General features: G+C 46.4%; 2 protein-coding genes across 7 annotated transcripts; one reads left to right on the top strand and one right to left on the bottom strand.

The window, feature by feature from the left end:
* The first annotated feature begins 220,036 nt into the window (after positions 1–220,036).
* On the top strand, positions 220,037–780,536 carry HCN3 (hyperpolarization activated cyclic nucleotide gated potassium channel 3). Of its 2 annotated transcripts, none has more exons than XM_069650083.1 (8): positions 220,037–221,021; positions 619,923–620,352; positions 621,385–621,546; positions 692,299–692,517; positions 694,199–694,345; positions 697,944–698,184; positions 715,943–716,107; positions 779,620–780,536. In XM_069650083.1, exons 1-8 carry the CDS (start codon positions 220,504–220,506, stop codon positions 779,643–779,645), a joined length of 1,908 nt encoding a protein of 635 aa, XP_069506184.1. In that variant the 5' UTR covers positions 220,037–220,503; the 3' UTR covers positions 779,646–780,536. The 2 variants fall into 2 exon arrangements, with proteins under 2 accessions (XP_069506184.1, XP_069506180.1); XM_069650079.1 differs by lacking the exon at positions 779,620–780,536 and adding an exon at positions 767,718–772,787.
* A 184,951-nt stretch (positions 780,537–965,487) lies between these two features.
* Positions 965,488–1,148,993, bottom strand: PKLR (pyruvate kinase L/R). 5 transcript variants are annotated; one of them, XM_069650066.1, is made up of 11 exons: positions 1,148,856–1,148,993; positions 1,103,068–1,103,250; positions 1,095,002–1,095,093; positions 1,083,875–1,084,006; positions 1,082,460–1,082,646; positions 1,070,111–1,070,381; positions 1,069,211–1,069,361; positions 1,059,739–1,059,891; positions 1,010,817–1,010,983; positions 966,136–966,317; positions 965,488–965,828 (listed from the first exon to the last, which is right to left on the bottom strand). In XM_069650066.1, the coding sequence occupies exons 2-11, from the start codon at positions 1,103,219–1,103,221 to the stop codon at positions 965,722–965,724; spliced, it is 1,596 nt and encodes a 531-aa protein (XP_069506167.1). In that variant the 5' UTR covers positions 1,103,222–1,103,250; positions 1,148,856–1,148,993; the 3' UTR covers positions 965,488–965,721. The 5 variants fall into 5 exon arrangements, with proteins under 5 accessions (XP_069506167.1, XP_069506173.1, XP_069506178.1 ...); XM_069650072.1 differs by having other exon boundaries at positions 1,148,731–1,148,858; XM_069650077.1 differs by lacking the exon at positions 1,148,856–1,148,993 and adding an exon at positions 1,148,738–1,148,816.
* Between the last annotated feature and the right edge of the window lie 4,440 nt (positions 1,148,994–1,153,433).

The raw sequence follows: 1,153,433 nt of genomic DNA, 5'->3' as shown, positions 1-1,153,433 counted from the left end.
CCAATTTTTCTCAGAAAGTGTGCTGTATATTGCATTAAAACACATATTTATATCTTTCTCCTAGTGCAGTGTGTGTCATACCCCTTCAACAGCACATGTGTGCATATTGCACAAGCGTGATAACCTAGGCCGGCCCAGAGTGTGGCGCGACCCATGATTTGTTGATGATTTGGGGGGGCCCCCTCAGCATTGCTCGGAGGGGGACCCCCACATTTTGTTTTACGCCACTGGCTGCACTCACAGAATAGTAATGAAAGTCTCGGTTAGCTGGAGAAACAGCACCTCAGTCCAGCCTAGTAGAATACTTTGAAATGTCCTTTTTATTGTTCAGACAGCATTAAAATCATTGCTTGAAACCCACCCCCAGCATACAAAAAGCAGAATGCCAGCAACAAAATGACGCATTTCTCCTACTGCTCATAGCTTGGTCACATGATTTTGCCCACGCATCAGGCACACATTATATTCCGACAAATGTTCAATTCCCATAGACACAGAAAGAGGACAGGGTCACATCCCTGTTGATTCTGTGTTTGATCACAATTTGATCAGATGTTGTCAAGGGTTATCAGTTTTTATGATTGTTTAATACTACAACACCCTGAGGTACATAATGCAATTTTTCATAACATATTGTATGTGGCACCAAGGCATGATAGTATAAAATGCAGTTCCAATTGTACAATGTAGATGACCATATCATTCAGTAATATCCTAAAGTGCAAAGTGCGATTACATGTGCAGAAATATACAGCTTCGTGTTTTCAATGATACTTAATACAATTACATGGGCTATTCAATAAAGTGCAAATTGTAGTTTCCTATATTGTAGTGTGCAAAATAGCAAAGTATATTTCAAGATTTGAGAATAATACCAAATCCTGTTTCCTATGTAGTTATAGGGTATGATAAAGTGCTTAATGTCAATGAGATACCTCACATATTTAAAAATGAATATGTGTGGCTTTGTGGCTTCGTGTATGTTCCCTATACAATTTCACACTGTTTCACCAATCTGCACCACATTGTGCACAGTCAGCTGTTAGGACCCTCTTGACAGTACTGGCTACATGACATCTGCAAACCCCACCCCTTCCCCCGGATTTCAGCAAAAGTGCAAATTTGGATGTGGGTTTGTGGCTTCGCGTATGTTCCCTATACAATTCCACCAATCTGTACCAAATTTTGCACAGTTACCTGTATCTATGAGGGAATGAAAGCACAGGCAATGCCAGGTATATCAGCTAGTTCGATATAAATTTGATAAGAACCCCAATAAAGTGATGGCATTCAATACATTTTATATAAATTCGATTTACATTTGATAAGAACCTCAATCATTTTGATGACCCCCAAAATGTTTATTATGCATTCAATATCAATTTTTATTGAACTCATATAAATGTAATGACCCCCAAAAAATGTAATGTAAATTAGAAATAAATTTCATAAAAGCCCCAATAAATTGTATGGCCCCCAAACATTTTCATATACATTTGATATTCATTTGCTTGAACACCTATAAATGTAATGACCCCCAAAACATTGTATATAAAATTGATGTACATTTGTCAAGAACCCCAATAAATGTGGTGACCACCAATAAGTTGTATATAAATTTGATAAGAACCCCAATGAATTTGATTTTAAAAAATACAACTTTGAGAACGACCCTATCCGTTTGATCTTGAACTCTTCAAGGAATCTCTCTGCCTTAACACCTAGGCCATCACATCGCCCCTCGTGCCACCTGACTCGCTATACGTCACCCACCCCTCTCCTCCCTGCCACTCTGTACAACTGTACGCCTCCTCTGTGCCCCTCTGTATCTCACCCCCGCTGTATATCTGTTCTGTTGTTACTTCTGAAAAGCACTCTGCTATGTATCTGTATTGTTGTATACCTTTGTAGAGTGCTCTGTTGCTTCTCCGCTAGTTCCGCGCTCAATACATACTATAATAATAATAATAATAGTAATAATAATAACAATAATAACAATAAAATAAAAGAGTGCACATTAAATACATACTATTGCTATCATCTGAATTATTTCACAGTAATACTGAGCTATTTGGATGCCGGCCACCACGTTTAGGATGTAATAAATTTTGTACGCAGACTTGAGAGTGCACTGCTATATTTATTTATTTCAAAATAGATCTATACTCTTTATAGCGCTACCTAACTTTTATAACTGTTGTTTTATATATATATATATATATATATATATATATATATATATATATATATATATATATATATATTCATATATATATATATCAGTAAAAACACTTTGTTAAAGTGACGTTATGGTTACAAGTAAAACCGAACCTCCGTACCCAGAATTCACCAGTTATGGTAAGCTAAGCAACCAAAACTTGCACCACCACTGTGCACTGCTAAGACTAACACCCAGGACATCAAAGATGGCATCACAAATGTAATTGATGACATCACTGATGGCATCATATATCTAGGCCACTTCTTTTTGTTCACTGACATATCTAGGCCAGGTGGTTTTGTTTACTGGCAGTTAGAATATGAAAATTGGAATGGTGCTATATATTTAGACGTTAACCTTCTTGTATGTTACAGTTTGGTCTCAGCTCATGGTGCACATACATGTGGCAACAAGGAGACCTCAAACAGACTATTCATTGATACACATGAAGATTAACTTTAATGTTATTGAAATTTTCTGGTGCAGTTGTTTCTTATTTCCTTACTTTGTTTTCCCTATAAGGGCCTCTGATTTGTGGGATTTCATATGTATTCTTTGTATTAACACAAGCATGTAGAAAGTCTTGAATTGTTAGCTATGTTTCCATGTTTAACATTACTCAAAACTCTGATAAGATATTATTTAGATAACAAGCCTTCAGTGCCTTTGACCACCACTGTGCACAAGCTGTCCACATTACTGGACATTATTGCAAGACGTTAGTACTACATTTCTACTGGACAGCCCTACTATAATCACAGGTAAGAGAATGTTCTTTATAATTGCCAGAGGCTATGCCTTATTTTATTAGTGTATAGTTATTTTAAACTTTTAAAGACAACAGTTTTATAGACATGTTGAGTGCATATTTTAAACCCACATTCTCCTGTACTCTCTTTAAAGTTACAATGCATTTGATAAGCTGGGCTGCATTGCCATAACATAGCCAGAGGTCATGTCTTATGTTATTAGTCTATAGCTATTTACATTTTTTAAAGACACCTGTGTTATTGACATGTTGAGTGCATGTTTTAAATCCAAATTCTCTTGTACTCTCTTTAAAATTATGATGGGTTCCATTAATTGGGCTGCACGGCCATCAGTGGGGGATCCACGGGCTAGGGCTAACAGCATGAAACAGAGCCCATCAACAGCAATCCTAGATCTGTTCAACAAAGTCGAAATGTACCTCTGATGCCTCTTGGTTATAGCTACAATGTGGAGGAGGCTGCAGCGGATCAGATCTGCTTTTCTGATACACTAAGGGTCCCTGGAGCTGGGGCCCCTACAACAGATCAGAGGCCCTTTTGCATGGGGGCTAATCTACATCATGGGGGTGCTGCAGGTCGCAATCTTATTTCACCATGGGCCCTTGCAGCCGGGGCCCTACAACTAATCATTGTGCCTTTTCCGTGGGTGCTGATCAGCATCGTGGGGTGCTGCCTGCAGGTCACAATCTTATTTTACCAAGGGTCCCTGGTGCCAGGGCCCCTTCAACAGATCAGAGTGTCTTTTCCAGGGGGGGTGATCTGCATTATGGGGGTGCTGTAGGTCGCAGTCTTGTTTCACCAAGGGGCCCTGGAACCGGTACCCCAACAACACTGCCAGATGTCTTTATGTCAAGCACTAATCAATGTTCTAAGATCAAAATACCCAATCTTTGTAGATCGACAGTTCCATTATATGTGCAAACCACTGCTGGATGTGTAGGAATGGGGTTGGGACAGCTTGCAAGTCTTGTGTCATCATGCAGGATGCAGGATCGTTTGGGCTAAACACGACCCTTCTGGAGCATTGAACAACCTCAGGTGAGCAAGAGCTAAGGTGTTTAGATACGAGAGCAGTTTTAACTGCGCAATGTCACAAAAGACAAAAGCCTCAAGCCCCGGTACAGAACAATGTTACAAATAAACATGTTGTTGAAGTAGGGGCAAGGTCTAAATGGACTCGATCGAGCCACAAGAGAAGTAAACGTGTCTGCCAGTGGGTCGGGGGTGTTATGCTGCCAAACAGCATTGCTATGGACTGTGCTGGTGTTCCTGGTCTTCAGGCCATCGCAAAAACAGACGGCTGCTATAGCGGGGTTGCACATGCGTGTTAAACAGAGCAATGACACAGCCCGAGCTGTCGTAATCATTGATGATGATGACGCTGTGATAGCATGTAACACCTTGATAAAAACATAATCTACACTGTTATCTAATGGGCAAAATGTAACAGGTATTAGTTGTGAATTTGAAAATAATATAGGTAACTGTAATGATCAAATTATTGCAAATACTGTTGTCAATGCCCCTACCAAACCCATCCAATAACACCACCAGACCCGAGGGCAATCATTCACCAGCACATATAAGATCAATTACCAGTATGAGCCTGATCTCCTGCCGTATGAAAACATCAGCCTGTGGGACGATGAGGATATATTAGTGGGGCCTTGTGACAGGCCAGTCAATGAGCGTTTACAGTGTGATTGTATAGATGCAGCGCTGAGTGCTTTGAGGGCTGATGAGTTACAACCCTCTATTAATATGTCCACTCAGGAGGTTTGTGAAATGCTTTACAAACTCTTCCAAATGACCCCTGAAACATTTGTCGATGACTCGAGTACAAGCACTAAACACACAAGCACACACAATGATCACCATATTGAAACTCAAAAGAACTGTGTCAGAGATTCAGATTATGTGTGTGAGAAGACCCATGCTGTCCCCACTGATATTCAAGATGGTGGCGATGGTGGTGCGGTCAGTATCACTATTATAAATGACAAAAACGCATATATTGATCAGGATGCTGAAACTCAGATGAGCAATGTTAATGTCTTGGAGGGGGTGTGTGATAATCGCCAGGTGGGCCCTGCTGACACTCAAAAATGGTATTAAACGCTGGTATCAACACTATAGATGACACAGCCGATGTATGTGGGTATACAACATTATACGTGTGGGCCCAAGTAGGGTGTGAAACCCCCCCAACTCCAGCACAAAAGAGAGTACAAGAGATTCTGGATTTCAAATTTAAAAATGTTAAGGAACATTCTCTTACCCGTGCTTATAATAGGGCAGTCCATTAGAGATGTAGTACTTGTGTCTCGCAATTATGCCCAGTAACGTGGGCAGCATGCAAGTCTTGTATGTACACGTGTGCAAATACTGCATTGTGCACAGTGGTCAAAGGCACTGAAGGCTTGTTATCTTCACAGACCCAACCCGGCTGCTATCTCCGTATGGCAACAGCAATGTCTAAAGTGAAAAAAAGAAGGTTTAAATTTAAAAAATATGATCTCAACATGTCTGTAGATCAACTGTCTTTAGAAGTTTAAGATAACTAAAGATTAATAACACGTGGTTGGGCCTCTGGCTTTTTTAAGGATTATTGACTTACCTATTCTTCAGGAGAGTTTGACTCTGGGTCAGGCACCCGTCAGGTTTTGCAGAGCTGTCCTGTAGAGGGGCTGCTGATCGTCTTTTATCTCTACATGTGCTCTAACATAGGGTAGTTTCCTGAGCGTGGATAAGGCTTTGCTCTTCAAAGGGTCCACCTCATTGTTATCACCGTAGACCAGCTCAACTACTGTCTCAGTGTGCCACCCCATGATCCCAAGTTATCTTTTAAAGGCTATGGTAATGCCCTGTTAAGGATTATCAGATTGTGCTCACATTCACATGTCATACAAGGAGTAGCAATTGTGCTGTCTCATACAAACCGCCAAAGACCCTCTGCCGTAGCTAGAGCTGTTTTTATTTTTTTTAATGTGAAACCCCCCTGTAACACATAAAGACAGCATGTTCTGTTGTTTACAATAACATCTCAAATATACTTATTACCAAGCCTAACAACCAATGTTGTTATACTCCAAATACCATTAGACACACGCATTTATTAAGGACTGCGGTAGCGGCCCTGTAGTTATGGTTAAGTTGCTCAACTCATAGAAGGACCACTTTTCGGGCATCTTAAAACTTTGCCTCCCCCTGGAGGAATCCACACCAAAAATTGCAAAAAAGTATACGACCCCCTCGGAACGATTCTGCAAAGTTTGGTGTGGTTTCGTCAAGGGGGGGGCAATGTTATAGGGGGCATCTCAAAATGTGTGGAAATACTCATGGATGCAATTGAAAAACAATTCTTCTCACGCCTACAGCCCAAACCACTGGATGGATTTTCAGCAACTTTGCACCTGGAGCAGTGACTTGGTCCCTAAACAATGCTTTTGTAAATTTGGTGTAAATCCGTCCAGTAGTTTTTTAAAAAACTACCAAAGATTAGGTCACAAAATTAGTGATATCTGGGTCTGGTCCACAAACTTACTTCCCTACCCGATCTGCGGAGACTCCCCCCCTGGACCAATCAGGGGGTGCTGTGTGTCTGCAGATAGATTGGTGGGGAAAAAGTCTGGAAAACACATTTGGGGTTGGTCGAAAGAGGGCCTGGAAAAGGAGAGGGGTGGAATAAAGATGACATGGGGCTGTTTTTATAGCTGAAATAGGTATGTGCAGGTGCTGCGAGAATCCATGGACACCGCAGTAGTCAGCGGACAGTACTGTGAACAAACAGTTTGGAAAACACATTTTGGGTTATTTGATGAAGTGGGTGTGGAAAGGGTAGTAGGGTGGAATAGAGATTATATGGAGCTGCTTTCATAGGTGAACAAAAAGGGTTTGCAGATGCCGCTGAGTCTGCGGTCAATTTTAGTGTACGCTGACATTATTTCAATTGCAGGGGGTTCAGGGCGTGTTTTGTTATTTGACAGTATATTGTACGTACCTGTTATATGGTTTAATGATATTGTTGTGGTTGTGGCCAGTGTCCAGATTCTTGGGGACATGGCCTGCCCTAGCCACACACACAATAGTAATATGTGTATAGTAAATATAGGTTCTGTAGGGGGAGTATACAGTATTTGTAATATGGTGGAATGATATAATTGAAGTATGTATGGTATTTATGATTGTAGTACAATTGAGTATAGTGCTTATGTAATACGTATTTGTTTATACTTGGTATGGTTACTTAGTTGCATACAGTATTAAAGCTGGAATCTCTGGTTGTTTTACTGTGGAAAAAAATTGTATAATTTGTTAAGCAAGATATTTAAAAATATTGCAAACAATTTTATATATATATTGACTTTTTTTACCCTCATAAACAGTACATTCTATGTACTATGTTTGGCACAACATTAGTGTGTGCTACACTGTTGTTGTACTGACATTAATCATTGGGTCATTGGGGAAAAAAATCCATAGAGGATTTAAAAACAACTATTATAATTATGTGAGTGTAAGTGTGATAGTATGTTTGTTTGAAGTGTGTTGTAATTAAGGGAATGTTTAAAATAGATACCTGTTGGCGTATTTTAACTATATTGGACGTTAGAAGAAGTTTTGTAGTAACAAGAACTGTGATGGGGTATTTGGAGTGTATTGCAATTAATGGTATTTTTCAAGTAGTTAGACACCTGTTGGTGTATTATAACTATCTTGACTTTTAAAAGTAGTATTGTAGTACTAGGGATGTAGTTAGATACCTGTTGCCGTATTCTAACTGTTTATTGTGCTACAGTTTAGTGAGTAAATTTGGGTTGAAGGAATATTTAGTAGGCATTTGTTAGATTAGCTGGTAACGTATGTTTTGGAGTAACTGAGGTGTCGCTACATTCAAATCAACCAATTCTTTTTTTGACATATGCAGTATAAGGAGCTGAAGTTGTTGTGGCACCACAGTGGTATAATATCCCTACTGATGTGAAGGTTTTCTTGCCAAGAGATACTTGGCCATGTGTAAAGCTAGTGAGCTTAAAGTTATTTTTAATACCATCTGCATTGTACTTTAGCAGCATTAGTATGACATATTGACTATGTGAGTTTATTTGCATGCTGGAGCGATTGTCTGACTAGCAGAAAGGGCATAATATGCCATGATTTGCATTCTGCATAAGCTGGTGAAATGGAATGGAGTCACAATTTGGCATGGATACATACACAAATCGTTCATTAGGGATGTGCTCTTGTGAAACATGGTTGCAGAGAGTGCATGTATGTTTCCATATAGCAATGTTTTTGGTATCCAGTACTTGTAGTAAGTACATTAGTAATTATTGTTAATCGTCCTGTGTGTTTATCGTAAATTGTATCATTCCTGCACAGCAGTCCAGTTCTTGCCTTATACCTGAGACACTGTAAGTGTTGTCAGGATTATTTGTGACATTTCTGTGAAGGATGAGCATTTGTGTCATGGGTCGCCTCCTATGATGGTCCCTGTGAGACGATGGAGGCAGATTGGAGTTGTATCCAGGATTCCTTCCAAGAGGGTATCCAACAGTTTCTGCAACATTCTAGTCTTTCCTGATGCATGCAGGAAGTTGTCTCTGCCCCCTGGAGCTGCATTGGATTATCTGGGCTCACACACAGAGAGGCTTTGCGTAGCTACTCTTCGTAGCACACACTCTGTATGTTCGATCTGTTCACTCTGTTATTCCTGGCTATTCTGTCTGTGTATGTGTTCTTCTAATCTGTCTGATTCCCTTTAGATAGGAACAAACCTCTCACAAATCTCCTGTCCCTCTTGGCAGTATTCACCAGGCTCGCCGCTTCCATGTACAAAGGTTTAGTTTCCAAACGTTACCTAGGCAACGCTCCTTTAGCCAATCCCCGCTGTGCTCTGAACTCTGCCTTTCTTTTCTCAGCCATTACCCGGAGTCCGTTTCCATCTCGGATAGAAACCTCCGAACACACAATCTACCCACACAATCTCCATATCAGCAAATGCCAGTGCAGATCCTCAAAATTCTCTCAGCCCGCTCTACTGTTAACGGCAGCGGGTAAGTTCAGGCTATTGTCCGCTCATTGCCACACAAATAGAACCTCCCTATCTGATGTTTTCTGCCGGCTCCGTTTGTCTTTAAAATCTTTAGGAAACACTGCTGAATCATCCTCGCATTCTGTTGTCTTCCAACGGAAGCCTCCCGGCCCATATCGCCACAAATTCAGTCAAGAGGCGCTTTCTTTCTGGTAACTACACACATAGAACTTTAACTTCTCTTTACTCAAATCCTGTCAACGTTTGTTATAACCTTTACCTCTATTGTAGGGAAACCATTTGATGTAGTACCTTCACCACACTCATCCAGTCAACACTCTTCCAAGCAGCTGAAACCATCGGCATATTCCCAAGACAGAACCACATGGTTTTATTCCCCAAGAGGGTTTCCCTGGGAACCCTGTCCCCTCTTAAGTCGTCCATTGACAGGAGGATACATGGCAACCAGGAGGATTTTCAGTACCCCGAACTGCTGCATCTCCTCCAAGTCAGTCTTAAGTGTTCTTGTAGATCATTGAAGTAGTGTTTTATCACAATTTGCAAACACAACTGGTCCAAGCCCTTTAAGTACATGTTGTGAACAATTGGTGGAAATTGGAAGAGAAGATTGATTGTTACATTTGTATAGCAATGTATTCCAGTTGTGCTGCTGAATTTAAATGAACCAGAGAATTGTGCCTCTATATTTTTTGATGGGCCTGTAGATCTTTTTTGAGGAGAGATATTTGTCTGTTTGTCTTTTTGTTGGACGTGCAGTTGAGTTTGTAGTAGACAGTTTTGTGGTTGTATTATTTGATAGAGAAGCAGTTGGTCATTGTTTCATTAGCAGTGTAGTTGGGAGATCTGTTTGTATTGGTTTTTGTTTTAAATGCTTTGTTTTTTTGAGGTACAGGGTACATATCTGGATGGGGGTGTACAGTCCATGCAGCCTGTTGCATTCTACGATGCAAGGAATGTCATTGTTGACTTTATTTGCATCAAAGTTACCTAGGAAAATACCATTTATGGAGACATGAAAGTGCTATGTAACTCATTCCTTCCTTAAGACTGTGCCTTGCGATTTATGAATAGGGACAGCATATGCAAGAGATAGAGAGAAGTTTTCTTTGCATACGTACATGTCTTTGAAAAAAAGGAAACATGCTATTGTGCGGCCACAATTTTTTACTTCTGCAAGCTTGTCAAAGTAGATGCTGACAAACTGAATGATGTCATGTGGATATGTTTGGAAGCCAACAACTGTATCAATTGCTCCATTGACTAAACTTTGTTCTACGTCAAGGTTATGTTTTAGAATTACTCTGCAGTTTAGACACAAAGTTAATATGCTTTCCAATCCAGCTCTATTGAAGATACATTTTTCTAAGCTATTTAGTTGTGCTGTTGCTTGTTAACACATAAGGAGTGTCATGCCGTGTACTTCTAGTTTGTCTGTGGAGATTATATGCAGTATGGGTCGCATTTCTTTTTTTTTAACATTGTCTCATTGAATTCACTACAGCTTGCAGGGATTGGCATTAAGAATATGCATTTTATATTTTGTTGACTTAATTGTTCCATGACATCAGGAGCAGATGTATTTCACCCATATAGGTCATGGATTAGTCTACTATTTAAGATGTATTTTGCATCTTTAGTAAGCAGACCAGTTCTGATGCTTTTTAAAATGTTAGCATAGGTGAGGTCTGCAGACTGACGCATGTTTTGAGTTAGTTCTCTGTAGTGAAAATTTTGCCAGAGATTTACATTTCCAATGCTGCCGAGTGTGTTGCAGCATTGTTTGTGCCCTAATGTTTTCAAAATAGGCTGACCTTTTACTGGTGCTAACTGTAGGAGGTCTCAGAAAACAATAACATGTTTTCCTCCAAACAGTTTTTCGTAGTCGGTTTTCAGGACTTCTGGCATTCTAAGGTGAATTAAAGCCAACATGATGTTGGAATCCATGCTCACTTCATCTATTGGGAGTACTTTCATTTGTTTCAGAAATCTGCGTACTTCAGTAGCAGCTTCTGCTGATAATTTGTAGCATTCTAATTTTTTAATTTTTTTTTGTGTTCAACTGGAAGGAGCAGTAGTCGGTGTAAATTTACACCTCCTATGTTGTAGGCAGCTAAACCTGTGGGGGTTGTTACAACAGCCGAAAGGATGTTGTTTGTTAGGTTTTATAGAAATGTGCTGATTATTTTAATTAAGTATGCTTTACCAGAACTAGCTTCACCACTTAAATACAGGAGCAGAGGTCCATACATTTTACAGCTACAAGTTTCAGTTTCATGTTTAAAACCATGTTCAATTTCTTCAGTGACCTATAGATAAATGGTGAGTTGTTCATCATTTAACTGTGATTTTAGCACCGACAAGTCTTCAGATTTTTTACATTGGTGCATGGTATGTTCTACCTCAGTCATGGCTATTTCTGCTTCATTTAGAATGAGTGGTTCTCCAAGTGGTTCTTGGCTTCCTGTAAGGAAAGGTGGACTGCCCTCAGTTGTCTAGTTGAGCTTCAATTTCTTCCTCTTGCTGGTATTCATTGCCCAACATTTCTTTGTATTGTTTGAAATTGACATTTGTTATATATATCGCTTTCATTTGTTTTGAATGCAGCTTTAAATGAGTCATAGTCACCTAATAATTCTTCTTATTTTCTCCAAGGTTTAAAAAGTTGCTGTAGGGCCATACAATAAAGTTCTCTATGTTGCAGAGATTTAAATGAGAACTTTATATGATTAATAAGGCTAGGTTGGTAAGTTTCACTAGGCTTCCTTCACAAGTTGAGACAGAGTTTTTGCCAGTTATCTCATCTGGTGTGACTTTTTTTGTAGCAGTAGTTTTGGGTTATGTCGTACAGGCACATGTTTTCCAAGAAGCACTTCTGTTTGGGTAGTATGTGTCATTTAAATAGTTTTTTAAAATGTCCTGGTTGGTGGGAACATTTGTGGCTATTTCTTCTATCTCTTGGTAGGATTTAAGTACTCTTTTTTCCAGGATGAATCTGGACCAAGGTTTAGCCAGACTGTAGGCCTCATTATGAGTCCGGCGGTAGCCGTGCCGGTAAAAATGGCACTGGAGCCGCCGGGTCATTTTTTTTTCATTGCCCAGCAATGGTGCCTTACTGGGGGATTACGGTCCTGGCGGCCCCGGCAATTCCTCATTCCCGGGCGCCAGAATATATTACTCCCCATTCTCATTCGAGTCCCATTGGACTCAATGAGAATGGGAGGATGAATGCACCGGCACCATTCATGAATGGTGCTGGTGCATCCGTCAAGGTCTGCGAGCGGGTGCCGTTCAGCCCGCCAGGTTACAACAAAGGAGCGGTGGCTACTAAATGAACCGTTTTTCTTGTTGTTTTGTGTTTTTTTATTTTTTGGGGCTTTTTTCTGGTTTTACTCATGAGACTACCGAATTGAAATTAGGCCTTAGAAAGTTGTAAAATGTTGCCAGATCAACTAAGAATGAATCTAGGAGCTATGGAAGGGTAATCTTTCAACTTGAAACACCCTATATTGGCAGAAAATGCCATGTTTAAGCTGTCTGCAGAAAGGGACACTGTTCACAGTCAGGCCATCCCGCTGCACGGTTGAGGTCACATGATGAAGTCCAGGGACGTCCACAGCGCTGACGCCTGTCCGTGGACACAATCGGGCAGGAGACGCAGGGTGCATGGACATGAGTGTCTGTAGGACAGACATTCTATCCGCAGACCAAGTAAAAGTGCATCATGCAAAAACTGACATGTCCAGACACAGTGTGCTGTCCGGAGACAACACGATTTTGTAAACGAAAGTCTGTGTACTGTTAATTGGAGTTTTAAAAAGAAATTATGAGAGAATAATATACAAGATATTTTGGGTATACAAATCTATTTATTTATGAAATGATGGGGTATCGGAATGGGAAACAAATGGGAGAACTTGGAATTTCTGTATAATAACATGGAGGAAGAGAGTGAAGTTTCATCAAAGAGTCTTTCATTTATATTTTGGGAATTTGATGGGGATGATTGCTGGACACAAGGGGGACAGGTGCAAGAAGGACAGTGATAATGAACATTTTAATAACATGATTTCTAACATAATTTAAAAGTTCCTTAAAGTCATTACTAGGTTTATCTAATTTTGCAGATATCATGATTTCACCATGTACAGTTGGGGATAGGGCTTCTCTTTGTGATGATTCTTGGCATTCTCCTTAATTGCATTGGGTTGTTGTTACTTAATGTAAACTATGTACTTTAAGAAAGAAAGACATTATTATTTCACTGAGATCTGCACAAATTGCATTATTTGTTTATATTAGAAGATGTATTGTTTGCCATTAGAGATGTTATCATCACTTATTTCTTCTGTTGGAAAGCTTTCTTCCAACCACTCAAGCGTGTTTGCCATTTCTGTTCAAATTAAAAAACAGTACTATTTGCTTATAGGAAATGTCTACATAATCAATGGTAATAATAAATAAAGAAAATACAGTGTACTTACTGTTTGGTGAAAGATTGTTTTTGAAAAAGCGCTTGGTGTGCGTGAGTCTCTATGAACAGTTGTACTGAATTGATATGAGGTGTACAGTTATGGTTTATTCTTGGTGCATTCCATTATATTGTGTTATAAATAAAAAATAATTTGTAAATTTTGAAGTAATAAGGTGTACAAAAAGGTATATTTGTATGTAGTAAATTTGTTTTATGTGTATCTGTTTGTTGGTTAATGGGTAGAACATTTTCTGTTGTCCCCTGTACTCAGGGCTTTGTGAATGCTACCTGCTGTCCACGGATATCATGCTGTCCGCGGCTCTACAGCTGCTACATTAGGGGTCAGTCCAATATAAGGAATTTGTAACAAATTAAGGGTGCATTGGTAAAAACCTATCAAATTCAGTGAACAATCGTTGTTAAAGGAGTGTTATGGTTAAATTGCACTAATAAAAATCTATGAAATTCTGTGAAAAAACTTTGTTAAAGGGATATTATGGTTACAAGTAAAACTGAGAAAATAAAATAATTCGCCAGTTTTGGTAAGCCAAGCAGCCATAACTCACGCCACCACTGTGCTCTGCTAAGACTAGCACCCAGGACATCAAAGATGACATCACAAATGTAATTGATGACATCACTGATGAGATCAGATATGAAATAAATTTTGATTAAAAGTTCCTACAAGGGGTTGTGTTTATAATGTTTGTAACAAGTTGTCAGGGTTGATTGGAAGACCTATTATGAACTGCTTAATGTGTTAAAAATTGTACTCATCTAAACAAAACATTATATTGGTGTGTTGTTGTTAATACAGAAACCTAATCGTACATGCACATAGGCAATGATTGCATCATGCACCATAGAAGTACAAAATCTTTATCCTGGTAATTTTAGATAGTAAAATTATACCCAGCTGCTTTCTCTGTATGGAAATAGCAATGCCTAAAGAGAAAAAAAGAAGGTTTGGATTTAAAATATATGATCTCAACAGGTCTATAGATCAAATTTCTTCAGAGGTTTAAAATAGCTATAGATTAATAGCACGCATCTGGGCCTCTGGCTAGTTTAAGGATTGTTGTCTTACCTATTCTCACAGGAGTGTTTGACCGTGGGTCAGATGCCGGTCAAGTCTTGCAGGGCTGTCCTCTAGAGGGGCTGCCGGTTGAGTTTTATCTCTACATGTGCTATAACACAGGGTCGTGTCCTGAGCAAGCATAAGGAGTTACTCTTCAAAGGGTCCAGCTCATCATTATCACCATGGACCAGCTCACCTGTTGTCTTAGTGTGCCACCCCATGATACCAAGTCGTCTTTTAAAGGCTATATTAACGCCCTGCTAAGGATTATCAGATTTTGTCCACATGTCATAGAAGGTGTAGCAATTGTGCTGTCTCATGCGACCCTGTGATAACTCTCCGCTGTAGCTTGAGCTGTTTATTTATGTGGGCCCCACCATGTAAAACGTAAAGACTGAGTGTTGTGTTATTTACAGTAACATCTAAAATACACTTATTACACAAGCCTACAATCAATGTCGTTATATTCAAAGTACCATTAGACACAAGCATTTATTAACAGCAATCACATATATAAATATAATATATCTAACAACAGTTATAAAAGTTATGTATCGCTATAAAGAATATTGATCTGTTGTGAAATACATAAATATAGCGGGGCGCTGTTGTATCAACTGAGTGTAAATATGTAAAACATCCCAAGCATGGTGGTCTGCGACCAAATAGCTAAATATTACTGTGAGATGTGTCATTTGATAGCAATAGTATTTATTAAATGCACACGTTTTCATTTTATAGTTCAATATCAAACTAATAGGGTTGCTCTCAAAGTTGTATTTTTATATCAAATTTATTGGGGTTCTTATCAAATTCATATCGAATTTTTTTTAAATGCATTGGTGTAATCAATTTATTGGGGTTCTAATCAAATTTATATTACACTTTTGGGAACATTAAATTTAAAAAGGTTAGATCAAATTAATATCAAATTTATATAAATAATGTTGAGGGTCATCACATTTATTGGGCTTCTTATCAAATGTATATCAAATTTATATTACATTTTTTGAGTGGTCATTGAATATATAGGGGTTCAATCAAATGAATATATAATTTATATAAAAATATTTGGGGCATCACATTTATTGGGGTTCTTAACAAATGTATATCCAATTTATATAACATGTATTGGGGTCATCACATTTATTGGGGTTCTCATCAAATTTATATCACATTTATATTACCTTTTTCTGGTGGGTCATTACATTTATGGGGTTCAATTAAATGAATATCGAATTTATATTTAAACATTTGGGGCATTATCAAATTTATTGGAGATCGTATCAAATTTTAAATGAATTTATATAAAATGTACATAAACATTTTTCTGGGAGTTCATTACGTGTTTTCGGGTTCAATTAAATTTATAGGGGGTCAGATATATTACATTTGTATGGCAAATACATTGGAATTCATATCAAATGTATATAAAATGCGTATTCAATTTTTTGGGGTCATCAGAATGATTGGGGTTCAGTCAAATTTATAGGGGTTCAGACACATCTATGAGACATGTCATATACTTTACAGTGGGTCTCTTATTGAGTTCATATAAAATGTATATAACATTTTTTGGGGGCATTACATTTATAGGGGTTCAATAAAATGTATAGGGGTTCAGGGGCATGCTAAAGGGGTGAGGCCACCTATCACTTGAAAGCTTGATGAAAGTTATCCCACTCTAGCACTAATATACCTCTACCAAGGCGAGCATTTTCTGTCAGGCCTTAACGTGGACGCTGGAACATTGCCTGACCATTGATGCCCACACAGGGAGGGGTTTATTATTTGTAATAGCACCTCAGCATGCTTTCTGGTGTGCCAATAGTGTTTTTTAATAAGTTAGAAAACTGCGCCGTTGTTTCACCACTTACAAAAAAACAACAAAATGGCCACAATGAACGTATGGAGAGCACTACATGTAGTCCCTTCTCCCTTTCCATGGCAGCCATTGCCACGGAGGGTAAGGGCCACAACAGCGAGTTCCTGCTGTGTGCGTGGGACGAGCGGGCAGCATGCAAGTGGACCAGGTTAGGGAGAGGAGTGGGTGGGGGGAAGTGGAAATGGCGAGGGAAAGCAGGTGCAATGGACGAGGGGCAGCAATGGCTTAACTGCCCCGGAATTACGATGATGGCCTCCCGCTTGTGAGGAGGTTCGGAACGCAGGCAATACCTTGAGGTATAAACACCCTTCAGAGCTTCCGGATTGGCTGTGAGGGCCCACAACATCCACTTCTGGGAGTTAATAAAATTACAAATATTCTATATTATATCTGACCTCAATGAAATTGTCCCAAATATACAGACATTCTGGACATTACTTTCATCTTTCTGATCAATTCTTTTAGATTCTGTGCTTATTGGAACATCAAGCACCCAACCTTTCACAAGCATTAACCTATGTAGGGCTCCAGTCTAGGGACACCGCAGGTGGACGCAGTGTGTTTTTAGAAATTTGAAAAAATACTTACATTTCATTTACATACCTATCTTCCTTTTACGCTGCCGGGGCGCAAACCCAGGTTGCAATGTTGAAAGGCAATGCTGTTAGCCGCAAGACCAGATGAAGTGAGCATCAAAGCACAGTAATATTTTTCCAATGTTCACTTCATGTGACATCACTTTCCCATGCTTGCGTCACAGTTACTCCACTTTTGTGTTTAGGACTTGAGCCCTGATTTCTATCTACTAGACTATTTCGGTCCATGATTGCCCTTTATTTGTTTCTCCCTTTGCTTTACCGTTTTTCTTTACTTGCAGACTAGGATCTGTAAACCTCAAGCGGAGGACAAGGCCTTTCAGACAAGCATAGGCACTCTAAGAATACTACAGTGGTTTGTTGCAGTATGAAAACATTGTAACATAACCTATTCGTTAGCTGATCTATGTGGTTCAAATACAATAGTCCCTTCTCAACAGGTATGTCTCTTCATCACAGGCTCAGCCCCTCCTCTTCTCATCTTGTCCTTTCATTCTCCAGCAAATCAAATGTGTTCCCATTCTGTCCCTCAGTTCATCAAGACGTATTTGCTCTTTGCATCACTCCCCATCTCACTTAATCTTTTCAGCCCATTGCTCAATCCTTTGCAAGATCATTGTCCCTTATGTAGTCATTGGACTACAGAAATATCTCAATATAGATGACAGACATAAATGATATATAGGGTTCAAACATGGTTTATTAATTTCGTCAGCTTGGGATAAACGCCTATGATGGCAAATGGTCTCTTCACAACAAAATTAGATATTCTTTATTGAGAACAATCGAAGCAAAACAGCATCAAGATAGACTAACTCAAAGGTCCAAAGGGCTTAAATATTTGAATACAGAAACGGCAGTGCCCACCTCTTTCTTGGCAGTCTCTGTTCCAAGTGTACATCAATCCTCGGGCTTCAATGTAGGGTTCAATCTCCGAACAGCATGTATTTCTCACCCCTTACCTAGGGTGTATGTCAGGTGTAGATATTTTGACTCTGGAGATATGAGTTAACCTCCTGGGCCAGTATAAATTCCTTTTTACACTCATTTCAGCAAGTATGCCTTCTCAGTTGCTTAGGGATTTTGGTAAGGCTGTGATCTTCTAGCACTTCAGCCAAGAGTACCCCTCCTTGGACCAGCAAGTACCTATTCTCACTGTTTCAGGGAGGAAGTGCCCAGAATGCTCTTTCTTGCTACGTCTCAAGTAGTGACTGAGATATAGCTCTCAGCAACCTCTTAGGATAACAAAGGGTCTGGCCCTGTCCAGTGTCTCTGAAATATCTCCCAGCAAGCGTTTGTCTCGCTCTCTGATCTTGTCTCACCCAGTGTCTGAGGTCTGGCTCCCAGAAAGCTTTTGGATCTCTCTGCTTTTCTGGTTTCACCCCGTTCTTACTTCAAGTGTTTTTGGGGTAAGATTACCTCTCCCTTGCTGCAAAATCCATGGCCCTATTCTAGTCCTTCTGACTAGCATTATTGGTTATTCCCATTCTTCTTTCAATCTCTGGGATGGAATTGGTTATTCCCTTTCCGTTTGTTCTTTCCAAGTGTGGTGCTTGCTGGGCTGGATGCACCGTGATGCTGCGCGGGCTCCACGAGTGAAATGAGACACCTGTACACCAGTGTGGATGGTTACTCAGGAATCCTGTTTTTGCAGGCTTCTCGACTCTTTATTCCTTTCCATGCGTGATGATGCTGCTCGTTATCATGCGCCTCTCCCCTTTCCTCTATACCACATCACTCCCCAACTTATATGACAAACCTCAAGCAGATACTGCCAACTGGGCAGTTGAACAGATAAAAAACCCACTTTTGGAATCAATATAAAATCATCACACAGTTTTCACCTTGGCGAGGTCTTTAGACAAGATCGATATATGAAAGTCTTGTCGAAACAGGTTCCCCCCTGTTCTTCCAAAACAATCAAGGACCACATTGACACCCTCGCTCTTGCCTTAGCTGATTTCTGCAACCTCTTTTTTGCATCAGGAACCTTCCCCTCCCCTCTGAAGCACCCTTCACTCTGATTCTGTTGGTTGTCTTCACGGCTATCAGTCTGGCTTTAGAGCTGCCAGAAGCACGGAAACTGCTCTCATGAACATCAGTGAAGATCTGCTCTCCAACCTTGACTCTTAAATCCCCTCTGTCCTCATCCTACTCGATCTATCTTCTGCCTTTGACACGGTCAACCATACCATCCTGCTGAACCGTCTCCGTGACAACTTGGGTATCACTGATCAGGCTCTGGCCTGGCTGGCTTCTTTCCTCCATCTTGGGTCCTTCCTTTCATCTATCTTCCTTTCTACCTGCGGTGTTCCCCAGGGGTCTAACCTCTCACCCTGGCTTTTCAATCAATACCTTGCAACTTGCCCACTGCATTGATATTTTCTGCTCCAATTTTCAGTGCTATGCTGGTGACAATCAACTCATTTTCAGGCTTCCCTCGGCCACCTTTTCTCCTTCTCTCATCTCTGAATGCCTACCTGCCATTCAGGATTGGTGTGCCACCAATGATCTCTGCCTGAACACCAGGAAGACGAAGATCCTCCTCATCAGCACACCTTCACCCTCCTTTCCTGTCACTCTCTGGCCAGACTCCCTGGGCCCTCCTCCTACCCCCACCTGCGATGCTAAGAAGCTCGGGGCCAGCTTTGATTCCACTCTTTCCTTCTTTGCCCACATCTCTGATGTCTCTAAAAAGTCAGATTTCCTACTGCACCTCCTCAGAGGTATTCTGACTTTCCTCTCCTTGCCCCAGAAGTTCACTGTCTCTCGAGCCCTGGTTCTCGCTGGGTTGGATTACTGCAACAGCCTCCTTCTTAATCTACCTGCTTCTAATCTCCACCCTTTGCAACTTATACAGAACAGGACTGCAAGACTTGTCCTTGGCCTCAAACCCTGGGATAATTTCTCTCCAGCCCTGAAATCTCTACACTGGCTCCCAGTGGCTGCAAGGATTAAATTCAAGACCCTTTGCATTGTTCACAAGGCTTTCTGGGAACTGGGTCCAAAATACCTTCAGCTGTCCCTTCTTAAATACCTTCCCTCCTGAGTTCTTTGCTCCTCCACCTCTAACTCCCTCAGGGTCAGTCGTTTTTCACAGACATGAGGTGGGGGTAGATCTCTGTCTTTGGCTGGGGCCTCCCTCTGGAACAGCCTCCCTGCCACTTTGAAACTTGAGGAGAACCATCTCTGGTTCTGGAAGCACCTCAAGACCTTCCTCTTTGCTTCTTCCTTCGCTCCTCCTCTCCCCTGCTGATCTGTTCTGTCTCAGCATCGTGAACCTGGTCACCCTCTGACTTTCGGGCCCAGGTACCTGCTCACCCTGCCACCTACCCGCACTGTCTCCTGGCAATCCCTTGCCTGTGGACTGTATCTGTAACCCTACAGACCCCCTTTCTTTTTTCTGCACTTATCAGACACACCCTGCCTGTTGCCTTAAACCAGCAGTTGCCACCTAATGGCTGCACTACCACTGTTTGTTGCTTTTATTATTTATTTATGTATTATTTAAATATTTGTATTCCCCTGCTCAGCACTTTCCACTTCTGCCACCCTCCCACCCATGCACTTTCCCCTTTCCCTCTCCCATGCACTTGCGTGTTCTCAATGTCACTGGGCCTAGTAAGATCGTTGCTTTGTTCTCCCTTGTTACCCCTCCCTTGCCTTGTCGTGCTCTGAAAAACTTGTGTACGAGCGCAATACAAATAAAATATCAATATCAATATCAATACATGCCATCCAGGTTGAAACCTCATAGCTTCGTGGAGGGCTACGGTCTCTCCCTCAGGGAGTATTTGGACCTGCTCCCTCGGGGCGTCTCTGGGTCAGTCCTTAAAGTATCTGGTCGATCTGAGCTGGCCTTGGGAGGGTCTGGATCTGGGCATCAAGAACTGGTTGTGGTGTCCTCTTTCTCTCTGTCTCTCTGCTCTGGTGCTTCATGGGACTGGTTTTGAATGGCAGACGATTCCTTATCCGGGGTCGATTGCCTCCACATAATGGGTGGTACTTGTCAGAAGTGAGAAGCATTTCATGTTACTGACTCTTGGCCTCTCTGTGCTGTTACCATCCCATGGTCCTTGTCAACCATGACCCATGGTGTCGGTTCGTATGAGAGTGTTAACTTGGTCGGGTGGGATCAGTTCTGGACTAACACTGTGTCTCCTGGAGCTATGTCACTATGTGTGGCTCGACATGCTCGGCTCTCTCGCCCGTTCCATGCTTGTCTGTCCTCTTTGACTTGCTCATGGACTACGCTTGGCCCCGTCCAGCTGGAGTGTATAGGGTGCCCTACCTGAATGGGGGTCCCGAACATGAGGGCTGCGGGGCAGACACGGGTGGAAAAGTGGGGTAACTGTCGATATGTGCACAGGAATCTATATACTTCCAGTAAGCACGACACCCTTTGATCTTTGGAGATGAGGATTGCTTTGTTTAGTGATGCCATGAAGCGCTCGGCATCCCCACTCACCTGGGGCCAGTAAGGGGTGATTTGGTGGTTTTGCATGTTCAGGTTGTCCAGGTAGCCTCGACGCTCACAACCTTTGAATGGAGGCCAGTTGTCGCTTTTAGGTTTGTTGGGTATGCCATGTATAGCAAACATTTTCTCGAGTGCTGTGATCACCGATCCTGCACCTGTGGAGCAGACTGGTTCTTCTTCAGGATACCTGCTAAATTCGTCCACAGCCACGAGTAGGTACGCTTTGTTGGTGACTGAACAGAAGTCCACGCTGATTGCGTACCATCTCTGCCGACTGCATGGGGGTTTTTCCACGGGTTCTGGCTGGCTTTGCTGCTGTGATGCTTGGCACGTGGCACAGGACCCTACGAGGGCCATCACCTTTTGCTGCATGTTCAGTATCCACACACGTGACTTGATGAATGCTTGGGTCTTGGTGATGCCTTGGTGGCCCTTTCTTCCAAGGCTGCTGCCAGGACAACGAGATGTCCTTTCAAGACAGCCCCATCTGCAGAGATAGAGAGCTAGTTGCACACTCCAAATAGGTTCGGTAGCAATTCTTGGGAAGTTGGTGTTCGGTGGGCTGTTGCTGTTAGGAAGTTCTTCCCGTTTTCGGATCTGATTGACTCAACCGTACGTTATAGGTAACGGTCTTGTTCTGTTTTCTGCTGGATTTCTTCCAGATTCAGGCGTTTAAGCCGGGCCCACGCAACCACATGGCAGACATGCTTGTTTGTCTCCTGGGCCACCTCTTGTTCTGCTTGAGTGGCTGGTCGCGGGTGTCGTGAGAGGTAGTCAGCCGGATTATCTACACCTGCTCGGTAGACCACCTCAATGTCAAAGAGTTGTAATTGGAGCATCGACCACTCAAGCCTCACCAGGGGATGAGGTGCTGAGCCTTTAAAGATTGGCACGAGCGGCTTGTGGCCTGTGTAGACTGTTGCACAGTGTCCTGGGAGGTATACCTGGAAGTGACGACACCCCCATAGGATGGCGAGAGCCTCTTGCTCTATGTGGATGTAGTTATGTTTGGTCTTGGTTCGTGCTCTGTTGGCAACCACAATTGGGTGCATTGTTCACTCTGGTCTGTTTACGTGAGCACTTCACCCAGCCCGAGAGGGCTGGCATCTCTGGTAGCTCTGTTTTCCGAGTCGTGTTAAAAAACCCCATTGTTGTGTGCGTTGTGACGGAATCCTTTATGCGCTGAAACAACTGCTTGTGATCCTGCTCCCACGCCCATGGTGTATCTTTCCTGGTCAGGTTCCGGAGGGGGGCTGTGATGGTTGCTAAGTTGGGTGTGAACCTACTGCAGTAGGAGGCCATGAAGCTACATACTTCTGCTGTAGTGTTGATGGCTGATGGCTTTGCGCATCTGCTACTTTAGCTGGGCCAGGCAGTACTCCCTTGGCTGTGAACACACATCCAAAGAAAGACAGTTCTGGCTTGCCGAACTCACACATTTTGGAGTGTAAGGTTAGGCCTGATTCTTCTAATCAGGCTTGCATGGCGGCCAACCAAGTGTGGTGTTCTTTTTCTTAGTGGCAATACACTAGGATGTCATCACTAATGTTTGTGGTCCTGGAAAGGTCTTGTAATAATCAGCAAATCTCATTTTGGAAGACTTCTGCCACTGACCTGATGATGTTCCAAAATTGAGTCTGCGGTACCTCCTGACTCCTAGATGTGAAGGGAAAGTTGTTATGTACTGGGATTCTCTGGCTAAATGGATTTGGTGATAGCCAGAGTGAAGGTCCAGCTTGCTAAATATCGTTGCTCCAGTTTGGTCGACAATCTGCTCATCAACAGTCGGTGTGATGTGTCGCTTACGCCTGATTGTCTTGTTTGGGAATCTCATGTTGACACGGATTCGTACTGTGTTGGGTTGTTTGGGCTTCTTGGTGACCATCATTGGGGACACCCAAGGGGTAGGTCCTGAGGTCTTCTATAATTCGCTGGTCCTCCAGCTTCTTTAGCTCCTCCTCCACTGCTGCTCGCATGTGAAATGGGACGGACAGCCTTCGGTTACACCCTCGGTTTGATGTGGAGTGCAACAGTTGTGTTTTTTAGGCAGCCAATCCCCTCAAAAAGCTTGCTGTGCTTGGCTAATAGGGCATCGATGGTTGGTTGTCGTAGCTGGAATGCGAAGTGGATTAGTCTTAGTTTCTCTGCTGTCGACAGCTTAGTAGTGTCTCTACCCCAGCATCTACTATGTAGTATCATGTGCGGCATGCTTCAGCTTTGGGAGAGACAGTTATTTTGAAAGATCCTTTCACGGGTAGTGAGGTTTTGCTCCCATAGGCGTTCATGGTTGCCCCTGTATCATTTACTGCCTTTGTCAGCACGTCATTCATGAGCACCATGCATGTTGGCTGGCCCTTGCGTTTGTGTCATCTCACTCTGTCATCGGGCTGGATTGCGGAGATGAGGTGTATCCGTTCTCCATGCTTTTTCCTGTGCGTGGTGTGTCGTCTTGGGGCAGTTCTTCATTAAATTGTCCACTTTCACTACTGCCACTCTTGCTGGTGCTTTGGTCGAGTCCTATGGTCCTGGCTTTTCTTCGTTGTGTCGGGTGGCCTGGACAGGTCTTTTGGTCATTTCTTGGGGGTGACTTTCTTAGCTCGGGCTGTGGCCTTGAGCTCAGGCAGACTGACCCAAAGTGATTTAGCTTGCCGCCCTTACGACACATTGCACCTAAGGCAGGACACAGGTCGTCTCAGTGCCATTCACATGACTTTTGTGCTTGTGATGAGCGCAATCTGAGTGCAGGGGTTTCATTTATTTTATTTTTTATTTATTTTATTTATTGCATTTGGTTATACGCCCAAAACCCTGCGGTATCAGGGCGTAGGTTGCAAGGACATTTGGTTTCTTACATGATATAGGAATACTCTCATTGATTAGTATCTGTTAAAGAGCCAAGTATTCAGTAACGTTTTGAATTGGAGGAGGGAGGGCTCATTGTGGATATTGGGGGGTAGGGAGCTCCAGATTCTGGGGACTGCTACAGGGTAGCTGGAGTTGCCTGATTTGGTGTTATTGAACCGGGGGGTGAGCAGAAGAGTGTTAGCATTAGAGCGTAGTGTTCTAGTGTTGGATTTGCGTGTGATGCACTGATTAAGGTAATATGTTGCCTGTTGGGTGAGTCATTTGTGTGTGGTTGTGAGCGTTTAATGTCATATTCTCACCTGGATGGGAAGTCAGTGGGCCTTTCTTCTGCATTGGGATATGTGTTCCCTCTTGTTAATGCCTAGTGCTGCTCTTAGGGCCTTATTCTGCAGAAGTTGCAATTTGTTCAGGTTTTCCTTTGAGGTACCTAGTAAAAGGATGTTACAGTAATCAATCTAGTATAGTATACGCTAGTATAAGGGCCCTGGCTAAGTGCAATGAGTTTGGCCGTGTATGAGGTGGATGAAGCAAGGGCGTTGACGTGCTTACTCATATTGAGGCTGGAGTCCAGATAAACCCCTAAAGTTTTGACTTGATGTGAAATGGTGATGGTGGTGCCATCTATGTTTATAGCAGTGTACTCAGGGGGTAATTTGCTAAGGCAGGCAGCGGCACCTACTATTAGGATCTCTGTTTTTTCGCCGTTGAGGCATAAGCTGTTGGTTGCCATCCAGTTCCGGATAATGGAGTAGATTTTATTTATACTGATGTTATCGTGTTCGATGTTTCCTGAGATGGGTATGAGTATCTGCGTATAATCTGCAAAATTGGTATAGATTACTCCCATAGCGTCAAGGGCTGCGAACAATAGTTTTGCATAGGCATTGTAGAGCGTGGGGGATAGGCATGAGCCTTGCGGTACGCCCAGGGGAAATGGGATGGGGTTGGCTGTTTCTTTGCGATGGCTACTCTGGATGTTCGGTCTGACAGGAATGATTTGACCCAAGATGTTGCTTCTTTGGAGAAGTGGAAGTTATTGGTTAGAGTTAGGCAAAGTTAACTATGATCCACTAAATCAAAAGCCACCGACAGATCCAATAGTAGAAGGATGCATAGTTTGCCTGAGTCTCTAATGGCCTCCATTTGGTTTTTTATGTCCACTAGTGCTGTCTACGTGCTATGTCTAGGGCGGAAGCCTGATTGTCTGTCTCCTAGTAAGTGGTTGTTTTCAAGGTGGGAATGGACTTGGGTATAGGCAATTTTATTAATGACTTTGAGAAGAAAGGGAACTGTGGTTATGGGTCGGTAATTGGTGGGGATAGGGGGGTCTAAGGTAGGTTTCTTGAGGAGGGGTGTGACCCAGACTTCTTTGATACTGGCGGGGATGTGGTTGGTGCTGAATGAGGTGTTAATAAAGTTGGTGATGGTGGGCGCTAATACGCGGCACAGTCTTTGACTCATTTGGAGGGGAAGTTATCCCGTTTACAATTGGAGGGTTTGAGGGAGGCTAATGTTTTGAGTACCTGAGAGTTAGTCACTGGTGAAAAGTGGAATTGTGGTATGTTGGAAGAGGTGTCTACCGAGTCAGTGGTGGAGGGTTCTGCTGTCTGTGCTAGTATTTTTCTTTGTAGGGCAATTTTATTTTAAAGCGTGTTTATTTTGGATGCAAGTGCGTCCTGCATAGTGGTGCACCATGATTTACTTACGATGATGGGGTTGGGGTGTAAAATGGGTGTTTCAAGTTCTCTGATAATTGTAAAAAGTTCTTTGCTATCAAAGGCAGCATTGGTGATGCGTTGGTTAAGGTAATTAGCTTTGTGGGAGATGACTGTGAGTTTATAGGTTTTGGAGATATCAGTGAGTTCTTTCTTGATTTCACTGGAGGGATTTTTCCTGAAAAGATGTTCAAGGGATCTTTTTTTTCTTCGTAGTTCAATGAGTTCATCATCGTACCAGTTGTTGCTATGTTTAGGCTTGGGAGTCTTGCTTCTGAGAGGGGCGTGGATTTTAGGCAGGTGTGGTAGTGTGCTGAAATTATGCCTGGGTCAGCAATGATAGGAGTCTGTGTATTCAGTGAGTTGATGAGAATGGGCATCAGATTTTCTCGAGTGAGTTAACGTGTGTTTCTCATTAGTATGGGAAGAGTAGAGGTACGAAGGGGGCCGGGCTAGTGGTTAAGGCTATGTTAAATTGTATTAGCAGGGGATCCGTCCAAGATATGTTTAAGATATCTTCTAGTGTGGCTGCTGTATTCACTGTGAGAATCCAATCTAGGATTCTTCCTTTTGAATGAATAAGAACGTTGATTATCTGGGTGAATTGCATATCTAAGAATGCATTGTGTAGAGCTGTGGCTTTACGGTCTGTTCTGTCATTAAAACCCAGTTTAATGTCTCCTAGCAGTATGAACTTAGTTTTGGGTTTGAGTATGGGGCTGATAAGCAGTGATAGGTCTGAGTCTGGGTTGTTGGTAGAGCTGGGGGCTCTGTACACTATCAGGAAGTTGATGGTGTTTTTAACGTATGTAGCTACTTTGAGAGATAATAGTTCATATCCTGTTAATGAGTCCATTTTGCATTCCTTGAATTGGAGGGATGTTTTGGCAATTATAGCGACTCCACCTCTTGTGGTGTCGGATCGGTCCATTCTAAGTATGGTATATTCAGGTGGGATGGCTAACATAATTACTGGGCCGGATGCTGAGTGTAGCCCTGTTTCTGTTAGCGCTGGGAAGTCTAATTGATGTTCAAGGATGAAGTTATGCACGTCGATAGAATGTGCACCTAGGGATCTGATGTTGAGCAAACCACCTTTAAGGACTTTTTTGAGTGGTGGTAGTGATGGTGTATTAGGTGGAGTGGCCAGGGGGTCAGCTGGGGTGACCTGTACAGTAGTAAGAGGTGTGGTGGGTGTATAAGGTTGCGGTGGTGCTTGGGAGGTAGTGGATCGGGAGGTGTTAGACGGGTGCTGGGTGGTGGATGTGGGGGTGGTGTACAAATGGGCGGGGGTGATGTATTTTGTCTTGGTGGGAGGTTGTTGGGTGCGAGAGGAGAGTCTTGCTCTTCTGGTGTAACCTTGTATGGGTCTAGTGAATGTGGTTGTAGTGAGTATTCTTTGTTTGGGGCGAAAGTGTTGGTAGGTGCTTTCAGTACGGGCGGAGAGTCTTGCTTTCTTTGTGGTGCCTTGTATGGGTCTGGTGCGAGGCGTGAGGGAGTGTGTACTCAGGGGAGGATATGTTGTTGTTTTTCATGTTCTATGTATTCTTGTTAAATTGTAAAGCGCTTTGAAGTAAAGTGCTATATAAAAACAATAAATACAAATAAATACAAATAAATACGTCTGGGTTGGCTAAAAAGGTATGAGCACTGTGGTTATTGGATGTACAGAGGGGGAAGGCTGCTATGTTGGGCAGAAATGGGGTGGAGCATGTTAATGGGTGGTGTCTTGGGCAGTGTACGCGAGCTAGGCCTGCGCCTAGATGGATAAAGGTGCCATTAGAGCAGGAGGTGGTTTCTCTGGTGATTGTGATCAGTTGGCAGGTCATCATTTGTATAGGTGTGCGGTTAGCTTGGGTCTTGAATCTCAAGTGGGAGTATGTGTATTGGGGCAGGTATGGCAGTGTGATTATGAGTAGTAGAATGGTTTCTGCTCACCAGGGTGCTTTGGGGGCTCTGGTATACATTTGCTAGTCTGGTATGTGCTGGCTGCTAAGGGCTGCGTGGTACTAATGTGGTGAGGGAAAAGGGTGCAGGCGCTATGTAGTTGGAGCAGATGGTTTAGCTTTTGATAAGGTGCAGCAGTAATATAATCAGAGGGTACAAAACTTGGTAATCTGGTCTGGTTTACATGCAGAGCTAGGCAAATACTTCTATGCAAAATAGAATGAACCCATTATTAACATTTGCTGGTAGGCAGTGGAAAAAATAGTTAATAGTAAACTGAGGAGGAGCATAGACAGGACAATTTCTAGGTTCGAGAGCTTTCAGTAATGTTACACAATTCAGCTTCATACACTATTTGCTAGTGGGTACTAGATATTGGCAATTAGTAGACTAAATTAGAGTGCGAGTAGTACAGTTCAGCAATGACAGTGGTGTTTCAGCATGAGGCCTGGAGGTACAGTACTAATCCAGTCAGAGGGTTGAAGCACGAGACCTGAACTGGTTTGCACGCTAGTCGAATCCACTACTTTACCATGCAGGGTGGCATGACACTATTAGTAGCCTTTTCTAGTAGACAGCGAATAGTTAGGTGATAATGGCCTGCGCTGGGAAGTATACAATACGAGTTCTAAATACGAGTACTTTCAATAATAATGCACAATTCAACTTCATGAATGTTTGCTAGTTTTAGGCGAGTAACGCACACAGTTTGAATACAAGTAATACAATTGGACAATGTCACTGGCGTATCAACAAGAGGTCAGGAGGTCAATTAAGAAGACTTATTACGCCGTTATAACTAGGTGCGTATATCTGGGATGGACTGGTGTGCAGTCGGTCGAATGAGTTCTGTGCGACAGTCAAGATTGTCGCTTCTGAGCCGCCCTTAGTTTCGGGATGAGCAAGGCATAGTATTTACTGGTATGGCACTTGTAGATAATGTGGTTGTTCGCAGGGTAAGGGGAGGTAGACCAGGACGGTAGAAAATATCGGAATGAAGGGTCTTACCAGACCGTGTACTCAATCAGATGGGGGTCTGTGGCATTCTGGAAATGTCTTAGGGGGACTTACAGAAGCCAGGGAGGGAATGGGCGCTGAGCAGAGATTTCTGGCGACGGCGACTGGAAAGGCACTGGACATGCACGGGACAGGGGCCTTATTTTTGTGCCTTTGTTGGGGGCCGGCTGAAGCCTGCCGGTGCCCCGGGATTGGTTTGAAGGAAGCGGCTGACCAATCAATTACCTTAGTGGGTGCTGGACTGTAGAAGCCGACTGGCCACGGCGGCCGCCATCTTTCTAGGTGCAAGCCTGATGGCTTGTATCATCGGTGCACGGTGTAAAGCAGCAGATTTTGGCCAAACAAACTAGTTCCTCCTCAGGATCGAAGAGCTGGTGGATTATGGAAGTCGTGTGAACAAAGCCGGATGATGAACGTAGCACGATACAATTCGAGATCATGTGCTATCCTATAAAGCCCATTGGCTTACCTTAGCAGGATATGACCAGGCGAGGGGGAGAACTGCTCCAGTAGTCCCCAAAGAATGGGAGCTCCTGCTCCTAGTCCGCTGGTGTCAGGGTGAATACATGCACAGACAGGGGCCTTATTTTTGTGCCTTTGTTGGGGCCCGGCTGAAGCCTGCGGGTGCCCCAAGATTGGTTTAAAGAAAGCGGCTGACCAATCATGCAGCAACTAGTGGGTGCTGCACTGTAGAAGCCGACTGGCTGTTTTGTCACGGGGTCGACCCTTTGTTATCGCTGCTGCCACATGGGTGTCTGGCTCTTCAGCCTCAATTATTAACCGGCTCATTGCTGCTCCCATGGTCGCCGCCTGTGACTCTGTCCTTTCCCTTTGGCATCCCATCTCTAATATGCGCTCGAGGGGTATGTTTCTTTCAGACAGTTTTCAGATGCGATGCTGTGGATTATCTGCTGCCTCACGGCAAACTCTTCATCAGGGAATTCACATCCGAGCGCCAGTTCCCGTATCTGGGTGTGAAAATCATCAATTGGTTCTGACAGTCTCTGTCTCAGTAAACTTAGCTGGGACCTCTCATAGTCTAGGTTTAACTTGGGTCGGAATTTCCCATTTAGTGCTGGTCTGGTTGCTTGATAGTCATCTTCTCGACTCCTGTTTGGCAGGGTATTAAACAGGCCCAACGCCAGTGTTTCTAGGTTCAACATTAGTAGTGTACACTTCTCTTCCTCTGCTATGACCTTCCTGGACTTGAGGTGGAGTTCAAATTGCTGTAGCCACAGCTCCCATTGAAGCGCGGCATCTTCTGCATATGGTTCAAATAGCAGCATGAGGGAGCTTTGCTTTGACTCGTGCCGCATGCTCCTTCTTGCTTGTGTGTGCATGGGGTTGGGGTATTCTCCCAGGGGCCTGGACATGCTCTGTCCTGCTGGTGGCGATTGTTGCTCTTCCGACATGTCTGCTGTGGGTTGTTTCTCCCAGCCTCCCGGTGTACTAGTGGTTTCCACTCGCTTCTACGTTCTGGGGTGTTTCACAGGGCACTGCTTAGCAACTACAGGTGACACTAGGACATCTTCTGTCATTAGTTGTGCAGGTCGTGGTGTGGTGGGCTGTTCTGAGCCTACTTGTTCTTACTGTCTTGTTTGCTTTCTTTTCTTTTCCAGACTGCGTGGTGTACAGGGAGGCATTTCCCAGCAAGGTTTTCCTTTCCTATGTACCAGTGCTGTGGGCTGGCTAGGTATTGTCTCGCTGCCAATCACCTCCTTCCCATGTGTACGGGAGCTGCTGTGCTCGATCCCGTTGCAGGTCTGCTGTCAGCGAGCTGCCTCATCCACTTGCCTCGCAGGGGGGGCTGCAGTCCCCATGGTGTGCATGCTCACCGTGTCGGGGAATCAAATGTTGGCAACGCGGCCTGTTGCCAAATGTGGTGCTCGCTAAGCCGGGAGCACCGCTGTAAGTCTCAAATCTGAGTTACTGCAAATAAGTGAAGAACACACCAGTCACAAAACAAATATATAACAAGAGTTTATTCTAACTTTAAGTGGACCCAAGTTCAGCTATGTCTGAGCACAGTCATAGAGAAATTGAGCAATTCACATGGGGGACAGGCGGTCTTAAGTACACTTCAAATTGGCTTTGGTTGCTGAAATAATATATAGTTTATGACCCATGTAACGTGGGCATTTTCCATGGCGACACATGATACCTCTCTCTGTGTCATCTCTGTACAATTTACTGTTCTCAGAGCGAGGAAGTTCATCACAAAGAGACTTTCCTTGTGCTTCATTATCAATGTTTGTCTTAGACATAAAGGACACTTTGCATTTCGGCTCGGTAGTTCAATTAGCTTTTCCTCTCTAGAATGTTCATGGTACATCATGGTACATCATGCTTTCTGAACATGAGCCGTGCGATTATCTTAGGAAAGCAGAAGACAGGAAGGTACATAAACTACCCTTTATCTTTGTCAGTCTGTGTCTGCCTGTTCAAGGATTGAGCTGGTAAATTCCATTGGCTAAGCATTCCTCGTAGAGACATGTTTGCCAGCCTTTCAGGCTGCGATCATTTTCTGCATGCAGAATGAAAATCCAGTGAGTGAAGAAACCTGAATGGAATCTGAATGGCACACTTCAATGTGTGTGCCTAGGCTAACACAGAATACCACAAAATAGATGCATTTTCACAGCGCGAGGCTGCGTGGGCTCTGCTAGCGAAATTAGACACCTGTACACCAGTGTGAATGGTCACTTCAGAATCCCCTTTTCGCTGGCTTCTCGACTCTGTATTCCTTTCCATGCGTGATGATACTGCTCGTCATCACCCCTCTCTCCCCTTTCCCCTATAACACATCCAGCAATTGTCTCTTCCTCTAAGGACTGACATCTGGCTAATCAGTATTACTCTATTAGTAATGACTAATTAATAGTGGTGATGTGCTTGAAAGGCTGAGTGCTTAAAGGATCTGACTTCCATTTTGAAGTCAGGCAGAAGTATCATAGCGACACAGTACTGTGTCTCTGTGCTGATTGTCGAAAAGCCGGATGACATAGAGCTCATATACATTTCGCTCAGGGATTTAACCCAGACTTGCAGTTTCTATATCTTTACAGCAACAAAATTAGGTCAAGAATAAAGACACACGATTTAGGAATTGAATTTATCTCAACCCTGTGATACAAATTGAGGTTTTCTGATAAGAAATATACGCTTGATTCTCTTCACCTTGCTCTATGCACAGTTGGGGCAAGGATTTTGAACACTGTTTGAATTGCCTTGAGGACGACCCAGAGGGGGCCGAAACACTTGTCGGCTGAGGAACTCTGCTAATAGGACTATTAAAATTCAATTGACTGTATCATACTGTGCTGACAGCTGTACTTAATTGGACAACAATCTGTCATTGTACTTTAAAAAAGAAAGAAAAACAAATTTAGAATTGGATCTTGAGAGAATTAACAGGGTTGGGCGCTGATATCCAAGACCCGTTTCCTTACCATATCTTGTCACATTTTATAGGTCTTTACAGGTGGTCTATGAGTTTTTTGGTACATGCAGCCTCCCGTTCCTAAGAATTAAGGGTGGGGCTCTAGCGTCTTCCATTTGGGATTGTACCCACAGTTATTTACCGGATTGTGGGATACCTTGATGTGGCTCGGAAACTGACTGGGTGAGTGTGTTTCCCTCTTGCTCATGAGTCTGCATCTAAGTGTATATGTTGCACGAGCAGGAGCTTTGTGCATGGATGGGTCTTCCCACCGCTGGTCAGAGCCAAAGCAGGGACCGCATTCGCAAGCGAGTGCTTGGAGCATAGATGTATCTTTCAGCTGAGAATGTTCACAGAAGGATGTGTGAGGCTCACAAGCAGGAGTGTTCGAGTCAGTGGGGACCACCATACTTCTACCGATCTGCTCACAGATAGATACCTGCATACAAAAGGGTTGGTGTGGGAACTGATACATAACGTGGGGAAAAAAGAGTTATAGACCCCTGGTGGTAACTGGTCATGTTAAGGGCCTGGCACAGGCCCTACTGTGAAAAGCATAACAAGAAATTGGGCGGAAGGAATTGGCTTGGTTAAATACCCAAATTCTCACATCCACACAGCACCGTGTAGCATGCTTGGGCATTCCTGGCCCCCACAGGTGCTCTATACTCCAAGGATGGGCTATCCAATAGGACTTCATCACAATACCCTAAGGTTTTGGCAGTACTGCGAAGGGTGGATAGCTACGTAGGTAAAGCAGTGGTCTATGACAGAAGAGCATCCTGCACTTCCCAAGTTCGAATCCAATGGTAGGGCTGAGTTAGCCTTTCATCCTTCCGAGGACTGTACATCTGTATATCAAGTACCATTTAAAATGGTGGAATAGCACCTGTTATTACAAGGATTAGAAGCTGGAGGAGTCTGGTATGAAGAGCTATATAAAAACATATTATTATATAAAATGGGCCTCTTTTGTGAAATGCAGCACCGTCGGTGTACATGATGGAAGAAGCTGTACTTCTCTATTTGAATTTCTGATATTATACTGCATAGTTTTATGTTTTGTGTTACTGGTAGGGAAACCTGCATGGTCTGTCATATTAGCGGGGGACAGGCAGAAAGAACCTTGAAAATGAGACATGTATGGACAGACAACTCAGAAGGTGGTTTGTCACAGTTATAACCAAAGTCAATTGACGAGCCCAGAGAGAGGAACCCGAGATCTGCTTACCACCAAAACCACACAGTGGCAAAACTACTACTTAGGGGAGAAAAGAGGTGGCCAGAAAAGGGAATACAAGAACCACTGGCACAGTAGACGAGATTCACCTACTCCAGCATTATGGTGTCTAACAAGAAGGAGTAGGGCGTTTTAAGAAGGGGGACATCCAAGGAAATCATGATTACCCATATGAAATGGGGGAAGGGGCGAAAAACAAATTCAGCTAGCCATCAACAGCAGCATGGAACTTTGGCATTCTGTGCCTCTTTCACGAGTGATGCAGAGAACCCGGCAGGGTTGCAAATAAAGAGTTCTATCGCAGCAATACATTACACAGGCATTTCATAGATTTAAATGGCTCTGTATACATATAATTGGCGTCTCGCACTTCTATTTTCTGAGCACCTGTAGGGAATCAGACATGCTTAAATGTAATAACCCACATTGTCTGCGCATATTTTATGGGCAGTAGCAGCAGTTTAAAAGCCCGAGTGTAGGAAATCTAAAGACGCTTTGTTCTTTCAGATTTCTAATGGCGGGGATCACTCAGGCAGTGGCGGATAATTTCTTTGGAAGCCCCAGCATGCAACGCAAGCAGAGAGACCATTTTGAATCCAGACATATCATGGAGGAAAGACTTACTAGCGGTCAGCTCCTTCCAGTGTCTCTGAAAGTAACAATACTGATAGTTTCCTCCATTAGTTCAGCATCTCACTTTACAAGATAATTGTAAGCATTTTTATTATAATAAACTGTACTCTAATATCTCATAAAAATCATCAATGTGACAGAATGCCGTTTGTAAGGGAGGGCTAGTCTGAGCTATTTTGATTTTTGCGACTCAAAGGGGTGCTGGTAATTCAGCATCTGAAAGTGAGTACTGCTAATCATACTCATTTCCACAATAGTCCATGCTGAAAGGCAGAGGCGTTGCTAGGGGTCAGGGGTTGAGGGGGGGGGGGGCTTAGGGGACTATAGCCCTGGGTCTTTTGGTTGTAGCCCCGGATAGAAGCTCAGGGGTTACAACCAAAAAGGCTAGATAGCCCCCAGTCCCAACAGTCCCAAAATTACCGTAGCCCTAGATCTTTTCCAGATCTAGCAACACCCCTGCTGAAACGTATAGTGCAAACATGTAACCTTGCTGAGCCTGTCTGACACCTCCCAAGAGCTGCCTTGCAGTATGACAATATGGCAGTTACAGAGTAGCATGTGCATTTTTGAAAACAGCTTGATGGACCCCAAAGTTCCAATAGCAAGGGCAGGGACTGTGTTTCACCTTGGGCAATCCTGATCCCAATGGTATAATTGTGTGCTCCCAGGGCCTGGTGGCAGATTTCACATGGTGGCCACTGGGATTCTACAGTTATACTGGCCCAACCTGTTGGTGTCATTTTTTTTTGTTAGCTTGGCTTCTAGTGACTTATTCCCTGTCAGAGTTTATGTATCTAGGTGTCCTGAACGGAATGTCACCAAAAACATACCATTTGGGGTCAGACCCAGCAAGCCCATTGTTCTCACTGGCAAGCAGGGGTGTAGGAGACACATACAATCTGAGGGGTGGGCAAGGGACACCTTGGGGACTTGGCTGCAGAGTAATGCGCTCTACTCAGCTGATGTGCATTTGACGGACATAGTTATTTTGAAGAACTGTGTAGGCTCAAGGAAATGGTGCTAATTTATCTTCACAATTCTAATGTATTTCAGAGAATATGTGCATCCAAGCATTTTGAAAACACAATGTAAAGGACCCTTCAACAACAAAAAGGTCTTCATCAACTTCTGCCGTGTTATACTCAGGGTGTTTGTGCAACTCAACTTGTAATCACCCAACATTTACAGCTCTTATGTGGGATGCCGTAGGGCGAACGAAGCCAGTTTAAAATAACTCACTGCAGTGTATTCTGCAATATTATATTGATTGCTTATTTGCTTCCCATTTTAAATAGTCTGCTGAAATAAAGTGAAGAGTTAAAAGGAATCTTGATATACTGCTGTGCCACCCTATTTCTTTGATGTGCTGAAATGCAAAAAAAGACAAAAAGCTGGAGCAAAGCTCTTCCGAGCTCAAATGTCAGTCTGTGAATGCCTGATGGTTGATCACAGCGGGAGCAACTTGGGCATGGTTTGTTAGTTCCCCCCACGAAGAGGATCCATGGAGACACGTTTTGCTGCTTTCCGGTTCTAGTCCCAATGGGAGTGCAACGTTACGTTTGGAGTTTTGCTTGAGGGAAATGGGCAATGTCGTCAATGGGTTTTCAAGAGGGTTGAGCAGGGGAAGTAGGAATACAAGTGCAGTACTAGGTGGTATTGCCTACAGCCCAAGTTACCACCCAGTAAGGTGGTAACTTGGGAGTATGGTTGTTAGACTGCATGTGTTGGAAACTGAATGGATGGCTTGAATGATTCCCCAGACACATGAGGTCTCTCGGCTCCCATTTCCATTTTTGTGCTTTACACCACACCAGAAATGTGTGAAGTTGGCCCTGATGCCCCTGATCCCCTCCATGTGAATGACCCATGCTCGCAGAGTAGAACTGCTTAGCAAGCAACCAATCAGGATTATAACAACTGGGGTTCCCCTCTCCAACAGTGACAGTGCCATAACTCAACTCATGTAGAATATTTCCAGTACACCATTTTTGATCATCACTGCAGGTTGGGTTGGGAGTGAAGGGAGTGTGGGCCTATGGTTTAAGGGTAATTTGGGATGAACTGCTGTGTGGACAAGGTCTACCTTCTGACTGAACACTGGAACCAGAATCATGCTCACTGGAAGGGCCAGCCTCTGCAAGTGCTCTAATGTAACCTTCCTGGATGGGAAGGGCTTGAACCAATCACCTCGCCCATCTTGAACACCGACTGGACCCAATGAAAGCAATCGTTTCACCTGACCTGACTGCCAACTCATTCCACTAGAAGCCGTAGACTCCATCCACTGAAAGCAAGTGTCTTGACCCGTTGCAAACTGTGGAAAGGGCATAGAAGCCTGTTTTGAGCCTCAAGAACAAGCCTATAAGTTATCTGTAGTGGGTAAAGATCAGTGATTAAACAGCTTTGTTTGAGGTCCAATCGCAAAGAGCTGAAAAAACATCACTAAGATGTTAGAAGCCTGAATTTAAACAGGCATGCTCCAGTGTTTGCGGTCAGGGTTCGTCTTTGTCCCAGGACTAGTGTTCAGAGCTCAAACAGCTTTACTTTGTGATATTCAGAACTCAAATAGCTTATATAAGAGACAGTGGAGAGAGCTCAAATAGTTTTCCTCCCCGATAGTGCTCGGAGCTTAGCTTACTATGTTCATGGGCTAGTGGTCAGAGCTCAAATAGTTTACTTTTAAGGGGAGTACACAGATATATGTATTTCCGGTATAGTGGTCAGAGCTCAAATATCTTTTCTTCATAGTCAGAGGCTAGAACTCAGTATTGGAGCGGACCTCTTGATTTTGCTATATTACACAGTTTTAGTAAATGCCAATAAGTGGGAACCCGTCTTAGCCTGTTTGGCCCATACACAGAAGACTACCAATGACAATGAAATACCTTAAGTCTGTCTGAAGAGTCAGAGCTGGTGACATGAGTTTTGCTTGAGTCTGCCTGAATGATCAAGAAAGAAAAATAACTCAGTATAAGGTTGGTAACTTGGAAAACGGCAGAGTTGTACTCTGCCACAGCCTGGATATTGTCATTAAGATGAGCCAGCTCTGCCACAAGCTCCTGTATTGTGCAATCAAAGCATGGAAGAGGAACAGAGACAAACTCAGCATGCCAGCTTACCCCAGTATCAATGGTTGCTTCCACACCAGACATCAATGCTTGTATCTGATCCAGGCTGTCTGCTGAGGCTCACTTCTAACCACACCATGATGATACCCTTGTCAGCATCACTGTGTGAACCCAAAACAGGGAGAGACACATCAGGCTCAGCATTGACATTGTGCCTACTTTAAGCTCTACTTGGGTCACCCAGCCACAGCATTGCTCACCCAAGCCCCAGCATTTTACAACCAGCCACTTCATCATAGTTCACCCCAGTCACATATTTAGCTATTTCCCTTAGATGCCCCATCCACGGCCAGCGCACAGTGTCAGCTCTTGCCATAAGCCATGGAGACTCCCCTGTCATATCATTCCTGGTGTTCTCCCTCAGCCCCAGACTTGTCATTATGCCAACTCACATCCCCACTGTTCAGTTTCATCCATGGTGTTGTCACACGCCCACTGTCCACAGCTGCACCACTGTCAACTCCCTGCTCACCTCCAGCTCTAAATAGAGGTAATTCCTAGCCTTGGTACTGCCCTTATCCTATTTTAACACACAAAAGGCAGGGAACCATAAGTCATTTCAAACAATAATTGAACAGTTTCACAAACACATAGATAAAAAGAACCTAGGCTGGTAATCGCTAGAGGTAAATCTAGATAGGGAGGTACAAAGGGACAGAGAAAGTCTAACTGCCCCTAGTAAACACCACACACTGCTCCAAGTCAACGGTGCTGTGCCAACTATCTAACAGCGGATATAAGAAGAAAGGAATTATTTCTCAATCCAATCAGTTTAATGATATATTACATTTTGAGCCATTCCTGACAAGTTGTGGGTTTCCTTGATGGTGGACATTTTTGCTAGGTTTAAAAAAAAATACATATAAGTGCAAATACAAAAACCCAAAACTACAATGAATGCAAGCAATAATGTGAACAAATTCAAAATAGATAAAAAGGGAAGTCACGATCACGGAAACACACACTTTTGATAATCCCAGATATTTGGACCTCTACCAAAATATTAAAAAAATCTACATTAAGACATTTAAAGATCAATGAAAAAAACTAAATTGATCATTACAGTGTAGTAGGGCAATTATTGACTAGAGAGCATGTTCAGGCTCTGTCCCCCTGTCTTCCTCAGAAGAAACGAAATTATAAGATAAGAAACCGACGGACCCTCACCAACAGACAAAAAGATCTTGACAAATGTGAATCTCTACTGGAACCCGGTAGCAGTAAACGACGAAGCGTTCATAGATGCTGTTTTTACAGCTATTGATAACATCATCGAGTGCTTCCGAAAAACAGAATTCATTATATGTGGAGACTTAAATCTACACCTATACGACTCCTAAGGGAAATTTCTAGACCCATGCTCTCCCCCCCTCGAGAGCAAGACGGTGGTCTAAAGAGATGGACTGTCGAATTCTCTTACCTATAACTAAACCGTTGAACAACAAAGGAGAAATACATCCAATATGGTCCAGACACCTCTCCCTGTGCAATCATCGACCACATGTATGCTTCTCAAGGAATAACCCGAACCCTATTGAGACTTGATACCACTCATTCGAATAATAGCGACCACTGGATGCAACATCTAACCCGGGCCTCAAAACATCAAATAAGATCAAAATTGTTGCTACCAAGAGTCGAGTCGGATGAAAGATGAATGAGCTTGCGTCTAAACACAAACCACATAAATTCACTACCTGAAAGTTTCCTGGCCACACAACGAAATGGAATGAGCAAGCTAAATTATGAATGGCTCTTACTGCCTTTCCAGCAAAACAGAATCCGTAAGATCACTCAACCGACATGACATCTACATACCTTCAACCCCCAATAAAAAGAGAAATGCGTAAGAACATCAAAGCCATCAACAAAAGTAACGAAGAAAATAAACAACATTTGATCAAAAAGGCGAAACAGAAATACACAAATTGGACCAAAACCAATAGATACTTGTTAGTCCAACAGGACTCAGAAAGAAACTTGAAGCTTTGTCCCATAAAAACACCAGGAATGCATGGAACATCTTAAATCAACACGATAGTTCCAACGACAGATTAATCTCGGATGTACCTGAATCCAGTTGGATTACCCACTTCACAGAGTTATATAAAACACATGACTCAAACACCAAAGTAGAAGTGGAGAAACACTCTGACAGATGGTCACTCGAGTTCAACCAAGAGAACATTACTGAAATAATATCTAAATTAAATACGTCTCGTGCCCCCGGCCCCGATGGGCTATCCAATGCATTCATCAGACAGAATCCGCAGCAATGGACAAAACTTTGTATCCAGTTGTTCAGCCTGATTTCGGGATTGAATGACGTACCTCAAACATGGCAATCAGCAATCTTAGTCTCCATTTTCAAGCAGGGAGACAGAAAACAACCAAATAATTACCATCCTATTGCCCTGCTTGATCCCCTTGGGAAAGTATTTGCCACATACCTACTACAAAAATTAACCAACTGGGCTGCCAACAATAAGAGACAGGCGAAAAGACAGACTGGATTTGTTAAAACGGTCGGTACCAACCTCAACTTGTTTCTATTAAATCTGCTGAAACAAGAAGCCATTCAAGGAAAAATTCAAATATATGCGGTCTTTGTGGATTTAAAACTTGCCTTCGACATGATCAACAGACAAGCGCTCTGGTCCAAACCGAAAGCCTGGGGATGCCCTACGGACATTCTAGAGCCTGTCAAACTATTATATACCAACACCAGTATACAAATACGTATTACAGCGGATTGCATAGTTTCTAAACCAATAATGACATCAAACGGCCTGAAACAGGGCTGTCCCTTGGCGGTGATACTCTTCAATCTGTTCACCTTTGACTTCGATGAGTATATGAACATTCCGTCCCGAAACCCACCGAAACTTAACACTACAGCCCTACCGCAGATCATGTACGCTGACGACATCATGATCTTTGACAAAACACTGAGAGGCCTCCAGAACTGCCTAGATCGACTCGAAGACTACATGATGCTGAATGAATTAAAGATCAACATCGAGAAAACCCAGATCATGCTGTTAACCAAGAAACATTCCAAGCTGAAACCTTCATGGTTCATACAACACAAAAAACTTGTCCAGGTGAATTCCGTAAAATATCTGGGAGTATGGATCAATCAATCTAAGTCCGAAACAGAATGGTGTATCCACCTAAAATCTAAAGCACACGCCCTGGCGAGACAAGGCAACTGTCAGGTTTCCTTTATTTATTCCCCTTTATTTTCAGGTTTCCTTTATTTATTTCCTTTAATTAGAGGTATGTAGATTAGTTTGGTGTGGGTTGGAAGTTTTCTACTTTATTTGGTTTGGCCTTAACGTCTCAATACAGAATCCTAGTTCTGAACTAAGGCAAGATGGAGTTTCTCAATAGAAACTTTGATTGGCTAGAGAGGTCAGCAGGACAACAATGAACATTCTAAACTGTCACTCTCTGCCTTTCATCATCATAACTCCAGCTGAGAGGACGTGTATTGTAACTGCTCCTGCTGAAGTCTTGGGCCTTGTGGATTTGAACTTTCAGGTCCCTGGCAGTCGAGCGGCTACTGTTTAGGGGGTTCAGGAGAAGTATCCGGATTGTCAGGAGAACTTACTAAAGCCTGAATTCCTGAAGTTCTTAGAAAAACCTTTCAAAAGATAAGTGACTTTATTTTGGATGTTTTAATCTGTTGCTCAGATTTTCTTCGAGACATTTAAAGTAAGAAAAAGCATTTTGGAGTTTTGAACTGTTATTTCGCACTGTCTAAAAGTGTACTTGGAGTTTGGCTTTCATTTGAATGCACGCGCGTGGATTGTGAGCATTACGTACTAGCACGTGTAACATGTTTTCCTTCTCGCGTGCGATTGGACTCCTGCTCGTGCCAGAACTCTTCAACTGCTGCAAATATTCTTCAGAGTGTGTGCGCGTGTAAAAATTGTTCTGAGAATACTTCAGTGCGTGTGCGTGACAAATATTGCTACGGGTGTTTTCTACAGCGCGTGTGTCCATCAGCGCATGTGCTCTTCAGCGCGCGTGTTCTTCGGTGCATGATATTTTTCAGCACGTGTGTTCTACAGTGCGTGTGTTTTCTACAGCGCGTGTTTTCTTCAGCGCGTGTATTCTACAGCGCGTGTGTTTTTCAGCGCGTGTTTTCTACAGCGCGTGGGTTCTTCAGCGCGTGTTTTCTTCAGTGTATGTTTTCTTTAGCGCGCGTTTGCAGAACAGGTTATTGCATGTTTTCCTTCACGGTTACACGCGTTCTTCATGAAACAACGTACTCAATCATCGTGTGCGTGTTTAAAAACTCTAGAGAAGAGTAATCTACATTTTACTTTAACTAAAAACAGTTTTAACGACAAAGATCAAGAGTCAGCTGTTTTACTTAATATAAAGGAGTTTCTGTCTTTCTCAAGAGTCTCAAGAATAGAGGTAGAACGATTTTCAGCAATTTCTTCAATCTTTTCAGTGATTTCTTAATGAGAAGAACCAGGTATGATTCTTTACACTATAGTTAAGCATTTAGAGTCTTCCAACCTCAATGTTAAGTAAGTAATATGAGGATTTGTATTTGTTTATGTATTCTCTGCAGGTTCAGCAGCAGCTAGTCGTGACATCTCTAACCTGGTGTTTTTTATGTTATCCACTTTCCCCCTTTCCCTTTAGGGTGTAGTTAACAGAGCTAAGTTTAATTTAGTTCTGAGAATTACACTTGAGGGGGATTGTCGGGGGTTCAGCAGCTTCCGCAGACACAGGAATACTCTCAGCCTGACAGAGTGAAAGGCCTAAAAACCTTAGTCCGCCTGAGCTGTCATGAACCCCGACAAGACCTCCATGGAGGCTTTAGGATCTTTGATCAGGAAGTTACGGGATGAGTTGAAAATAGCCCGTAATGAAAATGCTTCACTTAGTCAAAAAGTGGATGACTTGAATGGAAAAGTGACCCAAATTCAACAGATGGGAGAAAGGAGAGAGGATGAGGTGTCTGGGGGTGCTGGTTCTCCGCCAGAGTTTGAAAGGGTTGGAGGTGACCGGTTACCCCATATATTACGGTCCTCACAAGCTAATAAAGGAGTTAGAAGTTTAGTTATGCCGGTTCCCCTGGCGTCACCTGAACGTTATCAAGGGGACTCAAAGAGGTTTAGGGTGTTTTTAACTCAATGTGAGTTACATTTTATGAGTAGACCTGAGGTCCTCCCTACAGATGCCTCCAAGGTTACTTTCATGTTGTCTTATCTTACTGGAGAGGCCTCTGCTTGGGTGGGGTTGTTGGTGAGTCAAAAGAGTGCAGTTCTGGGAAATTATTCCAATTTTTTGGAGATTTTCAGAAAAATGTTCGACAGGAGGCAGATATCTTTGGAGGTTGATGGGGAACTTTAAGAGTTGAAGCAAGGTAATAGAGAATTAGTTGATTACATTACACAATTTAAGTCCCTTATGTTAGAAAGCATGTGGCCCGAGGATAAACAGGCCTCGTTGTTTTATCAGGGCCTTAGAGATGAGTTAAAGGATGCGTTGTCAGGAGTTGTAGAACGCCCCTCTACTTGTGATGCTCTGATTGATTTGGTTATCCAATTAGACTTTTGTTTGAGTGAAAGAAAAGCAGAGCGGCGACATAGTCAGAGTGATTTTAAATCTCTAGTTAAAGTGGATAGACCCAAAGTAGAGATGAAGACAAAAGGGAATGATCCTCCTTCCAGGGTTCAGGGTCCTTTAACCAAGGAAGAAAGGGCTAGGAGAAGGGATAACCATTTGTGTTTATATTGTGGAAGAAGTGGCCATTTCCTAGGGAATTGTCCTTACGCTCCAAGAAAAACTTCCACTTCAACAGGCAAAGTGCAGCAGATAGTCAACACAGTGCCGACTGCTGTTCCTCATATCACGGTGAATGTATCCTTGTTTTTGGAGTTGGAGTTCAAGGGGAATGGCCCAGTTATGGTAGACTCGGGAGCCACTGGGAATTTTATGGACTGGGGTCTTGCAAAATCCTTGGGAATCCCCATTATTCAGAAGAAGGTAGTTGAGCAAGTTAGAGCTGTTGATGGAACTTCTCTTTCTTCTGGTCCTATTCTATTACCCACAAGACTAGTTCTTTGATTTTGGAGTTAACAGGGGGCCACAGAGAGAGGATATCTTTTGAGTTAATTGATGCTCCTTTGTTAAAGATAATTTTGGGAATGCCTTGGCTCACTCTGCATAATCCGTTGATTGATTGCAGTGCAGGACCATTGACATGCAGTCTGATTTCTGCCAAGAGAATTGTTTCTCTGGTAGGGTTTTTGAGGAAGTTGTTAAACAGATTAATTCTGTGTCTAGTTTCTTGACTGAGTTTGGGGTAGGAGGTCATGATGTGGGGGCAGTTGTTGGTCAACTTTCCCAGTGTTACCAAGACTTTTGGGATGTGTTTGATGAGAAAGTGGCGGGAGAATTACCACCCCATAGGCCCTTCGATTGTAAAATTGAGTTAGAGCCAGGAGCAATCTTGCCAAGTAGCAGAGTATATACTCTCACAGAGAAAGAAAATGACTATTTAAAAGAATATTTAACAGAGAACTTGGCTAAAGGATTTATTCGTCATTCTAAATCACCGGCAGCCTCTCCTCTATTTTTCTTACCTAAACCAGATGGAACCCTCCGAACTTGTATAGATTATCGAGCAGTCAACAAAGTCGCAGTTAAGAACCGGTATCCTCTTCCTCTCATCTCAGAAATGCTAAATCAAATTCAAGGACCCACTATTTTTTCTAAATTAGATTTGAGGGGAGCTTACCATCTAGTGCGTGTGCAAGAAGGAGATGAATGGAAGACAGCATTCAAGACCAGGTTTGGGCTATACGAATATCAAATGATGCCATTCGGTTTATGCAATGCTCCAGCGGCGTTCCAATTTTTTATTGATGAAGTCTTTAGAGAATTTTTGGATATTTTTGTTGTTGTGTATATAGACGACCTTTTGATTTTCCCTTCTGACTTGGATCAACATCTGAGACATGTTTGTCTGGTTTTGCAAAAACTGTGTGAAAACCACTTGTTTGCTAAGCTGGAAAAAAGCCAATTTCAGACAGATTTTGTGGAGTTCTTGGGTTTTATAGTTTCACCTAAGGGGTTGGAAATGAATCCTAAGAAGGTACAAGCAGTTCAAGAGTGGCCTACTCCAACAAGGGTTAAAGAAATACAGACTTTTTTGGGATTTGCAAACTTTTATAGGAGATTTATTGAAGGTTTTTCTCGACTAGTTACTCCTATAACAAGACTGCTGAAGAAAGGAGTACAATTTGAGTGGGACCTGGAAGCAGAAAAAGCTTTACAAGAATTAAAGAAAAGGTTTACTACCAGTCCGATTTTAATACACCCTGATCTTTCTAAACCTTTCTTTGTGGAAGTGGGCGCCTCAAATCTAGCAATGGGGGCGGTGCTTTCACAGAGACATGAAACTACGGGACAGTTACATCCAGTAGCTTTTTTTTCAAGAAAATGTTCTGCGGCGGAAGTGAATTATACAATTTCAGATCACGAGTTGCTTGCTATCAAGACCGCTTTCGAAGAATGGAGACATTTTCTTAAAGGGGCAAGACACACGGTAACTGTACTTACTGATCATCGAAATTTATTGTTTTTGAAATCTGCAAAAACTTTGTCTCTGCGACATCTTCGTTGGTCCTTATTTTTTGCAGACTATGATTTTGTTGTGACCTTCAAACCCGGGAGTTTAAACAGAAAAGCGGATGCATTATCTCGTCAATTTCCTGGAAGTGAGATGAGAGAGGTTCAAGAGCCAGAACTTCTTATTGCTCCAGAACGTTTTCTGTTAGCTGGAGTTTTTAAAGGCATGGATGTTTTGAACGAAGTTCGCCAGTCTATGTCCTTGCAGAAGATGGAGGAGTGGGTGAAATTGGATCCGGCAAGGAGTTTAAAAGAGGGTCTACCATTTTTTGATAACAAGCTTTATTTGCCAAGAGAAGAGCTAAGAGAAAAGGTTTGATGAACTGCCATGAATCAATCTTGTCTGGACATGCAGGTTTTAGGAAAACATTGGAGTTAGTTTGAAGACATTTTTGGTGGGAGAAGATTTGTCAGGATACGTAAATTTTCGTCAAGACGTGTGCAGTTTGTGCACAGGCAAAAAGTCAAGTTGGGAAGCTGCATGGTTTATTGGAGCTGTTACCTGTTCTCCTCGTCCTTGGCACACTATTTCCATGGATTTCATCTGTGATCTTCCTTCAGATAAGGGCTGTACAACTATTTTAGTTGTGATCGATCTTCTTACTAAGGAAGCGCATTTCTTACCGATGGAGGGAGAGGTTACTGCGGAAAAACTGGCTCATAGTTTTTTGCAAGGAGTGGTGAGAGTGCATGGGCTTCCTAGTCAAGTTATCTCTGACAGGGGGTCTCAATTTATCTCAGAATTTTGGAGGGCCTTCTGTAAGAAACTGGGGTTGAGGTGAGCTTAACTTCTAGGTATCATCCAGAGGCTAATGGACAAGTAGAGAGAGTCAACCAGGAGCTGGAGAAATTTTTAAGGTGCTATCTATAAGCTGGTGAGGATTGGGTTGATTTGGTGTGGTTGGCTGAGTTTTCTTACAACAATTGTGATAAGGATGCTACTTCTATGTCACCTTTTTATTTGAATTGTGGATTTCATCCTCGTTTTCTTAGTTTTGAGGTTTTGGAAGATTCAGGAAATCCTGGAATGGAGGAACGTTTGTTGGTGATGAAATTTGTTTTGGATAGAGCAAAAAAGGTGCTGGGGGAGGGCAAGTTAAGATATAAAAGGAAGAATAAATTTAGTCCTCGATTTGTAGGACCTTTTGAAGTTGAGAAAATCATTAATCCTGTGGCAGTACGGCTGAAGTTACCCAAGCAGTTGAGAGTACACCCCACTTTTCATGTTAGTCTCTTGAAACCAGTTAATCCAGGCACCAGATTTAGAACTCCTCCTCCTCCTTTGATTATGGAGGATTCGTCTGAGAAGTTTGTGGTTAAAAAGATCTTGGATTCCAGGAAAGTGAGGGGAAAGTTGCAATATTTAATTGACTGGGAGGGTTATGGGCCTGAGGAACGTACTTGGGAAGATTCAGCTAATGCACATGCTCCTAGGTTAGTTTCTAAGTTTCATGCTAAAAATCCACATACATTTGGCCCAAGGACTGGGCATTAGGAGGGGGGTATTGTCAGGTTTCCTTTATTTAGTCCCCTTTATTTTCAGGTTCCCTTTATTTATTTCCTTTAATTAGAGGTCTGTAGATTAGTTTGGTGTGGGTTGGAAGTTTTCTACTTTATTTGGTTTGGCCTTAACTTCTCAATACAGAATCCTGGTTCTGAGCCAAGGCAAGATGGAGTTTCTCAATAGAAGCTTTGATTGGCTAGAGAGGTCAGCAGGACAACAATGAACAGTCTAAACTGTCACTCTCTGCCTTTCATCATCATAACCCAGCTGAGAGGACGTGTATTGTAGCTGCTCTTGCTGAAGTCTTGGGCCTTGTGGATTTGAACTATCAGGTCCCTGGCAGTCGAGCGGCTACTCTTTAGGGGGTTCAGGAGAAGTATCCAGATTGTCAGGAGAACTTACTAAAGCCTGGAATTCCTGAAGTTCTTAGAAAAACCTTTCAAAAGATAAGTGACTTTATTTTTGGATGTTTTAATCTGTTGCTCAGATTTTGTTTGAGACATTTAAAGTAAGAAAAAGCATTTTGGAGTTTTGAAATGTTATTTTGCACTGTCTAAAAGTGTACTTGGAGTTTGGCTTTCATTTGAATGCATGCGTGTGGATTGTGAGCGTTACGTACTAGCACGTGTAACGTGTTTTCCTTCTCTCTTCATCTGCTGCAAATATTCTTCAGAGTGTGTGTGCGTGTAAAAATTAGTACGAGAATACTTCAGTGCATGCGCGCGATAAATATTGCTACGGGTGTTTTCTATGGCGCATGTGTCCATCGGCGCACGTGCTCTTCAGCGCGTGTGTTCTTCACTGCATGATTTGTTTCAGCGCGTGTGTTCCACAGTGCGTGTGTTTTCTACAGCGCGTGTTTTCTTCAGCGCATGTTTTCTTCAGCACGTGAAATCTTCAGCTCGAGTGTTCTTCAGCGTGCGTGTTTGTCAGCGCGTGTTTTCCACAGTGCGTGTGTTCTCCAGCGCGTGTATTCTACAGCGCGTGTGTTTTTCAGCACGTGTTTTCTACAGCGCGTGGGTTCTTCAGCGCATGTTTTCTTCTTTAGCGCGCGTTTGCAGAACAGGTTATTGCATGTTTTCCTTCACGGTTACGCGCGTTCTTCATGAAACAACGTACTCAATCATCGTGTGCGTGTTTAAAAACTCTAGAGAAGAGTATAAAGAACAGAATTCATTTAAATCTACATTTTACTTGAACTAAAAACTGTTTTAATGACAAAGATCAAGAGTCAGCTGTTTTACTTAATATAAAGGAGTTGCTGTCTTTCTCAAGAGTCTCAAGAATAGAGGTAGAAAGATTTTCAGCAATTTCTTCAATCTTCTCAGTGATTTCTTAATGAGAAGAACCAGGTATGATTCTTTACACTATAGTTAAGGATTTAGAGTCTTTCAACCTCAATGTCAAGTAAGTAATATGAGGATTTGTATTTGTTTATGTATTCTCTGCAGGTTCAGCAGCAGCTAGTCGTGACATCTCTAACCTGGTGTTTTTTATGTTATCCACTTTCCCCCTTTCCCTTTGGGGTGTAGTTAACAGAGCTAAGTTTAATCTGGTTCTGAGAATTACACTTGAGGGGGATTGTCGGGGGTTCAGCAGCTTCCCCGGACACAGGAATACTGTCAACCTGACAGCAGCTTCATCCATAGAAAATATGGAAAATTTTCATTGAAACCGGTACTTATATTCTTTCGCCAGAAAGTAGTAGCGATGCTTACTTATGGAGCTGAGGCAATGATTAACCTTGACCCAGATATATGGCAACACCTTGAGGCCATATTCTGGCGTAAGGTGTTATCACTGCCCCCAACATTCCCCATGGCCAGGATTTGCTACGAGATCGCCACACAATCACTCTAATCCATTGTACTATGGAAAAATCTTGAGATGTTCCGAAAAGCTCAGAACGAAGATCGAGTTCCAGCCATGGAAATTCTTTCTGGCAACGCAACTTCGAGTAACAACCTCCTTACAGAACTGGAAAAAGATTATGGACCTTGCTCTTGTGAAATCAGAAATCTCAAATGAGACGCTGCTTCACCGCCCCCAGCATGCAAAAAAAAATATCATGCTCAATGATTGGATTCATACAATCGAAGCCAAAACACAATATCGCATGAATCTCAACTGCATATCAGAGGCTAGGACGATTAATCAGCTTCCCAATTGTCTGAAACTGTTCCCTGACAAAGACATACGTGATCTATTTCTGCGACTACGTTTTAACTTGTTGCCAACTCGCGAACGACTGACGAAAATAAAGCAACTACCGATAGGCCTGGCCTATTGCAGATTCTTTAAAGACCCTGACCATCCGGAGTCACTTTTCCATCTAATAATGGAATGTGAGAATCTGTCGGACTTGAGAAACACCTATAGGGAAATGTATGTGAAACTCCTGACACAATTGGATGCAAAAGATCGATGGGACGAAATTCTCCTAGGCAACAAGAACAAAATGATATTCACGATTATTCAATTTTCGAGAAGAATCCTAAAGAAAGACTCAAAACCAGAGGACACAAATCCCTAGACTCTGTTTTTAATCCTGTTCGAATACGAGCATAGAAATCAAGAATTGTAGATAAATTAAAAGTTTAGAAATAAACTATATCGTTTTTAATTTTACAAAAAATAAGATAGGAAAGGATACATTTGAAACTGCACTTTAAATTCTTCTGGAAATGCAGCTGACACAAAGAATAGTTATTTTGTGCTACATAAGTAGGGAACAGATAAGGCATTAGCTTGCACAAATACTGTGTTTTCAAATAGAATAGGTTAGGTGACAGGAAGACGTGTTCACAAGATAGGGACTCACTACACAAGTAGGGCAGAAAATTGTAGGTAGATAAAGTTGCGGCGTACACAAAGGGAGGGAAATAATGTGACAGGCATGCATCAGGAAATCGGTAGGTAGCAAAGCAAATGTGTCCTGCAGAGGAAAAAAACATGATAAGCAGTTGCCTTTTTAAATTGCAGCAGCACAGCAGAGAATTAAGCTCTGCAGCCTTAAGAGAGGCCCCCAGCTAAGCACGCTATTGAAAATAATACATTTAATTCAGGGAAATGCTGCGGTGGCTGGACATAGCTGCCTCCAAGGAATGTCAAAAGCCAAGGACACCAAGTTTCCTATACGGAATATATGGGCACCGACCGTTCAATCATTAAGGTAAATCAGTTATGACAACAACGCAGACTAGGATATTTCATAAGTAGTTGACAGATTAATGTCTCAGCGATTGGCCAGGCATGACAGAGAAACGCAGGCGTGGCTAAAAAGACAAATAATTGGCACAATGAAATCTTAACATGGTGGAAGTAGGATGACTCACAAGATAGTTATTCATAAATGTGTCAAGAATAGAATGGCACGCTTACTGTTGCAAGAACAGGGAGGGCCAGAATTACTGGAAGCTAGGCAAGTAGAAGGTCTTTGAAACTCAGAGACATCATGGCAGAGATAACATGGGCTGTTTTATTTAATTAACAACAAATGCGATATGCTTGTCCTCTCCTTCCATCTACATAAACATGTCATCATGCGGCCAGCTCACGGTGAGTGTAACCGCATATTAACCCATAAGCATATGTCCTTTTCACCATAGAAGTAATTTAGAGCTTACCAAAAATATTCAAGCATGTTGAGGTCATACATTTTTATGGGATGTTGTATGGGTGGGATATTAGATAGAGAGTTACCCAATCATTGGGTGGGACATACATATAGTATATTTAGCTTAGCAATTAGGACCAATGAGCAGTAGAGATAGGTTTTCATAGCTCAGTGATTATGATGACATCAGAGTGACTCATCTACATTATATAAACTGTGTTTGCTGTTCAAAACGAAGAGGAATTTGAGAGAGAGAGCTTTGCTGTTGATCTTGTGTTCTCATCAGCTTTGCATACTTCCAATAAAGCTGGGTTACATTGCATTTGGCATACCACAATGCACTCTGTGTTGTCTCTTTATTGGAAAATTCCAGGTAGAGGGCTGTATTGTTTTTGGAACTCTGATTTTCAACAGTATACTGCGCAGACCACTGCCGTCAGCCTGATATGATGGCGACCAGTTTCAGTGACTATTCCAAGTAAGGCCATCTTCTTCAGGATAGTCTTCCTAATATTATGTGCCTGAAGTTTAAATCATAGAAGTAGAATATACTCATCACCACCTATTTTTGGAGTCAGAATTACCAGCCATCTCATGTTCATCATCAGGTAAATGGGCGATAGAATCATCAGCTAGACAAAAACAGGGAAAGATAAAGCAAGGGCTCAGTGTCTGTGAATAATCAGTACTAATGGACATTTCTTACTCTAAGATGAACCATTGCCACAATTGGGGCACACTTGTAATGTAAATTACCTAACATTAGTGCCACTGCCCTTATCCTCCCACCACCAACACATGTTCTCCTGGGCATATCTGCTACTAACCTAACCAAACTACAACTACTACAGAGCAAAACCTTACGAGCCACTCTTGGTCTAAAACACAGTGACTGCATTTCAGCAACCAGACGAGATGCCCATTGGCTGCCCATCAAAGCGCGGATTGCCTTTAAGACACTTACACTTGCACACACATGCATTTACAAAGAAGCAATGCCATTTCTTAATGACTGCATCAACCAGAATATACCAAGACACAACCTAAGGTCCAGCTCCAGCACCTCTCTTGACATTCCCCGCTATGAGAGTAAAAGGGCGGGAGGTGCCAGCTTTGCAGTTACCGCCCCCATTCGATGGAACACTCTGCCGACCTCCATTATAAATGAACAATCTTACAATAAATTTAAGAAACTTGTTAAAACCTGTCTCTTTGAAAAATCCGATTGGCATCCTCACTGTAACTGACTAACTATGAGGCATCTTCCCCTGTATGTATTATCCCCCCCGCCCCTATTTTGCTGATAGCAACAAACGGTGTGCTACCCTTGTGTTTGGGCGTTATATAAATGTCAAACATAAATAAATAAATAAATAAATAAAGAAAGAAAGAAAGAAAGAAAGAAAGAAAGAAAGAAATAAAGAAAGAAATAAATAAATAAAGGCAGACTACCAGCTATTGCCTTGCAACCCAGTTGGGTTGTACCACACTGTAGAGAAGGGGAACTTTGCATTCGATTTCATAAATTCATACCAACTGCGGATTTAGTATCGCCAAGCAGCAATGCAAAACACTCTGTTTAAAAATTAATGCCAGATAACTAGAATGTGCTAGCCATGAGAAGAGATGACAGCTTGGCACTCATTTGTTTAGGTAAGGGTTGTGATCATCATATCTTGGTTGCCAGAGAAATGTGCCTTTGTATTGTATTTGGGGATTCATAGAGCGCAAACCGAGCAAGAAAGCAACAGAGCTCTGTACAGCTCGTTGAGCGGAGCGTGAGGTAAGGAGGGGGAAGGGAAGTAACAATATGTGGCATGGGATGATCCAGACATTCGGGGGGTGGATGTAAGAGGGGAACACAAGGAGACTAGGGGGCCTGTGTTGCTGACGATAGCATGCTCTGCCCAAACCCTTTTGTACGTTATTGCTCCATTTCCCTAGTCTTGTAGCAGTCTGGAGGGGGCCATTACACATCCCACTTACTTGTACTAGTTGGTCTTTCTTGTTTACGTCTGTGGGTTAGCTTTGTTGAATTGTCTTTGTTTTTCCATAGCCAGTCTTTTAGGATTTTCGAAAGATTTGGCCTTGCAGCTAACTAGGTGTCAAGGCTCATGACCAAAGCAGCACAAACGGAACACGGAGGGTCTTCCAACGATGTAATTCCACGATCTAGAGTTATGGGGTCCATTTCCTTCCAGGACACTTCCTCCAAACAATGAACAACAGAGAACAAAAAGTGTCCGTAAAATACAAACCACGTACAGGAGGCGATTGCCTGTCCTTTTATAAGTAAGCTGCTGTACCTCTGAAGCCTTTCTAGGCCTGGCCACCATTAACTTGTTGTTATGTTATGTTATTTTGCACTTATATAGCGCCTTATATACCATTGGTATGGTCTGAAGGCGCTGGTAGGTTGATCGCCCTTGGGAACCGAAGTTCAGATCAGTAGAGAGAGTAGGTAGAGAGAGTCAAAAGGTGCATGTGAGCACCGGGTATGTGTGCAGCTTGTGCAGTATTCGTGTAATAGCTGCTTCTTAGCGGTAGGTGTGGTGGTTGAGAGATCAGGAGAATGTGTTCGTTCTGGCGGGATTTATCCGGAACGGATGTGGCTGCATTAGGCCTGAGGAGAACGCCTGGCTGGGGGTGTGAAACCAGCAGTGTTTACATAGAATGTTGTGGAGTAAGCGGCGGATGTTGGTATGAGAACAGTTATACCGAATGGTGTCATAGTATCTCTGTGTTCTAGTTGAGTGGTGATGTAAAGGAGAGAGTAAGCGTGGTGGTGTGATATGATGGGGTATATGCTCTTTCAAACGTTCCCTGCATTCCAAACCGGACTATATATGTCATGCAGTTCTATGCGCTCCAGGCACTTGTTCGCTTCAGGTACTCGTCTGCTTTATGCCCACACGCGTACTATGCATTCATCTGTTTTACGCACTCACCCCCTCTACGCACACACCCCCTCTACGCGCTCACCCCCTCCATGCACTCACCCCCTCTACGCACTCACACCCTCTGCGCATTCACCCCCTCTGCGCATTCACCCCCTCTGTGCATTCACCCCCTGTGCAAACTCACCCCCTCTGCACACTCACCACCTCTGCGCACTCACCATCTCTTCGCACTCGTCCCCTCTACACACTCATCCCCTCTACGCACTCGTCTCCTCTACGTACTCATCCCCCTCTACGCACTCATCCTCCTCAAAGTACTCATCACCCTCTACGTACTCATCCCCTCTACGCACTCATCCCCTCTTCGCACTCATCTGCACCACGCACTCCTCTGCTCCACACACTCATCTGCTCCACGCACTCTTCCGCTCCACACACTCATCCACTCCGCGCACTCATCGGCTCCACGCACTCATCCGCTCCACGCACTCATCCCCTCTTCGCACTCATCGCTTTAAGCACTTGTGCGTTCACGCAATCAACAGCAATATCGTGTTCTATATATTCATCTCTAAGCTCATCTTTTCTATACCTTCATCTGTTCTGCACATTCATTATCTTCATATACTGAAGCGCTCCATACACTCATCCGCTCCATACACTCACCCGCTCCATACACTCACTCTCCTCAACGGAGGAGGCTATTGGGCACACTTCTAAATTCAGTTTACCAGAGAGGCCATTGGGCAGAAGGCTATTGGGCACACTTCTAAATGCAATTTTCACAGAGCGTCTACTGGGCACACTTTTAAATTCAATTTTCCAGAGAGGCTATTGGGCAGAGGGCTATTGGGTACACTTCTAAATGCAATTTTCACAGAGCTTCTACTGGGCACACTTCTAAATGCAACTTTCACAGAGAGGGTATTGGGCACACTTCTAGATTCAATTTACCAGAGAGGCTATTGGGCAGAGGGCTATTGGGTACACTTCTAAATGCAATTTTCACAGAGCGTCTATTGGACACACTTCTATAATCAACTTTCACAGAGGATCTTGGGCACACTTCTAAATGCAACTTTCACAGCAAGGCTATTGGGCACACTTCTAAATGCAACTTTCACAGCGAGGCTATTGGGTACACTTCTAAATGCAATTTTCACAGAGCGTCTACTGGGCACGCTTCTAAATTCAATTTTCCAGAGAGCCTATTGGGCACACTTCTAAATGCAACTTTCACAGAGCGTCTATTGGACACACATCTATAATCAACTTTCACAGAGGATCTTGGGCACACTTCTAAATGCAATTTTCACAGCGAGGCTATTGGGCACACTTCTAAATGCAACTTTCACAGCGAGGCTATTGGGCACACTTCTAAATGCAACTTTCATAGCAAGGCTATTGGGCACATTTCTATAGTCAACTTTCACAGAGAGGCTACTGGGCGCACTTCTAAAATCAATTTTCCAGAGAGGCTATTGGGGGCACTTCTAAATTCAATTTTCTAGAGAGGCTATTGGGCACACTTCTAAATGCAACTTTCCAGAGTGTCTATTGGATACACTTCTATAATCAACTTTCACAGAGGGTATTGGGCACATTTCTAAATGCAACTTTCACAGCGAGGCTATTGGGCACATTTCTAGATTCAATTTTCCACAGAGAGGCTACTGGGCGCACTTCTAAAATCAGTTTTCCAGAGAGGCTATTGGAAACACTTCTAAATTCAATTTACCAGAGAGGCTATTGAGCACGCTTCTAGATGCAACTCTCACAGAGGCTATTGGGTACACTTCTAAATGCAATTTTCACAGAGCGTCTATTTGGCACACTTCTAAATTCAATTTTACAGAGAGGCTATTGGGCACAATTCTAAATGCAACTTTCCAGAGTGTGTATTGGATACACTTCTGTAATCAACTTTCACAGAGGATATTGGGCACACTTCTAAATGTAACTTTCACAGAGCGTCTATTGTGTACACTTCCATAATCAACTTTCACAGAGGATATTAGGCACACTTCTAAATGCAACTTTCACAGCGAGGCTATTGGGCACACTTCTAAAATTCAATTTACCAGAGAGGCTATTGGGCACACTTCTAAATGCAACTTTCACAGAGCGTCTATTGGACACACATCTATAATCAACTTTCACAGAGGATCTTGGGCACACTTCTAAATGCAACTTTCACAGCGAGGCTATTGGGCACACTTCTAAATGCAATTTTCACAGAGCGTCTACTGGGCACACTTCTAAATTCAATTTTCCAGAGAGGCTATTTGGCACACTTCTAAATGCAACTTTCACAGAGCGTCTATTGGACACACATCTATAATCAACTTTCACAGAGGATCTTGGGCACACTTCTAAATGCAACTTTCACAGCGAGGCTATTGGGCACACTTCTAAATGCAACTTTCACAGTGAGGCTATTGGGCACACTTCTAAATGCAACTTTCATAGCAAGTCTATTGGGCACATTTCTATAGTCAACTTTCACAGAGAGGCTACTGGGCGCACTTCTAAAATCAATTTTCCAGAGAGGCTATTGGGGGCACTTCTAAATTCAATTTTCTAGAGAGGCTATTGGGCACACTTCTAAATGCAACTTTCCAGAGTGTCTATTGGATACACTTCTATAATCAACTTTCACAGAGGGTATTGGGCACATTTCTAAATGCAACTTTCACAGCGAGGCTATTGGGCACATTTCTAAATTCAATTTTCCACAGAGAGGCTACTGGGCGCACTTCTAAAATCAGTTTTCCAGAGAGGCTATTGGAAACACTTCTAAATTCAATTTACCAGAGAGGCTATTGAGCACGCTTCTAGATGCAACTCTCACAGAGGCTATTGGGTACACTTCTAAATGCAATTTTCACAGAGCGTCTATTTGGCACACTTCTAAATTCAATTTTACAGAGAGGCTATTGGGCACAATTCTAAATGCAACTTTCCAGAGTGTGTATTGGATACACTTCTGTAATCAACTTTCACAGAGGATATTGGGCACACTTCTAAATGTAACTTTCACAGAGCGTCTATTGTGTACACTTCCATAATCAACTTTCACAGAGGATATTAGGCACACTTCTAAATGCAACTTTCACAGCGAGGCTATTGGGCACACTTCTAAAATTCAATTTACCAGAGAGGCTATTGGGCACACTTCTAAATGCAACTTTCACAGAGCGTCTATTGGACACACATCTATAATCAACTTTCACAGAGGATCTTGGGCACACTTCTAAATGCAACTTTCACAGCGAGGCTATTGGGCACACTTCTAAATGCAATTTTCACAGAGCGTCTACTGGGCACACTTCTAAATTCAATTTTCCAGAGAGGCTATTTGGCACACTTCTAAATGCAACTTTCACAGAGCGTCTATTGGACACACATCTATAATCAACTTTCACAGAGGATCTTGGGCACACTTCTAAATGCAACTTTCACAGCGAGGCTATTGGGCACACTTCTAAATGCAACTTTCACAGTGAGGCTATTGGGCACACTTCTAAATGCAACTTTCATAGCAAGTCTATTGGGCACATTTCTATAGTCAACTTTCACAGAGAGGCTACTGGGCGCACTTCTAAAATCAATTTTCCAGAGAGGCTATTGGGGGCACTCCTAAATTCAATTTTCTAGAGAGGCTATTGGGCACACTTCTAAATGCAACTTTCCAGAGTGTCTATTGGATACACTTCTATAATCAACTTTCACAGAGGGTATTGGGCACACTTCTAAATGCAACTTCACAGCAAGGCTATTGGGCACATTTCTAAATTAAATTTTCCACAGAGAGGCTACTGGGCGCACTTCTAAAATCAGTTTTCCAGAGAGGCTATTGGAAACACTTCTAAATTCAATTTACCAGAGAGGCTATTGAGCACGCTTCTAGATGCAACTCTCACAGAGGCTATTGGGTACACTTCTAAATGCAATTTTCACAGAGCGTCTATTTGGCACACTTCTAAATTCAATTTTACACAGAGGCTATTGGGCACAATTCTAAATGCAACTTTCCAGAGTGTGTATTGAATACACTTCTGTAATCAACTTTCACAGAGGATATTGGGCACACTTCTAAATGTAACTTTTACAGAGCGTCTATTGTGTACACTTCTATAATCAACTTTCACAGAGGATATTGGGCACACTTCTAAATGCAACTTTCACAGCGCGGCTATTGTGCACACTTCTAAAATTCAATTTACCAGAGAGGCTATTGGGCACACTTCTAAATGCAACTTTCCAGTGTGTCTATGGGCACACTTCTAACTGCAACTTTCACAGAGCGTCTATTGGATACACTTCTATAATCAACTTTCACAGAGGATATTGGGCACACTTCTAAATGTAACTTTTACAGAGCGTCTATTGGATACACTTCTATAATCAACTTTCACAGAGGATAATGGGCGCACCTCTAAATGCAGCTTTCACAGATGCTATTGGGCACACTTCTAAATGCAGTTTTCACAGAGCGTCTATTTGGTACACTTATAAATTCAATTTTCCAGAGAGGCTATTGGGCACACTTCTAAATGCTACTTTCCAGATTGTCTATTGGGCACACTTCTAAATGCAACATTCACAGAGGCTATTCGGTACACTTCTAAATGCAACTTTCACAGCGAGGCTATTGGGAGCACTTCTAAATGCAACTTTCACAGCGAGGCTATTGGGCACACTTCTAAATGCAACTTTCCAGATTGTCTATTGGGCACACTTCTAAATGCAACATTCACAGAGGCTATTCGGTACACTTCTAAATGCGACTTTCCAGAGTGTCTATTGGATACATTTCTATAATCAATTTTCACAGAGGATCTTGGGCTCACTGCTAAGTGCAACTTTCCCAGGGAGGCTATTGGGAACACTTGTAAATTCAGTTTTCACAGGGCATCTATTTGGCACACTTCTAAATTCAATTTACTACACACTTCTAAATGCAACTTTCACAGAGGATATTGGGCGCACTTTAAATTCTACTACTAAATTCAGCTTTCACAGAGAGGCAAATGGGACACTACTAGATTCAGCTTTGTATAAAGAGGCTAATGAGCACACATCCGAAATGGTGAAGGTTGAGTGGTAGGGTAGTATAGCGAGAAGTAATTGATTCTGTCCCCGCCCTTGCCACACTTACTTATTGCTGGCTTCTTGCTTCTCCTGCGGATACCTGCTGATACGACCTGGAGCCGTCTTCGTGGAGCCGTCCTTTGCCTTGCGGTCCTTAGCCGATGGGGCTGCCGGGCAGAGATGAGCTGAGTAGTGGATAGCTGGGCCAATCGGGGCACGGTGGGCGGGTCGGGAGGTGGGAGATCAGGAAGCAGGGAAGGAGAGAGAGTTGCGGGAGGGAAGTCAGGGGTGGAATCAGGGAATTTAGGCACTCGTGCTGCTAGGGCAGCTATTTAAAAACAAAATGGCCTAGAAATACAAGAGCACTCACCGGAGGCTTGGCAGCAGGCAAATGGGGCCTTGGAGCTTGCACGGGCTGCTAGATAGAACACAACATGGCCTACTGGCCAATCGGGGCACAGTGGGCGGGTCGGGAGGCGAGAGGTAGGAGATCAGGAAGCAGGGAAGGAGAGAGGGTTACGGGAGGGAAGTCAGGGGGTGGAATCAGGGAATTTAGGCACTCGTGCTGCTAGGGAAGCTATTTGAAAACAAAATGGCCTAGAAATACAAGAGCACTCACCGTAGGCTTGGCAGCAGACAAATGGGGCCTTGGAGCTTGCACGGGCTGCTAGATGGAACACAACACGGCCTACTGGCCAATCGGGGCACGGTGGGCGGTTCGGGAGGTGGGAGATCAGGAAGCAGGGAAGGAGAGAGGGTTGCGGGAGGGAAGTCAGGGGTGGAATCAGGGAATTTAGGCACTCGTGCTGCTACGGCAGCTATTTAAAAACAAAATGGCCTAGAAGTACAAGAGCACTCACCGGAGGTTTGGCAGCAGGCAAATGGGGCCTTGGAGCTTGCACGGGCTGCTAGATGGAACACAACACGGCCTACTGGCCAATCGGGGCACAGTGGGCGGGTCGGGAGGTGGGAGATCAGGAAGCAGGGAAGGAGAGAGGATTGCGGGAGGGAAGTCAGGGGGTGGAATCAGATAATTTAGGCACTCGTGCTGCTAGGGCAGCTATTTAAAAACAAAATGGCCTGGAAATACAAGAGCACTCACCGGAGGCTTGCCAGCAGGCAAATGGGGCATTGGAGCTTGCACGGGCTGCTAGATGGAACACAACACGGCCTACTGGCCAATCGGGGCACGGTGGGCGGGTCAGGAGGCGGGAGGTGGGAGATCAGGAAGCAGGGAAGGAGAGAGGGTTGCGGGAGGGAAGTCAAGGAGTGGAATCAGGGAAATTAGGCACTTGTGCTGCTAGGGCAGCTATTTAAAAACAAAATGGCCTAGTAATACAAGAGCACTCACCGGAGGCTTGGCAGCAGGCAAATGGTGCTTTGGAGCTTCCACAGGCTGCTAGATGGAACACAAAACAGCCTACTGGCCAATCGGGGCACGGTGGGCAGGTCGGGAGGCGGGAGGTGGGAGATCAGGAAGCAGGGAAGGAGAGAGGGTTGCAAGAGGGAAGTCAGGGGGTGGAATCATTGAATTTAGGCACTCGTGCTGCTAGGGCAGCTATTTAAAAACAAAATGGCCTAGAAATACAAGAGCACTCACCGGAGGCTTGGCAGCAGGCAAATAGGGCCTTGGAGCTTGCACGGGTTGCTAGATGGAACACAACACGGCCTACTGGCCAATCGGAGCACAGTGGGCGGGTCGGGAGGTGGGAGATCAGGAAGCAGGGAAGGAGAGAGGGTTGCGGGGGGAAGTCAGGGGTGGAATCAGGGAATTTAGGCACTCGTGCTGCTAGGGCAGCTATTTAAAAACAAAATGGCCTAGAAATACAAGAGCACTCACTGGAGGCTTGGCAGCAGGCAAATGGGGCCTTGGAGCTTGCACGGGCTGCTAGATGGAACACAACATGGCCTACTGGCCAATCGGGGCACGGTGGGCGGGTCGGGAGGTGGGAGGTTAGAGATCAGGAAGCAGGGAAGGAGAGAGGTTTGCGGGAGGGAAGTCAGGGGGTGGAATCAGGGAATTTAGTCACTCGTGCTGCTAGGGCAGCTATTTAAAAACAAAATGGCCTTGAAATACAAGAGCACTCACCGGAGGCTTGGCAGCAGGCAAATGGGGCCTTGGAGCTTGCATGGGCTGCTAGATGGAACACAAAACGCCTACTGGCCAATCGGGGCATGGTGGGCGGGTCGGGAGGCGGGAGGTGGGCGATTAGGAAGCAGGGAAGGAGAGAGGGTTGGGGGAGGGAAGTCAGGGTTGGAATCAGGGAATTTAGGCACTCGTGCTGCTAGGGCAGCTATTTAAAAACAAAATGGCCTAGAAATACAAGAGCACTCACCGGAGGCTTGGCAGCAGGCAAATAGGGCCTTGGAGCTTGCACGGGCTGCTAGATGGAACACAACACGGCCTACTGGCCAATCGGGGCACGGTGGGCGGGTCGGGAGGCGGGAGGTGGGAGATCAGGAAGCAGGGAAGGAGAGAGGGTTGCGAGAGGGAAGTCAGGGGGTGGAATCATTGAATTTAGGCACTCGTGCTGCTAGGGCAGCTATTTAAAAACAAAATGGCCTAGAAATACAAGAGCACTCACCGGAGGCTTGGCAGCAGGCAAATGGTGCCTTAGAGCTTGCACAGGCTGCTAGATGGAACACAACACGGCCTACTGGCCAATCGGGGCACGGTGGGTGGGTCTGGAGGCGGTAGGTGGGAGATCAGGAAGCAGGGAAGGAGAGAGGGTTGCGGGAGGGAAGTCAGGGGTGGAATCAGGGAATTTAGGCACTTGTGCTGCTAGGGCAGCTATTTACAAACAAAATGGCCTTGAAATACAAGAGCACTCACTGGAGGCTTGGCAGCAGGCAAATGGGGCCTTGGAGCTTGCACGGGCTGCTAGATGGAACACAACACGGCCTACTGGCCAATCGGGGCACGGTGGGCGGGTCGGGAGGCGGGAGGTTAGAGATCAGGAAGCAGGGAAGGAGAAAGGGTTGGGGGAGGGAAGTCAGGGTTGGAATCAGGGAATTTAGACACTCGTGCTGCTAGGGCAACTATTTAAAAACAAAATGGCCTAGAAATACAAGAGCACTCACCGGAGGCTTGGCAGCAGGCAAATAGGGCCTTGGAGCTTGCACGGACTGCTAGATGGAACACAACACGGCCTACTGGCCAATCGGGGCACGGTGGGCGGGTCGGGAGGCGGGAGGTGGGAGATCAGGAAGCAGGGAAGGAGAGAGGGTTGCAGGAGGGAAGTCAGGGGTGGAATCAGGGAATTTAGGCACTTGTGCTGATAGGGCAGCTATTTATAAACAAAATGACCTAGAAATACAAGAGCACTCACCGGTGGCTTGGCAGCAGGCAAATGGGGCCTTGAAAGACACACCCTGAGGGAAGGGAGCTGGAAAGGTATTCCCTTTGTGTCCAAGGCATGGAGGGAGCTGGACTGACGTTACTTTCTAAGGCACGCCTTGAGAGGAGGGATCATGGATAGCGTTCCCTTCTAAGGCACGCCTCAAGTGGAGGGAGCCAGAATAGCGTCTCTTTCTAAGGTGTGTAGGGGTAGACTCCCCCCCCCCAACTGACTGTAAAGGAGATAGACCCCACCCCCTTCAAACCCCTAAATTATCAAACCAACTAGATTCAAAACTGAGCAGGTACCAAGAGTAAAGATGGGTTGGTCAGACATTTTGTAATTTGGTCAGCCATTTTTGTTAAGACAAGTCAGGCAACTCTAAAATGGATGCTTGAGCATACAAAATGGTTGATTTGTACATAGTCATGATGATGTCAGTGAATAATTGTTTCATAGAAGTTCATGGAAAGTCCACTGGTGTAGAATGAGCTAGGTGGAACCTGTTTAAACTTGTTCTGAGAGGCAGCTAAGGCAACCAACCAGGGATTGGAAAAGCGGTTGTCTTCATGTAACAAAGCGAATCAGGATGTTTTATATTGATAATTGCATTACCTCACTTTTTAAAATAGTATATAAGGGGCTGAAATCTGAGGGAAGTTGGGAGTTGCAGATTTTTCTTCAATATGCTGTATGCCGTGTCCTGGTCTGCTGAAAAGAATAAACTGATGTCTCTTGAAAACCAGCCTGAGTGTCGTGATGTGTTGGAGAGTGCCTTTCCTGATCTCGGGCACCCAGGAAAAGAGACTTCAGGGAGCAGCACCCAGGATAGGAGACGTGAGGGAGCACCCTGCACCCAGGACAGGAGACGAGAGAGATCACCATGCACCCAGGACAGGAGACGAGAGGGAGCACCCATCGCCCGGGACAGAAGACCTGTCACCAATTATTTGTATTTGTATTTATTTGTTTATATAGCGCTATACGCCAAAGCGCTGCACAATTGAACAACTTGGTACAAAAAACAAACAATACAACGGTATAAGCAAATTACAGTATGAATTAATCAACAAACCAGTAAGAAGAGTAATTAAACTGGAGGGAATAGGAAGAGAAGAGCAGTGGGAATGAGAGGGAGAGGAGGGGAGGAGAAGGAGGAGGAGAGATGGTGAGAGTGGGTTAGTAGGGAGTGGAGGGAGGGAATCAAGGGACTGCCAAGACTTTCTTACCTCACTCACCATGGGTTAGTTCGCTCCTTCTGATTGCCCCTTTTCCCTTCTTGGGACCTTCACTTCCTTCTCTGCTTGTTCTCACAGTTCTCCCTGTTATGCTCTCAAATGCATTCATTTCTGCACTCACCTCTAACTTCTGATTCATACTGTGATTCTATACCTACTGTGCCTTAGCATTTAACTTTGAAAATCAAACTTGGGTGTGTTTTGCATTTAACTTTGAAAGTCAAACTTGTGTGTGTTTCTGCATTCATCTCTGACCATTTATTGTAACCTGCTCGCCCAGTGACTATTCCATACCACTGTACTTGCATACTCTTCCCACTGCCTCCTCTCTCTACTCACCCATGGAGCTTTCTGTTTCTCCTATCTACTCCAACTGCTTCTCTATCAACTATCCTTCCCTTCTCACTAAGTCTGGTAGGAAGAAGTTTAAAAAAGATATCTTGGCCTCCAACCCAGGTTTCCCCATCGCTGATACCTATTCTAGCACCTCTTCCAGACAGACCCTCACTGACATCCTCTATGTCGTTCCTTCACCAGGTCTATGGACCCCTCATATGATCTCTGTGTTCTGTCCTGTCTCCGCCTCTCCTATTAATGGTGGCATCTGCTGGGAAGTCCTCATGGCTTCCTTCGACTCCTTGAGAGTCATCATTAATGTCTACCTAAATGGCACTGTCATGGTCCAAGGCCCTCAGGCTAATCTCCTCCTCTTCAATAGGCGCTTCACTCGCCTCATTAACTTCCTTTAATCTCTGGCTGTCTCCTCCTATCCTCCCTTGGCTACCTTGCCCTCTCTTCCCTCCTCTTCTGCTCCACCTCGGGCTACCTTCACACCTCCGCAGGGTGTACCTCTGAATTGTACCCCACCTCCCCGGAAGGTCTTTAAGGCTGGCAACCTTCTTCATCTTGCCAATCTCAACTCTCGCTTTGCTGTCAAACACTCCTCTGACATCTGCCACCTCTTGGAAGAACTTGACCTTGTTGTCCTCAGTCTCACCGAGACATGGTTCACGGCCAGCTCTGTCACAAGCTTTGACATTCTCCTCCCTGATGGCTACAAGATCCTCTCTGCTCCCAGATCCACCCGGCCCGGGGTCGGGCGGTGTAGCCCTGATCTTTGCTGAGTTTCCTGAGTGGATTCCTGCCTCTATCATTCCCACGGTACGACGTCCTTTCATCGCGGGATGTTTTTTTGCGGGGTTATTTACTGCAAATTTTTTAATGCAATACCCCATTGAATTTTTTAGGGGGGGTTATAACATTTTATATATATGGGGTGTGGGTGTTTGGGAATATATAAAACATTAAAGGGAATGGGGAATAATCAAAAAAAAAAATTGATGGGTTTTTAACAAAATAAAGGTAAAATACCCTGCGAAAAAACATCCCACGATGAAATGACATGGAACCATTCCCTCGCAAACGTACTCCTCTTTTGAATGTCTTGTCTGCAGGCTCTTTGTATCTCCTAGAATAAAGAGCGCTCCTGGCTCGGCCCTGATCTACCCAGGTAGGTTTAGAACTATATAATAAAGTGATCAGGGTGACTGAAACCACACACATACATTGACCGGGAGGATAGCTCAGCGGCAACGTGCTCGCCTTGGAAACAAAACGACATGAAGCAACACAGGTTCGAACCCCGGGTCGGTGCTTAGAAACCTCTGGGTATTAAGTGCATTATAAATGCGCAACTAAGAGACATACGCCTGTAACAGTGCCTCGATGCCCCCGGGCTGTGTGTGAGCACTTTAAAAATGCAAAGAAATAAAATAAATTAATTGCATTGACCTAAAATAAAAATATTACTCTTAGTTGCAGTGTGAGCACAAAGACAATGCATTGCCCCAGAGATTTTTAGTCCAGTTATATTGGCTGGAAATAAATAGAGGAAAACATGTAGAATCCCTTACATAACCTAGGGATATTGATGAACGAATAACATATGCATAAAGTACAGAAAACAGTACACAATTGACAGTGTAGGCAAATGTACACTATATACAAAAAGGTAGTCGACACTACTGTGTTTCGGCCAAATTCATAGGCTCTTTAGTATGGCTGGCAAATGGTCGGCCTTCATCAGGATGGACAAACAGGTTGGATCGTACGGATCTCTGTCAATAAATTACAAGACGTGTATGGTTTAAAATGTGCATGGATTTCAGTGTAGATTAGTATCATTGGAGAGGGCATATAAATGCTGCTTAATTATAGCAATGGAGGGACCTATCTATGACATGTAGGTCACTGGTATGTGCAGATTTGCTACGGTATGTGTTGGTCGCGATTCTCCTGCGTAAAGTCTTGGAAAAGTGTAGTCTTATTTGCTAGTCTCCAGTTCCTATGGATAACAAAAGGAATGGAAGGAAAAACCACACAAAAAGAATTTTATAGTGGCTGTGAGTCTGTATTGCTCTCAGTCTTGTTCAAAGGAGAGTCAAAGAAATATTACTTTAGGGTGGAAGCACCTTGATTGATTCAGTTTGGAAGTTCTATGGCAAAATCATGGAATCATCCCCTTGGAGTGTGTTGGTTCATCTAAAACATCTTCCACAGACTGAAAAAGGGTTAAAAAACAGAGGTTATAACCCTTGTACTGCGTTGCAGGGAGAGCAGGCAAAAATTGTGGCTCTACAGTCATGGGGAACCTTATTGGGTATGACGTCCTTTCATTGCCTGCAATTTCATCCCCTGGCATTTTAACGTGTATATTAAAACCAATATGCTCATTGAATTTGTTAGGGGGGGTTAGAAAGGGCGGATAAGGGTTTGGGGGGGTAGGGAAAAGCTAAAAATAAGTGTGGGGGGTGTCCAGGGGACCCCCCCCCAAAAAACACAAGGAGCGTTTTCGTTCAAATGTACATGTTAAAATGACAGGGGATGAAATTGCAGGTGATTAAATGACATAGAACCCCTTATTGTGGCCATATGATATAGAGTGAGCCCTCCAGTATGTTAGTATATCCCTGTGAGATGGGCAAGAAAAGTGCTTAAGTGCATACAAGTAACGCATTATAACGTGACGTGTGTTAGCTACACAAGTTCTTGACTTAACTCGCAGTCGTGTTGCTGTGTAGAAAAAAGCAGGCAGCACACTGCAATGGCTACTGTAGTAGGGTGGTGCTGCGTGCCGATCAATATCGAGCCGTGCGAGTGTTGCGCTTATTACACATAAAGTGGCCCCTTTATATGGGTATGTTTTGTCTTTTCCATAGTTCTGTAGATCTTTTTTAAATTTCAGAACCTTTCTTTCAATGGTGATCAATTTGAATTTGGCAATTTCCTCCTCTAATTGCTCCAATTTCTTCTTAGCATCCTGTATCATGAGATTCTCCATGAATTTCTTCTCTAACTCCATTAGTTCCTTGCCCTGCTTTTTACATTCCTCATCGGCTGTATCTATAACAAGGATAAGCCAATCGCTGCTGCACTCATTCCCAACCCCGCTGAAATTTTTCTTACATTTGGGGTTGTCTGTGAACACCCTTGGAATATTCTTCACTTGAAGCCCCTCTGGGATAATTCCTGCCTAACATGAATTTCCCATGCATTTTGGTTCTGATGAGCTTCTTTTGTCATTTTCAGGCTGCCCTCAGCCACCACCTCTCCTTCTCTCATCTCTGATTGCCAAACTGCCATTCAAGATTGGCCACTCAAGATTGATGTGCCGCCAACGATCTTTGTCTGAACGCCAACAAGACAGAGATCCTTCTCATCGGCACACCTTCACCATCCTTTCCCCTCATTCTCTGGCTATCCTCCCTTGACTCTCCTCCTAACCCCACCTGCGAGGCTAAGGACCTTGGGGTCCTCTCTGACGTCTCTAAAAAGTCAAACTTCCTACTGCACCTCCTCAGAGGTACTCTGCCTTTCCTCTCCTTCCCCCAGAAGCTCACTGTCTCCCAAGCTCTGGTTCTCTCTAGGTTGGACTATTGTAACAGCCTCTTTCTAAATCTACCTGCCTCTACTCTCCGCCCTCTGCAACCAATCCAGAACAGGACTGCGAGACTTGTCCTTGGCCTCAAGCCCTGGGATCGTATCTCTCCAGCTCTGAAATTGCTCCATTGGCTCCCAGTGGATGTAAGGATTACATTCAAAACCCTCTGCATTGTCCACACAGCTTTCTGGGGCCTGGGTCCAAAATATCTTCAGCTATCCCTCTGTAAATAGCTCCCCTCTCGAGCTCTTCGCTTCTCTACCTCTAACCCCCTCAGTGTCAGTCGTTTTTCAAAGAAACGAGCTGGGGGTAGATCTCTGTCTTCGCCTGGGGCTTCGCTTTGGAACAGCCTCCCTGCCACTCTGAAACTTGAGGAGAACCATCTCCGGTTCCGGAAGCACCTCAAGAACTTTCTCTTCGCTTCTGCCTTCACCCCATTCTCCACTGCTGATCTGTTCTCTCTCGGCACCGTGCACCTGGCCACCCTCTGTCCTCCGGACCCAGGTACCTGCTCACCCTGCCACCCTCCCGCACTGCTTCCGGGCCACCACTTGCACTGGGGTCTGTATCTGTACCCATACAGCGCCCCCCCTTTTTTTCTTCCTGCACTTATCAGACCTACCCTGTCTGCTGCCTTAAACCCAGCACTTGCCACTTGCTGGCTGCACTACCACTGTTTGTTGCCTTTATAATTAATTCATTAATGTATTTAATATTATTATTTATCTGTTTCTTCTTTACTCTTGCACTTCGCCCCCCTTCCATGCACTTCTCCCTTTCCATCTCCCATGCACTTGCGCGTTCTTAATGTCACTGGGCCTAGTAAGATCGTTGTTATGTTCTCCCCTGCTCCCCTCCCTTGCCTTATCGCACTCTGAAACACTTGTGTACGAGCGCAATAGAAATAAAATATCAATATCAATATCAAAGTTACTTCTTTCCACCCCCACTTCTCGTCACACAGGGCACAGCGGTTCCATTGTCAATCAACAGTTAATTATCGGCTCAACGTTTCAGTCTCTAAAGAGCCAAAAGCTGTAGGACGAATCCCCCCTCACAAGCTAAAACTGAAAGTAGCTGCTGTAATTATTTTACTACGCAATCTTATGCCATCACAGGGCCTCTGCAATTGAACAAGGTTGACAATTACGCGTCTACAAAGACACATCATAGAGTCTTGTGTGATCGATTGAACTTAGATACTATTCTTGTACCGCGCATGCCTCTCATCCCATCTGATACATTTAGCCTTTTCAATGACCATTAAGTCACAGAAACCTACAACTTCCTGGAATCAGTCGGTGGTAATTCTGATATTTAAGAAGGGGGGATAGAAATGACCCTATGAATTACCGACCGACATTGATCTTTAAGATATGCGAGAACGGTGTATGTTACGCCAGGAACAGCTAGTGTGATATATTTACTGAAAGGTTCTGTGTAGCAGCCGGCATGAAGGCAAGTGGATGAGCAGCAGGCTAAGACTGTCAAGACCCTGGTCTAGCAGATAGAAATCAAAATAACCACTTTTATGAAATAACAGTAAGAATTTCTCACAAACCCACGTTTTGGAACTACAAGTAAGATTTTCTCACAGACCCAGGGATCTCCGTAACAGAAGGCCCTGTTGAGACACCTTCTTCTGCAAACTTCATTAAATAAACAAAAGAAAACAATACATATTTGAGGAAAATTCTAATTTGCATTGATATTCTAACTCACTTTGTGTACATGCTCTACAGAACTGGGTTGGAGTGACTAATGAAACCGTCACTGGAAGGCTTCAACATCAATCCAGTCTAAATGACTCACTCCAACAACAGTTTATGGTCACGAAAACCACCAGTTCTCCAAAAACACATGAATATTTAGAAGAGATCTGAAAGATGAATGCAAGTTTGGAGGCAGAAGGTACACTAGTGGATGCAGTGTGTTACTGGTATTGTCACATGTTAGAGGTGAACAAAGATAAGGAAGTGTGATACTTGATCCTAAGAGGTTACCTAGACCACATTGAAGTGTGTATAGTTAACTCATATTCTCCGAACCATAACATCCCATTTCTCATGTCCATACACTTTGTGCTCGGATTGCACATCAACATGAATGTTTCTTCATCTGGGGGTGACTTTAATTGTGTTAGGGACATTGTGCTTGACATATCCCCCCACCCACCCCGGGGGAGGAGCACCATCTGCATCGGCCACACCGAATGCTGCAATGACAAACTTAGATTTAGGAGACGTCTGGAGGGAACTACAACCAGAGGTCAAGGGTTACTCCTTTTACTCCTCCCTGCATGCTTTGCATACTAGGATTGACTATATGTTTGTTGGGCTGCACCAGATGACTGACATCTGTGGCACTGATTATTTGGGCTGTACGATATCTGACTACTCCCCTTTGGTGATCACATGAAACATTAGGAGCTCTAGACCCCCACTCTATGTGTGGCTCATGCCTGCTGCGCCTTGACTGACCACATTTTTAAAAACAAGTTACAAACCTTGCTGTTTGAATTTTTAGAGCATAACATAGGCAGTGTGGAGGAGTGGGGCACTAGCTGGGAAACCATGAAGGTGGTGACCAGAGGAGAAATTATAGCCAGTGCTGGGGGCATCCCTATGAGACTGAGGGAGAAGTTGGAAGCTATGGAAGAAGAAATCTGCAATTTGGAGGCCTGACACACGGGTCTGCGGTCCAAAGAAGAGACACTAGCTAAGTCTGATCCTGCTGCCTTGAAGTGTGATAGAGGTTATCTATATTCGACTATGTTATACAAAGCACTAGGGCACACGCCAAGGGGGACAAACCAGGAAGTCTCTTGTCGTGGCTTTGCAAACGTGAACACCCCAGGCCTCTGACCACTTTACTATGTGACTAAAGCGGGGCCCCATGGAGATCGAAACTTGAGATTAATGGTATCTTCACTGCGTACTGCTCCCAACTATATAGTCACAATGAACAGGTACCCTCCGGGGATGTGATGGAGGCCCTTTCCCTTATTGCACTTCCGGGACTCATGGTCATTCAGCAATCCCTTCTAGACCAGCCTATCACTTTGGAGGAGGTGAGCGAAGCAATTGCCTCGCTTTCTACGAGTAAAACGCCTGGCAGCGATGGACTCCCCACTGAATTCTAAAAAACATATTGCCCAACGCTAACCCCAGTGTTGCTGAAGGTTTATGAAGAAGCCTACACTAAAGGTGTACTCCCAGCTAGCATGAAAGCAACCTTGGTAATCCCCATACCTAAACCAGGGAAACCAATAGATAGATATGAATCTTACCACCCCCTAGCCATGCTGAATTATGATATGAAAATGCTGACCACAATACTAGCGGGACGGCTCCGTAGAGTTATTACAGACCTGCTACACACTGATCAGAATGGGTTTGTCCCTGGCCGTAGCACTACTCTGAACCTCTGTAGGCTACAACACATTATTGCACAGACTAACACCTTTCCAGAGCAACATGTGGTGGCGTCATTGGACGCGACCAAGGCTTTTGATTCTCTCTACCTGGAATGGTTGTTTGCAGTGCTGCATAGCTTTGGGTTTGATGTGAGTTTTATTCACTCGGTAAAGCTGCTGTACTCCTAGCCGACTGCCAGGGTCAAGTCTGGTAGGCAAGTATCTGAAGTGTGGGACATCTAACGTGGGACACACCAAGGATGCCCGCTGTCACCCATGCTGTATATATTGGCCCTGGAGCCCCTGGCGGTCTATCTACGCCAGGAATACTTGGAGGCAGGTATCATGGTTGGTGGTTCTAGACACCTAATATCATTATATGCGGATGATGTTCTGTTCTAGATGTGTGAACTGCAACACAACCTGCCAATAGTTTTGAACGTACTGGACAATTTTGCTACACTTTCAGGGATCTCCTTCAATAGAAGGAAGTCTTGTCTTTTTCCTTTGGCAGGTCTATGTGGGGTGAATGAAACAGCTCTACCGGAACTGGGGCTCCCTTGGGAAACAAGCTCCTTTAGATACCTGGGCGTACAAATCATGCACACACCCGAAGACACACACACTCGTAACACCTTTGTGGTGGTAAAGGGCCTTAAAAAATCTATGACCTTTTGGCCCCATTTGCCACTTTCGTTTATGGGCAGAATAGCAATCATAAAGATTATTGTCCTCCCCAGATTTCTGTACTACTTCACCAATTCCCATTACGATATCAAAGCCCCCTTCTTCCGGCTATTAGACACACTGCTTAGAAGATTTTTATGGGGCCCAGCCCGACACAAGATAGCCCGTAAAATATTGTGCTTGCCTCACAAGGAAAGAGGTGTGTAGCTACCGAAGCTGGAACTTTATTACTTGGCGGCACAACTTAGATTTGTAACAAAATGGCTATCAAGTGATATTACGTCTGAAATGCTGCTACTGCAGCAATTGGTAGCTCCTGCTTGCCTTAAAGACATGCTGTGGCTCCCGACCAGCTGCTTGAAATCTTTACCATTACTTGTGGAACTGGGAGGAAGATATGGCTAAGAACGCTGAGGCTGCTTCATATTGCATTTCTTACTCGCCTAATATCACAATAGTGGCTGACGTGTGTAAGAACAGGGATGACCTTGCGGTTGCAAGACGCTGGGAAGAATGGGGAGTTGCTACTAGGGGAGACATGTTTGAAAACGGTAAATTTAGAGATCTGGATAACCTAACCCAACAAACCGGTCTGCCCAAAGGGCAATTTTTGAGAGTACATGAAAGTGGTGGTGGTGGCTAGACGTAAGTGGAGCGGGTGGACTGCTGAGCTAGAAGAAACTGAACTTTTAACATTAATGTGCACCCTGGAAGATGGCTGGCAGCCTGTGTCCAGATTATACCATTGCCTGTCGAATCAGCCTAACCCACAGGGCTCTAAGTTGAAACTGCTATGGGTTTCAGAGTTGGAAACTACTATTAAGTAGCTGGAGTGGGAATGGATACTTCGTTTTCCTAGAAATGTATCCCAAAACACTCGCTTCAAACTAATCCAAATGAATGTGCTCCATCATGCATATATGACACCAGTAGAGTGGCCATATTCAATAAAGGCAAGCACCCGGTCTGCCCTTGGTGCCACCAGGGTGGCGCAGACCTAATCCACATGTTCTGTTATTGTATAAAGATGCAAGGGTTTTGGTCCCACACACTGGTGTCATGGGAGCCCTGCAGCCCCTGGGGTGCAGGGAGCCCCACTCTGTCATGTCCATGGGGAGAGTCCTGCCTCCAGAGGCTTCTGAAAGAAATCGTTTCTTTCACAAGTCAGAGCTCGACTTCTGAAAGAAATGATTTACTTCAGAAATGTTCCGGTTGTACTGCGGGATGAAAGATCCATTCCCGCGGTGCAACCACAATGTTTCTTTGTTATGGAGGTGCCTTGGCTCCTTTGCACATGTCAGGAACAAGGAAGCAGGGAGAGCCTCTGCTTCCTTGTTTTTGCCAACATAGCGCCACGCAGGGAGCTCGGCCGGATGCCTGTCTGGGAGAGGAATCCCTCGGCTTGGCAGCAGGTAAGAAAACATATACTTTAATTTAAATATATGTGGGTGCTTGCTGAATGAAAAATAACTTCAGTTGTTTACAGCATTTTCAACCCAACTTTGCTAATTAGTTTGGCATTTGCAGGGAATTTTCAACGCCGCTGCACCAGTTGGTAACGTTTGCATGCAGAGCGTAACCTTTCAAACGCAGATTGTCTGTCTGTGGCCCACAACATTTTTTCCACTTGATTAAACATACAAGGAATATGTGTGATGCTTGTTAAATTCACTGCACTATTTCAGGAGTGCGCACATTTCCATCCACTTTATGGCTGGACGTTGTTATATCCGCCCTGCGTCCCGTAACGCGGCGACGCAGGGCGTCTCAATAAAAGCCCCGCCCCCGCAGATGGGGAGCAGTTCCAGGCACAGTGACGAACAGAGTGTGGCGTGTCTCATTTCGCTCCTGCTGGAGCTGCGCCACTGCGGCCTACTGATAAGGCCCTGCACGTTCTGTCTCCCCTCGTGCCAAGGCGCGGAGACAGGACATAACAATGGCGATGAGGGAAACAGAACCCAGCACACGTGCTCGACGCTCTGCCAGCTGTTGCTGACTCACGGCGACATGCAAAATTTTTGGACACCCGTGGGTGGGCACACAAAACCCCCACCCAGGAAAAAAAAATATATACATTTCTCTCTTCCTCTCTCCTTCTTCCATGCCAATCGAGCTGATCTTCAACACGGGCCACCGTCGGCTAGAGGGGACACACTCCCTAAGGACACCCATAGTGAAGTGCAACAACCACCCATTAACTTCCAGGAGTCAGAGGCGCCACGGCACAGCGTGGGAGGCCTTCACACTTGCTCCATATTCATGTGTTCAAGGCTACTACACATGGTGAGCGCCTGGATCGACGCAGCTGCCCATCCACCATAGTTTGAGACTTTCAACCACGGAGGGGCACAGTCACCTGAGGACAGGCATTAAGGTGAGGCGTGCATACCCCATTAAGACACAGTGAGGCCCTGCCATGGCGACCAGCACGTCCACCCCCAGGCCCGGCACGCCTTCTAGAATGGCGGCCAATCTGTCAATGTCATCACCACAAGCTCGCCCACAAGGGAACTCCTCTGCAATGATTCAGCCGTTTGATCCATTTACGGACCCATCATCAGTTGGCCCCCGGTGGCAGCTATGGATCCAAAAATTCGAAATGGAGATGGAATGCAAGGACATAACCACTGACAGGAAGATGAGATTGCAGCTGTTGCTAAACGTGGGGGACGAGGTACTATGTATCTGTAACTCGCTAACCATTGATGATGGCCAGGACATCTACCAGCAAGCGAAGGATGCCCTGATGGCTCATTTTCTCCCACAGCTCAACCCTGATTATGAAAGTTTTATATTCTGCACCACCATTCAGGCAGAAGAGGAGACCTAGGATGCCTACCATACCCGAGTGAGGAAGCTGGCAATATCGTGTGAGTTCATGAACGTCGAGAAAGAAATCCGGAGACAGCTCATCAACGGCATCCATTCGGAGAAACTGAGAAGGATGGTACTGAGTGAGAAGGGCATCTCTCTAACACGCATTCTGGAATTGGATCATCAAAGGGAACTGGCACATACTAGGGCCGCCAACATGGGGGCGACTCTTCAAAAACTACAGCCTGCCCTCACGACAGCAATGGTGGCCCATGTCACCAACAGACAGTCCACAAGGGATGAGGCTGGCGGCAACTACGCACAAGCTAGGTGGCAGCCACGAATCCAGGGACCCACGGAATGTGGATGGTGTGGCGGACCGCAACATGGACGGCGAAACTGCCCCGCGCAAGGAACAACATGTGGGGCATGTGGCAGAAAGGACCACTATGCTAAGGTGTGCCGGTCATCGGGCACCCCACTGCCGCTCCTGAATATTCCCCAGAGCGGGACCAAGAAAAAGAAGCAAGCCAATGCAAGGCGAGTCGAAACGACAAACTCTTCGACTGAGGAAGAAGGGGATGATGTCACAGGGACCCAACATGAATCCGGCAGGGAACAGTGGAAAAAAGGGAGAAAAGTCTACCTGGTATCAGCCATGGATCAGGGACATGCAACACAAAAAAAAAGGCTCCGGAGGCGCAAATGCCAGGTCACTCTCCAAAACCAGCAGGTATGGATGACCATTGACACGGGAGCGTCCGTAAAGGTTATGCCCACAAGCACATTCCAAACACTGCAACCACAACCAGATCTGAAGAACACAGACACTTTACTGTTTGCGTATGGCTGTAGGAAGCCCCTACCGGTGGTTGGCAGATTCCGCACCACCCTCAGCCATGGCGAAAACAAGCTACCGTCAAAAATCTACATCGTAAATGCGGGGATCGAATGCCTTCTGAGTGGGGATACGGCTGAAGACCTAAGGCTAGTCAAGTTCGTCTGTCACGTGAAGGAAGCACAAGAGGTCGAGAAGATCCTGTCACAGTATCCCAACCTACAAAACGGGATAGGGTGTTTGAAAGGAAAGACAATCAAGCTCCACATAGACGAGTCGGTCCAGCCAAAGGCCGTAAGACACAGGAGAACCCCGTTCCACATGCGTGAATAAGTGGAGAAAGAACTTAAAGCTTTGGAAAAAGCAGGCATAATAGAAGAGGTAACTGGGCCGACACCATGGGTTTCCCCGATGGTGGTCACAAAAAAACCCAAACAGCCGGGAAAAGTCCGGATTTGTATAGACATGCGTCTACCGAACACTGCAATCAAGCGGGAGTGCCACATCACACCTACGCTTGACAAAATCATGGCTGACCTCACCGGGTCACGAGTCTTCTCCAAAGTTGATCTGAAAGCAGGATACCACTAGCTCAAGCTGCATAACGACTCTCGATACATAACCACTTTCTCGACACACCTGGGCTTACGGAGATATAAACGTCTAAGCTTTGGGATCTCGTCGGCTGCCGAAGTTTTCCAACAGACTATTCAGGAGGTCATCCAGGACCTAAATGTGAGTGACGATATCCTGATCCATGCTCAGGACAGAGAAGAACACCTGAGGAGACTGCAGACGCTCCTGGGCAGACTAGAAGACGCTGGGTTAACTATTCACAAAGAAAAATGTGAATTCTTCAAAACGGAAATATCTTTCTTTGGCTACAAGTTCAGCAGCACTGGCATCTCCCCGGACCCCCAGAAGTTTGCCGACATACAGGCTGCGAGTCCGCCGATGACACCTACCGAAGTGCGCAGCTTCCTGGGGATGGCCACATACTGTGGGAGTTTCATCCGTAACTTTGCCACTCTCTCTGAACCCCTGCAAGAATTTACCGAGCTTAACACAAAGTGGGAATGGGGGCAAGCGTGTCAGGAGGCTTTTGAAAACATCAAAGAGTCGCTGTCCATCGAAAAAAAGATGGCCTACTACGACACTGAGCTCCCAACTGAACTATTTGTGGATGCGAGCCTTGTCGGCCTAGGGCCCATCCTCATGCAGGTCACCAAAGAAGGGGAGAAGAGGCCCATTGCATACGCGTCAAGAGCCCTCACAATGACAGAGCAGCGATACTCGCACATTGAGAAGGAGGCAATTGCCGTACTGTGGGGGTGTCGTCATTTCCACCTCTATCTCTATGGCAGAAGATTCACGGCAGTTACGGATCACAAACCTCTGTTGCCTATCTTCATGGGCACATCCTCTCACCCGCCGGATAATATAGCCAATTGGCTGTTGCACCTCCAGCAGTACAATTTTGAATTGGCCTATCAGCCGGGAAGTGGAAACCCAGCGGACTTCCTCTCAAGACACCCTCGAGCAGCGACTCCACAAGAAGTCCAAGTAGCCGAAAAGACCGAGGAACATATCTGCCAGGTTGTGTGGGCCATGAGGCCAAAGGCTGTCAGCATCAAGGACATTGAATTGGAAACACACAAGGACCCGTGCTGCGACCTGGTGAAGGATGCCATCATCTCAGGCGATTGGAAGTCCTTCATGAAGAACACCCACAACAGGACAGCGGAAGCAAAGGCGTTCCTCACGGGGATGTTCAGCTTACGACAGGACCTGTCGATCACAGAACAAGGACTGCTGCTCAGGGGAAATCGCATTGTCATCCCGTCGAGCCTCCAGGACAGAATAGTGGCATTAGCCCATGAAGGCCACCAAGGGATGGCCCGGACGAAGGCTCGAATCTGGCACCAAGTGTGGTTTCCACAGATAGACGGGAAGGTCGAAAGGCTAATAAACACCTGTCTACCCTGCCAGATAACGGGAGCTCCACCGGATCCAGAACCGATCCAGTCAGCAGAACGTGGCCTTGGCAGATGGGATGCAATCAGCATCGACTTTTGCACACTACAAGAAAGCCTCTACCTCCTGGTGGCCATTGACGATCACTCCCGATATCCTGAAGTGGAGGTAGTTGAATCCACGGCAGCAGAAGTGGTAATTCCCCCCATGGAGAAGATGTTCGCAACGCATGGACTACCCACACGAATCAAGAGTGATAACGGCGCACCATTCCAAGGGGAGGAGTTCAAACAATACCTGCAGGAACTAAACATAAGGTACCATTACATCATGCCAAGGTGGCCCCAGGCGAATGGGGATGTAGAACGGTTTATGAGGACACTCAACAAAGTGCTGAGGCTATCAAGAGCAAAGGCCAGCCCGTGGAAGGTCGACCTCTACCGTTTTCTGCAAAACTACCGGGTCACCCCTCACAGCACGACGGGTGTCCCGCCAGCCGACCTCATGTTTGGCACCGTCATAAAGTCTTCCATTCCACATCACCCCAGCAGGAGCCTGGGCCGTTTTGACAAGGAGCGCACCGAAAGAAGGAGAACGGGGGCCAATGCACACATGAGTGCCAAGAGGAGGTCGAAGCCATCCGACCACCAGGTGGGCAACCAGGTGGTCATGCTGCGGAATCCGACAAGGTCCAAACTAGACTCCCACTACGATTTGTTCCCATGGACTGTCAGTGAGAAACAAGGGACTATGATAACTGTAAAGAGAGGACGCCAACAGGTGACACGAAATGCGTCGTGGTTCAATGCGGTGCCACGCAACTTGTGGAGTGATGGCGAGTGTCACCAAGAAGATGAAGAACCCCAGTCGAACGAAGGAGACCCCGCTCACCTTCAGGAGGAGGTAGAAGTGGGTGACAGGATGTGGGAGCAGTGGAGCGAACCGGACATGGGTGAGCCGGACATGGAAAGTGAGGCGCCCCGTGAGACAGTGGGGCCCAGCGCCAGAAGGGGGCGGTATGGTTTAAGAACTGCCACCAAGCCGCCCGCTCGGCTCAAAGACTATGTGTGGAAGTCTGCCCCATTAGAACTGTAAGAGGGGAGGCACCTGGGGTTTTTATAGTTTAAGTGTCTGCATAACGGTATTTGATATGTTTTGTTCAAATGTTAAGTTAAGTTAAAATAAAGGAGGAATGTTATATCCGCCCTGCGTCCCGCAACGTGGTGACGCAGGGCGTCTCAATGAAAGGCCCGCCCCCGCGGACGGGGAGCAGTTCCGGGCACAGTGACGAACAGAGTGTGGCCTTTCTCATTTCGCTCCCGCTGGAGCTGCGCCACTGCGGCCTACTGATAAGCCCCTGCACGTTCTGTCTCCCCTCATGCCGAGGTGCGGAGACAGGACATAACAGACGTGTGGTGGCCCCAGAATAATGGGCTCTGTAGTGATGATGACGTGGCGATTGTTTTGTGCGGAAAAGCACCGCTTGCAAAAGCAGCACGACGGTTTGACAAAATTGACACTTTTCTGTGTGTAAATGGACATTCTACCGCCACACGGGTAAAGAACTGGTCGGCTGTGTGGTAATCTCGTAAAGGCTATTTATATAGCGCAATAAACAAACGAAATTCTCTGTGAACACCTAAATATTATTAAAGATACGATGTGTATGCAGTGTTTCATGTAGGAGTACTCCTTCTGAGTGCTGTAATAGTAGTAACTATTACCCAATTAACTAGTACTCTGTATCAACCCTGCCAAAGGTCAAAGCTTTGTATCTCTGCATAGGTGTTTGGCGCACTAATAACATTATCGAGTGACTTTATTTTAACTCTTCTTATTCTGGGATGGTCATTAGAAACGTGTACTTGATTAAAAACAACACACACTACAACACCCAGAATGCAGTTGCTTGTTAATTGACCGCCACGAACGGGGATGACATCCCGTAACATAGAGTCATATCATCACAATCCACAGATCCAGAATATAGCAGTTCTAGTGTCTGATACATAATATTGAACCCAAGTGTAATATTGCCAGTGTAATGTGCTTTAGAGTAGTGAGAATAAACGGTGTAGCATACAGTCCTTGAAACACTTAAAATCCCATCAATAAAAAGACACTCGTTATCAGTAGCCGTGTATTAAATAAAAAAAAAATATAACAGTTGTAACATATTGGTGTTGTGCACATAACCTATACTGAATGGTGCTCCGGCAAGACAGTTCTTATCGAAGCACAGCTCCGTCTTGTTCTGGCCCAATTCATTCCCTGCGTGCGTGAGTTTTTGCTGGGATGACTGATTTTGGAGGGTGGGCGGTGAATGGTGGGATTTGGTGGCAGGAAGGGAAGGGGTTGGTGGGTTGCAGGGGCTGGTGCATTTTTGGGCATCCATCCATAAAAAGGCAAGCTTCAAGCATGATAAGTTATTACCTGGCTAGAGTGGCATTTGGGTGCAGGCAGCCTAGCCATTTCTTACTGTGGCATGCCATTTTTTAATGGACATCCATCCATGATTAAGCAAGCATTGCATATTATTACATGATGTCTTATTACATGAGTAGACAGACAGACTGGGCATTTTCTTCCTTTGGCATTGCATTTATTACTCACATAAGGGGTAAGGCCAACATGATGTGCGTTCTTACATGGGAACCTTAGGGGCACTTGTGCAGTCAGCAAGTACATGATTTCTGACTGTGGCATTGCCTGTTTTACTGGCATTGAAGGCAAAGTCAACATGGTGGTGCGGGGTTTGGGCAAGCAATTTTCTGCAGAAGCAGTAACATGTTTTCTTCCTGTGGGTGGAGAGTTTTACTGACATTAAGGGCAAAGCCAACAAGAGAATTCTCATACATGGGGATACCAGCAGAGCCAGCATGAACATGTTTCCTTATGGTATCATAACTGTGCATAATAAAGAATGGGCTGGTACATTTGGGTGCCAGGACTCAGGAACCAGGCACAGCCCCCTTGTTTCTATGCTCGGTGAAAGATTTAAGGTGTGATTAAAACACATACATCCAACTTTTGCCTAGTGCAGTGCGGGGCATTTCCCTGCAGCAACATGATCAGCATGCGCATTGTACATGCATGGTGGTCTGGGCATGCCCGGAGGGTGGTGCAGCCTATGCTTTGTGGCTGAGCTTGAGGGTGGGGGGGTGCCCTCAGCATGGCTCGTAGGGGGGCCCCCACTTTTTGTGTTACGATGCTGGTTGTGCATTGAACAAAGTGCAGAAGGGCAGGCATTGTTAGATACAATTGGGACCGGAAGGAATGGCTTCTCGGCGCATATCCCATGAATAGCTAACACAAACACATTATTAAATGTATGGATTTGACTTGTATACTTGCTAAACACTGCATTGCTATGTCCTGGAAGTCACCGGGGCCCACAATACCAACAGTGGTACGAGGACCTTGAAACCTGGCGCGAAGCTGAGACAAAAGTGTGGGCTAGATCATTGTACTGTCTAGACAACACCCCTGGGGACTCCTATAATTTATGGAAAGTGTTTGTTTATGATACGTTCCCCCCATCAGACAATAAGCCCCCATGAACACCCCATCATCACTACACTAGAGAATTGCCTTTGTGATATATTCAACTGGATGAACCTCAATCACCTCAAAATCAATCCAGGCAAAACAGAGATAATGATTTTTTCAAAAAAGGGAGGAGACATCAGCTACATCCCCTGGCCAAGAGAGCTCGGCACCACACCAGCACCATCATCAAGTATAAAAAACCTAGGGGTCCTGATGGATAACAACCTCACTCTAGAGCCACAAGTAAACGCTCTACTCAAGAAATGGTTCTTCCTCCTGCGAGCAGCAAAAAGGATCCTACCGTTCCTCTCGTTCGCCAACAAAACACTTACCATCACTTACACTGATCATGTCTACAGTAGATTACGCCAATAGCCTATACCTGGGCATGCCCGAACGACTTCTAAAAAAACTACAACGCATACAAAATGCGGCAGCCAGACTCCTCCTCAAGCTACCCAGAAGAGGACACATCACACCCGTGCTAAAGATACTACGCTGGCTACCATTAAAACAGCGAATAAAGTTCAAGTCCTTGTGCATCACGCACAGAGCAATACACAAACAAGACGCATAATTCCTAAGCGATAAACTATGCCTAATTCAACCAACAAGAATACTGAGATCAAGCACTGACATCCGCCTGGAACCAAAACCCTATAAAAGAAGAAAACTCAGAGGATCCTCTTTCTCTCACCAGGAACCGACCTACCTAAGAATATATGGAACACAACAAACCACTTAGCATTCAGGAACCTACTCAAATCATGGCTCTCTTCACAGCGTAACTACAACAGCGATGCACTAGAATGCCCACCCGTTAAACAGCAATGAAAATAACACCAACCTCGGTCACACCCAAAATGGACATATACAGAACCCAAAGAACGGACCCCACGACAGACCATAAGATATTATGGGAAATAGCCACAAAAGGACATCACCATAGACTGATCACATACTCAGACCGAGACGAAAGCCCTTAAACGACTCATCCTCTGCCTCCCAGCCGTACCATAACCAAAAACCCCCAGCAGACACATTTAGATATAAAGTTTGTGAGAGGAGACCACAGCACCAGCTCCAGCACCCAAGTAGGAGAATAGACACCCAAACACCACTAATCAATCCATCAGCATTAGAACTCCTACAGAGCTCACTAGAATAGAACGACGAGGGGCAATTAGAACTTACAGAGCGTGTTAGAACAGCACAGGGAGCGCCTCCCACAAACCTAAAACCCTGCCAGGCGTAACCCCTTAGCCCACCCTGATGAGATTGGGAGGATTGGCGAGCGCCACACTCGGACGAATTTATGAATGTTAGCATGTTAAACTTCATATAACCCACTAACAAAAAACTCAGCATTTCTTCAGGCTTATCTCACTCAAAAATCTCACAAAACCATCTCTCGCACAACAACACGCATGCACTTCCCAACACTGCAACAACACATAAGCCACACCAAGAGCACATGAGGACTGACATCGATCCGATACTTACACCAAAGCTCAGCACCCGATGTATACCGAATTGAAGCTGCCAACAGAACAGCACTCTACTCACTATCCTACTCCCGCTTCACCATACCACCTTCTCGTTTGCAGATCCACCAGAGCGCCTGAGGACCAACCCCGTTGGTGACGGTGTGCAGTACAAATACCTTTAACATTTAACATTTAAGTGTGTTAATTATGTAAGACTGTAAGCTCCTGACACCTCTACCCCCCTTCCAAACCAGATTTTGATTAAGTTAAATTTTCACCATGTTATCCTTGCAGAATCTTGATGTGTTTCCGCCATTATACCTATTGCATACTTGCTCAGTATCCAAGCATAGTTCACATGCCTGGAGAATTAGCTTACTGTAGTTGTTTTGTTTTGTTTTTTCGTTATGCTATGTTCCTTTGGTTGCATTCGGTCAAGCGCCTAACATGTACTATACAACTATCACTGTCTGCTTGACTACAGCAACCACTTTTTGTCTGTAAATGTCAATAAACAAATTTAAAAATAAATACTGCAGCATGCCGATCGCCTTTGGTATGCAGAGAACCAATCCTTCCTGTACTCAGATTTGGGTCCCTTCATTTGCAGCTTTCTAATTACACAGCAGCACCAGATCAGTAGTCGCAGTACGCAGAAGGACGTTTCGGCTCAAATCAGTTAACAAGCTGATCATTTCACATTCAACATTGCCAGTGGGCTTATACCATTACGTTCATACCCCTGCTACCTATAAGCCTTAAAGAATCTGCAGACAGTCAGTCAAAACCCTGTGGAAGAGCCTATGCCCGAAACACGTGTCAGCTGTACACAGTTTTTTGTAAAACTGAGCATTAATTTCCTTGGAATGTGGTGCAACGGAGCATATGTGGTTTCGGTGCTCCAGTTGCGTTTGGGGGAGTGTTGCACTCGGGTGATGTTTGGAGAGTTGGCTGGTTGGATGCCTTGTGTGATTTGTTTTTCTGGTATCGCATTGTTAAAACTTTGTAGTCTAAGGAGAAAAGAGTAACGTCTTTGGCCTTGAGTGGTTTATAGATGTTCAAAAATAAAAATGCGTAACTCCAACACAAAGGTTCCAGAGGAACAGGGGCCCTTGTTCCAAAAGGTGGTTCCCTTCCCCTGGATTTCTCTTCCCTCTGCTGTATTTTCAAAGATATCAGTTCCTTGAGTTTCTCTTGTTCCACAATACAACTGATACACAATATAAATTGATTGTGTCTTTTTCTTGTTAGAATACCTGGTGTACTCTCCTGCCAGTTGTTCAGTCCTCTTCTCTTTGGTTTTTACAGTCTTTTGCTAGTACTGATATATCCTTCCCAGGACCCCTTTAGTGCTTTATTCATACACTGTTCAGTTTGTCCTTGCGTGGTGTGCTTCCCTACCAGGACTTTCTCACGTGAACACTCCTGCAATTGCCTGGTATATTCTCTTGCTAGGGCTTTCTTGAATGAACAAACTTGTAACAGCCTGGTATACTCTCCTGCCAGGACCTTCTTAAATGCACACACTTGCAGCTTTAATTTGCTTGGTGTATTCTCCGGTGTCGACTTTTCTCATGTGGGCTCTGCACACACTTCCATACTTGATGTGCTTTTATGTTTGCTTTTTCTGAAACTGTATCTGCCTGTTATACTATCGTGCCAGGGATTTTCTTATATGTGTATTGCATACACCCAGACTTGAAAATCTTTTACTTTACTTCTATTTTCTCTTTTAACAAAATGCCCACTGGCTTCTTCTCTTTCAAGCAACTTATTTGCTTCTTCAACAGTTATTCACATATGGTATGTCTGCCAGTACACCCCAGTTCAGAATTTCATCCCATTTTGCTGTCTTCGTTCCTCGGCTTCTCCGCCACTCGCAGTCCCTGTTGGGCTCTGCTGCTTCGCGTTAGGCTCGTTTAAGGTAAACACTGCTGCTCAACACCTGCATATGCCCAGGAGCCATACAATTGCTTCTGGCATTCCACTGCGTGTTCCTTCTCACGGTCAGCCTTCTCCTTCTGCCTCCTTCAGCTGGATGGCTATATGACACGCTCTGCATCCCCTCAGTCTCTCACTCCATACAGACAGAAGCCGATTTCTCTCTCCAGCAGCGTGCCTCAGTCAGCTCTGTCCCAGCTACAGGTATGTGCTCACAACAACTAGAGAGCAGCCAGTACTCTTGGTCTTTTCCACTCTGCATTACTCGGCTCATCTTCCTTGTCCAGTATCCTTGCAGTTATGGGAATGGAAGTCCATTCATGATGTTTTACATGTAAAGTCTAGGTAAGTGTTCTTGGAATCTTCAAGGGCAGGTTAGCTCTGAATAACTTGTAGGTAGAGTCTGTGAAGATATCTTCATGAGTCTTAGAGGGTAAGCCAGATCTTGATGGTTCACATACAGATCTTGTTAGAAGGTCTTCAGTACCCTTTCAAGGTGAATGAGGGGAGGTGTAAGAACATGCCATTAAGGTATTGGGTATGGATGGGGTATCCTCAAGAGAGGAAGGGGAATACCATGTCGTGTCCGATGGTGCCCTGCTACTCCCCCAAAGGTTGTCTCCCCCAATGTGATCCTCCCTCATATAGCTGCCCCCAGGGTCAGGATCAGATAGTGGCTGCCGTCCCCTGCCACATTGGGTGAGGTCACTGCTGGGGAAAGGAGTGCTGACACCATTGAATTCATCACAGTGGACTTGGACAGAGGAGCATAGACATAGGAAGAGAGTAGTAAGAAGAGAGTGGGGATTCAGGGTCTGAGGGCACACACGTATACTAAACCTCTAGTACTAACATAATTGACAGTGTCGGGCCAGGTAGGAAGCCAACGAGGGAGATAGATAGCCTGCATTCAGGGAACCATCTGTAGTCAGACTAGTTATTAGACAGTATGGGTTACTGCAGGAGCACTAATCAGGTGTTACAGATACTTGGAGTAGGGAGGGAATTCCAAGAGAGACGAGAAAGCGAGGGATGGCCCTAGCGCCACTTACCAAACAACTTTTCCAGTCCGTGCATCCTTTAGAACTACCTGACTGTTTGTGCTAAAGTTTCTACCCACTGAGAACAGCCGATCCTCCTTTTGTTGTGGTTTTCATAACGCTTTTGAAGTTTTCTGGAATCTCTCAAGTTATTAAGGCCAACAGTGATAGGAATTATTTGGGGCCTCTGGGATTTTCTAATTGGGTATTCCTTCCTTTTGTGCATATGCCTCTCTGACAACCTAGTGTGTAAGGCAGGCCCAGACATGTGGAGGAAGGCTTGGATTAGGGAGGAAATTCCAAGAGAGACGAGAAAGCGAGGGACGGCCCTAGCGCCACTTACCAAACAACTTTTCCAGTCCGTGCATCCTTTAGAACTACCTGACTGTTTGTGCTAAAGTTTCTACCCACTGAGAACAGCCGATCCTCCTTTTGTTGTGGTTTTCATAACGCTTTTGAAGTTTTCTGGAATCTCTCAAGTTATTAAGGCCAACAGTGATAGGAATTATTTGGGGCCTCTGGGATTTTCTAATGGGGTATTCCTTCCTTTTGTGCATATGCCTCTCTGAAAACCTAGTGTGTAAGGCAGGCCCAGACATGTGGAGGAAGGCCAGTTTTTCCCTTGGCCATTTGAGTTGCCTGCCAATTCTTTTTATTTCCACAAGCTGAAACTATTAATTTCCTGTTTCTTAAACGCAGGTTTGTTAATGATCAGATGGACAATCTTGTCCCATGTAAAGGGAAGTTAAAATGTCCTTTGGGGCAGGAGAGGAAAGGTTGTTGATAGCTAATCCGCGAATGGGATGAGAGAATACTTCTTTGGTAACTTTCTTTTCTAATCAGAACATTACTGAATATTGCGTGGAAGGATGATAAGGGCTGGAAGAATAAGGGCTAAATTACCCAGAACTAAGCAATGGTACATCCAGGAGAGGGATATTGTAACATGTTGAGTATGAACAGGATATCAACAGAGTCATCAATTATTGAGTCCTAGGTTAGTTGGGTAAAGCCAAGGGGGGATGCTGACTTGTTCAGAGGCTCATCAACATAAATAAGCTTGGTCAATGCCTCTCAGTCTCTAGGTTGATGAACTCCTGTTCATTTTGCTGTTGAACTGGACTGCTGAAAATATGTAATGCTCCTGTTTCATGACTCTTTTGTATTTATTACCATCATTATTATAATTATATTGTTTCGCACGTGGCCATTACCATATAATAACACTTTAAACATACACATATATGCAAGTGCAAATATCCAATTGATTAATAGCAAGATAGACAATAAGCAAAATGAATAATAAAATAGCTAAATGATAACCCAGGGAATAATCGTCATATAATTTCCAGGTCCTTACAGAACATAAATTCAAGGACTATCAATATCTTTGCTCAATACCATATTACTTATGAAATCACCCCACAACTATAACAATCAAAGTCTACCTCTTTCTTGCAAGACAGGCCAAAGATGGAAGTAAACTATTTTTATATTATCCACATTTGTAGAGGGCAAATTAATCTTGATTGCATTGCAACGTTAATTAATATTGTTGTTCTGGAACACAGCAGTCAATTTCATATACCACTACACTGAAGACACTGACCGATGCAAGGAACACCAAAACAAACTCCGAAACTTCCCGCAGATTTCAGTGGAGACTTTCATCAAACTCGTAAATCAAAGCAACAAATAGGACTCCCCCGCGGATCCCTGTCCCCCTGACATCTACAAATCAATCCTCGCACAAGGAAAACCAATGGAATACTACAGGAACACCCTCAACCAATCAATCTCAACAGGAAGAGTTCCTCAAGCCTTCAAATCAGCATACATTAAACCACTCCTCAAGGATACAACCAGAAACGTAGAGGACCCCTCCAACTATAGACCCATCTCCAACATCCCCTACCCAGCTCCACTCCTGGAAAGACACATATATAGAACAACCCAAGAATTCATAGAAGGACACCACCTATTAAACCAGGCACACGTAGGCTTCAGACCGATGAGAGGAACAGAAACAGCACTTATTTAAATCTGGGATGATCTAAAGACGAACGCAGACTCAAACAACAGCACCGCTCTTATACTTTTAGACCTCTCCAGGGCATTCGACACAGTTAACCACTACATCCTCATCATGAGACTGGAAGAATTCGGAATCACCGACAACATACTTTGGATCAGATCCTTCCTAGCAAACAGAACAGAACAGTATGGATGAAACCTTACAAATCAATTCCACGAGAATCATCATGCGGAGTCCCACAAGGATCCTCCTTCTCGCCACTACTATTCAACATCTACCTGTCACAGTTAATTAAAATCATCGAAAGACATGGCCTTACCTGTTAGAACTTTGCTGACGACAACACAAATAATCTACAAAATACAAGACTCACAAGAAGACAACTCAACACTAGAGAACTGCCTTCGTGAAATATACAACTGGATGAAGTTAAACTTCCTTAAACTCAACACAGGCAAAACAGAAATAATGATCATCACAAATAACGGAAAGACAACCACTACATCCCATGGCCAACTGAACTTGGTGAATCCCCAACCCCAACATCGACTGTAAAAAAAAATTGGGAGTCCTGGGCATCCTGATGGACAACAAACTCACTCTAGAGCCACAAGTAAATGCCCTTCTTTCTCCTGCGATTGGTTAAAAGGATCCTACCATTCCTCTCATTCACCAACAAAACAACTGCTGTCATCACCCTCATCATGTCCAGATTAGACTACGCCAACAGCCTATATCTAAGCATGCCTGAACGACGCCTAAATAAACTCCAACGCACACAAAATGCGGCAGCCAGACTTCTCCTTAAACTACCTCGAAGAGAACACATCACACCAGCGCTGAAATGCTACACTGGCTACCCATCAAACAGCAATCAAGTTCAAATCAATGTGCATAAGCCACAGAGCAATCCAAGACCAAGGTGCAGAGTTCCTCAGAAGAAAACTAAATATACATCACACTACAAGGCCACTCAGATCCAGCAGCGACATCCATTTGGAACCCAAATCATACGACAAGAGAAAACTCGGATGATCCTCTTTTTCTCACCTCGCTCCAAAAACTTGGAACAAACTATCAAAGAACATACGGAACACAAAAAATCGCCTACAATTCAGGAAACTCCTCAAATCATGGCTCTTCACCCTATAACCAGAAAGAATGGCCATAAGGACATACACAGAGGAACTAGGCCGAGAGAAGAACCTACCCTAAGTCATCAACCCTTATAAAATAAGGATTTACAGATCTGTGCCATATCCACTTATCAATTAATAGATAAACCACATCGAATCATACCAAGAATACCCTGAAATCAATCGGATGTGAGAGCAAGGCATGACGCAGCAGTGACATCTGCCCACCTTGGGGACACGGGCAGCAATCGACCACCGACAGTGATAGATAGGTCGGAGCAGGAATGATAATAAAACTCCCCTACTAAGCAGGGATCATGCTCGCCTCCTGGGTGTACTAAGCTCAATATCTTCACTGGAGGCCAGACTCACCACTGCCCCTGAAACTAGACTCATGAAAGGGAAGGAATATACAACTAATAGACTACCGACACAAAATAGTTATAATGGAGCTGGTAATGATAATATACAACCACTACCAAATCAAGGAAAATCCATGCCGAACATGGGGTACAAGGCCTTATCTGCTGAAACCAACCACGGTATCACCCAGAGCTACACAATCAATAAACCAAGATAAGAATATACCTACCCACCATGACAACCGGATACATAATACTAAACTACAATTATTATGAGACACACAACCCACTAACCAAAACCTCAAATTTCTGCATACTTAATTCACACAAAAACCCACACAATCACCTCTCTTGCAGCAAACTGCATGGACTTCATGACACTGCAACAACTCACAATCAACACATAGATCGCAACAACAGCACGCAAGGACTAGCTTCAATCCTATATGCACTCCCAAGCTCAGCGCACAGTGAAAACAGAACTGAAGCTGCCAACAGTACACCACCTCTTGCTTTCCTATGCCCTTTTCACCCACTAACCCACAGACCCCTTTTAGCTTACAGATACGCCTGAGCGCCCGGAGACCAACTCTGTTGGTGACGGTGTACTATATAAATAACTTTAACATTAACAACATTAACTTGTGTTGGGGGGGTTGGATAGGGTGGATGCGAGGATTCGTTCTTTTGGCCCGTGGCTGTGTGAATTATGAGAGAGGAGTGTGATACTTGTTGGAGATACTTGGGTAGACTTCTGGAAGAAACCACTAGGGATTCTGGCCCCTGCCCAATTGCCCCACTAACGTGGTTTGTTACCCGATGGGCAAAAGTCCCAGCAGGGCCCACTGAGTACAGCATCTGAGCAAGTTAAAGTGAGTTTTGAGATTGTGCTCGCCCTGCCAACCAACATACTTAGGAAGGTGTAGTGAGAGCCTGGTGCTGGGGTTCTAGCTCAGGCAGCCCGTTCTCTGAACTTAAAGTTCATATCTACCACCGCTCTTAGCACCCCACTTATGGTAATCAGTGGAGTCTCTAGATTGCCCCCCTCTCACCATCTGACGATTCTCAGATCATCGCTTCACTCAGTTCTCAATGTCTCTAGATAGAGATTGACATGAAGTGGTAAAGTGAGAAAGGGAAATGGCACCAATCTCCATAGGAAAAATATAAGGACGATAGCTTTCTTTTTTGTTGACAGGGGGCCGGTTTCTCGAAAGCAAGGTCATTATAGAAGAACAAGGGAAATAGAACACACTTGTCTCACTAAAAACAGCAAGTGAACTTGCACATAGGACATACACTTTTTTAGAAACCCAGTGGGATTAGTTCCACCAATTGGTGGACTACCTATGGAATTTGTAAGATAAGTCACACTGAAGGACAGCAACGCCATTAAAGATGATTGTTGACTGCCCAACAGTGCGCAATTTTTAGAAGTAGGAAAGTAGTGAGCCAGGCTAGGGCGAGCTCTCTCTACTGTCTCCTCATCTAGATAGGCAAAGTATTAGCACCATACTAGAAAAAAACATCTCAAGGGACAGTTAGTTTCTCTGTATAGGGACATTTAGTTATTTGTAGCGACTGAAGCGAAACGTCTAAATAATTTACAATTAATATAAGTGATTCTGCTCATGACGTGTTAAGATAAATGGGGAAGGAGACAGAGTCCATAACCCGTGTGACTTCAATTGTATTGTACAAGGGAAATAGAAACGAGGCTACCCCTCCCTTCTGAACGCACAAGGGGGAACCCTACTAAGAGCTAGTAATTATTAATGCTATCAGTTTAGAATCACCCTCATAATCATACAGATAAAACAAACTTTAATTCAAAAGATTTTCATGTTAAAAAACATATTAAAAAACAACAAATAGGGCAACAAAATCACTGTTGTTGACCACAAGAACAAATGCTTGTGTTATCACAAATATTCAATACAGAATAGCTTAATGTGTACTAACAAATTGCGAACACATTTCTACTGACAATTTGTTAGTACACATTAAGCTATTCTGTAATGTTTTGTTATACCTTGCTGTATCTGGCTTGTTTGTGCCCCACACTACCCGGGTCACCATTCTACTTCCTACCTTATACTACTCCGTTACCAGGTGTCCCACTGTTATTCTGCTTGTTAGGATTTGCTCCCATGTGTCCCACTGTAACTTTGTTCCTGTGTCCCCACCCCAACTTTGCTACCTCATGTCCCACTGTGATTTCTCCCTCTTGTGTCCAATTCAATTAAAGGCTAATTGCGTTTTCTTCTGCAATCCGCAACGTAATTCATGTGACTGGCTCCTAGATAGCGCAGCTTGGCCTTGCAGCATGCAAAGGTGTTCCTAGAAGCATTACAAGCACTGTGCCCTCCCTCTCTACAATCCCTACTTTGCACTCTCATAAAGGACCAGACGCTGTACACCGTCCACTGCCAGAGACACCAGCCCACTCCAGGGACCATCAAACATTTCTCTTGTTCCTTTCTTGAAGGGCACCAGTAAGGGGATGCTACAATGGCCACACTGGATGTATGCCCACCAAGCCCTCCACTAACACACTCAGCCTCTATGCACAAGGACACTCTTGGCATACCAACTAAATAACTCTCTTAACAGACAAACAACAGCACACTAAATCTCAGCAATGGACTTCCACATCACAGTCCCAGCTAACGCATCCTAGCACCACAGACAAAGGTCATGAACATTACTCGGATTTTTACCTCCACTTAGTAGGTGGGGGAAGCAATTTTTTACAAGCTTTGGGAAAGAAAATAATTTTGGCTTGTGAAGTTGTACACTTATAGCAAGGGTCTGCAATCTGTGGCTCTTTCTTGGGCTACAATTACCCATCAGCCCTAGCCAGCACATTCAGTGGTGAATGATCATGTGAGTTGTATTACAAAACATCTAGACAGCCGCAGGCTGCACACCCCTGACTTATAGCTATAATTTTGTGTCTGCTCCATAAAGAACGAGCACAGCTAAAAAAGTATGAAAGTTGAAGGGTCGGACATCATGTGACTTTTTAAGTGAGAGGGTAGCTTCTGTTGGCTGATTAAATACTCCCTACATTCTACAAAGAAGTGTAAGGCCAAAAGCCTACAGCGTACACAGCTTGATGCAGAAATCCAGTAAGTGCCTTTGATCTCGTACTATGCGGCATGACATCATGTTATGTTACAAAGCTTTTATACTGCGCCAACCTACCACCCTTGACGTCTCAGAGCTCCTAGGCCTGTGCAGAAATTGGTATTGTGTGCCATCAATAATGCTGAAACACATTCCCAATCCCCAATTACCCAGGGCTATAAACAATGTCCAACAAATGGCGTAACCTTCTAACCTGCAACACTCCATTTATTACAGGGCCAAAATCTATGTCCAAACTACCCAGAAATAGAATACAGGCATACATGATGTTAAAAACCATGGGCCTCATTACAAGCATGCCGGTCCGGAAACAATGTTGTTTCCGGACCAGCATAGTACCACTCTGTGGTCGGGTGCCGCCAGGTGTAACGTTGCCGGTGCTTCCGCGGTCCCCATTCCCATAGAGTCACATAGGCCTGACTTTCAAGCCGCCGGGGTTGGAATCCCCCGGTGTTACAGGGAAGTTCATTGCGGGTCCGGCGGCTACCTACCGGTAGCACCGGCACGGTTACCGCCGGATCCGTAATGAGGCCCCATGTGTAGTAGGACATGTATTGGTTGCTAATTGTAGCTTGCAGTGAGATTAGAACATTGTGCTGTGCTAAGACCCAGCACCAGTTTACCAGCCACACAAACGCAAAAGGGGGGAAATCAACATTCATTTAAACATGCTGATTATAACAGATGGCACCAAGAGCCAATAGTGTGAAGGCTATATGCCCATTTCTTACTGAGAAAAACATGAGCAGCAATCATGCCTTACCATTTACCTCTGGGGGCAACTGAAACAGCTGCTGTGCATGTCTGCAAGTTTTAGCTTTAATTATAGAGCTTAAGTTCCATGCATACCTCAAAACTCCAAGCAAGCCAGGTGCCCGTTTGAGGGTTCCATGTGATAATATCCCCGCAAAAATGTTGCCATACAAGAATGGCACCATTTTTCTGCAGTGATATTACCCCATGGAACCTGCGGGTGACACCCCAGTAACCCCCATATTTTTTAAAAGTGTGCGGGGGACACCCCGCAACCCCCTCTCCCATTTACCCCATATTTTATCCCCATAAATAATTTAGCCAATGCCATGACTCCCGGCGACCATTTGTATGGCAACATTATTTGTGGGGATAATATTATCTGGTACCCGTTAGAGAAGTGTAGAACTAACTAACACAGTTCGATAAGCAGGCTTATGGGGTGGTTGTTTTAGCATAAGAGATTCAAGTTTTATGCTTTCAGCCTCCAGCCCTCTTCCAAATTCTTCATAGAGCCTTTCATTCTTTCTTCGCTTTCTCTTGCACTATTTGCAGCCTGACTGACACCTCACTCCCTAGTGACAGGGATGGAGGCAGAGAGGGAGAGGGAATGGCAAAGTGGCACACATGGAGGGGGGAAAGGGAAAAGACAGATTAAGTGTTACAGACAGAGTCCTACGATTCAGTCAGCTGATTGTATTTGGGCCATTAGCCCCATGCATGCAACACCTTTTGCTGCCATTGGCCATGTTTGCATACCGATTCTTCCGGGTTCCTCACTCTGTCCACCCCTTCAGCCCGCTTGAATATTTCTGTGCACAATCTTCAATCTCCCCTGCACCCCCCAAGGCATCAATGCCCACCTCCCAAGGCAGCAACGTCAGCAACTCCAAATACTAATCCAATAAAGAGTATTCCCTCCCAACACGATCTAGTCATCACAGGGCGACATGGCCTACTGCCACCACAGACCCAGAAACCCAAACCCGAGAGCAAGACATCCGGTCAAACACCTCTCTCAAACCCAGTAGGGAGCCAGCTGAACAGGGGCCATCTATGGGGCTCAGCAGGCTTTACACAGCCCTGCACCCTTAGCTTGGCGCGCGCCCAGCACCCATGTCCCTCAACTGAAGTAACAACTCTCCTTCCTCTTGGCAGGGTAACGACAAACCCCATCCTAGAGAAACTGATGCTTGCAAGGCAGTTTTGAATGTCTTAATTCCACCAGGCCAAGTGACTCCAAAACAGGTTAAAGCACCTGCCACTCTTTGCTGCTGCAACAATAATCCCAGGGTACTGTACGACTGCCCCCCCCCAGTCACCACCTAGATCACAAATTCAGCACCCAGAAGGCCTGATGGAAACAGGACCCACTCCACCTTACCTCCAACTACGCACTTACAAAGATACTCACCCGGTCCTAGGGACCCTTTAATCTGCATATCAAACTTCAGACCTCTGTGCCATGAACAGGTCAAGAGCATACCTATCTGTTAGGAAAGATTTCATAATTGTATGTAATTTTCCCTCCATGTCGCAACCCCCAAACTTTTTGCTGTTGTTTTACACCCTGATCTAGAATTTGCCAGAGAAGCACAGCCTTCCGCAGCACTCCTCTGGGCTTTCGCTCAATTCTTATGGGGAAACTGACATGCCCTTAAGACAGTCAGTACTGGGAGACTTCGTTTCCCTTAGTCCTTTCCTCATGTTGCAGCTTTTGTGCAACATGAAACAAGAGTGCACCGTGACTTACATTACCGCGCTCTTGGGTCTCTAGTCATTCCAAAGGCCCTAGAAACTCTCGGTGGACTTATTATGAACTGTGCAAGTGTGTCACGGACGAGACTGGTGGCAGCTATCGTTTCTCTTGTGTTTTGAACCCTTTTTTGCCGTTGTTATCCACGCTTACCGCGTTTGGCACAAATGAGTGGCCTCGCTCCAAAATGGCCATGCCACAAGGTTCTTTGTCCTGTCCGCTGACCGTCTTGCTCCTTCACCTTCCCCCAGGTCGAGCCGACCCGGGGCAGTCCTTATTTGGTCATGCACTTTCCTGTGAAACACAACGCTTTCGCAGGCTTCTGCATGCCTTTTGTGTGCCTCTGGGATGTGGGCTGGGATGTCTGTTCCCAATACACATCCTGGGTGCCAGAGAGTCTAGAGTGTCCTTAATGCCTGGGACCACTGTGGTCCGTGATAGGTCCACGTATGGTGTGAGTGTTTGTGAGCAGATCTCCCATTGGGTCCTCTCCGTTTTGGCGCAAAGGGAACTTTGGATAAGAGGAGGCTGGAAACACCACTACCATGTCGATCTCCTGAGTTCACACCGAACAAGGGATAAGGAGCCAAGTGTCCTGCAACAAGAAGCTGAGTCGAGGAACTGCTGGTGACCCGCTGAAGGTTTGGCACCCTGAGCTGCTGTCGTCCTGCGAGACCCCTCTGCATCTGATTGTCCTAGAAGGTCTGTGAAGGCGCTTCGACCCATTGGAATAGTGGGATCAACTATTCCCGGCACTTTCATCAAACCCTGCAAGTAAGCTTCTTCGGAAGTGTCCCTGGGCCAACCAGTGGGCTGACCAGCTTACGCAGGACGCTTTGCTCTGTCACCGCCGCTGTTTCGGGGAAGCCCTCGAAGCGTGGTCTACTGCTTGCTCTGGGTCCACGGCACCCTCACACCGATTTAGTACACTTGGCATTCCCAGGTCTGAAGTGAGACGAGTGCGCCCGGACCAGAGTAAACGCGGTTGCCGTGTTGCCCTGCTGTGGTAACAACCTGTGCACGTCCGCTGCATTTGGGACACCCTCAACCCTGCATCCTGCTACGCAGAATCTACACGGTGTCGAGACGTCCTGATCATCGCAGCTAAACTTGCCAGCAACGTGAACTGAACTGGCGAAGTCTGGGTCTGCCTGCGTCAGGGACTGGTGAGTAGTCCATACCCCAACCGGTAGCCCCTCGTGCAGGAGCCCGTTTCTTTTCTACCGCTGTTGCAAAATAGCGACTCTATCCCGCACTCTCACCCTGCCTCTGCCCACAAGTGGAGGCCTTGCTTGAGTAGTGGGGACTTGTTCTGCATCGCTTCATTCACCTTCCTGAACTGCCTGATATCCTTGAAGAGGCCCTCTTTTGTCCATTGGCACCAGCACGTGCAGATACTTTTGAGCATAAGGCTCCTCTCTTCGTAGGGCTCGGATTTCCTCCTAGTTAGGTGTATTTCAGATGTCGAACTGGGTCTAATGATTACTTGCACTGCCTGTTTTCCTCCCCTTCTAGCTGGCCTACATATTACATGCTCCTAACTCCTTAGGAGCGGTCTTGTATATATATTGTATTGATGGTGATGTGTTGATTTACTTTAGTATTATTGTGATTCTTTGCTATCGTCGATGTTACAAAGGCCTTGTAATAAATGTGTCTATATTTTTAATATAACACCTATCTGGATTAATTTGTAAGTGTCCTTGCTTTGTGTGCTCATTGAGGTCTTTCCGTCATCCTCACCCCTCTTGAGACTTAGGCCCTCATTACGACCCTGGCGGTAAGTAATCTACATTACCGCCATGGCGTAATCATCGTTTACGCCATGGACCGATGGCGTAAAGAGCGCCATATTCCGACCCATCGCGCACGAGCATTACGCCATGGCGGTAATGTAAACTACGCCATGGCGTAAACAGCCCTTACCGGCATCGAATGCCGCGCTGGGTGACCTACCACCACCCATCATTGCGCCGACCGTAATCAGCGGGCCCCGTAATCAGCGGGCACTGTAATTAGCGGGCACCGTAATTAGCGGTCACCGCAAATAAGCGGAACCGGAAGTAGCGTCATAGCGGCGGAACGGGAAAGAGCACAGCGGCCATCTTTAAAAACACAATCCATTGCCATCCTACCCAACCACACTACATTCGACCCTGAAACCCTGTGAATCCCATTACCCACCCATTTCCTCACCCAACCATGCCAAAAGTTGTCAAAAAAGCCTGCGACAGGCAGCGGCAGGACCGCTTCAGTCGCGAAGAGTTAACCATGCTTGCAGAAACGCTGCAGGAGAAGGCAGACGTCGTCTTCTCATCAGAGATGACGAGACCAGCCATAGCCCGGAAAAAAGCAGCATGGGAACTCGTGGCACAACGCGTCAGTGCCGTAGGTACCACCCCACGCACCGCCAGACAGTGCCGCAAAAGGTGGGATGACCTCCGGCTCCGAGTAAGGGGCATACTGTCAGCAAACCGCAACCTGGGACTGGCAACTGGCGGTGGAGCAGACTCCCCACTGAAGATGCAGCCATGGGAGGAGACATGTGCCTCATTGATCGGCATAGTGTGCATTGAGGGCGTTGGCGGAATGGAGAGAGCAGCCCCAACATCAGGAGACACAGGTAGGTGCCTCCAATGCAGCCTTGCAAAACACCCTGAATCACACTTACATGGGAATCACAATGTCGCCCCATATGGCAAACGCAACACATCAGCAGAAGACCCACACCCTGCACACATGCAGCATGTACACTCTACAGCAGGCACACACATTCCTGCATGCTCAACCCACCCAAAAGTGAGACAACCTGTATGTCACGGCCTACCATCTATCCATCTAAACCATGGCACTCATCACAATGCCTGCTCAATGTCCGCTGAACCATCAATAACACTTTCCCTCCTCTGCTCCACCACAGGCTCACACTCGGACACCGGCAGGGACGAGAGTGGCACCACCCCAGCCAAGAAGACCAGGACAGAGGGAAGAGGCCACCAACCATCCACCTCTGCTGGACCCATGGCCAACCCACAGCAGGCCAAAATTCCTGTTGCCGAACAGCCCAGGGCAGCAATTCCCCCCGAGGAAAGGGACATGATGGCCCCCACGGCAGACCCACAACCACTGCCGCCCACTGAGGGGATCGTGTCTGCGGGGAGCAGTACAGTCGGGGAGACTGCAGCCATCGCAGCCTGTTCTGACAGCGATGTGGCGAATGGGGATGATAACATGGAAGATCCCCCCAACACCCAACTTACCTCCCCACACCTGTCCCCATGTAGCCTGCATGGACAGGACACGCAGGGGCAATCCCCTGGAGGTTCATGGCCAGCCACTCCAAGCCCAGTGGGAGTAGGGGAAGAGGGGAGTAGTCCTATTGGGCCTGCAATTGCAACCTCCATTGTGCCTGATTTCAGCCAGGTGCTGGACCAAATATCAGCGAGGCAAGAACAACTGGCGTCAATCCTAACGCAGCATGTTGCTGATTGTGGAGGTGCCAGTTCAGGCATGGAGAGGTGTGCTGACAGCATCAAGGCAGCCATCCAATCAGCAAGCACGAACATATGCACAGAACTAGCCGCAGTGCGGAATATGATTGGTGAACTGATACGGACAATCATGGACACAAGGCGTACCGAGCAGGCCGGTACCTCCTCAGCTGCAAGTTCGGCCCCATCCAGCCCCGTCCGCAGGTCATCCAGGACCCGGAGGAGTACAGGCAGGGGGGCCCCAGGTTCCGGGACAGGGGGCTGCCAATAGTGCCCGCCCAGTGGACCACTAAAACATTACCCACTTCACCACAGGCACTGGCACTCCTTTGCAGGGATTTCTGGGGGGAGGTGGAGGGGGGTTTGGGTGTGTTGGGGTGTTCAGGGGGAAGGGGGGATTGGGTGTGTTGGGGTGTTCAGGGGGGAGGGGGGATTGGGTGTGTTGGGGTGTTCAGGGGGGAGAGGGGATTGGGTGTGTTGGGGTGTTCAGGGGGGAGGGGCGATTGGGTGTGTCATAACTTTTCAGAAGCACAATACACTTTTTCGTTTATCACAAACCAAATGTGTGGACATTGCTCATTGTGTATGTGTGCTTTATTGTTGTACAGTCTAAAGAGTGCATATACCAGACACACACAGTGCCCCAAGTGCCGTCCACATGTTACACGCACACGCTGTGTGTGCTAGAAGTATTGGTCAATGAGATTCTGATGCATTTCACGCCCCTCCTGTGCATCGCTGCCTCCTTGAGGTGCTGCCCCATCCCCACCCTCATCATCCTCATCATCAGGTGGTTGCAGTTCTGCGTCAGGGGGCATAGGCACGTTACGTCTGACGCACATATTGTGTAGCATGACACATGCCATGACGATCTTCGCAACCTTCTCATGGCAGTACAGGAGTGCCCCGCCAGACCTGCTGAGGCAGCGGAAACGTGCCTTCAGTAGGCCAAAGTCCTGCTCTATCACCACACGGGTACGTGCATGGGCACGGTTGAAGTCCTCCTCATGCTGGTTCTGTGGGTTCCGGACTGGTGTAAGGAGCCACCTCTTCAGGGGATAGCCTGCATCACCTGTAAATGGGCAACAATGTATGTGTCAGGAATGAGATCGCTTTCTGAACATGACGCGCCACCATGCCTTGCATTCAACTGTTACTTTGCACCAAATTTAGTTGTGCTAATGGATTCACACTATGCAACCGGTATATGTTCATGGCTCTCATGTACTGTTTTGCATGCCAAGACACAATGCAGGGGGGACAATTGCCTTGTGAGTGCCCATCCACTGTGTCCGTTCAGGCCGTTACTTTATGTGACCTGGCACGTGTCCTGTGATGTCAAAGCTCACATGATTGCAACATTGCTGTCTGGCTCATTATGACCCCAGGGAACAATACTGGTGTCAATGGGGTGATTTGTGGGTCTTGCTGTCTGTGTAGTGGTGCATTGATGTTCCTGTCCGACATGTGCCTCCTTTGTGCGCAGTTATGGGGGACAGGCCTTTCAGTTGATGGTGTTTGGTGACGTGCATGTAGGTGCGTTCCTTTGGAGTCAATGTGGTCACATTTCGTACAATGCACTTGCAGATGGTTGTGTCATGGTTGGGGTACACTTTCATTCACATGTTAGGGCTGATTAGATCAGGCATCATGTATACAGTTGTCAGATGACGTGAGTGCTGCCTCAGGGTATGATCTGGCTACTGCTAGTCGCAGCCATGTGACGTATGCATCATTCCCCCCCCCTTTCTGCCAGGTGAAATATGCATTGGTACGTCGATCACCTACACACTTCGCATTTCCATGCTCATGACATTAGACTCACCGAGTAGGCAGGATCTTGGGCCTGCATGTCGCTCCATGTAGCGTAGTATTGTGGAGTTCCGAAGGACCATTGAATCATGGGTTGATCCTGGGAATCGGGCACAACAATGTGTGAAGATCCTGTTGGAGTCGCAGACCATTTGCACGTTGATTGAGTGAAATAGTTTACGGTTGCGGTATGGTACCTCCATGGCATGTGGGACCACCAATTCAACATGGGTGCAGTCGATGGCACCAATGCAACCAGGTATGCCAGCTAGTGCATGGAAACCCACTTTGGTGTTGGCAATCTCCTGGGCAGACCGTGGCAATGAGATGTGGTCGTCTGTGTGCTTGAGGAGGGCATCGAGCACTTGGATCAGTGTACGTGAGAATAATGGTTGGGATATGTCATGCAAGTGGCCCACTGTCTGCTGGTAGGTGCCTGTGGCCAGGAAGTGGAGCACGGACACGACCTTCAGTAGGGGCGGGATGGCGGTGGGTGTTTCTATCATGCTGACGATGTCGTTGTGTATCATGTGCACAATGTTGGTGATGGTGTCCCGGTCCAGTCGGTACAGGATGTGGATCTGCTCTGCGGTGAGGTTGAATGGACTGGCTCTGATGCGTGGGATTGGGGGCTGCCTGCGTGGTGCCACTGGCTGTGCTGGTGGGGCTTGCTGGCCCTGCCTTGCCCTCCTTCTCCTCCTGCGTCTCCTCTGTGCAGCTTGTTGTTGTTGTTGTTGTTGTTGTTGCAGTTGTAGCACTCGCATTGCTATCAGGTCCTCCAGCCCCAACATTGCTAGTCCTATTGGTATCATTGTGGAGTGTGACTGGGGCTGGTAGGGGTGGGATGTGCTCTTTTTGCACTGGGAGAGTCTGTATTGCCTCCACCTGTGCTGATTCTGTTCACCTGTGGCAGCTGGGAACACTGCACATGGCCATTTACGGTTGGTTCGCGATGGCGGAATTAGCGCCATGGCGGTAAGGTACTTTACGGCTTTGGCGATGGAGTTAGGGGCATGTCCGCTTGGTTTGTGATCTGCGTAGCTTTGCGCCATGCCGGTATTTACGGCATGGTGGGTCTCGCGCGCGCGACCTTGGTGCTGTTAGCGGCACCGTAAACTACGATGTCGCTAATTGCACTTTTGCGGGTCATAATCGGACCTACCGGAAAACGATGCTGGTATTCATTTACCGGCATCGTTTTCCGCTTACCGCCTGGGTCGTAATGAGGGCCTTAGTCTTGACCGCCGCCATCGCTACCCTGATTGGTCTTGTTTGTCCAGAGGTTACCCTGTTCCAAGAAACTAGGCTGGCCTTCTGAACCTCTGCCCCTCCAGGTCCGAGTTCAGAAATCCATCTTAACACTATCCACACCACAAATCCCCATCCACTCCAGGCCAGCAAAAACCCTCTCCTCCAAAAACCCAATTCACCTTAAGATCTCTAGTCGTTCCATGCTAAAAATTCCCACCCCGGCTCCCAGAAATAAGGGTTTGCCCTTTCTTTGGGTGGGCAATCTATTAACCACGGGCAAAAAAGACTAAATATCAAAGGCCACAGACTGAAGCGGAGGCCCTCTCCCACACTGCACACAAGTGTGTCATGGGCTGACAGGCCCGTGTTCAGAGCGATCCGCAGGTGGAAGACACCAGTGCAGAGAAAAGGTAAGTGTGTGTGTGTGTTTGTATGTGTGTTTGTGGGGTGAGGAACAGCGTGTAATGGTTGTGGCGGGGAAGGGAGTGGAGAGGGGAAGTGAAAGGAGGGGCTCAAGGAGGTGAATCCACCCAGCCCCTGATTAAAAGAAATCCAACCATCGTGGGCGAAGAAGGGGACAGAGAGCGTGTGGGGGCGACCCCCTGAAAAAGCAATTTTCATGCCCATCGAAGGCCACACAAAATCAGCCTAAAATGAAATGTTTTTTTGAAAACACCTTTCAACAGGCCTTCCTCAGACCCTCAAAGTCCCACCCGCAATGTACAGCTGGTCCATATAATTCTATAGCTACTAACTGGACCTCAAGGTCTCCAACTAAAACCCCCCTCAGGACCGCATTGCTCCCAACACAGTACATGTATCTAAAATGACTCCCAAAGACCACCCAGCCCTTCATGTCACCGGGACCCCTCTATTGATGGCCTTATGACAGGCCAGGAGAAGGCACCACGTGAAAACAACTAGAATGGTGGTCTTCCAGCCATCCAATAGATGACCCGCCACAGTGAGCTGAGCAACACAAAACCCCAGCCCTTTAGATCGGGCCATCTCTATGTCAGAGCCCAGCAAAAGGAACACCAGGCATAACTGCTGAACCCATATGCATACATAATTATTTGCCGACCCCATACCCTCACCCAGAATAATTTGGCTCACACATTGTTGTCAAGTGTTGGCAATAAAAGGCTGTAGGTTTTTATTATACAGATATGGTTATGGAGATAACAATAATCACATATCATCATAGTAACATACTTTTGGGTACCGAGATTGGGGTTACCCCCTCTGGCCCGTGCCCACCTTCTCATGTCCCACGACTTGTTGTGAGCACCATACAGTGCCTTGAACTTCTTTTCCTTTGTTCTTCTCCCTTATTTGTAGGGTGGGAGGGTTTTGTGGTAAAGAAGCAAAGGTTTGGAAGGCACTGAGTAAACAGTGCACCTCCTGTGTGTTTGGGTCCCGTTCAGGGTCCACAAACTGTATGTGTTTTCTCAGAGCATGCCGCTCTGTATTTATAAGACCCAGGGGAGCCCTCGGTCTTTGATATGTATAGTAGTGGGGGCTGTTTTGTTCCAGCCCCCGGCCGGATAGCCGACTGTCTGGCCCCCTGGGGGGGGAGGGCAGGTCTTTGAAATTGATCCTTGCCTGACTGTTGGTTTCTTTAGGTGCTTCTCACCTTGCTGCTTGGAGGAAGGGTGAGGTGATTGTTCACACCTCACCCTTCCTCAGCTTTGTGTTTGTGTTGTACAGACTGCGTGTCTCTCTGGCTTGGGGGAAGAAGAGGAGCAGAGAGGGGAAGGGTTGGGCTGCCCCTCTCCAGGCCTGCTGATGGTAATAGCAGTTACCCTGCCTCACTTTGGGCGGTCCTGCAGCATTGCCCATAACTGCTGAACCCATATGCATGCATAATTATTTGCCGACCCCTTACCTTCACCCAGAATAATTTGGCTCACACATTGTTGTCAAGTGTTGGCAATAAAAGGCTGTAAGTTTTTTATGGTACAGATATGGTTATGGAGATAACAATAATCACATATCATCATAGTAACATACTTTTGGGCACCGGGTCTTGGGGTTTCCCCCTCTGGCCCGTGCCGCCACACGTGGGCAGGTTGGCGGCTGACCACGTTCCCCCGAAAGTATCTCCTAGTGGCAACCCCTGGAGGCTAGAGTTACTGTAATTTCTCTAAAGAAATGTTGCATGCCCTGGTTTGATAAATGGGTGCCGTCTTTGTGAAAAAGGTCCGGGTCACCCAGTGTAATGGCTGGGTGCTTTATGAAGCCCAGTCCTCTTGCTGTACAGAATGTCTGTAGCCCCCCTGTTGAGTTTTCTTCTAGAAATGTCTATACATTTGTAGCAGTTGGCCCCTTGCCATTTCTTTCTGGGTAGGATGGCCGAGAAGTATATTTCTGACCCCTCCAATTATGTGAAATGCCTGCTAGAGAGGAGCACGTCCTCGAATAAATTTCTCCTTCCAATGGAAACCAGGTCATTGCCCACTAGGTGTATGACCAAAAATTCTGGCTGCTCTCTGTATGCGACCAGTTCTGCTAGTGTTTCGTGGATCTCAGCCCATCGTGGGCCCCTGTATCCCCACCATGAAGAAATGGTGTTTCTGAAGGAGGCCTTACTTTGGTTTCCTCTGCCCATCGGCCCGTCCTGAAGATACATGAGTGGCCGACTATCCATGTTGATTGGAGAGCGGTCCTCCCTTCGCCTGTTGTTTCTGTAGGAAGGGGGGAGGAAGAAAAATGAGGGAGGGTGGCTATATTAGCTGTGGTCTGATGTATCTTTTGTAGCAATCTGACTTCCATCCCCCTATGTTTTTTAGTTGTTGGGGAGCTAGGCCTCCTTGCCATGCTGCAGTGGCGGCATCTATTCTGAAGGAATGGGTGCCAAAACCCTTGGGGTCCCACCCTGCATTTCTGATTGCTTTCATCAGCACCCCTTTGAATTGGTAGCGGCTTAGTGCCGAGGCGTCCTTGTGGATTAGAAACCTCCCCCCTACCTTGGGCCTTTGCGTGTAATAAAGGTTGGTGATACATACCGGGCAGTTTGCTGCCTCATCAATGCAACAAATGTTGATGGTTCTTTTGGCCCCAGTTTTTGACTGTTGGATTTCTATGCTGACGCTCTCCTGCATAACCCTGACCTCCATGACACCCAGGCCGTTGGTGGCCTTGGTGCTGGAGGCGATAAGCTCTCCAACACGGAAAGCCCCGAAATATGCCAGGAAAAAATCTGTTTTGAATAGGGGGGAGGCGGGTGTCCACCTGGGGGCCCTCTATTCTACCCTGTCCTTTCATTGCGTAAGAAATAAGAGCGCTCTGGGTGGGATCTGAATCACCCCGTATTTTTGAAAAATATGAGATTGCAACGAGGTGTCTTTTGGCCCAATCTCTCTTAAAGCCTTGTTCATGTGCCCATTTTAACAATATTTCGATGTCTTTAATCGTTATTAACTCTACGTGGTTTACGCCTGTGGCTTTAAATACTGTTTGTAAGCACTTACTGTACTGCGCCGCGGTGGTGCTTGGCAGTGCTTTCTCTGCCCTCTCTGTTGAGGAGTTGTTGGCACCCGTTATTGAGGTGCCTGGTTCTTGTTGGGCATCCCGGCCTTGGCTCTCTGGCACTGGCGTTGATGCCGTTGTTTTGTTGGCACCTGTTTTTGAGGTACCTGGTTCTTGTTGGGCATCCCGGCCATTGCTCTTTGGCACCGGCGTTGATGCCGTTATTTTGTTGGCACCCGTTTTTGAGGTGCCTGGTTCTTTTTGAGCACCCCGGCCTTGGCTCTCTGGCACTGGCGTTGATGCCGTTGTTTTTTTGGCACCTGTTTTTGAGGTGCCTGGCTCTTGTTGGGCATCCTGCCCATTGCTCTTTGGCGCTGGCGTTGATGCTGTTGTTTTGTTGGCACCCATTTTTGAGGTGCCTGGTTCTTGTTGGGCATCCTGGCTGTGGCTCTCTGGCACTGGCGTTGATGCCGTTGTTTTGTTGGCACCCATTTTTGAGATGCCTGGTTCTTGTTGGGCATCCCGGCCTTGGCTCTCTGGCACTGGCGTTGATGCTGTTGTTTTGTTGGCACCTGTTTTTGAGGTGCCTGGTTCTTGTTGGGCATCCCGGCCATTGATCTTTGGCGCTGGCGTTGATGCCGTTATTTTTGAGTTCCCATTATTGCCCAGCATTCTGCTGGTATTGGCGTCATCTGTTCCTGGGCGTGCGGCGCTAGCTTCCGGAATCTTGGCCACTGAAAGCGAGATAAAGCATCTGCAATATTATTGTCTGCTCCAGCGATGTGTTTTGCTTTGACCACAATGTTTTCTTGTAGTGTGACTGCTGTAATGGCTCGTAGAACTTTCAGGACTAAAGGGTATTTAGTGGATATTCTGTTAATGGAGCCTACCACGGCCATGTTGTCGCATTAGACCAAGAGTTCCGTGTTAGCTAGCTGCCTGCCCCAGATGTGTAAAGTAAGCCAGATGGGAAATATTTCTAGGAGGGTGATATTTTTTGTCCACCCTGCAGATTGCCATGTTATGGGCTAGTGTCCTGCCACCCATTCTGAGTCTAGTATGGCTCCAAACCCCTGCTCCCGGCTGCATCGGTGAAAAGGACCCTTTATGTCGATGTGTTCAATGGCGTACGCCAAGGTGATGTCCCGTTAAAAGCTTTGAGGAAATTCGCCCAAATTTCCAGATCTTGTTTCACTTGTGTGCCTAGTCAGATGTGCAGGTGGGGTTTGGTGTGAGATTAGATTTTTAGCTCCAGACTTCTGGAGAATATCCTCCCCTGATGGATAATTCTAGCTGCGAAGTTGACGCTTCCAGCTAATGACTGAATTTCTTTTACTGTGCCTTTGTCTTTTGTTGTCAGGCTTTGTATTTTCTGCAGGAGTTCTGCTATTTTTGTCTTTGGAATTTTGCATAGGCCCCCTGCAGAGTCTATTTCGATACCCAGGAAAATTATGTTGGTGGCTGGTTTGGTTGTTTTTTCCAGTGTTTGTGGGATGCCCCACTGTGCGGCCATACTTTCTAACTTCGTCAGGGTTCTGCTGCATTCTTCAGAATCTGCTGGCCCCATTACCATGAAATCATCGAGGTAGTGGACTATTTTTGTCCCTGGTCTCTGTTTTTGGAAGGCCCATTGAAAAAAGGAGCTGAATTGTTCGAATAGGGCGCACGGTACTGCGCATCCCATGGGGATGCATCTGTCTACATTGAATTTGTTTTTAAAAGTAAACCTAGCCATTGCTGGGAGTCTGGGTGAACTGGCAGTAATCTGAAGGCGGATTCAATGTCCAGTTTGGCCATCAGAGCGTTCGTGTCACATTCTTGTATGAGTCTTACCGCCTCTTGAAAGTGTGTGTTTGATACAGCGGATTCCGTGTGCGGAATGCTGTCGTTTAGTGATTGGACCTTAGGATAGGATAGGTGATGAATTAGCCTCAGGTTCCTTTTTGGGGACCAGTCCTGGGGGCGATATTATGTACTCTTTGAGGGGCATGTGGTCCCAAGGTCCCGCTATCCTGCCTAATAGTAATTCTTTCTTAATTTTGCTTTCCACCATTTGCGGGTTGTCCCCGGCTGGCTTCAGGTTATTTGGAACATTCTGAGAGCCGATGCCCTTGAAAGGAATGACAAAACCCTTCGTGAAACCCTGCCGGGTTGTTTCGCTGGTTTCTCTGTCTGGGTAATTCACGAGAGCCTCTCTAAAATTGTCTGGATTGATGGGGGTGCAGCCCGGTACCAAACGTAGGGTTGGCGGGGAGCATTTGACGCTATTCTTTTGTATTTTTGGCTGGTAGTCTGGTGCAGTTGCTTGCTGCGTGGTCACCGTTGCAGTTTGTGCACGTGTGTTTGTACCAGCATTCTTTTCCCCATGTACACAGGCTTTTTTTTTTTCAAAAAGTTCTTACATGGATGGTTTTTGTTCTGCCTGGGCTGGTTCTTCCGAAAGGGTTGCTCCCCTTTTTTGTGGTTTTCATTGTCAGAGGATCTGGGGCCCTGTGGGTTTTGTCTATTTTTAGGGGTTGTCCGTGCGGTCTCTTCTTCTGAAGGAGGCTCTGCTTTCAACATGTATGAGTCATTCTGGACCTCGTCCCATTCTATGGCTGGCCTCTCTGACATGCTTCTCCTGGATCTAATATCATATGCTAGCCAGGTCTTGCCTTTTTTGGGAAATTTTTACTTCTCTGATTTTATCCATGTATGCCCATAGCTTTCTGCCATCATTGTGGAATTTTTCCTCGTATATTGTTGCCAAGATGGCAAAGGCCTGTAACCAGTTATCCTAATTCTGTTCTACCTGGGCATTTCTGGCTATGGCTTTCTCCTCTATCTTTTTGGGATCCCTAAAAGCATCTTTCTATTTGCGTTGGGCTTCTATAAGTGAAAAGATTTCTATGAACTCTTTGGCCCATATGGCCTCTTTGATTGTGGTGTCAATATTCCATGCTAGGCATCTTTTATATCTATTCAGTATTTCAGTCTGGAAGGATTTCAATTTTAACTCTAATTGGGCATTGCAGATTGTTGCTATGTCTGTTGGGTTGCTATTGCTTTGCCCTGACTGTCTCAGTGGTTCTGTACTGGGGGTTGCCCATTCTTTTCAAGCACCTGTTGGGTCTGCTGTGGCTGCAGTTGGCGCAATTGTGCTGGCAGCTGTTGGCATTGCTGGCACCTGGGGCAGTGGTGTGGCTGGGGCTGCTGTTGTTGGGATTGTTGCTGGAGCGGGGGGGGGGTCACCAATATGGTAGATTCTAGGGGTATGTTGTGGTTTGTGAGCCCCTGTTCCCCTGTTTGGGGTAATTGTTTCCCCCTCATTTCCCGCAATAATTGTTGCATTTCTGACATGTTCGTGCACAATTTCGTCAGTTTTTTGTTACCTTTTCTAGGGCCATCTGTCACTTTCTGTCTCTTTGATGGTGTTGTGATTTGGGTTTCTGTGTTGGTGTGGTGGTTTCCCGTGATTTCCGTTTGGGACCCATGTTTCCTTTCAGCCTGTTTTGATTAAAAGAAAGACATTTTTTGAAAAGGCTGTGTTTGGCCCTTTAGGGTTTTGTACCCGCGTCAGCAGTCTCTGCACAGATGTCAAAATGAGCTCTCTGATCGCTGCGCAACTGCACCGGCTATCATGTACCTTTATAATGTTTGTCAGATTATTTGTGGATTCGTTGTGGGTTTAGAAATGCTGTTTCCATGCTGGGTAACTGTCTAATGTTGTCCCAAAAATATTTTGATTTAGTTCAGATAAACTGCCATGCAGTGGACTTTGGGAGCAGAATTATTTCTTGTGCCCGGTTTGATTTCTGCGTAATACGTTATGCCTTTGTTAGCTGTAACTAATTGTGTGTGCCCGTTGTTGGCCTGGGCCTTAAAAATGCCCCAGTTGCTGTGTTAGGGACAAAAATATATGCATGCTTTCAAAAGGGCCCGTTGTTGGCCTGGGCCTTAATAATGCCCCAGATCCTGTATGAGGGACAAAAGTATATGCGTGCTGTAAAGATGACCTGTTTACAAAGTTCGTCGTGCATTAAGAATAATGTTTCCCAGAACGGGGTTTCCCCGCGGCCATTGTGTTTAAAAATTGCAACGTTTCTATGAAAATAGATGCGCAGCGCGCGTTCCGAGTCTGCCGGGGGAGCGGCTGCCTGCGGATGTTTACTTTTGTTTACCCGCGATTAGAAAACAGTGTTTCTATTACGTGCTCGGAGCCTGGCGTGGCGGCTTACCTTGCAATTGACAGTTTTCCTGAAGACACCGCCTACGCCGGGCTGCACTGCAGGCTCTTCCTTCGTTCGCGCTGGTACTGGGATCCTGCTTCCTTGTCTGTTCCGTGTTCGCTGCTCGCCTCCCGGCCGTGAAAAAGGTTTGTGAACAGTACAATGTTCAACAGGGGAAACAAAGATGCTGCAAATGCAGCGAACTTCAGAGTTTGCTAAAGAAGCAAAGGTTTGGAAGGCACTGAGTAAACAGTGCACCTCCTGTGTGTTTGGGTCCCCGTTCAGGGTCCACAAACTGTTTGTGTTTTCTCAGAGCATGCCGCTCTGCATTTATAAGACCCAGAGCAGCCCTCGGTCTTTGATATGTATAGTAGTGGGGGCTGTTTTGTTCCAGCCCCGGCCGGATAGCCGACTGTCTGGCCCCCTGGGGGGGGTAGGTCTTGGAAACTGATCCCTGCCTGACTGTTGGTTTCCTTAGGTGCTTCTCACCTTGCTGCTTGGAGGAAGGGTGAGGTGATTGTTCACACCTCACCCTTCCTCAGCTTTGTGTTGTACAGACTGCGTGTCTCTCTGGCTTGGCGGGAAGGAGAGGAGCAGAGAGGGGGAGGGTTGGGCTGCCCCTCTCCAGGCCTGTGATGGTAACAGCAGTTACCCTGCCTCGCTTTGGGCGGCCCTGCAACATTGCCCATACTTGCTAGACCCTACAGCTCTCCCTCATCCAATCACCGGTCATCCGTGAAATCCAGACATCTGGGCCCAGTTTAAGATACTCAATGTATTGGGCCCCCAACCTAAACAAAGACCACAAAATCTTGCTCGGGGATGGATCTCCAATATGAAAATCACCAACCCCCAAAATCCACCTCCCATTTCTCAGGCTCCTCCCTCTGAGTCTCACCTCCATGTTCCTACCAAAGTTTAAGGTCTCCACTTCAAGGGCCAGCACTCCAGATACCGCCACCAAAGGTTTTGTGAGTGGAGGCAGAAAGCAGGCTTGCCAAAACACTAATCTCCTGATCCTCGCCAGTGCCCCTCTATCCAGCAAACCAGAAAAAACAGGTATATCCCTGCCCCTTCAAATCTCCATCAGGAAGAAAGATCTGCAACGAAAGACTCACCCTAAAACTAACCTCCACCCCATTCCCCACTCTCACCCCTTCATGATTTGCTGATTGCCACAACACATACAATTCTCTCACCCGGCCTGACCAGAACAGCCCGTATCTGTGACCCGGATGGAATATTCTCAACCCGTTCTCATGCCGAAAAGAGAGCAAACATGGTCTCCTCCAGGTATGGCCTTCCTCCATCACACCCCATGCTCATAAAAAACTGAACAGGATGGGGATTTCAGAGACAGCCCCTCCAGGACGGAATACCAGGCACCTCACTTCCAGCAGTCTCAAATAAAGTCAGGCAGAACCTGACCATGATAGCAACAAAGAAAAGAAAACCGACGTGCATGGTACCAAATTCGCAAGAAAGAACATGGCCCCACACAAGCTACGCGTGCCTGTGCTGGAGAGAAGTGCACTAAAAAGTCGAACTCCATAAAAGCATGCAGCCAATAGCATTTTGCACTGTCATTAGTTGCGAAGGACTTGGTGAAAAGGGTCTACGTGATTGCTGCGACCACACACAATTGCGACGGCCGAAAATGCCAACTTTTTTTCTTCTTTTTTTTCATTAAACCCCCTTTAGACCACATAGATATGCGGGGGGAGACCCCTGCAGTCCCCCTATATTAATATAATATCCCATACCCCCCACAAATATATGTGTTTAAAAAAAAAGGTCGGGAAATTCGGCCGTCGCAATTGTGAGGGTGATATTTTGGGCCGGTGAAAATGGTGCAATGCTACAAGAGCATGCACAACAAAGGGATTCAAAACGGGCTGAAATGTGAACTGCAGAAGCCCCTGCAACCCCCTCCCATCGAGATGTACACCAAACCCACCCTTCCCAACTGAATGCCTGCCTACTCAACAACTGCAGACACATCTTAATATTACAGACTGTCCTACTGTATACAAGTGTCCCATGCCAAACTGTCCTGTCTCCACGTGTTACTGCACCCCCAGACCCATCCACAATGTCAATGCTTAATTTATTATTACCATTATTTTATTCAATTTTATTGTTCAGCGCTGGCCCTACCCAAAGGGTCTTGGAGCACCTTTAAATGTTCACTGGTTAAAAAGGTGGGAGGTGAAACAGAAGCTACAAAATATTTTCAGGATAGGATGGAAAGATTAGGATACACAAGTGGTAGCAGGGGAGTTGGAGGCGCGGGTTTTGTGTGGAGAAACAGGTATGTTTTTAGCTCTTTCTGAAAGTGGCGATGGCAGTTGCAGTGCTGATGCGACAAGGCTACACCTCACTATACGTAAAGTATAGCCTTGCAGGTGAAAAAATTATTTTTTAGAAAATACGCTTGATGCTGTACTTGGCATATGATTATCTTTTAAATCAAGAATTACCAAGAGCACTAGATGGGAGGTAGGATTTCCCTTCCCTGCAGCTTCAGCAAAATAGTTTAATTAGTACTCAAACATTTATGGTGGACACTTCTAGAAATATTGCTTTAAGATTCTGGCAGGGGAGGGGACATGCAAGGTTCTTGCATTATTTGCATTGGCCACAGTGCTTAATTTGTAAAAAAATAAGTGCCAGTGCCCAAAAAATATTGGCCCCATAGTGCCGGGTGCGGCGCCGCCCCGCAGTGCGGACGCGCGCCCCGCGCCAGTTCAGTGCTAGACCTACCTAAATCGGCCCACCAGCAGCCCATCACACTGCTGCTGCTCCATGTCACATGTTTGGTGCTGCAGCAACTGCTGGCACAGGCTAGTAGTGGGATGGATGGGGAAGGGCACACATGGGTTGAGAAAGTATAATGCTTAAAGTTTACCCAAGCTCTAACTAAAAATTAACAGGGGCGGGGGTGAGGGGGTTGGGGAAAGGTAGCCAACGTTGTGCGGTGCTATACAACCATTCTCAATTGCAAATTGTAACAGGGTGGCTCTCCGTGCTCACATGGTAATTGTTCTGTTTTATTGTTTGCCCCACTACAGTGTGTGCTGGCATTTTTTGCAACCAAGCCAAACCACTCTTCAAATAGTTAATTACGTTCACCCTTGCATACTGGATGAAAGACATGTTCTCCATGTGGGTGGAAATACCAACCAACTTCGATTGGCAGATGCCAGTGCTATCTTGCTAGCCCAGCACACCTGGTCCCTCAGTAAACCTGCCCGAGCTCTTAATTTGCCTGGAGCTATGCACCCACACAGCCGCCTAACTGCTACACACAATCAGGCGCGGACACATTTGGAGCCAGATGCACACACATCTTTATTCTTAAAGTGCTAGATCGTAACTGCTGTTACTTCCCCGAAAGCAACAGTGGATGTGGCCAGCATATTAGATTGCTAATATCTAATTAAGAAAAGAGATGTGCCGTGGGGTGGGCTTGCCTTGCAAAACACTTCAATTGAGCCTGGTCTGTCGTGTCACAGCCCAGGTGTGGGGAACGCACGCAACAGGCAAGTTCCATTTCAAACTACTGCTAGCCTTAAAGTGGCAATACTAGAAAAGATCATGGGTGAGCGTTTCTATTCATATTTCCCATTCCTAGTATGGACATAGGGGTGAGAATACAACATGGCCGTCCAAGTGACCCACTCTTTACAGTGCTTTACTCGAAGCGATTAACCGTGTGGTGGTGTGCTGGCCCTATTCCTCCACCCTTCACCAAAATGGCTGAGGGGTGGAGTCAGTATTTATTTGGATATCAATATAATATCACATTTTGTGACCAAAATTCAGATATGGAGGTTCGGGGCAGTGTTTTGAAGCAGGTGCGCTTCCTTCTTAACCTTCCATCTGCAAGCAGGTCCACTTTGTGAATCAAGAGTCCTGCGTGGTGGTCCGGTTGGTCCCAGGATTCGATGAGCTGTATGATCATTGAATTGAGTGTTTGGCTGCAGTTTTCATAAAATATGCCCTTCCAATTCTACTACATTTATGGGCAGAAAATAAAGCAACAATACCACTTGATTTAGAACCTTCATGAGATAATTGGCTGTTTACCAATTACAGTCTTGATGGTCTGATAAATACCTGCTGCCAGATATTTCTTAAGGTATAAACAAACAGATTTGAACACAGTCCTCCAAACTCTAGTACCACTGATGCTATGGCTGATGTCTGTTTTGACAGATAATCTGTTGTACTGGCTTAAAAGAAGGATGCTCTTCAAAATATTGCAGCATTATGGCTTTGCAAAGTTATCATGTAAGCCTGTCAACCAACTGATCACGTATAACATATAGGAAACATTAATAACCAGAATATAACAACACTCTCCACTCTTGCTTAATGTAATAACCTAATAACTATTATAGATTGAGCCTATTAATGTAAGTTAATTTATGCAGCAATCATCAAATAATCACTAACAGTTGCACAATCACTCCACACGTATTTTCCCAAAGTGATATTTAATAAATATTCTGGACCCATATTAGGTAAACATATAATGCAAATTGTGTACTCTGACAACTATAAGGGTACAACATTGAAGTTTGTGCTGGATGGAAATGTAAGTCCACCTCACAACGGTGGAGGTGTGGTAATAGGAGGGTGGTGCAGCCTCCACCTATACATATTGCTTCATATCCCAATGTTACCCACGTAGTACCAGCTTGACTGTGCATTTGGTTGGACTGCTGATCAGATGGCTCTGCTGAGCCTCACAAAGTTGAGCACACTTGTTTAAAGCATTGCAGTTTCCCAAGAGGGGAAAGACCAAGGCTGCCGCGGGGGCGGGGCGCTTTCCGCACTTCTTCACGCTCGGCTTGTTATTGCGGGCAGCGGCTGGCGGGCAGCGGCTGGCTATGGGATCATCTGCATCATCAATATTGATGCATGCAGATCATGATCCCATTAGCCAGTGCCGCCGCCGCGCTCGCATTCTCCTCGCGGGCTGCGGCCTGCTCGCATTCTCCTTGCGGGCTGCGGCCTGCTCTCATTTGCCTCGCGGGCCGCTGCCTGCTGCTGAGTCGGACTCTGGCACTCGGGCCAGGCGCCAGCCCGGCTGCGGAGCAGGCAGGGCCACCACAGGGCAGGCCGCGGCCGTGGCGGCAGCGGCACACACACTGCTGCGCCTGCAATGCATGCAGCATGCTGCATTGCATTTCACGACACCGGCGGCCTGGGTCAAAGTTGAGGGGGCGGGTGTGCGGGGGGGTCACACTGCACTCCCCGTCATATGGATGGCGGACACACGCGTGCAGGGCCCGCCGCCGTGGATGTCACAGAACTGAGCATCATGTACATTCACGGCGGCGGGCGGAAAGGCGACGGCACTGCAGGCCCGAGCAGATAGAAAAAAAGACAGTCTGAGTCAACAAGTTAACTTTCTTCACTTACCTTACCGCCAGCGGTGCTGCGTTGTTCAGCAAGCGCGGCGCGGCCTGGCCTGCCCCTGAGGAACTCAAGTAGGCCTGGACGCGGAGGCGGAGCACAAACAGAACACGAGTCTCACCCTCACCACGCCTTAACAAGTGTGCTCCTGCCTCTGCTCAACAACAGACCCACATGACAACCACCCCCACTCACTCACGTCATCATGTCATTTCACTGGCTGGAACCTGGAGTCAACAAGTTAACAACACAGCCAATGAAAACTGTGCATTCTGTGTTACTATACAGAATGTATCCGATACTGCATAGTAACAACAGAATGTTGGTTTTCATTGGCTGTTGTTGTTGTACTCTGTAGGCCCAACCAGCCAGGAGCTAGCCATGTCTCTGCAAGGAGAGCAGCAGCAGAATGATTTATGATGATCATGAAACTATTTTAAGTGTGCAAACAAAGGAATTAGCCGTGCGGCAGCCGCCCAATGATGTTCCGGACCCAAAAAAAGAGTGCTGGTGTTGGGGACCGGCAACCACCCCCACAAATTAAGCACTGATTGGCCATGTCCATGGCTGGGTGCCCAGTGGTTAAATGGTTGTTTTTGTTTGCACGTTAGTTTGCAGAGTGTAAAGTGTAGGAGATGCTGGCTTGCTTTTCTGGTGTTTTTGTGGGTGATGGATTTGAGTTTGTCATAACAGAAAGATGTTTTTATTGGTGAACAGCCTTGAAAACAATGCAGAGTCCTTTGAATGCAATTCTTTGGGATGCCGGAAACCAGTGGAGCTTCCTGGGGTGATGTGTGAATGTTTGGCTAGGTGAAGAGTCTACCTGCCTGAGATTTGTATGTCATCAGAGGAAGGATGTGTCTGATTTTGCATAGGCGGTGTAGTTGTAGATTGCATGTTTTGGTGACAGCAGCTACGTGGCGTGTGAAGGAAAGGTGGGGGGCTATGGTGAAGCCAAGGGATTCGACAGGTGTGGAAAGAGATATGTGTGGGTTGTCCGTGGCGAGTACTTTCATCCAGCGGGTGAGTTCAGCTTTGTGCCTGAGCGGCAGACGAGAAGATATTTTCCGTTTTGGAAGGTTTGAGCTTGAGGAAGTGGATGGCCATCCAGTTGGTGACGGTTGATAGACAGCTTTTAAGGATGTGGAGCTGTGAGAGGGATGACATTTGGAAGTATATTTGTATGTCGTCTGCATATTGGTGGAAATCAATGTTGTGTTTGCTAAGGGTCTGTTTAAGGTGCACAACATATAGGTAAACACACAACAATGACACTGCGCAACCACCATTTGACCTTATATAGTGGAGTATCTGTTTGAAGCACTGCTCTTTTCTAAGGAAATAAATACAAAAAAGCATACTTTCATATGTGGAGGTGATACTATTGTATATCATATGCATCCTCAAATTCACCAATAATACAAACATATGCCTGGAGAGCTATAGCCTTGCAGATGGTACAATCATAGGCCGAGTACAGCGCCACTTAACACATTATTTTGAAGGACTCGCAGGGGCGAGCTCAAAGCTATTTTCAAAAATCATTTTTTTTTTAAATCAGGAATTACCAAGAGCACTAGATGGGGTGTGGGTTTTACTCCCCTGCAGGTGGCTCAAAATAGTTGTATTAGTACTCACACACTTACCGTGGACACCTCTAACATTATTTCTTTAAGAGTCTGGTAGTGGAGGAGACAGGCGGGCTTCATGGATTTTTTTGCATTGTCCACGTCTGCTGTCGCTGTGTGGTGGAAACGGTGGCAGGAGCAGCTGGCCTTCTTTCATGAACGACTGGCGCAGAAACCACCGAGAGAAAAGGGTCCTGCCATGCTTGCCATGAAATGACATGGATTAATCACACGAAATACCCAGAGCTCAGAGGGAGCGGGAAGGAAGCCAGAGCACAGGCGTGGGTGTGTTTTCGTCTGCAAATATATTCCTCCCGGCTCTGCACCACGTTAGTTTTGGCTCATTGAAATCAGAGGCAAAACGAACATGCTTTCCTTGTAAAGTAATGCCTCTCAACACACCCGCATTTGGCAGGAACATTTACCGCACCCCTCACCAATGTGCCTTCACTTAGCATAAACAAAGAACGCTGCCATCTTATGATGCGTTAAATGTATTGACACACTCAATGCCCGTATAGGGAACACAACAGGTTTTAAAAGAAACGTGGCAGTGAAAACAAAAGCTCATTTTAATCCCTAAATAAAATACAGCGTGTAGAAAGTTGAAACTATTTGGGAGAAAGCAAAGTCACTTCTATCAGCGAGGATAAACTAATGGAACAAACAGGCACTGTATTGTTTAACTACAACTTCTCTCCTTCAAAATACGGAATTAATAAGCCTTACAAAGACGACCTCCTTTCTGCCCGTTTTAAGGCCAGCCAAGTGCACAGTATGAGTGATAAAATAGTTGTAAGGTAGGAGTATCATTAATTTGTTTTCTGGCGTTCAACATGAGAAAATGATCACTGCAGCACCCACTTAATGGAAGATGGAGGTACTGGGCTGGAACCAAGAGCCTTGCATCCCTTATGGGACAGGCAGATCCTGTATAGGCGCACACCAAACAGCCGCGCAGGATTTTACTATATGTATTGCGTCATGTATGGCACAAAGTTCATGAAACGCTATAGCTACGATACAGCTCATTGAGTTTAATGTTGTTGATGGCCCCGTGCCGAGTGCAGGTTTGACTCCCGTTAAGGGGATCCAAGCATGTTTTTTTCTTCCAAGACACCAGACAATCCTGAACGTCTTCCTGTTTCTATTTCTCTGCAGAGGAAGTCTAGAAAGTCTGGAGTCTTCTGGTAAACCCCAGTAGCTAGGCATCTTTGCCTGCCACCTGATAGTCGCCAAGCGAATAGAGATCTGCATCTGGTGGCAGGGAGGGGGTCAGAGAAGCACTAGTTGAATGTTTCTGGGAAATGATCTAATGAGAATACATTGAAAGAGAGTGCCCTAGCACCGTGCAGCTCAAGTATGTCAAGTAGGGGGATCGGTGTGGCTGTAGCAGGGCACCAGGGCCACAAATACATAATATAGCCATAAGTCTATCCGTTAATGTTGGAGGTGGAATGCACTAATAACGACTGAATGATTAGAGACATTTGTTGAGCAGACCGTAACCTCATAAATTGCCCAGGTTTGAACTGCTGGCGGAAATAAAGTCCTTTTGTTTTTTTTCCTGTGTTAGGGAGAATTCTCATTTATGGCTAATTTCCCTCACCTAGTGAGTCCCCCAGCAGCTTTGCTGGACTTCTGGAGTTTATTTTTTTCCACTTGGTAAGAGTGAGAGCTTTTCCCCCACTCTTACCTGTGTTTTGCTATGTGTTTCCATCTGTTTTTGTGATTGTGGACTCTGAAGTACACCACTTCAGTAGCCCCCTTTTTTGTGTGTGTCACACAGCACCTTCAGTGCCGTGGCACAGGGTTGTCTTTGAGACTTCCCTCGACTCCATTTCTGAGGCGACTACTGTCCCCCAGAAAAGGGTAAAGTTACCATTAACTTTACTTAGTCAATCTACCACAGATCCAGTACACCCCATCTTCCATGGAGTACTGGAAAGGGTTAACTTGTATCCCTTTTTATCTGTACCTCCTAGAGCATTGTTTCGCTCTTTTAACATTTAGACTTGGCTTGTGGCAGTGGTATCTACCCTAAACTTTCTACCACGATTAAATTAGATAAACGTGGTACTGTTCTTGGCTATTATATTAGCCTCGAACATAAACCCGCTTGACCAAATCATCTTTCTTTTGGCTCCGGTTGGGTTTATTCGCCATTTCTTTTTGTTAAAGTCCTTCTTGTGTTTGACTTTGCGCAGCAAACTAGGTTTGCCTTCTTTGTTCACTGTCTTTTGGCAGGCTTCTGCCCTGAAGCCCTCCTTAAGGCACCTTGGTGTCTAGGTGGGCTGAATGTGAGGTCGGGGTGTAGTCACCCCCTGCACAGGGTATCCTAGGAAACCCAAGTCACACTTTGTCATGATTGGCCAGGGTAGTTGTCCGGGCTGGACAACCCCCCTGCTGGGTGATTGCCAGCCATACTGCGTGAATGGGGGTTTTTCGCATAAAAGGCAGGTCTCTTGGGCTAGAAGTCAGAGAGTCGCCACTGGAACTACAAGGAACCGAAGAGAAGTGGAGAAAACGATGGCTGCTGCAACTACCTGCTGCAGTCCTGAGCTATCTGCCCTTCAACGACTCAGAGAAGATCCAGTCCGGAGTCTTCTTCCCTTGAGCGTAGTGGGGATAACCAGCTCATCTTCTACAGCCAGAGTATCCTCTTCCGTGGTCAAAATCGCTGCACACTGCTGTAGTGGTCCAGATAGCCACCTGAAGAGCCTCTCCTGTTGTTAAGGAGCGCACCTTTTACTCTTTGTCACTGCTGCAGGCCTCATCCCTGCATGGTGCAGACCCCCTTCAGACGTCCTCCTTCTTGACAAAGCTCCAGGAATCGTGGGTCCGCAGGAAACCAACAGGAACAACTACCAGGGCAACAGCTGCACCATTGGAACAAGGTACTGTGTACTGTTGAGGAAACTGGGTGAATCCCTTTTTCTTCATTTCCAAGGCTTGACCTTGTCTTCCCTCCTTCTTATAACTTTTGCTTCCAGACATTGACAATATCGAAGTACTTTTGGCTCCGTTGAATCGTGAACTGTTAGACCGTGTGATCTTCGGCAACTGGCCCCGGTGTCTTTCGACCCTGGCTCCGGCCCTTTGACTTTTGAACTCCTGTCTCTGAGTGTTTCTTGATTCTGCCTGCCTAACCAAAATATTGCCTGTGATTTTTGCCTCCAACTCCCTCTGGGTATCTCAGGTGCTAAGTGTGTTTTTGCCCCGGTAGCATTTCATGTCACGGATACGCGTTTGTTTAGTAGACCGAACTGTCAAAAAGTGATCGCAATCGTATCCGCGGTAACGTGTTTTTGTGCCTAACACCGGTTCATTCCAACACAGGGTACTTACCTTGAGACTTACTGTACAAAGTGAATTGGTTAGATGTAGTATATTTAACGTGTGGTTTTTATTGAAGTTTAATAGAAGTGTTGTGTTTATAACGAATGATTTAAAAATAAATGTACTTATATTTTTCTACCTGAAACCTTGAGTCAGTGTTAGCTTGAGTCACAGTAATTGTGGTCCCTTTGTGTAATCTCTGCTACTGCTCATATACTCTTGAGATAAGCCTGGCTGCTCCGCCACTGTTACCACTATGACATAGTAGTACAGGCTTGTACCAAAGGTAAAACTTGTATCACCACCTGTAGTCTTAATTGTGTGTAGTGGTCCCTAAGGGCACTGCACATGATTCTGCCTAACATCCTGAAAGAGGTGAATGAAGAAAGATTTTCAATTCTGGCTGGCAATGAATTCCAGGGCTTGGAGGCCTCCACCGCGAATCAGCACCCATCTTCGAAAGACAGTTTAATCTGCAGGCGTTGTAAGAACAGATGCCTGCCACTTCTCAGTGAGAGAATGGGAGTGTAATGGCTTAGTCTGTTACTCCAGGGCTGATGGGCCAGAATATGAAGTACATTCGAAGGTCAAACAGGCTGGTGTCAATTGGATCTTGTCTTTTATACTAAGCCAGAGCAAGGACTGATGATCCCAGAGAAATGATCCCCCTTCCTACGTCCAAAGATAAGCCAAACAGCTGAATTTTGTACTGTTTCGCCTGCATCAATACAGCAGCAGGAAAGGCCTGCGTCTCTCGTGTTGGTATAATCCAAGTGGGGCTCAACCAAAGATCCTGCTAAATGGGGCAACAGATTAGTGAAAGAAGCAGCATGACCTTTTCTCAGTAGTTTAATTTGAAAGAAACTATTTACTCTCTACTGTAAGCCAGATGTTGGAATCCTCACTAGGAAAGACCTTTGAAAGCAGAAAAGCAGAATCAGGTTTGAGTTTAGAACAGTGGTCTGTGAGGTGCCCTTTGGTACCTCACAAGAGACCTCAAAAGTGGAGGAAGAGAAGAAGCCCATTGGGGCTTTTTGCGACCTATACAACAGGAAGGACTTGAACCAGTTGTAAGTGGTGCACTCCAGAAGAGTGAAGGCAAGTCCCTGATCGCTCACACCAGAGAGTATTCAACCCGCTAGGGAAGAAAGGCCCAAGTCGATCTTATGAGGATAACAAGTTTAATCTCACACGCAGATGTGAGCAACAGCAAACAACTCTGCTGCTAAGAACGTTCTGCCGAAAAGTAGTACAAGCAGAATCTTACAAAGCAAAACCAGAATTCATAATCTTTCTTTATTCACCTCTTTCAGGAAAAAAAGCAAAAGGACTTTATTTCCGCCAGCAGTTCAAACCTGGGCAATTTATGAGGTTACGGTGTGCTCTACAAATGTCTCTAATCATTCAGTCATTATTAGTGCATTCCACCTCCAACATTAACGGCTAGACTTATGGCTATATTATTTATTTGTGGCCCTGGTGCCCTGTTACAGCCTCACCGATCCCCCTACTTGACATACTTGAGTTGTACAGTGCTAGGTCACTCTCTTTCAATGTATTCTCATTAGATTATTTGCCAGAAACATTCAACTAGTGCTTCTCTGAACCCCTCCCTGCCACCAGATGCAGATCTCTATTCGCTGGGCGACTATCAGGTGGCAGGCAAAGATGCCTAGCCACTGGGGTTTACCAGAAGACTCCAGACTTTCTAGACTTCCTCTGCAGAGAAAGAGAAAGAGGAAGACGTTCGGGATTATCTAGTGTGTTGGAAGAAAAAACCATGCTCGGATCCCCCAAACGGGAGTCAAACCTGCACTCTGCACGGGGCCATCAACAACATTCAACTCAGTGAGCTGTATCGCGGCTATAGCGTTTCATGACGTTGTGTACTCTGACCTGATGCAGTGATCCTCACTATGATACAAATTCAGGGAGGTACAGAGGTTCCAGGATAGTATGCAGTGTGCGGACGGGTGAGCGAGCTTAAATCAAAGGCTGTGTAATCACCAGGACTTTACAGCCTCTGTTGCTGTAATAGGTTACCTGACACATTTTTTATTGTGTATTTAGTTTATACACTCTTTAACACACTTCATTAAACATGTATACAAAATTCATTAAATAATGTGAAAACTACAAAAATATACATATTATTCATATTTCTCATATACCTAATAAATATCCTATATATATATATATATATATATTCACTGAAAAAACTTTGCTAAAGGGACGTTATGGTTAAGTTGCACTAATAAAAACCTATGAAATTCAATGAAAAAACTTTTTCAAAGGGACGTTATGGTTTTGTTGCACTAATAAAAACCGAAAAACCTCTGAAATTCGCCAGTTATGGTAAGCTAAGCAACCATAACTCGCACCACCACCGTGCACTGCTAAGACTAAGACCCAGAACATCAAAGATGACATCACAAATGTCATTGATGACATCACTCATGACATCACATATCTGGCTCACTTATTTTGGTTCACTGAAAAATCTAGGCCAGGTGGTTTTATTCACTGACAATCAGAATATTAAAATTCAAAAGGTGCTGTATATCAAAACGTTAATCTTGTTGTATGTTCTTAAAGTACTTTCCTTAAGGTTTGGTCTCAGCTCATGGTGCACATGCATGGGGCAATAGCAGGCCTCAAACACACAATTCATTTGTATACAGGAAGATACACTTTAATGCTATTAACATTTTCTGATGATGCTGTTTCTTTCTTCCTTACTTTAGTTTCCCTGTATGTGCCTCTGATTTATATGCATTGTGGGTCTTCATATGTATTGTTTGTACTAGCACAAGTGTGTAGTAAGTCTTGAATTGTTAGCTAGTTATTACATGTTTAACATTACACAATCACCCCTGACATCTTGTTACCAACATAATAAAAACAACCCCTTGTAGGTAGGGACTTTTCACAACATTAATTTCACATGTGATGTCATCAATTACATTTGTGATGTCATCTTTGATGTCCTGGGTGTTAGTCTTAGCAGTGCACAGTGGTGGCGCGAGTTATGGTTGTTTAACTTACCATAACTGGCAAATTTCAGGGTTTTTTTGGTTTTACTTTGAACCATAACGTCCCTTTAACAAAGTTTTTTTACTGAATTTCATAGGTTTTTAGAAGCGCAACTTAACCATTACGTCCCTTTAACAAAGTTGTTTTACTGAATTTCATAGGTTTTTAGTAGCACAGCTTAACAATAATATCCCTGACTTTATGTACATGTAACATGGAACATACTGCACCCCCTCTACTGAATTTGATGTCCGCAAAATCTTCCTATGTTCGCGGACAAGTGCGGACAACAGCAGCACTACCCAAAAATTCTGTGGGGTATCTTTAATTGTTATTTCATAACATATGAACACTGCACAAATTCACAAACCAGCACACATACATATTATATGTAGTAATAAATAAGAAGTGTAACCCATATATATAACACATCAACCATTCATTTAAATACAATGTGTTCTAAAATGGAATATACCAAAAGAAGAAACATAGGCTTCCAACATGATTACCTCACAGAAACTCCACAACTAAGAGAAACAGCAGATCTACAGACCAGTAAGAACACCCCTTACCAGAAGCTAGTAAGTGTACTTCATTTTACTCATATATTTCTAAAATGTCTGTATTAGATACAAAAAAAGTAATATAATTTTTTTTTCTCACAGAATTGTCTAGTACTCTGGAGTGGCTAGAGGAGTATTTCCCACGTGAGGAAATGTCTGAAGATAGTGAACCTAATGGTAGACACTTTTCTATATAAACCAATTAATAAATATTATTTTATATACATTTAACATATACATTTTCTTTTGCACAGACCATACAAACATTGAAAATAGTAAACGAAAAGAAATATTGGATAAGACTCTCCAGCACATGGAAGAAAAAATTAACATACTCATGGAACATTTCAACAATTTAAAAAACTTTGTGGAGGATCACTTGAAAGAATAAACTAGATACCATTGTCCCACATGTACCTGTCCCCCCTCACCATATCCCAGTCAATTATCCCCAAACCCTCTCCATGAACAAAAAACATTTTGATGAGACTTTCATCCCTTCTTCACCTCATATGAATCTTCTTGAAACCCCCAATTCTCCTGTGTTTGTCTCAGTTTCTGCTTCACCTTCTCTGTCATGAATTTTACATTCATATATAATAAAGTAAAATTATTATATTGTGTCCTAATTAATTTCTTGTATTTTTTTTAAAAGCAGTTGAGGTGTCCACAGACAGCGCGGGTGTCCAGAATGTCCGTAAAGAAACGAAAATGGGGGCGTCCTAAGGACACTACACCTGTCCGTACTGTTCGCATGCAAGTTGAAACTGTTCTAAGAACACACAAGATGTCCGGGATATCCGCAATTAACCAAAATGGAGATGTTCTAAGAAAATTATGCCTGTCCGTAATGTTCGCAAGCAAGTCCAAACTGTTCTAAAAACACATTCGGTGTCCGGGATGTACGCAATCAAACTAACACACGCGGTGTCCTGAAAAGTTTGTAAATAAACAAAATGGGGGTGTCCTGAGGACGCTAGACCTGTCCGTGCCGTTCGTAGGCTGGTTGAAACTGTTCTAAGAACACATCAAGTGTCCCGGGATGTTCGTAAATAAACAAAATGGGGGTGTCCTCAGGACGCTATGTGTTCTGATCTTGATGGTCGTGCAGATTATTGAACCTCCGTCCCCAAGTACCGCACAGACAGAAAGGATACACTGTATGTGCAATCTTTGAGGCCACAGGTGTATTGAGCCGTCAATCAGGTAGCAGGAACGCCGGAAGGACCCCTGACTGCTGCAAGGCAATGGTTAATGGTTAAACAGGAGCAGTGCAATTGATACGGGTAACGGGTAACAATCAGTATTAACAAGGCTTACCCAGGAGTGTTGCAAGTAGGGTCCTAAATGTGGTAAGAGCCACAGATTGTTGATGGTGGAGAAATAGGCGTTCTGCACGGCTCAAAGGTGAGACACACCTGGGTCTGATGTAGATAGACCAGCAAGGCAAGAAGGTCAAAACCAAGTTCCAAGATTCTAAGTTCAGAGAGGATAATCCAAAGGCAGTCCAAGAGAGTTCCAAAGTCAAGGAGCCAGGAAAACAAGGCGGAATCCAAGAAACAGAAATCCGAGGGGCAGGCAAGACAAATCCGAAGAACAGTCCGGGGTTGCAAAATCCGTGATCAGAAACAGGTAAACCAAAGCGCTACACAATCCTCAAGAGATCAGCTGTGAAGCGCTGTACCCACGTTGCCAAGATGCTTTTAAACTGATTAAGTAACCACGTGATGTATCTCATGGACGTGTGAGACGTGACGTGATCACGTGGTCACGGGACGCTGGATGTTCATTGCCGTGGGAGGCTCCGTGGGCGTGACCAGCTGTGAGCGCGCCTCCATGGTAACTGCCAGCGAAACAAAGGACGGTAGACGCCGGGGCTACAGGCTGGTGTCCTCCTACGCCAGGCAAACTGCTGGTTCTTTCTATGTGCAAGGACTGCTCTTGTTGTTAGGTGTGGTGTGGGGCGTGTGACTGTGCTGTTCTTGATGGGGCGAGCAATGGGAGACGTGACAGAGCCCCCCCTTAAAGGCCCACGACCCCGTGGGCTGGACGGGTTATCCCGATGAAAGCGAGCAACCAGACGTGGGGCATGGACATCCCGGGAGGGAACCCAGGAGCGTTCTTCAGGGCCATACCCCAACCAGTCAACCAAAAACTGGAGGCGACCCCTGCAGAGACGAGAACCCAGAATAGCACTGATCTCATACGTATCCGGGGAGGACACAGAAACAGGGGCAGGAGATTGGACCATCCGGGTGGCAGAAAGACAGGGCTTGAGTAGGGAAGTGTGGAACACTGGGTGGATATGCCAGGAAGAGGGAATAGAGAGCCGTAGGGCTACCGGGTTCAGAACATGTGAAATCTTGCAGGGACCGACAAACCGGGGCAACAATTTCCGGCAACTAGGGATCCGCAAATGGCGAGTCGACAGCCAAACACGGTCCCCAACCTGATAAACAGGAGCCGCCACTCATTTCTTGTCGGCCTTGGTTTTCATAGAGGCTTGGGCTTCCCGCAAATGAACCAGTGTCTGGGCATGGATAGATTGCAGATCCCGAGCACAAAAATTGGCGGCGGGAGTGGAGGAGGAGGAAAAATCGGGGAGAGGGAGAGAACGAGGGTACTGCCCATAGAGCAAATAGAAGGGGGAGAACCCGATGGACGAATGCCAGGCATTGTTGTATGCGAATTCGGCCAAATGGAGCAGGTTCAACCATGTATCCTGATACTGAAGGGTCAGGCATCGCAGGTACTGTTCGAGAGCCTGGTTTACCCTCTCGGTCTGGCCATCGCTCTCCGGGTGGTAGGCTGAGGAGAAGCGGGCATCAATGCCGAGGATCTTGGTAAGGGCCTGCCGAAAACGGGATGTGAACTGCATACCGCGATCGGATACAATGACTTGTGGAAGACCAAAGAGACAGAAGATCGACTTGAAGAATAATTGGGCCAGTACAGGGGCTGAGGGAATCCCATGACAAGGAATGAAACGGGCCATCTTAGTATAGGAATCGACTACCACCCAGATGGAGTCATACCCTTGTCTGCGAGGCAAATCTGTAATGAGGTCCATAGAGACCGTATGCCATGGTCTGGGAGGAATAGGTAGGGGCTGAAGGAGACCCACGGGACGACCCCTGCGCGTCTTGCACTGTGCACAGATGGAGCAAGTGTTTACATAATGTTGCACGTCGCGTCTCATAGATGGCCACCAACACCATCGCTTTAGTAATTCCAAGGTGCGATGCTGTCCAGGGTGCCCATTGATGGCCGCGTTGTGAGACCAAGCAAGTGCCTGGTTACGTACATCGCTAGTGGGGAGGAATAACTTATCTTGTATGAAGGGCAACCCTTCCTGAAGTACCAAATCCCATTCTGTTAGTGCTTGTGGATGATGTGAAACCCACTGTCGGATGAGAGTTAGCATGGAGGGAGGAGGAGTGCACATGCATATGACATGACCTTCGTTCAGAAGAGTATCTGGGTATAGGAGCAAAGAATCCCCTCCGGGCGAGCGAGATAAAGCATCGGCCTTACCATGTGAAAGCCCATGTCTATGTTTTACCACAAAGTCATAGGCAGCAAAAAACAGGTGCCAACGCACTTGTCTGCTGTTCAAACATTTAAGGGAGGCCAGGACCTGCAGGTTTTTGTGATCTGTATAAACCACAGTTTGATGTTTGGCCCCAATGAGATGGTGTCGCCAGGTCAGTAATGCATCCTTAATGGCCAGTAACTCCTTCTCTGTGACTGTGTAATGGGACTCGGAAGGTGTAAATTTCCTTGAGTGGAATGCTACGGGATGCAACTGACCCGTGGAGGGACAGGGTTGGGAGAGCACTGCGCCTAATGCAAAGGAAGAGGCACCGGCCTCCACAACAAACGGGAGTTCGGGGTCGGGATGCTGTAGTACAGGAGCTGTGGTGAATCTAGCTTTGAGTGTCTCAAAAGAACACTGATGTTCTGAGGTCCAACAAAACTGGACCCGAGGACTGGTCAAGGCAGTCAGTGGTGAAACAATGGATGAAAAACCGGCAATGAAACGACGATAAAAGTTGGCAAAGCCCAAAAATGACTGGAGCTGTTTGAGACAGGTTGGAGCGGGCCAGTCGATGATGGCACGGACTTTGGACATGTTCATGGATAGACCTCCAGGTGTAATAAGAAAGCCTAGGAACTCTACTTCCCTAGTATGAAACACAGATTTCTCAGGTTTGTCGTACAAGGAATGTCTTTTTAGCAGAGTTAGGACTTCTGTGACATGGCCTATGTGTTCCTCCAGTGAGGACGAAAATATCAATATATCGTCTAAGTAGGCCACAACAAAAACGTCTAAGACGTCAGAGAATACTTTGTTAACAAAACGTTGAAACGTAGCGGGGGCATTGCAGAGACCGAAAGGCATTACAGTGTACTCGAACAGCCCTTGTCGAGTACAAAATGCCGTCTTCCACTCGTCTCCGCTACGCATACGAACCAAGTTGTACGCCCCCCGAAGATCCAACTTAGTAAAGATGGATGCCTTGGTCAATCGGTCTAGTAGCGTGGAGATCAGGGGTAAGGGATACCGATTCTTGATGGTAACAGCGTTCAATCGTCTGTAATCAACACAGGGACGTAAGTCACCCTCTTTCTTGGGCACAAAAAAAATCAGACTGGCAGCTGGAGAGCTAGAGGGTCGTATGTGACCTAAGCGTAGGGCTTGTTGGATGTATTCCTTGAGTACCAACTCTTCCGATGGAGATAAGGAGTATATTCTGCCCTTTGGTATAGTTGCCCCAGGAACCAAATCAATGGGGCAATCATAGGGTCGATGTGGTGATAGGCCTTCTGCTGTGACTTTGTCAAAGACCTCTCGGAATTCATGATAGACAGCGGGAATCCCAGCTGTAATGGCCCCCACAGTGTGTGCGACGTTCATAGATGGATCTGTCTCCTCAAGGCTGGCGGAGGCCATAGCCCCAAGGACAGTGGCCGGGGATGACATTGTAGCGGACCCGATCAAACAGAAGTGTTGGCAAACTTCAGATTCAAAGGTGACCTGTCCATTGCCCCATTTAATCAAGGGGTTGTGTTGTTTGAGCCACGGAATACCTAAAATGATACCGAACTGCGGCGTGGAAATGAGATCAAATGCTAGCGTCTCTTGGTGCGTGCCCTGAATCACCACTAACATGGGAGCGGTCTGGTACTCAATGGGACCAGAGACAAGTGAGGTACCATCGACCGCTTGTACCGGCTCTGGATACTTTTTCTTGATCAAGGGTAGATTAAGGTCGTGAGCCAGCGAAATATCAATAAAGCAGCCAGTGGCCCCGGAGTCGATCACAATCTGTACTGAGTGTGCCAAATCTCCGGCTGGTTTCAGCTGGGCCTGGACCGCAATCGGTCTGATGGGACCAAATACAGGTTCATTGGGGGTCAGAGAAGGACTCGCCCGTACCCCCATGCCTAGGGGTGAGCCTTCTGAAAACCTGATGTTTTATTTTTAGGGCGGCAAGGACATTCTTTAACATAGTGCCCTAAAGTACCACAATAGAAACAGGCGTTATCGGTTCTCCGACGTTCCCGTTCGGCCTGAGTGATGGGACTCCGGATCCCGCCGATTTGCATGGGTTCCGGAGCAGAGACGGATGGGGCTGGGAGTGTCTAATTGGAAAAAGCCATCTCTGCTTTCCTCTCAGACCTGCGAGCGTCCACCTGTAGGGCCAGGTCCACTAACTCAGGGAAGACTGAGGGAAGAGCCGGCACTACAGAAAGAGCGTCTTTCATGTGGCTACAGAGACCACAGTAGAACACTATGGCTTTCTTTTCTTCAGGCCACGATATCTCTGCAGCCAATTGATTGAAACGGGTGATGTACTCAATCAGAGTTTGTTTTCCCTGTGTAAGATCGAGCAATTCCAGGTCTCGGGATTGTGCCTTATACCTGGTGTCAAAAACCTTTGCCATTTCTGTCACCAGTAGATCGAAATTGTATAGAGCAGGGTGATTGCTCTCTAGTAATGGGTTCGCCCAAATGGCCGCTACACCTGACAGGTGAGAAAGAAGGAAAGCAGCCTTGGTAACAGAGTCAGGAAAAAGCAGGGGTCTACACAAGAAGTGAAGTTTGCACTGGTTGAGAAAGGTACGATATTTCCTGGGATCCCCCTGATAACGTTCGGGGAGCAGCAAGAGGAAAGGAGGTTGGAAGGACCACTGGAGTGGGGACTGTGGGTGCTGTGGATGGATGTGCAGGCGGATCTGGGGGGGTGGGGTCGCCAAACTCGGCATCTGCGGGTAAAGGGGCACGTGTGCTTTGTAGGGCATCGAGTCTATGGTGGATAGCCGTTGTGGCTGTGGCCATGTCGGTCCTAAGGGCCGCAACCGCTTGCATTAGAGCGGCCACAGGGTCCCCGGAGGAGGTATCCATAATCTGGACGACCAGGAGGCTTCACAGTCTGTTCTGATCTTGATGGTCGTGCAGATCATTGAACCTCCGTCCCCAAGTACCGCACAGACAGAAAGGATACACTGTCTGTGCAATCTTTGAGGCCACAGGTGTGTTGAGCCGTCAATCAGGTAGCAGGTACGCCGGAAGGACCCCTGACCGCTGCAAGGCAATGGTTAATGGTTAAACAGGAGCAGTGCAATTGATACGGGTAACAATCAGTATTAACAAGGCTTACCCAGGAGTGTTGCAAGTAGGGTCCTAAATGTGGTATGAGCCACAGATTGTTGATGGTGGAGAAATAGGCGTTCTGCACGGCTCGAAGGTGAGACACACCTGGGTCTGATGTAGATGGACCAGCAAGGCAAGAAGGTCAAAACCAAGTTCCAAGATTCTAAGTTCAGAGAGGATAATCCAAAGCCAGTTCAAGAGAGTTCCAAAGTCAAGGAGCCGGGGAAACAAGGCGGAATCCAAGAAACAGAAATCCGAGGGGCAGGCAAGACAAATCCGAAGAACAGTCCGAGGTCGCAAAATCCGTGATCAGAAACAGGTAAACGAAAGCGCTACACAATCCTCAAGAGATCAGCTGTGAAGCGCTGTACCCACGTTGCCAAGATGCTTTTAAACTAATTAAGTAACCACGTGATGTATCTCATGGACGTGTGAGACGTGACGTGATCACGTGGTCACGGGACGCTGGATGTTCGTTGCCGTGGGAGTCTCTGTGGGTGTGACCAGCCGTGAGCGCGCCTCCATGGTAACTGCCAGCGAAACAAAGGACGGTAGACGCTGGGGCTACAAGCTGGTGTCCTCCTACGCCAGGCAAACTGCTGGTTCTTTCTATGTGCAAGGACTGCTCTTGTTGTTAGGTGTGGTGCGGGGCGTGTGGTTGTGCGGTTCTTGATGGGGCGAGCAACGGGAGACGTGACACTATGCCTGTCCGCATTGTTCGCAGGAGAGTTGAAACTGTTCTAAGAACACAGGCAGTATCCTGAAATGTTTGTAAATAAACAAAATGGGGGTGTCCTGAGGACACTATATCTGTCCGTACTGTTCGTAGGCAGGTTGAAACTGTTCTAACAAAACATCAAGTGTCCCGGGATGTTCGCAAATAAACAAAATGGGGGTGTCCTGAGGACGCTATGCCTGTCCGTATTGTTCGCAAGCGAGTTGAAACTATTCTAAGAACACGCGCGGTGTCCTGAAATGTTCGTAAATAACAAAATGGGGGTGTCCTGAGGATGCTATGCCTGTCCGTATTGTTCGCAAGCGGATTGAAACTGTTCTAAGAACAAACGCCTGTCCGTAACTGTTAGTTTCGCTTGTGTCACACTTTTAATTAGTTTCAGGACCCGAACAGTGTCTGTAGAACACCAACGCGCATGCGCAAAACAGTTTCAGCGCATTTGGTGTCCTGCGGACACCCGTTCCCTTCGCGGACATGTTCGTGAAGCCATCATGTGACCGCGCCCACGCTGAGCGTGTGTTCTGACTGCGGACACTGTTCGGGTCCCCGAACAATTTAAAACTACCTTTTCAGGAAACCACAATATTTTTCAATAACATATCACCATAGCACAAGTCCCAGACAGTAATTCTGACTTTCTACATACTTTTTGGGACTTTTTGAACCTTTTTTTGGTGTTCGATTTGTCCGCAGACAGCGCGGGTTTCCGTGAAGCGCGCACAAGCACCCCTATAAAAGGCCACACCCAGAGCTCATCCTCATTGTGTTTCTGGCTATCTTACAGAACACAGTGCATTCTTTCTGCCAATTTTCCAGATTTATTTCTGAAACCTGATGGCATCTATGGCTGCACTACTGCCACCTGGTGCTACATCTGCCTCAGCACCACCCCCACCCCCTCCACCACCACCACCTCCCCAAGGGCCTGAAGAGGGGAACAGGAGTGAGGATGCAGAGGAGGATGAAGAGGATGACGACGATGAGGTAGTGGAAGTCCCTACTACCAGCAGTCGCCGTGAGCCTTGGGTGTGGCGGTTATTTACCATTCATGGTAACGTACCTAAGGCACGTGCAAACAAAGTCACCTGCAACCAGTGCAAAATGGTACTGAGTCGCGGGAGGCCTGGTTCGTACAGCTTTGGTACGACTACTATGAAGCGACACCTAGGGTCGTTCCACGGTGGGGCCGTTCGCAAGGTTGTACCTTGCGAGGAGCGTAGTAGGTTGACTTCCTCTACTACATCCTCCGTTTCCGATCCTGTCACCACAAGGAACACTCCTGTGGGACAGCGTATTCCTCCAGCTGCCTCACAGGCCATTCGCAATGCTGAAGACCCTTACCTTTCGAGGGTCACAGTTGTGTGTATGTAAGTAACGCAGTACTCTGCAGGGGGGAGAGACTTCGAAGTGCTTTTGAGACTCTGGTCTCAGAGCACGAGAAGACTTGCTCACTACCAAAGTAAGGCCCACCCGACATCTTCCTCTCTCCACCCACCCTTTCTTATCCCCGTGGTTGGTGTCCCCCCTTACCCTCCTTTTCCCTCCTCTCCTAGTGTGTCGTGTGTAAAAAACCCAAAAAATATATAAAACAACAAAAATAAAAAAAGGCTCTTTTCAGAGCCGCCTTTCACAGTTTAAAAATAGAAGTGGAAAATAAATGGAGCAGGGCCTTATGTATTTTTTAGACGTCCGCGGACAGTTCGCGGCCATCTAAAACTTTGGGGTGCTGCCCTATCATAACCATTGCACTTTTGTCTGGGGGGAAGTGTTGTCTCTGAAAAGAGCCTTTTGGTGGTGTTTCTTTGTGTTTGAAAAACTTGAAATGGTCAACACCTACTACAAAATGGATGGCTGTAATTCCAAAAAAGGTTGCAATGCATTTTGTATATTTCTCAGAAAAATCTGATTTCCAGCATAAGTAAGATGGACTCCATCTCTGCGAAAAATGTATGTGCTACGAAACATAATATTTTCATTGTGAAAAGAGGACATGTCAACATCTCTTAGAAAGGCACAAACAGCCTTATTGACATTGCGCCTCGCTTTCTCCATTTGTGGACCAAATGAAGAAGAACGCAGCCACATTTGTCTCTGCGCAATCCAAGAAAAACAATTCTTTGAGAATTTGGAAACATGTCCATGACCTTCCCAAGTCCTTCTTTCATTGCAAATTGCAAAGAAATTCCAGACACATGTCCTAAACTATTCCCTCCACAATGAATTATCATTATGTCTGGATGATGCTCTGTCTCCAAAGTAGCACAGAGAGGTAGCGAGTCCAACCACTTCATTCCACGTACTCCATACCAGTGCACTTCCACATGTGGGAATCCAAGATCTACAGCTACTCCACAGCTTTCTGCATGCACCTTCAACCAATGTATCCACGAGTCTCCCAAAATCCAAACAATCTGTTTTCTGAAACACACAGCCATAGCTATCTGTTCTTCTCTCAGGAAAAATAGTATCTGACAAATTCTCTCCTGTCACAACACACCCACTAAACTTTACTGACCAATCCCTTGCTCTGCTCATTCTCATTTGCATGCCATGTCCGCGGACATATCGTAACATGGACAGCCCTTCTACCATTTCCACTTCACTCTCTGTGCCATTCCCTCATTGGATATAGCTAAGCAGTCACACAACCATCCACCAATCACATCCAAGACCACTACATCTAACTCCATCATCATACATCAGCACTTCAAATGTACTGTTAATCACTCTGAGTACAACTATCATATCATTGGAAAGCACCTACTACTAGAAATGCTGTACAGGTTTCCAAGATTTCTACTTGCAGCTGCATGCATATCCATATGCATGAACACAAACTACAGGTATGCATATTTTCTGTATAGTACATGTACAATTCTTATACATTCATATAAACAGATTAACTGACTTTTAACTTGTATAACCTATGAAATGAACTTACTGTCATTTTTCCCATCTGCTATAATCAACTGTCACTTCCAAACCTATCTGCTATTTCATTTATTTTTACACACACATTTGCAAAGCATGTTGAACTAACATATTTAAAGTAAAATATAAAGACTGCACATAGTCAAACAAAATTGCATGCACACACTATGTTCAAATATCAAACAACAATACTTGTACAAAAACATAAAATTCAATGGGCCTCATTCTGAGTATGGCGGTAAGGGATAGCGGCCACCGCTAACGAGAGCGGTGGCGGTAATCCCTTACCGCCATACTCCGAGTTCCCTTTGCGCCATGGTGGTTTTAACACCTGCTTTTAGCAGGTGTTAAAAACCATGGCGCTAAGGGACCTTGATGTTAATTACGCCACCGTAATTTACGGTGGCGTAATTGACGCCTTCCCCACTCCCATTATGCCCTATGGGGCAAGAATGGGAATGGGGAAGGGTAAATGGGGATTGGGGAATTACCGCCCCGCCAACCTTGGAATGGGGCGGTAATTCCGCCATCCACCAAGGCGCTGCCGGTCCGGGTACGGCGTCAACCAAGGCGTTAATAGCGCCATTGGTTAGCGCCGTACTCGGAATGAGGCCCAATGTCTAAGGCCCTCATTACAACTCAGGCTTTAAGGGTTAACGCCACCGTTAACCCTTAACGCCTGATTCTGATTTTAACGCCTGCTTTTAGCAGCCGTTAAAATCCATGGCGCTAATCCGCCATGATGCTAATTACGCCACCGTCATTTACGGTGGCGTAATTAGCGCCTTCCCCACTCCCATTATGCCCTATGGGGCAAAAATGGGAATGGGGAAGGGAAAATGGGAAATGGGGATTTACCGCCCCACTCACCTTGGAATGGGGCGGTAAATCCGCCATCCACCATGGTGTAAACGTAGTGGTAAAGTTGGTGTACTTAGCACCAAGGTTGTAATGACCTCCAAAATTAACATCAGAGCTATAAATACACAAAATTACTAATTTGTTTCCTTTACAATTGCAGTGAAGACCACTCTCCTGAAAAGCAGCAGCAGAATTTGAAGTACAAACAACAACGAAGAAGAAACCTGCCCATTCCACAAAAAAAAGTAAGTTAAATACCACCATGATAGTTTTACTATTACTCAAACACACTGGGCCTCATTACGACCCTGGCGGAAATCGCGGTGCTAAATGCACCGCGGAGCACGGCGGAAAGCTGCCGATAGCGCCATGGAGGTTGGCGGATTTTCCGCCCCATGCCGACCTTGGCGGGGCGGTAAATCCCCATCCCCCATTTTACCCTTCCCCATTCCCATTTTTGCCCCATAGGGTATAATGGGAGTGGGGAAGGCGTTAATTGCGCCACCGCAAAATACGGTGGCGTAATTAACATCAAGGTCCCGTAGCGCCATGGATTTCTCCGCCCAGAAAAACCAGGCGGAAAACGTTCCATGGCGCTACGGGAACTCGTAGTAGGGCGGACGGGTCCGCCGCGAATAACGCTGGCGTAAACCCACTCCGCCAGGGTCGTAATGAGGCCCACTGTGGGGTTAATTCATGCTATTTCTTCGCCTAAAACAGAGATTGTGCACCAGTCTGTCCACAAATCCCCATTTGTTAAACAGAGATTTACAGGCAGAATGGCAGACAAATCCCCATTTATTGGCGCACAAATGACATAACTCAGCCCCTAGAATTTTAATATCATAGAACAAACAACTGTTTTAATTCTATACCATTAGATCTACTATTTGTGCTTCTCCTCACCACTAGCTTACTTTCTACTGTCATCTGAACCCCAGTTTAGTAGCACATAAATTCAAGAATACCCATCCCAACTAGTTGTAGTTGCCCAATGCACAATCACACACCATCACATACATCTTTATCATCATACTCAGACACTCATGCACACAGCACACATATATTGCAGAACACCCCAACCCATACTTTCTTTATTTTTTTCAACATACCCTAAAGAATGCCTACCAAAAATCAAGTCTGTAGAAAGCAACGCAGAAGTACAGCAAATGAAAATAGAAGTGTCCAAAATAAGCATCCATCTCTAGCAGAATTTGTACAAAAAGTTCAAACAAAACAGGTAATACAGTCATTTAGCGAAACAAAACAATCTTCAAGTACAGAAACTTTGCCTCCTCTATCAAAATGTAAAACGAAACAGAAAACGATTAACAAGAATTCAGCTAACACTACTTTTAAAACTGTTCCTATAAATCTTGACATAGTACCAAGTAAGCATACCAAGAAAGCTATTTTAGCAAAAATGTTCCGCCACACAGTCCTTCAAAATCTTATAAAAACAGGAGAAATCATGCACAACCCTTAAAACCTACCGTAGTAAATTAATCTTAGAAGCGTTGATAGACAGTGCAATCCTTCTCAAAAGAAAGTTATTTATTTTAGTGTTAAACAAAATGAAGCCACTAACAAAACTAATGACTAAATTACAAAAAAGACTTCTCAATAAACGAAATGTCAACACAAATAACTTCTTAAATATCTGTAGAGGTGAGTGGAGTCACACTACAAGCAGAGAACCATATTTTAATGAAGAAGCATACAAACAAAAGCAAACAAATGCAATTGACATACAGAACAGTGGACGAGGTTATGAAAAAGTTAATAATACCATAATGGAATAAGAAATACTGCTTACAAAAATATCCCCAGAAAACTTAGAATTACCTCTCAATTCAACTGAACCAGAACGTCTAGTATATAAATGGCCATGCACGTCAATGTGTAACATTCCCAAAAAATCTTTCAAGTCTTTATGCCACTTCCTCAATCAATATGTGAAAGGCAAAGACAAAATCAAAATTAAACTACTGCAAAATATGGATATGTGTCCAGTGTGCAAGTACACAGGACTACAAGGATATTCATTGGCCTGCATTTCAGCACCTACTTGTAAAACCACCTTCCATCATATCAAAATGATATCAACCGTCATTCAACTTTAAGAAATCTAGTCTATAAACTATACTATGCTAAAAGTCCTGCTTTAGCACTAGCCAATTTAAATAACATTCTTTTACATGGTACAGCAAAAGACCTACTTGAAGAAATCAACTATATCCAGAAAGATTATTTCGGAAGTGAAAGCCACTTACAGAATGAAATAGCTTTACAACAAATCAGCAACAATTCTACGCATGGCAACCTTCTGCTACACACATACAAAAAAGAAATACTGAAATTTAAAAGTACATCTGCTGAAGTACCAAACCATGTGTGTGTATGTTGCCGCAGAACCTTTTTATAAAAGTAACACAAAAACTGTAGACCTAACATACAAAATAGAATGCAAAGAAGATTCTAAATGGTTTGAATTAGCTCTCTACCTTATAGCAGAAAACAAATACGAAATAACTGACCCCTTAATACTTTGCAGATACTGCAATATAAAACTTGACAACAACCAAACTCATTCACGTGCTATCACAAATAATTTTGAATTATTCCCACTACCAAAACCCCTACAACAACTCAATTTATATGAGAGCATCATAATTCAAACAGTGCACCCCTTTCAAGCAATAATACGCCTTCAACCGAAAACAGCAAAATTAGCTCCCTCTGAATTGCTGAAAGGCATTCGTGGCAAAGTAGTGTATTTACCATTAGATCTAAAACAAAATGTGCACACTCTGGGAGTGCAATGTCCAATGGAGCAATCTTTAATTATCTTAGTAAATGGTGTACCTACAAAAGACAAAAAAATGTGGCAACAACTGGTAGACTTACATAAAGTTAGACAAGCCTTGCAATATCTAAAAGACAATAATGAATACTACAAAGAAATTAATATTGAAGAAAACTTGAAGGAAACCACTGAAATAATTCAAGAGTCACCAGAAACTGGTCAATTTGAGCTTCTAGATCCTGCTACAGTATCCAATACTTTAGACCATTACACAATTCATCCATTGCACTCTAATGACACCGTAGAAGATGCACTAGAAACGTACCAAATGCGACAAACAAAAGGATCACCAATCAGCATATGGGAAAACAGTATAGAAGCACGTGCTTTTTCTCTACTCTTTCCTACTGGCAAAGGAAGAAGGTACGATGATGGACCTATTCAAATAACAGCATTAGAATACCGCTCGTTATGGATGTATTCTGAAGATCCCAGATTTAGCCAAAATGTGGAATACATATTCCACCTACTCTTTGAAAGTGAACTAGCAACTCTATGTTACGGAGTTGCACACACAGTAAAATCAGGAACCCACTTTCAAAATATGTCAGCTACACAATTATTACAAAAAGTGCAAGAAAAAGATGAGGTTTTACAATCAAGTATTACAAATCTATTAGCAAACATGCGTGGTACTAAAGAGTACTGGTTCCGATGTCATGGAGATGTACGTTGTATGATAAGAAACCTTGGCCCACCCACTTGGTTTGTTACATTAAGTTGTGCAGAACATGCATGGGAAGATTTACATGATTTCCTACGCATATCAAACAAAAACAAACATAGATATACTAACACCTGGAGAACTTTGTTCTCTAGATCCTGTTAATGTTTCAAGATATTTTCATCATCGCTTCATTGCTATGCTACACTTTATTTGTAATAAAACTGTTGCTCCCCTCGGAGAAGTGCAACACTTCTTTTGGAGAAAAGAATACCAAGCCAGATGAGCACCACATATCCACATGCTTTTATGGATCAAAGATGTTCTTAAATTTGGTCAAGACAATGATGCCACTGTGTTACAGTTTATCGAAAAATATGTCACTTGTGAAATTCCATCGGAAGCAACAAATAGTGATCTTCATGCACAAATTTTACAATTTCAAAGACACAAATGTGGCAAATATTGTCGTCGCAAATACAAAAACAAAGGGAAATACCACACCAAATGCTGCTTTGGTTTCCATAGACCAGTTACAAAAACAGGTCAAGTGAACAACTTCATGTCTTCAGTTAGACATACTGTTAAAGGTAAATCACCTAAAAATACATATTACATAAAAAGAACAGAAGAAGAAAAATATATCATTGATTACAATGCAGTCATTTCCCTCTTATGGAATGCAAACATAGATGTGCAGTACATTGCAGACAATTCCACTGCAGTTGCACGATATGTTGCAGCATACTTAACCAAAGCAGAAAAAACAGAGCTGCAAGACCTCTGGAATGACCTGTCATCCGACAAAACACTGTCTCAGAAATTATACAGTTCGGGCATAAAAATGCTCTCCCATAGAGAATGTGGCTCCTATGAAGCAGCAGATCATTTAACCGGTACTTCTTTGTATGGAAAATCTGAAAATATAGTATGGCTAAGTCTTGGTCCTGCTAAATCTAGAAAAAGAGTTCTGAAATCATACAACGACATAGAAACAATAGCCAAAAATGATACCAACAACCAAGACATTTTGAAAAACAATTTGCTGGACACATACTACCCAAACAGAAGTACCACTTTGGAAACCATGTGTCTATACCACATAGCCCAAAACTTCACATGCAAAAATAATATAAAACCTGATGAAAAAAAGGTAGATACAGAGTGACAAATTGTGAAGGCAGCTTAGTAAAACTCACCAAACCAAATGTTATTAATCATATCAAATTGTCATTAAAGACTCCTCAACATAAAGAACTATATTACATGTCCCTGCTACAACTCTTTAAAACATGGAGAAAAGAAGAAGAAATACTAGATGACTATGACTCCTACGAAGGTGCTTTCAAAGCAAATGAAAGCATTATAACTGATATAAACTTTACACACTACAAAACAAGTTACACAATGAACAGCAACACGAAGAAGAACTCCAGGCCCAACTAGATAAGGACACTCCTGACAGTAGTCAACCTTCTGTAACAGGAAGCCAAGAACCACTGGGACAGCCACTAATAGCAAATGAGGCAGAATTAGCTATGACGGAAGTAGAAAACACCATGTGTCAATATGAAGATAAAGAAGATTTAACTATACTACAATCAAAACTAAACAATGAGCAGCGTAGCATTTCTCAAGAAGTAACAAAAGAAATTGCACATGGTGTACAACATGAAAATAAAGAATGCACCTAACAAAATTCAAACCTATACTACTGTACGTCAGTGGTGAAGCTGGTTCTGGCAAAACATTCTTAATCAAAATCATCAGCAAATTCCTTCAACAATTTACAAACAACAAACTGTCAGCTGTTGTCACTGGCCCCACAGGTTTAGCTGCCTACAACATAGGCGGTGTCACTTTACACCGATTACTACTCCTGCCAGTAGAACACCAAAACAAATTAGACTTTTACAAACTTTCTACAGAAGCTGCAATGGAACTACGCAGAGTATTAAAACAAATGAAAATGCTACTAATAGATGAAGTGAGCATGGTCTCTAACCTAATGTTGGCTTTGATTCACCTCAGATTACAAGAAGTACTCAAAACAAACTACGAAGAGCTCTTTGGAGGAAAACACATTATTGTTTTCAGAGATCTTCTTCAATTGACACCAGTGAAAGGTGAGCCTATTTTTAAAACCTTAGGACACAAACTCTGCCGTAAAACTGTTGGAAGCATAGGAAATGTTAACCTTTGGCAATATTTCCAATACAGAGAATTAACAGAAAACATGCAGCAATCTGCAGATCTCACTTATGCCAACATCTTAAAAAGTATTAGAGTTGGTATACTATCTCAAGAAGCACAAGCAATATTGAAAACCCGGCACATTTATGCACTTTATGGCGATAATGCATGTGCTATGGATGTTATGGAACAATTAGCACACAAAAATGTCAATTCTATGGCCTTAATGCCAACTCTTGCAAGCTGTTTCAAATTCAATGAAACAATGTTAAAATAGGAAATGCAACCAATAATTGAAATTAGCACCACAGACAAACTAGACGTACATGGTATGACACTACCCATGTGTGAGCAAGCCACAACAAGACTAAATAGTTTAGAAAATTCAATCTCCAACACAGCTGGATTGGAAAAAATATTAAAATGATCCTTAAATTGTAGAGTAATGCTTAAACGTAACCTTGACGTGGATCAAGGACTAGTTAATGGAGCACTGGGTACAGTTGTTGGCTTTCAAACATACCCACGTGACAACAACATTCAGTTTGTCAATATTCTCTTTGACAAACTTTCAGAAGTGAAAAGGATAGGACGCTCAACAGCTCGATTCCTTCTCTTCAAAGACATGTATTTACGCAGTGAACAATTTTTTCTAACTCTTGCATACGCAGTCACCATTCATAAATCACAAGGTCTTACCCTAGACAAAGCATTGATAGATATTGGTAACACAGTCTTTAAAGAAGGCATGAGCTACATATCACTATCACGCTTACGTACACTTGACGGTCTATTTCTAATCAACTTTGATGCAAGTAAAGTAAACGCTGATATTCCTTGCATTTTAGAATACAATAGACTTCGTTCACTATACACCCCCATCTAAAAACATATCCTGTTCCACAAAAAGCAAAACGTTGTAAAAGAAAACTAAATCAAACAGAAATGCAACAGGATGTCACTGCAAATCCTCCAAAGAGAGTAAAAGAAACTAATACTTCATCAAGTACCACAAGCAAAAAAGAACCTATTAGGGAAAGTAAACCAGGTACTTTTTCAAAGAAGGAAGACAAACTCCAAAAAAAGCACTCAGATACAGAACTACCTGGTCCATGTAAACTTTCAAATATAACTGGTGTAAGTTGCTACGCAAATGTAGCAATGAATATTCTATTTCAATTACCCCCAATTGTTGACAACATTTACTTACACAGTACAGACCAATTGTGTTTGCAAATATTAGTACTTCATAGAAACGCAACAAACAATCCTGACAACACATATAGTGTTCATGGAATAAGACAACAATTGGACTACTGTGCTGGAATGGTGAAATTCACTATAAACTCACTGGAATATCCACAAGAATTTCTAATTACTTACTACAAGTACTGGAAAACAAAAACATACCTATAATTGAAATCTTCCAGATTTCATACATGTGGAAACATACATGCACTCTCTGCAACAATGTGACACAAGAACAAATCCCTAATGAATGCTTTGTGTATGTATCAATACCTAATTGTGAATCCGTTCCAATTCAGCAACTTGTACAAAATGCAAACCATGGTAGATTATGTACTACCTGCAATTTGGATAATCGCTCCACCTTACTAATACAAATACATAGTAAATACGTAATACTAATGCTTCTACGTTACAATGCAGATGGTACCAAAAACAACTGCAAGCTGACTGGATTCACACATGGTCAAGTATCACTTGGTAAGAAAACCTTCACAACAATAGGTATAATATACCACACTGGAGCCACAACCAATGCAAGTCACTATACTGCATATATAAAAAAAAATGTGGATGGTTTGAATATAATGATAGTACCATTACTCTAAAGCAGAGATTACGAGCAAATCTTACAAATGCTTATTTAATCTTCTTAAAACCAAAATTTATTAACTAATCGGTACTTAAACATTAACAAAACTTCTATTAAAAAACTATAAACTGTTAGAATATGCCAACAGATATCTAACTGCCCAAGATTCTACAACAACTAAACAGATAAATGAATACCACTAAATTATATCAAACAATAAACAGTTAGAATACGCCAACTGGTATCTAACTGCCCCAAGATTTTACAATATCCAAACAGATAAATCAATACCACTTCATTATAACAAAAAATAGACAGTTAGAATATGCTAATAGGTATCTAACTGCCCCAAGATTCTACAAAAACTAAACAGATAAATTAATACCACTAAATTATATAAAAAAAATAAACAGTTAGCATACGCCAACTGGTATCTAACTGCCCCAAAAATTTCAATAACCAACCAGATAAATCAATACCACTACATTATGACAAAAAATAGACAGAATACGCCAACTGGTATCTAACTGCCCCAAGATTTTACAATATCCAAACAGATAAATGAATACCACTTCATTATAACAATAATAGACAGTTAGAATATGCCAACAGGTATATAACTGCTACAAAAATCTGCAACAAGCCAAAATATAGAACATTAGCCAGAAACAACAAGTGAAGACCGAAAACAAACAAAGAAATAGACTGTAGCATAACAAAAAAAGGGTTTTTTTTAAAATCCAACATGGATTTTTTTTCCCACAGACCCAATGATTTTAGCAACAAACACATAAACTGAGCTAATTGCACAGTACACTGGTTTGTAATCTACTAAATATGAGAGTAAAAAAAAAAAAAAAAAGATTATTCAATGTTATAAGTCGTTACAAAATACCAATACTAACATGATCTTTTCTTTTATCACAGAAATTAACAAGAAATATATGTACTCCAGTTACTAAACCAAACAGTAAGTATATTATAATAAGTACAACCATCGCAGCAAATCACACCCATAGTGACTTATAACTTCAGTGCTTATAAATTTGGTCTTGCCATGCACCCAAGACTCTAGGCCCTGGCCACAACCACCGCAGCATATCACACCCATAGTAGCTTATAACTTCAAAGCTTATAAATTTGGTCTTGTCCATGCACCCAAGACTCCAGGCCCTGCCCACAACCACCACAGCATATCACACTCATACTGGCTTATACCTTCATTGCTTATAAATTTGTTCTTGGGTCCCAAAGTTATAAGCCACTATGGGTGTGATATGCACCCATAGTGCACCCAAGACTCTATGCCCTGGCCACAACCACCGCAACATATCACACCCATAGAGTCAAACATTTTAACTATGCCATATGGGCACTTTTAATGTCCGCGAACATTATGAGTGTTCTTAGAACATTTTCAACTTGCCTGCGAACAGTACGGACAGGTATAGCGTCCTCAGGACACCCCCATTTCGTTTATTTACGAACATTTCAGGACACAGCGTGTGTTCTTAGGACAGTCTCAGCTTGCTTGCGAACAATACCGACAGGTCTAGCGTCCTCAGAACACCCCCATTTTGTTTATTAACAAACATCCCAGGACACTTGATGTGTTCTTAGAACAATTTCAACTTTCCTACAAACAGTATGGACAGGTATAGCGTCCTCAGGACACCCCCATTTTGTTTATTTACGAACATCCCTAGACACATGTTCTTAGAACAATTTCAACTTCCCTACGAACAATACGGACAGCGTCCTCAGGACACCCCCATTTTGTTTATTTGCGAACATTTCAGGACACTGCCTGTATTCTTAGAACAGTTTCAACTTGCCTGCGAACAATACAGACAATCATAGCGTCCTCAGGACACACCCATTTAGTTTATTTACGAACATTTAAGGACACCACTTGTGTTCTTAGGACAGTTTCAGCTTGCTTGAGAACAATACGGACAGGTCTACCGTCCTCAGAACACCCCCATTTCATTTATTTACGAACATCCTAGGACACATGATGTGTTCGTAGAACAGTTTCAACTTGCCTACGAACAGTACGAACAGGTATAGCGTCCTCAGGACACCACCAGTTCGTTTATTTATGAACATTTCAGGACACCCGTGTTGTCCGCGGTCAGAACGAACACAACAGGGGTGCCTGCCACCTAAATAAATGCAACATTTAACCCATCTCTTACTCCTCCACCCTCCCCAAACAGTCTTACACGCCAACACAATTCACTAAATAATATTTTTCCACCAAGTTTCACTGCGCTGTCCTCGGATGTCCGCGAATACAAGACGGCGGGCGTGCCAAGGATTTCTGACGCTCTCAACCACCCAATCAGCGAACACGTTCAATGTTCGCAGACACGACATGCATCGCCCAGCCAATCAGGACCCTGTCCGCAGAGCGAACGGGAAGTGTGTCCGCGGACCGAACATAGATATACTAATTTTTTGTGACCTACATTTTGGTCATTTTTTAAAAAACTACTGGACGGATTTTCACCAAATTTGCAAAAGCACGCTCTCGGGACCAAGCTGCTGCTCCTGGTCCAAATTTGGTGAAAATCCGTCCAGCGGTTTGGGCTGTAGGCGTGAGCAAAGTTTTTTCCCCATTCAGTCCATGGGAAAAACAAAGTTTTGGGACCCCCCTTATAACTTTGCCCCCCCTGGAACAAACCTCACCAAACTTTGCAGGAAAGTTCGGAGTGACCCATATACTTTTATTGCAAAGTTTGGTGAGGATTCATCCAGGGAGCGCGAAGGTATAAGCCATCCAAAAAGGGCTCTTTCTATGGAAACAGCAATTTAACCATAACTACACAGCCACAGTATATACATATATATATATAAATATATATATATGAAAAAAATAAAAACAAAAAAAGAGTCAATTCATTTATAAACATTCTCCCCCAGCAGTTTGTGTATTTTGTATGACACCCTTATGTGTGCTGTAACTAATGGTATTGAGTCCCCACTCATAAGTCGTATCCAAAAATTGCCTTTGAAGACAAATTCAACATTATTAACAATTCTACTGAGCGCTGCCTTACACAATTCATAGGTTGTTGCACCAAATTTCTGCAGATGTTTTAGGCATTCTGCAGAGCTCGTCTCATCACATAATTGACACATTCTTTCATTTCTAGGAATGCCTCTGCTCAGCCCACAGCTCTGCGGAGTGCCCAGAAAATTAAATTGTAATGTCAGGAATATATATCGATAGCCAGGGTCTGGAGATGTTCTTAGGTATAGTGGGAATTTGTTAGGTTTATGGTGTAGAGTAGGCAATTCTGAATAAAGTTCATATTCAGAAATCTGATCCTGATCATGACACCATTCCACCATTCCACCATTTTTTATTTCCTATATAACTTGGTAGGTCTATTTGTCAGATTTTCTTTATTTGAGTCGCCACCCGCTAACAGATCAGCACATTCTTTAGTAAAAGCTTTCACGCTCCTGCTCAATTTGTTATCATGTGCCACCTCCAGGTCCTCAAATAAGCAGCTCTTTGCTGTAACCAATATTTTGCAATACATCGAGTTTCCATGACATTAGGCCTTAGGCCATGCTCATGTCTTATTGTTGTTACTTGTGTAACAAAGCTGGCACCTTTCAAAGTGTACATAAGCTTCCAATCCATTAAAGCAAACTCTGCCCCATAGAGAATTGAAGGGAGGTCCTTCTCAAGATAAAAAAGTATAACCGGGACAAATGTAAACCTACAATAGTATACTTGATTTTCCTCATTAATGCACAGAGGCGTGTCAATGTTGCTTTAATTCTAGCACATGTCTCCTTACCAGTATTCATTCCATATAGAGGGTAACCCAGGTACAACAGTTAATTTGTGATCAACATAGGATGGCTCCATGAGACATTCTAAGTTCTCGAAGTTGGTGCAGAGTCTTGTGGAGAGCGGAGTGTGCAGCGTATTTCTTCTGTGTTTTGAGTTTGTTTCCAGCATTGGGAGTGTTTCACCAAGCTTCATCAAAGGAGGTGAAGCCATTCATACAAAGACCCCGACTCACCGCGCAGCGGCGCAGAGTTGGTGCAGTGTCTTGTGGAGAGCAGAGTGTGCAGCGTATTTCTTCTGTGTTTTGACTTTGTTTCCAAGATTGGAAGTGTTTCTCTCAGCTTCATCAAAGGAGGTGAAGCCATTCATACAAAGACCCTGACTCGCTGCGGAGTGGCGCAGAGTCGGTGCAGAGTCTTGTGGAGTCTTTGGGAGGCAGAGAGGAGGCAGCACAGCCCTGAGATTCCAACTCTAATCCTATATTATCGAGACCTTGGAAGCCGAATCTGGCGGTCAAACGTGTGTGATCATGGTTGATTCCACTGGCCCACTGCATGTAAGGACTTTCTCGGTCTCCAAACACCTTGTCCACCCTCCCTATTAGAAGCTGCTCAGTCAAAATGCAAACAGATGCGATGGAAGACTCTTGTGTACCCAGAGCAGCAGCTGGACAGCCAGGTGAGTCCACACGCGCAGTCGCAAGGTGAGTTAATGCAAGAGCAATCTCTTACCCAACTTGAGGAGGGTGCAGGGAGATCCATACGGCCTGAAGAAAGGGATGGAAGACAAGAGCTGCCCCATTCACTTTCTGACATACAACAACTAGACCTGACTGACCTTGCTGTTACTGTGGTGGCAAAACAGACGAACAACGCTGAGATTCCACAACCCCATTCAGAGCATGTACAAAAGAGTAGAAAGACATCTACTCCTGGGATAAGCAACACACAGAGCACTGAAGAGGTTTTACGCCCTGTTCAACTACCGGCCATAACTTCAAAGAACAACCCAGAAATAATGACTCAAAAGCAGGACTCTCTAGCATAGCGAGACTACGAGAGGAGAAAGATCTGTGATAAAGATAGAAGAGATAGTTTTGTGGAGAATAATACAATGCCACAAATATCTCAGAAAATCAGAGCCATGCAAGAAAAACAATTATGGCAACAAAAATGTGATCACAGGAATAGGACACCACCTGCTCTCGTCTTATCCTTGAGCCTACACAATATGTGCATGGCGCATCTGTCGATGGATATCAACGGGATAGAAGCTTTAATTAGTAGCCATGAAAAGCAAAATTACATTTTTGGCAAACCATTGGCATCCAAATTAAACCTCCCAGAATCAGCATTGACCTCGACACCTATACATCCCACAGTAAATTGCACAACACGTATACCATCAAGCGGCTTGCCACCAGCCTTGAATATGGGTTCTTTAAAACATGAACTTGACACTATGGATGCACAGAATTATAGTAGATTAGAAGAAAGGGATCAACTAAATAACACAAGGATGAAATGGCAATGCGAACAACAGAGGTCAGACCAACAGGAAGTTGTTCCAACCACAATGATTAAATTACAAAACATGCTGATGGCAGCCTTTGAGCCATGCATTAGTGGCATTCCTTAAATTATATTAACCAATTACTGAAACGATGAAAGATCAGGCAACTTTATTGGCACTCATTCACACCAAACCAATATATCTGGAAACATTTAGCACTAAACTCCGAGGTAGACTAGACACAGAAGCGGAGGCATCCAACCAATGGCAAACAAGACTGTTTGGCATATCAAGAAATGACAGATCGGATAAAGCTCTAATGACATCAGCATTAATCAAGATGATATCGAATATACATCTCCAAAATATTCAAGATAAAGACAGCCACTTAAAACAAAGCACCAATGTACAGGAACCCAATTTGTTGACAAATGAGAGCCAATTCGCCAGACAGCATTTGGCACAGCTACAAATGGAACGAGTTTCTCAAAGTTTAACTGAGATTCCAAAATTGACTGTGTCTAACCAAAAAGAACTAGATCAGAAACAACATGGTAACATAGCAGTACCCCAAAAAAACTCAATTGGAAATCAAACTGGACCAGAGAAACTTTGATAAAACTCAGAATAAAAGGAGCAGAGAGTACATCTTTCTGCACAAGGAACAGAAACCTTTCCAATTTTTGAACGGCAAAAAAAGGATCCAATTAACACCAACAAAAAAACAATAATACCCACCATAAAAGGGAGACTGTAGCTGGCATACAGATGAAACCAACAAAGAGAGGTTCGAGAACGTTCCTGAGAAACCTAACAACACCTCCCAGCAGAGGTCCTCACCAACAACAAAATATCAAAAATAACGTGAAACAGAAAATAGAACAGCTCCTAATGAAGCAACAAGAAATTTATCCTAAGAAGCCAAAAAAACAATGACATTGGAGGAAAAAGCCCAAAACGATATTCAGTATATACAGATGACGAACCACAAACCTCTGGTTGTAAACCATGCCACACACTAGAAACTGATATAGTTGAATTGTCCTGTTAAGATATTTCAGATAATGAATTGGACATGTCAAGTGATGAATACAACAGTACATTACAGGCAACGCAACAAGACCAGCAAGATACTAAGCAATATGAGGATTATTCAGACTTTCAATCGACTGAAAGAAAGAAATTGGCTCAAATATCCAACTTTCCCGGATCCACGACATAGTGACGGTCTGAACACATTAAAGATGGAGAGAATGGAACAAAGGCATGATGGTCTAATATTAAATAGAACCAACATCCTTCGAATACTACATGTGATACCAGAACTACAATATATTGTATAAGAAGATATTAAATTGGTGGAGTTTGCCCGACAAACCCTGGAAAAAGTGTTGGAGAAGGCCCGCTTTTTTTACAAGCTTGGATTCTACTGTTCACGATTATGTGCAGAGAACACCATTGAGAGGGAACCATTTGAAAGTCCGAATCCGAATCACATGGAAATGCCATTATAAGGAAGATCCATTCTGTATTCTAACAGAGATAGATTCTCTGGGAAAACCACATGGTCAGAAGCAAATAATCAGAAGAGTAGAAGAAAAAAAAAAGACAGACAGATCATTGCTAATCCGTAATCAAACATAACGACAAACAAAGGCCCCGAAGTCACCCAAAAGACCCCCAAAAAAAGCTAATTCTAACAATCAAATACAGGAAAGGATACCAAGCTCAGTCTATGCTCTTGGAACACTAGAGGATCAGCGCATTTATTCCAAAATGAACACAATGATCTAGCAGGACATCATATAATCTGTTTACAAGAAACGTGGTTATATAATCCACCAATTTGCGATGTGTATCTGACATGTATGAACCCTGCAATAAATTGTACAAAAGGTCGACCGTCGTCTGGAATAATTACTTTAATCAAAATAGATGGCAACTTGGAGCTTCTAGAAACTGTAAACCTGAATTCCTGGAGCCAAATGACTATCGTCGAATATAAAACCAAAGCGAACAACTGGGAAAGGAATCAACGAGGGAACATACCAAGAGGAAACTTGGCATTATAAATCTCTATTGGAACTCAGCTGCCATCAACAATGATTTATTTATTGACACTGTCTTGACAGCAATCGACAAAATATGGGCGAAAGACAAACAGACAGAAGTCATTGTTTGTGGTGATGTGAACATACATTCATTCGATCATAATGGAAAGGACATGATGTGCGATAACCTCCCAATGCAAGCACAAGTGTGGGCTAAAGAGATGAAAAAAAGAAATATGACACTAATCAATGGTTCCCTGACAGTTGATATGTTATTCCTAAAACAATTCCTACCATGGTCTAGCCCCGCTTGGGCAACCATGCATCAGTCTTAGACAACCCCAGTCAATCTCCTAAGGGGGTGTGGATCACTATGCCCCCCTGCTTTCGTATCTCAGGGCCTTTGTGCACTGTGTTACTTCTAGATTACTCCTAACAACATACTCCTATCTTACTTCTATGGACACAAGACACATAGAAAACACATGAATCGATTAAAAAACACCTTTATTCATGCACAGCAAGGCATGATGCAAACAATAATATAATGCAAATATTGAATGTGCACCTTTTATACTTTTGGTGCAAATCTACCATGCAGTATAATAACTATGAGGCTTACAGGCTTCTAATGCAAGCCTGTGATTAGCTGGATCTATCAGTTTCTAATGCAATATACATATAGCAAGTCTCAGCATTCAACATTCCTCTCCATTCCACACCATACTTCACTCTCTCTCTCTTAAGACAATCCCTGTCTGATATCCCCTTTCCCAAACCCAAAGCTCTGTGTGAGTGTCTGTTCTAATTCTTCATGCACGTGCCTTATCAATGCTCCCCTCCTGCTCTGTGCAAGCTCTCCACTCTACAACTAGCCAGTCAGTGTCAGGGCCAGGCCTCCCTCTCTCAAGATCTGGTCACTCGAACTGGCTCAAGCCTCTGCCAAGCTCATCAATCTCTGCCAAGCTGGTCTGCCAAGGCTGCATCAATTGTGGGACAATGGTTTCCTGATTGAGGAAACCCGTGTCCCCTGCACACTATCAACAAAGGCCGTGGCCTGTATAGAATTTCATAGGGTACTACTAGTAACCCAATTGCTTTTTACAAGAATTGTTTTTAAGTTTCAGTAATTTTCTTTCCTTTGCTATGACTGCAAAATATTCTGGAATCTCCCAATTAATACTTGACAATTCATCTGTTTATCAGAAAAACAGTAATTTATTCAGATTTATAACAAAAGACATTCACAATATAATCTGGCCCAACGCGTTTCGAGTATCAATTTTCACTCTTCATCAGGGGCAATGCGTTCTGTATTCCTTACATTAAGTATAAACTCTGGAGAAAAAATTAATTAAATTAAATTAATAATCTAATATTCATATTAATATGCATATGTACATTTAGAACAAAAACAAGGTACTTCATTAACCAGTTGGAAGTACATAAAGATGTTTCAATTTACATCATTATTTCATTCTTTAAACTCTGATTCAGTTTCATTGCTCAAAAAGCCTAAGTAAAGAGAGTTAGCAAATGCTGGGAGCCTATTAAGATAGCAGACAAACCGATCAAATCAATGAAATGCCATTAGTTCCCATTGTGAACAGAGTTTAGGATAGTGACTTAAATGCCTAATCCTAACCTGTGTGTGAATGTAACAAATTACTGGGCTTAGAGCTCATACTGTGAAAAGCACTCACTAAAGGAAGTGGAAAAAATCCATGGCTTCTGTGGTAAAGAGGAGCAAAAATCGTGATGACTAGTGCAAGAGGTACTAATGAATGGAGTGGAACTTACTTATAAAAGTCATGTAGGAATCCACAGGCAGTCATCTAAGGCTTCTGTGTAGATAGGATGTCCTTTTCTGTTAATTTAAGTAAACAAGCTGAGGATCAGTATTGGAAAGAGTGAATATTGGCTATGAGGCTCAATGTGGTCGCAGAGTGGCATACTTACAGGTAAAAGAGGACGAAAAGCAGGTTTCCCTGTTATTGTTGTCACCGGAGACTCTCCATCTGCTTCCGTATGTGAAATGGAAGCGGATCGAGTATTTATAGTCGCGGGTGACGTCACCCGTGCATGCGCGTGATGACGTCACACTGCGGCTATAGTTTCTGATTGGTTTTCTAAATGTGTAAACGGTCGCGGGTGACATCACCCGCGCATGCGCGTGATGATGTCACACCGCGGCCATTTTCTTTGTTTACCCAAATCTACATTGTGTCTAAATGTTGGTAAAAGAAGAGAACTGTGTCCAACCTATATTAGAGATACAAGTGTGCGCATTAAGTATGACTGGGTATTTAATTCCTATATGAATTTACTATATATCAATAACATGGTAATGTGGTAGCGGTAATGGTGATATAAGGTAAAGTAGTATGTACCAGACCCAATTGTGCTATACCTTCGAGAAAAAAAGAAGAAAATAAAAGTATAAAATAAATAGAAATATTGAGGAAAAAGAGAAAGAGAACAGATAATATGGGTAAAAAAGGACTGTTTGTCATAAATACAAAAGAGGCTCCCCTGCATTTTAAACAAAAGCATAAGCACAACAACTTAGACTGTGCATATAGTTTAATCTGACCCATTTTGGGGTGTACATTCTTATTGTCTAGACATGAATTTGAATAATTTCTGATCTATCTCTTCTGGATCTTTTAACAAAGAATTATATCTAGGATATTAATCCTGTTTAATTACAATGAGGTGTAGTTTTGATAAGAAAAAAACCCTTAGATGATCACTAAAAAACAAATTGATCTTAATTCTAATTTCCATTAAAAACAAGGGTGGTCATTAAAAAAGAGATACCATGGCTATGCTTGCAGACAAGCCTACATGTTTACAAATATGGACCTAAATAATACTCCTCATTTAACCCCAAAGGGTACATAGCATCTAACTTTTGTATCCAATACAGTTCTCTTTGCACTAAGAGTTTTTGGAGATCACCTCCTCTTGGTAATGGATGGACTACTTCCAAGACCACCATTCTCATTTGTGAAATATTATGTTTTTGGTCTCGATAATGTCTGTAGACAGGTGACTTTACATTCTTTGTTCTTATGTTGGACTTATGTTCTGTCCACCTTTCTTTCACTTTCCGATTAGTTTTTCCAACATAATACATCCCACAGGGGCAGCAAATTGCATAAACCACATTCTTAGTATCACATGTTGCATATTCTCTCAAAGTTATTTTTTTGCCTGTGTTAGGATGTCTGACATGGTCTCCTTTTATGATACTATTGCAATGTCTGCAATGTAGACAGGCGAATGTTCCTGTTTTCTGTTTAGTTAGAGTGGTCTGTGTTGGTCTTTTTGGTTTTTCTGCTTTAATAAGTTGGTCTCTGATATTTCTACACTGTTTTTATGCCATCATGGGGGAATCTGGAAAGAGTTCTTTTAGAGTATTATCTGTTCTTATTATCTCCCAATTCTTGTAGATGATCCTTTTAACTTGAAAACTTTGACTTGAGTATTTCAACGTATGTATTAAACTTTTGCTTTCTTTCTTTGTGTTGCCTTGGAGGAGCTCTTCTCTTTCTTGTAAATTGGTTCTGATTATTGCTTTGTCCACCGTTTCTGCTGGTTACCCTCTTGTTAGGAATCTCTGTTTCATGATGTCATATTCATTCTGTAGAGTAGCCTGGTCTGATGTTATCCTCTTAAGTCTTAGTAGTTGGCTGTAAGGTACGTTTTCTTTTAGATGTTTTGGATGAAAGCTGCTATGATGAAGGCAACTGTTTACATCTGTTGGTTTTCTGTATATCTTTGTCTTGAGTGTTGTCCCTGATCGTTCAATCGTGACATCCAAGAAGTTGACCTCCAGTCTACCTATCTCCATAGTGAAACCGATCCTGTCATTGTAGCTGTTTAGGGATTCCCCAAATTTAAGAAGTTCGCTTTCGGTGCCATACCAGATCCCAAAGATGTCGTCTATGTAGCGTCTCCAGCATTTCACTTTGTCTCTCCATAATGGATTTTCTAGTACAAATGTAGTCTCAAATTGGTGCAATAAAATATTAGCATATGATGGGGCCACTGATGAGCCCATCGATGTTCCGGAGATTTGTAAATAATATTGACCATTTAAGACGTATTAAATATGAACCATCAAGAACCAGCAACATCCGCAAACATCAATTACTGGTGATCAAACAATTAGCGGAAAACAACACTTTGACCTTAAAACAAGCAGATAAAGGAGGAGCCCTTGTGCTAATGGATACTACGCTATACAACGCAGGATGTTTGAAACTCCTCGAGGACACCAGGACCTACTTACCACTAGATGGTGACCCGATTCTCAAGATCAGAGGCCTCATCAAAAACATAGTAGACAAAGCTACAGACATGGATTGGATCAGTGAGAAAACAGCCGAGTTCCTCATTCAAAAACATCCGGTGACCCCGTTTTTTTACGGGTTACCAAAAATACACAAAAATAAAGAAGACCCCCCTTTTCGACCAATTGTAGCGGGAACAGACAGTGTGTTCCAACCTTTAGCAATTTACCTGGACACTGCGTTACAGCCTTTGGTACAAAAAAACAAAACCTACTTGAAGGACACGACCCACTTCCTGAGCATAATCAACACATTCAACTTAGTGCAGGAAGAACTTATTTTGTTTACCATGGACGTAAATAGTCTGTACACCTCAATCCCTCACAAAGAAGGCATAGAAGCCATGGAATGGTTTTTACTTTTGAACCAAGAAGTACAGATACAAAGAGTTTTTGCCATAGAACTCATCAATATTATCCTTTATGGCCTCATCATATGCTAATATTTTCATGCACCAATTTGAGACTAAATTTGTACTAGAAAATCCATTATGGAGAGACAAGGTGAAATGCTGGAGACGCTACATAGACAACATCTTTGGGATCTGGTATGGCACCAAAAGCGAACTTCTTAAATTTGGGGAATCCCTAAACAGCTACAATGACAGGATCGGTTTCACTATGGAGATAGGTAGACCGGAGGTCAACTTCTTGGATGTCACGATTGAACGATCAGGGACAACACTCAAGACAAAGATATACAGAAAACCAACAGATGTAAACAGTTGCCTTCATCATAGCAGCTTTCATCCAAAACATCTAAAAGAAAACTTACCTTACAGCCAACTACTAAGACTTAAGAGGATAACATCAGACCAGGCTACTCTACAGAATGAATATGACATCATGAAAGAGAGATTCCTAACAAGAGGGTACCCAGCAGAAACGGTGGACAAAGCAATAATCAGAACCAATTTACAAGAAAGAGAAGAGCTCCTCCAAGGCAACACAAAGAAAGAAAGCAAAAGTTTAATACATACGTTGAAATACTCAAGTCAAAGTTTTCAAGTTAAAAGGATCATCTATAAGAATTGGGAGATAATAAGAACAGATAATACTCTAAAAGAACTTTTTCCAGATCCCCCCATGATGGCATACAAATGGGGTAGAAACATCAGAGACCAACTTATTAAAGCAGAAAAACCAAAAAGACCAACACAGACCACTCTAACTAAACAGAAAACAGGAACATTTGCCTGTCTACATTGCCAACATTGCAATAATATCATAAAAGGAGACCATGTGAGACATCCTAACACAGGCAAAACAATAACTTTGAGAGAATATGCAACATGTGATACTAAGAATGTGGTTTATGCAATTTGCTGCCCCTGTGGGATGTATTATGTTGGAAAAACTAAACGGAAAGTGAAAGAAAGGTGGACAGAACATAAGTCCAACATAGGAACAAAGAATGTAAAGTCACCTGTCTACAGACATTATCGAGACCAAAAACATAATATTTCACAAATGAGAATGGTGGTCTTGAAAGTAGTCCATCCATTACCAAGAGGAGGTGATCTCCAAAAACTCTTAGTGCAAAGAGAACTGTATTGGATACAAAAGTTAGATGCTATGTACACTTTGGGGTTAAATGAGGAGTATTATTTAGGTCCATATTTGTAAACATATTTGTAAACATGTAGGCTTGTCTGCAAGCATAGCCATGGTATCTCTTTTTTAATGACCACCCTTGATTTTAATGGAAATTAGAATTAAGATCAATTTGTTTTTTAGTGATCATCTAAGGGTTTTTTTCTTATCAAAACTACACCTCATTGTAACTAAACAGGATTAATATCCTAGATATAATTCTTTGTTAAAGGATCCAGAAGAGATAGATCAGAAATTATTCAAATTCATGTCTAGACAATAAGAATGTACACCCAAAAATGGGTCAGATTAAACTATATGACCAGTCTAAGTTGTTGTGCTTATGCTTTTGTTTAAAATGCAGGGGTGCCTATTTTGTATTTATGACAAAGAGTCCTTTTTTACCCATATTATCTGTTCTCTTTCTCTTTTTCCTCAATATTTCTATTTATTTTATACTTTATTTTCTTCTTTTTTTCTCTAAGGTATAGCACAATTGGGTCTGGTACATACTACTTTACCTTATATCACCATTACCGCTACCACATTACCATGTTATTGATATATAGTAAATTCATATAGGAATTAAATACCCAGTCATACTTAATGCGCACACGCGTATCTCTAATATAGGTTGGACACATAGTTCTCTTCTTTTCCCATCATTTAGACACAACGTAGATTTGGGTAAAAAAAGAAAATGGCCGCGGTGTGACATCATCACGTGCATGCGCGGGTGACGTCACTCGCGACCGTTTACACATTTAGAAAACCAATCAGAAACTATGGCCGCAGTGTGACGTCATCACGCGCATGCGCAGGTGATGTCACCCGCGACTATAAATACTCGATCCGCTTCCATTTCACATACGGAAGTGGATGGAGAGTCTCCGGTGACAACAATAACAGGGAAACCTGCTTTTCGTCCTCTTTTACCTGTAAGTATGCCACTCTGCGACCACATTGAGCCTCATAGCCAATATTCACTCTTTCCAATACTGATCCTCAGCTTGTTTACTTAAATTAACAGAAAAGGATATCCTATCTACACAGAAGCCTTAGATGACTGCCTGTGGAGTCCTACATGACTTTTATAAGTAAGTTCCACTCCATTCATTAGTACCTCTTGCACTAGTCATCACAATTTTTGCTCCTCTTTACCACAGAAGCCATGGATTTTTTCCACTTCCTTTAGTGAGTGCTTGTCACAGTATGAGCTCTAAGCCCAGTAATTTGTTACATACACACACAGGTTAGGATTAGGCATTTAAGTCACTATCCTAAACTCTGTTCACAATGGGAACTAATGGCATTTCATTGATTTGATCGGTTTATCTTAATAGGCTCCCAGCATTTGCTAAATCTCGTTACTTAGGCTTTTTGAGCAATGAAACTGAATCAGAGTTTAAAGAATGAAATAATTATGTAAATTGAAACATCTTTATGTACTTCCAACTGGTTAATGAAGTAACTTGTTTTTGTTCTAAATGTACATATGCATATTAATATGAATATCAGATTATTAATTTAATTTAATTCATTTTCTCTCCAGAGTTTATACTTAATGTAAGGAATACAGAACGCATTGCCCCTGATGAAGAGTGAAAATTGATACTCGAAACGCGTTGGGCCAGATTATATTGTGAATGTCTTTTGTTATAAATCTGAATAAATTACTGTTTTTCTGATAAACAGATGAATTGTCAAGTATTAATTGGGAGATTCCAGAATATTTTGCAGTCATAGCAAAGCAAAGAAAATTACTGAAACTTAATAACAATTCTTGTAAAAAGCAATTAGGTTACTAGTAGTGCCCTATGAAATTCTATACAGGCCACGGCCTTTGTTGATAGTGTGCAGGGGACGCGGGTTTCCTCAATCAGGAAACCATTGTCCCATGTATGTTTTCCAGCCTAGATACCAAGGCTGAGCACCTCTCCCCTGCACCTCAAATAGCACTCTACTTTTTGAACTAATCACTTAGAGCTATTCTTCTATATACAATAAAACACAAATGAGGACTAGGTGTGCATGGTGATTATCAATCTTTCTTAAGCCTGCATCAATTCCCCACAAAATGCCTCTCAATCTCTTGCCAACCACACATCTCTCTCTCATCGAACTCGAACTCCATCTACATCTCCATCTCCAACAACTAGAACCAGCAACTCCCCTCTCCCCTGGTTATACTGTGCAATGACATATACAAATCCCTATGGTTACATTAGTTCTCTAAGCTAAAAATGCCCCCCTGTCTCTGTCAGCATTTCTAAATATGAGCAATGCCTGACAGTCTGTGTTTGCATGTACTTTCACTCTGTGTTCTGGTCCTGTTCTTTGTCAATGTGACATTTCAGCCTATCTATATCATGGCCTTCTTCTGTCTGCATTCTTCTGTCTGCCTGCAATACATCATCTTACCATCTATTCCTCCATTCACTGTCATGAAATCCCTCTCTCCTCCTGCATGCAAAGCTCTCCCTGCATGTGGCGCTGCCTGGCCCCCATCTTTTCTCTCTCTGCGAACACCAGCCCAAGGCTGATTAGGCCTCCTTCTGCGTGTCTCTACTAAGGCAAAGGCAACCTATTATCAATCAAACTGTTTACGAATTCCTTTCTCACACTGCACCATAACAACTGCGCATTCCGTGGCGCTCTTTGTCTCCATTCAGTGGAATGGCTTTATAATGCCAGCTAAATGCTTTCTAGCGTTTACTCTTTCTCTTGCAAATCCAAGCGCTGTCTATAATGCAGACTTCATGCATATTCCAAGTGCACACTCAATGCGTGTCTCTCTACATGCATACATAATACATAACAGTCTCTACATGTGTCTTTTTTCTCTACATGGCTCTACATGTCTCTGCGAATATACCAGGCCTCATTCTATAAGCAAATGCAAATGGCTACATATATGTGGCAGAATGATGTGGATAGTCTAATGTTACTACATGTACTCCTAATCAGTACTAATCATATGATGGATAACTAAACAGGATGACTGGATTCCTAAAGGGGTATAATGGGTAATGGTGGATAATGGTTCTGTAATGATAACAAATCAGGCCTCGCCATTCTATCAGGTTCTACAGATAGTCCACCGAAACCAACTTGGTTGAGAGGTATATCAAGCGCAGTTTTGGATTATATTTATACTTCTGTTGGAATCAAGGATAACATTAGAAACATAACAAATAGCCCTGATCAGCATAAAATCTCAATTCAATGGCTAACTAAAGTATATTCGACGCCTAATGTCCAAATTCTACAGATCGAATTAAACTCCAGATTGAATAGAGTGCGGATCCCTGAGCAACAACCGGATGGTCTAAAGGAAAACTTCCGTAATACATCCCGTACTGGGAGGGAGAAATTAGAATATGAATGGTTGCTGAAACCCTTTAAACAAACAAATTCGAATAGACATAACAAAAGAGGGAATTACCCTCATGTATACGATGGACAAATAGCACAAAAAAAGAAAGAACTACGGAAAAACTTAAAAATGTCAACGAAATTGGCCCAGGACGAGAGGGTCATAAAGCCCAAATTCCTAAAGCAACAATATAGGAATTGGACGAAAATGGCAAAGGCGACATTACTACAGAACGATGCGGAGCATATGCTATTAGCATTGAAAAATAAAAACAGCAAAGATCTCTGGAACCTTCTGAATGAAAATCATCAACAGCAAGACCGTCTCATACTTGATGTCCTAGAAGCAGATTGGATAGCCTATTTCGAGGCTTTATACAAGAAACGTAATGACCCAGAAAAGGATCTACTGGCAGAGAACAATTCAAATTGGAATACTGTTTGGGAATACAAACAAATTCTTATACATATTCAACATTTAAACACATCACAAGCCCCTGGCCCAGATGGTTTATGCAATGCGATTCTCAAACAGAAGCCTGACGCATGGGCGAATCTGTGTATGCAGATATTTACGATCATTACTGACCTCAAAATCATCCCTACAACCTGGGAAACAGCTATTATAATACCTATCTTCAAACAAGGGGATTGGAAACATACACCTAATTACCGCCCAATAGCGCTATTGGACTCAGATTGGGCCAGAACAAATGGAAGACGAGACCCAAGACAAACTGGCTTCATTAGGAACATAGGCACTAACACCAACCTAATACTTCTTAACATCTTAAAATTGGAAGCCATAAGGAAAAAACACTCCTATCCAGCAGCCTTTATTGACCTGCCTTTGACTCGGTTAACAGGTCAAAATTATGGGAAAAATGTGCGGAATGGCAATGCCCAGCTGACATTATTGAACGGATAAAGGCATTGTACACAAATACATCGATTAAAATCAGATTATCTAAACGGGAGGGATATCCGCAGAGATTAAAACATGGAATGGCCCAACACAGGCCTGCCCATTGGCAGCAATGATTTTTAATCTATACATTTCAGACATAGTGGACAATCAACGACTTATAATAGCAAATCCACCAAAATTGAATACCACAAAAATCCCATATATTATGTATGCCAATGATTTGGTCATACAGGATAAAACCCAAGTGGATTACAAAAAAGGTTGAAAGAATTAGAAATCAATGCAGCGGTGAATGAACTGAAGATAAATAATAAAAAATCCCAAGTGATGACCTTGATACATCAACAAAAGGACAAAAAAAACATGGTACTTTTTTTACAAGGAAAAAAACTGGATTTGGTGAACTCAGTGAAATATCTGGGGATTTGGCTAAACCAGTCAGAATCTGAAAAAGAATTGGTGAAGCATTTGAAAAATAAAGCGCGATCCCTCGCACGACAAGGATTGATACTCCATAATAAATTTGGAAATTGTTCAATGAAACTAATCATTGCCTTTTCCAAACAGAAAATAACAGCCATTCTCACATATGACAGTGAAGCCTTGCTAAACCTCCCTCGCTTAACTTGGCAACAGCTGGAAGGGCTGGTATGGCACAAAATCCTGTCGTTGCCATCATCCTACCTAATATCGCGCATCCATTATGAATTGGCCATTCAATTTCTGGAGTCAATCGTCAAGTGGAAATATTTGGACTTATTCAGAAAGACCTTGATCGAGGAAAACATTCCAACAATACAAATATTACGAGACAAAGACAAAGCTGTGAATCAGACAGTGGTAAACATATGGAAAAAGTAATGTAATCAAATACTAAAGAATGAAGAAACAACAACAGAGCTGCTTGTTCTACGCCCTCAGGAAGTAAGAAAACGAATCCAACGGAATTATTGGATTTGAACTATACAAAAGAAAGCTCAATACCATCTAACACTTAACTGGGAATTAGAAACAAGAGCACTGACTCAATTACCTCAATATCTACAGATCATCCCGCCCGTTACATGAGAGACCTTTTTTTGCACCTCCGCCTCAACCTATTGCCAACAAGAGAAGTGCTGGTCAAGACATAACAGCTACCTGAGGCACTGATAGATTGTTGATTTTGTCAGCAACCGGGGCAATTAGAGACCATCCAACACATTACAATGGATTGTACGGCCATGACAGACCAACGAAAACAGTTTAGTGAGATGTTACCACACACGAGGCTACAATATGAACTGAAAGATCGATGGGCGCTGATACTCCTTGGAGACAGTAAAATCCTTGTCTTCAGAATAATTCAATTTTGGGACAGTATTATGGAGATAAATTTGAAACCCACCACTGCTGAGAAATGTATAACCAGACAACAGACGTTAGGTTATGAACTGAGTTATATTGCATAATGTGACATTTTCTAAAATAATGAAAACGTTTTTTCAATATCGTTGATGAATTTGTGTCCAAATACATCGATAGTGCACTGAAGGCCCTTAGCAAGCCAATTTATTTACAAGTCAAAGATAGGTTATCTGACACACATCACTTTGCATTCTGGTAGTTGCAGTCTTCCAATTAAGGTGGTAGGGAGGAGCTACAATTATCCTCTCTTTTTGCTTAACATATTTCTGTAGGGGAGTTTATATATTTGTTGAGTTGATTTGGGTACATTTAAAGTAATCTCTTTAAAACATAGTACTCTTGAAATCCACACATTGACCACATTTCTACCAACTAGACCTGAGAAAATAGGCAGTCAAGTCCCTGCATTGGGAGCTGGTCTCAACTCCCAGCTTCCTCACTTTCGTTCGACTTTGCATCCAGAACCACAGAAATCTGAGGGTTTTTGGTTAATAAATGTAGGCACGCCTGGAGGTAGGGCACCCCAATCGGCTAGGTGCGAAGGCCATTTCCACAGCAATGCAGTGAGACAGAGTGGCACATGTCATGAAGGGGGACCTGATGCGTTGATGTCATCACTTCATGTCGGGCCTCTTTTTAAAGGCCCACAGTTTCCTGCAAAACTCTTTGAGTGGCGGTGGATGCAGGACCAGGATGGTAACTGAACCGAGAGGTCGAACAACCCTATATCTGGGGCAGACAACCTATAGACGGCTCCACAGCCTTTTAATGAAACTTTACACTTGAAATGGGCCTGGAGCCTCAGGGAGGACCACACATGTGTAGTCTTATCACAAAGCAAAATACTTCTTCAATTCACACATTAAATGTGAGTGTTCCAGCACTTGGTTAGCTTTGCTGGCGCCTTCAGGCTGTCACCTCCCTGAGGCCTTGAAAGTTTCCAACAGCGTCTTTTCCCACTTGATGCCTTTTTACTTCAGTTTTGACTACATTAGCAACTTGCCGAACGAGAGCTTAGTAGCTTTTCAGTGGAGATTTAGTATTTCAGCTTCCGGCTGGCTATCTTTCCCTTGACAACCTGCAGCTATTAACCCCCTGCCTGCATCCATGTATCTCTCCATTATAATCTATGCACTCCACAGGTACTGCAGACTGTTTTTCCCAGGTGTGGGCGACATAGGTGGCAGGGCCAGTGATAGACACCAGACACATATATATTTTGGAAGGCATAGGCCGCATGTATTACCTTTTATCACCAAAGTGTAACAACATCATACATGAATGACATCAAATGAAATGCTATGCCATCAATCACCAACTTGAATGTGGGGGTGGTGGCCATGGACATTGCCCCCCACGCTCTGGAGGATGGGCTAGGGGGTAATAGGTGTCCCTGGAAACCGACTGGACCCCCAGTTCCATTCCCCCGTTGCACGATCCAGTGAGGACCACTGAATGAGCGACCAACACTATGGAACATAACATAAATCAGCAATAAATCTCTCTTCCAGTGACCCCAATTGTTGATCCCATAACTCAATGCACTGCAGTGGGCCCCAACCTACTGCCACAGGGGCACTGGCCTACCAGCCAGGTGCACTCCCCCAAAACAGTCCTATGTTCGTCCCTCGAGAAACTCTACACCCTTGAATGTTCACACAGGCATAAGAATAGTCACACAAATTACATTCCCACATCATCTTCGGTGGTATTCGTGGCAGAAGCCAGCAGAGAAACGCTCAGGACCTTGCATTCGATTATGACGGACATCACACTCCTCCTCAGACCTGTGCAGTAAGTAGGTATTCCGTCCCCTCAAAGCCCCCCTGACCCTATTTTTCCCCCACCCCCATCTGAACACTGTGGCCACTCCACCCAAAACATGAAATCAACTAGGTGTAAAAAACATAGCACAGGATAATACATCCTGCCGCCCCATCCCAGACAGACTCCCGCCAACCTTGACATGGCTGGCAATGACATAGGAAGCTGTGACCCAGACAAAGAATACATTAACATTCGTCCAACCCCTGGGATGGGGTGGAACCACCATGGCCACAACACTTGCAGTCACCAGACTGGCCTGCGGTCTCCATCCAAACCCACCCCCCCCCGCCAGCAAGCCATTGCGCACAATACAAATCGATCCAAAGACAGGCAAAGGCTGTGGGACTGCTGCCAGGGTGCAGGTACCAAACAGACTAGACCCAGGAAACCCTCACCAACAATCTATCCCATTGACAGTGCCGATACCCCACAGGGCCGCTTTGCTACCCACAACTGGCATACATGCCAACGATGGTACTGACACCACGTAGCCCCATCGGCCAACTAACCACGAGCCACCGAATCCTACCACCTTTACACCACATCAGCCCCAGTTTCAAAGGAGTAGGTCATATATCCATGCGGCCACCACGCCCTCACAACCATGTAGCCATCCTTGAAAGTAAGTACTCATACCCAAGCCGACTCCTCTACAAGGCATTGCCCAACCGCACCAAACTATCACCATTTACGGCAATTGTTCACCTACTCCTAACCAATAAGGGTGGGCCCAGCAAAAGCCACGTCCCACTGGGAATGATACCCAGTGGCCCCAGGTACCTAGTCCCGTCCAGGGCTACTCCCAGATCCCGATCCCCTGGCCCCTGCAGTCTACACCGGCCAGAGGCCCCGTGCTATGCTCCGACCTTAATCTGACACTCTGTTAATACCATAAACCAGAACTGCCGCCAAGGAGCAAAACCATCCAACACAGATGGGGGGACGTCCTACCACTGCCAACCTCCCCCCCACCTTTGGGAATGATTCCCATAGCTCCCAGGAACCTTGGCCCATCCAGGGCCCCTCCCAGATCCTGATCCCCTGCATTCCCCCAGTCCAAAGCCCTGTCTCTGGCTCTGCCACTCCATTAGTGCCATATACCAGGACGGCCTTCAAGGGGCAAAACATCCAGCATGTACGGGGTGGTCCTTTTACTGCCCGCCCGTGGGAATGATACCCAGGGGGGGCTCGGCCCGTGGTGTACCGAGCGTCCGTACCAGCCCCCGAATTCCAACCATTCCAACCTGCCTACAGTCCCTTTCCTACACCATTCTGACCACACACCTGGCTGGCCGCAGGGAACGGGGCTTCCTCCACGTGGGAACCCACTGTTACGCTCACCTGGCTCCCACAGGGGCGTCGGTCGGACCCGGACGGCTGTGGTCTCCACCAACGTGATGCGTAGTGCAGAGATGACTGACTGGACAGGCCCTCCTAATCTTGTCTGCTTGACCGTAGAAGTATTCTCCTGCAAGTGGAGGGATGGATTTAGCCACCCATGGATTCAAGTGATGGCACCCCCCCCATAGTCCTCCCCACTAATCACCTCCGAAGTGCCCTCTCAGCAATCTCACCTTATACTCTTGAAAGATGAGCTCTCCATCCTGCATGGATTGCAGGGGCACTTTGATGCCAGTTACTTCACTGGTTTGAAGGCGTGGGAGAGTTCAGGAGAGTATTGACTCTGAGGTTCCTGGCAAGGACCAGTAAGTATCAAGTTCATAAAGTTCAATATGTCCGATGTTCACTCTAGTTCCCCCCTTCCTTCCCTTGCAGCTGAGTTTGTGAGAAGATGCTCTCATGGTAGCTGGTGTCGCTCAGGTAAGAGTCTGTATTACCCAACGCTGTCCGGTAAATGTTGCACGTGTTTAACGTGTTGTTTTTCTCTCTCTTTGCAGGTGCGGCACATGAAGATGTGGAGAGTTATAGAATAATGCCTCCGGTGGTAAATCAGGTAAGTCTATGGTGAAAAGAGTTATATTTGTTGGTTTTCTCGGCTCACCTTGTTGTTTTCTTTTGTCCGTGCCGAATCGAAAGATGCTGCGAGGACTGGTGAGTATGGCGCGGCGCTGCAGCTGGAGATGCGACACGTACTGAAATGATATTCTTTCCAGGTCCTGAGGCGAGATGGATCCGGAATCAGGTGAGGAATTCGAAAATAGTTTGTTTTCTAACCTTGTCCTTTTCTTTCCTCTTTGTTTTAGGAGCTCCAGATTCGAGGCGGGCGTGGCAGAAGACTGGATGCTGACTGCAGGCACGGTGAGCGTTACGCTGCTGGATGCAGAATAACGCGAAGCGTGTGCTGCTGTCCGGGCGTGGTTTAAATAGCCTCCAAAGTAGTTCCAGGTAAGAAGTACCCCAGAACCACGCCCGAGTAAAAAATAGTCCCTGTAATAAAATAGTTCCATCCAGGCCTCACGTTGGCTTGGACTCACTTGCAGCATGGTCTGCATCAGGTAAGTAAAGTCTATGAGTCTGTCGCCTATGGCACCAGGACTGATTTCTATAATGAGCCTGGCTGAACCCAAACAGCCCCCAGCCGGGGCTGTTGGGGTTTTAATAAATATCTGGATGCCTGCTTCCGGAGCTGAAGGGCTTGGTCCTGAAGCCCGGGGGTAGGCATCATGACAGCACTCCCCCCCCGAGGCCCCTCCTAAAGTTGTTCTTCCCCTTGGCCCTGGCTTGTCTGGGAAGTCCCGATGGAATCTCTTCACCAACCGAGGTGCATGAACGTGGTCACTAGGCTCCCATGACCTTTCTTGTGGTCTGTAGCCCTTCCAATCGATTAAATAAAAAGGTTTTGATTTAACCATCTTGGAGTCCAGGATATTTTTTACCTCGAATTCAGGTTCTCCATCTATCAAGATGGGGTCGGGTGGTTTGGTTAATCTTGTCCCTGGTTGAACTGGTTTTAAAAGTGAAACATGGAAGACAGGATGAATTTGCATATTAGGGGGTAGTTCCAATTTGACGGCCACCGGGTTGATAATGGCCTTAATGGTGTAAGGTGCCAAATATCTAGGGTTAAAAGTCAGAGTTCCCTTCAGAGGTATGTGTTTTGTAGCCAGCCAAACTTGATCCCCAATCTGGTATTGTGGAGTTTCACTTCTACGTTGATCAGCATTTTTCTTATATTTCTCTTTTGCTTGTTTCAAATGTTCTGTTGCCTCTTAAAGGCTTGCGTAATAGTAGAGTGCAAATGACTAACTGCGGGCATTTCTAAGTGCTGAGGCGAATCTAGTTCTGAGGTTCGAGGGTGATGTCCATATATAGTATAAAAGGGGCTTTGTCCGGTTCCTGAATGTACAGAGTTATTGTATGCATATTCGGAAATCCATAAAATGTCTTTCCAATTACTTTCGGTCTGGTGTAGCATGCAACGTAGGTACTGTTCAAGGGTCTGGTTGGTCCTCTCCGTCTGACCATCAGTCTGGGGATGGTGACTGGTTGATAACCTCACGTTGTTTTGCGCCAATGGACATTTCTTCCAAAAATGTGAAATGAATTGACTACCTCGGTCAGAGACCAATACGGAAGGAAATCCATGTATTCGAACAATGTTTTCGGGGAGCTCCTTGGCTAGAATTGAAGCAGAAGGTAATCCCTTTAAAGGAATAAAGTGGGCCATCTTGGAAAAAAGATCCACAATAACTAGAATGGTGTTAAATCCATTACATGGAGGTAGATCTGTAATAAAGTCTAAAGATAAGGTGTGCCATGGTGTAGGTGGAATATCCAAAGGTTGTAAAAGGCCAGCTGGTTTTTTCTTCTGACTTTTGTTTTGGGCGCAAATGCCACAAGACATCACAAATAACTTTACGTCTTTTCGCCAGATGGGCCACCAGAATTGTCTCTTAATTTTAGCTTCAGTTTTTGCGATACCTGGGTGCCCTTCCATCAGAGTGTCATGATAATTGGAGATGACTAGTTCTTGTAGTTCCTTGTGTGGTAGAAATAGTCGCCCTTGATAATAAGGTAGGTCATTGATGACTGAGTAGTCCGGGCCTTTCTTTACCCAGTCCTGCAGGGCTGTTGGATCGAAGAGTTGTTGGATTTTTACATGAATATCCTCTAATGTCTGTAGAGTAGTTATGCCAAGAATTCTTTGTTCTGAAATTATAGGCACCGGTTCCAGGTTCGCATATGCTTCTCCCATCCCTATTTGGGATAAAGCATCTGCCTTGCCATTTTTACAGCCTGGTCGATAAGTGATCAGGAAATCGAACTCGGCAAAGAACAATACCCATCGAAGTTGGCGCGACGATTGGGCTTTGGCTGTTTTTAAATGCTGCAAGTTCCGGTGATCGGTGATTACAGTAATGGTATGCCTGGCACCGAGAAGATAATGCTGCCAAGCCTTGAAGGCAGATTTGATGGCTAATAACTCTTTATCGGTAACCACATAGTTTAACTTGGGTGCCGAGAACTTTCTGGACCAAAATGCTACTGGGTGAAGTTGACCGGTTTCAGGATCCTTCTGGGACAGGACAGCTCCCATGGCTAAACTGGATGCATCAGTTTCAACTATGTATGGAAGTTTAGGGCGGGGATGCTTTAAGACAGGTGCAGACGTGAATTTCGCGTTCAGCTCTTGGAAGGCCTTTTCAGTCTCTTCGGTCCACAAGAAGCGTTTGTTTTTTCGCAAATGTGCTGTGATGGGGTGTACAACATGTGAGAAATCCGGAATAAATCTGCGGTAGAAATTAGCAAATCTGAGCATGCTTTGTACCCCTTTAACTGAACTGGGTGATGGCCACTTGAGAATTGCATCCACCTATCGAGAGTCCATTCAAACTCCTTTTGGAGTCAGGATAAATCCAAGGAATTCAACTTCCGTAGTATGAAAAACACATTTTTCCAATTTTGCATATTAATTGTGCTGGCGTGGTTTCTCAAGGACTGCACGCACGTGCTTAACATGGTCTGATTCTGAGGAGGAGTACGCTAGAATATCGTCTATGTATACAACAACACAGACGTCAATGAGTTCACGAAGGAGATAGTTCATAAAATACTGGAAAGCTGCTGGTGCATTGCACAACCCGAAGGGCATCACCTGATATTCGAATAATCCATACTTGGTGCGAAAGGCAGTCTTCCATTCGTCGCCTTTCTTTGCACGTACCAGATGATATGCCCCTTGGAGATCCAATTTAGTGTAGATGCAAGCATCCTTTACTTGGTCTAGTAATTCAGGGATCAGAGGCAATGGGTATCGGTTCTTCACCGTAATCTGATTTAATGCGCGGTAGTCTATGCATGTTCTGAGGTCACCTTCCTTTTTAGGCACGAAGAACAAAGCTGAGGATGCAGGGGACTTGGATGGACGAATAAAGCCATTAGCAAGGTATTGGTCCAAGTATTGTCGTAGGTGAAGGTTTTTGGGTTCCGTAAGGGCGTAGATCCTACTGCATTGAGGTTGTGCACCGGGTATGAGGTCGATTTGACAATCGGATGATCTGTGAGGTGGTAAGGTGTTTGCCTGTTCTTTTTGAAAAACATCCTGGAATTCTTGATATTCCTGAGGTAACTGCACGACTGGATTAGTGACTGTGGCCAGGCCTTTGTTCAAGGTTTTTTCTGGGTAACAGGTGTGTGCACAATCCGGGAAGGTTATTCTCTTCTCTCGCCAATCAATACTAGGATTATGTGTTTCCAACCAGGGTATCCCCAGTATTATTTGGAACTGCGGGGCTTTGATTAAATCAAACACAATAGTCTCTTGATGCCCATCTTGACCCAACAGTGTCATCTCTGTGGTGGAATGAGTTACAGGCCCAGAGGCAATTTCAGTTCCATCAACTGTGGTGATGACATCTGAAGAGGTTTTTTTGCAGAAAGGTAGATTCACCCTAGAAGCCAACTCGTGGTCCACATAGTTTCCTAAGGCTCGGCTATCAATGTATGCCCTTACTGCGTGCATACGTGATGGCTGCCTTGGATCAATAAGGACCATTGGTATGATTAGGTGCAAGGTCTGAGTGTCCTTCTTCAAGCTCGGCAAGCGGACCTCTACGCTTGTCAGGCGTGGTTGTTTCCCGAATCAGGTTCTGTTTGATTTCTATCAGCGACTCCGACTATTTTCTTGGATGGTTTTATAGGGGAATCCCGTAGAAAATGTCCTGAGGCCCCACAGTATAGACACAATTGCATCTGCCGTCTCCCTTCTCTTTCCTTTGGAGTTAAGGGTCCCTTAACCCCCCCGATCTGCATAGGTTCTGCTGCATCTGTTCCTTTGTGGGTGACGTTGGGTTTAACCAATACCCGATTCTCAAACTTAGCTCGGTCAGCCTTTCTATTCTGATGTCGATGGTCAAACTGGACCACTAAGTCTATACATTCTGGGCAATCCTGAGGTGGGTTCACAACTTGGGCCAAAACATCTTTGAGTTCTCCCCGAAGTCCACGATGAAATAGTTTAATTCGTTTTACCTCTGGCCATCCGGTTTCCACCATCAACCTATTAAAGGTTGCAATATAGGTTAACAGATCCTGGTTACCTTGTCGTAGGGATAAAAGTTTGTTATCCAGGGCCTGTCCCTGGGAATGTCTAGCGAATAGTCTTTCCATGCTCATTTGAAAACCCTGAAAGTCCCGAAGAAGAGGGTCATCCTGATTGACTAGTGGAAGCGACCAATCAGCTGCACTTCCACTCAAATATGATAATACAAAAGCTACTTTTGCTTGGTCATTTGGAAAAGCTCCAGGTCTGCATAAAAAGTGCAAGCGACATTGGTTCATAAACACGGCAAACCTTTTTGGGTACCCAGCAAAGCGTTCAGGTGGAGCTAAAGGAATAGCCCCTGGTAAAACCATGTGCACCGGATTGCTCGATGAAACAGGAGTTGGAGTCCCCCCGAGTCCTGGTAAAGGTGTTTGCCCTGCTTGGTTTTGCAGCAGCTGCCTAGCCAGATCGTCAGTGCGTTCCTTCGAGACAATCAGTTCTCTCCTGAGGGCATTAGTCTCTTGGCGAGCGGAGTGCACTTCCGCCCTAAGTTCCCCCAATAATTGGGCCAGTTGATCGGTTTCTGAGGTTTCCATAACGCCCGGGTGGGGATTTATAGAAAGGCTTCGCGTTCTGTTACGCTCACCTGGCTCCCACAGGGGCGTCGGTCGGACCCGGACGGCTGCAGTCTCCACCAACGGCATGTGTAGTGCAGAGATGACTGACTGGACTGGCCCTCCTAATCTTGTCTGCTTGACCCGTAGAAGTATTCTCCTGCAAGTCGAGAGATGGATTTAGCCACCTGTGGATTCAAGGGATGGCACCCCCCACAGTCCTCCCCACTAATCACCTCCGAAGTGCCCTCTCAGCAATCTCACCTTATACTCTTGAAAGATGAGCTCTCCATCCTACATGGATTGCAAGGGCGCGTTGATGCCAGTTACTTCACTGGTTTGAAGGCGTGGGAGAGTTCCGGAGAGTATTGACTCTGAGGTTCCTGGCGAGGACCAGTAAGTATCAAGTTCATAGAGTTCAATATGTCAGATGTTCACTCTTGTTCCCCCCTTCCTTCCGTGTCTTGCAGCTGAGTTTGTGAGAAGATGCTCTTGTGGTAGCTGGTGGCGCTCAGGTAAGAGTCTGTATTACCCAACGCTGTCCGGTAAATGTTGCACGTGTTTAACGTGTTGTTTTTCTCTCTCTTTGCAGGTGCGGCACATGAAGATGTGGAGAGTTATAGAATAATGCCTCCGGTGGTAAATCAGTTAAGTCTATGGTGAAAAGAGTTATATTTGTTGGTTTTCTCGGCTCACCTTGTTGTTTTCTTTTGTCCCCAGGTGCCGGAGTTCGGCGAAGAAATGATGGAGGCAACGGCGAATCGAAAGATGCTGCGAGGACTGGTGAGTATGGCGCGGCGCTGCAGCTGGAGATGCAATGCGTACTGAAATGATGTTCTTTCCAGGTCCCGAGGCGAGATGGATCCGGAATCAGGTGAGGAATTCGAAAATAGTTTGTTTTCTAACCTTGTCCTTTTCTTTCCACTTTGTTTTAGGAGCTCCAAATTCGAGGCGGGCGTGGCAGAAGACTGGATGCTGACTGCAGGCACGGTGAGCGTTACGCTGCTGGATGCAGAATAACGCGAAGCGTGTGCTGCTGTCCGGGCGTGGTTTGAATAGCCTCCAAAGTAGTTCCAGGTAAGAAGTTCCCCAGAACCACGCCCAAGTAAAAAATAGTCCCTGTAATAAAATAGTGCCATCCAGGCCTCACGTTGGCTTGGACTCACTTGCAGCATGGTCTGCATCAGGTAAGTAAAGTCTATGAGTCTGTCGCCTATGGCACCAGGACTGATTTCTATGATGAGCCTGGCTGAACCCAAACAGCCCCCAGCCGGGGCTGTTGGGGTTTTAATAAATATCTGGATGCCTGCTTCCGGAGCTGAAGGGCTTGGTACTGAAGCCCGGGGGTAGGCATCATGACAGCACTCCCCCCCCGAGGCCCCTCCTAAAGTTGTTCTTCCCCTTGGCCCTGGCTTGTCTGGGAAGTCCCGATGGAATCTCTTCACCAGCCGAGGTGCATGAACGTGGTCACTAGGCTCCCATGACCTTTCTTGTGGTCTGTAGCCCTTCCAATCGATTAAATAAAAAGGTTTTGATTTAACCATCTTGGAGTCCAGGATATTTTTTACCTCAAATTCAGGTTCTCCATCTATCAAGATGGGGTCGGGTGGTTTGGTTAATCTTGTCCCTGGTTGAACTGGTTTTAAAAGTGAAACATGGAAGACAGGATGAATTTGCATATTAGAGGGTAGTTCCAATTTGACGGCCACCGGGTTGATAATGGCCTTAATGGTGTAAGGTGCCAAATATCTAGGGTTAAAAGTCAGAGTTCCCTTCAGAGGTATGTGTTTTGTAGCCAGCCAAACTTGATCCCCAATCTGGTATTGTGGAGTTTCACTTCTATGTTGATCAGCATTTTTCTTATATTTCTCTTTTGCTTGTTTCAAATGTTCTGTTGCCTCTTAAAGGCTTGCGTAATAGTAGAGGGCAAATGACTAACTGCGGGCATTTCTAAGTGCTGAGGCGAATCTAGTTCTGAGGTTCGAGGGTGATGTCCATATATAGTATAAAAGGGGCTTTGTCCGGTTCCTGAATGTACAGAGTTATTGTATGCATATTCGGAAATCCGTAAAATATCTTTCCAATTACTTTCGGTCTGGTGTAGCATGCAACGTAGGTACTGTTCAAGGGTCTGGTTGGTCCTCTCCATCTGACCATCGGTCTGGGGATGGTGACTGGTTGATAACCTCACGTTGTTTTGCACCAATGGACAACATTTCTTCCAAAAATGTGAAATGAATTGACTACCTCGGTCAGAGACCAATACGGAAGGAAATCCATGTATTCGAACAATGTTTTCGGGGAGCTCCTTGGCCAGAATTGAAGCAGAAGGTAATCCCTTTAAAGGAATAAAGTGGGCCATCTTGGAAAAAAGATCCACAATAACTAGAATGGTGTTAAATCCATTACATGGAGGTAGATCTGTAATAAAGTCTAAAGATAAGGTGTGCCATGGTGTAGGTGGAATATCCAAAGGTTGTAAAAGGCCAGCTGGTTTTTTCTTCTGACTTTTGTTTTGGGCGCAAATGCCACAAGACATCACAAATAACTTTACGTCTTTTCGCCAGGTGGGCCACCAGAATTGTCTCTTAATTTTAGCTTCAGTTTTTGCGATACCTGGGTGCCCTTCCATCAGAGTGTCATGATAATTGGAGATGACTAGTTCTTGTAGTTCCTTGTGTGGTAGAAATAGTCGCCCTTGATAATAAGGTAGGTCATTGATGACTGAGTAGTCCGGGCCTTTCTTTACCCAGTCCTGCAGGGCTGTTGGATAGAAGAGTTGTTGGATTTTTACATGAATATCCTCTAATGTCTGTAGAGTAGTTATGCCAAGAATTCTTTGTTCTGAAATTATAGGCACCGGTTCCGGGTTCGCATATGCTTCTCCCATCCCTATTTGGGATAAAGCATCTGCCTTGCCATTTTTACAGCCTGGTCGATAAGTGATCAGGAAATCGAACTCGGCAAAGAACAATGCCCATCGAAGTTGGCGCGACGATTGGGCTTTGGCTGTTTTTAAATACTGCAAGTTCCGGTGATCGGTGATTACAGTAATGGTATGCCTGGCACCGAGAAGATAATGCTGCCAAGCCTTGAAGGCAGATTTGATGGCTAATAACTCTTTATCGGTAACCACATAGTTTAACTTGGGTGCCGAGAACTTTCTGGACCAAAATGCTACTGGGTGAAGTTGACCGGTTTCAGGATCCTTCTGGGACAGGAGAGCTCCCATGGCTAAACTGGATGCATTAGTTTCAACTATGTATGGAAGTTTAGGGCGGGGATGCTTTAAGACAGGTGCAGACGTGAATTTCGCGTTCAGCTCTTGGAAGGCCTTTTCAGTCTCTTCGGTCCACAAGAAGCGTTTGTTTTTTCGCAAATGTGCTGTGATGGGGTGTACAACATGTGAGAAATCCGGAATAAATCTGCGGTAGAAATTAGCAAATCTGAGCATGCTTTGTACCCCTTTAACTGAACTGGGTGATGGCCACTTGAGAATTGCATCCACCTATCGAGAGTCCATTCGAACTCCTTTTGGAGTCAGGATAAATCCAAGGAATTCAACTTCCGTGGTATGAAAAACACATTTTTCCAATTTTGCATATAAATTGTGCTGGCGTGGTTTCTCAAGGACTGCACGCACATGCTTAACATGGTCTGATTCTGAGGAGGAGTACGCTAGAATATCGTCTATGTATACGACAACACAGACGTCAATGAGTTCACGAAGGACATAGTTCATAAAATACTGGAAAGCTGCTGGTGCATTGCAAAACACGAAGGGCATCACCTGATATTCGAATAATCCGTACTTGGTGCGAAAGGCAGTCTTCCATTCGTCGCCTTTCTTTGCACGTACCAGATGATATGCCCCTCGGAGATCCAATTTAGTGTAGATGCAAGCATCCTTTACTTGGTCTAGTAATTCAGGGATCAGAGGCAATGGGTATCGGTTCTTCACCGTAATCTGATTTAATGCACGGTAGTCTATGCATGTTCTGAGGTCACCTTCCTTTTTAGGCACGAAGAACAAAGCTGAGGATGCAGGGGACTTGGATGGACGAATAAAGCCATTAGCAAGGTATTGGTCCAAGTATTGTCGTATGTGAAGGTTTTTGGGTTCCGTAAGGGCGTAGATCCTACTGCATGGAGGTTGTGCACCGGGTATGAGGTCGATTTGACAATCGTATGATCTCTGAGGTGGTAAGGTGTTTGCCTGTTCTTTTTGAAAAACATCCTGGAATTCTTGATATTCCTGAGGTAACTGCACGACTGGATTAGTGACTGTGGCCAGGCCTTTGTTCAAGGTTTTTTCTGGGTAACAGGTGTGTGCACAATCCGGGAAGGTTATTCTCTTCTCTCGCCAATCAATACTAGGATTATGTGTTTCCAACCAGGGTATCCCCAGTATTATTTGGAACTGCGGGGCTTTGATTAAATCAAACACAATAGTCTCTTGATGCCCATCTTGACCCAACAGTGTCATCTCTGTGGTGGAATGAGTTACAGGCCCAGAGGCAATTTCAGTTCCATCAACTGTGGTGATGACATCCGAAGAGGTTTTTTTGCAGAAAGGTAGATTCACCCTAGAAGCCAACTCGTGGTCCATATAGTTTCCTACGGCTCCGCTATCAATGTATGCCCTTACTGCGTGCATACGTGATGGCTGCCTTGGATCAATAAGGACCATTGGTATGATTAGGTGCAAGGTCTGAGTGTCCTTCTTCAAGCTCGGCAAGCGGACCTCTACGCTTGTCGGGCGTGGTTGTTTCCCGAATCAGGTTCTGTTTGATTTCTATCAGCGACTCCGACTATTTTCTTGGATGGTTTTATAGGGCAATCCCGTAGAAAATGTCCTGAGGCCCCACAGTATAGACACAATTGCATCTGCCGTCTCCCTTCTCTTTCCTTTGGAGTTAAGGGTCCTTTAACCCCCCCCGATCTGCATAGGTTCTGCTGCATCTGTTCCTTTGTGGGTGATGTTGGGTTTAACCAATACCCGATTCTCAAACTTAGCTCGGTCAGCCTTTCTATTCTGATGTCGATGGTCTAACTGGACCACTAAGTCTATACATTCTGGGCAATCCTGAGGTGGGTTCACAACTTGGGCAAAAACATCTTTAAGTTCTCCCCGAAGTCCACGATGAAATAGTTTAATTCGTTTTACCTCTGGCGGCCATCCGGTTTCCACCATCAACCTATTAAAGGTTGCAATATAGGTTAACAGATCCTGGTTACCTTGTCGTAGGGATAAAAGTTTGTTATCCAGGGCCTGTCCCTGGGAATGTCTAGCGAATAGTCTTTCCATGCTCATTTGAAAACCCTGAAAGTCCCGAAGAAGAGGGTCATCCTGATTGACTAGTGGAAGCGACCAATCAGCTGCACTTCCACTCAAATATGATAATACAAAAGCTACTTTTGCTTGGTCATTTGGAAAAGCTCCAGGTCTGCATAAAATGTGCAAGCGACATTGGTTCATAAACACGGCAAACCTTTTTGGGTACCCAGCAAAGCGTTCAGGTGGAGCTAAAGGAATAGCCCCTGGTAGAACCACGTGCACCGGATTGCTCGATGAAACAGGAGTTGGATTCCCCCGGAGTCCTGGTAAAGGTGTTTGCCCTGCTTGGTTTTGCAGCAGCTGCCTAGCCAGATCGTCAGTGCGTTCCTTCGAGACAATCAGTTCTCTCCTGAGGGCATTAGTCTCTTGGCGAGCGGAGTGCACTTCCGCCCTAAGTTCCCCCAATAATTGGGCCAGTTGATCGGTTTCTGAGGTTTCCATAACGCCCGGGTGGGGATTTATAGAAAGACTTTGCGTTCTGTTACGCTCACCTGGCTCCCACAGGGGCGTCGGTCGGACCCGGACAGCTGCAGTCTCCACCAACGTCATGTGTAGTGCAGAGATGACTGACTGGACTGGCCCTCCTAATCTTGTCTGCTTGACCCGTAGAAGTATTCTCCTGCAAGTGGAGAGATGGATTTAGCCACCCGTGGATTCAAGGGATGGCACCCCCCACAGTCCTCCCCACTAATCATCTCCGAAGTGCCCTCTCAGCAATCTCACCTTATACTCTTGAAAGATGAGCTCTCCATCCTGCATGGATTGCAAGGGCGCGTTGATGCCAGTTACTTCACTGGTTTGAAGGCGTGGGAGAGTTCCGGAGAGTATTGACTCTGAGGTTCCTGGCGAGGACCAGTAAGTATCAAGTTCATAGAGTTCAATATGTCAGATGTTCACTCTTGTTCCCCCCTTCCTTCCGTGTCTTGCAGCTGAGTTTGTGAGAAGATGCTCTTGTGGTAGCTGGTGGCGCTCAGGTAAGAGTCTGTATTACCCAACGCTTTCCGGTAAATGTTGCACGTGTTTAACGTGTTCTTTTTCTCTCTCTTTGCAGGTGCGGCACATGAAGATGTGGAGAGTTATAGAATAATGCCTCCGGTGGTAAATCAGTTCAGTTTATGGTGAAAAGAGTTATATTTGTTGGTTTTCTCGGCTCACCTTGTTGTTTTCTTTTGTCCCCAGGTGCCGGAGTTCGGCGAAGAAATGATGGAGGCAACGGCAAATCGAAAGATGCTGCGAGGACTGGTGAGTATGGCGCGGCGCTGCAGCTGGAGATGCAACACGTACTGAAATGATGTTCTTTCCAGGTCCCGAGGCGAGATGGATCCGGAATCAGGTGAGCAATTCGAAAATAGTTTGTTTTCTAACCTTGTCCTTTTCTTTCCTCTTTGTTTTAGGAGCTCCAGATTCGAGGCGGGCGTGGCAGAAGACTGGATGCTGACTGCAGGCACGGTGAGCGTTACGCTGCTGGATGCAGAATAACGCGAAGCGTGTGCTGCTGTCCGGGCCTGGTTTAAATAGCCTCCAAAGTAGTTCCAGGTAAGAAGTTCCCCAGAACCACGGCCGAGTAAAAAATAGTCCCTGTAATAAAATAGTGCCATCCAGGCCTCACGTTGGCTTGGACTCACTTGCAGCATGGTCTGCATCAGGTAAGTAAAGTCTATGAGTCTGTCGCCTATGGCACCAGGACTGATTTCTATGATGAGCCTGGCTGAACCCAAACAGCCCCCAGCCGGGGCTGTTGGGGTTTTAATAAATATCTGGATGCCTGCTTCCGGAGCTGAAGGGCTTGGTCCTGAAGCCCGGGGGTAGGCATCATGACAGCACCCCCCCCCCCCGAGGCCCCTCCTAAAGTTGTTCTTCCCCTTGGCCCTGGCTTGTCTGGGAAGTCCCGATGGAATCTCTTCACCAACCGAGGTGCATGAACGTGGTCACTAAGCTCCCATGACCTTTCTTGTGGTCTGTAGCCCTTCCAATCGATTAAATAAAAAGGTTTTGATTTAACCATCTTGGAGTCCAGGATATTTTTTACCTCGAATTCAGGTTCTCCATCTATCAAGATGGGGTCGGGTGGTTTGCTTAATCTTGTCCCTGGTTGAACTGGTTTTAAAAGTGAAACATGGAAGACAGGATGAATTTGCATATTAGAGGGTAGTTCCAATTTGACGGCCACCGGGTTGATAATGGCCTTAATGGTGTAAGGTGCCAAATATCTAGGGTTAAAAGTCAGAGTTCCCTTCAGAGGTATGTGTTTTGTAGCCAGCCAAACTTGATCCCCAATCTGGTATTGTGGAGTTTCACTTCTATGTTGATCAGCATTTTTCTTATATTTCTCTTTTGCTTGTTTCAAATGTTCTGTTGCCTCTTAAAGGCTTGCGTAATAGTAGAGGGCAAATGACTAACTGCGGGCATTTCTAAGTGCTGAGGCGAATCTAGTTCTGAGGTTCGAGGGTGATGTCCATATATAGTATAAAAGGGGCTTTGTCCGGTTCCTGAATGTACAGAGTTATTGTATACATATTCGGAAATCCGTAAAATATCTTTCCAATTACTTTCGGTCTGGTGTAGCATGCAACGTAGGTACTGTTCAAGGGTCTGGTTGGTCCTCTCCGTCTGACCGTCGGTCTGGGGATGGTGACTGGTTGATAACCTCACGTTGTTTTGCACCAATGGACAACATTTCTTCCAAAAATGTGAAATGAATTGACTACCTCGTTCAGAGACCAATACGGAAGGAAATCCATGTATTCGAACAATGTTTTCGGGGAGCTCCTTGGCCAGAATTGAAGCAGAAGGTAATCCCTTTAAAGGAATAAAGTGGGCCATTTTGGAAAAAAGATCCACAATAACTAGAATGGTGTTAAATCCATTACATGGAGGTAGATCTGTAATAAAGTCTAAAGATAAGGTGTGCCATGGTGTAGGTGGAATATCCAAAGGTTGTAAAAGGCCAGCTGGTTTTTTCTTCTGACTTTTGTTTTGGGCGCAAATGCCACAAGACATCACAAATAACTTTACGTCTTTTCGCCAGGTGGGCCACCAGAATTGTCTCTTAATTTTAGCTTCAGTTTTTGCGATACCTGGGTGCCCTTCCATCAGAGTGTCATGATAATTGGAGATGACTAGTTCTTGTAGTTCCTTGTGTGGTAGAAATAGTCGCCCTTGATAATAAGGTAGGTCATTGATGACTGAGTAGTCCGGGCCTTTCTTTACCCAATCCTGCAGGGCTGTTGGATAGAAGAGTTGTTGGATTTTTACATGAATATCCTCTAATGTCTGTAGAGTAGTTATGCCAAGAATTCTTTGTTCTGAAAATATAGGCACCGGTTCCGTGTTCGCATATGCTTCTCCCATCCCTATTTGGGATAAAGCATCTGCCTTGCCATTTTTACAGCCTGGTCGATAAGTGATCAGGAAATCGAACTCGGCAAAGAACAATACCCATCGAAGTTGGCGGGACGATTGGGCTTTGGCTGTTTTTAAATACTGCAAGTTCCGGTGATCGGTGATTACAGTAATGGTATGCCTGGCACTGAGAAGATAATGCTGCCAAGCCTTGAAGGCAGATTTGATGGCTAATAACTCTTTATCGGTAACCACATAGTTTAACTCGGGTGCCGAGAACTTTCTGGACCAAAATGCTACTGGGTGAAGTTGACCGGTTTCAGGATCCTTCTGGGACAGGACAGCTCCCATGGCTAAACTGGATGCATCAGTTTCAACTATGTATGGAAGTTCAGGGCGGGGATGCTTTAAGACAGGTGCAGACGTGAATTTCGCGTTCAGCTCTTGGAAGGCCTTTTCAGCCTCTTCGGTCCACAAGAAGCGTTTGTTTTTTTCACAAATGTGCTGTGATGGGGTGTACAACATGTGAGAAATCCGGAATAAATCTGCGGTAGAAATTAGCAAATCTGAGCATGCTTTGTACCCCTTTAACTGAACTGGGTGATGGCCACTTGAGAATTGCATCCACCTATCGAGAGTCCATTCGAACTCCTTTTGGAGTCAGGATAAATCCAAGGAATTCAACTTCCGTAGTATGAAAAACACATTTTTCCAATTTTGCATATAAATTGTGCTGGCGTAGTTTCTAAAGGACTGCACGCACGTGCTTAACATGGTCTGATTCTGAGGAGGAGTACACTAGAATATCGTCTATGTATACGACAACACAGACGTCAATGAGTTCACGAAGGACATAGTTCATAAAATACTGGAAAGCTGCTGGTGCATTGCACAACCCGAAGGGCATCACCTGATATTCGAATAATCCGTACTTGGTGCGAAAGGCAGTCTTCCATTCGTCGCCTTTCTTTGCACGTACCAGATGATATGCCCCTCGGAGATCCAATTTAGTGTAGATGCAAGCATCCTTTACTTGGTCTAGTAATTCAGGGATCAGAGGCAATGGGTATCGGTTCTTCACCGTAATCTGATTTAATGCGCGGTAGTCTATGCATGTTCTGAGGTCACCTTCCTTTTTAGACACGAAAAACAAAGCTGAGGATGCAGGGGACTTGGATGGACGAATAAAGCCATTAGCAAGGTATTGGTCCAAGTATTGTCGTAGGTGAAGGTTTTTGGGTTCCGTAAGGGCGTAGATCCTACTGCATGGAGGTTGTGCACCGGGTATGAGGTTGATTTGACAATCGTATGATCTGTGAGGTGGTAAGGTGTTTGCCTGTTCTTTTTGAAAAACATCATGGAATTCTTGATATTCCTGAGGTAACTGCACGACTGGATTAGTGACTGTGGCCAGGCCTTTGTTCAAGGTTTTTTCTGGGTAACAGGTGTGTGCACAATCCGGGAAGGTTATTCTCTTCTCTCGCCAATCAATACTAGGATTATGTGTTTCCAACCAGGGTATCCCCAGTATTATTTGGAACTGCGGGGCTTTGATTAAATCAAACACAATAGTCTCTTGATGCCCATCTTGACCCAACAGTGTCATCTCTGTGGTGGAATGAGTTACAGGCCCAGAGGCAATTTCAGTTCCATCAACTGTGGTGATGACATCCGAAGAGGTTTTTTTGCAGAAAGGTAGATTCACCCTAGAAGCCAACTCGTGGTCCATATAGTTTCCTACGGCCCCGCTATCAATGTATGCCATTACTGCGTGCATACGCAGTATGGCTGCCTTGGATCAATAAGGACCATTGGTATGATTAGGTGCGAGGTCTGACTGTCCTTCTTCAAGCTCGGCAAGCGGACCTCTACGCTTGTCGGGCGTGGTTGTTTCCCGAATCAGGTTCTGTTTGATTTCTATCAGCGACTCCGACTATTTTCTTGGATGGTTTTATAGGGCAATCCCGTAGAAAATGTCCTGAGGCCCCACAGTATAGACACAATTGCATCTGCCGTCTCCCTTCTCTTTCCTTTGGAGTTAAGGGTCCCTTAACCCCCCCGATCTGCATAGGTTCTGCTGCATCTGTTCCTTTGTGGGTGACGTTGGGTTTAACCAATACCTGATTCTCAAACTTAGCTCGGTCAGCCTTTCTATTCTGATGTCGATGGTCTAACTGGACCACTAAGTCTATACATTCTGGGCAATCCTGAGGTGGGTTCACAACTTGGGCCAAAACATCTTTAAGTTCTCCCCGAAGTCCACGATGAAATAGTGTAATTCGTTTTACCTCTGGCCATCCGGTTTCCACCATCAACCTATTAAAGGTTGCAATATAGGTTAAAAGATCCTGGTTACCTTGTCGTAGGGATAAAAGTTTGTTATCCAGGGCCTGTCCCTAGGAATGTCTAGCAAATAGTCTTTCCATGCTCATTTGAAAACCCTGAAAGTCCCGAAGAAGAGGGTCATCCTGATTGACTAGTGGAAGCGACCAATCAGCTGCACTTCCACTCAAATATGATAATACAAAAGCTACTTTTGCTTGGTCATTTGGAAAAGCTCCAGGTCTGCATAAAATGTGCAAGCGACATTGGTTCATAAACACGGCAAACCTTTTTGGGTACCCAGCAAAGCGTTCAGGTGGAGCTAAAGGAATAGCCCCTGGTAAAACCACGTGCACCGGATTGCTTGATGAAACAGGAGTTGGATTCCCCCCGAGTCCTGGTAAAGGTGTTTGCCCTGCTTGGTTTTGCAGCAGCTGCCTAGCCAGATCGTCAGTGCGTTCCTTCGAGACAATCAGTTCTCTCCTGAGGGCATTAGTCTCTTGGCGAGCGGAGTGCACTTCCGCCCTAAGTTCCCCCAATAATTGGGCCAGTTGATCGTTTTCTGAGGTTTCCATAACGCCCGGGTGGGGATTTATAGAAAGGCTTTGCGTTCTGTTACGCTCACCTGGCTCCCACAAGGGCGTCGGTCGGACCCGGACAGCTGCAGTCTCCACCAACGTCATGTGTAGTGCAGAGATGACTGACTGGACTGGCCCTCCTAATCTTGTCTGCTTGACCCGTAGAAGTATTCTCCTGCAAGTGGAGAGATGGATTTAGCCACCCGTGGATTCAAGGGATGGCACCCCCCACAGTCCTCCCCACTAATCATCTCCGAAGTGCCCTTTCAGCAATCTCACCTTATACTCTTGAAAGATGAGCTCTCCATCCTGCATGGATTGCAAGGGCGCGTTGATGCCAGTTACTTCACTGGTTTGAAGGCGTGGGAGAGTTCCGGAGAGTATTGACTCTGAGGTTCCTGGCGAGGACCAGTAAGTATCAAGTTCATAGAGTTCAATATGTCAGATGTTCACTCTTGTTCCCCCCTTCCTTCCGTGTCTTGCAGCTGAGTTTGTGAGAAGATGCTCTTGTGGTAGCTGGTGGCGCTCAGGTAAGAGTCTGTATTACCCAACGCTTTCCGGTAAATGTTGCACGTGTTTAACGTGTTCTTTTTCTCTCTCTTTGCAGGTGCGGCACATGAAGATGTGGAGAGTTATAGAATAATGCCTCCGGTGGTAAATCAGTTCAGTTTATGGTGAAAAGAGTTATATTTGTTGGTTTTCTCGGCTCACCTTGTTGTTTTCTTTTGTCCCCAGGTGCCGGAGTTCGGCGAAGAAATGATGGAGGCAACGGCAAATCGAAAGATGCTGCGAGGACTGGTGAGTATGGCGCGGCGCTGCAGCTGGAGATGCAACGCGTACTGAAATGATGTTCTTTCCAGGTCCCGAGGCGAGATGGATCCGGAATCAGGTGAGGAATTTGAAAATAGTTTGTTTTCTAACCTTGTCCTTTTCTTTCCTCTTTGTTTTAGGAGCTCCAGATTCGAGGCGGGCGTGGCAGAAGACTGGATGCTGACTGCAGGCACGGTGAGCGTTACGCTGCTGGATGCAGAATAACGCGAAGCGTGTGCTGCTGTCCGGGCCTGGTTTAAATAGCCTCCAAAGTAGTTCCAGGTAAGAAGTTCCCCAGAACCACGGCCGAGTAAAAAATAGTCCCTGTAATAAAATAGTGCCATCCAGGCCTCACGTTGGCTTGGACTCACTTGCAGCATGGTCTGCATCAGGTAAGTAAAGTCTATGAGTCTGTCGCCTATGGCACCAGGACTGATTTCTATGATGAGCCTGGCTGAACCCAAACAGCCCCCAGCCGGGGCTGTTGGGGTTTTAATAAATATCTGGATGCCTGCTTCCGGAGCTGAAGGGCTTGGTCCTGAAGCCCGGGGGTAGGCATCATGACAGCACTCCCCCCCCCGAGGCCCCTCCTAAAGTTGTTCTTCCCCTTGGCCCTGGCTTGTCTGGGAAGTCCTGATGGATTCTCTTCACCAACCGAGGTGCATGAACGTGGTCACTAAGCTCCCATGACCTTTCTTGTGGTCTGTAGCCCTTCCAATCGATTAAATAAAAAGGTTTTGATTTAACCATCTTGGAGTCCAGGATATTTTTTACCTCGAATTCAGGTTCTCCATCTATCAAGATGGGGTCGGGTGGTTTGGTTAATCTTGTCCCTGGTTGAACTGGTTTTAAAAGTGAAACATGGAAGACAGGATGAATTTGCATATTAGAGGGTAGTTCCAATTTGACGGCCACCGGGTTGATAATGGCCTTAATGGTGTAAGGTGCCAAATATCTAGGGTTAAAAGTCAGAGTTCCCTTCAGAGGTATGTGTTTTGTAGCCAGCCAAACTTGATCCCCAATCTGGTATTGTGGAGTTTCACTTCTATGTTGATCAGCATTTTTCTTATATTTCTCTTTTGCTTGTTTCAAATGTTCTGTTGCCTCTTAAAGGCTTGCGTAATAGTAGAGGGCAAATGACTAACTGCGGGCATTTCTAAGTGCTGAGGCGAATCTAGTTCTGAGGTTCGAGGGTGATGTCCATATATAGTATAAAAGGGGATTTGTCCGGTTCCTGAATGTACAGAGTTATTGTATACATATTCGGAAATCCGTAAAATATCTTTCCAATTACTTTCGGTCTGGTGTAGCATGCAACGTAGGTACTGTTCAAGGGTCTGGTTGGTCCTCTCCGTCTGACCATCGGTCTGGGGATGGTGACTGGTTGATAACCTCACGTTGTTTTGCACCAATGGACAACATTTCTTCCAAAAATGTGAAATTAATTGACTACCTCGGTCAGAGACCAATACGGAAGGAAATCCATGTATTCAAACAATGTTTTCGGGGAGCTCCTTGGCCAGAATTGAAGCAGAAGGTAATCCCTTTAAAGGAATAAAGTGGGCCATCTTGGAAAAAAGATCCACAATAACTAGAATGGTGTTAAATCCATTACATGGAGGTAGATCTGTAATAAAGTCTAAAGATAAGGTGTGCCATGGTGTAGGTGGAATATCCAAAGGTTGTAAAAGGCCAGCTGGTTTTTTCTTCTGACTTTTGTTTTGGGCGCAAATGCCACAAGACATCACAAATAACTTTACGTCTTTTCGCCAGGTGGGCCACCAGAATTGTCTCTTAATTTTAGCTTCAGTTTTTGCGATACCTGGGTGCCCTTCCATCAGAGTGTCATGATAATTGGAGATGACTAGTTCTTGTAGTTCCTTGTGTGGTAGAAATAGTCGCCCTTGATAATAAGGTAGGTCATTGATGACTGAGTAGTCCGGGCCTTTCTTTACCCAGTCCTGCAGGGCTGTTGGATAGAAGAGTTGTTGGATTTTTACATGAATATCCTCTAATGTCTGTAGAGTAGTTATGCCAAGAATTCTTTGTTCTGAAATTATAGGCACCGGTTCCGTGTTCGCATATGCTTCTCCCATCCCTATTTGGGATAAAGCATCTGCCTTGCCATTTTTACAGCCTGGTCGATAAGTGATCAGGAAATCGAACTCGGCAAAGAACAATGCCCATCGAAGTTGGCGCGACGATTGGGCTTTGGCTGTTTTTAAATACTGCAAGTTCCGGTGATCGGTGATTACAGTAATGGTATGCCTGGCACCGAGAAGATAATGCTGCCAAGCCTTGAAGGCAGATTTGATGGCTAATAACTCTTTATCGGTAACCACATAGTTTAACTTGGGTGCCAAGAACTTTCTGGACCAAAATGCTACTGGGTGAAGTTGACCGGTTTCAGGATCCTTCTGGGACAGGACAGCTCCCATGGCTAAACTGGATGCATCAGTTTCAACTATGTATGGAAGTTTAGGGCGGGGATGCTTTAAGACAGGTGCAGACGTGAATTTCGCGTTCAGCTCTTGGAAGGCCTTTTCAGTCTCTTCGGTCCACAAGAAGCGTTTGTTTTTTCGCAAATGTGTTGTGATGGGGTGTACAACATGTGAGAAATCCGGAATAAATCTGCGGTAGAAATTAGCAAATCTGAACATGCTTTGTACCCCTTTAACTGAACTGGGTGATGGCCACTTGAGAATTGCATCCACCTATCGAGAGTCCATTCGAACTCCTTTTGGAGTCAGGATAAATCCAAGGAATTCAACTTCCGTAGTATGAAAAACACATTTTTCCAATTTTGCATATAAATTGTGCTGGCGTAGTTTCTCAAGGACTGCACGCACGTGCTTAACATGGTCTGATTCTGAGGAGGAGTACACTAGAATATCGTCTATGTATACGACAACACAGACGTCAATGAGTTCACGAAGAACATAGTTCATAAAATACTGGAAAGCTGATGGTGCATTGCACAACCCGAAGGGCATCACCTGATATTCGAATAATCCGTACTTGGTGCGAAAGGCAGTCTTCCATTCGTCGCCTTTCTTTGCACGTACCAGATGATATGCCCCTCGGAGATCCAATTTAGTGTAGATGCAAGCATCCTTTACTTGGTCTAGTAATTCAGGGATCAGAGGCAATGGGTATCGGTTCTTCTCCGTAATCTGATTTAATGCGCGGTAGTCTATGCATGTTCTGAGGTCACCTTCCTTTTTAGGCACAAAGAACAAAGCTGAGGATGCAGGGGTCTTGGATGGGCGAATAAAGCCATTAGCAAGGTATTGGTCCAACTATTGTCGTAGGTGAAGGTTTTTGGGTTCCGTAAGGGCGTAGATCCTACTGCATGGAGGTTGTGCACCGGGTATGAGGTCGATTTGACAATCGTATGATCTGTGAGGTGGTAAGGTGTTTGCCTGTGCTTTTTGAAAAACATCCTGAAATTCTTGATATTCCTGAGGTAACTGCACGACTGGATTAGTGACTGTGGCCAGGCCTTTGTTCAAGGTTTTTTCTGGGTAACAGGTGTGTGCACAATCCGGGAAGGTTATTCTCTTCTCTCGCCAATCAATACTAGGATTATGTGTTTCCAACCAGGGTATCCCCAGTATTATTTGGAACTGCGGGGCTTTGATTAAATCAAACACAATAGTCTCTTGATGCCCATCTTGACCCAACAGTGTCATCTCTGTGGTGGAATGAGTTACAGGCCCAGAGGCAATTTCAGCTCCATCAACTGTGGTGATGACATCCGAAGAGGTTTTTTTTGCAGAAAGGTAGATTCACCCTAGAAGCCAACTCGTGGTCCATATAGTTTCCTACGGCCCCGCTATCAATGTATGCCCTTACTGCGTGCATACGTGATGGCTGCCTTGGATCAATAAGGACCATTGGTATGATTAGGTGCAAGGTCTGAGTGTCCTTCTTCAAGCTCGGCAAGCGGACCTCTACGCTTGTCGGGCGTGGTTGTTTCCCGAATCAGGTTCTGTTTGATTTCTATCAGCGACTCCGACTATTTTCTTGGATGGTTTTATAGGGCAAGCCCGTAGAAAATGTCCTGAGGCCCCACAGTATAGACACAATTGCATCTGCCGTCTCCCTTCTCTTTCCTTTGGAGTTAAGGGTCCCTTAACCCCCCCGATCTGCATAGGTTCTGCTGCATCTGTTCCTTTGTGGGTGACGTTGGGTTTAACCAATACCCGATTCTCAAACTTAGCTCGGTTAGCCTTTCTATTCTGATGTCGATGGTCTAACTGGACCACTAAGTCTATACATTCTGGGCAATCCTGAGGTGGGTTCACAACTTGGGCCAAAACATCTTTAAGTTCTCCCCGAAGTCCACGATGAAATAGTGTAATTCGTTTTACCTCTGGCCATCCGGTTTCCACCATCAACCTATTAAAGGTTGCAATATAGGTTAACAGATCCTGGTTACCTTGTCGTAGGGATAAAAGTTTGTTATCCAGGGCCTGTCCCTGGGAATGTCTAGCGAATAGTCTTTCCATGCTCATTTGAAAACCCTGAAAGTCCCGAAGAAGAGGGTCATCCTGATTGACTAGTGGAAGCGACCAATCAGCTGCACTTCCACTCAAATATGATAATACAAAAGCTACTTTTGCTTGGTCATTTAGAAAAGCTCCAAGTCTGCATAAAATATGCAAGCGACATTGGTTCATAAACACGGCAAACCTTTTTGGGTACCCAGCAAAGCGTTCAGGTGGAGCTAAAGGAATAGCCCCTGGTAAAACCACGTGCACCGGATTGCTCAATGAAAGAGGAGTTGGATTCCCCCCGAGTCCTGGTAAAGGTGTTTGCCCTGCTTGGTTTTGCAGCAGCTGCCTAGCCAGATCGTCAGTGCGTTCCTTCGAGACAATCAGTTCTCTCCTGAGGGCATTAGTCTCTTGGCGAGCGGAGTGCACTTCCGCCCTAAGTTCCCCCAATAATTGGGCCAGTGGATCGGTTTCTGAGGTTTCCATAACGCCCGGGTGGGGATTTATAGAAAGGCTTTGCGTTCTGTTACGCTCACCTGGCTCCCACAGGGGCGTCGGTCGGACCCGGACGGCTGCAGTCTCCACCAACGTCATGTGTAGTGCAGAGATGACTGACTGGACTGGCCCTCCTAATCTTGTCTGCTTGACCCGTAGAAGTATTCTCCTGCAAGTGGAGAGATGGATTTAGCCACCTGTGGATTCAAGGGATGGCACCCCCCACAGTCCTCCCCACTAATCACCTCCGAAGTGCCCTCTCAGCAATCTCACCTTATACTCTTGAAAGATGAGCTCTCCATCGTGCATGGATTGCAAGGGCGCGTTGATGCCAGTTACTTCACTGGTTTGAAGGCGTGGGAGAGTTCCGGAGAGTATTGACTCTGAGGTTCCTGGCGAGGACCAGTAAGTATCAAGTTCATAGAGTTCAATATTTCAGATGTTCACTCTTGTTCCCCCCTTCCTTCCGTGTCTTGCAGCTGAGTTTGTGAGAAGATGCACTTGTGGTAGCTGGTGGCGCTCAGGTAAGAGTCTGTATTACACAACGCTGTCCGGTAAATGTTGCATGTGTTTAACGTGTTGTTTTTCTCTCTCTTTGCAGGTGCGGCACATGAAGATGTGGAGAGTTATAGAATAATGCCTCCGGTGGTAAATCAGTTAAGTCTATGGTGAAAAGAGTTATATTTGTTGGTTTTCTCGGCTCACCTTGTTGTTTTCTTTTGTCCCCAGGTGCCGGAGTTCGGCGAAGAAATGATGGAGGCAACGGCGAATCAAAAGATGCTGCGAGGACTGGTGAGTATGGCGCGGCGCTGCAGCTGGAGATGCAACGCCTACTGAAATGATGTTCTTTCCAGGTCCCGAGGCGAGATGGATCTGGAATCAGGTGAGGAATTCGAAAATAGTTTGTTTTCTAACCTTGTCCTTTTCTTTCCTCTTTGTTTTAGGAGCTCCAGATTCGAGGCGGGCGTGGCAGAAGACTGGATGCTGACTGCAGGCACGGTGAGCGTTACGCTGCTGGATGCAGAATAACGCGAAGCGTGTGCTGCTGTCCGGGCGTGGTTTAAATAGCCTCCAAAGTAGTTCCAGGTAAGAAGTTCCCCAGAACCACGCCCGAGTAAAAAATAGTCCCTGTAATAAAATAGTGCCATCCAGGCCTCACGTTGGCTTGGACTCACTTGCAGCATGGTCTACATCAGGTAAGTAAATTCTATGAGCCTGGCGCCTATGGCACCAGGACTGATTTCTATGATGAGCCTGGCGCCTAAGGCGCCAGGACTGAACCCACACAGCCCCCAGCCGGGGCTGTTGGGGTTTTAATAAATATCTGGATGCCTGCTTCCTGAGCTGAAGGGCTTGTTCCTGAAGCCCGGGGGTAGGCATCATGACAACCACCCAAGGAATTGCCCCCAGAACCGATGCCCCTACTAACAGAAACATTCCCTCACGCTCTTGCGCACAAAGTGACAAACACTTACCACCATTTGCTCCCCCCACTCTGCACTTAAGGGGTGTGTCCCCTCAAGCAACACCCCTCCTGAAAACGATGCCTCGGCCCCCCCAAGGCCTTTGACCTAACCAGCGCCCACTCACAGAGCCCAATCTCCTAGCCCCCACTGTTGACACCGGCCGCAAACCCATTACATGCTCCCCCATGAGCCCTCACCTGGCTGGCTCCCATCAAAGGGAACACTGCCTGGGGGCCCGCCTTTCATTAGCTGTCCCCCCAATGCAAACCCAACCACACAGGCCCCCCCAATGAGGAAATGCCAGCTCTAGTCTACTTAGGACAGATGACCTGGTGCATGACTACCAACGAAACTGTACCCACTTTGTGGAGGTGTCGACGTGGGGGATCCCTGGAGGAGGCACCCAGATAACAGGGCAGCGTCCTCCTTACTCCCCCCTGGCTAAGGGGGAGGGGTTTTGGGCAAAAGCCTGGAAAGCCCGAGGGTGAGCCCAGGAAAGGCTCAAAGGAGCTGGAAGCGCGGCAAATGCGCCGGAATGCCTGCGAAAAATACAATAGTAGGTGGGTGTGCCTTGGCGAATAAATATGGCACGAGACTGGCAGCATCAGTGTTGCAGCCAGAAGACGCCAGAAGATAAGAGGTGCAAGCAGTTTTTTTGTAGGGACTACTAACGAGCCATGGGAAAGCGGAAAGGTTTTTCGCTCTTCTCGCAATCATCGCCCCTTTGAGGCCTAGCAGCAAGGGTGCTGTAGGTATCGATGAGGGCTCGGCTTCCCCCAGCAAAACGGCACTCCCCCAGCCCAGGAACACCTGCAAAGGAAGGTGGGGCGCAGACACGAATGGTTGGGAGAGCTTTGGTCTACAGTGGACTTGGTTGGAAAAGGGGGAAGCAAGGTTTGGACAGGGAAGAGTCGGCTGGTTGCCGCATCTTGAGAACTATTTTCACAAAGTTTGGTTTGCAGTGATTTGAAGTATGTAGTTGTTAGCAATGTTGTGAAAATAAATCTGTGGGCTTTTATGCCAACAAAATAAAGATGTCTCCTTCTACACCTTTTTGCAAAGGAGGGTGGCAAGGGTAGAGAATGGAATAAGCTATGATTTTGGTATAATTATGGACAAATGCCCATGTTTCAGAAAGGCTGATTAACCTCTGCCCCTGGTTGCACCCTGGACAACCTGCAGCCCACCTTGCAAACTGTCAGGTGCGAGCTGCAAATACACTCCCTCTATGAACAAATGCCACACAACATAAACAGGCAGGCCCATCCACTACCAACCCTCCTTGGGGAACCTATCTCGGGGCCCCAAGGCACCCTGGCCCATCCAGGGTCCCTCTCGGATCATGCTCCCCCGCCACCCCCAATCCTCCACCGGTCCGAAGCCCTGTACCATGCAGCAGCCGTAATCTGCCACTTCCTTAGTGCCATATACCAGGACTGCCGCGAGTAAGCAAACCCTCCAAGACAAATGGGGAGGCCCTTCTGCTGCACTCCCCCCTTTGGAAAGATACACGCGGGGCCCCCAGGCACCTAGGCCCAGCCAGGGCCCCTCCCAGAACCGGATCCCCGGTTCTCACACTCCTTCTCCTAATACTGAAGCGCCATCCCAGTCACCATCAGGACCCACTGGTGCCCCTGCCATGACCCGCACTAAGGAGAACCAGTACGGCCTTTACATAGAGAAGGCAAATACAAAATACTGTATCTCAATGCTATTATGCTCCAGTGCACCCATCGAGAGGATTAGTCTGGCCTCACCCCAGCCTGAAAAACCACTGTTACCCACCTGTGAACCTGAACTAGTGAATCAACACAAAACCAGACCGCACCCGCTCATGAAGGTTATGTCATACCAGTAACTTCTGTCCAAATCGACCCGTTACCCCGGCTGATACCGTCGCGGAAAACACTGACCGGCCAGTAATATTCAGAATGGGGACCATGCCAAGCTACTTTAGTGATCTGTTAGTGTATAAGATCTCCTCTAGAATGCTTAGATCCATCAAACGTCCAGTGTTGACCCTTCCAAGAAGTAGAACAAAAAAGGCAGAAAAGGGAGCCTTTGGAGCGGCGGCTCCCGCCACCTGGAACAACCTTCCGTTCGGCTTAAGGCTTGAACAGCAACTCGAGCCATTTAAGAAAAAGCTAAAGGCGTGGCTGTTTGCCTAAATTCCGCTTCCTGACGTCCACTTCTTATGGCTCTTTCTCTTCTGGCTATTTGTATATAATGATCTGTTTGTGTCTAGTCCACGCCATTATGTCTCCGGGTCCATTGAAGCGCATTACAAGTTTATAAAGTAAAGTAAAGTAAAGTAAAGTATACCTGTTTGCATTTGATCTTCCCGACTGAGCCCCTGCATCCTACAACCGAACCCTTCAAGAATAACCTCCTTACAAAACCGATGTAGCGCATTGCTACCCCCTTAACCACATCCACCTTGGCCGAAGGCTTAGTCCCTGCTCCCCCTGGCACCTAGCTCCATGATACGCAACTGTCAGTGGTAAATGTGCAAAGCAAAGCATCCGATGCCCCCAGGATGAAACACATCTTAACCACCCAACCTCTCGTTGAGTATACTCCCAGCTTGCAGAGGGGGATCCCCCGCTGTCCGCTCCCTTACCTGGCAATCGCTCCAGGTGTTGGGTAACATTTTGACTAACATGTCAATAAGCCCTTCCTGCCAGTTTGACGTTGTAAAATACAACACAATAAACAACCAAGACCCAACAGCACCAAAGAAACATCCCCCATGCATAGAGAATATTACAAAATTAGGAACCTGCAATTAGATCCACCTCGGCACACCACCACCGGAAATGAGACGCACTTAACCCATTCGCCGATGTAAAGAAAATATAATCTCCCTACCCAAACCAGTAGCTCGAGCGACCAGCGTTTGAGGATTTAATTTTAAGGGAACTTGTACTTGCAAATGACCAACCTTGCTGCAACTTTATGAGCCCTAAATTCCCAGAGGAATTCCATGAAAAGTATTCCACAGCGGGTAAGGCAAATCACCACCACCTAATGTGATGAAGAACCTAATGCCATATGCTAGCCACCTACCACACGCCATGAATAATATACATGCTCCACAAGTAAATACTGCCGGTGCCCCTGCCTAGTGCGGGGAACTGGCCACAGGTGCAATAGTCAAATCCGAAATCCCTTACGCATATAGAGCTTAAGGGCAACATGCAAATGCAGTGCGAGAATGACAGCCACCTAATGTGATTCATACCGTAATGCCCTGAACTAGCCGGCTACTGCACCCCACTAATAATAAATAATATTGTACACTTCATAAGTAAATACTGAAAGTAGCCATGCCAAATAAAGGGAACTGGCCATTTTTAACCAGCCTGCCATCCAAAGAGAAAAAAGGGGGGCGGGGATGGGACCCCGGCACACAATGTGCGCTGTCCCAAAAAAAGCAATTGTTCTAATCATTCTCCACAGCTGTGGTATTGCAAAGGGCAGCCGTCACAGGGCCCCGACGAGCCATGGTGTCCGCACTGTCAACCGGTGACGTTGCGCCAAGAAGGCGACAGCCGGGAAAGAAAGCTGCCATGAACCATACAATCCTGTGAATGCAATCAACAAATGCAAGGTTGTCAGTCAACCCCACTGTCCATCATGTTCAACTAGCTGCCCCCTCAGCGATGGATTGCCGTGCACCATCGTCCCATAGCATGCCATGAATAACCAGCAAGGGAACACAGCCTCTACCTCCGAGGCTCGCACTAGGGGCACTACCGGGTCCCGGGGACACTGATGAATGGACAGCAACACTTCATCACCATTTCCTTCCAGAAAGACCTGTCCCTTGGGGACACAATTGGGATCACTTTCTCCAAGCAAGATCCACACCTCTGCTGCACAATGCAGAAAAGCATGCCGCCCCTGGACATACTGCACACTGTCCTCTAAATGGCAAGCAAACAAATGTGGCGGCGACGCCGCAAGCGCTGGAGTGGATAACAAATGGAAAATGACTCAGTCCCTGGAATGCACCCTCAATCCATGACCATAGGTTGCCCTGTGTTCTCCCATGAAATGCAACCGTTCCGGCTCACCAAAGGGACAAGGTCTGGCCCATGATGAAGTGGCGCTCCATGCCGAAACCGCCTCTCAACGACAGTCTCCACAGTTTCCTGACACCGACAGAGTGCAAAGTTGATACACCACAGCCAACAAGCCTAAGAGGTACTGAACAAAAATGCAAAGTCAGCTACCCCAAACCGATGGAAGCATCTCATGCCACTACCCACATCAGACCTCTAAAAGCTCATGACCCCTCAAAATTAAAAAAGTAAATGGATCCTGTGCAAATGGGCCTTTAAACACCTTAACCCAAACGGGCCCACCACTTAAGAAGCGAGTACACAGTTGTACATAAAGCAAGTTTATTGTACAATTGTGCTGGGAGCAGTTAGATGGTGTTGTAGGACCAAACTAACCCAAGTCTCAACAAACCACATCAATTCACATCTTTTATACAGTTCTGCAACAGTTAAAAGTCTCCCAAATACTTTATTGCAATCCACCCACCAAACATGATTTCCCTTCTCTGCTCATCACCGCACTGCTTTCCTCCCAGTCAATACCAGCATCCCTCCCCCCCACTGCACTGCCCTGCGGGCCCCTGGCTGGAGGCTCCATATATCATCCTGGAGAGTCTGTCATGAACCGCCGATTATGTCCATTCTGGACTTCGTGGTCCCTGACCCATAGAGGACTGAATTCCGTGATCCTTCCAACATGGCCTTTGAATACGAAACACAGTTTACCAGCCTTTACGCGCTACGTTTAACTTCCTACAAAACAGTCACGCCCCCGCGGCTCTGCACGTCTCAACGCTACCACTTGGAGTAGTCAGACGTGTGTTGCCGGAGTTCGCTCGGTGCCTCCTTCCGAGTCCCGTTTCCCATTTTCCTGATTATGCTCCCTTTCCGTCCCCTTTCCTTGTTCTACCTTCTTCCGTGCTCATCTTCCTGGATTTCTCCTGTGCTCGGTTCCACGGCGTTCCATACCTCCGAATCAGGATACTGTTTCCTTCCTGGTTCCCGGTCCTGGATATTTGAACGCTACTTGGCGTAGGACTTGCAATCCTCATGCTGGAATCTGAAGACCTGCACATGGCCCTCTATAAATCCCGGACCGAATAAAAGAAGGAAGTCACATCCAAGAAGGTCGCAAGCAAAGAGAAACAGGTGAGAAGAGGAGAAACTTGTGACAGATTGAGACACCTTAAACCTGATACAAAGACAAAGATGGAAGCCGCGGTTCAAGACCTCATGCGAGGTATGCAGGAGTTAACCACTGAAGTCCAGAACCTTAAGGCAGAGAACGCTGTATTAAAGCAGTTAGTCTTATCTCGTGACTCTGCAGCCAAGGAAAGTGTCTTGTTGGGAGGAGTAGTGGACAAATACGATGGCTCCTCAAAAACCATCCATGCCTTCCTTGATTCCTGTTTGGTACATTTTACCTTCAAGCCATACTACTTTTCCACCCCAAGAGCAAAGGTGACCTGGGCAACCCCACTAGTCAATGCGGGTGACACACTCCTGGATGATTACGATGGGTTTGTGGAAGCCCTTAAAGCCATGTTTGATCGCCCAGAACTCGTTTACAGTGCTCAAGAAAGACTGCTTGAATTCCAACAAGGGTCCCAGGATATGCTCACGTATGTGACCCACTTTAAACAATTAGTAAACGAGGCTGATTGGTCCCAAGAAGCCAGCTTCACCCTCTTTCGAAGAGGCCTAAATGACGAGATAAAGGAGGAATTAGCCAGGGTAGCCTGCCCAAGCTCCTTCCAAGCTCTCATGGACCTCTCCCTACAGATCGATTTCTGGATCCAGGAAAGAAAGGCAGAGAAAAGGAAGTCTAAGCCAACATCTCCAAAGGCAGCTACTGACCACCCATACAAAAAAGAAACCGTTGCATCTCCAGGCTCAGACCCAGAACCCATGCAACTAGGTGCCTTCCGGGGACCCATTACCCCGCAAGAAAGGATGCGTCAGATTAATATCGGACTGTGCATGTATTGTGCCTCTGATAAGCACCTTGTAAGAGAGTGCCCTATTGCTCCACCTGAGCGTTCGGGAAATGCCAGCTCCCGATCCTAAGTGGAGCACAGTTTCGGGAGAAAGATGTCTGCTCCTCATCAATCCCTTCCTTGAACTCCCCAGGACAGAACAATCTTGTGATTCTACAGGCATTCTTGTCACCTTCCAAGAAAGAATCCTACCCGATCCTAGCTTTAGTGGATTGCAGAGCCATGGGCATATACATAGATCGTGATTGGGCCGTCAGTCATCACGTTCCCCGCTAAACAGAAGAGACAATGCAACCTGTTGAAGCCATTGATGGGAGACCCTTGTCTTCAGGACCCATAATCCACCAAACCAAAGAGATTCTTCTTTCAATAAACAACCACCAAGAGAGGATTAGATTTGACATCATAAGATCTGACCACTATCCCATGGTTCTAGGCATGCCCTGGCTACAGAAACACAATCCCTACATCAATTGGGCAGCAGGCTCCTTCTTTCTTGGTTCAGAACATTGTATGTCCCATTGTTTATCTCCTACCACCTTGGCAAGCCCCTCAGAAGACTTCCAAGAAACCCAGCAATTCCCAGTAACTGTCTCCAACATTATCCAGATTCCCCAAGCTTACCAGACATACTGAGATGTGTTCTCAACAGCCATGTTTCAATCTCTCCCACCCCACAGACCCGAGGATTGTGCCATTGACACTGAGCCTTCAGCAGTGATTCCCTTCGGAAGAATGTTCATTCTATCCTAACCTGAAAAAAGGGCCCTCCAGGAGTATCTGGACACCAATTTAAGAAATGGAACTATTCGACCCTCCAAGACCCCAGCGGGAGCCTCCCTCTTCTTCGTTCCTAAGAAAGATTCCAAGGAGCTTAGACCATGTTTGGATTACCGTGGCCTTAACCAATGCACCCTCAAGGACCGTTACCCATTACCTCTTATTTCAGACATCCTGGAAGCTGTGAGGGGTGCAGTCATCTTCACAAAACTAGATCTCAGGGATGCCTACCATCTCATTCATATAAAAGAAGTTGATGAGTGGAAAACAGCCTTCAGAACACCTTTTGGCCACTTTGAGTATCTGGTTATGCCCTTTGGACTTGCTAATGCCCTCGCAATATTCCAACGTTTCATGGATCGGGTTTTTTCTGACATGTTGTTCCTTTTCGTCATTGTATACCTAGATGACATACTGATTTACTCCCAGGAACCTCAGAAACATGAAGAACACGTTAAGGCAGTTTTACAGCATTTACGAAAACATAAGCTCCTGGCCAAACCTGAAAAATGCCTTTTCTGTGTATCAACTGTTCACTATCTTGGATTTGTTCTTAGCCCCAAGGGTATTGGAATGGATTCTTCCAAGATTGATTCCATCTTATCTTGGCCTGTTCCTACCACTGTGAAACAAATTCAATCCTTCCTGGGGCTTGCTAACTTTTACAGGAAATTCATACCCGCATTTTCTGATATTGTACACCCTATTGTTACACTATTAAAGAAATACACCCCCTTTCAGTGGTCCCCAGTTCAAGACTCGGTGTTTCAATGGTTGAAGTCGGAGTTCACAAAAACCCCCTTCCTGGCTCAACCCGACACAGACCGTCGCTTCCTTGTTGAGACTGATGCATCCGACTACGCCATCGGACAAGAACTTGATGACAAGATAGAACACTCCATTGCCTATCTCTCCTGTACTTTGACTCCCAGTGAAACTCATTATTCCGTCCTGGAGAAGGAGTTGCTAGCCATCCGACAAGCCTTCACTGACTGGCGCCATCTCCTTCTGGGAGCCAAACACCCAGTACAAGTCCATAAGGACCATCGGAATCTACAAGTCCTACAATCCCTGGAGTGCAGAAACAGCCGTCAGGCCCGCTGGGCCTTCCTTTTCGCCCAATATCAATTTAAAATCCATCACTTTCCTGGAGCACATATCATCATAGCCAATGCCTTATCCAGACGTCCTGATTATGAACCCCTTGAGGACCGGACCTTTCCCGAGAGGTTTCCCAAAACAGTATTCGTAGCTCAAGCTGTTACTCTCCTGGAGGATATTCGAGCCAAAACACAGTCTTCCGAACTTTGGAAGGAGTTCAAAGGAGACAATCGATGGAATCTCAAGATAAAAGACGGATACCGATTCAAGGATACACAGCTGGCCATTCCCACTCCAGGGCTGAGACATAAGATCACAAACATATGCCATGATACCTTCCATTCGGGACACCGTGGAGTCTCTAACACCCTCCGTCTTATACAGAGACAGTTCTGGTGGCCAAGGATGAAAGATGACATAAGAACCTATGTCCAAACCTGTGCAGTGTGTAATCAGAATAAGCATGATAATAGAAAACCAGCAGGTCTCCTACACCAACCAGCAATACCAACAAAACCCTGGAAAATCATTGCCACAGATTTTATCGTGGAATTACCTTCTTCCAGAGGATACACGACCATAATGGGTACCATTGATTTGTTCACACATATGGCTCATTTTACACCTCTATACAAAATACCATCCTCAGCTGAACTTGCTGGGATTTTTCTGGAACACATATTCCGGCTTCATGGACTACCTTCCAAAATCATTTCCGACAGAGGGCCCCAGTACATATCCCAGTTTTGGAAACAACTATGTCGGATATTGGGGATCCAGCGTGCCTTGTCCACGGGCTATCATCCACAGACCAATGGAGCTACAGAACGAGTAAACCAAACCCTGGAACAGTATCTTCGCTGCTTCGCCACTAAAGTCCAGGATGATTGGTCACTCTTGATACCTGTGGCCGAATTCGCTTACAACAATTCGGATCATTCAGCTATCAAGACCAGCCCTTTCTTTTGTAGCCAAGGATTTCACCCTTCAGTTCTACCATCCGTTCTCCCACATCCTACCCGAGTTCCTGCGGTCGATTCCTGGATTGAAACACTGATCAATGTACACAAAGAAGCAAAGGAACACCTGGAAAAGGCCTGAAAAGATGTTAAACAATATGCTGACTCCAAAAGAAGGCCTAGTCCTTCTTATTCAATAGGAGATAAGGTTTAGCTATCTTCGAAACTCCTTCCTCGTCACCTACGACCAAATAAATTGGCTTCCAGGTATTATGGACTTTTTTCCATAAAGGAAATTGTTAATCCAGTGGCCTTTCGACTCCGACTTCCAGAGTCGTGGAAAAGGATTCATCCAGTCTTCCACACTTCTCTGTTAAAACCATATGTACAGTCCACTCAAACTGCTCCAAGATCTACTCCAGTGATTGTCGATAACCAACTTGAATATGAGGTTTCTAGGATTTGTGACTCCAGGTACCGACAATGTCAACTACAGTATTTGGTCGAATGGAAGGGATATCCTCCCAGTGAGCGCACCTGGGAACCCATCTCAAACATGAATGCCCCCCGGCTGATGAGAAGATATCATCTTATCCACCCAGGCCAACCCGGAGGTGCGGAGCTTCGGAGGAGGCATACTGTCATGAACCGCCGATTACGTCCATTCTGGACTTCGGGGTCCCTGACCCATAGAGGACTGAATTCTGTGATCCTTCCAACATGGCCGTTGAATACAAAACGCAGTTTCACCAGCCTTTATTTGCTATGTTCAACTTCCTACAAAACAGTCACGCCCCCGCGGCTCTACGTGTCTCAATGCTACCGCTTGGAGTAGTCAGATGTGTGTTGCCGGAGTTCGCTCGGTGCCTCCTTCCGAGTCCCGTTTGCCATTTTCCTGATTATACTCCCTTTCCATCCCCTTTCCTTGTCCTACCTTCTTCCGTGCTCATCTTCTTGGATTTCTCCTGTGCTAGGTTCCACAGCGTTCCGTACCTCTGAGTCAGGATACTGTTTCCTTCCTGGTTCCCGGTCCTGGATATTTGAACGCTACTTGGCATAGGACTTGCAATCCTCACGCTGGAATCCGAAGACCTGCACACGGGCCTGTATAAATCCCAGACGGTGCGAAAGAAGTAAGTCACGTCCAAGAAGGTCGCAAGCAAAGAGAAACAGGTGCGAAGGGGAGAGACTTGTGACAGAGTCACCCGTACTAGCACTTAGCCTGAGGCTCTCCTCCTGGCTCCCCTTAGCACTTCCCTCCGTTCCCTCCTCTATCTAGCACACAAGGCCTAGCAGGACCACAACTATATATATATATATATATATTTATTACAGTTTTTTTTGCCACTGTGATTATTTCCCCTGTTCCCTTCCCATTAAACCTTGTGGCGCTTTGAAACACAATTCTGTGGTTTAAAGCGCCTTCCAAATGCACAATAAAATAAAAATAAAATTAAAAAACCTTCTTCAAAGAAATCCCATCTTTTCCCAATTCCTACATTTTCATTGGCCAGTTTTATCTGAATAATCATCTTCAGATCATATTCGTAACACAACTTTTCTTAGGATTTGTCCATAGTAGGTCATGATGTCAACAAATGGTTAAACATTGGTATTGAAACGGTTCCATGTCATTTCATCACGATCTGTTTTTTCACGGGGTTTTACATCCCATATATATAATTTTGTACCCCCCCCAGAAAAAAAACCTGTGGGGTTTTTTCGATTAAAAAATTGCGGTAAAAAACCCTGCAAAAAAAGTCCCACAATAGGACGTTGTACCATTGAAACATCATTAATTACTAGCAATAACTGACCTAAGCTGTTTAAATTCCCCAGGACACCGTTCCATTGAAACTTTCCAGTCTACAAAAACTCCCACTTCATCGCACAATTGAAACTCCTGAATAGCTTTAGGCACTGGCTTACCCTGCCTTTTTACTACTGACCAAAATAAATAACAAAGCTCCTTCTGTCACACTCTCAGGCATCAGGAGATTACATCTACTACCTACAATACTTATCAGACCAAAATAGCTGATGGCTATTTTCTACAGCTGTACTGAATGCAAAGGTTGACGTTACTCATTCACCTGCCTTCTGAAAACCTAGCAAAGTTAGTTTAAAATTCAAAGTACATTTGGCAAAAGGGGTCCCAACTACTGTGTTCCTGATTCATCTGTGAAATTCATGAATTTCCCATGTATTTGTATTGTTGTATGTGTATGTTTTTACATTTGGTAGGTTTAACATTTTATCTTTCTGTGTGCATGCAAGCTAATATCTATCAATTTCTAGACCAGCAGGAACACAAAAGTAACATATCTCATCCATAATTAACTACATTTTGCTACCTATGAAATTGCAACATAGCGCCCAGCTCACCGCCACCCCCAGTTAGTCATACGGTGTGCGCAAGATGAACACCTTATAAACATGGGGACCTTTCCTGACCACCTCAACAATCAGTGCTTAACCAACCCCCAAAATACTCACTGTGGGAAAAACCGAATGCTGCAAAGAAAGAAACTTGACCTGCGTACTCACCTTGACTGAAACCACTCATGCAACCTCGGGCAGGCCATCCAACCTGCCTCGTGCTCCTCCCAAAAGAGATCAACTATTAAATTAAGGGGGCGTGGCTACGAGGCCATGTGAGAGGACGGGTTGCCGGAGGAGCTCCGACGATCCTGCAATGATCCGTATAAAAAGTGCACACACGGGTGCCTACGATTGCTGAAAATGCATATATGTGCATGCGAATACGCCGAGCGTGCCTGCAGAAACTTTGATGCCCGCAGGACTTACTGGAACAAAGTTCTGCACATCACGAGGATGGCGGTGGCCGGGGACCGAAGTGGACACAAAATGGCGGCCCGGAATCGAGAACAAAGGACCTGATCAGGAAGTTTCGCTTCTGCTGCTACAGTGTATTTGCGAAGGTACGCGAGCACAGTGGTGCTAAGGAAACACACTGTGGCGTCCCTTAAGGGAGATACAAGCTCTAACGCACGTGTACGACCAAAGCACAGTGGTTTGGAGCGTGTGCGCTGCCCGAACGAACTGACCCCGCAGCCCGAACATTGAGCGGACGAAATCGGGCCGCGAGTGAAGCGGCTGTACATGAAAATATGGAGGGGTCGGGTCTGGAGCTTACGCGGCCCCCTCCCGCCCTCATAACGTGTAAACGCAAGTAAGCAATTACATGCGGCCAGCGAGCGCTAACACGCACAGCCGCGATCGGCTGTTCGTGCCCTGAACACCCGTGGGACGGGGAGCCGCGATCAGCTGTCTGACCACCGAACACTCTTGAGGGCGGCGGAGGAGGAGCAGACGGGAGCCCGGGACGCAACGAGAATCCCACAGAAAGCACACGAACTGCTGCGTGCTGACGCCCGGGCACCCCCTACATACCCAGGAAAATGGGCGAAGCACAGTGATTGTGCATGGGAGATCCTCTGTTCCCCAACTGACAACAGCTGTAATAGGACTGGCGGGGAGATCCAGAGGGGAGGCCAGGCAAAGGACACAGCTGGGGGGGCCCCCGGGACACATCTCCTGAAGTAGCTGCAGCGGGGCAATAACTTACAACACCAGCGCCCGTTGGGAGAGGAAACTGGCACCGTGGGCGCTGAGAGACACTCACTCCAGGAGGGTGAACAGTAGGCAGCGAAGGCCACGGCCGGAGGAGACCACAGAAGTGTATTGCGGGGTGAACAATGGAGGGCCATGCTCCACGACGGATAGCAAGCCGAAGATAGCGGAGACACGTTTGGGCACTGGGCAGCAGCGGTATTGAGGGTGCGGTGCACATTCCACCCGTGCCGCAGGATCAGACCGCCCCTTGACTCACGATTATGGATGAGAAGCTACCCTGACCGAAGGGATGTCCAACAAGCCCTTGAGAGCGAAGGCTAAGCAGCCCACGCTGGATGACTACATCAGAACGCCGACCGGCCCCGAGGGGGCCAGGAGCAAAGATAAGACCCCAGCAGTGGGAATGGCCGCTGTGAGTACGAACCGGGAGGTCCTTGAGGCGATCATGGATCTGAAGGCGGCCTGGGAGTCCAAACTACAATTGGCTGTGACAGAATTGAAAACGGCGATGGAACTTCATGTTGGAGCAGTACAGGAAGATGTGAACCTCCTCAGGCAGGATGTTAGGAATCTGGCGGAACGCAAGGAGACCCTGGAGAAAGAGAGGGGCCCAATCGCTGCAGACTGGGCTGCACACAAGCGGGAGCTGTATGCCCTGGTGCAACGAGTGGGCAATCTGGAAAGTAGGGCGGAGGAGGCAGAAGGGCACGCTCGGAGGAGTAACATTCGCATCGTTGGACTGCCGGAAGGGGCTGAAGGCCACAACCCGACGGAATACGTGGAAAACATGCTGCTACAGGAAATCACCAGGGGAAACCTATCCCAAGGATTTGCTGTGGAAAGAGCGCACATGGCCTTGACAAGGAAGCCACCGCCAGGTAACCCGCCCAGGCCAATGATTGCCAAGATCCTCAATTATCGGGATCGTGAGAGAATCCTTGAACACTTCCGTAAAGGGGGTACAATTCAACGAGGAGCGGCGAACATAACTGCCTACCCTGACTATACCCTGCAGGTACAGCGAAGCCGTATGAACTTTGGATCGGTCAAGAGGAGATTGCGGGAAACTGGGTACAAATACATGCTGCTCTACCCGGCCAAGCTAAAGGTTTTTTATAAGAACAAGATGCTGTTCTTCGACACTCCGGAAGATGCTATGGGGTGGCTGGATGTGCAGAGCTGCCCTCAAGAGCCAGATATTCAGAAGGAAGACGGAGCAGGACGAGAGAAGTAAAGCTGCGGGCCTGGTTGGGCTGCGGACTGTGGGACTTGATTATAGTCACTGATGCAGTTGAAGAGCAGGTACACGCTAGTTGGTAGGAAACATGATCCGTGAGCACGGAGACTGCTGCGAGAGGAGGGAGCCTCCTGAGGCCGATCTTTATATCTCCATTTAGAGTTTAGTTTGGTCACTGATAATGAGTGACACCCTGTCGTGTTCTCAAATTGGGCTTCCAAGGGAGAACCAAACGCGGGGATGCCTGAGATCCAGGGATGGAGCTGGGCAGTTGGTTGGGTTGGGGTTTTGGGGTGTTTAAGTTTAAAAATGAGCCTTGGGGGAAGAACTAAAATCAGGAATCTGTTTGGTGTGGGGGGGAGGGCTGCTTGGAAGGGGGAAGGGGAGCTATTGATGAACCATGGGGGACCTTAGGATATTAACGTGGAATGTTAGAGGGCTCAACAGTTATTTGAAGCGGAACAAGGTTATGGTGTATCTGAAGCGACAGAAGATAGACGTCGCCTTGCTACAGGAGACGCATCTGACGCGAGAGAAAATGGAGTTGGTGGGGAGGAAATGGGAAGGGACAGCAGTGGGTTCGTCGTACTCTGCTTATGCAAGAGGAGTACTTGTCTGGGTGGCGCCACATGTCCCATTTAAGTTGACTGAAGAAGTTGTGGAGGCGGATGGGAGGTTGGTTATAGTGAGGGGGCTGATAGAGAACAAAGAAGTATGCATTGTAAATACATACGCCCCCAACCAAAACACGGCGTCATACTTTAGGACGCTGTGTACCAAGCTCAGTGTGTGTGTGGGGGGTGCGGTGATTTGGGGTGGGGATTTTAATTGTGTATTGAATCCTAGGGTAGACAGGTCGGATGATAAGACGGCCAAGCCCAACCCAGTGGCTAAAGTATTGCAGACGCTGCTGGCGGACCTTGGCTTGGTAGATGTGTGGAGAGCGAAACACCCTGACGAGAGGCAATACTTGCACTATTCGGCTCCGCATTGTCGGGGGGGGATTCTGCCGGGGTCGGCCGGGCCGTCCGCAGACCTCCGGGCAGGGAGGCCCCAACTCCTCCCGTGTATATCTCGGATCGAGACAGAGTATGAGGCACACACAAGGAGCAAGGCAACTTCTGCCGTTTATTATGCAAACGGCAGGGATGGGTCAAGGAGCGTACGCGTTCGTCCTGACACACACACAATAGTGGGGCTCGCAGGCCCTTTTTACTACATTATGACGCGCTACTTGCGTCATTCCAAAAAGTTACCAAAAGAACCTATCGCCACTCTTGATTGGTTGCTCGAGTGGTGGGGTTAGTATAGTACGCATATAGAGAATGATATTAGTGGTTAAGATGTAGTCAGGTGGTATATCTGGGTTGTCCCTACAATTAGATACATAAGAATTGTTACATGAAGACCCCTGAGGATTGGCTAACGTTACTGACGTCTGAGATAAGAACCTCATGTTCTGATTGGTGCATCCGTGAGCTCCCCAGCCTGGGACCACCGTTGTTCCCAGCACACGGTGCACCTGTGGTTGCAACAGTGTTTCAATATGGGTACGTGCAGGCAATGTGAGGATTTATTCATAGGTGGGAGACTGACCGTTCCCACTGTAGCAGGTGTCCATTGAGCCTTTCAAGTGTGTCGGCCTGCGTCTCGTAGCGAGGTACCCAGACGCCTTTTCTCTCCTGGGTTTTGGCATCTCGTCAGGTTCGGCTTGGTCACGTGGGGAGGGACCGTGTTTGAGGCATAATTCTGCACAATTAATATTGTTTTTCCACTGTATGTCTGGTTTAATTTGCAGATATGATTTTAACATTGGTACGTGGAGTGCGAGGTTGCAACATCGTGCCTTTGAAGATTTGTTTCTTGACTGTGGGTTTGCAACATTACGACCTTGGCTGGTTGCTCCACTGGGTTCTTTCTGCAGGCTCAGCAACCTGACTTTTGCTTTGTTAATGTCCACGGGAACTCTTGCTTGAGGCCTACTTGGGCCTGGTGCACGAGTAATCCATTTAGTGCATGGATGCTTTAGGTTATAGTGGCATACAGTTTCATGGCCAGTATCGTGTTTCCATTATATCTCTCATGATGGTAACGGGTTTCAAGAGAAGCGTGAGCAAGCGTTATAAATGAGCTCATGGTGCGTCTTGCGTTTCTGCATTCTGAAAGCCTATGTAAAAATAATAAAGATGCACGTCCGTGAATAAGCCTGTCGCCTACGTCAGAGCACTGAGTATGTTCTTCGTGTAGATTGGTGTGGAAATGTTCAGCGTGTATAATAGTTCAGCGGTGCTTCCCGTTATCTAGGTCGTCATGGCATCTCTAACGATGTGTAGATTTCAGTCTAGTTGGTCCGTGCCGCAGGTGTCGGCATGGCCAGTGCGGGCTGTTGGGCAGGCAGATGGACACATCCGTATGTTTCTGTACCAGGGTATTTGGTCATCTGGTAAATGGGCAAACTCTTCTCGTGGCGGGTGTCTGGGCCGCGACCCTCTAGGCCAAGCGCGAGAGGTGAAGGACGGGAGTCTGGTTTTCCATTCTCCCACTTCAGTCCCCCCTCTGGTCGACTTGTCGACCACAAACATATCCTTCTCGTTATCTCCTCTTACTCTCCATATCTTTGTTATCCCTCCGAGATGTCCATAATGGTTTACGTGATCTTCAAATGACCAATACATGTATTCGCATGTTCCTCCAGGAGTACAGTACACCCATCTTCCTATGTAGCTCCTAGGGTTCCTTGGGTTCTCGATCTTCACTGATGGTGGGTCTAGATGATTGGCGATGATTTGGGTGCGCAACTTCTCCCTTTCGTGTATTATCACACCTGTGTGCTGGCCGTCATCCGCTGGCATCAAGGGGTGCATTCCCACCATTTCCAGCAACTCATCAGTTGAGCGCGCCTTCCGGGCTTTCCAAAATCTAATTATTATCAGTGCAGCTCCAGCCAAAATAGCACATCCCACTATTATTTTCAGTCCATCTGACAGCCAAGATGGCATCCATGACCATAATAGTGAAAACCAGCTTTTATCCTTGTTTACGCCGTTACTTTCGTCCATCATTTTGGAGTGCATCTGGGCCAATTGTGAAACTGCTTCTGTTAGTGTACCATTGTCGGCATCGTTGGCAGGTATGAACGTGCAGCATGATTGTCCTATCTTTGCACAAACTCCTCCTTCCATTGCTGTGAGAAGGTCCAATACATATCTGTTCTGTAGTGCTACCATCCTTACAGCTCGCAGCTCCTCTTTAATTGCGTTAAACCCATTTACTGTCGAATTTATGGTCATCATTAGTTCCCATCTGGTTATTTGCAGCCATTTTGCGTTTGCGTATGCCTGCAGTCCCGGATGTATTATTGAGGAGAAGAACATTGCTGCTCTGCTGAATAGTCTGTGTTCTGGCGGTATTGATGTTAGTTCCGTTTCCGACCTTCCCCACAGATAATTTCCTGTTAATGGCTCTCCTTGTCTTTTTCTCCTGTTTAGGACAGTATCATTGCTGTTGGTCCTGTTTTCTTGCTCCTTCTGGAGTGGTGCAGATCTCTTTCTTCTCCTGTCTCCTTCATCCATTTTCGGAAATTTCGCCACATCGACATGCTTCTTAGGTACCACTAGTGATGGTACATTGACGTGTACCATTGTGCACACACCACTCCACAGGGGAGGCAGTGTATGATATGCCTTTTCTCCACAGGCCCAATAATGGTCCATTATTACTGCTGTTCCCGCTCCCCCCTCAGGTAACTCCATCACACTTGCACAATTGGTGTTATATCCCACGTCCACCTCTCCTTTATGCTGGTAACATACTTTGGGCGCAGTCAATGGTAATATAGTTATCGGGTCTTCATCTTCTTCTACCCACGTGAGCATTGGTACATACTTGATCCATGTCGTCCAACATCGATGATTGTGTGTCTCGATGGTTGAGATAGTTTCTTTTGTTACCATGTTGCTGCCAACCACTCCTATCTCCCAGCTGGTACCCAGGAACACCTTTCCTGTTATCGTCAGTAATGGCCTCTCCCAGCATCCTTGTTTACCCGGAACTTCCGTGGCGTACCAATCACATGGTAGATACTGCAGTGTTACCTTCTTTGTTTCTCCTTTTTCAGGGCCACTTGTTATGTATCTGAATGCTTCAGCATGTAAACTGGTCTTGTGATAACTCAGATAGGTCTTGAGGAAGTTGTTTTCATATGGGTATGAGTCTCGTGTTTTCCATGTCATGTGCACTACTGTTCCTTGGAATCTTCCTTTCGTTTGGAACAGGGCCAAATATATTATGCACTGTGCTGTTTTTTCATCTATTTCTGTGGCAACAAATGTTCGTGAAGCGCTCATGGCGTATGGTATTAATGAGCAAACGTAACAGCTATCCTCAGTTGTCTGCTTACCAATGCGGGTCATGTGCTGGTACCATATGTTGTTTGTGACGTGTGCTGAATCTTGTACATAATTATCAATACCTTTATTGTCTGAGTATGTGCTGCGTTTAACTTTATTTCGCTTTTGTTCATTGTTACTGTTACCACCTGACGTAACACCTGTTGCAGCAGGGAGGTGGGGTACATTAGGTTTGGGTGCAGCAAAAAAACTCATAGCATAGCTGTACTGCCATACAGAGGCAGCCAAAACTCCGGTGATCATAAAAATCCCTATTATTTTTATTACATATGCTAACCTCACCGACATTTTTGCTCTTACCTTGCTGCAGTCCTGGCAGCGTATTCTTGCGACGTTAAAGTTGCCCGCCTAAAAATTCTCAAAAAGTGCTTGTTATTAAATGTTAGTTTTGTTTCATTAAGCTCTCCCTATCAAATAGTCATTCAGTGCCCAGGTGAAGAGTTGCTCCCACGCTACTCTAAGTGATCGGTCTCTCAAGACCGGCAAGTATGGGCGGAGGTGGGGCATGTAATTTTCTATGGCCAGGAGGAAGGCCGTGTAGTATACACGTACCCTTTTCTTTTTTAAGTATGTTGGCCTTTTTATTTCGTATACAAATTGGTGTGACAATTCTTCTGGGTAACTATCGTCTGGCAGCACCATCTACGCCTGCACACTGAATTTGTTAGATAACTTTTCTTAACAATACAATATTACGCAGCTCCTGTATGTGCGAGAGAAAAAGAGAACATTCACGTGTTTACATGTGTATTGGTGCAAGCGAAGTCCTTAGTTTTTATTACAATTGTATTTAGTAGTCAATGGGGGGGGGGGTTTGCTCAGATGGCGGGAGCAGTTTTACTCTTTGAACGTGTGACCATGGGGTGGGCAGTGTGGGGATCACCCCCTTCTTCGTCCGTTATTCTCTCCGAGGGAACAATTGGGTCGTTGTCTGTGGTTGTGTTTTCTTCCGCTGCCGGGGATGTTGTTGGCGTTTTTCCAATGGACCTGTCGTTGGCGCTGGGGCGGGTCTGCAGTTTGTAAATTTTTACATCATGCAGGTGGTTCCACGCACGCTTATCCTTTAGTTTTACTGCTCTTGTTGATACGTCCTCTACTAAATGGGGGCCAGTGAACCTCTGCTGGTTCCACTTTCTATTAAAATTTCGAAGTAGTACGTGGTCACCTTTGGCAAGTTGGCACAAGTTCTCCTTTCCCAATTCTGTATTTTCGTCTATTTCTTGGTTGCTGGTGGACCCGCCCCGTGTGCGCTCGAGCTGTTGAGACACAAACACAACGCTAGTAATCAAAGAAGACACATATTGATACATTTCATCACCTAACACATTCGCAGAACTTTCTTGGTCGGTGAATGCCCTTGACGTTGGTGTTAGGGGAAGGCGCATTTGGCGTCCAGTAACCACCTCGTGTGGGGTGAGGTGGTGGTCGGACCCTGGCCTGTTTCTAAGTTCGAACAGTGCTAACGGAAGGCAATACAACCAACTTTTCTTTGTTGTTTGCTGTATTTTAGCAATTGCCTCCTTCAATAGGCCATTCAGGCGTTCACATACACCATTAGCCTGTGGGTGGTACGCACATGCAAATTTGTGTTTAATGTTCAGTAGGGATGTGATATGCTGGAACATTTCATTTGCGAAATGGGGTCCGTTGTCTGATCTTAACACCTCGCACACTCCCCACCTGGGGAATACCTCCCTTACTATAAATTTGGCTGCTCTAAACGCATCAGGGTGTGAACAGGGCCCTGCTTCGATCCACCTAGAAAATGGGCATACTACTACTATCATGTATCTATTGCCTTGACAAATGTTGATCATATCAACATAGTCAATGTGGAGGTGCCGAAAAGGTCCTTCTGGTCGGGGTATGGTACCTCTTATCACCTTTAAAGTATGACCGGCCGTGAACTGTTGACATGTAAGGCAATTGCTGATAAAATTTGACACATGGGATGTTAACTCGGGACAGAACCAATCTTCTCTAATTCGTGCTGCTATTATTTCTTTGCCTGTATGGGCAGGGTGATGTAATTGGTTCAAGGCGGTATTTAACAATGCCAATGGTATTACAACTTTCCCAGTGCCACCCTGGCGCCATAGTGCGTCGGTTGGTGACATTGTGCATCCTCTTTTCACCCATACTTCTTTTTCGGCCATTGGTGCAGCCGCTTGTAACTCCATAATCTGGGTGGCTGGGAGATGGGTGTACCCTTCTTTTATTAACATCTCCCTCGCTATTCCCCTCCCTCTCCCTCTCTGTGAGTCTGTGGGGTTCCATATCTCACCAAAATATGCAGCATATTTTGCATGTGCGTCTGCTGCTGCATTTCCTTTTGATATATAGTCTTCTCCATTGGTGTGTGCGGTGCATTTTACTAGGGCTAGTTCTTGGGGATCGTTTATTACTTCAATTAGTTCAGCCAACAAGAGGGCATGTTGTACTGGAGTGCCGTCAGCTCTCCTAAACCCTCTTCTTCTCCACTTTGATAGCCCTGAGTGGACAGTGGATGTAACATATGCACTGTCGGAATATATAGTAACTTTTTTATCAAAACTTTCCTTTAGTGCCAATATGAGTGCAACCAGTTCCGCCGCTTGAGCAGAGTAATGCTGTGGTAATTGTACACACTTAATAGCCACACACACTGGCGCTTCCATCATTTGTACTACTGCTGCCCCAGTCCTCCTTATCCCGTCTCCTTGATCAATAGTTGATGACCCATCAATAAACAAAAGCTCACCTCCCTCTAGTGCGTTTTCTTCAACTTTCCTAGTACATGAGTACATCTCAGTTACTTGGGTGCAGTCGTGGGCGTAATCTCCCTCTTCAATTACTTCTGCTAGGAACCTTGCAGGGTTAACCGTGCTACATCTAATAATTGCCAGTTCAGCTTTGGACAAAATAATCTCATAACCTGTTGCCCTCTGTGTCGTCAGTGTGGACTTAGGTTTATTCAATATCGCAAATAGTGCATGTTCTACAAATAGTGTAGTTGGACACCCCATAGTTATTGATGATGCTTTTTCTACTGCAAATGCAGCTGCAGCAAGACCTTGTTCGCAAGAGAATTGTCCTAACATTATTGGATCTAAGTGACCGCTGTAAAATGCTACTGGTTTATAGCCCATGCTAGTCTTTTGGGCCAATACTGCTTTCATTACTGCTGAGTCGCAATGTGAAAATATAAAAAATCGTCGCTCATAGTCTGGGGATGCTAGTACTGGAGCAGTTGATATTGCTTCTTTTAATTCATCAAATGCCTCCTTCATTTCCATAGTCCATCCCAACTTTTTCTCCCCTTTATTTGCTTCCTTCAAACCCTCAAGCAGGGGTCCTATGTAAGAGCTGTAATCAAATACCCATGCTCTACAGTAGTTGCACAGTCCCAGAAATTGCTGCAGTTCTCTTACAGTCTGTGGCACGGGAGTGCCTGATATTGCCTGTGCTCTTTGTGGTGCAATCCTTCTTCCATGTTGTGATATCAGTTGGCCAATGTAAAGTACCTGTTCCTGACAGTATTGTATCTTTTCCATGTCTACCTTGTACCCCTTTTCAGCCAATATCGTCAACATTTTTAATGAGTCCTCTCTACATTTATCTTCATTTGTACTGCAAATTATTATGTCATCCACATACTGTAACACTGTGCTTTCCAACTCAACGTTACCCAAATCCATCTGTATTACCCTATTGAAAATTGAAGGTGATTCACAATATCCCTGTGGTAATCTGGTATGTTTCCACTTCCTATTTCGGTAAGTGAAGCTTGTCAAGTCTTGTGAGTCTGGGTGTAATGGTATTGAGAAAAAAGCATTTTTAAGGTCAATCACTGTAAACCGTGATGCTTCTGCTGGAATGTCACACAAAATTGTGGCCGGGTTTGCTGTTACTGGATACTCTGCTTCTACTATGTTGTTCAACGGTCTGAGGTCCTGTATGAACCGCCAAGACCCTCCTTTAGCCTTGCGCACCGGGTACACAGCTGTGTTGCATGGGGATTCTGAGGGGACCAATATGCCATTGTTTATAAGGGCTGTTATGGTTTCGTATATGCCCTCATCTGCCTCTCTTGACAATGGGTATTGTTTCACTCTTGGTAGTATGGCACCCTTTTTTAATTTTATCCTTACACCCCCTATGCTTTTAATGCATCCTACATCATAAGGGCTAATAGTCCATAATGATTTTGGCACCTTTGACATATCTTCTTTAAAAAATGGGACTGGTGTGCCAGCGGGTGCCTCAAGTGCCATTGCAATTTTCTGTGCCACTTGTTTGTGAGCCACTGTTAGCCACATTTCTACACTCATCATGAACACCATTTCATTTTCCTCCTTTTCTTCTGAAAACAACTCTTCATCTGACACCTGGGTCAGCCTACATCCTTCTGCTAGTGCTATCACCGCCCTCCATGCTCTCCCTTCTTTATCTTGGGCGTGCACAGCAACATAATCAGCTGTTGCAATAATGCTCTCAATGTCCACTGCAAGGACCTTCCCTTCCAGTTCATTAGCTGGTGTTTCTGGTCGGAATAGATAGGCTGCTGGTCTCCTCCATATTTTCCCTCCTATCCCTGGCATCCATGCAAATGCCATGTCTGTTCCGTACTGGAATAGCTCGCCGTCTACCGGCTCCGCCCTGATCGCTATCTGTCCACAGTATGCTTGCAAAATCTGTCGTGCTGCAAGCATGTTAATCCCTGGAGTAGAGCAAATTATGCCATCCTCTGTAAAGGAGATCGTCATATTTAATCTGTTCATTATGTCCCTCCCCAGTATGTTTACTGGTGAGGCACTATAATACAAAAGTGGTACTGACAGATCGTAATCTCCAATAGATAGCGGAACGTTATCAGTAAATGGAACCAACCCTTTAGCCCCAGAAAACCCTTGTGTGTTCATGGCTTCGCCTGACATCTTAAACTTACCTTCCCTTATGCAAGACCGGGTTGCCCCGGTGTCAACAAGGAATGATAATTTTTTGTCACCTATCGTTACCTCTATGCGTGGCTCCTCCGCACTATTAGGTGTTACTGACAGGATGGGACACACCAAGGCCGTCTGTGGGCTGTCCTATTGGGGGTACAATGACTGGCCATTCCCTGTGTAAGGGTTGTGTCCCAACACCGTCACCCCACCCAATTGCGTTCGTTCAGGTTGTGGTGGTGGTTGTATTAACGCTGCACCAGTTACTTGTGGCAGGTATTGTTTTATTTGTTGTTGTGGTAGGCAATAGTGTTGGTCACTCCCTTGTGGTGACATCTGCTGTGGTTGTATGCCCTGCTGTTCTTGTGATGTCCTATGTTGTGCTTGTTCGTTCCATGCTGGTGTTCCTGGCCTGACCCTGCATGTACGTGACATGTGTCCTAATAGTCCGCAGCTCCAACACACGGGTGGTTCCCTGTTTTGCCATGGGAAGTTCCCTGTGTTGTCCTGGTATACTGGTTGCCCTGTCTGGTAGTTATTTCTGAGTCCCCCAGCCTGTTGTTGGGTATTATATCCGTATCCTCTTCCCCTCATAAACCCTCCTCTCCCTCTATTATAATTATAATACCCAGCTCCTTGCATTGGGTACCCTCCTCCCATGTTCTGTGCGTGTGATTGCAGAGGCAGCACTTGCTCTATTACCTCTTGTGGAGGCGCTATTTGAGCTGGATTTTGTGCAGCCACTACTTGCGTTGGGCTTTGGGCCATTGGTGTTGGCGCAGTTATTAGTGCCCCTTCCATGGTATATTTAGTAAGTTTTTTCTGTACTAATTTGGCCTCTTCTGTTTTCCTGTCCTCTTCCTTTTGTTTCATTTTTCCTTGCCATGTTCTACAGTGATGTACTATAGTCAGTTGTATTTCCGGCCATGGTTTTGCTTCCATCCCCACTACTTTCTTTAATTGTCTCTGAACTCCTTCTGGGAGCCCTTGTACTAGTATATGATAAAATATGGCTGGTGTTTTGTCCCATTGTTCTCTAGTTTCCATGCGCCACTTCTCTTGAATATCCTGGATATAATCAACAGGATCCTCGTTCTCACCCATCTTACGGGAAGTAATGGCTCCTATGTCTGATGTGTCTGGGTACTGCACTCTTAGTGCCTGCCATAGCGCATGTCTGCAGTTTGCAAATGGTGCCCCATCATGCGATGTGTTTGTTATTGTTACCCCATGGAATCCCGCTCTTTTCCAAATGTCATCCGCTCTATCCCCTAATATTGATATTAACAGGCCCTTAACATCTCCCACTGCTAGTTTCTGTCCTGCGGTGTGTTTTTCCATTTCATATATCCATTTACCCGCACCTCCACTTAATGATGGGAGCCTACATTTTATGTTTTCCTTATCCGTATGTTTCCAAGGTACATACTGTGGTCTAACCCCTCCTCTCTCCAGCAGTGGCATTACATTCTGTCTTGTGTCATCCTTTATGCTCCATGATGTTAACTCTTCACACCCCTCCTCTTCCCCCATTCCTTTTACTACTTCAAATCCTTCCTTACTACCTCTTCTCCTACCTCCCTCTTCTTCCTTTCCCCTTTTTTCATCCTTTCCTGTGTTCAATATGGGCACGTCTGTTTGCCTGTCTTGCCTGCGACTAGGGAGGTCCCTAAGCCGACATGCATAAGGTGTAGCTTCGTCCATGAAGGGTGCGAGCTTTATTCTGTGCAGAGAGCGTGCAGTTGTTGAACATGTGGGGTGTGGCGTTAGAGAGCGTGATGGTGATGTGGGTGGCGTGTGTTGGTTGGTGAGCGTCGGTGGCGTGTGTTCGTTAGTTTGTGTTTCTCCCATTCTTTTCACTTCCTCCTTACTTCTCTCCAGCTCCTCCCATCTTCTACTCACCCATGGCGAATCTATGTTTGTTCTAGTGAGGTATAGCTTATCTAAGCTTTCCCTTTCACTCTTCCTTCCATCCTCACTACAAAAATCATTCATAAATTGCGCCCCCCACTCTGCCTTTTTTCCTTTTATTGTTACAGTTTTTAAGTCTATTAGGTCTCCCTCTTCCTTTCCGTTGTTACCACCTGTTCCCCTTAGTGCTGACGTTGTTGCTACCTCTCTATTTTTATATACTTCTCCCCATCTTTCACTCTCCCTCTTACTCTCTTCTCTCTCCCCTTCACTCCTCTCCTCCATCTCCCTACTATTTTCCTCTCTTTTCCTTTTTAATTCCTCCATTACTTCGTTGCTCATCTGTTCCAATATCCTTTCATCCTCTCTCCTCCTTTCCCATTTCACCCTTTCTCTTTCTACTATACTCTCTATTACCTTCCCCTCTTCATATTTTTTAGCTGTCTCTGATATTATCCTCCTCCTCCATATTTCCATTTCTTTTTCATTTTCTTCTTCTTCCTTCTTCTTCTCCCTCATCACTACTCTTGATACCCTTTCTGCTGCTGCTTTTACCCTTACAGCTTCCCTCTTTCTCTCCTCACTTTGCTCCCTTAATTTTTCCAATTCGTCCTTACCTTCTTTCCTTTTCCTCACTCTCTCTCTTTCCTCCCCCTCAAGTTGTTTTATCAGTTCATTCTGCTCATCCCTTAGTTTAGCTAATCTTTCCTCCAAAATCTCTTCCTTCTGCCGTAGCAGCTCCTCTCCCCTCATTTCACTCTCTCTTTCACTATCCTCGTTTGTTCTCTTTACCGCCTCCCTTTCCTCTCCAGTTAGTGATCCTCGTAATTTCAACAATATCTGTGCAGCTACCCACTCATCGTTTCCTATCTCTACAGTCTGCTCTTCTCTCCTCCCGTCCCCCATTGGTATCTTTCCATGAGCCACATATGGTGGAGGGCTGTATGCCGGGTTTGAGTATCCTTCAGCCGCCCTTAACTGTCCTTTTATTTCTCCTAATTCTCTTAAAGGGTACAACCCTCCTCCCTCTGTTTTCACTCCCGGTGTTAAGGGTATCTCATTGCTCGGTTCCTGTTTTATGTCAGCTAATTTATCAACCTTTCCTCCACCCAGTTTTTCATTCCCCATATTCTTTGTTCCTTCACTCTCCTTTTCCCCATCCGTTCCTTCTTTCTTAATCTCCTTTTCTTCCGGTGTTTCCCCCATAGTGAACATTCCATTTGGTCCTGGTCTAGACCCCTGGAACATCCTCCATAAGTTAAACACCTCCACATGGTTTGCCAACTTCTTCCCCTTGTATGTATTGTGCAGATGGTTTAATAGTGAATGTTGGGCATATGGGTCAAAGCTACCATTAGGCGGCCATGGTGTCAACATTTTGTTGTCCGTCCCCTGGGTCCACTCTATGCTGTACTTAATTAACTTCTCCCTATGTGGTGGCAGTGTGGTGCATATATGTTGTAGTGGGGTAGTGAGGGTATTCCCCCACCCTCCCAACCCTCTCCCGTATGACATACTAGCGCACCCTTTCTTACCCTTCCCCTTGCTACCAGTTTGCAACATACAACCTTTTATTGCTTACCTTGCCCCGCAAGTGTGGGGACTTACGACAATCCTTTGACAAATTATGCAATGATAATAATCACAAAAAAAAAATTATAAAACAAATATATTTATGATGTTATATTATATTCCTTCCCCTACGGCCCCCTGCGGCCGAAGCGCACGCAGCCCCCTGCAGCTGCGTACCCCTTACGACGATCTTACACAGTCGTCCTTTTTCCCCGTTCTCCTCCCACCTTTACACTTGCCGTGGCCGGCGTTCTCCGTGCGCAGCCACGCCCCCTTCCCCTTCTCCTCTTTGATCCACTCGTTTATCGTTTATCTCCGTGTCCGCTCCTTTATCATGTTTCTCTTCCCCACCAATGTCAAACCCAAAGCTTCTTGTGTTCACGATATCTTACTAAATCCCTACTGGTGACGTCACCTATTTCTTCGAACTACTGGTATATTCGTGTTATGTTCTTTAAATTCAAAATACACTTGCAATCTACCCCGCTAACCCTACAGCTGTCTTCCTGTCTCTCCTGGAACAAGGTAATCTCATCAATACTATAACCGGACTGCGCACGCTGCGTCGCCTCGCGTGTGATACGCCCCTCAACAGGAGGGCTTAACCAGCCAATTATCTTCCGTTTTGGGCAACTACGTAACTAGCCACCGCCCACAGGGAAACGTCATCTACCTATCGAGTTTCTTGCTCGAACAATAGGGAACCTCATCTACCTATCGAGTTTCTTGCTCGAACAATAGGGAACCTCATCTACTCATTGAATGATAAATGTCAAATCGTAGGAAACCACACACACCCACCCTCACACGTAGTCGCGATTTAGGCCAATCAGTGTCTTTCGAGCGGCTGCACGTGATGTTTTCGTGCCCCGCCCCCCTCTTTCGCGTAACGTTAGCTTTTTGTTGCGAGCGTCTGCACGTGTTGTTCTCGTGCCCTGCCCCCCTCTTTCGCGTAACGTTAGCCGCCTTCTCTCGCACTCAATTCACTACCATTCATTCCATTATCATCACTCAATTAAACCTTCACCCCACCTTTTTACAATACCTCCCTCCTCCCTTATTTACTTCCGCCCCCTCCCTCACAATTTCGCATTGCTTGTTGTGCGTGTCATGCTCACCAAGTTCCCTCGATGCAGGGCCGCTCGACTGCGTGCACCCCTCCAAGCGGCTCGCCACCTCCCCTCGTCTGGACCACGTCTGGACACTCGCCGACCGCGGGCGGGATACTTCTCAACCGGCTCCCGAGGGCCAATATCCGGATTGCGCTGTCCGGTCCTCTCGCAGCTCCGCGATGGTCCTGTAGTCCTCAGAAGGGCATCAACTACATACGAGGCTTGATTATATCTTTGCCACTCTGGACGTGGTTGCGGAGAGTAATCATATAGATTACAAAGCAAGAGTTCTCTCTGATCACTCGCCCCTGGTCCTGAGGTGGCAGTATTGCCCCCCAAGGGCGCGCATACCAACATGGCGCCTCCGGGCGGAGGCGCTCAAAGACCCAGTCTTCAGAGAAGACATAAGGGACGAGATTATTGCTTACTTCGAGGTGAATATGGTAGTGTAAAGTCGGCTGGTACTTTATGGGAGGCTTTTAAGGTTGTGATGCGGGGGATCGCCATTGCGAAGTCAAAGGGATTGTTGGGTGGAGTTCGAGCTGATCTACATAGAGCTGAGCTCGAGCTGGAAAGAGAGTTGGAAGGTGGCAGGGCTGATACAGAGGTAGTCTTCAAATTACAACAGAAGTGCGCGGAATACTGGGATAGGCTCTGTAACTTAAATTATAAAAAGTATATAGAGAGACAGCATGCGGGAGGAAATAAAACGGGCCGACTCCTAGCATGGTTGTACAAGAGCGAAACCCCGAGACCCCCGATTCGAATTGTAACCAATGATGAGGGCGAGACGGTGGACACCCAGGAAGGTGTAAACTGGGCATTTGCGGAATACTATAAGGCATTATATGAAGATGATGAGGGGAGCAGCCAGGAGGAGATAGATGAGGTACTGGAAGATATAGGCCTGCCTAAGGTCAGTGACGAGGAGAGGGAGGAGCTGGATGCTCCGATCACTCTGGAGGAATTGAAAGAGATTGTAAGGCAGTTACCCACCAGCAAAGCTCCAGGTGCAGACGGGTTCCCTAGTGAATTTTATAAAGTGTATGGGGAGGAGGTGCTCCCACCCATGCTAGAAATGCTTAATGAAGCGTTTGAGGTAGGACGGTTGCCGGAGTCACTCAGGGAGGCGATCATAATATCGCTCCCCAAGCCCAATAAACCGGGACACAGTTGCGGTTCCTACAGGCCCTTGTCGATGCTGAACCAGGACAGCAAGATACTGACAGCTGTCCTGGCCAACAGAATGCGGAGAGTAATCGGCAAGTTAATTCACCCTGACCAAACGGGCAATGTCCCGAGCAGGAACATCACTCACAACCATAGACGACTCCACCGAGTGGTCGAATGGGGGTGCAGTAATGACGGCGAAATGGCCATTGTGGCATTGGACGCAGTTAAAGCGTTCGACTCTGTTAAGTGGCCGTGGTTGCTGGCAGCCCTAGGAGGGTATGGAGTGGGGCCAGGTTATATTAGATGGTCTGAGATGTTATACAGTGAACCGCTGGCCAGGGTCAGTACGGGTGCAGTGGTGTCTGAAAGATGGCAGCTGGGCAGAGGCACTAGGCAGGGGTGCCCCTGGTCCCCGATGCTGTACATACTGGTCCTGGAGCCCTTAGCAATATACCTCAGGCAACAATATGACCCGATCAGTATTGAGGTGGGAGGGGAGCGTCACCTTATATCCTTGTATGCGGATGACTTGTTACTATATCTGAAATACCCGTAAGAAAATCTGCGATATGTTTTGTAGGTGATGGGGAGGTATGCCAGGCTGTCCGGTATAGCGGTGACCCCCAGAAATCTGCCCTATTCCCGCTGGGTAGCTATGTGGGAACTCCTGCAGAGAGGTTGCTGGTGTTGCAGATCCCGTGGGCAGCGAGCTCCTTCCGCTACCTTGGAATAGATGTGTATCACACGACGGAGGAAGAACATAGGCGCAATACTGAAATAGCCATTGGGAAAATCGGGAAATGCATGAGGTTCTGGGAGAGGTTGCCCTTAGCGATGATGGGCCGATGTGCTATGCTTAAAATGGTGGTATTACCTAGGCTTTTGCATTACTTCAACAATATCCCATACATGATACCTAAGAAGTTTTTTGTTAAGCTGCACAGTATGTGCAGGGAATTTTTGTGGCACGGTACCCGGAACAGAGTTGCATTATGGAAGCTGCAGAACTTTTACAAAAAAGGCGGTATTAAACTGCCTAACTTTGAGGCCTACTATGTAGCGGCGCAACTGCAATATGTGGCTAAGTGGCTCTCCGATGAAGAGACCCCTGAACACAGGTTGTTCGGGAGGGACTGTACCCCTTTTTACTTGCGGGAAACGATCTGGATGGCTAGCGCAGACATGAGGGAGCGCCCGAGAATGCTGTTATTGGGGTGGAACATGTGGCGCTGAGCCTGCCGGATGATGGGGGACCCCTTCCCGTGCGTTCCGCAAATACCGTTGGTCGCACTGGCAAAGGGAGACAGGCAGCTGAGGGTAATTATCAGAACATACTGGGAATCAGTGGGACTAGTCACTTTGGGAGACATTTGGCAAGACGGGACTATAATGGAGTTGGGGGAACTGGGGGAAGTAGCGGGATTGCACAGAGGCCAATATGTCACTTATCATATGATAGTGCAGGAGATTCGGAGCAGATGGCCTACAACTACTTTGGCGGGGGAACCGGATGCTACTGTTGGGGTATTGTATGATATATCGGAGGGAAGGCATGAGGTTTCTAGATTGTATGAGATGTTGATGGCTAAGGTTGGGAGGGACCTGGTGCACTTGAGATTAGAATAGGAAACAGAGATGGGAGCCCCGATGGAAGATGGGATGTGGGAAAGTGCTTTGGGATATCATAAAAGATGTCGAGAAATGCCAGGTTCAAACAAATACAGCTATATATAACGCACAGGGCATACATGACCCCTCTGAGAATATCAAAGTTCCGAAATATTGGGCGCCAGGCGTGCCCTAAGTGTGACGAGGAGAATGCCGACATGATACACATGTTCTGGGCGTGCCCGGTAATTGAATGCTACTGGGGTGAAGTGGCACAGAAACTAGCAGGGAAGGGGGTCACGCTCAAAATAGACTCGGCCTGGGCCTGCTTGCTGGGAGGGTATCCCAGAGCGCGAAAACTCAAACATGTTGGGAAAATGAGAGATTTGGCATATGTGCTCGCGAAACGAAGGATTGCCATGGGATGGAAGGAGTGTCATAAGCCACGAGTGGAGGTCTGGTGGAAGGACCTACAAAAATGGGCGGAGGCTGAAACAGTGGTGTGGCAAGAGGCTAGGAACGCGGGGGAGGATGAAGAAATGGGTTTCCTCATGGCATGGAAATTATTGATAGCTCAAATGTTTGGAGCAGTGTCGGCTCCAGCTGAATCTGAGGGCGGCGATACCCTGACACACGGAACAGATACTGAATGTGAAGAACAAATAGGCTCATAAGTGGTCGGGGGATTGGGAGTGCGGTGTTTATGTTGTTAAATGTGTTTAATTATGTTTTGTTGTATTGTTGTTTGGTTTGAACAAAATAAAAATCTTGTTAAAAAAATAATAATAAATAAATAAATAAATAAATAACTATTAAATTAACAAACTACGTTGCCTCTGCAGCACTTCCACTCTTGTGCAGGGGCAAAAGAGAGGGAGAGCACCACACTCGTTCGCTCTTAATACTCTGCACGAGACCCCTAGACCCAACACTTCCTGTGCCAGGCGGCGATGCCTGAAAATGACGCCCTTGCACCACCCGGTGCCACGTTGCTTCTCACAATCTCCTGTTGTCTCACCCCCCTTGGCCCGCCACCACGCCTTACAAGCGGCAACCGTGGCTATGCACCAGCACTGCTAATTTTGAGCAAGGGGGACCCCAACTTCATATTGAAATGGGCCCCAGACATCTTCAGCCGGCCCTGATACAGCCTGTCACCCGCCAGATGTTTGCCCTTAAACTCCCAAGACCCCAAACCATTAGCTGTGCTTTTTTAAGCTGATGGGGCTTGTAGGACAAACATCTACGGGTTACAGGCTTTTTACCCCTGCCATATTTTACTTGGGGGGTCGCACAGAATTCATTTACGACTGATAAGGGGAGAGGCGCGTGTCCGTGTATTTAAAAGCCCCCAAACATCCCTTTCAGGTGGCCACAATCTTTGTGGCAGGTGCTCTCTTCTTCAGGGGAACTTTTCTCCTTTAATATTTGGACCCCTGTTCTCTGAATAATAGCAGGCTGGTTAGGCCAGTGTCTTTCTTTTTTTGCATGGGAGCATATTTATTTCTATCTCAAAGTTTGTTTGTATAGGGCCTCAGCCAAGAAAGTCCCGAGGCCGCATATGTCTGTGAAACTCTGCAAGTAAATGAGTGAGCAAGTAATTGAATGGAACACATTTATGAAGACGCGTTTGCAACATAGCGGCCGTTCCGTGGATTATATACTTGGTTGTATAAAACATGGTGGGGGGTGCGTATTCCCTCAACTGTTCTGTGCCTCTGTGAATGAAGATGAGGTGGTTATGCCTGACATTCTTCGCCGCTGACATCGTAAGGAGTTTGCGCATAAATACGGCCCCGGATCTTGACGTACGATTCGAGATTGACACCTGCCCATTGCTGACACCTGCCCATTGCTGCTGACAGTAATGACTATGTTGTTTCATTGCGGTTGCAGGGCCCAGCTCCACCCTGCCTGCTCGCCGGCCTCTGCCAGCGCAGCGCGTGCTCTGGGTGTGCTGGGTACCAGCCGCGCTTGTGAAGATGCTCCTGCAGGCCTTTGGAGGGCAGCATTGGTGCTGCTGAGCTGCCAGCATCCCCCTTGCTCTGCTGCTGCTAAGCGATGCTCATCCTTTCCCTTATTCCTTCATCCTCTCGCGCGCGCTCTCTCTCTCTGTGCCTGCGTTTGGGGGGTGGGGGGGACGCAGCTTGCCTCGGTGCTCCCTATCCTTACCTAGGGGTGTGCGACAGACTCCGGGGGGAAAAGTGGCACCTCCCATAAGAGGGACAGCACACCTCAGCTAAAGGCTGCTTCTGCCGCCGAAGCTCAGTGTCTGCAAAGGTGCGCTGCTCGCCTCTGAAGCAAGGGGGGCGCGGAGCCGTGCCTGGCACCCATGCCACCCCCCTGCCTGGCGCTTTTCACGAAACCGGGGTAAGTTGGACCTGGCAGGGCCGCCTGGCAGCGGAAACCAATGGACTTGGGCGAATCCCGGGTTCCCCTCGGCTTTCGGTCGCTCTGGGGACGATGCACCTCGTCGTGGATGACGAGGAGGACCTGCAGGCAAGGGCGTTTGAAGGAAACGTGAGGACACCTTGAGGAAGCTCGCGACTCCCAGGCCCCGGCATGGATCCTGAGTCGGGCAACCGAGGCCAGCCCAAGGCCGGCCTGGCCAAAGAGGGGCGCAGGGCCAAGGGGAGCCTGCACTCGCTGGCCAACAGGGCGTCCCAGGACAGCGAGACGGGGGACAAGCAGCCCATCGTGGACGGGGAGGCCCACCTGCCCTCGGAGGACGCGGCCACCGTCTCCAGTGGCAAGAGCTCTACCTCGGGCCCCAGCCAGCCGGCCCCGGGCAGCCAGGGACAGGCCGAGCCCGCCTCCGGGGTCTCCTCGCCGGCCAAGACCTCCCTGGAGAAGCAGGCCGGGGAGCCTAAACTCGAGGCGGGGGAGCAGATCCTGCCGGACGTGGAGGACCCAAACTCCAGCCAGTACACCTTCATGCAGAGGCAGTTCGGGGCCATGCTGCAGCCGGCCATCAACAAGTTCTCCCTGCGCATGTTCGGCAGCCACAAGGCCGTGGAGATCGAGCAGCAGCGGGTGAAGAAGGCGGGCTTCTGGATCATACACCCGTACAGCGACTTCAGGTAAGGCGGCCACCAGCCCTCCAAGCCCTCGCTGATTACCCCGCTTAATGACTCTGCGATTCGCCCGTTTCTAAGCAAACGCGGCTTTTCTGATGGTGCTCGTACAGCCAGTGTATGAAGCCAGTTGACCAGGATCACACATACACTGTGTTGTATTGAGATGGCAGACATTACACCTCAGGCCTGCGGGCCCGGCCACAGCCAAGACCACTAGACTATCATCTCCTCCACCATACCACATCGCCATGATTTGGTTACTGCTAAAGTTCTAAATACCTACTGAAGTCACGTCAAAGCTCCTAAATGGAAAAGAGGACTGTGTGTGTGTGTGTGTGTGTGTGTGTGTGTGGAGGGGGAGCAAATATGAGAACATGCAGAACGGTAAAGATTACCATTCACAGTAATTCGTGTGTTGCATTGCAGATAATTGCAAGAACCAGGCCACACATTCACTGCTAAGTAACGTGCCAACTCAGAGACCACATCTAACTACACCCCACCCCTTCCACTTCTAGACCACCACTAAGGCCCACCACCACTAAGACCCCTTTCTGCATCTAGAGGTACCTAGACATAAAAGTACTTGTGGGTACGGTGGCTGGGCCACAGTGTCCCGTTTAGTTCTTGAAATGCCTTAAGGTCTGGGTACAAATCTCATAAGGTAAGGACTCCCCTAAAACATGGGGTGCACCTGCACGCCCCAAGTTCGAATCCCGCCACTGGGCTGATACATTAAAGCACTAGAAAATAGCAATGTATAAAAGGAGCTCCTTTCACACACCTAACGGGACATAAGGCGGAGTCACACCTGTCAGCATTTGAATCTTCGACCTGCAGATTACAAAGTGCTCTGTGCAGCAGGTGCTCTCACTCACTGATTTATCTTGGCGCGAAGTACCTATCTAACACCTCATGCAGGCCAATCAACACGCTTCTCCTTTTCCTGCCTTGGACGATATTGCATTTCTTGTGTAATTATAGACAGCAGAGCGCTGGGCTCTTTACCGAGGCCCCCAGCCCTGCCCGGAGGAAGGCGATAATTTGATTTTGCAACGCCTGCCATCCTGGCAAGTTGGGGCAGCGGTGATGCTTCTGGGGAACAGTATGGGCTAAAGATGCCTGTTTGCATCCACCCTCCTCCCCTAGCTTTACCCCTCATATGAGGGAGGGCGCCAACACCCGCAGGAGACATTTCCAAGGACAGCAGAGTCCGTGGATATAAAAAGGCGGAGAATGAGGGGGGCCTCAGCTAGAACATCCTGCATGTCCCCCCACACCCCCTTCAACATCCCCCTACTGACAGGGATAGCGCATCTTCAGTGGCACAAGGGGGGGGGCGGTGAAGGATAAATGGGCCTTTCGTTTTACAGAGACATCCTCTGTGCCCCCTCCCTTCCTCTTTGCATTGCCCTCATCAGACCCCCTCCTTGCCATAGGTGAGAGCGGGCACCTGCCGGAAAAGCGCGCCCTCCAGGGCAACCCGGCATACAGGAAAGAAAGAAGTAGGTCAGGCCCATGCAGGGGCCTCCTTTGCCAACCACCTCTCTCTGCCACCCCCTCCTCCTTCCCTAACTCCTCGTCTCTGATTCTTGCACTGATTGGAACTCTGCGCTCCACGTCCAGGAGCAGATGGCCGCGTGTGGATGCGCTTCCCAGACTCTCACCAGCTTGCACCCCCACCCCCGCGACCCCCCCGCACCCTCACCCCTTAATTGCACATGAATACATGCCCCCACCTTCATGGGTGCCATTACATGAGCATGTCCAATCTCATTACCATAACAATGGCCAGTAAAGGAGTTGAACACACATGAAATGGACTTGTGCCTTGCTGCTTAAAATACGTTTTCATGTTAGCCAACGTAGGCTTTTTAGTTTGGGATGACCGTGGGCAAAGCCATTCAAATGTACATTGGCTTTCTGATTGGTATAAGGAAATAATGTAATGTGTCTCTCTGTTTCCTGTTTAGTGCATGCATGCTAACTGGCTGTTTTGGGTTTTAGCACTTAAAAGAACCACCTTGCGGCCGAAACATAGAGAAGAGAGAAAATAAGGGTGTTGAGAAACAGTCCTTCCACTTCATCACAGTCCTTCCTCTCCTTCTTCACAGTCCTCCTTTAGCAAAGTCCTTCACCGTGGTCATATTCATTCCCCTTCATCACAGTCCTTCCTTCTCCTTCTTCACAGTCCTCCTTCAGCATAGTCTTTCACCGTGGTCACATTCCTTCTCCTTCATCACTGTCCTTCTCCTTCATCGGTCTTTCTCCTTCACAATCCTTTTTCAGTAATTCTCCTTTGTCACAGTCCTTACCCTGTGCCAGTCCATTATCCCAGTCCTTCCTCCTCATCACAGTGCCTTATCACAGTCCTTCCTTCTTCTTCACAGTCCTCCTTATTCACAAACCTTCAGTCCTTCTCCTTCATCACTGTCCTTCTCCTTCATCAGTCTTTCTCCTTCACAATCCTTTTTCACAGTCATTCTCCTTTGTCACAACCCTTACGCTGTGTCAGTCCATTATCCCAGTCCTTCCTCTTCATCACAGTACCTTATGTTATGTTATGTTATTTTTGCACTTATATAGCGCCTTATATACCATTGGTATGATCTGAAGGCGCTGGTAGGTTGAACGCCCTTGGGAACCGAAGTTCTGGTCAGTAGAGGGAGAAGAGACAGTCCAAAGGTGCGTGTGCGCATCTGGTATGTGTGCAGCTGGTGCGAAATTCCTGTGGTAGCTGCTTCCTAGCGGTAGGTGTGGTGGCTGATCGGTCAGGAGTATGTGTTCGATCTGGCCGGAATTATCCAGACTGAGAGTGGCAGCGTTAGGCCTGAGGAGAACGCCTGGCTGGGGGTGCGACACCAGCAATGATTACTTAGAGTGATGGGGAGTGAGCGGCAGATGTTGATATGAGAACAGTTATACCGAATGGTGTCATAGTATCTCTGTGTTCTAGTTGAGTGGTGGTGTAAGGAGAGAGTAAGCGTGGGGTGTGATATGAGGTATGCTCTTTTAAAGGATCCATGCATTCCAAGGCGTAATACGGCGGACGTCTTGCAATTCTGCAATTCGTCCGCTCTCCACCCTCATCAGCTCTCCACACTCCTCCGCTCTACACACTCCTCCGCTCTTCACACTCATCCGCTCTTCACACTCATCCGCTCTTCACACTCATCTGCATTTCGCACTCATCCGCATTTCGCACTCATCCGCTCCCCATACACATTCACTCTCCACACTCATCCGCTCTCCACACTCATCCGCTCTTCACACTCATCCGCTCTTCACACTCATCTGCATTTCGCACTCATCAGTATTTCGCACTCGTTCGCTCTCCATACACATTCACTCTCTATACTCATCCGTTCTCCACACTCATAAGCCCTCCACATTCATCGGCCCTCTACACTCATTGGTCCTACACACTCATCTGCCAACCGCGTTAATTCCTCTACACTCGTCCACACTCTTCCGTTCTACACCCTCGTCTGCTATGTACCCTCATTCGCTATACAGACTCATCCGTTATATACATTTATCCGCTCTATACACTTATCCGCTCTATACACTTATCCGATTTCTAGACTCATCCGTTCTTCGTACAATTGGGCACACTTCTAACACAGATGGTCACAGCTTCTAAATGCAATTGGGTATACTTCTAATGCAAATGGTCACAGCTTCTAAATGCAATTGGGTACACTTCTAATGTAAATGGTCAAACCTTCTAAATTCAATTGGGTACACTTCTAAATTCCACTTTCTCAGAGAGGCTATTTGGCACAGTTTCTAAATGAAATTGGGTACACTTCTAATGCAAATGGTCACAGCTTCTAAATGCAATTGGGTACATTTCTAAATTCAACTTTCTCAGAGAGGCTATTTGGCGCAACTTCTAAGTGCAATTGGGTACACTTCTAATGCAAATGGTCACTGTTTCTAAATGCAATTTGGTACACTTCTAATGCAAATGGTCACTGCTTCTAAATGCAGTTGGGTACACTTCTAAATTCAACTTTCTCAGAGAGGCTACTGGGCGCAACTTCTAAATGCAATTGGGTACACTTCTAATTCCACTTTCTCAGAGAGGCTATTGGGCGCAATTTCTAAATGCAATTGGGTACACTTCTAATGCAAATGGTCACAGCTTCTAAATGCAATTGGGTACGCTTCTAAATTCCACTTTCTCAGAGGGGCTATTGGGCGCAATTTCTAAATGCAATTGGGTACACTTCTAATGCAAATGGTCACGGCTTCTAGATGCGATTGGGTACACTTCTAACGCAGATGGTCACAGCTTCTAAATGCAATTGGGTATACTTCTAATGCAAATGGTCACAGCTTCTAAATGCAATTGGGTACACTTCTAATGTAAATGGTCACACCTTCTAAATGCAATTGGGTACACTTCTAATGCAAATGGTCACAGCTTCTAAATGCAATTGGGTACACTTCTAATGTAAATGGTCACACCATCTAAATGCAATTGGGTACACTTCTAATGCAAATGGTCACAGCTTCTAAATGCAATTGGGTACACTTCTAATGTAAATGGCCACACCTTCTAAATTCAGTTGGGTACACTTCTAAAGCAAATGGTCACAGCTTCTAAATGCAATTGGGTACACTTCTAAATTCAACTTTCTCAGAGAGGCTATTGGGCACAGTTTCTAAATGAAATTGGGTACACTTCTAATGCAAATGGTCACTGCTTCTAAATGCAATTGGGTACACTTCTAAATTCAACTTTCTCAGAGAGGCTATTTGGCGCAACTTCTAAGTGCAATTGGGTACACTTCTAATGCAAATGGTCACTGTTTCTAAATGCAATTTGGTACACTTCTAATGCAAATGGTCACTGCTTCTAAATGCAGTTGGGTACACTTCTAAATTCAACTTTCTCAGAGAGGCTATTGGGTGCAGCTTCTAAATGCAATTGGGTACACTTCTAAATTCCACTTTCTTAGAGAGGCACTTGGGTACACTTCTAAATTCCACTTTCTCAGAGAGGCAATTGGGTACGCTTCTAAATTCCACTTTCTCAGAGGCTATTGGGCGCAGCTTCTAAATGCAATTGGGTACACTTCTAAATTCCACTTACTCAGAGAGGCTATTGGGTGCAATTTCTAAATGCAATTGGGTACACTTCTAATGCTCACAGCTTCTAAATGCAATTGGGTACGCTTCTAGATTCCACTTTCTCAGCGAGGCTATTGGGCGCAATTTCTAAATGCAAGTGGGTACACTTCTAATGCAAATGGTCACAGCTTCTAAATGCAATTGGGTACACTTCTAAATTCCACTTTCTCAGCGAGGCTATTGGGCGCAATTTCTAAATGCAATTGGGTACACTTCTAATGCAAATGGTCACAGCTTCTAAATGCAATTGGGTATACTTCTAAATTCCACTTTCTCAGAGAGGCTAATGGGCGCAATTTCTAAATGCAATTGGGTACACTTCTAATGCAAATGGTCACAGCTTCTAAATGCAATTGGGTATACTTCTAATGCAAATGGTCACAGCTTTTAAATGCAATTGGGTACACTTCTAAATTCCACTTTCTCAGAGAGGCTATTGGGCGCAATTTCTAAATGCAAATGGTCACAGCTTCTAAATGCAATTGGGTACACTTCTAATGCAAATGGTCACAGCTTCTAAATGCAATTGGGCACACTTCTAAATTCCACTTTCTCAGAGAGGCTAATGGGCGCAATTTCTAAATGCAAATTGTCACAGCTTCTAAATGCAATTGGGTACACTTCTAAATTCCACTTTCTCAGAGAGGCTAATGGGCGCAATTTCTAAATGCAAATGGTCACAGCTTCTAAATGCAATTGGTTACACTTCTAATGCAAATGGTCACAGCTTCTAAATGCAATTGGGTACACTTCTAAATTCCACTTTCTCAGAGAGGCTAATGGGCGCAATTTCTAAATGCAAATGGTCACAGCTTCTAAATGCAATTGGGTACACTTCTAATGCAAATGGTCACAGCTTCTAAATGCAATTGGGTACACTTCTATAGCAAATGGTGCAGTTTCAATGGTGGCTATTGAGCACACTTCTAAATGTGGCTTTCCACAGACAGGTTATTTTGCGCACTTCAAGATGTAATTTTTAAGGGAGGCTATTGGGCGCATATTTAAATCTACTCATACATGTATAGATTCAAGTTTCCAAGTGCAAGTATGCTACAGCAATGATTGTAAAACAGAGTTAATGCTTTGTTAGATGCATGGTTGGGTAGTATGGCGTGAAGTGATTGCCTCAGGCCCTGCCCTTCCCACACTTACTTATTGTTGGCTTCTTGCTTCTCCTGCGGATACCTGCAGATACGGTTGTGAGCTGTCTCTGTATGAGCTGTCCTTTGTCCCAGGGTCCTTAGTCGCAGGGGGCTGCCCTGGGAAGGTCTGTAATGGCTGGTGACTCAGGGCCTGCTAGCCAATCAGGGCACGGCCTGGAGAGCGCTGGCGACTTAACCAATCAGGGGAGGTGGGCGGGCTGGGAGGCGGGAGGGAAGGAACAAAAGTAGTGGGGAGAGGGATCGAGCACGAAGGGACTGGGCTCCAACACACGGCCAAAAAACAAAATTAATTAAAGCCTTGGCACGGACCAAGAGGGGCTAGATTTCAGGTCCACTCACCTTGCACCGACACATATAAGGATGCGTGCACGGAGAGACCACGGCTGTTAGGCCCAAAGCACACGGAGCAGGCTACCAATCAGGGGAGGTGGGCGGGCTGGGAGGTGGGAGGGAGGGAACAAGGAAGTGGGGAGAGGGATCGAGCACGAAGGGACTGGGCTCCAACACGGCCAAAAAACAAAATTAAAGCCTTGGCACGGACCAAGAGGGGCTAGATTTCAGGTCCACTCACCTTGCACCGACACAAATAAGGATGCGTGCACGGCGAGACCACGGCTGTTAGGTCCAAAGCACACGGAGCAGGCTACCAATCAGGGGAGGTGGGCGGGCTGGGAGGCGGGAGGGAGGGAACAAGGAAGTGGGGAGAGGGATCGAGCACGAAGGGACTTGGCTCCAACACACGGCCAAAAAACAAAATTAAAGCCTTGGCACGGACCAAGAGGGGCTAGATTTCAGGTCCACTCACCTTGCACCGACACAAATAAGGGTGCGTGCACGGAGAGACCACGGCTGTTAGGCCCAAAGCACACAGAGCAGGCTACCAATCAGGGGAGGTGGGCGGGCTGGGAGGCGGGAGGGAGGGAACAAGGAAGTGGGGAGAGGGATCGAGCACGAAGGGACTGGGCTCCAACACACGGCCAAAAAACAAAATTAAAGCCTTGGCACGGACCAAGAGGGGCTAGATTTCAGGTCCACTCACCTTGCACCGACACAAATAAGGATGCGTGCACAGAGAGACCACGGCTGTTAGGCCCAAAGCACATGGAGCAGGCTACCAATCAGGGGAGGTGGGCGGGCTGGGAGGCGGGAGGGAGGGAACAAGGAAGTAGGGAGAGGGATCGAGCACGAAGGGACTGGGCTCCAACACACAGCCAAAAAACAAAATTAAAGCCTTGGCACGGAACAAGAGGGGCTAGATTTCAGGTCCACTCACCTTGCACCGACACAAATAAGGATGCGTGCACGGAGAGACCAAGGCTGTTAGGCCCAAAGCACACGGAGCAGGCTACCAATCAGGGGAGGTGGGCGGGCTGGGAGGCGGGAGGGAGGGAACAAGGAAGTGGGTAGAGGGATCGAGCACGAAGGGACTGGGCTCCAACATACGGCCAAAAAACAAAATTAAAGCCTTGGCACGGACCAAGAGGGGCTAGATTTTCAGGTCCACTCACCTTGCACCGACACAAATAAGGATGCATGCACGGAGAGACCACAGCTGTTAGGCCCAAAGCACACGGAGCAGGCTACCAATCAGTGGAGGTGGGCGGGCTGGGAGGCGGGAGGGAGGGAACAAGGAAGTGGGGAGAGGGATCGAGCACGAAGGGACTGGGCTCCAACACACGGCCAAAAAACAAAATTAAAGCCTTGGCACGGACCAAGAGGGGCTAGATTTCAGGTCCACTCACCTTGCACCGACACAAATACGGATGTGTGCATGGAGAGACCACGGCTGTTAGGTCCAAAGCACACAGAGCAGGCTACCAATCAGGGGAAGTGGGCGGGCTGGGAGGCGGGAGGGAGGGAACAAGGAAATGGGGAGAGGGATCGAGCATGAAGGGACTGGGCTCCAACACGGCCAAAAAACAAAATTAAAGCCTTGGCACGGACCAAGAGGGGCTAGATTTCAGGTCCACTCACCTTGCACCGACACAAATAAGGATGCGTGCACGGAGAGACCACGGCTGTTAGGCCCAAAGCACACAGAGCAGGCTACCAATCAGGGGAGGTGGGCGGGCTGGGAGGCGGGAGGGAGGCAACAAGGAAGTGGGGAGAGGGATCGAGCACGAAGGGACTGGGCTCCAACACACTGCCAAAAAACAAAATTAAAGCCTTGGCACGGACCAAGAGGGGCTAGATTTCAGGTCCACTCACCTTGCGCCGACACAAATAAGGATGCATGCACGGAGAGACCACGGCTGTTAGGCCCAAAGCACACGGAGCAGGCTACCAATCAGGGGAGGTGGGCGGGCTGGGAGGCGGGAGGGAGGGAACAAGGAAGTGGGGAGAGGGATCGAGCACGAAGGGACTGGGCTCCAACACACGGCCAAAAAACAAAATTAAAGCCTTGGCACGGACCAAGAGGGGCTAGATTTTCAGGTCCACTCACCTTGCACCGACACAAATAAGGATGCGTGCACGGCGAGACCACGGCTGTTAGGCCCAAAGCACACGGAGCAGGCTACCAATCAGGGGAGGTGGGCGGGCTGGGAGGCGGGAGGGAGTCAACAAGGAAGTGGGGAGAGGGATCGAGCACGAAGGGACTGGGCTCCAACACACGGCCAAAAAACAAAATGAAAGCCTTGACACGGGCCAAGAGGGGCTAGATTTCAAGTCCACTCACCTTGCACCGACACAAATACGGATGCGTGCACGGAGAGACCACGGTTGTTAGGCCCAAAGCACACGGAGCAGGCTACCAATCAGGGGAGGTGGGCGGGCTGGGAGGCGGGAGGGAGGGAACAAGGAAGTGGGGAGAGGGATCGAGCACGAAGGGACTGGGCTCCAACACACGGCCAAAAAACAAAATTAAAGCCTTGGCACGGACCAAGAGGGGCTAGATTTCAGGTCCACTCACCTTGCACCGACACAAATAAGGATGCGTGCACAGAGAGACCACGGCTTTTAGGCCCAAAGCACAAGGAGCAGGCTCCCAATCAGGGGAGGTGGGCGGGCTGAGAGGCGGGAGATCCTTCCTTCTTCTTCACAGTCCTCCTTAATCACAAACACTCAGAGTCTTTCTCCTTCATCACTGCCCTTCTCCTTCCGCAGTCTTTCTCCTTCACAATCATTTGTCACAGTCATTCTCCTTTGTCAGACTCGTTCCATCTCTATCGTTCTTCTTTACAAACCTTCAGAGTTCTTCTTTGCCACTGTCCCTCCTCTTCATTGGTCTATTTTCTTCACAATCCTTTTTCACAGTCATTCTTGGTCATCTCAGTCCTTCCTTCTCTATCATCACATTCCACTTTTTTCATAGTCCTTCTTCATCAAAACAGTCCTTCCCCTTTGTCACTTCCCCTTTCCCTCATAACACCCCTTCTCCTTCGCACAATATTAGGAACATTCATTCACCTTTGCTCCAGTTATTGTCCTTCATGAGTCCTTCATCACAGCCATTCACCACAGTTCTTCACCCTTGTCACAGTATTCTTTTTCCATCACAGTCCTTCTCCTTCTTCACAGTCCTTCACCTGTATCACACTCCATCTTCATCACATTCCCTCTCCTTCATCAGAGTCCTTCATCACATTCCTTCTTTCCTCTTAGTACTTCTTCATAGTACTCTGTCACAGTCTCTCGTTTGCCAGTCCTTCTCCATCAAAGCCGTCAGTCCTTCATCAAAATATGTTTCTTTCCTCGCAATCCTCCATCACAATACGTTTTTTTCATCTGTCATTCATTGCATTCCTTCTCCATTATCACTCCTTCGTGACAGTATTTTCGGTTCATCACAATTCTCTCATTTTATATGCCATATTTCTTATTCATAACAGTCCTTTTCCTTCCTTACTATAATTTTCTTTCACCACAGTCCTTCCTCCTCATCCCTCTCCTGCTGCATCACAATCCGTCTCCTTCCTCACAGTCCTTTTCCTTTTTCACAGTCCTTCTCCTTCATCACATTCCTTCATCACAGCCTTTCTCATTCATCACAATCCTTCATCATATGCCTTCCCCTTCATCACAGTCCTTTGCCACAATCCTTCTCCTTTGCTACAGTCTTTCATCAAAGTCCTTCTTTGTCACAGTTCTTCATCTTTCTATCACCCTGGCCATATTCCTTCACCATTTTCACAGCCCTTAATTTCAGTTCTTCACCTTCATCTCAGTCCTTCTCCTTCATCTCAATCCTTCTCCTTTGTCACAGTCTTTCATTGTTAATCCACCTTCTCCCCAGCCCTTCATCATAGCCTTTTGCCTTTATTATAGTCAATCATCACAGTTCTTCTCCACGGTCCTTCTAATTTCCCACAGCCCTTGCCCTTTGTCAGTCCTTCTCTGTCTTCACCATTTTTCGTCAACCCTTCTCGTTACTAGCCCTTCATCACACTCCTTCTCCTTCATCTCTCCTTCATCACATTCATTTTCCTACATCACAGTCCTCCTTTTTCATCACAGTTCTTCATCATTCCATCAACCTAGTCACATTCTTTCTCCTTCATCACAGTCCTTTGTCACAGTCCTTCTCATTCTAGTTCGACTGTCTCAGGCACAATCTGTCATTCAGTGTCACTCGCCATCTCCCTCTCTTTGACCCCCCCCTTTGTATTGCTTTATATTTCTTCTCTTCCGAAGAGTGGAGCATAATCTCCACAAGCTGGAAAACACCTACACTGTGCAGATATAATAGGGTGGCTCATAGAGAACTCCCCGTTCGACATACACCGCACAGACTATTTCAATGATGAGGCTGGCCGTGTTAGGCCACCTTTCACTCATGGACATTGTCTCGGTGGAAGGAAGGACGAAGGGATTAAGCGTGTCCATGAAATGGCAAAACAAATGTAGACAGGAAGGATGGTCAGTAGGTAAGGCCAGAAGGATGGAGGATCAAATGAAAGAAGGGGAAAAGTCAAAGGTAGGAAGGATTGATGAAAGAAACCAATGTTGAAAGTAGTGCAGAAGAAAGAATAGAAGGAGGAATTGATGGAAGGACAGTAGGATGGGAGGAAGGATTGAAAGTAGATAGACACGAAGAAGGAATTCATGAAAATTGGAAAGAGGCATGAAAAAAGGTAAAGGAAGAAAGTGTCAAGAAAGATGGAAGGAATGCAATAAAGGCTGCAAGCAAGATAGAAAGAACAGCAGGAAGGCAAGAAGAAAGGATGCATTGTTGGTAGATGGAAGGCAGGGAGTCAGGAAGTAAGAAGGGAGACCTGATGAAAGAAAAGAAGAAGCAAGCAAGGAAAGAAAGAAGGATTAAAAGAAGGTAGGTGGCCAGCAAGGCAAGCATGAAGACAGACACACAGAATGGTAAACAGGTGGGACGGCAGGCCGACAGAAAACAAACTCGCTAGACAAGAAGACAGACAGGAAGGGAGGTTGGCAAGTAGGCAGACAAGCAAACAGGAAGCAGAAGAGGAAGATAGAAAGTTAGAAAGATAATAAGGCAGGCAGGCAAGCAGTCCACCCTTTGCTTGCTGTAGGGCTGCTTCATGATGTCATCAGTGTTGGAAATAGAACAATCCTTCTCTCTTGAGAACCCACCTGCTGTCGGGGTGGGGGTGGGGTGGGCAAGGGAATACAGTGATGAGGCAGGTTTAAGGTTGAAGCCGTGTCAGTCAAGTTATGTTAATGTTAATGTTAAAGGACATTTGTACCGTGCACTATCACCACCGGAGTGGTACCCTGGGCTCTGGCGGCTCTGAAAGAGGGAGGGAGGGGGAGTTAGTAGGAGGAGGGTGGAAAAGTGCAAGAGTGCAGTGATGTGCTGTTGGCAGCATCAGCCCGATGGGTCCGTTGGCTGGGCCTGGGGTGTTTGCGGCCGGTAGTCGTCGTGTACAGTTGTCCGAGTCTATGTGTTTTGTTTTGTTGTTGCGGTGTAGTGAAGTTTGTGCGGTTTGTTGTGCTTCAGGTTTGTGGTTGTGTTTAGTTTGGAGTTTGAGAGGTGTATGCAGATGAGGAAATTGTTAGTGGAATTGGTTAGTTGGCATCTCTATCCTGGATTGACGAGTTGGGCTTGTGTAATCTCTTCAGATGGGGTGCAGGGGCACCCTGTGCCTCTGGTTAGGTCTGGGCCCGTCCTGCATTCGAGGTCCCTTTCCCATCTCTCTGCCACCTCCACCAGCCTCCCTAACAACCCCACATGTTCCCCCCCACCTACATGGCCAGTGCACCTGCCAGTGTCCACAACTCAGTTAGTGTGGTGATTGGTAGTATCTCAACAATTCCACAACACGATGGTACTTAGTAGCAGCTATGGGGCGGGTTAAGATGTTGGATGGGATTGGCTGGGGTTGTTGACTCTGTCTCCATGGGTGTCGCCTGTGTTCCACTCTGCCCGGCGTCACCCGTCCAGGTGCCGTGGGTGCTTCTCAGTCGGTTCTGGGAGCTTGTCAGGGTCCTTTCCAGTTTAGTCATTCTTTTTCCTTTCTGTTGTTTCGCTTTTCAGTTTGAGTCTGGGGTGTTGAAGAGCCACGTTTTTAGTAATTTTCTGAATTTTAGGTGATCTTTAGTGTTTCTTATTTCTTTTGGGATGTTGTTCCAGGTTTTTGCAGCTAAGTGGTAGAAGTCGGTGCCTCTGAGTTTTTTCTTAATGTATGGTTTTAGTTCCAGGCGGATTTCGTTGCTTGACCTCAGGGGTCTCCTTGGCTTGTAGATTGTTATTGGCAAGTGATGGGCTTGAAAAAAAACAGAGGTCTAAAACAACACTCAGTTTTATAAGGTCACATGAAACATTCACAAATCACATCATAAACCAATCGGATAATATATAAATTGTGGCAGTAACATTTTGAGCAAAAATAGTATGATTGTACCTCCGTTTTGCCTCCCTGTAGGGAGGCCTACAAGACACCAGCCTTCAAAGTAATATGCACCTTTACCATTCTCCTCTGGATATTACAGCTATTTTCCCTCGAGTTACCAAAACACAAAGAATATGCATGATAGGTTCACCTTTTGTAGTCATTGATTCACACAACTTATAGCTTTATGCACAATTCTCATTTCTAATCACGAGTCGGTCAGACCTATTAAGGGACGCGCCATAGACCGTTGCCACTCACAATTGCCCAGTCTCTGCCGTGTCTGCAGACCTCTAATGTTCACCACTTCCTGCCGTAAATGTTTGACTGAAACGAGTGAATTGTTCAAATGGCCCTTGGCAGGCCCCAGTGCCAGCACAGCACCTGCGCTGTTTCTTGTGTGTGCTTAAATGAAAACAAAAGACACACACTCTCACAAAGGTCTTTTGAGGTCAGAAGTTCGTCTCCGAGCGCTGGGAGCAGCAGATTATGCAGGATAGCTGCAAGCATTGCCCACCTGCCTCACAGTGCAGTATGGTGGCTCGGGCATGGGCTTTTGGTTTCCCGGGATATGGTGGCTCGGCAGAAGCATTTGGTTTCTCTGGAACCAGGATCTAGGCATGCAACTTTTGTCAGATTCCAGCCCTTGTAAATAGGGCCCTGCTCCCGTGTTGAGTGCATAGGATTCATGGGGTGAGTGTGTTTCTGTGGAGTGGAGTCTGGGAGGCTGCCTGATATAATTTGTATCAAAACAGCTAGATTTCTTAAGTACTATTATAGTCAAAATATACACTTTGCCCCTACTTGAATACCTTGCTTCTGACAATTCCACAAAATGGTTTGTTTAGGCAACTAAGCATGTTCATGCCGATTTATGCAAATTAACGAACCCTAATCTGGCATTTACAGTGAGGCGAAACACACCCACCTACTGTGTCCACGAATTAGTTTGCAAATCCAGTTGAGATGTGATTTGCATATTAGCAGAATTTCCTCAGACACATAGGGTGAGAAAACAGTCCCACACTATGAGTGGCACATGTACTACAGCTGTGAACAGCGTGTTCTATGCAAGGGCACTCACTAATCGCATACATTTGAGTGCTGCACTGTTTCCTTCGCATGCAGTGAACCGAATGTGTAAGTCTGTTGTACCATGCACCAAAATACTGTCAAGAAAAGGCGACAGGCAATGCCCGCCCCACCAGGGTGGTGTCAATGATGGGAATGGAAAAGGAAATACTCTGGGCCACCTGTTCCTGGGGAGTGGGGCAGTATGTGCCGGGGCCTAAGGGGCAGAATATCTCTTTGTCTCTTCAATTAATCCAAACCTGGCGATTTGCATAAAAGCAAAGAGCATTTTGGGAACATAAAAAAAGCCGGAATGCTGTGTCTTGTTCTGTACATCTGCGTGGCGTACAGTGTATGGCTACAGGTTGTACTCTGTAAGCTGTGTTTGGTATCACTGAGTTCTGCAGTGTATGTGTCATGCACGTGTACAAGTCCACAGGGCCATTTTAAGCACTTTTGGGGCCCTGGGCATGGACATATTTGGGGGCCCCCTCCACCAAACCAAAGGAATTAAGTGATCAAGAATATCTCCCCGCCTTGCAGCATTCAAAATAAGCATTCTTACTCCCTTTAACTCCCCTTACCCTCTTCATTCTTGCTCTAATCAGAATGATAAACTAGTAGCATCTGAAGGCCAACATTGTTTGTTTGTTTGTTTATTTAAATTATTGTGCGCGCCGAACCCTGAGGTAACAGGGCGCAGGTGAAAAGAGGGCTTACAGCTTAGTTACAGAAGTTACAAGTTACAAAGCAAAGGTAAAAACGACTTTCTTAGGCGCAACAGGATGAGGGTAAGGCAGTATAGTACTTGTACAACGGCATAAGTAGACAACATGTCATCTTTTAGCTGACGTTTACATATTGGCAAATTTATATCAGAAGTACATTACATGCAGGCGTGCTAGGTTGGTACGTTAGGAGAATGTGAGTTACATATCATTCTCAGTGAGCCATTTTATTGTGTTGTTTCTTTATTTGTTGAACGTTTGGTCAGTTCTAAGTGCGTGAGGTAGGGAGTTCCACAATTGAGCTGCCCTAACTGGGAAGCTGGACCCTCCAATAGTGGTCAGTTTAAATCTGGGCACTAGATGGCAGTTGGGGCTGACTATTCTTGTTGGTCTAATGGAGTTTTTTCTGATAAATCGTCCTGTTAGATAACAAGGGGCTTTGTTGTTTAAGCATTTGTGGATGAGGGAGGCCGAGTTGAGGTTAATTTTTTCTTGGGTGGAGAGCCATTTGTGTTTCCGTCTTATTTCAGAAATGTGTACTCTTCTAGGAATACTTAGGGCAGCCCTAAGTGCATTATTTTGGAGCACTTGTATTCGGCTGATGGTTTGTTTGTTTGCCCCTATGTAGAGGGCATTACAATAATGGAGTTTTGATAGGATGAGGGCTCTGGATAGGATTAAGCAACTGTCAACTGATAGGAATTGTTTCCTGGCTCGTATTCATTTACATGTGTAGACCGTGGATGAGGCCAGTGAGTTTACCTGTTTGGTAATGGATAAGGTCGAGTTGAGGTAAAAACCTAGGGTTTTTACTTCTCTGGCGACCTCGATAGTGTTCCCATCAATAATAAATGCAGAGTAATTTGGGTTGAGTTTTGAGATGCGAGCTGCGGTGCCCAGGATGATGATCTCTGTTTTGTCATCATTCAAACATAGGCCATGGTTGGCCATCCATCCCTGAACGAGGCTATAGACTCAGTTCACCAGAGCCAGATCTTCCCCATAATCCCCAGTAAGTGGTAGGAGAATCTGGGTATCGTCTGCGTAGTTGGTATAGGTGATACCCAGATTGTCAAGATCGTCAAAGAATGGCTTGGTGAGGATATTGTAGAGTGTTGGTGAGACGCATGATCCCTAGGGCACTCCACAAGTAATAGGTATCGTGTCTGCTGCCGCCGAGGGGGAGAACACCCTCATAGTCCTGTCACTAAGGAAAGACTGTATCCAGACTATAGCTTCCTTTGAGAAGGGGGCCGCTGAGTCCAAGTGATTACACAGGACTTTATGGTCCACCAAGTCAAAGGCAGCTGAGAGGTCTAGTAGGAGGAGGAGTGCTAATTTTCCCTCGTCTCTGAGTGAATCTATTTGGGCCTTTACATCGATAAGGGCAGTCTCTGTGTCATGTCGAGGTCGTAAACCAGATTGGCGAGCACCTAGGAGATGGTTCGCCTCAAGGAAGTTCTGAATTTGGGTGTATGCTACCTTATCTAGTATTTTTAGTAGGAATGGCACCGTAGTGATGGGCCTGTAATTTGTGGGAAGGTTGGGGTCCAGTGTTTGTTTTTTCAGAAGAGGGAGTACCCAAGATTTCTTTAGGTTGCGCAGGATGGTACCAGTAGTGAAGGAGGCATTGATACGTTTGGTGATGAAGGGGGCTAGATCTCTAGCATCGTCCTTGATCAGTTGTGTAGGGCATTGGTCGCCTTTGCAATTGGATGGTTTAAGCGCAAGAATAGTTTTCTCTACCTCGATCACTGAGAAGTTAAATTGGGTACATTCTTTGAGTTTAGATGTTGGTGTTTTGTTCAGGGGAATTTGGGTTTGGGCTGATAGTGAAGCTTTCTTTAGAGCTATTTTAGTTTGGAGGTTGGCCACTTTGTTGGTTAGTGCCAACTGAATGTCAGTACACCAGGTTTTATCTTTAAAAGATTCTGCAATTGGGGTTTCCAATTCTTTTAGACTAGAGAAGAGCTCCTTCATGCTGGAGTTGGCTTGGGTAATCCTGTTGCTACACGTTTCTTGTTTGGCCAAGATGATATCCTTTTTGTATTGCATTGAGATACTAATTAGATTGGTTTTATTTTCTGCGGTAGGATGTAGGTTCCATGCCGTTTCGCATTTTCTTTTCTGTAATCTTAGGTTTTTTAGGTGGGGTGTACACCAAGAGTTAAGATGGTTTTTCGGTTTGCTGTTCCTAAGTTTTAGCGGAGCAATGCTGTCGAGAGCAGTGGTCATAGCATTATTAAATTCCGCCACTAGTGAGCCTGAGTCAGTATGGTCTGGTAAGGAGTTAAGATTAGGTAGGATAGGGGGCAGGATATTGTCAGCTGTGATATTTTTCTTGTTTCTAGTTAGTGTAGGTACGGCGAGAGGAGTTATTGGTGCAATAGGTCTTTTAGTATTCAGAGTAAAGGAGATTAGGTGGTGGTCAGACCATATTGGGGGGAGATGGATGTAATGGAGAGGTTGCAGTTGTGACTGGAAATCCAATCTAGCTTTCTCCCTTTGGTAAGGGTGAACGTATTCACTTTCTGCGTGAAACCTAATTCTGTCAGGATGTTGGCTACGGAGGTAGCCTGGTGATCATTAATATCATTGTACCCTAGGTTAAAATCTCCTAGTACTAGGGTTTGTGAGGAATTCTTTAGCTTCTCTGAGATAACAGTGGTAATATCTTCATTGAAGGTGCTGATTGGGCCTGGGGGTCTGTAGAGGAGATGGATATTTAATGTTTGAGTTTACGAAGAGGTTACTTCTGCTCTGGTATAGATACGGGAGACATTTATCAATAACATCCAGGAAGGAATACATTATGTACTATTAATGCAGGACCGTATGTAAAAGGTACATATAACCTAGAATAGAGAGCTAACATCATTAGCTGTCTCACAGAATCCAAAAGTGCTCAAGATTGGATAAAGGAAACCAATTAGAAGGAAGGAGTAAGCTACACATACCGTAGATAGTGGATGCAGATTGCAGAAGCAAAGAGGAAGGTTTTGAGGTGCTTCTGGACCCGGAGATGGTTCTCCTCAAGTTTCAGGGAGGCTTTTCCAGAGGGAGGCCCCAGCAGAAGATCGAGATCTACCACCAACTCACTGCTTGGAGAAGCGACTGACCCTGAGGGAGTTGGAGGCAGATGAGCGAAGAGCTTGAGAAGGAAGATATTTAGGAAGAGAGAGTTGAAGGTATTGAGGCCCCAGAAGTCCTTGTGGACAATGCAGATGGTTTAGAACTTAATCCTGGCAGCCACTGGGACTCAGTGCACAGATTCGGCCCTGGAGAGATAAGATCCCTGGGCTTGAGGCCAAGGAAAAGTCTTGCAGTCCTGTTTTGGATGAGTTGCACAGGGCGGAGAGTAGAAGCAGGCAGATTTAGAAAGAGGCTGTTGCAGTAGTCCAACCTGGAGAGAACCAGAGCACTGTAGACAGTGAGCTACTGGGGGAAGGAGAGGAAAGGAAGAATACCTCTGAGGAGGTGCAGCTGGTAATGTGACTTCTTAGAGATGTTAGAGATGTGAGGAGAGAAGGAAAGTGTAGAGTTGAAGATGACCGGAAGGTTTTTAGCCTTACAGGTGGGAGCAGGAAGAGGGCCAAGAGAGGCCGGCCACAGAGTGACAGGAAAGGAGGGAGTAGGTCTGCCGATGAGGAGAATCTCATTCCTACTGGCATTAAGGTAGAGATCATTGGTGGCTCACCACTCCTGGATAGCAGAGAGACAGTCAGAATCTGCATCCACTATCTATGGTATGTGTAGCTTTCTCCTTCCTTCCAATTGGTTTCCTTTATCCATGCTTGAGCACTTTTGCGTTCTATGAGGCAGCTAACGTGAGCTCTCCATTCTAGGTTACATGTACCTTTTACATACGGTCCTGCATTAATAGTACAGGCTGCATACCTTCCTGGATGTTATTGATAAAATGTCTCCCGTATATATACTAGAACAGAAGTGACCTCTTTGTAGACTCCTAATGTTGGCCTTGAAATGCTACTTGTTTATTATTCTGATTAGAGCAAGAATGAAGTGGGTAAGGGGAGTTAAAGGGAGTAAGCATGCTTATTTAGAATGCTGCGAGGCAGCATATCAACCTATGGGTTGTGATCGCGATGAGGGGGACAGGGGAGATATTCTTGATCACTTAATTCCTTTGGTTTGGTGGAGGAGGGCCCCAAACATGTCCATGCCCACGGTCCCGAAAGTGCTTAAGATGGCCCTGGGAGTGGGACATGGTGTTCAAATAGTGTTGCCACTAGAGATCAAAGGAACACGTGTCTGTGGTCTGCAATATATGAATGTTCACTGATATAGTGTATGCAACACTATAGCCAGTGGAACCATGAGTGAGGCGTTTTTGAAGATCATACCCTGAGAAGGAAATCACTCTGAAGGGCTTACAATTTTGAAAGGTTAAGGGACTGGCAATTTTGAGAGGTGAGGCAATACAAAATTAACTGAGTTGCCCAGGATCACACATTGGTTAAGGCGTGAAGCTGGTTTTTTTGCTAAGTCTACAATTTCTGCATTTGAACACTTTTTTCCAGTTCCTACCATGAACTAAAATGATCACATTTTATGAAACAGACTTGGACACAATCACATTAACAAACCTGACCATTTTTAAAAATAAAATATTGTAGAAGGTTGTTACGCAAAATGGGAATGATTCTAGCTTAATTCTCTCCATCATCAAGGTAAGTATATAAGTACCAGCGCACCAATCGATGTGATTTAACAGATTTCATCTAGGTTTGTCTTTTGTATCGTGAAGCTTTAAATACTTCCAAAACACTGGCTTGTGAAATTGTCATTTCTAAACGTGCAGAAAAACCTTTGACTGTTACAAAAAAGCAAACCGTTATTTGTGTCAAATGAGCAGACCTTAAAATATGCTTGCCCGAGGCCTGCAACATCTGGCACGCTCTATTCTGTCTACCACCCCTTCCACTCAAATGGCCTACATAAGAAGAAAGATCAAGTAATGGGCTAGACAATGCCACTAGCATGCCAGAAGCCAAACCTCACAAAAGACAGCACAGTAATGCAAGAGATATGAGATGATTTGACCAGGATCACTGTATCATCTGCTGGCAAATCCAGGATACAAGCATGAACGCTTTGGTTCCACGGTCTTGAATGTGGACATGTATTCACCTCTTGGACTAAGAGTTTATGCTCATCATTGGATGTGACTGCTCGGTTTTACAAGACTCTATCGGAACAAACCAATTTCTAGACCTTCACCATAGGGATGAGATGTTAGTTTTTAAAAGCAACCCCTATCTGGTGCAGGTATATCGCTGGTAATAGCACCTGTTGTGCTGCAAAACCAAGTACATATGCGGGTAGGTTTATAAACTTCATACATAGGAAAGACTCAGCCAGCTTTGCTGGAATGTGCTATTCTAAGCTTGCATATGAACACATATTTCTACAATGAGTGCTTAACCCACTGAGCGAACCTCTGAAACATTGTGATGCTCAATTTATCAATATGTATTTCAACTTTGGCTATTGCACATGATCAACATAATTCCCACAGGAAGGAAAGAATGCTACAGGAGTTGTGCCATAAGGAACACACAAGCTATATATACCACAGCGAACACAGAGACCGTTACATGATTAAATGATCAAGACAGAATGTACTTGTGAAAACAGGCAATAGATTTAGAACCTCAGCAGCACGCCATCAAATATTGTGACATCTCTTATTTAAGTCTAGTGAACAATGGAATCTTACTTCTTTAGAACATGCAGCCTTGTGGGGCCCCCCTCCAAGATGGGGGCTCGGGACTAGTGCCCCCTTTGCCCTCCTATAAAAATGTCTGTGCAAGTCCTCACTGGTCGTGAGTCTTTTTACTTGTGCGTGCACTACACCTGTTCTGCAGCTGAAGGCTGCAAGCCCTGCTTCTGTACACGCGCATTGCCGCAGGATGTATTCATTGTGTCCACGCTTGGACTGGCCTATAGGGCAATGCCCAAACCAAAAACAGAAATTGCTAGTGTGGGCCAGTTGTTTTGGTCAGTGGGCCACTTTTTGGCGAATGTGGGCCAGTTTGATGAGTTACTTAACTATGCGGATAGTAGTTTTGACCAGTGTTGCTACATAAATATTATTTAAAATGCACAATTTCTATCACATTTAATCAAAAACATCCCCCTTGGGTACTACTCAAACGGTCTGTCCCAAAAGGAATGAATTGCCATTTGCAACAGTGGGCCACATTTTCAGTGGTGCCGAGACAATTGTATGCCCCAGTCCGACCCTGATTGTGTCCCATTCAGCTGCATGAAACATGGCCCTCAGCCAATGCCACCAGGTTTTATTGGATTGTCGGAGTGGCCATGCACTGTCCGTTCCAGGCACATGCAGCAGAAGTGCGTGATGAGTGTTTTCTGTATCTTGAATGGCGCTCAGAATTCACATGCACATGAACTGACCATGAATCACATGCCCTGTGCCCAACATACATGCAGAGAAAACAGTATGGATGCATGAGTGACACACACAGTGCACGGCCTGTACTGAACACGGTCCGAAGCAGAATGATGCAGTACCACATACTTGCACTTAACACAGACTGCATAACTGCGCGGTACACACTTCACTAATGTAGGCCTCGCATTATTCGTATCACATACATGCATTGTGGCCCTCCACAGCCGATGGTTGCTGTACATGTTTCCTGGAGTGGTCATTTGATCTGTCATGGAATGCTCGGATGACTGATAATCTTCATAATACCTAGACCTATACTTCCTCGTCATAGTCTTAACTAAGTGAAGGTTGTCCACCTTCCCCAGATCCTTTGACTAAACCTCACTTAAGAAAAGAATGCTTGTTAGCCCCATCTTCCCAGAAGGGTATAAGATGGCTGCCCTTGCTCCTTACGTTCTGAATTATACCCAATGTGATGAGGCAATCTGGAACCCAATTAGAGAGAGGAGGGATATCAGTAGTGTGACGAGGAAGAGTAGGACTAAGTGTAACAAAGATCACCCCACGTCCCCTCTTTCTTGTCCCAGTCCTAACTAAATGAAGATTCCCAAGTAAGTGTGATTGACCGGTCATAAGAAAAAGCCACATCCAGGATACTGCATACTTAACTGTCCATAGAATACAGACCACAGTCTTTATGGAAGGACAGATTGAAGAACAGCTGAGGGAATCCCACGATCCGCCCACACAGGAATATAGAGTCGATAGTGATGGGCAAAAGTGTTAGGCAAAGCCCAGGTGGCAGATCTGCAGAAGTTGAGCAGAGATGCCACTTTTTTACTGTCCCCGACATGGCCATTCCTCTGTTACAACGCCCCACTACGCGACCAGGGACAGTGGAGCCCACGATAGAGCAAGCCAAGGAGATTTTGTGTTTAATCCAATGGATAATGGATAGGGTAAAATGCCTTGTGCCTTTGATTGAGGCCTTGAAAAGTCACAGAGAGACTCCGTGATTTAGAGCACTCCATCTCTTTATATTTCGGTCATATATTTTCTTCACTTTCCAATAGTTTGAAAGATGGCAGTCCAATGGTCTATCTGTCGTCCTTGAGACCCTTCGGTTGCATCTTCCTGCTTTCACGTCTTCCTCTCAGTGTACACTGGGAGGAAGACCGAAATATAAAGAGATGGAGTGTTCTAAATCACAAAATGGTTAAGGAAGAGAATACTTACCTCCATTCTAGGGGTAAAGGAAGACCTCCAATCGAGACGTATTTTCTGGGGACACCAACAAGAAGATCTATGAAGTAGATGTCTTGTGTACACCTACTGTTCTAAGTCAGACTGATTTGGGAGTCTTGTAACCTGCTTTGGAATGTGGATATATCATAACGTCTGAACCACCCCCACCAAATATATAGTGGAGGTGCCGTGGCTTACCCTACCTATCGAGACAGGGCACGGAGAGGTCCTTGTCTCTCCCGTCCTGAAGAAGGTTGCTGTACTGGGGGACTTAAATAATATGTCCATAGACAATTGCAACACGTGTAGATGATCTAAGTCTGTGAGATTAGCACTACACAGAATACCTTACCAAGTAGCAGACCTTAGGAACCAAAAGAATTGTGTAATTAGGAAAAGGGTTATCTAACCTAAATTGTTAGAAAGAGAAACGCCATATTAGTATGTGATGTTGGAGTGAGTATGAATGAATGGTAGAAGATTTGAATGGTGAGTTGGGGTATCTATAACCAGCCCTAGAACATGTATAGGGATTTGGAATGAAATTCTTTGTGAAAATAAATTTGTTTGGAATTTGTTATTGCTTTTAAATGTTTGTGTTTTGTTTAAACTGAATTGATGAAGTATTGATTAGCATTGTTTGTCAGTATTTGTAAAAAGACAAACTGAATAGTGGATGTCATCTCTCTCTTCTGCTGGTCCATCTCATACTGTTTATTGATCTTGTTTAAGCCTGAAGGACCAGGTGTTTTGAATCAGGCATCCCCTTGTGTATATTGCTGCCTCCTGATGGCCCAGGCACTCCACCCTGCTTTGCCTCGCGACCGGACCCATTTTGATGGCCAAGCCGGGGACTGGCAGTGTACCCCGTGGGAAACCCCAGACCTGCGGCCCAGCTCAAGGTTCACAGGAGCGCCTACAGTGTTATACTGGACCCCCTGAGAGCAACACAAAGTCAGGCAAGGTGAGGGGGTGAGCTTGCAGGTCCTCTATAAAATGGGGGCCAGAGAAAGGGTCTGGTGAATGGTGGCCAGCCTTTATTTATTTAGGACTGGGATGAGGAAGAAGGGGCGCAGGGTTAATATTAGTAGCATAACTAGTGCCCTTGGTGAAAACAATTATTTGACTGATATTAGGGTTCCCTACTTAGCAGAAAGACTGCCATGTGCTAATGACGTCCTCTGTGTAAAAATGTCCGTTCAAGAGAGTTTAAGGTTAGAATGGGAAAACTGTAAGGTCTCTTAATTCTCAAAATGCACTGTTCAGAACTACACATGACGTCCCAGAAATGTCATGCGCAACACTGACGTGAAAACGGTCATGAAGAATGGCGCGTTGGGTGCAGTGCACCGCGCCTATCAGTAGGATATACTCAGCAAAGCTACGCGCATTAGGTCGCAGACCACCTACACGGCCCATGTACCACTCAGATTATGCACTGCGATATCTCACGTGTAGTGTCTGGTCGTCACACGTTTTAAGGGCGCGTCTCCCCTGAGCAATTGTTTTGGGAGACGAGGGTGTGATGGGTTCACTGGGGTCGCGCACGCAGTGGCGCAGTGAAAATGCGGACACGGGGAGCTGCAGCAACATGTACTTCTTTATTCACCTACAACTTAGAACTGCCTCTTCCCGTCCTGCCCCCTTCCACGTCACTTCCCATCCTTGCATCCGTTCCCTCCCTTCTCCCGCCCCCAGTTCCTACGAGACATCAACGTGACATTTCCCCCCCATTTTAAACAGTAACCAGACTCTTCGCAACAGGTGACGGTCTGGGGGACCACTAGTCCATTTCCTCGATCTACCTGCGAGGCTTGTTCCGGGCTCTCTGCAGGCGGACTGGATTCCTTGCTGGAGATGGTCCAGTCCCAACATTCTCTGTTACCACATCCTGTTCCGATTCTTCAGAGTCCCATTGGTCTCCCTGGATGGGGGTCGTCAGATTCGTAGTCCAAGTGAACTTGTACCCTCCCACTCAGGCGCCTGGTTCCCGTTTGCAGAAGTTCCTTAAAGTGGGACTAGTTCCTCTTGACAGACCCTTCTGATCCTTGTGCAGTGATCATGGAGCCTTTCTTCTGGGTGACAAGTAGAGGCTCCTCACAAAATGGCGAGGTGTGTTTATGTGCCATGGGTTGTTTAACTGCCACCACATCTCCTACCTCTATGTGGACCACTTGGGCCCGCCAACAAGTGTCAGCATGTTCCTTCATTCGGGCTTTCGCCGCCTCATCCCGCTCCCGCACCTACGGGTCTAGAGCAGGGGGTGGGCTGATTGCATCGGCCTGAGAAATTTGCGTTTGTGTATTCAGCCCAAATATTAGTTCGGCCGGGGTCTTCCCTGTGGTGCTATGGGGAGTCCCTCGGTAGTCTCTCATGAGTTGGTTTAGGACCTGTTCATAGGGCTGACCTGTAAGCCGGGCAACCTGTAGAGCACTCTTGAGGTTTGCCATGAACCGTTCAATCATGCCATTGGCTTGAGGCCATAATGGGGGTGATCTTCCTGTGGTGGAATCCTAGATATTCGGCAAATTGAGCAAACTGATGGCCACAGAACGGAGGTCCATTGTCAGTTTTGAGTACCTTTGGTACTCCGTAGGCTGAGAAGATGTGGTCCAAAGCAGGGATGACATGATGAGCTGCCGCTGAGGATATCAGCTGAACGTCAGGGTACCTTGAGTACTCGTCCATCACGGCTAGGATGTATTTTCCTCCTTCAATAGGTCCAAAGAAATCAGCTGCAACTGCCTCCCATATTCCCTGTGTGAGTGCAGACATGACCAATGGTTCGGGGTGACGGTTCGGTGTAATGAGACAACATGTGGGACGCGCCTTTAGCGCTGTTTCTACCATGGCGTCCATGTGGGGGAACCACACCTTTTGGCGGAGAATGCGTTTGGTGGAGAACGTGCCTCGATGATTCTCATGACCGAGTTCGATGACTTTTGCTCTCATGGCTTCGGGTATTACCAATTTGCAGTCTTTCAGTAACAAGTGGTCTTCAGACAACGCTAGCTTGTCTGTTACTTGAATCAGGCGTTCCACGTCCTCCCTCACCTTGTCGCCAGCGGCTCTCCCCCTTTCCTTGGCCCTTCGCCACAGTCCAGACTCTAGACCTTCACATATGATGCGGCAGGCTTGGTCGTTTTCGGTGTCTCTGGTGAGTGCCTCCGTGTTGATTCCCTCTGGTGTTGTCTGGTGGATGAGATAACGTTGGTACCTGTGAGCCACGAAGGGTTCGGGTGCGCACCCCTCCCAGGACAGGAAGTCTGCGGGGTTTTTCCCTTACCCTGGTCTGTGTATTATTTCAAATGCATAGTCCTGTAATCGCAGACCCCATCGGGCGATTCGGGGGGGCATCTTGGCTTGTAAATTCCCATACAGGAACGGTAGGGCTTGGTGGTCAGTGACGACTCAGAACGGCTTCTCGTACAGGAATAAGTGAAAGTGCTCACACGCCCATACGACAGCGAGCCCTTCTTTCTCCGTTTGAGAATATGCCTGTTCAGTGGTGGATAAGCCTATGCTTGCGTAGGCCACGATGTGCTTCTGAGAAGGGTCCTTTGGGTCAATTTGTGCCAGGATGGCGCCCAGACCCACGGGCCTGGCATCGACTGTTAGCTCTGTTGTCCTGTTGGGGGTCGTAGTATGCCATGTTCTCTGCTTTCGCGACCCTTTCCCTTATGATTTCAAACGCCTTTTGGCAGTCATCGGTCCAGTTGAACGTTACATCCTGATGTGTTAGATATCTCAGCGGCTCGCAGACAGACGCAAAGTCTCGGATGTATCGATTGCAATAGCTGGCCAGGCCCAAAAAGAACCGAAGTTCTGACATGTTGGCTGGGGCGGAGGTGTCATTGAGTGCCGCTACTTTCTCAGGGTCTGGGGTCATTCCCGATTCCGAGAAGACGTGCCCGAAGAATTTAAGTGTGCTTTTGCGAAATTCACACTTGTCCCTGTTCAAGGTGAGATTGGCATCGTATAGGGCCTTGCATACCTTCATCAAGGTTTCGTCATGTTTGTTCACGTCTGTTCCAAATACCAATATGTCATCGCTGTAGTTAAGGCAATTTGGGATGTGTCTGATGACGTTGTGTACCTCGGCTTGGAAAATTTCTGCTGCCGAGGGCACCCCAAAACTCAGTCCTTTGTACCTAAAGAGGCCAACATGGGCAACAAATGTTGTTATATTCCTACTCTCAGGGCATAGTACAAGTTGGTGGTACCCCTTTTGCAGGTCAAGTTTGGAAGAGACCTTCGCCCCGTTCAGTAAGTGAATCATGTCCATGATGCGGGGCACTGGGTGTCCTCCGGTCGGATGGCTTGATTCGGGTGCTGCATGTCCACGCACAGTCTTATGGCCTCAGACCCTTTTTTAGGAACCAGAACAATCGGGGAGACCCACGTAGTGGGGCCCATGGCATGTTCAATGATATCCTGTTCTAAGAGTTTGTGGAGTTCATCCTCGACTTTCTTCTGGATGTTGACTGGAATTCCAGGGTAAAAATTATCGCTCTGGGCCACTGGGCGTATGGTGTTGTCTACATGAAGCTTGATTGGCCTGTTCTTGAGCTTTCCGATTCCCTTGAATATTCTGGGGTAAAGATGGTTGATCATTTCGATCGGGTCGATGTATTTGTGGACCATTATATTGTATAATATGTGGATCAGACCCATGTCAGCGGCCGCCTTGAAGCTTAAGGCGCAGCCACTGTCCGTCTCCGTTGCTAGGACATGTATTGGTATGTTCATTTGGTGTCCTTTGTAGCGACAGAGCCCACTGAATTGTCCCAAACACTTTAGGGGTGTCTTGGCTCCGTAGGCGTCTATGTCGACGGTTGCTGGATGTAGCTTGGGTTTTTGGGGTAGGTCGGCGTAGACGTTTTCGCTTACTACGTTTACCGTGGCCCCAGTGTCTATGAGAAATTCCGTTGGCCTCTCATTGAGTTTTATGATGAGTGTTGGGCTGTGAGCTGTTGCTGTGGGGTTACCTAGGGCATAGACGTAGGCCTTTTTCTTCTGGTCGCTCCCTGACGAGCTGGGGTCAGACAGAGAGCAGAGAGCACGTCAGTGTGCAGTCAAGAGAGTGTTCACGTTCCGTTGTCTGCATGTATATTATTTTCTTTTGCATCACTGCCTGCAAACCAAATAAATGAATGCTGCTCCAAGAGTCTCTCTCTTTTTTTCATGGCTTGCCAGGCTGTTGCAGAGGGGCGCGTCCCCTTTTACACAGCTTTTTCAATGTTAAGTGCATGGAGCTCGTAGCTCCACACATTCTACGTAACCCCCACGACAGTGCAAAGGCTGGCGGGGCGCTAGAGTGGTGGCCCCGCTAGTAATAATGTGTGCGCAAACAGCGCCCCTGCTGAGGACTTCCACATAGTAACAGCCAATCACTGAATGTCATTGGCTGTTTTCCAGCCAATGACATTAATGTGACTGGGCGCACGCGCCGTGAAGAAGGAAATCCGGTTCCACCTTCTCACTTAGTCGTGTGTTGAGTGGACTCTGTGTGAAGAAGCGCAAAGAAGACGTCACAACACTCGAGAAGCTGCTCTGAGAACAGCAGTCAACTGAGCTTCACAGGACGTATCTCCGGTAAGTTTGTGACACTTTGATAGGGCTTAACCTGGTGATGGCAGTGCCCACCCGGGCTGGCCTTCATTCCCCAGGGACGGTGCTCCCACGACCGTCCTGGTCCTGGAGCCCTGCCCTGGGGAATCCACGGCAGGCCTATTACTCCAATCGATGTGTTTAGGTGTAGATGTATGATTTCATGACAAGCAGCATCAAACTACATAAACCATGGTGTTTGTGTAACACAAACACGGTTTGTGTAGTTTGATGCTGCTCGACTAAACATGCAACCGCCTGGCTGTTCACGGCCAAAAGCTGCATATACAGGTGCCACGCGTCCTCAAATAATTGAAACTTGACATCCGCCGTTTTGCCACGTTCACGTCCCGACAGCAAATAGCCTCTTGAGCACTCAGCTCCCACCTGCTGTTTGGTCAGATGCTCTACTGTCAGGAATTTTATCTTAAAATGCACATTCTCTTCAGCGGCCAATACAGTACTTGGGTGTGAACTCGTACAGTAGCTGGGTGTAAACTACCACAGCGGAGCCTTGCCAAACATGCTCTCTGCTCTATGCGGCACAAAGTGTCCTTCAATGCCCCATTACTTGCCCTGCATCTAAGTACAACCACATCCATACCAGCGAACATGTGAAAAATAAAACACTGCCAAACGCTGTCACTTCCCAGATTCTCTCACTCGTCTTCCATATGGAAACTGTTGTGGGCTGTTAACCCAATGGAGTCACACATAGATGAAACGCTGGCAGGCCCTTTACCCTTAACCTGCCGGCAGCCTTGAAGAAAGCGAAGAATGCGTGTTTCGCTCACTGTACGAACACTGCGATCCCATCGCCAACACACATAGCATGTTGGTGATGTCACTACTTTGCGGACCGCGGTGGTGGAGGTCGGACCTGGGCCAGACAAAGCACCGCAAAAAAACTACAGGCCTACCCAGGGATTTAAGGTGAGCCTCACCCAGTAACCTCCCACTTCTGCCTGCGCTGAATCGCCACAAAGCTAAGAGCGCAGAATAAATCCCTTGCGTGGCGATGTTCATTTGAACGTGAATTTGCTAATGCCATGGGGCCAGATAAAGGTATGAAATGGACAGTGAAAAGCTATTGTGCATTTAGAGAGGGCAGCCAGTGTGACCATGCACTACCACTCCACTCCCAGAAAAAAAAGTACAGAACTTGAAAGGAGATGTCACCATTATTTTGCTACTGATTAAAAATGTTCATCAAGACTGTAAAGCTGAGCTTCCCCATTCCCGACCCAATCCCAGCCTTTCCTTCCTCTGCGACAAAAATTGTGTGAATGGAAGTCTGTTACATGAAACGCCGTCTGTCTGATATTTAGTTGATAGCCCCTCCCGATTTGTCATAGGTGTCCGACCCCGTTAGTGACTTCATTTATGAAAAGTTAGTTGATATTATGCATAAACATCCTCTATATGTAAGATGAATGTCGTTTTTTTTAAAAACAAAACTTTACTTTTAATAGGGGTTTGCTCTTACCCCAAAACAATCCCCCCTCTCCCTTTACAGGTCAATGAGCAAATAGTATTCTCTAGCTTCCACGTGAAAATCTCCCCTTTTGTGATCGCAAACGTTGGAATCTAGAGCCTGCATATGATCTCTAATGGTGTTAATCACACTTCTAAGCAGTGCAATAAAGAGGCACACAGTGTATCTACATCGAAAGGGGTAAGGGCAGAGCAGGGGTGGACTAGGAACCACAAGAGGGCCTGGAAATAATTTTAAAAGTGGCCCTCATTTTACACAATTTCAGCAAGTCCAACCTTTTTCCTATGAGAAATGTTGGACATAAAATAGGTCACCACACAAACGAGGCCTGGGGTGCAGAGGCCTAAAGGGACATCTCCAGAGTTCCCTATAGGCCAGTCCACCCTTGGGGCAGAGTCAGCATGGGCGAGAACCAAACTTGCCAACTTCATGCTAGAACCAATTTTAGGCAAGTGCTTAACTGGCGATCCACTCTACTAGCCTCAGCCCTTATATGGATGTCTGTCACCCTTCCTCTTTCTCTCCCCTTCCTGTTCTTACACTTGCTCCCGTCCTCAGCTTAAGGGCCTGTGCCCTTTAGCCGCGTGTGAAGCCAGGGGGGACATAGTTTCAGTCAGTGTTATTTTGAATAAAAACAAAGGACATACAAATCATTGTGATGCTGCCTCTATATATTGCATAGTAATCTTATTCTTTTGTCAGTGTGCTCAGAGGGTCTCATGGGATGTGTTTGTGTAACATATTCAACGGCAGCTTTCTGTGACATCTGGGCTTGAAAATGTTCTTTTTGTGTGGCAGTGGTAGCTGTGTAGAGATTGTCATCACCAGTGGAATGCTTGTGTACCCCACACACAGCCTGTGGTAGCAGCATCACGCCCTACATCAGAGTATTTCAGTATTTATTTAAATGAGCCCTCAAGCCTTTGGAGTGGGCGGTGTATTTGCATATAAAACGAATGCTTTTTATGTCAAATTTCTGTGGGATTGGACAGTAAATTGCACATTTGGAAGCCATTTTTCCAAATATTTCACAGAGGAGAACGCCCATGCACCCCCTTGATGTGGGTTGGGCTCGCTTGCTGCGCTCGCTCCAAAATTCGCCCAGATAAATTTACGCCCCACCACCTTTCAAAGTTACCAGCCGCCACTGGGTCAGAGTCTGTGGGGGATTGTTCCACCAGGTAACTTACGTGGCGTCTCGATCTGCGTTCGGGTCTTGCGCGCATTATGAATCTCCTTCTTTCTTTCCTCTCTCTCTTCTGCCGGTCTTCTCCGGAGTCTCTGTCCCTTTGGTCTGGGGTGGGATCACTCGGGATGCTTTGGGTACTAGAGGTTGGGAAGGCGTTTGACGGCCCCATGTTCCGGCCTTTGGACCTGGATGGATTGTCTCTGGGTCGGTCTCTTCCTCGGTCTCGGAATAGTCTGCATACGGCCTTGAAGTGCCCTTCTTCGCCACAGGAGGTGCAGCGTTGTCCGATCGCGGGGCATGTCCCTTCATGTGGGTATTCAAACCCGCACTTGTAGCAGAAGAGTTCTTCTGTTTTTCTTTCTAGTTGCAGTCTGTTTACGCTTTCCCCTGGGTTGGTGTTACCAAAGCTCCCTACTTGGGAATCAATGGCTCTTTCGACTCTTGCTAGGGCCAGTATTTCCTCCAGGGTGTGTGATTTTTGAAGTAATGTTCTGCAGAATGCTTGAGACTCGCATCCTGAGATGATTTGTGACCTCAGCGCCTCGGTGTTTGAGTAGTTTGCGAAATCGCAGTGTTTTAGTTTGGTGCGTAGGTGCATGACATAGGCGTCCATAGTTTCACCTTTTGCTTGTTTGGTGCTGTGAAACAAGTGTCTTTCATATTCCACGTTGGTGTGTGGAGCGATGTATGCTGCTAGCGCATCTTTGAGGTCCTGAATCGAGTCTATGGAGTTTGGAGGCATTTCATCAATGATGTCGCGTGTGGCGGACCCAACTGCCAACTTTAGTAGGCATATTTGCCTGGCCTCTGCGATTGGTCCCGTGGCTCCCTTGTACAGGTCGAAATCTCGGATCCACTTGTTCCATCTGGGACCCATGTTACTAGTGTCAGTTACATCGAATGAACCTGGCATCTGGGCTGCCAGGGTGTCCGGTAGGTGGTAGGGCACGTGATCTTGTGTAGGCGCCACCGGGGCTGGGGGCCCATTACCCTGAGCCTGCACTCCTTGCCCGTCATCCTGGCCCAACATTTCTGCACAGTGGGTTTCACTTACTGTCTGTCTTTCAGGCTCTTCGCCGTGTTCTTCCACCTCCTTGATAGCTGCCTATGGGGCGCGAGTACCATCCGTCGTTGCTCTTGGGTTGTGTCCCCTGTAGGCCTCCCCTTCCTTTGCAGGGTGTGGCTTCGGCTGGTGAGAGGGCTGGATGGGGTCCTTTAGAGCACGTCCAACGCACCAGCTTTGGTGGGGCTCCCTGCCCTTACATATGTTTTCCCAGTGGGGCTCTCCCCCTTTGCGAGCAGCGCACGTGTCACGCTGTCTGTTGGCTCCATGGGCCGGGTGTGTAGGAGAGCCTCTCTCCTCGCGTGCAACACGTGTGCTGGCCTCTTGGTGCGTGTCGCGGTCTGGGCGCCGCTACGGAGTGTCCTTGTTCCTCTCCGCCAGTCCCACGACACTTGCCCAGTCACCGCCGCAGCCCGGGCCACGCGAAGCGTGTCGCATGTGCTGTTGATGGAGCGGGCCCGTGCCTCAGGCACTCCATTCCTCCTCACACGTGTCTTATCGTGTGCGCAGGGACAAGGACAGCTCTCCCCTGAGGGGCGGCCCCGCTTACCGCTTCACCTCCTCGTCGCCATTGTGGTGGGTTCGCTGGGGTCACGCACGCAGTGGCGCAGTGAAAACGCGGACACGGGGAGCTGCAGCAACACGTACTTCTTTATTCACCTACAACTTAGAACTGCCTCTTCCCGTCCCGCCTCCTCCCACGTCACTTCCCATCCTTGCATCCGTTCCCTCCCTTCTCCCGCCCCCGTTTCCTAGGAGACATCAACGTGACAGAGGGCGCATCACTTGCAGGCATGATAATGGCTGGGCGAGGGTGCCAGTTAGCCACCTTCCCCCGCTAGCGTGCGTACTTCTCAATACTTCACGAGGGTGACGCCCATTATCTTTGGAGAAGACGAATCCCCCAGTGTGCCCCAGGCCCCGGGCCGCATAAAATGCAGGCCGATGGAGGGCCTGGGAGTTTAGGCACGGGTGGGGATAAACGGCACGAAAGCAGTAGGGAGGGGCGTCCGAAAGGCGCCACAAGAAACAAAAGCCCAGGAAAGGCCAGGAAACAGCACCTGGGAAAGGTGCGAAATATAACAGCAATGGGCCGGGGGGAAACCCGGCCCCCAAGAAGGAACAAAAGGCCTGGGGTGTATAAGTAAGCCAGGAAAAGGAGAGGCGGCACAAACCAGGTAAAGAGCTCACCTCTCTCAGGTAGGCTCTTAGTGCCTGGATAAGGGGAAGGAAAAACGTTTGCCACCCAACCCACCCTACAAGAATAAAGGAAGAAGAAGGGAGCAGGCAGGAGCCGGAATGCCGAGTACTCTTTCAGTACACGGTCCAAAAAGAAGGAGCAGGCAGAAGTGGGAACGCCGAGTATTCTTTCGGTACACGGTCCAAAGCATGTTGTAGGTGGCATGTGCCCAGGAACGAAGGCCCAGGGATAACAAGGACTCAGGAGGAGCCTTGGGCAACTTTGAGAGTCAACACAAGGTACCCAAAAGCATATGGCAGTGTATTGAGTTTTGTTGTTTTGTATTTTCTGCAAGAAAATAAAATGCCTACGGCCTACAACTTTTCCATAAACATAATTGGTCTGTGATTTATTATTTATGTAGGTATCTGGTAAGAAGAGCAAAGCGAGCCCACACTACTCAGCCTATGACTGATCAGGCCGTGTCAGCTCGGAATCGGTTCTTGAATCCTGCCCAGTGGGCGTGGAATTAGTGCAGATGAGTCTAACGCTGCCAGGAAAGATGGATACCTTATTAACACAATGACCCCCTGCGATGATGCTGCAGCCCAGGCACGTGTGGGGACCGTGACCTGCTCTGCACGCGCGCGGAGTCAGAAGTGGCAAGTAATCCTGTCACAAAGCGGCGTTCCTTTAGCGGCCAGGGAGGACCTTTCTGCTCTTCTCTTTCTCTCTATTACTCTCTTCTTCTCATCAGCTCCATTCTGTCTCCGTCCTTTCTCCCAAGCCCTGCATCTGCGTTGACTCCTCTCCTATCACTGCCAGCATGGCCAGTGGTACACGAAGCACAGGGCCTGCAGCTGCACAGTGTGTACCGACTGCTCCAATCGTGTAAATGTGGGTGGCGGGTGAACAGAGCACACGGCCGGCCGTGCATACCACTGGCCCCAAACAAGGCCGACAGCCTTTCGCTGCTGACTGTATTCGGAACAGGTGAATAAATCTTTCATGATATGATATGGCATTTATAATACGCCTATACACAAGTGTTTCAAGGTGCGAAAAGGCAAGGGAGGGGGAACAGAGGTAAGACAGACACAACGATCCTACTAGGCCAGGTGACATTCAGATCGCGTAAGTGCGTGGGAGGTAATGAAGGGAAAAGTGCAGGGGGAAAGGGGCGGGGGCAGTGCAGGACATAGGATAACAGTAAAATAAATAAAGACAATAAATAAATAAAGACAATAAATAAATAAAGACAGTAAATAAAGACGATGTAACATGGGGCCGTGCAACTGAAGTGCAACAGAAAGGAGTTGCACTTTATGTGCCACTGAAAGGGCAGTGTGTGTGATAAACAGCAAACATGGCATATCTGTAGTGTTCACTAGATATGCATTGCACACACAGTGCACCGCCGGTGTGTGTGTACCTCTCATGTACCCTACAGACGGCGTGCCACCTTTGGCTGCTGTCTGTGTTTGGTGCTGGTGTGCACAGCCTACAGTGTGGCTCTATTTTTGCATTCTCTATGTCTCAGGAGAGTCTGGTCATTTGCAAATCACCCACTGGCAGCGTTCGTAAAACCCCGGCCACCTCGGCGTAGGCATTAGGCGCAGTTATTCTCTCAGTAGCTGAGAAGTTGGTACTCCTTTTCACCTCACCTCCCACTTGGATTCGCGAACCACAGGCAGAGCTGCAGATTTGGGTGGGGCTGTTTTTCCCCCACCCTCGGTGTCTCTGGTCTTTCTGCTAATGTGCACACCTGCCTCACGCAGAGTCACACATTCCAGCCTGATCAACAAGTCACGAGACCTAAAAACTCTTTCATTGCCAAAATGCCTTGCCGTGAATGGAAAACCTGTACTCTGGGATCCCACCGCCTGTGGAGTTGGAGGGGTGTCTTGGACGATGGTGTGTGAGTGGACCATCATTTTGATGACTATTTTTCACTGCCCCATTGCACTCTTCATTACAGTTTGATGTCCTGAACGTGCTATATAACCAGATGACCTTATAAGTGCAGCGAGGCATCATTTTATTTATTTATTTATTTTTCTGTTTCATTCCCGGGTGCTCACGATCAAGGGAATACCCATTCTTTTGGTCCAGTGTGAGTGGAGCACAACCACAGCAATATTTCTTTCCTTCAGCATATGCCTGTGCACCCGAGAAAGGTCCCATGCTGTCTGTGTATCTAGGCTCACACCCCTAAGCCTGCGCCCAAAACACTGACAACTATACTGTTGCATATCATTTTCTACCACTGCTTAGTAGCATCAAGATTGCCTACACCTGCCTATTAACACCTATACTGACCACCACATCTGATATCGTATGCAGCACCTAACTCTGTATCGTAATCCCAAGATTGCTACATTTGCATATTGATAACCGCATTGACCAGGGCGCTCGATATTGCTTGTATTACATTGTACTGCAATCCCATGTCGGTTTCTACACCTGCATATTGACAATTGTATCGACCACTGTGCTTAATATTGCATGCATTATATTATGTATATACATTCATTGTACATTACTGCGTAATGTAACCCCGAGAATGCTTTTCATATTTGCATATTGACAATTATATTAACCATTTTGGTATTGCACGCAGCATCCTGACACTGCATTGCAGTCCAAGAGTGGCTCACACCTGTAGATTGACAATTGTCTTGACCATTGCGTTTGTTATTGCATGTAGTACCTGTAGACACACTGAAGACCCAAGATTGTTTTTACACGCCCATATCGACAACTGTATTGACGACCTCTGTGTCCAACCCCGCATGCAGTACCACGACATCGCATGTCCGTAAGCCCGTAGCTCGTGTAGCCTCAGCCCACAGCACCAAGCCTGCCAATGCCCAGCATTCTGATCCCATGCCCCCAAGGACCTGGCATCCTATCAGCTACCACATCACCCCTGCAACAATAGCTATGCTAACTTGGACTATTGCCATTATGTTTCCCTTCTGCCTAATACCCATTGACCTACCTTGCACAGGACCACACTTCTTCTCCCACCCTAATGGTCTTAGCAAATCAGTATGTCCGAGACACCACCCCATCCCCTGCCCCACTCCATTCTTACCCAATATTGCACCATTCCAGCCTGCCCCCACTGAGCACCACCCCTTGGTAGACACATGCAGTACCCTTAAAATCATGCACACCACCAGCCCTTGCACCCACCCCCCCAAGAACAACAACACCAGAAACTCCTATCCCAGTATAGGCACATTCAGACTTGACCGCCTCCGATCCAGGACATACACAACCTTGACCTCTCCCAACACAAGACTAAGAAAAAGTAAAGCCAGACCCACACCAGTCAATCACCTCATATGTAGCCCACCAGCATCTCCCGACCAGCCCATTCCTCAATCCAACACCTCCTCACCTTGCACACTCAACAGTAAACCAAGTCAAGCGACCACTGAAATAATCAAAGGCGCACTCATTAACGCTAGATCTCTAGTCGCACATGCCCTAGACATAGCCGACATCATTTCTCTTAACGATTTAGACTTCATAGCTATTACCGAGACCTGGCTCCATGCAGCATCAGGCCCCACACTAGCATTAGCCATCCCCGATGACTATACCATCTACCGAGCAGATAGAAAAACTTCTAAAGGAGGTGGTGTAGCCATCATTGCTAAAAGCTCTATCAATATAAGACACTTACAAAACCAATCACTTCCATCCGCTGAAATACTCACTATCAAACTATCCACTTCCAACACTAGCACAATCACCACCCACCTCATCTACAGACCGCCGGGGCCCATATCCTCATTCAACGAAGACATAACCCTCCTGCTTTCCAATAACACCAAAACCAAATCACGACTACTTATTCTTGGGGACTTCAACCTCGGACTCAATGACGAAAGTACCATCGCTAATACCATCTCAGAATTAGGTCTTACCCATCACATCTCTCAACCCACACACAACAAAGGCCGCACACTCGATTGGATAGCAGACCTCAACTGTAAAGCCACTATCCTCTCCAACACACCATGCGCCTGGACCGATCACCACCTCATCACATTCACCATCGACAAAGACAAACAAAAATCTGCCCCCCTCCCTAACGCTCCACCCACATTCACCAGAAACAGAAAAAATATCACAGTCGACAAACTCCTCCCTCTACTCCAACCCATCATCAACCTTTCACCCACCATGACCAACCCCACTGAATTAGTTGACCTTTATAACGCCACCATTCTCAAAGCCATCAACACTGTAGCATCACTCAAACCACGTAAAGCCAAACCACACGCCCACCTCAACTCCTGGTTCACCCCCGAACTAAAAACTCTCCGCAAAATCAAAAGACAAGCAGAAGTAGCGTGGAAACAGTCACCCTCAGCTAACAACAAAACCTCCTACTCCCTAGCCTCCAATACCTACAAGGTGGCAATCATCCAAACTAAAAAAAACATGTACAACGAGCGAATTTGTAACGCCAAATCCAACACCAAAGAGCTCTTCAACATCCTAAGAGACCTCGAGTCCCCTTCTCCCATCCCCGACACATGCATCAAAGATATTGCATGGTGCTCTAACATACAAGAAGCACTCCTTGGCAAAATTGCTATGTTACAAGCCAAAATCGAGTTAAAGAAAGAAAGCCTCACCCTCACAGAGAACTTGACCCCTCCCACCCTCGCCTCACGAACGGACGACTCCAACCTATTCCAATTCTCCTCCATCACCACCAAAGAGGTTGAAGACATAATCAACTCTCTGAAACCCTCCAAATATCAAGGCGACATCTGCCCCGCGCCAGTCATCAAGGAAGCTGCCAAACATCTCACCCTCTTCATCACATCTTTCATAAATGCATCCTTCACCTCCAGTACAGTACCCGACAACCTAAAGGACTCCTGGGTTCTACCCCTTCTCAAGAAACCCACACTTGACCCTAGTGTCCCCACGAACTACAGACCCATTACCACTGTGCCCTTCCTCCTAAAAATCCTCGACAGAGCTGCCTACGTTCAGATCCAGAATCACCTAGAGAAAAACAATTTACTTGGAATAAGACAGTCAGGCTTCCGCCCCAAACACGGCACTGAGACAGCCTTGATCGACCTTAAAACACAAATGGATAATCTCAGAGATAACGGCAAACTAGCCCTCTTGCTCCTCCTCGATCTGTCGGCCGCATTCGACCTGGTAAACCACGACATCCTCTGCAATCACCTAGCTTCAGCAGCCAACTTCTCCGACAAAGCCAATGCCTGGATTCAGTCCTTCCTGAATAACAGATCTATGAGGGTCTTCGCTCCTACAGCCTCTGCCGAACCAGCACCCGTCACATGCGGCGTCCCGCAGGGCTCCTGTGTTTCCCCCACATTATATAATGGGCTTACTAAACCTCTTTTCGACATTTTGGACCGCTTGGGCGTCATCTACACGAACTACGCAGATGACACCCAAATACTCATCCCACTGACAGGCGACTACGCCACTGACAACTCAGTTCTCAACAACATCTACTCCATCATCCAAGAATGGATGGCTAAACACGGCCTCTGCCTCAACGACGACAAGACCGAACTTCTTCTCCTAGGCTCCCAATCCAGACTCAAGAAACTTGACAAACCCTACCAGGCATTCACCATTGATGGAAACAACATAACAGTCTCTAACAATGTCAAAACTCTAGGGATTTACCTTGACTCCTCCCTCACATTGACAAGACAAATCAACGCCATCTCTTCCGCCAGCGCTTCCACCTGTAAGCTCATCAACGCCAGTAGACCTTATCTCTCCACCTCCAACTGCATCACATTAGCCAAAGCACTAGTACTCTCCAAAGCAGATTACTGCAGCGCCCTCTACCTGGGCTCTAGCCAAAAGAACGTCAACAAGCTGCAAGTTATTCAAAATAACGCTCTTAGAGCAGCCATGAACATACCCAAACACGAGCACATCTCTGACGCTAGACTTTCCTGCCACTGGCTTTCCATACCTCAGAGAATCAAATATAAAACACTCTCTCTCACACACAAATGCCTATCCAACCAAGCACCTAGATACCTATCAGACAACTTCACCCACCATACCACATCTCGCCCAACCAGATCAGCACAAACACACTGTCTAAACATCCCCAGATTCAAGCTCCAAAAAGCAGGAGGCACCAGCTTCCCAGTGCTCGCCGCTAAACTCTGGAACTCTCTACCAGTCGATCTCAGATCCGAACCATCCTATCACCGCTTCAGACACATTGCCAAAAACTGGCTTTTGACCAAAGAAGTCTAAAATTCCAACTCACCCGACTACTGCATTTACTGCCTGCATAAAGTGTATTCTGCCCAAAGCGTGTAAATATGTAGGATGTGCATATTACCTACAACTGTTTTTTTCTATCTAAATGTATGATGTAACATATTGGCTACTTTGTAACTGTACTAAGCGCCTGGATGCCCCTGGGCCTGGCGGCGCTATACAAATAATAAACTAAACTAAACTAGATCCCTGGATGAGCCTTAAAGGGTCATTAGGAGTTTGCCGGTAATTCCAGCGGGATACTAGCAAATGGAGCTGCCGTTACTGGCGCCTGATATCCAGGAATTACTGAGATAGTACAGGTACCGGCAATAGGGGGGAATTGCTGGTATTGCCAGCACCGATGACAACGGTGTCTGTAATACCGGCTGTTTTTTGCCAGTGGGGGCCTGATTTACCTCCAGCCCTTGGCGCAGAGGTAAATCACTCAACCCACACTGGCAAACTTGTAGTTTTGTGATGCAGGAAAAGTGTTGGTAACAGACTTACTGCCACTTTTCCTGCACCGCCAAACTCATAATGAGGCCTTTAGCCTCAGCATTACTTTCCCCTAACACATTTTGGTGTCATTATAAATTTGTCGGTATCCCACTGGTAATTCCGGCGGGATACCGGCAAACCGCCCTACCATTTCTGCCTCCTGATGTTACAGGTGGAAGAAAGGGCGGTGAATCCCCATTCCATCCGTGGAGGGAATTGCAGGTATTACCGGCACCAGTGACACTGGTGCCGGTAATACCTGCATTTTTTTGCCATTGCGGTTCTGCTTTAGCTCCAGCTTTTGGCTGGAGGTAAATTAGTGACCCCCACCCTCAAACCTGTACTTTGGTGGTGCAGTAAATGTGCCCGTACTGGATATACCAGCACTTTCACTGCACCGCCAAACTTATAATGACCCCCATTCTGTGAGCAGGAGTGCACACTTTTTTCGTTTTTAATTTCCTTTTAAATCAGAGCCCAGCACCAAATAAAATGGGGGCTGCTCTTTGTCAATCATAGAGGGATTGCACCATGTGGGTTATTGAAAGGGCCCACGCACCCCAAAAATGTAGCCAATCCAACCCCCACTCTGACTTTTACTGGCTTTTATTTAAACTGCTTTTTAGCTGTCCCCAAAATGTCACCCACCACCTTCCCACCAAAATACTTACCAGATTGCAAACCATGTTTTGTGGCACTGTACCGGGTATTTTTATTTTACCTGCCCCAAAATACGTCCCATCTCCTTCCCACAAAAAAAACACGAACGGGATAGATTGAAATAGGAATCCTACCACTCATGTTATGTGACCATGTATATCCTACCGGGAAGACATGTTATTCCAAGCCTTGCTCTTAGTGTGAATTCAGGGCCACTCCTCGACTCAAGTGAAGGCCCAATCAAGGGGCTCAGCTCGAGGGGCGGGCGCATCGGGACGCATTCATTTGCAGCCGCTGCTGCCTATCCTTTTGATTGCGAGGTGTGGCGCCGGGCCCATGCTGGCAGCCCTTTCCTTGCCCACACTGACCTCGCAATCAGCTACTCCCCTCAAAAGAGAAGCCACGGTGCCAATACCAACGCGCCCCTCGCTTCCGGCAGAGTGCGTCCAGGGAAGGGTTGTATAGCCATGATGCTCGCATGGACTTCGAATTCGGAGAGATCATTTCCGCGGATTTCGATTCCGCGCAATACCCGGCCCTTTTCAAGCACAAACTAAACTCCATCTATAACATTTGTTTGCAGTGGTGGAAATGGAAAATAATTGGTGGGGATGCCACAAGGGTTGGTGGCGGAGTTTGGGGGAATGCTGCCCAAGGAGGCGGGGTTTAGGAGGGTGGAGCTGGCAGTTGACCTCCGATCAAAGGAATGTTGGGCTCTACTCAATCACGCATGGACATGCAAGACAGGAGACGGAGCCAGCGCTGCTGTGAACATCTTTTATTCACTCCCTTACACTTTCTGCCCTCTCCTCCCCCAACCCCCTCCCCTTCCGCTTTCCTCCCGCTCTTTCTGTGTCGCTCTTCTTAAAGGGGCTGTGTCCCTTTTGTTCATGTACAACACCTCCCCCGTACTTGACATGAGAGCCCAGTTACATCTGTTCGATGAGCCTCACTGGTTTCTTTACTGTTCTAGGGGGTCTCCCTGGGGATTCTCGGCTTTCGCCGGTTGACTCCACTGGTGGTTCTGTTTGTTTGTTTGTTTGTTTGTTTATTTATTTATATAGCGCTCTTGACCCGGGGGTATATATGCGCTTTGAACATCAGGTTACAGGTAAAAGACAATAGTACAGTATTGATAGGGCATAGATAATAGTATTCAAACAGTATACATAAAATTGGACATTCGGAGTGCATACATATGTGGTGGGACAGTTATTTGTTGGTTAACCAGGAAATGACCTTGGTTCTGAAGGGTTGGAAAGTAGGTGTGGATTTAATATCCAGTGGGATGGAATTCCAGAGTTGTGATGCCAAGGTTGGGAAGCTGGATCCTCCAGCTCTTTTGAGGGAGTATTTGGGAACTGTTAGTTGTAATGAGTTGGACGATCTGGTGGTTCTAGTGTTCTGTCTTAGTGTAAATTTGTTCGAGAGGTAGGGTGGGGCAAGATGATTGAGGGCTTTGTAAGTAAGGCATATGGTTTTCAAATCAATTTTCTGTTGGATGGACAACCATTTGCAGGCAGTTCTGGTGGCGGAGATGTGTTCCCTTCTAGGAATATTGAGGGCGGCACGGAGTGCGTTATTTTGTAAAACTTGCAATTTATTGATTACTGTTTTGTTGGCACCTACATAGAGGCTATTACAGTAATCCAGTTTAGATTGAATGAGTGCTCTGGCTAGGATGAGACAGTTGCTAGGGGAGATCAGTGGTCTGCAGGCCCTGATAAGTTTACCGGTGTAGGCAGTGGCTGAGGCGGTCATGTTGATTTGTTTAGCTAGGTTGATGTTCGTGTCTAGGTAGAAACCGAGGGTTTTTACGCTCTTGGCAATGGGTATGGTATTACCGTCAATAGTGAAGCTAGTGTAGCCGGGACAGAGTTTACTGATAGTGTTCGGTGAGCCGACAAGAAGCAATTCAGTCTTGTCATCATTCAGGCATAGGCCATGTGTGGCCATCCATGCCTGAATGATGGAAAAGACTTCATTGATCCATTTGGCGTCCTTGTTGTAGTTGCCTGATAAGGTGAGGAGTATCTGGGTGTCATCTGCGTAGTTAGTATAGGTGACACCCAGATTGTCCAGCTTGTCGAATAAGGGCTTAGTGAAAATATTGTAAAGGGTAGGTGAGACACAGGATCCTTGTGGGACACCGCAGGTGATGGGGATGGGGTCAGCCGCTGCTAGGGGGGAGAAGACCCGCATGGTTCTGTTGTCCAGGAAAGATTGGATCCATGTGACTGCAGAGTGGGAGAAGTGTGCTGCCAGAGATAAATGGTTGCACAGGATTTTATGGTCGACCAGGTCAAAGGCAGCGGAGAGGTCAAGGAGTAGAAGGATGGCAGCCTTGTTTTTGTCTTTGAGTTCGTCTATCTGGCATTTGAGATCAACAAGGGCCGTTTCTGTCCCGTGTTGAGGTCGAAAGCCAGATTGGCGAGTTCCTAGTAGGTGATTGGCCTCAAGGTAGTCCTGGATTTGTAAATAAGCCACTCTATCCAAGATTTTTAGTAGGAATGGGACGGTGGTAATGGGTCTGTAATTCGTGGGGATGTCAGGGTTGAGAGTAGTTTTTTTTAGTAGCGGTAGGACCCAGGACTGTTTCAGATTGCTGGGGACCATGTTGTTGGCGAAGGACAGGTTTATTAATTTGGTGATAAATGGGGAGAGATCCCTAGCTGCATCTTTTATGATCTGTGCGGGGCAGCTGTCCCCCTTGCAATTCGATGGTTTAAGGGATGCTATAATTTTCTGAACCTCCAATATGGATACCTTTTTGAAGGTGAAGCCTGAATTAGTGGCAGTAGGTGGAGGGGGCGTGGGGAAGGAGGTGGGATCGAGAGTGAGTTGTTGTCGTTTGTTGTTGATTTTAGTTTGGAGCCCTGAGATTTTGTTAGCTAGGGCATTCTGGATCCCTGTGCACCAGGGTTTATCCTTAGTGCAAGAGTCAGTGGGGGTAATGGGGTTTTCTAATTCCTTTAGTATGTTAAAGAGCTCCTTAGTACTGGAGCTTGCCTGGGAGATCCTAGTGTTGAGAGATTCTTTCTTGGCCCGTATAATCTCATTTTTGTAGAGGGTGGAGATGTTGGTGAGATTGGTTCTGTTATTTATAGAAGGCACTAATTTCCAGAGTGCTTCAAGTTTGTTTTTTTGTTGACGCAGGGTTTTGAGCTCCGGGGTGAACCATGTGTTCAGGTGCGCTTTGGGTATTCCTTTGCGCAGTTTCAGTGGGGCAATGATGTCAATGGCTTTGGCCATGGACTCATTGTAGGCGTTGACCAGTTGGTTCAAGTCCGTTGTGGCGGGTAGTGCGTTTAAAGTAGGGATCACCAGAGGTATTAGGGCTTCCGCTGTGATATTGCTCTTTTTCCTAGTAGGGCAGGCAGGTGCCATGATAGGCCTTTTATGTGCTGAGTTGCTGGTAAGAATGTCAAACTGGAGGAGGTGGTGGTCAGTCCAGATAAGTTGTGTGGGATCTTTCGTAGTAATGTTGCAGTTAAGGGTAGTTATCCAGTCAAGGATTCTGCCTTTCGAGTGGGTAGGTTTGGAGCAAAGTTGTTGGAGGCCATGCTCCTCTAATGCCATGGCCAGGGCAGTGGCTGGGGTGTCTAGGGGGTCGTTAAACCCAAGGTTAAAGTCTCCGAGTATAATCAATTGTGCTGATGGTTTGGAACTTTCAGCAACTAGTGAAGTGATGTCTTCCTCAAATGAGCCAGGAGGGCCCGGGGGTCGGTAAATTAAGTGCAGCGTAATAGTACTTTTAGGGGAAGTTTGAAATTTGACTGTAATGTGTTCACAGGATTTGAGTGGGGGAGCAGAGGATAGTCTGATGTCAAGCGTGGATTTAAAGATGAAAGCTACGCCGCCACCTCGAGCGTTCGGTCTATCTGCTCTAAGGATGGTGTAGTTATCAGGTATGGCTAGGGTAAGAGATGGACCTGCAGCATCGTGCAGCCATGTTTTCTGCTTCTTCTTCTTCACTGAAGTTCTCGTCGGGTGTCTCTTGTGTTTCGGGCTCCTCCAGATATAGCTTCTTGAAGAAGGAGGAGTTGCGAGTGACGTTCCCCAGTTCTCCAGTCGCTGTGATCATGGGTCCCTTGATGGCTGTGATGATTCGCGGCTCAGGGCTGTATCGGGTGTCCGTTTTCTTGCGTTGTGTTTGTTGCACCAGGACCATTTGCCCCATCTCTAGTTGTTGTTCTTTCGCTCTCCGTTTGGTGTCAGCCCATTGCTTGGCCTTTCTCTTCTTTTCGGCATCTCGTTCTCTGATGGCTAGGTCTTCTTCAGGGGTGTAGTCCTCCCATCGGGGAATGCGTGTCCTGGGTTGGTACCTCACCATGAGCTCAGCTGGTGGCTTTCCCGTTGCGTCGTGTTGGGTATTTCGGTAGCTCCGAAGCATGCTGAAGATGGCCTTCGGGTGAGGCGTCTGTTCCGCTACTGCTTTTTGTCTGGTTAGCTTGATGGTGGCCATAAATCTTTCCACCATCCCGTTGGCTTGGGGCCAGAGAGGTGTAATCTTTTGGTGGTGGAATCCTAGGTGGCTTGCGAAGTTTGCGAATTCTCGCCCTTGAAATGGAGAACCGTTGTCGGTCTTGACGACATTGGGGATGCCCCACTCGCTGAATAGTTCATCCACTATGGGTGCAGTTTCCACAAAGGACGTTGAAGGCGTTTGCTTAACAAAGGGGAATCTCGAATATTCATCTATTACTACTAATAGATAACCCCCTTCTTCTAGAGGTCCATAGAAGTCCATTGCGACCTTTTGCCAGGGTCTTGTCGGGAGTGTGGTTAGTTGCAGAGGGTTTGGGTTTGGTCCTTTCGCTGCCAGTTGGCAGGGCCTGCAGTGTCTGAGCATGTCCTCCACTATCACGTCCATTTAGGGGAACCAGACATAGTTCCTGAGAAATCGTTTTGTGTTGTCGATTCCCCTGTGGCCCTCATGTGCCAGCGTTGCTAGGGTCTTCCTTAGGTCCCTTGGTGCTACTAGCCTTCTCCCACGTAGCAAGAGTCCTTGGTCAGTGGCTACGAGTTCGTCGTGTATCTTGGCCAGCCGGTCAAGTTCCTTCTGATCTACATCCTCCCCTTCGGTTCCTTTTGTGTGGCGTTCCCTCCATTTGTTGGAACGGGTGAGAGAGACAGCAGCTCTGAGTGTTGGGTCAGCTTTGCTCCTTTCTTCGAACGTTGCGGTCGAGATGGTCGGTGGCATGGCATTTGATGACAGGTACGAGATGTATTCTGTGGCTTCCTGGGCTAGGGTGCCGTCTTTGTCCAGTAGGGGGGTGTCTGGATAGATAGTCTGCCGGGTTGGCGTCTCCTCCTGGTTTGTGGACAATGGAATAATCATACTCTTGCAGTCTTATCCCCCATCGCTCTATGCGAGGCGGCATTTTCGTTTTGGGGTTCCCGAAGATTGATATTAGGGCTTGGTGGTCTGTTACTAGGGTGAACCTCCGGCCAATGATAAAGTGGTGGTATTTCTCGCATGCCCATACTGCAGCTAGGCTTTCCCTTTCTGCCTGGGAGTAGGCCTTTCCCGTGTGTGACCGGGCTCGGCTGGCGTATGAAACTATTGCGTGATGAGCGTTGTCTGCGGTGTCGGTCTGGGCAAGGATGGCTCCTAGTCCAACTGGACTTGCATCGACCGTAATGATGGTGTGCCAGTCCGGACGAAAGTACGCCAGTTGCCGGTTGTTGGTGAGACCTTCTTTTATCGTTATGAACGCTTCCTGACAGGGTGCATCCCATATGAATGGTGTATTCTTCTTTAGGAGGTTGCGGAGCGGGTCAGTTGTTGTGGCGTAGTTCGGGAGGTAACGCGCACAGTATCCCGCCATGCCCAGCAGGGAGCGCAGTTCTGCTGTGGTCGTAGGTGCCTGAAGATCGGTAATGGCCTTAATCTTGTCCGGGTCGGCTGTTATCCCTTTGTTCGAGAATATGTGGCCGAAGAATTTAAGGCTTGTCTTGTTGATGTCACACTTGGATTTGTTGAGAGTCAGTCCCGCGTCTTGTAGGATGGAGCAGATGGTTCTTAGGGCTCTGTCATGTTGCTCCTGATCTCTTCCAAATATTAAGATGTCGTCACTATAGTTTAGTGCGTTCATCTCCGATGCTATGAGGCGTCTGATGGTCTCTTGGAAGATCTCTGCGGCAGATGATATGCCGAAGTTTAGCCTTTTGTATCGAAATAGGCCGTCGTGCGTTGCAAATGTGGTGATGGGTCGTGATTCTGGGTCCAGGACGAGCTGGTGGTAGCCCTGGTTGAGGTCAAGCTTTGAGAAGAACCTCGCTTGGTTTAACCTGATCAACATGTCCTCCAGGCTCGGGCCTGGGTGCCTTTCCCTCTGGATGGGCGTGTTCGGGATGCGCATGTCAACGCATATGCGGAGACGACCATTGTCCTTGGGAACTATTACTATTGGCGATACCCATGGTGTTGGCCCTTCTGCTTTCTCTATGATGTCGTTGAGAAGGAGAAGTTGGATTTCTTTTGATACCTGTTCCTGAAGGTGGAAGCCCACTTTGCGCGGGTGTTGTGGTACTGGCCTGATGGTATTGTCGATGTGTAGTTTGATGCGTGATCCTTTTAGCATTCCAATTCCTTCGAATAACCTGGGGAATTGGCTCTTGAGGTCTCCCTTCCCCAGGGGTCTGTCGATCATTGCTCTGACGGATTTGTGTGGCACTGGTAGTCCCTCTATTACTTCTGACTGGTCGTAGTGTAGGTCAATCAAGGCGAGAGCGTTGGCCGTGCGGTAGCTGAGGAGGCAGCGGCCGACAGATGGACTCTTTATGACATGTATCGTGGCAGTTACTGTGATGTCCCTGTGCCGTAGGTCACATTGAAATTTTCCTTTGGAAGTCATCGGCTGTGCCGCTCCCCATTGAAAGATGTGTGTCTTGGATTCTTGTAATGGGTACGAGGAGGCTATTTCCCGGTAGATGTCTTCATTCATGACGTTTACCGTTGCTCCCGTGTCGACGATAAATCTGTTTCTTCCCATCTGGATTGTTACTCTGGGAGCTGAGGTGTCTTCAGTTTCAGCACTGAGGAGGCATACGTACTCTCTGTCATAGCCATCTTGTAGGTATCGGGCCTGTTCATTCCCTCCCGGCTGATATTGTGGTGGGGAGTCGAGATATGGGTCTCTGCCTTGCTCAAAGGGGCTTGGGGTTTCTGCTGTATCCTGGGCCGACATGATGTTGCTGCTTGGTATGCTCTAGTTGGTCAGGTGGCGCGTGGGCGTTGATCACGATTGTCTCTTGGCGCTGTGTCTTCCTGTGCACGTGTGCCCAGGTTGGTCTTGCTGTCCGGGTGTGGTGCAAGGCTCTGCGGTGGAGTTTTGCCTGGTACAGGGTTTCCTTCCCTCTCTCTCAATGTTGCTCACTCCTTAGTATTTTTGGGTGTCACTTGTGGGAGACACGGGGTTTCCCTATTTGACGTGGCATTCCTGGCGTATGATGTCGTTAAATGTCACGTGGGGAGACACGGGGTTCACTTTTTGCCGTAACTTGGTTCACCCTTAAGTGTGTTTTTGTGAAATGTCACGTGCGGGAGACATGGGGTTCCCCTCTTTACAGTTATCCGTTCCCGGCACCTTACTTGTTGTTGGCGCCGCGGGCCTGCGGGTCTTCCTCGCGGCTGACACTCTCTGTTCTTCGGTCCTACGGGCCTCACCCTCGCGAGACGTACGGGCCTCTTCCGGCTCTCCGGGCTTCCACGTAGCTGGCGCTTCAAACTCCAGTGGGCACACGGGCCGCGGCTCGATGATGGGTGCGCCGGCCTTCCGAAGTTGCCGATGGGCACACGGGCCCTCCTGGTTGCTGCTGGGCACACGAGCTCTCCTGCAGGGCTGACAGGCCGCTGCACTTGCGGGGCACACGGGCCCTCTCGATCTCCTCTGGGCACACGGGCCCTCCAGCAGGGCGCACGGGCCGCTGCTGTCGCAGGGCACGCAGGCCGCTGCTGTCGCAGGGCACACAGGCCATTTTAGGTGCTGGGCACACGGGCCCTCCTACAGGGCCGACAGGCCGCTGCACTCTTACGGGCGCACGGGCCCTCTCGACCTCTGCTGGGCACACGGGCCCTCCAATAGGGTGCACGGGCCCTTCCCGACTGCTGGGCTTACCGCCCTCCTGCTACTGCTGCCGGCAGGGCACACAGGACCTTTTTTTTTTAGGTGCTGGGCACACGGGCCGTCCTGCAGGACCGACAGGCCGCTGCACTCTTACGGGCGCCCAGGCCCTCTCGATCTCTGCGGGGCGCACGGGCCCTCCAACAGGGCGCACGGGCCCTTCCCGACTGCTGGGCTTACCGCCCTCCTGCCACTGCTGCCGGCACGCGAGGGATCGCATCGGCTTCGGGCTCTACTCAATCACGCATGGACATGCAAGAACGAGACGGAGCCAGTGCTGCTGTGAACTTCTTTTATTCACTCCCTTACACTTTCTGCCTTCTCCTCCTCCAACCCCCTCCCCTTCCGCTTTCCTCCCGCTCTTTCTGTGTCGCTCTTCTTAAAGGGGCTGTGTCCCTTTTGTTCATGTACAACAAGGAAATACACAAAATAATAGTTTAAAACGACGCTGTTTCTTTCATGCTGCTTCTTTCCCAAACTATATATCAATTCCACTTTAAACCACTTCCATGGAACTGGTGATGAGTTACTTCACTATGCGGATAATAGTTGTGACCAGTGTTGCTGAGTAAATATTCTTTAAAATGCACAATGTGCATCCCATTTTATTAAAAAATCTTCCCCATGGGTACTATTCAAACAGGGTGATTTCTATTCGCCATAAGCAACGTTTTCCTTTACTTGAACCACACCCAGCACAGCTCCTGCAGCTCCCCTCTGAAAGCAGTTGGGTGACTGCATCATGTGTGATAGTATAGTTTCAATGTTAATAGGGGTATTTATTTATTCATGCAATGTTTGTCGGATACAGATATCTGTCAAACATTGCATAAATAATAAAATAATCCAGGCCCATGCATCCGACAAACATTGCAATACTAAATAAATAAACTGGGACGTGGCTGAGGACAGTAACTTCCTCTTGTGACCCCTTGTACGGGGTCACCAGAGGAAGTTACAGTTTGATCGCGGGCGCTTTCTTTTTATTTATTTTTTTTCCCCTGAGCTACACATCTGGTGCCGGATTTCAGATCCGGCAAGAGCCGGCCCAATCGCCAGCGCTGCTTATTTGACATGTTATGAAACATCCTGAAACTAATAAGGAAAAACCCCACTGCGGATCCTTAGAAAATGTTAAGCCTGCAATAGCCAATCAGATGTCCACTTGTCTTTTTAATTTGGCCTGCCACCTGTTGTTTCCACTCCACCCTTTTTGCAACCAGCCAACCGTTCCTTCTTTGCAAAGCATGTGATTGTAATAGACTTTGACTGAAAATCCCTTCACAGCTTCAAAAACATGTTTGGAAAAACATTTACATACAGTTACGGCACAGGAAATCCCACTCGCAGCCTGTTATAGTTATATGCAGGGTTCTAAGTGAGCAGGATTTAACTGGAACTGAGTTCCCCTGCTTTTATTCTCAGTTTTTTTACTGGTTATAGTACCCTATCTTTTCCAGCCACATTCGGAGTTCTGGAAGTGCTCTGCTGTTTGTTTTGCATTGAAAGCATGCCCCTTCATTTGACTGGATAGGCTCTTTAAAACTAATAGCTTTACACAGACTTCTGCTGAGCTGGTAAGAAGCAAAGTGATGCTCAAGAGGCACATTTTGGGAAGTATGCGTCCATTCTTTTCTTTGTAAAAACCCTTAGCCTCGTGCAGGCTTGCTGACCAAAAACAAATAGCTTTTTACTCACACCTGTACGTCCCTTTGATATTAATGTTTGTCTCATTTCATTTTTTGATGACTCAAAGATGTGTACACCACATTAATTGATTTTGACAGATAAAAAACGGATAACCCAACACTAATGGCCACTGATTCAACACGTTTACTGATGCTTAAAGCACTACAATATTGTGAGGGAAGGCGCATTAAAAGGTGAGAAAGGAAAAAAAAAGAATAAGACGAAAGAGTTCCAAAAAATTGCAAAACAGGAGGTTGGCAGGAGAGATTGGGAAGGGGACACCAATTTAATCAGGAAAAAAAGCTAAAAATGCAATTAGCCAAAAAGACTAGCTGTCAAAAAGTGGCCCCTTTGGCCAAATTGTTAATGTCGAGAATTTGTCAAAATCACATACAACCTTAATGCACATTGTGCTCATTAGCACAACCAGCCAGCATCTCAGCCAGCATCTGTCCGAGCCTTTACAGAGGTAAAGGGGCAGATTTGTCAAGATTATTGTGCTACATTAAAATCAGAACTTTTCCCCTTGAATTAAGATTCTCAGGAAGCATACACGCCAATGTACCACTAGTTTTCTTTACACTTGAAGTATATAATACATAGAACTAGTGTGGAACTGTTGCACAATCTAAAATGTCATATGAATGATGCTATGATAAAAAAGCCCTCTCTCCCTGTCTATTTTCCAAGAATGTCTATGATTTGCACAAAGAAAGACCCCCAAAGCCCTGATGAAGTCACTAGCCTTGAGAACTCCAGGCTTTGAGTACCGCAGACATGCACTTGGAGCATATTCCACTTTAAATGCACAGTCCAGTCTTCTCCTTTCAAAGGCAGCCGGGCCAAACATGTGATAGATAACTGTAGACCCTTTGTGATTGATACTTCAATCTACAATACGTAATCAGACTTCAGAATAAACAGAGCCCCCTTGCAAACTGTCTAAAACGGATTACCACCCACCCCCCCTCCCACTGGCGCTACTCTCGAAACAGCACACCATCACCTTACTTCATCACATAGTCTGGACTCTTTGATTCACTTGTGTCATAAGAGACAACATCAGTAACTTCTTTCTTATCCCCATCTCTGACTTAAACATCTCATATATCCCTTTCATACAAGCATCTATAGTAACAGTAGATGTTACAGTAGCATCAATATTTCCCAGGGTGGGGGTTCGCTAACGGTATCTTTAACTTAAAAAAAAGACCTTTATATTGGAATTTGTTTTTTTAAATTTGTTTTCTTTTGGTGAAAGCATACATATAGTCTAAAATAGACTTTATATACATAAGCCATCCAAAGAAACATAGCATGGTCAACGGAAGGCTAATGCCAAAAATCTAAATTAACAACTAGCAGCATTTTTAAAATAATTAATGTCATTTCACGGAAAAACCATAGACATAAAATTAGGATAAAACCAGTACAAAATGATAAATCCTCCAAAATTCCAAATATATCATTACTAAATTTCGTCATATAGAATATCACATTACAGTCAGTACCTAACAGGGATTCTTCCCACCGCCTTTGCAAATTCATACCCTTAATAACATTCTTAACATTCTTATATTTCAATAGAAAATGCAAACATATTTTTGTCAAGGATAACACATTCTACTAGCGATTGTTTGCTGGTTTCAATTTTGGACTCACCCCATAGTCTGCACAACATGGAATACCCTTTCTCACATTAACAATTTCTAGAGAATTGGCCATATTAAATTTAAGTAACATATACGGCCTCACAATATGTTTTGTAGTGAAAGCAGATATATATATTCTGCCAGCATTCCAGAAACGTGCCACTAGTCATTTCGGTTCAAAGTTCTACCAAGGTACATTCCCTAGCTATCATAATCAACCAGACACTTCTTTATCATAGTTGTATACATCATGACCGAGAGTTGTGGAAGAGCAACAAAGGATCACATTGCCTAACAATTTGCCATATCCAGCCTAAGCTACTCAGCCTCATACTATCTGTAATCTTGGAAAATGATGAGAAAAGCATATAAATAATAACATTGAGTTCCATCAGCCAGGCCTTCCTATACAATTGCAGACATCTACTTAAAATTGAGGCCTCTACAGAGGCCAAATTACATTCCATACGAAGGCACCCGATCAGTAGGAATTTAGGCATTCTCAGCAAACCTTTTAGTAGCTTCCCTTTGAACTGGACTAACCTAGACCTATAATTCCTGCCCCACACTTCCACACCATACGATAAACAGGGCAGAATTTCACGGTACATAGTGAGCAATGTACCGACAGAACAGCTCCCATTATTATTAACACATTTGCTGATGGCACCTATTTGCTGAGAGGTTTTATCACATACCAGTGCCTGCTGGGAGTCCATTTAAGATGGTCGTCTACCACCACAACAAGATACTTGTAGGAATGCACTAGCTCTACAGCACAGTTATTCAATTCCTACCTAAAGCTTTTGCACTTAATTTTACGTAATCTTAGAAGACTTAAATACCATGATTTTGCTTTTATCTATGTTTATTTTTAAGCCATTCCAAGTGAAATAGTTGGCCACTGTCATGAGTTTTCATTGCAATCCACATGGGATATAGTCAAGTAACACAAGGTAACCTGCATAACCCAGCCAAGTTATAGATAAGTCTTGATTGGGTAGCCACCTATAACCTCTAATTCCTTGTGTAGATCGATCACATATAAGTTATAAAGAGAGGGGGCGAGTATACACTCCTGCTTGACTCCATTACAGGTGGACATCCAGTTAGTTGAAGGACCCATCCTGTCAAGTCTCACACAAACACGTGTGTCAGTATGTAACTGTATGATCTTGGATAGTAGACCTTTTGCGATTATCAGTGCAGCTAATTTACTCCACAGATGATGTCTAAGGATAGTATTACAACCTGCACTGAAATCTGTATAGGCAGCAGATACTAGAAATTGTCTGACCGTCCATGAGTATTCCACAAGCACAACAAAAGTAATTAAATGATGGGTGCTGCTGGCACCCTTAACAAAACCAATCTGATTTTTAGGTAGGATATTATTTAAAACACTCCAGGTGGGAAGCTTGTCAAATAAGATTCTAGCAAAGTTCTTGGCAGGGATATCTAACATCGCCAGTAGTCGGTAGTTGGCTGGAGCACCTCTGTTTCCTTTTTTTGTAAAAAGGAATAATGTTATTGTCCTTCCACGATTTAGGTATCCGATTTTCACGGCTTAAATGCGTGTATAGGACATGGAGAGCAGTCGCCCAAGCTCCAGGATTTAACCTCAAAAGAGCGTTGCAGGTGCCATAGAGCCAATAGCCAAGAGCTACTGGAATGTTGAATTATAGAGGTAGATCACTCACTGATAGATCAAACCTCTATTTAGTACTTATTATTAAAGGCTGCTCCTGAGAACTGCAACCCAATGTACTAGCTAGGTACGTCTCCCAATTTTCACTGGAGACACCACAACAAATCATTGCCTTGGGATGACTAGCATTGTATAATGTTCCAAAAGATTCTCATCTTTCTATTAATGACACAATTAGCTAAGGAAAGTCATTGCTGCTCTTCTTTTTGTTTAAAATAAGCACTCAACCACCTTTGAGAAACTTTCTCATGCATTTTAATTGCCATTGCAAGGTTAGAATCGTTTATCATATGGAGGCTACGTTTATGGTCCTTAATCAACCTATTTAGGTCTTTCCTTAATTCAGGTTTCACACACTGTGGGCCTCATTACGAGGCAGGCGCTCCCGTAATGAAGGGTGCTGGTACGGGACCGGCACAGTTCGTTACGGGATGCCTGATTATGAGATCCCCTAGCGGGACCCGGAACAGACATCTGGTGAAACCAGACATCCTTTCCGGGTCCCGTGAGGGGACCAAGGAGCTAATAACGGGCCTGTTATTAACGAGCCCGTTATTAGCTCCATCCCCATTCCCATTGAGCCCTATGGGGGCTCAAATGGGAATGGAGAATGGTTTTGTGCATGAGGAATTACCGGGTCCTCCAAGGTCGGAATGCCCGGTAATTCCTCATTCACAGTACCCGGTACTGGAACCTGGTATGGAGGCAGGCATGGCTGCCTCCATACTCGTAATGAGGCCCTGTATCTTAAAGCCATAATGTCGAAAGTCAGTACCATTTAAAATGCAGATCTGAGCAATATTCTTGTGGTCGCTATATAAGTGCACTTTTTTCCTGAATAACAGTAAGTATCTTTCCAAACCTCCATATCATATCCAGATCTGCCTCTAGTGAAGAGACATTATTAGCCAACCACACATATTGATTAAATGCATCTACAGTGAATTCATCACTGTAGATACATTGGAATTTCATGTAATATATCAGACAAATACAAATGCTTCGCTGTGAAGTTTTGCTTTTATAATCAGGATGGCCACCAAGAAAATGGAAAGAAAGTTCTTCCAAGAGTCCCTTTTCCATTTCTAAGGTAGCGGAATATCGTGCAGTATGAGGTGTGGAGTGTAAGAGAAATGACAGGAACGAAGAAACATGTGTTTATTTTTTGGTTGACAACGGTAGGGGTGAAGTAGGGAGCACAGCCTTCTCTATGTAATATATTTCGTTGTTCAAGTCACCTCTCCATGATCCCTGGACTTACCTGATCTCATGAAGAACTGGGGCAGCTTTTTCCTGTAGTTCATTGTTGTGGCTAAACCGTTTCTGTGTCTATGGGAGAAGAAACCAACGCATGGACTAGTTCAGTGGAGTAACTTTTCTGTACATGTTGGGGGGGGGGGGATGCCATCTAAAGAAAAGGGGTTCCTGCCAAATGAGGCAGCCAAAATGGTGTGCCATGAAAGTGTGGGGGGGACAAGTACTCTTGTCCCCCCTAAAATTACGCTGATGGACTAGTTAGATCAGGGCTGTCCAACTCTGGGCCCCATGGGCCGAAGTCCTGATGCGTTTCAGGCTATCCCTCATTAATATTCATGAGGGAAAAATGTGCATACATTTAGAATCGTTGTATGCAAATTTAGCTTATGAATATTAATGATGAGTATCCTGATAACCATCGATCTGGCCTTCAAGACTTGGAGTTGGACAATCCTGAGTTAGATCTTTGGTATAACCCCTGTTCAGTGTTGAGGCTTTTTCTCCTTATTTTGCTGTTCAACATTATCTTTGGATTGTTTAATTCTCTCAGAAGCAACAAAGCCTTGTCTGAAATGTCCAATTTGCTTTTTTTTAAACCATACGTTGATGGCTGGAAGGTTACGAATGAATCTTAACCACTGGCAATTACTTGGGGCAATCCTCCAGACTATCATTTTTCAACCTGACATGCCATCACAGATGGGGAAAGACCGTATTCAAATCAGGCGTATCCCATCATAAAGGGGCTGTCGAGTCCAAACTGCTAGGTCATATCTTTTATCAAAAGAGCACAAGCAACCCCAGACATGTTTTGGCCTCATTGCTTCTCTACTCTTCAACGCCATTGTTACCCACAGAAGTCCTTTGTTCGCAATCGGCTACCTTGGCTTGGGCCGGTGGGCCGTTACCGGCCATGTCCCATTCGTTGCCTGGGGCTTATCCGGGGTGTAAATGTTTTTTTTCCCCTCAGGAGATTCGTGCTGCTTGCGCAACCAATCTCGTGAGGTGCATTGAGTGGGGATGAAAAAAGTTGTCACTGCCATAGGGATTTTGTTTTTCCATTTCTATGGCACGACCGGGATCGGAAGCAGAGCAGGGACTGGAGCAAAGCTGGGTTCCCGTAGGTAAGTTGGGAACGGGCGAGGAGGTGAGAAATGGGTTTTGGTTGGTTTTGGCGGGCCGGGGGTGGGTGGGTGTTTGGAGGCAACATGGAGAGGCTCCCTCTCTCCTCTCCACAATAAAATAAAATGGTGCCTACCAGGGAAGGGCCTCGGATGGCTGGAACAGCGGGCAGAGAATATATATTCTTGCCCGCTGTTGCAGCCACCTGATTGGCTAATGGCCCTTTCCCAGGTGCAAACATGTATTCCGACCCCCACTCATCTAGGAAACCTTTACTACTATATGTGTTTTAATGTCAGATTTGACATGATTGTATTTTCTCACTCACGATTATCCGAAAAATGGTTGATGCACTACTAGACATTCCAGATCTACTCCGCTTCCAGTGAATTATCTTGTGAGGTTACTGCGTGTTTGACTGTAGCCCTTGCTTTACCCCCACCCGCCACCCCAAGACACTGCATCTATTATGCTTTTAGGGGCTGGACAGGCAATTCATTCATCTGCTTCACGCCAGGGCCTGCCACATGCATAACATCTTTGTTCTCATGGTCCCTTTTTGTGGCAGGGCTACCTTTTGCCTGCAACATTCGGTTTCAAGAAGGCCTTCTTTTTAACACCCATTTCCCTCTGTCACAGCCTTGGTACATGTCAGATTATGTTGGACTTTCTTAGCTTTGCGCTTGTAATGTTAATTGGTTATTTATAACACGCTTAAAACCCAGAGGTTTCTAAGCGCAGACCCGGGGATCGAACCTGCGTTGCACCACCTCGTCTTGCTTCCAAGGCGAGCACGTTGCCCCTGAGCTATCCTCCCGAGGATAGGTTTAGGCTATATTCGTGTGCACCTGTATGTGATCCTTTATTAATTCATCCAGGAAATTAGTTTGCACATCCTCATGCATGACAGTGTCGCCAACATTCCGTCGCCAGCAGAAACATCCCTGAGAGCCGGAGGTGGAGGGGCTCCTTCCTACACCAACCAGACTGACACAGTTGGCTGTGGTCAGGGTGAGGGCTGTGGCGGGAGCCCCCCCTGGACATAGGCAGGCCCCTGATTACATCTTCAGGCTGGAAGAATAGCGCCAGAAGACCACCAAAGAGTGCCCTGGATAATGAGATCAGCAGTCCTAGATATGAGGTCTACGAAGGAGCCCCTCTGTACCCCTCTCTGAATGCATATTCAATATATATGTTGAAGCATAGAAGGCTCGAAACTTCAAAATATGACACGGTTACCTTCAGTGCAACCTTGCATCCTGAAGAAGACCCATGCGCCTGGAGGCATTTTGGGTGGGTTGAAACATGTACATTGGCGACACACTTCAGAATCTGATGTCTTTGCATGCATATTCTTTCACTTCACTCAATTGCCCATGACTAATGAATGCTCTGCTGAGCATGTTATCCGACTGCAGTCTTCAAGATATTTGCCTTTTATTCACACATATATTACACAAACCGTACATTTAAATCAGAGTTACTTGCAAGCGGCATGAGGTATGAATTATACTTCACTAAATAGTGATTTCACTATTTATTGTGCTGCCAATGATTTTGCCTATCTCTGTAGGGTGGGGCGGTCTGCCTACACAGCATGATATTTAATAGGTTATTTATAACGCGCTTAATAGCCAGAGAGTTCAAAGCGCGGACCCGGGGATCGAACCTATGGTGTTTCGTGTCGTCTTACTTTCAAAGCGAGCACGTTGCCCGGGAGGTATACTCGGTATCCTCAATAACAGGGTATTGCACACTTTTCCCTCTGCTCCCGCTGCGACCCAGTTTATGAGCACTGTTGAGAGAAGAAATCATCTCAAAGAAAAAGCAGTGTGACTTTCTTGTCCTTCCTCTCTTGTTGACGAGCCTTTTGTGGGTCATCTACGAATCACGAGGTGCCGTGGTTTCACTCTAGGAGGGGAGAGGCTTAATAGGCAGTGCGGGAGAGAAGATGGCGGTTAGTACAGGCGAGATACTGTTAATGTTAATGTTAAAGGACATTTGTACCGCGCACTATCACCACCGAAGTGGTCCCCTGGCTCTCTGGCGGCTCTGAAAAAGGGGAGGAGCAGGGGGTGGGTTAGTGGGAATAAGCTGGAAAAGTGCAAGAGAGCAGTGATGTGCTGTTGGCAGCCTCAGCCCGGTGGGTCCGTCGGCTGGGCTTGGGGTGTTTTATGGTCCGTAGTCGTCGTGTGCTGTTGTGCAAGTCTATGGGCCTCATTACACGGATGGCGGTAAGGATTTACCGGTACCGGTAAAATACCGGTACCAGTAAATCCTTACCGCCTTACTACGAGGTCCCTTTGCGGGTTGGGGGATTTAATGCCTGCTTTTTGCAGGCGTTAAAAACCAACCCGCTAAGGGACCTCGGAGCTAATTACGGCACCGCAAAATTGTGGTGCCGTAATTAGCGCCTTCCCCATTCCCATAGAGCCCTATGGGGCAGAAATGGGAATGGGGAAGGGCAATGGCGGAAGGGGGATTTACCGCCCCTCCAACCTTGGAATGGGGCGGTAAATCCCCTTTCCGCCAAGGCGGTGCCGGTATTTTACCGGCATGGGCCATGGCGCTAATAGCGCCATGGCTCACCGCCTACCGGGTAATGAGGCCCTATGTGTGGTTTGTTTTGTTGTTGCATTGTTGTGAAGTTTGTGCGGATTGCTGCGTTTAAGGCTTGTGGTTGTGTTTGGTTATAGTTTGAGAGGTGTATGCAGAGGGATGGAATTGTTATTTGGTTGGTTAGTTGGCATTGCTTTCCTTGCAATTGTGGGATTCTATCTAGGTCCATACATGCTAACAGTCACATTTCTATCTAGATGCTGCGCAAGCTAGGTTCATAATTCTTATCGTGGTGCATGCTAAGAATCACATATGCTAACAATCACATTCTGAAATTCCATCTAGGTGTGGTATTTGCTAAGAATCATATTTCTATCTAGATGCAACGCAGGCTAAGCTTGAGAATTCCATCTAAGTGTGGCATATGCTAACAATCACATTTCTGTCTAGATTTGGCGCAGACTAAGCTTGAGAATTCATCTAAGTGTGGCATATGCTAACAATCATAATTTCTATCTAGATGCGACGCGGGCTAAGGTTGAGAGTTCCATCTAAGTGTGGCATATGCTAACAATCACATTTCTGTATAGATTTGGCGCAGACTAAACTTGAGAAATTCCATCTAAGTGTGGCATATGCTAACAATCACATTTCTGTATAGATTTGGCGCAGACTAAACTTGAGAAATTCCATCTAAGTGCGGCATAAGATAGCAGTCACATTTTGTCTAGATTTGGTGCAGGCTAATCTTTGTGGTTCTCTCGGGGTATGGTACTGGTTAACATTATACTGCAGGCCATTGAAAGGTAAGTTAGAGTGGCAGGAGCTTTCTGGAGTAGAGTAATTGCTCTACTCCCCACCCATGCTAGCACTTACAGTTTTGTCGGTGTCTGGTGGCTTCATTGGCTTCCCCTGCTGACACCTGCAGACACTCTATGGAGCCGCCATAGTGGGAGCCGCCCTTGGCCTTGGGGCCCTTAGCCGCAGGGGCTGCCGGGCAGAGGGCTGCCCTTGGAGGGCTGGTTATAAGATGAGGGCAGCCGATCACTGCCCGTGGGTGGGATGGGAGGCGGGTTGGAGGGGGAGAGACCAGGAAATGGTGGCTGGGGCTCGTAGGGAATCCAAACACTTTTTAAAGTGTTTTTGTCCCAAAATGGGCGCCGCGCATCGCTGCTCCACTCACCTGCCTCCGTAATGAGAAATGGAGCTGGTGGGAGATGTATTTAACTTGCACTTTGGTCAAGGCTGCCTCATGGCGTCACCTGTCTGATGTATTTAACTTGCATTTTGGTCAGTGCTGTCTCATAGCGCCACCTTGTCTGATGTATTTAACTTGCATTTTGGTCATGTGCTGCCTCATAGCGTCACCTGTCTGATGTATTTAACTTGCATTTTGGTCAGTGCTGTCTCATAGCGCCACCTTGTCTGATGTATTTAACTTGCATTTTGGTCAAGTGCTGCCTCATAGCGTCACATGTCTGATGTATTTAACTTGCATTTTGGTCAGTGCTGTCTCATAGCGCCACCTTGTCTGATGTATTTAACTTGCATCTTGGTCAAGTGCTGTCTCATAGCGCCACCTTGTCTGATGTATCTAACTTGCATTTTGGTCAAGGCTGCCTTATAGCACCACCTTGTCTGCATAGTCACTTTATGACCATACCTATATTAGGTATTTTAGGAACTTGCCAGTGCCCACCCAGCCTTATGGTTTACAGTGCACCCCAGAACCAGTGGCCCAGCAGCCCATTGGCTCACCTAGAACTGCCCACTACCACCAGGATGCCCTGCCATAGCCTACCCAAACTCCTATCAGGTACCCTTCCTAAGATAGCTTGGTCAACGCTTTACATGGACTCTGCTCTCCTACTAGCACTACAGTCCAACAGTCTGCCTGAAAAAACTAGTGACATGTGGCTCGCCCGTACTGTCCCTCTCAGCACTCCCCTATGCCTCACATCTCTAGACACACAAAAATCCAAAATAAGGCAATACCAAGAAGATCCATCCACACAGTTACCCTGTAGCACGACTGACAGAAACCTAAGATTGCGTGCCCTTCTCTCCAAATTATACGAACCACCGGCGAAAAAAAATGGAACAACTAAACCTTCTAAAAAAACGCCTATCCCAGAAAGTAACTAATGAGCATATCTCGAGCCCCTCTAATTACCATATACTTCGAGCCATACTAAACAGAAGACTCAGGTTAGTCCTAGCACCGCCCTTATACCAGCTAGCCACCAACCTAACCTCAAAGGTGCCCTTATAAATGCTAGGTCTCTAGTTGCCCATGCAACTGAAATCTCTGACATCCTACTAATAGACAACTTAGACTTCCTGGCCATTTCAGAATCCTGGTTACATGATGCAGCAGGCCCTGCCATATCGTTGGCAGTCCCCGAAAATTACACTATCCTACGAGCAGATAGACACACCTCCCGAGGTGGGGGAATAGCAATTATAGCCAATACCAACTTAGATTTGAGAATTGTGACAGCACCTACTATGAAATCCTGTGAATGCCTGTCGGTCAAAGTTGCCACAACTAATTCTCAAATGCTAAACGTTTTCCTGATATATAGACCACCTGGCCCCATTGCAACCTTCTTGGAAGACATCTCTACCACCTTATCTAACAACCGGAAAAATTCCACCCAAACATTAGTATTAGGTGATTTCAATCTAGGCTATAATGACACTAAGGACCCCCACTCCACTGCCATTGCTATGACCTTGCAAGAGCTTGGCTTCTCCCAAAAAGTCAACTCACCTACGCATAACAACGGTCGAATCCTTGATTGGATTGCAGAATATAACTGTGAGGTAAATATCACGGCTATCATTCTGCAAATCTGGACAGACCATCACCTCCTAATATTCTCACTAGATACCAACCTAGCTAATGCCCAGCCATCGATTACCCCCCTTCACTCACGAGGAATAAAAAACTCATGACAGTCGAAAAATAACTGCCACAGATCTTACCTAAACTTAACTCTATACTGGACAATAGTGACCCTAACATTCTAGTCACACGGTACGATGAAATCATGAATTCAGCCCTTGATAATATCGCACCGCTGAAACTAAGGAACAGTAACCCAAAAAAACACCTCAACTCGTGGTTTACCCCTCATTTAAAAAATTTGAGACTACTCAAAAGAAAACAGGAAACTGCATAGAGACGCTCCCCAACAGCAGAAAACAAACTAAACCTCACCAAAGTCTCATCTCAATACAAGAAAGACATCCTCTCAGCCAAACAGGATACCTACAATAATAGAATATCCCAATCCAAGTCCAGTGTTAAAGAATTGTTCATTATCCTGAAAGAACTGGAAACACCCATAGTACCACAAGAAAACTGTATTTAAGACAAAAAGTGGTGTTCCAGTATCCAACATGCCCTAACTAACAAAGTAGCCAACCTACAAACTAAAACTGCCCACAAGAAAGCTTCTCTAGTACCTCAAATGTCTCAGAGCATAGCCTCCACACCTCATCTCAAACAAGAAACTCGGTTCAGTTTCTCAAAAGTCTCGACCATCGAGGTGGAGAAGGTCATACTGGGACTTAAACCATCCAATTGTAAAGGAGACCAATGCCCGGCGCAACTTCGCCGCGAGAGAACTCTCTCCTTTCATAACTAAACTTATTAACTCGTCATTCACCACCAGTACTGTCCCTAACAATCTGAAGGAATCCTGGGTTCTGCCACTACTGAAAAAGCAAACCCTTGACCCTGCCATTCATACGAACTTCAGGCCCATTACGACCATGCCATTTCTTCTAAAGATTTTAGATAAAGTGGCATATTTCTAGATACAAAACTTCCTGGAAGCCACTCTCCTACTAGCATCTCGTCAATCGGGGTTCTGCCCTCAACATGGCACCGAAACGGCCTTAATTGACCTTAAGGCGCAAATAGATGAGTTTAGAGATAAAGACTGTTAGAGAAAAGATTTCTTAATTGTGGGTAATTTTCCTCCCATGTGGCAACCCCTAAACTTTTTGCTGTTGTTTTCACAGGATCTAGACTTTGCCAGAGAAGTGCAGCCTTCTGCCACACTCCTCTGGGCTTTCGCTCCATTCTTACGGGGAAACTGACATGCCCTTAAGACAGTCAGTACCGGGAAACGTTGTTTTCCGTAGTTTCTTTATCATGTTGCAGCTTTCGCGCAACATGGCACAAGAGGGCACTGTAAGCTAAGTTACTGCTCTCTTGGGTCTCTAGTCTTCTACAGGCCCTAGATACTCTCTTTGGATTGTAAATGAACGGTGCAAGTGAATCACGGACGGGATTGGTGGCAGCGATCGTTTCTTGTGTTTTTGAGCTCCTTTTGGCGTTTTAAGCGCGTTTCTCGCGCTTAGCCCAAAATGGTGGCCTGGCTCCCAAAATGGCCAGACCACGAGGCTCTTTGTCCTGTCCGCTGACCGTCTTGCCACCTTCACCTCCCCCAGGTTGAGCCGACCCGGGGCCTTCCTTATTTGGGCATGTACTTTCCCGCGAAACACCGATGTTTTCGCGGGCTTCTACAGGCCTTGTGTTTGCCTCCAGGATGTGGGCTGGGATGTCTGGTCCCAATACACATCTTGGGCGCCCGAGAGTCTAGGGTGGTGTGAATGCCTGGGACCTCCATGGTCCGTGATAGGTCCATGTATGGTGTGAGTGTTTTGTGAGCAGATCTCCCATTGGGTCCCCTCCATTTTGGCGCGAAGGGAACCGTGGATAAGAGGGGGCTGGAAACACCACTACCATGTCGATCTCCTGAGTTCTCACGAACAAAGGAATACAGGAGCCAAGTATCCTGCAACCACGAGGCTGAACCAAGGAATCGCTGGTGACCCGCTGAAGGACTGCTCCTCTGCACTACTGTCGCTTGGTGAAACCCTTTCTACCTCTGATCGAACGAGAAGGCCTGTACTGGTACTTCGACCCTTGGAATAGTGGGAACAACTATTCTCGGCATCTTCACCATCTCCTGCACGTAAGCCTTCGGAAGTGTCTCTGGGCCATCCAGTAGACTGACCAGCCTACCCAGGAGTCTTGCTCTGTAACCGCCGTCAGGTTGTGTTGTATTACGAGTCCTTGTCACTCTCACATGATTCGTACACTTGGCATTCCCAGGTCTGAAGTGAGTAGTGTACATTTGGCTGAAATACACATGGCCACTCCGTTGCCCTGCTGTGGTAACAAACTGTGCAGGTTCACTGCGTTTGGGACGTCCTCAACTCAACTTCTGCTGCTGCGGAATCTACACGACGCCGAGACGTCCCCTGCTCGTATCTGAACCTGCCAGCATTGAAACGGACGCGGAGAAGCCTGGGTCTGCTTGCATCAGGGACCGGTGAGTAGCATCGCTAGGAACTGGCCGCCCTCCTGCAGAAGCCCATAGCTTTTCCCTGCTGTGTCTAACAGCACGCCTTTCCGTACTCGCGCTCTGCTTCTGCCCACAGTGGAGGCTGCGCTTGAGTCGCGGAGCTCTGTTCATCTTCATTTGTTCACCGAACTAAACTGCCTGATTCCCTCCCCTTTTTACCCGTTGGCACCAGCGTGTGCAGGTACTTTTGAGCACAAGGCTCCACTCTTCGTAGGGCTTGGACTTCCTTTTAGTTAAGTGCCTCTGAAGGCGGACTGGGTCTAATTATTATTCGCACTGCCTGTTTTCCTCCCCATCTAGGTGGTCTACACATTTCGTGTGTCTAACTTGTTAGACTCGTTGATATTTGTATATATATTGTATTAGATATGTATGTGTTGGTTTACTTGAGTTTTATTGTGATTTCTCGCTACGGTCAATGTTACAAAGGCCTTGTAATAAATGTGTCTATATTTTTAATATAACACCTGCTTGGAGTAATTTGTAAGTGTCCTTCCTTTGTGTGCTCATTGCGGGCTTTCAGTCACCCTCACCCCTCTTGAGACCTAGTCTTGACCGCCGCGATCGCTACCCTGAATGGTCTGGCTTGTCCAGAGGTTACCCTGTTCCAAGAAACTAGGCTGGCCTTCTGAACCTCTGCCCCTCCAGGACACAGTTCAGAAATCCGTCTTAACAAAGGCCAAGCAGCACTACTCCTCCTTCTAGACCTCTCGGCTGCATTCGATCTAGTCGACCACAAAGTCTTATACAGGCACCTTGATTCTGCAGCACATTTCTCCAAGGAGGCTATAACCTGGATCGAGTCTTTTCTGAGTGACCGGACCATGAGAATCTTCTCTCCATCGGCCTCAGCAGACCCCATACCCATAACCTGCGGCGTTCCACAGGGATCCTGTGTGTCACCTACACTCTACAACATATTCACCAAGCCCCTCTTCGACGAAATGGACCATTTGGGTATCACCTATACTAACTATGCAGACGCTTTCGCTTTCAGGAGATTACGTCGTCAACCTGACTTTGGTGAATAGAATCTACAGTACCGTTCAGGCGTGGATGGCCACTCACGGTTTACGCCTGAACGACGACAAAACTGAGCTCATCATTCTAGGCACCCCAACTCTTTTAGCCAAATTTAGCCCTGATTATGCCAACTTCACTATTGATGGTAATAACATAAAAGTAGCAAAGGAAGTGAAGACCCTAGGCTTCTATCTAGACGCCACTATGAACTTCACTAAACAAGTTAACTCCCTCGCATCGGCTACTGCATACACATGCAAACTTATCAGAGCCAGTAAACAATTCCTTTCCACAGACAGTTGCCTCACGTTGGCTAGAGCCCTCATACTTTCCAAACTGGATTATTGTAATGCACTCTACATCGGAACGAACAAAAAAACTATCCACAAAATACAGGTCCTACAGAATAATGCCCTAAGAGCTGCATTGAAGATTAATAGAAGTGAACATATCTCATCCACTAGAAGACAATACAAATGTTTATCTACTTCGGACAAAATCAAACTCAAGACTGCCTCCCTTACCCACAAGTGCCTTAATAATAATGCACCACCTTACCTTATAAACAGATTCTGCAAAAAAACATCCTCCAGACCAACGAGAACTGCTAACTCCAACTGCCTCCAAGTTCCAAGATTTAGACTATCCACCATTGGGGGACGTAGCTTCCCAGTCAAGGCTGCGTAACTATGGAACTCCCTTCCTCCAGACATTAGAGCCCCCCAGCCATTTGTCAAATTTAGACAGATCCTGATCAACTGGCTAAAAGATAACGACAAATAAAACCCAGTCCAACGCCCTCCTTACGCCTCGTCCTTATCCTATGTCACCTAACCCGCAATGTACTGTATGTCATACACCTGTAACCTCAGTGCACTCGCTTGCAACTATGTAATGTTACTGCGTACATATTGATGTGAGTTTATGATGTGATTTTATATGCCGGCCGGTTGGCCATGTAACCAAGTTGAACATATCCTTTTCTGCTGCGCCCTGTTGCTCCAGGGTCTGGTGCGCATTACAAATATTAAACAATAACAATAACCCTTCTACTACAGAGAGTCTTTGCGTGGGTGTAGAGAACCAGTCACCATTCTATCATTTGGGTAGAAGACCCTTATGATAGCTTTCGGTTTGAGTTAGGTTATTTCTTTCCCTTATAGTGGTAGAGTCAGAGGTCAGGCTAGAAAGGCTTGACAGCAGAGAGACTTTCTTTTGTAAGGCATCCCGGTGAGCACCTTTTTGAACTCTTTCTTTTTCCTTCAGTATAGGGGCTTTAGCTATAAGAGCAAGGTAGGGGTTTGGTACTTTATTAAAACCAGTGTTAGGAAATACAATGAGTTGTCAGCCTCCTCCCATAAAGGCGATTGGCATTATCTACTCAGAAGGACTCCCTATCTTGTGAAATTAAGGAATGTGCACCCAACAGTGCCACCAGGTCTGCCTCCTCTAATTCGCTTTACCTCTGTGGGTAATTGTGAGCATTAGGGAGAGCGCTCTGGAACACGGGGGGCATGTTTGCTGCCACTGTGGGGAAGAAGAGAAATGATTGCCTTTGAATTCTAGTCCCTTTCTCAATGTTCGTCCTGGTTAAGTTAACCCCTACCACTCCTCCCTGTCATTCACTGATTTCTTTTCAAGTCTCATTCTTCTAGTTGCCCAATCTGGATAATTCCAATCCAGATAATATTCCCCTTCTCCTGCCATCACCCCGAGAGCTAATAACGTTTGCTGCCCATCCCTTACACAACAGGGTCTGAATCCTGACACGAAAAGGTTGTAACAGCCCCATAGGTACCCGAGTGCTACTTTATTTATTTATTTAATTAATTGCTTATGGTTTCATAAAACCTTTGCAATAGTAAAAAAATCAAGACAACATATACACAACTTTGTTAAAATACTACAGATTAAAATCACAATTAAAACCATGCAATGGAATTAACAATGCATTTCAATTAGTTCCATACAAACAACTCAATTCATTTAGTGCAATAGTAATGCATTTTTTAATTGAAATATCTATCGAAGACTCATTACTGTTAAGGATTCTTGGCACCTAAGTGCTACCATAGCTACCTAAATACATACATTTTTACTTGCATGAAACTAACAATTGCAAATTTACACAGCTGGAAACTGGAACAAAATGCAGACAGACAAGTGTAATGTTTCTGTTCTATTTGGTAGAAATGTAGGGGTTCAATGAGTAAATATCCCTCGTAAAGACTCAGAGCCTAACCCAGAGAGGTTGCTGGTGGGCATGTTCCAGGACTAGCGAAGCCTTGTTATTCCGCTCCCACACTCTAATATCCCAGAAAGATAGTTTGTATTGTCACTCTCCCCCTGAAAACTCAAGATTAAGTTTCACCTCCTCACACCTTTTCAAGTAATTTTCCGCCTGTGAACCTATCACACTCCGAACTAGCTACATATCGTAATGAAGACATCCACCTTTGTAATACAACCAAACTTTCTTTCCCATTGTAGCATCCTTCCCCCCCTCACCTGCGGCTATTAAAAAGCACTCCCCTGCCTCTCTCTGCTGCCTCCCTGGATGGGTGTACCTTTCCCTGTTTTTAGGTCCATGGACAGCCATGGCTTTACCACAGGCAACCGTGCATAAAGTCCATAGATGCAAACCACGAATGGCAAATGGCTGCGGGGGGGTAGATGATTCTGAAGCAAAGTTCATTGGTGGCCGGAGAACCATTCAGAAGAGTTTGGATGACAATAAATAACCATGTCAAGACATGAACATTTTTAGGTGGTCTGACATGTGTGTTTACCCCATGTTCATTTCTCTGGGGTTTGTCAATTAAAACTTCATGTGACCTTGAATGAACCTAATTAGGAATATTTGCCACAGAACAGCAATGTGCCATGAACCTTTTGTGGTTAAAATAACCATCCCTACTGAAACATTTGCATTTCAGCAAAACCAGATTATGCGTTTCAGACACACAATCAAGTCAAACAGGGATTTCTTTGTACCCACATGGGGTTGCAGATGCTGCCACCGAGCAGTGTAAATATATGTGTGTTGTTGCTGTCAAGTGGAAGGTTTGTTGCAAAGTGACATGTAAGTATGAGTGTTCTGCTTACTCTAGACAAAGAAAAGTTGAAAGAAAGGACTGAAAAACAAAAAACCACACTTTTTTTGTTTGTTATTAGATTCTTTTTAGGAAAACTGCCTATTGTGCCGACGCATGTTTCACATTTTCTTTGGCACATTTTTACAGGTTGAACAATGTGTGTTACATAAATGCATATGACTTGAAGGTTGTATGGCTTTCTTCTTCAACCTGTAAAGAGGACACAATGCAAAAACACATAAAACAGACCTTTTATGACAAGTTAGACTTTCCCTAATCAGTGTTCGAAAATGAGGCAAGCTGGGAGCTATTTAGCTCCTGCTTGTGGCGTAGAGGAGTCTGCTTAGCTTGACACCAACAGCTACCAGGAGCTACATTTGGCTCCCCAGGAACACTGATGCCGAACAAACACACCTTTGTGAATGTAACTCTTGCGTTTGGGACAATACATAAATAAACATTAGAACACATCTATGCAACATTAAAATCATAATGGGTCAGAAATACTGGAGAAAGCAATATGTCTGCAGCCTATGTGGAAGATAGATTTGAGGAACGGTAGGTACTGGCTCCTGGTTCCCCAGTGGTAGCTCCTGGTCACTGGCTAATGCTGGATACCCAGGAGCTGCTTTTAGCGCCTGCTTATCAAATCTTAATTTCGATCTCTGCTAATGGCTGCTTAGTGCAGGCCCACACCTTTAAAGGACCCTAACAATATCATAATTACTTATTATTTAGGGAATCTGTGTAGTGAAACAATTTCAACCTAATTCGCACCCCCGGCTAGTGCGGCAAGCAATTGGTTTGCTCCAAACTCTGGCTGAATGTACAGATCCAACTGCGGGTCCGGAGCTACCTCTGTGGTTGCTGCACCTGGTGCTGCTCTTGTCCCTCCTCCCCTGCCTCCCGCATCCAATCCAGACTGCTACCCCCAGCCCCAAACCAAAACTCCTTACCTTCCACTTAAGGGCCCCTCCCTCTGGGATGCTCAGCTTCCTCTTAAAGCCATGGAAATGGATGAGGGGCTCTGAGCAGAGCCCCGCCTTCCATTTCCATGGGTAACCCTGTCTGACTCTCCCCGGTCACTGCTCCGAACAAAGCAGCACAAGCGTTATGTTTCCCTTTTGCTATTTGCACCTTGAGTGTTTGCTTCGAGGTGCTAACAGCAATAATTCCACGTTCTGCGGGCTTCACCGGCCCGATAATGGCCCGGGGGCTCAGTGTAACTTCAGCCCTGGGCTGTTACCGGCCGGTGAAGCCTGCAGAACAAGGGATTATTGCTACATTAGATGGAAAGAATAATGTATGTGTGTCCTGTGGACTATTATAGTTGTGTTCATATGGGGATGAAAACATAATTTGCTGTGATTGTCCAAAGGATTGTGGGTATGCAAATAGGTTCACCTCCCTGGGAACAGAACATGCAGCTCTCTATCCAGATAGCAGATCTCCCCAATCAGTCCTACACTGCATAGGATGCATTCAACCTGATCACATTTCACACTGATTGCTAAAAATGGTGCGTGGAAGGAAAGCAAAATCATTGGATTGGGCGGAAATGTATTAGAATTTTAGAAGGATAGAGTTTTGGCATTGAGGTTCCTTTGAAGCGATGTTGAAAAACTGGAGCGAGATGTTTATTGTTAACAGTTAATATCCCTCCACTTAAAAATTTGCCACGAAAAAGAATTGATCACAATCAAAGATCCATGTTTATGAATCATGAAAAAAAAGTTGCTCAAATTACATTGGACACAGTCATGGCTGACCAGCCATCACTATGGACAGTTGTGGTTTCCTGTCCTCATATCCCCCTGCTACATGGACAGAGATCATGGACATAATGACCGTGGTTCATTATTATTAATGTAATTATTGTTTTTTATAGTGCACCAAACTATACAAGGATACATAATAGTTTGTTGTGCTGGAAAGGTGTACATTTTAAGAAAGTGAAAAGGTATGTAACCGAGTAGTAGAAGAAAGTAATTGAGGTGTGCAAATGTATATGGACAGACCATGGACAAACATTGACAACATTCAGAGATGAAACAAGAATGACAATGTTTATACATGGAACAGTTTATCCACAATACCATGAACAACTAAAGAATAGAGTTCACATTGCCAGGAATTCACAGGTTAGGACATAATCCCATTGAAGCAAGGCTAGGGGTCTCCTGGCTACCAAAGGGATGCAGTGAGATGTCTGACACTGGGTGAAAATGGAGTCCATGAGAATGAAAAGACAATGGGTGACAGCCAGCATGGATGTGTGGCTTGTTTGAGGGAGTGGAGGGAACATGTTTCTGTCTAATCATCTCCATCTACATAGTGTCATTCTGCTCTTCGGATCATGTGCCCGCATCAAACACTTGTGCCTTTTACTGCCCTCTGCTTGCACAGCTAGGGGCTCACGCTGTAGCTAAACAGCCACCCTTAATCCTCCACATTACCCTAAGTGTTCTGAAATGTGGCACAGTCCTTAGTCCAAAGAGCCTCTATGCTGCAGCCACCCAACCAGTCTACGATTAGGCAATGGGCTCTGGGCCCTGGGCTTGGCCACTCAGAGAAGGCGAGTTTCATGGCCTTGCTCCTGGGATCCTCGGGAGAAGACCTCCCTTGATCCTGGATTTCCTTGGCATCGCAGAAGCCCTCTCCTTTCAGGGAAAGGAAGACTGCGCACCTGGCAGTGTCTCCAGCTCTCGTGTCCCCTAATTCACCTTAATTTTAACCTCTACAGTTAAAGGTTTCTGTCTGAGAGGGAGAGCCAGGTTAGAGGAAGGTCCAGTTTGCAAACACTGTGGGGGAGGTCGAGAGGAAGAATAGTGCACACCTGGGACCACTATACTTTTCTTGTGCCCAATCCCTAGGTTCTAACTCACTTGGAGTCCATATCACACCTCACTGTCAATCCTCTGATTTCTCATCCACTCTCTCCTCCTTCTAGTCCCTCTACCTCCCTCTCTACTGTTTCCCTATTCACTAAAAATGTTACTATGTGCTATATAAAAGGTCTACATATAATAGATAGTAGTGATTTTGTGCATTAATGTTGTGCATCACAACTGTATGCTGCCTTGCAAGAGGTCATGTCTAAAAGCAAACCTTCAAAGGTTTTGAAAAGAGGGCGTCTCTTTCTCCATGGAAATGTGATGCAATTCATCACCCCCTGTTCTTTTGCAATACTAAACACTTTCCGAAATATATTTTGTATCCTTCCCAGTCTACCACCCTAGTAGGTCCAGCAAAGTAAGAAGCTCAGTGAAATGATTTGCTCCCCTATGAAGTCTGAGAGAGCCATGCTGCCCCCTTTCAGCATACCTCTATAACTGCAGCATAATGCTGCCCCCTTTCAGCATACCTCTATAACTGCAGCATAACGGTTGTGGGGTTTAATCATAGGCCGAAACAAACAGAGCTGAAGAGCCTACTGGAAGAATAACCTGTCAGTCTTCAAACACCTTCACACATCAGAAAGCCACCAATCAAACCTCAAAGGAGCTCTCATAAATGCTAGGTTGCCCATGCAACTGAAATATCTGACATTATATTAACAGACAACCTGGACTTCTTGGCCATCTCAGAATCTTGGTTACATGACGCGGCAGGCCCTGCCCTATCGCTGGCAGTCGCCGATAACTATACCATCCTGCGAGCAGATAGAGACATCTCTCGAGGTGGAGGAATAGCAATTATAGCCAAAACTAACTTAGACATGAGAATTGTGACAACACCTACTATGAAATCCTGTGAATGCCTCACGGTCAAAATCGCCACTGCCAATTCACAAACACTAAGGGGCTGATTCATGGAACAAACGTGCGCCGAAAATCTTCGCGCAAGCATGCGCAAGCAGGCGTAAGCGGAAAAAAACAGGCGCACGCGCACGCATGCGATTCATGGAAGTCCCTGCGCGTGTTCACCTCGGGATGTGCGCCAAACCCGTGCATGGCGCACAAGTCACTGCAACATCCCGAAAGGCGTGCGCGACGCACACAACCTCAGCGCATACACCAGAAAGTGGGCGGGACACGGGGCGTAACGCGCAGAATGGGGAACAACGCGCGAAAATAAGGGCGTAACTGGGGATGTACTGCAGGGAAGCAGACGGAACGGCCAACGCACTCGAACCACACGTATTCATGGAATCGAATAGGGCAAAGCCACGCACAGCCAAAGACACGCACAAGCTGAAACACGTCCGCCACACGAAGGCAGGCGGTAGAGTCCCAGCGCATCACAAAAGTGGCAACATACAGCAATTGGGCCTGTGCGAGCGGGGCACGTGTATTGCGGGGGTGCGCGGGAAGTTACACACGCGATTGAGAGTGGTACGTGTATTCCTGGGGCGCGCGGGAAGTTACACACGCGATTGAGCGGGGTACGTGTATTTCGGGGGTGCGTGGGAAGTTACACACGCGATTGAGCGGGGTACGTGTATTTCGGGGGTGCGTGGGAAGTTACACACGCGATTGAGCGGGGTACGTGTATTCCTGGGGCGCGCGGGAAGTTACACACGCGATTCAGCGGGGTACGTGTATTTCGGGGGTGCGCGGGAAGTTACACATGCGATTGAGCGGGGTACGTGTATTCCTGGGGCGCGCGGGAAGTTACACACACGATTGAGCGGGGTATGTGTATTCCTGGGGCACGCGGGAAGTTACACACGCGATTGAGCGGGGTACATGTATTTCGTGGGTGCGCGGGAAGTTACACACGCGATTGAGCGAGGTACGTGTATTTCGGGGGTGCGCGGGAAGTTACACACGAGATTGAGCGGGGTACGTGTATTTCGGGGGTGCGCGGGAAGTTACACACGCGATTGAGCGGGGTACGTGTATTTCGGGGGTGCGCGGGAAGTTACACACGCGATTGAGCGGGGTACGTGTATTTCGGGGGTGCGCGGGAAGTTACACACGCGATTGAGCGGGGTACGTGTATTTCGGGGGTGCGCTGGAAGTTACACACGCGATTGAGCGGAGTACGTGTATTCCTGGGGCGCGCGGGAAGTTACACACGCGATTGAGCGGGGTACGTGTATTTCGGGGGTGCGCGGGAAGTCACACACGTGACTGAGCGGGGTACGTGTATTCCTGGGGCACGCGGGAAGTTACACACGCGATTGAGCAGGGTACGTGTATTTCGGGGGTGCGCGGGAAGTTACACACGTGATTGTGCGGGGTACGTGTATTCCTGGGGCGTGCGGGAAGTTACACACGCGATTGAGCGGGGTACGTGTATTTCGGGGGTGCGCGGGAAGTTACACACGCGATTGAGCGGGGTACGTGTATTTCGGGGGTTTGCGGGAAGTCACACACGCGATCTCATCAGGGTATGTGAATTTCAGGGTGCGGGGGAAGTATCCCACGCAACATCAGCAGGGTACGTGTATTCCAGGGGTGCGCGGGAAGTTCCACACGCAATTCCATCAGGGTACGTGTATTACAGGGGTGTGCGGGAAGTTCCACACGCGAACTCATCAGGGCACGTGTATTACAGGGCTGCGCGGGGAGCAGCACACGTGAATTGCACGTGTGGGTCCTCCCAGGTGTTCCCTCTACACCTTCCACGGCCCCTGCAGGTGGCTCACACCACAGGGGCCTACCCAGCACATGTCCTGCAGGCACCCCATCCACCATGGCCATGCCCCCCAGCCAACCCACATGTCAACTTGCACTACTGCCCACCAACGCATGTCCCCCTGCACCCCAGCCACCAGGGGCAGCCTCCACCAGGCCCCCACCCATGTCCAACTCATGTTCCCCACCCCCCAGCCACCAGGGGCAGCCCCCACCAGGCCCCCACCCATGTCTCCCACCACCCCCACCCCCCAGCAGTGCAGGGACAGCCTCCACCAGGCCCCCACCCATGTCTCCCAGCACCCCCACCCCCCAGCCACCAGGGGCAGCCTCCACCAGGCCTCCACCCATGTCTCACACCACCCCCACCCCCCAGCCACCAGGGGCAGCCCCCACCAGGCCCCCACCCATGTCTCACACCACCCCCACCCCCCAGCAGTGCAGGGGCAGCCTCCACCAGGCCCCCACCCATGTCTCCCAGCACCCCCACCCCCCAGCCACCAGGGGCAGCCTCCACCAGGCCTCCACCCATGTCTCACACCACCCCCACCCCCCAGCCACCAGGGGCAGCCTCCACCAGGCCCCCACCCATGTCTCACACCACCCCCACCCCCCAGCAGTGCAGGGGCAGCCTCCACCAGGCCCCCACCCATGTCTCACACCACCCCCACCCCCCAGCCACCAGGGGCAGCCTCCACCAGGCCCCCACCCATGTCTCACACCACCCCCACCCCCCAGTCACCAGGGGCAGCCTCCACCAGGCCCCCACCCATGTCTCACACCACCCCCACCCCCCAGCAGTGCAGGGGCAGCCTCCACCAGGCCCCCACCCATGTCTCACACCACCCCCACCCCCCAGCCACCAGGGGCAGCCTCCACCAGGCCCCCACCCATGTCTCCCAGCACTCCCACCCCCCAGCCACCAGGGTCAGCCTCCACCAGGCCTCCACCCATGTCTCACACCACCCCCACCCCCCAGCCACCAGGGGCAGCCTCCACCAGGCCCCCACCCATGTCTCACACCACCCCCACCCCCCCAGTCACCAGGGGCAGCCTCCACCAGGCCCCCACCCATGTCTCCCAGCGCCCCCACCCCCCAGCCACCAGGGGCAGCCTCCACCAGGCCTCCACCCATGTCTCACACCACCCCCACCCGCAGCCACCAGGGGCAGCCTCCACCAGGCCCCCCCCCATGTCTCACACCACCCCACCCCCCAGCAGTGCAGGGGCAGCCTCCACCAGGCCCCCAGCCATGTCTCACACCACCCCCACCCCCCAGCCACCAGGGGCAGCCTCCACCAGGCCCCCACCCATGTCTCACACCACCCCCACCCCCCAGCAGTGCAGGGGCAGCCTCCACCAGGCCCCCACCCATGTCTCACACCACCCCCCAGCAGTGCAGGGGCAGCCTCCACCAGGCCCCCACCCATGTCTCCCAGCACCCCCACCCCCCTGCCACCAGGGCTAGCCTCCACCAGGCCCCCACCCATGTCTCACACCACCCCCACCCCCCAGCAGTGCAGGGGCAGCCTCCACCAGGCCCCCACCCATGTCTCACAACACCCCCACCCCCCAGCAGTGCAGGGGCAGCCTCCACCAGGCCCCCACCCATGTTCAACTCATGTGCCCCACCACCCCCACCCCCCAGCACTGTGGGGCACCTGCCAGCAGGCCCCCACCCATGTCCAACTCATGTTCCCCACCACCCCCACCCCCACCCCCCAGCACTGTGGGGCACCTGCCAGCAGGCCCCCACCCATGTCCAACTCATGTTCCCCACCACCCCCACCCCCCAGCACTGTGGGGCACCTGCCAGCAGGCCCCCACCCATGTCCAACTCATGTGCCCCACCACCCCCACCCCCCAGCACTGTGGGGCACCTGCCAGCAGGCCCCCACCCATGTCCAAACCATGTTCCCCGGCCAACATGTCATCACAATCTAGATCCCTGGTCCCTATGGTCAGCCTCCAAATGCAAAACACCCACCCGAGTATCGCATCCACCCACTCATAATTTGCAATTACATCACAGAACACCAATTGCAAGTTCCGAAACAAACACATTTCCCTCACAGACACCCAATGGGTGTCAGTGAATCTCAAAACACATACCATGAAATGCATGAAACAAATGAGATACCACACATTGAAGTTAGCAACAAAAATAAATGTATTAAAGGAAACATAAATAGAATCAAAAATGAAGAAACAGAAATGTGAATGTACAAAAATTAAAAGAAGCATGTTCAGGCAAAAAAGCAAAACCAAAAATAAAAATCCAAAGCAATGTCGTCCAAAGTCAATGTCCACAAAACAAAATCCAATGGGAAATAAAAAAGAAAGCCATTGCTCCATGGTTAAAATGTTAAAAAAAATATTACAATCCAACAGTGAACTATGTACATGGGAACAAGCCAGGGTCCATTATCCCAACAAAAGAAAGGAAACCTATCTAACTACACTAACTAATAAAATAAACTATATACAAAAATGTGGCCAATGTCAGAAAGGTCCAAATAAAAACAAAACTAAAATGAAACCTAACACTACCTACATAACTATGTACAAGGGCAGCGGGCTAGTTTCACGGCTCACTTGTGGATGTCCCGGGCCAGGGCATCATCAAACTCCTCCTCAATGTCCCGGAGGCGGTCCTCCTCCATGTCCCCGAGGGTCCGCAGGGCTGTCGACGTGTCCACCTCCAAACCCCTGCGGATTGCCTCGAGGCACTCAGCCCGCCTCAGGGCCCTCCGCATGGAGTTCTCCGCCCTGACCATTGTGAGCCGTGCCTCTTCCGCCCGCTGCCACTCCGCATCTATGGCGTGGCCCAACCGCTGCCACACGGAAGACACTCTCTGTCCTGGGTCCTCCTGCCCTCCGGCCGATGCCTGCCCCTCCGATGTTGAAGGCCCCGAGCCTTCATGGCTCCCACCACGTTGCTGCTGCTGCTGTGCCTCTGCCCGTGCACTGCCTCCTGCTGCCTGCACATCCTCCGCCGGCTGGGGTGCAGTCGTACATGTGGCCACCCCTGCTGGACGTCCGACTCCCGACTGTGGCAGGGATGCCTCCTCCACCAGCCTGGCCGCACCGTCAGAGGCAGCTCCACAGGGCACCCAGGTGACTGATGGGTGGGAAGATGGCATGGAGGACGACTGGCGCGTAGGGGGTCCAGTTGAGGAGGGAGTCGAAGCAAGCCCCATCAGACAGAGGAATCCGGCCTGGGTGACCTGTCCCAGCAGGCTGACATGGTCAACGAGCCATTCGAGATGACGTGCAGTCTCCTCATGAAAAGACTGCAGGTCACCTCGCATGGCCCGTTGATGCAACGCCACACCAGCCAGGACAGGCTCAACCCGGACCCGGATAGCCACGTCCGCAGGCAGAGGAAGGCCAGTTGACGTGAGCTCATCCCCTTCCTGAAAACGGGTCTGGACGTAGGCATCCCTGCTGGTACAAGATGATGCAGGGACAGGATCAGGGACAGGATTGCACACAGGCACCTCCGCGGCGGCCTGTGCTGCCTCCTGTCCCTGGTCCTGCACTGCACCACTAGCACCAGTGGGATCCCCACCTCCAGACCCCATCTCTGGTGCTTGCACGGCCTCCTCCTCCACCAAACCCCCCACCAAATTGGATGACTCCGTGCCATCTTCCCTTGTTGGGCCCTGTGGGGTCCCAGCTGCCCCTTCTGCTGCCGAGGAGTCCAACTCCAACCTCCGCCTCTTGGACCTCCCCCTGGCAGCTGCGGCCTGGGATTCGGCACCGGACTCCTCACTCCCCGACGAGAGCACAACATGGGAGGGGAGCCGGGCCTTGCGTCTCCGGCTGGCGGTGGGATTCCCGCCGCTGTGCTCTACAGCACCTACTCCGCCCTCTTCATCAGTTGACGCTGCAGACAGGGAGAAACAAAACACAGGCATGAGGGCACTGTACAATGGACACATACACACATGACAGTTGTACATGAGTGGCATTGGCAAACCTCAGACATGTCATCACAATCCCCAACACACATGTCATTACAACTCGCACACATGAGCCATACCACAGCCATATCGCAACTGCCACCACCATCCATACACATACAACAACATGAGCAGCCAAAGGTGAGCCAGACATCAAATGCAACACAGGAAGTGCACCACACATGTACACACACCACCACACTTGCATGCATGTGTACACCTCTGCCAAGTGTCGCAGTGTTCAGACGGGCATCCATGTCACATCTGCCAATCAGGCTTCCACATACTGCTGTCACATGCATCCATGTTGCATCACTGTTGCACCCTTGTCAAATACACACACATGCACATGTACACAGTGCTGATACATGCAGCCAAAAACAACATACATGCGTGACATCACGGACATGTCTACTTACATACACATTCATCCAAACATGTGTGCCCACACAACTGCATTTGGCATGCAAGCCTACACACACAAGCACCATCCATGTCTCACACATTACAGCCCTCGCATGTGTCAGCCCCACGGCCCTGTACACCCCCACCCATACTCGACCCCATACAAACAGATGTGCAACCTGCACACTACTGAATAATCACCACACGCACTGCTCACAATCAGGATGCATGTACACTCACCGCTCGACTCCAGACGGGTCTGCTTCTCAAGGACGTGGACGTGGAGCGCTGGGGATATGCGTTCCAGGACCCTCATCTGTTCTTCCGACAAGTGGCCCCGGCGCCCCTTGGCATCCGCTGCCTTCAAGAGGCGCCGGGCCTTGTTCAGGGTCCTGGACCTGAAGTCCTCCCAGCGCTTCTTGACATGTTGTAAGTCGCGGACTGCCACCCCCTCCGCGTTGATGGCAGTCATGATGTCAGTCCAGATCTGAGTCCGTCCTTCCTTGTCGCGCGGGAACTTCCGAAGAGGGCATCATACTGCCCCAGGACTTGCTCCACCAGGACACCAACTTCGGTGGCACTGAAGCTGGTGCCCCTCTGCCTCTCTGGCCGGGGGTTGTCAGTGGTCCCAGATGGTGTTTGCCCCGACATGACAACCCCAGAGGCAGGAGTGGGTGGGCAACTGGGTCCTGGGGCTGGGCTGTGGAGCGATGGAATCCCAGTCGGGAGTGTTCGGTTCCAGCAGGGGTGGTCACAGCAACAGCACCCCTGGCTGATGTGCAGGCAGCAAATGGCAGGGCACGTGGGCAGCAGGCAGTCAGGCAGCAGCAGATGGCAGGTAGTTCGGCCTTCTGGGCAGGAGCGTGGTCTTCCGTGTGCTTACGCGTGGCCAGCTTGATACGGAGTGATTTGGCACGTGAAAAATCTGCATGTCAGCGTGTAATGAGGAAAAGCCCTCAGCGCGTAAGCGCGTCTGCACGCATACGCATTTTCATTGGACAGAAGGCCCCTCAAGCGCAAGCGCCCCTGTGACGTGACACGTACAGACGTGCATGGGCATTTCAGCGCGCGTGAAAAACTGCACATCCGCGTGTAATACGAGGAAAGGCCCTTAGCGCGTATGCACGGCAGCACGCATATGCGATTTCATTGGACCAAAGGCCCTTAGCGCGTGAGCGCGTCTGTGACGTGATGCGCGCAGGTGTTCCCCTCATTGCACGTGATGACAGAACACATGTGGATTTCCACCAATCGCGTGTGAAAGTTCCCGGCACCCCGGGACACACGTACCCAGGCTAATCGCGTGTGGAACTTCCCGCGCACCCCGAAACACACGTACCCAGGCCAATTGCGTGTATGCTCACTCCCCTCCGATCACACGCGATGACACTCAGACCGTATCCGAATACGGGAAACCCGCGCACGGCAAAAGACGGGCACAGGCGTCAACGCGTCCGCCCACACGAAGGCAGGCGGAGCCATCCCCGCGCACAGCATAAAAGTGCGCGCAAACAACAAACGCGTATATACAGCTACGATGAATGCCCCATTTGTCGCTGCACTGATCGTGGGACACCGCAGGAGAAGGAGAATAGCCAGGGCACGCATTTTCGCACCACGGACAAGCCTTTTTGGGATGCCTGACGACCAGGTCTACGGCAGGTATAGGTTTCCACCCCATATCATCCTAGACCTGGTCAGGGAGTGGGAAGATGACCTCACATCCCCCACCCTTTGCTCCCAAGCATTGAGCCCCTTGGAGAAGCTGCTCAATGTCCTGCATTTTTTGGCCACTGGGTCATTTCAGCGGACCACTGCCATAGTGGGGGGGTCTCACAGGCCACGCAGTCACGATGCCTACACCAGGTACTGGGAATCATGAGAGCGCGCCCCTCAGTCCGCAGGCACATATACATGCCCAGAACACCCGCAGAAAGGCAGGCCGTTGTCCTGGATTTTTTCAGGGTGGCACACTTCCCCAAAGTGCTCGGTGCCATAGATTGCACCCATGTGGCCCTACGTCCACCTAGGGCCATTGAGCACATCTACCGAAACCGCAAGCACTGGCATTCCATCAATGTACAGGTGGTATGTGATGCAAAGGGAATCATCACCTCTGTCTATGCAAACTACCCTGGCTCCACCCATGACAGTTTCATATACAGAATGTCCGCCCTGAGCCGGGCCCTGGAAGCTGGGCAGCATGGCGACACATGGCTCCTAGGTCAGTACAAATGCTCTTGCACATGCATGCAAGTCACACACAGACAAATATCCAAACCCTAATAATCTCTACTATTATCACCTCCCCAGGGGACAGTGCCTACCCTCTGAGCAACCACATGATGACGCCAATCCGGAACCCCACCACACCACCCCAGGTAAGATACAACGCCGCCCATATAGCAACCAGGGGCATAGTGGAGCGCACATTCGGAGTGCTCAAGTCACGTTTCCGCTCCCTTGACGGCTCTGGTGGGCAACTACTCTATGCACCACCAGTAGTGTGCAGGATCATTGTGGCAGCATGTGTCCTGCACAATGTTGCAACACCGCAGGGTGTCCCGGTGGACATGGTGGTGCCCCCACATCCCCAACCACAGGCACAGGCGCTGGCCATGGGAGGGGACAGGGCACGTGGCGAGGAAGCCCGGACCCAGCTTGTGGCCACATTTTTCACCTAAACTCCCACCCCTGCGGAGTGCACACAGGCCTGGCACATACCAGGTGACAATCGATGATGACAAAGAGACAGTCAACTGTCACAACCCTACCACCCTGAGATAGTTGCCATGGAAGTGCCACATCGTCTGCATCCCTAGCTACTTAAACACAAGCTATCCTGTGTGACCAAAAGGCACACATATGACATATGACATGATATGGCCCATACACAAGTATCCCAAGGCGCAATGAGGCAGGGAGGGGGGAACAAGGGAACACAGAGAACGGTACTACTAGGCCAGGTGTCATTGAGATTGTGCAAGTGCAGGGGCAGGGGGAATGGGAAAGGTGCAAGGGGAATGGTGGGGGGGGGTCCAGTACAGGGGAAGCAGCCCAAAAAAATAATACATAGGTCGCCTGGTGGCAACTACAAAAGTAAGTGCAGACAAGTGCTGGGAAGGGAGGGCTGTAGGGATAGAGAGACAGTACTGCAGTGCAGGGGTTGCCAGGGAGGCAGTGCAAGTGGAGAGTGGCTGGGCCAGGGACCGAGGTCGGTGAGAGTGGCCCAGTTGCAGCTCCTGTGCAGTCCCAGTGAACAATTCTGCAAGGGAGAGGCAGAGAGTAAGCAGAAGCAAAGAGGAAGGTCTTGAGGTGCTTCCAGAACTGGAGATGGTTCCCCTCGAGTTCAAGTCAGGCCGGAAGTCTGTTCTAGGGGGAGGGCCCTGCTGCGGAGAGGAATCTACCCCCAGCTAGTTGTTCTGAGAAGCGGATGACCCGGACATGCAAGGTGTGCATCACACACACCTGCAAAACAGGCCATGGCCATCACTGTCATGTCACTCAAACCCTCCCAAACATCAACATGACATGGCAAGCAATACCCATACACCAACGCAGTAATGATAAGGTACACATTGCCATGTCCTAAATGTACAGTGGCATCGGACACTGCTGCGTGACCCGGAATCAGATGAAATGACAGACCAACCAACTCTCCCACCCAAAATAAGTCATTTCCAAATGCATTACAACAGTCGTAGACGTAACATCACAATGAATGCCTGTCTACATGCACATTATGCATTGCAAAATCAACACTGCAGCTCATGTGTGCAGTGTCCTACTCCTGCATCACACTGCTCAGCGCACAGCACAGTGAACAGCCATTGTGTGTGATGCACACCCTGAGCATCACATCTAAGTGACAGACCACGTCAAACATCAAATCAGGCATGTACTGGATCCATGATCGGTCACAGAACATGTGCTGCCGGGACACAGTGGGCACCAGAAGGCAAACAGTGTACACGTGGATATGCAAGGGTGGGAGTACATGTAGTGCATCAGAGTGCAAATGTGTGGTTCTGCAAGGACATGCACTCCACATATGCATGTGCACTCAAGTGACCATCAGTGTTCCCTACACATCACATGTGAACATCCACCATGTGTACACCCCAGCATGTCAAACCACAACAATCCCCTCGCACCTGAAAGGAAAACATAACACATGAACAGGCATTGATCAGCAGACCACAACATGTACATAGGATACCACCATTACTATGTCAGAGTTCCCATCACACTGCAGGGCAAGGCAACTATCAACAACAACCCCCCCCCTCCCTCACAAATGACCATGACCCACTGAACAACTGCACCTGGGTCATGGAGCCTCCAAACCTCAATTCCACCTGGCCACAGGATCACCTTTACCCTTCGTCACCATCTCCCACCTTGTGTGTAAAAAGATGCCTGAACCCTCAGAATCCACACTCATTTCCAAAATCACAAAATCCAAGGCATAAAAACGAACCCGAACACCCTCCAGTAGATGACTTGACGTAGCAGTACCTCACAAAGGCCAAGTACTACCACAATGATGCAGCAACCAAGGTAGCACAGCAAAACAATGTCACGACAGGATGTGAGACATGTGTGGTACATGACATAGGATGATGCATCATGAACGGATGTGTATTGTCACAGGTCCCGTGTACAGGCGCGGGAGTGTCACGAAACAACCACCCCCACCATGTCCCGGGTGCCTGCAAGGTCAAACTCACACAGGCCCCTGAGACCCTGGTGGGGAATGAGGTTCAGGGATATGCAGTCTGGACAGGTGTTGACAGACTGGATGACTGGAATGAGTGGCAGGAGAGGGGAGGAGGAATGACACATGAAACTAGGGAATGCACGAAAATGTACAACCTGCATGAACACATACACAATCCAAGCAAACTTGGACATCATTGCCATGGCCTTCTGTAGTCCAGGCTCAGGAGTGGTACGAACCAACCACCCCCTCTATGGTTTTGGCGCCTGCAAGTTCGGGGCTTACACAGGCATCCGCAACCCCAGTGGGGAAAGAGGGTCAGGGAGCGTTGCTTGGATAGGTACGGGAAGCAGGAACACTGGGTAGAGGGTACAGGTTTCCAAATTGCATAGGATCAAGGGTGATTAGGGAGAAAAAACATACCAAATTGAACCACACATACATCCATGCATCAGTACACTCCCCAGCAAGCCTATGCAGAGCAGTTCGAGAGAAAAACAACAAGACACTTAGCTCTGGTTTTGAGTGCTGGCCTCCTGCCTGCACACTCTCAGGTCCGGTTACAGGAGCACTGCAATGCTGCAAAGAGAGCCACAGTCAATAACCTGTACGTGCCAATTACACAAAAACACAACACCAAACATGCCCCATAGCAACAAACTACTCTACAAACAGACAATCTGTGGTCGATGCTTCGTACCCATATATTATATTACCCCTGTGACGGGTCATACACAGTCAATGCAGTAAGTCAGCCGCTGGTGGGTGCGTGGCAAATGGAACACCAATATGTCGCAATTCACACAACATGCAATGTTCCCTGGGTAAGCAGACAGACCCATATAGCAAGCCATGACTACAGAGCAAGTTGCGTACCACCATGACCGAAACAAAGTTGGCAGTGCATTTATCATGAAGTACGTGGAAAAGACATGCACTGCACCCGAGTATGTCCCTTGCTGTATGTCCCTGTGAGCTGCCCCTTTCCATGTCTCGTAAGGCTACATGGTTGATACAAGTGCCTCAATGGACCTTGGTGTACCAGAGGGTATGTGCCACTGCCCCTGCATGTGTCCCAGACAACCCTACTATCAACAGCCATCAGTCCACAAACACATCTGAGCTGCATTGTGTGCTTCAACATCAATATTCGTCTAAGCTCACCCTCAGTGCTGTGACTAAGCCTGCATGTGCAACTCGCCTGGTGCAAGCTTTGCTGTTTCGTGGCCCCCCTGTGATGCTCACCTTGCCTGGAGTTCCTTGGAACATGTCAGCAGTTCTAGGATGTGGGTCTGCAATCACTGTGCCTCTGCTTGTGCACACATGTGCATGTGGGCACCAACAAACGGGTCCAGAATTCCGTCGTCCAATGGGCCATGTCTGCTGGCAAAGGTGCTCTGGAGGCTCATCCCCCTGCAGAAAGGGCATGAAACACATGATTAATGCTTCTAAGTCATCTGTGTGTGTCTGATCAGGCATCTCATTACTTGACCATGTCAGAGAGTCACATCACAAATCACACCATCAGTCCTTCTTTCACCTCCAAAGTGTGGAACACTACCTACAGCATGGATTGCAACAAGCACATGTACAGGAAAGATATGAAACATACTACACAATGCATAGCAATCAAAGTCCACATTAATCATGACACACCCCATCTAGCAAAAGCTGAACAGTGGACAATGACACCTAAATTATCCCCAATAGGGGTGTCAACACAAGTCACACAGCACCAGACATGCCACAGATATGACAGTCCAAAGCCCTTGTGTAAAATGCTGTAACACCGAACCATCCTTGCGAGCCCATGGATAAGGGAGGCAGGAGTGGCATATGTGAGTCAAGGACCCCAAGCAGCAAACACATACACAAGACAACCATGAAGGGCCCAGCTGGAACAGACAGTGGATGCCTTCAAAAGCCACAAAGCACCGCACCGTCACATGAAAGCACAATAGACTAGCAATTTTAAACTAACTCAACTATTAACTAATTACACTAACTATGGAAAACCTACATTACCTATTTAAACTAACCATCAAACAGAAACTTAACTAACTAAACTAAAAGAAAAATCAAAAATGGCCACATACGACCCGGGGGGGAGAGGAGGCACCCAGGAGGGGGGAGGTACAGGGTGCTGCTCAACATCCACATGCGATGATGCTGAGCCAAAAAAAAAGTCCTCCATGGGCTCAACGCCTGCACAGCACGACCTATGTGGGAGATAGATGGTCGTCCGAGTCTGGCTCATCCTGTAAAGGAGGACGTGGCACAGTAGCCTGGCCACGCCTAGCCGCAGCTTGCCCCTCGTCGGCAGCAAGTCTTCCGGACGGGTGAGCCTGGTTCTGTGTGGCGATGTGACGTAGGTCTGCATGCAGAACCTCACGTGATACACGTGCTTCCTCTTGCAAGGTAGCACGTGTAACACGGAGTTCCTCCTGCAAGGCCTGGCTGGACAACCGCTGCACCTCCCGGCAAGCCTGAAGCTCAGCCGAGATGGTACGCTGAAGCTGTGCAAACCTCTCCTCTGCCTGCTGCCTCTGGGACATCATAAGGACACCCAGAGTGGATCTGAGGGAAGCATACTCCTCCCTCAGGGCATCCATGTGCGCCTCTGTGTGAGCAGCAATTGCTTGACGCAGAGACGACATTTCAGCCTGGCGTGCCCTGTCTGAGGCCGCCATGCCCAGCCTGAGCGAGCGGGCCGTGGACCGTGCCGCCTGCTGCTGGAGAAGCACCTGCCTAGCAGGGGGGAGCACAGATCGGGCCACACGCTCCATGCTCTCAGCGATGTTCTCCATTGCTGCCCCCTGCCGTTCGGAATTGGCAGTCATGTCTTGCTCCCACTCAGTATACATCGGTTGCGCGCGGCGACCGCATTGCCGGGCTTGACCCCTGCGGGACCCAAGGACCGGGGGTCCTCGGTGTGTTTGCACTGCCTGCGGCTGCACGACTACATGCCCCCGTCGACGTGATGTCCCAGGCACATCAGTGACTGGTGTGGAGGGTGACCCTGCGTCCCGATCTACCACGGGCGGAGGAACCAAGACTGTCTGATCCCTCAGTGCAGGTGTCGCAGACAGAGGAGTGTCCACATCAGAATCACTCACCCCTGACACATGGACTTGATGCTCATCCAACTCAACATGGACGTCAGAGTCGTCATCAAGGCTGGACTCATAGGCAGCCAGAGACAAGATGGACTGCAGCACTTGGGGGTTTTCGTGGCCTACCACCCCACGACCCCCACTAGTGCCGGGTTGATGTGGTGTTACCAACCCTGTGTCTGGCATGACAACACCATCCTCCGCCTCCATTGCGTCATCACCTGGAAAATAGAGAGGAAAAGGTCAATACACATGTCAGAAGCACACGACACACACACACCGACAGCAAAGGCATCCGGCAGACATGTGACACACAACATATGACCTGGCATGCATGCTGGGTCTACTTTGAATAGCTTCTGTGATCAGACCTGTTGAAAGGTGGCAGTTTCCATGGAAGTGGGTCTATGCAGTGCAGAAAATGTGTACGCCACTCACTACCTACATGTACAAGCACTACATGGTGTGTGCCAGGAAATGTGAAGGCAGTGCAATGTCAAATTCAGACATCACGTGCATTGTGCATTCAATGTGTACCATGTCTAGAAGCCAAGCACCCCTCCACCCCAGTACCAAAGCAGGGATGCCTAGCATGGTATCAAAAGGCTGACCATACACCTGTGTATTGACAGGCAGTGTTGACTGGCATGAACAGCTTAATGTGATTCAAATTACAACACTGCAAATGATGCTGGGACAGTGGGCAGGACACATGATGGAAACTCCGGAGGCCGCCCACGTGTGAAGAAGACACAAGAGTTGGACAGAGTCATTGGCCATTGAACAGGCTGAGGCCTGTGAGCCACACAGATTGTCAGGGCCTAAACATGTGTGCAACGCAGGACTGAGCCACAGTTGACATGGTGAGGCCGATGAGATGGCAGGCAATGTATGTAACCAAGGACTCATATCACAGTGATCATCCAGTCAAGGACACATAGGGGCATGCGTGCAATGCACATGGAGCATGAATGGGCACTCATGTCCCTGTGGGACATCTGACCCATGCACAGTACAAGTGAGATACCCTGCATCGAGTACTAAGGCTGTACCACACGGCATATGTCTGGCAGTTTCTACGCTGGAAGTTAGCATCTACACAGGACACATGAACAAGAAACTACACATTGGCAAGATTGGAGCAGACCAGTGCAAAGGTGGAACTGGAGTGCAGAGTGGCGGAGGAGGGGCAAGGGAGCATGCCCACATGGAGTCCCTCATGCAGGCCGATGAGACATGCATGACGGTAGCATTGCAGTACTTACACATCAGAACCATGTACACGTCACATGTAGCAGCAATCATGCACAACACATCCCACAAGTGGGACACACACGTCCTCAACAAACACGCATCAACACTCACTGGACTGGGCATCAAAGTCCAGCATCTCTCCCACTCCTTCGACCAATTGAGGTGGTATGAACTCCGCAACGAGAGCCTCATGCGGAGTGAGTTCTTCCTCCTCTGGTGCAGGCCCACCGCCAGTCACCAGAGTCAAGTTGTAATTTGAGGCACGCTTGGCCTTAGTGCTACGCTTGATGTCATTCCAACGCTTTTTGCACTCCTGCACCGTGCGCACCTCATGGCCGAATGAACTGACATGTTCCGCAACATGCTTCCAGTGGGTGTCACGTTGGGCAGCCGTAGTCTGACTATTGGCACCCACTAGCATGTCACGGCTGTGGCCCCGCACGTAGTCCACGAGGAAGTCCAGTTCCTGCTTACAGAAAGGCTTCTTCCTCGACGTGCAAGAGGTCGTGGCTGTGTGTGGGGTCCCAGCCTGTGCTGCAGGTGCAACCTTCCTCCTCTTGGACTGTGGCGCAGACCCTGGCTGGCTAATGCCGCCCTGACCAGTATGGCCAGTGGGTTCAGTGGATTGAGCCAAGGGAGTGGCAGGTGGAGGGATGACCAAAGGCCTGACTTGTGTCAGTGGCAGCTGGGTGCCCACTAATGGACCCTGCGCAGCAACATCAGCTGTGGCAGGGTCATTGAACGCAACGGTCCTGGTTGGCAGACTCACAACCGGGGTGCTGTTGGGTGCATCTGCCCCTGCACTTGCCAACACCCGGCTGTTCGGGGCAGCAGATGACATGACTGCCCCAGGGACACGTGTCTTGGTCTGAGCAGCCCGGCGTGCCCCTATGGTTTCCCCCCTGGCCTGTTGGAGATCTACCAAGGGCTCTTCAAGTGCCAACGCAGCCTGCGCTGGCAGACCCTGAGCCTGGGTGGCGGTGTCCACAGCTGCACCTGCAGCTACCACTACCCTTGGGCCCGTGGCAGTCGATGGAACGGACTGCCGGGTCGTACGGGTGCCAGTGACAGATGCAGGAGCTGCATCCCCCGGAACCACAGGGGGTGGTGGCATGGCTGCACCGACACATGGCTCAACATTGTGCTCAAGTGGCGCACCCCTGCCTCTTCCCCCTCTGTGGCTGCCCTGGACACCCTGGAGTCCCCCTACTCCCTGGTCACCACGGCCACGTCCCCGACCACGCCAGCCACGAGGAGTACGCCCAGCTGAGGCGCCCCTCACCTTTGGTGGCCTCCCAACCATGGCACAGATGTAGTAGTGCTGGCACAGATGGAGTGGTGCCAATGGGAGGTGTACACCACAATTGACCTGGGCAATTGGGGTGAAGGGGGTGGGAAGCAAGATGTTAACAGCCCCCCTGCACCTGCAAGGCTGTATGTGACCCCGGTAATGTGGTGACGGGTCACGCAACGCTCAGGCACCCCAAAACTGCAGTAAAACCGTGCATGCAACCCTGCAGCCTACGTGCGTGGATTCAACCTCCCGCAGTACGCGGTGGCACCCAGTAACACGAATAACGCGTACGCGTGGGACACGCAGGCTACTATGACATCGAAAATGGGTGCGATACACAGGGGCACCCGCAGTGGGAAAAAGAGCGTGTGCGACTCACCGTCTGACTAGCGCGATGCAGAAAAACACGCGTAGCCAATACCCCCGCCAAAAGAAGAGATACGTCCTTGATAGCTGTGAAGTTGTGATGGCGTGCGAAACAACAGGTAGCAGCAACACACGTCGGTCTCCACGAAAGGCACGTACAGCGAACTGCTGGGCCCGCTCACCTTTAACCCGTGCTGAGGGAAACGCACGCGCGCGTCACGTCACTTACGCGCATGGGCCCTTTCCTGGTATTACATGTGGACGTGCAGTTTTTCACGCACGCTTACGCGCATTGGCCCTTTCCTTGTATTACACGCGGACGTGCAGTTTTCCACGCACGCTTACGTGCATGGGCCCTTTCCTCGTATTACACGCGGACGTGCAGTTTTCCACGCATGCTTACGCGCATGGGCCCTTTCCTCGTATTACACGCGGACGTGCAGTTTTTCACGCACGCTGAAATGCCCATGCACGTCTGTACGCGTCACGTCACAGGGGCACTTGCGCTTGAGGGGCCTTCTGTCCAATGAAAATGCGTATGCGTGCAGACGCGCTTACGCGCTAAGGGCCTTTCCTCGAATTACTCGCTGACGTGCAGGATTTTCACGTGCCAAATCACTCCGTATCAAGCTGGCCACGTGAAAACACACGGAAGACCACGCTCCTGTCCAGAAGGCCGAATCACTGCCCCGAGCAGCCTCCCACGTGCCATCTGCTGCTGCCTGCCTGCCTGCCGGCCTGCTGCCACCGTGCCCTGCCATTTGGTGCCTGCACATCAGCCATCTGCAGGGGTCCAGTTGCTGTGTCCACCCCTGCTGGAACAGAAGACTCCTGACTCGAATAACATCGCTCCACAGCCCAGCCCCAGGACCCAGTTGCCCACCCACTCCTGCCCCTGGGGTTGCCATGTCGGGCACATCAACATCTGACACCAGTGGCAACCCCCGGCCAGAGGGGATAGAGGGGCACCAGCTTCACTGCCACCGAAGTTGGTGTCCTGGTGGAGCAAGTCCTGGGGCAGTATGATGCCCTCTTCGGATCGTCCCGCGCCAACAAGGAAGGACGGGAGAGGATCTGGGCCGACTGTGTGGTTGCCATCAACGCGGAGGGGGTGGCAACCCGCACCATCCAGAAGGTCAAGAAGCGCTGGGAGGACTTGAGGTCCAGGACCCTCATAAAGGCCCGGCGCCTCGTGGAGGGGGGCCGGGGCCGCATGAGTTCCATCCAGTTGAGGGTCCTGGAACGCGTACACCCAGCGCTCCACGCCCAGGTCCTTGAGAGGGAGACCCGTCTGGAGTTGAGCGGTAAGTGGCCAAGCATTGCTGTGTGAGACAGGGCATGTTGCAGTGTGCTGGTTGTCTGATACTTGCCTGCATGTGTGACATAGGCCATGTACGCATGTATGTGTGCAGGGACATCATGGTAATGCATGTGCGACCAGTAATGTGTGAACCGCACGGTTGTTGCATGTGTTTAAATGCGACATGGGGAGCCCTGTGCAGATTGCACACATGAGAGCATGGCAGTCTCTGTTCCTGGACATGGGTGGGGGTGAGGGATGGGTGCTGATGCCAGGTACATATATGGTATCCATGTCTGTGTGCCTGACCTGCGTGTCTGTGACTTGTGAGTGCCATGGATGCATGACACATGTCTGTGACAATTTACAGATTCACTGATGCAGCCTAGTCAGCCTTGTATGCACTGTGATTGGGGTGTATGGGGCCAGATGGATGTGACTGAGGTGAAGTGTGTGCATGTGATAGGCATGACCCTTGATGCATGTGAGTACCATTACATTGTATGATTCGAGAGTCCATTGGACATGTATGGAAATGTCCATGGCATGCACCATGACTGTCACTGTGTGTGTTTTGCCTGGACTGACACATGTGTTGTGGAGTGACATGATGGAAGTGTACTTTGACAGTGGCACTCATCTGCTATTGCTTCCTGTCTAGGGGACCATTGTACAGTACCCTGATGCTTGTGTTCTATGTCTCCCTCTACGGAGCGGCTAGTGAAGGAGAGGGCGGAGACGGCGCTGTGGAGCAAGGCGGCAGGGATGCCCCCATGGCTGCAGCGGAAGGGGTGGGTGAGCCCCCACAGGGGCCTGCTACGGCGGTAAATGGTGAGGAGCCATCCAGGTTGGTGGTTTCCACAGAGGAGGAGGAGGCCGCCACTGAGGCGCACATGGGGCCTGGCGGGGGCATCCCTGCTGGTGCAAGTGGTGCAGTCCAGGGGCAGGGGCAGGAGGCAGCACAGGTCACCGTGGAGGGGCCTGTGCATGTCGCTGTCCCTGACCCTGTGGGTGCACCACCATGCACCAGCAGGGATGCCCCGTCCCAGGCCCGTCCGCAGGTAGAGGGGATGTCCATGTCATCTGACTCCCCTCCACCTGCGGACGAGGGGACCCCTGGCCGTATGGAGAAGGTCCTGATTGGGGTCGCGATGCGCACGGCTGTGATTCGTGATGCCGTGCGTGCTTCCCAGGAGGAGCACGCACGTCATCACGAAGAACACCGTGCCGACGTGGCCCAATTGGGATCGTCCATGTTCGGGGGTTTCCTGCATGTGTCGGCCAATCTGGCGGCCCTCTCCTCCTCTGTGGAGACTATACGCCAGTCGTTCTCCTTGCCGTCTTCCGGCCCAGATGCCACCAGGGCCCCCTGTGGACCTGCCCTGACCAATGCAGCCAGCTCGGTGGGGATCCCATCCCTGCCACAGTCGGGAGTCAGAGGTCCAGCAGGGCTGGACACCACAGCAGCTGGACCCCAGCAGATGGAGGATGAGACGGCATCATCGGGCAGGGCACGTGCACGACGGCGTCGGTGGTTTCCATCAGCCTGGATGCCGTCGTGCTGGCACAGGCAGTTGCGTCGGAGGCAGCAGCAGGCTCAACGTGGGAGGCATCATGGCTCGGGGCCATCAACATCAGGGGTGCAGGCATCGGCCGGTGGGCAGGAGAACCCTGGGATGGGAGTGGCTTCCGTGTGGGAGCGGTTGTGCCAGCAGATAGGTGCGGAGCGGCAGCGGGCAGAGGAGGAACGGCTCACAATGGTCAGGGCGGAGGACTCGATGCGGAGGGCGCTGAGGCGGGCTGAGTGCCTCGAGGGTCTTCGCAGGGAGTTGGAGCTGGACTTTGCATTATCCCTGCGGGACCTCGGGGCCAGGGAACATGCCCGCCTCCAAGCCATTGACCAGGAGTTCGATGATGCCCTGGCCCATGACAACAACCAGTGAGCCGTCGGACTAGCCCGCTGCCTTTGTATATAGTTGTATAGTTAGTGTTAGGTTTCCTTTAATTTCTTTTTTTTATTTGGTTGCGATTGGACAATGCACCACATTTTTGTATATAGTTCAGTTTTTAGTTAGTAGTCATAGTTAGGTTTCATTTGGTTGGGCTCATGGACCCGTGATTATCTTGTAAATAGTTCTTCAATGGCTTTTTTTATTTTTTGGATTATTTTCTTGGACACTCATCTTCTTTTGGTTGTTTTGCTTTGTGGTTTTTCTCATTTCATTTCCATTCAACTTGATTTACAATACATTTTTATTTTCATCATTCAATGTGTCGTATCATCTCATTGCTTTCATGCATGTCATGTTGGGTGTTTTAACATTCACTTGCAGCCATTGTGTGTGACAGACATGTGTTCATTTGCATTATTTACATTGGGGGTGTAACATGTAATTGCCTTTGATATGTGGGTGGGTGTGATAGTTGGTTGGGCCTTTGGGCAGGGGAGGATGGCCATTACGGACATGATTGGGGATTGTTGGGACCCAGGTGCAGGGGGGCATGGATGGGACATGGGCGAGGGCCTGGTGGAGGGTGCCCCTGGTGGCTGGGGGGTGTGGGTGCTGGGAGACATGGGTGGGGGCCTGGTGGAGGCTGCCCCTGGTGGCTGGGGGGTGGGGGTGCTGGGAGACATGGGTGGGGGCCTGGTGGAGGCTGCCCCTGGTGACTGGGGGGGTGGGGGTGCTGGGAGACATGGGTGGGGGCCTGGTAGAGGCTGCCCCTGGTGACTGGGGGGGTGGGGTGCTGGGAGACATGGGTGGGGGCCTGGTGGAGGCTGCCCCTGGTGACTGGGGGGTGGGGGTGCTGGGAGACATGGGTGGGGGCCTGGTGGTGGGTGCCCCACAGTGCTGGGGGGTGGGGGTGGTGGGGAACATGAGTTGGACATGGGTGGGGGCCTGCTGGCAGGTGCCCCACAGTGCTGGGGGGTGGGGGTGCTGGGAGACATGGGTGGGGGCCTGGTGGTGGGTGCCCCACAGTGCTGGGGGGTGGGGGTGGTGGGGAACATGAGTTGGACATGGGTGGGGGCCTGCTGGCAGGTGCCCCACAGTGCTGGGGGGTGGGGGTGGTGGGAGACATGAGTTGGACATGGGTGGGGGCCTGGTGGAGGCTGCCCCTGGTGGCTGGGGGTGGGGGTGCTGGGAGACATGGGTGGGGGCCTGGTGGAGGCTGCCCCTGGTGACTGGGGGGGTGGGGGTGGTGGGAGACATGGGTGGGGGCCTGGTGGTGGGTGCCCCACAGTGCTGGGGGGTGGGGGGGGGGGAACATGAGTTGGACATGGGTGGGGGCCTGCTGGCAGGTGCCCCACAGTGCTGGGGGGTGGGGGTGCTGGGAGACATGGGTGGGGGCCTGGTGGTGGGTGCCCCTGGTGGCTGGGGGGTGGGGGTGCTGGGAGACATGGGTGGGGGCCTGGTGGTGGGTGCCCCTGCACTGCTGGGGGGTGGGGGTGCTGGGAGACATGGGTGGGGGCCTGGTGGAGGGTGCCCCTGGTGACTGGGGGGGTGGGGGTGCCGGGAGACATGGGTGGGGCCTGGTGGTGGGTGCCCCTGCACTGCTGGGGGGTGGGGGTGCTGGGAGACATGGGTGGGGGCCTGGTGGAGGGTGCCCCACAGTGCTGGGGGGTGGGGGTGGTGGGGAACATGAGTTGGACATGGGTGGGGGCCTGCTGGCAGGTGCCCCACAGTGCTGGGGGGTGGGGGTGGTGGGGAACATGAGTTGGACATGGGTGGGGGCCTGCTGGCAGGTGCCCCACAGTCCTGGGGGGTGGGGGTGGTGGAAGACATGAGTTGGACATGGGTGGGGGCCTGCTGGCAGGTGCCCCACAGTGCTGGGGGGTGGGGGTGGTGGGGAACATGAGTTGGACATGGGTGGGGGCCTGCTGGCAGGTGCCCCACAGTGCTGGGGGGTGGGGGTGGTGGGGAACATGAGTTGGACATGGGTGGGGGCCTGCTGGCAGGTGCCCCACAGTGCTGGGGGGTGGGGGTGGTGGGGAACATGAGTTGGACATGGGTGGGGGCCTGCTGGCAGGTGCCCCACAGTGCTGGGGGGTGGGGGTGGTGGGGAACATGAGTTGGACATGGGTGGGGGCCTGCTGGCAGGTGCCCCACAGTGCTGGGGGGTGGCGGGTAGTGGGGGACATGAGTTGGACATGGGTGGGGGCCTGCTGGCAGGTGCCCCACAGTGCTGGGGGGTGGGGGTGGTGGGGAACATGAGTTGGACATGGGTGGGGGCCTGGTGGAGGCTGCCCCTGCACTGCTGGGGGGTGGGGGTGGTGGGAGACATGGGTGGGGGCCTGGTGGAGGCTGCCCCTGGTGGCTGGGGGGTGGGGGTGCTGGGAGACATGGGTGGGGGCCTGGTGGAGGCTGCCCCTGGTGACTGGGGGGTGGGGGTGATGGGAGACATGAGTGGGGGCCTGGTGGAGGCTGCCCCTGCACTGCTGGGGGGTGGGGGTGATGGGAGACAAGAGTGGGGGCCTGGTGGAGGCTGCCCCTGCACTGCTGGGGGGTGAGGGTGCTGGGAGACATGGGTGGGGGCCTGGTGGTGGGTGCCCCTGGGGGGTGGGGGTGCTGGGAGACATGGGTGGGGGCCTGGTGGTGGGTGCCCCTGCACTGCTGGGGGGTGGGGGTGGTGGGAGACATGGGTGGGGGCCTGGTGGAGGGTGCCCCTGGTGACTGGGGGTGCAGGGGGACATGCGTTGGTGGGCAGTAGTGCAAGTTGACATGTGGGTTGGCTGGGGGTCATGGCCATGGTGGATGGTGTGCCTGCAGGACATGTGCAGGGCAGGCCCCTGTGGTTTGAGCCACCTGCAGGGGCCGTGGAGGGTGTAGAGGGAACACCTGGGAGGACCCACACGTGCAATTCACGTGTGGTGCTCCCCGCGCACCCCTGTAATACACGTACCCTGATGGAATCGCGTGTGGAAGTTCCCGCACACCCCTGAAATGCGCGTACCCTGCTCGCACGGGCCCAATCGCGTGTGGTACTTCCCGCGCACCCCTGGAATACACGTACCCTGATGGAATCGCGTGTGGAACTTCCAGCGCACCCCTGGAATACACGTACCCTGCTGATGTCGCGTGTGAGACTTCCCCCGCACCACGGAATACACGTACCCTGATGAGATCGCGTGTGTTACTTCCCGCGCACCCCTGAAATACACTGCCCTGCTGATGTTGCATGTGAAACTTCCCCCGCACCCCAAAATACACGTACCATGATGAAATCGCGTGTGGAATTTCCCGCGCACCCCTGAAATACATGTACCCTGCTGAAATCGTGTGTGGCACTTCCCGCGCACCCCTGAAATACGCGTACCCCCAATCGCGTGTGGAAATTCCTGCACACCCCTGAAATACACATACCCTGCTGAAATCGCGTGTGGCACTTCCCGCGCACCCCTGAGATACGCGTACCCTGCTCGCACGGGCCCAATCGCCTGTGGAAATTCCCGCGCACCCCTGAAATACAAGTAGCCTGCTGAAATCGCGTGTGGCACTTCCCGCGCACCCCTGAGATACGCGTACCCCCAATCGCGTGTGGAAATTCCTGCGCACCCCTGAAATACACGTACCCTGCTGAAATCGCGTGTGGCACTTCCCGCGCACCCCTGAGATACGCGTACCCTGCTGAAATCGTGTGTGGCACTTCCCGCGCACCCCTGAGATACGCGTACCCCCAATCGCCTGTGGAAATTCCTGCGCACCCCTGAAATACACGTACCCTGCTGGAATCGCGTGTGGCACTTCCCGCGCACCCCTGAGATACGCATACCCTGCTCGCACGGGCCCAATCGCGTGTGGAAATTCCCGCGCACCCCTGAAATACACGTAGCCTGCTGAAATCGCATGTGGCACTTCCCGCGCACCCCTGAGATACGCGTACCCCCAATCGCGTGTGGAAATTCCTGCGCACCCCTGAAATACACGTACCCTGCTGAAATCGCATGTGGCACTTCCCGCGCACCCCTGAGATACGCGTACCCTGCTGAAATCGCGTGTGGCACTTCCCGCGCACCCCTGAGATACGCGTACCCTGCTCGCACGGGCCCAATCGCGTGTGGAAATTCCCGCGCACCCCTGAAATACACGTACCCTGCTGAAATCGCGTGTGGCACTTCCCGCGCACCCCCGAGATACGCGTACCCTGCGGAAATCGTGTGTGGTACTTCCCGCGCACCCCTGACATACGCGTACCCTGCTCGCACGGGCCAATCGCGTGAGGTACTTCCCGCGCACCCCAGTGATACATGTAGCCCGCTTGCCGTGCTGGTACAGGGTTAGCGCAGCCCTTTGCGCTGGATTGGGTATATTGATGGCTTTTCCCTGCGCGAGAGGCGTTCTTGGGGGCGTAACTGGCGCTGCTGCAGGGTCGCTGCGCCACTGTGCGCCACGGCTGGTTTTGGTGGCTTGAATCCATGAATACGCTGTGCGCGGAAATGGATTTTAGCGCACGCGGCTGGCGCAGGGATTCGCACGCGCACACTGTGCGCCAGCCGCGTGCGCCACTTGTGCGAAGAATTCTATGAATTACCCCCTAAATATCTTCCTTATCTATAGGCCACCAGGTCCCATGCGAACCTTCTCGGAAGACATTTCTACGGCCTTGTCCAATAATCTAAAAAACACCTCCTAAACACTAGTGTTAGGTGATTTTAATCTAGGTTACAATGATACTAAGGATACCCACTCCACTGCCATTGCTATGACTTTGCAAGAGCTTGGCTTCTCCGAGAAAGTTAACTCACCCACGCACAACAAAGTTCGAATCTTCGACTGGATTGCAGAATATAACTGCGAGGTAAATATCACGTCTATTGCTCCTCAGATCTAGACAGACGACCATCTCCTAGTATTCACATTGGGCACTAACCTAGCCACGGCCCAGTCCTCGCCTGCCCCTCCTTAACTTACGAGGAACAACAAACTCATGACAGTTGAAAAACTGCTGCCCCATATAATACCTAAACTTAATTCTGTACCGGACAATAAGGACCCAAATTCTCTAGTCGAACGGTACAACCAAGTCATGAACTCAGCCCTTGACAATATCGCACCGCTTAAACTAAGGAATAGTAAACCTAAAAAAGACCTTAACTCTTGGTTCACCCCACACTTAAAAAACCTTAGACTACTTAAAAGAAAGCTTGAAACTGCTTGGAGACTCTCCCCATCAGCAGAAAACAAACTAAACCTTACCAAGGTCTCAACCCAATATAAGAAAGACATCCTCTTAGCCAAACAGGAGACTTATAATAACAGAATATCCCAATCCAAATCTAGTGTCAAAGAATTGTTCAGTATTTTTAAAGAACTGGAAACACCCATTGTACCACAAGAAAACTGCATCAAAGACAAAAAGTGGTGTTCCAGTATCCAACACGCCTTAACTAACAAAGTCACCAACTTACAAACCAAAATTGCCCACAAGAAAGCCTCTCTAGCACCTCAAACTCCTCAGAGCATAGCTCCCCCACCACACTATAAACAAGAAACATGTTTTAGCTTCTCTAAAGTATCGACCATTGAGGTGGAGAAGGTCATACTGGGACTTAAACCGTCCAATTGCAAAGGTGACCAATGTCCGGCACAACTTATTAAGGATGCGGCGAGAGAACTCTCGCCATTCATAACTCAACTTATCAACTCCTCATTCACTACCGGTACTGTCCCGAACAACCTGAAAGAATCCTGGGTACTGCCATTACTGAAAAATCAAACCCTTGACCCTGCCATTCCCACGAACTTCAGGCCCATCACAACTGTGCCTTTTCTTCTAAAAATCTTAGATAAAGTGGCCTATATTCAAATACAGAACTTCTTGGAATCTAACCTCCTACTAGGATCTCGTCAAACCGGATTCCACCCTCAACATGGCACGGAGACAGCCTTAATTGATCTTAAGGCCCAAATAGATGAGTTTAGAGACAAAGGCCAAGTATCTTTGCTCCTCCCTCTAGACCTCTCGGCTGCATTCGACTTGGTCGACCACAAAGTCCTATGCAGCCACCTAGACTCCGCAGCCCAGTTCTCATCTTCCGCTTTCAGGAGATTACGCCGTGGATCTGGCTTTGGTGAATAGAATTTACAGTATCGTTCAGGCATGGATGGCCACCCATGGACTATGCCTGAACGACGACAAAACTGAGCTTATTATCTTAGGCACCCCGACCCACATATCCAAACCTAGCTCAGATTATGTCAACTTCACCATTGATGGCAACAACATAAAAGTAGCAAAGGAAGTGAAGACCCTAGCCTTCTACCTAGACGCCACCCTAAACTTCTCTAAACAAGTCAATTCCCTAGCCTCAGCTACCGCATACACATGCAAACTTATCAGAGCTAGCAAACAATTCTTCTCCACTGACAGCTGCCTCACGCTCGGCAGAGTCCTCATACTTTCCAAATTGGATTACTGTAACGCGCTCTACATTGGAGCGAATAAACAGACTATCCATAAAATACAGGTTCTCCAGAACAATGCCCTGAGAGCAGCACTCAAGATCAATAGAAATGAGCATATTTCCTCTACAAGAAGAGAACACAAATGGCTATCCACCTTTGATAAAATCAAACTTAAGATTGCCTCCCTCACCCACAAGTGCCTTAATAACAATGCACCGCCTTACCTTACGGACAGAATCTGTAAAAAAAAAATCGTCCAGACCGACGAGAACAGCTAATTCTAACTGCCTCCAAGTACCACGATTCAGACTCTCTACTATTGGAGGACACAGTTTCCCAGTTAAGGCTGCGCAACTATGGAACTCCCTACCTCCTGGTATTAGAGTTCCCCAGCCCTTCTCCAAATTCAGACAGAATCTGACCAACTGGCTAAAAGAAAATGATAAATAATCACTCAGACTAAACACCCTCTTGACGCTCCTCACCCACGCCTACCCTCTGTTTACGGATTCGCTTACTATGTGCTAGTCCACTTGGACTCCCTTCCTGATGTAGTGCGATCACTCTAAATCTATGCTACCTAACCATGTAATTTACACTGTATATACTGATACCGATGTGCTATTGTATATTTCGTCCTGCACTTCACGTACCCATGCAATTTCACTGTAATCTCATGTGATCATGTAATTTACACTGTACATACTGATGTGATATTGTATATTTCGTCCTGTATTTCATGTACCCATGTACCCTGTAACCAAGCTGAACATATCCTTATCTTCTGCGCCCTGATGCCCCTGGGTCTGGTGCGCATTATAAATAAATAAACTAAACTAAACTAAACTAAACTGAAAATGGGCCTGTGAAGGCAGACTATGTGGGTGTCTTTCTGCAGTTGAAATCAGAGAAATCTGAAAGAAAATGTAATCAGAGTGAAGATTGGAAAGATGCATCACATTGCTGGCTGAGAGATAAATGCAGCATTTTCACTGACACTACCATCCATCAAAAGGTGGTGCACTATGACAACTCAGACCCACTTTTCACCCACTCAAAGCCACTTTTCACCCACATGCCACATAGGGAATTGTAATGGCAAGCTAAAATGTGTTTTTGGATGCTCTGAAAATGTCCCAAATTTAAGAATTGGTGTGCTGGTGCAGGGTAAAATTAGGTATTTGGAGAGTGAATTGCATATTTATAACTATTATATTTTTTGTATAAATAGCAAAAAAGTGCCACACGCCCGTGCAGCATGGTCCGTGCACGGCTGTCATTTTATTAAATCCCCCATGATTAGCTGAAGCGGAATATATATATAGATATTATGGCAGTCGCTAGTAATCTGAGAAGTTTTTCCATATAGCTATTTTCTGTCTGAAGTTGACATAAGAAAAAAGGGGAATTTCAAATGGGAGTTGAAATATTTCTGTTCTAGACTCCTGAACCAATCCTTAGACAGGGGATGGGCTTGGGGGTTGTAGAGAAACGGGAGGGACCAATCAAAGGTGCGAGATATTTTTCAGAGCACTGCCCATACATAAATCTTGATTGTGTCATCGCTTGTATATAGAGTGGATGCACTATGAGAGAGAGAGAAGTGCTGTGGGACCCAAATGACTGAAGTGCTGTCTAGGATCCTGTTTTTCCCCTACATGAGAAGCTGCTCAGTCCCTGAGTGCCAAGCCCAGAGATTTCCAAAAGTAAGTAGAGTGTCCAACAAAAGGTCAGCGGGGGGATTTATTTAATTAACCCATTCCCTTTCATTGGTGGGTTACTTTCCATTAGTGGGTGGGGCCAAACTGTGTAGATCCGTAGCTTATTTGACTGAATATAAATTTAATTAATTCCCATTTAGCAAAACACCCTGCTGTGATTTTTGTTAACATTTTCGAAATTAACAAAGCTCATTCCCAGTGTACGCTGAAAATTATAGCCTGTAATGTAATTGGGTAATCCTATTTGCCCTGTTGACCCCAACTTCTTTAAGAGTTGTGTCCTTGTCCGTAAACTAGAAAAATCCCTAAACTGCCAACTTTCCCAACACAGGCCTTTAAGTGGAGGGTTCTGGAAATCCCAAATTCCTAAATCATCCCTATGTTTCTGTCCAACTTCCCCATCACTGGCCTTTAAGTGAGGGGGGTCTAAAACACAAACGTCTAAAACTGTCCCCATCCCCTAGACCTGGCCTTTGAAGAGAAGGGTGCTGCATGTAATTGATGCCGTGGTTTTTGGGTCTGGTGGGGTGTGTGTGCATAAGTGAGAACGTACGTATCCAACATTGTAAACCAAACTGCTCGCCTTTTTAAGCACAGAGGAATATCGAAATTGCACAGCACTGCATACGTACATTGAAATTGTTCATTGACCAGTGTTGATTATTCCTTGAATTGAAAATTTTATAAAGTAAGGTATTGTGATTTGAGTTTTCCCAACCAACTTGTGTGATTTATTTATGTAAAAAGAATTTTAATTGTGGACCACAGAGAAGGTGGCTTGTCTAGTTTAAGTGTGATCTCCATTACCTTTAATTCAAATAAATATAAATATATTTTCTGTACACTGACCTGGTTCTTGGCTGATTGGTGGTACAGGGGGGTGGACCTAAGGGGCATGATATGAACCTGAAATAGGGCTGAACAAAGAATCCATTAAACAGTTTGTTGTGTGACACCTTGATTGGGGAGGTAAGGAACTCCCTGAGTTAACGGTGGTGTGAGACAGGCATGGTATCAAGAGAGACACAGACTCAAAGATGTTGCAAAACATTTATTTACTAAGGTTCCTGGGTTGGTATAATGCCTAACAGGCCCTAACTCTAAAGGGATGGTTTCCTTAACTGATGTTTCTAAGGGCCGTTGATGTCTGAAAGTCCAATACAATAATCCGTCTGTGCCATCACTCTTTACAAAAATGTGTCACAAAGTCTTTAAAAGGGAAAAATAGTGGTTCAACAGAAAATAGGAAAAGAAGGTTGGTTTCAGGTGGTCTTCTCACCAGATGTAGTTTGGTCAATGTCACAAAAATGATTTCAATCAAAAAGGGCTGCTCGTAAGAACTTCTCCACAGCGCCCTTGCAATATTCTCAAAAACTTTCAGTGTCTTTGGTTCCTTGGGATTCCCTTCCCAAAGCTTCAACTTCTCCAAGTTCAAACACGACAATAGAAATATAACAGTTCCTCTTTTACCTTCTCGGGGTTCCCTTCCCCAGGCTTCAATTCCCTTAAGTTTCAAACAGAAGTTCATTTTGTTTAGGCCTCTTAGGGTTCCCTTCCCTAATCTCAGGCCCCTTGAGTTTCAAACACAAGTTCAGTTTAACAACACAGATTCTCTTAGGCCTCACAGGGCTCCCTTCCCCAAGTTTAGGCCACTTCAGCTTCAAACACAAGTTCAGTTTAACAACACAGTTTCTCTTAGGCCTCTCAGGGATCCCTTCCCCGAGCTTAGGCCGCTACAGTTTCAAACACAAAATTTAACTTGTCAGGACATACCTTTTACTTTATATATAGTTCCTTTCTCAAATAACCTTCTCATGGGGTAGAATCAGAGACTTTAAAAAATGCCAGGTTCCTTTGCCCCTCCTAAGCACGACCACTCTGATCTTTGGCCCCTCTCTGTATTTCTTGTACTTGCTTTTCTTCTATCCTTTCATCTTCTCGTGCTTCCTGCACTCCTTTGTTATCCTTCCATTCACTGTGCCCACTGGTACCATCTTTGCCTTTCTCTTCTATCACCTTGTTGTGCCCTGGCACCTTCCTTTGATTCACTTTACTTTCATGCACCCTTGCACATGGCCTTTTCCTTATCATGCTTCTTGCACACTTATTTCACTCTTCCACCTTTCCTTTCAGGTCACTTGCACCCTCTATTCACCTTTATGCGTTTCCTTGAAACAATAATAGTTTTCATTTGGTTGAGGCAATGTTTGTGTTTCAAGTATTTCTTCTTCTTTATTACATGGGTCCGAGACCCATTTAACCTTCTCATGTATGTGGGCCCCAGACCCCTTTGGCTTTTTCATATAACTTGTCTTCTCACTACAAGTCCCACAATGCTCCTCTTCCTATGGACAATAGTGGACTTTAAGTTCACAAAAGGATTATTTTCTCTCACTTTCCTGCTTCATGTTGCTTTACACTCTTTTCACTTGCTTTCAGTTTCATGCCCCTTTGCAATCTGTCGCTTGTGTTTTATTCCGTGCCGCTTTACAGTTTGAGCCTTGCTTAGGGTGACCAGATGAAAAAAGAAACAAAATGGGACAGGCCATAGACATAGAAGTAGGACTAAAGGAAAAAAATCCAAATAAAATGGTAGTCCTACTTCTATGTCTTTGGCCTGTTGCGGCGGGCACTGAAGGGGTGTGCTCACAGACACACTCCTCTCATTGGAGGAGAGCACTGGGAAGGGGAAGTTGGAGGAAATGGGAAAATCGGGACGTCTGGTAACCCTAGCCTTGCTCCCGTTCTGCTGCAGTCACACGCACGCTCCCAAGTTTCACTCTCATTGACTTTCATGAAGCTCACTGGGCAGTTTCGCGTTGACAGGCAGTCCCTTCAGGATGCAGGGGGCTGAGGCCAGGGTCTCACCACCTGCTCCTTAGACACCCCTGGGGCTGGCACAGGTCGTAAGGGAATAAGCATTCTGCTGAACACCGCCAGCAGGATGCAGGAAGCCTCACTCGGGCTCCTTGGAGACATGGCTCCCTCGCCACGCTGCAGCCCCTCACAGACACTGGGCCAGCGTATCGGCAAGCCGTTCTCCTCCAGCCTTCAGCTCCTGCCACTCTCTGCTCCTTGGCTTCTCTGGTCCAGACAACATCCCCAGCTCGCTCTTTGCTTCGGACAACAGTTGGACTGAGAAGGGATCACCTGCTGGACTCAGCCACACAGCCACAGAGCCTCCCTTCTGCTCTCCCAACTGCTGCTCTATCTGCTCTCTCAGCAGTCTCCTTTTATATGGTCCTTCAGTCGTGAGTAAGTGAGTTCTTAAAGGTGCAGTGCACCTTTTCCTTCCCTGCTCTTTCTTTCTGAAAAACTGTAGGGGAGTGTCAAGTAGAGTCAGGTGTGCACAGTTGTAGTCAAGTGCCTGACCTTGCCTGACTCTATTAATGGGACAGTCTATTGGCGATGTGTAGTTAGCCTCTTTTTGCATCTCCATGTTGTTCCTACGGGTAATCTTCATTGCTCCTGATCTCCTCTTCCTTGCCCCAGTACATGTTGGAAATAGGGAGTGCTGAACGGAATGAGATTGAAAGTACCCCCTAAAGGCGAAGGGAGAGTGTGATGATGTATGATATTGAATGAGTGGTGTTTCTAATTTCTTCTTATTGGGAGTATTGGGGTTGTTGTAATGAATGGGGTTTGTTCCAGTTTGCCTAGTCTTAGAGCCTTATTAGGGGAAGATGACCGGGAAGGAGAAAGTTGGGTTACAGAATACTCTCTAGGTTTGCGGGTAGAGAGAAAAGGTTAGTGTCATGTTTTGGAAAAAGGTTTGGTTTACCTTTAGATCTGGGTTTCTCTATCTTCCTTCCATTTCAGGGAAAGTCATGGGATAAGACAGGGTTTGGATGACAATATCCCATGAAAGTAGAGGGAGGGTAGGATGGATTGGGGCAAGGTATGGGGCAGTATCATGTCTCGCCTTCAGGCGCTCTCCCCAAGGACCCCATGGCCAGGTGATCCTCCCTCGCTTGTCCAACCCCCCAGGGTTGGGATGCAAGAGCGATGGCCCTCCCCTGGCCACCTGAACAAAGGATCCTCAGGCATTATCTGTGAGAACACCCTCATGTTTCTCACATAGGCCTCTCAATAAACCATTACAGGGTGAAGGCTGGAAGACGGTACCCAGAGGAGCCTGCCACTGTCTTAAAAGCTCAGTCCTCATAACACCACTTGTGTGCTGAAAGGTTGCTGCAAGGACCGAATGCTGTCATGAGAGCATTCAGGTCCACAAAAGAACCGGACAGTTGTGGTTGTGGTTGGTGATTTTGATGCACAAATGTCCATTCCAGCTGCCAGAACCCCCTTTTGTGTTGTCAATATGAATGTTTACAGTGTCTGCGTGTGGTTGGAAACATCTGTAAAGAGACATGTTAGTGCTATATCATTAAACACGTAGGCCCTCATTACGACCCTGGCGGAAGGGGTATTACGCCAGCGTAATGCATGGCGTACCCTTCCGCCTTACTACGAGTTCCCGTAGCGCCATGGCGGTTTTCACGCCTGGTTTTTCCGGGCGGAAAAATCCATGGCGCTACGGGACCTGTTGTTAATTACGCCACCGTAATTTACGGTGGCGTAATTAACGCCTTCCCCACTCCCATTATACCCTATGGGGCAAAAATGGGAATGGGGAAGGGTAAATGGGGATTGAAGACTTACTGCCCCGCCAAGGTCGGAATGGGGTGGTAAGTCCGCCAACCCCCATGGCGGAGTTGGCAGCTCTGCGCCATGGTCCATGGTGCAAATTGCACCATGGACCTCCGCCAGGGTCGTAATGAGGGCCTTAAACAAATTGGATAAATGTAAATGTTATGTCATGTTACAAGGCTTTTATACTGCGCCAGATCTCCACCCTAAGGGTCTCAGAGCACCTGGCATTTTCAGAGGCTGGCATATTGTGCCCCTGCCCAGGATATCCTGTCCTAAGTCTGCAGAGGAACAGGAGGAGCAGGGAGATGATAAAACGGGAAAGCGGGTGAAATGCTACAGGCGTGATCTAGAAGGAGAAAAGGAATGGCTTCTGATAGCACCTGGTCGATTGTTTTTATATAGTGCTTGTCACTGACATTTAACCTATTTCCAGGCTCTCTAAATTTTGGCAGGTCTGGGAAATAAGACACGCCAATGATGTGAATTATGCCCTGCATTCCTCTTCCTCGTCTCAGTCCTTTCTAAGGATACAGGATTGGTTTCCAACGTGCTTGCTTCAACCGGTGCCTGTTGTGCAGCACCTCCCCATTCATTGGGCTCTTGCAAGTAACAGCGCCTCAATGCCCATGGGTTACTTGCGTTCTATATAAATATAAATAAATAAATAAATAAAAATAAATTGTGACAAATAAGAGACCAGCCCACCACACCCACCACCTGTTTTTCTTTCCCGTCACATGACAGGATGTTGGTTCTTTGGACCTCTGATGGGCTCGGGTGTGCAACGGCGGCATGTCCTCCACAAGTTCCCTGCCTGCCACATGTTGAATTTGTTTGATCCCAGGGACCCTGCCGGGCTTTCTCCCTGATTAAGCATAAAATGGAATATGCCGGGATGGGGACGTTTGTCCTTGGAGACCCTCAAAGTTGTGGACCGGGTGAGAAGACTAATCAGGGTCGAGAGGTGCTCCAGGGGACCTCCAAGTGTTCTTCTTCCCACCTATTTCACCTGCAAAATTAAGAGGGGCATCCTCCCTCACTCCCCGTTAAACTCAAACCCAACCCTCACCAATGTAAACTCAATATCCCCTTTCCTAAAGCAATCATCTGTTTTTAATTTTTAAATAGTCCGTGAATTTCATTGCAATGACTATTCTGCACTGAAAAATATGTGGTGAATATTCTGCAATGAAATCACCGGGTACCCCACCAAAGTATGGACGCTGTACACGCTGTTTGGTGGCATTTAACCACGATTTCAATGAGGGCAGATGGAAGTGAGTCCGATCCTTGAGGCAGCATGATGGGGGCCTTTGAACCAAGGCAGTCCTCAGACAGCTCTAAGTAATGGTCCAGGTCGCTGCTGAGTGAGAGACTTAATTGAGAATGCTTCTTGATTCCCACCCGTCCAACCGGATGTGAGTGTGGAAGGCATAGTACATGCAGACATTTGCTTTCACAGAAGCACTGGCTGCCAGTGCAACGGGTGGCTGTGGCTATGATCCCACACACTCAGATCTGATGCAGAAAGAGATATCTGCTAAGCTGGACTACGTTGGATGTCAGAGGGGAATTGATCGGGTTCTTTACTCAGCATTGTGTCCTTCTTCACCTAACCTCTGCCCCAAAATAACCATATAGAAATATTGAGGGTCCAAGACAGCCATGTTGTAAGGCCAGCGTGGACTCAATGGGTGCAGAGTTCCTGCTGGTATCCTTCCCTGGCCAAATGTGTTTTTGTAGTCTACTTCCAACACCTGGTTTTCACCACATATGCTCACTTGTTCAAGCTCACACAGAATCCTGTATTGTGACAGACGACTGTTGTCGCTTTCATTTTAGGTGTGGGCAAAATTATTTGCAATTCAACCCTGATGTGATGACTCACAGTAGGCGGGAATAGCTTGATGGAAACGATCACAATACTATGGCATTAGGACTGGAACGGTGGGTAACGGCTCGGCTGCCCTAGTTCTAGGCCGCAGCAAAGCAAAAGCCTATAAGGAGGGCTCTGGGATATTACCTCCCATTCCAGCCCTTGGAATGGGGTGCTAACGCCATTAGCACCCCGGGTTACCAACACGCTAACCCAGGGTGTTAAAAAAAAAAGGATTTTCATTCCTTGAACGGGACGATGCACGCGTCCTGTTCAAGGAATGAACATTCTTTGCTAAGATTGCTGCCATAGTAATGGAAGTGGGGCTTACCATGGCGGCCTGGAAAAGCGAGAGGGCGTGAAGCGGCAGTGGCACTGCATGGCGGGGGAGGCAGCCGGCAGGTTCTGTGGAACGCGGGCTGAGATTAGAGGTTTCAGCCCTCAATCTGTGGAACCTCTCCCTGCCCCGGGTGCTAATGTGGTTTATGTCCTGCTTTGTGTTACTGGGGGTCATTGGTATACCAGCGGCATCGCAAGCTTCAACCTTTTCTAGGAATATCTGTTCTGGATGAATGCCACATACGCATTCGAGTATGGTAGGCTGATGGGATGCTTTACCAGATTCCACTAAATGTAGTTCTGATCAGACTCGGTTGGTGGAAGGTCGAACTGGTGGATGAGTCGTAGTAAGCGTATCAGTCCTGATAGGGACAATTCATCTTTTGACCCCTTCTTGAGTCTGTATATGTGTACAGGATGATTGGCTACGTGTAGGGTCAGGCACACGTTGCGGCTCACTGACTAAGGCTGCTTTCTACCTGCTCCCTTCTATATTGCTCCTCTTAGGGGGGCATATGGGAGAATGTTGGGCTCCATTCTCCTTTCTCTAGTACTTTAACATCATTAGGCATGGGGTAAATGTTTGCACTACATGTTTCTCTTCCAACTGAATAATACCCTGACTATTCTGGATCTGTAGGTGTTTCTCTAAGTGTGGGGTTTAGGGAAGGGTCTGCCATCTTGTTCTACGTGCAGTTGGACTGAAGTGGGGATTCGCCTCATTAAGGATGGGGGTTTCTTTCCCGCTTCATCACACCAGTGAGCTCCGGAATCAAGGCACATTGGCACATTCTGGTTGATAGGGTCCTTAACAGGTCATCTGCTTTTCGGTATGGTTCATAATATAAAAGTGATGGAGCTTGCCATTTGAGTTGATGACTGCTCAAACTTCAGTGCTTTTTACAGCACTTTAGGTTTGATTCCTCCACTTTCTCCTGCAATACTGGTCACCGTCGCCGTCTCATGGTGCTTAATTTTCCGACCTCGGAGGGGGGCGTGTATGAGGGTCTATATCGGTCCAACCGGGGTGTTGCGCCCATGTGGCACAGCATCCCCCTGACCCCGAGGTGAGGTCATTGCCCTTGAGCTACCTGCCTGGCATATTCTTCACCAACATGTTGATGGGGAGCCATTGGCTAATTTACTCCTGGACATCGGGTGGAGGAGATGGGTTTCTAACTCACCATGATTGCATGCACTCGTGGTATTTTGCATACTGCTTCCAGTCCCTCCTCCACCGAGGCTTGCCAGATTTGGTGTTCCGGGGCAGGGCTTTCACTGCTATTATGGGAATAATAGGGATGGCGGCGCAGGCAATAGCTACTATCTTTTCTTTTTTTTTTGGCGCCAGAGGTCAGGATGCTATTGCACTAGTTGTGATTTCTGACTTCTCCATGGTTTAGGGGCATTTTAGGGGGAGTCAGGAATGAAAGGTTGTGTAGCATTCTGCTTTCTGATGCCTCACTAACCAATATAAGCTCAAACTCTGCATACTTATCTCACTCAAAAAACTCACACAACCATCTCTCGCACAACAAGCCGCACGCACTTCACAACACTGCAACAACACATAAGCCGGAGCAACAGCACACGCGGACTGACACCGATCCAATACCCGCACCAAATCTCAGCAGCCGGTGTATACCGAGTTGAAGCTGCCAACAGAACACCACTCCTCTCACTATCCTACTCCCTCTTCACCCTACTAACCAATCCCCCCCTTATCACTTACAGATCCACCAGAGCGCCTGGGGACCAATTCCGTTGGTGATGGTGCGCGATACAAATACTTTTAACATTTAACATTTAACATTTAGAATGTAGAATACAGAACTAGGATACGAGAATGTGCATCATTAGAAACCAGTGAGAAAGGAGAAGGAAGGTGTGTTGGAGTCAGTGGGGCATTACTCTGAAACTTAATAAAGAAAGAAAGAAGAATCAATTACCTGTCTCTCGCCATCATTTTAACGGCGATGAGTGACTCACTGCAGGAAGCCCCACTGAGTACCTGCACTGTGAGCGACCTTGATATGTAGTTTGTCGTGATTTCTAATTCCTGGTGGCGAACTGGGTAAGAGTCGAGCTCACCAAGGAGCTGCGATGGCTGGATTGGATTACAAAAGTGAGGCAGCGCTATCTAGTGGTTATCTGCATTGGATTACCAAAGCGAGATCCATCCTTGGGTGAGTCGTTGACTGTGCACCTGTCACTCATTTGGGGGCTGGAGTCTGGCACCGCTACATTATATATAAAGAGAAGGGAAAAAAGAACAAATAAACTAGTGGCGTTTATGAAGTTGCTGCTGCGACATTTGACATGCCATGTGATCGCGCGGCACAACGCACAGCTGTTCCCTTAACATACAGTCGGTCAGGTTACCATTGCAACCACAGTACACAAAGCGGCATATTGAAGGAAAGTACCTCTGAATGCGCCGATGCATGGCAGCCATCTTAACTTGTATATTGTTTTTATCTTAAGTTTGCCTGCTGATCTGCTTTGACAAGCTGTTATGGAATGAACACACGGTGTAGCAAAATCCCGTTTTGACACCGTACTCCTGTTTACTCCTCGTCGTCTTATTATTTCTGCAGTTTTAAGTTCAGGAAAGTATTTTGCTTGTTTTTCTTCTGTTATCGTTTTTAAGATCCTCTGTAGGACAGAAGCACAGTTGATTTGAAAGAAGATATATGTTTCTGTGCAAGACACAAGTACAGTTACTTTAAAAGAATAACAGTAAGGGAAAATAAGAGGAAGGTACAGTACAGGCAGATAATACAGGAAACTAATGCAAAGTGTGCCACCACCCAATTACCTTTTAGACACTGAAGGTGAGCCCAGTATTCATTGGAAAAGGTGGCAGAAACGTTTTGAACACTATGTATTGGCAGTATACGTTCTAAATTTTGCAAGTGAAAGAAAGAAATGTCTACTCTTACATTGTTTGGGGAACTATGGACAAGAACAGTTTGATAATTTACCAACATTATCTGAGGATGAACCCAAGGCTTATCTGAATATGATAAGTTTATAAGAATGCTTGACGAGCATTATGAGAAGTGAACAAGCATAGTGTTGGAGAGGTATCATTTTGGGAAGAGGAAGCAGCAATAGAGTGAGTCTTTTGAACAATATATCACAGTTTTATGAGGTTTATTTGTCACTTGTGAATTTGGACATACACTAAATGAGAGGCTTCATGATCAATTTATGTCAGAAGGTTCTGATAGTAAGATCCGAGAAGATTTGTTGTCAAAGAGTAATCCTGCTCTGGATGAAGTGCTTAGGGTGGCAAAAGAAGTTGAACGCACAAATAAAGGTGTCAAAGAATTAGAGAAGAGGACCGACTCTGATATAAGAAAAGTGGGTAATGCACAAGTAATGGAGGTTTTTGTGGTACAAGCCAAAAAGGTGGAAAAGAAGAAACCAAACTTTGAAAAGAAAAGTACCAGATTTAGAGAGAAGAAAGATGAGGAAGAAAACATTTTTTTTCCCGCTGTGGCAGTATGTACCTTTTTGCCAACAGTGAGACATGCCCTGGAGTTAAAACATTATGCAAAATATGCAACAATAGAGGTCATTTAATTAATTGTTGTAGATCAAGGAATGACTCAGCTGATTATATTGTGAGTTATGTGATGATTCAGAGGAGTGAATTTACATTATAGATGAAGATGTTATATATACTATTCTTATCAATGTAGATGAAGCTGCTGATTCTGAAAAGCCAATGGGCACTATCACGACTGAAGGGAAAGATGTTGAAATGGTCATAGATTCAGTGGCTAAGTATACATTGATGTCCAGAAAGAATTTTGAAATCACTTTACAAAAAGAAGTGTAAATTGAACAAAGTAGATATCAGACCTGTAGCATATGAAGGCGGGCATATTGAATCAGTAGGATGGTTCTAGACCACAGTGCAATTTAAAGATAGGCTGGCCAAAGGAAAGGTGAATGTCTCTGATAAAGATAGTTATCCTCTTTTGAGGCGGTCTCATCAGAAGAGGTTGAATATAAATCTTGACCCTAATGCTGAAGAGACAGTGTATGCTGTTGATGGAACCAACAGAGATGCATTGAATAAGGTGGCTCATCATGAAGTATTTAGAGAAGAGCTATGGTGTCTTAAAGACTTCATGCACAAGATTAGGATGACATCTTATTCTGCACCAGTGTTGCAGAAAGTAAGGTACCTATGAATCTCAGGTCTGCTGTAAAAAAAGAATTGGAAGAGATGGAAAGGAATGGGGTTATAAAAAGAACCACTTCTTCTGAATTGGTTTCTCACCTTGTGATTTCACACAAACCAAATGGCAAGTTGAGGCTTTGTATTGACCCAAGGTCTGTAAATATGTGTATCATACCAGCCGCCCTTTACCCAATATTACCGAAATATTAGGCACAATTAGTTAGGCTAAACTTACGAGTACTCTGGATTTAAGATCTGCATTTCATCAAACAGTATTATATCCTGACACCAGAAATATCACTGCATTTATTACTCCAGAGGGTTTATTCCAATGTAAACGCATGCCCTTTGGTTTGTTCTCTGCTGTGGCAATATTTCAAAGAGGCATGTATCAGCTATTCCATGATATTTAAGGAGTTTTGTGTTTTCAAGATGATGTGTTTATGGGAAAACAGTAGAGGAACATGATATGAGGTTGAGGAGAGTATTAGATATATTTATGGAGGCTGGATTAATGCTTAGCAAAGAAAAGTGTACATTTCACAAAAATGTAATACAGTATATGGGGCATGATATAGAGTTAGTACATAGCATTCTTAACTTTCCTAGTCCTAGTGACAAAGCGCACGTTATGTCATTTCTTAGAAGGGCTGAGTATTACACCAAGTGTATCCCGGGGGGAGAACTAAATATGTTAACATGAGGAAGCTGATAAAGAAAGGAGTGCAGTTTCAATAGAATAGTATGTGTGAGGATGAATTCCTCAACATTAAGTCGGGTTTAAACAAAGCACCGACCATACATAGTTATGATCCGAGAAAGAGAAGTGTGCTGACTACTGATGCCAGCAATCATGGATTGGTGGTAGTATTATCTCAAAAGTGTGACGGGAAATAATGTACCATTTGTTTTGCATCTAGAGGGTTAAAGAAAGAAGCAGAACACAATGATTCCACTATTGAGAAAGAGTTGCTTGCTGTTAAATGGGCAATAGATATGTTTCAGCCATTGTTGTGGGGTGTGAAGTTCATTGTTAGGCCTGATCATAAACAACTTAAAGAGATTTTAAACACTAAAAGGTTGGATAACATTTCCTTTAGGATTAGAAAATGGGTTGCCAGTCTATAGCATTACACTTGGGAAGTGCAATATGTACAAGGAGAAAGAAATAAGGCTGCAGATTGTCTGTCTAGATTAACAAAGGTAGTTGAAGAACAAGAGGCAGGTGATGATGATATGGAAGATCAAGTGTTGGAAGAGTGGCAAGAGGCTATGCTGAAGAACATTATTTTGAGGGTCATTAAGGAGCGGATTGAATGTGAAGAGTAGCTGAATAAGGAAAGGATCCATTCCTGATGCTGTGAGGCATATTTTTGCAATGGCTCATGAAGGTAATTAAGGTAAGACAAATGAAGGTATGACAAAGACCAAACAATTGTTAAGACAAGATTTCTGGTGGGCAGCATTGGGTTTAGTAGTTGGAAGGTTAATCAGAGATTGTCACGATTGTCAGGAAGCTGCAAAAAGGCTGAACGCAAGAGTAGCACCTATGACTCTCATGTCCATTCCTTCAATACCATGGGAACGTGTAAGCCTAGACATTGTATGGCTGGTACAGAGTCAAGGAATTCTAAAGTACTATATTGTACTGGCTGACATGTTGTCTCACTGTGTAGAAACATCTTGGGTAAAGAATATGTGTACAAAAGACAATGTCAAGTTTTTGGATGATGTTTATAGAAGGGCAGGATATCCTTCCATTTGCATCATGGACAATGGTGTAAAGTTAGTGTCAGAAGATATGGAGAGATTTTTAAAAGGAAATGTATAGAGCAATAGAGCATAGTACCACTTCTGTCTATCATCCCAAGACTAATGGAATAGTGGAGAGATTTAATAGGGTTATTAAGGATGGTATCACATATGTCATTGCTGACACATATGCCATTGCTAAAGGCAAGGATTGGAGGAAGGCTGTTGAAGATGTTGTTGTGGCATAAAGATTCACTCCTCAATCCACGACGGGAATGTATTTCTCCGTTTGCGCTGCTCACAGAAAGGAAACCTAATATCAGGTTATGTCTCCTTGGTTAAGTAGGGCATGTTTGAGCAATGTTGATTTCAAAATTGTCAGAGGTAATATCAATAAGAAACATATGAGCAATAAGGTATGTTTTGATATCAGAAAAGCCACAAAAGAGAGTGTGATAAAAGTGGGTGACAAAGTGCATATCAAACTTCCTCAAGGAAGGAAGGATGGGTGCTCAAATTGGTCAGAACCTGTTCCAGTATTGAACAGATTACATGTAGCTCTGAAAACATCAGATGGTAGGGTGTGTAAGAGTATCAACAGGAGTTCAGTTAATGAAGAAATCACTTTGATGGGATCTAGTGGGTTGAACAGTTGTTCTAATAATAAGGAAGTTGTCTCAACTAGTGTGCAACTTGTGAATGGCAATTTAACTGAGCGTCCCAGAAGAGAGTGTCACAGACCTCTATAGCTGAGAGAGTATGTGGAGCAGTGAAATGAGATATACCAGGACATTTCCAGTACAGGATTGCTAGGCTTTAACAATTGAGTCATGATTTCATTCATTTATATGTGTAAAAGTATATCTCAGGTAGTATGTTGAAGAGTGAAATGAGATGTATTAGAAAACATTTTCTGTTTAAATCTGCTAGGTTTTCACATTAAATATTTAGTTTCATGCATTGTACATAGTTGTAAAATATGGAAAGAAGGGAGATGTGTAGCCTTCATTCTAAATGAATTTAGAATGTAGGATACAGAACTAGGATAAGAGAATGTGCATCATTAGAAACAAGAGAGAAAAGAGAAGGAAGGTGTGTTGGAGCCAGTGGGGTGTTACTCTGAAATGTAGGAAAGAAAGAAAGAAAGAAAGAGAGAAAGAAAGAAAGAAAGAAAGAAAGAAAGAAAGAAAGAAAGAAAGAAAGAAAGAAAGAAAGAAAGAAAGAAAGAAAGAAAGAAAGAAGATCAATTACCTGTCTTTCTCCATCATTTCAGGTTGATTGGCTTAGGGTCAGTTTACCTAGGACAGAGGTCCTATCATCCTTTCTGTGGGTATAGGGCACATGTTCTGCGACGCTCCTCTTGACAAACGCCACTCCACTAGTTCTTTAACAAGATATGGGCATAGATTCCTCCATCTGCCAAGGGGTAATGGATCCATAGGACTGGCATGCACTCAATACTGGTGGATCCATGGCCTTGGAAGACCCACTTTTGCTGATCCTTATTTCCCAGCATGACTTGTCGGGAATTAGCGCATGCACTTTTTGCACAATGCTGTGGCATGCAGGAAGATGGGAGGTTCTGGGCCTAGACGCCGCAGGAGGGAAGGAGTGGGTTCAGGGTGGGTGGTGTTTTTCACGTGGGGGAAGGGGACAGGGAACATGGGGGAGCGAACGGACATTGCAGGAGTAAACCGGGGGCATAGCAGGGGGACCAGGGCTGCGTGCATATCCCCACACAGAAGCAGCTTGTCCAGAGGGCTGGTGGGAGTGAGGGGATGATTTCGGGTGGCTGCTGGGGTTTGCTCCACACAAGATAAGGGTCGGGAAGGAGAGCGGGGGAACGGGAGTACATTTCCTGCAGCACCAAACACAGGAAACTGGATCTAGGCAAAAGTGGCCTGCATTACTTTATTGTATGTGATGTTCAGAATAGGACATGTTGGAGTGTGGATCCACTCAGTGGGATTTTATCTTCCTCCTTTAACCATCCCTACCTCGGACATGTGTTTATGGGACATATCTGGGCCAAGGGACGTGGATGCAGGTTGTTCTACTGGCAACAGATCTCCCCATATTACGTATCTTCTTACCTTGAGTGCAGATGCACTGGCCTGCTTGTAGCCAGTTCTGCATATTGCTGTCTAGGTTCCTGTGCTTGGGGTGGGTCATGTCATATTCTTGAACACTTTCCATGTTATGCATGGTATGGGGTTGCTGCGGCCCAGCGGTTGGCGGTGATGTCAGTGCCTCTCTGCCCCCCTCCCCTTCTGATAGTGAGCACCTCCTTGAACGCTTGGTGGTTTCCCAATCTCCCATGTTGGGCACTCTGCTGGTTGGCTGCCCAAGGTTGACGGGTCAGCCCTCTCCTTGACGGCGGCAGTTCCTACTGAATTATGGTTGTGGCAGCTCGTCTGCAGCACAGTGTGTCATGTTGCCACCTAAGTACATACTATATATTCAACCTCAAGAACAGGCAAGGGGAATTACATTTCTTGTTCTTTAAGACACACTAATAAATACAACTTATAATCACACAATCATCCAAATTGAAAGTAAAAAAGGATAAGACTCTAGATTGGGACTTTAGATGTACATGCAATTACAAATGATCTCATAAAGCAATCAGACATATAGTAATAAATGAAAGTAATCAATCAAAGCGTACATAGTTATTCCATAAGGCAAAAACAGACATATAGCAGGAAGTGAAAATAATACAAAAATAGGCATACGCCCAACAGACCGCACCAATTCTGTGATGCAAAGGGGTGCCACGCCAAGGCAGAGCTGTTTACTTTCCGGCCATAGTTCCCTCTCTCTGCGAATCTGCACAGGAGCCTGTTTTATTGCACCTACCACCCGTCTCCTCGGGGCAGGAAGCGTCGCAGGTTGATAATAATCGAATCCCCACTCGCCACTTCCTTAGTTACCAGTTGTACATATGGGGCAAGGCTCGTCCAACTTCCGGGTCTGCACTAATCATGCCCAGAATGGCATCACGAGCCTTGGGAGGGAATGAGTCACAGGTGGACAGGAAGCGCCGAGCGTTCCATGATGGCAGGCAGGCCTGTTGTGCTTGTGGGAGTAAAACGGAATCGAGCTCTGCCTTATGAACCAGGTGGGTCATGAGTGAGTCACGTGTAGCAAGGGTATGCATATGGTGGCGAGTAACGATCCCGTTCTTGTAAACACTCACAGAATAAGGAAACCCCTTTTATCAAAATAAGGCTTCCGATCTGTATTAATTTCTTGGAACGACTGGACAGAGAAACAGGAACTCTGTAAACATAACACTGTGTGGATTTCCCTAACAACGCCCTTGGTTTGTGGCAGCGGGAGGCTGCATACATAACACATAGTGGGCCTCATTACAAGTATGGCGGTGAGGCAACAACGGGGCCGGTGTCGCTACCAGCACCGTTGCTACCATACCACCATACTAGGAGTTCTGCTCGCTGGTGACCTAGTGGCCATACCGGCACCCGCGAGCAGAACATGATGTAGCACCGGTACCATTATTAACGGTACCAGTGCTACCACCCTCCCCATTCCCATTGAGCCCTATGGGGGCCCGCGAAAGAGCAATTACTGGGTCTGGCTGGGCCGGAATAGCCCGGTAATTGCCCATTCGCGGGTGCCGGACCCGGATGTGAGTTTGGAGGTAGCCTTGCCGGTAAAGCCGGCAAGGCTACCTCCAACCTTGTAAAGAGGCTCAGTGGGTGGTTACCAAAACAATACACTGTTCTCTTACAGTTCTCAACAATGCGGACAGGCTCAACACCATGGTGGAGTCATGATATTAGAGGCGTGAGTTACATGCCTTTATGGGTGGGGCAAAGTTATTCCACTCACCTGATTAGGGAAACACGTATATGTGCTTACAAGTGTTGAGGCTTGGATGATAAAGTGAAAGGTGCATTTGCTTCTGAAAAGCCCACATCGAGTTCCAGTTAGCTATCTAAATTTTTGCCTTCATGGAAGACAAATGGGTCAGACAAGGAAAAATATGACATCCCTTATCTTCATGGTATGTGCTTCTTTTACACAAAAATGTGTTTGCTTTTTTGTGGAATGCCACATTTTCTTCACATTATGTAATAATAATGTATTTCTTATATAGTGCTACACACCAATAGGTCTCATAGCGTTGAAATAACAGAAAACATTATTATCGCACAGAGCGGTACTCAATTTATCGACCTCGGAAGGATGAAAGGTTAAGTTTACCCTTACGATATTCGAACCTGCCACAGCAGACTGCACACAGATATTAGGGGTTTGTGCTTAGCTCACTGTGCTTTCTTACCAAATAACAAAGAGCATCATTGTGCCAAACAATGGCTACACACAGGTGACCATATCACACAGTGGGACTCATCACGAGTTTGGCCTGAGCCCTTAAATGCAGCTGTAATGGTATTACAGTAACGGTATTACTGCCACATTTAAGGGCTAGGTAAATGCTGAGTTGGTAGGAAAATTGCATTTTTACCTCCCATCTTTTTGCTGGAGGTAAAAATGACTATTTTCGGGCCGTTTTCAGACGTTTTCAGTGCTGCTATCGCCGGCGGTAATAGCGCTTCCCAACCCCATTGGGTCCAATGCGGAATGGGGATTTACTGCCCCCCCGCAACTTGTGATCCGACACAAATTGCGCCGGACCGAGTTGCGGTAGCGCTATTAGCATTGGGCAGTATCCCTCGTGATGAGGCCAGTATCCTTTGTTGCATGCTCTTAAGTCTTAAAAGTGTATTTGCTAAATCCACAGGCCATGTTTTAGGCTTGCATTGCTTCAGATTTTGGTATTTGTAGTCCTATATTTAAGAGGGGAAAATTAAGCGGTTCTCATACTTTTTTTCTTTATCATATTTGTAGAAGGATTTATATATGTATCAAGCTGTTTTATTATGATTTGTGTACTTCAAGTCATCTCGATAAAACAGTATTCTTGAAAGCCAAACAGTACCACATTTTTCTTTCAACTAGATCTGGAAAGGAATGTGATCAAGTGCTTACACTCCAGATGGGTCTCAAATCCCAGCTTAGTCACTTAACTAAAGTGTGTGATCTTTGTCAAATATGTTATCTCACAGCGCCTAATTGTAGGAGTTCTAAAGCAAAGTACTTACATCATGTTTACACTGAATAGACGATCATTTAATAACTAACCAGAACGAATGTGTGGAGGTTTTTTAAAATTATTAACAGAACATGAATACTTGTTTACCTAGATGAAAATAAAGACAATGGTTCTAACTTGCAATTGCTGTGCTTTTTTCTGATTCGAAATGTTTGTTAAGCATGAATGTGTGCACATACAAATATATCATATATTATAGCATGTTTCCCTCACAGAGATTAGGGGGATGCTGGGAAGGGCCGGGGTGCGGCTGGTAGGCTTTTGCTTGCTGGACGGCGGGAGGAGCTGCATGCAGGCAGTGTCACCCCGAACTTGACAAAGAAGTGCTGTAATATGTTATGCAGTCCCTTGGGCGCTATAGAACTAGAGATGGACTGGGTTTTTATTTAAGAGAGGCCTAGGACGATGCCCACAAAAAATGTATTATCAAAAACAGAAGGGTCCTTGCTCCTCTCGTCACTACTCCCTTAGGGATACAAATTCGACTATTTGAAAACCTTGCTGCTACACCCCCTCAGTTACAACAAATTACACTGACATCCGAGGTTGCAAAAATATACATATTATTATACTTTATTACAGAATTACATGTTATAAAAATCCATTTAATTTTCTTTTCTTAAAAATAGCATACCAACCACAATAATCACAATGAATTCAAGCAGGAACAATCGATCACTAAATGCAAAACTAATAAAGAAAAAGTGGGAAAGAAGTGCTCCTAAATTTCCATGTGTGCGTGAAAAAAACTACCGCCACCGAAACTAAAGAAACGTAAGGATAGCAAAACACAGCGACTATGATTACAAATACTGCTCTATTGTGGTGGTTTTTGCACAACTAAAACAACGACATCCAATTTCATGATAGACAGCACAAATGACATAAACAAATATTTATATAAAAAACATTAGCATCCTGGATTAACCCACAGTACGGATGTCTAAATTGGATCTCCTTAGTAACTAATCATTTTTTATTGCTAATTCTGGATCCAAAGCGACTCTCAATGCCTTATTATAACTGCGACATATTTCTCACAGAAAAAACCCGACATGTTTCATTCCCATTCTCCTTCGGGAGAGTTGTTACCGGGAAATTCTTCAGGGGTCATATGCTATGAACAACAATTGGCATTACAATTGTTTACAGACTTCAAAAATTGACCATGTAACTTGGTGCAAATGAGGGGGGGCCGTATTTAGAGGAAAGCTTTTATCGTTGTACAACGCCAACCTACACAGCAAAAAGGGAGAGAAACAAAAACAACCGAATAAATCAGTCAGATATTGTGAATATAACCACTGATTATAGTAGTTAGTAGTCCTCCAGGTCTGTAAATACCTTGAAGGGTTCACTCGCCGTCAACTGGTAAATAGTTGTTGGAGTACAAAAAACGTCTTCGTGTGCAGGAGTAAAATCCCCTGGAAGAAAGTGGGTCGGCAAAGCCTCATTAATGATAGAACAGTAATAACACGGTATGATCTACTAACAGTTGTGAGATTTTAGAGTTTTTAAAGCATGGTGAGAATATTCTGTTGAAGTCAATTACCATGACTCGAACCCCTCTAAATCAAGTTCTTTTAGTTAAACTAAGTAATATGTTGACAACGCGTGCCTGTTATAGGAACGCTCTATAAACCAAGAGTGAGATGACAAGATCCATTGATTAAATGCCAGGCGCATCCTGTCAAATTCTATTCGTATTGTATTTTCTTCTATACATGTATGGCATTACTATCACACTGGTCCTGTCGTATTGAAATAGCTAGAGCGATATGGTTTTATTGACATTATGGAACTCGACTGACCTTAAGCTGGGAACGTCAGATCTCGAGTATCTGTAGTGGCTGGGACGCGATTTAACGCCATGCCGGTCTAGTGAAAATAGAAGGTAGCAAGACCTCCCCCACACAGTTTGCTTGTTTCAGTGTTCACCTATATCAAAGGAAACACGGAAGGGAGAAAGGGACGGAAAAGCAAAAGAATGAAAAAAAGAAGAAAGAAAGAAAGAAAAAGGTTTACTCCGACCGTCAATGTAAAATGGCCTGCCAGCCGTTGGCAACGTTGAGAGAAACCACAAACAGTGATGTGCGACGAACCCCCGTTTCATTTTAGTGCAAGCAGAACTCACTTGTAGTTATTCGTATTCCGCTTTGATTCGAGTGGCGTTCTCCTGTCCGTAATAGCCCCTCGCGCTAGTTTTAGGTTACCTTTAGACGTTGCTGCGCTGCTGAGTGAAAAGGCAGCTGAATACTGGCAAAATGCGGAACGCCCACAAGGTGCGGTCGTAGAAATCGAAGACGGCGAAAACAACAGTATCTACAAGTGAAAAACTGTGGGCCATCTTGTAACTGGAAATGGGTTTCGCTCGAAAGTATTGGCCACACTGCAGATTTTAGATGGGAACCCTTCACTACTATGTGACATCAGAACTATTAAGTTATTTAAATAATATGATTCACTTTATAAGAAGCCCATGCATGACCGTTTCTAAAGCAGGCTGGATAAATTGTCTAATAGTAACGTGGCATAGCTCCTGCTGTTTAAGTTCATAAACTATGAAATATTGATCTCACCTGTCACAATCTAGATTAGATAGAACTAGTGACTAACTCATGTTTGGGGCATATCGCTATCAACTACTGAAACATATAGTTATTAGGGGAACATCTATCTGACATAGCAAATATAGAAGGTGACCCTTGTGCGCCCCCTTCTGAAAAACCTTCAGCAGACCCTACCTGTCCTGCCAACTACCACCCTATCTCCATCACGCCCTTCCTGGGGAAGCTGCTTGAGAAGCTGGCGCAGCCCCAACTCAACTTGCAAACCAAACTTGTTGGTGGTCTCCACGATCATCAATCTGGATTCAGAGCATCTAGAGTCACAGAAACTGCTCTTCTGAACTCCTGTGAAGAATTGCTCGAATCTCTGAACTCCAACCCCCCAGCTGTCATCATCCTTCTCGATCTCTCCTTTGCCTTTGACAAGGTCAACCATACCATCCTCATACAAAGGCTCCACGATACTGTTGGTATCTTGGAACGGGCACTGGTCTAGCTGACATCCTTCCTAGCTGATCGCTCTTCCCAAGTCATGCTGGGCACCTTCTCCTCTCCACTTCCTTCACCACCTGTGGTGTCCCCCAGGGTTCTATCCTCTCCCATTGGCTCTTTAACATCTACCTTTCTCAGCTTGCACGCCTCATCTCTTCCCTTTCCTCCAACTTCCAGTGTTATGCAGACAACACACAACTATTTTCAAACTTCCTGCTGACCCTCTTGCACCCCCCATCATCCCTGACTGCCTATCTCCAATCCAGTCCTGGTGCACCTCCAACAATCACTGCCTCAATGCCTGTAAAACGGAGCTCCTTCCCATCGAGACCCCTGCTCTCTTCTTCTTCCCTTCACTCTTGCTTTCCTCCTTGGCTCTCCCCCTGCTCCTTCTTCTGAAGCCAGAAACCGTGGAGTCATCTTCGACTCCTCTCTCCCCTTCCTCCCTCACACTCAGGACATTGTCAAGAAGTCCCATTTTCAGCTTTTCCTTTTCAAAGGAATTCTCACTTTTCTCACTTTCCCCCAGAGGCCTAATGTTAACCAATCCCTGGTTCCCTCTAGGCTTCACTATTGCAATAGCCTCCTCCTGAATCTACCTTCTTCCACTCTGCGACCCCTCCAGCTAATCCAGAATAGGGCAGCAAGACTTATCCTTGGCCGCATTTCTCCTGTCCTAAAAAGTCTTCACTGGCTCCTGGTTGCCTCACGGATTAAATTCAAATCCCTCTGCATCATCAACAAGGTTGTCTGGGCCCGAGGACCTACCTCACTATTTTCAACTTTATATTACTAAATGCTCTCCCTGAAGACCACTACGTTCCTCTTGCACCAACTCTTTGTGTGTAAAGCGTTTTGCTTAACAGAGGGTAGGTGGTCGATCGCTTTCCTCAGCTGGCTCCCTCCTATGGGACAGCCTCTCCCTTCCTCTGCGCCTTGAGCATGACTTCCTTAAATTCTAGAAACTCCTCAAGAGTTTCCTCTTTACCTCCTCCTTTCCTTCTTCTCTCCTCTGCTAATTCCACATTTGCTGTGATTGGTGTCCTCTGACCCCCTGACCACTCAGACCCAATCTCCCCAGCTTCTGTCTACCTCAGCACTTGCCTTGGCACACCCTCCGCACTGCAGGTTTGCACTTACACCTAACGTTGCTCCAGGCCGTGTAGCACTCAACAATCCAAGCACTTCATCTGTGCCTTACCCATGAGCTCGGACTCACCAGCACTTACCTCCTCGGCCCTCTTCCTTGCTGCACTTGCAGGTTCTGAATACTCACAAGGCATAGTAGGTATCCCTTTTTCCCTCCTCTGCTTTAAATAGTGTGTTTTGTAATGTGTTTCACTCCCTTGCTCCCTCCCCTCGCCCTGTGAGCGCTTCAAAACAGTATTTTACTTGCTGTATAAGTGCCTAACAAACAAACAATAAATAAATACAATAAATAAAGTATTTGGGGGATTTGGGGATTTCTGGTGACACTGCCCAGGCCTGGGGGAGAGGACCCTGTGCTTAGATTTGTTTTTAAAGTGCAGCCTTTAATAGAGTTGGTTTGGCTCTGGGCACACTAGGGTCCAAGTGGTGTCTGATGGTTTAACAGAGGTAGAAGGGGGAGGCGGCCTGCCCTGAGCTTCAATGCTGTGGTAAAACATACATGTCCTGGGGTGGAGATGCGGGCATGCGCTGCTGCCAGGAGCCATTTTCCAAGCATTTTCTTTTAATTGAGATGCTGTCGAAGGTAGCAGGGCAGATGGCGCTCACACGACTGCCTTCACGAGCTCTGGGTGTGCTGATAGTAACGGGCCAGGGTCATCTGTGGCATCCGGCACAGTGGGCTGCTTGCTGTACCAGGTGGCAGGTGGCATTCACGGGGAACCACTCTGGCATTTACCTGGCTGGTAAGCTGGTCCTGCGGATCTCTGTTAGGCTGATAGATCTGTCTCTCCCCCTCTGCAGCCAATGAACAGGTGTGAGGAAAGGGACAGGAAATCAGGCACGGTCATCACCATGGAAGCAACAAGATCCAAACTTTGGAGGAGGCTAACACCTCAAATGGTGGGGATGGGCAGATCCTCTCTCCTGTTCTCCTCCAATGAATGGTTGTGGGAACTCGTGTCAAATTAGCAACAAGTTGTGCATTTGAAACATATTGTGCTAGTGGTGTTGGGCAAAACACGATAGGGTTTGAAACATAATGGACATTTTGGTAATGCAATGATACTGGCGTTTGGTACTTATGGGTACCTGGTAATGCATGGTAATCTCGTGGGTGTAATTCAGTGTGTGGTTGGCTTTGTCGTGTGCTAGTTCATATGTTTTGCTACATTGTGCGATAAACCAATGCAAGCCTGATTGGTGCTAAGGTTGGGGTGTCTGTGAGGTATAGTGGCCAGCGGAGCCCAGGACAATTGATTATAAAGTGTGGGCCTTGAACCTGACATAGCATAACTAAGCCTAGGAGGGCAGAATATAGCTTAACAAGCAGCAACATCTGTAGAAAGTGCCTCAAGTGCTGTCAGCTGCGGCGGCTATGTGTTGAGAGACTCTGTTAAATTGCTTTCTTGATGGTCTAGTGCTCGGCATTCAGTTTACCTGCCTGGAGCTTAAAAGGACCTGGGTGCGCGTGAGCGCGGCAAGTGCAGCAATTACTGTCGGCTGTGGAGGCTATGTGTTGAGAGACTCTGTTAATTTGCTTTCCTGGTGATCTAGTGCTCAGCATTCAATTTACCTGCCTGCAGTTTAAAAGGACCTTGCTGCGCATCAGTGTGCGACAGGTGTAGCAAGTGCTGTCAGCTGTGTAGGCTATGTGTGGAGAGACTCTGTTAATTTGCTTCCCTGGTGGTCTAGTGCTCGGCATTCAATTTACCTGCCTTGAGCTTAAAAGGACATTGGTGCGCATGAGCGCGGCAAGTGCAGCAATTACTGTCGGCTGTGGAGGCTATGTGTTGAGAGACTGTTAATTTGCTTTCCTGGTGGTCTAGTGCTCAACATTCAATTTACCTGCTTGGAGTTTAAAAGGAACTTGCTGCGCGTCAAGAGGCCTTCACCTGTAGGACATGATTTTGCATATTTAGCCCAGAATCCAATAAAACACCAAGGGCCTCATTACGACTAGGGCGGTAAGGGATACCGGGCACCATTAAGGAGACCGGTGCCGGTAATTCCTTTCCGCCCTGCTACGAGTTCCCTTAGTGGGTCCCTCCTTCAATGCCTGGTTTTACCAGGCGTTATGGACGGGACCTGCTAAGGGACTTCAGAGCTAATAACGGTACCGCAAATTGCGGTACCATTATTAGCTACTTCCCCATTCCCATTGAGCCCTATGGGGGCTCAAATGGGAATGGGGAATGGTTTTTTCAATGGGGACTTACCGGTCCCGCAAAGGTCGGACTACAACGGTAAATCCCCATTGAACGAGACCGGTGCCGGTACCGTTATTGGAGGCAGTCTTGGTGCAAATAGTGCCATGATTACCTCCAATCTCGGAATGAGGCCGCAAGTGTCTTAACCTGGGAACTGATTTGAATGGAACAATTAGAAATTCTAAGGAGGATGTTGTATCTTATGTCCATCTTTTTTAACCGATTTGCTGAACAAACAAGCATCAACTCAGTTTTCTCTTTGTTTAGGGCAAGAGAGTTTACAAGCATCCAGTTTTGGATGAGGTCATAAACTCTGTTCACATTGACAGTATCAAGATCATAGTTGCCTGAGAGCTCAACCACAAACTGAGTTCCCTCAGTATAGATTTTATATCTATAGTGTCAAGCATGTCAAAAGGAGGACATGTATACATATTAAAAAGAGTAGGCAAAAGGCATGTGCCTTGTGGAGCACCACAAGCTAATGTCTCCGGCTGTGACTGAAAGCTACCAATGGCAACCCTGGATATCTAGAACTCAGGAAATATGACATCCATGCTACGGTCTGGCTGGAACAATTAATGAGACTGCCCAACGTCTCCCATAGCAGGGAATGATCCACCAAGTCGAAAGCCGCTGAGAGGTCAATCAACATCAGTAGGGCAATTTTACCCTTGTCAGAGGTCTCCACAAGGTTGTCTGTTCAGTTTAACATTGCAGTCTCCGTCCCATGCACGGCACGAAATCCAGACTGGTGAACGGCCAGAAGGTTATTGTCATTAATTTGTTTTTGTATTTGGAGACACACCACCCTGTCGAGGACCTTCAGTAAAAAAGGGAGTCGTAATAGGGTTATTAGTCCTAACAACCTCAGGGTCGAGAGTTATCTTCTTGAGGACAGGAGTGATCCAAATCTCATTGAGGCATTGAGGGACCTCCGCAGGTGAAAAGGTGGAGATGATAATATTCATAACTAAAGGAGCAAGGCACTGAATGCAGTCCTTGACAATGGTGCCTGGGCAGATATCTCCAGGACAGATGGTAGGTCTCAGCCCAGAGAAGATGTCAAGGAGAGTATCATTAGTAAGATGACTTAGAGAAAAGATGAGAGTGGAAGCAGAAGCATGAATGGGGTGAGGGGTAGGAGCATCGTGGTAGACAGGGTCTTGACTCTGTGCATTGATAATGTCCTGGTGGGATATAATCTTAGTGGAGTAGCCATCTTGGATACTCTTACACCAAGTATCAGTGAATTGCATTGCAGCATAAGGAGTCGTTTTTCCCTCCAACTCTTTCAGAATTAAAGAAAAGCTCTTTCTTGTCCGAATTTGCCTTAGATATTCTGGAATTGAAATTATACTTTTTTTGCGGACAAGATGGCCTGTTTATAGTCCAAGGCAGTGGCTTTATATTTAGCATGGGTGGAGGGGCCTGGATTTCTCCTCCAAACACTCTCTAGTGATCTCTCATTTTTTCTACAATTTAGAATATCAAGGGAGAACCAGGATTTATTGCACACTTCAGTTTTGATTGTTTTAATTGGGGTGAGTTTGTCCATAGCTGAAGAGGTAATGTGCAGGAAATGATGAATAAGAGTATTTATATCATTAGTTTAGTGAAATGAGTTAGCATAGGAGTAACCAATTGTTTGAAGGCCTCAGGAGTGACGCTGCGTAGATTTCTAGTTCTGATTTGTTGTCTCTGGTTTGTATTAACCTTTTGGGAGGCCGCGGGAGATAGTAGTTCAAAGGTTATGAGACAATGATCTGACCATGGACATAGAGAGATTTTGGGAGTAGAGTTTTCCAGACTACGAATCAATATCAAAACAAGTATGTGGCCTGCATTATGTGTAGGCTTGGTGATCATTTGATTGAATCCAAGAGCCTGGAGTGAAGAATGCAGAGAAGCTGCAAGATATTGCTGGCTATTATTGCACATTTGCATGGTACGATAGGTACTAGGGATTTCATTCAGTATAGCTATCGTGGATAAAAATATCCTGCTTGGCACTCTGATTGTCTAATGTTGCTGTCGAGTGTTCACATAATGTAGGATTAAGAAGTGCAAATATCCAGAATTAATAGAGGGAATGATGTCTAACACATTTGTGTCATGTGCTGTGCCCAAGTTCGAAGCTTTGGGAGGTGAGGAACAGTGACTCAAAAGTTTAATGTAGCGTTTGTGAGCTTTTTGTATGCATTGCGCAGTTGGCTGCATAGTTAGTTTATTCCTAGCAGAGGCAATGGCATCTAGAGGATGCATGGTAAGACTATCTGGTAAAATCAATATACAAAGTTACGAGAGAAACGTACAAATAACACCAGTGAAGTCCAGAACTCCAAGACACGCGACAGATCGGCACAGACCGACTTGTTATCATGCTAGTCTGCAAACTAATAAGCATGCAAACTACAAAACTCCTGGATATTGTAGTTTGAGCGTGTTGAATACAAGTAAAAGGCAGCAGATACTTATACAAAGGGTCTGATTGATAAAAGAGGTAATTTAGTATAAAAACACAGCGGTTTTACAACAAATACCAAGAACCTACTAAATTCAATAGAACATTATTTTTAAAATAGCAACAATATAGAAATATAATCACGTGTATCAAATGTGCAAATTAGCAAGTCAAAGGCACGAATAGGCAAACAAATCTTGCTACGAAGAGGCTCCTCAGTCGGTACAACTATTTCCCTTACTGAGCCGGGAGACCAAATAGTACCAAGATCCTATGCATCAAGTAGCAGTGCTCTCAGCGGCTTCGCAAGGTGTAAGATATGTCCAGACGATAAAGTCACCAATTTTTTGGACGTTGGAACAAAAAAGACGCAATAATGACACGAAACAGGATTCGGTTAAAATAACTGAGCATTTAGAAGCGTGGTCCGCGGAACAAATCCCGAATAAAGGGAAAGCAGCTTTAAACATTGAAAACGAGGCAGAAAATTGTCTATGTCTAGAAAGACTATTGGCATTTGATGGTGGGCTGATTTTAAATAGACGGATTGCGCTCAATTTATTCCATCATATACCTAGTTTGCGGTCTATTGCTTCCAGGGATATTAGCTGTGTTGAATTTCTGAATGATTACCAACTAGATTCAGTCCTGTTATATGTAGATTCAAGACTGGTGAGGTTAACACTGATAGAAGCGGCCTAGAAATTGCTTCCCTTGAGTTGTTACACCCTCTAGATATGCAATTAAACGTAGGAGGGGAGGAAGTAAGCCACTTAGGGGAAATTGGCCGAGACCATGCAATAGTGCGGTTGGTAAAGAAAAAAGTACAACCTAATCCTGCTAGACCCAACAGCGATCCGCTTTCAGTGACAGCTGCCTAGGCAATAAGTAGTGAATGCTACGAAGTCGCGAAGTGTAGAAGAAGGAAGATAAATTACCTCTCTTGGAGTATAAGTGGGGAACCCTTGAAAATAGAGCCATCTTTCTCATACTTGGGAATATGTATACATTCTAGTAGTGTGGATGCCCCAGGTGTTGAGCTTTTAAAAATGAGGGAAAAGAGCTTGGCAGCCCAAGATGTATTATTACTCAGTCGACACTGCCAATTCTCGCTTATACCAATAATTGTATACTATAAGGCAAAAGTTGTCTCACTATTAACGTATGGGACTGAAAGCTCTTAATGTCTTCCAGATAAAATGTGGGGTGTATTAGAAGGTGTGTTCTGGAAGAAGATTTTACTAGTCCTTATGAGTGTACCTATACAATTGATAAGCTATGAATTAGGTATTTTATCATTAGGTGCAATGGAATGCTGGAAAAAATTATCTATCTTTCAGAAATGCTTAATGGAAAATTCTTCCTCATTTTTTCAAATATTGTATCAGCATTGAAAAGGGGTCGTGATAGAACTTTGGCAAAGTGGAAAGCTGACTCTTTAGAGATATTAGATGTCGAGGGAGCTCCTGTAGACTTGTTGATCACGAACCCGTAGTTGATTATAGAGGTTATGTTACAATCTGTATTCCACGCAGGGCATTTTGACAACTCGCATGATGGAACATGGACAAGCCAATATATGTAGGTTTTGTAAGAGTGTTGATCCGAAGGAAACGACAAAATGCATATTTCTATCATGTACAGGTCTAACTAATCTGAGAACATTATATTTTGAGCGTTTTTCATCAAAGTTTGTGCTGGGTGGGATACTTCATTGATAATTGTGGTGACTAGCTTTTTTTTTAAAAGTATTTGAAAGAGTAAAGATATAAGATGAAACGGAACACAATTTTAAAACTGTGTATGTATATGTATATGGAAATTGTATAATGTGAATTCTTTTAAGATTTGTTATAATGAATATATGATAGAATGCTAAAGGTTTATAATAAACTATATAAAATAAAACATAAATAAATAAACACTTTTTTATTTGGAAAAAAACAAAAGTCAAAAAGTTTTTATGCAATAGTTATGGGTGGTGCCGGGGGTCCTACCAGAAAAGGTATGGCAACAATAACCACCTCTAAATGATTCTACCTCTCACAAAACCAGCAACACATCTCAACACACAACTCTGGCACTGAAACGACACACGTTAACACAATGTAATATACACCACCCCAAGAGACTAATAACCAATCTAACCCACCACAGATACACCAACACTTCCCTCCACACTCTCCTTAAACACCACTCGGCTAGACACCACAGGCAGCCACACAAAATGTGCTTTACGGACCTGGAGCCCACATTAACCATGGCTCCAGACAACTTGCAAAATGTCTAACTTTCACACCATGCAAAGCCATACCTTTTCAGATCTGCACACTTCAACATTGCAACAAAGCATCCTTGTCCTGCTCTCTCTACTCCAATATTAGTCCCCATCCCACCTATTGCAGGCCCTTAAGTGCCAACGGACCATGCATGGCTGAGGGGTGTACTACACAAGACCCAAATAGCATAACACAGCAAGTATTGCATAAAGTTTTACTTCTTTGAAGCAGAACTGTGTCAGGACTAAGCAACTCTGTTGCCTGGCAGCAGCAGGGGAAAACAATATTGTTGGTTCTGCTGCGGTCAGTCCACTAAACTATAACCTCTGGTGCCCTCACTGGCTGGTCAGAATAGTGGCCTGTCAAATCAAGTGATGTGGGACTCTGGCAGGGCCACTGCTACAATAACGCAATTCTAGTTGACAGCTTCTGTGCTATCGGCAACGGAGCAAACAGGGGATATATCTTTGTTCCTAAAACATTAAACCTGCCCCATTGTATTGGAAGCTTTGGGCGTGAGATTCGGGAGGCAGCCGTCATGTGGCATTGTGCAAGGTTGTGCGTGCTATGTTTTGTGGCTGTGGTGTTGTGAACTATTTGCGGTTTGCTGTGCTTAGGAGTTCTGGTGGTCTGTAGTGCAGTATGGGAGAGGTGTCTGCAGAGGGCTGAGTGTTAGTATTAGTAGCTCCTACCCGTCCTTCGTTTGCCCAAATTGCCCTTCCTAGTTGTATCAGTGAGGTCGCCAGTGCCACTGTTGGTGGTAGGCATCACATTCCGGGTTCACCAACGTTTTTATTATCGGAGGGATTGCTCAGAAAATATTAACCAATAGGACCATCCCTATAATACCCTCATTACGAGTCCCTGTGGTAAAAAGGAAAGAAATACTGTCAATCAACAATTCTGACACTGCATTGTCTGTGGCCTTCCCGCAGGATGGAAGAAGGTGAAGTCTTACGTGGAAACCTCTGCCCCATGATAGTTACCACGTGCCCTCATTACTCTATGCCAGGGGTCTGCAACCTTTGGCTCCCCAGGTGTTTTGGACCATGACTCACATGATCACTCTCACCATTGATTGTGCAGGCTAGGCTGATGGGAGTTGTACATCATAACATTTGGGGAGCCAAAGGTTGCAGAGCCCTACATCTATGCCGTACCCTTTGCAACTGTGCTGTGCTGTTAATGTGGCAGAACCATTTACAAAGCAAAGCAATCCATTTGAATACATCCATGCACAAAGTCTGCTGCTGATGAAAGAGGGAGCTTGGGGTGGCAGAGAAAGTTGAATTTGGGGCCCTAGAACTTGGAGGTTAAAATATAATGGAATTGCCTCAAAAGACAAGAGAAAATTATTGCGGCAGAAAATCGGTGTCAGACTATGACTATTCCCATCTATGGCAATACGGACAGGATCTTCTTGATCATCCAGTGCAATGATGAGCTAGCGGCAGCCTGGGTGCTGAGCACAGTGTGATTTTCATTCATCAACAGCAGTGCTGGTCATTGGGCCGGCTCGCGCCAGATCCGAGATCCGGCACTAGATGTGTAGATTGATCTCGGGATCCAGCCAGAGTCAGCCCCTGCAAATCCCAAATTATTTTGAAAAAAAACCTTTTGAAGAAAAAATAAAATGCCTGTGACAGCACGGAGTAGGGGGGGTGGAGCAGCTCATTGCCACCATGAGCGCTATGCTGGCTCTGCCCCCTTCGTGTCGCCTCTAGTGACAGTAGTCCCAGTTCTCTTCTGAGGGCTGCTGTCGGAACCGGGTTTGGGAGACCCAACACTGTCCTTCACAGATAGCCTTTAAGTTTCAACCAAATCGAGGCCGGCATAGTGATTGCAGCATCCATTCCATATGTCAAGGATGGCACCACTTTACCCTTGTAAAAATTGATCGCCGTTAGTAGGGAAAATGTACCATATTTCCTGTCGATTCGTTTCATTTGGGATGCCAGATTTTTTGTTTTCTCCCACAGGTTTTGTTGCATTTTTAGTTCATTCAGTGAACCATCGATAATGAGTTAGTTTGCATTGGTTTTTCATTTCTGGTTGTGTTTGCTGAAAATCATGATCTTAGTCTTGGTGTTGTTTATCACAAGGTTGTTGGTTGACATATACTTGGCCAGATTGTCTAACTGCCGTTGGAGGCCTATCAGCGTCTGGTCAAGTAGGATCATATCGTCCGCATAGAGGATCCGGGAAACCAAGGTGTTACCTATTTCTGGGGGAAAGAATTGAGTGATTGTTTCAGAGTCTTTATAGTCCCATAGGAAGACCACAAACTGGGCAGATGCCAAAGGACATCCCTGCTTAACCCCTCGTTCTGCTGGGATTTCTTTTGAGAGCAGACCTTGTCGATTTAGCCGAACAGGTAGAGATGTTTGTGTGTGTAGTGCTATTATCGGGTCTAACACTTCCTCTGGGCAGTTCCATGCTTTTAGTTTGTCTCATAGCATTGTTCTATTTACTTTATTGAACGCCTGGGATAAATCGATAAAGGCCACGAAGAAATTGTGCATTTTAAAGAATATTTACTCAGCAACACTGGTCAAAACTATTACCCGCATAGTGAAGTAACTCATTACCAGTGCCATGGAATTGGTTTAAAGTGGAATTGACATATAGTTTGGAAAAGAAGCAGCATGAAAGAAATAGCGCCATTTAAACTATTATTTTAGACATTTGCTTTGATCTGAGGTCAACTGCCAGCTCCGCCCCCTAAAACGCCGCCTCCTCGGGCACTACCTCCCCACCCCCCCAAACTCCACCCCCACCCCGCACGTGTGGGATCCCCCACCAATTATTTCCAATTTCCACCACTCATCAACAGTGCTGATGAATGAAAATCGCACTATGCTGCGGATGACATGACAGACCTGCTAGTTTCCTCCATTTCCCCGAGCTCACCCGGCTCAGGCCCAGACTATCTGTAGCCACGATAAGGGCAGGCAGTCACCAGGGCAGAGAAGCCGGACACCTTTGCTACAATGTAGCAATTATCTGCGCAGGCGCAGCCTGCCACCCAGCCTAAAAACTAGTGGCCTGCCTGCTGGGACAAGTAGTCCAAGTAGGGAGAGAAAGAGTGGCCTCCAGAGGAGAGGACCGAGACAGACTGAGAAGAGTGAGTACAGAGAAGAAACACCCTGACAGGACTCTGCATTTGAGAGGCAGACTGACAGGTGCAATTCACCTCCCTCCACGAGACAAACAGAATAGATCGTTCTCGTGATCACAGCGTCCATAGCGCAGCACTGCAAGGGTGGCTCTCAGCACTACGACAAACTCGTCAAGGCATGCGTGCGCGCGTGCCTTTTTCGACATAGACACATGAAGGCGCTTGCAGGCACCAATGCAACAAGCTCAACTTTCATATTTGCTGATGACTGCATGTGCTCAGTGCACATGATTCCTTTATAACCCACCAGAACGCTACAATAACGGTCGCTGAGTAAATGCAGATTTTAAAAAAAGGAACCATTTAGGCAAATACTGTAAAATACAGAATTATAAAATATTAGCCCCACGAAGATCGATGGGTGTAATCAACCGCCCCTTTGTTGTTGGCATTCATTTAAGTACTTAGATGTAAAATGTAATTGTATGTTTGCGCTGTCTGCTTAAAGGTACTTCATGTAACAACTGGAGAGTGGAGACATTCCAAAGCCCAGTTAGTTTCTCTGTAGTAATCTTGCTTTGTCAGATAGTTCCTAGCTCCTCTAGGCATGCAGCATCCAAAGTTATTGTGCCAGTAATCACACCTACAGGACACAAATATTGCCTGTAATCAGGGCATACCGGACAGACATTAAGCCACTAATGGCTGCAGGCTACTGGTCAGGCCGTGCCTACGGTGCCCCGCGCGCAGCCAGCCTTCCTGGGCCTGCCTGCCACTGACTGCACTGCCGTCCTGAGACAGTCATAATCCACCTGACTGTGACAGTGTCAGACCCTCCCTGACTCCCCGATCTGCCTGCCCTGTGAGCGACTCTGCGCGTGTGCCGTGCCCGCCGGCCTAGCCGGCTCCTGCAGTACTTTGGTTTTCGAGTCAGATCATCAGACTGTGTATACTTTGGGTGCGTTCTTCTTCCCAAAGCCCCCACCCCGGTGCACGCAGCCTTGTTCAATTATCAACTGCTGCTCATTGCAAAATTGGAAAAGAGCCTTGTTAATGGACCACCTGACCTTTGTTTGGAGGCGGTGGGCAGGTCAAATCTGCTTTGGAGGCGTGGGAGTAGCAGGGGATGATGAGCTTTTCACGTAATAGATTTCATGGTCAAATTCAAGTTAAATTTGAATTGGACGTTTCCGCCATAACACATGTGTGGTGTGTAACTGATAATATATGTGGCTTGTAGTGTAAGGGTTTTATAAATGAAATATGTTTTTCAGGTAGAATCCCTGCCAGTTTTTCCTTGAATATTAAGCAACCCAATAAGACAGTGAAGTAGTACAATTTATAGTAACTGTTTAATTTATAATTGAAAATAAATGCTGCAACATACAGACATAATGCACAAAAAAGTATGTCTCCCTATCAACAGTTCCTAGTTATACCTGTAAAAAGTAAGGAAATGGTAGTGACCCAACCCCTCTCTGATCCAACCGGTGCGGTCACCCCTGAGGAGCACTCTGCCCCTGCTGGCATCAAAACCTGGCTCCGCCACTGGGTATACATGTATCTTAACATGCCATAGCAGGGGCTGGCAGTATGCGTTCCCATGTCAATAGGTCACGGGAGGAAAAAGCAGCTACAATCATTGATATGAGTGGCATGAGAGCCTTAGGCAAACAGAACATCCAGCCGGGCCGCAAGGCGGGGCACCAATGAAAAAGTGGCACACAGTCTCAAATGGAACTTTGTTGCTTTAGTGACAGACCTTTTTAGTAGTACCCAAGGGGGAGTTTTTTGTGTAAAATGTGTTGTAAATTGTCCTTTATAAAGTATATTTGTTCAGTAACAATAGTAAAAACTCCCAGCTGCACAGTGAAACACCTCATCAAACCGTCCCACTTTTGTCCAGAAAATGGCCCCACACTTGAATGTTGGGCCTGCACGTCAGCATTGGCCTGTCCTTGCCTGAGTACAGCACATTTACACAGTGCCTGTCCTAGGATGTGACTAGGCGCCGAGTACACTGCTCCTGGAGAATACCATACCAGCCCATGTGCATGGACCTCCACTGGGCAGTCCCTGGAGCCTGAACACAGGCCTGCAAAACTGCAACAGGGAGAATGGAGCTGGTATTGGGTTAGGAGGGATAGGTGTGTGTGGTGTATGTGAGTGTGTGTTGGTTTTGGGTGGGCCGTTGACGAGCAAGGTGGTTCTGGGTTGTTTTTAAGATGTACTAGATTAGCAGGAGGTAGGGAGAGATGGGCATATGGGGTCGCTTTGAAGGCGTGTTAATTTAGGGTGGGTCTAAGAGAGATGGGCACATGAAGTGTTTTTGAGGGTTTTCTGCGTTAGGGTCGGGCTTTGCAGGGTGTCTAGCTACAGTATTTTTGAGATATTGAGGGTATGTTGGACTGTGATTCCCTCCACCTTTTGGGTGGAGGTAAAAATAAGAGTTAGTATTGTATTGTATTGTATTCGTCATTTATATAGCACCCTTTCCCCATTTGTATGGCCTCAATGCATTTTGTGGTTGGAACACCCTCTGGGACAGAAATACATATATGAGAGATTCTAAGAGTTCCCTTTGAGAGACATGTGTACATTTTGCCAGGTTAGGACTTAGGTGGGCTGGTTAGGCTCCAGTAAGCAGCCTGAAAGTCAGGCACGTGGGCGAGTGCTGTTGGTGGTTTAGGATAGATCGCTAGTGCCAGAGACTCGATGTGTGCCCAGCTAGACCAAACTTTTGGGTAGGTTGTCGCCTTATACTAATGGCAGAGGTGTTGAGGTACATTAGGGGTTTCAGTGTGGACGGCTATGCGAGCTACTAGACCAGATTTCCATAGCCATAGTTGCATTCAATAGTGCATGAATGGGTGACCGTGCCTAAGGCCTGTGTCCACAGACTGCAGACATGAGTAATTGAACTCAAAAAGCTCCCTGTTGTTTTGTTCTCCTTTACTGCATGTGGTTATGGCCTTGTGAAGTATTTACTTACTCTTAATGGAAGTAGAAGGGTAAAACATGCAGTAAGGTAATTAAGGTGGACTTAACTCTGCGCCGTGTCCCACCACCCATCCCCCCCCCCTCCTCCCCACCCCCTGGCTCGGCCCATAGTTCAACTGTTTGTGCCGTCCTGATTCCAGGTCGATGTAGCATGGAAATGGTGCTGCTAGTTCTGTGCCTTCACTGTGACCTTTCTCCTGTGTCTGAGGCATCTGGTTGGCTGGTAGAGTCCTCCTCTGATTCTTTTAGCAAGAATGTTATCAGCGGACCCCAGATGTCTGGAGGCCGGGCATGTAGGGGAAGTTGTTTGACAAAGTCTGTTTCTACATCCTGACAATAAAGGATGTCTTTGCGCCAGGCGATAAACGATGGGGGGGGGCCTCGGCCCCAGGACATGGCCACTCTCCTCCGGGCCAGTGTCAGCAGAAGGCCCGTCAGTTTCCTTGTCGGGGCAGAGAGCAGCCTAGTCATACCCAACAAGGCCGCTGTCCGGCGTGGTTGTATCGCCTCTCCCACTATTGCTGCCGTTGTCTCCAAGACATGATTCCAGAACGGTGTTATTTCGGGGCAGTCCCATGCCAAGTGGACGAAGTCTGCTGAATGTTCTCCACATCTTTCACATTTTGCAGATGTTTCAGGCCGATGCTTGTTTGCTTTCGCAGGTGTGTAATAGGTCTGGTGTAGAAAGTTAAAATGGATTAGTTTAAAGCGTGAGTTGAGGGTGGTTTTTTGAGTCTGCTTCAGGATGTAGGTCCAGTCCTCCTCTGATATTGTACTGTGCAGGGACCTTTCCCATCTGATCTTTGCTTGGTAGAGTTTAGGTGATGTATCAGTAATAATAGCTTTGTAGATTTGTGACACCAGCTTGCCTTCACCTTGTGCTTGAATGGCGTTGTGTAGTAATTGCCAGGTCTGTGGCTGACGTGGGAAGTCTGGCAGGAGCGCTTGAAACGTGTATCGGGTCCTAAAATAGAGGAATACATCGAGTGCGGTGTTGCCGCCCTTCGATTTTGCTTGTTGCGGCGTTATAAAGCCGTCCTCTGTGAAGAGATCCCCCAGAGTCTCAATTTTCAGTTTTTCGGCCCACTGATGAAATACTTTTTCAGACGTAAGCGGAACTCCTGGAATGAATTTAACGGGCAAAAGGGGAGAGTATCTCGTTTTTACCCCGTACCTTTGGGCCAATCTCAGCCAAACTCTATATGTTGACAGCATTACGTTCATGGTGGAGTTGGGAACGGGAATTTGACTGAAGATGACTGCGGTTAACAGGTTCGGTGTTGCTAGCACCCGTTCCACCTGAACGTGAGGTCGGATTGTGTGGGAGGCATACCAGTGACTGAGAAATTGCGCTTGCGCTGCCCAAAAGTACTTTTCCAGGTCTGGGAGGGCGAGGCCACCGCTCGCCACTGGAAGTGTTGGTGTTGCATATGCCACTCTGGCCGGTTTGTCTGCCCATAGTAGTTCGAGGACCATGCTTTTTAGTCTCTTCAGATAAGTTTGAGGAAGGAATATTGGAATATTGGTAAACAGGTAGAGTAATTTTTGTAGGATCACCATCTTGACCAGGGAAGCTCTTCCCCAGAGCGTTAGTGGTAGGGTCTTCCATCTTGTCACTTTTTCCTGGAGGGACTTGGTCACCTCTTCGTAATTGTCGCGGAACACCTCGTGGTAGCTCAGGGACATTTGGATTCCCAGGTATCGGACATTGGACGTTTTCCATGTGAATTGGAAGTCATCTTCGAAGGGTTTGGTGGCTGGGGTCAGCGGGAATATGATGGACTTTGATTGATTGATTTTCAGGCCGGAGGCTGTCCCGAATTTGATTACTTCCCTCATGACTGGGTTCAGGTTCTCTTCGGAATCGCGAACGAACAGGACCACGTCGTCCGCGTAGAGGGATATGATGAGCTTGTGTGGTCCAATAACGAGTCCTCTTCGTTGTCGATGTTCTCTTAGGATGGAGGCCAGCGGTTCCATCACCAGGGCAAAGATCAATGCTGAGAGTGGACAGCCTTGTCTGGTGCCCCTCTGGAGTATCACTGGAGCCGATTTTGCCGTACCTATGATGATGTTGTACAATAACGATACTAGTTTGATAAAGCGGGCTCCCAGACCCATTCTGGTGAGTACAGCGAACATAAACGGCCATTCCACCGAGTCGAATGCTTTCTCGGCGTCGAGGAGGACCGCTATTGCTTGAGTTGAGGGGTCTAGTGCTTCAATGACGCTGAACAGCCTCCTGATGCCGAAGGTCGTGTTGCGGCCTGGGATGAAGCCTGCCTGATCTGCCAGGACGAGGGTGGGCATCAATGGTAGTAGCCTGTTGGTAAGCACCTTTGCGAGAATTTTGTTGTCGAGATTGAGGAGGGAAATGGGCCTGTACGATGCACAGTCCTCTGGTGGCTTGCCTGGTTTATGCAGGAGGATGACGTTGGCTTCACGGGAGGAGTGGGGGAGTGTTGCTTTTTCTAGTGCCTCGGCGTATACTGCCGCCAGAAGGGGGGCGAGGGTGGTGGCGAAGGCTTTGTAAAATTCCCCCGTTAGGCCATCTGGGCCAGGAGCTTTTGAGCTATGGAGGGTTTTGATAGCTTCTGTGATCTCCTCTTGTGTGATTAGGTCATTCAGTGGTTCCCGCAGAGAGTGCTCGACCCAGTACAACTCTGCATCTTCGAGGTACTCAAACGCGACTTGTGGGTCGCTGTTGTGACTGTTGCTGTATAAGTCCTGATAGAAGAGCCTGAATTCCTCCGCTATGTCTTCGTCAGTATGGACGAAGTGTCCTTGCCTGGACCGAATCCTTTCTATTGGCGATTGATTGTTGTGTGCCTTGACCAGGTTTGCCAGGAGGGCGCCCGGCCTTTGACCTTCGCCGTATTGTCTGACTAGACTGTTGCGATTTAGAAATTTCACTTCCCGGTCCGCTGCGTTACTGAATTTTTGTAGCTCTTCCCTCAGGGCGACTGGTATGTCCGGGTTGGTTGTGTTGGAGCGCTGGAGTTCAAGTTGTTTTAGTTTCTCTTCACAAGTTGTCAGCTCCCGCCGTATGAGTTTCAATATGCCATTTTCTTTGGCGTGGCAGACCCCTCTGACGAAACACTTTAGAGTTTCCCATAGTGTGCTGGGTGAGGCCACAGATCCTGTGTTGACTTCGAGGAACAACGCGATCTCTTCTCTTAGTTCGGCAGCAAATACCTCATCACGCATTGAGCCGGTTTTGAAACGCCACCGTTGTAGGGGGGGTTTGGGGTGTGCTGGGTTTAGAACGAGAGTTACCGGGGAGTGGTCTGAGAGAGTTCTTGGATGGATATCGCATGGGCCGCTGATCCATGGGCCGTTCATGGAGGTGAACAGATAATCGATCCTGGAACTCGAGTTGTGTACGGCGGAGTGGAAAGTGTATTCACGCAGCTCCCCTTTAGACGTTCTCCAGGCATCCATCAAATTGAATGCCTTGCAGATTTCTTTTATTTGGAGGCTGGCTTTGGATGGAGGATGTGGGGTTGCTCTTGATCTGTCTCTCACCGGGTCCAGCACTGTATTCATGTCTCCGCCCCAGATTATGGTCGCAGGTTCTTGGGATGATAGACGGGATAGTACCCAGCTGAAGTTGTCGGGGCCGTCTATGTTTGGTGCGTATGAGTTAACAAAGGTGATTTTCTGGCCTGCTATAATGCCGCTCACAAGAAGAGTTCTCCCTTCGCTGTCTTTTGTGGTGTGGACAAGTCGGAAGCTGATCTTCTTGTGTATTAAGATCGCGACTCCTCTGGAGTAAGATGAGTACGAGGAGAAGTATCTATGGCAACCCCAGCTCTTGGCCCACTGATGATCCTTCCCTGGGAGTAAGTGAGTTTCTTGAAGCATGGCAACGTCGACTTCGTGTCTTCTAAGGTACTGGAGGATTTTCCTGGTTTTAGATGGGATGTTGCCTCCTCTTATGTTCCAGGTTATGATTCTGAATGGAACGGGTCAGGGTCTATATTGATTCGTTTTTTGTTCCCTATGGTCTTGCCAGGAGGTTCGGTGGATGGACGGTGAGGTAGAGGTGGTGGCGAGCGGAGGGGATGCAGGGTCGGAGGACGGCGTGGAACTGGTGGCGCACAACTTGGCCGCTCCTCACGGCTAAACGAAGGTGAGGATGCGCACCTCAACTGGAGGTGGTGTGGCAACTGTGCCTTCCCTCCCGCGCGCGGGTAACCCCCAACTGACCCGCGAGGTTCCCTCTTCATAACTAAACTCTAAGGGTTGCTGTGCTTGGGGCACTTGTGCCTCCCGAGAGGGGCGGGTGGCTCTCCAACGCACTGGGAGTGAGTCTCTGCGGTATTAGGTTTATGCATTGGTGCCGGGGGTATGAATCCTGTTCCCTTGGGTGCCTGGGTCGAACATTATGGCGGTTCTCTGCGTCTTTGGTGTTCACGCTGCGGTCTGGGGATATTAGCGGCGGATCTGCAGCCGGCGTGATCAAGGTAGTCGCTGGCTTCCTCAGGTGTGTGGAAGAAGAGGGCTTTCCCTTCGTGTTGAATGCGAAGCTTTGCTGGGTAGAGCATTGAGTAAAGTATCTGGTTGTCTTGCAGCCTTCTCTTAACTGTCGTGAAGGAGCGCCTCAGTGTTTGAACGGTAGGGGAGAAATCTGGGAAGAACTGGATTGGGTCTCCGTCATATTGCAGTTTCCCTTTTTCTCTGGCTGCCTTGAGTATCGCATCTCTGTCTTTATAGTTTAATAGTTTTGCAATAATCGGCCGTGGATTTGCGCCTGGGATTGGTCTGGTGTTCGGAATTCTGTGGGCTCGTTCAACTACAAACAATTTGGAGAGAAGCTCGTTCCCGAAGAGATCTATGCAGATTTGTTCGACATGGTCCTCCATTTTCGCTTGGAGTTGTTGTTCTCTGATTCCGATGATTCTGATGTTATTCCTTCGTGAGCGACCCTCTAAGTCTTCATTCTTGGCGCAGACTGCTTTCATCTGGGACTCGAGGGCGGTGACTCTTGTGGTAAGGCCTGTTGCGCCATCATCCAGGTCGGATACTCGTTGCTCCACTGTATCTAACCTATCGGCGTGCTTGTCGAGGCGATGTTGAAGCAGGTCTACTTTAGATGATAGGTTGTCGAGTTTACTGCCTAAGTCGCCAATTCCAGCTTTGAGGTCCATCAGAATTTCCCTGATATCGAAACTTGGTAATTGCTCTTCTGGCAGGGACATAGTGGGTGTTGATGACGCTGCTCCGCTCGCTTCGGAATGCGGTTTGCTGGTGGAGCCAGACCCAAAGTTCAGTTTCTTTTGGGCTTTGTCTAATTTCCCCATTTTAAACTATCTTCTGCTTCCAAGCACTTGAAAATGGAACAGGCGGATAACTGGTGGTCAAACACTGGTGATCGAATGACGCCTATTGCTTTTGTTAAGGTGGCTACGTTAGGGTAGTAGCTGCGTCGGCGTCGGGTTGCTGTTTGGGGGAGGTTTGGAGTGAATTCCTGGTGAGGCGGCTTTTTCCCCCTTGATTTGCAGCAGTCTACTCCCTTTACTGCAGAGGCACTTGAGTATGAGGGTTAGCTCGGGGGTTAGGAGCGTCTGCCTCTACTAGAGGGTTTGCGGAGGCGTCCTCTGAGGTTCTCAGACGGGGTCGTTGTGCTCCTCAGGCTGCAGGTATTCTGGTTGTGAGCTGCCGGGCTTTTTCCGGGCCTCGGTGTGAGGAGTTGTGTCGCCGATCGGCGGGACCCGTATGGCCCTGTGTCGTAGCCAAAACCCCTAGAAGTGTTACTGTTAGTCCGGGTCTCCTATGCCTGCCGTTCTGCTGTGTGCTATAGGGTGCTGAGGGTCTCTGATCTGGGCACTGTTTCTCGGCGGCCGTGGGGTTTGACAGTGATGGCCTCGGCCCAAATGGGCTGATTGTTGTGGCTTTCGCTGTGGCTGCGGGGAATGATGGTGATATCCCCCTGTCGCTGCGTGTTCCGCTCCGCTCCGCCTTGGGTCGGGTTCGGCCTTCGTACGGAGGGGAGGCAGCCGGTTGGGCGTTGGGGACGGTTGCTGGTGAGGTGTATCCTGCTGTGCCTCCCCCGTTCACCGATGATTTTGACGGAAGCGCAGGGCGTCCGTAGCCAGACGGATCGGGGAGGCAGCTTGCGCACGCTGGGGGGGAGCTCCTACCTGGGTGCTCGGCGAGAGCACCGCTGCTCGTCGCACTTCTTCTTGAGCTTCGGCCGGGCTGTTGCAGGGACAGAGACTGTGTGTCTCTTGGCGCCACCGGCGCGCACGTCTACCCGCTGCTTGATGCGGCCCAGCTCTACTCTCCCCGCGGGTCTCCGCTGGCTTTGGGTGTCGGGTGTTACCCCGACGCCGCTGCTCGAGCTTTGCTGGGGAGCTCTTGCACCTCTCTCTCGATCCCCTCCTCCGTCCGAGGCTCACTGCCGGCGTGAACGGCAGGCCTTGCTGGCCAGGCCGGGACTCGGCCGCTGCTCTGCCGCCAAAGACGATTTTGGGCTTAAAATGTTCGTTGGCGCCTCCTGAATGCGCCTGGCTGTAGTTGTGGGAGAAACGGACACCGCAGAGGGAAGGATGTCGCAGGATTAATGGAGAGCCACACAGAGCTCTCTAGGAGGCAGCCATCTTGGATGGCTCGTGGCACGACCTTCTCCTGGATCCCCTCCTTAGTGGGGAAGGAGATACCTTGAGAGTTGACCTAGGAAACACTTTTGCCTCTGGGAAGAGTTATTATAGATACAGGGGAAACTTTGGTAAAACAATTTGGGTATTGTCAATGATCTAAGAAGGGAATCCTGAAAAAGACTTTTAGTAAAATATGGATCCTGACTAAAGATGTGCTAGGCCTTCACGGGTGTCTGTGGGGTAATTAATAAAGTATTGTGGAAAAGGGAGAGAGGTAACTACAAGACAGATCTGCTATATTATTTATTATTTGGTTATAGTTCTATTCTGAGTAGATTATCTTTCTATGCTCTCCAGTCCCAAGTGCCTATAAAACCCAAAAAGGACCGGATCCATGAACCAAACCTTGTATCTGGCGATGCTGCCTAGTGTCTTTGTAATAACACTCTTGCAATGTAAGCTGCACATTTGCCGTGAAATCGACAACATTCAGGACCCTCAGAATGGAAAACCTCTCTGCCACCCTAGCATCCCTCAAGACAACATTATATGCAGAGAACTTCCTCCCTGCCTCCATGTTCAAGACCCTTCCAACTGTAGCCCTCCTGCATTGCCAGACAATCATCAACAGCTCCCTAACTCAATGCACCTTCCCATCAACCCCCAAGACTAGAGAGATGCTACCACATCTCAAGAAACCAACACTGGACACTGTGACCTCAGCAGCTACAGCCCCATAACCCATCTTCCCTTTCCCAGTAAGATCCTTGAGAAAGCAGTAGCTACAGAATTCAAACAACAAATTGAAGCTATCAACCTCCTTCAGTTTTACCAATCTGGCGTTAGACCCAAATGCAGCACAAAAACAGCTACCTTCAAAGTGTTCAACAGTGGCCTTAATATCGTTGATGGTGGTCACCCTTGCCTCTTGGCTCTCCTTGTCCTCTCAGCAACATTCGACACATTAGACCATCAGGCACTCACCGACAATCTACATCGCTGCATGGGGATCAGGGAGATCATCCTCAGCTTGTTAACACCTTGCTAATCACCACCAGTTAGTACAAATGGATTCCTCCAGCTCACCAACACTAGCCATCACCCGTGGAGTCCCGCAAGGATCCATCTTCATCCCTGTGATATTCAATCTTTACATGGAACTGCTCGGACATGCAGCTCTATCTCAAGATATCCTCTATCGAAGACAGCCATAGGGTCAAGGCTTGCCTCACATTGATCCCTTCATGTATGTCCAATGCTGACCTAAAGCTCAACCCCTCAAAGAGTGAATTCCTACTGTTGATCAAATGCAATGAACACCCTGATATCTGGACCTGCCTCTCTGCTATGAACCTCCAGGACTTCACACCCCTTTTGGAAGGCCCCCCGCTGACTACACTAGCACCCCTGAGATGTATCTTGCGGTATGACGTTGTTACATCATCAGGCTTTTTTTCACTGACTTTTTTGCCAAAATTGTACAGCCAAAAAACGAATTGAAAAATATGTGGGTAGTCGGGGGTAAGGGGCTATAAGGGGTAAGGGAGTGTGGGGAAAAGGGACTAGATAATAGGCAAGGGGGTTTAGGGGTACCACCCCAAATATATAAAAAATAATCCTATGAGTTTTTTTCGGCCAAAGAAACTTGGGGAAAACCTCCACACAAAAAAGAACAGCACGTATCATGAAAGGGCTCTCCAATTTCGACCACATCACCCCGACCCTCATTGAATTGCACTGGCTCCGGATGCAAGCCTGAATCATCTTCCAATCCGGCTGCATCATCTATAAGGCTGTCACCCTGAAGCGTCCAAGCCACCTAACTATGAGTCTCAGCATCTTCAGAGGCCTATGATTCACCAGAAGTAAGGACATGTGCAGACTTGAACTGCGCTGGTGCAGGAAGGAAAAAACGAGACAACAGGCCTTCTCTGTCTATGCCCCAAGACTCGCCCCATTACGCCTCTGGAAGGAGCTCAAGATCCTCCTCTTCAATGAATGGCTCCTCCCTAACAACTAGATCCACACACCCTCCACTGCCCACCCTGCCTGAGACTGGGTGATCTGCTCCCCACTGTTTCCTCCCCTGATTGTTTGGAGATCCCATGCTGCCAAACTGCCCCGTTCTCCCCCTTCCCTGTTATCTCTTGCTTTCTTGTTTCGCTGCTTCCCTCACCATGTTCTTCCCCCTATAATTGTAACGGGTTCTGTGTATTCCTGAAGCTAGGTCCACACTCACTATATGCCCTAATATGCCCTAATAATAACAATGTAGCGCATCTCAGGAAGAATCTCCTTTCAGGGGGAAAATGCTCCAGGCACAAAAAAACAGGTATTAGGTAGTTTCACGATTTGATTTCAGAAGCCACTGTAGCATAGATCATAGATCATGTAATGAGGATACGGGCAGCAAGAGGAGCTGAAGACTCAAGCTACAGTTTCGGCTTTATGGGTCTTGATTCAGAGAGATAGCCCAGCCTTCCTCAGGAGATGATATATAATAAAGGCAACACCTTCTTTGCTCAAATGGTGGGTGGACTTGTAGCAATGACCCTCTCTGTTGTCCTGGGTCAGTGTTCATTCATTTAGAGATAAAGTTACAAATTCCCAAGTAGGTGCATATCATGTGAGAGTTAATCAGTACCTGTTCTTAGTCTCTAAAGGGTCAATTAGTCATGAAAGATATAATTTCCAATTGGATCGTTCACTCATTCCCATCAGTGGGATCTGTAATTTACAGTTAGCATTCCAGATTTCGGGGTCCCCATCCTGCATGATGTACAAGGAGTATGTCTTGTAATATTGAAAGGTCACAGAATACAATGAGGTCGATGAATATAAAGTGTCTTACCAGAGCCCCTGATAAGAGTTATAATGGTAGGCTGTGGTGTCCAGCAGAGCTGTATGGAAAACAAATGTAGCTTCCACTAAGTGAGAGCGTGAGGGAATGTTTACATGTGGGTCTAATATGGCTGGAACCCATATCGGGTGGAGCTCATTAATGTGCTTACCTTCCCTTGCAGATCACCTCATGTCTCAGTATATCGCAGAATAGCTTGTGATGGACCACAAGTTTCCGAGTAACTATGTCTATTGCGCTACCCGTTCACAATAACATTAGCGTATGCGCGTAACTGATGCCTGTTGAAAAAACTCTAGTCTGTAAGGACTCTGGGCCTCATTACACGGACGGCGGTAACGGTTAACGGTCACCGTTAATGGTACCGCTGACCGTTAACCCTTACCGCCTTACTACGAGGTCCCTTTGCGGGTTGGAGACTTTAACGCCTGCTTTTTGCAGGCGTTAAAAACCAACCCGCAAAGGGACCAGGGAGCTAATTACGGTACCGCAATTTGCGGTGCCGTAATTAGTACCTTCCCCATTACCATTATGCCCTATGGGGCAAAAATGGGAATGGGGAAGGGCAATGGGGGAAGGGGGAATTACCGCCCCACCAACCTTGGAATAGGGCGGTAATTCCCCTTTCCTCCAAGGCAGTGCCGGTATTTTACCAGCATGGACCAAGGTGCTAATAGCACCTTGGTCCACCGCCGTCCGTGTAATGAGGCCCTATGTGTTGTAAATGGAGCAAGATGGTGGCCATCTTAGAGCGATAATGCTTTAAAGTTCAATTTGTGAAGGCAACTAATGTCGTTGTCCAGATATAGCTGGACCTCATTTAGTCAAGTGACAATGGGCCTCATTACACGGACGGCGGTAAGGGTTAACGGTCACCGTTAATGGCAACGGTGACCGTTAACCCTTACCGTCGTACTACGAGGTCCCTTAGCGGGTTGGTGCTCTAACGCCTGCTTTTTGCAGGCGTTAAAAACCAACCCGCTAAGGGACCTCGGAGCTAATTACGGCACCGCAAAATTGCGGTGCCGTAATTAGCACCTTCCCCATTCCCATAGAGCCCTATGGGGCAGAAATGGGAATGGGGAAGGGCAATGGCGGAAGGGGGATTTACCGCCCCACCGACCTTGGGATGGGGCGGTAAATCCCCTTACCGCCAAGGCGGTGCCGGTAATTTACCGGCATGGTCCAGGGTGCTAATAGCACCCTGGATCACCGCCTTCCGTGTAATGAGGCCCATTGAATAAAAAGTCTGATGTTGCTGTGGGAATCTGGTCATTGTCACTTTAGCAGAAATATTATTCATTTTTCTCATAAGAAAAGCACAGGTCTCTCAGGGCTGTCTTCTTTAAATGGAGCTGTACTGAAACAATAGTAACCGAATTATCATAACTTTTACTCCCCCAAATCCTTAGTTTTGTCTTAAAGTGGAGGATTTACCTCCAGCGTCATACTGGAGGCAAATCCTCCACCTTACTGCCAAAAAATCATCGGAATTACCGCCAGCGAAATTACCACCAGTGGTAATTCAGCTGAAATCCCCATGCAGTCAATGCAGACTTACACCACCTGCATCCCACAGTAAATCCGCGCGATCAAGTGCCAATAATGGTAATTTGGCAATAGTTTGGTGGAATGACAGCCAAACTAGCGCCAAACGCGTAATGAGGGCCGCTAGTTCAAAAAATAATGAAGTCATTAATTGACAACGTTTTTTTTTTTTTATTGTTTGATCAAAATGTGATTTTACAATACTGAAGCTTTGTAGTAAACTTCGATGAACTCGTCTTTATGTTTTCTGTTTCGAAAGAAGACGGGGGCTTGTTCTTTATAGCTTGCTGTTAACATTAAGTAGATTTGTGTCAATGTATTCTAGCATTTTTGCAGTCGCTATTTGCCACGTTGTTTTTTCTCCCCCAATGAGTCTGCACCACCACAGTTGCTCTTCTGGCAGTGTGCTGAAACCAGGTATCATTGGCAGATAGCACTGTCTGATTGCTGCAGTCGCTGTACATGCCATGAGTAGATGTCTTATTGTCTCCTTTGGAGGTTGTATGTCGTTGGAACAAAATCTGCAAGTGTTTGACTGTGCTAGCCCTCGAACATGTCTTATTTCATTCGTTTTGAACAGGTTGAGCCTTGCTCGTAGAATTAAGTTCTGTGCTTGCCTGTTTGGAAACTGCTTTATGTAGTTCTGCAGTTCATTTCTTTTTACAGTAAAACTTGGTAAATGAGCGATAAGTTTTAATGTCGCGGTATCGTCAATCGTTTTGGCCCAGTCCATGTCTTTTATTTTCTTTAGCACTTTACATGGATTTGTGATGAGTTCGTCTTCGTCTGAGACGATTGCGTCTAGTTCTGTTTGATTTTGCTTTTGCCAGTTGGTTACCATATCACAAGTGTTGTTGTTCATTTCTTGTTTGATGATACTAAAGATTTTGTTTTGATTATCCATTCTGCATTTGCGATATAACATGATGGCGTTGCAGGTTGCAGAACATTCTAGTGATTGTAAACTTAATTCGCGTCGTATTGCTATGCCAGGAGTCGAATTTGGTAGTTTAAGGACTTTACGCCAGAAATATGCTTCTAATTTGCACCAAACTTTTTGTGGAATCATCGGCATTGCTTCTATGCCATAAGTGATGGTGGGTACGACCTTCATCTTGTAAAAGTTTATTATTGGTTTCAGGGAGAATTTTCCAAATTTGCTGTTAATTTTTTTTGCTTGAGCTGCTAGTTTACTCATTTTTGTGTGTAGTTCCTGCTGCATTGTTGTTTTGTGGAGGGAACTATCCATGTTTACTCCTAGATATTTAAAATTTGAAACCACCTCAATTCTGGTCTTGCCCAAATGCCACTGAAAGATTTCTTTTTTTGGGTGACATTGGAAAATCATGATTTTTGTTTTGTTGATATTGATTTCCAAATGATTGCTGTTGGCGTAGATTAGAAGGGTGTCAAGTTTGCGCTGTAGCCCAATTCGAGTCTGGTCAAAAATTGTGAGGTCGTCAGCGTAAAGCAGGTGTCCAATTTGCGTTGTTCCCAATGTTGGTGGGAAGGCTCGTGTTTGAATTCCCATTTTTTGAATGTCGCCGATGTAGGTGATGAAGAGTGCTGACGCCAGTGGACAACCCTGTTTGACTCCTCGTGTGGTGTTTATTTCGGTTGATAAGTCTCCTTCACGGCTGAGTCTAACTCTTATGGATGTGTCATAATGCAATGCTTGAATTGGCTCTAAAAGAGAATGGGGACATTTCCATGCTTCAAGTTTGTCCCACAAGAGTGATCTTTCAACTCTGTCGAAGGCCTGAGTGAAGTCGATGTAAGCTGCAAACAGACGGTGATTCTTTTCTAGGGTTTTTGCTTTTAATATACTACACACTAGTATATTGCATGTTGTGCCTGTGTGTTTCTTGAACCCTGTTTGCATATCATCGTTACATTCTGCAGAGGCCGCCCATCTTTGAAATCTCGTCAAAAGTAATGAAGCGTATACTTTTCCCATAACATCTAGAAGGGCAATCGGTCGAAAGTTCATTGGGTCCGTGAGGCTGCCTTTTTTGTAAATCGGTACCACGATTGCTTTAGTCCATGATTGTGGTACTGATCTCGTTTCAGTGCATCGCTTAAAGATGACGCTTAGCATAATGGCCCATTCTTCTGGATGACTTTTTAGTTCGACATTACTGATGCCATCTGGCCCTGGTGCACGCGAGTTTTTCAATTTTTTGATGATGTCAATAATGTCCTCTTTTCTATCTAGGTTCGACCATTGTACAGCTTTTAATTGTTGCGCTTGTGATTTTGCATTTAGTTCAGATTTAAAGACTTTGCTGAAGTGACTTTCCCAGGTATGTTGACTGATGTTGTTTAAAATTTGATTGTCCTGCGTTTGTTCTACGTCGTGTATTAAGGACCAAAAATGTCTACTGTTGTTGTTAATGAGCGCCTTTGTTATTTGTTCGGTGTCCTCTTGGTACAATTTATGTCTATACGATTTTAACCAGGCTTTGTATTTTGTTTTGATACTTTGAATCTCTGATGTGCCATCTGTGGCAATTTGCTTATAGGCTCTTCGAAGGGCTCTTCTATACTCACGCCTTTTATCAATTAGAACTTTGTTATATGCGTGTTTAGTATTTCGGTTTGTTGCGTTTCCTTTTCTTTTCGATGTCTGCATATACGGCAACAGTAGAGGTTGGTAGTCGATGCCGGGGCGTATCGCTGAAACGGTGATGGCCTTGTACTTTGCTGTGATTTTGAGAATTTCAGCAGTACTTAGTTTGATTCTGGTGCCTTGCGTATTTGCCTCAATTCGTGTGTTCATTTGACAGTTTTTTTTGGTTATGAAGTTCCATGCGGTTTCAAGCAGGTTATGGTCGCTTGTTGGGGTGTGCCGCACTTTAAAAAATTGTAGACAATGCAACATGGATTTAGATACATAGATGTAATCGATCGTGGAGGCGGAGGATGCACGCTCCCAAGTTGCTATTCTATCTGTTTCAACAAACACTTCGTCCAGGTTGTATAGATCACGCGAGTCGGTGAAATTTCGCCAGATTGTGCCACGGTATGCGGACGCCTTTTGTGATGTCGTTGCATTCATACTGGTTATTTGGGTGACATTTAGATCTCCACATATCAGAATGTTCTCTATGTCATGCTCAGATCTTACTGTGTCAATTGTCCTTTCACAAAGGTCTATGAACATTTTTGCGTTTATTGCAGCTGGGTTCCAGTAAAGATTTATTATAACAATTTTTGGTAAATCTGTCTTATGATTTTCATCGCCTTGCCAGGCAATTTCTACTTTTTTACTCAAGAAAATAGAGGCAAAACCAAAGTATAGACAATTGCATGACAACTTTGCACGCTTTATCTATTCCCTGAAATGTGAGGGCTGGTATTGGATTGAATGAGCTTCTAAGAGACCAGGTCACCATACACACGAACAGCAATGTCGTGCAAGAGGGAAAGTGGGAAGAGGGTAACCACAGTCTTCAAGATGCAATTGGGAGTACAAAAAAAGTGGAACACACCTTGTTGTTTTCCAAAGTGGTAAAGAAAGTGGCAAGCTAGCTGTCAATAAGGCTAATGTTCCTAAGAATAAGGTGGTTTTTAGAGAAACTAGTGGTAAGCATTCTGGCAAATGTTTCAGCTCGTGGTCTTTAGCCCACTCAAAAGCATGTGCCACTACGAGACAGAAATGGTATCCTCTGTAGGTTTCCGGGGCACGAACCAAAGTATGCAACCGAGACATGGGTAGCAAAAACGCTAGGCACATAACGGGGTTCAGTAAAACATGTGAGAAGGAAAAGGTTCTAAAGGCTTTTGAGAAAGATAAGGATGACCCAGAGGTCACTTGGCATTGTTCCGGTACTGTACCCATGTGGAAGGATTTTTGCAAGCCAGTCAGTTTCCAATAAAATAAAACCTTTTGCTGTCGAGCCCCCAGGTGCCTGCAGATGGTCAACAAGAGCCATGCAGTTTTGAGTTTCAGTGAAGACTGGTTTTGGTGAAATTGTGCGCGGACAGGAATGGGGCTGAAATTGTGAATGTGTCGGAGCCATAGGCCAGTCTGCTTGTACCCCAACAGCCCGAACACGTCTTTGTGGTAATGCAGGGTCTTTCTCCTTTTCTGAAAAGTGACCGACTTTGAACAGTACCCAATGGAAGATTTTTGATAAAAATGCATTGCAAATAAAGCATAAAATAATATTTAAGTAACACCGGACCAAACTACACGCCACACAGTGAAGTAACTTCTAAGACTGACCCTTTTCAGCCCAAAAACCGTCCACTTTGACCCAAAAAACGGTCCCACGCTCGCATGTCAGACCAGCACTTCGGAAATGTTCCTATTGCTCTAAAGGTCGTTTGAGCCTGTCTACAACTCCCATATGCCCTAGTGGCGATGGCCAATAGTAAGGGGTTATATATAAGAGTTGTAGTGCAAACCATCTGGAGAGCCACAGGTTTCAGACCCCTGCATTAGAGTGACACACTGACCTGCCTTCGTGCAAGCCTACGCCATCACCTTTCACTGGTTTGGACAATTGGACCCCCTCTGTTTGTTAGTTACCCAATTCGATGATGCTCATTTACGTTGTCCCATTTCAGTTGTGCATAGATATTTTGTGATGTATTTTGCATTTGATTCGTTCAACACAAAGAAAGCAACAGAATTGGGCTAGTTACATACATTGCTGTAAGACAACTGAAGATCTGTTTTCTCACCCTTGGAATAACGAAAGTTGGGCCTCATCACGAGTTGGGCGGTATCCCGGCGGTATTCCCGCGGAGATATCGCAGCGTTAATAGCACTACTGCCACCCGGTCTGGAGCTATTGGCACCGGATCACGGGTTTGGCAGAACAGTCCTTCCCCATTCCCAATTGGATTCAATGCAGGATTTTCGGTGCAATTAGCCTCAGCGGTATTACCGCGCAGTAATAGCGCTGAAAATCTGCAAATTCCCAGCGGATTACCCCCCAGATCAGATCTTAAATGCAGCGGTAATAGCGTTACCGCCACATTTAAGGTTTACCGCCCAACTCGTGATGACCTTGTCGGATCTGCCGGGATTCGAACGTACATGTTACACTGCGGGAAAGTTCAGCCCGCCAAGCTCTCTCACTGGGTATATGCTGCCGACATTCAGGGTTGATCACCTATAGTTAACAGACTAATGTCTAAAACATATAGGACTTGTCTTGACTTTACAATGACAAGCACCTTTCCTATGCATTTGCGTTTGCACTATAAATTAGTGCCCATTAGACCTGCTTATGCCTCACTACAGTCTATCCTTATGCTGCACCGCACCAAACTGTTGTAAATGAATTTTTATGTTATTTTGCATTTGTTGTCTTTGCTTTCATACTCCTCAGTCTATAACTAATGTGTTTTCTTGATGAAGTATAAGTACATATGAACTACCTACACTTTTGTAGACTTATTGTTGCAGAAGGCCTCTAAATGCTACCTGATTGTTCTTGAAAGCATCAAGATGCCATACCTTGATTGTTGTTGGCCTAATAGCTTTTTGTAATACATTTGTACCAAGTAAAGCTGTTTTTCTGTCCGTAGTGTGCTTACATGTACGAATAAATGTGCTTGTAGCCTCTACCCCCTTGGAGTCCTTTAGACTTTGACACAAGTTTGGACTAGTGGCGACCTTTGTAAGCACCACACTCCCCTTTTTGAATAATGACACACAGAACCAAGAGTATGTTCTAACTATTGTCAGGCGGCTACCCCCGTATGTGATATATTGACATTCAGACTTTGGCACGTGCTGCACTTGGCAGTTGACTGTGAAACTTTTCATATTTTTAAAATATCATCAGCCAATTTGTATTTACAATCTTTAAACTTTCCCTGGGAATTAGTATTCCTGTCACATTTAGGTTGTCGACACCCACTCTCTAGAATGTTCCATGCGCTGGTTCTAAATAAGGTGCGGAAAGATCCTTGTTCGGTGTCTTCTGCCTGGCAAGAGGAGCAGATTGTGCAGGTGAATGCGCTCATCGTACTTTTTAATATCTTAGGTAAAGAGTGCTTGGAACTGCGGCGGGCGCTGGGCCGCAGCAAATCAAGAGTGTCTGTGCAAGGCCACTAGGTCTTCCACTTATTATTAAATGACTTCAGTAAATTACTCTGCTCTGTCACAGCTCATCTGCGTCTCTTGCAGAGAACGTGCTGTCTTGTCTTATTACTGGGAGTCGAGGTTCGTGCAGGTCGAGCTTTCTGGGTCTCGGGCAGGAGATCCTTCGGGTTTCTAAGCAGAAGTGATTGTTTCATGTGGCCGCTCTGGCAGGCGGATGGAGTACGTGGTGATGAATTAGGGAGTTCACGTCTTCAGCACTGCAACCTGAATCACCCCCAAGGCACCCTGTCCCATCACGGGGCTGCCGGAGTATCCACGGCCTGCTCAAGAGGAGGTGAACACAGAACCCTTCCAGTGTTATAAAAGGGGCAGGAAGGAAATGAGACACAACAGCCCATTGCATGTACAATGCATATTACAAGTACAGTGTATCCCATGACCCTTATGCCAGCTCACATCTGCAGGGCTGCATCAAGCGATTTCACTCCAGCATTGGCTGACCAGATGGCTTCATGTCACCAGGACACCACTGTTCCCATCTGTAGATTTTGTTAAATTAACTTGAAACCAGTTGGTCTCACACAATAAAGAACTGCGCCACACTTATTTGTGGTGAAGTAATGCTTTTTTAGTGTTTGAAGTCACACAAGCAAAAGTAATCAATGAAAAAACAGTGCCCTATAGGATTACACGTGTTTCGAAACGACAGTGTCTTTCTCAAATCAGGGCAAGATTTAGCTATATATTTTACAGTTATCATTCAAGCAAAGTTCCCAAAGAAAAAAATAATTAAATCACAGACATCAGCAGAGGGGGCTGGGGGTTGGATGGTTCGGGTTTTGCGGAAACAAAAAGTAGATGAACATAAAGTCAGTTGCAGTTTCATACAAATAAAATCTTTCAGTTATAATGCTAGCGCGTAAGCATTTTACAAATAATTGAGGCTGTGAGTAGACCTTACTTAAGTTTGTTAAGTATGTAGTGTGAAATCCGATGGACAAGGCAAACAAGGGGTAACATCCCTCCTGTAAAGTAAATTTAAAATGATCCTGGGTCAGGAGATTAACGCCCACTGTAGCACTAACTACATGCTGGGGCTTCATCTAATGTATATAAAAAAAAATCAGGTGAATGGATGTAGACGCTGGTAAATAAACTTCTCAACACAACGTAATTAAAAGGGTAACCCAAAGGAATCTTGGTGATGGACAATCCCACTGATCACTGGTTAGTGCCCAATTACAAGTCTATGAGCAAGGAAAAATCCATACACAAAATGACAAAATAGGCTCTAATCACAGCGAAAACAACAGGACGTGTTATGTATTAATGTTACTAGATGCTTTACAAAATGACTTCACCCACATCATGTACTTAAAGAGTGTCCTGAACGATAATAGTAATGAAGCATCCATCCTGATGAGTGCTCCATCGAGGGGGCCAGTCCCGTAAGGGCTTACCTGAAAAGATCACATGCAGTCACCACACGTTGGCTGGAGCGCCTGATCGCGCTTCCATAGTTAAAGAAAGGTTGTCATGACGATATTGGTCCTACCCCAGTGTCAATGCCTCCCGATTCACTGCCTGGAAATCGGGCACCATTTTTTGGGCTAGAAATGCGCACAGTGTATGTAAACAAATGGGAGCTGACCCAATCTGCTCCAAAATAATTATTAATTGTGGTATGCGTTTCCTGGCAGTTAAAAAATAGCTTGAAAATAATAATTGTGATAGCAAACCATATATTGGTGCCCCACAGCCGGAATACACAAAATAGAGCCCATGTATTGCTGCAAAAAATTTTCTCTTGAAGTAAATACCAATGGTGATGTGATCAATGCATACGGGGAGAGAGCTCCATATTACCAAGGGTAATGGGCACTAAACAGCATCTCACAAATTGTGAGGTTGATATTAATGGTGGTGCAATCAGTGTGTGCGAGGAGAGAGCTCCTCATTACATAAGCAATGAACGCTGAGCGGTATCTCACAATTACATGGTCGAAATAGCTTACTCTGGCTAACGGCAGACTAGTTAGTTCGGTAATCACTGTCTGGTGTTGTAATGGATTGTACATACGTCATAAACACTCATGTCTCTAATAGGTTTAAAAAAACCAAGTATATACTGGTGCAGTAGCATATTTATTAGCCAATATCAATCATACTCAAAATCCTGTGTAACACATATGTTTTCCACAGACCAAAGTACTTACAGGTTTACCTGTCACGAACAATTTTCATGAATAAGGCACATCAATCACATGAATACTTGTAGGCATGGTGTGACGATCGTCTGACCCATGTCTAGTAGAATGTAAAGGGCACATAATAGAGAAAATGCACTTTGCATGAATACCTAGTACAGCTGTTTATACTGAATGTTGTCAAATGCCAATGCTCATAAATACCATTATTATTCACATTAAGAGTATCACAGTTACAATTCACAAAAAATGTATCACCTCATTGGGGGTCATTCCGACCATGGCGGTAGGGGGTTAACAGCACCGGTAAGGATGCCGGTGCCGTTAACCCCCTACCGCCTTATTACGAGGTCCCTTAGCAGGTCCCACCAGGACCGGCTGGTTTTACCAGCCTGTCTTAGCGGGACCCGTTACGGGACCATGGAGCTAATAACGGGCCCGCAAATTGCAGGTCCGTTATTAGCTCCTTCCCCATTCCCATTGAGCCCTATGGGGGCTCGAATGGGAATGGGGAATGGTTTTCTGAATGAGGATTTACCGGGTCCTCCAAGGTTGGAATGACCCGGTAAATCCCCATTCAGTGAACCCGGACCCGGACACAGGTTTGGAGGCAGCCATGGTGCTATTTACACCATGGCTACCTCCAAACTCGTTATGACCCCCAATGTCTTTGTTTAAGCCAAACTCAGTTGTGCGAAATCTGAAAATTAGTCGTGCTTCAGCTTGACATAGTAGAACTTCTCTATTTCCTCCTCTGTTTCCCAATAGTACTTTTTTCAGTCCAATGAAGTGAAAGTTTTTCTTTTCCTCCAATTGGTGATGAGTTTGCCAATGTTGGGCAAGTGGCAAGGATACATCCTGGCTGCCGATGCTGGAGAAGTGTTCGATTATTCTGGTCCTAAGTTCCCTTATACTACTACCAATATAAATGCATTGGCAAGTGCAGAGGATGGCATAGACTATGTATTTACTTTGGCAATTGATGGTATCAATAATTTTGAAAGATATTCCTTGTGAGTCATTGAATATTTGTGTGTTGGAGTGTGCAAATTTACATATTCCACATGTTCCCCATTTCCTGAAGCCTGTCGGCATTGTTGGTAACCAAGATTCAATGACCCGTGTATGGATCTGGGGGAGTAGTGATAGGCTGAGTGATGTTTTCAATGTTCTTGCTTTTTTGAAAATTAATCTGGGTTCCTCATCAATGAACCTCTCCAAGTGTTGGTCAAGCTTCAGAAGATACCAATTCTTTGACAAGATTTATTTGATTTCATGATTGTTGTGACAAAAAGTAGTTATGTATCGCACCATGTCATGTTCTAATGTTCGTTGCGAATGATTGGGGATAAGTGTTTCATCCCTATTCATAGTGTTCACTTTCTCATAGGCTTTCTGGATGCATGTCTTGTTGTAGCCTCTTACTTTGAATCTTTGTTTGAGCAAATTACATTCTTGGCAGAAGTCAACATTGTTAGCACAGTTCCTCCTGGCTCTTATAAATTCTCCTTTTGGTATGTTGTCTATTACTGACTTTTGGTGACAACTTGTTGCAAAGAGTGTTGAGTTTGCTTCTGTATGTTTGCAATATGTTTTTGTAACTAGGTGATCTCCTGTGACATAAATTATGAGGTCCAAAAAGTCAATGCTTGTATCGCTTGAGGATCCTGTGAAGAAAGTCCCTTGATCATTGGTATTCAATCGATCCTTAAAAATCAATCAAATCTTGGTCATTTCCATTCCAGATTAGCAAGACATCATCTATAAATCTTGTCCATATTATAACTTTATCATGTGCATCAGCATCCGTATATACATGATACGATGCTATATATCAGGAACCCAGAAATCCACTCACCACCTGTGCTACGAGACATTGCCGAAATCAACAGGACCAAATCCGATGTAATCCCTCTTACTGAGGCCACAAACCAATCTGCAGCCATGGAAGATCTACGGTGGTCCCCCACCTCAGCAAGATATCTGGGCATAATAATGGCACTAGACAAAAAACACTGTTTGCCAATAATTACGCCCCATACATGGCACAAATAGAATGCAAACTCAATGCCTGGACCAACCTACCACTGTCGCTGTACGGTCGTACATCCCTGCTGAAGATGCTCATACTTCCGAAACAGCAATACCTATTTAACAGCATACCGATTTGGCCAGGCATGAAATTCTTCGACGGTCTGCAAAAAGTTGCCACTAGATTTGTATGGGGAGGCCGACAGCCCAGACTGAGTTGGACCAAACTCTGCGAGAACTACGACACAGGTGGCCTGGCTGCTCCGGACTTTCAGCTGTATTATCCCTCAGCGCAAGCACACTTCGCCAAATACTGGGCCGATAACACATAACAACACGCCCATATACATGCAGAGCAGTTTGCAGCCTCTCCATCGAACCTTAAGAGCATGATGTTCGCCAAGGTACCCAGAGAAAATTCAATGGCTGACCCTATGGAAACATCAGCAAGAGCATGGGCACAGATCCTGAAAAGAGTGAAATGCGAAATACCTTATTGGCCGCACCTCCCCTTATGGCAATATCCAGGACTGGAGCCTACAATGGATCGCACCATACAGATACTATGAGACCCCAACAAACAGGCAAAGGTCGGAGACCTCTTCCCTGAAGGAAGGTTCCTCACGCTGAAGGAAATCCAAAACAGAACAGGGAAAAGCCTAACCACAACATTACACCATCAACAGCTGAAGGCCACGTGCAAGAAAAAATGGCCATCCTTCCCCAATGCGCCCCCAACACATAAATTCCTAACCAACATTCTCACTGAAGAAGGCTTTACGGGTAATGTGTCCACCCTATACAGAACTGTGCAATCAAATACACCATCCAAGAACAATATGAAAGCCAAATGGGAAAAAGACCTGAACATCCAGATAGAGGAACAACAATGGACAAACGACTGTAAATACACCAAAGCCATATCATTATGCGCTAACTTTAGATTTATACAATTTAAAATCCTGAACCAACTCCATATAACACCTAAACAATTAGCCCATTTCGACCCTGTCAAGCCGCAACCGTGCCCCAAATGCGGGACACTCAATGCAACAGCCATCCATATGTACTGGAAATGCCCACCAATCAAACAATACTGGGAAGAAGTTGCCAACACAATGAACCTCATACTAAACACCAATATCCTAGCCACACCGCTGAAATATCTCCTTGGAGATATTGGAAAGGTTTCCACCAAGACCCGAAGACTATTCGCAATAGGAGGTGCAGTGGCCAAACGAAATATCCTTAAGAAATGGAAATCTAAAGATCCCCCCACACACCAAAACTGGATAAGAGACTTAATCAATACACAGGAATCTGAAGAGTCATACATACGGGGGATAAATTCGACCTCAAGACCTAAAGACATATGGGCCCCACTCAGGTCATACCTGCTTGCTGAGGAAGAAGAGACGAGGAGAGCAACAACATCCCCCGAATGACACTCTATCCTAAGTCCCCCATTCCCTCCCTACTCCCTCCTCCTTCCCTCTCCCTCTCCCCCTTCCCATCTCTCTTCCCATCCCCCATCCCGCCACCCCACAGGTGTATATACTATAATAAGTGCCATAAAACAATATTCTATATACAAGCTGTTATATATGATGGAAACAAATCTTTTATTCACATGCAAGAATGTCAGTAATAAATAAAGTTTTAAAAAAAACATCCGTATATACATAACAATCTTCAAACATACTCATAAAAAGGTTTGCGAGAGCCGGTGCATACTTCACACCCATGGCTACTCCCCGTTTTTGTTTGTAGTATTTGGTATCGAATAAGAAGATGTTGTTTTCCTGTGTGATAGTCAACATTTCCTTCAGCATGTTGATGTAATGGTAATGCGAAGCTGTGTCCCCTTGAAAAGTATAGTCCAAAGTTTCAATGGCTGAGTCATGTCTGATTGAGGTATACAGCGCTCGGACATCCCAGGTTACGAGTTCATATGTGGATTTCCATTGTACATGTTGTAAAGTCCTAATTACATCTCTGGAATCCTTTATGTATGCTTTGATCTTCGGAACCCTTGATTTTAGCACATTATCAATAAATTCACTGATCTTTTCCGTGACCCAACCTATTCCACTGATGATGGGTCTGCCTTCTGGGATCTTATCAAATGTCTTGTGCACTTTCGTCAGAAAATATATTGTCGGAACCACAGGATGTTGTACTGACATGAAAGCCTTCTCGTCATCAGTAATCAAGCCTTTTCTTTCCCAAGTGCTGATCTGTTCAAGTATTTGGTTTTTGATTGCCGTAGTAGGGTTTGAGCAAAGTTCCTCATAGCACAGAGGTGTTGTTAAGTGATTCTGAGCCAGTGAATTAACAATTTCAACTTAATTCTGGAAGTTTCTGTTGAACAATTGGACAAAAGCAGCTGATACAAGAGATTTGTAAAAGAAAGAAAGCCCAGGGACTAGAAAAGTGGCGTTCTGGCGTGCTGTATTGGATCATGAGAAAGAGGGACGGACAGAACATTTAATCCGGGAACATTATTAGGGAAATGCAGGCTCACTGAATCAAGCCCATCAGTTCCTGTACAGCAGTTCCTTTCAGCACATTTCCAGTCCTTCCGTCTGATCTAATGCTCAGTCCGGCTGGTCCCACTGACTGGTGAGGGCATAGTATTATCCCAGGACTTAATAGTGTTTTACAATACCTCATCTTGCCAATCTTCCCTTCAGACCTTTGTTGTGTCACGCTGACTAGCTTATTTCTGGACCAATTAATATTCTTTGAGGGTTCTTTGCCAATCTACTTGGTGCCCCATCTAAAGCAAACGTTTCTCTGAGCCGAAAGGTTCTTGCCTCCCATGACCCTTACCACTCTGCCTATGGTAATGAGTGGTGTCTCCACACTGCCCCGTCCCCTCATCTGCCAATTCCCAGTCCATGTGGGGCACAGGATAAAATGTTTCTCTGAGAGTAATTGTGTGTCTTTATTTATGAGACAGACAGACTGACAGAGACAAAGACAAAAAGAGGTGTGTGTGTGAGAGAGAGAGAGAGAGAAAGAGACACAGATAGAGAGAGAGAAAGAGAGAGAGAGAGAGAGAGAGAGAGAGAGAGAGAGAGAGAGAGAGAGAGAGAGAGAGAGAGAGAGAAAGAGAGGGTTTGATTCTGACAGAGGCAATGTAAGAAAGTGAAACTTGAACTGCGTCCAAGAGGCCGGTGGTAGAAACCTGAAACCCGGGGACGACAGCAAGTTGTAGAGCCTTTTTTCATGTGATTCTATGACTCTGATACTTTGTGATGGCTTTCATGCCCTTTTCATGCTTTGCTATGCCATGTTATGATCTGGTATATGTGGTTTATAGGTTATACCTGCCCATGGAGGCCACTGAATGCTCCCTGCGCTACTCAAATTCTACATTCCAACACAAAATCTAAGCATACCAACTAAACACCCCTCCAAACAGACATCAAATATCAGAACACTACACCTCTACAACTCTTCCTGTGTATATTGCCAGCATACACTTGTCAGCTGCGTTCGATTCTGTGGTGAGGGATCTACTTTGGGGCAAACTAATCACCTTGGGGATGCCTGAAAGAATAGTATTCTGGCTGATGAGGTTGCATTCCGCTACAGCGTACAAAGTTAGAATCACTAGAGAAGGAGCAATGACTGAGCCCATTAAAACTTTCTTTGGACTCAAGCAAGGATGAAACCTCGTGGCAATTCTATTTAATCTATATCTGTGCGACCTGGACGACTTATGGAATGTGTTGGGCATGTATCCTGTCAGACTAAGCAACCTTAGATTGCATTGGCTCGCATTTGCTGATGGCCTGATCATCATGGACTCTACACCATCAGGTCTCCAGACTAAACTCCAGCTATTTGAAAGCTATGCCTATGACCTGAATTTAGTGCCTAATGTGGGTAAAACTAGTATAGTTGTTTTCCATGCAGATAGAAAATAAAAATCATTCACACGGAAAATTGGTGAGTTGATTGTACAACAATTAACCGAGATACGTTACTTAGGTTACCAAGTAAGTAGTAACTCATCTGTTGCTATATGGAAAGACAGACTTAATCAGAAAGCCCAACCATTAGCGAGTCAAATGAAGATCTTTTTCTCCAAATATTGCCATTCCTCACTCAAACCGTTAAGAGATTTTTTAACAATGAAAGTACAAGCAGTTTTAATTTATATTCTTGATGATATGTGTCGCTCTGATATGAGTAATTATCTGGACTCCCTCCAAAGTCGTCTACTTAAAGGAGCCATCCACGTAGCATTATCCATACCTAATTGTGTAATCAGGCATGAGTTTAGTTTTATTTCGCTCTCATGTAGAGTTCTATGGCGTTCACTTTCTAACTAGACAAAGTTTTTAAATCCTCAGAATAATTGCTTGTATAGTGATTTGCATGATCTAATGGAAGCAAAAACGGTATACTACATCACTAATTATCAAAAACGTATGCTGTTGTCACCGGAAGGGATTTCTGTAACTCCTTATTATCTGTGTTTTAGACCTGCGTTTGTTAAAAAAACTGTTTGATAACGATTGCGTTCATAAAGTAGAGCAATTAAAGCAGTACTCTTCTTATACAGAATATGCAAAATTTACACGCAAGAGACTGCCATGCTGTCCATATATCTCCATATTTCTTTGCTCTTTTACAAGAACTCACTACATTTGATTTAAATTAAATCAATTTAGAACTACGGAGCGATGTAGACATTGCGGGGGATATGCCACTGTCTATGCAGACGATGAAATGTATTTCATTGTGATGAACCAAATGAAACCTTGAAACACTTGGTGCTAGAATGCCCGCAATTTAAAATACCTCAGACTTTGTTTTTAATGAAATTTGTTTGTCCCGATAATGTAGATTGTACTGAAATCTTATGGGATAGACTTATGTATGGCTCCTATTATCCATACGTTTTTGCACTAGGCCACCTCTTAAAGGTTGTAGAAAAAGATTTAGCAGCTTTTGAAAAAATATGAAGAAACATAAAAAACAATGCCTTTTTTATACTACAATGCTGAATACTGAATATATTGTTTTGTCAATTGTTTTGTGAATATGCTGTTTTAGCAACTGTTTTGTGATGTGTATAGATGTAATGATTTTAATGTAATGTATTATCGTCACAAATTTCCTTTTCATTCATCTTGATGCTTCTTTTTGTAAAGGTTTTATTAACCGAATACAAATAATAAATAAAAAATAAAATAAACACCTCTACAACAAACCTACATACCACGTCCCGGGTCCATGTATCCTAGCACCACAGGCACACCAGTTCCCTTTTCGGACACCACTAGTGGCAAGGGACCTTAGGGTCAACTATGTAGCATAACATAACACATATTTAACTGGGAACAAAATCATACTTGTAGTGGTCCTTGTTAAGATTTAATTTTTAAAAGAATATGGTCTTCTTTAGCACAGGTTTCATGTCATTTACCGTATGAGCCAGCTGCCGCTTTGTTTCAAAGACAGAGATACATTATCAAATATCAACACATATGCATATTTTGCTTTTAGCCTGTTTCTTGGTGACGTGAACTATTGGTGAAACCTGTGGTTTAGGTTCTCTAGCAGGTTCTATATTATCTATTATCCTGATAAATGATTGATTATTTTTCCTTCTCAACCTGTTTCTGCACACTCATTCCTTATTAGTACCCGGAGAGGGCGCAATCAGAATGAAAGAGCCATTCTGATTGGCCCTCGCCGAGTCGTTACCAGGCTGGGAATCCCTCAATCGGGAGTCCATGGCCTTTGTCCCCGGCGGGGTGTGTGGCAGCCCCGCAGCTAATGAGGAGGCTCGAAGCAGGGCCATTCCCACTCCGAGCCTCCCCAAGGCTGAGAGGCTACCTTTGCCACCCGCCGGGGACAGAGGTAAGGCTTTTTTTTTTTCCTTCCCTCCCTCCTCCCACCTCCCTGCCCTCCCCACCCCACTTACCTTCTATGCCTTGGTCCCTGGTGGGGGACGATGAAAGCCTCCAGCCATGTGAAGACTCGAAGCGGGGCCATCCCCGCTCCAAGCCTCCACGCGGCTGGAGACTTCCATCGTCCCCCGCCGGGGACCCAGGTATGTTTTTTAAAAAAAACATGTTTTTCCCTTTCCCCTCCCTTCTGCCCTCCCAACCCCACTTACCTTCTATTATTTCAGGAGCGGATGCACTGGAAACGCTTCTGTTTCCAGCGCGTCCGCTCCCAATGGCCGCCATGGAAAGGGAAAATGGACTCCGTTTTCCCTTTCCATGGCGGCCATTTTCTTTGACGTCTTTTTTTTCCCCCCGAAACGCTGTAGCTTTTCTGGAAAAAAATAAAGCTTTTAGTGCCCCGGTCACCCAGTTTTTGGGGGCCAGGGTACTAATAGCTATATGCCCCGAGCGGCGGGGGCATAACCGACTCTGGTAATGCCTGGGGGCCTTCGTTAAGGCCCTCGCTTCGCTTGGGGCCTATAACTATGGGCCCCGGGACATTACCTGAGTCGGTAATGCCCCCGCCGCTCAGGGCATATTGCTTAAATAATATTGGGCCACAGGTTTTGTTGGCTAATCCTTCTGCATAGTTGTTTGTCTTTCTTATGGTTTCCCTAGCAGCACATCTTCTCGGATATTTGAACCTGAGCAGGCACCCCATCCTCATCAGTACTGAGAATGATTATTTAAACACTCAACCAGGTTCTTTGTTCATTCATCGACAATTTTTTTTTTTTTGGCTGCATTTTCTCTCTCTCGGAAAGGCCATCTAAAATTGTATTTTTTATTTTTGGGGGGTCCCCCCCAGTCCCTCATACACTATTAGTTTTACCCCCAACCCTTATATACCCTTACCCATATATTTTTGTATGTTTTTTTCAGGAAAAGAAATCAGCAAAATAACAATTGTTGATGATTGAACGTCGCCCCATGCTCATTGTATTACTGGAACAACTGGAATTTTCCCTTTCAAAGCATGCGTCTTACTCAGTCAGATGGATATTTCCTGGTATTGGAGGAGCTGAGTCCTGAGCTTCCAGGAACATTGTAAAATTATTCTTTCCTTCTCATGTGTACAACTGTACCCGTATCACTCATGAATTCGTTTCTATGTTAATTTACCCGCAGTAGCCTGCTTGGGCTATATTCGTCCATTGAATTTGTGAATACGTATCTGTGTCATTGTTGGTCACTAGAAGATGTGCTTGACTGACAGCCTTTCTTCTTCTTTGTCTAAAATCTATTTGGTTATTGTTGTGACTTCTCATTTCATTTGACGTAGGTTGGCTACTATGGCTTTCTCGGAATTTTGATCCGAGATCACGTCAATGGCCTTGCACGTGTCCTTATTAGCGCAGCAGACAACTTAACAATGTATTTTTTTTCACAGATTCTACACATCTGTCCTGTGAGAGGGCACTCACTAACATTCATGTAATCCTGCCCACCATACTAGAAGTCGTGCTTGGTGTATTTCCATTTCTGCAATGCAATGTAACGTGTCCCCCATTCATGCCCTTTTTGTGGCGGCCTCTTGGAGCTAGGTGATGCTTCTGTCATCTGGCATATCACTTCTGACACAGGCATCTTCTCTTGATGGGCCCATCATTTCTGCCTGCAGGTGGGCTATGATGAAGCCCTTGCCATTGCCGGTATTTGGAGTATTGTCTACCGTTCTTGGCTTCTGAAGGAGTTTCCTGCGGAATGATGGAGCTCTACAACCTGCTATAGGCTGTGATTTCAGTACCTCACCATTTCACGCCCTTTCAGTACTAATAAAACGTGTAGTGTTTGAGTCTGGCCTTTAATCTCATCACAAAGTTGTTCATCAGTTCAATTTTGTTTGTTGAGTGGTTGAATGAAGCCTGCACCACTGTCATCGCAGTCCATGATTTTGACTAGTAATCGCACAGACTTTCTTTGGTGTTAGCAAATCTAGCTGTATTCTCTTCTGCCAGTTCAGAGATGGTGCTCCCCATACCTGCACCCAAGCAGTGCTGTGGGAACCCATTTTTCCTGGAGTCGCCCTTATGTGCATTGGCCGCTAGAAGGATGTCAACGTCATGCAGCCATCTCTCAACCACTCAGGATCCAGATGCTTAGATTCTACGGCATCAGAATGAAGGGTTTTATGTAGCCCCAAGGAATCCAGGGCACATTGTATTGCCAGGGTTGCTTGCGCCACCCCGCCGGGGTCTCACCAAGATGCCCACACAATGTCCATGTTCTAAATCAGGCCAGGATTTCTCCTTCCATCTTTATGTGAACCTGCTCTTTCCCATTCACAATACATGGCAATCATATGGCATGAGATTCCTCTGGTGACAGAGAAAAAGGAATGCGAGAGAAAGGAGGAGGAGGAAAGGTATCTTTCATGCCAATGTGTCGCCCACCAGGCGTCAAGCTCGACGGAGCATTATTCCATGATGTCAGCGCATGACTCACAGTCGGAGGCATTATGGTAGCGAGGTGTCATGTAATCCACGTAGACCTTCCCTAGTTGCTTTTTTGGCTTCTCTCTTTCTAAAGTGCATATTCATATGTGCACACCCGGAAAGGCCCAGTTCCCAGGGTTTCCCAATGGGAGTGCCCTGATGTTGCGGGCCGGGGTGGGCTGTAAATGAGACACAGACCCAGGGTAGGTCTTCTCACAACCTTTATTTAACTCTAACTGACGCCCCCAACTTTCCCACTTCCCCTCCTCCTCCCGCCCGCCCCTCTCCCTCTTTCCCTTTCAGCTTCCCTTAAAGGGCCTGTGTCCTTTTCCCATTCACAACATCCCCCCCTTACCTATCGACTAAGTCCGCGTTCACATTTCTTCGATGAGCCGGGTAGGCCTCCTGGCTGACAGGTGGGGCCGTCCCACTGGCTCGTCCCCGTCGTTGTCCGGGCCTGTCGGCTGGGGCTCCTCCGATGGGTCGGGTGGAGGCTCCGGGTCCATGGGAGCTTCTTCCTCTAGAGGCAGATCCTCGGCTTCGTCCTCTTGAAAGAATCGCCTGAAGTGTGATGCGTTTCGGGTCACTTCGCCTTGGTCTCCTCAGGCTGTGACCATGGGCCCATTTACCTCCGTCACTATCATGGGCTCCGGACGGTGTCTCAAGTCCGTTTTCCAGCGTTGGGCTCACCTGACCAGCACGGTTTCCCCTACTGGGATCAGGGGTTCCTTGGCTTTCCGCTTTTTGTCAGTCCATTCTTTGGCCCTTTGTCTTTTTTCAGCTTCTCATTTTCGGATCTCCTCGTCTTCCTCTGGTGTGTAGTCCTCAAGCTGGGAAAGTCGGGACCGCGGTTTATACTTGATCATGAGTTCGGCTGGAGTGTGGCCGGTCGCCTCATGTGGCGTGTGCCTATAGCTCCGTAGCATCTGTGAGATGGCCTGTGGCATCGAGGCTTCGTCGGTCGCCGCTTTCTGGCGCATGCGTTTGATGTTCGCCATGAATCGTTCCACCCTCCCATTGGCCTGGGGCCATAGTGGCATGATCTTTTGATGGTGGAATCCAAGATGTGCCGCAAATTTCTTAAATTATTGTCCTTGAAATGGGGACCCGTTGTCTGTTTTCACTACGTTGGGGATGCCCCACTCGCTGAATAACTCATCTACTATGCCTACCACGTGGTGGAAGGCTGTGGACTGTACGTGCTTCACTAGTGGGAACCAGGAGTACTCGTCTATGGCCACTAGCAGGTGGCCTCCCTCTTCCTGCGGGCCGTAGAAGTCGAGTGCTACGCGCTGCCATGGTACATCAGGGAGCAGAACTATGAGCAGAGGGCAGGGTGGTGCACCGGCTGTGTTCACTTGGCATGGGTTGCAGTGTCTTAATATGTCGTCCACGATGGTGTCCATGGGGGCAACCACACCTCGTTCCGCAGTATCTTTTTTGTATTGGCCACGCCTCGATGGCCTTCATGTGCGATCATGACTAATGGCTTCCTTAGGCTTTTGGGTGCTACCAGGCGGTTCCCTCTGAGTAGCGTGCCTTGGCATGTCATAGCGAGTTCATTGTGTATTCTCTCCATTCTGGCTAGGTCTCTGCTGTCAACTCCCCCCCCCCCCCCGGCTCAAATTGTTTGTTGGCCGCTTGTCGCCACTTGTTCGTGTTGGTGAGGAGGACTGCTGCCTTGATGGTGGGGTCAGTTCTGCTCTTTTCTGCAAATAGTTGTGCAGTAATGGCTGGGGGAAGGGCATTATGTGACAGGTATGCAACGTATCCGTCGGCTTCTTCCTGCATTGTGGTGTCGGAGGCTTCGTCCGGGTGTCGTGACAGATAGTCTGCTGGGTTCGCATCGCCTCCAGGTTTGTGGACGATGGTATAGTCATATTCTTGGAGGCGAATGCCCCATCGTTCAATGCGTGGAGGCATTTTGATCTTTGGGTTGCCAAAAAGGGCCAGTAGGGCCTGGTGGTCTGTTATGAGGGTGAAGGTTTGTCCGATGACAAAATGGTGGAACTTTTCGCACGCCCATACGGCTGCTAGGCTCTCTCACTCCGCCTGTGAGTATGCTTGTTCGGTGGCGTTGAGCGCACGGCTGGCGTATGCTACGATGTGGGTTTTGGCGTTGTCCTGTGGATCTGTTTGGGCTAGAATTGCACCTAGCCCCACTGGGTTGGTGTCCACAGTTATCTCGGTTTTCCATTGCGGATTGAAATACGCTAGTTGGCGGTTGGCGTGAAAGCTCTCGTTTTATGGTGGAGACAGCCTGTTGGCAGTGGTCGGTGCATAGGAAGGGTTGATCCTTTTTTAGCAGCTGCCGCAGTGGACTGAGGCATACTGTGGGAGGTAGCGAGCACAGTATCCGGCCATGCCCAGGAACAAGTGGAGTTCGGAGACATCCTTTGGACTGGGCAGGTTTGTTATGGCGCTGATCTTCTCTGGATCTGCCCTGATGCCTTGGTCCGAGAAGATGTGACCAAAGAAACATAGGGTGTGTGTGTTGATTTCGCACTTCTGGCTGTTGAGTGTAAGTCCGGCATCTTGGAGGATGCGGCAGACCTGATGTAAGGCTGTGTTGTGCTGGTCTTGGGTGATGCCAAATATGAGAATGTCATCACTGTAATTGAACGCATTGGTGACAGGGCTTGTTTCTTGGAAAATTTCGGCAGCGGATGAGATCCCAAAGTTAAGTCGTTTGTATCGAAACAGGCCTTTGTGGGTGGTGAATGTGGTGATGGGTCTGGATGCAGGGTCAATGACGAGTTGGTGGTATCGCTGATTGAGATCCAGTTTCGAAAATTTGGTGGCTTGGTTGAGTCTGATCAACATGTCCTCAATGTTAGGGCCAGGGTGTCTCTCCCGTTGGATGGCTGTATTGGGGATCCTCATATCCACGCAGAGTCGGAGGCGTCTGTCTGCCTTGGGGACGACTACAAGTGGCGACACCCGTGGTGTGGGTCCTGTTGCTCTTTCTATGATATCATTGTCCAGTAGTGTCTGCAGTTCGTGGGTTACTTTCGCCTGTTAGTGAAACCCTACTCCCCTGGGGTGCTGTGGTACTGGCTGTACCTTTGGGTCTATGTGGAGCTTGATGACATTGTTCTTTAGCATGCCTACTCCTTCAAATAAATTTGGATAGGTGGATAGGTCTTCGATGTTTAGGGCCTCGTGGTGGATGGCCTGTATCAGTTGGGAGCCAGGCGGCATACATTGAATGGCTTCTGATTCATCGTAGTGGATGTCAATGAGTCCTAGAGCGGGAGCGGTCTTGTGGCTCAGGAGGCATCTTCCCATTGCGGGACTGTGTATGACGTGTATCATTGACTGTGTTCTTTTTCCTCTGTGGACGAGGTCACATGCAAATTGTCCTTTCGACATTAGCGGCTGTGCTGCACCCCACTGGAATATTTGGGCGTGTGACGGTTGCAATGGGAACTTGTCTTCTAAGTCTTGATATGTTAGATGGTTCATAACATTAACGGTTGTACCCGTGTCCACCAGGAACGGTGTGTCTATTCCTCCTAGGTGAACCGTCAGTCTGGGTGCTGTGCTGTCATCTGAGGCGTCTGAGATGAGTCGAACGTATTCCCTGCTATATCGGTCGTATTCTGCATATTGTGCCTGTTCCATCGAGTGTTCTTCAATTGGTGGGTTTTCGTAGGGCTCTCTGGTGGCCCTCTCTCTTTGGTGTTCTTCTTCAGGATATGCTTGCATTTGGTATATCTGTTCCTGGTTGGGATATGTCTCGTCTGTCTTGTCCACCTGTAGGTTTTCTACTGCCCTGATGAACCCGGTGTTATTCGTGGGCCTTGGGTTGGTGATGGGCTTTTGTACTCTTGTTCGGGGTATGATCTTGGGTTGAACTGTATCAGCACCTCGAATCTTCTCGGGGTCGCCTGTTAGTTGGGTGGCCGGTACGCTGGTAGTGTGGGTGTCTTCTCCCGGCACATGCTCTGAAAGTGATTTCCTTGGCCACACTTCATGCACATTTGTCCTACGGCGGGGCATTGGCCCTTGTGTGGGAATTCAAATCCGCACCGGTAGCATTGTCTTTCTGGTGGAGGGCGTCTTGCATTGTTCCATTGGTCTTGTCTGTACGTGTTGGTGTACTGGCGGCTTGTTTGATTGGTGATGATGGCTGCAATGGAGCCTATCTTTTTCAGGTTCTCAATGTGGGCCGCTTGAACATCTACTCTTTCGTACACTCTGGCCAGTTTAGCTATTTCCTTCAGGGGTAATGGTTTTTTCAGCAAGTCATCATTAAAGTTGGTGAAGTCACAATATGTGATTTTCCTCTGGAGGCATAGTATGAACTGTCCGACTGTTTCTTGGGGCATCTGGGTGCACTGATTGAAGATGTAGCATTCGTAGTTTCTGTTCGGGACTACTACCAGACAACTGTTGATGGCTTCAATGAGTTTCGGGTATGTCGTCCTTTCCGCTTGCGGGATGGTCTTGATGACGCTCTTAATGTCTTTCCCGACCAAGTTTGTGAAGATGTGCAGATTGTTGGGCGCATCTTGGTTTCCTACTGCCCACATGAATTCTTCAAACTCGTCCATCCATTCTTTCCATCTCTGGCCTTGATTTTCCTGTGGATCTAGTGCGAATGGGTTTGGGCGACGAAGCAACAACACGGGGTTGGTAGGTGTTACCCCTGGTGTTGCGGGCGCTGTGGTGTCCACTACTGCGTCTTCTGGCTGCGACATGTTGACTGAATTTGGTTTTGATTGTCGCGCAGACTGGCACGTGCCTTCATGCCCTCGTGTTCAAGTGGCTTGTGATAACGACTGGGGTATGTTGTGTGTCCTCGTTTTATAGTGGTTTATGACAATGACGGATGCTTGCTTGGTGTCTTTCCTCGCTTTCTAGTGGCTTATGACAATGACTGATGCTTGCTTGGTGTCTTTCCTCGCTTTATAGTGGCTTATGACAATGACTGATGTTTGTTTGGTGGCTTTCCTCGCTTTCTAGTGACTTATGACAATGACTGATGCTTGCTTGGTGTCTTTCCTCGCTTTCTAGTGGCTTATGACAATGACTGATGCTTGCTTGGTGGCTTTCCTCACTTTCTAGTGGCTTATGACAATGACTGTTGCTTGCTTGGTGGCTTTCCTCACTTTCTAGTGGTTTATGACTATGACTGATGCTTGCTTGTGTCCTTCTGACGTTGGTTACAGATTCACTGTTATGCCGCCCCTTCACTGAGCCAGGCCCTCTGCACTCCGTACCTGAATGCTTTTGCGTGTTCATGCGCGTCTGGTGTCTTGTTCTGTGTGGTTCTGCTGTTCTCTGGCCGTGTTGCTGGGTCGCTGCTCCTTGGCCCCTCCCACGCTGCAGGCCTCCTTCGTGTCACGGCTCCGGGTCCCTCGCTGACTCACGCCGTGTGCCGCTGTGCCGGGTCCCTCTTCGACTCCGGATGTATGCTGCGGTTGTCCTCCTGTGCCACCGGTCTCTTCGCGCTGGCGCCGACTCCCTCTGCGACTGCTGGTTGTATTTCCCGTTTTGCGCCACACCTCTGCTGGGCTCTCGAAGCGCCGGGTCCCTCCTCGACTCCGGCTGCTGCGTACGTCCCCTCGCAAACAGTTCTCTTCTGGCGGTGGCCGGGGGCCTCTTCACCGGCGTAACCGTTTGCCTCCTGCAGCGTAGAGCCCCTCCATGACTCGGCAGCGTATCACGGTTCGTCTCGTTCTCAAGGCGGGTTCCTCCGTGTTCGTCGCCAGTTGTTGCGGGCTAGGGTGGGCGGTAAATGAGACACAGACCCAGGGTACGTCTTCTCACAACCTTTATTTAACTCTAACTGACGCCCCCAACTTTCCCGCTTCTCCTCCTCCTCCCGCCCCTCTTTCCCTTTCAGCTTCCCTTAAAGGGCCCGTGTCCTTTTCCCATTCACAACACCTGATCATCCAGACTACGGCCAGCTTGCGTTTGGCCAAACAAACAAATCCATACCTTTGTCCCTGCATGGACAGTGGTGCAAAGTGCCATTCTAAAATCTCATTGGGCGTTGAAGTCACTGCAGAGAATCTATGGGTTGAGCTGCAAACGACATACAGGCACTCTTAGGAGGGTTCTTGCTCTTCTTGTGCTAGCTAATTCCTATGAGTAGAACTAATCAGAGAGTGCTACTCTCAGGCATGTACATTTGGCCAGAATGGCCATTGCCACCCAATTCCTATCCCTCCCCGCACAAAACACTGCATCATGGGAACTCCTTAGTCAAGCCTTACCATCAAATGTTGCGCTCGAAGTCCCTGCCAGTGTTTTTTCGAAGCAGTCTTCTAAGAGTTAATGACTTAATTGGAGTTGTTAACACGCTATTGTAATTTGGTTAATGTTTAATAAAAGGAAACCCGCTGATACTTTTTTTGGTTAAAAAGGTTTATATTTGTGACTCTATCAATTTGTAAGAAAGTAATAAAAACTGGAACCTCAACGTTAGTTTGGGCTATTAGGGGGCAGTGCCTACTCTGAGCTGAAACTATTGCATCAGAGTACAGATAGGGAGAAATGCCATTTAAGGAAGGACACAAACCTTGAAGGTGTTGTTTGGTTATTTGCCCACCTATTGACTGCCCATGGCCATTCCCACCCAATACCTGTTTATTTACTTATTTATTTGTTTGATTAATGTATTGGATTTGTAGATGGCGCCCAGACCCAGAGGTATCACGGGGCTAGAAGAAGGTACAGTTCATAAGCAATTGAGGCGCAGTTAGACATAACAAAAAGTCACTTACAGGTATTTGTTGAAGAGAGAGGTTTTCACATTTTTGCTGAAGAGTGGGTAAGAGAGTTCTTCTTGGGTCTGGAGGAGCAGGGTGTTCCACAGGGCGGGGCAATGGTGGTGAAACTGGAGCCTCCGGCTCTCTTTTTTGAGAATCTGGGGATGCAGAGGGCAGAGGTGGAGGAAGCACGTAGTTTGCTAGTGGTGGGTTTTTTGGTGATGCGGTTGGTGAGGTATTGGGGCAGTGTTGCGGAGGCAGTGGTGGGTGATAGCGAGGAGTTTGAATTCAATGTGCGCTTTGACAGGGAGCCAGTGCACCTCAAGTCTGATTGGTGAGATGTGGTCAGAGCTGCTCTGAGTGCGTTGTTTTGGGCCAGTTGGAGTTTAAGTTATTGGCCGATGTACCTGCTAGGATGTGTTGCAATAGCCCCGTTGGCTGCCGATGATGGCCCTGGCTAAGGTGTGGCAGTTGCTGGTAGTGAGGAATTTTCTGGAGCGGTTTATGAGTTTGGTGGAGTATGCGGTTGAGGGGCCCATGGCTTTGATATGTTTTTGCATGTTTGGTTCTGCGTCCAGGTAGACTCGCAAGAGTTTTGACATGGGGGAAACTGGCGTGATGTTCCCATTGATGCAGAAGGATGTGTAGGCGGGATCTAGGTGTTTAAGGCGGTGAGACGAACTAACACTGAGGAGCTCTGTTTTATCATCGTTGAGGCAAAAATGGTGGGTTGCCATCCAGGCCTGTATGATGCTGTAGACATGGTTGGTGTTTCATTTGTGTTTGCCAGTGATTTTGAGAAGGGCTTGGGTGTCGTTGGCAAAGTTGGTATAGGGTATGTTAAGGCTGTCAAGGTGTTCGAATAGGGGTTTGGTATACATATTGTATAGAGTGTGGGATAGGCATGATCCTTGAGCAACACCGTGGAGGACGGGGATGGGATCTACTGCTTCCAGGCCCGCAAAGACTCTGGAAGAGCGTCCCGAGAGTAAGGACTCGATCCAGCTGGCAGCTTCGGGAGAGAGGTTGAAAGTGTTGAGGCTCGTTGGAGGCGGCTGCAGCAATAGGCTGCAGTGCGGCTTGATGTTCCAAGACGTGTCCAGGACCATATCGGGTCCTTTTCTCAAATTTCTCTCTCCAGCCCGAGGGGTGTCGCAGCCACAGAGAGTGGAGACTGATAGCCACTCTGACTGTTGGACATCGTGACCCCCTTTCACCCATCCTCACTCAGGTACGGGGTGTTCACACTGCCCGGCGACCTCGAGACGACTATTGGGGTTTTGTCTCTGAGGAACCGGCCCGCGTGTTATACTGCATGGCTTAATCTAACGGGTTGAGAACTCGCAAGGATCTTTCCCTTCTCTGAACGCCTACACGCAGTTAAGCTGTGTGCACTAATTAAACTGGAGACAGCCGTGATGTGTGGCTTTAATTTGACACTCCATTGACTCACTTTGCATTGCTATGGAGGACACAAATAAGCATGGCTCTCCAAGTTGCATATCTGGTTATCAGGATATAAATAATTCCACACTAGAGGCGAGGGAGACTTTCTCTTGTTCTGGACGTTGCTCGCCAGCCGTCTCACCTCTGTGAATTAGGGACCGCGTTTCCGAGGTCTTAGCCTTAAGTACACAAAGGAGACAGAGGGTGCATGGAGTTACCCCCTTCACGGGCATGGATCCTAGAGTACATAACTATACCAGCAGGAATGTAATCCTGGACCTGGTTGACCCACTCCCCACTATTGAAAATGTAACACCATCTACCCCAGAGCGTCCAGTCGGCAAGAGCCGGACAGACCCTGATGGGTCTGCTTTTTCACCAGCTGTTACTACCTTATTAAGAGGTATAAAGAAATATGCCAGGAGTGACTCTGGCCCCATAACACCCTCACCTCTAACCTTAGCAAAGAGCCCTGAGATTGCATCTGTCCAAGCAGATGACACTACCACCACACAGTTTCTACACTTAAAAGAAAGCATCTTCACAAACCTCCAGCAGTGTCATTACCTACAGAACCTCTGTGCTTTTATGGCCACCCTAAATGAGTTTGTAGCGGTCATATGCCCGCACAAAGTCAGCATGGCAATGTAAACTGCCATAAAATTCCCCACAGCTGAGTTGAAACAGCTAAAAACATCGGGGCATGGATGCCAAACCAATATACTAGTAGCGAGTCATGATCAAACCTCCCAACCTCTGTAATGGCTCCCTGCAAGCATCAGTCGGGATACCAACGAACATCAAGGAACAGGCCAATCACCCCAGCACTGTCGAAAAAAGGCGATACGTGAGAACATATCCACCGTTACATTGGTACCAGACCAGAACCAAGATAAAAATAGTGAATTTCAAGATTCTGAAAGCAATCCTGCGCCCAAGCAAGACGTCAAGTGGAATGTGAGCTACCCAACTTTAATGAGATATCAATGGACGATATAGAGAACTGGGTGCAGGCCTTTGCAGAAAGGCACGCAGCTTCACTAGTGGGAGCTATGATAAGTACTGAGGGGAAAAAATTGCCCTATGATAAAATCATCAGAGACATGAAAAGATCGCTTAGAGCTGAGCTCCGTAGAGCCAAAAAACATATGGCTCTCGGAGAAAGATATTTCTCAATAGTTAGAGGGATTAAAAATAAATACAGAGCAGCCATTAAAGCTAAGAAAAGAGCAGAGACCTTTTTAGGATGGCAAAAAATGGTGAAGATTATCTGTGAAGGGAACACGCGTAACATCTGGTCCCTGTTGGGTGAGGCCCGTGGTTCGCAAAAAGGGATATTGACCAATCCCATTGAAGCAAGAGTTTGGGAACATTTTTTGGACCATCGGAATGCTACGGATTCTACAGTAACAGCCTTGGATAGTCCCCCGGTAGTAGCTCCATTTGATATTTCATATGAAGCTATTTTAAATACAATAAAAGAGATAAAATCATCACGTGCTCCGGGACCAAATGGACTATCCAATATTGTTATCAAATCGTACCCTGAGTTCTGGGCCAGCCTATTGGGGATACTATTTGAGAAAATTATAAAAACCGGAAATATACCTCGCTCCTGGCAATTGGCAATATTAATCCCTGTGTTTAAAAAAGGGAATAGATTTGATCCGAGTAATTATAGATTGCTATCAATGCTTGATGCGACTGGGAAAATATTCTCCACATTATTATTGAAAGAATTACAAGCATGGGCTGAGGGCTCTGGTGTTTTGTCTAAATTCCAGAGTGGCTTCAGACAGGGGTATTCTACCTCCCATAACATTATGATCATGGATATCCTACGAACTAGAGCATTAGGACCAGGGGCACCCCCTCTGTACGCCTTATACATAGACTTCTCGGCGGCCTTTGATTCGATCCCTAGAAGTAGATTATGGTGGAAATTAGAATTTATGGGCTGCCCGAAAGGTCTTATATATTACCTAAGACTGTTACATCACAACAATTCAGTCAAACTGAAATTAGATCAAGTTGGCCACACTACGGTGAATATCCTACAAAATAGGGGAATAAAGCAAGGCTGCGTCACAGCTCCCCTAATATATAATCTATATGTGTATGATATTCCCGTAGCAATAGCTGCCGCAAACAACTGCCCGCCTAAAATTGGCAGTGCCTGCTGCCCTGTTTTGGCATATGCTGATGATTTGGTGATCTTTGATTACACTATCAGCGGAATACGTAGATCTGCTGCGGCGCTTTGGGAGTATGCAGAGGTAAATGGCCTTAGTATTAATTTGGGGAAAACTAAGGTCATGAGATATACTAGAAAGAGAACATCACGGGTATCACTTCAGGTAGGCCTGTTGAGTATTAGTTATGTTCCCCAATATCGATATCTAGGCATAGATCTTGAAGTTACTGGCGATTATGTGGCCTGCAAACAACTGCGTATAATTAGAGCAACGCAAATGACTGCCTTGTTCCACAGGTTCATGGTGAAACAGTGTGGTTACACAATGTGGGGCATTCGGCAGCTGTACATACAGGCTTTTTCCCCGGCCATAATTTATGGATTAGAAGCATTATTAGACATCGACCTGGGCTGGTTACAGGTAATCGAGGGAAAATTCTGGCGCAGTATCCTTGGTCTACCGCCCTGCTTTCCAATGGCTATAATAAGACTTGAATTGGGACTGATATCTCTTAAAGCGTTAGTATTAAAGAAGCGCACTTCATTATATCTAAAAATGACTTGCGGTACCAGGAATGGCTTACTATCTGCTGTGTATCAAGAAATGAACAGGGAGAACACGAGTATTCCAACTATTGAGCAGATGACAAAATTGTATTCTGATATTGGGTGGCAAGAGAGAGGGGGAGAGTATTCAGATAAAGCTCAACAGGCTCTCTGTAAACGGATAGAACTATGGGATCGGACCGAGAACTTTGACCATCTGAGGAGTCTGCACAGCTATAGGTTTGTGCAATATAGGTTATATGATTTTAAGAAACCTCAGAGGTATTTGAACATTTGCCCATCACCTAGATTAAGACGATTCATCCTGCTACTTAAATTGGAACAACTTCCCACAAGAATGCTTACAGGAAGACAAATTAAGATGGCTGCTATGTTCCGAATATGCCGACTATGTAAAATCCAAGATCATCTAGAGTCTGCAAAGCACCTTTTGACGGAATGCTCTGAGATGGCCAGTACTTTTATTCCTTTGTTGGAAAGTTTTGTCCATAACAAAGAGTATATCAAGAACGACCTGTTTTGGAACCACTGTGTTAATACAAACAGTTTGCGCCTGTTGACTGCTTTATATGGCATATGGTTGAGGATTGAAGACAAATTGGACATAACATTTTAAGTAATAGTTTTAACCGAATAATCTGTATTTTTGTAATTGTTATATAGAGATTTAGGAGATATATATTTATTATATAAGGTTTCTGATTATTGTTTTTTATATCTTTATTCCTATCTCCATTTTAAATCTTTTTTTTAAGAATTTCTCTTTTGTTACAAATATATAACATTTATTTTATATTTTGTGTAAAGTTTATAAATTAAACTATATCACAATAAATAAAAAAAAATAATAATAATGTGCGATCAATTAAATCACTAATGCCTTGTATCAAGGACCCTAGTACATAAGCGTTTATCGTGGACCAACACAATTTTGTTATCTGAAATATTCCGAAAGTCAACTTATTCAACGTAAAAGAGACCAGAGAAAATTTAAGAAATAAATTCCGAGCTTGGCTGCATCAACGTACAGGATCAGGCTCTGTTAGACTGTCGGATCTTAAGGTCGTTCGGCGTATTGAGTTGAGAGACAGGTATTCCATGCCAAACAGTGACTGTGTCATAGTAGTGTGTGGGTTAAGCTCGCTCCCACGCTATTTTAGCCTGTGTAACTACTTCCTGAGAGGGGACACTAACTGCAAATTAATTCTTTAAGTGACTTTCTAGTGGACAACTGCCAAGTTACATGTTAGACTTATTCTGCCTATGGTTGTATTATGGGTTTGCCCGCATGTCTACCCAGGGGGCTTATTGGTTTTAGGTTGTATTTTTTTTATTATGCTTTCTGTTTTTTGTTATTTGTTGTTTGTATTATTGTTTGGTATGTTACTCGCCATCGTGCCTATGGGTCCATTGTGCGCTATATGAATAAAATAAAGTTAAGTAAAGTAAAGTGGTGGTGAGATGATGGCACAGGATCGAGTTGTCAACAAGATCGAAGGCTGCAGAGAGATCTGGTGGGAGGAGGATGGCAATATATCCAGTATCCCTGATATGGTCTAGTTGGATCTTGAGATCGAGGAGGGTGGATTCAGTGCTGTGTCCTGGTCTGAAGCCCGATTGACGTGTGCCCAGAAGCCTATGGGTTTTGAGGTGAGTTTGGTGTTGACTGTAGACTGTGCGGTGGAGTATTTTGAGTAGGTAGGGTACTGTTGTGATGGGGCGGTAGTTGCTGGGTAGGGTGTGGTTGAGGGTGGGTTTCTTCAGGAGGAGTGTGACCCAAGCTTCTTTGATGGAGCTTGGAATTGAGTTGGTTGTACAGGACACATTGATAAAGTTTGCAATGGTGGGAGCAAGCGGTTCGGCACATATTTTGACAATATGTGTGGGGCATTTGTCTCCTAAGTAGCTAGAGGCTTTAAAATGTTGCATGGTGGTGAGGACATCGACTCGAGAGATGGTAGGGAAATAGAATGGAGGCGTTGTGAAGGTGGGCAGGGTGGGGATGGTGTGGGGGGGCATAATCGGGAGGAGAGATTTTTTGAGAATGTTTTTTTCTATGAATTTGTGGATTTTGGAATCGAGGGCAGACTGGATAAGGGTGCACCAGGATTTATTTTGGCAAAGCTCACTATAGGAGGGGTTGGATTTTCAAACTCCTTAAGGATCTTGAATAGCTCTCTGGTGTTAGATCTTGTTTCTTTGATTCTAACATTGTTGATTTTAGCTTTAGTAGCATAGATTGCTGATTTGTAGGTGTTTGCAGAAGAGTGGTAGGCTGTTTTGTTTTCGGGGGTGGGATTCTTGCACCATAGGTGTTCAAGGGTGCGTTTTTGTTTGTGGAGGGTGGCTAGTTCGTCCATGAACCAGTTGAGAGGGTTTCTCTTCTTCCAGGTGGAGGTTTTTAGGGGGGCATGTTCGTCTAGGGCGTTGAGTAGTGCTGAGATGTAGGCTGTGAGTATGTCTTCAGGGTTGGGGCTTGCCGGCACTGCCTCGAGGGAGTCCAGGAGCGTGGGAGTAAGTTGTCCAGTGGTGAGTTTGCGTGTCTGTTTGGCAGTAATCGGTAGGGGGTTGTTTTCTGCATTGCCTGTGCGGTTGTGGGCGGTGGTTAGGGTGAAGTAGATGAGAGAGTGGTCTGACCAGGGAAGGGGGTCGATGGAGGTGACTTTAATGGCGTTGTCGGAGGAGAGTATCCAGTCCAGGATCCTTTATTTTTCGTGGGTAGGGAAGAGAACCATTTGAGAGAAGTTAATTTTCTGAAGGGTTGTGTTGAGAGCAGAGGTTTTCAGGTCAGCGGGGTCTCTGAAACTTAGGTTAAAATCACCTAGGAGTATGAATTTGGTCTTGGGTTTCAGGAAGGGAGCAATGAGTAGGGGGATATCGGCTTCGGGTGAGCTGTTGTGTGAGGGTTGGCAGTAGAGTAGTAGGATGTTGATGGTGGATTGGGGAGAGGATTCAATTTTGGCAAGCAGGAGTTCATATGCTGGGAGTGTTTGGATGGGGGAGGCTCGAATGGGGGTGCTGCGTCACGGAGCCAGGTTTCTGTTATGGCCAGTATGTCCAGTTTGTTGGCAAGAATGGTGTCATGGATCTCCATGGCGTGGGCACTAATGGAGCGTGCATTCACAAGTGCTCATGTAAGGGGGGAGGAAGAGGGTGGTGGTAGGGTAGGGTAAGTGATGGGAGGACCGTCAGTGTTTATGGCAGAAGGTGAGAGAGGTGTGTGTGTGGGGTGGGGATGGGTAGTAGTTTGGCTGTTGGAAGTGGGTGGTGGTTGTTCTGGAGAGTTTTTGTGTCGGAGGAGATTGGTCTTGTGCGCGACCAATCAAGAGCGAAGTCTGAGTAGGTGTGCTGCTGCTAGGCAGGGTATTGTGTGGGGGTTGGTGAGGGGTGACATAGGTGTGGTAGGTGGAGGATTGGGAGAGCTGGTGTGCATGTGAGTAGTCTGTTGAAGGGGATTTTAGGTCTGGCTTGTGGGGTCGAGTGCTGTGCAGGTTTGTGGGTGTCATTTTTGTGTTGGTGGAGGAGCTGATCCAGGATAGGGTTGGTAACCAGGGGACATGTGGAGGGGCTGTGGTTGATGCGCAATGGACTGGGATGTTGTGGGGAGTTGGTGGGGGTGATTTGGCTAATATCAGGGGGTGTGGGAGGTGAGGCTCGTCTGGAAGAGAAGGGCCTGGTGGTAAGCGTGGTGGCAGAGGTAGTGGTAGGGGATGTGCATGGTCGTGGTCTTAAATTTCAAGTGGGTAGAGATAGAGGCATGTTATCAGTTTGCAGGCAAGAAACATTGGCAGAAGGGATAACATACGCAGAACCATACTGCTAGGGAACAACATTGTCAAGGGCAACATGCCTAGAACCAAACTCAAGGGCGGAGCCTGATCCACTTTCGTGAGGCATCTCACCAGCGGCTATGATGTCGCGGACATGCCACCATTCCTTACAAACCCTGCAGTAGTGAACATGCGCTGTCTGAAGTAGTGGTGGGTCATACGCCCTTGGAGCAGCGACCATCGGTAACATCATCCCCGTGTGAAGCTAATCAGCTGCTGGCCTGTCCCATCCATGGGCTGTATTGCTGATAGTTTTGTCAGACCAGAGTAGCTACCTGTTCTGCCTCAATTGCAGAAAAGGGTGGATACGTTTGTCTGAGACCCCTGTGTTGTGGAAATCCCCCCCAAACACCCAATGTATTTCACGCGCACCACAAAGACAGCAGTACCCAGGACTAATTCCAATGGACCCACATACCGTTGCACACACCTCACAGTACTGTGCTGTTAAAAGAATCCAGTCCAAATGCTGGCTACCCACTCCCTGTACACCGCTCTGCAGCTCTCAAGCTAGGTCCACGCTTTAAACAAAAACATTTAAATAAATAAAATACAGTGTTTTAAACATGGTGATGAAACCCTTTCTCAAGCCCATTCTTTTCAGAATCTTGTAACATGAAGCCCAGATAAGATAACAGAGCATCTAAAAAAGTAAAGCCATTTTTCTGTCGTCTCTTGTCTGCACCGGCGATAAGGCGTAAGTGATTCACGCTTTATGTCGTGCTGCTACCCAAGATGAACCCTGTCTGGTCTAGGATCATGACCCCTGGCATCAGTGCTCCATTATATCTGTGCTGCAATGACTGTAGCGAGGATATTGGCGTCCCACTTTTATTTATTTATTTATTTGTTTATTTATATACTTATAGCGCGCCAATAGCCTGCAGGCATCAGGGCGCGTCAACATAAAACATACAGACAAAAAATGCACAATCACGCACCAATAGACCCACGGCCCATGCAGTATAAACACCATAAATACAGACAGTTTTACAATTAACACAAAAAGCAGTCAGCAAGGGTATGTCAACGGCCAGAGGGATGAACCGGATGCGGCAGCGCAAGTAAGGTACAGAAACCCAAAACAACTAGCCTGGGAAGGGACGGCATATATAATAATGGCAAAACATTCCTTTAAGTAAAATATATCAGAGAATTACGTTACAGTTAGATGACCCTCTGGGAAAGTATTTACACAATTTAATAAAAGCAGGTAAAGAGCTGGCCCCGCAGCCCACTAGTACACAGTCACTGTTTGGTTGTGAGCACCAAGCTCTTAAATTCATCCTGCGGAGAATCTTCAAATCAGATTGTCTGACCACGCCCGGCCCAGTTCTCTGTCTAAGCCAAGCTAAAACCTTATCCCGCAAGGCTTCTCTGGACTCCAGACCTTCAACCTTGCGAATGTTGGTGATGAAAAAGTTCCTATGGTCCACAATAAAATCATGTGTACTTGTGTCCTCAATTTTAGGCATTTGTGGCTTTCTACGACGCAGATTCTGCGAAGATTCCACTAACAGTTGCCTTTGCAACTGTTAGTGGTTAAAGCACTTTTTGACCTCATTTCATAACAGGTGCTGGAAGAGAAGGAGATGAATCCGGTGCGGTGCATGTGGTTTCCACATTAGAGGGTTCAGCCCTTTCATTAGAATCTCACTTGAGGAGAGAGAGCGGTTCGGAGGAGGCGTATCCCCTCCGGCCTGTCCACGCTTCGGTTATCGAGGCCTGCCTCATGATGTCACGTAAAATGCATCTAGTGATTTCTGCGTGGAATAGTGTAGCCAAACAGGGTGATATTCGACCCCAAATTCTTGATAAAACTCCATGCAAAGCCCATCAGAAAGGATAGCTCAGAAGTTAAGAGCTTACCTGGCACCTGTGGTAGCCTGCACTTCGCCAGTTCAAATCCTGCAGGAGGGCCGACCTTCATGTTACTGCCCTTGATACATGGAGTACCATTAAATGGGGTAATGATAAGTAGGAGTGCTCGCTCTGGCATCCATGCTGACGCAGGTTCGAATCCCGGCAGTGCCAAACTCAGTCTTTCATCTTTCCGAGGTCGATAAATGAGCACCATACACTGTGGGTAATAATAAGCAGTGCTCAGATGCCTGAGGGTTCGTAGCGCTATATAAATGCTAAATTATTATTATTATATCATTACTGTGCCCAAAAGCAGGAGGAATCGTGCATGAAGGCTATACACGAACACAAATCATTATTACAAGCAGGGCCTTTCCGCAAGCCACATTCATTGTTGTCCAACGTGTCTCTTGGAGCATGAATGGTGCCCTGTAAATTTAGAATAGGTAAAGCTGGGCAATCTGACCAAAAATTGTTCCTTCTGGCTCCAGGCTCTCGATGATATGATATGATATGGCAATCGTAACGCGCCGCTGTACACAGTGTTTCATGGCGCAACAAGGCGTAACGAGGCAAGGAAGGGGGAACAGAGCGAGGACAGAGACAACAATCTTACTAGGCCAAGTGACATTGAGATCATGCAAGTGCAGGGAAGGGGGATGGAAAAGTGCCAGGGGAAAGGAGAGGGGGCAGTGCTGTGCATGGGATTAAACAATAACAAGAAGTGTGGCAAGCAGGTGGCAGGTGCAAGGGTAAGTGCAGACAGCAGGTGTCCAAAAGTGCAGGTAGGGGCACAGTAGAGTTACAGATACAGACCCAAGTGCAAGGGTTGCCGGGAGGCAGTGCGGGATGTGGCCAAAAATTGTACGAAGTTGATTACACGAAAAATGAGATGTCAAGCCCGGAACTGAGAAAGGACTGTGCTCCAGTGTAGTATGAATTGAACTGCTGCTAATGTTTATGAAGTGGGTGAAGCCCTCCTGCACTTTCAAACAAGGAATACAGCCTGGTATTCACCAGTGCCGGCTGCCGTCTGGCAATGATTGCTTGATTCTAAGTGATCCGACCGCGGCTGATTTTGCCGCGGCCGGAATGTTCGCATGAGAAAGGTGTGAACTACCAAAGGTTTGCACCTTTCTCATGCGAGCACACTGTAAAGTATAGTGAGCGGGGTGTTGCGGGGGACACCCCTGCAGCCCCTGTTTTTAAAAAGTTTTTTTTCGGGTGTGGTACAGGGGTGTCCCCCGCAACACCCCGCTCACTATGCCACACAGTATAGTGAGTGGGGTTTTGCAGGGGACACCCACCCACCCCCCGCAGCCTTTTTTTTCTTTTTCTTACTTACCTGCAATGCTACCACCAAAGGTCCGAACTTTTGGAGTTCGAACCTTTGGTGGTAGCATTTTTCGGTCGTTTTGTACAGTCAGACCTTTTTTCTCGGTCCGATCGTACAAAACCGATTGCTTGACACGAGATTTCTTTAAATGCGTCCATGCTCTCTCCTCATTCAAGATGGTGGTCGCTGGCTGTGCGCTCACTCCTGCATGTACAGTGGCAAGCCGCTGAACCACAGTGGAGACCTTAATCTGGTGAGACCCTCACTGGTAGCTGCGCCCCACTTGTCCTGCTTGCAGCCTGTGATGAACAAGAGATGCTCTGGGGATGTCCACCAGCTGTGTCAAGAGCATACAGGGGGTGGCATAGCCCACCATATGCCCCTTCTATACCTTAGCCCCAGAGATTCTCCTCACTCCCAAAGCATCATGCATCCCAGTACCAGGGGCAAGCGCTGTCCATCTGCCCGACTGTCTGGGGGAAAAGTGTAAGATTAGGGCTTGCCTCTCAGACACTGGCAGGGCCCCAACAGCTCATCACATGGCCCCGGGAGACCTCCCTCCCAAACATCGGGGCTGAGAGGCATGCAAGCCCCATACATGTTTGCAGTCCGGCTTCCTGATGGAGAAAAGAGAACCCTCAACTGATTGAGGCAACAATGTGGTGCGCGCAGTGGCAAACACGTGAAGCGTACGCTGGGAACTGCGTAGCTGACAAGGCACTCCCGCATCATCCTTAAGTGGCGGATAGTGGCTTTAAACCCTCGTCTGCTGCCCAGCAAAGAATGATGAGTAACACTATCAAGTCCCCTCGCCATCTGCAGGAAGGGTGGTAGGCTGGACTACCGGCCTGGAGGCAGAAGGAGGCCCGGGGAAACCAGGAGGAGAGGAACGGAAAGCCTGCTGAGGGTTACTTCTCAGACACTGGTTGAGACCAGAACCAGAAGAAGGGAAGTACACGCCTGCTGATCGCCACATCTCAGAACTGCATAGGAGCCATGGACAGACAAGTAGAAAGCTAAGTGTCTGTGAAGAGCTGGACGCCTTAGGCCAGGAGGGTGACCCACGACTAGTGGCTGGGAATTTCAAGGCCGAAAGAAACACGTGCTGCTAGGAGTGCGCTGAAAGGTATCAACATCAGCCTGGCTGCAGCTAGAGAGTGAGACAGAATATCTGTCTCAAGTTTGTATCATAAGCAAGTGGGGGAGGAGGAGGGTACTTGCTGGTAGGAGTATGTCAAAAGGTAGCGTCACCTGACTGGGAGGGTGACATATGGCTAGATTATGAGAATATCTCTGCCAAATCAATACCCTCAAAATCAAAAGCAAAGAGCGCAGAAATGGTAGGTGGTTTCAAGAAGCGCTCTGGGACTGTGAACTCTGGAAACATGCTGGGCTCTATAGCCCTGGGACTGTGAACTATGAACTCCAGAAGCGCGCTGGGCTCTATAGCCCTGGGACTGTGAACTATGAACTCCAGAAGTGCGCTGGGCTCTATAGCCCTGGGACTGTGAACTCCAGAAGCATGCTGGGCTCTATAGCCCTGGGACTGTGAACTCCAGAAGCGTGCTGGGCTCTATAGCCCTGGGACTGTGAACTATGAACTCCAGAAGCGCGCTGGGCTCTATAGCCCTGGGACTGTGAACTCCAGAAGCGCGCTGGGCTCTATAGCCCTGGGACTGTGAACTCCAGAAGAGCGCTGGACTCTATAGCCCTGGGACTGTGAACTCCAGAAGCGCGCTGGGCTCTATAGCCCTGGGAGTGAACTCCAGAAGCGTGAACTCCAGAAGCACGCTGGGCTCTATAGGCCTGGGACTGTGAACTCTGAACTCCAGAAGCGCTGGGCTCTATAGCCCTGGGACTGTGAACTCCAGAAGCGTGCTGGGCTCTATAGCCCTGGGACTGCGAACTCCAGAAGCGCGCTGGGCTCTATAGCCCTGGGACTGTGAACTCCAGAAGCATGCTGGGCTGTACAGCCCTGGGACTGTGAACTCCAGAAGCATGCTGGGCTTTATAGCCCTGGGACTGTGAACTCCAGAAGCGCGCTGGGCTCTATAGCCCTGGGACTGTGAACTGTGATCTCCAGAAGCGCACTGGCTCTATAGCCCTGGGACTGTGAACTCCAGAAGCGTGCTGGGTTCTATAGCCCTGGGACTGTGAACTTTGAACTCCAGAAGAACACTGGGCTCTATAGCCCTGGGACTGTGAACTCCAGAAGCGTGCTGGGATCTATAGCCCTGGGTGGGGCTCTGAACTGTGATCTCCAGAAGTGCGCTGGGCTCTATTGCCCTGGGACTGTGAATGCCAGAAGTGTGCTGGGCTCTATAGCCCTGGGACTGTGAGCTCCAGAAGCGTGCTGGGCTCTATAGCCCTAGGACTGTGAACTCCAGAAGCGCACTGGGCTCTATAGCCCTGGGACTGTGAACTCCAGAAGCGTGATGGGCTCTATAGTCCTGGGACTGTGAACTGTGAACACCAGAAGCACGCTGTGCTCTATAGCCCTGGGACTGTGAACTCCAGAAGCATGCTGGGCTCTAGGCCTGGGACTGTGAACTCCAGAAGCATGCTGGACTCTATAACCTGGGCTCTATAGCCCTGGGACTGTGAACGCCAGTAGCGTGCTGGCCTCTATAGCCCTACGACTGTGACCTCCAGAAGCGCTCTGGTCTCTATAGCCCTGGGACTGTGAACTTCAGAAGTGCTCTGGGCTCCATAGCCCTGGCACTGTGAAGTCCAAAAGCTTGCAGTGCTCTATAGCCCTGGGACTGTGAACTCCAGAAGCGCGCTGTGCTCTATAGCTCTGGGACTGTGAACTCCAGTAGCGCGCTGGGCTCTATAGCCCTGCGACTGTGACCTCCAGAAGCGTGCTGTGCTCTATAGCCCTGGGACTGTGAACTCCAGTAGCGCGCTGGGCTCTATAGCCCTGCGACTGTGACCTCCAGAAGCGCTCTGGGCTCTACAGCCCTGGGACTGTGAACTCCAGAATCCCTGCACAGGGTAATGCAGTATGTGTCCCAGCACGGCTGAGGACAAGCCCTTGTACAAGCACTTGGGGTGGCACGGGGCATTAGATGCTCAATGTCTGCACTCCAGGGGTTTGGTAACTGCATATTTTCATCCTTCTGGGTGCACAGAGTGGTGCCTTGGGATTAACGGTGCACTTTGGCACTATTTCACCAGATTGACCATTATGTCTCCCAACATCGGCAGCTGTGCATTCTGAAATACAGGAGTCTGGTGATCACCCTGCTGTGATGAGTGAAGGTACACAGATTCTTTTCAGAGAGGACAATAGCTCACTGAGCTACTGACTCGCCCCAGGCACATGATATTAGCCTACCGGGAGGATAGCTCAGGGGCAACGTGCTCGCCTTGGAAGCAAGACAACACGGAGCAACACAGGTTCGGTCCGCGCTTAGAAACCTCTGGGTAGTAAGCGCGTTATAAATATCATGTCATACCTGGTAAGGGATCGAATTCTGGCAGTGCAAATAGATCTATTATTATCACCATTTTGATAAATGGCATTGCCAGAATCTGGTACTTTGTCAGGTAGGCTTTTTACATATATCAACTCCCCTTTTAAGTCATGCCACTGTTTTGCGGCACATTCATAAGTACATCACAACAGCATCCTTTGGCCGGATTTTTCCTGTTTCTGCTGAGCAAGATCTATGGGGAGCAGAAAGGTTTTCCCGATCACTAGCTACCATGGGTGTCAAGCAACAGTGTGCCTGCCCCCTATGGCAAAACTCAGCACACGTACAAATCATGTTCCTTTGCATGGTGCCAGTTTTAAAGGCACCAGTGCAAGTGGCCAAAATGGATCACGACTGTAAAAGTGTCTTAGGAAATAGAAAAGAGAGAAAAGGAGCAGACGTGCTCCATCAAAATCGCCCCCAACGCATCCCATCAGGGCACCAGCAGGTTCCAGTGGCCCGTGTCCTGCCCCACATGGTGGGGCTTCACCCCGTTGGCCCAGTAGTGGACCGAAGCACAGGGAGACGCACCCTCTGCCCGATTCCTCTACTTTGGTGGTCAGCGCCCAGTGCCTTTTGCCCTTGGTTCCTTGCACTTTCTACATTGCATTGCATTACATCGGCAAGTCATGCCACGAAATGCATTTATCTATTTTATAGGTGAATATTATGAGTAGCTGTAACACATACAGCAAAGTTCATAGTAGTGACGTCACTTCCCACCCCTCACCTACTTCTGTCAGTTCCTCATTCCTTGTTTCGATGTCCCCTCTGGGTGGAAACAACCATGGGCGCGGACATGAGGACGGTGACAGGGAGTCATCTGGTCACTCGTAAGTACTGCAGATGTTCTAAAATAACGTAGGACGAAAAGTTTCAGGTTTTTTTTTTAAATGTCCCCCACCTTCCCTTTCATGAATAGTGGGACACCCGTCACCCCCGCACCCGAAAATACTGAAGTAGGAGGGGGAGGGACTCCCCCGCAACCCCTGCACACCTACCTCAGTATTTTCAAATTCGTGATTTTATATACATGGCAAATGCGGGAAAACCATGTGTACGGTCCTCTGGATACGACCTTTTGGGTCGATACCAGATGTTGGGAGTCTTCATGTTTTCACTGTGCAATGCCCTAGTCCAGTGGCAGGGCTGCAAGCAGTCCTCTGAGCTGAGGCTGGAAGTTCCTCAAGAGTGCCATGGCAGTCCATCAAGACACTGTCCACTGCAGACATCTGTGTGTACCCTCAAAGCCGGGTCAACGAACACTTACGCTTGAGTTGGATAATGGCACCTGTTTTCGGCACCTACAGGGCTGTGTGCTGTGTTAGTGAACTCATTCAGCTTTATCATACAGAGATTCATTTTAGGAGGGGAAAGGATGTCGTGTGCTCACATGAACATGGTGTGCCGACGGATTGCAGTAATTGTCTGAAGTCCAATAAATATGGGATGATGTGGTGTGAGCTGGAGAGTAAACCGAAAGGTGGGTGCTATCTGGATTCTGTGCTGCCAAACGGCGACCAGGTCACAGAGGATGATGACACTGATATTAAATGTGGCCTGCGACATGTGCTAAGTGACAAAAGCATATATCTTAACGTTAGAGTCAAGCGTCACATTGATGCCTTCATCCTTGATCAACCTGGACCTTAGAAGGACGGTGCATTCACCTCCATTCATTCATTACTAAGGGACAGGATTGTTCAAGGGATGGATGACGATCAAGGAAGATATGTGGATCAGTCAAAGAACAGGTGCAAAATGATCCGATTAGTTTACTTCATCTTCCCAAACATGAGGAAAAAACATCATAAAATAAGCAAAGTTGCGTTTCTGATGCATACAGTTATGCAGTACGTTTTCTTTCTGCAAAGGATTTTCTTCCAAGCAATAAGTGACATTTTTGTCTCTCCGGTAAGTGGAATTAAATCCCAAGTAACACATATAACTTTTTAATGAACAATTCCATCCACCTTAACATCTTTTATAACTGTTTATTTACACAATTTAACAGTTTAGTAATCAAATGAAGAAGCACTGTATATTACGAAATTGATCAAGTAAGATTACAAGCAAGATAAAAAGGGATCAGGTGACATGTTATGCATGCAAACAATTTTAGCGCAATACATTATCAGAGTATTGCACATTAGCCCAAACCCGGAGATACCAGTATGATACATTAGCCGCTATGCATCATCCAATTTTGTCTTCACAAAGTGCAAACATAGTTGCCCAGGCCCGAGACTGAGTCAAAAGTTCGTCATTGATTTCAGTAATATGATTTGTGTTTTGCTCAAGGTGAATTTGGAAATGGATCTGTGTGTTCTTCGGGTTATGTCCGGGGTTTGCACCACCTCTCATTGCCTACTCAACGCTGTTAGAAAAGAGGAGTCTTCAAAACCACGACCAACTAATCCTATGGTCAAGGGACAGCAAGTCAACCTTCTTGTGACTTTTGGCATAACCATTTAACAGAATGTTATGTCAAGAGACAAGGACTGACCCAGGATAATAAATATAACACAACCAATTGTACACATGGTAGGCAAGCACATATTCTATGATCTAAATCTGCATTCACTGTTTGTGCTTCGGGCTTGTGTCACCAGAATATCAAGCAATGATACTAGTGGATACGTAAGACCAAGATTACACCTTAGAAGTTGGTTCCCGTTTTCAACAAATATCGCAAAAACAATTGCTACAAGAAGAAAGGGGTTTCAAGAAGCAGTCTTTGTGGGTGGCGTGGAAGTGCTGTGGCATACAATTCCCAATGCACCAAGTGTTCATTCTTGTTGTACTACGGGGATGGACTCCAATAGTAGCATGCTAAACGTCTTTTCTCCCAACCAGGAGTACAGACACATGTCACGTGTCTGTGTGACTGTAGCCGCGTAGTGATCTGTTTTTACTTCCTCTGTCTGAAGCTCTGCAGTAGTGGAGAAATCCACGTCGTGCAAAACACATTGGCCATCTTGCAGATGTTTTGTTAATGCTAGAGAACATGAACATTTTGGTTAAATAACAAACATTTCTGAATGTGCCAAAAACTACAAATTGTAAGAATATATGCTATGAAGAAATAAACTAAAAAGAAAAACATGTCTAGTAAGTAGATATTTTTTAGTTTTCTAAAATGTTTGTTTTTAGCATACTCTGACCGCATTGTTGGTTCTTAAAATGGTGGATTTGTAAATTAAAGCACTGCTTTTCTTCCGGGTAAACTCTGGGCCTCATTACACGGTAGGCGGTAAGGGTTTACCGGTACCGGTAAGGGCACCGGTACCGGTAAACCCTTACCGCCTTACTACGAGTTCCCTTTGCGGGACCTTGGTGCTAATTACGGTACCGCAATTTGCGGTACCGTAATTAGCGCCTTCCCCATTCCCATTATGCCCTATGTGGGCAAAAATGGGAATGGGGAAGTGCCTTGGTGAATGGGGAATTACCGCCCCTGCTCACCTTGGAGTAGGGCGGTAATTCCACCATCCACCAAGGCGGACACAGTAAAATACTGGCAGACGATCGCGCTACTAGCGCCATGGTTACCGCCTACCGTGTAATGAGGCCCTCTGTCTACGAACCACTGAAACAGTGAGATCCCTTGAAAAGGCAGTGTAAGTGATTTCAATCCGGCACTTCACCTAGTCAATGCCTAGCGTGTAATGCACAACTGAAACCCTTATTTATTTATTTGTGTCTATAAGTTCTTTTATTTCTGAACGATGTACCACTTATATCATGCCCCTCTCTTTGAATCCCCCCGGTCACACTGAAGCAGGAAGCAGGCTGGTTTGCAAAGTTAAAATATTTATTTATGTATTTTCACAATATATCACACTATTTTTAATGGGTATACAATGATCACCAATGGGGTGATGTTACACTAAACAATCTCTTTAATCACAAGCAGTAATGATGGGCAAAAACAATGCAGCATAGAAATAATACCTTTGGGTATGTTCACTAAAAGGGCAATGTGATTACTATTTCACCCTCACACTCTTCAATCCCCACAATATGTAATTTGAAGAAATAGAAGGAGAGAGTACAGGTTTCAGGAATGCACAATTCAAGCCAACGTATCAATCCCAATTTCCCCCCAGCAAACACCAGAGAAAAACAGAATTGATTAGCAAACTGTCAAATGGTTTTAAAATTGGCTTTGAATGAAATGGTAAAACACTAAATATGCCTTAATTCACTGAAATTGTGGAAATTCTAATGGGAGCCACTTTGTATGGTTTCAGACACACACGAGCAATGATTTGAGAGTAATAAGCAAGTTGAAAACTTAATTTTGAGGTCGGTGCAATGAAAAGCTATTTTACATGTTATATATTCTGCCAAAACGACAAATTCGCGGAAACTTTTCTGCGCGTGGTAATCGCAATTGCGGAAAAACTATAAGGAGTTGAGATGCGGTTGGGTTCTTTAGAAAGCTTAGGATGTTAGCTACAAGTAGACACTTACATTTCGTTTCTAGCATAAAATATGAAGAAGTTATGAACGTTTTTGTGGAGGTCGTTTTTTTCAGATAGAGGCAAATTGTAAAACAAGAATACGCTTTTAAAATACAAACACGGTTTTTTACACTAGGGATGGACTATGAAGAAACAAACTACACAACAGCACAGCCACCAGACCAGGACGTCTCTGAATGGTTTTTGCCTGCCGAGACGCTTGCCTTCTTCAGAACAATATATATCAGCGCAAAGATGATTTTAACAATATTATTACAGAAGGACTATAGGATAAGAGAGAGAGTTCAGGCAAGACAAAAAGGAGTTCTAACAATACCGTTCTGGATATAAGATAAATTTGATTTGGATAGGGATGACTATGGACAGTACATAGGCTAGTGACAATCCTATACTATGGATACTCACTACCAATGTTTTGAATAGAACCGTCAGGGATTCTGGTTCTGGTCAGAGATTTCTTTCTGGGACAGACTGCTGGGCACACCGGACTGGTCTGGTTCAGCGATCAGCAAGGCGCTCTGGACACCACACGGCAGGACTGGACAGCAAGGCGCTCTGGTCTACACTGCACAGCACGACTGGACTGGATCTGCAATGGCTCTCTGGTCTGCAAAGCACCGCACGGCCCTACTGGGTTGGGTCTTTGGATTCTGGCAATAATTCTTAGCAGGAAAGCAGTTACAGCACAGCCTTTCATGCAGTTTCCATTTTTACTTGGTGGGCAGCCCAGTGGCATGTTTCAGCAGTGAGGTCTCAGTTCCACCACTGACACAGGCAAGATAGATTTGGCAGCCATCTCTTAGGTTTTTTTTATTTTTTTTATTGTATTTGGTTTATTAAAATAAAAACCTTTTCAAATAGATTTGAACATTAAAAAAAAATTCTAAGCACCAATAATTATGAAATAACATTATACCATAACATTTAAAAGAGAGAAATGCTTTCCCTAATAGAGACACTAAAACATCATTTTGAGTTAACAGAAGATGAGAGTACCAAATTTCCATTTAGTCACTAAAACTAATACAAAGTAAATACATTTAATCAAGAAAATAAAACATAAACACAGTCAGAAAATACCTGAGGACGACATCCAAATGACATTCAGAATACAAGGTTGCGATACGGTACATAATATACATATCGTGAATTCATAGTAGAGCAGTTTGATATTTATTATGTTGAATACTCATTCCCACCCAGCTACAAGATCTAGATGTAGGGTTTACTCGTTTTTGTTTGGCCTACAAATCTTCTGCCAACTTAGATTCTATCAATGCCAGCAAGTTAGTCAGACGGAGTGTAAGATTCTGACTAAAACCTTCCATACAGCGTTTCCATAGAAGTTCCTTTGCGGTTACACAGTTCGAGTAAAAGTGCTCGAAAAGTTGGATTCGATGGCCTTCAAAGAATGGACAGCTAATCACTAGATGTTTAAGGGTTTCTACCACTGTGCTATTTTTACAAAAACGGCAACTAGTGTCAATGTTACTATTTGGATAACCAGTCCAGTGTTTGGATCGTTCACGTGTGTGAAATTGGTTAAGTCGAAATTGCATATAAGTTTTCCTTGAGCGAGCTGAAGGGAACTGTAAGAGATATTTTAATCGGATTCCCCATCTGCCGCGAACTTCATTGTATTCTTTGAAGGAAGTATATTTACCCATTTCATCCAACATTATACACCAAAAGAATCTTTGAAATTTAAGTTTTTGGCTTGGTAACCACATGCTCATGGATGATGGAGATTCATTAATGAGCAATAGTATTTTGGTTAATTTGAGCGAGTAGGTGTTGAGTGATTTAATGTGTGATTCACTCAGTAATTGATTCAGTTTAACATAAAGAGTATTTTTCGGTGGATTATAAATCTTAATTAGATTGGTAATTTTTCGCCATGTATGTTTTACTGACAATTGTAGTAAATTTAATTCATGGCAGATCATAACGTTGGGAATCGAAAGTGATAATCCCAGAACCGTTTTCCATAGTTTCCCCTGTAAGATGTTTAAATAGGCATCTAGATCATATGTACAAATGTCCAGGGAATATAGAATGATGGGTTCCACCTTCTGCAAATAAAATTGAATTAAGGGTGTTAAAGAGAACATACAGTATTTCTGATGGATAATTTTCATCTGAGATGTCAACCCCCTAACCTTTTGATTAAGATAGTTTTTCCACATAGAAATTGAGTATTGATCAGTCAGAGGATATCCCAAATAACGAAGCATCGGAGAGTATTCCATTTTAATATCGTTCATATACCAAGAGTAACGATGACAGTCTAATTTTCTTTTAGAGAAGATCAATATGAAAGTTTTTGTTGGATTGGGAGTAAGATTATGATTAGATGCGAATTCCGAAAATAAATCCAACTTTCGTTGGAGACCAAAGGGGGTTCGATCAAAAAATAGCAAATCATCGGCAAAGCCTAACCAATCTAAGATTAGTGAACCAAACTTCACTGAATAACATTCCCCAGCAATCCAATTATCGTCCAATCCTAACAAGTACAAATTGAACAGCATCGCTGCCATGTTGCAGCCCTGTTTCACCCCGATCTCAGTCAGAATGGGATCAGTCAGGGCTCTTTCCTTAGTGAGTCTCATGCGATAGTTTGTGTTTTTGTGGAGTAAGGCAATCAAGGCAACCAGTTTGATCGGAATGCCAAGATGGATCATTTTTTTCCACAAGATTTCACGAATAACGCAGTCAAATGCTGCGGTCAGATCCAAACTAGCCATATAAATTGGCCCTGAGTGACTGACTGAAGAATGGGCTTGGAGATGGGAAAGAATTGTAGCATTTAACTGACAACCAATGAATTTTCTGAATCCTACCTGATAAATAGACAGCATATTTTTATCGCTCATATGAGTTTGTAGTTGATGGATAAGCAGAATGGAAAATATTTTGGAAAAAGAATCTGTTAGAGCAATAGGGCGATAATTAGAGGGACAGTCCGGAGAGCCCTTTTTGTAAATCGGAATAACTAGCGCAGAAGACCACGACAGGGGGGTTTGGCCTATTTGTAAAATCAGATCAAATTTGATTTTAAGAATGTGAGCCCAGAATGCAAGGTTCGATTTATACACACAAGATGGAATACCATCGGGACCAGGCGCTTTGGAGGGCTTCAATCTACCGATGGCATCAATAATATCTTCTATGGACCATAATGATGGAGAATCAAGATCCAAGCGTGGTTTGCTACCCTTTAGTGAATGAAAGCGCTCGGGCATAGTATATTTGAGTTTTACATATGATACCCAATTTTCGGCAGAGATCACAGAATCAGAACTAGTTGTAGTTTCAAAAGTAATAGAGCGAAGAGTATTCCAGGTTTTCCTGGAGTCGTGCTTGAGTAACTAGTAGAATAATTTTTGATTATCTGCGTAAAGAAGATGTCTTTTTAACCATTTAAGTTTATTACAAAATCTTTGTCATACTGCTTTGATCAGTTTATCACGAGTCAGGTAGGAAAGAAAAGTTCTATTAATTTGACGAATTTCGTGATTTTTTTGCGTTTTTAAGAGTGCAACTTGATTATTAAATTTGTGCGCATGAACCTGAATAGCTTTTTCATGCTTATCCCTTGATTGAAGCATAGCATCTAGATGGAATTGGATTCTAATAGAGTTTAGACGATCTAAGTGAATAAGTGAAAAGCTAGATGGTAATAAAAATAAGAAAATATTAGGATCGCATTCTAGATTCTGAATAAAGCTTGCACACACTTTAGGATTCCATCTCACTGTATGGCGGGGCCGATCAAATTCTACCAGAGATAGAAAAGAATTATCTTTGAAACGAGCCAAAGGGATATTCATCAGCATAGAGATAATCATATGGTCTCCTAGAAATGGATTTATGATTTTGAGGGCATCTATATTCGAATATAAGCTCGAAGAAATGAAAAAATAATCGATAAAAGAATTCAAATTTGCTCTAGTCCATGTATATGTGAAGTCGTCCAAAGCAAAATAAGGGGTTTGAATATCCCATTCAAGAAAAAAGGAATTCCATATAGTTCCAAAATTTTTGGAAGTTAATGAGTGCTTATCCCTAATTGCATTATTGTGAACACCTATTTCATAGCAATAGCAGTTGAAGTCTCCACCTACGATAATTCGTGCCGAGGGGTATAAGATCAGTCCCTTTTCTAATACATCGTTCATTTCCTCAATGATGAACTCAATGGGAGTGGACAATTTATTCCAGTAAATACAAACCAACAGGAGAATCATAGAGGGATCCAAATCATCTTTAATGATAATAGCTAGAATGGAGTCTGAACTACTAATCCTCTCCATGGAGCATTGGAAGGCAGAATTGACAAGTATAGCCAAGCCGCCTGAAGGACGACCCTCGGTACCTCGCCTTGCAATCTGAATAAATGCTGAATATCCATCTATCGAAAAGGAGGATTGATTCATGGTCTCTTTAATAAAAATGAGGTCAGGTCGATTGAACTGATTTAGGCGATACCGTTTTTTGAAGTTATTTATACCACAAGAATTCCACGAAATAATGTGGAGTCGGAGTAGGCTAAGAATCTTTCATCGCCTTTTGTTGGTTTAGTTGCGAGGAGTTAATAGGATCCCTCAATGACATCTCCTTTAAAACAGACATGAATGACATAAACTGTTTCATTGTATTGGCGTCAATATTTGCAGAGGTACCCTGGGTTACACTATCTGTAACGCTTTCAGCTATCTGAGCAGTAGTTTCTAGATAACTCTGTGCATCTTCAAATGATGAAAAAAATGTTGTGGTTAAACCAATAAATGCTAAGTCATTGGAGTGATCCCATAGCATCTTCATAATAAAAGGAGACATACATTTACAAATCATTCTGTTGTTATTAATAGCAGCCAATTTCACCCAGTCTATGTCATCAGATCTAACAATTCGCAAGGCGGGGATATCCTGAAAAACAGTCATCATGAAGGTGCGCTTCAAGCGAGCCTTACCAAAGCGAGCTTCATCGCTTTCCCAGCCCATAATTATAGCAGATTTTGGATCATCATAATTATGGTTAGTCAGGGATTCCTGATTATCCATTGTGGATTTAAAATTGGTCGATTTAGGGCACTTATTGCCTTACCTAATTTGGTAGCTTAGGACTAGTTCTTTGATGCTCTGAGTTCATTGTTTCATGAATAATTAGTTGATTGCTAGATTCAACATTATTATCTAAGGTTTGGTCTTCAGACTCGCTTGAGCTCACACCCTCCAAATTTTTATTTTGAGATTCGATTGGATTGTTAGGACAAGTGATTGTTTTGTTTTCTCTTTGTCCATTAGCTTTACCCAAAATCACTTTCGCAGTTTTTTTGATTTTCAACTTTGGATAATAATTGGAGAGGGTAGATTGAACTCGGTGTGGAGCCCCTGCAATTGAGTTAGGCACCACCCCGAGATCAATGGGTCCCCCTTCCTCATTATCCTTTCCCTTTTTTGCCTTAAATAGTGACTTGTTAGATTCTTGCCAGGATGGTTCAGTAATCAAGTCCTCCTTTTCGTTAGTTTTTTTGTTTTTTGATAGAGAGTTGAAAGGTACTTTGAGGGTTGAAGTATTCGAGTTTGACTCCGAAAGATTCAGCAGGGCCTTAGATTACTCGCTCAACTGATTTAGGTCGATGATGTTATCTCCCTCTGAAAGGTTACAAATATCTTTAAAATGTGTGTTATGATTATCATTTTTGTCACGTAATTGGTTCTTTGTTTTTTTTTCCTGTTTTCCCTTTTGTAATTTGATTAAAAGATTTCTATTTTGGGCGCGGGCCAAAGCCCTTCTTTGTTATTTAGTAAGGGCAATGGAAGGAATTTTATGAGGCACCTCTTCAATGTCAAGTATTTCTATTGTTTCCTGAGGGATAAGGTCTACTCCAGTTAAGTCAATAAGATCAGTTAGAACTGATGGACTATCTGGAGGAGCGCTTTCCTCTGCACAAGGAGTCGTCAGGGATTCTTTGGTAATTGACTTGGAAAGTGTGGCAAAATTAATTGCCATTTCCCTTACAAGAGTAGTCAGAACAGCAAGGTTGGATTCATTGGAGTTTTTCAAATTCACTACCTCTGAATTCACAACCTTACTGTTTTCTGATTTAATAGGTGGTTCTTCTGTCACTACCTCGGAGAACAATTTAGTTTGAGTGCCTATAGTTTGAACAAGAGCCGTCAAATCTTTTTTGTTTATGATGGAGGAAAACATATGGCAGGCAAATAACATGCCCTCCATTTTACTGAGAGAACTCGTGAGGTCAGACATTTGAATCTGTAGAATTTTTATTGCCTCATGAGTCTGCTCATGACCTTTATCAAGTAAATTAAGAATTCTGGTCATGACCGGAAAAGATTCGAGAGAGTGTTGCAGTTCGGCATTCCATTTTTCTTGTTCAGAGGTAGGGCAATTGGGCTGTGGATGAATTTTACAATGAATGGACTCGTTGGAATCAAGACTAGGTGCTCTATTTCCTTCGTGGCTAGAAGGATATTGGCAAGTATGGATCATTGGTTGTTCCAGTATAGGGGAACTATTTACCGTCGAGGAGGGTCCTCCTATGTTGTTATTTCTCTGAGTGTTGGTTCCCCCAAGGATACGTGCTTCCTTCTGTGCACTAAAGTGTGAAGGTACAGAATAGGTGTATGCTAGGGGATTGTTAAATAGAAACACATTCTCTATCCCGTACTTACTTCTATTCACTGGAGTTGAGGGTTCATTGGATAAACAAATCCGTTTACCCAGTTCTGTCTCAATTGCCGGAGCTAATATGGAGAAATCGGCAGTACGGGGATCAAATTGCTCAATTCCCATTATTTTTTTTATTTCATCTCTGTCTAAACTCTGATTTGAATTACAGTCAACATTTTCCCAATCCTTTGAGGAAATTTCATTGACTTCTTTTACCGACAAAAATACTGGTACAGTTTTAGAATCTATACTTTTTCCAACCAAATTAGTTGTAGGAGTCTCACAATCGATATATACCGACCGTTTTTTGGGCAAAATTTGTTCTTCAGAGTCTTCAGGGATAGTGACGGCAGGGGCATCTTCATTGGATTTCTGTAAATCATCACAATGAAAGTCCTCTGCTGTCAATTTAGTTGACAAAGAGGCAGGTTTCTTGGGATCCAGTATATTTTTCAATTCCTGATTTTTGTTATATTCGAAAGAAGCAGGTGCGAGAATAACTTTGTTCTCGACATTGCTCTCTGATCTTAGAGCCACTATAGGATTTTCAGACAGCAAAATACTGCTGTGATTGGAGTCAGGCGGAGGTTTAAGTTCTTTGTTCTTCTCTTTGTCAGGCCAATTTGAAGGCTTTGCAGAAGACGGTTTAACTGCATTAGAGTCCACCTCTATTTTTTTAGGGTTTGTTAGGGACTCTTTTTTTTTTTACACTACGGAGCCCCTCTGCCATGATCAAAACGATTCTAGGTGCTATGAGAGATTTATGGGGCAAAGGGCAGTGCAAACAAACTAATGTAGCTCACTATGTCGCCCTTCAAACAAGATTTGACACGCTATATTACAAGGGCATAATGAGTCACCCTACCACCAAACCACCTTACCGCCTAACAGCCCAACAGCCACACTTCGCAGGCACTTCCGGATGCGCACGCCGGATGCGCGGGTCCGAGTGCTAATAAGGAAGTGGCCTGTGGGCTTGTGGGCGGGCAGAGAGGCGGATTCAGGGGGGCGTGGCTAAAGGGGAGAAGAGAAGAAAGTGGCGTCAGTGAGTTGCACGGCACACAGAAACCCGCGGGAAACCCGCGGACACTTAGAAATGAAACACAGAGTACTCTAGTAAATACCCTCTGTAAAAGTCCAAATGAAGTCCACTGATATGCGCATTACGCGCAAAGTTCGAAGCGAGTGCTTCCTCTTGCCGACGGCACCAACACCGCAGGCAGCAAATCCAACAGAACGGTGGAGTAGCGAACACAGCCCAACAGCCACACTTCGCAGGCACTTCCGGATGCGCGCGCCGGATGCGCGGGTCCGAGTGCTAATAAGGAAGTGGCCTGTGGGCTTGTGGGCGGGCAGAGAGGCGGATTCAGGGGGGCGTGGCTAAAGGGGAGAAGAGAAGAAAGTGGCGTCAGTGAGTTGCACGGCACACAGAAACCCGCGGGAAACCCGCGGACACTTAGAAATGAAACACAGAGTACTCCAGTAAATACCCTCTGTAAAAGTCCAAATGAAGTCCACTGATATGCGCGTTACGCGCAAAGTTCGAAGCGAGTGCTTCCTCTTGCCGACGGCACCAACACCGCAGGCAGCAAATCCAACAGAACGGTGGAGTAGCGAACACAGCCCAACAGCCACACTTTGCAGGCACTTCCGGATGCGCGCGCCGGATGCGCGGGTCCGAGTGCTAATAAGGAAGTGGCCTGTGGGCTTGTGGGCGGGCAGAGAGGCGGATTCAGGGGGGCGTGGCCTCTGTAAAAGTCCAAATGAAGTCCACTGATATGCGCGTTACGCGCAAAGTTCGAAGCGAGTGCTTCCTCTTGCCGACGGCACCAACACCGCAGGCAGCAAATCCAACAGAACGGTGGAGTAGCGAACACAGCCCAACAGCCACACTTCGCAGGCACTTCCGGATGCGCTAATAGCGCCATGGTTTACCACCTACCGTCTAATGAGGCCCAATGGGGGTCATTCCGAGCATGGAGGTAAGGTACAAACCATGCCGGTAATGATTTACCGCATGGTTTTCCGCTCCATGCCATTCCGACCCCTCAGACCGTAAATTACGGCACCGTAAACTACAATGCCGTAATTTACGTTCTTGGGTCGCGCGCGCGCCCCACCATGCCGAAATTAACGGCATGGCGTAAACCGGAGCTGATCTCAAGTAAGGAGCACACGTAAATTACGGCCTCCCCAAGGCCGTAAAGTACCTTACCGGCATGGAGTACATACAGGCATCTCAGAGAAGGAGTAAAGAACCCTGAGCAGTGGGACCCAGAGCCACAGGTGCACACAAGCAACACAGACGGAGGCCAGGAGTCTGCCACAGCAGAAAAGGAACACACCCACACACCACCCCCCTCCCACACCAAGATGACACCAATCGAACAAGCAAAGCCACAACCACACAAACCCCTGCAACAACACCACCCCCCCCCCCCACTGAGGAGACACAGGGGTAGAAGGAGGGGGGAGACAGGCCCGCATGCAGCACCAGTGCAGCCTCCGTTACCACCCCATTAGCCCCCATGCACACGCAGCATGTCCGGCCGCTCTAGGAGAAGTCCTACCAGATAGACACCCCTGACCACCTAGACTGGCACACGTGATGGTGTTGCCTGTGCCCCACACCCATGCCAAAGGCACCCACCAGCTCACAGTGGCATGTCACAACCGTCCATTATGCGGCCACATATACAAGTGCTGTTACACCTCCCCAAGCACACAAGGGTCCACCAATCCCCAACATGGACCACCCATGAGATACACAACAGGAAAGCTGGACCTAATGCAAATGGAGGCATGCCAAATGACAATGGTGCCCCTGACAGCACCCACAGGTCGTATGTGGACCAGCCTGGCATGCACGTTGCGGACAGCAACTGCAAACAATACCACTCCCCCTACGTGCAGATGGAATCCAACGCTACCAAGAACCGCACACATGGGTGGGCCCGACAACAAACAACTACACATGACTCAAAGGGCCAGCTGATCACCACGCTACCACGCCACATGGCCCAACCTGCAGAATGACCTGTCTGGCTTGCTGTTGAGTCGTCTGACTGTGTCATGCAAGTGCACTGGTGCCACGGGGTGGGTGCCTGCATGAACCAACTGCGTTGAAACAATGAAGCCATTGTACGGTGTTCACCCCAACAACAAACCTGCCACAGAACCAGTGCAACGGCAAATATGAACAGATTCCCACTTTGCCAGAATAAGGCACCCACATCACACTACATCTCCACCAACTGACAAGGGCTAAGCACACTACACCAGCACCACTCATTGGCGGACACCACAACCGTAAGCGCATATCGGAGGACACACTGCACATGCACAATGTGGCATCCCCCAGCCTGGCACCACATTGGAGACCCATCCCTGGGAGTGGAATTCACGGAGGGCAGCAGGGGTACGATATCACGTCACCGGCATGGCACCCCCATAGGAGTGTTGGGAATCACCATAGAATGGATCAGAGCAGGATGATGACCATGATCCACAGACTACAGCCATCACACCCAAATAAGAATGTACACAGTGCACAGCACCACAATGATCCGACATCAGGACAGCAGCATGCAACAAAGAAACATTTACCCCAAGATGTCCACACCATCGTTCACGGACCATCATGTAGACACAACACCCCACTGCATTACATTGCATCGAACACATATTTGTGTCCCTGATCGTGCCCAATACATCCATGGACATGTCCAGATGGCCATCATTGAAACCCTACCATGACAGCCAAGTACTGTTCTCCACCATGACAGTCCACACACCCACCTCATTTGGCGACACATGCAGCTTTTGTTGGCTGTCCCATGACAGCACGCCACATGACCCCTATCATGAACCCCCTGAACAGGCCCATGGAGCAACCAGACCATGGCCATACCCGTGCAAGCGTGTAGATGAAGCAGTCACCAGGCTTGCGTGATGCACATATGTGCCGGCGAACAAGGGCTGGTGGCTGACCCCTCCACTGATATCTGGTGTCCAATGGGCCCATGCCATATGTGCAGATGGACAAAAAGTGCATCCCTACGTGAGCGGCTATCACCCCTGACATGGTACTGCTACAACCACAGGACGATGCGGTGAAGGCGGAGGGTGTAGTGCCAACAAGGGTTCATTGAGGCTGTGCACTTGAGGGACATGTAATGCTCTGTACTTACAGTGGACAAGGTCTCCAGGACACAAGTCAGTAGAGGGTGTCATGACATGGGCACACAGGGCAACGGACTTGTGCATACTTGTACACCATGCACTGGCAGTAGTCAATGAACAAATGTGCAATGATGAATGTCCACAACGGTTGAAGTTTGCAACACCAATTGTGTATTGTGATAAATAAAAAAAAATAGTGCTTACATCAGCAACTGCCCATGCCCCCTCCCCCCACCCCCCAACTCCAGAACAAAACATCACCCCCCTTCCCCCTCCCCCCAACTCCAGAACACTCCATCACCCCCCTCCCCCCAACTCCAGAACACAACATCTTCCCCCTCTCCCCTCCCCCCAACTCCAGAGCAGTCGTCCCATGTAGGATGTGGGGCCCACATGTGGCAGGAAGGCCTAATGTCTCTTGCTCCCCTTGTCTGGGGGAGGCAAATCCCGTTGACGCAAGGAACGCCGAGTGTGTCTCTCCGGGCTGCATTGCGTGGCCTCACTGGTCGCGGCTGTGTCCTCCTGCTGTGGCTCGGTATTTTGATGCCCTGCCTCAAGGGCATTTGCTATGCGATTGAGGACATGGCATAGCCGGGTCGTGCTGTCCGTCATAGAGTCGCACAATCTGGTGGTGCAGTCGGTGAGGGACTGCCGCATTTGGTTAAGTTCTCCATGCAGTTCTGCCCTGGCTTGGCGATTGTCCTCAATGTACTTCTCAATTAGATCAGTCAACTGGTGCACTCGGTGCTGGTCAAGTGAAGGGAGACCATCTGAGGATCCACTTGCACCAGCATGCTCTGCAGGGGGTGGTATGGGTGGACTGGGGGGAACGGCGTCATACCCCTGCGGGTCAAGTTCCAGTCTGTGCACGGGTGACGGTGCATCCCCGGAGTCACTGCATGACGCCAGGGCCACGAGGCATGGCTCTGGCCTGTGCATACTGTCTTGGTTGTCCTCCGACATGGGCCCCTGGATGGGTGGCGGGCTGGGCTCCCACTCATCCGGTGCGGTGGCAGCAGCCTCCCCTGAGACGCTCGACTGTGCCGAGCTAGGGGTTTCCACAGTTGTTGCCACAGATGCTGTGTGGGTTGCTGGTCTGCCAGCTTCAAGTGGCCTTTCCGAAAGCTGGCTTCGGCCTGACCCTGCCAGTACCCGCGGAGGTGCTTGGCCGTCTTCCCTGGGGCTCTGTGCTGTCATGGTCTGTGCCTGTGGGGGTAGAAGAGAGGGACAACATTAGTGTTTGTGCAATGTCCTATTTGCATACATGGTAGCATGGACATTTCGGTCATTTACGGTTTGTTCTGTTTGGGGGGTAGCTATGTCAGTGGTACATGTGCATGGTGATGGCATATACACATATTTGGGAGTGACTCGTTGTGCCCTGGTCATGTACATTTTGGCTAGTACTATGCCTACCACGCTGGACAGTGTGCATGATGGGCTGTGCAAGTTAATGCACTATGGTTGATGTGCGTTATGGACTCGCACTTGGGCCAGCATTAGGCGGCACTTGCCTCAGCATTTGTTGGATGGGGGGATGCGTTGGATGGGGTGCAACACGAGAGGGTGCCTTCGATGGCCCCTGGGTCAGTTTACATCATGCAATGGACATTGCCAGTGTACACTGTCAACACTCACCTCCTTCTCCAGAAGTCGTTCCCCCGCACTCCATGGTCCTCATGCCCTCAATGGATTCAGTGCCAATGAGCTCCGCACAGGTCTCCTCCCACGGCTCAAGTTGGACTGCGGTACTTGGGCCACCTCCCGTCTACAGGGCCTGGCTGCGGTTGCTGGAGAGGAGGCCCCGCACCCACACCCGCAGGTCGTCCCACCGCTTGCGGCAGTCTCTCAGGGTGCGGGGGGTGTTGCCAACAGCGCTCACCCTCTGTGCCAGTTCCGCCCAGATGGTCTTCTTGCGGAGGGTCGCTTCCCTCCGCATGTCGCTGCTGAAGACTACATCGGCATTCTCTGCCAGGTAGTCCACCATGGCCTGGAGTTCATCGGGGCAGAATCTCTGCTTGCGGATGCGATCCGCCACCCTTTTTGGTGCTTTCGGCATGTCCTGCGGTGCCTGGTCCGGTTCCCAACTTTAGTTTGCTCACAGGGCTGCTGGCAGCTGCAGGTGGCAATGGATTGTGTTTTTAAAGATGGCCGCCGCTCTCCTTCCCGTTCCTGTGCGATGTCGTAATTTCCGGTTCCTTTTTTTTTCGGTGACCGTAATTTACGGTCTCCGTAAATTACGGTCACCGTTATGCACTGACACTAAAGCTTACAGGGCAGTGTTGTACTTTACGTGTCGCTGCATGCCGGTAGGGGTTTTTCGGGGGGTTTTGCGGCAGGCCGCGCAGGCCTTTTCCGGCATGGCGGAAAGCGCATGTCCAAGGGCTCGGAATGGGCCGAAATTTTCGGTCTTCAACCAGCATGATGTACTTTACGCCATGCCGGAAAGTACCGATACTTACCGCCATGGCTCGGAATGAGGGCCACTGTCTTTTATGACATTGGATATCTATGTATAGTGGGATGAATTTTAAATAATGAAATGAGGCATGAGACATTATTTTTTTTGCTCCATATACTGTAAAACATAAACATATTCTCAGCAGACCTTTAATTAATAAAAAAAAAGCCACAAATCGTGCTAGATCATATAAGGAGTGCCCGTTTCGGCTGCCCAGCCTGGTGCGTTTTTAGATTTCAGAAATATAAATCGCATTGATATTGCGGAGTGGTGCCCAGACCAGAACTCGTGAGAGTTTTCTGCCACACACACATGCACGCACAATGCCGGGCATGGGCCATGCCACCGCCAGCACCAAGTGGACGTCTGGCACCCCAAGCTGAGGTCCCCAGCAGTTGCCACCCATCACGGTAACTCACTCTCACGCTGGGGCACCCGCAAACTGGCGGTTTCCCCTGCAAATGCGGCTGGCAAATCAGGGAAGGTTATACAAGCCCCCCACCCACCCCTGGCCTTAAAGGGAAACTGAATAAACGATATTTTGAATACAATTGTTTTTCTGCCGAAACATTTAAACAGTGCACAACTTTTGCTGAAGCACCGTGCGTTCCCCTTTACATATTTGAATATGTTTTTTTTCGTGAATTTGTATGCGCTAATTTCCACCAGCATTTGCTCGAGGGCACCAGAGGGGAAACGGGGCAATGACTCCAAAGCCGGTCTCCGTTGGTTTGGGAGGTGGTCGGAGGCTGTAAAATGTGTGTTTTCTGGAAGATTCCATTCTGTGGGTGCATTTTGACACTCTAGTACACCAGCACTTGCTGCTTTCACATCAAATGCTCTAAGTGCAGGTTGTGGGGTCGGTATGACTTTTACACCCCCACTGACGGAAACACTCATGCCCAATAACCTATTTCAGAAGGGAGCATGCTTTTTTTCTCTGCCAAATATTGTGCATTTTTTTTATATGTTCCTTGCCTTTTTTCGGTTTGTACTCAGCTGATCCCTTTTCACCATGGTGTTTACCTGTGTATTTTGTTCACTCTGTCTTGAATTTGTGTCATATGTATCTTTAAGCCTGTATATGCCACTTTCTCCGTTCAAATGAGGGCTATGCTGAACCTAATAGACCCAACTCATTGGGGCACTTGGCGGGTACATTGCAACTTTGTAGTGTGTTTTTACCTTCAGCTATGTGGCTCTCTGGAGTACTCCTGTTTAATCATTTCACTCTTGCCCCAACATTATATTTAAGCCTTTCGTATCATGAGCTCCATGTGAGTTCTGGTGTCTCTAGACATTTTGGGCCTCATTACACGGATGGCGGTAAGGATTTACCGGTACCGGTAAAATACCGGTACCGGTAAATCCTTACCGCCTTACTACGAGGTCCCTTTGCGGGTTGGGGGATTTAACGCCTGCTTTTTGCAGGCGTTAAAAACCAACCCGCAAAGGGACCCAGGGAGCTAATTACGGTACCGCAATTTGCGGTACCGTAATTAGCGCCTTCCCCATTCCCATTGAGCCCTATGGGGCAAAAATGGGAATGGGGAAGGGTAATGGTGGAAGGGGGAATTACCGCCCCGCCAACCTTGGAATGGGGCAGTAATTCCCCTTTCCGCCAAGGCGGTGCCGGTATTTTACCGGCATGAACCATGGCGCTAATAGCGCCATGGTTCTCCGCCATCCGTGTAATGAGGCCCATAGTCTTACTCTCTTGTAATTGTAATTGTTTATTAATTTATAGTGCGTGCCGGCATCTGGGCGCAGAGCAGGTTACAGAGTTACATATGACAGGATAAAATATACAGAATAATGAATATATACAATGTGTAGATATATACAGATATATTATACAGGTGCATGTGGCGTCCAGGTACATATATACAGTAGATAGATTCCTTAGTTACTGTTTCTGATATGGGTGAAGTCTACAGAGCGAAGTACCAGAGAACAGACCAGGGGGTCAGCACTCTTGATGTGTACCTTATTCCAATTGTGCCTATGAAACTTCAGCATACCTCGGATTAGCCTAACACTCCCTGCCAGTCATAAAGGTAGCTAACTTCTGGCCAATCCCTGCTGCACACCACTCTGGCTAATGGCGTGGTGAATGCAAAGGGCAGGCGGGCTTACGTCACTCTAAATCGCTAGTTAGTCAGTTGCCATAGAATTCACTCATGAATTGTCCCTAATTTGCCGTTCAATCTCAAAGCTATGATTTGCATGGTATAGTAGATCCAGCAGTCTCGTGCATGGCGGCGTGCGCCTTACTCCAGCAGGGTGATGCACTGAACGTACTGGCTTAAGTAAAGTGCTCTTTTATTGCACTTCTTTTTTTAATTGTTTATTTTTTTCCTTTGCTGTGCATAACTGTGTAAGAAGGGGATGTTTACTTGGCTAGCGGGAGTGACAAATAAGAAACCTGCTTTGATGGGTGTTGGTTGGAAGTAGCAGGTCCTCTTAAGTGGAGAACCATGGGGGTATGTTGCTCCTGAGGGAGCACCCAAGGTCCCAGTAGCTAAATGTAATTTAGGTAATGTTACTAAGTTATCCAGAAGTGACATAGTATTAAATGTCAGCGAGCTTAGTAATATCTTGCTAGTTGTAAGTTACATAGAAGTGAATACCTTTGTGACAGTTCACTTCGATGCAATTCATTCATGACTTTTTAGTTTTGGTCATTTGGGTGGCATAGCTACCCCCACGCATGCATCACTACCCCATCTAGCTCTCTAGCCCCACACAGCATATACCCTCTATTTCCCCACTCACCTACGTTACCTCCTCTCCCTACTCCCTCTCACACTTTCACTTTCTTCTTCCCCTCTCACTCTCACCCTTTCTCGCTCATATTTCATCTTGCTCATCATCGATGGCACCTTCTATCAGTGGCTTCCTCCCTTGCTCTATTCCCCTTCTCATTCGCTTGCACACCTGCACACCCCTTATCGCATCCTCATTTAAAACATTGCATTCTCCTCCCTGCACACTGGTGCCTAAAAATGCATAATGCAAAGAACAACAGCAAACGCCAAAACTATTGGCATTGCCAGGGCTCGTTTTAACTGTGGTTGCATTTTTCCAGTAGTTTCCCAAAAATCTGCCAACTTGGTTTTATCAGTGTTTTCCCATTATTCCCCTCTAATAAATCGCAGACAACCGTTTTTTCATTGTATACGAAGTGTGCTTTAATTGATGCGTTTGTGGCATGTTGAAGCAGCAAAGTCAGAGGGTGAAGTTTCTTGAAACAGAAGTATTTTCCACTCAAGAAAACTATGGCTTTTAGTCAGTGGTCGAAGTGTACGAAAAGAAGTAGTGGAACTATGTTCCTTGCTGGCCTGCAACAACTCTCCACAAACCCCATCACTGCGTCCGCTCAGACACACAATACACACACCGTTCACTTGCACCTGCTATTTAAGGGAACGTGCAGTGCAGTGACCTGAAAGTGCAAGTTTCAACTTCTTCCTACACTTTCATTTTAAAACGAAAACAATCCGGAACGGTTTCTTTTTCAAATTATAGTATAGGAGCTGTAAAAGGTAATTTAAAAAAGTAGAGGAGCACCGCTCCTGACCGCTCCCGCTCACTTCTACCACTGCCTTTAGTAGAAGCATACCTTCTCATTTTGCGTTAGCTCTATGATCCCGATTGGCTCACATTCTCTTCATAACCGCTGGAGAGCCCACAGATTGGTGTGCACAAAGAAGCAGTGGAACCATATTCCCTGCTGGCCTGCCCCCGCTTTCCACAAACCCCCTTGCCACTCCCCCTCCCACGCACAAATCAAACACACCTGCTGTGTAAGGGAGCGTCCAGTGCAGTGCACTCAAGTGCACTTTTCAACTTCTTCCCACACTTTTATTTTAAAACGAAACCGTTCCGGAACACTTGCTTTGAAAAGCAAAGTATAGGAACAGTAAAACCTATAAAAAGAAAGTAGAGTAGCACCGTTCCCAACCGCTCCAGCCGACTTCGACCACTAGCTTCAGCTCAAGTTTAAGTTGAGGAAAGGCTGGTCTTTCATTTTTTCTTCTAATATTTCAACGAGAGTGCAGAAACATAGGGTGAAGGCTTCCGTGGGCTGCGTGCAGTTCACAAAGTCTGTGCAGAGCATGAAAATGAGGCAGTGGGCACACACAACACTTGGGGTGACAGCTGGAAAAGGAGCACGTTAATTTTTGCTACATTGACTTCCTGGCAACAGAAAAACACCAGGAGCAGCCTTTCCTAGCAGTGGAGTAACTTTGCTGAAATTGTTGGGGGATAAAGAGGACATGGCATCTAAAGGAAAGGGGCCCCTGCCAAATGAGGGGGAGGAATTTGTGTGCCACAAAAGTTTGGCAGCGATCTGTGAGTGTGAACAACTTAAAAATAGCTTTGTTCGGCACACAGCATCAATCAAGCAAGTTCCCTCAAACACTACCACAGCTCCCGGCCTTTCCTTGTAACAATCCCAGCAAATGAAGAGCACACAAGTTGGCATGAAAACTGCATTATGATTTATGATATGATATTTATAACGCGCTTAATACCCAGACGTTTCTAAGCACGTACCCAGGGATCGAACCTGTGGTGCTCCATGTTGTCTTGCTTCCAAGGTCAGTGTGTTGCCCCTGAGCTATCCTCCTGAGACAAGCAAATGTTTGTCTTGACAGGGTTTTGTTAGTCAAAATCTTAATCCAGGAAGTTATAATGAACAAAACTGACCCTGGAGGACAGTCACATACATTCATGTTGAGAGCACAGGCAGCCCGCCACTGTTCATTGGTTATTTTGCTCAGAGGTGCTGTGCCCCGAATCTCCTGGGCCTTCTGCAATGCATGGGGTTCCACCGAGTGTCACCAGCGGAGAAACAAATCTAGTACAGCCCAAAAGTGCCTCCATGTACACCAGCATGGAAGTCCCTAAGGCACTCAAAAATGAGACCGAAAGGGGCTTCCTCAAAATAGCAGCCAATGTCAGATACCAGCCTCCCACAATGGGTGGATTATCAAGTTTATCACTCAGGCCATCACAAATAATGAAAAGGAGAGGGACCAACTACAGCCTCCCATTAGGCTGTTATCAGTTTCCATTTTCTAGTAGGTTTTGATGCATCTCCATGCAGAGCTTTTATCCATGTTCTAGAATTCTACTCCATAAGACGTTTTGGAATATCTTAGACTGTCCATTTTCTCCAAAGCCGTCAGGATCCACATAATCGACGCACAGCAAAATCAATAAATAAGAAATAAGGAGCGTCTCGTTGACTGTGACTGTATTTCCTACAAGGATCAATAGGGAAAGGTGAGTCTCCACTCAAGAGCACACATTCTTCCAGAATATCTAAAACATAGGAAACCGCTTACAGTCTTCGGCCCATATTAACAAGGCCTCACTAATCAATTTAGCAAAGATGCTTCCTGTTCCATTGAAAAGGATTTCAATCGATAGTGACCATAGTTCGATTGTTGAACTATCACAAACAATGGGAATTACCATCCCGTCCTTCCAAGACTTTGGCATAGGAGAGAAAAAACAAAGTATCAGCAAATAATGAGGACAGTATATGCAACCCTTCTGGCCCATCACAAAACACACGGGCTCTGATTTACGGTGGCGTATTACAATATCACAATCCCATTGAAAAATGCTTTGTAAATCAGGCCCACTGGGTCTGATGCATTCACATGAGTCAGGTTAGACACTAGCAGCAATTAATGATCGATTGCAGATACAGATTAAAGACAGAACTGGTCCAAATCATTCTTGGTTTTGCCCCAAAAAATCTCTGATTGACTGGCTCCCAAAATATGAACACTTGACGTTTGCCCACTGGTATCAATGGTTAATCATATACAAAGAGGATCCCCGAAGGAACACGTTTGAACAGATTAAAACAGATTTTAAAAAAACATGTTTATTGTGTTTCAGTTCAATGAACTTGTCACAAATCAATAACACAAGAGAAACAAAGGAAAAGAAGAAGAACCAATGTAAGATTCTACATAACAACGTAAGACAATGGTCACATTTGATTTAGGGCATAGACCTACATCCTTTACATTCACATCCATATAAAAAGGCAAACTGCAATTCATATCTAACACCAATGTTCATCAACGATTCTGAGCCTTAAATCAACAATGTAACTGCAGCAGGGTTCCCACATGTTTCCAGATGTTATAAAGTGCAGATCTTGGTGCAAAAGACTACGCATTACGGCAGTAGCTCCAAAAACCATCCGTTTTCATGCTTTTAAAAATCACCAAGACACCCACCAAGGTGTAGCATATGAAGATCACCCAGAATTGTACATAAAGTCATGACATGCTGATTTGTTTCCATCACAGTGGCCATACCACAAATCCTGCAGGTCCAGTCCTCCATAGGAATTTTGAACTCCGGACCCTTGACCACTATGGTGGGTAACCGAATCAGCCGCAGTAAAAGTGCGTGTCTTCTAAGAGCCGGATTGAGACATAGTATTAAGTACTGCTGCATTTCCAAGTATGAATGCCCCAGGGTGGTAAATGATTAATAGGATTTAAATTTTACCAGATGTTCGCAATTCCGCTGCCAATCATGCAGCAGAAATGTTTTAATAAACTCCAGCTTTAATAAGAGGCAGGGCTTAGTCCAGTCAGGTAGCCAGCCTATTTCAGTAAACAGTTTCAAAATGGCCACACAAAAAGACGTGTGCCCATCGCATAGTATTAGCCACTGAGCAAAGCGGAAAAAGGGAGCACAGACTTGCTTAACCATCACTGAATGTCAACATTTTGAATTAGTTCGTAGTAAAGTCTTGAATCTGGATTCATTTTGGGAACTCTTCCCATTGTGCTGCTTTCTAGTGATCTGTCCAAAACCACTAGCCAGGAGACACTACCTTGCTCTTTTATGGCACGCTCTGTCCTATTAAAGGCGTAATTAGATCAGAAATGTTATGGGCCCAATCGATCAGGCATTTATTTTAGATCATACATCGATCGTTCTTAAAAATAATTCCAATGCAACTTACCTGAGTTTTTCTCACTTTAACACTTCCGAAAACGACGTGTCGGGTAGCGCCATCTTGTGCTAATCTCATCCGTTGATCCATCACCCTAAGTTCAAGTGCCCTCATGGCACTAATTCAGATCACCCACCTCTAATGCTGACTTCACTAGACACTCACAATGAGCTCCACCTATTTTAATGACGTTAGTGGTCAGCGTAGCCAAACGTACCCTGTCTTCAGCAACCTGATAACATTATCTAATGCAGAACCAGGAACATAAACACACACATCCACAACAGACACAAAACCTTTGTTTCTTTTCACACAAATTATAAAAACAGTATAATTTGAAGAAAACAGCAGGAGCAAGATGCGAGCGTAACAAGTAATTTAAAATTTGTCATAACGCTGTAAAGAGATAATTAAGTCCACGAAAACATGGCTAACTTCTTCCAATCAAGCTTATGGCTAGCGAATATTGCTTGGTTCTCATTTTTTATTTAAGTGTGAACGGTGACCTTATAATACTGATTCCGTTCATCGATCGATTAATCTCAGTCTTTGCATTCTTCACAGAACTGTATTATCTTCCATCGCCCATTTCTGATCAACGCACATGGTGTTCCATTACGGAGAAGAAATTAGTGGTTGAAATTTTAAATGCAACACTTTCACATCAGCACTTTTTCAGAAAGAACCTATAGGCTGCCATGTTGGTCCTTATAACTTTAACCACAAAAAGACTGATTGTGTCTGGTGATCGTCCCAGATAATGGTTATCACAGATGCGTTGTTGATTATTGTGCAATTGCAGTTGAAGAAGGTGTCGACCGATAAACTGTACCCATGACAGGCACACATCGGTATGATTTAACTATGTAAAATCGAGAATGCAAAAATATATTTCAGTACCCAATTTATAATTGTATATACACAGTACATATTTATGTTTAGTATCAATTGAAGTTACAATTAACACGTACAATGTCTGTCAGCTGTGATTACTGTTGTGCTGTGAACTGTGTCCCATTAAGCTCTCTCCCACTCTCTAAGCCCACAGTCATCTGGGTTTACTGTTGTGCTGTGATCTTTGTCCCATTAGGCTCTCTTCCACCATCTGTGTCCCCGCCTAGCGGAAGGTACCATTTCTACTGCTATGTGTCACCTGTCTGCTTTCTGTGTGACCCCATCCCCTCCTTTGCGTTTGCTGTGCTGTGTGGCGCTGGGCTGTGCATCTCTCCACTCTTCCTCTCACTTCCTCCTCCTACTTTCCACATTGCACCCCCTATGCTACTCGCCATTTCTCCCATCTTCTCTAACTGCTTCTCTTTCCCTCTCACTAAGTCTGGAAGGAAGAGGTTCAAGAGAGACATCCTGGTCTCCAACCCAGGCCTCCCTATCGCTGATACCTACATCAGTGCTTCCTCTAGACAGGCTCTCACTGACATCCTCTTTGTAGTTCCCTCACCAGACCTATGGACCCCTCATATGGTCTTGGCTCTCTCTCGTATCTCTTCCTCTCGCATTAATGGTGGCAGTCAGTGGGAGGCCCTCTTGGCCTCCTTCCACTCCTCCAAGATCATTATTAATGTCTATTTGAATTTCACCATCTTGGTCCAAGGCCCTCAACCCATTCTCCTCCTTTTCGATAGACATATCCCGCGTCTTATCAACTTCCTTCCTTCTCCTGCTACTCCTCCAAGCACCTCTTGGGCTCCTCTGCCACATCCTTCTTCCACCACGTTCTGCTCTCCTCTCACCTGAAACTCTCTGTCCCTCGGTCTAAGCCTACCCCAGCAATGCCATCTACCTTCTCAGTCATTAGGCCCATGAAGCGTTTGTCAGTGGATGCTTTTGCCACTAATTTCTGTGTTCCTCCTAGGCATTCGGCTGACTCGCACTCTGACACAGCCCTCTCTATCCTTCATCTTTACATCTCCAACACTCTGGACGTCCTTGCCCCTGTCATGAGAATCCATTTGAAGCCCACCTCCAAGTGCAACTCTTAGCATGACTCTGACTTTGCCACCCTGAAACGCAAGTGAAGGATTGCTGAGAGGACGTGGAGGGCTTCGGTCGCAGCCTCTGACAAACTGGCCTGCGACTGCTCCAAAGGCAATACAGACACTGTGTCCAGTCAAAGAGGAGAGCCCACATCCAAGCCCGTATCTCTGCGGCCTCTACCAACACGGCCAAACTCTTTAAAATCTGCAACGAGCTGGTCAATCCTTCTGCATTCTCCACCTCTCCTGTCTCTCCCAGGCCCGGCGTACGGCTCTGGCTTCTCACTTCACCACTAAAACTCAGAACCTTGTCCTCGCTCTCCTCTTCCTCTCCCTCTACCTCTATCAGACCTCCTCTGGCCACCTCTCTCTCTCCTCCTCCTTTCTCCTCTTTCTCTCCGACAACACCAGGTGATGTTTCTAGACAAGTCCGATCTAAGTGTCGTTCAAACAGGTGCTTCCCTGCTCTTCCAGAACCATCAAAGTCCACTTTCACACCTGCGCTCCAGCCTTGGCTGTTTTCTGAAATCACTCTTTCGCCACCGGATCCTTCCCCTCTCTCCTCAAGCATTCCCTTGTGCACCCCCTCCTTAAAAAACCTTCTGCCAATCTTACCCGTCTGGCAAACTATCGCCCAATCTCTATCACTCCTTTCCTGGGCAAATACTTGGAAAAGCTGGCCATCTGCCAGCTTACCCTCCACACTGAATCTGTTGGTTATCTCCATGACCATCAATCTAGCTTCAGAGCAGCCAGAAGCACGGAAACTGCACTCCTGAACACCTGTGAAGATCTGCTCACTAATGTCGACTCTAGCCTTCCTTCTGTCCTCATCCTCCTTGACCTTTCCTCTGCCTTTGACATGGTCAATCACGCCATCCCGATCAAACAACTCTGTGAGAACCTGGGTGTCACGGATCAGGCCCTGGAGTGGTTGGGCTCCTTCCTCCTGGACTGACCCTCCCAAGTCCAACTTGATTCTTTCTCTCCATCACCTCCCTCTTCACATGTGGTGTTCCCCAGGGCTCTATCCTCTTACCCTGGCTCTTCAATGTCTATTTGGCTCCTTCGGCCCACCTGATCTCTACCTTCTGCACTAACTTTCGGTGTTATGTGGATACCACTAAACTCTCTTTCAGGCTCCCGTCAGCCTCCTCTGCTTTCTCACTCATTCCTGACTGTCTATCCACGATACAGGATTGGTGCACCTCCAATGATCTCGGCCTTAATGCCAGAAGGACTGAGATCCTTCTCATTGGGACCCCTGCTCCCGCTTTCCCTCTCTCATTCTGGCGGCCCGCCTTGGGCCCTCTTCCTTTGCCTTCCTGTGAAGCTAAAAACCTTGGTGTCATCTTTGACTCCACTCTCTCCTTCTCTCCTCACATCACAGACCTTGCCAAGAAGGCCCACTACCAGCTGTGCCTCCTCAGAGGTATTCTTCCTTTTATTACTTTCCCCCAGAAGCTCATTGTCTCGAGAGCCATGGTTCTCTCTCCCCACCAATAATATCGCCATATATATGGTTGTTGGGTAAGGCCATAGATGATATTATTAGTGGGGATAATTCATGAGATTATTGGGACTGGGGGTGCGGAGGTGGCCCCCGGTCCATTAAAAACATTATGGAGGTTGCAGGGGTGTCCCCGCAGGTTCAATGGTTTAATATCTCCGCAAAAATATGGTGATATTCTTGTATGGCAATATTTTTGTGGGGATATTAACACATGGAACCGTTCTCTCTAGACTTGACTACTGCAACAGCCCCTTTCTCAATCTGCCTTCCTCTACTCTCCGCCCTCTGCAACTAATCCAGAACAGGACTGTGATACTTATCCTTGGCCTCAAGCCCAGGGACCGTATCTCTTCAACCCTGAAATCTCTCCACTGGCTCCTGGTGGCTGCAAGGATCAAGTTCAAGACCATCTGCATCGTCCACAAGGCTTTCTGGGGCCACACTGCATCCAACTTTCTCTTCCAAAATACATTCCTTCTCGAGCCCTTTGCTCAGCTACCTCTAGCTCTCTAAAGGTCAGACACTTCTGGAAGCAGAGTTTGGGGGCTAGCTCTCTCTCCTCTGCAGGTGCCTCCTTCTGGAATGGCCTCCCTGCCACTCTGAAACTTTAGCCAGACCACCTGAAGTTCTGGAAGCCCATCCTTTTCTCCTCTGCTTTCTCTCTCTCTCGGCTGACCTACCTGTCTTATCAGTCTTTCCTGCACTGCCTCTGGGCCTACACTTACGGGCTGTAAACTTGTTATCCACAGTCCCCTGCCTCCTTGCACTTACCCAGAGACTCTCTGCCCTGGCTGCACTTACTCAGAGCAACGCTGCCCTAATAGAGCTTTCCGCCTTCCCTCTCCCTGGCACTTCCCTCTCCTCCCTCCTCCCTGCATGTTACGTCATCACACTTGCACGATCTGAATGATACAAGGCCTAATAAGGTTGTTTGTCTTGCCATCCCTCTGTCTTCCCTAGCTTGTCTTGTCTCACCTAGAAACAGTTGTGTATAGGCGCGTTATAAATTATATATATATATATATATCATATCATATCATATAATCATGTAGCATACATCCTCACTTGCATGAATATTATTTAAAACTTTGCTTACATTGTGTCTTATGTTACCATTCTTCCTACGTGGCGGATGATCAACCGCTTCAAAAGACAGATCTCAGTAATAGAAACACAAAATTCCTACGTAAGCTTTCAATATAGTGATTCTTATGGCTTCTTTGTGGATATTGAACACATTTTGGCATTCAAATTGTTAGTGTGGTGGATTCAAGGACACATAACAATACGACCCTTCATCCAGCATTCACAGCTTGTCAGAGGGAGTTTCGTTTTGGGCACACTTGCCACAAAATTGAACAATATTAATGGCAAGCTGTGCAATGAAAAACAACGAAATATTTCAAGTATCCGACATATGAAAATATTTACTTCCATGTGAACAGTACAAATGCTCCTGGTCCCACAACATTTACATATTCTGTCAAAGATGACTCTAGGTGAGGTGCTGACAGGCTCAGATTTCCCTATACTTCAATAGAGCAATGCGCCCAAAATCAAATTAGTAGTGTGGGGCTGTTTTTTGGGCCAAAGTGGGCCACTCCTTTTCTGAAATAAACAGAATTCGAATACAAAATCAATGGGTTAATATATAGAGACGCCACAGACGGACTAGGAAGGGAGGGGGAGCAAGGGGCGATTTTGCACCAGGCTGGGTGGACTGTTGCAACCGGGACAGCACGTGCATTGAGCAACAATTAAAATAAAAAAGATTTACATCACTAAAATTCCAGCATGGCTAAAATGAGTGCAGTTTTGAAAGGCTTACTGGCTTCTCTGTATATCTATTCCATCAATCATATTGATTTCTGCATTGATGCAGGCGCTCCTGGTTGTTCTCCACATGTGGGCCTCCACGGTAAGATGCAAATGTAAAGGCCACAGGCGCATGTTCATAGTTCACATTGGCAAGACATATTCCTTTGCTCGTTATTTCAATGTTGGCTAAGACTATGGCACATAAACCTTTGGTCTATAGTTATCCCCAGCCACTTAACATGATTCCTTACTTTCCCAGGGAGGTTAGACTTCATTTATTGTATTTATTTATTGGTTAATTGTAAAGTGCCTATACAAAAAATGGTGTTTCAAGGCCCCACAAGACAAAACTGGGGATGGGGGGATAATAATGGTCCTTCTAGGCCTTGTGTCATTCAGATCATGCAAGAGCAGTAACAAGAAGTGCAGCGGGTTGGAGTGGGAAGAGGGATCTGTAGGTCCGGGCAGAAGGGAAAGTGCTAGGGTGGGAGGGAGGTGCGGGGCAAGAGGAGGCATACAAGTGCGGGAGGGATGAGTAGGAGGAGAGGAAGAAGAGGGACAATGGGGCTAGGCAAGTGCTAAGGGGAGGCCAGATGGGCAAGTGCCAGGGGAGACAGGGAGTGAGGACCAGGTGCAAACCGCGAGGACGGGGGTGGACCAGGCTCAGTAGGGATGAACACCCCACCAGGCTTGTCAGGGAAAAGGACCAGGAACGGCAAATGTAGGTTGTCGGGGGGAAGGAACACAGGGTGCTGGGTATACTGGGTGAGGAGGGCCTGGGCCATGTAGACCTCAAAAGAGACCAGGCAGCCAGTCATGCAACATATGGGTGCATTAGCAGGTGGGAGGTATGAAGAAGAGAAAGTTGGATCATGAGAATCTTCCGGAACTTAAGGAGATCCGGCAGAAGCCTGAGCGAGGCAAGGAGGCCATTACGGAGGGATACCCCTGCGATGAAAGAGATCTACCTCACACTCTCTGCTTGGAATAGCGTGTGATCTACAGAGAGTTGCAGCTAGATGACCGAAGGTCTCTAAGAGGGAGGTATGTGGGGAAAGAGTCGGATATAGTGGGGTCCCTGGCCACAGAAAGCCTTGTGGATGATGCAGTGGGTCTTGAACTTGATCCTCGCAGCCACCGGGAGCCAGTGGAGATTTATTTGGGCTTGAAAGATACAGCCCCGGGCTTCAGGACAAGGATAAATCTCTCAGTCCTATTCTGGATTGTTAAAAGGGGGCAAAGGGACGATTTAGGCAGATTGCTGAGAGGCTGTTGCAGTAGTCCAGCCTGGAGAAGACCTGAGCTCTGGAGACATTGAGTTTCTATATTTCTGCTGCTCGAATTTTGTTCTTAGATTCCCTAACTATTGTGAGTTCATTGCAAACAGGGCTCAAAATTAGGATTGGATAAGCAGGAATAAGAAGCAGCGGCTGTGTATCCAGCAGTAACCGGTCACCAGGAGCTAGTTTATAGAATTACATTAGTTGGCATGGGGAGCCAAAAGTAGCTCCTGGTAACTGTTGGTTTTAAGCTCACTTGTCTCTTCTACATTTGATTTGATTTGAATCACATACATGAAATAATCAGAATTACATTTATTGTTTTAATAGAAATCAGTTATATTGATGGTAATAAATACAAAAATTAAAGAAAGTAGAAATGTTAAGGTCAATCTAGTGACATTACTTCACAAACAGTGATTAATTAAAAATACATTATTTAACAATTACATCGCAAGTGACATAGTATTCCATTTATTGTAAAATGGAAACAGTTTTCAAAAACTGTGCAAAAGCTTGAAACTGGCTTTGTTAAACATTGTGAAGAGAGCCACACATTATTTGAATCTTGAAGTCAACATTTCCACAAGTTCAAGTTTGGGAGGGCAAAACTCTCCTGCAATGTTCTGTGGGATAGACTGGGGCCTGGAAATAAAATCTTGACCAATTCCATGCATTTGCATGGTCAGCACATTCAATGTCAGATCTTTTACAAATGAAAAACCCATCTGCTAAAAGATTGGCTTTGCCACCCACTGTTTGCTTCTTTTGATAACCTCCTTGTTGTAACAAGGCATCCCGAAAATTCCTGCAGTTTTTGCTTGTTCCCTTCCAATGTTCTTGTTGTGTGCAAGTACAGCCAGTCTTGTTCTGGCCTCCATACCGGCTATGCCAAAATGCAACCTTTTAGGCCTGTACTTTGGGCTCATATTAGTGCTGTGTGAGGAGGGGAGCCTTGAACCAACCACCTTTTCTTATGCTCCTGCACCTTGCTCAATGGTCCATGTGCAAATTCGTGGAAATGTTTGTTTTCTTTACAAAAGTCTATGTTAGAACAATGGTGCATCAATGAATGGCATTTTTCAAGCAGAATATTTACAGATCAATCACATTTATTTGAGCTCCACCAAATATGGTTGCTGATTGACTGTGACCAATTTAAAATATTTTCTATAGCCTTTTTTTCTAAATTGATTTTGCGATGTGTCAGACATCATATTGATGCTTTATGTCTGGGAAGTGCTCTTGCCTGGCCTTGTCTATTGAAACATGCTTGCCACTGACTTTCTGGTCTATTTGCATTCCTCTGGATTGCAGAAGGTCAATGGATTTAATTAAACCATAATTTTCCATGGCAACAGAAGATATACATTCAGATACTTACACAACGACTGAATTCACTATTATTTGGTTTCCCTGTCTTGGAAGTGGTAAGTGCAGTATTTAGCAGAAAAACCTGGACTGTCACACTGTCCATCACCAGCAAGGCAGAGCCTTTTGCCAGTAAGATCATTGTCCATTGACATCTGTTTCAGTGTGCATCCCTGACTAATAGCGGATATTTGTAGTTCTCAGTTTTTGAAAAGAACTTGAGTCTCACAAAGTTAGAAAAACTTGAAATTGTACTGTACGTTAATCTGCTAAACAACAAAGCAGATAAACAAAGTGCATTTCCAGAAGGCACTTTTCCAAGTATAGGTTGAGCAGACCATGAAAATTAGTTGTGGTGGTGTACACAGCTACCCTTGATCTTCAGGTTGGTGCCTTTGACTTCACGAGTAAACTTCACCAATGGCTCCCCAAAAATCCTCCTATACAATTTTTGATCACATTTAATCATTTTCATAATCTCGATCAGGCAGCAGTCAAATACAATGTATTTTGGTTTCTTTAGTAGCCAATCATCCAAAAGTATAGTGGTTTGCAATTCCATAGTGGTGGATAAGTCCTCAACACTAGGAAGAGTGAAGTCCACATCATGAGCACAATCGCCAATAACAGCAAAGATGCTTCGGTTATTTCTGTGTGTGATATTTCTGATTTGTCCACATGTATTGGGGAAACAGGGAACATTGTCTGTTTCTTAGATAGCATTTTATCAGAGGGTGTAGATTGTGTGACCGGGTTTGCAAGCAATTCTGAAACATCTTCTGTGTTGTCTGTTTCTTCTGACGTTGTGTACTGTAACAATGATACAGGGCTACTTTCCATGGGCCACTGCTGACATTCAATTAAATTCCGGCCACTGGACATCTGCATCACAACACCGAATCTTGCAAGGACCATGTTGAGCCTCAAAATGTAGCTGCTGCCAAGTGACAATGGTTTGGCAAGCGACATATTTAGTTTGTGTAGTTGTCTAAGTCTTTATGCTCCTCTTCTTCCTAGGCCTCTAATCGAAGATATAAGGAAGGCATGGTATTAACAGTAAGACAGACACAAGCGACCGCAGTTCAAGGGTGTTTATTGAACTTTCACAAGGGTGAGATAAACGCCTATCTAACCCTAAATCTACAGATGGGAGCAAGCTACGACAATCAAAGAATAATAATGCAGTCCTACTGGAGCCTTGTCAAATAAAAAGGGGCCTATACTACAAATCCCATTGCATTCCTTACCACTAATTTACAAAATAAGGTGGGCTGATGTTCATGAAAAAGAAAGAAGTGTTCGAAAAATGATAAGTCAGGATGTTTGGACCGTTGGCCTCCGTTCCCCACGATTTCATCAGAGGACAAGGCGGTTCACTCGATCAAAGCACACACTATGACTTTTCCGGCAAAAGTTCAATTTTCACAGTTCAAGACCTTCTGTGTTCAAGCCTCTTTACTTTTTGCAAGTGTTTTGACTCACAGGGCCGGATATACAAAAACAACACAAAACATTATTTTCCTTTTGCAGCACTCAATTTGTGTGCTCACCCTGGATCCCCCGCAGCCGAGCTCAGATGTTTTTCAACAACAAAAGGTTCAGCGTTGCAACCCCCTCTTGTGGGCTCACATCCCTTTCAAACTACGTTCAGATCATTCTTTCTCGGGTTACTGATGGTTCACCGTGGACCCCCCTGCGCCGGACTCAGATCCCTTTCGTTCACTCAGTTAGTCTCCCACAGCTGGGCTCTAACCAATCGTGTTGTACTTTACACTGTGAAAGACTTTCGAATGTGCACAGGGTTTAGCTTGACCCGTTGCATGACCACTATGATCCCAATGTTCCTTTTTCTCACACTCAGATCCATTGGATACCTAACAAAGACTTACGAATGGGAACGCATGTGGTGCTGGACCACTCTGTGTATGGTATCTTTTCTTCCCAAGTACAATTATAAAGTTCAACTACTCCTTTTGGTTTCCAATTATATCTGCGTCGCTCTTTGCAGAGACCTCACACACTGTCCTCTTTGTACAATGTTGCCGCTTGCAACCTTGGTTCAAAATACAAGCTGGTTTGGCATCAGTCTCTCCGACTCACTGGCTGTGCTGTCTTTTCTGACGCTCCTTTGTTGTAGGAGCCAAGGACAGTACCACAGCGTCAATCGCTCCTCCCCGCCTTGGTTATCGACACGGGAGAGCCCCGGGTACCCCCGACACACTGTGCAGGTTTGGTCAGCCTTAGTTTCTGGTCTTCGGTTTCTTACTTTCCAAGGCTCACAAAAATAATGGTCTTTAGAGGTCACAGGTGCTTCCCTCCTTGCGACTCTCTCTGGTCTCACCGTCTTTCTCCTTGTTTTAAACTCCCGTCTTGCAACTGCTGTTTCCTTGTGTGGTTTGCCTCGCTCAGAGTGTGCTCTCATGCTCCGCCTTTTATCAGTGTGGAGAAGTGTGATGGAAGTCAGGTGTGTGTAATAATCCGTAATTGACTGACCTTGCCTGTCCATGGTGTAGGGACATGTCAGGCTGTAGTGTTAGTCTGTTGTCGCTCACAGTGAACTCTCTGTGAGAAAGTGTTTGTGTCAGAAAAGGGGAGGGGGTTGAATTCCTAGGTATCCTACCTGGTAAAAAGATGGAAAAGGTGTTATTGGAAAGTGGATACAGTGTCTCACCACATGGTGTCCCACTTCCACTCCCCGAGGACCCCTCATCCAGGTGATCCTCCCGCACTGGTCCACCCCCAGGAACTGGATCCAAAAGCAATGGCAGTGTCCTGGCCTGGCCACCTGGATGAACGATCCCTGGGGACTAGCGGGCGAGACACCTTCAGGTTTCTCACAAATAGAAAAAAACAAACTTAATTTTTGGCACACATACAGAATATATGAATTACAACATGAACATGTAATATCAATAAAATAACTGATAAACAACATATTTCTTTAAAAAAACAGTCTGTTATGTACCCTTGTTTTCCGAATTGTCCTTGAAACAGTCAAATTAGATTTGCCAACCACCAGACCAAGCTGAAAAACAGCATTTTTAAATTGTATAAACCTTGAAATGTGCTCTTCGACTTAAAGAATCATATATACATATATATTAAAATGTCACTATGGATACCATTAACACGTGTTAAATATTACATCAAAGTTCAAATGGATGATAACTGATATTTTACAATATCTCATGCATACCTCTTGCCGTTGTGTCTCTTCAATTTTGACCACTTCAGTAGTACATTCCTTGTACATAATAAATTCAAACAACATTGATTACATTGTTAAACAATTTAATGTTAAAATCTTTGACCTCACAAAGAACATCTTGAGAAAGTTTATTTAATGATTGCTGATCTTACAATATCAGTTAAATTATGTAAAAAGATATGATTAATCGTCTATAAAAATGTTAAATTAGTATTGACATAAAGTCGAACACTGTGTACATGTAAAATTTTAAAAAGACATATTTGAAAACTGTACCTGATAACCTTCAGAGATGTCGCAGTGAGTTGGTGTGAGATCATCCTGCAAAACATATTGATTAAATTGCATTGTAATGTTATTTTGTTTCACCGATTCCATTTTACGTTAAGCAGCTCAAGTTTATAAACAATAACATACACCATTCATATAGTAAAAGGCTTGATGTTGTTCGGTGACAGAGTACATTTTTCTGATAGTTTATTTTCATTGTTGCATGTCTTTCTGCGATAAATCCCTAAAAGTTGTTGATCTACTGCTTTGCAATTTGCTGACAGTATTGCAAATTATGAAAAAATAAGTAATCTGAAATGTAAAAAAAGATATTGTTAGTCAATAACTATTATTATAAATCAATACATTATCACTTCTCATACCTCATCCTCCAGACCGGTTGCATTAGAAGAATAGCAAGTTGTTGAAGTTCCAGGCTCCGCCTATATAACAGTAATTGTAATAATAAAAATGTAACATCAACAACAACAAAATTACATACAAAAGATGGTCGATATTGACAAAGAAGACTATAAGCCAGTTGTATCAAAAGCTAATATTATACATAACAATAATCAATATATTTTAAGTTGAACTTGAACAAATACATATTTCGTATAGTCAGATCTGAAGGAATATTCTAAAGAAATTACTTGAAAGGTGAGTGAGGTTGCTGTTGATTCCGGAATAGTGGTCAATGCAGCATCACAGTCTTTTAATCGATGTATATATGCATACCATTGTTCAATAGAAAATGGGCATTAGTATTATAAATTGGACCACATCAAAAACAATAAAATAAAATGTGTGTGCAAGTTGCTTGGACTCACCAATAGGATGTTGGACGTGGCTGTGTTTTCCTCCATGGTAACGGTTTGCAATTCCATCAGTGTGGTCTACGTAAAGACAGATAGGGTAATTTCCCAAAAATGTACTTTTTTTATAGGTCGCAATGTGAGTGTGTGTTTGGAAAGGCTCCCATTGCACTGAACTATTCGAGTATAACTAAAGTATGGTATGAAAAAGTAATCTAATGGTCAAAATGTACAAACCACAGTACATTGAGTCACAAAGGAAACTTGTGTAGTAAAATATCAATGGAAATATTCCCCAAACAACTGAAAACCATTCATTATGTTACCTGTTCACAGACTATTTTAGTATATTGAGTGGTCATTTTTGAAGACATATTACAAAGGCAAATTTAGAAAATGATCAAATAAATTCCTGGGTCAGTGTGTGAAATTCAGTTGGAACTGCATTGGGAAGTAATTTGGGACGGGGTCTGCTGCGATGCTTGTTAGGGTACTGTGATTGTTCATATATATCTTGTGAGAAGTGCATGCTGCAGACACAGAATTGATTGCCCCTCATGTCATCCAAGACATCCTTGGCTCTACTTTCAATGTCGGACACTGTGAATCCGCACTGCAGCTCAAGAGGCATTTTCTTATTCAATTCAAGTCCTTTGGAAATATGCATGCAGGACTGTACTCTGACTTTTAGCATAGCTGTTATTAGTGCAACCCTAATGATCTGTTAAAGAAATATTAATAAATATTACTATTAAAAAAGTATCACACTGAGTAAATTATAAATCATATTCCTTTGATTATAAACTGATTTTTACTTTATAAAAAATGGCACCTAAAGCAAACATGCATTGAAAACATGCACTACAAAAGATTACATTTGCAAACAATACTCTGTAATATTATGTGCTAATTACAGAGATAAAAATGCGTAGCACGTTTGTTAATGATGTAGACGTTTTGAATTAAATAAAATGAGAATATGGTGTGCATTGATTACAAAGCAATAGAAAGTGGACTAGCAGAGAATGTTGATACTACAGAAAAAAAAAGCAAAAGTTGACTAACTGTTACTTAGACGAACAGATGAGCCGATTCAGCAAGCAAGGTAAAAAGTGGAGATCTGGCAATGTCCATTGTCGATCTCACAGATGTTTTCTTGTTATCTCCCACAGTGTTTATAAAGGAATACAAAAGTGAGTGTGTAGGTGAATGTGAGCGCAATAGGCCCAGAACACAGTCATAGGATACAGACATATGTTGACTGCAGGGGTGGGGTCTTCAAAGGGTAGTCTGGAGACACCAGGTCTGGGGTGGCCATGTGGGTATGGGTGCCCATGCGAAAGAACCCTTTGTGGTGTTCATGGTATTTGGCCCCTTGAGCGTTCCCATCCTCCCAGCCCCTTTCAAGTGCACGCCCACAAGTGCGATCTGTCATTAATAGCGTAGGGGGATGGATGTGGATGGGGCAAGTGCAATAGGCCTGGAACACAGTCAACGGACCCAGACATATGTTGATTGCAGGGACAGGGTCTTCAAAGGGGAGACTGGAGACACCGGGTCTCGGGTGGCCATGTGGATATGGGAGCCCATGCAAAAGAACCTTTTGTGGTGTACTTGGTATTCGGTACCTTGAGCATTCCCATCCTCCCAGCCACCTTACGAGCGCACGGCCACAGGTGCGAACTGTCACTGATAGTGGAGGGCGGATGGATGTGGATGAGGCAAGCGCAATAGGCCCAGAACACAGTCAAAGGACACCAACATATGTTGATTGCAGGGATGCGATCGTCAAACGGGAGTCTGGAGATACTGCGTCTGAGGTGGCCATGTGGATAAGTGTACCCAGGCGAAAGAACCCTTTGTGGTGTACATGGTATTCGGCACCTTGCACAGTCCCATCCTCCTAGTCCCCTGGCGAGTGCACGCCCACAGGAGAGAACAGCCATTGATACCAGAGGTGGGATGGATGTGGATGAGGGAGCGCGATAGGCCAGTAAACTTATTAAAGCACACCAATCTTGTACGATACTCTTAGATGTTTGGACTGGTTGTGGACTTACAAAAAATGTCTATCAACTGTTCCGATTAACACATTTTTTATTTTTTTATTTAGTTCGGTAAAATGGATGGCAATGACACTACAAATTATACTGCTGCCGTTGAGGTACTGTCTGTATAAATCCACTGTATTGTCTGTGGTCACTGGGGAATTCATTATGAATGGCTCGGACCACACAGGCAGGTATTGGTCGTTGAACGCGAAATCCCAGTCTTCCTTGAATCCACCATGTAAAGGCACGATATGCCACACATCTGTACCACCAGTGTAAGAGATACAGAAATAGTTTACTTGAATCAACCAAATAATTGCATTTTTTAATTGCACTACCTTGTAAAATGTAAGACATTGTTATGCTTTAAAGAGTACCTTTTCGTGTAAAGTACTGACAGTACTTGTGTTTTCAAATAGGGATCAATTAGAAATGTGAACGCACAATCCAGCAAAAACAGTTTGGAAGATACTTCCAAGTGAAAGAAACATAAATCTAAATCTAAAGATGAACACTTTGGTTTCAGATTAGAATGAGTGATTTATTCAATTTACAGAAACATTATTTCGTCAGTGATCCATCGAAGTTATATTGATGTAGTTGAGCAACATATTATGTTAGCCGTATAGTTCGTAAAATACACAGCGTATATACAGTGAACTTACTCATTACTTGGATTACGACGGTGAACTGTAGCTCGAAGTTCATGCATAAGGACCATCATCATTTGCAACACGGATCTTGTAAGGCAGGCAGCCCTGATGTCATGCAGCTCGGTAACGCATAGCAGTGGTGTGTCTTCTTCAGCAATGTAGGCCAAGCAGCCAGAGTTTTCTCTGCAAAAGCAGTTTTCCACCTGAGTAGGCATAAACTCACAACGATGGCAGGTACACCAGGTGGAAATGTGTTCCTTGTGACTGGATTCAGGCTCCAGTGATTGATCCTCATGACTTTCATCTGATTCCACATCATCTCAACTTTTTTCTCTTTCAAGGATTTCCTCTTCTGAATATTCTGGCTCGTACAGGTAGGGCTGAATTGTTGCCATAGTTCCTGCACAGAATCAACAGTGAGGTAAAATAAAACTGTAAAGAAAAGAGGTTTCCCATTAACATTGAATGTTAAAGAAAGAGAAGCGAAGAACAGCGATGTTACAAAAACACATCGTTGAAAAGACAAGGCTCTAACTTTAAAAGTTTGCAAGGACACATGTTTAGATATGGTTTGCTAAAGATATTTGTCCATAATATAAGAAATGAAAAGCAATTATTTGGTTCATTCAAGTAAACTATTTCTGTATCTCTTACACTGGTGGTACAGATGTGTGGCATATCGTGCCTTTACATTGTGGATTCAAGGAAGACTGGGATTTCGCGTTCAACGACTAATACCTGCCTGTGTGGTCCGAGCCATTCATAATGAATTCCCCAGTGACCACAGACAATACAGTGGATTTATACAGACAGTACCTCGACGGCAGCAGTATAATTTGTAGTGTCATTGCCATCCATTTTACCAAACTAAATAAAAAAATGAAAAATGTGTTAATCGGAACAGTTGATAGACATTTTTTGTAAGTCCACAACCAGTCCAAACATCTAAGAGTATCGTACAAGATTGATGTGCTTTAATAAGTTTACTGGCCTATCGCGCTCCCTCATCCACATCCATCCCCCCTCTGGTATCAATGGCTGTTCTCTCCTGTGGGCGTGCACTCGCCAGTAGACTAGGAGGATGGGACTGTGCAAGGTGCCGAATACCATGTACACCACAAAGGGTTCTTTCGCCTGGGTACACTTATCCACATGGCCACCTCAGACGCAGTATCTCCAGACTCCCGTTTGACGATCCCAACCCTGCAATCAACATATGTTGGTGTCCTTTGACTGTGTTCTGGGCCTATTGCGCTTGCCTCATCCACATCCATCCGCCCTCCACTATCAGTGACAGTTCGCACCTGTGGCCGTGCGCTCGTAAGGTGGCTGGGAGGATGGGAATGCTCAAGGTACTGAATACCAAGTACACCACAAAAGGTTCTTTTGCATGGGCTCCCATATCCACATGGCCACCCGAGACCCGGTGTCTCCAGTCTCCCCTTTGAAGACCCCGTCCCTGCAATCAACATATGTCTGGGTCCGTTGACTGTGTTCCAGGCCTATTGCACTTGCCCCATCCACATCCATCCCCCTACGCTATTAATGACAGATCGCACTTGTGTGCGTGCACTTGCAAGGGGGCTGGGAGGATGGGAACGCTCAAGGGGCCAAATACCATGAACACCACAAAGGGTTCTTTCGCATGGGCACCCATACCCACATGGCCACCCCAGACCTGGTGTCTCCAGACTACCCTTTGAAGACCCCGCCCCTGCAGTCAACATATGTCTGTATCCTATGAATGTATAGCCGGGCACCTTGGGTGCTTGTGAATCGTATCCTGTCAGACCCCACTGGGCACCTCTGGTTAAGCCCCACTTGTTTAGTGGTCCCCACCACCAATTTGGTCAGGATCAGGGGGTCTGCCTACTCAACCCAGGCGTTGACTTTGTGGCACTCATTGCCTACCCGCATTAGACACAGCGGCTACATGGCTTTCCGGAAGGCACTCAAAATCTGACTCTTCGCCTAGGAATACATAAGAGAATGCCCGAATCACTCGGCTTACCACCACAACCAAGAAATGGCATGGTATCCCGCTCAATACGGAACCTTTCATAGGGTCTCAGGCCAGACGATATCTACCCGCATTATCTGGAGCCTTTGCCCAGACTTGAAACCCAACTCGTAGCAACACCCACATACATGACAGAAATGAATCATTGTCTTCTTCCGCCAGAAATACTGTCTTCTGAGTTGAACCAATTTAGGCAGTACAAGTACCGGCTCTCAGTGTGTCGTATTTGGCAGATAGCTGAACAGAACAGTAACAAGTCAGGGAAACTCCAAATGAAATACACTGCCAAAGGAACAAGATACTCCAACGTTGTGTGATCAGAAAGGGTTTGTTTATGCTTGCCGAGGAAAGAGGCGTCTTGCCATTTCCATGGAGACACGTCAATAGATTGCTCACAGGGGATATTGACATGCGACGTGCATTGGCGATGTGAAATGTGGCGTTAGCGTCTAGTGATGTCAGCGTTAGGGGCAGGTGATCTGAATTAATGCTGTGAGGGCACTTGAATTTAGCGCGATCGATCAACGGATAAGATTAGCACAAGATGGCGGTACCTGACCCATGGTTTTTGCAAGTGTTAAAGTGAGAAAAACTTGGCAAGTTCCATTGGAATTTCCTTTTAAGAACGATCGATGTATGATCTAAAATACATGCCTGATCGATCGGGCCAATAACATTTCTGACCGAACTACACCTTTACGCATTAGTTTGTTACATTTGGGTGTGTTTTCCCTCCTAAAGTACTCTGTTTTCTTCCAAAAGTAGGTTTCCGCCCACCAAAAGTGGAAAACCCCATGTTCTTTTTTAAGCAGGTCACTGGCTTTCCTTTTGTCCCACTGCCTGCCTAGTCCTAGACCACACAGCAAGCTTTATTGTTGGTCACAGTATAGAAGGACATCTAGCATATCTTCTCTTTTCATGCCCCTAAAAGGCAGTAATATTGAGGGTATGCTAGAGATTGATTGTGTTGCATCCAATGTATAGCCGGGCACCTTGGGTGCTTGTGAATCGTATCCTGTCAGACCCCGCTGGGCACCTCTGGTTAAGCCCCACTTCTTTAGTGGTCCCCACCACCAATTTGGTCAGGATCAGGGGGTCTGCCTACTCAACCCAGGCGTTGACTTTGTGGCACTCATTGCCTACCCGCATTAGACACAGCGGCTACATGGCTTTCCGGAAGGCACTCAAAATCTGACTCTTCGCCTAAGAATACATAAGAGAATGCCCGAATCACTCGGCTTACCACCACAACCAAGAAATGGCATGGTATCCCGCTCAATACGGAACCTTTCATAGGGTCTCAGGTCAGACGATATCTACCCGCATTATCTGGAGCCTTTGCCCAGACTTGAAACCCAACTCGTAGCAACACCCACATACATGACAGAAATGAATCATTGTCTTCTTCCGCCAGAAATACTGTCTGCTCTGAGGCCTAGAGATATCTCCAATAATCTGGAACGATTGTGCTAGACTCGTAACCTAAGCCTTAACAGCACTTATGATCCTGATCAATGCCATTCAATTATGCACCACGCTATCAGTCCAAGAAATGCACATGCTTGCTAATCCTTGCTAATCCTACTCATCTGCAGAACTAGATATCCGGGACCGTCTAGCACTTATTTTGCTAATTCACACCTGTTTGGGAATGGATTTTACAGAATTACCTACCGAGAATTCATTTAGTAGAACTACCAATCCAAGCACTAATAGAACTTATGAACTTGATCATTGCTCTGCAAATTTCGCACTTTGCTATCAGTCCAGGAAATACCCTTGCTTGCTAATCCTACACACCCGGAAATCCCTGAGCAGAACTATGTACCGAGGACTGTCTACCATTTATTCTTTGCTAATCCCAACTATCTGGGAATGTATTTAATAGAACTACCTATCGGGGAACCCATCTAGCAGAACTCCCAACCAAGGACATCTCTAGCACCTATACAGTAACGACATGAGTTGGGACAGATCTCCCTGTTACCACTCGTCAGTCTTCGCCAAAGCAATTTGACCCAACAAGACACAGGGAGGACCTTAGCTAACAGCGTGAACCCAAAGGGAGTTACCACCCCCTCGACAGGCACAGGAAGCTCAACAGGAACAGGGTCCCCCAGGAAAGCACACAGTCAAACACACCATTATGCTAACTCTTTCCTCTGCACCAACAAACAATAGAATGCAGCTATACCCCTCAATTAATTTGGCCTAGCTGCACACATACCTATACATCTCCATGATCATCTCAACAGTCTTTCGAATGCAGCTGTACCCCTTGAAATTGGCCTAGCTGCCCACATAATCTCATCCACAAACTACAGCGCCGCCAGAATGCAGATACCTAAGTCCATGGGCCTTGCTGCACACATTCTACTGATCTCACACAACCACTGCACCACACCTAGCACTAGTACACAGCTAAACACCACCTATTCCACACTGGCTGCACACATACTGAGTGCACCCAAGCACGGTTTACTGCATAACTCTCTCTTCTGACCTGGACTGTGATCCCACAGTGCGTTCAACCTACAGCGCTTTGGAATCATACCAATGGTGAATGGCACTACACAAATGCCCAATAACATGACATTACATAACATTCGTTGCCCAGCTGCATGCCCCTCGTATGCCTGACAGGCCACATCCAAGGTATGTATCAGCACTCTGAAAGTCATCCATAAGGCAGGGTTCATTGTATCTATGTACTCGCTCTGCTGTGTGAGCCAAAATTAAGCAGGGGCCCAAGCAGACTCCACAATGAAATCCCTAGTCCTACATAATGTAGCAATTGTATGTCTCATTAAGTGGTGATAAAAAGACACCTATAAGCCAAAACTAAATAGACAATAATAGATGCTGCATTCGCAGTTAGACTGCTTCAGAGCGCTTTAAGGGACGTGGCCGGTGCTTTCCATGTGAGTTCGGCCAGCTCAGAGCCCATCAATAGATTTGCATCATTTTGATTTATGTTCTCTTTTTCAGCAAGGCACCTTTGCAATTCTCCTCTTTAATACCACAGTTTCTAGGTTTCACATTTGTAATAGAACGCTGGGTTCCCCAACCCTTTGGGCACATAGAAACCCACTACCTTACACGTAGTGGCCTTTCAAACGCGCACAGCCTGCTCCACAAAAAGAGACATAAAAAAGCACACAGCACACCCTTACACAGAACTCCCAACGCTGGCATCCCTCCAAGGGTTCAATGTCATTTCATCCCCTGCAATTTCATCCCCTGTCATTTTAATGTGCACATTCCATCGAAAATGCTCTTCGTTTTCTTTTGTTTGGGGGGTCGCCGCACCCACACTTGTTTGTGGCTATTGCCTACCCCCCAAAGCGTTATCTGCCCTTTCACACCCTCCCCCCTAAAAAATTCGATTAGCATATTCTTTGTAAGATACACGTTAAAATTCCAGGGGATGAAAATGCAGGCGATGAAAGGACGTCGTACCCCTCCAAGCACCGGCATCCTCAGAAACATTGAAAACTCCCACACAGCACGCGTGCAAAGACCTCCTTTACCCACACCACAATATTCAACTGCACATCTGCTTAATGATTTATACCCCCACGTTCATCATTGAATCCCTGACATTAGGTCCGCCTTTTCCATTAGGCCAGCTTCCAGTTGCTCCAGCCATTTTGATGTCCTGATTGTTCTAAGGGCCATGCCTCCATTAGACCTTTTAACGAGGCTTTAAGTGGACCAGAGGACTGGCACAGTGTTAACGTTGGCCTCGAGACGAAGCCATGCCAGGTCCCCCAACCACCAGCAGATCGCATACCCCTCTCCTGACAGGCTGCTTCTTTTGCATCAGGGTGTATCCTTTTTTGAAACAGAACATTAAAACCTCATTTGTTACTGATTGTCGCAGAGTGCTGATAATCAGAAAACTTTGATTTTCTCAAAGCACTTTAACCTTTCTGAGAGAAGACGTTTGCACATGGTTTTTATGAGCATCAAATTAGTGAACATATGTTCCACTTATGAGAAGGTGGGCTGTAATAGTGAGAGCGGGGCCACAGGTCTTCGGCAATTCTTCTGAAGGGAGTTGTGACCTACATGTGTCACACACCCCCTCCCCTCTCCCCTCTGCAGCAGGACCATTAATCAGTTCAGCTACCTTACTGCATGGACCTATTTTGATTTCATTTCGGCTATTTTATTGAATATTTTTATTTGATTGTTTCAGTACTGGTTAATTCTGTTTAACACGCTATTTTCAGTTTTGGCTATTACGTTGCACTAAGACATCACGTATAAGCTAAAACTATTGCATTAGAGTACAACTAGGGAGAAAGGGCATATATTATTAGGACTTGTTATGTTACTGGGACTTGTACCGTGCACCGCTGCCATTTTTCATGGTCTCCGGGCACTCAGACGGACCTGAAAAGGAAAGGAGTTGGGAAGGTTGGTGGGGTTAAGAGAGAAGAGCGCAAGAGAGCATTAATGTGCTGTTGGTAGCTTCAGTTCGGAAAAGCCGGTCACGGTGTGCTGGTATTTGGTAGATTGGCAATGCTGTGTTGTATGCGAACATTCCTGTGTGTGTTGGGTGTTGTGGAGAGATGCAAGAGTATTTGTAGTTGGGTGTTTCGTGCCCGAGATGTATGTCAAGTCAGTTATGTAATGTGGTGGATATGCTGAGTGTTAGAGGGTTAGAGAGTTATTAATAGGGTTGCTTGGGGTTGCTTGGGTTTGTTGCGATGGGATGGCCCTTTCACTTAGTCTTGTTCCTGGTGTGTTCGTTGATGACAGGTGTAGTGGTCCAATCGCGTGGAGTTGTGTTGTGGTGGGTGGATTATTTGTCACTCAGAAATTTTCTTTAGCTCAGAGTGCTAAAGAGCCATGTTTTTTAATAATTTCCTGCATCAGTGGGTGAAGTGTTTTGGTGGAGAAGGGCATTTTACTGTTTCCTCTTGGATACTGGATTTTGCTACCTGAAGAAGCTGGCCCTTTAACACACACCTTGCCGACCCATTAAAAACACGTGCACAGTGGGAGAGCACGTGCACAAAGTGCAGTGGGCAAAGTGTTTTGGTGTTTGGGTGTGCGGGCTGTGGCTGACTCGTTCTCCGGTGTTGTAGCCCTCATAGTGAGGATCGTTCTGCTGCAAGGGTTTGGTGAGCAAGTGCACAGCAGGTACACAGTGGCTGAAACTGTATACAAATATATCTCGCCTGTTTATGTTTCCTGTATTGGCTGACGGGGTCGCTTGACCCTGGGATTGCGTTGTTCTGCTGGCCGCGTGCTCTCAAGAACATTTTAGTGACTTATATATGACATCACTGGATGAGAAATGATGCTCTCACTATAAACTGTTGCTTTTTTCCCAGCTTGTACTGAGTAAGCATTCTTACTTCGCGTGCGAGAGTCGCTCAGTTACCCTTGTATATTAGCATGGGCCGTGTAAACTGCTCTCGGTAATAATAATTATCGCGAGGAAGAAGGGACATGTTACCAAGCCACCTGCAATCAATACGAGTGACCCCTGCTGTGGCATCGAGACAGGTTGTGTAGTGTTCGTGAAGGGGCGTGAGTGGGGCGGGGGCAGGGAAGTGACGGGGAGAGGGGAGTACAAAGATGGTGAGCAAGGAATTAAGACATATTGGTCCTCATTACAGGTTGGGCGGTCTGGAATTAACAGTGGCGGTAAACCCGCCACCACTGTTAATTCCGGACTGCCCGATACCGACTCCTGCAGGCGGGAGGTGATGTTCCCGCCAGGTCTGACCTGGCGGGTTTAACACCGCTCGCCTGCAGGCGGATGTGGAAACACCGGCACCATCACAAGATGGTGCCGGTGTTTCCACTTACCCATTCCCATTGAGTCGTATGGGACTCAATGGGAATGGGGATTTACCGAATTCCGCCTCCAGAATTCCCAGGACACCAGGGTTGTAATGCCCTGGTATTTCCAGGAGTCACGGAGGCGAAATGGTAATACGAGTCCGGCGATAACCAGGCGGTTTTACCGCCTCGGTTACCGCCGGACTCATAATGAGGCCCATTCCATTTACTCCTGTGTCCACATCTTCTGTTGGAGCAACGTGCGGATTACTAGCGTTTAGACAGGGATTGTTGTGTGTTGGTCTAGTTTGTTTGGGTGCGTGAGCGTCATGACTCTGTCATGAGGCTCCTCTAATAAAATGGGCTCTGCTGGCACGTGGAGGGCAGTGCAGAAGAGCCCCAGGAAGCAGCAACTCGTGTCTGTGTGGAATTATTGCCTGTGGGCCTTGCCACGTGTTCGTGGCCTAGGTGGCTCGTATTGGCCTGGGTGCCCCCACGCCACTGCGGACCTGAGCTGGGTGCCCCCAGCTGGAACTACTGGAGCCGGTGATAAGCCTATGCAGGGTGATCCCTGCCCTGTACATTCTGCATACTCGCAGCACTCTGGTCCTGTGTCGGGTGCCCCACAGAATCTGTGGCCCGCCCCGGTGACCGGAGGCGGGCCACCACATTGGCAACGAAGGTGGGATCCGCCCAGCACACGTGGGTGTGCGGCCTCCCAGACGTGAGACTCTGTCATCTCTTGTCTCCTTTGTCTGGTGGAGCGGGCGGGGCTAAGGACCCGCGTGCACGGCAGCGGCTCATGCTGTGTGTGGAGGGGACCCACGTGACAGGGGTCCAGGGACCTGGCACAGGGTGTCGGTGCAGGTGCCCGCAGCTTGAGTACGTCCGTCGTTGCCCCAAACAAAGGGCGGTGGGCGTGGCCGTGGCTCGTATGTACCCGGGCCTGGCGAGGAAGGAAGCCGAAGGCAGCATGTGCCACAGGAGTGTCCCCAGCCCCCAAGGAAAAGAAAAGGGTGGGGCGGGCTTCTGCAGCGCCTCAACTAACTTTGTAAACAAAGCAACTGTTGCCCACAGTGCGGCCTGCGAGGGGCGTGGCCAGAGGGTCGCGTGGCAGGCCGACAAAGGAAAGGGGTGTGGGCCCAGCGACATCCCGAAAAAAGGGGGTGGGGCCTACCCTCCTTTGTGCTCCCGCATACAGGGGAGCGGCGGGATTGCTACACCTACATCAGCAGACGGCCCTGACAAGACCTGGGCTGCCCGGTGAAAATTGTATAATGTAAACTTTCACATTGTGTCCTGGCCTGGCTGCGGCTCAGAGTAAAGGAACAAGGGGTGTGGCCTCCAGGGGAGTGATGCCCTGCAACCACCCCATCCACGGGACACAAAGAAAAGGGGCGGGCCCAGCACCGGGCTAATGAAGATAAGGGGCGTGACCTGCCGAACCGGGCTGCAGCCACTGAAGGAGGAACACCACACTCCGAGCCCGCAGAAAGGGCCTAAGGAAGAGCCCTAAAGAAGAAAAAAACAACCAGTTAGCGGTAAACAGGGGAACAGTAGTCCTGTCCTCCCACCCACAGAGGGGAAGGGAATACAACGGTAAAGGACATTTTCTGGAAAGGGCCACAATCCACCCACCCTGTTGTCTGCAGTCGCCTCACACCCGAGGGGTAGTGGCTCCAACCTGGAGTGCTCGTGCGCCCCTCGAAAGTAAACACCCGGAGGCCAATGACTGGTAAGGGCTAGAGGTGTGGTTTTCAGTGGGAAGACAGGTGTGAGCCCAGACTATTGAGCACTAGAACGGGGCTGGCCCCATTTGGACATCGGCAGCATACTCCAAGAGGTATCGACTACTCAGGGAGTAGTGGGGCACATTCGAAAGACTTCCTCACGAGGGGTCAGAACATCTGAGGGCCAGCGACTGTGAGCAATCTCCCAACACTGAGCAGAAGGGATCACGACCGGTTTCCCTCCCAGAGCCCATCATGTCGGACGACGAAGGGACATGTCGAGGTCAGCTTGCACCCATACCCCACTTTGATGTCCTGGGTGCGCCTGCCAGCCTGGGACCCCAATGGACAGCCTGGGTAGAGAACCTAAAACTGTATTTCGAGGCGGTGGAGATCAAGGACACTGCCAAACGCCCAACACTCCTGTACTCCGCCGGGCTGGCTGTGCAGAGGCTATTCAAGACATTAAGGCCCGTTGATCAGTCCTATGGTGCATCCATCGCGGCCCTGAACGAATACTTCAGACCCATGGTCAATAGAGACTATGAACGGTTCAGGATGAGGTGTGCGAGTCAGGAGGAAGTGAAGAGCCTCGACGCGTTCCACGGCAAGCTACGTGGCATCGCACTGTCCTGTGCCCTGGGAAACTTCGAGGAGGATGAGGTCAGAGTGCAGATCATCTACGGCTGCAGTTCTGCCAAGCTGCTCAAGCAAGTCCTGAGGGACCTGCCGCTGACCCTTGACCAGATACTGGAACTTGGCCGTGCCCAGGAGCTGGCAGAAGTGTGGGCCTCCGTCATGGATTCATCCAGACAACACCTCAAGCTGGAGGCCCCTATGCAACGGGTCAAGCTGAAGGAGGTGGCAACGGTCGTCAAGGGGCAAGGAGGAAAGCCGGTGAGAAGGGGAGACTGGCCAAGGAGAGACCCCAATGCCACACTATGCCATCAGTGCGGGTGGGACCTTCCACACCCCCAGGACTGCCCGGCAAAAGGCGCACATCTGCGGGAGGTGTGGCAAGGTGCGTGTCAGAATGTGGGTGGTGCGGCAAGGTGGACCACTTCGCACGGGTGTGCCTCGCCCCGTCACCAGCCTCACAGGGGGATGAGTCAAGGGGCAGAAGGGCCCCCAGGGTGGCCGCGGTCCAATCAGCAGAAGACCAAAGGAGGATGCCGTACGACGCACGAGAGGAGGCAGATGAAGAGAATATATTCTTTCTGTCCTGCAGCAGTGCCACTTGCCAGTTCGATCCCGGGATCTTCTGAGCTCCAACCGCCCGCTGTAGGGGCCCGTGGTGTGCGGACTGGAACACACCTGCTTGTTTTATAGTGCATAAAGTTGAAGTTTATGAGTAGAGGTTAGGTGGTGTACAGACTGGAATGCATCCAATGTTCGCAGTGATGATGTTGAAGTAGAATAGGTGCACGGACTGGAATGCAGCAAGCTAGACCCCATCGAGGGTTGCTGTGTTGTTTGCAGTGGGTTTTTCTTTTTATAATAAAGGAGGGATGTTGTGTGTTGGTCTAGTTTATTTGGGTGTGTGAGGGTCATGACTCTGTCATGACGCTCCTCTAATAAAAGGGGCTTTGCTGACACGTGCAGCAGAGCCCCAGGAAGCGGCAGCTCGTGTCCGTGTGAAATTATTGCCTGTGGGCCTTGCCACGTGTTCGTGGCCTAGGCGGCCCGTATTAGCCTGGGTGCCCCCACGCCACTGCAGACCTGAGCTGGGGGCCCCCAGCTGGAACTGCTGGAGCCGGTGATCCGGCCTGTGCAGGGTGATCCCTGCCCCGTACATGCTGCGTACTCGCAGCACCCTGGTCTTGTGTCGGGTGCCCCGACACAATCTGTGGCCCGCCCCGGTGACCGGAGGCGGGCCACCACAGGGATGGCCCCCCTACGTCTAAACACCACATTGGCAATGAAGCGGTTGTGCCTGCATTTCCTACGAGACCTGGCAGGGCCCGCGCATAGGGCTGATGGATGAGAGTGGGAGTCTGGTCTAGCACCGCGAGGTGCGGCAGTGAAGAGGCCACACAGCAGTGTCCATGAAGGATGCAACAACACTGCAGGATCACCATCAGTGAGAAGGCTGACTAAAAGAGACCTGCAGCAGAGGAGCAGAAGCGCCTCATCCACAATTTACAAGGCAGTGCATAGGATGTGGATTTTGGTGTCAAACCAATGCAGCCATTGGTAAACAGGGGGCACGGCATGTTGCCCAGAAGGCACCCACAAGAACAGGGAAGACATTGCCTCACCCTGCATGTGCACATAGTAGCCAGGTGGCAAACGGTAGGATCATACCAGCTGGCCCACAAAGTGCCTAACTCAGCATGTTGGACCTCAACATTCCCGCCACTGTGTCAGTAACTCCACCCATGCAGGCATCATGTAGATCGCATGAATCCCTGGTGTTACAACTGCCTGGTTTTTTCGATGTTACTGACACCAGCAACATGGGGACCAGGTGGGCCAGATGGGCTAGAGACTTTGAACTTTACGTGGGTGCAGCCTTCACCACATTATTTCACTCCACACACCAACGTAGATTACGAGAGACACATGTTCCACTCAACCAAGCAAATAAAAGGTGAGACCATGGACACGTTAGTCATGAGACTGAGGATCAATTTAAAGCACTGTGATTTCAACAATTACTCGAACACTGAAGCACTACGCTTGCAGATAATTACTGGATACGAGTTGTTTCGCAAGAAACCATTACAAAAATCCAGAACACTAGAGGAAATCCTAATGCCAGCAATGGCATTACTGTCAGAAAAATCACAGGTGTTAGCTATGAGCAACATGAAAATCTCCACACCAACCCCTGAGGTGATACACAAAATAGCCACTGCACCACCGAAGGCCCAAGCAGATACATTTTTCTACAGATGTGGGTACTAATTTCCCTATGAAGGCACATGCCCAGCTCTAGGCCAATGATGCACAGCATTTGGGGGTGAGAACTATTTCAAGTCTGTGTGCAGGAGGTCAAGTAATCCAGCAAAGGGAAAGAGTGAGGGCAGTGGTGTGGGAAGAACTAAAGACCACACCACAATGACAGCTATAGAGGCATCGCAAATGGCGGTGCAAACACATGGCAAGTATAAAGAAAAGGCACAGCATGAAGAAGACTCTGGAGAAGGGAGGCCAATGAAGGAACGCAGACAATATTGCATGTTGTCAGCATGCCCACTAAGGAGATCTCAGCACCACATCAGGTATCTGGTAGTGCAGTCGCCATCAGAAACTGACCTCAATTCCTCAGAAGGAGACCAGAGACTTAAAGGATATGTGTATGCAATGGGAAACAAACAAGTCACAGAACACAGCCCCACACTACTCATGCACTTAAACGAGAGAGAGACGTAGTTCCTAGTGGACACAGGAGCCACTGTCAACATCATAAGCGAGCAAGTTTACAGGACCATACCACAAGTCCCAAAACGTTGCCCCTCTGTGGTCCATATCTAGCCGTATGGATCCAAGTCGCTGCTACCCTGCAGAGGATACTTCAATATAAAATGCAAGAAAATAGAATAGCTGTACACATAATTGTGATGGCGACAGAGTCTGGATGCATTCTAAGCTTTAAGACGGCCATTGACATGGGACTGATACACATTTTATACAGACTAATGGTCCACAAATATATGGATACGGTGGACAAAATGGACCAACTTTTCCCGTCATTATTTAAAGTCATCTGGAAGCTAAAAAACAGGCGGATCCAATTTCACAGATATGAAAATGTCCCACCAGTGGCCCAACACTACCGAGGCATTCCCATAAACATCCAATTACAGGTGGAAGAGCAGCTGCACAAGCTGGTGGAACAGGACATAATAGAACCGGCATCAAGACCCACTCCGTGGGTGCCACCCATCGTGTTGGTGCCCAAAAAAGGATCAGATGCCATTAGACTGTGTGTAGATATGAGGAGACCAAATCAAGTCATAAAAAGGTAATGCCACCTGGCTCCTCTTATCACTGATATGATACACTTGCTAAATGGGGCCAAAGTATTCTCCAAACTAGACCTAAATAAAGGTTACTATAAGCTGGTCCTGATGCCAGAAAGCTGCAGCATTACCAACTTTGTGACCCACAGTGGCCTCTACAGGTACAAGTGGTTACGTTTCAGCATCTCCTCAGCACCGTAAATATTTCAAGCCGAAATACATAATGTGATCAAGCACATCCCAAACTGCATCAACTATTTTTTTTATTATTTACAATTTTATCAATCATTCAATTAACAATAAATAAAAAAAGGGATTTTTACATATACAATTACAGTTTTCGGTTTTCAATTTTTACACCAACAAATTTCCATAAAAACTCATCACAAAAAATCACAAAAATACAATCTACAAACACTTGGAGAACACTTTCAAAGTTAATTTAAATTGATTTAAAGCGCATCTGAGCAGATCGATAAAATGCCATTCATTCCATTTTCAAAGCTGCCAAAAAATTAATGGTGGCTAAACTAATACTCATGGATTTAGTAGCAGCCAATGCTATCCAACGATGTTCAGGGTCCATCTGTGCAAAGTACGCAAGATGTTTTGCGAAATGAGTCCTCCTTAAATTTATAAGTGCCGGACAATCAATAATTACATGTTGTAGTGTCTCAACAACACTATTATCTTTACAAAATTGACACCATCTATCATCAAAAGGTATCAGTTTCCTTCTGGCTTTAATCTCACGGGTACGCCAGATATTAAATTGGACTATAGTGATGACATTTTAGTCTTTGGTACCAGTGTGGAAAATCTCTGTGACACGGGGCCAAGGGTATGCATGGCACTGGAGGCAGCAAATCTCACTCTCAGCAAGGACAAATGCTAATTCAGGAAAGGCACCCTATGTTTCTTTGGACATATATTCTCAGAGAAGGGAATGAGGACAGTTCCCGAAAAGGTAGTCGCACTAAATGAGGCACCCCCTCCAACAAACGTGTGGGAGCTCAGATCCTTCTCAGGACTTGCAAGCTATTGCACAAGATAGACTTTGCAATGATTAGCCAGCCATTGAGGGCACTCACGAAGAAACAAATGCCATGTTTTTGGACCACGCATTGTCAGGAGGTTTATACCATCATTCACGACTGCATACCAGAGGCATAGAACACGGATTACTTTAATATCACACGAGACTTTGAACTAACTGTGGACGCAATTCCAGTGGGAATAGGTGCCATTTTGGTGGAATAGGAAGACGACAACACCCAACAGAGGCACATCATATCCTATGCCAGCAGAAGCCTATAAAAGACCGAACAGGCTTACTCACAGGCCAAAAAAGTGAGTCTGGCGTGTGTATGTGCCTGTGAGCACTTTCACTTGTTCCTCTACAGAAAACCGCTTACAATAATCACAGACCATCAGGCATTGTTATTTTTGTATGGCAACCCTCAAGTGAAAAATGACATGGCGCATAGCCCGATGGGTTCTCCACCTTCAGGATTATAAATTTGAGATCATTCACAGGCCTGGGAAGGAAGAAAATCCTGCCGATTTCTTGCCACGATACCCGAGAAAGGCAAAATCACCAGAACCATCGGTAGCAGACAGGTACATCAGATATGTCGTACAGCAGGTGATGCCTCATGGATTGTATCCAGTTCAAATCATTCAAGAGGCAGAAAAGGATGTAACCCTGAGAATCGCTATTGAAGGCCTTCAATTTGGAAAGTGGAAAGGGCTAAGGAGAGAGATTGACAAGAATCACCAGAGGTGAAGAGGGATGTGGAAAATGTACTATTAGTAAAAGACAAACAGGCACTGTCGGATGAGACGCTCCTGCTCACAGGCACTGTCGGATAAGACGCTCCTGCTCATGGGAAACAAACTAGTCATACCAGAATCATTGAGGTGACAAGTGGTGGAATTAGCTCATGAGGGGCTCCTTGGGGAAATGTCCTGCAGAGGTAATGTTTGGAAGAAACATATGTACCCGGATTCCACATCTCCTGTGTGAATCATAAAATGACCTGGAAGATGGAATCTTAAGGGCCCAGCATGAGGTTGCAAAGGAGAAGATGAAACTAAATACTGACCTGAAACGAGGAGCGGAGAAGTCTCAGCTGGAAATAAGTGACGTGGTGGTAGTAAAGCAACCCCAAACCAACAAACACACTGCTATCTTTAAGTCTTTAAGGAGAACCCCTTGATAATAACTGGTAAAAAGGGTTCCATGATAACAGCAGAGTGGGATCAAAGACCAGTGACTAGAAATTCCTCAAACTTTAGGAAGATGCCGAATGAAGGTTGGAGACAGAGAAGTATAAGAGTGGAAGAAGAGAACATTTACTCATCCAATCAATCACACCAAGTGGATGAAGAAGAATCAGACTAGGATGGCAGGGCCGATCCTGAGCCCATGACTATATCTGAGCAGGAAGAGCTGGGATATGAAAGGATGCAGAGGGCCAGGATGAGACTGAGTAGACTCATTGAAGAAATGGGGTAAAGTGAATGGACTTGTTGTATAAAATGGGGGAGGTTGTGGCATCGAGACAGGTTGTTTAGTGTTTGGGAAGGGGTGGGGCGGAGATGGGGTAGGCACGGGGAGAGGGCAGCACAAATATGGCGAGTAAGGAATAAAGATGTATTACATTTACTCCCATGCCTGCATCTCCTGTTGGAGGGCCATGCGGGTTACTAGCATTTAGAGAGGGGTGGTCGCCCGTGTCTAAACACCACACCCACCTTCAGCGAACAGGCTCTGTATTGTTTTTTTCATAATTGTCTATTCTGATCAATTTTGATACACAGTGTTGACGTGAACTGTTTGATTAAAGCATTCTGTGCATGTAGGTGACCATGCCAGATAAAGTTAAAACTAAAAACAGGATGTCCAATTATAATTTGAGAAAGACCTAGCAGATGACTAGCAGGTGAGCAGGTGACAATGCAGAGTAATGTGATTGAATCTGGGACAGGAAGCTAGTAACCCTTCCCTAACCCCTCAATCCACCATTGGGGCTAAAACAAAAGGGAAAATAACATATTTTAATTCTGGTGCTAAAGCGTCCACTGGTGGCATTACCTCTCCTGAACCCTCATTACATGAGGAGGGGGAGAACACTGGATCTACTTTGTTTGACAACAACTCTTTGTTGGATTTGTGTCACTCCCTACAAAACAAAGTTGCTGCAGTGGATGAGGCTGCACTATCGCCCCTTACTGTTAGGAGTACACTGGAAGAAGATAACTCACAATTGGGTCAGACTCGTGTCCCGGGTTCCAGCCTCTTTGTGGAACCGGCTTCTCCTTCGCCTAGCCGGCACTCCCCCCTGCCTCCGACCATATCATTGGTCCGACGCAATACACACCCTCATGTCACTCCATTTTTTCCACGGCACCCTATTGGATGTCTCATTCATTGGAGGCACCTTTCCCCCTACGCAGATATCAGACGCATAACCTGGTTGCTTTGACAACCGCTCCCGTGCCTCTGTTTCACGGCTCCAGCCTGCATTCATGCCGCCGGCTCCAGCGAGGGAGGACACGCAGTGGCGACTCCGTTCTCCCTCACCACGTTTGAAGCTATCAATTCTGGCATTCGTTGCTCATCTTGCACAGGTAACATCACACGTTTCCTGCTATGATTTGGGTGGCACTTCACAACAGCTCCACCCATCCAAACCCTTGCGGGCTCACACTTTTTGGCCACACATTTACAACCACTCTGTTATCTCTCTCTTTCTTGTGTCGCCTTCCCCCACAGTAGCGCATCCAGGGACGCCTACACAGAGACGCACAACTTGAGGCTCCTCACAGCCCGGCACTCGCACTACTGGGATCTGCTTATCAAGACACTGCAACACAGTCATGACAGGATATCCTTGCAGGTAAAAAATAATAAAAAATGTTTTAGAAGTAATTTTTTACTGGCCTTCTGCTCCCACGCACAGGAGAATACTCATTGCTTCCCATGTCCTTCCTATTTTTCTCTTTTTTTCCCCATTTTTACAAATAGTCATATTTCTGTTCCAGGTCTCAGTCTGCCCACCTGACCTATGACAACAACTGAACTTTAGGAGCATCTTTAACTCCTTTGCCTTGTTATACACAACTACGAGTGTTTACTCGAGACACACTTACCACTATCCAGCCCTCTAGAGCTGTTCCTCCTTGATCACGCATTAGTGGTAAGTGACCCCCTTCCCTCTCAGCTTGTTTTGTCTCCCTTTTTCCATCTTTGAGTCTCCGGACCGACAGGTTTGCACAGGGACCCATGCATTGCTCTTCCGAAGGGGACCCAATGCCATTATCTTTTTATGTTTTCATTAGGGGTAGGTCCATCGGCACTGCACCTGAGGACTCCCTACCTTTATAAACATTTAGACTTGGTAACGAGACAAGACCAGGCTCTCTGCTCTGCCCCTTAAAAATGGCACTCTAGCTTGCATGCAGATTTTGATGTATACATAATTTGTCACCCTTCGCCTATTCTCAAAACTCTGTATATATTTTCTTTCCATTCTGTCTTTTTTCTTAATTCAACCTCCTCTCCCCTTTCACAATTACAGGGTCCTGCAATCTATTTCCCTGATGAAGGCAGAGTATTTTCTTCTAACACGAAGAGCATTGTTCCTTTGATTTTGTACCGCCGAAATGCATTGCTACCCAGAGGGGATACAAGGTCCTTCACACAACACTGTGACACCCAGGATCTAACTCTTCATTTGATACCACCAATCAATGGACAAGGATACTTTTTTCTTAAAGCTCCTTTTTGTCAATTTGTTTCTTTCCCCCTGATGCGTTGGCAGACCCAATCCCAACATACAATAAGATTTGACTTTGGGATTTTTTTCATCACAATTGCATAACAATAGTGGTTACTTGCCTCTCTTGTGAATTTCTTGCAAGAACACAGTCATTATCAGTATAATTGTTTTTCAATCCTAAACTTATAGTCTTTCTGTTTTGATCTAAACTGAACTCCAAAATGATAAAGAACTAATTTATGTTAACGTTCAGTTTTGGTTTTTAAAATTTTCTTTCATGCACTATTCTTTGTTCTTATTGTCTGAAAGACTCCACATCCAATATTTGTATGTACTAATTATATCATTGACTATATATGTTCTCACATGTTAGACCTCACCATGTATACTACTTTTTTGATATAAAAGTTTTGCTCTAATTCTAATAAATGTTCTTGTTTCATTTGAAGGAGTGACTGTATACACGTTTAACGCATGCAACATTTATAACTTGAATAGTTATATAGGTTTGGACCAGGTGAATGATTCTAATTCATTTACACTTCACATGGGCCAACCCTTGATGTACCAGGACTTTGTTTTGTTGTGATGGCAGTTCTTTATGGCCTGGAAGCCATTAATAATTGGAAGTGGTTAGGGTTTTGGAGGACACATTTTGGCATCGAATTCTAGCGCTTCCGCAACGTGTTCCTATTGACATTTTGCACCTGGAATTAGGGTTTCCCTCTCTGGTGGGGCAGGTGCTACTGAAAAAGAGGTTCTTGTTTATCAAGGCCATAAAAGAGCCCATATCTCCGATACTAAATCTTGTAGGGACGCTTATCGGCGTGAATGAGTGAGGTGGGGACACATTTCTTTCTTTGAACACTGAGTGTCTCAGATCATTTGATATGGTTGGTTGGTCCCTTTGTAGGAACTCAGATTTATCAGGGATGTTTGGTACTTGGAAAATAAAACTTACTACATGGGATTGGAAGATGAATTATTCTCATTTAAGAAGGTTGAAGAATCATACTGACATTATGGAACTGCAGCACAGATGTATGTCCCTGCAAAAGTATTTTCTTATATGCCTCTGCCTCAAGTTATATCACTTCTTGCTGCTCTTTCGTACCAGACATTTGCCCTATTTTAGTATTGTTGCCTCAAGATTTGGTGTTCTGACCGACAGGAGACATTGCTGGATATTTACGTTGAGGCATATTTCTGAAACTCCTAAGCATGTTATGACTGAATGTCCTGAGATGGGAGGGATTTGTATAACCAATTATGGTAATTTTGTCCACTCCTACGATTCAACAAAAAGTGATGAATTTTGGTTTTATTGTTTAAATTCATCAAACAGTGGAGCTCTGCACCTCATGCTTTGTAGAGTATGAATATGTGTATATTCGAAATTGAGAGTGATTACTTCAAATTTCTGCATTTTTATGATTCTTCACTTTGTCTTGTGTACTCAGTTTTTTATGTTTTAGATTGACTATGTATGTGTTTTGTATTTTCTTTCCTTTTTATTAGAAATATATCTTATTTCAGTCAAAAATGTAATATTGTTGTTAAGATATAAGATCATTTGTTCTGTTTGAAGTGAATCACCATAAATAAATAAAAGGAATTTCCTGAACTTGAGATGAACCTCTGTTGTTCGCATTTCCTTTGAGTACCAGAGTTTCACTGCTATGCGGGAAAATGTTGATCCCCACATTTTTGTTTTGAGTATTGTTTGTCTTCGAGGTGGATGTTGTTGGTGGATCTTAGTGTTTGTTTCGGTTTGTAGATGGTGATTTTCTCCTGTATGCATTTTGCTCCTTGGCCATGGATCGCTCTTTGTGTTATGCAGAGCATTTTGAAGATTTGTTTTTGACTTGCAGCCAATGCAACGTTTTCAGTGCTGGTGTGATGTGTTCTCTTCTTGTGAGATTATGGAGTATTCTTGCAGCTGTGTTCTGTATTTGTTGTAGCTTCCTAAACAGGAATTCTGGCATTCCAATGTAGATGCTTTTGGCATAGTCTATTCTTGACATGACGAGGGAGATGAAGGTGAGCGTTCTGTGTGTGAAGGAAAAGAAGTGAAGTATTTTCTTTATCGTTTGTAGGTGGAAGAAGCATTTCTTAACTACTGCGTTTACTTGTGGTTCTAGTGTTAGCTTGTAGTATTTTAGGATTCCAATGTTTTTTACCACTTTGTACGGTTCTGGTGTGTTGCCTAGTTTGGTGGGCCATGGAATGTGCTGGTTGTTTGCCAGGTCGTTGGGTGTAATTATAATTTTGGTTTTGTCTGGGTTAAGATTAAGGCTGTTGGTGCTCATCCATTGGTTTAGTTCAATGAGGCAGATGGTTAGAGTTGGGTTTTGTTTTTCATTGGTGTTGATTTTATAGATGATTTGGGTGTCGTCTGCATAGTTGTAGCAGGTGAGACCATGTTTTTTGATGAGGTTGATCAGTGGAGTCATTATGTTAAAGAGTAATGGTGAAAGCGATGAGCCCTGTGGGACTCCACAGGTGTTCTCCGAGGTACTGATTTGAATGGTGTTAGCCAGATTGTTTCTGTTCTGTTCTGTTCTGTTCTTTTTGTCAGGAAAGATTTGAACCAGAAGAGGGCAGTGTTGCTGATCCCAATATTTTCTAGTTTTTCATGAGAGTACCGTGGTTGACTGTGTCAAAGGCTGCTGAGAGATCGAGTTGCATTTATGCAGAGTTAGTGTTCGGGTCTGCGTTGGTATTTAGGTCATCCCAGAAAGATAGTAGCACAGTTTCCATTACTCTCATGGGTCTGAAACCTACTTGTGCCTGATCAAGCAGCTGGATGTTTTCCACGTATTCTGAGATTTGCTCATAGACTTAGTTTTCTAGTAGCTTTGCCGGGTATGGTATATTTGGGATTGGTTGGTAGTTGGTATGGTCGTCCACATTTCCTGAGGTATCTTTAAGGAGTGGTTTGATGTAGGCCGATTTGAAGGATTGTCGCACTGATCCTGCTGCTAATGAGAGGTTACAGAGGTTGGGGTAGTATTCTGCCAGGATTCGTGGGCGAGGATGGCTTTGTAGATATCTGCTGGGCAGGGATCTGCTGGGGAACCCGCTCTGTTGCTTTTGCTCGACAGGTGCTACGTTTATCTGTTGAGATAGGCGGGAAAAGGTTTAATGTGGTCGTTGGCTCCAGTGTTGGCTGGTTGATGTGGTTTGTGGGACATTTTGGCTTGCTTTGTATGAATTAGCTGAATGTTACTGATTTTGTTCTTGAAGTGATCAGCAAGGTTGTTGCATAGTTTTTATATAGGGATCTGTGTGTTGTTACACATAGATGAGTTTCTCATCTCGTTTATTGACTGCCTAATGCCATACTAATCCCTATGGTCATTCCCACCCACATCCTGCCTGTCCCCCCCCCCAAAACACTTGCTCCTGGGATCTCTTTGAGCTTGTTTTTATCAAGTTTTACCATCAAACGTTGTGCTCGAATAGCCTGCCATTGGCTTGTTCAAAGCAGTCTTCTGAGAGTTAATGACTTTATTGGAGCTGTAAACATGCTGATTTTGTTATAATAATGTCTTTCTGAACCAGGTCTACCTCCAGCTACTCAATTTATAAGCACTATGCATGTTCTTCACTGAAGTCCTGTTAAAAACAATAATTGGCAAAGCCAACAGCTTTGGCTTGTGTTTAAGTATTCGGTATTTGCTAGGCACTGCTATTATATGCCCAGATACTGGCATACTTTTGCTGCTTCTACCATTGATGGCCAGTTAATACCACTACGGCAGTGCCTGGCAAATGCCCTTTCCATGCTTGCACAAAAGCCAAAACTGTTAGCATTGCCAATGCTTGTTTCATAGTTGTTTCTACCTTTCATGCCAGATAGATTTTGTAATAAATTAAAACTGTGACAGCGTCTGTTAGGCCATTTCAGTTACGTAGACCACACTTCTTTTAAGTCCATTTCCCTTCCCCTTCTCAGGTCAAGCCATTCACTTTTCAGGCCTAGCCCCACATATTGTTTTGGGACATGACAGATGCACCTATCAATTCCTCGTCGCACTTGAAGCCCTGTATCTACCTGAGCTCGCGTTATATTGTATCCTTGTTATCATTTCATTTTAAAAAGGTCTAGGACAACTATCATTTACATTTCCAAATAATTCTTTAGCTCTTTCTTGACTCATGCAGGTACGTCTGTGCCTGCTGCCCACTCTCTCTGTCTGGGCGTTGTCTGCCGCTTTCTTCCCCTACCAGCATGACCTCTCTGCACAAGGCGGCAGCGTCCTCCTCTCGTGCACTCACTTCTCCCATGTTCCCTCTCCTCCTCCTTGCACCCTCCCTCGCCCCAATTTCTCTACCTGCCCTCTCGTACTCCACGTGTTGCCCTCCGTGACCTTGCATGGGGCGCAAGATCACAGTACATTAACAGCAGCTCTGCCTTTACACCAGTGAGGCATGGCATGTCTGTCTCCATCTAGTCCAGGGTGCCCTTCAGCGTGCTTGGCTCTTGTTCCATTTTCTGCCTGCTCTCTCCTGGGATACCCAAATATAGCTAGATGTCATCATTATGAATGCAAGCCCACTTCCGTGGCCCTGGGGATGCTGCAGGGAGGCTGCACATAAACATTGGCCATGATCGGATGACAACGCACATCCATCATAGACACCCGAATAATAACTTTGCTTTTTCACAGAGCTCGAAGAGGACGGGAACTACAGGTTACGATGCTGATATACTTTTTCGTCAAATCAGGCATTTTGTGATGCTGAGAACAGCTCCTGGACGGGAGGCGAAGAGCAACTGTGTTTATTGCTGCCTCCTTACTGCTGTGTCTGGATCCAGGGCACAGGGTCCATGCACATGATTGCTGGAGGCACCCAGCACATTCATCACGGGTGCATATGTCGGGCTGGCTAACGGGCAAATGCGCCAGCCAGTGGGGTTTTGGGGGTACCCACACAGTTGCAGGGGGTCACCCTGGTGGCCCGTGATCACACAAACCAGGACCATGGCCTGGGGAACCCAGGCCCACGAAGCTGGAGTTCCCCAGCACGGGTTCCAGCACACAGCTTCAGAGTTGCCCGGTGTAGGCCCCGGCTAGATACCGGTGACCAGGGACAGTGTTGCCCCCGCTGCAAAGACGACACATCAGGCAGGAGTCTGGTAGTTCTAACTGATGAGCGGGAAACTGCTCATCCTTTTTATAAATATGGTCACATGGTCACATCTATGTGACATATGCACGAGCCCTTAGCAGGGTGCTCGTCCTTAAAGGGGCAGCACATCACACTCCTCCTTTTCCATAACAGTACAAAACCAAAAACCAGCAACAACAGTCACAAATAATACTGCTTGGTCCATTTGGGAATCACTTGGTTGGAGCAAATAATTACTGACACTTGGACTCAGGCAGTTACAAACATATACTGAGCATTCTGTACATGTTGAGGGTGACGGTCAGGGTTGGTGGGCTGCTGGTGGCACGTTGGTAGTTCTGCCGCATATTAAGAGATCCTTTATTAACCTGGGGTGAGTGGAGCTTCAACCACTGAATGACACTATTGTCAGCTGCTGGCACCATATAAAGCAGGCCGAGGCTTCACATAACCATTTTAACTGTGACCACTTTGAGCACATACATGACATGCACGCCCACAGCATCAAAATGCATGTTACTGAGTCCACTCTAAGCAGCGTCAGAGCTGCAGGAGACCAGTTCATGGTTGCACAAGCATCAGTTCAGGATAGTCAAACCCACAGTTCAGAGGCCGGCAAAGCCGCGCCTGTGGGCACCAGGGGCCACACAGGCCTAGTCCATGGATAGTTTGGGCAGGCAGCATCGCAGTACTGTTGGCGGGGTGACATGCCACTCATTGCACTCCCCCTTCCCTGCAGGGGCTATGAGCAGAACACTGCTGATAGCAGAGGGCGCACAAGCACTCGCAAGTGCTGCAGCCCTCTTTGCTATTAACTTTTCTTGCAACGGGAGATGATAGTATGCCACGTGTGCTTTCTGGCTCTCGATGGCGCATACCACATCGTCCTCCATATTTTCCAGTGCCACCATGGAGCGCTCTATACATCAACGCCTTGGGCCCAGGAACGTTGTAGGGCTTTGCCTGCCGGTTGCAAATACGAGTGCGGGCAGCTGTGCTACCTTCTTTCCCCTGGATCTTTATTTTTCAACTACAAATGTTCTGCCGTTGGGCCCATGATCTTTTAGACAGGGGTAGGGTGACCAGATTTTCAAAACAAAAAACCGGGACGGCCAACAACATAAAAGAGGGACTACCACATCGCAGCCCACCAATTACCGCCCTTCCCACAACACACCACCACAACCACCCCCAACCATATTTCCAGCACTTCTCCTTTCTATAAACTGTTTATAATCTCATTTGTGCAGTTTTGTCTGTGAATCGTGGCATGTTAATTCAAGACGAGCGTTTGCTCTAATTGATATTACATCGCCTGCTGGGGTGGCGTTTGCAAGCCAATCTCCGTGGTACCAAGTGTTCTGACTTGTACCTGAGAGGTAGGGGGTTCGTGCCAAACATCCAACTTCAAAATGCTCAAAGTGTTGTGAAAAGTTATTACAAAACCCGGACGTCTGGTCAACCTAGGCAGGGGCCCTCTATCTTTTTGAGCTCTGACATGGAGCGCCTGCCCACTTCACCGCTGATGGGCCTGGGATTTGCAGGGGCTCATACGTCTCATTTTCGTAGCGCTGACGCACCGTGCCTCATTCCCTTCAACGCCGGGCGCGCCGGGCGCACACAGGGAGCCTCCCCATTCATTTTATACAGCTCCTATGTGCAGCATTTTCACCCCACCCGGCCAGGATCGGTTCTTCCACAGCAGGGCCTTTTTTCTTTGAGCTCTGTCACCGGAGCGCATCCGATTTGACCACCGGGCGGCCCGGGATCTTTTCTGGGGCTCCTATCGAGGCTGGAAGCTTGCGGCCACCGGGGCTGGGCCGCACCTTACTTCTTGCTCTTTGGGGAGTCCCTTAAGAGGAAGAGGTGTGGATGGTGGGTGATTAGAAAGGGTAGGCTGTATGAGGCTGCATAATGCGTGGGGCAATGACAGAAAGTAATGATGTAATGGTGGTTGTTCAAGATGCATTTTCTTCCACTGTGTATCTTTCAGTCTTTTATTATTATTAGTATTAGTATTATTATTATTAATGTTGTTATTAGTATTATTATTGTATTTATTGAGTACGGACCTGACTTTGAGAAGCAACAGAGTGCTTTTCAGAGGTAACAACAGAACAGATATACAGCGGGGGTGGGATACAGAGGGGCACAGAAGGGGTTCAGCTGTACCGGGAGGCAGGGAGGAGAGGGGCAGGCGGCATCTTGTGAGTCAGGTGGCGTGAGGGGCAACGTGATGGCCTAGGTGTTGAGGCCAGTGGAGGTCTGGGAGTATAGTTGTAAAGCACAGTGATGCAGGGGTGGAATCGAGGAAAGACGGGGGGAAAGGAGGGAGCGTGCATATGAGGTTGGTGTCCAAGGGCGCTGGCCAGCAGGGAACATACTTCCACTACTTTTTTGATACACTCTGAGACCTGCTTGTTTGATATCCACTTTGCCTTGCTGCCGCCTAAATTAGCCAATCATTCCCCAGAAGCACCTCTATCCACCTGAATACCTTAGTCTTGAAAGCCTGTTACCCAAAGCATCCGGGCAGCAGCTACCCATCCAGCATTCTGCCGTGCTCAATCACCTTCCCTACAAACGCACTTGTGTCTCACTATATTGTGCTGTGTGCTCCTGATCAGGTGGGGGGGCTATAGCCCCGAGTCTTTTGGTTGTAGCCCGGGATAGTAGCTCAGGGGCTATAACCAACATGCCAGCTAGTGCACCAACTGTCCTGACTGTCCCGACATTAGCCTAGCCCCGGATCTTTTACAAACCTAGAGACACCCATAGGGACTGGGCTTCAACACATTACCCTGCAACGTGAAATCGGCCATTCAGTAGCTGAGCTAGCCTGGCCCATTCCTAGTGGAACCTGCTGGACTGTGCATGGCTCCTGCCGGGGACTCATGGGTTTTCTTAAAGATTCAGTGCCCACTATCCAAATCTACATAGACAAAGGGATCCCTAGTTTTTAGGCAAATTACTGAGATTCTCTCAAGTTCTTTCCTGGGCCATTATATATGGCTAGCTGTAACTAGTATGCAAGTCTGACTCTTTGAGTTGCTTTCTCTCTTTCTCTCTCTCTGTGTCTTGCTCTTTGTGGGCGAGGGTCGCGTTTTCAGGCGCGCGTTTGCTAGAGCCCTGCCAGCATGCTGGCAGCTGCACGACCAGAGAATAAACCCCATTACCTTGAAGGTGGGGAGGCTCTGTGATCATTTTTTGTGGTTTAAAGTAGACAGCGATCGTCCCTTTTCAAGGAGGAGGGACATTTTAAATGAAAAAATAGTGTATCTTCTCGGCAAAATAAGTTGCTAAAAAATGTAATTATTGATTTGTACTAACATTGTAAACCGGCTCTTTTGAAAGTTTGACACTGTTAATTTGTAATGATCACTTCCAGTTCAAATAGTAGTCATAATAAGCATTGTACATTCGTCCTACTGCACAAAGCACATTATCAAATCCTAGAATAACCATATACATTATTTTCTGGTAGATGGTTATCATTCCAAGATGGACAGTCCCGTAAGCTCTATTGTACTCTTTTGAAATGCTCGTATAAAAAAGGGGCAAAGGAGATAATAGGTTCCAGGCAGCTTAGCGTAAAATCAAAGAGCATTTGTGGCACTTAAGAATGATCAGTTTCCTAGATGCCATTTCTCTGGTGACAGGTTCTTCCTTATCTATTGGGTGACAAAAAGTGTTCGCCTGTCCCAGAATTTGACGCGCTCTAGCAAAGTGGGATGAGACGCAAAGGCTAGTCCAAATACTGTGTAATGGAGTCTTCATGACTCTTCCTTTATGTCGGTTTCATACCCTCTTGTATCCTGAGCTCCCTTCAAGATATGTGTTACAATTGGATACAACTGCAAACGCCAAATCTAGGCACTGTTTAGAAGTAGCTAAGTGGGGAATGTGTTACATAGCGGAGGAGAACAGCTACTTTATCCAGACTCCACTGTGGGTTGTGTTGGGGAGTTAGTAGAGGAGGAGGCATGGGATCCAGGTTTCTGTTGCTGCATCCTTGATATTTGTTGATTAGAAGGAAAAGCGATCTGTGTGTGCCTAAGCCTTTAATGTTTTGGGTGGCATGGTGCCCAGTGGTTGGTGTACCATGCAGGGTGAATGTTTGGTATCAAGTGGGAGTTTGGGTGGCAGCCCGGTTGGGTTCAGGAATGCATGTAATGTGCTCCGATGTTGTGTTAAAGGGTTGCCAACAAAAATAATGACTGTTAAGTTTGGAGGGCCGCAGTAGATATAGTGGTAAAGCCTAAATGTTAAAGGTAGGCTAAGGATATCACTGTGGGAAGGACTACCCAGGGTCGCCCACCAGAATGAAGGTAGGTTGTGGAAGTAGAGCTACTGCAATAAGGACCGAGGAAAGTGAGAGTTAAAGGATTTAGATACACAGGGCGGCCTACAAGGACATGGCGGGCAGAGGACTGTCCGATTGGCGGAGCAATAGCTGGACAGCTGATTGGGGGAGTGCCCACCGGGGAATTTCGAAGATGTAAACGCTAACTGGACTGGATCCCCAGATAGACTGTGGAGTCTGGCAGTGAAGGAATAAAAGGACGAAGTATAGACCGGTCCTAAGGACTCATGGTCAGAGTGGGCTCTAAGTAGAAAGCTGCCCATGAAAAGTGCTGAATGGTTGAAGAGAGATCGGTGCAGAGCTGAAAAAAAGAGTGCATCGCTCCCAGTATGGGGTGAGTGGTGGTGACGTGAAGAAGTTGCGAGCATGCACCAGACATCTGCTCCCGGTGGCGGTGATGTGAAGGAGTGGAAGGTTGCAGTGGCGGTGGCGAAAAAGAGAGGACGTCTGCAGTCGTGGAGCTGCGGAGCGTATCCGCCCACTGCTGTGACCTAGAGACAATAATGATGTCAGGCGCTGCAAAGGTTCATGCGCAGATGACGTAGCAGTTCAGAGTGGTTGTGATTAGAGGAGCGGACATTATCATGGGCGCATGCTAATACAGCATCTCCATGGAGATCCGGGCGGAGAGAAGGAATGTAATGTGCACCGTGGTGGGAAATGACAGGCGGAGAGGGGACATGGCACATGACAGTTTTAAGGAGGCAGCACTGCCATGGTGACTGCCTGTGTACCAGGTAGGAATGTGATGTGTGCATACACGCTTGATATGTAACGTGCAGGACTTCCAGAAGCTACACAATTTCAACTATGTAGTAGGCAGTGGATAAAGGGAGGAACGGGCACACCTTTTGAATATGTCAATCTGACTAGAGTTCTATGCTGGGTGTTAGGTGAACCCGTTGCAAAGGCAGACATTGGGTTCAGATCTCCTGTTATATGAGGTCTGCCTGATGAGGCAAAGTGGGCGACCAACATAGGACAAAAGTGGGAGAGTGTGGTAGGTAGATATAGGGGGTAGAGATCATGTTAGTCTGTTGTAAAGTTGCGTCATACAATACGGACTCGTAGGGTATATTCCTTTGTGCACGGTATCTGTAGGCTTGGCATGGCTCCCTGCTATGAATGTCACATGGCATGTCTGTACAGTGCCACAGCCTATTATCCTCTCTGGTGTCAGAGCTGTTGTTATGTAGGTGACATTGCAGTAAGTGTGAGAGGAAAGAACAGCATTTGCGGCCTTTGCAGGGTAGCGTTGCACACAGCAACAGGGACTTGTAGGGCAAATGTATTACACGTTTTGGGAAGATAGGTGCATTATGCCAGCGGGAAATGTATGCATGCACTGATAAAGTTGCGGTTTGGCATCATGGGAGGTGTGTGCCGTTGAAGATCTGAGGATGGACTGATGATATTATGGTATGCCTGTTGAAAGCGTGTGGATGGTTCACGAATGGTTATTGAGGCACCATGTGTGCGTGCGTGCGTGTGTGTGTCAGATATTTTGGGCGAATAGTTAGCTGTTATCGATGTACTTTAGGTGTAGGTGTGCCAAAGGTAGTTGGATGTATAGCAAACAGATTGTGAAGCACCATTGTTGAGAACTATATATATATATTTTGGATGTGTATCTAACTGCTTTGGGGGAACTTGAGTGTATGGCAAATGTAGTGCAATGTATGGCTATTACCTATGGAGGCACCTTAAAAGTGCGCCAAGTGTTCTGGAATGTATTGCTAAAGGTTACAGAGGCATCTTAAGTGTGTGTCAAATGCAATGAAAAGAGAGGAAGGACGTGTGCTGTATCTGTGTCATCAAAGCATTTCAGGGTGACTGGTTAGAGGATGTCAGGTTGTATGTGTTGTAGGTGTGGATGTAGAATGTTCTGCTATGTGGCGTGAAGCACCCATTCCAAGGGCTGGAATGGGTGGTAACGGCCTGGCTGCCCATGTTAAAGGCCCGGTCGTGTCAATGTCCTTTAAGGAGGGTACGGGTACTGCTGCAGCTATAACAGTACGGGTACTGCTGCAGCTATAACACAACATAACAGTCGTATTTGTAGAGTGCACGTTCACCCCGAGAAGGGCATCTTGGCTCAATTGACAGATAGAACAGAAGTTTATGGTTACCCAGCTTAATGGTACTCATTTTATCGAACTCGGAAAGATGGTGGGCTGAGTGGACCTGCCAGGATTCAAACCTGTGACCCATGAGGTCAAACACAGGTCCCTGTAGTGGATGCATTAGCTATGTCCTCCAAGATCTGTGCCCACCCAAGCGATTTATGTTAATCGCTCGATGTTAATCGAAGCGGGGGCTGCACAACCAGGCATGAGTGGTTATCGACATTTTCATGCTTTTGTATGCTGCCGGAGAGAGGGACGTGAAGCAGTCTGATATAGAGCGACAACAGCCTTTGTGCTGTAGCTTACCTCGGACACGTACATATAAGCGGAAGGCCGGCATTAAGGGAACTGACCAACAAGCTTAACTTTAGGACATCACCCAATGAGCGCATACAGAACCAATTTATGCTGACGGTGTGGTAGCACAAAATCAGGGAGGAGATCTGGAGAAGAGGCGCAACAACCCTTGACGAAGTGACTGAGGTTATTAAGAAAAAGGTGTACATGATTCTTTGTGTCAAAACGTCGAAAAAGCGAGAAGGTAAGGATGGCCGAAAGCAGTGTGCTGTGAACAAGAAAGGTGATTACGTCAAAAAGGGAGGTCAGATGAGTGAAAGGGGGGCAACAAGTAGCATGAACAAGACTACAGCCTTATCCAAGGAAAAAAGGGGAACCACAAGGAAAGAAGTGTCACAAATCCTGAGCAAGGAGCCCGAGGAGCGTCATTGTTTCATTGCAGTAAAGGGCTCCACCTAGTGAACTCACGTACATATCCTTGCACTGGAGTTTATTGTAGGTGGTGTGGGAGAATGGGGCAACTTCAACATTGCCGAGCGAACTTCGCCAACGGGGTTGTGAGGGAATTGTCGGCAGCCAGTCAGGAAGGTAGGACTACTGACGATTACCGGAGTGATGAAGAGGAGGACGGATTCTTATCAGTCAGTCAGTGAGGTGGTGGTGAAATGTAAAAAAAGGGGAAAACCGCATGCTCCGGTAGTAGTCAATGGCAAGCCCACCCTGATGATGATTGCACAAATATTGACAAGAAGGTGCGGGAGGAGGTGTTCGGCATGCAAAAGTCCAAATGAGATAAACCAGATCTTAATGCCAATGCCTATGGAGAGGCACACATTTACATTGTGGGTGGGTTGAAAGCGACTTTGGAGTGCAAGGGGCAGACCATCTTGACACAAGTTTCGGTATCTGGGTTCGCAGGGTGCCTTCTTGTTTGCTTCAAGAAGAGCTGAGCGACAAGGGGATCATCCTTGAAGCTAGTGTGCCTGGACAGTTGTTGGTGTTTGCAGAGAATCATATGAGTACAGAACAGGATAAGTATGAGGAGATGTCCACAGAGACACTTGTGTGTTTGCGAGGGTTCACACATGCAATCTGGATAAAGTATGATGCTGTGTCAGTTGTAGTGCATAAGGAGCGTCCCCATAATCTTGTAGAAGGAGCTCTTGAAGAAGCTGAGAGGGCTGCAAGCCCAGTGGGTGATTGAACTAGTGGAGGCCGCCGAACGGATTCACCTATCGGGATGGTGCAGAAGCCCACCAGTCAAATCCATTTGTGCGTCGACCTGAGAGCAGTTAATCACTGAGCGGTCATTGACATGATTCCATTCCCAATATTGCGGAGCTTGTGGGCTTAGTGGTTAGTCCAAAGGTTTGTCTGCACCCTGAACATTGCCTCTGCTTAGACCTTTAGAGTTACCTAGCTCACCAAGGAAGGTTGTAGCACTGGATGTGTTGTGGACCCCTGCATGGGTCACCAGGAAGGAGGAAATGTATTTCCATCCTCATGGACCTCTATTCCAAATGGGTGGATGTGAAAGTGGTTAATGAGGCAGACACAAGTGTGGGGTGAGGTTTCTGGATGAGCTATGACATAGAGAGGGCTATCAAGGCATGATCTTGACTGACAATGGGGTTCTTCTGACTTCCACAGAAATGGAATCCTTTCTACAACAGACAGATGGGCCAGTCTAGTGCTACAGTCTCACTATGATGGATGCTGTGAGAATGGTTATTGCTGTGGGGGTGATTAGGAAAAGAGGGCTGTGACATACAGGTTGTCCCCATATCCTACCTCAGGTATGGTCCCGTTCGAAGTCTTCAGAACGAGAAAACGCAGCACCATGGGGTGCCCTCATTTGTTGGTGGGAGCAAAATTGGTGTATTGGGATTAAGAACACCTGAAAGAGTGGCGAAAGTGAATGCGGGAAACATGAAAACCAGATATGACCATCTGAAGTGCAGTAGGGAGGAGGAGGAGATCAGGTGAGGGTGTGGAAACCCTGCTGTGTCCAAACGGCTAAGCAGGCTTTGGGGACCGCAAAACAAATGTGCAAGTACTGCTTCGCCCTGTAGTGATGGAAGATTGCCGAACCTAGAACAAGAGCAAACTAGCCTTTCTTGGATGATCAGTATTTTGTGATTAAATTGGGGAATGTGTAAGATTTGTTTTCTCCACTGTGCTTTTACATCGACCCAATCTCTCTGGATACAGGGAACTTGGGAGGTTGGCGGATTCCAGTGGGTTGAGGGTGGCAACATTCTCTGGGAGCCAGTTGAAGCCAGGAGAAACAGGAACTCGCTCAAAGAGAGAGCTCTTTGGAGATCATTTCAAGATCTCGGCACAGCAAATGTATACTGAAACCAGATGGGCCGCAAGGACAAAAAATGTATCTACACAATTGTCCAGTTCCTAATCAACACACTCGAACTTGACAAGCCGGGGACGTGATTAACATCAATCCTTGTGACTTTTATCTTTTTTTTTTCTTTTTTTTTACTGCTCTGGTGTATTCTTTTTAACGTGTGCAACTCGAAATAACACAAGAAAACCCTCCATATCAAAGTCGATAAATGAAAAGTTTAATATGTAAACTCAATAATTTTAAAGAAAAAAGAAAAAAAAAGAAACAGGAACAGGAACCTGCTGTGCAACCTCTGTGAGCCTGGTGAACCTACTGTGCAACTTGCTATCCTGTGCAATGTATTCTACTCAACCCCTTCTTGATGTTGGTGTATCTACCTATGTCTGCTAGCACGGTCATCCTGCTGTAGCCTGCAAGAAAGTATTTTTCTGCTACATTCCTGGCTACCTTGTGCCTGACTGTTGAGATGCATTTCTCAAATCTGACCCGGTGGACAGATTTCAGGAGGCCACCCTAGTTATACTGAACAGGGGTACTCTGGGAGTTTAGCCAAACCCAATCAAGGTAAGTGTAGAGAGTGGTCTAGGCTAAGTCTCAGGAGAGGTGAGTGCGGTCAAGGGTCCACAATAAGCCACACAGTGAAATACATAATGATTCTACTTAGACAGAAAAGTACAAACATACTATATTTATTTTAGGCCCAAAACACAGTAGGAAAATGAATCAAGCTGGTAATATTATCACACAACACTCTAAATATAAAACATATATACCGTCACTTTTGTTTATAACAATGCACATAATTCACCTATGTACCTGCCTGTAAGGTAAGTAGTTAAGCAATTGCATAACCAGCACACAGGAATAGGAGCCCTCACTTTATCAGTCCAACCCTAACTTGAATGAGGCCTTGTGCCCAAAAGTTCACTAAGTTCCTTTAGGAGAGGGGACACAGTTAAGAAATGTTTCTGTGGGGAGGAACAAAGTTCTAGCAGACTTCTCAGGACTTTTACAGCTAAGCCAAAGTAATTTTACTATCTTTTAGAATAAGCTTTTAAAATAAATGTTTAAAAAGCGAGGGAATGGAAAATTAATCAAAGTTCTTAACAAACTTTACAATGGAGCAGAAATGTAGACAGGATTGTCTAACATTTGAGGCCTGAAGCTAATGTAGTTGGGTCACTTCCAGTGACACTAACATCTGTAAATGCCACACAGCCCTGCTGAGCTGTTGGCATTTACAGAGTTTGGGTGGACTTTGCCCGCTCAGGCCCTACCATATCTACACCTCTGCAATCGAGGAGATAGGGGCACCGGTAAGTATTGTGACTATTCACCACACTCTGATTTTCCCAAAGGACTTGGCAGATCGAATGAGGGCCGCTGGAGGTAGATTTTCCCGTTGTTGGATCCAGTAGAAGATGCCCAGGAGCTGCGGGTGCAAGGAATGTTCCGGGAGCAATCCTTTCCAGCAAAGAAATGCAGCAGGCACTGATGCAGGACTCTTCAGGACACTCTACCAGATGGTTCCGGCGACAGTCACCGCACGCGGGCGACAGCAGGCGTCTCTCCAGTTGCGAACAAAGGAAGCCCTCCTGAACAGGATGCCTGGATACTGGGATACTGAAACTTGACGGGAAAGCAGCTTGTAGGACTAGCTGGTGGCTCCCAAAGTTCCAGGCAAAAATGCAGAACATCGACGCCTCTGGCATGGTAGCCCAAAACAGACCTGGTCAGTCCACCGGGAGGTCCAGGGACACTTCCGAAGGCTCCAGGCTTCAGGATTGTGAGAAGGCATCGAAACTGGTTGATCCCACCTGTCTAAAGCATCAAAGCACCAGTAGGTTTGTCACAGATCACGTAGTCCAGCAGGGCTTCACTGGGACAACAGCAAGAATGGTCGCCAGACCTCATCAGGATTCGTCCTCGGCTCTTCCGTCATATACACAGCTACGCAGGTTACTTGGCGCCTCTTCTGATCTGCTGTAATTGCTGCAGGAATACAATTCTCATCTTGAATTAAGGGCAGTGATGAAACTCAGACCTCCACAAGCAAGGATCTTCACCACTCATGCACACCAGCAGTCGTCCGAACAGGAACCACTGTGGGACTGACTCATGCATGCAAACTAAAATCACGGGCACCAGTTTGTGGATTGGGATCAGAAAGTCCCAGCCCACTTCCTGGTCCATACACACATGGCATGTACTAGCCTGCATAAACAGCAGCTTTCCCGGCAAATGCATGACAATAAAAGGGAATTCCTGACCTCAGAAGGCAGGAAGAAGGCCAAAGAACAAAATGTTGAAAGAACAAAGGAAAACTCTTGTGGCACGTCATCTTAGGACTCTAGCCAGTGTTAGTAGTGAACCGCAGTAAACGCGAATGGTCACGCTAAAGATATAGCAGAAATTGTAAGAATGTAACTGCTGCCACCAGATTGACTTTAGACACATTTAAAATTATCCAGAAATCCTTTTGGTAAAAGTCTAGGTTGATACAAAAGAATCCCATTTCACTGCATTTAAAGATGCTGTGTGCAATATGAAAAAGTTACCCAAACAGGTAACATGTCAAAGGACAAAAGGGAAACACAGTTTCCCAGTGCTGGCAGTCTGAAGGACTAGTCGTTTCCCCATAACAAATGAGAAAAAAGGCCAGTGAAGTGAAGCGGAAGGCTCCACTACTCTGTAAAAAGTCAGAAGAAGGTATAAAACAAAAGCAATACGTCGGCGGTCCATAGAATTTGGAGGGAACGTTGGCTAAAAGACAAATCTTTCCTAACACTGACTCCAGGCGGAGAGTACCTTACAAACTGGTGCTATACCATGCTAGTTTTCCTGTTTGCAAACTAAGACCGGCAAAAAAGAGGATTTCTGAGCGTTATTACTTTTGCATGCAAGTTTGTCTTTCTTTTTGTAAGTGTTGGATATGTCTGATGACCGCACTCCTTAGAAGTTCATGTTAGCAGCCCATCTCATTCTAGGGTAGTCTTTATTTTAGAAACATTCCCGTATGTTCACTGGCCGAAGGGAGGGTGGAATAGGCAATGCCACCCCTTACTAAATGCTGATCTCATTGGAAATCTCTGTTCGAGAGGAATAGAATGAGCCAGAGTTCAGTGGCTCACCGACAAGCGGTTACCTCTCAATCAAGAACAAGTATTGTCAAAGATACCTTGTCTGACTTTGTAAATGTAGAGGGTAATGCGTTTATATAACGCGCGCACAGGACAACCTGGTTTACCCTTTACAATTTCTAAGCAAGGCCTATTGGCTTTTCCAATGCTTGCTAATGTAGATTTGCTATTAAAGAGAATTCCTAATACTTTGACTTCATAACCTCGGCTAGATCGCTATGTCCTTATTTGCTTTGCAGCCTTATTTGTGTTCTCATTTCTCTAACCAGCACCTAACATGCATGCCCCAGAATCAGTCAGGCCTAATGGCTGTGTGGGCTGTTATTTATAGCATCTCGTTTGCATACCAATAAAGCCCTGTTATTTCAATTAGACAATGTTACCTGCTGTCTTCAAGTAAATCATCTTATGTTTTAGGCAGGATGTATTGCAAAGGTTCAAGCGGGGGAAATGGAGTGGGTGGATCATTGAATAAATGCAGTCACCCTAAACTTTACACTTTTCAGAGGTAGTAATTTATATTCAATTCATTTTGCTTTGGAAAAGCTTGTCCTGAACAATACAGTGACAGCAAACATTACAAGCTGCTATAACAAAAGCGGCACAGCCACAAAACCCCTTCAACATCTTTTTACGACTTTATGGAAAGAATTGGACTATCTTGCAAAAAAGACTAATGTGTAATCAAGGAAAAATGCGCTCCTGTAATATAATGGAGAAAATAACTCACTACAATGTATCATTTACCTTACATGTGCAGCTCTGAGTTGTAAAGCAGATAGACAAAATATTCCCTGATAAAAGAATGCACAAATGCCACTTAAAGGAATGGTTTGGTCAACATTTTTTATTGCCCCTACGAGTCGGCCATGTGTTTTTAAGCCTAAGTCGCTCGATTTTAGAAAAATTTCCTATGGACCTTACCCGAGTTTTCATCCATTAAACGCACGCGAAAACAGGCATCAGGGAGCTGCCATTTTGTGATAATCCTATCATTTCCCCCATCGCCCTGGCTGACCGGCTTTTGCGGCACTAAATCATATCCCCCGTCCCTGAGCCTAACATTATCAAAACATTCATATTCCCCGCCTCTCTCTGTGACGTTTCTGTGCTGCGTAGGCAAACGCGCCCAGTCGTCTTCTACGCGACTTCACACAGAACCCGGAAACCAACACAGATCAACTCACAACACAGCGCGCCACAATTCGGAATATGAAACTGTACTTTAAAATCAAACAGTAACACGGTACATTTGGTAAAGTACATTTATTTGACATTAAATGCTTATAGAATATTCAGCAATTGCCATATGAACTCCGAAAGTCATTTATTTTCTTATATCTCTATCCGCAAATCCGTAAAAGTTTATCGTGAGTCACGAGCTGTTCCTTTATGGTACACAGGGTGTTGGTTTTCATTAAAAGAAGCACTCTTGTTGCACGTTGAACCGCAAAGCTGTTCCATCAAGTAGGCACTAGGCCAGCTTAAAGGTTGATATGTTGCTTCTAGCCGCTAGTACCGCGTAAGGGCATATGGGCCCTTGGCGATCGTCCCATAAGATCATCAGAATTGTGCAGTTGTTTACATTAAGCTGCAGCTGGCGGTTAAAAAAACCATCTGCCGGTGTCTGAAACTGGTGGCAGTAGCAAAAGGGAAGGATATACCTCTTTTGAAAACATAAAATTTATAATTAGTCTCGCCAGCTGATCTTTATTAATATTATTCATTTTATTTATTATGGCCGAGCTGAAACTATTTGCTTCCAAGGATAGTGCAATGGAGTATGTTCGGCTCTAAAATCAATGCGAAAAGTAACAAAATAAATCGAGGTTAGCACACAATGAGAAACGACTTTTTGTCTACATGCGTGTGGAATGTGGACCTGCATGCCCATGTGCCCGCTACAAGGACGATCCCACAAACGTTTTCCAAGCTCTTCATTCATTCATTTATTTATTCATCCATTCATTAATTCTTCATTCCGGTATAAAAGCGTCTAAAGAGTTACTTACATTATATTTGCAATTTCCATTGTGTCCCTGCGTAATGCAGTCCGTAAATCCCACTGTGCTCTTGACAACGATTTTTCGTATACTGAACTAACATGAAACTCAGTCTAGTTTCAGAATTTTCTGCCTTATCGTCTCTTACATTATTGCACCTTCCCCCCTTCAAATGAAGTTCTTTCGGCATGGTCCCTGTCTCTCAAGGTCAAAAAACAATAGAACCTTATACTGCCAGTGAGAGTTGTGGGCCTCTTCAGGGCGCGAGCTGAAAATCAAAGCCGCTGACCTTCACTAGAAATGAGCATACATTCTTTCTTTGCAACATCCCGTAGTAAAGCCATCTGTGAGAACTTGAAGTTTCGAATCCATCTATGTAGTGCGCCTCAATGTGCAAATGCGAACTGGCTTCTCTCCCATTTGCAACGGCTCACTTGGCGCGTTCTAAGGCCCCCAATTTTGTCCTCGTTGTCTGCGAGCTTTGAAGCCCCAAAGAACCATAACTATTGAGACTTTTAATTTTTTGGAAAAGGTCAGGAAAAGTATAAAGTATCCGAGGAGTTGAGTTGAAAGTGAGATTTATTGTTTGTTTGTTTTATTATTTGCAATACGCAAGCCTCCCCTCGGTTAACAGTGCGCAGCATTTACAAGAGATTGCAAAAATTAGTTACATCAACAAAAATATATACATACACATATAGACAAGGTCAGCAATATGAGGTGAATAGAGAGAGAATTCAAAGATGACACCCAGGTTGTTCGGCACCCAGGATGGTGAAGATAGGCGTTAGGGTTAGCGTACTTTATATGCACATTGTACAATAACATTTATTTACAAAAAGACAATCGTATTACAATTATTTAAACCGGGATTTGTACTTCACAACCAGCTCTCCTTTGGGTGGACATGGCACAGTGGCAATGTTGGGTGGCAATGGATCAGTGCTCTGCACAGAAACGTTCAAAATTCCATATCTGTGCTTCTCTAATACAGCAACAATAAGGCTTTTGACAAAGTCGAACTCCATTTCCTCATAGACTGGTTTGATCCCCCATTGCTTACTTCTTTTTGAAAAGGCCTTAGTGTAGCGAGGCATCCTTACATTACCCTTAGTCCTAGATTGTTCACGGCTGAGATTCTCGTTATGGGCCAAGACCGCTAGTACAGTCCTATGTCTCATGCCCTGTATGCTGAAATGCAAGCGCTTTGGCCTGTACTTTAGGCACATATTGTGGAACACCTCCAAACCTCCTGTGTGACAGAATTCTGTCAGTCCCCTCAAATCCCTTGATGGAGTTTTATCGAAAACAACCTTCTCAATGGCTTTGTGTGTCGGTGAAGATGGATTCAACCACTTCTTCATCCGTGCCTCCACTGGGGACAAAGGGCCATGTTCACATTGGTGGAAATGTAGGTTTTCTGACCAGCGGTGCACGTTGGTACAGTGGCGCATCAGTGACCGCCATTTTTCAAGTATTATTTCCACTGACCCTTCATAAGTTTTGAAGCTCCACCAAAGATGGTTGCTGATAGACTGGGACCACTCTGAAATACTTTCCAAACCATTTTGTTTTCCTGCAGCTGAGATTTTCTTATTGATTGATTTAGCAAGATGCCATACGTCAAATTGATGTTTAATATGTGGGAACTGCTCTCTCATTGTCTTGGCAATTGAAACGTGTCTGTCCGTGGCTATGAGGTCGATGTGCATTCCCCTCGATTGCAGATATTCCACTGATTTTATAAATCCTAGTTTCTCCATGGCCACTGAGGATGTACTTTGTGTTACCTGCACGACCACCAAACTCACAATTTTCTTACTATCCATGTCCTGAAAGTGGTAGGTGCAGTACTTGGCAGAAAATCCAGGGCTGCCGCACTGTCCATCGATGGCTTGCCTGAATCGTTTGCCTTCGAATGTACTTGCTAGAGACAATTGTTCAATTTTCCAAGCATCACTAATGGCCGGAAACAGATAATCACGTTGGTATTTGTAGTACTGCGTTTTTGAAATGAAATGGAGTCCCACAAACTGAAAGAAAGACTCTAACTTTCTAAAACTAGAGCCACTTAAAAGTAATGCAGCTGCACACAGTAGATTGCTTGCTGGCAGTTTCCCCAGAATCGGTTGTGCAGACCATGAAAACGTATGATGTAATGTACAGGCGGCATGTATTGTGACGTTACTGCCTTGTTTTTGACGAGTCACATGAATCAATGGCTTCCCACATACTTTCTCTCTGACGGAATGCCCACATTTCAGCATACTTATAATATCCATCAAACAACTGTCCAATACTATGTATTTGCCCTCTTTCATTAGACTGTCATCCGGTATCACACTTGTTTCGGACTGCATCGTTGAGGACATTTGACCACAACTGAAAGAAATATCGCCGATATCAGGTTCTGATGCTTCGGTGAATGCTGCTGCTGGTTCATTCTCTTTCAATTCAACATCTGTTACTTCAACATTGATGGGAGAACACAACATTGTCGACAGCTTTTTTGGTGGCAAGTGTTTGGCGGTGTAGATTGTGTGAATTGATCTGCGACTACTTCCGAGCTATCCTCAATACATTCAGTATCATCTTCTTGTGGTGGTGCAGTCGCATTGTAGCAATGGTCCATTACAACTTTACTGGATTCTCCGGACACATTCATTTCATGTTCTGGCCATTGGATATGAGCATCTCTAGTCTCAACACGCGGTGTCTGAATTAATAGTTCCACCATGGTGTAAATGGTCTGACAAGCAACATCTCTCATTCACTTCACTGTCTGTGTATGTATAGTTCGTAGACCCACGGGAAACTACAGGGCAGATTGGAAAAGGGATGTTCAGTTTAAACACAAGATAAAGTATAGTTCAATTTTGATTGCAAAAAAACATAAAATAGTCCCCAGCACAAAAAAAATTCTAAAGTTATGAACTGTTTGTAACTAACCTTATTTTTGTTTCTTTTCTTTGCAACTTTTGACTCAACCTTCAACATCTGCACACTGTTGCTCCGATACGTATCCGCATGTCTCCCCTTCCTCTTGCGCTGAAACGACTATATTTTCTGTATCCGCATAGACAGCACGGAATGAGGCTCCATCGACTCCCTCAAACATAGTATTTTCATTACTGTGTATCAAAATATTGTTAGCATAAAACACACGTGAGGACGAACACACATGTACATCTCAATAGCCAAACACGATTTAAACATTCTATGGAACAATCAAACGACAGGTATTCGAGCTCTGATGACCTAGTTCGATGGAGCTGTCAGTATCCATACCTCTGACTCTGCATGGACTGCCACGAATGATTGTATTGAAGAGGAGGCATCAGCAACTCCCTGAAACACCGTACTTGCGTTAGTATGGTTTTCAATATTGTAAACATAACACACACTTGGGGTCGATGGGACAGGTACATATAAAGAGATAACCACAAATGTTGCATTGTCTAAAATAATCAAGGAATGTTTAAATATGATCAGATTTAATCGACTTATTTCTCCGATTTCTTTACATCTGCATCATCTAAATGGGATCTTGTGATTGTAGTGGAAGCTCCATCGTCTCCCTGAAACACAGTACTTGCGGTAATAGGGAAGAAAGTATAGCAAATGGAATCACGTTATATGATCATGCTCGATGGAGCTGTCAGTATCCATACCTCGTGCTGCTGAAGAATATCTAGGGCTGTTGTCAATGTGGTGCGCACTTCCGAAAGCTGTTGCGCTGATTCGTATCCGCATGGTCCCGCTTCCCCTGGAATTACTTGAATGTCAGGCAGGCTCTGCATAAAGTGCGTGGGTTGACGATTCAACAAATGCCTGAAACATAGTATTTGCATTAGTAAGGATTACAATATTGAAAACACAACACACGCTTGGGGTCGACCGCACAGGTACATATCAATGGCTAATCACGAATGAAACATGGTGTAGAACAATCAAAGGACAAGTGTTCAAGTCCTGATGATCACGGTCGATTGAGCTGTCAGTATCCATACCTCGTGCTGCTGAAGAACATTTAGGGCTGTTGTCAATGTGGTGAACGCTTCAGCATCTCCCTGAAAGACAGTACTTGCATTAGTATGGATAACACTAATTATAACTGAAAACAAACACCAGGGGACGACAACTAAGGTGTATATCAATTGGAAAGCACTAACCAAACAATTGGTAAAATAATCACACGATACATAAAAACTATGCATAAAACAAGTCTGTAGCGGAATAGCCAAGTATGATTACCTGATACGCGCTAGAAGTGGTTGATAACTGAGAGCACGTCACGGAAGTAGAATGTTCTTGCTTCAGATTCAAGGCATAGTCAAGAACTTGTAAAGGTAAATTATTGTTTGATAATGAAATGCCAATATTTAAAATTGCCATGTAAGGAGACAGAATACTTGAGTAATGCGAGATATAGCACAGTTCCTGTGCCTATATATAGATTTCGTTTGTGGGTTATGAAATCTAAAAATAATATATTGATAAATGTCATTATTCAAAAAGCTATACACTCATATCAATGTCGAAAGTATTACAAATTGGAAACAACACCTAAAATATCAATGAATCCATTCGGCTACCTACACACTACCGCAAGGCCTAAAGCTAAAAACCGACACTTGACTCACCAGTGGTGGAATGTGGACGAATAGAGTGGGAATAGCGTTTGCGAGCAATTTTCGTGTCGATCGCCGTTTATTCTTCTTTGTTACCCAAGATGTGGTGTACATGTTCGAGGGAAAGTGCCGGATGCAGATGCGGTATCGATCACCCCTCTTGTCCTCAAAGACTTGTTGGACTCTACTTTCCAGCTCATCCAGTGGATATCCGCAATGTCTGCCCCATTCTCTTATTCGTGCCTTCAGATTTAGCATGGGTCTTCGAAGGGCAACCGCTAATCGAACAGGCAGGCATTGTTGACAATTCTGAAAAGTAATTATCAAGATTATTATAAAACCTTGATGAATAAAAATGTCATAAAAAAGTAAATGAACCATACCATGCTCAATGCAAGGTTTGTTTTGGCCGCCAGAACTATACTAGTTCATCATGTGCGGCTTAGTATTTGCATAAGTTACAGAAATCTTTTAAATTATGTGACTAAACTCTGAACATGTGACTCGTCCCTTGGATGTTCTGTCTTGCACGAAAACGAACATGTTTACATTATAGACTGGACCCCCGAAGGATGCAATTCAATGACAATTGACACAGATGAAAATAAATAGATCTATTGATAGCATAACAATTGAAACTCAAGTCAATAGCAATGAGACCAATGACCATAGCTCTATTGCGTACTGTAATCGCAAATAGATAGAAATGTAAAAATGACCGAAATATGACTAGGATACATGGCCTTACCTTGACCAACAAACAGTTGGATTCAACAGGCCAAGCAGTATGTTGCAGGAGAACAGGTAGATGGCCACAGGTAGCACACTGACGAGTTTGCTCGAAGCGGTCACAGATAGTACAACGACGAGCAGATTAGCATAGATCACAGTGCTTCTCAGGTAGAAGGTTCAGGAGTTGACTTGCAAAGCACAAAGATGTTCTCATGAGACATATTATGTGCTTTATAAAGTATTAGAAACAGGGGTGTGTTTGTGAATGAATGACGTGTGTATGTCGTGGTATTATGTGGTTTGCAGGGGGGCGGCCTGCCTCAGGGGAGGCCTGCCTGGAGACACGGGGTCTGAGGAGGCCATGTGAGCGATGGCCCCTGGGCGTGGGATACCTTTTGAAGTGTACTTGCTGTTTGGCACCTTGGCCGTTTGCGCCCATGCCAGCACTCATCCCCGGGTGCGAACCGCCTTTGATAGAGGGGGGTGGGATGGATGGGCCTAGGGCGTGCAGATAAGGCACAGGAAGACTGCTGAATGGAGACACACTTATGTGGATTGCAGGGGGGCTGCCTGGCTCAGGGGAGGCCTGCATGGAGACACGGGGTCTGAGGAGGCCATGTGAGCGATGGCCCCTGGGCGTTGGATACCTTTTGTAGTGTACATGCTGTTTGGCACCTTGGCCGTTTGCACCCGTGACAGCCCCCCATGCCAGCGCTCATCCCCGGGTACGAACCGCCTTTGATAGAGGGGGGTGGGATGGATGGGCCTGGGGCGTGCAGATAAGGCACAGGAAGACTGCTGAATGGAGACACACTTATGTGGATTGCAGGGGGGCTGCCTGCCTCAGGGGAGGCCTGCCTGGAGACACAGGGTCTGAGGGGGCCATGTGAGCGATGGCCCCTGGGCTTGGGATACCTTTTGAAGTGTACATGCTGTTTGGCACCTTGGCCGTTTGCGCCCGTGACAGCCCCCCATGCCAGCGCTCATCCCCGGGTGCGAACCACCTTTGATAGAGGGGGGTGGGATGGATGGGCCTGGGGCGTGCAGGCAAGTGTGTGGGAGCGAGGGGCCATCAGGCCCCTCTCATCCTTTACTTCTCAATAGAAACTCATACCAAGTGCCTCCAGTAGGGGGTTCACCCCTTGCCCTTATGCGATGTTAACTTTGACTGACATTTGCGTAGATGGGAACACTGAGCAGGACACGGGGCAGCCATTTTTGTACCCCCTTTCCACTCCATCTTGGTGACCATTCCTCACTGCGATAGTACAGCGCGCAGAGCACATGGCCCACACCCTCGTAACACATCACTCTTCCTCTGAGATCACGATCCTGCATGTGAACCAGCCTGAACTAGGCACATAGCTCGTTCATCTCCACAAACGTGTCCTTGCCCACGCACCCTCGCCAGTGGAAACTTACTGCCATTCTGACCGTGTGTCCATGCAAGGTATTCTCTTCATGTGCCAGACCACTGACCACGCCATGATGCCCACGTAGCAGATCTCCAACTAACATTAGACCCCTACTGCAGTATATCGTTGCCTATCAATAACAAATGCCACATACCGGAGATTCTTGTGAGCACAGACCCACAGTTCAAACAGTGTATTATAGTGGTCAGGACCCTTGACCTAAGGCCTGTATAATCCAATGTTAATTGATAGTATAGATATATGTGTGACTTTTATAGAGACATAACCGACTGAAAGACTTTGAACAAGTGTTATTTAGTGCATGCATTATTGATAATATATTATGTTAGCTTAGATAGTGACCACCCTGCTTCACAGCGACCTGACCTTCACCCATTCCGAGCACAGATGTCTGGCGTCCATCCTTGAATGGAGACACACTTGATTCATTTAAAAAATCGAAACAACCGTTGTTAAAATATATGTGGTGTTTTATTTTGTATCTTATTTTGATGACACAAAAATACAAGACTTTAAACATTGTACAGCTCAGGTTGCAGCACAGCGAGAGAAAAACCCCTGTACTGACCGCTGTCACTTGGGAACGTTTCTCTTATGGCACGAACGGCACAGGCGGGTATCACTCTTCAAATGCGGTGTCCAAGCCTCCCGTGAAGCCACCATGTAAAGGAACGATAGGCCACCAGCCTGTACCACCTGTGAAAAGGAATGAAACAAACTGTTTTTAAAAGAGCATGATAAGATTAATAAACGTTTGTTGTCAATGACAATTCTTGTAACTAATGGCATTCTGCTCGGACAAATGCTATCTAGACACTGCACACTATTGAACGACTTTCATGCGTTACAATGATATGTATATGCAATTTTGGATATGATTGAAATAGGAGTGGCATGACAAGCAGAGTATACTTACTCGTTACTCGGATTACGAGGACGAACAGTTGCGCGAAGTTTGTGCATAAGCATCAACATTATCCTCAACACGGACCGTGTGAGGCAGGCTGCCCTGAAGTCTGGCAGCTCGGTGATGCATTACGGTCATGGCTCGCCTTCCGAAATGTAGGCCACGCATCCCGAGTTTTCACAGCAGCAGCAGTTCTCGTCCTCGGTTGGCATTAGCTCGCACCGATTGCATGTGCACCAGGTGGAAACACCGTCCATGCGACTAGGTCCAGGCTCTCCAGCTGTTGAATCGTCCTCCCAACTGCCGTCCGAAGACCCATCGTTTTCGCGTGTTTCCCTTTCGAGTAGTTCCTCCTCGGTATACTCGGGCTCGTACATGTAGGGCATTATTGTAGCCATTGTGTGTTAAACAAACTAAAATGATTTATAGCGGTGGTACTGGTATCTGTTCACACGGGCTACAAGCAATGAAGGTAGCTGACCAGAGCAAAGAAACAAGTCACAGAATACTCAAAGTAACACAGAAAGAGGAATGGAATCAAAAATCTGCTGCTGTGTGTTGTGAAACGGTCTGTTTATACTTATTGAGGAAAGAGGCGTCCTGCCATTTCCATGGCGACACGTCATTAGCTGAAGCGCAGCGAATGTTGACACGAGACGTGCTTTGGCGTTGTGAAATGGACGGTACACGTCTGCTGATGACAGGTTCAGGGGCGGGGGATATGATTTAGTGTCGCAAAAGCAGGTCAGCCAGGGCGATGGGGCAACTGATAGGATTATCACAAAATGGCAGCGCCCTGATGCCTGTTTTCGCGTGCGGTTAATGGACGAAAACTCGGGTAAGGTCCATAGGAAATTTTTCTAAAATCGAGCGACTTAGGCTTAAAAATACATGGCCGACCCGTAGGGGCAATAAAAAATTTTGACCGAACCATTCCTTTAAACTTCATGTACAAGGAAAGAACACAGAAAATGTTGTCCACAATAAAATTATGTAATTCACTATAACGTATTGTTACATGGCACAGCTCAAAGCAGTCACACACAGGAAACATTCACACTAAATAGTTACATTATAACAGACAAACACAAGGTAACATTGATATTGACAGGCATGACTTACCATTCAAAGATGGTGTTTGTACAGCATGGAGGGAGACAAAAGAAGCCCTTAAACAACAGTGGCAACTCTCTCCCCAACTTGCATAGGTACGCTAGCTTCTCCAAATTAACAGAGCTTTCACTGTGATGCTCTCTTTATGCATCATGGAGTGGCTGATTAACTCCAGGGTCCCTCTAGATACTGCTGCAAGAGCTCTAGTGGATTCCAGGGCCCCTCTATTTTCTGCGTATGAGCTCTGGTGGAAAACTAAAGCTTTCTCTGCCAGACATGTACAGAAAAAGCGCTTTGCCAGTCCTAATGCAGCTTTTCAGTGATTGCAGACACTGGCCCTCATTACGACTCTGGCATTAACCAATGGCGCTAATAGCGCCATGGTTAACGCTGGTAACTTACCGATTCCGCCAATGGTAAATAGGGAATTACCACCCCATTCCAAGGTTGGCGGGGTGGTAATTCCCCATTTACCATTGGCCCTTCCCCATTCCCATTTTTGGCCCATAGGGCTCAATGGGACTGGGGAAGGTGGTAATTATGGTACCGCAAATTGCGGTACCGTAATTACCTCGAAAGTCCCTTTGCGGGTCCCTACTTTAACGGCTGGTCCAGACCAGCCGTTAAGGTCAGGAGCCGCAAAGGGACCTCGTAATCAGGCGTTAAGGGTTTAACGGCGCTGACACCTTTTACGGCGCCATTAACCCCTTAACGCCAGAATCGTAATGAGGGCCACTGTATGTGTAGCATCGTACGCAATCGACGATGCTAGAGCAACAAGGCATGCAGCGGTGGACTCGTGAATGGAATCCAAGGAAGGAGGTTGGCGCGAGGCAAGACGGTTGGAGGGAGGAGAGATTGGAGTGAAGACAGGAAGATTACGATGCTCATGTCCCCTTTCACCCACATGAATAGATAACCTTATATATTAAACAACTCTAAGTTATAGTACAATAGTTCCCTGTTAAACTTTATGTTCACTAATAAATAAACCTGTAATTCCACTTACCTGTCTCCACCCCTGCGTCAGTGGCAACGAGGACAATGACCCACGGCCGTTGAGAGGGATCTCCGGCTGATTGAAGGTAGGAGCACAGCAGCGCCGAGTGACTCATTTCACAGAATAAGGGGGAGGAGAAAAGGAAATGTTGTGCGCATGCTCCTTAAAAAAAAAAAAAAAAAGCTTTTTTGGGAAACGATTGAAAGTAAAGTAGGACAACATGATGGGGATGTCACTGGGCATGTTAACGTCAGGCAAGAGAAGCAAATTATATAGCTGCATCTCAATCGACCTCTTCTTCATCACAGTACATCCACAACAGCATTGAAGTCAGCTGGTAATCCACATCTGATCATCTTCCCGCTCATCACAGTACTTTTATAAAAAGTGGAAAATTGAGAGTTTCATTACAGTACTTTCAGGACATTAATGAAGTCGGGTGATGATCCTCATCTGATCATCTTCCCACTCAACACAGTACTTTTATAAAAAAGTGGAACATTGAGAGCAAACCTATTCATAGACAACACGGCTCATATAGGAGGTCTTTAAGCATGCGACAAGAACCAACGATGGTAGAGTATGGAACAATGAGAGAGTGATGGTCTTGGGTGAAGGTGAAAGAGGGAGTCTGTTGAGGAGTCAGGATGGTGATGATCCCTTGGCTGGTTTGGGTAGTGGATGCAGCCCTGTTGGTGGTGGTGTTAGAAGAAGTGATGTTTCAAAGAAGTTTTCCTTGTCTGAGAATACATATTTAGAGCAGGAGGCTTCGGGAGAGGCGTCACCCAGGTCATCAAGAGCTGGCAGGAGTTACAACAAGCCTAGACATTTATTAGACTATGTTGAGTTTTAATTTAGGGGTTGTTCTTTATTAAAGAGAGGGGATGTGTAGCATTGTACATAATCGACGATGCTAGAGCAACAAGGCATGCAGCGGTAGACTCGTGAATGGAATGCAAGGAAGGAGATTGGCGCGAGGCAAGATGGTTGGAGGGAGGAGAGATCGGAGTGAAGACCGGAATATCGCGATGCTCATGTCCCCTTTTACCCACATGAATATATAACTTTATATATTAAACAACTCTAAGTTATAGTACAATAGTTCCCTGTTAAACTATATGTTCACTAATAAATAAGCCCGTAATTCCACTTACCTGTCTCCGCCCCTGCTTCAGTATGCCAAACTCTAGGAATGTGAAGATTGCCAACGTCGTCAGCGTACGGTACAAGCGGTCATAAGCAAGATACTCTTAATCCTTGGTCACAGAATACTACAGAAGCCATGCAGCTTCTCAGTGACCTCATGGTCTTCACAGTGAGATCAATGAGATGCAGAGCAGGAAAGGTGAAAAGGGTGGTACACACAAATTGGTGGCACGGAACACCCCCACCTGCTTAACCGAACAATAGGGTCCCAAGATGCAGTAGCTGAATGCCTGTCACAAATTAAGTGTGTAGTGCTCACTTCACAAATGTGATGCAAATCTATAGAGAGCATAAGCCTCCACGGACTGACCTGGAAGCCAAACAAGGAAAGGATTGGCCTCCTTGAACTAACATTTCAAGAGACTGCTCGGTACTTGCAGGCTGACTCAGTCACATCCCTTGAATAAATATTCTTGGCTACTCTTCAAGGGGGAGAAGTGGCTGATACAGTTATTATCTGATATACTGGTCGGTAAATCGGTGCCTATTCTTGAAACTATTTGCATTATAGCAATTAATTAACTTAGTGTTTGCTAAAAGGGCACAGCGCTCTCCTAACTTGGCCTATAAATCCCCTTGTTCTATACAATGAGTGTCAATAACCAGCAGCATCAGTTGCCAGGAGACTGTAACACTACCAGACAACCTATAAAAAGTAACAAAAGTGAAAAATTCCAGGCTATAGATACGCTTGGTTCAAGGTTATGTAAATAACCCTATTTGGATTTGTTTACATTTCAACATTAATCAATATGATTCCATAAACCAAAGAGGTAAATGTCCATATAATAACAACAAAACAGAATTCAAAGTCAAGTACCAACATAAACTCATTAGAACACGTGAAAATGTTTCACACATTAGGGCTTTTTCCAGGTTAGTATAGTCTTTTATCTACCAAAAATGCATATGTATGCCAGACAGTAGAAAAACAAAAATACATACTATCTCAATCCACAATGCTCCTGAAACATTTTCAATTGACCTATGGGTGGTCAACTTAACAAATCTTTTGTGAATCATTCTTGCTTGGGTAACTTATCGTATACATTTTAATCTTATCCCCTCCATCCATACTTTCTCGTTCACATTACAATTAATCTAAACTCCCAGGTAGACAATTGTCTCAACACACTATTTTTTCAGTACCCAGAACTCAAAGAAATTTAGGTTTCCTTTTTCCACGTGCACATGATAGCACCATTATTTGAGTTCTTTTACGTTTATACTCAAAACATTAGCCTTTATGTATATATCCAGCTGCTTCAGTCTCCTCTGTAACCCTATTGGAGTTTGGTCAATCATGACCAAATCATCTGCGTATAATAGCCACGGATTGATTTGATCATATATTTTTGGTGGAAAGGCATTTACTCTCTCTTGACTTAACTGCATGTTGGATAAATATAGATTGAATAATGCGGGCCCCAGAAGGCAACCCTGTTTCAATCCCCTAAAAATGTGTATTTCTTTAGTTAGAGCATCTTTCGTGGTCATCCTAGTCTGGACTACAGTTAAGGAGTACAATGCCTTGATTGCCTGCACCACGTCTGACGGGCAACACCAATTGGTCAGTGTCTTCCAAAGTCTTTCCCTGTTAATACCATCGAAGGCTTGTTCCAAATCAATGAAAGCTAAAAATACCTTCTGTTTATTCTTGATTGCCCTCAATTTCAAAATGTTTAGCAGGAACAGGTTAAGGTTAGTACCGATTGCCTTTACAAAACCTGCTTGCCTTTTATCAAAATGTCCCAAATCGATAGCCCATCTTTTTAGATGTTGCAATACGATGGACGCAAAGATCTTCTCAAGTGTATCCACGTGGGCGATTGGTCTGTAGTTGTTTGGGTTTTCTCTTTTGCCCTTTTTGAATATCGGTATGATCAAGGTGGCCCTCCAGCATGCAGGAATCTCTCTTGCTCATAAGATTTGATTAAAGAACATGAGACAAAAGTGTGCCCAGTTTTCAGGGTTTTGTTTTAGTATGTTGTTATTCAAACCGTCTGGACCCGCAGCTCAGAGAGGAGTTTAACTTCTTAATTAGAGATATTATGTCCTTTCTATCAAACTGTATTGAGAATGGTTTGTTGGCTTTTTTGAATCGTACAGGATCCACTAGTGCCGGGTGGGCAAAACATTTGGTAAAATAATTAATCCAGTCTTTCTCTGAGACTGCTGGAATCACAGTTGCCAATTGGAATGTTGCATTATTTTTAAGCAGAGTCCATAGATCTTGTGTATTCTGAATGGCTATTATCCTCATTATTTCTTCTGCATCTGCTTGAAATCATTGTGCTTCGGTAGATAGCAACCCATTCCTATATTGTTGCTTCTTCTTCTTATTTAGGGCAAAATTTCCCCTTCCTGCACCCGGTCTATAATACGGAGATCGACTCCAAAAAATGTCCTAATTTCTTTCAATTCTTGGTTTGGGTACGCTAGTCTATTGAATTCCTGTCTTAGGCCCATTCTGGGATTCATTTGGAAGTCCATCAATACACTGGTGTAATCTACCCCAACATTTTCAATTTAGTATTTAGCAGTGATCATTTGAACCTCCCTTGAAAATAATTTAAGTTGATTTCCCCCTTGATTTAGTTGCACTTTCATCCCTCAAACAGTTACATCCCAATTCCAATCCTTTAAATGTTAGACTTAATAAGTGATAATCACTATTCTCCATGGATAATTAGGGTATTCATCAATTTAAGTAAACCTTCAGATATGAAGTAATAGTCCAGGTCTGCTTTCTGGGTACCCTGAGTCGACGTAACACTACCCGGAATGTCACCTCTTAGCTGGCCGTTCAACAGAAATACATCCCGTTCTTTTAACTCTGATACCCATAGTGCAGGATTTTTACACATGAAGACCATTGGGAGCTTTACCCCCCTCTTATCTATACATCGTATGTTTAGGTCCCCACAGATTAATATATGGGGGTCCTTCATTTCCACCTGCATATCATCAATTAGGGCTATAACATTTCCCACAAAATCTTCATCCCCAATCCCAGTGGATTCAAATAAGGGTTGGACAATACTATTAGCAAGGACGTGTTATTAGTCGACATCTCCCGATCACCATTTGCACAAAGGGGTTTGTAGTTCTAGTTTCCATAATTTTGAGGTTCCACCCCAATTTTACCAATGTCATATGGCCAGAGGAAGGTCTTCCCACAGATCTAGTTTTCACAGGATTCAGATACACTTCATAACCCCCGCAGATCAGTTTAGTGGACAGCCATGTCTCCTGCATACAAAATATATAATAGTTTGTAAAATCCAATTCTTCCTCGTTGAAAAGGTGCATGAAACCTTTCGTATTTCATGAGCCCATGCATAGGGGAGCGCAATCCTGCTTTTCTAGATATTATTTTCCAGTCGCTTGTGCCAACGAACCAGCCAACCACGACCAGTCTGAAGAGGATCATATATGCTCACTCCTTTCTTGGCTCACCTTCACCTTTCTCTCTTTGCCCTTTACACAGTCAAAAGTTACTTTTAGAGTTGTAGCATCGCTCACAGCTGCCGCTGGGTATTTAGGTTCTCTCCTTGACCTTGTAGTGGTTGGTGTTGGGCCTTTACAAGCTCTTGGTGCTTAGCGGTTCAGTGGTTTCAGAAGATCTTTTTAGTTGATTAGAGGAAACACTCCTGGACTATAAAGATTTGATCTGAGAGCTATTGCATAGGTCAAAGCCTAATGGTAGCAAAACAGACAAAGCCTCCAACAGAGAGTTTCTCATCAGCATTGAGAGAAGATGAGCCATCACCCAATCCAAACTGGTTTCGTTTACAAATTCCAATATCTTAATATCATCTGGACCAATGAATCTCAGTTTTGGGGAACAATGCAACAGCTTCAGAACATTTTTCCTGTTCATAATCAACCCATCTCACTCTGGAATCAACCACTCAATTAAGACTTGAATTCTTGGAGTCTCCACCAGTCTGGAGATTCCAGTCATACCCCCTTTTTGTGCCTCTTCCTGTCCTGGAAAGTTAATAGGAGGTTGTATAACAACTAGACCTTCTTTCTCTATCAATGCTCGTCTCTTTTGTTTCAGAGTTTGAAAGGGAATTGTCACTCCGCCCACAGGCATTTCCAAATTGTTAAGGGGACGAGAGATTATACAATGTTTCCTATTAACACCCGAACATGGACAGGTTTCACACTCTTTCTCTTCCAACTCGTAGGTTAACTCTCTCCTACCTTCATCCGAGTAAGTGGATAAATTCATTAAGAGGAGAGTGTCCTAGTCTATTGAGTTGTATGATATCGGGTTCTCTTGGCGAGTTTCCCCAAGCGCATTCACTTCTCTGTGTACCCTAGAGTTTCCTTTTTCCAGGTTCTGGGATAATGGAAACATCAAGTTCCGTAGGAAAGCTCTAAACCCATTTGTTTTTGGTTTCTTGGTTAATTGTAGATTTTTTTATTTTTTTCTGCTGATTCACCACCAGTTTTTAACCATGTTCATGGTTACTTGATTTTTCAAAAATAGAGAAGCATTTTGTGTTTTCTGTTTTAGGATCACTACTTTGATCTCCTGTTGTATCAGTGTCTGAAATCTCTATTTCATTGGCACTTCCCAATGGCTCTGCTGGGGCCATAAAACTGGAACCCTGCCGCAGTTCGGAAAAGTGCTCAAACTCATGGTCTCTTGCCTTGCATCAATGTTGCCTTCTCTCACCAAATGACAACCAAGATTTTTAGGTGGAGATATTATGATCGGTAGAATAGGGTCACGGCTCCCCTTAGTAGCCTTGAACAATGGTTTACTAGTAGAAATACAAACAGGAACCCTTTGATTCATTGACCCCGTCTTAAATTGGTCATATCTTCCTTTTTGGTGTCTAGACCATTTCAATATATCCAAAATGGAAGTCATCAAGATGGTTTTTTCTGCCTCCTCCCCTCTCGCTATGTCAAAAAGTCTAGCTTGCCATTGTGCAGTTAATTCAGCTTCCTTATCCAGAGGTGACTGCACTGACCCTGAAAAGGATTCCAAAAATATAAGCTTAGCATGGATCATCACCAGAAGAGGTGCCTAGTTCTTTATTGTTTCATTTATATTTACATAGAGTTTTATGAAAGGATTAATCGCCACAGACAAGACTGCCATCACCATACTCTGAAGCTGAGCATGATCTATTGCTCCACCAGACGATAATTGATATTCATTCAATGGCCCATTTCTCATAGAAGTTGAGCCCAGTCGGGAGTCAGCTGAGGACGACGAAGAAGAGGATTGAAACTCTTACAGATTTTCCATCTCTCGACACAGGTCATCCATTTCTAATGTATTACCTTTTGGAATCGAATTTAGAATGGTAGGATCAGCCTCAGCCAGACCTCCCTGTACTGTGTCTTTTTTTGTTTTTGATTCAAACAATGGAAACTTTGCCTTAGATATAATTCCATTAGGTTTTTCAATAATCAATGGGGTCGAGCAATTGGTATTAAAGTACTCGCTAGTCCTTCTTTGCCTTGCAATCATGGAGTTGAGCTCGGCTATGTCCTGGGCTAGACGAACTGCCAGGGCTGAATGTTGAAGCTCTAGAATATTAGAAGCATGAGTTGTGGCCGGTGTAAAAGTAAATGCCTGAAGCAAAGCCTATGTGGAATTATCTAAAGACTGTAAGGTAGCATACTCCAGTGAGTCTGGACAGGTAAAGACCTCTTATAAGTATGCATAGTCTCCATCGAAGTCAATATCCTGTGATGTCAAGTCCCTCACACAGTTGTCGTGGCTTTCTTGTAATGTGGAACTCCCACCTATATACCCCCTGCGACGTTGGCATATAACCAGTTGGCATACAACCAGTTGGAATCTTCTGGCACATAACCAGTTGTGAACACTTTGTCCCAATAGAACTTTCCAGCATAGACATCTAACCATTGGGAAATAGACTGAACTTACCCAGATAGATAGCTCTAAGACTACTGGAATAACTCAGGAATTTACTTCAATGCAAACACTCATGAAGAGTACAAGTTGTTGATCAGTATCGATTTTTCTGCTCTATGTCTAATTTTAGAATTTTTCTTTACAACACTATGTTCAAGTTGTATTATTGTGTAATTTGAAAACATTATGGTTTGGTTTTGTTTGTAATCAATGTTACATGTTTTGCACAAAATCGTAAGTGTGTGTGTTCAATACAAGTTATTTATTTTCACAACTCCTGGTGTGTATGTGGGTTTTCCTTCTGGACTTGTTCTTTTGGGTTAACATTTCTTTCAAGATACATTCCATTAGTAAAACCAGTGAAGGTTCCTCGATGTCACAAATTGGTCATGCTTTACTCAATGACAAATAATCTAGATGAACCTTTGCCAGTAGCAGTACTAGTTTCTTTGTATTAGTGGCTTTCTTGTGAGTCTCGAAGTAACATTTGCTGCTCGGCCAGAGTCGGGGATCGTGTTCCTGCCCTCTCGTGATTAGCTCTATTCACCGTTGACTTGAATGTCAGGTCTATACTGTTAAGAGTAGTCGGGCTCAGTTCCCTGGATGTTACTGGGACCGAGGGTTCAATACTCCCACTCCCTTTATCAATTCCCACGGCCTTGACTGGAGGAATGAATGGCAGGACTGATAGAGTTGCAGAACTCATGCCATGCCTCTCCCCCAGATCCTGTAGGGGCAGGTCTTTCAGTGGAGACTCCACTCCGGCACCCCCCACCAGACCCAGTCTGCAGCCTCCCATGCCCTGCGTGCTTCATGAGGTAACGGTTCTTCAAAATTGACCTTCAAGAATGGGGTGGGCGGGGAGACTAACAGTCCACTTTGAGTGTTATTCACCGTCTCCTCACGTTTCTTCACTTGGGGGTGGGTACAAGGTCCTGATGGCAACATATTCTTTCCTCACAGAATGCCTGTGATCTTCCTTCAACACTTCAAATTGGACCTATTCGCTGCACAAGACTATCAGGTTTCCTAAAAGCCACAATCTTACCTTACTATAGTTTTCATGTGGAAAATCAGAGTTATCATTCTGCAGGCGGTCTTCCAAGCCTCCTCGCCTCCAAGCCTGCACGGACTGCAATGACTGCACACCTCTGCTGCACCGTTCCATGGCACGCTCCACGCTGGGTCCAAGGCTTCGTAGAAACACTCCCCTTCTCACGATAGAGAGCAGGAACAGACTCTCCTGTTGACTGCAATGACTGCACACCTCTGCTGTTGTAGTTTGCATGTTAGCAGCATTTTCTTGTGTTATTCCACAGACACTGGGGACAGATGATGTTGTAGGGGAGACACCAGAGGCTTCAAGTGCATGTTATTTTCTTTTTTTTTTGTTGAAACCTCAGCCTGAATGCCTCAAATGCGAACATTGAGACACCAAGCTTTTGTTACAACTTACAACTCCATAAATGAATTAAACATTAAGTACAACAGTATTTCAAAAAGCTGCTTGGCCAAGACAACACGAATTTCCTAGACATTAAAAAACTTGCGTCCAGCCGCAGTGAGTCCACTACATGAAGTCCACTACCGCACAGCTCAATTTAATACTATGGCCAGCCGATGGATATGACCACCAATCTTGATTGGTCATTACAACAGTGATAAAATCTCCTAGATTTTGCATCCAACTTAATGTAATCCGCATGCATTTAGTAAGAGGATGCTCAGTTGTTTCAATTTCGTTGTGACAAAAGCGACACAAGTTATCCTTTATGTCACTGATACGACGAAGCTGCAGCATCTCCTTTGTTTTCAAGGCATTTAAACAGAGTCTCAAGAACTGGTCACGATGATGGCGAGAAGGGCAATTTGTTAGGTATCGACATGGCACGTTTAGTTTATGTGCTCCGATACCTGAGTCTAAAGTGGATGACATCCTTTGACGATGATCGTTATTCTGGATCCAGCACCAAGATTCAAACTTCCTTTTTACAGATTGGGGTTGCAATATGAGATCATTCAGATTAAGTTCAGCACTAGATATAATTGAATCTATGATGTACTTCCATTCTTCTAACAACCTCGATTTTCCTGGTCCTGAATTTGCAGAGAAAATTTGAAACGCTTGTGCCAAGGGAGTCAAGTTCATCTTTCAAATTGCCGATAAAGATTTCCACATAACACAGGAATGCAAGGAATTCAAAGAAAGTTCATATCTTAAGTGAGTCATCGAAATGTATGAAGGAAGCTTCAGTACCCGGCGCCAAAATATTAATTCCAACTTCTGCCAAAACAGAATGTTGATATTCCACCCAGATTCTGATCCGAAGGTGATGGTAGGAACAACTTTTTGAACATAGAAAGTCAGGACGGGAGCAAGAGTAAACTTCCCATAGTTTTTATTTAACAATTGGCCCTGAATGCTAAATTGAATCATCCAATTTACCAAATCCAATTTCCAATGATGTTCATGTAGTGACTTATTCAACATGATACCCAGGTATCTGATTGAATTGACTACACCTAGAGATTTCCTATCAATTCTCCACTTAAAGGCTTTCTGTTTTTTAGATTCACATCGACCAATGGTTATTATCTTGGTCTTTTCTGTGTTTAAGGCTAAATCATTGGCATGGCATTCAGATAATCTTGTAGATTTGTTTATTGCCGTTTTAAGCCGATCTGGGTTACGTCCAGTAGGACAACGTCGTCAGCATATATGTTGCATCCAATTTCATTGTTGTTTAAATTAGGAGGAAAACCTCAAACATTTTTACGAAAGTCTGGTAAATCGGAGATGAACAGTTTGAAAAGTTCTGCTGCCAAGGGTCACCCCTGTTTCACTCCCTTTCTCGTTGGTATTTTCTTCGATAGGGCACCCTGGTTGTTCAACCTTATTCGAACAGCAGTTTCTGAATGTTAGGCTTTTATGGGTTCTACCAAGTTACGAGGGCAGTTCCAATTGGCCAAATTTTTCCATAATTTTCCACGATTGATACTGTTGAAAGATCCTCATAAATCAATAAATGCAAGATACATTCTCGTTTTTGCCTTTAGGGTTTCAAGTTTTAATAACAGCAAATTAACTTCCACACCAACACCTTTGGTAAATCCAGTTTGCCGAATGTCTAGGATTTGTTCAGATCTAGACCATGCGGCCAGTTTTTGGCGTAAGAAGGAGGTAAAGATTTTACCTATGGTATCCCACAGGGCAATCGGGCGATAGTTGTTAGGATCAGCCCGATTACCCTTTTTATAGATTGGCACGATAATTGCTTTGCGCCAAGACTCTGGGATCAACATTAAAGAGGACAATCGTGAAAACAATGATTCAATAAATAGTGCCCATTGCTCCTCATTTTTTTTCAACATCATATTTGATATCAAGTCAGGGCCAGCTGCATGAGATCTTTTCAGGGCCTGTATTGCAACTTCAATATCTTCCAATGTAATTTGCAAGTCCCATGAAGTCAGGTCAGATTCTGTTTCTATCGATGTTTCCATTGAGGGATTAGTAAAGATATTCGCAAAATGGTGTTCCCATATGGCAGCTTCAAATTCATTCGACAATGTCGGGGAGTGTCGTGAGTTGCCCGTGTTCAAAATAGCCCAGATTTCATGGGAATTCTTTGTGACCAACTCCTTTCCTTCATTAGGATCTCAGCTTTGTCCCGCTCAACTATTGATTTTTGAGATTTTATCCAATTTCGATAAGCCTGACGACGCAAGCGAATAGCAGTTTTGATATCCATGTCATCAGTATTGACATTTTTAGACTTTTTCAAGGCTCTGATGTCTTGTCGCATAGTTTGTTTTGCTTGCAACAGTATCATAGATGATAAATGTTTATGCTTTATTCCCATTACACGATCAGAAGCTTTGACTATAGTAAAGTCGGAAAGTTGTGGAGCATAATCAACCGACAGAGCTGCATCTTGAAGGAACTGCTTACTTAAAGTTTGAATCTGAGAACAATCAATCTGAAGTCGATTGCCATCGGCATTAACGGAAATTGGAATTTCGTATTTCTTGCTACCCATTGTCCATTACACCATACAAGATAATCGAAGAAGCTCGTGTAGCTATTTGGCATTTCGCTTATTATAAGCATCATATCACTTTCGAATAGATTTTGAGATACCCAAAAGTAGTCAATTATTGACCGAGCCTTTGAATTTGACCAAGTTGACTGTGGTGGTTGGTCGCCTGGTACTTTTCCGTTCACCATTTTACAATTACGGTTAAGGAGTGCAATACTCCACTGGTGCCCCCTGACGGTTAACTCATCATCTGGTAACAATTTGAACTGCTGTGAATCAAGATCAAGTTTGAACCACGAACAGTTCAAATCTCCACAGCATATTATTGATAGGTTCTTGTATGTAAAAAGAGCCGTATGTATGATGTAACCGTATTTATAAACATCTTTGAGCTGATTTTATTTGGATTCCAATACCCGTTTAGAATAAGCATATGCTTCCTTGTTAAGAGATTTTCATCAGCAGTCTGAAGCAATGCTCCTTGAACAAAGGGGTTCGGACTAAAGGAGTCTACAAGCTGCGACCAGGGATTGATTTTGATCAACATCAAAAGACCAGTAGACGGTCGCCCCTTTACGTTTTTAATAGCAGGATTTCCTAGGGTAAGAAAACCGTCTCTAGATGGTGGCTCACCTAACCATGTCTCCTGGAGACAGATGCGGAACAACCCTTACTTTATTGAAGGTGTTACATCTCTGATGTATTTCCGTTGTTTCATTGCCTGTTGATGTTTTTTTAATATCGTGCACTCCTTGTGCATCAGACTCTTTCTGCTGAACATTTATTTTGGTAGGAGTTTTTTGGACCGGCCTCAAGGTTGCCACTATCGATTTTGCAGGCCCCTCAAATATGCCAAAGGAAACCAGTGGATTTACAGAAGTAGAACTTAAAGGTTGACGCTTAGCTTGTTGGTTTAACATCGGAGGTTGAACAATCACTGTTACAGGGTCAAGCTGCTGCTGTTCCAAGTGTATAATACCATCTTGGGCATTAGGACCATGAACGTCCTTTACCGGGACTGATTTCACCAGTAGATTTGATTTAGATTGTTTTCGTTCTTATGGTTCCTTAGGCTCCAAGACAGGTCTTTGAGACTGTAATGGAGGCACATCGATAGAATTGGCAATAAACATAGATGGAGCCTTAAATGAATCAACATTCGAGCCCATCATAGAAGTAGAGTGGCGCATCCATTTTACAGCTACATTCTGACAGTGGTGACAAGCAGCGAGGTCACTCAATCACTCTTGCCGTCTCATTGTGTGTTCTGCTTCTTGTGTCAACTGGGTTTGGAGAAAAGTAGTCACAGATTCTAATTTTTCCATCTTTTCCTTTAAAGTTACTATAAGCGATGTCTGATCCTTAAAGGCCTCATGCAAAGATTCATGCATCTTTAGAAAAGGAAGCAATGCTGATGATGAAGCTGCCAAAACATTATTGTAAATCTGCATCGCTGCAGCAGATGAGAGGCTGGGTTTTGATTTGGATCCGGAATTCTCAGCCAGACATGAATGTGTGCTATTTGACGTCTCGGAATGTGAGATCGTCTGACGATTCTTGACTCAACGACCCCAAGCACCGTAACTGCCGACCCGGCCACAGAACGGCTATCCAGCCCCCTGGCACCCTTACATGGGTAGGACCAGCCCATTGCACCTTGAAGCTCACCAAATAACTCAATTGGCCTTGAAAAAGACTCAGGTCGAAACGCGCGTTGGCTGTGTAACGTATCAACATGTTAAAACTGTCACCTCTATGCCCAATGGTGTTTTTGTATTGGTGCTGATTAAATAAGGAATAAAACAAACCTCTTGTTTGACAAAAATTCTGACTCATCCATTACCTGAGCAAGCTGCCTGACAGCTATCACCGGACTACCCAATCCTACCACGCCTTACAGGTCCATAGTTTGTCAAACCCCACAAATCGTCTTTTAATATTAGTAGACATCTCTGTGAAAAGGTGTCAGTATTCTGATCGTTGTGGTCAGTCAAAGCGGCCACTTTGACTACGTCGGTCTCAGTGAGCTCCCCAACTCGCCTGACTTGATTTAAAACAGCTGCTGAAGCCGCTGGGAACTGCATGTGAGATTGAGCTTGGTCCAATTGATTATTGTGTTTTCTGGTCAAAGGGGACTGACCCTTTGCGGCACCCTTTTCTCCCGCTGGCATACTCAATCCGGCCGTAAGAGGGGCTACAAGCATTTTGTCGGCCGTAGGGGAAGTCCTGGGTCAGACAAAAGTTCAGATGATTTGGATGACTTGGATGACTCATTTAACAGACAACCTTGCAAGGAAGCGCTTACCTTGGAAACGTCAGGAGCGGAATCAGCCTTGAGAGCAGTCCAAGGGTTTTGCATCCGACATTGCTGAATAGTTTTCCGCCTTGTTACCGGGCCCCCATGACCCCATTGCGCGGTCATAACAAGAGCACAGCCTGATACGCAGCAAGGCTGGCTCTGCGCATGACTCTGTGCACGCTCCGCACGCGCTCCGCGCGTTGTTGCAAGATTTATAGGCACAGCCCACAGCCTAAAATCCTTAAAGCAACAGTACAAGGCACTGTATTTACTGGATTCACTTGGAGAAAAGCATGTCGCTGCAGCTACTCTTAGAACCAAAAAGCAAATGGACTGACGCAGACTGACTCTGCGCACGACTCCGCACGCGCTTATCGTATTGTTGCAAGATTTATAGGCACAGCCCACAGCCTAAAATCCTTAAAGCAACAGAACACGGCACTGTATTTAGTGGATTCACTTGGAGAAAAGCACGTCGCTGCAGCTCCTCTTAGAACCAAAAAGCAAATGGACTGATGCAGACTGGCTCTGCGCACGACTCTGCATGTTATGGAATAGGAGGTACAACATATCATTGAGGTACATGTGAGCCTATGGGCCTACAAAGATATTAGTTGCAAGATACACTTGGACTCTCAACTAGGACAGATGTGAGGCTGAGCTGAGATCAATGAGGGATGCCAGTTGGGCCTGCACTTTGATCAAGCAATTTTAAAGCAAAACCATCCGTCCTATGGAGGTAACTTGGAAGAGGTCTTGTTCCAATTTGTCCAATTTGTCTGGTCGGTACCCCTTCACCCGAATTGAAATTCTAGAAACCATCAGCATTGGCATTCTTAGTGCCAGGGTGGTGGTCCAAAGTGAAATTATACAATTGAAAGACTTCAGACAGTTCGAGGACTTTGCTGCTTGCATCCTCCGAAGTCAGAAGCAAAATGAGTGAGTTGTGGTCAGTGTAAACCACAAAGGTTGTACCACACATGTATAGCTGCAGCTTTTTTAGGGCCCAAACCATTACAAGAGACTTGCTCTCTTTCTCACTGACAACCTTCACCTGCCCCCGTTTGAAAGTTGAGGAACATGTGCACTGTGAGGTTGTTAGACCCATCCTCACTCTTCTGACTGAGCACTGCCTGCACTCCTAAAGTTCAAGCAGCTGTTTGGAAGGATATGGCCATTCCTGACTCTGGACTGGCTAGAACAACGGTCTGGCACATACCCCTCTTCAAAGCCTTAAATATTTCCTGATACGCTGGGCTCCAGTGGAACTTCCCCACCTGCAACATTATCAAAGGGTCTGCCACTGAACGAAGGGTGGGATGTTCCCCCACCCCTTGAAGTAGCTCCTAGAGTCCAAGAAGGCCTTGAACGATTTCTGGACAATGGAAACCGATAAAGATGACTCCTCCTCAGCCTGCATAGACTTAAGCTTGCCTTTACCTACCAGTTGGCCAAGGTATGTCATTTTACCCTTGGTCAACTGGCTCTTGTGTGTCTTCAAAGTCAGCCCTGCATCTCAGATCCTTACAAGAACGATGTGGCTTCATTTGGACCTACATGTGTGGTTGATATAAAATGTAATAGATACAGAGTTCCAGCCCAACCAGCACCTGATTCATCAGTTGTTAAAAAAGCCACTGGAGTTTTTCTCATGCCAATAGGGCATGCTCTTGTACTCAAAGAGTCCCAAGGCAGGTGAAGAATTAGCAGGCCTTTCTCAGTCAGCCTTACTTGTAAGTACCCACTTGTCGGATCCATTGTGGTGGTTAACTTGAGGCTGCTGGTATATGAAGGTTTGGTGTTGTTCGCTTGCCACCCCCCTCTCTGCTGCACCAAACCCCTCATCACTGCTACTTACTTCTCCTCTTCAGTGGCTCCTTGTTTCTGTAGCTCCCCTTCCTGTGTTGGCATCCTCTGATTTAGCGCTGTTTCTATGGGTGTTAGACCTTTTTTCTTGGTATGCATTTTCCATCCCATCCTTTCTGTTCCCCGAGAAATCATTTCCTTTGGGGAGAGGGGGGTTTATTTCTCTAAGTCTATTAGAGCAGGTGGTGAGGCCTTGTAGCGACACGATTGCGTGGCATACCATCATGTGTATCCCTGTCGTGCCAAACACCTAATGAATCCGGACATCCTTAACAATGTATCTTTAAATGTAGGTGTGAGGGGGAGGGGTTCTTGCTGGTGCTCTTTTCTGTGAACTGACATTGAATCTTCTGACAGTGTAGTCCTTCTTGAAGCTCTCAAAGAAGTATCAAGCTATCTGGTATCTTACCCCATCATCCCCACGATTATTCTGGCAAGAGACAAAAATAGAAACTTCGGCACCTAATTGACAATGTTTCCTCAAGTATATATACATACTGTGTACCCCGGCTTGTCCTCATGTGTCACTGAAGTGCTGTGAATTAAACTTTTCCATAACCCTGCGACTTCCATCTTGTCATGGATCACTGTGACCAGCATTAGGACCATTTGACCCTTTTCCTGGGGCCTGACATAGGCCAAACTACATTTTCTGTTTCTTCTGGACCACCTACAGTTTCTGCTTAGTGAAGGGTATACATTCCTAGAGGCGTTACCTCATGTTGGAGGGGGCGCTTTGAATGCCATCCATTCAGGGATTCAAAGAGGGTATACTCAGTGGAGTCTTGAGGCACTTCTCTGTGATTAAAGAGGATGTTTGGGGAGATGCTCTTCTCAACGCCTCTCTCCTCCACCTTTCGGTAAAGCATCTTAAAATGCTCATACAGCAGACAGTGCATACAAAGAAGTGGGGAAGGCCCTATTAAACAGGGTGGAGTAGGACACTAATCAAAGCACAAACAAAAAGTCTCCATTGTGTTGGAAAAATGAGTTCAATAAATCATACACTTAAATATTGTGTGTATCTATTCTGATATCACAATAATTCTGATAAGGGCCAACTTAGATTCTGGAAGCCATCAAAAGATTGTGTCAAAAACTGTGTAAATGTATTCAGTTTCAGAGAGAAAATGTTAATAAACTTTGTAGCAACAAAAGATAGTTTGGTATAAAGAAACACATGTTTGAAGACATTAAAATGTACACAAAAAATTATAATATATGTACACAAAAAGGAAAAAGAGTTATTCAAATAATTAAACAAGGTCACACAAACTTGTAGGCAAGAGGTTCTGAAAATTGAATAAGAAAATGTGTGAAAAAAACAATGTTTTTAAAGCAAGAAAGAAATCAGGAATTTTTTTAACTTCAAATGTCTTTGAATTTGTCAAAACACATAGCAGACAGTCCCATTGAACCTATCACAGATATTGATAGTCTCCGAGTGGTAGCTGTTGGTGGTGTGATGGTTAACAGAACTGATGCGCCACAGGTTGCGCATCGCATGGATCATAAATGCTGTCCCAGTTCTTAACTTGTGCCGGTGTTTTCTGGTGTCCAGCCCCAGCACTTAATTTATATGTGAGGCTGAGTCCCCGGCACTCCTGAAGTTTGCATTCCATGAACAGTACGCATCGATCTGCCTCTGTGCGTGTAGGCCGGTCTTCTGCTGACTCCCGTCCCACCCATGCCCCTCTTTCCATCCCCTACCCTTGTTGACACTTCTGTCAGACAGGGTCTGCAGTTCTGCTCCTCGCTGGGACTTTGCTGACAGCGATGCACTTTTCACACTTATGTGTTGCCATTTCCTCAGGCCCTCCACCATCAGTTCTCTGCAGCCTGGCAGACAATAATCACACTTTCTCTTGAAAGGGTTGAGCCTGGTCCTCGCTGCCTTCTACAGAGTCGGCCCCGAAAAATAATGTGGTTATTGAACTTCTAGCATCATGCAATCTGTTGTATTCATCCTGGGACTTCCATTGTGGGTATCATGGGCAATGATAGAAAAGCAAATGTATGTTATTGGTGCCAGAAATCATCCCCTTATATATTTTCAAAGAGATGTGCAAAATGTATAATTGCAAATGAATGCCATGTGCAATCTTTTTACCACAATTTCTATACATTGAAATGGCAAAATAAATTAAATTCCCCACGTTTACATGCGGCCATTACTGTGAAATGGTTGCTTTATTTTAAAAAATGAGTTCAAAAGTAAATAAAGTGCTTTGCATAAGTATTTTACGATAGCTTTTTTGTAAACATAATCCTTGTGTCCACGTCTGCTCTGTTGCTGTAAATAGCAAAGGTTAACTATGAATGAATAACTCCTATTTAAAGGTGCATCCTCGGCTGACTAAACACTCGATGTTATAACGTAGAGGTCTGGGAGAACAGGTTGCACAACATATTGTTGGGTGGAGGTTTGCAAAGGACCTGGATGATGAAGAGAGCACTGCAGAGGACCATGCTGTGGCTAGTCTATGTGAAGTAGAAGGCATGACCAAGCCCCATATTGTGACTGGTAAATTTGGCAGTATTGGAGCACAAAATAATGATGGTGGGATGTTTGCAGGGGAAATGATGCATAAAGGGAGCACTGAAGAGGCCTGTGCTGTGGCTATTCTATGTGAGGAAGCGGGCACTACCAAGGCACATACTGTGACTGTTACACGTAGCTGTATGGGAGGCACCCAATGATGTTGGGAGGTTTGCAGTGGACCTGGACACATGAAGATATCACTGCACAGTCCTGCAATGTGACTATTCTATGTGAGGAAGCGGGTACTACCAAGGCCCATATTGTGACTGTTAAATGTATGTGGCTGTCTGGGAGCACGGCATAGTGATTCTGAGAAGTTTGCAATGGACCTGGATTCAAGAAGAGAGAACTGCATAGACCCATGCTGTGACTATTTTATGGGATGGAGCAAGTACTACGAGGGCCTATATTGTGACTATTATGTGCGGTAGTCTGAAAGCAAAACATGATGTGGGGGATTTGCAGAGGACGTGGATGCAAGACGGGAGCACTGCAAAAGGCCCATAATGTGGCTATTTTAGGGATTGGAGCAGGTGCTACCTAGGCCCATATTGTGACTGTTAAATGTGGCATTCAGGGAGCTCAAAATAATGATGTTGGGATGTTTCTGAGACCCTGAATGCATTGAAGGGGCACTACAGAGGCCCATGCTGTGGCTATTCTAGGGAGGGGAACAGGTGCTACCAAGGCCCATATTGTGGCCTAAATGTGCCAGTCTTGCAGCACAATATAATGATGGTGGAAGGTTTGCAAATTACATGGATGCATTAGAGCACTGCAGAGGAGCATGCTGTGGCTATTTTATGTTGGAGAAAGCTTGTACTGCTACAACCCATGGTGTGCCTTTTCCACATGCAGAGTGAATGTACTGCGGATCCACATATTATGCCAGTTACATTATAGGGACACTTGCACTGTGGAGGCTCATGCTATGCATTGTGACAAATCCAATTATATCATCACTGCTTTCCCAGCTGTGACCTCTCTCCATGTGCCCAGGGGGCAGTAGCTGCTTCCTGATCCTGACCATGAGGGCGGCTATATGAGGGAGGATCACATGGGGCAAAGCAACCCTAGGGGAGTGACATATCATCAGATGAGACATTGTCTCCCCCTTTTTCTCTTGAGAATACCCCATCCATTACCCATACCTTTATGGCATATTGTCATACCCTCATCACCCACCTAGGAAGACTCCTGAAAACACATTCCATACTCTGCATACAAGTCATCAAGACTGACTTGCCTTTCAAGATCACTGAGCACACTGTCCCAGACTTTACATACAAGATATCAAGAACTGACTTCTATTTCCCCAAATCTGAAAGTCCTGTGATGAAGAAGATGAGCCGAGTAATGTAGATCAATGGAGGCCAAGAGCACATGCTGTGCTCTAGTTGTTGCTGGAACATGCCGGATGCCAGGAGATTTAAACCGGCAAACCAGATGACAAGTAGATGCTGGCTGGAGAACTCCAGTCCTCTCGGTATCGGCACATATGAGAAAAGCCCTGGACAGAGAATATACCATGCTTATTTAAGTCACAAGAGAAAAGCACTGGCAAGAGCATATATCAGGCAGATTAAAGTCACAATAAAAAGCCCTGGCAGGAGAGTACACAAGGAGAGTACATTAGGCAGTTGCAAGTTGCATGTGTGTGCATTTAAAACGCCCTGGCAGGGAAGCACACCAGGCAAGGACAAGTTGAACCATGTCTGTAAAATACATCACCTAAAGAGGTCCTAAGAAGGATACATCAGGACTAGCAAAAGGCTGTGTTAAGACATATTGAAGAGTGAAAACCTGGCAGGAGAGTACACATGGTATACTACCAAGATGCAGACTAAACAGCAAAGTTGTTTCATGTACTAGTTGTGTTGTTGATCAAGAGAAACTTAAGGAGCTCATTTTCTTGGAAGTATAAAACAGAGTGAAGAGAAAACTAGGTGAAGGGAAGCACTCACTGGTTTTACTTGTGGGAAGCTTGCACTTGGTACACACATGCAATGCCTGTTTTACGTAAGAGGAGCTTGCACTTTTGAGGCCATTCCAATCCTATAATGAGGCGATGGGCCCCGAGGTGGCGGGCCCACCCTGTAGGTAATGGTCTGCCACCCAAGTTAAAGGCCCGCCACCGAGTTAGCAGCACTGAGCTGCACCGGGCCGAACAACAGAGGTATGTTTATTTTTTTTCGTTTAAAATAAAAGAGACCCTTAGCAGCTGTGTAGGGGACTACACAGGTGATAAGGTGAATGGGGAGCGGGGAAGGGAAGGAAAGTGCCTGACACCTATGGAAATGCTTGGAACGTGGGCTTTCCTTAGTGAATACAGCCCGTGTTCCGAGCATTCTCATTGGTTGACAGCGCGGCCCAGGGTGTTTATGGTGTTTTGTGAGTGGAGTTTGAACTGTTAAGGCCAATACCTATTGTATGTGAGGGTAGCTTGCACTGTTCAGGCTCATGCTGCATTCATTCTATTTGATGGAAGCTTGCTATGCTGTTTTCCAGGTATGTGTTGAAGGAAGGTTACCTTGCACCAGTGGATCCCGGAAGGCTCTTCTTCTATTTAACGGAAGGTTTCACTACTGAATCTGCGTTGATTTTACTCTGTATGATAGAAGCTTGCACTTCTGAAGTCTATGGTTACTTGTTTTTGAGGGAAACATTCACTTCTTCGGTTCATGTTTATATGCTCTATTTGAAAAAACGTGTACTGCTTTGACCCATTCTGTACCTGATCTGTTTCAGTAAATACCCTTCTACTGAGGCCTTTTGTGACATACTGTGTGAGGGAAGTTCAGGTTCACCCATTCTGTGTTTGAAAAACTGAAATGCTGTAGTTGTTCTGCATATGCTTACATTTCTGTGGCACATTATGTGCCTAGTTTCTTTGGCATTGGACCGTTGCAATGGTGCTGCCCTCACAATGTGCCTGTTCTGTGTGTATGGGAGAAGCTTGCCCTGATGTCCTACCAAGCCCACTCAGGCACCTGCAAAATACTTTCAACAAATGTACAAAACTGTTTCAAGTGTGAATGGGACAGCCAGGCACACCACCCGTTGAAAGGGCTGTTGCCACCACCTACACCACCCAAGTCACACATGTGCAAGGCAGGAATTCGGACAATCAAATTATCTGGCAATGTGACCAGGGAGGCTGAAGAACAACAAAGGACAAGCTGGCCTTTTCAGTTTGAGATAATCATCCAAAAGCCTGGATGTGTTCTACGTGTCTGAGAAGCCTGGATTGGTGAGGCCCGTGCTATGCCTGTTCTATGTAGATTGATCTGCTCCAGCTGCTGCTTTACCTGTTATTTTTTAAGGAAGCTTGCACTGCTGCTTGATATGTTCTACACATGTAAGAAGCCTGGATTCCTCAAGCCCATGCTGCACCTGCTCTATGAAGATGTATCTGCTCCACCTGAAACTTTGCCTGCTATTTGTGAAGGAAGCTTGCACTGCTGCTGGATGAGTTCTACTTCAGTGAGAAGCCTGGATTGCTGTGTGCCAAGCAATGCCTGCTCTAGGCCCCTCTTTGGAAGATTAAGCTCCTCCACCTGCAACCTAACCTGTTATTTGTGAAGGAAGCTTGCACTGCTGCTGGATGAGTTCTACTTCAGTGAGAAGCCTGGATTGCTGTGTGCCAAGCAATGCCTGCTCTAGGCCCCTCTTTGGAAGATTAAGCTCCTCCACCTGCAACCTAACCTGTTATTTGTGAAGGAAGCTTGCACTGCTGCTGGATGAGTTCTACTTCAGTGAGAAGCCTGGATTGCTGTGTGCCAAGCAATGCCTGCTCTAGGCCCCTCTTTGGAAGATTAAGCTCCTCCACCTGCAACCTAACCTGTTATTTGTGAAGGAAGCTTGCACTGCTGCTGGATGAGTTCTACTTCAGTGAGAAGCCTGGATTGCTGTGTGCCAAGCAATGCCTGCTCTAGGCCCCTCTTTGGAAGATTAAGCTCCTCCACCTGCAACCTAACCTGTTATTTGTGAAGGAAGCTTGCACTGCTGCTGGATGAGTTCTACTTCAGTGAGAAGCCTGGATTGCTGTGTGCCAAGCAATGCCTGCTCTAGGCCCCTCTTTGGAAGATTAAGCTCCTCCACCTGCAACCTAACCTGTTATTTGTGAAGGAAGCTTGCACTGCTGCTGGATGAGTTCTACTTCAGTGAGAAGCCTGGATTGCTGTGTGCCAAGCAATGCCTGCTCTAGGCCCCTCTTTGGAAGATTAAGCTCCTCCACCTGCAACCTAACCTGTTATTTGTAAAGGAAGCTTGCACTGCTGCTGGACGAGTTCTGCTTGTGTGAGAAGCCTCGATTGCTGAGGCCCAGGCAGTGCCTGTTCTGTGTTCGCATTGGAAGGTTATATTGCAACCACCGGCAACTCTACCTGTTATTTGTGAAGGGAGCTTTCTCTGCTTCCCATACTGCACCTGTTCTATGTGTAGGGGACCCTTTCTATGCTGGCCTGTTCTCGGCAAAGGAGGTTCCATTTCCGGTTCTCATGCTATATCTGTTCTCTCACATAAGTGTCTGTACAACCTTTACCAGCGTAGCCATTTTGTTCAGAAAATTATACTATAGCATGAACCATTATGCCCATATGTTTATACATTTTAATTTCGCTGACTACAATGAAAACCCCCTGGAAGAGGTGAGCATCGCTCGCTCACTTCACTTTCTCAAACAGTTTACACTTCTCTCTCTCTGTACAAGTTCATCACTGGCTACTGCTTTTACTATGAAAAAAACGATTATCATTTCGTCATACACCGACACGTTTCGAAGCCAAAAAGCCTTGAACACCTTTCTGGCCTCCTGCCGATAGGGCTGTATAAAGCACTGGGGACCGTCAAAGAAAAATGTTGAGCACTGGCACTTATTTATTTTTATACAAATTAAGCACTGGGTGTGCCCCTATCTGAGATCGCATCCATAGGGACTCATGCCCTGGTGAGGATCTACATCATGGCCTCTGGTACTGCCTTGCCTTGAGTGAACTTCAGTGTCACTGCTTCAGGGTATCTACTGGTATAATCCATGACCACTGGTATGAACCTTTTACTACTCCTGCTGTGATATTCAAGAGATCCGCCCCCCCCCCATCACCTTCCAGTATCAATACCAACCTTCTGGAATGGTACCCAAACAGCAGAAATCACTGCCCGTGAAGTTGACATTGTTGACATGTTTGGTCTAGGGACTGCCCTATGTTTCAGAAATTGAGAGCACCACATCCCCATACTCATTTTGACCCGTCATTTCTGTGCTGGTCCACCAACTCACAGTCCGGACACTCCGACCCCAACTTGGTAACCCTTGGATAACCTTTGTGAAAAGCCAGCCCTTTCCATGTGCCTGGAACTGTCACTTACTTGTGATACTTGGATTGTGTGGGAAGAGTTTGAGGGTTGAGGGAAACAGCAAGATAAATCTCTGGACGACGACATGAGCCGGGATTGTAGCCCCTGCCCAGACCAATGCCTGTCGAACGGAACGCCTGACAAACGCCTTCTGTCATTTCTGACCCTGATTTGTTTTTGAAGTGTGACAGCTCCAGGTTGACACTCGCATTTCTGACCCCCAAACAGGGATGGAAATTCTTTTCTTTATTTGTCATTTCACTGACACAGGACTTACCGCATTTCTCGGTGAAATGCGCTCGTAGCAACCACGTGGTTGCTGGGAGCCTGTCATACATTAGTGTCAGAAATGTGTGCAAACTGACTGGACTGGACATTTTAGCGCCACTGTCCAGCGCCTCCTGAAATGTGCAGGGCACCTTTTTAGAATAAGGTGACCTGCGCATTTCTTACACTAGCGACAATGAAACGGGCACCTTCTCTGCGCTCCTTGCATCTGCTCCAATGTTAAATGAATTATTAACCTGGTAAATAAAATAAAAATCACTAACACGAAGGTTGAAGAGGGGCGTGACTGACGTCAGAGTCACCCTGGACAGGGCTCCTCCTTTCCCCACTCTTGGAGGTAGGTGGATGCACAAATGCTGTTCTGTCTGGCAGGTCGGTACAAGGATGGAGGAAGAAAAACAAGAGCTGTCAAGTGGTTCGTTCCGTGCCCTTCTCCTGTCAGACCAGATAGTACGACACTGGCACGGAAGTCAGCAGAAGGAAGGGTACGTATATTCTGCCAAAGAAGGAACTGCGAGAAGCGGGGAAACAAGGACATACCATGAGGAAAGAATGGGATCTCAAGGTCATGTCAGTGTTTTAATACTTACAGAGGCGGCTTAATCCCATATGCTGAGATGCTCCAGCCTCGCAACAAATTGAAATAAAATGAGTTGATCCAATTGGTTGCAATTTCGAACACTTTTTCTGGTACACTCTGCTTCCGCAGCATCTGCTGCTTCCAAAGGAAGGGTCAGTTGTGAGTTTGTTTGCATGTGCACAGTGCAGACCACATCATGGTGAATTAAACTAACCCTCTTGTGATCCCCGGGGTGGGCGAGAAACTAAACATTGGGAATCTGCAGAGGACGGGCTCCCCGTGCCTGGGCCCAGATTATGGACTGTGCTATAATTATAGAATGAAATAGACATGGGGAATGCATATAAATTAATAAAGAAAACCAAAATAATTGATGAAATATTTCAGCCAGCACTTCTTAACCTCTCTCTCTCTCTCTCTCTCTCTCTCTCTTTCTCTCTCTCTCTCCCTCTCTCTCACTGTCCCTCAGTAAAATGTAATTCTTTTGTTTGTAATTCATCTGTGAATTATAGAAAGGAGCGAACTGTGTACAAATCAGCATTTCCAGTGATTGCATTTTAGTTTTCTTTATGGGTTTCCCTTATAGAATTGGTGTGCCCTGGTTTAGGAGCTGCAATGTTGCCTGCCTTTTTGTGCAGAGGAGAGCTGGCCTAGCAGCTCGGCCTTTGCTGCCCACTTTGTGGAATGGTCAAGACGTATTTGCACATACTTTCCTGCCCCCATGTGCAATCTCACAGACGAACTAAAGACATTGGAATGGAATGATTCCCAGAGGAATTCACAGTGGCCAAAGAGCGTTGCCTCGAGGGATTCTATCCACACCAGGCAGAGGAGACTGATTGGGACATCAGCACCAGGGTTAGGTGGTAACCAATACACAAGGCAATTTAGGCCTTAATAAAAACGAATAATTATCAGAAAATTATGAATTATTAGAAAGAATGAGGTGAAGACTTAACACTTCCAGCATATGTATCGAGTTAGGAAGTCTTGTGCCCTGCTCTACCACTATCCAGTGGACCTCCCCGGCTGCCCGTCACCACCACGCCAGGTCCCTGGGTCACGTAACTTGCTCACATTACCTGTGAGGACTTCCCCAGCTTTCCACGTTAAGGTGGGCCTTGCCTCCTTTGCACCAGTCTTTCCCTCGGGCTCCTGCTGTGAGCCAGCCGCCAGAGGCCTCTGCAGGATCCCCGCCCCCATCCTTGAACCCATCTAAGGGTTCATTTTCTTATCCCTACCAGTAGTAATTTCTGTTATCGTTTCCACTTCCTCTGTTTAACCAAGATCTGGATCACTTGCTCTAATGCTGCTATTCGTACTTGCTTTTGTACTTTAGCCACTACATTCTCTCACTCCCCACGCACCTCTGGCTCATTCCTCTACCCCTCCTAGCTTACTATGCTTTTCTTCATTTAAATATAACTTCCTGTCTTTCTATTTCTCCTCTTTCTCGAAGCCTCTTTCTCTGCCATTTCTCCCTCTTGGACTTTTATGATGATCTTCCTAGATTCTCTTCTTTCCTTCCTCCTCATGTTTCCTTCTTGAAGACTGTAATCCGGGACCATACAACTGTTCATTCTACTTCCCCCATTCTCTTTCTTCTTGATGACTACCATCTGACACACCACCTCCCCTCACCTCATATCTCTGGATCCTCTCTTGATTTTATTTTCTCTTTGATCCCTACCACTACTTCTGTATCTGCCTATGCCACCTACCTCTGCCACCTACACCTGACCCTCTCTTTCCTTCTCGCAAACCCTCACAGGCCTGGCTACACCCTTCCCTCATCTCCCCGTGGTCTTCCCTTCACATGGCAAAACGGCGTTGGAAGAGGTCCCAATCCCCTCTTCACCTCACTAATATTTCTTCTCTTCTTTCTTCTTATGATTTATCATGATTGTCTGCCAAGAAGTGCTACTTTTCTGATCTTACTATTTCTCTCTCACACCATCCTTGTCGTCTTTTCCAACTTCTAAAGAATATTCTTTATCCTCGTCCTCCTAGCCCTTTTAATCCTCCAAACTGTCTTCTTCTTACTTTGCAAACTATTTCACTTCTAAACTTTCATCCGTGCCTTCTTCTTTTCCTTCCACCCCATGTCCTTCTGTTCATTCCCTCTCTCCTTGCTTATCATCTCTGTCGACCTTTTCTGCACTCATAGATTCGGACACCGCTGGTCTCTTAGCTTGTGCCCGCCCCACTGCCTTTCTTGACATTCTCCCTTCTTCTCTTAGTGCTACAGTCTATCCTCATCTCCCCTAACTCACCTGTTTTCTGAATATTTCTCTTGCTACTTCCTCCTTTGCCTCCCTCTCAAAACACATAGTTGTCATACCAATTGTTTAGAAACCTACTCTTGTTCCTACTATTCCTGGAAATGTCCAACCTATTTCTCTTCTCCCCTTTGTCTCAGAAATCCTTGAGCACTCTGTCTATTCAAATGTTCCTCTTACCTGAACTTTCATTCACTCCTTCCTTCTCTCCGTTCTGGCTTTCATCCTTCCCACTCTACCGAGACTCCTCTTATTAATGTTGCCAATGCTCACCTTTAAATTGGACATATCAAATAATCTTTTGTACTTATTCTGTTTGACCTCTCTGCCGTCTTCGATACTGTTAATCATTCGCTCCTCTTATCTTCACTTTCGTCTCTCTCACCTTTACTGGTTTGGTCCTCAAGTTGTTTCAGTCGTACATATTGGATTGTACTTACTCTGCCTCTTGGATTGAGTGCACCTCTTCTCCGCATCCTCTATTTCAGGGAGTTATTCAAGGATTTCTTTCTGGCCCTCTACTGTTCTCCCTCTCCACTATTTCCTTATCTGAACACATTTATTCTTACAAACCACAATCTTCACTTCTACGCGGACACTAAAATCTTTTTCTAATTCTCCTCCTTCACTCACTCTCTCCACACTACTGTTTCCAACTGCCCTTCTGCCACCCGTCCTTGGATTGCTTCACACTTTCTTCATCTTAATCCACTAAAATGGTGGCACTCTTCTTACTTGCCAATACCCAAACTCCTCCTCTCGCACTGCTCTCTTTCATTTCCCCCTTCTGCCGTCCCTTTCTTTTCCTCGGCTAAGAACGTTGGTGGTTTCTTTGATTTCCCTTAAGCTTTCTCTTCACATATACTTAACACTGATTGTGTCTGCCGTTTTCATCTCTATAACATGTGCCGGTCCCACCCTTTCTTGTCTTTCCAGGCCACCAACCTTCTCATATCTCTCATCTTCTCTCATATTGGCTATTGCTCTGTTCTCCCGATTGGTTTCCCTATATCCTTATCTCACCCCTCTGAGCTCTGTCCACAATTCCTCTATTCGTCTCCTCTTTTCTCTTTTGCCATGCACCTCTACCACTCTCTCTCTGCTATCGATCTCTTTTTCTCCCTTTGACTCTCATCTTCCTTTTTATTTTCTCACTATTGTTTTCAAGTTCATACTTTGTCTTGCTCGCCCCTCATTATCTTATCTTTCTTATTTCCATACACATCCCTTCTTGCTCTCTACGTTCACAATCCCAATTCCTGCTCACCACTCCTACTAGTACAGCTTTCTCATATGAACAATGCTTTGGCAAAAGTGCTTCGTAAATACATACAAATGCAAAATACAAACACTCTCATTACCCATTGCTGGGGGTGTTGTACATTCCCTAATGCATGATAGCAAGTCTCATCCTCCCTGCTTATCCTCACTCATCTAAAATAAATGCCCTCCTTCACATTCCCCCGCCAAGGTATTGTAGCACCACTACTCACTGCTCTCCAACAATACCTACACTGTCAAGCCCTCACAGTTTCCTGTTGCTGTTCAAAAGTACTGGTTGCCCTATCTCTGGCAATCAACATAGGAAAATATGCCTAACGTGTGACAAAAAGACTACTGCTCTGCAAGTGTAGAGGGATGAGTAGTGGCTAAACCACCTACTCAGCCCCACACTAGTACTAAACCAGCAGTTATCCCAATCATAAAGGTGAAACAGGTACAGGCTGAAAGGTATACCTTCTTTGTTTCTTTTGGTAGCACTGGCCGAGGGCAGGCTATACCCTAATGAGAGGTGTGAACTGATAACAATAGCAACCAAATAGTGCCAGGTTTCCAAAATAAAAGAATGCCCAATTAGAGTTCTATGAAAATATACTAGAAAAACCCATCCCTGAAAAAGAAACACAGAGAATGTAGAGTTATATTTGTATTTGTATTTATTGTATTTATATTAAAGGGCACTCAGTGTAGATGAGCAGGGATGTTCAGGCAAGAGATTGGCACCTATGTCACTTTGAAGGTTATTTAATGGAAGACAAATCTAGAGGAAAGGAGACTTAAAAGAGACTATGGTCGCAAAGGTGGACCATGGGGACATTGACACTTCACAGTATCTTTATTCTTGTCTTTGGGAGCTTGACAGTGCCAAGCCAGGCTTTTCAACATCAAACTAAGAGTCTGCGTGCTTTCAGCACTGGGTTGTGGCCAAGTCGTGGTGTGGTGCTGACAGATCCCAATGATGTGGAGCTGTTCAGCAGAGGCATCAGATCTTGGGTCAAAGAGGCTGGGACTGGCAGATGGTGTCAGGTCGGCAACGCTGGAAGACACTATGACATCAGGGATGGAGAAGCAGAAGGTTTCCTTCAGTGGCAAGCAAGCTTGGCTAGCTCACATGGCATTGGTGCACTGCTCAAGGAAGCTGGTTACCAGGCAGCTATGTCGAGTTGGGAATGCTATAAGACTCTGCAGATCTCAGATGCCGAAACCGTGGAGCTTCTGCATAGAGCAAACTCAGAGATGCAGAGGCAGTTGAGCGTTGAGGTAAAGGATGACTTGCAGCAGTTTCAATGGTGTTGAAAGTGCCCAAACCGGCATCAAGGACATTCTGAAAATCAGGGAGACCCAAGGGTTGTTTCCCTGGTTCTGTGGGATTCCAGGGACAGGGTGTAGCCTTCTGTTCTGCAATCCCGATTCAGGGAGCTTGGCTGGCATCTATAGGGACCATTCACCCACAGTGAACAGGATCCTGTTTCCAGTGCAGCCAGCGGTGATACCCTGGTCAAACAGCAGTCACCCCACTGTTCCCCGGTAATGGTTAGGGGACAGAGCTTGCCTCTGCCTTGTATGCCATATGTCTTCACTTCTATGACAGAGGACTTAAAAGTAGCAAATACTTCCAACAGAGGTTCAGTGAATTCTTCTTGTCATTGTAAGAGTTCAAAGATGAATCATAGAATGAGGGGTGCTCTTCTCTTTTTAAAGGTAAAATGCCACAGGGGCCATGTTAGGCAGAAACCTGTGCAGTTCCTTTAGGGACCACTGCAAAACGTTTAAGACTACAGGAGTAAGCAGTAAACCCAATTGGTAGCAGTCCGCCCCACCCAGATTTACTTGGGAGCTGTGGCTGAGCAGTCAGACTTCTCTCAAGAAGAGTTAGGCAGTATATAGAGTATACACAATAGGGCTAAACATACAGTAGCACAAGCAAACACTGACCAGAGCTTTGGTATAAAAGTATATCATTATTTATTTAAAAACACACTTGTAAAAATGCACTGGCACTAATATGTCAAGCAAGTTCAAACAGTCACTATAAGTATATACACCTCCCTAGGTAATTATTCGACAAGTCTATGGAGACCAGGCGGGACACAGTACCTGAAATGGTGAGAAAGCTCCAGCGGGGGCAGTTGTTCCTGGCAGCAGGTGCAAGTCGGGGCTTCATCCAGAGGAAGAGAGGATCTCGACGTGGAGGAAAGCTGGAGGTTGTTGCGCTGCCAGGGAAGAAACCAGCCGCAGAGTTTCCCGGTTAAAAGGTACGATCCTTTTATTCGTGGTAGTGGTGAAGCGTGGCTATCCGGCCGCCGGGGTGCTTGGCACGGGCGATTTGACCACGAGACAATCCAGGAAGGCAAAAAAGGCGAACTGGCTGGTCCCACCAGCTCAAAGGGAAGAAGACTCTCCTGGAAGAAGATCTTCTCTGTCGTCGGGGAAGTGGTGAGTTCATACAGCAGGGCTCCACCGGTGGTATCGTCGTTGTAGATGGCTCAGCTTCTCCCCTCTTCGGATTCTTTAGGTCCTGTGGTGACTTCTGAAGTTCCAGTCCCCAAAGCCCTGCTGTTATGCAGCAAAACCCCCATTCATCAGCCTAACTGTCACTCAAACATACTAAGTGGTGAGCCGGGCCAATCACATAAGAGTGTGACTTGAGTTGCCAAGGCAACTCAGTCCAGGGTGCCTAATCCCCCTGCCACACATCCTGTTGACCTCAGAGTGGCACCATTTGGAGGGCTTCTGTGGAGAAGCCCGCCAAAAAGTGGAACAAAGGGCTCGACTTGGGTTAGAGTTTCAGAGGCGAACACAAACGCCATTTTAAAACCGAGTCCTAGCAAAAAGACCCAACCGGGGAAAAAATATTAAAAAAATAACCCAGCGCTATCTTTAACTATGCACCAAAAAGTGGTGCGTTTAAAATGAATGGGAAAATCCCATAGGAAATATTCCCGGGGAATATTTTGCGTGGTATCCACTGCCACCAGCCACAAACTCGACAAGGGGGGACTGGACAGTGCCCCCTTGGAAAACAGACCCAGGGGCAATCGAATTACCCCTACCAGTACTTCCACAATATGATGGTTTGTACTGGTTCTGTTCACAATTTAAGACTAGTAAAGCCAATGGTGACTTTACGTGCCCTGGGAGACAGTTGTCAGTCCCAGGGTATGGAGTCTATATTTGGGGGTCACTATGACACCCCTGTGTTACTGCACTGAGGGTGCTGTGTAACACACATACCAAAAACACATGAAGCCCTATGGAGTAACAGACCCCATAGCCCATAAAACACATTACATAGTCAAAGGACGTTCTCAAATCATGCCTAAGAGTGGGAGAAAAAGAGTCTCACTCTTAGCAGGAGAAAGAAATAAACCCCAAAAATCCAGCAAATCTGCTGGGGTACTCACTAGGTTTGGGAAATTAGCCTTTACAGAGAATTCCCCCTAACAGTCCAAAGCAAGCCTGCAGAAAGGGGTCCAATCCCTGTAATTGTAGCAAGTGCCCTTTGCCTTATGGCATCCCACCCAGAGCACCTTGTCTAAAGGAAATGCAGAGGACAGGAAAAGGAAGAGCATCCCAACAAACAGAGACAATGGAAACCTTCTCTCAGCCCACCTTTCCCTCCTGGCTACTCTTACTCCGCCCCTTCCCATGCCCGCTGACTTCAAAGGGACTCCTGTGGTCAGCACCCTGGTGTGAGTGTGGCTTTGTAATGACAGTGCTGCCTTTGAACCACCAGTTCCCAGAAGACTTCCTGGGGGGAGTTCCTATGCACTGGGGAAAGGTTTTTACCTTTCCTGCAGGAGAATGAAAGAGGCAGATTCCTGGCTATTGTTCCACTTAGCGGCTATGGAGACAGCCAGGCTAGATACCAGTATACATCAGTCTTGTCATGGCTCAGCCCTGCTCACAGAGCTGACACTAATGTGAGATCAAATTTCTGTGGCTGTATAATTACTAGTACAGCTAGTACCCTCCACAGGGAAATTCTGCTAACTGACACATCCATAACACACCACACTTTCAGATAGCCCAACCTACACCAATTCCCTAGGATTCCAAGCTGTGATGCCTCATATTATTTACTCGGGTCAGTAGCTTGGAGGCCCCCTCTTTCATAAGCGAATCAGAAATCCTTTTTTCAAAGCAGAGGCTCCAGCCTTGGACAGGCTTAGGGCCTGATCATGAGTTGGGCTGTAGCCCTTAAATGCAACGATAACGCTGTTTCAGCTGCATTTAAGAGCTGGCCCGATCACGTGTTGGGCGCTAAATGGGCTGTATTATCTCCAGTATTTTGCTGTAGGTGAAAATCCCATTTAGCGCCCATTTTCAGGTGCTATTAGCGCCGGCGCAATTAGCGACGGTGCTAACTGCACCCCCATCCCCATTGTGTTCTTTTGACCCAACATGGAATGTGGATTTCCCACATTACCACTATTCGTGTTCTGCCTATAATAGCGCCGGACGGCATAGCGGTAATGCTATTTACAATGGTCAGTATCCCGGTGGTGTTACCGCTGGGATACCACCCAACTCGTGATCAGGCCCTTAGAAAAATAAAGCAGACAGGTCAGTGCATTCATTTTAATGACCTCAGTCCTAATGAACCAGGAGATTGTAAGTCACTTCCAACTTGCCATATGCGTTAGATTGTGGTAAACAAATCAGGGTAGTTAGCCGTAGCAAGATCCAATACAATATGTTTGGAGTGCTATTGATCCAAAGGTAGCAAACCCATTTGTACATGAACAATCCCTCTCTAGCAACTCTTTTGTAGGGAGGTAAACACCGAGAAGTTCCTATTAAGACCAATGTATCTTAATGCCCAAGGTCACCTCATACCAATCCAGTTCAAATAGGAGAGCCTGCAGGTAAGTAGCAAGTTTCTGGAGTGTTAGTTGAACATGCTTGCAAACATTACGCATTTATATATTCCTTTTAGCCAAATCATATGTCTTCCATTTCAGGATTCTCTGTGATTCTTTGGGCAAAGTGTTCCGTAGCAATGGCAAAAGGCAGTGGAAGAATGGGCACCCCCACCTCATCTGCCTGCTCAAGCTGAAGCTTTAAGAGAGATTGCCATTTTCTCTACTTTCAGAGATGGGATTGCTATAAATCACAGAAAATAGTCTTATGAAGGTTTCTCAGAATCCCATGGACCTAAGCCCCTCTACCAACAAAGGTTTAGTCAACTCTGTCAAATGCCTTTGGGCATTCAGTTTTGTTAAGACAGATGTAATTTTAGGAAATCTGCTGACCTCATCCAACATATGAGTTACTTGCTGTATGTTATCAATGGTCTGACAACCCGAGTTAAATTCCACCTGAGGAGAGTGGACAAGATTGTAGTCTGGAAGCCAAAGGTTTGGGGACATTTTTGAGTCTTCATTTTTCATAGGTTGGTAGGGCCTGCATTCTCCAGGATTTTTCCCCAGCTTAGGGAACGGAGTGATAATGCTTCATTCATCATTGGGGAAACAGTACCCAGCTTTCCAAAGAGTAAAGCAATTCTGTCAAAGGGGAAAGAATGTCTTTGGTGAGTTGTTTATAAAAATTACTGGAGAGGCCATCCAGCCCCAAGGCCTTGCTCAGTTTCAGGCTTTTGATGGTCAAGAGTACTTCCTAATTCCTGTTACTTTTATTCAATTATTCCCACTGGCTGGGGGAGATATATGGGGGAGAGACCTCTTCACTAATTAGTGAACCTTTGGCTTGATTGATCAATAACGGGTTAATGTGGCCACTAATAGTAGTTGGTCAGAGTACGATTTTAATGGAGCATGTCATTTAAGCTGGGATTCAGGGGAATGTATTTAGGGGTCAGGCTTTCAAGTTCTAGACGTCTAGACATAGCTCAATAAAACCCAAGAGCCAAGAACTTGCCCCAGATGACAGCCTCAAATGTACACCTTTTAATAAGGTAGGCTTTCTGAGATTTATTTAGATTGAACAAGTCTGTAATTTGGTCAGATATAGCTTTGGTCAAAATCAGGTCTCTAAGGTGATATCTATGGCTAGTCCAAGACCGGCCTGTTGTTTTGACGGGCACAAGTGTCGGATTTAGCCCACAGTGATCCCAGATGGTAATGTCACCCATGATGACATCCATAACAGAGTCGCGGTGTGGGTAAAATGTGCAAATGTGGTCAATTCAAGTGCAAGGTTTGTGCAAATGCAAGAAAAAAGGGTAGTACCTTAGCATCTGGAGTGCCGATCTCCATGCATGTTGCAACCCTAAATATGGGGATTCTCTCTTGAGTCTATCTTGAAGCCTGTCTGGTTTGTGCGTGGATACCAGGGAATGGTCGAGAGATTGGTCCATGATGGGTTTGGGATCACCCTGCATGATTAGTTCCCCTTTAATAAAGTGTGATAAAAAACAGAAAAAATGTTTAAAGGAAATTCTTCTTCTGCTTAGTTTAGAGGCGTAGATAGAAGCCAGTGTGATATCCATTTCCAGCCCTGTGAAGCTGATACCTACACCTGGGATACAGCAGTGTGTCTAATACTTTGAAGGATAACCCCTTGCTGCAATGCATGGCAACGTATTTCTTTTCTACTAGAGTCTGTTGAAATAGTTTATGCTGGGAGTAATTAATGCCATAATCTGTGTTTATCTTTATATGTGAAAGTTCTCCAGTTTAGTCGTGATGTCAATGCTTACATCTTTAAGCAATTGAATGAGACATGTCCTGGTATTAAACCCGGGTATGTCTAGGAAGGTTATCTTAACCATGAAAGTTCAAGTCACTTAGGAATCTACATCTAATGTTCCTTTTGCACCCCCTCAAACCAGATGCATGCTCTATTGTAAAACACAAATCACAAGAGCAACTTTCCAACCCAAACAAGGTTGCCTGGGCAATTCCTTAGCCCTTCCATATGGAGAAGACTTACTGCCCGAATCGTAAGGCTCCCCATATCTGAGCCACCCGCATCTCCACATAATTAGACAAATAGAAAAAATGGGTGACAAAAGCCCCAAAACAGCCTTCTTCGCCTCTTTAAGAAGCTGTGGGAGGAGACTGACACAACCTTCATCCTCAGATACCACTCAATGTGTCATTTTAGTCCATAACCTCAAAGATCTGAGAGCGGACCAGTCACTACCTCAGCATGGCTATATGAAGGTCCATATGGGATGATGCTCATGAGGTCATGGGACGTCCTAATGTAGAATCTGTCACCATGATCTAGTGTGCCAGAGTCCCCATACTCATCCTCGAAACCACATCAACATAATGGAAACAGTGCAGATCAGCGAAACATAGGATAACTTGGTTGCCTCATCAGGTCTTGGACCACATATTTCTCCAGCCTCATGGCTATGTCTTCTTCTTGTTACTTGCAAGGGCCCAGAGTCATCTCTGATCTGGTTTGGGGCTGTTCTTCTATGTCATCCCATCTCCACCTGCGCTGGGAAGTTCTAACAGTTGGCAGCCTTTTTTCCAAATAAGTCACCAGTTGTAGAAAACCCTGCAAGCCCATGGAGAAAGGCCACCGGTATCGAATACGTGAATGGACCCGTCCATCTGAGGTCTTGTCGCCCCTATAGTGTAGCCTTGGAAAGATATGGAAGGCGTGGTCCAGACAAGTCAAGGAATCATACTGAAACACTGTTACTGCACAGAACAAAGCCCCACTTTACAGGCATTAATACCAGCTGCATTCTTTCATATTAGTCAGTGTCATCAGGGAAGACAGCATGGCGTAATACATTTGGTGAAGGTGAATATTCTGCTCAAAGATTCACACACACTCTGAGGAAGGCAAGAACACTTTAATATGATGACTTGGATCAATGTTGCTTTTCCTAAGAAAGCGGTAGCCTGAAACAAACTTACATATGCCTAAAAGAAAACACGTCAGAAGCGAGAGATCTGAAGGTGAGCATTGCTACACGCAATAGGAAGAGCTTTCATTGCAACGACATGCGCAGTAAAATGTAAAGCCTCGCCTTGCACAAGCAAGAAACTGTTGTTTAAACATGGCAGTTTGCAGCATCTGCTCAACATTAGAATGCAGTGATATGCACGAGGAGTACGTACCATTTTCAATTCCCAAGCTTTCCCCCACATAAGGATCTGTAACATTCCATCAGCCATGTTACCTAGCCATACATCAAGGTTTCCCTCTGAAGTAGCATTTATGCAGTTTGAAAAGAATGTCCCTAGGACAATAACCCTCTTGTCGAGGTCTTGCAGTGCCCATCTATAACTTGATGGGCTCTATCCAGCTCCATGAAGAGGTTGTTGCAGCAGGCCTGTAAGGCCGGACCCCTTGTCATCCTCTTTCAGCGAATTCAAGCACATATCCTCAGATTGAAACCTGATCTGCAGGACTTCACATTGTGCAAATAACTCATTGAAAGCACAGGAACAGTTTGATAGAGAGCAGTCAAATCATCCAAGACCTTGGATACTTCTTCAGAGATGTCATCCACTATTATTCAACAATGTTCACCTTGTCTCCCAGGGATGCAGCTTCTGACTTCAGTTTTGTTCCACTCTGAGAGACCCCTGCTTCATAATTGGCTAATTTGGAAAGCATGCTCTGGAAGCCCTGTAGGCAATACAGATGGTCTTCTTTGGTGTCTGGGGCAGCCCTTCTAGATTGCCAATCCTGGTAATTTTGCGTGGATTATTGTGGCGGTGTGACCCCTGAACATAGAGTTATATACCCCCCTTCATTTGTTTTATAGCAGCCTTGTTCATAGAGGAATCCACCTCGGTTGCTCCTCAAGCATGTCTGGGGCTTCCTGGTTTGCAGTCAATCAGCAGTATGCTGCAGGTATAAAGGCACACAAGGCTGCAGGCCTTCCTGTCGACTGCTTGCCGCTCAGCCCACCTGGTGCTCTGCATGCCTCCCAGCGCATCAAAAAGAGACTGGTGTCATGATGGGTCGCAAGTCATGCCAGGGGTAGAGACAGCAACAGGTCTGTGTTAGAAGCAGCAGCTATTTGACTTATCAGATGTCCCCCAGTGAATCATGACTTTTAAAGAATATTTTCTGCGTAAATCGTACAGAGAATATTTCTTCCAGCAGCATCTGTTAAAATTGAAGGAACACAGCACCACAGCTCACTGAGGCTCGCAGCGCCACTAGTTTGTAACAACTGTGGGATTTTAAGCACATACATTCCTTTCCTTTGGCTGGTGTCTGGAATCGGAGCCCACCATCATCACAGTCGTATCTGATTCCAGAATCCAGCCTACCATCACAACATTTCCCCTTTTAGGGAAGGTTGACTACCTACATATTGAAACTAATAACTTTAACAAGGTAAGTTCTTCAATAACATTCTTTTTGAACATTAGGAACTGTCAGTCTTTTCATGTTGATATCCCTCTAGTTCATCTGCCATCATTTTCCAGCATCTTGACTTAGAGTACTGTGTGGCGAGTCATAAGTCCTAGTTTCATGTACCCTTGATCCTTGTCTACTAATTGACTTGTTGTCTTGTGTCACATTTTGGATACCTTTGACTTTAACCACATGGTTCTCATATGATGCTGTAATTCGTTGGGGTGGCTAGAAACAAGATAACCCCTTAAATGTGTGGCATGGATCATTTATCCTGTCCCACGCTCCCTCTGATACATGAATGGCCCTCACAGCGTTCTTGTGGTCATAATATTCTTTGTATATCTCTTGTTTTATTTGACCCTTTCGAAGGTGGCTTCCATATCCGTATTTTCTTACATTCTTTCCTGTTTGTACATGGGGGACTTAAACAACAGCACACTGTTCTGCTCCTCATATGGACAAAGGGATCTACATCAATGGTTGAGTGATGTGTCAACCAAGAGTAATTTAGACTTTCTTTCATGGCCTCCCTCCACAGGAGTGAGCTGGCAACCGCTAATTGTATGCTGCCCTACATAAAACAGTTTTTTCTTTCAACTAAGCCACTATTAACTGGTGGTATAAGGCAGTGCAGAGATGTTTTGTGCTGTGTGCTTTCAAAAACATCTGCATTTCTTCCCAAACCAACTGTACTCAATTGTCCATTATGATGTTTTCTGTAATGCCTTCATGGTCAAAGATCGGTGATAAAAGATGTTAACATTTTCCATGTAGTCACGTTTCTTGGATTACGCACCACTCCACCTATTTCATTGTGTAGTCCATCAGGAATAATATGCATACTGTTTGTGGTGCCATGGTTTCAAATGAGCTATGTCTCAGGCTAGCCTTTTCCATGCCAAATCTGGTATTGCAATTGGTTGGAGTGCTGTTGCTCTCCTTTTTTTTAGATTGATCGCTCAGTTGACATGGTTGCCAATCCTTCACAGTATCTTCTATATCTCCTAACATTTCTGGCCACCAATATCTTTCCCTTATTCTGCATTTTCTCATATACCTACACAGATGTCCTTCATTCGCAAGATGTATTACTCTTTGTTTAGGAGATCCCAGTGAACCAAGATGATCCCTCCTGAATATGCAGGCTGAGTCATCAGACATCTCATTGAAAACTTGTGAATGTTCAGGCAGGTCCCCAGGTACCGAATTCCACCCTTCTTGGATACATTTGTTTTTATTAGATTTGTTTCTGGATCTGAGTTTACAGCCTGTTACCATTCCTCTTTGCTGATCCCTGGCTGTATTGTTGCTATGATGGCTTCTTGTGTTTCTGGAAACTGTGCTTGTGCCAAAATTACTCTTTCAACCACTATCCTCCGATTGGTAATCTGAACAGACAGTCCCCAACTGTATTCCCTTTCTCTGGTGTGTAGATTATTTTGGCATCAGACTGCATAATTTATACCATCCAATGGCATATCCTCAGGAAGATGATGACATACCTTTTTGGCTCATTATGCAAATTCATGGCTTACCTTCTGTTTTGATGGTCATCAGTATTCCCCTCATTACAGTTTTGAAATTTGTCAAAGCCCACTATACTGGCATATCTTAATTCTGGTCCCATGAGAGTCCTCGAAGCATCACTTCTCTACCATCTTGGATCTGACATAGAACACTGCTCATGGCTTTACTGCTTGCATCAACTTTGATTATTGTGCGGGCTATCAGCTTGTATGTCTTGAGGGGAGGAGCCTCGTTTATTTCTGCATTTATCCCTTCAAATTCATTTTTGCTCCCCTCTGACCATACAAACGCAACATTCTTTTTCAGATCTCGCAAGTGGTTTGTCAAATCAGCAACAGTCTTTACACATTTTAAATAGTATTCAGCCATGCCTAGAAGGGACCTTGGTTTGTCTCTGTGGGTGGCTGAACTCTTACAATAGTGTTTATGAGATCTTGTTTAAGCTTGATGCCTTCCTGGTTGCTATTGTGACCTATGTACTCCACTTCAGTGACTCCAATTTGGCATTTCTCTCATTATGTAGCCGAGCGTCAAGCTCAGTGGTGTCTTTTCCTGTTACGAAGATGCCATCCTGGAAGAAATGAACCCCTTCTAGGCCTCCAAATAGATGCTGCATCAATCTCTGGAATAGGGCAGCAGCTGAAGTTAACCTAAGCCTGTATGTTGCTAGTGGTGTTACACACCATGTAAATGTCTTTGACTCTTCACTTAGTTCTATTTGGTGATACAGTGTTGAAAGATCTAAAGTTGTGAAATATTTTGCTGGAGACATAGTGGTTAAAAACTGACGTATGTTAGGTAACGGTTGTCAAGTCTACCCATATGTTTGCATTCAGATCGTGGACATCCATGCACTTCTAGATGTTGTTATTTGGGTTTCACACTATTACTATTGGAGCCAGCCATTCAGATTACTCTATTGGTTCTATGACTCCTACCGTGGAACGTTTATTGAATTTGTTTTCCAGGCATGTTTTGGTGTCATTGGAAATGGACCTGACCTTATATTTAGCTCCTTTTTTGAGGATAATGAGGTATTTAGATCCTATCAAGACACCTATCTCATTTGTGAACATTTCCAAATAGTCATTTTTTAGACTTTTTATTTGTCAATACACTTAAAATGAGAACTGGGTAACCAAGGTGCAGATTAATCTTAATAGCTGCTTGTTCTTCCCATTCTACTACTGATGATCCATCTCTTGCAACATATAGCTTGCAGTGTACAATTCTATTGTGGAATCAAAGCTCTGTCCACTTGTACCCTAGTACACAAATGGTGCTCTTGCCATAACTCTAGGGTCTAATTTGTGTGGGTTTTAGGGAATCCATGTGTTCTCTCAGATCTTTTTCAAATGTTCGGACATCTAGCATTGTGTATGTCGAGCCTGAGTCTATGTGATGTATTCTAATGCATTCCCATAGGTGTTTGTTCCGGGTGAAATAGTGAGAATGTAATCTTGGTCATCTGCATCCTCAATGGTTAGTTGACTGTTCATATGCCGCACCATCATTCATGGTTACCACATTCGCTCGAGCTTTGGTTCTGGAGTTATGACATACTCGTCCGTAATGTCTCACGAGTCTGCAGTTGATGCCCGCTGCATTAACTGCTGGACAATCTCTATCACAGTTCAAATATTTATTTCTGTCACATTCATAGCACGTGGACATCGGGCATTGAATAGAGTTGGGCCTGTTCTCTGATCTGTCTTCCTGTATTTACCATCCTATTTTGTTGCGTTTGTTATGCATAGCGCTAAATTATATCTCCTTGGTAGTTCAGTTGTCTTTGTCTAATTTTCTCATTTTGTACTGCTTTCATGCATTGCGATCCCTATTCTGTTTGCTGTGCTAAATCTATAGCATGTTCCAAAGTCGGGTCCTTAGCCTGCCAAAGCCTTTGTTGGATATTGGGATCCTTTATATGTAGCATAAGCTGACCTCAAATATTCATCCAAGATTCCTGTAAACTTGCAGGTGGAAATCAAGTCCCTAAGAGCGGCAATGTAACTGTCTAGCATCCCACCTTTACTTTCTTTCCTGATAAAGAAGTAGTACCTTTCCAGAACCACGTTTGGTTTGTTCCCAAAATGTATTTTAGATTTGACCATTGCTGCATCGTATCTGCTGGTGGTTCCACTGGTGATAGCATGTCCTGCACCATCTGCAGGAGATGCTGAAGGTCTGGGACTGAGGATCTGTGGCTTGTATGTCTGGAAGTGTTCCAAATATGCATAAGTCTTCTGCTCCTGTGCTATTGAGTAATGTTGCCTCCTTGAAGTTGTTGCTGAATTTGGCTTCTCCCGCAGTCCCGCAGATATACCAGGAAAGTAGTAATCCATTGTTGCCAAGGAGTTGGTGTGTTTTCACATGGGTTTGGTTGTCCCTAAATTGAGAATAACATTTAAAAATATATATTTTAGTGGTAAAAGGTTGCCACTGGATGTTCTTGTGTTTCCTTAGTATTTCCCTTTTCTTACAATTTTGTGGCTTTTCCTGACTTCACAGCTCTTTTCTCTCCAATTCACAATCCCTGTTATGACCATCACCAATTCCTTCAGCTGATGTCACAATGAGCAATTTCTGTTTTTCCTTATGGTGTTTTTTTAATGTGGGTGTACAATCCCCTCTGTGATTGTCAAAATCTTCTATTAATTGATATCACAATGAGCCCTTCCATGAGCGCTCCATTGGTTATGCTGTCTTCGGTTAGTGCTCATATCAGTCAGATGTGAGTACAATGAGCGGTCCTTTCCTCTGATACACACATCTCTCCTACGTCCAGATGAGCTGCTGCCCACCGTGCAGTGCTCCCATCAGACGTCTGTGGTCCCTCTAGGGTTGCTGGACGGCTGACAATAGGGTGCTCCCAGCAGGTGCCTCTCACTCATTCAGCCACTTATTGGGGCCACGCTCACACCAGGATGCTCCTAGCGGTTGTCTACCCTCCTGCTGCCGCTTCCCTAAACGGTGTGTGCCTCTGTAGTCGGCCCTCTTGGTGGCACCCTTCCGCTGTAGAGAACACAATGCAGCAGAGTCTGGTTGGCTACCTGGTGTCTTCCAAATCCTGAGACACCTATTTGATATTTTACTTTGTATTTATTTAAAGAGTGGGCCTAGCTTGAGAGCAGTGCCGTGCTGTACAGATTGTGTGTAGCCTGCGTTTGGGATGACACCTTTTAACAGTAGAGCAGTACTGTGAGTTGAGCTTTGTGTGTCAGTATTTGCATCCTTTGGAAATTAGTCCTTGGTTGGGCATTGTTGAAAAGCCGGTGAGACACAGTGCTTTAGGTGGGGATGGCCACGCCTTCCCTTAAGATGGTTTGTTTGTGTCATCAGCAATTTGTTATAATTGAAGGAACGCGCAGTCGAAGATCTTAGATAAATGAGGTGCACAGCTCCACTAGCTGTTTAATTTTAAACACATACATTCGTTTCCTTTGGATATGTTCTGGAAAAAGGAGCCCATCATCAAGAAAGTTATCCGATTCCAGAATCCAGCCTCCCCTCACAACAGCGCTGCAAATAATAGGTGATGTGCACAGAACTGCATGAGCTGCAATTCACGCCCCAGTTGCAGGGGGATGTGCCAAGGGTGGGAACATGTCATTAGGAAAGTACGTAAGTCTATAGATGTATAGACTGAAAGACAAGGAGGCAAAGCAAGCTGTTCAGGGGGAGAGAATGTTTTAGTCCAGTGGCAAAGTCATGATTAAAACCCATAACTCCAGGTTCCAAGAGCACCAGTTTAGCCACTAGAACACATATCCTTCCTCGCTGTGTGTCTGAATTCCCAGGGTTATGGAATCTTTTAGTATCTTATTATTCTGAACTACCATGGAGGTCTGCCCAAGAGCAGAACATGGCCGTAACGCGCACTCTTTCTGGAACTGGTTTAAACCCGTTATTGCATGAATGAAAAGTGTAAACACAACCTGGACACTAACCTGAAAAATAGCGTTGAGGTGCCAATGCTTAGATTACAGTGCTGGGAAGTACAGCACACTGAGGTTTATAATTTGCAGTACATACTATTGGGTTGCCAAATCGCTTTATGTGCAACCTATCGAGATACACAGGTCAGTGAGCTATGGGCAATTGAGATACATACTCTTAAGATGCAGATTATAGAGGCAGAGGTCTGTGCCACACAGACCTATGAAGAACAAATGCCAATGAGGTACAGGTGGTATTGAAACAGATTGTAAGGCATAGACCGTATACCTGGGTTGGCACCTGCGCTCCTTTCGGCTCTTTCACAGTGTTGTTTTAGGGAGCAGGAGTAACAGTGGGGGTGAGTAGGAGGCAAGACTAACCAGTCAGGTAACACAAAAGATTTTCAGTGAGGGATGGTCAGGACGCCTGGTGCAAGGGGTGAGTTCTCACTGGGTGTCATCAAGTAGCATAGAGTAGCCAATGGCATGGCTGTTAGGCCTGTATGCGCTTGAGGTGTATATAGTACACGGATCAGTGAAGGACACAGGGTTAGAGAGGATGCTCTCTGCCCTCTATTCAAGGTGTCGGGACACCATCCTTAATCTAGGCAGACAGGTTCCTTAAGCGTGCATTGACTCATTGAGTGTTAGCTTTGGTCTATCAGCCAGGTGGAACTCTCCGGAAAGGCGCGAGATAGACGGAAATACAGGGTAACAAAATTTTACTCTGAATAACACAGGTATTATGATATATACTTTGCATCTCGTAAAATTATGTTGATTTAGGCGACAGTTAAGTAAAGTGGTTTCCCAAAGTCTCTACAGGCTTTCATGGACACACTACCCACGAATTTAGAAGTTAGTATATCTCCGCTGGACCGGCATGGGTTACTTTATGTGGAACCAAAGAAGTGTTTGCTGTCTTGACCTTGGTAGGGGCTGTGCTCCTGAGCTTTGGTTCCAATGGTGACGGGAGTTCCTGGAGGTCAGGTGGCAGTGGAACCATTGAGGCCAGACCTTAGCAGTTGCCATGGGTACAGTGCAAGCAGGGACAGAGGTGATGCACAGATGCAGATGCATGTAGCAGAGTGGGAGGTGAGGGCACCAATCCAGGGATACACAACGCCTCTACCTTAGATCAGACTTTGTAAATGCCGTTCACAGATTCTATCAGTTCCCAGGTGTCTTTTGCATCTTCATCATCGGGTCCAGCACAGTGACAAGTTCAAAGAAGGCTCTCGGAGAGCACATTTATTTATTTATTTATTTATTTATTTATTTATTTATTTATTTATGATTTTCATATAGCACCTTCATCCAAGGCGCTGTACATAATGAACACAGCACAAAAATATATAGTAAAATGCCAACTAAAGCATGACGAGAATTAAAAGTCATAGGACAGCTGAAAATAACAGAAATCATGATAAGGAAAGACATACTGCAAAAGAATAATTTTAGCCATTTCTTGAAAAGAACAAGATTAGAACAAGTTTAGTACCAAGCGAGGGATAATCAGATTGTATCAATCGATCTGATTGGCCCGCACTGGGTCGTTTCCGGGCCTACAAAGACTCACCTGCTGCACTTCGGAGCACTGCATCCCGCGGAGTGCCTTCCCTTTTTGTCCTGCCGCCATGGAAAGGGAGAATGGACTACGTGTAGTCCCTTTGTCATATACCCTGGTGGCCATTTTCTTTGTTTTCATTTAATTTCTATCTTTTAATTGGTGCCATGGAAATGAAGAAGGGAGCATGTGTAGTCCCTTCTACCCGATACATGACAGCCATTTCTTTAGTTTTTATTTTACTCAAGTTAAGAAACGTTTGACATGCTGTTTCTCAACTCTAGTAAATAAACTATTAGCACCCCGGTACAACGTGCCGGGGTACTAATAGCAATAGAACCTTTGCTTCCCTCGGGATTGTAACTATTGCCCCTCGGGGGCATTACCCAACCGGTAATGCCACCCCTCCTTGGGTTCTATAGCTTTATTAGAACAAGCTTAAATATCTAGAAGACAAGAGTTCCATAATTTAGGGGCAAGTAATTGGAAGGAACGAAAACGATAAAAATCACAGGGAGGACGAGGAACATTAAGAGGAAATGGTGATGAAGATCGAACAACCCTACGAGGGTGATATAAAGAAACGAAGGAAGCCAAATAGTCATGAGTCAAAGCATGAACACATTTTAAAACAAGACAAAGAAATGGAGTTCAAATCTAGGTCTAATCGGAAGCCAACGGAGTTGGATCAAGAAAGGGGATATATTTGAAGAGTGATGTATTCCAAACAATAATCTAACAGCCAATGAAGGACATACTGGAGCAGAAAAAGACCATGGGCAGAAAGCCTGATATATAGAGAGCAGCAACAGTTGAGATGGAAGAAGAAAAGGATATTAGTAGAACAATTTAGATGACATATTTTCTTTATGTTATACAGATAAAGTCGACAGGATTGGGCAGTTGGAGGAATTTGAATTCATAGAGAAAAAGCAGAAACAAAAATAAAGCCCTAGTTGCAGGGAGGAGGAGCAGCCAAGGCTTTGAGGCTTGAGACTGGTCTGGTTCTGCACTCGAGGGAAGAGTGCACCACACCTGGGTCATTCTCTGGTGGATAGAGGTCTGGTAATAGTCTGAGCTTTGCCCTTGAAATATATTGGAATAGTGCATGGACCAGCAGTGGGTCCTCATGATTTCTCTTCTGGTGGGCCTGCAGCGGGACTCATACTCAAGTTCAATAGGGTATGGATTTAGACTCTTGTGTTAAACAGGAGGCTGTGGGCGAAAGGGATCACTAATCGTCCAATCACAGGTTTGCTTTTATTCAAGGTTTCAGCGGCTACCCAATCACTAGTGGGCCACCCTAATTAGCTTTCACTGTCATCTTCCTGTACTTTCTCACAGGTACGAATTCATGCTTGAATCGAGACACCAGTCACAAACAGGTCATATGTTTTACTGATAACTGTAGCCCTCTCTCGCCAAGGCAGGCAGTAGCCATGACTATATATGGTAACATCTATATCGCAATCAGTCGCTCGTAGGTGGTCAGTACTGGACGCTGGATTTACCCAGGGTTTCCGGGTAGGCACCGCAATAAAACAATGGCTGCCGCCAACCACACAACTAGCTGTACAAAGAGCCTCGCACAGGGAACCAGGGGGCTTCACGGGACACTCTAACTCGGAGAGGTTTCAGGCTTTTCAAGGGCATGTTCTGTATCTCCATCCTGAAGGCGTCCCAGATGAGTGGAAATGCTTCCTAGTCCCTGCTGGGAGGAGCCTCGCGAGGTTGGGAATTCCTCGTTCTTCTCTGCTCTCTCTGACTGTGTCTCGTCTACACATTCTCCCTCCCTACCCTTTCAAACCACTCTTTCATTTTAGTATGTCCCCATTTCTGACTGTGTCTGGCTCTTTCACCACTCGCTCTCTTTTTTTCTCCCTCCATAGGTTTCCCACATCCGTCTGTATTTATCCCCAAACTCTCCACATGGCTCACTACTCTGTTTCTCCCTATGCCCACCTGTTGCTTCCACCTTTTCCACATGTACTGCCATATCTATTCCACTACCTCACATTACCTCCCTTCTCCTGCTCTCCTCCTAACATTTCCCCCTACTGTTCTTTTTCTCTTTCCTTCCATGTTCCCCTCTACTTCACCTCAGGTGTATACCCATGTTTCCTTCTTTCTCTCCCTATCTTGCTTTCTGTCTGTTCTTTTTTCCCTGTTATCTTCATATTTTTCACCTGTCTCCCAACTGGTCTTGCTCTCTGTATCACTCTCCCCCAATCATCTTCTCGTCTCAGTTTCCCTGTCTAGTTCTTTCTCCATCATCCCTCTTTTCATAACCATCTTTTCTTCACCCTGCCCCTCACATGTGTTTCCCTCTTTCACTAAACCCATCCATATTTCGGGCCCGCTTCCCCCCCCCCCACCTCTTGTCCGTGAGCTCTAATATTGTACCATGAAGGATGTGAATGGCTCCCCCATCTCTGATTGTTTTCTTTGCATTTTGATACTAAAGCCTACTTACTTACCCGTCCCAGAATGCAAAGAAAAAAGACTACTCTAGAAACATCTCACGAATGGAATGTGGCACGATGGTATGTATGCTGTAGGTGTACTTGCCCATTCCAAATACAGGACCGCAAAATCCAGGAATATGAAACAAAAACACGGGACTGGCAAAGTTAGTGACCCTTGACATTAGACCATTCAAGAGTTCTGTGTTTCCATCTCCCCCACTGTGTGCCTCATACTCACCCTCTTTCTCCCTGTTGTGGTCAGTCTTCCCTTTCCCTGTCGCTCCTCAACTTGCAGTGTGCCTCTCTTCCCATCTCTGTTTGTGGCAGAGGCGGGAGGGACAAATGTGTGTTTTCAACCCCTGCAGAGCCATCCTCCATGCCCTGCAGTGACCCCGCCGCCTCCTGCTGGGCTGGCGCATGATCATTCATATTAAAGAAATGATCGCAGAAGGAGCTGCTGAGTGGTGCCACAGAATATTGAACTGCTCCCGACAGCCAGTCCGGTGCCATTGAAAGGCAAGCAAGCTGTGATCCCTTGCCTGTGCAGCTTGTTCCACGTGCTCACCCTTGTTATTTCTGCGTCACCGCCATGATAATAAATCCTGCTGCCCCTCCTCTCCCCGGAGAGAAGGTATATTTAAAAGTAGCTGTATGTGTGCAAACGTGTGTGGTTTGAATGTTAAGCAATATGTGCGTGGTGTGCATGCAAGAGCTTGAATGGGTGTTTGCATGTGAGTGAACGAATCTGTGTGTGTACATGTATGCCTGCTCGCGTTCTGTGAGTGTGCATGTCTGTATGTGTGTGTTTGTATGAATGAATGAGTTAGTGAGTGCATGTGTAACTTTGCAGGTATGCTGAGTGCATGTGGCTTTGTTTGCACAGGACCACACCAGCATCTTAAAAGGTATTTACAATGACAATATGAGCATATTTTGTGGGCCCAACATCATCAAAGTGTGATTTCTGGCTTATATTGTAGGTGCAGCTTCATGAAAGCTATTAAACTCGGAAAGTCTGGCCTATATTGATTGATTTTGAAATCAATATATTGTGGTTAAAGCATTATGAAAGTGATTTAGAAGGTCAATGCTGGGATATTGAAGGTGCACTTTATAAACGTGATTTTCTCTGGCAATGCTGGCATATATTCTGAGCGCAGCTTTGTGTAAGTGATTTAAAGTGAAAATGCCTGTGTATATTGTGGGTACAGCTTCATGAAAGTGATTTACAGTGGCAATGCTGGCATATTATGCAGAACCCTCAAGTTCCCAGGGCATGCATGTGAAAGCCATCCACTTGTGCTTTATTATTTGAATCATGGGACTTGTAGGTCTAAATTTAAAATGCTAAAGATAAAATTACAAGTCCCAAAACTCTAGAAAATACAGGACTGGATGACATTCTCATGCATTATTATTATTATTATTATTATTATTATTATTATTATTATTATTAATATCATTATTATTATTATTATTATTAGTATTATTGTATTTATTGAGCGTTGACCTAGTTTCAAGAAGCAACGGAGCACTTTACAGAGGTATACAACAATACAGATACACAATGGATCACTTTACAGAGGTATACAACAGTACAGATGCATAATGGAGCACTTTTTATAGGTAACAACAGAACAGATATACAGCGGGGGTTAGGATACAGAGGGGCACAGAGGAGGGGTACAGCTGTACAGGGTGGCGGAGAGGAACGGGGCGGGTAGGTCTGCGAGTCAGGAGGCATGGGGGGCCACGTGATGACCTAGGTGATGAGGAGGAAAGACTCCTTAAAGAGGTGGGTCTTGCATGTCAAGAGAAACTTTGTGAGCTCTATATTTTGTGGCTATAGTTCAGAGCTTGGTTCAGGGCTACACATTCAGGGTATGGTTTGGTGAGTCCCGGGATCAAATATCTGGTTAGGCCCCCTTACTATTTTATGTAATCGCCCATTAGCGGCTGGGTACCAGCAACAGGGGACACGAGAGCTCTCCTTTTATTTTATGGATGCAGAAACCAGAATGTGGTGTGCTATAGTTAGGCTTGCAAATACTTTGAAAGAAAACAAAGCCAAGTTCATACCAATGATCAAGAGACAGACTGCTAGTTTATTTATTGTCATTTTATTTTATTTATTTACAGCACACATAACTCTTAGGTATCTGGATGCTAGTTTCATTGCAGGTTATTTATAACACGCTTGTTTAATTATTTTTCTCACAAGTGCGGGTACGGGATTCAAACCTGCATTTGCTCAGTGTGGTCTTGCTTCAAAGACCCGCACTTGCCACAGAGCTATCATCCCGTCCATATGTTGCATATAAGTGACAATCAACACCATCAAACACCAATTACGAGTTAGTTTGTGGATTTGGAGTCAGCTATGTGTCTGCATGGTAGCACAGATGACCAATAACCCACATGTCACCAAATAGACAGAGTAAAATCTATTTGTAACTGGTTGGCTGGGATTTCCACCAAGGAAAAATGAAGAACAATATGTCCAAATGAGGTTCAATTGAGAGCCCTGAGTAGCCATGTTTGGGTGCCAAGCATTTAACTGTACCCTCCTTCTCTACTAGCAGCACCACTTACCTTTGCCATGCCTACAAAGCACTCTTCTTTAGAGAAGACAGGCCTTATTTTGCCTCATAGGTGCTCATTTCACGGCCTCGTCCTTCACTTTGTGCATCCCAGTTATTAGCTGCACTTCCTAATACTTGCCTAAGAGGAAGCACATATCTCATTTCTCATTGGACTCAAACATCCCCAATGCTAACTCAAAAGATCCCCACTTTGGACTCTTTTTGGCAGATTGTTTTAGTGATGTATAACATTGTGATTTAAAAGGTTGAAATAATACTCTTATATGTCCTCTTTCTAGAAGAAGTTACCAACACAGCTAAGACTGCCCCCGCCATTACATATCCTACAATTCAGGAAGGGTCTAAAGATCATACTCTTCAAAGAACATCTCACTAATCACGGAACGCTCCACTCAACCTTACTTCTCCCCCTCCGGGGCGCCTACTTTGCCTGCTCATCCCACATATTCTAGCTCCTCTGCCACTTCCACACCATTTGTGTAGCCTTTGGGTACTTCCCCCCTTGTACAGTGCTGCATTCCTTCGCTGCTAGGTTTCTGCTCTACAAACCATATGTCTTCATGTATACTGACCATGAACAGTACGTCTCTTTAACTTAGATAAGAATTGGTTTCCTGCTGTTACTGGCAGATTCCTGCTCGTGGCGCACGCGTGCGTTTGCGTGTGGGTGTGCGTGTGTGTGTGCCCCATTCAACGGTTTATGTAAGAAGTCTGAGAAACGGCACCAGATGGTTGCAAATGGAAGAAGAGATTCTGTTTATTCCCAGAAAATGTATGGATAACTTATAATGGAAAACTTGCTATATACAGGTCATCCAAGCCTTCCATAATTTGACGGGGGCTGGGTTGGTCTCTAAAAATCTCGCTGATCCTTGTGTTATAGCCGAGCTTCCCTTAAATGCCAACTGACTCCAATCACTCTGAAATGAGTCCTTACACCTCAATGCGTGAGATGCGAGCTTGGTGGCCATTCCTGCGGGTCAGGCTCTGCTGGATTCTCTTGCGAGAAATCAGGTTTCGACATTGGGACAAGACAAAAAATAAGGGTAATTCTACTTATTGAATAATGCAAACTGAAACATCGTTGCACATCTATATGCTCCACTTTATAACAACATGACAAACCACAGCTCATTTGCCATTGCCTCCCTATTCCGCATTTTTACATAGGTACCTACCTGTAAGACACAAACAAAAGACTGCAAGCAAGAAACATTGATTAAAGCTAGAACAAAACTGCAAGGCCGTTCACAATGTACACATATTCAAAATGTTATGCCTTTCCTAAAAGGCATTTTGAAGGTGCATAGAAATTGAAATAGTACTTATTTACATTGAGTATTGGCACGCCAATGGTGCTGTGCCCTTCCAGTCTGATGTCCATGAGGCGAGAATAGCCCAGCCTATTGGTAGGCAGGCATTGAAAGAAGTCAATAAATGTATGAGAAGCAGCATGGATCAAGTACAGCAGCTCCCAGTGCCCTGGGAGGATCAGCCAGCAAAACAAAAGTGAAAAAACTCACTACATAACAAGTCCCTGCTTAGTGTGCAAGGCTAGGTGATAACTGTCCCTCCACAAACCCACCCTCCCCTGCCCCACCACCCCATGGTTGCCTTCTTGCAACATCATGAAAGTGATTTACAGTGGCAATGTTAGCATGTACTTTGGACGCAGACATCATGTTGTATAATGCACCTGTGATCTGTTAGTGACAGCCCTAACACCCCCCGCCCCCCTACTGTATGTGGTCTTCTCACTGGACTCAGTTGTGCTAATTCGGGGGGGGGGGAGTTTTGTTATGCCTCTCCAATGAAAATATTCACCAGCTGGCACTGACATTGAACCATTTATAGTGCTGGTCCCCCCACCCCACACGACTACCTCTGCGACAGCTCTCTGATTGCTCCTTGCTGTTACTCCCTGTCTAACACACTCTTCCACCACTCGCTCCGCTGAGTTCCCGCCTCCATTCCCCTCCCATTTCTCTCACTCATCCGTCGCTCATTGCGCGCCATGACACCTTCTTGAACCTTCTGTTCTTCTGACGATATTTCAGTAATCAGCGTTGAGACCCTCTCACCACACTTTCCCTCTCTCTCCCCTTTAAAAAAAAAACGTAATTATACCTTTAAATAATGCCAACCCTGCATTCCCCCTAAAGCCCATCTCTATGCAAATACACACATCTCATTCTGACACAGAACACCGAATACGCTTTTCTTGGAGCAAGTTCTGTTCTAATTGGGATCTTCCCACTTCTCAGCAGCACTGTTCACAGGGTATGGAGACTGGCAGACAAGGGGTTTTCATATCTAAGGGGCTCAATGGGGAGGGTGTGTGCGTGCGTGCGTGCGTGCGTGCGTGCGTGTAGATTACCCGCGTCTCATTGTCAGCACGGGCGACACCCCTCCTGCTAGAAGGATATGTCTGCAAGCTGCAGTTTAGAGGTTCCAAACTCATTAAGATCGTTCCCAGAGATGCAACATTCGGGTGTAAGGCTCTGCTTTCAAGTTGTGCCATGTCAGCTGGGAGTTGCTCATTATTTCTGGATTTTAAGTTTCTTTGTACTTGCTATTTTGCTGCTCCCATTATAAATGCAAAGTAAAAAAGCAAGACTGCATGAGCGACTCATACCGGTTGTGGAACCATTTGAGGCCTTTACAGATGTGACTTCTGAAAGATAAGCCAGTGGGTTCCTGCCCATATACCTAACCTGGACTTCTTGTAATTTAATAAATGAACTTAATGGAAAACGTAGGTAAAGTGTCCTGGAAGCAGCTTTACAACAATGGCGATGAGCTGGTCTTTTCCGAGTGCAGGTAGGCTGCAGTGGGGGAGCAGCCATCCAAGGGAAGACCCACTATCCAGGGCGACCAGCAGTAAAGACTATCCAGGGCGGCCAGCAGTAATGACTATCCAGGGCGACCAGCAGTAATGACTATCCAGGGTGACCAGCAGTAATGACTATCCAGGGCGACCAGCAGTAATGACTATCCAGGGCGGCCAGCATTAATGACTATCCAGGGCGGCCAGCAGTAATGACTATCCAGGGCGACCATCAGTAATAACTATCCAGGGCGGTTGTATACGAATTGTTCGTTTTACAACTGCTCGAATGACAATTGACCTTTTCACAATTGGCCGAATTGTGAAGGTCAATTGTACCATACATGTGGGGGGAAACCCCCCACAACCCCACACCCAACGCCAAACCCCCAAAACCTATATATATATATATTCGGTCAATTGTGAAAAGGTCAATTGTGACCAATTGTTCATTCGAACAATTGTAAACGAACAATTTGGATAATACCTCCAGGGCGACCAGCATTAATGACTATCCAGGGCGGCCAGCAGTAATGACTATCCAGGGCGGCCAGCAGTAATGAAGGGGGCTGTGTGGATCTAGACAGTGTAATGCAGCACACAGGCTGCCTGCAATGATAAGGTAGGTAGGTGCTGGTGCGTGCTGCTGGACTGAGGAAAGAGGGCTTTACCAGGAGAAGCCAGGAAGTGACTGTTATACGGATGTGGGAACTGTAAATGTTCTGGTGACCCAGGGACACCTTCCAGAGCAAGGCAAAAAGGTGTATGGTAATGAGGATGTGAGAAGGAGGGCGCTTTACATTGAAAGACCAGGCCTTCAAGTGGGCCAGGGGTTGGCTGGGGCTGAGCCGGGCAGGCTCTGAAAATTGTGTCTGAGATGGGGCCCTGTCGGGGCTCAATAAAGTCCCCCGCTAACCCCAGCACACCAGGATGCTAGATGGCAAGTATTTTTTTTATAAAGCCCGAAGCTCTCATGTGTAAGCGAGAGCTTTAGGCTTTTGAAAAAAAAGCCTCTCCTTTTGATAGTGTCACCAACTCTGCTGCCAGGCAACCTTTCATTAGAGAGGCTGGGGTGATGATCCCTGCATCTCTACTGAAAGGGGTGTCTGGCAGGGGGTCGGCGACACAATCAAAAGGAGAGGATTTTTTTGTAAAGCCTGAGGCTCTCATGCAAGCCTTACCTTTTCATTGTTTCGCTGACACCCCCATGCTAGATATCGCTTTCATTAGAGATGCAGGGATCATCACTCTTGCACTCCAGTGACAGGGTGATGACCCAGGCATCTCTAGTGAAATGGGGGGGGGGGTGGAGGGGGTCAGCGTCGCAATTTAAAGCAAAGGCAACACTTACCTGAGATGAATGCTGGCGGTTAGGCCACTGCCCCAGCCGGTCCTTTTGCGAAATCCAGCCTGAGCTCTTACGTGGGTGTGGCCTAACAGGCAGCATCCGGGTCAGGTAAGTGCTGCTTGCGTTTAATTGCAGCGCTGACCCCATGCCAGGCCACGCCTCCCTATGAGCCGTGGCTCGCGTTTGCAGGCCACTGAAGCACTGCGAGTGAAGGACCCAGGCTGCAGAAGCTCAATGGTCACGGTGCGTGGGTCAGGAGAGACTGGATGCAGCAATCCGTGAAGCGCCAGGGTGCTGTGCAACGCAGAAAGCATAGCATCATATGATCCGTCGTACGTGAACGGATGGCGACACAGACCGAATATGCATTGCAAGTAGAAAGGAGACTGTATCATACAAAGGGGGTAGGCTGCCTGCGGATGGGCTCTAGATGCTGAAATTGAGTGGAAAGTGCACCGGGGCCGAATAACATAACGTGGATGCCCAGACTGGGGCATCGTGTACTGTGGAAGAACAAGGTTGCATGGCCCAGCGGGACCCTTACAAAACCGACTCGGATGCCCGTACTGCCTGGATTCCTGCGCTGCGGCTGAGTGACACGTTTCCCCGAGACATGCGGAGATTTAAGGAAGGTGCCTATGCGCGTGCATACGCTGGTGGAAGCGTGGCCACCAGCGTGGCCATGGAAACCGTCATGGCGAGCCCCAGTGCTGTCTGCTTTGCCTGCGATGGTTGCACAGTGGTGATGGAACGGCCGTGTTACCATTTGTGTGTCCATGGAAACTTGCCCATAGATCAGAACAGGCTCCAGAAATAGGAAGGCCTTCTGTGTCAGCAGCCATTCGCCACATGGGGTGCCTTTGAGGAATTCATGATTTCCTAGTGTTTTTAATGGCCGAATGCATGGAGGCTGGATTGTGTTCTTCTTTTTTTTTTTTTTTTTTACAAAAGATTGGACGTTGTAAATGGGAGAATTGCTAAAGTCCCTCCTGAAAGGTGCACCACACACACATTTACGGAAAATAATGCTTTAGGTTTAAATGTTGTGTATTCTGTGGGGAGGAATTGCGGTATGAAAATCTAATAGGACTCTTGGATACTGCGTGGAGCTAATGTGGCATTACGCACCCGTTCCACGGGCAACACCGGGGAGTAACAGCCTGGCGGCCCAAGTTAACGGGCCAAGCGACCCACTGGGGGGGGTTAGGCTGTAACCCCCTCAGTGTTGCCCATGAAACGGGTACATAACGCCATTAGTATCCCGGGTTATCAAAGCGGTGACCTGGGGTGCAAAAAAAAAAAAAAGGATTTTCATTCATTGAACGGGACACTGCGCACATCTCGTTCAATGAATGAACATTCTTTGCTAAGATGGCTGCCATGGTTGTAGAAGGTGGGGCTCCTACCATTAGCATGGTGGCTTGAAAAGCGAGAGCCTGTGATGCTACTGTGGCAAGTGCCGCCACAACAATCAGGTAAGTGGGGCAGGGGAAGAGGGTTGGGGAATAGTGAACAACAAAAAAAAGAATTTGAGGGTGGGGAGAAGATGGAGTTCTGTGGAATGAGGGCTGAGATCAGAGGTTTCAGCCCGCGATCCGCGGACCTGATTGGCCCGGGTTATAGTTTTAGATGAGCATTTCTGTTAGTAATTAACATCTTACAGGCTTTGCAGGTATAACGCTCTCCAGGATTAGTGAATCCAGTGCTGTAGAACTGGAATAAGGACTTTCAGGATATGCTCTTATTTGAATTTGGGCCACAATATAAAATGTATGGGACAAGGAACAGGAAGATTTCCATGGGTGTCTATGTGAATTGAATGTGTGGCTGGAGTGGAGCGGATGTATTGGAGAGTGTTATGGAGGCAGTGTACATCCAAGGTTAGTATGAGTAACATTTAATTTACTCAAGCACCAGAGGAGTGTGGGCAGGGCTCTGTCATGGATGTATTGTGTATTGTTTAGTTGGCACAACTAATGTATGCCAGCTGTTAGGGAAGAGTATAGCAAACTGTTTTAGTGGAAATCACAGATGTGTGGCAGAGATTGTGGATGGATAGCGTATTGACCATTCATAATCGTTTTCCTTTAGTTTAATGTAGATTTATAAAGACTTTTTACACATGGAATTTTGAAAATACAAATCATGATAATAAAGAACAATTAAAACATAACTATCATTCATTAAACAAAAGTAATAACATGAGAACATTCAGCATCCCCTCCAACTTGAGGCGGTATCGTGTTGTTTTGCCAAAAAGATGTTTTTCGAAGTAATTTTTGCTGAAAAATTACTTTGAAAAACCTCATCGAAATATATATGGGGGAAAGAGTTAAAAGGGTTGCAGAGGAGGTTGGGGTAGGAGTAGTAGTTAGGGGTAAGAGTATAGGGAAAGGCAGGTTTCTTGCGGGAACACCACAAAATTAAAAGAAAAATAGAGTTTAGAAAAAATTACTTTGAAAAAGAACTGTCGGCAAAGGGAAATGGAACCCTCGACGCATTATGTAGCCACTCACAGAATATCATTACAATCCTCCTTTCATAAAAATGTCCTGATGTGAAGCCATAGGGCCTCATTATGAGTGTGCCAGTGCAGTAATAACATGCCGGCATAGCAGCACGTTGCCGCACCGGCACACCCCAAGTTTGGTTGTGGGGTGGCCAGATTTACCTGCAACTCTGAGCTGCCGGTAATTACGGCACTCCACCACCCAAAAATGCCCGTATTAACGGCAATTCCCCCCATGGAGTCCTGCAGGACTCCATGGAATGGGGAATTCAAGCACTCACCGGCACTTGTAATCTGCCAGTAATTCCTTCAGACCAAGTGGTGGCGGGATACCACCAGACATGTAATGAGGCCCGATAGTCTAGTGAAAGAGTATATAATTGGTATGTGATTACCCCTCCGATAGCGGCGGCGGGATACCACCATACATGTAATGAGGCCCTATAGTCTAGTGAAATAGTAAATAATTGGTATGTGATTACTCCTCAGATATTCAATCATCGTCCAAGTTCCTGAAGCTTATAATGCTTTCGTTTTAATGATATCAATGCCCTGCTGTTTCCACTGCTTGTGTCTTACACAGTCTACTGGTGCGTTCACTTCTTACTATCAGGGAGCGACCTCCAGTAACATCAAGTGTGTTAACGATGTTAAATGTTACCTATATCGAAGTGCACTGGGGAATTGTGTTCAATAATTACGTTGTTGGTCGTTATCAGGAGGATTAAGTGTGAGTATAAACTCATGGTTGCTTGGCTTAGTAGCTAAGTTGATCCAGTGTTATTCCTTGTCTGGAATAGACAAATAACAGCTGTCTAAGTGTGTTTTCTGAAACTGTGCCCAATGCTGGACTTGGGGTTGAGGCATAGTATGTGGCACCACTTCTCGCCTTCATTCAGCATATCAATGCATGTGAATTATCCTGCCAGCTTCTTCCATTATGTTATGTTATTTTATGTAAAAGGTTCTTATACCGTGCACTGTTGCCACCTGCGTGGTCTCTTGGCGCTCTGGCAGATCTGTAATGCAAGGAGGGCGGAGGGGTGGTTAGTAGGATTGAGTGGGAAAAAGAGCAAGAAGCTGTGATGGGCTGTTGGCAGCTTTGGTTCGGATACACTGTTCACTGACTGCAGGTGAGATTTTCAGTTTGTAGCCGCCGTGTGGTGTTGGGCAAGATAATGTGTGGTTTTTCTTTTTGTTTTGTTGTGGTGTTGTGAAGTACGTACATTGGCTACCTGTAAAAGAACGTGTTCTCTTCAAAACCCTCTCCCTCACTCACAAGTGCTGCCACCATGCAGTACCCCAATACCTCTCTCAGAGAATCACAAGACCAACCACTGAAAGACCAACGAGAACCCCTTACACCAACCTTCTCGTAGTACCCAAGGTCAATAGAGCAAGGGCAGGAGGCTCACGCTTCCCATTTATTGCAGCATCTCAATGGAACGCCCTTCCTCCCAGGCTTAGGAACATCTCATCACACATAGCCTTCCGCAAGGAAATCAAAACACGCCTCTTTGTCTCAATCCCCTTGTCCCCTAGGACTGTACTACAAATACAAATGCAGAACGTTAATGTACCACTAATGTAACCTGTCTCACTTACCTGGAACCTCATGTACCTCCCCACAACTTTGCTGCGCCTAATATAACCAGTAAGCAATGTCCATGTAACTACTTTTTCCCATTATGTAACAGCGCCTCAATGTAACCTGTCTCACTTACCTGTAACCTCTTGTAACTTTCCACAACATTGCTACACCTAAATGTAACCAGTAAGCAATGATTTGTCCATGTAACTAAGTTTCTCCCTTATGTAACAGCGCCTCGATGCCTATGTGCTGCAAGTTCGCTATATAAATTAAAATAAATGAATAAATGTGACTCTCTCTATTTGCTGATCCGCCACACACAAGATGTAACTGCGTTTATCTTCTCTGCTGCTCCGTACAAAGGACATTACCTTGGTTTTTGAAATGTTGATCACTAGAACCATGGATTTGGCACACTCGATAGGTGATGTAACGAAGCTTGAAGGCCCCTTGGGGTCAGATCTAATGCAAATAAGTAATCGTCATAGTCGAGCCATTCGATTTTAGTAGTACAAAGGTTTGTAGGGTGAGAGTATTGACTGTTGGACACTGCGGATGTTCAAAAGTATGCAGATTTGACGGAAAGCAGTGGGATTCTTACAATGGGGTGCGTTTGAGGGACAGTCTGACCAGGTGGTGCATGAGAGTAAATGGAGCAGTCACCGGGGGCAATACATAAGTAAACATATGTAGATTAATGAACATTGGACATTTTTAAGTGCAGGTAGGCGGTACAGCCAGCTGTGCTCGTGACTTGACCATGACGGGTGAAGTGCTAAAGTAGAGGCAGAGGAAGTAACGGGGACAGAGGCAAGTTGAATACGAGGGAAAATGTTTAGCTACCAGGCAGATGAAAGGTAGGTTAAGAGAATAAATCGAAGGCAAGGAGGTAGGCTTTTAGTTTGGGTTTGAACAAATCAATGTGGACGGTTTCTCGGATGTCCGAGGGAAGAGAATTACATGCAAGTGGAGCAAGAAGAGAGAAGAAGCGGGAATGAGAGGAAGCACAGGTAGGGCAAGGAGCCACAAGGGTAGTCATGGAGTCTGAGCAGAGAATATGAGAAAGCTTGTAGAGTTGGATAGAGGAGGATATCTACAGTGGTGCCTTAACATGGATAGATTTGTGAACAGGAGAAGACATTTAAATCTGGGTTTCGTCCGCAAAGAGTTAGTACGAGAACCCAAAAGCGGAGATTAGTGCCCCAAGAGCAGAGGTGTAGAGTGTAAAGAGGAGTGGACCCAAGACAGAGTCTTGTGGAACACCAGCAATTAGAGGAATGAGTTGAGAGGTGTTGTTGCTTTAGGAGACAGAGAATTGGTGAGGTGCAAGGTAGGATTCAATTCAGGCAATGGTTTGATCACGAATCCCAAGAAGAAAGAGAGTATTAAGTACATCAGAGTGATCAACGGTGTCAAAGGCAGCAGACAAGTCAAGGAGAATTAGGATAGAGAATAAGTTGGAGTGCTTAGCAGAGGCGACAAAGTTGTACACATTCATGGGAGCAGTTTCCATGGAGTGATCGGAGCGGAAACCTGCTTGAAGGGGGTCTCGAAGGTTGTGGATGTCTAAGAAATTGTTAAGATGATCAACCCTTTTCAAGCACTTTAGAGTAGTGCGGCAGGAGAGATACAGGGCAAAAGTTACCCGATAGGTTCGGGTCAGCCCCTTGCTTTTGTAGGAGAGGGATGACTGCGGTTGTTCTGAAAACAGAGGAAATGCAAGCACAGTCGAAGGACAGGTTGGAAAGTTCAGCTAGGTGAGAGGCCACAAAAGGGGCAATATGCTTGACTAGCTGTGAAGGAAGAGGGTCTGATGGGGCACAAGAGGGGTTAGCCTTCATCAGTAAACATAGCACTTTGTCAGTATTAGTGTGACTAAAGTGGGAGATAGAGGCAGGGGATGATGGTAGAGTAGGCAGAGTGTAAAATGTAGGAGGAGGGTGTCTGAGGAAGGTCAGGAGAGAGTCCCTAATTTTGGAAATGTGTGCAGCAAAGTATTCAGCTAGGTCATTAGCTTTGAGAGTGGAGTCGATAGTCATAGACTTGGGAGGAGTGAGTTTAGGGTGCCCCGTAGCTGGCGAGGATGGTTGGAGTGAGAATCAATAAGGGTTGGGTATAATTCCCTTTTGGCTCTATCAAGAGTGGACTTGGAGAGAGTTCAGGGCAGAGAGGTAGAGTTGCAGGTCCTCATGCGAGTTGGTACGTCGCCATTTGTGCAGCAGCCGACGCATATCTGTGCAGGCAGAGCATATGAATGGGGTGACCCGTGGTTAAGGATACTGAGACTTATGGGTGAAAGTAAGCAGTGAGAAGTTTTCTTTTTTTTTCAAGAAGTGAGAGGATAATGAGTCATATAGTAGGAATGGAACCTGAGGAAGGCAGTTTTGGTGGAAGAGGCATTGGGCGTGAAGTAGGAGAGTGCGAACTGTAGGTCAGAGAGAAGGGGGGAATGGCACAAGGTTTACATTTCCTTTTAGTAATGGGTGAAGCAAGTAGAGAGAAGGCGTCGGAGGGTGGAAAGGAGATTGTGGTGAAAATAATTTAGTGATCAGATATGCATGGCATAACAGTAGTATTAGTGGCTGAGTGAGAGGTAGAGATGAATAAGAGATCCAAAGGGTTACCCCCTGTGTGGGCAGGTAGGGTATGGATAGATAGGTGAGTGTGGTCACTAAGAAAAGACTGAAGTTCAGATTTCTGAGAAGTGGCTGGAGAGGGAAGGTTAAAGTCACCCAAGAGAATGAGGTGATGTTTAGTGTAAAGAGAATCAAGGAGTTGCCCCAGATCATCAAAGAATGGTTCAGTGGGACCAGGAGGACGATAGATGGAGATGATGTGAGCCGAGTAAGGCAGAGCAATAGTAGAGATGGTGAATTCAAAAGAGGTAGGAGAGGACGTGGCATTGGAGATTCATGGCGGGAAGAGAGTAGGTATTCGATGCCTCCACCTCTGCCAGTCAGTCAAGGAGAGTGAATGAAGGATAGTTTGGAGTCATGTAGGGCCTCCAGAGTGGCAGTGGCAGATGGAGAAATCCAGGTTTCAGTGATAGCAAGAAGGTCTACGGGAGGAGAGCTGGAGTGAAAGTAGTCAGTGATAGAGGAAGAGAGGCGAGGTGCATAGGTGTAAGAGGAGGTATGGTTAGCTTGTCAACTTTGTTGGAAGGAGGTGGAAGTAATTGGAGTTTCGAGTTGTGAGTTTTATAATAGGGATAGGAAAGGAGGAAGTTGTAGTGTGATTGTAACTTTATCAGTGGTCACAGGGGCAGCCCCTAGATTGATCCTGGATTCTTCTGTTAGGGCTCCTGACCTCTGCAGGCAGCCTCATCCATATGGAAAGAGGGCTTCTGGTGGTGTTGGGGTGAGCTCTGTGTTGCTCCCAGCTCAGTTGAAGCCCCTTTTGGAGGAATAGGAAAGACCTTTCAAAGATGGCTGTTTTGGGGTAAGAGGTCACTGGGGCAGTCCCTCAATCAGTCATGGATGTGTGCCAGATGTTATGGTTGTATGGCATATTGTTTATTGAGCAACTCGAGTGTGAGTGCCAAATCTATTGGAATGTTAGCAGTAGCTTATTGGACTTCTCAAATGTGTGCCCGATGTATTGGGATGGTGTGGCATTGGTATGGAGGCACGTTAAGGAGTCAAGTACTGGATATGTTCTAACAGGGCACACTGAGTGTCTAACGTTTGGATGGATTGTAGTAACCTATGAAGGCATGATAAGGTGTCAAGTGTTCTGGATACATATACAGAGTGGAGCCTTGCATCTGTGAAGGATGGCATGGAGGCACAATATGGTGTCAAATGTTTTAGATATTCTGTAGGGTGTTGCATTGTTGGCTGCTAGCATGTACTGAGTACACTGGAGTGTTAGAGCCTTGCATTGTTGTGTGCTGCATTTACTAAGGTCTTGTAGCTGTGGATATAGTTCCTGGAAGCATTGCTGTATTGTGCATGCATTTGTATGTGGATGTGTAGTTGTGAGCCGTTGACCTTGTGTGTGTGCAAAGTCGAATGTGGAAGTGTAGTTAGGGAATCGTGCATGCAGTCTGGCCACGTTTGAATATGAAGAAAAACAAAGATGTTCCCAGTCTCACTGCGCCAAGAAATTATAATTAGTTGTTTGTGCAAAGAAAAGCCTTTATTGTTTGTGCGAAGAGAAGCCTGACACGTGTTTCAAGCTGTGTACAGCTTTTCATCAGAGGCTTAAATTGCATAGTACATCACTTCCATACAAATTGGGTAAAGTTAAAAATAAAACATACACATGATGGTTTTGTGCAAAGAATTGTTACATAAAGAACATAGGCACAAGTTGTGAACAAGCAGTCCAGGGCGCGATGCAACCACAAAAAATATAACACATGTACATCACATGTAGGAAGAGAAAAAACACACACCAAACAAGTAGAGAGGAAGACCTGATGTCCAGGAGCAGCACAGAGTCCAGGCCAGAGTATCCAATGCAGCAGCACAACAGTAACTAATTCCAGGGAACAGCAGATGAATGGGATATGGGTAAACAGGATAGCGGAGCAAGGACGAGAGCAGGATAGAAAGCAAAGCTAGAACAAAGGGTAAAGGGGGTAAAAGCAGCAAACATACGCTAACCAGGTGCGGGCAGCTGCAGGACATCCTGACGTGTAACCTTGGTTATACATGTCTCTAGGCCATGCGTAAGGGCAGGATATTTGAGCTATATTCCCATGCATTGATGCAAGTACAAAGGCATATTTCTTAAACGCAAGTAATGCCTTACAAATGCCCTTCAATTACATTACATTCTGGGAGGCTAAGCGTTCATAAGTGTACATCAAACAGAAAATTGCGTTTTCATTTGGGACTCTGGGACGGGTGCCAAGTGACCTTGTTATTAGAAAGATGTGCATGCTTAGTGTTAAGAAACTCTCTGACTGCCTTACAGGCTTTCTGGGATGAGTGCCAAGTGCCCTTGTTATTAGAACATTATTGCTGCTTATTGTAAACAAAACTGAATACCCGATATTTAAGAAAACTGCATTTAATTAACTACAACATTGCATTTCCTGTGGGGCCTTTTAAAGTGGGTGAAAGGTGCAGTAGCCTTGCTCATAATACAAGCAAGCTTTCTACTTCCCTAGAAAGATGCTGTCCACTGATACTGGATCTCGCAGCTAGTGAAAGTGGGTGAAAAGTGCGTTAGACTTGTTCTCAACCCAAACAAACTTTCTACTTCACAGGAAATATGTTGAGCACTGATACTGAGATGGGGGCTGGATAGCTTTTGTTTAACCAACTTCAAGCTGCTCACAGGTAGATATGGTAATAGTAGGCATTAACAGTGGGAGCCCAGAGAGCATAAAAAGGGCTGCATTTGAAAGCAAGAGGAGATTTTGGCTGTGCACAGACCCAACGGGTGCTGGCAAAAAGATAGGAGGCAGGCGGAAGGCTAGAAGAGCGAGAAGCACTGGGGCCTATTGTCCCCAATGCAGAGGGAGAGGCTGAAATCCCACATGTTTTCCTTGCTGGTTTTGAAAGCCACTAAATCGGATTTATTGCTGTTTTGAGGCATTCGAGTCCCCAACAGATCTGTCTGTTGACTTTTAAGCAGAACTATTGATTTTGATTGAGCTGTATGGGGAATATTTTTGCTGCCATCCGCCTCCCCCCACCCCCAAGGCAAATCAGCTCACCACCTATGAACAGACCTTATTATTTATTGGCTACATGCTGGCACCATGGTCATTCCCAACACACATGAACTCTTTTTGAAGCATTTGTTTCTATTTTTCTGCTTTGTTAGAAAAAGGATCATGGTGCTTTTAATAGGTGGATCTTGCCATTTTTGTTGCCTTTTTCCTGGATTGTAGACAGTCCAAGGCATCCAGTCTCCATCTCCAGCCCTCTCATCTCCCTACCTTCTACAGATAGTGAGTATGCAATGTTTTTTACCCTTCATTGAAAGCGCATTGAGAAACGTATTGAGGTATTCAAAGGTGAAGTGCTTTTAGGTGCTTATATGAAGATCGCCTAGCAAGACCTGTTGAGGGAGATAGTTGTATTTGGAGGTGACTATGATATCTTGGAGAAGGTTGATCAGTCTTAAGTCTTGAGTAGATGTAGAGGCAATGAACATGATTTCTGCTTATTCATTCATTACTTTTTGCATTTTAAGAGTGTTGTGAATAGGGACCATTGTGGTAGTAATGTTTCTTTATTACTTATTTCTCTTTATTAAACAATTGACTTTATACATAAGAGCAAAAGAAGCATTCATTGAGTGTTCATTATTGAGTGTCATGTCAGAAGCATTTGAACCTGAACGATAAGTGTGGGGCATCTATTTAAATGTATAGTGTATTGATGTGTTATATGTGGTACATGTCTTTTAATACACTTATGGAGGGTCACTATCAATGCAAAATAATGTGGCATTAGTAAACCTCTCCTGGGCAGATGAAAGAAATAAGCTGCCTACTGCAGGGTTTGTTGCCTACTCTTTTTACTGATGCACAGTGACATGTATATGCTCTTCCCTATCTCCATTCCTACCACAGCCCCTGTTGGGGGGTCTTGGGCACTCCCCTACGGGTGCAGGAGGGGCTCTTGAGACAGGGCTGATAAGAATCCTGTCAATCCCTTGTTAAATCCATCTCTGTGACAGCGTTCCATTGCCATGAGCGACCCAGAACCAGAAGTTCCTGTCTGTAGGAGGCAGGCCAGCACCATCTTGGAAAGGGCATGCCAGCTCGAAACCAATGATGATATGCCCAGCTGTTTCATAATGTAGTATTATATCGAGAGACCACCCTTAACCTGGGGAGTTCCTTCCCACCCCCAATCAAGGAGCCCTACAATACTCGCTAAGGTTTATTTATTTGCTCTTGCCTTATTAAAGACTCATATAGACCCGCTTAAATCTCCCTCCCTGTGCCCACAATGAGCCAAGAACCAGGCAGGGGTACAGAAAGAATATATATTTATTTCAAGTATAAGCTCAATGAATAATGTTGTTCAATCACAGCCACCACCTTGTTTGTGGCAGAAAACAAGGCTTCAATTACAAAACACACTTATTCTACATTTAATTTTGTCTCACAAACATGGAACACAGGCTAAATAAACTAGTCAAGTCTCTCTTCCCGTGAACCCAGTTGAATGTTGAAGTTCAGTAATAATATGGCACAATGCTAGAACGTAACCTTCACATTTCTGTTATTGTCAAACCTAGGCGTACTCCCTGCGCACTCAAAATTCTAGCAGTTTAAATCACAGATTTGTAAAAAGCATATGGCAAGTAAGACTTGATCAGAATTTACCTTAGGAACAGACACCGTGCTACTTTAAAAACAAGACATACGTCACATGTTCAGTGTTAGATACACAAGGTCTCACGTTAGCCATGCATTTCTCTCCCCAGCCTCCACCCAAGCATCAAATGAAATGCAGCACCATTCTGTTCAAAGGCCAGGTCAAGGGAGTGTGGACAGTTTAGAAGTTAGTATTTCAGACTCCCCTCACCTAAAAGCCCATGTTGGGGAAGTTGGACTGAAATGGGGATGATTTAGGAATTTGGTTTTTAAGCCCTGCCCTCCCACCCCCTGCCCCACCCCACTTAAAGGCCTGTGTTGGAGAAGTTCAGTAGTAAAATGGGGATGATTTAGGGATTTTGGTTTTTAAGAACCCCTTTCACTTAAACATCTGTATTGGGGAAGTTGGACAGTAAAATGGGGATGATTGGGAATGTTGGGTTTTCAGACCCCCTTCACTTAAAGGCCTGTTTTGGGCAAGTTGGGCAGTTTAGAATTTTCTTTTGTAGGGCCAAGTGCACGCCTTGGTTAAGTACAAGGTTGAAAGAGTGGTGACAAGTGGGAATTTAATTTTAAGATAAAAATACCTTTTTATCTCAAAGCAAGTTTTGGCAATGGCTTTCAGTTGAGAATTTCTGTTTTAGGAAGGAACACCCCTTCTCATTAGAGAAGTCTGAGGTGAACAGGAAAATCAAGGCACCCCAATGACTTTAAATGACTATTTTGTATTTTCCTGCTAGAAGAGAGGGTGAAATTTTCGACTTCTTCCAAGCTCCACCTGCTTCAATGTATTTGGGAGTAAATTAAATTGATATACAGTCAGATATGCTAAGGGTCTACACTATCCCCCATCCCACGAATGGAAGGGAACCCGCTATGAAAGGGAATGGTTGAATTAAATAGATCTCCACACTGACATTTGGTTGCACAATCTACTTAATTTTGGAAATCTCTGGGCTGGCACTCATGGACTGAGCAGGGCTTCGCTCTTAGGGAAAAACAGGGTTCTGGCCAGAAATGGTTAATGCAGCGGTCCACCGCAATCCTCTTTCTATGGTTCCAGGGAAGTCTCACAGCCTCTGTTTTCTAGTCTCCCCAGCAATATTTCCACCCAGATGAAATTTCAGCAGATATCCTTTGGTAATTTTTGGCAGCTGTCCCTTTGCTAATCTTTGTGCAGCTGTCCCTTGGTAATCTTTTTGCCACTCTCCCCACATATAGTTCATCCACTTCATATACCACTGATGACACAATCAAGATTTCAGTATTTGGCAGTGCCCTGCAAGAAAAATCTCCGATTTGATTCTTCCTTCACTCATCTCCCCACCCTAGAAGTCGAGCCTCTCTCTAAGGATTGGTTTAGGAGTCTAGAACAGAAATATTGCAACTCCCATTTGAAATCCCCCTTATTTTCTCATGTCCACTTTTTGGCAAAAAGTACCTACATGGCAAAACTTTGTAATTTAGAAATAAATGTCATGCTATATATAATATGTCCGCTTCAGCTAATCATGGGGGGTTTGATAAAATGACAGCCGTGTCCACACCATGTTGCACCGGCACATGGTGATTTTTGCGATGTTTATACAAAATGTATAATAGTTGTAAACATGCAATTTTCTCTTTAAATACCTCATTTTACTCTCCATCAGCTAGCTAATTCTTACATTGGGGACATTTTCAGGGCCTCCAGAAACATATTTTAGCTTGCAATTGCAGTTCCATAAGTCGCACGTGGATAACGTTTATTTAAGCAAAATCGCCTTGAAATGATCTTTAAAATGACATCTTCCACAAGTCTGTAACTATAACCGTTCATCAATTGCTAAATAATGTAATTCCATGGCCACATCATTAACATATATAATATTTAGTTTATCATCACAGCTCTTATTTCTCTGCAAGCATGTGACAAGAGCCTCCTAGGATTAATGTTTTTCTAAGGCCAGAGTAAAAGTATCTGTGTTCTTAAGGATGTCCTCAACCCATCAACTTTTATCAGGCAGCAGACTGTTCACCTCAGCCCTGTAAGGCCATTAGGCCATATTTACATCTGGCACTCGGTCCTGTTACCTGAAGTTGCCTACTATTGTGATCTTATAACCTTCTATTTTCTTATATTGTTCACCACCCAGGGTTGCCTGTCACTTTATTGCAGTTGTAAATAACCGGCGGTTGCAGGAGCTTCAACGGAATTCCATTTCCAGATCCAGAGGCCAACAGGCTTGCAGTGGGGGAAGACATTTGCAGATTCTACCCAGAGACCCACAGATTGTCCTTGGCTGAAATGCGCTGGCATGTTGCATGTTCAAACATCAGCCTTTATTCTTTGAAATAATGTGTATTTTACTGATCATGATTTGCTATGCTTTTGCATCAATTGAATTCTTATTCCTTTGCACACAGCATTATTTTTTAAATATGACAGCCTGAAGTATAGGGCTGTTTATTTTAGTCATTCATGAAGTATACTTTAAATTATCTGCTGTTCAGTTCTGTGCTGAAAAGTGGGTCTGAGTTGTCATAGTGCACTACCTTTTGATGGGTGGCAGTTTCACTGAAAAATGCTGCTTTTCAGTTCGACCTTTCCTTTTGCAATGAAAGATAGGCCTTTTCGATTTCCAATGCTTGGCCATTCACATAGCTCTTGCATGTATTATTTGCAGAATCCCACAGTCTGCCTTAATAGGCCAATTTTCAGTGTGAATGTTTTTGGAGACTTGCAGGTCATTTTTCCAGTGGGCCTTTCAATTATGTTAGTTTGGGCCTTTGATTAAATCTCACATGTCCCCACCCCAGTTCTTCCATGATTCTCTCGTGAGGAAGAGCAAGGCAGAGTGGGGTTCTTCTTTTTTCCCTTTTTTAATGTTTGCTCTTGGTTGGAGCATGTCCGGCTCAATTTCCTTCCTTAGGAAGTAGGCGCTCCGGCCTCCACCTCTGTCTTTGGGTTGGGGGGTGTAGCATGGAACCCCCTTTCCTTCCTTTTTCCGGGGTCCGTCTTTCTCCCATGCTGTAAGTGGAGGAAGTTAATTATCTAGCAATAGACAGAAAAGAAAGGTTCAGTACTTTTTAGACAACATATTTCCCCAGAAGATGGACACTGTATTCGAGAGAAAAAAAACATTACATTGGAATAGACATACCATTTCAAAAAATCAACACAACATATTTTTTCCTTAACATTTCCAAAGAATATTTGATTAAACTACTCACCTTTCATTATAAGTCTAGATCCGGGGTTTTCACTCTTTCCTTTCACCTCTCGGATGGTTCCTCTGCTCGACTTTCATTTAGCACCTCAATCATGAAGCTTGTCGGGATGACAGCTTTTCAACTGATTTATGTGGAACCATTTTTCTTCCGTCTGTTCTCCTTTTGGAATGTGGACTTTGTAGGCAGTGTAAGAGGATTCAATCCAGCAATACACCTAATTCAATGCCTAGTCTGGGATACTGAATGGAAACCCTTATTGATATATCTTTATGTCCAGTTCATGAGTTCTGGATGACTACCCCTATATAACACCCCTCTCTTGGAATCCCCCTGACCCCACTGAGCCAAGAAGTAGTTCTGTTTGGCAAGTTTAAAAGGTTTATTTGAGAAAAATTAAACAATATATATATATATCACACTTTTATGATAAATTAATAATTAATATCACACTTCAGAACATGAGCAGTTAACAACAATGGGTAATGTTCTACTAACAAACTGATTTGATTACCCAGGAGTAGTATAAAGGATGAGGTAGCACGCTTGGGAATAGGAACAGAAGAATAAGGTGGTAGAGAATGCTTTATCTAGTTTCAGATGGATGCAATGTTGAATGAAAATGCAATACAGAAAATACTCAATGATTTCAACAAAACAATGTAATCACTTTTCTCTGGCAATCCACTCCCCCCCCTTATGCAATGTAAGTAAATGAAGGGGAGAGCACACAGTTCTTAGAAATGCAATCAAATGTAATTCAGTTCACCCCAGCAAGCTTAGACTACAGAAGTTTGAAACACAGGTAAAAGGCTTTGAATATGATGACAATGCAGTGTGAAATATGCTGAAAATGCTTTTAATTCCCTTCAGGAGATTCAGGGTGAGTGGTATCTGGTTAATATGAGTTCAGGCTCACTCTAGCAATGATTCAGGGATGGTTCTTAAGAGGCAGACGAAATTTAGCGGTTCAGGCCAAAGCAGCTATCTTTTTACAAGTAAAGAAATCGGGCCAAATCGCAAATCGCGGTAAAATTTGCGAGTGTGAGAATCGTGATTACGGCAAAAGTATAAGGAGTAGCAAGTCGGTTCTAGGCTTGTTGAGTTCCTAGCACAAACGGTTCCAGAGATACGGACGATTAAATAAAGGTAGTTTTTCGAATTTTAAAAGTTCAAAGCGACAGGTTACAGCTTGCAGCTAGAAAATGATAGGTGACAGTTAGGAGGCAGTTCTGGTTAGATTAAAATAGATTGAATTATATTATTTTAACTAAGAGATTAGTTCTGCACAGTTCTGCTAGGTACTCACAATATATTTTGAAATAGGCCTCCCCACGGATCTGGTCAGGTTTTGGACTGGACTCCGGTTCTGGTCTCGGCACTTCACAGTGATCTGGGTCAGCTCTCTGGTTCTGCTAACAGCTGTCTGGGTCACTCTGGATCTCTGGCCTCTGGTTCTGGATACTGCTCTGCTTTCTCTGGGTACAGCACTGCTTCTGGATCTTTCTGCACAGCTTTCTCTGGACCCAGCGCTGATCTGCACGGCTCCTGGATGCTGCGACCGCTGTTAGATTTGCTGGATGCTGAGGCCTACTGAGAAGAGTTCTCAGTTTGTGGGTTTAGGCCCTTGCTTTGAGTTCTGAATCAAGTTCTTTGGAGTTTTAAAGTCTAAGTGTTGAATCTGGTATCTTCTGGATGTTGTATGGTCCGGCAGAACGCGTTGCAGCAACTGGATTTGAATGTCCTCTCTAGCTTCCAGTGGCTCTTTTTATGTCTTTTGAAAGTGGGTGTGTGTGCAGCATCACTAGCCAGCCCCTCTTTCAACTGCCCATTGGTCAAGCTTTCCGCACTGCTTTGATTGGGGGAAGGAAATGTGTGTCATGGTGATGCTGTAGGTTTTATGGGTCAGAGGATCCTCCCCTGGTCAGTTTGCCCACAAATCTATATTTGACCTAAAGACATATTTCATAGATACACAGTGGTTTGAAATTACATGCACCCATCACGTATCACATGAGGTATACTCTGTTCAAACTCTGATGTTTCTAAGAGCTTGCATTCAGAAACGGCAACATTTTGCGCTTTTTAACTAGTTTTGCAATATTGGTTTTTCATTAAAAATTATACACATATACACGGCCTGTCCATACATACTCCAGTAAATTCCCATGTCTCTAGCTTAAACACAGAGTCTGTAGTTTACATAAATAGCAGGGTTTTGCCCCAGAACATCATACAAATTCCCAACGCGTCTTAAAACGTGCACAGAAAAATCACAAGAACTATGGTATCATTTAAATAATTTTGACAAGTCCGCACCATGAGTTATACATCTTTCTTAAAATCATATTCTGGCCAACAGGGGTGTGTCTTCCCAGGTCACATGGTGGAGAAACCAGTTTATCCAGTTTCTGCCAAGCTCAGAGACTCTGCCCCTCCCAGCTTCTGCCAAGAGGAAGCTATTTTACGATTCCCCCAATAAACCATCTGCCTGGGCCCTGGAAGGCCCATTGTTCAAGAGGAAGCCATTTATGACCTCCCCCCCAATAAACCCTCTGCCTGGGTCCTTTGTTTAGTCTCTAGCAGTCCCTTGGTAATTCAATCAGAGAGGGGTAACCTCCCCTCAGAATGCAGCCAGGCCTGAGAACTGCTGTGGATCCAGTTTCACTCCAATTGGGGGAAGTTGTCAGGCAGAATCCAGTTCCTTAAGCCAGGCCCCAGCTAATGTCACTTTTAGTTACCCAGTTTTCTGTATTCAAATAAAACTAACAATTTTTACATATGCAGCTAGAATGCTGATTCTAAGTTCAAAACTATGACATTTTAACACTGACAAACTATGTGGCAGTCACAAGTCTGTCCCTCAGTTTATTTACACATTTCGGTTTTTGGTAATTTTAAATCCAGTTTCAGTTTAAGCCGCTGCAGACCTGCAGAGCTCAGCCAGTCTTGTTATAAACCTTCAAGTCACTTCAGAATATAACTTTACATTGTATCCATCTCGCAGTAAGTCTTTCTTTGGCCTGCTTTGGGTTCATTTATTCAGTTTTACACAAATGTCTGGTGTTGTTTTAAAACGCCGGCTTTCTGATAGTGGGAGTACTGGTAATGCAACCATTTTTGGGATTTAAGAGAATTAATTCCCCACAGTTCTAGGTTGCTTTTGGCAATCAGCATTGCCATTCCCAATGATTTCAGGCTACTGTGTGGGTAGTCCAATGGTGGTTTTAGGCAGTGCCCTTCTGTGCCCATAACATCGGCAAAAATGGATGGCAGCCTATTCTTCATGCATTTCCCTGGGCATTTTCTGGGAAGCTCTGGCCATCATGATGTTTTCAATGCCAGTAATGCACAAGTTTTTTTTTTTTTTGTTGGGGCTCGGATGCATGGCTAAAAACATCCCACAAGCCCCCCTCTTGTGATGGCCATTCTGTTTCACTGATGGAACTCGCAAGATCTGGGATGTTCTCCTCATCTTCTTCCAATAGATGGCACAGTTCAGCATCTTTTTCTCCATCCGGTCGGATCGATCGGTTCTCCTCGCCGGTCCTGATGTGAGGGTTGGGCGGTACCCCGGGCCCCTTGCATCTCTGCTCCCGGTCTCCGGATCGTCCTCCCTGGCCAGTCTCAAGGTTTTCTTTCTCCTAGGACGACAAAGGAAGAGCGGCAATACCTATTCATAGACATTTTTCCCCCACCATTGATATAGTGGGGTGGCATATAAATTTATAGTCAAAACATATGAACATGCACATTTCTTTTTGCATTCAAAAACCAAAACACCCACATTGAGAAACTCAGAATTTGATAGGCGATATGTAGGATATTTTAAGTTAGAACTGAATTAATCCGAGACAGTACCCTCTAGGATTCCAGAGGATTCCTCCAGTTGTTGCAGAGTGTGCCTGGGATGGCAACACTTTAGCTGATTTATATGTACCCACTTGTCTTCCCCCTCTGCCAAACCGCCTTTGGGGATGCGGATCTTGTAGGCCACAGGGGAGATCTTGTCTATAATCTCAAAGGGTCCCATCCATGTAGGCAAAAATGTTCGCTGTTTGGCCTGGTTCCTTTGGAAATTGTATAGATAGACCCGGTCCCCCACCTGATATTCCTTCCTGGAAGTTTTCAGGTCATAGTGGGTCTTCATACTCTCGGCTGATCTTTCTAGATTCTGCTGAGCATAGTCAAAAGCATGTTGAAGGTGTTTCCTTAAATTCTCCACATACTCATGAGCTGTGGAGGCATTTATCAACGTTTGCTCTTGGGTTCTGTACAGCAAATGCTGGGGAAGCACCATCTTGCGTCCAGTCATCAACTCAAATGGTGACATTTTGGTTGCAGATGAAGGGGTAGATCTGATGGCCATTAGGACCAGAGGTAATCGGATATCCCAACTTGGCCCAGAATCTGCCACAAACTTCTTTAATATGCTCACAATGGTTCGGTTATATCTCTCTACTGCCCCAGAAGAAGCTGGCCGGTAAGCAATATGTAACTTTCTCTTGACCCCCAGTATCTCCCACATCTTTGTCATCACTTCACTGGTGAAGTGGCTACCTCTGTCTGACTCAATCCTTTGAGGTAGACCAAGACGGGAAAAGATGTGGTTAATCATCAAGGCAGCTGCCGTTTCTGCCCTGCAGTTTGGGGCTGGGAGACATTCCACCCACTTGGTAAACAAGCATGTCACAGTCAACATGTACTTATTCCCCCTAGCGGAGCGAATCACGGGGCCTACAAAGTCGATTTGTAAATCTGACCATGGGAGTGTCATTCCCCTCTTTTGGAGAGGCGCCCGTGTGTGAGGGATGTTGGCTGAAATTGTGCACACACAAGACAACCCTTCAAATATTGGTTGAGGTCCTGGCCCATGTGTGGCCAGTAGGCAACCTCTCTTAAGATCTCAAGTGTTGTATGAAACCCCCTATGACCGGCGGTAGCCGCATCATGGGCGTGACTTAACATCAGGCTTCGGAAGGAGGTAGGAACCACCCACTGATCATGGCCAGCTTTGGATTTCCTTACCAACAAACCGTCTTGGATCCGGAACATTTTTGGACATTTCATCAACACTCTTAGGTCCTCTTTCCCAATGTACTCGGTATCCGTCAGGGGAAAGTTCTCAGGGTCCTCAAGGTGTTGGTAAAACTCACCAATAATTGGATCCCCCTTCTGAGCTGTAATCAAATCAGCATCAGGGGTCTCCTTGCTCCATTGGGCAGTTGAAAGATCATTGTGAGCATTTGTCTGGGACCTAGTGATAGCAGTGACCTGGATTTCCCCCAACAGGGACTCTACTTCGATTAGATCCCCTTGGATGGCCCCGGTGTTGGCCAGCTGATCAGCTAAGTCATTTCCAGTTTTGTCTGGTCCCTCTACTTTGGAATGACCCTTGATCTTCTTCCAATAGATGGTCATCCCCTTCGAGGTGACCAGATCATCAATGTTTTGGATTAACTTCTCATGTTTCAGGGGTTTGTTATTAGCACATAATATGCCTCTGGTTTTCCAATTAACCAGGTGCTCCACGAACCCGTTCCGTACATAATCCGAATCAGTGATTATGACCAGTTCGTGGAGTTGATGTTGGACAGCAGTGAGGATGGCCTGATGCACAGCCATCAATTCTGCCACCTGACTACTTCGGGGACCAATTTTGTATCCGGCGGAGGGTTCTGGGAACTCCTTCACCCATGCATTCCCTACGCCAGCCACCAGCTCTTTCTCCCCGTTGTTGTCAACATGGTAAGAGCATCCATCCACATAGACAGTGGGCATTCCCTCACACTTGTCCTCTTCAAAGACTTTGTGTGGGGAATTAAGGTATGCCTCCATGTTGTCCTTTATTTTTAGACTTTCGTCCTCGAGACAGTTTTCTCTGGCACAATCATGCAAGTCAGCCAGACCTTGCGCGAGGGGACTCTTCTTGTTTTGGCCATATCTGACCTCCACAGGAAAGCCTTGCATTGACAGAATCCAGGAAGTAATTCGGGAATTACTCACGTTTCCGGCCCGGATTCTGTCACTCTGGAGATATTGCAGAGGCTGGTGTGGAGTCTCCACTATGATGTGTTCCCCATGGATAAACGGGCTGTAATTCTTCAATGCCCACACCATTGCCATGAGTGCCTTCTCACAATCGTTGAATTTTTCCTCCACAGAGGATAAAGTTTTGCTCGCGTAGGAGGTTATTGACCTTGTCATGCTTTTGGTATAACACTACCGTCAAGCACGTATTAGAGAACCCCGTCTCCAGGAAGAACTCCTTGTTTCTGACAGGGTAAGCTAGGCAAGGCGCTTGTGAGAGGCTTCTTTTGAGTTGTCTTACCGCCTCGGCTTGTTCTGGACCCCATTCCAACTTGACCCCCCCCTTCAGGAGATGAATCAGGGGTCTGGTGATCTCTGCGTAGTCCTCAATTAACTTTCTGCTGTAATTAGTCAGTCCAAGGAGGCTCCTTAGTTCCCGCAGAGTTGTGGGGTCTTTCAGTTTCTGAAGTGCTTCCACTTTCTTTTCCTGGGGACAGAGACCCTGAGGAGTAATCTCATGCCCCAAGAAATTAACACGGGTTCTACACCACTGTGCTTTCTGAAAGGAAAGTTTTGCTCCAGCGGCCCTCAACTGGGTCAGAACATAACGGATCTCCGCTATGTGTTCCTCCACAGATGAACTTTTGATGAGGACATCATCTACATAAGCCAGGTTACCCCTCGCACCCAGGTAGGGGATGGCCTTATGTAGGAAAATGTTGAATTCATTGCCGGAGTTGAGGTATCCGAAGGGAGTCCGGGTCCATGTGTACTGCTGGCCCCCAAAGGTAAAAGCCAGCTTGTATTGGTCCTCCCTACTGACAGGCACGGTCCAGTATCCATTGGTCAGGTCTATTGCAGTGAATACCTGTGACCCCTGGATCTGGGCCAGCCCTTGGTCAATGTAGAGCAGAGGCCATCGGGAAGTATGGACCCGTTTGTTGAGCTCCCTAAGGTCGGCGCAGAGTCTCCACTGGCCGTTCGACTTCAATATTCCCAGCACCGGATTATTGAAGGTGCTGTGTATTGGACTAATTATCCCCCGAGACTCAAGGTTCTTAATTATTTCAGTAAGGGACTCCATGGATGCGAGAGGCAAACGATATTGCTTCACAAACACTGGAGTCATTCCAGGGTCCGTGGGAATTGTTGTTGTGTGGATGTCGGTGCGACCACAGTCATGTGAGTCTACCGCAAAGAGATCTTGGAAATCCAAGAAAACTTGTTTCAACTTTTGCTTTTGTTCCAGAGTCACACAGGCATCAGCTAGGTTGACTCTCTCTTCCACCATCTGCCTGAAGCCTGGAAAGACTTCTGGTTTGGCTATCTCAGCGGCCTCATCCAGCTGGGTGGAGAAGTCCCTGGTCAGAGCGCTGATTTGGACTGGAGGCCCCAGGTGGGAAAGGCAGCCTTCATGAACCTGGAAAATCACCTCATCCCTTCTGAAGTCACAAGTCACATCCTCCTTACCATAAGGGCAAGAAGTGTACACCAGGAAGTTCCCCCCATGCCGGGTAAAAATCCTGTCTGGTGTTGTATTGTCATCACTGTCACTGTCAAAGCAGTCCTTGGGGATTGGTCCTAACAGTTCATTTTTTCGTAAATCAATGGAAAAATGTCGGTCATCAACCGCCATTCCAATAATGGTGCCTGCGGCTAGAGTAATACTCTTTAAGTCGCTGTTATCCACCTCTATTGGAATGGTGTCAAGTTCTATGCTGACTAATGGAGTTGGGTTTACCCCTAACCCTTGCTGTTGGAGAGAAGCATTTAGATGTATATAAGCATCAGGGTTTTGCAAATATTGTCCTCTTTTAACTTTCACTTCCAGGGAGAATTGTCGGGTCCTTTCTGGGATGGTGACTTCCTCTTTGATCTGAATTTCAACTGCATAAGGTAGCAATTGAGCTGACCTAAATGCTTTTTCTAGATCATCAAAGCCCATGGGATTATCTGCTAATCGGGACCAAGCTTTGAAGTTTATTAGGTCCAAACTAATGGCAAAGCGATTGAGAATGTCACTGCCTAAGTAAAAAGCGGCAGTGACGCCTCGCACGACCCAACAATTGTGGACTATGCTCTTGTTGCCAATGGAGATTTTGATCATACACCTGCTTGGCAGGAGATGTTTGAAATTGGGTGCTTCCAGGTCCATTTCCCATTTGTCTATCAGTTTGAATGTGGGAATGGCTGGATCTTTTGGGAGTTGGCGGAACATGGCTTTGCTGATGAAGCTCTTACCGTTGTTCACACACACTCGAGCGAGAACAGAGTCCTTCCCATTATTTAACTGAACAGGGATGAACAACTGCTCTCCAATTTGCTGAATATCAGCCAGGCTCTGAGCTGATTTCACATCTTTCTGGACTATAGGAGTGGGAGTTTCTGATTGTGGATTAGTAAAGAATTTCAGGGTGTTTCCTTCCAGTGTGGAATGCCACTTTAAACTGGAAGGAAGGTTGATTTTCAGAAATGGAGAGGACCCCCCATCACCAGTCTGTTGTCCTACTGCTATTACTGTCACGTCTGGAATTTGGTTGTTCTGGAAGTGAAATTCTACTTGGTCAGATTTTTGTTCAACCATGTGGCAGGTGCCGTTTAAACTAACATGGTTGACACTCTGTTTTAATTTTATTGGTCGCCTAGTCTGGGTCCAGAGGACCTTGTTTACACAATCTATTAGGGGTGACAAACTTCTCAGGAGGTCATTCCCTAGTAAACAAGGGGTGCCCTCTGGAGTCACTACTATGACCGGGTGTTTCACCTTGTGTCGCCCAATTTTAATGTCTAAGTCTGCAGTCCCCTCAACGAGAATTTCCTTCCCGTCAAAGTTCTGCAGTTGTCCAGGAAGAGAAGTGAGAGGTATACGGTAATTCTCCCCCCTTCCTGCATTTAGTTCTGCAAAGGCCCTTTCGGACAGAAGGGTAGCTTGGGATCCAGTGTCCACTAGTGCCAAAATTGTACCCTGCCCCTGTACTTGTACCGGGGCATAGTATCTTCCCTCCTTCTCCTCAAGGGGGCACAGATAATGCACATTTTTGGACAACTGGTGGGCTAACTTTCTGGTTTTGGACATTGCTAGCGAATAGATTTGGGCAGACTTCTGTGGAGAACCTTGGGAATCTGAAAGAAAAAGTTGGCAACTGGAGATCAGAGCCATTGTGGGTTCCCCTGGTTCCGGTTCTGGGCCACCCCCCCCTTTTTGGAGGCAGTCACCAGGATGGATTTGAACCAGGGGATTTCGGTATTGTGGGTTCTGGGGTGAGATGATGGGCGGCGGTAGCTCAGTCTCCATATCTCCCCAGTCTGAATTGACATCCCTTGGGACCCATTTTTCCTTGGGAGGAGTTCCCCCATCTCTGAAGGGGAAGATCCTTTTCCCAGGATCTTCTGAGGATCCCTCTCCCTCAAATTGGAAGACCTGTACTTCCTCCACAAAGTGGGTCTGTTTGGGTCCTTTGTTTCTCCTACCCCCCTCTGCTCCTTGGGAGGCAGGCTTTCAGGGGCAGGAGATTTTTTTTCCGGTTCCTGGATTTCTAGGAGCTGTTTACAAGTTGGGAAGGAAGCTTCCTCCAAGGCTTTACACCCCCCTTCCTCTTGTGCCTCCACCCTGGGAACCGGTGTGTTATCGGGGTGCGGCCCCGTCATTGTTCTGGAGCACATGGGCCAGAGTTTGGGGCATTCTGCAGTGGCATGCTCATCTGAGGGTTCTGTTGAGCCCTCAGTATGTGACCCAGATCCCGTGCCATATTTTGGACCTGGCGCTCTAACTGGGAAACCCGCTCAGGCTGATACGGGGCTCTATTTTCTCCCCTGGGCTGATCCCGGGAAGGGTAGCTATCCCTTCTCTGGTAGTACCCCTGGTTGGGAAGATTTTGGTACCCCTCCACCCTTGGCCTCCCCTCTCCCCGTTTAGGTTGTCTGGGCTCAGGGAATTGGGGAAAGAAGGGTGGAGGATTTTGGGGCTGGAAATTGGGTGGATACCTGGGGAAAAAGTTCTGCCCAGGATTTGGAGAATTTCTGCCCACCTGGGGGAAGTTGAGGAGGGAAGTTTCCCTGGTCCGGTGCTTGGCTGGATCCGCCCCTTGGGCTGGAGGAGTCCACACATAACCCAGGATTGGTCGGTTTCCCTTGTAGCGGGGACTTACATAGTCAGGGGAGCGGGGGACCCCATTTGTGGGACTACCTCCTCGACTCCCTGTCTGTGACTGGCCCGAGGGCTTTCTGGGCTTAGGATTATTAGGTGCAGGTAGGTTTTTAGGCCCCCCCATCTCCAAGTCTAAAACGGGGGCAACCTTTACCTCTGCCACCTTGGCAGCAGCAGGGGTGCTGTTGTTTTTGGGGTTTTTGGGCGCATTATTTTTATTTTTTATGGGCTTCTGCACCTCATAGATCCGGGTAGCCTGTTCAATGACCCAGTCTAAAGATCTTTTCTCGTGAAAATCTCTCACGAGCTGGATCATGATGTATTTGGGCAAGGCATGGAAAAAAGTATTGATAAATTCTCTGCTGTCTGTGCACACCCTTCTGGTGGTCTGCGCAAAGGCACGTTTCAGTTCTTGCACAAATTCTTGTGGGGCCTGATCCTCCCCACATTGCAAATTGTAGGCTGCCTTGCGAGCCTCTTGAGGATTTCTGTGAACAGAAAAATGTTTCAAGATGGCCGCCTTATAGGTGGAACATCTTAAATGATTTTGGTCCTCCAGCCCCGCAAGGAAACTGGAGTATTCTGGTGAGAAGGTCCACTTTACATATTGAATACAGCTTTGGCTGTCCTTCAAATGGAAAGTCTCCATCATTTGCTCGTAAAGCTCCAAGTGTTCCCAAACAGAATACTTGGCGTTCTTGTGATAAGGCGTGATGACACTCCTTATTGCCTTTATTTGCTTCAATGGGTCCTTAAGCAAGGCCCTTTTTGCCTTATTGGCCTTTTTGGTTCGGGTAACCCTGGTCCATTCATCCTCTGACTCAGAGGCACTGCTCCCAGAGGTTCCTGACTGATCTTCCAGGTTTTCCCAGATTCTGCGAGCCTGGGAATGGCTGGCAGAATGTGGGGACCTGGTCTCCTGTGTCCTGCGCCGTTCAGAGGAGTCTTCAGATTCCTCCTTGCTGCCAGGATTTGATGGGTACCCCCCACTGACCTAACTGGGCAGAAGTTTTCAGGATGCCCTTAATGGGCCTATTCTCCTGGGGTTCCCCACTAAATTGCACTGTGCTTGGGTGCCCATACCCGGATGCCCGCCCATCCATTCCTGGGAGGTACTGGCCTATGAGCCCCATGCTTCTGGCTGGATAGTAATCTGCCATCCCTGTGGCCCGGTGCTCATGTGCGCCAGGGGACATGTGGGTGGCAGAGTCCAGGGACTGAGAGAGATAAAGGCCTCTGGTACTAGGGCTCCTGAGGTTATGCTCAGGAATTTCCCTTTCCCAGCGAACCTGGTCTCTATCCGCCCCTGCTCCCTGTTGCAATGCAAGAGCCTGCGCCTTCAGTTCCTCAGTTAAGGCCTTACTAGACTCTATCAGTCTCTCCTGCATTGCTACCTGTTGTTGGAGCCTATCATTGTGCTGGCAGAGAACCGCATTCTCTCTCTGCGTTTCCTGATTGGTCCTGGAGCACTGGGCCAGTCTTTGCTGCAGGAGGGTTACCGCCTGAGTCCCATCCCTACTGGCCTGCTCCTGTCTTGCCAGAGCTTCCTCCACCCTCCTGGTGTGCTCTAGCAAGTCCTGGTGTTCTTTTTGGAGGTCACCCAGTCCCTGGTGGGCCAGGAGATTTTCTTCCATTTTTCTTTTTAAGTGGCAGACTTCCTGGCCTAAGGTGTCCCTTTCCTGACTAAGAGTCTGCATCTGTACCGTCAGGTCGTCCCTTTGCCTTTGGAAGGCACCAGCTTTCTGGCGCTCCTGATCAAACTCTGCCTGGGTATCCAGGTCTTTCAGGATCAGTTTATTGCTCTCCTCTTTCTCTCTGTCTAGTTAGATTTGCAGGGTGGCTACCTGTGCATGCCCTGTTGAAATTGATCTGTTGCTCCAGCTTTTTCTGGCTCTGCAGTAGGGAGTCCAAACTGTCTTGGCGTTCCTTCTGCAAGGCCAGAATTCTGGTACCCTGGTCAGCCTTTTCCTGTTGCAGTATATCATGTCCTCTTTTATTTTAATGATATACTGCCTACTATCATTTTCTGACTCCAGGCTCCTCTGCAGCCTCTGCTCAGAAGAGTCCAGATCAGATTGGGCCTTCTGTAATGCCAGCAGTTGCCTACTCGCCAGATCTTGGCCTTCAGCACATTTGTCCTGCATGGCTCCCATATGTAAATATAAATATGCCGCTACCCTGGCAATCTTGTTGTGCTCATCCTTGGCCTTAGGGGACATATATAGTTCACTCAGGGCCACATGTAAGGGACCCTGGTCTCTCCATATATCTGACCCTGTTTCAGTGATCTGGGGTGCGATTGCCTGCAACCAGACCGTCTGGTCCTGATGAGTCCACTCACCTCTCACAAATATCTTATGTAAGAAGTGCTCTCTGGCTATTTTTATATCTACCAAGGTCATCATTCTGGAATTTAAGTTCCTTCCTGACTTACAGAAGTTTGTATTTTATTTTTGCAAAACAGACCTTTTCCTTAGAGCGTTCCTTTGAGGAGTGCTTTACAGCGTAACACAGCATGGTGATCTGACCGGATATGTGTATCTGGTCAGCTGGCACACTTTATTAATCTGCACAAGTGGTAGATCTAACCCAAACGTCCGGCTCGAGCCCCCACTTTGTAAGAGGATTCAATCCAGCACTACAGCTAAATCAATGCCTAGTCTGGGATGCTGAATGGAAACCCTTATTGATATATCTTTATGTCCAGTTCATGAGTTCTGGATGACTACCCCTATATAACACCCCTCTCTTGGAACCCCCCTGACCCCACTGAGCCAAGAAGTAGTTCTGTTTTGCAAGTTTAAAAGGTTTATCAACTAAACAATATATATATATCACACTTTTATGATAAATTAATAATTAATATCACACTTCAGAACATGAGCAGTTAACAACAATGGGTAATGTTCTTCTAACAAACTGATTTGATTACCCAGGAGTAGTATAAAGGATGAGGTAGCACGCTTGGGAATAGGAACAGAAGAATAAGATGGTAGAGAATGCTTTATCTAGTTTCAGATGGATGCAATGTTGAATGAAAATGCAATACAGAAAATAATCAATATGATTTCAACAAAACAATGTAATCACTTTTCTCTGGCAATCCACTCCCCCCCCCTTATGCAATGTAAGTAAATGAAGGGGAGAGCACACAGTTCTTAGAAATGCAATCAAATGTAATTCAGTTCACCCCAGCAAGCTTAGACTACAGAAGTTTGAAACACAGGCAAAAGGCTTTGAATATGATGACAATGCAGTGAGAAATATGCTGAAAATGCTTTTAATTCCCTTCAGGAGGTTCAGGGTGAGTGGTATCTGGTTAATATGAGTTCAGGCTCACTCTAGCAATGATTCAGGGATGGTTCTTAAGCAGTTCAGGCCAAAGCAGTTATCTTTTTACAAGTAAAGAAATCGGGCCAAATTGCAAATCGCGGCGAAATTCGCAAGTGCGAGAATCGTGATTACGGCAAAAGTATAAGGAGTAGCAAGTTGGTTCTAAGCTTATTGAAAAGTTGAGATTCTAAGCTTTCAGAGGAAAGTTACACAAACGGTTCCAGAGATACGGACGATCAAATAAAGGTAGTTTTTCGGATTTGAAATTTTAAAAGTTCAAAGCGACAGGTTACAGCTTGCCGCTAGAAAATGACAGGTGACAGTTAGGAGGCAGTTCTGGTTAGATTAAAATAGATTGAATTATATTATTTTAACTAAGAGATTGTTTCTGCACAGTTCTGCTAGGTACTCACAATATATTTTGAAATAGGCCTCCCCACGGATCTGGTCAGGTCTTGGACTGGACTCCGGTTCTGGTCTCGGCACTTCACAGTGATCTGGGTCAGCTCTCTGGTTCTGCTAACAGCGGTCTGGGTCACTCTGGATCTCTGGCCTCTGGTTCTGGATACTGCTCTGCTTTCTCTGGGTACAGCACTGCTTCTGGATCTTTCTGCACAGCTTTCTCTGGACCCAGCGCTGATCTGCACGGCTCCTGGATGCTGCTACTGCTGTTAGGTTTGCTGGATGCTGAGGCCTACTGAGAAGAGTTCTCAGTTTGTGTGTTTAGGCCCTTGCTTTGAGTTCTGAATCAAGTTCTTTGGAGTTTTAAAGTCTAAGTGTTGAATCTGGTATCTTCTGGATGTTTTATGGTCCGGCAGAGCGCGTTGCAGCAACTGGATTTGAATGTCCTCTCTAGCTTCCAGTGGCTCTTTTTATGTCTTTTGAAAGTGGGTGTGTGTGCAGCATCACTAGCCAGCCCCTCTTTCAACTGCCCATTGGTCAAGCTTTCCGCACTGCTTTGATTGGGGGAAGGAAATGTGTGTCATGGTGATGCTGTAGGTTTTATGGGTCAGAGGATCCTCCCCTGGTCAGTTTGCCCACAAATCTATATTTGACCTAAAGACATATTTCATAGATACACAGTCGTTTGAAATTACATGCACCCATCACGTATCACATGAGGTATACTCTGTTCAAACTCTGATGTTTCTAAGAGCTTGCATTCAGAAACAGCAACATTTTGCGTTTTTTAACTGGTTTTGCAATATTGGTTTTTCATTAAAAATTATACACATATACACGGCCTGTCCATACATACTCCAGTAAATTCCCATGTCTCTAGCTTAAACACAGAGTCTGTAGTATACATAAATAGCAGGGTTTTGCCCCAGAACATCACACAAATTCCCAACGCGTCTTAAAACGTGCACAGAAAAATCACAAGAACTATGGTATCATTTAAATAATTTTGACAAGTCCGCACCATGAGTTATACATCTTTCTTAAAATCATATTCTGGCCAACAGGGGTGTGTCTTCCCAGGTCACATGGTGGAGAAACCAGTTTATCCAGTTTCTGCCAAGCTCAGAGACCCTGCCAATCCCAGCTTCTGCCAAGAGGAAGCTATTTTACGATTCCCCCGATAAACCATCTGCCTGGGCCCTGGAAGGCACATTGTTCAAGAGGAAGCCATTTATGGCCTCCCCCCAATAAACCCTCTGCCTGGGTCCTTTGTTTAGTCTCTAGCAGTCCCTTGGTAATTCAATCAGAGAGGGGTAACCTCCCCTCAGAATGCAGCCAGGCCTGAGAACTGCTGTGGATCCAGTTTCACTCCAATTGGGGGGAAGTTGTCAGGCAGAATCCAGTTCCTTAAGCCAGGCCCCAGCTAATGTCACTTTTAGTTACCCAGTTTTCTGTATTCAAATAAAACTAACAATTTTTACATATGCAGCTAGAATGCTGATTCTAAGTTCAAAACTATGACATTTTAACACTGACAAACTATGTGGCAGTCACAAGTCTGTCCCTCAGTTTATTTAGACATTTCGATTTTTGGTAATTTTAAATCCAGTTTCAGTTTAAGCCGCTGCAGACCTGCAGAGCTCAGCCAGTCTTGTTATAAACCTTCAAGTCACTTCAGAATATAACTTTACATTGTATCCACCTCTCAGTAAGTCTTTCTTTGGCTTGCTTTGGGTTCATTTATTCAGTTTTACACAAATGTCTGGTGTTGTTTTAAAACGCCGGCTTTCTGATAGTGGTGAGTACTGGTAATGCAACCATTTTTGGGATTTAAGAAAATGAATTCCCCTCAGTTCTAGGTTGCTTTTGGCAATCAGCATTGCCATTCCCAATGGTTTCAGGCTACTGTGTGGGTAGTCCAATGGTGGTTTTAGGCAGTGCCCTACTGTGCCCATAACATCGGCAAAAATGGGTCGCAGCCTATTCTTCATGCATTTCCCTGGGCATTTTCTGGGAAGATCTGGCCATCATGATGTTTTCAATGCCAGTAATGCACAAGTTTTTTTTTTTTTTGGTAAGGCTCGGATGCATGGGTAAAAACATCCCACAGCAGCACTTGATATTTTATCTACAATTTCAAAGGCGCCACACAAAGACAGAAGACATTTCCACTCCTTGGTCTGATTCCTTTGAAAATTGTACAGGTAAACCTTGCTTGTCCCCTACCTCGTACTCCTTCCTGGTTGTCGTTAGATCATATGTTTTCATCCCTTCAGCTGACTTTTCTAAATTGCACTGAGCGTAAGAAAAATTATGCTGAAGGTGCTTCCTTAAGTTTTTAATGTACTCATGAGTGATGGACGCATTTATCAGTGTCTGCTCCTGAGGTCTATAGAGCAAATGCTGAGGTAACACCATTTTCTATCCGGTCATAAGCTCAAATGGAGACATTTTAGTTGCAGAAGATAGTGTAGACCTAATGGCCATCAGGACAAGCAGTAATCGGATGACCCAACTGGGTCCAGAGTCTGCCACAAACGTCTTTAAGAGGCTCACAATTGTCTTGTTGTATTCTCTGCCCCCTGCCCCCTGCTCAAGGCTGGGCAGTAGGCAATGTGGAATTTTCTTTTTACCTCTAGAATCTGGGAAATCTTGGAAAACCTCATCAACACCAGGAAATTCTCTTTACCGGCATGATCCGACTCTGTTAGAGGGAAACTCATAGGGTCTTCAATATGTCGATAAAATGTCCAATGATTGGGTCCTCTTTCTGGGCAGTGATCAAATCTGCATCTGGGGTATCCTTTCTCCAATGGGCAGTCGAGAGTTAACTATTCATATGAGTTTGTGACATTGTGACATAGGCCACTTGGATTTCATCCAGCAGGGATTCCGTTTCTATGAAACCCCCTTGCAGAGCTCCGGTTTCGGCCAGCTAGGTCATTACCAGTCTTATCTGGCCCCTTTATTTTGGAATGACCTCTTATTTTCTTCCACTAGATGGTCATCTCATTGGAGGTCACCAGATTATCAATTGACTGGATCAGTTTGACATGCTTTAATGGTTTATTGTTGGCACAAAGCATGCCTTGTCCAGTTCATCTGGTGCTCCATGAACCCATTCCTGACATAAGCAGAGACAGTGATTATGACCAGTTCTTTGAGTTTGTGGTGCACTGTAGTGAGGATGGCTTGATGAATGGCCATAAACTCTGCCACCTAACTACTCCAGGGTCCTATTTTCTGATGTATCATTCACTCATGCATTCCCAATGCCAGCCACTAGTTCCTTTTCTCTGTTATCAACATAATAGGAACACCCATCCAAATAAACTGTGTATCCCCTCACACGTGCCTTCTTCATAGACCTTGCGCAGGAAGGTTAAGTACACCTCCATGTTGTTGGTCATTAGACTTTCGTCCTCAAGACAGTTTTCTTGGGCACCATCATGCAAGTCCGAAAACTCTTGTGCTACGGGACTCTTCTTGTTTTGGCCATATCTGTCCTCCACAGGGAAGCCTTGCATGGACAGAATCCAGGAAGTAATTCTGGAATTACTAACGTTCCCTGCCTGGATTCTATCACTTTTTTAAATATTGCAAGGGTTGGTGAGGAGTCTCGACAATGATGTGCTCCCCCTGGATGAATGGGCGGTAATTTTTCAATGCCCACACCCTTGCTGAGAGTACCTTTTTGCAGTCATTGCATTTTTCCTCCACAGAGGATAAAGTCTTGCTCCCGTACGAGAACACTTTGTTGCCTGTGTCATGTTTTTGATGCAACACTGCTTTTAGGCAAGTATCTGAGAAGCACTCCAAGAAGAACCGCCTCTTCTTTATGGGGTAAGCCAAACAAGGAGCTTGGGAAAGGCTTCTTTTCAGTTGTTTGACTGCAGTGGCTTGTTGCAGAGCCCACTCCCACTTGATTCCGGCCTATAAATGGAGCAAGCATTGAGTGACTTCTGTGTAGTCTACAATGAACTTTCAACAATAATTAGTGAGTTCAAGGAGGCTTCTTAATTCTTGCAGAGTAGTAGGGTCTTTCAATTTCATGAAGGCTTCCGCCTTCTTCTCCTTGCTTGTTCTGACCCCACTCTCACTTGACTCCAGCCTATAAATGGACCAAGCATCGAGCGACCTCTGCGTAGTCTACAATGAACTTTCAACTATAATTAGTGAGTTCAATGAGGCTTCCTAATTCTTGTAGTAGGGTCTGTCAATTTCATTAAGGCTTCCACCTTCTTCTCCTGGTGATTAAGACCTTGAGGGGTGATCTCGTGCCCTAACAAGTTCACTTGCATCTTACACCGTGTGCCTTCTGAATGGCCAGTTTTGTTCCGGCTTTCTGCAACTGTGCTAGAACATAGCAGATCTCTGCTATATGTTCCTCCACAGTTGAGTTCTTGATCAGAACATCATCTACATAGGCCAGGTTTCCCCTTTCGCCCAACTCATTGCCAGAGTTTATGTGTCCAAAAGGGGGTTCGGGTCCACGTATATTGCTGCCCCCCCGAAGGTAAAGGCGCACTTGTACTGGTCTTCCCTACTCATGTGTACTGTCCACTAGCCGTTGATCAGCTCAATGGCAGTGTACACCTTTGACCCTGGGATCTGTGCCAGTCCCTGATCAATGTACATTCTTAATAATCTGTGTGAGTGACTCCATGGATGCCAGAGGTAACCGGCACTGTTTCACAAATACTGGAGCCATATCGGGGTCCGTGGGTCTGGTGGTTGAATGAATAGAGATGTGTCCACATTCGTATGAGTCCTCTGAAAAGATATCTTGGAATTGCAGGAAGAACTGTTTCAGCTTTTGTCTTTGCTCCTCAGTCTTACTGGCATCGGCAAGATTGATCGTTTACTCAACCACCTGCTTGAAACTTGGAAAGACCTCAGGCTCTGCACTTTCAGCAGTATCCTCTAGTTGGGTGGAGAGACCTCTTCTGATGGTGTTGAACTGAACAGGAGGTTCCAGGGATTTGAAGTAGTGGTCCTTGACTCTGACCACTACCACCTCCCTCCTGATGTCACAGGTCATCTCTTCCACCCCCTGGGGGCAGGAAGAGTACACCAAGAAATTCCCCCATGCCTAGTAAACATCTTTCCTGGAGGCATACTGTTGCTGATGTCAAAACAGTCGTTTGGGAGTGGTCCCATAATTTCATTACCTAAATCAATAGAATAATGTTGGGCATCAACCGCCTTTCCAATAAAGGTGTCTGCGCCCAAAGTGATACTTTGAGGGTCGCTGTTATCCACCAATATTCAAATGGTGTTGTTTTCTAGGTCTACTAAAGGTGTCAGATTTAAATACAATGCATATATCTCACAATGGTACTGCCACTGTGAACCCAATGCCTTCCTACTGAGTTCGCAACACTATGAAAAATACAATCAAAGGAAAGTATTTCAGTGTGTGTCCAATATCAACTCATCCAACAACACAGGGAATCTAAAGAGTCTTAAATCAATAACAGACTAAATTCACTAACTGTACATAGACCAATTTTAATACAAATCAATGTAAAAATAAATACACCTAGATGATCATACAAAGATATTAAAATACATACATAACAACTTACAACACCAAACAATTAATGTTCACGTGTACATAAACATTAAAAACACATGACATCCTAATATCACTTAAAATTAGTGTCACATTAAGCGTATATTATTCCTTTAAATCCTAAACTTCAGTAATACGCTTATACTGATAGCCCAAATACAAACCTTGTTGTTGGAGATGGGAATTTAAATTTGTATAGGCGTCCTGATGTTTGAGGGGCTGTCCTTTCTTAATTTTGAGGGCAATGGTAAATCGTCACACCTGTCCTGGGATGATAACCGTTTCTCATAATTGAACTTCAATGGCACAGGGCAGCAAATTAGCTGACCGGAATGCTTTTTCAGTGTTGTCAAAGCCCATGGGGATACCCCCAAGCCAGGACCAGGCTTTATTACTTTATTATTAATTAGGTCCAAATTAATTGCAAATCGGTTGAGAATGTCACTACCTAAATAAAAGGCGGAAGAAACATCTCTCACGACCCAACAATTATGCTCTATGCTTTTGTTGCCAATGGACATTTTTAGCATACACCTGCTAGGCAGGAGATGTTTGGAATATGGAGTTTCCAGGCCTTCTTCCCATTTGTCAATCAATTTAAATCTGGGAATGGTCTGATCTTTTGGGAGTTTTCTGAATAACTAACTATTCACCCTTTTTTTTAAATGTCCTTCAGACTTTGGTCTGGTTTCACGGTACTCAATGTCTCTTCTGATTTTGAACTGGTGTACAATTTCAGGGTTTTCCCTTCCAGTGTGGATTGCCACTGAAAACTGGGAGGAAGGTTGATTTTCAAGAATGGAGAAGGGTTCCATCACCAGTTCGTCCTCCTAAAGAGAGGACAGTGATGTCTGGGACCTGGTTATTTTTTAAATGGAATTCTACTTTCTCTGACTGTCGTATGATAAAATGACAAGTACCATTCATGCTTACATAATTGGTACTCATTTTTAATTTCATAGGCCGGTTAGTCTGGGTCCAGAGGACCTTGTTCACACAGTCGATCAGAGGTGCTAACCTCCTCAGGAGATCGTCCCCCAGTAAACAAGGTGTGCCCTCTGGAGTCAAGACTACCACTGAATTGGCCAATCCAGGCCTCGCGGCTTCGAGGCCTCGAGGCCCGGGATACTGACAGATTTTCAGGATATACCTCTTTAATATTCAAGAGGATAAATGCACATACATTTAGAATCATTGTATGCTTAATTATCTCATGAATATTAATGAAGGGTATCCTGAAAACCCAACATTAATTCGGCCCTCGTAGCCCGGAGTTGGACAACCCTTAATCGATGATGTCCAATTTTTATTTCCAGTCCCTTCGATGGAAATGGCATTCCCGTTGAAATTGTGGAGTTGTCCTGGAAGTGGTGTAAGGGAAATTTTGCAACCCTCCTCCGTCCTGAGTTTAGTTGGTCAAAGGCCTTTTTGGACAGGAGCGTGGCTTGGGATCCAGTGCCCACCAGAGCTTCTTTCTCCTTCAGGGTACACAAAAAGTGTGAGTTATTTGCCAGCTCGGTGGTCATTCTTAATATTGAACTTGACATTTTGCAACTAACAATGGGAGGATTTGGAGAAACCTCTTTCTCCCCCTATTCTTTTATGTCCCCCTGTACCTGAAGGCTGTTCTCATAACCTGTTTGGGGGAAGGACACCTGTTTCTATTCTGTCTGGCTCACATTTTTGGATTTGAAGAATTTCTTGATCTGGGTCGGTCTCCATACGTACCTTGTCCCACTCTGGGCCTTTTGGGATTGATTTTTCTTCGGGGGGGTCCCTTTGTTTCTGAAAGAGAAGGTCTGCTTACCTGAATTCTCCAGGTACTCTTCTCTTTCAAAGGGGATAGTCTTGAGCTCCTACACAAAGTGGGTTCTGAGGGTAGAATACTCACTTTCAGGCTGAGAGGTTTCTAGGGATTCTGCCTGGGTGAGAAAGGACGCTTCCTCTGTGGTTAGTTGGACATTTCCTCCCATCATCCCCCCCACCGAGGCATCAGCCCTGCGTGTTGGGGAATTCTGGGAAGCAGGGTTAGGTTGAGGGTTGGGCTGAGACCTCAGCATGCGCCCCAGGTCCTCGGTCAGTTGCTGGACCTGTCGTTCCAGCTGCAAGACTTGTTCAAGAGTCATACCTCTGCTGCTCCCGAAAAGGGTAATTGTCCCTTCTCCTGGAGTAGCTCGGATAATGGAAATTTACTCCATAATTTTCTATCCTGAACATCCCTTCTCCCGGGTTCAGGGATCTATTGTCCTGGAATTGGGGAGAGATAGGAGGATTACTTTGGAAGTTCTGGTTCAGGGGTTATCTGGGAAATAATGTCAGGTTGTGAGATGGATAATACTTCTCTCCTGAGGGAAGTTTGGAGGGGAAGTTTCCTGGGGCAGTACTTACCTGATTGGTTCCCCCTTCCCTGGGCCGGGGGACTGCATACGTACCCCAGGATTCATTGTTCTGGGTCCCTGAAGAACTTCCATTCAATTGGGCAGGGATGGGGGGTGGTCCCTTCTGCTTTCCATTTTGCTTGTTGGAAGGAGGATTACTTTTAGCCGCCCCCCATCTCCAGGTCCAAGGGAGGGGTACTTCTCACCTCCGCCACATTCGCAGCAGCAGGTGTGTTAGACGGTTTTGGGGGTGTTTTTATTCTCAGTGAGCTTCTGGACCTCATAGATCCTGGTGGTTTGTTCAATTACCCAATCCAGGGTCCTGTGCTCCTGAAAGTCGTGCACCAGCTGAGTAATTATGTATTTGGGAGCGTATGGAAATAGGTGGTCACAAACTCCCTACTATGTGTGTTCACTCATCAGGAAGTTTGAGCAAATGCACGCTTTAGCTCCTGCACAAACTCCCTAGGTGCCTGATCCTCCCCACATTGCAAATCATATGCAGCCTTATGGGCCTCTTGTGGGTTTCTGTGTGTGGAGAAATGTTTTGAAATAACAGCCTTGTAGGTGGACCATTTATAATGATCCTGGTCCTCCAGTCCTGCAAAGAAACTGGAGTACTCAGGTGAGAATGTCCATTTGGCAAATGGGATGTAATTCACATCATTTCTGATCTGAAGTGATGCCATCATCTGCTCATAAAGTTCCATGTGCTCCCATAACGAATACCTGGCATTCTTGTGGTATTGGTTCAGGAAGCTCTGTATGGTCTTGATTTGTCTTATTGAGTCTTTCACAAAACCCTTGCTCTGTTTCCCTGTCCTTTTCTTCCTCTGAACCTGAGCCCTTAATTTTCTGAATCAGAGCTACTCTATGTACTCCATTCCATATCCTCTAGGTGCTCCCTATCTCTGTAAGATCAGGAATATCTCCCAGAGTCATAGGATCTGGACTACTCCCGCCTGGACCAAAGTTAACCCTGTAGTTACTTATAGGCCCAGGATAGAACCCATTTCATCATCTCTCCTTCCAGGGAGTTTGGGGAATTCCCCACCTTCCCCTGAATGTACAGAGTTTTTTACAATGCCCTTCCTCGGCTGATGGTCTGGCTTTTCTCCTTCACCGAAGTGGGCAAGGTGGTCTCTTTGTAGTCACATCTTCAGCCAATCTATCTCCCTGATTTTCTCAACATAGGTGTTTTCATAGTCTGAAGTACTTAAAGGATTCTTTTTAGAATCCCAAGACACACTGGTCCGGCCCCCTTCCCTTATGTGTCGTAGAGTTGAATGCTCATCAGACAAGGACTGGACTTCTGGATCAGTATGGCCAAACTCAGGTAAGTCCAACTGCCTCATGTTCCCCTGTTCTTTATTGGTGGCATGCAAGAAGTCAGTTTCCATTTGTACCTGGGAGGTTGTAAATGACTGGCCTGAGGCCCCTGATGGGAGGGGCGCCTCACCTTGATTGGTGGGCGATGTCCCATATTCTGATTGGTCACGGTGCCACAGAGCCTGTTTGTAATTCTCAATTTCCTTTGTGAGACTCTCACACCTGCTTCTCTCTGTCCTTATTTCCTGTTGGTATTCAGCGAGCTGGCTTTTTAAACTCTGACGCTAAGGCCTGGTTAGTCTCAAGCACCCTCCTCTGAGCTACCAACTGATCTTTTGTTTGCTGCACCACATGCTGTAGTGATTCATTCTCCCTCTGTGAGCCTTGTATGCTACGTGCATATTCAATGCGCATTTTCAAGGCGCCTTTCCTACAGGGGACTAATCTTCTCTTGCCCTTCCCTACAATGCGCTACCTCTGTTAGTTCAGCTTCTATTTGCCTCACATGCTCCAAGACTCACACTTTTCTGTATCCATCTTTAATTGGTTCACTTTTTGTAACAGAACACTATTGTCCTGATGTAAGCTTTCTTTTTTATTTAACCGGTTGCATTTGCTGTTGTTTTAAAACCTTCATTTCTTGGTGCAACTGGTCATCTTCATTCTGGGAGGGAACCCCTTTTATAATTAACAGGTTATTTTCATTTTTTAGTTCCTTGATTACTTGCTTCAAATCCACTATTTCATCCAGCAATGCACTACTGTGAACAGTCTGATCATTCAATTTACCTTGAATGTGGTTTACAGTTTCTGAAAACTCGCTATAGGTGTCTTGGAGTGCAGGAAACTCTGTTTCTTGCTCTGCACTGGCTTGTAAATGGGGTTTTAACTCGTTTTGCAGTTGTTCTATGAGACTTTTTTGTTACACCTCCATTATTTGGTTTTGTTGCCATTTCTCCTTCAGTTTCTCACATGAGCGCTGAGCCTTTTTTAGGGCTTCAGTTTGACTGAAGACACTGGTGTCTTTTATTTGCAACCACTCTTCAGCTAATTGCAAACAGTAATATAAATGAGCTGTAAGGTGAACCCTTTGAGTCTGTTCCTCACATGTAGTTTGGGTCATGTAAAAAACCTGGAACGCTTTGTTTAACCTTCCACCTTCAAGCCAAATGTCAATTCCTTCTGATGTAATCTCTTGCATAATTTTATCTTGCCAGCCCCCCCTCATCCGCCTCTATCCACTCCCCACGTATGAACAGCTTGATGCAAAGATGTTTCCTGGTATCGCACACAACTATGGTAATCATTTTAAAATGGGGTTTTTTTGCAATTTTTGTTGAACTTCCTTTGCGCAGGGGCAAAAATCACCCTGGTCCCACTTAATTTCCACTCACAGTGCCAAATCAAAAATCAATTCTTACTCCTCTTTGCCTTAGCACTCTACACAGTCTGTTGTTTTTCTACACCTTTACACCTCCCTGGAACTCAGGGGTCAAGCGTAACTGGGGCCTTTTAACAATGCACAGTGACCTTACATCTACCTCAGTGCAGTTGCACCAAAATTAATATCCTGTCACAAATGCACTTGTCATGAGTCATCAATAAGGGACATGAGATGACATGATGGGTTATTTATAATGCACTAAATACCCAGAGGTTTCTAAGCGCGGTCCCGGGATCGTACCTGTGGTGCTCTGGGTTGTCTTGCTTCCAAGGAGAGCACGTTGCCCATGAGCTATCCTCCTGGTGCATAAGTCTCTAATGTGTACCGTTATATTGAGAGACCACCCTTAACCTGGGGAGTTCCTTCCACCCCCAATCAAGGAGCCCTTCAATACTTGCTTAAGTTTATTTTTTACAGCTGCCCTTATTAAAGACTCATATATAGACCACCTAAACCCCCCTCCTCCTCCGCACCTCTCCCTGCTCCAAGTTTTGGGAATGGGCTTCAGTTGGGAATTTTCATTTTAGGAAGGAACACCCCTTCACATTAGAGAATTCAGGGGTGAACAGGAAAGACAATGCACCCCAATTACTTTAAATGACTATTTTGTATTTGCCTGCTAGAAGAAAGGGTGAAAGTTTAGTATTCTTCAAAGCTCCCCCCCCCCCCCCGCGTCAATCTATTTGGGAGTTAATTAAAATAATATACAGTCAAATATGCTAAAAGTCTATACAATGTTACACCTCCGCCCACTAATGGAGGAGAACCTACTATGAATGGTATTGGGTGAATTAAATAGATACCCACTGACATTTGGTTGGACAATCTACCTACTTTTGGAAATCTCTGGACTGGCACTCGTGGACTGAGCAGGGCTTCGCTCTTAGGGAAACCCAGGGTTCTGGCCAGCACTTCAATCAATGGTCCACAGCAATCCTCCCTCTATGGTACTCGGGAAGTGTCAAAGCCTCTGTTTTCTAGTCTCCACAGCGATATTTCCACCCAGATGAAATTTCAGCAGATATACTTTGGTAATTTTTGGCAGCTGTCTCTTGGTAACCATTTTGCAGCCATCCATCTCTCATAGTGCTTCCACTTTATATACCAGTGATGACACAATGAAGATTTCAATTTTGGGCAGTGCCCTGCAAGAATTCTCGCACATTTGATTGGTCCTTCACTCCTTTCCCCACCCCAGAGGTCCGGCCTCTTTCTAAGAATTGGTTTAGGAGTCTAGAACAAAAGATAATACAACTCCGATTTGAAATTCCCCTTATTTTCTCATGTCCGCCTTTTGGCTAAAAGTACCCATATGGCAAAATGTTGTAATTATCTAATAAATGACATGAGATATATATATATATTCTGCTTCAGCAAATCATGGGGTTTAATAAAACAGTTGTATTTGCACCATGTTGCATGGTGCATGACAATTTTTGCTGTTTATACAAAAAGTATAATAGTTATAAACATGCTATTTACTCTCCACATATCTAATTTTACCTGCATCCCCTCGCTAATTCTTAAATTTGGGAATTTTTCAGGGCACCCAGAAACACATTTTAACTTTCTTTTGCAATGCCACAAGTCACATGTGGATACATTTTATTTTAACAAAATCAACTTGAAATTATCTTTAAAATGGCATCTTCCACAAGTCTGTAACTGTAACCGTTCATCAATTGCTAAATAAAAGCACACCTACAATGTAAGTCTACGGCCACATCATTAACGTACATAATATTTATTTTCACATCATAGCTCTCATTTCTCTGCAAGCAGGTGATGAGCCTCCTGGGCTGAATGTTTTTCTAAGGGGAGTAAAAGCCATTAGGCTCTTTGTTCTTAAAGGTTCATGGATTTAGAAGATCATTATCAGGCAGCAGACTGTTCACCTCTGCCCTCTAATGCCATTAGGCCATATTGACATCTGGCACTTGGTGCAGTTGACCACAATTTTAATGTTAAAACCTTCTATTTTCTTGTATTTTTCCGCACTGAGGGCTGTTAGTCACTTAATTGCAGTTGTAAATAACTGGTATGCAGGGGCTTCAAAGGAATTCCCTTTCCAGATCCAGAGGCCAACAGGCTTGCAGTGAGGGAAGCCATTTGTGAATTCCACCCAGAGACCCACAGATTGTCTTTGGCTGAAATGAACCTAGATGTTGTATTTTCAAATATCAACCTTTATTCTTTGAAATACTGTGTATTTTACTGATCATGGTTCACTATGCTTTTGCATCAGTGGATTTATTATTTCTTTGTATACATAATTGCTTTTTAAATATGACAGCTGTAAGAACAGGTCTGTTTATTTTAATCATTCACAAAGTATATTTTGAATAATCTAATGTTCATTTTTGTGATGAAAAGTGGGTCTGAGCTGTCGTAGTGCACTGCCTTTTGATAGGTGGCAGTTTCACTGAAAAATGCTGCTTTTCAGTTCGACCTTTTCTTTTATAATGAAAGATAGGCCTTTCATTTTCCAATGCTTGGCCAATCGCATAGCTCTCCCTTGTGTTATTTGCTGCAACCCACACAGTCTGCCTAAATAGGCCCATTTTTCAGTGTGAATGTTTTTAAAGGCTGGCAGGTCATTTTTCCAGTGGGCCGTTCAATTGTTTGTTTGGGCCTTTGATTAAATCCCACAATAAACATCAAGCCCCCAAGTGATTCCTAACTTTACCTCACACAATCACAAGCTTACACACTCCGCTTCTGTTGCGCAACAAACACAATTGGACTGGCATCTGTGCTTTTGGTGTATCATTCTGTGCTCAGAGGGCTGACATTGCGACAAACTGTGTGTGAGCTGCTCTCACAAGGTGCTCTTTACTGCTGATGGCCTCCTTGCCCCTCATATTTCTCTCTCCTCTAATTCCTCCTCTTATTTTGTGATCAAGATGCCCCCCCCCTCTGGTTTGACTAAACTGGTAGGAAGCCAATGCTATGCGTTGCTGATAGCTGTCGTACGCTCCCAGAGAGCCTACAACAACAGGTACAACACTAGGGTAGGCTCTTTGAACTGGGGAACTCCATTGTTACCAACGAGCCCCACGTCATCAGGATCACCTTTTATAGTCATGGCTTTATAATCAGCAATACTTTACAGGCGGGAACCTGCAGTTATGCTTTTTGATCCGTGTTTATGGGCCGTCAAATTCCAGTATTCAAAGCACTGTTGTCTACAAAACCAGGACTATGGGCCTCATTGCGAGGTGGCCGCAAAGGGATACCATGCATCGTTAAGGACATTGGTGCTGATAATCCCTTTGCGCCCTATTCCGAGGTCCCTTAACGGGTCCCGCTATGGGTGCCTGGTTTTACCAGGCGCTCTTAGCGGGAGCCGCAAGGGGACCAGGGAGCAAATAACGGTACCGCAAATTGCGGTACCGTTTTTAGCTCCCTCCCCATTCCCATTGAGCCCTATGGGGGCTGAAATGGGAATGGGGATTGCCTTTATCAATGGGGACTTACCGGTCCCTCCAAGGTCGGAATGGCCCGGTAAGTCCCCATTGAACCAGGGCGGACTCGGTACCGGTATGGGAGGTAGTCGTGGCGCAAATAGCGCCATGATTACCTGCATACTCGGAATGAGGCCCTATGTATATGAGAACCTGATGACATGCGGTCGTTTGGTACATCTGGACCCTCCTGTCTCAACCTCTTGTGAGTCAGGAGGGATCCATTCAGCAGCTGGTCCCTTCTAGAAACCTGGGGTAGTTTGACTGCCCACTTTCCTACTTTTACAAGTCTGGTAAAGGGTTACATGGTCATACACAACTAAACTCCCCTCTTCCCAAGAGGGCTTCTCCATCTGTGCCCTCACAAGCGAAAGGCAGGGCCCTCCCTCTGTACCTAAAATCCTTGCCTCTGTGCTCATCGCACGAGGAAGATCATAACCAGGTGGCCTTATGATGGAAAATATAAAAACCTTAGGCTAGTTTTTCACCATTACAGGTGAGCCTAATAAGCCTTCTTTTTCACAAGTCATGTGACAGGCGGGGGCCTCTTTCTGTGAACGCATAATAAAACGTAGTTAAACATGATAGGTTATTAACAACGCACTTAATACCCAGAGGATTCTAACTGCAGACCGGGGATCGAACCTGTGTTGCTATGTGTTGTCTTGCTTCCAAGGAGAGTATGTTGCCGGTGAGCTATCCTCCCGGGACAAACATCCGAGAAGTATTCAAAGGTAAAGGGGAAACAGATTCTCCTGACAGTGATGTTTTATTATGTCTATGCTGAACAGGTTTTGTATAGGGAACAGCTGTCATTGGTATAGTTTCGTAGTGGTGAATCCTTGTCTGAGAGTGCAGTCAATACACTGCTGAGGTGCCTGTGAGTCTGGCGTCTAGAGGCATGCAACCTTGGATGTGTATTTCCTGCCTGTATTGGCTTGCGGGTGTAAATTGGAGGTCAGAAGGTGGCTGTGAACTAGTGCCTGCAAGCTTGTTGTTGCGGCTAAATTGTGCTTCAGTGGGCTGCAAGATGGATAGTGTGTGCGTTGTCCAGTGTGGTGTGCGATGGAGCACTGGTATAGAATTTCTTGCATCTTCCCAATGCCGGTGGGAGGCGCCCGTTAAACATTCAAGTCTGAGCCCAGTTTTGTTTGTTGGAGTGACCTAGATTTAAGTGCTTCAGTGAAGGAGGGTTAATGCCAGAGCTGCGCTTCACACATGACAGCGTGCGAGTTCGGCACACGTGAGTCATGCGCGGAGGCCAGAGCATCCCCTGTGGAAAGTAAGAGTTAGTTGCAATCACCTGTAATTTACAGCACATCTTTAAATACAACAAATGCAACATTAAGAGACCGTGAAATTGATCTATAGATAATAGGCAGATGTTGGGTGCCGGTTTTGGTGAATAATCCATAGTCAGTGTTGGTTGAGTGAAGGTTTTGAAATGTTCAAAATCCAGTGACCAGTCAAGAGGCACCATGCAGGAGACGCGAGTTGAAGGTAGGCGGTAGTGTACCGGACAACTGCATGCAACTTGCGGGCTCAGTGCCTCAGTGCAAAGCGTAGGGTCCAGCAAGGGGTTGTACTAAGCTTACCTTGTCATTGTCTATCATGGAGCATCGACATGATTAGAGGACCTCTGGTTCTTGATATGTTTGCGATGGGCCCGGCTGCTAAGGAACAGTTTTCTCTCCTGTGTTGCTATCAGGGACGTCATTCAGGGGTCGCCAGAGGTCGCAAGAGCGACCTCTGCTGATTGGCTGGCGACCTCTGTCAGTCTCTTGCGACCTCTGCATTTCCGCCAGTCAGAGAATGCAGGGGGCGTGGCCACAGCTATCATGCACGGTGCCGCGTGTGCCTGAGTTGCTCCATTTTATGTTTTGTCCACTCTCCCCCTCACAGCAGCATGTGTGGTTCACTGGTTCTCCTGTCCTCGTGGCTTACAACACGGTAAAGTGAGTGAGCAGGTCGGGGGTGAGTGTGTCCAGTTCTGCGTGGGGGTTGCCGGTGGGTCCTCCTCATTGTGTGTGCGGGTTACGGGCCGCTACGCCTGCGGCCTGTAAGGGCCGTGGCACCGGTGTAGTATAATTATCTCAATGAAGACAGGAGCCTCTTATCTGGTGCAGATGTATTTATTTACTCAACCAGACTTATGCAATATGCACCCAACGTGAGTGCATTAATGATAAAGGCCAACGGGCCTAAAGTAGCAGAGAGAAAGTTCCTGTTGGTCCAAGTGAAAGCCGTGTAAGGAGCGGGCCCCCGTAGCAGGAGGGCTATGTGGGACGCACCTTATCGCGTCGCCCGCTCGTCCCATAATGCGCGCGAGGCGCGCGGGGGCGGAGCTTGATGCAGTGGCGAGATCTCGCTAGAGCGCGGGCTCTCGCGATGTCTCTACACATCTCCCCTTTTCAAACGCAAGTCAAACTCATTGTAAAACATAGTCATTATATCTCACCGGTCTTCTGTATTCCCTTCTGGGACGATCAACAGTCCGGGTGAAATTCTCTTGTTGCTCCTGATCGGGATCTTCACTCAATGGTTCCAGTTCAACTTCTATTTCACCCCTCTCTCTGTCGTCTCCTTCTGGTTCTCCTTCCTCGTCTGCTCCAAAGTCCCTTTCGGTTTCCGCTGGTGGTCTCTCTGGTGTCTTCGCTCTTCCTCGATTCTTTTGGTATAATGCTACCCTTTCTAAATTCCACGCTCGCCCGTCTTCCGTGCGAATGTGGTTTGCCCCTTTGTGAGTCACTCTGATGGGTCGGCTAAACCGAGACCCTGTGCTTTTATCTTTCTTCGGTAACTGGATTTTAACCAAGTCTCCCTCTCCAATGTCTGCCGTCTGCTTGGTCCTTCTTCTTCGATCGCTCCATGATTTCATGCGTGCCTTATCGCTTTCGATTCTCCAGACTACTTCTGCCATGTCCACCGCTTCATCCTCTCGTATTTTTGACAACCATGGTGGGATCAGCGTGGATGCTGCACTCCTCCCTCTCAACATTTTGAACGGGGATATTTGGGTGATCCCATTGGGTGTGAGTCTGTGGGCTGCTATGGCCTCCTTGGTAATCTTGAGCGGGTCCATGCCCGAAGCTGTCGCCAATTGGATGGCGCCCTTTATGAACCTGTTGGCCCTTTCGACAAGCCCATTTTCTTGTGGGTGATACAGGGCTGCTTTTTTTTGTTTTATGTGGTTTCTTTTTAAGAACTCCTCCATTATTTCGAGACTAGTTGCACCCCATTGTCGGTGACTACTTCCTTTGGAAGACCTTCCCTCTGAAAAATTTCTGTAAGTACTTCTATAACCGTTGCCGTGGTTATGTTCGGGACGAACGCGGCCTCCACCCACTTGGATAGGTAGTCAACCAGTACTACACCGTACCGGTGTTCAGGTGCCATTGCTTCCAAAGGTCCTATGAAGTCAATGCCGACCTTTGACCACACCGCTTCTGGAATTTCTGTGGGTATAAGGGGTGCTTGGCGAACCTTGAGTCTCTTGTCGCTGTTGAGGCATTCATGGCAACGTTCTATCATGGATCGAATTTCCTGGTCCATGGATGGCCACCAGTAGGCCTCTCTCACTCTGCGACGGGTCATGGTGTTTCCCAGGTGGCCCGCGTGGGCTCTACCTAGGATGATTCTTCTCATTCCTGTGGGAGGAATAATCTGGTCTGACTTCATGATTATTCCCTCCGTTTCCGATAGTTCATTCGACACCTTCCAGTAGGGTCTCATGCCCTCGGGTAACGCCTTTTCACTTGGCCAACCTTCCTTTGTCCATTTGCGGATCATGGCCATGGTGGGGTCTTTTCCATCTTCCTCTTCCCAGTGTCTCTCACTGAGTTCCAGGTACTCTGGCGCTCTCACGTCCATAATCGATGCTACTATGCATTCTCCATGGAGGAAAGTGGTGGCTTTATCCTTACCCTCCGGCAGTCTCGACATGCAATCGGCTTGTGAATTTTTCCAGCCTGAAATATGCTGGATCTCGAACGTGTACTCTTGCAGCTTGGCTGCAATGCGTGCCAATCTGGGCGTGGATACTTTTGTGCCTCCTGGGCTAAGCATATGGATCAAGGGCTTATGATCCGTCACCAACTTGAATTTGGTGCCCCATACATATGTCCTGAAATGTTCCACCGCCCATGCGCAGGCCAACATTTCTTTTTCGATGGTGGAATAGTTCTGTTCCGCCTCTGATAATGCTTTCGATGCAAAGGCCACCACATGTTCGGTGTCGCCTTTCTTTTGTGTTAGCACTGCTCCCAGTCCATAGGCACTGGCGTCGGTGGTGACAACTGTTTCCCACGCGGGATTAAACGGTTGGAGGCATGGTGCTTCTACGATGTGCTGCTTTATCTTCACCATTGCTGTCTTTTGGGGTTCTTGCCACACAAATTCCGAGCCCTTTTTGAGAACTTCTCTAAGGGGTGCCGTGGTTTCGGAAAACTTTGGTATGAACTTCGCATAGTACTCAGCCAGCCCCAGAAATGACCTTACTTCCTCTTTGCTGACTGGTTCCGGTGCTTTAATGATTGCTTGCATGAGATTCTGTTTGGGACTGATCCCTTTTTCTGAAATCTTATATCCTAAGTATTCAACTTCTTTGACTCTGAGCAGACATTTCTCATAGCGCAACCGCACCCCTGCCTCTTGTAGTTTGTTTAAGACAATTCTCAACGTGGCATCGTGCGTCTGTTCATCCTCCGCATAGACGAGGATGTCGTCCTGGAAGTACACTACGTTTTTGACTTTCTTCAGCAAGACGTCCATCATGCGTTGGAACGCCGACGCTGCCGATGACAACCCGAATGGCATTTTGGTGAATTGGTATGTGCCAAATGGAGTGATGAATGCCGTGAGGGGTTTCGATTCATCATGTAGCTGTATTTGATGATATGCATTCCTCATGTCCAGTTTTGAAAATATCTTGGCTTCTTTCATTAGCAGAATGAGTTAATTTATGCTTGGAAGGGGGTAGTTATCAGTGACGACTTCCAGGTTTAAGCTGCGTAAGTCTATGCATACCCTGAGTTCTTGTGATTGGGGTTTCTTTATGAGCACGACAGGGCTCAGCCATTCAGATGCTTCGATTTCTTCTATGACGCCCTCCATTTTCATCTTTTCCAGCTGACTTCTAAGGGTATCCCTTGCCGTGGCTGGTACTGGCCTCACTCGGTGCTTTACAGGGACAGCATTCTTTTTGAGTATTATCTTGTGGAGAAATCCCTTGATGTGCCCCGGCTCTTCTGAGAACAGAGTTGGGTAGTCGCTTTTGACCACGGGTCCTCTTGTCGCCCTGACTGACAGGACTTGTTCTTCAGTGCTGGGATCCAGTCTGATTTTCAGCTTGTCCTGGTCGTCCCGCCCTAGCACTGCTGGGCCTTCATGACTGAAATAGACCCTGGTTGTGGTTTCCCTTCCTTTAAATTCGACTTTGGCGTTGATGTATCCTAATAGATCGACTGACGCCCCTCCAAACACTGTGGGTTTGTGCTTTGTTGTGAGCACTTGCACCTTTTCCTTTCCCACCATGTCCTTATACGTGCGAAGGGGGAGGATCGTTAGATCGGACCCTGAATCCGCCATGACCCTAGTTTCTATTGCATCTATTTTGATCACGCAGTGGGGCTTCTCTCTCCTCGCTCTTATGCTGTTAACCATGATGACAGTGGGTCTCCCTTCATCGTCGGAGGATGACTCTTTCTCCGGATTGCGATCTGCATTGAGGCTGGAGACTTTCTTGTTCCTCCACCGACACACGATGGAGAAATGGCCAATGCATTTGCAAATGGAGCACTCCTTGTCTCTGGCTGGGCACTCCCTGTCAAACGCCAAGTGTTTCGTGCTGGTGCATCTGTGACACTTTAGGGGTTCTTTTCTGTTCCCTCTCCCTTCTTTCGTGTCAGCAGCCAGCCTCTCTCTTCTTGCATGGTAACCCACTGCTTGTATTTCTGCCGAACTCTGGGCCCCAGTAAGCTCCTTACGTCTTCCTGCAGTTTCTTCGACTGCCGTGGCGATCTCAATCGCTTTCTCCAACTGCAGTTCTTTTTCAATTATAAACTTATCTTGGACCTTCCGGCTGTTAGTGTGGACGACCAACATGTCACAAATGAGACTCTCCGCGTTGTTGCCAAAGTTACACAGCGCCGCTAATTCCCTCAGCTTGGTGACGTAATCGTCGACTGGTTCAGATATTTCTTGCTTTCGTGTGTAAAACCGTATTCGGTGGAGCACTGTGTTCTCTTTACTGGCAAACCTTTTTACGATTCTCCTGACCGCCTCCTTGAAAACATCGTCATTGTCGCCAGCCACTGGTATCGGGGTGAGACTCTCGAATATTCTCTGTCCTTCCACCCCCAGGGCATTTAATAGCATGGCCCTGCGCCTCGCCGCTGAAAACCCCGCCCCTCCTAGGGCCTCCACATATGTCGTGAATAGGGGCTGCCATTGTGGCCATGGAATGGCAGGCCTACCTGGAGTCTGGAGAAATGGCGGCGGTGGCGTTGCTCCTTGCATGTTCTTCCGTGGGGTCTGGTGGTGGTCCTCGTCGCCAATTTATGTAGTATAATTATCTCAATGAAGACAGGAGCCTCTGATCTGGTGCAGATGTATTTATTTACTCAACCAGACTTATGCAAATGCACCCAACGTGAGTGCATTAATGATAAAGGCCAACGGGCCTAAAGTAGCAGAGAGAAAGTTCCTGTTGGTCCAAGTGAAAGCCGTGTAAGGAGCGGGCCCCCGTAGCAGGAGGGCTATGTGGGACGCACCTTATCGCGTCGCCCGCTCATCCCATAATGCGCGCGAGGCGCGCGGGGGCGGAGCTTGATGCAGTGGCGAGATCTCGCGAGAGCGCGGGCTCTCGCGATGTCTCTACAACCGGCTGACATCAGCTGACATCAGGCACGTGAAGGGACTGGAGAAAGCCATCCGCATCTGCAGTGTTTTTTTTATAGCATGAGTAGTTTTTTTGTTATCCTGCCTGACTGGACATGTAAGCGAAGGAGGCTCAGCTTCTGTGGCTAGACCCTCGAAGGATCTTTGTCCCACGAGGTGGGGTGCGCACAGGGTTGGGTAAGTGGAGATAAACACCCTTCCTTACACAATCGCAGCTGATGGCTTGTACATCTCTCCCCTTCCGACACACATGGCTTTCGGTGGCCGAAGGGCGACAGCAGCCTGAACTGAGCGTGTACGTTCCACTCTCAGCTCCCCAGTGACGACCTGTGTGATTTTATGCCACCCACTCTGTATCCCGACCTTTTTTGTTAATATTCAGTCACTAATACTCTTCGCTCAACATTCTCGCCAAAGCTTCTGTCTGGAAAGGTAAACGCCATTGAAAAGGTTAATAACAAAAGAGTTGCTTCAATTGTAAATGGGGAAGGGCACGTTTGAAACGAGAGCTCAACTCTTTACAACTAGGTGTGTGACGGAGAATCTCTCCAGTGCATGTAAGGAATGCCATTTTCCAAGGTGAGCACTATTACTGCATTTACGTTCATCATGGCAGAAATATTTGCCTTGCCCAAGGGTTCGTAAAGTAATGCAGATGGGTACGTATGGGGACGGGATAAGCATTAGGTTTCCAGCGCTCCCTTCTTCATTAGCATATCGCACAGAAGTCCACAACAAAGGCTATCTCAAATTTAAGAAAGCCCCAAAAACGTCACTGATGAATACGACCATCCCTTAATTGGCGGACAGTTTCCCATCGACCCCTCATCAGATAATTCATGGCACTTCATGTCTGTACTTCCTTCCTCTTGTAATGTTGCTGGTAAATGAGACACAGTGGTGTAACTAGACTAACATTTCGGAGGGGGCAAACCTTTCAAATGTTGGGAGACGGGCTACCTTCAAAGACTGTGGGGAAGGGGCACACTTGTGTGAGTGCATCTAACTTCTTTACACATCCTAAAGAGGCTATTCCAGTGGTGCAATGACCATTGGGCGTTATCGTGATGGGGGTTGGTATTTGCATGTCATTGAAGTGATTGGAAAGGTAGTGGGTGACAGGAGACAAACTCATTCACATAGCAGTTCTTAAGTGTATGGTTTCAGACGTGAAGGAGAGTTGCGGCCCGAGGTCCCCTTGCTATCCCTGTGGTCTCCCTGGTTACATTTTTTTTCTTTTTTAAATGGAAGCTCCTGGGCTGTGGCCTGCACCACGTGGCTTTGTTTCTGGAGTGGCTGGCTTTCTTGTTCAGGCCTCTTCAAAAACAGGGGGTTCCACAAGTGCAGTGACCCTAAATAAGAAAGAATAGGAATAACAAATTGTCTTTCTGGAATTCTATACAGTAATTGCTAGACTCATTAAAGGTTTATTTTAGGCACACTTCAGGGGGTGAGTCACTGATTTTAGTTTGTTCTTAAATACCTCAAATTCACAATGCAGACAAAAACTATATGTATTTTGCTTTTTGCAAGTTGCAGTTATAGCATGTTTTTTTCTGCTGTTGTCTCTGTTACGATCATCACAAGACATTCCATCTCGGTGTCCTCCGTCACTTGACAAAATCCTTGTGTCTAAAAGCTAGTGAACAGTGTAGAAATGTTTGACCATATCACATCAAGTGGCCCTTGATTTAATTCTGCCACAATGAATGCTTTGTTGTAATGTGGCTATCTTTCCTATCTCCATGGCATGTTGTTCAGGATGTCGGTTTGCATGTATGAGGTAGCGAGTGCCCAGAGTACGGGATGCCGTGTGAGTGTGCTGCTTTCCCTGCACTACTCTAAATTCTTTAATACACAGTTATGAACCCTCCCAATGTATGTATTTGCCAACCTCTCAAGCCTGAAAAATAGATGCACGCCGGCTTGACATGTGGCCAACTTTGTATCAGACCTGCATATGAACTGGCCTGCTGTTAAATCTGTTACCAGTTTATTGGTATACACTACAGAGTGTAATTTGCTTTGACTTTGAGAATATTCAGGCATGTAATTTCTCATTTTACTATAACTGGTAAGATAGCTATAGCTAGTAAGATAGCTCAGTGGGTTGAGCGCTCGCTGCTGCGATATGTGTGTGTGTGTGTGTGTGTGTGTGATCTACAGGTTGCAGGTTTGAATCCCGGCAAGGCCAACTCAATCTTCATCCTTCTGAGGTCTATAAATGAGTACCAACACAGGTTGGGTTATATTGTATGTATATTTGTTCTATATAAAGCACTTAAGGGTAAGTGCTATAAAATAACACATCATCATTTGGCCTTGGACGTCTGCTTGCCCTCACAGTAATTTGGTAATAGTATTAACGATACATATGGTGATTCATTCTTGAAACATTACAGTGATATAGTAACCATATGTATCGTAGTGTACTTAGGAACAATGCTATGTGAAGCCACTCCCTGTTTTGTCAAGGGGCGAATGGTTGTATTCCATCGCTTCCCGTGATGTCACTTTGGGGGTGGGGTCAAATAATCACTTCCTGTGTTGTCATCAGAGGTCCAGGGTGATGTGATGTCACTTCCGCTACCCCTGGCATTTTGGTGAAATGACGTCCCTGGTTGCTATGTTGATTTTGTACACTTCGAGGCATGATGGCTAAAGTAAAATATCACCCCGGTTCATCGGCCTGTGCGACCACCCTTCCACAAAGTCCAGTTCACTTGGCAGACCCCAATTGCCCTCTTTGGCTCATATACTATTTACGTGGTATGACTTTAAAAAAAGAATATTTTGTCTTTTTTTATATTTTTGGTTTCAAAAATGTCGGTATGCTTTGTTATGTGTTGTGTTATGATGTGCTATTCTCTTCTCATATATTAGAATGTGTCAGGTGTGATGTGCTATATTGGATGTTTTATATTATGTTATATAGAACTTAAATAGCGCACTTCACACAATGGATCCTCTCTAGGTTACTAGTATAGCTCTTGGGCTGACCTAAGGCCACTTCAAGGCACTGGAAGTCATTTTTAAATCAAAGGTTACAGGAGTGAGGCAGCAGAATTGGTCTGAAACATATTTTATGATGATGCCACGAGTCCTGATGTTGGTACTTACCGATAAAACTGTGTACGTCAGTAAACGTGTGCAGTAAGAACAGTTAACCCTTTTCTGCAGTATTATTCTTCGCTGAGAGACTTTTAGTCTTAATTTAATTTGTATTTAGGTGAAATTAAATTAAAATCAAACGATTTTCCCAGACGATGTTAGCGCTGTGTATATATAGTTTTATTTTTAGCTGCCAATTTCCTTTGCCATCTTTCCATATTTGGGCAGTGGTAATATGGACAAATACTTGGCAGTAGTATATGGTCCTTATCTCGCAGTCCAGAGTCCTGCGCCCACCATCCAGCCAATAGGCTGTCCTTCTAAGAAAAAAATGCAAAATGTTCCCATTTTTTTTTTTGAAACGTCAGCCATGGTATCACAACTAAGAAAAAAGTTGGACAACCATAACTTTTGTTACATAGAAGACATGTTCCCATTTCAAATGAGCGGTGGAATATCCAAAATACCACTAACCACGTGCAAAAGGTCACATTGTACTGATCTGCTCCTCATTAGTCCGAAGGAGAAAATCAAAGTCTACCAGTGACCTCAAGGCACACACGAAGCAACTTCCTCTGCAGCGGCTCATTTTCAATCCGCAGAGCACAAGGGCACCACGCACCAGCAAGAGAACGCCTACATTTTTTCACCACCCCACCTTACACCTTATATCCCCCCCAAACCCCCCACCCGCTCACCCCCCCTCCCCCCGGCAAAAAGTGCTGCGAAAAAACACCGGGCGATGAATGAACGTGGTACCTTTTAAATCACTGTCACCCTATTCATCGGGGGTCTGTACCCAAAGCACTTTGAAATGGCCAGTGGGAAAATCAGGACATGTCGAGGCAAGCTGCTTTTTTCACAAAAGCCTTAGGGCTGGGACGGAGTCAGTCCAATGTTAGGCATAGCATAACAGACAACATACACCCTGTGATTCGAGAGATGGTCGGCCGGCCCATTTTCTTCGTTGCATTGTTGAACTTGTAGTTTATATTTATATATTTATTTTCGAGAAAAGCATGGTGTTGCCTTCAGGAGCGCAGGCCACAGCATAGGCCAGAACAGTCCCAATAATGGGCCCTTCCCAGGGGGGTAGTGATAAATGATGGTCCATTTGGTAACCGGAGCCAATGGAACATATAGTGGGGACAGTACAAACACATTGTACAAGAATAACAAGTCTAAGAAATGTAAGGTCATTATGTACAGCTGTAGGGGGCTCGGGTTTAAGGGGGAGGGATGACGGGATAGGTTACAGCAGGGGACCCTTCAAGGAGGAAGAGCGATTCGTTGAGAACGCATTTGAAAGCTTTTAAAATTATAGATCCAGAACTACGACTCCCGAATGCAAAGAAGAAACCACCACTTGATGACCATGAATGACGTCAGGCATGTTGGCATGTGTTGCATAAATTGACATGCCACAGCCCCATAGCAAGAGACAGGTATGCTTACACGAGGCGGCCACTGGCCCAACACTACCTGTGTGGTCAGTATAGGAGCTAGGAAGGGGCTAAGGCAGGCACCCCTTAGGGCTCGTTTCTGATTTTGATGCGCGCCCAGCTGCCCGCAAATTAATGAAATGCTATTGGCCAGTAGCAGGGGTGGACTGACCCATGGGGCACTCTGGAGATTTCCCGGCAGGCCTCTGCACCCTGGGCCTCTTATGTGTGGTAATTGAAAATGTTCTCATGGGAAAAGTTGGTCTTGCTGAAAATGTGTAATATGGGGCCACTTTGAAAACGAGTTCCAGGGCCTTTTGGTTCCTAGTCGACCCCTGGCCATATCCACGAGGAGCGATTTGTGCCTGCTTGTCTAGAGATGGCCCATATACATGTGGGATAATGTCAGGTTGCATATGAAAGACCGACCGCTGCAAAGAAATGAGAGAGAATTGTCATGGACAAACTTCTTGCACGGTGACTAGTGAATGCTTTTCTGTGTTAGAGGCAGGGATGGGCCTGGAAGCCACCAGCAGCTAGGCCAGTGAGGAGCTTAAACCATGCAAAAAAACTTCAACTATTCCTCTGCACACACAGCATTGTGAACGCGTTTGTGCTCATAAGTACTGCCCAGCAATAATAAGACTTCTGTGCCCATCGCTAGCATGGCAGTGCCTGCAGTACATGGATAGATGTTCTTGCTGCACTTGTCTTAATATTAGCCAATTTAATGGAACACATTTTCTTAACATGTTTTTCTCCTGTTTTAAATAATTGCATTGTGAAGTTATTTAAAATTGCATTATGAAACCCAGGCATTTTTTCCCTCTATGTAAGACTCTCAAACTTAGGTGTGTTTTTCCTCCTGTTTTAAAATTGCATTGGGAAAGTAGTGCCATTCTATGGCTTGCCTCCTAGCATAGCACTCATCTAGCAAAACTTTCTACCACTATCTAAGTGCCTGTTGTCCATTTGTCAACTTGTTCCATCTCTCTCTGCCTCGTCTGCTTGCTCTCTGCCCTGTGTCCTTCCCTTGGGTTCTCCCCTACCCCTTCCCACTCCATTCCTCTTCTCTCCTCTCCCTACCTACTCTATGGTGCTCTATGTCTCTCCTATCTTTTCTAACTGCTTCTCTATCGACTATCCTGCTCTCCTCACTAAATCTGGTAGGAATAAGTTTGAAAAGGTCATCCTGGTCTTCAACCCAGGCCTCCCTATCGCTGACACCTATACCAGTGCCTCCTCCAGGCAGACTTTCACCAACATCCTCTTTGTCGTTCCCTCGCTAGACCTATGGACTCTACATATGGTCTCGGTGCTCTCTCCCTTCTCTTCCTCTCCCACTAATGGTGGCACACCGGTGGGAGGCCCTTCTGGACCCCTTCTACTCCTACAGCCAAGATCAGCATCGCCGTCTTAATACCCCGTCCAGCGACCCTATCAGCTGTAATCAGATGGTAATATTCACTCGTGTGTACGTCTTTTGCCACGAGGAGTCCTTCCAAAATGGCCGCCGCCATTTGCTGACGACTGTTGCCTAGCAACAAGGGCTGCGCTGCGATTGGGCTGCTGCAGAGATTTACGGCAGCCACAACACCGGATGGCGCCAGCCGGCCTGCTATAAAGGCCAACAACCAAAAGACCTGCCTCCCATTGCACCCACCTGAGCCCCGACGTTGGGAGGGCTGGAGCCCACCCAGCAAGAACGAAGAAGTTACCCTCCGTGAAGCCTGCCCCCTCTGATCCAGGCGGATCAGCGTCTTCCACTGCATCCAGTGCAGCAAACTGTTCTGTGCTGCCTCACAGCCAAGATCAGCATCGCCGTCTTAATACCCCGTCCAGCAACCCCATCAGCTGTAATCAGATGGTACTATTCACTCATGTGTACGTCTTTTGCTACAAGGAGTCCTTCCAAAATGGCCGCTGCCATTTGTTGACGACCGTTGCCTAGCAACAAGGGCTGCGCTCCGATTGGGCTGCCGCAGAGATTTACGGCAGCCACAACACCGGATGGCGCCAGCCAGCCTTACTACGAAGGGCGTCTACAAAGGCTACCTGCCTGTCCAAGCCTGTCGCTGCCTGCGCCACTGAGTTGCTGAGGACCAGCCATGCTATCGGTAAGAGGCAATACCGAATGACATGTCCTGCTCCTATATTCATTGATTCCTAAGTAAGCACCCACACTGCGCTACCATTTGCACCTCATGCTCTCTATCTTAAAAAACCTCCATTGCGCGTACCACTGCAACGGGAAAGTCGTGTCTACTCACAAACTGTGACAGGCACTAACGGATCGACAACCGCTCCTTTCATGCCGAACGATTAACACTGCCTGACCTCAATTACCTGTCTATCCAGCGATTGAAACGACACAGAGTGCATACGCCACCCGTGTCTCTCAACTTCCACGCCCTCATAGACTAACCAAACTATTTGTAAAGCCTGCACACGCAAGCCCTTCCGACCTGTGCACGTCAACATCTGCACTGCATCCTTTCTTAATAGACTCGCCTGCTCGCAGCTACACACAAGAACATACGATCGATCTATCACATTCAGAGTCTACCGCTTTGTCAAACCTACTCAGTACCGCGCCTTCACTGCTACTTATTCCTCCAAGTTGATCCGCACCATTCTTAAACGATACTACACAGCCTACTTCATCCGAAACGAATTTGAAATATAGCTGCGGCACAGAAATCTCCATTCAAGTACATGACGTACTTGCAGTTCCAAAATGGCCGACCGCTTCCTTGCTGCCTACTACAGAACCTGCTGAGGCTCCAACACTCACCACCGATAGGCGCCGTGCCTACCTGATCCCCCATTGGCCGCCGGCAGGCGAAGCCGGCCCACACTTCTCAAGGCCCACAGTAACAAGGCCAGCACCTGTTAGATGCCTGCTTGTGCCTGTGTCTGCCGTCTGCCATCCCCCCTGTCTGTCACACACAGGTAACTTTTGAACTCTCACTGCACTAACATTGCGGCGTAATGCCTAGTTACATGTCCTTACTGCCTTCTACTACCACGCTTGCCTGCGGTACATTAGAAAACAGCATACAGACCGAAATAAACTTTGCATAAACTTTGCTCATTATTGAACTGTTTTAAAATTGCCCATTGATTGCCTGCCTAGCAAACTGCAACTAGTATGTTTGAAACTGTCCTGATTAATGGTCATGTGAGTGTTTTGCATTCAAAGTATCCTTGATTTTGCTCGACTGCTTTTACTACCGCACTCAGAGTGCCTTTCCTAGTAACTGCATTCAGATTGCTATCACCTGTTTGACGTCTTGGCCACACTAGCAACTACAATAGCAATTTGCACTCAAGAGTATCCAAGACTTTGCGTGTCAAATTTAGATGCACTCTGATGTATGCATTTTAGTCACTGCTGGGATTGTCAAATTTAGATGCACTCTGAGGTATGCATTTTAGTCGCTGCTGGGATTGTCAAATTTAGATGCATGCTGAGGTATGCATTTTTAGTCACTGATGGTAATGCACTCTGCTGTATGCATTTTAGTCGCTGCTGGGATTGTCAAATTTAGATGCATGCTGAGGTATGCATTTTTAGTCACTGATGGTAATGCACTCTGCTGTATGCATTTTAGTCGCTGCTGGGATTGTCAAATTTAGATGCACTCTGCTGTATGCATTTTAGTCACTGATGGCAATGCACTCTGCTGTATGCATTTTAGTCGCTGCTGGGATTGTCAAATTTAGGTGCACTCTGCTGTATGCATTTTAGTCATTGATGGTAATGCACTCTGCTGTATGCATTTTAGTCACTGGGGGATTATCAAATTTAGGTGCACTCTGCTGTATGCATTTTAGTCACTGATGGCAATGCACTCTGCCGTATGCATTTTAGTCGCTGCTGGGATTGTCAAATTTAGGTGCACTCTGCTGTATGCATTTTAGTCACTGATGGCAATGCACTCTGCCGTATGCATTTTAGTCGCTGCTGGGATTGTCAAATTTAGGTGCACTCTGCTGTATGCATTTTAGTCATTGATGGTAATGCACTCTGCTGTATGCATTTTAGTCGCTGCTGGGATTGTCAAATTTAGATGCCCCTTGCTATCTACCTCCCAACATGTGCACCACCAAGACTTGCCTCATATCCATATTCTGTTCTCTACTCTGGACTATTCTAACCATCACCACAACAATGGCCCACACTGAATCCACACCTTGCAACCTGCAAGAGAGAAACATGCGACTTAGAGCGAGGCTGCCTCGTCTTTATGACCTCAAAAACAAAAGAACTAGACCATCAGGTTCTATATCAACCCTAACTGCTTCCCACCCTAACCCTTTTGCCCTAGCTGCAGAAAACCGCCCTAAAATACAAACTGACTTTCTCCATAACCAGAAGTGACCCAACCTTCCCAATCCTAGACTCATCCAAGATAAAATCACAACCCCTACCTTATCAGGAGCCCTTATCAATGCGAGGTCCCTCATACCAGACAACTACAGCATGCTAAGAGTCGATCGGCCCAACTCTAGGGGAGTTGGCTTGGCCATCATTGCCAAAACTAAGTTAGCTGTAAGACTTACCCCACACCCAGCAATTACATCTTGCGAACTTCTTTCTGCTAAAATACCTTTCTCCAATAACAGTACACTAGCTGTCCTTCTGGTGTACAGACCACCAAGCCCACTAGACAACTTTGAGGATGACTTATCCAGCCTCCTCACTAATAACATCAAAGATTCCACCCAGCTCCTATTACTAGGTGACTTTAACTTGGGATTCAATGATGATGAGGACAAACAGGCCCACTCCATCCAATCAATCTTAGTCGATCATGGCCTTACCCAAAATGTTTTAGCCCCTACACACATAAAAGGATGCACATTAGATTGGATAGCCAACCGAAACTGTGCTACCACCATCTCTAATATTCTACCACAAACCTGGATCGACCACCACCTCATCTGCTTCTCATCCACTATAGAGCCTCCTAAATTAGATAACCCGCAAACAGTACCACCTATGCCAACTAGAAGTAAAAAAGAAATTACGGCTGGACAACTTCTCCCACTCCTCCTACCAGCTCTCACTGCCAGTGATATTAACTCTGACCCTAATACGCTAGCTGAGACATTCAACAACACTATCCAAAGCCTTGGACATTAATGCCCCTATCAAATTACGTAAAAGTAAACGAGAATCTCATCTCAACACATGGTTCACCCCTCGCCTCAAAGAACTGCGAATCCAAAAACGTAAACTCCAAGCTATCTGGAGGCATACACCTTCAGATGAGAATAAAACTCTACTCGACGAACTTTGCTAAAAAATATAAGAAGGAAATAATCCAAACCAAAAAAGGCACATTTAATGAGAGAATTAGTAAAGCTAACTCTAACTCCAAAGAACTCTTTTAAATCCTCCGGGAAATGGAAAACCCGATTGCCCCCACAGACAATGTCCCCAAGGACAAACAATGGTGTACCAGTATCCAAAATGCCTTAGCTAATAAAATCACAACCCTACAATCCAAAATTGCAAAGAAGAAAGCATCCTTGAGTTCCACTGGAACACATACTACCCATTTGACAGATACACCTACAACAGTTACACAGAGCAACTGCAAACCATTCAGATTTACCAACATATCCATTTTGGAAACTGAGAAGGTGATCTCATCCTTGAAACCATCTAACTGCCAAGGCGACAGTTGCCCAGCACAAGTTATTAAGGACGCAGCTAGAGACTTAGCACCCTTCATCTCTAAATTAATCAATGCTTCCTTTAGATCCAGTACTGTACCCACAAACCTCAAAGAATCCTGGGTACTGCCTCTCCTTAAAAAACAATACCTCGACCCAGCTATCCCTAAAAATGATAGGCCCATTAGCACGGTCCCATTTCTCCTTAAAATCATTGACAGATTAGCATACCTCTAGATCCAAAACTATCTAGAGAGGAACCAACTATTAGGATCACACCAATCGGGATTCAGACCATTACATGGTACTGAAACGGCCTTAATTGACCTTAAGACACAAATCGACGAGTTGAAGGATAAAGGTAAAACAGCTATGCTCCTCCTCCTTGACCTATCGGCGGCCTTTGACCTGGTGGACCACCAGTGTTATGCAACCACCTAGCGTCTGCCGCCTATTTCTCAAGTGAAGCTATAGCCTGGGTACAATCCCTCCTAGTCAACCGTACGATGAGAGTGTTCTCCCCCCCCTAGCCTCAGCGGACCCAATACAAATCACCCGTGGCATCCCACAAGGTTCATGTGTCTCTCCCACAATGTACAACATCTTCACTAAGCCACTCTTTCGACAAACTTGACAGACTGGGGGTAACTTATACTAATTATGCGGACGATACGCAGATCCTCATACCACTATCTGGCAATTTTGTCGAAGACACAGCTCTAGTAAACAAGATTTACCTCCTCATGCAGGCATGGATGGCCTCCCACGGCCTATGCCTGAATGACGACAAAACAGAGATACTGATCCTGGATTCCGAATCTAACCTCAAAAAACGTAGCCCTAATTATCTCGCCTTCAACATAGATGGCGATATAATTAAAGTGGCAACTGAGGTAAAAACACTGTTTGTTTTGTTTGTTTGTTTGTTTATTTATTTGTATAGCGCTCCTGACCCAGAGGTATATGGGCGCTTAAGCATCAGGTTACAGGCATAGGTAAGAACATTTGTACATTTGTGCAGTATAAGTATAGTTACAAAAGCAATTATGAAAGCAGTTATAGTGGAATTAGTAACATCGTAGCGGATGCATACATACATGCAGTGTTAGTTATTTGTTGAGTAACCAGGTGATGATCTTAGATCTGAAAGGTTGAAATGTAGGGGTAGATTTGATGTCCAAAGGAATAGTGTTCCATAATTGTGAGGCTAGAACTGGGAAGCTGGAACCACCGGCTCTTTTTAGGGAGTATTTGGGCACTGTCAGTTGTAGTGTATTAGAGGATCTGGTGGCTCTAATATTCTGTCTTAAGGTGAATTTATCGGTTAAATAAGGTGGGGCCAGGTGGTTAAGAGCTTTGTATGTGAGGCAGATAGTTTTTAGGTCTATTTTTTGTTGGATGGAGAGCCATTTGCATGAGATTCTTGTGGCTGAGATATGTTCTCTTCTGGGAATATTAAGGGCGGCACGGAGTGCATTGTTTTGTAGAACTTGCAATTTATTGACAACCGTTTTATTGGCACCTACATACAGGCTGTTGCAATAGTCCAGTTTGGATTGTATAAGTGCTCTGGCTAGAGTAAGGCAATTGTTGGGTGATATCAGAGGTCTGCAGGCTCTGATTAGTTTCCCAGTGTAAGCAGTGGCTGAGGCAGTCATATTAATTTGTTTGGCGAAGTTGGTGTTAGTGTCGAGATAGAAACCCAGAGTTTTTACACTTTTGGCAGTGGGAATGGTGTTGCCTTCAATGATGAAGCAGGAGTAGCTAGGGCTGAGGTTCCGGATAGTGTTGGGTGAGCCGACAAGGAGCAGTTCAGTCTTGTCATCGTTCAGGCAGAGGCCATGTGTGGCCATCCATGCCTGAATGATGGAAAAGACTTCACCGATCCTGTTGACGTCCACGTTGTAGTTGCCTGATAAAGTGAGGAGTATCTGGGTGTCATCTGCGTAGTTAGTGTAGGTGACACCCAGATGGTCCAGTTTATCGAATAGGGGCTTTGTGAATATATTGTACAAAGTGGGTGAAACACAAGATCCTTGTGGGACACCGCAGGTAATGGGAATAGGGTCGGCTGCTGCTATCGGTGAGAAGACTCGCATGGTCCTGTTGTCCAGGAAGGATTGGATCCATGTGACCGCCGAGTGGGAGAAGTGTGCTGCCGATGATAAGTGGTTACACAAGATTTTGTGGTCAACCAGGTCAAAGGCAGCGGAGAGGTCGAGGAGAAGCAGGATGGCAGCCCTCCCTTTATCTTTGATTTCGTCTATCTGGCTCTTGAGATCAACAAGGGCCGTTTCCGTCCCATGTTGGGGACGAAAGCCAGATTGGCGAGTACCTAGTAATAGGTTAGTTTCAAAGTAATCCTGAATTTGTAAATAGGCCACTCTGTCAAGAATCTTTAGTAAAAATGGGACAGTGGTGATGGGTCTATAATTTGTGGGTATGTCTGGGTCGAGGGACTGTTTTTTTAGCAAGGGTAGGACCCAGGATTGTTTCAGATAACTTGGGACCATGTTGTTAGAGAAAGACAAGTTTATTAATTTGGTGATGAAGGGGGAGAGATCCCTGGCAGCATCCTTGATAATCTGTGCGGGGCAACTGTCCCCCTTGCAGTTCGAGGGTTTCAAGGATGCTATAATTTTTTGTACTTCAGGTATGGTAACCTTTTTGAAGGTGAAGCCTGAGCTAGTGGCGGTGAGTGGGGGATGGGTGGGTTTGGAGGTGGGGTCATGAGAGAGCTGTTGCAGTTTGTTTCCAATTTTAGTTTGGAGCCCTGAAATTTTATTGGCAAGGGCATTCTGGATCCCTGTGCACCAAGGTTTATCCTTTGTACAGGTATCTTCGGGAGGAGTGGGGTTTTCTAATTCCTTTAAAATGTTAAAGAGCTCTTTTGTGCTGGAGCCTGCCTGTGAGATCCTGGAATTAAGAGATTCTTTCTTAGCACGTGTGATCTCATTTTTGTAGAGGGTAGAGATATTGGTAAGGTTGGTTCTATTGTCTACCGAAAGCACCGATTTCCATAGTGATTCAAGTTTGCTTTTTTGTAGTCGGAGAAGTTTGAGCTCTGGGGTGTACCACGTATTCAGGTGCGCTTTAGGTTTCCCTTTGCGCATTTTTAATGGGGCAATGGTGTCGATAGCTTTAGCCATGGAGTCATTGTAGGCGTTGACCAGCGAGTTTAAGTCAGTTGTAATTGGTAGGGCGTTCAGATTGGGGGTCACCAGAGGCATTAAGGCTTCAGCTGTGATGTTGCTCTTTTTCCTAGTTAGGCAGGCCGGAGCAATAATAGGCCTTTTGTGCTCTAGGTTGTTGATATTAATGTCAAAGGGGAGGAAGTGGTGATCCGTCCAGATGAGCTGTACAGGGTCCTTTAGGGTGATGTTGCAGTTGAGGGCGGTTACCCAGTCAAGGATTCTGCCTTTCGAGTGGGTGGGTTTGGAGCAGAGTTGAAGGAGGCCATGCTCCTCTAATGCCGTGGCTAGGACAATGGCAGGGGTGTCAAGAGGGTCATTAAACCCGAGATTGAAGTCTCCCAGTGTGATCATTTGTGCTGAAGGTTTGGAGCTTTCGGCTACTAGGGAGGTGATATCTTCCTCAAATGAGCCAGGTGGACCCGGGGGTCTGTAGATTAGGTGCATAGTGATAGTACTCTTCGGGGAGGTTTGTAGTTTAGCTGTAAGGTGTTCACATGATTTGAGTAGAGGAGAGGAGCCTAGTCTGATATCAAGTGAGGACTTAAAGATGAGGGCTACACCACCTCCTCGAGCATTGGGTCTGTCTACTCTGAGGATAGTGTAGTTGTCAGGGATGGCTAGGGTAAGGGATGGTCCCGCAGCCTCATGTAACCAAGTTTCTGTCATAGCAAGGAAGTCTAGGTTGTTAGTCAGAATGATGTCGGCGACTTCTATGGAGTGGGCGACTAGTGATCTAACATTTAGAAGAGCTCCTTTTAGTGTATGGAGGGTAGAGTTGATGGGGGTTATAGTGTACTTGTTAGTTTTGTTGGGTAGTTTAGCTGGGAGTTTGCTAGTTTTGTAGTGGATTCTGGCACCAAGTCTATTGTTGCGATCGGTAGGGATAAGGGTGGTTGCTTGAGAGACAGTAAGGTCGGTCATTGTGGAGGGGCTGTGATGATGGGTGGGGCAGGGTGCTCTAGTGTCGGTAGGGTTCTGCTTGGGACTATCTGCGCTCTTATTGTCTAGGACATCATAATGCTGTGCATGGTCATGGGTAGGATAAGCAAATTGTGAGACCGGGAGGAAGGCTGGAGTAGTGGGCAGGAATGGTGTGGGGCAGACGATAGGGTAATGTCTTGGGCAGGCGGGTCTAGCTAGTCCATTTTTATGGGTTATGTAGCTGTTACCGTTGCAAAGTATATTGCTTTGCATGACACAGAAGGGGAACATGATCATGGTAAGGCAAAGTAGCATAAAGTGTGTGCTAGGGGAGATGCGCCGTGCAGAGGATTGACGGATGAAGGACATCGGTGCGACCATAGGGCACAACACAGTAGTGTGGTCTATATGCGACCATAGTGCACAACACAGTAGTGTGGTCTGAATGCGACCATAGGGCACAACACAGTAGTGTGGTCTATATGCGACCATAGGGCACAACACAGTAGTATGGTCTAAATGCGACCATAGGGCACAGCACAGTAGTGTGGTCTAAATGCGACCATAGGGCACAGCACAGTAGTGTGGTCTAAATGCGACCATAGGGCACAGCACAGTAGTGTGGTCTGAAAGCGACCATAGGGCACAACACAGTAGTGTGGTCTAAATGCGACCATAGGGCACAGCACAGTAGTGTGGTCTGAATGCGACCATAGGGCACAACACAGTGGTGTGGTCTATATGCGACCATAGGGCACAGCACAGTAGTGTGGTCTAAATGCGACCATAAGGCATAACACAATAGAGTGGTCTGTATGCAACCATGGGGCAAACATAGTAGCATGGTCTAAATGCCACATCAATCAATACAAGGTTTCTACCTTGATTCCACATTATCTCTTAAAAAACAAGTCAACTCCTTGGCTTCCTCCACAGCTTACACCTGCAAATTAATCGGGGCCTGCAGACCCTACCTCTCTAAAACCAATTGTATCACACTAACCAACGCCCTAGTGATGTCTAAATTGGACTACTGCAACGCCCTATATGCGGGTGCCAGTAAAACTGTCATAAACAAAATGCAAATACTGCAGAATAATGCTCTTAGAGCAGCCTTGGACATACCCCGCAGAGCGCACATATCCAACATCAGGAAAGACCATCATTGGTTAAAAATTAGTGATAGAGTCCTCCTCAAGACGCTATCTCTCATCCATAATGGACTGAACAATACTGCGCCCCCAAACATCTCGGCTAGACTGACCAGAAAATCCTCTAGTCACCACACTAGAGCCTCTAACCACGTCCTACTTGAAATTCCCAGATTCAGACTAACAAAAGCGGGTGGAGCAAGCTTTCCTGTTAGAGCTGCCCGTGCCTGGAATGCACTACCTACTGCATTGAGAGCTAATCTCCCCTACTCTAGATTTAGATGTAATGTGAAAAGTTGGCTCTGGACCAATGACGACCAACAAACTGATCCCCTGCTCTAGGCCGGGATCATTGCATATAATTACCCTGATACTTCTGAAACCAGACTATAGACTATCCCATTGCCCCTTGTGATGTGAGGTCCCCACATCTTGTACCTCTTGTATATATGTATTGTAAATATGTTAATAACACATGTAATGTTTCTTCTGTATGTATCCTCTGTATGTAACCTAAGCTTAAGTATTCTTGTGACTGCTGCGCCCGGCTACCCCTCGGTTTGGAGCGCATTATCAAATAAAAACGAAACTAAACTAAACTATTAATGTTTACTTGAAGTGTACCGTCATGGTCCAAGGGCCTCAAGCCAACCTTCTCCTCTTTAATAAACGCTTCCTGCGCCTCATCAATTTCCTTTCATCTCCTGCTGTCCCTTCTCTACCCTTCAATGGCTCCCTTGCCTACCCCTGCTCTCTCCCTCTTGGCTACCTTGCGCTCCCCTCCTTCCTCTTCTGCCCCCCCTCGAACTTCTTCTGCACATCCGCAGGGCGTACCTCTGATTTGTACCCCTCCCCAGAAGTCTTTCAAGGACGGAACCTTCTCCATATTGCCACTCTAAACTCTTGCTCAGCTGTCAAACACTCCTCTGACATCTGCTACCTCCTGGAGAAACTTGACCTCGATGTCCTCGTTCTCACCGAGACATGGTTCACGGCCAGCTCTGTCACAAGCTTTAACACTATCCTCCCTGATGGCTACAAGATCCTCTCTGCGCCCAGATCCAACCGCTCAGGAGGGGGTGCAGCCTTGATCTTCCCTCAGTGGATTCCTGCCTCTGTCATTCCTACACAAGCCTACTCCTCTTTCGAATGCCTCATCTGCAGTCTCTCTCTCTCTCCTGGTCATTGCCTCACTGAGGCTACCATCTATCGGCCACCTGGTCAGATCTCCTTCTTCCTCTCTGAGTGGGCGGACCTCTCCTCTTCCCTTCTGGTCTCAACCACTGAACTCCTCCTTCTTGGAGACTTCAACAACAACCTGGATGCTTCCTGTCCTTCCACTGGACTCTTTTATGACCTGTGCAACTCTCTCAATCTCTATTCTCCTCTCTGGCCCGACTCATTCCGCAGGGCACACTTTGGATGTTCTGATCTCTTCAGACCTTCCCCTTTTCGTTCCTCTCAACACTCCTCTCTCCTGGAGTGATCACTTTCTCCTTTCCTCCCATCTCACCCTCTCCACCCCTCAGGCCAAGCCAACTCCAGCACTGCCACCTACCTTCTCGGTCCGACCCATGAAGCGTGTGTCAGTGGATGCTTTCACAACACTTTCTCACCCCACCGCCTGCCCCCTGACTGACTCACACCCTGACACAGCCCTTTCCATGCTCCACTCAGCTATATCTGATACTCTCGATGTTCTTGCCCCTGTCATGAGGATCCGCTTGAAGCCCAAAGCCGAGTGCAACTCTTGGTATGACTCAAATCTCGTCACCCTTAAATGCAAGTGCAGGGTGGCTGAGAGGTAATGGCGTTCTTCCAGTACATCCTCTGAAAAACTGGACTGGCGCCTGCTCCAAAGGCAATACCGGCTCTGTGTCCACACCAAGAAGAGAGCCCACATCCAAGCCTGCGTCTCGGCGGCATCTACCAACTCGGCGAACTCTTTGAAGTCTGCAAGGAGCTGGCCAATCCTGCTACAGTTTCTACCTCTCCTGTCCCCTCCCAGGCCCTCTGCACTGCTCTGGCTTCTCATTTCATCTCTAAAGCTCAGGACATTCTGTCCTCCCTCTCTTCATCTCCCCATCCTCCCTCTACTCCCTGCTCTTCCTCTGGTCCTTTTTCGGCCACCTCTCCTCCCTTTCTTCTCTGCCTTTCCCCTGTTCTCATCAGATGAGGTTTCTAGAAAAGTCTGATCTATGAAAGTCTCGTCGAAGCAGATTCACCTCTGTTCCTCCAAAACCATCAAGGACCACATTGACACCGTGGCTCCTGCTCTGGCTGATTTCTGCAACCACTCCTTCACCACTGGAGTCTTCCCCTCCCCCCTGAAGCACTCCCGTGTGCACCCTCTTCTTAAGAAACCCTTCCTGCCCTGCTAACTATCGTCCAATCTCCATCACTCCCTTCCTAGGCAAACTCCTGGAACAGTTGGCCATCTCCGAGCTTAATCTTCACTCTGAATCTGTTGGTTGTCTCCATGACCATCAGTCTGGCTTCAGAGCTGCCAGAAACACAGAAACTGCTCTCCTGAACATACGTGAAGACCTGCTCTACAAACCCGACTCCAACACCCCTTGTGTCCTCATCTTACTTGATGTCTCTTCTGCCTTTGACACTGTCAACCATGCCATCCTGCTCAACCGTCTCCGTGATAACCTGGGTATCACCTATCAGGCCCTGGTTTGGCTGACCTCCATCCTCTCCGATTGGCCCTCCCAGGTCCAACTTGGGTCTTTCCTCTCCTCTATCTCTATCTCTACCTGTGGTGTTCCCCAGGGGTCTAACCTCTCTCCCTGGGTGTTCAAACAATACCTGGAGCTTCTTCCCCACCGCATTGCCGCGCTCTACCCCAATTTTCAGTGCTATGCAGATGACACTCAACTCATTTTCAGGCTCCCTTCTGCCACCTCTTCTCCTTCTCTCATCTCTGTCTGTCTGCCATCCAAGAGTAGTGTGCCGCCAAAGATCTCTGCCTTAATGCCAGTAAGACTGAGATTCTCCTCATCGGCGTACCTGCACCCTCCTTTCTTGTCACTCTCTGGCCGGCCTCCCTTGGCCCTCTTCCTGTTCCCGTCTGTGAGGCTAAAAACCTTGGGGTCATCTTCAACTCCACCCTTTCCTTCTCTTTCCATATCTCTGACATCTCTGAGAAGTCACACTACCAGCTGCACCTCCTCAGAGGTATTCTTCCTTTCCTCTCCTTATCCCAGAAGCTCCCTGTCTCCAGAGTTCTGGTTCTCTCCAGGTTGGACTACTGCACCAGCCTCTTTCTAAATCTGCCTGCTCTACTCTCTGCCCTCTGCAACTCATCCAAAACAGGACTGCGAGACTTGTCCTTGGCCTCAAGCCCAAGGCTGCATTGTCCACAAGGCCTTCTGGGGCCTGGGGCTTCAATACCTTCAACTCTCTCTAACTAAATAGTTTCCTTCTCGAGCTCTTCGCTCATCCGCCTCCAACTCCCTCAGGATTAGTCGCTTCTCTAAGCAGTAAGTTGGTGGTAGATCTCTTTCTTCTGCTGGGGCCTCCCTATGGAACAGCCTCCCTGCCTCACTAAAACTTGAGGAGAACCATCTCCGGTTCCGGAAGCATTTTAAGACCTTTGTCTTGGCTTCTGCTTTCTCTCTTCCTCTCCTCTGCTGATCTCCAGGCTGAAACCGAAACTACACTGGTTACCTGGCTACCCTCTGATCTCAGGCCCAGGTCCCCTCCTCCAATTGCACACCTGCACTGCCCCCGTGGCAACCCTTGCACTGTGGGACTGTTTTGTATCCCGACAGCCCCTACCAGCACCTGACACCTGATGTCTGCACTTACCCCTGCACTTGCCACCAGCTGGCCGCACTTTTATCTATTATTTATTGGCTTATTCTTTACTGTTATCCTATGTACTGCACTGCCCCTCCCCTTTTCCCCCACACTTTTCCCCTTCCCCCTCCCATGCACTTGCACGATCTTAATGTCACCTGGCCTAGTATGATTGCTGTCTCTGTCTTCCCTCTTTCCCCTCCCTTGCCTCATCGCGCTTTGAAAAACATGTATATAGGCACATTATAAATGACATATATCATATCATAACAGAAACAAATGACTTACCCTGCCTGGTCTCGAACACGTTCTCAGCAGAGTAGGCACGGATCTGACCAACATGCACCTAAAGCAGTGAGCTCCCAGTCCTGCATGGCAGCATGGCCAATATAGATGCAGAGACTAGTGTTTACCCTGAGGACCGTTAAGGGGAGGTGCTGTACAGAGTCTCACAAGCCCTTTAGTTATGGTAATGTGAGCTTTTTAATTGATGTATCTCTGTTGACGCATCCCGTGGCTTGAGAGAGAGTGGGGAGAGGGTGACCACACACAGAGAGACAGCCCTAAACTAACACCAGAGCAGCCCTGGCGCCTTTGATTGGGATGGCCCAGCGAACGAATGCCCAAACCAATGTGTCCAGTCTGCCCCTGGTTAAAGGTAAGGGACACTAAGAGGGAAATATTATGAAGAGAAGGACATGTTATGTTACAAGGTATTTGTAAAGCAGAACATTTGCCATTGTCATGATCATTTGGTGCTGATGGCTGCCCGGGCTGTGTGTAGGGTGCACAAACAGGTTCCAACGCAGATAATATTGGTGAGTTTTGAGTTTCCGTGTAGAAGTGTTGCCTAGATCTGATATTCTGACTTTCCTAAACTCCAGAGTATGTGTTATCGGTTTAGGTGTGCGATAGCCAGTGGTAGTTAACGGCACTGGTTGCTTATTGGTGTGGGAAAACATCAGCAGGTTTAGCTCTCCTAAGAATACTGCTAGCCTGAACAACCGTGAAGAACTGCTTGCATCTTTTGACTCTAACTCTCCAGCTGTCTCATTCTACTATATCTCTCCTCTGCATTTGACACGGTCAACCACTCCATCTTCATAAAACGATTCCATGATACCCTAGGTATCTCAGAGCGGGCACTGGACTGGCTGACCTCCTTCCTAAGTGACCATCCATCCCAGGTTATCTCTTTCTCCTCTCCCACCTCAATCTCCCCCTGTGGCATTCTCCAGGGCTCCAACATGTCTTTAACATCTATCTTGCTCCACTTGCACATCTAATTTCCACTTTCTCCCCTCATTCCCAGTGTTATGCAGATGGCACACAACTCTTCAAACTGCCCTCTGATCCTTTCCTTACTTCCTCCATCATTCCTGACTGCTTATCTGCCATCCAGTCCTGGTGTGCCTCCAATGATCTGTCTCAACGCCAGCAAGACTGAGATCCTACCCAAAGGGACACCTGCTCCCTCTTTCTTCCCATCACTCTGGCCATCCTCTATGGGCTCTCCCTCTTCTCGTTCATCAGAAGCCAGAAACCTTGGAGTCACCTTCAACTCCTCTCTTTCCTTTCTACCTCACGTCCAGGACCTTGCCAAGAAAGCCCACTTTCAACTCCACATTCTCAAAGGAACCGTTCCTTTCCTCACTTTCCCCGAGAAGCTCAATGTCTCTGCAGCTCTGGTACTCTCTAGGCTGCACTACTGCAACAGCCTCTTCCTCAGTCTACCCTCTTCTCTATATGACCCTCCCAGCTTATCAAGAATAGGGCTGCAAGACTTACCCTTGGCCTCAAGCCCAGGGAACGCTTCTCTCCAGCCCTAAAATCTCTCCTCCGGCGCTAACTCCCTGCTTGTCAAGTGCTTTTCTCAACAGCAAGCTCGTGGCCGATCTCTTTCCTCAGCTGGCTCCCTCCTCTGCAATAGCCTCTCCCTTCCTCTCTGTCTTGAACTCGTCAAAACTTCCCCTTTCACCTCCTCCTTCCCCCTCTCCCTCCCTTGCTGAATCCCACATTAGCTGATTTTGGGGACCTGGGCCCTTATGTGTCCTTCTGGGTCCTGGTTTCCCACACCCGCCAATCGCCTTCAGCCTCCTCCTACTCCCAGCACTTGCCGTTTGGCTCCCACTGGCCTGTGCTATCTCACAGGCCTGCACATATTGTTTTTGGCAGTTGACCACTCTTACCAAGTGATCCCTGACTGGCACTTAGCAGTTGCTTGCAACCTATTCCCTAGCACTTCCCTTCGTGGCACTCCTCAGTACTTACCGCCATCCCTCCATCCCCCCTCACTGCACTTGCACGTTCTGAATGCTCACTAGGCCTAGTTGAACCGCCTCTTTCTTTCTTCATTGTTATTGAAATTGCCTTTCACTCCCATGTTCCCTCCCCATTGCCCTGCGGGCACTTTGAAACGCAATTTACTTGATGTATAAGCACCTTACAAATGCACAATGAATAAATAAATAAATAAATACTTGGATTTTCCAATATTGAGTTGGCAGTAGTAGAGAGGGATGGGCATTGGGTTTTAGAACTTGGTGTTTGAGCACAGGGCTCAGTCCGAGTTGTGTGTCCAGTTTTGGGGTTGATTGACTCTAGGAAATATGGTTCTGTATAAATGGGTTTGCAAGGTGCTCCCATAAAATTGTCTTTTCTTTCTTTATACCCCTCCCACTTAATGTCCTGAGTTTCATCAGTCCCCTTTTTCCTTTCCCTGCCTTCTTCAGGTTTTACTGGGATCTCATCATGCTGCTACTAATGGTGGGCAACCTGATCATCTTGCCCGTGGGCATCACCTTCTTCAAAGACGAGAACACCCCGCCCTGGATTGTCTTCAACGTGCTCTCTGACACTTTCTTCCTTGCCGACTTGGTGCTGAACTTCCGCACGGGCATCGTAGTGGAGGACAACACCGAGATCATCCTGGAGCCACACACCATCAAGATGAAGTACTTGCGCAGTTGGTTCCTGGTGGACTTCATCTCCTCCATCCCAGTGGATTACATATTCCTCATCGTTGACCTGGAAACCCAAGTTGACTCGGATGTTTACAAAACCGCCCGGGCCCTGCGCATTGTGCGCTTTACCAAAATTCTCAGCCTGCTCCGGCTACTGCGTCTCTCCCGGCTCATACGCTACATCCACCAGTGGGAAGAGGTTAGTGCCCCTGGCTGAAAAATGAGGCCTATGACAGGTGCTGGGTGGAGGGGTCAGGAAGAACCATGTAGAACACAGATATAGAATTTCATAAAGACTTCCATTAACCATCCAGTCTATCCATTTACCTGTAAATATGGCCACCATGTCCACCCAGTCTACCAATTTCCTTGCCAATATCTACTACCAGGCCCGTCCTGTTTATACATTTCCCACAGATAAGGACCACCGGGACACTCCTCTTCATTTGGCTGAACATACCCTATTGACCCAACTAACCCCCCATTCTGCGGACTATCCTGTAACCCATGATGGCTAGGCCCCATCTATGTGCCCATTCCCATGGAGATAAAAACTGCCAGACTTGCCCATACTGTCTGTTTCTCTGAAAGTACGACCCCACTTCCATCCTTAATTCCCAATTCATTATAGATAATGGGTTATAGGCCCAGTGAGTCTTCCAACTCAATTTTAGATTTAAAAAAATCACAAAACTATGCAGTCTGCCAAATTCTTTACAGAAGAGGAGCTCTGGGCTCATTCATTCTGCCCATTTCCCTGCCATCCAGTCTGCATTAACTCCTCCCCACTCATACAATGCATAGACTGCCTTTCCCCATCTTTGACCCTTCGTTGCATGTGTGTAAATCTGCTTTTTTTGCAGTGCCAAATCACCATTGTAGTAGAATGCCTCGGCTTGTCCATGAAGTGGCGTCAGGGATATCCAGGCTTTAGTCTGCTGGAGGAAAGAAAATGAGCAAAGGGGAGATAAAAGGGTGGCAAAGCGGGAAGAGGATGCTACAAACACAGGTAGGGAGGGGGATGCAGTGAAGGAAGAAGGTTTTATAGTAGCATGGGTGCATGTAAGCCGGTGGACCATAGTTCTGCCAAAGGGCGGAGGCAGATATCTGCTAAAGTACTGTGGCAATTAGGTAGTGGCGACCAAAGCAGATTTGGGCAATTGTAAACAGATACATGATGGACAACTTTGGTGTCTTCCTAACACTTCTTTTTGCTCTCTCCCTCGGCAAGATTTTCCACATGACCTACGACCTTGCCAGCGCTGTGGTGCGGATCTTTAACCTGATTGGCATGATGCTGCTGCTGTGCCACTGGGACGGCTGCCTGCAGTTCCTGGTCCCGATGCTGCAGGACTTCCCAGAGGACTGCTGGGTCTCCATCAACCACATGGTGGTGAGTAGGTTTGGTTGCCATGTCTCCTGTCTCTCCCTTCAGCACCCCCTGCGTATACCTCCTCTGCACTTTCGATTGAAGGCACAGATCTCTTTGGGAAACTATCCCCCTAAGGATGAAAGTGACAGACTGGCTGACCTTTCACCCCTTTAGCATAAAAATGAAAATAGACCATAACCCAATTAAAAGGAGAAGGGAGGTGGGAGGTTGTCTAGGACAACTAGGCGAGAATCCAACCCTCTGATTTTTCATAGGACAAGACATCTGAGAGCATGATCATCTTAAAAGCCTTACCCTTGAGGCTGTTAAAAACATTTAAGGCTGCTTGTACCATTGGGAGTAGACAAAGTAAGTGACTATACATTTGTTTCCAAAAAGGTTTCTAATTGCACAAATCACTGACAAAGAGGTCCCTAACAATGATATAATGCCTGGTGGGGGAAATGAATGATCAAGGAAAATCCAAAGGCCCCAATATCCATGTCGGGGTATAATCTCCCAGTAACTCCTACTCCATCAGTCAGTAGTCTGCACATCAATATAGCTGTAGCCAGTGGTGGAAATGGAAAATAATTGGTGGGGGATCCCACAAGTGCCGGGGTGGGGGTGGAGTTTGGGGGGGCGTTGCCCGAGGAGGCAGGGTTTAGGGGGGGTGGAGCTGGCATTTGACCTCCGATCAAAGGAAATGTTCAAAATAATAGTTTCAAACAGCGTTATTTCTTTCATGCTGCTTCTTTTCCAAACTATGTATAAACTAAAACCACCTCCATGGCACTGGTGAGAGCCGGCCCAATCGCCAGCGCTGGCTGTAGCATCAGCAGGAAGCGTGCGTGGCAAATAGTTGTTGGCGCTCTGCTCACAGACTCCAAAATGAGTTAATTTGTACCTATATGGTAACGAATGAAAATCAGGAATGGCATCTGTTCCTGGTTATTTTCTACACTTAAAACTGTCCTCTCCCATTCACGCAGCCCTTTATTCAGGGGCTACACCCCCAGAAATATTGGGTATGCAGATGCTTACTACTTAAAGGTCAGTTTTCACCTATAAAAGGTAAAAATACTGTCAGGGGTCGAAGTGTACGAAAAGAAGTAGTGGAACTATATTCTTTGACGGCCTTCGCCCGCTCGCCACAAACCCCATCGCCACGCCCCTTCCCACGCACCATACAAACCCCATACCAGGGCCTTTCCTCCATTTCACCTCAACCACTGCGTAAAGGCTGAAAGAAACGCAAGGAAAGAAAATGAAAAATGCATTTTAAACGATCCCCATTACCTTTATTCATTGTCCCCCGCAGCCTGCAACTTTACGCACACTCCCCATCCCAATCACTCGCCACTCTTAAGGGGCATGCTAAAGATTAAAGCATCCACCCAACATACCCATTAACTGCGCTCAGGCTCGGACTGGCCTATAGGGCATTTTTTGGCCAACGTGAGCCAATTGGATGAGTTACTTCCCCACAAGGCTAATAGTTTTGACCAGTGTTGCTGAATACATATTCTTTAAAATGCACACTTTGCATCACAGGTTGCAAACCCCCTTCCCCTCCCCCTCTCCCCCCGGGTACTATTCAAACAGTCTGTCACAAAAGGAATTAGTTGCCATTTTGCAACTGTGGGCCACTTTTTCATTGGTGCCCGAGACAATGTAATGCCCCAGTTCGACCCTGACTGCACATACAGCTGTAGCTGCAGTATTTTCACATTAACTTGCTTAAATGCAAGAACATATCAACATAAGCTATGGAGTGAATCAGAATCACTTACAGAGCTGCAGATAAGACAAAGTGTGATTAAATGATTTGTCCAGGATCACACACTTTAGTTAAATGGTGAAACCAGGATGTGGACAATTTAAGTAACCAAGCACATCTTCCCAGGTTTAGAAAATATAGATATTTAGTAAGGTTTTGCTTTGCATTTAATGTGCTTAAATAATGCTTTATTTATAGTAATGCCTTGGAAGCAAACCACATTACATAATAAACTAGCCTTTCATAGTAAACTAACTATATACATTGTCATAGAAATATGTTGAGCAATAAGAGTATGGTTTTAGTTATATTCTCCCCACCCTGCATGCAAAGTCACAATAGCATCGTGTAAATTAATGTGAGCCTAACAAACCCCCCTTGGGTTTTAAAGCCATAGTCATTATTTCATAAAGCATGCAACATTATGCACCCTTCTCACTTCTGATCACTCCCTCTCATTCCCATTTCTAAAGGGACAAAAGTCCCTGCTAATAGTACCCCCATCCCTCCCATTAGTGCCTAATGGCTCACATTGTAATGCTCTGTTGACACAGAGCAAGGTGAGAGCCCTCTGCTGCCTGGAGCTCCTTGGGACATTGTCCTGGCAGCAGGAAACCTCGCTTGTTGGGAAAGGGTAAGGTGTCCTGCTGCCAGGACAATGAGATACCCACCAATTTCGATGCAGTGTCACTAATCTTCAAAGAACACCTCGCCAACTGCTGATCATTGCACTGAACCCCAATACTCCCCCTATGTAGCTCACCCACTCCCTGCTGCCCCCGTCCTTCCCAGCTCCTCTGCTAGCAACATACCCTTGCTTGCTACCCCTTGAGTGTATACAACACTCCGTGGCTTCCCAGCTAGGTCTGCGCTTTCTGGATCCCACATATTCATACATACAAATGATAAAATCTAGAAATCTGGTAAAGCAATCTACTGCACTGTGCAGTAAAAAAAGGGTTCCATCCTCATTTACACCTACTCATCACACCTCCCCTTGCAGCTCTCAGGTGAAATAGGGCAGTTTTTGTCCCTGTCCTCTCCAGGGGTGGTGTTTGGGGGCAGGCATGACTTTCTGTGACAAGGGTATTGTGACACCAGTGGTGATCCCCAAATTCTCCTAGATTAGGGGCTGGAGGATCTTCAGGTAGTGGTGTTCTTTGATGGCTCCAAACCTAAAAAGCGGACTCGCTGGTCACTCTCCTTTAGCGTGACACGGATGTATCGGCGGGTCGAGATGAATCTCCCAGAATGCCAACACGTTGTGTCCTCTGGTGCCCGTTCCAAAAGGGATTATGTGCTTAAAATCCTCGATAGCTTCAGCCTGAAAACCAATTACACTAATGCTCACAATTCAACACAGAAAGCATCTCCCAGCCAATTACATTTAACAACATTAATGCCTTCCACTTTTTCAGCATACAGTACGCAGCGGGGCGGAGGGGGCAATACACGCATTTCTTCCCATCGTATAAAATCATCTCCGGACAGACCGGTCGCTTGATATTATTAAGATCGTCTAGAGCAAATTCTACTGATCTTTTTTGTTCCTGTCCTTTAATTGCCTTTTTGTGTTGCTATTGCATCTTGCATTTTATTTTTAGATGTACTGAGAAACTTGGTATATTCTGAGACTAAGCGGCCGTAAGACCTTGAATCCTGTGAAAATCATTTGGTGGCGCAAGCTCGTCACGCTGACTGAGGCAATGGCAGGCGATGTATCACCAGGCGTGGGTGCTAAGCTGCCTAAGCACAAACAACAGGGGGATAGTCCCTCGATAACCTTGCGGCAGGTGATTAGTCCTGATATAATCACGGACTTCAAAAATTTGGAAATGTACAAAGAGGGAAGACTTGTAATGCAGGTAGTAACAATTTGTCACAAGATTTAAAGCACGTCTGCTTGCCAATTCAGTACTAGTTTCAACAATATAAAAACAAACTTGTAGTGCTATCAAAATGTAAACACATGATGGCTGCTATTTAAGATCCAAGAGACAGTTACGTGTTGGGTATGGCCTATGTAATAGGTCAATTATTAACTGGAGATCTCAATTCAAAATGTTGAGAACTATCAGGAACGTTTATAGACCCATTGTAGGTGGCAAGGCTGCAGCCAGGATGATGATGGATTTACTTTTAGGAGATTTGCCAATAGTTTGGTGCATTTGGAGGATCCCGTCAGTGACATGTTATAGGCGATGTAGGAGCAGCTGATTGTGGACCGGTTGGGCTGCTTTTAGAGCATTACTGTAGAGAATGATTAAACAGCGAGTGCAGCCATCAGTATTCCAGCTGCTTCTTAGCAGAAGTCTCAACCCCTGTGTTTCTTGCCTGATACCTCAACCAAGAAGCAGACCGCTCCGCGTTCCTGCATCATTCGTGGAGGTATTCTGGCTTGCAGTTCTCTTAGCCATATGCCTCACACGGGTGGCCTTGCCTTTGGTGTGCCTGCTCTGTTATCTTAAACACAGAATCCTCCTTTCAGTGTTCCAGCTCTTACATCTGATTCAGAATTTCTTGCTTTCAGAATTCCTATATTGAAACCTCCAACAGGAATTTCTGCAGTGAGCATTTCGGCTCAGTTGCATCATAAACAACCTAGTTATTTTCTAATCTATACAGGAAATGACCAGTAGTGGAGGCTGCTTATATAGTGCAGGGCGGACATTATGGCACCAGTGGGAGGCTGCGGGTGCACTGGGCACCAGGAGAGTTGCACCCTCTGCCCCCACATTGGCTCCGCCACTGGAAAAGGCGCTCCCCTGTGACTGAACTTCAGCCCCGCAAACAAACACAAAAGCACCACGATACTAGTTTCTAGTTACTGTTCTCCACACCCAGAATAAACCAACTATGCTGCAAGAATTTCTAAAATAACACATCCCTACACCCAAGGAAAGGTCGAATACCACAAAGTAAGAGAAGAATAAGAAAGAAGAACAAATCGCGTAACACCTGTGTGCCAAGGAAGTATCCACAACCCTGATACCCTAAACCTACTAAGCATCCCCTCCCTCAATCACCCTCACCTCACCATGCACTTACCCCACAAACCCGAGATGACTAGAAAAACAAACCACCAAACACCCTAAACTGCACATCTTTCTCAACCCAACTCATAAGCGGCAAACACATGAGTATCCAGACACCGGAGGTCACCCTTGAGGAAACAATACACCCCAGTGCTCAAACCAAATGCAAACCTGGGTCCCGCCTAACAGCACTGGCACCAGTTACTCCTGGTTCTGCACGCATTAGCAGCTGAGCACAACACCTTTCTTATCCCTCTGTCCACTCTAACCAACTGACTCCCACTTCGCCTGGTATAAATCAGCATAACATAAAAGGAAGGCCCGGCTTCGGCTTGCTTGCTCTTACCTTTTACAGTCCTACCTTTGGTGTATCTGCTTCAATACCTCCCAATGAATCTTCAGTGCTTAACAGTGCGATTCTTATAAGGCCCAAGGATAGTTTGCCTTCATGATCTGTTCTGAAACCTCATACTGGAAGTCACGGTCATGCTTTAACGTCAGTTCAAGTAGACTCACCAGGGGTTTTGGGGTCAGTATATAGCTCTCTCTCTCTCTCATGTGTGGGTCTCAGCAGGTCACACAGGTGGATGGACCCAGCATGGCAGTGTGGCAGCATGACACCGTAGCAAGCTAGTTATGTACAGATGGTGGTTGAAGCCCAACATTAGACTGGGGTAAGTTAGGCAGTGAAAGAGGACTAGGTTCACCATTTTGTAAGATGTCTGCTGACTTTCTTTTAAAGAGGCCTGCATGTCGAAGTGATAAATCAGAGTCACTCTCAAATTAGAGATAGGCTTCCTCTAGAAAGTATAACATCACATGGTGGAGTAGGACAGGAAACAAAGGGCACACCAGGCACTGGGTATCCCATGGGTATCCCATGCCCTGGGTGATCTGACCTAACTTCGTCGCTGTCAAACATGGACTCCTACATGGAGCACCGACACCAACCTTCCACCACATCTCTCGCTCATGAAGTACATGTAACATTCCATTCTCAGGGAAGCAAGCAGGAGAACATTCATCGACCTTCTTTAAAGAAAAAGGAACACAGACTCTAGGGTTGGCAGAAGGCACCACGACAGAAGAGGGAACTGGCCCTCTGAGATGGAAGGCCATGGGTGCCAATGGTGGGGTGCTGATGACCGTATGCATAAGCCCTGTGAGAAGCACACAGACTAGTATTGATGCCCAAACACGTCAGGATGGGTGCCACAATTTGGCCGGTGTCACAACATGACACTAGAGCAGAGCACATCCCATCCAAAAATATTCACTTTACACAGGAAATAGATCAGTGCATTTGGAATCATCTCAGGCAACATCTAATGCAAAGACTAGAACAGCAATTAGATGAATAGCAATCCAATCGCACCAAAGATGCACCTGTGGGATGAGAGCCATAAATAAATAATAATCCGGCATTTAGCCACCTGTGAATATATGACATACTGGGCCTCATTACGACCCTGGCGGAATTCGAAAAACGATGGCGGAAATGTAATACCGCCATCGAATACCGCTCGTTGCGATTATGACCCGTCACCGTAAAGTACGATGCCATTAGCGACACCGTAGCGAACGCCAACGCTAACTGCACCAAGTACGCGCACGCGCGCCTTGCAAAACCGTAATTACCGCCATGGCGCAACGGTACGCGAATTCCGACCCTAGCAGACATCTACTTAACGCCATCAAGCATGGCGGAAAGTACCATTCCGCCATGGTGAGAATTACGGCATCGCGAACCAACCGTAAATGTCCCTACTGAGTGCCTGTACTCCACTCCCTGCCCACATTGCACAACTCCCCGTAGGCGCAATGTAGTCACACTATGCAACCAGTGAAATGTACAAGTCACCCATGCATGCCAACGAACAAATGCATGCAGGGGCTCCAAGTGCCTTGTGAGTGGCCATCCATATTTGGCATGTCACCACAGCCGTACTGATGCAGCACAGGCATTTGAAGGTTCAAGTACACCAAAATGAACTGAAATATTCCATGAGACAAAACAACAATAGTCCCCCATCGCTTGCCACCAGTGTAAATCAACATTCAAAGCAGTATCCTGAGGGAGACTGCACCAGCCCTGTACTCTTGCCAGTAGACAAACCAACCATCAGCATAAGCATGTACCACACAAGTTGGCAGAGTGACTGAGCAGCCAGGCTCATCTCAAGAGGGGCCAATGGGAGCTGTAGGGCACAGATGGCACGAATACAGAAGCAATTCCAATGGACCTGACCTCAGTCTCCCTCCAAGAAACGCACGCAAACACAGGCACCTGTGACCAGCCAATTTCTGATAATCCCATCATTCCACCAATCCACCTGGCTGACCGGCATCTGTTGCACAAAAGCTAATCCCCCGCCCCTGAGCATGACATCATAAAAACAGTCATAATGGCAGCCCCTATCCCGGACCTTACTGGGCTTCGTAGGCAAACGCGGCCAGTACAGTACCACACAACTCTACTCAGAAGCCGGAACCCAATGCAGATCATCTCACAATACATTGCGCCACAAATCGGAATATGCTACATTACTAGCAAAGAACAACGCTACACGGTTAATATCTGAATATAAATTTAATGCACATCAAAATCACCAAGCCCATACAGCTATTTGCTCATAAACTCCCAAATAATTTTCATTACTGTGGGCTGCATCCGCAATAAATGACCAGCTTCTTCTTGTGTGACGCCCTGTTCCTTCATGGTACACAGGGGCTACATTTACGTCCAAAAAGGCAACATGGAAGCGCCTAGAACCGCAGGGCCGTCCCATGAAGTAGGCACTAGTCCAGCTGAAAGGTCGATATGTTGCTCCTAGCCACTAGTACTGCGTAAGGGCATGTGGCCCATTGGCGATCGTCCCATAAGATCGTAATGGTGCTCCACTGATTAACACGAAGCTGCAGGTGTCGACTGTAAATGCCATCTGCAGGAGTGGCGTACAGATGGCAGCGGCAAAAGGGGAGGAGATACCTGTCACCCAAATGAAAAAATAAATAATAGTATTGGCATCCGAACTACATATGTATTACTCACTTCATTCAACACACTAAATCTACAACCATATGCATGCTAGCCCACTCAAAAGGATTAATTTCACCCAAAAATCACTTGCGAATCATAACGATATAAATCGAGGTGAATACACTATTACAAACGAGTGTTTGTGTGCATGCGTCTGTTAAAACAGAATCCATTAGATGGGATTAGTAACGTGCATAGACACAAGTGTCTGAAGGCGCGTCGAGACAGGGAGGGTTCAACAAGGGCAGATAGACGATGGTCCCACTATGGCAGCTTTGCATCACATAGCGCAGGGGAAGGGGATAGATTCCAAAAAGCCATGTACATGGCAAACTCTCAATTAAATCATCTGTCCATGCATCCATTCATCATTCCCTCATCCCGGTATAAAAACGCCTGAATATTTACTCACATAACATTTGAAATTTCCATTGAGTCTGTGCGTAATGCAGTCTGCAAAATCCACTGTGCTCCTGCCCGGATTTCTAGTGTAGTGAAGTAACATGTATTTGGGAACGTCCTGCCTTATCGTCCACTACGCTATTGCGCATCCCATTCAATTCATATCAATCATTGCATTCTCGTCATGGGCCCTGTCCCAAGGACATTCAACAATAGAACGTTACATTTCCAGTCAGACCTGTGGGCGTCTCCTCGCCGCTAGTTGAAAACCAAAAGCGCTGTCCTTCGAATTCCTCATTTGCAACATCACGTCGAAAAGGCATCTGTGAACGCTTGAATTCACAAATACATCTATGTAGTGCGGCTGTGTATGAAAATGGTAACTGGCTTCAATCACTAATGGGACTCCCCGCCCGTCGGTGAACGTCGGTACAGTGCTGCATGAGGGTCCACCGTTGATCGAGTACTACATTCCACTGACCCTTCACAAGTTTGTTCGCGACTGCAAATATAGTATGTGAAACAATGGGACCATAGCAGAATTAACATATAAACCAATATTTCACTGCCATCGGGATTAAATACATGATTGTAATTGCAAGATGCCATGCGTCAAATTGCAGCGTTGTGTGCGGGACGTGCTCGCCCAAAAGTAATTGCAGCTGGCACAGGTGGAATGAATCACCACAGGTGGAGGCTATACAGCCTGAAAACACATAAATTGCACACCCAACCCCCTCCCACAACCACACCCACTCCAAAATGCTACCGACAGGACTAGCGATGTTGGGCCTGGGGGACCTGATAGCACTGCAAGTACTCCAACTTCAAGAAGAAGTCGAACACCAACTACTACAACAACCGGCCGCACAGAGGAGACGCAGGTGGAGGAGGAGGAGGGCAAGGCAGGGGCAGCAAGGCCCACCAGCACAGCCACTACCACCACGCAGGCAGCCCGCAATCCCACGCCTCCGAGCTAATCCGTTCAACCTCACTGCTGAGCAGATCCACACCCTATACCGTTTGGACCGGGACACCATAACCGCCATTGTCAACATGACACACGCTGACCTTGTCAGCATGATAGATAGCCCAACCGCCATCCCACCCCTACTGAAGGTGGTGTCTGCACTCCACTTCCTGGCCACAGGCCCCTACCAGCACACAGTCGGACAGTTGCATGGCATTTCACAGCCACTATTGTCACGGACACTATTCCAAGTGCTTGATGCCCTCCTGAAGCACACAGACGACTACATCTCTTTACCACGCTCGGAGCAGGAGATTACAAACACAAAGGTGGGATTCCATGCACTTGGCGGCATACCGGGTTGCATTGGTGCCATCGACTGCACCCATGTGGAATTGGTTGTCCCACATGCCATGGAGGTCCAGTACCGCAACCGGAAACAATATCACTCCATCAATGTACAAATGGTGTGTGACTCCAACAGGATCTTTACACATTGTTGTGCCCGATTTCCAGGATCAACCCATGATTCTATGGTCTTGAGGAACTCTACAATACCACGCTACATGGAGCGACACGCAGGGCACCGATCCTGGCTACTCGGTGAGTCTCATTTAATGCATGAGAATGTGGGGTAGGTGATGCGTCAATGACCTGGCAGGAAGGGGGGGGATGCGTACGTAGCAATGTCATTCCACAAACATCCTTTATTGTCCACATACAGGTGATGCCGGGTATCCACTGAAGAGATGGCTCCTTACACCAATCCGGAACCCACAGAACCAGCATGAGGAGGACTACAACCATGCCCACTCACGTACCCGTGTAGTCATAGAACAGGCATTCGGCCTACTGAAGGCTCGTTTCCGCTGCCTCAGCAGGTCTGGCGGGGCACTCCTGTACCGCCATGAGAAGGTTGCAAAGATGGTCATGGCATGTGTCATGCTACACAACATATGCGTACGTAGAAATGTGGCCATGCCCCATGACGCAGAACTGCAAGCACCTGAAGATGGTCATGATGAGGGTGGGGATGTGGCAGCACCTCAAGGAGTCCGCGAGGCACAGGAGGCCCATGAAATTCGTCAGAATCTCATAGATGCATGCTTCTAGCACTCACGCCTGGTGGCTGTTACATGGACACGGGACTTGTGGCACTGTGTGTGTCTGGAACATGCACAATGTGGCCTGTACGCCAAGAAAGGCCTCGTACACAAAGATCAATGTCCACACATCTCATTGGATGAATATGAAGAAATGTATAGCAAATGTGTAATGATATTACACACCCAATCGACCCGCCACCCAAAAAAGCCCAACACACCCCCTCCACCCTCCTACCTCCCCCCCGAACACCAGTGTCCAGAGATGCTCATTGTCAGTGGGCAGACGCTATTGCAAGCCCCCTCTCCGGGTATCAGGGGCACCCCTGCCTGTGGAGCGCAGGTTCCTCCCAGATCTACGTTGGGGGCTGCCCTGGACGGAACTTGCAACGGATGATGTCTCTGCCTGCTCACGTCCATGCATGTCCCTAAGGGTTTGTGTGAGCACACGGCGCACAGCGGCAAGTTCACCACATACGTCTTTGGACGTCGCATGCAGTTCCCCCCTCAGGCTCTCAGTGCTTCTCTCCATTTGTCCCCTCAGGCTCTCGGTGCTTCCCTCCATTTGTGCCCTTAGTGTCTCGGTACTTCGCTCCATTTCTGCCCTAAGTGTCTCAGTAGATGCTTCAATGGCTGCCTTAGAACCCCCACATTCAGCAGCATGCTCCTTGAGGAGCGTGGCCAGTTGCTGCTGTTGCACAATCATCTGCTCGAGGGACTGTTGCCTCTGCTGGGCCATGCCCATTTGCGGTGGTGTCGCAGAGGGGCTGATCACCTCATGTTGCCTTGCCACAGGCCTTGTGGGGGTTGGCCAGTCGTCGTCTTGTGGGTGCCCCTGCGTGGTTTCCTCATGGTGTACGGGATGAAACAAACAGGGGGATTGAGACAGGTCATGGATGTGTCCTACATCGGCAGCACCGTTTTCTGTGTCGGAGCATACTGGCATGAAAGCAGTGTCACCCATGGTGCTGCTGCCACCAGAAGCAGTGCCTTCTGTGGCATCCATTGGGGGGACCTGTGGTGCTGCTGTTGTGGACATGCTGGCTGCTGGGGTGCCTGTTGAAGTCCCCTCCAGTGTGCTGCCACTTCATTTGTGCTGCTGCCGTGTCTTGATCCGTGCAGCTGAGGTGGAGGGTCTTTGGCCGTTGGTCTTGGCCCTCTTTGCAGGTGTGCTGGTAGGCGTGTCCTGAAGCTCGTCGTTTGAATCGGTCCCTGTGGTGGAGTAAAGGAGGGCGAGCGTTATTTATGGGTCTGTGGAAATTGGAATGGCAATGTATCACATGCATTGGGGTGGTACCTGAGGGTGATTTGGGTCAGGGCCTTGGAGGTGGTCTCATTTTTGTGTGGATTGAGGATGCAGTTGTTTTGCAGCCTGCAGTTAGGGTGTGCATGCTGCACATGTAGAGGGTTTTCTTAGGATTTTTACTTATTTATGTATTTAATCTGACTTTTGAAGGGCGCTATCATGGCAATGTATGTGGACGTTCTCCTGGACATGTGTTTCTATTGCACTATGGGGACACATGGTACTTCACATGATTGGACATTGTGGATTTAGCATTGTTTTATTTGGGCCACCTACCTGATTCTTCGGATGTCTGCACTCCTTTCTCCATCCCTCCGACTCCCTCTATGCTCTCCATTCCAATGGTGGAGGCACAGATTTCTTCCCAGGGGGTCAACTTGATGGGTGATTCCGATCCTCCCCCGGTAGCTGTGGCAATGTTTCGGTTGGCAGAAAGTATGCTCCGGACGCGTATCCGCAAGTCGTCCCATCGCTTTCTGCATTGCTGTGGGTTGCGGGGTGCGGTCCCCACCGCACTTACCCGCTGTGCCACCAGGGCCCATATGGCCTTCTTGTTCGCAAGTGCCGTTCTGGTCATTTGCGTCGAGAAGACGACGGCAGCATTCTCCTGGAGGGTCTCTGTGAGCACGGTGAGTTCCTCATGGGAGAAGTGGACCTGCCGCTTGCGATCGCACGCTTTTTTAGCAACTTTTCCCATTTTTATTTCTTTCACTGGGGTGGCTAACGGGTTGGGATGTGTCTCAGGGTCGGTTTTTGATGGTTGTGTTGGGATTCTGATTTTATAGGTGTACGGCGTGCTGTTTCCCGTTCCGGCCCCATGTTTTTACTTCCGTTTCCGTATATTTACGGTGACCGTAATTTGCGCTGACCGCTCATTACGGTGACCGCTAAGATGGGTGGCGGAAATGCACCTAGGGCGACGTACGACGGCGGTAAGGGGCGTTTTGGGGTCATTTCCGCCATCGCGGACTTTGCACTTCCGCCATGGCGTAATGCTCGTGCCCGATGGGTCAGAATTAGCTGCACTTTACTCCATCGTGCAATGGCGGAAACGCTATTTACGCTATGGCGGTCATGTCAGTTACTTTCCGCCAGGGTCGTAATGAGGGCCATAGACAGTTTTTAGTTACTTTGGGAGTAGTAGAGTGCAAAAAAGAGAAACATGGTTCAGTCATCAGGATGATGTGCCGACGTCGCCATGAATCTGTTCCTGTTCCTGCATAGAAGAACTGGCCAACGTGACTTGCTAGTGTGGCTGAACACTTGCATACACACTCCTCCCACCATTGCTTACTATAACAGCAGCCTGTGACAGAACGGAGGGCCACCGCAACTATTTCACTCCTCCAGATGATCCCAGCTCCATGGCAATGGATTTGGACCAATCGAAGCTTGGATTCATGACTGGGAATCTAAGTGAGCATGTACTGTCTTGGTTGAAGCTCCAGATTCTGCATTGATTAACTGTGCAGCCTTTTTGGGCTTCTTTTGCACAATGTTTGATATCAATTTCATAATGAGTCATCGGCTGTAGAAGCTTTATGTGACTTAGTGCTAGGATGCTAGAAACAGAGGATGCCCTTTCCTATGTTATGAGGTTCAGGCAGCTGGCTGTGGGATGCCAGAAACAGAGGATGCCCTTTCCTCTGTGATGAGGTTCAGGCAGCTGGCTGTGGGATGCCAGAAACAGAGGATGCCCTTTCCTATGTGCTGAGGTTCAGGCAGCTCCCTGTGGGATGCCAGAAACAGAGGATGCCCTTTCCTTTTGCGATGAGGTTAAGGCAGCTGTCTGTGGGATGCCAGAAACAGAGGATGCCCTTTCCTATGTGATGAGGTTCAGGCAGCTGGCTGTGGGATGCCAGAAACAGAGGATGCCCTTTCCTATGTTATGAGGTTCAGGCAGCTGGCTGTGGGATGCCAGAAACAGAGGATGCCCTTTCCTATGTGATGAGGTTCAGGCAGCTGGCTGTGGGATGCCAGAAACAGAGGATGCTCTTTCATAATTTTCCTATGTGATGGGGTTCAGGCAGCTGGCTGTGGGATGCCAGAAACAGAGGATGCCCTTTCCTATGTGATGAGGTTCAGGCAGCTGGCTGTGGGATGCCAGAAACAGAGGATGCTCTTTCATAATTTTCCTATGTGATGGGGTTCAGGCAGCTGGCTGTGGGATGCCAGAAACAGAGGATGCTCTTTCCTATGTGATGAGGTTCAGTCAGCTGGCTGTGGGATGCCAGAAACAGAGGATGCTGGCTGTTAAAAGCAAGTCAGTAGAAAGAACATGACATACTTCGCCCTGTAGAGGACTCGAACAGAAGAGATTAAGGATGAATTGGTGAGATTCGTTCACCCACCGCCATTCATGGACTAGTACCGTTGTTTATATAGATTGGTTATTGATTACAAGAGAGAAGAAAGGAAAAGGCAGTGGAAGGGCACCAGCGCGTTTTCCTACCATTGTATGACATAACAAGTTTCTTTACAAATATTCTCTGCTTGGAAATGTCCCTATTCAAAGTGATACTGTGTTACTCTGTTTTTTGCCTACCCTGCTCCTCTACTAAAAGGTGGTCCTGAATGTTTGGTCACTGCATTGTAAGACCATTTTTACATACAGAGTATATTATGTAAATATAATGTAAACAAGCTTTTTATGTCATGCAATGGTAGGAAAACGTGCTGGTGCAGGGTAAAGTAAGCCTTTTTCTGACCACTGATAGATATCACTCAGGTCCTTGAAAGTAAGAGGCTAGTGATGGCAGTTCTTGCTTTCTGGTGATACATCGCGGTTCAGGTGGCAATTAAGAGGTTCTTCAATGAAGAAGAAATTATGTGGAGTCACTGGTGTTTCTGCTGTGCCAAAGAGGAACAGAACTGCCTGCGCTGAGTATGTTGCAATTGTCCCATTTTCTGAAGGCACATCTGAAAGGTCAGTGAAGCAGTGTTCAGTGGGGCAGTTTAGCTAAGAAATGGATTACTTGGAGTTCTAATGATATTGCATTGTCGGTTTGTACTTTACCTGCTCCTTGTTGGGTCATTGTTTCAGATAGCCACCAAGCTCAGTGTCCGGTGCTTTTGCCTGTTGGTGTACGGTCTGCCCAGTCTCGAGAGTCTACATCTCAGGGTTGCTTGCCGGGACTAGGGAAGGGATTACCGGTCCCTCGGATAGCTCAGGTCACTATACAAGTCTGAAATCTGCAGATAGTGGGTGGAGTTTTGCCAAGGGGTGCCAGATTAAACGTTGTTAGACTTCTTCCTAGGATTTCTCACAGGTGTGGATTCAGATCTTGAATTGCAGACACCACTTACAAACAGGTTGACTCTGGTTCTGAAAAGGGTTGTCCTCACTCTCTGAGGCAGGCAGTAGCCATGCCCATGGTTGGCAACATGGGTACCGCACTCACTGTCTCATATGAAACATGTAGCTGTTGAACTCTGCACTGGATTTACAGAGCTGTTTCTGCTAGGGACACACTATTCTTTACAATGGGTGCCACCAACCAGTGGTTGGTGGCACCCATAAGCTGGTCAAGTGGCACAGCGAGTAGAGCGCTCGCTTTGACACCCGTGCAGAGCCTGTTAACGCAGGTTCGAATCCCGGCGGGGCCAAACTCAGCCTTTCATCCTTCCGAGGTCGATAAATGAGCACCACACACCGTGGGTAATAATAAGCAGCGCTCGGATACCTGAGGGTTTGTAGCGCTATATAAAAGCCTAATTATTATTATTATTATTATTATTAACTAGCTGAGCGAGGAGACTTTTCAGGCACACAGGGTTCATTTTGGGCATCCAAAGCTTGAGAGGCTGAGGTTCTCTCAGGGGCACATTCTGGTAAATAAGGTCAGGGAAAATCACAATTACCCATGGCCTTGTACCATAAGGTCAGGATTAAGCTGTCAGCCTCACACCGGGTAGGATACAAACAAGGCTAGACATGCTTCCAGGTAGATTATGAATGGGCATGAAGATGCCACTTTAGGACAAACGATGAACGTGGACTTGATTGAACACACACATTATGTATCTTTGGGCCTCTGACAATGCTCAGTGATTTGTATGCTCACAACTGCATCTCAGCAACTCCATGCAAGTCTTGGCATGCCTTGCATCCCAGTCTTATAATTGAATATGAAACCCTACACACTAATCTTACTCTTCATGCTCTGGCAGATCTGGACATGTGTGTTTCACCCCCACCCCGTCTATGCACCCAATAATCATGTCCCAACATGGTTGCACACGTTTGCATATGTTTGACACCATTCACAATGTACAAGTCATCATTCTGAAACTGTTCATTATCAAGTGCTGTTGCGACAAGCTTGCAGCATGCGCCACTTTAAAATCATATGATTACGATCTTTTCAGAACCTCTCCCATTTCACGGTGATAGATTAAGACAGAGGTGCGGCACAAGGTCTCCATGCATCCGAATGGGTACTGTGACGAATTGCATGCATCGTTCCTTCTCCTCAATGGGGAGCTCGCCCTCCTGTAAGGCAAGGGAGGTGATCCTGCTCCACAAAACCTTCCCTATGGATCGAGGCAAGTGGGACATCACTTTGAGAGACTCCCCCTTTGGGAACAAGGAGGAAAGGAAGATGTCTTGTTAACAAAAGATGTATATTTAACTGGGACGAGTGGGAAAGAAAGAGAACCTGGTGCGCAGGGGAAGCCCCCTTGGAATGATTACACCTTGTTTAGGTGGAACAAAGGCAAGTCGCAGATCCTGTGACTTTCAATGAGGCAGAGAACACCATTACGAGGGACCGGAACACTGGCGTGCATCAAAGCGAGAAAGGCATTGTGAAGAAGAAGACAGGAACACGCTAATCGGTGGTGGCATGACCACAAGCACAGCGTGGTAGGCAGGACGTCTGAAGAACGACGCAGAGACCATCTGTACGGCAATCGTGGAAAGCTTCTGACTGAAACTGCGAGTGCAGAGCGGTAACTCGATGAGGAACAGGGAATGAGAATCCAATAAGTGAGAGGAACGAGGAAGCACACCCGAGCAATAGCTGATCCCCACTTCCATTCCTGGCAGAGAGAGCGGTACCAGGCGAACTGGGAGAAGTGGGAGGTGGCCAGGGCATAGTTATAAGCTCAAAGAAACCCGTCCCAGTTTTAAGGACGAGAAAATATAACAAAATACACATAATTGGATTTGTGAAGAAGTAACAGTAAGGGAAGAAGGTCATTATTCAAGGTGAGAAACTCAGTCATAAGGACAATAAAGTAACACTAAGGGCCTCATTACAAGTTTGGAGGCAGCCATGGAGCTGTTAGCTCCATGGCTGCCTCCAAACGGGGCTCCTTTTCCGGTTTCCTGCAATGGGGACTTACCGGGTCATTCCGACATAGGAGGACCGGTAAGTCCTCCTTCCAGGAACCATTCCCCATTCCCATTTGAGCACCCATAGGGCTCAATGGGAATGGGAATGGGGATGGAGGTAAAAACGGGCACATTATAAGTGTTCCGTTGTTACCTCCTTCTTCCCCTCGCGGGACCCGGAAAGCACGCCTGGTTTTACCAGGCGTTCCATTTGTCCCGCGATGGGAAGCTCGTAATCAGCCCTGACAGAATGAAGGGGGCCGGTCCCGTACCGGCCCCCTTCATTCCGTCAGTGCCTGCCTCGTAATGAGGCCCTAAGACTTTGTAATTGGAATTGTAAACCAATACGAATAACCCAAATAGGGAAGAGGGTTATTATACAAGGAGAGAAACTCCTCCCACACATAAGGAGGTCTGGAAAAAATGATGGTCATTCCGGCAGCAAAATGTTTTCCGGACTTGGGAAGTACAAGTTTGCCACTGGGGGCAGTGATCTACCAGCCAGCCTGACCTGCCGGTAGTTCAGGCCCCTACCGGCAAATACATTTCTGAATCACTGCACTGGTACTACCAGTGCCGGTGGAAATTCCATTCCATGGAATCCTATGTGAGTAGAGATGCTAGGGCCAGTTTTCCGGTACCCCGCCAGAATTACTGGCGGGTACCGGCAAATTCGTAATGAGGGGCTAAGACTTTGTAATGAATAACCCGAATAGGGAAGAAGGTTACTATATCCAGAGAGAGATTTGTCCCAGTCCTAAGGATGAGATACCAAAAGTGAAACCAGTTAAAAAACAAACTGAGAAGCCTGTAACATAGGGGTTTAAGCAACCCAAGTGGGGAAGAAGCAGGGACTGGAAACATGTGCCCTGGGTGGAAGGGAAGAAACCCGATAACCTCAGAATTGTAGATTGGAGTAAGTCTTACAAAAGAACACGCAAGGAGAAACAGGATATAACAATCTTGAATAAACAAGATAAAAGGAGAGTAATTTTAAGACAGAGAAGTTACGACGAAGAAAGCCTAAAAAGGAAGCAAGAAAAACCTACCTCAGGGAAGCCTGAATGTAAAGCGAGAAAAGAGTCTACAGGTGATGACAAGAGTGTGAGAGTGTGAGAGGGTGCCTGAAGGAAGTTATTGTAAATATAGAATCACAGAAAATACTAAAGCCAAGACTATTCTTGAAGAACTACAAGAATTGATCTCAAATGCTATCCGGGGAGATTATGTTGAGAAATATCGCTACCATAAAGAAAGACTAAATAAAAAGTCTATTGGAAGACAAAGAAAAGACCAGGCGAAGGTAAGGCATTATTTTAGCATATTTAAATTAGTTAATTATAGTGGTAAATTTAGATAGAATTAGTTTGGACGGAGGACATTTTTACTTTGGACTTTCTGACAATTGACAAGCACCTTTAGTTTCCTTAGATAGGTAGGGCATTCCCTTTAGTGAAAGGGAAAGTAAGGCCTTTATTTTATTTATTTATTTTTATTTTATTGTGCATTTGTAAGGTGCTTTTACAACAAATAAATTGTGTTTCAAAGCCCCTGCAGGGCAACAGGGATGGGGACATGGTAATGAAGAACAAATACAGCAACGAAAGATAGAGGCAGACCTACTAGGCCTTGTGAGTATTCAGAACGTGCAAGTGCAGAGGGAGAGAAAGGATGAGGGAATGGGGGGTTAAGTGCTAGGTGTATCAAGAGCAAAGTGCTGGGGAGTGAGCAGCTGTAAGTGTGGGTCAGCTGCCAAAATAGGTAAGTGCAGGCCTGCAGTGACATAGGCCAGTGAGTGCCAAGGCAAAGTGCTGGGCGAGGTGGAGGCTGTAAGCGATTGGGTGTGGGCGGCCAGGACCGGGAGAACACATAAGGGCCCTGGTCACCAATCACAGCAACTCTGGGATTTAACAGAGGAGGGAGGAAGCGAAGGAGGAGGTGAAAAGGAATGTCTTGAGGAGCTTCTGGAATTTTGAAGAGATCTGGCTCAAGACGAAAAGGAAGGGGAGGCTATTCCATAGGAGGCAGCCTGCTGAGGAAAGAGATCGGCCACCAGCTTGCTGTTTAGCAAAGTGCTTAACGCACATAGGGCCTCATTTCGAGTCTGGTGGTAAACCTGCCGGTGATAGCGGCGGCTTGCCGCCAGACTCAATAAAAGTAACCGGCACCTGACTTCCCGGTATCACCCGGTTATTCCGAACCCGGCGGCCGGAAAAGTCAGGCGACGGTAATTCTGTAAGTCCCCATTCCCATGGAGTCCAATAGGACTCCATGGGAATGGGGACCACGGAAGCACCGGCACCGTTTATAACGGAGCCGGTGCTTCCGTGAAACTCTGCGAGTGGGTGCCGTTCCGCCTGCCAGGTCTGACCCTGTCTGGCGGGATGGCACCCACCCGCAGAGTCGTAGTGTGCCGGTTGTTTTCGCACCGGCACACTCATAATGAGGCCCATAGGGTTGGTGCCGGAGGAACGTAAAGATCTGGAGGGAGAGTATTTATTAAGAACAAGTTGTAGGCAGTGTGGTCCCCAGACAGCCTTGTGGAGGATGCAAGGGGATTTGAATTTGATCCTTGCAGCAACTGGCAGCCAGTGGAGAGTTTTTAGGGCTGGAGAGATGTGGTCCTTGGGCTTCAGGCCAAGGATACGCCTTGCAGCCCTAGTCTGGATTAGCTGGAAGGGTCATAGAGTAGAAGAGGGTAGATTAAGGAAAAGGCTATTGCAGTAGTTTAGCCTAGAGAGAACGAGAGCACTAGAGATATTGAGCTTCTGGGGGTAGGTGAGAAAAGGACCAATTCCTTTGAGGAGGTGGAGTTGAAAATAGAACTTCTTGGCAAGGTCCTGAATGTGAGGGATGAAGGAAAGAGAGGAGCCAAGGATGACTCCAAGGTTTCAAGGATGAATCCAAGGTTTCTGGATTCAGATGAAGAAGGGGGAGAGCCCATAGAAGATGGCCAGAGGGACAGAAAGAGGGAGCAGGAGTCCTGATAAGAAGGATTTCAGTCTTGTTAGCATTGAGGCAGAGATCATTGGAAGAACACCAGGACGGGATGGCAGATAGGCAGTCTGGAATGATGGGGGAAGTAAGAAGAGGATCAGAGGGAAGTTTGAAGAAGAGTTGTGTGTCATCTGCATAACATTGGAAGTTTGGAGAGAAGGTGGAAATGAGGTGTGCAAGCGGAGCAAGGTAGTTGTTAAACAGCCGGGGGAAAGGTTGGAGGCCTGGGAGACACTGCAGGTGGAGATAGTGGTGGGGGAGGAAAAGGAGGCCAGAATAACCTGGGACGGATGGTCACTGAGGAAGGAGGTAAGCCAGTTCAGTGCCTGCTCTGAGATACCTAGCATATCATGGAGTCGTTTTATGAGAAATGGAGTGGTTGACCATATCAAATGCAGAGGAGAGATCAAGTAGAATGAAAACAGCTGAAGAGTTGGAATCAAGAGGTGCAAGCAGTTCCTCACGTGTGTTCAGAAGAGCAGTTTCCGTGCCTCTGGATGCTCAGAATCCAGATTGGTGGTCGTGGAGGCAACTAACTAGTTAAGTGTGCTGGGTCAGTTGGCAGAAGACCAGCTTCTGCAGGGGTTTCCCAAGGAAGGGGGTGATAAATATGGGGTAGTAGTTGGCTGGACAAGTAGTTGTGTTTCAGGAGAGGACACACAAGGGAGTGCTTGAGGGAGGAGAGGAAAGATCCAGTGGCAAAAGAGTGGTTGCAGAAATCAGCGAGTGCAGGGGCAAGGGGGCCAATATTGTCCTTAATGGTTCTAGAGGAGCAGGGGGAAACCTGTTTGGGCGAGACCTTCATGGAGCAGGCAACTCTGGTAACTTCCTCAGGTTTGATAGGAGAGAAGGAGGAGTGAGATGTAGAGGGAGGAAGGGAGGCCATAGGAGGCAAGGAAATGGGTGAAGAGGAGGGGGAGGGGACTCAAGGGTACTCAGGATGTCCTGAGTTTTTGCAGTGAAGTGTGTGGCCAGTGCATTGCAACGGGCCTGGGGGGAAGAGGTAAGGAGGAGACTGCAGAGGGGTTGCCTAGCTCCCTGCAGATTTTAAAGAATTCACCCATGTTGTTGGCTGCACTAGAGATGCAGGCCTCGATGCAGGCTCTTTTCTTGGTGCAGATGCAGAGTCTGCATTGCCTTTGGAGCAGGCGACAGGCGAGTTTGTCAGTGGGTGAGCCTGAGGTCTGCCACTTCCGTTCTGCAGCTCTGCACTTGCGTTTCAAGGCTGCAAGTTCGGGGTCATACCAAGTGTTACGCTTAGAGGCATGTTCCAGGCGAATCCTCATGACCGGGGCAAGAATGTCAAGGGTATTAGTAATGGGAAGATGGAGGTTGCTGAGATCCGAGTCAGAGGTAGAGTCTGTAGTGGGGAAGGAGGGGAGATGAAGGTAGGTGCGAAAGCAGCAACTGACACTCGATTCATATAGAAGCATGTCCTCAGTGTGTCCACTCTTTCTTCCGATCCGCCACAGCACTGGCATCATTTGAAAAGGCCTTAACAAGGATCTACTTGATTCTACATAGGTGTGAAATGAGTCTAGCCACTACCATCAAGTCGAAAACATAAGCATGCCCATGCCAACCCTGACAAGCATGAGCCTTTTCATACAAATGGCGTTCATCCAAATATGGACAAAACACAGTTTTAAATAGGCGTGTCGCCCATCTGTACACATCACAGCAAGCATGAAACTGCTTGTCTATAGATAGGATGAAGCTTGTGCATTGTGGAAATTCTTCAATGTGTATTGTGAAGTCAGTTGATCAAGCCGGGTCATGTTGCAACCTAGACATATGAAGGCTTGTCATATTCGAAAAACCTGAAAGACGCAGGGAAACCCTACACTCTGGACCAGAGTATTACTGTACCAAAGAAAACTGAAGAAATGTGGAGAGGATGTATTTATTTTATAAATGTAGTATCAAAATGTATTTAACATGATACAACATTTCACAAGGTGAATTAATCACATAGTAATGTACACTTCATAATTATATTACATAGCAGGAAAGCATAGGACTACCTAAAAATCTGTAAAAGCCGAACCAATGATTTTCATTCATAGTGAGACATTCATTCAGACCCTCCAGCTTATAGCGATTTTGCGATCCCGCAAAATACAGCGAAAACGGCCGTTTTACTTAAAATGCCACAAAAACTGCAGTTTTTGTGCAAAAACAGCCTTTTTTGTGCAAAAACAGCATCTTTAAAAAAAACATGTTTTTTTAATACATTTTTTTTAAAGTAATCTGCAAAAATTACGGTTTTCAAAAAAATAATACTCAGGGTGCCAGCTTCTCAACTTTTTTTTTTTGTTTTGTTTTTTTTACACAAGAAATGAAATCACTTGCACCCCAAAAAATTGCAGCCCAATCCACAAGGGACACATGAATGGGCACATTTTATATGTGCGCCCATTCAGATGGCCTTTTTCACCTCCTTCATCAAATAAAGTGGCGTTTCTGTCAAGTTAAAAGCACATTCCTCATTACCAAGCAAGATGCACTTTTAAATGTGCAGAAATTGTAGGCAACCCTACGCGCACGGGATGTGGGGCTGCCACTGCACGATGGGGTCTTTCCTGACCCTGTCATGCATTTCTTTTAAGGTATGAACCGCTGCTGAGTCGCTTGCATTTCTGTTCCTCAAACAGGATAAAAATGCATTTTTTGGGTCGCATTTTATAGCGGCAGGCACCTGGAGTGCCTGTCCCTGTGAAAGGCGCTGGGAGCTTGCAGAACACTGTCGGGAGAGCGATTCTATTCAAAGTACTGCCCATTTTGATTACAAAAATCTATCGAATGTTACAATTTGACCAATTTCATCCAGTACTATTCGATCGATTTTTATAAATACTGAACATGTGTTGCGGGGGTGTCACCCACTCCCCATGTTCAGTTTTTTTAGGTCTAGGGTGGTTGCAGAAGTGTTTTCCCCTTTTTCCTCAAAATTGGAGGCGGGGACAGAAGAAAAAGAAAATAACGAAAAAGGGACCCTGCTGAGTCGGATCTGACCCACGTTAGAGGGACGGATCTGGCACCGCAGGGTTGCAGGGGAAGCAGCAGCGACCAAGCAGTTAATACGGGAGGGGGCGGGGTGGTGGTGAAAGGTACATTTTGGGTTGTTTGGCTGAAGTGCAAATCAATTCGCAGCAAAATTGACTAAGGTCAATTCCCCCGCAAATAATTACACTTCGGTCAAACAATCCAGAACACCATTCAAGGCAGCTGGCCAGCGCACAATTTGCGCTACAGCTCAAGCCTGTGGAAATGCGCCGGTCACTTTTGAGAATAAGGTGACCTGCTCATTTCCAAAAATGGGTTGTCTAAAAATAGCATATCCTCCGTTCTTTTTTTTAAATGCCCCATTATTTGAGGAACTGGGTCAAAATCTATATTTAAAAAAAAATTAAAAAATGGTTACACTAGAGAGAGAGGGAGAGTGATGGGTGAGATGTGAAGTGATAGGCAAGAAAGCAGAGGGAGAGCAGTGGGTCAGAGGAGGAAGCGCTGCACAAGAGAGCAGAGGAAGCAGTGATGCAGTGGGCCAGAAATCTGAGAGCGAGCAGAGGTACAGAAAGTGTGGGGAGCGTGTGGTCAGTGAGCGAGAAAGCAGAGAGGAAGCGGTTGGCCAGAAAGAGGCAGTGAGCTGCAGATTGGGAAAAATGATGAGGGAAGAGTGCAATAGAATGGGAGAAAGGATGCAAGATGCAGAAGCAGCACAAAAGAATAAAGGACTGTATATTGCGGTAGGAATTGTAGAGTGTAAGGTGTGAGTTGGGAAGTGATTTGGAGTGTGGCAGGAGCTGGGCAGTGCAAATTGTGACTTGACAGTGTGACATAGCACGCGAGTATTTGTATGACAGAGTGAGAGGTTAAGGAATGCAAGTTGTGGTGGAGAGTTGGTGAGATGTGTGTTGGTGAGAGAGGTGTTTGGGGGATTGGAGAACGCAGAAGGGGAATATTTTCAGCATTACAATTGATAATGATCAATTTAGTTAATACTATTAAATAGGCATGAACATTAAACCAGAAATGTAGCCAAATCAAACACTGTTCTGCCAAGCCGGAGACATCTCGGACTCTTCCTATTAAATTAATACAAAAGATGCATAAAAATGATACCCTGGCTCTCTTGTAGCCTTGCACTCTGCCTATTTCCCGCAATGTGGCAATCTTACACCCTCCAGTTAATACAAAATGTCCTGCAAAAATGCTGCAATAAATAAAGGTTTGTGCCGCAAAATTTGCCATTTCATGCCGCAAAATTTTCCATCTCGTGCCGCAAAATCCTGAAGGGTCTGATTCATACCTTTAATCTGCACTTCGTGTCATTCATCCATCCAACAAATACTAAAATGCATACCAACACAGTAAAACAATGCATGGTGGGACATATAACTTGTCACAACAAGCAGCTTATTGTTTTTATGTTAGGAAACACAATAGAATTATTGCATATTATCTATTGTAGGGGTGGGTCTACTCTAGACACAATAGTTCAAAAGATCACATCCCCTTTTAAAATTTCTCGACCGGTTTCAACGTAAAGAACTGGTCAATACAAACAAATAAAGAAACAGCAAATAATGTTCTAATCTTTAATTACACGTTTTGGCTTTCCTGGAGAGTGTCTGATCTGTGCTCTAGATCAAAAGCTTCTTTTAATCCCTTAGTGGCTGCCAAAAATAGATTCAACAAATGTTTACTCTCCATAACGTCATATATTTTAAAGCACGGTTTTATACTTTCCTGCTGCATTATATTAAATGTCAACAGTGTTCCTGCACAAACTTTAAGAGGAGAGCTGTGTTTTTCAAAACAAATTTGGTAAAGGCATAGGGGTTCATTTTCATCTGACCCGTAACGTTAAAGGAATAAAGCCTGATGTGAGGGGCATCTGTCACAATACCCTAGTCCATGGGATTTTGAATGTAGGGAAGGTATGCCTACTGCGGATGCATTTATAAGGAAGCAAAAAATCATGTTCTACCAGGTATTTTGTCTGAATTTGGGGCAGAGGGCCAGTGTGATGTCATCAGTCCAAGATGTCCACCGTTACAGATGCTAATTTTGTTTTTGAGCAGTAACTGCTTTTAGAGTGGTTCTATGAAAAATTTACTAAGTAGGTTTTTTGTTGAACATCATCAAAGGAATATAAAAGTTCAAATAAGGAATATATTGATATCTTTTACCATTTCTGAGATGTAGCCTCGTAAATTATTGCTACTTCATCGCAAACCTTCGACTGTATGCTCACTAAATTAGAAAGTTTGAAATAATTTGCAATGTTCTCATTGAAATATGCTATTTATTAAAACAACAATAGCTATTTACATTTATAGAGAGAAAGTAAGGTTTTGCAAATCATCTTCTGAGTGCGAGAGTTCCTTTTCATCATCTACAAAATTGTTGTTATCACAGAGCTCTTCGTCGCCAGGACCTTGACACAGTTATGTGCACCTTAGTGACTGAGCTCGGCATTTGCAATGCACAGCACACTGTCCTTTGACGTATGTACACCGTACCAGCTGTATGATTGATTGCGGTGCACATGGAAGAGTAAACATAGTAGGAGAATAATGATTATCTGCCTTCTCCCACCCGAATTGTGATGGCCCTGCAAGATTCATTGTTTATGGATCTGTTGTTGATCAGTGCATCGCAACTCCATCACTTGGTATTGAGTCCTTAAGATGTACAGTATTAGAGAGGATCTTGTTGGTGGCCGATTTTCACTTTGCAACTAGTTTTTTTGTAAACCTCCACCAACGCAGTTCACCAATGTCCGAGATCTTTGTTCCTGGCGAGTAGACTTGACAAATGAATCGCTCTGTCAATCGTTCATCTTCCTTATTAAATTCTTCTAGACATCTATGTTTTCCCCAAGCTTCAAGAATCTCTTTTTCTGAAGTCATACCCTGGAAAAGAGCATGAAGGCCTAGTAATCAAAAAATAGTTCATAGGTGCCCCTCTGCGAGAACAGATTCACCTCACTGATGAGGCCCACAAGGCTGAAACACATGTATGGGGTTGCTGTTGGTACACTTGTTCAGAAGGGAATTGCCATAGCATTTCGGTGCTAGACTGCCCATGTGGGCGGAACAAAGACTGATATGCAAATGGATATTTCCCATCTGTGAAAGGTACAGTGAGCTAAAGTGTGGCTGCGGACTCTCGAGTAGGCACCTTCCCAAAGAACAGATCAATGGGCCATGTTCGTTCTCGCAGAGGGGCGCTTATGGACTATTTTTTAATTATTTAAGCGACTTAGGTTTAGTCACCCTAAGTTTCCTACGGTCATCCAGACGTGGACCCCTTGTTCACTGTGCTTAGGGAAGCACAGCTCCACCTCACTGATGAGGCACAGCAAGGCTTAAACATGTGTATGGGGTTGCTGTTGGTACTCCTGTTCAGAAGGGAATTGCCATAGCATTTTGGTGCTGGACTGCCCATGTGGGTGGGACAAAGACTGATATGCAAATGGATATTTCCCATCTGTGAAAGGTACAGTAAGCTAAAGTGTGTCTGCGGACTCTCTAGTGGGTACCTTCACAAAAAACAGGTCAATGGGCCATGTTGGTTCTCGTAGAGGGGCGCCTATGGACTATTTATTTAAGGCCTAGTAATGCCTGCACTTTTGTAAGCCCTAAGCAGGAGCACACACATTTGAGAACTATAAATCTTCTATTAGTTCACAAGCATGCTGTCCGATGGGAAAAACAGTGACCACCACAGTGAAAGGACAAAAGCATCGGTATCAGATGAAAAAATGTGGAGGGAAGCATGAGGACGTGATATATAAAGGCAGTGAAGAATTATTTTTGTGTCTGCCTCCTCACGTGTGATTTCAATTTCTCAACATCTGAGGACTTGGCTTCATTTCTCCAACTGGCTACCATGATTCTTTTTATCCTCTGTGCATGCAGAATTGCTTTATTTGAGGGATATGCTGTTTACTCATCTTTAGTTTTAGACTGCAATAGGAGGGTTCTCAAGGAAAACATTTCAGTATTTGTAGAATCTGTGATTTTGTAATCAACAGGTGTTGCTTTCCTGCTCTTTCCCTTCGCATTGGAGTTCTTCAGTGAATTTTCTAGGTAGGTATCAAATACTAAATTAATTTCTATCATACTTGAGCAAATAAGGTTCTATTTTCTTGTTGAATTCAATTGCAAGGTCATGGCATGTCTTCACATAGGACAGCTTCTGCAGTGCTCGCAATTCTTCCATTCTGTCAGGGACAGCTGCTGTATATGTTTGCTCTGGTACAGAAAATCTGTCCTCAGTAACAAATGAAGAGACCTTTGTCATGTTGTCAGAAACCTCTGTATGTTTTGCCTCTTCCAGTAGCTTCATCAGCTTGCCTTTGTTTGCAGCTAAAATCATTGTGCCATCTAAGTTGAACATTGAAAGAGGTACTGCAGAGAATCCGTAAATACTCAAGCTTTCCTGTAGATCAATGTCAGTTCAACTTTGTGAAGCAATCAGCTTCCATTTTGGCCATCACATTCAGATTTGTCAAAACTGTCACACCGTATTAATGGACTGATTTTGTTTCTTGGGAATCATCCAATTGTACACTTTTAAATAATTTCTTAAACTCAGCTTCCATCCTTTCCTTGATTTCAACATGCTCTTTGTAGAATGCATCGATGATGCATTTGAAAAATGCAAGCCTTAGTGACGTGTGTGCTTCAACTGCTCTCCTTACGCACTTTCCTGATAGAATCTTCGACACAACATTCACATCATAAAGTACAGTTAAGGTGGCCTCAATGCCTGTACCATCCAAGAAAGCACCAATAGCTCAAAGCATTGCCATTATTATATGTTGCTCACCTGGTCTAAGCATCCAGTTCTTTGACAAGTCTTTTGTCATCATCCAAAGTAGGTCCTCAAACCTGTTGGAATCTAAAATAACCTTATTCCTCTATGTATAATCAGTGTCTTGACCGCTTACAGTATTCTGTGGTCTAGACCCTTTGGGAACATTGCAAGACATGACCTCAGACATTGACTTAGGAATCTTCTGCAGTGGGCGACGTGATAATGGTCCTGATATTTCAATTGGCTTATGACATCTGACTCCTCCTTCTCCTGATAGACCACTATAACTGTACCATGCAAAGCTTCTTTACCATACAGAGTATTGTTGAGTAAGTCAATGTTGTCAGCAGCACAATAGACGCATTTGCCTCTGACCAACTCTGAGGGAACGTAAGATCCTCCACATTCATCCATGCATTTTATTACCTCAATGGCTATCTGTGTCTCAAACCGAAGCACTCCGGCGTAATCTTTGGAAACTCCCATGCTATGTAGAATTTGAACAATGAATTTGCTGCAGGTAGCTGGATGCATTGTGAGCCCAACTGCCACTTGCAAGGGCATTTTGTGAGTATTTATGAGTCCTGTTCATTACAATGGTATCCCACTTTTCTGAATTACTTTTCATATCCATCTGTCCTTGAAAGCACCACATTTAAAAAAGAACAACTTCCTTTGGAACAACATCTGCCAAATTCACTTCTTCAAAACTTCTAGAGAATTTCAATTTTTCTCAAGTTAGTACAGTACTCTGTAAAATCGTATCAGCTTCAACAAGGGTTCTCATATTTTTCTTAATATCCTCAAATTCTTCTTCTGCATGAGACTTGTTGCGGTTCATTTACCCTTCTGGGATTACTACAAATAATGACAAAACATTCAAGCTCTTCCTCTCTGAAACCTTTGATTTGTTTTCTTGTTTTCATCTGTACTTCTTCTAAACCATTGTTAGCTGCAATTTTCCGTGTAAAGCGTTTCAATCTCCACCATAGTTTTTACCTTGCCTTCAAGGAGAAAATAACTGATTGAAGATACAAATTCCACATTTTGTAAGACAGTGAATTTGGCTGCGTCTTTCTGCTTAGTGTAGGCTTGCGTCGTAAAACATTCACTACACGTGTGTTCCAACATAGCTTGTGATATGTAATGTCCCTTGCGTGAGGGTTTTCTGGATCCGTGCAATCTCTAAGACGAATCTTCAATGCGTCATTGTTAGACAGTTCTACAGCTCTCTTCAAACGGATGCCTACTGAATCAGTTGCTATCAAATATAATTGATTTCATCCCTTTCCTTCTTTATTTCAAAAGAAGCATGCATTTATGTCATACATAGATATGTTTCATCTTATAGTGTAGCTTTGTTCTACTTTTTCCTCTTTGTCATGGCTGGAGATAAACAGCTTTGACTGACATAACTGCTCTCCATACAATCTTGTGCTTCAATCCATGCTTGCCTTATGAATACATTGCTTGTAGCATTCCTAATGCTATGATTCTTTTTCATTTTTCAGTTCTTCAGGTGTTAAGTTGCTTAATCGTAGATTTATGTTCAAGTATTCATTATTGTCGTGCTCGTCTCTGTTCTTAATGCACTCGAAAATCTTTTCATAACATTTTGGATGAACCAGGGAGTATTTCTTTCTTTGTTGACATAAGATACACAAGGAAAAGTCAGTTATCCTTTTCTTGGCTGATGGTAGAAGTTCTACTTTGAAATTACTTTTGATATCTGGAGGTAGCAACATTTTGAAAAGATGGATTTTAATGGAAGATAGAATCAAATTTCACACTTTAACTGCTCTTTAATAATTTTCTAATTTCCTTGCCAATTACCAGAACCTGTAACAAAATGGAAGGAAAAAAGTTTTTCAGTTTCTATGGTGAACAAAAAAGGTACTCTGAAAGGAGTTGGAGATCAAATCCTAATTCATAAATTGTAGCTTTGGCCATCTTGGATTAACAATGTCACAGAGGCCCACTGCCACAAATTCAGACAAAACATACGGTAATACATGGTTATATGCCATATTTGCAATGCACCCCATGTATTCATGACTTCCCTTCACTCAAAATCCCACAGAATGCTGTACTCCTTCCATTCCACCATGTTTCGTTTTCAAGAATTTGTATTGTGGAGAGGAGGGGCGGAATGCAACTTGCGTTTCTGCCACATTCCTTCCTCTCTGTCATACAAATGCACAAGTAGTTGCACCAGAATGGATTTTCATGCTGGTGCAAATGCTTGAGAGCCCTATGGGGTGCACCAGCTTTATGCACCTTGAACATTCTTTAAGAAAACAATTTACAGTAAGTTCCAGAAACACCCAATCATTCCTTAACTAGTACATTTTACAGGCAATAAACAAATAAATTATATATATATGGTGTATACATAAAGTCCCACCTCTTAATGTGACAACAACTTAATTACACAAATGTGATACAGTTGACCAACATGCTTCAACATATATAACCAATATTATTTCCTAGGCCCAACTTCCTCAGGGCCCATATATAGTACTGGCTATCCTCCATGAGATCTAAGTTTAAAATAATATGATTAATTTGTAGGACTGGTTTCCAGGAGTCTTCATCTTTATATAAAGTATAATAAGATTGAAGTCACAATATCCTGTTATCATATTACGCTTGTAGAAACGTGAGTAAAAAGTCTATATTGGTCATTACATGTTTGCCAGTCAGAAAGATTGCTGGTAAAATTGCTGGAAAATTCCTGCATCAGCAATTTTCCCAGACTGGCAAAACACAGGTTTGCTGGTGGGGGCACTGAGTTACCTACAGCTAAGAGCTGGAGGTAAATTGGGCCCCCACCAGGAAATAAATGCCAGAATTACTGGCACTGGTATTTCCGCTGTCTGTAATTCCAGCAATCCCGTCTATGGAGTCCAATTGGACCCCATGGAATGGGGATTTACCACCATTGCCGGCACCTGGAATATCCCAGCAATACCATAGATAAACTGTGGAAAAGACAACGAAAATTCAGTGCCTATAAAAATGGGGAATAGAAATCTTGGCTGCACAGATAGGTATACTTTTTATTGTTACTTGATAGCATGGTATCAAATAATTAAGAGCCATCACACCATATCCTTTACTCAAACTGCGTTCTGAAACATAAAATGACCCAACAATTAAATGTGTTGGAGTTTTAATATGATTGGTAGTATTACAATCAATAGAATACTAGAACACATTGAAAGAAAGTGTACCTCACGGGCAGTCATAATGAGGGTTTTCTGTCCAATATGCTTCATAAAGGCATCAGTGTTCGTTGTGGAATGTTTAGAGCAAAACATGGATTTTCCTTGATGTTCACTAGAATATCATAATGGCAAACTGTTATTGCCATCATTGCAATATACAATACATAATGAAGTCAAAACGAAAATTAAAAAGGGAGGTAATCAATACTTTACCTAGAATATGGCTTTAATACATTGAGTTCATTTATCAACCTGGCCCTTGCGTCATCCTGGTTGCTGCAATTATAGCAAGGAAGTATAACTGAGGCCAGTACCTGGTAGACTAGATTGCAAAGAGGTGAGTCATAAAGTTGGAGCAAAACTAATGCTATATTGAAGTCGAAAATGGCTGCTGTTGTGGGAAGTTATAGAATAAAGCATTGCCATCTTGAAATGGGAAGGCCTTACAAATTAGTGCAGCACTATTATTAAAAGTCTCTCCTACTGAATATGTCCAAAGGACTAGATATAAAAATTAATTATCGCGTGCACAAGTTGTAAAGATGTAAATAGAAATGCAAGAAATGCTCTTTTGTATTTAGTGCAAACCAACACATCTCACTCCATGTATACAACAGCATTAATCCAGCTCCATTCAATGTAGAAATATGTGGAAGTGACCTAATGTAAAGACACAACACATATTGCCTTGGTCTCAACACCGGGGGAATAATAATCATGTTAAAATTGGAGTAGGCAAAAAAGCATCTCACACTATACATGTATGAACATGAATATTCCAAGGCATAACATGAAGATGAATTCAGTAATGCTGACCATTTCAATGTGTTATTAAGACCCAATAAATAAATGCCTTTTAAATCTCAGGATCCAAGTAAGTTATTTTTTGGCTAAGATGTTCTCCAGGTTATGACCGAAAATGTTTCCTTTAATTTCTGCCAGAATTACCCATTCTAGGTCATTTTCAGTGTGCCGTTTATCCAAGTAATGTTGGACTAATGATGCTTAAATAGTATTAGAGCATGGACAGGATTCATGTTCAATTATCCATTTTATTGACTGAGAATGTTGGCTTGCCATTGTAAATATTATTACACACGCACATCCTACAATAAAACACGTTATTGATTTTACAATTGGAAAAGACATTGCGGTACAAGTCATTTTTCCATGGATTAAAGCATCAGATTTCTTAGTAAATGGGCATAAGACACATTTTCCACAACGGTAGGGACCTTTTATTTCTGAAAGTCCCCATGCAGATGTGATAGAGAAATGATTTCGGATGTATTTTAGAAAAGCGGGAACTAACATGTCTTTAAGACTTTTAGACTCTTTGAAGGTAAACAGTGGTTTTTTAGTTTCACATTATTACAATAGTCTAGTAAAGGCCAATTCTTAAGAAATGGCTGAGCTATGCTTGCTGAAAGTAGTCACACCATGTTTGTTTATTTCTACCTTCTCAGCATTGCTGATAAGCTTGAGTAAGTCTGTCCTATCTTTTTATCGTGCTCATTTAAGTGATCTTATAAGTAATCTCTTGGGTTATCTACCATCTGTCTAGTAGTATCTCTTTTGCCCATGAGCCTCAGTAATACAATAATCAGACTTTTTTTGCAATTACGCTGATGACTCACAAATAGTCCAAAAGGAAGATGTTCCTTAGGAGTCTGGGAAGGATGGCTCGAGTACCGCAGCAATGTGTTTCTGACTGTTTCTTTATGGTATAATATAGCATATAGTTTAACATCATCATGTTTACTCATAATGTCCAGGAAAGGCAACTGTTGCTGATCACAAGTCTTCACACAATTTGAGTGTACATTCTGCCATCGAACAAAATGAATTTGTGTTTTGTGCCATGCCAAATGAAGATTATGCCATTGTACTATTTTCTCCACAAATTATTATTTGCAACAGAAAAAAGGTGTATGAAAAGGTTGGCCAAGTTGGGTGCAAATGATGCACTCATGGCCTTCCTTTATTTAATCTGGATATAAAATTTGCCTTTACGACAGAAAAAGTTCTTCTGGAGTGCAATCTTAAGGCAATCATTAATACAAATGGTAGGGACCTCATGTGGCTGGGTTCAATCAAACTTCCAGTGTTTGTATAACCTCTTCCTGGGGCATACTGATGTATAATGAGTACACATCTAGTGTTGCAACATTTCACCTTGATGGTTAATGTCCAGATATTCAATCAACATAATGCCATTCCTGGGTTCTTGAAAAAAGCTTTGGTTTGAGTGGCCAATGATTTCACAAACAAATCAGTATATTTACAAAGTTGATCAATTGGCGATCTGCTTCCAGACACAATGGGTCTTCATAGTGGATGTCTATTGTTTTTTTGAATTGTCCGGGAGGATAGCGCAGGGGCAGCACGCGTGCCTTGGAAGAAAGACGATGTGGAGCAACACAGGTTGGGTCCCCGGGTCTGCGCTTAGAATCCTCTGGGTATTAGGCAAAGTATAACTAACCGATTAAATAAATAAATAAATAAATCCAATTTTAGGGAGAATGTACAACACATGGGTCCTTGGATTTATACAGTTAAAAAAAATCTTACTCCTTAGAGCTGATTATGTAATTAGTTTGAGCTATAGCTGTAGATTCCTTTATTTATGCTGCAATTCCCCTAGTGGGATTATGATCAAGACATTGGTAATTTGTTATGAATCACATATGATGTCATAGAAGGCGTGAAGATCACTTGGGAGAATGAAAAAGTACACTCCAAACCAGGAATAATGATTCCCATTGGCCAAGATAACAACACAGTGGAGCCCTTTCTTCCTGGCAGAAATGCTACTGGACATACCTCCTAAACTGGAATCGGAATATGGGATACTGGAGCTGCAATGGGCAGAGGGGAACAAAGGATGAATGGAAACGCAGGGAATACTGGAATTGTAGAGGTGTAAGAATATTTTTGACTATGCTTAATCTTACTTTCTCTTTCAGTATCCCAGCATTGTGATGGTCCCTTCTATGGAAAGGCACCCGTCAAACTGGAATTCATTAATGATATGATATGGCATTTACAACGCGCCTATACATAAGTGTTTCAATGAAAGCAATAATTCCCAACCCTGCGAATAAACATCAAAGTTTTAACGAAAATAGTAAAAAGCTATTTCTAAATACTTAAAGCTACTAACCACTCTGAAGGACGAGGAAGCACTTAGCTTGGTTCCAGGCGGCTAACCGTTTGCGATAATGCCAAACTCGCGTCCTGCTCTCTCTTTTGTTGTATGTCAATGACTTAGGGTACTATCACGATACTTGCGTGAAAGGAAAGGGCCTGCCACAACTGATTTATCTACAGCTTTCGATCTTGTGAGCAGGGAACTGTTATGTGCAAAACTTGCTCTATGGGGTTTGCCCACCAGATTGAGTATTATAATAAATTTACATAACTGGCACTAATATCCAGGTCAAATGAACCATCAAGGAGCACTCACCAATAAAATCAGGACATACAGGGGTTTGAGAAGGGTTGTATGTAAGCTCCATGCCTGTTTAACCTTTATCTTCTGATGTAGGGGAAGCAATGCAGAAGGCATCCTTTATAGCACCTGAAATGGGTAATTTGGAGGTCACATGGTTGGCCTATGCGGATGATTTCCTACTGTTCGACGGAACGCCAATCGGATTGCAGAGGTTGATGGACACTTTTAACCAACATATCATAGAAAATTTACGTAAAATAAATGCCTCAAAGATGAAAGTATTCGCTATTAGGCATTCCTGTAAGATCCCAAAATTCGCATGGCACATAAATAATGTCAAATTAGATATGATAGACTCCCTAGTGCATCTTGGTTTCCCTATTAGTGCCAAGCCTAATAAAATGTGTTGTATTATTTTACACTTTGATATCATTGAGGATAGCCAGTACTATATATGGAAACAGAGGAAGAAGGTCCGACCAAATGATATTGGCGTTCTACATCAAATCGTGTTGGCCAACTGTATCATATTTTTTCTATACATTTGTTGTCAAATAATACAGTAAGAAACTATTTTGTTTGGCTGCAGAAAGGCCTCCACAACGACATGTAAGAACACTCATGTTGACTTTGCCCTTAAGACCAGTAAAACATGCAAATGACACAATAAAACAATTAATTGCTGACTGCACAAATGCCTCCACTCTTCCCATGCAATAATACACATCATATTGGCCTAGCCCCTCATGAGACTAAAATATGCCATGCCACAGAATGAAAATTACCCTTTTGCCTGCCCCATTCAGCTTGAAATCCATCACCAAAAACCCTATTCCATGGAATAACATTCATCAAGTTGACTTTGCCCAAAAATACCGATAAAACTTGTAAGAAAACCTCCATACACCAATGCCCCTTTGCCTGGGTCCCAGCCTTGCATGCACACATTCCTACCCATTCACCAACCAGCCACTCACCCAGTGGTGGCTAGTAATTTACTTAATTGAAGGGGCAAAAACATTTCCCATAAATATGCCAGTGCGAACAGGCATAGCAAGGGAGCAAGAGTCATACGGCGATTGCCTTTAGGGCCTCACTGGTAGCCAGTCAGAATCTAAGTAGTAGCGGTTACTAGTCTCTAGTGACCACTATGGAGTGTAGGGACATCTGGGCTAGGGAGAGAACAGCCTAGGGGCGATGAGTGACAGAGGGATGCCCCTTAGTAAGGCCATTTTAGCCCTTGTTAATAAAAACTATTGATCCTTCTTTGAGATTATTCTTGAAGCCACCTGTCACATGGAGCATAACCTGCCATGGGTTACATTACCCTTAATAACATACATCAAACACTTATCACACTACCCTTCATGCATCAAACACCAAACTATATGCCCCTGCACATCACATCGGCATAGCTGCACACATAAGCGTCCCACAGGCCTAACGTAGCCAGAAGCCAGTCTTGGTGTCCACCTGCCAGACTGCACACATTGAACTGATACCACTACAACCACCACTACCACCACACCTAATGCTAGAATGCAGCTATCATCTAGCAACTACATCAGCTGCACACTTAACTGATCCACCCAAGCAACTTTCGACACTGTACTCTTTCTACTGACCTGGACTACGGTTCCCGAGGGCGTTCGACCTACCAGCACTTTGAGGTCATACCAATGATACATAGAGCGCTATATAATTGGAAAAAAACATAACATAGCATAAGACACATATATTGTATACAAAACACATTGTCCTTCGTGAATCAAACAGGTGCATTAGGCACTGAACACCAAGACCCACCTGGCGTACACTGCAACGCCCTACATACACTTACATACAGTTTTATAACTTGGCACATTTTTTTTACAAAAATGTAAATCTAATTCCGGACTGTCTTTGAAAATGATGTGTTATAAGCAATAAGTGTTGTCCCACTGATAAGATCGTACTTAAGCATAATCATTCCCTTATCCGCTATCTATCCGCCTTACGACATCACACGTTATCTACACATATGTTTTATAGCAATATTTTAAGCATCCCCCTAAGGAGCTAAAACTCAAAAATCTTCAATTTTCATCACAAATGTTTTACCCAAACGTTTCTAGTTATTCATAGCACACACCAAGTCTTTCATGTGCTTGTGATCATTTCTCATTGCAATTCAAGTTTTGGATTTGCAACGGTAAAGACGAACTATTAATATTGATGATTTATAGTGACTTTTTCGAATAGCATTTTTTTGAATGCCATTATGTCGAAAAAAATGAGCCCAAAAAAAATATTTCGAATGTTTTTTTTTTTTTAAACGGGGGGTTCTGGCTCCCCCCCCCCCCCAAGCCCCCTGTTTTTTTAACACTTTTTTTTACTGTAAAAACCCCAAAAAAACATATAAAATACAAAAATAATACATTCGAAATATATTTTTCGGTGACATTTTTTCGACATAATTGCATTTCGAAGAAATGCATTCGAAAAAATGACCGGATACCAATATTGATAACATGACTTACATATTCTCATCCAAATAAAGATATGGACCTCATTCACAAATGCTTGTGCTGGGGTAAGTGAGGAGATGCCAGTGAGCTTTTTCATTTGCACTGGAGGATCTCAAAGCAAATCTTTTTAAAGTGAATTTGCAAAGGCATTCCCGATCTCCAGCTTTGCGCCAGTTTAAGACTTTATGATTTAGATATAAATGAGCAGGTGCAGATCAGAGGTGCTCCAGTGCACAGCTTTGTTTTTTTTTTTTTAAACTCTTTATTTTTGGTATTTAACACACCATACAACTACACACCCACATTAGGGTGGACATTAACTTTGCGCCGTTGTCTTAAATCCTCCTGCTGTCCCCCCCCCTCTCGCCCTCCCACCCCCGCTTCACCCGAGCAAAGTCTCTGCAGGTATTCGTCGTTCCCTTCCTGAACCAAGGCTTGATGAAAAGTTGTCCTGGACTGAGATTCCATCAGGGTGTGCCTCCTGACTCTGAGGTGCCAATTGAGGGAGGCTCCGCCTCACTCATCAGGAATGTTATCAGCGGGCCCCATATGTCAGGTGGGCGAGCATGTAGAGGCAGAAGTTTTATAAAGTCCAATTCTACATCCTGGTAGTAGAGTAAGTCTTTGCGCCAGGCTGCGTAAGAAGGAGGGGGGGCCCCGGCCCAGGCCATGGCCACTCTCCTTCGAGCAAGTGTCAGTAGAACCCCAGGCAACCTCCTGGATGGAACGGAAAGCAGCCTCGTCATGCCGAGCAACGCTGCTGTATGTTTCGGGTGTATAGTTTCTCCAACAATCGCCGTCATCGTATCCAGCACACGGTTCCAGAAAGGGGCTATTTCAGGGCATTCCCAGGACAAATGGACAAAGTACGCGGATAGGGAACCGCATCTCTTGCACTCTGCCTGTACATCAGGGTGATGTTTGTTGATCTTTTCGGGTGTGTGGTAGGTTTGATGGAGGAAGTTGAAATGGATAAGTTTGAGGCGTGAATTAAGTGTGATTTTCTGATTCTGATTCAGGACGTAGCTCCAATCCTCATCTGAAATTACTGTGTCTAGTGCTCTTTCCCATCTGGATTTTGCACGAGTGATGGCGCGGGTCGTACTAGAGATTAGTGCTTTGTATATTTGTGACACCAACCTGCCGTCACCTTGAGCTTGAATAGCATCATGCAGCAATTGCCAGGTAGGCGGTTGACACGGGAAGCCCGGCAGGAGGGACTGTAGTGTGTAGCGAGTTCGGAAATAGAGGAACACGTCCAGTGCGGTGTTACCCCCTTTCGTTTTTGATTGGGCCGGTGTCAGGAAGCCTTCCTCCGTGAAGAGGTCTCCTAGAGTTTGTATATGAAGCTTATCGACCCATTGATGAAAGACCTTCTCTGAAGTTAGGGGGATTCCCGGTATAAACGTGACTGGTAGAAGAGGGGAGTACCGTGTTTGCACCCCAAGCCTTTGGGCTAAGGTTTTCCAGACTTTGTACGTCGTGAGCATCGCGTTCATCGTGTGGCAGGGAACGGGGATCTGGCCGAAGATTACTGCAGTCAGAAAATTGGGCATTGCCAGGGCTCGTTCCACTTATACATGAGGGCGGATCGTGTGAGTCGCATACCAATGGCTGAGGTATTGTGCCTGGGCAGCCCAAAAGTATTTCTCCAAGTCCGGGAGGGCCAGTCCCCCATTGGACACCGGAAGTGTCAATGTTGAGTATGCCACTCTGGCTGGTTTGCCCGCCCAGAGAAGCTCAAGAACTAAGCTTTTCAGCCTTTTCAGAAAGGCTTGCGGTAGTAACAGGGGGATATTGTTAAAGAGGTACAGTAGTTTCGGGAGGACCACCATCTTAACCAGGGAGGCCCTTCCCAAGAGCGTTAGTGGAAGCGTCTTCCAGCGTGCAACTTTGTCCTGGAGGGCCTTGACCACTTCCTCGTAGTTATTGCAAAACACCTCATGTTTGTCCAGGGACAGCTGTATCCCCAGGTACCGGACACTGGCAGTATTCCACGTCAGATTGATTTCATCTGCAAACTGTTTTGTGGCCCTGGTCAGTGGAAAGACGACGGATTTAGAATGATTAATTTTTAGCCCAGAGGCCGCTCTGAATTTGATGACTTCCCTCATGACTGGGTTCAGGTTGACCTCGGGGTCACGGATGAAAAGAGCCACATCGTCGGCATATAGGGAGGCGATGAGCCTGTGTGGGCCGATGATAAGTCCCCTCTGTTGTCTGAGTTCCCGAAGGTTAGAGGCGAGTGGCTCCATTACCAGGGCGAAGATTAAAGCTGACAGCGGGCAGCCTTGTCGCGTACCTCCTTGCAGATCTATTGAGGCTGATTTTGCGGTGCCTACAATGATGTTTGCTTGTGGCTTGGTGTACAGGAGAGAGACAAGCTTGATGAAACGGGCACCTAGACCCATCCTGGTGAGGACCGTGAACATAAACGGCCACTCCACCGAATCGAACGCTTTCTCGGCGTCTAGAAGGACTGCAGTTGCCTGACTTGAGGGATCTAGTGCCTCGATGATGCCGAACATTCTCCGGATGCCGAAGGTCGTATTGCGGCCTGGAATAAAGCCGGCTTGGTCCGCTAGTACAAGGGCGGGCATCAGGGGCATCAACCTTTTGGCTACAACCTTGGCAAGTATTTTGTTGTCGAGGTTGAGCAACGAGATAGGGCGGTACGATGAACATTCTTCTGGTGTTTGGCTGGTTTGTGCAGCAGGATGACATTGGCTTCACGGGAGGAGTGAGGGAGAGTCCCAGCTTCCAGCACCTCTTCGTACACCGCCGCCAGGAGAGGAGCCAAGGTGTCCGCGAATGCTTTATAGAATTCTCCCGTTAGGCCATCTGGGCCCGGCGCCTTGGAAGAGGGTAGGGCCTTTATGGCTGCTTTAATCTCTTCCTGCGAGATCAGCTCATTCAGAGGTTCCTGCAGGTGTTGTTCGACCCAGTAGAGCTCTGTGTCTTCTATATATTCCAATGGGGCGTTTGAATCTTTTGGGAGTTTCGCACTGTAGAGGTCTTGGTAGAATAGCCTGAATTCCTCTGCAATCTTATCGTCGGTGTGGATCACCTCGCCTTGCTTGGTTCGGATCCTTTCGATTTGGGACTGTTTGATGTCGGCTCTGATTAGGTTCGCCAGAAGTGCCCCAGGTTTTTGGCCCTCGCCGTATTGGCGGACTTGACTGGTGCGACTTAAATATTTGACCTCTCGCTCTGCGGTGGCATTGAATTTTTGCAGTTCAGTTTTCAGAGCTGCCGCTGTCTTTGGGTCGGCCGAGTTCGTGTTCTGGATCTCGAGAGATTTTAGTTTACTTTCGGTGGCAGTAAGCTCGCTCCTGATGAGCTTGAGGATGCCGTTTTCTTTGGCGTGGCAGACTCCTCTAATGAAACATTTAAAAGACTCCCAGATTGTGCCTGCTGAGGGGACAGAGCCAAGGTTGGCTTCAAGAAACACGTCCATCTCCTATCTTAATAAGGAGGCAAAGGCCTCATCACGTAGCGAGCCCGTTTTGAAGCGCCAGCGCTGTAGGGGCGGTGTGGGGTTGGATGGCTTGAGATTGAGAAAAAGCGGTGAGTGGTCTGAGAGCGTTCTCGGATGGATGCAACACCGGCCACATGTCCAGTGGCCATTTGCTGAGGTGAAAAGATAGTCGATCCGGGAGCTTGTGTTGTGGACCGCAGAGTGGAAGGTAAAATCCTGCAGCTCTCCATTAGAAATTCTCCATACATCTTGAATATCGAACGCTTTGCAGATTTCCTTTATTTGGAGGCTAGCCTTAGAGGGCGGCAGCGGTGTGGCTTTTGATCTGTCTCTCATAGGGTCTAAAACAGTGTTCACGTCTCCGCCCCAGATTATTATTGCAGGGTCGTGAGTGGAGAGCTGTGTCAACACCCAGCCAAAGTTGTCGGGACCGTCCACATTCGGCGCATAAGAATTAATGAAAGTCATTTTTTGACCTGCGATGATGCCGCACACCAGTACTGCTCTTCCCTCGGAGTCCTTTGCCGAATGGAGTAGACGGAAACTGAACCTCCTGTGTATGAGTATAGCGACTCCTCTCGAGTATGTAGAGTAGGATGAGAAATATCTATGATATCCCCAGCTCTTGGCCCACTGATGATCCCTCCCAGGGCTGAGGTGCGTCTCTTGGATCAAGGCCACGTCCACATCATGGCGTCTGAGGTACTGCAGGATTTTTCTGGTTTTTGCTGGGATATTGCCGCCTCTTATATTCCATGTTAGGACATTGAATGGGGTGAGTAGATTGTTATGTCAGACCACAATGTCATTCCGATCTGCAGCGTTGGTTTGGCAATAAATGGTCTAGTGCCAGGTTCAGTGTTCAGGGGTGAAGGGCCTGGTTGAGGCGGCGGGATCGACGATGGGCAGGGAGCAAGCGGGGAACAGGACGGTCGGGATCTGGCGGCGCTGAACAATTCCAATGCACTCTGAGGGCTCGATCTCCGGGCAAACCCCAACAGGCCCGGGACATTACTCTCCGAAGGGTGGGCAAACCCCAACTGGCCCACCGAGAGGTCCCTCATTAGCCAACAGTTAACACAAACGGCCCATGGCACCACCATGCTGAGGAATGAACCTCCACCTCAGCAGAACAAACTCAACTAAAACTAAACTTAACAGTAGCTGTGCTAGGGGCGCTCGGGGCCTCCCAGGTGTCCCTGCCCCGTCTTTCGCTTAGTGTGAAAGTTCCGGCTTACTTTGTGCAGTGGGCTGGTTTCTGAGTCGTCGCCCTGCATTACTCTTTATGGAGGATTCCTGGGGTTTCTTTCTCTCTGCGGTCTAGGGCGAGCTTGGTTCTGGTCTGGGCATCCCAAACGGTCCAAGAATAGGTTTGCTTCATCCGGGGTTTGGAAGAACTGGATCTTCCCATCGTGCTGGACTCTTAGGCGCGCAGGATATAGCATTGAGTACATCATTTGACTGTTTCGGAGTCTCTGCTTGACACTGGCAAACGTTTTCCGTTGTACCTGCACTGATGGGGAGAAGTCGGGGAAGAAATGAATATTGTCCCCCTCGTGGCGCAGCTCGCCTTTCTCTCTGGCCAGCCGGAGTATGGAGTCCCGATCTCTGTAGTTCAACAGCCTCGCTATTATTGGTCTGGGTGGCGAGCTCGGAACTTGTCTAGACGTGGGAACTCTGTGAGCCCTCTCTATAATGAAGAGATGTGATAGAGCCTCCCGTCCGAACAGGTTTATCCAAAGGGACTCGACAAAATCCTCCATTTTCTCCTGAGTTTGCTGTTCTCTCACTCCCACTATCCGGAGGTTATTCCTTCTTGATCGGCCTTCCAAGTCTTCACACTTGGCAATGGTTGTTTTAAGTTGTGATTCCAATAGAGAGACTTTGTTGGTTAGAATTGTTGAGCTGTCGTCGAGATTTGACACTCTCTGCTCCATATCGTTCATGCGTTCAGTATGTGAGTCCATCCGATGTTGCAGGAGGTCGACTTTAGATGCAAGACCATCCATTTTATTGCTCAGATTGCCGATTCCAGCCTTCAAATCAAGGAGGATTTCTTTGATTTCAGAGGAGTTGCCACTAGGATCTTCTTGCTGCGGACAGACTGACATTGAGGCTAGGTCCTCCTGGGGGAGTGGGGCTCTGGGCGTCAAGCCACTTTCAAAGTTTAACTTCCTCTGGGACTTGTCAGTCTTCCCCATCGTGGCAGCGGATGTGGGAATGACTTGTGTCGGCAGCGGGAGTGGGGATGACTGATGTCGGCTACTTATGTCCAGTCTATACCAGGGGCGCCTCCGGGGCCCTTCCCTGGACTGGCCTGATCGCTGGTTGATGTGGGTGGTGGTCTTGCGGCTTTGTGCAGGAAGAAGCGTCACCATCCGGTACCCACAGGCAGTGGGGAAGGGCTCTGAGAACTTCAGTGGGGTGGACTATCTTTTCCGGTGTAGTTGGCACTCCTGCTGCGGGGTGGTGCTGCCCACCTTAGTGCGGTGGGGCCCAAAGTGACCAGTTAGCAATGTTCAAGTCACAGTCGGAGCAGGGTCATGATGGACAACTTCTGGAGTTCTGCGCCGACCCAACCCTATGGTGATCCCGGCTTGCCTGAGGGGGGGACTGGAGGGGGGGAGGGGGAGAGGGTGCGGCCGTGTGCTGGTCTGGCACCCTACGGGGAGTGATGTAGACTTCCCCCCACTCCTTACCTCCTCACCCGCTCAGCCTTGTCTTTCCTCTAGGCGTGTGCGCGCTGGGTGCTCTTAAGCCTTGGGGGGGGGGCTCCTGGCTCTCGGTTCGGCGTTGACGTTGGGGCGACGGTAATCGCCGTGGGCTCAGCAGAGGATGGACTTGTATGAGGCGCTGGAGGGGAAAGGTGGTAAACCCCCGACCGCTGTTACGCCTCTCACTCAACGGCCCTCAGCCTTGGAGCTGGATGCTGGAGCAGGCGCGACAGAGGTGGGCGGGGATGACGTGGAGGAGCAGCTGTTCCTATCTCAGAGCGCCGTCACCTCCGAGGCGCCGGCCGCTGGGGTAGGTTGTGGCCGCGGTCCCTGCACGGCTGCGGAGTCCGATGGTGGAGCAGGGAGGAGGGGGGGCCCCTGTGTCCACGTCGACACTCTGTCATCTGACGGGTGCCCGCCCGAATTTGTCGTCGGCTCCCTTGGCGCCCTCGTCGCGGCTTGGCTTCTGGTGGGGGATCGGGTTGCCACTGGCGAGGGAGCGGGGCTTAGGATGGTTGGCGCCCCGCTAACCAGCTACGCGGGGCTCGGGGACAGAGCCGCGTGGGCCGGGCTTTGGCTTGGGGGCACCGATTTGGCTCCAGATTTCTCAGAACTGTCGCTGGGGAGCCCAGGAAGAAAAGGATCTGCGGGTTGACACACAGGTTCGCCGGGAACTGGAGGATTACGCAGGATTAATACCGGGCGAAGCGGGAGCTTTAGACCAGGTCGGCCATCGTGGGTAGCCCTCTAGCGCCCTCCTGTGCACAGCTTTGTTAACCAGGCCGTACATGCCTCTGTCATCCTGAAAACCACCCAAAACGTCTGTAGCATTCTGAAAATAATTAGAGCATCTTCAATAATCCCAAAATGCTGCACTCAGGCTTAGGGAGGGACTTCGAAAGGTCCTTTCTTGATCACCTCTGTGTCATCCACATCTGCATTCACTGGCTTGGCATTAAGCATTGCGTTCTCGTCAACATCTTGTTCTTGGTGCAAACATTTCTGGCCGGCACCGGTACACTCTCTATCTTGCAATGGAAATATCAACTCTCTTGAAGGCTGAGACCATCAGAGGCAGGTTATTTGACTGTCCCTAGGTATGAATGCTCCACTTGTGGAGCTGGATGTTGATTCAATTTGCTCTCATTTTACATAAGGCTTTGGTCCAAACATCATCTTTTTAGAAAATGTGATGACCAGCGCCAAAAGGTGATTTGTTGCAGTGCCTGCCCTAGAAAGGATTTCACTCACTCACGGACACACTTATTCACTAATCGACTTCTTACAAATATGTATCTCAGCTCTTTTTTTTTATATTCACATTTTTATTGAACCATTTACCATTACAATTCAATACAGACAAAAAGGCCAGCCAAACTAAAATCAACATGTGTCTATGTCAGATCCAGAAATCTACGCCCAAATCTCCTCGTACAGACCACTCTTCTTCTGCCTGTGCAGGATGACCCCGCTCAAACAGTGACATCTTCCGCAGGTCATCAACCCATGCTGTCAATGTTGGAAAGGTCGTACCCTTGCAATCCCTCAATACAATCTGCTTCGCAGAGAGAGTGAGGCCCTAAAGAACCAGCACGTTTGTGGGAACGTCAGATATGAATCTCAGCTCTTTGAAGAGACTCCCTATTGTTTGTCAGCTGGCCACCTGTTTAGAATGAACTGCTCCCCTTTTTGTGCATTGACTCCTGCTCTGCTGAATAGATCATTGGTTATTAAACCATTCAACTTTTAGCATGAGCTATACTTGTATTTGCAGGAACTTAGGCATAGTATTCCCTGGGAAGCAATTATTTGCTTGGGGTATCTAACATGGCCACTGATTTCATTCCTGCTGCCTAACGATTTTCTGATCCTATCTTGTTGCCATCAGTGTGTAACATCGGTAGACTATTGTGTAACATCGATCTTGACTATTTTAACGCCCTGCTGATCGGATCCAATAAGTCATGTCTTCAAAAATGTCATGTCATTCAGAACGATGCAGTGTGCATTATTAAAGGAATACCGAGGAGAGAGCATATTTCCGATCACAGGACAGATTTGCATTGGCATCTGGTTCGTGCACGAATTCATTTCAAGATGGCTATGCTAGTCCACAAGTTCCCATGTGGCCAGACTCCTGTTTATCTTAAATCTATCTAACAATACTCCGGGCAGAACCCTCTTCTCTTGGTTAAATATGGAGGATTTAGATGAAAGAATTGACTGGGCAGTTACTGGCAAGCACTTGGAACTCGTTCCCACTGAGTCTCAGACAAGAGCAAAACCCTACTACCTTTCAGTGGTCCCTGAAAACATTTTCATTCAAGTAGAATACTCTCATTCTCTCTCACACCCTTTCAGGTCAGGGCTTATCCCGTTTCTATCTGTCACGTCCACTGGGTTAATGTGCACCCGATGTTTGCGGGCTACCAGTGCCTTATAAGTAAATAAATAAAGCATATTCAGGAGTACTTTGCTGATGTTCCAAAGGTGCGCTGTCAGCTGTCAAATTGTACTCAAAATGGCACGCTTGCTTGTTACTGTATAGATTTTAAATTAAAAAGCTGTCCTGCATGATGTTTTTTAGATCTTTTGGGCCGGTTTGTAAATCAGAAATGTAGGAAGACTCTCACCATATAATGTAGGGTAGTATGTGAGCTCTGCCCAATGCTACTGAAAGATGTTGCTATAAAATGCACAGCACCAAGCAGAATGTGTCTAATGCAAACCATTGGCAGGCTCTTGCAGTAACATGTCGAATGACTTTAGTTGCATTCTTTATTCATCTTCATTCACTGCTTACAGGTTTTTCAAGCGATCTTCTTTTTCAGATGAATCTGTTTAAAGCGCAGTTCCCACATTTTCAGAAATTTGCATTTTGAAGTGTCACGCTCTCTTGGAAATGCATTCACTATAATTAACGCTCTCAATGGTATTTTACTGCAGGAAAAGATGGCAGGGATTATTAATTTATGTTATAAAACCATTTCTGGCACATACAAGGCTTATGCTAGTTATCCACCTATTGCATGATTGCACCAACAATGCAACAAAGACCTTTTATCTGAATACGTTTAAAAAATGTTTTAATTATGTTTGGTTTATTACAAACTTTACATTAAAAAAACAGTTTAAAACAGTGACAGTTTAAACTGACACACGAAGTAAAATTTCATCCAGGAATGTCATCACAGCAAAAATCATGGAAGGGTTCTCCCCAATTATAAACCTAGTCCACCAATCATCCATCGTCAAGGTTTCCAGATATGTGCAAATGTCAGCCAGGAATGTAGTTCTTAACGATGTTAGGGCATTGCGTTCCGCAAGTAAATGTTTCACAGATCCAATCAGTTCTTCCTTTGTGCAGAATCTACAATGCAACTCTGAGTTAGCGATCTGCCCCCGTACGCTTAACACCTCTCTCATTGGCAGCAGGTTTAGACGTAGTCGCATAAAAAGATCCCGCAAGCGAGGAGATGGGGACTTAGATACATATACCGGGAGTTGATTGATGGCTCTCCCTTCATGTACCAAATTCAATGATAATCTATATGTACTCTTGTACTATGTATATCTTGTCTCAATATTTTATTTTAGACATTCTCCAGATTTGTCATCAATACCTCCACAGACAGATCTAAGCTATTTAGCCAATTTATACACTTTTCTTACCAAGCATCAAAGAGCGATTCGCGGATCTGATTGTGCCTGTTTCGTAGAATCTCAAAAGGAGGAAGTTTATCTAGCATGCCACACTTGCGAAACAATGCCAAGGATTTCCATAGGATGATAGACTGGAGAGATTGCAAACCTAATTCATACCCAAGTGATGTCAAAGGCACACTATTGGGAAGATGGAGTACCCTTTTGCAAAAATCCCACTCAAGAAGCTCCCAGATTTGCCTGGGGAGGTTCAAGGCCACTTCAACTCCGTAAGTTAGAATAGGGATCACCTTCAGTTTATAGATGGTTACAATCAGACACATTTTAAACAGACACATTTTAAATTTACCATATTTCCTATGCAACACCAAAGCTTGGGATGACAGATTTTTACATTGCAATTTCAATAAATCGATGAAATCGAACTGGCTCTGCCTGAACAGCAGTAAGATGGACCTTGTGATCTTTGGCTCCACCCAGGCAAGAGCAAAAGTGAACTCCAATATGCCCAATTCAACATAAAGAACTCCAACATCCCGACCACAAGCAAAGTGAAAACCCTAGGAATTTATTCGGAATCCTCCCTTGGAGCCGACGCCCATTTAGCATACCTAAAAAAAGAATTGCAGATATTACAATAGACTACTCAGACACATAAGACCCCTCTTAAATGAAGAAAATAGCACAACCATCGCTAGAGCCGTCATTATTTCTAGACTTGACTATGGCAACGCCCTCTTACTGGGAATAAGCAAGGGCTGTATCGACCAGTGCCAAGTCATTCAGAATGACCCAGTAAGAGTTATAAAAAGGAAACCCCGACATAATCACATCACAGAAGATCGTAAAGTCTTACACTGGCTGATGGTAGAGGACCGCATTACATTCAAGGCAGCTTCAATCGTCCTTCACTGCCTATACGGATCTGCTCCCACTTACCCAGGGGCGTTGCTAGGGGGGGGGCTAAGGGGGCTATAGCCCCTGATGTTTTGGTTGTAGCCCTGGATAGAATCTCAGGAGCTACAGCCAAAAGACTAGCTAGCCCCCAGTCCCAACAGTTCCGACATCAGCTTAGCCCCGGGTCTTTTCCAGACCTAGCAGCTCCCCTGCACTTACTTAAAGGAACAAATATCCTTATACGAACCAGGTCGAACACTAAGATCCAAAAATCAAGGTCTAGTTAAGATCACTCGGACAAAAAAAGCAAACAGATTGGGGCGATCCTTTCCCATCAAAGCATCTCTAAAAAGGAATAGCCTCCCCACTGAGCTCAGATTAGAAACCAACTTCCAGATCTTCAAAAAGAAACTGAAAACACTGCTCTTTAAATAATGCCACTCAACAATTTGACCTAGACTTTATGTTTCTGTCCTGTTATTCTTTGTCCTTGTCTCTGTGCTTGCGCCCTGATGCCTGCGGGCTTCGGCGCATAATAAAAATAAATACAAATACAAATAAATACAAATAACTACATCCAACCTTTCTTGTTCATACTATAATTAATAGGAACACCCAGGTAGATGAAAGAATGAACCCGGTCAAGTTTTTGATTGCCCATGTACCATGTAAGTCTTGGTTTTGTTTTCTCTGTGCAGTGGTTAACACCATTTTTTTTACATTGATATGAAGGTCATTTTCTCCCATATATGTCTCAAAATGGTTTAATCTCCACTCTAATCCTATTGATGTCATGGTCAATTGTGACCAGATCATCAACATATAGGATCCAAGGGAATGGGGGTAGCATATATTTTTGGAGGAAAGGCTTTTACCTTCTTCTAGCTTTCACCCACGTCCAACAAATAAAGGTTGAACAATGTGGGCATCGGTGGTCAGTCATAATGTAGAATTTTTTCTACATTTTTTAGAATTTTTTCGAAAAAAATAAATAAATATATACATAATTAAAATGTGTTGAGTATGAGGGGTGAGAGGGTGGTGGGGGGTGGCCGGGGGGTGTTGGGTGAGGAGGGTTGGGGGGGACCCCCCCTAGTAAATGATACTCTTCTTGTTTATTTATTGATAGTGCTAATTGACATTTTTTTCGACATTTTTTTTCTAAAAATGGACTCTTTTCATTATATGTATAGGTTTTCGACATTATTGTTTTCTACATTTTTTTTTTCTACATTTTTGTAAGTCGATTTTTTTTTTCTACATTATGACTATAAACCGTGTGCATCAAGGGACAACCTTGCTTCAAACCCTGAAATGTTTGTATTTTTTTAGAGAAGATGCTGTTTCCTGACAATCTCACCTGGATCGATGTTGATGTATATAATGATTGTATTGCCTCCACCAAGCACATTGGGCAATTCCAAGATCGCAGCTTCTCCCGCAACCTCTCCCTGCTAACACTGTCGAAGGCTTGTTCCAAATCGTTGAAAGCCAAGTATATTTTACTTTTTGACCTGATAGCTCTTAATTTTAACATGTTCAGCAGGAAGAGGTTGAGGTTTGTGCCCACACCCTTGACAAACCCAGATTGCCTAGGATCCAAACGGCCCGATTCAGTCGCCCAGGAGCCTAGATAACACAATAAGACTGTGGTAAAGATCTTTCCGGAAATGTCCAGGAGAGCGATTGGGCGATCGTTTCTAGGAGCTTCCCTGTCCCCTCTCTTGAACTGGAATCATCGATGCAGTCTTCCATGAGGTGGGGACTTCTCTCGCCACCAAAATCTGGTTAAACAACAGGACGCAAAAGTCTGCCCACGCATGTACGTTTTGCTTTAAAATACTGTTTGTCAGACACATCAGTTCCCGGGGCTCCAGAGGAGTTAAGTTTTTTTATTAGTGATTCAATGTCATCCTTTTCAAAGTCAATCGACCATTTACTGCCAGCTCAAAGCCAGGGACTTCATTTCACCAAAATGCCAGGGGTAGCAGAAGTGACATCACACGACCCTTGACCCCCTGATGACATCACAGGAAGTGATGTCATTTGAACCCACCCCGAAGTGATATCGCGGGAAGCAATGGAACCCGACCTTTCACCCGTTGAGAAAACAGGAATTGGCATCACATAGCATTAAACACTATGAAAAATATGGTTACGATATCACTATAATGTGATGTACATTTCATACAAGAATGGATCGCCATATGCATCGTTAAGATCAGTGTGTATAGGCCCATATTACCAAATTACTGTGAATGCAAGCAGACGTCCATGACCAAATGATAATGATGTGTTATTATATAGCACTTGCGCTTAAGCGCTTTACATAGAAGAAATATACACCCAATATCACCCAACCTGTGTTGGTACCCATTTATAGACCTCGGAAGGATGAAAGGCTGAGTTGAGGTGATTAAGAACAGACCAAATCAGTGACTCACCCCCTGAAGTGTGCCGAAGTAGCAATTATTGTATAGAATTCCAGAAAGACACATTGTTTGGCATTCCTATTTTTTCTTGTTTAGGTTCAGTGCTCAAAGTGTTAGACTTGTGGCACTCGTTCTTATTTTTCTTCTTTTTTTAAGGGGCCTGAACAAGAAAGCTAGCCACTCCAGAATTAAAGAGCCACATGGTGCTGGCCACAGCCAAGGAGCTTGCATTGCAAAAACAAAAAAAAAGTTTCTTTTTTTTTTTTAGAGGTCGCAAGGGAGACTACAGAGGTCACAAGGGAGACCTCAGAGGTCGCCCTTGTGACCTATGGCGACCCCCAAATGACGTCCCTGCTCGAAGCTCCTCTAGAAATCCCCCAAATTTAGGCTGTGCAAAGATGGCTGTGAAGTGAGTCATCCAGCTCTCCTCAGAGACTGAGGTAGAGAGTGTTGCTGGTTGAAAGGTTCCATCGTTCTTCAACAATGCCCATAGATTACACATGTTGGTCTTGCAAATTGTTTTTAACATTCGCTCTGCGTCTAATTGTTTTCTTTGGGCTTTAGAGGATATTAAGCAGTTTCTGTATTGCCATTTCCTTTTTTTCCTTAGCGTCACTCTTTCCCAATCCCGAAGGCTATTCAGTTTTCTCAGGACAGCTCGATAGATTTTCCTGGCCTCTATCAAGTCCTTGTTGTACGTAGGGAGTCTTTTGAATTCTGGCTTGGTCCCTAGTCAGTGTTTTTCTCTGAATTGTACTAGGACACTCGAATATTCTAGGTCCGCTTTCTTCAAGACTAACTGATTTTGGTATTTGGCAGTGATGGAGGTCACCTCACTGGGATTGATTCTCAATCTATTCCCTCCATGAGTGGCCTGTAAGGTTGCAATATGGCTTAGGTCGGGCGTTCTTGTGTGCCCTTCCATCTTACCATTAAGAGATGATGGTTGCTACTTTCTGTAGTGGTTACTAGTAATATTTCAATAAGATTTATCAGATTCGAGGAGATAAATAAATAGTCCAGGTGTGCTTTCTAATCACCCGAAGCCCACATGGCTATGCCCTGAATGTCACCCTTCATTTGACCATTGAGCATAAAGAAACCCAGGTCTTTTAATTCTCAGACCCATGCTGCTAGCCTTTTATGTAAGTCAGCTTTCGAGATAACTTCTCTCTGGTTGTATAAGCATTTTATGTTTAGGTCTCCACAGATCATTATATGAGGCTCCTTTAATTGTATATATGAGTCATCAATCAATGATGTTACACAGTTGATGAAACCTCCGTCCCCAATCCTAGCCGAATTCCAATACAAGTTGAATAGTACTAGTGTTTTAACAGTGGTGCACATGGGCTTTTGACACTTAAAAGTCAACATTTGTATGAATGGGTTAGGGTTTCTCTCTTCAATCACCAATTGGCCATGCCCAGATTTCACCAGTGTCATTAGGCCTGAGTGGGGTCTGCCCATCAGGCCTTTTAGGGCAGGATTCAAGAAAACTGTAAACCCATCACAAATCGGTTTTGCACGTATCCATGTTTCTTGGAAGCATAGAATGGCATAGGACTCTTGGCCCAGGTCTTCCTTGTTAAAGAGGTGGGCAAATCCTCTAGTGTTTCACGAGCCCATTTGCAGAGGGCTGCTTTCCTTTTTCTTTAGATGGTATTTATCATCAACCACAGCCATTTCCCCCTAAGCTACCCCTGCCCCTCTTCCTCAATTATATCTGTCAACCCTAATATTCTCTATAATCCTACCCCTAACCTGAACCCTTCACTTTGATCCAACCTTAGCCATACCGTCATCCTTTCCTACACTAATTTAACCTTAAAGCTCAATTCTATCCCTAATCCTTCCTCTAAACCAATTCAAACCTCAAACCTGAGCCTACAATGTGACTCCAACTCTAAACATCAACCCTAAACCTCAGCCCTAAACCTCTACTTTGTCAACCTTTCCCCAATCTTCACCCCATAAATCAACCCTGATGTTAACCGTCACTCTACTGCAACAATAAACCCAACCCTAAAATTCAAAACGATCTCCTAACCTCAATCTAAACCCTTTCCCTGACCCCTAGCCTTATCCCTAAACCCAGAGTGGCTTTAATCCTTAATTTCACCCAAACCCTGAAAACAGCACTATAACGTCAACAACAGCTCTAACTTTCAAACTTAGCTATCAACACTCTTCCCTCCCTGTAACCCAACTCTATCCCTATTTTAACCTTCAAACCCAACTATATCCTTAACCCTGGACACCAATATTTACCCAGAACTTAAACCAAACTCTCACTCTCAACTATTGCCGCTAAACACAAAGCCTCACCCGAAATCTTAACCCTAATTCAAGCCCTTTGTCCAATATTAAAGATTAAACATTATGATTGGGGTTAGAAATAGGGGGGTATGTTTATCGCTTAAACCCCATACATCTTGCTAAACTGAACCCTAACTGTAAACCGCATGTCTTACTCCAATATTTTAGCACTCTTTTCTGCCAGCTCTTTACCCTAACCACAACACTTAATTTGCATTTGTAACCATTGTCCATAAACCCCAACTCTAAATTTATGACAAACATAAACACTTCTTCCATTAAACCACTCACATTTATTATCTCTGACCTAATACACAGTCCTAACTCTCAACCATCAGTCATTGATCCTAACTTTAAACCTCAAACCCAACACTAATGCTTAACCATTATCCAGAAAACCCAACCCTAACTTCTCTCTGCAATCCTAATCATCAGCCTTTAACCCTAACCATGGACATTGCTCAAACCCGCAATGCACAATCAAGTCAGGCTTAAACCCTAGCACTAAACGTTAAACCCAGTCCTAAATCTAAACCTGACTCTCAACCCTAGCCCTAACTCCCCAGTTTGTAAACCTATTGATAATTGGTAGTTGTAAGAGTCCTTTGGATTAACACTGAATCCTAACACCCTAATCCTAAACTGTAACCCTTACCTTGTGTTCTGTCGGGCCCAATTCTGAATGTATGTTCATGCAAGTGATGGGGTTGTTAGTGTTGCCCTTCATTTCTGTGAAGAAGTATTTCCAAATCACAAAGGACACTGGCATGTACGCATCCAAGATGTGTACGTCCAGATGCTCTGCCCCCCCGGGGACATTTAAGATGCCATTTGAAAAAAGAAGAAAACAAAAATACTCACCTGCACCTTTTTAAAACAGGTGGAGAGGTATGAACAAGGAACCAGAGGGTCATGTCTGAACCTTTCAGGCAGCTGCTGGTACACATACATTTCTATCCCTGAAGAGAGGATAGAAATGTATTTTTTTTTGTTTTTGAGGATTTTCCAATTACAGGCATTTTAAGGGCCCTTCATTGTGAGGTGTGCTCCTGGGAGCCAATCTTGCATTAGGGAGCACTCTCTCAGCACTAATGTATTCAAGGGGGATGCCCAGTGCATCATTAGCGCTGGTGCACGGCCATGCAGAAATATGCAGGTCACCTTGGAGAATACTGTGACCTGCGCATTTCTTGAATTGACGCAGGTTAATGTGAATCCTCTACATTTTATTTTTACTCCAGACATTTTTCTGAGAATATTCCTTAGCCCGAGCCACTAGTCGTAGATCCTCATCACTAAATGTGTCTCATGATATTCATGTGTCTGTACATTTGACTTGTAAAAGTTTCGCATCTACAACTCATTTTGGCTGCATGGATTGCAATGTCTTGAGTAATTTCCAGAGTAACTGTTCAACCTCTGAGAAAGTATTTCATGTGTATAAAGTGAATCGTATGAACGGAAGCATTAATCACGGACATTTTTTCAACCTCAGGTATTGAAACGTTCATGAGCTTCCTAGGTCTGCCCTAGGTATTGTACATATTCATCCAAGATTATTCTGCTGCATGAAACAAAGATGGGCGAGCATGGGCGGGGCATGGCCAAACGCAGGCGATGTCATGAGTGCATGAGGTGCCACTGGGGGGGCGGTTTGGTGGCCATGCAGGAAGCTTCAAGAACATGCTCAGTTCTGACTTCAGGAGCATTTTGAGTTCACAGATCTTCTGGGGCGACCTCAGTGCCAGTCTCTCGGGGGCATGCTCCGCATGCGCAATTATTCTGCCGCATGCCCATTGCAGACTCCAGACGTATGCCCGGTGGAAAGATCATCCGGAGTGTGCTCAGGTCAGGGGGCATTCTTGGTACACACTATGTCAGGACTGTGACCAGTTCACACTGAAGGCAGAGCCCACTCAGAGCTAACTTATTCAGGTGCTCTTCCATTTTATATGGGTGCAGGCCCAGTTTGTGTATCTTGCTGTAGCATGCTTAGGTCGGATAGACTTGCAAGTATGCTCCGTACAGTCTGGTACATGCTCTGTACATATAAATTCAAGAGTTTGCGGAATTTGCATGGCTTCAGAAGTCTGCTAAATTCATATAGATTTAGGAGCAGGTCCAGCATATGTGCGTTCAGGAGCATCCTTAGGACTTATAGGCATCCGAGGGGCATGCCCTGACCTGGGAATGCCCCTCGGACTAGTTCAGATAGCCTCAGAACCATGGCTAGTTCAGAAAGATTCAGAAGCTTCACGATTCTGCATCATTTAACGAGTATGCTCAGTATATATAGATTCAGAAGCATGCTCAGTAGATATAGATTCATGAGCATGTTCACTATATATAAATTCAGGAACATGCTGGGTAAATATAGACCTATGGGCACGCCCAGGTCAGATAGTCTGAGAAGCATGCCTAGCTCAGATAGATTCAGAAGCTTAGCCATTTCTCATGGATTCTGGCCCATGCTCAGTACATATAGATTCGGGAGTATGCTCAGTACATATAGATGCAGGAGCTAGCTCACTACATATAGTTTCAGGTGCTTAGCCAGTATTCATGGTTTGGGCACATGCTCAGTACATATAGAATCAGGAGCCTGCTCAGTACATATAGATTTCAAGAGCATCCTCAGTGCATATAGATTCAGGAATATGCTCACTACATATAGATTCAGTAGCTTAGGCACTACTCATGGATTTGGGCACATGCTCAGTACATATAGATTCAGGAGAATGCTCAGTACATATAGATGCAGGAGCTAGCTCACTACATATAGATTGCAGGAACATGCTCACTACATATAGATTGCAGGAGCATGCTCACTACATATAGATTCAGGAACAAGCTCACTACATATAGATTGCATGAGCATGCTCACTACATATAGATTGCAGGAGCATGCTCACTACATATAGATTCAGGAACAAGCTCACTACATATAGATTGCAGGAGCATGCTCAGTACATATAGATTCAGGACCTTGCTCGGTACATATAGAATCAGGTGCCTGCTCAGTACATATAGATTCAGAAGCATGCTCAGTGCATATAGATTCAGGAACATGCTCGCTACATATAGATTCAGTAGCTTAGACACAACTCATGTGTTTGGGCACATGCTCAGTACATATAGATTCAGGACCTTGCTCAGTGCATATAGATTCAGCAGCATGCTCAGTACATCGAGATTCAGGAGCATGCTCAGTACATATAGATTCAGGAGCATGCTCAGTACATATAGATTCAGGATATTGCTCAGTACACATAGATTCAGCAGCATGCTCTGTACATATAGAATCAGGTGCCTGCTCAGTACATATAGATTCAGGAGCATGCTCAGTGCATATAGATACAAGAACATGCTCAGTGCATATAGATTCAGGAGCATGCTCACTACATATAGATTCAATAGCTTAGCCACTACTCATGGATTTGGGCACATGCTCAGTACATAAATATTCAGGTGCATGCTCAGTACATATAGACTCAGGACCTTGCTCAGTACCTATAGATTCAGCAGCATGCTCTGTACATATAGAATCAGGTGCCTGCTCAGTACATATAGTTTCAGGAGCATGCTCAGTGCATGTAAATTCAAGAACATGCTCAGTGCACATAGATTCAGGAACATTCTCGCTACATATAGATTCAGTAGCGTAGCCACTACTCATGGATTTGGGCATATGCTCAGTACATAAATATTCAGACGCATGCTCAGTACATATAGATTCACGAGCATGCTCAGTACATGATTCAGGACCTTGCTCAGTTCACATAGATCAGGTGTTTAACCAGTACTCATAGTTTGAGCACATGCTCAGTACATATAGAATTAGGAGCCTTCTCAATACATATAGATTGCAGGAACATGCTCAGTGCATATAGATTAAGTAGGTTAGCCATTACTCGTGGATTTGGGCACATGCTCAGTACATATAGATTCAAGAGCATGCTCAGTTCATATAGATTCAGGAACGTGCTCGCCACATATAGATTCAGTAGCTTAGCCAATACTCATGGATTTGGGCACATGCTCATTACATATAGATTCAGGAACATGCTCAGTACATATAGATTCAGGCGCCTGCACCATACATAAAGATTCAGGGACTTGCTGAACTCAGGTAGTTTCCGTAGCGTGCCCATTTTGCATGAATCCAGAAGCATGCTCCTTGCATATGCATTAAAGAGCTTCCTCAGTCATTACAGATAGACTCAGGGGCACCTTATCCTCACACAGATGCATGAACCTGTTCAGTTCAGGTGGATTCAGGATCATGCCCCACACATATAGGGCCTGATTGATGGAATGTTTTCCTATGGGATTGCGCCATTATAAAGCACTTCCATGAATCAGGCCCATAGAGTATGGAGCGTGCTCAATACATACAGATCCAGGATAATGCCCAGCTCAAGTTGCCTCCGCAACCTACCCGGACCACAAAGATTTGGGAGCACGCTCAACTGGTTTCAAATGTGTGTTTGGTGAGGGTTGGGCACATGCTGAGTTCTTGTATAGCGCTTACTGACGGTGCACAGCTTCAGGAGCATGCTCGCGGCCATGTTTTTAAAGGCCTTAATGCATAAACCTATTTCAACTCCTTGTGTTTCTGAACTGCATGCCTTGTACCTTTACACTGCATTGAAAACAAACATGTAAGAATTTGGAACTTGTTAAAAACAGTGGATTGGCCTATTTGGAAATCAGGGATGTGCTGACTCGCTGCTGCCTGGAAATGGCTATCAGGGTTGGAGCAGTCTTGTACATCTCAGCGCTTGATATGTGCCTAGCTCTGGCCCAGATGGTGGTATTTCAGAGGCACTGGATTGCCAGACATTGCCCAGATTTTCCCATAGGCTAGTGCACCTCGGATCAGGGCCTCGTTTTCCTTTGCAGTTTGCACGTTGCACTTTGGGCACTTGTCCAGTTGCATCTTTGGTTCCTGAGACCTGTCCACATGGGACACGCCTTGTTACCGTCCACCATCTAAAAGCATGGAATCCTGTCCTTTGCACGCCTCCCTGCTCCTTTGGATCCATGTATTTCCTGGCACGCACTCTCTTAACTACCCCTGTCCATACGTCTCTGAAAAACTTTGCTTTCCCAGCTGATAACTGCCATGCCACGAAGCGGATCAGCAAACTGTGCGTCTCTGAAACATCCTTCAGGTCTGTAAACTCCCTATTCATATCTCAGTGTTTTACCGTGTGCACTCGAAGCTGAATGTCACATTTGCTCTTTAGCTTTAAGAATGTTTTTGGTAGCACAGCTAGAAGCCTGTACTTTGAGCTAAGTTGTTGAGATGTGAGTATTTTTCTACCTGCGTATTGAAAAGCGGGAACAACATAATTGTGGAGTAATTGTAATTATTGGATAGAGTACTTTTCTTAAATGTTTACATGAAATAGAAAACTTGATGCAACAAACAAAAGAATACATTGTTGAGCACAGGTTTGTTCTTTGATTAAAAATCCCAACAAAAGAAATCAGGTGACTTCTGGCGGGAAAACCACACTTCCTTAGGGCATGGTGAATGTCCGCTCTTGTGCAGGATCACAGCATGCATACCGTGTGATTCTGCCAACAGTGAAACAGGCGCTCACAAGGCCACCGTTCTGATCTCCACCGAATCCAAGGATTTTCCCGGAGTGTGCCTCTCTTCCATATGCTAGCTAAAACTATATGCAACCTGTGGATGACCACAGCTGAGATCACGCCAAATTGCCATGAAAACCTAGTGATTAGGGATTTCTGCACCCTTCACCGCACCTTTGCAGCGAATCACTGATCCCTCTCTCTGTGTGCCGATATGTATCAGAAGCATGGGAAAGACCATGAGTAAGATCCTCAGCCAAGGGGTCTCACTATCGCTGGTGTGAATATGGGACCGAGTCCAAAGAATGAAAGGATGATCGCTGGCTTTAAGATCAGGAAGCACAGAACTCTGGCACGCAAAACGTAAACCTGGCTACTGGCGGGATATGAAATAAAATATTAGATTTTCTGCGTGACCAGAGGACTTCAGTAGGAGAAGAGCAAACTACCCCTTGAACACCCTGCCTCATTATCACCCATCTAGTGCCTTGAGCTCCTCAATAGCAAATAGACTCTAACCGGCGACAATCATGATAAAAAGACATAAATATCAAGACTGCTTTCCACCCAAGGACTCACAAAGTGGAAATCCCTGCCGACTTATCCTAAAGAGCAGTCGGACATCCTATCAAACTGGCATTTCTGCTGTCGGCAGCTTTGCTAGTCAGGAATGGTCGCTGCAAGTTTCCTTCAGGAGGGTAGGTCTTTCCTCCTGTCACCACTGTGCAGGAGTATTGAAAGCTTGATACACATGGGGTCAAGCAAACAGGTGGGAGGATTGCCACTTGGCTCTCTCCTTTTATCGTGGAGGAGAGAGACAAAATAAGGGTAAGCAGGGTTGGCAAGCAAGGTGAACACAGTAAACCCTTCCCAGACATTTCTTCCCCCTGAAAAATTCCCCACATGCAGTACTTGTTAACGCCCTCAGGCAAGTGGATAGTACCTAGATGGGATCATTGTGACAGGAGTGGATGAGGATATCGGGAGTGGGATAGACACCACAACAGTCTATCCAAGGAGATCCAAGAGCAGGATAGGTACAATATCGGGTAACACAGTCATGAAAACCAGAGGTAGCCCGAGTCCAGAAATCTCACTAAATTCACAGTACAAACAGAGAAAACACAATCCACAAAACATCCCAAGTTCAAAGTTCCACCAAAATCGTAGTGCCAGGAGACACAATCCACAGAGGATCCAAGTGGCAGTCCAGATCCAAAAATAACAGACACACAGTTTCCCAACAGAGACACAAAGCCAGAAGCAGTCTGAGGGGACAGGCTAGATCAGGGGTCCAGAAAATACAAAACAAAGATTCAGTGAAGTGGAAGCGGGAATCTCATGCAACACAGAATGCTGGTCGAGAAGCAGGGTGTGCCGCTGAATGGGACTTTTTATTTCCATGTATGCGCTATCAGGCCCAAGCCTTCTGTGCCATTGGCAGCCAATGTGTATAGATCGGTGGCGTGCGTGGGTGCTTGGATTGCTGGGAGACATAGTTCCTGTGGCACCAGGCTTCCCAAAGGCACTGTGGGTAGCCTCCATCTAGGCTCCATCCATCAAGCCCCCATGCCAGTTACTGGGTGTAGTAGCCGGATTGTGACATCGGAGAAGCTCTGGTGTCGATGCAAATTTGAGCTGACAATTTCTAGAACTCTACAGAACACTTTGGAAAACAGCAATGGTTATGCCTGCCCCTTTTTCCTTTCTTGTTCCCTTCCTCTGGCCCATCCCCCTTTGCCGCCTGTCCACCCCGAAGCAACTTGTTGGCAAGCAGCGCTCTACAAAGCACAACAAATAAATACAACTGACCCTCAGAATATTCATGATTGAACACTTAGATAAACACAGTGGATTCCCCACATACGATTAGGTGATATCCGCTGTATCGCTGCTTTGCAGGGATTGGTTTTCACAGCAGTAGCACTTCATGCCAGCCTTCCTAAATCACCAAACTTTGAACATTTTAGATTTCTGAAAGGATCACAAAGGCAAGTTTTACTTTGAACAAAATGTTTCGGGGTGACACCTAAGGACTTGGGGTTTATCTGAACACAGACTGACATACAGATACATAAATATGAGCAGCAGGCAGGACGTTAGCATGCATGTCCAGGGATTCCATGCAGGTGACGATGGAAAGAAACAAGAAATGGAGGAGGCACCCCGATAAGTCGTGCGGGGTCCTCCTCCTCCCTCCCCCTGAGTAAGGGGGAGGGGCCAGCCAAAGAGCGGCAAAATAGGCAAAAGCCCGGGAAGGGCCAACAAAGGAAAGGGGCGGGGGATGCCCATTTATAACGGGCGGGCTCCTTGTTGCAGGAAGCATCCAGCCCCTGCAGAAGGACACCCACCCGGATACCGAGGAAGGATTTCGTTTTAGGGTTTTAAGACTGCTTAGAGAACTCAACAAGAGCATGCATGCATTAAACATTGAGGTCAGAGCACGACATATTCCTGGGGTCAAAAACATAGCTGCTGATTCTCAATCTAGTTTACAGTGGGAGAAGTTCCGGGGGAACTATCCAGGAGCAAGCGAGGTGATGACCCCATTCAAAACTCAGTGGTGGGGCATGATTGGGGCGATCTAAGTTCTCTGATTCACACGGCTCTAGCACCGGGCACGGCAAGAAGATACAAGGCATGCTGGGAACAATTGTTGTACTTCCAAGAGGAGGTTTTGTCAGAGGGGCAGAGGGATCTGCCAGTAAGGGCCTTTGTGGGCTGGTGCTGGCATTCGGGGAGGAGCAGAGCGTGGATGACCTACCACTTGGCTGCAATAGCCCATTATTTTAAGTTGGGTGGTAAAGGTGACCCCACAAAGGAACATTACCTTATTATGGCCATGAAAGGCTGGGCAAAGCAGGTGCTGAAGAAACCCGAGGAAAGACAGCCAATCGACATTGTAAAACTGCATAGCTAGGTCAAATGCCTAGGGGAGGTGTTCCATGACGAATATGAGAGGGTTTTGTTCAGGGCAGCCTTCACACTAGCTTTCTTTGGGGCATTTAGAGTGAGCGAGCTGGTCCTGGAGAATAGGGATGCCAAGGGAACGGGGTTTCTACAATTGGGTTATGTGCACATGACACAGGGCCGGTTAAGCATGTTACTAAAGAGGTCTAAACTCGACCAGGAAGGGAAGGGGTGTACAGTGTCTCTCCGACCCATCGCTGAGAGTATAGTTTGCCCAGTCAGGGCACTGACAGCCTGTCTCCAACAGAGGCCGCCGACTGGGGTGGAGTGTCCTCTTCTCATTCACAGGGATGGGTCCGCGTTGAGCCACTTCCAGTTTAGAAGGGTCATGGCAGGGCACTGGGGAAAATAGGGGAAACAGAAGGGGTGTTCGGGACACATTCCTTTAGGATAGGGGCGGCACTTCAGCTGCAATCATGGGCCTGAGGGCGGAGGACATCAAACAAATCGGGAGTTGGAGATCAGGGTGTTTTAAGAGATACGTCAGACCCGAGAAACTGTAGAGTTAACATGCTGCCTCCTCATCCCACTAGCGGCGGCACGGAGGAGAAGGAGGTCCGTCTGAGTAATAGGACACTCCTTTGTGTCAAGGGCTGGGGCTAGCTGGACGGCAGAACAGGAAGAGTTGACGGCTGGTGAATTCAGGATATGGTGGCACGCGGTGCCTGGGATGAAATGGGCCCAGTTCTATGGGCACGTTCGCAAATTGCTGGGTAAGCAGCAAAAAACGGACGTCTTGGTCATACATCCGAGGGGTAATGATTTGACGAGCCTGGGGAGGGGGGCTTTGATGAGGGAGATGATGTTCTCGTTACAGGAGCTGGTGGCTCAATTGGGAGAGACAGAAATCATCTGATCAGAAATAATTCTGAGACAGGAGTGGAGGGGCGCAGAGAGCCACTCAGCGGTGGAAAAATCTAGAAGAAAATTGAATTATGCAATGTCAAAATTCTGCCGGGGCAGAGGTTTTCCATGGATCAGGCACGGCCTGATTAACTTGAAATCCCCGGAATATTATCTTAAGGATGGCGTACATTTGTCGGCAATGGGGATGGATCTCTTTTATTGGAATATCTGCACAAAACTCCTGGAAATATAACATAAGGAAAGGGGGAACTACGGTGGATGGTAACCCACCTGTGGCGTGGCGGTGTTTGGGCGACCAAGCACAAGAGACAGACTCCGAATGACTCAGGAGAAAGCCAGAAGGGTCTTCGCTCTTCTCAGACCAGCGCCCTTGGGAGCCTAAGCAGCAGGGGCGTCTGGTGGCAACAATAAGGGCTCAGTGTCCCCCCAAAGAAACAACACTCTCCCTGCCCAGGAACACCTGCAAGGGCAGGCGAGGCTTAGACACAAAGGGTTGGGAGAGTTGTGCCTACGGTGGTCTTTGTGAAAAGAAAGTGGGAAGCAGGTTGTTGGACACGGAGCAGTCACCACATCTTCAGAACTATTTTCACTAAGGTGTGAAGTGTGGTTTTATGATGTGAAAATAAATCTGCGGCCTTTTTTTGCCAAAAAACAAGACCAGGCTCATTTTGCACTTTACTGGGGGAACGGAAGAATGAGCATGTACAGTATTATGGGTTCAAAATGGACAGATGCACGGGTTATGTCCATGTACATAACCACCTCCATGCCTATCCATTCTGTCCTTTTCCCGTGGGAAAAGGACCACCAGGTCCATCTATTTGCATATGTTTATGCACATAAATGCCACTAGGCCCAGCCAGTCTATCCCTTTACCTGCAAATAAGCCCTCCCCCCCCCAAGACATCTCTATTGGTCTGTGTATATATGGGCAACAAGGTCTGTCCTGCCTTCCATCCATTTAAGGCTGTTAAGGGCCTCCAGGCCCACTCCGTCAGCCCATTTCCCTGCAGCTGGTATGAATGGCTATGCCCATCCAGGACGCCCATGTAACTAGAGATGAAAACCACTTGGCACTGTCATTCTTTTCTTGTGGATACTGACCCTTAGGTTCAGCTCTGCCTGATTCTTGCATATGAAGACTCCCACCCCCAACCAATAAGCATTACCCTGTAGGTACACTGAGAGATGCTGCCCTGCCTTCCTGTCTCTTCAGAGGCAAGCAGGGCGGACGTGATTAATTGCGCCCCAGCCCTACCTTCCTTCTTCGGGAGACAAGCACCACATGGGTCGAGCCTAACCCGCCAAAGGCATATCACGTGACTGATCCTCCCCCCCCACCCTCCTCGCGACCCTTACCATACGCCTGCGCCTGGCAGAATAGTTCACAAATGGCGCCACGTACGACACAGCGCCACCGTTCCAGTCTCTTTTCTTCCTCCTCATATGTTGTTTTTTGAAGGAGTGTGTGTTGTTGTATGTGTCCCTCAAAGCATGGCGAGCATTCGTATGATACCTCTCTCCCTGTTGTTTCTCGGTTTCTCTGGCTCTCCCCAGCCGCCTGCGGTTGCCTTGCAGCATTTATTCAGAGACGTTTTCCTAGAAACGTCCTTAGGGTCCACGCCACTGCGCTCGTTCTGACTCCATTGCAGAGGCTGCACGGTGGAACTCCTGGCTGAAAATGGAAAAATAAGTGTAGCCCCGACTCTGTGGCACCACCTGGCGTGCCAATGTGTTATCTGACCCAATGCATTAAATGCAATACTGGGGCATGGATCTTTAGACAACTGAACACAACGTTATACTGTCGGCAGGGGAGGGTAAAGGAGGTCTCCTGACTGTGCATTCTCTGAAAGGCCTCAAGGCCCAATTAAGAAGTGGCTCTGCGCCCCTCTCTGTGCCAAGACTTCAAGCCTTTCAGAGGCAGCGGAGCCTGAGATGTGACTATGCCCCAGCCCTACCGACCTTTCACTGGCAGCTGAGATCGTCACGTCACCCACTCTGCCCAGTAGAGCAGCTGGCCCTTCAAAAGTAGTCAGTTCTGACTTGTGACTGACTCCCTGTGCGCGAGCTTTCCTGGCCTTTCAGAGGCAAGGGATTGTAACATGTGGCTGACTCTGCCCCAGCCCCAGCCCCCAAGCCCAAAGCCTGTAACTGAGAGCTAGTGCGAGGGCCTATGTATTTCACGTACATCCCATGTATTCACTCAGTTACATGCAGGGTTGGTACTGGGCCTGAGCAGTGTGTCTGGAGGCCCTGGACCTCTGCCACTGGGGGCCCGGTGGGCAGCAGATGCCCCTGCATAACTACCTGTGCTTGCCTTGAGAGCTGATCATGGAGGGGATGCTTCCTGCTCCTTCCCCTAGACCCTACGATGTGCTGCTGACTCCCCTTAAGCCCCCTGCGAGGCCCCGTAGCTCCATTTAAATGCCCTTCTGAAAACAATGCACTATGACACGAAATTGACTAATGAGGGAGTCAGTCTGTCCCGCCAAGTCACGATCCTCACTGGGATGGTACCATTGGCATGGGAAAGCCCCACACAGACCACCTTAGTTATTCAGATGTTAAAAAACAGCTAAACTGCTGTCACAAAATGTGCCCTATTTTTAAACAACCTACTTTGTTTGGAAGTTCTTTTCATAGCACTTAAAGTGTGCCTATTTACAATCTGCATGTTCGTGCAAGTAGTGACGAGAAGCAGGTGTCCATTTTGCACTGCTTTGTTTTCAGGGGCTGTATAAATATTAGAAGCACATTTGTAAAACGTGGGATTTTTTTTTAAGGGTCACATTACTTGCCCCAATCTGACTGGAAAAATACAACTCCAGTCATACTCTTTGCTGAAAGCCAAACATGAATGTATATTTGTACCATCCAGAGGTGAGAATATATGTGATCAAGTGCCAACATCGAAGACAAGTGATAAACCATGGCTTCACTATTTAACTAAAGTGTGTGTTCCTCGGCAGATCATTTTTATCTCACTAACTTTTCTGGTAAAATTGGGAGATCCTAAAAGGTAATCATTTTCGTAGTGTACACTACTAAAAAAAACTCAATCTAGATTAAATTAGACAGCAGTGTGTGCAGCTTCATCGATAACAACCACAGTGACTATTCGTACATTGCCCTTGAACATGGTGTGTGTTTCTTGGCAGCCTCCTGTACACTTCCCATGATGCCCTCAAGTGGGAAAGATGAATGTCACTTTCTGTGATGTCACTTCCAGTGAAGTCAATTCATGTGCACATTAAGGGCCCTGGCACATCTTTTGCAGAAAGGGGCCTTGTAAATCCTAGGGCCAGCCCTGGTTATATGAAACAAGCTTTACATTGAAGTCAGTACGTCCTTTCGTGTATACTCAGACAGAGGTGCGCTCTGGTGCACATATACTATTGTATTTCAAATAGGGTTGACTTCAAAAGTGCTATGTTTCTCTGATTCACCAGGCTCCTAGGTTGACTGTTGCAACTTCTGTGGTCAGTCCTATGGTCTGGTCACGCAAGGATGAATTGTTTTGCTGCCTCCTTGGATCAGGTACCCAAGGATCGAAGAAGGTGGAGTCTGGAAGCCCTGTCACTGTCGTAGCCGGGGAAGATGAGAAGAAACTGTCTCCTTATGAAGTAAAAACAGCAACTTTCTCACCAAGGAGTCTCGTTCCACGAGCCTGTGACTGCGGCTACGTCGAGCCGGAAAATCCTGTGTTTTGAGAAGACCATGAGCAGTCTTGGAATTGTGCCCGGGCAGTTTTGGACACCTGTGAAGCCTGCAGTAGAGTGTGAATGGGGGCTTAGTTCCACAGCGGTGAGGTCCCTTACGCTAAGTGATCTGTGAAGCCTGCAGTAGGGTGCGAGAGGGGGCTTGGTACGATGGCACTGAGGTCCCTTACTCTGATGTGCGTATCAACGTGAATTGGAGCATAGATCAGTCCTTGCCACTGCCTATGTGAGCAGGCATTTGACCATTGGGTATTTGTGAGGTACTGGCAACTGTTCCAGGTGGCAGTTTTATGCAAGTGAGGGGGTTCCTCTGTGTGGAAGTGTCTCCATATGTATGATAGACCAGTAAAGTTGAGTTCTGAGCGTGTAACTTAAGAGGACATGCTTGAAGCCAGACTCAGCAGGGCACTTGTGACTTTATTGTACAGTGAGCCAAAGGCTCTATCCATTGTGACAGTGCATTGGGAGACAATATGCAGGGCAAGCGTGTGGATGTCACGTCTGGCTGTAATACCACCTGTGCAAGCGTGTGGAAGTCACGTCTGGCTGTAATACCACCTGTGCTCACCCAACCTTTGGGTAAAATCTAGAATGTCTGCTGTTGCACTCTCAGCATCAGGCCTTGGTGACCTGGATGTGGGTGTCCCAGGAGAGTGCCTCGGTTAAGGGGGGGGGGGGCCTCATCAAGATTTATAATTATAATTGGTTATTTATAATGCGCTTAATACCCAGAGGTTTCTAAGCGCAGACCCGGGGATCGAACCTTTGTTGTGCTTATTTGTAGCGCGTGCCAGACAAAGGATATTTAAGCTTACAAGGTTACAAAGTATAGTACAGTAGCCCCTGAGCTATCGTGTATTTTCTGTTTTGGCCACACTCTATGATGTTAGTCCTTTGGATATTCATCTGCATCCTGTTGACAGCGATGAAGAACTGGACATTGTCCATCTTTCACTGGGATCCTATGAGTGTCTGGCTCAGCAGAACTGGCTTGGCAGTATTCATCAAGCTACAGCAGGAAGTCATCATTATGTTCCAGCAGGAAGAAATCACTATTCTAGTTGGGTGGCATTTGATAAAGACAGAGAGGTCAGAATGAGGCTGTAGCAATTAATTATAAATCATGATGATGTCCCCCCCCCCTTAACCGAGGCACTCTCCTGGGACACCCACATCCAGGTCACCAAGGCCTGATGCTGAGAGTGCAACAGCAGACATTCAAGAAACCTCTGGGTATTAAGCGCACTGTAAAAACCAATTATAATTAGAAACAACGGTGTAATATGCTGTTGCCTTGGGGTCTCAAATACTCATGTCGAGTACTATTGACCCCCTTGTAGGTACTGCCAGCAGGTTTTGAGCGAACGATCGAAGGGGTCATACTGGGTGATAAAGACTGATTCTAGAAACAAGGTAAGTAGGAGCCAAGCCATGAAGACACTTAAAAACAAGACAGAAGACCTTGAAAAGGATCCTCTGTTGTACTGGTACCAGTGAAGTGATCTGCGATAGGAAGTCACAGAAGCATATTTAGGGAAATTAATTTTGAACGATCTGCAACGATTTGATACAGCAAGAGTTTGCCCCAAGAAGTAAGACATTGCAATAGTCTAACCGGAGCAGAATGACTCTGCATGATTATTTTGCGACAAGAGAGGTTTAGCATGTTTTAGCACTTTTAGATGATATTGAGTGCTACGGACTACCCCTTCAACATGAGCGACAGAGTTCACAGCCGCATTCATGTGAGCGCCAAGAGTTTTTACTTTATCTCTAATGGGAAAAGAGATATTGCCAATGAACAAAATTGAGTAATCTGCACAAAGTTTGGTTCTGGCTTGAATAGACCCACAGATCATCAATTCAGTCTTAGAGGGATTTAGACACATGTAGTTCAGGTTCATCCAATCATTGATGAATCCATAGATGTGTTATAACCGGGCAGAGTCTAAATCATAGTTGCCACTCAACTCCAGTATCAGCTGAGTGTCATCAGCATAGTTTGAGTAATTAATGCTCAGAGTTGTTAACAAATCACTTAGATGCTTGATATAAAAGTTGAGTAGAGAGGGCGGCAGACAAGCACCCTGCGGGAATCCCTCTGCAATGCGTTCAGTTGCAGAAGTAGCTTTGCCCCAGCACACTTACGATTGCTTATTACCCAAAAAAGATGAAAACCAATTGATTGCATTAGTCAAGCAATATCCATGAGAACGTAATCAAGCCACAAGGTAAGAATGCTCAAATTAATCAAAAGCATTTGATAAGTCCAAAAGTACTATCAGGCCAACTTTACCCTTCTCCACAATGCTAAGCATTTTTGTCTGTAAGTCAACTAATGCGGTCGCAGTCTCATGGAGGGCCCGAAAACCTGATTGTTGTTGGTGTAGGATGTTGTTTGCTTCCAAATGGTGCTGAAACTGAATTGTAGCAGTTTTGTCAATAACATTTAACAAAAATAAGATTTGGTTATAGGACGTAGGTTGCTTGGCTTGTTAAGATCTGAGCCTGGTTTCTTCGGTAAGGGAGAAACAACGACTTGTTTAAGACTGCCAGTTACAGTACCATGACTAAATGAAGAATTAACAAAGCGCACTATAAAAGGGGAAAAGATGTTTGGATTTTTGACTATGAATTTAGAAGGCAGAATCTCTACTGCACAAGAAGACGGTTGCATATGTTTCAGAAGCTTGAGAATCTCTTCTTCTGAAATAGTGAGAGGGTTGAATAGCACTTTTCGTATTCAGAAGAGGATGAGGTGTATGTGACTTTAGAGAAGCTACATCCTAATGCGCGTCTCAGGGATCTCATTGGCAAATGCTTGTTGGACTTTGTTACAATCTTCATTGGTGGGCAAAAACTGCTGAGATTGGAGTTTAGGTTTTTCTAAACTATGATAGATCTCAAATAGCTTTGTGGTATTGCTTTCAGCAGAATCCATTTCCATCTTAAAAAAGTTTTTTTAGCCTCATAAAGTTGTTTATAAACATACTGAATCTGTTTCCAAGCTGCTTTATTTTAGCAGGTGGGATTTTTTTCCCAAGCCCTTTCATGACATCTCTTGTCTGCTTTAATCTGACATAACATTGGGGTAAACCATGATTGCTTGCTGAGGTTATCTCTGACTGTTTTTGTTTTAAACGGTGCACCCTTATCTAGAAGACAGATCATGTGTGAATCATAGGCATTAACCAGCAATCCAGACAGATCAGGATCCTGTGTAGACTCCATAACTTGTTTAAGGCAATTGTCTAAAGCATCTAGATTCATCTTTTTTAAATTTCTTGTTGTTATGTTGTAGGGTTTAGGATGTTGTTTACTGGGTTTACCGAACAGATATATATTAAATTCCACAATAGAGTGATCTGACCAAGGGCATGCTATAGTATGAGATATTTCTGATGTTATATTCCTTATGATAACCCAACCAAGAATGTTTCCACCTGTGTGTTGGTACAAAATGAAAGTTTTTAAAATTACCAGCCTTTAGTAAGTTTTCTAAGTCCTTAGCACCTTTATCGCTTGGATCACCAAGTCATCTGTTCAGGTCTCCAAGAACAATTGTAGAACTTTGTGCTGGATTGAGGGGGCAAGGAGACATAATAAATCCTTGTTGAAGTTAGGCATACTGAATGGGGGGCGGTAAAGAGCTATCAAGTTTATACAGTAGTTAGCATTTGGAATGATTGCAAGTGGATTATTACTTACTTTTGAAGTTGAGAGGTGGAAACCTTTTCAGTGACTGTCGCAGGCCATGCCAAACCTGCAATTGGACGATAGTTCATAAGTATGTTGTGATCCAATGAAGGTTTCTTTAATAGAGGGGTCAGAAATGATCTTTTGAGGTCCCTTGGAAAGGTGCCTTGAGCGAAAGAGGAGTTTACAAGCAGGCAATGAATTTGCTTAATTCAGAGGCATGGTGTCTGGCCAGACAGGCAGGAATGCGATCATAATTATGATTCATAGTTTTTTAAATTCGTAATTAAAGTATTTCCATCTGCACTAACAGGAGTAAAATTCAAACATTTCAGAGAAGAAGGTTTTGTATGATCAGTGTCAGGCAAAGAGGATTGAAAGGTAGAAAGTGGTAAGTCGAATGGTATTGACTTTGTTCATAAAGAACTCATTAAAATCATTTACTAATTTAAGAGACTGAGAAAAAAATTGCTGATGTGCATGAGGAATTAGAGAGGTTTCTTTATAACATCAAAAAGCTCTTTGGGCTTATCAATTGCTGTATTGATCTGATTCTTTAAGAAGCTGGAATTGGCAGAAAGAATAGCTTTTTTTTGTAAATGCTAAGCCCTATAGTTACAGCCTGGAGATGAAGTATAGTATTATTGTATTGTTAGATTTACGCTAGATTTTTTCTTTCTTGTGCTAGTCCTTCTTTAAGTTCATGAGACAGGGAGAATACCATTTATTGATCTTGTTTTTTTGGGTTATTCTAAGTTTAATAGGGGTGGGAGTATCACACACTTTCTGTAAATTGATCATATTAGAGTAGAGAAAGTCATCACAATTTGAATTCGAACTGTGAGGAAGCAGTATTGAAGATAATTTGGTACCTGAAATTTCATTAAGATCGGAAAATTATTTGGAACGGGAAAGATACTAGTATAATGATCTGTCAATGCAATAGGTATGGCCTCCTGAGATGACAATCCCTGGCCTTTGTATATTATTTAGTACACAATGCCCCTGGAGCATCAACTCAAGACACCCCGTTGAATTCTGTAAACACCTTTAGGGCACCCAGTCATTGGATCTCGGATAGAAGAGAGCACCATTTGGCCCTGCACACCACAATCGTTCAAGTTTCAGAAATATGAGGCCCTTTTAGTATACACTTCCCATGGGCTCCCCTATATGAGACATCCCGTTGATTCCCTCAGACCCCTTTAGTTCTTGTTGTTCTTTGATTCCCCATAGATGCAGGACCTCCTTACACATTGCTTTACTATGTCTCAATTGATGCCCGGCCTAACCTATTGAAGCATAATGTGATATTATAGGGTTAAGTGCTTTATGTGCCCAGCACATGGGGCTTTAGGCACCCTTTCTTTGTTGTATGGTTGTATTGTCTTGTTTCTTCTTCTACTTCCATTTCTCCCTCTCCTGCAGAACGAGTCCTGGGGAAAGCAATACTCGCATGCCCTGTTCAAGGCCATGAGCCACATGCTTTGCATCGGGTACGGCCAGCAGGCCCCGGAGGGCATGACTGACGTCTGGCTCACCATGCTTAGCATGATTGTTGGTGCCACCTGCTATGCCATGTTCATCGGCCATGCCACAGCACTTATACAGTCGCTGGACTCCTCGCGGCGCCAGTATCAGGAGAAGGTGAGTAGCCCATCTCGGAGATGAAAAATGTACTATAAAAGAACCCGAGATGACTCCTGAGATTCCTGCCTTGGCAAACCATCACAAGCAAGCATATAATTAGGGTACATCTACCGTCTGATCAAAGGTGCCACTGGTTTGGTCTGCCGAATTCAGTCAACGAGGGATTCTTGATGTGAATGTTTCACTTTAAAACAACAGTCTTTCAAAAACCGAAACACCAGAGAAGAATTACATTGGCTGTTGTGAACTAAAATGGTTCAGTTACTTTGACATGTGGTTTTACATCATATCACAGTTAAATGTACTATAGTCAAATATTTGTTGAGATGGTGGGCCGGGGCGGCCCTGAAAATATGGAATGGGCTTGGCTCTTTTAGACCAGACTTGGAGGTCCTGTTTCATAAACATTGTCATGCGTCGCTGGTTTAGATGTTTTCCTTACAAATGCCACAAATTAAACCCATTCATTTTCTACAGTGGAAGAGGTGTGATGTAATGGAAGCGGTTTGTAGATTAGTGAAGGAGATGTGGTATACTAGTGGAGATGGGGGTCATTATAAGTTTGCCGTTCTGAAAAAAGGTGCCGGTAACAACAGTTACCACACTTTTTTCAGCCTGGCATACTACAAGTCTGCTGGTAGGGGCAGTGAACTACCAGCAGGCCTGACCTGCCAGTAGTTCTGGCCCATACCGGCAGTTTTTTAACTGAAGCACCGGTACTGTTACTAACGGTGCCAGTGGTTCAGTGTTCGCATTCCCGTGGAGTCCATTTGGACTCCACGGGAATGGGAACTTACCGTTCCTCCACCACCCGTAATATCCCATTGACACCGAGATATAAGATGGCGGAAACGGTAAGGCAAGTCTGCCGGTAACCCACTGGTGGCACCAACGGGTTACCAGCAGACTCATAATGAGGACCATTGTCTTGTACGGCAGAGATGGTCTAGTAGGCTAGATGCAGTCTAGCGTAAATGTAGTCTCAGTGTTAAGATGCCTCTCTTTAATGGTAATGAGCTAGCCTACTGAATGATATGTTGTTCAGTGGTAGAGATGTGGTCTAGTGTATGAGCTTTTTTCTTTTTCAAGAGATGTAGTAAATTGGAATAGATGTGGTTTTAGGGTAGATATGTAGTCTAGCAAAGGAGCTGTAGTCTCCCCGAAGAGTTGTGATCTTCTGGTGGAAATGTGGTGTAGTGCTGGAGATATGGTCTAGTGGCGGAAAACTCCTCTAGTGGAGACTATTTGTTTTAGTGGTATAAATGTAATCTATTAGACAAGATTAGTTCTATCAGAGGTTATATGATTCAGCATGCGGTCTATGTATGTGTCTATGTGATTTGTAAAGTTAAAACCTAGCTGAAAAGGAACAGAGCAGAATACACAAGGGTAATATCTTCAGGGTTACAGCAAAGGTGTGGAGGTCGCAGAGGTCTAGTTGCAAAGATGTGGTATATAGAAGCGATGTGTACCACTGGTTAAGTAGCCTTCTTTGAAATATTGTTTTCCTGTGGGATCTAATAGTTTGATTCTGAACAAATCACTTCATCTCTATGTGCCTCAAACCTCATCTCTGAAAAATGCGGAATTCTTAGAAACAAGCTAACCTCAACCATTAAATACTATATTGAAAATTGGGCACTTACATGTACTTCCTGTACCCCCTTCTCTCTTTCAGTATAAACAAGTGGAGCAGTACATGTCGTTCCATAAACTGCCTGCCGACACCCGCCAGCGCATCCATGAGTACTATGAACACCGCTATCAGGGCAAAATGTTTGATGAAGAGAACATCCTCGGGGAGCTTAGTGAACCCTTAAAAGAGGTAAGTACGGTGAAGACTTGTCTCTCAGAGGGGAGGAGCAAGATGTCTCAGGCAACACCTGACTCAGGGGGCAGAGCAGGATGTACTTGCCAAACCCAATCATGACAAGAAGGTATAGCAAAATGACCCCAGCAATTTCCGGAACCAGGAATCAGGTCATGCACCCAATCCAAAGCAGGATACCCTGTAGAATCCACAGATGACAAAGAGGAAGGACAATACATCTGAGACAATCCTAAACACAATCCTAAACACACAAGACTGATCAGGGTGTATTAGCCATTTCCAAGCCCAGAATGCCAAGTAGGATGTTACAGACAATCCCTTGTACAGAAACAACAAAAGGTGGCAAAGAAAGACACTCCAACCAATATCTATTCTAGACCCAACAAGGAATGAAAACCCAATATGACTTCTCCAAAGCGACAAAAGCCCCACCAGCGTCCCACAGGACATGCTTTGTAGGCATCCTTTGGCCTCTCTGTAGCTTAGAGCATGGAGTTTTCCCCCAGTACACATTAGATGCAGGATACTGAGGCTACATCTAGTGAAGGGCAGCCTGGTGGGACGTGCGTTTGGTGAGACGTGGGCGGTTTTGTTATTGAAATCCCTTCCGTCCGGTTTTGCCATTGCTGAGATTAGTATTCTGAAGGGTACCTGGTTACTGCCTTGCTCTGCCCAGGTTGGTACAATAATATCAAAAAACGAATGAGCAAGGTCAGGTCAATCTCTGCTGAAGAGTAACCACTGCTAAGCCCTGAGTGGGTGACCCCTTGTGTGGGTGGTCACAGAATTCTTATGAAACTGTTCTTCTGCACAAAAGGGTTTTATTTTGAAGTGCAGTGGTGTAGTAATACACTGGTAGTTTTCAAAAAACATAGGACATTCACATTTGAGGACATACAAAGTGTAGTACCTAAGTACGAATGATCAAGTAGTCAATATTTGAGACATCTACTTGTACAGTTTGTTCATTCTCTATAGGTTCCTTGGGAAGGAAGCTTAGAGAAGTCAGTGGAATCATAAACAGGTGGGGGGCCCATAGAGTGAGGGCACAATCAAGAGTTTAGGTAGTCACCCCACCACAGGGCCCCTGTTCTTTAACATGGCCCTGGCCTGCACTTAACACATTTGCATCCTCGACATCCGAGACGTCACACTGCTGCTTCAATGATTTTGGCAGCTGAATGCACTGACAATAGACGTGACCGCGCCTGTTGAGAGATGACGACTGCATCCTAAAGAAGTGGATCCTTCCACCTCTTAATCTGAGCCACTAAGCTCCTCGGATTCGACCACATAGGACCCTCCACTCGTAAAGACACTCCTGTCCTGATGAAGGCCTACACCATTAGAGCTCACCTAGTTCCACGCAAAATGGCCGAAACACTGTCGTGTTGACATGTATTATATGTTGTTGTTCAACTCTTGATTGTGCCCTCACTCTATGGGCCCCCCACCTGTTTATGATTCCACTGACTTCTCTAAGATTCCTTCCCAAGGAACCTATAGAGAATGAACAAACTGTACAAGTTGATGTCTCAAATATTGACTACTTGATCATTCGTACTTAGGTACTACACTTTGTATGTCCTCAACTGTGAATGTCCTATGTTTTTTGAAAAATAACAGTGTATTACTACACCACTGCACTTCAAAATAAAACCCTTTTGTGCAGAAGAACAGTTTCATGAGAATTATGTGACCACCCACACAAGGGGTCACCCACTCAGGGTGTAGCAGTGGCTACTCTTCAGCAGAGATTGACCTGACCTTGCTCATTGCTGAGATCCAGACATGCCTGACGTTTTTGCTGCTCTATGTGACATATCCTGATGTCCAGCATGTTTGCTAAGGTATCCTCCCCACCACAGGAGGAGGCATTGAGTTGTTTTGTTAGTACCAATGGGGATTGCAGGGGGTATTAGGCTCCCTTGCTGGTCAATGGATTTACTGTCATTTGAGCAAATACTTGTGCTGTTTTTAATGAAGCCACATAGGTCCTCTTTAATAGTCAGTGGATGCGAGTGGGGTGTCAACGTTTTCTTGTTTGACCCTTTACTTGTGTCCCAAGTTTGCTGAATCCTGGAGATATTTTAGAATGCCTGTCGTTAGAGCCCATGTGTTTAAAACTAGGTTTGGGCATGCATCTGGTCCTCTCCCTCAACCTAAGTTTGTTGATCCAGGGCAAAAAAGGGGCTTGTCCATGAAAGACTTAAACTTGAGATTTTGGAACAGGACTCTTGGGAGCCAGGTACTCCCTGTACGTCCACAATGATGAGTGGTAGTCGCCTGTAAGAGGTTTTGGCTAGAAGTGCCTGAAGAACACAGTGGTTCCAATAATCCTATCATGGCTTTTCCAATGTTAAGCTTAGAATTAGATGAAAAGGAAGTTGTTCAAGCGGTTCATCAGAATGATCATCTAGGCTTATTTGGAGAAGTTCTTTCTGAAAGCCAAGTTGGAAACACTCATGGCAATTCATTCCCCCATGAAGAGTTTTGATAACGTTATCTCAGAGGTCTTTTCACAGTGCCATCTGGGAAAGAAGGGGATGGATGATGGCCCAATGAACACTGTGACATGGCAAGATATCAAGGAAAAGATCATTCGCGATCCCAACCAGCGTAAAACATTATGGATTTTTGCAATTGGTTGGATTCCTTTAATAAGGTGGTAGCACAGCCTCCGCCTGATAGGATGGATAAAAGTTGTCAAACTGACTTGTACAAAATACTGCCATCTCCCAATAGAGTTGAGAAAGGCTGTTAAACTGACATGAAGATAACCAGTAGTATGATTACTGCTGGCAACGAAATCATTGGAGGTCAGGCTGAGCCGATGTGCTTAGCCTCTGGCTCAGCGTAGTCTCTGCAGATTCTCCTTGTGATATTATACTTACTCCCCAAAGATCTGTGGTTTTTGCGGTCCCCACACATAGTCCAGTTAGCTCCCCTTTGGGGAGGGATATTCATATTAGAAAGACCTTAATGCCAGAGACATTTGATATGAACCAAAGAGGGCTTGTTGTGGACCGTAGAAACACCATTATACTGAATGTGGACAAACCAGAGAGGACAGAGCCGAGGGAAGCTTGCAGGAACAAAGTCTTGGCATGGCTACATATGAGAGTCGGGTGTTGCTGTATTAGAACACAGGACCTGAGATTCCTCCCGAGGATGCAAATTAAGGAAGGTGTTGTGTGAGCAATACAGATTCTATTGTCATAGGTTGTGGTTGAAGTAATCTCCTGCTGTTTTTGAGTCATTGCCAAAATCGGAGTAACACATCATTCACCTCTAGCTTAAGAATTATACTTGACTGATCTGTTTTTAACCTTTATCCCATTTTTTTGGGCAATTGTATTTTGATTTTTGTCTTTATTTACTGATTGGCATGTGTTTGGTTATGTTTATTCATTTTTGCTGTTGTGGTTATTTGTTTAGCGCTCTGAAGCCTATTGGCAAATTGGCCCTTCATAAATATAAAATCATAAATAAATAATAATTAGTCCAGTTGTCAGAGTGCCCTACCCCTCAACAAATAGTGCAGTCACGGTGGTCTCTTTCCTGGTGATATCTCGTTTCCTTTCTCCAACAGGAGATTGTCAACTTCAACTGCCGGAACCTGGTGGCAAACATGCCTCTGTTTGCTAACGCAGACCCAAACTTTGTGACGGCCATGCTGACCAAGCTGCGCTTCGAGGTGTTCCAGCCAGCGGACTATATTATCCGCGAGGGGACGGTGGGGAAGAAGATGTATTTCATACAACATGGTGTTGTGAGCATCCTCACCAAAGGCAACAAGGAGACCAAGCTGTCCGACGGATCCTACTTTGGAGGTGAGTTTGAGGAATGACACCACCTGTGTATGTGTAAATCTTTACAGAGCCTATTTTCAAGTAGCCTCATTGATACAAGGAGTGAAATAAATCAAATAACATGCAGTAGAAAACAAACCCTCTACACATCACATTTACGCTGCTGCCCTTTTAAGGAGATTCCACCCCAAATTCAGAACATCAGCAATTCTCCCTTAGGAGCTCCCATTCTTTTTGAGTTCCTGCGATTCCAAACAAAACGTGCCAATAGATGGCATTGTGTCGATGTGACTTTATAAGCCAGGAATGTTGACCAATTGCAGATTGGTGAACATAGGCCTGCTTCTGCTTCATCAGTCTTATGTAGTTGATATGCTTTGAGAACAGGGGGGACTACTACCAAAGACCCTCAATTTGTGTGAGCCCTTACAAAATTCTTAAGAACAATCCATTGTAACATTGAAAAGAAAAGATAGAATACAGTTTCCTAACACAAAGTCTCAAAAACAGAAGAAATGCCGGTGGCGTCTTTCAATGACTTTTTAATGCTGAGGCTATATGAACATGTGACTTCTTATGTGAGCTGCAAATCAATGCCCTTTGTAATCAGATGATGCATTCAATCATTGGGTCGAATGTCAGCTGCACAGATCCAAGTACAACCTGCAGGTCACATATTTGAATGGGGGGGCACAGCTCAGCCTTTCATCATTTCACATTTTATAAAATAATACTGTTGAGTTGAGTAATAAAAACTTAATTGGTTAAGGTCATAGAGACAACGCCATTTGTGCTGTAATAATGGTCCGTATTTGTATTATTATTATATAAAAGAAATATATTTGAAATTTTGTAACACGCCACATTGTGATTCGTAAATGCTTTGGGGCATTGATGAGGAGGATACAAGGGCTAGTGGTACAGGAATGGGCAAAAAGGCACAAATGTAAATCAGCCATAATGCAAGCAAGCAAACATGACTTCTAATTACTTTACACATATTGGGGCGAATGAAAGCACACCATCATATACATAAGTACAAAGGGTCTTCATCCAGGTCTTTGTCAGTCTCTTGAATCTTCTGTAGCCCTGTTCTTCCCTGATATCTAATGGCAGATAGTTCCAAATTATGGGTCCAATCACTGGCAGCGTTCATTCCTGTGTTGTTTCCTCTTGGTCTAGAGGGGTGGGGGGAGTATATTGATTTAAGTTTTCTGATCTTAAATTTCTTCTCGGGTGATGTCTGTGTATACTAGTATTTATTATTATTATTATAGTCCCTGCCTTTTTAACTTGTCCATATCAGACATCAGAGCTATGTAAATGCAATCTTTTCCCTCCTAAGATTGGTCGTCTAAATGTTGGATAGTTAGCATACACGGGTGATATCATTCTCCTTCCTATCACCCCAATAGGACTACAGAGAAGCTTACATTAGTTTGGTAAATGTGCTATTGCTAATAACCTGCAGCTAAATCAGAGTATATCTAAGGTTATCGCCTTTAAGAGAGATAAAAAATGTAAACACTTTAAGTGTTATATGAATAATAAAGCGATTGAAGAGGTGGATCAACATATCTGGGCTCAGTAATCACAAATAAGAATCAGCGCTGCCTTATTAAAGAGAGACTTTCCCAAAAAACAGGGAACTTCATAACACAAATGAAAATTCTATTAGCTAAATACTCTTTCTTTTCCCTCCAACCATTGATTGAATTATACAAAACTAAAGTGACTCCTAATATAACTTATGGCTTGGAGGTGGTCGAATTCAAGAGTAGAAACTGTCTGAATGTAATGGAAGGGAAATTATGGTGCCCTGTGCTAGGTCTTCCTCCTTTTCTTCCGGTGGTGATGATACGTCTATAGTTAAGATTAAGATCCTGGTGGTATACAGTAAAATGGAAGAGTTTTAAGGGAAGACTCTCTACGCCAAACTAGCTTTAGTAGCACTCCAACGGGGTGATTATTTACTTCAGGAATGTATATCTATCTGCGAGGGATACTTGGATGGAGTAAATATGGACCTTACGTTGGTGGAGTGCAACCCTGTTCTAGTTAAAAAGAAGTTAAAAGGATGTAATAACAGGGAGAGTTTAAGTAAGTTAAAACTATACACAGAATTTGTGAAATGCTTTCCAGTATTAAGATCACCCATGGCATGTATTCAAAATGTCTCTCGCCTTCATTCATGACAAGGGCCATGAAAGTCTTTTCCGACTCAGCGTGTGCCTCTCCTAGCCACATCAAATGTGGGGTGCCTCAGGCTTCCTGGATCGCGCCCACCCTCTACAACCTATTTACTAGGCCCCTTTTTAACCTTCTTGACACCTTGGGCATCTCATATACCAACTACGCTGATGACACCCAGGTGCTCATCCCTCTCTCAGGTGACTATGAGGCAGACAGGATCACCCTTAATTCCATCTACTGCACCATCCAAGCTTGGATGGCAGAAAATTGGCTGTGGTGACCCAATGAGTAAAACCGAGCTTTTACTCATTGGGTCACCAACCATCCTGGGTAACCTCGACAAGAAGTATCGCTCCTTCACCATTGATAATATACCCATCGGTGTGTCCCATACAGTTAAAACCCTGCGAGTCTACCTAGACTCTAACCTCACCATGAACAGGCAGGTCAACGCCATTGCTTCCTCATCGGCATACTACTCAAAACTGCTCAATGCAGAATGACCCTTCTTAACTGCACAGAACTGCCTTACTATCGGCTCAAGACTGGATTACTGTAATGCTCTTCTTGGAGGTACATCCAGCAAAAACATTGCCAAACTCCAACTTGTCCAGAACAACGCCCTCATGGCTGCTACAGGATTTCCTAAAAGGACTACATATCGGACCTGAGAAGACAGGTGCACTGGCTTCCCGTTAAACAGAGAATAATTTTCAAAATCCTCTCCATCACCCACAAATGCCTCCATGATCTGGCACCCCCCTACCTCGCCCAGCGCATAGCCATGCCCACATCCACCAGACCATCAAGGCTAGCCTACACCAACATGATCACCAAGCCCAAAACATGCAGAGTGCGTGCAGGGGGCTCCAGCTTCCCAGCGATCGCGGCCACCCACTGGAACGCACTACCCACACACATTAGGGTTATCAACTCCCACTTAGCGTTCCGCAAAGCCATCAAAACCAGGCTATTTGTTTGAAATGTTAGTCCTAGCTCTTACTCTATACTCTACTGAAACCAACCATGTTTGCCCAACTATACTCTGTAACCTACCACCTTATTTTGTACCTAAGTAACCGCCTGTCCTAATTTGTATTCTTGCCTACGTACACTTTCTTGTAAAAAGCGCCTCAATGCTTTTGGGCTGTAGTGCGCTCTACAAATGTAAAAAATAAATAAAATAAATGGTATCTAAGACTTATATTGAATATTTTTACATACACTTGAAATGATTGGACCCCCAATTAAAATCTCTTGCCAACTTCGACCATGCAGACTATGGAAATAAAACAGTGAAGAAACGTTACGCTATTTCATTCTGCAGTGTTCACATCTCCTTGAAAGACGTTGCTTTCATTGTGACAATTGTCTCTTTTCATTGACCTGGTGTCTTTTCTGAAGGAGATGTCCTCGCTCCTGGGGGACAATCCAACTGAGGACATACTGGAGTGGATATGGTGACCCTACATTGTTTCCACTAACGTGGATTGCCCCTAGTATATAAAGCACTAAGCCACTTTAAGTATTATGACAATGGAATAGTTATCCACTTTAAAAATGAAAGGTTATAATGCAGAATCTTAGATTCAGAGGGATTGGTGAGGAGGTTATTGGAATTATCCACATGAAATGGAATTTTGTTCTGTGATAAATCCAGGGGTTTCTTTTTAACTTTAAATATAGGAATTTTATTTGATCGTTTTAGGCTATATTTGCTGGAATTATTTTGATTAATTTTGTATTTGTAAACTGTTAATGCTTTTTGTGAAAGGTTTAATTATTGTTCTTAAAATTGAACTTTATAAGCATTTTCAGTAATACAGTAAAACTTCCTGCAACTCCCTCCAACATCAATCCCCATCAAAGTACCCCCCCAAATCCCCCTTTCCCTCCTGCATCTCACCCTCCATATCTCCCCCTGCAGCAGCCATAACATAACTTCCATAATTTCGTCTCCGGAAACATGGTCCCCTCCCAATGGAGCAGTCTCACAGCTTCCAGGCTGAATACACTGCTAGTCTCCACTAATCCACTGTCTGCAGATGATATTAAAAATTCCGCGGCACACCCTCATGCACCCCTCGAATCCAATCCTCACAGTTCCATCACACCGTAGTCCTCGGTTTCCAATGCTGATCATCAGCCATATTTCTCAAAAAAAGGCACCCATAAGCCTTCAATATTGGACTGGGACTCATGTTGTCTATAGCCTTGATATTCGCCTCCCACTCTTTTTCATTTGGGAGGTGTGGGCTCTTCCACCGCTGGGCCAGGCAACACCTAGCAACCACTAACATAACCTGAACCATGTGCCCCTCCTCCACCTCATTACCCTCCTCCCCTAATCCCACTCCAAAAAGGAGGAACCACGGCAATGGCCTTCTGTTAATACCGTCAACCCCCTGATTCATGCTAAAACCTCCCTCCAGTAAACTTGTACCCCAGGGCACACCACCACATATGGTGGTAGTCCCCCTGTACCTGATGACATCATTGAGGGTCGTACCCCCTACACATTTTGGCTAACACAGTGGACTGTTAGTGCCACCTATGCAACTATTTCAAGGCATGGTATCTATATTTCAGCGAGACCGTTGAGTGTGTTACTCTGCTGCACATTAGTACCCACGGAGCGTCATCTATGTCCTTCCCCAAATCTAGTCCCCATTTCAGTACGGTAGTGGGTAGATAGGCTCCACCAACAACATAGCCTTGTACAACCTAGCAATGAGCCCCTGTGAGCCTGTCCTTGTGATCAGGATATGCTCAAAATCTGTCAACCCCCCTCCGCAGGTCTTTGCCCCAGCGCTCATCCAATAAGGCTCCCTTTAACTGTAGGTAGCGGAACACTGATAGCCTCCCCACCTGCAAGCATTCCTCTAATCTCACAAGTGGCATGAATGCCCCCTCCTCTCACATCTGCCCAGTCCTGCTTAGCCCCCTTAGTACCACAATTGAAAAGCCAATGGTTCCTCAACCCTGGCCAGCAAAGGTGGGGCCCAAATGCAGCTTAACAGTGATGGCCACGAGTGAGCCATCTGTTCTCCCTCCCCCCCATCCCTCCAAAGAGGCCACAGGACCTCCAAGACTGGGTTTTGCAGCACTCTTCTCGGTATACATGCCTTGAGCACCCACAGCCATTCCCCCAACGAAACAGGGGCCAAGACAGCATTGTCCATCAACACCCACTGCTTGTCGGTAAGTGAGTCAAGATGATCCACCATGACCCAAAACTGGGCTGCCCTGTAGTATGTCAAGAGATCAGGAAGCCCCACGTCCCCCTCCTTCTTCGGGAGTGTTCAGACCCTGTTGGCTACCCTATGCTTGGCTCCTGCCCAGAGAAATTTCAACAGTGCCGCCTTGTCTTCCTCCAGGAACACCCTCACGACCACTACCGGGTGCAATTGGAACAAGAAGAAGAATTTGGGTACCACCATCATTTTGATGCAATTTAGGCAGGCCATCCATGAGAGCTGCAACCTCGCCCACCTCTCCATGTCTTTCGGCACCCCCGACCATAGCAGCAGGTAGTTCATAGCGAAAAGATCTCCATAGTTACGTGACACCTGCATCCCAGGTATTGGAAGGAATCCCTCTGCTCCCAGAACGGCAACCCTTGAATGACGCCTTCTCTGCCGCCGATAATTCCCCCACTTCATATGCTACTGATTTTTCCAGGTTAACCTCAAGCCTGATAACACCGCGTACCGCTCCAGACTGTCCAGCAGACGCTGCACAGATTGTGCCAGCCTAATGATATATAACAGAGCATCGTATGCAAAGAGGCTCACTTTGCACATTAATCCCCCTATCGAGACCCCTCTTATCCCCTTATCTTCCCTTACCCACATGGCCCAGGACTCCATAACCAGCGCGTAAAGCAATGGGGAAAGCTGGAACCACTGCCTAGTGACCCGCTGCAGCACGAAGGCATGCAACGCGTTCCCATTCACCACCACTCTGGCAGACGGGCTACAGTATAGGGCCGGGATCCACCATTTCCATCTCAGGCCCATCCCTATGGTCGAGAGGACCTCCCTTACGAAGGCCCAGCTCACCCGGTCAAAGGCCTTCTCCGCATCTAAGGCCAGCAGTAGGGCCCCTTCTCTTGCCACCACTCGTCTATTAATAATGTGCAGCGTCTTTTGCATATTATCAGCCCCCTGTCTGTTAGTGCGATCCTTACCTGATTTTGAAATTACTGCTATTAAAGCCTGGAGGAAGTATGGATCCCTCCCCACAATGGAATTATATAGTTTGTCTACTGCTTGTAGAAGTCCATGGTGAATCCGTCTTCACTGGGGAGCCTACCTGCTTTTAGCATCTTAATCGCTCTCAGCACCTCTTCCCTTATTACCTCTGCCTCGGGCACCTCCCCTTCCTCCACTGTAAGTTTAGCAAGCGGTAAACCGTCGAGGTAGGCATACATGCATCTGCTCACCTGTTGCATAGCATAGAAATGCTGGTAGTAAGCAGCAAACTAGGGTCGGATGTTGTCTCCTCCATCCACCATTTCCCCATCAGTCCCTCGCACCCTCTCAACCCTCCTCTATGCCCTACACCCTTTTACCCTGTCCACAAGGAGTGCTCCTGTGGCATCACCCCTCTCGCAGTGGTCTAAGTGAGCGGGAGCGGTTGGGAGCGGTGCTCCTCTACTTTTTTAAATTACCTTTTACAGCTCCTATATTTTTATTTAAAAAAGAAACCGTTCCAGATTGGTGTTGTTTTAAAATAAAAGTGTAGGAAGAGGTTGAAACCTTCACTTTCGGTGCACTGCACTGCACGCTCCCTTAAACAGCAGGTGCACCTGTTTGGGGGGTGTATTGTGTGTGGGAGGTGTCGTGGCAATGGGGTTTGTGGGGAGTGGGTGCAGGCGAGCAGGGAACATAGTTCCACTACTTCTTTTCGTACACTTCGACCACTGCTTAATACTTTTGCAGCATAAATCTGATTCTCTTTACCACCTCACCTAAGGACACCGAATGGAACTCCTGCCTCTTGTCCCTCATCTCCTTCAGAAGCCCCTCCCTGGCTGCATCTTCCTGCCAAAGCTAGATCCATAGAACCTTCAGCTCATCACAGAGTATGGCCTTCACTCGACCACTCTCCTCTTTCTCCGATCCCCTTCCGCAATGACCAGTCCCCTAAATGTGTCCTTGGCTGCCTCCCACACCATTGCCATGCTCACCTCACCATTATCGTGGGCCTCAAAATACACCCCTATTTCTTTCCCCAAAAATTCTCCGAACACCCGAACCCTCGTCAGCGTATCATTAAAACTCCAGCGGTACTTCCACTGCATTCCTCTCGCCACCGTCCACTCTGCCACCACTAGCTCATGGTCCGATCAGGTTATCGCCTCAACCTTGAGGGTGCCTCACCTCAAATGGCCATTCCCACAGGACCAGAAGCTGGTCTATTCTGGTGTATGACCGGTGTGGAGGGGAAACAAATGTGTAACCCCGGACCTGGAAAATGACTACGCCAAATATCCACCCAATCACAATGCTGTGGCAGTTTTGCGAAAATCCATGATCTCCTTTGCCAGTGCCCTCGAGGTCCCCCCCTTTGCTGACCAGCAGTCTAAAGCTTTTGATCCCAAGGAACCACCCCCATATCCCCTCTTGATCTGTACCCTCGTCACCTAGAATGCTTTTCCAACTATGATGCCTACCCCCTCCTTCTTATGATCCTTGAGGGATGCCCAGCAGTTCCTGCCAATGTTTCTTCCCTTTATTCCCGATTCAGCCCCCTACTTGTAGTTAGCAGGAATAGGATTGCCAAATGTTGTTTATTAAACATATTGCTAGTGAGCGATCTCTTATTCTCTGAGTTGAGCCCCTTTACGTTCAACGCCACCCTCATCTCAGCCATAGCCCTTCAGTACATTTTGCCACCTGTCCCCCCACATCTTTAGAAGGGCTCCGGGATCCCCCCCGCCGAGTTAACTGCTGCATTAGATCCCCTCCTCTTCCCCAGACCTCCCTACTCGCCACCCTTTCCCATTCCGTCTGAGGCATCCGACCGTGTGTCCTGCCCGTCTCTGACCCGCCAGTCAAACCACCAGGGTTGTGGCCCGGCCCTAGTCACTTTACCTACACCACCACCTACACCTAACCCTCCCCAAATCCCACAGCACCCCCCAATCCTCTTCTGACATAATATGATATGATATGATAGTTTATTTATATAGCGCCTATGCACAATGTGTTACAAAACGCTTCAATGCAAGGGAGGGAACAAGGGAAAATACAAAGACATTATTACAGGCCATGAACAACAAGAATGTGAAATTAACTATTATACTAGGCGGGGCGTGGCTTGGGCAGCCATGGAGAAGGACGTGCTTCCCGTGGAGCTCCGGAGGATCCGACAGTTGATCCCTACAAACTACCTTTAAAAGTGCGCCACTGGTTCCAGAATCGACCGCACACACATGGGAATGGATGCTCCGCTCATTGTATAAAGATCGAGGAAAATCGTAAGCGGGAGTCTGGAGAAATTGCTCGATGAACGACGGCGGTGGCTCGGTCCATTGTCACACAAGATGGCCGACGACAAAAGAAACAAAACCAGGGTACCCGAAGAGGACGAATAGAGGCGGCGGCCACGGGGAAAGAACGACAATGGCGAGGTGAAGGCAGAATACAAAAACCCCCTGTGGGCCGCAGGTCTTGAGTCGTGAAAGCTTGGCCGCTGGCCCGGATGGCAGGGGCCCGAGGTGTGAAAATGCAGGCCGCACCACGACCAGCACGAGAAGCGCTCGCCCGGCATTGAACTAGCAGTGGTGAGAGGAGGTGGAGGTGGCGACTGCCTGGAGACCACCGCGACAGTCGGTAAAGAGCGGAAATTGCAGCTGGGGGGACACTCGGTCGCTGAATCGTGATAGGGAGACCCTATGGTGACCAGAAAATGGCAGTGCGAGGGGCCGTGGGCAAGAATAAGACCAAACAACCCACGATGAACATTTTTGCGAAAGCACAACTGTCTCCTGCGGCCACCTCAACCAAAGGCCCGATGGCACAGGCTGAGGGCGCGACAGCGGCTGATAATCGTCAGATTTTGGAGGCCATTACGGAGCTGAAGGAATCTTGGGGGGTTGCGATGATGGACCTACGCACTTCCCTGGAGGCTAAAATTGAAGCAGTGGGCATCGAAGTCTCCCTGCTGAGACAGGATGTCAGGGGACTGGCGGAACGCACAAGCATCCTGGAGGGCGCAGTGAAATCTAATACGGACACCGGTGCCAACAATACAAAAGAGAACCATGTCCTCAAGCAACAGGTGGCCAACTTGGAGTCTCGAGCAGAAGAAGCAGAAGGGAGAGCGAGGATAAACAACATTCGTGTGGTGGGTCTGCCAGAAGGCGAGGAGGGCCAGGACCCGACTGATTATATCGAGAACCTACTCCTACAAGGAATCGGGCCGGTATACTCTAGCAAGGATTTGTGGTTGAGCGCGCACATAGAGCCCTCATGCGGAAGCCAAGACCGGGAGCCCCTCCACGAGCGATAATTGCCAAAATACTGAAATATAAAGACCGGGAAAAAATATTGGAGTATTTTCGGAAAGGCGGTCCAATCGAGAGGGGGTTAATCAAGCGTTTGTGGATTACTGTAAAGTGCTATACGGGGAAGGCGGGGAAAGTAGCCGGGCAATGATAGAAGAAACACTTGAGGATATGGGGTTGCCCACGATCAGTGAGGAGGAAAGAGAGGAATTGGACTCCCCGATTACCCTGGAAGAACTGGGGGAGGTGGTGAGGCAGTTGCCTACTAGTAAGACCCCGGGGACAGACGGGCTCCCAAGCAAATTTTACAAGGTATATATAGAAGAGGTCCTCCCCCCGCTGCTAGAGATGATAAATGAGGCGTTCGAGACGGGCCGCCTGCCGGAGTCACTGAGAGAGGCTGTTATAGTACCTCTCCCTAAACCAAATAAACCAGGGCGCAGCTGTGGTTCCTTCAGACCTATGTCAATGTTGAACCAAGACGGCAAGATATTAACTGCGGTCTTGGCGAAAAGACTGAAAAAGGTAATTGGTAAGTTAATACATCCGGATCAAACGGGCTATGTCCCCCATAGAAACATCACCAACAATCATAGGCGACTTCAGAGGATCATTGAGTTTGGCAGCAGAAGTGAGGAGGAAATGGCAATCGTGTCCCTGGATGCGATCAAGGCCTTCGACTCCGTCAAGTGGACGTGGCTGCTGGCGGCCAATACAACATTATGGGTTAGGGCCTGGCTATGTAAGGTGGGCGGAGATTTTGTATAGTGAACCGCTGGCCAGATCAAGACGGGATCTGTGATATCAGAGAGGTGGCAGCTTAGTAGGGGTACTAGACAAGGATGTCTGTGGTCCCCCATGCTCTGCATTTTGGCCCTGGAGCCTCTCGCGATCTATTTGAGGCAGCAATATGACACCATAGGCATCGAGGTGAACGGGGAGCTGCATTTAGTCTCCCTATATGCGGACGACATGTTGCTGTATGTGCGGTACCCAGAGGAGAACCTCCAGTACATTTTGGAAGTGCTTGGGAGATTCGCTGGGCGATCAGGCATAGCGGTGAACCCCCAGAAGTCTAGTCTGTTCCCGTTGGGGGTGTATACAGGGGTTCCAGCGGAGAGGCTACCGGTCTTACAGGTACCGTGGGCAGTTAGTACTTTTCGGTACCTGGGGATAGATATATATCACACCGTGGGGGAGGAGCATAGGTGTAATACAGAGGTAGCAATCCAAAAAATTGAGAAATGCATGCGGTTTTGGGTGAAGCTGCCTTTGGCGATGATGGGGCGGGGGGCGATGCTAAAGATGGTGGTCCTGCCAAGGCTCCTACATTACTTCGGAAATATTCCGTATCTGATTCCTAAAGGGTTTTTTGCCAAACTGAATGGCATGTGTAGGGACTTTCTGTGGCATGGCATGCGAAACAGTGGCGTTATGGAAGCTCCAGAACTTCCATGACAAAGGGGGTATAAAGCTGCCCAATTACGAGGCGTACTATGTGGTGAGCCAGTTGCAATATGTTGCCAAATGTCTATCTGATGAAGAGACCTCCGAATTCAGGCTGTTTGGGCGGGACTGTGCACCCTTTTATCTGAAAGAAGTTATGTGGGCACCCAGGGCGGAGATGGTGGGGTGCCCTAAAATGATGCTGCTGGGGTGGAAGGTGTGGCGCAGGGCATTCCAATTGATGGGGAACCCGTCCCCATGCTCGCCGCAGATGCCATTGGTTGTATTGACAGGGGCAGACGCTCAGCTGCGACTGATACTCCGGACCCACTGGGAGCCGGCTGGGGTGGCAACGATGGGGGATATTTGGCGGGGGGGCTCTTGTGTTACCTTCGAGGGGCTGCGGGAGGAGGCTGGGTTGCACGAAGGCCAGTACATCACGTACCACAGAATGGTACAGAGGATTAAGAGAATGTGGCCCGAAACTGTGTTGGAGGAAGAACTGGACGCCACCATAGACGTTATATATGATATAGCTAAGGGGGGGCCATGAGGACTCCGGACTGTACGAGATGTTGATGTCTAAACTGGGGAAGGAGGTCACGCAGCTGAGAATGGACTGGGAAACGGAGGTTGGGGCCCAAATGGGAGATCGGATGTGGGAACGGGTGCAAAGGTATCATTAGAAGGTGTCTAGAAACACGAGACTGAAACAGATACAGCTTTACATAACACACAGGGCTTATACGGCGCCTTGGAGGATATTGAGGTTCGAGAATGCAGGTCGGCAAGCATGCCCCAAGTGCTACGAAGAGAATGCAGGCATGGTGCATATGTTTTGGTCTTGCCCGATCATAGAGAGGTTCTGGAGGGGTGTCAAAGAGAAACTAAAAGGAAGAGGGGTCAAGATAGTAGTGGACACATTATGGGCCTGCCTGCTGGGGGGGTTCCCCAGACCACGGAAACTCAGGCATGTAAGCAAACTAAGGGACCTGGCTTATATGCTTGCAAAGAGAAGGATTGCCATGGGATGGAAGTCAGGCCATGTGCCGAGGATAGAGGTGTGGTGGAAAGACTTGCAAAAATGGGCAGAAGCCGAAACCATAGCATGGCAAGAGGCGGGCAGCAATGGGGGGGAGGAGGAGAATGAGTCCCTGATGGCCTGGAACTTACTGATAGCCGGACTGTTTGGGTCATTAGATGACCCGACTGAACCTGTTGAGGAGGAGACCGAACCACAGGGTGTGGAATCTGATGACTTAAGGTGATAGACTCGCAAGGGGGGTGGGGTAGTGGGAGTAGAGGTTAGGGAATTTAAAAAATGTAATGAAACTGTTGAACATGCACTGTTTGTTTGGTTTTATTGTTTGTTTGTTCAAAAATTTTAATAAAAACTTTAAAAAAAAAATAAGAAAAAATATCATACTAGGCCTGGCGACATTTCAGATGGTGCAAGTGCAAAGACACAGATAGGAAGGAGGTGAGAAACAGACAGACGACTACCGTTGTAGGCCTGACGACATTTCTGGTAGAGCCAGAATTTACAAGAGGTGAGGGAGAGGGGAGGAGAAAGGAGGGAGAGGAACAAAACAAGCGACTATTGTACTAGGCCTGATGACATTTCGGATAGTGCTGGGGGGCAGGGGGAGCGAGCAAGTATGGGAAGGGGGAGGAGACAAACAATTGTTGCTATCATACTAGGTCCAGGGACAATTCTGATAGAGTAAGTGCATAGAAAAAAGTAAGGGAGGGCGGGCGTCGAGAGGGAGAAGGGAGAGGAGGAGAGAACAAAGAATAAAACTGTGAAAAAGTGCAGAGAAGCAGAGGGGAGAGGAAATACAGATTGCAGAGGTCAGTAAAAGCACACAATGTTGGAGGGAACAGAAATTGTCGGCAAGTAATCATGAAGATGAAGGGCACAGCATGGTTCAGGGCCATCCTGAGTACGAGATCCAGGGGAGGACCAGCATGAGGGTTGAGAAGGTGAAGCACCAAAGTCAGTGTGTCCAAAAGTCAAATCCAAGCGTTGGCAACAGGTCAGTGCATGAGTCTATGCATTTGTTGTGGTGTGAGCTTAGGAAAGCGTGTGTGGATTAGCCCCACGCATTTTCCTGAGGCAGATCTTGCATCATACATTTACTTTAAAATTTCAAAAAAGCCCAGTCGAGCCCACACCCACCATGCAGATGGTAGATTTCCTCACAGAAATACTACTTCAATGGCCTGTCCCTGACTACCTCTGTCGGACAGTTCAGTTTCTGGTTTATGAATTTGCCTTTGGCTCCGGAGTGTTTCTCTGGTTATTGTGTTGTTTTTTTCTTGTCTCTTCTTAATGTGTGCCTTAATGACTATGTGCCCTTGGCACGTTACAAATAAATAAATAGGAGCCAGATCACCTCATGATACAGATGGATGAATAACTTGACTTGCCAGCATTCACTTCAACATTGCATGGGGAGGTTGCATCAAAAAAGAGAGTTAAATACAAACATTATAAGATAGACCCGGATGAATAACCTGCCCATCCCCAAGGGTCCCTTAATGTCCCATCCCACCAGGCTGAGGGGGTGTTGAGCTTCTGAAATTTCCTGGCCCCTTGGATTTCACGTCTGCTCCCTGCGGATTGCGCGCCTTGCGGTCCCTGGCCAGAGTCAACGCCATTCCCCCCTACTTCTGCGAGATACCGCTTTGTGGGCCAATCAGGTCGTCCATGGCCTGTTTAACCTCTGCCTCCATGACCAAATTATATTTTCCCCTACCCACACAAAAATCAGTGCACACGGGCAGCCCCACTTGTATTTCACCCCTTTCTCCTGGAGCCACCTGCTGAGGGGCTCACACGTCTTGTGCCTCAATAGCGTACTGGTCCACCGCCTCCTCCCACAGCTCGGGCTTGCGGCACGGCTAACAGGGCACCCCGTTGGATGTCCGCCCCCTCGGCCCTCTTTGATTTCAATGATGGGGGCCATCACCTAGACTGGGGGGGCCAACCTAGGGGGGCCCACCCCTGTTGATGCAGAGTCCCTCATCCCCATTGATGCAGCGTCCTCGACCTCCACCACTACAGGGGCACACCACGCAACTGCGGCCCAGGTCTTCTCCCGCCTCACCGCTCTCTATTACTGCAATGCGGGCCCCAGCAGTTTTCACATTCTTGTGGCCGTTTGCGGAGATACCGGCGCTAACTCCTCACCCCAATGCAATTGAAAAGGTTCACCCATTCGGGGACCCTCTTTTTGGGGTCACTGGTCCTTCAACCTCCACGAAAAACTCCAGGGCAGGGGACAGAGCTTGACGATAAGGCTGCCATCTTGCCTGCGCCCCCTGGTGGCCTCCAAAAAGTTTCATTTTTAAACTAAATAAAAGAAATAAATATTATGATTATTATTATTGTAAAATGAATTTTTGAGGCATTCACATATTCACAGGCATTCTTGAGGCAGTCATAGATTCACTAACATGTGGTGGGGAATTTGCTGATGATTACCTGGATACAATCAATTATGTTAAGTGCCAGAAAAAACACCAGTCAAATAGTAAATGGGCCTCATTACAACTCAGGCGGTAAGGGGTTTACGGCAGCGTTAACAGCGCCGACCCTTACCGCCTGATTACGAGGTCCCCTAGCGCCATGGTGCTTTTAACACCTGCTTTTAGCAGGTGTTAAAATCCATGGCGCTAAGGGACCATGGAGTTAATTACGCCACCGTAATTTACGGTGGCGTAATTAACGCCTTCCCCACTCCCATTATGCCCTATGGGGCAAAAATGGGAATGGGGAAGGGTAAATGGGGATTGGGGACTTACCGCCCCGCCTAGGTCGGAATGGGGCGGTAAGTCCGCCAACCACCATGGCGTAAACGTAGTTTACGCCATGGTGGTAAAGTCACGGCCCAGGCGGTAACTTACCGCCTGGGTCGTAATGAGGCCCAATGTGTTTTCAAACAGCTAATATGTTCAATGGTCACAAAGCACCTGGAAAACATGACCTAATCGAGCCATCATAATACATAAAACCCTATTGAACCGGGAAGCAGTAGTCAATTAATCCCCTTGTAGTTGCTTATAAAACCTAGTTGCCTCTTCAAAAAACAAAATTATCTGAGACTGAAAGGGCATTTGACAGTATAAAATGTAGATATCTATTAATTAAAAACATTTATAAGCAGTGCACATCTATGCAGGATGGAAATTAAGGAGCACATGTTGCTCTGAAGTATAATTTGACGGCTGGGACCTGGTACATTTGCAATCATGCGAGCATGGCAGCCAGCATGTACTATGGATCCCTATGGGGTCTGCCTGCTTTATGCATTTGCATAAAGCAAGCAGACCACATACAAATCTCCATTTGCATCGGCATAAATATCCATGTCAACGCAAATGCTAGGGCATTTGTATGGCGTTGAGGTAGGAAGGAGGCACAAACGCAGGTTGTGTTCCACTCTCCTCTCCGCCATAGAAATGATTGAAAATGTGGCATTTTGTGAATGTAAGGCATAACGCCTTACTCAAGACTTTTACACCTTCCATTCACGTTACGTCACAATAGAACATGAGCTCCAGAGTGTTTTCCCAGAATACAAGAATGAGCAAATTGTGAAACACATAGTATAACCTTTAAGGGCAAGGGATATTGGGGAGGGTGGGCCATTTGATAAACAAATAACAAAAAAAGTGTTTTTAAAAAAAAAAAAAATTGTGGGAAAATTGCAAAACTGGGACAGCTGGGCAGGCACCAGTGACAAACTAGAGACATTTCCAATCAAACTTGCCTCCTCAGACGTACTGAAATTGAGATAGAAGTAAGATCAAGTTATCAAAATTACAAATGTTGCACTCTTCCAATGTTGCAAGGGCAAATAGTGCAACATGTGGGTTTTCCTTCGTGATGACACATTGAATTATAAAGTACTTTTAATATATGATGGGTTTCTTTTATAAAGACTACCTTAAGTTACTTTTGTATTCTTGTAAAACTGTTGTTTGCTAAATACCACTATTTACATTTTCACCAAAGATGTTTATGCAGTGGTCTGAGAAGAGTTTAGCCTGTAGAAAATAATGTTACAGATCCCTACTCTCTAACCACATAGCTAATTTCCCACGGGGAAAAAACAGAGCCTGTCAGAAATATCAAATGAGTCTTATAAATAGGACGCTCGTTGACAATGTAGTGATTTATGGATGATACAATATAGCAGGGAGAAAGAGAATGTCATGGTAAAGAGGCCAATGTTAGGTCAATATCAAATCGTTTTGCCCTTGGAATTCATCTGGCAGCAGAGCTGTAGAAACATTTGAGGGGACGCAGTGAGCACTGCGGCATGCAAGGATCTAGGCGCTTTTCTAACTACTGAAAGGGTGCAAAGCATCTCATTTTATGGAGCGGTTGATGTGGGTGAGGTGCTGCATGCACAGTTTTGGCAATCTGGGCACATCGCTAGGAAATATAATGTAGAGTAAAGCCTACGGATTTGTCAGTGTGCACTAACGCAGGAGGTAAGTCACCCCTGGCAAATTATGAAAGCCGAGATTGAGAGGGTAAAGGTGATTTGGTAGACGAAAAGGAAGGATCGTGGTTTGGCAGGATGTCAAGGACATCTTTTTCCAGCAATTGATTGCAGGCAGCTACTTAAACAGAGTGGATGTCCTTTGCAGGATCACACTTTAACCACATATTTGCCGAGGCTGTGGCAGTCCCGCCGTTCCTCGGGCCAGGCTGTTGGTATGAACAGCCATCTCCTCAACCCACTTGGATGATCGCGCTGCAACAATGTGGCCACAGTTATTTTATGGGGGGCAAGGACTGACTCCTTGGACCCTCCACAAACCCCAATAAGGTGGATTGTGGTATTATTGCTGGAATGATATAAAGGAGGTGAACCACTCCAGGGCTTTATGCTTAATTGCCGTACATGGTGAAAAAGGGCCCCAGGGATTACAGCACCATGGGCTCTGAGAGGTACAGAAGAACCAGTAGAAGGCCAATGCCCGAATCCAGCACTCATGAATTAATATTATTTTATTGACAATATTCTCTTGCTACTACGTTATGGTCCGAATCTTATAACATATGAAGGCCCTTTGGCTACATTAATACAGCGTTCACTTTTATACCTTTCCTCTACAGTATTTGTAGGTGATTTTTTTAGACATGTTCAGAATACATACACTTACTTGCTCCTCTTAATTGCTGTCATTGTCATTGAATTTATCTGATGTCCTTTTTTTATGTCAATAACTTTTGTGTGTAGGTTACAGAAAGCATATACAAAACCCTTTCCATATACAGGTAAAGTGGAAAGAAATAAGGATATGTTTCAAATTGCATCTATGCAAGGCAAAGCATCCTCACTTTTGGTTGCCCAAAAACAAAAACATGTCAGCTCCCCCGTGGCCCCCCAGCCCCACTTTGGAAAAGGATAGCAAAGTTGTTGCCTATCTTATTTTGATTACCTCTGTGTGGGCACAGGTGAAATCGTGTTTATTCTTCATCAGCAGGAGTCAGATTTCTGGCAGGTCTAAGAGGTACATATCTTTGAAAACAAACCACAGTGCATGCTGAACAATAAACACAAGGGTGACCTTAAAAAGTCAAGCTGAATGTGTGTCTATTTCCCACAGAAATCTGCTTATTGACGCGGGGGAGACGGACGGCCAGCGTGCGTGCCGACACCTACTGCCGTCTGTACTCCCTCTCAGTGGATAACTTCAACGAGGTGCTGGAGGAGTACCCCATGATGAGGAGGGCCTTCGAAACAGTGGCCATGGACCGACTGGACCGAATAGGTAAGGAGAATTGCTGATCTGGCACAGGTTGATGCCTGGCATCCATTTTAATGTCACAACTAATAGGCTGAGGCATAATGATCGGTATAGAAATTGAACATGAGATTGCATCTCTTTTAGGAAGTCTCCCAATTTCCTTATGCTCTGCCCATCACTGTCCACCAGCACTCGTGAAATCTGATTTCTAACCGCCACACACCTGGGTACTTTACTGCAATTGCACAGGTTTTATTCTTTTCATTCTCTCTTGTCTGGTTGCTCTGTATACCTCAGAGCCTTCTATGGGTTCATTCTGCAAGAGTTCTCTAAGCTAACCAAACATAACACACTCTCCATAGCGTTGTTTGGGGACCAAGGCCCATAGAGGCATAGTGTGCTATGGGAATACACAGGATTAGTTGTGTAATCCTAGAGGTTGCACAAGGTGCTAGGATATGAGGCTACATTGCTGAGGTTTAACAATAATTGGTGCTGAGGACCGAAAGTGATGTTAATGCAATTTCTCAGGCAGGTGTTCTATTTTAAGCAAAGATTTGAGGGTAGACAAGAACCACCTCTCCAGATGAATCCCCTAGTCCATGAAGTGTGTCCATTTCCCTGCAGAGGAGGATCTCCAGCCCTAATAAGTCTGCCGATTTCCCTGACTATGAGGCCCTTGAGGCCCAGTCAGTCAATTTCACAGCACAGAAGAAACCCGAGGCTCATCAAGTCTGCCCAGGTCCCTAAGGTTCTGTGACATAATGCCAGTGTATAAATGCCACAGGAAAATACGGGTGTGGTGGCTTTTCCTATTTTTCTTTTTAACAGGGTGAGCCCACCATATACCCTCTTACTACTCCCTCCTGCCACCATCTAAAATCCCCCTTTGCTTAATCAGCAATATTGTACGGTCAAGGGAATGCCATCTCCAGCAATGTTCCTGGCGGCAGAGTGACCTAAAGCAGTCGATAGATATAAGTGCCTCAGACATACACAGTTGGCATATTTCCCATCTATATCGATAGCTGGCCCAAATATTCTACCAATTTACCTATGGAAAAGGATCCCTTACTCCTTCCAGTCTTCCAATTTTCCTGCTTAGAAGAATGCAGTTCACACTTTTCCTGCTGAGAAAGATCCCAAAGCTCATTGAGTCACTCAATGATTCACCTACCTATGAGGACCTCATGGCCTGTTTAGTCTGCCAGTGCCTCTGTAGAGAAAGAATCCAGGTTTCTCGCCTGCAGAAAAAGAGACACCCCCACATCCATCCAGTTAGCCCATCTTCCTGCCTACTCTCTGTTTATTTATATACATGTTCTCCAGTGCGGTAGGTACCCTTCCATACAAGTACTACTATTTCCATGTTTGTATGTGTTATTTATTTATTTTATGTATTATATGATATAGCTTATAACAAGCTTTTCTTTATTTTAATAGGTTTTTATTGTAATTTTAACAATAATACAACTTTTAGAGCAGTGCACAAGTCCATGAGGGCTAAGAAAAAGAAAAAAGAACATCAAGATGCTCTTAATAACCGTACTAGATATATAATATATAATGGACAAGCAACTTTGTAAAAACTTAAATACAGCAACAACTACTGTAGAAAATGTTGAAACAGAGAGTTCTGCAAGGCAAGTGCCTATAAATGGCTGGGACAGACAGGGGAAGACAAACCAACAGACAGAGTACAAACAAGAAGACAGAAGGAAGAAAAGGAAAGGGAAGGGAGGTATATCAAGGCAATATAACAATCAGAACTTTTGGAATGAAGTTCTTATGGCATTAAGCATATTACACAAGTAAATTCATGAACAAATCGAAAAGAAAGTTAAGCATACATATAGCAGCTCATGTTCCATGCGAAGATGCATTAAAACACTCCAAGTAGCGAACGAAAAAGACCACTTAGCATTATACTTGGGAATATGATTTAGATTATTTGCCATGCATAGTTCCATTCTTTGTATGTGGCAAATGTTGTTCCACCAGCCCCCGGCAGAGAGAGTACACGAGTTTTTCCAAATGTCTGTAATGAGTTTTAACGCAATGACGATAAATAGAAGTTTAGCTGAAGCGTGCAAAACGCTGGTATTGACAGCCAAGCTGCCTAGAAAGATATTCAAAAAAGATAGTGGAACATCCATAAAAAAATTAGTTTAAGGTACTTCCATATATCTTGCCAAAATCTGAAAACAAAAGGGCAATTAAAAAGCAAATGTTCATACGAGGCCAGAGCATGGCTACAAGACCAACATGTATCATTAGTATCATTCTTAGATTTAGCTAGTTTTACAGGAGTAATAAACGTTCTGTGAATAAAGAAAAAAAATTTTGTGTGATATTGGCTGACACTGAAATACATTTAATTTTAGAAAAAAGAAGGGACCATGTGCGGTCATCATGAGTGAAACCAAAATAATTTTCTCATCAAAGACGCACAGGGCAAATGACAAAAGTTGAGGAAAGAATACTGTCAAATTTAGAAGCTCTGACATCGGAAAATATGGTAAACTGCAACAATCTATAAGCGTCAGGTAAAAGGATATAATTTGAGAAGTGATAAAGTGCATCTAGACAAGAATTGACTAGTTTATTAAAAAAAATTAAAGTCCGCATTGGAAACAGAGAATACATGTTTGAATTGTTGGAAGGAAAGAATTGAAGGGCCATTAGCAATTTTTTGAATGAATCTGATGCCTTTTTTTAACCAGGATCTCCGATTCAATGCTCTATTATTAATCACAATATTTTTATTGTGCCATAACAAAGGGGAGAATGTCTTTTTAGGAGTTTTAGTATGAGGAAAGAGAAATACTTGTAGGGCAGAAATGAAAGCTTTAATGGGATCAGAGATAGCTATGGAGGAATGATTAAATAGGTAGATGAGATCAGCAATTTCAAAGGGATGAACCAGATGTTTCTCTAAAATACACCATGGGGGAACATCAGATTCTTCTGGACATGCAAACCAGCAGCAGGATTGTTTCAGGCGAAAAGCAGAGTGATATAATTTAAAATCAGGAAGCCTTACTCCCCACCCCCCATGTCATAGGGCGCTTTAGCTTGGCAACAGCGATTCTTTTACTTTTTCCATTAGCTGTAAATAATATAAAACAATAGTGGAGAGCATCATTTTGATTGTGTCAAGCCTTCCCCACCAAGAGAGATAAAGGGGGACCATCTGAAAGTTGAGTCTTTAAGTTTATCCAACAAAATCTGTGTATTGAGTTTGATAGTATCATGGATCGTAGAGGCAAAAAACGAATCCCTAGATATTTGATAGAAACATCACATCATTTAAAACCAAAGTTATCAATATCGTGATTGAGACAATAGAGGTTTCGAGGCAACATTTCAGACTTGTCTTTATTAAGTTTGTATCCCGATACTTGGCCAAATTGATAGTGTGTTAAGTAAGTTGGGGAGGTGAAGTTTAGGATTTTTGATAAGAATAAGGAAGTCATCGGCATACGCTGCAATTTTAATATGTGATACACCCCACAAAATTCCTGGAATATTTATATTGGATCTGATTAGTTCTAGTAAGGTCTCCAGTGAGAGAATGTAAAGAATTGGGGAGAGAGGAAAAACCTGTCAAGTACCTCTTAGTAGGAGGAAGAAGGGGGAAGATTGGCCATTAATACTGATTGAGGATTTAGGGGAACAGTAGAGAAATTTGACAATGGAAATAAACTTATCGCCAAAACCGTGCCACTGCAGGGATTGAAACATAAATTCCCAGTTGACACGGTCGAAAGCTTTTCTGTGTCAAGCGTGATGGCCGCATAACCTTGTTTATCCTTTTTGTCTCTAGAAGCTAAATTAATTGCGTACATTAATAGTCTTGCGTTGGAGAAGATGTTGTGTCCCTTTACATAGCCAACTTGGTCTGATTTGAACAGAGCAGGGAGAGAAGATTAAATTCTATTGGCTAGAATGTTTGCAAAGAGCTTACTATCAACATTAATAAGAGAAATAGGCTGATAGTTACTGGGACGCATTTGTTCTTTGTCTGGTTTAGGGAATAATATGAGTAGGGCTTCAGAGAATGAGTCAGATGAGGACTTTTGAGATATTGGGCCTCATTACAACCTGTCAGGTTTGGACCGCAGTGATTCTGTGATGGCGGTAACAAAGTTTCCGTGTCCGCAAGGTTGCGGAAAGTCCGATTACGTGCTGTCGGTCGCGCGCACCACACGGATGCGGAAACATTGTTACCGCCATCCCGGAAAAAGCCACGGAAATGGACATAGCGCTGCCACAAGTAGCGCAAAAACCGTGTCCGCCTCCGTCGCCACGGACACGAAACCGGAAATACCATGATCGCCAAAACAGGAAACAGAGAGGCGGCCATCATATAAAGCACAATCCATTGTCATCCAGAGTCAGCACAAGCAGAATCCACACTGTGAGAAGGCAAAAGGGACCACCAGCATGTCTGCCAGGATTCCAGCTCAGAGGCAGCGCAAACAGCGCTTTAGTGCGGCGGAGCTAACTGTTCTGGTGGAGCATATAGTGGAGCATGCAGAGATGATGTTCAGTGCCGATCAACGGCGTGCCACACAGCAGCGGAGGAAAGAAGTGTGAGCGGAAGCAGCACGCAAGTGCACTGCTGTGGGCGTGACTGTGAGGAGCGTAAAGGACTGCCACAAGCGGTGGGACGACCTCAGGCTGAGTGTTCGGAACCTGATCTCCACACACCACCAACGCAGCAGTGGGACAGGTGGAGGACCCCCTTCCCCACTGAGGCTGCAAGCATGGGAGGAGCGTTGCAGCAGTGTCCTCCACCTTGAGGGCATCCATGGGATCGGGGAGGCTGAGGCAGGAGTGAGCCCACCTGCAGATGCTGGTAAGTGGTGAAACATGAATGCCACATGAGAATATGTTGATGGCATGACTGGGCTAAAGGACCCATTAACAACCCCTCCGCTCCCAAGCAGTGCATGACTGGGCCAAAGAGCACATTAACAACCCCCCCCCCAAGCAATGCATGACTGGGCCAAAGGACCCATCATGATCCGTATGGCAACCAATATCACAACAATGCATACCCCCAACAATCAGATGCATGTAACTAACACTATTGAATGATCAACCTGTATGATGCATGTGATGCACCCATCAGCCACCACCACAACACTAATTGCATGTCCTCTGTGTCCCCACAGCCGTGTCAAGTGACAGTGATGCTGCACAACAGGCCAGGCAATCTGCACCGGCACGTGTCCAAGCCACTGCCCCTGCACAAGAGGATGCTGCCAGTAGTTCGGCATCTCTGCCCCCAGTATTAACTGCAACAAATGTGTCGGCCACCACCACCAACATCCCCAGCATCTCCACGCTGCCTGACTTAACACAGGTGCCACGGGAACCCATCGTGCCCACCCAAACCAACACAGAAGGCAGCTGCACTGCAGAGGAGGCGTCCTGTATTGACAACAGTGCCCCGGCCGAGCACTCTGATACTGGGCCACAGGGGGAGATGCCCACATTTGATGACCTGGGATCCTTCCATCAGCTGGAGTTTACTCCCACATCACTCCAAAGTCCCATGAGGTCCCCCACCCCATCTATGGCAGAGCTTAATTCCGGCATGCAGCGGATGGAGGAGTAGCAGGCTACCCTCACCCAGCAGGTGGAGGGGCAGCTCGAGGAATCTAGGCTGCAGAGGGAGTGCTACAGCACGTCAGTGCGTTGCCTATCAAGGTCCATTGGATGCTTTGCCAGCACTATTGTCACCCTGGCACGCCAGGTGCGGGAGGGTAATGACAACACCTCCAGGCTCATAGAGTCCATGTTGATTGGGCAACAGGCAAATATTGCACGTATGCCATCTATACCTGATTCTGTGCCATCCAATACCACCACCCCATCCAGCTCCACTACTGCCAGTCCAAGGAGGCGCTCGGGTTGGCTAAGGGGCTCTTGGGAAAGGATGCACAGGAACAGAAGCGCACACGGAAGTGATGGCATGTGTGTGGGGCACTGCAGGACACACGTGGACTTGAAGGGTGTGAGGGTGGGTACGCTTGGGTGGTGGGGGAAGTTGTTTTGGGTGTTTGAACATTGGGGCCTGGGTGGGGGTGGGTACGTTTGGGTGATGGGTGGGCATGGGTGTACAGCTTCCCTAACCATTGCACCTCCTTCTCTGTTGTTAATTCATCTATATATCATCATTTGAAATCAAAACATACATGTGTGGGCATCTATCATTTCATTTGCAGTACAACAAATCATTTATTGTCATCACCATGTCCATGCATTGCTGTGAATGTGCTGTGTCTCAAAAGTAAATGCGAATCAGTTCATCCCGTGCTCTTTGGCCATCAAGTGGACCCCCAGAGGGAGGTGGTGCCATCCCATCCCCATCCCCACCCCCATCTCCATCCCCATCATCTTCATCTGCGTCTGGGGACATTGGGATGTTCCTGCACAGGCAGAGATTGTGCATCATGGCACATACGAGCATGATTTTACCCGTCTTCACTGGGCTGTTCAGCAGTGATCTGCCAGATCTGCTCAAACAGCGGAACCGGGCCTTCAGCAGTCCGAATGTCCTCTCAATCAGTCCACGTGTGCGGACGTGTGCCCTATTGTACGCCTCTTCATGCCTGTTCCTTGGTCTCCGTACAGGTGTCATCATCCATGGCGTGAGTGCATATCCAGCATCACCTACATGGGATTTAGATGGGGGGGACATGCCAGTGTTTGTTGTATCATGTCTTCATCTGATGCTGTGCTATTTTGTATCATTGTTCATTCATGCATGTGTGCCATGCAGTGGTTGGAAGTGTTTATCGGCCATCACAGTGGATGTAGCCAAATGGATATTGACCTACACATTTACGTGCATGTGTACTCTGCCCTGCGGGTGACATTTCATTGCGAGTATGGCATAGTGCAGTGATGTGCACACATGGCAGAGTCACTCCAGTGTAATGAAGTAGTTAATGCAGGACGTCTCATTTACAGCATCATGTGCATTGGGAGGGCAGTGTTCCATTTGTGGGTGGGTGTTTGCAGTGGCACAAGGTGTATGGGACAGTGACAGTATCGGCTGTGTGTGTCATGTGGCAGGGTGTATACGGGCACAATGTGGTGACCTGTCATGTCTTCCTTTGTGATGTTTGGGATCCGCTGTCTATTTGGTTGATGGCAGGGGGGGTGATGCATGTGCATTCACAGCGGCACACTCACATTGCTCATTGGCCTGGAGACACACACACCACTTCAACAGGGTCGGAGCATTGTCAGCTGTACTCACCTAATAGCCATGTGTTTTGTCCAGCAAAGCGTTCCATGTACCGTGGCAACGTGGAATTCCGCAGTACCATTGAGTCATGGGTTGAGCCTGGGAAACGTGCGCAGCAGTGTGTAAACAGTAGCGTGGCATCACATACCATCTGTACATTCAGCGAGTGATACTGTTTCCTATTGCGGAACACCATCTCAATTGCACATGGTACTGTCAGCTCAATGTGGGTGTAGTCAACTGCGCCTATGCAATTTGGCATGCCTGCTATGGCATGGAAGGCCAACTTGGTGGCAATTACCTCGGGGAGGGTACAGGGTAGGGCTATGTGTTCCGACACATGGCACAACAGGGCATCCAGTACCTGTACCAGGATTTTTGAAAAACAGGGTTGTGATATGCCGTGCAGCTCACCGACCATGTGTTGATAGGTGCCAGTGCCAAGGAAATGCAGCACAGACACAACCTTCAGGAGGGGGGGATGGCGGTGGGGGTGTCTATGTGGCTGCTGATGTTGTCCTCAACCATGGCAGTGATGTACAGGATTGTTGGACAGGCCAGCCGGTATAGTGTGTGGATCTGTCCTGGGGTAAGGTTCCAGGGTGAGGCCCTGATGCGTGGTATTGCAGGCTGCCTGCGGGGTTGTGCCGGCTGGACAATGGGGTTTGCCATAGGCGCAGGGTTGGCTGGTTGGCGCATGTGCCTCCTCTGCCTCCGCCCCCTCCTCTGCACCATTAATGCCATCATGTGCAGTGCTGCCTGTTGGTTGAGTAGGCCCAGTCCAAGTGCTACTAGAGCTGCTGCCTGCATGGTTTTGTGTTGTGTTGGCCTGGGTGTGGCCCTTTTGTAGGCTCCAGTGTGCTGCTGGGTCCAGCTTGGCTGATTTGGTGCACCTGTGCCCTGATTCAGTTCAGCAGGCACTGTTTAACGTCATCTTTGCGTTGGCGGCGGTATCGCCACCGTGATCACGGTTTTAACACAATTTTTCTGGCAGTGTTTCCATGTCCGCGCTAGTTGTGATGCTCGCGGTGTTTCGTATTGCCGGTAATGGAGGGGTTTCCGTGGAGGTGGACTTTGCGGGACCCTTAACTCCACGGTGGCGGTTGGGGGAGGTACTATTTCCGGGGCCGCGGGTCATGATTGGACGGCCACGGAAACGGTGCCGGTATGGTTATACCGGCAGCGTAAATTCCGGACCGGAGCAATTGTAATGAGGCCCATAAAGTAGGAAAATTGAGATTTGAGTTTGGGTACAAGGGAATGAGCTAGACTGTCGTAAAATTCAGTGGAGAGGGGAAGCCATCTGGTCCGGGAGCTTTTCCCTTGCCCAATCCTTTAATAGTTCGGGTGATCTCTGGAAGTGTAATATCATTATCTAAATGGGAAAGATCAGTTTGAGGATATGAAGATCTGTTAACTTTATTGAGAAATGAAATGATATTTTCATGAGGGATAGAGTTGTCTGGGGTATATACATCTGCGTAAAACTTTCTAAAACAGTTTAAAATCTCATGAGGATGATTATGTGAAGTGCCAGATACATCCTAAATGTGAGATATATACAGTCTTTCTTTTTTAGTTTTCAAATATGAGGCTAGCATTTTACCAGCTTTATTGGATGTCTGGTAAATTTATGTTTTATATTTAAGTATGGTCCCAGCAGCAAGATCAGTAAACTCATTGTTAATTTGAAAGTGTAGGGCCATGAACCGACGAAGATTCGCTGTATTAGAATTGTGATAATAATGTTCCTCAGCTAAAGGTAGCTGGGAATAAAGATCATCAAGATGCTTTCTACACAATATTTTTTTTGTTCCCCGAGAAAGCCATGATATGGCCTCTTAGTGCAGCTTTAAACGCATCCCAATTGTTCACAACAGAAGTGTCACAGTCATGATTGTCAGCATAGAATTGTTTCACAAATGATTGAACAGATTGAATGAACTGCGGATCTTGTAATAGGAAGTTAAGTTTCCAACGAGAGGATGACTTGTTAACATCTAAAAGATTAAAGGAGGTGCATACAGGGGCGTGATTAGAGATAATGATATTGGAGATCGTAGAGTCAACAATGGCACCTGTAAGGGTTTTAGTGGAGAAAATATAATCTAGGTGGGAGAGTGTATTACGTGGAGATGAGTGAAATGTATAGCCGAGTTGTGTGGGATGGGAGAGCCTCCAGGAATCAATAAGTCCAGTTTCAGCTAGACACCCCAAAAAAGGACTTGTGAGATTTGGTAGTTTTGAATACACAACTGGATTTCCGACCCAGAAACGGGTTAAGGACCTGATTGACATCACCACACATAATTAGATTAGTGAAGCTATTTTTAAGTATCATTTGTTTAACAGAGACCCACAAATTAGGATCGGGTAGAGTTGGACCATAGATGTTCAAAAAGAAACATGTATAGATTCAATCAGGAACTTGACCCATACCCATCACCCATTGGTGTCAGCACCCCGATCCAAAATTTTAAAAGGTCATTTTTTACTAAGTAATATGGCAACTCCTTTTTCTTGGCTACTGCAGGACTAAAGTTGACTTCTTTGACCCAAAGGGATTTGAGCTTCATTGCCTCCATGCTAGATAAATGTGTTTCCTGTATGCAGGCTACAGATGGTTTGAATTTATTAAGGTGAGATATAATCCTGCATCTTTTAATAGGATTATTGCAGCCCTTAATATTCCACGTAACACACTTAAAAATCATTTAAACGTTTGAATAATTGTAGAGACATAATATGAAACCACAGTGGATGCCAGGATTTAAAATAGTGAGGGTGCAATTAACACCCGATATACTGAGGAGAAGACCCATAAGGAAAACACATGGGGGATCAGGGAAGGGGGAGGCGTGTCTGATCAAGGACTGTGTTAATAGAAACGAAGAGTGAGGAGAATTCCTCAGGATCAACATATGTTATACTGGATAGAAAAAATTTAAACAGAAAGATCAGACCAGGACATGGAAAAAAAGGAAGAAAAATGTGTCAGTGATAGGTGACGCCTGCTGAGTTGTCAAAAGGAAGAAGGACAGCCCACAGTGGGAGAGGGACGCTAAAACACCGCCAGTCCCACCAAAGTTATGATAAGAAGATAATAACGGCATTAAATAAATTACAACAGACCGGTGAAAGAACAAAACACTCATGTTACGGAAGAGGTAGAGGCATTTGCAGGAAATGTATACATGCCTTCAGTTTTGATGGAGCATATAAAACCCTTTAAGTCAGCCGGATCATCAAACATGGCAGAACGACCTTCATGTGTGACTTTAAAAGAGCATGGATGATACAGCCCATATCGGATGTTAAGCTGCTTCAGAGCCGGACGAAAGGATAGGAATACCTTTCTGCATTGAGCTGTACTTCTAGCCACATCCTGTGAAATGAATAACTTGCTACCATGCCAGATAAGGGATTTGCATTCTTTGGCTGTAGATAGGATGAGCTGAAGCTGGGTGTATTCAATTAGGTAGAATATAAGGGTTCTGGGAGAAGGACGAGAGGAAGCAGATACTTTTGGTTGACCAATACGATGAGCTCCCTTTATGTTGAATGCGGTATCCAAGGATAGATGAAGAATAGCCAGTAGAATTTTTTGCAATTTTTTGCAGAGCCCTCCGGCAGACCTGGAATTCGTAAGATTATTACGTCTACTTCTGTTTTCTAAGTCTTCATTGTATTTTTGAAGGTCTTTGATAGACTTCTCAAGCTGCACCACTCTAAGGGATACATCCTCCACTAGACCAACTCTTCTCTCCACCTCCTCCGTTCTATTTTTGAAGCCCTTCCACCTGTCATCCAATTGTTGTAGTTTTTGATTCGTAGTCTCAATTAAAGGTTTAAGCGCTCTGATTTCTAGTAAAATGGCTTTGATAGCTGGATCAGAAATGCTAAGCAGAGATGGTGAGTCACTTTTGGGTCTTTTAAGATTGGTTGAAGAGATATTAGTCTTTTGTGGCAGGTACATTTTTTTGCAGCAGTTAGCGGCAGGATATATTCAGAGTGGAGACACTAACACTGAGGTGCTAAAGCTTGGAAGGCAAACAAAACATATAAAGAAGAACTCCAAGGCCGAAGTTAAGATGGGTGGTGGCAGCTCTGGCAGCCAGAATCGAAATCAGCCCTTAGGATTGCATAAATTAACGTATTTTATTTTGAAGGGTCACTTGGTGGTCAGCTGTTGTAATACTATACCCTGTAATTTTCAATTATTTTGTCCAAATTATTCTGATTGCCTGCATCCTGTTGATAGAGATCAATTGGAGTATACAAATAATAGTAAGGAACAAACAGTAGATGCAGATGGGTAATACAATCCCACCGCTTAATAGGTTGTAGCGAGGCACAAAGCCACAGCGCTCCAGTGACTGAATTAACTTTAGAGTTGGTCTACATTGAGATCAGCAGGAAAACACCAAAATTCAACCTGATTCAGTGGCTGCAAAAAGTGGTAGAAGGAGGAGCAGCAATTTGAATCCTAAATTCCACAGCACATCTGATTAAAAATAATAATGCAATACTGGCTTTTGAGTAAATCGTTTCGTGACAGAGAAATGTTCTTCAGAAGTAGTGAAAAAGAACTTAAATTAGCTTGAGTGGTCTCCTCAAATCAATAATGCAGTGAAAAGTCAGAGGACACATAAGTAAATATCACTAAAATGGGCAGTGCTGCTTCCTTGCCTTAGAAAAATCGTGAGGTAACGTGGCGCACCAAAGGGCCTAGTAATTAAGGTTACGCACACTCAGTGCTGCATTTACAACCATAAGAAAAGTTGATGGATCGTTGTATTAAGCAAAGATCGCACGTTAGTTTATAGTCTGTGCAGTGAGCGGAGGACGCCTGTGGTGGCGTTACTCTGGAGGAGGAACCGCAGAGGCGGAAGCCAGCACGTCACGGTGGGTGTGAAGCTGAACGTCTCCACACGAAGGGCGGGCACAGCGAGTAGTGGCTTATGGTGGAATGGCGGCAATCCGCAAAACAGGCTTCAAAAGGGCGGAACAGCGTCGCAGCTTAAACGATTGCCTGCAGAGCGAGCCTGAGATTTTCTAGCAGGGAAAGGGTAAGAGAAATACAAAAAATTAACACACTTTGAAGGTGGGACAGAGCGGCTGACCTAAGCGGACATCTTCCTCGGCGTTCGGCCACGCCCCCCTAGAACAAGCTTTTCATATATACAAGAGAATATAAAATACAAAATACAATGCTAAAAACAAGAAAAATATATCAATTCATACATGTTAGTAAAAGAAAGAACAATTTCATAACAATAGAATAAAATCCCACATAAAATAGTTATGCGCTATGGCAAAGCCTCTTATTGGTTGAAATATGCATTTCATTGTAATTTTTTCGATTCCTGAAAATGATGGACAATTATGGGTTTTTAGTTACATGTTGTAAAGCGAAAAATGATTTGCCTTTACTTTTCCTAAAATTTGAATGCTAATAACCTTCGACTCTCCGGATGGATTTTGATAACGTTTTCCAAAAGACGCCTGGCATGGGCCTCTCCAAACTGGATATTTGGGGGAACTTTGTTTAGCGGATCTGAAGTTTTTAACAAAACGTAAAAATATGTTTTTGGCCTACATTTATACATTTCCCCCTAGAGAAAAAGTTAATTCCTTTGAACACCTGTAGCACATAAAACACAAAACGGATTTGCACCAAATTATAAACAAATAATGGAGATGGAGGTTCCCCCTGGGCCTACACAAACTTTGTTATATCTTCCTTGGTGCATTGACGTATTGAGGTTTTTCGGAAATTAGAAGCTGACATTTTTTTCCTTGATGAAAGCAATTTCTGCGGTAACCCTGAGGAAAGCAGAAAAAGAAACATGCTCAAAATGGTATTTGGAGGAGGGCAAAGGGGTAGTTTCATATCAGGGTAGAGCTTGTAAGGGGGAAAGAGGACCAGATGTGAAGTGGGAGAGTTTGGGGTGGGCTGCAGAGCCTTCTTGTACCAGGCATTTTTCGTCTCACCACAGGAATCCCACAGCATTTCCCCACAGAAATGTCACAATCTGTGCTAAAAAAAATTAAAAAAAGAGTCACACGAAAGGCAACAATATGAGAGGGTCACGGAGGATTTACACAAATTGAGGAAGGAGCTAGAAAGTAAGAGGGAGAAAGGATGAGGGGTTCACAAGGAGAGTTGCAGTGGAGATGTGGAAGTATTTTAAATTGTCAAGCGTTTTCCCATTCCTGCGAGAAATGAAAACCACCATCTTGTTTTTTCACCGATGCACGCTGTTTTCACCATACATTTGCAGTAATTTTGCAGTAAGTGCATGCAATAACAAAGGGAACATCCCAATAAACTCTCCAAAATGTATGTTAAAACACCAAGTGGGTCATTTTGCAAACCTTTTTGAATTGCATGCAGGGGACAAACAGCATTACTACGTATGTGCTGTTGTGTCCCCTACTTGCAATTGTAAATATTTACAGAACAGAGTTGAAAAGCACAGTAAATTGCTTTTATTCGCTACATTCTTCATTTTTACTCTCTGTGTTTCATAAAATGCAAATGCTGCATGCAATTTATAGTTTGCAGACCTCGTTTGGAATGGATTCCTACAGAATCTGCATGCTTTTATCAGCTATCAATAAAAGGCAGATTCCATAGTAATCCTTGAGTTTAAAGCCTGCATGAAAATCTCACATACAAGTACTTTTTTTCCACATGAGGCTTGTGAATCTGCTTAAATTCACATGCTTTGCATAGGTCGCCATCTAGTGGTTGGTGCAGAGTATTATATCTTGTCTTTCTTTTCAAAGTGGAAAAGGGGGCCGTCGACAAAGGAATTCCTTTCATACTGTCCCTATCCTATGTGTACAGGGACCCATGATGCTTCATTGGTTGACGTCATCAGATTTTCTTTTACACCATTTGGTTGGCAGCATCTATGCAGAGTCAAACATTGTCCAGTATAGGCAGGGCCAGAATCACCGAAATTGCCACGCAACTTCAACATCAAGGGTGGCTTGTCCATAATGGGTGTGGGGACACAGACCCACCTGAACCCTCAACCATTATGGACAAACCGTGCTAGCCCAGTGTAATCACTGAGCACTCATCTACTGCTTATTGCAGCAGAGGGAGAGCTCATGGGCTGGCTTAAACTGTCAACGGGAAACATGTTTTCCCTTTGCCAGTTTAGTTCCCCAGATCATATACTCAATGAGTCATGAAAGGCCAGGGCGCTTTACTTCTTCAGCCTTGCATGGCCCATTTGGGATGCAGGCTGGGTAACTGCACGTGTGTATGTCCCAGGGGGGCGCTCCTGTGCCTCCCCACACATACCAACAGAAACGGGTGCAATGTGATCAGAGCTCTGGCTCCTGCGCGTATTTGCAGGAACCAGGAAGCACTCTGTGGTTCCTGGTTTTTGTTTTTGTTCTTGGGAGCTGGAGGACCCTTGTCACAGGAGGCTGCGTCAGACAGGACCGTGATCCGGACCGGGGCTGAGATAAGTGTTAAATGTAATTGTGTATGTGTATGTTGTGATGTTCGTTTGTAGGTGTCTATGAATGAGTGAGTATTTGATATATGGGTGGTGGGGTGCATGTGAATGAGTGAGTAAATGTTGCATGAATGCTGTTAGAAAGCTTGAATATGTGTTTGAATGATCGAGTGAATGCTGTTGAATGCGTGAATATGTGTTTGAATTAGCGACTGAATGCTGTGTGAAGGATGTTTGAATGCATGAATGTGTGTTTGAATTAGCGACTGAATGCTGTGTGAAGGATGTTTGAATGCATGAATGTGTGTTTGAATTAGCGACTGAATGCTGTGTGAAGGATGTTTGAATGCATGAATGTGTGTTTGAATTAGCGACTGAATGCTGTGTGAAGGATGTTTGAATGCATGAATGTGTATTTGAATGAGCAAGTGAATGCTGTTTGAAATGAATGCTTTGTGAATGGGCGAGTGAACATGAATGTGTTTGAATGAGCGAGTCAATGCTGTGTGAATGCTGCATGAATGTGTGTTTGAATGAATGATTAAATGTGGGTGTGCTTGTGTTGGGTTTGTGCTGGCCTGGGAGGCTGATTTGAAGGTGGATGGAATGGTGAGATATTTTTTACTGGGCATCCATGATACTGTATCATCTGCATTCTGTCATGTGGTCACTGTCACTGTATCTGAAGCCGCCCACCTGTTATATTGTTCTAATAGTCAGCTGCCACCCACATATGCCTCATATCTTCTAATAGCTCCAGAAACAGACTAGACTCTCTCAATGACAGTTCAAGGTTTTTTTTTTTTTTTAATAACTGAGAATGGGCCACTAATGGGTGTCCCTCTCTCCCTGCTCTGCATTTGTGATGTCATCTTTGATGTCATGGGTGTTAGTGTTAGCAGTGCACGGTGGTGACGTGAGTTATGGTTACTCGGCTTACCATAACTGGCAATTTCTGGGGGTTTTCGGTTTTACTTGTAACCATAACGTCCCTTTAACAACGTTTTTACAATTCATTTTATAGGTTTTTATTAGTGCAACTTAACCATAATGTCCCTTTTTAACAATGTTTTTTCAGTTAATTTCATAGGTTTTTACCAGTGAACCCTAATGTGCTACAATTTCCTAATATCATACTTACCCCCAATATATCATAATATTTAGCCAATCTAGAAAGTTTCAAGTACAAACTGTGCCATTCCCCACCTCCTGGCAACATTTTAAAAACTTTGATTAGCTTTCTGAAAGGTTTTAGCACAGTTTCCTGTTCGCCGGCGTTCACAGACATCTGGCGTCATCGTGGACTTTATGGACAGTGCCATGTGACCACGCGCACAGCATGATGACGTGTCCGCAAACAGGTCCGCGAACTAGACTTTGCTTCGCGAACAGTTTGAAACTGCATTTTCCGCTGATCTATGTAGTTGCAAGTTGAAAATATACCCTTGCACAGCTCCTAGACCTATTCTTATAGATTTTTCATTTCCAATCCAGGAAGAGCACATGCTATGAACAATATTAGCACAACTTCTATTTAACTTCAAAAATGGCATGAGCCATGGCCATCGCTCCTCCCCAGGAGCCACCACCACCACCACCACTTGCAGGGCCTCTACAACGTAAAAATGATGCAGAAAACAATCAAAAGGACCAGGAAGAACTTATTTCAGAGGTGGCGTTTCAGTTCCAGAATTCCCCAGCAACTGAACCTTATGGTAAGGAAACACAGCATCACACTTCCGGCAATAAATGTTAACAATAAAATGAAAAGTATAGAAAGCTTTCTCAGCATGTATCAAGACCATCACTTACATGCTGAAAACACCGCAGCCTCAGGGAGGATCAGGGAATCATATCTATAATCTAAGATGGCGGACAAGCCAGATATAGGCTTGGTCCCACCCACTGACTTCAGATCATCCTCAGGTACCCTCAGTGAAACTAGTAAACTACAGCCCTCTCTCAATCAACACTCCTTGGTACAGACCCTGGGTATAAGGGAGTGTGGTTGCTGTATCAGGGGCATGATCTGGGCACCTCAAACACATAGTGTGTACTGGCCATGGGTGGACACTGTTCCTGGGCCGCAGCCTTTGGCAATGCCCCAGACACAGTGAACACACACACACACACGCACACACACAGTGAACACTGTGCATGGCCATTGGCAGATGCCCAGTGGACAATGCCTGATGAAATGTCAGTGCTGAGGATCTGTATATCTTTCACACAAGATCCGTGGATCTGGGGTTCAATCTGAAGATGCTGTGCTGCACATCCCTTATCCCCTTGAATTCCCTTTCAACAGATTCTACTTTACAGGACCTCCAATGTCATATTTGATACTCTTTTTGTTGGTGCATGGTTTCTGTGAACCATGTGTGAGCGTGCAGACTTCATTGCCAAATCTGCTATTTTTTTGGTTAAAAGAAGCAGAATCGACTCCTCCAAAGCACAGCCTAATGTACCTGCAACTAATTTGTACCCTTTCCAACTATTTCCAGCACAGAATATGGAGAACCCTGCATATAGTCCATGTATCTAGACGGCCACTGATTTAAAAATGTTCAGTCCACCTCTAGTCAATCAGAATTGCTCTCTTTCTTTAAGCTATCGACTTGGAGATATCTGTGCTTCCAGAACCATGCATCGTCTCCGCGTATCATAATTGTTCTTAATTAACAATGTGTGTCTATGGACTCGGCGGTGCATGCTACGTCCAATAGATTTTAATCTCAACGACTACTTGAAAAAGGGCCAATCTTATTGGTTTGAACTGGTCATCACTGTAGTCGTTGGATTTTGATGTCACACTGGAGATTCAATAGGGAAAGAAAGCTAAAAGCAGCATATTGCAGGATTCTGGGGCACTCCCCAGCACTTGGCAAAGCGGGTAGTAGAACCACAAAGAAATGTCAAATCTCCTCACGAGGGCCTGTGTCTGTGGACCTGGAGGGGACATGGAGTTTGGCCTGTGAACCAAGAGGCTGGTCTGGAGACATGGAGCCGGTTCTAGCTGGGCCGATGATACCTAAGCCATGACTGCAGACGTGGAGCCGAGTCTGGGTGGGGCCTGAGGCCCGGGAGGAAGATCTGCTCACACAGACCCAGTTCTGTATGGAGCATGCAGACCTGGAGCAATGTCTGAGCTGACTCTGCGGACCTGGAACTCATAACCGGGTCTAGTGACACAGAGCAATGCCAGCAGACTGGGAGCTGGGTCTCAGCTTGACCTGGGGACTCCTGGCCCCTATAAGGTGCTATTGTGTGGTGGTATGACTGAAAGGCAGCGTTTCAACTAGGTATTGCTACAAGTCATGCCCAGTTGGTACATTGGCTATCTTAGAGATGGGGTACATTGGGTGTCTTGGGGATTGCCAGGTCAAGCAAAGTGTCTACTTTACATTTGATCATAACCATTGGGTAACTTGGATGTCTTGCTCCGGGCAAACTGACTGCTGCTCTCATGCCCATTATGCACCCTTGGAGGAGACCGGGGCATGGCCAAAGGCCATGCCACAGACACAGTGGCCCTCATTACGACCCTGGCGGAAAGCGACTGACCGGAGCGCCACAGCGTAAATAGCGTTTCCGCCATTGCACGAAGGAGCAAAGTGCGGCCCATTCCGACCCATCGGGCACGAGCACCACGGCATGGCGGAAGTGCAAAGTCCGCGATGGCGGAAATGACCCCAAAACGGCCCACACCGCCGCCGTACGGCGCCCTAGGTGCAATACCGCCACCCCTCTTAGCGGTCACCGCAGTGTGCGCCTACCGGAAAGTACGGTGGCCGGAAATATACGGAAACGGAAGTTAAAACATGGGCCCGGAACGGGAAACATCCCGGCGTACACCCATAAATACACTAAAACCACACAACCACTAAAATCACTACCCTGAAACACACCCCAACCCGTCAACCACCCTAGCGAAACCAAGAAAAATGGGAAAAGTAGCGAAGAAAGCGTGCGACCGCAAGCGGCAGGTCCACTTCTCCCGTGAGGAACTCACCGTGCTAACAGAGACCCTCCAGGAGAATGCTGCCGTCGTCTTCTGCACGCAAATGACCAGGACGGCACTTGCAAACAAGAAGGCCATATGGGCTCTGGTGGCACAGCGGGTAAGTGCGGTGGGGACCGCACCCCGCACCCCACAGCAATGCCGCAAGCGATGGGACGACCTGCGGATACGCGTCCGCAGCATACTCTCTGCCAACCGCAACATTGCCACAGCCACCGGGGGAGGTCCTGAATCACCCATCAAGTTGACCCCCTGGGAAGAAATCTGTGCCTCCACCATCGGAATGGAGAGCATAGAGGGAGTCGGAGGGATGGAGAAAGGAGTGCAGACATCCGAAGATTCAGGTAGGTGGGCCAGATAAAACAATGCCAAATCCACACAGTCCATCCATGTGAAGTACCATGCGTCCACATAGTGCAACAGAAACACATGTCCAGGAGAACGTCCACACACATCGGCCTGCAAGCGCACGTTAAAACCCACAATAAATACATAAATAATTAAAAACCCCTAATACACGCACTACACGTGCAGCAGGCACACCCTAACTGCAGGCTGCCAGACAACTGCACCCTCACTCCACACACAAATCAAAGCACCTCCAAGGCCCCGACCCAAATCACCCTCAGGTACCACCCCAATGCATGTGATACAATGCCATTCCAATTCCCACAGACCCATCAATAACCCTCGCCCTCCTTTACTCCACCACAGGGTCCGATCCAAACGACGAGCTACAGGACACCCCTACCAGCACACCTGCAAAGAGGGCCAAGACCAACGGCCAGAGACCCTCCACCTCAGCTGCACGCATCAAGACACGGCAGCAGCACAAATCAGGTGGCAGCACAGAGGAGGGAACATCAACAGGCACCCCAGCAGCCAGCATGCCCACACCACCACCACCACAGGTCCCCCCAATGGATGCCACAGAAGGCACTGCCTCTGGTGGCAGCAGCACCATAGGTGACACCCCATTGATGGCAGCATGCTCGGACACAGAAAACGGGGATGCCGAAGTCAGATCCATCCATGACCTGTCCCAATCCCCCTGTCTGTTCCATCCCGTACAACATGAGGATACCACGCAGGGGCACCCACCAGACGACGACTGGCCAGCCCCCACAAGCCCTGTGGCAAGGCAACATGAGGACAACAGCCCCTCTGTGACACCCCCGCAAATGGCCATGGCCCAGCAGAGGCAACAGTCCCTCGACCAGTTGATCGAACAACAGCAGCAACTGGCCACACTCCTCAAGGACCATGCCGATGAATGTGGGGGCACTAAGGCAGACATAGAAACATCAACTGAGACACTTAGGGCAGAAATGGCGAGAGGTACAGAGACGCTAAGGGCACAAATTGAGAGAAGCACCGAGAGCCTGAGGGGGGAACTGCATGCGACGTCCAAAGACGTATGTGCCGAACTTGCCGCAGTGCGCCGTGTGCTCCCTGAGCTCTCGCAAACCCTTAGGGACATGCATGGACGTGAGCAGGCAGACACATCATCCGTTGCAAGTTCCGTCCAGGGCAGCCCCCAACGTAGATCTGGGAGGAACCTGCGCTCCACAGACAGGGGTGCCCCTGATACCCGCAGAGGGGGCATGCAATAGCGACAGCCCACTTACAATGAGCATCTTTGGACACTGGTGTTCGGGGGGGAGGTAGGAGGGTGGAGGGGGTGTGTTGGGCTCACTTGGGTGGCGGGTCGATAGGGTGTTTAACATGATATCACATATGCCATAAAAAGTGCACGATCAACCAATGAGAAGTGTGGACATTGATCTTTGTGTACTAGGCCATCATAGGCGTACAGTCCATATTGTGCATGTCCCAGACACACGCAGTGCCACGAGTCCCGTGTCCATGTATCAGCCACCAGGCGTGAGTGCTAGAAGCATACATCAATGAGATGCTGACGAATGTCACGGGCCTCCGGTGCCTCGCAGACTCCATGAGGTGCTGCCACATCCCCACCCTCATCATGACCATCATCAGGTGCTTGCAGTTCTGCGTCAGGGGGCATGGGCACATTTCTACGTACGCACATGTTGTGGAGCATGACACATGCCATCACCATCTTTGCAACCTTCTCATGGCGGTACAGGAGTGCCCCGCCAGACCTGCTGAGGCAGCGGAAACGGGTCTTCAGTAGGCCGAATGCCTGTTCAATGACTACACGGGTACGTGAGTGGGCATGGTTGTAGTCCTCCTCATGCTGGTCCCGTGGGTTCCGGACTGGTGTGAGGAGCCATCTCTTCAGTGGATATCCAGCATCACCTGTATGTGGACGAGAAACGTATGATGTGGAATGCCATTGATACGTACGCACACCCCCCCCCCCTTCCTGGCAGGTCAATGCCAATTCACATACCCCACATCATCATGCATGTAATGAGACTCACCGAGTAGCCAGGATCTGTTCCCTGCGTGTCGCTCCATGTAGCGTGGTATTGTAGAGTTCCTCAAGACCATCGAATCATGGGTTGATCCAGGGAATCGGGCACAACAATGTGTAATGATCCTGTTGGAGTCACACACCATCTGTACATTCAGGGAATGAAATTGTTTTCGGTTGCGGTACTGGGCCTCCATGGCATGTGGGACGACCAATTCAACATGGGTGCAGTCGATGGCACCAATGCAACCCGGTATGCCGGCAAGTGCATGGAATCCCACTTTTGTGTTGGTTATGTCCTGCTCCGAGCGTGGTAGAGAGATGTAGTCGTCTGCGTGCTTCAGGAGGGCATCGAGCACTTGCAATAGTGTCCGTGAGAACAGTGGCTGAGAAATGCCATGCAACTGTCCGACTGTGTGCTGGTAGGTGCCTGTGGCCAGGAAGTGGAGTACAGACACCACCTTCAGTAGGGGTGGGATGGCGGTTGGGCTATCTATCATGCTGACAAGGTCAGCCTGTGTCATGTCCACAATGGCGGTTATGGTGTCCCGGTCCAGACGGTAGAGGGTGTGGATCTGCTCATCAGTGAGGTTGAACGGATGTGCTCGGAGGCGTGGGATTGCGGGCTGCCTGCGTGGTGGTTGTGGCTGTGCTGGCAGCCCTTGCTGGCCCTGCCTTGGCCTCCTCCTCCTCCTGCGTCTCCTCCGTGCGGCTGGTTGTAGTTGGTGTTCGTCTTCTTCTTGGAGTCGGAGCGCTTGCAGTGCTATCAGGTCCCCCAGGGCCAACATCGCGAGTCCTGCCGGTAGCATTTCGGTGTGGTTGTGGGAGGAGACTGGCTGTGCAATTTATGTGTTTTCAGGCTGTATGGCCTCCACCTGTGGTGATTGATTCCACCTGTGCAAACTGCTCTCCCCTTTGGCCGAGCACGTCCCGCGCACAACGCTGCAAATCGGGGAATTGTATCTTGCTATTGCAACCATGTATTTGTACCCGATGGCCGTGTAAGATTGGTTGATATGTTCATTCTGCTGTGGTCCCATTGTTTCACATACTATCTGTGCAGTCGCGAACTGACTTGTGAGGGGTCAGTGGAACGTAGTACTCGAGTAACGGTGGACCCTCATGCATCACTGCACCGAGGTTCAACGACGGGCGGGGCGTCCCATTCGTGGGTGAAGGCAGTTGCCATTTTCACACACAGCCGCACTCGATGGAATAATTAGTGATTTCAAACGGCCACAGATGCCTTTTCGACGTGATGTTGCAAATGAGGAATTCGAGGGGCGGCGCTTTCGGTTTCCAGCTAGCGGCGAGGAGATGCCCACAGGTCTGACTGCAAATGTAACGTTCTATTGTTCTATGTCCTTGAGACAGGGCCCATGGCGAGGGAGCAATGATTGATATGAATAGTTTGGGATGCGCAATAGCTACGTGGGCGATGAGGCCGTCCGTTCCCAAAAACATGTTACTTCACAACACTGGAATTACGGGCTGGGGCACTGTGGATTTAGCAGGCTGCATAACGCACGGACTCAATGGATGTTTCTAATGTTATGTGAGTAATTATTCAGGCATTTTGATCCCGGGATGAGGGAATGATGGATGGATGCATGGGCAGGTGATTTGATACAGAGTTTGCCATGTACAGGGCTTCTTGGGATCTATCCGCCTCCCCTACGCTATGTGATGCAGGGCTGCCATTGTGGGACCATCGTCCATCTGGCCTTGTTGAGCCCTCCCTGTCTCGAGGCGCCCTCAGACACTTGTGTCCATGCACGTTAACATTCCCATCTGATGGAATCTGTTTTGACAGACGCATGCACAGGTACACTCGTTTGTGATGGTGTTTGCACCTCGATATAGATGGCTATGAGTCGCAAGTGGTTTTGGGGTGGTGATGATCCTTTTGGTTGGGCTAGCATGCATATGGCTGTGGATTTCGTGTGATCATTGAAGTGAGTAGTTGGAATGTAGTTCTGATGGCCATTCTGTTCTTTTTCTTTTCTTTTGGTTGACAGGTATCTCCTCCCCTTTTGCCACTGCCATCTGTATGCCACTCCTGCAGATGGGTTTTACTCCCGACACCTGCTGCTTCGTGTTAATCAGTGGAGCAGCATTACGATCTTATGGGACGATCGCCAATGGGCCACATGCCCTTACGCAGTACTGGTGGCTCGGAGCAACATTTCGGCCTTTCAGCTGGACTAGTGCCTCCCCATTGGGACGGGCATGCGGTTCTGTGCGCTTCCATGTTGCCTTTTCGTACGTGATTGTGGCTCTGTGTACCATGGGGGAACAGGGCGACACACAGGTAGTGGCTGGTCATTTCTTGCGGAAGCAGCCCACAATGGTGATTGGTGTTTTGGAGTTCATGGCCTGATGGCTGTATGGGCTTGGTGATTTTGATGTGCATTAAATTTCTATTCGGATTTGGCCCGTGTAGCGTTTTCTTTGCAAGTGATGTGGCATATGCCAATTTGGGGGGCGATGTATTGTGAGGAGATCTGCATCGGGTTCCGGCTTCGGGGTTTAGTTGCGTGGTACTGTACTGGCCGCTTTTGCCTACGAAGCCCAGTGAGGTCAGTGATGGGGGCTGGCAATATGACAGTTTGAATGTTGTCATGCTCAGGGGCGGGGGATTGGGTTTTGTGTGACAGATGCCGGTCAGCCAGGTGGACTGGTGGAATGATGTGATTTTCGGAATATTGCTGGTCACAGGTGCCTGTGTTTGCGTGCGTTTCTTGGTGGGGGACTGTGGTCATGTCCATTGGGATGGCTTCTGTATTCGTGCCATCTGTGCCCTGCAGCTCCCATTGGCCCCTGTTGTGGCCCCTGTTGTGTTTCTTTTGGCATGCATGGGTGACTTGTACATTTCAATGGTTGCATTGTGGCTTCATTGCACCTACGGGGAGTTGTACTTTGTGGGCAGGGAGCGGTGTACAGGCACTCAGTGGGGCCGTTTACGGTTGATTCGCGATGCCGTACTTCTCGCCATGGCGGAATGGTACATTACGCCATGCCTGATGGCGTTAGGTACATGTCCGCTAGGGTCGGAATTGGCGTACCGTTGCACCATGGTGGTGTTTGCGGTTTGGCATGGCGCGCGTGCTTGGTGCAGTTAGCGTTGGCGTTCACTACGGTGTCGCTAATGGCTTCGTACTTTGCGGTGACGGGTCATAGTCGCACCGAGCGCTATTCGATGGCGGTATTGCATTTCCGCCATCGTTTTTCGATTTCCGCCAGGGTCGTAATGAGGGCCAGTGTCTCATTCATAGTGAACACATCAGGGCTCTTTGAGGTGATAGGACATGACTGATGAACATGCCCATCACGCAGTGTCGACTGTGCTTTGACCATTGCGCACATTGGATCTCTTTGAGGTGCCTGCAGGCTATGTCCCAGCCACAGTGTACGCTGGGCATGACTGGAAAACATAACAAACAGATATTTAACAGTTATGGTGCCTAAAGCAACCATAGCTGGGCCACTACCATGCACAGCTTCTGATGCCAGCCATGGCATCACAGATGACATGCACACATTCACAGTTCCTGCAGAGCACGAGGAACAAACCAGCTAAGGAAACACTTTAGGAGCCAAGATTGCTCATGTTGAGTTTTATTTTTGATTTGGATGCCTACACATCACACAACACCCTAATACAACATGAAGGGGTATTTTCAGGAGACTGTTTCATTTTATTTTTCACAATGTGTGATGCCACGAGCAGGGTTTGATGATAGGCGGGTTATAGTTAAGTGAGGATCGCTAACTTGTGGATTTCTGTACTTTCATGATTCTCCGCTGAAAAAATAATACCTTCTCAACTAAAGTTTTTTTCGGGGAGTTTGTAAGATTTTTATTTCAGAAGATTAAGTTTAGCAGTAATGATATTTTGGTATACTGGTCTCACTGTCCATACTACAGTTGCTTTTTTCCACAAGCAAAAAAGCCATCAATATTTGCCACTGCAACTCTTTGATGGTGCCACGCTGCCCTTGGTTTTTAATCCTTTCAGGAAGTGCAAGGTGAAGGTGTTGTCTGCCCTTAGTATGCTGAGCCAGGCTAGCTAACACCATTCTCTGTACCAGCTAACTGGGGAGCAAGGCTTGCAGGCATCCTCCAGATTACCAAGAGCCACTGAGAAAAAGAAACAAGAATTATTGAGGGCCCCCATTCAAGGTGCTAGTTGTCATCCTCAAAGCACAGTGTGTTGTGTTCAAGGAAACAGCTCCAACTAACTCCAAACCAAAGTATGGACAGCTCCCTTCAAGAAAACCAAAATCTGTCGAGGAGAAGATTTGTAAGAGCGTACTAGCTCTGACCGTCTTTTCCACTGGACTCCGGTGGAATGAGTATCTAGTATTTAGGCTTGGTATCCTGAGGATCTTTGAACAGCAGAGCTTGACTTTGGTGACTTCATCATCAGTACCCCAGCTCTCTCTGCTCAGTCTTCGTTCAGTCGTAAAGAGGCAAAGCTCTGACTCCATACACCTTCTGGACTGATTCCCCACACCCCAGTATAATATCCATCACTCACGGATCTGGTACCACAGCCCAAGACAAGAAGGTCAGTGCTGCTGATGCCCTTTGGCTCCTTCATAATGTGACTAATACCACCAGTGATGCCAGGCCCAGTGCTGGCAGCACCACCCCAACAACCTAAAGTGGGGAAGGGTGTTCTAAAGCATAAGAAGGTGTCTAGCAAGTAGGTTGTTGCCCACCTTGTGGGCATCTTTTTCCAAGATCCAGAGCTTTCTCCAAGTGGACGACAATGATGTACTCTGTAGGTTGGGGAGCAAGACCTTGATCATAATCTTGAGGATTCAACTGACCTGGATACCTCCCTTATCATGGACTTTCTACATTGTGTGCCTTGATCCTCGGATGAGTTTTCATCCTTTACTGCAGAAATAGTTGGGGTGTGACACCTTAAGGCTTGCCTACTGCCTTAAAAGGAAGTCCTTATTACCTCACATCCCAGATTCCATTTAAGGCTAACATTCTGATCTCTTTCACTGAGTCCTTGTATGAACTAGTGCTGGCCTCGTGGATAAAGCCATGTCCATATCTTTGGTAGTAGGTGGTCCAAGAAGCAGAGGCCCTCCACAGAGGTCCAGATGTTTCTATCAACCCATCCTTGCTGCTCCTCATAGCCTGGTGTTTCAGGCTTGGTCATGGTTTCATGTCTTCCCCACTCTTCCCTCCAGCAGTGAACTCAACATATTGATATTGATATTTTATTTCTATCGTGCTTGTACACAAGTGTTTCAGAGCGCGACAAGGCAAGGGAGGGGAACAAGGGAGAACAAAACAGTGATCTTACTAGGCCCAGTGACATTGAGAACGCGCAATTGCATGGGAGAGGGGGAGGGGAGAAGTTCATTGTAAGGGGGGAGAAGTGGAAAGTGCGAAGCAGAGGAGAGACAGATAAATAACAATAAATAAATAATAAAGGCAACAAACAGTGGTAGTGCAGCCAGCAATTTGCAAGTGCTAGGTTTAAGGAAGCAGATAGGGTATGTCTGATAAGTGCAGGAAGAAAAGGGGGGGGGCTGTATGGGTACAGATACAGACCCCAGTGCAAGGGGTGGCCCGGAGGCAGTGCGGGAGGGTGGCAGGGTAAGCAGGTACCTGGGCCCGGATTTCTTTTTCCAGCAGGGTATTTTCCTCTGGGAGTCCTGGGTGTTAGAGTGATGAATGTCACATACGCTCTCCCAAGGAATACCATACACTGTGTGATTGAGATAAGGTGTCTACATGCCCGCTCACATGGAGACCCCTCTTTCTATGGTTACTTGAAGGATGAATGAGTTGCATGACAAAAACAATGAATACCAGCATGGATCTTGGTTGGCTGTCTAGACACATCTACATGAGCAGCTGTGTCAAGTATCAAGTAAACAACATAACCTAACCTCAAGTTGGCTCCTTCCCTCTGCTTCGTCCTCTCTTGCCACCCTGCGCCCTTTGAACTGACCATGACAACAGTGTAACAGGCTAGCTCTGTCTCGATCAAAGACTCCTCCGCCTCTGCTTTTCAACCTTGAGTGCCTGGAGACCGCCAGGGACGTGTTAATAATGATACATAAGCAAACAACATAATGCTGTTGCCTCCTAACATTTGTCTCTCGCTCTCCTTCCCCCCCCCCACTTCCGGTTCCTTTTTCTTGCTCTCCTAATGTGGGCCCCGAATGCTCGAGGAATGCAGGAATGGCAGAGCTGCTGCCACATCCTTGGAGCTCTCTAGTTCCTGACACTCTACAGCCAGCATCTTAATTCCCTTTAAGAGTAGGGAGGATCCTGGACTCGTGGTGTGCAGTCTTGTACACAGTGTGTGTGGCTCTCTGCCAGGGGGCGACCGATTAAGCCACCCTCCACCAGCCCCGTCATGTGGGTTTCCGTAATCTCAGGAGTTTCATCTCGAAAAGCCACGCTGGTTGTTTTCTTAATTATACATTTCTTTTATTGGATTTTAATTACACCCTAGTTTATAAATATAACAATAGCACAGTGGCTGTTTACCCAACGACATGCTCAGCGACCTTTCATTTCATTAGTTACACCCAATTTATAGACTAAGCCGGCTGTCATCCCACTCCTCCCTGATTTCCTCTCAAAGACTGTAAAATTACTTTGAGTTTATCAACCTTCAGCAACCACCCAAGCATGTCTAAACTCGGGGATTGAGAGCTGCAACGACAAAAGGGATCTGGCATGATTTTGTAATGAATTGAAGTAATTACCAGTGGCAGATTTCTGAATAATAACAGACTTAAAAAAAAAAAGAAATTCTAAATAGCCCCAAAAAAGACAGGTACCCCCCAATTAGTCTCTTGGGTGCGGCCCTACTCCCTTGCCTGTGCCATGGATGCTGTTGCACAGCACATATAATAGACCCAGCTGTGCACTGCAGCGCACCTTCTGCAGCCAGAGCCATTTGTCTGCAGTTATAGCGCATGATTCTAGGGAACCCGTGTGAATGACGTGCAATGATATTTTGATCCTCTTTCCTTCGTTCTATTCTTCTGCCTTTTTCGTCTTTTCTGTCTTTATCTCTTTCCTTCTTTTTTATTCACTGCTTTTCTAATTAGCTCCTTTTCTCTGCATTACATGTATCCCGCTCTCATGAATGCCTTCTTTTTCTTTCCACCTCTTTCATTCATTCAATCTTCCATTTCCTTCCTCTTTCTTTCCTGCCTCCTTTTTGTCTTTCCTCCTTTCTTTCAGTTTTTATTTTTAATATGCCATTTATTATTGTATTTATTTCATTTAACCCATTATTTAATTCCATATGTTTCTTTCTTTGCTTCTTTCTTCATTTCCGTGTTTCTTTATTCCTTTTCGTGCCTTCAGTCATCATTTCTTCTTTCCAACTTTCCTTCATTTTACATCTCTTTCTCTCTGTCCTGCCTTCGATTTCTTCGTTTCATTCTTTCTTCACTTTTTCCCTTCATTCTTTCCTTTATTCCTTCTGTCGTTCTCTCTTTAGCTTTTGTTCTTTCATTTTCCTTTCCACTTTTTATTCAGTCCATCGTTCTTTATTGCCTTCATTTTTCCCACATTTTATTCTTTTTTCTTTCTTTCCTTCTTTATATTGTTCCTTCTTTCCTTCTCTGCTGCATCCTTCCTCTCTTCCTGTTCATTCTTCCTTTCATCCTAGATCATGTGTTACTTCGTTTTTCCTTTCGCTCAGGGTAATCACATATCAGCCCTTCTTACAACTGGTAGCAAAGTACTCACACTTTCCAACCTGGAATAAAGTGACTAGCTAATATGTCTCTTTCCAGCCAGCCTGAGTGGATTGCTGTTCTCTCTATATTTTTAGGGTAGGGCAGGTACTCCGCTAAACTAGCATATACCACCAGCTGCTTTCTAGGGAACCCACATCTGGGGAGTTTGGGAAATAAACTCCAAAAATGTACCTCTATGTGTTGCTTTGACTACATATTTGAAGTCATTTAATACCAGCCCCCTTCATTCATAGCCACTCTCCCCATGTAGTGATAAACAGTACCCGCACCTCCCTGGGATCCAGCCCTTTGTGCAAAGTAAATCACTCCTAATTACCTTCCCACACAAATAAGGTTTAAGAAGCACGATGAACTCAGTCTGGAAAAAAGCCAATCACACAGAATATGATGCTTGCATTTATTATCTACAATGACTAATGAAAACTAAGCAGCAATTTATAATAATGTGGAAATAGAGAGTGCAAGCTATATAATGCCAATTATCAATCACAGATGAATATGCAATTATTTGGTCTTACGCTCCTAATGAAATGTAGATGAAGGTACGATCTGATCACACCCAGGACCCTCGCCGCTACAGGTGCCCGGCACTCCTCAGCAGAGGAGGGGAGGACTGGCCAAGCCCCCACAGTCCTACACCAGAGCGGGGATGTGATGTTAGGAGCCTCGGCCCTGATAGCGCACAGCTGGTCGTCCAGGCACTGTCCTTGATATGCGCGTCTTTCCAACAGTCCAGGATGAGTCCCCCCTCCCAGGTCCAAGTATAGTTCTCTTATTAGGAGCTGCACGTCAATCATCATGACATGTCAGCTCTTCGAGAAGCTTCTAGGCTCTCCCCTCCTGGCAGTAAACATGTTTTTTGCTTGGAAAGTTACAAGACTGGAAACAGCCAGCCTTGGCTCCCAGGCTTCGGGCACTGTGTTTTGCATTCTTGCCTTATCAGTGCACCTGACTCGCAGAGCGAAGACGAGCAAAGCTATGCCTGACTCCCAAGGGCTGCACAGAGCCTCTTGTGCTAGATGTTTTATGTCTTCAGAAAAGGCCTTTGCAATTAACCCCTTGCAAGCATGCAGGCTCACCCAGTTCGAGAGTCCTGGTTGATGTCAGCATTTTCCTCCACGCTTCCAATAGGCTCTAGTACACACAAGATAGCTCAGTGGGTTAGTGCAAATGCAGGTTACTGCAAGCGCCCAGCAGCTTATCACGACATTCCACCCCTTTCGAAGTGAGGCCTGAAAATGCTGACTCAGTTCCATGATCTGGAAGCATGCACAGTGTGCTGTAGGCCAATTAAGCGTTTCTCTAGCGCAGTCATTCTAGTATAAAGGAAAGACATTCTGCGCAAGAGCCCAATGAAGACGATAAGTATGAATATTAGGGAAATCAGCAACCACAGCAATGGGTGCAGTATTATATTAAGCAGTTTAGTGGAGGAGGGAGACCATCCAGTGAATATATCCCACCAGTGGTGAGTAGTAACAGATTGCAGATGGTCAGCAGTTTTGATTAATTGGTTTCTGTCTATTATTAGCTTGTACTCTGCAGAAATAGCTGAGGTAGCTAGCGTCTGGAAATCTTTCCAAGCAGTTTGAGCAAACTGTCTAATAGCTTGAAGCCGGGCAGTAATCACTCCATAGGATAGAGTCCAGTTAAGCAAATGCGTGAGCTCAGCATGCAGAGTAGTGTGAGACCACTGGGTTAAAGAATATAGGGTATGAGTAACAATGTCTAGGATAGTCACAACTTGATCTACGCAAAATACTTGAGGATTCCCTAATAACCTATAATTGTTAATACGCAAGGAATGATTAGTAACTACGCAAGCTTTATGCTGATCTATCTGGAAGATGTCAGTCCCATTTATGTGGTATTGCATCCAGGTGCACTCCCCTGCTACGGGATGTATGCATGGGTCCGGAACCCTCCCAGTTAGGGGACACACCCACCCCTGATCCCAGGGCATGCAGGTGTGACTGTGGATGGTGTAGTTTTGGCTGTCTAACCATTCCCCTCGTATTTGCGGAACCCACCAGGAACCATTGATTTTCATAGGCAATACTATAAAAGGGCACCATATTTCTAGAGCATAAGCGGTCCTACTAACTTGCATTAACGCATGGCAGGTGTTATTCATGCAATCAAAAGCAAGCGGCTTAATCCATATGTTTGCTGGTAACTGTAGCTCTGTGTGCCAGTGGGTTAAAGATAGTCGCCCCCATTCGGAGCGGAAAGCCAACACCTGCTGATTTAGCAAAGTTTGCCATAAAATACATCGTGTGTCTTTAGCAGTTTTGTTGATCTGCCCTATGGCAGAGAAAATGTCTTCATAGCTGAAATTCTGCCACTTCCAATGGTTGCCAATACTTGTAGCAGTGTTGCGCAGGGTAGGACTTATCAATGGGCCCCACTGAGCCAGAAGTTTTATAGCGCCGCTGGCATCAGAACCCATAGTGGCTAACTTGTTGCGCACAGTTTCTATGTCAAAAGCATTTAAAGCCCCCGTTCCCACTCCCGCTGCACCCGCAATCAATGAATCTAAACCCCTAGCTACGCGCAATTTGGTGATGGGCCATAGAAATTGACTCCATTTATAGCAGCTTGGTAGTACTAAGGAGACATTGCCCCGTGACAAGTCTATGTCTAAGTGTACCTCTGAAATAATGGAAGCGTGCATCACATGTCTGCAATTTAAATGTTGTCTTACTATTGGAAAATCTAGCATGTTTACCAACTCCACTTTGTGTGATTTGAAAAACACCATCCTCCAAGTGGGATGCCTACCATGTACAATATTGGTTTTTGATACAAACACCATACTACCATCTGGTAGAGGCTGTTTCAACGTACAATTGTATACAAGGCATTTGGATAAGTTATAGTCCAGAAAATCTTGGCGAGTACACTCGTTGCAGTTCTTGGGACAAAAGAAACATGAAACATCAAACAAATTATTTGATCCATTCACTGAAACTTTTGGACCTAAGATCTCGTAGGCGCCAGTCATATGAGTTAGTGATAAAAGGTGTCCAACAATGTGCCAATCTAGAACTCTTGCAGTTCCATGTGGATACTCATTTGTAACGTTTTTCTCACAGGTTACGGTGCGGTTGTAGTTATCACGCAGGACTGGAGCATCAGGTGTAGTGCATGCGATTCTCAGAGTCCATGTAGTGTCTTGCAATAACCCACTCTTTACAGAGAAAGCGTTGGTTTGGCAGGCCAGGAGCACCCACAGCAAGTCAAGTCCCATCCCCTTCATACTGCTCTACGTTCGTGGTGTGAGCCTAGTAGCGGGAATATAAACAGGCACATCAGAATTATGCAAAAGTACAACATAAGTACTTCCAACACCTTGACTTAGCACTTCCCCAGCCTCAGGCTTTTTGTTAGGATGGTGCACCCACACCTTTTTTCCTGTGCTACCGAAGCCTCCTTCCCCCCTCAATGTAGTGTCTGGAGATTGCTTGCTTTCTACTACTAGGGGAACAACTGCTTGTTCACAAATCAATTGTGCAATTCGGTCATATTTGGTTAATGGTACTGCAGATGCACCAGCATTATGTAAAAGTACCGAAACAGTCCTTCTATAATCAGGATCAATCACACTTCCTAATATGCCAATGCCTTGTTTTGCCAGGCTGGATCGTGCAGCAATGCGTCCATAAGTGCCAGCCGGCAATTTGATGCCAATACCCAGCGAGATGGATTTGGTTTGCCCCGCCGGTATAACATTATCTTCACAGGTAGATAAATCAAATCCAATGCTGCCTGCAGTGGCTTGCACAGGCAGCTTAGCTTCTTTGTCGGTTTTCCACACAACAAGAGTCTTTGTAGATTCCACTTTCTCACTTGTCAGTCTCACAAAGGGTGTCTGGCGATTTCCCAGTGGACGATTGTTCAGTTCAAACAGTGCATGTGCCAGATGTTTGGACCACCCCTTGAGAGTGTGAGTCTTAGTCAGCTTCTTTATTTGTTGCTTGAGCAGCCCATTGCTACGTTCCACCAGAGCAGAGGATTCTGGGTATCGGCTGATGTGCAGTGTCCACTTTATGCCTTGCTCTAGTGCCCAGTCTTGCACATTGTGTCCAGCAAAATGGCTGCCTTGGTCTGATTGGATTTCATCCGGGATGCCATAGTGTCTGATGAGGTATTCCATGCCTTGCAAGGTAGCCCGTTGATCTGCATGGGCGGCTGGATAAGCTAATAACAGTCCAGAGTATGTGTCTACCATGGTCAACACATAATGCTTTCCATTCTCGGGCGGTAAAGGGCCAATGTAGTCAACTTGCCATACGCTAGCAGCTCTTTCACCTCTTCTCAAAGGGCCTTGAGGCTTCCTCTCCAGAGGGTAGTGCTTCACTTCACTGCACACGGAACATTGGGAGGCAGCTTGTCTGGCTTGATCCATGGTAATGGGCAATTGTCTCTTTTTTGCCCATTGGTAAGTTCCTGTTTGCCCTAGATGCCCTGAGGTTTGGTGTGCCCAATCCGCCATCCCTTGCAGCACCTCGGCTTCTTGCGGTGTTGTCACTGGGCGAATCTTTGCCATTTGGTCCACTTCATTGTTGAACAGGGCAGCCAGTGAGGTGTCAGGGGGCATGTGTGCATCGACATGCCCAATGCAGATTTTGCACCTCTCACCTTTGCACCACATCTCTTCCCAGATGTCTGGCCCTCCCCAGATCGGCGTGTTCTTGATCTGCCAACCATCTCTTCTCCATGCCGGTGCCCAATGTGTCAGGCCTTGATATGTGGCCCAACTGTCTGTGTATATGTATGCAGTCTCTGTTTCCTTCACCTGTTCAATCACGGAGGCCACTGCTTGCAGTTCAGCATACTGACTTGATCCTCCCACACCTTCTCTCGTTAGCAGTGTTTCTCGATGGGGCTGGAATGCGACAGCTTGCCAGTGTCTTTGCCCTTTATCATACTTTGCCGTGCCGTCCGTGAACCATGCAGACTTTTGTTCTTCTTCTGTCAATGTATCATAGGCGGGTGCGACTTTGAAGGGAGATTCTGGCAATGCCACAGGGGTGTTTGGTTCAGGCATCGCTTCCAGATCTACTGCCTCCAGCATTTGTTCTTGCAGTCTGGAAACCCCTGTGCGGCCAGCTTTCGCACGTTGCTGTAAATACCATTTCCATTTGACATGAGTGGCGTCTTGTGCTCTGCCACTTTTCCCATTTGCAGCAGTGTCACGCACCCAGCCCATGATTGGAATTTCTGTGCAAATTGTCACTGGTTGCTCGCCTGTGATTCTTTCAGTTTCAACTAGAGCCCAGTACACTGCAGCAACTTGTTTCTCAAGCGGAGTGTATCTTGTCATAGGATCTGTGAGTTTCCTTGACCAGAACCCCTGTGGCACTCTTTTATGTCCTTGCTTTTGCCACAAGCTCCACACAGCCACGTCATTGTAGACAAGAATTTCCAATTCAAAAGGATCAGTTTTTGTCAGGGGCCCCAGCGTGATGTAATTTTGCAATGCGTCTTTAGCCTGTTGGAAGGAAGTCTGTTGCTCTAGGCCCCATGTAAAGTCATGTTTCTTTCTGGTGACTTTGTAAATGGGTTTCAGTATCAGGCTTAAATGAGGTATGTGATTTCTCCAAAACCCCATTAACCCAATGAATCTTTGTGCCTCTTTTTTATCTGCTGGTGGAGCCATCTGCTGAACCATATCAATTACCGGGTCGGGAATTTTCTTAACTGACCCAGACCAGATTGCACCTAGAAATTTCACCTCTTGAGCAGGCCCCTGTACTTTTTTGGGATTTATGGCCCACCCCCGATTTTGCATGTGTGTGATCAACTTTTCAGCAGCATTTTCTACATGTTCTTTCTCAACACTGGTCAGCATGATGTCATCAATGTAATGAGCAATAAATACATTATCCAATTGCACCATCTTTAAGTCTCTGGCAATCAATCCATGACACAGAGTGGGACTATGCACATACCCCTGGGGCAATTTAGTAAAGGTAAACTGTCTGTCTCCCCAAGTGATAGCAAATTGGTCTTGTGATTCAGTGTCAATATCAATGGAGAAAAATGCATTGGCCAGGTCAAGGACCACATGCCATTCACCCACTTCTCTCGTAAGGTTTTCAATCAGGGTGATGATGTCTGGCACCGCCGCAGCTAAGGGCGGCACCTTCTTGTTCAAAATGCGGTAATCAATTGTCAGACGCCATGCCCCATCCGGGCGGCGGACAGGCCAGATCGGCGAGTTGAATGGACTGACTGCCGGCCTCATTATGCCAGCTTTCACCAATGACTCAATAGTTTAACCAATCTCTTTATGTTCTCCTGGCAACCGGTACTGTTTCACACACACTGGGTCAGCAGGAGGAGGTAAATGCAAGGGGGACCATTTGGCATGCCCAACCACAACGGGGTTAATAACTCTCACATGGATTTTTCGATTGCCAAAAACAAATTCGCCTAAATCTGTAGTCACACTTTTGCCCAACAACACATCCATGCCAAGGATGTACTCCGGTATACCTGCAATCAAAACATTTGCTGTGAAAGGCAATCCCTCGCCAATTGACATTTTTACATTAAAGGCTTTTGCAACAGTTTCTGCTCCCCCATAACCATTGACCAAAACTCTGGGACCAGACAATTTACTGGGATTGCCATTCAGAATGGTTACCTCAGCTCCTGTGTCTAATAATAGAGCCAAAACATGTTTTACTTTCTCATCCAAGTACAAGGTAAGTGGCACAAAAGGGCGTCTGTCTCTGGGACTAGTTCTCTTTATTAACCGTACCTCAAAGACAGAGCCAGCCCTTCAATCAAAAATGGGGTCTGGGACCTCCCACTTGTTCTTTGCCAAATCAGGGTAACCTTTTGCTCGCACTTTGGGCTTTAACACCTCCTCTTCAGAGGGTGCAGAGGGCTTAGTTTTTTCCCGTCCCTGTCTTTTAATTGTTTTCCATTTCTCCAGAAGCTCAGATGTGGGTTTACCATCTATCTCTTCCCTTGGAATTCCTGCTTTTAGCAGGTCCACCCACATTTGTTTGCGTGTGATCTCAACAGTATCAGCTTTCTCTTTAGACTTTACATTTTTACCACACTTTTTTTCTGAATCATTGTTTGCAGCCACTAGACGCGCTGCTTTGCGTACATCCAGCCCTTCTAGTTGCACTAACAGAAGTGCCACTTCACCAATGGCTTTGCCCTGCGCTGGACCCAGCAATGAAAGCAATGCGCCCTTCATGTGACTCGGTGCATTTCTTAACAAACGTGCGCGCATGCCAGCTGTAAACAACTCCATGTCAGGCCCTGCAAAATTTGCACTGTACAGTGCACACTGCAAACCCATCTCTCTAAGCTGGTTTGTTGCTTCAGTTAGTGATTGCCAACAGCCCCAACTCTCTTCCATATCCATTGGACTCCCATACAGATTCATTAGGGCAGTCTGAAGCCAATTAAACAAGGAATGAGAACCTTGCTGTCCGAGCGCACCGCGCACTATCTGTCCCAACATCACATTAGTAGTGAGTGAACCCATCTTTAACAGTTCCTCTGGGGTTAAGAAGATACTATCGGCACCCGTGTCCCAGATGCGAAGGAACCAAGTCAAAAGTGCTTCACCTAGCTTCTGTCTAAATAACTTAGCAATCTCTAAAAGCTCTGTCTGTGTATAATCACGGACAATCCTTGTATTTTGAATATTTGCACCGCCAGCTTGGCCTTTTGATTTGTTAGTGATTAACGGCCGTGCTGGATAAACACATTTCTTTGGAGCACATTCCAGCTCCTCTTCATCAGACCAATTTAATTCAGCAAGTCTAATTTCAACAGACTCATTCCAGTCATGTGCTTGCTCAGTTTCACTATCACTGACTTCACCCGACCATAAATTTGGGTCCCAGTTATCTTTCCTAATTAGTGCGCGAATCCTTATCTTTGACGGATTGCCCCGCCGCTGTCTGCGCTTGTGCATGGCTACACGCACAGCTAAAGAGGCACACCTGTCCTCCATCTGATCAGCCCGTTTAACGGACGATTCAAGGGTCTCTCTCATAATAATTTGTTGCTCTTGGAGCAGGGATACCTCGTCTGTTAATTTACGAATCTGAGCATCTTTAAGCAATTCATTCTCATGCACCTTTCTGAGCGCCTGCAGGAATAACCAGCCTATGTTTCCTGCTGCCTTTAGCTCCTTTCTGCATTTCTCAAGCGGTAAACTCTCCAAGCACTTACTAATTACCGCCGGGGAAACATCATTTTCAAGCATGTCCCATGCCCTCGGTGCCGAGTACCAATGCAAAATATCTGCCACACCCAACCAAGCATTTGATGCCGGCCATCCTGGAATGTGACAGAGTGCACTATCTTCCCCATTGCATTCATCTTTTGCATGTTTTTTCCAGAAGGGCATCGTGCTCGTAAACCCTGCTCACAGCGCCAAATGTAGTGATAAACAGTACCCGCACCTCCCTGGGATCCAGCCCTTTGTGCAAAGTAAATCACTCCTAATTACCTTCCCACACAAATAAGGTTTAAGAAGCACGATGAACTCAGTCTGGAAAAAAGCCAATCACACAGAATATGATGCTTGCATTTATTATCTACAATGACTAATGAAAACTAAGCAGCAATTTATAATAATGTGGAAATAGAGAGTGCAAGCTATATAATGCCAATTATCAATCGCAGATGAATATGGAATTATTTGGTCTTACGCTCCTAATGAAATGTAGATGAAGGTACGATCTGATCACACCCAGGACCCTCGCCGCTACAGGTGCCCGGCACTCCTCAGCAGAGGAGGGGAGGACTGGCCAAGCCCCCACAGTCCTACACCAGAGCGGGGATGTGATGTTAGGAGCCTCGACCCTGATAGCGCACAGCTGGTCGTCCAGGCACTGTCCTTGATATGCGCGTCTTTCCAACAGTCCAGGATGAGTCCCCCCTCCCAGGTCCAAGTATAGTTCTCTTATTAGGAGCTGCACGTCAATCATCATGACGTGTCAGCTCTTCGAGAAGCTTCTAGGCTCTCCCCTCCTGGCAGTAAACATGTTTTTTGCTTGGAAAGTTACAAGACTGGAAACAGCCAGCCTTGGCTCCCAGGCTTCGGGCACTGTGTTTTGCATTCTTGCCTTATCAGTGCACCTGACTCGCAGAGCGAAGACGAGCAAAGCTATGCCTGACTCCCAAGGGCTGCACAGAGCCTCTTGTGCTAGATGTTTTATGTCTTCAGAAAAGGCCTTTGCAATTAACCCCTTGCAAGCATGCAGGCTCACCCAGTTCGAGAGTCCTGGTTGATGTCAGCATTTTCCTCCACGCTTCGAATAGGCTCTAGTACACACAAGATAGCTCAGTGGGTTAGTGCAAATGCAGGTTACTGCAAGCGCCTAGCAGCTTATCACGACACCCCACCACTAAAGACTCTCAAAATGCCCAATAAAAATAGAGCTGTTGAAATAATCGGTAGAGGTGGCATAATAACTAATTGGAAACAGTGCTGTTGCAGTGTTAGCTGTTGCCCTTTGTGAAAGGCTTTCTTGAGAGTTAGAACATTCAGCCATCGTGTTATTCCAGTTTGGAGGAGTGGACAGAGTTTCTTATCAGTCATAGAGAGGGTTGGCACGTCATTCCTCTGATCCTGATATTTAGTCAGAGCCAGCAAGGCGGGTTTTCCTGTATTGAAAAATGATTGGCAAGGATTTCAGTTAGATTTGTCAGATCTTCTAATGCATCACTCATCAGAATGTTGCACAGATAACAACAACTGGTCCAAGGTAAGCATGGCGCAGCTTGTGTCTATTAACAGTTGATAGAAGAAAAGAAGGTAAGAACTAGAGAAAGTAGGAAATATGGAATGAAAGGATAAAAGAATGATGGACTGATGGAAAGAACGAACAAGAAAGAAAGAGGAAGACGTAATGAGAACAAATGAGAGAAATAGGAAAAGAAAAACAGAATGAGAAAAAGAGAGAAAGAAAAATAGAGAGAGTGAATAGAAGAGAGACACAGAAGGAGGTAGGAGTAGGGAAAGGGGAGAGAACGAGAGAAAGAGACAAAGAAAGAAAGAAGGAAACAAAGAAAGAAATGCAATAAAGAATGGAAGAAAAAGAAAGATGGAATAAAAGAAAAACTCCAAAGGGAATGTGGAATGAAGTTAAGAACAACAGAATTAAATATGGAAAGAAAGATAAGAAAAGGCTGGTATGATAGAAAAAAGAAATGAAGGGTAAAAGAAAACATTGAATGAAGGAATTATGGAGTGAATGAAAGAATGATAAAAAAGGAGGAAACAGAAGAGAGAGAAGAAGATGGAGCAAAAGAAAAGAAAGACAAAAGGAAGAAATCATATAGAAAGATGGAATGAGGAAGAAACCGGTGTAAAGAAAAACTGAAAAAGGAAAGAGAGAAGGATGGACAGAAATAAAGGGACAAAAGAAATGAAAGAACAAAAATAATGAAAAAAGTCAAGAGAAATAACAAGATGGAAAAAAGAAAGGAGAAGAAAAAGGAAGAATGATAGAAGGAAACAATCGGAAAGTGCATGAAACTACCATTACAACATAATCCTCTACGTGTACTACTTGTGAAAGAGTACATTTCAGAATCGTATCATTGCACTTATGAGTTGAAAAATGTTTCCTACGCTCAAGTTCATTATTGATATGTTGTAACAGTAGCCACTGACTCAGATTGTCGTAAAAGAAATGTCCCCCAGCGATCAGTTGTGCCCATTATTGGTCCTTTGTAACAGGAGCCAGGGCACCGTGTGAATCAGACCAAATGATGCCCCCCACCTCCGGAGCCAACTGGAGGGCTCCTTTTTGGGCCTTTCGAACATTTGTTTTGCAGCCTGTTAGTATTCACCAATGTTCCATTGGAAACTACTTCCATGTTTTAAAATAAAACAAATTCATGACAAATTCCCCTTAAAGATTAAATAAATGATTGGCCACCAGGGGGCGCACGGATGACCAGCTCCTCCGTGTGAGCGCCACAAAGAGGTCCCGTAAAGTGGATTGAGCCCCCTCCATGGGACCCCGCCCCCTGTAGGAATCTACGAGGAGCATACAGCGCAAGGTCCCCTGAACACTTGGGGAGAAAATCCGCCGCAAATCGGATCAATTTCTGCAGAGAAATGGAGGATTGAATCTTTGCCGGATGACTGCGCAGCGTGCCTGTAACGGTTAGGCCCCATGCTGCGTTACAGCCTGACTGTTCCAGGGATCGCATTTCCAGAACTTGCCTATCCAGGACGAGCAAGTAGGTGGAGTCGCCCCCACCGCGGCCACCCATTATCACTGGGGGGCGCAGGGATTTGCTCCCCCGGCCCTCAATGCGGACATTGGGAGCTCGTTCCGGGCTACTGAGCAGAGACGGACGACCGCGGAGGCAGCTGCCCAACAAATCTGACGGACACGCTCGTAGGTGGCCTCTACATCCACCCTCACCAACAGTGACATCCCTCGTTTTACGAGGTTCAACGAAGAAGTTGCAGTGAGCCCTGAAATACCTCCTATATAGGAGGTCCCAATGGAGCCCGCAGCTCCCCCCACCTCGAGGAAACAAAGTTAAGCGGTTGAGTAGTACCTCCCGCGGATGGGGGAAAAGAATACCCACCAAATTCTTCTCTGCGCTTTTGTCTCCCCCCCCGACACGTGTTTTGAGTCCTACTGCTCGCCACTACACCTCTGGAACACAGCCTACTCCATACGACTCACTCAGCGCAGTGGCCTTCCTTGAAACTGCATGCCGACAGCTTGTCTCATATACTGGCCTCCAGACAAATGACAACAGTGAACTGCCCCGGGGCACGGTATGAATAACCAATCCCAACGTTGCAGAACCTGAAGTGTCACAGCCCTATCTAGCTAACGTTGTGCTTTGCTGGAAATACTATACGACTAGAAGCACACACACACTGTCCCCAGTGCCTACATGAAGACAACGCTGCACATGTGATTTCCACTGCCACGCGCCCCACCATGGCATAGCGCGCTGAAGGAAACCCCCAACCCCATTGATCCAGGCATTTGGAAAATCCACTCTGTACTACGCGGCCATAGAGATTTGGCAAGATATATTAACCTATGGGGGAGCCCCATGAAAACAACAGATATTACGACACTTTTTTAGAAATGAAAAGCGTTGACAGACCCTGAGATGGTCTAGAGCCTGCCCCGACCCCAGGAGCCGCCTCGCCCTTATTCTGCGAACTCTACTCAGCCCACAATCCTGGAATCATCTTGAAGTCACCCGATCTCTTGGTGGCACCCTTCAGCTGTGCTCAAGCGGCCTGGAAACGGTTCTCAAGTCAAGCAACATGGTGGGAGACCGCACAGACACCCAATAGAAGATGATTCTGATCGACACGTAGTGCCGACACAGGTGATCATCGTGAACAACTCTCCTAAGCTCCTCAATTTCATGTCATCCCCCACCCACATCAGAAGATCACAAGGGAAAGCCATAGATGTGGAATATCCTCCTCTGTGAAGGGTGGGCAGATCCACATTGCTACAGGAGATCAGCAGGAGATGCTCTGCTGCTGAACAATACCCACCACACACCCAAAGGAAATCATATACAACTCGGGAGTTGGAACAAATCCAGCTGGTCCTAGTTGGGGTCGCCGATCGGAGGGTTTGGCCCCTAATAGACAGGACGTGTGCCCTCCGCAAAACTGGCACGAACCTCTGACCACACTGCTCCTCACTTTCTGACACTCTTTGCAAACCACCGGAACTTACGCTCTACCTATGGCTAACGAACAGTCACTGCGTAAGAGGCTTGGTGAAAACGAGGCGTTGGCTCCTTCGTCCCACGTAGGGATCGAGCACAGATCAAAGCACCTATAGGAGATCAATGACACGCATCCAGATAACTACTTGAGGAATCGGATCCCCGGAGTGTGCACTCCCCACCAGCATAGAAGCCCCCTTCGGGTTGCCGCTCCCACGCACAGTCTGCACAGTCCCTCTCAAAGAACACACAAAGCCAGCATCTTGCCAAAACGTGCCCAACCTGATATTGTGACTACATTGAGGTCTCACTGTGACCACACTTGCCATTTACAGACAACGTGAACAGATCCCCTTCTCTCTTGAAAGGTTGGGCCCCCCGCAACCGGGGCGTGTGCCCTCCTTCCACCATTAGGAAGTACTACAAACGCCTTTAAGTAGGTAGCGAGAGAACTACCTCTGGGTATTTGAAAATACAACTGAAATTAGCCAAGTTTGCCTACTCTCCGTCCCCCCAGCTGTTGAAGGTATTTGTACCATGAACATGGAGACATCAGGCACGGAATCAGCAGCCACCAAAGTGGACATTGCTGCCCTCCTGAGTGAGATAAAGAACATGGGATCTAACATAAGCGGGAACATTGATAAGATCACACAGCAAATGGATAAGATTGAAGAGAGACTTGTAGGGGTTGAGAACAATCAAGCATCCATTGACACCTTTGAAACGCAAATTGAACTTCGAATAGCTGAAATAGAACAGTGGGAAGAAGAATTACGTCTCAAAATGGACGATTTAGAAAACCGCGAGAGGCAAAATAATCTGCGCTTTTTTGGCATCCCAGATCAGGAAGGCGAAACCGAAGGAGACTTAAACAAGACGGTCCATGATATAGTAAAATTATTGGCAGCCGACAAAGAGATTGATGAGCCAAAGCCAGAGAGGATACACAGGGTGAGCAGTCCAACAGGTGGACTGAGATCGGTCCTTGCTCGCTTCCACAGGTACCAGGATAAGGCCAGGATCTTGGAGAAGCCCAAGGCAGGTGGATCGATTACCCTCGGTGGAGCACGAATTACTATCTTTCAAGACCTATCTTCTTTGACCCTAGCCCTGAGGCGAATGTGTGGTCCCCTTACAAGATGGCTTAAGGAAAAAGGAATCCTATATAGATGGGGTTACCCCTTCTCCCTTTCTTTCGAACATGAACGCAAGAAAATCCGGCTGAGATCTGAAAAAGAGATCCGCACCTGCATATCAGAACTTTTGGAGTCATGCGAAGATGGTGGAAACCAGGAAGAGAGAGAATGGAGCAGAGGACAGTGGCATCTCCAAGGGCCAAGGAGGAGATGGGTCAAGGGATTGAGGAAATACCAGAGAGGCAACATTTCACCTGAGGGAGACGGTTGAGTCTGGCAATTAATTAAGTGGACAATCCGGAGTTTGCTACAGCCGATGGGTCCTTCAACCGGGATATAGTGTGCATCTCACATGACACCAGGTCACTGCATTACACCAGACCTGAATCCACTACGTCCCAGTAATGACTGCTTCTATAATCTACACGCCTTGAGAAAGACCACTGAGGGTCGAAACATGTGTCGGCTGACAACTAGTAATAAACACAGCACTGTCAAATTGGCCTGTATCCATTTATATTGATTAATTTCTGCAAACTAATCCAATCTATAACCCAGTGCTCAGGTGAACAGGGCCCAAACGCTCTCGATTGTAAAATGAAACAATGATCCATTTAAGATGAAGAAAGAAAGTGAGCTTTCAAATGTGATCGGAAAGAGAAGTATGAGGTGAGAGATTGAATAGCCGGGGAGACAGAATTACAGAATTTAGAAGCTGAGAGAAAGAACAGAAGCAAGATTGGGCACAGGTAGGATGAGGAACACGTAGAAGGAAGAGAGATGGAGAGCGTAGAAGTCATGAGGGTACCATGATAGGAGAGGGGACGAAGGATAAGTAGGTACCATGCCATTGCGGCACTCATAGACAATACAAAGAAAGTGATAATGAATGCAAAACCAAAAGATAACCATAGGAGTGAGTGAAGAGCCTGGGTAATGGAATTGCGAGGGGGAGAGACGACAGATAAGGCAAACCGAAGAATGAAAGATAGAAGAGATAGGAGCAAGTTAAGAAGAAGGTAGGCCAAGAAAAGGAGCAGAGCAATGGTCACTGCGTGAGAGAATAATACTAGAGATTAAGAGCTTGATCACATTGAAAGTTAGAAAAGGGAAACCTCACGTATGGTGAATAGATGAACTTGACAAACATGGGCAGTCAATAGAATGTACGCAGAGAATGACAATGAGGGGTCAAATATGATAACAAGGTTATGAGCAGAAGTTGAGAGAGTTAGATATATTGGGGGACGGGGGGAAATAATATGCACCATTCACAAAAGATTTGCCACAAAATATTTTCTGGTTTTCCCTTAGTGGAGAACCATGAAATTCACGTGTAACATTTGTTTTAAATGCTCCAACTCATGGCTTTGTTTACTGCACAAAAGTGCTTCATTAAAATACATTTGTCACTAAATATCCTGAAAATGTCTTAGTGGAGAACTCCAATCCCTCTGTAATGTTTAAGTCCTGCCATGTACTTGAACAATTTGATTGGCCTTATGCATATAAAAAGGTCCTGCTTGGCATGTAATGTCCTAATTGTTCCTTGTCGACAACAGCTCAGGTTAAAATACAGTGGAGGGCTATTTCAAATGGCCTGGCCAAGAATTGCACTTGGTGTAGATTACTGTTAAATACTGCACATTAACATATCCTCTTACCAATATTAAGTTTATTTTTTATAATTTCCACCAACCGAACCCTGATATGTTCCATCAAAGTACAGATGTTGCCCACTGTTACATTTTATACACACGTTTGCTCATTGCCTCCGAAAGGTTGGGGACACCTGACTTAGGGTAACACACCTGTGCCTGTGCATATAATCAGTGAGAATCGTTACTTACATAAAGAGAATCAATCGCCTGCACCTAACTCCAATAATGTTCCCAGCAGCACTGATTCCACAGACTCCGCATGGAAACCTGGACAACACACTCTAGTCGCCTTGAGAAGTCTTGTAGAAAATTACCTCCTTGTATACTATCCTGCATCACATCTAACCAAAAGTGAAGCACCCATCACCGCCGCGAGCTCAACCCACCCCCTTGCAGAACAATCCCATGAACCTGTCAGCCCCCAGAAGCAGTCCCTCTGGGGACCATTGTGCTTTACAAAATAACCCTTAACATAATATAGCAAAAGACAGAACTGAATATATAAGCCTGCACACTTCTTGTATTGCCAGTAATCTAAATATACAAAGACCTGCTTGCAGCTGTTCTCCTGTAACTTACACTTCTCTCTGCAGTAGCACGCGAATATTACCCGCATCAGCACAGACACACTGAACAGGACAGTCATTTCCCCATGTCTCAAAGGCGCTGTGAAGCTACACGCCTATGCCACATTGACCTGCTCAATATCTTGCAAGTAGCGGGGATTTCTTCACGGTTACCCAGGCTGCCACCTTTATTGAAAAGGTGGTCATTGAGGAAGGAGGGCACACATGGGGGAGTCACAGGACAGGGGACTCAGCTGGGAACTTATAAATCAGGTTGACTTACAAATCGAACCCCACTCGCATTGGAAGCGTAGACTTGCGCACTGTTCGACATGTTCACGTATCTGCGGCTCTCTGGTTGAACCTGTCACTTCCCTCTTCCCCTAATCCTGCACCCTGCATTCCTCTTTCGGGCACTTCGGATTTAGCTGCATATACTGCATATTGCTGGGGAACCACTCGCTCTATTCAAGGTGCGAGACAGGAGAACTTTAATCCTATTCCATCCAACCAGGCTTCAAGCTACAGCAGACAGTTTGAGGGCATCTCGAGCCATCAGGCAAGCAATCGCCCATCTTCTGGAGTACCCATCACTGGTAGTACTGGATGAGTCAGCTAGAATACACCACTAAAGTTCTCTGCATCTCATGGTGCTTATATGCTGCACTTCCTCTTGCAAGGACTAGAGAAGTAAAGTCCACATGCACCTAACCTAAAGCAGACACACATCACCCTACCTCATGGAATGCCCTTACACAGTGGTCGAAGGTTATAAGAAGTAGTAGTGGAACTATGCTCCCTACTGACCTGCCCACGCTCCCCACAAGCCCCATCACCACGCCCCCTCCCACGCCCAATACAAATCCCCAAACAGATGTGCCTGCTGGTTAAGAGGAGATGTTCAGTGCAATGCACTGAAAGTGCAAGTTTCAACTTATTCCTACACTTTTATTTTAAAGTAAAAGTATAGGAACAGTAATACTTAATTTTAAAAAGTAGAGGAGCAGTTCAATTTCTTCAATCTCGAGCTGGTTCCAACAATCAACAGCTCTGTTTTCTTATCATTAAGCGCTAAAGAATTAAGAGCCATCCAGGACCCTATGGAGGTCTAGATTTTGTTGCTAGTATTGGTATCCTGAGTGTGGTCCCCTGACAGCTCAAATAGGATCTGGGTGTCGTCTGCATAATTTGCATACGCTACGGCTACACCCAGCCCATCCAGACGTTGACACAAAGACTTGGTATAGATGTTAACATGTTTCCTTGGCACTGCATTTTTCTGCCCTGGCACATACTACAAAATGATACTTCTGCAGGACCACCATCCATTTGGCAAAGCACAGTGATACAGAGCCTAAACCCCACGCTGGTAATCATAGCATATCTGAGCGGCTAATGGTCAATACTGACCACATATAGAATCCCCCCCCAAAAAGTGATGCGAATGCTTTGACGCCCACCACACTGCTAATGACTCGTTGTCAATCACAGCATACCTCCTGTCCAGGTCCCTAAGTGCTTTAAACGCAAATGTAATAAACTGGTACTGCCCATTGTGCCTCGGTGAAGTACTGCCCCCTCCCCTACCTCGCTGGCATCCACGCCGAGGACTGTTTTACACCTGACATCAAAGGAGGACAAAGGAAGTGCTTGGTTGATATCTCGTTTCAATACTTCAAACTCATTCTAACATTATTGGGACCAAGGAAACGGAACATGTTTCCTAAGCAACTCCTTCATATGCACTGTTTTCTCTGCATATCTCAGAATAAACTTCACATAATACTCGGGCATCCCTATAAATTAGCCGAGTTGTTCCTTGTTTGTGAAGGGTGCAGTTTACATTTCAGCTTTCACCATAACTTGCCTGAGCCTTATCCCATCACATCAATGGTGTAACCCACAAAAGTCACGCTTTGGGGCTTAATTTGACATTTGGACAACTTAATGGTGAAACCCTTGTCTTGCAGCACCTCCATGATTGGATGTCCTTTGTCATCATGCTATTGCTCAGTACGTCCCCACACCAGAATGCCGTCTTGAAAATAACAAACACCTGACATACCACCAAACAAGTCCTGCATGAGGTGCTGGTAAATGGCTGCATCGACGCCAACCTCAAGGGCATCTGACAACCTGAAAGTGCCGAAAGGGGTAATGAAGGATATCGGAGGGTGCAACGTGTCATGGAGATTTATTTGATGGAATGCTGAAGACAAATCAAATGTGGCGAAACCAAGATCCCTGTCCCTTAGGTGTCAAAAACTCAGTAATGTTTGGGAGAGGATATCTATCCCTCCAAATATTAGCATTCACCAACCGCAAGGCAACACACATTCTCAAAACCCATTTATGCTTGCAGGCTTTCCCTCAGTAAAACGTTCCTTGCATTCTATTGTTGCCCACTCATAAACCAGTACTGTGACAGGGGATCCACCACACGCACTGGTATTTTTGTTAGAAGGTGACAAAGTAGAAAAAGTCCTGCCATAGCTCAGGTGGGATCATCATGTATGGGTACCCGGAATCAACCAGCATTCCTAAATCCACACCATTCACTATCATAGTATCCCAAAGGCCAATTTTCTTCACGCCTTGGATTTGCAGTAAAACTCCCTCAGTATCTCTGATTAGATTCTCTCCTTCGACCATCCTGACTACGACCCTGGAGTTATAATTGCCCATATCTGGCCTGCCAAAATGCATCCTACACATTCTGGCAAGATGTCCCAACATGTCCCTCTGCACTGTCTATACTCCGCCTTTAGGGCCGGCCAGTTTTTTGACACCTGTATTGTGACTGGACTATCCGCACTTACTCCATACCAACCAGGACAGTTACTGCAAGTTAGTGCCTTTGGAACCCTTACCATTATTAGTCTCCCCTTTAATCCTCCCTGTCTACAGCCTGTAAGTCTCACTCCCAGTAGCCCCTCTATAGGTCTCCCCTTTTTACACAAGATTTATGGTTTGGACCACCTCCCCAAGTATGTGTATATGCCTATTAGTGACCTCCTGTATGCTTGCACATGACTCCTCCATCGGTCTAGCAGTTTCAAGGGCCTTATCAAGTGTGGGATCCTTATCTATCCACAACCATTCCCTGATCTTTGCATTGCATGTTGCCATCATAATTTGATTCCTGATGTATTCATCAATAACTCCTGTGAATATGCACAAGGCAACCAATGCCCCCAATGCAGTAACATAAGCATCAATTAAATCAGATAGATTTTGCGCAGAAGAGAAAAGATTGTAACGTTCCAGTACCACATTAGGTTTGTTGCCAAAATGTTTGTTCAGTTTTGCTAAAGCCGTTTCGTACATACTCGGTACTGTCTCTCTGTCCCCACCCCCAGGTGGAGTCACCCTCACATCCTCCCCAGGCAGATGTCTGAACACCCTTAAGCCTGCAGTGTCAATGCAATTTAATAAAGCAGCCACCTTCTGATGATCATGATAAATGGCTCCACCAGCTGCCCTTAAATATATCTTCAACACCCAAGTCCCAGGGCATTGTGTGCTCACCAGGAGATGACAGAAAGCATGGAGGTGAAATTGCGTTGTTCGCCCACATGCCCACTAAAGTACCTGACCTAACTCACGGTAGGTTCACTCTTATTCCTCAATACAGTGTGTGTGCCACGCTGGCCGAGTCCTCTCCTTACTGCGCAATGCTTAAATGTCATAGAGTCACACTCCTTGTGCACTGTTTCCGAGTAGAGGGTACCTTGCCGTGTTCATGGTGTGGGAATCATTCTGATGACAAGTGCCCAATACGCCGGTGTTTCACGTTTTGCAACGGGACGACGCCGCACAGCATTTCCTCAGAAGAGATATCTTTGCTCCTTCCGTTGAGAGCAAGCTTAAACCACCATGTATGGTACAAGATACTTGGCAACGGAACCTCATATAGAGCTTGAGGAATGGGAGGAGCCTTTTACAATGCCGGCTCGCTGAACCTCACCTGGAGCAGCTCCGGGGCCCCTGTTTCTTGCTGGTGCATGCACTCCACTATCACCCCACTAGCAGGCCCAGTGACCCCTTAACTGAGATGCCTGTCGGCACCAATAGGATGCAACCCATTACACTCCCTTCAATGCGTGCAATCTGTGCCCACACCTCTGTCCCTTTTTGGTCTGAGGGCACTAAAATCCTCTGCTGCCCACAGGGTGTTGAGCACCTGCCGACCACCAAAAGGGCTTCAAATCATGTCGTCATTATCTGATCCACCAGCAAAACAGCCACCTCGTCCCCCTTTGCTTGGAGAGCAAATCCTGGCCACTGATTGCTGCCTTGAACACCACTTGGATACATTGTGCCGTGGGTGTATGTGTACCCTCATTGTCAGTGAAGTGACCACGCCGGGGCGCAAAAAGGTAATGTATGGAAAGCTTATTTGTGCCACCCCACAGCCATCAACGCCAACCTTCAACTACCACAGTGACCTCAAAGGTTCCAGCGGCGTAAACTAGGCAGTGACATCACTGAGGCAAAGAAGAACTGTTTTTTTTTTCTTTTTACTACCAATATATTCAGATTTCCAAAACAATACATCAATAGTTATACCACATCAAGATAACGACAACGTTGAAACACAAAAACATTGAATAACAATATTTAAAAAAATTACAATCAGCATATTCCATGAGACATTAATATATATTAAACAATGAAATATATACTTTATAATTAAAACATCAATTTAAAATATAGACTTATCTTAATATTCCTGAATGGCCTTGTCTTCTAACTCATACTTTCAAGACAGATTCAAGAAGCCGCTCCAGAGTTTATCAAACAACTTCCTTTTTTTCTGCTACAAGTTCAGCATGGCTCTTTGATCATTGCTAATTGAGTATGTATGTAAAAGGAACTGTATGTACATAACCATGGCAACATCCATCATATAATGAACTATACTTAAATGTTGGGTGATATAATAAACTAATCCAACTGCTACACACTACTCAACCCAATGGAGTAACTTTGCTGAAAATGTTGTGGGGGACATGACATCTAAATGTAAGGGGCCCCTGCCAAATGAGTGGGACAAAATGGTGACTCAACCAGTGGTCTTCCAGAAGAGGCCGCACATCCAGCAGGAACAGCGCCATTCAGCAGAGCAGATCAGTGTCAAAATGTGCGATTGACCGGGGGAGAGAGACTATTACTAACAGAGCCATTGTTTTGTGGATAACGGAAGCGGATTTGTACATTGTTTTTGCCTTTAGATCCAATCTCTGTAAATATAAAATATTGGCAGTCAAATATGGGCGGGTAGATGACCCGAGGAACCCCATTGCCAGAGGGAAGGTCAGTAGATGGTCCTGCGGGGAACCATGCGAAAGCTTGGTACGTGAGCTACCAGCTTTTCAGGAGGGAATCCTAGAAGAGATTTTTCATAAAAAGCCAACCTGACCAGGGACATGCTTATTTAACAAAGAGAGCATGACTAGCCAGCATGATATATATTGGGGTACGGTGTGGATTGACAAGGAGACACATCCCTTGAGCTATGCTAGTTTCCATATATCTCTGTGAATTCTAAATAGTGACCCAATCCCTAAACCCTTTTTTCACAGTACTGGTGGTGTTTCCCCTCTGACATCAGAACACATCACCAGCATCCCTTTAAAGGCACTTACATAACAAAGGCGATCACCACTCTCACAACCGCACACACTAAACACACACTCCTGTCACTTTGAGGCCAAAAAGAGAAAAGGTCTTGTGGTGGAGTTAAGGTGTGTGCAGTTCCAATGCCTCCTGGTGCTAGTTAAAGTTATCAGACTCCAGGGTGAGCCTATATCTGTTTCAGGAGTTGAGGAATCTATGGGAGGAGAGTGGCGATCATTAGGTCAGAAGGAACACTACTAAAGGTAAGTACATTGTTATTCTGTTTTCATACCCATTTCCCTTTTTCCCTTGCCACCTCCTCAAAACAAAACACAAAGAATAATATGTTGTTACCAGAGCATGTGAAGGAATTGGGAGATTTCCAGAAAGGTTGGTGCCTTGTGTTAGGCCTTACTTGGCATGCGAATGGATTTGGTTACACACAGAAGGATTCCCAAGGTCTGGTTACTCCTGCTTGTTCACAAAATCTTTTGGTGACTCTGAGAATGATCTGTAACTTATTCCCTGACTGTGTAATACTACCCTCAGTGTAACATACATGTTCCTGTGTGTCATGCCCCTGGCTGTGTCTCAGGGCTCTCAAAGTGTGTAATATCTCCCCAGAAACGTATGCATCTACCAATGGCACACACCTACTTCCATCGCATGCCTCATTCTCGCCTTCTGTACCCCTATGTGGCATGCTGCCCCCTGTGGCAGATACCTATCCTGTGTCTCGTGGCTCTTTTTATTATGTGCTTTCCCTGAAGTCACTTGCTTCGATCCGTGCCACTTGCCTTCTCCAGTTTCACATGTCTGCCTCATTCACGTCCGTTGCCCACCATTTGTCTCCCAACATGTCTAATGCCTCTCCCTACTGCACAGTCCTACCCTTGTATTACATTCATTCCTTGATCGCTTGGCTCTTCTACTGTCATATGCCTCTTCTGATGTCACATGCCCCCTTTCACACATGCCTCCTGTGTCACATGCCTTTCTTTGTGTCATCACCTCCTCAAGGTAAGAAGAATTCTATCCTTCTGCGCAAGAGGGCGGAGAACAGCACAGGCTCAGTGAATGCAGATATGGTGCAGCAAATTGTGAAGCATGACAGGGACATGGCCCACAACATCCAGGACCTACAGCACTTACAACTGATGGCCTCAGTCAGCCGGGAGCCTGGCAGCAGGCCTGTAATCTGGGAACCTCTGGTGCATGCACCTCTGCAGACGGCGGCCGCCACCACCAATGTGGCCATCGCACTTACCCACCAGCAGAGCCTCCAAGCCCATGTCTTCCTGCCTCCTTCCTCTCTGACCAGTCCACTGTCTCCTGACAGTGCTCTACTCACTCGCCAGGTCCGTAGATCCCAGCCCAGTCTAGCCGGTTCTAGACCCCCATCTGTTAGCTCTCCTTCAGGGGTCCCACCCCATCTGCAGACACCAGCACCTGGTTCCCCTTCCTCGCCAATGCTCCAGACTCAACCGCCATCAGAGAGCAGAGTGTGCAAGCAGAGCAATATAGGATTGCCGCTGCATGGCTCAGCTGGTTTGAGCCAACCGACCCAAAGAGGAGACCGACCAGCAATGGCAAAACCACCTTTGATGAGCTCCCAGCCCCAGCTATCAAAATCTCGAGGCACATCCTCCTCGACCTCCCTTCTCCAGCAGACAGTAGGTGTCTCCTCCAGTGGCGAGCGGAGCTCAGGCCACAGGACTGGGAGAACTCTGCATTACAGTTTGTCTCGTGCCTCTGGCTCCCACATCTCTCTGCTGATGCAGCAAGCCTCCAGCAGTCCCCAGCACCTGGTCAAACACAAAAGCATTCAAGGCCTACCCTTTGGAAGGCTCACTCAAGATGGCCGCCTGATGTCAGCATCTCAGCCATCGTTACCTAACAAAGTCGCCCAGCAGGCAGAAGGGTGTTCCTCACAGCAAGCAACAGAGTCATCAGGTGCCACCACCACTAAATCGACCCATTCTGTACCTGGAATATTGGCCAAGCCCCCCATGGGTATACCAGGACAACCGGCTTATTCTCTGCAGATGTCTTTGGCACCCATGGAGTCAACAAATATCAGCAACAAGTCTACCCCCTCCACTACTGGAATTTTGTGCCCAAGTGCTGTGCCCGGACTACTACCATATCCCCAACAGATGCCTTCAGGACAATCAGTTCTACCCAGCAGGCCTGCAAGCGCAGCTGCAACTCTGCAGTCTCCTGTGTCCACCCCCAGGCCTGCAGCCTCCTCCAGCTCCCGGAAGAGCTCTGTGGTTTTCAGCTCAGATTTGGAATCCGGGAAGCCCAAACTGCCATCCAACATGTGAGGCATGCAGGCACTGCCAGCTACCAATGGAAGGAATAGGGAATAATTAGCGACAGCTAAATAAGCGACTCATCCAAGCTCTGCCTTGAGACCTTACTGAGTGGAGTGTCATGGGGAGGCCGGTAGAACCTCAACAGTGCCACAAAGCAAATAACATGTGACAATGTTGGGATGCAAGACTGCTAGACCTACAGCCAGTAGGACACGCTGCGGCCATGCCAGCATGGCCAGGCCTTACCTGCAAATCTAGTCCATCTCTTTAAAGCTTTATTTGTTGCTATTTTGACACACAAATACATACACCACATACATCTTTTACGTCTTTTGGCGTTAGTCTACAAAGAAGCAATTGCTGTTCTGGCGAAATCTTCTACCTGCTAATGAGGCTGCGAACCAGGCACTGTCTGGAAGAGTTTGGTGTTCTGTGTGTTTCTTACCAACCTGGTGGTAACTGTGGGGAATGTACCGTGGTGCAGCCAGTTTAGAAGAACCTGTGCCACTGCCTTGAGTTTATCTGGGACTACATTGGGGGAGTGATGTCACTAACCTGGTGTGTTCTATAAGGGGGTATAAGGTCTGGGGTTTCTTTGGAGAGAATGTGTTAACGAAGCCTGTGTAAGCTACATGGAATATTCTCATCTACGAAACCGGTGGAGGTAAGGTCTGCTGGGATGTCCTTTGTACCATGTGGCACCTCTGTGAATACCCTGGCATGAACTGGTGGGAGACAAACGCAAAGATGGATTGAGGTGCTTGAGCCAACACTTCTCAAACACTGGGATTTTTTCTGGATAGCATCCCATTTCAAATGTTTTACCTTGTCTGTGCTTCTACAGAAGGGGAACATATGTAAATCAATTATTACCATTCAGTTATTGCCTAGTCCAAACTGCCAAAACATGTGCCCCCCTGCAAGAGGAAAGAAGCAACGTCAGACATGTTTGGGGTTCATGATAAACTGGCCATGTGCTGCAGGGAAACTTGATAAGTGCTGGCTGATGGTGGACTTAGCTGTCAGGCTACTTCCTAGACCAGAAAAGAAAGTCACCACATTGATCTGCATTGCTCACTGAAATGCATGAACCTGAGCTTATAGACTACTGTGGTTACCACTTTTGGTGCCCTTGCAGCATTACATCATTTTAGCTCGTCTGTGCAAGTATGCAAAGGGACCACCCTTGTGGAAATCAGTACAATGTACATGCTCCACCCTCTACTTACTGATTCAAAATACACCTACCTGTTCAGGCCAGGAACACATCAGGGTGTGTGTCTTATACCTACATAGTGGAGGTGGCATAGCACTTCAGGGTGGGTTGAATTGCAAATGGTTGGTCCCTGCTGTTATTACAGAGATTTGTTTAAAAAGGACAGCGTGCTGCTGCGAACGCACTCAATAACTAGTCACAGAGGTTTACAAGCATTGCGTCAGCCCTTTCCAAGCATAAAGATTGGTCCAAAGGCGGGGCTGATCTTTGTGGCCATTTTGAGATTTCCTGAAAGGTCGGGCCGGACATGTGGCCACCTTTGCCTTCCCCTCCCCCCCGGACACATTGTGTCGGGAATTAATTCCCTAAGTTTCTGGAGGCCTCTGGTTGGGTGAAGTTAATACTAAAGGCAAAATGAGTGACCGAGGATTTGGAGAGGACCCTGGTTTGGCCTTTTACCTCAAGCTCTTAATTGTGCCTGCTGTATTTGGCACAGATAGGCCCTTGTGAGACCACTGGCCACCGTAAGAATGTAGTGATTAGGTGAATGTCAGGGGCGAATGAGGTGTCTTTTAATGGATCTCCCCTCATTCCCTGGCTTACCTGCAGAATGTCACAAGACCGTTTACATCTATGGTCCATCCTTGTGTCTGAAAATCAGAAACCACACTATGCTCTCTAACTGCTCTTCAAGCGAGATCCTCAGCAGGCCTCCACCTGGTGCTCGAACCCCAGTTCAACAGGGCCAACCTTTTCACCATTGTGATCTTTTGTTAAAGAACCTGTATTGTTTTTATTAGGGACGAGAGATCAGTAGTTTGAGGATGCCCACTGCAGATATTTTTGTCAAGAAACAGGTGCGAGTTCCCGGAGGGCCAATGTAGCCTTTCATCCTTAACAGGATAACACGATGAGCACCATACATCTGGGTGAAACCATCATGTGTTAGCACCATTCGACAAGCCATTTTCCGTTGTTCGCTATATAAATGATCAATAGTGTCAATATTATTGGTAACTTTCGAGCCACTGTGCAATATGCAGAGACACTTTGTGCCTGTGGAGGGGTTATGGCTTGACTGTGTATTTATTTATTCATATTTATTTATTTATTGTTTGATTGCTTGATTGATATATTGATGTGTAAGGTGCTGCTTCAGAGTGCATGATGTGCAATTATGGCCTTCCTAAAGTGGGACATGAATTTGTGCCTGTGCCTCATCTTTTATCCCCACAACCAGCAGGGACGTTTTAACAATTTAAACTGGCACAAAAAGTCAGGTGCAAATCTGTGCTGTCACAGTATATGTGCCCAAAGAGTCGATTTGCTCCTCTGGTTGCTTTTTGCGCACTTTCCCAAAGCAGAATATTTCCCAAAATAACACACTCTGGACTTACAGCGGTTATTCACAGGGCTTAAAAGCAACGATACAAATATCTCTCATTAACAGGAGGTAAGGCAACGTGGCGTGATGTTTGAATATTTCTCTCCATGTAGAGCAGAGGCCTTCAACCTATGGCTCACTAGATATTTAGCACTATGACTCCCATGATCCCTCACCATTGATGACCAGGGTTGATGGGAGTTGTAGCCTAGCACTTCTGGAGAACCATAGGTTGTAGGCTCTGGGCGTAGGGCAACTATTCACCAGTTCTGATCCAAGCTGCCATCTTGGAATGTATCTTGAAGGTCAGCCCTTTGCACTCGTAGCAGTAAGTGACAGAGTGTAGGCAGGGCTATCTGCTGCCAGTCCCTACCGGCTTCCCTCTGTGGCTTCTTCATGCACACAATAATTAGCCAGAAATGTGGCCTGCAGGGGATTCTGGGAAGATTGTTCTTGAACAGTAGTGGGTTATTGAATACTGCAATTGCCTTGAAGGAGCGTAACATTCAAAGGCAGATTTTTCAAGTGTATGTGAAATGAGCACTGCAACCATGTATTGCTCCTGACCAACTGCATAGCACTGCAAAGCGATGAGGTTTTTTTTCATGCCTTTTATATTAGGTTTAACAGTAGTATTTTTTCTAGAATTGTAGCTTCATGCATATTTTATTAAATGTAAATAACTGCAGCCAAAAAAAGAGCAAACTTAATCGTTCATTGAACTTGTTATTGGTATTTTATTTTTGCAAACGATGGGTCCTGGGACAAAGGGAGTTGCATGGGAAGGAGAATTTGGTTTATTTGTCCGAAGAGGCTCTCTTGACATGGTCCCAGGGATGGACAGTAGCCGAAGAACTGCTGAAATCTGGTTTGCGTCCAGGCCAGCCTGCTCATCTTTTATCATTCTACAGTGCATAAAAGGATTACTGTTCATTTGGGCAATAATTCACATCATTAAAGTGGCAGGGGGTAATTTAGTTTGTGACGCACCCTATGTAAATGATTCATTGTTAATATTCAGTAACATAGCAAGACATGCCCCATCGTTTTGCTGTAGAACACAATGCTTGTTGAAGACATATGCAATAGCACCAAAGGGGGAAAGAAACATAACCAAACATTAGTGAAAGTGTTTAAAGGGGAAGTTCTCTCAAAAATGTTATGCTTTAAAAAGAATGTCCATAATAAAAAAATATATATTAAGATGTTTATTTACAAAATGTTCCAATGGAAAATATTCTGCAAAGGAGTCTCAAAGTCCAGTTTTTCAAGTTCTAAGAGGCATCAATTTTCTAAACAGTACCAGTTTCATGTGTATCTTTTATCTCTGCTCTCGCAACAGTAATCAAGTAAGAATCCCCTACTGGGCGCTTTTGCTTGCTGCTGCCAGAGAGCAGAGAACAGGTTCACTTTGCCAGTGAGGTCACATCCTGCTCTGGATAGCATCGCTCTGCCCTTGTGACAGTAATCCAGCAAGAATCCCCTACTGGGAGCTTTTGCTTGCTGCTGCCAGAGAGAAGAGAACAGGTTCACTTTGCCATTGAGGTCACATCCTGCTCTGGCTACCATTGCTCCCGAACTCTCCACGTTGCCAAGGCTTCATTGAGCAGGTGGTATAGTGCAGTCCTGCACAGGCTCAAGGTAGGTAATCTCTGCATTTTGCCACTCTTCTTCACACTTTCTGAACGCTCTGCTCACCCACTTCTCAGCATTTTGTCATCCGTTTCTGGTTTGCTTTTCCCCCTCTCGTCTCAGCACTTCCTGTGCTCTATACTTGCCCCCTTTCTTCTCAGCATTTTCGTCTATCCAATTACATTTTACGGAATAATTCATCTGTTTCCGAGCTTTTCTCATGTCTACCTTTAGTGCTTCTAGTGATGGTGGGTGAGGGAGTAGTGGGGAGGATGTCTCAACCCCACCCAATGATAATTTGTCATGATGTTGACCTCACACCGCCACACACATACACATACTTGCAGACACCCACACCTCTCACCCTTACACATGCTCGCTGACATCTGCACCTATCACTCTTACACATGCTCTCTGAGGTACCCGCAACTCTTGCTCTTTCAAACGCTTGAAAAAACCTACCCCGACTCCCAGCTGTCACCCTTAGGCTCACACAAATGCACATTACTGAATACACAGTTTTTCAATTATCCATCCTTCTGCACAGTACCTCTGCTTCTCCAACCACAACCAGGGTCCCGTGCACAGGAACTGCATGGTGCTACAACCAGAAAGGCACTAATAGTGTTCAAGTCAGGTGTCTGAGCGTGACGCTCCGGCCCTTCACGGTGGGTGCAGTGTTTACCAACAGCTAAGAGAAGAGCTTTTAGATTCTTTGTCCAGACTCGGAGGCAAAGGATTATGCTCAGTTCTACTCTTTACTTCTTGAGCAGCCAACAATAAAAGAAAACTCATTTAACATCAAACTAACAAATGAACTACAATATCCATGAAACGTATGCAAATTTGTAGTTTGTGTTCCATAGGCTTATCCATCCATGTGATCTCTCTAGTGCAATCACATTTCAAAAGTCCAAAATAAACTTCCCCAACGTCCTTCTTTCCTCCTCTTTCTTTGCTGCTCGTGCAGCTGCGATAAGTGAACTTTCCTTTATTGAGTGAGTGAATGTATGTGTTGTGATTGATGTATAGATAGAAGCGCAGTGCGGCAGCGAGCGCACAGCACAGAGACAGTTGGCAGAGCATATCCGCAGGTAGGGGTGCGACGGGGTGAAGGCTCCGGCATACAGAGACTTGCTAGGAGGCAGTGCCGCACGGAAGTTTGCGCCGGGCGCTTTGGGACCTCAGAGGTGCCGGCGCCATTGCAAAACTTCTGTGGGGACGGTGAGCGGACTGGAGTGATATCGTTTAACAGAGTTTGAAATATATAACGAAGCGCGGCTCCAATTATACACGAAAGAGAGGAAGACTCATATATCGTTACTGCACGCCATTTGCAGGAATAGAGCAGAGTGGCCACGGGCACTGCAGAAGGAACGGGCAGGTGCAGGGGAGCGCCGACTTGCACAGTCCCAGTAAAAAACTGCAAGTGGGCATAGAAATTGCTTGAAAACAGACAAGTAGCCCCAGGGAGGCAGTGAGGCTCTGTATATTGACAGGCACAGTCACAGATAATACTGTTGAAACTAAAACAGACCTGCCTATCTATAAATAAAAGGACCCGGCACAGGCTTTAACATGAGCAGGTACTCAGAGGAGGATTTGGAAGGTCCACATGTGAGTGGCATCAGAATGAGCCAGGCAGTACAAAATGTCCAGAGTGCCGGCAGGGGCCACATACATGAATAGAGGGACCTTATGGAAGACCGTGTGGCTTTCTCTCAGCGCATGGCAGAATTGAGGAGAGAAGCGTGCAGGGGCAAAGGGGAAAGTAAGAAGAAGACCTGCAGGGTTGGTAGCATCCAGACCCCGCCCCTGGGTTCGCCACGTAAGAACAAAGGTGGCAAAAGAAAGGCAAGGTCGAGGCCAGATATGACCAGGATAGATCAGAGGACACCTCTGAGGATGACTGCATGAGCAGCGAGGAGTCAGATGAGCAGAGCTCACAAGAATCGCAAGCCTCCTCATCGAGTGACAGCCAAGGGCCCAGGGGCAAGAGAGGCAAACCTCCGACTGAGGAGCCTCAGGGCGACGAATGTGACCCAGAGGCCTTAGTGCACCTCAGATCATCAGAGTGGGACCCCCAGAAAACATTATGTCTTACTTAAAAAGGTGACTCAGAGCCCCCCTGAGTAAGGAAGCAAGGAGAAAGATGAGAGCAGAATGCCCCGGACCCAGAGGGGGTAGCCGAGACACCCGAAATTGATGATAGTATGCTGACCTTCATGGGAAGGTACAGCAAGGACGTCAAGAAAGCATAGATCAATCATGGAGGTTGTGCCAGGATACATTACTGGACATGGTCAGCCCGATCATGAGAATATGGCAACTGGCAGAAGAGGCTGTGGTTAGGTCACCCTTCTGACAGGCATTTTTGACCTCAGAGAGATCAAGAGAGAGGAGTTTGACATATAGCACTCTACCAATAAGCAAAACATGTGATGACACTTTTGCATGTCATGATTTATGTTGCACCACAATGATAACTATATGTATTGGAACATGTATGATAACCTTTTTGTATATGTTTTTGCACCAATTTTTGTGTTGTACCAATTTATGTGTTGTATTATGTATGACAAATGAATAATGACAAAAGAAAAGTCAAATAGAAAAATTATAAATTAATTGTCAATAAGAAAGTGACAAAAAAAAGTTCACAAACTAAATAATAAATGTTTTGTGACTTTGATTTAGTACAGTGTTATTCTATCAGCATGACAATACCAGAAGGCACAGAGTCATCTATGTCAAGGTTGTCAATGGGCTAAGTAATGTGTGGCAGGACGCCCTACTGTTTCATAAACAGAAGAAAGAGGCTATTGATCTGGAGATCCTCTTTTGCGGGGCCGAAAGGGCCATATGTTTTCTGGGCAATGCAAATAGCTCCATAGCCGCAGAGCGAAGAAGATCTATGAATAGACTCTAAGCTGGGGGAACTGGAGTCATCGGAAACGGCTGCAGCAGCCGAGGGCAAACTATTCAGTGAGACATTCATCAAAGACATGGCGAAGTTTGCCAGCACATATGCCTCGATGGACAAGGCGCAGGCCTCCCTGAAGAAGATTTTTGGGAGAAAGATTTTTGACAAGGCTGGCAGAGGCAAGGGCCGCTCTGCCCGCCGGTACACCTATTACAGTTCCTCTGGTCATAGAGCGCACTGGAGAGAGCAGGAAGGCATATGGGCCAACCCTTTCTTCCCATCCAGGGGAAGAAGCAGAGGCTGGAGAGGGAATGGCAGATAGCAACAGCAGAATGGTGCAGGTGAGACAAAAGGGAGCGCTAGCAAGTGCGAGAAAAGCAGTGATCCCTCGTTGGTGGGGGTAGTAGCACTGCACATGCAAAGATGTTTAGAGCTATCCTCAGACTTCTGGGTTCTGCAGACAGTTCAAGGTTTTCTTTTGGAATTCTGGCAGGAACCATTACAGGAGTTCAAGAGTTCCCGCCCAAGCCGATAAAGTTCAACAGAGAAGACGAGCCACTACTAGACAGAGAGGTAGAACAGCTGAGACTAAAAAAGGCCATCAGCCCGGCCGTCGGGAACCAAGGGGGATTCTTAAGCAATTTGTTCCTAGTGAAGGGCAGACCAAAGGTCAGGCCAGTGATCAACCTCAGAGCACTGAATTCATTCTTGGTGTACAGGCACTTCAAGATGGAAGGAATTCACCTACTGAGGGGCATACTACAGAAGGGGGACTGGCTCGCCAGGATAGACCTCAGGGATGCCTACCTGATGGTCCCTATTCGTCAGAGTCAGAGGCGGCTGTTACAATTCCTCTGGAAGGGGCAGAGATGGGAATTTGCAAGTTTACCTTTCAGACTAGCCTCAGCCCGTTGGTGCTTTACCAAACTGATGAAACCGGTGTTGGGGCACCTCAGGGAACAGGTGATCAGACTGATTATCTACCTGAACAATATATGCATAATGTGCCAGGACAGGGAAATTATATTGGAACACGCCAGGATAACGACAGAATTGTTGCAACAGGTAGGTTTTCTGATCAGCTGGGAGAAATCAGAATTGGTCCTGTCCCAGTCGATGGAATTCTTGGGATTCATTCTGGAAACCGTGCAAAGCACGCTCAGCCTACTGTTAGAGAATGTGAACTCTATCAAGAGGGAGATAAGGATCATGATGAAAAGGGAAGGGATTTCCTTGAGAGAGTTAGCCAGACTGGTAGGCCGACTGTCATCCTTGATTGAAGCCATTTTTCCAGGCCCTCTACATTACAGACCATTACAACGTTTAAAGATAGATCATATCAGACAGGGACTATCCTATGAACAGAATGTCCCTATCTCACAGGAAGCGAGGACAGAGATAGAGTGGTGGTATGATCACATGGAAGCTTGGAATGTCAGGGCGATATTTGGATCCTCCCCAGACCTCGTAATAGAGTTGGATGCCAGCAGATGGGGCGGGGAGCCAAGTGCGGCGACCAAGCGACGGGGGGAGATGGTCAGAGGAGGAACTAGCCCTCCACATCAATTGCCTCGAACTGCTAGCAGGATCCTTCGCAGTTCGCTGCTGGACTCGAGAAGGGGTGAGATGCGCCATCATGCTCAAAATGGACAATGTCTCCACAGTCAGGTACATCAACCGACTAGGGGGGACGAGATCCAGAATGCTGGCGGAGATAGCCAAAAAGTTTTGGCATTTATGCCTCCAGAGAAGAGTCAGCGTAACGGCAGAACATTTGCCGGGAGAACAGAACCAGATAGCGGACTGGAACTTGAGGCACTGGAGGGACCCCAGCGATTGCCAGCAGGAGGAGTCCGTTTTCCAGGAGGTCATGCAAAGGAGGGGTTGGTGTCAGACGGACCTGTTCCCTTCAAGATTGGACAGGAAACTGTCCAAGTTTCCCAGCTGGAGCCAGACCCAGAAGCAGTAGAGTCAGACGCCTTTCTCCAGGCCTGGGGACCAGCGACAGAATATGCATTCCCGCCGTTCGCCATGATAGCACAAACTTTAGCGCAAGTCAGAAGACAGGGAGTGAGAGGGATTCTAGTGATCCCCGGTTTCAGAGGTCAGGCTTGGTTTCCAGACCTGCTGGAAATGTCTTACAGCATTTCAATTCTACTTCCACACAGACAAGACATTGAGCTGGGCCTGACAGGAGAGCGTCATCCGCTGGTTCAATCAGGGAATCTGAACCTGATAGCCTGGGCGATTTCAGGAGATCCTGGGCCAAGCCAAGCTTTCGGGAGCAGTTCAGGAATTCATCAGAGAATCATGGGCCCCGGGGACTAGGAATGCGTACAGAGTGGCATGACTTAAGTGGAGCAATTGGTGCATGGATAAGGAAGTACATCCCGTACGAACAGATGTGATTCACGTGGTGCATTTCTTTGGCCAGTCAAGCAGCACAGGCTAAGGAATATAGAACAATTAACAATTACAGATCGGCGATCTCGGCCGGTCATGATTATGTAGAGGGGAAACCTGTGAGAGAACACCCCTTGATTTGTAGATTACTGAAGGGAGTTAGATGTATGAGACCTCCGACTCCAAAATATTCTCGCCTCTGGGATGTGAGTGTGGTATTGAGAATGTTCGAATCATGGCCAGACAACAAACAACTATCTCAGAAAGCTCTTTGGGCAAAACTGACTACTTTACTGTGTTTAATTTCCTGTAAGAGGGTTTCAGAGGTCAGGGCGTTGGAGGTAGACAGAAAGTCTTGTTCACACACGGGGGTTACATTTTACATAGAGAAGAGGACAAAGACGGTATTAGGATAGTAGATTATGTAGCTTTTCCGGATCGACCCAAGGTGTGCCCGGTCAGGTGCCTGAGGGCTTACGAGACCATGGCAGAACAGGTCAGACGCATAGGGGAATCTCAACTGTTGATAACGGTGAAGAATCCATTCAAGGAGGTGGCGTCGGCCACGTTAGTAACATGGGTAAAATGGTACATGGGCTAAGCGGGCATTGACATGTGTCAATTTGGCACTCACTCGACTAATGGAGCCATGGCATCTACGGCCTTCGAGCTAGGAGCAAGCCTGGAGGACATTTTGAAAGGCGGCAGACCGGTCAAATGAAACAACTTTTAAGAATTGTTATTTTAGACCAGTAGATCAGGTGGCTTTGTTGGTGGTACGTAAGCTTTAAACTAGCATATATCAGAGCCTCCAAGTCTTAACATAGAATACAGATTTTCAACACATTTGTTATAGAAAGTCATGATTCTATTAAAGACTCAGAGGTGAAGGATTATTCCACCTGTTCAACCGCTAGATAGTGGTATGACTGATAACATGATGTTTATCAATGTATTGTTGATGTTAATGAAAATGTCACTTATACTATGCGATTGTCCACCCATCCTGAAAGAGACATTTCATTGCTCTTATATATGTTTTACAGGTGCAGAGTCTAAACCAGTGGCTTAATGAGGAGTGATCAATAATGTTGGGAGGTTCAGGCGTTTACCGGTTGGGGCGCAAGTTTCAGTTGTTGACCAGCTTCAGAAAGAGGAGGAAAGAAGGAAGTTGGGGACATTTATTGTGGACTTTTGAAATCTGATTGGACTGGAGAGATCACGTGGATGGATAAGCCGTGGAACACAAACTACACATTTGCATATGTTTCATGGATCGTAGTTCATTTGTTAGTTTGATGTAAATTAGTTTTTTATTGTTGGCTGCTCGAGAAGTAAAGAGTAGAACTGAGCATAATCCTTTGCCTCCGAGTCTTTAATAGAATCATGACTTTCTATAACAAATGTGTTGAAAATCTGTATTTTTCTGATATTGGAGCCATTGTTGTGGCCTTAGATAACGTTGTTGCGATAAACGACTCGGAGCACAGGGTGTCTGTTACTTCCCTTTATTCACAGATACATCAAACTGCAACTCTCTTCCTTCGCACCCTCCCTTTCTTCCCTCCTCCTACACCTTCCCAGACTCACGTGGTTGGTCCTTAGCAGGACTTCACGCTTTCATGCCCCACAACAGCCATTTTTCTTGGTATCAAGGAAAAGTCATCCCAATTGTGGCATTGGCGCTGGTATCCTTTTGAAAACTGGCTCATATTCTTTAGACCTACTTTATACATATTTACGAATACTTGTGTTTGCCTACTGAATGCAGGCAGTGCTAAAGGACATTTTGAGCACACCGTTAGTGAGGATTAGTGTCAATGAAAACTCTCTCTGCATATATATTTGGGTCCAATGGGGGGAAAAGCAGAGATAGAAAAAAGTGTTGAGAAGAGAGGGGGAAAGCAGAGAGAGTGAAAGTGCTATGAAGAGAGGGGGAAATACAGAATATGCTGAGAAGAAAGTGGGCAAGTACAGAGGGCAGGAAGCTCTGAGATGAGAGGGGGAAAAGCAAACCAGAAACGGATGACAAAATGCTGAGAAGGGGGTGAGCAGAGCGTTCAGAAAGTATGAAGAAGAGTGGGAAAAAGCAGAGATTACCTACCTTGAGCATGCCCAGGACTAAACTATGCCACCTGTTCGCTGAAGCATTGGCAACGTGGAGAGTTCGGGAGAAATGGTAGCCATAGGAGGATGTGACCTCACTCACAAAGAGAACCTGTTATCTTCTCTTTGGCGGCAACAAGCAAAAGCTTTCAGTAGGGGGTTCTTGCTTGAATACTGCCGCAAGAGCAGAGTTAAAAAAATGTATGAAACTGCCACTGTTTAGAAAACAGATACCTCAGAGTCCTTGAAAAACTGGATTTTGAGGCTCATTTGCAGAATATTTCCCAAAGGAAACCCTTTGTAAAAAATATCTTAATATATATGTTTTAATATGCACAATCTTTTTAAAGCATAACATTTTTGAGAGAACTTCTCTTTTAAGTTCTTCCAATGTTTACTAACTAATTGAAATTACGCTCCCAAAAAGCATTGCTAGGTCATTAGTAGAGAGACCTAGGTCCCGTCAGACAGGCTTGTAGATCCGAAAGCCAGTAGGATCGTGCCAGAGTTAAATACATGCAGGGTCTCTACAATAGCCTGTGCGCCAGCTCTTTCAGGCTGTTTAGAGGTAGGCAGAACTAATTTGATTCACTCCTTTTTAGCTCTTCTCGTCTGCAGTGAACTATCGTGCCCTAATTGTAGTCCATCTCCCATAGACTGCAGGACTTCACCCTAGAATTTGAAGAAGAATAAAGGTGTAAACGCAGTAGTGTGTGGTTTTGCCTAGTATGTACCGGCACATAAAATACCTGAAATGTGTGTGTCCAAAGGCGTATTTGGGTAGTCCGATTTTCTTCTGTCAAATTACTGAAAGGACGCTAAGGGGGCCAAAATGTTACATTGAAAACATGGCAAATACGTCACATTGAGGATCCCCACTTAGGGCAATTGACAACTGTGAATGTTGAACGTCTTTGAAGTAGGTCTTTCTTTGGGATAATAAAGTCACATTTTAAGTGACACTGACTGCCTTTCATTTGACAATATTGTCTGCTTTGTTGCATATTGAACATTTTCATAACCGTAGCTTCTGCTTTGCTATTCATTCCTGAATCAAATATTTTGATAAAGGGAGTCGGCAATGTGTGTAGTTGATTACAGTGCCAGAATGCCCTTGGACAAGGCTCTCAACCTTAACTCTGGGCTCCATTGAGAAGATATTTCTGGATGCTGGGCCTAGTATTACAATCCAAACCCTTAGAGATTCCGGTTCACCACTCACCGCTGCATCCTCTGCGCCGCGGCCTTACTTGTCCCAGGTTGAGTAAGCACTCATATTTCAGAATACGCCTTCAGAGACTCCTTTAGGTTTGCTGCTCTTGCAAATAGCGACACAACAATCAAACTGTATTTTTCTCTGCCACTGGGCAAGGGCATGTTATGAGACTGGTGCCAATTTGGAGGCACTGCTGAGATCATAGACATCTCCAGATCACAAGGGACCTTTTAGCCTCTTCTGTTATTTTTTTATGCAGCAGCAATGTCAGAAAAAATAAACCGGTCTTCTGTGTCTTTTCCTCTGAATCCCTTTCTGATCTCAGTCTGGATCCCCTTTTATAGTTTTAATTAGTGTTTTGTGTAAATATTTTGATTGTCAGCAGCCACGTATTGGTGTCCATCACATAATGTAGTGATAGGTTGCATACATTCTGAGGACAACTCAATTTTATTATGTTGTAAATGGACATTTCCTCTGCAGTGAGCACAGACATTTCTATTTGTATTTATTTTAAGTAATGAGATCATAAATGCCCACACTATGTGCTCAAGGATACTTTGCAATTGGGGGGAGTAGAAACAGAAAGAGTCAAGGGTGAGAGATGATGAAGAACCAGGATGTTCCTTAAAACTTTACTGCTTCTACCTACACGTAGTGTGAACATCTAACCTCCCAATGTCTCTTCGGTCAATGTTTCTATTCACTCACCTCCATGCACTGTAAAGTTCAGTTGTATCAAACCTGAAAGGCTTCAAATTGCCTTAACCCTGTGATCTTTCAAGAAGCCTCTCAAATCTCCTTTATTAATACCCTTGGTGTGATATTTAGTTCAGCAGGTTGGGCAATATCTCCATGTTTAAGACTTGCTCAGGACTGGCTGACCTTCGGAGGAAACCCATTTTCTTTATCTGACCATACACGTAGGTCTTTCCTTGCATTATGGTGTCATTGTGGCCTGATTTACCGTTCCTCCACTTGTACCTCTGGTCCTGAGCCATAAACATTGGCCAACAGAGTGATTTCTTGACTATCTCGCCCACTTCTACTTACGGATCTTGTAAAAAGTCACCTGCCATTTTTTCCACGCCCACAAACTCTGAGCTTACAGGCCAGCTGTGACACCTAAAATTCTGATTTACCAAACTTTCAAGTATTTCCTAGACTTTCCACCTTGGTTTTCGTTCTCATGATACTGGGCCTCATTACGAGTCCGGCGGTAACCGTGCTGGAAATTCCGGCAGGTTACTGCCAGACTTGTATTACCATTCCGCCTCTGTGATTGCCAGAATCACCAGGGCATTACAACCCCGGTGACCCGGTAATTCCGGAGGCGGAATTCTTTTAATCTCCATTCCCATGGAGTCTCATAGGATTCCATGGGAATGGCGAAGTGGAAACACCGGCACCATGCTGTAATGGTGCTGGTGTTTCCATGTCCGCCTGCAGGCGGGTGGTGTTAAACTCGCCAGGTCAGACCTGGTGGGAGTGATACCTCCCGCCTGCAGGACTCTTAATCAGCCGGTCCAGAAAGAACGGTGGTGGCGGATTTACCACCCCTGTTCTTTCCAGACCGGCTGACTCGTAATGAGACCCATTGTTGACCGTACACTTCTAAAAGTCAGCAGCATTTCACAGGGAGAAGACGTCCATTGTTGACTAGATTAGCTCCAAAGTGTCCAGTCTCCCTTATGTTTTTTCAAGCCTTGCTCCACTCATGCACATTTCTCAGCCACATTTCTCAGCCATGAACTCTGTTTTCACTGCCAGTGCGTTTATGGCCTGTACTAAGCCATCTGTCGTGGAATTGCGGTCTCAATGTAGGAAGCTCTAGAGGTCAGTGTACCTTTCTCCTCTGTCGATATCTACGACTGACCAGAAACCATCTCCTTGAAGGTGCTCCATTGTGTATGGCACAGGCTTAATAGAGGATTCTGTGTTGCCCCATACCTTCTCCTGTCATTTTCAGCATGCTGGCTCTATGTGTAATAGATCTTGCTAAATGTAAGTAGATAGCTTGTCCTATTGGAAAATTCAGATCACACCAAAAATAGATATTCAGCAGTGCCTCCTTTGGGTCTGAACTCTTGTGTAAGAGATCTGAGTTCTGTTAGTGGGAAGTGTGGATTTGTAGAGCAATCATAGGTCCATCATGCAGCCCTCATTGTATGGATGCCCTGGCCAGCCTCTGCGCCCAATCAAAGTTCTCTTTCAGCCAGCACACTCCTCATTACTAGTGCACCATCCTTCTATATTCTGACCTTACTTGGGTGTCCCATAATATTGTTCATGACTATGGCTTGTTACAGAGTTCTAAGAGCAGGTTCTTCCCTTTCCCCCAATCACTGTAGATCTGCTTCTGCACTACCTTGCCCCACCCATCTACCTCCAACTGAGAGCCCTATGAAAGGCTGCCCTAGCACCCGTGCCATACTTTTCTTGTTGTTGGGTGTGTAGGAGCTCAGCCTGCTGGGAGCACTCAGGCAGACCTATGGTTTTGTCCAGTTACTTTCAGCTGCTGCTGAATCTCCGGAAAGACACACCTAGCGTTGGCCTGGGTTAAACCCACCTTCACCTGAACAACTTTATTTTAGGTTAGTAGTAATGCTGTACTTTTCTGGATGCTCCATCTCAGAGGTAGATTGAGATTTCCTAACAGGCAATTGTCTCTGAAAGACCCATTCACATGACCTATGACTGGATCTCCTCCCTCCCTGAAGCCTTTCAAAGACGAGCCTTCCTGTCATGTGACTGGCTCACTGGCTCTTCCCCATCCCTACATGCTCCAAGCTGACTCATAAGTATCACACATTACCCTACTATTAGTGCTTATTATTTTATAAGTGTGTTCCATGTATCAGATTGTCAGACAATATCCTGAAGCCATATGCAGTGCCGCTAGGAGCCAATGATTGTTGTACTGAAAGGCCTATTTTGCAGAATAACCTATGGAAATGTTGATGTTTGCAAGGGATGTGGGGGGGACAAAGGACAGTTTGAAAAGCTCATCACAAGTGGGGCCATATGTAACCACACAATACCCATTGACCCTCCAAGTGGCCTGAATTCCCACTTTCAATTGTGCCTTTGCTTCCTGCACTCTGGCTTTGGTAACCCTTCAATACACGAGCTGTCTCTCTGCTGCCAACTGACCTGAGAATAATTGAGGAGAAAAAAGAGAAACATAGGGGTTGGTGTAAATAAATTACGTGTGCTGTTCCTCAAACAGGGCATTTTATTGATGTGATGTGAGGTGACCACAGGTCTCCTAGCATAGCAAGCTAACATGTTTCAGTTTCTCTCCCCAGGAACTGGATGTGTGGCCTGCATGTTACTGTGAGGGGTCAGAATTGAAAGCCAGGCACAAAGCTGTCAAGTGTTTGGTTAAAGACTTGTATTCAACTGAAATGGGTTGGTAAGGTGCCTCTCTGACCCTATTCTAAAGAGGAGTAAAAAAAAAACTAAGAATCTGTCTTTGTCAAGATGTCATAAATCAAAAAGATTTCCTTGTTTCCAAAACAATCTATCATGACCCTCTCACTAAAAAAAATAATAAGGTGATAAGGGAAATGCATTTAACCTGGACTTTGCGAAAGTGGTCTTAAATAAAAATATAATATCTCCAACGTAAATGTTCCCCAAATTGGAAAATATCTTATTTCTACAGGGGGATTCCCTTCCCCTGGATTCTTCACTGGTATCACAAATGTCTCTGGGTCTAACAGTTTCTTTGTGTCTTTCTTGGCCCACAACTATCCTGTTAGACAAACACTGCTCAGCCTTGTAAATTCCTCTTTAACAAAAAGTTCCTTTTTGTAGCGCAAGATCCTTCCTTGTTTAACAAACACTGTTCGTGCTTAATATTCTTTGTAGGTTTGCAATTTGCCTGGTATATTCCCCTGCCAGGACTCTTCATGCACTTTCAGTTGCCTGGTGTACTCTCCTGCCAGGACTTCTCTCACACTCACAATTGTCTGCTGTACTCCACTGCCAGGACTTCTCGTGTTCACAATTGCCTGGTATACTCCCCAGCCAGGACCTCTATTGTAGTGACTTGTATTCAGAGCCGCCTGGTGTATGCTTGCCAGGAATGTTCTTATCTTTCAGTCTCTCTTTATCCCCAAGTAGCAAATACCTTTCTGGTTGGCTTGGTATATGTACTTGGCAAACAATCTTATTACTTTACTTTTAGTAGTTTCACAATGTTGACAATCGTCTACCTTTTAGAATCATAAACATTCTTCTTGTCATTTCACTTTCTGTAACTTCACAATTTCACTTTGGAGTGGCTGCCGAAATGCAATAGGGTCCTCATTCTGCTCTGGCAGACTCATCGGTTCTCTGGAGCGTTTAGGGTGTGCTCGGTACTTAGGTGGTTGTGGGAATTGAAGTCCATTAATGGTTTCTGATTCATAATAGTTGGAGGATCTTTCGCAAAGATGTCACATGGAAGATCAGTTCTATTTGAAGGAGAACTAACATGACAATAAGCCATTAGGGTATTGGGCAACATGGAGTCTCCCTCATAGGAAAGTGGGGGATACCGCGCCTCATCCAATGAAGCCATGACATCTCCCTGATGGCCTACTCCTCCCATGTGATCCTCCCTCACGTAGCCAACCCCAGGGTCAGGATCGGGTAGCGGCTGCTGTACCCTGCCCACATGGGAGGAGGATACTGCTGGGGAATCCGTGATGACTTCACTGGATTCATCACATTACCAATAGATCACTGCCTTGAGCCCATTGGGCAGTCCTATCATGTTTCAACCTGGGACATATAAGTTCCTTTCACACACACAGACACACATGCATACAGTCTTTCTGTGTTATGGCACCACTTACTGAATAGATACAAACACCAAAATCGTGCTTCCTAATTCATCTCTGACTGCAAAACCCTGCAGCTGGGGTCTCCTGAAAACAGGGTGACCTTTTACTCTAAATACCCCTCTGTCTGTTTAAGATTTACAGACAAAATTGCAGTTAGAGCAAAAGAGCAATTCATACTGCCTTGGTATGGGCCATGCTGTAAAGAAGGGTAAGAAAGATTTAGTATCTTAATCCAGTAAAGATAACATAACAAAAATAAGGCAGAAAATGGACAAACCTGATAGTGTGAAAGCTGAGCCTGTATCCTATTAACGGTATGAAATACTCTAAATTGATCCCTCTTGGTTCGCAGGTATTTTGACCAAACAGAAATAACAATTCCAGAACTTGGAGGAGAAAATAACAAAGAGGAAGGTTAGTAAGGACCTACCCGGACGGAACAAGGATGCTCTAACGGCTCTATAGCATGTACCGGAACACAGCAAAGAGTCTATCCAGGGTGCTCCTTTCCGCTTATGTTGATTGTCCGCCAAAGTCAAGAAAAGAAGTAAAACAACAGAATGCAATCCGACACCCAAAGAAATCCACAACAATCCAGAATACACAGTCCGAGGTCAGTTCAAGGAAGGAATCAAACGCAGAGACAAGGGAATCCACAACAATCCAATAATGAGGTCCGAGTTCAGTTCAAGGAAAAAAGCGCCCGTAATGCAACCGGAGTGACTGGCAGAATCACTAAGGCAGAATGGAATAGCCCAACTCCGGTTAAGAACACCAAAAAAAGAACCAGGTAAGTAAATCCACTGAGGGTTTTTGAGAGGTCTCTGAGGGAGGAAGGAACGGGAAGACAGTAAGACAGGATGGAATCTGCTTACCGTTGCACAAAACGTTCCAAAAGGAAACGAGCTAAGAGCAAGTTGTGTAACAACTTTAATCAGAAGCGCCATAATGCCCGAAACCCAATGTCATTACGGCACTCCTTCGCGTCGGGGTAATCAAGGCAACGAACGACTTACCCGACGTGAGCAGGATCACCTGTAATCGTGAAGCTGCCATAGGCACCACAGGATCTGCCAACCTTGTAGCAGTGGTAGTGGGCGTTGAAGCCCCCCCCCCGCCAAGCCTGCCCACTCTCGCGTGGCGAACCGTGACATCCTGAGACTAGGAGGCTGACTATTGTTTTCTTTCACAACACCGGTCGTCAGAAGTGACACAGCAGAGACTCTTCTAGTCACCACAGTTTCTGGGAATGGAGCCGGCCGAAGAGGACAACCAACTAAACTACCAGAGATTGGGCGTATTGAGCCAATCTATTAAACCACCATGGTTTGAAATGGAAAAAGGCCTTCAGAGAGGCTTAAAAGGGCAGCTGACTCCCATGAGTCATTACAGGCTCCATATCAGAAATGCAGCCAGACTGCCTGAGAAAGGGGGCGGGGCTTACAAGCCCTTACAAAGCCTCCCCAGCCTTTCCCATGACACACCTCCTGGAAAACCAGCAAACGATCAGACAGGGTAAATATCCAATCCTGGGAGAGGTGGGGTATTTAAGTAATGGTTTAGTGTGGGTTAGTTAGGTGAGACCAGGAGACAGAGGAGGACGTCTGAGAGACCAGCAGAGGAGAGTGTGACAGGAGTGCAGAAGCTCCCGGAGAGCGGGGTCTGTGGTATATTTGTGCATGGAAGAAAGGAGTGAGTGGAGTAGGAGTAGCGTAGTAGTGGTAGTTGTAGGTGGTGTTCATAGTAGTGATAGTAGAGAGGAGAGGGGGGAGCAACAGTAGTAAACGAAGGTTAGTGGTGGGGGTAGAGAAGTGGTGGTAGCAGTGGAGGAGTGGTAGGGGCACAGAGGTGGCATACGAGGAAGGATGGTGGAGAGCATAATAACTAAGGTAGTGAGAGGTAGTGACAGTGAAGGAATTGAGAAGCAGGTGGAGAGGATGAAGGTTGGAAGGCAGAGTGTGTGACACGAGGGTCAACGGAGTGGTGGGAGGGAAACAGCTTGGGCTCCAGTGTAGAAGAGGGCCAGGAGATATTGTATGTGTGAGAATGAGAAAGAGTGATGCCGGGCGGAAGAAGGCACCATCCATAATTCCCTATGAACACTAAGCAGGGCTAGGAGAGGTAGAGTTAGAAGACCCCTGAAGAATTAGGTAGCCAATGCCTTAAGGAAGCTACACTTAGTCTTAAAAAGAACAAGAGACAGTAGGGTTAGGGAGGTGGGAAAGACGGGAAGTTGAGAGAGAGGGACGGTTTAGCGGCAAGCCCCTGCCCCACATAAGAACCGGGCAAACCCTAAAGATCCCTTTTTAGGAACCTACAGCTATTCCAACTACTGTATCAAGTTCAATAAACACCACTGGACTATCAGACAACGCGAGCGTGGTTATTTGTGGCCGACATCCTATCACAGTATTCAATAATGGCTGACCCACTACATGGTATTGAACTAAAGGAAAAAAATATATGCCACAAAGAGGGTTCTTTATAGCATCAGCATACGACTTATATCCGCCGAGGTCCACTGACCTATTGGAGAATATTGAGATTTCCTGAGTGGCCAGTGCTTCTGAAAGGCGGGCATGGAGAGGACCTGCTAGCCTGATATTGTTCCAGCGTCATTGCTTTTTTGGTGTTGCCAGACTATTTGGAAATCTCCTCAGATCCCCCTCAACAGCAGTCCATGCTCCGTCTGTGCATGAAGAGAAAGGTGGGCAAAGCTGCACCCTATTGCCAATGATACAGCTTGCAAAAGGCATTAAACTCAAGCTAGAGTCCTCTTCGGAACTTTTGGTCACTTTGTCTGGTTCCGATTGTGCAAGACAACAGGGGCACTCGCGTCATCAAAAGGAGGAAGTCAGGTATGTGAAACAAGACCGAGTGCCTTATGATGGCATCTCACACTTAAGGCTCAGTGGCAATAAAGGAAGTCAAAATTGCACAATACCATGACCCAAAAGCAGGAGGCCCCAGAACCTGTACAGGACACATACAAGGACTAATGGCCATAAGGTGCAACAGGAAACAGAGCATTTCACTACTTTTTCAGGAGCAAACACTTTCTTGTGGAGCACTATGGTCGGACAGGAAGTGTGCTTTTGGGGTAACTCCTGTCATGATCCACCACACAATGGGATTTACTTAAACCATAAGGCCCCCGTCAAGATCCCATGCAAAAGCGTGCATATCATTTGTATTTCTGTGTGCTGGCATTGGACATTTTCATAGGCTGTCCTTGCCCTCACTGAGGAACATGCCCAAGAACGCTAGACTTGGTGTAAGATTGAAGAAACCCCCCTGGAAGACGAGGGACCAAAAGCAGTAATGACGCCATACCCCGAATGCAGTTGTCCCAAGATAAGTGCAGGTCCATGGCAGTGAATTTCATTAATAAAGCAGAGAAATGCAGGGAATACTGTTCCATAATCCCAGCAGGTGCAGCATTGAGGGTCTTCCTGATGCTTATTCAAAAGTAGATTTGGTGACTGGTACAGGGCATGTGGCGTACTCGATGGCAGTTAGGGACGGGTGCAGAGTGTGCAGTGTACTCAGAGGCAGATTCAGGGACTGGTACATGGTGTGCCGTATAATCTGAGACAGGGTAGTTGTCTAATGTAGGGCGCACAGGACTGTGTATACAGGGCTTGTATGAAAACCTAACACCTGCGCTATTACAGCCAGTACCAAGAAACGCAATCATGCCGCATGACAAGTCCCTGCACGGCGGTATAAGCGCCAAAATACGGTGGTAATACGGCCGAAAACACAGTGCAATTAGCCCCAGCCTCCAGGTGGAGGTAAATGAATACAGGTGGCAGAAATTAAGCCACAGGTGATACCAATCCACTCAAGAGGGCTACATAAGGCACACGCCTTCCTGAAACATAGTTTCCAACAGCATGCTGCCACTAGCCGTTGTGAGATGGGACATGCAGCTGCTCATGCTGTGCCTGGAAGTACAGAGGCAGAACAACCAGCCCAGGGTACAGGGTGCACATGGGATGGGGGGAGGAGAGCCAAGCAAGGAATGGGTCAGGCCTCACCCTGCACCCTCACTGACAGTCAGTTAGTCACCCATAGTCACCCATATCGCCTCAACAGGGAGACCATAAGTGAGCTGCTCACCACAATCCAGGGCAACATAGAGAGTAGGATCAACACCCAGACAGCTATGTGTCCACTGCTAAAGCCAGTGTCTGTCCTACAATTCAGAGTAACCAGCAACTTCCAGCACTCCGTGGCCATGATGCACGGCATGGCAGAGTCAACATTAAGTGCAGTGCTAGTCCAGGTCCTGGATGCTCTCCTGTGGCATGTCTCGCACCACATCTCACTGCCCACCACTCTATCACAGGTGCATGCCATGAAGGCACAGTTCTATGCCGTCGCACAAATGGCAAATTTCATTGCAGCGTTGGACGTACCCATGTTGCGTTTGTGGCCCCCCTAAGCCCACTAAGCAGTGTACCACAACAGGAAGTACTACCGCTCCCTGAACGTGCCGGTGACCTGCAATCCCAACCTGTACATCACCCACAGTTGTGCCCGCTACCCTGGGTCCACCCACGATGCCATGATCCTACAGAACTGTACACTGCCTGGATTCATAGAGAGGCACAGAGGACAATGGACGTGGATAGTGGGTGAGTAAAACTGTCAGCACACAGGTGCTGTGATGCATCCGACCGCATGGGATGGGGCTTTCAAAACACCACAAAGCATGCCATGACAAGTGAATGTACAAGTCAGATCTGCCCACCTCCCGCACCAATGTCACAGTATACCCCCCGGGCCATGCACATGTCGGATATACCTGGATGGATAATTTGATGCACACAGACAGTAGCAACTCCAAACACACACATGACTACAGGTACCACAATGCAACATGTATTATCCTAAATCAAGGTCACACAAAATGTCACATTACACAATATTAACTATGCCAGTACCACAGCCAAGTACCCATGTACACTCAGCCTGCAATGCAGACCCAATGCTCCAGAAGCCTATAGAGGGCCGATAGGAAACCCATCAGGCCACATTCACAGGAGCAATACACTGGGGCAAGACAGCAACCATGTCAGCTTGATATGGCACCGACAGACACATAATGTAACATCAGCTGTAAGGGAACAGGGTGCATGTTAAGAAAATACAATACATGATATGAGTGATAAAAAAAAACACATGCCACGCAATGAAGCCCCATATGCATGCACATGATGTCCATTGCCCTGATACAGTGAAAGGCCACCCATATCCAATACACTGTGACTCATGGCTGTGCCTCTCTTCATGCAGGTGACTCTGGATACCCGCAGCTGCCCTGGCTCATGACACCCGTGCGTGATCCACGATCACAGGATTTTGCCTGTGACCACGCACACAGCAAGACTCATGTGTGTATAGAGTGTACCTTTGGCCTCCTGAAGGCCTGTTTCCGCTGCCTGGACCACACAGGAGGTACCCTAATGTATACACCAGAAAAGGTAAGTACATTTGTGCTTGTGTGTGCCATGCTGCACAATATCTTGCTCCAGAGGAATGTACCCCTACCCCTGATGTGGACATGCCACCCCCAGAGGATGAGGATGTAGTGCCTGTGGCAAAAGTGTCTGCATACATTGCCAGAGACGACGTCAGGGATGGCGGACTGCCTCACCAGGGACTGAGTGACAATTATTTCTGAGACATTCATATGGCACATACCATGCACCACTGTGTGACTCTCACATTTATCAATAAACACAACAGTGACACATTGAGGAATGTCCTTGCATTGATGAAGTTCATCTATTTTAATGTTTTAAAGTGCACTAACTATCCCCCTGCCCCCACCACTACCCCAACACACTATCTCCCCTCCCACCCCAACACACCACCACCCGACCAAACTATCCACCCTCCCCCACCAACATCCAACCACACTATCAATCGCTTTTTGTTGAGGTAATTGTCTCCCAAATACTATTTGTTGCGCTCCATGTATGTGTTTACTGCCTTTTAGAAAAAATATTGCTAATACTATTTTGTTGTGCTCCGTGTGTGCGTTTACTGCATTTTAGAAAAGCTATTGCAGGGGAACCTTTTTTAATTGATTTGCAATGTTAGCTTTGAGACAGCTAGGGAACCTTTTTAATTGCACTTTATTATTAGTTCTGGGACTACAGATCCCAATGAGCACTGCCTCGCTTTAAGTTCCTGACCAGGTGCGTGAGCGCCTGCGCATAGAAGCCAGTTTGTTCCAGTTCGTGCCGCTTTACCAACCTATCGGCAGGTTATTCTGCTTGTTTGATCACAGTCTATGTACGTTTTTCTTCTGTAATGCTTGCGACAACAGCAGCCGATACTCTCGCTGTAATCAATGAGGTAAAGAAAAAATCAAAGGTCTACGCTTAGGCAGAAACAACAAATTTTTTGCCATTATAGATTTCACTGCTCGTTATAAGGATTCTGACAGTACGAAAACCCTGTCAGCTTTCGCTCCGTGTTTAGGAGGGGCAGACAAGTTAACTTTAAGGTAAATTAGTCCCTGGGGGCTCTACCATGGCCCCACTGCTCTTCAATGTGTTGATGAAGCCTATACATGATCTTCTTTTGGACTATGGTCTTGCCGTTGAGAATTATAATGCCGACAACACCCAAATTCTGGTAGAGTTGTCCAGGAACCATGAAACCGATTCTGTAACTTTGAACCAGATGTTCTCAAAGGTGCAAATGTGGATGACTGCCAATGCCATGTGTCATAACAGTGGTAAAACTGAATTACTGTTCCTCACTTCTGCTGCTAGAGCAAAATTACTTGATGAAGCATATGTGCCATCAAGACCATGCCTAAAGCAAAATCTCTTGGCGTCACTCGTGATACAAGCATATGGTTGGACATATAAACACCACTATTAGCAGTTATTATCTTTGAGTATTGAGACAGTTAAGTCCCTTGCTATCTGATCACCATAGATCTACTATTGCATGGGCAATTATGGATTCTAAAATTGATAATGGCAGTGCGCTGCTTGCTGGAGCCAATAAAACAGATCTTAAATGACTACAAGTGGTGCAGAATACCACTGCCCGGTTGTTTGCCAATATTCCTTACCACCAGCATATTTCGTTAACACTTTGAGGAAATTACATGGGCTATCGGTTGCAGCCAGAATAAAACATAAAGGCCCTCTTTATAAGTTTGCCGGTATCCCACTGGTAATACCCGGCAGAATACCGGCAAACAGACCTCCCGTTACAGACGCCTGGTATGCCAGAATTACTGGCATAATACAGGTGCCAGCAACGGTAGGTACATCCCTATTGCATGGAGTCCACCTTGGCTGGAGATACATCAGACTAACCCACCAGTAAACCTGTACTCTGCCAGTCCAGAAGCGTGCCAGTAAACAGAATTACTAGCAAGTTCTTCTTCCAAAGCATTGCTTCAGACTCCACTTTCAAACCTGATGTGCTGTGGCGGCTGCTCTTTTGATGCTATAACACCTACTGTATGGAATCCACTCCCTCTTGAACTCAGGCTTATCTCTGAATTTCCAACTTTCAAAAAGAGACTGAACACACTGCTCTTTTAATGCTAGTGTTCTGCTTGGTCCGGACTGTGCTTCTGTTTGTTGTTTGACATGGATCTGTTCTAACTCTCCTTTTGTGTTCCTTAGTGTTATTTGCTACTCTGTGCTTTGATGCCTCTATGAGGGTTTCAGAGCATTACCAATAAATTAATAATAATAATTGTGTAAATATTCTTTTTAATATAAGCCTGGGCTATGTGGATGTGCAGTAACCATATTCCACACACAGGATCTGTTTATCAAACGTGAACTATGTTTAAGTCTAATCACTTTATTGTACACAAGGCCCCTCTTTTGGCGAGTCTTCATTGTCTTTCAATAACTGTACACCCCATATAGGCTCTTTTTACTAAGCCTGTGTTACATTGATGTATAATCAACACACTTCGTGAATGTATAATAACTTGTCAAAGATGGCCTTACCAATCCCCAAAGACATTTTAAGGGTTTTATTGATCTTTTTAAAAGGACCCAACTAAGGGCCGTCTCCCTGTCTTGTCTCTCCCGTGTTTCCCTCCACCCTATCCCAGACATCCCTTAATACCAAGTCGGTCACTAGAGATCAGTAACCCCTACTGTGTAAAATCGGGCTAAAGGCAAATACATTATCGTTCTTACATCCTGCAGGCTCTTGTAGGTGGATCCTAACCTGGGATTTCAGGTAAGCCTTGCATTCTCATACTGTCGCGCCATATTACCTCCGGGTCTGGTGCGCGTAATAAGTGAATAAACAAACAAACAAACAAAAATGGTCATAGGAATGTGTGCCCTCCAATCACGCAGGTCTCACTTACCATATTTCCTTTCACATCCTTCTACTGCTCATCCCTTCTCTTCCCCCCACTCTATTCCTTCGACCCCTTTTCTCTTTCTCTCTCTGCATCCTTTTGCTGTCATACCACCTAACGCCTACTCTTACTCTCCTTCTCCACTCTACTACTCTCCACTACCACTACTCTCCACTTCTCTTTACCCCACTACACTTTCCTCACTATACCTTCTACTACTCTCCTCCCACTGCTGTCAACTTGCCACTCCCACTATTTTCTATTACACTCCCTCCACTCTCTACAGCACAACCCCTCCTCCCACAGTTACCCTCCTTTCACTCACTAAATCACCGTTCTCATTCAGCCTCACTTACTCATCCTACTCTCCCACAGTCTGTCTCACTCACTCACTCACTCACCTTACTTACCATACATGCACTCACACTTAAGTACCACTTTCTCTCACCATCTAGTAATCCTCTTCTAGGTTCTGCTCCACCGGCCTTCCTCCGCCTAGTCTCTTGGTTAACCTTCTCCCCCCTTGACCACACACAGACAACCCAAAGGCACCTGTTCTTCCTGTTCCCGTCTGTCCTCCACCTCCCCCTTCCATTTTGTCTCAGCCGGTTTCCCGGCCAATCTCTGCCTTGCTCTCCCGCAGGGTCCGAGTTACACAGATGGGAAATCATAAAGCTTCCCTTAAGCCTCACCCCCTTGCCAAACGCAGATCTGACAGCATTTTGCAATGGTGGCGCACTACAGCCAAAGTCAGTTTCACCGTTCATATTTCATGGCACATGAGCATTCTGCTTTCTGATCCGCTGCAAACAACGTCCCGCATCTTGGTTTTCGCAGTCTCATCTCCCGCCAGTTTGTTATATATACTGTCCTCCGCTGTAAGGATTTCTGGATGAAAGAGAAATCACTGGTCAGCATGCTCTATGGCAGGTATGGGGTGACTGTAGGTGGAACTTTGCATTTGTAATCTGGCACACGTGGCAGGGACAGAAACAGGGATCCTCCCAACTCCCTTACTCCGCCTCAGAGGCAGGTCTGGCTCACACTGTGGTAGGGCCTCCTGACCCAGATTGAAAGGGGTCCCCCTCCCTTTTGACAGGTTCATGTCCCTGACCCTGTCACAAACTGCATAAACAAATAGGCAAAGTTTGCCAAGCCTCTACTGCTCATAAAGGCCCTCTTTTTAAAAAGTTGAATTATGTTAGGGTAACTGTCTTCCACTAAGAAAATTCCCTTGTATCACTTTGGTCAGTGAGCCTTTGTGGTTGTATAGGCTTTAGCAACAAAGTGACGTGGCTTGTGCCATTTCTTAGTAAATCTGCCTTTGCATAGAAAGAACACACTGATTTTTATAATTGATGGGGTATGTGGTGGTTTGCATGTGCAAGGCATGAAATAACTGCCACACAAATGATTTCAGATTTGTCAATGATTTCTCATTGTAAATCTGAATTCTACTTTGTTCCTGACCACTATGCCTGTCATCATCTTTCCAACCTTGATTGTATCTTAAGGTAGACTTCTGTTGTGCAGAAAGATCAGAACATGTCCCTAAAAAGATGGCTGGCCAGAATAAGCCATGTATTGGGTATAACCTGACACGCCAATGACCCCTGAGCAGTCAAACTGTCCTTTCAGTGGCATCTCCCTTTCACAATATCACCCCATTCGCTTTAATTCTCCACTCAGTTTATTTAACTTAGCCCAGGTTCTTGCAGGTTGCCTTTTGCAGTCCCAGTGAGTAAATCCTTGTACAATCATGATGCATGCTTCGTTATCTTGTTTGTTTCTTGGCATTTACTTTATCTCTTTACCAGTTGCCTTTGTTTGTTGTCGATCCTCTTTGTTTTGTGCTCTACAGTGTTCCAAATCATTTCTTCTTAGTCAATGATTAATCCTCTCATCTGTCCCCTGGGCTGTTCTCCATCTCTGTGCCTTCTTCCATTGATTTATTCTTAGCCCATTCTCTCCTTGGATCCTACATAGTTGATCCTGATGTATATGTGAATCCTTTCAAGAGCATTAATGTGAATGCCTTTCATTCCCTTTTCTTGGTAACTATTATTTAGTTTTCAGCCCATCCCTTGGACCAAGTATTTAACTCCCGGTCTCAGATTCCATGATGTCTCAATATCCTTGGGGGATAATGTTATATCCTTTCTCCTTTCTTCCAGGTAACATGGTCCTCCTTGTAGTTTGTTAGTATATTCCTGATACGTTCCCCGTGAGGTTTATTCCTAAACGTCTTCTTAAATCCATATTACACTCTCGAGTCTTACCACTTTGTCTCCACAGTGGAGCCCTGAGCCCTTTTATGACCCCAGGGTGCAGTCACAATCCTCGTTCCTTGGTCCTATGATATACTGCTGATCCCTTTTTTAAATGTCTTTCAGTTGTCACAATCCTATTTCTATGGTATCATGTCAGATCCATAATCCTTTGATAACAACACCCTGTAATAGTCGTGTTTCTCCCACTTTGACCTCATAATGATATAATAGAATCTAGCCTCTATTCTTGGTTCCTTGCAGATCCCCTCCCAATCGCTTGTATTCTTGTCCTTAAATTGTTCAATAACATAATACTGAACCTCTCTACTTGGACTCATAAAATAGCTCCCAATCCTCTCACCTTGGCCCCATGCTAACACTTACGCTGTTTGCTCTTTCTTTTGCATATCCTTTATCCTCTCTCCTTATTCCTATCAGGGTATAGATTCCTTTCTGTGATTCCACAGTAGTCTCTTGTTGCATGCTCACATAGCTTTCTTTGCACCTATTGTATGGCATTGCCCTTCTGTCTTTTATCCAACCGTAATCCATTAATAATTATCTCATAGGTCACATGTTCTTTATTCTCTGTTTTGCCTCATTGTATGCCTTTGATACTCAATCATTCCTCATATTGCATATATGAACTTCTCTTTTGCTTTTCATCTCATAATATCCCATAGATCTTCCATGCTTGACTATAATGTATACCTTTATGCTGGCACCTTAATCTGATGGCATATGCCCTTGCTTGCTCCCATGCTAGTGTAGGTCTTCTGACTTTTGATCCTTGCTGTCCTATCAACATTTCAGTCTTGCATCCAGTCTTAAATCCATGCGATGCCCTTGCCTCTTCCTGCAGTACACTACTGATTTATTTAGTTTTGGTCCTTTGGTTTCCAGTTGTTCATTTTTCCTCGGTCTCATAGTATATTCTAAATATGCACTCTTTACTATGACGCGATGGCCTTGTTCTTTTTATTATTTTTATTAATGGTATTTAGTTTATTACAAACTTTTACCATCATAGATCCTAATCCTAAACATCAGTCAATAAAACACGTAGACAATTCTTCAACATCAATTCATATTCTATCATTTCATCAAACAAAATTTAAAATCATCTATGATATAGGATCATCTTTATAACTTAGTCTACCTTGACAGCACTTATTCCCCCCAGTTATTTTTTCAAAAATATCATCCAAATATTTAAGCAAGGCAAATATTAGTGTCATGATTCCTGCCCCTCATGCCCCCAGCCCTCCAGGATGTCAGGCTGGAGCCAGGCCACAATCACCTACATGGCCCTCAAGGGCCTCTCCATCCCTCCAAAGACCCACTTGGAGTCAGACTTGGACCTTGTGGCACCAGACTCATTCCCTCCCATAGGATAACATTGGGGATTGGACTTGTAGTGCATTGATGGGGAAAAGATGGATGCCCCCACATATTTCGGTTCCCAGAACTGCATATGCGGTCTAGTCTTTTGGGTGTGGTTCAGCCCAGAGGCACCTGGGATACCCAGAGACTATTTAAACCACACCCAGGCTGAGAAACATGCTTTGCGTTTTCTGCACCTGCAGCGTGACACTCACCGTGTTCGGATCGGTCTCCAGTAGGCCTGCATCTTTCTTCTGTGCTCAGCTCCTGCAAGAACAAGAACACCGTTAGGAACAGCCTTACCTTGCGGCGCTTCTGCCCATCAGTCAACGCTCCTTCTGTTCTGCGGGCATCTTCGACGGAGTCATTCCCATCCCGGCACGCCGCTTCCTAAGGAAAGGGGAAAAGAACAGAAAAAAGGCATTAGTAAGCATACTGCAAACCTTTGCTTATTTTTAAATACTGTACGAGCTTCAAACGCTTACCTGAATCCCAGCCGCTCTGGGGGAACTCTGTCCCCGGGACTTCTCATCCATCTGCAAGAGGAAAAAGACACTCCAGGTTAGCGTGGAAACATCTAGAGGCGCCGCATACTGCACTTACCCACCGCATTTGTTCTTCATAACCGGCACCCACGCTGAAAACGTTGCGGCACCAAAAAGACACAGAAAAAGAACTCAGTTCAATGCAAATACGAAAGGGGCGCATCGCGCATCGCGCTCTCTCTCACCTTCAGCGCTACTCATCTCAGCAGCCTGCCGCCATCCCCGGACGCCGGCCATCATCTAAGGAAGGAATGGAACGAAGTTAGAGAACTGTTCAAAAGACTCATTATACTTACCTGTCGGACTCTTGCCAGTAAAGTAACTAGGCAGCAACGAGCCCACATCAATCAACGCACCCCTGCGCCGAAGGCAGGATGGAGAGCACACTATCCAAGAAAACAAGGTGAGCTGTGGATCAAAGGGAAGGGTTGGACCCCAGGGAAGAAGGGGTTCAAGCACAAAGAGACAATAGGGAGTTAAACTCTACCAATCCTGTGTTTCAGGCCCAGTCTCCAGTCGAATAGCCTCCAGGGAAGGGTTCGAGGTCGTAAGAGGTCATAACAGGCTGAGTGACGTCCCCGTGGATACCAGGTGAGCGTTACAATTAGCCTAAAATGATTACCTCCACATAAAGTCTTCCTACCTAAATATGTTCTTCTCCAATCTCTCAATATTGGGCAGGCTAAGACTAGATGCTTCAGAGTCTCAATTGAACCCTTGCATAGTCGGCACGACCCATCCACAAAGTTCCCTTGCTTTTGACTTCCTAAAACTTCCTTTGTTGGTGATAAATTCAATCGGAAGTGTAAAAACCTGTCACGATAATATGAGCTACAGAATTTTGTTAAATATTTATAGAGCGTGTTCAACTGTTGTATGTCTCCAACAAAGAATGCATACAATTTATACTCCTTTTTCTTTACCCAATTTCCAGTCCAATCATCACCCCATAACACTCGTTTTACAGAGTCCGGATTAGTTTTTAGTTGCAGCTCAGATGTACCCATACTTGAGAGTATTTCTCTGCACTGGGATATCCAAGTATTCAATACACGGTTGTGACCCATGTCTCCTTTTAATATCAAAAATGGAGCCAGGTTGTCTTCACAAATTATTTCCGAAATAATGCAACAGCATTCCATACTACCATAGCATAAATTGACAGAGCACCCAGCTCATATCTGATAACTGGTGTGGTTATGCCTTCCAAAATCCCCCAAAGTTCCCATGGGACACACAATGTGGCTTCTGCACCATAACATAGTATGGGCACCACTTTTTGATTATAGAATTTCACCACTAGGGCCAATGAAAATGTTACACATTTATTATGAAACATTTTGCCTTGGGCTGCCAGGTTCTTTGATTTTAATTTTAATTCAATAATTTGAGGATTATAATTTGGGTTCGCATTTACACTCGTACCTAGGTATTTTGGTAATTCGACCGACTGGATGACTACCCTTCCCAGTGACCAGCTAGGACACCGTTTTTTTCCCCTTGAGAGCTGCAAGATTAACATTTCTGATTTAGCTAAGTTTATTTTTAGACAATTACGATCAACATATTCCTGTAAGATTTTTAATGTATGCTGCAGACCAATCAGAGAAAAACAAGATTGTCTGCGTCTAGTAACGATCCCAACGGATTCCCAGCTATTCTCGGTGAGAAAGCTGTGGGGGTATTCATAACTTGTTTTAAGTCTGAAATAAGTTGAATAAAGCGGGTGCCAAGGGCAACCCTGCTTTAGACCTTTATGTGTGTTGATCTTTTTTGTCATAAAGCCTAATTGATTTAATCTTACCTGGATTGACATGCCAGAATAACAAGCCTTTTGTCATGGCCTTAGGGCAAGGGCCCAGGCCTTCATCACCCCCAGGGTCCACATGGACCCAGACCTGGCGCCTTTGGCGCCAGGCGCATGAAAATGTGGGCTTTGCACAATCGGTGCCTAAGGCACGTGCATCAGGGCAGGGCATGGCCATAGAACAACATTGGGAGACACGTGCTGGAGCCCTTGGGCGGGGGAAGGTGGAACCACAAGGCATGGCTAAAGGGAGGGGCCGGAGCCAGCCTATATAAGGCCAGCCCAACCACATGCCCTTGCTTCGCGTTACTCTGCTTAGCGGTGTGACGCTTACCGCTGTTCTTCACCTTGATTCCGGTACTCCATCCTTTGAAGATCATCTTACCTACCTGATCCCAGCCGCTCCATCGCTGAAGGTGCACCTACCCGATTCCAGTCGCTCCATCACTGAAGGTGCGCTTATCTGATTCCAGCCGCTCCATCGCTGAAGGCGCACCTACCTGATTCCCGCCGCTCCATCGCTGAAGGCGTGCTTACCTGATTCCAGCCGCTCCATCGCTGAGGCGCGCTTACCTGATCCCAGCCACTCCATCGCTGTGCACGCACCCTACCTGCATTCCATCGGAGTCAATGCCTTTTCTCACCCGATTCGGGCTTCCAGCGACGCGGGAGTCTCCGCTTCTTCTCCGCTTCATCGCGGTATCTTCCTCCGGAGCCACTGAACTATCTTTTAGCATCCGGACTCTGCTCCACGCCGTCAGACCTCTCCTACAAGGGGAAAGGAACACAACAGGTTAGAACCTCATAATAACAAACTCTTGGCCGCATTATACCTGAGTCTTGACTTCCATCATAACGGCCACTTACCTGTTGACCTTGAGAGTCCATCATCCTTAGGGGAATCCCAGGTTCCGCTCCACGCTTCCAATATATCATCTTCACACCTAGAGAAGAACAGAAACATTACAAGACATCGTTATTACTTACCATCAAGTCAAGACTCATTGTTAAAGACATTATTGAAAAAACAAACAATAACTACAACCCAAAACTCACCCTCCGAGTGGGTTGATCACAGCCGGTCTGGAGCACCTCTTCGCGGGCCAGTGAAGCAACTAGGCCCAGTGAACGTGCCCCTGCTGAAGGAAGCAGGACGGAGAGCTCAGCATTACAAAATATCAGGTGAGCTTGCATGGGAAGGTTCTTGCGCACTCCGTTTTGGCACGAAAGGGGTGAGGGAGTTCGTAATACCTCCACGCCATCCTCATTACCTCTCCTCCTCTCCCAGGGGCGATACCAGCATCCAGAGCCACATACTCCGCAGCAGCCGGGGAAGACAGCCGATACAGGGGAGCCAAGTCGAGGGAGGGCTCCAACCGTGCCCCAACGCCCCCACAGAGACCTTTATAGCCAAGATGAGACCTTTCGGGCAATTCGGGCAATTCAAGGTTAACAGCTTTTCCCAAAGTAGGTTTTGTCTTATTTTATTTATTTATTTGAGATTTGTAAAGCACACCAAGCCCTGAGGTATCTGGGTGCTAGTTGCATAACAGGCACAGATACAGTAGGTACAAACATTGGGTACAGACCAAACAGGAGTGGCCAGGTGGCGGCCCTTGCATGAGTGAATTAGCAAGAAAAATGGTTTAGCTTTCCTGCTAGGGGAGACTTGTGGTCTAGGGGTTCTGCTTGAAGAGCCAGGTTTTGAGACTCTTATGGAAGGACCAGTAGGAGGAGTCTGATCTTAGGGGCAGAGGGATGGCATTCCAGTGTTTAGCGTGCACGACTGGGAAGCAGCAGCCCCGTGCTATTTCTCGTTTGAATTTGGGTATGGTTAGGAGGTGTGGGTGAACGGCTCTGGTGGCTCTGTTGGATTGGGATTTTGGAAATTTGTTCGAGCGGTATTTGGGCACAGTGTTAGCTAGCCATTTGTGAGTGGTGGAAAGAGTTTTGAATATGATGCGGTCACGAACCGGCAGCCAATGGGCATTTCGTCTGGCTGATGATATGTGCTCCTTTTTGAGATATTTAATTCCGCTCTTAGGGCATTGTTTGAATGACCTGTAATTTTTTCATATTTCCGGCAGATGAACCTGCAAATAAGGCATTGCAGTTATCTAGTCTAGATAGGATAAGTGCTCTGGTTAGCGTGCTGCGGCTGTCGCAGAGGCAGTAGTGTTTACCTGTCTTGTAAGAGAGAGCAAGGAGTCCAGGTAGACCTCTAAGGTTTTTACTTCCTTCAGGACAGGGAGGGTATTCCCATCTATGGCAAAGGATTTGTAATCATCATCCAGTTTGTTTAGGCGAGCTTGGGTCCCCACTAGGCGCTGGTTTGGTTTTTCATCTTTTAGCAGAGTTCATGTTGCGCTATGCAGGCTTGGATGATTTGATAGATTTTGTTCAGGGCATTAGTGTCAATGTTGCAGATCCCGGTGATGTGGAGTAGGCTCTAGGTGTCGTCTGCATAGTTGGTGTAGGAGACACCTTGTTCTTCCAGGAAGTCGAAGAGGGCCTTTGTAAATATGGTGTACAGTGTTGGTGAGACACAGAAGACTTGGGGAACACTGCACAGGACAGGCGCTGGGGTGGCAACGGCTGAGTTAGAGAAGACCCTTATTGTGCAATTCGATAGGAAAGATTCGATCCATGCTATCGCTTTTGTAGAAAAGTGGGCTGCAGATGAAAGGTGTTGGCATAGGATTTTGTGGTTCACTAGATTGAATGCAGCGGAATGGTCGAGCAAGAGGAGGATGGATAGGTTCCCATTATCGATAATCTCATCCATTTGGATTTGTAGGTCTAAGAGCGCTGACTCTGTTCCGTCTCCTGGACGGAAAACGAACTGGCGTAGGCTGAGCAGGTTGTTTAATTCGAGATATTTCTGTACCTGCAGGTATGCTGCTCTGTCTAGCATTTTGAGAAGGAAAGGTACAGTGGTGATGGGGAGGTAGTTCATAGGGGTATTGGTGTCTAGTGTGGGTTTCTTTAAGAGCAGGAGGACCCAGGCATCTTTTAAGTTGTTGGGAACAGTACCAAGTGCAAATGAATTGTTGATGAGCAATGTGATGAAAGGGGCGAGTTCAGCTACACAGTCTTTGATGAAAGGAGCTGGGCAGATGTCTCCTTGGCATCTTGAAGGCTTCAGGCCTTTGATGATTTGGTGACTTCCAGTATAGAGACAGGTGTGAATTCAAATTGGTTGAGAGGTGTGTGTAGTGGGGTGTGGGGAGTCACTGGTAAGAGTAACTTGTTTATTTTTTTTTAGGCAATTTTGTTTTGAAGTTGGGTGATTCTATCCAATAATGCTCTTCACATCTTAGTGCACCAAGTAGTGTCCTTGCGACAGCTGGCTGGAGGGGTGAGTGGGATTTGAGTTCTCATAGAATGGGAAATAGCTCTTTGGGGCCTGTTTTAGCTTGAGCTATTCGCTCGTTGTAGGTAATTATTTTGGCTCGGAGGATGGCTTGTTTGTAGGATTTTGCAACAATGATGAATTGGGTTTTGTTAGCCTCTGACTAGGTAGTTTTCCATAAGGCCTCTGCAGCTCTCTTAGTGGAGCAACGGCTTTGTCTTATGCTATCAAAAGCTTGTTCCAGGTCTATAAATGCAAGGTCAAACCTTCTCTTTTCTCTCATTTCTAAGGTTTTCAATAAGTTAATCAGCAATACATTTAGATTGCATCCTACTCCTTTTGTAAACCCTGTCTGACGGTGGTCATAATGAAGAGCGCTCACGACCCAGTCACTTAATCTTGTCAGTAGCAAAGACGCAAATATTTTACCCAATACATCTAGGCGAGCAATAGGCTAGTGGTTTTTTAGATCCAACCTGTTTCCTTTTTTGAAAATCAGCACAAAAATAGCTGACTTCTAAGAAGGAGGGACTGTCTTTGTTGCCAACACTTGGGTGAAGAGAATTGCACAAAACTCTGCCCAATTCACCGGGGCCGATTTCAGCATTCTTGGTTGTTATTCCATCCGGACCAGGAGCCTGAGAACGACTAGCTTTCCCAATTAAGTCAACTATCTCTACTTGAGCAAAGTGAATATCCCAATCAGTCTGATCTAGGCTTGGTGGTTTTGCCTGGTCTGTATTGGTGAACAACCTTCCAAAATGTTCGACCCACTTCTCCTCTGAGACTAAACTGCTTAGGAGGGCTTGTTGATTACTCCCTGTTTTATTTAAGACTTGCCACAATCTCTTTGTATTGTTCGTAGACAGCACTTTCAACATTTACTATGCATTGTTTTGGTGTTGAATGCTCTTGTGCGAAATCAGCCAATTCTTGTATTGGTGTCTGTGCTTTTTGCACGATTCTGTTCTGCTTAAGACTGGCAGCTTTCTCAAGTCTCCTTATGTAGACTCTTCTTTTGGTTCAATATCTCTTTGGCAAAAATGTGTCCAGGTTTAAAGTTCAAATTCTTGTTCTCAGTTCTTACTTCTATATAACATGCTAGTAAAGGAGTATAGTCTGTTCCTATCACCTCATCGTGCACTTCTTTCTGGTATCTTTTTGATCAATGCATAATTTCCGATGTGTTTAGGTACAGTCTGTTGAAGTCAGACTTGGTCTCAACATTCACTGGCCAGCTTTTTTTATTCCTCACAACTGCAACATACAATTTCATCCTCAGAAGGTAATGATCGCTATTGTGCATCGGAATTACTTCAAGCAACCTTACCCTATCAAAAACATCTTGCGCCACAAAATAATAATCCAGGACAGAAGTCTGATTGCCTCTATGCCATGTCAGGGTGCTTGGTATTTCACCTGGTACTTGACCATTCAACATGAAGACATTTCTTTCATAGAATTCCCTTTTCCAAAAAGCGGCTCTTGTTTTTTCTCCCGAAGGAGCGCTCCCCATCTTCTTTCCCCAAGAACTCCAAATAGTCTATATTCAAATCCCAACACAGGATAATGCAAGTTGAAATTGTACATTTTGGCAGTAACAATTTCAGCGAATTGTGCTGTTTCACAAATTTATGGGTTCCACTATAGATGAAACAATAACAGATGTTTATTCCTGAGTCTTTTTAACCTATCCAATTCTATTACCACTATTTGAATGTGTGGTTCCGGAGAATAATTGTCCACTATGGTCCAACCTGCACCATTCCTTATAGTGGTTAGCAGGCCCACCGTGGGACGTCCCTTTTCCACTTTTTTTGCACAATTCCGAAAAAGACTATGACCATCTGGAATATTGATCAACCAGGTTTTCCTGGAGGAATAGAATATCAAATTGGTCTAGATCGCATTCAGAGTTGTCAAACAGGTGGGCATGTACCATAGTATTCCAGGATCCCATCGAGACGAGGCACTCCCAGGTTGCTAAATGGCATTATCATTTTTTATCAATAGTCAATGCCCCAGCCAGACATTCCCAGGATTCAGCCTCTCTCTTAGTAGTGTTTTTACTTTTGGAATCCCCTATCAGATGTAATGTTATTTTAAGTGGGCTTCGATCATCTCTTCGTCCCATTAGTTTTTAAGTATTTGTTATTTGTTTGTAGGATCTATTATCTGATTTGGGCTCCTTCCCCTGGATCGCCTGGTAGACCTCCACCCATTAATTAGGATCATTATACTACGCCTCTTCCCCCTCCATTATAGACAATGGAGATTCACTTTTACTTTCTGATATATCAAAACCCAATGGTTGCAACAGTGGTGAAGCATTCAATTGCAGATTCCGAACATGCATACAAACTCTGTCCGGATGTTTCTCATTGAGAAATTCAACAATCGCGATGTCAGCCGCTTCAATGGTACGGTATGTGATGAAAAAGCTGCATCACGTTGTTACAATTTAAAATCAAGTCATCTTACAATGACAGTATTCTTTATAATATTATAATGTTCTCTGTGCATGGGGGTTCGCCTCGGGCCTTGGCAGTATTTATTTTTTAATATCTCAACTCTCGAGAGTTAGCCAATAAATCTCCCATTATGACGCTGTCCTCTGCTGACTCAGTGATGTTGTTATTGTCAGCCTTCGTTTGCCCACCATTTGATGTAAATGCTTTATCGGCCAGCACCCTTTTTTCGTCCAAGGTAAGAAAGCATGCATCTGAAGTCCCTTTTTGTGATGTCAATGACACATCCCCTTGAGACATTGGGGCTGGTTCATGGAATTTGTGCGCCGAAAAACAGGGATTTGTATTCCATTCTGGCCGCAAATCCCCATTTGTTAAACGGGGATTTGCGGGCAGAATGGCGCACAAATCTCTGTTTTTCGGTGCAAATAATTCCATGAATTAGCCCCATTGTTTATAATTGTTGTTGCTCATTTCAGCTGTTAGATCGTCTATCTCTTTGTCATCGTAATACGAGATATTCAGTAGGTTGAAACTGGACACATTAGAAGCCACCACCTCCCTGTCGGTGTGTGGCGATATTGTTGGTATAGGGGTTATACTCTTTGAACTTTCCTTCATTTGCCATTGGTCTACCTCTGAATCTGCTGGTCAACCTCTCAAATTTTGTAGGAATTTTCTTGAACTGTTAGACTTCAGGCTTTTTTCACCTGGGGCATGTTTTTTGGCTTTTTTATTTGCAAAATCTTATTGGCTCTGTTTTGTTGCTTTTTTTCCTGTGACGAGTATAAAAGATTGAGAAATTATTATTATCTTCTTGCATATCCTCTTGAAGACCAACCAAAGAAATCATCTTTTTCCTCCACAAATGGGGTGTTTATTACCCCTTCTGGAGATAAAATAATGACAATTGTTTCCATTGGGTTTGTTCCCTTGTTCTTTCTTCATCAAATTATTGTGGCTTCACATTTTGGTTTGGTTCCATTTTTCCTTTCCCTGGTCACTTTGCAGCTTCCTTACCTTGAATCTATTGATTGCATTCCTTTTTTCTGTCTTATGGTATACCCTGAACACTCGCTGTTTACCTCTATTATATGTATGCCCTTCCTTGTTATTTTTTAATCCCTCAGTATATGTATTATGTCTCTCCCTTTTTTTCTGAACGATCTGTCATTTTTCCTATTCTTGTGCCAAGATTCCTCTTGTGACTTTTTGATAGCATTGTCAATGCATAGAAACGAAAGTTCCAGTCTCTTGTTTACATTACATTCTATATGTGCATTTTAGAGGCCATTGTAAAAAAAAATCCAATTTAATTGCAGAATGCTTGGGGAGTAAAGAAACCTGAGCTCTCCAGGCAGAAATGGATCTTACTGAAGATGATGAACGCCCTGAATCTAGCCAAATTAAATGCACAGAGACCTTCTGTTTCTCACAAAGTTCCAGAGAGTCAAGTCTTCCATTCGCTTCAAAGAAGTCCAATCTCTATGGAAGCATTTGGTGGCTGAGCCTTTGTATTGTTCCCATTCCATGCACACAATTTTTGAAACGATCAGAGAGGGAGTGAATTCTGCCAAACCTTCACAACCAACGTGACCTCAGATGTCAATGGCAATGTCGTGATGAATTATATGATCAATGGAAGAGTAATGCTAGCAGATTCACAAGAAACTCCATGCCAAGACAAAGCCACCAAATGTTATGATTTGTGATTTTGATGTCTATATAATATTAGGTAACAGCATTTTGGAAACAAAACTCTGCTTTGCAGTTTAACCCTGCACATATTTTTTTCTAATATGATGATACTTACCTATAATGTTAAATCCCCCTCACCACAGACGGTCTTTATCCAAAATTCCATTACTTTGGATCTTTTCATGTGTCAGATGAGCCCCCCTCCAGCCTCATGCTGTAACCTCACCCACTTCTTTTACCAACTAACTTGAACCTCCCTCCTTTAAAAAGCATTACACCCCTGATCTCCTTTATGTGTACCTTTTGCTATGTCATGGATTGATGCCCCCGGTTGCATTATATTTCCTTAAACTTCCCTCCTTCCTCCTATGTACAGTCTCTGATATTCCCTTCTTTATCCCAACATATTCGTTTGAGCTCCTTTTCTTGATCTCATGATTTTCCACGATATTATCTTCTTGTGTCCATATCTTCTCCTTGTTTGACTCTCCTCAGCCCAATATGTCCCTGTTTTGGTCCCATTGAGATTATAGTGTACTGTTGTGGTTTTTCTTAGATTTTAGGATGCTTCCTTGATTGAGTAATCATTCTCTCCTCTATTCCAATGCTATTTTATTGCTCTTTTCTTTCTAGAACCCACAGTACATTCTTTAATGTCTCTGTTGTATGCCAAAATACTTCCTTAATCTCTCATCAATTTCCATGATACATTGTCAGTCGTGTCCACTAAATCCAACGTCTTCTCACAATGATTCCATCATTTATAAATTCATCCTTTTGCGTGATTCATTAGCGTTTCCTTGACGGCTCCTAAATCCCATCATATATCCTGAATCTTTTCTTCCTTATCCCAAGAGGTATTCTTGGATTTTGTTTCCTAATTTAATTGATATTTCCTTTGCCTTACAATTTAATTTGAACAGGTCCTGTGATGCCAGGCTGCCTCCATCTAGCTAAATTGCCTTGTAATTTCATATACACAATCCAACAGTGCCTGCCGCCTCCATCTCTCTAGCTAGACTGCCTTGGATATCATAGACTCAGAGGTTGTGAAGCCTGGACATCTCAGTCGTTGGCCAGCTTGCCTTGTAATTTTGTATACACAGACGTTGCAATGTCCAATCGTCTCCATGTAGACTGCCTTGTAGGTTCATAGACATAGGTACAGCAATAACCCACTCCCTCAGCCAGACTTCCTTGTAAATACCTAGTGATGGGTTCTGCCATGACACTGGAGTTTTTGAGACAATGGTCCAGTGATGGCCCGGCAGCACTTTCAGTGATGGTCTTCCAGGTAAAGACCTGGAGAGCCATTGATGATGGCCCAATGGCTGAAAGCCATTAAGAACAAGTGAGTGAAACTTTATATTCTATCCTAACTTTGCGCTGTAACATGAAGCTTTTATTCTCTATGAAAAGCACCAGACAAAAGCAACTTTTGCCATCCGCAGACCAGCGGACACTGACATGGTCAGCAATACATACATATATAACCAATATGTCTGAAACTATAGATGCATATGTATATGAAAGAAAGTCTTAGTGTTAGCATAGAGTTTATCTGGATGCAGTAACCTTAACAAAGAAATAAGCAAATTTTTGTCCGGTTCTTGTGCTTGCTAGTTTAAAACGGTCACCTGGTCCCACTTTACCTTGCTCTGGAGATGCCTTCCAGCAGTGAGCGCCAGCGCTGAACGGAGTAAGGAAGTGCCAGTTGAAGTGAGTTCAATGCGAGGTTTCCAGTTTCACACCCATGATAAAGGAACCCTTTGGAACTGCCACGTTATGGTACATTTCATGTGTGTTCTCTTTCTTTTCTGTGCTCACCTAATTGCTGTGTTTCCAACTTCTCATGGTACATCATTTCCCTGTGCAGCCCGATTTCCTGTGCATCCACAATTGTGTGCCCCCACAAACTTCGTCTGAGCTCAGATTTCCTGCTCTCTCCCACTTCCTGCTCTCTCCCACTTCCTGTGCTCCTTGTGTGACCTCACAGCCTTCCTGTCTCCCTGACTTCATGTATTGCCTGACTTTGCCCTCCCAGATTTCCTGTGCTCCCATACTTCCTGTGCTCACTAACTTCGTAGTACGTGTCCTCTCTCTCACTGCAGCAGAGCAATAGGCCTATGGAGAATGTGGGTCCTTTGGTTAGAACTATCTCGCTCCTACGATGCAGTGTGTGATAACCATGTACCCCTAACCACTAGGCTACCTGCCTTTCACGTGCAGATGGTCTTGTCAGAGAAGCCAGTAAATGGAACACAGTGACCCTACTCCGGTCACTGTTGCCCTGATGTTTGCAGAAGGCTGGCATTTTGCTAATTTAATGGTCATTTGATACCAGGGTTGGCCTGGGGCAAGAAAATAGTCCCTGGCTCCAAATAAATGTGGACTGCATTAAGGATGACAATTTGTGACTTTTTATGACAAACTGTTTGTATAGTACTGGGGAAGTCATGCGTTTGTACATTTGTTGAAAAAGGCACATTTTAAAGCACATCTGGCCAATAACATTGGTTAATCTACCAGCTGTGGTGTCATTAAACTAGCCCATTTTGGCCCAGAAAAGTGGTCCAGACTTGTTTCCTGGAATGGCCCTTCGGCCTTTGGCCTGCTGCCCTATGGGCCTGTCCATACCTGGCTGATCATTACCACCAGATGAGAACGTAGTTTGCCCAACCCTGTTCTAAAAAGTCATAATATTGACTAATTCGCCCACCCCCCCCCCACCCCCATGCACCTCATACACTGCTCATGAGGGTGAGTGGGGGCGTACGGTTGACCTCTTGCAGAAAACTCAGATTCTAACATTCCAGTTTTTATAAATGTGTTTACAAAACATTCCGTCTATACGAATAAGGTGTGCATTGCTGTAAAGACCTTCCAATGGCCTGTTGCTGTGGTGGCTCTCAAAGGGCAGGTGCAGCAAAGTGTTCCATTCCAGCAGCTGACTGACCCAAGGCTCCCAATGGCCTGCTGCTGTGGTGGCTCTCAAAGGCCCGGTGCAGCAGAGTGTTCCATTCCAGCAGCTGACTGACCCAAGACTCCCAATGGCCTGCTGCTGTGGTGGCTCTCAAAGGCCAGGTGCAGCAAAATGTTCCATTCCAGCAGCTGACTGACCCAAGCCTCCCACTGGCCTGCTGCTGTGGTGGCTCTCAAAGGCCAGGTGCAGCTAAGTGTTCCATTCCAGCAGCTGACTGACCCAAGCCTCCCAATGGCCTGCTGCTCTGGTGGCTCTCAAAGACCAGGTGCAGCAAAGTGTTCCATTCCAGCAGCTGACTGACCCAAGCCTCCGAATGGCCTGCTGCTGTGGTGGCTCTCAAAGGCCAGGTGCAGCAAAGTGTTCCATTCCAGCAGCTGACTGACCCAATGCTCCCAATGGCCTGCTGCTGTGGTGGCTCTCAAAGGCCAGGTGCAGCAAAGTGTTCCATTCTAGCAGCTGACTGAGCCAAGGCTCCCAGACAACTTTGAGGCCAGATTCCTACGTCAAATAAAAGAACTATACATGCCCAAAAATATCTAGTCTAGCTTGACGGAACGATGCATTGTACACATCATTCCGTCACCCAAAATATATGATTCGTAGACTTTTCATCTGCTTTATATGATTCCCATTGGCGTTTGCCCGCGATCGTGAGGGTAAAAGGTTTTTGATTGAAATTTTCCAAATCCTCGTCTAGCATGCCTGGAACGCCTGCATGTGCCAGGAGCGTGTTTGTTGCAGGAGTGGAACACTTTCACAAGGCCAACCCGAGGAGCCTAAATGGCTCTGCACTCAATTAACCACTTGTAGGCGGACATTTTCTTAGGAAAACCTTTCACCCTTTCGATAAAAGAAGGACCTTGGGTGTTCGTGTCCACAATGAACAACTAGTGGGTGACAGTGTCAGGGTCAGACTGGGGCATAAAATTGTCTCGGGCACCAATGAAAAAGTGGCCCACCGGTGCAAATGGCAATTCACTCCTTTTGTGACAGCCTGTATGAATAGTACACAAAGGGGAGTTTTTTGATAACATGGGATGCAAATTGTTCAATTCCAAGAATAGTTATTCAGCAACAATGGTCAAAACTACTAGCAGCAGAGTGAAGTAACTCATCAAACTGTCTTACATTGGCCAAAAACATGGTTTGGGCATTGCCCTATTGCCCTATGGGCCAGTCCGAGCCTGGAGAGTGTGTTGGTTGTAGTACTAGTGCGAGTGTGAATATGAGTCGGCCCTAGTGGGAGTGAGTGTGGTTGTATGCACCCTTGTGTGTTTGTAAGTGTGGGTGTCTAGTCGCCAAAGACCACGATCCTTCACTCTTTGCACTTTTGTTTTTTTTTTCAATGTACAGAGCTTGTAGTTTTGACTTCACAGACACTTGAACAACTTTTTTTTAAAGAAACTGTTGTACATAAATTACTTTAAGTAAAAAAAATTAAAAGACGTCAAAAAATGCATTTGTAAATGCAGATATTGTAAATAAAAGCACAAAAATCCTTGGCCTCGGTTGGTTTCTGTTTTGTTTGTTTGAAGCAGCTACTGTTTTTGTGAATCCAATTAATGGAGCAAGCGTCTAAGCCGGTGGATACGTGCGCTGTGTGCTGCACAAGCAGGGTTTATCCGATGGAAGCTTGCTTGCTATGATGTTTTGGGTTGATTTAGGATTTTCAGTGCATGGTACCAGAAGTATGTAAAGTGTGAGTTTATTTGGAATTTCACATTTGGAGCTCACTGGGAGTGTCACGCTGGGAGTTTACTTTAAATGTCAATCTAGAAGCTTAAAGTGAATGTTAAGCTGAGAATGTCAAGCTGGGAGCTAACTGGGAGTGTCAAGCTTACTGGGACTGTCAAACATCTTACTGGGAATATAAAATGGAGAAGCTTAATGGGGATTTCAACCTTGAAGCTTACTTCCAGTGTCAGAACTGGGGCTCACGGAAATGCAAAACTACTGATAATTTCACAGTGGGAGTTTACAGAGAATGTCACGCTTATGGGGCATGTCAAACTCAGATCTTACTGGGAATGTCAAACCGGATGCTTAATAGGAATGTCAAGCCATAAAATGGTAGGATATTATATATTAGGATATAGACAGATCATGACAGATTCTGACGGATTAAGACACATGTCTCATAGCATATCAAGAAACTGCTTGAAATGACATGATATTTCATGGCTTATGAAGACATGTATAATGCCATATCATGACCTGGGATATCATGACATGGTAGCACATAACCTGACATATTGTGGCATGATATATGACAGCATTTATCATGGCAAATAGCATGACATGCCACGTTAATTCTAGGAGCATGCCACAGATATCAGCTGTTTGCATCTTGGACTCCTTTTATGGCAGACCTGAACTGCTGGTTGTAGAGCCAGCATCACAAACAGATCCCTGCTGGTCTTAGCACTGGTGCGATGAAAGGATTTGCTCAAGCAGCACAATGACCACATGCATGCTGGTGTTCATTCCAGTGGTAGCGCTAGAATCAGGGAACAAGCATCGCTAGTCAACACCCCCAGATCATGGCATCTGATGCCCACCCACTCAAGCAATTCCGAAAAGAAATCAAGACTATCCTCTTCAAGGAGCGCTTTTTCTGCAGACTATGAGCGCACCGAAGCAAGTATGCCTACTGGCAGTCCACCATCCTTTGCACCTGCCATGCCACCTAGCACGGTCACGTTTCCGACTAACGGGAAACTATTACCTGCTACCTTAAACAGTATGCTGTAAATCAATGTCATGCAGACTGCGCCCCCATTACCCTTCAATGTATGCCTCTCAGCCCTCCCGATGTACAGTGCTGATTTACTTCCTTAAGCAAAGTTTGTTCTCAATAAAGACCAAAAAGAAAATAAATAAATTCAAGTAAACAGTAGTGCTGCAAATGTTGTCTTCGACCACATATGGCTGGGCACATCCTCTTTGCAGTGTGCTGGGGTTCCAATTAGCAATGCAGGTTCAATTACCTAATTCTGGAGCTGTCTTTCCGCTGGTGAGATAACAAGAATTGTGCTGGTGTTTACAATGATGTAAATCCTGACATGTCATCAGTTGGAAACGCTGCCATGTTGGGTCATTTCAATGGCAGTACACCTAGCGCAGATCCAGTCACTGTTTTATCACTAAGTGCACTGCAAAATGGGTCCTTTCCCCACTGATACAACAGATGATGCATGTGTTGCATAAAGACGTTTCCATGGGGAAGTGCTGTGAGGGACCCCACTCAAACCCGTCTACTGGCAGATTGGCTGGGGCGAGGTAAGCATGGCAGTTCAGCCTTCCCCTCGGCCTACCTGCAAACCATCAATAGACACTACCTGGAGGGGCGAGATTTTATTGCTGTGTCGACCGCTGGTTGCAAGCTGAGTGGTTGTCAAGCCCCTAGACCACCATGGGGACCTTTGACTTCCTTTCTTTCTGACACCAGGAACAGAAACAACAACCCGATTGGAGATGGAAGTCCAAGCTGAGTAATGAGGGTAAGAGAACATCATGGAACCTCTCTATGATGTGGGGTCCAACAGTAACTGGAAATTACACACCAGTGGGACATATTGAAATCTAATAATAATGCACTAAGTACATACACTGGAAATCTGTCATGATGCAGCTAGGCCTGATTGAGTCTGGCAATTATGCCGCAAGTGATTATATGTTAATGGGATAGCTCTGCATAACATAAACTGGTAATGATGTGCAAAATGAGCTTGCTGGAAACTAGCAATGATGTGCTAACTAGACATAATGTAAAATTATATTGATATGCTGCGTAGATTAAAAAGCAGAGACAACAACATTCACAGAGTTTTTGGGCTAATAGTGGTATTATCAGTATGATTATAGCATCGCACAGAGTCACAGAAAGGTCTTAAAAAAGCCAAAATAATCATTAAATCAACCAAGAAAAGAAATCCTGGTTTTGCATGGCAAATTGACAACACCCTCTTGGAAATTGTTCAAAAATATACCTATTTAGGGATACCAATATATGATCTGTTAAGTACTACTTTGTTATGTAATGATGTAAGTACTAAAATATACAATACATTTAGGGCAATAAAATCCTTTATTTAAAAAGGAGGTAGATACTCTATAGAAGGTCTATTAAAAATGTATAAATCCAGTATTGTACCCAGTGTGCTCTACTGCTTAGAGGCCTTCCAAAGCAAAGAGGTCCGCTGATTGAGCATTTTGTATTTGTATTTTATTTGTAACTTATATAGCGCTTTACGATTTGGAGGGGAAACTGTAGCATTCTGCTTTAGGACTCTCAAGGTCAACACCATGCAAGGCCATCTGTATCGAATTGGATTTGACCTCACTATTTGCCAGATGGAAAATTGTTTGTGGTTTATTATTTTTAAAAAATGGCTATGAGGAGAATGAATCATCATCGCTTCACTCGAATTTTAGTATGATTTTTAAAAGCGATACCAAGAAGTGTATCCGTGGTGAATGGCTAAATGATGTAAATCAATTTTATGATGATAAAGATTGTATATTAGGCTATCCAATAAACGTAGACCTCGCTTGTAAGGAGCTGAAATGCAAAGTCTCAGATTGGGATAATAACATGAGTAAACTATCTGCTAAATCATCTTATAGGGAATATATTTTGCAAAGTGTTCCTATAAATCATCGATTTAGCTATGTTATTAAAAGGCCTAATTCCAAAATAAGGCGCTTTATTATGAGAATGCATTTCAAACAAATCCCCACTAATGTTAGATAAGGAGCATGGCAAAGAATTCAGTACCACTTGAGAATCTGTAGGATTTGTGGGTTAGAAGTGGAAGCAAACCACCATCTTCTTATTTCTTGCCATGACTTAGACACGGAATACAAAAAACGATATGGCAAGTTGGTATATATCATGGCAAGTTAACAAACTGATCAATTTGGGCTTTTATATTTTCTGGGGAAGAGTCCATTCTAAATGCTGCAGTATTTCATATTTTGCCGATATTGGACAAGAGGCATTTCAATAAGGGTTTATTTGTTGGACTTTGAATGTTTTATTTTATGAGATTTTAAGACATTGTATTTTTGTAATAATTTGCTTATGTGTTAACGATTTTGTATAATGTTGTTTGTATATTGAATTTTCTTTTTGTGATTTTATGGTGTAAATGGATATTTAACCAGAATCACTGTTAACAAAAAATAAAAAATAAAAATAATGTCCTGAGCAGATAGCACCACAGGTGGGATGGAGAGCTGGCACAGACGCTATGAGTGTAAGGGGGAATATATTTCTCAGAGGTTGAGCAAACCAGTTTCAGAGAGTAGCTAGGATAGTGTCAATAAAGAAGAGGCACACGGTTAAATCTCTCGGCTGTATTGTGTGACACACAATTTCTCATTGTTTTCTTTCACCAATCTGGGGACCCACCATCACCCTGAGGGCCGCTCTGTCAATCCATAGAAGTGCCAGACCCCTAAGAAAAATCCTTTGAAACCCGGCAATAAGGCAAGAACTGGCCAGGACTGAGGACACTTCAGCTCTCAACTGTCAAGGATAAGAAGGAGTAAGGTAGCTCAGTCAAGCAGCCCACGATCCAATTTAAGCAATAAATCCTGAGGCGAGAGTGGGGGCTTTACAGGCATTTAATAGCCCTGGGACCAAGTCGTAGGTCGAGTAAAGCAAAGGCCTTAATGAAATGCCCCTGGTTTCATTACTGTCCAATAAGCCACCCGCCATAAAGCTTACAGCTGTAAGGGCCCTGGGACCAGGCTCACATAGAGCAGCAGCGTCCCAAGGTACTAACTTTGTAGAGCACATGCTCAGAGTATTGCCAGCAGCAGACAGCAAGGACAGAAAAGCAACTTGCGGTGATGGAAGGCAGCAATGCCCTGGGGCATGGTATCCTAGCGGAGAGCACGGATGGTCTTGGAAGGAAGGGGAGAGGGGACTGCTGAATTGCAAGAGGGACGGGCAGGTGCAGAGTACTGCGTCAGGAGTAGGTGGCAGTAGGGCAAGAAGCTGGAGCTCGTGAATCCGTGGGCAGAGAATGTCACAGAAGCACATACAGCAGAAGGCACGCCTGACCATCAGGTAAGACCTGCCTATCAACCAAGGGGAATGGCTGTTTGCTGAGAGCAGGTTACTAAGCGTATGTATGTATGTTATGTATGTATGTATGGGATTCAAATAACACAAGCCGGGCAAAAAAACAAGAGTAGTGTGCAGTAAAGGGAGCGAACACAGAGAGTGGAGGGCATGGGGGTAGAACTAGGTAGAAGGGAGAGGAAATGCCATCAGAGGTCAGAAGACAACAAGGTGGTCCTGGTGAGCAGCGTCTACAGATCCTTCTGGAAGAACGGGAGAAATGGATCCTGACTCATGGGCATCAGTGTGTTCTCCCAGAGCTCGTGTACCTGTTTTCTGGTTCTTTCCTTCTTGTGTCTCTTAGATTCTATTCTGGTGATGCTGAAGTTTCTGGTGCTGCGGGGGTCGCCGGCGATGACACACTTTTCAAGCAGGTAGGATGGGCCTTTGCCATTTTCTCCTACCTGATGTAGGATAATGGAATAAGCCGTCTATGGCCAGCACGAACTTCCCTTCTGAAGAGGAAAAGCTCGCCCAGCAAGTACACTGGAAGCACTTTTATCGAGTATGCATCGTACCAGCATTCAGTGTATGCTGCCCAAAGGGGACCTGGCCTCATGAACTGTGTTACCTCAATAAACCATTGATCCCCTGACCACGACAGCAACAACATAAAATGGGCAATACTGGCACCCTGATTTCCTTCCTTGCTATTAGGCATGTGTTTAAGAAAAAGAAATGTGCAAGTGGTGGGGGAGTTTTCTTTATATGTAAAATATTGTGTTTAACATGTGCAGGAGCAATCCCAATTAAGCATTTTTTGTCTGTGACGCAGGCTCCGTTGAAGGTGATACAGGCTAGGAGTAACCAGTGTAGCCCTCTAATGGGTGGGACGGTGTGGCTGTATTACCTCCTTCCTTCCTACCTGTGTGGACAGAGAGTTCGGCAGGCTGGAAGGCTTCTAGTGGAGTCAGAAAAGAAGTTGGACCTGCTGCAAGCAGGGTGTTGCCCATCCAGGTGGACCAAATCCACTCCAAGTTTGTTAAGAGATACATATCTCCGCCACTACATTTGCAAAGCCATCTCCGAAGTTCAAGAACTCAGAGGCTAAAATTCACTGCTTTTCTTTAAAGACATACTCCACGTATTTGCCGCATACCATTGCCCTGATCAAGGTCAGTACATGCCCAATGGGGCAGCTATTGCCCATTCAAAAACATTTCCAGCAAAAAGTGAATGAACCTAACTAACATGGCCACTAGACTTAACGTTCTCTGCCTGCCATCCACCACTCCCAACGCTGGATTCCCACTTGAATATGGGTTTCTCAACGGTGCCCAATCAAACATATCTGTTTTTCAGAACTTTAGAAAACTTTTTATTTTTTAAAGCTAGATGGGAAGTTTTTTAATGATCCCACATGGTAAATGATGATAATCCAAGTTTGGTGTTAATTTGCCCAATGTTTATTGTGCGAGATAAAAGCAGAAATTCCCAATGGGAGTTGACATTTTTGGGAATCCCCCCGGCTAACGTTACCTCTGCCATCCCAGATGAAATTTCACAAATCTTCTCAAATTTAAAGTGCGCTGCATATTGTTTGGAAAAGTACTGTACAGATTTGACCACAGATGACAAGCTAATAAGCCCCTCAAAATCACCTTTTCAATTGGAACCTCAACTGAACCGTAACTACATAGTTGCAATCACTGCCAGTGCACCAAAAATACATCACAAATATGTGCAGTGGCAGATTGTCAGAGGTCTTCAAATGGTTTTAATTGATGCTGGAAAGAGGTTAGGCCTAATGTCCACGGGGTTTAGTGGCTTTATCTGCAGCTAAAAGGGATGTTCATACCTGGAGGACAACCATAACAAAAGGTGTCAGAACGGGTTAAACAATAAAGTATCAGGGGGTCCCAGTCTGATGGGTCCATCAATTCTCTCCAGGGAAACTAAGCGTGTTCCTCTATCCCTGGAAAATTAGACTGTCCCGAATAGGTTTCTTCAGCTGCCTTCTCTTGGGGATAAAGATCAACACCTGTCGGGGTTACTGGTTTATCCATAAAGTAGATGGAAGCAAGTTTCTTACAATGCTCTATATAAAAGGTACTGGGTTTGGAGAAAATATGAAGTCTCTACAGGTTTTCACAAGTAGCCATACCGCCATCGTTGAGTAACCTTAGTCTGAACACAATTTTAGGAATGTTGGATCAGGCAGACTTCATTCTCAGGTTCTGAGTCACAAGGATATCAGGCCTAGCCAAGACATCTTAACTCACAGTCACAGGGAAATAGCGCCCAGTGTGGTCCCCACGCAGAGTGAAAAAATGTAGAGCCTAGTCACTCTTTTGCTACAGTCAGAGATATGGCACCCAGTTTGCCTCTTTGTCCACTTGACCTTCTTGAGAATACAACACCCAGCTCACTATTTGGAATTCACTCCAGTAGGATAGTGCTTGTCCCACTTCTTCTTGCTTCAGGGATGTAGTGTCCATTCCTCAATAAGGTAATAAGGTATATAATTCCCCTAGCACTCTTGAAGGAATATTGTGACCCTTTGACTATTCTCCCCTTTCTTAATTAATTTCTCTCTTTTTATCAGTCTTGTTGTTCCAAGACCTATCTGTAAGGTGCTCCCATTGGTTGTTCAGCGATTGTTCATGTAAAGAACTTTACGATGGGCTTATTTGCTGTAAGAAGCAATTTGTACCGGCTGTTGTGGGTTCAGGGATGGAAGAGTCCCAGAGGCCTGTGCTGCAGTCTGCTGTCTGCTTCTGGCTATGTGTTTCCCGGAATGACTGGCTGCGGTCAATCTTGAAGCCTAAGGATTTTGCAGAGTCTGAGAGTTGCGGAACAAATCCTTCTAGACGCATATCATTGAGCCATTGTTGGACACGTTGTTTTTTAGCCGGTGGACCAATTAGGTGATTTTAGTCTTGGGTGGGTTTAGATTGAGGTAGGCAGTCGACATCCAGGCTAGGTAATCACAGAGATGAATTGTGCCCTGAGTGCTATTAACTGTCGTGTACAACTGATTATTGTCCACGTATTGGTGGATGGCTGTATTGGGATCTTTGAGTAGTGTGCCCAGAGGCTCCATGTATAGGTTAAAAAAGATTGGTGAGAGGATGGAGCCTTGGGGAACTCTGCAGAAGACCTGGAGTCGGATAGAACTCAACACGTTCATCTGGGCAGTCTGGTGTCTGCCTGAGAGGTAGGGGTGAACCAATTCATGACATTGCCAGAGAATACCCTAGAATACCATTCTGTCAGCAAGAAGGGAGAGAAGGATGCAGTGGCCGACAGTGTTGAATGCAGTAAAGAGGCCAAGGAGGAGGCATGAGTCACTTTTATCCATGATTTGGAGGGCATCATCCACCACCTGGATGGTGGCTTTCTCGGTGCTACCCTTGGGGCTGAACCCTGACTGATAGTCATTTAGGAGGTGGAGTTGTTCGATTCTGGTGAGTAGTTGTGCATCAACTACTTTTTCCAAGATGTTCCCAATAAACTGAAGGTTTGTAATGGGCCTGTAGTTGGACAGGTCGTCTGGATTTAGGGTTGTTTTTTTTAAGGAGGTTGTATGAGACCAGTCTTGAGGGTGTCTGGGAATTACCCTTCTGTGAGGGAGGCATTGATGATGCTGAGCAGAGCATTGTGTGCCAGGTCCATCAATTATTTAATGATGGAGGCCGGGATTATATCTGAGTAAGAACTAGGTATAAGGGAGGCAATCATTTTTAGGAGATCTGGAGGAGGGAATTTGGTTCAGAGGGGCAGTATGCATGCCGGGGTACAGGGGATGCTAATGGTGTGAAAGGTTAATTCAATGTTCTCTTGGTTTTTCTCTATTTTTTTACATAAAAAATGTGTTGATCCTGTCACATTTCTCCTGAGTTGCTGGTAACTTGGATCAGGTGGGGGTTTGGTACAATGCTTTACTACTTCAATGAAGGCTTTGCTCCTGCTAGAAGCTGCTGCAATTGTAGCAGAGTAGTAATCAGAATCCTATGGTTTGCGCAGAGAGATTTCAGGTTGGTGAGGTCTCCCGTGTTATGGTTTTTGTGCCACTGTTTCTCTAAGGCTCTGATTAAGCGTTTGTTTGAGGCTAGCTCAGGGGTGTACGATGGGGTGGATGGTTTGGTCTTAGCGAGCTAGATTTTAGGGGGGCATGAGTGTCAACCAATTTCATAACAGAGTTGATGAATAATTCCAGGAGGCACGAGGCATTCCCTGTGGTGGGGGAATCTGCAACGGTTTCTTCTAACTCATTGACTGGGAAGGTTTTGAATTGGCGGCTGTGAGTTAGGGGGCCTTTAGCCAGACCTTTGTGGGCCATAGTCGAGTGGGTGACTGATAATGGGGCGGCAGCTTGGTCAGACCAATGAAGTGGCATAGGGTCTGCACAGGTGATGCAGGGGGGAGGATATGAAGACTAATTCTAGGGTGTTGCCTTTGTTGTACGTGGCAGAAGAGCGCAATTTGCTTAAGATCCCTGGAAGCAGTGAATGCACAAAGTGTGCGAGTGTGGTTGTCAGCCTGTGACTCAGGAAAGTTAAAGTCACAGAGAAAGACATTATTAGAATGTTCTTATTTGGCACAGGAGAGTAAGATGGAGATGTCAGCAATGAAAGAGTCCCTCGTGTGAGGTTGTCTGTAAATAAGGTGGAAGGTGACAGATTCTCTGTGTGATAGAGGGAACTGGAAGGAGAGTGATTCAAACAAGCTTGTTCTGGGAGAGGAGATGATGGAGCATGGCCAATCACTCATGTGGATGATTGCCACTCCACCTCCTGACCTTCCTGGCCGGTCAGCATGTTGGATGCAGTAGCCTTGTGGTAGTAGGAAGTCGAAAACATGTGGATAGGATTGGGTAAACCATGTTGCAGTGATGAACAGGGCTTCTACTCGAAGCCAATATACTGTTCAAGACTCCATGTATCATCTACAAAGCAGTCACAAGTAGCACAAACCTCACAGTACTGAGCTACTGTTAAAAGATGCCAGCCCAAATTCTGGCTACCCACACTCTGCATAAGCACTCTGCTGCTCTCAAGGTAGGTCTGCGCTATAAACAATAAAATCAAAAAATGTGCATGCTGGTGAGATGGTCTGTTGAACTTCTGAAGGGGCGCAAGATGGTCCATGGGATTCTGTGGCTGCACCTTATATTTCTATATCTGTCATGTTTATGGTTCTGTGCAACAGATTCATTAGTTATTTCTACACATGGATCACTGGTACCACACAGGATCCTGTTGCACTGGTGATGCGTTTTCCTTGGGATCTTCGGGTTTCACGTCAGCTGAATATACATACTGGAACTATGGCCTTATGGAGGGAGTGTCCCCATGTATCCATCGTTTCCCCTTTAATCAAATCCATGTCTTCTGACTCCACTTCTGGGCCACTTGAATTGAAGAGAGGACATGGATGAGGAGGGAGATTACACACTATCTATTCTTGATCCACCTCCAGCTAACTCACGGTTCAGGCAGCAATATCCAGGTAGGCCAGCTTTCCTGGCCTTCACGGTAAACAACGTATGAGCAGAAAGCGCCAACCCCTGCCTTCAGGGATCACACTTTCCGGAGCATGCAAAGATCCTTGTAACCTGGCAATGTGGAGACCCACCTTCACATGGTGAATCTAGTAAGGAGCCCACAGCTTCCCAGAAAGGGCAGTGACTTAGCATCGGCCATTGGAGCTTGGGGTATTGGTTTCTCAGACTGCAAACTCCAAACACAGGTCACCCACAAAAAAGGCTTGGTCTTCTCAGATACCCTAAATCTCATCGAGTTGCAGGGCAGACTGTCCATTGCGCTGGATTTACATTCAGCTGAAAAATATATGGGCGTAGCACCCACCTGCAGGATGAGGATGCGCACAAGGCACACTGGGGGCTGATAATTATGACATAGACAACCTTGCAATGGAGGACAGGTTTAGGGGCAGTGTTAATACAAAGAGGCATCTCAACGAATGTTGAACTTACTTCACTCCTGGGTTTTCAGCCCGTGTTATTATGCAACCCTTGTCCTGACGCAGCGCAACCCACTTTGCCCCAATCCCCAACTCACTTCTCTTCACCTTTGTGAGGCCGTCTGTCTTAAAAGGTATGCCCGATTCTCAAAAAGTCTAATTCCGACCTCTGGGACTCACTCAAGGGGAAGATGCGTTTCACTCGGGGGTGCGAGGGGGGTGCCAGCCCCCCCATGGATCAGATACCGATGCTCTGCAAGGCTGCCTCCAACATCTGATCGAATATGTGGCGAATTGATGAGCACGGAATCTGTGCCACCACCTATGCTCATTTCCCTCCTGCACCTGCTTCTAAGGCTAGGGTGCAGCGCGGGGGCGGAGGGAACCAGAACTCGAGGCGATAAGGTATGGCATGGGGCAACAGTTCCCACTGAAACAACCAACTCCAACGCAAAATGTGCAACTCTGGGTGTTGCATACCTCAAGCTCCCATAAAGAGATACATTCTTAGAAAGGCGCGGGGACTGGGGGAAGGACAAGAAAGAGGGAAGGATGTGGACTAGAAAGGGCCGAAGAGAAATGCAGTGCCCAAATACTTTCTTACCAGTGTTTCGATGGAAATTGTAAACCCTCTTTCCACAATGTGCAAGGATTATGATCCAAAGTCATGATGAATATTTGAGAACATTTTTTTGGGTGTTCTTCAATACACATGCCAAATTCGTTTGCTACTGTTTTAATACGTACTGGATCCATGACATGAACTGCAGCACGTGTTCTGCAGTGGGCTAAGTTAAACATGTATATTTGTATTCTGTAAACCAGAGAGCCCTCCAGAAAACCAAGTTGCATGATACTAGCAAAGCATTAATTTAATCTAAACTGCACAAGAGATCCTCGTCCCAAGCCCATCGGGTTTGCCACATTACCACCGTTGGCACGCATGCAGAAGATGCCCAGCATGTGCTGATGGGAAAGAGATCCTCACGTGGTAAATGTGAACACAGCCAGTGAAGCCTAGATGGTGGCCAGCTCAGTTAGCAAACTTGCTGCTGCCCCTCCACACAGACCAGAGCAGCAGAGGGCTGGCCTTTATTTCCAAGGTGACTGTAAATAGTAAAAACCCACCAGGTCTCCCTGCAGCCCATCCCCCTCCCTCTTCCACATGCACAGTAGCCGGGGGATAAGTCACGGTGTAAATCGCCTCCATGCCCTCCCTCTCTAACACTGGAGCAGCGCTTTGATTGTTGTTTAACAGTTATTGGTTTTTACAGAGAGGGTGGTCACCAGGCCCTCTGATGTGGTAAAACTGCTTGCCCATAAGTAGATTACATCAAGGTGCGGGCACCTGCGGAGGAGCTTTTGTCTAAGACATTTTGTGAACAGTTCTCTAGAATGCAGAGCAAGCCGTGACATGGATGGCATGGCTACTTTTTGACTTGCAAACAAAGGGGGGTCTGGGAATCTCTACCAGCACGAACACAGCCCAATGACCTGTTCTTGGGTGAATAACCCCTGGGAGAGACTCTACCAAGTCTTTAGCTCACTGTCCTTTTCACAGAGAACAAATTTCCCTGCATATCAGCCTTTGTCCTGCCCAGGGGCAGTCCAGCGCCGAAATGCTAGGCAATTCTCCTCTGAACAAGAGTACCATCAGTAACCCCATACACGTGTTTCAGCCTTGTTGGGCATCATCAGTGAGGTGAAACTGTTGCCTCTCTAAGAACAGTGAGCAAGGGGTCCACGTCTGGATTGCCCTGTTAACTTAGGGTGAAACCCAAAGTTAATGTATGCAAACAAAGGGGGGTCTGGAAATCTCTCTACCAGCACGAACACAGCCCAACTTTTTGACTTGCATTCATTACTTCTAATGATTACATGGTCATCATTGGTCACATGTATTGCCCTTTAGGAGCATAAATCGAGTTATAAGGTCGCTGTGCTTGCTATGCCCTGGCTTGCCGGCGCTCTGGGGAAAAGCTCCTAAAACAGACCGTTTTAATAACCCCACAGTTATGCCCTTGAGAGAGTAGAAGTTCCCTTCACAACAATCTGAATTCCCTAGAAACTCAAACATGCACTGCTGAGCTCTTCCTCTTAACAGCCGTTTTGACCACATTATGCCAGGATGCCGAGCAGGCTGTGACGCAGCTAGTACAGAGCAGGCTGTGACGCAGCTAGTACAGAGCAGGCTGTGGCGCAGCTAGTACAGAGCAGGCTGTGGAGCAGCTAGTTCAGAGCAGACTGTGACGCAGCTAGTACAGAGCAGGCTGTGACGCAGCTAGTACAGAGCAGGCTGTGGCGCAGCTAGTACAGAGCAGGCTGTGACGCAGCTAAGTACACAGCAGGCTGTGACGCAGATAGTACAGAGCAGGCTGTGACGCAGCTAGTAAAGTGCCTTTATAACCAGCTCTCGCTATTGATGCTTCATCAATCCTGCTTCGCTCCCTTCCTCTGCAGCATAAACCAGCATCAAAGCCTCACATAAAAAGCAGGAATATGATAAACTGGCTTTTTGATGTTATTGCTGTTCATGATATGATGATGTTATGCCGGTTTGTTTTGAATTTTCTGTTATTTAAGTTGTGCTTCCATTTGCTGGGTGCGATCTGCTGCTGCTGGCTGAGTGCTGACTACAGGCCAAGTTTTAGAGGCTCTTGTGTTGCCACTGGCTAACGTTCTGACGCTTTTCTCTCTTCGTGTTTGCTTTAATCCCTTGAATTTCATGTTCCATTTCCCATTTCTGAAACTACACCTCTGAACTTTTTTACGGGGGTGGTTACTTTGAGGAGAGTGAGGAATGTGACAAAGTTGGGGCATTCACAAAACAGAGGCCAATTTCAATTATTTGGGAGATGTAAGACAATCAAAATATTAGCTATGAGACAATGGCAGCCCCCCCTTTGGGACAGTCTACCTCCCATCTTGAGAAACTTAGAAAAAACCACCTCAGATTCAGAAAACCCACTTCTTCAAGCAGGTTTTTGATCAAACGCACATCGTGCACCCATGCACCCCAGCACTGGGAACCTGTGGTAGGCTACCTTAGGCTGGAGGAGTCTCACTTCACCACACCCCATGCTTGGTGGTCCTCATGAACCCATGCACTCCAAAGTGTTCAAGCCTTTTACTCCCCCTGCCCTTGCTGAGGCCCTCTCCCATATGCACGCAGATCACAGACAGCAGTTTGCCTATAACAACACTGCAACACCTGGAACTATTGACATTTGCAACCATCAATCATTCACCAAAGCATCCTGCTCCGGCCCACTCCCTCACCAGCTCTTACACTTTGTTCTTTATCCAACTCTCTTCTGGCTTGACCAACGCTGAGCAGTGGCAAGATCTGCGGCATACACTATCTTGTAGGGTGCTCAAATTAATGGTATTTCTCCTTCACCCTCCACAATACCTCAGCTGATCTGGAATGCACCAAGAACGGCAAATTATGAGATGGTACGTCTTCACCTGCCCCTTAAGCGTGTCCCCGTCCTAGGGGCACCAAGTAGTGGTTAACTTGCAGCGGGCACCTTGCAAGTCAGCAATACATAAGATATTCTGGGTGAGACAAGGTGTGATAAGGCGGTGGAAAGGAAGGAAGATCAACGCCAGATCAGTTCTTCATGTAAGAAGCAAATCAGACCCTGGGGAATGAGGTCATAATGGAGGGAGGGACGTCACAGCCTGTGCTTAAGAGAGACAAGCAACTGAACCAATGATAACGCTGCAGACTCTCAGAACGCTGTCCTGATGTAGGTTGTTCTGGTTTTGTTTTAAAATTAGAGAGAACAGTTGTAAGAGTGCCCGAGTGAAGGAGAGGAGACGACATACGAATGGGCTTACTGATCGGAGCCCATACCAGAGTAGAAGTTCGTTTGGTACCCGTTGTACCCAGTTGAGTTGAACCTTTTCGGGATCCAGTTAAGTTCTTTTGTTTCAAGATAAGAAAACCCCGGGGAAAACGCAGAGAGGACCAAACTTACGGTCTTGTGTCCACCGACGAGAGCAGACGTTCCCCCTGCAGCTTCGAAGAAGCAGCCGTCGGGTCCGCGGCTCTCCTCCATAGCCCCCAACTTCATGAAGGAGGAGCCACGGCGTAAGCCTTCCCTGTTGTGCCTCAGCAGGAAGAGAGGGCCCGACGTCGACAGCCAATCGGCCGCAACGCCTGAGGAAACGGTGAGCGGCAACTACTGTTTGTTTAAAGAGTGTGCATGGAAAGAAACAGACAGCCATTTTAAGTATATTAAGGAAAGCCTTCCTGTCGGGAGAAAAAGGTGAAGGAGTGAAAGGGATAGAAGTTCAAAAGGGCCTCCTGTGAGGTACAACCTCTATGGTCACGGTAAAAGACAATTAACTGGTTTGAAAACATATGCAATGACCAAAGGCTAAAGAGAAATAAGAACTTTGGGGACAATTGCCAGAACTGAATGCAACATAGACACTTCACCGGCCGAATCTGGTGAAGCTCTTGCTCCTGCCCTATTAAGCCTATTGAGACTTTGCCTATACCGAACTATTTATCTCTAAGAAGAAAAGAAAAGAAGTAGAAAGAAAAGGACAAAAGAATTAATATTGTTTAATTCCTGAGTTGAGGAATAGCTGTTTCCTCCATAAATAAAGTCCACTTGAACCAGAAGAGGTACAGGAGTGGTCTGTTTCTTACCACTTAATCACATTTGGTGGCAGCAGTGGGATTCTAAGAAACACGATGGAAGAACTATTAAAGTCACTATCTGAGGGATAACAGTTGTTGCAACAAGCTCTTCAACTCCAAAATCAGCAGTCCCAAGCTGACCGACAAGCTTTTCAGCAAGCTATTCAAATCCAACAGGCACAGCTGTTAGAAACCGCAACGATAAGGACCCAACCACAAGTACCCACTTCCGTATTGCAGAAGTATACCCCGGGGGATGATCCTGCCCATTTCTTTGTTAACTTTCAAAGGGTAGCCCGAAATGATCAGTGGCTGGCGGAGAGGTGGGCTCACTATATTATTCCCCTCATGACGGGGGAGATGCAGAGCGCATACCAGGCCGCTAACACCCTTGGAGATACAACATACGTTGAGATGAAACGAGCTGTCCTAGAAAGAATGGGCCATGATGAAGAAGCCTATAGGATTAAATTTAGGGACACCAAATTGTTGCCAGAAGAAACACCCCGACAATTGTTTTACCGAGTAAAAGACCTTGGAGACAAGTGGTTGCAAACCACTTCTGCAACGGTGCATGAGATGTCAGAAAAGGTAGTTCTAGAACAATGCATAGAAGCCCTTTCCCCTCCGATGCAGAGGTGGGTGCGTCAGCATCATAAGCCCACCCTACTCGAAGCAGTAGACATAGCTTCTGCATATCAAAAAGCTGGGCAAGGAAAGATAATCTCTTATCCCTCCCTTGTTAGAGTTGGCGGGAGCTCTAACAATTCTGGGTCTAGACAGCCTAACAATTCTCGGTGGCCGAATTCAATGCTTCGCAAGCCAGACTGGGAAGCGGCAAGACCCGACCTAACAATGAAAATACGGGTGCAACATTTCCTTTTCGAGCCCCAAGTACCCCCCTTCGTGGGCCACAATGCTTCGAGTGTGGGGAAGGGGGGCATTTGGCGAGATTGTGTCCAAAGAAGATGAAGTCAGAACCAATGGATATAGGAAATTTCGAACGACACAGAGGGAAAGACGTGGAACAATATGGTTCATCCCTGAGTCACAAAACCGTCTGCCCATATGTATGTGAGGCTGAAGTAGAAGGAAGACCGACCAGAGCGATGTTAGACTCAGGAAGTTTGCAAACGGCAGTCAACCCGGAGCTGGTAGGTGATGTGAAGAATCTGAATGAAAGTATACCCATTCGGTGCGTTCATGGGGATATCAAGACTTATCCAGTTAAAAAAATCAGAGTTAAGATAGCAGGTACACAAATGGGTAATAAGGCAACTGTGATGCCGGCATTACCTGAACCACTCTTGATTGGCTCTGATGTACCAGATGTTCCCTGCCTTATCCGTGAAGTAGAAAATCAATGGTTGAGAGAGGCTCCTTTTCACGACCAAGAAGTGGATGTAAAAGAACCCAAGTTAAAGAAAAGTAAGGCCACCAAGAAGTTGGAAAAACAAAGGTGGTTAGAGAAAAATATGTATCCGATTGCAGTAGATTGGAAAATTGACGAACAGGGAGGCCGTTTTCGTATGGCACAGGAACTTGATCCAATTCTGAAACATGCAAGGACCTCCGGGGTAAACGACCCGAAAGGAAAGACCCCTTGCTTCATTAAGGAGAACGAATTGTATTATCATGTTACAGAGTCCCCGGACAAAGCAATCATACGACAACTTCTGATCCCTAGCAAGTACTATCAAACCGTATTGGAAATTGCACATCTTCAAGTGGGAGAGGGACACCTCAGAGCCGACAAAACTACACAGAAGATCTTGGCAAGGTTCTTTTGGCCAGGGATATATGGTCAGGTGGTGCGCTTTTGCCAACAATGTATAGAGTGTCAAAAGGAAAATAATCCTAGAGTTTTAAAGGCACCACTCCAGACTATCCCTCTGATATATGAACCTTTTCAATGGATAGGGATGGACATAGTCGGACCTCTAGACCCTTCAAGTCGAGGGCATAAATATTTGTTAGTGATCGTAGATTATGCCACCAGGTATCTGGAGGCCTTTCCCTTACGTTCAACGAATGCTCAGCAGATATGTGATGTCCTAGTCCCTTTTATGGCCAGAGTAGGGATACCCAAGGAGATAATCACAGACAGAGGTACTAATTTTATGTCTAACGTATTAAAACAGGTATGTGAAACCTTGTGCATCCAGCAAATTAGAACAGCGGTATATCATCCTGAGACCGATGGACTCGTCGAAAGGTATAACAAGACAATAAAGCAGATGTTGAGGAAGACCATCCTGCCGGGAGAAAGGAATTGGGACAGGATAATACCTTGGATATTGATGGCGTTAAGAAATACTCCCCAGTCCTCTACGGGGTTTGCTCCCTTTGAGTTATTGTTCGGAAGAACTGTAAGAACACTCCTGGATATCCTGGAAGAGGGCTGGGAGGAACAGCCGAATGCAGAGATGACGTTAACTGAACATGCGGCCCAGCTGAAGTCGAGGGTAGAGAATTTGCAGTAAGTGGCACAGTCACATCTACAACAGGCTTAGATTAAACAGGAACATTATTATAACCAGAGGACGAAGTTGCATAAGTTCCAAGTCGGGGATAAAGTCCTTGTATTACTTCCTACCACTGAAAATAAAATGCTAGCATCCTGGAGGGGTCCGCATCTGATTAAGGAAGTTTTGGGCCCGGTTACTTATAGAGTTCATCAACCCGGGAGTAAGTTTCCGCTTCAAACCTACCCTGTTAACCTTTTGAAAGAGTGGAAGGAACCAGTGGCGGTGGTAGGAGCGATGGGTGTCGAAGAGTGGTCGTTGAACCTGTTACCAACACAAGGGGGTCATTTGGGAAAAGAAACTTCAAGAGTTAATAAGGAGCTCGATCAATTGTCGTCAGAATATCTACCCACATCAGAAGACCATATAGGGAAGGAAGCTCTGAATGTTAATCCAGATCTCGATTCACTTAAGAAGAAAGAACTTGATGAGCTGATTGATAGCTACTCAGAGATTTTTTTCTCAATACCACACAGAACATTGTTAACCTGCCATCATATACAGACCTCTCCGGGAACTAAAGTGAGAGTGCGACCATATAGAATTCCAGAAGCCAGACTACAAGCTGTTAGTAAAGAGATAGAGGAGATGTTACGCTTGAAGGTGATTGAACCATCTCACAGTGATTGGTGCTCCCCACTGGTAATGGTTCCTAAACCAGATGGGAGTACTCGCTTCTGTATGGATTTTAGGAGGCTGAACGAAGTATCTAAATTTGATGCATACCCTATGCCCAGAATAGACGATCTGTTGGAGAAGCTCAGGAAAGCGGAGTTCCTGTCTACAATTGACCTGACAAAGGGATATTGGCAGATACCATTGTTTGTTCCTGATTGCGAAAAAACTGCTTTTACGTCTCTGGCTGGACTGTTTCAGTTCACTGTGTTACCATTTGGCCTACATGGTGCCCCGGCCACTTTTCAAAGACTAATGAATCATTTAATAAAAGGACATGAAGTATACGTCGGAGCATATTTGGATGACATAGTGATATATAGTCAGAGTTGGCCGGACCACGTGAAACATTTAAAGGTGATGTTTGAGACCCTAAAGGAGGCCGGATTACATGTCAACCCCAAAAAGACACATTTAGCTAACGCATATACAAAGTACCTTGGGTATTATGTTGGTCAGAGAGAAATTTGTCCTCAACAGGAGAAGATGGAGGCTATCAGTAAACTACAATTCCCTGTAATGACTAGGCAGGTCAGGGCATTTCTAGGATTTGTAGGGTACTACAGACGATTTATCCCTCATTTCTCGATGATTGCTGCACCCCTAACAAATTTTCTAAAAGCCAATGCACCATGTAAGAAGGAATGGAGAAATACGGAAAATCAAGGAGCATTTATGGCCCTTAAGAGTAACCTCTCAGATAAAGCTGTTCTGCGGTGTCCTGACTTCGAGAAATCTTTTTATCTACATACGGATGCCTCAGGTTCAGGTTTAGGCGCTGTACTCTTTCAGGACAAAGGAGATGAAGAAAGGCCTGTCTTGTTCATTAGTAGGAAATTGTTGCCTCATGAAGTGAAATATGCGACCATCGAGAAAGAATGCCTGCCGGTGAAATGGGCCATAGAGACTCTAAGGTACTACCTGTTAGGAAGGACATTTACGCTGGTCACGGATCACGCTCCTTTGGTGTGGCTGTCCAGGAACAAAGATACAAATCCACGTGTTTAAGGTGGTTCCTATCACTACAGCCCTACTCATTTCACAGGTCGAAAAATTACTCAAGCAGATTATTTATCCAGGCTACATGCCCTTTCCGAACGTAAGGGCTTAAGGGGGAGGGTTTGTGATAAGGCGGTGGAAAGAAAGGAAGATCAAAGCCAGATCAGTTCTTCATGCAAGAAGCAAATCAGACCCCAGGGAATGAGGTCATAATAGAGGGAGGGATGTCACAGCCTGTGCTTAAGAGAGAAAAGCAACTGAATCAATGATAACGCTGCAGACTCTCAGAACGCTGTCCTAATGTAGGTTGTTCTGGTTTTGTTTTCAAATTAGAGAGAACAGTTGGAAGAGTGCCCGAGTGAAGGAGAGGAGGCGAAGTACGAATGGGCTTACTGATCGGAGCCAGTACCAGAGTAGAAGTTCGTTTGGTACCTGTTGTACCCAGTTGAGTTGAACCTTTTCGGGATCCAGTTAAGTTCTTTTGTTTCAAGATAAGAAAACCCTGGGGAAAAAGCGGAGCGGACCGAACATACGGTCTTGTGTCCACCGACGAGAGCAGACGTTCCCCCTGCAGCTTCGAAGAAGCAGCCGTCGGGTCTGCGGCTCTCCTCCATAGCCCCCACCTTCGTGGAGGAGAAGCCACGGCGTAAGCCTTCCTGTTGTGCCTCAGCAGGAAGAGAGGGCCCGACGTTGACAGCCAATCGGCTGCAACGACCGAGGAAACAGATGACTACTTGTCAGAGCCATATGAAGACATTCCTACGACGGAAAGCAGTGAAGTGGTAAGGTGCCGTATGCAGAGAGGTACCGAATAGAATGTGAGCGGCAACTACTGTTTGTTTAAAGAGTGTGCATGGAAAGAAACAGGCAGCCATTTTAAGTATATTAAGGAAAGCCTTCCTGTCGAGAGAAAAAGGTGAAGGAGTGAAAGGGATAGAAGTTCAAAAGGGCCTCCTGTGAGGTACAACCTCTATGGTCATGGTAAAAGACAATTAACTGGTTTGAAAACATATGCAATGACCAAAGGCTGAAGAGAAATAAGAACTTTGGGGACAATTACCAGAACTGAAGGCAACATAGACACTTCATCGGCCGAATCTGGTGAAGCTCTTGCTCCTGCCCTATAAGCATATTGACTGGTAACTGGAGGGATAGCCCATCACCGACAGAACACTGGGCTAGTAGAACTTGGTTAACAAGGAGGGGTTTGTTCTGCCGTATAACATGTTTAGGAGCGGGACTACTTCTTAATTCTGGTAGGCCCAAGTCATTTCTATTGTGTCCAGGGAAATACAAAAACACTGTAAATGTGAAGATGTACACACAGTTGTTCAGACAGAAATAGGTATTGTATATACAGCTTGTAAGTTTATTTTGCTGCTGGGTGCATTTAGTAAATCATGCATCCATATTGTTGAAACCGGACTGTTTTTACTGAGAGTCAACAGAAATGCAAAACAAATTTTTCATTCAGAGATACTTGGTATGCAGGAGGTATATACCATTATACACCATTATAATGGCCAGATTAATTGGCAGAATGCAATGAAACAAAAGAACAAAGTAACCATCACCATTAGTGACATGTGATTATCGTGTGTTCAGATGCGAGACAACCCAAAACAACACATGGACCATGTGTTAGGTCACCCGCAAGCCTGGCTACAGACAACCAAGAATTTCCCATTTAATGTGTTTGTTTTGGGTTGTCTCGCATCTGAACACACGATAATCACATGTCACTAATGGTGATGGTTACTTTGTTCTTTTGTTTCATTGCATTCTGCCAATTAATCTGGCCATTATAATGGTGTATAATGGTATATACCTCCTGCATACCAAGTATCTCTGAATGAAAAATTTGTTTTGCATTTCTGTTGACTCTCAGTAAAAACAGTCCGGTTTCAACAATATGGATGCATGATTTACTAAATGCACCCAGCAGCAAAATAAACTTACAAGCTGTATATACAATACCTATTTCTGTCTGAACAACTGTGTGTACATCTTCACATTTACAGTGTTTTTGTATTTCCCTGGACACAATAGAAATGACTTGGGCCTACCAGAATTAAGAAGTAGTCCCAATCCTAAATATGTTATACGGCAGAACAAACCCCTCCTTGTTAACCTATAAGCATATTGAGACTTTGCCCATACCGAACTATTTATCTCTAAGAAGAAAAAAAAATAAGTAGAAAGAAAAGGACAAAATAGTTAATATTGTTTAATTCCTGAGTTGAGGAATAGCTGTTTCCTTCATAAATAAAGTCCACTTGTACCAGAAGAGATACAGGAGTGGTCTGTTTCTTACCACTTAATCACACAAGGCTAGGGAAAGTATGCTGTATATGCAGGCTCGGACTGTCCAAAAGGACAATAGGCTCATGGCTGAACCAAAAACACAAAATGTCGCTGTGGGACAGTTGTGTAGGTCAAAGTGGGCCACTTAATTTGCCAATTTGGGCCAGTTTAATGAGCTAATTCACTCTTCAGCTTGTAGTTTTGACCAGTGTTGCAGAATAAATATTCTTTAAAATGCACAATTTGCATCACACTTTATCAGAAAACTCCCCCTTGGTTACTATTCAAACAGTGTCACAAAAGGAATGAATAGCCATTTGCAACTGTGGGCCACTTTTTCATTGGTGCCCGAGACAATTTTATGGCCCAATCCAACCATGTGTAGGGCCTCATTACGAGTCCGGCGGTAACCCTGCCGGTGCCTCCGGCAGGTTGCCACCGGACTAGTGGCATTTTACCGGCACCTAGCTTGCCAGTGCCCCGGGACATTACAAGTCCTGTCGTTTCCAGGCCGACAATGTAGTAATGAGGCCCTATATGTAGGTGGTTGATTTTTTAGGTTTATAGCATTTGCCAACACTAATGTCTTTCATCTTTGGTAAATTTCAGCAAAGCCATCTCACAAATTCTTTGATATGAGAAATGTAAATTCTGCCTACATGTAAGCAGTCCCAGCAAGTCAACAGACTATTTTCTGGGCCCCTGAAAAATACACCTCCTAGGGAGTACCTTAAGAGTTTAGGGACTTGGGGCATAGCCAAAAAAAGCAGACAATGAGGCAGGTTTTCTAGGTTCTGACTGAATGTACTGTGCATTTTGAGTGGCTTTGTGCTATCCTGTAAATACAACCGGTGTAATATCTAATTTGGGTGACAAGACGTCCTGGTTTTGTGTGGACTGTCGCTGTTTTTCACACCAGGCCCCATTCCCCAAGCTTTTGCAAAATACGTTTATTTTTGAAGATCTGTCAAACATCTGAAATGTGTCTGTACAGTTATCAGGCAGAACTTGTAGTCAACCGAGTGGGATGGGTATACGCCCAGATGTGGGCCCTGTGCCTGCTGAGCCTAGAGACCCAAGCTACTCCTCACTGATGAGGCCCAAAGAGGACAAACATGTTTGGGGGTGGTTGGGGTCTCGTGCAGAAGGGATGTGACCTAGCAGTTCAGGCATGACTGCCCCTTTTGAGACGGAACCAAGCCTGATTTCCATATGGTCTCTCCTTTTGTAATGGCTTGGCAGGCAAAGAACAATGGTCTGGTTGCCCAGAGCAATGCCAAAGATTATGATTAATTCTAACCATTCCAGACATCACCTCTTTTTTTTCTGTAGTCATCCGAGTGGAACGGGTATGCCCAGACGTGGGTCCCATGCCTGCTGAGCTTAGAGACCCAAGCTACTCCTCACTGATGAGGCCCTAAGAGGACAAAACATGTCTGGGGATGCTTGGGGTCTCGTGCAGAAGCGATGTGATCAAGCAGTTCGGGCTGGACTGCCCCTTTTGGGGTGGCACCAAACCTGATTTGCATATGTCTTTCCCCTTTTGTAATGGCTTGACAGGCAAAGAACGATAGTCTGGAGGGTTGCCCAGAGCAATGCCAGAGGTTACAATTAATTCTAAACCTTCCAGCTGTCATTTCTTTTGTTTTGCTATAATGGCCCTAAAAGACAGAATTAATGCTTAACAATATTTCTCTAATGGAGTTGAAACAATAATGTAACATGCAAACTCCTCCCCCTGTCTAATAGAGTAAAGACGAAGATATGTGTTCAAAATAAAAACTGTACATCCTATGATATTGTGGATTGTTAAAGGATTTTTCTGGCAACAGTGAGAAGATAAGGAGATTGATTATCAATGCATGAATAACATGCAGGTCGTGAAATTATACAGAAAACTATTGATGCTTATAAAATATCAATAATTAATACCGTCTATGAAAACAAATCTCACAATTAGAAGGAAATTTACCAAGGGACTTGCAGGTTTTTCTGGGAGACACTGGTTAAGCTAATTTAAGCATATTTGTTGGCATAGCCATTATGATTTTTCTTATATACTTTTCAATGTGCAATCTTTGATATCTAAGTTTATTATATGAATGTGCAAGACTGTAAAGGGTGTGGATCCGTAAAATCTGGTCACCCTAAATCTAACACCATTGAGTTATCAGGCTAACAAAGAAAGACAGCAAGCAATACAAAAAATCCTGTAGGAGGTTACCTATATATTGCTGCACCGAGTGGTCTTACCAGGTGGGCTCTCAAGCTGGTATGACTGGGGGCACACACGAGCAATGCCCTATTGGGGAAAACGTTGTCCTCTTCAGGAACTAAATAATGAAGAAAGAGGCCTTTCCTCACTTTAAGAGCAGATTAAACTAAGCACAGCCATCCCACCCTCCTTTAAGAATACTGCAGAATGACAATGACCCAGATCACTTGTGTTCCATGAGGTTGTAGGCATGGCAAAGAGCAAAGCTATATGGCAAAAGTGCCCAAAGGTGTCATAGTCTGTAGAGACTGCGCATGTCCAACCACCAAGTGGGGCACAAAGATGTAGTTAACTCCTAGAGAATTAGCAGGACAAGAAATCCCTGCGGTCTCTTCCTGACTTACATTTATTCGGTCACACCACGTGTGTGTGACAAGTGGTAGAGCTGAATTCCTGAACAGATCTAAGGGTCAGACCTTAAACCACATGTCAGGACAGACGGACATGGGTGGAAAAGATGCAATGTTGCACACCCTCACTAACGATTCTATACTTGTGCACACTCCATGGCGTTTACGCATGAGATCCACACAGCCTGTGCATGCTAACATGTCAAACCATTCAGTCTCTCCATTGTAGTTGAGGTTCCTCCTCCTCCCAGCAGGATGAACCACAATGCTATTGGCCAGTGTGGCCCTTTTGATCTGGTATCTTGCCATCGAAAAAGATCCATTGTTGTTCTTGCTTTGTGGGACCATCCAAGCAGCCAGTGTTGGAAGGCTACAATGGAGGGTCACTGGTGAACATTCCATTTGACAAGTTACAAACCGAACTTACTTAACTACTGAGGAGAACATTTCAGAGCCCTCCTGAAACTGACTCCTAATGTCTTATTGAGCTCATTTGATTCCCTCTCAGCCCAACCTCCCTCTTCTTGATAGGCATCTTCTACCTCTCATCAACTTCCTCCCTTCTCCTGCCAATCCTATTTCTGCCACCCGTCTGGCCACTCTGCCACCTCCGACGGGTGTACCACACTCCTTTACCCTTCCTCAGAAGACCTTCAAAAGTAGCAAACCTGCTCCACTTAGCTACTCTCAACTCTCGCTCTGCAGTCAAACACTCCTCTGACATCTGCTACCTCCTTGAAGACCTCGACCTAGACATCCTCGCTCTCACCGAGACGTGGTTCACTGCCAGCTCTGTCACAAGGTTTGATACTCTCCTTCCTGAGCATTAGAAGATCCTCTCTAAGCCCAGGCCTAACCGGTCAGGGGGCAGAGTGGCCCTGATTTTCTCTCAGTGGGTCCCTGCTACTATCATACCCATTCACGCCTACTCCTCTTTCAAATGCCTTGTCTGCAGGCTTGGTGTCTCTCTTGGCCTCTCTCTGACTGTGGCCACCAACTACAGGCCCCCGGGCAAGGTCTCCCACTTCCTCTCAGAATGGGCTGACCTGTCCTCTTCTCTCCTGACCTCCTCCTACTCCGAGCTTCTCCTCCTCAGTGATGTCAATATTCACCTCGACTCCCCTGATGCGGCCTCTGGGCTCTTCTGCAACCTCTGTGACTCTCTTTCCCTCTTCATTCTTCCCTCCAGCCCTGACGCACTCAGTCGGACACCCCTTGGATGATTATCTCTTCAGACATCCCCATCTCCAACCCTCTCATTACTCCTCTCTACTGGTCTAATCATGCTCTCCTGGCCTCTCATCTCACCTGGACCCCCTGGGTCCTCTGGCAAAGCCCCATCCACCTTCTCTCCTCTCGCCTTGGCTTTTCAACATCTACCAGGCCCCTCTAGCCCATTTGATCACCACCTTCTCGCCAAACTTCCAGTGTTATGCTGATGACACGCAGCTCTCCTTCAAGATTCCCTCCTCTGCCCCCTCCTCTTCCTCTCTCATTCCTGACTGCCTGTCTACTATTCAGGTATGGTGCACTGCTAACGATCTCTGCCTTACTGCAGGTAAGACAGAGATCCTTCTCATTGGGACCGATGCTCCCGCTTTCCCTCCCACACACTGGCTGCGCTCCATGGGTCCCCTCACCTCTCCCTCCTGGGAGGTAAAAAACCCTGGTGTCATCTTCAACTCCTGTCTCTCTTTCTCTCCTCACATCACGGATATTGCCAAGAAGGACCACTTTCAGCTGCACCTCCGCAGAGGCATTCTCCCTTTCCTCACCTTCCCCCAGAAACTCAATCTCTGCAGAGCTCTGGTCCTCTCTAGACTGGACTACTTCAACAGCCTCTTCCTCAATCTGCCTAACTCCTCCCTTTGCCCCCTTCAACTAATTCAGAACAGGACTGCAAGACTTATCCTTGGCCTCATATACCTTGCATTCCTGAAATCGACAAGTTACTGGAGAAGCACACAACGTTATTTCAGGGAATCTGATGCCTGAAAGGGCGAACAGTAAAACTAAACATCAACCCCACTGTAGAGCCATGGGCAGTAAGGCACAGAAGAGTCCCCTTCCACCTGCGAGACGTTGTCGAGGTAGAGCTAGAGAAGCTTGAACAGCTAGCGATTATTGAAAAAACTTCAGGCTGCACCCCATGGTATCTTCCATGGTAGTAACTCAAAAACCAAAACAACCGAATGCTGTATGCATTTGTATCAACATGAGGTTACCATGCGTAACCGGCATATCACCCCGACAGATCAATAAGGTAAAAGTAGACCTGACCAGGGCCACCGTCTTCAGCAAGCTTGACCTGCATTCAGGCAAGGTCTTCAATGCTGAGGGTGTATTGCCAGACCCCGCCAACGGCAACAAGACAGCCAACGCTCCCTCCTCAGTCTCGGAGGTCAGAATCTTTTTGGAGTTGGCTAAATACTGTGCTAGATGGAAGAAACAGTGAAGAAAAGCAGATTGGTTGAAACAATTAGGAAATACAGCCCAGAAGAACCAGTAACCTGGAAAAAACAGTGAAGAAACAGCAGCTCAGAAGAGACAGTGAGGAAATACTACCCAGAAGAAGGAGCCACCTGGAAGAAACAGTGTAGAACAAAAGCCTGGAATATACATCAGCCTGGAAGAAACAATGAGTACATACAGCCCAGACGAAACAGCCACCTGGAAGAAACAGTGTAGAATAGAAGCCTGAAGGAAACAATGAGGAAATACAGGCCAAATCAAACAGCAGCCTGGAAGGGACAGTGTAGAATAGAAGCCTGAAAGAAACAATGAGGAAATATAGCCCAGAAGAAACAGCAGCCTGGAAGAAAACAGGAGTACATAAAGCCCATTAGAAACAGCAGCCTGGAAGAAACAGTGAGGAACAGAAGCGTGGAACGAACAATGAAGAAATACAGCCCAGAATAAACAGCAGCCTGGAAGAAATCATGAGAAAGAGATGCTTGGAATAAAACCACGAGGAACCGCAGCCTGGAGGAAACAGTAAGTTACTGCAGCCTGGAAGAAACAGCAAGGAACAGCAGCCTGGAAGAAACAGAAGGCTGGGAGAAAGTTACTGCAGCCTGGAAGAAACAGCAAGGAACAGCAGCCTGGAAGAAACAGAAGACTGGGAGAATCCGGGAGGAATTGCAGCCTGGAAGAAACAATAAAGCAATGGAGCCTGGAAATAAACAGCAATGAAATACAGCCCGGAAGAAACAAGAGCCCAGGGTCGTCATTTAGGTCGAAGCTCGTGGTCTGTGGCAAGTTTGTTTCTGGAGTGGCTGACTTTCTTGTTCAGATACCTTAAAAACAGGGGGTTCCACATATGTAACACTTTGAGCAGTGACCCTAAGTAAGAAAGAATAGGAATAACAAATTATTAGTCTTTCTGGAATTCTATACAATAATTGCTAGACTCATTAAAGGTTTATTTCAGCCACACTTCAGGGGGTGAGCCGCTGATTTCTGGTGTTCTTTAACACCTCAAATTCACAATGCAGACAAAAACTTCCAAAAAGCATTTAAAGTAGAATAAGCATTCATTTGGGACTATGTATTTTGCGTTTCCCAAGTTGCAGTTATAGCGTGTTTTTTTCGGCCCTTGTCTCTGTTACGATCATCACAAGACATTCCATCTCGGTGTCCTCGGTCACTTGACAAAATCCCTGCACCTAAAAGCTTGTGTACAGTGTAGAACTGTTTGGCGAAAGCACATAAAGTGGTCCTTGATTTCATTGTGCCACAATTAATGCTTTGTTGTATTGTATCTATCTTTCCTATCTCCATGGCATGCTGTTCAGGATGTTTGTTTGCATGTATGAGGTCACGTATGAGGTCACGAGTGCCCAGAGTACGGGATGCCGTGTGAGTGCATTGCTTTCCCTGCGCAACTCTCAATTCTTTAGTAAACAGTTATGAACCCTCCCAATGGTATCTTTTTGCCAACCTCTGAAGCCTGAAAAGTAGATTCACGCAGGCTTGACATGTGGCCAACTTTGCACCAGAACTGCGGGTGAACTGGCCTGCTGTTAAATCTCAGTTACCAGTTTAATGGTATCCACTACAGTGTGTAATTTGCTTTCTGACTTTGAGAACATTCAGACCTGTAATTGCCGGTAAGAGTAGCTCAGTGGGTTGAGTGCTTAATGCTGCGATGTGTGGGGTTCTGCAGGGTGCAGATTCGTATCCCGGCAAGGCCAACTCAGCCTTTCATCCTTCTGAGGTTGATGAACGAGTACCAACACAGGTTGGGTGATATTGTATGTATATTTGTTCTATATAAAGTGCTCAAGCGTAAGGGCTGTATAATAACACATCATTATCATGCCTTGGATGTCTGCTTGCATTCACAGTAATTTGGTAAAATGAGCCTATACACTCTGATATTAATGATACATATGGTGATCTATTCTTGTATGAAATGTATATTACTTTACAGTGATATCGTAACCATATTTTTTGTAGTGTACTTAGGAACAATGTTATGTGATGCCACTTCCTGTTTTGTAAAGGGGTGAAAGGTTGTGTGCCATCGCTTCCTGTGATGTCACTGTGTGGGTGGGTGTTGCCTAGGGATCTAGGCCCAATGAAGGACGCACACACGGAGGGATTGGAGGAACGTCTTTATTCTTTTACAACTATGGAGTAATACTCGCTTGCCGCGCACGTGCCCCAGAACCCCCTTTCTTCAATCAGGCTCCGCCTTCCCAACGGCGGGGGCTCGAGAGTGTTAACTCCTTGAGCCCCGGGTAACACTACCCCCGAACAATATGTCCAAACATCAACCTAACACTCTGTGCTTAAACAACACCTTAACACTCTTCAACAAGTCTCATTGGTTTCCTTATGATTCGTCGCAGCCTCTCACCTTGAGTTTCGGGCTCTGAAACCTCTTGAGTTACCGCTCTTTGGCTCGTCTCTCCAGGATCTCCCTCTGGGGGAATCCACAACTCATCCCGCTGCGTCTGCGGTTCTGGGGAGACGGCCCTCTGTGGTATTTCTGCACCTTCTCTTCTGACGTAGTGCCTGAACTGTTGACAGTTCCTGGTGACAGCTCTGTTCTGATCTTCAGCTGTCACCATCGTGCCTTTCACTGCGACTATCCTCATGGGACCTGGAGCAAAACGCGGATCCGTCTTCCTGGTAGTTGGCTGTTGTACCAGGACCTCATCACCTATGCGAAACTCTGGTGTCACCGCTCCGCGCCGTGCATCAGTACGGAACCTCGCATTCTCTTTTGCCTCAGCATCCCTTTGGAGTAGATCCTCGTCGACCGGCTCTGCACTTGACAGGTTTCGCGGAATGCGGGTTCGCACCTCGTAGCGAAACATGAGTTCGGCGGGCGTCTTATTTGTAGCATCATGAGGAGTGTTCCGGTAGTCTCTTAAAAGACGACACAGTGCCTGATGCGTGTTGACTGCGTCAAGTCGTGCTCTCTGTATTGTCTTTTTGATCGACGCCATAAAGCGCTCAGCCATTCCGTTCGCTTGAGGGTGTCGGGGGGTTATCTTCATATGTCTGAAACCCAGGTGCTCTGCCAATGTCGTAAACTCATGCCCACAGAACGGTGGTCCATTGTCAGATTTGACCCATTTGGGGATCCCCCACTCGCTGAAAACCTCCTCTATCGCCGCCGCCACCTGGGGAAATGCCGTGGAGTTGACCACCTTCACTATAGGGAACCTCGAATGTTCGTCTATGAACAGTAGGAGGTAGTCGCCTGCGTCAGTGGGCCCATAGAAGTCCATGGCTATCCGTTCCCACGGGCGATCAGGTATTTGAGTGTGTTGGAGTGGGGGCGGACGTTCAGCAGGGGCTGTACACTTGCAGGCATGGCAGTTCCGTACCCACTCATCGACAGCGGCATCCAGGAAGGGGAACGACACATGGCACCTGAGCTGTTTCTTCGTGTTTTCGGCTCCTCTGTGGCCTTCATGGGCGACGCTGACCACCTCACTCCTGAGCGTGGCGGGAATGACGATCCTGCACCCTCTTAACAGAATGTTATTGTCTTTCACTGCAAGTTCCCCATGCACCCGAGCCAGCCGCTCAATCTCCTGTTTGTTCACTCCTGAATGGGCTAGTATGGATCTGTGATGATCTTTCCATTTGCTGGTCGACGTGAGGCTGATCGCCAGGGCTGTCGTTGGGTCAGCAGCGGACGCGGCGGCAACCCTTTCTAGGGACAACGCCGGCGGCAGTGAGTGGGAGGCCACGTACTGTACATAGGCAACGTCACCCTTCGCGATGACGTCCTGCGAGACGAGCGACTGAGTCTGGTGGACTGCTATCGACCCCGTGGTGTTTCTCAGGTCTGGGCTGCTCGAGGTAGTGGTGATCACGTCACCCGCGTTCACGTGGATCTCGATCAGACCCAGGCGCGATGCTGTGTGGTAACTGAGTAAGCATCGACTCTTGGCGAGGGACCGGATGACGTGAATGGTCGCGTTCACTTGCCGCCCATTTAGAAGGAGGCATTGGGTATATTGTCCCACTGTCTGTAGCGGGGTGGCAGCCCCCCATTGAAAAATTCTGGACCGGGATGGGTCCAGCGGCGGCGGGTGTGGTATCCGGTCATAATCCTGCTCGCCCATAATGTTCACTGTGGCACCAGAGTCGATCATAAACTGAAATTGGCAGTTCCCCATTTTGATCGGGATTTTCGGGGCCTCCCTGGCTTCTTCGTTGTCGAGTATGAGGTTGACGAACTCGTTGTGGTCGTATTGATCATACGGTGCGTAATAGGCCATCACCTGGTCGTCCTGGCAGAGTGTCTCAGGCCTGTGGTCCGCAGGAGGGTCGTCGTATTCATCCGTGAAGTGTCTGGGCTGTTCGGCCTGGTCGTACTGCAGAGCGTATCCTGCCGGTTGGTATTCGTCGATCGCTCTGACGTAGCGCCTCTGCCCGAACCCTTGCTGGTAAGGTCTGGGTTGATTATACTGCAGTGGCTGTGGCCGGAAAGGCATCCTGGTGGCCACTTGGGGTCGCATCGGGGGGAATGGTACGCCCTCCCTGCAGACGGATTGAAAATGTCCCTCTCTCCCGCAATTAGTGCATCGTTGGGACAGGGCTGGACATGACCCTGAGTGGGGGAAGGACATTCCGCAGCGGTAGCACTGTCTTTGTTGGCGTGCGGCGGGCATTGCAGGGGTCGCCGGTAGTCTGTATGGCTACGGGGCAGCTGTATGGCAGCTATGAGCTCACCCGTGTCTGGATTAGGGTTGCCGGAGCGTCCCATGGATGAGGCTTGCGCATCCACCCTCTCATGGATGCGAGCGAGTTCACTCACTTCAGGTATGGTGAGAGGTTTTTTAGCAGCTGCTTCTTGAGTGCGGGGGAGAGGCAGACTTCGATCACCCTCAGCCGTATGGCTTCCTCCAGCGAGAACGCGTCAAATTGGCAGTTCATCCCTTTCACTCGTAGACGTGTGATGAATTCATCTACAGTCTCTTGTAGCAGTTGGGTGCACTGGTTGAACAGATTTCTTTCGTAGTCCCGATTGACCTCGATGATCAACAGTTTGTCTAACGCCCTAATCAGATTGGGGAAGGTGTCTTGTTCCGCTGCCGGAATTGCTTTTACGACGGTTTTGATTTCCCCCCCTACGAGGTTGAGGAAAATGTCTCTTATGTTGGGGGAGTCCCCGTCGCCGGATCCCCTCACAAAAATCATCCATCCAGTCGGTCCACCTGGGCCCTTTGGTTGCTTGGGGTGTCATGGTGAATGGTGGGGGCAACCGTAGCTGTATCGACTTCGCCGCCCGCGGTGGTTGAGGTCCCTGGCTGGAACCCGGGTTGGAGGGTGGAGTGCTCATGGTGCCTGGGAGTTAGGCCTGGGCGAGGTTGGTAGGCCTCGAGCGGGTCCGCGTGCGCCCCGGTGCCCTTCGGATGTCCGGTGGTCCGGGCATCTTCTTCAGCGAGGCGGTTTCGGTGGTGACTTCTATGGTCCGGGAGGGAGGACGTGGGCGGGATCGCCTCTGCGGGGTTCTGGAGGAGGAGGCTCAGCGGGCCGGTAGCCGCCTGAGCGTATCCGGCGGATTGCCGTGTTGCGCGGAGGAGGAGCAGGAGGAGGAGGCTCCCAGGGTCTCCTGCAGCACGAGCGCGGAAGCAGCGGACTGCTGCTGGAGGAGGGCTCCGGTGTGCGGGGGAAATCCTCGTCGCCAAATGTTGCCTAGGGATCTAGGCCCAATGAAGGACGCACACACGGAGGGATTGGAGGAACGTCTTTATTCTTTTACAACTATGGAGTAATACTCGGTTGCCGCGCACGTGCCCCAGAACCCCCTTTCTTCAATCAGGCTCCGCCTTCCCAACGGCGGGGGCTCGAGAGTGTTAACTCCTTGAGCCCCGGGTAACAGTGGGGTCAAATGACATCACTTCCTGTGATGGCATCAGACGTCAAGGGTCGTGTGATGTCACTTCCACTAGCCCTTGCATTTTGGTGAAATCACGTCCCTGCAAGAGCCTAGAAGAAACAATGAGGAAATACAGCCTGGAAGAAACAGAGCCTGGAAGAAACCAAGAACTCAGCAAAGGACCACATCAATGCAAATCTGAGTAGAACTGCTGACAAATAAATGTTAAGTTATGTTTTAGGTATGCATAGCTCTCAACCATTTGTGTCGCAAAGGCGGGTGAAAACACCCGATTTTATTTTTGGCGGGTGAGAGGCCCATTGAAACGAATGGGCATGCAGAAGTCTTGGCGGATGAGCCAGCTGTTTACAAGGCGGGTGACACCCGCCAAAAGCGTGTGAGTTGAGCGCTATGGGTATGGGATTTACCATAGTGTGCACCTAACACCAAACCTTCTGTCATTTTCAGATGAGCCCGGATGTGAAAGGTTTTGTAAAACCTGCACTTTGTAGCAGCCAACTCTGGATATGAACGTGTCAAATAACTGAGCCAATCAGTCCTAGAGTTAATGTTTTTGACCCTATGCTAATCACCAGAGGCATACAGCCTAATGGGAAAGTCTTTTTAACGCTGAACAACCCTTACAGGGTCACAAAGCCATATTCGTGAAGTACTCTGCAACCCTGCACTGTGCCATCCCCCACCATAAGAGAAAGTCTGTGACTCGGTGTAAAATCAATGAGCCGCCCAGTCTTAAAGATGCACTACACACCTAAGCCATGCAGGACAAGGGGAGGAGCTTTGTAAACTTGGGCTATGCACTCCCGGAGAAAAGTCGCACTAGATTATATACAGCCAAGGGGGTTGGGGTGGTAAGGTTCTGTAACCCTAAGCCAATCTAGCACTAGAAATGAAAGCCACTGTGACCATGGAGCAAACACAGAGAATAACATTTATTCTGCACTGCTGATGAATTTACACATTTTGAAAGGGCGGCCAAAATCCATTTAGTACCCTATTCCCCATGCCAAGTTACAGAAGAGATACATTGGCTCAGCAGATAGCACGGCATGTGGTGTTGTGCCTGACTCGCCAGGTCAAGTGTGTGGGGGGGGGGAGCCTGACCCCACGTGATAGGACGACGAAGGGGTGGGAGAAGGAAAAATAAAGTCACGCACGCTCCGGAAACGGACCAGTGCACAGTAGAACACCAACCTGTGTGCATGTGTTTTATTCATGCTCCTCACTGCAGGCGAGGCCCATCATCACCCATTAGCCTCGGCCTGCAGGGCATCACAATGGCGACGAGGCAGAACGAAATCCTCGCGTGAGCAAGGTGTGCTCCCCGCCCTGGTTGTACAGCTGACAAGGCAGCCATGTAATTCCGGGCAGCCAATCCCGTCCCTTAGTCGCAGGAAGCAGACGTAGCTGAGAAGTAAATAGTGCCAAGGCCCACCCCTTATCTTGCATGCAACGCAAGCCGAGCCCACCGACTCGGGCAAAGGGAAGAAGAGCACCTCCCCCAACACCCTGCCGGGTGCACCAACACCACTCCCAGCCACACAATACAGGCTGGAAGATGTAGCAGCCTTGGCGCGCAGCAGGCCTGCAAAGTCGCAGGAATAAAAGGGCCGACACAGAGCTCTTCATAAACGTCTGCTTTAATCCCCTCTACATACATGAACTCCCGGATCCCGCCCCCGTGCGTCACTTCCCTTCCCTCAGCCCGCCCCCCAAGGTCCTGGAGACGTCAACGTGACATCTCCCCCCTTTTTAAACAGTTACCAGGCTCTTCACAACAGGCGGAAGCCTGGTGGGCTTCTAGTCCATTTCCTCTATCCATCTTCGAGGTTTGTTCCGAGCCCTCTGCGGTCGTGCTTGCTCTTGCCTTGGTGAAGGTCCACTCCCTTCCATTTCATTCCCTCCTTCCTGTTCTGACTCAGTCGAGTCCCACTGGTCAGCCTGATACGGATCATCCGATTCATACAGGAGGGGGGGCTGAATTCGTCCACCCAGGCGCCGAGCTCCCGTCGGTGGAAGCTCCTTGAAATGAGAGGAATTCCTTGTGATTGTTCCCTCTGCACCTCGAGCAGTCACCATAGAGCCTTTCTTCTGGGTGACTAATAACGGTTCATCGCGAAATGCCGATGTGTACTTGTGTGTCGAAGGTTGGCGTACTGCCACGACATCGCCCACTTCTAGGTGCGAGGGCCGCGCCTTCCGGCGGGTGTCGGCATATTCTTTCATACAGGCTTTTGCTGCTCCATCTTGTTCTCGTACCACCTGATCCAGCATCGGTGGCGGAGAGATGTCGTTGTTCTGGGGAATACGTGTTTGTGTATTTCGGCCGAACATCAGTTCTGCTGGGGTTTTCCCTGTGGTGCTATGAGGAGTCCCTCTGTAGTCTCTCATCAGTTGGTTCAGGACTTGTTCGTACGGCTGGCCGGTTAGCCTTGCTATCTGTAGGGCTCGCTTCAGGTTGGCCATAAATCGTTCGATCATTCCATTTGCTTGGGGCCACAAAGGGGTGACCTTTCTGTGATGGAATCCCAGATAGTCAGCAAATCGTGCGAATTGATGTCCGCAAAACGGAGCCCCATTGTCTGTCTTTACCACCTTCGGCACCCCATAGGCTGAGAACATCTGGTCTAATGCGGGGATGACATGGTGAGCAGCCGTTGACGATACCAGCCTCACGTCTGGGTATCGTGAGTATCCATCCATTACGGCTAGGACATATTTTCCTCCCTCATGGGGCCTGAAGAAATCAGCCGCCACCGCTTCCTATATTCTCTGTGGTAGTTCCGACATGAGTAGTGGCTCTGGGTGGCGGTTTGGTGTGATTACGCAGCACGTGGGGCACGCTTTCAGTGCAGCTTCAACCATGTTGTTCATGTGGGGAAACCACACCTTTTGGCGCAGCATGCGTTTCGTTGATACTATCCCTCGGTGAGTCTCGTGAGCTAGTTCTATGACCTTGGCTCTCATGGATTGGGGAAGGACTAGCTTGCAGTCCTTGATGAGCAGGTGATCATCTGACACTGCGAGTTCCTCTTTTACCTGCAGTAGTCTCTCCACTTCCTCTTGCACCGTGCCTCCTACGGCCCTCCCCCTTTCCTTTGCCCTTCGCCACAGCCCCGACTCCAGTCCCTCACGAATGATGCTGCACGCTGCATCTTTCTCTGTTTCTGTGGCGTGCGCCTCCATATTGATTCCTTCTGGCGCGGACTGGTGGATAAGGTACCTTAAGTATGTGTCGGGGGGGCGTGGCTTGGAAGCCATGTGAGAGGACGCGCTCTTGGAAGAGCTCCTGAAGATCCTGCATTTATCCTGTGTAAAAGTGCATTGAGACTAACTTTCGCGAGTCAGGAACGAAGGAACCCGTCCATGAATGTATGCTGCATAAATATTGAGGAGCTGAATCCTTCGTAAGCCCGGCAACAACAGAAAAATTGCGATCGAAGATCCGGGAGTCACGGCCCGGACGGAGGGAAGATGGCGGCCATGCCGGACAACGGAGGAGATACATGCGGGGCGATGAAGAGGCATTCTCGTAGTGATCGGTGGCAAAGTAAGCTGTGAAGTGTGAGAATGGCCTCTGGGAGAGAACCGGCGAGTCTCGGTGGGCACCGATTACTTATCACGGGCTTTGGACAGTGACGGTCAGTGGTCGGCACTAGGACCCACCCGAGCTGACCACCCGCCTTGGGTGCCGGAGCATCGCGTGCTGGTCAAGCGGCAGCCTTGGGACGGAGGGCCCACATTGTGTAGGAACTCGCTGGTAGGGACCCAGTCGAGTGGCGGAAGGAGTGACTGCGGAGGTACACTTGGTGCGGGAGAAGCGACTCGCTCCATTGCGAGCGGAAGGTGGGCTCCTCTCTCCCGGGGTGGGGGTGAGGCGGGAGTGTACGGGCCCGCGACATACAGTGGTGGTGGAATGGCGAATAAATCCGTCAGACAGAAAGTGAAACAACCCACATTGGATGAGTTTACCAAGACACCACCAGGCCCAGAAAGTGCTCGGAGCAAGGAGAAGCCATCTGCAGGCGGCATGGCCGCCGCTAGCCCAAATCAGGACGTGTTAGTTGCGCTCGCAGAATTGAAAGCGGATTTGAAAACCGCTTGGGAAGCCAAGCTCGAAATGGTGGTGGCGGACCTGAAAACAGTGCTTGACCTCAAAGTGGGAGAAGTTCGGGAGGAGGTGAACCTACTTCGACAAGATGTGAGGACTCTGTCGGAGCGCACGGAGAGCCTGGAAAAGGAGGGGAGCGCCAACACGGCAGATTGCGCCTCACACAAGGCCGACCTGCATGTCTTGGAACAGAAAGTGCGCAACCTGGAGAACAGGGCCGAAGAAGCAGAAGGGCGCGCCCGGAGGAATAATATCCGTGTAGTGGGCATCCCGGAAGGATTGGAGGGTCACAACCCCACGGACTTCATTGAGAATATGTTGCTCCAAGAGATCACTGGGGGAGTGCTGTCGCAGGGTTTTGCGGTGGAGCGAGCGCATAGAGCATTGGCCAGGAGGCCTCCGCCGGGCGGTCCGCCCAGGCCAATGATAGCCAAAATCCTTAACTATCGAGACAGAGAGAGGATTTTGGAGCATTTTCGCAAAGGAGGAACCATCAAGAGGGGGGAGGCCACCATAACGGCCTACCCAGACTACACCATGATGGTGCAGAGGAGTCGGATGAACTTTGCAGCGGTCAAAAGGAGACTTAGAGAGGCGGGGAAGAAGTATATGCTCCTCTACCCGGCCAAATTGAAGGTGATCCACAACAACAGATCCTTGTTTTTCGAGTCGCCTGAGGAAGCCATGGGTTGGTTGGACATGCAGGGCAGCCCCCAGGAGCCGGAGGTCCAGGCTGATGAAGGTGGCAATAAGAGTTAAGTGCGCTACGACGATAAAGAGTGCAGCCAGAAGACTATGGGACTTGAATATAGTTACTGTTATGGCCGGGGGAGGTCGGGCCTGGAACTGAATGATCAATGCACTGTTTGCACCGTACCTGTGGTTATACGAAGGAGCCTTTCGGGGCTAGTCCATTCACCCCCATTTAGTGTTTTTTAGTTAAGTGGCCGTTAGGGCGACTTTACCCTACTGGGCTCTGTGTGTAACAGCCAGAACTAGATGTGGGGGGGCCTGAGTTCCCGAGGTGGAGCTGGGCAACAGTTGGGGAGGGTGTTGGGGGGACGGGTGGGGGGAATGGGGGGTGCGGGGAAAGTTGGGGTGTACATAGCGTTGGGGAGTTTAAGTTTGACCGCGAGCCCTGGGAGTACATTTTGGATGAGATATCTGGACGGCACGGATGAGCGGGGTGGGTTGGGGGGGAGTGGGCAGGATACCAGTGAATTATGGGGGAGCTAAAATTGCTAACATGGAACGTCAGGGGTCTCAATAGCTATCTAAAACGGAATAAAGTCATGCTATACTTGAGAAGGCAAAAGATAGACATCGCATTGTTGCAAGAAACGCATTTGACCCGAGATAAACTGGAGCTGGTAAAGAAAAAGTGGGGTGGAACGGTGGTGGGATCCACGTACTCGGCTTATGCCAGAGGTGTACTGATCTGGGTGGCGCCACATGTCCCGTTTCAACTGAGGCAGGAAATCTTGGATACTGAGGGGCGCCTGGCTATGGTAAGAGGGGCAATCGAGAATAAAGAGATGTGTGTAGTGAACACGTATGCCCCGAACCAGGGCACGGCAGAGTACTATCGGACTATGAGTGCCAGCCTGAGCTGGTGTGTTGGGAGTGCGGTGTTCTGGGGAGGGGATTTTAACTGTGTGTTGGAGCCGGGGATGGATAGATCCGACGATAAAGTGACTAGGCCCGCCCCGGCAGCCCGGGCGCTGCGGACGCTGCTGCGAGACTTCGAGCTCGAGGATGTGTGGAGGACTAAGCACCCCAATGTGAGACAGTACTCACACTACTCGGCCCCGCAGCAGTTGCACACCAGGCTTGATTATATCTTTGCCACATCGGATGTCTTGACAGAGGTGTCCAGGGCGGAATATAAAGCGAGGGTCCTATCGGACCACTCGCCATTGGTGGTGGGTTGGCAATATGGCCGCCCCAGAGCGCGGATCCCGACGTGGCGTCTGCGCGCAGAGGCGCTTAAAGACCAGGTTTTCAGGGAAGATATGCGGGAGGAAATAGCTAGTTATTTCGATACCAATACTGGCAGCGTTGATTCGGCGGGAACTCTGTGGGAGGCTTTTAAGGTTGTGATGCGAGGGGTGGCGATTGCCAAATCGAAAGGCTTGCAGAATGGGGTCCTGGTTGATTTACAGAGGGCAGAAAGCCAGTTGGAACGGGCGTTGAAGAGCGAGCCCATAGACAACGAGCTGGTGCTTAAACTGCAACAGCAGTGTACGGAACATTGGGGGAGGCTCTGTAACCTAAACTATAAAAAATATATTGAGAGACAACACGCGGGAGGAGACAAAACGGGCCGTCTCCTGGCATGGCTATATAAGAAAGAAACCCCGAGACCCCCGATTAGGACGATTACTAGAGAGGATGGGAAGCAGATAGATACCCAAGAGGGCATAAACGAACAATTTGTGAATTACTATAGGGAATTGTACGGGGATCCGGGTGGCGGTGACCGGGAGGATATGCTGGAGACCCTGCAAGATATTGGGCTGCCCAGGATAAGCACGGAAGAAAGAGAGGAATTAGATGCCCCGATAACATTGGAGGAGTTGGAGGCGGTTGTCCGGCAACTACCCACTAGTAAGACCCCAGGGACGGACGGCCTGCCCAGCGAATTTTACAAAACCTTTGGAGCGGAAGTGCTCCCCCCGATGCTTGATATGCTCAATGAGGCGTTCGAGACGGGGAGGTTGCCGGAATCGCTCAGAGAGGCGGTCATTGTACCGCTCCCTAAGCCCAATAAACCCAGGCATAGTTGTGGGTCGTACAGGCCAGTATCTATGCTGAATCAGGACAGCAAGATACTAACGGCTGTCCTGGCAAACAGACTGCGGAGGGTGATAGGCAAACTGGTACACCCGGACCAAACAGGGTATGTCCCGGGGAGGAATATTACCCAAAACCACAGACGCCTCCACCGGGTGATAGAGATGGGATCCATTAGCGACGGGGAAATGGCGATAGTGTCGTTGGATGCTGTAAAGGCCTTCGATTCGGTTAATTGGGGGTGGCTGCTGACGGCCTTGAGAGAATACGGACTGGGTCCAAGATACGTTAGATGGGCGGAGCTGCTGTATAGTGCTCCACTGGCCAGGGTCCGGACGGGGGCAATCATATCCGAGAGATGGCAACTCAGCAGAGGCACTAGACAGGGGTGTCCTTGGTCCCCGATGCTGTATATCCTGGCCCTGGAACCCCTGGCACTGTACCTGCGGCAGCAGTACGACATTGTGGGTATTGAGATTGGGAGGGAAAAGCATCTGATATCCCTGTATGCGGACGACTTGTTATTGTACCTGAGTCATCCGGAGGAGAATTTACAGTATATCCTGGACGTGATGGGGAGATATGCGAGGTTGTCAGGCATAGCGGTCAACCCCCAGAAGTCGAACATTTTCCCATTGGGCTGCTATACGGGGGTCCCCATAGAGAGGCTGCCGGTGCTACAGGTGCCCTGGGCAGTTAACACGTTTCGTTACCTGGGAATAGATGTCTACCACACGGTAGAGAAAGAACATAAGTGTAACACTGAGATGGCTGTTGAGAAGATACGCGCATGCATGAGTTTCTGGCAGAAGTTGCCCCTGGCGATGATGGGGCGTGGAGCAATGATTAAAATGGTGGTTCTGCCTAGGCTGCTACACTACTTTAGTAACATCCCATATATGATCCCTAAGGGTTTTTTTGCTAAAATAAATGGGGTTTGCAGAGAGTTCCTGTGGCATGGCACTCGAAACAGGGTAGCACTCTGGAAGTTGCAGAACTCTCATGAAAAAGGGGGAGTTAGACTCCCAAACTTTGAGGCTTATTACATAGCGAGCCAACTACAGTTTGTATCCAAATGGCTTTCCGACGAAGAGACCCCAGAACTTAGATTATTCGGGCATGATTGTGCCCCATTTTTCCTGAAGGAAGTCATTTGGTTGCCAGAAACTGTTACGAGAAAGTACCCGGCGATGGTGAGGCTGGGATGGAAGATGTGGAGACGAGCATGCAAACTGATGGGAGACCCACTCCCGTGTTCTCCGCAGATTCCACTAGTTGCCCTGGCGGGGGTAGACGGACAGCTGAGGGGGATTATTAGGACCTATTGGGAATCTGTGGGGTTGGTGACATTGGGTGATGTGTGGCAGGAGGGTGCCATCAGAGCGTTTGAGGAACTTAGCGGGGAGGTTGGATTACATGGAGGCCAATATGTAACATACCACAGATTGGGGAGGAAAATTCGGGAACTATGGCCTGAATTTACCTTGGCAGACGAGTCGGAGGTTACGCTGGAAGGGATATACGACACGACGGAAGGGGGACATGAGATCTCTAGGTTGTATGAGATGGTGATGTTGAAGGTTGGGAAGGAATTGACAGGCCTACGATCGGAATGGGAGTGCGAGGTGGGGACCCAGATGGGAGATGGGATGTGGGAACGGGCTCTAAGATACCACAGGAAAGTATCTCGAAATGCCAGACTGCAGCAGGTACAGCTATATGTCACGCACAGAGCGTATATGACCCCACTGCGGATATCCAAATTCCGGAATGCGGGCAGACAGGCGTGCCCTAAATGCGACGAAGAAAATGCGGACATGACGCATATGTTCTGGGCATGCCCAGTGATCGAGGGGTTCTGGAGGGAGGTGGCGCGCAAGCTAGGAGAGAAAGGGGTCACGCTTGCCATAGACACCGCCTGGGCATGCCTGCTGGGTGGGTTTTCCAGACCTAGGAAGCAGAAACATGTGTGTAAACTGAAAGACTTGGCGTATGTGCTGGCCAAACGGAGAATAGCCATGGGCTGGAAAAAATGTAGCAAGCCACGGGTTGAGGTGTGGTGGAATGACCTACAGAAATGGGCGGAGGCCGAGACAGCAGTGTGGCAGGAGGCGAGTTGTATGTCTTGGGAGGAGGAACTGGCCTCTTTGATGGCATGGAGGACTTTGATATCTTGCATATTTGGGACAGGGATGGCTTCGGGAGGGTCGGATGACAACGAGGCCCGCTCATGTGCGGCAGATACGGAATGTGACATGGAAACTGGCTCGCGAGGGGGGAGGGATCAGGGAGGTAGTGCGCACTAATGATTAAATGCTTTATTGTAATATTGTTAATTGCACTACGGTTTGGTTTGTATTGTTGTTTGTGTTGAAAAATCAATAAACTTTTTTAAAAAAAAAAAAAAAAGTATGTGTCGGCTACCGATGGTTCCGGAGCGCACTCCTCCCGGGGTCTCCTGGACAGGAAATCAGCCGGGTTTTCTCCCTTTCCAGGCCTGTGAATGATCTCGAAGGTGTAGTCTTGAAGCCTCAGGCCCCATCTTGCAATGCGCTGGGGCATTTTGGCCTGAGGATTGCCGTACAGGAATAAGAGGGCCTGATGGTCCGTAACGACCTGGAATGGTTTGCCATACAGAAACAGATGGAAGTGCTTGCATCCCCATACCACCGCAAGCCCTTCTTTTTCTGCTTGCGAGTATGCTTGTTCCGTGGTGGATAGGCTGCGACTGGCGTACGCCACAATGTGTTTCTGTGACGGATCTTTCGGATCGAGTTGCGCCAGGATGGCACCGAGGCCCACCGGACTGGCGTCCACAGTAAGCTCCGTCTTCCTATTGGGGTCATAATACGACATGTTTTCTGCCTTTGCAACACGCTCCCTGATCACTTCAAACGATTTCTGGCAGTCGCTGGTCCATTCAAACTTTGCGTCTTGATGGGTCAGTTTCCGTAACGGTTTGCTGACTGACGCGAAGTCCCGTATGTATCGGTTACAGTAGCTGGCCAGGCCTAAGAAAGACCGGAGTTCCGACACATTGGATGGGGCAGCAGTGTCATTCAGCGCGGCCACTTTATCCGGGTCCGGTGTCATGCCAGATTCAGAGAAGACATGGCCGAAGAATTTCAGTGTCGATTTTCGAAATTCGCACTTGTCCCTGTTCAGGGTAAGGTTGGCATCGTGAAGGGCCTTGCATACTTTCATAAGGGTTTCATCGTGCTTATTGACATCAGTCCCGAACACTAGTATGTCGTCCGAGTAATTGAGGCAGTTTGGAATGTGCTTTATGATGTTATGCACTTCAGCTTGGAATGTCTCCGGTGCCGAGGATACCCCAAAGCTTAACCTTTTGTACCGGAAAAGGCCGACGTGTGTCACGAAGGTCGTGATATTTCTGCTTTCTGGATGCAGGACTAGCTGGTGGTAGCCTTTTTGCAAGTCAAGCTTCGAGAAGACTTTTGCTCCGTTTAATAGATGTATCATGTCGGCTATGCGTGGTGCAGGGTGCCTCTCTTCTGATGGCCTGATTCGGGCGTCACATGTCAACACAAAGTCTAATCGCCTCTGAGCCCTTTTTGGGGACCGGGACAATCGGGGACACCGACGTGGTGGGGCCGGTGGCCTTTTCGATGATGTCTTGATCCAGTAGTTTTTGAATCTCATCTTCGACCTCCTTTTGGATGTTTACCGGGATCCCGCGGTATGGCTGTGCCACTGGCCGGATCGAGTTGTCCACGTGGAGTTTTATTTGTCTATCCCGAAGTCTTCCAATACCTCTGAAGATCTTGGGATACAGATTGTTGATCATTTACACTGGATCGATGTATTTGTGGACCATTATGTTGTACAAGATATGTATCAGTCCCATGTCAGCAGCCGCTTTGAAGCTGAGGACACAGCCACTGTCCGTCTCTGTGGCCAGAACATGTATGGGTATTCTCATTTCATGCCCTTTGTAGCAGCACAAACCACTGAATTGTCCCAGACACTTGAGCAGTGTTTTGGCTCCATATGCATATATGTCCACCGTCGCCGGGATCAGCTTCGGTTTTTGTAGGAGGTCAGTGTAGACTTTTTCGCTCACCACGTTGACCGAGGCTCCTGTGTCAATGAGAAACTCTGTCGGTCTTTCTTGCAACTTGATTATTAGTGTTGGGCTGTGTGCTGTCGCTGTGGAGTTGCCCAGAGCATATACGTAGGCCTTCTTCTTTTGGTCACTCCCGGATGAGCTTGGGTGGGAGTCTGCGGGGGATTGTTCCACTAGGTATCGTACATGGCGTCGGGACCTGCGCTCTGGTTTTGCGCGCATTACAAACCTTCTTCTGTCCTTCCTCCTCTGCCGATCTTCTCCCGAGTTGCGCTCTCGCTGATCATCTGTGGGTTGGTTCGGGGTGGCTGCCATGGTGGGGGTTGGGTTGTTGCTGGATGTTCCCCCGTATCGGCTTCTCTGGCGAGCTGTGTTGTCCCTGGGTCGGTCTCTCCTCCGGTCACGGAACAGCCTGCATACTGCTTTGAAGTGTCCTTCTTCACCGCAGGATGTACATCGTTGTCCTATTGCGGGGCAGGTTCCTTCATGTGGGTATTCAAATCCACATTTATAGCAGAAAAGTTCCTCTGACTTATTCCCTAGCTGTAGTCTGTTTACACTTTCCCCCGCATTTGTGCTTCCAAAGCTCTCTACCTGGGAGTCTATGGCTCGCTCGACACTGGCCAGCGCTAGGATTTCCTCTAGCGTACGCGATTTTTTTAGCAGCTTCCGGCGGAAAGCCTGGGATTCGCATCCGGAGATGATTTGTGACCTTAATGCCTCCGTGTTTGAATAATTTGCAAAATCACAATGTTTCAATTTGGTGCGCAGGCGCATCACATAGGCGTCCATGGTTTCCCCTTGGCCTGCTTGGTGCTATGGAATAGATGCCTTTCGTAGTCTACATTGGTGTGCGGTGCAAAGTACGCAGCGAGCGCATCTTTAAGGTCTTGAATGGTGTCAATCAAGTCTTGGGGCATTTCATCAATTATGTCTCGTGTGGCAGATCCTACAGCTAGTTTGAGTAGGCATACCTTTCTTGCATCGGCAATGGGTCCGGTGGCTCCCATGTATAGGTCAAAGTCTCTGATCCATTTAGTCCATCTCGGACCCATGTTGCTGGTGTCCGTCACGTCAAATGCCCCCGGCATCTGGACGGCCAGCGTTTCCGGTAGCTGATAGGGTACATGGTCCGTCGCTGGTACGCCTGGAACCGGCGGTGCATTTGCCTGCGGTCATCCTCCTTGCCCATCATCTTGGCCTGACATGGCACTGAGGGTATTGGGTGCTGATGATTTTTCCTTGGTGGTCTCGGGTGGCAGTTCCTCGCCTCCTCCTAAGATTGGTCTCTTCCTTGTTCCGTGGGGAATGGCCGCCAATTTGGCACAAGCACCCTCCGTTGATCCTACCCCTCCCTGGGGTTCCAGTGCCCCTTGCCGTTGGGGTCTTGGTGAGCTCTTTGTTCTGGGCTGCTGGATTGCGGTGTTCCCTGGTCCTGCAGGGCACGTGTGACAAATGCCTCCCTTGCCGTGGGGTGTGAGGGCTTCTGAGGCACCCAGGCGAGTTTGGGCCACAGCTGCGTGCTCAGCGCACGTGCGTTCGTGCCACCGGCGCCTGTAGCTGTGATCGGGAAAGCACGTGTCCTGTGTGCTTACCCGTCCACCGTTCCGTGGGGTCTTCTCGCTCCCCGCATGTTTTCACCGCCGCGGGCCGAGCCGCGTAGTAATCCGGCGTTCCTGGGCCTCCTTGCGCTGCGCGCGCTCTCGCTCATGAGGAGTCCGTGGGCGGGCTACAACAGCTTCGTTGTGTGCTGCCGTGCCCCCGATCCCACCTTCGTCGCCAGTGTAGCAGCCTTGGCGCGCAGCAGGCCTGCGATGTCGCAGGAATAAAAGGGCCGACACAGAGCTCTTCATAAACGTCTGCTTTAATCCCCTCTCCATACATGAACTCCCGGATCCCGCCCCCCGTGCGTCACTTCCCTTCCCTTCCCTCAGCCCGCCCCCCAAGGTCCTGGAGATGTCAACGTGACAGAAGAGTACTCAGAAACCAAAGCCCAACCCAAAGAAGGGGAAGCAAAAGAAGAAAAAAAAAACTAAAGAAACACGGAAAAACAAAGGGATCAGACAACCGAGCCCAGCCCAGCAGGGAGGAAAAAGAGAAAGAAAAACAAAAAAACACCATACAATCCCCTGACACTGCCACCTGCCACAACAAACCATGGAAAGCCCTTCAAGGAGCGACAACGAAGAGCAGATATCCAGAAGCACAAGACGGGCTAACGCTGACCAAGAAGGGCATATACCAAACCCTGACACCACATGCAGAGGATGTATGCGCCCATTCAACCCATTCAACCCATATGCAACAGGAGCGGCTCTACGATGGGAGTTATAGCTCCAACAATTTGAACTCCACATTAAAACAAACAAGGATTCTAGAGGCAGTAGAACAGTAAACGTTGCTCATGCTCAACCTGGGCACACTAGCCCTCCGGCTGTTCAACGCGCTACCAGATCGAGGGACGACCACCGATTATGAAGCCGCCAAAGCAGCATTAACTAGAAAGGTCAAGTCAGATCTGAACCCGGACTATGAGTGCTTCCAGATGAGCATGGCCAGACAGAGACCGGGAGAGAGGATTGACGATTTTCATACAAACCTTCAACAAATGGCCATAGGATGCAAATTCCCAGATGAAAACTTCACAGTGCGTCAACAGGCCATTTATGGGATCTCATCAGAAAAACTGTGCTGGGCCATCCTGTGAGAGATAAACCTACCCCTCAACAGAATGTTGGCCACGGATGTTGGAATGGATGGATGAGCAGGCCACGGCAATGGAAGCTGCCATGGACTGACTACCCATCGATGACTCGAAGTACACAGAGCATTGAAGCAGTCAACTCACAACCAGTAGGCAAGAAGAACTCCAGCAGACCTCTCTCGCCCCCAAGCAAACAACTAGACACGTACAAGTTGTACTGGGGCAAGTGGCACAAGGAGGAACCCTGCCCAGCCTTGGGCGTCACGTGTTTGAAGTGCAAGTAATTGAAACCCTTTGCAGCCATCTGCCTAAACCCCCACCCCCAAAAGAAACAAGGTGGGCCCCCAGTACTAAAACCAACAGCGAAGCAAAGGGAAAGAACGTGCAGTGATAGAGATCCAAGAAGCGACTAGTGGGAGCGAAGACAAAGATGCCTCTGAAAGTGACTCATCTCAAGACCAGCAAGTTAGACGTCCCAGGAAGAAGAATGAGCGAGTACACCTGATCTCGGCCGTCAACACAATGATGAAATCAGCCAACAAAAGAAAGACTGTCCGACCCACATCCTTAGTCATAGCAGATGGAACCCCCACAAAAGTCTTAATTGACATGTTGGCCACAGTGAATGTGATGCTGTTGGCAAGATTCAAGGAACTGAAGCCGCCTCTACAATTACGAGAAATGAAGGTGAAACATTTCACATATGGGTGCAAAAGCTGCTACCCGTAGTAGGCTCTTTTAAGTCTGACCTGACACACAACGGCACTTTGTGCAGAACACGCATCTATGTGGTTGAAGTTTGAATAGAAAGCCTGCTGAGCTGCAAAACAGCAGAGAAGCTCAAGCTCAATCACCTCGCATTCAGCGTCGATCCTCCTGAAATCGACAAGTCACTGTAGAAGCACACCAAGTTATTTCAGGGAATCTGCCTGAAAGGGAGAACGGTACAACTACACATCAACCCCACTGTAGAGCCATGGGCAGTAAGGCACAGAAGAGTCCCCTTTCACCTGCGAGAAGCCGTCGAGGTAGAGCTAGAGAAGCTCAAACAGCTAGGGATTATTGAAAAAACTTCAGGCCGCACACCATGGGTATCTCCCATGGTGGTAACTCAAAAACCAAAAACAACTGAATGATGTACGCATTTGTATCAACATGAGGCTACCAAACGCTGCTCTAAGCCGTATCCGGCACATCACACCGAAGATCAACAAGGTAATACTAGACCTGACTGGGGCCACCGTCTTCAGCAAGCTTGACCTGCGTTCAGGCTATCACCAAATATGTCTGGCATGATAATCCAGATACATCACAATGTTATTTTCACACCTAGGCCTCCAACGCTACCGCAGACTCAACTTGAATAGCTTCAGCCGCCAAAGTGTTACAAAACGAATTCCGGAGGGTACTTCAAGGACTGGCAGGCACCACCAAAGTCAGTGACGAGATACTGGTGTACAGAACACCCAACAGCAACACAATGCACGCCTTAGTGCTGTCCTACAGTGACTAGAAGATGCAGGCCTCATTCTCCATGATGAGAAATGTGAATTTGGCAAAAACAGACTTGCATTCTTCGGTTATGTCTTCAATACTGAGGGTGTATCGACAGACCAAGCGAAAGTCAACGACATCAAGACAGCCAACACTCCCTCCTCAGTCTCAGAGGTCAGAAATACTGTGCCCATATTCATCCCAGACCTAGCCACTGGCTCGGCCCCGTTAAGAAGTCTTATGAAGGACACCCTTTGGGAATGGGGAGAAGAGCAAGAAGAAGCATTTCAACAAATCAAAGATGCACTCACCAAACAGGCAAAAGATGGCATCTTTCAATGTCAAGCGGAGCACCGAACTATTAGTCAACGCCAGGCATGTTGGTCTTGGAGCTGTGCTAACCCAGGTCGACTCAAACGGAAACACATATCCTATTGCTTTTGCTGGTAATGCATTTACAAAAGCCGAACAGAACTACGCACACTTCGAGACGGAGGCCCTAGCCATTTTGTGGGGCTGCCGCCACTTTCAAGTCTCCTGGGCCAATCTGGCAAAGTGTTCAGAGACCACAAACCACTAATACCAATCTTCCATGGGGAAGCATTCCACCCTCCAGCTCGGTTGGAGAAATGGGTGTTGCAACTACAATCATTCAACATAGATGTCATCTGCCGTGCAGGAGCAGACAACCCGGCAAACTACCTATTGCAGCACCCTTGGCCAGCGACACATCTAGAGGAAGATAATGCAAAGGGCACGTATGCCCGGTGGTAGCATGGATTTGCCCAAAGGCGATGACAATGGAAGAAATAACAGAAGAGGCAAGGCAAGACCAATGCCTTCAGCTAGTCAAAGCAACCATACAATCAGGCGACTGGAAAAAGTTCCTGATGGGAGAATCAGGTCGAACAGCCGTGGCCCAGGAGAAACTTCAAGCCCTGTTCAGAATATGCACCAAACTGACCGTCTCCCAAGAAGGAATTATCCTGGAAGGTCACTGCATTGTTCTGTCGACCACGCTAGAAGAACGAGCCCTCCGAATCGCTCAAGAAGGACACAGGGAGTTGTAAAAACCCAGGCCTGCCTGAAGTAAGGGGCCTGGGTGCCTTGCATACAACAGAGAGTAGTCCACAGAGGCATAGACAGGATAGGGCCTTGGTGGGCAAGGCCAACCCAAAATCTGTAAATGCCCTCTAAGCTGTGCTATGTGGGAATTTATAGATGTTAATGTCAGAGCGGTGGGCCCATCGACATTAGCTTCAGGCCCCACTTGTTAGACAATCCTGGTTATGCCTCTGGTACCCGACATCATTGGGACCTGCGTGGCTTGCCAGGCCAAGTGGCAACAGCCTGCACCTGAACCCATTTCCAACGCCCGAGAAGTCAGCAGAGTTGAGAGTCCGTTAGTGTGGATTTCTGCACCATCACGAACGAGGGGAATCTGCTAGTTGTCATAGACAAGTTCAGCAGATACCCCGAGCTAGAGCCTGCCAGATCCACTGATGCAGAATCAACCCTAACGGCCCTAGAGAAAATCTTTGACACTCATTGCCTACCAAGCAGTCTCAAGAGCGACAATGTGCCCCCTTCACCAGCAGAGAACTGATGAACTTCCTGGGGAACCTAAACATACAGCACCAGAGAATCACCCCGTGTTGGCCAAAAACTAACAGGCACGCAGAAAGATTTATGGGGTCCCTCAACAAAAAAATATGAATTGCCAAAGACCAGCAGCAACCATTTATTTATTTGCATTTTTATAGCGCTCACACAGCCCGCGGGCATCGAGGCGCTGTTACAGTAATATGTCTCTTAGTTGTGTATTTATAACACGCTTAATACCCATAGGTTTCTAAGCACGGACTCGGGGATCAAACCTGTGTTGCTTCGTGTCATCTTGTTTCCAAGGCGAGCATGTTGCTGCTGAGCTATCCTCCCGGGACACCATTGCTCCGAGCAGGGGATTGCTTACTTCGGTCTCACCGTCAGACCCCCCAAACAACATCACAAGTGAGCCGATTCTGAGTGCCAATCCAGGCAAAACTTCCCCTACACCCCAACTGGATAGCACCTGAAGTGAACAGCGAACAAGTCAAATGGAATCGTCGGCAACACAACAAGAAAGAAAGTCATACCTGACAGGCCCAACACAGAGAGCTCAAAATGGGAGACACCGTGCTTGTGAGAAATAGAACGCCCTGTGAGAAACAAGAAAGTGTCTCACCCGCTAGTCCCCGGGGATCTGTCATCCAGGTGGACAGGACAAGGCCATCAGTTTTGGATGCAGTTCCTGGGGGTGGACCAGGTTGGGAACATCACATGGATGAGGGGTCTTCGGGGAGTGGGACACGGAGGGTGAGATGTGGTATCCCCTTGCCAATAAGAACTTTTCCCCATCCTGCCAAGTAGGATACCTAGGAATTCAAACCCACCCCCCTTTCCCAACACAAACACTTTCTCACGGATAGCTGAATGTGAGTGACAACGGACTAACACCAGAGCCGTATACCTGACATGTCCCAACATCATGGACAGGCAATTATCGATTATTGCACACATCTGACTTCTGGCACACTTCCCCACATGGATAAAAGGTGTAGCACGAAAGCACACTCTGAATGAGGCAAACCACACAAGGAAACTGCAGTTCCAAGATGGCAGTTTAATACAAGGAGAAAGACGGGGAGACCAGAGAGAGTCGTATGGAGAGAAGTACATGTGACCTCTAAAGACCGTTACTTTTATGAGCCTTGGAAAGTAAAAAACCGAAGACCAGGAACTAAGGCAGATCAAACCTGCACAATGTGTCGTAGTTAACCGGGGCTCTCCCGCGTCGATAACCAAGGCAGGGAAGGAGCAATTGCCGCTGTGGTACTGTCATTGGCTCCTACTACAAAGCAGCGTCAGAAAAGACAGCACAGCCGGTGAGTCGGACAGACGGATACCAAACTAGCTTGTGTTTTGAACCAAGGCTGCAGGCTGCAACTTTGTATAAAGAGAACAGTGTGTGAGGCGTTGGCGATGAGCGACGCAAGTATAATTGGAACCAAAGAAGTAATTGAACTTTGGGAGAAAAGATACCGTGGACAGAATGGTCTGGTGCCACGTAGGTGCTCATTCGAAAGTCTCTTAGATATCCAACTGAATACTGAGATCAAAGTGGTCATACAACGGGTCTTGCTAAACCTGTGCACATTCTTCGATAGTTTAAAGTACATCGCAATTGGTCCAAGCCTGTCTGAGGGAGACTAATTGACCAAAAGAAAGGGATCTCAGCCTGGTTGAGGGGGATCTGGGTGAACCGTGAGTCACCCGTGAAAGAACTCTCGGACATTGGTGTGAAAGGTATCTGAGCCCGGCTGAGGCGGAACCAGGGTGAACTGTGAGTCACCCAAGAAAGAATATTTTGAACTATTGTTTTGAAGGGGATCTGAGCCCGGAAGAGGGGGATACAACATTGAACATTTGTTTTAAAAAGGATCTGAGCATGGCTTGGGGGGATCGCCGGAAAATAACGTTTATGTGTTGTTTTGTGTACAGCAGGCCCTCTGAGTCAAGAGACTTGCAAGAAGCTAAGAGACTTGGCACAGGAAGTCCTGAACTGTGAAAATAGAACTGTATCCTCGTGCCGCAGAAACCAGAGTGTGTGCTTGGCTCGAGTGAACTGCCTTGCCCCGTGCTGAAAAAGTGGGGCAGGGAGGCCAACAGCCCAATCATCCTGACTTTCATTTTGTGACCCTTGTAGTAAGGATTGGCATTCGTTTTTTATTTATAATAATCCCTTTTTAATTTGACAAGACTCCAGTAGGACTGCATTATTATTATTTGATGGTCGTAGCTTGGTCCCATCTGTAGCTTTAGGTTTAGATAGGCATTTATCTCACCCTTGTTAAAGTTCAATAAACACCATTGAACTGTGGTCTCTTGTGTCTGTCTTACTGTTGATACCATGCCTTCCTTACAGCACATATCCAAGTGAAACTCTTGGTATGATTCTGACCTCGCCACCCTTGTAGGGTGGCTGAGAGGAAGTGGTGGGCATCAGGCTCATACTTTGACAAACTGGCCTGCCGCCTGCTCCAAAGGCAATACAGACTCTTCTGTCCTATTTAAGAAGAGAGCATACATCCCACCCCGCGTCTCGGCAGCCTCTACCAACTCAAATTAACTTTTCAAAATCTGCAAGGAGCTGGCCAATCCTGCGGCAGTCTCCACCTCTCCCTCCTGTTCCCTCCCAGGCCCTTTGCACAGTTCTGGGATCACATTTCACCACTAAAACTCAGGGCTTCTTGTCCACTCTCTCCTCTACCTCCTCTCCCTCGACCATTCCAGGCCATATCTCCTCTTCCTTTCTCCTCCTCCTTCCTGTTCACTCCCAACGAGGTTTCTAGACAAATCCGATCTAAGAAAGTCTCGTCAAAGCAGGTTCTCCCCTGCTCCTCCAGAACCATCAAGGACCACATCGACACCCTTGCTCCACCCTTGGCCGATTTCTGCAATCACTCTTTTGCCGCTTCCCCCTTAAGCACTCCCTTGAGCACCCCCTCCTTAAGAAGCCCTCTGCCAATCCGTCCTCTCTGGCAAACTATCGCCTGAGCAAACTCCTGGAAAAGCTGGCCATCTCCCAGCTTAATCTACATACTGAATCTATTGATTGTCTCCATGACCACCAGTCTGGCTTCAGAGCAGGCAGAAGCATGGAAACTGCTCTCCTGAACACCTGTGAAGACTTGCTCTCTAATCTAGACTCTAATCTTCCTTCGGTCCTCATTCTTCTTGATCTATCCCCTGCTTTTGAAATGGTCAACCATGCCATCCTGCTCAATCGTCTCTGTGACAACCTGGGCATCTGTGGTCAGGCCCTAGCCTGGTTGATCTCCTTTCTCTCAGATCGACCCTCCCAGGTCCAACTTGGGTCTTTCCTCTCATCTATCTCTCTCTCTCTCTATGTGGTGTCCCCCAGGAGTCTAACCTCTCTTCCTGGCTCTTTAACCACTACCTGGCACCTCTGGCCCATCGCATCTCTACCTTCTGTTCTAACTTTCAGTGTAATGGGGATGACACCCAGCTCTCCTTCAGGCTCCCCTCACCCTCCTCTGCTCCGGTCTGTCTGTCCACAAATTCAGGAATGGTGTGCTTCCAAAGATCTCTGCCTTAATGCCAGTAACAGTGAGATCCTCCTCATTGGGATACCTGCTCCTGCCTTCCCTCTCTCACTCTGGCTGCCCACCCTTGGCCCTCTACCTGCACCTTCCTGTGAGGCTAAGAACCTTGGTGTCATCTTTGACTCCACCCTCTCCTTCTCTCCTCACATCTCTGATGTCTCTAAGAAGTCACACTACCAGATGCACCTCCTCAGAGATATTATTCCTTTTCTCACTTTCCCCCAGAAGCTCACTGTCTCCAGAGCCTCATTCTAAATCTGTCTGCCTCTACTCTTCACCCTTTACAACTAATCTAGAACAGGGATTATATCTCTCTAGCCTTGAAATCTCTCCACTGGCTCCCTGTGGCGGCAAGGATCAAGTTCAAGACCCTTTGCATCGCCCACAAGGCTTTCTCGGGCCGGGGGCCACACTACATCCAACTTTCTCTTCCTAAGCATCTTCCTTTTTCGCGCCCCCCGCTCATCCACCTTCAACTCTCTGAGGGTCAGACGTTTCTCCAGGCAGAGAATGGGGGGTAGAGCTGTCCGCCCTAAAAATTGAGCAGGATCACCTAAGGTTCAGGAAGCAACTCAAGACCTTCCTTTTTGCTTCCGATTTCTCTCTCCCTCTCCCTTGCTGATGTCCCTGTCTTCTGTACCTATTGGTTACATGGCCACCCACTGAACCTACGGTACCAGGGTCCTGCACGACCAGTTGCCCTTGCACTGCCTCTGGGCCTCCCAACCACTTAAGGACTGTATCTGCAACCCTACAGTCCCCAGACTCTCTGAATGTATGAGCTACTTCCCTGGCAGAACTTATGAGTTCCTTTGCACCCTCACCTCCCCCTGCCCCTGGCACTTCTCCCCGTCACGCCCCCTGCACTTGCATGGTCTGAATGAGACAAGGCCTAGTAAAATCACCGTTTTGTCCTCCTTCTGTCTTCCCTTCCTTGTCTTGTCACGCCTAGAAACACTTGTGTGCCGGCGCATTATAAATTACTTATCATATCATACTAGACTTTTCAGGCCATAAAAACTCAAGGCTATTTCTGCAGCTGCTGACCGTGAAGGTCAGAAGTCACTCATCCACCTGCTTTTTCTACCATCTGAAAACCTGTTTAGAAGTCCGAAGTGCATTTTGCATGAAAGCCCTAACCACATTGTTTTGATTCATTGTGAAAAGGCCATTTATATTGAGATTCATGAATTCCTCATGTATTTATATTGATGTGTATTTATTTTTTTACATTTGGCGGATTTAATACTTTACCATTTTGCATGCGTGCAAACTAATATGGATCAGTTCTGAACAAAGGTAACACTAAATGTAACATATCCCATCCACAATTAAGTACACTCAATACATATGAAATTGCAATATCACGCTCAGTTTGCCAAACCCCAAGTCATCAATATGGAGTGCACAACATTAGCCCTTCGTAATGATGGGGACCCTTCCTGACAAACCCAACATTCCCCCCTTTAGTTAATACTTTAACTAACAAATCATAGTCATCTTCTTGGGGGGCCATCCCTACAACCATCCCTCACATGGGTCTCAATTTGGACATACTCCTCCGCCAAACAAACCCAATTGTACCCTCCACCCATCATTCCCGCAATCTACTTGGTGCTCCACACAAGCATGCCAATTGCTGGAGGACACAAGACACCTTCAGTTTGAGTACGCATGTGGGTAAAGTGGTGGTGACCTATCCTTCGACAGGGTTACAGTCATCATAGCGGCAGCTGTCAGTACCTGGGCATAGCAACATCATAAAGGTATGTGGAAAGAACAGAAAATAATGGAGAAAAAAAAGACAAAAGTAGGCAAAAATAACTTCACAGCGAGGCTCAACCAAGAAGGTACCCTAAGAAACCAAAGATTTGATCCACGACTCGTTGGTGATCCCAGCCTCAGTCTTCCTAATCACTTTCAGTGTATGCAAGGCAGCAACAGTTACGGTGCTTTCGATGATGCTGCTGAAATGGAGTTCAAACATCTCCTACATTGTAATTGTTCCTAATTCTCAAACCTAGTTTTTTTGTCCATGTAAGGTGAAAATGATGCAAGGAGCACAGGGGGCAAAGGGGGTACAGAGGTAACTTTGGGCAAATGTTCTTAAGGGATCAGGAGGATGGGCACATGAATGATAGAGAAACTGCACACACCTCGCCAGGCTGCAGGCAACTGCCTGTATGCATACACTCCATTGGTCCAGAAATCATCCAAAAGAGCAGTCGTATCTCCAGCCAGATCTGTGATGCCAAGTGTGCAAGTACAGTTCCCAGTTGTGCCAATGAGCACCATACCATCGCCCTTAAAATACAAAGAAAAACGGGTGTCTGTATATTAACAGGGTTTTCAGGATCCTTGAGCCACGTCAGATACTGCAAATGATTTCTCCATACTGTTCTTCACTCTTGATTAAATTGTGACACCCCTTCTTCTGAGAATCCCTGCATTCCTCCAGCTCTGCAACTCTTCGCCTCTTGGCCCCATCGCTTTTTTGGAAAATATCTCCTTCCAAGACCAATTGAACTCTTTGAACACACCTAATATTTTGATGTTCTGCATGCTTAGAATTTAACATTCCCCACCACTCTGTATGATTGATGCCATAAATGACTGCCCTTTAAACTGCCCTGAACCCTGCTCAGAGCTAGGTGCATTAGGCATAGCGCATCTGCTACCTCTACCTCACTCGGGACGCCAGAAAACACAGTGGATGAGAGAGCAGATGTAGCAATATCCTACAGATCTCTCCCCCACCCTCCTCATATGGCTATACCATATGTTTTTCCGCTACAAAACCATGTGCATTCATTTTAGGATCTAATCCATCTCTGTCATTGATCACAAGATTATAATTGCCATTTCTTTTCACTCTTAACTTTTCTCCTTGGACTTCATAAAACTAGACAGTTTTAAAGTTCCCCTTTTTATACTAGTTGTCATCCTCCGACATGATGACCCATTGACCAAAAAAAACACAAAAAATGCATTTTTACACAATTTACAATTTTAGACATTCTTTTCCCTATATATAAAATTATTTAAATTCCAGATAGATCTCTATTTGCACCCCCTTTACACTGAAACGAACAGTGAATCCTCAGGGCATACTTCACTTCTTTACATGCTCCTGTGCAGGCGGAAGGCTGCCGGTATCCCTTCGAGTATCCCTCAGGTGGATCCAAGTCTTGTTGCCCTCCACCTTCAGGGCAGCTGTAGCTGCCCAGGTCACTGCTCACAGCCCATGGAAACGTTCTTCGTTCAAGCAATGCACAAAGGTGTGGATATAGACGAGGATGCCGGGGAGAGGCGATGTCTTGTGTTGATCATCCGTAATCTTGTCGTTTTCTCCTGTTGTCTATTGGTGAGAAGACACAACCTGTGAAGATATAATCTTAACACTTTTGGTGCACAGGGACCAACCTCAAGCCTCCGGGAGAATGGAAAAGCCATGACAATGATTAAATAGCTGAAGTTCCTACACCTCGTTATCATATCCACATAATTGATGTGGAGCTCTTTGAATGGACCAGAGGGATTGGGCAAGACCCCCCTCACTGAACTCATGGTATTTTCGGGATTGAATTCCTTGCACACTACACAATTCCTTACAAATCTACTTACCTGTTCTTGTAGGTTTTTGGGATGAACCAGTGCTCCTGTAGCTCTGCTGGGATTTGTCATCGAGAAGTATGTGACGGGTAATGTAGTTGCTCTAGAGCCAAAAGAAGCAGCTCTACATTAATTCCTACCTTCACAGTCACTTCCTGTCTCCAAAGCAAATCTGTGGGTGAGAGAATACATCCTCTCTTTTTCCAGAGCTCCTGTTCTTCTCTAGGGCCTTTCCCTTGTATTTCTATTATTTGGAGCACCAGGACTGCGGTTTACAGGGCTGGTAACTGTACCTGTTGGGACACGGTTTCCATTTTATGGCAATCTGTGAAAGCAAATATGCTGCTTCCTTCGCTGCCTTGTGTGTGGCATTATTTCCAAGAACTATTGCCTGCTGGGCAGGGGACCCATCAGACCTCCTAAATCCTCTTCTCTGCCATCTTGGTAACCCAGAATGGACGGTGGAGGTGACGTACATGGAGTCAGAATAAACAATGAGTGCCTTCCCATTACACATTTCTAGAGCCTCTAAAGTGCCACCAGTTCCGCCGCTTGTGCAGAGTAATGAGAAGGCAACTGTCTCTTCAGTCTGACCCGGTACTCCTCATCTACAAGACATATGACAGCTGTACCAGTTTGCCTCTCACCTGTCTCCTGGTTGATGATCAGAGACCCATCAACAAAAATCACCTTGCCTCGCCCCTCCAGGGCATCCTCTTTCACATTCACCCTCTCTTCCTCTGCTCCCTCATACGTGGCACAATGGTGAACAATATAATTTGTTTCCATGTGACTGGTTGAGGTGTATTTTGAACTGCAGTGGTCCTCTCTGGCATTACCTTCCTTCCTGCCGGCGATATTACTTGCCCCAAATCGATACGGTTGGATCGATGCACAGAACTGTGGGCCACTCTCTGCCTTCCTCATCTGTGCCTGAGAGAATCAATCTGTTCTTCTTGATTACTATGGCCTCTAAGAGAATCATAAACATGGTTCCTGGGAGTTACTTCCTGCGGCACGTCAGGCTGAAATAAAAAACCTCAACTGGTACTCACCATGCCTGATTTATGATCCCCGGAACTCAACTGAACAAAACCATCACCCCATAAAGAAAAAATGCTGCATGCATGGGAACCCCCCTAATTGCGTTGTCGCTTCAATAGGTCTGAAAACGCGTTGCTTCCCTTACCGGATACAACCATGGGGTCGAGCATACACTACCTTCCTCCATGAAGGTAAACTACATCTGCAACTTGCTTGGGATGTCCCTTCCCAAAATATTTTCTGGGATGTCCGTATAATATAACAAAGGGGCTGATACATTTTGATTACCCTCCTTGATACAAAGATCTTCAGTATAAGGAACCAACGGGATAGCCCCAGATAATCCCTTTGTCTCCATCATTTTGGTCACCTACCTGCATACCTATATGGGGTTTCTCTTCCGGATAGGTGGTAACGGACAGGACTGGACCCATCAGAGAACCCTGTGGGCTGTCCTACTCCTCGTACATATTAGAACCTGGGAGAGAAAGGATTTCCCCCCAAAAAAGTGCTCCTGTGTAGTGTGCAACTTTTCCTTGAGAGAAAGGATTCTTATCCCATGTCTGCACTGATGCTTCTTCTAGCAGGGTCGTTGGGATCCCGAAGGTCTGTGCAGCGCCAGTCACTGGGTTCTGTTCAACCCCTGCCTGCTGCGATTGCACAGAGCCCGGGGCGTAGGGCAGGGTCGGGCCTGCATCTGTTGAGCTCCCGTGTTAAAGTACTGTGGCAGTTCATGACAATCCCGTGATACATGTCCCAACCTTCCACACGACCAACACTGAATACCGTAAAATCCTCCATAATGATCTCCTGTTGGCCCATTAAACCGGGGACCCGTTCCACCAAACCCACCAAATGACCTGCTTCTCTGTGGAAATTCTCCCCTCCCCTCAGAAACCCTCTCATTGACTTTGGACCAGGGATATATCCATCTACGCACACCTGTGTCATATCCAGTTCACTGTGCCCCTGTTGTCCAGATGGCCCCTGCGGTCCCTCCCTAGGATTCGCTGTTACTACCTTGTAGACCAATCTAAGCCAGTTTCTATTGAACAAAGTTCGCCTCTGCTTTTTTTTACCTGCTCTACATTCATCCCCCTCTTTTTCCTGTCTTCTCCTGCAATAAATGCACAATGTGTGCCTGAATTACTGGCCAACTAGTGGCCTCCATCCCGACCACTTTATCGTGCTGGACTTTAGCAAGTCCCTTCTTCAGCATGTGATAAAGAAATTGCCACATTCTTGTCTCGTGCCTTTCCTGTTTCTGCCCTTCACATCTCCTGAATTACCTGGATGTGTGCAGCCGGTTCATCATCCAATGTCATTGTCTTAGTTAAAAATAAATTGCTATCAGGCATATCAGGATACATAATTCTGAAGCCCCCCATACCGGTGCCCTAAGATTATTAAAAGCTGCTCCATCGTGGGTATTAGCATCCAACTGAACTCCCGGATAACCAGTTCTCTTCCAAAGCTTGTCTGACCGCTCCCCCATTAGGGCCCGGAATAAGCAACGCATGTCCCTTATGGTTAACATGACACCGGCAGTGTGCTACTCCAATGCATAAATCCACTTTCCAGCCCCTGCAGTGAGCAAAGGGAGTGTCTTCATCATGTTACTCTTGCCCATGTGTGACCATGGGACTTCTGGAGCAATGGAAACCGAGTTACCCCCGTTTTTCTTGGGGCTTCCCCCATCTCTCAACTACCACTTACTACAGCCATGCAAGTTGCCTTGTGCATCCCATAGCTCCATGATGTGCTTTCTATCGCTGCTACTGGAGTGGGAGGTAGGGGGACTATACCCTGCTCTTGCTTGACATCCCGTTCCTCTCCTTCATCATCGTTTCCTCCAGCTAATACATCCCCTGACCCTTCTACAGGCATGGAAGCATAATCAGCAATACCACAGGGTACCTTTTCCCATCTTCACTGCATCCCTGTTTTCCATGTCCACCTCAACCATTCTGATAACCAAGTTGGCAAATCTAGCAAGAACCTGCCCATGTCTCCACCTTCCTACTTCTACATCCGTTATCTGCCTTCTCACTTCCTCCCACTCATTGTATCTTTGCCGCCTTAGCAGCACCAGCTCTTCCTCCACTAGCCTTAGCTTCCTTCATTTATTCCCGTTCTTGATCATCTACCACACTTCACAGCCTATCCTAGCAGGAAGAGAGGCCTAACCTCTTCTGTCTCATTTTCAATCCTTCTTACGATCTTCTGACTACTGGCGTCACTCTTTCTCGCTCCTGCACCCTTAATCCATCTGCTAACCTAGCAGTCGGGGGAGTTATCCCCTTCCTGCTCTTCATTGTTAACCTCTCCATAGTCCTAACCATTGAAGGAGTTATCTTTCCACCTTCTTCAAAATCCCAGTTCTTAGAAATCATAACTGATAGTCGTATCCTGTGTCCATCTTTCAACCACTGGAGTAGCCGCTGGGGAAAATGGTGGTATGAAATCTGGGTCTGTGAAACCCTCTGCTGGCGATAAAGGATGGCACCCATATGGGGCGGGTGCAGAGGAAATTCCCACACCCTCCTTTTTCGGCCCTCACCACCACAATTTCAACATTATGGCCCTTCCTGCTTTTTTTATACATCCTACATAATTCTAAGATGTTTAACTGATTCTCTAACTTCGAGCCCTTGTTCTTTTTAGTTAAAAAGGTATGCAGGTTCTCCAATATCCCTGTATCATAGGATCCCTTAATAGGCCAAGAATGTATCATTGTCCCCTTACTCACTAGCAACCATTCTCTGATATTTTAACATTTTCCCCTTATAGCCGGGCAACACATGGCACAAATGATTGAACAGAGTCTCCATACTCCAACCCAAGTTATCAAAAAATAGTTTCACAAAAATCTGATACAGAGACAAACATGCGGCACAAAACATTTTCTGGCACCAACTCTGTGTGTTAAACGCTTTGCTAAACACTGAGCTGGTGGCCGATCTCTTTACTCAGCAGGCTCCCTCCCCTTCCCCTTTGTCTTGAGCCGGATCTCCTCAAATTCCAGAAGCTCCTCAAGACTTTCCTTTTCACCTCCTTCTTCCCCTCCTCCCTCCTCTGCTAAACCTCACAGCTGCTGAGATTGGTGACCTGGGTCCTTACACCCAATCGGCTACAGCCTTTGTCCCTCCCAGCACTTTGCCTTGGTACCCCACTGGCCTGTGCCACCACAGGCTTGCCCTTCCCTATTTATTGATGGTATACCACCCCACCTAGACACTTACAGCTGCTCACTCCCTAGCGCTTCCCACTTGATACACTAAGCACTTATCCCCTTTACCCCCACCCCTTCTTTCTCTCTGCACTTGCACGTTTTGAATGCTCACAAGGCCTAGTAGATCCTCCTCTATCTAACAGTGTTTCTAATTGTACTCCCATGTTCCCTCCCTGCTGCCCTGAGGGCGCTTTGTAACACAATTTACTTGTTGTAGAAGCACCTTACTAATGCACAATAAATCAAAATCACCCAAGAATCCCTTTTTACCCTTGCCCAATTCCTTAGTCGCATTTCACACTCATTCCCCATACTCACCTATACCACAATTACTTCACTTAGCTATTTACTTTAATTCTACTGCTCGCACATACACAGAAGACAGCATCCTAGCATCCTATAAAAACAAACACTCCGCCGGCCAATATCTCTGAGATATCCCCACCGCTCAAGCATTGGAGGGGTGCAATGCTTTCAACTACAGCACCGCTGATCTCGCTCTCTTTATCACAAGTACGGTTTTCTCTACTACAAAACCGTATTTCGCTGACAACAGGAAGTCTCCCTTAACTACATCGACTAACAAAGAAAATTGGGGTGAGGGGCTCGACCCGCATGACAAATACAAAAGAATGTCGAGGCCTACTTCAGAAAGGTATCTATGGTTGGACTTAACCTAAAATACCACCCCACATTCAGCTGAGGGCTCCAGTCAACCAGTCAAGCAAACTGAAGGTTATCAAGACAAGCCTCACACCAGGTGTGCGGGGTGAGGTACCCCCTCACATCTCTAAAATAACAAACAAGTTAATAAATATATGCAGGGGAGTTACAGCACAGAACAGTTCAACCACTATCAAAACCATCCATTTTTCCAATCCCCGCAACCTCAACTAATTGCACACCACACGCAAAATCTACCCATACCAAAAACCCTTAAATAAACGAAACAACCCTTTTTTTACTCCTATTTCTCCCTTGCTTGCTTTACACCCCAAGCATGTACCTACCTGAACCCAAGGTGCTCCGATGTGGTGCTTCGTCAAGTCATCCTACACAGCTAGGCCATCGAACCACCTCCCTGGGGAGCAGACAGACCTTTATGCAATATGGCGTCTGCAGACCTCTTTCACCTTGCACAGAAGACCCAGTCTTGAGGTGCCACAGCTAAGAGGTGTGGACAGAAGACCCCCAATGTTTTGGAATGCCTGGGCTCTGAACTGGCTCACCAAATGTGCTGATGGGCCTTCAATCACCATAACCCAAACAGCAGAGTGAAGGGTGCATCCACACTGTCCTTAGTGCAGGCTGATCAGGTCCACAAGTAAATATGCAACCTGGGGTTTACACTTCTGCTTTCACATTGTGCAGACTTTTCCTTTGACACACTCTTCTTCCTTAAACACTGTAATGTTTGGGTATCGCACCCTCTTGATATCTAAGCAAACATGTAGTTTGGCAGCTGTGATTTCAAACTCCATCACATCACCTTAAGGTGGGCAAGGCATCCCTTTGCCAGAGAGAATCCACTTATGTGGGGCCGAGTTTCAGCAGTAGTGCCCTGTGGTCAATCGGGATACTAGATGCTGCGTTCATCCTAGAGCGTTGCTAGCAGATTGATGTCCACTCCCCAAGTATTTGCAGATCGGCAGGGTGAAGAACACATCCCTCATGCCATGCTTGGGACTGTAGCTGGTGGAGCGGATTTTGGCTTGGGATGACCCAAGCCGTTTTACGGTGCTTCAGCATGGGCAAGACCATGTGGGTTTTTTTGTCCCAAGAGCTCAAGGTCAGGATGAATTTTGGGGTCTGGGAGGCCTCATGGATCAGAGGAGCTCATTTGGAGAGCTGGCCTCTGATGACAGTGGTTGTGGGTTTGTGTATCATCGGGGTGGGACTGTGTGGATCAGCCTTCAACCACCTTAACCCAAACAGGGCTACGACTTAAGAAGTGAGTGCCTGTTTGTACAAAAAGCTAATTTATTGTACCCTGTTCCAGGGAGCAGTTAGATAATGTTTCAGGACCAAACTAACCCAAGTCTCAACAATGCCACATCATTTCACATCTTTTATGCATTTTTGCAACAGTTTAAACACTCCCAGAATACTTCATTATTGAAATCCACCCCCAAACATGATTGGACACAACCCTCGTCAAGGAAATCCCAGCTTTTCCCAATTCCTATGTTTTCATTGGCCAGTTTTATCTCAATAATTATCTTGAGATCATTTTCAAAACACAACTCTTCTTATGATTTGTCCATAGTAGGTCATGACGACAACACATGGTTAAACATTGGTATTGATAACATAATGAATTACTAGCAATAACTGGCCTAAGCCGTTTAAACCCAAACCCTTTGCACATGGCTTGTATGGACATTTCTTGCAATATGAGAAGGCTGGGTGAATAACTTCTCTTCATTTGTGATGCCATCTCATTTCCCAAGCCACTGTTCCATTGAAACTTTGCAATCTACAAAGCTCCAACTTTATTGCACAATTGAAACTCTGAAATAGCTTCAGGCACCAGCTTACCCCACATTTTACTACTGACGAAAATAGATAACAAAACTCCCTTGGTCACGCTCTCAAACAGCAGGAGATTATATCTACTATCTACAAGAATTATCAGATCATAAAAACTCAAGGCTTTTTCTGCAGCTGCTGACCACAAAGGCCGAAGTCACTCATTCACCTGCTTTTCCTGCCATTTGAAAACCTGTTTAGAAGTCAAAGTGCATTTTGCAAGAAAGTCCTAAACAATGTTTTGATTCATTGTGGAAAGGCCATTGAATATTGAGATTCATTAATTCTCCATGTATTTATATTGATGTGTATGTTTTTACATTGGTGGATTTAATACTTTATCTTTCTGTATGCGTGCAAGTTAATATGTATCAGTCCTGAACAAAAAGTAACACTGAAAGTAACATGTCCCATCCACAATTAAGTGCACTCGATACATATGAAATTGCAACATAGTGCTCAGTGTGTCACACCTTCAGTCATCAATACGGAGCACGCAACATGAACTCTTCATAATGATGGGGACCAGGACCTGGCATGGGAACAGTGACAGGGTGCATGTCCCACCGTTGGTCGACTATAAATTAACATGGTTGTGTCTGTGTGCCATCACAGGGAAAGACCAGATAGAAGTACAGCTTCATTCAGGTTTGGTATCGAGTGATTGCGGAGAGAAGAGCCAAGAAAAGAAGGTTATTGTTAAGGTGTGGGGGATAAGAGGGAGGTGCTTTGTCTTCTGCCGCCGAAATTAGGACTACTGGTATTGGGGGAGGTTTGCTTTTAATATTTTAATATTTATAGTATGATATATTATGTCAAGCCATGCATCACCAAGCATGTTCTCCAGTGATGAATAGAGTCTGGAGTGCAGAGTTGCTGAACAGAAGTGGCTGGCTTCAAGCACATCCACTGACAGACTGGCTTGTCTCCTGCTCCAAAGGCAATACAGATTCTCCATCTGCATGAAAAAGCAGGGCCCATATCCAAGCCTGCATCTCCGGGGCCACCAACAACACGGCTGAACTGTTCAAACTCTACAAGGAACTCGCCAATCCAACTGAAGTCTCCACTTCTCCTCTGCCATCCCAGTCCCTCTGCACTGGACTCCCACTTCACTACCAAATCCCAGGCCATCCTGTCCTCCCTCTCCTCTACTCCCTCCTCCCTCCCACCTCCCCCGCTCTCAGGTCTCCCTTGGCCACCTCACTCCTTCCATCCTACTCTCTTCTTTCTCGACCATAGCACTGGATGAGGTCTCTAAACAAGTCGTCTCTCTGAAAGGCTCCTCCAAACAGGCGCTCCCCTGCTCCTCCAGAACTATCAAGGACAGCATTGCCTTCCTTGCTCCACCCTTGGCTTATTTCTGCAATCACTCATTTGGCACTGGCTCCTTCCCCCTACCCCTCAAGCACTCCCTTGTGCACTCTCTTCTTAAAAAGCTTTCTGCTGACCCCTCCTGCCTGGCTAACTACCGCCCTATCTCCATTACCCTCTTCCTGGACAATCTCTTGGAGAAGTTAGTCATCTCCCAACTGATCACCACACGGAATCTGTTGGTTGTCTCCACAACCACCAGTCTCGCTACAGAGCAGCCAGAGGCCCGGAAACTGCTCTCTTGAACACCTGTGAAGACTTGCTTCCAAATCTCGTTTCCAACTCTCCCTCCATTCTCATCCTTCTCAACCTTTCCTCTTCCTTTGACACTGTCAATCATGCCACCTTTATAAATCAGCTCTGCGATACCCTTGCCATCACAGACCTGGCACTGGAATGGTTGACCTCCTTCGTATCTAAGTGACCTTCTCAGGTTCAACTGGGCCCTTTCCTCTCCTCCACCATACTCTCCACCTGTGGCGTCCCTCAGGGCGCCATCGTCTGAGAAACCCGTGGGTATTCTCACTTCTGGTTCCCCAGGATCCTCTGCTCAAGTGGCCAGGGCACAGCCATCGCCTTTGGATCCAGACCCTGGGGGTGGACCAGTGAAGGAGGATCACCTGGGTGGAGGGAGCTTGGGAATTGGGAGTGGGATACCCACAGGTGAGATGCAGCATTCCCCTTTCCCTAATTACCAAACATCCAATTCTTTCACAACCCTAGCAGGATATTGTGAATCTTACCCTTTCTCCCCACCCCAATTTCGAAAAAACCACTGGGACGAAGAAGAAGAGGAACAGAGCTATGAAGATTGTCCATAGGAACCAATGTACCATGGATCCCTATGGGCGGTATCCAGTGATTCCATCGAATAAAAAGCATTGAATGCAAAAGCATCGGAAAAAATGCATTTTTTTAAAGGCAAAGGTTTTATTTTTATTATAATGGGTTTTAAGGGGTAAAAAATAAAACAGGGTTTGGGGGGGCCCATTATTTTTTAAAAAATGGTGAAAGAAATGCATTTTTTTCAATGCTTTTGCATTCTATGCTTTTGCATTTGAGGCTAACACTATAAAACCTATGGGCAGTCTCCATCTTGTCCCATTAATGAGGACAGATAGAGTTAGGCCTCCCTTTTCATCCACCCACACCTGAAACTGGTTAAACCTCCCTACCAGTATAAAATGCAGAGCACAGAAACCCACTCCGAGCAAGCTGGAGGGTGCAGAGAAGCCAGAGGGAAACCAATAGAGCTGGAGAGAACCTGGAAAGCCTGGAGGAAGAAGAAATGCCCACATACTGTACCTGTGAGTGCAGGGGAGGCTGCAGTGCGGACTGGAAGTTGTGCCTCTAGGGAGTCAAACCAGGGGCAGCTGGGGTTGCCTGGCAGCACCCACATCAGGGATCCTCCCCTGGGTGAAACTGGAGAGCCAAGGGCGTTGAGGGGCAAGTGGTAGGACCCTGACCTCAGCCAAACACCCCCTTGTGCTCCTGTTGCTCCCAAACTGCGAGAATGCCAGTTTGGGGGAGCTGGTGAAGTGGGAGCAAAACACAAGGAAGCACATTCTGGGACTGGAAGCCCAAAAACATTTCTCTTTGAAAACTGAGAGGGGTCTTAGCCCGACTGAGGGAGACCGTTGTGTAAACAGTAAGGGGAGGGCCGAGACCCATTGGAAAACGAAAAAAGCCAGAGTGTAGAAAGAAGGGGAACATGGATCTGAGATGCTGACTCAGTGCAGGAGAAAGGCTGTGGCATGGCGTGGGAGACCTATCTCCAGGAAACGGGGAGAAGGCAGGCTGCAAGCTGCTGGCGATGCGCTGAATGAAGATGGAACACAGAAGAACTGTGAACAGCAACCGTTGCGTTTTCGAGAACGAAAGAAACCTGGTGCATGGAGTGTCAAAGGAATTAATGTTAAATACATCGAAGTGATCACGCAGAGGTTAAGCAAAGGCCTCACACAGTTGAAAGTCTTCGATTATCTAAGGAAGAAGGAATTGTGAACAACAGGTACGAGACCCGGCTGAGGGAGATCTGTAAATGTGTGAACAAAGGGTTTGAGCCCAACCAAGGGAGACCAATCGTGAACATTGTGCTAATGGGGTTCGAGCCCAAACGAGAGAGATCCATGGTCCGAGCCTGATCGAGGGAAATCAATTGTGAATGGCAGGTCCGCGCCCGACTGAGGGTGACCCATTGGAAACCGTGAACCCATAAACTTGTGAACTTTGAAAAAACCTGAAGAAGAGAAGGAACTTTGTGTTATTTTTTATGTGTCCAGGCCTCCTGCGACCAAGAGACTTTATTTTGGTGGAAAGACTTTGTCACAGAAAGCCCTGGCTTATGTCCTGAATTGACTTTTCGAGCCACAGAAGCCAGAGTGTGTTTGAATCTCAAGTGTGCCACCTTGGTCCGTGCTGAAAACGTAGGGAAGGGAACACATTTACTCAGTCATTCTGACGTATTATTTTCTGAACACTTTCTTTTGCATACATCATTTTCCCACACCATTTGTATTTAGAAGTGAGGATTGGCAATGGGTTTGTGAGTATAGGCCCTTTTTATTTTGACAAGACTCCACTAGGACTCTGTTATTTTTACTTTGATGGTTGTATCTTGCTCACACCCTTAGATTTAGGGTTAGATAGGCGTTCATCCAACCCTTTGATGAAGTTCAATAAACACCCTTGAACTGGGATCACTTGTGTCTGTCTTCACTGTTTGATACCATGCCTTCCTTAGACCTCTCACCATGGCTCTTCAACATCTACCTTGCCCCTCTGGTCCACCTGATCTCCACCTTATCTCCTCACTTCCAGTGCTATGCGGATGACATGCAGCTCTCCTTCTAGCTTCCCTCCACTTCCTCCTCTTCTTCCTCTCTCCTTCCTGACTGTCTGACTGCTATTCAGGCATGGTGCACTGCCAATGATGTCTGCCTTATAGACAGTAAAACTGAGATCCTTCTGATTGGGACCAGTGCTCCCCCTTCCTTCCTACTCTCTAGCCACCCTCCATGGGTCCCCTCCCCTCACCCTCTTGTGACGCTAAAAACCTTGGTGTCATCTTCGACTCCTCCATCATCTTCTCTCCTCACATCACAGACCTGGCCAAGAAGGCCCACTTTCAGCTGCACCCCCTCAGTGGCATTCCCCCTTTCCTCCCCTTCCCCCAGAAACTCAATGTTTCCAGAGCTCTGGTCCTCTCTATGTTGGACTACTGCAACAACCTCTTCCTCAATCTACCTTTATCCTCCCTTTGCCCCCTTCAACTAATCCAGAATAGGACTGCAAGACTTATCATTGGCCTCTAGCCCAGGCACCACATCTGTCCAGCACTAAAATCTCTCCACTGGCTCACGGTAGCTGTGAGAAACAACTTCCAGACCCTCTGCACTATTGACAAGGCTTTCTGGGGCCTGGGACCCCACTCAATCCAATTCTCTCTCCCTACTAATGCCTCCCTGCTAGAGCCCTTCATTGTTCTAGCTCCAACTCTCTGCAGATTAGACACATTTGTCCAAGCAGAGAGTGGGGAGTAGATCTCTCTCTTCGGCAGGAGCCTCCCTCTGGAATGGCAATCCTGCCCCTCTCAGGCTTGAGCCGGATCGCCTTAAGTTCCAGAAGCTTCAAGACCCACCTATTCTCTTCTTCCTTCTCTCTCCCCCTCCCCTGCTAATAACCCCCTCTGCTGCATTGACTGGCTTCCTGGTCCCTCCTGAGTCATACATAGCACAATGCCCTGCCCACCCAGTCTACCCCTGCCTAACCTGTAATTGTCCTTCCCAGCCCCCTTCTCCTGTTTAGTTTGGCGGGGTGGCTATCCCTACCTATTCTGGTGCACCCCTGTCCTCGTCCTTACTCCCTCCATTCTCTGCTTCCCCTGGCATTTTGCCCACCTGGCCTGCCCGTAGCACTTTGTCCTACCTCACTTTTGCAGTTGTGGGGGGGCACCCCCAAAGCGTGGCAAAGTTACGTGGCAGTGCTAGCCGGGCAGGAGTCATGCTGCACATGCTGCCATGAGCTTTATCCACTGGCTGCAGCAGCCAGGCTGGGGTTCTATGGCCACCGACACCCTTACGGACAGTTGGGGCTCCTTGCAACTGCAGTGGCCCCGGGTGACGCCCCATATAGGTGCATAGGAGTGACTGCCCTGGCAGAAAAATAAAACCAGAGGCGGGCTTGACTACTCGCTAAGAACTAAAACCGAAAGTGACGGCATTTCCTGAAGGAGAGGAAAACAGAAATGATGAGTCATCGGTTTGAGTGAAGTCTGGGAATGGCGAAGCGCCACCCTGAGAGGTATTTTACCCCAGGTCCAGTGGGGACTGGGGCGCGGCTAGAACCGCTCTCGAGTTGAGTCCAATAAAGTGATAGTGTTTTCCAGTACAAAATGAGTCTGTGCAAGGATCGGGATAAGGGGAAGATGAATATGGTTTTATGTCTGTGGGGAGGGGGGCAAGCAGGGGGGGTTAGCCCCGCTATGTCCCTTGCCTATCCCTGCCCCTCAAACACGCACAACTGCAAGGACAATTAGGACCGATTTCATTCCTAGGAGTAAACTCTTTCCTTCGAAACAGGCTGGTCTGACTTTTAATCTGTTGTCCATATGAAAGCTTCGCTGCCCGATGTGTGGAATTAATCCTAATGCCGAGCAGCTTCAGAGGGACCCGGGCATTTCTTTGAGACAACACATATTGCTTTTATTCAATTATTCCTGATATCTGCTATCCATCAAAGGAAGCCGGAGCCCGTTTCCTTTTTAGTTCAAACGCCTGACAGGAAGCAGAATCAGGTCATCAGCCTGGCCTACAGAGCGTAAAGACGTCACCACACTGCTAGGAAGGTCAGCGCCCCTCATGTAGCACGATAATGCTTTATCATTGTGTATGTCCCCCCCCCCCTTTTCCCTGCCTTTCCACGCTCTTTTCAAGACCAGTCGCAGCACTCTTCATTAAGAGAGAAAACCACCCACTAGTGTGCCTCAGGGCATCACCTCACAACTATGCTACTAGACGGGGGTGCCATCATCAGGACATCACCACAGGCACTCCTTACGGGCTTTTCCAAATACTCATAGGAATCTCCAACGCCATCTGCCCCCCTCCCACCCACACGTTCAAACATAAATACACAAACCAACTTAGCCACCAATACATAGCTTCTGAATACCCTGCCAAAAGCCATCAAACATCATAACGTTACAACCAGACCGGCCTGCATTTGAGCATCAAGAAACCCAAGATCTCTGCTGTTCGTGGCGCGTGCCTAAAGCCGCCTGTTAGGCAAGATTGTATGCCGTACCCTTTGGATGCACTACAACAACCCTGACCTCCTGGCAATAGGAACCCAACCTTTGGTGTAAGTCTGTACTACACAGGTAGGTAGCGTGTCGAGCATGTAGGCTTATCTCTAGAGGGGTCAATGTGCGCTGTAGGGGAGTTACACAGAGATTCACAGTGACAAGTATTCAAATAAACTCTTACACACAAGGTTTCTTGATTAAAGCAATTATTAATTTATTTGACAGTCCGTTTGAGTAAGCCTCCTTCTGGGCAATATAAAAGTAACACAAATACACTCCAAAATACACACTCTTAGTTTCTCTAAATTAGCAAATACCCATTTGGGGTGGCACACAGACACTTCCTACACCCTCAGGTGACAAATAGCTAGGACACTGTGGACATTAGCATATCATTGTGGCATTTAGAGCAACACTTCGGAGTATGTCAAAGAAAAAGGTTATTAGAACAAAACAAGAGATCTCACAAATATTCTGAAGCAGGTAAGTACTTTTGGTAACCCCCAATGCAAAGTAAGTTAACCCCTAAAACAAAACACAAAGTCAGAGGGAAGAAGAGTCATTCAGGGAGCCAAAAGTCTAGGCGAGCTGAAGCACTTCTTGTAGGTAGGTAAACATCTTGCACAATGTTTTAGAAGTCTTTGTACAAAAGAAGAAATCAAAGTAGGGCCACAAGCTGATTAGGCTTGTGAGGTAAAGATGCTGCTAGCAACTCTACAGAAGCAACCAAGACAAGTCTCAACTGAGAACAAGTGAGGTTACACAACAAGAGTTAAGTTCTCTTAGACTCTACAGTACCTTTGGTTAGAAGAAAAATGGTTCCAGCTGGCTTCTGTTCCTGTGCAGCTCTGCAGATCCTGTGTTCCTGGGCCTCAGTTATGGGGGCAAGCCGGAGGACATCTGGAGAACTCTTGCACTGCAAAAGGACGGTCAGCGACAGAAAAGGACCAACTTCTATTCAGTGCCACTTCACGGTGTCAGCTCCTCGCATCTCAGCAAATAGCACTACCGCAGACTCTTGGCTGTTGAGATGGGCTTTCCTTGCATGTGGGGTCCAGCACTCTGTTGAGGTGGCTCAGGCTTGGTCAGTCCTGCTTCTTGGGAGTCCAGAGGATCTTCCTGGAGCTCTTGGCCAATTTAAAAGCAAGGCACACAATGTGGTGTTCCTCTCCCTGGCTCTTCGGTTCCAGCAGCAACTGCAGTGGAAAAACAACCAGCTTCGAGAGGATGTCCAGGTGGCTTATTTTGGAGTTGTTTTATCCCACCAACTCAAGGGGAGAAGTCGTCCTTGCAGGGCTTCTCTAGTCGAGATGAATTCGGAGCTTAAGCGCAGCAGCAGGGCTTCACCGGGCAAGGTCCAGGAGTTGCAGCAGGCATCTCTTCCAAGTTCTTCTTTGGATTCTTTTGTCCAGTGGTCGACTCTGCCTTCCAAGCCAAAAAGCCTCACCTTTTATGCAGGTTTCTCCCAATCATTCCAGCCTAGCTGTCAGTCACCCAGCAGGGTGGCTGTCCTTGCTGGACAGCCAGCCAGCCAATCACCTAGGAGTGCATTCCTGTCTCCTAGGAGACTAAGCACAGGGAGTTTCAGGCACCTCCCTCGCTTCCTTCCCCCGCCAGACACCCCTGGAGCCAGAGGCGGGCTTCACTCATGAATCCAGCCAAAGACAAAAAAACGAACAAAGGGACAAAACCTGGTTTGGCGCGCAGAGTAAATCTCAAGAAGGGCCTTACCACAAAGAAACAGCGAAAAAAGAATACCAGGCCATTTTAATAAAAAATGGCACCCTTGGGTGCTTTACTGCAGCTGAGAAAGCAGCCTGCGGTAAAAGCACACCACAGTAGTTAAAAGTAAACCACTGCCACCAGCCATTCATCGAAGAAAGGGTAACAAAAATGTTTTACATGAGAAACTGGACAAAGAGGATACTAATTAACCCCTCCAGCACCCTATTTTAAGATAGTGTGTGCTGGGTCTAGAAAGTTACAATTTCACTTTACTGCTCTTGGAAACAGTAGTTTATCCAAGAGAAGGTATTTAAACCTATGGGAAAATCTGAAAGACATCCCTGTGCCACTGCACTGAAGGAGCTGTGTGACACAATGTAAAAATGATGCCTATGGAGTTTGTCAGACTCCACAACCAAAAGAAACACAGTGTTCAAATCACAATAAAAATACATGAGAGTGGGAAAGGGGTCTCGCTCTCTCCAGGTTAAAAATTCGAGTCCTCAAAATCCAGCAAAGTTGCTGAGGGTCTCTAAGGTAGAGAGGAATAAGCACATTTCTGAGAATTCTCCCTAACACTGCCCATAGAAATCTGCCTCATCGGAAGATAAAAGGCCTCATCAGAAGATGAAAAAGAGAGTGTCAGACACACACACTTGCCCAACAATTACATGGAGAAATTTGAAGAAAAATGAAGCAATTACAACTTAGCATCAATATATTTAATTCCTTTTTACATGGGCAGGCATATATATGGCTTATTTGTTGATAATCAAAAACAACCAAACAGGTTTAATTATTAAATCACCCTCCATTTGGTACCAGAACAAGGCTTATGTAATTCACATGAAAACTCCTCCGGATAAGGCACAAAAGGATGACACACTTTAAGTAGTCACGCCAGGATGTGAGACCAGCCTGCAATTTAGAGACTTTTACTGGATATTTTCTCGGGTCTTGTTGCTATAAATGTGTCCAATGTGCAGATTCTAAGAATACGGTTTTAATGAGATTAATTGATAAAAGTACTAAAATCAAAATAAACTAACTTGACAAATATGTAAACCCCCATAGAAATATGTTAAGCAAAAAGTATCATTTCTGCTTTTTCTCCCACATCTTTATTGGAAGATGTAATAACCAGCCTTCGTCAGGTAGGGTTTTCCACTCTTAATTTTAGATATACTACTATTCAACATCCCCACCGGCATCACACTGCGTCCCTCTCGAGCATTGGTTTCACTCTCTCACAACCACAGCTACACGCTCACTTCTCACATTCTAATTCTACATGCCACACATTCCAATAGGATACTGCAGCTCTCTCCTTCACCCATACACAACATAATCTTGCAAGTATATAGGTTCTCTAGCTGCTCTTTTAGGTCCCTCTCTCCCACAACAGGTTTCCCTTGAATATGTAGGTCCTCTAGCTGCTCTTCTAGTTTTCTCTGTCCCACCACAGGAGATTTCCCCAGAGTATGTAGGTCCTCTAGCTGCTCTTCTAGGTCTCTCTGTCCCACCACAGGAGATTTCCCCAGAGTATATAGGTCCTCTAGCTGCTCTTCTAGGTCTCTGTCCCACCACAGGAGATTTCCCCAGAGTATATAGGTCCTCTAACTGCTCTTCTAGGTCTCTCTGTCCCACCACAGGAGGTTTCCTCTGAGTATATAGGTCCACTAGCTGCTCTTCTAGGTCTCTGTCCCACTACAGGAGATTTCCCCAGAATATATGTCCTCTAGCTGCTCTTCTAGGTCTCCCTGTCCCACCACAGGAGATTTCCCCAGAATATATAGGCCCTCTAGCTGCTCTTCTAGGTCCCTCTGTCCCACCACAGGAGATTTCCCCAGAGTATATAGGTCATCTAGCTGCTCTTCTAGGTCTCTGTCCCACCACAGGTTTCCTCAGAATATATAGGTCCTCTTGCTGCTCTTCCAGGTCTCTCTGTCCCACCACAGGAGGTTTCCCCAGATATTGCATTGCCACCAAAAACCAAAGAGCAAACGTGGATGTAGAAGTCGAAGTGGAAACGGGAAGTGGTAGAGAAAGGCAGCAGCAGGATAAAGAAAATGCCAAGAGTACAATAAGAGAAGGCATGATGAGAACAATAAGAGAAGGCATGATGAGAGGAAAATCATTATCAATAAGAACGTTTTTGTGGGGGAGTATGTGACAATGAAGCTTCCAGGTGCATTACGAAAAGGCCCTATGAAATGGTCACACACCACAGAGAGTTGTATGGGGCTGTAAGGACAGAGGATGGGAGAGGATGGAATCTTACGAGCGAGTCACATTAGGAAGATTGAGAGGAGGTGTCAAGCACATACGTGGATGCAAAGTATCTCTACTTCAATTTGAATTTTCCAAAAATATCCAATTGTTTTTTTTCCTAACACCGTCACCAACTCCTGAGGAGACTTCAGAGTCAAAGCAGACCTCCGTCTACTCAATCCTGATCCAGCCTCCTGATGAGCACGCAGGGCATGCAATGGAGCTGAAATGGGTCCATAAACCCAGACAGGGGTCCGATTGCCCTGGCACGCGAGATCCAGGTGCTTGCTGTTCTCTACAGGCACCCAGCATTCCATGGATTGCAGTTAGGTGACTTCCGGTTTCATATCTGTGTCATTACTACTCCTGCTAACCAGTGTTTGGCGCATTGGTCGAAGTGGACCTTCAGGATAACAGTGCTCTTTCTTTACACCGCCTTCCCGTTACAGAGATGACAACCTTACACCAGAGAGTTTCTGAAATAGTTACAAAATTGGAATTCGTGATGTGGCATCCAGAGGCATTGGCTCCGGGGAGGAAATAGGCACTTCTCCTACAATCCTAATGTTAAGCGTCTCCGGAATTCTGAAATGCTGCTCCTTCAGTGCAAATGGCGAAGGTTCCGCTTCCACATTAGGCATTGGATTCCGTCACCATTGCCGAGATCATTATTATCCAGCCTCTTCTTGAGATTTCCAGGAAGCCCCAAGAGGGATGTGGGGACTTCATGAACTCTAGCACAAGAAATGTGCACACAGAAGAGCGACTCTGCTACGTCCTAGGCCGTCACCAGTGCTGGAAATTGCACTTTTTATTTTGGGATCCCACCAGGCACCAGCTGGAGAGCAGGGAGGGCGGCCATTCTCACCCCCCTTCATAAAAATGTCCCTCTGAGAAGATTAATCGTGAACACCTGGAAAGTAGCCCAGTGTCCTATAAGTGTGCCAAGTATGAAAGGTGCACACCTTTCAAACCTGAAAAGCTGACCTTAAATATTTCCTATGGCATGTGAGCTTAACAAGGGATTTCACAGGGATCCCCATCAGAGCCCCAAGTGGCCTTGTGGGTAAGTGTCCTGCCCCTGATCCCAACCACGGTTCGAATCCTTGCATCAGCAGCACCGAAGCATAATTTAAAGCAATTTGAAAGCATTAAAAGAAGGGTGTACTTGGATTTCCCGGTATCTGGGGAAATATTCTTTCCCAAATGCAGGAAGGTAAGTCCCAGAGCAGACATTACCTCGCCCAGCGCTTTCCTGGGCCATTCATAAGCTGCAATAGTTGACCCTCTATCCGCCGGAAGTAGTTTCAGGTTCCTTTGGCAACGATTGGATTATGTCTCATATATCAATGATTGCCTGTCTTCTGGCTGCTGGCTTTGTTTCCAATTTACCAAGGCAGCAGATTGGTTACCGCTTGCTACACCTTTGTTAAGTCAGAAATGTGATGAGGAAGGGGGGACCGAGGGGTGGGGTGTCGGAGGTAATAGCAAGATTAGTATGGACCTCACCATTACATTACACCCAGCCCCCCATGGGTGTTACTTTAGGGGTGGCGGGCAAGGGCGTTTGTTCCTCCTCGATCCCTCCACAACTTTTGTAGCACACCATCTTGGCTCACTCATTTGGCAGGGGCCTCTTTCATTTAGATGTCATACCCCCCCCCAAATGTTCAGCAAAGTGACTCCACTGTCACAGCCCCCCCTCACCCCCTCCCCCACCCCTCCAGTAGCTGACCTGAACAACACCTTTCATGTTCGTCTCAATCAAGCAGCAAAAGAAAAGAGCATTTACTGGGAAATGCCATTAAAATAAATATGTCACTGTGGCCGAGCATGGAGAGGTTGATTACCGGCTGGATCCGTCTGTACACGCACAGTCTGTAATCAAGCGAGGTCAGGAACCCTTGTATTCCACAGCCCAGGCTGCAGCATCCTGAGCCGATTGCCTGATAAGCGGGAATAAATAGAAAAATAAAATGGGATGAACGGCGAGGCTGCCGCCTATTGCCAACTACTGCATCTATCAACGTGTGGTGTCCCACAGGTGGACCTCCTAACGCTGCCAGCCAGCACTCACACGCACTCGGGAGCTGGGGTGCAACACCTCTTAACTTTATTTCTCTCAAACCCGAACTGCCGCTTGCGCGGTAACCCCGTCCCTTCCCACCACGCGGGGCGCAGCCCACTATACAGTGACAATAAAAAGAGGACTGTCCCTCTTATCAACTATGAGGTAACAACACCACACCCTCCCGTCACTAAACAATTAGTTACGCCCTCAATCTATTTCTTAGATGAGGCGATGAGGTTTCCTCCTTGTTCTCTGCGGTCGAAAGTCCACTCTTGCAGAGGGCCCTGCCCATGGCTCAGGGGCCAGGTCGTTTTCAGAGTCCTCCCTGTCTCCCTCATAGGGAGCGTCTTGCTGAGAGAGAGAGTGTCATTCATGCTGGTGTTATTTGTGTGCTGGATGCTAGGCATCCTCCTGAAGTGAGAGGAGTTTCTCGTTATGGATCGACGGTCCCCCTCCGCGGTGATGAGTGATCCCTTTTTCTTGACAATGATGAGTGGCTCTTCACTGAAAGGAGCTACGTTTTTGCGCTGTTGAGGTTGTCGGACCACTACCAGGTCCCCGGGTGCCAGGTCGCTTCTCTTGGCTCTGCGAGTGGTGCCAGCAGCCTGTTTCATGTTTTCTTTCATGAGAGTGTCTCTCATCCTCATCTCAGCGTCGTCCTCATATTGGTCTTCATCGGCAGCTGCATGAGGTAGCCGCGTTCTGATCATTCGTCCGAACATCACCTCTGATGGTGACTTCCCAGTGGTGCTATGTGGGGTGTTCCTGTAATCTCGCATGAGTTGGTACAGCAATTTCTCGATGGGTTCTCCAGTGAGGTGCGCAATTTGTATCGTGCGCTTGATGTTGCTCGTGAACCTTTCTACTGTACCGTTTGCTTGAGGCCACAAGGGTGTTACCTTCCGGTGACAAAAACCCATGTATTCTGCGAATCTCTGGAAGTCTTGTCCCGTGAGGGGCGGTCCGTTGTCGGACTTAACTACTTTGGGTATACCGTAAATTGCGAACATCCGATCCAGTGCTGGGATGGTGTGATGTGCGGAGGTGGATGGAACTATCTGCAGGTCAGGATACCTTGAGTATTCGTCCACAGCTACCAAGATGTATTCACCCCCTTCCATGGGCCCAAAGTGGTTGATTGCTATTTCTTCCCATGCTCCTTCAGGTAGCGCAGTCATGTTTAGCGGTTCAGGTGTCGTGTGTGGTTTCATGATGGCACAGGTGGGACAGTTCTGGAGTAGTTCTTCCACGGCAGTGTCTAGTTGGGGAAACCAAAGTCTTTGTCTTAGCATCCTCTTTGTGGATACAATTCCCCCGTGTCCTTCGTGTGCTAGTTCTAGCACTTTCTGTCGCGAGCTTCTCGGGATCACTAGTTTTGTTCCTTTCAGTAGTAGTCCTTCCTCTGTCTTTGCAAGTTCTTCTTTTACAGCTAATAGGCATGTGATGTCTTGTTTGGTGTCATCATTCATTGCCTCACGGATTTGTTTTGCTTGCTTCCATCGTCCTGTTTCTAGGCATCTTAGGATGGTCTGTATTCCTTGGTCTGTGTTAGACTCCCTTGTTATTTGATCCATGTCCAGTCCTTGTGGTGTGCTGCCGTGGATGACGTATCTTATATACTGGTCGGCAATGGACTGTTCCGGTCCGCTCTTCTCCCTTGGGTGGCGGGAAAGGAAGTCTGCTGGGTTTTGTTCCTTCCCTGGCCGGTGTATGATCGTGAATTGATAGTCTTGCAATCTAAGTGCCCACCTGGCTATTCTTGGTGGCATTTTTGCTTGCGGGTTTCCATAGATGAAAGTGAGTGCCTGGTGATCTGTCACCACTATGAAAGGTTTACCGTATAAGAAGAGATGAAAATGCTCGCAGGCCCAGACGACCGCCAGTCCTTCTTTCTCTGCTTGAGAGTAGGCTTGTTCAGTTTTGGAGAGGCTCCGACTGGCGTAGGATACTATGTGCTTCTCCCCTCCCTCTTTGTCGTCCAATTGCGTAAGAATGGCGCCTAGTCCTACGGGACTGGCATCATTGATGAGTTCTGTGGTCTTCTTGGGGTCAAAATATGCCATGTTTCGGGCGTCGGAGATACGGTCTTTAATGATCTGAAATGCTTCTTGGCACTTGGGCGACCAGGCAAACTCAATGTTAAGTTTGGTGAGGGCTCTAAGAGGTTCGCTGATGGACGCAAAGTCTCGTATGTACCTGGTGCAATAGCTGGCAAGTCCTAAAAATGATCTGAGGTCTGAGGTCATTGTGGGCGGTTCAGCTTCGCGGAGTGCGCTACCTTTTTCGGGGTCAGGCGTCATGCCTTTCTCCGAAAATATGTGCCCAAAGAATCCGAGTGTCTTCTTGCGGAATTCACACTTCTCTTTGTTGAGTGTTAGCTGGGCTTCTTCTAGCGCCATGCAGACTCTCATTAGCGTGTCATCATGCTGTTCCTGATTCTGACCGAAGACTAGGATGTCATCGCTGTAGTTCAAGCAATTGGGCACGTGTTTGATGACATTGTGAATTTCTGCTTGAAAGATTTCTGCCGCTGACGATACTCCAAAACTAAGTCGCTTGTAGCGGAATAGACCTAGATGAGTGGCAAAAGTTGTTATGTATCTGGAGTTCTTGCTGAGCTCCAGCTGATGGTAGCCTTTGTTTAGGTCCAATTTGGAGAAGATGGTCACTCCATTTAAGAGGTGCACCAAGTCCGTTATTCGAGGAGCCTGATGTCTTCCTCTTAAGATAGCTTCATTGGGTCTCCTCATATCTACACATATCCGGATGTCGGAGGAGTCCCTCGTAGGCACCGGTACTATGGGGGAGACCCATGGTGTGGGGCCTTCCGCTGGCTCAATGATGTCTGCTTCGAGTAATTTGGTCAGTTCATTTCAACTTGCTGTTGAATGTTAATGGGGATGCCTCTGTAATGTTGTGCCACTGGTGTGACACGGGCATCAATGTGAAGTTCAATTTGTTTGCCCTTCAGTTTCCCCGAGACCTTTGAACAGTGTTGGGAAGACTTGTTCGATGCTTGCTGTTGGATCTACGTATTTGTGCACCATGAGGCGGTATAATGTGTGAATGAGTCCCATCTCTATGGCTGACCGGTAGCTTAGGATGCATCCGCTCTCGGTGGCTGCCTCTAGCACGTGCATGGGGATGTTTTTCTCATGTTCTTTGTATCGGCAGGATGCCATGAAGAACCCTTTGCATGCTAGTGGTGTTTTTGAGCCGTATGGGTAGATGAGGGCTCGGGCTGGCTGTAGGTGAGGAGCGTTTGGTATGCTTTCATATACTTCCTCACTGATCACGTTCACGGTTGCCCCTGTGTCTATTAGGAATTCGGCAGCTGTTTGATTGACTTGCATTCTTAGTATTGGGCTGTGTTCTTTTGCCGTGTTGTTTCCGAGGGCGTATAGATATCCCCTTTCTCCGCGGTGTTTCCTGTTTCTCCGGTCGGCGGGATCTCTCTTCCTATGATGCGCTTGACACGCTGTCTGACGGTGACTGTTCTATGAGGCACCTTACATATCTCCTGGGTCGTCTTCTTGTTTTTGATGGAGTGGTTTTGTTCTCCCTCCAGTCTCTCCTTTCTGACCTTCTTTCTGATTGTTCATATTGGTGTCGGTGCCGGCCTTGTTCGTGGAGTTGGTGCGCTGTTCTATGGTGATGGGTGGGTTGGTTCTGCTCCAGCTCCATTGTGGTTTTTCCACTTCTTCCGGCTCCTCTCATTTTGCTGCGAAATATCAGGCACACCGACTTGTAGTGGTTGTCGCCGCCACATGCAGAGCAGGTCTGGCCCATGGCAGGGCACGTTCCTTCATGGGGGTATTCATGTCCACATCTGTAGCAGAAAGGGTCAGTGGTGACTCTCGCTGCCCCCGCCAACTTGTTGATGCTTTCTTGCTTGCCGTGCGTGATCTTTATGTAATCCAGGCCTTCCACTTGCGCTGCGAGGGCAGCGTCTGATCTTGCCAGGCGCAGGATTTCTTCTAGACTCCTCGGCTGTTGTAGTAGTCGTTTTCGGAAGTCTGTGCTTTCGCACCCCACTATGATTTGCGACCTGAGGGCCTCCTCATTTGAGTAGTTGTTGAAATCACAGTGCTTCATTTTTGACCTTAGTCTCATGACAAAAGCGTCTATGGTTTCCCCTCTGTTCTGCTTGGTGGTGTGGAATACGTGTCGTTCATAGTCCACGTTTGTGTGGGGTGTGAAGTATTCCGCGAGCGTCGTCTTTAACTTGGTGTAAGTGTCTATGGTGCCCTCTGGTATTTCGTCAAGAATGTCTCGCACGTTGGGACCTACAGCATGGTTTAACAGGTTTAGCTTTTGTTCATCCTCTAGTGGTCCGGCAGCTTTTAGACATACCTCAAAGTCCCTCAGCCATCTTTTCCACCTTGACCCCAGGGTGCCTGTCTCTGTGAGGTCAAAATTTGCTGGTAACTGGGCTAGAAGGCTGTCCGTCATCTTTATGTGCTCTTGTCTGGCTGGTGTTACTGGGACTGTAAGTGACTCCCTTCGAGCTGGGGTCACTGGGGCTGCAGATGACTCCCCTTCCGAGCCACTCATGGGTTAACCCTAATCGTTATTCTGACTTCCTTCGTGCCGAAATGTCTTAGGAGTGCGGTGGTATATGGACGCCGCAAGGGGGCGCTGCGTTGCGAGTTCGCGCTCCACTTGCTGCTGCAGGGTAGTCGCTGCGCTGTGATTTGTGAGCCTGGGGCCTTATATTTGCTCGTGTTGGGGCGCTTGATCTTACCCTTATTGGCGTGTGGGCGAGGAGTGGGAGGACCGTGCCTTAGTGGTTCCTCCGGTCGTCCTTTAGTAGCCGTTGCCGTCAGCGGGAGGCCAGTGCTCCTCAACCGCCCGGAGAAGTCTATGCAGGGAGCCGACTGCTCCACCCGCGGGTGTTTCAGGAGGAATACGCCGGTCGGCGTTGTTGCCGTTGGCGGGAGAGCGGGAGAGTTTTTTTTTTTTTTTTTTTTTTCCTCTCCGCCCGGAGTACTGTCACGCGGGGAGCCGTTCCGCCTGCTCCACCCGTGGAATTCACGCTTCGTCGCCTCGCCGACACTCGCGCAGAGCCTTTTTTCTTTTGACAGCGGGGAACCTACTCGCTCCGACCCGCCGTCCTCGGGGTTTTCTCAACCGTGAGGAGAAACCCGTGGCTTCGGTGGCGCTCGTCCACACGCCACAAGCACTCAGGATCTGAGGTGGCGGGCACGGCGGGGCATGTGTCCGCCTCGTCGCCAATGTGGTGTCCCACAGGTGGACCTCCTAACGCTGCCAGCCGGCACTCACACGCAATGATGGGGCCGACTCGGGAGCTGGGGTGCAACACCTCTTAACTTTATTTCTCTCAAACCCGAACTGCCGCTTGCGCGGTATCCCCGCCCCTTCCCACCACGTGGGGCGCAGCCCACTAGACAGTGACAATAAAAAGAGGACTGTCCCTCTTATCAACTATGAGGTAACGACACCACACAAAGGATGCCCACTCAGGAGCAACTGCATAGCGTACATGCCAATAAAAGATGTATTAAAAACATGTATACGCAAATATATCAAATTAAGAAATACTGTGTGGGTAAAGGGATCCAGAGGTGGGGCGGGGAAGGGCTCGAGTCTTGGATGGCAGCCACTCAAGCATGGGAACATGGCTCTCCCCTGAACGATGGAGTGGACACTTTAGGAACATCATTCTAAGAAACTGGGGAAAGTGTTCAGGCATACACAGAGAATCCCTGCAACTGAGGTGTGCATTCATCTTCCTGGTCACTCAAGTCTACACTCTCAAGGGGGGAGGAGGGAGAAGCTAATATGCACTACCTCCACGTCCCTCTTCCTCATCACAGTACTTACCTCTGAGGCCCTTTTTAATTTATTTTCTTCTGAGGTATAATACCTCCCACTTACCCAGCATCCCAAGTTAAAATGTTCCTGTCCTCTGGCCAACTTCCTTCTTTCTGGTGCAGGGCACTGGAGAGCACCATCTGCTGGCGTCCTGGAAGGTCCCTTGGCAGAGCGTTGGCTCCTGCCCTGTGGGGCTCGCTCCTGGTTTTCCTGCGGGGCAGGTGTTTCCAGTTGAGCGCTAGTGCTTCCTGCTCGGGTTGCCAGTTGGGTGAGAGGGCCCATTGTCAGTGTGGCAGTGCTGTGCCCTGGGTCCTCCGACCCAGGGTTTCCAAGTGAGTGACGGTGCAGCGATGGTGGGCTGCTGCCCATGGTGGTTTGGTGCCACCCCCTGTGGGGGAATCGGCACTTGTGGGCACCTCTGCACCCGCTGACAGCCTCCGTGGCCCTTGCCTTCCTGCTGCATTGTAGAGGGCCGGCTGCCCGATGTTCTGTTGGTGCCACGCCCTCCTGAAGTCCGTCACTGGTGGGCAGGATTGTTCTGACCGGGGGATTTGGAGCCCTTGTCTCCCTGACGGCTCTTCATCGCTATGGTCTCTGCGCTCCCTGGGGTGTGGCTGGGACTTTTTGCTCTGGGCTGCCACCTTCACGGCCTCTTGGTGGGTATGCCTTCCGCTGTTGCGGGCAGGGGCGCTGCCCTGTGTTCTTTACTGCCGCCCCTTCCCAGGGTACGGCTCCGGTGGGCGGTGGTGACCCCGGTGCCCTTGGCTCTTCTTCCCAGGGGCCTGTTGGCTGTCCGGTGTACCTTGGTGATGTCCCCTCCTAGGGTGTGGGGGCGATGGGCTGGGCCGGGACTGGCCGCAGGGTTCGGTGGTATTTTCCTCCCTGCTGTGCTGTTTGTTGCCTGTGGTCTGGCAGCTGTCCAGGGTTGCTGGTGGTGCCCCTTCCTGTGGTCCGGTGCTGGTGGGTGGGGCTGGTTCCAGCCACCAGCCACTTTGGCGCCCTGCTGCTGTTGCACCCTTTTGCTGGCTGCCTGGTGCAGTGCGGCTGGAGTGACCTTCCTTGGGCCCTCTTCTAGGGTTTAGTTGGCCGGGCCTCCTGTGTGGTCTGCCTTCCTCGGCTGGCCTCCTCGCCTGGGTTGCCTGGGACCGCTGGATTGTGGGTTTGGGGTTTCCCCTCGTCCCCAAATGATTTTCTGGTGCTGTTGGTGCAGGCTCTTTGTTGGCATGTGGGGGGGGGTTGTCAGTGGGGGGGGGGGTTGTCAGCAGGTGGGCCTCTTCCTTCTTCCACTTATTTGGATCCCCCTTAATTGGATGCAGCCTCTGCGGCTGCAGCGGCCAGGGTCGTGCCTTGCCAGGATGTGCTGTGTTGCCCCTGGTGTGGGCCGGGTTGTCTCGGCTACCTTGGTCCAGAGCAGTTGTGCATTGCCTTCCTTCAGACGCTGCTGCCGTTTTCCCTGGGGATGGGATTGCCTGTGGCCTGGCTCCTCTGTTCGTTGGGCGGTTCACTGTGCTTTCTCTGTCTCTTGCTGTGGGCTGTCTCTTTCAGCCTCTGTGACTGTGGGCATCTTCCTTGCCTGTCTGGTCAGCCGGTCTTCTCGGTCAGCAGAAGTGGCGGCTGTTCAAGGTTCTGTGGTTTGCAAGGGTCACTCTGGATTACAGCTGGTTTGCTTGTGCTCCCCTGCCCTTCAGTGCCCGTCTCTATGGGTCCTGTATGGCGGGCTCCATCTTGGACAGCTCTGTTGTCCCCCTTTGGGGTTTTCTGCTGGTTTGGCCTCAGCGGTGATGGTTCGCAAGGTGTCCTGGCCAGCGTGCAAGCAGGCAGGTGCCTCTGTCAGTGTCTCTCCTCTGCTCTTCGGTGTTCCTCCTCTTCCACATCTCAGCTTTCCTTTTGGGGCTGAGGCTGCGTCTTTTTAGGGGCCACAGGGGTGGGGGTTGTGCCCTCCCTTGCCATTCTCATTCTTCTTGGTGGGTACCAGTGCCCTGCTTTTTCGGGCCAGTGGGTGTTTGTCTCCAGCCTCCCTTTCTGAATGGGCCGGTGGCCCTTGGATGCCTGGACTCTTAATGCATTCCGGTAGATGAGTAATTGCCAACCATGTTCCATTGCAGAGTCCCCGTGATAGCATAAGATTGCATAGTAGCATAATTACAGCACCTACTTTCAGTTTTAGTTTGTGAGGAGGCATTCGTCCTACATCATTTCGCTCTTTAGAGATAAACATTGAGCCGGTAATTAACTGTTCATTCACACTGGAACCGCTGTGCCCTGTGTGAAGAGAAGTGGGATGGAAAGAAGTAACTTCCAAGTGTTTGCAATAGTGGAAAGTGACGGTGACCATGTAGAACCATGCTTATTCTGTTTGTAGAAATGATAGCTGTTGTTGAAGTGGGTGCACTTTGCCATTTGGACAACAGAGGGCAACCTAAGACTGAAAATTGCATCAGTCGAGTACGGAAACATACCTAAGCTATCTATATTTAGAAAGAGAATAAAGATCATGAAGTAAACAAATACTAGGATGGTATGTTGTGTAGGTTTCCTCCTTTCTTTAGTTTTTTTTTCTAACGGATTAGGAAGAACACATGCAAATACATACGAGTAGTTTCAAGCCTAATTAAGTATTGTTATGATGACCAAGAGACATGGAAACAGAATTGTACGAAGAACCACATTTTAATAGATTGTAAACGCGCATGGTTTCACAGTATAGAACGTCTGGTATGGAAATATGAAGGAGAGAGCGAGACAGATCTGCAGGATCTTGTTACATCTCCTCACTCATCCCCTATGCTTCTGGCATACCTAGGATATTTATTCCAGGTGAAAGAGCATCTAGAGTTGCTCTGTGTTTGGTGCACCTAGCGGTGTGTCGGTTTAGAGGGCAGTTTCAAAGGCAGTCTGTTACAGCTTCAGTAATTCCTATTGATGAAGAGGAATGTGTCAAGAGGTTAAGGAACAGGAAAGGAGTGTACAGTGTACCAAAAGAATGCAACTGAATCTCAAAAGATGTATTGTCATAGATAACCGATGCAGGGGGTGAAGAGTTGCAAAACTGATAGAATGAAGGGCTATACTGAAGAAGGCGCAGCAAAAATCAATGAACATTGTGGAAATATCATCAACCATCATATAAGAGGTTTGACATGGCTTAAGTAGCCAGAGAAACCTGTTCATAATCAGCTACTTACATCGCTGTTGGATCCAGAACCTGGGGGTGGACAAGTGGGGGAGGATCACCTGGGTGAAGGGTCCTTGGGGATTGGGAGTGAAGTGTCCATGGGTGAAACGTGGTATACCCCCCTTTTCCTACAGACAGTAAATCTGCCCTTATCCCTCCCACTACCTCTTTAGGCTGTGGTAAAATGTCTCTCCTCATTTCCCCACATGTAACATTTACCAGCACTGAGACATGGAATTCCCTTTTGCCTAATTATCAATCACCCTACTCTCTCGCAGCCTCTGCAGGGTATTCTAACTCCTATCCGGTTTCCCGATCCCCAATTCCAACCGAGACAAAGAAGAGGAGACGGAGAGTGATGAGGATTACCGATAGGAATAACACTGTGCAGGGAGAGGCATACTACACTCCACCATTAGGCTTTCCCGTTAATGGAGTCAGGTGCAGTCAGGAACTTAACAGCCATCCCACACACCTGCATTCTATTACACACCACTTCAGGATTGACCAGGAGAGAAGGGGTCATAAGTGTCATGCATGAAGTAGCACGGAGCAGAAAAGATGAAAGAAAAGGAAACTAGTAAAGAAAGCAGATTGAGAGAAGAGTAACGAGATCGAGAGAAATGGAAAGAAAGTCGGAAAGCCGAGCATGCAAGGGATGCAAAAGAAATTAAAGAGGTCGCGACTAACCCGAAAAGAAAGTGAATGGTACAAGCGGCCCATCAGAGTGGAAAAGGTGCCAGATGGCACAAAGAGGTAAAGAAAGTGCAAGTGTGCACAGGAAAGCAAGGCAGACGATGCTAGTGGGCATGAAGAGGTAAAGAAAGCACAAGTGTGCAAGAGAAGGAAAGTAAGGTACCAGAGGGCACAAGAAGGAAAGTCGAGAAAACAGAGGGGAACAGGAAGGGGCGCAGAAAGTCCCTGAAGGAAAATAAAAAGGGCAGGGAAATTAAAGAGAGGGGTTAAGGCTAGGAGTGGTTGTGCTTAGGAAGAAAAAATAACCTGGCATTTTTTAAAGTCTCTGATGCAAAAAGAGAACTGCATATGAAAAACAAGGTACATCCTGACAAAGTGTAATTGTGTTTGAACTTGAAAGAATCCTGAGCTTGGGGAAGGGAATCCCGAGAGGCCCAAAAAGTGTATTTGTGTTTGAACTTAAAAGAAGCCAGAGCTTGCGGAAGGGAAGCTTGAGAGTCCCAAGAAGTATACTTGTGTTTGAACTTGAAAGAGGCTTGTGCCTGGGTAAGGGAACCCTAAGAGGCATATTAAAGTGTAATTTTGAATATTTTGTGTTACTGAAAGAACTGAGGATTGAGGAAGGGACCCCTGAGGCATTAAATACATTAACATTGTTTGGACTATGGAGACGTTCCGATGCGCAGTCCCTTTTGAGGGAACTCATCCTTTTGAAGCTGTCCAACCCACCTCTGGTTTGGAATCCTGGTTTTCCTATTTTTGTTGAACCCCCACCTTTTGCTTTTGAAAGACTAGAACTGTGAATTAATTGGGGGGGGGGTTCAGATTTGGATGTAGGAAATGTATTAGTTAATGAATTAACTAATGGAGCAACGTTAGGGTAGATCAATGTTATTCAAATAGAAGAGAAAAGTTTACAATACGCACACCGTATTAACATTAAGAATGGATGCAATATTGTTATAATGTTGCAGTTTTGCATGTCTCTAGAATAGTTAAGAGGTTTGTTAAAGTTAACTTTTTTGTGTTATTTTTGTGTCTAGTGTGATACATTTTAAATGTTCACACATGTAACAACATAAATCCGATTAATATAAATCTCATTGGGCTGAGTTGCACAATGTGCTTCCATATTATGAACATGCAAGTGTCCACATCCAGGAGTCTTGAACACAGGAGGTTGGCAGGGTGACAGTTGAAACCACATGGGAATGGCTATTTTCAGCTCAGGGATGGTCCAGGGGTTTTCAGCCTGGAATATTTGTTAAGCAGTGGCCAAAGAAGAATCAGCCACCTGGTACTGTCAATCTGGAGGAAGTGGCTGCATTTGTAACATGGTGACTAGGAACAGAAAGTGACCACTGGCCTATGAGAAGGTTAAATGGAATAGCAGGGAGAAGATTATAATGGGAACAGAGGCCACATGAACTGAAGTAATGCTCACGCAGGGTGAGAGAACGCCAAGAATAGATATCTAGAGTGTCCAAAAGCTTGGAGAAAAGGTTAGTGCTCAATCAAAAGAGCCTTTTTGTTAAGCTCTCCTGTGCTTCAAAAAAAGTGCCCATACATCAACCATGCATGTCAGATTTAGCATTACAGGCCTGTAACCAAGTAGAAAGCTGTACTAAAAATGTATTGTATGCCATCTTATGATTGTATATCTTGCAGGAAGAAACCCAAGAAGAGGTTTGCGCTTGCATTTGCAATGTCATGAAAATGGTATATTCAAGCGAGTGGTGCTGCAGTAAAAGGAAGCCAATGGGATGGGGGCGGGGGGATTACATGTCCTTGTATTGGGCCAAACCATCTGAATTTTGGTTAACGACTTGTAAGGTAACATGAGGGAAATGTGGGAGTGTGTTAAGTGTCCTGGAAATGTATATATACTGTATCTGATCTGTGGTTGGAGAAAGACTCAGGTTAGTTCCACTCCAAGGAGTTGTCTAGCCTCTCTCCCAGCAGCCGTTGTGAAAATAAACTTTGTTTAATGATAACGTGCATTCACTTCTTTTTAAAAAGTAGGCTGTTTTCGTGTGCAGAGATCTGAGTTCAACCCCTAGACCTACTATAGTGGGATGTTAGATTCAGTGATGCAGTGTCAGTTCCCATGTGAACAGGCTTTGGCAGCAGCTATCTTTGCCATTGAAAAATCTGCTACGATTACTATGGGGTGCTCAGTAACTTTCTATGTGGAACACGCAGTGTTTGGTGTGCAGTGAAAAAGTAAAAAACATTATGTCGAAAGTCAATGTCGAAAAAAAATGTCGAAAACTTTTTTTGAATGTTGAATTTTTTTATTTATGTTTTTTTGGGTTCCGCAACAAAAAAAAGGGGTAAAACGAAAAAAAAGGGGGGTTGGGGAGGAACCCCCCATTTCAAACAAAAAATAAACAAAAGAAGACATTTGAAATTTGTTTTTTCGACTTTTTTTTTCTCGCCATTATGACTTTCGACATAATGTAATTCGGTAATATCACTATAAACCGCACTGTTTGCAATAATCGAGCAGTCCAAATCCAGACTGACCGCACAAAGGGCATCTGGCTACGAGGTGATTTTGCCAAGCCCATCCATTCACATTGTGAGGTGTAAGCTGGTCAACCCAGCCACATTTCTCAAGGAGCCGATTACTGAAGATGACGAAGTGCATGACTGTGTTACCTAGGAGCGCCCCGAGGATGACATACCTAAGGCTAGGGACTGTGCTCTCAAGGAGGGTTAAGTCATTTTTGTGGATGGTTCAGCAACCATTGACCAGGAGACAGGGGAAAAGATGCACAGGGGCCACACTGGTCCATTAAGTTGATGGAGAGTATGAGGTATTCGTTCAGAAGAGATTGCCCATGCACAGTTCTGTCCAAGCTGCAGAGCTCATTGCCCCAATAGCAGCACCGGAAGCATCCCAAGGGTGCCGTGTGACAATATACTCTGAATAAGCATACATCACTACTGATGTACATTCAGGATTGCCCCGATGGAAGAGGAAGGGGGTTTTGAGGGCTGATGGGTCTCCAGTGCAACATGCAGCCCTACCTGACAGTAGACTGCTCTCTCATGGCCCACTCTTGTCGCAGTGGTGAAGTGTGCCAACCGCACTAATAACACAGACCCAATTTCCCTTGTCAATGAGGCAGCAGAAGGGGCAGCCAAAATAGCGGCAGATCTTCCAGTACCAGATGTACCAGCCTACCCAGAAGTAGCAAGCTTGCAAGTACAATTAGAGGTTCCATATACTGCAGTACCAATCACACAGATCAAGATACAGGGACAGGCCCCACAGGAAGAAAACCAAGTTGCGGCAAAAAGGGGCTGAATGCATTCACCTACCAACCTCCTTTGGAGACCGGTCATCACAGGTAAGGTAGTAATGCCCTGGGACTTGGTAATGGTTGCTTTTGAGCAGCTGCATCACCCAGCACATGTGTTTAAACACCACATCGCTGCAGACATTTAGGAGGATTGGTACGTTCCGAACCTGCAGGAATTGTTGAATATTTTTGTAGCCAACTGTACCACATGCAACCTTTACAACTTGTGCTAAACATGGAGGGCACTGTATGGCACCTTACCCCACCCCAGTGGGCCATTCCAGGAACTCCACATAGATTTTGCCGACATGGGGGGGGAGAGGTATAACACCTATGGGTATATTATTGTCATTGGGTGTCCATTCTCCTGGTAGGTTGAGGCAGAGCCATACACACATACTGACGCTAAGTCAGCAGCCACATTTTTAGTACAAGAAGTGTTTCCTCGCAGGGGTGTGTGTGAAGTACTTAAATCTGATAATGGCATCCACTTCTACAAAGAAGTATTTAAAGAAATGTCAGCATTGTCAACCATTCGCCATAAGAAGTGCTATATTTACAACCCCCAGGCAAACGGGATTGTTAAAATGATGAATGCACTCAAGCGGCAATTATCAAAATTGTGTGCAACCCTTAAAAAGAGCTGGACTTGATGAGCTTGAGAATGCAACCCTGCAAAGATCATCACCTCTCACCTCATGAAATTGTGACATGGAGAAGAATGCACATGCCACTTTCACCTGCACATAGTGCCTCTGATGCTCACAGGTCTGCCAGTGTTTTTTGGGGAGGAGTTTACAGGTTATTTGCATTAGTTAACCCGATGCATAAAAGTTCTCGACAGATTGCACCAAAAAGAGATGATCCAGAGGCTGGTGTGGCAGCCAACAAAGTAAGCTTACAACCACTGCAACTGATGCCAGGAGACAATATCTACGTCCACAATTTCATTCAGCATTGGAGTCAACCGAGTTTCAACTGTCCTTTTACAGTGGTCTACACCACTCTGTTCACCATCAGGGTAAAGGAGCTGAGATATTGAGTCCACCTTTCTGATGTCCGGAAGGCATCTCATACAACGCCACCCTTTGACAGACTCGCAGCCACTTAAAGAGTGAAAAGCACATAAATATTTAGGAACAATTTCCAGCAATTGATGCTTCTGTAGTGACGATTTTCAGTATACAATGTTTTTCCCTTCGGGCTGTCATCTTTCAGTGGTGTAACACATTTGTTTTAATGATATTAAGCGTGGAACAAACTGACTACTGCAGGATTGTCTCATTCCTCTTACCCCTTGCAGGTGTCCCAACACAAGCATTGTGTAATAATGTCTATATTGTACATTTGTTTAGGTTTTGTTGCTGGAGTTTGTGTAGAGCCTGAAATAAAATGATATTTTTCAAAATACTATGGTTAACATGAAGAGAAATATAATACTAGAAAACAATGTGTGGACCAGAAAACAATGCACTAGACTGGGGATTGAAGAAGAGACAACCAATACAGAGGGGTGCTGTTTGATAGAATGACTGATGTGCACCATACAGAACTCAGTAATATATGGTACAGTCACATGCGCTCATTGGGGAAAGAGAGGTCAAATGGGAGCCGTTCGGTTTGCTCCTTCATCCCCGATGCATCAGGGGCACCCAAAATGTTAACATCCCTAGAGAAGCCACCTCTGGTAGCCCAGTGTTTGGTCAATTTGTCACTGTCGGTGTACAAAGCATGTTCCAAGGAGACAGAGTGTCATCCCATGGTGCAGGACACGACCACTGCTAAAACTAGGAGTCCTGTTCGTGGCCAGCAAATGGAAGGCGGCAGTAGTGAGCTGTGCAGCAGGAGGTTTGATGAACAAGTTAAACAGAACATGAAGAAAAACTGTCTTGCCCTATGGGGCACATACTGTCAGGCCTCGTGCCTGTAGCCATTGCGACCCCCAGTCACTTAGCTGGCACTGTTATTCACAATGGCCCTTGGGTCATAGGAGGGTGGGGAGGCATGCTGGTGGTCGGGGGCCTGAGCTCAGAGTCCGGCCAGATGCCTGGCATTCTCTTGGCGTCCTGCTGCCCTGTTGCTGCTAACGAATGTGCGCGAGGACTCACTTGTCTAGTGCATGCGCAACAATGCCAGCGTCATGCGGGGCACCATGTCAAAGCCGCCTGCACCACAAGCGTATTTAACCACTGTTTGCACAGCAAATGGATACGTCTGAACGCGCTCTGTAGTTCATGTTGCTTTATCCATTGTTGGATTTTCCTTGCAGTTTTGTTTACCTTATGTGTCCGGCCAGCCCTCTTTCTCCCACGAGATGCAGTTCCAGATAATCAAAAATAAAAATAAACAAATATAATACCTTCCAAACACTTTTAAAATATGTAGAAATTAATTTAACAAAGAAGTGCAGTAATTTGAACACGTGCAGCAAAAATAGCAATTCATGGTCGTGCCCAATTTATTATAATTTCATGGTAAAATTAACACAGCACATGCCCACACACTGCTAGATTCCCTTAATCAAGGGCCAGCATCAAAGGAATCGGTAAACCGGAGATTGCCAAGATAGTGCTTCGGTTATCCAATGCATTTCATGACAAAGGGACATCAGTCCCTTTTCAGTTTCCCGGGTGTAAACTCACATGTTACCTAGCAACTCCTTACTTCGCCCAACGCGGCTACCACACCGCGTCCTGCAGCTACCACTGCACACTACCCTGTGCGATTAGAATCCCTTACGAGCGAAGAAAACGGGCACGGATTGTCTATCTTACTACAATTGCAACAGGCAGCATTTGCTCCATAATATGTCACATGTATAAATGTTTTCGTCACAGTATATCCAGTGACCATCGCGTCACCTTGGTCGCACAGAACACTGACTCAGGGCCAGCCTACAAGCCAATAACCAGCCAAATCACAAGGTGATTTGTCAACCTTTCATCTACTGCAAACACACCCATATAAGAATGACACTATTGGAAAGGCAGGGACGTAATTTAAGGGTTGCCAGGGGTCGCACTTGCGACCACTGAGGTCTCCCTTGCTACCCCTGTGGTCTCACTTGCTACCCCTAAAAACACTTTATGTATTTATTTATTTTACCAATTGAAGCTCCTGGGCTGTGGCCAATGCAATGTGGCTCTTTGTTTCTAGAGTGCCTGGCTTTCTTGATCAGGCTTCTTAAAAAAACAGGAGGTTCCACAAGTGTAAAACTTTGAGCAGTGACCCAGAGTAAGAAAGAATAGGAATAACAAATCATTTGTCTTTCTGGAATTCTATACAATAATTGCTAGACTCATTAAAGGTTTATTTCAGTTACACTTCAGGGGGTGAGTCACTGAATTAGTCTGTTCTTAAACACCTCAAAAAAAGACAAAATACTCCAAAAAGCATTCAGAGTAGAATAAGCATCCATTTCGGACTATGTAATTTTCTTTTCGCAAGTTGCGGTTATAGCATGTTTTTTTTTCTGCCGATACATTTGGCGATTCATTCTTGTATCAAATGTTAATCACGTTACAATATTGTAACCATATTTGTCACAGTGTACCTAGGAACAGCGCTATGTGATGCCACTTACTGTTTTGTCAAGGGGTAAAAAAAGGTTGTGTTCCATCGCTTCCAATGATGTCACTTTAGATTGGGGTCAAATGGCATCACTTCTTGTGACGTCAGAGGTCAAGGATCATGTGATGTCACTTCTGCCACACCTGGCATTTTGGTGAAATGACGTCCCTATGGAAAGGCCTTTTGTACGGCACGCATAACGATGCACATACTTAATTTTTATGGACAAATCCAGACAGCAGTTATGTTGCGGATTGCCTAACAGGCAACAATTTATACCATTGCCACAACAATTTTATCAGTGAGTATGTTCTTTGACTAGCAAATTGGAGCAGCTCAGTATTAAGAGCACAACATTTATAAATGGTTCAGGGAAAACAATTTCTTTTTTTGTTTTAAAGCATCTGTGTGCTCCTGCACACAGTTCGAAGAAAACAATCTACAATTCAGGTGTGGGGCTGTTCAGACTGGACGCCCTTCGCCCCCATTTTTTCTGGTTATGTAACACACTAACAGTTCCCGCACTACACTTAAATGAATCACACATTTTAGGTGCTTCCACGTAGTTATGCCAATGGTCATTTGTTCCACGAAAGTAAATAGCACTACACTGTGTAATAACAGATTCCCCATGGCCCCTGCTTTACTGCATGTGGTATTTTCACACCAAAGGGTCTATCAAGAATTTTGAACAATTCAATCTTTAGTTAAACAGCATGTTTCATAGAAATAATCAAGTTATTGCCTTGATCACAAGCACCACTGCCAATTATGTTCTCCACAACAATTGTTTTACAAATTGGAATGAACAGCGGCTTATGGAGTTTCTCTCTCTCCATGTTTGTTTGTTCTTGATTTATGATATGCTAAATGATATCTAAATTTGCAAAATGTGTTTAAACTTTTTTTTGGTACTGTGCAACCATGTTTTGAATAATACACACTGCCCGGACGAAGAGCATACGCTCAAAACACAGGTCGGCTGGGCTCATACATGTGACAGTGATTCATCCATTCAAAGTCACAATTTCAATTCTTTTTAGCAAACTTAGTTTTGTTCACACCACATTCATGTGTCTACTTATATCATTACTAAAGGTTCAATACAAACAAAGAAGGCCAGTTTTTTTTCCAGTTTGTGAGGCACCTAGTGTGATAGAGCTTCCACTTCACGCCCATTTATTATTGAAGCAGATGCCTCCGATAAGGCCATCAGCAGGGCAGTCCTCCTACAGTTCAATCCCGAGACCTCTGCTGAACACCCCATCGCTTATTCCCAGAAACTGACAGCATGTGAAAATAACTACTTGGGTATTGAGAAAGAAATCCTGGCCATCAAGGAAGAAATCCAGGAGTACATAAGGTAGAAGTGTAAACGGATCACCGAAAACTACAATATCTCAAACCCATCCATTGCATCAACATCCATGAAGCATGTTGGGCCCATTTCTTCTCACAATTTGATTTCTCCTTAACCTACATACATGGATCCCAGAATAAAAAAAGCTGATGCTTTGTACCAACTGCATGAGTGTGCATCTCTCTATATGGCTTCCAACGAATCAGTATTGCCCATCAAGCATTTCTTGAACGCTGTTGCACCATACTTGAAGCAAGTGAAGGAAGCGACTGAATGGGACTCGTCTGTTGCAGTTCTTTGTCGAGACCCATCAACGCGTTTCAAAAATTGACTATGCTTTAGGGAGAATCGCCTACATATACGTTCTGGGGCCTTTCATTCTACGTTGTTCTCCTGTTTCCATGATTCTAGAGTTTCCGGTCATCGCAGGATACAGACTACGGTGGAGTTGTTGTCACGTCAGTTCTGGTGGGCCAGTTGGTGTAAACCTGAGCAAGACTATGCCTCTCAGTGTCACATCTGTGCACAAAATAAGACCAGCCGTAAGCGGTCTTTTACAGCCTTTGGAGAAACTATCCCATCCTTGGCATACCATCGCCACAGGTTTTATTGTGGCACTACCAGACTCTAATGGGTACACCTGTGTCATGGTGGTGGTGGAATGCTTCTCTAAAATGGCTAATTTTATTCCCTTTGCCACAGCGCCTACATCGGCCCAAATGGCATGGACCTTTTTCCTTGACATCTACCAGATACATGGGCTTCCTGAGAAGGTTGTTTCAGACAGGGGGCCTCCGTTCACTTCCAGGTTCTGGGAAGCTCTGTGTGGTCTTTTGGGTATACATCACTCACTAAGTTCTGGATACCATCCACACAGTAACAGCCGAACTGAATGCACCAATCAGACCCTGGAGCAGTATCTTAGTTGCTATGTAAATGCCTTACAGTCTACCTGGATTGAACATTTGGATACGGCTGGGGTGGCTTACAATAACGTTCTTCGATCAAGATAAGTCCGTTTTTTTGTAATTATGGCCAGCGTAATGGGAACATGTGTAAAAACAAAAAAAATATAAATCAGTATCTATAATACTACCCGTGGCAGAAATAATAAACGTGGCAACAATTACTAATTACACATGCTTGTAATGTCCATACCCGTGATATTGAGTTTTCAATGATCTGTATCACTATTTGAGTAAAAAATGCCTGTATTTCACCCATGGCTTATCGATTACGGTTGGTGAGTGCATCCTGTGTGTCATGTCTCCTTGTTGAAACCATTTTTGAAGGACACTTTTGGACATGACTCGACCCGTCTACCGCCAGAGCTCGTTGCCGGTCAGCCAGAATACAAGGTCCAGGGCATTTGTGATTCTAAGTATGTCAGGGGCCGCCTCTGTTACCCAACTGACTGGAAGGGGTACTCAGGCTCCCAGGAACAATCACAGGCTGCTTCCAGTTACATACCCCTCGCATGGTTCAGCAATTGTATCATATTTATCTTTGGGAGCCTAGGGCTCCCAAAGGCGGGCAAGGTGTCAGGTCTTGTGTCTGTCACCCCAGCAACCTGCGGTTAATTACCTGGCGCTGTTATTCACAATGGCCCTTGGGTCATAGGAGGTATGCTGGTGTATGGGCTCCGGGACTCGGAGTCCGGCCTGATGCCCGGCATTCTCTCAGCATCCTGATGCAGGGCACAGCCATGTCACCTTAGCGTGCATGCACGAGGACTAGACCCTGGTCTCTCACGCATGCGCAACAAGGGCAGCATCATGCAGCACCATGGCAATGCCATCCGTAGCACAAGAGTATTTAAATGCTGTATGCACAGCAAACTGACATGTCTGAACGTGCTGCGTAGTTTGTTTTTGATTATCCCTTGTTAGATTTTTCTTGCAGTCTTGTCTGCCTTCCTGGTCCGGCCGGCCCTCTTTCTCCCTCTAGACCTTCCTCCTTGGTTGCTCAGTCTGTTCTTTTTTTCCTCAGCTGGCCTTCCGCCCGTTATCTGATCTTTGCTTGCTATCTTACCAGAATTCCTTGGTTCTTGTCTATGTGGCTTCCATCTGCACAACCACCTCCACTCTAGATCTTGCGCTGGTACTAACTATCATCTGCAACACCTGTAATCCTGTAGCTTCCCCGGCCAGTGCTCCGGCGCTTTCCGTACACCACATTAATTCCAGGGAAGCTGTTCCATTATTTGATATTTTATTTATATAGCACCTACACACAGTGTTTCAAAGCACTTCAAGGCAGGTGAGGGAGCAAGGGTATATACAATAACAATCTTAAGTCTTGAGACATTAAGAATGGGCAGATCAAATATTCTACTAGGCCTGACAATATTTTAGACAGTGTAACAGTATTGACTAAGGTAAGGGGATGGGGTGGGGAGGGAGAAGGAAGAAGGTACAGGAGGGACAGAAGTAAGAGGTATAGATAGACAGAAAACAGAATGAGTAGGGTGATGAGAAACCGGCGAAGTTTAAGTGTCCAGGAGCAAACAAAATGGAGGTCAGCGATGTATGAGCAAACAAAGATTCAAACGCCTTAATGCATTTAACATCCCCTTGAATGATGATGGTACTTGCATAATGTGGACGACTGATACTATACTTCAGTGGCATTGCAGGTAGTGGAAGCAGCAGGATCAAAGATGCAGAAGTAGGCAACGGAAGGCAAAGGATTGGCATGATCACAACGCTGCTACAAATGATAGTATCTCAGGGTGTCAAGTAGATGGGTAATGTTCCAAGCCTCCATGAGCAAAGGGGGGTGTAAACGCGTTGCATAGGTGTCAGCAATGGACAGGCCTTGGTTGGTGGCTAGGAGTGCTTTCTTAAACATTTTCTTTCCAGGCTTCAAGAGGGCAGTGGGATAGGTGCTGGGCCAGTGGGACAGGTGATAAGGCAATACAGAAGCACATCCAAGAGCACAGTGCAGGACAACATAATGTTAAGAGTATGTGGTAGTAATGTAGGAATGGTAGGGTATTACCAATGCACAATAATGGCTGTACTCTCCGCCCATACCACCTTACCTGGGTGTAGGTGTTGGGTGTTCAGTCAGGTGTCCATGGGAAACCGGGGGATTGGAGCTGCCCTTTGCCACTGGCCCTTAGCCAGCTGCCATGGGACTCCTAAGAGTACTTCCTTGAGATGGATGACCCCATTATGGAAGGGGTGGGAGTGAGCAGGGCTGAGAGACGGGCAGAGGAAAGAAAGAAATGGGGGGTCAAGGAGGCAGAGGGGGCCTCAGCCAATTGCCAAGATGGGAAAACAGGGGAGCAAGGACAACAAACCAAGGAACAAACAAATGCAGTACCTTCCACAAGCAATCTAGCACAAAAAACATATTGGAAATCACACTAAAACACAGGTAAAGCCCCTCCATAAGAAACCCAAAAGAGGCTGTAAACTCCTTACCAGGTGCTTGCTGCACAGGAAGGCTAACTAGTACTAATAGAAGGGAGGGCAAACCAGTAACAAAGGACTCCTAAAACAGGACAGGCACACCTGGCTGCCTCAGCCAATTGCTATAAAGATGGGAGGAGAATGGGGTGGTGGTGGGGAGGATAGAAATAAAACAAAGGACTACACTGCAAAGATGGTGCCTTCTACAAGCAATCCAGTACAAAAACCAGATCAAATTGGAAATCACATTAAAACGCACGTAAGGCCCCTACAAAAGAACCCCAAACAGGCTAACTCCTTACCAGGTGCTGGCTGCACACGATGGCTAATGAGTAATATAAAAAAGACTCCAAAAACAGAGGACAGGCACACATGACTCCCTCAGTCAATTGGGATAAAGCTAGGACGACACAAAAGTAGCCCCACTGTACTGCATTTTAAGATGCTGTGTGCAATGTTAAAAGGTTACAAAAATGGTAAAGTCAAAAAGGGAAACAGTTTCCCAGTACTGATAGTCTTTTCAAAGCTCTCCCCTCGAGTTACTACGAGTGGTGAGTTGGGAGACTTTTCCTCACTCTACCCCGTCATCACATTACAGCCTGGACAAGTCAACGAAGACCAGGACCGGAGGGGATTCTTCACGATCTCGCCAGCAACAAGATCAGGTATTTGACACATACAGGTGAAAGTTAACATGGCTGAAAGCAAAAGAGACTCCAGTGAAGGTGCAAGCAGCAGAGTATGAATACTGTAGCGACTAACATGTGCAACAAGACATTGTTCAGCCCAGATCTCAGCAAAGGAACAGTTGCTTTTGTGGACAGTTTCTGGGTGTGCGCCAACAAGCATACATGCATCTTCCACCATCATGGAGAAGCACTTGCTGACTAACCACCAAGCATTCAGAAGTTTTAGTGATTCCTGATGCACACCGGTCCCCCCACCCTCCTAGGTGATTCCTAATGAGAAACAAACAATAAAACTGCACTTCGAGAGAGCAGGGGTGAGGGGGCTGTGCGCGCAGAAGAGTGCACAATAGCATAATGCATGCATTAAGAGCTATATAGTAGAGGCAACTGTAAACGCCAGCTTAGTTATTGGCAGCTATTTTGGAACGTAGGCCCAAGCTCAGCGAAAGCACCAAACAAGTTAGTATCAGGCCTGCATCATCAGCACAGACATAACCCACACCATGAGCGAGCTTGAGGGAGTTACAAGTCTTTCATTGTCTCCGAGGCTGTAGGTCTTCGTGCCCTGAGAGAATGTGCTCTGCAAGGCCACCAGTAGGGGCAGAGCACCTCTTGGCAGTTACCATCCCATGATAAAGATAGTATGGCCACTCAGCCCCACACCTCCCATGGCAGAGCTACATCCCTCCTATGCTTTGATCCCAAGACCCCAAATACCATGGTGCCGCCAGGCCCAGCCCACCGACCATAAAGCTGTAAGACCCCAGATCAATCAAAAAGAGATCAGAAAGCAAGGCTATCTCGCCTTCACATTTGGGTCATGTGATTTGTGCTGCGAGGTGCCAGGGAGGGATGGAATTATAGCCCAAAACAAGGTTGGACGACCATGGGAGGTTACTGGGGCATCTGGAAATGAGTGAAGTATGCAAGTTGGTAGGCCTTCTGCTCTCCCCGTGGGCCCATATCTGTTCCTACCAGGTGCGCAGTTACAGTGATAGAGTAGCATCGTTTTCGAGAGTATCTACTTGTTCTACTACAGAAGACGAGCCCTTGGCCTTTTCCCCTAGCGGGTTTTATTTTTTCTGGTGTGAGCGCACTGGGGCTTGCCTTCAAGAATCTTCCAAACTGCTGAAAGAAATCGCAGACAAATATTGCCTATAAACAAAGACAGAGGTGTTCTTTGCCTCCCTTTTACTGCCAAGTATCCATGCTGCAGATAATACCAAAGGGCTACAGATAGTGTGGTGGGAAATTAACCAACTGGTGAACGACACAGAGTAAGGTTTAAACTTGATAAAAAGGGAGCTAGGAGCTATACAGGAGTAAGCTGATGACTGGTTCAATGTCATGATCTCCAGGGCCCCAACTTTGGTAGGCGTAGCAGTGAAGATATTGGTCCCCATAGTGGTGTTCCTGCTGCTAATGAAGAGTTTGAATCATTTTCCCTTTCCCAAGCCTCAGTAGTGAAGCTGGGAATAATGGCATTCACGCCGAGCAAATACTGGTTTAATTGCAACAAGCTGTGGGCCTGCGAAACCAGAATGTGAATGGCAGAGCAAGTGTTGGGCTGTATCCGTCCCAAAGGAAAAACTCATGAGAGCCAGGTTAGAGATCTCGAGCTGCAAAAATGCTTGGTCAAGATTTACAGCACCAGCGCCCTCCCAGGAACAATGACATCACATTTAAACTGTTAGACAAGAGCAAGGAGGGGTACCGTGGATGGGCAGCTGACAAGGGGGAAGCAAGCAGCAGAACATCCCATGATTTGTAATACAAGGCGCAAGAGGCAACGCCAACAAATCTAGTCCACAACTGGGAAGGTATGGTGGGAGCATCTCTGTGTCTGGTATCAAGGGAAGCACACTATTATTCCAAGGAGCCAATTTGACCTCAGAGTTATCCACTGAGCTCATGTTAATGCCCAGGTGCACATCATGTGACTAGGCCGATGGGCGGGTATCATTCCAGGTAAAGTCATCAATCCAGTATCAGGGACCAAGGTGGTAGAGCAAGGGGACCACATGTTAGAGGGCAGGGGTAAATTAGGATGTGGCCAATCAGTCAAGGAACTATAGGGGACTGGTAGTATGTATATAGGTGGCATCCAAGGAGGGTGGGGGATTAACACTGTATATTGTTAATGTCACAAGTGACAATTTATTTCCTTAAAACCGCATACTTGCTTTGAGCTAACAGAGAGTTCTGTGTCAGTTTGGTTCTATGGGACTCATCTTTTGTTCCTTTTTGTACGCAAAATAAAAAAAAAATTCTTGCAAAGATGCACAGAGACTTTTCTTAGAGGAGTGCTTTTATTGCCTGGAGATCTTGCCTTACATAGGCAAAGCCACAGACCACAGAAACTGGAATGTCAACCAAGCAATTTAAATAAAAAAATAAATAAAAAAATCTAAAAAATAATAAAAAGGGTGGCTCACTGGCACTCAGATTCCTTTAGGTAAGAGTGAAACCCACCACTGGGTGTCTACTAAAACTGGTGTTCACTTGGGTGGAAACCACAGTGCTAGAAGTGGGATTAAAAATCAAGGGGGGGCTCTTGTTAGGTTGTGTGGCCCAAGCACGGTGTACTTAAGCCATGCCTCATATCAAGAGCCCCCCTGTAGCCTAAGGGCGGTGGTAAAAGAAGTAGAGCTGGGGCACACTGGCATTATACACTGTGATGCACCCAGCCATTTTGGCTACCGCGGTGAAAACAGAAGGTAAGTTTCCTCTTTTTCTCCCTCGATCTGCAGCACTATTGTGCCATTCAGATTGAGGGAGGTGTTTGAAAGGGGAGACTCTTCCCCTTTCCAACTACACCTTTTTGAAGCATTGCTTCCCCAAGTGCAGCGGCACTCCCAGGGAGGCTTGGAAGGATCCCCGTCCTTTCCCAAAGGGAGAAGCTGTAACGCAACCCAGCCAGAGCTCCAGGGTGGTAGGGGATCATCCACATGGGAGAAGGGTGCCCAAGGCCAGGTACATGATCCCCAACCATCCTGGTATTCTGGCTTGTCTGCATTACAGCTTCTCCCACCGGGAAAGGACGGGGAATGTCCCGGGAACCACCGCTGGGGTTGGGGGGGGGGGGTGTACAACCCACATGGGAGTCAGCCGCCCAAGGCCAGGGATATGACCCCTGGGGGGGCACACGGCATACAACACTGTCCTCTACTCCTGGCCCATGGGGCACAGCTGGCCCGCGGTCATCTCCCATGCATGGGTCCAGGTCCTGGCTGTAGCGCCCGACAAAGGGCGGCCATTCCTAGCAGCCCAGGGGGGGCCCCCAATCGAAGGCCCGATTCCTGCGATCCCCAGCTCGAACACCATCCGGAGCGATGACACTGGGCTCCCTGGGAGGAAGAGTGTGGACCCGGGCTTGAATAACAACTGCTGACGGCACGTGGAGCTAGCGGGAAGGCAGGAGAGACAGCAGCAGACTAACAAGCTAGGCCTGGACCCTGCAAGTGCCGTGGGCTACCACTGGAGGACCCCAGCGGAGAGGTTCTGGGGTCGGAGAAGATGCTCCATTGCCAGATAACATTCAGCGGTCATCCGGCGGCCGAAGCCTGGTGAGTTGGGGGCCTAGCTGGGGGGGAACCCAAATACAATACCCTGCCCTCCGACCTAGACTCTAGGGGATCCTACCCCTCACAGATTGGGAGCCCCCCCCGCCAAACGGGTCTAGGTGACTGAGTGGACTAGCCTCTCCTGGGGCACATGGTGGTGGTGGTGGGGGGGGGAGGGGCCCTACCTCCAATAGCACAAACATAATAGGATTTGGTCTGATCGGACATCCCCTAGCCTTCAACTCCCAAATATACTGCGGTCGGCAGCAACCCAAGTTGAAGGAATACCCGGGAGTGCCTGCATTCCTTTTGGAGATAGGTCCCCTCACCCCACCACTCAGGGGGGCGGAAACCCAGGAAAGCGGAACCTACGCACTACACCCCCTCTCCAGCCCAGAACCCAAGGGGTCGTGCCCCACAGGGACTGGGGGCATATGGCCGGCTCGGCCCCTGGGGTCACGAGAACCATGCAACACCGGGCGGAGGCCCAGACCTATTAACCCTGACAAACAGGTCTTTACTTGGTCAAGTTCCTCCGGCCCCCACCCTTCAAGCTCACCGTGTCTCGCAGCAAACACGTACAGAAGAAACTGCCCGGCAAACCCCCTCAGCACTTCTTCCTCCTTGGGTGAAGACTCCAGCAAAAAATCGCACCGCAGTAAACCCATGAACGTCGCAGCAGGGGGCTGGAGGAGTGCGTACGCCTCCACCGACCAACTGGCCCAGATATAAGGTGCCCTATTGAACTCCTGGAGACAAGCATAGTCTAGGTGATTAGTCAGGAAGCTTCCAAGGCCCTGTGGGATCCCCAAACTGAGGCTACGGCGGCCCTACTAACGCATATGGAGCACCAGTTGACTAGACACCCAAGGCACCACAAGGGTTGAGCACAGCCACGCATCTGTTCCGCGCGACTAATGTACAAGGGCCCAGGTTACTGCTCCACAGAGCAGCAATAGCTCCAGGGGACCGCGATCCTCTCTGGACTGAGCTGCCCCTCACCCCCCTAGGAAATCCACAAACAATCTACAGGAACTAGAGACTCATAAATCTACTTGCTTGGAGTGGAACATGGAGGATGGGCAATCAAAAGAAACAATCAAAGATGGACAAGTTCGCAAGAACAGACCGGGAGGCATCTCAGCAGGAAGATACCCCTGGCCCCTCCCAGCTGGACATATCAGCCCTAAATCAAACACCGTTAGCATTAAAGAGCAGCACAGACAATCTGGGTGCCAAAATCAACGCGCTAACCTGCAAAGTTGGTGTCTCTGCGGTTCAAATAGACAAACTGTGTGGCAGGATGTCGGTGGCAGAACTCCAAGGAGAGGTCACCGCACTACAACAAATGGTCAAGAAAGTTGTGGCCAAGAATGATGATCTCGAAGGGAGATCAAGGAGAAATAATAGAAGAATCACAGGGGTCGCTGAGTCTACCCCAATAGACAATATGGAACGTTTTGTGTAACGACTGCTCAAAGAAGTCCTCGACAACCCCCCAGTCACAAACCTGTTCATGGTGGAACAGGGCCAACTCTCTCTGGTGGTCAAACCACCACCAGGTGCCCCTGAGAGGGCCATAATCGCCCGCATTTTCCAACTATTGCGACTGCAATATCCTGCTACGGACGGCAAGGAAAAAGAAGACTCTGCAGTGGGGCTCGGAGTCTTCAGTCAACAGGTACAGGACCAGAGGAAGCCCTTTCAAATCACAAAAAATATTCTGAGGAGAAAAGACATTCGTTATTCAATGATGTTTCCCGCCAAGCTAAGGGTTGTGCACAAGGGGAAAACATTGTTCTTCACGAACCGGGAGGCCGCTGAACTATTGGCCTCGGAAATCCCAGACCCGGGGCTCCCCGCCACAGTTCCCCATGAGCCGAGAAGTGGGGGTCTAGGTATCTTTCATGAACGCAGGACATACATGGGTGACGCATCAGAGCCCCTCCAGAACGCCACATATCCACGGATGAAGCAGCAAATAAGTATGGAACACAAATTATACGTGAATAATGAAGCAATGAGCCTCTCGCCAAACAGGATGCACAACGGCCGCCGGCACCCCCCGTACCCAGTGGCAATGCAACTAATTTGGGCTTGATGGGTAATGTTAACGTGGAGGTGGGTGGGTTGAACTGGCCGGTAGGTTGGTGTGGGTGGGGAATTTTATGATGTTACACAAAGTTTAATGGGGTGGGTGGGTTCCTTCTTCCAATGCCACAAAGACCTATGCACACTTCGTACTACCAAAGCACCCAATACATCATTTAGAACCCGGAACACGGTATAACCATCCCCCAGAAGCTAACCTCAACATAACATGACACACCCCCAGGTGGTAGATACTTTCTCCAACACAGACATTACCTTGGTTACCTGAAATATCCGAGGGTTCACTAATGGGGGGAAAAAAGACACGCCCGACTTCAAATTATGATTATGCCGGGAAACACTACGTGAACGTCCTTTGTCTTCAGGAGACCCATCTAGGTAGGGGGCACAAACTCCCTAGTCTTGCTGGTTGGGGCGTCCATAGATATGCTTCATCCTACACCACGCACTGCTGGGGAGTCGCGCTATATATATATATATATATATATATATATATATATATATAAATATATATACACACACACACACACACACACACACACACACTGGTCACTAGATTTCAAATTGCACAGTCTCGTATCAGACGGGGAGGGTCGTTTTATCCTGGTGGCAGGGGAAATAGCTGGGTGGTCGGTGCTCTTCATAAATATATATGGCCATAACTAGGACTGCCCAGAGTTTTTCCAGACGTGCTCTGAATATCTGTGCACATTCCCTGGGTACGAGGTGGTGTTGGTGGGGAATTTCATTATGGCCCCAACACTGACCCAGGATAGGTCCTTAACAGTACAGACAATGCTCAACCGGGCGGCCCAAAAATTGGCATATATTTTAGCAGACTACACCCTGTTTGACATATGGCGCCTCCTCCACCCCCTCAGTCGCGAATTCACGTTCTATTCGAGCATCCACAGGACTTCCTCCAGGATTGACTACATCCAAATGTCCCCAGACCTGGCCCAAGTGCCCTCTAGAGTGCAGATTTTACCCCAAACCTTATCTGACCACTTCCCAGTCCTGGTGCGGTTCACAGGTCCAATTACATCCACCAAGCAGCCCCGATGTAGATTTAGGGCCCGCGCACTCAAGGACATAGCATTCCGTGAGGATATCCACCTAGCCATTACCCACTTCTTTAACTAAATGCAGAGTCAGTCCCTGACCCCAGAGTAGTATGAGAAACATTTAAAGTTTACATTCATGGCTAGTGCATCTCCCAAGAGGTGGGTGTCCTAAAGTGTATCCGCAGGACTATCTCATCAAAAGAAAAAGACCTAGAAAATATGGAGACCAGATAGGCCTTGCAGGAATCGCCCAAAATTCGGGCCAGCCTGGAGGCCAAGCGACAAGAGATCCGCTTACTGATGGCCAGCGAGGAAAGATTCCTGGGTGACCCAATACTGTCCGCCAGATATGGGGAAGAGGATCGCCCTGGTAGGACCCTAGCATGGGCCATTAGGCAAGAGCGACACTTAGATCCCATAACAGAAATAGAAACACTCGAGGGTGAGCACGTTAGGGACACACTGAGAATAAACTAAGCGCTCCGTCAATACTAAGCAAAGCTCTACGCTACACATAGCTCTGCAGGGCATGACGATATTGTGCAATATCTAGATAGAATTGCCTTGGGATGGCTAGATCTCAAAGATGGAGGGAAGCTGAATGATTCCCCCGCGGAAAGGAATTCCTTAAAGTAATCCACCCTCTTCCCAATGGTAAAGCCCCCGGGGCTGTTGGCATTACCGCAGAACTATATAAAGCCTCCCCACCCTACTTATTCCCCACTTACATAGCATGTGGGAAGCGGCCAGCTCGACGAGGGTGCTCCCAGAGTCCACCAGAACAGCCCTAGTAACGGTCCTCCTTAAACCGGATAAAGACCCTACAAAGTGCTCGTCCTAAAGGCCACTATCATTGGTGAATACCAATAAAACAAATGTGCGAAACTCCTGCCAGACAGACTTTTGCCCCACATGCCCAGCTTGGACCTTCCAGATCAGGCAGGCTTTTTACCTGGCCGCTCTACACAAAATAATCTGCAGAAATTGTTCACCCTGATGCATAACGTGAACCCAGAAATTCCAATAGCAGTAGCGGCATTGGACTCCGAAAAGGCGCTTGACTCCATGGAGTGGCCGTTCTTGTTCGAGGTCCTTCGCCGAGCTGGCTTGGTACCATATTTCTACATTGGATTCGGTTGTTATACTCGGTCCCACGCGCTCTGGTATATACCAACAGTAGACAATCTGAACCTATTTTTCCATCCTGAGGTACTAGACAAGGCTGCCCCTTTTCCCACCCATTTTATTTGCCCTGGCAATTGAGCCAGTGGCATGGCCCTGAGGGAATACCACAACCAGAGGTGTTACTCTACATTCACACACTTTCATAGTCTCCCTATAAGCGGACGATATGTTAATATACGTCAAACACCCACAAACCAACCTGAATCAAGTCATGGAAGAGATTACAAAATTTGAAGTCCTGTCTAGCCTGCAAATTAAGTGGACTAAGTCAGAGATTCTCTCGCTCACCGCAGGGCTATCCCCACATGACATCGGCGATGGCTTTGCCTGGTGCCCTCAAGGAATCTGTTACCTAGGCATCCGCGTGTCCACATCACCAGTTAGGTTATAGGAGGAGAATTACATTGCAGCCTTACAATATTTGTAACACAGGGTGGATACATGGGTACGCCTCCCCATCTCCCAATCAGCTTCCATCTCATTCTCAAAGATGGTGGTCCTACCAAAGTTACTGTATGTCTTTAATAATGTCCCGATCTGGCCCCACATGAGCTTCTGGAACAGACTAAATAGCATGATGATCAAATTGATATGGGCAGGGAAGCAACCCTGCATCTCGTTAGATACGCTATGTTACCCATGTCCCCAGGGAGGCCTGGATGTCCCGGACCTCTGCTACTTGATCGGCCAGGTACAATACACATCTGGTGGTGGTCCCCCACTGGCTAACTCCCCAACACACGCCTTGAGAAGGCACCTACCAGCCCAGAAGATCTCAGAAGAGTACTATGGGCCCTGCAGGAATGATATACGAGATCAGAAGTACAACCTTTGGATGTCACCGTCAGGGCAAGGGACCAGCTGACGAAATGGGCCAATTTAGGACTATGGTACTCCCCCACCATGGCCATATATCACGTACGGGGTATACCACTTACACACGGGGCTATTTTCCTTCAACACTTCACAAACCATTAAAACAATAGGAGACATTGCCCTTGAGGGCAGATTCAGGTCATGGGACGACCTTAAAGCTAGGGGTGAATGGACCCCCATCATGCAACTCTTGTATTTTCGACTCCAGGAGATGCTACAAACCAAATGGCCAAACTCTCCATATGCGCCCCCTATATCCCCACTAATGTCATACGTCACCACCCCAACACCCACCAGGAAGCTGGTCTCAACCTTATATGGCATGGCCCCGTCGCGAATGGGAGGACAAGTCCATCTCCATTAATAATAGATTCCGCCGGATCCATTTCAAATTCTTGCACCAGACATATTATTCCCCTCTCACCCTGCATAAGCTCTTCCCCCACCAGCAGATTTTTTACCATGTTGCATGGCTATGCCCTCAGGTTCAGTCCCTGTGGTAAAAAATAAATAAATAAAATAAAAATCGCAGAAGCAATGTCACGCATGACTGATATCCGCTTACCTCTTACCCCTGAAGTCTGGCTGCTGGCCCTAACCGAGATTGGTACCCGGAGCAAGAAGCGCCTTGTGGGCATGGCATCCGTGACTGCTAGATTGCCTGTGGGGCGAACATTGGGAGCCAACATGGCACCCACATTTCAACACTGGCTCAATCTTATGTCGAGTAGTGAACAGAGGGAAACACAGTACATTAGGTCACTTCCACCTAACAGTAACAGTAAACACAAGAACTATTGGGCCACCTTTAGGTCCTATATGGCCGGGGGAAGTGGAACCTGGAACCGAACCCGGTACCCCAGAATCTAATAATACCTAGGGATTGCCCTCACGGGGGGGGGGTATTCCTGGGTCCGCTCGAAATTGTGGCAACTGATCCGTTAAAATGTCTCCAGGGAGAGGAAACACCTGTAGCCACACTCCTAATTAACGCTCTATCGTCGAAGGTCCAAGCCCGGCACAGAGACTGCTGCAATGATGTGCAGGTTATGGACATGTGCATACAATGGAAGAGGGAGGGGATGAGGGGCAGGGCACGTTGCCCCAAATTGGTGTTATTGTCTACTGTTTTATATGTAAAATTTGATTAAAAGACAGCTTAAAAAATAAAGCGCTGCATGTTTACACAGGCTGCTTGCAGAGGTCAGTACTTTGGTTTAGAAAAAAGAAAAGGTGATGCTTTGTTTTTTTCTTATCCGAAGTGCTGACACCTGCAGGCAGCCCGTGTAACCATGGTTACACAGGTTTCCTGAGTGGTCGGCATGGCTGGGGCTAGTCGGTGGGTGGGCCCCAGCAGGTCCCCTGCTCGGGAGCCCTTTTTTGAGACTGCGTGGGCTCTGCCCCATCTAGCCCCAGCCCACTTAAAGCACTGCCGGAAGCTGATACTAGAGTGAGCCTCTTTGGGAATTCTGCGTTTTCTCCCCTGGCAGGTGCAGCATCAGTTAATCGAACGTACGAACAAACGCCTGCCAAACGTGTACAAAAAGAGGAACAAATGCACACAGTTGTCCTTCAAAGGAGATATTTGCAGGAACGTTCCAATTGCTGCCTTGGTTACAAGCTCTTGACGGGATGGTATGGTGTATGTGTACAGCAGTTTGCAGTATCAGAAGTTGGTGGATAGTCTATGGAGTTCTGAGGCATTGGGGCACCAAGTCTCCACTGGCGCTGCCATGCCTGTCCGTAACGGGAGGAGTCAACTACCTCATTGAGGCAGCAGGACTTGATGGTAGCGTTAAGAGCACCAGGGACCATGGGTTGCTGTGCCCTCCATCTTTGTTATCGGTGCACTAGCAGCCAATTGGTGGAAACTTGTAAAAAGGCCCATGCTCGTGGTGCCTATTGTGTGTATCCAGAGAGAATTGCTATAGTTTCACTCATTCGGCGGGTGTGCAATTTCTTATGCAGGGATTTACCCCATTGTCTTTTGCTGCGTTTGAACAATGTAGTTCCACAAGGTTTGTGTTTCATTTTTTCCAATCTTTCATTGTCTCGAATTCATCAATTGATGATATAACAGGTAGTGCCGACACGTGTTTCGACCTAACGGGTCTTTTCTAGGCTGGTAGGTAAGATAGAGGGATTGTCCTGGTTCCTGCTTGTTGCAGGTAGGTCAGTTAGTTACTGGGTAGTGGTAATAGCAAGGGCTCAGTCTGCCCAGTGCCTGGTTTAGCAGAGGTCAATACCTCGCGTGTTGCATCTTTCTGCCTTCGGTGCCTCGTATCTTAACCCGGAACACGTGTCGGTAAGCGTATAGTGACAGTCTGCCAGACTTAATCTATCATACAAAGAACTGTCAATCGACCAGCACTTCTTAAAATGCTCACCAAGATCCCTGCACGCCACATCCTGAACTCTAGTAATCTGGATTTCGTGCAATCTTTAAGCCCACGCTATGACAATATGTCAAAAATCCATTGTGCACTTCCTGTCATGGCATCCCTAATTAGAGCACAATTTGAACCTCTGGAATTCCCAGGATACAAATTGGATAATGAACCCAGGTTGAAACCAGGGGATGGCGTATGTGATAAATGCAAATATTGCAATAAAAGAACAAGTTACTTTCTTACCTGGTAACGTTCTTTCGATGGGATGGTCCGACGACGCATTCCATATCTATGACATGTAATCACCACAGCTGTGCTGCTTCGGAAACTTTTTTTGGCGTCTGCGTCCTGCGTCGATGACGTCGATGCGCCGTCGTCGAGGACCTCCTCCGACGTCATCCGATGTGATAAGTAGGACGCACGACGCCCGTAGCCTCAGTTGTAGTTTTTCCCCCAGAACGTGTGACATTAGTCAACTGCCAGTCAGACACAAAGCCTTGCGGAACGTAAGCTGCAAACGCAAAAGAAATTCTGCAGCGGGGAAGGCAGGGCGGGAGCGATATGGAATACGTAGTCGGACCATCCCATCGAAAGAACGTTACCAGGTAAGAAAGTAACTTGTTCTTCGAGGGGATTGGGTCCTCCGACGTATTCCATATCTATGACAGACTCCCAAAGCAGTACCAGAGCAAGGAGGGGGGAAAGAATTTAGAATCAAAATTTAGAATAGCCAATCAAATAGCAGAGCAAAGGACCGCCTTGCCAAAGGCCAGATCCTGTCCTCGGACGGAATCGAGGGAATAGTGACGTACAAATGTATGCACTGAAGCCCAGGTGGCTGCATCACAGATGTTGCGAATAGGAACACCCCTCTGCAGGGCAGTAGATGCAGCCATACCCCTGGTAGAATGGGCCCGCAAGCCAGCCGGTGGGTCCTTACCCGCCAAGCGGTAACACTCCGAGATGGCCAAAATAATCCAGCGAGACAAAGTCTGTTTCGTCACAGCTTGCCCCAAACGCTTTCCAGCGTAACCAATAAAGAGTTGATCGTCCACTCTGACCCGGGACATGCGTGAAACATAAAAGCTTAAAGCTCTCCTAGGATCAAGCCTATGGAGCCTCTCCTCTTCCTTACCAGGATGCGGAGGAGGATAGAATGCCGGAAGAACAACCTTCTGGGCCAAATGAAATTCCGTCACTACCTTCGGAAGAAAAGAAGGACGAACTCTAAGGACAACCCTGTCCTTGTGAAATACAGTGAAGGGTAGCTTAACTGAAAGTGCCTGTAACTCACTCACTCTGCGAGCGGAAGTAACCGCAACTAAAAACACAGTTTTCAGAGTTAACAGCCTCAAAGGGCAAGAATGTAAAGGCTCAAACGGAGCACCCATAAGAAACTGAAGAACAAGGTTTAAATCCCAACCGGGCACCAGCAAAGGAGACGGAGGGAACACATTAGTGAGCCCTTTCAGAAACTGTGAAATTAAAGGGATTTTAAAGTAAGAACACGCTTGAGACGAGCGCTTAAAGATGGACAGCGCCGCCAGGTAACCTTTAATGGTACCCACTTGCAAGCCCCTGTGGGCCAAAGAAAGCAAAAAGGACAGAACCATGGGGATGTCACATGCAAAAGGATCCACATTCTGAACTCTGCACCAGTCTCAGAACTTACGCCAACGGTACAGAGACTTTGTTGCTGGCCTTCAGGCCGAAAGCAACACCTCCATCACGTCTTCAGGGAGGTCCCAATCCTTATACCTCAACCTTTCAGAAGCCAAGCGTGAAGGTTGAGGGATCCGACCTATGGATGGAGAACCTGACCCCCCTCCCGTGAGAGCAGATTGTCTCGGTAGGGAAGACGACGTGGAGGGCAGATGGACAAGTCGAGAAGGTCCGGGTACCACGTCCTCCGAGCCCACGCCGGAGCAATGAGGATCATCCGGGAACCGAACTTCTGTAACCTCCGCAGCACTTGCGGGATGACGGGGACTGGAGGAAACGCGTACAGCAGCGGGAATGACCACTCCACCACGAACGCATCTCCTAAGGCTCCTTTTGGAGGAAATTCCCGCGAGCAAAACCTTTCGCACTTCCGGTTGACACTGGAGGCGAAGAGATCCACTTGAGGGGTCCCCCAAAGGGCGAGGATCTCCAGGAGAATCTCCTGAGCCAACTCCCACTCGTGAGAAATCGCGCTCTGCCTGCTCAGAGCGTCCGCCGTCACGTTTTCGTCTCCGGCCAGATGAACTGCCGAGATCCAAACTTCCTGCTGGATGGCCCAGAACTCGAGCTGCATCGCCTCCCTGCACAGAGGAAGTGACCCTGCCCCCCCCTTTTTGTTGAGGTAGTGCATGGCCACTGTGTTGTCCGTCAGGATCAGGACACTCTTTCCTCGCACAGTCGGCAGAAAAGCCTTCAGAGCTAGCCTGACGGCCCTCGGCTCCAACAGATTGATATGGAGTCTGGACTCCGACGGAGACCAACGACCGCTGACTGTCAGCCCTTTGGCACGAGCTCCCCATCCCGTGAGGGATGCATCCGTCACGATCGTCACCTCCGGCCAGGGAAGCCAAAATAGAGCCCCCTTCATCAAGTTGCCTTCGACGGCCCACCACAGAAGGTCCCGGGCGACCGAGGGCGGCACCTGAACCGGGTCCGACATCCTGCCGGAGGACTGCGACCATTGCGTCTTGAGTGCCCACTGCAAAGATCTCATCCGCAGGCGAGCCTCTGGCACCAGAAGAATGCAGGATGCCATGAGGCCGAGCAACCTCAAGAACTCGAACGCTGGGAGCGTCTGGGCATGCTGAAACTTGTGCACCATCTGCTGAATGTGAAGAGCCCTCACCTGGGGAGGAAAACACTGCCCCAGGGAAGTGTCGAGCACTGCTCCGATGTACTGGAGCCGCTGTGTTGGCGTCAAATGGGACTTCTTTAAATTGAGGGAGAAGCCCAGCCTGTGAAGGGAGTGGCAGGTGACGGACAGATGATCCAGGACTTGCTCGGGAGAGCTCCCCTGATCAACCAATCGTCCAGGTAGGGGTAGACGTGAATCCCCGCCTTGCCCGAGATGCGCTGCCACCAACACCATGAGCTTGGTGAAAACCCTCGGGGCGGAGGTCAATCCGAACGGCAGGACCCGAAACTGAAAGTGCGAGTCGCCAACCGCGAACCTCAGGTACTTCTTGTGCTTGGGATGGATCGGCACATGGAAGTAAGCATCCTTGAGGTCGAGTGACACCAACCAGTCCTGAAGCTGAAGGGCCTGGAGGACTTGAGAGAGAGTAACCATCTTGAACTTGTCCTTCCTGAGGAGTTTGTTCAAACCGTGCAAGTCCATGATGGGTCTCAATCCCCCCGTCTTTCTTCGAAATCAAAAAATAAGGGGAATACCATCCCTTGTTCCTCTCCGCTACAGGCACCAGTTCTATGGCGCCTTTCTCCAGCAGGGCTTGAATTTCCTGCGCAAGGAGCGGATCCGGACTCTGCAAAGAGAGGTTCCCCGGTGGATTGTCGCGAGGCCTGTGCCGAAAGGGAAGACAGTAGTCGTGGGTTATGATCTCCAGAACCCACACATCTGAAGTAATGGCTTGCCACTCTACAAGATGCTGCGCCAGCCTTCCCCCAACCGGCGAGCCATGGGACATGGCCTCATGACTGAGTGGGAGCGGCTGCGGCGTTACCTGAGGGCTAAGAGGCAACTGCCCGAGCGGCCTTGGCACCACGGGTACCCTGTCGTCCACCTCTGGTACCCCTGCGCTGGCCTCTTTGACTGCCAGTTCCTCTCGCTTTACTGAAGGACGAGTAATAGCGAAAGGAACCACCCCTCCACTGCTGTCCCCTAGGACGAAAAGGCAGAGGTTGGCGAACTGCAGCGCCCAACGACTTTGCTGCAGCTTTTGAGGTCTGCAACTTCTCAAGGCTCTCGTCAGCCTTGCTGCCAAAAAGGTGTTCACCGTCAAAGGGCATGTTGAGGAGCCGGGACTGCACATCAGGAGCAAACCCCGACTTCCGCAACCACGCAAACCTGCGTATCACGGTGCTCGCCGCCATGGACCTACTGACGCATTCAGCTAAGTCCAAACCCGACTGAACGGACTCACACATGGCATCCTTACCATCCTGGACCATAGCAAGGGATCCATCCCGTTCGTCCCCTTCGGGAATATGTTGAGCCGCTAACGCAACACAGTTCCACAGAGTGTGTGTGAAACGAGACAAGGCACAAATGGAGTTGGCCGCCTGAAGCACCATACCACCAGAAGAAAACACTTTCTTCGGGCAGCCATCAAAACTTTTGTCGTCCCTATCAGGAGGGATGGTAGGGTACGACGCCTGCTTTGCCGGGGCCGTGGCCACCTGCACCACCAAACTCTCCGGAGTGGGGTGCCTGGTCAAGTAGCAGGGGTCGCTACTGGCTGGACGGTATTTTCGCGACAAGGATCTGCCCACCGCCGGGAGACTCTCCGGAGCAGTCCAAGCCGCCGCCGCCACCCTTCTCTGTAAAGCCATATGGAACGGCAGTACCGGGTCAGTTGGGGAACCAACATCAAGGATGTCCGTTAGATCATCCTGCACAAACTACCCTGGGGGAGCAGACCATCCCAAGTACTCAGAAACCCTAGCCATAAGGTGCCGGTACGAGGAATCGGCATGAGAGCCAGGCTCAGGCCTACAAAACTCCACCTCCGGAGAGGTGTCCAGTCCACTGGCATCATGCAGTGACTGCCTCAAATCGTCAAACTGACTATGGCCCGAGACAATTTCATCTGGAACCTGACTAGGAACCAGGCCATCAGAATCCTCATCCGCCTCTGAAATATATTCCAGGTGGCGAAAAGAAGGCACCCGAGAGTGCTTGCTCTTAACCAGAGCCTTCCTAGGGGGGTCCCCCGTGCCACGGGGTACCTCCGACACGAAAGGCGTCGACGGCGTCGAGAGAACAGGCATCAGCGCCGAGAGGATCGGCGTCTATGTCGAGGAAATCGGCGTCGACGTCAGATGCAGCGCCGCCAGCATCGGCGGCGTCGACACAGCCCTCGTAGCCGGAGCCCCGAGCGTGTCCTTCGACGACCTGAGCGTCGACGGCTTTGACGACTTCCTCAGAGCCAGAGCCTCGAGAAAGCCTGTCGACGCCTCAGACGTCGACCTCTTCCTCGAAGACCTCACAGGTGCACACGGTCTCGAACGCGTCAAGGACCGGGACCTGGAACGGGTACGTCGAGAACGAGTCTCCTTGTCCGAACGAGACCTCTCCCGTGACTCGTGCCGACCACTCTTGCGAGCGGTGTCTCTCGACCTCTCACGACCGACCCCACGAGGGGGCGCGGATGGCTTAGTACCCTGCGACTCAAGAATCGCCAGCATTTTCTTCCCGAAGGAAGCCCATTCCTCCGGCGTCGCACGGCTGGTGGGGTAAGCGACGTGCCGGGCAGAGTCCTCCGAAGAGAACCTGGAAGACGACCGGTGTCGGCACTTCCGAGAATGCCTCGAAGAGGCTGAGGAGTGGCGAGACCGACTCCTAGAAGGAGACCCACGAGACTTCCGATGATGACGCGGAGAGTCACCCCTCGAATCATCCGTCGAAAGCCCCGCAGACTTCGACTTCCGGGGCTTGGACACCCGACCTACCGACAACTTCTTCTAACGTTCGCGCAAGGCTTTGGACGTGAGCGACTGGCAGTCGATACAGTCATCCGCGTCGTGGGCCTCCCCGAGGCACCAGAGGCAGGCGTCGTGCGAGTCAGTCACCGACATCTTGGACCCACACTCCCCCGCACTTCTTGAAGCCGGATGCCGGGTCGAAGACGAAGTAGAAGACATCTTCACACGAAGGATTTTCACAAAAACGAACAAGTTCGAAGAACCGAGAAGAACAGAACTCCAAAGAGTCGAGGCGTTAACCGAGATTCACGAAGCAACACGTTCGCGGAAAAAACGGAACTAAGGCTACGGGCGTCGTGCGTCCTACTTATCACATCGGATGAGGTCCTCGACGACGGCGCATCGATGTCATCGACGCAGGACAGACGCCGAAAAAAAGTTTCCGAAGCAGCACAGCTGTGGTGATTACATGTCATAGATATGGAATACGTCGGAGGACCCAATCCCCTCGAAACGATAATCCTGTTCCACCCGTGCTTCTGAGCAAACCCGTGGGGCATGCTTTTGATAATAAGCAGGGGTGGAAGTGGTTAAAGAGCATTCATTCGGGGGTGGGGGAGGTTGCATGAATGAATTAAGATTTTGTCTTGGAACACAGGCCATTCACACTTTTCTTCGAGGGAGGGGGCGGTGGGGGGTGTCGCTTCCATCAATGGTAAAGTTCGACATATTTATGTTGCAAGAAACTTGGACAGTGAAAGATTTTGTCTTGGGTGGGTATTCGATCTACCAGACAAAGACGGTAAAGGGTTTAATGGGAAGACCCTTAGGGGGTTTTTGGATAGCCATTTCCCATGCCCTTGCCTCTTCGATTTTGACTTCTTTAGAAGAGGGGGGGGCAATGTATCGGCGGTAGAAACTCGCCTGCTGCAGGAAGACAAAAGTACACAACTATTGGTGCTATGTGTATATGACCCACTTGGGAATGAGAAGTCTGAAAGTATCTTCGAATATTAAGATAGTTTGTGATGTGGGTGGGTGATCCTGAGCGAGACAGGATCCTTTTATGTGGGGACATGAATGCAAAGTGTGGGGAATTTACAACAAAAGAGCATGCAAGTCGCATTCCCAAAAGAAATAGTAGGATGACACTGAAAGCTCAGAATGTGAAAGAAGTATGGGGAAAAATGTTGGGCAGGTTGGGAATGGTCTCCTTTAAATGGGCGACTTGTGTGTGACATTCCAGGACAATCTACTATGATCAATAAGGAAAGCACCATTCATTACATATGCATGAATGGGCCCCTGCTAGAACATGCAGTATCATTTTGCACAGTGATCACTGGAAGCTTGTATTGAGAGAAATGGGAGGAAACAGTGTACTTGGACCGGGTGACATTGAACTTAATCGAGGCAATAGAATTCGGTGGTCCGAAGGCAATATCAGAAGGGCAGGTAAATTGCAGACTAAAATTAGGATGGAAGAGGCTGATCCTCTGGGTTACAGATGGCATCGAAGCCTGGATCAAGGAATTGACCTATGAAGTGGGGACAATCTGGGGTAATACTAAGGCTTCACTAGGTGAAGCAAAAATGTATGCATTTGATAAGGAGGTGCAAGTGGCCCAACAAAAAAGTACATAGGCAAATTAGAACTATAAAAAGATCTACACTCCCTAAACTGGTTATGCTGACACAATCCTAAAACTGTGTGGCGGACCCTGGCACTTGCTAAAGATCCTCAGGATGGCAAGCGTGCGATAAAATTCCGCTAAGTGGCTTCAGAAATGGGATTTATCGAAGACGCAATGTTGGTGAACCATAAAGTGAATGAAAGGAAATCGGGAGAGGAGGTCCCTTTCACTTTAATCATGACTGTATTATGGAGATCATTAAGAGCAACTTTAAATATCCCGAACAGAGATCATATCTCTTCATTCAGAAGAAACATCTATTGGCTTAGAATTAAAGACAGGATTGCCCTTAAAAACCCGCTTACCTCCAAATGTCTCAATAACATAGCGCCTCTTTACCTGGTAGATAGAGTTAACAAGAGAACCTCTGACCGACCTACGAGAATGTCCAATGCCTACACTCTAGTGGTTCCCAGATATAAAAGGATCACAGCCGGCGGCTCTAGCCTTCGGTCATAGCTGCCCAATCTTGGAATGGACTCCCCCTAGATCTCAGAACTGACCAACCCTACTCCAGATTCAGACGGAAAGTCCTTACCTGGCTACGAACTAATGACACTTAACCTGACTGCTTCTCTTCCCCTATGACCTTTCGCCTTGCCAACTCTTAATGCCCCTTTACGATTACTATGTCTTGCCACTGCTAAATATATATTCTGGTATCCTTTGCTTGTATCTCGGAATTTCATTTGGCACCATTTGGTCACTGCCAAGTTATGGTCGCATTTATGCCACCTCTGTTTCAACCGTTTATTAGTCTTTGTATGTAACCACCTACTCCTGTAACTAGGCTTCATAAGTATCCTTTGCATTGCTCTCTAACTAAGTTTAAGTATTCTTGTAATGCTCGCGCCCAGCTACCTGAGGATTTTGGTCTTGAGCTATATCAAATAAACAAACAAAAAGGCTAAGAACTCGAGGGCCCCCGGACCAAATGGGTTGGCAGGTAATAGTAATGAAAGCTGACCCGGTAAGATGGGCAACATTGCTTTGTAATTTGTACAACAAAGTATGCCTCCAAAAAAAGATGCCCTGTCTTGGTCAAGTTCCATATTCATACCAGTGCACAAAGTAGGGGATCAGTTACCACCCATTGTCGTTATTGGACGCCAAAGGCAAGGTATTTGCCTCCTGTGTTTTAAAACATCTACAAGCATGGGTTGATGAAAATAAAATCTGCTTCACCCATTACAAACCGGTTTTCAGATTGGGGCAGCACTAATCTAAACTTGCGTGTGGTGGACCGTTTAATCAACCAGGCCAAGGATAAATCAAACTCCTCCCTGAAACCAGCGTTTGTGGACTTTAAATCTGCATTTGATCTGGTGAACAGGGAACACCTCTGGGTAAAAATGCAAGAGTAGGGGTTTCCAGGTTGGCTGCTTGAAATTGTTATAGCCTTCCACAATAAAACTACTGCCAAGATTTGATTGGGCAACGGTAACTCCCCGTCAGATGAGTTCAGCATTGATAGGGGGGTGAAACATGTATTTGGGCTCATGTCTTGTATTTGGGTATTTGGGCTCATGTCTTGTATTTGGGTATGTTATAAAGTATTATTTATAATTTGTGAATTAAGTATGTATTCTTTTTTAGATGAATTGTAAATAGGTATACAAAAAGATCTATGAACTAAAACTTATTGTAAATATTATTTGTTTTGTCAAATTTGGTTTAAATAAAATAAATCTATATTAATACACGCCGGCCTGGTTCCTAGTCCACTTTGGCACCAGGCATTTGTTGGGACTTGGGTACGAATGCTGGAGGCCTTACCAAATCGAACCTTAACAAAAAGGAATAGTGCTTTATTGTGCTCCACATTCATTGGGGGAGGGAGGAGAGAGAAATCCCAAAGTTCAGTGTGACTGCGTAATAAACCGCAACGCCCCTTAATCATTCTCTCGCATCCCTGTCCCACGCCCTGGCCCGCTTTCTTGCCCACCTCCACTAGTTCTAGTTTCCACACATTCTCCTCGCTCTGTAGATCTGCCTCGTCATCGTGCGAGACAGGGATGTGTGGGCTGCAAACGTGCGCATCCTGAATAGCCACACTAAAGATTCCCCAGTGCAGAAAATGTTCTGAGCATAGTGGGGCTAACCCCTACTGTGGCGCCCCAAACCCAGGAATACATCATACACATTGTTCCACATATAATGAAACGAGACGAGACCTTTTTCTGATTGCAAAACATTTATATTTTATTGGAAAAACACATGGTTGCTTTCTTATAGTCATTTTAACAGGCTCCTGCTCAGGCCACAAGCATGACTGGCCCAAACCAACCTTTCCCCCCCCAGGTGGCTCTGCCAATCCCATGTTACATAGTCCATTTATAAACCGGTGAGCCCTTCTCACTTCGGTTTTTCGCTCTTGCGAGAACAGCCTGCCCTGGTATACAACTGCCAGTTCAGTCACTCCCATTTTAGTCAATGGAGCGAACAAGGCCACTGCATCAGTTGAGGAGTCCCAAACGTCCCTAGTGGTATCAGTGCCAGTCTCCCCCAACCTGGCTGATGCAGCCAGTGGTTATAGCTTGCGGCAAGACTGGAGCATGCATCCTTCTCTAGGACCGCCCTTGTAACTCTGCCACGCTTTGGGGCTGGCTCCCTGTGACCCACAATGCCCGTGTGGGACAGTATGAAGTACCTTCATACTGTCTTTCACCATCAGAATCAATGTGCCTCCTGCCTTCAGCAGCACCAAGTTAAAGGTATCAGTAGCGGCATCAAACGGGTGACCCTTGTCTTTCGCAAAGTCCACCAGGTCTCTTTCACACAAGTGCCTGACAAAACCCAGTCCCTCCTGGTTCATAAATTGTTCCATATTTTTATTTACTCACCACGTGGATTTTTCCATGGCTGCGTTTGACCCCGCTCCACGCCACACACTTCTTGGTAGGATTTCGGACCACGCTACTTCAGTTCTAGGTTGCATCCCCCCCAATATTCTAATGCCCTCCTGCATTTCTTTCAGCAACCAACCTCTACCCAAGTCTGTGAAGTCGTTCCCACCAAGGTACACTATCAGCATCCCAACCTAGCAAGTTGTCTGCGCACCTCAGGGAGCAAAGTCTGCTATACCATCTGCCGCTCTAGCGCACCCTGCGTGGCCTGGGCCATCGGCTGGGTGTTCAAAAAGAGTCATGCATGCCTGGCTTCTGCATTCGCCTGCAAATGGGCTGGGTGGGCAGTTGGGAACAAAGGTGGGAGAGGAGGTCGCCGTTCGGAACTCCGTGGTGTTCGACCAAAAGCCAAGTGCAAACGATAGCTGGTGGCTAGGGAATAGTGCACGTCACACACCGCTGGAGCTGGGATTAGGGTTCATTTAAATTAATGTTGAACACTGTTGAGGGGCAGACTCAATATGACCAAAGGGACAGCGGGTTTAAACCATGTAATGCCCGTAGGGCCATCTCAACATTTCATGCGACCATATTACTCACCTCATAAGTATTCATCTTAACCCCCCATGAACACCGGTGCTTTACAGCATGGTAGGGTGACCAGACCCAGTTTTGCCGGGACTGTCCTCAAGAGTTTATGTTTTAAAAACCCTGTCCAGGTTTCGGGTAAGGGGAGCGTGACAGTACCGTTTTTTTTGTTTTTGTTTTTTTAATCACAATCAGTACTAGATGTTAAGAATGGTGTCATCTTAGGATGGGTTCGAACCCCCACAGGGACAGGCTGAGAGGAAAGTACATAGCAAGATATGCAATGTCAAACAGAGCAAAAACTCTGTTATTAATATTTACATGTTTTTTCCAGTGTGTTCTAGTTGAGATGCTCAACATGGACACTAAATGCCAATAACAGCCAAGTTCATTGTACAAATCTAACATTAAAATACATAATTCAATCAGTATCATGGGTGGCATTTACGTGCTTTTATCAACACTCAAAACCGCACAGTCTTTATGCATGTCCTGTGGGGGTGGGCGGTGAGTCCTTTCATGTTGGCTGTGCCCGTTTTCTTGTCTTGAAAATCTGGTCACCCTACAGCACGGGACTATACTTGCATTGAAGCGGCGCGATTTTATAACGTCGCATGGACACGTGGCTTCCGCTCAAGCAGCCTATGGCCGTGCTCATAAGCTGAACCTTACCCAGCATCCAGTGCCAGCACATCTCTGTACCACCAGCTGGTCTCATCCGGCCTCTTCGTTGACATGGCAACTGCCTCAGTATCGCTCACCTCCCCCAGTGCTATCATTCAGGAAGGAGCTGCACGGTGCGGGTGGCCAAACTGGCCGGGAGTCACGGGGTGTGTGCACTTCCCAGCAGAGACAAAAACACGCGATAGCTCAGTGCTTCAAAAGAAAGTGAAAACCCTTACAAACCAGGTGGTATTGAGGAGTTTGCGGGGTGGGTTCGTCGGGTTAAGAAACCATTCAACCACTGCAATCCTGGCCTGTTCCACCCACTTTCCTCTGAGGCCGCAGAGGCAAGCAGACGTCAGTGTGCACTTCCAGACTAGTCGGACACATATGTTGCAAACAATACACCCTTAATGCAGAGCCAACTGGGAAGTTAGTCACTTTTATTCGGAGACGGCGCTATAGCGCATTGAAGACGGTTAACACACGCACAATGATCGCGATGTTGGCCAAGGAACGGACACAACATCAACGAACAAGAAATTCCACCCATGAACCTATTGAGTCCAAGGCAGGTGATTCCATTGGTTTGAATGGAAAATAACGCATTGGACTCTTGATAAATGTTTTCCTGATTACGAGAACGTGGTGTGTTGGGAGCGTGAAAAAAAGGGACGCCTTCAAAAACATAGGTGAGCTGAGCGTTATCCACGATACACATCCATCCAACCATTCTAAACGCATTCGAATCTGCGCTTGTGTTTTCCATATAGGACGGTCACGTGCGTGGGCATACTGCGTCTCTCTCAGGTCCCGATTGCTCTCGAAGCTTCGGCCTTCACGTCAGCAGGATTGCCACGACCCTGGTGGACCACATCGGACTTTCGCTTACTATTCGTGCACAGTTTAAACTCTGCTGTATCAAGATCAACACAGGTGTGTCCTATCCATTTTGGGAGTCGAAAAGCTTCCGGGTTCTGGGGGTGCACACATCCTGTGATGTGCGGCTCTAAAGGCAACTAGACTGAGCTGCACTTTCGAGCGAAGCCATCTCCTCGGCACTCAGATTTGATGATTTTTAGTCGAGCCCTAAAAACCCACGTTTAGTTATTTTGTCATACTAATAGTATGGTATCATCGTTTATAAGTTTAGCACAGTAGAACACTTTCCCGTTTTTCCCTTTAAAACATGTTTTGTACCCCATTTAGGATTTAACGTACTGACTGGCATTATGCCTTGTTTTGTACAGCTCGCCCTGGTTTTCAGGCAAGGAGCAGTCTATAAATATTTTAAATACTATAAATTCGGCGACGGTGCAGTTGATCAAGGAAATGCCAACAAACCCCAACGTTCAGGTGCTTGCTCAACAAGGTCTCCATGTTTGGCGTTGATAAACATGAACTTTGAGTGCACGTGCAGCCAGAGCGCGGGAAATCAATAGAGCTAACAGGTTCCGACCGTTGCATCCCCAGGAAATGGCGCTCGGAAGGATCCATTCGTCTTCTGAGGGTGTGTAAACGAATGTTAATTTGTACTGGTGTGTGAAACCATGCCATCGCCTGCGGCTAAGGGTTAGTTTATGAAACCCTGTGGCATCAACATTACATAGCAAGGAAGTCGAAACATACGCCTAACACATGATACAATAAAGGGGACAATTAAAATACAACCTTGCAAAACCAGCTTGTTTGGTTCTTATGAAATTAAAGACAATGTTAGCTTATTAACACGGCACCAAAACACAAACGCCCCCCCCCACCCACCCACCCCAGGCTCTTTTGAGATCCAGACCAGGACTTTTGTCAGCTGGTGCAGAATGCGGCATGCTTTGCATAGAAAAATATATATGATAAAACGAGGAGAGGGGCGCACTCTAGTTCCCTGCACAACCTTCTCAGCCATTAGTGTTCTCCTCCGATCGGTTTCTGTGCTCTTACAAATCAGGGAGGCGGTCTTAACTTGCAGCTCACAGCAAGTGCAGGTGATGATGAGGATTTCTGCTGCAAGGGCTTCTGGTAGATGTAGTCATCAGGTTTAACAAGGAAAAGCTCATGCCCAATCCCACAGTGGAGCAAGGGGGGGTGGAGTAGCCTGCAGTGAGGCACTCCAAAGCAGGGCATATATCACCCGGTGCAGCACCCTATCAGGTCTTGAAGAAATCATCATTGATTATCATCGATTATCACCTGCACTTGCTGTGAGCTGCAAGTTAAGACAGCCTCCCTGATGACGTGTAAGAGCACAGAAACCGGTCGAAGGAGAACACATGGCTGAGAAGGTTGTGCAGGGAACTGGAGTGCGCCCCTCTCCTTATATATATCATTTTTTTTTAGAACACGCTTAATACCCGAGTGAAATAATGACTATGGCTTTACACCCAAGGGGGATCTGTTAGGCTCACATTAACCTGCGGGATGGCATTGTGACTTTGCATGCAGGATGGGGGGAGGATAAAACTAAAGCCGTACTCTCATTGCTCAACATAGTTCTATGATGAATATAATGTAAAGCCAATTATGAAAGGATTGTTTATTATTTTCTCCCAAGGCATTGCTACCAATATAGATTTGTATTAAGGTTCCCCTTTGCGTTTCATGTGCTTAAATAATACTTAACCAACTAAACCTGCGACGATGCAATCAGTTGCTTAAATTCCCCCCCAGATCCCAGTTCCAACATTTAACCAAAGTGTGTGATCCTGGGCAGACCTGCACCACCACTGTAAGCGTTTTACTTCAGAGCGTATGTTAATATATCATGCTGTTATTTTAAAAAAGTCTGACTATAGAGTTGCTCCATATGTAATAATCGTGCAATTTATTTGCCACTTGGCTTACTTATGGCAACTCTTTAAAGTCACTTCCACTGTGCCTCTAAGTATCAAAGACTGTGAAGACACTTCTGTTGGTGCAATCCGGATCTGGTAAGCCCTGCAGAGCTATGGACGCACAGACCCGCACCAAGCCAAGATGGCCACCACAGCAGAGTGGTGCTGCAGGTCAAGCTCCGAGCCTGCCTCCAATGCCTTGTGATAGGCAGACAGTTCTTCAAAGATGCGGTCACCCCGCAAGTCAGCAGGCTTTGCTGGCCCACACATTTAAGGCCAGGAGGATCCCCTGTCTGGACCAGTCAGGATCTGGGAGGGACCCGCACCAACTCACCTGAAGCACAGTTGTACCTATTACAAAAGCAAATCCATCTATCTTGCTACATATATCCCAAGACTTACCACCTCAACTCCATACAGGCAACTTCATTTCTACCCACTGCCTCAAATATGCCCCCACTGGAGACCCCTGCAACTACACCCAGCACATTTCAGTTCGGCTCGATGCACACGGCTTTTGAGGAACCTACGTCTCATAGCCCTAATGTGGGAGGGGGTTGGGGGGGGCGAGTGCCCACAAGCAAACTAGCTTCCTCTGGTGACCCGTGCAAGGGGTCACAAGAGGAAGTTAGTTCTCAGCCACAAACCACTCCTCAGTAACCAGTGGACCCAGATGCAGACAGATAAACACCAGACATGGATAAAGACTCTTACAATGCCCCCAACCTCCATGTATCACATGAGACACTGGGTGAGTGTTTGGCAATAAAAAGGCAGTGTTTTTTTTGCACATCATTATGTGATAAACAAAACAATCATAATAACCATAAACATAATGTGTACTTTTAGGCACGGGTCTGGAGGTTGCACCCTCTGTCCAATGCTGCAGTCCTTGTCCTACGACAATGTGGCCGCCGTGCAATGTACGGTCTTCCTTTTCTTTATTATCTTCTCTTCTTGGGTGGGAGGCTTTTGGGAAAAGAAAAAACAATCGGCGTAAGCAGCGTGCTTGTGGTTTGGGTCCCCGTGCAGCGTCCCAAACTGGATTCTGCTTTTCTTGCTGAGAAGCAACTCCTTATATTGGTCCCAGCGGCAAGGGCTGTGTAGACCAGCCCCCGGCCGGCCGGCACAAAGTTGCACCCAGTGGTGATTCCTTAGCGTGGGCACCCCAGTGCCTCGTCCTCCCCCCCCCCTCCTCCATGACCTGGGCCCATGGCCCCTCTCCCCCCCCCCACGCAAACCGGCATATGTCATACATTACATGTTGAAAAGAAACACAGACACCTTGTAAAGTTGGAAGAGTGAAATGCCTCAGCAGCTTTATTTTGCATAAAGTCTTGGAGTTATCTTACAGACGATCTGTAATTCACCACCACAGGTATTCTACTCTGTGTGCGGCTACCTAGGTATCCCTTGCCCCCCCCCCCTCTCCCTTACCGTCCTCGTCCGGTGGACGCCTCAGGTTGAGCCCAGCACTTGCTATTCACCCCTCTCTACCCCTGGCCGTTTGTAGATTTCCCATGACCGACATTTTTTGCCCCAGGCCCCCCCTTTTGCTCTAGGTCTTTGTTGGGAATCCCCTGCCCCCCCTCCCCTGACACTTGCACCGTGTCCTGGTTTTTGGGTCTAGGTAAAAACCGGCAGCCACGCGGTGCCTCGCTAGTGTTCAGGTTCCTATACCGGCACCACCACAAGTGCCCCAACGTTACACATCCCATATCCGTACATTTAAGGCCGACACCGCCCTCCGGTGCCGGCCCACAACTTTCTGCCTGCCTATATGGTCATCGCTTTGCGATGCCCGTCTAGTTTGAGTCCTTTCTACTCTATTCTGTCCCCCCCGCCATCCTCCAAGTGCCGCTTGTACCGGAAGCCCTATCCTATCTATGCCGCCCCCCAGGTCTCCCTTCCGTCTTGCCGAGCCCCTAAATCCTCCCAGTTCCCTCTCCCCCCCAGGCCTCCCTGTGGAGTCTGGACCGGTGCCCCCCCTGCCAGCGTGTACCCTCTCCCTTCTCCTTCCTTCCCTCGTTTGCTCCTCCACTCACCAGGTACCCCGTTTTCCGGGTCCCGCCAGACCTCCCCTCCCTGCCGTTTCTGCCTCTCCCTATCCTAGCTCCATTTCCCCCCAGGGGCAGACTTCCCAGCCCTATTCTTCCATACCCCGTCTCCTGTCCCCCAGCTTTTGGTCCTTGCCCCCCCTTATTCCTTGGGGCTGGCTTCCTCCCCCCTGTTCCCTCCATTCCCTTGCCGCCCCATCTTGGATCCCCCACCTCCCTCCCCTCATGCCCCCTCCTTCCGTGAAGACTTCCCCTTGCTGTTATTTTGTCACTGTTACCTGAGCCCCCCGTATTCTCCTCTTGCCCCCCCCGACCGACTTCCCTTGATGGTTTTGTTTGTGAGTTTGTTATTCGTTTACACCCCCCCCCCCCCGCAATTTTGGGCTTGGAATTGGCTCCCAAGTCCCCTGCATCCCTCCCCTTTTTCCCAGGGCCTCCCCCGAGCCTAGTACTCCTGGGGCGCCGTAAATCTAATCTTGTTGGCTGATCATTCCCCTATGGGTCTGCCAGTGCTTCGCTAAAGGGATTGACCTGTGACACCTCCAAGACTCTCTGCTGGCTGCCGGCGGCAGAGAGTTCCCCCCAGCCTGCACAGGGCACTCCACTCTTAGTATTCATTTTGCTCTAGCATGCCAAAACCTCCCTTGGTGCTCCAACTGATCGTGTAATACTGTGGGCCCAAGTTACTGTACCAAAACGCCGTCCGTGCTCTGGCAGCTGCCCTGACCACGAAGGAGTGACCCCCGACCCATACCCTGGTGACTTTAGCTGGCATCGTGCCATATTTCCTGGATCAGCACTTTGTGCCTGCAGCAGCGGTATCTTATGATACTTAACTTGTAGTTTTATTAGCTATTGAACCGCGCTTCCACGTGCGGTAGCGTTGCTTTGCGATAAGTAATTAATTTGTTGGTGTATTCGAACAGCGCGTGCCATACGGACGCACCTTATCTGTGCCCTGACCCTTGCAACCCCAATTTGTGGTGCCCAGTTCTATACCCTTTAATATTATACCTCACTTCGCCCCCTGCTGCAGCAGACCAAGCACCCCACTCCCCAGCACTCTCTGCTTGGGGTGAGGGGGCTCGAGACAAATGTGAGGTGCTCTGTGTGGTCTAGCTTCCGGCAATGATGTTTACCCCCTTTAAGTCCCCTTACCCTCTTTACTCGTGCACCAATCAGGATGATAAACAAGTACCCTTTGAAGGCCCTCATTATCCGTCTCGAAGAGCTTACATCTGTTCTAGCATAGATTCGGGAGACCTTTTATAATGGAATCCAGGAAGGTATGTGACCTGTAGTATTAATGCAGGACTGTATGTAACCGCTACCTGTAGGCCAGACTAGCCACGGAACTCACGTTTGCTGTCTCACCGAATGCAGACATGTTTAAGCATGGATAGAGGAGACCGATTGGTAGGAAGGAGAAAGCTACACATACCCTAGCGTGGATAGTGGATGTAGGTTAGAAGCTACCATGCAGGTATCTGTTTCAGACAGTCTAAGATTGTAACTGGGACATGGTTTTCAAATAATGTCATTATAGATCGAGGGATTAAAGTGCTTGTGGTGTGGAATACATCAATGCTCATTATATCCCGTTCATTGCACACATGTGGTGGGCACAGTGAAATATACTCGGTGCCCCTCCTGATTATTTAACCCATTCCATGTCACTGTGGACTTTACATGGCACTCCCCCATCGTATTAGATCACCACAAGGCCCACCCCAAATCGACTTGGTTAGGAGAGCGAAACCAACCCATGCTCCCGTGATTTGAACACCTTGAGCCACCCGTCGTAAACCCATCTAACTTTTGTAACAACCAACTGTGCCCCTTAAAATCCAACTCCAGTGGTTGTTGGCAAATTCACATTACGGGTTGGCGCCGTGGCCAATGAGCAGCAAGGCCCCTTGAGTATCCAAATCCACCCCCCACCCCGGCCAGAAGTGCCGTTTCCCTCCATGCTTGGCTAATTACCGCACCAAGAAAACATGGACCCCGGCACCCGTACAATCATGCCATTTGCACTGTCGCCCCATGATGCCCCTTACATGCTGCTGTTTAAATAGCAAAACCACCCCTTCCCCCTAGAGCGCGGCAACTTTTAACCCCCGCCCGCACTTTAAATAAAACTTTACTGAAAAAACACCCTGTGCCATACCATTAGTCTCCACTCCCCATTCCTTGCTTGGCCCCTCTGCTGGGTTTTATTACATTTCTGTAAATGTCCCCCGTTATGCAGGCTGCCGCCATTGCCCACGAGGCAACCTAACTCTTTGACACCCCTTTGTTGCCCGTACCTCTGATCATCGTATTCCCACCCTACCAGCATATGCCTGCTGCCAAGCGCAATCTTCTTGACTCCAGCCCCTCCTCCAACCACTAAAAGCCGTTTGCCGACTTTCAACATGTGGCGACCCACGCCCCACACGCCCAGCAACCACATGTGTCCAACAACGTAGGCCATGCCTGGTAAACAACGAGAAACCCCAAAACGATGCCACCAACAACAAAGCATTTCCCCGAGTAGCTTGTTCTACCACTAGCCTGCCGTCCCTGGCATTACAAAATTGTAACAGAAACCACCCCTTTGAACTGCCCTTCCCACCCATTCAGTATATACGGCGATGTCCAAACCTTCTCAACCCCCACCCGGACAGTACCCCATTACCCCCTTTACCCTTAACATGTGAACATTAACTATTTGCTTCATACCAACCCTTTTCACCCCGCACGGACCCCAGGCTCCCAACTACCCACCCCAGTCATGCCACGCGCCCATAACCACAGAAAACGACACCCGTACCTCCCGCGCACGTCTCGCTTCCCTACCTATAACTTGAGACCACCCCAGTCGTCCTCCCGTAGGCTGCACCTGTCCGCGCTACCCTGCCACCCTTAACCGAAGGCCCCCCCAGCCTGTGCTAATCCCGTTATGCGCCGTGCGCTCCTTTGAGAAATCGGGGGGGGGGGGGGGGTGAGGGGTAGGGGTGCATGGCGCCGCACTGCTCAACGTCCTAACGCCTCTCCTTCTTCAAAACTTAACTATCCCCTTGCTGCACGACACTGATCTTTACAGATAAAAATTCTGCTGCAGTCAAAAACACTAGAAATAATCAATCCTGGATCAGAATACATACTAAACGGTAGAAATTATTCAACAGCACCAGGAACTTAAATGGGAGCAGAACAGCACAGGTATACACATTCACAGCACTGCCTGGGCTGACTTCAATCCACATGTGATGTGGGTTTGTCGATCTTCACTGAAAGCAAACTCGTGTCGTATAAACCACCAGAATCAATCTGTACCCTTCCTTGGGCAGCTGTCCAAGCAGGGATTTAACAAACCCGTGTAAATCCGTCACGCTCAAGACTAGAGCATGTTCTTCAAGTAGGTTATGTCGGCAGTCAGTGATGCAAAGTACGAGGCGCTGGACACTTGCACAAAGGGCACCCACGTGGAGGAGCCGTGATTAAGCTATAGCTCCACGACTAGCAGAACCTTTAAACTGCTACATTTAGTAGCAACAATGGGTTATAAATGGTGCCCGTTCTGAAACTTGTGTGACATTAAACTGGGATTGCTACCAAACTCAAATTCTATAAGGCTGCGCCCCAGCGTATCGCCTAGTGCTAAACAGCAAACATGGTGTCGTCGGAGGCAGTATGACAAAATACCGCATTCAACACAGTGCCCTTAAAACTTCAGGCACACCCATGTCACTACATTAAATATATGAGCTGGCGAGGTGGGAATAATAGCACACACGGATATGCATACACCTATACTCCTCCCCCCATCCAAGCCTCAATCTCTGCAGGCGGTGCGGGGACTTGGTAAGCGGAGCAACAGGCCCGGGCAGAAAAAAGGGGGCTAGCTCCCCCCACACCCAGTCTGCCCACGTTCAAGCCACGGGCAAACATTCGGCAAAGGCGCTATGATGCCCGGAGCTAAGCAGCCCGTTCAAGGATTGCTCCTCCCACGCTAAGAAGCCGATGCACATCTCCATGCCTAGAAGTCTCCTGAACAAAAGTTAACGACTCACAGCGTCACCCTACCGGCGCCAGAGTGCACGATACACAAGCCCGCTGCGCCAGAGAGGCTGACGTGTGAATTAAGCGCACCATACGGGAAGATTGCAAACGATTACGAACCCGGCCTGGCAGCCATTACCTACCATGCATGGTGCCGCAGCATCCCTTGTGTTCTTTCCCCTACCCGAACTGCTCAACGTCCTAACGCCTCCCCTTCTTCAAAACTAACTATCCCCTTGCCGCACGACACTGATCTTTACCTGTCCGCAGCTGTAATCGTCCTCGGCCTCCTTTCACCAGCCACTCGATCCCTTCTTTCTGGAAACGGCCTCTCCTACACTGGAAACTCCTTCACCTCGAAATCCGCAACAAACAGGAACCAGCTGCAAACAAGGCAGGAAACCGAGGGAGAATGTGCCGGTGCTTGTAACCTGTCCCTTTATGGGGGCGGTCCCTCCCTCGGCTTCCTGCCCCGCCTCCCACGTTTCGCGAGCTCTTGTCGGCTTCCGGGGGCGGGTTCTCGTGTTCCCCCCCCATCCCTGCCCCCCTTGACCCGTATGAGGAGTGGGGGGAGGAGGTCGGCTGGGCAACCCCCACTAACGGGCGGCGCCCGCCATGCCACCTTCACTGGCGCGTTCGCCCGCCATTGTTATTCCCCTACACGTTTCCCGCTGGCCTTCCCTTGGTGCTTAGCACCGCTTTGGTGAAGGAGGCAAGGTGTCTCCACCCTGGCTGGCTGCAGGAGTCATGGTGACAGCCTGACAACACTAACACTGCAGCAAAAAGGGAGAGTGGGTGTCACACCACTGCGAGGTGTGCCTGCCCCAGCACTCCTTATCCTGCCTGCTCTGGGGCACAGGTTACTGGCCCCTGCCCTGTAGCTTAGGGGTTCCCCCTGCCCAGGGCTGGCTATCACGGCCCGGTTTATTTATGCAATGTTTGTCGGATACACGGACCCGGATTATTTACGAATTGTTTGGCGGATACCTGTAACCAAGAGGCTCGACAAACATTGCATGCATAAATACTCCTATTAAGCCACCCAACTGCTTTCAGTGGGGAGCTGCAGGAGCTGTGCCAGGAGTGGTCCAAGTAAAAGAAAACGTTGCTTATAGCGAACAAAAATCACCGTTTGATTAGTACCCAAGAGGAGTTTAAAAAAATAAAAAATAAAGGATGCAAATTGTGTATTTGAAAGAATATTTACTCAGCCTCACTGGTCAAAATTATTACCCGCTCAGTGAAGTAACTCATTACCAGTGCCATGGAAGTGCTTGAAAGTGGAATTGATATATAGTTTGGAAAAGGAGCATGAAAGAAATAAAGCAGTTTTAAACATTTCCTTTGATCGCAGGTCAACTGCCAGCTCTGTCCCCTAAACCCCGCCTCCTCAGGCAGCGCCCCCCTCAAACTCCGCCCCCAACCCAGCCGTTGTGAGATTCCCCCACCAGTTATTTTCAATTTTTTCCCACCACTGCCAAACTGGCAAGGCTGTTGGCATCCGTAGCTCGCAGAGGCGCAGGCTAGACTAGAACCTTGCTGTACCGATACTCTTAATTTCTGCGCAGGGCTCACCAAGATAACCCCCACCCCCTCAGGAAGTCCGAGGTGGTGAAATCAGCGCCTTGGCAATCAGAGGAAAACCCACTCTCTAGCGAACGTTGGGGGGGAGAGGGCAATCAACAAATGTGAGGCTCACGCGGAGAGGTGGGTCACTCATGCATTTCCTGGGGTTCGAAACTGCCTCGAATACAAGCAACGGAAGCCGAAGCATACATACAGGAGGCGGAGCCCTTACACCCGATCACAATCCCAGATTCTACACAGAAGCCCTCCACATTACTGGCGAGAGTCCATTATTTTCGAACTGGACAAACATAACCTCCTCCCCCAAAGCCCATGCACTGGAGGCAGGGGGGGGGGGGTCAACCCTAGAACAGAATAAAAAGGAGAGTATAACGGCGCAAGGTGAATGTGTAATACATTTACATGTTACAGAAATACAGCATGCACTTAACCACTGCATTTGTCTATTTAGCTTTTCTTGCCAATTATTCCTTTGCGCATGCCCCCAGCTGTGCTTTATTACTTCTCAACAATCAATTGGCATGACACAGTGTTTCATATGGCAAACTTGGCCGCAGTTTTATTTCCATAACAGAATTATTGTACACATTTTGTGAACTTCAGTCTGCAAGTGTGGCGCTTGCTCCGTGCCGGATTTCCCTTGCTTCCCCTTATACTATTGTATAGTAGGCCCCCCAACTTCCGACGCTTTGTACCTGAGCCTATCCTGCCCGTGCAGGTGTCGTGGGTCTTAAACTGGAAGTGGCTTAGTGCAGGCCCGTCTCTGTGCAAGGCCTCTGACTGCTGCCGCCGTTGGAGAAAGTTGGCCACCGCCGCCACTGGGCATACTCTGCTTGGATGGCTTGCAGTGTTAATGCTGCCCCATTCCCCTTCTGATCCGTTTTTGACCTTCTCACATAGATGACCACCTGGGTGCTGTTCACCTGAACGTCCCTCAAGCTTAAAAACCCGCTCCCCTTGCCGTTTTTATTCTCTGGCACCAGCTCGCTGACCCTGAGAGCCCCAAAGAATGCCACCGTAAAGGCAGCTGTGAACAGTACCCTCTCGGCCTCGCCGTTACATAAGGTGTCCAGACTTTTAATTAACCAATGTAGTTTTAGAATATCAATTGGCCGCCTCTCATTTGGTTTTGTTACGGTTTGTTTTGCCCAGCCTCTCATGGCCAGCGTGATGCAGTGTTCCTTGGTGGGGTCCTTCTTCCCTTTAAGCTTGGCGTAATGCGCTATGGCCGCCAAGTGGTACCCTACCCATGATCGGGTCTTCCCCGTCTTCCAGCACCAGCCCACAAAAGCCCGCACCGAGTTCTCACCCTGATCGCCTGGCAGCACCTTTTCTCAGAATTGCGTAAAACGATCCCAACATGCCCTGTACCTCTTAGCTGTACCTGGCGCCAGTGCTGCCTCTACCAAGGAGCTCAGATCACCCCAATCATCCCCCACCACTGTTCCTCGAACGGGGCCATTTCCTTCCTTGATTCGGGGCAGTTTTCCCAGAACCTGTCCCACTTTCACCATCTCCAGGGATGTGGTTCCTTCCCCAGCTACTTCCACCGTTCTGGTCACAGGAGTGCTGGGTGGGCTCACACGGTTCCCTGGAGCCTCAGGAGGTGTAGGAGCCGTTAAGGCCACATCCTCCTGCGCCCTCCCCTTCTGTCGTGGCCTCTTGGTGCAGTTAGCCTGTTCCTTGTTTGCTTTAGCCTTTGCCGTCATTGTCCTCTCGCTTTTCTTCACCTGGACCTCTTCTTCCTCGTCATCCTCCACACTGTGAATCTCCACCTCTACCACCGTTGCCTCACTAGCACTGTCCTGAAACATGAGTGGCGAGTTCTCTACCACCTGGCTGTGTCCGAGCCCTTCCTGGCCCGGTTGGGCCACCATTGTCGTCATCCAATCCGGCCGGTGTGTTGCTGCCGCCACCCTGGCCATCTCCAAAAAGGCTGCCAGACCCATTGTGTGTGGATCTCCTGCTGGGCCAACTGCCAGCTTCCTTTCCCCCTTGGGAAGCCTGTTGCTGTTCCCCGTGGCTCACCGTCCTGTCCTAGCCCCTTGGTGGCCGCCTGCTTGCCACAGGCCTTTTCGTGTGTTTTTGCCTTTGCGAGTGGCCCGCTGCTCCCAGCAGGTGGGTCTGGCCCTGGGCATCAAGCCCGCTCTGGGCGATCTGCTGGCGCTTGCCTGGCTGCTCGCTCCCCCCCTTCCGCTGCTTTGTTGTGGCTTGATGAGCAGCGAGCAACTGCGGGGCCCGTCCGTGCGCCCCACCCCCGGCAGCCCGCTTGGGGCTTCCGAGTCCTTTGGATGTGCCTGCTGTTCTGCACACATGTGCTGCTGGTGCCCACGGCTCAAGCCAAGCAAAAACCGCTTGTGGGTGTCCGCTTGTTCCACCCGCCTCCTTAATGCGGCGCTGCGGCAACCGACGAGCGCGCCGGCCCTGAGGTGAGGGATCCCACCGCTGCCTGGGACCTTGGTACAGGGCTGCGGCCTTAGACGTACCTTCCGCTCCTTCCTCGCCGACGCCCCCTCACCTTCACTGCACAGCTGCGCAGGGTCCGCCCCTGCTGGCCTCCTCGATCCTGGGCTCCTGCCCCACCTTCAACGCACATCTGAGCCGGGTCTGCTCATGCTCGCCTCTTTGCTCCTGGACTCCTGCCCCGCCATCGCCGTAGAGCTGAGCCGTGACTGCTCACGCTGCCCTCCTCGCTCCTGGGCTCCTGCCCTCCTTCAATGCAGACCAACAACGAAATCCTTTTCAAAACGAAATCCTTCTGCCCCAGCGAATCAGCAGGGTCCCACTGCAGTAGCGAGATGTTTCTGCCATCGGACCCTGCTGCTTATAAGGTGGCTCGCCCCGCCCACTTCCTTTGTTTAGCCCTTCGCAGGCTTTTGGGTTGTTTTGGCGCCCTGGCGCCGTTCCGTCCCCTGCCCTCCCCTTTCCCAGGGGGAGGGTACCAGATTCTAGGAGCCATGACCCTACAGCGGTTAAAATGCTGCCTCCACCATTTTGCTTGTGGTCTTTTCCGTCGTCCGAGACAAAAGCATGGCTGAAGCGAGATACAGATGTGCACATCGCTCCGGAATCATTATCTTGCTCGAGTAGTTAGATACTCGCTCCAGCTAGGTTATGGTAAATGTTCACCCCTTTCCTGGGCTGCCATGTAACCTGCAGTAAATGGAGCCGGGGCGTCTCCCCTCCCCACCCACCTACTTGTTTCTCTCAGTTTCTGATGTGGTGTTTCACTTGCAGTATGCAAGTAATACAGGGTGCTGCTGTTGCAGGGCTCAGGTCCGACGATGAAATCCGCGCATGCTAGACTCCCCTTTCATCCTTTAGCGCAGTATTTAAACTTCTTCATGCCGAGCCGTCCCTCCCTTTGAGTAAAAATATTTGCTGTGCGCCAAAGCCATATCTGCCTATAGTATACTTTCCATCCCTTTTTGAAGAGCCTTGCACTGTACCCTAGACACCCTACACCCTTCACCCTCCCCAACCCCTGCCAGGCTGGCCAGCCCCACAGTTTCAAGGCAGTTCCACTACTTTAGCATCCAAAGCACCTCCTACAAGACATAAAATGCTCATGGATGAATAAGCAGCCACCCTCTCGGCTCTCATTCAATAGTGCCCCCCTATTCTCAGCACGCTCAATGTTCCATACACAAACCACCAGATTCCACCCCTCCAGCCTTATGCAATCCACCAACTCCATCTCATCCCCTTTGCCCCCACATTCAGGAACAGGCGAGACCGGCAGAGTGCTATACAGGAAATCTCACCACAGCCAGCAATATCCTACGGAGACCCCAATCACGCAATACCATCACACCCCCAACACAACCTCGCCCCAATGCCCGCTTCGAACTCCCAGCCCCCTCATATCAACCGCTCGGTCCCTACCAGACCATCTCTACAAAGGATTTGGGACAGGGAAGGGGGAGGGCAAAGGCAAATCAAAATGGCCCAACAGGCTAAACTAATTTGAAGTCAGCCTTGAAGTAACCCACAGCTCCCAGTGTATTTAAATGATACATTTGCGCGCAAATAGGTTTAAGAAGAGAAAAGGATGGCATGTGCAGCTTAGAGGAGGAAAGCAAGCAAGACCCACAGCAACGCAAGCCAGACCCACAGCAACGCAAGCCAGACTTCAGTCGCAGAAGGACACCGTCATCCAAAAACAAACCCCCAGGAGAGAAACACGAGAGCACAAACCCACTAGCGAATTCCTCAGACTCGCTACTACAGAGATACCAGTGCCGGAGAAAGGTTTCTCTTTCATAGCCATGCTTGATCTTGTCAAAAGCAGAACATCCTGCATTACTGAACTCCGATGGAAAGCTCAAGGATGGGAGCTACAATGGTTTATTATGAGGGAAAGAAGCAAGCTCACTCACACCTGGAGACTGTAATGCTACCAAAAATAGACTCCCACCTAGGTAGCTCACAGGTTTGTTACAATTTTAGGGAAATGGAGTGCACTCAGAACTATACAGTGAAGCGCATTACTGCACACATAAGGAACTAAGACGGATTAAATTTTATTTTCTCCAATTTATACAGCTTTTTGACTAAAAATCATTTACACAGTCTAATCCCCCCCAACTGCCGCTAGAGCTAAACACACCCCTGCAAAACAAGTCAAATATATTGTGGCTAACTATGGATGCTTCAAAAAAAGAAAAACCAACAACTATATTGTAATCGCCTCCTTAACCAAACCTTTATTAGAATTTGAACTCCATATTTGGAAATGTGTTATTAAAAAAAAAAAAAAACCAAGAAAAACTCTGTACAATATTGAAAACGTAAGACATAAAATGGCAAAAGTTCTGCCACAAACGAAAAGTCAGTTTCGTTTATTTGTTAATAAGTTTGGTCGATAAATAGCATCTTGTAAAGACTGGAGGGGAGTATCTGTATTTCTGCCACCTATACAGTCGGGGTAGAGGCACAGAGCACCCCAGCCAAGGTTCTCAAATGGTAGCAATGGACGAGCAACCCAGGCTGAAACTCAAGGGAGGTGATGCAGGCTGGCTCTTGGGTACAGTGGATGCCCAAGACCCCACAAAGGAATGTCCACACACTATTTTAAGTGCTAACCGTACTTCTAGGGTTTAGGTAAATATATAAACAAACACTTTGTACTCCGGCAACGCTATCCTAATAGTAGTAATATACATTGTGGGAAAATAATTTGTATTCCAGCCTGTGTCCAGGGGAAAAAAAAATCACTAAATTAAACACCTGGAACAGAATTGGTCTTCCTTTCAGATACACAGGTTTTATTATAAATCTGCAGCTATCTCCATATGGTTGTACAATTTACCATGGGCACCACCTGCCCTCATTATCTGTGTCTGGCTGTAAAATGTATAAAGGCTCTTTGAATGAGGGAGAGCAGTGTAGTCTTTTAATGGTCTTTGACCCTGGCTAAATTTGCACTCTGGCCGGGGCGTCAACGTACTCTTTTGCAGCCGTCACTGGGCTAGCCAATATTCAAAAACATGTTCTGTAAGCACAAGCGGGCAGCTGAATCTATACATAGGCATTCACTTCGGAGGTGCCGGAAGGCGTAAGCCGGCACCTCGACTAAGGCACTAGTCAAAGGCTTCCTCTGTGCTGCCCATCTGTGCCAATCCGTGACTACACGGGACACTCGGCGCTAGACACTTCCAAATTGACTCATACAAGCAAGGGACATCGCAACCCACCACCACCTCACAGCCGGTGAGAATAATTTGGCCAGCACACTAAGATTATGCACAACCTATGTACATAGACCCTCGGACAACTAATACTCATGGTAAGCTTGCTATATCAGCACCTTGTGTCAAACCTCCATGTCTCTATTACGCCTGTCTCGTAACATGGCACATGTAGCTTTAGCTACCACCTAATACGCATGTAGCATCGGGCGCTGTTCGGTGCATACCATTGTCTTTCTTATACATACGCTCTGCACCTTCACAGCTCATAGCTGCATACGCTGCCTTATTTAATAGAACTAGTCTCTGTATACCAGCCACTACCTGCCATTTGTTGTAAACTACATACCTAGGCCCAATTCTCCCCGCTGTAACTGTACTACCAGCACATTGTTTGTCCAGCCGCTAGTTAGCATAATTGCTTTTAAATACTCAAATGTGCTTACCGCTAACTATGACAACTGCAGTACAAACCACCGCCCATGCATGCTAGATTATAACCCTCATGACCCGTTGTAAACCAATGAATCACTGAGCAACTATAGTTTTCCACTGAGCTAGCTGTACTGCGGTCCTAATTTACTGCTTGTATTTGGATAGCTACTGTTTTCCACTGAGCTAGTCGAACCTGAGGTCTCATCTTGTTGCCTTTCTACATATAAGTATGTACTGGCTCTCCTACACTTATGGGGTATCCCTCCTGTCCTTTGCAACACTAGGATTCATCGTCAGGCTTAACGACCTTGACTTTACTTGCCCCTTACCCTTGGACGGCCTCACTGGTTTCACACATACTCCTCAAGCGTACAGCTCTGAACCAAATCATATCATGCCTAGCACCAATCCATACCTTAACTCGCCAGCTCTGTGGATTGAACACTTTGCTCGCAAACCTACACCTAACCTACCCTACGCGATCAGCCTCAAACTATAGATTAGGTTCCAGATTCACTAAAAAAAAAAATGGTTCTTTCCCCTATCGCCAAAATTAAAACCACATTATCGACCAGTACCACCACCAGTATAGAGGACACCAACGTGCTCCTTAAAAATTCACTCTTTCACTCCAACTGCTCCCTAGCAGAAAAAATTAACTCGCTCAAAGGGGCCCTGGTCAACGCCAGATCTCTCCTAGAGCATGCTCTGGACATCGCCAACTTCATTATAACTGAGGACCTAGACTTCCAAGCCATCACTGAAACCTGGCTACATGCAGCTTCTGGTCCCGCACTGATCCTAGCAATATCTGACAATTACGCCATTATTAGACATGATAGAGACACTAGTCAATCAAAAGGTGGGGGGGTTGCCTTCATTTTCAAAAAGGCCCTTGAGCTTAGACAAATCCCCAATAACCAGATTTCCTCCGCAGAGCTACTCTCAGTCAAGCTAGCATTATCACCCAACCAAACTGCCACAATGCACCTCATCTATCACCCACCAGGTCCCAGCTCCTCCTTTGCAAAGGATATTTCTACCATTCTAACTTAACACTAAGCCTAACACAAATAATCCTTTTGGGGGATTATAACCTTGGATTCCAAGACCTAACGATACCAAAGCCCTTGATCTGGCCAGCTCATTGACTGACCTAGGATTTAATCACCACATCTATGAGCCCACACATACCAAAGGGAGAGCCCTTGATTGGCTTGCTGATTTGAACTGCAGCATCAATCTGATATCAGTCAATGCGTGAATCTGGTCTGATCACCACAAGATAACCTTCTCTATCAAAGCAACGTCCTTTAATCCTACTCCTAACATGTCACCTGCGACCCAAACCCGCAACAAGAAGGATATTACTAAGGAGAGATTACTACTGATCATCCTCCCACTTCTCAACAAAGCTGCAGTCACCTGTTCTGACCCTACAGCCCTTGTAGATACCTACAACCAAACCATACTAAAAGCCTTAAATGACATAGCTCCACTGAAAAAAGCATGTAAACCCAAACAGCAGGCTAACCTTAACTCATGGTTTACTCCTCAGCGGAGAGACTTACGTAAAGCCAGAATCAAACTGGAAAAGCCATCCGACAGATTCTAACAAAAACACATTGATTATTGCATCTGTTAATTACAAGGAAGCTATTCTCACAGCTAAAACTGACACCTACAACAAACGTATCCTTCAGGCAGAATCCAATACCAAAGAGCTCTTCAAGATTCTCCAAGAACTTTAATCTCCTAGTACTCCAACAGACAAGTGCAACACCAACGCCGCCTGGTGTACGAGTATACAAAAAGCACTCCTGGACAAAATCACTACCTTGAAGACCAAAATTAACAATAAAAAATGCAGCCTGTTGACAAACCCTCTTTCTACGATTCCTATTTTTAGCCCAGCAGGACCTACACATTCTCGCAAACCATTCAGCTTCTCTCCACTATCTGGGAAGTGGAAAAGATCATCAAAAAAACTCAAACCCTCAAACTGTCAAGGCGACTCATGTCCAGCACCTATCATCAAGGAAGCTTCACATGACCTCGCCCCATTCATCACTACCTTTATTAATGCCTCTTTCAAAGCTGGCACTGTCCCTGACAATCTTAAGGATGCGTGGGTCATCTCTCATAAAAAAAAACCTACACTTGACCCTGGTAACCCTTCTAACTACAGACCAATCACCACTGTGCCTTTCCTCTTGAAAATTTAGACCGAGCAGCCTACTTACAAATTCAGGAATACCTTGAATCCAATAGACTCCTCGCACTCGTCAATCAGGCTCCCGCCCTAAACATGGCACTGAGTCAGCCCTCCTAGGCCTTAAAACTCAAATACAGGACATTAAAGACAAAGGCAAGATGGCTCTACTATTACTACTTGACCTGTCGGCAGCGTTCGATTTGGTCAATCAAATTCTCTGCCACCATCTAAAAACCACTGCCCATTTCTCAGTCGAGCCAACAGCGATCAGGTCATTCCTTGCAAACAGAACCATGCGCGTTCTCTCCAACTTCCTCAGCTGATCTGTGACCTGTGGGGTCCCACAACGGTCCTGTGTATCCCTCACACTATACAATGTGTTTACCAAACCTCTATTTGATATTCTTGACTATCTGGGTGTCACCTACACTAACTATGCGGATGACACCCAGATAATCACCCGCATCATGGGGGAACAACACAACTGACTCAAACGCTCTCAACGAAGTCTATTCAGTCATCCAAGCGTGGATGGCACATCACGGTCTATGTTTAAACGATAAGATCAAGCTACTCATCCTAGGCTCCCTCCCACGATTTAGCAAATTGGACACTGCTTTCCAAGCCTTCATCATCGATGGGAACACTATTAAGGTGACAAACAATACCAAAACCCTCGGCTTCCATTTGGACTCGCCCCATCCCTGACTAAACAAATCAATTCAGTGGTCTCAGCATCAGCCTACACCTGCAAATGCTTGACAGCTTGCAGACCCTTCAACACCACCCCCTACTGCATCATCTTGGCAAGAACCCTCGACATGGCCAGCATTGACTACTGCAATGCCCTTTACCTGGGAAACAGCCAAAATAACATCAATAAGCTCCAAGTAACCCAGAATAATGCTATCAGAGTCGCTCTCAACATCCCTAGAAAAATGCACATCTCCGACACTAGAACAAAAACCTCCACTGGCTCCCTGTGGCAGACAGAATTTCCCTCAAAGCCCTGTCACTTACACATAAGTGCCGAGCAGATCAAGCACCTGAATACTTGGCCAACCGCTTCACAGCACACAGCTACCCGACCACTTCGATCTGCCTAAGCCCATTCTTTCGCTATACCCAGATTTAAACTACAGATTGCAGGTGGATCCAGTTTCCCAGTTCTTGCCTCCAAACTTTGAAGCACACTCCCCAATTCTCTGAGATCTGAACTCCAATACACCACTTTCAAGAAATCAGCTAAATACTGGCTCATTGAGCAAGAGCTTGCCACCATTAGCGCATAATTGTATACACATGCCCTGCCATAGCTATGCCTGCTTTGCCAAGACCCTCTATGCAGACAGCCTTAGCTTCATGTTATAATTGTTTATGCATGCTTTATTGCACTTCCTGTGCATTCATTGAAATATATGAGCCCTCTTTGCCGTGGTGACTTTACCATGTACCTCAAGTATTGTAACTTGAGGTGGTTTACCTTGTAACTTCATAAGATATGTGCCCAGATGCCCCTGGGCAGGGTGCGCAATATAAATAAACCAAATACAAACACTTAAATTGCAAACTCAAGATTCCTAAAGCAAAATAAGTTCTCTGAAACACAAAACTGCAAACAGTCTTCCAAAGCCTACAATATTCAATACATAGCTCACAACACACCATATAGTACCACACTACTTCAATTCAGTGAAAATGCACCAACTGCTGACAGTTATTAAAAAGCATGAGAATTCTAAGGAAGGTCTAACTTCGCAGATTACTGTAGGAAGGCAGGTTAGATTAGGAACATTGGCAGAATGCTTTCTGTAGAGTAGATGAACACTGAGGATTACCCCCACCTGGGCAACCTGTAAGGAAATGTTGGTGTACTTTATCTTGTATATTACAGCACAGTCCAAATATATTTAATAACAGTCTGCTTCTCTTTATACAGATACCACTACCCCAAACTACCTGGTAAGCCACAGGAGAACAGGATCCAAGACAATTCTGAGATCCCTGGATGAATCCTGAGGATGGAAGATGCTCTTCCTCATCACAGTACCTTGGAAGGCAAAGTGGTGGAGTTTATTGGCTTTACTCAATACCCCTTGAGGATGGACCCCCTTGGAAGGACTCGCTGGGATGTTGAGAAGGGAACAACGCAGTGTCAGAAAGGCATCACTTTCAGTCTCTGCGGTTGTCTCCGTTGGTGGGTTGTTATTCCGGCTGTGGCTATCCCACAAAGGTGAAACTTACTGTGGACCTCGAGTAGGCCTGGTGAAGATAAGACCCTTGGTGGCTGTGGAAAAAGTGGCGATGGGTGCAGTGGCAGAAGTAGGTGTCTGGTTTCAGTTCTTTGGTACTGCAGCACAGACCTCAGTATTGATTACGGCGACCTGGCCACTACCATTGGACTGGACGGCGGACCCTCACTAAGTCTGGACCCTCGAAATGATTTTGGTGGCGGGAAACCCACTGGAAGACCCTGCACTGCAGGCAGCGACCCTGAACCTTCTCCCACATGGACAGATGTCGTGGCAGAGGTGCCTTTTGAAGATTGTCAGATGTTAGAACTTGGGCAGCTCCAGGTGTTAGGCAGCACTATGCCAGGGTACCACATCTTCTGGGTGAATCAGCAGCTTGGCTTCCAGCAGTCACAAACACTCCTCCGTACCATGGGCGACACAGATGTACATCTTGGCTTGTAGATGTTCAGGCACTCCTCTTCTGGACCCATGAAGATCCAGTCTACGGACAGCAGGCACACAGGACTGGCTTCCAGGACACTTCAGTTGAAGAGCAGCAGTTGCACAATGTTCCCTCGTGGCTACTAAAAGAGGTCACCTATCCAGTTCCTCTCTAGTTCAGTCCTTGAATCAGCACAGCAATTTTTGGATTCATGTAAAGGACCGGTAGGGGGTGTCTGTACTACTGCTCTCTATATGGTAGAAGAGAGGCACAGAAGACCCCAGCCAAGATTCTCTATACGGTAGCAATGGACGAGCAATCAAGGCCTAGCTTCTCAGGAGGTGATGCAGGCTGGTTCTTAAGTACAGTGTAGTCCCCAAGCCCCCACAAAGGAATGTCCACACACTGTATTGGTTAGAACACAGTTTTTATATAGTCAATATTCAAGGTTATGTACACTTATCATAATAACTCACTTTGTACTTAGGAAAATCAACAATGGAAAATATATACAATTCTAAAGTGGTACCACCCTTTGTATTAGATCTCATTAAAGTGCATCAACAATACTGTAACAATGTCACACAGATCAATAGAGTGAAACCAGCAATAGAGAGGAGAGAAAATAAGATGGTTGAGCAATAGGCAGAATACTGGCCCCTACCACTAGACACAGTTCTGTGTGGAGATCCCCCCCACCTGGGCAACCTGTAAAATAAAGATATAGCACAAGCCCAGTCCATATATTGTTCTGCAAGTCTTATTCCCTCCTATAATGTTTTTACCCCCCCAATGTACCTGGTGGAGTCGAGTTCTTCGAAGAGGCGTCGACAGATCCTTCTTGAGCGATCTCCTTTCAAGCGGGAGTCACGGATCGTCGAGAGGCGTCGAGGAACTCGGTGTTCGGCGACAGGGAATCGACGGCCCTTCTTGAATGCCTTCCCTTTCAAGCGGGAGACACAGGGCGTCGAACGTCCGTCGACAAACAGGGTAGAACGGCGTCGATGAGGCGGCAGCTTCGTCCGAGCGGTGCTCGTCGGCGTCCTGCAAGGCAGAGGCGTGCGGGGCACCTCGGTGACAATAGTTCTGGACCGCAAAGATTGTGGAGACGGAGGCCCAGCAAGGGCGTCAAGTCGTTCGAGTCTTTGTGGTCTTCGGGTGGCGGGAAACCCACCGGCAGGTTTCTCCTCAGCGCGTTGGTCGTTCTCGACTTTCTCCGGCAGGATAAAGCGGTCGACGGTGCGGACGAGGGAGTCCTTCGATTCGAATGTTCTTAGGCAAAGGACCGGACGGCTCCGGTCGTCGGCGGCACGGCGTCAAGTGGTTCCCACGGCTGGGCAACACAACTTCGACGGGCCTCCAGCGGTTACACAAACCTGCGAACCCTGGTCGACGGCAATCGACTTCGACGGCAGCGATGTCCGGGTGCTTCACTTCGATCTCCTCGGCGGTCCCGTCTCGGGTCGGCAGCATTTCGAGGGTCTGTCTTCCAGGGCGCTACGGCGAAGATGGAGCGGTGCTCGATGGTCCCTCGGAGCACGGGAAGAGGGCGCCTTACCAGGTCCTCTCTCGGGTCAGTCTTCTACGATTTCGGCAGCCTTCGGATCGGTCGAAGCAAATGCAACAGCAAGTCTTCTTCTTCCAGCTGGACGTCGAGGATCAGCAGTTCCAGTTACTCTTAGAGTGAAGACTCAGCTTCTGAACGCTTCTGAACAATTACCAGTGGTGAGAGGTCCCCAGATACACTATTCTGTCTCTCATCCACACTGCTGGCACACACTCAGCAGCCAATCATACAGAAGGGCATTCATGCAGTCAGTCAGCCAATCAGGCACACAGTGCATTCAGGCCACAATCCTCCCTTTCAGACACTCACAACAAGGAATGTGGATTGGGACAAGTACCCAGCCATTCAACACTACACACTGCATTCAGGCCAGTTTCGGGCAGGGCTGTCTCAGTCTTTCTCTCTCATGCCAGAAACCAGACAACCACAACAAGGAGTGTATATTGGTCACACACTCCATTCACCCAGTTCCCACCCACAGGAGGTACCCACAACATACAGTCACTGGGAAGGCTCCAGTCAGTCTAGCTGCGCCTTCACAACAACACCATATATGGAACTTCCACCCAACAGCCAGTCAGGGGGAAGGGACAGAGTCAGGGCTTCCCAGGACTTTGGGAAACAAGGTAACAGGCAATAGAAAGCAAGAGGCCACAGGGGCCATCTTGTTTCCTATCAGGAATCAACTGATCCCAATGGCAGGGCCTGGGTATCCCAAAATGGAGGACACCCAGAGCACCTGTCAAATTCAGCACGGAGCTGCCACCAGCCCATACCCTGCTCTGTGGGCCACCCACAGGTGCCCAAAACCATACACTATGGGCACAGGGTTGTACCCCTACCCATGGGTGCCATAAGGGTATCCCATGGGTCTTTTCACCAAACCAAAAGAGAGCTGCGCTGCCAGGAGTCCCACATGAACTCCTGGGCAGAAAACATGACAGAACACACGATAAAAAGCAGTAAAGGACAAGGGTTCAGAGGCCCTGTCCCTCTGATGCATTTCCAGCATCACAATTCAATGAAAAGATGCAGCCGCAGACATCTTCCTCCAACTGGATTCCAGGATGCAAGCTTAAGATGACTTCAGCTTCTGATTTCTTGTTACATCTTCTGACAAGGAGGAGAGTGGGGGGGGAGGGGAAGGGTGCCCCCTGTCATACAAAACACTGCCCATCCACTCAGGTTTAGCCAGGCCTAGCCAGGCTCAGCCAACCAATCACACAAGTGCATTCATGCAGGCAGCACTCAATCAGGTTCACAGGCATTCAGGCTATTGACCAGAAACCAGACTCCTGGATCCTGGATCCAAGATGGCCACTGGAGAGGGAAAGCCAAACGTGAGAGGGCTCTACTCTCCCGGGGCGAATCAGCTAAGAAAACTGCCAAAATAAAATGGGTCCGAAAGCAACATAAAGGGCTGGGGAACACTTCAGTATACCAGGACAATGGAAGCTGTACTCCCACGCAGAACAATGGGATATAGAGCGAGAGCAGCCCATGAGGAAAGAAAATAAATCTAAGCACAGTAGGAGGCATCAACCACTGATGTGGGAGGCTGAGTAAGCGTGCCCAGGACTGCAGCAAGTCAGAAGCAATGGCCACCACTTACAGAAAGCAGCAACAAGCACGGTGGAGTGGGAAAGTGGCCAGCAGGAGCAATTTCCCCAGCAGCATCAAAAGCCGGGGCCGCAAAACTTAGCAGCCCGGGCCATCTACAGAATAGCTCTTCAGGCCTGGAGGGGGCCTAAGGCAGTGAAGGCCTGGGGTGCACTCGGAGCGGCACTAAACAGGTGAGAACACCCCAGAACACTAGGCAGGAGTGCCAACGTGGGGGTGGCAGCCCACAGGGAACACCGCTACGCAGGCAACCCTACAAATTGAGCCCAGAACACCCAGGATTAGCAGGGAACATGGCATCCCAACCAAGCAGCCCTTTGCACCTTAAGTACCTGGGACCGGGGAGTGAGCACCCAGCTGGAGTTGGGGACACAGGGCGAATCCCGACCCCCACATACCAGGCAAGACTTTGGCTCAAGCAAAATAAGGAAAGGCCTGTGAGGAGGGGGTATTAATACTTGAGTATCAGTGGCTGTGCGAGAAGCTGGTGACACAAGTCATCCGTACAGGCTGAGGAGGCAGTCCCCAGGGGACCAAGAGGCCAGTTGTAAACTAAGTTGTCTGACTCCCTACACTGGAAATTCGCTGCCATGAAAGTCAATATGAAACAAACACTACAAGAGATTAGGTAGGGTACATAGCTAGCCTGGGTGCACGTGCATACGTTATGGAAAATGCCCTGCAGGAATTGGCAGAAGGCACCATGAAAAGTGACACCTTTCTGGAAAAACTCAAGAGTAACATAAAACCAAAATATTGAAGATAAAGACATGACATCGACAGTGTAAAAAGTCAGAGAAATCTTGGGAGAGGATTTAGATGTGGCGATTCCAATCAACAGGGTGCACAGTTGGCTCCAAGCAAAGAGAACCTGGCACTAGAGCAAGAGATGTGTTGGCAGCATGGTCATTATACAACCAGAAGGAAAGAAAACTATGTGCCACAATAACTGCTGGAACCCCCCCCCCAACCCCCGGTACCCACAAGATGAAAATTCTACAGTTCTGGGACAGGCTCAATCCACGCAATTGAATTGTGCGATGGGCCATTCATACAAAATAAGAAAAAATAAATTGACATTCCCGTTTGGGCTTCTACCTGCGAAGGCAAACCGCACACAACCTATAAGGAGGGGGTGGCCATACTATAGAGGCTGAGGTCCAGCACAGTACTGCATTAGGCAGGAACCAGCCCCTCCACCTCAAAGGGGTAACCATGGGAATGGGAGAAGGTATCCAGAAAGGACGAGAGGCTCCACTCAACGCGATACCACAAGCAAGGCACAGAGGGAGTAACAGAAGCAATAAGGAACAGCGCCCACCCTCCCAGAGAAAAAGCAGGGGATGTCACTGTGAAACAATAGTGGTGCAGTTGTGGATTTTATACATTCTGAACACAGCAACAGTGATTATCAACAATAATTCGAGACAGATCGCTGTTCAAAAGAGATCAGCCACGCAGAGGAACGGAGTGGGTACATTTGGTTCCCAGTAGGGGTTAGTAGTACCCTTCATTTTATCTCTGGGTTTTTCAGAAAGTCAATTTCTGGGATTATGGAACCCCCAGACTCACCAGTAATATTGGATTACACCAGAGGGTTGGGGGGACAATGGGAAGGAGGGGGCGGGGGAGGAGGGTGTTCGGGTGGGGACAGTGTAGGGAAGGGGGGCAGAATTCACAGTGAGGTGGTTTGGTTTAGGTCTACAGAGAGAAGGAACCACTGGTTTTCTAAAAACTATGTTGACACAGGCGACGATAGAGACAAATAGATCAGGCGTGCAATGGGACCGCAATTTAGGCTTCTGACATACAAGGCGAGGCATTTAAACAACCATGTTAAACGGAAGAAATTAGAGCAGTATCTGGCTAAAGAGCACCCGAAAGTTGAAGTCCTCAAAGAAGCACATCTGTAAGGACAAACTGAGGCTAAAATTAAGAGGATATCCAACCCTGCATCAATCCAACGCAGAAGGGAAAACTGGGGACCCTGTATAGCGTTCAGACAAATACAAGACCCAACTATCTTGGAGTCCAAGGGAGACAGTAGGCAGATATAGGTTTGTTAAATGCAGATTAGGAACGCAGATTATGACCATAGCCTCTGTATATGCGCCAAATGTGGGCCAGGACAGCTTTCATAGGTCAACATTAGCGGCCCTGGTCCAAACTGGACACCTGTGCAGACAGGAAGTATAACGCACAGAATAAGGCAGTATAGGATAAGGACATGGGGGGGGCATTTCCAGCACCACATGTCTTAAAGTCACTTCTACACAGACGATCAAACAATTTGCTGATGTTCCAATATAGAGTAATGGTTTATTTTCCCCTATTGAAAGAACTATCCTTTGCACTGTCTGGAAAATAATCTATGCAGCCCCTCAGCAAATGCAGCTCCCAGGGAAAGATTAGCATCCATGATGAAGATTTCTAAAATAAGCAATGAAAAGGCACCAATTTATCCAATTAAGACATTGTCAGTGAAAAACAGCAAGAGTGCAGGATCCTTTACCCAACAGAATTGCACAATTCACTACAGAATTGACAGGCTCCATATTCATGGAGGATAAAACTCAGGAACCACTGCAGATGACAAAAGATGCATCATTAATGTCATAAAAACCAGGGAGGGACCAGAAGGCGCCTAAAACTAGACAAATCGCCCTCCGAGCATCAGGAAAATGCAAGAAAGGGGTGTGGTATACATCCAAGTAACGTGGACTCCCAAAAAGAAGAAATACTATTTGTAATTAACACCGATCATGCAGAATTTCTCCATCACTAGATCACACTACAGTGTGCAGCAATGAGGGCCAATCAGCAGTCCCGAGTGAGGATATGGAATAGACTTAACTTAGTCTGGCCATTCCTGTTCGAAATGCTAAGAATTTTGATGAGAAATTCATGAACACAATCCGCAGTCTTTACCCCGGAGCAAAGTCCTGAATAAAAGTGAACTTTGACTGAAATGGCCATCTACTGTGGCATAAAATACAGGCGCCAGATGTCCCCCATTCTATTCCAATGGACCTCACACAGTAAATATCAAAGAGGAAGAACACTCCAAGGTATTCAGAATGGCCACTTGCACAATACAATGCTGATACATAGAATACTATGGAGTCCCACAATAAGGACTCACTGCAGGCCATACTGGAGACAGTGTTAGCGTATGGAAAATGATTATTTAAAATAAAGTAGGAGAAGTCAACTCTTCCACGACCACCAACTCGGACATGGGGAGTCTTGACCTACAAACTGCAAGAATTTTAAATATAATACTTAGGGATGTAGTACCTCCTTCCCCACCCCCTCAACGATATGAAAATGATGGAAAAGCTTAACATTAAGCAAACGCTGAGAGAATGGCATCTCTTGAACTGGGTCTGTGGGGTACCCTCCATCAAACCAAAAAGATGGCAAACTCCCAGGTTCTAAACACTATTGCCAACATCTACTATCACACGGAGAGGGAAATTTGCGGAAATGGCCAAACAATTAATAGCGTTCTTGAGGCAAGGCAAGAAACTGCAAGTGTCGGTCAAAAAGCTTTGAACACCAGCCCACACAAGGGGGAGATGCTCCCTCACTTCAATGAACACCATGGACACAGAATAGTGGAACTAACTGCTACACTCCTGTAACCTAGTATAGACCAGAGAATGAAGCGAGAACACTAGTTAAGAATGTGATCATTTCTTACCTGGCCAAATCTTCAAAGTTACCTCATAAGCCCCCAAACAGTGGGGGACACTATAGAAATATGCGACAACTTGTCTGTGACACCAAATACAGAGGATTCCCCAATATAGTATCACGAAAACAATGAAGTCCATGGCAGGGAGGCCTCATGAAATGAGCGGGCCATACAAGAACACAACATCTTCCTGTTAAGAAAGATTGTGAATTTATGGATTATAGAGCAAATCAGGAAAGAAAGTTTAATCTCCACCGCCAATCACTGTGAATCCAACTGAGAAGTCAACAGGACGAGATGGATTGAAATGCAGAGCCAAACATACAATCGAGTATGGAGAAGGCTACGTATGGACATCCCAAAAGTAATATGTATGCAAGGAAACAAATGAAACAAAGAAGTATTTAGACAACAGTAAACTGTCCAAAAATAATCTTAAAAATCGGACCAATTTCGAAGATGCAGGGTGCAGCTGCCATATACACATGCTCTGCTAGTATGCCAAGGTCACAGCTCAGCAGAAATACTGGAATCATTCAATACAGCTGTATCTGCAAAGCAAAGAATGACCAACAGTACTTTTTGGTGACATAGTACTAATATGCCATATTCTTGAGTGGGGGGAACAATGGTTAAAGAAAGCCCCCTCGTTGGTAGATTAGTAGTTCTATAGAAATTCCAAACCACCATGAACAGAGTAGATTAGCCCGATGAAAAGGGAAGGTTAGCTATCATGGAAAATGTCACACACAAACTGAGGAACAGAGATCAAACAATGCTGAAGACTAGCACAGCTTTCCAGAAGTGGTTACCATAACACGGCCACTGTCCAAATGAAAAGGGCGCAGCACGCTTTGCCAGGTGGTTCCGTCTCTTCATCCATCGGTACGGTTATCCAAAATGTGCTGCTCCGCAACTAGGCTTCTTCCCAGATCTTTGATAATGCAGGCGAGTGAGGGGCGGGGCGGTGCAGGGGCCGGATCCTTCATGAATGCCTCTTCACTTTTCATGACAGACTAGACGAAGCACAACAGATTCCATGCCTAGAACCGTCGCAACACGTTGGATATGTATTAGCAATGCCAATCCACTACTCGTTCTGCAACCGTCCCGAGTGGGAGACGGTTTCCACTCATGCTGCCTGTATTGTGCAGCATCACCCAGTGCAGGGGTATCCAACCTTAGGAGTTTTTAATCCAAAGCATCTGGAGAGCCAAGAGGTTGCAGACCCCTGGCCGAGTGGTAGAAGTAGCGTTTTGCCACAAACCTTCTTGAAAGGCTTCTGTTGCACTACTGTGGGAGCACACATTAGGGAAGCTGGTTTGTAATGTGTAGTCGTGGGTCACTGGAAGCAGCCAGGGACCATCATTGGCACATCAATTATCGAGTGTCAGACGTCCCTTATTGATCATTTTTAATCAAGTGCTTAGGTCAAACGTCCTCAATTGGAATTCTTAAAGAGTTTCACACACAAAAGAAAGACATTAGTATACTACAGCATACGTTGAATAATTAGCACCATCTAACTAGGACCCCACGTCTAGTCCTATGTTTTTCTTTAAATACATTGTACACATGTGGGGCACACCATTAAAAACAGTCTTTTATAGAACTAGATTACGAATTAAATAAACCAAAAAGATTATAGTATTTGGGGGGGGGTGATTTTCTGCACAGTGAACCTAGTCCCCACATGTAATTAAAATACTGCGTTAAGGACCAGGGCTAAGGAAGGCATCCTCTCACCCACTAAAGGTGGCACTACATAATTAAAGTTTACTTTTCTACTGGGAGAGGACTATGGCCCAGAAGTGACACAGCTAACAACAAGCTAAGGCACACACACGCACAATAGGGGCGACACTTGCAGCTATGCCTCTGCCCCACAGAGACGCACATATGCAAGTCTGGAATAGTGGTGCTTTAGTGAGTTACATCAGCAGGTAGCAGGAGCCCTAAAGGTGTCCTGTGTAAGACGCAAGTAGTTAACAGTCTTTGCCTTATTGGGACTTGCAGTCCCACATGTATAAGAATTAAAGCAACACTACAAGGGCCAAAAAGCACAGACAGAAAAATGAAACACGCGTCTGAGGGACAACTGCAGGTCTTGCATTCATAGCTCCAGGCCATATAGCACATCAGAGGCAGCTCGGCCAACCCCCCTACTCTCCCCCAGACTCAAAAGAGCCCAACCTTTAGGAACGTGGACCAACTCACTTAAAGAGCCACCTCCACTCACTCCTTCCCCTCACCACCGCCAACCCGAAAAAAATCTCCAAATTTAAGTCAATTAGTTCTCTAGTTCTGGTTGCCAATGTATTTCTTTAGGGCAGGGCTTTTGTAGAGTGATGTAGGTTGTGTAATGTCACTTCAATGAGCAGTTGCTGGCCAGCCAAACTCTAGACACTGGTACGTCTCCATTGGTCCAAAGTTGGTTGCCTTCGAACATCACTGCAGGATGGTCATCTGTGGAGCGACATCCGAAAGGGCCTCTGCTCTGTCAAGAGGATGTTGGCTCAGCAAGAGAATGCCAACTTTGTGATGGCTTGCACAGTTTACCTGCTGGAACAAAAAACACCTCTTGCATGCTTGCAGCTTTTAATCTGCCCCCAGTCCCCGTTGCAGGTTGCGATGGCTCCGATTCAAATGCTTCTTTGAGGGCGAGTTTAAGGCTTACCTGCATATCGGGCAAGAGGATTCCAACTTTGCCAGGTGGACCCAGGAGAGGCCAGAGTTTTGTCCACTGCCTCTATGAGTCTTGCTGTAAATAGACAATGCTACATTCCCCCATCCTGAGATTTCTGGTAGATAGCGAATGGCCATCAGACGAAAGAACCTGAACTACATCATCCGTCCCACTGGGACCCAGTGGAGCGATTTCAGTGCAGGGGGTCATGGGAGTGTTTATAACGTTTGGTTCAAAACTTACATCTCCTAAATTAGCAACATGGGGAGACCGATACACAGGCAGTGACATCAGTCTCAAGAGGATTGAGGCTCTTGTCAGCACCATTGAGCAGTTTGTCAACTGCAAGTTCTATTTACCTGCAGGAAGACCCCCCCACTGCCTGCCATCCTCCTGACAAAAAAAACAAAAAAAAAACAGAAACCAGAGCCTTACTTGGAATGTGTTTATTTTCAGATAATTGGCTCCTACAGCGAGAACAAAGCTTGCGTACAAGTGACATCACCAGAAACCCCAGCGATGTCCACAGGCATCTACTGCCCGAGGACGAAGCACAGATAAGTGCAGCAAAGAGTATCGCTTGAAAAGCTTAATCCAGGGCAGCGGGCACTGCTGGAGTATGTGGTGGCATGTGTCAACGAGTCTTCCCACAGGCCAGTCGGTTTTTAGGGCACTTTTACCACCTGCATGATGTTGGTGAATCCAGCACCAGGCCTCCAGCCAGTCACAATGATAACAAGGTCTTCCACATGCAAGAAGCCTCGCACCTTACCTGCAGGACAGAAGGAGGAAAAATCATTGTAAACTAGGACGCCTCCTCACCCCTGCATGCCACTCCCTCCCCCCCCTTCAAGATTATTCCCCTAGGTGCATACGGTTTGCCAATTTCCCTGCAGAGGCCCACCACCGACTCCACGATGTGCCAGAATCCATCTATTGCAATACAAATAATAATGGCCAAGCCCATTCAGGTGTGCCCATTACCCTCAGCTAAGGAACCCAGGGCCTCTAACTTACTGGTTCCTGGGTAAGCTAACCTCAATCTGAGGGAAGCATCAATCTCAGATTTCACTACTCACCAATCTCGATGCCGAACTGCACTCTGCGGTCCACATCATCAGCCCACACCTCCAGCTGGGGCTCTCGGTACAGGACAGGGAACACCCCCCTGCTAAGATGTGCAATGCGGGCCACCTGGGCACTGCGCGTGACAGCAATGATGGGTGCCCGTGGTCTGTAACGGGAAAGCAGTTGGGCGGACCTGCAAGGTAGAGAGAACAAAAAGGCGTCAGAACTGTCCCACTGCTGCTTACCACCATAAGAGGGAACTTGTCCCCAAGAATGGATTCAGAACCCCCTGCCACCATTCACTCACAATTTCTGCAGATCACAAGCAGGCTTTCACCCATTATATTTCCATATTGCAATTAAAATGGACTTGTTTCCACAAATCTTACAGAAAACAAAGTCTACATAGGCCCTGCGCTGGAGTGTCTGTGCCGCAGCAGAAGATAAAAGACCCAAGGCATTAGGGTACAGCACGTTACAGTGCAAAATGTTTGCAAGTTGAGTTGCCACATCAGCAGACTGAGCATTAGAGGGACATTGGGTATTTTACTTGATTAAAACAAGCTTCTGCTCTCTATATGGTAGAGGAGAGGCACAGAGGACCCCAGCCAAGATGCTCTATGGTTGGTAGCAATGGGCGAGCAATCAAGGCCTAGCTTCTCAAGGTGATGCAGGCTGGTTCTTGTGTAGTCCCCAAGCCCCCACAAAGGAATGTCCACACTATTAGTTAAAACAGTCTTTACATAACTAAGGTTCAAGGTTATATACACAATCACAATAACTCACTTTGTGCTCAGAAATTCTACAATGGCAAATATATACAGTTCTAAGTGGTACCACAATTACCAGATTTCATTAAAGTGCATCAACTGTACTCTGGTTAAATGTCACACAAATCACTAATAAAAGTAACCAACAATAGACATAGGAGGAAAGCAGTTGGTTAGAACAATTGGCAGAATACTGGCCCCGTTACCTAGACACAGTTCTGTGTGGAGATCCTCCCCCCACCCCAACCTGGACAACCTGTAAAATAAAGATAGAAAAATATATGGACTGGGCTTGTGCTAGGTCTCATTTCCTTCTATAATATATAGAACCACCCATTACATAATCGGGAAAACCAGTGTGAAATTCTTGCAAGCCTTTTTTCCTATTATCATCCTAGGAGATATTAATTTATGGGCCAATAACCCATCAGATGGATCCTCTATTTCGCTAGTTGAATCCTTATCCTCATTGTTTACCCAGCATGTTAAGGTCCCTACTCATGTAGGTGGCAATATACTCTATTGGGTTATATCTAAAAACATCCCTATTAATATTAAAGTGGACCAATGTATTTGGTCAGATCACCATTCAGTATGTTTTGAGACTAATCATCATATTACGCATACCGAAAAACAATTTGTCATAATTATGACAAGGAATGTACGCAAAATTACACAAGATGCTTTTTCGTGCTACGGTACTTCCATCATTACCTTCCTTGGAGGAGCCTATGTCACTTGAAGCCTTTGTAACCAAAATAAGATCTGCAGTTGAAGCCTTCGAAACACTTGCATCCCTTAAACCTTCCATTAAAAAAAAGGGAATAATACCTCTTATACCCCTTTCTCAGCTGAGCTAATCGAAGCCTGTACATAAAAAAGTCACTTGGAACGACTCTGGCGCAAACATCCATCTGAGATAAGTCTTTCGTCATTTGGTGTGCTGTTCGACACTATAAATCACTTATCCATCTCACTAAAGAATCACATCTTAACTTTCGGATTTTCAAAGCTAAATCTAGTTCTAAAGAACTCTTTACCATTCTTCAGGAATTAAAGGGTTGTACCAGAACTCCTTTGCCTCTGGCTGATAGTCTGTGGTGCCAAAATATTCTTAATAATTTTGTTATTAAAACCGTAACTCAAAATAATATCAATGCTCAAGTTAAACTCCTCTCTGACCCTCCATCACCCATAATAGACTACAGGTATTGCCAGAGACCTCCCTGTTTTTTTCCTTCAAAATAGTGTCTATAGAAGAAGTTATTGATCCAGTTTCTAAACTTAAACCTACTTCTTGTAAAGGGGATGTTCTCCCGGCTACTCTATTTAAAGAACATATTTAAACCCTTGCCCCATGGATCACCATGTTTGTAAACCGATCCTTTCAAGAATCATATGTTCCTGAGAATATGAAGGAGGCCTGGGTTACTCCCCTGCTTAAGAAAGAAAATTTAGATCCTGCAGAAGCAGGGAATTACCGCCCCATCACAAACTTTCCTTTTATATTGAACATTTTGGACAAAATTGCCTACTGCCAATATCAAGCCTTCGTCGATGAGCATGATATATTAGCTACGCAGCGGTCCAGTTTCCGTCCTAATTATGGGGCCGAGACTGCACTGTTGGACTTGAAATCATGTATCACGGGTCTCATCTATGAAGGCAATACAGGTCCTGTCCGCCGCGTTTAATTTAGTTGATCATCAACTCTTGGCGGACAGGCTGATCTCGATAGGCCAATGCTCCACAAAAGCATCTGCATGGTTTAAATCTTTTCTAGGTCCACGGAACATGAAGGTGACTAAAGACAATGCTCACTCCATTGCCTCTATATTACTCTGTGGTGTCCCGCATGGTTCATGTCTCTCACCCTTGCTTTTTAACATTTATTCACGTCTTCTCTGCGCTCTGTCAGCGATGGGCATCTATTTTGCCAATTATGCTGATGACACGCAGATTGTTATTACACTCACTGGTGAATACAAAAAAGACTTAGAGCACATTAATCACATTTTTCTGAAATTCAGAAGTGGACGGCATTAAACTCTTTGGCCCTCAACAACGCCAAAACTGAGTTACTGATTTTGGGCACTCCGCAGAGGTTAAAGAAATTGGATATAAAATATGATGGTCAACACGTTATTCATATATCGAAATCTGTAAAAACCTTAGGGGTCTTTTGACCCTCAACTGTCCTTTAACCGACAGACTAGTTATCTAAAATCCTCCTGCCAGTACTATATTCAGCTCTTGTGGCAGATACGCCCATACTTATCCAAAGACAATCTCGCACTGATCGCAGCTGCGATTGTGGACTGTAAATTGGACTACTGTAACAGTCTCCCGATTGGTACTTCTCAGGCCAACCTCAAGCCGTTACAGGAGATTCAGAACAGTGCGGTACGAGCTGTGATGGGACTTCAGCCTAATATGCATGTTTGAGGCAAGGCGCAGCCTGCATTGGCTGCCGGTTCAACAGCGGCTACATCACAAAGGGTTGACCCTCGTGTATAAATGCCTGTACTGTAAAGCTCCATCATCTCACTGCTAGGATGAAAAAAAGAAACCGGTTGGTCGTCTATTGCGCTCTAGTAATAACACCACTCTAGTTCAACCACAGCCCACTCTGAAGAGATTTGAGGGTACTAGCTTTGATTCCTGGGCTCCCGTTCTATGGAACTCTATGCCCAAATATCTTGTGCCCAAATATCTTGTGGATAGCTAAAAACCTTCCTGTTTGATATAGGTCAAGGTTAGCATTTTCCTTCTCATGCGATCTGAGTATTTGCTCCTGTACTCCCACCATATGTACTTTACATCTGTCTTCTGTTGGTGGACTACATGATGAATACCTGTCTCTCTCTTGTGTTTTCACTCTTCATGTTTTTTTTGAGGTCGCCTGTCTTCTCTCTCCTGTGTGCGCCCCGAGGCCTCCGGGTTAGTGGCGCAATACAAGAACATAGATATGTTGTTTCTACCACCCCAATGTACCTGGAATAGCAGTTTGACAAGTCGTTGACAGATCCTTCTGGAGCGGCTCCCTTTAAAGCAGGAGCCATGGATCGTCGAGATCCCTCGAAGAAAGTGAACTCGACGTCAGCTTCGGTCTCAGCAGCGCTCGTCGACGACGGAGCGAAGACGTCCTGCAAGGAAGAGGCGTGCGAGGCACCTCGACAGTTCAGGACCATAAAGAGTTTGAAGAACTGTGGCCCAGCAAGGAGGTCAAGTCATTGCCGTCTCTACAGTCTTTGGGTGGTGGGAAACCCACCGGCAGATGCTCCTTGGCACGGCGACAACCTGGCCTTCTCCAGTAGAATAAGGCGGGCAGCGCAGCGGACGAGCGTGTCCGTGAATCAAAAGTCTTAGGCAAAGGAGCATGCGGCTCCGGTCGTCGATGGCACACCATCAAGTGGTTCCCTCTTCTGGGCAACCTGGCTTCGACGGGCCACTAGCGGTTATGCAAACCTGCGAAACCTGGTCGATGGCGGCGGATGGAATGTCCGGTGCTCATCTTCGTTCTCCTTGGCGGTCCCCGTGTCCAGTCGGCAGCCTGTCGAGGGTCTGCCTTCCAGGGCGCTTCGGCAAAGGTTAGCGGTGCTCGATGGTCCCTCGAAACACGGGAAGAGGGCGCCTAACCAGGTCCTCTCTTGGATCAGTCTCGACGGCTTTTGGCAAAAGGGAGATAGAAGTCAACCTTCTTCAGGCTCGGCTTTGAGATTCAGCTTCAGTTTCAACTCCAGCTTCTGAACGAATTCTAGCCTTGAGAAGCCCCCAGATACACTAGTTAATCTCTCATTCATTCTACTGGGTCACACTCAGGCAACCAATCACTCAACAGAGCATTCAGCAGTCAGCCAATCAGGCATACAGTGCATTCAGGCCATACTCCTCCCTCTCAGACACACACAACAAGGAATGTGTATTGGGACAAGTACCCAGCCATTCAACACTTCACTGCATTCATTCCAGTTTCGGGCAGGGCTGTCTCATTGTGTCAAACACCAGAAACCACACATCTACAACAAGAAGTGCAAATTGGTCACACACTCCATTCACCCTGGTCCCACCCACAACATACAATCACTGGGAAGGCTCCAGCCAGTCTGGCCTGGACTTCACAACACCACCATATATGGAACTTCCACCCAACAGCCAGTCAAGAGGAAGGGACAGAGTCAGGGCTTCCCAGGACTTTGGAAAAACAAGATAACAGGCAATAGAAAGCAAGAGGCCATCTTGTTTTCTATCAGGAATCGACTGATTCCAATGGCAGGGGTTGGGTATCCCAAAATGGAGGATACTCCGAGCACCTGTCAAATTCAGCATGGAGCTGCCACCAGCCCATACCCTGCTCTGTGGGCCACACACAGGTGCCCAAAAACACACTAGGGGCACATGGTTGTACCCTCACACATGGGTGACATAAGGGTATCCCATGGGTCTGTACACCAAACCAAAAACAGGACGAGCTGCACTGCCAGGAGTCCCACATGGAATCCTGGGCAGAAAACAATACAGAACACAAATGAAAGGACTACAGGGCAAGGAGACCCTGTCCCTCCAATGCATTTTGAGCATCAGAAGCACCACCTAGTAGTCATCACTTATAGCATTGCCCTATAAGGGGGGGGGCACTTTTTGGATGCTAAAAGCATGCTTTTGAGTTCATTTGCAGACCCACAATGCATTGCACAAAGGCTCTGAACTGGAGGTGAATTTCCAGCGATGTTTGCTGGGTTGCACTCTGCCATGCGAGACGTGGTTGAAACAGTCTCCACATTATATAGCGTTCAGCAACTCGAGTACTTATTTGAACCGTGCAGGTTTCTGGTGTCATCCTACGATAAATATATATTTTTCAGTATATGTGTACGTTATTTACTTGGGTTATCTAGGGGCCCAACTGTACCTCACCTCCAGCCTTCCTCCTTCCTTGGAGTGAATCCAGACTGCGCTGCCAGAGCTACCCAGAGAGCATTGTTCATATTTTGGTTGGAACCATGTCTCTCTCTTAGAATAGATGGCTTCACACCATTCACCAGATGAGTTAAAGGGGCTGGGGGAAAACCTGGCCGGCAGTGCAGAGCTTGAATTTACAGTTCCATTTAGGACAAAACTACCATTCCATATATAATCGCAGTCACCATTTGAAAACAAATCAATTGAGCAGCCACCATGTCAACCACCCATAGTGCTTATGCCAAAGTGCTGAACATTGAAGTGACGGAACAAATTAGACTAACAAATACATGAACATGACATAATGAGATTATCATGGAAAGGACAAGACATTTTTGAAATGTGAACAGAACGAAGTGGAAGATATCTAAAAGCGGGATAGAGGACCAGTGTTTAGGGTCCAAGAGTGAAAATAATTAAGTGAGATTACGCACAGGGCGGGTTGCATACTGCAAGAAAATGAGTTCTAGCACAAAGGGCAGGATGGTATATAAACAGCAGAAAGTTAAGGTGGGGCAAGGCCATGTATACATTTCAAAACCATAAATAAGCGGAAGAGGATTCAAAGAAGAGCCAAGGACTGGAACTGAAAAAAAAAAAGAAATGTTTGTAGGTGGGCAAACTAATAAGAAAGGTCGAATGACCGAGATTAAAGTAAAAATATGCAGTAAAGTGGAATGGAAAGAGAAAGGGGTGCATCTTACAAATATTGAACTGTTGATAACTGCAGGATATAGACTTCTTAGTGATGGGGAGAGCAGAACAAGGAAAGGCAATTGAAGGGTTGGATGTGTGCCACCCCGGGTTTATTCTCAGACGTCTTGCCACCATGTTTTAGATGAGAGTAATAGATGAATATATTGAAGACACCCTAGAGAAAGAATAAAGTCAGGAGGAAGAATAAAGGAAAGAATCTAGATCATGCATAAGAAATAGGACAACTGGGACGGGAAAACGAAGTTTATGGTTTAAAGAAAGAAGTAAAATGATATATCGTATTCAGAGGATGAAAAGGAAGGCAGCGATAGAGGGGTCATAATTGTTGAGATGGATTTCTAGAACCTGGCCTGGTGGACACATTTTAGGCAGCCACCCACATTATGGTGAACAGGGAGCTAAGTTCAGCCAAAACCCAATCAAGGTAGTAATTAAGGGGAGTCAAGCCGTAGTCTCCGGAGTGTGCGAATGGGTTCTGGGGCCCTCAATGAATCCACACAGAATAGCACACATTTCAATTTAGACAGTTATGAAAATAGTTATTTTAGGCCTTCAGAACACACTGAAAAATGAAGCCAACAAGTAGTATTCACACACACAATACTCTCGAATACAAATCTATACAATCAGCATTGCATTCACTGACTAAATAGACATCAGGAAATAACTTCATGCAAAACAGGTAAGTAGTGTAGATGCAATAACATTATGGCAATAAATCAAAAGTTCAATATCCTAACTTTAGAAGTACAAACCCTAAGATGAATGGGGCCTTGTGGCCAAAAGTCAAAGGTAAGGATGCAATGTGCTTGTGGTGGCGATTAATGTTCAAGCTTTACTCTTTCTTCCAGACCCAAGGATAACCCAGGGGCAGGATGCCCAACCCAGGTTCGAAGACCAAAAGATGAGTACAATGAAGATGGGAGACAAAAAGGGACTGGTTGCCAATGTTAACCTGCGTAGGACAGTAGTGGACAGGCATACAGATGCTTACTTACCCCTTTGACTCCCGGGTCTTTGTGGATGGGGAGGGGATGTAATAGGGGGGAGGGTGCAGGGGGCTTGACTGTGCGCCCTTTGTTCCAGTGAGAGGGGCCCAGGAGTTGAGGGTTCGAGGGTTCTTCTGGTCAGATGCCAATGCAAGATGCAACCCCCCCGGTCAGTGAAGAAATGCAGACGCCAACAAAGCAGGTTTCCTTAGGACACTCCACTGGATGATGGAAGGAGAGCTCCAGCGACATCACCATTTGCAGGGGACGAGATAAGTTCTTCCAGTTGAAGTCACAGTAGCTGCTCCGTGACAGGTTCCTGCGACGGTGGGAAGCTGGAATTCGGGGAAGGTGGACTTGTGGCACAAAATCACTGTGGCCGAAGTTCTATCACAGAACAGCAAGGCCTCTGGCGAGGTATCCCAGGAGAGAGCTGGTCAGTCCACCAGGCGTTCCAGGCACCCTTCCGAAGGCTCCAAGGGGATGAATCATAGAGAAGGAGTCTAGACTAGTTGGTCCCACTTCTCAACGGATAAAGAACCGCTCAGGGTCTTCGGTCGATCAGGCAGAGGAGCAGGAGTTCAGACACTGAAAGGGATTCTGGGTCACTTCAGTAGTCTTCGGATCTTCAGTAGTCTGCTCTTAAAGGGATTCTTGGCTCTAACAGATCTAAATAGCAGCTGCAGATGTCTTTTTATCGGAATTTCAAGCTGCAAGCAAGTCAAAGCACAACAAAGGTAAAGCTCTGCACCAGCCAAACAGCCAGTAGTTGTCCAATCAGGGACGACTGGTTTCTCATCCGCCTCAGCAGCAGACCTGGCACCAAGGATCTGGTCTGGGACTAGTGGTGCAAGATGTGATGGGTCTGCTACCAGCTTGTCTTTGGGCACATACAAAAATCTGTGTGAAAAGCTAGGGTTATACAAAGGGTTCTATGTCCTTTCATCGTCGGGCATTTCAAAGCCTGCAATTTAAACGTGTATGAAAGTTCACCACATTTTCTTTTCTTTTCTGGGAGTGGGGAGTCCCCCATTCGCCCCCCCCCCCTCCTGCAGCTATTTTTAACTATACCCGAACACCCCAACATCTTATCTGCCCCCCCCCAAACAAAATTCAATGAACTTTATTTACACGTTTACATTGCAGGCTTTGAAATGCCTGGCGATGAAGGAACAAGTTACTTACCTGTAACTGTTCTCCAGCATGGGTCTGGCATGGATTCACATGCTCATGAATATTCCCAGTCAGGCTGGGAATCCTCCGTAAAGAAAAAAAAACAGTTTGGTTACTACTAAGAAAGACAGATCAGAAACAAATCACTGGTCTCTGGGTCATGACTGCCCAAGCCAATGACTGCCCTCTCCCTAAGCACCGCCTCTGGCAGCCATCCTCAGATTTGGTAGCACGTAAAGTGGCAGTTTGACCAAGTGAAGAGCCGCAGAGGGGTAGGCGGGAGGGTTCGCATGTGAATCCATGCCAGACCCATGCTGGAGAACAACAGTTACAGGTAAGTAACTTGTTCCTTCTCCAGCATGGGGTCTGGCATGGATTCACATGCTCATGAATACAAGAATACATAGCAGTACACACATGCACAACCACGGGAGGTGGCAAAGGCTCAACATTAAGCATTTCTTACCTCCTCACCAGGCTCCCCTTAAGCGAACAGGTTGCGCAGCACTGCTTGGCCGACTCTGGACTCCTCCCTGAATCCCGGTCGACGCAGTAGAATCTCGTGAAGGTGTGCGTCGACCTCCACGTAGCAGCCCTGCAGATGTCTAGCAGGGGCACACCAGACAAGAACGCCGTAGTAGCAGCGATTGCTCTGGTCGAATGGGCTCTCGGACGGCCGGGCAACGGTCGGTTGGCCAACCGATGACAGTGCATGATGCAGCCGGAGAGCCATCTGGAAATGGAAGCCGTTGAGCCTTCCCCTTGGTTCACAGGTCCAAAGTTCACAAACGGCTGTGATGTCTTCCAAAAACTTTGTTCGGTCCATGTAGAACTTCAGCGCTCTAGCTACATCAAGCGAGTGCAAAGTCCTCTCGGCCGGCGGCGAAGGGAAGAAAACAGGTAACACCAAGGGCTTGTTGAGATGGAAGTCCAACGGCACCTTGGGCATGAAGGAGGGGTGCGTCCTCAGCACTACCCTTGTATCATGAAAGGTCAGGTATTGAGGCTTGCAGGATAGGGCCTGAATCTCTCCCACGTGTCGTGCGGAGGTGATGGCCACAAGGAACAGTCTTCCACGACAGAAACAACGGTGCCGAATGCAACAGCTGGGATGCCGGACCCATGAGCCTGGTCAGCACCACGTTGAGCTCCCACGCCGGGGCTGGCGCCTTCACTGGCGGGAATGATCGAAACAGTCCTTTCATAAATTCCTTCACCAGGCGATGAGACCACAGGGATGACCGCCCTGTAGTTCTGGTGTATCGAGAAATCGCTGCCAGATGTATCTTGATAGAAGATCAATGGAGATAGTCCAGCTTTGGCTAGCGACAGTAGGTATGGTAGCACTTGAGTGGCTGTAATTCTGAGAGGGGTAATCTTCTGTGCACAGCACCAGACAGAGAACCTCTTCCACTTGTGCCCATAGCGCCTCTCTGCAGTCAGCCGGGATATCATATCCTCCAAACTCTAGTGCTGCAGGAGCCAGGCCTGCAGGTTCAGTGACTCCGGGTCGTGTTGAAGAATGGCGCCTCCTTCTCTGGAGAGAAGATCCGCTTCTGTCGGCAGTTTGACTGGTGGGGACGCTGACAAGCCCAGAAGGTCTGGGAACCATATCTGTCTCGGCCACTTCGGTGCGACGAGGATCATCCTGCACCGGTACCTCTTGAGTTGAGCAACGGCAACGGAGGGAAAGCATAAAGGAACAGGCCGTCCCAAGGGAACGAGAAAGCATTGCCCATGCTCCTCAGCTGGGGGAACCTGCTGGCGAACCTCGGCACATGGAGTGAGTTGCCGTCGCAAACAGGTCTATTTGGGGTTTGCCCCATCGATGGAAGAGTTGATCCACTTGATCCTGGCGTAGTTTCCACTCGTGGCACGAGCGCAGCTCCCTGCTGAGTGAGTTGGCAATGGTGTTTTTTATCCCTGCTAGATGAAAGGGTACCAGGAACATCCCCTGGGCAACAGCCCAGTGCCACAGGTCCTGTGCTTCTTTGGACAGGGCTGGGGGGGATCTGGTTCCTCCCTGCTTCCTGATGTAGAACATTGTGGTGGTGTTGTCGGTGAAGATACTCACCAATTTGCCCTTGAGGGACGGGAGGAAAGACGAGAGCCCAGAACACCGCCCGGAGCTACAGTATGTGGAGCGGCCTCTCCTCCAGGAGCCATAGGCCTCTCGCGTGAAGAACCCCGGTGTGCGCTCCCCATCCTTCCAGGGAGACATCCGTCGTCACCGTCACCTGAAATGCTGGAGTCTGAAAGTCTGTGCCCGCCTCGAGATGCGCGGGTGCCCCACCATCGAACAGCTTGGCGGAATACTTCGTTGAGCGAGATCATGTCCTCGTAGCTGCCCGTCAATTGCATCCAACGGGCATCGAGAAACTCCTGCAAAGGACGCATCCGAAGCCTGCACAGGTGCATCAGATAGATGCAGGAGGACGTCATCCCAAGAAGGGATTTGATGGCCCTCACTTTGGCCATGTCCGTGGCCAGTAGACGCTGTACCTTGCCCAGGATGGCCTTAGTTCTTTCCTCCGACGGCAAGGCCAATCACGCCACTGTATCGAGCTTGGCTCCCAGAAACAGTGCAACCTGTGACGGGACCAGGTGAGATTTGGGGAAGACGGAGAATCCCAGGTCCGTGAGCAGCTGGACGTCTTCGCAGTGTGTTCGACAGCAAGCTCCCTTGTTGTTGCCCGGATGAGCCAATGGTCCAGGTAGGGGTAAACGTGGATCCTCTGCAGGCACAGCCGCGCCGCCACCGGTGCTAAGCACTTGGTGAACACCCTGGGAGCCAACTTCAGTCTGAACAGGAGGGCCTTGAACTGGTAGTGCCCCCCCTTGGACCACGAACCCGAGGAACTTTCGGTGCCTTTTTAGAATGGGGATATGAAAGTACGCATCCTCCAAATCCAACGACGATAGGAAGTCGCCTTCCTCCAGCTGTCCCAGCACGTGCTGGAGGGGGACCATCCGGAACTTCTGTGTCTTGATGTACTTGTTCAGTCGACGCAGGTCCAGGATGGGGCGTCATCCGCCAGTCTTCTTTCTGACGAGGAAGTATCTTGAGTAAACTCCAGAGCCCCGAAGCCTCTTTGGGACGAGCTCGATGGCACCTTTGAGCATCACCTTTACTTCCAATAGTAGTTGAGGGACGTGGTTTTCCTTTCTGGCCACGGGTGGAATGCGGGGACACTTCTTTAGGAATTCGAGTGTGTGCCCCTGGGCCACGGCATCGAGCACCCAACGGTCGGTGGAGATGGATTTCCACACGCTGAGGAACCTAGTCAGCCGGCCTCCCACCAGGGTGCTTTGGTGGGGGCCCGACACCACGGCCGGTTCAGTCTTGCTTGGCCGCTGCCTTGCCGAAGACGGCGAGGTCCTCCTGACTTGCCTCATCCCCTGTAGACTGCTTGCGACGAGGTGCGGGCCCCTTGATGGTACGTTGAGGAGCTGCCGCCGAATCCCTTGGAGGCATTGCTTGCCTCCGGAGTTCCAAAAGGGCGGACGTCGTCGTCGTAGAACTCCCAAGGCCCGAGCCATCTGTCGGTCTTGATGGCCTGAAGGGACTCATCCACGGTCTTCCTAAACCGGTTGTTCCCGTCAAAGGGCATGTCCAAAACCTTGGCCTGTACATCCTGGCGGAAATCCGTCGCCTTGAGCCACCCCCGCCGTCGAAGGCAAACACTAATGCCCAATTGGCGGAAACCGGTGTCGGCAATGTCCGTGGCCACCGTTATGGCGCAGTCAGGCCACCTCACGCAGGATTGCCAGGGCCTCTGCCCCCTTATCGTCCGGAAGTCTAGCAGGGGGGCAATCTTTTACCACAACTCCCTGTCGTAGTGGGCCACGATCGCTAGGGGGTTGGCTGCCTTATTCGTCGTCGCCGCCGAGATGACTCGCCGTCCGGCGGGGAAGCAGAGGTCGAGGCCGATGCCCCCTCCCCCCCGCTTTCTTCTTGGCCGCTGCTGAAACGAACAAATCCGGGGTCGGTTGTGCTCTAAGGCACAAGGGGGCGGCGTCAGGGACCTGGTACTACTTCTCGGACCGGTCCCTCTTCGGTGTCGATGGACGGGTTCTTTAGGAGGGCAAGTCCCTTGTCCCAGATTTCATCCAACAACGGCACCGCGAGGACAGTTTTCCTTTTGGCCTCACGCCGTTGGTAAAGGAAGCCTTCCTTCTCTTCGGGGCAGAGCTGAAAAAGCTCAGATGCCCTGGCGATCATGGCGTGAAACAAGCCAATTTCGTCGGGAGGAGACGCCCGAGGAATCGGCGACGGGAGATCAGTCCCGTCGTCACCACTGTCATCTGTCCCCATCGTGGCTGTATCCGTCCCCCTGTCCTCCGTCGGGGAAGGAGACAAAGGCTGAGAGGGCCGCGAGGGCTGAGAAGGTAGGATTGCATGGATCCTTCTCTTGATAGGGGGGGGCTTCCCGACACTCGGCTCTGTCGGGTCGTCCCTCGGAGGCAAGGGCAACCTGGTCCTTATCTCCATGCAGAAGGCCTGGATTGCTGTCAAAATGGCCACAGAGTTGTCTTGTGGCCCGGGCTGCGACGGACGTGACGGTTGCTCCTCCTCCACCAGAGCCTCGTCGTCGTCACCCTCGCTCTCGTCGTCCCCCTCGTCAGGATCCCTTCCGTGGGGACGGGCCTCCTCTACAACTTCGACCAGTCCCTCCTCGGAGGTCCGTTAAGGCCACCGGCCCCCCCTCTTTTTCCACCAGGGTCTTCACAGGGGTCTTCTCGATGGGCTTAAAAGAGGCTTCCCTCCACGGGGGCAGGGAAACTCTGGGCCCTGAGGCCGCCTCCACTGGGGGAGCCTCCACAGGCTTCCCCAGGGCTGTAGCGATACCCTCAATAGAGGCCTTGGCCGGGTGAATCAAGGCCTTCACCACCTTCGGCGCGCTTGAGGCCTTCACCTTAGGGGGAGGGTCACCGCCTCGTACTCCTTTGGCCGGTTCCTTCGAGATCGAACAGGGCCGCTCCAGAAGCTTAGCCGGGTTCTCTGACTTTCTCTTCCCCGAGCCAGAGCGTTGGCTCGCGGTTGATGGCGTCGGTGAAGGTGCACCCTGTCTGGCAGCCGAGGAGCTCGACCGTTCGGTGCTCCCGGTGCCCGTGGACTCGCAGTGCTTTGCCTTCTGTTGGGCCCCTGTCGCCGGGGCACCCCCTCACAGGACATAGAAGACCACTCGGTTTTCTTCTCACCTGCTGGGCTCTTGCTTTCCAACCAGTTGGCGAGGCGGGTCCGACGGTTCCTCGCGCCCCGTTCCGACATGTTCATGCAAAACGCACAGTCCTTCTCCATGTGCAATTTGTCTTCATGAAGGCAGTAGAGGCACTTCGAGTGCTCGTCCTCCTTGAACAGGTTCTGTAGCTTGCATCCAGGGCAGTTCCTGAACAGCTTGCCCGGTGTCGAGCTTCCTTTCTCCTGGGCCATGTCCACGAGGTACGCCTCAGAACTTATGGAATCCTCCAAGAAGCATAGCTCGACAAAAACCTCACCCTTCAGGGGCGTAGATGATTCAGAAACCGTTCCCCGTTGATCGAAAGTAGAAGCGGTGGAGCTCGAGGCTCTATTTAACCGAAAAATTAGATGAATCTCTTTGATAAACGCGAAATGCAGAAAAAGCTCGAGAGCTATAGCACGAGGACTCCCAACACTTGAACGTGCTATAAAAATCTGAGGATGGCTGCCAGAAGCGGGGCCTAGGGAGAGGGCTGTCATTGGCTGGGGGCAGTATGACCCAGAGACCAGCGATTGGTTACTACTAAGAAAGACAGATCAGAAACGAAACTGAAACTGATTTTTCTCTTTACCGAGGATTCCCAGCCTGACAACAGGGAATATTCATGAGCATGTGAATCCATGCCAGACCCCATGCTGGAGAAAGGACGCCATACCATACAAAGTATCCCCACTGCACGGCAAGATGCTGAATGCAATGTTAAAAATACAAGAATTAAAAAAGGGAAACAGTTTCCAGGTATAGTCTGAAGAACTCAATCTCTCCATAACAATGGGCAAAAAGGGAAATGAAGCTAAGGCTTTACTTCCCTTCAAAAAGTGAAAACATGAACAAAAAGAATGGGATTCCATACGACACTATAGAGGAAGTTGCAAAAAGAAAAATCTTTACCAACAATAATGAAAATACGACCAAGAATGCCAGACCCTCCAACTCTGCCAGATTGGCGTGAAGTGTGGGAAAAGTTGGGAGAAAAAAAATAAATACATGAGAGTCAAGTGAAACCATCAGTGGGGAAAATCCAGGTTTCAGTTAACAAAATGCCAATTAAAACGAAAGAAAGAATCTAGAACCAAATGAGATTTGTTGCACCCAGAGCAGCCATTTCAGAGTTCTATGTAAATAGAAGGGGCAGTAAAAATAGAAGGAACAAACGTCAGGTTAGATAGGTTTCAAGAGCGAGGAGGAGAAAAGTCCCATGGTGTGCAAACACCATAATGACCCCGAATAGGGGACGGTGTTAAGGCAATTTATGGTGTACCATTCTTTTGGTCAGTGCAAGACAACCACTAACCCTAGTGGGGTAGGGGGGGGGCTAACACTCATGACTCTAAGGTAGGTAACATGGTCAGAGCAACAAGACTTGTACGCGGACATAAGGGTACAGTCTACACAACTCTAGACATCACATAGATCTAGAAATATATCAAGTCAAAATAATGCAGAGTATTAAACTATACATTCTAAAAACAAATGTCTACAAAGGTACTCTCCTAACCCCCACTGTCTATGTGGGCCCACTACCATAGGTAGGCACCCAAACAGGATGCGGAGAACCAGGTACCACCAAAACCCAAGCAGAGCGCCCTATGGGCCTGCACACATTTGTACAGGGTTCTAAAGACATACCCCACCACTGGTATTTGTAGAAGGCCCTAGACCTCAACTAACATACTGAAGAAATAAATCATTTAAGCCAGTTCAAAATTAACACAAATGTGCAGTGCCCATAATACAAAAAAGCTATAGAGAGTAGGGAATAGTTTAAGTCACAGCCAAAGGCTTCCAAGAATTGAGGCTTTTGGAAACGGTTACCTTATTCAGATTTCAGGTTACAATATTTCCAGGGTCACCAAGATCAGCTACAAAGTAAAAGAAAAACTAAAATAGTCTCATTGGCAAAACAGAGCAGGACTAAACATGGATTAAAAATCAAAGTTAAGTTCCAAAATTATAATATAGTCTCGAGCTCACTGAACCCCCTTATTGATCCAGGAAAAAAGTTCAGGAGCAGAGGAGTACTCCAGAGTCAATCTGACAGTGTCCCAGAGCAGGTTTAAAGTGTATAGGAAATGCTGGGAGGAAATAAATCAAAGGGCCACTAGCTTAAGTGAAGGCAAATCAGTTGTTCCCTCACAGGAGTGGATACTGCAGCAAACCACCTCAGGGAATGCCGAAGAGACAAAAGCATTCCAGAGGTCAAAAGGCTAGACCAGAAGTCAGAGAAATCATCGAAATGTTGTAGCAACCCTCCTCCAAAGAATCTCAACGCCAGACCAGAGGGACCCCCTAGTGAGAGTGTCCACCCCAGGACCCCAAAAAGTTATGTACTCCTGACAGTAGTTTTCGCAGGAATTGCTCCAGTGGCACTAAACCCTCTGGTAAGTACAGGGCTTCTTTCTTGAAGTGCAGCTTTGAGGATTTGATCCAAACAACTCGGGAAAGAAATAAAGCGGCTGCCTACAAAATCAAGCTTCAAGCCTGAAGTGAGGAAGTGAGAAGTGAGAAATCTGGTGACCAAACATTCCGATGGGTAACGAGAAGTGCCAAAGAGGGATTGTCCAGAAACCTACACAGGCCTAAACTAGTTTGGCCCAATAGTGAGGCTGATATTGTGGGCAAAGAGCCACATGGTCAGAACAGCCATTTTAAGGCTAGCTCGTGGTTAGTCTGACAAAATGAAGCCGTAAACACAAATGGAAGGATTTAAAATAAAAAAATAAAACACCTCAATATCCCAAAGGCTACTAATCCGTTACGTTGACCTACCAATGCAGAAAAATGGCTTGCAACCCTGGTGAAGCCAAAACTAGTCTAGCAGCGATCACCTACTCCCTAAAACATGTCTAGGGGGTTAGAATAACATCACACTAGATCAGAATAAATGGGGAGCACATTGGGCACACCTAGAGCTGGGTCCCTTCTATACCACATACCCCAAGTAGGGTAAGAAGGGTAGTAATGCCAGGGTGGACATCTGAAGTACATCTGGCCACCCAAAAAGTATGCAGGATCCAAAAAAACAGAAGGGTAAAAGCAAAAAACTGAGCAAGGGCCAAGGTTGGAATTCTGACTGACCAGAGGTAACAGTGAATATTTAACGGCAATGTAATTGAAGAATAAATACAAGTTAAGTAGATCACAAATAGATGGAAAATATGCACAAAGTGTTCATGAGAAATAGAAGTGTAAAAAAGTGAGGGGCAGAAAATGGGAGCAAGGGAGGCAATGGGTTGAAGGATGGAATCCCATTTAATAAATAAAAAGCAAGCAAACGAATTCTCAAAAGACAATTAAATAAAGGGTCAATATAGCACACTCTGAAAGGGCTATTTAAATTCATGAACCACAACTAAATCAAAGCTGCAGTCATTATTACGAAACTGCCAATATCTAGAATATCTTCCCATGCTTGCCTTCGAAAGGTTGGCAGGGATACCAAGAACTTGCAGGGTACCATCCTGTTCAAAGGTCCCAGATTCTGTGAGACAGTGATAGCCATTCACAGAGACAAACTTTAAATGAATTTTGACTGGGGTCCAAAAGGCTATTTTCTTGTGAAACAATACCTAGTTTACGTAAGAGGCAGAAGCAATAACTTTAGAAGTGAAGCAGTTTCTCATTCTGCCAAATCCTAAACGTTTACATTTCTCCACTTTCTTGCAGAGATGGGAAAGTCAGTAGGAAGGCCTTAAGAAAGGGCTCTGGAGTTTGGAGCTGAAGTGACAGTATTGTATTTGGATAGACTATTAAAACATTTTTCTAAAGTTTGTGGGTAGTCATAAATTCAACGTTTTGGGTCCCCCTCAATGTTTTGCTCCGCCGCCGTCTTTTTGGTTCATTGACCTTTTTGGTGGTCAGAATGACTACTCCATTTAAAAAGAAAAAAAAGTAGACATTTGGGCAATGTGTTTTCCTCTTTTTATCCTGTCCAGCCATTTTGTGGTTCAGGGCCTTCCTTTATGTAGGCGACCTTAGGTAAAACTAAAATAGCCATTGCGACCAGGTACACTCTTTGCAGGTCCACAATGGCAGCTTCCAGATCCAAATTGGTATAGGCCAGTAAAATGTCCCTGGACTATCCCTCTTACTTCTTGTGGAAGTGGCTAAGCCTGAGTGGCAGCCCTATGGACCAATCAGTATGGTTGGTCAGCTGTCCCTTTTCTCCTCCAGGCCCTTTTTAGCAATGGACGGGCTCTCCTTTGCCTAACCCCTTTGTGCAAGGGTACTTAGGTTATGTCCGACCCCAGTTGTACACTTGCTTCCCTGTAGCATGGAGCGGTCAAGTCTGCCTACCTGCTAAAAGGAGTTGTACCGCCGACTCCTGCCATAAAGCACACACTTGGCAATCCATGCCAAGTGCAGTGGTTAGGACATAAAGGTCCAGTCCAGACTCTTGAAGACTCCAGGAGACTTCTCACATCTGCCTGGTGGAGCCTGCCACTCATGAACCACTGTGAGGTAAGTTTACTGCCACCACCAATAGTTTACTGCCAGAATCATCCAATTGGCGGTGTGTTCCCTGCTGATGTCCAGAAGGTGGTTGATGCCCCAACCAGATCTTCAGTTTAGCAAGTCCAAGGGCGTCAGCAGGCATCTCCAACCTGGGAACTCTGGCTGCTGCCTTTCATATTTAGTCAAGTTGCTGAGAGCAGTTTCCACAGGTTCTAGCCATCCTCAGGTTACCCTTGATTTCTTTAATGCAGGCTTGAAGGTCCAGGTCCTGGGAAGATCCTTTGTTCCCTTTCTGGGTCAGTTGTTGGCACAAGGCTCAAATCCGGACTGCCCACCTCTGGAAAAGAGCCATTTACGGATGTCTGCTTTTGGCAAAAATGGCTACAGCTACCCAAAACAAAACGGTATTACTTGCTTCGGGGTCCTGGGGTAGACCGTTGTTTGGTAAGAATTGATGCAGTCCAACTGGTATGGGACGTATCCCTTGGTATTAGGTAAACCACATTTTAATATAGGCCTGTACTACACAAGTTTGTAGTGCGACGGAACAGCCAGGCTCATCTCAAGAGGGGTAAATGTGAGCTGTAGAATGAAATCAGTAAATGCAGGTATCCAAGTAAACACACTTGGTTATATTGGGAGTCATTCCGAGGTTGGAGGTAAGGGATTACCGGCGCCTGTAAGGGCACCGATGGCGGTAATCCCTTACCTCCGTATTCCGAGTTCCCTTTGCGGCTCCCTCTTTACCTCCTGCTTTTAGCAGGAGTAAATTACGGGACCCGCAAAGTGACCTTGGAGTAAATTACGGCACCGTAATTTACGGTGCCGTAATTACCTCCTTCCCCATTCCCATTGAGCCCTATGGGGGCAGAAATGGGGATGGGGAAGGGCTATGGTGAATGGGGAATTACCGGTCCATCCAACCTTGGAATGGACCGGTAATTACTCCATTCACCATGCCGGTATTCCATGGAGTAAATAGCTCCATGGTTGCCAACCATGGAGCTATTTACTCCATGGTGTAGTCCTAACTCGGAATGAGGGCCATTATATTTATATATACAAAGATATTGAAAGCATTCTTTAAAAAGCATCAACTAATAGTAATATTAATCCCAACATTAGGACTCCATTTGTAACAGAAGCAACATGGCAAGCGAGTAACTTTTCATAGGTTATACATTTTCCAGCACAGAGCAACGTCATTTGAGGTCAGTAATACCACTTAATTGTGATCACCATTCCAATATTGAGCTATAAGGAGGGAGAGGTTATAGTTGGATCAGAACACACTTTATACTTAGAAAAACAGATTCTCCCAGAGGGATGTAGGCAGTCTTATCCCAGCAATAAAAGTGTTCAACAATTAAAACCTGTAAGGGAACAAGCACTGCCAATGCCATAGGTTCAGAAGGGCGCCTTTAGGGAGCCAGGACAGCCAAAGTCAATAGGCTAGTTCAAAGTTCTGATGTGCTCTTCTTAGAAAATATTTTTGTAAAGGCAGTAGTTCAAATATAAAAGCACACCAACTCAAGAGGAGTCACCTTGAATAAGCACACACTGAAAGGACAGTGCAAGTGAGTGGAGGTCAACTCGAGGGTAATTTAACACTCGAGAAGGTAGGAAGCACCACAAAGGGCAAACGGTTGATCTACCCCAAATCCCACAGTACCTGTGAACTGAAGAATATGTTCCAGCTGGATGCCTTCCTGTTGCAGTGTAGAAGACCCTTATTCCTGGACCTTGGTCGTGGTGACGAAAGGGAGACAGTCCAGCAGGCTCCTGCGGCAGCACACGATTCTCCTCGATTCAGCAGCTTTGTCGTTTTGATGCATTTTTCTCAGCACCAAAAAAGAACAAACAGATCAAGTTAGAAGTTAATTGATCCCTCGGCCCTGGACTCTGGTGAGGGTCCTCTGGATGCCCATGAAGTTTTGGCCGGATTTACACTTCTGAAGACAATGCAATCTATGATGGTCAGGGGTCCCCGGGTATTGGGATTCTGCAGCCTTGGAAAGTCACAGAAAGTCGGGGGTTGCACCAAAATGAAGCTGGTTTTAAGGCTAGTTGGTCCCATACGACTCTTCCCCAGTCGAAAAGAAAAACTGGGTCAGCACAGCTGCAGGGCTTCACCGGTCCAGGACTGTGCTGCTGGCATCTCTTCACATCTTCGTCAGATGTTGTCCTCCAGTGGTCGACTTTCTCTAGTCCCTATGGAACCGCAAACTTACTCTAGAACTCCCCTGAAGTTTACCCTTGGGTACTTTATGAGTCCTTTAGGGGTTCAGTGAGCTCTGTACCAAGTTTCAGACTGCATGCACTTCAACTTGCATTTTACAGCCATTTTTAAAGTCATGGCCTGCATGTTCTATGCTGGATGTACTCCAACACAAACATGCCAACCAGATTCATGTTTAAAGAAAAAAAGCAGACCCAATGCCTGCAAAATAAGAATTGCAGGTCATTTAAATACTACTCGACCGTGTGGCAAACAAACTGTTCTTTGAGCCAGGAAACCTAATTTCCTGAAACTTTAACTAAGACCACTTGCAAAATTGCACATGCATTGCTGTTTTTTTTATTTCTTTTTTTAGAAACTTCAGCTCAGTATGCCAGGTAGCGAACTAACAGGCAACCAAACTTTTGTTACAGTAGGACATCATTGTTCCTTTGAGATCTTCAAAACATTGACAGTTGATAAAAAAGAAGGACTTCTTTCGCATTGAAGACATTATGTAACATTGTCATCTACTTTGGCATTTTGTTTTGTATGAATTCCTTAAAGTGATTTCCCATTAAGTGTAGAGAATCTACAAAGTTCACAATGGCACAGGTCAATTTGATGTTCTGCCCTGCTACCGCGTAAGACCACCAGTTCTGGGAATCGGAATCAACAGGTGTAAGTCTCCTAGATGGCGCACTCGTGTGATGATCGCAGAGCATCTTTTAAATAGATGTTCGATGGATTTGATTTGGAGATTGCAGAAACGGCAAAGATTGCCATTTGTTTCGTCGATGCGTCTTAGAGATTGTATTTCTCTGGTGTGCAGGGCATTCAAACGCAGCCTCAAAAATTGGTCGCGATGATGTTGTGATGGACACGTGACCAGATAACGACTTTGGACAATGAGTTTGTGCTCGCCGATTCCTGATCTCAAGAACGTAGGTTTTGTTAGTAACAAGTCATAATTCTGAATCCAGCACCATAGTTCAAATTTCTTCTTGACACATTGCGGTCGGTTAAGTAGATCATCTAGGCTTAGACCTGCGTTGGTTAGGACTGCTTCCAGGAGCGGTTGCCAAATTTTAAGTAGGCTTGGTAGCCCGCTTCCCGATTGATGTTCAAATATTTTATATGCCGGATTTAGTGGATTCAGCTTCATCTTGCGTAGTAACATCAGGGACTTCCACATGACGTAACTATGCAGTGAAAGTTTGTATCGAAGAGACAATATTGAAATATAAGAAGGTAAGTGCAATACTAGACGCCAGAATAGACCTTCGAGCTGCTGCCAGAATTGGGCGTCGATATTCCATCCCGATTTCGGACCGAAAAGTGATGGCTGGTAAGACCTTTAGTACGTAGCATGTTAGTACTGGTTCGAATGAGAGTTTTCCGTATTGCTTGTTTATTTTTGATGCTTGGATGCTAAATTGGATCATTTGATTTACAAGGTCCATTTTCCAGTGATGTTCGTTGATAGAAGTATTAAATATGACACCAAGATAGCGAATAGAATTCACCAGACTCAAAGGGATTCCGTTGATCTTCCACGAGAAGGCCTTCTGTTTTTTGGTGCTGCCTGCTCCAATAGTCTGGATCTTGGTTTTATCCTTGTTTAATTCTAGCTCTCTCTCATTAAGATACTCGTGCAGACTTGTTAGAAGCCGTTGGAGGCTGATCTGCGTGAGATCTAATAGGACAAGATCGTCAGCGTAAGTTATGCAACAGATTTCGATGTTTATCTTTGGTGGAAAGCAACGGACAGATTCTAGATGATTTGGTAGATCAGCAATGAACAGTTTAAAAAGTTCGGCTGCCAGGGGGCATCCCTGTTTCACGCCTTTGTCAGTTATTTTTTTTCGATAAATCACCTTGATTATTTAAGGCGATTCGAATGAGGTACTGGAATGCAACGCTTCAATTGGTTGGAGCAGAGTTTGTGGACAATTCCAGAGTGAGAGTTTCTGCCAGAGCTTTGCACGATTGACGCCATCAAAAGCGCCTCGAAGGTCAATGAAAGCCAGATGAAGTTTTCTTTTTGCTTTTATGGATTCCAATTTCAGTATGTTGAGGATCAATAAATTCACCTCAACTCCAACTCCTTTTGTGAATCAAGTTTGGCGAACGTCATAAATCTCTTCATTCTTAGACCACAGTTCAAGTCGCTGTCGCAGGAAAGAGGCAAACAACTTTCCTATTGTGTCTAACAGGGCAATCGGGCGATAGTTGTTGGGATCAGGCCGATTCCCTTTCTTTTATATAGGCACGATAATGGCCTCACGCCAGGACTCTGGAATTGTCTTCAAAGAGGACAAAGAACAGAACAAGGCTTCTATGAAGATTGACCATTGCTCCGCATTTTGTTTTAGCATCGCGTTTGATGATATATTCGGACCTGCAGCGTGTGAGTTTTTAATGCGCGTATTGCAGTTATGATGTCAACTTGAGGGATTTGCAGGTCCCATGGAGTCTCAGTGTCGGGTGAGTCAGTCACTAGTTCGCTCACCGAAGACCTGAGAATTATTGTGAATGAGACTCCCATGTGGATGCTGCAATTTCATTTAATGGTGTTGGTAAATTGCATGAGTTTCCTGCATTTAAAATAGCCCAAATTTCACGAGAGTTTGTTACTAGTCTTTTCATCATTAGTTCTGCTTTGTCTTGTTCGATGGTCTTTTGAGATTTTAGCCAGTTTCTGTAAATTTGGCGTCGAACTCGGATTGCTCTTTCAAGGTGGTCATCATGTGAGCCTTTAAAGAAAGACTTCTTTAGTGCTCTTATGTCACGGTGCATCATCCTTTTTGCATTTGTTATTACTTGGGATGAGAGAGTCATGGGTATTTCCCATAGACACCCATCAGATGTTTTGACAGTGATGAAGTTGGCCAAAAGTGGTGCATAGTCTATCGACTGTTCCTCACTTTGCATAAAGTTGCTGACTTAAGATGTGGATTTGAAAATTATTCATCTGGAGTCGATTGCCTCTGGCATTCACAGATAAGTCATAGGTCGTCTCTCGATCTGGCCATTCTAGTAGGCAAGAGAAACGCAGCAGATCGTGATCGCTGTTACTCATCATGCGTACTTCGAGATTCAGATCTTGAGCAAAGAACGATTGAGATACCCAGAAGTAATCAATGATTGAGCACGATTTAGAGTTCGACCATGTTGCGCACGGTGGTTGGTCGCCTTTCACATTGCCATTGACCATTTGGCAATTTCGATTCTGTAGTGCCGCGGTCCACATTTGGCCTCTATTGTTCACCTTTTCAGTCAGTAACGCAGAGAAATGCTTTGAGACACTATTGAATTTAAACCATGTACAATTTAGGTCGCCACAGCATATGATTGAGGTGTTCGAGTAAGATTAAGAATTTGTCCATGGAAGATGTTAACGAGTTTAAGAAATCCTTGGTACTGATTTTATCGGGATTCCAATATCCATTTATGAGTAACAGATGTTTTCTTGCTGACGGATTGTCGTCGCCAGTCTGCATTAGGATCACTTGAACATAGGGATTCGGGCAGCTTGAATTCACAATTGACCACCAGGTATTGATTTTTATTAGTGTCAACAGGCCCGATGATGGTCGCCCTTGTGCATTTTTGATGGCTGGATTCATTAGGGTGACATAACCGTCCCTTGAGGGAGCTTCAATTTGCCATATGCCTCCAGGAAACTTGGCTAAGACATTTTCCATTGAAGCATCGAATCTGTTAAACAAGTGATTGAATCCTCGAGTGTACCATGAGAGAAATTCACAAGTCTGGTCGCTTACGGCTTGTGATGGCTACTTAAAGTTGACCTTGTTGTTTCGGGTTCCATACGTATTGGACGGTTGTCTTTGGGAGCCGATGTTGTGGTGACGATGGTCAACAGAAGGTTTCATGGCTCTGCGTAACTCACAGTGTCGGTCAGCATGAATGTCATTCGACTCAGAGTTCATTCCTAGAGTGCTTGTTGTTGAGCAGATGTTAATTGGCTCGAGTGTGAGGTCAAATCTAAATACAAGCAGTTAATCTACGGCATTCAAAAGTGTTTTACATACTGATGCAGATTCAACAAACAGAAGGACCTGATGACATTTTTGTCGCATATTCAACTATTTTGATGTCATCCGACGTTATGGTGCGAAGAGAAGGAATGCAGCTAAAGAGTTTCATCACATTTCTACGGTTCAGATTAAGATCTTAGTCGTCCTGCTGGAGATTCTGTAGTCGCAGTTTACTATTAGTTGAACTGGATTTGACAATATGAGAGACACGAGAAATGTGATGGATTGAGATGTTTTTCTGAGCACTGGTTTGTTTTGGGTTCAGACTTGAGGTCGCTGCTAATTTATGTGTCCACAATTTCCTCAAACTCACTGCTTGCTTATCGCCGTGATCATCTAGTTTGTTCATTTTTGGTTGATTTGGAATTTCAGTTGCAACACTGTTGGTAGCTACTTCGCGTCCTGTCGCGGGCTCGACTTGATTGTCGGAGTAAGTTGATAAATTACAAAGGTCGGTGACAGAATCAATTGACCCTTAAATGGAGCCATCAGTTCCAGAATCAATTCTTCGACGTTTGTTTGAGGGTACAGTCACTCGACATTGTTCATGTGATGTAGGTTCTCCGGAATCAATCATCAGGGCCTTGGACGTCTGTGTTCCTGTCCTACTGAACAACCCAGTTTTGGTTAGTGGACCTATGTTTCTGATAAATTCTTTGTTTCGTTGGTCTTTGGTCTCCTTTCGAAGATAGAATTTCATTGGTTGACGGTTGCTTCAAAAGGAATTTCTTTGCAATTGATTTTGGGTCGAGAGACATGGATTGCGTGATTGATTTAGCAGCGCCTTCGAAAATCCCAAAAGAGATTGCTTGGGTCTCCAGACTTATTACAAGATGTCTCTGGTTTAGCTAGGCTAGACTGAACAGGAGTTTCATTCGTTAGGTTGATCTCTTTCATGGTAGTGTTGTCAGAGTTGCATTTCAGAGACTCAAAATTTGTTTGAGTAACAGGAAGATTGGACTGCTTTTGGTAGAGATCTATTAAGTGCAACTTCTGAGTTATTTGGTTCTGTAGAAACAGGTTTACTGTTTCAAAGGTGTCCATTTTTCCTTTTAAGTCGGAGGAGAGACGTCTGATCTTTTACGGCGTCCAAAAGTGATTCATACATCTTAAGAAATGGTAACAAGGCATTTGATGAAGCTGCAAGAACGGTGTTGTATATTTGCATAGCAGCACCTGTAGACAGACTGGGTTTAACACTTGTGCCAGAGTTCTCAGTGGAGGACGAGTGCAGGTTAGTGGTTGTTTCACAATGGGGATCAGCGATTGCTGAGGAGTTTGCGAACGGCAGGGCGCAGGAGACACTCGTTAGGTCCTGCTGGGCACGGGGTACTTGAAGACGCCTTACTGTTTTGCAAGGTTTTAGATTTCCGACAAAATTCCGGCTGTAAGGCGTTATTAGGTAGGCATTCAGCAGGTACCGTAGATTTGCCAATTGACAGTTCAGGTATAAGCGCGCGCTCAGCATTTGTTTTCAAAGGCGTATTAGTGCAAAGCTGCATCCCCGGACTGTTCTCGCCAGTCATGTGCAGAAGGGGGTGTGCATGTGTTTAGTCTACAGTCAATATCGTGTTTGCATTCTCGTTAGGCCTTTTGGGCTTCGAAGATTCGGTGCCTGAGCATTGGTGGACGATGTTAGGTACTGATTTTTCTTTGCATCTGGACTCAATAGAGGGTGATTGCAGTCTTTGGGAGACATTTCCTCAAAGTTATAGTATTTGTTCAGTGGAGGTGGCTGTGTTGGGATTAAGTGTAAATGCTTCTTCATTTTGGGAGGCCTCCATTAGCTCTGCATCGGTACATTCGAAGGGGGAGAAGAACACATCAGCAGTTTCATGAGTGGAAGTCGGTCTCTCTCTCTCGCTCGACGTAGAGATCGTAAAAGGAGGGACAGGAGATTGAAGTGGTATGAGTGATGAGTCATTTAGGCTGAGAGGTACGAAATGTTGTCTTTTCGCTCGACCCACAACAAGAGCAGCCACAGTTAGAGCAGCCTCAGATGGAATAATTGGGGTAGTTGAGATTGCGTCAAGGCTGGTCGCCTCGCTTATGTGCGGGGCGGCAGTCGACGGCTCATTATCATTCCCCAAGTTAGCCGCCTGATTACACGGTTTGTGGGGAGCTGGAGACGCATCTCAGGGTGGGCCTTTATCAGCCGCGTCTTCCGCATCTTCCACATGTTCCGCGTCTTCCTCCTGCACGGATGAGTCTCTAGGCCTGACAGAGGCAGCCTCGAGTGAAATAACAGAGGGGACGCCAGATGAGAGATCAAAGGGTAAGGGTGAGGAGTGTAAATTATCAGTGATTAGTCGAGTAGCGAGCTTTAAAACACGTCCCTTCGAGACTTTAGTAACCGTGACAGCGGCAGTAACTGAATCAGATTTCAATGCAGTACATGGGGTTTTTTTAAGAATAAAAACCTTTACAGATTTCTTTCAGATACAAAAGAATGCATTATAAAATTAATTAATGGAAAAAAAGAAAGGAAACCAAAAGAATACTATCAAAACAGCACAAAATAGTGGAACATTTACATATATATATATATATATATATATATTTATATATTGTATATATTATACAGCATAAAATTGATACAACATCATACTGGTGGACCAAACGGTTTCTAGACTATTTTTTGTAAATTCAGTTCGCATAATGATTACAAGATAGAGAAAACACAATGTATGTGATCATTAGCATGACTATCTAGGCTCACTTTCAAAATAATGTAATACACAAAAAAAAATAAAAAAAAGCAAATTGTACAGATAGTATTCACTAGGACATTAATGGAAATAATCATTAGCCAATACATAGATTCTAGACCGGTTCCCGGTACTCATTCACTCAGTTGTCAATTCCTCTGTCAATTTAGTCTCAATAATTACAAGCAAGTTTATCAATTTAAGAGTCAAACTTTGACTATATCCTTCCATGCAACGTCTCCAGAGAGATTCCCTTGAAATGACTAACAAGAGAAGGAACACTCAAACATTTGGATACGCTGTACCTCAAAGTAAGAACAATCAATCACCAGATGTTTTAACGTTTCGGGTGTATCAGCGTTTCCACAGAAGCGGTAATATGTCGCATCAGGACTCATTAAACTAGCAACCTAATTTTTTGTCCGTTGACGTGTCAGAAATTGATTGAGTCTGAAACGCATGTAAATTTTCCTTGCAAATGCAGAGGGAAACTGGATCAAGTATTTTAATCTGCTTTCCCATTTGCCTCGAAATTGATTGTATGCCTCATACGATGGATAGGTCCCCATGTCATCCATCATAGTACTCCAAAAGAATCTTTGATATTTTTTCTGTTGACTCGGCAGCCACATACTAATAGAATCTGGAGTTTCGTGAATCTCTGCGAGAATGGCAGTAATTTTCATAGTTAGAAGATGTAAAGATCTTGTTCAGTTCAGAGTATAGAGTGTTCTTAGGCAGATGTAACATTTTAGAATAGTTTGTGATACATCTCCAATTGTGTTTTACTGACAAAGGTAATAAATTCAGTTCATGACATAACATTTGGAATTGATAATGCCATGCCTAGTACAGTTTTCCACAGCTTTCCCTGCAATATATTTAAGAAATCATCAATATCGTAGCTGCAAATATCTAGAGAGTACAAAATGATGGGTTCTACTTTCTGAAGATATAATTGAATTAATGGGAGTAAGGAAAACATGCAATATTTATGAAAAATAATTTTCATTTGCGAAGCAAGAGTTTTAACTTTCTGGGTTACAAAGTGTTTCCACATTGTTAAAGAATAGGAATCAGTAAGTGGATAACCCAAATAACGAATCATAGCAGCGTATTCTACTTTTGTACCATTTAGGGACCAGGTAAAGCGATGTTTTAATTTTCCATCAGAAAAAATAAGTATGGAGGTTTTCGCGGGATTGGGAGAAAGATTATGTTTATGGGCAAAGTTTGCAAATAGATCTAATTTTCTCTGAAGCCCGGAAGGGGTTCGATCAAAGAATAACAAATCGTCTGCAAAACCCATCCAGTCTAGCTTGATAGTGCCGAGCTTAGCTGGAAAACACTCTCCAGTCACCCATGTTGCATCCAGACCCAGAAGGTATAAATTGAAAAGCACCGCTGCCATGATGCAACCCTGTTTAACCCCCATTTCCGTGGAAATGGGGTCAGATAGAGCCCCTTCTTTATTAAGCCGGATGCGGTAAAATGTATTTTTATGCAGCAGAGCGATCAATGCAACCAGATGGTGCGGAATCCCCATAGCCAGCATTTTCTTCCACAAAATCTCACGGACAACGCAGTCAAAAGCTGCGGTAAGGTCCAGACTAGCCATATAAACAGGGCCTTGTTTGGACGAGGATGTAAATGCCTGGAGATGACATAAAATGGTGGCATTAAGGGGACAGCCTATACGTTTCCTGAAGCCTACTTGATATGGTGACAATAAATTAAAATCGTTAATGTACATTTGTAATTTCTGTAACAAAAGTAAGGAGAACATTTTTGATGAAGCGTCTGTTAACGCTATCTGACGATAATTGGCAGGCAGTTCAGGAGGCCCTTTTTTTTAGATGGAAACAACAAGGGCAGAGGTCCAAGAAGGAGGGATGATACCAGTAAACAAAATAGAATCAAATTTAATTATAAGAATACGAGCCCAGAAAGTAGGATTAGCCTTATATACGAATGGCGGTAAACCATCCGGACCAGGGGCCCTGGAGGGTTTTAGTTTCCCTATAGCCTCAACAATGTCCCCTATTGACATAATGTTTCGAGAGGAAGCTTGGGCTCTCCTCCTTTTAGCGTATTGAAGCGCTCGGGCAATTGAAATTTGAGTTTGATGTAAGCAACCCAAGTTTCAGCAGAAATCACAATCAACCGTCGAGGCAGGGGCAGAGGTAATAGTACGCAGAGTATTACAAATTTGTCTGGGGTCATGTTTTAGCAAATGGTAGATAATTTTTTGGTTATCTTCATAATGCAAGTGACCATTCAACCATTTCAGCTTATTTATGTAGCTTTGTCTCACAGTTTTAATAAGTTCTGAACAGATTATAAGGGAGGTGTTACCTTTTCTGAGCCTTCTAATCTCTGAATTTTTCTGGGCTTTCAAGTGAGCCACTTGAAGGTTAAATTTATGGGCGTGATTAGATAAAACTTGAGTATTCTTTTTCAGAGTCTCTTAATTTTAACAGATGGAATTTTATTCTGTTAGTGTTTGCATTTTCTATTTGTAGGAGGGGGGGTACCTCCTAGGCAGGAATGATGGATAATATCAGGATCCCACTCTAGACAGTTGGTAAAGGCGAGACAAAATTTGCGATTCCATTTCATGGTAAGAGCATGACGATCGGGTTCTACTAGAGCAAGTAACAAGTCATCAACATAGCGTGCAATTGGAATATTCAAGGACAAGGCAACTATCATATGGTCTATTGTTGGTTCTAATATCGTCAGGGAATCAAAAAAAAAAAAAATTATATATATATATATATATATATATATATATATATATATATATATATATATATATATATATATATATATATCCTGGATGAGAGAAAGAAGTAGTCAATTAAAGACTTGTAATCAGCTCTCGCCCAGGTGTAATTAAAGGGTTCTAACCGAAATAGCGGGGTCTGCATATCCCACTCAAGAAATAAAGAATTCCACATTTGCCCAGATCTCTTAGAGACCAGCGAGTGATTGGTCCACATGGCACTAGGATGAGAACTTTCATCATAACAATAACAGTTCAGGTCACCCCCTGCAATTATTCTGGCTTTAGGGAACAATATAAAGCCCTTTTCTAACACAGCATTCAGTTTGTCTAGTATGGCATCAATTGGCGTACTTAATTTATTTCAGTAAATGCAAGGCAAAATGAGAATAATGGAAGGATCCACATCATCAATCAATACACAAGCTAAAAAAGAAGCAGAACAGCTAATCAATTCCGTAGAGCACCTACAGGCAGAATTAATTAAAATCGCAAGACCACCAGACGGTCTTCCGCCTGGGCCCCGCCTTGCTACCTGAACAAAGGCATAATAGCCCTCTATTGCAAAATTAGTTTGGCACATGGTTTCTTGCAGTAAAATAATGTCTGGTCTTTAAAAAGTTGCTTAGACCACACGGATTCCATGTAAAGATAAGAAATGTTACCAGGCTAAGAGTCTCTCATTCCATTTAAAGGATTTGATACTCGAGCGATTTTTGGGTCGTTCCTTGACATCTCCTTTATCACCGACACAAAGACCATAAATTGTTTCATGGTTATAGCATCAAAGTTGATTGGATCACCAGATGTAGAACATGGCAATGTACTTTCAGCAGAGGGAGGCATCGTTTCCAAAAAAAGTGTGGCTACCTCAATCGAGGTAAAGATGGTGGTTACTAAACCAATAGATGCCAAGTCATCTTTATGTTCCCATAACAATTTTAGAATGAATGGAGACATGAATTTGCAGATCATTCTATTGTTGTTCACAGCCGCCAATTTCACCCAATCAATATCATTTGAACGGATTATACGAAGACCAGGAATATCTTGGATGGCAATCATCAACGTATGATTCAGACGTGCCTTTCCATAGCGTTCAGGCTCGCTTTCCCACCCCATTACAGAGGCCGATTTTATATCTATTGGGTCGGCCTTTGCTAGACTGTTTTGCGGCACTGAGCTCCAGTGGTCAGAATTAGACGTGGTCTGCCCTATTTCTTGTATTCCGTCACAAGCGGGTAAAGCATACAAACTAGTACCAGCTACTGACGTTTGCGCCTCGGCAGTGTGGGTATTGCTGCCGTTAGAAGTGGGCTTAGTGATGTTGCCTTTTGTTTTTTCACATTTGACAATTAAGGGAGTGCTTGACCCATTGTCTAAACCAATGATCACTTTTTCGGTCTTTTTTGGATCTAGCAAGGGATAAAAGTTTGAAAGAGCAGATTGTTTCTGAAACGGAATAGGAGCTTGAAGATCAAGTTCCATATTCTCGTTTGCCTTTCCTTCATCCAAACACAGCCCCTTTCTTATCTTTAGAAACATTCCTTTTTGTCTCTTTGGACACTATACACGCATCAGAGTCATCCCCCATTTTGGTTTTCAAGGCTTTTTTCTTTTCAATAGCCTTTTTTTGATTTGAAGGGGCCATCTGATTGGGTTCCGGAAGGTTCAGCATTGCTTTGGATTCATCGTTCAATTGGTTCAGATCAATAATGGTCTCACCCCCAGATAGATTACAAATGTCTTATATGTGTGTTGTGCTCATCTATTTTGTCACATGCTGGATTTTTTTTTTTTTTTTCTAGTTTTCCTTTTATTTCTTTGTTAAGGATGTTTCGATTTTCTGCACGAGCCTGGGCTCTTTGTTTTTTTGTTTGGGGAAATGGGAGTCGCTACATCTTGTAGGTCAGCAGCGATTTTTTTCTCCTGAGGGCTTTAAATCAAGACCCTCCCCACTTAGATTGATAAAGTCAATCAGCGCGGAGGGGCTATACAAGCAAGCATCATTTTTCTCATTAACTCCTGGACTATCCACTGTTACCACTGGAGTTGATAAAGTTTTAACGGCAGTTGCCATCTCCGTTACCAAGACTGTCAAAGCAGCAATATTTGAGGCATTTACGTCCTCTAATTTCTTTGAGGGCAGACCAGTAGTGTTTGAGGCGGCCAGTCTAGAAGAAAAGCCCCCAGACACTGCCTCAGCAAAGGATTTAGTTTGTGTAGCGATGTGATGAGAATTAGAGGTGTCCATCTTTTTGTGACTCAGAGACGAAAACATATTGCATGAAAGCAGCATACCCTCCATTTTGCTTTGTTTGCTTATAAGATCAATCATTTGAGTCTGTAGAATTTTTAATTCTTCATGGGTTTGCTCATGTCCCTTGTCCAACAGATTTAAGATCAGAGTTAGGACAGGGAAGGTTTCAAAGCATTGTTGTTGATCATCATCGCATTTTTTCAGAACTTCCGGGACATAATTGGCCCGTGATAAATTTCTAGGGTTCAGGGACTCATTAAATTCATGCTGAGAAACACCAGAAGTTTCCGGACCAAGAGTAAGATGAGAATCTTGAGGCAAAGATTTTTCTGAGTTTGGAGAGCTCATGGACTGGATATTTGGGCCACCTACATTATGTTTTCTGGATGCAAGAGTACCCCCCCAAAGAACATGCTTCCTTTTGGGCACTAAGTTGAGAAGGAACAGAGTAAGCGTATGTTGGGGGGTTGTTGAATAGAAAAACATTTTCAATTCCATATTTGCTTTTATTCACAGGGGTTGAAGGTTCATGAGATAATCTAATACGCTTTCCCAGTTCCATCTCTATCGCAGGTGCCAACATAGAGAAATCAGCAGGATGGACTCCAAAATTCTATCCTCATTTCTTTTTTAATTGCCTCTCTATCGAGGCTAAGATCTAGATTGGGCCCTTCAATGCCCAATCCCCTGGGGGATATTTCGTTGGCTTCTTTGAGAGATAGACACCTGTATTTTTTTGGGAACCGTTATGTTTTGGTTCATAATGGGAGGGTTAAGCTCCTGAGAGTGGCTCATGGACGTGTTCATCTGTAAATATTTAGCCTTTAAGGGCTCATATTCAATCTCTACATGAACCTCCATTTTGGGAGCTAGGGGCTCTTGGTTTTCACTGTCAGCTGGAAAAATAGAAGGCATTAAATGAGAAGGTTCTTTAGATATGCAAGGAATTTTCATCTCTTTAGATACTACTTTCTTTGGAGAGGAGGATGTTTTAATGCCATGACCAACAGAGGTGTTAGTAACCATGTCCAACCCCCCCCATTTCCAGAGTCCAACAACCCCGTCACTGTGCCAAGAGAGGCTATTTATTCTAGGGAAACATCACTGAAAGCATTAATGTTGCCCTTGAGGTCCTCTTCTATGATCACAGTGGACAGAGCTATATTTAGGAGTGCGGAGACATCAGAATCCACCTCATTTTTTTTTGATTGTGCATGTTGGATTTATTTCCACTTCGAAGGCCCACGGCCATAATTATAGGGATTAATGGCAGAACTGCTCGGCAAAAAAAAAAAGCCTAGAGTCAATGTCCCCAAGTCGAGTGAGCCGTCACCAATCTCATCCAAACAATCTAAACAGTGCTAATCTGTTCTGTTGAACAATGAGCTGCGTTATCCTCAGTTGCGAAGCCAGAGCTATTCAGACCTCATTTCTATCTGCATAGGATTTTACAATAATAACGTTTGACCACTAGTAAATCCTATATAGCGCCTTAGCACATTATTGTGCCAATGGACCCTCTTCAATGTTGAGAATGTCACTTATTAAATCACCTGTAAATACTCAGTAGACAATTCAAAGAGCACAATCAATAGTAATGAGCAGCATCTATGAGGATTACCTCTAATAAGGACACAGATAGAACCCTAAATGTGTCAGCTAAAGTACTCTATGCCTCCCCACCTCAGACGCCGAACAGCCAAACAGCCACTTGTTCCCACTTGGGTGCGCGCTAGTGCGCAGGGCTATGCCGTAATGAAGGCTTATCGGCGTCAGGAGGGGGCGGGGCCAAACGCTGCAATGCGAGCGCTACAAGAACAAAAAGGTAAGTTGCAGGAAAGTGAGAGGACCAAAATAGAGCCCATAAACACTAAGTCCACATAAGTCCATAAACACTAAGTCCACATAAGTCTGTGACTCAAAAAAAGAAAGTTAATTACTAGGGAGGCAGGGGGTTTCAGCCGGCACAGGCTTCCTCTTGGGGACGGCGCTGCAGGCGCTGACAGCTAGCAAAGGCAGCAGTAACAATCAGTCCCACGAGACGATTCCAGCGATCCCAGCCAAACAGCCACTTGTTCCCACGCAGTGATTGTGAACAGAAGCCATTTCCAAACGTGGCTGATCCGATCGGAGCAACAGGCTGGCTAGCTGCTAGAGGATTCCTCAGAAACAAGCGTGCTTTCCGACTTCTCTCATATGGCACCGACCTAGGTGAAACTATCCGCAAACGTCTCCACAGCCCCACCACGCATGAACTTGAAAACCAGTCCATGGGTTTTGCATTCCTCGTTGTTGGAGTGTTCGTTTCCATATCGCAGGGCCCTCGTGGCCAGTGTTTGCAGTCATAGCAGACCAGGACGGTCCAGGGCGCACTGGGGCTCTGCTCCTTGACTCTGGTGTCCGAGGTCTAAGACCTGCAACGAATCGTCTAATTGGCAAGTCTCGGATTCAGCGCCTCTCAGAGCCAAACAGCAGCAAAACAGTTCTTGCAAAAACAGGATGCACCGCCCTTTACTCCTCGGCCGGGCTCCACGCTGCAAGGGTGGTTGAGGCTGCTTCTTGAAGTAGAATTAAGTCACGTGACTGTTCACGTGACCGCCAATGGGCTTGCCTCCTCCAGGAAGCGAGCACGGAGTAGAGTGGCAAGAGTCCCAGACTCGCAGTGCCAATGGAAAATGCTTCGCAGAACGAACTTTCACAGTTCAATGGCAAACTTCCTCAGTGCAGCTTTGCTTCTTTGGCCTAGGCAATCATCTTCATTCACAAAGGTGATCCCGGGAATGATAGGCCCATTGCTTTAATTGACTCTTCCAGCAAGGTTTTTCCGATTCTCCTAAGAGACTTGGCTGAGAAGGATATTCTGCCACGTTTTCAGGTGGGGTTTCGTAGACACATGGGAACCTCCTTTAATGCCACAATACTGAAGCACCTGCTGCACACCGTGAAGGGATGCCAGGTAGGCAGCATTTAGATGCCTCCCTGGACTAGTCTTCTGCCTTTGACGGTGTGCAGCAGCAGTTGCTTTGGGACAAATTGTTGGAACTAAAGTTGCCAACAAAATTGATTCAGCTTATTGCTTTAATGCACAAAAACCCTAGGTTGATGGTTCGCCTTACTAAGCAAGGGGCAGTATCTAGGCCCATTTTGACCAGTTTAGGGCTTAGACAGAGCTGCACCTTGACACCAAAACTATTCAATCTTCATCTGAGACATTGAGGAGCTATGGGCAACCCATCAAATGATCCTGGTTAAATTGGCCCATCTACAGCTTCATTGGCTGGCCTTTGCAGATATTTAATGACTCCGTGGGGCCTCCAAAGAAAGCTGTATATCTTCATTCAGTATAATAGGAAGCCTAAAACTATGTGGTGGTCCTTGGGCGCTGTAAGTGTTGAACAGGTGGCTTCCCTACTAACCAATGTCTCATCCATTAATTTGTGATCGAAAATCCCAAAAGAAATTGGTACCTTTGTTGTCCCGCATGAAGATAATTTATAGGAGGCTGTGTAGATATACTTGCCTCCCGGTTATGAAATACCAAGATAAGATTGAGCCCATTCTGCTATATGGCCTAGAGATTGCACCAGCAAATCTCGGACCTACCCTAGACTCCATGCAGGCTATGTTGTAGAAGAAAGTGTTGGGGCTCTCCATTGCCATTCCAGAGGCAATTTTGCACCATGAGCTTAATTCAATTTCCCTTAGTGCCCGATTTCAGTGGAAGCAGCATTGATTTATCACACATTTTTCTCCTCACAATTCCATCGTTGAGGACTTCCAAAAAATTCTGAAAACGTCAGTCAAATCAGTCATGCAATCCAGAGACGCAATGAGTGAACTGTTAGCTTGCACTGGGTCCTCTGAGTTGGAACTGGCGGAAAATCCAGAGGCTGTGAAAAGGAAAATGTTTAGGGATGATTGGCGATTGACTCGAGGCCTTGGGCTCCTACATCTTACCAGTAATATGCAAGGTTTCCTCATCGGCTGGGTGACTTGTGTATACATTAAATGTTTCCATGTGCTAAGGCCCCCCCTCGACATGCATGCATTTCAGGCTGAACCATTTCAAAACCAAAGAACGGACCAAACATTAGGATGAAGAAATGCAATCTATATCCGGTCGTTTCTGCAACTCGCGCCGTTGCTTGGAGACGCTAAAGAATTGTATTCGATTGCCCCATGCTTCGCACAATAAGATGGGCTTCCTTTCCTAAGGAAACACAGCTTTTCCAGGGAGCGCTCCAAGGAGCTCTTGTGGTCGAGACATGTGGGGTGAAAATGTGTCTTGTCCACTTTTTAACAGCTATTGTACATGAACTATATTTTTCTTCATCTCTTATTACGTTTTCATTATATTGTCTTCAGTTTTTAGGATTTCATGTAGTTTTATGCTGGTTTCATTTGATACTCTAATGTTGTGTAAATTTTAAATTAAACTAAATCACAATTAAACAAATTGCAATAATTGCCTGCAAATTGAACCGTTCTCTGTAGCTTGAAGGATGGCAATAATTTGAGCAACCCAATGGCCATGAACTTGAAAAAAGGTCCTCTGGAAACGGAAGCAAGGGGAAGGAGCCACAGCCTTAGCAAGCCATCCAATTTGACTACTAAGAAGCAACCATCAAATGCAAAAGGAAGGGTACTTCAAGAATGGTACCGTGCCTTTTCTTCCTCTGCTGCATGGGATCATAAAGGAATAATCTAATCAAATCACAAAAGAAGGCATAGAAGACGGCGATGAAGCCTGCCTATCAAGGAGGTAACCTGCATGCAGGTGGGCTCTTGGCAGGAAGCAAGAGCTACATTTCCATATGGAAAGAATAACACATACTGTTCAGCTACTCATGGAAAAATAAGAGCCTAGTAAACTATTTTGGAAGTGCACTAAATCAATTCAAGGTAAGCATAGCCCAATGTTGGTTTTAGAGAAGAGCAGCAGCTGTTCAAGGTCAGTATAACCAAGAAACCAACAATATTTCTAATATAGCAATAGGCAGTTTACCAAGCATATTTTTCAGAAGTGTGGAATACTATTCCAAGTTAAGAACTCTAGCAGACTTAAAGGCAATCGGCAGTTCAAGTTAAGTAAGGACCTATATATTTTTCAGAGGGGCCATATGCAAAGATAAGTGAAAATGCTAAGACTATTTTAGAAATGCACTAAAGCAGATCAGGGGAAGCAACATCCAATGGTACACTTTTGGAAGATCAGCAACAATACAAGGTGGGTAGATCCTATTGGTAAGCTTATACACATTCAGTTCAGAACTGATGACAGTACCAACTTTAACTACTTTCAGTGAAACATTTCAATTAAGTAAAATAACGTATACACTCGAGGGGCTACAAGCAACCCAAAGGTATTCACTTCAGGACACTTTGCAACTTATTCTGTTCAGGAATCAAAGTTACACATCAAGGGGGTTCCCGGGGCGATTCCGGCTAGGGCGCGGTGGATGTGTAACGATAGTGTTTTGCTGGATAAGGAACTTAAAGAAGTTTTACTTGGTTCTATTGGGGAATACTTCCTTCTTAACGACACAGGGGAGGTGAGTGTCCATGGAGTGTTGGACGCGTTTAAGGCCACTATCAGGGGCGTGCTTATGGAGATGGGCGCGAGAAGAAAGCGGGAGAGGGGAAGGAAGGAGGCAAAGTTGAGGAAGCAAATTGAGGGCATCCAGCCGGGAGGAAAGTTGAGATCGCAGATGGCTCCGGGCAAATGGGAAGAGATTCAGAATCTTAAAGCTCAATTGTCAGTGTTACTTGTGGGGCAAACGGAGAGAAAGTTGGCTTTTTTGAAACAGCGGTATATGGAGCGGGGGGAGAAAGCGGCCCGTATTCTGGCGTGGCATTTGAGGGAGCTTCGGAATAGTTGGAGGGTGAATCGGATTAGTGGTCGTACGGGGGAAGGAGTTGTGCAAGAGGACATGATCGCAGCAGAGTTTGGGCGGTATTATGAGGACCTGTACGCATCGGAATACTCTGGGGATGGGCGCGACGTAGACTTATTTTTGGAGTCGTTGCAGATCCCTCGACTTTGTGCGGAGGGGCTTACCAGGTTGGAATTGCCTATCTCCTCCCAGGAGGTGATGGATACCATTGCCTCCCTGAAGAGCAGTACGGCTCCGGGGGATGATGGCTTTACGGTCCGTTTTTACAAGATCCTTCGCTCCGCAGTGGCACCCTTTCTGGCTAAAGTATTCAATGCTGCCCTGGACTCAGGCTCTCTGCCCGTCTCTATGATGTCAGCTCTCAGTGGTGTTGCCGAAGGAGGAGAAAGATCCCGAGCACTGTCAATCCTATAGGCCCATCTCGCTGCTTAATGTTGATAAGATTTTGGCTAAACTCTTGGCGAACAGGCTCTAGTTATCTTCCCTCCCTGGTTCATGGTGATCAGGTTGGCTTCGTCCCTGGGCGGCAGAGTTCGGACAATGTGAGGAAAACCCTGGGGTTAATGTACGAGTCGTCGAAGCAAGATCTGGAGGCCTATCTTTTGTCGGTGGACTCTGAAAAGGCCTTTGATCGGGTCGAGTGGCTATACATGGGGAGAGTGTTGAGGAAAATGGGCTTTGGGGACAATTTTTGAAAGTGGGTGGCTGCACTATACAATGGTCTCACGGCAAGGGTGTTGGTCAATGGTTGTACGTCACAGGATTTCTCGCTTTCTCGGGGTACGCGTCAGGGGTGTTCCCTTTCTCCTTTGTTATATGCACTGGCGATGGAGCCTTTCGCCTTCGCCGTCAGGGCTGATGAGGGTCTTTCGGGGTTGCGATGTGGTGACCATGAATTTAAATTGTCCTCGTTTGAGGACGATATTCTGGTGTATCTGACAAACCTTCGCTCGGCCCTAACACGTTTGTTAGGACTGATTCGGCGGTTCGGTTCCTTCTCCGGGCTTAAAGTGAATCTGTCCAAGTCATGTATAATGCCCATGGGGGGGCTGGATCTGGAGCTTGAGGGAAGAAAGGAAGTGTATGGGGTGCGGGTGGAGCGGAATTCCATCAAATACTTGGGCGTCACCATCCCCAGAGACCTCGGTAAGGTGTTTGAGCTCAACTTCCCTCCCATCCTTGCCAAGATCCAGAGTGACCTACTGAGATGGGCTCCCCTGACTCTTGGTCGGATGGTAGTGATTAAAATGAATGTTCTCCCGTGGCTTCTCTACCTCTTCGTTCTTTGCCTCATTGCATTCTCGCGTTCTACATTTCATATGGAATGGGAGGAGGCCTAGGGTTGGGTTTCCTTCCCCGACGCTCCCAAAGTCCCTTGGTGGTTTCGGCTTGCCGGACTTTAGAGGGTATTATAAGGCAGCTCAGTTACGGGTTCTGCTGGAACACTGGAGGGATGATCTGCGCACATATTGGACATATGTGGAAGATGTTCAGGTCCATCCTAGAAAGGTTAGGGACTTCCTGTGGGCTCCCAAGAATTCTATTCCAGGGCTTGTTAAGTCCCATCCTACGATCGCAGTGCTGTGGACGGTTTGGAAGCCCTCCAAGGACAATATGCTTCTCTCCTCCTGGCCCTCTCCTTTGTCGTCTTTGTGGGGTGCTCCGGTTGATCTGGACAGGAAGGGGTTCTGAGAAACAGTCCTGTCAGACCAGGGGTTGGAAAGGGCGGCGCAATTGTTTGGGGATGGGTCCTTTCTGGAGTATGACCATTTGGTGAACCTGTTCGAGGCTAAGCCCCCAACGGTTTTTGAATATTTGAGGCTGAAGGGAATCCTAACTCAAGCGCGTTGGTGCGCCGACTTGTCGCGCCACCTTACCCCATTTGAGAGGCTTTTTGTGGAAGCCACAACTAGGAAGGGATCCCTTTCTAAGATATATAAAGTGCTTATCTCTTCCAATCTGGTGGGTAGGCAGCCTTTCAAACGTATTTGGGAGGAGTGGTTGGGCTTCTCCTTAGACGATCAATTGTGGCTGTGGCAGTCTATATTCAAGGCAGTGTCTTCGGGAGAGCTATATACAGCGGCGTTGGAGCATAATTTTAAGGTGTTACACTCCTGGCATTCTTCTCCAGCGGCCCTCTCTAAGATGTTTAGGGAAGTTTCCCCTTGGTGCCCTAAGCAGTGTGCCAATAAAGGTACCTGGTTTCACATGTGGTGGGAATGCCCGGTTATTTGCCGCTATTGGACAGAGGTCCTTAGCTGGATAAAAGACATTCCGGTGACTTGCCCTTCCATGCATCCTTTGGAGGTTCTTCTGGGCACTCCTTTGCCTGATAAAGAGGTGGGTTCCTTCTCGAAGGCGATGGGGGCCATGCTGAGGGTGGGACGATTGGCTCTGGCTCAGAAGTGGAAGAGCCCCATAGCGCCTTCTAAGTCGGAGTGGTTCACTAAGCTTATTTCCATCTTTACATACGAGAAACTTGCTGCCATGGTCAAGGATTCTATGCCCTCCTTTCTGCAGGAATGGACTGGTTATTCTGAATGCAGACTGAAGCCTTGAAATTGTGATTTGCACTGTGATTATTTGTATGGCCACTGGGGAGGGGAAATTGTGGCACTTTCTGAGAATCCCGGGTCTTAGAAGATGTGGGGCCCCTGTTACCAGCTGGACCTTCTGTACTATTGTGTTTTGTGTTTCGACCGTGCTCATTGCTCTTTGCACTGTTTTTTGGCGGCCTGGACATCCTGGGGTGTGGGGTGAGAAGGGGTGGGAGACATGAAAGGGGGAATAGTTCTTTTTGGGTGGAATTTGTTTTGTTCCTGTTTTTGCTCTCCATGGGAGAATTTGTTTATCTCTTGTTGAAAATGTTCAATAAAAATAAAGTGGAAAAAAAAGTTACACATCAAGACATTTACAATTAAATACTTTTCAACACTGGTTTTATTTCAAAACAGAACCATAATCTTTCAAAGTCCTTCCCAATTCTAGGGCATGAGTTATCTCAGAGGCAGAAGAGGGAGCCCACCCCCCTCCCACAGGGGTCTGGGAGCCAGCAGTAAGCAGGTCAGGATAGGGGTCAGATGCAGGACAGTCAGAGTTCCAGAGGATATCTCCTTGAAAAAGCAAGTAGCAGCTTCAGAGACAGTGAAATGTGTTCAGGCACTACACATAACGCTCCCTAAAGGCATTCCAGCATTAGGCATGGACGAATGGAATGGGCGAACTCAAACACAAAAATTGACACGAGACTTATGGTATGCATCACCCAAGCCAACACAGTAACCTCAGCAAAGACGAGCTTGGAGGTGGTCTTCCCGAAGCAGCAGCACAGGACCCAGTATCTCGATGATTGGCCTGGTGATGACAACGCTGGATGGGAACTGGCAACATTGAACAGGAGAGGATCCCATAAAGGATTCTTCAAGGCTGCCAATGGCTGTCTGCATTCGGCGCCCTTTTGCAGGTACTGAATGAAGAACGAATATCGGTGGTCAGATTCTCATCACTCCCTCCGTCCAGCACTCTTGTGTACTCCTGCTGGACCGCCAGAGACACAAGTTGAATCTCTGAAGTCCCCTCACCAAAGTTTGGACAGGACTCAGACTTCAGAAGACCATGCACTGCATACTAGCCAGAGATCCCTGGGTATTGGCGTTTTGCAACCCCGGAAAGGTCACAGCATGTCGAGAGATGGCTCACAATGCCTGTAGGTAAGGGTTGTCATCTTCCAGACCCCCCAGGTCGCTTGGAAGGAAGCGTCAAAACAGACCCGTTACACAGCAGGCTCTGCGGTCGCTGGAATCAGTTGCAGCCATCTTTTCTTCATCTTCCTATTCAGGTTTGGTTCCAGTGGTCGACTGGTCTTCAGCTTCCAGAATCAGACTATTTAACAGGAACCCACACAACTCCTGCAAATTCTCCCTGTAGCTGACAGAAAGCGGGTGGCTTTCCAATCAGCAACGCCAGCTCGACAGTAAGAACTGGTTCCTTTCAGGCACACTGGAAGGCAAAGGGATGCAAATTTTCAGACACCATCCTCACTTCATGCCTTCAGACACTGAAGGCTCGGCGGGAAACACAAAATGTTCCCGCCCTAGACAAAACTTCAACAGGGACCTCCTAGGACAGCAGAGGAAGACCCAAGCAACAAGCACACTCCATGGGAAAAAAGAAAGGAAGCAAGCCACCATTCTAGCAGAATGGTGACCCTTCTGTACATTACTGTGGCTGTTTTGACAGCCTGCAAATAATATTTGGTCATAAAAGTAGATACACGGACCAGCCAGCCATAAGAGTTAGCTTGCTATTGTAACAATTCTTACTATGTTAGAGAGAGGGGATATCATCCATCTTCCCCAGCATTCCTCATAAGGTGCAGTGTTTTGCCCTCACATAAAAGGTAAAGGAGATGGACATCCCACTTTACCCTTGGGAACAGTAGTTCGCCCAAAGCAAAATGGAGAGAAAATAAGAAGGGGAAGTCAACGCAGCAACACTGCCAATAAGAGCCGTGTGCTGCCATAGGAAAATGCTGTCAGCTCAAACGTCATCAGGACCTTCAAATCCACACTACACCATGGAGAGACAGTCACCCATAAAAAGAGAAAGAAAGGAGAGGGGGGATAGATTCCCACTCACGTATGAAAAATAATCACCAAATCCAGCAAAAGGTTTGGGGTCGACAGGTAAGATTTCACAAATATAAAAATCATATATATATATATATATATATATATATATATATATATATATATATGGTTTGCCAGCGCTCCGCTCCCTGCATAGTCACAAGGACTCTGCTCCAGAAAGGTATTGCGGTTCCATCCCTGCACATCTGCAAAAGGGTTGGAAGAACCAGAAACCGAGAATACCAGCAACTGACCGAGTCAGAGGTGCACAAAACAGATCAAACCAAAGGAGTCTCCTGGCTTTACTGCCTGTGCTTGCCAGTCTATGCCACTTCAAACAATGGAGCTGTGCTTGCAAGAAACTTTAATCTGCTCTGTACCCCAGCAACAGTAGCTCTTTACAGCACAACAGCATTGGCAGGACCTCTACTTTCCTTGCTTGACGTTATTCTTCAGCTACACTGAAGCTGCCAACCTATCCCCTTGCGAAGACCAGTCGACAACCAGAGTTCTGGAAATTGCCAAAGATACCTGGCCCAACTGGTCGAATCACTCAGTTTGCCCTCGAAAATGCACCAATCAGAGATTAAGGTTACTCTTACGGTATCCATCAGAAGCCTTTCCACCTCCCACTATTTTATATAAGAGTGAAACCTATTTGAGCCAATGCTGGTACAAAGTAGATACTCTCTCAACCCCCCCCCCCATCAACCCTCTCCCCCACCCCCCCCGAGGAAACCTGTGATAATCTTGGTACCCAAAGCCTTGGATGACATTTGAATTTCCAATTAATCCTAAAAAGTGTCCCAACCTAAAATAAAATCCTGTACAGCACCACTTTCTGAACCCAAAACACCCTTTAAAGAGATGCACCAGAATTTCATATGCCTTTGGCTGGACATGATTTATATAGGGAAACGTGGTATGAATTTTACTTATGTGCCCTACTAGGAGTGACTTAATTGCCTGCTCAAAACTACCACTAGGTGAGACAAAAAAAAAGTTAGTTTGCCAGTTTGCTGACATTTAGAAGGCAACCTGCACTGAAACTGTACGGCTGAAGGAGTCCTAGCTGGGCCTCACACCAAACCATTAGTATCAATTGTTTGTCCCATTTTCTGAGAGAAGCTTTTTTGGGCCAAGGTATCGGTGCAGAGTCAAGAACAAAGACAATGCATCTGAAACAGAAAAATGCATGTAGAAGGTGGAACAGAGGTATTTTGAAGGCTTCAGGGGAACAATCAGAATTAAAAGCTTGGACTTTCAGAAAGAAAAAAGTATATTGAGAAAAACACTTCACAGTGAATGGAGAGATATTCTAACCAAATGAGTTCTTGAGGAGTGACCAGGAAACTACACAGAGGCTGTGGGGGGACACCAACATCTTATCTACAACTCCTAGTCGTACATCGGAACCAAAATCATTCCACTGGGTCTATGATCAGGAGGGTCTAGGGGAGAATTTGGATAAACCAGCCCAACAGAACATTGGCCTTTGAGAAGACCAAATGACGATACATGCAGAGAGTAAAAACACAAGGTTCTTTGTGGCAGGAAAATTCCTCAGATATACAGATTGGGAGGCACATTGTGGCAGAAACAAGTGTGGTACCCAGAGGTCCCATCACATAATACACTTGCATTCTACTCAGAGAATTAAGGGGCATTGCATCAGACTACCAGGAGGACATGCTCGCCCCATTCCATAAGGTCACCTTGCATGCCACTCCCTGTTGTCACCTACTCCGCTCTCAGGGAGGGGTGTGAAGTCATAGCATTTAAGGACAACACTCACCAGTTTCAAAAGTTAGTCTCCCTCCAAACTTTACCTGCCAGATGTGGTCAGCACAATGATGGCGCCTGCGCAGCACTTGAATGATGCCTCAACAGCCCCAATTGCTGTGACCTCTGTTGGGTCATGTGATAGCGGAGTGACTCGGCGAAGCTCTTCAAACAGCTGCTGGTTATAAATGGCTGCCTCGGCCTCTCTGGCAATCTGCAAAATGAAACCGCACATTGGTCTTTCAGTCAATATTACTTATACACGCTACAACAATCAGTTTGATGGCACCCAAGAACCAATTTGACATGAATAAGCCCAATGTCACCATCCTACCATCACACATTTACCTAGCCTTTGTCCATGCAACTATGGTCTACCCTGACAACCCAATCACTGATATTGTAAGGAGGGGAGTTTCTCACAACAGGACATCAGAGGTATCTGAATACCACTTTTCAGGCTCCAGAATTATTTTTTCCATAAAGCGAAAGTAGAACGTTTCTTGGTGGATCATCACCATCAATATATTTTGGGCGTTTGGCATAAAAGCATGATAAAAACCATTTCAAAACTTTGATCCTTCAGATCAATCATTAAGAAAGTTTTAATAAAGGTTGCAATTCATAATCACTAGTGGAGGCGATACAGTTTGAGAATCTACAGTTTATGAACAATAACAGTGTACCCTAGTTTCCTTTTTTCGATACATCTATATTAGCATAAAGGCTCAATCATTTGTCATTTCTTTTCAAAATTCCATCCTGCAGGCCAGTGCCTTCATTAAAAACGGTGATGGCACAACAAATACATTCACTGATTTTAAATACATAGAGTACTCGCATCTCTCCTACAACTAATGCCAGGTACTTTCAGTAGCAGAGTTTAAGCCACTTGGTTCTGAGGGTGATATACTACGGGAAAGGACATACAAGTATTCTTCAGCTCATATTTTATGAGGACGTTTGGGTCAAAGCCCATATCCAGTAATAAGTTGGCAAATATTTTATGGAATCTGATGGGTCGTTAATATATGTCTAGGGACAAATGCAGCATTTCATTAAGTTTTTTAATAAGGACTGTCGAGAATATATCCAGCAGCTCTCAAAACCCAGTCAGTCAGTGTTAAGATTTTCATAGCAATGATAAGTCTTCCTGACCTGGGTCAACCACAGAACTTTGCTTTTACTGGTTTATTTTCCTTACACTTTTTTCCACTCAGAATCTTACTCTTTTAATGGATGTCATTTTTAAGACTCCATATTGGCTTTTAAAAAAGTATCCTCTGCCAGTTTTTTTGGCAATAAGTGCCTATTGTTGATGGGTTGCCCTATGGCATTCCTTTTAACTTTCTCCAGCTAACCTTGTGAGACCTACAGTTCCCAAGGGTAGAAAGGATCTTGGGATCCCTTTTACATTTTATTAAGTGAGACCAGCACCCCCCAGTTTATGTGGAGTGCTGGGGAGATACGGAGTATCCCCTTTCTCACTTTAAATGTAACTTTACAAGGACAAAAACCTTTAGTGGCTGGTGGCAGTGAACAGTTTTATTAATTCGGCACGCCTTTACCAAGGGCTGTTTGCACATCGGTGCTCATTTTACCAAAATTAGCCCAGTCTGTTTTTTCGCCATTTTAGTGCCCCTTGTCCTTTCTTGTCCCTTCCCCAAACATCCAGGGTGGGAAATTCCCGTTTCATTTTTATATCTTTGGCAGGAGTCCTGTGGACTCCCCCGCCCAGGCTCCAGAGTGTGTGAAGGCAGGAAGCGAGGGAGGAGTCCAAAACTCTGCAAACTGGGAGGATGGCTATCCTGAAGGGATTGTAGCCCCCCTCACCCCACGCCCCTCCGTTTGAATGTTGCAAGGCTGTTTGGCTGGGATCCTGCATAAAGTCCGATCCTGGAAGCTGAAGAGTTAGTCGACTACTGGAACAAAAACCAAAGGAAGATTAAGCATTTGCGGCCAAGATTGATTTCCAGTGCCCAGAGAACCTGCTGTGTAACCAGAGCCTGCTGTAGCCCTTCCTTCCAATCGACTTGTCGACTCCAAAAGTGATAACCCTGCCGAGGAGCCTGGCGAGACCCACTAGACTCAACACCTGCATCCCACGCCGTGCTGGACCCTTGCAGGCTACAATACCCCCAATACCATGGCGACTCGAGCCATTGTGCGGGGCATAGTCTTCTGAATTCCAAATCACGCTTAAACTTCGTGGGCATCTTGCTGGATGCCCGAGGCATGATTCCAGTCTGAAAAGTCCTCACCAGTGACGAGAATCGACTGGCGATATTCGGTTTTATGTGCTCCTGAAAAAGGTGCCAAATTCACAGAGCCGCATCTAGCCCTGAGGAAGACCTTGCCTAGAGCCTTCCCTGTGATCCTTGCTACAAAATCCCTTCCAGTTTCCAGTCTTCGGTCTTGATAAGACGACAACCACCAGGTTTTTGGCTGCAGATGCGAGGTCCTCCTGCTGCAAAATCTTCTGAAGAACTGTGATGGCTTGGGTATTTACTTACCTTAAGTCTATTGTGATTCCAGTACTTTTGGGGTGTTTTCTGTGATTGGAAGTCTTCACACCCAGTGCACCCAGGCCCCTGCTGGATTCCTCCTACGGTGTCATCTCTGAAGCCTCTGGACCCTCAACTAACTCTTAAGTAAATTACTTACAGTCTTCCTTTTGCTACTTAAGAACTTGGCCTGCCTGTTCGACACTAGTGACACCACTTCTGCCACTGAGAACACTCATGCTCCAAGAACAAGGGAAAGACCTACATGGATTGGGCCTTTTGCCTAGTAAAGAGAATGGGTTTTAAAAAGTTACTTACTTAAAAAGAAGTTGGCTACTAACTCAGTATATGTAACATCTTTCTTTCCTTAGAAACTGCTTCGCCATTCTAACATGCAATTTTTCACTCACCTGTGATTTGGCTGTGCCTCATCCCAAAAGTAATGTTTTCACTTCACTATTCCTGTTAGGATAAATGTACGAGTGTTCCCCAACTGGTTCTTGCTTCCCCCAGCATGCCGTTAGCCAGTCCAAAATGAAGTCTGCATCATGCCTTTCCTACCTAGAATAACAGTCATTCACAAAGTCTAACACTGGGTTTTGCTTTCCATGGTCAATTCTAGACAGACGCAAAACAGTCTTCGGTTTATACCTGCCTTGAAGTTGCTGATAGCCGGTGTAAAAAGCGTGTAGGTTTTACTTACCTCGAGTATAACTGTTATCCTAAAATAAAGTTGGAGTTATTCCTTAGTTTGAACTGAAAAGCAATTAACTGAATATTACACCCCAAAGTCCAACTCCCCTAGAATACCTTATCCTGAATCAGAGATAGTGTTTTACTTTTGCTAGGATAAGTGTCCCACTAGTCACAAAAAGTATTATTGTCCATTTGGGTTACTGTTGGGTTACTAAGTGTTTTCTTGCAGAGCATCACAGTACGAACCCTTATATTACTGAAAGTAACCTAAAAAATAACTATTGGTTTGACTTCCCTAGCACTCCTGTTAGGTGTTCCAAATTAGGTTATATGCTTTGGTCTGTGTACCTTCCAGCATAGAGTTGTGTTTTTATATGACATGGTAGTACTTATTTCCCCCAAGATTTATCTGGGCCTACTTGTATTTAAATAAAACATGTATTTTTTTACAATACATAGTGTTTCTTTGGACCATTTTTATTACAATTTAATTTGTACTGATTCTACAGCCCCCTCTCTCTCTCCTGAAATAAGCCTGGCTGCTCCGTCTATGCTACAATGAACTCAAATGGTATAGCTTTATACTAAGGGTGGAGTTCAGAAAACCTGTTGTAACAGTCATTGTAGAAATTTGAAAAAAAATGTGGGATACTTTACCATAAAAGATTTATTGAAAATTGCATGGGGGAAAAATACATTTTTGGCACAAAAAAGCGTACACAACTTTTTTTTATACAGAGCAGAGGGCCAGTGTGCTTAACATGGGTAAGAGGATGTCGATTTAAGAGCAGATGATCGAGGCGAGGTAGAAACATGAGTCAGGGACAAGGACATTAGAGCATGATATAGGAGCGGGATGGTGTAGAAGTCCTACGTTTTAGGATGAAGGGTTGAGGGAGAAGTGCTGTGGTGTTGCAGTGGCATATAATGGTTCTTTGGAAGAGGGGAGAGCTAGGCGGTTAGATTTAACTAGAGTGGGAGCAGTGCGGAGAGGAAGAGCATTTCAGAGTAAGGGAGCGAGAGAGGAAGGGTGGAATCTAGAGGGAGAGCAAGATGCACAAGAGTTGCCATGGAGGTAAACAGAGGATCATAGGGAGCGAGAGGGAGAGTAGAGAACGAGATGGGCCAATGGGTGTGGTGGGTCAAGTCCATTTATAGTTTTGAAGAGGATGAGAATGAACTGGTCTCATCAACAGCCCAACAATGTGCTGGGGAGGTGGCAGAGAGTGTACAGACAGCAAAGTTGAGTACTTTGTCGAGAGGTGAAAAAGCATAGTTGGGAAGGGCATAGAGTAGACTGGTACAGTAGTCGGATCAAGAAAATACTAAAGAGGAGAGTAGGAGCATAGCAGTGTTGCAAGTAGGAGGAGGTCTTATCTTTCTGATGAGGAGATCAAGTCATACAGCAGTGGCAGATTTGGAGATGAAGTGGTAAATTGTGACATGGGTCAAAGACACCAAGCTAGCGAGCAGAAGTATAGCAGGGAAGGTAGTCTGGAGAGAAGAATAGAAGAGGGGAGAGGAAGAGAGCCTGTTTGGATTGGGAAGTAGAGAACCTCAGTCTTAGTGGAGCATGAATGAGTGAGATGCTATGCAATATTTGATTGCAGGGAGAAAACATTTTGTCCGTAGCTCGAGATGATCATGCTGCCAAGAGCAGAGGTATGGAGAGACCATATGTGGACCCAGGACTAACCTTTGGGGAACACTAACTGGGAGGGGGTGAGCAGGAAGGTAAGGCTGTTCCAAGATACCAGAGTGTATGGGGGCGAGATATGAAGCAAACCAAGCAAGAGCCTGGTCCCTGATGCCCAGAATAGATGGTGAGAGAGAATGGTTGACGGTATTGAAGGCAGCAGAGTAGTCAAGAAGAATAGAATAACAGTTAGCATGATGAGAGGAAGAGATGTAGTTGCTCACATTAAAGTGCTTAATCAGTCACCCGTCAGATTGAAGATTCCGGAGGTTGTGCGCATCAAGGAACTTTGAGGTGGTTGAAAACTAAATGCTCTAGGATCTTGGAATAGCGAAGTAGAAGACCAGACAATGTCAGGACAGGTAGGATCTAGGCCAGGTTTCTTAAGGATAGGGCTGATCGTCGCCAACATATAGGAAGATGTAAAAGTGGCACTGTTGACAGGAGTTGAAGAGGAAATATGCAGAACCACTGGGAGCTACGAGTTTCACTATGTGTGGGGATAAACGGTCAATGGGGCACATGAAGGGTTAGCCCTGAGGAGAAGGTCAAATATATCAGGGTTAGTGGGGGGGGGGGGCAAAGGAAGACATTGCTGCATGATAGAGTAGAGGTGGTGGAAAAGTGAGCAAGGTCGGAGTACTTTGCAAGGGTAATTTGAAAGTTGGAAATATTTCAAGCAAATTTGAGCTCAAGATAGTTAACAGAAAGGAGGCGATTAGGAGAGAATGTAATATTTGGAGGCACCGAGGTTGAGAAGATCGAGACAAAATGAGAAGGAGATTAAAGTCCTGTTTGGCAGCATACAAGTAGTTTTGAAGAGAAGTCGGGTACAGTTGGAGATCCGAGGAGTGTCTAAATCTTTGCCAAACGCAAAGGGTTTCCCTCATTGTTTTCAGGGTGCAGATGGATGGTGTAATCAAAGGCCGTGGAGCGGAGTGTTTAAGAGTGAATGTAGTATGAGGGAAAGAAGAGAAGGGAGCTTGAAGAACAGTGTTGCATTTAGTGAAGGCTTAATCATTGGATTGAATAGTGAATTTTGCATTGGAGGAGAGCGGTGTAGGTCAGAGGTAGATGGAGAATTTTTGGGAGGAAAACTTGGTAATTGAAGTGATATGTTAGGAAGATTTTTCATAGGGGGACTCGCGAGTCCTTCAGGAAGAATCCCCAAGGTTGCAAGTGGTCTGCACAAATCAAGCTAGGCCAGACACTCCAATTGGTAGAGAGGCAGAGCAGTCTAGGCTTTACTCAGGAGGGGGAACTAGGCTGGGCTTAGGCCTGTTAAGAACCACAAGTACAAAGCGGGGAATGTCCACACTGTTAATAAAAAAATGGGTTCACTCAGAAGAGAGGGAGACTATCTATATATTCATGTAAAGGTAATCAGCATGTAGAACATAATATCCAGATGGCATATTGGAAGGCACTAGGCCTGAGAATATTTCAGGAAAGTAAAGTGTGACACTTGGGCACAGGGTTGAGTTGCTGGTTACTTTGTATCAAGTCCTCACAAGAGCAAGGAAAAGGCTACACATTATGTGGTTGTGTTCCACAAGTCATCCTACATAAGTGAGCGATTCTCCCCCCCCCCCTTGCCCCCCGTCTAACCACAGGTCACCAATGAAAGAATAAACAGCAGTTGCATAATAAATTCACTGACCAGTAATTCATCTTTTTCCTACAAGTATCAGACCCTGTAATAGTTCCAGTTAAGCAATGTACTTTAAAAATTCTCAGTTAGTCACCAAGTATGTCCAGTGTCGCCCTTAAAGTATAGCACAGTCCGAGGGAATCTAGCTGCACAGGACAAAAAAGCAGTGTAGACTCCCACAAAAATAGACCCAGTGGTTCAGGAGGGTGTCCAGTCAACTCGTTGAAAAAAAACTGGTCGACTGCAATTTGGTCGAAAACCAAATGGTCGAATTTTTTTTTTTATTTATATATTTATTTTTCGGGTTTTCGTTTAGTTAAAAAAGTGGTTTTTAGAGAAAAAAGGGGGTTGGGGGGACCCCCAAAAAAAAAAAAAAAAAGGGTTAAAATAAAAAAAAAATTTCGACCATTTGGTTTTCGACCAAATTGGTTCGACCATTTGTCTGGTCGACCAATTTTTTTCGACGAAATGTCTGGCAACCGTTCAGGAGACCATGTGACCCAAAAAACATTTAAAATGAATAAAACACACTCCAGGATGGAGACAACAGGTTATTTCAGAATAGGAAGCCACCACAAATAAAGTTACCAATACAGGTAAGTAAACCAATCAGTTCCTAAATTAGAAGTTTAGGGTTAGTGTCCCCCAATGTTTTTCAATAGGCCATAGGCTAACATGAGGTGTTCCCGGTTAGTATTTTCAGAGTTCAAATGACCAGTTCAGAGGAGGATGCTGTGTCCCTGTAATGTAATGAGATTTAATAAAGTGCTGACAAGACTGGCAAGGGCATCAAAGCTCCTGGAAGAACATCAGCAGCTGAGAACAGACAGCTTCCAAGGACATCTCACCCACTGGAAAGGGGAATCGGCAACGCTAATGGAGCAGATAAGTGTTGTCTTCCCAGCACGCCCTGCAGGGATGGTGCAGCAAAGAGGACGAGATGCCTGGCTGTCCCCCCCCATGTGAGGAAGGGAGCACCTTTGCAGGATACTGGAACAGGAGATGCCTAGAGTACACAGCTTCCAGGAATTCGCAGGATGCCTCCTCTCAGCAGCAGGACAATACAAACTGTTGAGGTAATTGTGTGGGGTCTGCATTTTTATACACATTCGGACCCACACAAGAGCAGGGAGAGCTCTCCCTATCCTCCAATCACACCATGCACCCACAGTGTTTGGGACTGCTTAGCAATCAATGGAAAGCATCCCACATTCAAACATTTGCAGGCTAACCCAACCAGACAGCCAAGCTAGGTCTTCAGACCAGAATACGCATACCCAGTTTAAAACCAGTACATACTGGTGTTGGGAAAGAGCCTAGTGCTTTTCTTCCTTCCCAGGTGCTTTAGAATTAGGCCAGACTTCTGTTAACTGTTTTCTAAGCACTACAAGAGTCCAGGGAGGGGTGCGGGGACGGTCACTAAATAAAGATAGGTAGTATTTAAAATTTAAGGTGCAAATAACCATTAGTTGAAAACACATGTAAATGTTATTCTGTGTAGTTTTAAAATCAAATCTCAAAGCAGGCTCTCTGCCAGAAGGAATGCAGCCTGTGCTTTGCATCACGGAGGCTAACTCTCGCAGAGCACACGAAGTGGCTGAGCAGCTGTTTGTTCATCAAAAGCCCATGCAGACTAAGACTAGAAGAACATACATGCTCATGCACACAATGCAACATTATGTAAAAATAATTTTTATGAAAATTACTGCACCAGATAAAATTATATTGAGTGAAGTGTTGAGAGTATGGCGGGAAGGTGTGTTTATGTATGAATGTTTGTAATCTAGAAAATTATGCTAAACAGCTACAATGTATTCCTGCAGAGGCAGCATTAAGTTAAGTAGCCGGTCCCAAACGGAACCCAGCCATGCCAGAAGGAAGAACTGGAGCATTCCTTGAAAGGCAAGGACGACAGTTTTGGATGAGCCATGCAGGTATCCAGTCACAAAGTTAAAGAGTAGATAAAGGCCACCGCTTGGCATTAGTCTGCAAGAGCCAGCCAAGGAAGTCGGAGTGCTGGTCGGAATGGCAGAGTCCTCATGGCCTGAATTCTGTAAAATGGGTGCATTTAGTCTGGTGTGAGCGTGATCAGGGGGTACCCCAATATATTTAAGGGGTATGGGCTACCATTCAGTAGCGACCCCAACGTATTCTCAGTTTCACCCCCATACTTTGTGAAGCCCCAGGCCAGGTCAGCCATGCCCAACTATAGGGACCAGTCCCCTAAATCAAAAAACACGTTTTGTGAGCAGTTTTAGTAGAAGACATCCTCTCCGCTCACTGAAGCAGGACGTGGCCCCACAGAGACAGGCCGGCATGGGACTTCGTAACAGAGGAAACTCGAGTGAACAACACCCACGTGAGTATACTCTTGCAAGTGATAACAAAATGGGAACATGCATGATGTGATGTATATGTATGACATGGTGATGTGAACGAAATATTTGGTGATGTGGAGGATGTACGAGGTCAATGGAATAGGACTTGGTGATGTAGTATGGCACAGGACCTTTGGTGATGTAGTACGAAATAGGACCTTTGGTGATCAGGCATAAGATCGGAATAGGATCGATTGATTTCAGCCGATGTATAAAGGAGTAAATTGGATAAGAGGTGGGTTATGTATTGAAATTGTCACGCATTTCTGTTTTTCTACTTTTTATAATGGAAAGGGAACCTCAGCATATGAAAGACTGAGATGAAAGGGATCCCCAGCTTTTATAGGGCTTGGAGGTAATGGACCCTCAGCCATAACAGGTTGAGAAGGTAGTATATTTTCTCTTGCTGTCTTTTGTGGTAAAAAAGAAAGGAAGGTGGATGAGTCGTGGTGTGTGTGAAATCAAAGTGGAGAAAGTGTAAAAGGATTGGAAAAAAGTGGGTTGATCTGTATTTTTGTGTAAAAAAGCTGAAGAATAGCAGTAGGGTTTAAGTGAAGCATCAGGGATGCGCGCAACATTATGGAGGAAGAAACTCCAATAAAACACATTCATAGGGTTCTGCCACTGTATTGTGACAGAACAAACAATTGATAATAGAAACAAAGGAAGCGGGGGGGTCCTGCTCCTGGCCAGAACCGGGTCCCCATAACAGAAACATGCTAGAAAAAATGTCCATCTTTGTAGTAGCAAAATATGAAGAGAACAAGTCCCAAAAAAGAAAAGAGATTCTAGATCTCTGGCAATTAGTTGAGGATCTGGGAGATCAGGAAGGTGAAAAAGAGATCCAATTTAAGGGGATATACCCTGTAACGCCTAAACCTGCAGTAGGGTATAAGGACCCAGTCTATAAGCCCCCAGAGGTAGAGCGAGAGTGTCAACAGGATTAGCAAATAGGGGGGGGGGGGGAAATCAAGAGCTTTTGCACCTCCATATAACCCATCCACAAGCTCTAATATGCCCGTAGTATTGGTGTACCCAGAGGGTCCACAAGTAGACATACCATGAGTTAAGAGCGTTGCAGGAAAGGTTGATCAGGTTACAAGAACAAGTGGTATCACCAGAAATAAGGGTACCGGTACAGAAAATAGGGGATTGGAAGTCAGATGTTTTGTTTAGGTTTACCCCCTGGGCCACAAGAAATGTTTGTGTTGAAAAAATTGATGGGCAGAGGGTATGGGCGGTCCTGGGATAAGAAGTAGAGCAAGCAAGGGAAAATGGAGGGGGAAGATCAAGGTGGTAGAAATAATGAAGAGGCAGGGCAAGAAGGAGATCAAGGAGAGGAGGTGGAGAGAAGCCCTTCCCTGCCAGTGAGGAGGGACAGACCAATAAATAGACCCGTTTTAATCATGGTAGTTCAAAATCAGAAGAATACTAAAAGGGTAGAAAACAAAATAAATATGCAGACGCCTCTTATACATAAAAGAGTAGGGATAACGCAGCATGCGCCATGGCCTCAAATGAACAACAATTTGATTAAAGCTCTCCCCCAGTTTATAGACAGAGCTAGTAAATGGATCTATGATTTTGAAAAACAAACAGATTGGGTAGCCTTAGCACTAGGAGACGTTAAGAGTTTACTGGTCACCATAGCTGGGGACCAGGCTGGGAACATATGGGCAAGGGCTGGAGTACGTCTTGCAGATAATGAACATGATGGAGCAGCCTTTGATGAGGCAAGGGTATGGGCTGCCCTATGAAGGATGTACCCAGATAGCCCCGACTTACATTCTTTAATGCAGTGCACAATGGGTGATTAGGACGCAATTAAGAATAAAGTTACAGGAAATGTGGAGAGTTGAGACAGTACCATTTTTCTATTTTATTGTAAAGAGGGTAATACCAAAAGAGGTCTAGAAGGCACTAGATAAAATTGTGGGAATTGAAGCCAAACGGTGGTCAGAGATACAAAGTATAATAGTCCACAATTGTAAGAGAATCGAGGAGCGGGAAAGGGAGACAGCCCCGAAGCAGCAAACGGACAAGGCAAAACTAGTGGAAAAGAAACCAAATAAGGTTGTCGTCCAAAAACTGGTGATGGTACCGGCTCTGGGGGAAAGGACAGGAGTTACTCAACAAATATGGGACTGCCACAATTGCGGCACTATGGGGTGAAGGAGGACAGGGACAACGGGGTGGGGGGGGGGCAGTACCCCAACCCACAGTGGCAGTATGAAGAAATAAGGTGGAGTTCAGAACACAGATTGGCTATTGTGTGCCTATGATTGGGTCCTGTCATGGCTGGGGGCAGCAGTAAAATTACCGATTCCTGTGATTGTATTCTTCTTGGTCCTCTTCTGCACATGCCAATTGGGTCTCCAATGTTGTGTTCATATAATCCCTAATAGTGCAAAGATGAAGGTATCAATCGGGGAGGGGGGGGATCTAAAACACCTTGCCATACAATAAACACCGTCACTAAACTAATATCTCTGGGGTTATAGATGTGGGGTGGGTACGAGTTCCTTACTGTAGAAGTAACGAAAGGGGAATGTTGGGAAGGAGCCTAGTGCTTTTCTTCATTCCCAAGTGCTTTAGAATTAGGCAAGACTTTGGTTAACTGTTTTATAAGCACTACAAGAGCCCGGGGGGAGGTGGGGTGACTAAAGATAGTTAGTATTTAAAATAGAAGGTGCAAAGAACCACTAGTTGAAAATGCATGTACATGTAATACTGTGTAGTTTTAAAATCAAATCTCAATGCAGGCTCTCTGCCAGATGGAATGCAGCCTGTGCTAAAAGTAGACTACAAGCATTGCGTCACCAGAGCTAGCTCTCGCAGAGCACACAGTGGCTGAGCAGCTGTTTCTGTAAAGCCCATGCAGACTAAGAATAGGAGAATGTACACGCTCATGCACACAATGCAACATTATGTAAAAATAAGGGTTTATATGAGAATTACTGGGCCAGATACAATAGAATTATATTGAGTGACGTGTTGAGAGTATGGCGGGAAGGTGTGTTTATGTATGAATGTTTGTAATATAGAAAATGAAGCTAAACAGCTACAATGTATTCCTGCAGAGGCAGCATTACGTTAAGTAGCCTGTCCCAAACGGAACCCAGCCAGCCATGCCAGAAGGAAGAACTGGAGCATTCTTTGAAAGGCAAGGAAGACAGTTTTGGATGAGCCATGCAGGTATCCAGTCACAAAGTTAAAGATTAGATAAAGGCCACCGCTTGGCATTAGTCTGCAGGAGCCAGCCAAGGAAGACAAAGCTGGTCGGAATGGCAGAGTCCTCTGCCATTCCCCCATTCCTCATCTTTGTAAAGATTCAACTTTGTTTTCTCTTGCAAGATAGACTCATGGCCTTAATTCCCTAGAGGGGTGCATTTAATCTGGCGTGCGAGTGATCAGGGGGTACCCCAATATATTTAAGGGGTACAAGTATGGACTACCTTTCACTGGTCATGGACTATTGTGCTCTCCCAAGCTGGGGGGATGCATGTAGCTCATGCCCATATATGGCCACATCCAGCACCCACACGATGGCAGACCTGCGGGACCAGGCACTGAAGGTGAACTGCTGTAGGTGCTCTGAAAAGGCTTCAGAGCTTTGAACACCGCTAACAGCTCCAACAGGTTTAAGTGGTTGGATGCTGCTGCTGGGGACCAAACTGTGCACCGTCTGCTGAAGGTGAGCCCTCGACCCTGTGAGATGCATCTGTCCCAAGTGGCTTCTACTGCAGGGGTGGTGAAGGGTTTCCCCTTCAAGAGGTTTTCCCTCGACCACCACTGCAGAGAGAACTAGGGCTGGCGAGACAACTAGATCGTCCCATTGTCGCTGACCTAACACCACTGCCTGTTGAGCCACTCTTGCACGGGGCGCATGCGCAAACGTTCCTGAGGGACCAAGTATATGCAGGACGCCATCATTCCTAACATGGCCTTGTGTACCGTCAACTCTCGACCGGCTACATACTGAGTGATCTGAAACAGCATGATTTGAACCCTCTCGTAGAGGAAGAAGAGGCCATCTTCTGTCCAAATTAAGGGCCCCAGAAACTGCTCGACTTTGGTCTGGGCTGAATTTCTTCTCGTTTATGGAGAATCCCAGGCTGAAGAGTAAGTCTATCGTCTTTTGGGTGTTTGACAGGCATGTTCCATAGGAATCCCCGGTTATGAGACAGTCGTCGAGGTAAGGATATACTGGGATGGATTGCCTATGCAGGCAAGCTGCTGCAACTGCCAGTAGCATTTTAAATACTCTTCGGGCTGAGGCAACGCCGAAGGGAAGGACCTTGAATTGATAGCGTTTGTCCATCATCATGAACCTTGGGTTATTTCCTGTGTGCTGGCAACATTGAAATATGAAAGTATGCATCTTTCATGTCCAATGTTGTCATGTAATCCCACTGCGTTAGAGTGATTACCTCTTGCAGTGTTACCATCCGAAACATTTGTGGTTTTGACAAATTTGTTCACTAGGCTCAAGTATAGCATAGGGCGCATGGTGAGATCATTTTTGGGGTACAAGGAAGTACACTGAATAAATACCCTTGTTTATCTGTAGAACAGAGAGGACTTAGATTGCGCCCTTTTCTTGCAGGATCTGGACCTCTTGCAGCAGGATACTGAGGTGTTCTGGAGTTAGACGCCTGGACTTTGGTGGTTTGAATCAAGGTGGCCATCTGAACTCAATGCAATAACCGTTGGCGACTGTCTTGAGCACCTACTGGTCTGTGGTAATCCCCCTCCCATGCGTGCAAGAAAGAGGTTATACGTCCCCCGACCGGGGAAGCATGGAACAGGACCCCCTCCAGCCCCCCTCTATTGAAAGGGCCTTTGATTGATTGGATTCAAAGATTTCAAAGTCTTATGTTCTTTTTTGGCAGTTTCTAGCGCCTCATCAACAGCCTTGCCAAACAGGTTAGAATCCTCCACTGTTTTGTTGAGGAGCCGCTTGAGTCTACGCTTGAACCCAGAGTTTTCAACCAGGTGTGGCGTTTCAAAAGGGTACCCTGGGCCAGGGTTCTCCTGCGGTCTACACAGCATCTCTCTGCGGTCTACGCAGCATCTAAGGTGTAGATGTTATGGTTTCCATGATTAATCTCCGATACAATAGTAAGCAGACAATAACGCACTGGTTCGGGGACCTCCTGCTGGCCCTCTTGTAGCAGGTTCCACTGAACATACGAATAGCTGGCCAACAGCGTGGTATTGTTGGCAAGCCGGGTGGAGTATGCCGCCGCAGTAGTGATTCACTTCCCCACGGCAGACAGTTTTTTGTATTCCTTGTCTGGCGGTGCCTCACCTGTGGACAAGGGCACCCCTGCCCACTTTCCCCAAATACAGAGGGTCAGAAGGGGAGGGGAAAAAAAAGTTTCTCCACCCGTGGATTCACAGCCCTGGTCTGAGAAGTTGTAAGGAAGGGACGATGTGCCCTTTTAATTGAGTTACGTAAAGGGATAGCCTGGCTGGCAAGAGGATTCTCCTTTAGAATATCCTCCACAAAATCTGGAAGTGTTCAGCTGCTTTTTTCAGAATGGCGTTAAATGCCATCTGATCATCTATAGGAGATGCCCGACGCAGGGGTGCGGAGATGCCCGACGCAGGGGTGGGGAGGATAGCGATCTATGCCTGTGATGTCTGGATCCGGGGTCCGAGTAGGCGACAGCCATGGTGGTTTGTCCACCAGTGGCTCCTCCTCCAATCTGGGGCCTGGTCAATGGGATCCTAAAAGGGGATCATCTGCTTGCAAATAGGGGTCAAGAGGAACTTCTCCTGGATCTGTCATGTCAAAGACCTCCTCATGAAGAGGGCCAGACGTTCTCTGGAATTTGGCCACTGAGGGTTAAAGGTCTACTTCACTAGGCCTTTTGGGCGTGAACCTTTCAGAGAAGTCTACAAATTTGCAAGCCTATTCAAATTTTCCCCTGGTCCATAAAGAGGAACCAGAGGGGGGGGGGGGGGGGAAAAGACTCCTCTTGGGGATCCACCTGCCTAGAAAGCGGAGATTTTTCTGAGAGAGTAGTGGATAAGGGCTGTGGAGTCTGAATATTCATCCTGCGTTTCCTGGCATGTAGACACGTCTTTCGACTTGTCCTTGGATTTACTGGGCGCAGAACAATCTTTGCAAGACTCACGGATGTTCAGCGTTTCCAGGAGGGGTTTAGGCTGCTCAAGCTGCCTTGCCGTATATTGACAGAGCCTGAACCTTATGAGTCGGTGCGCTCTTAGGAGGCGTCTTGACGGCCTGTGCCGGTGCCCTTATCTGCAGAGTGTCCAGACGCATGCCGCTTACACGGTTGCAGAGAGGACTGCCGACCGTGTGAATCGACGGGTGCCGCCGAGGAACTTGATGTACCCGTTGGTGCCTTAGACCGCTTCGACGAGGCCATCGAAGTGGTACTGGGGGTTGTGTGCTTGCTTTCATGAGTAGCGGGTGCGTCCCTGTAGCCGGGGTGTGTACATTCCCCATAGCAGAACTACCGTCCCGCCTGGTGGGGCCGGGGACTGACAGTTCGGAACGCGATCGCTCTGATGAGGTCAATGGCAAGCGCCGACAATCGACAGGACGCCTTGTGGTGATTGCGAGGGAGACATTTGCTCTCCCTGTTAGGGCAAGTATCCCTGGAAGGACAACATTTAAATGTCCTGTCCATAGCACAGGAGTACTAAAGCGACGGCAAAACCAAAGGGGCAAAGAGGGGAGAAGCAAAGACATCCTTGATAAAGACCCACAGACCCCACTCTCCATACTATACGTCAGCCAGAAGGCCCGACAATGCGGTCAACCGGAGCACCAGTTGTCGAAGCCTGCTCTTCCGCTGTCGACGGTGGTTGAGAAGTGATTGTCGAAAAGGAGATGAATATATAAACGACCAGAAGTCGGGAAAAGAATATCATTTTGCAGTTTGTAAGCGCTCCGCATAAGTCGATCAGCTAGCTGGGTGGAAAAACGTAGGGACCTCGACGTGAGGGATTTTGGGTCCACTACACGTCACGTTAGGTATGGTGTTACAGGCACGCCCATGTCGACATCCACTTTCGATCCTCAAGAGACAAGATGCAATACTCTGCGGTTACCACTAGATGTCGGACTACATGCACAGCGTTTGATTCAAAGCATCAGAAACAAGATTCCTGGCTTGAGGTCAAATCAAATTTAAGGAAACGGGGAGAGATTGCAGTAGACCCCATGCTTTGCATCCTGGGCCTCAATGGCCCTCTAAAACAGCTATGTACGACAACTAAGCTCAATGCGCATTTAATACTGGCAGCCAACAAGCAATCTCTGGAGGACTGAATCCCCTCTATAAATCTATTGTTGGACAGTATGGAGCATTCCCGCTATGAAAAAGAGCAGTCTTGCTAAGGATGAGTTTACCGCTAATATAAGGAACTCTCTAACCTTTATGGCTGTGCGCGCCGTTCCTGAATTATATGCAACAAGACTTCAATTGACCAACTCGAATGAGAGCCCTCATCCTGGTCCAAACACCCTAAAATGTACTACCTAGTTTATTTTGCTAGTTTACATGCTCCCGCGATACTTTGCTGGAACTTTATTCTGCTTCCCGAGTGTACTCATGAGGGACAGAGGTGGTGAGGGGCTGGGGAGGTTTAAGGGGTTTGATATTAATTTAAGCTATGCAAAGCTTCATTGTTGAATACCTGATCGTTCGGGGCATTGTTGAGAGTATAAAAAAAAAAATGAATAAAAAAACATCCCCTTGAGAAAAAATAAAAATAAAAAAAAATAAAAAATTGCCAAAATAACAGGTTTCTTCTATGTTGCAGGGAGGTCAAATGTTAGTTATAAAGTGGTTCAGGGAGGTCAGGCAGACAGTGTGAGGGAGAACACAGTAGGGTTGTCCACCCCAATGTGTCTCAGAAAGCTCAGGAGGAGTCGGATTCAACACAGCAAGCACCCAGGTGAGTATAGGAGCGGGACAGTACCTTTTCATGAAGAAAGACAATGTCACCGGCAGGTCCCCAGGTGAGGCAACAGCAGCTCCTGTTCAGATTCTTGGCCTGGAGGCTGAAGGACTTTTGGCAGGAGCAGACGTCAGCTTCTTTGGATGGGACACCCAGCAGACTTCTCTTCACAATACTGGCACATTGGGACTAGACACCGGCTTTGGTTCAGCGACTTTGTCACACGGCATACTTCTCAGTCCATGACTTGGAAGGGGGAATTTGAGCGTAAAAGAGTCATTGTAGGTCCAGCAGGATGCCCACGACGTTCCAGCCGAAACCACGATTCAGGAGACTATGCACAGCAAAGCCCCAAGGTATTGTGGAATTGCAGCCCAGGACAGTCACAGTTCGAGGGAAGGCTCAAAATGTAAGTAATGGAGACTGGTTAGGCCCACCATCCAGGGGTTGAAGTTGTCCAGTCTGGATCTTCCCTGTCGATCAGAAGAGGAGGTTGGAGCAGCAGCGGTCACTCAGCAGTTACTGGAGGTGGCTGCAGACGTCCTCCCTCAGATTTCTTCTTTCATTGGTTGACTCATTCTGCTCCAGGAACCTCACCTTTATGCAGGAATCCAGCCAATCACTAGTCATGCCACATTCAAACTTGGGTGGACAGCCAGTCTCCCAGCAGGAACTGGGTTCAAGCAGATATAACTGGTGGACAAAGACCGGCAAAGTTTTGGTGTACTCCCAGCTTCCCGTCCTCCCAGACACGCAGGTGCCCTCAAGCTGGCTTCCCAATGGAAGCCAAGCAAAGACAAGAGTGAGCGGGACCTCCCCCAGCCAGGACAGTCGAATGCGGCTCAAGAAAGGACAAGTTATCAAGAGTTGGCATAAAAAGTTGACAGGCACCATTTCAGTACAAAGTTGACATGTGTTCCTTACCGCAGCTGCGACAGCCGTCTACTAAGTTTCACAAAAAAATCAGTAGAAAACATCAACTGCCACCAGCCACGCAGATGAACTGGTCATGATCTGCACTGCTGTGGGAAGCACACTGCACCTGAACATTCAGTGCAAAGTCTGAGTCACTTTGTGTATTAACCGTCGCCCTCCGCCCGCAGAGCCTGCAAATAATTTCACAACTAACTCTTACCTCCAGTTTACTTAGTCTACGCCTCGTATCAGAAAGAATACAAACTCATCCCATGTGTTCATGCATGTTAACATCTTAACTGACTTCCATTGATTGCACGTTCATGTAAACTTTGCTATTAACTGACCCATTACATCTGCTTATATACAGTATATGCCACCTTGTTCCGGTTGACTTGTTGCCTTCCACCCTTTAGTAATCTTAACGTAGATAACTGAAATGCCGGTTTACCAGCAGGCACCTACTATGCTCACTTCCCTTACGTGCCTGTAATACTGAACTTGCTATACTGCCCAAGCTCCGATGTACGACAGTCTGCCTCCCATTATGTCAATTAACGTTGGAGCTCCGGCTTGCACCAGGCTATCCTACTTATTGACTTCACTTTTGTATTGGATACTGCTCAGAGTATCAATCCAAAACACAGATGGCCTGTAGAGCGCGTACGTAATGCTGCCTTCCGCAAATGCATGCAATGACTTCACAAACGTAGCATTGTGTCTGACTGCATTACTTAATGCTTGCCGCTCCTTTTTATAGATTAGACTGATCATGAACCTGTACTAGGCCAAATCACATCAGCACTGTCTGCAATCCTGGTTGCTTAAAAGAAAATTTCCACTCCGAGCCTTACCACCTTAGTACCACAAACTGTACTATCAGACGTGCAATTGCCCAATGGTCACTGGCAAACTCGCTTTTGCATTCCAAACTGACCCCCGTTGCTCACCTACCTGTCTGCATTTAGGGCAACACTATTGATCACTAGGATCATATACGCCTCAGTCAACAGTGCATAAGAATAGAAGTTTGATACTGTGCAACCTACCAATGCCCAATTCCCTTTACCAAATAAAGCCAATATCTCCCTTACTATGTCCACATAACTACCACTCTCTAATAGCATAGCACCCACGAAATTCCTACTATCACGGCCATTACAGACCACCAATCATCACTCAATTGTCATGACACCAACAAATAACTCATTCTCTTACGCCCATCCAATGGATCAACGCTACGCCTCACAACCTGTTCCTAACCAACCATGCCCTATGAAAATCCAGAACTATAGACTAGGATCTAGACTTAGCCAGACCCACCTATTATCTAACCGCAGAAGTAAAACCAACACTAGGACTATGCCAATTAAGACAAAAAGGGCAAGCAGCCTTAACACTGCTATACCCATCAAGGGAACACTCATCAATGCAAGGTCCTTGACAGCACATGCATTAGACATAGCTGACCCAATTACTTCAAAACGTGCGCGACTTCGTAGCCATAACAGAGCCGTGGGTACACACTGCCGCAGGTCTGACACTCTCTAGCCATTCCAGATAACTACACCATCGTACTATAATCCTCTAGAGGCGGCAGAGTTGCTGTCATTGCCAAAACCCAACTTGACTTAAGTTGCCGCTTTTCACCACAAAGACTTTTTTTGTATTGGCTGAATTATATTAACCTTTCAAATGTAGAAGTACATAAAACACATGATTTGAATAAAATATATAAAAACAAAATTGTTATGCAAACAAATATCACGGAAAATGAGCAGTTATCTGATCACAAAAATACAATTTACACAGCAGACCTAACATATCAGTCCTTTAATAGCTTTGTTCTCTTCACAAACCTAGCAAAGTGAATTCGACATCTTGTGAAATTCGTCCAACAACAGTGTCCAAATGTCAATAACTGGATTACTACAATATGGCCGACAAATGCAAATAAAATTGTTCAAACATGTCTTAGTTGAAATGTTTTGCAACAAAGTCATCTTCCACAACTTCCAATTTTAGGCTGGATAAAACTATTAGTTGCAATTTGTAATGGCATATTAAACGGACCCAAAATGATAGACCAGCATTCCTGTGATTCTAAGGAACCCAGGAATTTAATTGTTTTGCAAAGTGGGTCTCTCTCACAGGACAAAGTTCACGGTACTCAGTGATCAGGTGAACTAGGGTTTCTCGAGTATCATGATCCGAGCAAAATCGACAGATGTTATCTTGAACAGGAAGAAGTTTGCGTTTAGCTCGACTAATCATTCGTGATCCATAAATTAAAATGCAAACGTAATAAACCAGCACGAAGCTTATGTGAAGGTGAACGCACTAGGTATGGAGGCAGGGTGCAAATTTATTTATTTATTTTTTAAGGAGCCAAGCGGATCACATCGCCATCCTTATGTTAAACATATTTCTCTAGTTTTAATCCAATCTCCCTGAAATATTTTTTTCTTGGCTTTATCCGGATTATTAAGCAACAAGTCAAGCGGAATCTCTGCAGCGGCTAGAATTTGATAAACTTTCGAAAGCCACGTGTTTACAAAAGCGTGATTCACTGAGAACATGTAATGAGTTAATGTTTTCAAAATAACATTAAACTGTCGAGAGCAAACATTTCTCAAATCTTAGTATTTGTATTTCGCACCAGGCCAGAGGGCAACCAGGCACATATATTATGGAAAATAAGTACATGACTGGCATGGATACAGTTACAATCAATCACATTTAATTCACAAGGCAGTAAAGAACAAGGCAGTGCAGGTTGGCAGGCAAGGTGGCCGCCGGCGAGATGATGGCGAGGATCAGATGGCTTGAGAAGGGCTGCCTATCTACAGAAACAGGCACATCTAGAAACCCACAATCTTCTTGGCCTGCGTCAAATCAGGGTTCAGACCAAGACATGGTACAGAAGCTGCCCTACTAGACTTGAAAACAGATGGACAACTAAAAAGAAAAAGGATCTAGTCAATCACAAAGTCTTGTGTAATCACCTAACCTCATTTCTCAGACAAAGCAACTGCCTGGATACAATGTTCCTTGACAATAGGACTATAAAAAGAGTCTTCGCACCAACCGCATCAGCTGACCCAGCACCGGTCACCTGTGGAGTACCACAGGGGTCCTGCGTTTCACTGACGCTGTATAATATTTTCACTAAGCCCTTGTTTGATGACCTTGACCATTTGAGTGCCACCTAGACCAACTATGCAGATGACACCCAAATCCTCAACCCCATCACTGGGGACTACACTGTTGAATAGAATATACCTGATCATCCAGGTATGGATGGCCACACATTGCCTCTGCCCAACTGCTCAGACTGAACTACTCCTCATTGGCTCCCAATCCAGACTAAATAAACTAGACAATCAGTTTAAATCCTTTATAGATGGCATCAACATAACGGTGTCTAAAGAAATCAAAACACTTGGGTTTTATCTCGACTCATCCCTAACCTTGACCAGACAAGTGAATGCAAAAGCATCTGCCACAGCTTATACCTGTGAAATGCCTGCAGACCCTTCCTGTCGACAGCAAGTGGAATTACGCTAGCCAGAGCACTCATTTTATCGAAATTAGATTGTAATGCACTATACCTAGGAACTAACGAGCAAAATTTAAAAAACTACAAATACTTCAAAACAATCTGCTCAGATCTTCCCTAAACATACCCAGAACTACCATATATCATCGGCCAGACGCAACTCCCAATGGTTGCCAGTCAAGGATAGAATTAGGTTCAAAACCCTAGCTCTCACTCAAATGACTAACAGCACGCAAATACCTGATATGCAAATTTACCAGATACCAATCAGACCGACCTACTACGTCCTCTCAACTACACCATCTCAAGATCCCCCAGATTCAAACTACAGAAATTGGGGGGGCGGGATGGGGGGCAGTAGCTTCCCTGTTCTAGCATCGAAACTGGAACTCCATGCCTGTAGCCTTAAGAACATAACCATAATTCCCCAGATTCAGGAAAAATGTACACAAAAAAATTGTCTCCTCACCCAGGAGACGTCAAAAATGCATTCCAATTCTGTAACCAACTGTAATATTACATGGGATATACCTGTATATTCTATGCAACTTGTATATATGATCTAATTAGTGTATACACTGAGGTAGCATGTTTGTATGCAACTCATTTGTAACCATACGCAAGGCACCCAGATACTGGAGGGTTAGGTGCACTATATAAATAAAAAACGAAAAAATAAAGACTGCAAGCCACTCAGGCAACAGAAATGTACTTTCTGCCTTAACATGGTAGATGGAGAGAGGGGTGGGGGGGGGTAGGATTGGAGATTGAGGAAAAGAATGGAATCATCAGAAGAGGATGAAGTGGTAGAGATATTAGAGGCAGAGAGTTGATAAGGTCTAAGGAGTTAGTTACCATTTGAATGGGTGGGTAGCAAATGGACAGAAGGTAGAGATTGGTTAAGGAGAAAATAGCTCAAGTAAGTGGATAGAGGAGTGGAGCGCGAGAAGGTTAAAGTCACCAGTGACAAAATGGGGAGGGAGACAGGCGATGAGCTGGCCAACGAATTGACCAGTGGGAGCGTAACTGAAGATATATCATGAATCCGATTGTGGAGATCACGTAGTCGAAAGATGGGGAAATGCAGGTGTTGTTCCATAAGATGGAAGGCCTATTGGAGAAAACCTTTTACACATTTGAACCACAGTTGGGACTTGCCTCCTGGTGATTGTAATAGGTCACAGCCTTAGCCAATATAGGAGTGGTTGCCGCAGGATGCTATTAACATCGGACACCCAATACTAGATTTGTTGGGACTAAAGAGACTCCATAGGAAGCCCAAGAGTCGTTTTACTATGTTGTTTCCAGGTCTGGAGTCTAGAGATGTTACAATACCCCCAAATTTCAGCTCAATGGGTTGCTACTAGAATTGCTTCGACCAGTGCATGTGATCTAGTCTTGCCGACCCAACTTTACAGCAAAAAAAGCAGCCAACCCTCTTCCCCTGGCTAAGACAAGACCACTTTTTTCTACCTTTGGTTGCCAGTTGAATTTAATCTGTAGTTGTATCCCAAGATAGTTCCATTTTTCCTCAACATTTTGTAATGTTGCATTATTAACAGTAAATTACCAACAATGGGTAGATAAAAGCGAGGCTTATGACATAAGTTTTGGTTTTTGATTTACTAAGCCCCTTTGCATTTGTATGCAGAGAAGTTCAGTTGGTGCTTAAGGCCACAAGGGGTTTTGGATAGGAGTACTGCGTAATCTGAAAAGGGGCAGGCCCCATTTTTTGCCACCTAATATAGGTGTATCACTGCCTGGCTGATGGAGGACTACCGCCCAATCATTCAAATAAAAAAAATTAAACAACCTTGCCCGACACCCTTATTGATGTTAATGGGTTCTGTGCATTCGTTTTAGCTGCTTTGATATAATTCTCTATACATGCGAGAACAAAAAGATCTGTAATTGCAGTAAAGAATGCCATTAAAGGGATAGTCCAGTAAAAAAAATGTATTTTAAAAATAGATAGGCAACATTAAAAAAAAATACTATGTAAAAAAATTAAAAAACTTCCTATGTAAAATTTTGAGCTATTCAAGCTCAAAATTCGCAAAAGCAAGCACATGGGCGCATCCATTTTGTGAAATGGATGCCCGCTTGTGCTGGCTTTTGTGGCACTAATGAAGGAAAAGCCAGCCAGCTGTAGTAAACAAAAGCTACCGCTGGGTGGCTTTTCCTTCATTGGTGCTGTACGCAGAGGACGGGGCCCAGAGACCAGAGCAGGAAAGCTGCAGCTGAATCTCAGTAAGTGCTATTTATTTAAAAAAATTTAAAAAAAGCACTAGCTGCGTTTTTTTTTCTAGGTTTTCCGGGCTGGAGGAGCCCGGAAAACTTACAAATAAAACCGCAGCTTTAAAAACTTATTTATGTTTGCGGTTGCTTTTGAAGCGACCGCAAACATAAATACAACATTGGGTTTGAAAACGCTGCGGTTTTTCTTTCCAAGTTTCTCAGGCTCCTCCGGCTCGGAGGAGATGAGAAACTCGGAAAGAAAAACCGCAGCGTTTTCAAACACAACCCCATTGTATTTCTGCCTGCTGTGGCTATCACTTTGGGTCTCCGGTGACCCCCCAGGGGGCCCCCGAGAGCCCCAAATGGGAAGGCAGATTAAGGCAGAAACACTGCAGCATTTAGCATTTGGGGCTCTCGGGCCCCCCATGGGGAGCCCGAGAGCCCCAAATCAGCTGTAGGCAGAAACACCGCGGCATGTAAACACAACCGTGTTGTGTTTCTGCCTGCCTTCGCTTTCACTTTGGGTCTGGGGGAGCACCGGAAACCCAAAGTGATAGCCACAGCAGGCAGAAACACAACACGGTTGTGTTTGAAAACGCTGCAGTTTTTCTTTCCGAGTTTCTCAGGCTCCTCCGAGCCGGAGGAGCCTGAGAAACTTGGAAAGAAAAACCGCAGCGTTTTCAAACACAACGTTGTATTTATCTTTGCAGTCGCTTCAAAAGCGACCGCAAACATAAATATGTTTTTAAATCAGCAGTTTTATTTCTAAGTTTTCCGGGCTCCTCCAGCCCGGAAAACTTAGAAAAAAACGCAGCTAGTGCTTCTTTTAAAAAAAAAAAAAAAAAAAAAAAAAAAAAATATAGCACTTACCGAGATTCAGCTGCAGCTTTCCTGCTCTGGTCTCCGGTCCCAGTCTTCCGCGTATAGCACCAATGAAGGAAAAGCCACCCAGTGGTAGCTTTTGTTTACTACAGCTGGCTGGCTTTTCCTTCATTAGTGCCGTAAAAGCAAAAGCCAGCACAGGCGGGCATCCATTTCACAAAATGGATGCGCCCATGTGCTTGCTTTTGCGAATTCTGAGCTTGAGTAGCTCAAAATTGTACATAGGAAGTTTTTTAATGTTGCCCATTTATTTTTAAAATACATTTTTTTACTGGACTATCCCTTTAAGTGATGGTGAGGAACAGTTTCGAATGCCACTTGGAGATCAATAAAAACAAACTATCATGGTTTAAAGGCATTTCTGAAGAATTCAAAATAGCCTTAAATCAGTTTAGATGAGTTGACTTACAGGTCATCAATAGAGCCGCCCCCTCACCTGCGACATACTGAATGAAGAACACACTGTGCATGACACCAGGTATTATCACAATACCACAGTATAGAGAGATGTTATGCACAGACAACCGTATCGAATGTACCCTCAAACTGTAGTGGTAGAAGAAGTCTGCAGACAATGAAATCTGACCAGTACAAAGTGATGTCAAAGCGAAGATAGGATGATTTACTAAGGAATGAAGAACTGAAGAATAAAAGTAATTATACACTACACATACACGTGTGTGAAGAAGCCATATAACAAAGAGAAGTAACTAGAGATGTAGTAAATGTGTATATACACAGAAACACAAGGTAGATGAGCCACATAGAAGCTTGCTGCAGTAGAAAATAAGTGGCCATGTTGGAAAGATGAACATCAGCTCTGAATAAATAGTAAGTGAAAAGCTCGAAGGAAAGAGACCAGGGCTGCAGATCCGGCAGGTGCGGAAATGTGAATGTGTGCATGAAAAAAGAATAGCTCTTGGACAAGGATACCACAGCAAGAAGCATTTGCAAAGTACGTAGGGAGTTAACAAGGATAAGCAACACACGTACGCCATATTACTCTTAGATTAGTTAAATGAGTGAACATTTGTGAATGTCAAGTATTGAAGTATAAAGGGTGCAGAAAGCATATGCAAGACGGAGAAACTAAGTCTCCAGAGGACGAAAAGGGTAATGACACCCAGTCTAATTGAAAAAGGCAAGATGGACAAAATCATGGTCTCCTCGCACGCGGTACAAGACCAGAAAACAAGGCCTATTCATAATCCCTCGAAAATAGTGATGTACCTTAACTCCCTTTACAGTTCTGGAGAAGAGACCAGCCTGCAAGGTCAATTACAAAGACGAAGCCTTGGCTGAAGGCCTAGCTGAGATATGGTAGGCTAATTGTCCAGAGGGTGCAGTTGTCCGACATTCTCCGCCCCTACGTTTCATTTTGCTTACATGCTACAAACAAGCCAAATGTCAAAGGTTGTAAAGGGATGCCAATCAATCAGGAGGGGCTATGCAATGGTGAATATACTTTGTTGCAGTAGCCTATCCCTTGCTGTTATTCATCTGTATTATACATAGAGGGAAGTCCAAGGTGTGCCTACCGGATAAAGGGCAGCCAATTATGTTCCCTTAACCAATCCCTCCGTTTTATTATTTGCCACGTAGGAGGACGTCATAGCTGACGGACATCTTGGTATAAAGCCTTTGTGTAATTAAAAAGTATCCGAGAGTGAGCGAGATACAGTCGGTTATTCGCCAGATTTTCCTACTTTATTGAGCTGATAATAAAGTAGTATTTTGCGCTATGCTTGAAGTCTGCGCGATTATTTGGGTCCAATATTATTTCTTATGGTAAACCCATTCTGCATGTAAATCGCTCAGGGTGCTACCTTATCTAAAACCTTCATGTGCTTCTGTTGCTATGCAACCCGTTTAGGTCTATATAAAATTATTTTAGAATATGTCACTAAACAATCGAACAATGATCTGGGATAATTGGCTAGGTCGCGGTTGCATTCGTTGATAAATATGAACTATACTCGCCACTTTCCAGCTATTAAGGATATCAGATATAGCATTGATTTAGTTAAACAAAAGTGTACAGCACTAAAGCAATCCCCCTCCCATGCATGGGCGTTTGATGTAATTTGCCCCCCTACTGGCCTCACGAGTGGATGGGATGACGGATATGGATGATGTAGAAAGAGCAAGGGAAAAGTAACGAGAAGGGCATGCAAGGAAGAGAAGGAAAAAGAAAGGAAGCAAAAAGAACGAAGGTATGAGGAATAGAAAAAAAAAAGAATAGAAGCCCAAAGAATGAAAGACGGTAGGTTGCAAAGAAGGCACGAGGAAGAAGAGAAAAGGGACATGAGAAGGGAAGAAGAAATGAGAAGTAGAGGACAAAGATATTGTTAATAGATGCATATTACCCATTGATGCACAAGGGCAATGGGAAGAGGAGAGAGTATCACAACCGCCCAATAGGGAGCTACAAGGAATACCTAGAGTGAAGACATGGGCAGATGAGCATGAGGCAGAAGACACGGGGATAAGGATTGGAGATTTGTATAGGCAGAGAAAAAGATGGTTATTAAGCCACGAGGAGAATCGCAGGCTCTCCACTGAAGAAAACAGGATATATTCCTTTAACTCCTCCCCCTTATCCTTCCCTACTCACTCCAGCACTGTCTCTACCTTTCCTCTTGTAACGACTCTGAGATGGCCCTCCTCCTGGTCAAAGCTCACCCTACATCAGCCCCCACTGACCCCATCCCCTCACTTATCGCCAAAGTCTTCCCACCTCTACATTTCCTTATGCCTTTAAACATGCAATTATCATACCGATCCTAAAGACACCTACAGCTAACTCCCTTCTTGCTTCCAATTTCCGTCCTATATCCCTCTTACATTTTCTATCCAAACTCCTTAAGCGCCTTGTTTATTCACAAATCTCATCACTCGCGTCTAGCCTCTCTCTCCTTCCTCCGACTAGTTTCCACCCCCCCCTATTCAACTGAAACAGCCCTTACCTACGTACTTAATTCTCTTCTCACTGCTCATTACTCCAAACACTCATCTATTCTATCCGTCTGCTGCCTTTGACACTATAGATCATTCTTTGCTCCTGGAGTCTCCTCCCAGACTCTCTCCTCCCTTGGTCTGCACGGATCTGTTCTATCATGGTTTTCTGGTCCATGGCGTTCAAGGTTCAGTCCTTGGTCCCTTTCTATTTTCCTTATACACTTCCTTTCTTGCCCCCGCCATTATCTCATCCTTTGGAGTGTCACACCACTTCTACGCTGACGAAACCCAGCTCTTGCTATCCTTGTCCTTTTCCTCAGACATTCAGACTCCCTCACTGCCATCAAGTCCTGGATGACCTCTCACTTCCACTCTCAATGCCGAAAAAAAAACTGCAGTCCTATTCTTTCCTTCAAACACTCATCTCGCAATCTCCTCCCTCTTCCACCTCTTTTCCTCCCTCAATCTTGGCATTTACTTGGACTCTAATCTCTCCTTTGACCACCACATCTCCCTTACATTCTACGCCAGTCCATATCATCTCTACAACATACGCAAAGTCCGCCCATTTCTCACTTTCCACACTATAAAACTCATCTCCTCACTAGTCTTCTACCAACTATTCTATTTGTCTGTTCTTTGGTCTTCCCCACTCACACCTTGCTCCTCTTAAATCTATCCTTCAATTCGCTCACTCCGTCTTCTCTTGCCATGACCCAATTTCTCCTTCCCTGGCTTCGTGGCTGGTTGCCCTTCTATTCTCACCTTAAATACAACTTTCTCTGTCTTTGTCACGCCGCGCGCTCGCTCGCGGGCGTCGGCGCCACTTACCTGGGTCCCTGGTCCACGGCCGCAGCAGTCTCCTCCTTCATGGAGGCTGTACCCGCGGTGGCGGCTCTCTTCACGCCGACCCGCGGTTCGGATGGGCGCCGTGGACGCCGCCATCTTGCGAGGATCTGCGCATGCGCGGATCGTCAGGATTCGACGTCCCGCGCATGCGCAGCATCGGAACATGCGTTCCAAGCCTCGTTTTGACCCCGGACCATAAATAGGCATCGCATAAACAGGGACAACGCGTCTCAACGCGGTTGTTACTGTGTATGCGCTGCTGGAGCCCTGGTGCTAGGTTTTCACTCCTCCAGTTTCCAGGTCTACCTTTCCTGCTCAGTCCTGCCTTTTCTCTTTACTCCTTCTTGCTTACTGGTCCTCCTACCCTTTCTTCCCTTATTTTGTTACTAGCCAGTCCCTGGTTCAGGGTGGAGGAGGTTTCGTCTGGGTTCCTAGTAGTAGTGGGGACCCCTGTCAGTACTGCTTCTTCTTGCAGTTTGCTTTCCTTTGCCTGTCTTGTGCCCTGCCGGTACCTGTGCCTTACTGCCTTGGAAGTTCCGGAGTTCCTCTCCGTTTTCATCGGTGATTTCATCAAGCCTTCTCAGCCAGTGGAAACACTGTCCCGATGTCACGCTAATCCTGAGAAGTGCCACCCGTGGCGTTGGGAGTTGGTTCAGTGCCATCCTGTCATATACCGTCAGGAGGGGATTGGGCTAATTCCTCGCGTTACTCTTTCATCGGCTATCAAGACTTCGACAGACTGGCAACCTCAACTCCACGGTTTACAGGAAAAAGAGGTAAACCACGATCCCGTGAAGATTCGTTTAACAGATTGAGACGCCTTAACCCCAGTTCCGACATGGACGACATACAGGAACTACGTGAAGAAATGCGTGCCATGCGTCTTGAAATGACCACTCTCCGCCAGGAGAACAACACCCTCAGACAGGCATTGGATCGGTGTTTGGCTAGTCCCGCACAACCTGTCACACCGCCAGAGAACTCCATGGCTTACACGACTCCGATGAAGTATGATGGTGATCCGCGTCGAGTGGCTGAGTTCTGTACTCATTGTCGGATCCATTTCCAGTTCAGATCGACTCATTTTGCTCAAGACAAGGCCAAGATCGGGTACATCCTTGGCAATCTGACCGGCAATGCACTCGCCTGGGCAGCGCCTCTAGTCTCTACTAACAGTCCTCTGTTGGGTGATTTCACTGCCTTTGAGAAAGCCTTTTTGGACGTCTTTAAGCCACCCAATTTGGCAGCCATGGCTCAGAATCAATTAATGGAGATCAAGCAAGGGTCAGATGACATAATCCGCTACATCAGTCGGTTTCGACAATTAGCAACTGATTCACAATGGCCTGAAATTACTCAAAAAACCTTGTTTCGTCGGGGATTACGAGAGGAGTACAAGGACGAATTACTGCACATTCCGGAGCCAGAAACATTGCCTGCTTTGGTGGAACAAGTCTTACGCATTGACCACAGGTTGACCGAACGACGGAGTGAACGCCGCAGGTCTGCCAGGTATCAACCGATTCCTCTTGCACAGAACCCCGGACCAGCTGTTTCTACTGAAGTAGGTCCAGAACCCATGCAGTTGGGTGCCGTCCGTGGTCCGTTGTCCGAGACCGAAAAGAAAAGAAGACGACAGAAGAATTTGTGCCTGTATTGCGGTGGTTCTGACCACTTTTTAGGCACCTGTCCGCTGCGCCCGCTGAAGAAACAGGAAAACTAACAGGCCCGTTGTTTGAGGCGAAGGCAGCAACGGGCCGCCCTTCTGATTCCGTCCTTCCTCCCATGAACTCAGTACCTTTGTTGATCCTGAAAATCGGTGTTGCCTGGCTTGGAAAATGTGTGCAGACCTGGGCCCTTTTGGATTGCGGAGCATCCGGCAACTACATCGATGCCTCATTTGCGATTGCCAAGGGGATCCGTTTACATAACAAGGAACGACCTACAGTGGTCGAGGTGATCGATGGTTCTACTTTGTCTTCGGGTCCTGTTTGCCAACACTCTGATCCCTTGTGGCTCTCTGTAGAAGGGCATCTCGAACGTATCTCCTTGGACGTCATCAAATCCCCCTCATTTCCGGTGGTTCTGGGGTTACCATGGTTGTTGTATCACAATCCCCAGGTCGACTGGACCGCTCGCTCTTTGATGTTTACTTCGACACGTTGCCCTAGTGATTGCGTAATCCATGAAACCTTTCCTGCAGTTATGGAGTCCCTCAATCCTGCTGACGTGTCTACTCGTCTATGTGCCACTCAATCGGTACCTCATGAATATGCTGACTACCACAAGGCGTTCTCCAAGCCTGAAGACATACCATTACCACCTCATCGGTACTTCGATTGTTCCATTGACATTCTGCCTGGTGCGATCATTCCCCACGGCAAGATTTATTCATTGACTCAACTCGAGAAAGGCATCCTACAGGAGTACATTACGGATTGCCTGAACAAAGGCTACATTATACCCTCCAAATCCCCTGCGGGATTCCCGTTATTCTTCGTCAAGAAGAAAGAGGGCACTTTGCGCCCTTGTATCGACTATCGTCAGTTAAACGAAATCACGAGGAAAGACAGGTACCCGTTACCACTCATCCGGGACATCATCGAATCTCTGAAATCAGCACAGATCTTCACCAAACTGGATCTAAGAGGGGCCTATCACTTGGTGCGGATTAAGAATGGAGATGAGTGGAAGACGGCCTTCAAAACGCCTATTGGTCACTTCGAATACAGGGTGATGCCGTTTGGACTCTGCAATGCCCCGGCAGTCTTTCAACGGTTCATGGACGATGTCTTTTCTGACCTTATTGGGATTTCTGTCTGGGTTTACCTTGACGACATCTTGGTTTTTTCTGACTCTCGTACTGCACACGTAGTGCATGTTCAGGAAGTCCTCCGGAGGTTAATACACAACGGCCTGTATGCCAAAATCGAAAAATGTCAATTTCATAAGGAAAGCATGGAGTTTCTGGGTTATGTGATCAGCAACACAGGAGTACAGATGGATCCCGCAAAACTGCAAGCTATACAAGAATGGAAACCACCACATGGCGTGAAGTCGCTTCAAAGGTTCTTGGGCTTTGCCAACTTTTATCGGCGTTTCATCCCACGCTTTTCTAAACTGGCCAACAGTCTAACTCGCCTGACCAGTACCAAGGTGCCGTTTATCTGGGACACGTGGGCCGAGGAGGCATTCCTGGAATTAAAGAAATCTTTCATGTCGGCTCCTGTTCTTAGACATCCAGATGATGAAAAACCATTTGTGGTTGAGACAGACGCTTCTGACTACGCAATCGGTGCGGTCTTACTACAGCAAGATGCAGTCACAGGAACAGAGCACCCGGTGGCATATTACTCAAGGAAATTGTCAGTGAGCGAGAGAAACTATGCAGTAATAGAAAAGGAACTACTGGCAATAAAAGCTGCCTTCGAGGAATGGAGACATCACTTGCTGGGTGGGAGGTACTCGGTGGTGGTTCGCACAGATCACCGCAATCTACAGTTCCTGCGCTCTTTGCAATGCAGAACTTCCCGTCATGCTCGTTGGGCCTTTTTCTTTTCACAGTTTGATTTCACTGTCACGTACATTCCTTGTTCCCAGAACACGAAGGCTGATGCCTTGTCTCGTTCTTTGGAAAACAACGTTGAAGGTGTCAATGAACCGGAACCTTTGATTGCATCCAAACATTTTCTATTGATGCTGACTCCCCGGCTCCAACAGTTTGTTGAGGCCACACGTACGGATCCCACAAGAGCACAGATACTACAACGTGCCGACATTAAGGAACGTGACGGCTTGTTGTTCTTCAAGGATCGTCTGTACGTTCCCACATTGGAACTCCAGAAAATCATTCTACAGAATTGCCATGATTCCGTCGTTTGCGGTCACCGTGGAGTCCGCACAACACAAGAACTGGTTGCACGACAGTACTGGTGGCCTGGATGGGCTACACTGGTAAAGCAATACGTGGACTCCTGTCCTGTATGTGCCCAGATCAAGATTCCTCGCAAAAGGCCAATTGGCCTTCTGAAACCCACGCCTACGCCTCCGTACCCTTGGCATACCATCGCCACGGATTTCATCGTTGACCTGCCCTTGTCCGGTGGATTTACCTGTATAATGGTGGTGGTGGATTGTTTCACCAAGACGGCTCATTTCTTGCCCTTTCCTAAGCTGCCCACTGCATCTCAGATGGCACAATGTTTTCTACATGAGGTGTATCGCCTTCATGGTCTTCCGGAGAAGATCTTGTCAGACCGGGGGTCTCAATACATCTCTTCCTTTTGGGGTCAACTGTGTCGACATTTGGACATCCAGCGAGCCCTGAGTTCCGGCTATCATCCGCAGACTAATGGACAGACAGAACGTACCAATCAGACCCTTGAGCAGTACCTACGTTGTTATGCCAATGCTACCCAAGACAACTGGTCGGAATGGTTGGACACCGCGGAAGCAGCTTACAACAACGCTGTTCATTCCGCTACTGGACTCAGCCCCTTTTATTGCTCTACTGGTCTTCATCCTCGCCTGCTGCCTGTTCATCCAACGTATTCCAGCACCGTTCCTTCCGCAGATGCCCTGGTGTCCCTGATCCGCGATCAACATCATCTGGCGGCCAGTACCTTGGCAGCGGCACAAGCACATATGATGGAGCAGGCTGACAAGAGACGGAGCCCGGAGCCTGTCCTTCATGTTGGGGACATGGTTTGGCTATCCTCCAAGAATCTACCAGTACGTAACTTACCTGTGAAACTAGCCCCCCGCTTTTTTGGTCCCTTCCGCGTCTCTGAGCGTATTTCCTCTGTTGCCTTTCGTTTGTCTTTGCCTCGCTCTTGGAGGATCCATCCTGTCTTTCATGTTTCCCTTCTAAAGCCCTATGTGCCCGATGTTATGGGTCGTACCTGTTCCCGTCCTGCTCCGCTATTGGTTCGGGGGGTCCCTGAATTCGAGGTGCAGGAGATTTGTGATTCACGGATTCGGCGCGGTGTTCTGCAGTTCCTGGTCAGCTGGAAGGGCTATCCAGCTTGTGACCGCACTTGGGAACCGCGCTCCTTCGTGCATGCACCGCGCCTGGTTCGGGATTTCTATCTCCGCTTTCCTTGGAAACCCGGTGCTCCGGGGTTGTCCGGGAGGGGGTATGGTGTCACGCCGCGCGCTCGCTCGCGGGCGTCGGCGCCACTTACCTGGGTCCCTGGTCCACGGCCGCAGCAGTCTCCTCCTTCATGGAGGCTGTACCCGCGGTGGCGGCTCTCTTCACGCCGACCCGCGGTTCGGATGGGCGCCGTGGACGCCGCCATCTTGCGAGGATCTGCGCATGCGCGGATCGTCAGGATTCGACGTCCCGCGCATGCGCAGCATCGGAACATGCGTTCCAAGCCTCGTTTTGACCCCGGACCATAAATAGGCATCGCATACACAGGGACAACGCGTCTCAACGCGGTTGTTACTGTGTATGCGCTGCTGGAGCCCTGGTGCTAGGTTTTCACTCCTCCAGTTTCCAGGTCTACCTTTCCTGCTCAGTCCTGCCTTTTCTCTTTACTCCTTCTTGCTTACTGGTCCTCCTACCCTTTCTTCCCTTATTTTGTTACTAGCCAGTCCCTGGTTCAGGGTGGAGGAGGTTTCGTCTGGGTTCCTAGTAGTAGTGGGGACCCCTGTCAGTACTGCTTCTTCTTGCAGTTTGCTTTCCTTTGCCTGTCTTGTGCCCTGCCGGTACCTGTGCCTTACTGCCTTGGAAGATCCTGAGTTCCTCTCCGTTTTCATCGGTGATTTCATCAAGCCTTCTCAGCCAGTGGAAACACTGTCCCGATGTCACGCTAATCCTGAGAAGTGCCACCCGTGGCGTTGGGAGTTGGTTCAGTGCCATCCTGTCATATACCGTCAGGAGGGGATTGGGCTAATTCCTCGCGTTACTCTTTCATCGGCTATCAAGACTTCGACAGACTGGCAACCTCAACTCCACGGTTTACAGGAAAAAGAGGTAAACCACGATCCCGTGAAGATTCGTTTAACAGTCTTGTGTTCAAATATCTATGGCCTGCCTCCGGACTACCTTGCATCTTTCCTCTCTTTTTACTCTCCATCTCGCTCCCTCCGCTCTGCTAATATTTTTAGACTCAATGTCCCACGTCCCCCTTGTGTCCAATCCCATTCTTGCTTGTTCCAGCTCCTAGCCCCTCTTCACTGGAACATTCTTCCCCTGTCCCTTCACTCCATTACTTCCTATCCTCTGTTCCTATCTAAAGACCCACCTGCTAGAGTCCTCTAATTAATTTAATCTGCTTTGAACACAGATTCATTTACTCCTATGAAAGCTGATTGCTACCGTTTATAAACACCGATTGATTACTCCCAGGAATGATAATTGATGGTTACCATTTATGAACGCTGATTTGCATTCTGATTGATTATATTGTTGACTGTCCTATGTAAAGCGCTTTGGACAATGGCGCTATATAAAAGCACAAATACAAATGTGTTGATGGATGAGCACAGAACGCCGTCCCCAAGCAGACCCGATCTTGATGAGGAAAGGGTTAGCCATACCAATTGGGGTATAATGTCAGATGAAGAAAGTGAGGAAAAGGAGACCGCAAAGAGAGTGTTTTTCACTAGACCCAGACACAGAAGGGTAAAGTGGTCAGACTTACAAGAACTGGAAGAAAAGACAGAACCTACACCATATTCTGAACGACCACCAGCACGGTCGCACAGGGCAGGGGATATGTCCCCCACCTTATGTAAGCAGGCTAAGTTCCTTGCCAGGGTGAAGGTGAATGGGAGAGACTAGCCCTACTTGGAAGGCACAACGTATAGGTGGATAGGATTTGGGACCTCAATATGATTTGGACCATCTGTGAAAGGCACAGTGAGTAAAAGCAGTGGCTGCGAACTTTCAAGTGGTTAATAACCACTGAACAGGTTATCATGTCTGTTCTTGCGAGAGAGGGGCGCCCGCTACCTTTGTAAAACTATTTGTTAAGGAACCTGGGATTGGTAACCCTAGGTCTCCTGGGGGCAACCAGACGTGGTCTCCCTCTCACTGTGCTTAGAGAGGCATCAGCTTCACTTCACTGATGATCCCCAACAAGGGTGAAACACGTGTATGGGGTTGCTGGTGGTACTCTCGTTCAGATTGGATTTGCCATTGTATTTCGGTGCTGGACTGCCCCTGGGCAGGACAAAGACTGATATGCAAATGGATATTTCCCATCTGTGAAAGGCACAGTGAGTAAAAGCAGTGGCTGCGAACTCTCAAGTGGTTAATAACCACTGAACAGGTTATCATGTCTGTTCTTGCGAGAGAGGGGCGCCCGCTACCTTTGTAAAACTATTTGTTAAGGAACCTGGGATTGGTAACCCTAGGTCTCCTGGGGGCAACCAGACGTGGTCTCCCTCTCACTGTGCTTAGAGAGACATCAGCTTCACTTCACTGATGATCCCCAACAAGGGTGAAACACGTGTATGGGGTTGCTGGTGGTACTCTCGTTCAGATTGGATTTGCCATTGTATTTCGGTGCTGGACTGCCCCTGGGCAGGACAAAGACTGATATGCAAATGGATATTTCCCATCTGTGAAAGGCACAGTGAGTAAAAGCAGTGGCTGCGAACTCTCAAGTGGTTAATAACCACTGAACAGGTTATCATGTCTGTTCTTGCGAGAGAGGGGCGCCCGCTACCTTTGTAAAACTATTTGTTAAGGAACCTGGGATTGGTAACCCTAGGTCTCCTGGGGGCAACCAGACGTGGTCTCCCTCTCACTGTGCTTAGAGAGGCATCAGCTTCACTTCACTGATGATCCCCAACAAGGGTGAAACACGTGTATGGGGTTGCTGGTGGTACTCTCGTTCAGATTGGATTTGCCATTGTATTTCGGTGCTGGACTGCCCCTGGGCAGGACAAAGACTGATATGCAAATGGATATTTCCCATCTGTGAAAGGCACAGTGAGTAAAAGCAGTGGCTGCGAACTCTCAAGTGGTTAATAACCACTGAACAGGTTATCATGTCTGTTCTTGCGAGAGAGGGGCGCCCGCTACCTTTGTAAAACTATTTGTTAAGGAACCTGGGATTGGTAACCCTAGGTCTCCTGGGGGCAACCAGACGTGGTCTCCCTCTCACTGTGCTTAGAGAGGCATCAGCTTCACTTCACTGATGATCCCCAACAAGGGTGAAACACGTGTATGGGGTTGCTGGTGGTACTCTCGTTCAGATTGGATTTGCCATTGTATTTCGGTGCTGGACTGCCCCTGGGCAGGACAAAGACTGATATGCAAATGGATATTTCCCATCTGTGAAAGGCACAGTGAGTAAAAGCAGTGGCTGCGAACTCTCAAGTGGTTAATAACCACTGAACAGGTTATCATGTCTGTTCTTGCGAGAGAGGGGCGCCCGCTACCTTTGTAAAACTATTTGTTAAGGAACCTGGGATTGGTAACCCTAGGTCTCCTGGGGGCAACCAGACGTGGTCTCCCTCTCACTGTGCTTAGAGAGGCATCAGCTTCACTTCACTGATGATCCCCAACAAGGGTGAAACACGTGTATGGGGTTGCTGGTGGTACTCTCGTTCAGATTGGATTTGCCATTGTATTTCGGTGCTGGACTGCCCCTGGGCAGGACAAAGACTGATATGCAAATGGATATTTCCCATCTGTGAAAGGCACAGTGAGTAAAAGCAGTGGCTGCGAACTCTCAAGTGGTTAATAACCACTGAACAGGTTATCATGTCTGTTCTTGCGAGAGAGGGGCGCCCGCTACCTTTGTAAAATGATTTGGACCAGTATTTACACAATTTCCGTTATTAGAGAAAGGGGGAAGACAACCACAATATATTCTGTGGCCACAAATGGATAAAGAAAGTCAGAAACGTAAATTACCTAGTTTGGCTGCAGGTGTGGGATAATGGATTAGGAGATAGAAACAATTATAGCGGGAATGACGGTAGCAGTTGGTGACATAAAAAGGCTTGCTAGCAGCTATCCTAGGAGAGGGAGCCGGCGGCATTTGGAGATGAGCAGGATATTTATTTATTAGCATTTAAAAATCACGCAAAAGCCCTTGGGCATTGTGGCGCCGTTCCATAGGTACTTGCTGGTTACATAAAGCTTAGTGGTTATATAGGAGGCAGAAAACTTAGTTACTATCCTCACCCCCACTCAGTATATCATGTAACAAGCCTAGGATGGGGAGGCAGGGTAGGTGAGGAAGTGTGTGCGTGTGGGAGCTGCAAGGAGGATATGCAAGTGTGACAGCACAAAAATGACATATCGCCATTACATTTTTTTTTAGAGCAGACATATGTAGGGCGCTTAGAGTACAGTATCCAGACACATCAGACGTGGGTGTGATTACGACAAGGAAAATGTGATGACTAAGACCATGTAGCTTTTATTCAGGAGATTCAAGAACGTTGGTGTCTTGAGACGAGACAACCATGGGATAAAAAAACAGTGTCATCATTTTATGTCAGGGACTGCCTGAGCAACGGCAGATGAAGAAAAATAGGTAGGGATGGAAGTGATCCATGGCCAGAAATACAGCGACTATTGTACATCATTGTTGATTGTTACAAGAAAGAAAACAAGAAGAAAGCAGAGAACAGTAAGCAGGAGGAAGCAAAGATAGTTCTGAAAATGCTGTCAAGTTTGCTATAGAAGGAGCAGTATTGACGAGTGGTGAAGGTGTGGCAACACAAAGTCCAATCAGCACAGCAAAGCAATGTAGTGCATCCTATGGATCAAAGTGGGTATAACCTTTGGCCAAGAAGCAGAGGGAACTGACTCAGAGGACGAGGCAGATTTCAGAACCCTCAAGTGGGGGGAGGAGGATGATTGTAATGGGGGACAGCCATAACAATGCTGGAATTGTGGGACAGAACATGTAGCCCGAACGTGTAGAAGCAGAGGAGGAGGCATGCAACAGAGGGGGGGGGCTATTCTCTGCAGTATAACAAAACCACAGGAGTATTATGCCCAAGATCACACGCAGTATCAGACGCATGTGCCACAAACAACAAATCCCACAGCAAACAATCACCACAAGGACAAACACAGCAAGCACCCATGCAGACACAAGTACAGACAGAGCAACCGCAGTATGCTCCGATGCAACAAGCAGCAGTGCCGGAAAGCGAATAGATGAGCCCCACAAGCGTATACTCCCAGGATAGGGAGTGACACAGTAGTGGGAGGGAATACTTTTACGGGTAGAGGGATACATTTATATCGACAATAGGAATGTGTTCAGTACTATCGTTGACACCAGATCCACAAGAGGAACCAAGTGTCAAGGTTGACGATAGGTGGCAAGACATTTCCGTTCCTGTGTTAGAGGGGAAAATTCCCAATGTCTGCGATTGCCATGATGTGCAGGGATTATCTGGGGCCACAAATGTGGTTCTCATCACTTTCTATAGGTGAACATGACATGGCAATCCCATTATTGTACTCTTGGCAGGCACCGCACCATTTGACATACTAGGATGTGACTTGATGACAACTAAATAGGACGATATTGTTTACTGACAAAGGAATAGTGTGTTCAACTCCAGGTATAGACTACATAAATTTAGAATTTATACTAGCTTTTACACAGCAAAAAGGCATTATGAGGGGTCCCATTAGACCAAGAAATATTTTTGTATGGAGTAAATATTTTGTGGACATGACTTCCTGGAGTGACAGGGAAAATATTGAGAATATCTGAGTTTTTGTTTAGACCAGCAATACCTATGGATGAGTAGGAACAGGTAATTCCCATAGAGCTAAAAGCAGCAGTGGTAAAAAGGGTGGCTGTTCATGTGACAGACTATGCAAGATCATGGAAGACAATGATAGCCCTTAAGGAAGGATACAGATTGACAGATGAATATTTATTTAGCGATGAATATTCAGACGATGAATTAGTATTTTTCTTAAGTGTCGCTTATTGGATGAAAGTTGAGAAAAGAGAACTACCACAATGTATCTTTTATCCAGGCAGATTTGGAGAAGGTGCCAAGCATTTTATGGACTAGTAGTCCATTTGACATGGGTCTATCGAGTGGATCAGGAACAGTTAAAACTAAGCTCAAACCAGGAGCTATTTTGCCATTTGCAAACCAGTACCCCATGTCCAGAGAAGCGGATGAAGGCATATATCAGACCATTTCTGCTTTAATAAAGCAGGGACTATTCATGCCATCAGAGTCCTGATGTAACAGCTGTGTACCCACTGAAGAAATCATCTGGGGGGAGCGGGGTCATGGAGATTTATTCAAGATCTCCACCCCTTAAACAATATGGTTGAAGCAGAATCCTCTGGTTCCAAATCCAGCTACAATATTATGCAAGTTGCCAGCTAAAGGCAAATATTTTACAGTGATGGATTTAAAAAATGCCTATTTTTCAATTTCCCTTAATGAAGACACACAAGATTGGACTTCAGTTTTCAGCAATCAGCCCCTGAAACACACGATATTGCGAGTCCCCATCAATCTTTACTGAGTCCTTCAGATGGACCCAGCCAACGTACAGCTAGAGATATCAATAATTCAATATGTAGATATATTGTGCAGTGAGACAAAAGAAAGGTGAAGAGAAGACCTAGTTCAACTAATTACAATACTAGCAGGAAAAGGATACAAAGTAGACCAAGAAAAAAAGTTACAATATTGCCAGGAAGAGGTCCCATACATAGGACAGCTCATTTCCCACAAGGGAAGAAAAGTGATACCCGAGAGCAGAAGCAATCATGAAGACCAAAATCTGAGACAGTAATGGAAATGCAGCAATTCTTGGGCCCATGTAATTATTGTACAGCCTGGGGTTTAGATTACAGTACATATATTTGACCACTTTTATTAAAGGACTCAAGGAAGCACAGACATGTAAAAATAAGATAACATGACTGAAAAATTGAAAAGGGCGATTTGGTAGAAATACCAGAGTATAATGAAGAGTTTCTTATTCTCGCATTCAAGTGGAGAAGTGATGACAGTGGGATATTATATTATAGTGGGATTTTAGACCCAATAACGAAAGGGCATTATCCTTTGCGAACAAGCTTAGCTGCTGCTTTTGCAATCACGAAAGCTACCAGTATCACAATGGGAAGCTCCATAACGTTATTTGTCGAACATTACTTGTATGCCATTTTGGAGAAACCTAAAAGCGCTTTGACAGTTCTTCAAAAATGGATCAAACGACTGGTGAAAGGTATACTGGGACGGCAGTAGTGAAGTTTAAAAAGAATGGTGAATTTGAAGTAGGGACGAGTGCAAAACTGCCTTCACATTGTTCAGCGCAGACACTCATTGCCGTACTCCAGAGATATGATGAAGGGACAGTTTATTGTGACTACCTACGTGATGGCAACCGTACACACAGGGTTGACACGTTGGAAAGGAAGGGTTTTCTCCATGCAGACGGCACTCCAGTGCAACATGCGTCCCTATTGGGCAAGCTTATTAAAGTACTAAAGCTATTGCCGTGGTGAAATGTGCCTCCGAAGCCGCAGAAGCCAAAAGAGCAGCACATTTTGCAGGTATTTCTGATTTCGAAATAAAAGATGTTACGCAAGCATCACTATGATAGTACAGGAAGGTTTATATAGGCTATCCATTGTACAGTTAGAGTTACTAGGTCGAGCTCCACAGGAAGAACAGGAGCTATGGAAGAAAAGGGGGTGTTCTTTATCCCCCACTAAGGCTATAGAGGCAAGATAGCACTGGAAAGCCAGTTATGCCTCTAGCATTATTGAAAGTGGCACTGGAGCAGCTTCACTACCCTGTGCACACTACAAGAGAGTCTTGCTGTAACAATTGCAGAAGACTGGTTCACACCAAATTTAACATGTTGCACAGTTCATTGTAAATTGCATTGTGTACCATACATGCACAGCAGGGGCTAACAGTGAAAGGAGCAATCCCTAGACCCAATGGCCCGTTTCAGCATCTACATATATGTTATGTGGATATGTTGCAAGTGTGCAATAGTAATCGGTATAAGCTAGTGGAACTATGTCATTTTTCCAGATGGATCGAGACAGGTCCATGCACGCACTCCGATCCCACATGTCCTGCCAAGTTTCTTGTGCCCGAGGGGTTTCCTAGGTGTGGTGTGTGCGAAATCCTCCGGTCTGTCAGAGGCTAAAAAGACTTCGCAAAGAAAGGATAGCAAAGATAAAAATGACTCTGAAGAAGTGATGGTTACACTGCCTACCCCTTCCTTAGTTTGCCCTGAGAAATCAGCCTGGTTAAGATCTATATGAGAGTACCCCTTGCTCCTCCCACTCAAGTGATGCCCACAGTGTAGCAAAAAATATAAGGGGATGAGCTGCATCATTTTTTAACAAATATGACCTAGAGTTTGTTTCTCAACAGATAAAATATCAGAGGGAAGGGCCGAAGAATACTGATGAAGACAGTCAAACAACTTATTTTACTGAGTCGCTTAAACAGCCTAGTTTGTACCCATGGGACCAGGTGCACTGAAGAACTTTGTGCGAAACTGGAACAAGCCCCGTTTTGAGGGACTGTACATGGTAGAGGGGTGGGGAGGGGGGTCACTCCCACCGCAGTGAAGCTTGAGGGAAGAACAGCCTGGCTACACCTGAATGACCTGAAGTTCTACAAAGGAGACCTCCCTGACCTCACCGAGCCCCAACCCTCAGGCACCTGCTGACAGTGAAGCAAAGAAGTTCCGCGCATGCTGATCAGATCAGCTACCAAGGGCTGAAACAAAGAATGAATGGACTAAAAACAAAACTAACAAATTCATAGGAAACAAATGGACTTGCTGCAGTTTTTCAGTTGAACTAAAAACAGACTATACATTGAAAACAAGAGACAAATATTGCCAGATACACTGTATGCATTTCTGCATGCCGTTTTTGTATACATACTTCGACCATAACCAGGCTTTAGTGTGACGAAACATTGTTACATTTCTTGGAAACTAATAACAGTCCCATCAATTGCAGAATTATTATTGCAATCATAATTCAGTCGGTTATAACAAGTGCAAGTTTTAAAAAGTGATTGAAGGTAAATTGAATTAAACATGGGAATTTTCCATTATATAAGACACACTGCTTAACAAAAAGACCAGCTATTCCAAAAGAGATACTATGGAAATACTTTAAACTACATTTTACTTTGTTTTTTAAACCCTGTCTTTGGGGCAGTATTCCTACCGGGTAGGGGTAGAAAACAGACAGAAGCCATTCTCTTGACCAGCTCCAGCCAGTGCCTCGTATGTAGTCTACATGTGCATGAACTGCTTTAGGCTGGTGAAGGTGCCAACGACAGCACCAGTAGACCTCCCAAATCAGACAAGTACACAATTCTGGGATCTGAAGCAGAGGTCCTGCTTCATCTTCAGCCAAAGTCCTGGTGGTTTTCAGAACAGAGTTTGCTGAAGGAAACCCAAAAGGTTTCTTGGCCTGACCAAGTGCCCCTGCACCTCAACCCCTATCACCACAACCAACAGTGAGAGCAGTTGTCCTACAGCTTAGACTAATCTAGAGTAATTTTCTGTTCCGATTGAGTTTGGAAGGGTAGGTTATGTACCCATTTCGGAGTCCACCAGGGACAGTTCAGTTCCATCAGGTGTAAAAGCCCCCCCCACCCTTACCAGCCACACTTGACTTCCCTTTGGTGGTGGAAACTAGCTATAGGAATCATACCTTGAGACAACCCTCTACCCAAGACTAGATAGGATAGAGTAGGATGATCCTTTCCTACACAAGAACCCTATAAATGCAGCACAGTGCCCCCATCTGTTAAGATAAAGGTTTAGAATCAGGCCTGTGGACAGCTACCACCACAACCTATCCAGTTAGTGTGACTGAGCAGTAAAGCAGGGACCTAGGAGTGTGAGAGTGGAGACTGGTTCAGTGAAGCACACACAAAGCATGCAGACTGTATACAAATACAAAATTATTTAATTAGTCTTTAGACAGGACTTCTAAATTAAAAACCACAGGTAACCAAGTTACTAAACATACACTACCAATGCACACATTCACGTTTGGGCTGCTCTAGCTACAGAGCAGCAACATTTCTACTTTTAGCAGAGCAAGGTCAGGAATCAAACACTGTAGTGTAGTAAAGTAGGTGAAGAAAAAGACAAACCGATTAAACCAACTTGAGAACATGTAGTTAGAATAAAGGAGGTAAAATGCAATACCCCACTTCTAGATTTAAAGGCCCTACACTAGTGGCAGGGGCAGCTTTTGGTGCCAGCGGGGGCAAATGGCTCCCTGGTGGCATCAAGAACCCCAAATGATTCATGGGTGAGCCCTCACAGGGTGGTGAATAAGTGTACTAAATATTTCAGAGCAACCAAAAGTTAAGGGGGGGCTCTGGGAGGAGACCCTAGAGCCCCCCCACACCCAAGAATACAAAAAACCTATGCTGAATTGATCCCTAGTGCAGCACTATTTATGAACAATTGGATAAAAAACAATGTAATTGTTAGGACCATTTTCTAAAGTCCAAAGGACTTTATAAAATATCTACTAGGCAATACAGGGCTCTGTACCACACAAGGTAAGGTAGCAATGGCAGAGCAGCCTCATCATAGGAGGGAGAGGGGGCTATATGAAGGTACAGATAACTTACTCAAGTTATATAAAAATACTGGAATATATATAGTTCAGTTCGCTTGTAACATGTTAGCCAAGGGTTAAATAGAATGTCGATCCAGAAGAAAAGGACTTGAAAAACATATCAGGATTGTGTTACAGCCCAATCAAGAGGAAAGACTGGGGTTGACTAGGGTCAAGGGTGCTTCCAGTCAGATACAGGGATCACAAAATCTAGACCCGACACTTTCCATCATTTTTTAAATAGCTATTCACAGACATTCAACCGCCACTGCACCAGCCTCTCTAAGGCAATGAATTGTTGCCAAAAGCTTCCCAGAAACTTGTCAGGGCTCTTTCCTCTTGATTGGGATGAAACAATCCCAATATGGTATTTGCCAAAAAATGACCACACTGGGCTCCACGGGTCACAGGCCTAACACACATCTGCTGTATATCCCCTCTTTCAGACTTCTGGAGCATTTAATATTAGATCATGAGGCTGCTGCCACAACCCATCTTTGCCAATAATGGTTACAATAGGATTAAATAGACCATTACTGGCACACTGCGTGCATGGTTAGTGACCAAACACATGCGTGTGCACACACACACACCAATCCAAACAAAACCTGCATACATACATGCACAGTTGCAGACTCATTCAACTGTCATGAACATAAAAACACACACAATGCATTACATTCAAACACTCAATCATGCATACACACACTTCCCTTAGGTCTTTTCTTCAGGGGTGCAGAGGCATGGCCAGACTGCACTGGACAAATTCAGGCCTGCCGCAATGGCAGGCCACAGAAGGACCTGAATCTCCAGGGCATCCCTGTGAGTTGCAGGCTATGTCACACACATCGGCATGATGCACAGAGTTTAAATGCATGTATTAATAATATGGCTGGCACTCAAGTCAGCCTGACTGAGTAACAGCCCTGCTAAAGTAAAAAAATTAATTTAAAGAAAAAAAGCTGCATGTGCGCCGCATACGTTGGGGCGTCACTCACATGTTTTTAGTAATATCAGTGCTATCAGTCAGTCGGTGCCTACCACCCTGTGGGCAGCATGGGAGCGCACCAGACACCAAAGGGGGAATAATAAGGGGTGCCCAAACCTCTTCTGCCACTCCTCCCCCCCACGGCTCCACTCCTGCGCTACACTTAAAAATCCTTCCCTTGGTAAATGAGATGGGGCCTAGTGCCCGTAAAGCCACACGTCAAAGTTGAGCCCTTTGTCAGAGGCTAAAGTATGGTGAGCACGTGTTGGCAAAGCCAACAGGCAGCTTGTAAATGTCGTAAGATGCCATCTCTGCACCTTTGGGATAGAAATTACTTACCTGGCGTGTCACTGCAACTGCAGATCTGCCAAAGGACTAGCTTTTGGAACATTAGTCTGCCCCAGTTTAACAGTTTAACAGGTATGTATCCTACATTCACATTTTTTCCTGGGTCCCTGGAGTTTTAGCTCCAGACACTGGAATTTTAGCTGGTTCTCAATAAAGTGTTTTTTTTCTTTTTCTCCAAAGCTTGTATTATCCTGTTCCTCGTGCAAAGGTTTGCTACATGGTTTCCCTTGTGGCTACTATTGCATCACTGTTTCTTCCAGGAGTGTGAAGGGTATGGTCAGAGGTTATATAGTGTGCATTTGGATCAACCATGGTACTTTGTGCTAGAGGGTCAGGCATAATATGGTCATTGTGTGGAATCTTGGACACGGATTACTTTGCAAATTTAATGTTACTGTATCTAGACTCCCTCGCACCCCCATGGCCTATATGTGTAGCGCTCATCACCAGACAGTGGGGATTGCATCTTACCTGAACATTCATGTTTTTCATACACACTAGTTTCATGTACTAGGTGTACCTGAAGTTCTTTAAGCTTGAAGTGTATATTTTTCTTTGGGATACCAGTGTTGCAGGCGGTCTTTGGTTCACTGTGTGAACTAGAACGATCTTCCAGCCCTCCCTCCTGAAGCGCAATCCGTCTGCTCTGCCACGGCAACTACCTTAAAGAGCTTTGGCTGGCCTTTTGGTTTGGATTTGTTGCTCTGCCAGTAGATTCCATTGTTGCAAATGCAACAGAGCCGTGTGACCCTCTACAAAGTTTAATTTCAGTTAAATAGTTTAACTTTTTCACAGTATACCAATGTGGTGAGTTTTCTTTGATTAACTGTAATTTACCATCCCTCCTTGAGGGAAGCCTGACTGCTCGATTACCACTTTAGAGGAAAGACCACACACTAGTTGAGAAACACTGTTCCATCAGGTTAGATGGCTTCAAAGCCAGAGTTGTGTGCAAATATCCCCAACAGTTGCAAGTCCACGATTCAGCCTTTGTCCGGGAAGATCTTTTAAATAGTTTTGCTAAATTCCAACACATTCGTCCGTGAAAACTGTCCTTACCAGGTTGCAAAGAAGGGACATAAAGTGATGTATACCTGGTTACTTTTTGCTCCGCTTATACCATCAGAAACGGAAGTGGATTCTGAATGGAAGACTACTTACTTCTCTGAAGCTGCAGTTATATATTGGGTCACTGGTGGTCTTCCAATGGCTGGGTTTTGGAGTACCTGCAGCTTCATAAGTAAGTTGTGGGCCTATGTTAGGTTAGAATTGGTGTAGTCACACTAGGTGAGACTACACAACATTTATTTTCTTGGCATTAGGTAACCCACCTTTTGGTGTCGGTACTACACAAGTTGGTAGTGTGACTGAGCAGTCAGGCCTATCTCAAGAGGGGTAAATGTGAGCTGTACAATTGAAATTCGTAAATACAAGTAACACTTGCATTCAAGGTTTCATTTAGTGCCAGTTTTAAATAAGCATTCTTTAAAAAGGCAATACGTTGTAACAATCCAAATACATTTCACAATTACTTTTCAGAGTAAATCAAGTCAGTGGATAATCTTTGGATATGCTTCATCCACTACTCCTACACCGCGAGGTGCCTTCAATCATAAGGATACTACTTGCATTTATAGATCACATCAATACACTTGGAGTCCGAGTTATAGGGTTAGGGAAGTAAAAAGGTTGGAACACATTTCTCAGCAATTGTGAGGACAACTGAATCCTCCAATGAAGTGTAGATAAGTCTTTCCCAACAGTACTAATATACAAGCAGCTACCACCTTTGAGGGACAAACGGTATCAAAGTCAATGGATTTAGAAGAGTGCCTTTAGGGAGCCAGGACAGCCAAAGTCAATTGGACACAGTCAGTGGATCTGATGCACTTCTTGGCCAACGTCTTGCAGAAAGTTAGAGAGTTCAGAAAAATCACTTGTAGGGTCACAAGCTGTTAGTAGCCAATGCAATTCACCCCAAGCCTAAACAGTACCCTATGGTCAGAATAGTGGTCCAGCTGGATAATCCTGCTACAGCAATTCAGACCCCGGTTCCTGAGCCTCAATTGTGGGGACAAGAGGTGGATGTCTGTCAGGCTCCTGGAATAGTACGCAAGGTAGTCAGCAGCTACGAGCTCTTTTCGGTTCAGCGGCACTTTGCAGTTTCAGCACTTCGCAAACAGCACTGATGCGGGGGTCACAGACACCGGTTGGACTTCCATCACGGTCTGTCCTTCACTCTTCATCCGGAGGTCCTGCTTCTGGAGGGTCCTTCTGAGGCTCCTCGAGCTTCTAGGCAGATTTGTTCCATGGCAGACATTACTCGACTACAGACACTCCAAACCGTGCATTGGGCTCTTGCAGCATCGGAGAAGCACAGCAAGTCAGGGATGGTGGATGGTCCAGTGGAGTTTAGTTAGTCCGACTAACCCAAGGGGAAAATTTGTTCCGTTCGCAGCTTCTCCGTCGAGGTGAAGGCGGTCAGTGCAGCAGTGGTCAACTGCCTGCAGTCCCAAAATCCAACAGGTTTCTCCCATTGATGCACAACCTAGGCTGTCAATCACAGCAGGGTTGCTGAGAGGACAGCCAGCCAATCAGGACCAGTTGCATTCAGGCATTCCTAGAGACAAAGGACAGGGGAGTTTCAGACCCTCCCTCACATCCTGTCCTTCCAGACACATTGGAGCCAGGGGCGGGCTTCAGGGCTGAAGCCCGCCAAAGGCAAGACAAACAAGGGGCTCAAACCTGTCTCAACGCAGAGTAAAACCCAAGAAAGACCTCACAAACAGAAAATGGATAAGAAAGAAGACGAGGGCCATTTTGACTAAATGTTCACCCATGGGTGCTGTACTACAGCCGAGGGTTCAGCCTGCAGTAGAAAAGCACAATGGTAGGAAACCATAAACCACTGCCACCAGCCATTTAAAGTAGTGAGGGTAACAGAATTGTTACATGACAAGGTAGGATAAGGGGCTACTAAGTAACCCACCAGCACTCCACATAAGATGGTGTGTGCTGGACCAACACAGAAAAGGTAAGTAAAGTCAATTTCCCTTTACTGTTTTGGGAACTGTAGTTCACACAAGAAAAGGTATTTAAACCTTATGAGAAAGCCAAAGTATTTCCCAGTGACACTGCATTGAAGGTGCTGTGTATCACCATACAACAAGCAGATGCCTATGGAGTTTGTCAGACTCCAGAAACGGTGAAAACAAAAACCAAATCAGGTCCAAACACATGAGAGCAAGAAAAAGGTCTCAAGGTCTCACTCTCTCCAGGGTTAAAATTAAAAAGTCTTAAGTCCAGCAAAAGAGCTGGGGGTCTCCAAGATGGGAGGATTTTTGCACAGAAATGAACATTCTCCCCAACAGCCTAAGCCATGGGCCGGTCTTCAAGGACTACACCAGTCATGGACCTAAATACAGCAGAACTTGGTGAGAAAGCATAACAAGCGTAAAACTGGCTTCTGAAGATACTTCATCCTTTCAAGAACTTTTCTGTGGAAAGCTTCAATGCGACAGCCAAGTGTACCTTAATGAAACCATTATGGGGATTCATTTTACTAGCAACAGACATACATGAAAGGTTATTCCAACCACTGAGGATTTGGACGTGTAATATGCATGTTATACAGGGACAATTTCAGTCAGTGCACTACCCAACCAACTATCCTGCAGCCCATTTCCACACCACTCCAAATCAATAGCCCACCGGGAGGTTCTGCAGTTTTCATTGCTGCAAACCCTTGCCGGACCATCAAATGGAGACGTTCAAAGAACACTTACTGCGTGTTGCATGCGGACAGCCTCAACAGGGTACAATCCCTTTGCAGTCTCCCCAGATAGCATGATGCAGTCAGCACCATCCAACACTGCATTGGCAACATCGCTGCTCTCGGCACGGGTTGGGCGAGGTTTCTTAATCATACTCTCCAACATCTAAAGAGAAGGACACGAAAAGGGTTAAAATGAGTGGGAGTCAAGCAACGTATGGCAGAGACGGAGGGGTGATATGAGCAAGAGGGGAAGCCAGGTGTCTAGGTAAGAGCTACAGAGTAATGTTAACATATGGGTAGTTACCAGGGGGGTAAAAGCAGTACGAAACAGAGGGGAAAACCAAATCTAGAGAAAGTGAAGACACAGCTGTTGCCCAAGGAAAGCACAAGTGGGAGTTAAAAGGTTCATAAGAAAGATTTCACAGCAGATGCAGCTCATACTTTTGACCAAAGTAGAAAAAAAAAGTGCAGCATTACAGAGGCGATTTGCTAGATCACAACTCTTGGAGAACAAGCTGGGATTTGAATTGGGGTCCCCAGATTTCCCAGTCCACAATTTCACTACCTGGATCCCAAGCCAACTGTGGCAACTAAACCAGACTACAAATTGAATAGTGCTTGATGAAAATCCCAAATAATACCCTCTTAATTCAACATTTAGAATGGTGGAAGGTGAGGTTAAATATCAAAAACTACTCCGCAAAGGGTGTTTGCGTTCCCCTTGGAGCGGTTCTGCGGTTACCTGGAGGCGTAATCTGGGCATTGTGCATGCTCCAGAGTTGTGAACAAGTTGATCTCTGGAAGCACCAGTCTGCGAAGATGTGCAGAACAAGGTCTTCGTGCAATCGCCACTCGTACTCTACGGGTAGTAGGAATTCTCTGCTGTGCACATCAGCCAGAAGATGGAGTTCCCCTGGAACGTGTTGCAACAGGAGGAACAGATTGGGTTTCAGGGCACATTTCCATATGTTCTGTGATATTTTGGATAGCCCTGAGAGTGTGTACCCACTTGCTGGTTCAGGTAATACATGGCTATGGTGCTGTCAGAGGATTTGGGATTGTCCTTCCCTGTAGGTGCGTTTGAAAAGCCTTCAGTGCCTTGAACACTGCTTCCAATTCCAATAGGTTTATGTGGTTGGATGCTACCGCTGGGGACCAAACGCTGTGTGCCGTCTGGTGAAGGTGGTGTGCCCCACTCACCCAGTCAGAGATGAGTCTGTGGCGAGAGTGGCTTCTACTGGAGAGGTGGTGAAGGTCTTCCCCTGCAAGAGGTTTTTCCCTTGACCACTACAGCAGAGAGAACGAGGTCTGCCGAGACAACCACTAGATCATCCCATTGTCCACTGGCCTGACACCATTGGCTCATGAGCCACTATTGCATGGGGCACATGTGCATGCGTGTGGGGCTTGATAGATGCAGGAGGCCATAATCCTCAACAGTCGCAGGACTTTGCATACGGACACCTCACGATTGGCTACATAGTGAGGGATCTGGAACAGCAAATTTTGAACCCTCTCGTTGGAGGGGAAGACAAGTCCATCTTTGGTCTGAATTAGAGCCCCCAGAAACTGCTCAACTTGGCTTGGGATCTAGGCTGGACTAATTGATCGAGAATCCCAGACTGAAGAGGAGATCTACCATCTTTTGGGCATTTGCTAGGCATGTTCCGTACGAATCCCTAGTTATTAGCCATTCGTCGATCTAAGGGTAGACTGGAATTTACTGCCTGCGCAAATGGGACACTACTACCGCCAGTACCTTCATAAACACCCTTGGGGCTGAAGGGGAGGTTTTGAACTGATACCGCTTGTCCTCCGCTATCATGAAGCTTGGGTACTTTCTGTGCGCTGGCAACACTGAAATATGAAAGGATGCATCTTGGTGGCATGTAATCCCTGTGTTAACAGTGGGATCAATTCCTGCAATGTTGTCGCAACTTGTGTGGCTTGACAAACTTGTTCGTCGGGTGCAAGTCAAACACAGGGCGCATGGTGAGATCCTTTTGAGTACAAGAAAGTACACTTAATAAATACCCTTGTTTACCTTATGAATGGCGACAACATCTATGGTGCCCTTTTCTTGGAGGATCTGCACCTCGTCCAGCAGAATCTGCAGGTGTGCTGGCGATGGGCATCAATGGTATCGAGGTGGCCGGTGGAACTCTTAGGCGACGGTCTTGAGCACCCACTGGTCTAAAGTGACCACCCCCTCCCATGCATGAATAAAGATAAACATCCCCCGATCGGACAAGCATGGGAGGGGACCCGGACTGGCGAGTCATATCTGAGTGGAGGCCAGGGAGACTCTTGGGGTGGAGTTCGTACTACTGCCTTTGCCTCTTTGCTGACCCCTCTGCTGGTATTGACTGGTGTGAGCTGCGCCCTCTCCGGAGGACCATGGTGTACCCCTGTTCCATAATGGTTGTGTGGAGAACGGGAAAGAGACTGCCCCCCGGAAGGAACAGCGAGAGTTACCTCCACGCTGTTGATGAGGTCTAGCAATGATTTAACTAAGAAAGAGTCTTGTGCTCTTTTTTCACCGTCCAAGGCATCATCCACAGCTTTTCCAAACAAATGTGTGACTTCCAGGCCTCCCTAATAAACAAACCGGTGGGTTTCCAGCCCAAACCCAGAGTTCTTGAGCCAGGCGTGCCTTTTGAGAAGAGTACCCTGGGTCAGGGTCCGCCCCGCCATCTCAGCTGCATCCAACATGTTTTTTAGGATATTATGGGTCACCCGTTTCCCTTCCAAGACAAGTAGGCATGTTCGTACCGGGACTTCTTGGAGACGCTCCTGAAGTAACTTCCACTGCACATCACTGTAAAAGAGGGTCCTTAGAAGGAGGGCCCTTACGAAGTCTTAGAGAGTGGGTGGGACCCTTCTGAATACTCTTGACGAGAGGACATGCTTTTCGGCTTATTCACCGCCGAAATAATGTTTGCGAGACTCTCGCGGAGCTCCGGTGGATTAGGTAGAGATAGACGCGCCTGTAGGATTTGGGGCCGACTCGCTCTTAGACGGCGCATCAATGCTCTTTTGTACAGAGATGCCTTTATGGGTGGAAAGCCCGGACACATAGCGAGACGACGGATGCGGAAGGGTGGTGGATCGCGAGGCCGCTCTCAGAAAATTCAGCAGGCCCGTTGGCATCTGTAGCTTCCTCAATGTATCCGTTGAGGGAGCTCATGGGGTTATGCGTTTATCCTTTTGTGGTGCAGGTGTGCCCCTGTCGCTGGGATGTGGTCTCCCCATAGCAGTACCGGTGGCCTGCCTGTCGTGCCCAGGGACAAGCAACTGGGAACCGGATGGTTTCGCAGAAAGGTCTATGGCCTCCAAATCTGAGCCTTGGCTGCTGCTAGAATCCTAGTCATTCGAGGTGCCTGTGCAGACAGGGGAACCACTCTCTGCCTGCATGGCGTAGGCCGCCCACAGTTTCGTCTGCCGATCCTTTAGTGTCTATGGATGAAAACGTTGGCTAGACTTGGAGGATTGCTCGTCATGATCACGAGGCAGACACTCGTTACACTTTAGGTGAGTGTCCTTCCAAAGGTATTTTCCGTTACAGGACAGACAAAATTTATGGAGTCCACTCCATAGTAGAGGTAAAGAGCAGCAGCCAGACAAGAAGGGAAAAGAGGGCGGAAAAGTAATGCATTCTCAGAGACTCAAACCCCGGGCCCCACTCTCCCTACTGTATAGGCCTGGCCGGAAGGCCGAGGCCATGCTGTCGACAGCGGTGACCGAAGCACCAGTCGCCAAAAGTTGTAGACTTCTTCGGCGTAGGGGTCCACAGTAGCCATCGAAAAGGAAGGTCGAAGACTAAAACAGCCTTCGGTTGTGGGACAAAAACTATAACTTTTGCAATATATCTCTTTGAGCTCTGTATAGGGCGACCAGCTAGCTGGGCAGAACAAAAAAACAATCTGAGGGACCGCGACGCAGGAGGGATTTTGAGTACACAATATGTTAGGGATCGTGTTACAAGCACGCCCATATTGACGTCCCCTTTCGATCCCTGAAAGCAAGATGCAATACTCTATTACCACTAGATGTCAGACTACATGCACAGCATGTGATTCAAAGCAGATGAACAAGCATCAGAATAGTGGTTACGTTTAATAAAAAATAAAAAGACTTCAAGTGAATTTTACAGTGACAGAGGTGGGGAGTAACGGATGTGGCCGAAGGCTATGGCTAGTAGGTTACTTTAAGGCACCAAATGGTGCAATATGGAAATTGGACACAGCTGCAGGCCATACCTAGTGGGCCCCAACAAAACCTAATGATGCAACAGGTCAAGGGGCCAGAGCGAAAGGCCATGGCACTGGCCCCGATGGCTAGTGTGCCCAAAAGAAACCTAGTGGTGTGTCAACAGCCGAAGCCTGGCCAAAGGCCCATGGGCCAGTTTAGTAAACCTATTGAAGCAATATGTAGAGTGGCCACAGCCCGAGGCCGTGGGCACCAAGAAAGCTATTGGGGCAACATGTAAAGGGGCCACGGGCAAAGGCCATGGCTAGTGAGTGGGAAAGAAATATATATATATATATATATATATATATATATATATATATATATATATATATATATATATATATATATATATATATATATATATATATATTCACTGAAAAAGCCTTGGTTGGTGTAATTAAGTTGAGCAGATTTAACGCAACAGAAGGCTTGAAATTCAGCAGATGTGGGAAGTCATGACCAGCTGAACGCTGTGCACATGCATATTATAAAAAAAAGGTATTCACAATGTTAAGATGGATTTCTGAACTCTGTCCTGGAGGGGCAGAGGTTCAGAAGGCCAGCCTAGTTTCTTGGAACAGGGTAACCTCTGGACAAGCCAGACCAATCAGGGTAGCGATGGTGGCGGTCAAGACTAGGTCTCAAGAGGGGTGAGGGTGACAAAGCCCGCAATGAGCACACAAAGCAAGGACGCTTACAAATTACTCCAGACAGGTGTTATATTAAAAATATAGACACATTTATTACAAGGCCTTTGTAACAGACCATAGTAAAGAATCACGGTAACACTCCAATGAACCAACACATCACAAGCAATACAATATATATACAAGACCAAGGGGTCTAAAGAGTTAGAAGCACAAAATATGCAGACCGCCTAGATGGGGAGGAAAACAGGCAGTGCAAGTAATCGTTAGACCCAGTTTGACATCAGAGGCCACCTAACTAGAAGGAAGTCCGAGCCCTACGAAGAGTGGAGCCTTGTGCTCAAAAGTACCTGCACACGCGGGTGCCAACGGGCAAAGGAGAGCCTCTTCAGGGAGATCAGGCAATGCAGAGAGGTGAACAAAACGATGTGCTCCACTACTCAAGCGCGGCCTCCACTTGTGGGCAGAAGCAGGGCGCGAGCGCGGAAAAGGGTTGCTGTTTACGACAGCGGTGGGGAGCCACAGGCTCCTGTGGGGGGGGCGACCGGTTAAGGTATGGACTACTCGCCGGTCCCCGATGCAGGCAGACCCAGGCTTCTCCGGTTCCGTTTCAGTACTGGCAGGTTCAGATGCGATCAGCAGGATGTCTCGACGCCGTGTAGATTCCGCGACAGCAGGAGTCAGGGGCGAGGGTGTCCCAAATGCACCGAACACGCACAGTTTGTTACCACAGCAGGGCAACTCGGCAACCACAGGTATTCTGGTCCCAAAGCACACGCCTCACTTCAGACCTGGCAATGCCAAGTGTACGAATCGTGTGAGAGTGCAGAGGACACGGGATTAGCAGTAACCCAGACAGCAGTGACAGAGCAAGGTTCCTGTGTAGGCTGGTCAGTACACTGGATGGCCCAGGGACGCTGCCAAAGGCTTACGTACAGGATTTGGTGAAGATGCCGAGGATAGTTGTTCCCACTATTCTAAAGGGTCGAAGCGCCAGTACAGGCCTTCTCGTTCGATCGGCGGCAGAGGGGTCTCACAGGACGACAGCAGTGCAGGGTGCCAAACCTTCAGCGGGTCACCAGCGATTCCTCGACTCAGCTTCTTAGTTGCAGGATACTTGGCTCCTTATCCTTTGTTCGTGAGAACTCAGGAGATCGACATGGTAGTAGTGTTTCCAGGCTCCTCTTATCCAGAGTTCTCTTTGCGCCAAAACGGAGAGGACCCAATGGGAGATCTGCTCACAAAACACTCACACCATACGTGGACCTATCACGGACCACGGTGGTCCCAGGCATGCAAGACACTCTAGACTCTATGGCACACAGGATGTGTATTGGGAACAGACATTCCAGCCCACATCCTGGAGGCACACACAAGGCATGCAGAAGCCCGCGAAAGCGCTGTGTTTCGAGGGAAAGTGCATGACCAAATAAGGACTGCCCTGGGTCGGCTCGACCTGGGGGAAGGTGAAGGGGCAAGACGGTCAGCGGACAGGATAAAGAACCTTGTGGCATGGCCATTTTGGAGGCCAGGCCACCCATTTGGGCCAAATGCGGGAAGCACGGTTAACATGGCAAAAAGGGGTTCAAAACACAAAGAAACTATAGCTGCCACCAGTCCCGTCCGTGACACACTTGCACATTTCATGATAAGTCCAGCGAGAGTTTCTAGGGCTATTGGAATGACTAGAGACCCAAGAGCCCGGTAATGTAAGTTACGGTGCACTCTTGTTTCATGTTGCTCAAAAGCTGCAACATGAGGAAAGGACTAAGGGAAACAAAGTCTCCCGGTACCAACTGTCTTAAGGGCATGTCAGTTTCCCCATAAGAATGGAGCGAAAGCCCAGAGGAGTGCGGCAGAAGGCTGCGCTTCTCCGACAAAGTCTAGATCAAGGTGTAAAATAGCAAAAAGTTTGGGGGTTGCCACATGGAAGGAAAATTATCTACAATTATGAAATCTTTCCTAACACACAATGACCTACAAAAGGGGACAACAGGAGAGTGCCAAGTTAAGCTGGTCAGGACTCCCCACATTAGCTGAAATTCAAGGGTTTTGATGCGTTAAATCTGCTCAACTTATACCTAAAGCTTTTTCAGTGAATATATCTTTTGAGTATATTAGAGGTTTTGCAAAAGTCCCATCTGTAATAAGACTTTTAGAACATCCACCTTGGATTAACAGGACACCCTTTTGTTTTAGCCTGAACTACCCAAAGGTTTGGTAGCAATGGCAGAGTAGCCAGGCTTATTCTAGGAGGTAGGATGGCTGTAGTGAGGCACACAGTACTCCGAGCATTCACTTAGCTCAAGGGAACCCTCCTACACTAGAGGTTAAATAAAAATAAGTATTTTATATACACTGAAACGTATAACTTTAAGTACTATCAAACAGTAGTATTAAACACAGAATATATATGCAATATCACAAGGATAAAAGATAATTTTGAACACTCAGCTTCTGAAACATGGATGCAAACTTTAGACTAACTTTAGTTTAACCCCTGATTTGCAAACTTAAAATGTCCAGACCTATTTTAGGCGAGTCTCAGTCAACGGGGCACTGGGGACCAGTGACCAAGGACTGAGTAAGAGTAGTAGACAAGGCAGAGTCTCCGAAGATTTCCTCATGTTTGCATATGAGTAGCTAGAGCACAAAAGGTTGTCCACCCCAATGTAGCTCAATGTAGTCCTAGGAGGGGATGCAAGTAACAGCTCAACTCCAACCCTCTGAAGCACAGAACAAAGCAGGCCCCAGGTAAATACTAAGGGCTGAACAGTACCCATCAGCGAAGAAGCTTGTGCAGCAGGATGGTCCCAAAGGAGAGGAGACAGCAGACCTCGGTTCAGTCTTCTTTGTCTTGGCGACTGAAGAAAAGAACTTACAATGGATCTGGTGGTTGCTCTCGAATAGTTTGATGCCCAGCAGAAGATCTTTGCAGTACTGGCTCGGTTGAAGGACTGTTGTGCAGTAGACTTTGCTCTGTTCTCGGTCTGTCTCGGCTGAGGGTACTTTCAGGAATGGGATCCAGCCTCTGGAGTTCCAGGAGGATGCCTGCAAAGTTTCGGGCAAAACCACGATTCAGTTCAGGTTGCAATGCAAAATGGCACAGGACCCCGGGCATAGGTGAATAGCAGACTGGAGGTCGCAGCTCTTCCAGGGAGGGTGCAAAATGCAGTTTGTCTTGGGACTGGTTAGACCCACCAGTCCAAGGAAGGAAAGAATCCGCTTCAGGGATTCCCGGTCGCACATGATTTCTGGGATGGCAGCGGTTACTCCGACAGGTCACTAGAGGTGGCTGCGGATGTCACTCGTCTGATCTTCAGTCCCAGTGGCCGAAAGTTTGTGCTCCAGGATCCTCATCTTTTATGCAGGAAAACTGGCTGAGCCCACCAATCACCAGACATTCGTTCATTCAAACTTGGGTGGTGGCCGTCCAATGGGGATAGCGAGCCTCCCAGCCCAAACTGGTTCCTGGTCCTTGTCCTGCCGTGTGCCTGGAGAGTTCCAGGCACCACCCCCACTTCCTGTCCTTTCAGGCACTCCGAGCCCTGGTAGGTTTTCCAAGGGAAGCACGTCAAATATAAAAGAACCACCAAGACCTCCCCCACCCAGGAACGTAAAAAAAGGCTCAAGAAAGACCAAGTAATCAAGAACAAGCGTTAGAAAAGTACAGCCACCATTTTAGGCAAATGGTGACACTAGCGTCCCCTACCGCAACTGCAAAGGCAGCCTGCAATAAAAGTCCTGCAAAAAAATGTTTAAAAAATGGTACAGTCAGCCTGTTAGATGAACTTGGATAAAGTGAGAAAAGGGAGACAATGTTTCCCCACAGCAGGCCACATGAAGTGGGCGTGCTGCTCTGAAAATACAGGAGGGAACACTGCGGTGTCCCCACTGCCCTGGGAACATGTGTTAACCCGGGTAAAATAAAAATGGAAGCTCAAGGAGCTTCCAGCAACACTGCACAGGAAGTGCTGTGTGATGCAATGATAAAATGCAGATGCCAGAAAACAGAGGAATGCATTAAAGTTAAAAAGGGTTCCCAATGTCAGAGTAAAAGAATGAATGAGGGTAGAAAAAAATACACATTCACTCGGGAGAATCTGTCCAAAAATCCAGCAGAAATGCTAGGAGACAGAGGGGAGAATTGTACTCAAGAAGGGAAATCTACTTAGTGTAAAAGAAAAAACAGTTGGGAGGACTAGATAGGCCCAGTGCTTTGTAGAAAAAATAAAGGTGTTATTTTCTCTGCAACCCTGGAGGAATGGGATAGTCTGCTTCAAGTGACTGAACTCCTTAACCTAGTATCAAGGCTGGGAAGAACTGAAAGCAAGTTAATGTAAACTGAACTGCACAGCTTTGCTGAGGCTAAAGCCTCCTCTTTTCCTTTAGTTAATTGTTTTCATAGAAATACGGCACATTAGGAGATTAATCTTCATATTTTGAAAACCATTTAACCACGAGTCACAATCGTTCGAGTCCTTCTGATCCGCCACACCCATCTTGCCAATAAATCAAACCGCAGCAACAGTCCAAGCAGAACGCCCAGAACCATTGCTGAAGTAACCAGATCCCAAGACCCACCTGTGTGGCACAGATAACAGGCTTCCCTGCCCGATTACAACGTCCAATCATCATTTTCTGAGCAAGGAAGACCTTCTCTGCAGGAATCTCAATGCCCAAGTCGCCACGGGCCACCATGATGCCATCGCTGGCCTCCAAAATTTCATCAAATCTGTGATGGAGAATAAAGACAAAGCCATTAAAAGGAAAACCACTAAGGAGGGACCTATGGTGCTAGAGATACTGAGAAATAAGTCTATGGAGATTCAATTGTAGGAGATCTGTAGTTCATTTGATAGTATTGTATAGCAAGGTAAAGCCCTAGAGACCATGAGAGAACAGCTGTGGGAAAAAAAGGTTTAAGGAGAGAAAAGACTGACGAGACAAGAGGTGTATGGAAAGAATGATTCAGAGGCAGTTTCATGGAGAGCTTTAGCTATCAAGAAAGGTTTGGTAGAGAAAGTAGGCTAGAAAGTTGAATTGATATACCCGCTTGATAACATTGTATCCAGTGAAACAAGCCTATCAGTTCCACCCCCCATCCATTATCATCAATTCTGGACATTTCACAAGAAAAAACAAGCGTGACTAATTCCCACCAACCTCCCACACCCACCCACAAGATACCCATGCCAAACAGAAATCAATAAAATGGGCTCCAAAATAGGTGGTAAAGAATGCAGGACATGAAGAGGATGTCAACCCAGGAAGATGTCCAGTTGAGGGAGAAAGACACAAATAGGATACAGGGGGGAAAAGGCAGAGGATGGTTAAGACACCAAACTGGAAGGTAAGAAGCCCGAAGAGAAACACCCATCAAGCTTGTGTGAAAGGAACCAACTAATTGAGAGGGAAATGAGGTCCACTTCATTGTCGGACATGCCACACTGGGCAGACCGACTACAGGAGCCATCTACTTACTTTCTCACACCCTCATGGTTCTCAATTTTACTGATGATCTTTATATTCTTGCCCTGTTCTCCGAGAACCTTCCTGATTGAGAAGACATCCTGTGCTTTGCGGATGAAGGACGCAAAGACCATATCAACCCCCTGCCCGATGCCAAATTCTAGATCTTGGATGTCCCGCTCAGAAAGCGCTGGTAGGTCCACTTCTGCACCAGGCAGATTCACACCTTTTCTGCTGCACAGCGTTCCACCATTTTCCACCTCAGCCATGCAATAATTGGAACCTAAACAGTGAGAAAATGTGACGGGGATAAACAACGGTTCATGAAAAAAAAAATGTAACTGAGGTGAGGGGGCAGAGGAGGTTTGCTTAAGACCATGCCATGTTAGTTACACAGCCATTTCTCAAACGTCCAGCGCCTGTATGAGGCTTGACACATTAAGATGGAGTGCAAAATCGTAATTTAGCAAAAGTACCTCCAGTTTTTCACAGCATTGGGGGTGGGGGACACATACAATTCCTTGATATGAAGCTATACAAATACATTTAACATGTACTCCAGGAAGCACAGCAAAGGCAATTGGCCGGATTGGGACAGACACACACACACTGAAGACTGCATGGAACTCCCATCACTAGAAAGTGGTAGGCTAGCCAGATACACGGCATGCTCAATTGTTGAAATGAATTCATTCATACACTTTGCACTATGCAAACCCCTATGCACTGGAGGATCAGGTTTCGTGTAAACAAGTGGTGGTAAATGTTTTAAAGAGTAAAAATAGTTTTTAGGTGGTATTAAATAAAAATGTAATAGTTTATGGATAGAAAAATGTGTGTGTTGAGATTTGTATACATGGATATTCGCACACAAACAGGTTCATGAGCATAATGAGCCGAATCCAGTGCTTAGATTAAAACATGTATGAGGTTGGGGTTGCCTTCTTCCATTGTGTAATATTACATATGCTTTATGGTATCACAGGTAGGCTTTTAAGCTGGTTTTTCAGGCCATGCACGTTCTATGTGATGAATATCACCCTGGCCATCTAGCTACAAGATTAACATGCACTACACACCAAAGTAAAATCATGAGGAAGTCATAGCACCAAGCCTAGGCTCGGTGCAGTTACCCTCTTCTCCCCCTCCCAGTCGACTCGAAAAGGTACCCAAAAAAATTAAAAAAAATAAAGTTTGACTGAATTTGTCCAGAAACCTAGCGTATTGAACCCATCTTGCAAGTATTTGCTTACATCATTGAAGGTTTTTTAAGCTTTTTTTTCTGGTAGCCTATACTGTCGGGTTGTCTGGGAAGAGTGTGGTATTAGTAGATTGGAATTGTAGCGTGCCCTTCTCTAGCAGCCTTTAGGAGTAAATCTGGGTCTCAACAAAAAAATTGATGTTCGCGAAGATAGGCCATGGACGTGCGGCAAGCGACCTGTGGGCTCGCTCAATCTGAAAATGTGAGGAGAGGCCCAGGTTACCCCAGTATCGCCTGGAGGTTCTTTTCAATCAAAAGTTCTAGGGGACCCGTTTGGGTTAGTAAACACACATTATTGGGTCTGGAACGATTTTCACGGTAGTCACTTTTTGGCACGCGCACACACTTACGGCTCCGCTTGCAAGGATAGCACCATGCCCTCTGATTTGTGCACTGCATCTTCGGTTTTAGAAAATTGTTGATCCGCTTATGAAACCCCAATACACAATTTCTGCATTGGAAGAGTAACTCTTGGCTGCAAGGTAGTCCATTTTGTCACCAATCATGCCCATACTCTGAGACTGGAGCGCTGTAGCAAGAGGGTCCTGCAGGCTTAGGTTCCTTGATTCATCACCCGGGATGTCCTCCCTCACTTCAAGATGCCCCATCAGCCCACCCAGGAGCACAGTGTCACAGCCCGAGATGATCGCTGCAATCAAGTGTGCTCGCTGCTTACCTCCGAGCATGGGTTCTGGAAACCTCCATATGCCCCTGCTTCTCCTGCAGCATGTCCCAGGGTGTGTTGGGGCATCCCCATGACTTGCGTTTGCAGGCACCAAGGTCGGAACACAAGGTCTTGCTCCGTCTGCCTCCCAGGTTCACTGAATGGAAGCCCATGCCCTCATCAGGGCAATTGCAGTTGACAGGCTAACCACTCTCCTGTGCACATGCCGCCAGCTCCATCTCTCCAGGCTGTTTATCGGCATTCACCACTGGATGTCTTCCGGACACCAGAGGCCCCACTCCAACATTTCCTCCCCCCACCCTACCCCCCCACCCAGCCCACCACGCAGTGGCCTGTATAGAACACTTAAGTCTCCCTTGGGCACCCAGATCACTACTGCAGCAGCTCTGACTGCGCAATGCCTCCAAAGTGTCCCCTCTCACGGCACAGCAACCTGTTCAACGGGTGGCAGCCAGTAACGGCCCAGGATATTCCGTCAGTTTGGAGTATTTCGCAAGAAAGTTGCTGGTTATCTACAGAGCTCCAAGCAAGGGCAGCACTCTTCCTTGCCTTGCACTGTCCATATATTATATAGGGTACCCATGCCAGGACAAAAACCAGTTCAATGGATATGCATTAGATGGTTTGTCTGGGCCCAATTCCTGAAGTCTTTCAGGATAATATTAGCAAAGAACTTGCTGGGACAGCAAACATGACGAAGATGTCAGTAATTGTCGTGATCTGTGTGTAGACCTTATAAACAAGGACTAGTAGGGGAGTTTGGGATCCATAGGTCGCTACATATATTTGTGTATTTAGACCACAACCCAGGTTCCTTTTTCAGAACATCTGCAAGCCCATCGGGGCCCGTAGATCGGGAAGCCTTGAGTGATGGGGTCAGGTTACAGATCTCTTCATCAGTGTACAGATAGTTATAAGCTTGCGAGAATAAGAGAATTGTGAGATTTGATTTGCTCGATTTATAAAAGATGTTAACCATTTAAGCCCTGTAGACTTCTGGGCTATGCTTTTACAGGGAAATAATGTATCTTTAACTCTAGGCTCGGAGTCACCAGATTTTAATTGAATATCTTTCCATCAGTATTTTTATGAACTCGGGCGACAAATAATCATTATGACGTTACTGTATAGGCCTCCTGCACAACAATCTTTGTCAAGGTAAATATCGTGGTACTGGGAGATCATGCCTTGCACTGTAGATCATTGTATTTTGGACTTTGTAATTAGTTGTATTCTGTGAAAGGTCGATATAAGCAGTTAAGCAGTGACAGTAAGAATACAAATATATATGATGTACAAAAGGATATTGGATCGGCAATTGATGAATTTGATAGATATATATATATATATGATACATTACTCACCGTAATCTTATTTCTGATGCTTGTATCTGCTTAGATTCACATGCTGTGCATAGGCCGACATCTAGTGGAAGCTGCGGAGTATTACAGTTTGCTTTTCGAAACTCGAAAATGGGCGTCGACACAGGGCATGCCAGTAATACTATCCCTAGTGTGACGTCCACTGTACCCAAGATCCCTCACGCCACTAGGATCCTCAGATTGTATTTTTTCTGACATGAGGTAGCATGAGGAGTAGCGCGAGTACAGATAATCCAAGCAGATAGACAGAAAGGTAAGACTACAAGCAATCATGCGCCTTCTCTCAGAGGGGAGGAAGGGTGGGTCGCATGTGAATCTAAGCAGATACAAGCATCAGAAATACGATTACGGTGAGTAATGTATCCCTTCTGAAGCTTGTGGAATCTGCTTAGATCACATGCTGTGCATAGATTAGCGAGCAGTACCTGAAGGAGGTGGGATGTGAGAAGGGTCATGAGCAAATAAGTGTCTTAGAACTGCTTGTCCCACTTGTGTATCTGCCTTGGAATGGGTGTCAATGCAGTAATGCTGAGTAAAAGTGTGACTAGAGCTCCAAGTAGCTGCTTTGCAAATGGTGTCAAGGGGTACATTTGCAATGAAAGCCAGAGTGGCCCCAATGCCTCTAGTAGAGTGGGCTCTTGGCGTGAAAGGCAGAGTTCTTTCAGAGAGTGTTAGTAACACAGCTGGATACAGTTAATAATCCACTTCGAGATGGCACCTTTAGAGACGCGATCCCCCTCTCTGCCTCTAGCTACGGAGACAAACAGTTGATCTGTTTTTCTTAGCGGTCTGGTTTTATTTACATAGTAGGAGGACCGCCCTACGCACATCTAAGGTGTGTAGTTTCACCTCAGCCGAGCTTTGCGGGTCCTGGAAGAAAGCCGGAAGCTCGATGGACTGGTTTACATGGAATTTAGATATAAATTTAGGTGAGAACCTAGGGTGTGTGCGTAAAACCAGTTTGTCTTTATGGACAGTAAAGAAGGGATCCTGCACCGACAGAGCCTGAATTTCACTGACCCTTCTTATAGAAGTAATAGCTACTAAGAAGGCCGTTTTATAAGTCAGGTGTTTGAGACTGCTTTTATGCATGGGTTCGAAAGGGGGGCCCATGAGCTTGGCTAGCACCACATTAAGGTCCCACCCTGGTGGTAGGTTTGAAATAGGAGGGTGAAGTCTCTTTACTCCTTCCATGAAGGCTTTAACTACTGGTACTTTCCACCACGAAACCTTGCTATGGGAAGTGGTGTATGCCGACAGGGCTGCCAGGTGTACTTTCAGTGAGCTAAAAACCAATCTTGCATCTAGCAGGTGGAGCATGTATGTTACAATAGTGGAAGGAGTGCAATCAACTGGGTTGATTGGTCTACTCTGGCACCAGATAACGAACCTCTTCCACTTGTCAAAGTAACAGTGCCTTGTGTTTGGTTTCCTAGATGCCTTTAGGATGTCCATACACCTCTGTGGCAAATTGAGATGTCCAAACTATGACCTCAGGAGCCATGCTGTCAGGTTCATCGAGTTGGGTTGCTGGTGCACTGTCTGACCTTGGTGCTGGGACAGTAGGTTGTACCAGGCTGGAAGTTTGATGGGCTCGCACACCACCATCCTGCGTAGGTGTGGGAACGACGGTTGTCTTGCCGACATGGGAGCAACTAGGACGAGCGTCATCAACTCTGTTCATCTTGTTCACCACTTTCCTGGAGAGGAGTTGGTGGAAAAGCGTACGCAAACATCCCTGACCAGTTCATCCACAGGGCGTTCCCCTGGGAGTCTGGTTGGGGGAACCTGGATGCAAATCCTGGGCATTGTCTGTTTTCGCTTGTGGCGAATAAGTCTATAGTGGGGAAACCCCACTGAGAGAAGATATCTTCTACGACCTCTCTGTGTAGAACCCATTCGTGTTCCTCTGGGAGGGAGTCTGCTCAGAGCATCCGCTAGGGAATTGAGCTCCCCTGGAACATGTTGTGATGACAGGAAGATGTTCCGTCTGAGTGCCCATATCCAGATTTTCTGGGCAAGCTTGGACAGATTTGGCGAGCTAGTCCCTCCTTGCTTGTTCAGGTAGAACATGGCTGTTGTGCTGTCCGTCCGGATCTGCACTGACAGGTTTAGTAGGTGGGGCTCGAACACCTGAAGCGCTCTGAATACTGCCAGAAGCTTTAGCAGGTTGATGTGGTTCTTGGCCACTGAGTGAGACCAGAGACCCTGAGCTGTGTGGTGGAGATGGTGAGCTCCCCACACCATCAGGCATGCATCTGTAGTGACTATTGCCTGTACTTTGGGATCGTAAAAGGGTTTCCCCTGTGCGAGATTCTCTTGTCCAACAGTGAAGGCTTTGTACCAGTGTTGGCGAAACGACCACTAGATCGTCCCACTGACCACTTGCCTGAGACCACTGTTTTGCCAACCATTCCTGCATGGGACGCAGGCGCGCGTGGGGGACCAGGTAAATACATGACGCCATCATGCCCAGTAAACGCATTGCTTTGCGTACCGTTATTTGTTGACCGGACTGATAATGCGGAATTTGCAGTAGTATATTCCGAATTCTTTCTTCTGAAGGAAAGGTCAACCCCTCTTGGGTATCTAGGATTGCTCCTAGGAATTGTTTGGAGGTGCTTGGCACCAGGCTTGACTTCTTCTCGTTGATTGAGAAGCCTAACTCGTGGAGGAGGTCGATCGTCTTTTGAATGTTTGTCCTGCAAATTCCTGGGGTTTCCCCCGTTATGAGACAGTCGTCCAGATAAGGGTACACTGGGATTGCCTCCCTGCGTAGCTTGGTGAATACCCTTGGTGCTGAAGCTATCCCGAAGGGCAGTACCTTGAATTGGAAGTGTTGACTGTCCACCTTGAAGCGCAAAAACTTTGTGCGCTGAGAACATGGAAATATGAAAATAAGCATCTTTCATATCCAAGGTTGCCATGTAATCCCCCCTTTTTTAGGAGGGGGATTATCTCTTGTAGCGTGGTCATACGAAATTTTTGGGGCTCGACATACTTGTTGTCAGGCCGTAAATCCAATACTGGGCGCATTGTCAAATCTTTCTTTGGCACAAGGAAGTAAGTTGAATAAATACCCTTGTTTACCTGGTGTCCCGGAACTAGTTCTATCGCGTCCTTTTCTAGCAGAATGGCGATCTCCTCGAGGAGAATTTTCTGATGTTCTAAAGAATGTACTCTTTGTCGTGGAGGATGGTTCCGGGGACGCTGCAGTAGTTCTATACAATATCCTGTGGATACTGTTGACAGCACCCATCTGTCTGATGTGATCCCTTCCCAAGCCTGGGTGAAGTTGGAAATGCGTCCCCCTACTGGGGTTGCGTGAGAAGGGACCCTGAACGGAGCGTCACTGCTTTGGTGGAGGTGTGCCGCATCCCTTGTTGGGGCTGCCTCTGCCTTTACCACAACCTATCCTATTACCCCTGCCGTAACCCTGGGTAGACTGTTGGTTGTTCCGCTGTGTACCCTGCCCCTGGGAATAGGTAGATCCTCTCTGGGAATTTTGTCCGCGTGGGCGACGAAAATTACTATTCGCTCTCTGGTTAGGGGGTTTATTGGTTAACTGGCCAAGGGAGTCGAGTGTTTCGTATTCGTCCTTGGCATTGTTCAGTGAGTCTTCGACCACCTTACCAAACAGATCGGTTTCCACCGGTTTGTCCAATAATGATGCCTGGGTTTCTGCTTCAAAACCAGACTGCCGTAACCACGCATGTCTTTTGATAACAGTGCCTTCCGCTATCAATCTGCCTGCGTTGTCCGCTGCGTCGAAGGTTGCTTTCAAAATGCAACCAGACACGGCTCTACCCTCTGCGGAAATCCGAGCTAACTGGCCCTTTAAAGGTTCAGGAGCAGAGGCTATGAGAGCCGCGACTTCTTCCCACTGATGGCAGTTGTAGCTGGCCAATAGGGTGGTGGAGTTTGCAATCCTTGCTCGATAGGCGGACGTTGAGGCTACTTTCCTGCCGAAACCGTATAGCCTTTTGCTCTCCTTGTCAGGAGGAGCTTCGGCCGATGACAAGGGTGTTCCAGCCCTCTTACGAGTGTTGGTGACAACTAGGGAGTCTGGCTTCAGATGTCCTCTTATATAGAGAGGGTCAGACTGGGCCGCCCTGAAAAGTTTTTCAACCCTGGGATTGACTGCTCTGGTGAGGTTCGGGTTCACCAGGGACGGATCTATTCTCCGCTGAATGGACTTAAGGATAGGGATGGTCTGGCCAACAGGCCTCCTTTCTCCCACTAACTCTTCTGTGAAGTCCCTTTCCTCCTGGACACCGTGGGTGTCAATGTGGAAATGTTCTGCTGCGCGTGCGAGAACCTCGTTTAGGAGGGGTTGGTTATTGAGCGGTGAGTCGGTAACCGGGGCTTCGTTCTCTACCGGGGAATCTACTCTATGTTTCCAGGTCCTCTTCTTCCTGGTCCTCATCATCCCCATAGTAGCCCGTCCCGGTTTGCTCTTCTACCAAACCAAATTCTTGGTCCTCACCAAAGGAAGCCTCTCCTTGATACAGTGAGTATGGTCTTGCGTATGGTTGTACCTCGAAGGGTTCTGACCTCATTGGAGTTTCAAACCGGGGCTTTTTACTCGGGATGGTAGGATCAGTAGAGCCTGAGGGAGTCGCCCCTTGTGGATCATACGAGAGGAAATGCTCTGGATTTTTCTCATAAAAGCCAAAGAAGACATTCTTGACATGACCCTATCTATGTCTTCACTTCCATTTTTTGGAACTGGGAATGACTCAGCAAGTCTATGGGATTTATCTTGAGTAGCTTTGCTGGTTTTAGACACATCAGCAGACCTGGTTTTGTCTGTGTTTAGGGGGAGTGGTGTGTTTCACAGGTGTGGAAGAGTGCAAAGGTTGTTTCTTCTGATGTTTTCCCCCCTCCCCGTGCGTGGAAAAATGTTTTCCCTGTCCTTTAGTGGCTCCGGAGGTTTTCGACGCCTGGCGTCGAGGATGGTGTCCCTGTCCTTCGAGCGTGGGGCCTCGCTGACTTTAACTGCGACTCCGACTCCTGGAGCGCGGCCTGGGGGTGGAAGTCGTCTTCGTCTTCCGACGATCGAACTTCTGTTAGCCTAGGGAGCGAGGCACTCTTGGCAAGAGTGGATGATTGTCTGGAGTCATGCGGCGATCTTGATCGAGAGCGCCCAGAGGACCCCGAATCGGACCGTTCTGTTTGTGCCTCTTTCCGAGAACTCGACGTCGTCAAGTCTCGTTTGGACTTAGTGTGTTTAGTGCGAGTAGTATGTGAAGCGCTTGTGTCGCTGGGGGTCTTCCCCATAGCCGCCCTGCCGGACGACAGTCCGAGGTCGGGGACCTGCGCTCGGCTGTCTTTCGACGCCGTAATGCCCTCGCCGTCCAAAATTATGGCGTCGCTGAAGGCGCCCTCCGCTGCCATGGCCGCCTGCCTGGCGTGGTGGGCCCAACGCTTTGTCGAACGGTCCTTAAGTGTCTTAGGTTTAAACCTACTACACGCTCTGCAGTTCGCTTCGGGATGGTCCCTCGGCAAGCAGAGATTGCACGTGGCGTGCCTGTCAACCCAAGGGTATTTGTGATTGCACTTGGGGCAGAATTGAAAAGGGGTACCCTCCATACGCACCTTGAGGCAGCGGGCTGTTAAGTGTAGGAAATGTATAAGGTGTACCTATATACCAAGAGTGTAGAGTATGTACCACCCCCCAATCTCCCTACTTGCAGGCCGAGGCCAGAGGCCTTCCAAGGCCCGGGCCGAGGCCAGCGGCCTTCCGAGGCCCAAGTCCGTCGTGCAGCAGCCGACGGTCGATTTCTTCTCCAGCCGGCGTCGAGTGTCGAAGTTCAACGATGGGGTGGGGAACGATGTCAATAGATTATTATTTTAAATTTTTAGCAAAAGTATGGCTAAGGCCAGGGGACTCCGCAAAATGCTTCCGACCAGTATGGCGGAAAAAAACAATCTGAGGATCCTAGACGCGTGAGGGATCTTGGGTACAGTGGACGTCACACTAGGGATAGTATTACTGGCACGCCCTGCGTCGACGCCCATTTTCGAGTTTCGAAAAACAAACTAATACTCCGCAGCTTCCACTAGATGTCAGCCTATGCACAGCATGTGATCTAAGCAGATTCCACAAGCCAAAGATATATATATATACATATATATATATATATATATATATATATATATATATATATAGTAAATGTTTCAGGAATTGCATACATTTCACATTTGTTCTTAGGAATATTACTTGCGAAGCACACGCTGCCCCCGCTTCAGAGACCAGCATTTTTATCATGAGCTAGCCACCGGTGCCTTTTGATTTAAGAAAGAACAATCTCAGGGAGTTGGACACAATCTCAATGGACAACTGCACAAAGAAATGGATGACCCAATTCATGCGCTAAAATATCAAGGACAGAGGGATGAATAGTTTGTACTAAACGCACACCCACCACCCCCTCCCCCGCCGCCCCCAAACCTTGGCCCTGGAAAGCCCAGGCATACCGGTGACGAACCGCTTCACAGTAATATTACTACAACGGTTCTACACCAGCGGAACGGTCCTCCAAATTACCTTCCATCATGGGGCCAAACTGACTATGTAGAGTGATTTCATACAAAAGCGTCTTTTTTGGGTACTTCGGCATACCTGCACCCCAACAGGATATAGAGGGTAAAAATGTGATCCTGAAGCTAGAATGGATCCTGGAATATGGGCTGTTGTGCCAGTCTGTGCATATGGCTCGGTTCCAGACCAGGAGCTGGGTTATGAGTGAAGGCTGTGTACACATTCCTTTTTCTGCCCTTGTGCCATCAAGAAGTCATCATGGTCAAGAATACTAGGAGGGTAAATGGATAAGCTCCAGATTGAAAACACATGGGGATATCAATTGGCCCGAGGCCATTGTATTCATCAAGGCAATGTGAAGCATATACAGTATAGGCCCCTCAACCGATGAGCAAATGCCACCCCCAAAAAATACTTGGCAAGATATTAAACTGAATGATGGAATATAAGCAGTTAGAGCAGAGACCAAAACATTAAAGTCTTGCTAGTTGGGAAGTTCGACACTGCACAGTCTTTAGGCAAACCTTATCCGAAATACTGTGCTCTCCTCAAGTAAAAATGTCAAATGTGGGCCAATACATGCATTTTGGTATTGATTTGTGCATACAAAGTCATCCTGATGTTTGTTTGTTAGGTTAGAGCGCCAAAGGTTCAGAGAAAAAGACAAACTGATGCTTCCATGATGGTGAAACGGGCAGATCAGTGAAAGAAGTATACTAAGTTTAGGCAGACAATTTCTGGCCAACATATAAATGGCCCAATTGAGAACAGATTCGAAGGAGTGCACTTCGGCCAAGCCTGAACACCTGGACAGCAACAACCACACAAGCGAAGTTAGAAAAACCCAACCGGCTACCCTTCTGCAATGGTGTCGGTGGCCTCCATAATCTTGTGTAGGATGTGTCCAACATATGCTGTGAGCATTTGCCTTTTGACAGTGAAACCGTATCAGGACACAAAGAAGAATGCCTCCCACAAAAGCTGACTTCCAAGAGTGTTAAAACAACATTATCCAGATGTAAAACAAAGTTAAAAGTTGCATTATGTGAGGTCGGGGACATAGTGTGGTGGTGAATGAACAGGAGGAGGCAGGATCAGAGTGTTCAAGAACCGAGGGGTTGGGAGAAAGTATGCGGTGTAGTGCTGGTGACTGCTGGTTAAGCACTGTTCCTTTGTTTGGTGCATCAGTGACATCACGGTGATAAGAAATGTCACTGCTTACCCACTGCTTGGCATTTCCTATTAAAGCAGGAAGGTGGGCCAAGATGGAAACTGAGGTAGCAGAGGCAGGTGCCATAGCAGGCAGGAGGGAACAGCAGGGTTAGGCAAACATGGCATGGAAGGGCAAAGTACAGAAACCAGATATGCCAGGAGTAGGCAGGGCACGTTTTTACATGGCAAGGTGTAGAAAAAGGACACAGCAAAGGCTGGTCATGCGAACCTGGAGCCCAGTCCATGTTTACCAGGTTGGACGTCTATAAGAGGGGGGAGAAAATTACCTCAGGACAACAGTAACAGTTAAAAGTGGCACCTGTCATAAACCCACAGACAACCACGCATCCTACCCCCACAGCCAACAGAGCACCGGAAAGAGGGTGATTAGCCAGAAACGCTAGGGCCAGGAAAGTAAAACAAGGAAAACCCAGGGATGGAAAAGGGAAAGTGAGGCTCGCCTCCTGGCATGCCAGGAGTAAGGGCATCAAGAGAGAACTGGACTAAACACTAACTACGCCCTACTAGAACCAAATCCTCCTAGGGAATCCAGTTAAAGAAATCCCCCTCCTCCCGACCCCCTCCCCACCTCTCCCTCCCAGGCGATCACCCTCAGGGCTAGAAAGGGTCATCTCGTCAGAAATTGAGCCCATACTCAGAATTCAAAACTAGCGCAAGAACCCCTTCACCCACAGTTGACTTTACCAATACAACTAGAAAGGGCACACATAAGAAGGGAAGATAATAAACGAGAAAAGCTGAAGATCAGCCACGGCCACTAAAAATCTAAACCGTTACTCTGCATACATCTCACATGATGCACTAAAACAACCAGAACTCCTCAGCAAAGCAAACCACACACACACGCAACAAGACATGGCACCCACAACCCTGCACAACACCACATGCGCCCTCGTCCTGAATCAAGCACCTAAGCCCAGTGAAGGGTACATCCGAACAGAAGATGCAAACAGCATATCAGAGCTCCCTTGCCCCTTCTCCCGCTAACCCACCTACCCCTCACAGAACTGACAGAGCACTGAGAGATCACACAAGTGGCACATGTGTGTGGTATAAAAGCCTTTACCATCAATACATTAATACTAAGATGCCACCAATGAAAAAGAAGCTTACTTGAAAGGAGTAGAGTCTGGGTCATACTTCAGCCAGTGCAATAATGAAATGCTTGCTAATGTCAAGCAATGCAGGACCTCCCCACCCCAAACTAGCCTCTGCCCATGAACAGTGCCAGGCTTTCGACTGCAGCTACAACTTACCAATTTTATTGACCAGCAGTGAAATCAGTCCATCGTCCACAAAGATCCTGCCACCCACAGTAACCACTTTGCAGATGTTCTTGTAATCCACCCAGATCAGCTTGTCATCACACTTGTCCTTAAATGCCTCATCTGGCGTAACCTTCACGATGGAGCCCTTGACCAGCTCCACCTCAGCGTTGTCTCCCTGGGAGACAAAAAGGAAGTGTTAGGGGATTTCCTCTATTGCAATCAGATTAGAGGAAAAACAGCCGGAAAGGAGGCTTTTCCTGAAGGGCAGGACGCCTGGAAAGGCCAAGCCAGCCACATATCAGTTATAGTTATCAGCCAACGGTTGTATGACAATTGTTCGAACAATTGACCTAATGCAGAATTGACCGAATTTAACAGTCAATTTCAATATATATGTGGGGGGGACCCCCGCCCAATCCAACCCCCACCCCAACCCCCCTATATTATTATCCCAACCCATTATATATATAAAAAATGACCATATGGTCAATTGTGCAGAAGGTCAATTCGGACAATTGTAATCAAACTATTCGGGTAATACCCAGCCACCACTCGTGCGCACAATTACAGATCTTGTGCTACCCAAGTAAAATTACTGTACCTACAGTAAGAAAAAAGATAGTGTGTCCCAACTCAACTTGTGGATTGAAGAGAGGCAGGGCATGTTAGACACCTGAAAAGGAATTGGGCCACAATATCCCCAGTTAAAGGGCAAACAAAAGCGATATCATTGATGGGGCCAGCTCAACCTGAACGTACCAATTACATTTTTTGCCATGATCTCAAGTGAATTACATTACCCAAAACCTGAGGCTGGGCGGTGTGGGGGGAGAAGAGGGGGCGGCGGGGCAAAATCCTTGAGCCCAGCTGTACAAATCACACATTCGGGACGAGAGGCAACATAAGCAGCAAGACATTGCTCACCCGGTCGGTATCTGGTCATTGCATGGAATGAAATGCACCTAATGCCATACCAGTGGGAAAAAAGCATTGAATTTTTTTTTGTTAAAAGGTAAAGGGTTAGTTTTATTAAAATGGGTTTTAAATGTTAAAAAGGGGGGTTGGGGGAACCCCCAAACCCTCACTAAAAAAAAAAAAAAGGCATTTGATGCTTTTTTTTAATGCTTTTCTCCCTCTCTGGTATGGCATTCGATGCAAGGACTATAAGCCCTCCGGCCAAATACATACTTTTAGATTACCATAGCTTAGAAGTTTACAACCGCATACCCATGGGGGCTCAGATCTGCCTGAAGCTTTTAGTCACTTTCATAGTCCTTTTCTTAGCAGCAAGGATAAACCGCTGAACCACCTGAATAAATACTTAATCCAGTTAGCCTTCCCTCCCCACCTGCTCATCTAGCAGAGTCACCAGCCCCCAGTCCATGCACATTGACTTGGCTCACCCCGACGACCACCCCAGTGCGGATCTCTGGCCCCTTGGTGTCCAGCGCAATGGCAACAGGTCTGTAGAACATGGGGTTCACTGCAAAGCTCTCCGTGGCTGCCCGCACATTCTTTATGGACTCTGCATGGTACTGGAACGGTAAACAAAAAAAAGCAGGGTTAGTCTATCATATGCTCTGCAGAAGAGTGATGCACCAATGCTCAAGAACGAGGAGCTCGCGACCAACAGGTTGCTTGTAGCACCCTAAAATATTGCTCTGGGTCACTATGTGGAAGCCAAGAATGAGGGGCTATAGTGATGACACTTGCAGTGTAGTGTGGGAAAGCTAGCCAATCAACCAGCCTGTGAGACGGGCATGACATGTGGAGGAGGCGGCGTTGCAGTGGGCTGCAAGGCCATCATAGAGCGTGGTCACATTGGTCTGCACCGCAGAGGCAACATGGTACGACGATATTAAGCAATGACGACCGAACTATTGAAATCAGAAGCAATACCCATCTTCTAGTGTGCAGTGTAGTGCGCAATTACATGGCGAGGTAGCGATTGAGAACCTCCGACCAAGACATAGGCCAGCCCGAAGACTAATGCCAAACCAACCACTGAGGAACCCACATTTACAGGACCAGCCCGTCTAGTCAGCATTTCCCTCCCACCCCCCAAATGCTGCACCAATGAGCAGCACTAGCTTTTGCTGGTTTGTAATCTGTGCAGAAACCATTGTAACCAACCGGGCCTCCCCGTTCTGCACTCCGATAGCGGGAAATGGGGCAGAAGCTTGGCAGGTCCATAATGGGCAAACGGGTAACGAATGCCCAAATGCCCAAAATGAAATCCAGCGAGGTATTGTTTGCATGTGTATTCGCCGTTCACATCGCTAGACCTGTTCAGGGGAAAGGAGTGGCCCTTAGACCCATGTTAGCGTCCTGTACCTTTGCAAAGCAGCGGATAATAAACGAGAGCACAACTTTCCATCATTAAACACGTCCACTTTGTACAGGCAACATTTATGCACGATGGCATTCAACGTGCCAGACTCAATGCAGTGTCCTAGGAAAAAGAAAAACCTAATAATGTGCCCATCTGGCATTTGATTAATTGGCGAAAGAGATCAATGCCAAAATGGCCATTATTAAATTATTTACATAACTTAGCAAGTAAAATAATTTTATTAATAACTTAAATGCCTTCCTACATGCAAATATTAAAAGGTAGAACCACCCAAAGCGCTCGGTAGTCTTTGGTCACAAGTAGGAGAGTTTAATTTCATCATTCTAACGTGGTTGCAAATGCCACTAGTGTCGCAAATATTCCTTGGGGAATAGCACCCAAGCACCAGTACAGTTCTCTTTAAACCCTTCACATTTTCGCTAGTGTTAACCGGTGTTGCCTCCTTACAACGGGCCCCATTTCCCCACTTGAACTTCGTCACAATTATGTTATGACATTGTAACATGTACATTACACTAGTTTACTGTGGTTTGCCGCACATTAGGTCCATAATTTGGGTAGCAAATAATTTTAACATCACCGGAAAGCAGATACGTTACATCGAGGTATTGAGGTTTCTCATAATTGCCTTTGATATGCAGATGTTGCTCATTGGCCAAGACATGTTCGAGGGTCACCTCCAATAGACTATTGACATGAAAATACAATCCTTGGCATTTTATGGGGCGCACAGACTACATTTTTTTTTTAAGTTGGGGATGCTGCACGTGCACAATAGATTGTCCTACTCCTTTTCCCCTCCCCCCTAACAACTCCCCCCCCCAGCCCCTCACTCCTATTGTGCGTAGGTCCCTCGCAGCTGTTTGTGCAGATGCCACCAAGGTTAGTACTTTGAACGGACTACAAATTAAGGAAAAGGTGGTTACCATCACCCTTTCCTGTTGGTTTGGAGCACCTCTCCTTGCCACGGAACCAGGCTCCGACATACAAGCAGTGGGGTACACGCCAAATATGCAATTGTTTTTTTTTTTAGCACGCACTCAATACCATAACTGAGTTGAGCTTCTAAGCGCGCGTTGCTCTCCATGGTCTTGCTTCCAATACCAGCGCGTTGCCCCTGTGCTATCCTCCGTTCAAAGGACTCTGGCCCACAATAGCAGTTCAGTGAGCAACATGTAGGTCAGGTGAATTGATGGCACTGTGTGCTTGGTGGGCACAACAGTCAAAGGGGTTTGGATGGTGCAGGCCATAGGGCCTTCAAGGACACTGCACAGGTTTGGGTGCGATGACGAGCGCCAACTTACCTGGCCATCAAAACAAAACCACCACAATATATCTGGGTAATAAGAGCGTCTACTGGTCCTCAAGAGTTCACTAGATTAGGATTTACAGCACCACCTCCATTCAGCAATAAAGCAAAACCACAAGAGTGCATTTCCAATGAGATGAAATAAGAGAATAGTTACACAAAAGCCTACCTAAAGCAAAATTGGCTTATAGCCGGTAGATTACAAAAGACAAAAATCAGTGAATAAGTTGTTTACTGCAGGGGCATTTAACTTCTCACAGCATTCTAAAACCTCCCCCAATTGATCCATTTACCTCAAGAGCCCAAAGAAAGGGAGTCGACTGCGGCATTGCCAGGTGTGCATCCCATTTCTCTAGAGGACTTGGCATTTGCAAAGACTTCCGGGTTTGAGAAAAGGTACTCTTCTTCAGGGTGAAGAGAAAAGTCCTATACTACACTCCCCGAACCAGTTTCTCTCATGGGGTCTCCTCACGTGCCTTTCTAATGGTCTGCTCACAACTGGACGTTGTGGTTAGTTCCCATCCTTACAGGTAGGGCCAAGGGCTTGGTGTCCAGAGATCTTCCCAATTAGTTCCTGGCTGTGCAAGGTGGGCAGGTGGTGGCAGCAAAGAAACAGTTGCGGATCCTGGCGCTTTTAACTGGATGGCAGAATGCCTCTACCTGTATTTTTATAAAGAGCTAAGCCATCATGACTGAGGCCATGTAGCAATGCTTGCCGTCTGGCAACAGGCTACTGCACTCAGCCACATTTCAGGTAGCCCATACATTAGAGTAAATGTCAGTCATAATATAAAGTAATCGTCATAGAAACAGAACGCTTGGCTCCATCTTATGTTGATTCATGCCACGCACCACTGCCATAGTCTCAGGCACTCACATGGCTCCAAGAAAATCGGGTAGGGGTGGTTAGTGAGGGAGAGAGGGATAGGATAGAGTTTGTGCTCATCTGTTGGTGTGCAGAACCAGGAGAAACTGGAGTTTGTGTGTGAGCTTCGTTATGTCCACTAAGCTTTTTTTGCCCATATTGGTAGCGTCCAGTGTCCGAGTGGTTTGCTGCCTGCAGGTATTGGTTTTGTAGAAGGTTTAGCGGGGTTCGTCGTTTGCCAGTTTTTGGTGGGTTGTTTCACTAGCCCTCAAGGAACGTGTGGTACTGGAGAGATGCGAGGGTGTAGAAAATGGAAGGGGGTGGCGAGTTGGTTTCGTGTGATCTCTGGGTGTTGATTAGTTTTTATGGTTGGTTCGTTATTCTGTATTGTCCAGCAATTTGGTCCCGCTGAATTGTGGAGGCGCGCGTCTAAACAACCAAAATCTGCATTAGCAGAAGCAGCACAACATTCTAGAATTTTTGGAGTTTGACACTACTTTCTTATTCAATCTTAACTTCGCCTCTCCCTCCGAACTGCCAAGTATAAATTAAACCAACTTCTGTGGGTTCCTGGTCATTTATCATCCACAACACCCTTGGTGATGCTAGTAAACACCCCCGCCCTCCCAGGCTTCCAGAGTACCATGTATACCCATATTCTAGGCCATTGTGTGGAGAGCTCTGCACAGGAAAGCTTTTAGTACAGTCCCAGAACTCCCCCCCCCCCCCCTCCCACCCCTGCTGAGGATAGTACTCTCTGCTGATTCTTAACAACTAGCCAGCCACTTCCAAGTCTTAGGCAGACTGTCCACCAAGATCTAGTCCACAGGAACAGCCAAACACAAGGGACCACTCCTACGTACCATATCCAACAGGCCATCCTCTTCTTCATCTTCATCATCATCTTTGAGGCCACGCAGTGTGCTTGCACTTCCACACAGCCTATACTCCTTCTGGGGAGTCTTCGGGCTTGCCTCATCTTGAACACTCACAGCTTTCTGGGCGTCCGTCACCTTCTCAATAGTGTCACCTACCACCTTCTGGAGACTTCTCCATCCTGAAGGCGCTCTCTCTGCCTTGACCAAATGTCTCTTCCTCCCGTCCCAATGTTTTTTCCACATTCTCCTCATCTTCTCCACCAACCTTGCAAGGCTCCTTCCTTCTGCCTTCTTGTTATGTCCTGCCCCTTACTTTATGCTCACCTTCCTGCTCTTCTCACCGATGCTACTTTGATTAACCCCTTCTCTGTCCTGCATCTTCTTAAACTTTTGTGCATTGCTCTCCAATGCCTCACCCCCTCCCCCCACTTGATGCCAAAAACTGCCCATCGCTTTAAGTGGGGAGTTCTCTTCTTGGGCCTGCACCTATGATATCAAGTACAACTGTCTGTGCACAGAGACTGCAATGTGATAGCAGTAGAATTTTTCCTGATGATCTTCACACACTGGTTGCAGCCGAGTAGACTTCCCCCATGTTTCTTCTCCTATATGGGCAGTGGCTGCTGATGTTTTACAGACGGTTTAGGCAGCCCTCCGCCACAGGAAATGTGTTATATTGTTTTTCCTGCAAAGCCACTTCAGAAGGGGAACCAAAGTACAAAGGGCCACATCTGCTTTGGGATCCCTTAATGGGACCAAATAGTGCAGCTGGGTTTTAAGCGAGTGTACTTTAAGGTCCTGGAGCCAATGGAGATGGTTCAGGGGATTCATCTGTGCTTCTCCTCTGGGCCCAGCATCTCCGGGGTAGCATCACCCTATCCTTGTGACCAAACCACATCATACATAAGGCACAAGGAGGATACAAAAAGTCGCAGGCTAGTTAAGGATCACATGAAATTGTGTGCTCTGCCCTTACTGGGTCAATATGGAGCTTAAAGGGGACAAGATGGTGTGAGAATGGAGTCCTAAGCAGAACACAAGAGTCCCTTTACATTTTTACACTGCTGCTGGCAGTCCTCCCCTTCTACCCCACAATCATTCTTGTATAAAACACGCTTAATACCGTACACCAGTCTCCAAGCACAGAACGAAGATACAAAACATGTGTTGCTCTGCATAGTCTTGCTTCCAAGACAAATGCTTTAGAAGGCCTAAACTGATGGCTTGAAGGTAAAAACTGAATGTGGACCCTAGTGGACCAACACAATCAAGCTGCACATCATACCCAGTTCTCTATACTAGTAGTGTAACTGGCTGTGGGGGCTCCACTAATCATTGGCAGCCTTAATCAACTTGTCTTCTTGACGGCTCAGCAGCCTTCGACATGGTCTACCATGCTCTTCTGCCTTTTTCTCTTGGTTTCTCTGGTTCCGTCCTTAAATGGTATCGATCTTATCTATAAAATCACACTTCCTCCATTACCTGGGTGGGTAATACCCCCAACTCTTGCTCTCCATCATGGTGTTACCCAAGGCCTGGTTCTGAATCCTCTCCCTCTCCCACACATACACGTCCTCTTGCATCCATTCTCTCTTCATTTGGGCTGTCCTGCCATTTTTAGGCTGATGACATCCAGAGCTTCATCTATTCTCCCGTCGACCCCCCCCATTCCCACACCCCCCCCCATGATTAATTGCATATAGCCAATCACTATATGGTCCTAAAGTCCTCTAAAACACAGGTTATTTTCTTTCCTGAGTCTATCCCGCCACCTCTTCCACCTGCTATTTCATTTCCTCCTAATGAACCCATTTCATGATACCCATACATTGGACTCCACCTGGATTCACAACTCCATTTTACCCACAATATTTCTCTCGCTCATGCAAAACACTTTTACAATATTAGAAAAGCTAGGCCAAATTCCATGCTTCGAAACACTGAATATCCTCCATCTTTTCTACTGCTATGTCTGCTCTTTGGCCTTACTGTCCCACGCCCAAGTCCTCTCAGATCCATCTATAACTCACCTACCCAGTCTTTTTCCATCTCTCTTATCCCCATCCCTTTGCTTCCCTGTCACTCAAATTCAACTTCCTTTGTTTAGTCTTTAAGCCTCTTTATAACCTTTCCCTGCCCAATTTCTCTGCCCTTGTGTCATTCTATTCTCCTACTAGTGCTCTTAATGCTCAATCTCCGTGCCCTTTACTGCCTCTCGTCTTCCATGAGCCAAGTCCAACATTTGCCCCTTTCCTCTCTTGGCTCCATTACATTGGAACACGCTCTCGCAGTCTTCACCCTCTTACTCTCCATGTTCTCTCACCTCAAAGACCATCTTCTCGCCTCCTAGGTTGGTTGTCATTTTCATTTGATGAACCGTTTCAATGTGTTCAGCGATTTGGCGTACCAGTATAGAATAAAATACAAATTGTGGGACTTCTACCTTCCTCCAACTTCTAACTCATGGCCTGCAGCAAAACATTGTAGCTTAGAAATGGGAATTGTAATACAGATGTGGCCAAATATGGCCATTACTGTGCCAGCCCGAGAGCTCCAGGCTGCAGTGCCAAAGCGGAGATAAGACTATTCAACTGCTGAAGATCCTCGAGGAAGAAACCCAAAGTTTGAATCGGTCAGCCCTCAATGTTTGGGTAGACATCCACATGTTACTACACACCCAATACCTGTGGAAAGGACTCACGTGAAGCAAAAGGTAATAAATAAGGGATGGGGTATTGTAGATGGTCAACAGAGGGCTTCATTGGCACCCTAGAGTAACATATTGCCAAGGGGCAGAGGGCAAAAGGAAGTCGGGAGCCCCCCCTTCCATTAGCCTAGCCGTGTTAGTGGAAGCGGGACCAGAGGGGGAGGCTATTTTGTGGAAGATGGATTTTGAGCAGATTCAAGCAATGCAATTGGTTGCAGCCCCCCCCCCCACCCATCCACGATGCCAACAAATGCAGCCTTTTGATTGGTGCTTGGGCCCCACAGCCTTCCCCAGTTAACTGGAGGGTCTGCTAGTTACCAGTTCTTATACAATGCTCTATGCAGCCGACATGAAGCACAGCTGCAACCTCCAACCTTCCCAAGACTCTCCAACCTTTCCAAGACAACTTGAGTGAAGGTCATTCAGACCTGCATGAATCAGATGCCCTGTTGCAAGGGTGAAAGCATCATGGAGCTCATGTACCCAGACTCCCTGGGCCATTGTTGTCACAAGCCACTCCCTGGGCCATTGTTGTCACAAGCCAGTCTAGAATCCTAGCACTCAAAAATCCTTCCTTGGCAAAGCCACCACTCTGAACAAGTCCACAAGCAAGAGGAAAGTCATGGATGTGAACTTGCAGCTGCCCAATTCATCAAGTGATAAACCCAACTATCACACTCAAGGTTTCCTCACTCAGATCGGTCAAAGTCCTTTCATCAGAGTCCATGTGAAGCCTTCTGGAACAAAAGCTGTGCCTGCATTGGACCCAGTTTATGTTCTGGCAGCTGTACCCTTATTTCTGTGTCTGCCAGCTGTCCCTTTGGCACAAAGCACCTTTAGCTGTTGCCAGACACCACTGGGAACACCATTTCTCCAGCCTCTAACCCTAGCCAGAGCACATCATCTGGTAGCTCTAATCTGAAGTAGCTGAAGAAACCAAGCATTGGACTGTTGGGCCTTCCTGTGCCCTGGGGTACCTGAATAGTACACAGTTCTTCCTGAACATTCCCAATTGCAAGTTCTATTACACCCTCTAGAATTACAGCATCTGAAACAGCTTACACTCGACCAATCAGAAACGAGTACATATCTCCTCTATGAGTGGAGAAAAGGTGCAGAACTCTCCCTATGGCATTGGCTCAGAAAAAACACCAACTATTGTAACATTACTAATTGTGGCAACATGGTTAATCAAAAGTTATTTCAAGATCTTTAAGCTTGTCAAATACTATATATAAAAATAAACAAAACAATCACCCTTTGAGATAAAGTGAGATCTACTGGACTGGAGAAGAGAAGCCACTGGTTAATTTGACAATGCTCCACGCTTCTGGACTGAAGCAGACACCCAAGCCCAAAAGGCTACGTCGAAGGAAACTAGAGGATATCAGGTGAGGCGCAGCAATACACACAGAAGAGCCCACAAATAGAGTGCTCTTCTAGCAACCAATTGAGACTTACAACTGAGAACATTGCCACCGAGGCAACATCGAACGCAGCATCAGATTTGGAGGAAAGGTGTGAGAAGAGCCATCTGGAGAATGGCAAGAGAGAATAGTCAACTGCTGCCACAGAGCCTGAAGACTTGGTTGCAGGCGATGCCACAGGTTTGACCTACCCAGGACACGAGAAGGGAACTAAAGGGCCCAGGCAACCAATTAATAAGCAAGCCGTCCTTGGAACTACACATTAGGACATGTGATTCAAAAACCAAGCAACCGTCTTCGAAGGACTGAAAGGTTAACGATGCTTTGCATTTCAGAATGGGAACTGTAGCCCAAATATCCATGGAGAATCTAAAAGGTAGAATTAATTTCAGGTGCGTGCGGAGAAAGGTGTTACGGAGAGCTAGCAATAGTCTAAAAAGAATAGAAGGATCAGAGCATGAGGTGTTGTACAATAATAAATGTGATTCCCAAGGTCCAGGAACACTAGGCGCACAAAATTTGAATGAAATGCCGCACCAAGACCCAGCGAGAGAGTGGAGAATAATATGAGACGCACACTGGGAAATGGGGTCCTATGACCCAGCAGGAGTCCGGGAAGAGTAATCTCCAGACATGGGCTACACAGCAGTACAAAAAATCATAGGATGTACATGCTGGTGGGGGCGGGGGTGGTAGGCCAACTGACCAAACAAGAGTTAAAGGAGAACTGAAGAAGTGAATAGGCCTTTATCTGGAACGCTAAGCGGTCCAAAGACAGAACTACTGTCTAAGGCCTGAAAGATTAAAACGTTAGTGTAACTGCATGCTGAAAGGCGTGGTTCAAAACCAAAAGAGCTAAGAAATCGAGTTGATCATTGCAAAGAATAGACCCACACAACTGCAGACTGAAGGAAAAAATCTCTCTATCCCGGAAATTAAAAAAAAACAGGAGTAATCCACAGAATACCCAAATAGGCAGTCCCCATCTCTTGGATCAGGATGACAAACTTGAGAAAAAGATGCAAATACCCTCACTGGGGAAATGGGATATTGGCGATTTTCCTACAGTTCAATATAGAAAAGGATACTGCACTTTTGTTTGCCTGACTCCAAAGAAAGATTACACTTGATTTTTCCAACCACTGCCATCATTAGGCAAACCAAAGCAGCAAAGCAAACCCTGCTTTTAATCGGGACCACCACATTTCAACTTGGGGAAAGCGTGCGATGCCGGCAGTGTAATATAGTTACTCTCCTGTGCATCGCCTCAATAACAAATCTTGCAATAGTTCCAGTAAGAATAAGGGGGAAAGGATAGGACAGTCATGGGTATATTTGCAGGTTTAGGGAAAGCAATCTCCAAAGGCAGGTTAACCCAGGATACTGTGCCAATACTCCAGTCATAAGTCAATGATCTGTAACAGTCCTTTTCTCAGAAGTTCTGGGAGTGCTTCCTGCATGTGTACCAACCAAAAATCTGTGTCAAGTCAAATCCAATAGGGCCTCACCACAAGAGTCACAGCTTAGAACCAGCCAAGGTGCATCAGACAAGCTACCCTGGAGAAAAGGATTACGCCTTGTACCCAAATGTTTTGGTGCTCAAAAGGAGCAGGATGGTGGTGTGGGTGTGGCCCCAAAAGCTCTCTGGATTTCTTCAGCTTAAACCTGGACAGGTGAAAAACCTCAGGTGTACAGCGTTCGGGCGAACACGCCCGCCGTGGGAGTACCAAACAAGAACACACACTACTGAAGATTTCAGTCTAGATAATACCACGCACGCAACAGTTTGAACGTGGCATGACCCACAGACAGTGAGGTTCGTGGAGAATCACTTTGGATACACCAAAACCTGAGAAAGGTAGCCGATGAGGAGGACAAATGTGTATGTCCTTCTGAGTCGAGAGATCGGCACATCTATTGGACACTGGGAATATTTGATGAAGGCAATTCCAGTCTATACAAACTGTTGTAAGACTTGTTAGCTCGCAGTTTTAATATCTGCCAATTGGTTGCGTCCGCATGGGACTACGCCCAAACTGGTTGTACTTAATCCACAAGTTTCACACTGGAGCTGTCTCTCACCCCATCCATTGTTGAAGCAAGGTACATTTGGCACTGACCTTCTGTCCTGATGGTCGGATTACCAAAAAGGCTAGTTTCAAAGCCCGAGACAATCGTCCGAAACACAGGTCGACTTTTTTGTGCACCATCTGTGGCATTCACAGTATAGTCACACTTGTATTAAAGAAAGGGTGTTAGAACTTTGCGTTAGATAGGTATAGGAGTATCAATACCAGGTATTTACATAGAAAGAGAGCTGTGGTTGAATGTATGAATGTATGAGCTGTGGGGTAATGATTATCAATATAAAGATGTAAATGTATTTTTAATTTTGTGATAAAACATTACATTTTGAATTTGGTGAAAAATAAATGTATTCGTATCTTCATCCTCGATCTATTGGTGCACATCTTATTGTTCACTGCATCTGTACCTGGAGGACCATAGTTCATTTCCAGGCAACCTTTATAATTTTGAGTGGGGATCTGTGAGAGAGGAGCAATGCGAGCAGTCAGCCTATATCGTGAAATCAGCCCAATTAGCCTGCATACAAAGTCCCTCTTTCAAGATCCCCCCTACGATTCTACAACAGCAGAGACTCAGATTCCTCGTTCACTCCGGAGTTCTTACAATTTTACTCTGTCTCCTCTAGGGTCATGCCAGGTCTACAGATTATTCTGCCAAGTCTGTGCAAGACAAGTAACCAATGTGACAACCTAAGCACAGCGTGAAGCTCTCACATTGAGATATTGATCGGAAACCAACAGTACTAATATCATGTTACCTGGATATTTTAAATGGGCGCCATTTTAGTAGTAAATTAATGCCTTACCTTTCAAACTGAATTTTTGAAGCATGTAACGCCCACCCATGCCCAAAACGGCAATGGGTCATAGCCACCTCAAGAAAGACCTATACCCCACTTCGTACCTCATGGGAGCCGTGGGAGAAATTGAGGCGTGCAATGTTCATTCCGGCCTTGATCATCTCACAAAGCATCTCTACGGAACGCGAGGCAGGTCCTGTAGGTAAAGACAGTGTTATGGGACCACACAGAGCTAATGGCAAAAGATCACAATGCTTGCACCACCCCTGCTTGTGCCCACGAGGCCTCCCTTGGACACAAGCACTGGTTAGAACATTCTCCATAAGAAACAAATATTTTGCGGGTCACTCACTGCCGACACTACACCACACCTACCATGGGTACATTTCCATGCAACCTGAGAATTTGAAGATGTCTTTAAGTAAAGAGGAGAATTTAAGTATTAAACCAAAATCTGGTGGGGGGACAAAACTGGGACGAGGACAAGCGCCTTATTAGATCAATATAGGGAGGGTTGGGTTTACCCCAGAGTAGTCAGTACAATGCAAAGAAAGCCAAATGGTAGAGGGCATTAGACCAGTAATTAAGCTGCGCTACCTTGTCCACGGGCAATACATGGAAGGCCAAAGTTACCTGGCGGGAATCAAATAGTGATAAGGCTGTGGCCGGGTTTCAAGCAGAGGTAGTATTACATTAAGGCTGGCATGACCCCGTTACCCAAAGGCCTACAGGTAGGCAGCCAATGTTACCAAAGGAAAAGGGCATTCATTGGATAGGTAATACCATTACTTGGGGCACAGTGCTACAGGAGCAGAGGAAATTGTTGCAGTAATTCAAGAGCAGCAAAGGCCATTTCTGCTACCGAGCACCTAAGAGCGACATAGTAGCAAGAAGTCACCTAGTAACCATGCAAGTAAAAAAATAAAAAATAAAAACCTTCCTCTGCGGCTCTGATCTGAAGGTGAACTTCCTGCAACCCCACTCAAATTTTATAGCATAAGGTTGCGCCTCAGAGATAGTTTTTTTAAAACCTAGCATAATCTTGATTGTGTGCAGGACTTAAAGCATCGTTTTTTGTACTCTAGAAATGTAACCCAGTTAGAGTGAAGTGGCTCAGATGAGTTTGTCTTGTAATCCGACATCCAGAATTCAGAGGAAAACACAAGACCCAGTGATACATTTGCACCCGAGATCATTAGACACTGCAGAGCTCTGCGTACCTTGTGAAGTTAAAACAAAAAAGGGTTTTACTAACCCAACACCAGTCTTCATTGTAACTTGTTTGAAGAGGGTTACGCAGCTGTGTATCCTTCTATTGCATCTACAGGCAATCCCTCTCCACACGCTTTAGTCGTTGGAGGAGATCCTCTGCCACTTTGAAGCTTGCCACTCAGGACACACGAGACCAGGACACTAAAAATCAACATACTTCCCAACATGACCCATTCCAATCTGGTGCTTACCCAGTCCTGGTATTTACTTTGTATTCTGGGACTTGGGATGATAGTTTATGACATTCTAACAGACCATGAACAGTAAGGATGTGAAAGTAACTATCGCACTCGGCCTGACGACATTTCAGAGTGCAAGAGCTAAGACAGATAAGGAAGGGAGGGGTAGAGTGGGAAGGAAATGGAAACAGACAGGCGACTACTGTACTAAGCCTGACGACATTTCTTGTAGAGCTGGAGAAAACCAAAAGAGGAGTGAGAGGTGCAGAAAGGGAGGGGCGGAACAAAACAAGCTACTATCATACGCCTGACGACATTTCAGATAGTGCTGGGGGTGGCAGGGAGGAGACAGACGAGGTTGCTATCATACTAGGTCCAGGGACAATTCTGATAGAGTAAGTGCATAGAAGAAAGTAAGGGGAGGAGGGGAGGAGATAGGAAAAGGGAGGAGAGAACAGAGAGTAAGCAGTCAAAAAGAGTGGTGAAGCAAGAGTGGAGAGCGAATACAATGAGAGCGAATACAATGACAGAAGTCAGTAGTAACACCTAATGTTGCAAGCCAGGATACAAGATGAAGATGGGAACACCATGATTCAGGGCCACCATGAGAGTGTGTGACACACGGTGAATCAATGAAGTCCATAAAAGTCAAATCCAGCATTGGCCACAAGACTGATGGGGAAACCAGAATGTATCAGGACAGACTCCTGCAGAAGTAGGCTGAGGGGGGCAGGGGTAGGGGGGGGTCGCAGGGTAGAGGAATCAAGCAAAACAGGCAACACCTGTGTGCAAGAGAGGGGATGGTGGCACAAGGAGGGAACTTTTAGACTCGAGTTTTATAATGGGAAACATGAAACTACAAATAAGCCATGTTGGCAATTATGAATCAATGCTTCCATTTATTTTGTTGTAAAATGGTTTTGGCGGGGGGGGGGGGGGGGGGGAGATGGAGCGGTCCGAAAAATACTCAAGGGAATATGCACGGGCAACACTCCGACTTCCACATTGAACTGCAGGGGCTGAACCTGAATTCCCTCAGACCATGTGAAGTATGCCATATGCAATTGTCTTTTATCACATTTGTGTAGGGTCAAAAGAAAGTCAGAGGCCACAACGGCTGGCATCTACCAACCACCTGCCCATTTCTTGCTTCCATTATGCAGTCAATTAACTTCGTGCCACAAAGGACCACTTCAAGCCCTCACTCAACCAACACCGGCTACAAATGTCCTGTCCCACATTAGACCACAACTCCACAGTAGCCGCCTACATCCGTTATCTGCACAGTTTCAAGAACATATTGTAATATTGCAACCACTCATGGATAACAAAATACTAGATCCATCAGAACACCAGTTTGAGGCAGCGGTGCACTGCCAAATCACACTCGGCACTTTGAGGCCACAACAATGGCAGTTCAGCGCTTTACAAATACCCAAAAACCAGCTACTAGAGAGTCACCTACCTGGAAGCCGCTTCAATCCCCTTCCACGCTGCAACTGCGCAGAAACCCGTAGAACAAAAAGGCTTTTGGAGAGAACTGGTTGTGCAGGTCGTCTACCTACCACAATATCGCAATGTGTCTGCCTGGGGAATATGATGGCATGCAACATCTGTCCGATACCCCAGTCAGGCCAACACAGTTCTTCATCCTCCAGAGGGCAAAATATCCACTCTGTGCAGCGTCCAGTGTCTTCTCAGCTAGGAACCCACATAACTAATTCCATAGAATACCATGAGTGGACAACACCAAGTATTACAGCGCTTAGAAGCTGAAGGAATACAGCATTAATGCTAAATTAAAAAGCACTAGATTACTACCACCCCACGGAAAAGCTGCATGAGGGTAACCAAAGCAGCAGAAATTCAAATAGTTCTTCAACTATAAGGCAAAGGGAGGATAGACTTTCAAGTTTAGATGCTAATCAAATATGCCGTCGAAAATGTGCATTTTTTTTCATGACTTTGCCCTCTTCTCTACACGTATATAGTAATCTTGGCATGTTATCCAGCCTGCTTTAAAGTTGCCCAGCTAGTTGGTTACCAATTCTAAAGAAATGGTGCAATGGTTTATGCTGTTGCTCAAAGTTTCTCCATAGACTCAGTTTCTGTTTTTTCACTAAAAATTAAATACACTTTTGTTGTAGTCTTCTCCACAGGTGGGTGGTCGTCTGTATGTTGGCATCAAGGATGGTGCTGGGAGGCAATCAACCTTGTTCTCCATGGTTAGGTAGATTTTCCTTCTGGAGTGAAATTCTCCCCACTTTGTGAGTCCTCCAGAATTTTTGCTGGACTATTGCACTGATTCTCCCGGGTGAGTACCTTTTACCACACGCCCTCATTCTTTTACTCCAACTGTGGGAAACCTTTTTATCTCTTTTGGGTACTTCTATTGAAGTTATGCTTTCCTCCATGTTTAATGCATCTAACATGTTGCCATGGCAGAGGGACGCTCTTGTCCCACCTGTATTTTATTTTGTGATCACAGCACACCCCACCCTTTGTGGAGTACTGATCGGAAACATCGTCTCCCTTCTTACTTTTCCAGTAACTTTTGGGTACGGTTACAAGTTTCAGACAAGCTGGTGGCATTGTACCTTTTTGCTGGCTTTTATGGAAGTCTGCCTTTGCAACTGTGGTAAGGTACAAAGGGATCCCCATTTGCCTAAAACGGTGGGTGTACTTTTCTAAGCCCTGTTCAGGAGGATTCATTTTTACTTGAGCCTTCTACCTACCTGGGTGGTGAAGTTCCCGATGGATCCTTCGTCTTCCGGGTTTCCATTGGAAAGCCCGACAAGGCTCTTTGGAGTGCCTGAAAGGACAGGAAGTGAGGGAGGTGACAAACTTCCCAGGTCTTTGTTCTGCATCATGCCTGTCTGGAACCAATCTGTGTTGGAAGGCTGGCTGTCCGCATTGGACAGCGTCACCAAACACTGCTACTCACCACCCCAAAGTTTGAATGGTGGGCTCTGCCACTGTTCCTGCATAAAAGAAAAGGGTCCCGACGCAGAACCAAAGAAGGACACCACAGCCTCCTCCAGAGCCATCTGAGTAAGCACTGTTGTCCCCAACATCAACTTCTGAGCAACAGGGAAGCCGCAAAACAGGACACCCTACCTTGGACTGGTGGGCCCAACCAGTCAAGATAATCACATATTGCGCCCTTCCTAGAAGAGCCCCCACCCTCCATGGCCCACAATCCACCAGTGTGCAGTGCCATTTTGCAGTGCAACGTCAACCGAAGCACGGTTTCATTCGAAACCTTGCAGGCATCCTCCTGGAAATCCACAGACTGCATCCTGCCCCTGAAACACCCCTCAGCCAATATGAGGGCCGAGAACTGGAGCAAAATCTACTGCACAACAATCGTCCTTCACTAGAGCCTTGAAAAAGGCACCAACAAGCCAATGCTGAAAAGATCTTCTGCTGAGCATCCAACTGATAGAGAGCATCCATCAGATCCATTCCAAGTTCTTTTCTTCAATCGGCAAGTCCAAGAAACCCAAAGCAGGGTCTGCCGTTGCCGCTCCTTGGGGATATTCCTGCTGCACAAGCTTCTTCACTGATAACGAACTGTTCAGCCCCTAGTACTTACCTGGGGCCAGCTTTGTTGTTCCTGTGCATCGGAGGGTTACAGTTCAGCCATAGCTCTCAACCATTTGTCTCGGAAAGGCGGGTGAAATCACCCGATTTTGTTTCTGGCGGGTGAGACGCCCATTGGAATGAATGGGCGTGGAGGAGGCTTGGCGGGTGAGTCAGCCCTTTTCAAAGCGGGTGACACCCGCCAAAAGCAGGTGAGTTGAGAGCTATGGTTCAGCAGTTACTTGCTTCCCTTCCTAGGCAGGGCTTTAAGTGGGGTTAGAAATCGAGGGGGGGGGGGGGGCCTCAAAAGTACGCAAATCGTAGGGTATACACACAAATATATATAAATGTTATATATTTGTGTGCGTACCCTACTATGGTTTGTGTACTATGCAAGCCATCTTTTGTAAACTTAGAAATATGTAACATTTCTACGTTTATAAAAGATGGCTTTGAAAGTACACAATTCAAGCCATCTTTTATAAAGCTTTGACTACGGACAAAATTGTCCGTCGGCAAAGCTTTATAAAAGATGGCTTGAAATGTGTACTTTCAAAGCCATCTTTTATAAGCCTCGAAATATGTCGAGGAATCCCCAGGTTCGCCGAGGGTTAAAGACGCCTCGGCGACCTGGGGAAACAAAGGGACAGTAACCGCCTCTGGTGACCTCTCACGCGAGGGGTCACCAGACGCAGTTACTATGACTGACGGAAGTGGCAGCCAGGCACAGCATCGCTGCAGTTGGCTGCCACTTCTGTCAGCTTGCCTGACTTCATTGCAGGCGCATCTCCCGTTGCGGCTGCGGCGGGATAATGCATCCCGTGATTCCCGCCAATGTTGCTGTAGGACGGGGGCCCCGGCAGGGCCCCGGCTCAGTCCCACTTTTTGGACCGGCCTACTTTAAGCACTGCTCCTAGGCCTACATTGGGGTGGACCCATTGTGTTCTTTACAGGTACGTAGCAGGAGATTTTAGGTAAACATGAAGAATTCTTAATAAACTCCCGACTCATTTGCTGCCTACCTGCTTTTCTTCCTTTGCCCTTGGATCCCCAGCACCCCCCTTCACATTTGATATTGCATATATATTCTGTGTTTAATGCTACTGTGTGATAGTACTTGCTTACTTAAAGCTTTAGTGTATATAAAATAAATACTTTTGTATATAACTGCTAGTGTTTAAGTGTTTCCTTGAACTAAGCATGTTCTGAGGACAGTGTGCCTCAATACAGCCCTCACCCCTCCTAGATCAAGCCTGGCCGCTCAGCCATAGCTACCAAACCTTTGGTTGGTTCAGGCTAAACCCAAGGGGGGGGGTGGCACTGTATATCCAAGGTGGGTTTTCTAAAATCTCACAGAGGACTTTTGCTAAACCTTGGGAAACGGTCAAGCCAGTCATTTCAAAGGGTGTACGAAGATGCAGGTGGCCAAGCCACTCGAACGGACTACGCTTGTAAATGTGCGACTGAGATGCTCCTGTGCAGTTCAGAATACAGCAGCACCAGAAAAGGGGAGCTGCATAAGAGGTCGGGGTGGCAATAATTAAGAACCAAGTTCTACTTTAAATGTTCTCGATTGAGATTTCTTTAAGCCTTCACATTTCCAGAGTGTACTTGTTGCCATTAAAGCATCGTTGTTAATTTAGGCGCTTTTTTTGAGCCAACTTCAGTCGCCCCACGTAAACAGAAAAACGAGCTCCGTTTAGGGTGCACCTTTTGGGGTGAATGCCGATTCGAGAAGCAAATGGTGTGGTTATTATGCATTTAAGTTTGCAGTACTAACTTGCCATAAACAAGCCGCACATTGCTGTGATGGTGTTCACTTTTACACCATTTCAATTTATTTTTTTTTAATTACTCAAATGGTATATAAATTATATTTTACAAAAAACGTGAATACTCCGGGACCACTGTGGGATCAGAATTAGCATCTCCAAAAGTCTGTGGAAGGGAGAAGGGCAGATTTGACAAAACGGCCGCTACATTAAAACCGTTCCATCCTTTTTTTGGGGCGATCGGACTTCGATGTGCCACTGTCATTCAAATTGACCCGTTCATGAAATTGTGTTGGAACTTTTGTAACAATCTACACTGTTACATCAGGGCAGACAACGAAACGCACTTGCCACCTAGCCTGCACTTCCCAACCATTTATGCCACCTAGCCTGCACTTCCCAACCATTTATGCCACTTAGCCTGCACTTCCCAACCATTTATGCCACCTAGCCTGCACTTCCCAACCATTTATGCCACCTAGCCTGCACTTCCCAACCATTTATGCCACCTAGCCTGCACTTCCCAACCATTTATGCCACTTAGCCTGCACTTCCCAACCATTTATGCCACCTAGCCTGCACTTCCCAACCATTTATGCCACCTAGCCTGCACTTCCCAACCATTTATGCCACCTAGCCTGCACTTCCCAACCATTTATGCCACTTAGCCTGCACTTTCCAACCATTTATGCCACCTAGCCTGCACTTCCCAACCCTTTATTGCAATGTCATCGATAGAGTACTAAAGGAAAAGTAATTCAGGAGGATCCCCAACCTCTTGCCCCCTCCTACACACTACCACCTACGCGCCCACTTCATCACGACAGGGAGGGGGGGGCTAGGAGGTTACAGTTTCTATACTTTTATTACACGTGTTACTCCGAGTTATGTCTTGTAATGCGCCCAGATACCCCAAGGTGAGATGCGCTTTATAAAATCACTAAAACAAAGATGCAACCACAGCATAACTTTCAGCAAGATCGTTATGGACCAGTGTTACTCAGACCATCTGGCATTATTTCAGTACAAAAAGGCTAGGCATAGGTCCTGAACAGGGAAATATTCTCTTGAAAATAGACTTTTTGAAAACATCCCTGAAACCACTCCCTTTCTAAAAGTTAAACACTGAGGAAAAGCTGTTTTTCCCAGGCATTGGGCAAGTTCCTTCGGTGAAATTAAAAAAAGAAAAAAGCATTTTAAAAAAAATGACTCTAATAATTGAAAAAGCAATGCATACAATTAAAAACCTGAATTCAGAAACAAAAATGATTGTAGTTACGTGGAAGCCTCCCAAAGCTCCCCCGCTGTAGCTTGTGCAGCGCCATTGCATCAGGTAATTGGGTAATACAGTCTGGCCGGTCTCACCAATGGTGCAGATGATGCTCGTGTTCCGCGCGGTGGTTGGCTCAGAGTCGATGTCCAAGAGACACAGGTGCTCCAGGAAGGTGTCGGCCATGGCAGCATTCAGTTGCTGCTTCTGGAAGAAGGCTGTGCCGAGGTCATGGGTCAGCTGCGCCATGATGTCAGAGAACCTTCTACTGACTGCCGCTGTGAAAATAAGAACAGGTTGAAGACTGTTATAGGGATCTGTGCAACGGCCCCCCCCCCTGTACTCCCAGAAGTGCTCCCAGAGACTCTCAGCTGTGATGTCCCATCAGGGGGGAGGGGGCGGGGGACCAGCTCACACTACAGGCAGCACCAACTCTGCAGACCACCTTCGGTCTCCCACCCTCACTCCATACAATCCTCAATTCTTGGGTGCCCCAGACAACACCAGATAGTAAGTACCCCTGATCATTTCCCTACCAAATGACTAGACGAGAACCTCCCCCAGCGCACTGCAACCCCCATCTGAAATAACCCAAAGCACCCTCTGCACAACAAGTATCCCACAGCTTCCCTCTTTCGAAGATAAACACCAAATTCCTCAATTCTCAGGTAAAGGAGGATGGAAATTCATCCGCGCCATGTCCGCTGAAAGGAAAACCATTATTTGGTGGCAGATGTTCAGTCTTTGGTTCCAAGGTGAGCTTTAAGTCTAGGAGGGATCAAGCAAGGGAGCCGGTCTGACAGAGCAAATCCAACATGATCCGAGAGCCTTCTTCCTTCAAGCTCTTATCAGGGTGTACCCTCAAACAAGACACGAGTACCCGTGCATGCAGCACAACACTGGGGACCCACATGCAATGCCCTCCACCTACCTTCCATTTCCATGGAGCTCATCCTTGTGCCGGGCGCGTATGAATTAAAGACACCACTTCAGTCAACGCAGACTGCGGACTCACTACCTCCCTCGTTAAGTGGCACTTTTCCCTCACCCACCCCCTCTTCTGCTGCGAATAACACTAGTTAATCTGTAACTAATCCTCATCTGGCCCCAGGCACATGCTCGTCTGGTCAGTGCACTGGAACACCGATTTTCTCCCAGGAGCGCAACTACCTGGGGACCTTGCTACAACGAGCTGTAATGCCACAGGTGTGGTGTGGGTTGTTCGAGCCGCAAATGGCATCAGGAAGAGGCGTGGGGGTTGGGTTACCTGCCAACAAGCTTTGCCAAAAAGGTAGACTGGCCCAACAAACTGCAATGCAATGGGAATTGGAGGAGGGCAAGGATTGTGAGTGGCGGAGGGGTAAGGAGTCAGGGAGCAGCCATGATGGTGGGCCGATGGGAAGAAAGGGGAACCTGGTCAACAAAAAGCTGCAAAGCTGGGGGCAGGGGAGGACGTCAACAAGCTGCCATGACACTAAAGCAGGGTTCGAAATTGAGGAGCCCTGGAAACTATTTAGCTCCTAAGAGCCTGTTTAGTTTGACACCAGGAGCTACTTTTACCCCAAAGGTCAACTGATTCCAATAAAACACACCCAGATGAATTCTGTACATTAGAACACATCTTTGCAACATTTAAAACATAAGGAATAATAAATAATGGATGCATTATTAAGTTGGCATCATTTACAGACCACCATGTACTAGCTCCTTCCCAAATGGTAGCTGGTTAATGCGGGATACCCAGGAACTGCCTTTCACTCCCGCTTATCAAACCTCAATTTCATTCCCTGCTAAAGGAGAGGCGAATGGCTGCCGACAATGCCATGGGGGTCGGAGGGGTGCACAGGGGCAGAAAAGACCAGTAAGCCAGGATGCTAGCCAGGGAACCAACAAATGAGCCATAAATGGTAGCCAGGGGTATTGACCAGCACAAGGCCAGGGTGGCGCTCATGCTGGTTTACATTGCCAGTCAACTTTGCCTACATTAGCCATTTACTACAATTCATAATCACACAACTTCAATTAAGTGGAAATCAGGCCAAAACCGATTCTCTACAAATTATTAAAGAAAAACAAAACTCCAATGATCTCTCGCTCACTAGGATTAAAAGGTGCTGACTGGTAAAAGGCACAGGTTACTTGTTTTAAAACCGTGCCACTCCCTTCCCCCAAATGGGGGTTGCTATTTAGCGCAGGTCACTTGTGGTGCTCGGATTTGCTCTCGAATGAAGTGGTAGATTGGCCATGCATAGTAGAAGCCCTAAAAGCAAGCGACCTACCCCTCAAATCAAGCCGCCTGGGAGCTTGGATGGAAACCCTACGTATGATCATCAGGCGCCAGGTTTAGAATTTGGTACTTTTTCTAGACCCAAAAGGAGGACATTGTGCCCTTTACTTGTAAAATTAATCCTATAATATCAAGTATCCATTTTACAGGCCATGAAAGTTGCACTATACAGTGGCATGTGAGAATTTCATTTGGACAAGACATTGGTTGGGGATATCCTGCCCGTGCGTTTCCTTAACCACCATCTCAAAAGAAAACCCACGAGTGTAAAGGTTCAGTTAAGAATTAAAGCAGTAAATCGACATCACTATAGGAGCCAGTAAATTAGAAAAAACAGCAGCTTCTTTATTCAAGAAAGAAACTATTTTTCAAAAGTCAAACAGGAAGATACTTATTCCATTAAAAATGCCACTAGAACCAAATGTAAATCTGTGGCAATGAGGCTCCCTCATTGAACATTCACTGGCATCATTCACAACAGGAAGCATAACAAATTACATGCGTCAGTCATACAATAAGAACCTTCGATTTGTGCACAAACTAGAAACCTACAGGACATCACTACCTTTCTACAGGTATAGGGAATCCTAAACAGTCAGAAAATAAACGCAGAAACACTTGTAATCCACCAGTTCATTCTATTTTTTTTTAAATATAAATATCAAATGGACAGTTTATCCATTGCTATATCTAAAAGCATCACATTGCCTTCAACCTTTACATGGCCACAAATCGTCCCATTTCTTCGACACATGTTTTGCGCACCATCATGCATCATTTTCGACAGTGTCTAGCAAGTGCATGAAGAGTCGAAGTTTCCCCATTTAGACAACCTTATTTTACCGGGGGAGAGGGGGGGGGATTTCAGTTACATTGGGGCATGCTTATTTGGGGCAAACCACTTTTGAGTATTGTTCCCATACAATATACAGATGGTCCTGAAAAGACTGGACCTGGTGAAATTGTATGGTTGAGCTAAGCCAACCCACGCACATTCTGCGTGCGTGCCCCTCGTGAGCCACTGTAGAGAGCCAGACTCAAGAGAAGGCCAGCAGCTGGTAGTGCTACTACCCATCGAACGGTCTTGAGGTGCCAAAGCTACTGCATGAAACCAAAGTGTTACACGAGGTACGCCCTGGCAAGTGCTGGTCAAAGTGCAGCAGCACTCGCCAACCTCAACCACTCACAGAAACCTTCAATGCATAAAAAAACCAGAGATGATATTTTGTTGACATAGGTTGGACCCGCAACCCAGTGCATACGAATGGGTGAACCATCCAGGTTTGCGAGGCAAAGTACTACAACTGCCATGGACTTGAGGCGGCCACGTGTGCCTCTGCCAGTGGACGGCAACCCGACTCTTTGGCCTGGAAAGCTATTAAGCTACAAGCCAGCAACAGACCCGATCAGGTCTCCGGGTTTGGCTTACGGATGGGTCAGTATGAAGGGATTACAGAGAGCAAAAGTTCCAGGCAATAGGTCCCAGCAGCAAGTCAAAAAGTGTCCCAATAGGTTACAGAAGTTAAGTTTTAGAATGTTCCATTTGTCCTTCAATGATTAAAGTCGATGTGCCAGAAAACATCATGTTGTGTTTACCAAAGATCCTCTTATGTGGCAGATTGTTAAAAATGATAAACACATTTTTTTTAAAGTCTGAACCATGCCCCACGTTGGATGAGAAAAGCTCCATGATGCAATTAGAAATTGCACTTGGTGAGGTTTCAGGAGGTCAGCAGCACAGACCTTGCAGCCGGTGGAGTTTGGAACCGCAGTCCATGCACACAGTATCCTTGCACGCTCAATAAAGCAATGACGATTATGGGTTTGCCCAAAGGAATCGCTATTTAAACTTAATAGGATTGATGTCCTTGCCACCAATAGCTACATGATGGGAAAAAAATCTAATGTTAGAAATTAAAATGGCCAGGAGAGACTCACTTCTCTGTAATCATTAAACAAGCTGTGAAGTCGGATCATTGCGTGATGGATGCATATGGTGGGAACAAAAAAATACTTTAGTGCATCCATTGAATATAGTCGAACGGTCCCTGCCTGTGTCAATAACAGAAAATAAATAAAAAGGCTTCGGTTTGGGAGTGGGTCTGTTATCACTCGAGATTAAGTATTGGTAGAAGGGACATTTAAAGTTGTCCTTCCTCCCCAACCCCCCTTCCTCACCAACCCCCTAATTTGCAGCAGCTCGTAGGTAAACACATGACCTAAGAAATTACATTATTTGGGTACACTCCCTGTATGCTGTCCAGCAAAGGTTTCTGGATTTGCTTGCCTTTTGGAAGAGCTTACACAAGTCCCTGTCAGAATGTAAAGTCTGCAACAGGGATTTTTAATTTGGATTTTAAAATGTCTAAATCCTGTATATGTACTGTCGACATGGAAATGACACCTTTAATTTAGATTTTAAAATGCCAATGTTTATTATTTATCAAAAAAGATATGTGGCAAAAAAAAAAAAAAAAAAAACAAGCAAATATAATTACACCAGAAACGTGAAAGAATAAGCCATTTCAGCAAAGTCAGTTCAGAGCCACTTGAGCAAAGCACTGGGGGTATGCACATTTGACAGACTAAGCCTGTTGCTCCAGACAATTGCCTCTTACAGGATAGTGCCATTCACTTCAATCACAAGACGGGCAGTTTCTGAAAACTGCAGACAACTGTACACCCTTAGTAGGGATCAGTATAGTCTGGCAGCTTTTGTTGGGTTAGGTTTAGAAAACTCAGACATACCCGGCATTGCGTGGTCTCTCTTTCCTGCATGGGTATAGAAACTGTGCAAAATTTGGTGCAGATTGGTGAAAGTTTGGAATTGCACAGGCAACCTACGCAAAGCCACAATCCCACACATTTTCCATGTATTTGTAGGAAAAGTCCATTTGAGCCAAGTCACACATTCCACCACGCCACCGAGTAGCCATCGCTAGAAGTTCACCTCCAGTTCTGAGCCACAACAGCGCATACGCACAATGCCTTGTTGTTGTGGCTCAGAACTACGTCTAGCAATGGCTACTCAGTGGCGTTACGGAATGTGCGACAGGGAGGCAAAACGCTTGCATTTGGGCTAATCGAGCGTTCGATTGGCAAACCTATAAGAATTGGCTCTATACCTCCAAATATTTGCGTGCCTGGATAAAGTAGAAAGAAATGCTGATCACTGTGATTAGTAAACAAAGCACCGATTTGGGGGATTTAATAAAAGGGGTGCAACGCTGCTCAAACGACAGGGCAACTCATCCATATAAGTAAAGTAGTGGAAACATCTTAACTCCTTCCAAGTAAAGCTGTGAACGAGCAAAGGCCTACTATGGGGCCATGCATTGGTGGGATTTTTGAAGACCGTACAAAAATGGCCCAGATGGCTTAGGCAATATACCACTTAAAGAACAGGAAGTCCAGACATCATATGCCTGCTCTTTAAATATCTGAACAAATTCCCATCTCCCGACAATAAGCATTAATCATTCCAATATTTAAAAGTGGTGAACAAATAAGGATCTACGCTAATTGCACTGTACACCATATGCAAACATTTTGCCTCGATTTTGAAGAGAAAAACAAAAAAAATATGGGCTCATGAAAAGCAACACCGCAAATAGGTTGGATTCTGGGAAAATTGCTTAACAAATCTCTTGTCAAGCAGATCAGCCTCTGTTCCGCCTTCGATACAGTCTGCTGGGAGGGTTCATTGAAGAAACTTCAGCACGGACACTTGAGCCTCGTATGGCTTACGGGTCATGGTCTTACAAACTTGAACATCTATTATGGTAGCAGTAAAGCATTACCCGACTAAAGCTAGATTGGCTTCCTCAAGCTTGGAAACTCACATTGCTTGATCTCAGATGGAGGACTTGCTCCTCTTCGATTACACGGAAAGAGGCCTTCAAGTTGCATTAAACACCCTTCCATTTTGCAGTAGCTGATCTAAAAAAAATCTAAGTCAAAAAGCAAAAGAAAAAAAAAAAAAGAAAAGTGGGTGGTTGATGGTAAACCCTCCATTGGAAGTAGCCAGCATTTATAAATACTTCGGGATAGAATTATAGAATTGAATACGGCCGATCGTGATCATGCAAGAGTTGAGGAGTTTGGCAGCTTTTTGTTGGAACAAATTCTGTTCCTTCAGAAATGTACTCCATGGTATGGAAACAGGACTGCAGATAAGTACATTTTTTTAAACTCTTGGGAGGCACAATTAGGCTCTCTTGCCTAGGGGTGTCCGGGGGCAGGGGGCACCCATTTGGCGCTCTTAAGATATGAAGTGAACAAAATTAACTGACCCTGTTGGTGTTCAGCAGAAAGGTTGCACAATTAAAAGCACAAATGTGTAAAATCTCAGCCACATTTTGCAATTTCGCAATACTCCACCTCATTACATCGGTAAGGTTGACCCTACAATTCTTTATGGGATGAGGTAAATCCAGTCTTGGAAAATGAATTGGTCTAGAGTACAGGGCCAAATATGGAAAAGGGTATTGGGCCTTCCACAGTGTTTTGCCAATGGCAAGCTTACGATACGAGCTAGGTCTGCAGTCTTAGCGGTCATACGCAGATCGGAGACTGATCTTCATTCCGAAGGCTAACTCACTATATGGAAATGTTGGCAGGCATCTGGCTCAGCACCCCGCCCCCTCAGCATTCCCCGCTCAGCTGAAGTCTGCATTGGGGAGTTGGTTGATCGCATGTGAAAGCAATATTGAGAACCTTTTGCCCAATCCAATGAAGGTGAAAGCATGACAGTATGCAGGGGTTGACACTGGATAAATCACTTTCCCTCTATGATACAAAAGTGGGCTACTTGCCACGGTATCGGATACAATCCACTAGCTGGAGGGTGAGGCGTGCCTAAGAGTACAAATGAACCTTCTCCAAGGTTTATTCCATCATCAAATCTCGAGATCTCCAAAGAAGGTGTCCTCAACGTTTGGTCCCGGGCCTCCAGAACCGCAGACATATCTTGAGAGTGCAAGGACACATGGGATCTCAGGGTAAGATTCCTGGGCCAATTCATGGCAAAAGAGCAGCGATTGTCAGAAATGTTCTGGGCGAGGTTGATAGCTGGCAACGAGATTTTATTAACGACCCTAGTAGTTTATCTCCTCCAACTCACTGGCCTTTTATAGACTATGGGCCTCATTACGAGAATGGAGGTAATGAAAAAAGGAAGGCGGAATGGTAATACCGGCATCATTAACGAGTCTGGGGCATTACGACCCGACAACCCGCCAATACCGGCACCGCCTGTACCAGCATGGGGGCGTACACACCCCACTCCGGGGAGTAAATACCGGGATGCCATTAATAGGAGTACATCACAACCCACGCGGGCATGCAAATACCGGCATCCCAAAGGCGGTAATTAGGGCCTGCGCGATGGCGGCCATACAGGCATCGCGGACCACCCGTAAACAGCAATCAAGCCAACTGCCACCGGAGGAGTCAATGGAGCCTGGCCCAGTATAAAAGGAGTACACCCACACACCACACCCCTTCCTACACCAAAATGATACCACTAGCTGTTGCAATCATGGCGCTCAAGGACATGCCTATACTGCTACAACTACAGCAACAACAACTACAACAACAGGCAGCACAGAGGAGACGCAGGAGGGTGAGACAGGCCCAGTAATTACCACCAGTGCAGCCAGTAGTACCTCGTAGGCAGCCACCAATCCCTCGCATCAGACCCAGTCCATTCAATCTAACCCCTGACCAGATCCATACCCTGTACCGGTTGGACCGGGACACCACCACCATAGTGGACATGATAGGCAACATTGCCAGCCTCATAAAAATATGCACTGCCATCCCCACCCCCCGCTACTAATGGTGGTGTCTGTGCTCCACTTCCTGGCCACAGGCACCTACCAGCACACAGTGGGGCAGCTGCATGGCATTAAACAACCATTATTTTCACGCATGCTGCAGCAAGTGCTGGATGCGCTCCTGAAGCACGCTAGCACCCACATATCCCTACCACGACTGGCCAGGAGATAGCCTACACCAAAGTAGGCTTCCATGCACTGGCAGGCATGCCCAATTGTGTTGGCGCCCTGGACTGCACCCATGTGGAATTGGTAGTCCATGCCGTAGTGGCGGTGTACTGCAATCGCATGCAATACCACTCCATCAATGTGCAGATGGTATGTGACTCCAGCAAGATCATCACACATTGCTGCGCCCGATTTCCCGGATCAACACATGATGCCATGGTGCTGCGTAACTCCACGCTACTCCGTCACATGGAGCGACATGCTGGACCACGTGCCTGGCTGCTTGGCGAGTTGCCCGACTGTCCCATGGCAGTGCTTTGGGGTAGTGATGTGTTGGGATGTATACTCCACCTGGGTTGGAAAAGTGGGGGTTGGGGGGGTAAGGGGGAAGGATGCATAGTCCACCTGGGTGGGAAGGGGGGAGTGCATACTCCACCTGGGTGGGAATTGACAGTGAGTGGAGAATGCACGCAGAGCTAAACACTCCTGACCTGAACCTCCCAACCCCAACATGACATCACTGGCACACATTTGACCAATTACATATATCAATGATAACATGTAAGACGCACAACCTGGCCACCATGGGTAGGTCAAGCAATGCATGACTGAACGGGATTGCAACTGTGCCAATGTGGCTAGTGTGACCATGCACAGTGTAGTACACACAGCAGAAATGAGAGGCAAAACATAGTCCTACAACCACAGTACATCTGCATCAGCATGCAGGATTTAACCCTGCATCATCTGTACAATGCCATCCAGACTACCACACCATATTGCAGTATAGAATGCATCTAAACAATATTTGTTCATACCTACAGGGACATGTTCAGGTCGACAGCAAATAGCTGCGGCCATGACTGTATCCTGAAGGTGGCAGCTCAGAGTGATTCACCTAGACCTATCTGTATTCACTTGCAGGTGGAGGATATCCCTTGAAGCAGTGGCTACTTAACCCTGTGCGGAATCCGCGGAACAGCCATGAGGAGTACAACAATTGGGTACATACCCGTACCCGTGTAGTGATTGAGCAGACTTTTGGCCTGCTGAAGGCGCGGTTCTGCTGCCTAAGCAGGTCTGGTGGAGCACTCCTCTATGCGCCCGAGAAGGTGGCAAAGATCACCATGGCCTCTGTCATGCTGCACAACATGTGCACCCGGAGAAATGTACAACTGCCACCTGACATTGACATGAATGCACCGGGTGAGGATGACGAGGATGAAGATGGAGGGGAAGCAGCACCCCTGCCAGTACGTGATGCACAGGATGGCCGTACAGTCCGCCAATCACTGATTGACGAATACTTCTGACCCACAGGATAGATATGTGTCAGTGACGCACTGTACACTGTGTCCATGCACACAGGGAATGTGTGGAGTTGGGGTCTGTACACCGTCATTAATTAAATGGATACACACGAAATGAACAATGTCCAGCCATTGAATGTTTTTTTAACCACAACAGGTGTATTGATAACTGGAGAAAGTGCAACCCATCCCCCAAGCCCCCCAAATGAACTCCTAAAACCCCCCCGTGAACTCCCCCCAATTCACCCGTTCACCACCACCATCTGAGCCACTCCCATAGTTCCCCTACTATTTCCTGGACTTCTTGATGTCCGGGGCAGCATTTCAGAGTGCCTCGCACTAAGTCTTGTTAGACGCACAGGGCTGGAGGGTGCAGAGGAAGTGGGGGCAGAGGAGGGGGGTTTGGTGGATGGTGTGGAAGCCGTGTGGATTTCCACAGCTGGTGCAGGTTGTGTCTGCTGCATGTGCAGCAGGATGGAAGTGAGGACCTGTATGATGGCCCCCAGACGGTCTCAACAACGATGCCGAGGCATTGACGGCAGCAGTGTTCGCCTCTATGGCGGCTGTGGTTGCTGCTATCCCACGCCTCGTGTCCTCCCATCGGCGACATTGTCTGAGCAGGTCCAACATAGAGTCATGTCTGGCCTCCACCCTCGCTAGCCGTGCCTCGGGTTGTTGGTGGGAGCAGCAGTGGTCGAGGGTGCTGTGACCGGGCCTGCAATGGCAGTGCTGTCCTCATGGAGGCTGCCGAGGTCAGAGTCATGCAGCAGGGGATCCGCACTCCTGCAGGTGGGTGAGGGCTAAATGTAGGGGTGGAGGGGTGGGCACGGGGCTTGGGGAGTGTGTACATGGCACATGGGTCAGTACAGCCCGGTCCACATCCTCCTCCACTGGGGTAGTAGTGTTGCTCAGTGGGTCAACAGCCTCGCCTTCCACTGATGTAGCCAGCTCAGTGTCTATGGTGTCAGGCGCCCTTGGGTGTTGGTGTGGGCTGCGAGGCTGCCCCAGAGGTGGTGTTGTAGGTGGCTGATGTCTTTGGCCGGGATGTGTATGCCTTTGCGGTTGGATCCTCGCTGGCATCTTCTCCATCGGTGCCTGGGGGTAGAAGAGATGCAGGGCATCAGTGATGGTGTTACATGCTAGATGCATTATATGGTGCTGTGCAGTATTACATTTATCATGCATTCATATCTTACAGGTGTGTCACACAAGGTAGTAGGAAGGGGGCATTTTGGCGCTTGATGCATGGCATGTGGCATGCCGTTGTGGTTTGTGTGATGTATTACATGGGCACGGTCCATGTGTGTTGGTAATGGGATTGGCATTCCGCATGCATTTCAGTGTGGCAGGGTTTGGCCCTCCACCTGCACAAGGATATGTTCATGTGTGTTGGGACATGAATTGCCTTGCCTAGGCTCTCTTCCACATCATTTGTGCTAAGTCATGGTTTCCCCTACAGGGATCTGCAGGGTCACTCACCTCCATCTGCAGATGTTGCAGCACCCGTCTCCATCTCCCCAAATCCCTCGATGGACTCCATCTGAATGAATGTGCTTGCAGTCTCCTCCCAGCTTGTCAGTTTGGCAGGTGAGTGCGGACCCCCCGTCTGTGGCCATGGCCTCCCTCCTGTTGCTGGCCAGGATATTCCGAACCCTGAGGCAGAGGTCATCCCACCTCTTTTTGCAGTCCTTCACTGTCCGTGGGGTGGTGCCGACTGCCGACACCTTGCCGGCTACCTCCTCCCAGATTTCCTTTTTGCGCTGCTGCACCTCCCTCTTCAGGTTCTGCAGGTTGATCTCATCTGCATGTGCTGCAAGGGTGTCTACCAGCATGTTAAGTTCTGCATCTGAAAACGCTTTTTGCGCAGGCAGACAGCTGTTTTCCGTGTAGCCTTTGACATGGTGAAGCGATTGGCACGGTCTCTCCTAAATACAAGTGGTGGTTTGGGAGGATGGCAATGGATTGTGTTATGGCGGCTACCGCATTTCCCGTTCCAACGCAATGACGTTACTGCCGGGTCCGGTATTACGAGCCCGGTGTTAGCATGATGTTATTACCGGGTCGGTATTAAGGGGTTCCTCCTTGGCGGAGGCGGTATCAGCGGGTCCTGTGATGGCGCTATCGGGGGGGGGTTGGAGGGCCTTTAGCGGCATGCCGGTATGGCCATTACCGGCATGGGGGTTTGCACGCACTCTTAATCACCCGCTATTAGTGGAGTCATACGAGCATGGACCCGTTAGTACTTCCATGCCGGTAATGACCCCGTTTTTACTGCGCTCCTCGTAATGAGGCCCCATGTCTAGATAGGATGTATGCGTTTTGTCCCCTTCTTCTTTGCATATAAAATTGTGTAAAATGTATTTTGAATTTTATTGGAAGGTTCGTCTTTTTTTTACTCTCCATTACACAAAAAAAAATAAAAAAAAAATAATAAAGCTCATGTCAAATGTAGATGGACCTGCTTCCAGTTCTGGTTTCAAAACAACTTCGAAGTGAAAAATAAAATTGACAAATGTTTATCTAAACAAACTTTCAAAGAATGGAGTAGATGGCTGCAAAACTATATAATGACAACTCAAATTTTCCTGCTAGGGACAACAGACTTTTCATTTTTTTTTTTTTTTTTTTTTTTTTTAAAGAAAAAAATAAATAAGGAAAAGTTCAGACGGAATCGTTTGAGAACAGATGGCACACGCCCAAGAAACGAAAATCCGTAAACACAACTTGCCCCACATGCTAAAATGCTGAGGCAGAAACCTTAAAATCTCTCCACATCAATGTCTAGCTTTCGATATTTAGACGGTGGCCATTTTAGGGAACGTGTAGATAATCTAAATTCCCTCAAGAAATATTTTGGGACTGCTGTATGAATAGCACTCAATTAAGCCTAAACAGTCTTTTTCTGGGGGGCAATCTTGGGAACAAGTACCATTATTAATTAAGCAGATCAATTTACAAAATCGTAGCTGAAAATATGTTGCGTAATAGATAGATTTGCTCGTTTTTTTCCCGGATCGTTTCCTTGTCCTTCCACATACCAATGGATGGAAGTGAATATCAATCTAATTTGCACTTGTAATGGGATAGGTTGTGTATGCGGTTTTATGCAAACCATGTATGCACTTACTACAAGTACCAAAATGCACAGGTAGACAGTGAAGAGAACTGCAGAGGAGAAGATCAAAACCGAATTGTAGCACTGCTTTATTGTGAAAGGTCTGTACCGAACAGCTCCCAATGTGACCGAGATATGAAAAACCACCAGCCTCCAACCCTGGCAGATTGCCAAGCATCGATGGCTGCAGTAAACACTCAATGGGACGGACAGACGCCCAAGTAAAAACAAAGACCAACAGATCTACCATAAAAAGAAATGTTACGAATCCACTCTTCAATGGCGTAGTTCCTAAAAACATTTATTCAAGTTAGACTTGAATCTGAGAAACCGGGCAACCACACAGTGCCAGCTTCCCAAAACTACACGGCTACACTCCCGATAGAGGACTCAAGGTCAGGAAAAGGAAATTATGCAGACACCACCCTCTCCACACACAAAGACCCGGACGCAGAAGGGGGTGGTGGAAGTAAAGGAAAAATAAAAACAGAATGGGAGGGCAACATAAAGATGCATTTGGTTACACACATGTACAGTGGTGGAGCATTACACAAGCATCCTGATTTTAGGATATTTATTTTTAGATTTCTTTTTTTAGTCCTTTTATCTTTATGGATCCACATTTGTATTTACTCAGGTAAGAAAAAAAAAAACATTAAAAAAGCCCTTAGAGCTGGGTTCTTGTAAAAGCCACGATCCAGTTTCTCCTTAAAAAAAACCTGTTGCTCCTTAAACAGCTCTAGATACTTCGCACAACCATCTTCTGCTAATCAAGAGGTTTTTGACAAACACGGAAAGCAATCAATGCCAATTGCCATCTGTAAAAATCAGGGAGCCGAATTATGAAGGCCGACTGTGTGGCAACATAAGACACGGTCTCATCGGACTCGGGCGCCAACGGCAACATACGAAGACCGCATGTGCACTGGCGTCAGGGGTGGACTTGCCTAGAGGGAACTTCTCCCGGTCGGCCTCTGAAACCCTGGGCCCCGTGTGTGCCATTTCCACATTTTCCCACAGGAAAACGGTTTGGTCTTGCTGAAAAGGTGCAATATGGGCCCGCTTATTTACAGGACCACAAGCCCTCTTTTGGTTCCCAGTCCACCCCTGACTGGAGTAATGTTAGGAGCCTTGATGCGAGCAGGGGAGAGGGGGTGGGGCGTTGGTGGCCATTCCCACCCCAGATGAGCATTGGCAGTCACCATCCTTGGCTGCACCACACTGGCCTGTGAGGGTTCTGCCCCTATCAAGTACTTACTGCAGATTAGCCTACCAGATTTTTAAGAAGGGTATGGACAGAAAAGGAGAGGCCGAGTAGGAGGCAACAGGCCATCATGGTGCAGAAAGGACGGCCAGCGAGACGTGCACAGGTCAGGGTTCTACCCAGAAGCGGCACACTGGATCACACACAGACACACAATATGCATTGTTCTGTTGTAGTTTATGTAATTTCTGTGGGTTCATTGCAGCATGGTTACATGGAGCATCTATAAAACAAGTGTCGCAAGAGCCAACAGAGAGTACAAGCCCTAGGAGAAGCCTGGGGAGAGGGAGGTTTCAAGGGGGCCCCAGAAGCAAGTCCAGGGCTGGATACTAATGCTACGAAGCAGAGAGCAGAAAGCCAAATAGACAAACGAGATAAAGAAAAGGGAAATCATTGCTCACCTCCTGCAGTTCAAGCACTGAAACTTATGGACTGGGCCTCATCACTAACGCCAACCACACTCCATTACCAGGAAACCCTTGTCCAGTGGCCGAAGTGTACAAAAAGAAGTAGTGGAACTATGTTCCCTGCACCAGTGGAGTAGCTTTGCTGAAAATGTTGGGGGGGGGGGGGGGGGGCATTGCATCTGAAGAAAAGGTGCCCCAGCCAAATGAATAGGGCCACAATGGTGTGCCATGAAAGTGGGGGGGGGGACAAACCCCCCTGTCCCTCCCCTAAAATTACACCCATGCCCTGCACCCACTCCCCACAAACCCCCATCACCTCGTCCCCTCCTACACACAATACAAGCCACCAAACACATGTGCTTGCAGTTAAAGGGAACGTTCAGTGCAGTGCACTGAAGGTGCAAGTTGAAACTTCTTCCTACACTTATTTTAAAACGACTTCCTACACTTTTTTAAAAAACGAAACCATTCCGTAACGAGGATTCTCAGCAATAAATATGTGGTTGGAAGCCAAATAGACATTCGGCTTCACTAAACCATTCGAAATTTTGAGCAGAGTGGTGGAGAACCGCGCGTGGGTGTAGGATCAGGGGGCAGTTTACCCAATTGGGAATGCTCGATGCATACAAATATTCCTGGGCAAACACACAGGAGGAGGATTTGGGAGCTCACGCGGTCGGCTACATCCAATCATGGCTGCTCCGAGCTCACAACCTAGAGTCCGAAAAAGGCCATGGCCATATATGATCACACATGATTTCCAGATACACAGGGTAAAGACAATCTAGCCGTATAGTAGCCCTGGACCTCCGAAACCACACCTGTTTAGGGTGACATGCTGGATACGGTTTGTTGCTTGAAAAAGGTAGAATGGGCACAGCATCGTCCAGGCATCTAAAATGCACAAAGCCACTACCACCAGAGCAGTACAGCCTACCAAGGGAAAGAAAAATACATTTGAAAAGACACTACATATTTACTTGCGCTTGCATATCTGGGTCAGCTTTCTCCAAGGGTGCACTGCAAATGGAACTGCATCTCGGTTGAGGCCACAGATTACGTACCCTGGCATAAAGGTTTGTTAGCCAGTCAAGGAAAGCAGATATCATATAGATATAATGGCCACGTAGGGTGGCAACCTTTGGTCTTTTCTCAAAGCTGCAGACACATCTTTGATAGTGTTTGTGTGGTTTGGAGTCAGGGGTGGGCTGGCCTATATGGAACTCTGGAGATTTCCCGGTAGGCCTCTGCACCCTGGGCCTCTTGTGTGTGGCATTTCTAAATTTTCCCCATAGGAAAACGGTTCGGATTGCTGAAAACGTTTAGTATGGGGCCACTTTGAAAATTATTTCCAGGGCTTCTTTTGGTTCCCAGTCCACCCCTGTTTGGAGTAAGGCTCGAATCCTTACCATACTTCACAAAACCCATTATCTTCTCGAAATGGAAGTACGCTGGGGTTTTGATGGACTGTCAAATTCATCGAGTTAATTCCCACCTCTTCGCCCCCACCCCCCTTTCTGAGAGTATGCTTCTGTGGAACTGTGGTGTACAAGCTATATATTGCTTACCAAAACAAAAATATAACAGATTTTACACAATTCAAAAGCTAGAGCAATTGTGTCGCAATACTAGGAGTATTGGCACCAATTAAACAATGTATAGGTTTCCTTCTAGATTACGCTTTTGACAGGAGTGAAGATTACAACGAGGAACAGCATTGAACCTAGGTCTGCTTTGGAAGCAAAGCATGTGCATAGTCATCCATGCACTGATTCTGGGTAAAATTCCGAGTGGCCTGCCGATGGCCATTGGACCGCGATGCAGTGAGAGGTTACAGCCATTCTCTCCTCGCATCCCAATCATGGGACTGTCCGAATCAGTGCATATGGTTACTAACGTTTTAATGTTAGGGTGAGTGTTACTAACGTTTTAATGTTAGGGTGAGTGTTATTTAGCGATTCAAGCATAAGACTGGCCGCACAGCAATTTGTCAAAATGTAAAGACCTGTAATCATTCCTATATAGAAAGCTGGTTGGATCCCTTGCTGGCGTTATAGGGGTTCTTTAAAAAAAACACCCACAACGCCCCTTTGTCCCAAAGAGCTGTTTTTATTCCTCCAGTCAAGCAGGTGTTAACGGCTTGAGTGGCTGCCGCCTTTGTGACAAAGCAATCCTCATACAAAGCAACAGACGCAAGAGCTGGGACTGATCAGCATAGGATACGCCAGCAATAGCCACTTCCACTATAATCACCACATTAGCTTTAGTTGGATTGTACACCAACATACACAATTAAGGAATGCAAGCATTGACAATTGCATAATAAAAATTGATTCCTGGCCCGGGAAGCAATATTTCAAGAGGCTCCACCCAGCGTGTGCCCAATTCCTCTGGCATTCCAGAGCTGTCCGCAAGAAGTGGCAACACATGACCCTACCCTACGAAAAAAAGGGGTTTAACAGCCCTAGACCTAACTTTGTACTGGTTCGCGGCACAGGCCCAACATGCTACACACTGGTATGCACACTTCCACCCCCACACACCAAAATTGAGAAACTGGCGGGAGATGGGACCAACATCATGACCCTATTACTGCACCATACATACCAAACGAACGCTCCGGCAGATCCTGTAGCTACCACAATCAGGGCGTGGAACAGTATGTAGGACCCGCAACATGAGCAACACCCATACTACAAATGGCTCCCCATATGGCACTTTCCTGGACTCTCCCCCACACACGACCAGCATAGCCTACGACACTGAGAGGACCTGGGCTACCGGGCACTGACCGATCTATACCCAGTCGGTAAATGTATCACCCCTCAGACGTGGCAGCCCGAACGCTAACTCAGCGCTAGAGCTATTGCAATACACTTCAGGCTGAGAGTGGCAGTCCGTGAAATGTAGCCCTCCTACCCAGACGAGCCCCTAGACTCACCCGAACTCCAATACATAGCAAATTCTGCTGGCAGCAGAGGCATAGTATCCACTCTGTATGAAATGCAGCTGGGGAAATCAGCAGTTGTATCCCCCAAACCATGTGAAATATGGGCTAGGGAGCTACAACTGGAAATTACTGAAGGTACGTGGAACAAAATGTGCGCACACACGCGCAAAGTGTCACTCAACGATAGATTCCGGTGCATACAATATAAACTCCTCAGACTTTATACACCACACAGAGTAGCGAAATTCACACGCACCTCGACACACATGTCCAAAGTGTAAATCTGAAGAGGCAGATCACATACATATGTTCTGGTCCTGTTCCGCGCCGAGTGTATTTTGGATAGAAGTGACAAAGTCACTCTCAGAAATAATTGGGTCCCCAGTGGACCTCGATCCACTAGCTCTGTTGTTCAGAATATGGGCTGGTGAAAATAAAAAAATAAAAAGTCCACATTTTTAAATGCGAGTGCCATTGTCGCTAGGAAATGTATATTACAATGCTGGAAATGCCGATCCCCCCCCCCCACCCTCGAGATGTGGCTGAAGTCCCTCACTTGGGTACAGATGTGTGAAGAGGAGTACATTGGTTCCCTTCCCAAGAACGTGTGGACTGAGTTCTGCAGCTATCTAAATAGCAAGAACGAAGTTGAGTGGAGTTCGTTCCACCCCCCACCGGGTTCGCCTGACACAATATGAGCACTGACCCCTGTACGATCCTTCGCAATGTTAGTCATCTCCCCTTCCCCCAGTTTGTACTGCTTGAAAAGTGTATGACACAATGCCTTAACTCTAAAATTATTCTGTGAAGTGTGCTGTACCTGTCTCCACTTCCTGCCAATAAACAAAAGTTTTTAAAAAAAGGATTCCTGGAGCATCAAGGTGGGGAGTTTGGCTTATGCAACAACTAGTGTAGGTTTTCAAAATCTACAATGTTTGGGCTGGCATCTTAGTAGCCAAGTACTGAGAGTCGCTTGTCGTTCATACATTGGTTATCAGTCCTTGGACAGCTGTTCAAAAAGCCATGTCTTGAGAGTTTTGTAACATTGGAGAATTGTGGGGGCATTTAGAGCAGATATCCAAGAACTGTAGGGATTAAGTTTTCATAATCTGAGTCTTTGAATCATTTCTTGAACCGGATAACCTCTATGCACGAGTATTAACTTACCACAAGTGCAGCTGTATAACGTTTGACTTGGCACGCATTGAACATTACAAGCAACTGACTGATATACACTAGCCACAAAAATTTAAAACTAGGCAACAAGTTATTCACTAAATCAACCAAAAAAATAAACAAGTTTAGTACCATACAACTCAAAGCAGTATGAAGTAAGAAAATTACTGGTTCAGCAGGTCAGACAAAAAGGGACAACCACCCAAAATGTTGGATTAAGCTCTGAAACGAATTTAGCAGATATCCATTGAGAATACTTTGCTAGCCAAAGAAAGAGGGACAAAAATCGGAAATTGACTACGCGTTGCCACAGACAAATTAGTCCCTTAGTGATAAAAGAAGAATGCAAGGAAAAGTGGGCAATTTGAGCAAGATCAGGAAATCTGCCACCAAACTAAAGCTTTGATAATTTTTGCCTACAAAAGGATAAACAGCATCAACTACAGCATGAATCAGGATCTCAGCCAGCTACAACAAAAAAGTGACTCCATGCCATAACTTTGCATTCTGTACCAATCCAACGTGATCGCATCCAACATTCAATGCCCATTTACTTCAAATGTTGCCATCTGTTAGACTAAAAGTTACATACACACTGAAATGCTTAAAATAAAAAAAAAAAATTAGGGGAGCGAGAGCGCTAAATATTAGGTTCAGCACAGAATTGATGGTTCCTGGGGGTGAAGCGGAGCCAGGGCGATTTCTGGCCCTCTGGCACAGGTGTATGTCCTAGTCTCAACTCCAAAATCTGGTAGTCAAATCTGATTGTAGGGCTTCATTTGAAGCCAACATCAACTAGATGTCATCTGGTTTCACAAAGTACCGAGTCAAAATGTCTCTTGACACCCACAGCACCAATTCAACCCCGGCTAGATTATACAAACTCTGATGCTTGGTATGCCCACCTACTGTATACATCGATTGCAACGGCTTCAGAATGCACATTTGATATTCAGCGTAAAGTAGTCCCCATCTCTCTGTTTCCGGACCCCCTTCATTGACTTCCAATCAGAGCCATTTTCAAGACACTTAATTATTTTGGTCTCTTGTGCTCCTGAATCTGGTCTATGTATTTATTATTTAAAAAAATAAAAATGTACATGTTCCTTTCCGCAATCCACGAACCCAACATTTCGGTTTACTAGTAGTCCCTGGTTTTAGAAAAGCATGAAAGTGGCAGCCAGGACTTTGACTATGGGGCAAAACACTAATTAGGCCTGTGGGACCGGCCTCAAGTTGAAAAATTGTGCTGGCAGCATGGTAATCTAGTGCCAAGCTGCATTTTAAAAATTGGTACAACACAAAAGTGATATACGTAGCCACAAGGCAAAGACAAGTTTTACAATACTACCGTGAACATCATTTAGTCACTATGTAGTCGTATTGGAGCTCACCAACTATACATGCACGTCGCACAGATCGAGGTTTGCTCTTAAAAAGGTAAACTTACTGTAGTTATACAAAAGCAGTCCTGGTATCCCTCGGAGTTCAATGAAATTGGAGTAGTTCTTTGGTTGAATGTAAGATTGCTTCACCAATGATTTTACTCTCATCAATTCTATGGGTTTCTTTTCATTCAAATCTACTCCATTTCTACAGGCTGAAGATCATGGTGTTCAATGAGCATAGCCCAAATTAATTTCCCCTCATCTTTCTTTGATTCTTTTTTTCTAGCAAGAGAGCTCGCTAGAAAAAGATTAGTTACTGTCTTTCATATTGATAATGTGACTAATCATGGAACCTTTACTTCGTTAATCTGAAATTGACCAATATTTTGGTTCTCATTCCCAAACACTTGATAAACACTGAGGCACACCAAAAAAAAAAATCATTGTGGGTGGACAATACAATTCACATACTGTACAATTCTTGCATACAAACAAAAGTGCATGGGATTAAGTTTACAAGAAATATAAAATAAATAATAAGCCAGAAATCCTACTTAGGAGTGCGGGCACACAAACAAACTCCTCAGAATTCATCAGCACTCTACAGGAGTATAAAATATATATTTTCAAAGAAAAAAAAGAAAAAAAAGAAACTTTAGTTGAAGTGCAGTTAAGGTACGTAAACTTGTGCAGCATTGGGGGACTCAGGACTGGCTTAACTCTGTGCGTTCCCATTCATCTCCAACATAATGCCACATCCCCAATAATGCCATTTTGTATGGCATTGTGAATTCCTTCCCTTATAATATATGTGCTATTGGGCTTTGCAATGGGAACAAGCCAAGTTCAGTCGGTCTCGAGTTTCACAATGTGCTGCGTTAAATTCACTCACCTTAAAGGCAAGTTTTTTTCATGCCCACTGTATTTTTCAGCCGTGCCCACTGTATATTTTTCGGCACCACTGGACATGGCCTTTGGCCATGGCCACTCACAATTATTTTATTTTTTTAACACAATGCCCTTTCCTACTGTTTTTTTAACAGACCACACCCACTTTATATTTTACAACACCCCGACATCACTGTAAAACTATATACGCTTTCTTGTATATCTTTTCGATAAACCAACGGTAAATTACAATGAACTACAGATAACCTTGGTTATTTGTAGTCATACCTGCGGTTATCAGGCAAAATGGCTCCATGCCCTCCAAGACCCTTACCAAGTGCTCCGTCATATGTGCCTGCTCCCCCAAATGCCCCGATGGCCTCATCTACCCTGCCCTCTACCATTACCCTCACAACACTAGTTTCTGCGACAGTTTCAGTTGAAATGTCAGGTAGCCGCTGTTATACCCGAGGGTATGTAAAAAATTAAGCCCTGTGTTGCAAACTTGGTCCCTAGCCCCCCTCCAATTCCCAAATTCACTTGGTGTCCCCCTTGCCTCTGCCGCCCCCCCACGTCTAGCCAGATGGCATTTGCATCCATGACCAGCAAGTGGCTTTGGTCTGCTTTTTATTTTCCGATACCCCATAGTACAATCACAGCCATCACTCGCATTGACAAAACAAAGATGGCAGCCGTTATAAAACACCCAGATACTCCATGCATCTGGGCAGATAGACCTTTATTCTTGAGAATGGGGCACCCCTTCTCAGTCAAACAAAATACTGGATGTAATAACCCCAAAAGGATCATGAGCGGTACTCCAGAAGTGGGAGTATTTTACGTCCCATTCTTTAAAGCTGGGAGTAAAATAATGTTTGGGTAAAGCCCAATTCCCCAACGAGCGTATTTTATAAGCATGTAAAATAAAACTGAAAAACGAAAGTGTTTTTGTAATATTAATCTTTCACCAGCTTTATTTCTTCTGATCAGGCAGTTAAAGTAATTTCTTCCTGTGGTACTACATGCACTACTGCGCCAAACATATCCATGGATTTGTGAGTGTGAAGGCAGGGGCGCAAGATTCTACATGTCTTTTTCCGATATTTTGTTGGGGGCATTTTTACCCCATTTGATTTTTTGGGAGTATTTGCAAATTTGTAGGGAGTAAAAGTGGCTGATACGCCCCTCATCTGCATGGCTGCAAGTCAACCCCTTCGTTGACAAGTTTTTTCAAACCTGCTCCAAATCTGTCCAGCGGTTCTGGCTGTGCGGTCGAGCAGTCAAAAGTTATTAGCGATTCCTTTTTTGATTTTCTATGCAATTCAGACTCAATAACTATAGGAAATATATATATACACCCTAGAAAATATATATGAACAAGTGAAAGTGGGTCATGAATCGCGTTACGAATGGTTACCTTGTATCTGCTTTTTAAACTTTGAGGAATTGTTTAAATTAAAGACTGCGTTATACGAAAAAGTTGGGATTCCCATCGTTATTTGAAGAGCACGAGTGCGGTCTGTGGCACTTTTCGTGCCTAAATATATACATAAGACAGCTGAACAAAGCCAGCAAAAACCCTGGTCAGTGCTCCAGCCCTTGGGCTAGTTTGAGCCGCCAGTTCCAATCCCAAACAGCTAGCCTGCTGTCAGAAACCTGCAGGCATGTCCCAGAACCATCCTGTGGGCTGACCAACTTTGCCCAAAGCATCTCGTGCATCAGTAGCTGTCCTGAGTTGCAACTTGGGACTCTACAGGTCGACTTATGACCCAAGACTGGTGCTCTTGCAATTGCTGGCCTGCGGCGCGACCAGGGCCCCCTGGACAGGTCTTTGTTTGCTGCCACAAGCGTGCTTGGGGTAAGATTTGAAGCTTCCAGACTTGCATGCTTTGGGAGTAGGGGGGGGGGTTCTCCTCTAGTTGTTTTAACTGCTGTCCTGAGCTGCCAGGGCTATCCCGCTTAAGATGTCTGGAACCATCTTGCAGGACCGCAGAACTGACGTCTATCCACACACGCTCCCCAAGACACTGCACCCACGGCCCATGGAATCCCTGCAACCGGACCAACAGAAGTGGGCCCAAGAGGTGGATGGTCCCTCAGAAAATCTGAGTTCAAGGCATGAGCTTTCTATACCAGTTTCAACCCGTGCCCCACCATAGGGATTGTAGGTGCATTGGGCCCACTTCCTTAAACCTTCGCCTGGTTGTGTTGATGTGGTGGGGAATTCTGACCAAGGATCCATCCCCACCACCCATCCCCAGAGTAACCCCTAGTGTGGTGGGATTGGGAGAGTATCCATAGACTACCTTTACCCAACTTCAGTCTATTAAACTGCATTTCTTGTTGAACTGTCACTAGCCTGAAGTCTTTTTTCCCCCCTGTCACTTCAACCTCCACACGTAGATTCACACTCATTTAGAGGCACAAAGCCATTTACCTTGTTGGGAATGTCTTAAAGTTATGAGTTATAGTTACAATGCAGCTCTAATTCCACAGTGTTAGCCCTTTAATGCTTACAGTTTTACTTGTAAGCATGTTCTTGAAGTCAAATGTATGTCAAATCAGCTTTCCGGGGCTCTTAGGGGGAGAAACATCGAACCCATCCTTAACTTTTAGAGATTTAAAGGACTGTAAAATAGTATTTTTGTGCTCCTCTATTGCTTACGTTCTCCGAATACTCCAGTTGGGTTAACTGTGCCACTACACAGTGCTTATTTGTGGGGGGTTTGCCAGGCGCTTATTTTTGAACCCCAGCACTTCGGCCCACAATTACGAAGTGGTAATAGTCAGTGCATCCATCAACCACAATGAGCAGGTGCGAGCTGTAGTCCAACCCCAAATGTGTCGACACTGTGGGGAGCACCTTTGGGCGATGGCAGCAATGGTGGGGGAACTGCCCTCCGCAGTGTCACAGAAGTGCTTGAAAATATTTGGGCCCTGGCACTCTAACAAAGAGCTGCTACTACACCACCGTGATGTCTCCTGAGATTCGCCTTGCAGCACACTATGCTTTCCTTGAGGAGAGTGGCTGGACCAAGTGTAAATATCCTGTTCAACTACGGTGGTCTCTCAGAACCCTGCCCCAGAGCCAGTTCTGAAAACATTAACAGCTTTACAGGCTGCTCTTGGTAATAAACGAAAAGGGTCCTTAGCACATGAATGCAGTTGTACATGTTATGGTCCCGCCAAAGCAATTTATGTTAAACAGTCTCCTGCAGGTGGCGGAGCAGACATCTTGCTTTTGGTAGCATAGACTTGCGTTCCGAGCCCCATCAACAAACAAAAAGGCCATGCTGCACGCACCAGGGCAGGGGCTGACACCCAGGTTATGTTAGGCGTACTGCACCCCTAACCACCATAGTGGTCATACGGTACCAAAGCTTGGTAAACATGTGGCAAATTCCCCCCCTCTCCCACTCAGGGTGAAGCGGACCATGGTCTGAAAGAAGGGGAGTATCAGAGGTTACAGAAAAGTAGCCACCAAAGGGGGATACCAATGTACTGACAAACAAACGATCACCGGAATGCGCTACTGGAATTTGGCATGGTACCTATAAATGTAAAATGTCACCTTAAATACTTAATTCTGTGGAGGAAAACCTGTAATGCGCCGGCAAACCCTCTACTCGGATTGTTGCACGAAATAATAGTCCAGAGCAGAATTGATGCCATCTAGTTATATAATCAAAATCTGCACGATGGCAAGTAAATGGTTAGCCATAGCATCAGATCAAGGCTTGAGATGGCCTCTAGGGAAATTCATAAAACACATGGAAAATCTTTGACGAGAGCGTAACGGGCAGCTCATAGCTCATATGAGCTATGTTCTTGGAATAGATCCTGGACCGAGAAAATTATCCAGCGTATACCAAGAAGGTTTCCGCAAATTTCTTGGTGTGGGAACGAAATAGTGGGGGCCTGGATCCAGGGCCGGTGCAAGGAATTTTGCCACCCTAGGCAAACTGTCTGATTGGCGCCCCCCCACCACGATCTTTCCGGGTTCTAACCGTTCTCAACCAACCGTCACCATTTTGTTACCGATTGCTGCAACCCATTACATTACCTTCACCTAATACATTGCTCACGTCTTCTGCTGTGTATAGATTCCAATGGACTTTCTTCACATTAAACTGGAAGAGCACTAGCATGTCACTGGTACACTGTATCCAGGCAGGCTGGTTGCCTTGTGAAGGCTCTTGGGTGTGGTTGTGCATCAGCTGCACACATGCTCGCAGCAGGTGATGGTAGATTGAGAGATGGCCAGCAACAGCAACCGAGAGCCAATTGCTTGTGCAGGGTTATTATTCAAAGGGACTGTTTCACAGTGCATGGAGCGTTCATGTCAGTGTGACACTTATTGTACACAGGGATGCACACAGCAGGCTTTTCTTGTATTGATGACCGATGTCCTCTGATAAAGTAAACTCAAGTCTGGCTTTCTTTTGTTTTGCTATCACGCAACTTACCCTCCACACTGATTCTGTTGGTTGTCTCTGTGACCATCAGTGTGGCTTTAGAGCATCCAGAGGCACAGAAACTGCTCTTCTGAACACCCGTGAAGACCTGTTCTCAAATTTTGACTAACTCTCCCTCTATCCTCATTCTTCTCGACCCCTCTTCTGCTTTCAATATGGTAAACCACAACATCCTGATCACCAGTCTCTGTGATACCCTGGGCATCACAGATCAGGCCCTGGTGTGGCTCACCTCCTTTTTCTCTGACCAACTTGGGTCCTTTCTCTCCTCTATTACTCTGTCTGCTTGTGGTGTCCCACAAGGATCTAACATATCCCCCCGATTTATCTACATGGCCCACAGGAGCTCTACCTTTACCTCTAACTTTCAGTGTTATGCCGGGATGATACGCAGCTCTCTTTCAGGCTACCCTCGGCCTCCTCCTCGCTCATTCCTGACTGTCTATCTGCAGATAAGTCTTGGTTTGCTGCTAACGATCCTTGCCTGAATGCCAGTAAGACAGAGATCGTACTCATTGGGACCCCTGCTCCCGCTTTCCCACTCTCACACTGTCCGACCTCCCTCGGCCCTGCACCTCACCTACCAATGAGGCAAAATATCTAGGGGTCATCTGTCTTCCTCCTCTCACATTTCAGACATCTCCAAAAAGTGCCCCCACCTGCCGAGAGGTATTCTGCCTTTTCTCACTTTTCCTCAGAGACTCACCACCTCGCAAGCTATGGTTCTCTCTAGGCTGGACTATTGCAACAGTCTCTTTCTCAATCTTCCTACCTCTACTATCTGTCCTCTACAAATCATCCAGAACAGAACCGCAAGACTTATCCTTGGCCTCCAGCCCAGGGCAAGCATCTCTCTGGCGCTGAAATCCCTCCACTGGCTCGCCATGCTGCAAGGATCAAGTTCAAGACCCTCTGCATAATCCACAAGGCTTTCTGGGGCTGGGGCCTGCACTATCTACAACGCTCTCTTCCTAAATACTCTCTCTAGAGTCCTCCACTCGTCCTCCGCCAACTCTCTGTGGGTGAGCCACTTTCGCAAACAGAGATTTGGGGATAGATCTCCATCTTCTTTAGGTGCCTCCCTCTGGAACAGCCTCCCAGCCTCTCTCCGTCTTGAGCCGGAGCACCTTAAGTTCTGTAAACTCCTCAAAACCTTCCTCTTCTCTTCCTCCTTCTCTCTCCCTCTCACCTGCTAACCTCCGTTCATTTTCTCTCCACCCTTCTTCTCCTCCCTAAATGTGTTCAGTTTTGCTGACTGGTTGCCTGGTTCACCTCCAGAGCCTTACAGGTCCCAGGCTCCCCCGCCAGTCTTTTACACTTGCTTCCGGGCCACTGCACTATGTTCAGCATTAATGCACTTTCAGATCACGCTCCATGAGCGGGGCAACCTCTCTGCACTTAACCCAGGGCCCTGCTGGACTGGCCTCATTTGTTCCCCCCAGCCCTCCCTTTCTCGCACCTCCATCTGTACGCATGCAGGACGTAAATGTACCAGGACTAGTTAGTTTGTCTGTCCTGTCGGTCACAGGTAATTATAACAAATCCAAAATAACTAGTACCATAATAAGGAATACCATAATAAGGAATTCCCAAATAATAAAATCCTTTCATTGTTTTTGGGTGTGGGGGGGGGGGGGGGTTCTGCCCCAAACACCCCCCCCCCCATTTTTTGTTCATAATACTTTTCCCCACCCTCAAAACCACCATCCCCCCTCCAAACCCCTTTTTTATTTTTTTTCTGAATTCCATATTTTGGAATTTATTTTAGGTTCGTTATAATGGTATTAGTTATTTTGGTATTCATAATAATGACTGCATAACGAATTGCCCCACCCACCCTTGTGTCCCTTATCCCTAGTTTGGTCGTTACTGTAACACTTCATGCACTTGCACTGGGTGAAGTGCCCTCATGCCAAGTATGCTAGATTTTCTGTTAATCACTCTGAAACTTCAAGGCCTAAGAGTGATTATTTTATTTCCTTGTTCCTTTTCCGCCTTGAAGCGCTTTGAAGAGATTTGAAAATCACTCCACCTGTGTATAAGCGCTGTATAAACGAAAAATAAAATAAGTAAAAATAAATAAATTAGTGTCATGATGTTCCCTTAAATAGGTTACTTTGCACTCCACTACTAGAGGAAGTGTGATGAGCCGGCACTCCTCACAGCCCACAACTCCCTTTTTCTTTTTTAATCAACAACTGTTTTTCAAAGTGACCTACTTGAGCAGTGCTGTGACCGAGCAGTAATGAACTGCACTTACTCAAAAACATCTTTTGCCATCGGTGCAGCCTGACTGATGGGGCCGAGGGGCGACTCCGAGACGACCTTGGGCGATATGGGGCTATTGGCTTGAGTAAAGCGAGCTCAAAGACATCCCAGGAGTGGATGCATTTTGGGCAGGAAGTGGGTGGGAATGGCTGGCCATAGGGATTAGCATGGCCTTAGGTAGTCAATGAACTGCAAGATCAAATGGGCACAAGTGTCCCACAAAGGCAGATGGGGCAACTCAAAACGCCCACGTTCCTTGCATTTGATGTAATCACTAAAACAATGTCAGAGAATCAGGAAGACTCTGCGACCTGCAGGGACACTGAGATTGCCTGCATTCCAGGGTCTCAGTAAACATCCCGGATTTATTCCACGTGGGGCATTCCATGAATTTCTTGCCTCCAGCTCCCCTGTATGTGTTGAAAAGCTACATTCCAAATCCCCAAATGGGTAGCGTGGGGGGGCTGGCTTCATTATTAGAGGTCCTGGCTCTGTCAAGAACAAGCGTTGCCCCAAGGAAGGAAATGGCAGCCATGTTATTTATTGACCTTGGAAGGTCAAAAGGTGAAGTCGGTCCTGTTTGCATTAGTGCCATTGACCGGAAGGGTTTGCACTGTACACAGGCGGGCGTCTACATCAGGTGTGTTAACAAAGTGAGCTAAGTTAATGCATAATATACTTTATGCACGCACCTCTGCCTACACTCTGTGCTATTTTCTACTGTTATAGTCACTGCATTTAGATTAAGGGTACGAATGGGAGTGCAACTCGAACTATGTTTTAAAGGTGTTTGCAGGGGATGCACTGACAGGGCACACACGAGCATGCAATCTGCACAGTGTCAGTCTCCTAGTGTTGCACGCGCAGTACATCAGAGCACACATGTTAACGCAGGTACCAGTTCATGCTAGGGGGATTTGAAGAGGAGGAGTGAGTGTGCGAAGGAAGCAGGGTTGATCCTATCAAGACAAGGCAGCATACAGTCAGTGTGGCGTCCTCACCTGCGTGACGTCGGACTGTTCTCAGCACAGGCTCCAGTACAGACAGGGTCCAGCCCCAGGGCCGCTCTCACAGCACAGCAGGGTCCGCCGCATCCAGGATGGGTGGCCTACACGACATGTACTCACTGGCCTGGTGCACCGACTCTGTACAGCAAAAGGCTGATGCTGGCCTCCAGCCAGCGTGCGTAGGCTACCAAGTCTGATAGATGGTCCGGACAGTGGACCAATTCAAGTTAACAGGCTCGCTCAAGGCAGGGGGCTCAATCAAACTGCACAGTGCACTGCAGCATTCCCTGATAGACACACACACACCATGACCATCACGAAGATCGGTCGAGACTCGAGGGGGCACGTATGGTGCTTTGTTCATGGCCTGCCACGTGCAGTGCAAATGCGCAGGTGCCGGACCATGCCAGCGCTGCCACACCCATGCCACTCGTGACCGTGATCCGACCGCAACCTTTGCAGCATGGCAGCGCCGCCTGGTCTGCTGCTGCTGTAGCCAGCCTCAGCCTGCAGACAGTCAGGGCCGGTGCTATCCCAGGCAAGGCAGTAAGTATTATACAATTAGTGTGGAGGTGTTAAAGCAGCATTTTGCCTCTATAACTTTTCCACATATAGGCAAGCGCCTAACCTTGCCTAGTGATAGAACCAGCCAGGCCTGGATCAACATACTGCGGGACAGCAGACACTGCCGCTTGTCTGGGGAAGTATGCCTGGAATCCGCCAAACACCTACTAACTACTTGTGATGCCCTCCAGGTCTTGAGGTTGGCAGCTTAAGAGGAGTGGGAATAGTAGAAACAACACCTGCAGAAGTTCTATGGTCTTGGTTTATGAGTGGCAACCAGGAGGCACGGATTCATCACTATTTGGAAGAAAATTGTTTCCGTTTTAGCGGGGTTGATATGAAGCTGCTTTTGTAACGATTTGAACACGTTCAAAAGTTGGTGTGCCGAACTAAAAATGTAAAAAGAAAAAGAAAAAAGAAAAAAAAGTGGGGGGAGGTGCGGGGGAATAGGGGAAGCAGAGTGTTAGCGGACTGTGCGTCTGAATCCATCGACAGACTATGGAAAACGTTGATCCGAAGCAATTAAACCTGCTTGTAAGAATGGCTTTTCCTACGTTTGTGTATTCTAATAAACTGCAAAGTGGTACCGGGTATAACCAGGGGTCTGCAACCTTTGGCTCTCCAGATGTTTTGGACTACAACTCCCATCAGTCCTAGTCAGCATATTCAATGGCAAGAGAACATGGGAGTTGCAGTCCAAAAAATATCTGGAGAGCTGCAGACGGTGTCCGGTGCAATGTTGCGTTAGGGACATGGGCTGTGCTCACTTCTCCATCCAAATAAAAAAAGGTCACAAAAAAACAATTTCTTTTTGCACAGAGGAGTGCTAAAGGTGCCATGTCAACGGAGATTAAGTGCCTGCACCTCGGGTTGGCAGTGTACAGATAAGGAACGTAAGATGGGGGGGGAGGGGTGACAACCTACAACCATCATCTTTAAAGATTCCAATGTCCTTGCCTCCATGGCACAATCTCTATTGCAAGACTGGAGGCTAACTAGTAGCCAAGCGGAAATGCATACTTTCTTGTAAATCGGGGGAAAATATACCTTACTCTGAACACAACCAATCCGTGCATTCGCGGTTATGGACGCCCCTCCACACAAGCAATTCTTCCAGTTTGCAGGTCACTAGCAGAAGAGGAGAAGGGCTGCTATCGATGCTCCCAGTTTACAGATTGCTCCGATAATGTCACATGTGTTCATTGTGCGGAGTGTTGCAATCACGTGGGTGTCATTATTCCCCACTGCGGTACACCTGCTGGTTTCTCAAGAGCAGCTGGGCACCACACCAAGGAGACCATCCGGTTGGCCCCGCAACACCGCCCATGAAAACACTGATGCTATTACGCAAGTTTTTGGCTAGGAGGGTTGATACGAAAAAATAAATAAACGCACACTGCATGACAGGCTGTCAAAGGGCGCTAAATCCTCCCATTACAGTCTTAAAATCTTGCTACGTGTATGCTGAAGTCACTTTTGAAGTGAACAAAGCATTCTGCAATGTGGGACTTGAAGAATCCCGTAGCTAGTGCGGTCAATAAATACAGATCACTGCCAGTCGTTCTCGGACAGCCTACTCGGCAAAATCAATTTATATTCACAGAAGGGAAAAAAAAATAATGAAGGACTCCTTAGCTCGTCACGATCCCCATGTTCAGGCAAATCCGAGAAGCATCTCCGTTCCAGATCAAAGTGACAATGGGCTCTCAAATAGCTAGTACATTTGAGAGGTGGCTGTCAAACCTTCTAGGGCTGCGCCTTTCATATAATTAATCAGATATCTAAATAAGCAGAGGGCTGCTGCCGTAAAGAAATATCCCACAACCTAAGGCCGGAACATTAAAATACACACATGATAGGAATGCTCCTCAATTCAAAACCAATAGGAAATACCGCCCACCAGGTTGGATTGTCTAGCTGGGAAATGGTCGCCATTTTCCCAGTGTCGAAACGGTCAGACAGCCATTTGGAAACGGTCCATATCCAGGAATCCACGCCAGAAAGCTACAAAAGGAGGCAGTAACGACACTACTAAGACAGCTGTGCGTTCAAGCACGTTCGCCAAATAGCACTTCCATGCCAATAGTTATGGCTCCACTGAGCAACATGCAAGAGCCAAAACCTAAAAACGGACCACACGCAGGCGACAATGGCACAGGCTCTTCAGAGCGGTGTTTTATGGATTAAAAGTATGGCCAGTGCCGCGGAATAGGGCACCAATGGAGTTTGCAGGCGTGGGAGAATAATCTGGGGGGCCAGGGCAAGGTAATGCACCCTGCAAACAAGGCTGCGTTGGCCAGCCAATGCAGAAAGACGGAAGGCAGCTTGGCGCATTCACCACGGACATGCCATTCACCGAAACACTTGCCACCCAGTATGGTGCCAGCAGCAGAGGGGCGGAAACCGTTACAGCCATAGGACAGGAAGAGAAGGACAAAGGAGGCCACACCAAGTCAGCGTCAGCCGGCCAGAGGCGCAGGAAAACCCCTGGAAATAGACATGCCTGCAAGGCATGAAAAGTGGAATAAAAGGAGAGAACTGGAGGAAAGAAATCAGTTCTCTAGGTACTCCGAACGGAGCACCAGCTGTCATCTACGTATGCGGGAGACTGCTTTTCTTTCCCAATCCCACCCACCCTAAAGGAAAGAAGAAAGGACTAACAGAGCAACGAACGGGGCCCACAAAGTCATGGGAAGATGTTGGCAGCACGGGCTAGGTAGATGCCACTGGCCCGGTGCCACCGACAGTTATTGTATGTTTTTGGATAAATATATTTACCAAAATGTGTTGAATGATTATACTGTTGCAATAAAAAAATAAAACTGCAGTGTTAGGCAAGATTGTATGTAGTACCCTTGGGTGCACTACAGCAACCCTGACCTCCTGGCAATAGGAACCCAACCTTTGGTACAAGTAGTACACAGGTTGGTAGTGTGGCTGAGCAGCCAGGCTTATGTCAAGAGGAGTCAATGTGAGCTGTAGGGAGTTACACAGTGACAAGTATTCAATTAAACTCTTACACACAAGGTTTCTTGATTAAACAATTAATAATTGGTCAGTTTGAATAAGCCTTCTTCAGAAGGGAGCAATATATAGCAACACACAAATATACTCCAACAATACACAGTTTTCTAAAATCAGTAAATAGCCATTTGCGATGACATACAGGCACTACCTACACCCTCAGGTGACTTTTAATAGTTAGGGTGCTGTTGACATTAACATCACTGTTGCATTTAGAATATCCTTGAGGGAAGTGTTCAAGAAAATAGTTCAGAATAAAACAAGTATTCACACAGTTATCCTTAAGCAGGTAAGTACTTCCAAAATAACCGCCCAATGCAAAGAACCCTTTCCTGGAAGGAAGGCAAAACACATAAGGGAGAGAAGAATCATTCAGGGATCCAGGGCAGCCAAAAGTTAGCAAATGTCAAGGTGAACTCAAGCACTTTTTGCAGGCAAGTAGAAAGTCTTTCACAATGTTCAAAAGGTCTTTGTAGAATAGAAGAAATCAAAGTAGGGCCACAAGCCAATTAGGCTTGTGAGGTAGAGAAGCTACAAGCAACTCTACAAGATCAACCAAGACAAGTCTCCAACAAGGACAAGCAAGGCAGCACAACAAGAGGTAAGTCCTCTCAGACTTTACATTACGTTTAGGTTGAAGAAAAGTTCAGCAGGTGGCTTTGGTTCCTGTACAGCTCTGCAGATCCTGGTGTTCCTGGGCCTCAGTCAGACAAGGGACAAGGAGGAGGACATCTGGGGACTCCTTAACTGTAATGGGACGGTCACCGACCGCAATCAGCAATCTTCAAACAAGTGGCACTTCAGTGTTTCAGCTCCTTGCGTCTACCGCAAATAGCACCATTGCGGTTCCCAGCCCTCGAGATGGACTTTCCTTGCATCTGGGGTCCTGCACTCTTGAGGGGGGCTCAAGCAGTCCTGCTTCCCGGTAGTCCAGAGGATCTTCCTGGAGCTCTTGGCCAGCTTAAGGGCAACCCACACGATCTGGTGTTCCTCACCCTGGCTATTCGGTTCCAGCAGCAACTGCAGTGGAATTTCAACCAGCTCCTAGAGGATGGTCAGGTGGCTTACTTTGGAGTCGATTGGTCCAACCAACTCAAGGGAGAAGTTGTCCTTGCAGGGGCTTCTCGGTCGATGCAAATTTGGAGTTCAGCACAGCAACAGGGCTTTACCGGGCAAACCAACGGTCCAGGAGTTGCAGCAGGCGTCCTCTTCAGTTCTTCGGATTCCTTCGTCCAGTGGTCGACTGCCTTCCAACCAAAAAAGCGTTGCCTTTTATGCAGGTTTCTCCCATTCATTCCAGACTAGCTGTCAGTCACCCAGCAGGGTGGCTGTCCTTGTCGGACAGCCAGCCGCCCAATCACCTAGAGTGCATTCCTGTCTACTAGGAGACTAAGCACAGGGAATTTCGGCACCTCCCTTGCTTCCTGCCGCCGCCAGACACTCTGGAGCCAGAGGTGGGCTTCACTCGTGAATCCCGCCAAAGACAAAATGAACGAAGCGACCAAACCTGGTTTGGCGCACAGAATAAAACTCAAGAAGGACCTTTCCACAAAGAAATGGGGAAAAAAAGAAGACCAGAGCCATTGTTGCACCCATGGGTGCTTTACCATGGCTGCAAACTTTCTTGAGAAAGCAAACCGCATACAGCCCATAGAAGGAATGTCAGTGATGTGGAGGAGCAGAAATTCGACATTGGACGAAGTAGTTGGCAGGGGGAAGAGCGGGGTCTCGTGAAACAAGCCACTTCCAGTCCCCCAAATGTTGGGTGTGGAAGTGAAGAGAAACATTCCACGAACTGCGAAGTGGGAAATACAGCAACATAAAGTACATATGAAACAGAATTTAAAAAGTAAAAGTAAGTTTGTAGAGACGGACGGCTAGTGAGAAGTAAACGGGGAGACCCCTCCATGAGGAATAATTGTTTGTTCCTTACACCGATGCAGAGCAGGATGCAGTAAATAAGATAGTGTGCCAGTCACGTGTGCCTATGGTTTTTGCCAGAAGGGTCATGTGTGGGCTGTTGCTGCTATGACGGGCGGCTGCATGGTTAACCTAATCACATTTCCACTGCAAGGCAGTGAACACCAATGAAAACATTATCTAGGCCCTGAAGAGAAGCCAATGCCTCACGGAACTGCTAGCGCACAACGTGATGCAGAGAATGTTGTTTTCGCAAGCCACAGAGGGGACATGAATCGCCTTTTTATTCTTTTTTTCCTTTTTAAAAGAATGTCCCTCTCCCTCATGAACTCCTAAACAAGCATCTGCAAAACCTATTTGCCACTTTTCGACTAGGCTGGGATGCTAAATTCTTACTGGAGGACCGACTGCAAGGCAGCAGCTGCAGGGGAAGATAGGTGCGAGAGACAGTATACAACAAAGCAATGATCGTTGGTGCCCGAGGATCAGATACTTCAGAAAGGAAAGAGAAACAGATGGCAGCGGGAAAGTGATGGGATGGAGGGAAGTTGTATACTTGGGAAAGGATGGAATATTGTAAGTTTTGCATTATATAAAGCGCTATACAGTAGAAAAACACAAGTGTATACAGTTGATCAGGGTGTCCCGAGGGACGAAAAATATGTGACTTGCATTGTAATAAAAATGCTTTACTCCGATCGAGTTTTTGATTGTAGCATAACGTTGTGACCGAATACATTTAAGTGATCCCAATTACACAGGACAAAAACAAAACATTGTGTATATATTTTCTGATGAGATAGGCACAAATCAATGCACATACAGGGGACACAAACAAAAAAAACGATATTGCAAAACAAAATTCTACAGAGCAAAGGGGTCCCATTGTCCATGTTGGGAGCCTGGAATTCTTGTAGTAGTAGCCGATGTCAACATCTTCAAGATGACAGTGTTGACATTTTGCACTGTAAGGGGAATTTTATACAGAGGTGGCCATATCTGGCAGTAGAACGGTACAAAATGGGCACATATTCTAAGCAAATGTTTTATTTATTTTTTTAGGTTGAATACAAGTTCCTTTATTCAAGTATCAGTGTTATATTGCATGTAATTTTCCCTCCATGTGTACACCCCCAAACTTTTTGCTGCTGTTACCCACCATTGACTGACTTTGCCAGAAAACCACAGCCCTGCTGCACTGCTCTGGGCTTTCGCTCACTTTTGTGCAATATGTAACAAGTGTGGAATGTAGCTTACCATACAGCTCACTTGGGTCTATAATTTTCCAAAGGCCCTACATACTCTGCAGACTTTTTATGAACTGTGCAGATGTGTCATGGACAGAACTGGTGGCAGCTATCTTTTCGCGTTGTTTTTAACCCTTTCCTCCCATGTTAATCGCGTTTGTCACAAATAGGTGGCCTGGCTCCAAAATAGCCAAGCCACGAGGTTCTTTGTCCTTTCCTTTGACCATCTTGCCCCTTCACCTTCCCCAGGTCGAGTCGACCAGCTCAGTCCTTATTTGGTCATGCACTTTCCCGCGAAACCCAATGCTTTAGTGGGCTTCTGCGTGCCTGGTGTGTGTGCCTCCAGGATGTGGGCTGGAACGTCTGTGTCCAATACACATCCTGGGTGCCAGAGAGTTTGGAGTGCCATGAATGACTGGGACCACCATTTTCTGAAGAGGCCCTCGAAACTTGGTACACTGCTAGCTCTGTGTCCCCGGCACCCTCACACCGAATTTCGTACAGTTGGCATTCCCAGGTCTGAAATGACACGAGTGCGACAGGACCAGAGTAAACGCAGTTACCATGTAGCCCTGCCACGGCAACATCTTTTGCAAGTACGCTGCATTTGTGACCCTCGTGTCCCTGAAGACTGCGGCAGTGAAACTGGGTCAATTTATCTACCCGGAGCGGAGAAATCTCCACTGTCCAGTTTGGGAATCATCGCTGCATCTCACGAACTGAAAGCCGCAGAGATGTCATTTTTGCTGCATTCGAACCTGCAACCCGGTGGACTGAACGGGCAAAGTTTGGGTACAAGTGCGCCTGGGACCGGTGAGTACTTACAACACTGACCGGTGACCCCTGGCACTAAGGGCCACTTTTACACACGAGTGGCCCCCTCTCCTTTCTACTGCTAGTGGAACTAGCTACTCCCATCCCACACTCTGGAACTGCCTCTGCCTTCAAGTGGAGGTCCACCCTGAATAGTGGGAACTTGTTCTTCATCGCCTCATCAACCGTCCCGAGCTACTAGAGACCCCTGAAGAGATCCTATTTTGCCCATTGGAACAACCGCGTGCGCTTGCATTGCATGTACTATAGAGCACAAGGCTCCTCTCTTCTTAGGGCTTGGACTGGCTCTTAGTTAGGTGTGTTGTCGATGTCGGGGGGGGGGGCATAAAGACCATCTGCACTGCCCGTTTCCTTCCCATCTAGGTTGTCGACATATTTTGTGCATTTAACCCCAATGGTCTTTTATATACATTGTGTTGATTGTGTTGGTTTACCTCGTGTAACTGCGATTATTTTGCTATGGTCTATGTTACAAAGGCCTTGTAATAAATGTGTCTATTTTTTATATAACCTGTCTGGGCGTATTTTGAAAGGGTCCTTGCTTTGTGTGCTCATTGAGGTCCTTCAGTCACCCTCACCCCTCCCGAAACCTAGTCTTCACCGCCTGCCTTAGCTACCCCGATTGGTCTGGCTTGTCCAGAGGTTACCCTGTTCCAAGAAACTAGGCTGGCATTCTGAACCTCTTTCCTCTAGGTCAGAGGTCAGAAATCCATCTTAACACAGTATAGGAACAGAGCAGGACAGGAGCTCGAGTAGATCCCACTGGCTCCCACCACCCAGGGTGCATGAAGGTCAAAGTTACAAGAAGAGAAAACACGGAGAGTAGAATAGATGTCAATTGGGAGAGAGTTCCAGTATTATGGGGCGAGAAGGGTAAAAACAGAAGCACAAGTGGTCACAAGGAGGTTCAGGGGGAAGGAGATGGCATGTAAGGAAGCATCGAGAGGAGCAAGGCCACAATAGCACTCAGGGAAAATACAAATAAAGTGAACATGGAGACGTGAGTCATAGGCAAGTAGAGAAAAAGAAATAAGTGAAAGAAATTGAGGTGTGACGGTGTAACAAAAAATAATCAAATTAACTAGCGGAGCAAGGTGTGATGTTGGAAGGCCATCTAACAGGGCAGAACAGTAATCAAGACTAGGGAGGATACACGAGAAGAAAGTTGGTTGCCTGAAACAAAAGAAAAAGGACGAACCTTATGGATGTTAAAAAGGTGGTATTGGCAGGTTAGAGCACTGGAAGAAATATGGGAGAAAGTTAAGGCATAGTTGAAGGTAATCCTCCAGAACACGAGCTTGTGGGGGCATGAAAAAGAGGGAGGAAAGAAGAAACGGAGAAAGAAAAGGACCTCGGTTTTGGAAGGATTAGGTTAGAGAAACTAGCAGACATCCAGGATTGAACTGCCACGAGACAGGAGAAGAGGGATTCAGAGAAGATGGCGAAAGGAAAAGTCTTAGTATTTGACAAATCAACTTCCAGGGCACCAGTGGCCCAGGGATGAAACGCTGCTTCAAAACCATCAATAAGCCCTACACCTCGAGGGCACCAGAAGGAATCTGAACAGACTAAACGATCAAATTATACACCTTTTACAATTTTGGTAACGTGGACAGAACGGCAGGCTCATCTCCGAAAGGTTGTGGCTCATTGGTTAGAACAGTCAAAATACAATTATTACCCAATGATAAAAAGGGACTGTCCAATCAAGGTTATATAAACATATGTTATATATATAGCGCCTTATATACCATTAGTATGGTCTGAAGGCGCTGGTAGGTTGAACGGCCTTGGGAACTGAAGTTCAGGTCAGTAGAGAGAGTAGGGAGCGTCAACGGCGCGTGTGCGCACCGGGTATGTGTGCAGCTGATGCGGTATTCGTGAAATAGCTGCTTCTTAGCGGTAGGTGTGGTGGTTGAGATCAGGGGTATGTGTTCGTTCTGGCAGGATTTATCCGACCGACTGTGGCTGCGTTAGGCCTGAGGAGACCGCCTGTCTGGGGTGTGTGTAACCAGCAGTGATTACTTAGAATGTTGGAGAATGAGCGGGAGATGTTAGTATGAGAACAGTTATACCGAATGGTGTCATAGTATCTCTGTGTTCTAGTTGAGTGTTGGTGTACAGAAGAGAGTAAGCGTGGGGTGCGATATGATGTGTTACATGCTCTTTCAAACGTTCCCTGCATTCCAGACCATATTATGTACGTTGTGCGGTTCTATCAAAGAAATGCAACTTTCTCAGAGAGGCTATTGGGACAACTTCTAAATACACACATATGCTATTGGGTACACTTCTAGATGCAACTTTTCTCAGAGAGGGTATTGGGCACAACTTCTAAATACACATGCCATTGGGTACACTTCTAGATGCAACTTTTTACGGAGAGGCTATTGGGCACAACTTCTAAATGCAGCTTTTTTCAGAGAGGCTATTGGGCACAACTTCTAAATACACATTTGCTATTGGGTACACTTCTAGATGCAACTTTTACACACACACACAATCACAATAGACAGTTCTAGCAACCCTGCAAAATACAACCCACCCTGCAAATGAATGCAGACTGTTCCAAAAAAAAAAAAAAAAGGGAAAAGGGATGCACTCTGGATAATGACAGGAGGGTAGTCGGTATAGTAAATAAACAGTTCTAGGATACTTGGTTTAAGCACAGAGGGAGCAATGGGTCGTCAAGTGTCACTAGGGCGCTTCGTAGAAGGCCCAGGGGACAGAACCACAATGTACCTGGTGCATTGGTTCTTTGTGCTCGACAGGGTCGAATAAGTTTCAGGGAACTTTGCAGCTTCTGCAACAGAGTTCCAGACGGGAGACAGCTGCGGTATCAGGCGGCAGGCAGTTCGGCGAGGCAAGCTGAATGGACGGCTGCGGGCTGGCCTACCGAGCAGCTCAGGAATCTGTCTTGGTGCTGGTTGGCATTTCCGAAGCACTGTCGGGGTGTCTCAGACGGCTTTAGTGACTGCAGTTTAAGTCAGGGGCGCAGACGGTTGCAGTCCAAGAAGCTTGAAAATGTCCTTTAAGGTAGACGTCAGTAGGTGCTTTCCAATGCACTCTTCCTAGCTTCTTCACTGGGCTTGTGTAGTCCTTTAAAGGCAGACAGCCCCAAAGCTGAGAAAAGTGTTGCGGGTAGCTGCCTTGTCCATGGTTTGGTTCAGAGAATCTCTGGCACTTCCCACCTAGGAAGCTTGCCACAGAGCCTAGCAGGCCACGCTCTATGCTGGCTGCATACCGGTTTTGGAGCTACTGAGGGTCCTCTGGATTTGGTATCTCCCTCTGTTCGCTGGGAGAGGTTTAGAGGAGGGATCTTGCTTCCCTCTTTGGAGGGCCTGACCTTCCTTCACGGGTGAAAGATGCAAGGCAGAGTACCTTCCGCCAGGGTCCAATGATGATTTCTTGCTAAAGTCTTCACATCTGCCCAAAAGAGGGGCTCAACCCTCTAAGTCAAATGGACCACAGGGATTGGTCTAGGCTAAGCCTTCCTTAATTAACCAATCCTGGGTACCCACCAACAATCTCCTGTATGCATGAGGTCATACCCAGAGTGCTTTACAACAGAAAAGGTAAAGGGGTGAAAGCGTGTAATACCAAGTCCCACTCATCTTCCCGTCTGCTGTGGATGAAAGGGTCTCTGGTCAATGGATCACTCTGTGGTTCCCGATTAAAGCAGCAGGTCACCCTTGAAGCTGTGGCAACCAGAATTTCTGGCACCGTCAATCCACATACTCGTACCTTCTGAATGGGATCTCCCTGAGGGGATGTCTTCTGTAGTGCACGCAGTTCCGGGCATGACATTTCCCTGTCAAACCGATACTATGGGCAGGAGCTGGCTTCAAGTTGACAATGTATATAGAGGTGTTGAGATTTTCGGTTTCCTTTGTTAGCCTCTGCAGCCAGGCCCTATGTGGGCTGCCACCAGCTACAGAACTAAAAAGGACAGGACAGATCCATGGAGCCATTGTTAATTAGGCTGGCAATGGCAGGGTGAAAGTTTGGCCCTCCCCCTTCTGGGATGACATGGTGTACTCCATATGACAGGGGGGACTGCACCTGTAGGCTGCGTCCACAGGTCTATGTGTAGGTTGTGCGCCAACCTTAGGAAAAAAGTGTGGATTAGCCCCACACGTCCTCTGGGAGGATGATCTACCATCATTCAATTTCATATAAAATTTCAAAAAAGCACAGGTGAGTGCACACCCACCGCGTTGATGGTCTAATTCCTCAGTCAACTGCAAAAATGAAAGATTCAAGGATTTGATGAGTGACGAGCGGAATTGCGAAGAGACTACAATAAAAAAAAATAGATAAATGTCAATAATCGAACCTCGGCGAACAACATAGAAAAAGGTGACGGGGAGGGAAGTTTCCAGCCCAGGAAGGTAGGAGTGGAACTTATATAGTACAGAACCAGATAAACCAAGAGAAGAGAGGGCAGAGAGTAGGCTGGGATGGTCAACAGTGCCAAAAGTGGCAGAAGGTTCAAGGACAAAATTTTATTTTGACACGCAGCGAGAATAGAGTTGGTGATGGGAAGGACAGCAGTTTCTGTAGAATGTGTAGGACGAAAACCATACTGAATAGAAGGCAGAAGAGAGCAGATCTGAGAATAGACTATTCTTTCCAGAAAAGGGGATAGAAAGACTGACCAGAAGTTAAGAGGGAGAAAGGATCCAAGGAGGGTTTCTTAAACAGTCAATCGTTATTGCCATCTTAAAGGCGTTGGGAAAGCGAGGTAAAAGATAGAATAAGGGCCACAGGGTAAGGGGTATTGCCTTTACAAATGCACACCAATTTCCCTAAAGTTGTTTCAAGTGCACCACACTCAGAATGCGTCATTAATTCACCCAATACCTCGACAAAAGGTATAGCACACTTCGCTGAAAAACATTAAATTGTTCTAATTGCTCTTGAAATGGACACAAAACGCTAAAATAGTAGCAAAATACTTAAAGTCTAGCATGAAATAAAAGCAAACCGTGGCAACTTAAGCGCGAACGCCTGGATGTGTTCAGTATAAAATATTGTTATTATAACATAAATGTTATTCTATTCCATATGTACATTGATTCAGTACATATCCTTTGATATCTGTATTGTAATGTATTTTAAATTGACTTTACATAACTGTCCCGGTTTAACGTTTACAAAATCGGGTCATACCTGGCAGATGTTACATACACACAGTAACAGTGGGGTGGTGTGAGCTCGAGAAGAGAGCTGGCGAGTTCTCTCTTCTTGAACACACACTTGGGAGCCCCAGTACGCCTTACAAAACATAACGCCACCCCTCAGCACCATACACAGGCACACATACACTGGCCTGGCCCTTCACCGTTGCTGGGGGAGGTGGGTGGGGAAGAGGATGAGGGTCTGCAAGTACCATCAAATTGCCACCACACCAGAGATGCCCTTCCTCCCGAAGCGGCCCAGAGATGGCAGGCCGTCTAGCTTTGCTCCAGGCACTGCAAGCGACCTGTGGGATTGTGTGCAACGACTGACCTCTTGCCAAGTTGTAAAAGAGTAACAAAAACGCAAAACAGTTTCCACGCTCATTAAATTACAACTAGATCCTCACTGGCTGGGCCGGAAAAGGTTTGGGGGGGGGGGGGAGGGGGGAGTCGTCACGCTTTGATCCCCTGGCTGCATTCGAACCGGTGTACTGCCTGCAGGCAACATGATGCCAGGGTGCATTCAGCACTCGATTCACTGAGCTATCTCGCTGGTTGAATGAGTCTTGTCCCTCTTGACAGGAATGAGTCAACTTCTGAGCGAGGTGGAGAAGTTATATGCATAGTACAGCAGGAGTTCGACACAGCGACATAAAACCCTTCACTTGCCCAAAAGAGTGGTGTTTAAAAGGATGCCTGGTGCGATAAGAGAAGGACCCAGGCTTTTGCTAAAAAAAAATTATATACAAAAAATAAAGACAGCAAAAAATGAAATGGTCACAACACGCGACTGAAGGAGAGCAAACGGGAACAATGGTCAGCGAAAGGGAGCGGTGGAAGACGGAGCGAGCGAGGGTGCACTCCCTTGTGCACCCTCTACTTAAGAAACCCTCAGCCGATCCGGTCTTGCCCGGCTAACTATCACCCAATCACCATCACTCCTTTCCTGGGCAAACTCCTGGAAAATCTGGCCATCTCCCAGCTCATTCTTCACACTGAATCTGTTGGTTGTCTCCATGATCATTAGTCTGGCTTCAGAGCTGCCAGATGCACGGAAACTCCTCTCCTGAACATCTGTGAAGACCTGCTCTCCAACCTTGATTCCAACACCCCCTGTATCCTCATCTTACTTGATCGCTCTTCTGCCTTTGACACAGTCAACCATGCCATCCTGCTCAACCGTCTGTGATAACGTGCATCACCGGTCAGGCCCTAGCATGGCTGAACTCTTTTCTCTGATTGAGCCTCCCAAGTTCAACTTGGGTCCTTCCTCTCCTCTATCTCCATCTCCGGTGTTCCCCAGGGGTCTAATCTCTCTCCCTGGCTGTTCAACCAATACCCGACAGTCCTTGCCCACAGCATTGCTGCACTCTGTCCCAACTTCCAGTGCTATGCGGATGACAATCAGCTCATTGTCAGGCTACATTCACCCGCCTCTTCTCCCCCTCGTCTCGGACTGTCATCCAGGAGTGGTGTGCCACCAATGATCTCTGCCTTAATGCCACCAAGTCTGAGATTCTCCTCATAGGCACACCCGCTCCCTCCTTTCCTGTCACACTCTGGCTGGTGTCTCTTGGCCCTCTTCCTGCTTCCACATGCGAGGCTAAAAACCTCTGGCTCATTTTCGACTCCAGGCTCTCCTCTCCTCACACCTCTGAGGTGTTTAAGAAGTCACACTACCAGATGCACCTCCTCAGAGGTAGTCTTCCCTTCCTTCCCCCAGAATTTCACTGTCTCCAGAGCTCTGGTTCTCTCTAGGCTGGACTATCCAACAGCCTCTTTCTAAATCTGTCTGCTTCTACTCTCCGCCCTCTGCAACTCATCCAGAACAGGACTGAGTGACTTGTCCTTGGCCCCAAGCCCAGGGATTGTATCTCTCCAGGACTGAAATCTCTCCACTGACTCCCAGTGGTTGCGAGGATCAAGTTCAAAACCCTCTGGGGCCTCAATACCTTAAACTCTCTCTTCCTAAATATCTTCCTCCTCAAGCTCTCCGCTCATCCGCCTCCAACTCCCTCATGGTTAGTCGCTTCTCCAAGCAACGAGTAGGTGGTAGATCTCTCTTAGGCTGGGGCCTCCCTCTGAACAGCCTCCCTGAAACTTGAGAATCATCTCCGGTTCCGAAAGCACCTCAAAACCTCTCGCTCTTTGCTTCTGCTTTCTCTCCTCCTCTCCCCTCCTGATTTTCCAGGTGAAACTAGGAACTGCACTGGTTACCTGGCCATCCTCTGATCTCCGGCCTAGGTCCATCCCCCCCCCCAGTTGCACACCTGCACTGCATTCCTGGCAACCCCAGCACTTAGGGACTGTTTTCTGTATCCATACAGTCCCACTACCAGCACCTGCTCCTGATGTCTGCACTTACCACCAGCTGGCCATACTTTTACTTATTCTATTTATCCCATGTACTGCACAGTCCCTCCCCCATGCCCCTAGCACTTTCCCCCCTTCACATGCACTTGTGCAATCTCAATGTCACCTGGCCTAGTAGAATCGATGTCTCGTCTTCCCTCTGTTCCCCCTTCTTTTCCTCGACGCGCCTTTAAACACTTGTGTATAGGCGCAGTATAATGCCATATCATATCAATGGACTGGGACAAAAAAGGCGAAATTCAGAAGGAGTGATTAAGAACGAACGGCTGCAAACTGCATGTGGAACTGCGAACGTAACGTGTGAGTAAGGTGGGGAGTGCAAGTTGCGACGAGTAGGATCATGACAGACAGAGGTTTGGGAGTAAGTTATGATGAAGAAGTGGTGACCCAGGAGGCATTGGAGATCTTCTAAGGGGAATACGTGCACCTTTACAACACGATTAATAAAGTTGATCTAAAGTAGGCATGCACATTAAATAAACAAAGACACAAGCCCAAAACAAACCCGTTGCTGTCAAGCCAGTGACACGATGAATAACAGACTGCCGAGGCCGCTTAGACAACCTCAGACACACTACACCGCCTCTAGCAACATGGTTCTCTTGCACCCTCAAATGTGATGCAATAAACAATGTTGTGCCACAAAATCCACTTTTTGCCGGAAAATGTTCAATTTCATGCCGCAGAATAGAATAGACACGTCACCGGAGGATTCTATGCATTTTGGATAGTTCTAGTCTTCCAATGAACATGGGGGAGCAAATAACCTTGTATTAAGACTTCTTGCTTAACATGCATATAATATAATGGTTTATAGGTCTTTCAAGTTGGTTTTAAGAACGTGTATTTTTCAATGAACCTCCTTAAAACAGTATTCTTGAAATCCACAATATGCAGTCTAGTTTTTAAGTTGCAGACTCGTCTCAAATCCTGTCAAGTATACGATGCTGGTCAAACCTACGTGACTTCTCCGCTGGGTGTTTTACATGTGAACTACATACGCTCTGTGTTTGCAGCAAACAGACAGTGGCTCTGCAGTGACCTCAGCCCAGGGCGCCAATAGGTTCTACAAGAGCCTGTCAAAGCTGCCACCTGTGGGAGCAGATCGTTTAAACCAGCATTAACAGATAGAAACAATGCGGTCCACGTCACTGTTACCCCATGACACCACATCACTGTTGCCCCATGACAAAGCGAAAGACTGGACTGTTTGGCTCAGCATTTCGATGTCTCACATCAGCATCACTTTATTGGGGGGAGGGGTGAAAGACCTAAAGGTAGGCAGAATACACAGCCTCCTAGTCTCAGAGGGGGAGGGGGCGGAGCACACTGCACAATGGGTTAGTGCACCTACTGTGGCTAGTTGTGTAACCTGCTGGTAACACACCCAGCTCCTGGTGAGCTGCTGGCATAGATTTGTATGCTATGCTTGGACGTGTAGTCATCTCACACCACCTCAAGAAAGTGCCCCGTTTGATCCCTTGTCCAAGTAACCCAACATTAGCCCGTGGGTTTCACTTTTCCCCCCAGGTCACTTGGGAGAATGGACACATCTTATGTATGAGGTTACAAAGAACAGATTGCAAGTAGGCGCTTCGAGGGGCTCCGGGGGTGGTCGCACACTCGCAACCCACTGTCTCGGGAATGGAGGACAATTTTGGAGGCAGCAACACCTGCAAACAACCACGCAAACATTTAAACTTCCACCACCTAATTCAAACACGAAATTCTGTGAAAAAAATATATATGACCATTCCCCCCACCGAAACAAACGGATGCAAACACCAGCAAACTCTTGAAAGAAAGAACGTCACCTCCAGCATCCATGCTCGAGTTTAAATTTCTGTTGATCCTCCCACACCGCCTCTGCGGGCATCTCGCTCACAGTCGCCCAAGGCTCTTGGCAGCAGGGAAACTGTATGCTCCGGCTATGCAAATCACAGGCAATACACAATGTTTTCTTGGCATTTACCATGCGTTTATCTGCGAGCACGGAGGCGTGGAGTGGCCCCAAGTGCACCGAATGGGCCCGCTATGCGCTAACATTACACACCGCTACTTCCCGAGACTACATACCACGGACCTGGAGTCTCCTGTCTCAGAAGGAGGGGGCGGGGAGCTCCGCGGCGCTAGAGGATACACGCCAACCATCCACAGTAGAACACAACCACCTGGGCCAGGGGTCACTATGTGGTACTCACCTCACTCCCTCCTCTAGTTGGAGTTCAAGGAAAGTCGCGAGTTCCACCCCAGGAAGTACTTAATCCTCCGGTGCCGCCCTCGCTGCTTTCTAAGGCGGGGCCGGATCGCCTGAGGAAGGATGTATTCTCCGCCCTCGCCCGTGACTCACGGCCATGTTATTCCTGGACCGCAAGCCGGGCCTACCTCGCAACTCGACCGCAAACGGCTAAAGTATATGGGGCATTGCCAATTTTAAGTAGAATTCATTACCAGTGCCCGGCCTACTGTAGCCGGTGCCAGCCCATCAGTGCCACTCCCTGCGAACTGCGTGCTTTCCATTTACAACTGCTCCACAGGGCTAGGCCCACAGAGTGAAAAGAAACAACGCACGACTAAATTAATCCATCACTGCTTACAATAAGAAACTTAGGGGGTTTGGTTGTGCGTTTAGAGCTTACTTGTAAGCATGGAGAGAATGTGACAAGCTGGGGAAATGTTTGCTAAAATTGTTTGTCGCAGTGTTCAATTAGGATATGATATTTTATTTGTATCGCGCTGCGCTTGTACACAAGTGTTTCAGAGTAGAGCGCAACTAGGCAAGGGAGGGGAATGGGATAACGCAACAACAACAACGATCTTACAGGCCCAGTGACATTGAGAACGTGCAAGTGCATGGGAAAAGGGAAAAAGTGCATGCATGGAAGTGGGAGAGTGAAAGTGCGGAGCAGAGGAGAGCAGATACATAATAAATACAAATAAATAGATAATTGAGGCAATAAGCAATGGTAGTGCAGCCAGCAAGTGTCAAGTGCTGTGTTTAAGGCAACAGATTGGGTAAGTCTGATAAGTTCAGAAGAAGAAGAAAAATGGGTGGGTGGGGGCTATAAGGGTACAGATACAGTACCCAGTGCAGGCAGTGGCCAGGAGGCAGTGCAGGAGGATGGCAGGGTGTGCAGGTGCCTGGGCCCCGGGGGCAGAGGGTGGCCAGGTGCACAGTGCCAAGAGAGAGCAGATCAGCAGGGGAGAGGGGAAGAGAAGGCGGAAGCAAAGAGGAAGGTCTTGAGGTTCTTCCGGAACCGGAGATGGTTCTCCTCAAGTTATAGAGTGGCAGGGAGGCTGTTCCAGAGGGAGGCCCCAGCCGAAGATAGAGATCTACCCCGAGCTCGTTTCTTTGAAAAACGACTGACCCTGAGGGAGTTAGAGGTAGAGGAGCGAAGAGCTCGAGAGCGGAGGTATTTGGCGAGGTATAGCTGAAGGTATTTTGGATCCAGGCCCCAGAAAGCCTTGTGAGGAGATCTTGTTTCAGAGCGCGACAAGGCAAGGGAGGGGAACAGGGGAGAACAAAACAGCAATCTTACTAGGCCCAGTGACATTGAGAACGCGCAAGTGCATGGGAGAGGGGGAGGGGAAAGGTGAATGAAAGGGGGGGAGAAGTGGAAAGTGCGAAGCAGAGGAGAAACAGATACATAAATAATAAAGGCAACAAACAGTGGTAGTGCAGCCAGCAATTTGCAAGTGCTAGGTTTAAGGCCGCAATCAGGGTAGGTCTGATAAGTGCAGGAAGAAAAAGGGGGGGGGTGTATGGGTACAGATACAGACCCCAGGCAAGGGGCGGCCCGGAGACAGTGTGGGAGGGTGGCAGGTTGAGCAGGAACCTGGACCCAGAGGACAGAGGGTGGCCAGGTGTACGGTGCCAAGAGAGAAGAGATCAGCAGGGGAGAGGGGGAGCGAAGGCAGAAGAAAAGAGGAATGTCTTGAGGTGCTTACAGAACCGGAGATGGTTCTCCTCAAGTTTTAGAGTGGCAGGGAGGCTGTTTCAGAGGGAGGCCCTAGCCGAAGACAGAGATCCACCCCCAGCTTGTTTCTTTGAAAAACGACTGACCCTGAGGGAGTTAGAGGTAGAGGAGCGAAGAGCTCGAGAGCGGAGGTATTTGGCGAGGTATAGCTGAAGGTATTTTGGATCCAGGCCCCAGAAAGCCTTGTGAGGAGATCTTGTTTCAGAGCGCGACAAGGCAAGGGAGGGGAACAGGGGAGAACAAAACAGCAATCTTACTAGGCCCAGTGACATTGAGAACGCGCAAGTGCATGGGAGAGGGGGAGGGGAAAGGTGAATGAAAGGGGGGGAGAAGTGGAAAGTGCGAAGCAGAGGAGAAACAGATACATAAATAATAAAGGCAACAAACAGTGGTAGTGCAGCCAGCAATTTGCAAGTGCTAGGTTTAAGGCCGCAATCAGGGTAGGTCTGATAAGTGCAGGAAGAAAAAGGGGGGGGGGTGTATGGGTACAGATACAGACCCCAGGCAAGGGGCGGCCCGGAGACAGTGTGGGAGGGTGGCAGGTTGAGCAGGAACCTGGACCCAGAGGACAGAGGGTGGCCAGGTGTACGATGCCAAGAGAGAAGAGATCAGCAGGGGAGAGGGGGAGCGAAGGCAGAAGAAAAGAGGAATGTCTTGAGGTGCTTACGGAACCGGAGATGGTTCTCCTCAAGTTTTAGAGTGGCAGGGAGGCTGTTTCAGAGGGAGGCCCTAGCCGAAGACAGAGATCCACCCCCAGCTTGTTTCTTTGAAAAACGACTGACCCTGAGGGAGTTAGAGGTAGAGGAGCGAAGAGCTCGAGAGCGGAGGTATTTGCGGAGGGATAGCTGAAGGTAGATAGCTTATCCAGTGAGGTTTTCGTTAAAAGTGCAAATTCAATAAAATGTTCATTAAAAATCTATATTTAAAATCTATGTTTATTAACAGGACCTATCCAAAGAAGTGTTCACCGAAAGAGCCAATCTCGTTGAGCGTTTCTCAAAAAAGAAGTGCAAAGAAAAAAGTTCAAGGCTGTGTTAGTCCAGTTTTAAAATCAGACAATAGGAAGTTTTTGATTCCTTTTATTTGACTAATTGTACTATGCAGAGATGGAACACAGTATTATTGTTATTGGCTTTCTTTGTCTGTGGGAGATTATGCTGTGTGAAATGATTCTTAAAGAGAAAGCCACAGCACAGTTTGTCTTCAAAATAAATAAACATGTTTAAACTTCATTGGCTGAAAGAACAGCATGCCTGCACTGTCGACCTGGAAACTGCTGTCTTATCTAAAAGACGATAAAGCTCCTGGAAGCAGGGAGTGCATAACATTTAGAAACAGTACTGAACGTTGCATTAAACAAAAAGAAGGAAAAATAAATCTTTTTCACATTTAACTGTTAAATTAGGCCCATGCAGTGTGAAAATGACTCCCACAAGGGACGGCCACCAGGGGGCACGGAGATGCAGCAGTCTCTGTCAACGTCTCCTCTTCCCAGGGCCTCTTTACGGGTTGAGCCCCCCCAAGCAGAGGCGTTGCTAGGGGGGGGCTAAGGGGGCTATAGCCCCTGGTCTTTTGGTTGTAGCCCCGGATAGAATCTCAGGAGCTACAACCAAAAGGCTAGCTAGCCCCCAGTCCCAACAGTTCCGACATCAGCGTAGCCCCGGGTCTTTTCCAGACCTAGCAACACCCCTGCCCCCAAGTAGCCCCCATCGGAGGATTTCATACCCCCGGCGGGACGCTTGAAGCCAAGGTGTACCCCCTGGTCCAACTCCCGGGAGGGAGAGTGCACGGAAAGGCATGACAAGCCCGATGAGACCAACAGAGGGGATTGTCACGGCTCCGAGCTGGTGCAGGGCTTTACTGGGTGGGCAGAAAGCAGCCCAGTTGGCCCACACATCCCGGCGTGCCCCCTGAAATGCGTGAGGCCGCCAAAGGAATAGTAGCTGACCCCCAGTCCTCTCATCTGGGGGGGGTTCACCCACAGGCACCCCTGCACAGTGGGGCAGGGGGGGTTCCGGAGGGTGCTTGCAGATTTCAGAGCTCCTAATGAGGGCCTAACTGGTGCGGGGCTTCCAGGCCAACCCGACAAGGACTCCCATTGTGGCCGCGAGGCCCACGCTCCACCTGTGCGGAGGGGTGAAGTCGCTCCTTGGCCACACGACATAGGGAATACAGAGGGCTCCTCAGCAGAGGCGGCCTGGACGCAGGGACCGGGGTCGTGACCCCCTCCCTCGAAAGTGCAGTGGGAGCTATCTGGGGGCCTAATCCACCACCCCGCCCGTGAGCGGGAGAGAGAGAGGAGTGGAACTTTGCGGCAGGAACAGCGGCTGGAGCTAGGCCTTCTGGACCAGAGGACAACAGGTACCCAGCCACTCCCCCAGAATATAGCGGGGCACCCCTGGGGAGGCAGAACAGCATCTGCCCCCCTCCCAACGGATTCACTGCGGCTCTGCCTGGGGCCCCTCCCCACTCACCGCATTTGGGTAGAGAGGGTCCAGAAGTAAAGGAGGCATGGGGGCGTTCCAAGAACGCAATAAAGTGGGAGTTCTGCCCGCCACCGGCATGGACGAGAGGTCAGGGAGACGAAAGGCCTGCAGAGGAGGAGGAGCAATTTAAATTCCCCTGGGGTGTCGGATGAGAACTCTGCAAACACTGGTTACCCTAACAAGAGGAGTGGAATGGGCTGGGGTGCTGCCGATGGGAACGGAGTGCGAAGTGGTGGCCACTAGGCAGGACAGCCCAGAAGGAGGAGCAGGACGGTAGGTTTGGGGGTGAAGTGTGAGGCCCTGGGATCGCACAGGC

This window comes from Ambystoma mexicanum, chromosome 1p (genome assembly GCF_040938575.1).
Source record: "Ambystoma mexicanum isolate Mex_15411 chromosome 1p, UKY_AmexF1_1, whole genome shotgun sequence".
Classification (NCBI taxonomy): Eukaryota; Metazoa; Chordata; class Amphibia; order Caudata; family Ambystomatidae; genus Ambystoma; species Ambystoma mexicanum.
The sequence above is the reverse complement of the archived record's forward strand: the minus strand, read 5'-3'. Positions and strand labels throughout refer to the sequence as shown.

Coding starts and splice junctions, on each gene's coding strand:
- HCN3 (XM_069650079.1), top strand. CDS start 220,504: ATGGATCCTGAGTCGGGCAACCGAGGCCAGCCCAAGGCCGGCCTGGCC. Junction 621,547..692,298: donor TCTCCATCAACCACATGGTG/GTGAGTAGGTTT, acceptor CCTCTCCTGCAG/AACGAGTCCTGGGGAAAGCA. Junction 716,108..767,717: donor GGACCGACTGGACCGAATAG/GTAAGGAGAATT, acceptor CACCTCCTCAAG/GTAAGAAGAATTCTATCCTT.
- PKLR (XM_069650060.1), bottom strand. CDS start 1,103,925: ATGAGCTCCATGGAAATGGAAG. Junction 1,010,984..1,059,738: donor CTGTCCGCATGCAACACGCA/GTAAGTGTTCTT, acceptor TTCATTTTGCAG/ATTGCCAGAGAGGCCGAGGC. Junction 965,829..966,135: donor GCAGTTCGGCATCGAGATTG/GTGAGTAGTGAA, acceptor TCTGTCCTGCAG/GTAAGGTGCGAGGCTTCTTG.